The 1,153,433-nt window shown below is 42.7% G+C and overlaps 14 protein-coding genes, 3 long non-coding RNA genes and 9 pseudogenes across 43 annotated transcripts; 12 read left to right on the top strand and 14 right to left on the bottom strand.

Moving 5' to 3' along the window:
- Nucleotides 1-164,688: 164,688 nt before the first annotated feature.
- Nucleotides 164,689-169,387, top strand: LOC149998696 (uncharacterized). The gene is made up of 3 exons (XR_016513946.1): nucleotides 164,689-164,732; nucleotides 165,945-166,023; nucleotides 167,965-169,387. It is a non-coding gene; the product is annotated as an uncharacterized LOC149998696 (long non-coding RNA).
- Nucleotides 167,996-172,438, bottom strand: MRM1 (mitochondrial rRNA methyltransferase 1). Its single transcript, XM_090290831.1, has 5 exons — nucleotides 171,405-172,438; nucleotides 171,112-171,205; nucleotides 169,129-169,261; nucleotides 168,909-169,028; nucleotides 167,996-168,698 (listed from the first exon to the last, which is right to left on the bottom strand). Exons 1-5 carry the CDS (start codon nucleotides 171,956-171,958, stop codon nucleotides 168,616-168,618), a joined length of 984 nt encoding a protein of 327 aa, XP_090146957.1. The 5' UTR covers nucleotides 171,959-172,438; the 3' UTR covers nucleotides 167,996-168,615.
- A 543-nt stretch (nucleotides 172,439-172,981) lies between these two features.
- On the bottom strand, nucleotides 172,982-181,136 carry DHRS11 (dehydrogenase/reductase 11). 2 transcript variants are annotated; one of them, XM_090290830.1, is made up of 7 exons: nucleotides 180,786-181,136; nucleotides 177,934-178,143; nucleotides 175,591-175,685; nucleotides 174,797-174,926; nucleotides 174,053-174,145; nucleotides 173,780-173,845; nucleotides 172,982-173,655 (listed from the first exon to the last, which is right to left on the bottom strand). In XM_090290830.1, exons 1-7 carry the CDS (start codon nucleotides 181,134-181,136, stop codon nucleotides 173,614-173,616), a joined length of 987 nt encoding a protein of 328 aa, XP_090146956.1. In that variant the 3' UTR covers nucleotides 172,982-173,613. The 2 variants fall into 2 exon arrangements, with proteins under 2 accessions (XP_090146956.1, XP_090146955.1); XM_090290829.1 differs by lacking the exon at nucleotides 172,982-173,655 and having other exon boundaries at nucleotides 173,690-173,845.
- Nucleotides 181,137-183,071: 1,935 nt separating this feature from the next.
- Nucleotides 183,072-215,839, bottom strand: GGNBP2 (gametogenetin binding protein 2). 4 transcript variants are annotated; one of them, XM_090257793.1, is made up of 14 exons: nucleotides 215,650-215,839; nucleotides 214,954-215,143; nucleotides 207,054-207,134; nucleotides 205,562-205,815; nucleotides 202,762-202,860; nucleotides 198,743-198,856; nucleotides 191,495-191,704; nucleotides 190,251-190,425; nucleotides 188,775-188,969; nucleotides 186,497-186,644; nucleotides 185,931-186,056; nucleotides 185,700-185,848; nucleotides 184,965-185,213; nucleotides 183,072-183,713 (listed from the first exon to the last, which is right to left on the bottom strand). In XM_090257793.1, the coding sequence occupies exons 2-14, from the start codon at nucleotides 215,044-215,046 to the stop codon at nucleotides 183,510-183,512; spliced, it is 2,097 nt and encodes a 698-aa protein (XP_090113919.1). In that variant the 5' UTR covers nucleotides 215,047-215,143; nucleotides 215,650-215,839; the 3' UTR covers nucleotides 183,072-183,509. The 4 variants fall into 4 exon arrangements, with proteins under 4 accessions (XP_090113919.1, XP_090113921.1, XP_090113920.1 ...); XM_090257795.1 differs by having other exon boundaries at nucleotides 188,790-188,969; XM_090257794.1 differs by having other exon boundaries at nucleotides 191,501-191,704.
- LOC149998693 (GTP-binding nuclear protein Ran-like) lies at nucleotides 196,394-197,889 on the bottom strand (annotated as a pseudogene).
- Nucleotides 215,840-220,423: 4,584 nt separating the features above from the next.
- Nucleotides 220,424-225,601, bottom strand: PIGW (phosphatidylinositol glycan anchor biosynthesis class W). Of its 5 annotated transcripts, none has more exons than XM_090291981.1 (2): nucleotides 225,499-225,601; nucleotides 220,424-223,231 (listed from the first exon to the last, which is right to left on the bottom strand). In XM_090291981.1, the coding sequence occupies exon 2, from the start codon at nucleotides 223,216-223,218 to the stop codon at nucleotides 221,707-221,709; it is 1,512 nt and encodes a 503-aa protein (XP_090148107.1). In that variant the 5' UTR covers nucleotides 223,219-223,231; nucleotides 225,499-225,601; the 3' UTR covers nucleotides 220,424-221,706. The 5 variants fall into 5 exon arrangements, with proteins under 5 accessions (XP_090148107.1, XP_090148106.1, XP_090148104.1 ...); XM_090291980.1 differs by lacking the exon at nucleotides 225,499-225,601 and adding an exon at nucleotides 225,275-225,329; XM_090291978.1 differs by lacking the exon at nucleotides 225,499-225,601 and adding an exon at nucleotides 224,626-224,733.
- On the top strand, nucleotides 224,772-254,010 carry MYO19 (myosin XIX). Its single transcript, XM_090291977.1, has 25 exons — nucleotides 224,772-224,937; nucleotides 227,289-227,439; nucleotides 230,259-230,397; nucleotides 230,733-230,881; nucleotides 232,417-232,530; nucleotides 237,071-237,203; nucleotides 237,615-237,684; nucleotides 238,204-238,306; nucleotides 238,840-238,936; nucleotides 239,056-239,132; nucleotides 240,444-240,534; nucleotides 240,968-241,139; nucleotides 242,792-242,865; nucleotides 243,584-243,705; nucleotides 243,827-243,940; nucleotides 244,201-244,377; nucleotides 244,588-244,740; nucleotides 245,759-245,866; nucleotides 246,748-246,818; nucleotides 248,418-248,521; nucleotides 250,115-250,281; nucleotides 250,422-250,551; nucleotides 252,002-252,087; nucleotides 252,535-252,837; nucleotides 253,713-254,010. The coding sequence occupies exons 2-25, from the start codon at nucleotides 227,428-227,430 to the stop codon at nucleotides 253,839-253,841; spliced, it is 2,895 nt and encodes a 964-aa protein (XP_090148103.1). The 5' UTR covers nucleotides 224,772-224,937; nucleotides 227,289-227,427; the 3' UTR covers nucleotides 253,842-254,010.
- A 124-nt stretch (nucleotides 254,011-254,134) lies between these two features.
- Nucleotides 254,135-260,427, bottom strand: ZNHIT3 (zinc finger HIT-type containing 3). 2 transcript variants are annotated; one of them, XM_090291984.1, is made up of 5 exons: nucleotides 259,326-260,427; nucleotides 259,164-259,195; nucleotides 257,389-257,475; nucleotides 256,318-256,395; nucleotides 254,135-254,921 (listed from the first exon to the last, which is right to left on the bottom strand). In XM_090291984.1, exons 1-5 carry the CDS (start codon nucleotides 259,409-259,411, stop codon nucleotides 254,740-254,742), a joined length of 465 nt encoding a protein of 154 aa, XP_090148110.1. In that variant the 5' UTR covers nucleotides 259,412-260,427; the 3' UTR covers nucleotides 254,135-254,739. The 2 variants fall into 2 exon arrangements, with proteins under 2 accessions (XP_090148110.1, XP_090148109.1); XM_090291983.1 differs by having other exon boundaries at nucleotides 256,318-256,398; nucleotides 259,326-260,420.
- Nucleotides 260,428-266,167: 5,740 nt separating this feature from the next.
- LOC149998688 (uncharacterized) lies at nucleotides 266,168-277,360 on the bottom strand. The gene is made up of 3 exons (XR_016514361.1): nucleotides 277,066-277,360; nucleotides 273,291-273,363; nucleotides 266,168-266,229 (listed from the first exon to the last, which is right to left on the bottom strand). It is a non-coding gene; the product is annotated as an uncharacterized LOC149998688 (long non-coding RNA).
- A 207-nt stretch (nucleotides 277,361-277,567) lies between these two features.
- Nucleotides 277,568-287,160, top strand: CA4 (carbonic anhydrase 4). Its single transcript, XM_090292410.1, has 8 exons — nucleotides 277,568-277,721; nucleotides 282,545-282,595; nucleotides 283,655-283,810; nucleotides 284,503-284,648; nucleotides 284,763-284,846; nucleotides 285,080-285,143; nucleotides 285,315-285,481; nucleotides 286,374-287,160. The coding sequence occupies exons 1-8, from the start codon at nucleotides 277,664-277,666 to the stop codon at nucleotides 286,566-286,568; spliced, it is 921 nt and encodes a 306-aa protein (XP_090148536.1). The 5' UTR covers nucleotides 277,568-277,663; the 3' UTR covers nucleotides 286,569-287,160.
- Nucleotides 287,161-300,939: 13,779 nt separating this feature from the next.
- Nucleotides 300,940-417,524, bottom strand: USP32 (ubiquitin specific peptidase 32). Its single transcript, XM_090290834.1, has 34 exons — nucleotides 417,370-417,524; nucleotides 385,548-385,675; nucleotides 382,388-382,493; nucleotides 378,067-378,185; nucleotides 371,540-371,699; nucleotides 360,897-361,028; nucleotides 358,981-359,088; nucleotides 353,913-354,028; nucleotides 353,477-353,539; nucleotides 349,836-349,919; nucleotides 344,612-344,673; nucleotides 343,355-343,457; nucleotides 340,902-341,097; nucleotides 338,244-338,419; nucleotides 337,363-337,503; nucleotides 333,102-333,261; nucleotides 329,804-329,958; nucleotides 328,361-328,442; nucleotides 327,481-327,555; nucleotides 325,547-325,685; nucleotides 325,183-325,288; nucleotides 323,776-323,949; nucleotides 322,965-323,139; nucleotides 322,371-322,522; nucleotides 321,114-321,225; nucleotides 319,618-319,829; nucleotides 313,703-313,887; nucleotides 312,429-312,515; nucleotides 311,519-311,639; nucleotides 307,365-307,556; nucleotides 306,029-306,317; nucleotides 304,530-304,954; nucleotides 303,983-304,075; nucleotides 300,940-303,168 (listed from the first exon to the last, which is right to left on the bottom strand). The coding sequence occupies exons 1-34, from the start codon at nucleotides 417,425-417,427 to the stop codon at nucleotides 302,995-302,997; spliced, it is 4,860 nt and encodes a 1,619-aa protein (XP_090146960.1). The 5' UTR covers nucleotides 417,428-417,524; the 3' UTR covers nucleotides 300,940-302,994.
- LOC149998686 (non-selective voltage-gated ion channel VDAC3 pseudogene) lies at nucleotides 350,617-351,464 on the bottom strand (annotated as a pseudogene).
- LOC149998685 (dnaJ homolog subfamily A member 2 pseudogene) lies at nucleotides 401,330-402,856 on the bottom strand (annotated as a pseudogene).
- Nucleotides 417,525-431,380: 13,856 nt separating the features above from the next.
- Nucleotides 431,381-439,023, top strand: CHCT1 (CHD1 helical C-terminal domain containing 1). Its single transcript, XM_090257701.1, is given in 8 exon segments — nucleotides 431,381-431,431; nucleotides 432,554-432,655; nucleotides 432,933-433,108; nucleotides 433,569-433,668; nucleotides 436,125-436,176; nucleotides 436,179-436,237; nucleotides 436,239-436,320; nucleotides 438,938-439,023. Coding segments are annotated over 8 exon segments (708 nt in total).
- A 16,450-nt stretch (nucleotides 439,024-455,473) lies between these two features.
- APPBP2 (amyloid beta precursor protein binding protein 2) lies at nucleotides 455,474-501,807 on the bottom strand. The gene is made up of 13 exons (XM_090291766.1): nucleotides 501,375-501,807; nucleotides 484,457-484,545; nucleotides 481,005-481,156; nucleotides 475,800-475,923; nucleotides 471,446-471,614; nucleotides 468,392-468,481; nucleotides 466,997-467,064; nucleotides 466,811-466,916; nucleotides 465,863-465,987; nucleotides 462,614-462,699; nucleotides 460,629-460,819; nucleotides 459,335-459,500; nucleotides 455,474-456,156 (listed from the first exon to the last, which is right to left on the bottom strand). Exons 1-13 carry the CDS (start codon nucleotides 501,510-501,512, stop codon nucleotides 455,903-455,905), a joined length of 1,758 nt encoding a protein of 585 aa, XP_090147892.1. The 5' UTR covers nucleotides 501,513-501,807; the 3' UTR covers nucleotides 455,474-455,902.
- Nucleotides 490,217-494,409, top strand: LOC149998682 (polyadenylate-binding protein 4 pseudogene; annotated as a pseudogene).
- Nucleotides 501,808-549,767: 47,960 nt separating the features above from the next.
- Nucleotides 549,768-579,313, top strand: PPM1D (protein phosphatase, Mg2+/Mn2+ dependent 1D). 3 transcript variants are annotated; one of them, XM_090291195.1, is made up of 6 exons: nucleotides 549,768-550,428; nucleotides 558,759-558,987; nucleotides 562,367-562,491; nucleotides 569,392-569,582; nucleotides 573,437-573,679; nucleotides 574,972-575,120. In XM_090291195.1, the coding sequence occupies exons 1-6, from the start codon at nucleotides 549,957-549,959 to the stop codon at nucleotides 575,110-575,112; spliced, it is 1,401 nt and encodes a 466-aa protein (XP_090147321.1). In that variant the 5' UTR covers nucleotides 549,768-549,956; the 3' UTR covers nucleotides 575,113-575,120. The 3 variants fall into 3 exon arrangements, with proteins under 3 accessions (XP_090147321.1, XP_090147322.1, XP_090147320.1); XM_090291196.1 differs by having other exon boundaries at nucleotides 549,770-550,428; nucleotides 574,646-575,120; XM_090291194.1 differs by lacking the exon at nucleotides 574,972-575,120 and adding an exon at nucleotides 576,653-579,313 and having other exon boundaries at nucleotides 549,788-550,428.
- On the bottom strand, nucleotides 558,448-584,566 carry LOC149998679 (uncharacterized). 4 transcript variants are annotated; one of them, XR_016514004.1, is made up of 5 exons: nucleotides 584,460-584,566; nucleotides 581,367-581,424; nucleotides 577,129-577,278; nucleotides 576,702-576,811; nucleotides 558,448-558,914 (listed from the first exon to the last, which is right to left on the bottom strand). It is a non-coding gene; the product is annotated as an uncharacterized LOC149998679 (long non-coding RNA). The 4 variants fall into 4 exon arrangements; XR_016514003.1 differs by lacking the exon at nucleotides 577,129-577,278 and having other exon boundaries at nucleotides 558,453-558,914; XR_016514005.1 differs by lacking the exons at nucleotides 558,448-558,914; nucleotides 577,129-577,278 and adding an exon at nucleotides 563,602-563,732.
- Nucleotides 584,567-585,055: 489 nt separating this feature from the next.
- Nucleotides 585,056-1,074,474, top strand: BCAS3 (BCAS3 microtubule associated cell migration factor). 12 transcript variants are annotated; one of them, XM_090257344.1, is made up of 27 exons: nucleotides 585,056-585,137; nucleotides 586,559-586,646; nucleotides 589,599-589,653; nucleotides 594,931-595,006; nucleotides 602,620-602,726; nucleotides 627,942-628,023; nucleotides 656,149-656,221; nucleotides 687,730-687,837; nucleotides 690,762-690,838; nucleotides 701,162-701,238; nucleotides 703,049-703,132; nucleotides 714,840-715,010; nucleotides 722,830-722,923; nucleotides 732,255-732,388; nucleotides 748,258-748,522; nucleotides 770,157-770,307; nucleotides 779,283-779,327; nucleotides 786,883-787,007; nucleotides 789,067-789,232; nucleotides 791,224-791,324; nucleotides 818,175-818,275; nucleotides 820,702-820,898; nucleotides 825,037-825,134; nucleotides 1,053,105-1,053,272; nucleotides 1,062,589-1,062,654; nucleotides 1,070,378-1,070,468; nucleotides 1,073,683-1,073,788. In XM_090257344.1, exons 2-27 carry the CDS (start codon nucleotides 586,576-586,578, stop codon nucleotides 1,073,717-1,073,719), a joined length of 2,820 nt encoding a protein of 939 aa, XP_090113470.1. In that variant the 5' UTR covers nucleotides 585,056-585,137; nucleotides 586,559-586,575; the 3' UTR covers nucleotides 1,073,720-1,073,788. The 12 variants fall into 12 exon arrangements, with proteins under 12 accessions (XP_090113470.1, XP_090113469.1, XP_090113472.1 ...); XM_090257343.1 differs by lacking the exon at nucleotides 1,070,378-1,070,468 and having other exon boundaries at nucleotides 1,073,683-1,074,474; XM_090257346.1 differs by lacking the exon at nucleotides 1,062,589-1,062,654.
- Nucleotides 643,463-643,866, top strand: LOC149998678 (large ribosomal subunit protein eL22 pseudogene; annotated as a pseudogene).
- Nucleotides 707,916-710,094, bottom strand: LOC149998677 (DNA topoisomerase 2-alpha pseudogene; annotated as a pseudogene).
- On the bottom strand, nucleotides 732,658-733,039 carry LOC149998676 (small ribosomal subunit protein bS18m pseudogene; annotated as a pseudogene).
- On the top strand, nucleotides 903,982-930,418 carry LOC149998675 (small ribosomal subunit protein eS7-like; annotated as a pseudogene).
- LOC149998674 (chloride intracellular channel protein 1 pseudogene) lies at nucleotides 989,506-991,841 on the top strand (annotated as a pseudogene).
- Nucleotides 1,074,475-1,081,400: 6,926 nt separating the features above from the next.
- On the top strand, nucleotides 1,081,401-1,091,846 carry TBX2 (T-box transcription factor 2). Of its 2 annotated transcripts, XM_090291636.1 has the most exons (9): nucleotides 1,081,401-1,082,098; nucleotides 1,083,167-1,083,434; nucleotides 1,084,370-1,084,516; nucleotides 1,085,682-1,085,758; nucleotides 1,085,851-1,086,014; nucleotides 1,086,472-1,087,106; nucleotides 1,089,282-1,089,677; nucleotides 1,091,477-1,091,581; nucleotides 1,091,764-1,091,846. In XM_090291636.1, exons 1-9 carry the CDS (start codon nucleotides 1,081,707-1,081,709, stop codon nucleotides 1,091,785-1,091,787), a joined length of 2,208 nt encoding a protein of 735 aa, XP_090147762.1. In that variant the 5' UTR covers nucleotides 1,081,401-1,081,706; the 3' UTR covers nucleotides 1,091,788-1,091,846. The 2 variants fall into 2 exon arrangements, with proteins under 2 accessions (XP_090147762.1, XP_090147763.1); XM_090291637.1 differs by lacking the exons at nucleotides 1,091,477-1,091,581; nucleotides 1,091,764-1,091,846 and having other exon boundaries at nucleotides 1,081,404-1,082,098; nucleotides 1,089,282-1,090,355.
- Nucleotides 1,091,847-1,122,956: 31,110 nt separating this feature from the next.
- Nucleotides 1,122,957-1,153,218, top strand: TBX4 (T-box transcription factor 4). The gene is made up of 9 exons (XM_090290950.1): nucleotides 1,122,957-1,123,080; nucleotides 1,128,057-1,128,269; nucleotides 1,129,103-1,129,197; nucleotides 1,136,821-1,136,940; nucleotides 1,138,079-1,138,226; nucleotides 1,148,008-1,148,160; nucleotides 1,149,170-1,149,258; nucleotides 1,149,380-1,149,615; nucleotides 1,152,483-1,153,218. The coding sequence occupies exons 1-9, from the start codon at nucleotides 1,123,018-1,123,020 to the stop codon at nucleotides 1,153,100-1,153,102; spliced, it is 1,737 nt and encodes a 578-aa protein (XP_090147076.1). The 5' UTR covers nucleotides 1,122,957-1,123,017; the 3' UTR covers nucleotides 1,153,103-1,153,218.
- The last annotated feature ends 215 nt before the right edge of the window (nucleotides 1,153,219-1,153,433 follow it).

Below are 1,153,433 nucleotides of genomic sequence, written 5' to 3'. Positions count from 1 at the left end.
GACAGTCCTGGGCCAGGGTCCTGAGGAGGCCAGGCTCCCTGGGGCTGCAGGTCTGTGGGGAAGGAGACCTCTGTACCTTCTGTTGGTACCTCTAAGGCACCACAGCCTCTAGTGTGGGGCAGCAGCATAGGGGTACCCACACCCCCGCCGTCTCCACACTTGTGCGATAGCCCAGGTGAGGGACCGTCACTTATCCTGGCCACTCTTTCTTTCCATGGAGCCAACTGGGGAGGAGAAAGGTGAAGCTCAGCTTGGTCAGAGCCTCATGCCTCAGCAGGTGAGCCTTTCACCGACGCCCCCTGGGGCTGGCTAAGCTACTTCAGTGCACCCATTTCACAGAAGGAAAGGCAAACAGAGCAGGCACTCACTTGTGGAGCCCTGCAGCAACAAGGACATTAAAACTCAGGCGGCTGCTCCCCGATTCCAGATCGGGGCCCGTGAAGGCAGTCAGCAGCTCCCCATTCCTAATCCCTCCCACTTTCCCATACACATCACATACACCCATGACCCTGTCAGACTGGGGAGGGGAGAGGCTCCTTCTGGGGGCTCTAACAAGGGTCCCCCAAACAATGTGTTCTCATAAACCCTTTCATGCACCAGAAATATCCTCTGATCATCACAGTCTGGGTGAGGAAGAAAGGGACAGTGTCAGAAACTGAATTCACACACTGGAGCCAGAGAAGGCGCCAGAGGTCTGCCCTGTGCCTCACTTGGAGCTGAAACCCACCGTGACTCCTAGCCGAGAGCACCCACACACGTGGAGACACAGAAAGGGTGCCTCGTCCTAGGGCTCTGAACTCCTTGAGTGGTGGTGGGATGGAGGGGTTGTTTGGTTTGTTTTGGGATCTGGCCAGGCTCTCCCACCCCTCCCTCCTCTGAGAGAGAGAGAGAGACTGTCCTCCACTGGGGACAACACATAAAATGACACTCAGACGCTTTGGATGCCAAGGGCTCTGTGGTCATAGGTAGGCTTTCCAGGGAAGATCACAGTTGAGGGTCCCCTGAGCAGGGCAAGGATGAGCCCAGGCAGAGCTGGGACACCCACGCCTGAGTGGACCAGCCCCTTCCCCGACTCCAATCTCTGGGCTCAGCAGGCAGCAGGAGTGGAATAGCCCTTCACTGGGAGGTGAAAGGAGGACTTAGGAGCTCAGGAACCCTGTTCCTATTAGAGGGTCATTGACATCATCAGACGGCAAGGCAGAGGGCATGGGGACGCTCACGCCTGGGTCAGAGCTGGGACACTTTGGACAGTTTTCGGCCTGTCATCAGCAGGCACTGCTCCCTGCAACCCCTGCCTGGCTGCCTGGGGACAGGGGAAAAGGAAGCTTTTCAGCTTTTCTCCTTCTGCAGCCCCCATGGAGGCACAAACTCATTTTTTTCAGCTTGAGTCTTTCCATTCCGCTCAGCAGACGTGGTCAGAGCGCATCTTCTCTCTGAGGCCTCCGCAGACAGACCCCGACACGGTCCCCACTCACTGACGTCTCTCCCTCACCTCCTCCTCCCAAGATTTGGGCGCAGAGGAGAGCCCCTCCAAGTCTCACAGGCCAGACTGCAGAGTCATCATTCTGCATTCCTCTGAGGGGTACAGGTCAGAGCAGAGGGAGAGGGAAGAAGAAAAGCAAGGACCCTCGTCTCCCCAACAGGTTTCCAGGTTCTCGCCTCATCCCAAGAACTTGAAGATTAAGGAAGCCTGTCTGAGTTCTGTCTCTGACCCCCTTGCACCCCTTGGTAGAACCAGAGACTTTGGTGTTCTGTGGGTCTGTGGGTGCTATTGGACTGGGAGTGAGGGTGGCAGGGATGGCTAAGGGTCTTGTGCTGGGATTTTCTTGAGCCTCTCCCTGCCCTGCCCCCAACCCCTCGCTGCCCCGGGACAGAGCAGGGAAAGTGTGCTTTCAAAAGCAGAGTCTGACTCTCCAGCTCTGCCACCCTGTGACCTTGAGCAAGCTCCCAGACCGCTGTGGCCCTCCGTGGCCCCTCCATGCTAAAACCCTCTCTGAGGGATATTGGGAGAAACAGATAATCTGGGCGAAAAATCTGGCGCCAGGCCCTGGTTGATTATTATTAATTATTATTTTATTATTTCCCCCGACCATGCTAAATGTCTGCTATCCATGAGCAGGGGGTGGAGGAGCTCCTTCTGAGGCCCCTGGGAAGCCCAGACTCTTACATTTCTCTCCCCATTTGCCAGATATAATAAAAACCTCTGCCAGCCCAGCCCGTGCTGGGGAATGTGTGTTTGGAGAGACGCAAGGAAAACTAGGGAGAGGCTGACTGCTTTCCCCCTCCCTCCCTTAGCGTGGGTGACACCGGTGAGAGGCGAGCAGCTGACCCGGGTTTGAATTTAGAGTGTTCATTAATATGATATTATGCCATATGCTCCCGCACACTGTCTCCCTCTAATGCAGCCGCCAATTTGCTGAGCAGCCCTAATTAGTAATGGTATAATGAGAGTATTCAGAGGGTAATGTGGTGGGTGGGGATGAGAGCCATGGCATTGCTCCTGGCCAGTGGGGGAGGGACAGGAGCCGGCTACAGAGGTTTGGGGCTGGGGGTAAGGGGTCATCTGGATCCAGGGCCAGCTGAGGGCCGGGAAGTGAGGTGCCTTCCTTCCCTCTGCCACCTCAGTTCCTTAGCAGAGGGTCAAGGGTGTGGAATGTGGTGGGCAGCAAGGGGACAGACAGGGGACAGACAGGGGACACACAGGCACAGGGAGAGGAGAGAACCTGGGTCCTTTGTTTGCCAACCGGAGTGGACGCTAGAGGAACTGTAATGGTGGCCTTTGTGTGTGTGTGCATGCGTGTGGGGAGTGCAAACACTAAATCCTTTGAGTACTTACTATGTGCCAGGGACTCTGCTGGCCCCTGGGAATCACGCTGCCAGGAGGTGGACCGACGCCATTTTTCAAATAGGAAAACTGAGACTCTGGGGGGTTCAGAGGTCACTCAACTGGTGAAGGAGCAGAGGGCTGGCAGCCAGGACCATCAGACTCCAGAGCGGGGGAAGCTCAGTTGGACCATCCCTGTGAGGATGCTGTGGCCACGGGTGAGGGGAGGGGAGAGCGAGATGGAGCGGTTAGGGTGGGCGGGGCGTCCCGGTTAGGAGAGACTGACTACTCACGCTCCTCACCCTTCCCTACTCCTGAGGGTTTTATCTGTCCGCTCCTTCCTTCCTCCCGTCTGCACGCTTCCCAGCCTTAGTCCCTGGGGTGAGATAATTTGCAGGATCCTAGTTAAGAAGCCACTATATATATAATGACCAGGACACACTCCACATTTTTGGCCATTGCCATGCCAGTCAAATCTTCAGCTTGGGCAACTTCAGCCTCTGAACTAATGGCAAAGTCTGCCCATCGCCAGAAGTGAACCCCAAGGAAGGACTCGGGGCCCCAGGGAGCACAAAGTATCGGTGCCCATGTTCAGGCTGCGCCACCAACTCTGAGCCTCCTAATGCCAAGGGCGTTCGCAGGAGCAGGGGCGTGGGCCCTGGAACCTGCATTTTGAGACCCTATTTCCAGGGCCCCTCTCAGGCCCCCTCCTTCCCAGGCACGGCTGGGCAGCGATCTCTCCCCAGGTGATCACAGTTCTCCCGCAAATCCACGCTCAGGAGATGAAATATTCATCACGTACATATTGGCTCCTCCAGCGGCTTTTAGGGAAAGCAAATGAGAGGGTCTCCAGGAAGGAAATGAGTGTGAGGCATGGGGTGGGGGGCGGAGAGGACAAGGGTAGGAAGGCACCTCCCAGCTTTAGCCGCTCTTGGATCCAGCCCCTGGGAACAGGCTGCACCTTCTATTCCTGGTGTCCCCAAATCACTATATCCCTGCCTCCAACCACCCTTGCCCCTCCACCGGCCCCAGAGCCCCCGCTGCTTTTCCTGGAAGCTGGGTGTTCACCATCAAACACATCCAGGCAGAGCCACGAAGCGCAGTGTGCGCATCTGACCCAGAGGGATGAGCAGGGCAGCGAGGCCCCTGCCCTGGTAGAAGACACAGGCGATAAACAGGCCACAGACGTGTAAGACCATTGCGGGCGGAGTCTGAGGGAAATGAAATACTTATTTTAGTTTGGGTGGGCAAGGAAGGCCCCTCTGAGAAGGTGACATTAGAGCCGAGAGCTGGATGGTCAGGATGAACGTTCCAGGCAGAGGAAACAAGTACCAAGGCCCAGAGGTGGGATTAAGCCTAGAGTGTCTAAGGAGTGGTGTGGCTCTCACTCAGGGGGACAGAAACTCAGAGGGTCTTGGGGCCTGATCATGTAGGACCTCGGAGGCCACAAAGGACTTGGGGTTTATTCTAAGAGCAAAGGAAAGCATTTGAACACAGCAGGGAGGGTGACAGATTTGGAGTCAAGGGCGGGGGGTGGGGGATGAGGCCTGAGTAGGTCACGTGACCTCCTAGCATCACTTTCCTCATTGTGAAATGGGGACTGGAGAGCCCAGCTCACCAGGCATCTTTGAGGGTTCCATCACATCATTTATGTGGAAGTGTGTTGCCCTTCCCTGTCATTTCCCCTCTGCTTGTTCCTCGGTGAGCCCTCAATGAGCTGCCTGAACAAAACCGAGTGACAGAACCTCAGAACCCCGGCATGGAGGTCACTCAGTGAGGACTTACGGAACAATGACTGTATGCCTGGCACTGTGCTTGGTGCCAGATGCCACCATGGACACCACAGACCCCGTCTGGACCAGAGACAGCGGGGTCAACTCAAGGGCACACAGAGCTAACCTGGGAGAACGAGAGCCATGAGCCCCTGACCACCTGTCCGGTATTCTCCCCTGAATTCAGACTAAGGGTGGCCCTCCCTCCTCAAGCTGACAGGTTTTCCACTTGGAAGGGATGGTAGCTCCCCAGCTGTGGCACTGCTTGGGGTGAGGAGGAATCTTCTGCGGGGATCAGGAAGGACAGATCGGATTTGGCTGTGAGGAATGGAGGGATACCCAGTGAGGGACAGCAAAGGCTTGGTGACTGCAAAGCATGGACCTGTATGTTAAAGAGTGGGTGCGTCTGTCAGAGAGCAGAAAAGAGGAGCAGGGCTGATGGGCCTGGAAGGTACCGCGATGCCACCTCCCCTGGCAGCAGGGAGCCCCTGGAGCTCTTTGACTTGGGCAACGGCATTTTCGGGACAGCGTCTGAGAAAGCTGGACAGCTCTGTGCGGACTGCACCAGAGCGGGGAAGTGGAGGCCGGGAGACCTGGGAGCAGGCTATCGCAGCGGCCCAGGGAGGCATTACCAGAGGACTCCGCTGGAGCAGAGGCAGTGACAAAGGAGGAGGAGGAACAATTTGCGAGGCATTACAGAGGAGGACGCCACTGGAATCGGTCCCTGATGGAGTGTGGGTAGCCCAGGGGAGGGGGAGACAAAGAGCTCTCAGAAGATGGGAGATTTAGCTGTTCGTTATTGATTCCACGAACATTTCCTGAGCACCTGCAGAGGGTCAGGCCCTGTGCCTTTCAGGCAGGAAATTGAGCAAAATGGTGCAAAACTTGAAGGCTTGTGATTTGTGCTCCTGTTGGGATGGGGGATGGGGAAGTGGGGGCAAGGGACCATCAGGCTCCGATGCCCCTCTCAGAGCCTCTCAATGCCTCTCTGTGAAATGGAGGCATTGCCAAGGACACTCCTCTTTCCCCCAACAGCTCCCAGGTCCAGGAAACCAGCTAGTGCTCCAGGAAGTGCTTCTGGAAAAATACTCCAGAATTCTGGTCACTCAGGCATGTGGAAATGAGGAGGGAGCGGAGAGAAAGAGGATGGACCCTCCTTTGATGCTGGGGAGGCAAATGTATAAAGGGGAGCAAGGAGCTTTGTCCAGGGGTCATGGTCCTCTTGGGAATGTGGGGATGGTGTCTCTGGGCCTCCTGCTCCCATCTGGGGAAGCAGACCCAGCTAAGGGGCATTTCAGGAGCAGGGACTGTGTCAGCAATTCCTCCAAAAACAACAGCAGGTACTGTTCCAGAGTCCTCTGCTATATCTTCACATGCATTAGATCAGTTAATCCTCAGTCTCGGGACAAGTACTAGTAGTTTCCCCATGTTCCAGATGAGGAAACTGAGACCCAGACTTTAAGACCATTCACAGAGCCAGAGTTGGAATTCAGGATGCCTGACTCCCATATCCAGCACTTAACCCCTCTTCTGATCCCCTCTCCTGGTGCGCCACCCAGAGCCTGGAGCCCATGTGCCCTCCCATCCTCTCTGCTAAGGGCATGCCCCATACCCACTGAGCAGTAGGCCCACCCCACCGCCCTGCAGGGGCAGCAGCAGCCATGGTGCGTGCCTTCCTGGGAGAAGAAACACTGAGAGGACTGTGGAGGAGCCGTGTAACTCGGACTTGCCAAGGTGAGGGTGAGGAGGGCATTCCAAAAGTGCCTTTGCACCAGCAGAGCAAGAGTGAGGCTGTCCCTTCCCAGGGCACTGGAGCCAGGGGCCCTGAGCCCTGGGGCACCCTTTGTCTTCCTCCTGTCCCCACTTTTCCAGGAAGTTTGGAGTCTCCTTCTGCCCTCCCCCACCCACCAGGGTGAAGGTTTGTGGGGAATGTTCTCCTGCAGAACTCGGCACGAAATAAATTCCATTCTTACTCTGCAAATGACACTGCACATAAATATTCAGTAAATTAGCAGCACGCTTTTATAGATTTATCAGTCATTGCAGGCACAAAATGACAGGCAATGTTGTAGCTGAAATATTAATGCTGACAAATTAATGATTTCTGAGTAAATGATGTCATTTTTGCACCGTTTCATTAAAATTTACTCACTTCTGCTTCATTTCTGGACCTAAAAAAAAATTAAAATAATTCCTTTCTCTCTTTCTTCCTTCTTTTTAGTGTGGGACCAGTTCCCAAACCTGAGAGGGACATAAATTTTCCCCAGCAGCACCCTGGAAACGGAGGTGAGGAGCTGGGCAGGGCTAGACTCCCTTCCCCCTGGCTCTGGCAAGGGGCTGGGGAGACCCCCTGGGTCTCGCAGCCAGTTTCTGGGCCTCTGCCCTTAGTCTGGCTGGAATATAGCAAACAGTTTTCTCTGGGTCAAGCCTGCAGTGAGGGTGGGGACTGCACGGGCAAGTGGGGTGGGCTGTCAGGAGGCAGGTGTGTCCTTGTCCTGGTGGGGGTCACAGAGGGTCAGAAGGAGTAGGAGGAAGTCATTACCCTCCCCTCTTTGAAAACTCTGAAAGGCTGGCTCCACTGTTCCCATATTACATGGCCTCCTCTCTGGTAATAAATTTGGGGAGTAATTAATTCTCTAGACTGTACAGTAGGGAAAGGGTAAAATACTGATGGCATACATATGCTGGACCCACCCCTCCACCAAGGCTCTGCAACCAACAGATTTGAGTCCAAATCCTGCCCAGCCCACTAACGGGGACTGTGACCTTGAGTGAGTATCGCTCCCTCTCTGAGCCTCACTTCCCTTTCTCTAGCTCCTCATTTCTCAGGCTTCTTGGGACGATGACATGGGATGGCATTTACAAAGCGCTGCATAGGGATAGGTTCCCACTTTGAACAGACCCCTTCCCAAGCGCTTCCTTAGTTACCCCGCTGTGGGAAAGTGACGGGGGCCTTCAAGGAGGAGGAGCAGCCGGGCCCCTGCGCCCCCTGGGGTGGCTCCAGGGTGACCTTGCGTGGCCCTGCGGGGTGGAAGGCCCCCACACAGCCCAGCCGGGCAACCTCGCCTCGGTCTGGTAAACATGGCCAAATGCAAAGGAGCTCGCTTGCCCCGGGCAGCGCAACGGGAATGGAGCGGTGAGGCCGAAAGAGGCCAGGCGACACAAAGGAGAGGAGAGAGAGCAGGGCGGACAGCGTGGGCGCTGAAGCCGGGGCTGCAAGTGTATCGGGTGATCTCTGGGCTAATTCGTGTCCGCAGCGGCCGCCCCGCCCCCGCCCCGCCAGGCCCGCTCCGCTGATAAAATTGAAGTGGAAATGAAGTTGGATGCTCGGAAGGCTCTGCGCGAAAGGCTCTGCCCGAATGGGTGGGGGTGGTGCTCTGCCTGGAAGCTGCTCCCGCTGCAGCCGCCCTTGGCACTGCCCTTGGCCAGGCCAGAGGGGTGAGGCTGCCCGGGGGGAGGGCGCCCCCCACTCAAAGGCCCCTCCCTAGGGGCTACTGACCACCGACCACCATCCTAGTTACCATTTACCCAGCCGTGGTAGCGGAGCAGAAATTGGGCGCGCATTTACCAGGCTCAAAGCCAAGTGAGCGAAGTGAATTATTTTCTTATTTAAAGCCCCCGCGCCTCCATGAGGTGAATCTCGTGATTGTCCCCATTTTCACAGATGCAAATTCAGAGGCAGCCTGAGTCGAAGCTGACCCCGGGACAGCTACCAGGGAGTGGCCCGTGGGCACACAGCGGCTGGAGCGCTTACGCCACCGTGCGCCACCTCCCCCTGAGAGCCCCAAGGACAGAAGCCAGCAACGGGCGCTGGCAGTTGAGCATTCCTGGGATGAGGCAGGCGTTCCAGCCTGATCTCCCCTGAACTCTGACCCTTGATGTTATCGCCCCCACCTGAGGAACCTGGGGCTGAGGTCAGGGCAGCTGGGATGCAGGAATGCCAGGGTGCTGGCCTTGTGAGGTGTCTTGCAGACTTGAGATCAGTTCAGGATGAAGTCAATGATGGTACCATACTTTATGGAGGTGAGAGGGAGGTAGGGGCCTGGAGGGATAATTGGCTCTTGTAATGCAAGTTGGTTATTAGTCACTTATTCATTTCTATTTTATTTCTTTATTGATAAATTGGTGCCCCTGCCTACCTCACCCCCCGCAGCCTGCCTGCTCCCAGCCACACTGCCCGCTTCAGACTTTCAATGCCTCCAAAGCCTCCAGCTCCTTTCCCAAGGCCCTCATGTGGTCTCTTGCCTCAGCTTGGAATGTTCTTCTCTGGTGAACCTTTTTCATCTTTCAAGTCTTATGATCTTTTAAATAATAGTTTTAATGGTGTCGATATACCAAAACGTATGTGTTGGTTTTGGGGATTTTTTTCCAATTGAACTGGAAAGGCAGCGGGTCCTTAGTTTCTGTTTTCATAGTAGCTCCTCCTTGAGAGGACATTTGCTGAGTGCGATGGCCTTACAGAGCCATTTTTATGGCTCTTTCTAAGTACAATACAAGGGAGTTATTTTCTAAGAGGGGTTTACTGGAAGGAACCTCTGCCTGGAGCTAGGAAACTAGTATCTGAGTCCTGGCTCTGTCACTTACTATTTGCGTAATCTTGAACAAGTTGCTTTCCCTCTCTGAACTTTTGTCTCCAACTCTGTAAAAAACAAAATGGTATAAAAATAGGAGTATCTACCTCACAGCGTAAATAGCATAGAGATAGGTAAATAGCAATGAGATTGTGTCTATGTGCATGTGTGTGTGTTGGGAGATTCTGTAAGTTATAAAGTCTTACAGGGACATCAATTTTTTTATTATTCAAGGCCTCCCCTTTGCCTGCAGACCCTCCCTGTGTCCACACAGGGATCCTTGAGATCTGTTATGGTCCCCCCCCCCCCCGCCAAGATCACTGCATATCCCTTCCTCCCTACTGAATCTAAATCTCTAGGATCCAGCACAGTGCTCAACACATAGCAGCGGCTCAAAAAATGTCTGTAGAATTAAATACTTGTGTTCCTTTGTTAATTTATCAAACTAGTATTTTCTGGGATAACTTTTTGGAGTTCTATAAATTTTGGAAACAATAAAACAACATTAGGTACGATTCTGAGAAGAGAAAAAATTACCTAGAATGCCCCCAATGATACATCAATACTTATTTTCATTTTTGCTTATTCTTTTCTGGTCTTTGTTTTTACGCCTGAATAGTTTACATTGCTGCAAACACTGCATGTGTTTAGTGTTCTTATTTTCATTTCGCATCATCTCAAACATTTGTATACTTTCTACATTTTCATAATGACATTTTTAATGGCATAGAGTAGATGTACCAAAATTTATACTTTTTTTTTGCAATCACATGTTACTGTTACCAAAATTGAGCATATATTAAATCACAGAGAAGTCTCAACACATACCAGAGAAGCAACATTATACAGGACATATTTTCAGACCACAATGTAAGGAAATTAAAAATCAAGCACAGAAAGAGGGCTAACAAGATCTACGTTTTGAAATTAAAAATGAAACTTCTAAATAATTCATGGTTAAAGAATAAATCAATGACTGTTAATTAAATAGTTAGAATTAAATGATGGTGAAAGGGTTAATAATTCTGAACCACTGTACAACGGAATCGAACGTTTAAGTAAATAAATGGAAGCCAAGTTTTCTTGTTGGTGTGGTGGAAAATTACACATAAGCCAGGCATTAAGGCTAGAATGATCCATGTGGCGATGGATTAGAGCTGGAGACAGCAGAATGAACTTATGTTTAGTTTAATATAAATACAGATGGCTACATATAAAATTTTATATAGATACGTGTGCATATGTTGGTTAGTATACATATGTATATCAATTAGAATGGTTTTGGTAGGTGGAGAACAGAAGAAAGAAAAGGCACCAGGAAGGTACATGCCTGAAATCACTCTTGAAAAATAAGAAGCTGATAATATTGGTTACCTCTGGGGAACAGGGTGGGAGACTTTTCACTGTATGCCTTTCTGGACCTTTTGAAATGTGAACAGTATGTCTATGTATTACTTATTTAAAAACTAAAACCCAAAACAAAACAACCCTAGAGTCTAAAACTAAAATCTTATGACCTTTCAGTATAGCTGCTCCCTTCCCTCAAAAAATTATAAACAGAATTACCATATGATCCAGCAGTTCTACTTTCGGGTATTTATACTCAAATGAATCGAGAGCAGGGTCTCAGAGATATTTATACATCTACTCATAGCAACACTATTCCAATAGCTAAAACATGGAGGCAACCCCAGCCTCCATCAACAGGTGAATGGATAAGCAACATGTGGTATGCCCATACAATGGAATATTATTCAGCCTTAAAAAGGGAGGAAATTCTGACACATGCTCTAACATGAGTGAACCTTGAGAACATTATGCTAAGTGAAATAAGCCAGTCACAGGAAGAGAAAGCATGAAGTACTTGAAACAGTCAAAATCATAAAGACAGAAAGTAGAATGGTCATGGCCAGGGGCTGGGAGAAGGGGAGAATGAGCCGTTACTGTTCAGTAGGTGCAGAGTGTCAGCTCTGCAAGATGAACAGTGTTCTGAAGAAGACTGGTGGCTGACATCTGCACAACACTATGAATGTACTTAATACTACTGAACTGTGGACTTAAAAATCATTATAATAGTAAGTTTTACATTATGTATATTTTACCACAATAAAAAAAGTTGGAAAAAGACATAGATCCCCTTTCCAAGAGGTCCTCCCTAGCTGCCCAGCCCCCATAGATCTCCCCTTCTCTGGCCTTGGGTCCTTCTCTAGATGTTCATCTCCTGTGCACAACACAGATTCAGATGCTTGAGGACAGGGGCCTTGTTTTATTCCTTTTTAAAAAAAAAAACCTCCATACTCCTGGTGACAAAGTATGTAATGAGTACTTGATGGCAGTGACACATTCCTGGGGCAAGTCTACCTTGGGAGATAATACTTCCCAGGGCTCTGACAATGGGAACAACTTGGTGGTGTGGCGGGAAAGCCCAGGCTTCGGAGTCAGCCTACCAGGACGGAGATGCCAATCCAGCCACTGTCACCTCAAGCCAATGATGACCCCATCCTGAGTCTCAGTTCCCCTCCAAAATATGGGATAACAGTGTGTGGTTAAAGATAATGTGGGTCATTCTTATCTATCTTCTATTGGGTTGGCCAGAAAAGCTCATTTAGGTTTTTCCATAAGATGGCTCTAGTAGTGTGTAGTTGTCTTTAATTTCACTGGAAATAATTTTGTTACATTGTATTGTGACAGCTATCATATCAGTGTGCATTTCAAAAAAAACTTAGCAAAATTGTTGAATTTTTGTGCAGCCATTTTAATATTGAAGATGGAAGAAAATACACACTATTTTTTGGCGTAGTATGTTTTATTATTTCAAGGAAGGTAGAAACGCAACTAAAATGCAAAAAAAAAAAGACTTGTGCAGTGTATGGAGAAGGTGCTGTGACTGATTGAATGTGTCAAAAGTGCTTTGCGAAATTTCTTGGTATTGACATTTTGGCCAAATAATTCTTTGCTGTGGGGCTGTCTTAGGCATCGGAAGATATTTAGCCGCACCCTGGCTTCTACCCACTAGAAGTCAATGGCGGGAGATAGCCAACATACTAAAAATATCCAAATCAATAAAGTTATTGGTGAAAATGAAAAATGTGCCTTTTATTTTACAGAAAAAACTAAACGGACTTTTTGGCCAACCCAATGCATTGATAGAGCTCATGTTTCGAAGGTTTATTCCTCTCCTGCCTGAGCTTTTCTCTGTTTCTATGTTAAGCAGCAGAGAACAGAACTCTGTTGAGGGAACAGAAGGCTCCTTATTTTCTTCCTTTTGAGATAATTATAGACATACATGCAATTGTAAGAAATAGTACAGAAAGATCTCAAAACCCCTGTACCCAGTGTCCCTCAGCGCTACGATCTTGCGTGATGATAGTACAATGCCACGGCCAGCACACTGACGCTGGTACAGTCCATCGACCCTACCCAGAATTTACTGGGTTTGTGGGCACTTGAGTTTGTATTCAGTTCTATGCGGTTTATCCCATGTGCAAATTTGCAGAGCCCTCATGCTATCCTTTAATAGCCACAGACAGCTCCTAGTTATTGTACAATAATGGCCCTCTTGCTTCAGAAGGACATTTGCCCCAGGGAGCATTTATGTTTTTTTCAGACACAGCAACCTACCCAACCCCACTACCCCTGTTACCTTTCTTTTCCTCCCACATCTTAAAAGTCCCCTATTGTTTTATTTTGTTTTTGTTTCGTGTCTGACTTTCTAAAAACATTCTTATTGAATTTATTGGGGTGACATTGGCTAATAAAATTATATAGGTTTCAGGTGTACAATTCTATAATATATCATCTGTATATTGTAAGGCATGTTCACCACCCCAAAGAAAGGTTCCTTAGAGAGTTGGATTCGATAACGGGTACATCAGGGAATTCCCTAATCATCTCCATTAGAGCGCATCCCCGTGTCCTCTGGAGCCCCTGGAACCCGAGCAGGGCCCTGTTCCCGGAGAGACCTCTCAGTGACAGCCCGCTCATGCCTTCTGATGTGCACTAAGCCTACCCGTTCCTGTTTCTCTGTGACTCTGTGGTACCAAGGAGAAAGCATCGTTCTCGTCACCTGATTAGGAGGCTCCTGAGAACTGGCTTTATAACCCGGTTACTGTAGTCAGGTCCTGCAGGCCAGCCTGGGCCAGTGAGGGCTCCACACTCCTGAGTCACCTTTGTCTCCCTGCGTAGGGGTCCTCCTTGGAGCTGCCAGTTTCAGTTCTGGGTCCTTAAATCCTTCTAAGACAACATAGTCCTTGGGTGTTTAGGGGCCATGCCAAGGGAGCAGCTGCTAAAAGTAGGGACCCAGAATTCTCACCATGTTCCCATCAGGTGGCCTTGCGTTCACTGAGGAATGAACCCCATGAAGGTGCCTCTTCCTTTGATACCCGGAGAGCCACTTCTCGGGTATGTGCTGGGGTCCCTTGAGGCTTCAGTGGTACTGGTGATCCAATTTCTCAGTAATATGGGGCCAACAGCCCTCCCAGGGCTCTCTTGGTCCTAAAGTGAGATCACCCTGCAGTAGGAGAGCCTTGGAGCTAAGTGCTCAGAGAGAAGAGCTGCTAGCGGCCGCCCTATTGGTCATGCTTCTCCTGCATCCCCGCGTCACCTCCTATGTGTGTCACTCCCAGGGACGGGATTTGCCACCCTCGTCTTTTCATATCTTTCTTCAAGAGATTAATTGACCTAAGAGTTGGGTTTCCTCCTCCCAAGGGTGGGAGGAGAAACCAAAACAGGTGGTGTGTAATCAGGGACTTAAAATGATTCAACTGTCCCCTGGCTGCAACCCCTGTTTCCCAGACCATCTAAGCCACTTCCAATTTTACAGGATTAACTTGCTTGCTCAGACTCCCAAAGAAACCCAAGGTCTCTCTCTGGCGCTCTCTCTGGGCCCAGGACAGAAGAACTCAGGGTTTCCCCTGGAAGAGTGAAGGATGGATAGTGAGAGGCAGAGCTCAGATCATGCTTCTTTTCTTCCTGGGCCTGTCACCATCCCCAGCCCTGCTGCCATCACATGAAACCCGGCACCCCAGGGTGTCCCGGGGGTGTGTGTGGGGGGTGTGTGGACCTGGCTGCCCTACCTCTCTTCAAAGGGAGGCAGGATTTGGCTAATAAGAACCAGCTGTGTTGTTAGGGGGTTTTACTCAGCCCCTCCCCTGCCCTTGTTCTGATAGCTGTGAGAAACTGATGACAACCTGTTTGACCTCTGACCTCTGAACTTGACCTGCTGCTAATACCTCCAGCTGCTGATTGCCAGTGGAGCCCTTTGTCTCAAGCTGTTTGGGAGCCAAGACAGACAAATGATTTCTATTTGTCCTCTGGTGCCGCGGATGGAGCTGATCGATAGGAACCGCGAATGATGTCAAGGATTTGTCACCATGGCTTATGAATGACAAAAATGTTCCTTGACCCACCCACCCCCAACCTCTTCCTCTTCCCCAAAGAAACACCTTTTGGGGGAAAAAATACTGAAAGCCAGAGAAAGCATATTGATTTTTTTTTCTTTCTTAAATAGCAGCTTCAGCCACAAGAGAGAGAAAGGCACCACTTTTCTGTGCTAAAACGCAGCAAAAAGCTTCCCAGAGAGCGAGGCTGGCGATTAGATCAGCTATTGCCGCCACACACTGCCACTGCCCTATTTCGTCTGCTACGGGCTGCCCGGATTTCTCCCCATCCCGGAGCATGGTCTACTCGAAGGAGGCTCCCAAGAAGGTACTTTGTTCCCTCAGTTCTTCGTCTGCCTCCAGCTCAGTGACCATCTTGTCCCTTTCCCTCTTTCTCATTTTTCCCAGGTTGGGCATGCGTTGGGTCTATGAGTCTGAGCCAATACCTTTTCATTTAGAGATTATCAGGGGCCTTCGAACTTGGATGCTTATTGAGAAAAGAAAAGGCAGAGGGTTGGAGGTGGTAGCAATGACGGGGATGCACAAGTTGGGAAAGACCTCCATACAGGGGTGGGGTAGGCTCCAGGGGAGTCTCAGAGGCAGCCCATCCCTCTAGAGAGCCAGAAGGCCCACAGCAGGTGGAGGAGCAGGGAGCCTTCGACATCTGATCATTTAATGCTGGCGCTGGGTGGCTGAGAGCTGTGCTCATCTTCGGGAAGCTAGCCCACTACCACAGACAAGCAAAGCATTACAAGATGGATTCTGGGGCAGGAAGGAGGAAACCTGCCCAGGCTGGGGGTGGTGCTGGAACTGGGTGGTTGGGGGCTGCCTAGAGGAGGGAACACCCTTGCTGGGCTTGGACAGATAAGCAGCGGTAGAAAGTGGGCCACTGCATTCCAGCTGTGAAGACCAGGGACGTCACTGATGCTAGAGATGGAATCTTCAGGTAATGCCCTACTGGACGCCACATAGGTGTGGGAGCCTCAGAGGGAGTGGCTATTGCATTAATGATTCAGAGACTCAGTTTTCTCATCTGTGAAGTGGGCACAGCAATGGCATTTGCCTCACAGGGCTGCTGAGAGTATCAAATGGTATAACCTATGCCTTATAGTACATGATGGCTGTTCTTGTCTTTAATATTATTTTTGGCTGTTATTATTTGAGGATGCCCCAAATCTGGGTATGCTTCAGTCAGGAGGATTGAATGAGGGTTGATACAGACAGCCCCTTTGTCCCACACACCCTAACTAGAGCCAGGATCTGGGTCTAGTTGGGAAACTCAACAAATGGGGCTCTGGCGGGACGTGATCTCTGACCAAGGTCAGAGGCTGGCTCTGGGGAGCACCAGAATGACTTCTCTGTCCAAGCACGGGCCCCGGACAATGACAGCAAGAATGCCTGCTCTCAGGTGGCACTCAGACAGAGCAGCTATAAGGATGCAAAGTGACTTAGGCCCTTTCTACTGATTGCTTAGACTGTTACAGCAGCTGCTTATTTGGTCTCAGGCCTCCTCCATCCATCTCCGACACCATATTCAGAGCTGCCTTCCCATCTCAAAATCTGATGACACTTCTCTTTTTAAAGCCCTCCTGTGGCTCCCCATTATCGTCAGAATGAAGCCAAAGTCCTTATCCTGGCATTCAAGGCCCTCCCCAGCTTAGGCTGTAACCCATCACCTAAGTGTCCCCCAGGCCCCATATCATGCTCCCTGTTCTGCAGTCCGTTGTTCTGTACCACGCTCACCGCACATCCCATGTGGCCTCACAGCCAGGCCTTTGTTCAGGCTGGTCCCTCTGCCAGGAATGCCCCCTCCCTCTCCATTTTAGTAAGAAGTTTTCTCTCTTCCTATCTTCCCACAGCACATTCTAGCACTTACAGCCTTAATCAGAGTGACTCTGCCCCTTCTGTCTTGTGTCTAGACTGAGGGCTTCTGGCTGCCAGGGACCGTGCTGTGCCAGGGTCCTTCCCCTCAGCTGGCTGTTGAACGGAATAGCTGGGAGATGCTTGAAGCGTAAAGAAAAGTTAGGGTTAGTGACGAATGGCAGGATGGCAGTGAGGGTGCTGCACGCTAAGAGACAAAAGAGCACGGTGGCCGAAGGATTGGAGATGGAGCGAAACGGGAGGTTAGTTAAGTCACGGTTATTGCCATTGCTGACTCACAGCTGCTCAATTAAACAATTTTTAAACACTGAAAATATGACCAACTCATTGTAGAAAATTCAAGCAATATGGAAGAGTATAAAAAAGGGAATAAAATTCCTGTAAAATCCCCTTGAATTGATTAGGACTATTTCTTCTACAAGAGATGGAAGACTAGGCTCACAGTGGCTAAAGCCAAAGGGGATTATTGGCTCATGGGACTGAGGAGTCAGGGGAGAGGCTGGCTTCAAATGATGCCCTCTGGACCTCATCTCTCTCTCTCTCTCTCCAGGCTGGCTTTGTGCACTGGCTTCCCCTCTGTAGCTCCCAGGTGGCGGCGGCTATCCCAGATCTCCATATCTCTGAGCTCCGAGTCCAGCAGGGAAGACGGACTGTCGATGGAAGACTGTATTTGCCATCAGAGACCACAATATCTTTCACCTCATGTGCTCTTCAGCAACATGACCTTGTACTTCTGCATCGAAAGGCCGAGTCTACTTCCCTTCCCCTTGGGTCTGAGCTGGCTGTAGGGACTCGTTTGTAACCAGTGGAATGTGGAGGAAGTAATGCCGCATGGTACCTGAGACTGAGTCAGAAGCAGCTTTGTAGCTTTTGTCTCCGTCTCTTGAAACACTCACCTTCCAGATTCTTCCCACTCAAAGACAGCCCCCCTTGGAAGCCAGCTGCTATGCTGTTAGAAGTCCATGCCACAGTAAGTGTTCCAGTCGACCGGCCCTGCAAAGCCCAGCGTTCAAGTCATCCTAGGTGTCGGATGTGTGAGTGAAGAACTCTCCAGATGATTCCAGACTCCAGCTGTTCAAGTCGTCTACCACTTCTCAGGTAGGGCCCCAGACCTCATGGAGCTGAGATAAGCCATTCCAGTTGGGGACTCTCCAAATTCCTAATAACAGAATCTGTTACAAAATGGCCATTGTTTTATACCAATACATTTTGGAAGGTTCTGGCATGCCACGCAATCTTTCTCAGGAGCTCCAGAACAATCCACGTTGGTTCAGGTCCCCATGGTCAATCCCTTTGAGCCTATAAAAAGGACAAGGCCAGTCCTTTTGACCCTAGGGTGAGTCAACTCCACTAGAATAAGAAGAGGGGGTAAGTGGCAAGCTCAGAGGGTCACACAGCACTGGTGACCCAAGGAAGTCACCAACCACAGAATCCACTCTTCCTACCACCCGGAAACTGATGAACAACCTTCCTGAGCCTATGTACACATGTAGGTATAAAATTCAACACAGACAAAGCATACTTTACATATTTTGTGACCTTTAAACATTTAATGGATCATGGGGCTCTTTTGATGCCAGTGGACACATATGTACATCATCAGTTTTAATGGTGAACCGTAATTGATTTAACCAGTTCTTTATTGATGGGTATTTAAAGTCATTTTCTTTCTTTCTTCTTTTTTTTCTTTCTATTATAAATAGTGCTAGATAACCATCACTGCACATACATCTTTGGGCACATCTTCCAGTGTTTCCTTAGGATAAATTCCAAGAAGCTTCGATTGCTGATTCTAAGGTTATGCACATTTTTAAGGTTTGCCAAGGGTTTCTAAATGCCTTCCAGAAATGTACTTCTTTACGCTCCTACTGTCCCATCAGTAGGGCACAAGGGTGGCCATTTCTCCACACCCGCATTGGATTATTTGCCAATTGGAAAAGTGAAAAAAATGATTCCTCATCACTGCTTTAATTTGAATTTCTTTGATTACTAGTGAGGTCAAGCACCCTCTCATATACATATTGACTATTTCTTCTTTCGTAATATTGCCTGTTCAAGTCCTTTGACCATTTTTTATTGCAGTGTTCATATATTTTATGATTGATTTATAAAACTTTTTGGTATATTACAGTGTTAACCCTTTGGTGGTCACACATCTACAGACACTTGTTGTTTGTCCTTTAAGTTTGTACAGAGTGGCCACTCAAACTAGATATGCAAAGTCCCCCAAACAAGGCAGAGGATGCATCTCAGAAGCAGTTGAATTTTGGCCAGAGAGTTCACTTTAACGACTCCTGAGTTCAGCTGCCTAACGAAGAATCCAGAACTAGGGACCTGAAGGGCCAACAGAACTGACCATCCTGGAAGGAGGCCTCATCCACTCGGAGGGAGGAGATGTCCCAGGAAGCCCACCGCTAAAGTAGCTGAAGAGAAATGCTTCCCTGGCAGGCTCCACCCCAGCACAGGGCAGCTGGCTCTGGCTGGTTCCCGCTCTGGGGGCCAGGTAGGAGTACGGGCCACCTTCAGGGCAGTGTCAAAGGCAGGAGGCCCGTAGAGTCCACCAGGTTTGGAGAGGTATTTATAAGCAACCAGAGGAGTATGAAGGTGTCAGGGGTCATTGAGGGAGTCAGGTCATTGCCAAGGAAACAGGACTAAGCATTCAGTCTAAAGGGTAAGGCAAGGAGCCTGCAGTGAATGCTCTGCCCAAATCCTCTTCACTGCTGTGTTAGCTGCTAATGGAGCTTAGCTGCCCTCTTCTCTGGGGAATCACCCTCGGTGAATGGGAGCTGCCTCCCCTGAGAGGTTACCCATGCCCTGGCAGCCCACAACCAACAAGTGCCTGCCACGAGGGAAGGAGAGGGGAGCAAAAGGCTGGCTCCCTTGCCTCAAGGAGGGACCAACACAGGTGCAGCTGATGCTCCCGAGCTCCTGAGAGGGACGGGGATCAGGCTGAAGCTAGTGTCCAGCTGAGATTGCATCCTTACTAAGCTCCTTCTGTTGCTGATTCTGCTTCTCTCATGCCTTTTCTTCTAAGGCCACACCCCCAATCCTTGTGTCAGCTTCTGCTTCTAGGGACTCTGACCTAAGACAGAGCCTGCGCTGCAAGTTCAGGAGCAGGATGAGGCGAAAGGAGAGGGGTAGAGAGGGGGATTCAGAACCAAGGCTAGGCTGTTGGAATGGGCATGTTCTCTTTGCTGGGGGAGCTGGGGCGGGGGGGAATATTGCTGTTGGCTGGCCAGCACGCACCACCTCTTCTGAAAACCAAAACCCAAATTCCCTATGAGGCACTACTCCTTACCTGTCCCCCAGGTGGTTTGATGAGACTGTACCACCCACAGCTCCAGGGATGGGCTCTGGATCAATCCATCTTTGTGTCCCCCAACCCTCACCTCCAGTCACAGTGATTGAGTCAAGGATGAGCATATGAATCAATCAGAGCCAATGAAATGCTGGGGCTTCTGGGAAAGGGAAGCACTCTCCTTTCATTGCAGTGGGTTGGTATCTATCCTACTGCAGCACAACCATCTCTGCCACTTTATGGAGCTGAAGAATGGAGACAACCATGGGCAATTGAACTGAGAGATAGATTCCTGTTGTGTCATTTGGGTCCTGAGTCAAACCGTACCTGAAGCCAGATCTATACCTGAACTAGTCCACTGTGAAACCAGCCATTTCCCCTGAAGCCAGTCTGAAGGAGGGTTTTCTGTCACGTGCCACCAAGAGTCCTAACAAACATGTCATGTCCTAACAGACACGTCATGTCCTAACAGACACGTGTGGTGTGTGTTGCATGGTTATCACAGAGATCTAAAGGAACCCAGAAAACTCACACAAGTTAAAGCCAGAAGAGAACCTCTCATCTGTCCTCCTTTATTTCTATTCTAAGCGGCCTGTCCCCTCCCAGGGTCTGCTTGGCTCACCAGGGCAGGTGGGCCACTGCAGCCAGTGCAGGGCAAGCCCACCACTGTTGTTATTCAGCCGTCACTGCCAATTCCTTCCTCTGTGGTCCTTGGAGTCCCTCTACCTCCGCCCTGGGAATTCATCACTTCCCCATGCCCCACCCCCGCTATGGATCAAAGGGAGGTCATTCCAGACAAACAGAAGCAAGGCCATTTCAAAGGGCACAGTAACTGAATGGGGAGGGAGCGTCCTTCCTCAGGTGGTGAGGTTGGAGGGTTTCCTGCCAGGGCCAGGATCCAGGGAGGTGGTGGGCTGTAGGGGAAGGACCATGGGCCCTGGAGCTAGACAAACTGGCTCTGGTCCCGGCACTTCCCAGTGGTGCGGCCTGCAGTTGGGCCTCCCCAAGCTTCAGGTTCTGCACCTGTGAGTAGGCACGTCACCCTGATGGGGGCCTGAAGGCAGGAGTCCCCAAAGCAACTGACTGGGGTCCAGAACGGGCCTCCTTAAAGTGCATGGGGGGGAAGGAGGGGAGTGCAGATCTCTAGTTCTGACAGATGCAAGGATATGGTCAGTTCCTGGGATTCACAGTGAGAAAGCCAGGAATTTGGCTAAGGGACAAGGCAGATGCGGGCTCGGTGCACCCTCTCCCCCAGCCAACCCATGGCTTGGGCTCACGGTGGGGAAGTTCAATGGCACCCTGTGGGAATAGGAAAGTGGTCCAGGCAGGGCCACGCTGAGTCCTCTCCCCACTGTACAGCTAGAGGAAGAGTCCAAGTGGCCAGGGCCTGGGATGGAGGAAGCTCAGGATAGGCTCCCCAGGAACTTTCTGCTGTCCTGGTGGAGTTGGGGGCACTTTCAGGCAGATCTCCTCAAACACCTTAGACAAGGCCCTCAGGGGAAGGTCCTGGTGGAGCTCCAGAGGGCGGAAACTAATGTTTACTAAGCCAGTTACTATATTCCAGGTACTAGTGCTTTAAACCAGAGAGCTTAACTAATTCCAACAGATACCTGGAGAAGAGGGATTATTCTCCCCATTGTGCATTTGGGGAAACTGAGTCCCTTTGCCTTTCAGTGGCCTGCCTGAGGCCAGCTAAGGGGTGCCAAAGCCAGGATTCTAGCAAAGAAGGATTAGATTACAAAGTTTCCTGTTTTCTCAGCCCATCTGGTGCCCAGGCAGGTGGCACAATGGCAGCTCTGCAATGACCTCTGGAGGAGGCACCTAGCTCATGTCCTGCAGCCTCCTGGGTGCCCAGGCCTGATGTGTGACATCTGGAATTGGCCTTGAGCCAACCGGACTGAGCCCGAGAAGCAATCTGGGCTCAGCTACTGGAGGAAAGAGAAAGAGAGGAGGAGGGTCCACAGAGGCTCTGGAAGTTCCCGATCCCCCAGGACCCCAACTTGACCTTAGCACCAGCTCCACTCTCCATGGAGCGGTGGGTCTTGGAGAGAGACTGGGAAGGGTGCCTCCTCCCGGAGACCACTTCACAGGAATTTCCCTCTGGATTCCCGGGTCTGTAGGTTAAACAGAAAGAAAGGACCAAGCATGATGTACACGGATCGGGGTTCAACTTCAGTTCTACAGTTTCCCATCTGTGAGTCCACAGGCACATCACATCACCTATGAACTTCAGAATCTTCATACGAAAAATGGAAATGCTGTCTACCTCTGGCACCCTTGCGAGGAATAAATGAAAGAAAGCACATGAAAAAGCCCAGCACCTGCCTGGCACATAGCAGGTGCTCAATAAATGTTAGTTCTCACTCTCCACTTGACATTCTCATTTGACAATGAAATCTCACCTAGCCCATTAATGTGACTAAATTATAAATACTGTCTAACATTTATTGAATACTAACTATGTGCCAGGCATTGTTCTGAATGTTTTATATCTGTTATTTCGCCCTCAAAGATTATCTTACGAAGTAGATACTATTATTCCCATTTGACAGGTAATAAAACCAAGAAAACAGATGTTAAGCAACTTGCCTGAAGTCATACAGCTAATAAGTGGCAGAGCCAGGGTTTGAATGCAGGCACGACTTGGCTCTGGAGCCCGCACTGTGAGCATTCCTTTCCACTTGTCCCCCTTCCAGCCCAACGTCCCTGTCCACTGTGCCATGAGTAAGTGCTGTGCTGGGGACCAGAGGGGACTAAATGAGATACATCTTGAGATACTCATGGTCCAGGGCAGGAGATAAAATGCACAGAAACACTAGTAAAAAGGTGGTAAATGTCACAAGAGAAAAACTGAGTTGCAGGTTGAAAAGAGGGGACGATCAATGCTGGAGACCAAGGGGGAGGACACTCCAGGTAAAGGGAACAGCAAGGGCAAAGGGGTGAGTGGGGAGCCTCTGTGAGGTCACAGGTGCATGAAGGGGAGCTTGTGGTCAAGTTTAGAAGGGTAAGTTGGGACAAAATGATGAAAGTCTGCTTGCGCGTCTGGACCCTGCACCGCGGGAGGAGGATTCTTTGGAGAGAAGGGACCCAGCTCTGCCAAGAGCAAGGAGGCAGCAGGAGACTGGATGGGACTGGCGACAGGAGACCAGTGGAGAGGTGATTGTGATGGCTGGGATATGGTGAGGGTCTGAACTAAGAGGGGACAGTGGGATGAGATGCCCCATATCTGTCCCCCTGTGAGGGGAGGGGGACTGGTTTGCAGCCAGTACCTCCTAACTCAGCCAGCTCCATTTTCTGGATGGTCAGCCTGGCTTTGGCCACCTGTTCCCTGCACCCAGTGATGTGGGCTGCAGGGATCATTAACCCAAGCCATGAACTCACTCCCCCTTTCAACACATCTGGACGGATAGAGGTCCCTCCTCTACCATCACTCCCTCTCCAGGGGAGGAAGAAACTGGGCTTCCAGCCCAACTGAGCATTTCCCTTGCTGCAAGAATGCCAGGCACACACCTGCCACTGACATTACAATGTACTGTCCACTAGTACCATGTACATGCACCCGCATCACATGGTGTCACAGAAGGAGCACTCAACTAGGAGTCAAGAGGCCTGGCTACAGGGCCAGCTCTGCCGCTCATGAGCTCCGGGGCCCTCAACAACTCACTCATGCTCTCTGGGCTTTGAGGTTCTCTGCGAAATGGAGATAAAATGCCTGCCTTCCAGGATTGCTTTGTAGGGGAGAGTGTACATGAACATCTGTAAACTTCTGAAGTTTACATCGAATTTTGTGTCCATTTTCATTCATCCCACCAATTTCTGATGAGCTCTCTCTACCAAGTGTCAGGGAGCGAACATGCATGCCTTTGCACTTCCACATCCTTGATCCTATTCCAGCCTTCGCTCACCCTATGATGGGAAAGAACTTTGCTTGAAACACAAGCTATGTTCACATCCTGTGTGTGACAAATGGGAAAATGGCTTAAATTAAAGGAGGAACGATATTATCAGGACTAACTTCCCAAGGCAGTAGGCTGCTTGGTTCCTGGAAGTCTTCCCAGAAAAAAAGAATCAATTAAGTACTTTGCCCAGAATAGACACCAAATAAATTGTTGAGTGGAATTGACTCTGTCATATTTGCCAAGAGGTAGAAAAATGAATCAGATCGGTTCTTAAGACCCTTCCCCCATCTGACTTTCTATGTACCATAGGTATGTGTTTGCATGTTTGGTGCATGGGTGAAAGTCTAGGGCTGGTGCTCAGCAGACATGCCTCAAACCAGCTATGTGACCTTGGAAAGATCTCATGCCCTCTCTGAGCCTCTATTTCCTTTCCTGAATTCCAATCTAAATGAGAAATGTAGTGAACCTCCTAGGAGGGTATCCACTCTTAACATGACACAGTGATGGTTGAATAAATGAATGAGTGAATGAAAGACGCTCAGAAAAGTGTACGATTCATGTTCAGTCTCCTTTCCTCTCTGGAACTGAGTCTACCCACTGCCAAATGTCTCCCTCCAGGTTCCTGTCAGTTCTGGCTTCTGTGATCGGCCTCCATGCCCGAGGCCCAGGCCAGGTGGAGGGCAGCTGGGGGATTGGGGGTGTGCATCTTCACACCCAGCAGCCCAGGCTGCCCTCCCGTTTCAGGGCATAGGCAGCAGGTATGCGCTGCTGTTCCCACGGGGCTGCCTGGCTTAGCCTGAGGCTCCCTTTGCTGGGAGAGTAGCCTGGGCTGCAGCCCTGCGCTGACCTGCTCTTAACCCCCAGGAAAGTTACACAAACTCCTCCACGCTCCGCTGGGAGCTGGGCTGCACAAGGTGGGGGCAGGAACAATACTTCCCCTTGTGCCCTCGGCCTATTCCACATCAGCACACATGGAGGAGGGACACAGGAGGCAAGCGGAGGGGGCAGCCCAGCTCCGGTTTCAACCATGCCTGGAAATTGGATCTTCCTCTCTGGCCAGAGCTCCGTGGAGCATGAAGGGGGGCTGGAACCCAGGTCTCAGCAGGAGCCTGTTTCGTCCTCCCCATGTCTCCCGCCAAGACCAGCTCTGTGCCTCTCCCACAGAGCAGATCTGCAGAACCCCTTATGACTGCACCTCGCTTCAGCAAACGGATCCTGGTTCTATGTTGTGCCTACTTGGAGGTGGTGGAGAGGAAAGGGTCTATCTACTCTGGGAATCAGGAAGCTCAAGTATGGTTCTGCTGTTCCCAAGGAAGATACAAAAAATTGGACTAGCCAAGGTTTAGAATGCAGGATATGGAGCCAGACTACCTGGTTCGGCCCACTATGTACTAGCTGGTGATCTTGGACCAGGGCCCTACGACTCTGACACGCCTCCCTCCCTGGGTCATGATGGGGAATAAGTGAGAGTCCTCATGCACAGCAGCACACTTGGAGCAGTGCTCAACAATCTCCAGCTGGGCCCCTTGCTCTCCACACAGGACTAGTGGGAAGTAGAGGCACAGTGCAGTTCTCCCTTAACTTTCCAGGGAACAGCAGATTGTTCTAATTGTCTAAAACTGAATAGAACTACTTAAAATACATGAAGCTAGCTTCCAGAATTGTGAAACATAATCACAGTTTTGATTGCTCTGTGGCAATGTAGAAATTGCAAATTTTTTATCAGGCAAGAAAAGAAAAACAAAGAATAACTACAGTTAACACTGTTACCCCCCCCCCCCCGCCTTTGTGTTCTGCAAGCCCATCTGAATTAGTTTGCTCATGTTGACACATGCATAGCTTTGCAGCACTTGAGACACATTTCTTATTCTTCTTCAGTCATTTTATATTTAGACTATAGTTGGTAACTGCAGATGTTTGAAAACAATGTCAAAAGAGAAGTCTCTCCTCTTCTCCCGGACAATGTCACAGCTATGTTTCTCTACAGCCTCCATCCCTGTTCTCTTCTCTTTCAGTGACCTCATTTTTGCCATGTGACCCCCTCTTCTCTTTCTTGGTTCATAATTCCTAGAAGAGAACTAAACAGGAATGATCGATGTCCCAGAGTGTGGGAAATAATCATAACTTGAAGTAGGAGATGCTTCAGAACCATGGACAGCAGCACATGGTCTTTTCCCCCCAACTCTCAAGCATTTTAGTCCTATTATGCCTACCCCTCCCAGAGATGCATCTCCTCCTCTATACAAGGGGAAGGAGGCGGTGTCTAGGAGGACAAGACCATCTCCAAGGCCTCTTACAGCTTTGTGACCCTAGGATTCTTTGGTATCATATCTCACTTCTCTCTCTTCCTCTGTCCTTCCCTCCTTTCCTTTTTTCCTTCCTTTTCCTTTATTTATTTATTTTTATAGGGATCTTTCGTTCATTTCAAGGGACTTATACCATTACCCAGGGAGGGAGCAGGGCCAAAGAACAGAGATCCTCATGACACAGCAGTAAGCCGTCCCTCAGAAAGCCTCAGAAGTCAGCACTGAGGAGTCACCTGATTGCCCCTCTGTCCCTGCGGACTTACAGAGATAGTGTGGTCATTCTGGAGAAAGGCTGAGCTGACATAACAAGAGACCACTGGCCTAAAGAATAGAAAGGTTTGCCCCATCGTCATGTGACAGGCTGAGTAGGAAGGCTGCACCACAGCCCAGCGCCAGACAAGAACCCGCTCTCTGCATGAGGTTTCCTCCACCAGCCCTTGGTGATGCCCTTGTTTGCACGGTCATGCTGGGTCACAGGCATGTCCATATTCAGTGCCCAGGAAGGAGCAAAGGTGGGAGGAGCACATGAGTAGTGTTTTAACTGCCTATAAGTAGCAACACATCACTACAGCTCCCATTTCAATAGTACAGAATTTGTCACATCACCACACCAAGCTACAGGGGCCTGGAGAATTTGGTCCCTAGCTGAGCAACCATGTGCCAAGCTACAATGTCACTGCTTTGGAAGAAGAGGAGAATGGACTTTGATTCTACAACATTATCCTCTATTTAATGGATGAGATAGAGCTGTGGAAATGGGAAGTTTTGCTCAGAGAAAGGGAAAGGAATTGATTGAGTCAGACACTATGTTCAGGGCTTTCCTCTCTACATTTTAAATGCCTTGGGGTCTCATCTGCCTGAATGTCCAATCAAGTTACTTCCAGCTACAGTCTTTGCTTGTGCTATTTTCTCTACCCAGAACACGCTTGTCTCTTGTAGAAGTTGATTTCACCCTTTCTTCAAGCTCAAGAACTACTTCCTTGATTATAGAATTTTAGAGCCAGAAGGGACCTCAGGAAGTATTTAGGTAAAAGCCTTTTTTTTAAATTTTTATACACTTATTAATTTTTGTGTGTGTGTGTGAGAGAGAGAGACAGAGACAGACATCAATGTGAGAGAGCAACACTGACTGGTTGCTTCCAATACATGCCCCAACGAGGGACTGAACCCGCAACCTAGGTATGTGCCCTGACTAGGAACTCAACCCGAAACGGGATGATGCTCCAACCAACAGAGCCACACCAGTAAGGTCAATGCCTCAGTTTATAAGTGTGAAAACTGAGGCCAGAAAGACACTAGTTTAAGGTCACGCAGTAAAGTATCCACATAGCTAAATAGCCCATAGCTAGGGCTCAGGACTCCACGTCCAGTGCTCCTTCTTCTACACAGTACTGAGAAATCCCTGCCTGCCCCACAGGCTTCTGCTCTGCCTCTCCTAATATGGACAAATCTCTCAGCCTCTATATTCTACATATTCTTAAACCATTTCTATTAAGACACAGACCCCAGTCATTTAATGGTGAGGCCTTCCCAGACTTTCAGATTCTGACCCCTCCCAATGATGCTTAGACATCCCCCCAGACAAAACTGTACCAACCCCTCTTCACGTCCTCCTACAGAGGAATTCACAGTAGAATCAACAAAGGGGCTCCTTTCTTCTCACCTCCTGGGGGACCAAGCATGGGGCTGAGCACTTTACATATCATATCCGATTTCATCAGTAAAAACTCCCTGGAGAAGTGAGTATTATTCTCCCTAATTTTTACATGAAGAAACTGAGGCTCTGAAAGGTTAATGGCTCTTTGGAACAAATGGAGTAGCTTTGATCCTGGGATCCCCAAGGTGAAGAGGCAGGACCAGTGGGCCAAGTTTCAGGGAGATCTTGGTTTGATGCAATAAAGAGCTTCCTACTAGAGTTGCCTCTGGAGAAACAGGCTGCCTTGGACGGGAGGGAGTTCCTGTTCTCTGCAGGGTGAAAGATCAAAGGATTTTAGCATCAGATGGATAAAGCAGGGGGAGAGGGGTCGACTCTATTAGTAACTCCCAAAAATTATTTCAGAAGATATACTGACTAGCACTAAGTAATTTCTTACACAGAGGAAAAAGTTACTCCTTCAATTCTTTTTCAAATCTCTGATTTTGATGAGGAGAAGGCTGGTTTGGAGTGAGTACAGCTCGCACCTCTCTCGCACTGGTTAGTTCCCCTTTTACCAGGAGAGATGAAGCCTCAGGCTCAGGGCTCTGGAGCAGGTGGCAGGACTCGTTAGAATGGAATAACACGGGGCTTTCTATTTTATTTATTTTTATGGTTACCTTCTTTCATGGCAAATGATTCTGGTTTCTCCATTACTGCTGTGATGTGAAGTTTCATAGAAAAATAAATATATTTCAAGAGAATGAAAACAAAAGTCACAGATTGGGAAGAGAATATTTGCAAAACATATATCTAATAAAGGGCTTGTATTCAAACTATACGAAGAAGTCTAAAAGTCAACTATAAGAAAATAAACAACTCAAAAAGTAGGCAAAAGATGTGAACAGTCATCTCATAAGATACACAGATGGCACGTAAGCATATGAAAAGATGCTCCACATCAACTGTCATTAGGAGACTGCAAATTAAAATAACAATGAGATGCCATTAACTACCTATTAGAATGACTAATATCCAAAACACTAACACTACTAAACTTGGGAGCAACAGGAAGTCTCATTTATTGCTGGTAGGAACACAAAATGGTACAGCCACTCTGGAATACACTTTGTCAATCATACAGAACTAAACACATGGATCCAGCAATCACACTCCTTGGTATTGACCCAAATGAGTTGAAAACACGTACACACACACAAAAATGCACATACATGTTTATAGCAGCTTTATTCATAATTGCCAAATAAGATAAACAAACTGGTACAACCAGACAATGGAATCTTGTTCAACATTAAAAAGAAATAAAAGGATGAAGCCAAAGAACTTATATGCAGGACCCATGGACATTAACTATGGGGTGCAGCATTGTTGGAGGGAAGCGGGGTACTGGGTGGAGAGGAGCAAAGGGAAAATTAATTGGGACAACTGTAACAGCATAATCAATAAAATACACTTTTTTTAAAAAAAGAAATGAACTATCAAGCCACGAAAAGACACAAAGGCATGAACCAAACTTAAATGCATATTGCTAAGTGAAAGAAGCTAGTCTAAAAGGCTATATATTACATGACTCTAACTATGTGACATTTTGGAAAAGGCAAAACTACAGAGACAGTGGAAAGATCAGTGACTGCCAGGGGTTTGGGGGAGGGAGGGATAAGCAGGTAGAGCACAGAAGATTTTTAGGGCAACGAAATTATTCTGTGTAATATTGTGAAAGGTGAACACGTGAAATTATGCATTTATCAAAACCCATAGAGCACAATACAAAGAGTGAACACTAATATCACCATGAACTTCAATTAATAGTAGTGTATCAATATCGGATCATCAGTTGTAACAGATGTACCACAGCAATGCAAGATGTTAACAACAGGGGAAGCTGTGGATGGAGGGAGATAGGGTAGTGGGAACTCTGTACTTTGTGCTCAATTTTTCTGTACACTTGGAAGTTCTCTAAAAGATAATTTATTTTAAAATCAAATGAATATATTTAAGTTTAAGAGGTTTGTCCACTAGCAATTCCACTTCTAGAAATAGAGGCATGTGCAGACTCAAGACCTGTGCCGCAGACTCTTCAGAACGGCACTATTGGTAATAGCGAAAAGTCCAATATACGGGCGAGGATAAATTAATTGGGGTAGATGAGCCACACCAGGGAATATTTTGCCACAATGAAAGAATGTAAACTACTATTACATGCAACATAAAAGAATATCACAAACATAATGCAAACTGTAAGAAGTCAAATACCAAAGCGTCTATCTCATGCGATCCCATTTTTATGAAGTTTTAAAAAATGGAACATGGATCCACTGTGTTCGGAGTCAGGAGAGCTGTCCCCGGTGGAGAAGGTTTGAGACTTCAAGCGGTTCTGGGGGTTTTCTGGGGTTCTGGTAATGTTTCATTTCTCGCTCTGGGTGCTAGTGACACAGGTACGTTTACCTTGTGAAAAATTTGTCTACGTATTCACATTACGTTGTGTACTTTTCTGTATGTACACTCAACTTTTACACGGAAGTGGGTCCATGAACAATATTGTATGTAACCGGTAATAGAGGTTGAAACCCCACAACACGGTATGTGGATCTTGCAGCCCCGAACACGTCTTCAGGTGTCTATAGCTCCTGCTGACTTTTGAGCACATCCTCACCACCAGAGACCCTCGGCCAGAACCACCTAACCAAGCAACCCCTGAATTCAAGAACACAGAAACAATGTGATAATAAGTGATTATCGTTTAATCCAAAGAAACAGGGCTATGCCCAACAGAAATGTGCTCAGGTGTCCACCAGAACACACATACGGGCCTGTTCCCAGCAGCACTTTTTTTAATAGCCCCAAACTAGGAAAAAACTCAGGTCTATCAACAGGACACTGGATAAATAAATCGTGGTGTATTAATACAAGCACATAAAAAGGGCAAACTATTGCCTCACCCAGCAACACAAATGGAGCTCGCAGATAAAATACTGAGTGAAGGAAGCAAGACAAAGAGGGCCTAGTGGATGAGTCCATTTATACGAAGTTCATAAGCAGACAAAACTACTGGTAGTTTATGGTTACTTCTGGGGGTACTGACTGGGAGAGGGCAAGAGGGAGCCTTCTTTTTTTTTTTTAATTCTCACCCAAGGACATGTTTATTGATTTGAGAGAGAGAGGAAGGGAGAGAGAAAGGGAGGGGGCAGGGAGGGAAAGAGGGAGAGAGGGAAAGGGAGGGGGAGGGGGAGAGAGAGAGAGGCATTGATCAGTTGCCTCCTGCACATGCCTGATCAGAGATTGAATCTGCAACCCCGGCATGTGCCCTGACCAGGGATCCATCCTGCAACCTTTTGGTGTACGGAATGATGCTCCAACCAACTGAGTCACCCAGCCAGGGCAACAGGGAGCCTTCTGGGCACAGAAAAAGTTCCACATTGTGGTGGGGTGAATCGTCGGCAGCCGTCCGTCTCGAGAGACGATGGTGTAGCTTCTTAAGAGTCTATCTGCACCGCCGAGAATGGCTGCGCAGTCCGACTCGGGAGTGACACGGTATCTGTCTCCTCCCGTGTTGAATCGACATCTTGCGATGACGCTGGAGTGTCCTCTCCAGTGAAGCTGAAGCTACAGAGCCTGGGCAGGGTGATATGGAGGGTCTGCTGTTGCCCATGCAGCAGACCCCCCCTCTCTTCGCAGCTGAAGGGTCCAAGGGAAAGACGGAGTCAATACAGCTTGGCTTCAGGTGCGCCGCAGGAGTTGCCGGTGTTGACTACAACGTCAAACCGCCTTAGGGACTCCGGCTCCGGATTTTCTGTCGGGGTTTACTCCCTTAGCCTTTCCCCTGAAGAGGTATGCCGCAAGGCAGCGGAGGTTTTTTGGAGTCAGAGTTTTCCTTCTCTGGGTGGGGTGAATACACATGTGAAAACTAATCAGGAGGCACATGTATGATATGTGCACTTTAAGTTTAAAAGTACTGGGGGAACTCAGAAATGAAAGTAGAATGCAAATGACTAAAGTTTGGGAAATAGCGGACAAGAAGTTCTTTTGGGAGCTTTCTGTCATCGGAGTGGGACTCTAACTGCAGCACAACCACCCCCTTCCCACGAAGGTCAGTGGGTGACCTGCCCCTTATCTGGCCTGGTGATCAGTGGAGACACTGGGTTTAGGGGGTCAGACGCCAGTTGTCCCCACTCTGTCCCCAGGGCCCGCTCTGAGCCCTGCAACCCGAGGCCTCGGGATCACAGGGGCAGATTCCTGCCTGAGCCTTTGCAAACAAACGGAGGGCTACGGCGGAGCACATGCTGCCATCCCTCCCTGAGAGTGACTCTCTCCTGGGATGTCCTGGGCCTCCCAGCCCGCCCCCACCTTGGACCCACACACCATTGGACACCGTCCCATGGGCTTGGACTCAGCATCATTTTCATCCCCCTGGTCTTCACTAATTTTTCTACAGACTCACCTCATGCACGCCCCTTCACCTCTCCACACCTCACTTCCATTCTGCCGAATGTGGGGACAGAGAAGACTCACAATAGAGCCCAGACAAGCCCCTCCCCCCAACCCCCAATGCTGGGCCCCTTTACAACACTGCAGGCAGGTACCCAGCTTCTGCCCAAACACCTCCAGGAACAGGAAGCTCACCTCTGGCCATTAGAAGGTGAAGCTGATATGTGCCTCTTTTTGCAAAAAAGCTAAATTATCTATCTGAGTACAGTATTGCCCTTCAGTATCTGTGGGGAATTGGTTCCAGGAACCCCATGAATACCAAACTCTGGGGGTGCTCCAGTCCCTTTTATAATTTATATTTGCATACAGGCTAGAGCAGGGTATGCCTCCACATCGCTTCCTTCACATGGACTTGGCCTTGGCCTTGTGCGCAGCATGTGGCAATTCTGAAATTTTTTCCCAATATTTTCAATCCAGTTTGTTTAATCCGTGGATGTGAACCCCATGGATACAGAGGGCCAACTGTATATAACTACGTACATAACTAAATATATGCCTGATATGCACACATAAGCTCTCTCCGGAAGGCTATGCAATAAAACAAGCAACAACAGTTGCCCAAGGAGGGGAACTGGGGGCCGGGTGCAGGGGTAGGAGGAAGATTTGCTCCCTGTTCTCACCCATTTGTCCCTTTTGAATGTCGTACTCTGTGCGTGTATTACCTAATAAAAGTAGGTAGAATAATCTTTAAAAAAGAAACAGTTCTAGACCCTGGCACAGCTCAGGGTGAGGTCAGGGCCAGCGGCACCCGGCCCACCAGCCCACACACTGCCCCACGGAGACGTAAGGCTTCGGAAGCAAACGCCTGAGCCCCACCCCCCTGCCAGTCCTCCCCGGGAGGCTGGCAGATTGCTTACCTTCTCTGAACCAAGGTCTCCTTGTCTATACGATGTTAAGATAACAATGTCTGCCCCAACCTGGGATTGAGTAACGTAATGCCTGGCTCAGCATAGGTGCTTGATAAAGTCTGTTATCATGAATCTCATCCCCTATTTTACCTGCACCTATCAATTTATAAAGTAGTTTCCTATTTCATTCTCATGACAACGTTGGTGTGCTGAACCCCATTTCACAGGCGAGAAACCGAACCTCGTGACTTGCCCAAGTTTCTACAGCCAAAAGGTTGCCAAGCCAGGAGCGAGGACTCCTGATGTTTAAGGTGCTCTTTCTTCCCCACCCAGCTGCTTCTGGGACTGTGATCTTTGTCACGCGTCTTAAATTATTCCCCGAGGGTCTCGAGGATGACCCCAGCCCTCCCTTTCACTCTTACCTCCGAAGCTTAAGACAAGTCTCTTTCCTGAGTCCTTCCTTGTTCCAGAATGCTAGGCATTTTGAGATGTGGGGGTTGGGGGGAGAGGAACACCGCAACCCCACAGCTCAGCCTGGGCCAGGCTTGACCCCACAGAAAGCTGGGGTTCCTGACACTTGTTTGCAAGCGGCCTGGAGGAGAGACCAGCAAACTTGATGGCCCCGGGGCTGTATGAAGACGTCACCATGAGAGGCTAACTCAGGGCCGGCAGCTGTAATTAAGACCTTGTTGGAGGGCGGGCAGTGTGGGCAGAGAAGGCGGCTCCTGGGCCTCTGGTCGGGCCCAGACACTGGAGGGCAGTGACTGCCTGGGCTTCCCTTTGGCCATAAGGAACCAGCAAGCAGGCTGGCCACCCCCAGTGAGGATGTGTTTGTGGGGTTATTCCTCTCAAGCCCACCTTACCCCTGAGCTCCAGCAGTTCAGCTTACATCTCTCACGCTCGGCGCCTGGCACATACTAGGTACCCATTCAATATTTTTCAAATAGATGAGTGGTACCCCACCTGCTGCCCCATTCACCGCCCCCCCCCCCCGCCCCTCAGCCTCTGTGCACTGCTGCTTCCATCACGCACCCATTTCTGTACACCCCAGCCCTCCCAGGGTCTGGGAAGTTCTGTCTGAAGTCTACCCTCCATCCTCCCTGCAGTAGCCTCACTTCTGCCCCTGTGGCAGAAATGAAGTGTCAGGCTAGGGGCCAGGGTGATGTTTATAAGAAGCCACAGCAGAGTTACTGCAACCCCCTCAGCTCCCAAGGTGGAGGAGAAAATCACAGCTGTAAATTTCCCCTACAGCGCCCCGCCTGGCTCCTCCTCCCAGATTCCAGCCCTTAGCTGGTGATTTATAAAGGAAGAGAAGCAGGAGCCTCAGCCACCTCTGCGGAATGGAAGGGAGCTCCCGCAGCCCAGGCGGAGGGGAGTCCTCGCCCCAGGCTTGGGGCAGGGACCACAGCCATCTACCAACACCCCCACTGCCAGGGCTCTTCTGCGTCCCAGCTGCGGTCCCCACCATCCTACCCATCCCCTACCCCTAGCTCCCTGGGAACCCGGAAGCATCACTCCATCACCACTCTCCCTGACTTCTAGTGTTCCATCTGTCCAATGGGACTACTGGAGCCAAGGAGAAAGCCACAGCATTATGTCTTTTTCATTTATTCATGCATTCATGCACTCAAAGCCAGGATCCAGACGGCACAGACAGAAAGCTGGGGGCTGTTAGAGGAAATGGGGGTGGGCCTCATTCCACCAGGTGGTGACAGGGACAAAGCACTGGACTTTGAGTCCAGAGGTTTGGATTCTAGTCCCTGCCCTGCCAATAGCTCCCAATATTCCTTTGGGTACATGGGTCAGGTGGGGGTGGTGAGCCTCAGAGACCCCCGACCTCTCCCACCCTGGAGTCTACTTCACATCCTGGGATAGCACTCACTAATCTGGCTCCCCAAGCAACCACCCTGTCCCCAGTCATGCTACACAGCCCCCTCCTCCTCCCCGATTCTACAGGAGGGCCCAGGGTAGGCTGATGTCCTGGACCTGCTTATAAGGTGGGGGTTAATGCCCTGCTGCTTGTGCATCCCCCTCATCCTCAGGGCCGTCATCAAGGCAAAGGGTCCCCTCTCACCGCAGCCTGTGGGAACAGGCTCTTGGAAGCCCCCACCTGACCCTACCCCCAGTAAAACTTTTCCTTTTTGCTCTCTCTCAAAGTCACCAGAAGGCTGAAGTCACACCTGGAGCGTCTTCCATCCAGCCCCCGCCCCAGGCAGGGCAGCCTTTCCTGCAGCTCCAGCAGGAATCTGGGAGCCTGGGGGCTTCTGAGAGGTCTAGGGTGATGTGTCCCCTCTACCCACTCCCAGCAGCAGACAGACATTGGGGTGGCCCCCCTGTGTCAGGGCCCCAGGGACCAGAAAGAGGAGTGGGTGACGACGAGTGAGGGGAGGGGCCGACCACTGCAATTCCTATAAATGCTCACTGGGCTGAGGGCAGCCTGGCTGGCCCCCATCCGCAGGAAACACGCAGTCAGAAAACAAAGATGGCAGCTGCATCTACTGAGCCAAGCCCTGTTCTCAGCACTTTGCCTGCGGCAGCTCATTTAACCATCACATCCACCCTCCGAATCTGTGCTACTGTTATTCCCAATGCAAAGGTAAGGAAATGAAGTTCAAAGGGACTGCACTGCTTGGCCAAGGTAAGGACCAAAGCCAGAGTCAAACCCCAGGGGTCTGCTCAGAAGCCTGAGCTCCACCCACCACCCTGAGCATTAGGGGTAGGGGGCACCTCTTCTCTCCTCTGTGGGGAAACCGTCCCAGAGACAGGGAAAAAGTCCCCCAAGATCATGCAGCTAAGACAGAAGTTTGTTGCTCAAACTCGGTCTCCCTGACCGCCAGTCCATATTCAGCCAGTCCTAGGAGCTGAAGGGCAGAGCAGCCCCGCACCCCCCAGAAAATTGAAGGGCAAGCCCTTTCCCGGCCCACCCTCAGGCTCTCCATGACGCAAGGAAAGCCGGGTCTCCCCGTGTTTGTGGCTGCTGGGTGGCTTTCGGTCAGTGGTCTGTAAGCTCTTCCCACAACCCAAATCCCGTGGCTCAGGTCACCAAAACCCGAATGTGCCCAGTCAGAGAAAGACAAACAAATACCATATGATTTCACTTATATAAAGAACAAAAGCGAACAAACAAAACAGAAACAGACTAATTGATACAGAGAACAGACTGACGGTTGCCAAAGGGGGGGTGGTTGGTGAACAGGGTGAAAAACATGGAGGGATTAAGAAGTACAAATTGGTAGTTACAGAATAGTCACAGGGACGTAAAGTACAGCATAGAGAATATAGTCAGTAATATTGTAATAACTATGCATGGTGCCAGGTGGGTACTGGAAATATCAGGGGGACTACTTTGTAAAGTATATGGTTGTCTAACCACTATGATATACACCTGAAACTAATACAAAATAATATGGAATATAAACTGCAATTGAAAATAAAATTTAAAAAGAACCCAAGTGTGCCATTTTTATTTTTGCACCAGTGTTCCTCGGCATCGGCTCTGTCCACCTAGAATTCAGCTCAGCTGTTGGTGACACCCTTTGCTGCTCAGAGACCTCACATTGGGGGACAGGGGCCTTCCCTCCCAGGCAGTGATTTGCTTCAGACACCAGGAAACAGGATCCAAACCCAGCTGAGTCACGCTTTGAGCAGCTTTTTGTCTACAAACATTTTATTGTTTCAAGGTCTAACTTCCCAGGGCAGGATATGCATTTTCCCATCAGACTGGAGAGTTCCCATGGCAGGGCTATGTCTCTGTCATCTGAATGGGGGTTCTCCCAGGATAAGAATGGCCCCTCTCCCATCAGACTGGCTATTCCCTGAGGATAACGCTGTCTCCCACATCTGACTAAGCAACTAAGCAGGGTCTGTATCCCCCTCCAGCTAGTCTACTTCTGGACATGGCCAAATCTACACTATTTGGCCTAGGGCAACTTCTCCCAAAGTGAAGTTTTAGACGACAGAAAAACTCCCCCACCCATCCTACACCAACCCCTGGGAGCCAAGCCAGAGAGGCCCTTGTGAGGGGCCACTGGGGCCTGTCCCCAACCAGCAGGGCCCTGCCAGGCCCACAGGCTCCCCTCCTGCCTGTCACCCCCACAGGGCAGCCCAGCACCCCCTGACCCCGTGGCCTTCCATCATGGGAGATCTATAACATTTACAATCCCAAAACAAAAGGCCCCGAGGGCCGAGGACAGAATTCATCTTTCCAGCTGACAAGCCCCGTTAATTAACGACTTGGAAATCGATGACGAGAAGGGACAGGCGGCAAATGACACCTCATCGTGGCCAGGAGGAGGGAGGAAATGTCCAGGGACCGGCGGACACGCACCACAGGGCTGGCCGGGCGCCTGGGAGAGCCTCTGCACCCATCTGTCACTGTCACTTCAAACGCAGTCGGCTACCCCCAACCGAGAAACTCTCACTTCCCCCTGAAGCAGACCCCTGAGACAGGAGCAGTGGCCAAAGAGTGAAGGGGAAGTAATTATGGAGCACCTACTACGTGCCAGGCATTGTGCTGGGTGCTTTCTATCCACTGTAATTTCTTCCAGCCGCTGGGGGAGGTGGTTTTCTTATTCCCATTTTAGGGATGAGAAAATTAAGGGCTGGAGGGTCATGTTTTCAGATGGTTGATGAAACCAGCTCTTAGATCTAAGGAAGCATCTTGATTAGAGAAAAGAGCTCTGGATTTGAGGGCAAAAGATGTGAACCTGAGGCCGGCTTCCAGCCCCACTGTCTGTGGAATATCAGACAAGTTTACTGACTTTCTCTGAGCCTCAGTTTCCCCATGTGTCACAAAGAGGGAATAACCCCACCATACTTACCAGGCAGAGGGCTCACCTTATGGGTGAACTTAGAAAGCACAAAGGCCGACAGTTGGGGGAGGGGTCAGACATTATTTTCTTGTCACTAGGCCTGTTGATCACCCCCATCCAAGTCTGGGACATGGCAGATATGGGATGAAATGGTAGGCTGTGGAGAAGGGAAGTCTAGAGAGAGCTGAAGGGTGTCCATTGAAGATACAGACAACAGGGAATAGGCCCCTTGTGCCTACACATTAGAAGTGGAACCTTTCTGTCCAAAGGAGATAATGAAATTACTGAATGAGGCTGCTGTGAACTTGAGATAAATTTTGTAAGTAAATGGCTTAGCATGGCCTGGTGTATAGTAAGTGCTCAGAAACTGTTAGAGAGGGTTCATGGTCACCTCTTTCCTCTCCCAAACAAATGCTTGTTGAGATTGGCGCAGTGGGAGAAAATTAAGCATGTGGGTCACCTACCTGATCCAGGGCTCCATGCTGAGGGCCCCAGGGAGGGGGCATGGCTCCTACTCTTGGAGAAGACCCCTGAGACTTACCTCTGCCATGAGGAGCTCAATGCTGGGACAAGGATGGAGCTCTCTGGAAGTGCAGAGGGAGATGTTGAGTTCTTCCCAGAGAATGTGCTCTCTGACCTGGGCTGGAAGTAGGAGTAGGAAGTCACCAGGGAAGATGTAGTGAGAAGGGGACTCAGATCAGGGGAAAAGGGTTCAGCTGGTGCTGGTACCCAGTTGATACTTCCCCGTGTTCCCTCCACCCAGCCAGGAGCTCAGCAGGGTCCTAGGGGTGTCTGGGGGACATGGGAGTGCCTTGTAGCCACTGGGGGTAAGAGGGTGGAAAGCCTGCAAGGGGCTGGGGTCCAACACAAATGGGCCCAAATGCCACACAAGTTTAGAGTCTCAGATTCCTTATCTATTAAATGGGGTTAAATGCCAAAGAAAATACACATATGGCAAATGAGAAGTTGAAAAGATGCTCAACATCATTTGTTGTTAGGGAAATGGAGGTAAAATTTCACTTTACTACAATGGCTATAATGAACACACACACAGAGAGAAAATAAACGTTGGTGTGGATGTGGAGAAATTGGAGCCCTCACGCATTGCTGGTGGGTACGTAAAACAGTACAGTACCCGTGGAAAACAGTGGAGGGTCCTCAAACAGTTAAACAAAAAAATTACCATATGATTCAGCAATTCCACTTCTAGTTACATATCCCAAGGAACTGAAACAGGGGGCGCGTGCCAGGCAAAGCTCCAGAAACCAGGCAGCAGCGCTGTCCCTTCTCCGAGCCCTCCTTGCACACAGTCACAAAGTGGTGAGGCGGGTTGCCCCACCTTGGCGCATACTAAGGCTCTGCCCCATACAACTTAACAGGTGCGCTAAGGCAGGGAGTCATAGGAGTGCTACCTAATACACAGAAACAAACACAGGGAGGCTGCCAAATTGAGGAGACAAATAAATATGGCCCAAGTAAAAGAACAGAACAAAACCCCAGAAAAAGAACTAAAAGAAATGGAGGTAGCCAACCTATCAGATGCAGAGTTCAAAACACTGGTGACCAGGTGCTCAGAGAACTCATTGAGTATGGCAAACACATAAGGGGAGAAATGAAGGCTACTCTAAGTGAAATAAAGAAAAATCTCAGGGAACCAACATGAAGGGAAGGAAGCCAGAGTTCAAATAAATGATTTGGAACATAAGGAAGAAATAAACATTCAAGCAGAACAGAGGAAGAAACGAGAGCTCAAAAACATGAAGATAGTATAAGACAACTCTGGGAAATCTCCAAAACTGCCAACATCTGAATCATAGGGGTATCTGAAGGCAAAGAAGAAGAGCAAGAAATTGAAAACTTATTTGAAAAAATAATGAAAAAAAGCTTCCCTAATTGGCAAAGGAAAGAGACATACATGTCCAGAAAGCACAGAGTCCCAAACAAGTTGGACCCAAAGACAAACACACCAAGACACATCATGATTAAAATGCCAGAGTTTAAAGATAAAGAGAGAATCTTAAAAGCAGCAAGAGAAAAGCAGAGAGTTACCTACAAAGGAGTTCCCATAGACTGTCTGCTGATTTCTCAAAAGAGACTGTGCAGCAAGAAGGGACTGGCAAGAAGTATCCAAAGCAATGAAAAGCAAGGACCTACAGCCAAGATTACTCTATCCAGCAAAGCTATCATTCGGAATGGAAGGGCAGATAAAGTGCTTCCCAGACAAGGTAAAGCTAAAGTACTTCATCACCACCAAGCCATTATTACATGAAATGTTAAAGGGACTTATTGAAGAAAAAGGAGAAAATTAAAATGGCAACAAACTCACAACTATCAACAACTGAATCTAAAAAGAAACAAAAACAAACAAACTAAGCAAACAACCAGAACAGGAACAGAATCATAGGTATGGGGATCATTTGGAGGGTTATCAGCTGGGAGGGGGAAGGGGGAGAATGGAGGGAAAGGTGTAGGGATTAAGAAACATAGTTGGTAGATACAAAATAGACAGGCGGATGTTAAAAATAGTACAGGAAAGGGTGAGGCCAAAGAACTTATTTGTACAACCCAGGGACCAAGGTGGGGTATTGCTGGAGTGAAGGGGTGTACGGGTGGAGGGGGGTAAGCGGAGTAAGAGGGAATATAGGGACAACTGTAATAGCATAATCAATAAAATATACTTAAAAATAAATTTAAAATTTTTAATTTTAAAAAAGGAAGTAGATTAGAGGTTACCAAGGGCCACAGGGAGTGCCATATAGGAAGTTGTTGTTTAATGAGTACAGAGTTTCTATTTGGGGTGATGAAAAGTTTGGAAATAGATAGTGGTGATGGTTGTACAACCTGGGGAATGTAACCAATACCACTGCATGGTGCACTTAGAAAATAGTTAAAAGGGCACATTTTATGTTATATATATTTTACCACAATTAAAAATTTTTTTACTCCAACAGGAAAACAACAGGAACCCCTTTGGCAAAAATCCTGCTTGAGCTGTCTTCTCGGGACTGCCCTGGGACCAGGGAAGCCTGCGCCCGTGGGCCTTCTGAAGCGAGGGCAGGAGGACGAACTGCGGGCCCTCCTGCTGCTTTCCAGCTGCCCCAAGCCCCTGCCTCCGCAGCCAAAGGCACGGAGGAAAGCGGGCCAAGACTGGGCCAGCCTGGGTCTCCACCGAGAGCAGATGGCTGTGCTCTCCTCTCCTCTCCCCATTCCCAGCCCCCTTGAAGAAGAGATCTTTCCAGAATACATCATCTCACAGGAGTTGTAAATGTCAAATTTAAATTCATACTTTGTACCACCTTTGATTTCAAAGAGGATTACACCTCAGCGGTGAAAGGCGGCCACAGCGCAGGGCCTGAGCAGGCCTCCTGGGCCTCTGCTGGGCCCCAAAGCATTGTTAATGCCTTCCAATTCATTAGGTCTAATCCTGGTGGCACTGAGTAAGGGGCCCTGGGGGGCACTGGGCACTCGGGACCATATGTGCCCATTGTATCACTCATCCAGTAACCCACCACCTGTCGTGGGCACCAGCCCTGTGGGACAGGGGCTGTGGCCACCGCTCCAGGAGAGGGGGTTCCTAACCCTGGGGTTGGGGAGCACAGTCAGGGTCTGGTTCAGCTCCAGAACCCCTATAAATCGTTTGTGGATGGGTCCCCAGGGACCACAGCATGGGGAGGACGAGGTGGGAGATCTAGGGTAAGTGGAAAGACAGACAGACATCAATCTGTCCTGCTATGCTTCTCTCCCCAATATGTACCCACTTACATAATGCACCAACCATGAATGCACACTCACATACCCACTCACTCTGTCACACATCCGCACATGCTCTCATGTAACACGTCTACCTTCTTGTAACACGCAGCAGCATACCTGTGCGCCTGCACATGCAGGCACCCAGACACAACCACACCTGCACCCTCTGACACAACCATCCATGTGCTCATCACAGCCAACACCCAGCAGTATACCTCTGCCCCTGCACACGCTCACATACACACCTCATACATTAGACACACCCACACTCACGTATACTCATACACACACACACACACACGTCTATACACTCACATATACCTTGGTGCACTCGGCAGAATTTACCAAGTTTATTTTAAAAAATAGAAGAGCCGCTGGCACTTCCCCCATGATCTTTCCAATGCGCAGGATGTTAGAGCTGGAAGGGACTTCAAAGAGAACTGGGTCCAGCTGTCTCCCTTACAGGTGGGTAGACTGAGGCACAGTAGGATGAAGGGGCTGGGAGGCAGCATGGAAGATGGAAGAAGAGGAGCTCCGAGCCCTGCAGCAGCACCTCTGTCCTCATTAGCTGGTGACTTGTGTCATTCTCTTAATGCCACCGAGTCCCTGCTTCCTCATCCAACCAAAAAGGTAACAGCGCCTGCCCTGCAGGACCGTTGCAAGGACAATGTACAAACGTACCTGGAGGAGCTGCGGGTCTGGTTCCAGACCACTGCGGTAGTGAGGATCACGATAAAGCGAGTTGCGGTCTTTTTGCTGGTGGAGGGGCCTCGCCTTCAATTTGTAAAAAAATAGCAATGTCTGTGAAATGCAATAAAGCGAAATACAATAAAACGAAGTATGTCTGTACGTCCAAGTACCTCGTAAACGCAAATGTCACGATTGGATTCCCAGGGTCATCCATGAAGAAGCTGCCAGGGTAAGACGAGAACCCAGAGCTTTGGACTGTTTCCAGACTCTCCACTGCCCATGACTTCTCAGAAGAGATGGGGCACCGGCCCTGACCAGGGGCTCGGGAGGTGTGGGGTAAACAGGCTACAGCTGGGGCCTGTTGACGCACTGGGCTGCTTGCTCAGGCCGCTCCCACACGGAGATGTGAGTCTTTGGAGACGTCAGGTTTTTTGTGTGAAAAGAGTCAAGTGGGCAGGTCTGGCCACTGATAGCTCCCTCGGCTGAGCTCCAAGTTCCCAGCGCTCCCACCCTGGAGAGACCTCTCTGGAATGCAGTCTGGCTAAGGGTGACATTCAGCTAGGATGGGGGCAGAGGTCACCATGTCACTGATCCTGTCCCCAAGGAGGGGACATGTACAAGTTCAGCCCCTAAAGCCAACCGTGTGCAGAGGCGCTAGCACAGCACCACCTGCTTGCCTGTCCCTCAGTCTTCCCAGTCACCTTTCCACGCTTCGGGCAGTGGACGGAGCTGAGACAGCGTAAGGCTGGTGGGGGAGGTAAGGCTGGTCCTGTTTCATCTGATACTTTCCTCAGGCCAAGGAATGTGCACACATTGGGGTCAGCGCCTGCCTCGCCAGAGCCAGTCACGCTGCACACCTCTTTCCGAGTCTGTGTTGAGGGACGACGTCATTGGTAGCTCGACGCGCATCAGGGTGGGAGTGTTTACCCCGTGGAAACTGGCGAAGGCTACAAGTCAGGACAGCTTTTCCCCGAAGAGCCTACTGTTAAACATGGACCAGCACCCCGCCGCACATGTTCCCTGCTCCCACTGGAGACAGTACCTTCGTCTTCGTCGTCGGCAGCCGTCCGTCTCGAGAGACGATGGTGTAGCTTCTTAAGAGTCTATCTGCACCGCCGAGAATGGCTGTGCAGTCCGACTCGGGAGTGACACGGTATCTGTCTCCTCCCGTGTTGAATCGACATCTTGCGATGACGCTGGAGTGTCCTCTCCAGTGAAGCTGAAGCTACAGAGCCTGGGCAGGGTGATATGGAGGGTCTGCTGTTGCCCATGCAGCAGACCCCCCCTCTCTTCGCAGCTGAGGGATCCAAGGGAAAGACGGAGTCAATACAGCTTGGCTTCAGGTGCGCTGCAGGAGTTGCCGGTGTTGACTACAACGTCAAACCGCCTTAGGGACTCCGGCTCCGGATTTTCTGTCGGGGTTTACTCCCTTAGCCTTTCCCCTGAAGAGGTATGCCGCAAGGCAGCGGAGATTTTTTTTTGGAGTCAGAGTTTTCCTTCTCTGTGCGTTAAGGTATACAACTTATAAAACCACAGAAATTAAATTGATATGCTCTCCTATTTATCACTCCCTCACCAATAATAATGTGATTGCAAAAACAAACGCAACAGCAAATGTGAAGCATGCTTACCAAACCCAGATTCAAACCTGGGAAATAAAGCAAGCTACTTCATTGAGGATGCTGAGGAAGTAGCAGCTCAAACTGGTAGTGGAACGGATGCCACAGAAGGACTGTTTAATATGGTCAGCTTTTATTAGCGAAAGCAGGCATACAGGGCTCCTAAGTCCGGAGTGTGGGAAGAGACAGCTAATGGCATCTCATATTCTCAAGGCTTTTGTTTAAAACAGAGACAGTACCTTCATCACAGGCCAAACTATGCCTGATCACCTTCTGCCACTTCTGAGCCTCGGTTTCCTCAACCTTAAAATTAGGGAACTAACAATAGCACCTGGAGCAGAGCCACTGGTGCTTCGTGTGCACAGAGCTCCCGGAGGACCCTGTTTGGAGGCAGGTTCTGATTATCAGTCTGGGGTGGGTCTGGGAGCCTGCACTTCTGACAAGCTCCCAGTGGCCTCTGGCCCAGACTTTGAGGAGGAGGAGCTTCTTCATTAACACCAAATGAGCATCAGGCACAGGTGTGGGGGCTGCCTTGAACCTCTGACCTCTGGCCTGACCTCTCTCCTCAGCCTCAGGGCCCTTCCTAATGACTCATCGCCTCTATCTGAATGTTCCTCTTGGACCCCAAACTCAGTGGTTCTAGAACAAGAGTTAGAAAAACAGAAGCGAACCTGAAAAGGTTCCTCACTGCATCCTGAATGCCCCCCTTCAGACTATCCTCTCCAGCCATCCTCTTCCTCTTGCTCATACCAGCTGGTCAAAACGACACTCATCAGGCACATCCTCTGCTCCCTCTCTGATTCCACTGCTCAAGCCAGCCCACCACGCTCCAGGCCCCATCCCAGGGAGCTGGGAGACAAGAGTCCACCCAAGCTAGGGTCCCCACCATCTCTGCCTTGAAGTCACAAGGCTCTACTTTCCAGGCCTCTGCCCACCTCCAACAAGTCAGCCTGTCCATGTCCCAATTCAGTGTTGCAGTCCCCAGGAAGTGCCGAGGGCATCCTGGCTGAGCATTTGCTCCTGTATCCTCAGCCCCTCTCTATTGCATCAAGGGCAGCAGGACAGCTTCTTCCCTGAGGACCCGGCCTGCCCTGCCTTCTCTGAACACCCTCCTTAGGCACTTATCTCTGCATTGCCCAAAATCTAAGAGCCTTTTCTCTAGTCTGTGTCCTCTTTCATTCTCCCACTAGATGAGCGCTTCCCCAGGGCAGGGACTCTGTCTCCCCCATCAGACTGGGAGCTCCTCCAGGGCAGCAGGTATAACTCTACCATCCGATGGGGGAAGTCTCCCAGGACCAATCGGTGTCTCTCGCGCATCAGATCAGGGAGACTTCCTGCCAGGGGCCATGTCTCTCCTCATCACCCCGTGGGTCCTTGGCACAAGCCATGTCTCCTCCATCGACCTGGAATAGGTAACACGTTTCCTGTTCCTTCTGTGGCTCTGTCCATGGGACTTAGGCCTCCTCCGGTGGAGCTTGGCTGAACGCCCCTACCATCTAGGTACCCTGGATCCTAGCTTTTCCCAGCTGTGGCTCTCCTGGGCCCAGCTGGATGAGGGGGGAAAAGAGAGGGAGAGGGGGTGGAGAGAGTGGAGGGAAAGATGTGGGGAGAGATGGGAAGAGATGGGAGGAGAGATGTGGGGAGAGAGGGATGAGATACCACTGCAATTACTCAGGAAGCGGGTGCTCTCTGCCCAAGACAGGGACATCCTGGGGTCCTGTCTCTTTCACTGCCGCCTCCTAGGCCCCCATCACCTGTTTACAGGCTGCACCCTGCCCCAGCATGCCAAGGGAGCCCAGGGCTCCCAGAGCCACAGAGCTACTTGTTAATTAATTGCACTAATTAGCAGGGATGAGGCTGGACATCTGGACCCTCTCACGGGTGAGCTCAGACCCTCAGTACATTCAGGCTGAGCATAGTTGCCCAGCAGGGACATCATCTCCAGCCTGCTGGACCTGGGTCCCCTCCAGAGACACAGAGCACCCCCACACTGAGCACCCCAAAGGGAGAAAAGGAGCCAGATAGGGCCAGGGGTCAGGGAGCCCTAAACTGCATACCCACCAAAGACCATCTTCCAACACCCCACCTTCTCTGGAGTGAGCAAGGGAGGATCAGGGTGCTTTGCCCAGGACAGGTAGGAGCCCCTTCAGTGGGGGGGGGGGTACAGCTGGGCCCTTCTTCATACCTCTGCTCATCTCCCCAGAAGCCCATTTACCACTGAGCCCCCTTCGTCCTCAACACCCAGGCCCACTCACTGTCATCTCTGTCTGCATGCTCCTCTAGGATCTCAAATGCAATGGTTCTAAAACCAAGGCAAAACTGTAAAGATTCATTACTCCTTCCATTTATTCATTCATCCATTCACTCACTTACTCATTCAACAAGTATTTATCAAGCACTGACTACAAGGCAGTGCTAGCACTATGCCAGGCACTGAACATGAAGCTGTAACCCAAATATGGTATATCCATACAGTGGAATATTATTCAGCCATAAAAAGGGATGAGATTCTGATACATGCTACAACATTACGCTAAGTAAAATAAGCCAGACACAGGAAAAATACTGTAAGATCCACTTATGTGACAGACCTAGAATAGGCAAATTCAGAGACAGAAAGTCGAACAGGGGTTACAAGGAACTGGGGGGAAGGAGGAATGGGGAGTTATTGTTTAATGAGTACAGAGTTTATGTTCGGATGATGAAAAGTATAGGATATAAAGAGAGGCAATGGTTATACAACATTGCAAATATATTCAATGCCATGAATCATACATTTACAAATGATTAAAATGATAAATACTATGTTACCACAGTAAACAATCAAAACAGAAGTCCCTACCCTTACGGAGCTCAGAGTCTCATGGAAAGAGACAGACAATAAACAGAAAAAGTAAAATACTGTGAAAGACGGTGACAAGTGCTATGGAAAGAAATTAAGAGAAAGAAAGAGTGCCAGGGTGGCGCTACAGTACTAAATAGGGTGGTCAGGGGAGGCCTTGCCGAGAGGGGTCGCTTCCAGCAAAGACATGAAAAAGGGGAAGGAGCATGTGGACATCTTGCGGGGAGGAACTGCCAGGCAGAGGGACAGAAGACAAAGGCCCTAGGTCGGAGCGGCTCTGAGGTCCATGAGGCACAGCACGGGGACCAGTATGCATGAGTGGAGAGGAGAGAGGTAGGTGGGGAGCTCAAAGAAGAGAGGGGGCCTGATCAGATAGGGCGCTCATACCTGGTGCCCATCATGCTCTTGGCACCTGTCTGGAAAGACCAGCTGTGCCCCAGCACCTACCAAGCACCTCTTCCGCTCTGGGACTCCTTTCAAGTCCACAGCCCACTCCTCACACCTTCCTTGCTAACCCTGCCCCGTATTTGGACACCCCTCCAACCGCCACCCCTCTCCTGGCCTCACTGCAGCAACATTCAGACATTCTAGCTCCCATCTACACAGCCCCCAGCCCAGGCCTCTTCCACAACCTTTGCCCCCACTTCTCAGCTGAGTGCACCAAGGCTCAGATGCACAAAAAGCCTCCAGCTCCTTGACCTGACGCCTCCTAATTCTATTTTAACAGGAAGAGGGAGGCCTGAGTCCAACTCCATAAAACAGTACCTCAAAGCTCCAAGAGGCAGCCTGTGTGCACATGTACATGTGTGTGTACATGTGTGTGTGCATACTTGCCTCCTCTGGCAGGTCCCGCTAGAGGTTCATACTCTGGGAGAAATGCCTACTGTGGATCTCAGCAGGGCAGAAAAGAAGGGGACTGGAGGATGTGACCATTGGGTGCAGCAAGCTCAGCATCTTCTATAGAAAAGAAACCACTGGTTTGCTTTCAACATTCTCAGGAGCACCCCATCCCAGCCCCTTTGTGTCTTCATTGTTCTCCACATGGGCTTCTGGCTCCTGCTCTTGTCCCGCTGAAGTCTACCCTCAACCCGGCAGCCAGAAGAACCTCATTAAACCCAAGTCAGATCTTGTCCCTCCCCTACTCAAGCCCTGCTATGGCTCCCTCACTTTCCTCACAGTTCAAGTCCTTGCAATGACCCACCTGAACTACCCTACCTGTCTCCCTTGCCCTCTCCTCTCTGACCTCACCTCCTACCACACTCCCCCTCTCTCATTTCACCAGCCTCACTGGCCTCCTTACCTCTCCTTGAATGTGCCAGGCGCAATCCTGCCTCAAGGCTTTTGCACTAGCTGTTCCTGCTGCTCAGAAGCCTCCTCCCCCAGAATTCTGCATGGCTCACCTTGATCAGGTCTTTGCTTATGCATTGCCTCCTCAATGAGGCCCTCCTTGACTACCCTATTTCCGATCGAACCCACTCCCACAACACCCTCTATGCTCCTTTCCTCTTTTTCTTTATAGCATGTACTACCTACCTGATACTGCATACTGTCTATTTCCCTCCACTAGAATGTAAGCTCCATGGAAACACGTATTTGTGATTGTTCATTCCTTATCCCCAGTGCTTAGAACAGCACCTTGTACCCAGTCAGTCTTCTGTCAAATGAGTGAGTGACTCTGCCAGGAACTACAGTGAGGGTGACACTCCCCAGTATGGGGCAAATAGAAGGGAAAAAGAAAATGGCCGTTTGTCTCAGCTGAGCACTTCATGCTCAGAAGACTGATGCGAGACAGGAGTTTGGGCAGGGTCTCACAGCTTGGAAAGGGGGAGACAAGTGAGGGGTGTCAGGTCCAAAACCCGTTCAATTGGCCTTCTGCTGCCTCCAAAATGTTGGTGTCCTAACCTCCTGGACATGGTTGGCCCCCTGCTGGATCCAGATGCTGTTTCTGGCAGTTTCCCCCTCCCCACACAAAGTCAAGATCCCACGCCCCTCTTCCCCCACGCACACCATTCCCACGGGGGACCCTGTTCTGAAGACCCCGGCCCAGGGGTCTGGGTTCTATTACCCAGAACCCATGTGACCCTGAGGAAGTTCCTGCCTCCTGCTGAATTCCCTGTGCAGCTCCGTCACTGACCACACCATATCTGCATTTATTTTCTGTCTTTCCTGCTGTGGAACTTCTCGGAGGAAGGGCTGGACCTCCTCTCTGTTTGTGTCCCAGTGCCTTGTGTGCATGAAGATAGGGTAGCTTTAGCCACATTTTACAGATCAGAAGATAAATACATAGGAAAGTAAGTGCCTTGCCCAGCAGGTGAATGCCGTAGCTGGGTTTGGGCATGTGGGTGGGAGCTACCAAGGAGAACTGAGCTGGGATTGGGGGTGGGCAAGCAAGGGTCCTAGCTGGGCACTGGGGAAGGAGTGTGGCCTTACATCCCCTTCATTATGCTGCAGCAGCTGCATGATTGCTGCCACCATTACTGAGCTCTTGTTCTGTACTACACTGAGCACTTCATACACACTGGTCTCATTTCAACCTCCAGCCACCCTGGGAGGAAGGTCCCCTGACTAGCCCCCATTTTATAGGTGAGAACCATGAGGCTCAGGAAGGCAAAGTGATCTACCCTGTTTTGCAGTCTTTAGGAGAGACACCAGCCATCCGCCTCTCCCAGAATGCCCCACTTCCCACAGACTCACATTCGAGACTCATCGATTGATTATTGATGGATGCATTTGTGGTCTGGCTCTGGGGCCTCTCAGTCAGGCCCTGGGCAAGGGCAGGAATGAGGGTGGAGGCGGGGGTCCTCCGACCCCAGGAAAGGCCCTCAGGTTACCTTCACCCCAGCATGCCTGCTTCTGGCTTCCACCACTGCCAATGCAACCCACCTTCCCTCCGCCTCTGGATTTAAAGGCACAGTGACAATTAATCACCCAATGACATGGAGGGCAGGCTGCAGAGGAGTTAATTAATTAGGGAAATTTCTCCCAGCCCTTTGAAGGTGAAATGTGTGGGGAGGGGACAGGGCCAGAGACAGTTATTATTCAAGTTGACCAAGCTGACTCTGAGAGAAGACTTCAAGAACAGCTTCAGGGGAGCTTTGGCGGGGTGGAGACCTCAGCAGGGCAGCATGGAGCATGCCCAAGGCGGCCTTCCTCTGCCCAGCTCTAGGCCTCCAGCCCCAGAGGGTGGGTCCCTCTCCTTAGCCAATGGGCTGGGGCATCCCTAGACGCAGAAGGGCCTCTGGGAGCCAACTAGAATAGGAAGGGAAAAGCTGTTACCTGCACCCCCTCACCAAATAAAAGCAGCCAAAGATACTGCGTATGCCAAAGCCCACAGGAACGATTCAGGTGTTGTTTGCACAGCTTGTGTGCTCCAGACACACTGATAACTGGAAGATAACTGATAGATAACTCTATCAGAGCAGCCCAGGCTCAGGGAGGGAAATCAGCCAAGGGGGTTTGGTCACAGGAGTGCCATCTCCGGGTTGGGCAGCTGCTCCCAGAGGCATGAAAGAGCTGACCCTGGGGTGCCCATTTTCACCCACAGATAAAGCAGGCAGTTGACTTGATCATGAGATTGAGAGAACCAGAGACCACCCCCCCCCCAACTACCCACTAAATATCACCTTCTGCAGCATCAGCCTTGGAAGCTAGAGAGACACTGGCCCCTACCTTGAAGGCGCCCACAGACTCTCTAACCACTGACAGACAAGACAAAGGCTTGAGCCAAAATGTGATAGCTGCAAAGTCCCATGGGAACACAAAAGAGGCCATGATTTATCATGACTGGGGGTCAGGAAAGACTCAAGGTGGTGGTGGCATCAGGGGTGAGCACCTAAAAAAAAGGCTGAAACTTCAGCAGGCAGAGGGAATAGCCCAAGCAAAGAAATGGAGGTGGCAACATGCACAGCCCATCTGAGGAAGGATGAGAGGGTGAGGAGGGTGGCCGCTGCCTAGCGTGGATGGATGGGGGTGGGGAGGGTTGGAAATGAGGCCAGAGAATCAAGGTGGGCCCGGCAGCAAGAGGGCCTTCCATGCCGTGACTGGACGTGATTCCAACATGGTGGGACATCACAGGAAGTTTTAAGGCTGGGCCTGCCAGGAACAGAGCGCTCTGGGCTTTAGAAAGAGCACTCTGGCAGCCCTGAGTGGTGTGGCTCAGTGGGCTGGGTATCGTCCCACAAAAGGAAATATCACTGGTTCGATTCCCAGTCAGGGCACATGCCTGAGTTGTGGGCCAGGTCCCCGGTGGGGGCGTACAAGAGGCAACCAGTTGATGTTTTTCTCACACATGGATATTTCTCTCGCCCCCCTTTTGCCCTTCCCTTTCCCTCTCTCTAAAACTAAATAAATTAAATCTTAAAAAAATAAAAGAAAGAGCACTCTGGCAGCTCAGGGACAATGGGTTCATTGGAGAGGCAAGGTTGGAAGCCAGTGAGGAGTCAGGTTGCATGGTCCAGGGGAGAGGATGATGCCATCAGCCAGAACAATAACTGGTTTATTGTTCACCTTCTATGTGCTGGACACGACGCTGGACACTTTATCCATCCTCTCTCTTCCTCTCAGGATTTTTATTATGTCCAGATTTGGACGCAACTAGGGAGCTAATTAAACTGGGATGAGCAGCTTCTGCACACCTGAGCAGGTGTCTTTGCTGCATTCTCTCCTCTCCCCTCCCCCTTGAAATCTCCTTCCCACACTGCAGGGGCACCAGGGGCCTGGGAACACTGTCTATGCCCAACTCAGGGACTCCATGGAGAAACTGTGAGAAGCAGTGCCACCGAGCCCACACTGCCCCCCCCGACTCCCCCATCCCTGCCCCCTCCAATCATTTGTACGACAGGAAGAGAACCTAATCCCGAATCTGAAAAACTATGTGATGGAGGATTTACAGTATTAGAAGGCAAACAGTGGCAGGTGTAATTAGGAGAAAATTTTGTCATGCTCTCGACTTGGAGAAGAGAAGGGACGGTCTGGCATCCCAATCTCCCTGGTGTTTACCCAGCATGTGCACACACGCGGGGGAGCAGGCGCTGGCCACGGGCAGATTAATATTTGATGCAAGGGAGAGAATGCATGCTGTTCATGTTTATTTAGGATATTGTGAAATACAGTGAAATTTGCAATTTTATTGGATTTGGGGGGACGGTGTTTTGGAGAAGTCTTAAGCTGCATGGTAGGACACGCACATCTCTCCGGAGCATAGAGGCACCAGCTTTGGTGGTGAGCCCTCTCTACCCCCCTTCCCAAATCCAAACTTCTAGTTCCATTCCCCTCCGGAAATGAGAGAGGACTTGGCCCCAGGGGTACAGGAAGAACGAGACAGAAATCTCAGCTGGGCCTCTTCATTTGGACTTTAGCAGCATGAGGCTGGCACAAAGAGAGGCTATCTCTGGGAAGTTCTTGTCAATTACAGGAGGACTGGAAGCCATGGTTGGGCAGCTTTGGTACTGGTGACCCTGGCTGGCTTTGGAGGGGGTGCTGGGAGGAGTGTGGAAAAAGGATGGAGTGAGATAAAGAGCTGTTGTCTTGGTAGTCAAGAAACTGGTTGGTGGATAGAGCCTTAAGGCATGAGTCCAACCTCCCTCCCCGAGTCAAGAGCTCAGTTCTGTCACTTCCTTTCTTCAAGTGGTCACCTAGCCAGTGCGTCCACGGCTTCCAGTGTAGGGGACTCACTAACCATTCCATTGTTGGACGCTGCCCTGTGGGAAACTTTCCCAAGCTACATGATTAGGGTGGGGTGGGGGCAGGGGGCGAGGACTAGGCCACATGGCATGCTCTCATTTTGTTAAAATAAAGGATCGAGATGATAGACAGACAGACAGATAGATAGGCATGAGGCACAGTACATTTCTGAAAGAAAACATAAAAGTTGGTAAATAGTGATTGTTTCTGGAGAGGAAACGGGGGAGTCTGGGAAGGGAGAGAGGCCTACTTTTCTCCGTACCCCTTTTGACCAATTCGAATTTTTCATTATGTACATATAGTACTTTTCTCAATAAAAATACTATTTACTTAAAAAAATAAAATGTTTTCTACTCAAAGAACAGGCAGAGATGGAGAGAAAATAGTGGGTATGAAAAAGAAATAGGATGAGATACAGGGAAGTAGATGAGATAAAGAACTATGAGGGAACTAGAGTGCCGCAGGAGAGCACACACACACCATCGCATTGATCACTGTATTGAACCAAACGGAGCATCCACTTGCTTTCCCACTGTGCTAGTTCCACCAAATGGGTCAAACAGAGGAGGTCCCTTCCCTCCGCCCCATGCAGCCCTCCCAGTATTTGAAGATAGAATGAAATTCCACAAGAACCATGTCTGGCACTTATAAATACCTGAGCTGGATCACGCCGGATCCTGGCCTCAGCAGGACTTCTTTCCTCTACCACATGTTGCCACTCTTCTTCTCAGGAGGGCTCCCACGAGGCTCCCAAGACCGCTGGTCTTGCCCCCTGGGAGTGGGAGTGGGACTGAGCCCCCTCCGGTTTGAAGTCATCTCTGTAGCTGTCCCACCTCTCTGACAAAGACAGAGGCCCAACCTTCTTCAGCAACAAAGACTACCTAATACCCACATTTTTAAAATAGGTAAACTGAGGCCCGGAATGGGACAGAGCCTGGTCTGAGATCGTGGAAGCAAGGTCCACTTTGGGTGCACCTCTCCCTGTGTGAGTTCTCTGGTGCCCCCACCAGGATAGAACCTTGGGCAAGGCCACTGGGAGGAAGAGGAGCAATGGCAGCCAGCCTCATGTTGGAAGTGGCTCTGCTTCCAGTACAGACTGCAATGACACCCAAAGACCTGCAAGCCAGGCAGCGCGGGAGGTGCCCTCGGGCTTTTGGAGAAGACACAGGCTGTTCAGGCATCAGCATGCAGCGGTAAGTATGGGGAGGTGGATATGCTGGTGCTTACATGTACCAATCTGTATGTGTGTGCGTGTGTGTGTGGTGTGCCTGTGCCCGTGAACCTGTGTGGGTGGTGTCTGTGTGATGCCCACACAGGTGTGTGTATGTGTGGATACTGGAGAACATGCGTGCCTGCAGCCACCAGGGTGTGAGTGTGTGTGCATGTGTGGCTCTGTCCATCTGCTGCAGCCCTCAACACGACTTGCTGCATGTGTTCCCAAGGCTCCCTCCTTCCTTGAACTGTGACCTGAGATTTCATCTTTTTTAAAAATTTCAATATTCTCATTGTCAAATACAGTCCATGGCATATAGTAGGTGCTCAATCAACATTTGCTGAACTGGATTGAACTGTATTCAACTGAACGGAATTGGATTTTCCCAGTGAGTCTCTATGCATGCAAGCGTGTACCAGGAAGGGGAAATGAATATATGTCACTTGGGTGAGTGCTCGTGGACTGTGCACGCGTGTCTGGGCCAAGTCTCCACATATGTATGTGGGTCCATCTGCATGTTGTGAATATGTCCTGACACAAGTAAATTCAAACCACAAAGGGGACATGAATACACATATGTGCATGCATGTGCATGTGTGTGTGCATGTGCTGGCTCCAACAGCCCTCTTGTGCATGCAGAAAGCCCAGTGACTCCCCAGTTTCAGTTGAGCCAGTTTTCTTCCCGGTAAAACTGGAACAGCTAAAATTAGTATGAAAATGGTAGTGTTCGGTTAAAAGGAAGGAGGGTGGGAAGAGATGAGGGTGCCCGTGAGTGCTATTTTATTTCTCAGCAAGAGGATAAAGTGATTTTTCCTACATAATTTTTGATGTAGAGGCTAAATTAGGCCAGAGAAGAGGGACAAAGCAACTTTCGCCCTCATTAGTATTCCAGCCGCGTTGGCCCAGCCACGGCAGTTATGTATTTTTGCAAGTATGCATATAATTTATTGTGGAGAACACAATTTACATGGTAGTCGATGCCTGTTTTATAGCCTCACAAATAGATGTATGAACTCAAGCATATAATGGCCCAACCAGCAGGCGCAAATACGTTCTAAATCTTCTAAATGTGCTTCACAAAAATGTAACTGAGGAATATAAAACAGATCAATTCTTGCATGTTATATATTGGTTTTTGATTTACAAATCTAATCTGGGACATTTCTTCAGAAATGAGGGGATTTTTCCCCCCTCCTCTTCCTCCTCCTTCTCTTCTTCCACCAACTTCTCCATGCACAGACCTCGTCTGCTGGTCAGGTGCCTGCAGGCTCCACCACCTCAAGAACATGCATGTGTGCCCACATGTGTGCCCACGTGTGGTGCATGGTCTCGCCCACTGCCTGTGCATGCACTCAGAGGTATGTCAGGAAGCAGCAGACCCTGGGTAGAAAGGATGATGTGATCTTTGCCCCATCCATGTGACCTCCTCCATGTGAAGCTGAAATTTTGAGGAGGAGGGCTAATAACAGGAGCCCAGAGGTGCGCGGCATCTCTCAGATCTGGGCCCTCTGGGCTGCTGCCTGTCTTCTCCAGAATGTAGACTGGCTTCATGAGTGACTGGAGCAGAAAAATAAAGTGAAGGTCTTAGAAATAAAAATTAAACTAACACTTGTTGAGTTCCATCTGTAATTTGTATTTTATTAAAAAATATTTTAATCAATTTATCTTCATACATGACTTTTAAACATGGACACAAACTTTGTGGTACACTCATAGACTAGAATATAACACAGCAAAGGAAATAAACAAACTACTGCCTGCAACCACATGGGTTAATCTCACACACACACATCATGTTAAATGCAAGAAGCCAGACCCAAAGAAGACCTGCTGTTTGGATTGACTTATGTCAAGTCCAAAGCACGAACTAAACTAAACTATAGTGTTTAGAGGTGGCAAACTATCAAGAAAACCAAGGAAGAACTTTCCATAAAAGTCAGGATGATGGTTGTCTTCCAGGAAGAGGGCTTTGGTGAGGGTATGGAGTGGGGGGGCACCTGGGCAGCTGTTCTAATTCTTGCCTGGGTGGTGGGTCCATGAGTGTTCCACTGATGATAATTGCTGAGCTGAGCACTTCTCTTTTCATTCACTTTTCTGTACAATGTATTGTATTTTACAATAACAGCATTTACAAAAACAATCCGCAAAGGCTTATTATGAAAAGCAACACCCCCTCCACCCCAATCCTGCTCCCTGAAGTGAACTCCTGGTAACTGTTTCTGGTTGTTCTCATCAAATCTCTAGAAATGTTGGGGCGCTCCTTTGGAACCTCTATATCAATGAAGTTTTATAATCTTTTTTATTTCTGTAAGGTCAGTAGTAATGTCTCCACTTTTACTCCTGATTTTAATAATTTGAGTCCTTTCTCTCTCTCTCTTTTTTCTTTCTTGGTCAGTCTAGCTAAAGTTTTTATCAGTTTTGTTGATCTTTTCAGAGAACCAACTTTTGTTTTTGTTGATTTTCTCTATTTTTTATTCCCTATTTCATTGATCTCCACTCTAACCTTTATTATTTCCTTCCCTCTACTGGTTTAGGGTTTCACTTGCTTTTCTTTTTCTAGTGAGGTAGAAGGTTAGGTTACTGATCTGAGATCTTCTATTTTAAGGTAGGTGTTTACAGCTATAAATTTCCCTCTGAGTACTGCTTTTACTGCACCTCATAAATTTTGGTGTACTGTATTTTTGTTTTCATTCATTTCTGAGTATTTTCTAGTTTCCTTCATGATTTCTTCTTTGACCCATTTGTTATTTAGGAATGTGTTGTTTAATTTCCACATATTTGAGGATTTTCCAAATTTCCTTCTACTCTTGATTTCTAATCTCATCCCGCTGTTGTCAGAGGACATACTTTGTATATTTCTGATCTTTTTAAACCTACCGAGACTTGTTTTGTGGTTTAAGATATGGTGTCTCCTGGAGAACATTCCATGAGCACTTGAGAGGAATGTGTATTCTCAGGTGTTGCGTGGAATAAAAAATAGAAAATAGTGTCTGTTAGGCCTAGGGGTTTAGAGCGTTTTTCAAATCTTCTTGCTGGTCTTCTATCGAGTTGTTTGTCCATTATGTCAATGGGGTTTTTATCTCAAAATGGTATTTATAATATGCAAGTTGCAACCCAGTTTCAGGGACCTACAATCCAGGAAGAAGGGGGAGCTTCAATTCTACTGAGCTTGGCCACCCCATTCCTGCCCCCCCACCCAGTATAGGATGTTCTCCCTCACCCCAGCAGTTCCTATAGCCTGAAGTCCAGGACGGCTGTGAAGTCTCCTGCCCCATCAGCCTCAAATATTCCCCATACTCACAGGGTTACTAACCCTGGCAGAAGCAAAGAACTGGAAGAGCTCTCAGAAACCGTGTAGCGGTCAATGCCCTCCTGACAGATGGAGAAACTGAGGCCCAGGGAAGGGAAGGATCTTGTTCTAGGTCTCTTGGAGTCAGGACTGCTGGCATCCCTTCACCTGCTCAGCCCACAGCACCAGAACTGACCCACTGGTTGTCAAGAAAAAGGAGACTGTTGAAGTTATTTCCATTTGTAGTGTGGGATGGAGGTGGGCAGGGGCAGGGCAGGATTAGAGGGGGTGAGAGGAACTGTGGGGAATGCATACCCCAGTGCACATTGAAGACCTGTGCTTCCATTCCCACTTCACTACTGTGAGCTGTGCGGCCTTGGGCAAGTCACTCTCTGAACTTCAGTTTCCTCTGAAAGCATCATGACCATTATTTACCAAGTTCCCCCCATGCTTCTGGTAGTTGTTCACATATAGTTTCATTCAATCCTTCCAATAGCCTTGGGAGAAGGAAGCACCTTTGTTATAGGAGGAAACTGAGGCCCCATAAAGCAAACCCCAAAGGCCCAGGCATTCACCCATCCCTCCCTTGTGGCTCCAGAGCTATAGCACAGACTGCTGCTCTCGCCACACGCCCTCCATGCACCCTGGGAGCATGCGTATGCATATTTAATGACCGATTGAAGCAAGGGGGAGAGTCAGATGATATTCATCACTAAGATTACTGTTCATTTTGTTAGGTGTGATCACAGCATGGTCAGTTATCACTGAGAGATACACACTGAAGTATCTAGACGAAATGGGCTGCTATCTGGGATTTGCTTTCAACTACCCCAGGAAAAAAAAGAAAGAGGGGGCAGATGAAATAAGATCAGCAAAGGCGATCATTGTAACTGAGTGATGAGTACCTGGGATTCATAAACTACTCCCTCTAGCTTTTAATGTTTGAAATTTTTCGTAATAAAATGTTAACAAAAACCCTCAGGGGTTCTGACTCCAGGTAGACCCATCTCGGAGAGATGGTGATTCTCAGATAAACTGGCCACTGCTCAGGGATACTCTCAAACCCTCAGTGTCCCCAGGGTCAGCAGGGGTCGGTCCGGTCTCCGGGTAGATTTGGTTGAGTTGTCTGGAATGCACGTGTGGCTGTGTGATCACATGTATTTCTTTTCCTGCCCTGGCCACCTGCCAGCAAGCACCTGAGGAGGCAGGAGGGCAGCCCCTGGTCCTGAGACCTACTGTTCCCCAGGAGGATGGAGACAGTCATTTCCTCCCTGACCCAGGAGAGCCCGCCTAAGGGCAGTGGAAGGAACAGAGGTCTTTGCTTTAAATAACAGAGGGGTAGATGGGACAGCCTGTCAGTCCCCTTCCCAGACAAACACACCCCAGCCGGGGTCTCTACCTGCCGGGAAGGGAAGGGGTTCGAAGACTCAAGCTGGACTTCCAGGCCTGTATTCATAGCCTGCGTCCCCATGGCAACAAGCTAGTTAGAAGGTCCTCAGCACAGCCCCCTGGGGCTACTTGTCTGCCCCCCACCCCAGTACTGCAGTGTTAATAGGCCACCCTGCCCTCCTTCCCACTTCCAGTTCTTAGGCCTTCCCAGGTGGCCTTCTACGCACCCCAAAGACCATCTCCCTTGTGTACAGAGCCCAGGAAACAAAGACCCCCATCCCTGATCAAGCACACACCAAATACACACACATGCATACACATCCTTCTCTCACATACTCACACTCCTCTCACACAGGCACACAGACACACACTCAGTCTGCCTACCTGCTCATATCCAAGCAAAGCCTGCTCTAGGTTCAGTGCAACGTTTGCTCTCACACTTGCACACACACTCACATCCTCACATACCATGGACACACTCACACACAGACATTTTCGGTCATACACAGCCTGGCAAGTGTAAGCAGCCAGGTCTCCACGCTCGCCCCCGCCCCCAAACACACACACACACACACGCACACGCACACGCACACACACAGAGGAGCTCCAGTCTGGGAAGCGCCGGGCTCTGCTGTCAGGTACAATCCCCGCCGTGTGGCACGCCCTGCTCTACTCCATGGCAGCGGGCAAGCTGCAGATCCTCTGGGCCTGTTTGCTCATCTCTAGGTTGGGAATAATTAGATCAATCACCCATGCCAGTTGTAAAGATTAAGCTGATCACAAGAACACAGGAGATGCTCAATAAATGCTTCCTCCTTCCCCTGAGCCTGGGCAGGCACTGTCTGTCCCTCAAAGATGGTGTGGCTGTCGGGCTACTCAGCTTCCCTGTGCCTCCCGATCCTCATTGATAAAGTGGAAACAATTAAAAATTAAAGGACCTAATATACCACTGCTGCTTTTAACTATGATTCTGTAAGATGTTAACAACAAGACACCGAGTGAGGGGTTTATGGAAATAATCTGTACCATCTTTGCAACTTTTCTGTAAATCTAAAATTATCCAAAAATAAAAGTTTATTTAAAAAAGAATTAAAAGACTGTCTCCTACGTTTATTGTAAGGAGACTTACCAAGCATAGGTACTGGTGATTATGACTTAATTCTCACAAAATGTTGTGATGGAGGTTGATTTTCAGACTAGTCTCAGAGAAGTTCCGGGACAGGCCTCAGGTCATACAGACAGTGTTAGGTGACAGTGGGGTTGACCCCAGGCAGAAAACTCTCCAAAGGCCACCACCCTACTACACTCCGCTGCCTCTAACATTTCAGAACTTTTAGTGACAAGGAAGTGTTCACTCCACCAAGAGCTGTTCTGCTAGTTAAGAACTGATTGGTATAATGACGAATGATCAAACGTACTCCCCCCGGGGCTTCCATGAGCGGATCCTTGTCTACGCGTGGGGATGGCATGGAGCACATCTCCTCCGCCTGTGCTCCAGCCGGCCTGCAGGTGGGGTTCAGCAGAGTTCGTGGTCTATGCTGAGGCCACACGCCCTGGGCTCCTCCCATAGCATAGCCGGGAGCTCATTGCTCGGGCCTCAGTTCCAGTGGCCACCCCACCCCAGTCCCATGAACTGAGCCATCTCACCCAGCCATCGTCCCTCTTTACCTTACATGAGGGGCTCAGAAAGGGCCCAGGGCTCTGGGTGTGGCCGCTTAGAGCTCTGCCACTCTCTCCCTCCAGGGATCTGGGCAGCATGGTGCTGTTCATACGGCGTGGAAGTAAGGCAGCTTTTGAGCAGCCTCATCTTGCTGCCTGAAGGGGACAGGGAGAGCATGGCTCGGGTCTCTGGGCTGTTCCCAAATCAGAAGACACAGCATTCAGTCCTGGTGACTCTCTGCAGCAGCGTGGCCATGGGCAGTCCTTTAACGTTCCTGAGCCTCGTTTTCCTCATTGGCAACACAGGGAAACTAATAACAATACTTCCGGTCCGTACCTACCTCTGAATGCCCCAGCTCTGGCCTCCTCCCGCACAGCCCCTTATCCTTCCCTATGGCACATCCCATGTGGGACTGTCACACCAGGATTCTGGTAGCTCTTCCCTGCAGAAATCTATGATTTCTTCTGGGGTAGCAACTGTGTTTTATTAACCTTAAGGTCCCCAGTGCCTAATAAATTCACGGTAGGAAACATGTTGCACTTCCTCTGGGCCAGAATCATGAGGTAGATATGTGGTAGGTACTATTATTATCCCTATTTTATATCGGGGGAAGCTGAGGCACAGAGAAATGTCTGGAATTGTACCTGACATATAAAAAGTATCAAATGTCTGGTTTTGTTAGAGAGGTGGCAGGGTGGATAGGCAAGTTAATGGGTGAATTGGTGGATGCATGGGTGGGTGGGTAGATATATGGGTAGATGAGTGGGTGTATGAAAGGATGGATGGGTGTGTATGGGTGGGCAGATGAATCGGTAAATGGGTGAATGAATGAGTGGGTAGGAAGTAGGTGGGCATGTGAACGGATGAATGGATAAGGGGATGGATGGATGGATGGACGGATGGATGGATGGATGGAAGGATGGATGGATGGATGGATGGATGGATGGGCGGGTAGGTGGACGAATGGATGGTGGGTGTGTGGATGAGTGAGTGAACGTATGCATGAGTGGGCCAGCGCATGAAGAGTGATTCAGAAAGTGCTTATGTTAAGAGTGCAGAGATAACCTTGCAACCATTTAAAGGTGGAGGCATTCAGAAATAGCAAAGGAAACCTTACCCTAACAGTGGCAATATTCTGGAAGCAGGAGCTCCCACCCCGACCCCCAGATCCTTGGGTGGGCCACCATCACCCAGGCCTGAGGACTTCTCCTCCCCTGCCCGTGACACTGCCCCCAGGAAGCCCCCAACACCTGCAGATGAAAGATTGGCAGAGGCTGCGAGTGGGCTGGCGGCTTGTTCCCTCATTGTCTGAGGTAACCTTCCTCCTGGCTGCTTGTTCTGCTTAATGTTATACTTGTCTTCCTGCAACACTTGGATACCCGAGCCAATTTTGTCATGCAAATGAATTCAGCCCCTTGTAAATCCCACGGAAGGAGCAGGGCTCCAAGCCAGAGGAGGCAGGGCTGTGCACCAAGGAAGGGGGTTACAAGCCTTTGCTGTGGACCCTTGGCTGTTCCCTCCTGGAATCTCAGACTGTTAGATCCGGAACAAGCTTTAGAAATGGGTGGGCTCCAATGAAGGTAACAAATCTGACGCCCAGAGAGGGCCACTGGCTTGACCCAGACACACAGCGAGTTCACCAGGGCGCAGCCAAGTCTTCTGATTCTCCGCCCGAATTCTCTCCACTGGGTTGAGCTGCCCTGCCATCTCTCTCATTCCAGGCCCCCTGGCCACCGGAATGGCCTAAATCTACCCCTGCACCCAGTCTAACTGAACCCACAACACTACCTGGGGCCACAAGGAGGAGGAGCCCTGCAGGTGGGCTCTTCCTGAGGAGGTAAGGACAGAGGTGCCCGGTATGCCGGCCACGGTCAGCAAGCTGGCGGTGTGCAGGGTGGGAGGCGAGGGAGGGAGAACTGGCTTTTGTTTCAAGGCTACAACATGCCAGGCACTTCACACCACCTTCGGCTAATGCTTGCAGTAATTCTGTGACATAGAGGTTGTCCCCGCTCTATAGATTGGAAAACTGAGTCCGGGGAGATGACTTGCCTGCCCCCGTGGCCATACGGCTTCAAGTAAAGGTTTGAATCTCAGGCCACAAGATTCAAGCATTCCTGAATCTGTGTTCTTTCCACTCCACAGTCTGCCACTCCTGCCAAACTCTGCCATCAAGAAGCAGCCCCTCGTTGAGCTGGTGACAGCTGATGAGGATGAGGTAGGTGAGGGTAGTGGTCATTGGCACAGCCTGACTTTCCAGGAGGTGAGAGTTTCAAGCTATATGGAACACAGGGGCCCCCAGGAATACACTGGATGAAGCCCTGTCCCCTTCTTCTGATTTTAAGGCCCTTCCCAACCTGTTCCTCCTCTCCACACTCACTCAACTCCTGACTCAACATTCATTCTTCACTCCTCCTTGTCTGCAGATCCTTGTACAGGCTGTTCTCTCCGCTTGGAATGTCCTTCCCCACCTTGTCTGCCTTCTGACCTTTCAGGCTTGATTAGGTTGTCCCCTTGGTCCTTGTTCTCCACCCTGGACAATCTTAGCTTCTCCCTCCTCTGTCCTTCTGTAGTTCTGTCACTCACACCTATTACTGCTTGGTTGTAGGAATTTATATTAGGTGTCAGCCTTCCCCACTAATTCTAGAGGGCCAGAGGAGTGTATTATCACCCAACATTGAGCCCAGGGCATGGTAGGAGCTTGGTGGGTGTTACACAATTGAAGGAAGAAGGAAGGGAGGGAGGGAAGGAGGAACTAAGAACTAGTTGGCTCTAGAAGGAAGGTAGGGGGCAGATATAGAGTGGATAAATCCAAGACTTTGGAGTCAGAGAGTCCTGGGTTCAAATCCCAGTTTGATTTTCTAGTTGTTACTTCATTTCTCTGGGTCTCGGTTTTCTCTCCTATAAACTGGGATGGTAATGCCTTCCTCTTAGGTGGTTGTGAGGCTCACAGAAGATGAGTGTGAAACTCAGACATGTAGGAAGCGCTCAACAGATGCCAGATCCCTTAAGCTACCCCTGCTCAGTTTTGGACTCAGGCCAAGTGCCTAGGAGGCGTGAGGGGGCAGTGCTGGGCTCAGTCACACACCAGGAGAGGCTGTCTGGTGGCTCCCCATTGTCCACATGGCAGACTCTGTGGCCAGTGACCCCCAGGCGGACCCTCTGTACTCCCCAATATCTACATATGGCCCCTCCTCCCATGCTGATTGCATCTCCCTCTCCCCCATCACTAAATCCCTGTGCTGATGATGCTTCTCAATGGGCCTGAGCCAAACCAAACATAGATCAATGAATTCCTAAAAGCACTCACTTTCCTGATCCTGGCCCAGGTCATGCTGAGCAAGCTGCAAACCCGAACACAGGCTCACTGGATACAGGCAGAGGGTCCCTGGGGCCAGTGGCAGGGCCTTAGGCCCCCTCTGCCCCTCATGGCTGCAAGCACCAGTGCTTTCTCTGGTCTGGCCAGGCAGAAGGCAGGATGCTGCAAAGGGTCCCCAAGAGTCTGGAAACCCAGTCTTTTGTCCAGCTCTGCCTGGAACTTGCCATGTGCCCTGGGCTAGTCCCTTCCTTCTCTGGGCCTCAGTTTCTTTCTTTCTTTCTTTTTCTTTCTTTCTTTTTTAATTATAGTTTTCATTTACAGTTTACATTTAATATTATTTTGTATTAGTTTCAGGTGTACAGCATAGTGGCTAGAAAATCATATACTTTACAGAGCGATGCCATCAATATTTCCGTACCCACCTGGCACCATACATAGTTATGACAATATTACTGACTGTATTCCCTGTGCTGTACTTTACATCCCCATGACTATTTCATAACTGCCAATTTGCACTTCTTAATCCCTTCACCTTTTCACCCAGGCTCCCAAACCCCCTCCCCTCTGACAACCATCAGTCTGTTCTCTGTTGGGCCTCAGTTTCTGATCAGCCAACTGAGAGGAATGGACTCAGGAGGCACCAAGGCCTCGCCTTTATGAGAGCAAGAGACAAGGATACAGTAGGCACTTACAGCTCAGACACCTCTCCCCAGAGCCCCCACCCTGGGCCAGATAAAGGAGGAAGCACTGTGAGCTATACCGAAGACCCTTACAGTCACCAAAGAAGCAGTAATTGTCAAGATAATAACAGGTTGCCCTGGCCAGTGTGGCTCAGCTGATTGAAGCATCATCCCGTAACTGAGAGGTCGCGGGTTTGATTCCTGGTCAGGGCACATGCCTAGGTGGCAGATTCAGTCCCTGGGGCACATACGATCCCTGGTCTGATCCGAGCATGAACAATCCCCTGTCGGGCACACACGGGAAGCAATTAATCGATGCTTCTCTCTCACATGAATGTTTCTCTTCCTTCCTCTCTCTCTTAAAAATAAAATAAAATAAAATAATGTTCTGGGGTGAGAATTTAAAAAAAAAAGATACAGGTTTACTGAGAACTTAGCATGTCCAGGCATCATGCTAACAAGCCTTCTTGAATAGATGATTTCATCAGTACTTACAACCAGCCTATGAAGCAAGCTACGTTATGATCCCATTTCACAGGGGGGGAGGGGTCAGAGAAAGGCCCACCTCCCACGCCGCTCAGAGCCCAGGCTGCTGACCCTGGCCTCCACTGTCCTTGTACGGCGACGTCCAGCCTGAATTCAGGGCTTGAGGAGAAGATGAGCCTCCCTGCCCAGATGTGCCCACTCCCCTTTGCAGGCTCTCCTGTGAGTGGGGGGCTGGGGGGAGGCAGAAGGAAGGTGGTTCCATGGCAGATGGAGAGACGAAGGTGGCCGGGGGATGACATGCAGACCATACTCATGGCGTTCTGCAGCGCCTGGCTCCCATGGGCGCTCCCTAAGAACGTGCTAGAGAAGGGGAGGGAGGAAGGGAGGACCCATGGCTCCTAGGGGTTAAGAGGACATGAGCCCCCCACATCCCCACGTGAACAGTGGTCTGGGTTACGGGAAGCTCGTCTTCTCACCGAGTCCACGTGCAAGGCCTGGACGGAGGTGAAAGGCCACAGAACAAGAAGGACCTGCTCGGCCCTCCCTGACCAGTGGCCCCCGACACCCCCTCCCTCCTCTGGACCTCAGCTGGGCAGTGTGGAATTGAAGCAAAGCACCACCTCCACCCCGCACACAGCCCGGCCACAGACCCCCGGCCACAGACCCCTGCCGCTCAGCAAGCCGCAGGGCTCCCCGGGCGCGCACGCCTGCCTACAAACCAGGGCCCTGGGGCCAGAGCCTCCCTCGGCCATTCACAGGGGGCCCGGTGCGCGGTGTCATGACGCCGCCTTTTGCTTTCGCTGGCATAATGTATGCCCTGTGCCGCCGCCCCAGTCACTCAATCCCAACCGGTCTGCGGTGGTAGAGATAGCCCTTAATGAGAAGGGCCCCGGCTTTATCTGCTTTCTACTTCAGCCATTATCTCCCCCAGTCTATAGACACGCAGTTACCTCTGACAATAATGCTCAGAGGCAACAAATGCTGATGAGTTTTCTATGCAGTCCACACAATAAGTCTATCAAAACAACCTCGGAAAATTATGAACCCCCGTGACAGACAAATACAACCAGCTTCGGCGTGAATTTAGAGCCCCCAATGCTACGATTCTTTTAATTCTTCAGGCCTCCCTTATCTCTGCTGTTCCTCTTCTGGTGGGGAGATAACAGTAATTCTTCTCTGTGCTGGGTTTTTTTGTTTTTTTTTTTCTCTCCCTTACCCCCTCCTTTTTTTTTTTTTTTTTCACCCACTGAGTGAGATGTTTTCCGTGTCTTTCTGCTTGCTAAAGATAAAGGGTTAAAGACCAACTTATGTTGGGTGCTAGGCAAGGGGGAGGGGGCACGGGAGAGGGGGGAAAAAGTAATCAGCATTCAAGAGATTGCTATCGGAGACACCGCGCAGAGAACAGTAATTTTGCGGGCTTCAGCGAGGGCTCTCTCCACTCCCCCCCCCCCTTTTATGAATGCACATAATGCCTGGAGTGTTGGGGGCAGATAAAAGAATTAGCAGCAGCCAGGGGGACGGAGGCCGGGAGAACAGGGGAGAATTAGAATGTTTATCTTTGTCTCTTCCGGCTCATCCAGCCAGCCGAGGCTCCTGGGCTCGTAAACAATTTAATCTTTTTGCTACAGTTAAAATACAAAGACAGCAAGCCTCCTTCTTCCAAATGGAAAAGGGAGGAGGAGTGGGACGGGAGGAAGGGGATTGTGGGAATCTGGGGAGGACGCACGGGATGAGGGAGAGGCAGATAGGAAAGGGCTGACGCAACACACTTTTCCGCTGCCGGCTTAGCCCCTTGGCCTGGAGACCTCAGAACTCCCCATCTCCCCCCAACCAGTGCTGCCCCCACTGGGGACACAGCCTAGCTCTGGCTTAGTCCAGCCCACCTCCAAGACTGGAGGCTCAGCCATTGGTGGGGGAAAGGGGGTGCATCTTGCTCCTACCAAGTGTCCCTAGTCCCTGTCTTCCCAGATGGTGGCAGCTGTTGGCCCTTTATCCCATACTTCTTCCCTTGGCCTTCCCTTTTTCCTCCTCCACTTCCTGCCGCTCCTCCCTCTGCCTCCTTCTTCTAGGCTCCGTGAGAACTCAAGTCATGCAAAATGAGCTCACCTTCTCTTACCCACAAGGCTGCAAGCTCCCTGAGGGTGGGGACGGCTGTGGCCACTGTGTCACTGGGCTCCCTGCGCAGGGCAAGGATGGGGCCCTCTGCCGAGAATGGGGGCTCCAGTTCTGCCTGTCCTGCCTAAGACCAGCATTGGAGAGAGGCTGAGGTGGGGTGTCAGCACAGGCTCTCTCCTGCACTTTCGCACGTGTGCATGAGCACATGCATGCAGGCACACAGTGGGAGCACAGAACCCTAGGAAACACAGCCTAGAAGGAGGAGGAGAAGCCTTTCTGAAAGGACAGATCATTTCGAGGAACCTGAAAATAAGGTAGAAGAAAGAAGCCTCCTGAGGGGGCCTGAAGATAGGTTAGAGGAGGAAGGACCCCTCCCACCCAGGGAGGCCAGAAGCCCATGTAACTTACTAGCTGGGCAATCCAAATAGCTGACATCTCAAGTGCTTACTGTACCCCCACATGTGGCCACTTTCGTGTTCCAGCTGGACCCTTGTCACAGGCAACATGAAAAACCTAATTTTCATAGGGCCAAATTGGAAGCTGGTTCCTCCTTCTCCGCCCTTACCTCCCCTATGGAGTGCTAACCCTCGTGTATTGACATTGACTTCACTGCCCTCTCTTGTTTCAGAACTCCTAACAGCCCAAGGCAGCACAGTGCCCGGTCAAGCTGGATGGGAGCTTGCGGAGTGATTTGGTAGATGGAGAGATTAATGAATAAAGTCCATAAATCATGGTGGGGGAAGAGGGTGTGGGAAGAGGGGGAGCCTCTTTGGGCATCAGACACACATTCAAAGAGGGGCCACCCAGGAAAAGAATGGGGGAAGGTATACGGGCCCAGAGAAGGGCAGGTGCATGGTCCAGAGGGCTGGTCCTCTCTCTCGAGGCTCCACTAGCTGCAGCCACTCAGTAAATGGAGGGAACCAAAGCAGTGATCAGGACTCAGCCAACGGCAGCCCTGCTGGAGCTCGGCTCTACTCAACATGAATCCCCTCAGGAAGGCATGGGGGGAAAGCATGGGACCTGGGGTCAAGGGATCTGGGTTCCTCCTGGCTCTACCTCTTCTTAGTCTCTGATCCTCTGTCTCCTGTCTGTAAAATGAAAATAATAATGACCTCACCTTACAGGACTGGATTAGCACCTATAGACAGGGACCCAGCCTGTGCAGATCATATGTAAGTGGAAACATGATGCTTTGTAATGACAAGCATAGCAGACAGAAAAACCAAGAATGCTGAAAACACAAACTCATCTCCATAGAGCACTTATTTATTATTATTATTATTATTAATTATTATTTGTTATTTATCCTACCTCTGCCCTGTACTCCTTGGAAAATTGAGGTTGGGCTGAGCCAGGGTGTGGGGGATAAAACTGCTTTCTCCAGCTCCTGCGACTCCTCCCAAAGCTGTAACCCATTCCAGGTTTGCAAACAGGCTGCAGCTCACTCGCTTTCCCTTTCAGTCCCTTCATGTCTGTGACGTCGGCTAAGCTGTCCCTCTAGTCCCAACACCAAGCCCACTTCAATACTCATCCTTCCTCACTCTGACTCTAACGTTACCCTGAAAATCCACCTCCCTACATGCTGTAGTTAAGGAGACATGGGAGTGGAACACAGTGTAGGTTCTTATAAACAATGTTCAAATAATAATTTTTAGAGTTTATAATTTAAAATCAGGTATTTTCAAATGTACATTAAATATATATAATCTTGGTCATGTCCTAAATCAGGATATTCCAAATTGTACACATATCAGAATCACTCAGGCAGCTTTAAAAAATATATTAGATTCTGAGCCCAAACCTAGAGATTCTGAATCAATGGAGGGGAGGGGCATGTTTTGGAGATGGGAAAGTGGATTTCTTAAAGAACCCAGGTTATTCAGTTGAAGAGTTGAATTCAGGATCTGGTGTCTTAAGCTGCAAAGAAATAGGTTTCATTTTATTCACTAATTCAACAATTCTGAGCACCTGCTATCTATCTTTGTCTGTGTTGTGGGGGCAGGGGTAGGGGAATAAAAAGAAGCCAAAAGCCCACAGTGCATGAGAAAACAGTGTCTAACCCACCCATAGAGATTCCCATGCCCCAGATTCAATCCAAAAACCCACTGATTTCTCCCCTTCTGATATCTGTAGGGTTTAGTGCCCCTTCTCTACTTAGAAGCAGAACAGGAAAGGTCTGCGAAGTGCCAAGCTCTGCATTAGAAATCTAACTGTACATATGATTACATTTAGTCCTCACAAAACTCTTGTGTGGTAGTCATTATTACTTGCATATTATTAATTAGGAAATAGAGGCACAAAGAGGCTGAGGAACTCAAGTTCACAAAGCTAGCAAGGGGCACAGTCACTCCACACCAGCACCAGCACCACCAAAAATGGTATGCTGCTTAAGTACAGGGTCCTGAAATTCCATTTCTTTGTTATTAATCACAGTGCCTAGCAACCAGAAAACTGATACATCACCTATTGAGTGCCAGGCATTTAATTGTGGGGCATAAATAAGACCCTGCCCTCAAAGAGTGCAGAGTTTAGGCAGGGAACTTGGACAATTGCACAAATAATTCAGAGGCAAATAATGAGTGCCTCCCAGGAGAAAGGCAAGTAGCAAGTGATCAATGTGCAGTGCAGAGAGATTCCTTCCAACTTCAGGAACTCACAATGCCAGAAATTCAGAGGTCTTTGGCAAACATTGAGGTCTTATTTCATCAGAGAGGTGAAGCACCTCACCCAAGGTCACACAGCTGGGTGTGCCATAAATACATGATGAATCAAATGAGATTATTCACTAACTCCAATTACATCTTAACCACTAATAACTTGGCTCCAGCTCCCCTAATGGGATTTCCTTCCTGGACATCAGCTTTCCCTTCCCCCTTCCACTGACATAGGCCAATTAGAGAAGGGCAGGTGCTTGATTGGGGTCATGGCGAGAGGAAGAGATGGAGAAGACCACAGCTCACCCCCATTCAAGGCTGAGAAGGAGGTGATCAGTTTCAGGGGCTCACGGCCTCTTGTGATGAAGAGTCTGAGAGCTCACCCACATGGAGGGAGGTTCAGACTTGGAAGTCTTGTTCCCCCAACATGAATGCCGAGGTAGACCAATAGACCTGAAGGCAGGCATAGATGAGGAGAGGAAAAAGACTGCGAGAAATACACATACACCTGAGAATAAACCAGGTATTGCTATACACAGAGCCATAAAACTACCTTCTGAGAGAGTCAGAGTCCCAGAAAGATGCAGACAGACACAAAAGGATTCTGGGGCACAGATATCCACCCATTTATCCCACAGAAATGACACCTCCTGTGTGCAGGCCATCTTTGCCCTCACAGCGCTCATGGTCTGGTGAAAGAGAGCAAGCATGAAAATGGCAACTACAGTGAAGTGAGCAGAACACACACATGTGAAAAGAAGCCCAGAGAAGTACAAAAAGAGAGCCAGAGAGAAAGGCACAAAGGGAAATCCAGAGGTGCTGAGCCAGAGGAAGGCAGAAGTGGAGACACAGAAGTGCTTAGGGAGAGCACCAAAGAGGGGCACCCAAAGATGCGCACGCATGCGCGCACACACCAACACCATCACCAACACCAACACCAACACGCCTGCTGTGTGGGAGTACAGAAGAAGACCCCACCCTGCACCCCCTCCCAGCACACCCCAAGCTTCCTATTGTTAGGATGCAGGAGTGAGCCTTGGGGATGGATGGCCAAGCTTCCTCCTTGAGGGGCACAGCAGGCTCAGATAGGGAAGAGCCAGGCCCTGATGAAGGCAAACAAGGTCTGCCGATGACAGGGAGGTGACAGCTGCTGGGGCTGCTTTTCATCCCCCAACTGTCCTGGGAGCCAAGGCCAAGGCCCCAGCTCCTGCAGATTCTTAGTGATGACAATGCCTGAGTCGGCACCCCCTTGCTCCAAACCAAGAACCCTTCAGCTGGCCCAGTGCAGAATAAGGGTTTCCCCTGACCTTAAGAAAGTCCCTGGTCACCTCATGAGGAACCTTGCAGTTCTGAGAGCTAACATTTTGGGTCTAAGTCAAACCACACCTACTGCAGCTGAGGTCCAAGTCCAGTGGAAGGGCAGGAGCTCAAGGCCACAGAGCGGGCGTTCCCAGGATGCCTGCTTCATTCTCACCTCCTGCTCGGGAGCCCGGGCCCCTGGAAGTCTCCTGCAGCAGCACCTGCTCAGAGAGCCTCGAGGCCTAGCTCCACCATACAGAGGAAAAGAGTTGGGGCAGGGAAGCCCAGGATTTTGCAGAGGTGGATATGGGAAGGGGTCCTAACACCTGAAAGCACACCCCTTTCTCCCATAGCACCTGGCCACTGGTTCCTAGGAGCGTGGCCCCTGGTCGACTTGAAGACAAGAAAATACAGCCTACACACGGGACTGGATAGCGTTGGGGTAAAAGATGGAGGATGTGATGCTTCCCAGACACCCCACACAACTCCACCCAAGCCCTACAAGGCCACCTAACAGCACAGGGCCAGACACCCAGCAAGTCACCTGCCCACCCTTGTTTCTTCCCACCGCTTGACTGAGCCCTTGGCCACCTACTTTTCTCAGACTCCTTCCCCACACGTTTCTGTCCCTTTAACAAGGACCTGTTGAGGGCGTCCTCACGGGGCTAGGCACTGGGGTGCAACAAGCGGCAAAACTCCCTTCAGCTGGTGGGCAGGAGAGAGAGACTGACCCAGGGCAAACCACCTCACAAAAGGCTCCATCAGGGCAAACAGGGCTCAGAGCGAGGCAGAGGCCAGGCGTGGTACAGGGGCTCACCCTCCCCGCGCCCCAGGTCCCTCAATCCCTCTGCTCTGGCCTCTCCTACCCCACGCAGCCCACCCTTGGCATCCTCAGCCCCGCCCCTCCCTCCCAGCCATTCTCACTCTCGATTCCTTGAGACCCCCGTGGGCCTCTTCCACCCACCCGACCCTCACTGATCATGAGCCCGGACCCACACAACCAGACCCCCACAACCCTCCCCGGGCCCCCGGGGGCCGCTGGGCTCTGCCAGAGGCTGCGGGGAGAGCACATGCGTGCCACTGCTCCCCAGAGCGCACAGGCTAGGGCATGCGCAGCGGGTCGGGGGCTCCCGAGGCTGAGCACGGGCTCAGCGCCTGCCCCACCCCCACCCCACCCCACCCCTTCGATGTTAAGTGCAGGGCCCAGACTTAGTACCAGTTAAGGCTGCCCGGGAAAGAAAGAAAGAAAAGACCAAACAGCCTGTTTATTTCCTTCTCTCCACTAGCCCCATCACTCGCACCGACTAGTTGGAAGAAAGGGAAAGAATGGGAAAGAAAGGGGAAGGGAAAAAAAAAAAGACCTCTAAACCAAGCCTCACTGCAATTAGGAGAGCCGGCTGAGGAACAAGATATGTATTAAATGGATGTTTCTGCACAAAAACCCAGGCTGACAACATCTCTGGCCTTGTAAGGGGGAAATGACCGTGCCTCGGTGTTTACACAGCCGAAATCAGAGGGAATTATGCTGTCATACTGACAACTGTAGGAGGACAATTTTAAAATTACACCGTTCAACACCTTTAATGATTTGTAACAGAAGAGGTGTGGCTACTCCTATTAAATGTGTTGCCAAATCAATAAAAGGGATAATTGGAGTTGTTAGAGCAAATTATAGCAGCGTCTCTTCTGTTGCTGTACAATGTTCCCTTGTAAACTGCTATTACAGGCTGCACCGTATTTCTCTCTTATTTGGCCGCTTTGTAATGAGTTGGCATTTTGCAGCATAATAGTTCCACTTTCTTTTATGGAGCTCACTTTAACTTTTTCTCCTTTGTGCGGCCTATAATTTCCTCGCCCTCCCTGCCTCCCCGCCTGTTTTCAGAGGTGGCCGTGCTGCCTGTCAGCAGCCTCTGAGTGATAAACTATATTATTTCACATTATTTTCAGGCCTTTTCAATCGGCAGTCGGATGGGCCTGAGGGGTAGATGGGTCTGAGGGGATGGGGATGGATGGGGAACGTGGTGGGGGGAAGGAGACAGGGCCAGAAGGAAAACTAAAAACTCACCGAAATTGAAAGGAAAGGGAATGGGGGTGGGGGGGGGGGGACGACACAAGGCTGACCTCGTTCCCGGGAGCAGGGGCCTGGCCCTTTTAACACAGGGCTTGCCAGAGGGTCCTGAGCTGAGCGCAGACACCGGCTGGTGGCTTAGCTCTTGGTGTGCGTGGGTGTGCGGTGCCCTGCCAGAGCCCAGCTCTCCCTCAGCACCCCTGTGTCTCCCTGCTCCTAAAACAAACTGATAAACAGCTCAGGGCTAAGGAGCTATTGTCTCTCCCTACCCCCTCCCCTACCTTCTCTGTCTGGCACTGGGGCAGGCGCCTCGGGCCTAGGCTAGGCTGCAGGAGGAGTATAGGAGCTGCACTCCCAGAACCATGTTGGGACTCCCAGATGAATGGGTCTCAGAGAATGGGTGAGCCATGCCCACTGCAGACAAAGCCGGAGGCCACTGGGAATTCTGAGGCACCTTGGTCGTGGCAAAGGCAGAGAGATGGAGGCCGTCATAGACCTGTTTCTGGGAATGTATCAGGAGTCCAGAAACCTGGTTCCAGGCTGGAAGTGCCTCCTCACCTCACCCACACTTGGGCTTTGGCCCCTGGCTGGAAAGGACAGTGTCCCCCAGGGGCAGCTCAGGACCAGCCTTGCTGTATGTATCATTCAGTTCCTGCGACAACAATAAAAATCCCAGACAAACCTCACTCAGTCCCTGAGCTGGGCAACAAGGACAATCAATCCGAATTACTGAGAGGCCTCAATGAGAGACAATTGGAAAAGAAACGCCACTTTATTACTTCCACGGCGCTGCCATTCCTGGAACCCGTCTGCTGCCAAGCAGCGCTGCAGCAAGAGCTGCTTGGATGAGCAGATAAGACTTGATGGTGAGCAAATAAGATCCGTTTGCAACGAGCAGCATCAATTTGCTTGCCAACAATGAGCAAAGTCTTAATTGTCTTTGGTAGGGTCCTTGTGGCCTTTAATGTGTCCTCTTGTTTCCATCCTTCACGGTTCAAGCTAACTTTTTTTTTTTCCCCAAAAGGGCAAATGAAAGTCGACTTGCCTAGATGCAACCAGAGGGAGTTTTGGATTGTTGAGGTTTAGGGAACGCTGTATAGCCTGTGACAGATTTCCAGATACCAGTCACCAGCTTCCTAATTGGAGCAATAATCAGTCCCATAAAGTCCCAGCAAAATGAAAATGTGGGGACAGTCCCATAGCATCTGCTTGTAGCAGCAGCTGACATTTTTCTTTACATGGGTCTAAGCTAACGATGCTTCAATTCAGGCAATAGTTAACTGTCAATCCAACCAGCATTAGTGATCTCTGATATTGCAGACCCTGTACTGACTGGAGATCCAGGGACGAATACGACAGACACCACCCCAGCCCTCCAGGAGCTGACGTTGTGGTGGGGAGCTGATAATAACAGCAGCAATCGTAACATAGTAATCTTTACACTAGAATTATGCACAAGTGAAGGAAACATGCTTCGTGTTATCAGAGGCAAGGGGCGCGCTGGCAGTGGAAAGAGCACTGACTTGTCAGGAAGCCCCAGGTCCGCACTGTTCCTCTCCAGAGCCTCAGCTTCCTCATTTGTGAACAGAGGGCATATTTATTCATCCAATAAATAGTCATTGAGAAGTTACTCTATGTTGGGTATTATGTTAGGCACTGAAGATACAATAAGGATCAAGGCAAGTGGAAGGCTTGCTTCCTTGAAGCTTCCAGTCTACACAGACAGACAACAATCAAACAGTCACACAGACAACAATCAAATAGTATATAATTACAGAACGTGATGAATGCTGGGAAGGAGCAACACGTGAGCTTTTTTGTAAGAGCCAGAAACTGGAAACAACCCACATGCCCGAAAAAAGCCAGAGTGACTGGAGTACAAGGGGGAGAATGGTCTTAGATGAAGCTGCAGAGGTGGGCAGTGGTCCTGGGCAGGTGGGAGCAGGTCAAGGATTGGCCCTTGATCCAAAGGGCAAGAGAAAGCCATTGATGGGTTTTAAGCATGAGAATAACATGATCTAATTTACATATTAGGAGCAAACACCACTGGCTCCAGATATGTTGGGCTGACATGATTGAAGAGGCTCAAAGCAGAAACAGGAAGGCCAGTTAGGAGTCTTTCTCAGTGGTCTGTGAGAGCAATTGACAAAGGAAAGGATACTCAATGTCATTGATTATCAGAGAAACACAAAGTACAACCTGCATGAAAAATTCCATCAGAATGGCAAAAATTTTAAGACTGACAATACTAAGGGTCGGTGAGGATGTGAAGCAACTGGAACTCTCATACACTGCCAGTGAGAATGTAAATTAGTACACCACTTTGGAAAAAAAATTGGTAATATCTACTCAGGTTAAATATAAGTGTACCCTATGACGCAGAATAATGCCTACCAGAAGACATGAGCTTTATTTTTAATTTCCAAAAGCCGGAAACAACCCAAATGTCCAACAACTGCAGAATGAGCAAATAAATTGAGGTACAGCCATACAATGGAACACTACACAGCAATAAAAAAAAGCAAATCTACTTATACACACCGTATGGGTGAATCTCACAACAGAAGTGAAGAGATACTGTATGCTTTTATTTATCTGAAGTTCAAAAACTGGCAACAGGAAACTGTATGGACCGTGGTCAGAATAATTGTTATCCTTTGGAGGGATAATGACAATGAGGGAGGAGTAGGGAACCTGCTATAAAGCGGGGAACATTCTATATGTTGACCTGGGAGGTGGTTAAACTTGTATAAAAATACATTAACCTGGCCTGGCTGGTGGCTCAGTTGGTCCCCTACACCAAAGGTTGCAGATTCTATCCCTGGTCAAGGTGCGTACAGGAGGCAACCGATTGATGTCTGTCTTTGTCTCTGTCTCTGTCTCTGTCTCTCTCTCTTCCTCTCTCTCTGAAAACAATGAATATGTCCTTGGGTGAGGATTAAAAAAAATACATCAACCTGCATGATTAGGGTTTACTCACTCTGCTAAATGAGTTATACCTCAAAAGAGCCTAATAAAAAAATTAACAGTAGCTTAGACTAGGAAGGTAGCAGAGGCAAGGAAGAGATGTGGACAGAATAGAAAGATATTTAAAAGGTAAAATGAGGCCTGCCTGGCTTGCCTTACCTAAGTGTTCTGAGGATTGGATGAGATAGCGTACAGGAAAGGTTGTCACCCAAGTGGCTTTCTTGCTGTGAAAATTCCAACTAACACGAAAAGAATTCCAGGCTCAGAGCTAATCTGTTCTAAACAGCCCTGCGAACAACTCCAACCTCCCCGCATTTCAGGGGAAAAACATAACAAACGTTTGCCTGGAATCTGGCATATCTGTCTTTTTAAAAATATTTTTTTTATTTATTTTTAGAGAAAAGGGAAGTGAGGGAGAAAGAGAGGGAGAGAAACATGGATGTGTGGTTGCCTCTCGTGCGCCCCCAGCTGGGGACCTGGCCCACAACCCAGGCATGTGCCCCGACTGGGAATCAAAACTGGTGACCATTCAGTTCGCAGGCCAGTACCCAATCCATTGAACCACACCAGCCAGGGCGGGCATAGCTGTCTCTACAGAAGGTGAATATCAACCAGGAGGCCCAGCACCAGCCTTGGAACTGACTAGCCCGGGAGACACGCAGGGCTTCCTGGGAGTAAAGAAGCCACTTGCTTTCCAGCTGCAGCAGAACCACTACTGGCTGCCCCCAAGTCCCTCTTTATCCTAATTGCATTGACTCACACTGTTTTCATGGGATAACAGGATTTCCATGGGTGACCTGGGGTTGCAGCTAACACTGGATAAGGCTTCTGCTCATGAAAAAGAATGAGGGATCCTCAGGGGAAGCCAGGGAGAGCTTCCCAGCTGGCCTCTCCACAGCGGTGTGAGGTAGGTGTTTCCTAACAGATGAGAGCATCCAAGTTCAAGAGGGGGATGGGGGTTGCCCGTCTCAAGCTGGTAAGAGCAGAGTTGAAACTTGAACCAGACCTTCCAATTCCAGTCCACTGTCCTGCTATTTCACTAGTCTTGTCCCTTCTCCCTGTACCCCCACCCCAGCCAAAGCTCTGACAGCATCAACCATGGCAAAGCCAAATTTACTGTTGACAGACATAGGCTCAAATGTAAAGGGTCACTGGTAAGTCACTTCATTCAGCTGGCCCCCTCTTTGTTATACCCTGGGGGGGTATTTCGTGGCTCACTCATCTTGAAGGTCCCCCAAGGAGCAGTGCTGCTCCGAAGGAGACAGTCCACTGGGGCACTAATGATGCGGACATGGGCAACTAGTCGTATCTGCTCTGAAAGTTTTTCAGGCCAAGATCATTCTTCTCATAGTCAATGGTGTGGGGTTGTGGGTCTAAATCAAGTTCCGTCTGTGAGCAGGATGGGTACAAAAAGACCCATCTTGAGGGGAAAACCTAGGTTTGCCTATAAGGGAGGGCCTTCAGTCCACCTGCACACACAGGTGGGCAGACCTTCCAGGTGCAGAGAACGTTTATCAGTCTCCTTAACTTTTGTCTTAGGATGTCATCCAGTCTTCCAGGTTCCAAAGGCTCAGGACCCACGCCCTCAGTGGGTGATTTGAAATTCCAGGCTTCCTCTTTCATGCTCAGAGGACAGTGCAGCCTTGGAATGTATTTCTCCAGCCCAGAGTGGGCAGTAGAGTCAGAGTCTCAGTCCAAAGACTCAGTGTAAGGCAACACTTTATTTTTTTTTAATGCAATTTAATTTCCATTCTGAGTCTTCATTCCACTAGCAGTGGAAAAAAATTTTAGTCTCAATCATTTCTGGATTTTCTCTAGATCCTGCCCCTTCCCTAGACCAGTGGTTCTCAACCTTCCCAATGCCACGACCCTTTAATACAGTTCCTCATGTTGTGGTGACCCCAACCATAAAATTATTTTTGTTGCTACTTCATAACTGTAATTTTGCTACTGTTATGAATCTTAATGTAAATATCTGATATGCAGGATGTATTTTCATTGTTACAAATTGAACATAATTAAAGCATAGTGATTAATCACAAAAACAATATGTAATTATATATGTGTTTTTCCGATGGTCTTAGGCGACCCCTGTGAAAGGGTCATTTGACCCCCAAAGGGGTTGTGGCCTACAGGTTGAGAACTGCTGCCCTAGACCTACTTCTAAGTCATTTAGTGCTAAGGCCAAGGCGGGACGGGGCACCATGCGATCCACCATGCTATCGGTTCACCCGGGCACCCTCTAAAGGGCCTATTCTCTTGCCCAAGTAGCACCATCAGTTCTGTGCTCTTGCTGGCCATGATGGAAGACATAGTAGTAATTCTGCTCCTCTTATCTGGGATTGGGATTCTCTGTGGATGCCAGGTGCCTGGACCCACTTCCCAGCCATGCCCTGCCTGGGCTCCAGCCTCATCCTCGGAGGCCCAGCAAAGCCTGAACTCTCAACCTAGAAACATAGCCCATTCCCCTGAGTGCCTGAGATGTTGAAGGTCAAAGCCCAAAGCCTTCATGATTTCCACATCCTCCATTGAGATGAAGGTACTCAGCGGTGGAGGGAGGAGAAGTTATGAAGGGAGGGAAAAAAACCAATAACCATTTCAAAAGTATCCCACCTCAGAAGCAATATTTAGGAAGTACCTTTATTTAATTAAACATTTATTGAACACCTGGAAAATGGCAAGGGCTGTGCTGATGTAAAGAAATAAAAGACCTTATGTGCTAAGTAGGAGACCATGGTGAAAAGGAAAAGTCAGACTCTGGCTTCACACTACCTGGGTTTTTATCATGGCTCTGTCACTCCAGCCCTGCGACCCCACACAAGTTCCTCTATAGCACAGGGATAAAATGCAGTAACGCTCATATTTTTTAAAGTGCCTAGTACAGTGCCTGGCACACAGTTAATGCCTAATCAATGTAGTCACTATGCAGAGGAAGGTATGAGAGCTCAGAGGAGAAGTGGAAGGGTGCCAGGTGACAAGAAAGCAACCAAGAAGCACTTTCACTTTAAAAACACACTTAAGAATAGAGAAAGCAGAAAACAGCCATACTGCCACTGCCCAGAATTAACCACTCTCAGAATCTTGGCACATCTGGGCATCTTGATCCAGAATTTTTTTTCTAAAATAAAATCACCCTATTGTTTTATTATCTCTGCTCATTATAAAGAATTCAAACAATAACTAAAAACTCCAAGCTGAGACCAAATTCCTCCCAACTTCCACCGCTTGGATCACTGGTGGACTTTAAGCCTGGGGAGCATGGGGGTGATGATGCGGTCTGTGATTAGGAAGAACACAGGCTCCTGGGTCGAAGAGAGTTTGGCGGCAGAGCAGGGAGGAGACGGGAAATGACAGGGCTCACCCTAAGGTGCTGGTACTGGGAAAGAAGAGAACAGACTGGATTTGGACGAACAGCTGGGGGCATACACTCCTGTGGGCATTCTATACCCTTACCTTGCTTTCAGCTAACTCCCTAGAAAGCCACAATGCCTGGGCCCTATTAGGTCAGCCTCCTGCTGGATTGCCTTCATTGAGTCTGGGCCTTCACAACGTGCCCTCGGCTTTTATTGAGGGCAGATACAAGAAATAGCCACACGAAGATCAGGACTGGACCTGCCATAAGTGTGCAATAGAAGGCTTTGTCCATTACACTGCTCTGAGTCCCCGAACGATGCCTCGGGTGATGACTGCCAGTTTGAATGTAGGACCAGGGAACAGTTTGTCTCTCGTGAAAAAAAGCAGCAGACTTCTTTCTCCCAGGTAGTGGAGATGATGTAACAGTCTATTTCCCTTTTTGCCCTGGTTGCCAAGAAACTCAGAGCCTAATCTCACATCCCATCATCACTGTGCCTAAACACCTTTACCTCTTCATCGCTTTTCCATTTTAATCTCAATAACTGTGGCAGATGAATCTTTTGAGAAAATTCTTGGTGAAATGAGAACTCCCAACTCAGAGGCTGGGGGACAATAGGTTTTCGAGAAGTGTTTGATAAATGAATGAAGCAGTAAATAAATAAGCCAAATTCTGATTTTATTTTTTTTTAACGGTGGCTACTAGGAAATTTAAATTTATCCATACACAATACTGCTCTAGATTAGGAGGTCAGCAAACGTTTTCTGTAAAACCAGCTAGTAAATTTCTTTAGGCTTTGTGAGCCGCATTGGAATTTGTCCCAACTACTGGAGTCTGCCATTGTTGTGCCAAAGCAGCCACAGAGAAGGGTAAATAAATGGGTGTGGCGGGCTCCAATAGATCTATTTGCAAAAGCAGTTGGCAGGCTGAGCTGCACTCTTGCTCTGGAGCAAAGAGGAGCAGCAGGATTGGAGCAAGAGAGGTTTGGATTCTGGCGCTGCCTGCTGCCAGCTGTGTGGTTGTGGGTAGGTTACTTAACTACTCTGAGCCTCAGTTTCTTTGTCCGAAAAGAAAAGATGGGGATAATTAGTCCAATAGAAAGTGGGCAAACACCATGGACAAATAATTCATAGAATACAAATGGCTGAGAGATGCAGAAAATATGCTTAACCTCGCTGCAAAGAAGATCAAGGCAATAATGAGATACATTTGCTTCCCAATTGAAAAGTTCTTTTAATTATAAAGTGTGCACTTAAACGTATGCCACCTACATAGTTAGTGCAGATGTAAATCGATATAACCCTTCTAGGAAGCAATTTGGCAATATGGATAAAAAAAATCTTTTAAAAATTTATACCCTTTGACCCAGTAATTCCACTCCAAGGAATCTATCCTAAGGAAATAATCTGAGATGTGGACAGAGATTTAGGTACAAAGATGTTCGCTATAGCATTATTTATAATAATAAAAAGCTAGAAGCAACCTATATGTCCAGCAAGTAGAATAAATGGCTAAATAAATTTTGACATGTCACTTTGATCACTCCTGAGCAAACATAAAAACTGTGTTTAAAATATTTAATAGCATAGGAAAATGTGTGCTTTATAATGTCAAGTGGGAAAAGGGTACAGGATCATGATATACACACACACACACACACAGAGCTATGCTAAGAGTGTGGGTAGGAAGCACATACATCGGCACAGAAAAAAGAGTGACAAAAACGCACCAATATGCTGGCTGCCAAGTGTCATCACAGGGTGGAGGAATATTTTGTGTGATATTTATGTCCTTCCTTTATTATTGTCTGTGTTTTATAATGTTCTTCATTTAGAATGCATTACTTTTATACTCAGAAAATTGATATTATAAAAGCCTTAAGCCCTCAACCCGATCCAAAAACGCACAAAGCATATGCATAGATGAGATATAAAAAGGACAAAGGAAATGTTAAAAAATAGCAAATAAATATAAAGATCCCCTATCTCAGCAGTAATCAGGGAAATTAAAACAACCACGAGATTCTTTGATACCAGCTTATCAAAAGCGGAAAAAATGTATAATAGCCATGAATGGCAAGGATATAAGGTAATGGGGGTCCTCTCATATGTTTTGGGGTAGCGTACAGCCTTGTTGGAGGACAGTTTGCAACAGCTATAAAAATGTTAAACCCATGTTCCATTCCATTCAGCAATTCCACTTCTAGGAGTGGAGCGCATGTGCATCAGAGGCCTGCATTAGAGTGTTCAGGGAAGCATTGCCGGATGCATTCAATACCCCAAAACTGGAAATAACCCACATGTCCATCAAGGGGAGAATTATGGTGAATCCATTCTGTGGAACATTAAGGAGAAGTTTAAAAAATGAAATAGATCTACATATGCCGACATCAAATGAGAAAAAAGAAAAGCTATCCACAGAACAATATAACACAATATCACATTATAGAGGGGGGGAAATCTCCCTCATAGCTGTTTGAGGGGGAGAGAGGGAGGCAGGGTGTGATTGCATTGGTGAGAGGCAACGGGGGGCTTCTCCTTTGGTTCCATAAGCTTCTTTCTCATTCTTAAGAGCTTTGGGTCAATAGCTCAAGGTCTGGAAAGAGACTGCCTGGGCTTACATCCTGGCTCCGCCACTTCCTGTGTGGCTTTTGGCAGGTTGCTTAACCTCGTCAAAACCTGTTTCCTGATCTGTAAAATGGGGATAATCATAGTGCCCATCTCATTAAGTTCTTGGGGGAAACAAAATGAGGTGATGTGGGTAAAGCATTTAAGCCAGTGCCTACACCCTAAAAGGTTAACTACTTTCTTAGAACCATTATGATCAGAATCATGGCACTTAAAATACTTTCATTAAATACTTGGGCACATTTTTAAGGGGTCAACAAAGTTACATACACCTAAATGAGAATGAGGGTCCCAAACTGGGGAGGGAGCTGTGAAAAAGCGGGCACCTGGCACACAGCAGGTGAGCTTCACCTTTGGAATCAGTCTGTCTCTGTTCCAATCCAGAACCTTCCACTTGCTAGTTGTGCAAGTTCTCTGTACCTTTATGTCTCTGTCCCTCAGTTTTCTCATCTACAGACCAGTGGGTAATAAGAGCATCTCTCTTATGAAGTTATAAGGATAAAATGAGTTTATATGGGATAATGTTGTTGGAAAAGTGCCCGACCCAGAGCGAGCATTAACTGCTCTGGTTGTTGTTATTGACAGTGTTATCAGCGGTGCAGTGGTAGTAGTGGTACAACTAATACTATTACTAAATGTCTTATCTCCCCCGAGTGGCCTCCAGACTCCTCCAGGGCAGCAACAGCATCTCATTCTTGTGAGCCCCTCACCAGCGCCTCACAGAGAGTAAGCACTTGTATATTTGCAAGATGGCTATCACTGCCTTAGTTTGATGTATCATTTTAAAAACAGCAAGAGGCAGCCCGAGGGAGTGGGAAGAACACAGCTTCAGAGTAGCTCGGCCTTGAATCCCAGTCCTGGTTCTTACACCCGGGTGACCTCAGGCTGACATATCACTGACTGAATCTCCTTGATCCTCAGGCTCCTCACCACTGAGATGGTTTAATAACATTACACACCTCATAAGATCATTGAGAAAAATAGGCATGCATGTGACAGCCCCAGCCCTCAATAGGTGCCCAATAATGGTGGTTCCTTAATGCTACTCCCTGTGTTGGCTTAATGGGGATGACTAAGACACACGCATACTCAGCCTGCTTGGGTGTTTGGGCCATAATTAGACATCACTACTCACATGCTCACAGTATGTCACAACTCGGACCAAGTGCCTAAGAGAAATAGTCACTTAGAATGCAGAATTTATAAACCTGTGAAGGGATAGTAAATTTATAGAGGCTGGGTTGTATGAAACATGGGTTGGTGGGAGTGGGTAGCATCTAAATAATAATAGTAGTAGTAGTAATAGTAGCAAAAGCAATAGTGTCAGGTCAGGCACTGAGTTAAGCACCTTAAATATACTAACTTCTTTATTCTTGACAACATTCCTCTACAACCATAGGTTTCACTCCCAGTATAATTACTCCCAATTTACAGATGGGAACGCTGTCTGGAAGCAGTGAAGAAACCCTCCCAAAGTCAGAGAGCAGGAAATGACAAAGTAAGTACCTGAACCCTGTCTGTTTCTAAGACTCAAACTCTTAACTTCTCCCCTTGGAGGGAGATAGGGAACACACACGCACACACGCGCACACACACACACACACACACACACACACACACACAGAGACCTCAGTGCCACCTATGGTCAAGGACGGGTGGGTGGGTCTGCAGAGCCTCAGAAGTAGTCAGCCCCACTTTGTCTTCTTTAGTGGAGGGAAAAGAGGCATCACACAGCTATACAGGCATCGCTGAGGCCCTGAACCCCGTCATCCGGGGTCCTGGTTCCACAGGCGCAGCCCTTGTCCTGCCTCAACACACAAACGTGTCTACACCCATAATATTTTTTAAATAATGCCTATTCTATACTTTTCTGAATAAGTAAGTTGTTTTTAAAGTAAAAACACACACACACACACACACACACACACACAAATAAAGGCTCCAAAGTGTTGGGGAGCCAGGGGTCAGGTGTTCAGGATCACAGACTAGTAGTAAAAGCAGAGAAGGCCCAGCTGTGCTGCCCTCTTGGGGCCGGCAGATGGTGGGGCAGGGCAGGGGCAGGAGGCAAAGGACAGAGGGGTCCCAGCTCAGTCAAGGCAGCAGCCTTCACCCTCCCCAGCACCTGGAGTTCACACAGACCCAGGGAGCACCTTGGCATTGGGCACCCTGGACCACGCCTTTTACCCAGGCAGCGATGGGCTCTTTGATTGTCTTACAGCTTTTCTTTCTTGCAGGGTGGACAGGGCCTCAACTCTAGACACGAGCGCAGTTGGTGTCATGACAGGGAAGTCATGGCCAGCTGGACTCATTCCTCAGTCCACTCACTTAGTTGCCAGAAGCTGTGTTCGTGAATGGGCGAGGGGTCTATGTGAGAATTTGGTGCGTGAGATCAGGAAGAACACTGTGAAACCAGGTGACAAAGCCAGCCCACGTGTGTGCACAAGTCCACGTGGCAGTGTGCAAGCGTCCGTGGGCAAGCGCCCACCTGAAAGCTGCAAAGGGAAGCCAGTCAGACACTCCCATGTAACCCAACAGGGCTTTTTTCCAGGCCTGGAATCCTGGGTTTTGGTTTCAGAGTGAGAAGGAGTCAAAGGGTGAAAATGTGCCTGCACTCAAGTGTGCAAGATGCAGCGAGGGAGAGCTCAGAAGTGTCACTAGGGGTGTGTGTCGTTTGTCGACAGAGCCAGCCAGGAGAGGCCACTGCTCCTTTCCTACCTAATCAAGCCTCCTGGCATTGACAGAGGTGAACTGGGGGTGGAGACATCTGCCTCACCATTATCTCTGCTCTTGTGGCACCTTCTTCTCCTCCCTCCTTTCTCCCTCTCTCCCTCCCTCCCGCCCCTCCCTCCACCCGGGCTTTGCTCCCGCCTATGAAAAATCAGCAAATAAAAAGTTACATTAACCCCACCCTGACCTCACCGACATAATACACTGCAGGCTGATGCGCTGCCTTTGGAGGCTCGCTGAGAACCTGTCACTCTCCAATGTCCCGAGCACAGCCTGGGGAGCATTTACTGGATAATTAATATATTAAATGCATGAAAAATAGTTACACGGACTTCCCCTCCCCACCCAGGGAAGGGGGGGGTGGGATGCAAAAAAGACAGATTCAGGCTGTATACCATCAATATAAAAGCATCCCCCGAATAGCCGTCATAAAAACTGTTCATAATTTTATAGCTTCATTCCTGTTGGAGCACCATAAAGGCAAGTCATATTTTTTACACTCAGGATGCCCCATAAAAAAAAAATAAAGAAAAAAGAACAAGGGAGAAAACGAGAACTTGGCAGGAGGTTCTTTTACTCTCACCTGAGAATGAGGGACAAGAAGGCACCGCCCCACATTTGTCCTCTCTGTCCCCCTTTTTCCACCCCTTCCTTGGCCTAGCTGTGAATTCTGGTGAGTCTATCAGAATAATTATTAATTGAATGACTTTATTACTTTTTATTTGGCCTTTTTTTCCCCATTTATGAGGATGGAGACAGGGGTGGAAGTGGGGTATCTCTCTGTGTTCAGGTCCTTCAACACCTTCACCTTTCTTCTGAGAGGCTGGGGTATGAGTGAAATGTTGGGGGTCTGGGTGAACCACCTGAATCTATTCAGGTTCAAGTGCAGAAAGGAGCAGGGGCCATGAACGTGTCTTGTAGGAGATGGTAAGAGCCCCAAACCATGTGGTGGAGAGAGAGGAAGGAGGAAGGGCTAACACAGAGTAACTGTAGCGCCCCGATCTGACCCTAAGTTGGCATGGGATGAACCCCTCAGGGTCCCTCGCAGTGTGTTCCTGCACAGGATTCTTATATGGCTCTCATGCGAGCGGCCCCGAATTGGGGGAGGACGGCATTTGTGACTGGGTACAGACCCAGACTGACCCGGTCCTGGAGATGATAGGGACAGCCAGCTCTCAGAAGTAGGTTGTTCCTTTCCTCACTAGCCCTGCAGTGTCCCAAGAAACATGAATAGTAAGATGACCCCTTTGCAGCAACACCCCCAAACACACACACACACACACACACACACACACACACACACACACACACCCCAAGGCCTTCAGAGAGACCTATCGCTGACCCCAAAAGGAAGTTTTCACCCCCTTCTGAATTTGGAGTGGGAAAGGAAGTGGGGGAAGTATCCCCCCGGACCCAGCAGATGCGCAGGAGGTAGAAGCTGACATGTACTATGAGAAGCTGCAGACGCATGGGGGAGACAGATACTCGTGGAGAGATGTGAGGGAGGTACCCCATTGCCTCTCCCACACACTGGCCGTCTGCCCCTTAATCCCGGGGTCCCTGTGGACACATGCAGAAGGGCCTGGCAGCAGGATGCCGGACTGGAGCCAAGGCATGCCAGTGTGTGGTACACGCGGTACGTGGGCGCTGGCCAAGGTGCTGAAAGGGGAGGTTTCCAGGCTCTGAGAAAAAGGAGCCCGCCGTCCTGACTTTCCGGCTTCCAACCAGGCATTACGGGTCCAGCTTCACACACCTAGCCGGCCCAGGTATCTGCCACTTTGATGAAATTTGGTTGGTTTCTTCCCAGCTAAGCTGAACAGTGTGGGCCTACCCTTCTTTGGGGTTTCTGCAGTTTGCCTGCCTTTCCTTGCCCTGCCATCCCTGTCAGGGTTTAAGCTGCCCCAGAGTGGGTACTATGCCCCCCAGAAAAGGCCTTCCTCTGATCACACTGTTACTCCCTGAGGTGTGCCTCCCCCAACGGCCTGGGTGCTCCCTGAGGGCAGCCTCTGGTATCTCCAATCAAAGAGACTTCTTGAGGCTTTTATTCTCATCAGACCGAAATTCCTCCAAGACACTGTCTCCCCCACTCAGTTTTACTATGTCAGGGCCTATACATCTCTCATCAGCTTGAGAATTCCCCTGGAGCAAACACTTGTCCCACCATCAAACTGGGAGGCCCCCTAAGAACAGAAGCTGCGTACCCTCTATCAGACTGGGGTCTCTTCAAGGGTAGGGACTCATTTTCCCCAACCAAATTAGAAATCTTCCGCCCTAATCAGAAACAGGTTTCTCCCACTGGACTGATTACCTCCCAGACCAGCAGCTAGAACTCTCCTATGAGACTGGGGTCCCCCACAATAGGCACTATGATTCTTCCATAAGCCCCTCAAGGAGAGCTGTTCACCGCCAAACCAGAAGCGGCTCTCAGATCAGAAGCTGGACCTGTACCCTAAGTTTAGGAGCAGTGGCTTCTTCATAGGAGTCTGGGGGCCTCTTGAGGGAAGAAGTTCCCCCACTACATTGGAAGCTCCCACACATCAGGCTCCCCCAAGGCAGGAGATGTATATTCTCTGTTCAACCCTGCACCAAAGAGTGCTTATTTCCTGCCATGGTTGGGGATGATGTACCATCTGTGAATTGGACAAAAGAGGCTAACATTATCAGCCACCTCCATGTGCCAGCCACAGCCCCGGGCCCAGGCCCTTCATACCCACTATCTCACAGCCTCACCACCAGCCTGTACGGCAGACATCCTTATCCACCCTCCTGCACACGAGATGAGACTGATACCCAGGAGTCTAGCACAAACTCCCTCACCCCCAATCCTGGCCTCCACCTGTTCTTCCCCTCCCCCACACTCCTGCCCCACCCTGCTGATCTATTCCTCTGAAAGCAGCCAAGTGGGCCAACATGGGGCTTGAAATAATTCAGGCTTCAAGCAAAGAAGAGGGACATTCTTCCCTCTCCTTGAGTATTCAGAACTGTGGGCAGTGGGGAAGGGGAGCTGCATATAACCAGGGGACTCACAGTCTCTCTAGAAGCCCCTGTTAGGTCTGTGATTCTACATGTGCTAGGAAAGGGGGAAGTGAATGGAGAAAAGGAGGGTCACTGGGATACTCTTTGTAAGTCAGATTTTCTGATTTCATTTTTTTTTCTAAGTGAAAACCAAAGCCTTCTTCTCCTCTTCTTCCTCATACCCAACCATGTCTCAACATGTTGGGGTGAGAGCAGCTATTAGCATCTCTGTATTATACATTGTTTTCCCTATGTATGTATGTATGTATGTGTGTGCATGTTTAATAAAAACAGGTCTACCTCCTCTTCTAAACTACAACTAAAAATAGGTGTGGGGGAGGGGGCTAAGCATTCTCCCCCACCCAGAGGAAAAGCATCAACTAATTTGAAAAATATTTAAGAAACTCTGGGTCGTCATCCACTCGCCTCTCCCTGCTCCATAATTACACTGCAGTGCCTGATATTTTCATGGGACATTAAACCAGGAGTCAGGTGATGGGTTCCTTCCGTCTACGCCTATCCGTTAGCCGCCAGGCCCCCACGGACCTTGACATTATTAATAGTCCTATTCATTAAGTATTACTCTTGTAGAATGAGTAGCATAATATTGGCCTGGAGATAGGAACAGGCAGAAGGAATAAGTCAAATTAATTTTCCGGAGCAAACGCCCCGGTTCTGTAAATGACATTCTGTACTGTTAGCATTTTAAATGTGGCACAAATGGCAGGAGACACAATTTGAAAGCAAAATACTAGAAGACATGGCTCAGGGTGGAACGTGGCAGCAGGAAAATCTAAGAGCATCGGGGACCCGGGGGTGGGAGGGCCTGGCCTGTGTAGCGGCAGGAAGAAAAGGATTTTTTTAATGGGCATTTATTTAAAATGCAGTTGAGGGAGGAGAAAGGTAGGAGGGCAGGTAGTGAGGTCTGTGTGTGCAACAATGTGTGAGTGAGTGGGGGAGTGTCTTGTGGAATAGGAAGGAGGAATCAATCAGTTTCCCTCCCCTTTCCCTCCCCCAAGGGGATGATCCAGGGTTGGAGCTGAGGGCTCTCTGCCATTTACTCCCCTAGTGGGATACTTTTCACCCCTTTCAAGCCTTTCTGCCCAGGTCTAGGGAAAGCTCATTCACACATTCTTACTTAATGTGAGCTTTGGTAGGTAACACCACTCACACGCATTCACTCAACGCTCCATCCATCTGTTCAACAATACACCTAATTCTGGGATAAATGCTATGACAGATTTTAGAGAGTGGGACACACACGAATTGGTTAGGCAAGGTCCCATACCCTCCAAAAGCCTAGAGTCCAGTGGCTGAGCCACGGGGAACCCAGGTAACTGTGGTACAATACAGCATGTAATAAGGAGAAAGAGGGAGGGAAATATAAAAACTGTGGCATGCTCAAGAGAGAGCCCATTCCAGTAGCGGACGCTTGCTAGAAGTGATGGCATTTAACCGAGGCTTTCAAGGGTGGGCAGCACTTGGGCATAACATTTTGAGAAGGGAGTAGGATGAAGCAAGACTGGAGGTATCTCAGGGCAACATGAGTAAAAGACAGTGGGCTGTCGTCCAGGACAGGAGGCTTGGAAAGGGTCATCATCAGCCATGAGATTGGGAAGGCCACTCCCAGAAAGTCCTATATGCAGGGCATCCAAGAGTACAGAAGCTAGTCCGAGAAGATGGTGCCTTTCCTGAAGTCCGTACTCCTACCTCATCCTCCCCAAGACACATGGGCAGATGCTTGCAGGGGAAGAGCACTGTGGGCTACAACCTATGCCTTGGATGGTCTCTGGGCCTGTACCACTGCATCTCAGTCAGTGCCTAAGCAAGCCAGCAGCCTTGTTGGGAATAAGATTGTCCCTCAACAGTTAGGCTCCAAATTAAAAAGGTGAATGTCTATTCATGCACCCCTACTATTCCCACCAGGAAGCCAGAAACAAGGCTTTTTTCTCTTTAATACTCACTTACCAGTGGGCTTTTTTTGAGCCCAGCATCCATCACCACTTACTTAAGTAGTCTCAAGGGTTTAAAACATCCCAAGAGGACAGGCAGAGCCTTTATCCTGGCACCCTGCCTAGAACTGGGTTTTTGCATGAGTATGCTCCTGTCTTCCATGCCCCATTCTCAGCCAAACTTCATAAAGCCTTTTCTCCCTTGTCCTTGGGGAAGGTGATATCTGAACTTACCTGGGTCTTGACTAGAACCTGAGGTCATTCAGGACCTGAAGGAACAAAATCCTAACATACATCTTTAAGGAACTTGAATAACAGATATAAATACACAAGCAACTTAACATTGTGATCCACGATGAAGCCTCAAAGAGGCACATTTAAAATGTTAAATAAACACTAGCTACCACTTGCATAGTAATTACCATACTCCAAGTGCTGTACTAAGTACTTTTATATATGGTAACTCATTTAATTTTTATATCAACCTTATGAGGTCAGTACTGCTGTTATCCTCATTTTGTAGGTGAGAACTCTGAAGCACATAGTAGTTAACTGGCCTAAAGTTATACGAGTAATGCATGCACGTCCAGGATTTAAATCCAAGCAGCTTGGCTCTCAACGCCAATAGGTCAATCACGGCCTAGAAGACCCAGAGCCAGAAGGCAGTCTGGAAAGTTCTTGGGGTCAAAAAACCCACATGTGTTAGCATCTCAGACAGAGCTGAGCAACCGCGCAAAGAATCCCTCTTCCCCAAGTCCAGAGAAGGAGGTGCTGTCCTAGGTCCACCTCGTCCACGTTTGGTTCCGACCTGTCTGGGGCAGAGAGGTGCAGAGCCAGAATGCTGACCCTCAGTCACTGGTCTGACACTGGCCCTGTCCGTGCCACCATGAAAAAGGAAGGAAGGCAATGGGGACAGCACTGGATTGGGAGTCACAAGCCTGGTCCATTCCTAGGGATCTTTGAGAAGTCATGGCCTCTGTGAGCTTCAACTCCTCATCTGTGAAATAAACAACTTATACCAGGTGCTCTCCCAAGTATCTCCCAGCTCTGACACTACTGAAGTGATTCTCAACTTTGGGTGCATGTTGGAATCATCTGGGCAGCTTTCAAAAAAATATCAGCACTTCCAGCCTGCGAGCCAAGTGTCAGTGGTTCAATTCCCAGTCGGGGCACATGAATAGGTTGCATGTCAGGTCCCCAGTTGGAGGCACGAGTGAGAGACAACCACACAGTGATGTTTCTCTACCTCTCTTTCTCCTTTCCCCTCTCTCTAAAAATAAATAAACAAACAAACAAATAAATAAGTTATTTAAAAATAAATATCAGCACTTGGGCCACACCTGGGGCAAATAAAACAGAACTTCTTGAGATATAACCCCTAGACATCAGCATTTTTAAACCCTCCCCGGGTGATTCTATTGTGCACTGATGGTTTATCAAGCTCTGGTGCACTGAAGACCTGAGGCTGCACTCGCATGCTGGCCTATTCAGAGGTCTTAGAAACTGGTGGCTAGGGTGATGGTTGGAGGGCTGCAGAGAAGAGGTTTACATGTAAAGAGGCCATCCCAGCGGACCCAAGAGTCCCAGAGTAGCCCCGGGACTTACAGAGAACCAGCCTCTCAAAAATGACAGATTAGAATCAAACCACATTTCTGTACACAAGTCTCCAAGCTGGGAATCACAGGAGGTTTGGCTCTTCCTTCTTCCTCCTGTCATTCCAGACACTAACGCCTAGCATCTCCCCTCAGTTTTGGAGGTGTCTCCCTCCTAAGCTCCTCCCAGACCACTGGGGTTCCCACATCCCTCTGGATCACATCGGGGCACCACATCTTGTGGAAAGCGGGTTCCTGAATAGGACCTCTTCCACCCAATGCCACTGGAGGAGCCACATCTTCCCCCACAGAACTAAATAAATACATTTAGCACCGCCTCCGCCTCTTTTTTCCCAATTTAGTATTGTTTAATATGCATTTAATCAGGCCATTCGGTATTACAGCGGCTGTGTAGCGTGACTCCCCCCATGGGCACAGGGGGGAGGGCGTTATAGGCCATTAGGCTAAAGTAATATGTATGAGGAGTCAGTTTTCCCCAGGGTGCACTAACTATTTTTGCTCCCCAGTCGTCCCCATTAAATCATTAAACCTCATGACTATACTTTCTGAACTCTACCATGATCTTTAAAAAGCCAAGCATTAAAGGGCAGCTGTCACCCTCCACCGCCCAGGCCTCGGTCGCTTTATGTATTCACAGCATTAAGTCCTTTGTCAGTCTATACATCACTGGTGGTGTGTGTGGGGCGGTGGGGGCGGGTATGGGAGGGTGCTCGTTACAGCGCTTGAGGAGTCAACATCTGGGCCCCAAGCTCTCCGCTGGGGAGGGCCCAAGGGGTCTACTCATAGACCCCCACTCCCTGGGAGAAGGCTGGTTATGCTGAGCTGACTGATGAAAGGGAGAAGGGCCCAAGAGTCTGGGGACTGTCCATGGTGCTGAAGTCTGGCCCACTGATGGACATTATCTTCTCCCTCTCTAAACATTTGATTTTCTCAACTGAGTAAAGTTATTTCATAGCCAAGTTTTCCTGAAAAAAAAATCCCTATATCCTCCTATTATAGTGAGTATGATACGGCCCAAGGAAAGTTGTGGAGTAGCGGAAAGATCTGCGGATTAAGATTTGAAAAGCTGCTAACTGGTACAAATCGGACAAGACTGAGTAGCAGTTCCTTCAGTGGGAAATGGTGTTGATACTGCCAATGACAAGGATTGTTAGATTTAACTGTTGTTATGTTTCTTAAGGTTATTTGTAAGCCATAAACACTTAACATATAACAATATATATTAACATGCTCGTGATAAATATTAATTGTTACTAATTTTGGTTTTATTATCTAGTAAATATTTTGTGGTGTTTATACTACTTGTTATTGTTGTTGTTGACAGGTGTTACTCAAGAAGGATTTTCCAGAAACTTTCTTCTCCCCTAGGAAATCTCCCCTGACAGGAATTCAAAAGAGGACTGCCATCAGTAGAAAGAGAGAGGTGGTATGTTTTTTATTTTGTTTACCTCCTATACATTGAAGTGGAAAGGACCCTTGAGTCCCTTCTCTGAAGTCCCAACCCTGTTAGGTCACTGTCCAACCCCCACCCCAATCCAGATCCCTAACACATAGGTGCTTTTCTTATTCTTCATCCCCTTGCCAGCCTCACCATAAAAAAGCTGGGCGAGAAAGGGTTAAGCATCTCAGCAACCCCCAACAGGGTCCTCCTCACAGGCTAGGAAACAATGGAGCCATCAGTCTATATTTGACCTTTGCTCCCACAGCATTTATGACTTATTCCTCTCCTCCACAGCCTGCTGCGATTCAGCCTTCAACCTCCCACCCCTTGCCAGAGAAGATCTGACTCTCCCCCAACATCCTCCCCCACCTCTCAGGCCTCCTCCTTCCCCCTTTCTCTCCTTCCTTCCTTACCTCTCCTTGATTCCTTCCTGTCTCACTTCCCATTCTCTTGTACTCTCCCCTTCCCCATGTTCCTTCTTCATGCTCTCCACCCAGCTTCCATTTCTCTCTTCCTTTCTTTCTTGTTTGCTTTTTCTTCTCCTTTTCCCCTCTCTCCTCAGTTTTCTCCTCTCCTTAATATACTAACTTAGCAGTTGACATGTCAGATTTGGGTGAGAACTCTTGGAAAACCTCAGCTTGCCCTCCTCTCTCCAACTAACACAGTCAAACATACAGACTCCTCTCTGCTCATCCTCCAACCTCTCACACCATTGTGGTCAAAAGTGGTCGTGAATTGGCACAATGAGGGTGTGGCGAATGGGGAAGGTGCCACATCCATCCTATGGTAATGTCACCCAGACTGGAGCTGAGATAAATGGAGAACCCTCAAGGAGGAGGAACTCTAGTGTGTAGAAACAGGGAAGGAATACACGGGCCTGAGTATCAGAAAGAACCATATTCCAGTCCCAGCTCATCCACCTGCTAACTAAGTGACCTTGGGAAAGCCATGTATCCTCCCTGAGCTTTTTCCTGCCCTGAAAAATAAGAGTTAACAATGCTTGTCTTGACTTGGCTTGCAATGTTATTGTAAAGATGAAGAAATATAAAGAGTGTAAAACTGTGTTGTAAATTGTAGATGGCTATATAAACACAAGGGGGTGGGGGATGTATTATTTTTTCTAGGAGTCTCATCTGGCTGCCCTGCCCCCAGCCTCATCCCTGCAGCAGGACAAAGAAAGCAATAATTCCACACACCTATACAGCACCTTCCAATCTAAGAAGCACTTTGACAGCTTTTTCACTTTTAAAACAGCCTTTTCAATGAAAGACATATCAGCCCCATTTTACAGATGAGGTCATTGAGAATTAAGTGGGTTTGAAGTGACTTGTCCAAGACCATAACACTAATATGTAAGAAAGACAAGACGTAAGCCTAAGTCTTCAGCCTCCAAGTTCAGTGCTCTTTCCACCATCTTCTGTGGCTCCTTACTTGCCCTCAGGTTCCCCAGGCTGTAGTGTACTTGTCTCACCTGCCTGTTACTCACCTTGCATTGCCTGTTTGTATGCCTACCTTCTGCCAGCAATTCTGAGTTTCTTGAAAGGAGAGGACAGGTCTACTGGGCACTTAGTGAAATTGTCACATGAATGAATGAATGAATGAGTGAATGAATGAATGAGTCCCTCCCCACTCTATTACACAGTGTTGCTAGTGGGTGCAGGGGTATATCCTAGAAGGTGAACTACAACTTGTTTCTCTTGTTCTCAACTCCAGAGGGCTGCCGCATGGCCACAGAGTAGGCTCCAGTGTCTGGCATGAGAGTCTCTCTGGGGGAGGAGTGCAGCCTCCCCCCCCCCCAACACACACACATCGCTCAGCCCCTGCCCCCTGCTCTGTGACAGCAGCCTCTGTAATGAATGACTCTGCAGTGGGGCCCAGCAAAAGGACAGGAGGGCACGAGACAAATCATAGCTGCCAGGGGCTAATCTTCCCCTGGGAAAGTCACCTCCACCCCCCTCATCCATCACTGGGCACTGGGCTGCCACCATATCCCCCCACGAATACGCCCAAGACAACTGCCCAGGCCATGGACGTGTGTACACAGAGGCAGGCTGGAGCATACACGTGGGAGCGTCTGCGCCTGGGCACAACAGGCCGTTACTGCTCCACGCAAGGCCCCTGCCTTGGATCTCCCACCCCCAGAAAAAGTAAAATCTGATGATTCTAAATAAACCTACTGAGCCATACATTTGTTTAATTGCCTAAGAAATGTTTGTTGAGAATCTATTTCCAGTAAAGCCATGTGGTGCAGAGGACACAGATGAAGGAGTCCTGAAGGAGTTCACGACCCAGCAGGGGAACAGAAACAGGCCCAGGGATATTGGAAAGGAAAGGACACAAGATGCGAGACAGGACGGAGGTGGAGAGTTAGGAAGGGGTTTCTCCCAGCTGAGGGTGCAGGGATAGGTTTGTGAAGGAGAGCCTTGAAGGACTGATGGAGCTCACAGGGACAGGAAGAAAGCAGTCCAGGAGCAGGGAACACAGTGAGCCAAAGCAGGGGATGGAAGGGGAAGTGTGCCTGCTGCCTGCTATAGAAGGCATTACACAGTGCATAAATAAGGGCAAGGAAAGATGAGCTGGAGATCTGTCCACTGAATGCCACACCTTCCCCCATGCCCACCTTTTTCCAAAACACATCACAAAGAATGCCAGCATCTTCTTCTGGCCAAGATGGAGGCATAGACAGACATGCTGCATTTCCCTCCACAACTAAGAAGGAATACATCTACCTCAAAACTAGAGACAACCAGAAGTTCCAGAAAATCAAGCTGCATGGAAGTCCAACAAACAAAGAAATAAAGAAGAAATACTCATCCAGACAGGTATAAGGGGTGGAGCTGGCATGGAGAGGATGCAGTGTGGTGGTGGCCACAGCGGCAGCAGTGGCAGGCTGGTGGAAAGCACTGTCTCATGTTTTAAAAAGTCAGGAGGGACACCTGGGGAGCACTCCCAGTACCAGACCAGACTGCACAGTTCATAGTTCCAGCACCAGAAAAAATAAAGCCTTATTGCTTCTGACTGTGCAAACCAGTGGTGGTTGGGGTGGAGAAAAAAAAACTGCCAATCTCTGAGCAGAGTCTGCTTGGTTAAAGGGCCCCCATGGTCCTAGAACATCTACAGACCCACCCACTCTGGGAACGACAGTCAGGGCAACAGCTAGAAAAGCACCAATCCCATACAGAAGTGGGAGAAGTGCCTGGAAAAGGGGTGAGTGCTGAGAAAGCGGCATTATTCCCTCTCAGACCCCTCTCCCACATACACCACCACAACATGGTAAAACACGTCGCCCTGTACTGACGAATACCTCAAGGTTCCACCCCTTACAACATAACAGGTGTGACAGCTCTACCTAAGACACAGAGGCAAACAAACACAGAAGCCTGTCAAGATGAGGAGACAGAGAAGTATGGCCCACAAGAGGGACTGGATCAAAGTTCCAGTGGGAGAACTAAGCAACAAGGAGATAGCCAACCAAACAAACAAGGAGATAGCCAACCTAACAGATGAAGAGTTCAAAACACTGGTGATAAAAATGCTCACAGGCTTCACAGATATGCTTAAGTATGGTAAACGCATAGGGAAGAATTGAAGACTATGCTAAATGAAATGAAGGAAAATCCACAAAAAAAGCCTATGGTGAAGGGAAGGAAACCAGGGTTCAAATCAATGATTTTGAACATAAGGAAGAAAGAAACAATCATTCAGTACAGAATGAGGAAACAAGAATTGAAAAAAATGAGGAGAGGCTTAGGAACCTCTGGGACAACTTTAAACATGCCAACATCCAAATGATAGGGGTGCCAGAAGGAGAAGAGGAAGAGCAAGAAATTGAAAGCTTATGTGCAAAAATAATGAAGGAAAACTTCTCAAATTTCGTGAAGGAAATAGACATACAAGTCCAGGAAGCACAGAGAGTCCCAAACAAGCTCGACCCAAGGAGGATCACACCAAGACACATCATCATTAAAATGCCAAAGGTGAAAGATAAAAAGAGAATCTTAAGAGCAGCAAGAGAAAAGCAGAGAGTTACCTACAAAGGGGTGCCTATAAGACTATCAGCTGATTTCTCAAAAGAAACTTTGCAGACAAGAAGGGATTGGCAAGAAGTATTCAATGTGATGAAAAGCAAGGACCGACAATCAAGATTATTCTATGCAGCAAAGCTATCATTTAGAATGGAAGGGCAGATGAAGTGCTTCCAAGACAAGATAAAGCTAAAGGAGTTCATTATCACCAAGCCATTATTATATGAAATGTCAAAGGGACTTACTTAAGAAAAAGATCGAAATTATGAACATTAAAATGACAACAAACTATCACAACTATCAACAACTGATCTAAAAATAAATACAAAATCCAACTAAGCAAACCAGAATAGGAACAGAATCATAGGTATGGGGTTCATTTGGAGGATTGTCAGCTGGGCAGGGGGGGTGGGGGGGCACAGGTGGGGGAGAAATGAGGAAATGGTGCTGGGATTAAGAAGCATAAATGGTTGGTACAAAATAGGCAGGGGTAAGTTAAGGATGATATAGGAAAGGGTGAAGCCAAAGAACATATATGCATGACCCACGAATGTGAACTAAGGGGGCTAGGGTTGCTGAAGGGAAGAGGGGTACTGGGCAGAGGGGAGCAAAGGGAAAAAATATTGGGATTACTGTAACAACATAGTCAATAAAATATACTTAAAAAAAAAAAAGAATCCCAGCGTCTTGAAAGAAAGAAGCAAGTCCAACTCCTGCCATAGGTCAGTACCACAGAGATGTGTCCAGCTATGTGCACATCTCCCAGAGAAGAGGCTATGGACACACAACTGATATCCATGAACCATGTCCTGTGGAGCCACTTTGTGCTCACTGTCACCCTTCTGCCCAGCACTCACTGAACACTGTTATGAGAGCTTCACATGAGTGATCTCCCACTAGAATGGACGCCCCATGGGGCATCGAATGTCCCACTCACCGCTGAATCACCAGAGCTCAGAGCAGTGCTTGGCACATACAAGGTGTTCAACAAATTTCAGTGAATGAATGACTGACCTCACAGACTCATTTAATAGGGTTGTTATGCTATAAGAGAGATACAAATACTCCCTCCCTCCACTTTACAGGAGGGAAGAATTCCATTTGGAGAGAGTCAGTAACTTGCCCGAAGTCATGCAACTAGTCAGTGCAGGATCCGAGATGCAGAGCCCCTGCTGGCACGGGTGCAAGCTCTCTGCCAGCCAAGCTGAGGAGCAGCAGCCCTGAATCTGACTTTTATATCTCTCTGCAGTCTCGGTTATGCTTCAAGGAGGCATAATTTGAACCTACTCTCTCAGAATCTGCATAATCATGAACTATTGTGACAAAGAACTAATACATACATTTCTATAGTTACACACTCAGTCAGTCCACTTTAAGAAAACCCAACACAAACAAAAACACCCAATTTCCAAAGGAGATGAATCTAGAAGGGCTCATTGGCTTTACAGAAACGTTCTTTGCACTATAAAAAAGGGTTTTCTAAAGTAGAATGTCTCTGGCATTGCAGTCTTACCAGAAGAGGGCGGGAGGGCAGAGCGAGGGTGCCAACATTTGTGGATTCAAGCTGTGTACCAGGCACTGTACTACGCTGTAGAGGAGATATTTTTATCCCCATTTTAGAGATAAGGAAACTGAAGGTCAGGTTCAATATATTCACTCATTCCTGCTCCGTGCTAGGAACCAATGCAGGCCCCAGGGAATCAGATACATGCAGACCCGCCTTTGCCTCCCGTGTGCTTTCTGTCTAATGAGGAAAGACAGATGACAAACAAGTAAATAAATAAGTGAACAAATCTTTGAGAAAATGTCATGTTGTGATAAGTACTATGAAGGAAACACATAGCGTGATAAGAGACAACTGGGGTATCTAATGCAGATAGGGGGGCTTTAGGGGGCCCCTTGGACTCCTCGGCTGGTAACAGGTTGACTTCATCTCTGGTTCCTCAGCTCCAGGACAGGGAAGGAATGCGGGAGGGGAGGGCGGCGGGGAAGCAATCAACCTGTTCCTTCTACCATACTACCACCTTGGCGGAAATCCAGTGGGAAGAGTTGCTAGAAAAACAAAATGTATTAGAAACCATTGTCCCTTACAGGCCCATCTGAAGTTAGCTCGGAAGCTCTGGCATCCATTCTCTGAGAAAATAGGGATGTGATCTGTAAATTTCAACTCAGCCAGCTTGGTGGGAACAAGGAGGACTGAGGCTGTGGGTGGACCAGATGCTGTGGGAGAACAGGGTGATGCAGGCTGAGGAGAGTGAGGCTTCAGGGGGAATTAAGAGCCAGACAGTCCAGACTCAACTTCTGGCTCTGCTACTCAAGGGCCTGCAGCTTCAGAGGGGATATTCGACCTCTGTGCTCCAGCCTCCTCATCTGTAAAATGGGGACAATAACAGTATCCCCCTCATGAGGCTGTGGGGAGGGTTAACTGAATCGCTGTGCACATTGGGTGACACAGCGTGGCAATCAGAAGGCCCTAGCGTTTAGTGTGGGAGAGCAGTCAGAGGAACTCAGGATGCAGATGGAGAGCGAGGACAGGAAGGGAAGGGGAGAGAAGCAGAGGAAAGGGACGCTGAGGGGACAGAGAAAGCACATGTGCACACAGTTAAGGGTTTCTCTTCACCATTCCCCAAAGCTTAATAGATTTCTAAATGGGCTTATTATCACCACCTATGAATTCTTTTAAAGGACCTAATTATAAAACACCAAACTAGCTAATTAGGTTTCCTGAATGCGTCTTGTCACAGGTGCAAACAAGCGCTCTGGACAGTAGTCCTGGCCAAGCCTGCAGAGCCGGATCAACGCGGGGCATGGACTGTCTGTGGCCCACAATTAGGCCTGTAGTGGCATAGGTCCCCTCCTGCCACCGCCAGGCCTGCGGAGATGCTGGCTGCCTGGCCTCTGTCACCTGGTGGGCGGGGGCAGAGGCCTGCAGAACAGGGTCCAGCTTCCCTTGGGCCCCTCCCAGCTTGGGACTAAGGACAAAGCAAAGGGGTGTCCCAAGAATCCAGCTTAGCAGGGGCTGCAGGTAGATGGAGTGGCCAAGGAATTAGAGGCTTGGCATTCTGCCATTCTCTGAACAGAAAGGCCCAGGGCAGGGCCACAGAGATGCTGAGTAAATACACTGGTCTTACACATCATTGGAGAATGGAGGGCACTTGGGGGAGTAAAAAGGTAGAGATGGCTATGCCCCCACCACCACCACAGTAGATTAGAGGACCCCCACAGGGGAGGAGCCAAGTTCTCAGGGCTTCGCTGGCACTACATGAATCCCTGTCTTCACTGCAGTGATTTCCAAAATGTGTTCCTCAGGCCAGTAACATCACATTACCTGGAAATCTGTTAGATATGCAAATCATCAGACACCACCCAAAGGTGGGTCAGAGCAAACCATGTTTTAATGGGCCCCCAGGAGGTTCTGAGGCAGCTCCAGTTTGAGAACCACTGCTTTCCTGTATCCAGGAGGAACCCCATTAATCAATGCAGCTGCCAATGAGGGGGTGGGAGATGTGGGAGGGCTGTTTCTTAAATTAAACTAAATGATGGCCATTAAGGGAGCATCCCCTGCACATAATTAATTCCCCCTTTGCTAAAAGGGGCAGGGGAGAATTGGACAGCTAATGATGCTCAGCACGCGCCTCACCCTCTTCCCTCCACCACCCTCATCTTCTCCAGGGTCTTTCTTATCGGCCCAACAACGGAGTCTGATTCTCTTTACATGTGGTGGCCCCACCAGAGTCTGAGATCTGTGAGCTACGGAGCCAGGATTCGTACCACTGTCCCCTTCTCCACGTCAGTCACCCCTCTTGCTAACTCTGTCCTGGTCCCCCAACTCCTCTGCAGCCATCAGGTTCCAGGGTTCCTCTTTCACCAGACCATTTCCAGTTTTACTAGCTTGACACAGTAAACATAAGAGTAGAATTTTACCTGTTTCAACCACAGGTGCTGTGGCTTTAAGAGGTGTCGCAACCCTGGAGCTGGAAACCCACACCCCAGGCCTTTCCCGCTGGACTAAGGAAAACCAAACTCCTGGGGCTCTGGACTTCGGCAGATCGGGCCATTGTTTACTAGCTGTGTGCCCCCAGACAAGTCCAGTCACCTCTCTGAGCCTCATTTCCACCCTTCTCAGATGTGGGTGAGGCCACCTAACACTTAAGGTCACGTTGAGGATGAATAGAAACTCAACGTGGAAAGCACAAAGGCAGCACCTGCTACACAATAGGGCTGGGACACATCCCCCTCCCGACTCCACCCTGTGGGTCTCAGGGGGGCTCAAATGGGGCTCGTCCTCATTGATTCAAAAATGTCTCTGGGTTGCCCCAGCCCACCCCACACCCCTAATTCCATTAGTAAGTCCTGGAGTCCAGGTGCTGGGCCAAGTTCGATGAAGTTCAACAAAATTCTCATGGGCACCTGTTGTAGCACAAAGGATTCTGTACTCCCAAGTGTGGTGGGAAAGATACATCGATGGTGCATCCTTAAGAAGAAGAGACAGAAGAAGAGGGAGGAGGCCAAGGGGTGCCAGAAAATAGCATAGCTTTGGAGACAGACCTGGGTTCAAACCTTAGTTTCATCACTAAGTAACCAGGTAACCTTGCGCAAATTATTTAACCTCTCTGTATCCACTTTTCCTCCTTTATAAGACGGGGGGAAATAAGAACTTCAAAGAGTGAGGCTTACAGATGTTGTGAGTAAGCAGCTGGCGTGTGTGAAGGCTCAGAAAATGGTGTTGTTATTATTATAAAGGCAGTAGGCTTCCTTGTTCTCCAAGGTCAGGGTCTGAACCTCTCTGATGGCCCTGGGCTTTGGGGTTAACCAGATGATCCTTTAATACACAAAGAAACCCCAAACAGCTTAACCTCAGCTGAGGCACAGAGGGCCCAGCCGCCCAGCAAATGCTGGCCCCAAATCCTGTGCTCCATTATTGAGTCTGAAAATCCGTTAAAATTTCACACAATTTCCTGCACAGCAGTGCGCTTCATAATGCTGGGAGCCAAGCCGGCCCAGTAATTGGGACTGGAGTGGGGCAGAGTCCAAAGCAATTAATCCAGCCTCCTTCCTTGTTTGCGCCAGGATAAGCCTGACGGGGTGGAGAGTAATTGGAAAGGAACGGCCTCCATCCCCAACTCCAAATTAATATTTTCCTGTCCTGATTTAATTCCGCCCGGGAACAGTGACACAGAGATACGCCATGTCAAGCGCTAAGTAATCCGCCACGAGCCACCTGAGGAGGACGAAAGGACTTTTCCTTTTCTTTGCATTTGGTGGGGGGTAGACAAGAATGGCAGCTAACAAGACAACCTCAGAAGTTAGAGGACCTTCCAAGGACTTCTGTAGTCCCATGTCCCTCCCAATGCAGGGACATGCCTCAAAGGAGGGGGGGAAATCAGGAACTTGAGAAGACGAATGGACCCAAGTTCAAATCCTGACTTTGACCCATAGATGTGTGACCTCCATTGAGCCTCAGTTTCCTCATCTGTGAAATGGGTATAATTGTAACTACTACCAATGATTGTCATAAGGATTCATACAATAAGCATAAGGCACTTAGTGCCTAGTAGGTCACTATAAATGGTGGATATTTTTCCTGTTACTCTAGGTTTTATGACGAGGAGCCAAGCATAATGCTAGACCCTGAGAATACAAAGGAAAATAAAATACAGGGCCCAAATTTTAAGGAGTTTGCATTCCAGTCCCACATGTCCAGGGCTGGTACACGATAGATGTTTAACATATGTTAGCTCCCTGCCTTCTGCCGATGGCATCCCTGGGCAGGTGATTGTTCAGCCTTTGCTTGGTCACTTTTAATCATTGCATTATTGATGCATTTGCCTATGTTTCTACCTCTTCTTGAGCTTCTAGCTGCCTTGCTGTCACCTCATCCTGCTGGTTTTAGTTCCATGTAGGGCCAGCTGCAGAGAGGGGTCCAGGTGCATGAGCTGGGATTCAGGAATCTGCAGATTTCTGCTAAAGATCTCCGTGTCCTGAATGGGCCCTTCTCCAGTTGGCTCAATAGCTTTCTAATGGGGAGGAGGGCTCCTAACTGGATCCTCTCTCATTAGGCATGTTGGGGAGCCTGGGAAACTGGGTAGCATCAAGTTTAACTACCCACAGGGTGTCCTTCCCTGTCCCACATCCCACCCATTCCCAGATAGCCCTCTCACCTCCCAAATAAACTACCTCCATTGAATCCTGGTCTCAGGGTCTACTTCTGGGTGATATCAAACTAAGACAACCAGATATTCTGTAAGCCCTGAGGCCTGAGCAGCCCAGCTTTGGGACCCCCTCTCACAAAAGGCAGCACCAGGGAACAGAGAAAACAGAACATGCCACCTCACTGGTGGGAAGCTCTAGCATCCTAAGGGTTTTGTGACGTAGAGGCAGGGGTTACTCAGTGGGGGGCAGGGCAGACTTATCAATGAGCACTCTGAGACCCCCACCCACTCAGGGAACTCAAAAACACTTAAAGGTTACTAGGCAACAGGAATCTCATAGGTTCACAAAGGGACAAGAAACAGGAAAATCTGCTTATTTATGTGCCCTTCCCCTCACTGGGCGGAAAGAAAAAGTTCAGGGTACGGAGGGAAGAAGACGCCGCAGTGGGCTCCAAACTCCCTGAATAAAATCATTCAAGCCAGAGCAGGGAGTTACCAGAAAAACCATGTTCGACAAAACTGCAGGGAAACACTATGCAAATGTCAAACTGATGAGGAGAGGAGGAGGGAGAGGGACAGGAATAAACCAAACATTAAATCAAATCAGTAGGAGAATAATAGCTAAACTCCTTCTTACTTGTAGCACTCAATTCTGCAGTCGATATGGTCAGGAATGAATGAATGGCCTGCTCAGAGCCACATCTAAATTCAATGTGTGTAGCACCCCAAACTCCATGAGGAGAGCCAGTCAGGAGCAATCCTTCCCCACCCCACATCTCCCACCCACAGGTGCAAATGGGCACAGGGAAAGGGCTGAACCTACACCCCCCCAATGCAGCTGAGGTGTAGTGAAGAAGCCCTGCCTAGGGGCGGGGTGACTTGGAGCAAGTCACGTCCCCTGTCTGAGCCCCCAGTGATCAACATGGGGGAGGCACAGAGGTCTGGGGGTTGGCTTATCATCAAGGCAGTGGGTTTCCTTGTCTTCCAGGAGCCCACCCTATCTTTGTAGGATCAGGGTCAGAACTGCTCTGGTGGCCCTGGGCTTTGGGGTTAACCAAATGATCAGTTCAAAGAAGGGGATGAAGCACGTCCTATGGGACCAGATGATCCGTCTCCTATCAGGCTTTTATTTGCTGTGTGGATGCAAAATCAGGGTTTAAATTTTGTTAGTTTTTTTTTTTTTTTTTTTTCAAACAACTAGAATTGAAGAGGAGGAGAAGGGTGCTGCCTGCAAAGAGAGAAGAGAGAAGCCCAGCGCACGGTGTGATTAATTCAGAGTGTGGTGTGTGATGTCATCTCCTCCCCTGTCTTCCCATGAAAATGTCAGGAAAATCCACTCTGCTCTCCTAGACTTTGGGAGCTGGGTATGAATGTGATGTGTGCTCCAGAGTGAGCGTTGGGTAGAGCAGAGGCTGAAGGGGTCCCAGCTGCATTCAGTCCCACCACTGGAGGATCTCCCAATCAGCTGCTCCCATTACTCCACTCCACCGCCATCCATGGACCGTGGACCCTGCCCAGGCATGGTGCTAAGGCTGGGGACAACCATGTACATGATGTGACTCCCCAGTGAAAGAACGGAGGGAGTACACAACAGACATATCTATTCAGAACCTGGGAGGAATTCTGCAGACAAGGCCAGGTTCAAGGGCTAGGGGGCAAATGAGTCTTACCTGAGCAGCTTCTGGAAGCCACGATGGGGCCAGTACTTACTTTTTCTCACTCAATCCTCAGAATCTCAGCTCAGAGAATGGGGGGTTGGCTCAGGGTCACACAGCTGGAAAGAGGTAAAAGTGGATGTGAACCCAGGTGTGTAACATTAGAGACCAGCATTGCTTACGGCTGTGCAGGACCCCTGACCCTCAGGCTTGGGCTTTACCCCAGCATCTCCAAAGTTCCAGACATAATTTAGGGCCAGAAGAGCCTCACCTACCCTGCCCTCACCCTGCCCACTGCTCGTGCCCCTGACCTAAGGGACTTCAGGGGACACCTATAGTTTTCATCTGCCCAGACTCTGTCTCTTTTGAAACCATACCTCAAATTTCCTTTGGAGCTTGCCTCCCTCTCCCATTATGAGTCCATGTGGTTCTGCAGGGACAGAGCCCACTCCCTAGCTCCAGATGGCTGTGGGCCTGAAATCCTCCCACTGCCCCTGGCTGTGGTGATTGGTTCATGGGTGGGCACGTGACCTAAGCTGGGCCAATGAAATTCAGTCCTGGGAATTTTACTGTTATTGTTAGGAAGGAAATGCTCCCTTTGATGAACCATTAGGATGTGGGCCTAGTGCTACAGGCAGCCATCTTGTCACGATGAGGAGACAGCAAGCCTGAGAAACAGGCCAGCCTAGAGGAAGACAAGGAGAGCTGAGAGGTGAAGATAGATCTTTGATGTTAGCTGAACTTCTGGATCACGTTGCACCTGAAGACTCCCTTGGCCTCTTCAATAGTCTATAACTGCCTTGCTGCTTAAGCTAGTTTGAGTTTAGGTTTCTATCAGCTTCTTTCCCCAAACTGAAAAGAGTTGGGACTGATACAGGCATCAATATCTTGTGGGAACAGAGCCAGTGTATTAACCACTGCCCACTCTAATCCCCTGGAAGGAATCTCTGATGGACTGAGTACAAAGCCATCTTTGATGGTGGAAGAAACTGAATCCCAAATTGTTGGGTTTTTTTTTAAGTAACATCCAAAGCCACTGAGCCAGTTAGGGGCAGAACTGAGATTCAAACTCAAATCTTAACACTTATTCCTGAGTGTTTTCTGAACCATCGTGTGATCCAGTTTGTCTAGCTCTGAAGAGGTTCTGTAGGCAGACTACACATTGTGTGTGTGTGTGTGTGTGTGTGTGTGTGTGTGTGTGTGTGTGTTTCCGCATTGTCCGAGAGATGCTGAGGTCCCCAAGGGCCAGGCTTGTGCCACTGAAATCCCAGACCCAGGTTAATGTGGTGGGTCCCCTCAGGTGATCCCTGGGCATCAAGTATAACTGGGCTTCATGAGAATGCGGCCTGGGCATGCCCAAAGCTGGGCAGTAATGTGGTTCTGGGGATGACATGCTGTGTGTCTGGGGGAAGAGTTCAAATTCTCTGAGATTCAGGCTAATGTGAAGTTGAACATAATGAGAACAATACTAGCAAAAGAGATAACTTGAATTCTCTCTTGTGAAAAAGTGAGATGCTTGCTAAAAAGAAAGCTGAGTGTGTTCCACTTTAAGAAAATCAATACACAAAATTTAAACTTACCCTCTGAATTTAGACGATAAAGGACCATTTTATAAAAGAATTCTGTTGCAGCAGTTCCACTGAAGAACCAAGGCAGGTGTTTTGGGGCCTCCCTGGCAGAGAGAGGCAGAAATAAAGGAAATGAAGACACTTTGAGACAAAGGGCTGAAGCCATGCCCACTGAGGACGCCCAAGAATGCAGCCAGGATCTTAGCGTAGACAGAGGAAGTCAGGGACAACTGTCTGGAGACACATGATTGTGTAAAGTGGGCACACCTGTGTAAAGTAGCAGCACAAACCACCTGGTCCACCCAAACAAGGTCTTGGACCCCAAATTCTGGGGTGGCCCGGACCCAAGCCCAAGCCCAGGAGGCTATGGTACAGTGTATTACAATCTCCACTGCTTTCTCTCCCAAGCCATCCCTACAGGCCCTCGCCCAGCTGCCCTTCCTCCCGTGGGAGGTGTGTGCTTTCCACTCCATTGACATTGGACTTGATGATATGACTCTCTTGGGGGAATGGAATAGGAGCAGAAGGGACTGACATATGCTACATCCAAGCAAAACCTTTAGAAGCATCACATATTGACACCATCTTTCTTACTCTGCTGCCAAAAAACATGTCCTTGGGTCTGCTTTGCCAGTCTGAACCCCAGAATGAAGATACACAGAGCTGAGCCACAAATGACCCATCGTAGACATGTACCATGAGCAAACAATGGACTTGTGTTGCTGTAAACCACTGAGATTTGAGGAGTATTTGTTACTGAATCATAAACTAACAAGAGCTGACTAATACAGAAGTCCCCATTCTCAGTGCTAAGGCCACTTCTGACAACCCAGGGGGATAGATAAGTGGCTCAGACATATGGCTTGAGGTCAATGGGTACAGTGGTTTACATTAACATGCCTGGGGGTCACATGGGATACTTAGTAAAATGCAGATTCCCAGAACCCCCTCCTGAGATTTGGGGCCAGTTCCTCTAAGGAGGAACCCAGGGACTGGTATTTTTGACAAGCTCTACAGATGACGTGTGGGCTCTCCACAAACCAGACTTGGAGAAACCCTGATCTAATGAGTCCAATTCTTTTTTATATCCAGAGAGGCACAGTCACATGCTTAAGGTCACACAGCAAGGCACTAACAGGCAACAATCTCCAACTCTTTCCCCTGCAGCAAACTGTCTTTCCCTGGAGAAACCGGAGGAAGGCAAAAGGGAAAAGAGAAGCTCACAGATTGAAAATGTAGCTCCAGAGAGAAACACCAGTGAGGCCAGGAACTCAAGCTGAGCCAGCACCTAGGTTCCAAGCTAAGAAGGCTACCCTGGCTGTGGGTGGCGAGGTGGCCCCTGGGGCCTTCCCTGGAAGATGAGAGGTGGGGAGAAAGGAGTCAGATTACAGCAGGGAGGTTAGAGGAAAGAAGAAATAAAGATAGAAGGGGAATAAAAAGTCTCCCAGCCTTGGTAAGAGCCCAAACATCCCCAGCATCACGGCAGGAACCGCCCCGACCCTCTTCGATTTTGATGTACAGTTTGAAACAAATCAATAGCGGTATAATAATACTCAGCACGCTGTGTAATTTTTATATCATTAGTTTTCATTTTCCGCTCCCCATGCATCAAAAAACTTACAACGGGCTCGTAAAGTTTATTTAGTATTCCATGAATTCCTAATCAGTTTCATTTCATAATGATTCAGGAGCCTCCTGCTGCCTAGGCCCCCATGTCAAAAAATCGATAAAACCAACACAGTTTTCCTGATGGCGGCTGCAAAAGGATCTATTGTAGAGGAATTATGATTTATGCCCTGGCCTGAACCATGAGCAGCAGCCTCCACCCGAGGCTCAGGGCTGAGGTCTTCGCCAATAATGATTTATGCACCTTCTGCTGGCCCCACCCTAGTTCCCTCCCTGCCCCGCTGGCCCCTGACACTGAGGGGAGGGGGCAGGGCCCAGCTGGGAAGGAAGGAGGAAGGCCAGAGAGCTAGGCCCACCCTTGCATGGACCCAGCATCTGCCTCTATGTCCAGCCTCCCTCAAGAAGGCCTCAGCAGAGGAGTGAGGTATTTGGGGAGCCCCGCTTGGCCCCAAGGAGTTACAGAGAGAACAGGACTAGGACAGGTGGGGATAACTTGGCTCCCCATCAGAGCTCTCACTCCCATCAGGCCTTCTTTTCTGACCTCAGCTCTTGGCCCCGACCTCAGACCATACCATCACTTACCTCCACCATCACGCTGGCCCTGCCCCTGGGAAGCTGAACAGGAAACAAGTCCCAAGAGTCAAGGAGGCAAAAGACCTCAGTTGGACTTCGTGGGATGCAGACCCAGCAGGCTTCCAGGAATTCTGAGGCTGGTTTGCACAGTCAGAAGCAATGAGGCTTTATTTTTTTTCTGGTGCTGGAACTATGAGCTGTGCAGTCTAGTCTGGTACTGGGAGTGCTCCCCAGGTGTCCCTCCTGACTTTTTAAAACATGAGACAAGTGCTTTCCACCAGCCTTCCACTGCCACTGTGGACACTGCATCCTCTCCACGCCGGCTCCACACCTTCTGCCTGTCTGGATGAGTATTTCTCTGGCCCTTCTCTGCCCCATGAGGCAGCTTGGCTTGGTTTTCAGGACCCTCTACCCTGACCTGCACCTCCCATCCCTTTCCCTCACTGGTGGGTGATTAATAGGTCTAGGAGACATGTTAATGTGATGGGCCATTAGGGCCAACAATTGGTTTAATTAACAGCAACTAACCTGGCCCAGAAAGAGAGATCTCAGGGTGACTTCACAGGGGAGAGAGTGCCATCATGTGATAGGCAGCCACCAGAATCGGGGCCACCAGTATGTGCACCCCGCCTATCAGCTGGATCTCTTCACCTCTACGTGGTGTGTGGGGACCTCATGTAGGCGGGCTGAGAGGGGCAGAGATTCAGGGGCTGGGTCTTCCTCTTCACACCTTCACTTGCTTTTTCATTCATTCACTCACCAAACATCCAGCAGATACCTCACAGCTACTCCGTCCCTATGTGGCTCAGACAGAAAGGACTAGTCCAACCTTTCACTGATGGAAAGCGGCAAAGCCAGGGCTCTAACCAAGGTTCCTGGGCCTGGAGACACTGGTGCCTGCCCTGCCCTGCCCTGCTGCACACGGATGATCCCCCCACTCCTGGCCTGTGCCCTTCCCTCCAGACCCAGTTTGAGAGTGGCCACTGTCCCTCCATTTCCACACCTAATCCCATGTACATAGAACCCAGATTTGGGGGCCAGACCTGAATTCAAATCCTAGTTTTTACCACTCACCAGCTGAGCGACCTAGGGCAATTTAATTAACCTGAGTCTGACTCTCCTCACGTGTAAAATAGGGATAATCATTTCTGCCCTACAGATGGTGATGAATCAAAAGGGCAGGGACCTCAAATGCCCATCCCCAGCATGCCCCTGATATATGCCTCCTGCCCTTCCCCCACTTCCTCCCTGTGTGCCGTTGGGGGTGGAAAGGGGGCCTGGATGGGTCCCTGCTCCTCCCAGGATGATCAGGAAACCAAAACCCAGCAGGACTTGGGCATCAGTGGGCTCCAGGCTGTGCCACTGCTCTGAGCTGTGGCTGAAGGAGGTGAGCCAAGCCCAGCTTCATCTAGGCAAATCTGAGCCTTAGTTTCCCCATCTGTGAGAAAAGGGGTATTTCCTTCAGAGGCTGAAGCCTGGCAGCCTATGGTCCTGGGCATCCAAAAACCAGCAGCTTCTCCCAGGTCCTGAGCCAGAGGGTGGGAGGGGCTGGGGGAGCCCTGGGACCTGAAGTGGGAGAAGAGGAGGGACCCTGGCCTGGAGAAGCCCTGCCTGGCCCCCTCCATCCCTAGAAGGGACTTGAGGGGAAACCTCTCCACCCCTCCAAGGATGCCAGCTCAGCCTCTCCAGCCAGGTCCTGATCTGCAGCTTCAGGTCAGGCTGCCACTGGGACTCCCTGGTCTGTTTCCTCCTCTCCCTGCTTCGGTGTCCCTCTCTGTGTCTCCTCTCCACTCCTCCCCTCCACCACCCCCGTCACCCACTGGGGAACTAAACACTTCCTTCTCTAGGTTGGAGGGGTTCTGATGCCTCCCCCACCCTAACTGGCAGTACTAAAAGCCCTGAGATTTCCAGGGAACCACCTCTCTCCCCTACACCCCTCTCTACTGCCAGGTCCCTGCCTTGTCCTCTCAGCTGTTCCATCACCCCTGGGCTCAGTGACAGACTCACTGGCAAGGCAGCAAAGTGGGCCAAGAGGCAGATCTGTGGCCAACATCCCCCCACCTCAGCCTGGCTCCCACAGCTGAGGGCACTGGATGGGCCAAGGGGCCCCGCCTCCCTTCTTCACGCTCCCACAAACACGCACCGTCCCCTTCTTCACGCTCCCACAGACACGCACCGTCCCATTTTTCACGCTCTCACAGACATGCACCGTCCCCTTCTTCACACTCCCACAGACACGTACCAGCTTCTCAACCCCAAGGAGCCAGCTCTGTAGAAGCTCACACACACACACACACACACACACACACCCCACACCACCCCCCCTCTTTCTTGTCCTGCACTCACCTCTCATTCCATCAGAGGCCAGAGCCAGTTAGGCCAGTCTGGCCAAGTCAGCCCAGTCTCAGCTGCTCCAACTCCTTGACCGCACCCCGTCCAGCTTGGGCTCTTGAAGCATCCGCTGTTTCACCTGTGAAATGGGCTCAGGGAGGGTTTTCTTGTCAAAGGGAAGGACCAGGGTTGGGCAGCATACCATAGGGGCTGCGACTCCTTTAACGATCCTCAGGTGTCATTGCAGAGAGCTCAGTCCCCAGGACTGTGGCCCAAGCAAACAAGTACTCTTCCTGCAGCGACTCTACTAGTTACAAAGCTCTCCAACTGGCAGAGTCACTGGAGATCAGAGGCTGGTTCAGAGACACAGAGGGTCACAAAGAAAACAGAGACTAGGGCCAAAAAGCATCCATGTTCCCCAGGGGTGAGTGGTCATGGGGGCAGGAGGAAGCAAGGGGTTTGGGGTTGGGGATAGATCTGGCCACCTGCCAATGGAAGGGCTTTGGACAAGGTATTTAACCTCTGGGAATCTCTGTTGCTCATTTGTAGAACCAGCAATAAACCTGAGCTCCCAGGTGTGCCCTGTGGATTCAGCAGGGAGTGAGAGGATGGGAGGAATGAGAGATGGGGCCTTGGAAGGAGAAGGAAGTAGGTTCAAATCACAGCCACATGATTGTCTTCCTATGTGACCTTTGGTAAGTGACCTAAGAGCATAAAGTTGCCTTGTCCTCATCTGCACAGTGGGAGTGACCATCACCCTCTGTAAAGGGTTGTGTGGGTTACAGATGGCAGTGTGGCATTTAGAACGCAGAGCTGGCACCTAAGTGCTACTGATAACTTTTGGGTCATGGGTGCAGTACCTGGCAAAAGAGATGAGGAAACTGAGGCCTAGCAAGGATGAGAGGCCAGCCAAGGACATGCAGACGGAAAGGGTCTAGACTCGGCCGGAACCACCAGCCTACCTCAGAAGTCATACCTTCCTTCTCTGGCAGGTGAAGACCAACTCCTCTCCTGCCAACTCCAGCCAGTCGGCATTTAGGAAGGCGAGACTATTGGCCTCAAATCCCAAACCCTAACCCAGCCGTGACTAGTACTGTCCCCACCCCCAACCCCAGGCATATCCCCCAGGGCAGACCCTCCTTCAAGTCAGGTCCAACAGAGGGGCCGCACATGTGATTGCTTTCATGTCTGCACAACTGAAGGTCAGATGTCATTACACCAAAAGCCATTACAATAGCAGTCCCAGTGCTACCAAAATATTGCCAAAGCCAGGCCAGGAGGCATATGGCCAGCTCACATGGTGCCTCCTTACAGGATTGGGCGCAATGGTGAGCTGTATGTCCTCATTTCACAAATGGGGAAACTGAGGCTCAGAGAGGGCTCCCAGAGAGGAAGTGGGTCTGGCCACAAAATCTCCAAAGCTCTTCCCATGACCCAGCTCTTCGTGAGTCAGGCCCCGACACAGGTACCTGAGGCAATGCACTGACTCACTCTAAGAGGGACACACACAGGGGGTGCTGGTCCTTATGCATCCTGGCAAACGCATGTGACACAGTGCCACCCCGCCCCCCATCCACATGCACATGACAGGTGCACACACCCAGCTACACACGCACACCCGCTCTCATGAGCATACCCAGGCCTTAGGGCAGTGGTTCTCAACACTGGATGCACACTGGTGTCACCTAGGGAGCCTTAAACACACCTGTGTCCTGCCCCACCCCAAGGGATGCTGATGGAATGAACCTGTGTTACTTATCACTGCTGTGTAACGAATTACCCCCTAAAATGTAGTACCTGAGAACAACATTTCTTCTCCCACATGGTTTCTGAGGGTCAGGAATTCAGGAGGCTGTGGCTCAGGATCTCTCACGAGGCTGTAGTTCAGGTGACCACCAGGACTGCAGCCACTGAAGGTTTGATGAGCTGGAGGATCCTCTTCCGAGAGGACTCACTCACTTGGCTTTCAGCCAGAGGTCTCGGTTCCCCACTGGCTGTCAGAAGATGCCTTCAGTGCCATGCCATGTGGGCTGCTTAAGTTCCTGTGGCCCAGCATCTGGCTTCTCCCTGAGTGAGTGATCTGCAAGAGCACAGAGAAGAAACCCAGTGCCTGACCTCCTGAATCACACACTGCCACTTCTGCTGTTTGCTTGTCTGTTAGAAGGAGCCCACCTTCTATGGGAAGGGAATGTGATTCCGTCTTCGGAAAGGAGAAGTATCAATGCATATGTGGATATATTTTAAATCACTACAGTGTAGGAACTGGGGCCAGGGTATTGGGAATGTAAACACTCCCCAGATGACCCTAAGTGCAATCAGGGCTGTGACCCACTGGGACAGAAAGTCACCGACTGGAGATGGCTGAGGAGGACGACCCCGTTAGACATGACTTCATAGTTGAGTCCCCCGTCCCCAGGGAAGCCCATGTCTGCAGCCTCAAACCAGGCCCGGGGTGCCTAGTCCCAATCCCTCTCTGGTCCCACCTCCCCCAGAGGCTTTCTCAAAGACGACCACCCACGTACTCCAGGCCTGGGCCCCAATCCCAGTGTCGCCCCTGCACTCACTGCTCCTAGGTTTGGATTCAGGCCTGTGCAAGTGTGTGGGAAAACGTGTGTGCACACGTATGTGTGTGCATGTGCCCAGAGGCCTGACTGCTCACAGACCAGGGCTTCCTGCAGGGAGGGCCCCAATGTGCCTTCTCCCCCTTCTATCTGTCTCCCTTCCTTTCCTTCTCTTCTCTCTCTCTCTCTCTCTCTCTCTCTCTCTCTCTCTCTCTCCAAGTGGCTCCTCTGAATATCTTGACAGAGCTACAAATACAGAGCAGCTGGGAGTGGATGGGGAGTGGCCCTGGATTCCCCTGCCAACCTCCAGAAAGCGCCCAGCCCCAGCCACGCTGGGGTCCCAGGTGAGGCCATTCTCCTTCCTACATCACCGCCTCCCATCCAGGAGCAGGCATGGCTGAAGGGTGGTGGGCAGGAGCCAGGACAGAGCCAATGCCAGGGCCACGTCCATTTCCAAACCCCTTGGCTTCTCTTTCCCAGGGAGCGGCCCCTCTGCCGTAGGCCTGACCTGCCAGCCTCCAGAACCCTCCTTGCTCCCCATATTCTCTCCCTGTTTCTCTCGGGCTCGCTGTCTCCATGGCCTCTCTCCCTGCCTGTCCCTCTGGCCTGCTCTTGGAGGGAAGCAGGCCCCGGCCACAGCTCCGACGGCCGTGGAAATGAGAGCGCTGCACCTCGCGGGGAGAGTAGGCCTGCCCTAGTAATGAGGAGGAAAGAGAACTCTTCCAGGGAATTAATGAGACCACCAAGAACAAAAGAGGCGACCAGCAGAGGCCAGAGAGGCGGGGCCCAGCTAAGCCATCCCCGCAGAACCGCAATAATAGAGTGAGGAAAAATGGAGTCGAGATCCCTGTGGTAAAAACTATTAGAGGAGGCGAATTATAAAACTATTAACCAGAATGTAACTCCCAATTAAAAGATGATTTAACACTGGAACCTGATGGATGAATTTTGATTAAATGGAGAACTATTAGGAGCCCAGGGATAAGGCTGCTCCTGCCAGTTCTAAAAGTTAAAAGGCAGTTTGATATAAAAATTTATAAATTAAGGTTAATTACTTTAAATAACATGGCTGGAAGCAATGAAAGGAAATTTGTCAGGATCTCCAGAGTTTGGGGCAAGATGGATACAGATGTTTGGGCTGGCCCCAGAGAACCCGGAGGTCAGGGCAGGGACAGGCAAGGCCAGCAGGAGGGCAGGTGAGGTCAGAACACCCGCCAAGCCCCGAGAAGCGAGGACCCGGCTGAGGCACCCAGGGGCAATGCCTGCATTGCCTGCTACACCAAGAAACATGGGTTCTGGAAGATGGGCAGGAGGAGACCTCAGGGCCCCAGGACCAGCCTGGGAGCTGGCCCTGTCCCAACTGAAGGAGTCACCACCACCTCCATGCCTGACCTGCCTGGCCTGCTCTGCACCCTCCACCCCATGGGGTGACAGGGCCCCACAGGGAGTCTGCAAGATCTGGGCTGCTCTTCTCCTCCAATGCCCCAGGGTGGTGGCTATAGCCACCTGGCAGGCCAGCCCCCGCCCCCCCCCCCACACACACACACATACACCACCACCACCAGGGCTCTGGGTTTTCCCTGAGCTGAAAGCCATGCTTCCAGGAGGCCCAGGCACTGCCCACAGCCAGGGTAGTCTGAACCCTCTACTGCCAGGCAGGCTCCTCGATGCTCTCCCCAGGGAAACTCACCCCCTCCCCAGACCTCACCCTTGCCCCCAGGAGGATGTCCCAGCATGTCAAAGGGGACAGCCCTGGGATTGGCCCTGTCCTTGGGAGAACAAGACCATGACAAAGATGTCCACTCCAGAGGGCAGTACTCGGCTTGCAACCACAGCCAGACCTGAGGAGGCTGTGAATGGCCGTGGCCCAGGATACATTAACATGAGGCTGGTTGGAAGAGCAGGCACTCCAGCCAAACTCCTCAGGTTCCAGCTCCAGCTCCAGCACTTGCCACCCTACGTGTGTAGGATTTACCTCTCTGGGCTTATGTCCTCCTCTGTAAAACAGAGATAATAATTCCTCCTTGCAGGATCGCCATGCGGATAAAGGCAAAGCCTTAGTGCGTAGTAGGTGCTCAATAAATGGCAGTGCTTCTCAGCTCATGTCCACAAGTCTCGTCTCCAAATACCTTATTTAATCTTCCCAACACCCTTTAACACCAGTCATGTTGTTCCCATTTCACAGGTAAGAAAACTGAGACACAGGGAGGTTTAGTCACAAGCCCCGGCCTCACAGCTGGCAGTGGGCAGCTGAGAGTCAGGTCTTTCAGCCCCTGACCCCCACCACGCACTGCCCCCAGGGCAGCTGTGCTGATGACTTCTTCATTAGCTCTTGCTGCACCTCTTACTTTAAACCTCAAATAAACCATTTGGAAGGAGAACCAGTAGGAAAGGAAGGAGGGAGTGAAGGGGTAGAGGAAGAAGTGGGGGGAGTGAGGGAAGGAAGGAAAGAAGGAAGGAAAGGAAGGCAGGAAGGGGAAAGGAAAAAAAGAAAACAGAAAGGTTGGCGAGTATATTTTTTAAACAAACCCCTCTGGGGTTAGTTGTCAGGTTGGTGTTTAACTGGAAACTGGGAAGGTGCACCAGGGAGATTCTGATCCAGATAGCAGCACCATTTACACAGGTGTTTTTACTTTGTAAAAATTTATCACTCTCTGTAATGATTTGTACTCTTTTTTTAATTCTGTAATATTTTAAGTATGTTTTATTGATTATGCTATTACAGTTGTCTCAATTTTTCCTTTTCCCCCCTCTGCCTGGTACCCCATTCCCTCCAGCAATCCCCCCCTTAGTTCATGTCCATGGCTCGTGCATATAAGTTCTTTGGTTTCTCTCTTTCCTATATTATTCTTAACATCCTCCTGTCTATTTTGTTCCTACCAGTTATGCTTCTTAATCGCTGTACCATTTCCCCATTTCTCTCCCTCCCCTCGCCCTCCAAATGATATCCATACCTATATTTCTGTTGCTGTTCTGGTTGTTTGCTTAGTTTTTTTACATTCAGTTGTTGATAGTTGTGAATTTGTTGACGTTTTAATGTTTATGGTTTTGATCTTCTTTTTCTTAAACAAGAGACTTTAACATTTCCTGTAATAATGGCTTGGTGATGATGAACTCCTTTAGCTTTACCTTATCTAGGAAGCACTTTATCTGCCCTTCCATTCTAAATGATAGTTTTGCTGGATAGAGTTATCTTAGTTGTAGGCCCTTGCTTTTCATCACTTTGAATATTTCTTGCCAGTCCCTTCTTGCCTGCAAAGTTTCTTTTGAGAAACCACCTGCCAGTCTTATGGGAACTCCTTTGTAGGTAACTCTGCTTTTCTCTTGCTGCTTTTAAGATGCTTTATCTTTAACTTTTGGCATTTTAATTATGATGTGTCTTGGTTTGGTCCTCTTTGGGTCCAACTTATGCGAAACTCTGTGCTTCCTGGACTTATACGTCTATTTCCTTATCCAAATTAGAGAAGTTCTCTTTCATTATTTTTTCAAGAAAGTTTTCAATTTCATGCTCTTCCTCTTCTCCTTCTGGCATCCCTATGACTTGGATGTTGGCATGTTTGGAAATGTCCCAGAGGTTCCTAAGCCTCTCCTTATTTATTTACTTATTTATTTATTTTTGAATTCTTGTTTCTTCTTTTTGTTCAAGTTGAATGTTTATCTCTTCCTTATATTCTAAATCATTGGCTTGAATCCCAGCTTCCTTTCCTTCTCTGTTGATTTCCTGTGGATTATTCTCTATTTCACTTAGTGTAACCTTCATTTCTTTCTTTTTTGTCATACTCAAGGAGTTCTCTGAGCATCCTGATGACGAGTGTTTTGAACTCTGCATCTGATAGGTTGGCTATCTCTGTTTTGCTTAGTTCTTTTTCTAGGGTTTTGTTCTGTTTTTTCATTTGGGCCATATTTCTGTGTCTCCTCAATTTAGCAGCCTCCCTGTGCTTGTTTCTGTGTATTAGGTAGAGCTGCTTTTACTCCCTATCTTAGTGGCGTGATCTATGTAGAAAAGGCACCTGTAAATTTATGTGGGATGGAGCATTAGGTAATCGCCAGGTGGGGAGGGGGGACAACCTGCTTCATCATTTTGTGGCTGTATGGAGAGGGCTCGGAGAGGGGACAATGCCGTCATCTGGCTTCTGGTGGTTCACCCAGAACTTGCCCAGTTTCCAGTCACTTCAGCCCCTTCCTGTGAATGACTAGTACCCTTTCAGCTGCTGCCCTGGTGGTGAATCCTGAGTGGGTGGGTTTGCATATGTTCTGAGACCATGCTGGCCCTTTAAGCAGTTTCTGGCAGTTTCTTCTGCTGCCCCAAGCCTCACTGGTTTTCACAACCAGAGGTAATGTGGGTCTATCTTCCCGGTGCTGGAACCCTGGGCTCTGCAGTCAGGCCTGGGGCTGGGATCACTCACTCCTAGGTATCGGTCCCATCTATTCTGCTGCCACCACCTTTCCCCACCATACTGCCTCTCCGCCCTGTCTCCATGACTCTGTCTCTCCTACCCATCTAGGTAAATGTCTTCTTTAAATCCTTGGTTGTCGGACTTCCATACAGCTCAATTTTCTGATGGTTCTGGGTGTTATTAATTTTGAAATCTGGTTGTAATTCTTTCTATGGTTGCACAAGGAGGAGAAGTGTGCCTTCCTATGCCTCCATCTTGACTGGAAGTTGTACTCTTTTCTTTATGCAAAAAATTATTATAATAAACAATTTTAAAATAAATATATAATGAATGAGTTTTATATTATATAAATTATACTCCAGTAAAACTTTAAAAAATAAATGCAGTATGTACACCAAAGAGAGCCTTTCTTTTGCTTTGTGCAGTGTATAATAGAAAGCAGGTATTGTAGGACTGAGAGAGGCCCAGACTAGCCCATGGGGGTCCCCAAGATGAGTACTTCTGGGACAGCCTCTCAGAAGAAGGGGTCCTATGGAGGTGAGCTGTGCAAGAGAGGCAGGAGATCCTGGGCCTCTGTCTCCCCACGCACCCTGCCCACAGCTCTTCCCCTCTCCAAGCCTGTCTCATTTTCCCCAGGAACAAGGCAGGGTAGGAGAGGAAGGGGAGGGCAACCTAAGGGGCCCGGCCCAGGCAAAGGCTTGGAGGCGAGAGGAGAGGAGCTCCAGGCACAAGAAACAGGGAGGCCGGAACTGCTCTAAGTTCAAGAGAGGGATTAGCAGCCTTAGATCAAAGGAGAATGGGGAGGGCCATTTTCTTAGAAATTAAAAACCTTCCAAAAATCGTGGACAGAAACATATCCTTGTAACTGAGACAAAGCTAACCATGCTAGCGACAATGGCTTTCATGGCGCTCCTGTTACTGCCACTGTTATCACTAGTTGTGATCAGGGAAGGAGCAGGGTGCAGTACAGCTTTTCCCAAAGTGCGTTCCAAGGAGCTCTCCGCCCACGAGATTCTCCTCAACAAACTTTTTCACAGCAAAGAAGTTAATACTAACCCTGCTCCTCCTGGAACTACCCAATGCACACAGGCATAGTAAAGGCTCTGAAAAGTCCTGCAACAAAGAACCTACTTAACTTTTTGAAAATGACCTTCCCTAAACAGAGATGATCACAGAACCCTTGCTTTTTTTCACGTACACATATTAACACCCCAGAAACTGAGGCTTTGTGGATCACACTTTGAGAAATGAGGAGGAGTGGAAAGAGTATATATAAACTCCAGAATGAGGCTCAGTTCAGTGTGGCCCTTGGGAATTTGCTTAACCCCTCTGCGCCTCAACTTCCCCAGCTGTTAACTAGAGGAAATAATGCCAATCTCAAAAGTTTGGGGTGAGGTTTGAATTAAATGTAGCACACCAGAGGTATTCAACGAATGTCTGTCCACTGGTTTTACAGATGAACTAACTTGCCCAAGAACACATAAGCTGTGAGCAGCAGCCAGGGGGGACGTGAATCTAGGTCTTCTATGTGTGGGGAGGAGGGGGCCTCTTCCTAGTTGGCACGTAGGGTAAATGAGGGCTCTTTAGTGGGGGAGTCACGCTCTGAGGCATAAAGGGTTCAGGATTACTTCTGACAGGAGAGCACAGTGCAAGCCCTGGAGCATCCAAGACTGAGACATTACTCCACCCACCACTTATGAGCTCTGTGACCACAGCAAAGTCACTTCACTGCTCTGATGTCTATATCCATAAACCAGAGATAAAAGCAGTACCCTCTACATAGGCCAAAATGATTTAATACAGGTGAAGTGCCTAGAATAGAGACTGACATACGATAAGTCCACAATAAATGTGAGCTGCTGTATGTAATACGATTAGTATTCATTATCGGGTTCCAAGTCAGTTGACAGAAGGCAGAAGGTGTGAGGCAAAGATTTCTTTCTCCCAAAGGGTCCTGAAAAGCAGAATGACAGCCCTTGTCTGTCAAGACCCCTTCTTCTTGCTCTTTCTATAGATTCCAGCCCCGCCTGGACCCCACCCTGTCCCTGCAGGGCCCTCACTGATGACACCCGCACTGATAGGGCTGTTGATGGACCGTCCTCATAGGCTTCATCTCACTAAAGAGTTACTGTGACCCCCGCTCCCGCCAGCGCACATCTAAACAGTATCGAATCACCGTCACTCCTGTGGCACCCTCAGAGAGAGGCTCTCGCATCCACAAGTTCTCAGAAAAACAGAGGCATGCAACAAAATTAAGGGACTCCCCCTAGAGCCAAATATTAGGGCCTAGAACCAAGCCCTATCTCTCACCCCCAAATAAAGTTATTCTTAATTGTAAGATTATGCGCTTACCCAAGAGGCCCTGTGGACTAACAGGTGAAGCTCACTGATAATGGGAGCCATGCAACAAGGCCTCGTGACCAGTAGGCCCGTTGCCCCAGCCCCTCCCTCCACACATCTCCCAGAACCCCCACCACCACTATTCCCTCCCATTTCAGACTTCACAGGGGGACTTTTCCCAAGCAAAAGTATCACATTGTCATTGGGGCTCTGATGGCCTGGGCTGGGGCCACCATTGACCACATGGACAGAGCTAAACTGATGCAATCATTTTCCAATTTAAGGAGCCTCCTACATCTCCCACAACACGAAGCTTCATAGCCATAGTGGCTCCATCCTAAGATAGAGCTCTGGAGTAAAAGGTCAGGGGTTAAAGGGCTAAGTCAGGGCCAGAGGCACCCTTTCTCCTTTCTTCCTCTCTCTCCACTCAATGTTGCTAAAGTCTCTAAAATTTAGTTTCCTCATCAGTAAAACGGCATTCCTAGCCTGACCCTGCCATGTTACTCTGAGAACTAGAAACAAGATGGGCGGAGTTAGCTCCTGGCTCCAGAGCAGGCAGTCCGCAATGACAGCATAACCTGCCTAACTCTGGGCGGCCCTGTGGCCCATCTCCCCAAGCAGCTGCATTCAGAGGAAACGTTAGTCCATTGCCAAAACATGGAAATGCAGCTCCTGTCCTTAACAAGCCTCTGAAAGGGCACTTGCATTGCTAAGACAAAGCAACACTCCCCAGCAGCCTCTTTTTCCGTCTCCACTCCCACCCACAGCTCCGCCACACGGCCTCGGTCTCCCCTCCACTCTCACCAAACCCAGTGTCCGCAGGGGCTTGGCTCCCCTCGCTTTCCCTTCTGCCTTTTATCCTCTTCTATCCTTGTCACCCGGGAGGGGACATTCTGCCTTCTCGGAAGGAAATTAATCTGGGATTTCTAGGCTTCCTTCAATTTTTCTTGCCAGAGCAACTGGGATCCAAAGAGGACCTAACACAAAAACTTCTTTGGGGGCAGAGGAAAGGTAAAGCCCGGGGTTCCTTGGGTACAAATATTTTTGGTCCTGCAGTAGGTAGTTGTTATTATCAGCGCTGATTATTGCCATCCACAGTTGGCTCCTCCAGGAGCTTGTAAATTGAAATAACTGGAAACGGACAACCTGAGAACCTGAACTGCATCTAACAGACATGCTTCTGGGGACTGAATGTGTCCCCTCAAAACTGGTATGTTGAAGCCCCAACCCCAACGTGATGGTACTGAGGAGGTACTCTGGTTTAATGAAGCCAGAGGCAGGGCCCCCATGACGGGATCAGTGCCCCTGTAGGAAGAGAAGGAAAAACCAAAGTTCTCCCTCCTTCTCCCTTCACCTTGTGAGGACCCAGCAAGAAAGCAGCCATCTGCAAGCCAGGAATCGGGGCCTCACTAGGAACCAAATCAGCCAGTGCCTTGACCTGGGCCTTCCCAGAATTATAAGAAATAAATTTCTGTTGCTTAAGCCACCCAGTCTATGGTATTTTGTTATGGCAGCCTGAGCTAGGTAAGATATGTGCCTTCTGGAGGGAGTGGTCAGGGAAGGTGTTGCCAAGTGGCAAAGACTTGAGCTGAGTCCACAAAAAAAAAACAAAAAACGTGGGGCAGGGGGAGCAGATGAGTGGTCCTTTGCCCAGGCGATGAGCCCTTGGGCTGTGCACAGGTGCAGATAAGGAAGGGCACCAAGGACTGACCCAGATGGAACAGAAGTTGAGAGGGGCAAGGCCAGAAAGGCCTTGTTGGGGTTTGAGAGCAGGCTGGGGTGTCTTGACTGGAGTCCCTGGGTCCTGGGGAGCCATGGAAGGTTTTGGAGCATAGGAATGAAGCAATAAAATCTAAGCTATATGAAGCTAACTGTGGCCAGTGGGGGGAAGGTGGGGGAAGGAGGGCCTGAGGGGGAGCAGGTAAGAAAGGTTGCAGAGGTCCAGGTGAGGGGTACTGAAGGCCACCAAGGGCAGGGGACATGGGCTGGAAGTGAAAGACTGGATTCAGGTGTTGGCAGTGGCCACACAGGGACAAAGGAGGAAAAGGGGAGGGAGAGGCCTGGATCCAAGTGGCAGCTGCATCCCCAACCTGGCTGCCAAACTGTCCCTGGCAACCCTTCCCTACTCCCAAGTCAATCTCAGTGGCCCCACTTCCTCTACCCTTTCCCAACTTTGACTGGGACATGTGTGCTCCTCCCACCCTCCATCCTTCCTTTTGGGGACCTCAGACACCAACCTGTGACTTCTCTCTTCACCAGAACTCCCAATTGTTCTTTCCTGCCCTTGAAGGCACCAGGGAGTTTGTTGATGCTGGTCAAGGGCGGCCCCTCCAGGCCCCACGGGGAAGCTGAGCTCGCTGAGCTCACAGTAAATCCAATCTGTTCACGAGAGCTCCAGGGTAAAAAGTGGGCTTTGGAGTCCGACTGCCTACAGCTAGATCCTGACTCTGCCACCTACTAGTTGTGTAACCTTGGACAAGGTGATTAACCTCCCAGACCCTCAGTTTCCCCATCTGTAAAGTGGGGGCACTGGTGGTACTTACCTCACAGGACTATTCTAAGGACCAAACCAGTTAATAACATGTAAAGCATTTAGCACAATGCCAAGTCCTGTGCCAGACACTAGGGGAGGCCAGACACTTACACATATAAGGTGGGGGTCCCTGCTTTCACAGAACAGGATATGCAAAGGAATAAATGCCTTTTAATTTGGAGAAAAGACAAAAGAAATAGAAGACACCACCTGTCCTCAAGGAATCCCAGTCTTGGGGGAGGTACACAGGGGCTCTGTCTCTGACTTTCAAAAACTTAAGAGTCTGAAAGGGGAGACACAGTCCCCCAGGGGGTTCCAGCCTATTGGGGACCTTTGCACATCAAGGTCTCTCCTCATAGGCTGCCCCTTCCTATCTGACCACCTGGAGAACCCTTAGTCTTTCTGCAAACATCACCTCCTCTGAGAAGGGTTCCTTGATCCCCACCAGACACTAGGAGGCTCCCATCCTTGATGTTTCCAGAGCACTTTGCTTCGTCCTCCTCCATCAGAGCACTTCGTACTCTGCACTGAAGGAGATTCTGTGTGCGTACGTGTGTGCACATGCACACCCACCCACGTGTGCTCACTTGAGTTTCTGTCTCCAGGCATCTTGTCCCTGGCCCACAAACCTTCAAGGTTGGGAAAGGGTAGAGGAAGTGGGGCCACGGAGACCGTGGAGGCCAGGGCTGCCTCTGTAATAAGAGTCCTGGCCACTGTAGGCACTGAACAAGGATATGACAGCTTAAGTGATTGAATGGATGGATGAATTAGCTGATAATGACAGAGACAATCTGGAAATGCTGGTCTGTTAGGGAAGATGGACACTAGGTCAAGCCATGTCTCTGACACAGAAATAAGATGACAATAACCTCCCCAGGGTCTCTGAGAAGGTCTAGGGCTCCAAGGGCAAAGGAGACTCCGCGGAGCACCCCCGCCTGCCCTGCCCACACGTGCCAGCCTGACCTCCGTTACCCACTCTCGATAATCAGTAGCAGTGCCCTCCACCACCAGGGCTGGCTGTCTTCCCCACCTGGGCAGCATGCCCTGGGAAAACCACCACAAATATAACCTAAATCCACAACCAAACAAAAACAGGGGCATATAGCCAGAAAATCACCAGGTGCATCCCAAAGCCTCTGGAAGCAGGTCAGGGCCTCCCCTCCCATCCTTTGGATGGTTCACACAGCCCAGAATCAATAGCAAAGTAGTTGTTCAGCCCTGGCTGGTGTGGCTCAGTGGATTGAGCGCTGGCCTGTGAACCAAAAGGTCGCTTGTTCAGTTCCCAGTCAGGGCACATGCCTGGGTTGCAGGCCAGGTCCCCGGTTGGGGGCGCATGAGAAGCAACCAATCACATTATCTCTTTCGCTTCCATGTTTCTTTCCCACTCTTTCTCACTTTCCCTCTCTCTAACATAAGTAAATAAATTATTATTTAAAAAGTAGATGTTCAAAATGCATCAAACAGAAAATAAGAAGAAAAAAAATGTATCAAACAGATTTTTAAGTCTGAGGGTGGAGAACTGGCTGTGTGCCCTTCTTCCTAAAAGGCTTCTCCCAAGAACCCCAAAGGCAGCCTACAGAAGTGCTGGGTTCATGTCCTACCAGTTGCGTGATCAGGGACACGACATTTGGCCTCACCCTGGCCGGTGTGACTCAGTTGGTTAGAGAATCATCCTACAACCAAAAGGTTGTGGGTTCGATACCCAGTCAGGGTACATACCTGGCTTGCAGGTGCAATTCCCCCGTCCTAGCATGTACAATCCCCAATCCAGGCACATACAGAAGGCAGCCAATCTCACATTGCTTCTCTCTCACATTGATGTTTCTCTCTCTCCCATCCTCTCTCTCTAAAAGCAATGACAAAACGTCCTCGGGTGAGGGTTAAAAAAAAAAGAAAAAGACATTTGTCCTCTATGGGCCTCAGCTTCCTCATCTAGTAAATGGGTATGAAGACCGTTAGGCCAAGTGCTGCAATAAGAATACATATGAGCTTGCATTTTGAAGAGCTTTGTGGGGGATGAAGGGCTGCAGAAACAAGAGGCTTAGACCCTTCAAATTGTTTTAATTTATTGTTACTAGAGCAGAAGGGCAGAGACTCAAACCAGTGACCCGGAGACCAGTGCTTGGCCCCCCGAGGGGTCCCCGGCATCTGCTCTGAGTTGGATTTTCTGAAACAAGGTCCATCCAAGGACTGAAATAACTGGGGAGAGGAGAGGGGAGAAGAAGGGTACATGTGTGTGCGTGCGTGTCTGTGGGTGTGTGCTTGTGTGAGTGCTATCTGCCTTGGGTAGGGAGGGGAAGCGAAGAGGGGAAGGAAGGGAGAATTGAGAAGAAAAGCAGAAAAGCACAGGGAAGAGGAGGACTGAGGTATTTGGTTACATGATCTAAATTCTAATCAAACATCATTTAAAGCGTGTTTTATTTCAGCCTCGGGAGAGCCAGTCCCTCCTGGCTGTTCACCATGGCAACGGGCCGCTCATTTCAGAAGTGTCATGCCACATTATCGTCCTGCCGCCTCACACGCTCTCGCCGCCTGACAACTTCGCTCTGCCCCTTGCGACAACCATCCCCGCTCCGCTGGTTTATTTTTGGTGTCAGCCAGCACCCCCTCGCTTGCCCCCTCCCCATCATCATTGGATTGAAAGACAACCTGGGCCCTCCAGCCGGTGAGCATCGCAGTCTGTTTGGTGATAAGAGATAATTTGAGGAGATATTTGCTTACATGTGTATGAACAATTTGCTGCATTAAAGACAATTCCGCCTGGTGCATGGGGATGGGGAGGGGGTGGCCTGGGCTCAAGCTGACAACACCCCAGGGAAGAGGAGGGAGGGGACACCCTTCACTTAACAGAGTCCTTCCAGACAGGGAGCCCTATGAGATTCTCATCTGGCTGCCTCACCTGGAGACGGTACGCCTGCCACTGATTTGCTGTGTGACCTTGTGCAAGTCATTCCCCTCTTCTCTGTCTCCCTTCCCTTATCTATCAATAGATGGGGTTGGACCAGCTGGAATCTGGGATCCCTGCCAAGTGTGGCACTGGGTGAATCAATGATTCTAAGAACCAGGGTAGGGGCAGCAGAGGGCTGAGGACCCAGAACGAGGACAGACCCCTGGTCTTGCCACCAGTGTGAAGATAGACCGAAGGAAAACAGGTTAGCCTGACCAAAGCTACATCCAACCATGTGACTATGCCAGCACTTCTCGCTGGTGGAGGCTGGAAAAACCCAGACCTAGAATCAGACCCTGTCCTGGGAAGGGCTTTTCTGGGCCTCCCTTTCCTGCACTCCTTCACAGGACAAGAGACATCTCTGAAGCCACCCACTCCCTCTCCATTATGTTCACATGCCACATACATGTTCCCGTATGCATCTCTCCTGATCAAGGGCCAGATGGAGGCACAAAGGCAGATCCAGAAGGAGTTGGGAGAAAGAGGTGTGCCCTGAGACCCAAGGTAGGAAGACAGAGCCCCTGGCACTCAGAGTTCAGCACAGAGATAGGATTATAATCTGAAAGGCAAGGTGACCCCACTTGACACCACCACCCACTGGAAACCAAGAATAATAATAAGAGCTGAATCTGATGAAATTAAAAGGGTTCTCTCCCCTCTGCACATGCAGTGCCTTCCTGCCCCACCCCCACGAGGATGGGAAGCTGGCCTGGGAGAGAGTCTCAGCGAGGGGAGCCTGTCCCTCTGTTTACTCATCTGTTCTCCCTGCATATAGCAGCTGTCAGGATTAAGAAAAGGCTTCACACAGTTTGGGGTACATAGTAGGTGTCCAATAAATGGCAGTGATTAGAAGTTGTCATAGTATTTGGGGTCTGAGGAACTAAGGATTTCTGATTTGGGGCCTCACTTCCCCACCACCACAGTGGCTGTGCCCCAGGGTCCCTTGGCTGGTGTGGCTCCCACCAGGGCCCTGTCCTGGGAAGGATGGACTCCCCTGGGGTATCTGCACCTGCCTCTCACCCCCACAGAATGGCTCCACCTGGCTTCCTTGGCCACCCCAGGAGTGCTTCAGACCACCAAAGGTGATCTCTCTCCCACCCCAGGCCCCATCCAAGGCACCTTCCTCTGGGACCCTCAGAACCCACAGCCTCGCAGGTCCCAGCCCACAGAGTGACCCTCTTCGGTCTGCCTAGGATTGAGCGTGCCCTTCAGGCAGGAGCCCACAGAGCAGCTGAGAACTGAGACCTCCACTCATCTCACCCAGCTGCCCCCTGCCTTGACCCAGGGCCCATCCAGACTCCTTGGGGGAACTGGCGCAGGGAGGTAAGCGCCAGCCTCCTTTCCCAGAGGGCTCTGGGTGGGCGCCCCTAGGACACAGACAGTGAGCAGAGAGAGGGGCACTGGCTACAGGGAGCAGAACCTTTTGAAGGCCAGTGGAACTGAGGTCCCATCCCCCTGCTCCACACCTCTCAGGAACAGTGTCAGATCAGGAGCACAGCCTCAGTGTCCCTACCTCTCATGTGGGCATAACCATGTGTACTCCACGGGATTGCTGGCATTTAAAGGTATACGGAACACACAATGGGAGCCCAGTAAAAGGCAGCTATTATGAATAAACGACCAAAGCTGCTCAAGTGTAGCCAGGGAGCTGTTGCCCTTCCGTCCCCTGGGGGCCTCTGTGTAGACATGCAGGGCTGGAGGCTCCCCCAGGCAGGACCTCACATTCCTGGGCTACTCTTCCCCCATCTCCCCCTACTCAGCCTCTCCCTACAGCCCTGCCCAAGCCTGGCAAGTGATGGCTGGGGCTGATCCTGCCCTATGATATCACTGCTGAAGTAATGCACACACGTCCCAGCGTGGCCCTCTTTCTCCCTCCCCCACTCTTTCTGGGCAAAAAAAAACAAGTGAATCAAATTATTCGTCTCAACAACCCCCTCACACATGCTTGACTCAGAACAAGGAGGGCTGCAGGACTCAGCGCTATGGGGGAATGGAACTCAGGGGTCTCGGGGAAGGGAGCTTTCGCTCAAAAGGAAAAAGAAGTAGAGTGGTCAACAGGAAGGGTTATCTAATCACATCCCTGTTTCTGTATTTTTTTAAATTTTTTAAAAAGATTTTATTTATTTATTTTTAGAGAGAGGGGAAGAGAGCGAGAAAGAGAGGGAGAGAAACATCAATGTGTGGTTAACCTCTCATGCACCCCCAGCAGGGGCCCACAACCCAGGCATGTGCCCTGACTGGGAATTGAACCGGCAACCCTTTGGTTCAGAGGCCAGCGCTCAATCCACTGAGCCACACCAGCCAGGGCTGTACTTTTTAAATATGAAGAGCACATATTATTTTTATTATTTGTATAACCACACATGAAAGTAGTGGGAGGTTTGCTGGATGCCAACATTTCCTGTGCCCACAAGCCCCCACCCCCACCAAGACCCCACGGCTCATGAAGGCAATGTTTTGAGGGCGCAGGGGCCTCAACACAGGCTGGGGAGTCGTACAGACCCGGGTCCCCAGGCTCCTCACACTTTCCCAGCCTCCTGGCCTCCAGCAGGTCAGCTAACGTTCTGAGCATCAGCATCCACAGCTGCTCTGTGGGCGTCAGGCAGGCCCTGCCTCAGGGCGCCTGCAAGGAGTTAGTTACACAGATGGGGTGCGTGAGCTCCCTCCACGCACCCAGGAGGGCCTCCCCCTCCTGCCACAGACAGTCTAGGGAGTCCCCCGAGCTTTAGGCCTTCGTTTCTCAGCTTCCCTCCGGAAGCCCCGTGGGGGGAGGTCAGGGCGAGGTCCAGCCAGGACGCCCTCCTGTCGGCAGCCCAGCCCGAGGGGCGAGGGGCGCCGCCTCCCAGCTGCGGGGAGTCCGGGACGGGGCTGGGGTCTCCGGAGGTGTTGGCCAAAGCCCCTCACCCACCGCCTCCGGGTCCTTGGGGGAAGGGAAGGGGCGGTCGCCTCCGGCTCACCTCGTGACGGTGAAATGTGGCCATTTACCTTCACGCTCCAATGCCAGCACCTAAATCACTGTCTCCGCGCCCGGGCTCAAGGTTGCTCGCGAGCCCGCCGCCGACAAAGCCGCCCCCGCCGCTGCCGCCCTGGGCTCCGAGCCCCCCACCACCCTGAAGACCCCAGAAGGGCTGCCTCCTCGCTGCCCCCTCGGCCCTTCGCTTTCCTCCCCTCCCTTTGCGTCCTTTTTCCTTCTTTCCTTCTATTTTTCCCCATTTTTTTGTGGAGGAGAGGGAAGCTCAAGGACCTTTTTCAGGGGCCAGGAGGCCACAGGGTCGCCGCCCAAACTCAAGATTAGTTTTCTATCTCAGAATAAAGTAATGACAACGGTCTGCTACTTTAAACTTGGGGCGCCCTGCCCAAATGTGTGCTTAGTGTTGCCTGTACATGAGTCGTTCTTAATCCCGTAACTACCTTGTGAAGACCACTCACAATGCACGGAGGACGTGTGTGGCTTAAAAGCGCTAATCCGAGGAAGGCAAACTTGCAGCCTGACTCTGTGCCCGGGTCTGACGACGCTCCAATAGCCCTGCTCCCTTCTTTCACCTCCTTTTCCCTTCCTGATCCCCCTCTTTCCTCTCCCTCAGGGGTCTCCACTAGTCACCGCCCAGAAGGGAGGAAGGAGAGTAAAGTGAAGAGGGATACAGGAGAGACCCCAGGTTCTGGTCAGGTAGGGCTGTGGGGCCTCTTGGGAAAGGCAGAGCAGGCGGGTGGCTCTTGGTGCCGAGGACCAGAGCCATGGAGAGGAGGTCCCGGTCCCTGCCCTGGTCTGAGTGCCTGTTGGCTGTGGGAGGGGTCAGCCTAGGAAGGAAGAGGAGGGAGTGCCCCACCCCCACCCCATCTGGCCCTGAGGCCCCAGACCAGCGGGCTTTGGGTCCCAGGTGCGCCCTCATCCTCAGAGCGCACTATCAGCAGTGCCTATTCGCTCTGCCTCGCGTCTTGTTCGTTCATTTGCACCTTATTTCTGTTCTCCATGTGGATGGGTGGGGAACCATCACTCCTCCATCTGACTGAGGGTTATCCAAGATACAAACTTTTCTTCATCAGGCTAGAGACTCCCTTAGGGCAGAGGTTGTGACCTTCCCATCTGATTGGGTGCTCCTCAGAATAGGAGATGTGTCCCGCATTTTCCTGGGAGTTTCCCCTTGGCAGAGGACATGTGCCCCTGTCAGACTGGGGGCTCCCCAGAATAGAAGCTTCTATCTTCCCCAAGAAACTGATGACTCTCCCAGGTCAAGAACTGAGTTTCTCCCCTTCAGACCAGGAGCCCTGCCAGGACCTTGCTGACCACCGCTGATTCAGGGTTCAAAGCCCCAGGACCCTGCCCCGCTCTCAGGTACTCCAGTTCTCGGAGCCCTCAGGTCTGGGTGCAAATCCAGCTTCATCACGTCTTAGCTTGGTGACCTTGAACAAGTCACATGATGAATGGGGAGCATACTGCCACTACTCAGGCTTGGGTGAGGCTCCAAGGAATGGCATTTGGTGAAAGGGCCTGGCACATAGCAGGTGTTCAATAAATGCTGGCTCATTCCCCTCCACTCATCAGTCTGAGATGCTCAAAGCCTGATCTGCCAGCTCAGGCTGAGAAGACAGAGGGGAACTAGAGCTGCAAAGAAGCACCTACAAAATGCATACACACACATAGCCACATCCTCCCATCCAGTAACTGGGTAGTGGCCTCCTTCGTTAGGGGATGGGGCGGTGGCAAGGAGTTAAATGTATTAAGCAATTTACAATTAATATAGAAGTCATTCCAGAGATAGCTACTAGGAAGAGTACAACAGGGCAATTAACCCACTAATACACTAGGCTATTACATTGCTATGTCTCTTATTTTAGCCTGAGGTGATTTGAAACGCATTGGATTAGAGGATATTACAGAAGATAGCATGAAAAATAGCTTAATGTAATGAGCCATCCCGTGATGTCTGCTATTAAAGATGATTTGCAGTTGAAAACTACAACATACAGTAGTTCGGCTATTTGAAGACCAAGGGGTGGGGGTGGGGGTGCTGTTAACCCTTCCCTCCTTCCAGCTGCCCCGACCCCCACCAGGCCCTCCACTACCTTCATGCCAAGATTATCAAGTGCATCTTATTAGGCGACAATGGTTTCATTGGGAGATTGGAGATTGGGGCCTGAGGTTGATAAAGAACCAATAATCTGCTAATAACCTTTAAAAAATAGATTCCCCCAGGGAGCTGTACTAATGGGCTGAGGCTGGGGAGGGAGGTTGATTGGCAACTGGGTGCCTAATGTGGAACAGTGTATGGAATTGGCAGGCGGGGTGAGGGGCGGCTTCCTTGAGTGGGGGAAGGTCAACATGCCCCCTCGCACCTCTGGCTCCCCTGAGTGAGAAGGCGGAAAAGTGTGTAGGTTTGGACTGCTGTTTAGGGATGTGCCTAGGTATATGTGTGGGAATAATTACACAAAACTGATTTTTTTTTTTTTTTAGCTGATCTTTGTATGGTGAGTCACAGCTTCTAAAGGACATTTCGCATGCATTAGTTCTCTAGACTTACAGGCATTCAGAGAGGTAGGTAATATACATAATACCTTCAGTGTACAATAGGCATTTAAGAGAAAAGCAAGTAACTTACCCAAGGTTAACCCAGCCAGTTAGCTGTGTAATAAAGCAGGACTCAAAGAGAGGTTTTCTGATTTCAAAGCCCATGCTTAAAGCTATGCAACTCCAACCTACCATTATGTTCTACCTAAGAAACCTCTGCCTACCCCAATGTCACAAAGGTCTTATGTTTTCTTCTGGAAGTTGTATTGTTTTTATGTCTTACATTTAGGTCTATGATGCATTGAGTTAACATCTATGTATGGTGTGAGGTAAGGGTTGATGTTGATTTTTTTCAGGTGAACTATGAGTGCCTTTGGACATCTGCATGTATGAATACATGTATATGGAGGTGAGTACACCCACGTGTGCTGCCTTCTATGCAGAAGAAGTGGCCTAATCTAGAGGCACACACACAGAGGCCACCTGAGGCAGATACATGTGGAGACACACTGAAGGTCAAGGATATGCATGCACAATGAACATGAGTAATGAGTGTGGACTTTGGGTGGGCATGTGAGTGCAGGCTGGTTTTGGTGAGGGTACATGTGTGACATATGAGGAGGTGCTGGCACATGTCTGTGCCTATCTCTGTACATGTGCTGGTATGTGCGTGTGCATGTGAGTGCATCCCTGGGTGTGTACCAGACTATGTGTATGTTCACAGCTGTGGGTGTCACTGGGCACATATGAGTGTGTTCAGCATTTGTAAGCACGTCATTGTTATGTACATGTTACTGTGTGTGTTTGTCAGGCTGTTGGCATGTCTGGTACTGGGTGTCTGTGTCTGCATCTGTGTGTGCATGTGTGTTGTGTCTGTGTGTGTGTGCTGCTGTGTCCATGTGTTGCGGTGTATCTGCACCTTCCCTGGTGCTGCCACCTCCGACAGCTGCTGGGCCAGCCGGGGACAGCCCCTGTGCCCCCCTTCACTGCTGTCTTTTATCATCATTTGCCATGAAAGGGAGCCCAGGAGGACGGTGATAAATAAGGGCCACTTAAAATACAAGACGACCACTCTGACTTTGGGGAATATTTCTTCTGTGGAGCAGCTGGTGCCACCTCTGTCCTTGTGGAAAGGGGTCCCAGGGGCCACCAGTCCTTGCCCAGCTTCCTCAGACTCCCTCCCCCGTCCCTGCCCTACCAGCTCTGATCTTGGAGGCCTTAAGAGGCCTGGGGAGGGAAGTAGGGCCCACCAGAGGCCACTGCAGGCAGGGCAAGGTTTTGCCCTTCTCGGGTGCTCTGGGGAAGATGGGGTATCGTGGGGGAGAGGAGATGGGCCAGGAAGAGGCTAAGAGGAGACTGGAAGATACAGAGCTTCCCCCTTGTGGGGTTCCCCTGCTAATTCTCTGTCCCTGCTAAATTCAGATGAGGGAGTGGTTGGGGGACTCGAGAGAGCTGAGCGGCATGGACACACACACACTGTCACTCAGTTTTGAGCACCTACTGTGTGCCATACCCTAAGACAGCGATGTTCACCCTCTGTCACTCATGACACACACAAATTACTAAAATTCTGTGGCACACTAAAAATATTTTTTTTCTGATCTGACAAAAAATATAGGTATAATTTTGATTCATTCACACTGGACAGCTATTGTTGTGTTGGCTGTTGTCATTTTTTTTTTTATCTGACAGTCTAAGGGAAAAGAGGTCAGTGCCCCTGACTACATAGTCAGGTATTGCGCAGTTTAAAAATCCTTGTGGCACCGGCTGAAAATCGCTGTCCTAAGAGAAAGACATAAAGATGCACCCCATGGAAGAGATAATAATGTACACATGCCACACTTGCTACACAAAGACAGACGCAGACATGCAAAAAGACGTGTGTGTTCTATTCTGGGAGGAGAAGAAGGAAGAGAAGGAAGAAGGGAAAAGGGAAGAAATATGAAAATATGGACGTAAAGGATGTGTGACTGCATCGCAGAGAGGTGGCCCCTGGGTGGGAGGGGCCCGGGCTGCACAGGCCGCTCACCGCACAGCGGGTGAGCGAGGAAGTCCAGCCTTCACGCCACTGGCCAAGCCCTGCCCTGTGTGCGGCTGTGTCTGCCAGGAGGGTGACCTTTCTCATTCACAGAGGCGCCGTCCACCCCCTCCGCCTGCACCCATGGGGCTGGGTGCTCCTGCGGGGGTCACTTCCTCCTCATTCTCACAGAAGCACCTCATGAGCTAGCCAGGCCCTGCAGGAGGGTTTCTTCAATGATGTCTGTGAGACGTTATTTCTTTAAAAAGAAAAAAGAAGTAGGAATTGAGACAGAGGGGAAAGGAGGAAGAGAAAGAGGGAGGGCAGGCAAGGGGAACAGAAAGAAGAGGAAGAAGGGAGAGGAGAAGTCCACAGTGGGGGGCGGCATCAAACCACAGAGGCTCTTCTAATCAAAGAGTTTGTCACTGTCACCCTGCTAGTTGAGATGCCAGGAGTGACCTGGGCCCACCAGCATCCCATCGGGGTTCGGGGTTTGGGGTGAATGGGAATTAACAGGTGACACATTTTCTCTCTCTCTCTCACACACACACACACACACACTCACATTCACCTCCCACATACACACACACACTCACATTCACCCTCACACACATACACACACACTTCCACTCCCTTACACTCCCATGCCCACCTGTCTCCCTTTCCGCCCATCCCAGGTGGCCAGGGACCCATCACGTCTCATTTCCTTCTCCCTGAACTAGTGATGGGAGCTGGGGAAGGGGTGGGGGCAGCCCCCTTGAGCTGACCTTCTCTCCTTTAATTTCCCTCCCAAGCTCTGCAGCCATCAGCCATGGTGCACTGACACCCCCATCTTCCACTATCCCCACCACCACACACAAGGCCGTGTCACCACCCATCAGGGGCTGTCCCTGGAAGAAGGGCAGGCAGGGCAGAGCTGGCCTGCTTTCTCATCTACAGCTCTCAACCCTCAGCCCCCAAGAGGGGGGCCCTCCAACCCACCCACAGCCTGTCGCCTTGCGCTTCAGACCACTGAGGGCCTCCCCAACATTCTCTACAGCCCGGAATGCCTCCTGGCCTGCCAGCCTGTGGAGGGGAAAGTAGAGCACTAACCCCAACTGGGCACCTACTGGGTGCCATGGCTGGATCATTTGATGCTCAAAGAGTACTCTGAGGTGAGTTTCACTCAGAATCTCCAGTTTACAGATAAGGAAAGCTGAAGCCATAGACAGAAGAGCCTCGCAGCTTGTAACCAGGACTGCAGGAAGCCGCGGTCCCTCCCCTTCAAGTCCTGCTCCTTCTGCGAGAGCTTCAGACTCTTGCCTTGCCATCTCACTCGACCTGGTCCTCTCAGCTTGACTGATCATTGAGGGCATACTGTGTGCCAGGCGGCATGCGAAACTCGTTACCACATTCTCTCTTTCAACCTCACACTCACCCACAAGGAGGATTCCACAGGTGAGGAAACTGAGGCTCAGAGAGGTTGAGCGACTTGCCCAAGGTTAAACAGCAATAGAAAAGCAGAGCCAGAACTCAAACCGGGTCTCCAGCCTCCTAATTACTGCATTTTTTCCAATATGGTGAAGACACAAATTTTGTCACTATCCCCCGCAGCTGGCACAGGACCCCCAGTGCAGGTGCCCCCCACTCCCCAGGGCCGGCAGAAAGAGATTGAAGAGTTAAGGGTGGGGTGCTCTGGTCTCGGCAGACAAAGGAAGGAGGTATGGAGGTCGAGCACTATGCGTCCTCTATCTTCCCAGAAGCCCCGGCCCCATTGTCCCCACAAGTGCCCTCAGATTGTCACAGCCAGGGCCTCATCTGGCCCTCAGAATATATGCTGCCACTGAATAACATGACAGTTGGGGGAGGAGGGGTGGGAGGCTGGGGTGGAGGGGCAAATGAAGAAGGCTCCGCACAGCCCCCAGAAGAACTTAATAGTCTGGGGGCTCCCTTGGGTCCTTCTCATTAAAAAAAAAAATCTCTATTTAAATGCAAATTTGTGCTGGAGCTGGAATGGGTTGGCGTAAGGCAGAGAAGCATCCAGACACTGACAGACCAGCCATTGGACCCTGTTCCCCAGAGTTGCCTTGTAACCTGGGGCCCTGGGTCCAGAAACTAGCTCCACGTTCAAATGTCGCCCCTTCCCCACCTCCCAGAAACGCCCTTTTCAACTTAACCCTTACCAGCTCCCTGAAACTCTTCGTGTCTGTTTGTCTGTCTCTCTGTCTCTCACATGCACACACTAAATAGAAATGTGTCTTGGGGGTGAGGGTGGCAAGCTGTCAACCTAGATTATAGTCGTCCTCCTAAATCCAGTAAGGGACGGAGTCGTACCTCACTCACCCCCTCCACAAACCGTCTCCAAGGAGAGAACTTCAGTTTGAAGAGCCCACAACCTGGAAAGTGTGCAGCTAATTCGGGCCCACCGCTCTGTTTCTCCATCCCTCCCCGAACTAGGAAACCCTTGAACACATCCCCCTCACACACACACACACACACACACACACACACACGACACACACAACACACACGACACACACTCCAGCTTCGAACTAGACAATGGAAGACAAACCGGGCCCTCAATCTAATTCCTGTGGGAAAAGCAGACATGGGTTAGGAAGTGGGGTGATGGGGGTGTGTGGCAGCTGGGACTTACATCTCCCAGCACCCGCGCCCTCTCCCACAGAAGGAGGGACCCCTTAGCTCCCCCAGCCTCAACGAACCCCTCATCTTGAACTCCCTCCCCACCCCTGCCTCTCTAAGCCTATTACCTCCAGGGATAATTATGTGGGTGATTCGCTGGCCCTGGAGAGCTCTTCAGTAGCATTAACTCAGGACGAGGGAGGGAGGGGAGGGTTGCCCCTGGTTACCACCCTGCTCTCCCCTGTCCTCTCTCCCCGCCACTGAGGGTGTTAATTTCGGGAGAGTGAAGAAGGAGATGCTGTGTAAATCTGCCTAGGACACTCAAACAGATAGCCGGCCCCAAACTTCATTTTATACGTCCATTTCTGGCTTTGTCTGGGGAAACTGAGTCAAGTGCCTCACCCTAAGGGAGCCCCCACAAGACCTGCCTCCTCCGCAGCCACACTCCTCCTCCTTCCTGCTTTCTCCTGCTACTGCTGCTCCTCCCGCCAAGCTGGCTGCAATGAGCCGCCTTTGCCAGCACGCTGTATGGAGAGCCACAGGGAAAGAAGATTCAGGACTGGGGTGGGAGCATCCAGCAGACCCCTTGAAGCTTCCCAGCCAAACCCAAGTTTCAGGCTTGTCTGGTCATGGCCTTGGGAGCTGCTGAGGAGAGAGACAAGCCATGGTCAGCTCCCCCACTGCTTGCTTCCCGTGCCTATGGCCCATACCAGGCTCTCCTCTGGACACCACAGGGCTCTTGACATTAGAAGGAAAGGCCCCTGGTCAGAGGAAGTGCAGGGCCCTTGAGTGCCATGAGACGTGGCAAGGGCTGAGGTCATGAAAGGGAAGAGACCCTCCATGCCTCCTTCTGAGAAAACCTAAGACAGAAAGAAGCCAACAATCAGGAGAGAAGGGAGGACTGATAGAGAGTTGGGGCTAGTAAATCCTCTACTGAGAGAGAACTGGGACCAGAGAGGCAAAGGAGGTGCCTTAGGTCACACAGAGTCCCATTTGGGAGGAAAAGGCTGGAAGTCACAGGCTGACTTCAATTTGATGGAGTTTTATACATATACTATTTGCACACGCATGTGTGCAGCAATGTCCACCATGTACAAGAGCCTACATGCATTTGCTCACACAGTAAGCTGGTGCCTATGTGTTCGCAGGTGTGAGCACATCTGTGCACATGGGGGTGGGTCAAAAGTATAAGTGTGTGTGTGCAGAAGGGCAGGGCATAAGCCATGGCCTGTGGGCTGAGGAGCAGAGGCCTCCCTGGCCCCGCCTGCAGGGGTCCCTGTGTCCAGAGCATCTTCTGGGGCTGTCCCCAGGAGCCAGCTGAGACTGCCGGGCTTGTCAGACCCCCACCTCAGCCATCCAGCAGCGTCCTTCTGTCCTGGAGGTGGGGCTGCTCATACAAGCACCTGTAATGATGGCAGGGGCTATTAATGGGAAGAGGCGGCGAATACCCAAAGGAAAACATTTCTGGATATGATATTACAATCTTGCCTCAAAAACGGGACTTTATCATGAGTTTATTAGAAGACACATTTTGTTTTAATTTAATTATATCATCTTTGGTTTTTAAAAATGTGACATGGAGTGAGGGGAGGGGCTGAGATGTTGAAAGCAACCCCTGGCACCTCCTGTGCGCTCCCTGACCACCCAGGCACAGGGGTTCAAATCCCAAGGGGACTGCGAAAGTCCTGAGAATGGGTCAGACCCAGCTCTATCTGGGGCCCCCATTAAACGCTGTCACAGAGGAGGCAGCTTCAGGAACCACGAGGCTACCTACCCAGAACGGGAGGCCACAAGCCAAGTCTACTGCTAAGCTTGAGGGGTAGAGGGGCCCCGAGTCTGCCTCGGTGACCCATGTCACCCACCAAATCAGGCCGTGGCACTCTCAGCTGCCCTCTGCCTGATGCACATGTATGCATAGAGGCACACTCACACACACTACAGTCACCTCACTGACACGCACACAGCCACCTCACACGCACACACACGGAAACTTACACCATGGAGTGGACAGGCAAGCCAGACACTCACCCTACAGTCCTGCCCCAACTCTATAAACGGTCCCAGGAGAAGGAGGAAAACAAGGCTCTGCCACTGGACCATAAAAGACTGCTTGTGTTTGGGCAGGTCGCTGCCCTCGCCAGGCCTCAGAGATGAACCTGCCAGTTTCTGACCCTTTGCAGCTCTCAGCCCCCCTACCTCAACCCCCACACCTGCCTCCCTCCTCTGGGCCTTCCCAAGGGGTAGGAAGCAGGCCCTGGCATTGGGCAGTCATGACTCTAATCCTCACTCACCACTTGCTAATTATGTGACCCAGGGCAAGTGACCACGTCCCTCCATGCCACTCTTTCCCCATCTGTAAATGATATGCCGTAAGATATTTGCCCATATCTGCCACCCTGCCCGTGCTAAATATGGAAGTCACAGTTTCCACCATACCCACTAGTCCCTGGGGGAGACCGTGAAAAGCCCATGAACCCTCCCCAGAATGAATCCAGCAAATGATGGCAGAAAGCAGACAAATTAACAGGGTTTCCCTCTTTGGGGACCCTATCCTGTTTTCAACCTACTGCTCAGCCGTGGCCTCATCCACCCAAACCCCATGACCACAGACCTAATCCAATCACTTCCTCCATCGTTCATCCCCCTGCCCAGGTCAAGAGGCCACAGAGGCAGCCACAGAAACGTAGGTACCCACGTCTTCAGCCCAAAGTGCCCCATCTGGGCAGCCCCAGGCAGCGGGACAGCCATGGTGGCAGCGCACCTCCTCACTTAGGTACTAACGTAGGACGTCCTATCAAGACACAGTAAAACGGGGTGTAATTTTTGCAGAAAACAATGCAGGTGATGTATGCCCAAGACTGGCACACAATAAAACTGTAGTGGAACGCAGAAAAAAATGCACCCAGTCAATACAATAAAATCAGCACAAACACACCCGTGTAAAGCAAATAAATCTCCAAATCCAAATATTTTACAGCACACGCACCACGAGGAGGAAGGTGAGAAGTGTGTGTGTGTGTCTGCACCAGTCAAGTTTTTCCCAGAAAGCTCTTGGGGAAACAAGCACACCGACTGGGGAGCCCCGCCTACCCCCCAAGGAAATAAGTAAATATGAAGGACATGGGGACTGGTTTGCATTTCTGGCCTCCGACATCCTCCACCGGCGAGGCGACTGAGGGCTGGAGGCCCCCAAATTACCATTCATCTGGCCTTGTTGTGGAAATTTTCAAGGGATTTGCAGTAATTATATGACAAAATGCTTGCAAATCTCACTCATTGCTGAACAGAAACTGGCGGGTCAGGGATTGAACACTTTCAGCTGGGTAATTTGTAAATGTCAATCAGGCAACAGGGCAGAGAGAGAGAAAGAGAGAGAAAAACCAGGAAAATACTGTAGCGATCTGAACATAAGAGGCCTCTTCATCCTTTCGGAACCCAGAGGCCAGGCAGGAGGGGGACGAGAAGGATGGAGGAAGGCAGGAGGAGGAGGAGACGTGGAAGGGGGAAGAAGAAAGGGACAGGGCCCAGAAACACAGTAAAGAGGATGGGACGAGACAGGAGGGGGTTGTGGATGGAGAATGAAGAGAGTGAATCAGGAAAAACAGTTTAAATAAAACCAGGGGAGATTAAATTAACTGATACATACATTCCAAGAGGTGGGTCGCGGGAGCAGCCATAAATACCAGCTCCCTATCTCCCTTGCTCAAGACAGCGGGAAAGCAAAATAAAATTAAAAGATATAACAATAAAAATTACAAATGCACCTTGAAGGCTCGTACCCGAGATCTGTAATGGAGGCACCGAGCAGAATAAGGTTGGGGCCCAGCACTCACTCAAGCCAGGGGAGCCTCAAAGGTGGGAGCCAGAGGACCATTTTATTTTCCATTTAGTTGGTAATTCTGTGTCTCCTGTTTCCTCCAACAGACTTGCAGACTGCCCACCGCATGCACATGAAGGATTCGAAGGGTGATGGTTACCACCATGACAACCGATTTGTTATTTATAAGGTTTGTCCTGGTCATCACCACCCCTTGAGGGAGCTGGGGGTTATTCCAGCCATTTTACAGGTGAGGAAACTGGGGCTTGGAGAGTCTGTGATTTGACTCCAGATGACTCGATAGTTAACAAGTAGAGCAAGGATTCGAACCCAGGCCCCCTGACTCCACACCCTTTCCACACTGCACTCAAGGAGCTTATTCCTGCCAGTTTCATCTGGGAAACTGAGCACAAATACGCCACACTGTGGACATGCCACATGAGTGGGGAACCTGACAGGTAGTGAGTGGAACAAGACAGCATCCTCTGAAGCAGGTGTCCAACTGCTCAGATTCCAAAGACATTTGTTAGCACCCAAAAGCGACCCGACACCCCACCAACAGCAGGCACCCCGAGCACACTAGTGGGTCCACTGCTAAACATCTGTAAATTCAGAAAGTGCCTAATGACCCAAAGCTACAATAAATCCAGGCACACTTTTAAGGGAATTTTAATTTTACTCATCACCATATTCTTGGGGGGAAAAAAATACAGACACAAACAAGACAGAGTCTCTGTTGGTGTGTGGCAGGCACACGTGGGGATCAGAAGACACTTTGCAAGAATTCCAGGGCTCCCTCCCCCACTAACAGTCCAAGAGCCTCTCATTAATACAGACCCTTTGAGCAACAGGGTCAGGAGGTTATGGGTTGGCAAGATCAGCCCAGGAAGACTTCCTGAGGGAGGCAGATCATGAGAAGGGCTGAGAAGGAAAGCAGTATGGCAGCACCAACACGAATATGGGGCAACAGTTGGAAGAGAGGAGAGCAGGATAGCCACCCAAGTCCCCAACTTACACTATGTCATGATCACCAAACAGGGTTATGTTGACAGCCACAGGAACACTCCAATAGGGTTGAAAGAAAATGGTGTTTCTCTTAAAGCTTTAAACTGGAGTCTCACCTGCCCTCACTATCAGAAGTGCACCATTCACTCAGCACAGAAGCAGCAAATACACTGGGGCACCTCCTATGGCCAAGCAGTGGCCTAGATGCTGGAGCCACAGTGGGGAGCAGAACACGGGGAAGAAAGCCAGGCATTGCGGAGCTTATCGTACTTCCGTAACATTCTCAGTCTTGGAATGATGTGAGCAGCACAATTACATGCATTGTCTTTTGTGAGTTAAAGTGTTAACTTGTGGAATGTAAATCAGATGACACTTTTGTAACCCTGTTTGGCATTTCTTCATTTTTATATGTTTTGGAGCCTCAGCAATAGAGGAGGCCTACAGGCCCCTGTGAGATTCTGAGCAGGGCAGGAGGAAAGCACTCGATTAAAGCCACCCATCCACTGAACAGTAGCGGCTACCCTCCTGGATGCCAGCGGTCCCAAGGGTGACAGAGACACTGGGGGAAGGGCACTGGCACCCACCATCCTCTCCCCCTGCAGCTGACTTGCCTCCTCTCTCCACCACAGTCACAGCTCTGGACTAAAGGGCCCCTGCTCTGATTGGTTTATCCTCCAAACCATTTGCTCTTCCAACCCACCTACCTCCTCCCCCCAAAAAGAAAATTCCTGGAGAGAGAAACATCAGGAAATTTTGTCAACAACCCACTTCGCTTTGACAGCATAGATGCAGTCGCTGCAAAGTACAAAAGTCTTGAGTCTCTGCGTCTTAGCTCTGCCACTTATTGTACAACCCCGAGCAAATGGTTTAATCTCATGGCGCCTCAGTTGCCACATCTGTAAAATGGAGATAAATGCGAGTAGCTCCTCTAGCAGGGCTGGCATGAGGATAAAGGACATAAAGCATGTGCTCTGTAAATGTTAACACTTACGACTGTGCTCTCCCCCTAAGGCTCTTCACAGGACGTAAAGTTTGGGGGCCGGAGGGAAATTGGTGGCAAAGCTGAAGAATCAAAGCTGTTGCTGGGAGTCAGCAGAGAGCAGTAGAAAGAGACCTGGACAGGGAGTAAGAAGACATGTGTCTGCCTCTCCCTGCTTCTGCAATGGGCCTCTCTGTGAGCCTCAGGTTCCCCAACTGTCCAATGAGGAGGCTGGACATCTGGCTGGAAGTGTCTCTGATTCCAGGAATTGGTGTGGGAAAGAATGGGAGAGGGCCCAGGACAAACGCAGGTCAGACGCTGCCCGTGACCCAAGGTGGGGTGACTCTGGAGGGGGCTCTGCTGGGAAACAGCAGGAGCCCCTCAGGCAGGTTGTCTCCAGATTCCAGGCTGCAGCTGAGAGAACTAAGCCACCGCCCTCTTAGAGACCCACCTCCACCATCATCATCAGTCAGTGAAAGACCCAGTGCCTGAGAGGGACAGAGATGGAGGGTGGGACCCCACCTGCTAGCCTGTCGTCTTGGAATCGGGTACCTGCTCCTGTCATTAATTCCACCCTCAGCTGAATTTAATGAATCTGAGAAAAATTATGAAGTCCCATAAAGCTACAAGTATCATAAAAAGTATAATAAAATTGAGAAAAGCTATTAAGTTATAAATACAACCAATGCATGCAACATCACTCAGTCGGGGAGGAAGTCGCTATAAAATAAAGTCATTCCACAAGTGACTAAATCTCTTAATTCACAAGGCACACGTTCCCCTTTACGGTGCCCAACCCCGTCGTCCCCGCCAGGAGTTTGAATCACAGGAACTTCGCGTGGCCGAGCTGCCGGTGGAGGGGGGGACAAAGAAATGAAATCAAGATGAGAGGGAAAGAGAGGCGGACAGATGGAGACGGACAGACACGGCCAGGAGGCCCTAGGTGGGGGCCCGGGAAGTAGGAAGCCCGTGGGGTGTGCACTGTGCGGTGGGGCCGCGTCTGGACCCCAGATCACCCACTAGATACTTGGCCAAGCAGTCAAGGTGAAACGGGGGAAGGGAGGAGAAAAAAGAGAAACAGCAGCGGAGGCAAGTTTGTAGCGGGTGTCGTGGTGTGTGGGCTCCAGGGCAGGGGCGGCGACTCAGCCCGGTCCCCCGGCCCGCCTCGGGTGCCAGCGCAGCCCCCCAGGACGCCTGAGACAGGCGCCTCCCGTCTCCCCCCTGCCCGTCCCGGCAGCGTCCCCGCGCCCCGCTGCGTCTCCCCGTCCCCCAGCCAAAAGCCACCCCCGCGCTATGAATATTCATAGCTGTAATTAGTGAGCGTGCTGGCGCCCATTATGGTTATTGTGCGTCCAATAAAAACAAACAAGCTAATGAGCAGCTTTAATACGGGGGCGGGTGGTACGGGCCAGAGCGCCACTTTTGCAGCCAGAAAGAGGGAGGGACCCCGAGATAGAGGGGGGCAAGAGGGGAAGGAGGGGGAAGCAAAAGAGACTGAGGGGTGAAAGCCAAGGCAGCAGCGGGGCGCCTGTGGACCGGGGCTGCGCGGGTACCAAGGGGGTGCGCTGGCTTCGTACTGGCCGGGAGACTAGGACACGCTCACATTTGGGGTGCGGGCCTGGGCTCCTGAAACACCAGTCAGTGGGAGTACCCAGGCCCCGCCCCAGGCGGGGACCAGGTCCGCCTAGGACACAGCGGGGGCTGGACCCGGTGACTCCAAGCGAGGTGTTGAAGGCAGGCTGTGGAGGGGAGAAGGCAGCAGTGGGTTCCTGGGAGGGAAGGCAGGCCAGGTAAAGAGCAGGTGACAAGGCAGGATGTAGAAACAGGAGGGACTTAAGGTCAGCAGAGTGACCCACACCATCCAGTGATGCTCCAGGCATCCGTGAAGGCAGTGTTATCACCCCCAGCTTACCCGCTGAGATAGCTAGGGCAGCCATCAAATTAAGGCAATAGCCAGTCTCGCTCCCGCACGCAGGCTAGACCGGATGTGAGAGACTCTGCAGCCACTGGGCCTGCAGGCCTCTTGGTTTTTCTGGGGAGCTGAGAGAGGGGTGAATCCCACCAACTCTGGGTGCACGGACAGGGCGGGGTGGCAGGAGGCCGTGCACTGAGTGACTGCGTGGGTGTCTGAGAACTGCTCTTTGGAGGACGGGAAGGAGGGTGGGAAGCGCCGGTTCCGACTTCCTGTGAGCCAGAGTGCCCACCCTAACCTGAACCTGGCTTTAATGTGTGTTCAAAGGATGAAAGAAGGAAGGATGGGATGTGGGAAGACGAGAGAGTGAAAGAAAGATCTAGAAGGGAGATAGGGATGAGGCCTAGAGCAGTGGGTTCTCAAGTTTTTAGCATGATCAAAGTATGGATTTCTCATGTTCATGCATACAGAATTTTATGTCCATAATTTTCATAGCATTATTATGATAGCCAAAAAGTGGAAACAACCCAAACGTCCATCAAGTGGTGATAGATAAAGTGTGGCATATGCATACAGTAGAATAACAAGCACTTAACTACTAATACATGCTACAACATGGATGAACCATGACAGTATGTTAACTGAAAGAAGTCAACCACAAAGGACCACATATTATACGAAATATCCAGAATAGGCAAATCTATTAGAGATAGACAAGTAGACTAGTAATTGCCTAGAGTTGAGGGAAAGGAGAATTTGGAGGTGACAGCTAAGGGATACTGGGGTTTTGTGGGGGGAGAGTAATAAAAAGGTACTAAAATTAATTGTAGTAATGGTTGTACGACTCTGTGAATATATTATAAAACATCAAATTGTACACTTTAAGTGGGTGAATTGTGTAGTATGTGAATTATATCCCAAGAAAGCTATTAACAAAACAAAACATGCTAACTAAAAGAAGCCAGACTCAAAAGATTATCCAGAACAGTTAAATCCACAGAAACAGAAAGTACAATAGATTAGAGGCTGCCTAGGGCTAGGGGTGGGGAGGAGATTGATCGCAAATACCAGGGATCTTATTGGGGTGATAGAAACGGCTATAACTGAGTTGTGGTGGCGGTTGCACAACTCAATAATTTTACTAAAAAAAACCGTTGAATACTATACTTTAAATGGGTGGATTTTATAGAATGTGAATTATACCTCAATAAAGTTGTTTTAAAGAAAAAAAAAAAACACAAATTGCTGGCTCCTACCCCCACAGTTTCTGATTCAGTAGGTCTAAGATGGCTGGAGAATTTAAATTTCTATCAGGTTCCCAGGTGATGCGGATGCTGCTGGCCAAGGGACCACACTGGGAGAACCGCTGGTCTATGGAGGTGAAAGGCCAAGGCCAAGAAAAACTTGGGCACCAGTTCTCCATACCCAGCTGCCCACCCGCTCCTCTGGTGTAACCCAGGCAGATAACCAGAAGGGGCTGTAATGAGCGGCAGGGAGCCAGCCACTCTGCAAGCCTGGCAGACATTCCTCAGCAGCAGAGTTAATTTCAAGGCAGCCTCTACACCATCAGCTGAAATTGGCAGGGTAAATAGGAACCAATGTTTATTTGCCACTTACCTCTGTCTTGTTCCGCTTAAATACTGAGGGGAAACCGGAGCCATTAGGGTCAGAAGAAAATTACACGCAGCGTCGCTGTGGGTGGGTGAAAAGGATATTAGAGATCGGGATGGGGGGGAGAGAGCAAAAAAATAAATACAGCAAGAAAAGAGGGAGGGTGGGAAGAGGAGGAAAACTGCCTTGCACCAACAGAGCATGAAATAAAATAAAATTAAATAAAGATCTGTTTGGTGGGTGGGGAATCTTTGTCCCAGAAAATATGGGTGGAGTTTGGGGGAGGGGAGTTCTGGAGTTGTTTGGAAAGCCAGACCAGGGAGCCTGTAAATTCTAATTTGTGGTTTTGTGGCCTGATTTGCACAGTTTAGACTGATTCTCTTTTTCTGAGTCACCAGGAAACAGGTTCTATTGCCCCCACTCCCATGGTCTTGGAGCTTCTCTCCTCCCAGAGGCTTCACACCCCGAAGCAGCTCCCTTCTCCCCACCTGCCCCAGTCCCCAGAGGCATTAATTGAAGGCAAAGGAGCACCACGGTTATTGCCGCCCCTCCTGCTCCACACTAAATCTTGTGGCAATGCTTCTAAAAGTCAATAAAACAAGAAGGAAGATGCGATAAAATGAAGGTGGGAAGTGCGATGGGGAGAGGAAATGGGAATCTTCTTTTTAATTTAGCTTTAATTTTAATTTTTTGTCACCTCTCCAAACAGCCTGCATGCTGCCATAGCAGGAGGGGACTGGGGGAGGGGCTGGCTCAGCTTTTTAATGACTGGAGGAGACTGCACATTGGGCCCAGTCCTGGGGGAGTCACAGCTGGGGGTGGAGGAAGCTGCCTCTGAAAATCCTGCTCACCCAGAAAAAAGCACTTCTTTGTGCTCCCACAGCACCATATCTAGACCTAAGGGCTTAGTTCGGCTGACTCTGCACTCCCTGAGAGCAGGAATGGTGTCTGTCATCTCAGTCACCTCTTTATCCACAGTACCTGACACATAATAGGAGGAGTGGCAGTAGTGATGATGACAAGGGTGACAGCCAATAGTTATTGAGCAACGGCTAGGATTCGGGCATTGTTCTAAGCACATTTTAAGTTTACGATTTCATTTAATTCCTCCCATCCCCATGATGAGACAGGTCATTATACCTGCCCCACTTTACAGGCGGGGACATTGAGGACAGGGACGGGCAGCCCCTTGCGCATCACCACAGAGCTTGTCGGTGGGGGGAATGCCATGTGTGAACCAGAAAGTGGATCATCCTCATGTATCCAGTGGATGAATTAATGAGTGAATGAAAATTACATATGTGTAAGAATTCTGACAAAGCGACAAGTATGTAAGAGCCAGGGATCCTATGGTCCCCGCACCACCACCCCCTTCAGTCCATGAACTCTTGGGGTACCAAGCAATGCAGAGGTGGTGGCAGCTGGCCTCAGCGCTCTGTGGAGCCGGGGCTGCTGGAGTTGGTGGGAAGCCCTTGGGCCAGGCCCATACGTCGTGTTGTGTTATTGCATTCCCATTTTTAGGAAGGATGAAACACTCAATTCCTCATCACCATCAATCCAGAATATGTTCTCTCCACAATGGCCCAACCAAGGGACAGAGGGGTTCTATGGCTCCAGTTGTAACCTTCTTCCCCAAAACAGGGCCCCTGAGGCAGTGGCATTATTGACCCTCCCTCACCCTGGCACCAGCCAGGTGTCCAGAGTTCCACAGCAGGGCCCAGGTTGGCCTAGCAGAAGCTGGAGTTCAGAACTGGAAGCTCTGAAGGATACTAGGGACAACCATGTACAGCTCCACAATTTCCACATGAAAGAAGTCAGTCCTAAAGAGACTCAAGTCACCAGGTGGCCTCTGTCCCTAACCCAGAGGTTTGCTCTTCCCATTTGATGGGAGCCAATATTCTTCAACTTACGAAGCAGGCTTATGTCTCAGCCTTTGGTGACAGCCCTCCAGGAGGCGGGCGAGAGGGAGGGGCTGTTTCTCTCTACATGCCGGTGAGGAAACTGAGGCTCAGAGAGTGCAAAATGTCTCCAGGACCCTGTCCTAACACTGGCGTTGGGCTCGAGTTGTGCCCAGTAAAGGATGTGGCTTTTGTCCCTCCTCAACTGAGCATGAAAGGAAAAAAAAAAAAAAACCACCACACAAATGTTTTCAGAAGATACTTTCCTCCATGAAGCTCAGGGTCTGAGGCAGCCCTGCCCCCTTCTTTGCCGCACTTTCTGCTCCAAGGGGCGCACTGAGCTGTCTGCCCCGTCCCAGTATTGCCTTCCCCTAGTCCTGAAGGCCCCTGCCTGTCCAAGGAGGACGCAGTAAAGGATAGACTTCCTTACTATTGGGCTCCTCCTTGCCCAAAAGATTCTTTCCCTCATTTAAAAAAAAAAATCATATTCCCAAGGACTATTCTCAGTGGCATGGAGAGGTGTGCATGAAGTATTTGTAAGTTAAAAAAAAAACAAGTTACTAAATACCATGAAGAATATAACCCTAATTATGTTTTGTTTTAAATATAGTCTATGGCTATATTTATGCATATATAGAAGACTAGAAGGAAATATACCAAAATATTATATGGTTTTTGTTTCATTCTTTAATATGCCTGTATTTTCCAAACTTTCAGCTGGGAACATGTGTCCTTTTATAACTGTATAAAAGAAAATTACTTATAAGTGAATTTCAAAATTCTGCCTTATTAGATTCAATCTGTAAAACTACTGATACCCCAGTGGGGGGGGGGTGTGGAAGTGGGTGGAGGTAGAAAAGAGTATAGGGGGGATAAATGGTAATGGAAGAAATACAATTAACAATGTAAAAATTTTTATAATAAATAAAAAATACTAATACCCCTCAAGCTTGCTCACACTGCAATCTCATAAGCAGCAGCCAAGAACAGTTCACATGTGGGTGGGTGTGAATGTGTGTGTGTGTGACTCTGTGTGTGTGTGTTGGGGGACCCCAGCTCCCCCCCTCTCCCAGTGACTGTTCATCATAACCAGGACAATTAACCATCCCCTTATTATTCACACGTCATGATTACTAATCACCCTTATTAATATCCATGCTTTGCAAAACCAGGAGGCAGGTTGGCTCAGATGCTTGGAACTTCACAGAAACACAATCCTGACCGCAGGCATGATCCTTCCCGCTCTTTGCCTTCAGCTCTTCCCGGATTGGGAAGTCTGCCCCTTCCTCGTCCCTCCACAGTGACCGATGCCCTCTGATTCCCTCCTTTGTCAGCTCATAAGAGCCTCACACAAGCCCCGCACCCTCAAGGGCCATCTAAGTTCCCAACCCCATTCACCATCGGAAACACCAGCCTCGCTTCCACTGGAACTGAAACTAGGGCCTCTTCCTGTAGTTGATCCCTTTTCTCAAATGACCCACTTTGTTCATTAAATGTATGCTTTACCCCAAACAGACAGACTATGTATGGCTAAAGACTGAACGTGACGGTTATGCCACTTAGCCAGGTTCAGTCTTCAAACCTTGCTGCCTGTTTTGGGAAATGCATTAGCTTCGTGTTAAGCCAGCTGTGGGTAACACTGGCCACTTAGCTAGTGTTAAAACTCCCTGGCCAATGGCTGAGGCAGGTTTATACTCTGGGTCACGTCAGCCCGTGGGTTTTGGTGTGGCAGTAGCTCTAGTAAGGAATTGCTAAGATGAGCTGTGCTGTGTTGGTGAGGTGGGTCCGGGCTGGGCCACGCGGGCACACGCAGAAGTTACACTGCACCAACCTGCTGGCTCCCAAAGGGGTCGCTGTAGCCACAAGAGGTGAGGGCCACCCATCTCTGCGTCACTCGATCATGCCCTGGGTCAAGATATCAAGCACTGACCACCACTGACCCCAGGAAGGAGGCAGCGCCCCAAGTGCCACCCGTGAACCTACCTGTGGAACACTCTGGGAGTGAAGGAGACAATGGAGGTAACTTGGACAAAATAGTCATAGCAGTTGCATTTATTACAGTGAGAAAGTAGACACCCTCACCTACCCAACAAGGAGGAAGTGACCAAACAAAGTGACAACCCATCGGCATAACGGGACACCATGTGGCCGTTAAGATGACAAGACTGGGCTCTGCAGCCATGAAAATGCCTATGTGAGGAGATGTTAGGTGAGGGCAGAGGGCCTGCACCAGCACCGAGAACTGGGTCCAAATCGGGGATGCACTTAATGCTCGTCATGTGCCTCTGTGGTTCCATTTGTTCCCAGTGTTGTGGGGGTGCTCAGCAACTTTCAGGTACTCACTAACAAAAATGCCCTTGAAGGCAGTAAAAATAGCCACCCCCACCCCCAAATATTGATCAGAAAGTGAATGTTTAAAGTTCTTTAAATCCTTTTTGGAGCAGGTCCATGCAAGAAAAATGGCAGGATATTGTTTGGGAAGAGGGACTCTGTAGCTTTGAAGGTTCCCCCTAGAAGGTTGGTGGCCAGTGAGGACTGGCTGGGCTTTGGAAGACTGGAGGAAGAGAGAAATGTGGGCTCTCCACCCACTGGCTGCCCCCACCCCGCCCCCAAAGGACCAAAGCCACCCTCAGTAACTGGGCCTGAGGGATCGCAAGCTCAGTCTAAAATGAAAAGGAAAGAAAATCATCCCCACCCTGTGCAGCTCACAGGAAGCTCAGAGGAGACCAAGGAGTCACCTGGGATCTATCTCAGGGAGACAGAAAGGGGGGAGGCCTGGGGTGGGGGTGGGGGTGAGAGAGGAGAGCAGGGAAGGAAGAGCCCACGGAACCCCCTCCCTGAGCCCGTGTTCTTGCCTCCTGCCTGCTGAAGGTTAGGAACAGGCCTTGCCAGCCTGCTCCAGGAGTTAGAAAAGAAAATAAGCAGCTCCGCCAGCGGGCCCCTCCTCCTCCTTCTCCTCTTCCTCCTCCTCTCTTCCATCTCTGCTGCTCAAACACTGTCTCCTTTGGCATCCATTCAGAGAATAAAGAGGGTTGGGAGTCCCAGTTTAATGTAAATCAGTTGATATGAGTATTGCTGGTAGAGAACAGGATCCTCCCCCATGTACATCTGCCCTGGGGACCCAAGGATGAACTGTGGCCCCAGACACCTCCAGCACAGGCCATCCCTCCTTATAATCTGAGGACAGTTAGGGACCACCTGCCCCCCACCGCTCTTCCTCCTATGCCATCTTCTTCCTCCGAGGTGTGTGAATGGGGTTAAGGACACAATGCGAAGCTCAGAGAGAGGAGGACAAAGAAAGGAAAGGGATGTTCTTTGGGGACTATTTTCCTTCACTGTTGTTTTGCAAGCCTGTCATTCTGGAGGGGAAGGGAAAAGGAGGTGGGCCGCCCTGAGGGAGCAGAGCAAATCCAGGGAGTTGAAAGAACATTTTAGTAAGTGTGCAAATAATTCAGCTTCTTCCCAACACATTCCACTTTTGTGTGGATAGCCCAGGAAATTGGGACAACTTCCTTTCAGTTTAAAAAAATTTTTTAAATATGTTTATTAATTTTAGAGAGAGAAGAAGGGAGAGAGCAAAACATTGAGGTAGGCGCCCTGACTGGGGATCGAACCCCCAACCTTTTTGTGTACGGGATGATACTCCAACCAACTGAGCCACACTGGCCAAGACTCCCTTTCCGCTTTAGCTCACCCTTTGCTCCAGGAAAGCAGCCTACTTGCAGTTTCATGGATGTGTGCCCAGCCTGTCCACCTCCAGGCCTTCACCCAGGCCACTCCTTCCATCAGGCACCCCTTCCCCTTCTCCACCTGTCAGCCCGTCAGAGCCATCTGAGAAACCTAGTTTAACAGCACTTCCTCTTTTATGAGGCCTGCTTGGAATCTCCCAGCCAGAAAAGCTCTTTTTTAAATCTGCTATCCTTGAAAGGAAATAGACTCTGGGATTTTCTTCTCACAGCCTATCCCCAACTGAATGGCATCTCGCCTTTCCACCCCCTCAATCAATCAATGAGCTAAGGAAAGCAGTTGGGGCAGGAGGATGGGAAGCTAGAAAACTGCCCAAATCCCAGCTAACTGACCCATCAGCGAAGCTCGGATTCATAGTCTGAGGCGCCTCACACAGGTTATCCCATGGAGTTGCATATACACCCTACAGAGTAGGTCCTGTTACCACCCATCTTGCTAGGAGAGACCTGGAACCCAGGCTGGCTGACCCCAACACCCACGCTCCTTCTACTCGACCACACTGCCTCCTACAGCTCTTTTTCTGGGGGAGAGGGAGCTGCCCCCAACTCACATTCTCCCAGATGCATCTAACGTTCACAACAGCCCCATGAGGAGTCATTATTGTCCCATTCTACAGATGATGAAATAGGGACTTAGAGATGTTAGGCAATTTGAGTCCATCCCTAGGCATCCTGACTCCAGGGACCCTTCCTCAGGGAAGGGACCTGATCTGTCTGGGTTCCCTGAATCCCCAGCACCTATAACAGGTCCCATAAGATGCTCACTAAACACTTTCAGAATGTTTGTCGACCGAGTAAGTCTGCCCCCACTGCCCTTGCCCGTGACTTTCTCCTCCCAGGCCATTCGGGCCCTTCTCACTCCCATCTCCTTGTATGTCCCCAGCCAACCACTTCACACCTCTGCCCCCAGGAGCTCAGGGTAACAGGCTCCCCTAGGTCCCCCAAGGAGGCTGAGAAGTTATTTCGCCACCATGCTCCCTACAACCACCAGCATTCAGAGGTTTCTGATTCTCTCAATGGTGCCCCCTTGCCTCAGCTTCCCCACCTGTACCAGATCTAAGGCGAGTAGGCAAGCAGGCTGCTGGAAAAGATGTCTGCCCCTCCACTTCCTTCTGCCCCAAGGGACTGCTGGGGTCCTTCTTTTTCTCTAGATCAACAGAGCTCCCCCCAGGAAGGTGTGGGGAGTGCTCAGGCCCAGCTCCCAAGTGGGCATTTCTAACCAGGAAAAGCACTGAACTCTAACGGCAGGGCTCTCTCTCGAGCATGGTCCCCAGGCCAACACTCGCTGCCTCCACCCTCCACCTCCACCCCTGAATCAATCAGTCAACAGCACTGAGACATTCCTGGGCCTGCAGACAGGGAGGAGACACAGATGCCACTTCTGCAAACAGAACAAGAGACGCCCCACGTCGGGTGTACTGACCGCCTCCGTGTGCATGATCTCATTGAAGCTTCTCAACAACTCTGAGAGTTACCACCATTTCACAGAGAACGAAGCAGAGGCCTGAGTGACTTGCCCACAGTCACATGGCTAGGAACACAGTTAAACACAGACAAGAATCCATGGCCTTGGGTCCTGTGCCTGCCTCTTGCCCTTCGAGCAAAGCTGTTCCCTCACTGACCCCTCCCAAGGCTTCCTTTAATAATAACTAGAGGCATTACACATACTTGCCCCTCCCCAGCCTCTTACCCACCCCGGGACCCAAGGGCAGATGAGTGGTGCCTGGATTTAGAACCCTGAGCTTAATGGTCCCCTGCCCTTACCTGGCTCAGTGTCAGCCCCTCACTGCTCACCTCCACCCACACAGTGCTCCGTCCGGTGTCTCTGCCCTTCCCGCTGCTACAGTTTCAGCCCCCACTGCTTGGGGCCCCAAGGATGACCAGGAGCCATGAGTAGGAGGCACAGTGCTCCTGACCGCCAGCCTGACTTCTGACATCTCCAGTGTCCCCTCGCTTAGCTCCAGCCCCAGGTGTCACGTCCACTGAGACCGGCTTCCCCTCAAAGTCACTTACACCGGACCCTCCAGCCACTGCACAGCCCCGTGCTCAAAGGATTGAGCAATATCAGAGCGCCACCTAGTGTGCCTGGAGGGCGTGCCAACCCCTGCCTGGCCCTGCCCTGCCCACTTTGTCTGGGGCAGCGCCTCTCTCATGGGGGTGGGTGAAGGTAAGCCAGACCTGGCTGGTGTGGCTCAGTGGATTGAGCGCTGGTCTGCAAACCAAAGAGTTGCAGGTTTGATTCCCAGTCAGGGCACATGCCTGGGCTATGGGCCAGGTCCCCAGTTGGGGGTGTGTGATAGGCAACCACACATTGATGCTTCTCTCCCTTTCTTTCTCCCTCCCTTCCCCTCTCTTTAAAAATAAAGAAATAAGTTTTTTTTGAAAGAAAGAAAGAAAATAAGCTAGGGACTCTAGCCTGGGACTCATATCTACAAAAGGCCTCAGATCCAGACTGATTATGTTATTCCGATCACACTATTATTCCTCCAGTACCAGGGGAACCCCAGAATCCAGGGAGGACAGTCCCTCACAATTTGAAGGAGTTGTCCTGTCTCAGAATAGCACTTCCTGCAGAACCCAACTTAATAATTATTTGTACGGTTTAACATGGGCTTTCAAAAAGCCTATTCACATTGCATTATTTTGTGTTCATTGGTAAAGAGTAAACTTCTTAAATTAGCCACAATTTTGGTAACCTCTCTTTGGCAAGGCTAGTCTTAACAAGAGCCTCAAATAATGAAACGTGGCTAAGGCATAGTTAGATCTTCCAGACGCTGCGTACAGAGCCTGCACTCCCGTTGTGTGGGTTTCCCCCTTCCTCCCTGTCTCTCTCTGTTCCTCTCCATCCATGACCTGGAAGGCAGCCTGATAAAGTCAAACAAGCCCGCGGGCAGGGTTTGAATCCTTGCTCCGTACCAGTTGCAGGACCTTGAAAAATTCACCTAAGCTTTCTGAGCCTTACTTGTCTCATCTGTAGAATGGGGCTGTAATGAGCCTTAAGAGATAACACATGAGGCACTCGGCAAAGTGCCTGTCTTGGCCTCCTGTCCCCTCTATGGTGGGGTCTGCTTCCACAGCACCTGGAGCTGGGTCCCCTTTGTTTTCTTGGTCTCAGAGCACTGGTCACACTGCCTCTTACACGACGGTCGCCTGAGGGTATCCCCGCCACCCAGCCTGGCCAGGTGCCCAGCCAACGGCCAGAAGGCAGCTGAGCGGAACTACAGGTCGAAGGCGCAGTGGCCGAACCATGTCAGGGAGTCCACTCTGCAGACTGAGGCGGGGCCGCCATGGGCTGCTAGCCCTGTCAGAACACATTTCCTCTCCCAGAGCCTCGGTCTCCTACTCTGGAAGGTGAGACTGAGGCTCCTAACTGGCACTGTTGTCATAGGGATTAAAGAGAGGACATTTCTGAAGATGCTTGTGAAGGGTGTAACACACAGCAGGCCCTCAATAAATAGACTATATTATCATGAGAGCTTAGGAGGCCCCATGGGTGTCCAAAGCCACGTCAAAAGAAGACAGGGAGAGCAGTATTATCGCAACTGTGCAATTCAACAAAGACATTGGGGCAGGGAGGCAGCAGGCAAGATGGGGAGCGGGGGCACGGTTACAGCTGGCAAAATTTAAAACCCATTTTGGGCCTCAGTCAACAACTTATTTAAGAGTAAAGCATCCCAGGGACCAGGGGTAGTTGGGTGGGGGAACATCTCTTTCCTCCGAGATAGGGATGGGGAGCAGGCCAAGCGAGTGGGGGATGAGGGGACAGCGAACAGCCTCTTTATTAACACAATTATTTTATTTGCCGAAAGGTAATCATCCTAAGTGAGGTCAACGGCGCTGGCAGGAAAGGCCCTGCAGGCCGCCTGCCCACGTTGCCATGGAGACTGAGCGATCACTTCCAGCAGCAGCAAGGGCTGGAGGCTCTTGAGAAAGGAGACCCCCAAATCTCTCTTATTCCCCCAGAGAAGGGCTGAATGAGACCTGCGGGTGTTTGTACTCCCCCTCCCAGCTCCAAGTGACAGGTCAAGAATATCGGGGGACCCCCAGCCCAAAGTTTGCAGGGGGTCCATTGTAGGGGAGAGGGGTCTCTCTTATTTTCATCCCATAATAACCTTGCAAAAAAGGGACTAAGCATCTGTTGACGATTTTACAGAAAGTTGTGGCTCAGAGGGGCTAGTAATTTGTCCACAGACACACAGCACTGAAGGATCTGGGGGGCGGGGATGCAGTCTGAAGCCTGAGGCACCATTTGTAGTCACCTCAGAGCCAGAGGCTGTGATAATGACAGGGAGGGACTAGACCAGTGTCTGGATTTATCAGAAAAACTGGTGTGTGGGAAAAAATTGCTAATCCAGAAGTCAGAGAAGCCTGGGTTGAGTCCCAGCTCCCTCCTAACACACCTCATCATTCCCAGCAAATTTGTTCCAGACCTCGGTTTGGCCAGTGCATTCTGCACCCGAGACTTGCCTGTCTCTGCAGGATTCTGCAATGACCACGACATGTTCCTCCATCTGTAAAATGGGCCACCTAAGCCTTGCCCTGGGGACCCAGGCCACCCATGGTGACTGTAAATTGGCTGCCATGTGCAAATGTAAGAAGCTCTGTCATTTTCCCCCAAACCTCAAAGGGTGCTAGCTCCGCAGAAAGGGGAACAAAGCACTCGCTGACCCCCAACCTCCAGCCCTGAAGTCCGGGAGACTGCACAGCAGAGGGGGACCCAAGGAAGGGTGCAGCCAATGGTTGGGGTGGGGGACAGAATCCCTTTTGCTTGTGCCCACAGCCTCTGTTGCCCTCTGATGTGTGGGTGTGACATAGCCACAAGGGACAGCTATGCCACAGGAGGGCATTCCGATGGGGTGGCGGAGGGACGACAGGTGTGAGGGAGCACCAAGGGAGCCTTTGGGAGGTGGCGAGAGTCAGCTGGGTCTCCTGGAAGGAGGACTTGGATGGGGATGGGAGCAGGAGAGAAGGCATTTCAGACGATGGAAACTCCCTCAGGAAAAGCTCTCAGACTGTCCAGGGCTGAGGGAGGTTGGAGAGCTGGGGGGCTGGTGGAGCAAAGGGACTTCAAGAGCCCCAAGGGGAAGTGGGGACCAGACTGGGGAAAATTGTAGAGAACTTTGACCAAGAGGCTAAAAATGGGCCCTTTATGCTGGAGGGAATGAGAACCACTGAAGCTTTCTGAGCAGGGACAGGACACGGTCGCACTTGCAACGTAGGTATGTTGTTTGTAGAGAGAGTGGAGGCAAGAAGGCCACTGGCGCGGCCTTCTGCCTGCACAGTTTCTTCTCTTTTGTTCTTTTTCTTTTTTTGAAGATTTTGTTTGTTTTTCAGAGAGAGGGGAAAGGAAGGAGAAAGAGAAGGAGAGAAACATCGATTGGTTGCTTCTCGCACACCTCCAGCTGGGGACCTGGCCCGAAACCCAGGCACGTGCCCTGACTGGGAATTGAACCTGTGACCTTTCAGTTCTCAGGCCAGCACTCATTCTGCTGAGCCATGCCAGCCACAGGCCGCACACAGTTTCTCAACAATAGCAACACCTCGAGGCCTGGCTGGAGACCTCACAGGCCCTTTTTTTTCTAACCAGGTCTCCAGCCGTGTGGTTCCCTGAGGCAGGGGGCAGTGAGGGTGAGGCTCCTGACTCTGGTTCTCACCCCAACCCCCTCCAGACATGCAAGTGCCCTGAAGGGGGAGGGGGTACTGCCCAGCCCCTGGCCCTTTAGGAGGTCCTGGTGACTGCGGGCAGGTGCCCTTGAAGTAATTCTCCTTGTTCCACAAGAAGGGAACCAAGACTTAACATGGTCAGGAACAGCCTGAGACCCCCAGAGCCAGGACACAAGCCCAGGTGAGTGTGACCCCAAAGAAACTCGGCCACAGCAGGAAGAGAAGCTGAGGCTGTGAGGAGCAAGGCCACCTTCTCCCTGGAGGTGAGCCACTCTGGCTCAGATACCATGGGATGCATCCTAGAGGCCCCTCCCTGTTCCTACACCCGTTCCCAGCAGTGCTCCTGACCAGCCACGTCCAGGGCCCAGCCTCCCATGAGACACACCTCTGCCCGGAGAGTTCTGCTTCTAAGACATTCACAAAACAGCAGGCCATCTAACTTGTGATTTTAGATCTACCATCCTCCACTGAGGCTGCCAATCAGCCTCTGTGTCCCGTTCCAGGGGACCCTGAGCAAAGGCAAGAGATAGCAAGGGGGCTGCTCAGGATGGGTTCCATGTCCCACTGCCCTAGGCAACCCCAGGTGGAAGATGTGTCAGAACTTCTGAGGAAGCGGGAAGCGCTGGAGGGGAGAGGTCTTGAGGGGTCTCTCCCTCCTCCTGGTTAGTCATACAGCGACCCCTTCCTTGAGGGTGGGCTCCTCAAGGATGACAAGGGCAGCAGGTCTGAGGAAGACTTCCGGGACAGAGATGAGAGAGGAAGGGATCTGGGCCTTGTAAGCAACACTCAGGTGCTGGTCACATGCCCACCAGGTAATAGTGCCGACTCAGGCCTAAACTTGAACCAGTGGAGCTAAGGCTTGGCCACAGTCAGCAGCAAGGAAGATCAGCAGAGGCTGAGAGGGAAGGAAGAGGGCCGTCTGGCCAAGGACAGGTGTGCCTGGGACCTACCCCGGGTCAGAGCAGGGGATTTCAGAGTCCCTTCCTGCAAGGCATGGAGGTGAGAGTCAGACTGAGCCGCGTCAGCAGCTGAGGAACAGGTCTGACCCATGGAGCCTCAGCGGGACCCTAAAGCTCGGCCTCCGGCCTTCTCTCCCCCAATCCCAACAAGCTTCAAGTGAGACACTAAGACGAACTTACCAACCAGTGAGACCCCAGGATGCCTGAGCAGGGCGGCTCAAGGTGCTGACGCCTTAGCTGGGGAGGGTCTCAGCACAGCAGCTGTGATGCCCCCACCCCCTTCAGACCAGGCTGAACAGAGGGATGGACCAAATGGGTCACATCCTCACCCCCAAGTCCTCTGGAGGAGGGTGGAAAGAAGGAGGGGACAAGTGCTATCAGCTGCCCAGCATAACTTATTAGCACCCAGGCGAGATTAATCAAGCCCAGAAACCTCGAGCAGACCCCTAATTAGTTGCCGCTGATAACTATATTTGTCATGCTCGCCAATTATTCCACTGTAAATTTCAGAGTTTAATTGCACCTTGTTCTTCATTGAAGTGTCACTGTTTGCACACGCTCCCCTAATTCTTTAGCAAATTTGACAAAATTCAGCATTAAATATAGATTATCTTTAGATTTCCATAATTAACACAACCAAACTGTCTCAGCCCTAAATATTTCTCCCAGTGCCATAAATCTGGCCTGTCCCTGGAACCCAGAGAGCTGCTCCCAGCTCCCCAGCAGAGGCTGCAGGGAGAACATGCATGCACATCCATGAACTTACATAACACGCCTGTGCAGGGCTGGGGCGGGGGGTAATAGGTGAGGCTTCACTGAGGCCACATACCCAGAGTCCATCTCACCCCCAAACTTCTAGGGGGCTCCATCAAGGCTGCTCCAGGGGCATCTCAGCTGCACTCAGGGCTTTGAAGGCCGGTCCAGCACCATGGCTGTCCTCCAGGCCTGGAAGGTGGGTTAGAGACAAGTGGTCTGGCCTACAGCCAGGCCACAGGCTGCTTCACCCCACAAAGGACAAAGGGCCCCAGTTTGTGACTTTTCTCCCCATTAAGGTGATCTTGAGGTTTAACATTAGGCTAGAAGCATGGCCCAGGCAGACAGGAATCCATCCAGGCCACAGCCCCTCCCTGACCCCTCACTGCCCAGTCTTTTCTCCCAACCCTCTCTTCCCAGACTCACAGGTGACAATATGTCCCTTCAACCCTAAGAACAGCCACCTGGGGCTCTTCTTTCAGACAGAAGGCAGGGGAGGAGTTCATGCTCCTCCACCCCAATATCAGGTTGCCAATCTTTTCCACCAGCCCCCACCCCAAAATCCCAAACCTAACAGCCCAAGAAAGTCAGCAAGATGTCCACTTTAGCAGCAACAAAGGGGCAGCAGAGGTGGATGGGAGAGGACAGAGGACCTGTGTCCCGTCAGAGCCCTACCTAGCCCTTGGGCCTTTGGAAGAGAACCATATCTTGGCTTTATCCCAAATTAAGTCCCTTCCAGAGTTCAGCTGCAAGTCAAGCCCCACCCCCTGCATTCATGCACACACACACACACACACACACATACACATACACTCTTAGACACACACACAGATACAGAGACAAATGACACAGGTGCACAGAGACAGACCACTGACACCCATGGACACACAGACACATGCAATCAAACACTGACCCAGAAAGGTGGGAGCAGCAGCACAGGGAAATACTCACTCCCCAGAAATCAACGGCACGTCCAGAGTCTTGCCAAGCTGAAGAGCCAGAGCAGGCAGGGGCTCCAGCAGACAGCGCCCCCACGCGCCCCCACCCGCTCCCGTTCCACACTGACTGCCAGCCCAGCACCCCTCTGTTTCCTTGGTGAAGCGTGATGGTGGCTGAGGGCCAATACTGAGGAGCCTCCAAGTGTACTTGCAGCAAATTTGGAGGAAAGTCAATGACATTTAATGAGATCTGCTTTTTCTCCACGATGGGCTGGGCTCGGGGTTACATTGGGGGGTCTTTGGATTAAACAGGTTGCAGGGCTGGGAGGAGCCAGGCAACCAGGAGTGACGAAGCTCCAGGGCCAGCAGGGGCAGGCAGGGTCAAAGAACTAGCAGACAGACAGCATATCAGGCTACCACCCAGCCCTACCTGCCAGGCCCAGAGAGGGCCCCTGGGCTGGCTTGGGTGTCTGCTATGGCCGAGCTGGGTTTTGGGTTCAGGAGTCTGGATTCCCAGCCCTCAGTAGGAATAGGGGCTGAGGTCCACCCCAGTCAGAGGGGCTGGCTGGGCCAAGAATAGTGGGAAGTAGTCACTGCAGGTGTGGGGCGTGCAGCCCACTCAGGGTCATTGGCTTTGGAGAGTGGTGAGAAGCAGTTAGCGAGTTACCTCTGATCACTGCAGTTCAGTGAGCACCTGCAAGAGGCTCCAGGCACCTGTTATTGTCATTCTACAGAAAACCCGGTAGGAAACAAGCCAGCCTCTCACTCAGATGTGGAAAATGAGGATCAGAGAAGGTAAAGCAATTGCCCAAAGCCCGCCAGCCAGCCGGTGAGTGCCAGAGACAGCAGCTGAGCCAAGCCCTGCCAGGCTAACTCATGATGATACAGGGTTACTATAGGGACATATAAGGGACTCCTATAACTCCACACCAAGAGACAACAGAGAACCGGATGAAGAACTGGGCAAAGGACTTGAATAAACATCTTTCCAAATATGACATGTAATGGCCCACGGGCATATGAAAAGGTGTTCAACATGGCTAATCACAAGGGAAATGCATATCAAAACCACAGTGAGGTAACACCTCACACCTAATAGGATAGCTACCATAAAAGTTTAAAAAAAACAAAAACAGAAAACCACAGATGTTGGTGGGAATGTGGACAAATTAGAACACTTGTGCAATTGTGCATTGCTGGTCAGACAGTAAAATAGTGCAGCCACTATGGCAAACAGTACGGCAGTTCCTCAAAAAAATTAAAACATGATCCAGCAATCACATTTCTAGGTATGTAACCAAAATAACTGAACACAGGATCCGAGAGACATTTGCACACTCATGTTCATTGCAGCATTATTTACATTAGTCAAGAGATGGAAGCAACCCAAGTATCCATCAGCTGATGAATGGACAAACAGAATGTGGTGTGTACAGACAATGAAATGTTATTCAGCCTTAGAAAATGGAAGGAGACCCTATTGCCTGCTACAACGTCGGTGAACCTTGAAGAGATTATGCTAAATGAAATAAGCCCGTCACAAAAACACAAACACTATATGATTCCACTTATATGAGTAGCTGAACTTGTCAAATTCATAGACACAGAGCACAGAACAGTGGCTGTCAGGGGCTGGGGGAGAGGCACGAGGAGTTGTTGCTTAGTGGGTACAGAGTTTCAGTTTTATAAGATGAAAACAGTCTGCAGATCTGTTACACAATATGACTATTCTTAACTACTGAATGGTACTTAAAAACGGTTAAGTTAGGACCAGAAAAAAGAAGGGAAAAGCAATGATTTTGGAGTCAGACAGAACTGGATTTGAGTCCCAGCTCTACTGTCTCCTAGCTTCCAACCTTGGGGCAAATGGCCCTGAGCCTCAGTCTCCCCAACTCTACAACAGGGTAATGACAGAATTGAACCCTCAGGGTTGCTGTGAGCATTATCTCATGGATTTTTGCTGACTTGTTCACTGCTGTAGCCCCAGCTGCCATATAGTAGCTGCTCAATAAATACTTGTTAAATGACAACATGAGCTAAGCCTTGGCCTTCTGTCCTCAGAAGCCCTCTGGCCCACCCCCATTTTCATCCCTAGCAGGGTCCACTCTCAGGTCGTGGCAGGGGAGGGGGGAGCCCCGGCTACCAACTGCCACTCCTTTTGGTCTGGGCACCAATTCTGTCCATCAATATTGGCCTCTGGAAGCCACACTTGAATGCTCACCCCAATCGATAACCAGTGGCTGCCATCGATCAGCCCCTGGAGTATCAGGAGCCAGGGGAGAGACAAGGAGGGGGACAGACAGGGTGTGAAGACACAGCCTCAGAAAGGGAGCAGCAACTGGGAGCCCCCAGTGACCCAGCCAGAGCAGGCAGACAGGACAGAAATCAGAAATCAGAAAACAGAAGCGGAATGGAGAGGGAGAGGAGGCACCGGACCCGAGCCAGGAACGGCAAAGAGGCAGCAGACACAGAGGAGGTGCCCAAGAAGGAGAGAAGGAAGAAGCAGACACAACATGGGAGAAAGAGGTTTCGGGCACCATTTTACAGGAAAGAAACTAAGCTCAGAGGTTAAGAAACTTGACCAAGGCCTGAGACTTTAGATATGGGAGCAGAGCCAGGATTTAAACGCAAGTCTGGTGTCTCTGAGAGGCGAGAGACCTTTTGCTGGATCCCACAGCCCTGAGCTGTCACTCTGGCCTCCCCACCTGGGCATTCCACCCACAGCTGAGTGGGAGCTGGTGGAAGGGTCCCCCACTGGGAGCTTGTCAAGATGCTTTAGGAGAGGAGTGGGAAGATGGGGTGGGGGGCAGTGCCCGGGGAGGGCAGCTGTGTGCAGATTTGGCTTGGCCTTCTCAGCAGCAGGCCTCCCAGCAGATGCTTGGACCGGAGGTCCCCTTTCTCCACCCCTGCTCTGCACTGTCTCTCCCTTCCAGACCCTTCTGATTGCCACAGCAAGACCTTGGGCAAGTTACCCAACCCCTCTGAGCCTCTGCTCCCTGTTCCTAAATCAAAGGTAATAACAGTGCCTACCCCAAAGCATCACAGGAATTAAATGAGTTGAGGCATGTACAACTGTTAGCACATGGTAAGTACATAATAAATGTTAGTACCATCATCATCACCATCATCATCACCCTGCTCCAAGCACACAGCTTCTGGGTCCCCTACCCACCACGGTGAGACCGTTGTGTGTGTGTCGGTCCCTGGGCTCTGATTTAAACAAAATCCAGTGTCGTGCAGTGCCTGGCCTGTGGCTAGTCCCCCCCTCCCCCCCATCGATAGGAGGGGCATCTGTGCAAGGCCTGGGTGCAGATGGGCCTCAGCAGGGTGAGGGCTGAGGGCCCTCCAGTAGCTCCTTTGTTTCAGAGACTCAAGAGCAGCTGTGGCTGGGGGAGCATTTGTGTCCTGCCTCCTCAGAAAGCTGAAGGTCAGGGCCAGCTGGAAATGTCCTGAGACATCTGCCCTTCCAACCCATTATGGTGAAGAGGAGGGGGAGGCAGTTAGTCTCCAACCTCAGGACCCATCTCCCTGCGCTGTTCATTCAGCCTTTTTAAACACTCAGGACGTGCCTGGCCCTGTGCTGGGACCTGGGAAGTAAAATGAGTCGAGCTAATTCACGTCCTGAAAGCCTAAAACATGGGATGTGTCCGCAGAGGCTGTGGGGCCAAGGGAAGTTGTAGGGGACAGGGGGACCAGTAAGGCTACTTGCACGAAGGGACCCAGCCCACCACCTGACGCCTCCCTCACCTGTTCATTTCTGCCTTGCTTTCTCTTTCTAAAGAAAACTGTTCAGCCCGCTGGTTGTTTTGTTTTTTTTGAGTTGCAGGTAAATTACAAAAGGTGCCACTTTTCATAGTCTCCTCTCTGACACCCACAAACATCAGCCAGAGAGCCGGGAGCCTGAGGAAGAGAGGGGTGCAGAGGTGGAGGGAAGAAGCAGAGGGGCCAAGTTCAGCCAGCTGAACCAATTGGGTGGAAGGAGCCTGGGCCCAGCCCCTCCTCCCTGCCCCGTGGCAGCTGGTGAAGGGTGTCCTCTGAAATAGGATATTGTGACAGAGAGGGCAGGGCAGGCAGCAGGGGCAAGGGACAGGCATTTCCATAAGAATCCTTCTCGGAGGCTAGTGGAGGGGAACCTTGTGCGGAGCAGCCTCGGCAGAGCCCAAGCAGAAACCTCCTGGTCCTGATTCTACGCCCTGCCCCCACTCCTCTTCCCAGGCTGGGGAAGAAACCAGGACCAGCAACTGAGGCAGAGCTCACGCCCTTTCCTGCTTCTCTGAATGTGCAAAGGGATGGAACCGGGGCTCTGGCTCTGCTCCCCAAGCAAGGTTGGTTAAACGAGGTTTAAAAAGATAATTCTGAGAGCAGTTGTCTCTCTAAAATAACAACAGTGGCTGCCCTGGTTGAGTTTGCAATTTGCCAGGCGCTGTGCTGTGCTGCTTAGGTATGGTGTCCCCATTCACAGAAGAGGCAACTGAATGTTCTAGAGGATGAGTCACTTGCCTTACTTAGGTCACTCAGCTAGGACAAGGTGGGTCAGGATTAGAACCCAAGACCCTACTGTTCATGCTGATTTGAAAGGAAGGAAGGAGTGGCCTGGTTGGGAAGCAGTGGGGATGGGGAACTAGAACCTCTGGATGAGAAGTCGATGGGGGAGGATAGAGCAAGGAGTAGGCCCAGGTGCTATGCCACCTGACCAGGCCTCCAGGACCGTGGGGGAAGGGGACAGTGACATCCTCCTGGCCAGTGGCCATATCTCCCCACATAAAATTCTCTCCATGGGGGTTCTGAGCACAAACCTAGGAGGAACACTGAGCTCTGGGCTGGAAAGGCAGTGGTTAGAACCTTCTGGAGCACCTCCCCCAGCAGGATGAGCTGAAGACCACCAGGGAGGTGTTAATGAAACAGGGAAACCGCAAAGAGACCCAGGGGTGATTCCAATCTGACACCTCTACCCCAGCCCCCACCGGTAATGAGCTGGGACCTGCCGTCCTCCCCAGAGGGGAGTGCAGGGAGGAGGGGAGATCCTTGGGCATCTTTGTAGTTTCAGATGCCTGCCTCCTTTCTTCACCATCGAAATAATCATAATTTCACAGCAATAAAAAAACTCACATTTATTGAGCACCTACTGTGTCCCAAGCACTCTGCTATGTCCTCTTATCTCTACAGACGAAGAAACCGAAGTAGAGCCAACATTTGGACCTGGGACTGTCCAATTCAGAAGTCTGTGTTCTTAATGCTTTTGCTACTGTGCCTTCACTGGACCCACCGAGGTCCTCAGAAGGAAGGTGGGTGGAGTGAAAATGTTCCCAGCTGGGGGCCCCACCCTGGGGGCACTAGGGAGGTGCGCATGTGCGCATGTGTGTGCGTGCGTGTGCGTCCCAGGCTGCAGCCTGCATGGTGAGTAAAGGAAGCCTGCCCAGCCCAGCGTGTGTCCTGAAAGTTCCAGAACTGGAAAGAAGGAAGAGCAGGACCCTAGCACTAGCACCAGCCTCGCCGTCTCCCTGTGTGGCCTTTTGGTCTCCTTTCCACACCTGTGCAGTGAGTGGGGCAGGGCGCTCCAAGGAGGACCCTCCTGCCCTGCCCACTGCCTGGGGAGGGCATAGAGGGGTATTGACTGCGAGGCCTGAAGTAGTACATGCCAGGGGGTGTAGGAAGACCCCAGCCTGAGCAGCTCTGTGAGCAGAGCCCCATATTTGTAAACATCATTAATCAGGGATTAGCAGATGGGCATGCTAATTGCACCTGTGGAAGACCAAGACCTCAAGGTTGATTACATTTACAAACTGTGAGGCCCCCCTGGCGCCTGGGCCTGCAGGAGTGGGCGGGGGAGTCTAGTTTAACACCCTAGCCTGGGGGCGGAAGCCAGCAGTGTAGCCTCCTGCCAAAAAAGATTACAGCCCTGGAAGGAAGCAGGGGTGTTGGTCCCAATCCGGCTGCTCTGGAAATACCAAGTCGTCTGCCAACCCTTCTGAGAGCCTTCCCCTCCCGGCTATGAGCCCCAGCAAAGGAGGATGTTGCAGAAGTCATTTCCACCCCTTCCTCTCCCCTCCCCAACTCCCTCCGGCAGTTCTCACAGGTAAATCATTGAGTGTTGCAGCTGAAAGGGGCCCTAGAGACTGGGGGGTGGGGGAGGTTGAGGCCGGTGGGTAGAAAAGCAGAGCCCAGTGCCCTGACCTCTAGGTCTGCCCCTGGGTGCTGTGAGAACAGCTGTCTCTTCCAGTGCCAGCTGAGGGCCTCATGTGCGTGATCTCATTTCACCTGCACTGTGCTCCTGGGAAGCAGACACTATGGTATCCCCATGTTATTTATTTGTTTATTTGTGTATTTATCTATATCCTCACCCGAGGACTTTTTTTTCATTGCTTTTCAGAGAGAGGAACATCCATATGCACTCAGACTGGGGATGATGCCCGAAACGTAGGTATGTGCCCTGACCAGGAATCGAACCCACAACCCTTTGGCTACAGGTCGTGCTCCAACACCACCACCCAGGGCAGTTATCTCATTTTACAGATGAGGGAAATAAGACTTGGAAAAGTTAAGGGACATGTTCACATTTACACCATCAGCAAGGCACAGAGTTGCAACTCAAAGCAAACTGCTTAACAGCCAGGGTCATGCTCTTCACCACTGTTCCCTCTTCTCAGCTTCATCCCCACCCTGCCCTCCAGGGGATGGAGCCCCACCCAGCTCCTTCACACCCTCAGTCACAGCCACTGGAGCTCCTGTGTAGTTAACCACACGTAGTGACCAGTGTCCACGTGGCAAAGGTCACTCCAAGGAGAGTCAGACTTCATCCATGGCATCAGGTGCTGTTTCTCTTGGGAATGCCTGACTGCATGACGTAAGTACATACCTGTGTGTGTATAGCAGGTAATCACAGCCTCAGTTCCCTTTGGTTCAGGTGAACCTGTCTTCCCAGAGGCCAGCCAGCCAGATGCCCAGGGGATGACACAGGGAGGAGCCCACTGTGTCTGGCTGTTAGCCCAGGAGAGTGACCCCTCCAGATGGCCCAGACCACAGGGACCCAGAAAGCTGATGAATAGCATGCCCAAAGCAGGTCAGATAGGGTTCCGGATACCACAGAGGAGTCCCTGGGCAGCAGAGGGGGCTCTGGACCCCAAGTGCCCCCAACCCCAACTTCTAGTTTCCATGCTGGGTTTGGTCCTGGAGAGCTGAGCTTGATTCTGTACCTCTACATGGGAGGAACTCCATGAGTTTATTTTCATCAAGTCTGTTCGTCTGGATTCTCCAGAGAAAGAGAACCAATAGGAGGGAGATACACACACATACGTACATACACACTTACCTACTTACTTCTTTGTCTATTATAGAGAATTGGCTCAGGTAATCAGGGAGGCTGGCATCCCACGTGACGCAGGGTGCACATGCACACTGGAGGCCAATGTCATTCCCATCGGAAGGCCAGGAGGCTCAAGCCCCCACAAAAGGCCATGTTTCAGTTCCAAAAGACAGGAAGCATTCTCTTACATGCCGGGGTGGGGGGGGCAGGCTTTTGGTTCTATTTAGGCCTTCAACTGCTTGAATGAGGCCCACCCACATTAGGGAGGGCAATCTGCTTTACTCAGTCCACCAATTTAAATGTTAATCTCACCCCAAATCACTCTCACAGGCACGCCAAGAATGTCTGACCAAATATCGGGGCACCGTCGCCCAGTCCAGTTGACACATAAATGGAACCATCACAACAGGTTTGTTATGTGCGCTAGTCCTGGGTGCACCATTCTCTAGTTTACAGAACACTGACATGTTCTCATTTTACTGTACAACCTCTCTGTTGGGAAGAGGGTAGCTGGATCAGGTGTCCATGGCACTATCCCCATTTTATAGGTGTGGAGACTGAGAAGTTATCTAGCTAGGAAGCCCATGGAGCCAAGGCTGAAGCCAGCATCTTCTACAGGGACAGGTGAAAGGTCACTTTCCATGTACTTTCAGACATGCAATCAAAAGCATGGGTGTGATTTGGAAGGTATCTTGGACATTAGCGGGTCAGTGCTTCTCAAACATGACTGTGCACTGGCATCAATGGGGAGCTGTGAGAAATGCTTGTGCCTTACTTTTCCCCCAGAGACTCTGATTTCATCGGTCTGGTGCCTCTGGGCATCTGGAATATTAAAAGCTATCCCCCCTCCTCAACCACGACTCTAGGGAGCAGCCAAGGTTCAAAGCTACACAAGGCTCTTGGCCAAGAATGCAGCAGGGATGGGAAAAGCAGGGTAGTATGCTCAAGGGTGACATGTGCCAGCAGAGGTCAGGTCGTGTGTGACAGATGGGGACAGTTTGGGGGGGGGGGGGTGGCAGGGCAATGCGGTGATAATCTGTGGAGTTAATGAAGGGGTTTCTTCCTTTCTTGAGAGCATAAACTGACTTTAAAGCAATCTTAGGTCCTTTTTAAACAAATTCAAATGTCCTTCTAAGTTGGCATCTCCATTAGAATTCCAAGTCCAGTCCTCAGAGAAAGGGAGGTACTGTTTACTGAGCACCTACTCCCTGTGAGGCACTGAGTTCCTATGGTCCGTTGTATCCTGCAGAGAGGCAGGGTTATCCCCCTTCACCAAGGAGGGACTGAGGCTCAGGAGGGTAAGGAACTTGCCCGAGGTCACATGGCAACTAGGATTTGAACTCAGGGCTGCTGTCCTCCAGATCCACACTCCAGTGGTTTTCCACTAGGAGCGATTTTGTCCCCCCAGGGACATTTGTCAATGTCTGGAGAGATTTTTGGTTGTCACAGCTAGAGGAAGCGGGGTGCTACTGGTATTCGATGGGTAGAGGCCAGGGATACTGGTAAACATCCTACTATGCACAGGACAACCCCTACAACAGAGAATTATCTGGCCCAGAATGTCAATACCGCTGAGACTGACAAACCCTGCCCCCATGGTTCTCCACCTGGGCTGCACATGACACCCACGGTGGGGCTGGGGGCAGTTACCAGTCCTGATGCCCAGGCTGCACCCTTACCAATTACATCAGACTCTGAGGGTGGGTCCCAGTGTCAGTTGTTTCTTAAAGCCTGCCAGGTGACTCCAGTGTGCAGCCCGGACTGCTGTAAACTACTATACTGGTGACCTTGTCTCCACCTGTGGGACCCCGGGGAGTCAAATTGGTCTGGATGATACAATTACTAGCAACCCTGTCCTCGTCGCCTCCCAGAATCAAAGGCCAGGTTTCGCTGCTTCCTTGCAGGTAGGTGGACTGACTGATAACTCACCAGCCAGGGGGACTGGAGGGCCAGTGGGGTGGGAGGTGTTTGCTCATCTTTCCCTTGCCTCTTGGGGGCCACCTCCAGGAATCTTACCAGTTGGCTTCCAGAGCTTCCTGAAGAGGCTGTGGACCAAAGAGCAAGGCTGCCACCTAATGGACGAATCAAACATAACAGCCCACTGGTTGAGTGCCTACTGGATACCAATTGATTTTTTTTTTAATTTTTTTTTGTTAGTTTTGTTTTTAAGATTTTATTTATTTATTTTTAGAGTAGGGTAAGGGAAGGAGAAAGAGAGGGTGAGAAACATTGATGTGAGGGAGGAAGATCAATCAGTTGCCTCTCATATGTGTGCTGACCAGGGACTGGACCTGCAACCCAGGAACTGTGCTCTGATGGGGAATCTAACCAGCAACCTTTCACTTCGTAGGACGACACTCCAACCAACTGAGTCACACCGGTCAGGGCACCAGGTATTTTATTTGAGTCTCACAACAGCCCTGAGAGGGAGGCACTGACAAGGGCCCTGGGACACATAAAGATGAAGCCATGTGCTCAAGATCCTGCCACGGGACATGGTTTGAGCCTGGATTTGCACCTGTCTGGCCCACAAAAGGGCCTGGGTCCTCCCTCTACATTCTCACACTGGCTTAAGAGGTCTAGATAGGATCCCTGGACAGCACTGCCCGATTCCCCTCTGATGTTTAGGCTTCCCCTTGATGCTCAGGCAGAACCTGGGTGGAAACAGATCCTCTGAACTAGCACATCCTAGAAATTAACAGGCTACCATCTCCAATTGCAAGTTCAAACTCAAAACAGGAAACTGAACTTCCCCTGGTCTCCACCGCAAAGCTCCCTGCTTCCCAAGACAGTGATTAATAAACAGAGCCTGGCTGTACACTCAAGCAAGATTCCAGCACATGTGAACATGCGGACCTGTGGGTAACCTGTCCCTTGCCCTCCGGCACACACGCATCTTCAACAGTCCAAGTCAGCCCCCATCTTGCCTCTTTCTTTCTGATCCTGAGGACAATCCTGGGTGCTGAGCTACTCTGGGCCCTTCAGCCATGGCTGAGGGTTTTCAGGGGTCTTGGAGAAGTTGTCCTTTCCTCCTTTCTTCAGGAAAACCCTTTCTCTTGCTGCAAATGGAGTGAAGAATAATTCCTGCAAAGACAGACAGAATGACATGAGGAAAAGAACTGAGAAGAAGAATCATGTGCCAGGCACTCCCTCATTTCATCCTCAAAAGGATGATTTTTCTGCATTTGGCACAGAAAGCAATGGAGAAACAGAATGATTGCGAAACTTGTTTAGGATGAAATAGCTACACATGCGTGATCAGAGGGAGGGAAGTAAGGGGAGAGTTAGACTCACCGGCAGCCACCGAGACATTCAAGGACTCCAGTCCAGGAGGCAGCTGCCGGCCGGGCAGGATGGTGAGGAGAAGCTGGCAGGAGGCCTGCACCTTCGGGGACAGGCCAGAGCCCTCGTTCCCTGCGGGGCACAGGGAAGAGACTTAGGGATGCCACAGCTGGACATGCAGGTGCTCGGGAAATGCATGTCTGAACACAGAAAAGCAGGACCATCTACCTACCCAGCACTAGCAGAGTAGGCTGGTCCCACAGGAACTCTAAACAACTAATGATGGGGATCTCGGGGAATCGGGAAATCTCAGGCCCGGGGCAGCCCACTGTGCCAGCCACGAGCCAGCCCTCCCGGGCTTTGGCCTGAAAGGGAAAAGAAGAAATCATATTCTTGCTCACCAAACCTTCCTCAGAGCCCTGGCCAAGTAACGCCCAAACTTGCCCACATACAGGGTGGGGCAAAAGGAGGTTTGCAATGGTGAGACCACAAAAGAGAGTTTATTCTTGTGTTATTACTTATTATTGTGCATGAATAACTGTCAGCCTACTTCTGCCCCACCCTGTATTCACTCCCTTGCTGAGCCATTTGATTCAGTCCAGTTATTAAGCACCTAGAATGGGCACGTTCTGTTCTAGCCACTGGAGACAAGGCAGTGAACAACAGAGGCCAAAATCCCAGCCTGCGGGAAGGGTGGTCTGGGAGGGCCTCACCTCAGTGACTTTTGAGTGTGGTCCAGGAGATGGAGAAGTACTGTATAGACATCTGGGGGAAGAATACTGTAGGCAGGGATCAGTCAGTGCGGAGGCTAAGAGGTGGCTGCTTGCCTGATATTTGTGAGGAACAACAGGATAGCAAGGTGGCCACTGAGACAGGAGAGGGAATGAAGGGCCACATAAGGTAGAATCTCAAAGGCCACTGGAAGGACTTTGGCTTCTACTCTGAGAGAAACGCAAAGGCTTTGAAAGGTTCTGAGCAGAGAAGTAACAGGGTCTGATGTATGTTACAACAGGATCTCTCTCTGCCTGCTGTGCTGAGAGCCGATCGCAGAAGCAAGACTGGCCAAGAGGTTTCCACAATAACCCAGGCAAGAGATGACAGAGGCTTGGGCCAGAGTGGCAGCAGTGGAGATAGTGAGAAATGGTAGAATATGGAAACAACTTTGTGGTAAAACCAAAAGGAGGCACTGACAGATGGGAATGGGTGTGGGAGCAGGAAGAATCAAGAATAGTGCCAAAGTTTCTGGCCTAACCAACTGAAAGGATGGACTTGCCCCCAAGTGAGCTGGGTCTGCCGCCGAAGGAATGGGTGCTTGGCTACGGAAATGTTTTCAGTTTGAAACAGCAAAAGAGAGCTGTTTTTTTAAACTCCTTTGAGATACTTTTATTTATTCATGTTGGAATCACTCTGGGTTGAGGACATTTAACATCTTTGTAAAATCCCATCAACTATAATTTCCCTTGCTTTTTTGACACCAGTGTTGCTATTTATTTTAAAAGAGAGCTGTTGAATAGGAAACTAGATAAGTGAATCTGGGGGTTTAGGAACAAGATACAGGCTAGAATATATTCGGGAGGCATTCAAATACAGATGATACTTAAATCCATGAGTGGATGAACCCCACCCCTACCCCCCAAAAAACAGTATGTGGAAAAGAAATCCAAGGATTGAAACTTAAGATGGTCAGGGCAATACTGCCACCTTGTGTTTAGCATAAGAAGCGCAGCAGAGGGGTTTCTCTACCAAGGTTCTCCCCCCAATTTTCGTTTTTTGGTGGTGGTAGTGGAGCGTTGTTTTGTGTGTGTAAGAGAGAAGGAGGGAAAGGCATAAACTACTCCTATTCAAAAGCCTTTCAAGCTGTGCCCCTACTGAAGGAACCCAGGACACCTGTCCACCAGCTCCCCCCAGCTAAACATTTACAGACGACCTGCTTAGTAGGTAACGAGGCACTGGGGCAGACTTGCAGCAGGGGCAAAAGGCATGCTTGGGGAAGGAGTGCAGTAAAGGGGATGGTGCTAGGAAGTCTCTAACTTCAGCTTCTGCTCCACTTGTGCCTTCCCTCTTCCCAAAGGGATTTAGAAAGACATAGAAGGTGATGTCAACATGCTCTCTTCTTCCCCTTCCTCCATCAGTTGCTGGTTAAGCGCCCTAAAAGGATGAGGTTGGCTCATTTCTGCTCCTTTATGCACTGCCCTCCCCCACCCCGCTCCCTTACCTGTAAAAAACCATCCAGGTCATCATTGAAGAACACGTCCATCACCTCCATAGCCCCCGCGCTGGCCTTGCTGACTACCGGAGTGAGCGGGCAGCTGCAAAGGTACCCCATGCCCTGTATAAGGCTGTGTAATCTCAAGCCCAGTGCCCTACCGTCTCCCGGCCCCCAAGGGTTAGGGGTGAGAATTCTGGGGATGGGAAGGCCAGAATGGGGGACCACATAAGGGTCAAGGTGCTTTGGAACTCGGTTGCGCCTCGAAATTGGGGTACATGGGAAATAAGGAACATCCGTGCCTGTTTCTCCGGCTGGTGATGACCTTATCCACGCCGAGGAAGTGAGCGGAGCGCAGCACCGCCCCAAGATTCCGAGGATCCTGGAGCCCTTCGAGCACAAGCCACAGCTGCTGGGGGTCATCTCCTGGCCTGGCCTCCTCAGCCTCAGTCCAGGGCCGGGGCTGCAGCGGGCTCACCTCCATGCAGACGCCCTGGTGGACCTGGTGGTGGCACAGGACGTCCAGCTTCTGCCGTCTGGGCCGCAGAACTGGAATGTCCCGCGCTTCAGCCGCGCGGAGCAGCTCTGCACGCTCTCCTTGCACCCCGGACCTGCCGGCCTGGAGCAAGAGCCGGGCTACCCGGCGGCGGGCGGCCCGCAGAGCCAGAAGACATGGGGACAGGCCAAACAGAAGTTCTAGACCCCGGGCGGACCGAGGGGTAGGCGCCAGATCATCCAGTAGCAGGCGGCTTAGCTCCTCTCCACCGGGCCGCTCCCCACGCCGTGCCGTTTGGGAGAAATGACGTGCGAGGTGACCAGAGCATCGCCAGGTCGCGCCCCCAAGGGCCCACAGCATCGCTACGGTCGATGACCCCTGCTGCGTCCTTAGGAGCTGTCACTCCAGACGGAGCCTGCTACCAGGCCCCGAACACAGGTTTAAGGGGCCTCCACGGCCGCACCTACCCCACTTCCACAGACAGGAAAACGAACAGCCCAGACTCCCAGCTCGAAAATTGCCTAAAACCAAGTAGCCCAACCACGACTTCCCACTTCCCGACCCCCACGTGGGGCACTCCGCTTCCGGGTTCATGCGACCCCGCCCCCCTACCCGAGGACGCGCTGCGCATGCTCGGCCACGAGGCCGTCCCTACAGCGCCACCTGCAGGGCTTGTTTGAGCAGCGACGTCCACCGCACCGTGGCCAGCGGAAGACAAGGATCAGCGATCAGCGCGTAAGGAACCACACTACAGGCTTCATTCTGCGCCCTTCGAGGTCCCAGGAGACTGGAGGGTGGCATTCACCCAGGCACCAGCAAAGAACACTTTAAGGGGATGTGCTCCACCAGGTCAGTCGTGGTGCTTCCCTCCCAATCGGATGCTGGTGATTTTTCTCAGAAGCTTCTCCCGCACCCAGGCCCTCCTCTGCACTTCCACTGCGTTGACAATCCTCCTCCCCAGTTAGCAGGACCCAGCAATAACTCCCTATCCTGTGGCGGCTGATTCTCTAAGGGACAGCTCTGTGCCTGTTGACAAGCCAGCTGATGCCCTTGGCCCACAGGTAATGGCCAGACTCCTTGCTCAGCTCTCGGACCCCAGGGATCCAGGCTTTTCAGCCCCATCTCACTCCTGCACTAAGTTCTGTGCTGTTCCCACAACACTGCATGCTCTTTTGGGCCTCTGAGCCTTGTACATCTTGTCTTCTTTTCTGGCTGACAAACCCCTACCCATTTTCAAGACCCAACCCAAACCCACACCTGCTACCTAAGGTAATACACACTCTGAGAGTGAGGCTCTAAATTCACCCACTTGCCACTCACTTGGAAGAAACAGACACAACCACCCCTGATCACAGAGAAAGGGGAAGAACTGAGAGACACCTATGAAGCCAAGGTTGGCTGTTGCCATTTTTCTTTTTTAATTATCACACTGAAATCCACTTGGGAGGCAGGTCCTGGCACTGTGCTGTGGCAGTCAGAGTAAAGTGATGACACCCCCGCCCCCAGGGGCCAAGAAGCCACAAGTAGGCTGGAGAACTGGGACAGGGAAGAGAAGGGATCAGGTGGAGGCAGTAGGGCAGGGAGATGAGGAAGCTGGAGCCCTCAATAACCACTCAGATAAAAGTTGAGGGGTTCTCTCTGCCAGCTCTTCCTTGAGTGACAGGGGGTGGAGTCCAAGAAGAGAGGGGGAAGCCACCCTTTTGGTCAAAGTCCCTTCCCCAGGTCAAAGAGAAAAGACCACGGACAGCAAACAAAGGCCAAGGAGCCCAGGAAGGGGACCAAGAATGAGTTAACAGGTAAAACAATTAGGGACATCACCTCCTCTCCCTAGCCCACTTTTCACGTTTGTGGTAGAAGCAATTTGAGAAGATAAAAAAGACCTCAAGTTTTTAAATCGCTGGCCAAAGAGTGGAGAGAGGAAGTGGAATCCAAGAATCCAGAAATTAACACCTACAATTCAGAGGCCGGCACCAAGGGTGAGGGTCAGGAGGGAAGGAGGAGCTCCCCACAGGAAACTAGGTCACCTGCTCCGTGGGCCTCATCTGGATGTCTCCGATCTGCAGAAGGCACAAGGCTTGAGGCAGCCAGGGCACTCTGCCCACCTCTTTAAGGCCTCCCTGCTCTTCTCCTCTGGGGATGGTTGGGCTTCTCCATGGAGTGGACAGCCAAGGCCAGACTTACCTGGACATGTGGGGGGGTGCTGAGGACATAGATGACAGCCTCGGCCACATCTTCGGGTTTGAGACACTGAGAGCACCGGGGAAAGGGGGACTGAGATGAGAACAGAATGGATCAAAGTTCCCTCCCACCACTGAGGTCCTCTCCAGCATCCGCATTCCCCCCACAACCCTCCAAGAAAGCTAGACAAAAGGATGGGGGGGGACTGAAGGCCAGGGTTCCCTTCCTCCTGCCTTCACTTAGAGTGGCTTTGCCAAGCCCAGAGGGAGGCCCCACCTTTAGGTTTTCATAGGTGGCAGCTGCCTTCCCAGGGTCCTTGTCATGGAGCTTGAAGGCGAATTGTGTCTCCACCAATCCTGGAGAGATGCACTGGGCCAACAGAGAGGGCCTGCTCAGCTGAGCTTTGTCCCACCCCCATCCCAATCAGAGGCCAGCCTTGGGGAGGTTGGAGGGAAAGGATGGGAGCCACAGGGACCCAGCTTTATAGGGATGGCTGCCCCATGTCCAGCGGCCACCTCCTGGCTCCAAAGCTGCCACTAGCGATGACCACAATGATATTTACCATCTACAGAGCCCTTACTATGAGCCACGTAAATGTTTTACAAAATGTCTCTTAAAAAACCTCATAACCTGATAGATCATGATCATCTCCGTTAGACAGATGAGAAGACTAAGGCTCGAAGAGGTTGAGTAAGTTGCCCAAGGTCATCTGGCCTTTAATGGAAGAGCCCGATGTCCAGCCATTATGCACAATCCCTTGCTTTCCCTCAGTCCCATCCCACCATGTTCCATTCAGGCCAGCCCCCTCCCACCTCAAAGTCAATGAAATGAGGAAACACAAGTACTGAGCAGGGCCATACAAGTAGCGGAAGAGCCCAGGAGCTCTGTGCCCAGTGCGCTCGCAGGGGTTCTAAGCAGCACACCTTGGACATGGGCTCCCTGGGCTGTGGGGGTGGGGCAGGCAGCGGGGAGAGGGTCTGTGTCTATCCCATCCCCACCAGGGCCAAGCCACACCCTCACCGTGGCTCGGATGTGGGTCTGGGCCTCCCGAAGCTCCTGCCTCAGTCCCTCTGTCAATGCAGTGACAGCGTACTTGGTAGCACTATAGAAATGGGTCACGGACTGGGGCAACACTCGGTGGCCAGACATGCTGGGTAGAGGGAGAGAAGGGGAAAGAAAAAGAGTGATGCTCTAGAGAGACCAGCAGTGCCCCCTCATGTACCAGTCAACCCCACCAGCTGGATGCTGCAGGGAAGCCTTCTGAAGGGGGCCTCTCGGGGCCATCCTCGCGGCCCACTAATCTAGCTTCTTTTATTCAAGCAGCTCCTGAAACCCTACTCTTCTAGCAGTCTTCCCTACACTGACCTCAGAATCCACTCTCTTGGTCATGCAGCCATCAACAATCTCAATTCCATCTGCATGTTCACTGATATGGTTCTACTGGAAGATCTCTGGGAACAGGCCATGTCTCCCTGCTCAGAGTGGGGGTCCCCAATCATACCGTGTATTCTTTGTACCATGAGGTGGGATTCATTTCAGGGCCTGAGGGATGAAAAACCTCAGTACCAGGAGAGCCCCTAGGCTTCAGATGCAAAGACAAGGGGCTGAACTACCCATGCCAGCCAACTAGGGGCTGGCACTTGACGTACACTATTTTTTCCCTCACTATAATCATGCTGTTGGGTGCTAAGTGAGTATTAAATCCTCATTTTACCAAAGAAATGGATCCAAAGAAGTCAAATGAGCTGCAGCAGATCACCCAGCCTGGAGGGCGAGTGGTGGTCTGCGCTCCAGCCCTCGGCCACCTGTCTCACCTGTTGATGTTAATGATGTGCCCGTCATCCACCTTCCGCTCCTTCATGGACTGGTAGGCTTCCCGTGTGCAGATGCTGAGGCCCAGCACGTTCACCTGCAGGCCAGAGAGGGCAATGGGGTGTCTCCAGCTAGGGCCCATCTGAGCAGGTGATGGAGCCACAGAGAACCCCTGGGGGAGGGGCATTCCAAAACAGTGTCTAGGTCCTACCAGAAACCAACGAGGGGCCCAGGGCACCTTGCCTTAGGTGCCCCTCCCCCAAAAGCCACCAGCCCCAGCTGACAGCAAAAGCAGCTTCTCTCCCTGGGTGATCCCCAAGTTCCTGCAAATGGGACTCGAAACCCCCCAAACCCCACCCATGACCCAGGCAGCCTCCATGTCTTGGCTGTCTCCTCTGCAAACAGCAGAACCTCTGCCTTAGGGAACCATTTCCTTTTCTTCTTCTAAAGAGCCTGAAATCCTCCCTAAAAGGGCTTTTTAAATCTCTCCTCAAGCAGACCTTAGCCTCTCCCCACCTCTCCTAGCTAGTCTCTGCTCCTTTCCTGCCCTCCCACCTTGAGACTCCCAGTAGAGAAGGCCTGACCCTCCTCCCTTTAACCTCTGTTGCATCTATAGGACTAGGCACAGAGACTCTGGGGAGGGCATGGGGGCCTCCTGCCTTTCTTGGCCCCTCCCTTCCCACTCCAGCAGAGGGAACCTTGGAACAGAGGTCTGAAGAAGTGTCTCTGCTCTAAAGCTCCTGCCCAGACCAACCCCCAGAAGGACAAGCAGAGATAAAGCCTTCAGCAGGTCCTCATGTCTCGCCTCTCCAGAAGAGAGGGGGCCAGGTGTGAGATTAGATGTTTCTCTTTATCAGGTGTCAGAGCCAGGCAGCAGGGACAGAACACCCTTGGTGTGAGCCTGCCTCAGCATTCACAGCACAAGGACACTGGAGGCTTTCAGCCCTGTTTCTGGTCCTTTTAGCATAGTGGGTTTGTGGGGCAGAGAACTCAGCTGCTGAGGACAGGAATAGGAGAAAGAGATCCCTTGGGGTCCGGGGAGTGAATCTCCTAGGTCTGCGGGGAGGGGGAGGGGAGGGTGGAGAAGATGCCTCATAGGATGATCCTAATAGAATTACAAGCTGAAAGGGGCCTTAGGGAATTAATGTAAGTCCCTCATTTTATAGATGGACAAGTGGACATCCAGGCTGAGAGAACCACCTACTGCAGGTGAGGATCACAACTCAGAACTCCCAGAATTCTGTGTGAGGGCAGGGAGAGTGCTTCATTTCAACTTTCATTGTTCCAACATTCACTGTTCATTTTCTGGCCCAAGCACCTGTTAGGTGCTAAAGCTACTGTGAGCAGATACGGAAAGAATTGTGGGCGGGGGTGGGGGGACACATCCCATTTACGCACTGCTTTCAACTTCTCAGAATACTTTCATACCCTAACATTGCCCCATAATACAGTCCAGAAGTTGAAAACCCATGTCCTGCAGGCTCTGTTTGGGACATGCTTAGTTATAAAGCGTTTTAAATTCATTTCCAACCTGTACTGGAAGGTTTCATTCATTCAAAAAATACCCATTGAGTGCCTATAGGCTGAGGCTATAAAATAGACAAAAATCCTTGCCCTCGTGGAGCTGAGGTTTTGGGTAACAGGAGGGATGAAGTGTCACATAAAAATCCAGGCTCCCCACTCCTCTCAAAGGACTCATAACATCTAGCCACACTGGGTGACCTACCCTACAGCAATGACACTGGACTTCAGCAGTGGCTCACCCTGTACGTGGCCGAGTGCTTTCTCACTTACTGCGGGCCCCACCTGACCTGCCTCACTCATTTATGTACCTACTTGGCTGCAGGGGACATTGGAGTTTTTGACCCCAAATATTGATGGTATCAGTGTGTTCGTCCCAATTGAACGTGACAAAGCTGAAGCTCAGAAAGGGTAACTACCTGCCTGAAACCACCTCATTACTGGCAGGGCGGGTAAGAACGTTATCTCCTGTCTCTCGGTTCCTTTTCTTCCCACAAGACCATGTTCCCAAGCATTCCACACAGTGCTGACATGGGGACATTCAATGAACAGCAGTGCTCTCTCCTACTGATCTTTCTTCCAGCAGAAGGAATCAGCCTAGGCTTTAAGAACTATGCCCAGGAGGTCAAAGGGAAGAATGGAAAAGATAGGGTCATTCATCTACTCACTATCCCTCTGGCAGGGAAAGAAGCAAGGAGTCAGTCAAGGTGCCCCAGGAAGGAACCCAAAGCTCGCTCTCGAGAGATCTTGAGCAGTGCTCTGGTTCCGAAACCCCTGGCTCTCTGCCGTCCTCCCAATCCCCACCCCAGGTCCTCAGCCCTTACATTGAACATGTCCTTCCAACCACTGGTGCTGCCTGAGAGCAGGGTATCAGGCCGGGCCAGGCCAGCATTGTTGATGCAGATGTCCACACCGCTGTGCTGAGAGCGGACAGCCGAGAACATGGAGAGGATGTCCTCTTCACTGGACAGGTCACATCTGTAGGGGATCAAAGTCCCGGGGTAGCCTGCACTCTTACATTCGGCAGCCAGCTCCTATGAAACCCAACAGGGATCTAACTGGGGTGAGCTGCTAAATCCCACGCCTCCCCAGCCAGAGACAACCTCCCTCCTTTGGCGGCCACCTTTCGGTCACATTGATGTTGTGTCTGCCCATCCCCACAGCTTGTTTTTTTGGTCCAGGTCCAGGGGATGATAGCCCTCCCTGAGTGAGGGAGGGGAAAGCTGAGATTATCAATGGAGGAACCTCATGGAAAAACAAATAAACTGGAGTCTTGAGTTCTAAGAAGAAAGAAGGGCTAGAGTCTGAAGGGGCCCAAGAAGGGGGTCAAGGATCCTGGGAATGGAGTGAGGTTTCTTTTCTGCCTCTCCCTCAATAGGAAAGCCTTCTCTGATCACAGCCGAGACGCACCTCTCACCCCACCCCATGCTTCTTCCTGCAGTGCCAAGAGCCCCTGAGCTGTTATGCCAGGGCTTCTCTCTCCTCTCCCATCACCTCATCCAGAAGGGCTTATACCTGAACTATCACCCTCCCCGCACAAATTGCAGCCAGCGGCTCAGAGTTCTCACACACACACTTTTCAATTGAGTCCAACTGCCCATCTCCCTTCGCCCCACCTATAGCAAGGGTCAGGAAGTCAGGACGGATTCTTTCTCTGTCCCATGGGGCACCACCCTCCACCCCAAAGTTTCTCTGGAGACTCTGAGGCTGGGGGCAGGTGACACTGGCACCCCATGTGCATTGCCAGGCCCCTCAACACACTGAAGAGCCCGGGGAGAGAGAGACGTGAGAAAGCACAGCCCTGAGCGACGGCTGTGAGGAAAGCTGACATTCAGAGGCAGGAAGACGCAGGCTTCACGGCCTTGGAGGCCGGCCCCTGAGTCTCATGAAGGTGACTATGTACAAGTGTGGGAGGGAGACGGGTGGGGGTGTGGGGTGCCCTGGAGGAAAGCGGGCTTGGCCAGCTGCCCTGGCCTGCAGTGTCCCTCCCCTCTGACCAAGCTGGAAATAAATGGCTGGATCAGGTGACCTAGGAAACTCTTCTCTGCTTTAACGTTCCAAGTTTAAAATGTATAGTTCCTCTGGGACTCAGAAGCACCCCCTTCACCCGATTTTACCTACCCATGACCACCTCAGGACACAGGGCTTCTCTCTGTAGGAGGCCAGACCTCAAAACTCTCTTTTAATATCAACCAATCCATCAATAAAAGCAGACTGTGGGCAATGAAACCCGGAATTCTCCGCACCTGGCCAGCAACTTTTCCCTTCCTCCTCCAGATTCAAAGCCCCCACAGGAAAGCCAGGAGATAGGGCCTGAGAGTATATTTCTCCCTGTCACTGCCTTCTCATTGCCCCACCTGTCCTAATCGGTCCTTAAAAATCACCTGACATCATGTCAGTGCCCTTGCAGTGAAGGCATTCTCCCCTCATTAAAGGAGATTCTCCTTGAAGCTCAGGGTCCCCCTTCCCTGGCTAGTGTGGGACAGGGGAGTAGGAAGAGAAGGCGAGAGTAGCTTTAGAATTGGGGAATCCAATGGTCTTATCCCAGGCCTAATCTTCTAGGCTCCCAGGCTCCTGAGCTCCAGGAGAAAGGGAGGGGCAGAGTGGGGCAATGGTGTACCAGGTAACCTTGGCACTACCTAGGAGGCTATAAAGTATACCTCTGGTCAGCAGCAGCAGAGGGGACAGCCCTCCTGCCTGTACGTACACCTTCTCCCTCTGCCCCCTACACAAGGCCTCCTTACCCTTTCCCTGCCTGGGACACTGCGCAGTGGTGGAGCTAATGCTGGGCAGCTAGGCACTAGCCCGACCCAGAGAGTGATCTTGCTGGGCAAACCCAATGGACTGAGGGAAATCTCTCCCCTTCTTCCTCCATGCTCCAACATGGCCAGTTGCATTTCACTTGTCTCTAAACTCCTGTTGCTCGCAACTCTGCTCCCAACGCCACTTTCTTTAAGTGAAAAACCAGGAGTTCCAGTTCCACGTTGCTTTGTCCCCTCCTGTGTTCAATGCATTACTTCACCTACTCAGTCCCACCCAGGACAGTGCAATTGGAGACGGGTCTACCTGTGAATATCTCACTGGGTAGGAGGTTAACCCTCCGATTTGGAGAAGAGTAGCCTTTTTTCTTTTTTTCACAAAAGCTTGACCCCCACCTCAACCCCAACCTCAGACCTGAGGGTGAAAAATGATCATTATCAAAACCTCTAGCTCCTTCCTGCTCATCTGACTGGCCAGCCACTTTGCTCGGCTTTGTGGACTAAGTGTGGGGCCCAGAGAAAGCAATCCAGTAGCTAACCTAGCTACTAAGGCCAGAAAGCTTTCTCTCCTTTTCCCTGGCTGTCTCGCTAGCCCCTGACCTCTGGTTCCCCCTTTCCTCTGCCTACCTGAGCAAGTAGCTGGGGGACAGGGAGAAAGAGGCCAGAGATTTGGTACAATGAGGGAGGGACTATCAGGAGAAAAGTCTCCTTAAAAGACAAGACTTAAAAAATCTAAGGTCAAGGGCTCCCCCTCTAGGTATCCACCCCTCCGGTCCCTAATCCCGTTGTAAATGGCCCTGTAGAGCAATCGAGGGCCAGGTCACAGGCTGACTCCGGCCACGCCCCCTCCCCCGGCCTGACCCTACCCGGCCGAAACGGTGCCTCCCACAGCAGTCAGCTCCCCAGCCGGGCCTTACCTCTATGTTGCCCACGGTGCGGGCGCAACCGACCACCTTCAGTCCCTGCTGGACCAGGGCCCGGGCCACGGCTGCGCCGATGCCCCCCGAGGCTCCCGTCACGAGTGCCAGCCGGTCACGCCACCGCTCCATGCCGGCCCTGGCCATGGTCCCGAGCCGCCCGCCCACCTCACTCCGCGAGCTGGGCACTAGGACGGCCGAGCTCCGCCCCAGGTCACAGGGGCTTGGCCGCTCTCTCACCGCCAGGGCAGCCGGCGCCCGGCCCCCTTCGGAGCTGCGCCTGGACCCGCCTCCAATCTGGCCTGCCGGGGGCCGAGACTCCACCCTCCTATCATCGGTGACCGGCCACATCCCGCCCAAGGGCGGTGGCAGCCTGGCGCCCCGCCCACTGTGCCCGCGAGGCCCCGCCCCTTCCGGCCCCGCCTCACCCCGGGCGCGAGGGAACTCTCAGCGCTGCGGTCCGGTGCAGAGGGTCCTGGGAACTTGTGGCCCTGCTTCCCTGGTGAGCTCTTCCCCTTGGGACAGGGAGCTGGACGTTCAGCATGGGCTTGCTCCTAGCCCAAGGATGCACACACCTTCGCCTCTTCCTCAATAGTCCTATCCTGTTCCTGACCCAAGGCCAGGAAGAGAAATTAAGGGCATTTAAGGTGACTCCAACGGCCTACTAAACCAACCCGTGGCTGATGGGAAGCGTAGTCCAGACTGGGTGACCTTGGGAGCGTAGGTAGAGGCCTGCCCTACTAGGCATCCACACCTCCTGTCCCTAACCAAGAAGTGCCGGTTAAAAATGGAGACAACTCCAAGTGCACGTGTATTGGGGGATTCTAACCCAATGTACTCCAACTGCACTAGACCCTTTCGCTCTCATTGCAGCAAATGTACCACGACGTACACGAAAGCAATAGCTAACCTTTATGGCGCATTTAAGGTGTGACAGGCACTTTTAAGCACTTTAGCTATATTAACATACAAAACAGCCCTGAGATAGTACCTATTAATACCTTCATCTTATAGGTAACTAAAAAAGGGGTTTGGACCACCAGCAGTTCAGTCTCGCCAGGCGATGCGCTCCTAAAACGCCTTCACTCCGTCTTCCCTTTTGTCTCTTCACGGGTTGGTTTTGCTCACTTTTCTGACCACTTGGCATATATTTCATCAAAGCACTGAAACCTGCCTCACTTCTGCATTCTTAAGTGTAGCCATCCTTCCAAAGAAAAAATCTCTCTTAACTACTGCAATCCCTCCAATGCAAGCAAATAGAATCAGCAGTAAATGTGGCTGGCTTATTCCTTCAACAAGCACTCACGGGTTTGGCCAGAAGGGCAAAGATTAAAACAAAACCAGCCCTTGATTTTAGGGATCTCAAGAGAAAACCTGACTACAACAGGTGGTGGAGAGGGGGTTCAGCCCCAAGGAGGCCCTTGGTCCATTTTTATGGATTCCAGGATGAAAGCAACAAAGGTAGAAAGGAACCCCTACACACTTTAAGATTTGAAAAGACAACTCAAGAGGCAGATCAAAGAAATGCCACCAACTACAAAAATTAAATCTCACTAAGCTTCTGATGTCGCCCACTTGCAATCTGATTAGAAATCTGATTAAGCAGTAGAAAGCCCATGAAATTCACTTGATCCCCACTGCACAAAGGTATTGACAGTCCCACTACCTGTCTGCTGCCCACCAAGTATCAACATGCAGACACAAAGCTCTACGTATAAGTGTTTATTGATCTATTGGCTCAACCATATAAATGGCAGCCAAATGCTACTCCTAGGGGACTCTCCTTCAGTACTCACAGACAGCTTGAGAAAGCAGTAAACTGGAATGCCATAGTGACTTTATTGTTGGACACCAGGTAAGAACATGCATTTACACAGACCGCAATGTTGTTAGCTCTCAATACAGCCTTCTGATCCCAGTTCTACCCACTGAGTTATTACTTACCAGGCAACCCTCACTTGAAATTCTGCCAAGTTTTTTTTTCATTCTAGTTCAATAAAAAATCTCTTAAGGAACTTCGAATAATAGCAATGAAGTCTCATGAGAAAGATGCGAGCCAGTATTTAATGGTATCGCAGCAAATTTATTCTATCAAAACAAAAGTCTGAAAACTTCTTTTCTCGGCTATCAATTCTGATCATGTTAAGAATTCTGTCTTCAACAATCTGTATCTGTAGCCTCATTTGCTCTTCATCCTCTCTAACATCAACATTGGCCAAGTACCAAGTCCACAAGTAGCAAATATTAAAATACCGCCATACATGAAGTAGAAACATGTACACCAAATTTTAATGTGCGTATTAATAAATATTCTTTATTTAAATTTTGCACATTGCGCTTTAACATTACATCCAAACATTTCGCAAGTGGATGTCTACTTCGTAAAACCATAATATTCAGCTCATTGTCATTTCTGTACAGAAGTATAAGTACAACATTACTTTTTGCCACTAAGTTGCTTTAGTAAGTCTCACAGGAAGAGGAACATTTAATGAAAAGAGATGGCTTAAATCATATGGCAGGCCTGCGCAGCCACACAACTAAAGACACAAGCCTGAAGAACAAAGTAATGAGGTTACCTCCACCATCTCCCAAAACAAGAAAGAATCACATTGATTTAAGATAAAAGTTTGCCATAAGTCACTAAATTAAGAGGTTTTTTGAAATAGAAGGCGCAGTAGTCATCTTGAGTGTTTCACTGAAAGACAGAGCTATTTTATTTACTTAATTTGCTCCAGCAGTTGTCAACCAGCCACTACAAATGGGCCTCTTGTGATCATTTAAGCGGCAGTATTTATTAAATTTCTCCTTCAGATGCTGTCGGTATTGTTCTCTATTGCTGTAGAATGACTGGTTATTAGCCATAAATGACTGTATTTCATCTTGTGAGATAAAGACATCCTCATCTGAAGTACATTCAGACTCATCCTGCAAATTAAAGCAAAAGTTAAGACTATGACTTAAATTCAGAATGGAAAATGCTTTGCTGATGGAGGACAGCTAAATATTAAAGCAGTCTAGCATTTCAGTTTCAATTAAGTAAAATAAAGCTGTTAATTGGAATGTTTACAGAATAAGCATAATGTCATTCTATCTTAGAAAGTACTAAATAAGAATAAAATCCAACTGAACTTGGTTTGAAACTCTGGCTCTATACCTTGTCCCTGAAGCTTATGAGAGCCTAGCTGATAATAACGTACCTTCTTACTGCCTTAAAAAAATGACTACTTGGAGATGGTTACAACTAGTTACCAAATTTCAAATAACCAGACTTATCTCCACCTGAGCCTCGGGTGAAACTTTTATTTCTATAAATTAAGTAAAATATAACCTTTTTTTAAGTATAGTTACACAGCAACACCCCTTAACTTTATAACCATATAAAAAAGAAAAAAAAAGAGAGAACAACTAGCATTCTAAAGGATTTGGTTCCATTAGGATCCTAATAACTAAAGAAAAAACACCATCCTTCTTCCTTGCCCCTCCTCCACGCCCCACACAAACTATGCACTGGATCACTTGGAATCAGGTATATATACTTCATCTCAAGTATCAACAACTGGAATCAATTATGAAAGGTTTTCCAAGTTCAGTTATACTTTTATCCTACATGACACAGAAAGGAAGCAACCTAGAAAAGTGGGCTCTAGTTCAGATTCTGTATGTTTTCCTGTTCTGGAAGGGTAGCTACTATAAATTGCCACTCAGAAAGGCAGTTTGTGCTGGCCTGGTGGCTCAGTTGGTTGGAGCACTGTCCTGATATGGCAAGGTTGCGGTTTTGATCTCTGGTTGGGACATACACAAGAAGCAACCAATGAATGCATAAAGAAGTGGAAATACAAATCAATGTTTCTCTAAAATCAATTATTTTTAAAAAATAAAAGGTGGTTTGCCTACAATAACCCTCCTCCTTCAAGGAGGCAGATTCTTAGACATAATGCTAATTTTATCCTCCTCTCTTAACTAGTCTCTTCTACCTTTGAGACAAAAGAGGACAAGGAAATATACTTCAGAGTAGTTGCATAAAACCACAGGCGCAACAAAGTAATAAAAGTATGCCCTTAATATCTTAAGAGCCTTCCCCAACTCCCAACTTTAAACCCTCAAAAATACTGTCCCCTCCCACATCTAGCCCAAGAGCAATCAGTGATCCACAATAAGACATCATGGCTTACTTACAAGAAGTTCAACTAAGCTCTTGGCACCTTTTCCAGAATCAGGACCAAATGATGTTTCTGTAGGTTCTGCAAACTGTGGTACATTTTTCCTATGCTCAAACCAAGGCAATGGCTGCCCACGCTTTTCAGAGCTACAACAGCTTTCAGGATGTGTGTCTTTGGTCTTATCGCGGTGAAACACTGTGTGCACGGTACTTCCTGAGGTCTCTCGATTACCTGGATCTGTAATACAGCTTCCAAGCTTTTGGATCTGAAACCATAGCAAAGGATGTCCCAGGTAAAAAAGGCAGGTAATAAAACATGCCCTAACAGATTTTTTTAAAAAGAATGCTAAATAAAAGCAGTAGCTGAAATTTATTAGACACCACATACCAGATGCTATGCTAACCCATCACTAATAATTTCATTTCATCTTCATAGAACCTAATCTGATTAGGGACCTTTATCTTCATTTTACAGATGGGAAAACTAAGATCAAGCAAACTGCTTAATACATTTCAAAGAATTATGAAAAGAATAATTGGATTTATGATTCTCATGGATTGTTGGACAAATGACAACATCAGACACACAGACAAATCACAAGATGAGCAACCAATGGAACTGCATAAGGCACTCATTCCTTAAAAAAATACATAAATCCTAGCAGCTAAGCTGCACACTTGCCACTCTAAAGAAAAATAGGCTGTTCTTCCTTCAACAGCAAAGGCTTAAGAATCACAAGTATGACGCTTACATGTTCATCACATTTCAACATCTTGCTTTTCTTTTTCTTCTTTTTATTTTTTCCTTTGGTGTTGTTCTCTTCAGAATTTGCCCAACATTCAACACAACTATCGCCATCATCCTCTTTGTCTTCACAGTGATGAACACAGGAGTCATCACCTGCAGAAATCAATATTCTCTTACTTATGTGCTTAAATCAGCCATGTAGCAGAAATAATTGTGTAGCTTGTTCTGAACCTACCGTGTTCATCATGATTACAAATGCCTTCAGTGCAGGCAACATCTGACCCCTCCCGAGAACCTGTTTCACTTCCTTCCATGCTAGATGAATATCCACAATCGCTACCATTACAGTGTGGAGATAAGCCTGAGAATAAATTAGGTAACAGTTACAATTAACATACCAATAAACATGTTAAGACAAAGATTGAACCAACTAAAGACCACAGAAAAAAATTTAAATTGATAGTTTATCAAAAATAGAAAGTAAATTAAATAATGAAAATATGATTAGGGATTTACAGGGTGTTTTCTTTGAAAAATCAAATACTAACAAACCAAACACCATTAAAAAAAGAACTACTGGGGGACTGAAAGGGGTAGGGGAGAGCAATGGGGGAAAAATTGGGACAAGTGTAATAGAATTAAATAAATAATTCCACACACACACACACACACACGCACACACACACGATATTCTTGATGCTATAAAGCAATTCCTGAATGCTAGGTTACAACATCTCTAAAAGCTCTTATTAAAAGAAAAAAACTAAGAGTTAATTTTAAGAAGAAACTGTATTTACTTACCTTTCTTTATTTTAGGGGACCCCAAAAGATTGCCACTGCTAGGACAGGTACACGATGTATTTTCGTTGGTAACCATTACTTCTACACAATTATTACCGTCTTCAGTGCTGCCACAGGCCTTGCAGCTGTTTTCTATGAAGTCTGTTTCCTTTAAGGATCAATATTAAGAGAATTTTAAAAAGCTTTACCTCCATAATGGCTACACTTTACTTTCTTTAATATTAACCAGTTATGGTTAGGGTTATAAGGTTAACAATTAAAAAGAAAAAAAAAAACCACTCTCATGAAAAATTATTAATTCACTTCAGGACTATGAACCAACTAAAAGCAAGTTAAGATTAAATGGTATTAAGTCTAGGACAACAGTCCTCCAAGTGTGGTCTGCTGAGCTAGGGGTTCCCTAGGCCAAAACTATTTTTAATCATAATACTAAGATATGATTTGCTTTTTTCACTGTATTGACACACTGATGGTACAAAAGCAACAGTGGAAAAAGCGCTAAGTGCTTTAGCACAAAATCAAGGTAATGGCAACAGAAGTGTACTAATAGTCACTATATACTTCACTTGTCAAGCACTCTCAGGAGAAAGATGGATAGATGGATGATAGGTATTTCATTTATGAATGTCTTTGAAGCAGTAAAAATATTAATTTTATTGAATATCAACCCATGAGTCGTCGGCAGCTGTCCGTCTCGAGAGACGATGGTGTAGCTTCTTAAGAGTCTATCTGCACCGCCGAGAATGGCTGTGCAGTCCGACTCGGGAGTGACACGGTATCTGTCATCTTGCGATGACGCTGGAGTGTCCTCTCCAGTGAAGCTGAAGCTACAGAGCCTGGGCAGGGTGATATGGAGGGTCTGCTGTTGCCCATGCAGCAGACCCCCCCTCTCTTCGCAGCTGAAGGGTCCAAGGGAAAGACTGAGTCAATACTGCTTGGCTTCAGGTGCGCCGCAGGAGTTGCCGGTGTTGACTACAACGTCAAACCGCCTTAGGGACTCCGGCTCCGGATTTTCTGTCGGGGTTTACTCCCTTAGCCTTTCCCCTGAAGAGGTATGCCGCAAGGCAGCGGAGGTTTTTTGGAGTCAGAGTTTTCCTTCTCTGCAACCCATGAGTAGATGTCTTTTTAATAGTCTATGTGACAAATGGGAAGTATGCTTAAAGCACTTCTGAATACCAAAGAACAATTCTTGTCTCAAGGAAAAGTACTTGTGCAGCAGTAAGGTGTAAGCTGAACTAGCTTCTATTTTCCCTGGAACATCAATTCACTTGAAAGAAAGAAATAAGACGCTGGATATTTAAAAGACATTTCCTCAAAAATGAATGAAGCCAGCCCATCACTTCAAAGAAAACAATGGACAGTGTTTGGTGTCAATGATAAAATTCACTCTCTCAAACTACAATCAGAATTTCGAAAACTTGTATATGCAAGCACAATGAGTTTGAAGCTTTCCAATAATTAAAAACCTTTCTGATGAGCTCAGAAGTAGTTTTAACGTGATTATCTGACATTATGTAACGAAATGTCAATACCTGGGAAGATACTCAGTGAACCAGTATCTTTCAAACCGATGCATGTTGTTAAAAAATCATGCACGAGTAAAAGATCTATTCAAAGTGCAAGACAGACCAATGGATTTTAAATAACAGAGTATGGAACTGCAACTAATCTTTAAGACTACCATTTGTTGAGTTGTAATGCCAAAGAATATCCACAACTATCTGAAAAGGTTTATATTAGAATACTCCTCCCTTATGCTACCATATATATCTGTGAGGCTTCATGTGCTTCAACCAACATAGGAAAACAGACTGAATGCAGAGGCAGACACAAGAATCCAACTGATTCCTTTTAAGCCAAATATTAGACTGACAAAAATACAAAAATAATGTCACCCTTCTCACCTTTTCTTTTGAAAAGTTATTTATACTTTTAAATTTATCCATTTTAATTTCTAATACACTAAATGTGGACAAGTATTAATCTACATAACAAAACCTCATGGGAACCTTAATTTTTAAGAACGCAAAGGGGTCCTGAGACCAAATAGTTGAAAACTCTCCACATTTGAATTTTGATCTAACAGCATACTAAGGTCAGGGAAAAGATAACTATCCAACATGGTCTTTGTAAAACAAATATATGACATTAAAATTTTTGGCTTATACAGATTATAGCAGGAAAAAAGGCTCACATTTTGGAAAAAGTACAGTAAAAATACCAAAATTTAGCAAAAAGCAATACTGTCTATTCGTGAGTCAATATTAAGGAATACTACCTTCTCTTGGCTTACTTCTTTTTCATCTGCTGTTTGTAGGGGAGTAGGAATGTCACATACACATTTATTTTTTCGTCTATTCTTCCGTTTTTGGCGTTTCTTTTCTTGCTTGAGTTCTCTTACTCGTTCCTCCTCTGAAAATTCTTCACATAGTTGTTCCAATCGGCTAATACCTTGTACTTTTTCCACAGTCATCTATTACAAAGTTGACAGTGATCAGGCAAAACTTTATTTTTTCATAAAAATTCTCATTTGTTAATTTTAAATGATACCACAAACACAGAAACAGGTATTTCATGCTGCAATTCTGTCACAGTCCCCACAAACGATCTCAAATTTTAATACCTTAAGTGATGACAGTCTTGAAGTCTACTCAGGAAGTGAACACACAACTAATCCCTATGGATAGGTAGACTTATCCACACTCCTCCAGCATATTTTAACTCACATTTTAGAATTTTAACATAGCAAAGTAAACATTCATTTCTTCACACAATGAAATTACTTAACCTCATTAGATGATCTAGTTTCTGAAGATACAAACATACAAAGAGAAGGAATAAGAAATCTGTTCAGCAAGAACTAGTACAGATCTCCTCAGACTCCCAAGAACAGTCCATTAAGTTCATGATAGGCTTCTGAAAAAAAAGGTTTGTAGTTTTCATACCATTCTCAAAAAGGACTGGTGAATCAGTGAAAGAATTACAACCATGTCCTAGAATATAACAAAATATTCACTAACCAAAAAACACATTCTACAGGGTATAAATGAAAAAAAGGTAACCAAATCACAAGCACTAATCCCAGTACCAATATTATAGAGACCCTTCAGTGTCCTTCTAAGTTCTCTTTTTAAAAAATTTATTTATTGATTTGAGGAGGGGGAAGGAGGGAGGGAGGGGGAGAAAGAGAAAGTAAAGTGGTGTTTTGTTGTTCCACTTATTTATGCATTCATTGGCTGATTCTTCTATGTGCCCCAACAGGATATCAAACCCACAACCTTGGCATATTGGGACGACACTCTAACCAAGAGAACTACCCATACAGGGGCAGAATAGTTCTTACATCATGGCGTTTTGACAGCATTTACTTCATATTATTGAACATCAGCAAGCAAACTGGGACTCATTAACAGTCTCTAATTTTGTTGCTTATTTTGGGGCTGCTTTTAACTTCTTATTACTTATGGTTCATGGCAGCATCTTGTTAAATAATCACCCACTTCAGTTTTCTACTCTGAGAAAGTCTAAAAAGCCAAGGCTTATAGAATAACAGGACTAAAAAACAAAGAAAAATCCACAAACTACTTCGAAATTCCAGTTCCCAAAAAATCCCTCCCTCACCTCCCCAAAAGGCACGACACTGTATCAGTGGATTTCAGCCCTGAGGCAAGGTGAGACTGGTAGCTTATATTAAGATTCAGTCCAATAACTTGACTAAGCAATCATGGACACCAAAGCAGTTTTGAGTTCTTACCTCAAAACTCTTGCGTAAGGCATCAACACCAAGGTAGAAAAGCATCTGCCACGTCTGCTCTTCTGCTCGTAGTTTTTGCCAGATCCTATGCAGTCTTTCATAAAGATGAATTCCCAAACAGGTCAGAACTTCTTCTTGAGCTATATCTATTGTCTTAGCATGCCTTTCTCTTCGCCTATAAAGGAAAATAAGTCACACAAAATTCCTAATACCCTTAACTGAAACAGTAAAAGATAGATAACACATCTGCAAGTTCAACTTTTAAACACAATCTTCATATCTATTAACAACCTAATAACAAGACAATTATTCAAACTCAATGTATAGATAAATACACAAGCACACATGTATATAACCAATGAGAAATACACATGCAGGCAGAACTCAGTCCTAATATTGCTAAAAAGTAAGGTAATTCAGGAACTGGCCCCAAACAGATGTTTTCTCGGGCACAAAGAAGTCACATACAAGTGCCCAGCTCGTAGCAGGCATGACAGTTCCTTTAACCTTCCAATTACAGCAAATGCCTGATTTTTTTTTTTTTTTTTTTTTTAGGGTAAATGGAGAAAGGCAATTCCAAACTAATTTAATCATGGGCAAAAGCCTTCTAGGCCAGTCTTTAAAAGTGTTCACAGAACTTCAGTGATAAAAGAAGTCTTTGTATTCTAAATGCCTAGCAGAAAGTAGGCACTCAAATGAGAGATAGTACACAAAACAAAACAAAAAAAAATGGGATCCATTTATTCTATAAACAACTTTTTCTGGTATTTTCACCAGAAAAAGCCAGAGACAAAATTTTAGGTTTCTATATAATTTAAAAATACACACAGTTCATGAATTACATTAAGTATTTCTTAACCCCCTGCTGTAATGACCTCACTTCCTATGCAGAAACCATCATTATGAACAAAATTTAAATATGGAAATGCATGGATAGAGGAGGAAAAAAAAAATCATTTCTAATCATTTTCAAGTGAAAATGATAATCTGTAATAATGAAAGCCAAAAAAGCCTGCCTACTTCAAGCAACAAGAGCAGAGGGCTGAACCAAACACCACAGAACACTTTTTCCCTATTTTTACTTACTCAATTAAGAAATGCGTATTTTAAAGAAAGCAAAAATTTTACAGGCACACTTAATTTATACATATATCATATGTACTGAGGCAAAAGATGATGGAAATAAACTTTTAGTAATAAAATGAAGCAAAGCGCTAGATAGCCCATTCTAGCAAATTACATACTCATACCCTCCTGCGAACTCTGGCTCAGCACGACCCAAGAGATGTGCAATGAAGTCCGTTTCACAACAAACATGTATGTGTCGTTCATGTGGACAGCACCGCAAACCTTCATAAAGTGCAGCACAGTAGCCCTTCTCTTTGCTGCAATCAAGTTCACCAATAAGGATATTGTAGGCTCGAAGGACTTTATTTTTGCAATCAGTGCAAAACCTGTTGAAAAGAAAAAGATCAAAATTAAGAATTGGCTGTATAATTATTTCATGAGGGACATAATGGTGTACTTGACAATGATACTGACCTCCCATGTACAGCATTTAAAAAAAAGCCTCCATACACAATGGAAAACATATACATGTAAGTAAATACAAATTTAGAGATTACATAAGTATAGCTAGATCTCCATTTGTAAATGATTTTTAAACTTGAAAAGCACAGGGATCTAAAAGAACAAGGCAGTTATGTACTTGTTAGTTCACAGAATGCATGCCCAGGAAATATTAGCTGCCAAAGACTAGCGCATCTCCACTTCAAAAGCTATTTGCACAGGTCAGAAATAACACAACAGAGGCTACAAATGGCTTGTAGGATCCCTTTCCTTTCACCCTCTGAAAATAGCTGGTATCTTCAACCAGTAAACCTTGATTCAGATCTCTACTACATTTTATTTTAGTTCATCACTAGCTAAGCATTTGGGACCTGAGAGCAACAATATAGTTATAATACAAACAACATTTACATAGAAATCTGGTTCAAACTTGTGTATATAATATGGCAAAAGTGTAGAAGAGCATGTTAAAGTAGAGGATGACAAAATTTTCTTTAAGAAACCAAATGTTACTCAATCAGAAAGAAAAAAGAAGAGGCCACCCTGACCAATGTAGCTCAGTTGGTTGGGCATTGTACCGCCAAGTAAAAGGTTCCCAGTCAGGGCACAAGCCTAGGTGGCGGCGTTCAGTCCCTGGATGGGACGTACAAGAGGCAGCTAACAGTGTTTCTCTCTCACATAGATGTTTCTGTCCCTCTCTTTCTCCCTTGCTATAAATAAATAGAACCAGGAAAAAAAAATTTTAATCCTCACCTAAGGACACGTTTATTAATTTTAGAGAGAGAGGAAGAGAAAGAGAGTAAGAGAAAACATCGATGCGAGAGAAACATCTATCAGTTACCACCTGGATGCGCCCAGACCAGCAATCAAAAAGCAACCTAGGTGTGTGCCCTGACCTGGATCAAACCCACAACCTTCTGGTGCATGGATGATGCTCCGATGCTCCAACCAACTGACCAGGGGTAGAACCAGGAAATTCTGATCTCTTTGATTTAAATTCATTACTAGGTGAGCTCATCTGTTCTCATGGCTTTAGCCAACATGTCTGATTTTCAGCTCTATAGCTCTGTTCAAGTCCCAGCCTGCCCTTGCCTAGAGGCTATACCCATACCAAAAAATGAGGGCCATCACAGATGTCCAATAGGCAACACGTTAAACTCACTGTCCAAAACCAAAGGCAACACTGTTACCTCCCTATGTCCTCTTCCATCCCTGTTAAGAACATCACCATTCACAGTCACCCAGGATGAAAACCTCAGTTAATTCCAATTTCTCCTTGGGTCCTCTGTGGGGGGATGGAGCCAACTGGTATCAAATCTTTCTTACATCTATGTAGGTCCCTTCTTTCAATTGTCTCTTCTATTTTAAATCGCCTAGACAATTTTTAAAAGTTTCGTAACTGGTTTCTGTTTCCACTCTTCCTAGCTCTAATGCATCTCTCATACCAAAATGATGTTTTTTTAAAGACTTTATTTATTTATTTTTATAGAGAGGGGTAGGTAGGGAGAGAGAGGGAGAGAAATGTCAGTGTGTGGTTGCCTCTCACATGCCCCCAACTGGGGACCTGGCCTGCAACCCAGGCATATGCCCTGACTGGGAATTAAACTGGTGACCTTTTGGTTACAGGTTGGTACTCAATCCACTGAGCCACACCAGTCAGGGCCAAAATAATTTTTAAATACAAATCTGATTATTTCACTCTCAGCTTAGAAACAGCTTCACTGTCTACAAATAAAATTCAAACTTATTAAAGCATTCAGTGACTACTTCTCTTAACCAACCTGCTATTTCCAGCCATATTTTTCAAGGTTCACCTCTCCCTTCATGCTCCCCCCTACTCTACCCTGCCCTACACACACACCATATATATAATGGACTGCTCTGCATATAATTCATGTGTCTCAACCTCCATCTTTTTCCTTCTGTCTCCTTCCCACTCCTCTCCACATCCTTCACCATTTGCCCAAATCGCGTCCATCCTTAAAGAAGCCTTCTGCAATTCCCATCACTAGAATTCAACCTTCCTCTGCATTCCACTTACTTGATTTACACTTTTTATACAGTAGTTACCCTATGCTGCCATGCACTAGTTTCATACACACATCTTTCTGGCCCAACAATAGATAACTGTGTTTCTTGAAGTGAATGTATGTTAAAATAGAGGCTCTAAGCACACTTGGTAAAGAGGCAATAATGCAGACAAATAAAAATTTAAAATTAATTCAAAATGGGTTAAAGACCTGAAACTATAAAACTCCTAGAAGAAAGCACAGGGCAGAAAAACTTCATGACACTGGAAGAACTGATACTTGCTTAGATATGACATCAAAAGCATGGGGAACAAAAGCAAAAATAGATAAATGAGACAACATCAATCTTAAAAACTTCTGTGTAGCTAAGGAAACAATCAACACAGTGAAACGCAACCTATAGAATATTTGCAAATGGGTAAAGGGTTAATCTCCAGAATATATAAAGAACTACAACCCAATAACAAAAAAATTCGATTAAAAAATAGGCAAAAGACATAAACAGTCATTTCTCCAAAGATATACAAATGACTAACAAGCATATGAAAAGATGCTCAGTATCACTAATCATCAGGGAAATGCAAATCAAAACCATGCAATATCAGCTCGTACACGTTACTATGACCACTATCAAAAAAATAGAAAATAACAAGTGGTGGCAAGGATGTGGAGAAATTAAAACCTTTGTGGGATTATAAAATGGTGCTGCCAGTATGGCATTTCCTCAAGAAATTAAAAATAGAACTACCGTTATGATCCAGCAATCCACTTCTGGATACGTATCCTAAAGAACTGAAAATAAGATCTTAAAGAGATATTTGCACACTCATGTTCACTGCAGGATTCTTTACAATAGTCAAGATGTGGGAGCAAGCTTAATGTATGTTCATAGGTGAATGTGGTATATACATACAATGAAATAATATTCAGCTATAAAAATGAATGAAATTCTGTCATATGTTACAACATAGATGAACCTTGAGCACATTATGCTAAGGAAAATAAGCTGATCACAAAAAGACAAATACAATACTGCAAGATTTCACCTATATAAGTTATCTAAAGTAATCAAACTCATAGCAATACAAAATAGAATGGTGGTTGCCAGGGAATGGGGACAAGGATAAAAAGGGGAGATGTTCAATGGGTATAGTTTCAATCACGGAAGATGAAAAATTTCTAGCATTCTGCTGCATAACAACATGCATATAGTTAACACCACTGTAATGTACACTTGAAAACTGTTAAGAGGATAAATTTATATTACGTGGTTTTCTTTTACCACAATTAAAAAAAAATGTTTTCCCCTTGGAGGGAGAAATAAATGGACATGGACACAGAAATAACAAAGCCTTCCATGTTTTCAGGTTATAAATAGTAAGTTTACATCTTCTGGTAAATAAATGGTTAAATATCAAACAGTACCAATAGTAAAACTTGAGCCCTGGTTGGTGTGGCTCAGGTGATTGAGCACCGGATCACCAGTTTGATTCCCAGTCAGGGCACATGCTTGGGTTGTGGGCCAGGTCCTCCACTGGGGATGCTCAAGAGGCAACCACACACTGATGTTTCTGTCCCTCTTTCTCCTTCCCTTCTCCTCTCTCTAAAAATAAATAAATCTTTAAAAAATAAAAAAAAACTTGAAATATTTCCCCCGTATTGTACTGCTTTAAACCCTCAAAGTCGTTTCATATGCATGACTGTACATTATCGTAAGTCATATAAGCGTAAGTAAAGAATGAGTTAAAGTTATTATATGACAGCTGTAAGAATGAAAGTGATTTTTCTTCTTTTCAAAAGTAACCTTGCACATAAACCTTAAAAACATTCATTTAGGCAGAGATTTCAGTTTCCTAAGACCTCAGGAGCATTATTTAGACATTTAAAAATCACTTTCAACTGACTATGCCTCAAAAACTCAAACCTACCCAAAACAAGAACTAGATATACAGGAATAACAAGGACTTGCATTATCTGACATGCAAACGTTCACTGATGTGCTTACTATGTGCCAGATAGTGTTCTAAGTAAGCTTTACTATCACCAATCCCTACAACAAACTGACCCTACAGTAGGTCCCAGAAGATCACTACCATCATTATTTTTGCCTTGAAGAAAAGAGGTACAGAAAAGTTAAGTAACTAATACCAAGTTATAATCAGTAGGACCTAGATTCAAAGCAATGTTTTTTTTAAGGTATTTTAAATACTTTATATTCTGATTCTAAACAAAAAGGAATGGGAACAAACAAGCAATGTTTCACCACTGAATATTGTGATGTGACTGTAGCGGTTTCTGTTTGAAACTCAGTAAGAAAACAACTGCATTCCAAAACAGCTAAACATGCAGGTCTAACAAATAAAGGCTTTTCTTTTTAACTGCCACATTCGCTCTGAAGCCCATTCTTCTCCTTCAGCATCCCAGAGACCAAGCACATTTTCTGCTTAGCTATGTAATTAAGTGGCAAACACACTGCACCACTGACATCACAGAACAGTTGCCTATCAAACTAGACTTCTGATGCTGGGCTCCAGCCTCCCTTTCTCACAGGTTGTCATCCTCATCCCTGACAGCAGCGGTCTGAGCCACCTCTAGACCCTGTTCATGTTGTGCTGCCAAAGCTGGGTCTGTGACAAGCTCTGGTGGGGCAAGAGCAGGCAGGGCAACAAAACTCCAAGTTAGGCTCTCCAATCAGTTTTCTAGCAAGCCGGAAGAAGGGCTTTCCAAAGTTGTAGATACTTCAGGCAGAAATGTCACAGTACTGAAGACTCTTCTTTTGGTGGAAGACAACTGATTTTGCCTTAACTTTCCTGTCCTTAATATCCACTTTTGCTACCACATATCACAATGGGAATGTTTTCACACACTTGCACCAGATCTCTATTCCAGTTAGGCACACTCTTGTAAGTAACTCTCAAGAGTTACATCAAATACAGTTAATGGCACACTGGGCTTGGATGTAATGGCTGTCTCTCAGTCCATTGAACTTCTCCTGGCCAGCTGTATCCCACACACTGAACTCAGTATGTCCTCTGTTGGTGTGGAACATGGGGGGATGTATTTCAGCACCCAAGATGTCTAAATACTTATTTTTAAATTCATCAGTCAAATGGCGTTTCACAAATGCAATCTATCCAGTCACAACAGCACCAACCAATATAACTTTGAACTGAACTTGGGGTTCTCCTTGAGCAGCCACAGTGACATTACTTCCAAAAGTGCCTCTGGGCCCATCTGACTCCAATGAAACTTCGATTACTCCCTTCTCATAATCATACTGCTCTCTACTCTTAAAATACTTATAAAATGGACTCTACCTTCTTATAAATAAAAAATATTGCCCCCCAAATATATAATATATCCACAATCATTATAGGAAACTCCAAAATATTAACTCTGGTAACTAGTAATTTATGAACCAATTGATGGACCAATTCATATAGAATATAAGGATCAATTCATATTGAAAAAGGAAGGAATCTATAAGTGTACTCCAAATAATCGATACATTATCTACTGTCTTGGAATATAATCAACCAAAAAAGCAAATAAACCAAGTTTTTAATTGAAAAAAAGAAAAACACAACCCTGGCATGTGTGGCTTAGTGGACTGAACACCAGCCTGCGAACTGAAAGAACGCCAATTCAATTCCTGGTCAGCGCACATGCCTGGGTTGCAGGCCAGGTGCCCAGTTGGGGGCGTGTGAGAGGCAACTGATCAATGTTTCTCTCTCACATGGATGTTTCTTTCCTTCACTTTCTCCCTTCCTTCCCTTCTCTCTAAAAATAAATAAATACCTTTAATATATATATATAAAGAAAAACACATAATAAAGTTAGTATGCAGGGTTAGGGCACTAGCTCATTGCCATATACACACCAATCTTGATAACGCCAATTTTTATAATTCATGTGGGTCTTCTAGAAGCATCCCCAAAGTAATTATATATATTTGTCCCAAAGTCAATGAACATACAACCAAAAACCCAACAGGTAATAAATTTATATTAAAACAGTATAACTCACCCCAGGAACAGCATCTCTAGATGTCTCCCTTACCAGTTTCCTATCCTACTATACTCTCTCTTCCCTATGAATTTCCAAATGCTAATGACACTTAGAAAATTCCTTTGTTAAGCAGTAGTTAAACACCCATCCCCACCCCCCAAAAAACGCTGGCTGGTGTGGCTCAGTGGATTAAGTGCCAGCCTACGAACCAAATATTACCGGTTCAATTCCCAGTCAGGGCACATGCCTGGGTTGCGGGCCAGGCCCCCAGATGGGGGTGCATGAGAGGCAACCACACATTGAGGTTTCTCTCCCCCTCTTTCTCCCTCCCTGCCCCTCTCTCTAAAAATAAATAAAATCTTTTAAAAAATGGTTATAAAAATATTGAAGTTACTTTTATGGTACAGAAAGCACTCAAGTTCCAACTTTATTTTAGGTTTTGAAAAAAAAAGAGAGAGGAAATAATACTTACTATACAGAAGAAAAAATTCAAAATATTACTAAGTGAAAGCTGCTAATTTAACTCTAATTTTGAAAATGACACCATGAAATGCTTCTATCATAGTAACAAAGAGTATTAGAGTTTCCAATATTAAGTACACTTTACTCAATTCAGTCCTTCTGTGTTTCTTGAAAGGCTGATGTGGAATCAACAGATAAAATTTTTTTAAAGAGAGAGAGAGAGAGAAAAGCTGCCTCAACACAAAGGCTAACACTGAAAGTCATCCCATGAAGGAACTGCCTACCTAACACTAAACTCCGCCTAGTGCCAGGTATCAATGGAAAGGCTGGAATACTATTATATGAAGGAGATCAGTGACAGGTTACTCTGGATAAGATAGCTAAGGCACCTTTCAACTACACCTTGATGACCTTTACACTTACCTGTGTTTTCGCAGGTATGTTTCTAGTGTTTCTAAAAGACAACTAGAGTCGATTAAAACTACTTCATCCCTGCATTCTTGGGACATTAGTTCCCATACGTCCATCCAACAACCTCTGCAGGAAGAAAGAAATATTAGCAAGAAGGAGAAATATATAAGGGTAAAAACATTTTAAAAAGCAGAGTAAAGGACTGCTTGATTTTACCTGACTGTTCTGGAAAGGTCCATAATGCAAAATGATCCTACACTTGCTGTCTTTCCTGTGGTCTTCACTACTTCTCTCACCTGTACTTAACTTCTCTGAACTGACACTGCTACTGCTCCCCTCACTGTAGTGCAGCACAGTACAAAGCTTAGTGACACCGAGAGTATCTGAAGGAGTAACTTCTATAATCGACATTAAGATCATGAACTCTTTAACACATTAAAATATTAGTAGGGTAAGCCTGCAAATTTGTATATATAATTACATATTCAATTTAACCATATTAAAATGTCACTTAAACATATGCTCATATATTTATATAAAAACTTCTGCTCAACTATTAAGTTTACCTCATATGACTTAACAGCCCTTACATTTATCAAGGTAGCAACTGGTTAATATACTAAGCATTTTATGAGCAAATGTACCTGGAGTGTTTTAAAGTCAAAAGGACCGAAAGAAATTTTCACCTATAAACATGGACCAATATTCCACAAATTGAAAATCTGACCTACTCAATGTGATTTCACAGCTAGTCCATGGCCACTAAATTCTTATCTGCCTTCACATTTACAAGTAGCTGGAAAAGTCACAGATTAAGTAAGAGTAAATAAACTTTCATATATACTAAAATAAAAACAGCATACTAAGATGAATACACAGCCTAAATTAGCAGTTAAATACTATACAAATAATTTTTTATAAACTTACTAAACATTTCCCAGACTCCTCCTCCCCAACAGGTTTCAATGTAGTGCTGGTCATGCATTTTGCTTTATTGCAGTGTGCATTCCAAGAAAAATGTGTGTCTGTATTCCAATCAGCGATAGTCTTCTTAATTTTACATAATTCTGAACAACTGGTTCCTGCCTGTTCTTCTGCAGGTCTCACTACAGTACTAGAAATTCATTACCTTGGATGCTTGAGATGAAAAAGAAACCTCTGAATCTTTACTCAACCTACTCTATACAGATAAAATAGGTATTTCTCAACCCCCTGCCCACCATGTAAGATCATACATATACATGTATACACACACACACAAATTATATATGTGTATATACGTGTGTGTGCGTGCGTGCGTTGTGTGTATAACTCAGCTCCCTAGCTACTCTAATAAGGGCTCAGGTCAAAGATCATCGTTCCTTTCTTTTTGAAACAAAATCTCAACTCCTGCTCTGCCTTCCATGTTACATCCTTCTTCTCTCAATTTCCATATTTCCTCTTTTCCTAATCATGTTTGAGCGATCCATAGTCTCCTAAAACTAATTAACTCTCAAACTCAAGTTCTCATAATTAAGACAAAGGTTCATGAAATCAGAGCTGGGAAATTATTATTCTACATCAAGATGTGAAAGCATTATTCTAAAAAGAACTTTAAAAAATATTCTACAGCTCCAATAAAGATCTTACCCATAATCTTTCTAGATCAAATGTTTTTATATTACTCCTTCAAGATAAAACTTTTTGAAAAAGAAATCATTCCACTTCCTTGTTCTACTCCCATACTTTCCACTCACAGCTTAATCCATTACAAGCTTACACTACATTCACCTTTCTACTCATTCCAATCTGGATTCTGCCTCCACTCAACCACAGAGCTTCTCATCAAGACCACCAGTGATATCAGTTTTGCTATAAGTAATGGACACTTTTAGGTCCTTGCTGACCCAAGCAGCAGTCAACACAGCCGCCCAGACCCTCCTAACACACTCTTTTCCCTTGGTTTCCTCCTAACTCTCTGGCCACTCTTTCTCAAGTTTCTTTACTTAATTCTACTTTTCTATCATTAAATGGAATCCCTTAGCATACTTCTCTCTTACTTTACTCCACCTCTTGGTGATGTTATATAGCATTCTCTAAGGTAATCTTCAACCATCAGCCACTGGCCTAGACCTTTTTTTCAAATCTCAAACTTACTCCCAGATAGAAAACAACTTGGTTTTACTTGCATGGATATGAGAATACTCTCAGCAAGGCTGAATTGAATTGCTGCAATCAATTAGGCTAAAACCTCATCAACTGGATTATACTTTCCCTGGATAAAGTCTAAACAGAAAAAGGGGGAACAGTGAAAATACATAAAATGGAGAACCACAGTAGCATACAATGGCAGTGACCATCCAAAGTGGAGGAGAGGGAGCCTTGGCTAAGGCAACTGCACTCCCTGGTCTGCTCTCCACATGGCATGTGGGAATAACTGAAGCTATCTTAGGAGACATTGCTTATGATCAACTGACTCCATTCATACTAGTCTGTGGACGTTTGTTTTGTTTTAAGCTGAGAAAGGAAAACAGAACTGTATGTCAATTTAATAAAAGTAGAAAACTGATGATGCAAAGGCACTGAGAATGAGAGGGGATCGGAACCAGGGCAAAAGAAGAACTGGTGTTTGAAGGAAGGCGGCAATGGGCACAGATGTGCAAGATGTTGGGTACCTGTTGCTTTTTAGTTCCTCAGTGAAGAATATGTACAACCACCACCATCAGAAAGCAGGCTTTTCATCATGCTATTATGCAGCTTTAGCCAACAGTCAGTAAAGGTATAATTTTATGTGAAAATCAGACTAAATTTTGCTTTCACAAAGTCAGGAATTCTCTAAAGATGGTGTTAAATCGGGTATGTGAAATGACAATTATCCATAGATAACCACTTTAAGTTATGTAGAACTTTACTGGGTTCACATTTAGAAATCATGTAATGTGTGATTTTTGTTTGGATCCTAATTCTAACAAATCAATGTACAAAGAAACTTTTTGAGACAGCTGAAAAAAATCTGATTATAAACTGAGTATTGGATTATTAGTTTATTTTGTTAGATGTTATAATGGCACTGTCATTATGAAAGAAAATGTCGACAGATTTAGAAAACATGCAGGAGTAAAACATGATGCCTGAGACTTGCTTTAAAATGCTTCAGGAAAAGAAAAAAAAAAGATAGATAAGCAAAATGAATGTGCCAAACCTTGGTAACTACTATTGAATCTGGGCGAAGGTATTCAGTGAATGGAAATCCTTGTATAGTCTACTCTTTTATGTGTGACAGTTTTCATAATAAAAGTTTTTTTTTTATTTTGTTTCTGATTACAGAAAAATAAAACCTTGTTAATAATTACTAACACACAACCACGTGATTATCAAAGAAGAAAATGTCTATACAACAATGGCATCAGCAGTACTATGGAGATATTCAAAACTAATTTTTGAAATAAGTTCACAAGTATAGTTTTACATTATCCATTCCCTCCAAGAGTTACTTCTTAGAAACTCCCTTCAAATTCCATGGCTTTTCCTTACCACCCACAACCCCAAGCAATTTTGTAAGGGGCAACTGTGATATTGTGCTGGGAGATGAGGGCAGATGCAGCCTTGGGCACTGTAGCACCTAACCAGGAAGAAAACTTCAAATCAGTTACATAAATAAACATTGCTATAATTGATTCAAGCCTTTTTTTAATCCTTGATAAATTATTAGGAAGACCTAGAGATAAGACAAGAAAACTAATTCTATATTATAAATATTAAATAAATTGAAGAATGTTATCACTGAACAACTTAATATTGGCTACATAAACTTCCACAAACATCTCCACCTCTTTCCTCTGAAATATATTTTATATAAGAAAACTTTCTGAACACTCAAACCTATATAGTATCAAAAAGGCCTACAAAAGTAGAAGACATTTATTTTGACCTTTGTTAGTGCAACCAATTAAAGAAATAAAATTAGCAGTGTTTTTATTCTTTTTACTAAATGTAATCAACATTTATAATTTTAACAATAACAAAGCATCCTGATAGTCAATTCTACTTACCCCAAAGGTTTTGGTTTGTGCGTATCTAAGGAGTGCAACTGACATCTCTTGTTCTTTTTACTTTTTGGAATAGCATCTATCATGTCGTTTAATTTGGACCTAATTAAAAACAAACCATTAAAAGTTTTGGTTAATATTTATTTTATTTAAAATTTTCAAAACAGTATTTATGGCCTTTTAGCGAGAAGTATATTTAAAGTATTAGAGACACAGTACCTACTTTTAAAATTTTTAGCAAACAAATTCTAACCCAAAAGAGACTGTACACTAGTCTTCTCATTCTATTCCCAGTCTGTCAAACTGTGAAGAGACCTGCTCTATTTTACACATTCTTCCCCCCCATTGCATACGTCTCATGTATCCCTGCATCTGCACTTTAGCAGTGTGCCTGCTGCTCAATGACTGATTGCTGCCTGATTCTTAGCCATCTTCCCTGGTCCAAACATTATCTAAATACACACTGTCCTTGATGAGGAGCCATCAAAAGAAATTTTATGCAAATAAAGAAATATGTATAGCAAATATCCAACCCTACACCCAACTAATCAAGAAAGCCCGTAAACTCTAACTTTAAAATATATCCAGAAACAAATCGCTGCTCATCACCTCCATCATGACCAACCCTTGCCCAATGCTCCTCTCTAGCTTAGTCAACTGTAACACCTGGCCTCCCAAATGGTCTCCTTGCTTCCAACCTTTGCCTCTACATTCCAAAGCTTCACTTAGAAGCTGGAGTGATCTTTTCAAAACAAAAATCACATTATATTCTTTCTCTTTTCAAAACCCTCCAAAGATTCTTTTCTCAGGCAGAATAAAACTCCAGTCTCTACCATCACTTCTAAATAAGAAAAGCCCTAGGGTTTGGTCTTCAGACATCTTTTCGTTTCCTATTTATACACTCTTTGATGATCCTATCTCACCTCATGGGTGTAATTTTTATATATGGGTGTGTGTGTGTGTAATACTCCATATATATTTATGCACTATATATGTAGTTTAAATACTATATACGGGGGGAGGGAAAAAAACAGAATTTAAAAAAATTGTGTATTTATTCTTACATGTTTAAACTTCAGTCACCTTCAAAGTACTCTCCATTTGATGCAATACACCTATCAAGGCGTTTTTTTCCACTGCTTAAAATAGTTTTGAATGCATCCATTCTGATGCTTTTCAGTGCTTCTACCGTTTTTGTTTCACCTTTTCCACATCAGCAAAATGTTTCCCTTTGAGGATTTTTTCATCGGGGAAGCAAAAAAGTGTCACTCGGGGCAAGATTGGGTGAATAGGGAAGGTGAGGCATGGGGGTCACGCTGTTTTTGGTCAAAAACTGTTGAACACCCAGCACAGTGTGGGCAAGTGAACGTGTAAGTCACCCATCCTGAAATAGGCAACGTATTTAAAGAGTGTTCAAAAAAAAAAAAAAAAGACTCACTGAAGCTGAACGCAGCCTCTCACAACAATGCCAGCTGGTACACTGATACAGATGGGTTCCTAGAACACTCACCCAGTGAGGAAGTCTGTACTACAAGGGGACCACCCTCCAGAAGGTAATTTCAGTTTTGGGGGTCCTCCCTCACGTGTGTGTGTGTGCATGCTGATGACACAAATTTATCTCTCTACACCAGAGCTCTCTGAACTCTACTTGGATATCCAATTAGTGTCTCAAAAGTGAGCTCTGCACCCTGGCTGGTGTGGCTCAGTGGGTTGAGCGTGCTGGCCTGTGAACCAGAAGGTTGCTGGTTCAATTCCTAGTCAGGGCACATGCCTGGGTTGTGCGCTAAGTCCCCGGCTGGGGGCATGTGAGAGGCAACCACACATTGATGTTTCTCTCTCTCCCTTTCTCCCTCCTTTCCCCTCTCTCTAAAAATAAATAAACAAAAAACAAAACAAGAACAAAAAAGCAAGCTCTGCAGAATTCTTCCTCTCAGTTTTATCCATCTCAGTAAATGAAAACCATTTGTCCAAGTCTTTAGACCCCAAATCTGAGAATCATCCTTGATGCCTTCCTCCATATCCAATCTATCCAAAAATCCTGTTGGCTCATTCCTCAAAATATATCCAGGACCTAACTATTTCTCATTACCTCTGTGGCCACCATACTATTATATCTCACATGGATTATTAAATAGCCTGTTTCTCTGACCTTCCTCCACCCTTCAATTTATTCTCAACACAGAGGCAAAGTAAGCCAAACTTCAAGTCAGATCATGTCACTCTCCTCAAAACTCTCCCAAATCTTCCCATGCCACTCAGTGTTAAAAACAGAACAAAACAAAAACCCTCAGGATGGCACCACATAATTGGGCCTTTTATTATTCCTCTGACCTTATCTTTTATTCCTCTTCCCTTCATTCATCTAGCTCCAGCCAAAAAGGACTTCCTTGCTGTTCCTCAAACCTGCCAGGAAAACTCCGACATCTGAACCTTTACACTGCTGCTCCTTCTCTGCCTTCCCTCAGATATCTACATGGTCCACTTCATTCAAGTCAATATTCAATGTTATTTTATCAGAGGCCTTCCCTAACCATCCTTCATATTAATTCTACCCACTTCATTCTCTATCTTCCTTACCGATTTTTCTCTTAATACCATACCTGACAAATTATATGTTTGCTTAGGGCCTGCCTCTCCCCACAAGAAAACAGAAACGTTGTAGTCACTGGCACATGTAAGTTACTCAATAAAATTACTGAATGTGAAGTCAAGTTTTGTCCTGACCAAATTTAGAATAAAATCTACCACTATCACCAATTTAAAAAATTTAACAAACCAGCTTTTCCTAATTGATTATACTTACCCATGTACATAAAATAATGTATAAAGCTTCTTTGCATCAGTCATACAGCTTCGAGTTACAGAAAGGACTCCCTTGGGCCCTATTGTTAGGGGTTCAAGGGCAGGATTTCCAGACTCTACAAGCTGGGAAAAGAGGCGCTCTACACTGCGACGACAACCAACACATGGGACAAGCTGAGAAAGTGCACTCAAGACTTCACGTGATGTCACCACCATGGCAATACTTAGATCTTGTTGCTTAAGCATACTATGTCGCTGAAAGAGAGAAAGGAAAATGAAGAGTCCTTGAGGAATACATAAAATTACTCTTCCACCACTACTTCTGGTTCCTATCCTTGTGCATTAAGTAAAATGTAGGCAAGGCTTGCCATCTCTATCTGCAATTGAGTCAGAAAGGCAAGGATGACAGCCTTGTCCATGCTATACTGAGTTTGCTGCAGAAATCCTCCTGTTCTAGAATCTATGGTACAAAGCTCTACTTAGGATGGGCCTTAGCATAGCAAAAAGAAGCCTTGCATCTGGAAATTTAGTGCTTAATCAGTGCGTATTAAATTTAGTACTCTTGCTTAAAATTTAAAAAAGAAAAAATAATAAAGACACAATCAGATTTACCATGTCCTCTTCTCAACTTTTAACAACACACTACGTTTAACTACAGGAGTCAAGTTAGGATGGTGATCATGCAGAGCAGCAAAATCTCAACCTGGAGGTATGGACAGGTGTGCTGTGGATTAGTGAGCAGGAACAATGCCTACCTTACTTATGAAGGAGGAGCCTGCAATTAGTTAACTAACATGCAGGTGCACATGAATGTTATCTGTTGGTTATGACAAGGTAGAGAAATGACTGAGAACCATAGCTGTAGAGAAATGGGCAACACTCTAGTAAATAACTTCTGTTGGATGAAGTTACAGTTACACTACAAGTAATGACCCTAGCTTTCCTAAAAACAGGTAAGAAAGTAAGATAACACCCAAAATGGATTTTTCTCAAATTTACTATTAACCATCCATTGAAAGTTTTCTCCAAAAGTAGAAACAGAATTCTGAAGTAACAATTTATCCTCCATTATCTTAATTATATGTAGTATATTATAAAGTACCACACTGCATAAGAATTAAATAAAAATCAGAAAGATCACAACACAAAATTAGTTTTCTTTGACTTAAATAAGGCAATTACTACAGAAGAAAACCAACAAGTTCTCAATGAAAAGTTGTATATCTTATCTTTAAAAGATGGGAAAGATGACCTGGAGATATTAAAAGCCTTACAGACATGTAAAATAACACATCACAACCAAATCTTTCACATGACAGGTACATAAATATATTCACTGTAGCAACAATAATGAAAGCAACTTCAGTGTAATCTTAAGACTTATAGAGAGCCCTAGGCAAAACAAAATTAATACTTACAGCTAAAATTTTTAATGACTCTTTAAAACACACACACAACATACAATTTAAAATATTGAGTTTTAAAACTATTACCTGAATGAACTGCTTTAGTTGTGCACCATTATTTTGATGCCCATCGAGATTTAACACATTGTCAGGAAATTCCATCACCATCTTAATATGCAAAAGAAGAAAAATAAATTATCTTATCTTATTTGAATACATGTTACAGACTATTTACAAACTCTTGGGACAGAAATAGACCCACCCCCAAACCAGATCCCTCCACCTGCCACCCTGCCAAAAAAAAAGAAACCCAAGTTGCATAAGTTTATAAAGCCAGAAATAGTATAGTCATTAGGATAAGAACACTGAAGTTTGGCAAACACGAGTTCAAGCCCCAGCTCTGTCACTTATAATCTATGTCATAACTCTGGGCAAGTTACTTAACCTATCTCATTTTCAGCTTCCTCATTTGAAAAATGAGATTACATAATAATTTTTAATATCTCTCACATAGTAGGTTGTGAGGATTAAGTTTTATTTCAAAGTGTTTGTTGTGGTGGCCAATAATAGAATTTCATAAATGAAATGACCTGATAATTTATGTTAAATACCCTGACATTTTAAATTATTCCTCTTAACTATGGAACACAGTAAATCCTATAATGTAAATGACTATATATAAGAAATTCACTTCCTGAGTTTCATACAACAGAGCTAATAACTTTTTTACATAAAGTTTTTTTGTGTGGAAAATCACAATTATCATAATAGTTGTTCTGTTATCAGAGAAGGAAAACTCTGACTCCAAAAAACCTCCGCTGCCTTGCGGCATACCTCTTCAGGGGAAAGGCTAAGGGAGTAAACCCCGACAGAAAATCCGGAGCCGGAGTCCCTAAGGCGGTTTGACGTTGTAGTCAACACCGGCAACTCCTGCGGCACACCTGAAGCCAAGCAGTATTGACTCCGTCTTTCCCTTGGACCCTTCAGCTGCGAAGAGAGGGGGGGGTCTGCTGCATGGGCAACAGCAGACCCTCCATATCACCCTGCCCAGGCTCTGTAGCTTCAGCTTCACTGGAGAGGACACTCCAGCGTCATCGCAAGATGTCGATTCAACACGGGAGGAGACAGATACCATGTCACTCCCGAGTCGGACTGCACAGCCATTCTCGGCGGTGCAGATAGACTCTTAAGAAGCTACACCATCGTCTCTCGAGACGGACGGCGGCCGCCGCCGCCGCCGAAATGACTATATATATGATATATATTATAATAGCACATATAAATGAGAAGTACTCATATACAGTACTTGGCACACAGTAAATATTTGTTCTAACTAGAAACAAAAAGGATACACTGAGATATTTATTCAATTACCAAAATTCACTAGCAGAGGAGGAGAAATACAAAAAAAGCTTAAGGATGTTTCAGGATGGTAGATAATGGGGAAATGGTAATTAACACATTTCACTGATCTGTGACAGCACTGATAGTAGTAAGAAGTACCATAATTATCTACCACTAGGGAAGAGCTATTATAACTATGATAACTTTCACCAAATGAAAGAAGCAACCCAATTTCAGAGATGTTAAAAATATGGGGAAAAAAAGTGGGCCTTCAAAACAATGAGATAAAAGTACCACATTTACATCTTAACTAAAACATTGTTAAAAATATCACACATACTGTGCTAGAACACAAACTTCTATTTCCTGATGACAAGGTCCACAAACTCCTACACACCCAAAGAGTGAAGTCAGGTTTAAAGAGACCCATTTGAGGCAAAAACAAAACACTAAAAAAACCACTTGAATGTGGTATTAAAAATTCTTCCCTTCACAAACCAGCACCACAAAGACCTGATTCTTTAATGGAGCTGACCATTCTTTTCCCTCCACATTAGAAAAGAGAGCCTTAAAAGTTGCTTCTTCTAACAATAAACTGAAGACTGAACAACTAAGGCAAGTGTAAGCAATATACATATCTTTTTTTGATTTGATAAGGTGGAAATACTGGATATGTAAAGTAGAGAGACAAAGTTAATGCTAAAGATCGACAATGAAGCAAATAATCCAGAGAACTCTGCTGTATTTCAAAGAACTAAAACTCATGTATAATATGATTCAAATGTATGTGTATTTTTTCTTACAGAAAAAAGCAAATAAGTAATATATTAAAGGTGGCTGTGTCTCAGCAGTGAGAACACAGATGACCTTTTCCTTTAATGTTCACACCTTTCCCAAACTTAATACAATGTACATATACTACAATACTCTTCAGGGGAAAAGTTAAGTGTTCTTTGCTCCCAATTCTATATACATTATACCATGTTGAGACATGCTTTCATCTCAATTGCTTTTACTGTCTGGAAGCTTCCTCTTCCATATATACAGGCTATATGTCCAAATCTCAGTTTAAAATCAATTGTCCAATTTTCAGGTTTATAGACTTCTCTCTAGTTTTCCCTCTCATAGTCTTCTTATAAATATTTTCAGAGTGGTGATAACAATAAAAGATATTTAATGTAGCTTCATATATACAAGGCACTGTTCTAAGTATTTTCATATATTAGCTTTACCAGCAGTACAAAGTAAAACTGGTCACTAATCTACATTAATGATGTAGCTCTAAATGAACTGTTGAAGACGACTGAAATAAATGGGCAAAATATCTAATGATCCATACGGCCCATAGTGTTTACCATATTTAATTCAAATATAAAAAAAACAAAAGAGGAATTCTAGTATTAGAAATTCTGGCTCATAAAAACTGATAAAAGAATAAAAATAATTAATAGCACAATTAACTCACATTGTTTTCTGGAATCACCACATGGTTTAAAACACAAATAAATTTAACTGTCATGTCAAGTCATTAAAAAAAAAGGTGAAAGATAAACTTTATTGACTTTTTTTTTAGAGAAAGAGAGAGGCAGGGAAAAGAAACATCAATTTGTTGTTCTACTTATTTATGCATTCACTGGTTGCTCCTTATATGTGCCTGACCAGGACCAACCCCAAAACCTTGATGTTAGTGGGGAGGCGCTCTAACCAACTGAGCTACCCAGTCAGGGCTGTAAGATAAACTTAAAGCCATGTAACAAACAAAACACTGCAAATCACTCCAAATCTATCATTTAAGCAACTAACACCTTGATTTGCAATTTCACTTGCTTGATACAAATATACACCATTTCATCACATATCAATTACTATTATAAAAAAAAATTAATACAATTACTTGCACTATTTTAAAATCAAAACTATCAGTTTAAGAAATATTCAAAGCCAATTTCTTATTTAACCAAATCAAGGTCTGTCCCATGTGGTTCACAGGTGAAATCCTAAATTCTGACTCTGTACAAGTGAACAACTATGTTTTACTTCTTTAATGGTATAGCAGAAGTCAAAGCACACACCTAACGTATTGAAACCTGCTAGTTGACCTTTAAAACATATATTTATATTTTAGCTCTTTGGTCTCAGCCACAGCCGAAACAAGATGTTGAAGGGGACATGGATGTCATTGTTCAGCAAGCGCCTACCACCTTCAGAAGTCCACCTGCAGCAAGTGCAGGTACTCCACCAAGCAGAAGAGGAAGTATCACTGGAGTGCTAAGGCTAAACAATGAAACACCACTGGGACTGGTTGCAGGAGGCACCTAAAAATTGTTATGTCACAGGTTCAGGTATGGATTTCATGAAGGAACTATACCTAAACCCAAGAGGGCAGCTGTTGTAGCATCTAGGTTCATCTTAAGGATTTCAATGATTAGTCATTCAATAAAATAAAATAAAATACAAAATATATTTATATAGGTACAGACACATAACATAGTGAATAATGTCTCCTTTAGGAATCCTTTTTAAATAATCAACAAGCATTAAAATAAAATTTAAAAACCTCATTTCAGATCGTTTCATTCTTACCTAACTAGTAATGATAGATGTCAAAATCAGGTCTATTATTGTCTTTCCTAGGTTTTCACTGGCATGAATAATACTAAATATTCTCTTGTACTTACTCGGCATTCACAATAAATACTCTGTCCTTGCCTTTCAAACATTTAGGACAATGGATTTTTTACCTTGCAGTTTACTGGCCCATCACTATATGCTCAATGTTGAGAGATGACAATAAGAGAAAGAGGGTAAAGGGAAACGAAAAGAAAAGGTGCACTATTTTTCCTCATTCTTTAAAAGCCACTTCCTTGATGTAATCTTCAGATTCTAGGTTACCTAAAGGAAGACAGTCATGTAGAGTATTTCGGGTGTGGTTTCAGAGGAATCACTAGTGTTAGCCTTCATGATGAGGCTGCCTATCCCCACCTAGCAAAAATTACATAGAACGAGTCACTGTCCTGCAATTATTGCTTAATAAAGTTTATTGAATCTATTACCCACTTTCACTCTTAAGTGTCTGTTCTGGTTTCTCCTGATCACGAATAATCTGTTTTTAAGCATATTCTCATAAGCTATAACGATACCAAGTTCATATTTATTAAAAATCATTGTCATTTTATTCATTTTTTACTTTATCCTCACAGATATTTGTAATATCTATCACATTTAGTAAAATTATTTAATCAACAGTTGAAAGAAAACATTAAATACTAAACTTCTGACAAATGCTAAATACCTATGACCCAAGTGGACATGCTACCGTTTAGTATCTTTTTAAAGTCTCAGTTAAAAAAGCTTATCAGTTTCTAGTCATTCAGATTGGTGTGAGTTAGGAGGGTAAACTGTGTCCCACAAGTATTGTAGCAATTTGACAATATGTCAAGAACATTCAAAAAAATTTTTATCCTTTGCTTCAATAATTGTACTTCTAAAAGCTCAAGAAAAAAAAGGTACATAATGCGAAGGTTTACACATTATTTATATTCTTATAATATTATTTATAGCAAAATCTAGAACCACCTCTATGTCCTACAAGGAATGATTAAATTATGGAATCTCATAATGAAGTATTACACAGCCATTAAAGTTGTTTAACAAGAAAAAATGTTTTCAATGTTACATTTAGTGGAAAAAAGCACTAGTGCTGAGAATTCGTTTCAACTCTGGATCCCTGTGAGGAAATACACCAAATACTGCTATATCCTTAGTTACCTCTGAGTAAAAATAATTTGTTTTCTTTGTTGTGTTGTTATTTTTCAAGATAATTATATAAAAATATTTTTTTACTTTATTAGTTTTTAAAAGATCTCAAAATTGTTATTTTTCAAAGATGTCTCTAAAGTAGTATCTATTTCCATCCATCTGCTATTTTATAATTCTAATAACACTGAAAAGCATTTGGGCCACACATGCCACTTTCCTAAATATTCCTCCAGCTTATTTATTTGGGATTTTCTCAAATACACCTATATAAGCACTGTACTCAAGTATTCAAACCGACTAAACTATTACCTGAGTCTTTTAAATGTGGACACAACATATCACATAAAGGAGGAGGCTACTTCCTCACACAGGAGCTTCTTAATTTCATTTTACAAATACAATTTAAAACAACCAGTTTTAAGGGGGAAAAAAAGAAAGAAACAAAACAAAAACATCAAATAGCCAGGTTAAGGCCGGAGGTTTCAGCTTCTCTTACTAAAATGAGAAACATTTGTAACTGACTATAAATGTAACTAGACTTAATATCTAGAAGCTAACAAGATTCCAGGACTGGAAATAAAGATAACACAATGTTTTCCCCATGCCTTACCTATGGACCCCAGTAACAAAGACCAAACCAAATGTTAACTTTAGGGATACACTGCTGTCAAACTATCAATGGACCAGCGCAAAGCAAAACTCCTGTTCTTCCTTCCCTCCTCCCCAACAAGTGTTTGCTTTGTATTCTTCCTTTTAAGCAGTATTTGGTAGAATGGTTCCAAAAGAAACTTGCATCCCTAAATATAATGCATTGTTGACAAGGATTTTCCCTAACCAGCATTCAATTACTGTGCAGAAGTTCCAAGACAAAGCAATAGTCCTACTCATTCCCTATGTATAAAAAACCCTTCCAAAGCAAAGAAAAATTGCACCTTTTCCTAAATAAAATGCTATTTTAAGATATTTATATTAAGTAAGCCTAGATTTTATTTGCCTTGGTCAGAAGTCCACAATGCAATAAAAGTAAAGGTCAACCACCAAGTTCACTCCAATCCCAACTTCTCTGGAGAAATAAGTACAGTAATACATCGCATTGCAAGAGCACATTTTTTTTCCACAGAAAATTTTGGAAACTAGTATTATTATAGAGAGTAGAGTATAAAAACACCTCCAAAGTTGGCTATTTTAATGTGCTATGTGACAGATATATCAATGCTGCATTAAAGGTGGTTATGTGATCTTAAGGAGAGAGGTGTCTACTAAAATTTTGTGAATACTCAAATTTATGTGGATTTTATCTATGCTTTGATATTATACACTCAATAGTAATCTTATGTCCAAACCCAAAGGATTGAAAAAGAAAAAAATTCAAAGGGATTCTGGGACAATAAACATAAAAGGTTGATATGTGCTCCAGAAAAGTGTTGCAGGGGGAGAGAGGAAGAAAGTTATGGATAGATGAACTCATATAAGGTGTTTTCAAATTGAAAAATGCACCATTTAATTTGATCAGAGTACTAATTTTTTTAACTCCTTGAAACACAAGTCCGATATACTTTTCACCCAAAAAGTGCAAATATCATATCCAAACCATACAAGTATTTTCCAAAGCATCAACACAAATTCTCTTTACCTTATTTGTAACAGGCCAAACCATTCTACCTTTTTCCAAGAAAAACAATTTTCTTGGGTAATTATAGGTATTTTCACTTAAAAAGTTCTGACAAATTAAGTCATGCAATAGCTCTTCCAATCCTTTTAAAAGTACTGCAGCTCAATCAAGTCTTGAGACTGATAAATAGAAAGGCAAAGAGTGACATCTCTACAATGACTTGCATTTTATATAAAATTTGGGGAAAAGGTAGATATTTACAAAGAAAATAATTCAGGAACAAAACAGATCAGCTGCCTTAAAAAAAAAAAGGGGGGAAACTGAAAACTTAGTTACACCTTTTCTAAATAGGCAAATAGGCTTCAACGCCATCAAAAATATATTTCAAAAAATATTATGAATAGGTTCATTTCATTTCTCAGGAAATAGTGGCAAGCAACTACACTCATTTCCTGTTCAGATTCAATTCAAATTTCGTCCATTTCCTTCTAAAGGAAACACTACAGTAACACAGGTCAGAGGGTCTAATGCCGTAATAAGGAAAACTACCGAGAACTAGGTTTTGACATTCAAGATGAACAATCCGTTTTTTATGATGCTCTAACACATTCAATAATTTTGCTTCCTTAAAAAAAATGTCTACCTGTGAACTAAAGAATAACTACTGCCAAGAAAGCCCATTTTGAAGAGTCATGGCTCAGCAGTAAAACCATTTTTAAGAGTTTTAATGTACTGGGCAATACGAAACTCTTTACTACGAAATCAAATCATTTTAGTGGCATTTTTACTGTGCAAGAGCATGTCACGGTGCTCTCAGTAATTACACCATGTAGTGGGAGCTGTAGTATTAAGTTAGACAATATACAGGTAGCAGTGTAGCTGCGACACTTCCAAATAATTAAGCCTCCCCGAGGGTAGATGGTTTCTGTAAGGTATAGGCCCTAAACGCCCCGGATCCTTCAACCCCTCTCCGAAACGCGTGCTTTGGCACAAGTAGCGTCCCCTAAAGGGAAAGGGGAAAGGGAAAACGGTTCAGAAAGGGAGAATAGCTTAGGGAGAGGGCCTCAAAGTGCGTACGGAGCGCCAGGGGCCCGCAGAGATTACCGAGCGACCCACTGCAAAGGCGAGTTTGTGGGGCCTGCCGGAGAAAAGGCCTCGCCTAGGAGTTGCAACACACTCTTTCTCCAGTGCGCAGCGCTCGGTCTGGGGGAGGGGGAGGAGGGAAACAGCTGCCAGGGGAGCGGCGAGCCCGGCCCAGCCCGGCCCGCTCACCGTGAGGGTGTCGTCTATGTAGAGGGGAATCTGCCTCCTCTCGAAAGGGAACTCCTCTTCCCCGTCCCTGCACACTGCAACCAGTCGCGCCATCGTCCCCGACGCTGCCGTTGCCACCGTCACCACCTCCTCCCAGCTGCTGCTGCCGCCGCCGCCGCTGCTGCTGCTGCCGCCTCCTCCCAACTCCTGCCTGCAACAGCCAAACGCCGCGAGTTTCAGCACCCGCCGCCGCGCAGCACATTCGCCACGGGGAGAGAGAGAGAAGCAAGAGGGGACCCGAGAGTCAAGCTGCGTTTCCCATCACCCGATTCCACACGCGCTCAGCCAATCAGAGCCGAGCGGCGGCGTGACCCGCCCCCCTCGCGCCGCTTTTCCCTCCCCACCCCCCACCGCGGCCGGCCTCCAGTCAGGGTCCAAAGGAGAAGCGGAAGGGACCTGGAGGCCCCAGGGCTTCCCCAGGCCGTCCCTGGGGCCCCCGCTTCCAGGACCCCACCCCAGGCCTCAGCTCCACAACCCACTGCGCGGTTCCCGCCGCCGGGGAGCCCATAGCTGACCCCTTTCTCCCCCTTTCTTGGAGCGCCCCGCCCAGTCAGTCCCCTGGGCTGCAGTTGCCCAGCGCGACCCCGCCCCTGGGAGGGATCGACCCCGCCTCGCCTCTGCGGAGGCAAAGTGGGGAGCCTCGGACCCTTTCCTCACCGTTCTCAGAGGAGACCTCTCGGCTCTAACGTCCGCTTTCGTGGTCGCCTCCCTGACCCCCACCTTTGCTCCCCGTTACCGGCTGACGAGGCCCGCCTCAGGACCAGCCTGGGCGGGAGTGCGGCGCCGAATGCCGTTTCCTCTCCGAGATCAGCCGCTCGCGCCACGGGGAGTGGGGGAGGGAAGACTGAGGACTTGGGGAGGGTGGGGCAGGGAGGGGCGGAGAACGCCGGGCGGGGCTCCGCCTCCTCTCGCGAGACTGTGGCCACCCCTGTCAGGTCGCTGTTTCCAAAACCCTAGCGGCGTGGGTGGGGTTCCCCCAGAGCCCCCCTCTCTCCGCCCCGAGCCGGGTGATCGGCGACCTACCCCGAGTCTAGCTACTCAAATAAATTCGAAACAGGGCTGCTGAGAATGACTGAGTAGGCCTAAACCGCAGGCCCCGGACAGTGGGGCCTGGAAACCGCTCTCCCGAGGGACAAGGGGCGAAGGGACCCGAGCCGAGTTGAGTCAAGGCCCACCCACGGGTCGAGGCCCAGTGAGGACCTGGGTAAGTGGGGCGGAGCTGAGGCTTTCGCAGTCAGTGACAGCCAAAGGCGGGAGTAAGGGAAGGGGAGACGAGCATCTGCTAGGTAAGAAACAAACTCTGGGCTTGGTTTCCAGGTACTTAACGTCGCTGTCCCAGAGACCCCGATGAACCAGGAGCCAGCTGCATCACTGCGTCCCAAACAGACTGCGCTGAGAGCCCCCCAAGGCGGCAGACAATTCTTAAGTGCTGACAGGTTTTTGTTGTTGTTACACTTAGAGGCAATTAGAAGACTATGTGGAGAGTGGCTTGTGTAAGCGTCCTAGCCAGCGAAACTTCTTGGGCTGGGTTAATATTAACTTAGGGACTCAGACAGGACACCAGTTCCCTCGGGCAAAGTACTGGTACTGGCCAAAGGCCCTTTCTTCTCACCCTCTTCTGAGAAACGGAGCTGCTGAAAAGACAATTCATCTACACTCCACGTGCCACCATGTACTCAGTTCCTACCTCGAAGGCTTTGAAAGCCTGTTGTAAAGCCAAAATAATTGTTGGGAAGTATTTTTGTCTGGGGACAGTCTTGCCCATTTTAAGGATACATCCATTTGCTGCACTTACAGCTAACTAATCCTGATAACAAATCTGTATTTCCTAGGAGAATAGGCTAGAGCTATGATACTAACCTTTACAAATATATTTTTTGGTCTCCCTTACCAAGTAGCTAAGGTGGTTGGAGCGGTGTCCCGATGTGCCAGGGTTGCAGTTCGATCTCTGGTCAGGGCCCATGCACGAAAACAACCGGTGAATGCCTGAATGGGTGGAAACTATAGGTTGATGTTTTTCTTCCTCTCCCTCCCCCTCTCTCCCTTACCATCATTTTCTCTCTAAAAAAAATTTTTTTTAATTAAAATTATTTTGGTCATCACATGCAGTCTTAGAGATTCACAGTGCACCCTTCGCTATGTTGACTTAGGATATTGTGGGATCACTTTAAGGGTGGAAGAACCATTGTTGAGTCCCCAAAGTGGATTATCCAGTAACTATTTATGTCTTTTGGCCATGTTGGGATAGCAAAACTCAGTGTGGTTGTCAGTTTAATCCACTGGGCATCTAGGATGAGCATGCAGCTTCTGACATGTTAGACTACATAGACAAAATCTGGACATTCTTACAGAATCTTGTTTTTATGTAAAAACACTCCTAAGGAAAAAAAGAATACTGTGGCTTTTAATATCTAAAGGTGCACCCATAAAGACTGTATCAATTAATGTGACTATACCTTTTAAAATTTTTTATTGATTTTAGAGAAACTTTGATTTGTCCTCCCACTTATTTGTGTACTTATTGGTTGGTTCTTGTATATGTCCTGACGGAGGTTGAGAGCCACAACCTTGACATACTGGGACGACCCCCTAAACAACTGAGACCCAGTCAGGACTACCTTTTAAACTTTCTTTGGATTGTGATTAGTAAAGGACGTCGAAAATAGCAAGCTCAATATATAGATGATAATTTTAATAACTTGTTATTGAACTTTTGTAACTGAGTAAACACTGGTACTAGCAAAGAACAGAGTATTTAAATGGAAATTTAAATCTAAGTTATAAAGTTTTTAAAATCCAAATATAGAACATAAGGAAACCACAACCGTCTCTTTTCACCTGAGATGACCTGATTTGGATATGTTTTTTAGGTCTACTGAGCACAATGTTTACTATCTTTGGACAACGTTTCACATACTATAGGTATTCAATAAATATTTATAAGGCTAAAAAAGTGAATTATTTGCCAGATGACTTGCTGTTTCTCAAGAAGGTAAGGAGATAGCCTGGGTGGTACAAATATGATGAAGTCATATTATAAAATCATTTTGAGGGAAAATGTTTAGAAAGTTATTTCATTGCAAAACAATTTCTAGAAGTCTTAACTATGTATCTTCTTAGTTTTAGAGCAGGCACTCATTTTTCTTTTCCTTTTAAAGATTTTATTTATTGATTTTTAGAGAAGGGAAGGGAGGGAGAAAGAGAGGGAGAGAAACATCGATCAGTTGCCTCTCACACGCCGCCAATATGGGACCTGGCCCACAACCCATGCATGTGCCCTGACTGGGAATTGAACCGGCCACCCTTCAGTTCGCAGGACAATGCCCAACCCACTGAGCCACACCAGCCAGGGCTCATTTCTATTACTATTTTCACGGTTAGTCAATTTTCAGCTAAGCAGTAGTGCCTCAGCAGATATTTCATGACTAAGTATCTGCCTTTAGAGAGCTTATCTCTAATTGACAAAATAAGTCATTACTATATAAAAAAGCCAGTTGTTGCCTATTTTTAAATTTCAATATTGGCATCGTGAAGGTCAAAGGACTTGAAATGTCAGGAAGGAGAAAGCAATCAACAGTGGGACATTTTGCTGTTACCTAATAAAGAACACTTGAAGTGATAGGGATGTGATAAATTATCAGCAAAATGCTGTTATTTTTCTTCTTATACAGGTCCCCAATGAAAGCCAGCTACAAAAATCAGACATCAATGACATATGACTATTCTCCAAGCTACCTAGGTTAAAAAAAAAAAAAAAAAAAGAGTACTGATTTATTCATTATTTATCTTCATAGACTATACATAAACTCTTAGAGAGCAAAGTATGTTTTTGAATGATTTATACAACATTGATGTACAATAAAAATAGAACTGTTTGTCGTCTCCTAAACACAAAGCTATTGATACATATGTGGTAGATACCACAAATTTATATTTGTGTAAAATGAAAGTCATGGGAATGACACACTTTCTGAAGGTCATAGATAGGGTAAGTTCTTACACCAGATTATATGTATTCTTTTCTCTTCTCTTTCCCTCCCCCTTCTCTGTCCTCTATATTAACCATGTTGTTTTATGTGGTAAAATCAAGAATAGAATGCTATTTAAATTACTATAATTGTCCAAATCTGTAAATTGAGTTTTCTTTTTCATGAGTTGACAGTGGGAAATTGTTGTCTATCAAAAACAGAAACACATTTTCCCTATTTAAACTTTTTTAAAGGGAAAATAATGTCCACAAGTTAAAATGTAAGCCCCTTGAAGGTGGGTACTTTGTCTTATTTTCTGTTGTTCCCCTGGCACCTACCTGTACCTGACACCTACCTGTACCTGGCACATTGGAGTTCAGAAAGTCTTTGTTGAATGGTCTCTTTTACTAATTCTTGTTATGAATGCTATTTCGTTAGCTTTCTCTTACATGGAGATCATAATAGGAGGTGGAAAACACAATACACATTGTTCTTTTAAGTTATGATTAATTATCTGTAATTGTGAGAATAAACTTATTTATGACCTAGAAAAGAAGGAGCAGTTACTGACAAGCAGCAGACCAGTTAGACCACATGTTCATTAAGTCATCAAATTACTTACTTTAAATTACCTCTATGTAAATGAGAGAATATAGAGGGCCTCTCAGCCCTCCCCTGAAGGCTTTGAACAGATAATTTGTGGGGGAGTAGCACTGTGACATAGCAGGAAAACCAATCACCTTTACTAGTCATGCTCAGTCCACATAATCTTAATAAATTTCAAGTCTTCCTTTTCATTGAAAATCTAATTTTTGTTCTTATAGCTATATAACCACTTAATATACTGATTTGAGGGGGAAACTCCTTTCAGTAATAATTACCTCCAAATATATTGTAGTTAGCAAATATAAAATGGCACATAAATACTAAATTAGCCATCATCAATGTAACAAACTGAAATAAATTAGAATAGTCATATGTAACAAATCAGGGAATAAAATTAATTTTGAACTAATTTAGAGGTAACTAAAACTAAGAGCAAATCTCTAATTTAATGTTAGAGGAGGTTCTACCTACAAATCCAGATTGCTTACCAAATATAAATTTAACTTGAACATCTTATCCTTGTCGCTGCAATGATGAGGTTTTTACTTGAAACTAGAATGGACTATAGAAAGGCAGTTTAACTTTTTCTTTTGTCTTTTTAATTTTTTCAATTACAGTTTACATTCAGTTTTATTTTGTCTTAGTTTCAGGTGTACAGCAGTTTGATTTTTTTTCACCCACTTTAAACAATATACAAGGAACATTAGAATTGGAAACTAAAAATTTTGTTTTTTAGCCCTGGCCAAGCAGCTCAATTTATTAGTGTGGTCCCAATATCCCAAAGTTGCCAGTTCGATCCCTGATCAAGGCAATGGGAATCACCAATGAATGCATAAATAAGTGAAACAACAAATCAGTTTCTCTCAAATCAATTAAAATTTACTTTGTTTTTTAAATCTTAGATTTCAAACCAGCTTCAAAGGTCTGCTTAGTTTTTAAAAGACTCAAGCTATATAGGATATTAAACTTTTATCTAGCTATAGTTTTGTTAAACTAGGTACTTGATTATTTTCTCACTGGTTCTTTCGCCTTAACGTGGTAGATGATACAGCCCCTGCCTGCCTCCCTAGCATTACCCATGGTCTCTGTTTTTCTGAGCTCATACCTTCTTTTATTCCCACCATGTGCTAGGTGCCCTCCTAACTCAGAACCTTTGCTGAAGGATTCATACTTCCTAGATTACTCTCTGCTCTTTACCACATCTCTTTACCAGCACTTGTCCCTCCACTTCCTAGACATACAAACACTAATTCATCCTACCCATCAGCAGTGGCTCAAAAAAAATTCCATCTGTGGGGAAAATTTTCTTGACTTTACCAGGTCAGTTCTTGATTTGCCACTTGGCAACCTATATTTCATGATACAATTTGTAACAGTTGTTTAATGTGTTTCTCCCACTGGATTGCAAGCTCCACGATACTAGGAGCTTTACTATTTAATAGACTAAAAAAATGAATTAGTCCCAAATTAACCATGCTAATGACATCACATAATTCTGTCTATTCCTTGGTGCATTTAAGTGTTTTCTGACTTTATAGTATATGCATATTTAATGAGAAAGGAGAAAGAGAAACATCAATGTGTGGTTGCCTCTCATGCACCCCCCAGCTGGGGACCTGGCCCAAAACCCAGGCATGTGCCCTGACTGGGAATCAAACTGGCAACCCTTTGGTTCATATACCAGTACTCAATCCACTGAGCCACACCAGTCAGGGCTATTTAGGCCTTTGTAAAAGATTAAAATTGAGCAGTAAAGAAGTGTTGACAATTCCACAATTCACACTGTCTTAATGTAAATGTTATAAAATATACAATAAAAAATACAGAATGGTATTAGGTTACATGAGTAAAAACCTTCCTCCCACCCTCCAATCTTCATGTCACAACTATAAATACAACAGTTCCTTTAAAATAATGGAATTTAATATTCTAACAAGTCACAACACCGTTTCTTCTCTATTAGCTTGTTTTACATAGTGCAGGTATATTAAAATATTAAACCTCACTATTATAGAGGATTGAAACTCAGTTTAATAATAACATACACTTAACACTGGATTGCCAAAAACCCCTTTTCTTCATATTTAATATTTATTCTTCCTCATTAATAGCTCAAATACACACATCCAACCCCTCTTGTTCACCAAAATTTTATAGTCTTATCTTGCAAGTGTAGTATATATATAATTAAACAGTTGGTAAACATATAGAGATGGAGCACAAATAAGCCCCACAAGGTACTGCTGTGCAATGTATCTACCAATAGGTTTATTAGGCCAGTTGTTATGTTTGACAGCAAGAAAAAAATCAGCTGGTTTCTGTTTATAGCTGTGATTAAACAAAGACTGGGTTTCTTCCGTTCAACTTCAGAAACTTGAGCTTCTAAATGCTTTTTATTTATAGTAGGAGACTGGATAAGTTTCCAAGAACATGGTACTAGAGCTCCTTGAATTAGAAATTTGGCAAAACTCAAAATTATATCACCCAGTAATAAACTACTAAGAAGGATCAGGCTAGAAGCAACTATCCAAATACAAAAGGCTAAATTAGCCATTCTTCGAGATACTACTTCTACATTTACCTGAACTATATAAAGAGATACAAAGAGGCTAATAGCTGTCAGTAGAATACAACATGCTACTTTTATCCAGTCTTTGATATGTGACCTTTTTTTAAGCACGTATGACCCTGTTTGCACACCAGCCATGTGTATTGCCACATACCCCAATGTAGACATTATTCCTTCTCGGTTGGCATTTAATAAACCAACCCTTGTGCCACTGCCATCAGTGCCATACAAAATTAACCTTTTCATTGGGGTCAAGTCAAGGGCTAGCTGGTATAATATAGAAATAGTGACAGCCACAATCCAGGACTTATTTGGAGGGAAAAATGTCAAAAGCAGTGATGTTATCAATTTCACAACTATTAACGTAAAGAAAAAATTCCAGTGAACTCCATACTCAGTTAAATGTTCCTGATAGCCTATGGATTTTATAACAATTAATCGTCCTATTCCTAGGAAGACTAATGGCCAAACAGAGTACAATGACTTTGTAAAATAATAAAATTTGGACCCTTCCGTACATTTTTTCCTAATCTCTGGACAAACCATCGCAGTCCCAAAAACAAAGCCTCCTACTCCAAAATCCATTGCTCCTGTACCATAGAGCTCAGTTTTCGCAAATCTTCTGGGAAAAAGTGGGAAGTCCACAGCCAAAATGGCAACAGCAGTAAATGCACTGTTAATTACACGGAAACAAGAGATGGCTGGAATGTATTCTGATTCTACACTAATTTTTAAGAATTTTTCAAGGATTTTATGGATAGGCATTCTGGCATAGCAAGTTCTCCGGCAATATATCTGATAGAATAGCCCTGCCCCAAAGATAATTACAGTGAGGTGCTCAAGGTAGATAAATGAAGACAAAATGGTCAAAGTAGTCACCAGGGGCACTATTAGGAAAACAAAGTCGACGAAGAATAGAGTTCTCCAGGTATCTGAAGAAGAACGCAAGAGCTGCAAGAGAATGATCAGGAGCCCTCTGCACAGGATACAGAGCACAGGCAAGCACAAGCCCTGGGTAACTTCTAGCACGCTGGTTCCATTGTGGTTACTGACAAAAGCTTCCTTCATCTGCTTTTGAGACATTTTTTTCTTCTTCCTATGAAAACAAAAGCAAAGAAATGCATTTGTGGAAAGCAATGTTTTTGTGGAATTGACATGTATATGTACCTGACTTGATTTTACTCTTTAGGTTTCGGAGTAGAACCTAGGACTTGTGACCCCCCCCCTCCAAGGATTGTGGGAACAAGGGGAACAAGCCCAACACTAATACATTTGGATAAGAATGTCAACACTAATAGCATGAAATTATTGATTAAAAAGCTCTAGCTATTTTCAGTACAGGTAAGGCAGACTCATAAAGGTGCATTTGGGATATAAACCGAGGATGGAATCACAGGTAGAAATTCCTATTACAAAACATAGTATATGTCATGAAGATCATGTAATGAAAATTGAATGCACAATAAACTAATGACCTTTAAGTCAAATCTGAACGAGATGGGAAGAGAGAGAGGGGCAGAGAAGGTATTCAAGTACACACTGGAGTTGGGGCCTTAGTTTCTCTTCAGAGACTGATACTGCCTCTAGTACAAAAATTTGAGTCCTGCTGTGACCTCCCGAGCCCCAGCCTGCTTCTTACATTCGCAGAGCCAAATTTCATGTTAGGTATAGGTAGGTAGAATGGATGCTAGTGGGGGTAGGGGGAGAGAGGGAGGGGAGTGGATAGCACATACTAGTGTTAGTTGTTTTGAAAGGATGTAAAACGCCTCTCTGCCACATAACAATGTCTGAAAAGTAGCACACACGAAAAACATACGTGTTGGCCAAACAAGCATTATATTGAACAAATGAATGCACGGATGGCCTGTCTGGGGCAAGCAACAATACTTCACGGTAACAAACCGGTCGGCTGACCTAATAAACACCTTTTTCCACCACCGCGTCGGGCTCTTGCACCTCCCATGCACCGCCTGGTACCGGCGCCTCCCGGCAGAGGGCCGTCTCCGTTGGTCCGGCCGCCCGGCTCCCACCGCACCGGCGGGGCAACGCGGGAGCAAGCAGCTTCCGCCTCCCCGGACTCGCTTCCGGCCAACGCGGGCGGCCTGCGCTTCCGGGCCAGTGGATTCGGCGCGCACCCGGCCCGGGTGGTGCCGGTTCCCCCGCCCCGCCGGCTCGCCGCGCCGTCTCTATAATGGGGTGGCCCAGCCCAAGTCCTCCTGGGTCGTGGCTGTGGGCGAGCCTGTCAGGGGAACCAGGAGCGGAAAAGGCGCATCACGCGCCGCACCACTGCTGAGACCCGACGCGAGGCCTATCAAGAGTGATAAGAGTCACAGGTCCCGCGCAACATTCGGCCATGGCGGCCCCTCCTGAGACTCGGCGGCCCCTCCTGAGACTCCGCAGCCCAGGGAGGGCCCCAGAGGCCCAGGAAACCGTGCCTTCCCCGCCTCTCCCACCAGAACACCGGAGGCCTCCCTTGCACTCCCATCTTACCCCGGGCTCTCAAAATATTTTGTCCCAGGTGGAGGTCCCCAGTTGGGATCCCCGCACCCCATGCAAACCACGTGCGCCGCGCGCCCCGAGTGCTGCCCCGCCCTGGGGGAGGAGCCGGGCGGCTCCGGCCACTTAGCTCAGAGCGGCTGCTGCCGGTTGCGAGCCCGCAGTCGGCTTTCTCTCCCGGGTTCGCTCCCGCCCCTCCTCTTCCCTCCGCTCCACGGGCTCTTCCCGCCGCCCCACCCGGCCTGTCCGCCTTTCCAGTCGGGTCCGGCGGGGACCTCACGCTCGGCGGGTCAGGCCGTGGGATCGGTGAGTGCCAACCCCCAGCCCCGGTCCGAAGCCCTTCAGTGACCCCAAAGGGGCAGGGGAGGCCGGTTTGCCCCTGGAGCGCTGGGGAAGAAGAGGGCATCTCCCCTTTCCAAAGCGCTTTCCCCCTGCCCTTTCTCTTTTCTTTTTGATCCTCTCTTATCCCAGGAGGAAGTAGCCTGGCTCCTGGCCCTTACCAGGACCTTCCATGAACAAGGACCTTTCATGGTCACCCTCCACCTCCACATTGCTGGCAGCTGGCTACTCGCAGTGGGGGGGGCGGGGGGGGAGTCCCGGTTGGCAGGCTGGATCCCTGTCCCTGCTCCTCTCCTGGCCTTACCTAGGGACGGTGAGGGGGTGGCTGGCCCCGGAGGCGTCAGGGCAGCCGCGCCCTTGGCTGGGGTCACGTCCACCTTCCCGAGAAGGACATACTCTCCCCGGGCCCGGTGCTTCAGGACCGGCATCCCAGCCCTGGGCCCGGCGGGCGCTTCGCTAGGACCGGGAGCCCCCGGTTCCCGCCCGGAACCTCAGGACTGGGCCGGCTAGGCTTACCAGGACCCTTACCCGGCTTTTCTCGTCTTCCCTCCCACTGTCCTTCGAGCCGGGGAAAGAACCTGAGGCTGGGGAGGAGGAGACGCTGGTGATCAGGTTGCTGCTTGTCTTGCCTTGACTTGGTGTTTCATCTATTCATTACCGGCTCCTCCTGCCCACAGTGGTCACACCCTTTCCAGAACTCCTTGGCCGGTAACCACGAAACCCACTGGAGCAAGAGCTGGGAGGACTGGAGAAAACCGCTCTAACCCGACTTGACTCTGGCTGGGAGCTGACATTTCATGTTATAACCAACATTAGTAAATAGCTCTCACAGTTACCACTAGCCCATCTGATCCTGAACTCTGCATTGATAGGTCTGGATATTAGTGTTCCTTTCTGCAACCTATAGGGGTTTGGGGAGGGACTGCAAATCTGGGTCAGTGTGATGTGGAAGATGGAGGCACAGAGGCCTGGTGCTCTATCCTCTCCACTAGACAGAAACATCCTATTTTAGTACAGCCAGTGGTTGGGGTGGGAGGCTGAAGACAACCGGATGCCAGGAAGAGAAATGTGGGAGAGAAAGTACCACTCAGTCATTCACAGGTAAGTCACATCACCTCCCTAGCTCGCTTTGATTCCTCATCTTGCAAATGGAGAGAGCAAAATACCTCACAAGGAGCTAGGAGTTAGGTGAGGGTTGAAAATAAGGAAATAAAGCTTAAGGAACTCTAGTGATGTGCATCCAAGGGGGGCATGGGCTCTGGGACTAACCTCACAACCTCTCGTGCTTCACCTCTGGTCCTCTCTAAAATGAGCTTCCAGTTGAGGAGGGGTTATTGTTCTTGGGTTTTCCGAGCCCTGTTCACAGCTGTGCTTTGGACGAGATACAGTCGGTGTTCAGGGTGAATGTGTCCAGCACAGTCCTGATGACCATCTCTGCCTGAATTGTTCGTTTTCCAGTTTCAAAGACTAGATGTATTTAGAGCCTCAAGAAAGTCTCCACCAAGGTTAAGCCATTGCAGACATCCCTCATCCTCTCCTCGCCTTGCCTCCCAGTGTGTGGCCTGGGAAATTCTGAGTCCAAGGGTCACTTACAGTTTTTCAGAGACTGGTCTGCACCCAGCCTCACAACACCCCCCCTCTCAGAGGGATTCCCCTCTGAAATTCTCATCGTAAAGCTGACACTGGAGTGTTCCACCTGATTAGTTCCCCCAAGTATTGTTAATTGCACTAACTATTCCCCCCTCTGAGTGAATATTCAGATTTGTACTTTGTGGGGTGCTTTCAATCCATGGCCTCTTTGACCTTCACAGTGACTGAGGTATTTTGCTCTCTCCATTTGCAAGATGAGGAATCAAAGCCAGGGCCAGGAAGGTGATGTGACTTACCTGTGAATGACTGAGCGGTGCCTTCTCTCCCACATTTCTCTTCCTGGAGCATCCGGTTGTCTTCAGCCTCTCACCCCACCAACCACTGGCTGTACTAAAATAGGATGTTTCTGTCTAGTGGAGAGGATAGAGCACCAGGCCTCTCTGCCTCGTGCTGTCCCCATCCTCCACACTGACCCAGATTTGCAGCCCCTCCCCTCCCCAAACCCCTGTAGTAAAACTAGCCCTGGAGGAGCCCAGGGAGCCTCCAGAAGCTCTTAAAAAGTTTCCCCTGTTCCCTAACTGGCAGGAAACGGAAAAGATGCTCCCTCTCTGACCAGTCTCGCTCTGGTTCTCATTTTGGTTCCTCTACTTAGTGAGAGGAGCAGGAGTGAGTCACCCTGGAGAAGCCCTCACCAATGTGTGGCCCTTGCCTTCTCTCTCATGCTGTAGGCTCTGGAGTGACTCATCTGAGATTCCTCCAGAACTGAGCCCTTTTCTGGACCCATGTCCCGGCCCGAGTCCTCATGACTAGGTGGATAATACTCCTTGTGCCTGCGCCCAGAACCCTGGTTGACCACACTAAAGCAGGATGCTCCGGCAGGTAAAACCTCACCCTTAGACAACCCAGGCCCTAAAGCACCTCCCCATCTTCCGTTTGTCTGAAGGAGGTTTCACTGTCCTGGCTGGAAGGTAGGAAAAGACCCCTTAAGGGTCTTTTCTTCTTTTCTCTCTTCAGATAATTATTCCAGTGCCTTTCACCTGTTGTTAAGAAGTTCTTCCTGATACCTAATTTGAATCCCTCCTCTTGTCATTTTGAGCCATTTCCCCTGGGGTGGGTAAGGGAGTCCTGGGGGCACTTTGATGACCTGACAAGCCTAAACCAGTGAGGAAGACCAGAGAGATGTCATTGGAAGCCTGAATTGTTGAGGCACAGTGGAAGCCTGGTGCTTCCCAAAGGATGTGGAGCTGAGAGATGCCCCTGAAGATGTCTCCTTGAAGCTGAGCCTTAAAGAATAAGTAGGAATTAGCCAAGTGGAGAAGGAAAATAAGCAGTCCAGACAGAGTCAGTCTGTGTGAACTTGTGGGAGAAGAGGACCTGCGTGGAAATATAGAAGGATCTGATGAATGAATACATGACAGGGTACTTGAGGGGTTGCTATGGGGACATGAAATGAGCCGGATTCCAACTCACCCTTCGCCGTGGAGTCTTGTCGCATACCCATGTCATCCTTCACATGCAGCTCTTGGCCCAGAGAGAATGCCAGTAGATAATTGCTGAATTTCTATTTACTAAGTGTTGCCAGGCACTGGACTGAGGAAGATGTTTAAGATGATACCTGCCCTCTAATGGAGTCCTAGGCAGGGAAGTGCCTGAGCTCAGCAGGATGACCGAGTGTGAGGCCAGCCAGCCTTAAGGGAGCCATGGCAGACACTGCCTCTTGGCTCACGAAATAAGCTTGAAGGCTGCAGAGAAGCAGGCATGACAGTTGTCTGCTCCAAACTCTTTATGGTTTGTAATGTTCATTATAAACATAGGAACAGCTACTCTGCATTGAGCCCTTGCTGGGTAGTGGGCACTATGGTGAGGAGTTCACACGTATAATTGTGTTTAGTCCTCAAGAAAGATGCAGTATTCAGTGCTATTATGTCTTCATTTTGGGCGTAAGGCTAGAGATATTAAGTGACTTATTCAAGGTCATATTCATAATAAGCAATGTAGAAAATATAGGTAAGCAAAGAGAACATTAAAATTACCCATAATTTTGAGGATTGACTGTGGGAGAGGGAGGAAGTGGGCGGGGCAGGGGAGAGTAAGGGGCGGAGGACAACTGTAATAGCACAACAATAAAAAAATGAAAAAGAAATTACCCATAAGTATGCTACTCAGCGATAACCAACATTTTAGAGAATATCCTAGATGTTTTTAACCTATATTTTTAAAACATTTAAAGGTATCATTTTTTGTAACCTTTATTCCATGGTAAGAATGTACTATAAGCTATCTACTATTAGGAAATTGGGTTGTTTTCAAGTTTTTATAGTTATAAATGATTCATGTATACTAAACCTTATGGCCTTTTACACAGGATCATTTTTCTACAAACAGAATTGCAGGCTCAAGGGACATATGTAGGCTTAAAGCCCTTGATATATTATTGCCTAATGAGAAGAGCTGTTTTTAAAAGACTAACACTAGCTAATTTGGGGGCATATACACCAGGTGCCTCCTACAATTATTTTATGTGCTTATTAGTATCTATGAGGTAGGTGCTACCACTGTTTCCATTTTACAAATTAGGAGAATTGAAGCACAAACAGATGAAAAAACTTACATAAGATTATGCAACTTCATTGGTGGAATCAAGACTCAAATCTAGAGATCAGAGCTGTTCATAAATTATGGCTGGGTTTATGAGTGATTTTCACCCCCCGAAGCGGGATATTTACGTGACGCCAGCACTTATTCTGGAGGCCAGGACTCTGTCTTGTGAGTCATGGTGGGCCCAAGTGCAGAGCAGAGGCAACATCTTTGGAAAGAAACTTGTTACAGAGCCTCTCAGATGACACTTGCCACCGGAGCTTCAGGGGTTTGAACTTGCAGGGTTCACTAGTCTCACTGGAAACCCACACATGTCTTGTCACAGACCCCTCCCTCTGAAAGTGGATTTCAGCCAGGTGACTGTCTTGTCCTACTCCCCGCCCCACCTTCCCTACAGCCCCAGGGAGACGAGGAGAAATGGGGAGAAGAAACATGTGGAAAGTGTTGGCATCATGCGTGGGGGAAGGAGAAGGCCTGTTCCCCTTGGTGCCCATTCTTGACCTCATCTGACTTCTGAGCCTCTTAAGTAGACCCAGGCCAGAGGAAACTAATTACGTAACTAGCCAGACTAAATGTAAGCCCCAAGAGGCAGGGGATGAAGGTATGGAGCTACCTCACAGCTGATTTTTCATGTCAAGTTGAATGGTTTCTTTCAAAAAAGACCCATAGCATGGTTCTTTTCCTTTGGGACACTCCTGTAGCCGCGCCCCATCCCCCACCCCTGCCAGGCCCAGTAAGACTAGTGGCTGGCCAACCTGGAAGCTGGTGCTCAAGGCATAGGAGAGGGAATAGCTTTTATTGATTTACTGAATATATACTGTGTGCCAAGGACTAAGTGCTTTGTATATCACTTTTTAGCTTTCTTCCCAATAACCCTGTGAACTGGTTTTATTTTCTTTTATTTACAAAAAGAGCTGTGGCTCAGAGAGGTTAAGTAACTTACCCAGGCTCACACGTCTAATAAGTGGCAGAACTGAAATTTGAACCCAACCACTATAACACTGGAGGCCAGCTCTCTTTCTGCTGTACAGTCCTCCAACCCCGCAGGGCCGCCAGCTGGTCTGGGTCCCCGCTCTCCTGGCCCTGTTGTTCCCTCCCAGGTGAATGGCCACACCTCGGGCCCTGATGCCCATGGTGGAGAAGCCCTCGGAGAAGACCTGCAGGAGTTCCTGGGCCAGGAGGCCCCACTGCACCTGCTGGATGACCTCACCAAGGTGAATCCTGTGACACTGGAGACAGGTACGGACCTCCCTTTCCTCCAGAGTGCCATCTCCAAGAGGGTGGAGGTTTGGTGTGGCCACAGCTTAACCCGGCCAGACCAAGGCAGGCAGGGCTCCTGACCTGGAGCCAGAGAAGCTGCTTCAGACCTGCCTGGCAGCCGCCCCTGGGCTCCCAGCACAGACTTTGCTCCAGATTTGGCACTCATCTTAATTAGATCTTGTACCTATTCATCAGGGAGCTGCTGGGATCGAATGGCTCTTGGCTAATTGCAGAGGGAGCCCTGTTAGGCAGATGTCTGTGTGTGCCTGTGTCTACATTTGAGCCAGAGTTTGCTAAAAGCACCTCTGCCTCAGTCCTGAGGTGTTTGCAGGCCCGGTACATGTCAGATACATTCTACACCAATGCTGGCTGCACCCTGGTGGCTCTGAACCCCTTCAAGCCCATCCCTCAGCTCTACTCGCCAGAACTAATGCAAGAGTACCATGAGGCTCCTCAGCCCCAGGTAAGACTCAGCCACTTCCTGGGCCTCGGGGCTCCTCTCCCTCCCCTTGGGCCTCCTTGCAGCGTCCCTATCCTTATCCACCTATTCATCAGCCATGCAGTCATTTTAAATCTGCTGGTGCCACAGCCCTGCCCACCAGCAACTCAAAGAATTTTTGGTGCAAAGTGGGAGATAAATCAACATCTGTTTAACTGAGTTTGGATCATAAAACAGAGACATAGGACAAAGCATGCTTTTCTCGTTTGTGAATTTATTAATAGGAAGGGATTTACAAAGGTATATTTGTGTATTTAACAAACCACTATTTAGGAGAAGGACAAAATCACATGTGATAAGGATTGCCCTAGAAAATTCAGCACCAGTTCATCTTTACTGAGAGGAATAAAATTCTTACGGGGATAGGGATGGGGGCAGTGCGGGCAGGGAACAGACTGGTTGGTGTTCAGGTGCGTCATGAGCTCAGACGGAGGCAAGAATAGACTTGCTGGCAGGAAGGGGCTGCTGGGAGAGAGGCAGCAGACGAGGTAGGAAGAGATGTCATCTGAGGCTGGTGGTGAAGGGTCTAAGGCCACACAGCAGACAGAGAGAATCCGCAGAGCTGCTTCGTCAGGAGTGGAGGTGGGACTGAACGGAGCCCACTGTGGGGATGATCACTTTGTAAGTTGGGGAGCTGTGCTGAGGAAGGTGAGACAGGAGGCGGGGAGAACAGTTAGAGACTTGGCAGTCGTCCAGGAGAGAGGTGACTGGGGCAGGAGCAGGCGGAGCAAGGAACAGCTCTGACACCATCTAGAGCTGTGGCTTCTCCCTTCAGAACGCTGTGGATAAGTGATCACGTGGGCTGGGCAGTGCTGGGCTGGCCCTCCAGGAACTCACGCGTGCTTAGTGTCCAGGTGGAATCCTTGTGGGGTCTGTCCTGAGAGCTGAGATCACACTGCACCTGCCTCCTCAAAGGCAAAAGCCACGTCACCGTCCCCTCTGTTTCCCCAGTGCCCACCTTGTTACTTAGCGCATTGAAGACACTTGACGTTAGGTAATGAAAAGGAGAACAGTGGCGTTGGAGTGCAATCAGATGGTTGCACTTGCTGAGTGGCCTTGGGAAGGTTATTTGACTCCTCTGAACCTCAGATTTCTCATCTATAAAATAGGGGTAGCCATCCAATTAATGCAGACTTCCTAGGCAGTACCTTGAAAGGAACTTCTTTGCTAACTACAAAGTACAATAATAAAATACTAAAGAGCAGAACAAAACTATTAAGATAAAATGGGAGGGGAAAAAAATTATAAAATTATAAAAAAGGTAAAGTGGGAGGGTAAAGTGTTCAAGGCTAGCATGGCTTCCAGACTGAGAGAAGATGAGTGGGGAAAGCGCTGTGGGGGTCCCCATTGGGCCTACAAGTGTTACAGCCAGGAAGTTGTTCTAAGGGAGGCCTCTTGGCACTGCTGGTGGCAGGCTACTGATCTCAGCCGTCATTGGATCAGCCCTTTCTTGAAGACTGGCATTCTCTCACGTGACCTCTCACCCCTTGATGTTTCAGAAACTGAAGCCCCACATCTTCAGTGTGGGTGAACAGACCTACAGGAATCTTAAGAGCCTGATCGAGCCAGTCAACCAGTCTATCATTGTCAGCGGAGAGAGTGGTGCTGGAAAGGTAGGAGGACTTCCCGCCCTCTCAACTTCATGACTGTCTGGGCGGGCAGAGAGGCAGCGGGGTCGTTCCTCGTGGAGCCATTTGCTACCTGGTCGTTCCCAGACAGGCTGGCTTACGCGGGGAGTCAGTGTGTAGTGGTGGGTAAGCTGGAAAGGAAATCGAGAGACAGGATTCTAGGCCAGGCTCTTCCAGCAGCTCTGATGTAACTCCGGGTGGGATCCTTTCCTCCCCAAGCCTTCCTTTTCTCATCGTAGGTCTCTCCCAGCTCTGACACTAATGGAAACAAAAGTCATCTATTGGGGATTCCAGCATAGTGGTTCAAAGCACATCAGAAAGATATTTAGCTTCTGCACACCTCAGTTCTTTCCCCTATAAAATGACGAGGAGGGGAAGACCAACACCTAACTCATGGGATGTCTGTGAGAATTAAATGAACCAGTGCACATAGACGCTAGAGGTAGCTGGGATTCCTCGTGGGAAAGCGTTTATTGCAGCAGCCCACCTGCATCCTCTGCGTGGCCCATGATGGCAGGGGCAGTGCCCTGGGCCAGAAGTTGCTGGAGCGCTCACGTGGCTCCCTGGTGCAGAACCACAGCAAGGAGACCGACGGTTGCACAAGGATGGGTCAGGAGTTGCATAGCTGGTCAGAGGAGGTTGCTGGCCCAGGCCTTGCCACTTCCTTGCCAAGCCTCACCCAGCCACCCCACCTTTTCCACAAAACTCACCTTCACAAGGGATTCTTTGGACCATAAACCCCCTCTGTCTACCCTCACATATGAGGGAAGTGCTGAGCTCTGAGCACCTGCAAGCTTCTAGACCCTGGGGTAGCCTCTGGGCGGGGGGCGGGGGGCAAGGGGGTTCTTAGTCCACTGGGAAAGATAGATAAGGAAACAGATGAAGACAGTAAGCTGCAGGGATGAGCACTTGGACTTGGGTGCAGAGGGGATCTTCGAGAGCTCTATCAAGGTGGCCAGTGCAATGGCAGATGTCCAGCTCCTAAACAAAGCCCATTGTCCCTCTGGGGAACTGAGGCTGACCTCGCTCGAGATGCATGCAGCCAGAGCTCGGTAACTCATTATTGAGCAGCCGCTGGGGTCCTGGACTGGGCCTGGTATATTTTTTTAATTTATTTTTAACAAATAGCGGAGTTGCATAGTTCAAAAATCAAGCAATACTACAAAGTTTACAAAGAAAAGCAGCAACCCTGCCCCATATCCTTCAACCCTCTCTGGCTACTTTCACATTTTTTTATGATTTCTAAATGGCATGCTTATACTGTTAGTTATTGATTTTTTTTTCTTCTCAGTTTTGGAGCTGATCTTTTCATTTCCTACTTTGATAAGGATTTAGTCCTATTTCCCTACTCGCAAACACATATGTAATTTTATCATGATTTCTAATTAAGTTAATATGCAGTATTTATATTATAATCATGTATAATTGTTCACAGCAGAATCATGTAATCTATGATTATATTTCCTTTCTTGTATAGTTTTTATTTTCCCTCACTTAATTACCCCATTTTTGTCACCTGTTTAGTTTCTGTATGTCTATTATTAAATTATTACCAAACTTGTTACCAAAGTTTTTCCAGCCTAGTCACCTGGTAAGTGCATCGGGCTGTTTTTCTTTTTCTTTGTGATGCCCTTCCTAGAGCTCTCAGATCTCCCTTCTGGAGAGGCGGCTGCCTAGGGCTACTGCCACGCTGCTGCCACCGGTGATCTCTCTGCCTCCCTCCGGGAGTCCAGAGTGCCCTGCGTCCCATGATGCATCCCCTGTGGCTGGAATCCAGGGCTGCCCTTCTTCCTTTGTTGCCTTGTTTTTACGGAGCACATTCTTTAGTAGCTTCCTGAAAAAAGTGGTTAAGTGGAGGGCAAATTTTTGAGTTGTTGCACCTGAAAATGTTTATTCTGCCTCAAATTGGATATGTTGGCTGGGTTTTATAATTTCAGGTAGAAAATTTTTATTTCAAATTTAGAAGTCTTTTTGTTTGTTTGTTTTTAGATTTTATTTATTTATTTTTAGAGAGAGGTGAAGGGGAGGAGAAGGAGAGGGAGAAAAACATCGATTGGTTGCCTCTCACACTCCCCAACCGGGGACCTGGCCCACAACCCAGGCATGTGCCCTGACTGGGAATCAAACCAGTGACCTTTCAGTTCACAGGCCAGTGCTCAATCCACTGAACCACACCAGCCACAGCTAGAAGTTCGTTTTTTTTTTTCTCATGTATTCTTTGGAGCGTTACTTTGGAGAATCCTGATCCATAAATGTGATTTGTTTTTTCTTTCCAGAAAGTTTTAGGATCTTTTTTATCCATAGGTGTTAAAACTCACAATGGTGTTACCTTGGCATGGTCTTTTTTACTTTCTATGCTGGATACTTTATGTGAGTCTTTTTAACTTGGAAACTCACATTTTTTGTTTGGGGAAATATCTTTGTAGTATATCTAATAATTCATTCCCCTCTGCTTTCTCTTTCTGGAGCTCCCTTTAGTAAGTTCGATTAATTGTCTAACATTCTTATTTTTCTCACCTATTCTTCCATATCTTAACATTTTGTTCTGTCTTCTGAAAGATATTCCTTACTTTACCTTTCCAGTTTTTGTTTGTTTGTTTTTATCAAAATGCCTTTCAATGGTTTGAATTCTGAATTTTTGTTAAATCCTTTAATTTTGAGAATGCTTTCTTGTTCTCTGAATATTATTTTTCCCCCCGGTAGCTTGGTCTTATTTCATCAGTTTAACATCTTCACCTATCATTGAGTATATTTCATGATTTTTACTGGCATTCTTGCATGGATTCTATTTCTTTCTAGTACCTTTTTCTCCATTTCCTGTTATATTTGTCACTCATGTAAAAGAAGTTTATCAATAGTTAATGATCCTTGAATTTCTGTTCATACTTAAGAATAAAGCATTAAGCAACTGATTAGAATCTTTATATACATAGACAGGAGGCCTCACTATAGGTAGCTTTCTAAACTTGTGGGAACATGAATATTTATAATTTTTCTCATGAGCTTGTTACTGTCTCCAGAAAAGATTATTCTAATCTCTTCATCAGAGAAATGGTACTACAAAGAGTTCAATGGAGATGATAAATATTTGAAACAGAATGAACAATTTCTTCACGCTTATCAGCAGACATGCAAAAGAATACATTAGTGAACTTGACAGTAGGTCAATAGAAATAATCCAAATTGAAAAACCAAGAGCCATGGTACAATATCAGATGGTTTACCATACTTGTAATTGGTGTCTCACGAGAAGAGGATGTGAGTCAGAAGTACGACCTCACAAAATTAACAAACGGTGGCAAGCACAGACCCTAGAAGTTAAGGAAACTAAGCGGGATGAAAGGAAGAAATCACACCTAGACATAGTATCGTCAAATTGCTGCAAACCAAACATAAGGAGAAAATTTTAAAGGAAGCCAGGAAAATAAACCTGACATAAAGAGGAACAAAGAATGACAGCAGGCATCTTGCCAAAAACTGCAAGTTCAAAGTGAATAAAGTGACACCTTCAAAACTGATGAAAGAAAATAGAATTCTATTACTTGGAAAAATATCTTTTGGAAATGAAAGTGCACCCTGCCTGGTGTGGCTCAGTGGACTGAGCGCTGGCCTGCGAACTGAAAGGTCACTGGTTTGATTCAAGGTCAGGGCACAAGCCTGGGTTGCGGGCCAGGTCCCCAGTCAATGTATTTCTTGCACATCAGTTTCTTTCCCTCTCCCCCTCCCTTCCCTTCTCTCTAAAAGTAAATAAATAAAATCTCAAAAAAAAATTTAATTGGCCCTGCCAGGCAGCTCAATCAGTTGAATTAAAGGTTCGATTCCTGGTTGGGGCATGTATGGGAGGCAACCAATCAGTGTTTTTCTTTCTCTCTCTCTCTTTCCCCCTACCTCTTCCTATCAAATCAATGAACATATCCTAGAGTGAGGTTTTTTTTTAAATTATTGTATTTCTATGTTTTACCAAAAAACAATTGGCAATTAAAATGAAAATATATCTCATTTTAGCTGATTGAAAACAAAATAGTAAGAATTTTATAATTACATTGCCTGGGTGTGTATCAGAGTCCCATCATTTTACTAGATATGTGATCTTCAATAAAACTTAAAATTTCCCTGTGGCTCAGTTTCATCATTTTGAAAACAGGTATAATTGCACCTACATCTGTAGGATTGGTATTGAAAAAAAAATCAGCATGGAATGTGTCCTTAGCTCAGAATAATGAATATTGGCTGAGTCCTCAGAGACACAGTAGCTGCTGAGGTCAGGGTGTGTTGTCCTGTCTCTGCCCCAGGCTCCCTCATCTCTTAAATGCATCCTCTGGAGCTAGGAGAAGCAGAGGTAAGCACCCCCCATTTCACTGAGCGGGGATGTGCCTCGCCCAAGGACACAACTGAATTCAGCATCCACCCGTTTGGTCAGCACCCAGCATGGTGGAGAAGACTGCTAGTGGGCACCGTGCCCTCAGGCGGGCTCACAGGTGGGCGGGACCTGGGGCCCAGCTCCCACGGGCTGTTTCTGCTGCAGACATGGACGTCCCGTTGCCTGATGAAGTTCTACGCTGTGGTGGCTTCCTCGCCTGCATCCTGGGAGAGCCACAAGATCGCTGAGAGGATCGAGCAGCGAATCTTGAACTCCAACCCTGTCATGGAGGCTTTTGGTGAGCTCAGTGTCCTCTGCACAGTAGTACCTCAGCCCCATCCCCTCTGCCGGGAGAGGGGCAGTGAGACCCTCTCTGGGGGCTGGGGGATGAGCGTATCATCCACTGCCTTGGACTCCCAGCCTCCTCCCAGGTGCCCTTTGCCTCTTTCCAGTAGCAGTGCCGTCATTCAGTCATCCCTCCTCTGGCCGAGGCGGGTGTGACTGTGGTGCTGGAGTTCTTCTAACTCCTGAATCCCACTTGCCGAAGCCCGAGTGCCCGTTCCTTAGTCCTGTCCCGTGTGGCACGGGAACCAAAAAGGGGCCTTAGATGACTGGAGGGCAGCCACATGGCCCAGCATCCCTGCCATCACCTTGGCCCATGAGGACTCTGAACACAGGGGAGCCGTGTAAACAGAGGTGTGATCTGCAGGGAACGCGTGCACGCTGCGGAATAACAACAGCAGTCGCTTTGGGAAGTTCATCCAGCTCCAACTGAACAGGTAATTGCTGCTGCCACCTGACTGATGGGAGGGTTGGGGCAGGGAGTTTGCAAGCGGCTAGAACCCTGCCCCTCCTGGCATGCATGTATATGGGAACCATAAGAATCAGTGAACCCTAAGGGTGATCCTGGAATCTAGAGAACACTAGGGCTGCTCCAGCTTTAGGGACAGTGTGCTTGTCACAGCCTATGTGTTCCTTCTGGCTTCTACCCTTGCTTGGGGACTTCTAAACAGCCACCTCTGTGGGCCACACCCCTGAACTTGAAACTGGGGCTTCTGTCTCTGCCCTGGGATGGGACATAATGACTTACAGAGGCCTTCGCCCTGCCCACCTTAGCTGGTGGCAGGAGCATGTCTCAGACCACTCAGGGACCTGCTGAGTGGTCCCTAGCCCTCAGACTCCCCTTTGGCTAAGTGGAAGAGCTTGGGGGGAGGGACTGCAAGGTCGCAGGCTGGCACACAGTAAATGCCTATGGAACAAAGGGGCAGCTGATGGGCTCTCACCGCGCTTGTGCCCAGGGCCCAGCAGATGACTGGAGCTGCAATCCAGACCTACCTCCTAGAGAAAACTCGAGTGGCCTGCCAGGCCTCCAGTGAGAGGAACTTCCACATCTTCTACCAGGTCTGTGCCAGGTGGGGCCCACAGCTGCCCCGACACAGGGTGGAGATGGGCCTATGACTCTGAACCCTCCCTCGTGCCCCGCCCCACGCCTGCCTCTTCCCCTCTCTCAGCGACACCACCACTTACTCCAGCAAACTTTCTGCAATGCTGCCTCACCCTGGACCTCGGCTCCCAGGCTGGCTTAGCATGGGGATGTGTAGTACCTCCTCTGTGAAACCAGAAGGTACTGAGGACTGCAGAGCTGTGCCTCTTTTGTCAGACTGGTGGTCCCCCAAAGCATGGAGAGTGTGTCCCCCTGCCCTCAGGTTGGGCCTGGGGGCTTCCCGACAGGAGGCTGCAGGCCTCCATGGCAGGGCCTTTGACACCAGGCTGGAGACGTGCAGAACTGCTGCTTTGCCACGTGACTGCCTGGGGTGCTCTAGGGCGACTTCTCCATCTTGTGATGTCACTGCCGTTTCCCACTCCTTTTCCCTCAGCGCCAGGCCTCTGCAGGCCTCGCTTCCTGCACACTTCCAGCTGTCCCCCTCCCACAGATCTGCAAAGGAGCCCGTGCAGAGGAGAGGCTCCAGTGGCACCTCCCCGAGGGAGCCGCCTTCTCCTGGCTGCCCAACGCAGAGAGAACCCTGGAAGGTAGGGGGAGCCTTACCCAGCACCCGCCCACCCTCTGCTCACGGCCTGCCTCCCTCCCCCTCACCGCCTCTGCCGACCTCTGGTCCTGACACTGGGCTGTGACTTGGGTTTCTTTTCAGAGGACTGTTTTGAGGTGACCAGAGAGGCTATGCTTCACCTGGGCATCAACAACCCCACCCAGAACAACGTCTTTAAGGTCAGAAGAAAAGCCACACACTTACATTTGACAGGCAGCCTCTTCTCTGAAACTTATAAGTCTCTTCCTAAGAATCAAGGGCTCTGGGCCCTGCTGGGCAGTCTCCAAGTTGACCACTGCTCTGTGCCCCTGAGCCTGGGCGGAAAGGGCCTGGGCACGCAGTTCCGCGCTATGAAGCAGCACCGTGACAGACAGACCCAGAGGGCGAGGGGCCTGCCTCAGCTGGTGCCCCAGCGATCAGAATATGGAAATCATGTTTATGCCTCTTAGCTCACTTGGTTTTTCAACAGTCCTGAGTGTACGGAGATTATTCCTATTTCATGCTGGAGAAAACTAGAGGGATAACATGACCTGCCCAAGGCGGACGCCACTAATACAGAGCTCATACCAGGCATAGCAACCCCACCTTCCCACTTTCCATTTCTTGGGGCAGGCAGACCCAGGGGAGCTGGCTCCTCTCGTCCCTACTGGTATCCTCCCTTCTCCCATCTTCTTTGCTAACAGGGCTGCCTGCCTCCCTGCCCCCCACCTCCTCACCCACAGGGAAGCCACTGCAGGGAGTCGGCGGTGCGGTGGGACGTGACCTCCCCCTCCAGATGGGGCCGCTAAGGCAGGAAGGGGGTAATGACCAGTGTGGGTGCCACCAGGCAGGCGCTTGGTCAGAGGGACAGCAGGAGGGAACAACAATGGGAGTCCAGACAGGTGTGCTGGCCGGGGGATGGCATGACCCTCTGCCCAGCCACACTGCTCCTCAGGCACAGCAGCCTTCTATCTAGAGCCCCTGGGGGCTCATCCCCGAGGGTCATTGGGTGCAAAGGCTGGAGGGACCCCACTGTACAGAGACCAAAGTCACAGATCCTCCCCCAGGCTGGACCGTCAGAAGCCCAGCTGTGCTGAGAAGGGGCCACAGGGAGTCCAAGCCAAGCCCACCAGCCACACAGAAGCAAGCCTGCTCCACGAGGAACGGAGCAGGGGGGTGGGGGCACAGGGACAGGCTGGGTGACAAGGGGCCCCCCAGCTGCCCCGGGAGGCCTCTGAAGTCAGACTGCCCGGGTTCTCACATAGCCACTCCCCTTCTCGTCTGCCATGGGCATCGCTGCTGCACATCCCTCACTGACGTTGAAAGATTAGCCGAGATGATGCATGTAACGTGTGTAGAACCGTGCCTGGCAGAGCCGTGGAGTAAGTGGGCAGTAGTTGGGAGCTGCTATTCTGTTAGGATTATATTCAGCAGAAGAGAGGCCCTTCCCAGGCTAGGCTCCAGCCCCTGACAAGGTGCCCACCTCATGTCTCCTTGCTCCTGCCCCTCAGGTCCTAGCTGGACTACTGCACCTGGGCAACGTCTGGTTTGCTGCCTCTGAGGATGAAGCCCAGCCCTGCCAGCTAATGGAGGATGCCCAGTGTGAGAGCAGGGGTGGCAGGGGACTGCGCCTCAGGCTTTGGTCACATACCCAGGGAGCAGGGCAGGTGCTGCCCAGAAAAGAGCCAATAGGGGTGGGATTGGGTGGGAGGTCAGAGGGTGAAATTTGGCACCGATGCCCTTGATGAACCCATCAGCTGTAGGGCCCAGCCCTGGGTGAGTCACTCCTCACCCCACCTCTGAAGCAGGCAGCACTGTCTCCATTTTACAGATGAGCAAACGAGAGCCCGGGGGTTTATACAGTAATTTGTCCCACACATGGCAGTGTGCACTGGGACACAGAAGTCCTGGGTTCAAGTCCTGCCTCTGCCTCTGGCAGCTCTCTTTGCCCACCAGAAGGGTTTCCTCTGTTCATTTGGGTGGCTTTGCTGCCTTATGAAGAGGGCTGTTGGGATGGAAGGTTTGTCCCTCCTAGGCTCTGTCAGGACATCGGCCTCACTGCTGAGGCTCCCAGAAGACCCTCTGCTGGAGATACTGAGGGTCAGAACGATCAGGGCAGGCAGGCAGCAGCAGGTGTTCCGGAAGCCCTGCTCCCAAGCCGAGTGCGACACCCGCAGAGACTGTCTGGCCAAACTGGTCTACGCACGGTGAGCACTCTGGGCCCTGGCCTGCTCCCAAGTTCTCCCCTCACTAGAGTTGAACGAGACACTGTCATGCAATAGGCCCAGGCCCCGGGTGAGGGCTGCCAGATAAAGCAGATGGGTTTCTCTCCCTGCTCCCCAGATCCTTGGGGACAGCAGTGAGCAGCTCCTGGGATTTCCCCGAGCAAGGCCCTTGGCCTTAGTTTCGGAATATTGTGTGTGGGGAAGCAGGCACGGCCTGGCCTGCATTCAGCTCATTATTAAGTACAGCTGCCGGCCTTGACCTTGGCTATAGACAAGGAAGGCCTGTCTGGCCCTGCACTGGCAAAGCAGGCCCCAGAGGTGAGCGGGCACCCTTGCAGCTCCAGGTGCAGACTAGTGAATGGCTCCTCTTTCTCCATGTGCCCTTGTGTCTCAGCTCTTTTTAGTCACCTGGGGAATTTGATAGATGGTGGCAGATAGAAGCCAGAAGCTCAGCCCAACAGCTCAGGCAACACAGGGAGTGGCAAGTGGGTGCCCAGAACGGGGGGCTGGGGGGGGGCGTCCTGGCCTTTCCTAGTGGGTCACACGGGCACATCCGCACCACGTTGGCCATGCAGTTAGAGTGGTGTCTCACCCTGGGTTCTGAGAACAAACCTTCAGGGCGAGGGTGTTGTGGGTCCCAGAATCCTTACAAATTAGGGGACAGAACGTGTGTATGTGCATGTGTGTGTGCTATGGGAATGTGGGCATCTGGGGAGAGGGTCTGCCTGCTTTTATGAACTTCTCAAAGAACCAAGAGCCTGAGAAGCACTGCTGAGGGAGTAAGATCCTCTGAAAACAGCCAGGGCAGCTGGGCCCAGCCTGAACCCAGACGCCATTCCCACTGCCTCGAAGCTCGTTACATCAGAATTTCAGGCCAAAGACTCTTAAAGCCTTTGCGTCAAGTGACTGTAAAATGAGTAGGTAAACGGCAATCACAGAGCGAGCCTCTGACCACAGGATGTCTTGCACGTGATATACACAGCAGATCGCCAGGTCACTGGCTCACTCGTTTTTAGTACCTCAACTGGCTATTTGAATCCCCTGTTGTGAAAGTAGAAACCATTTCCTGAAGTGAAAAAACTTGCAAAGCAATTACTTTAAGAAAAATTGTAAGAAAGAAACGCCATAATAGTTTTGCATGTATCTCCACGTTGTGCAGTAACTACCTCATCTTGGGGTAGGGATGGATCCAGAGGGCAGGGTGCCATCATTGGCCCCAGGTGACTCGGGGCCCACTTGTGCGGGACTGAGTGGGGGGATGTGACGGGGCCTTGAGCTTTGGGCTCCATAGGTCGAGTTTTGCAGGGGAGCCCAGTTAGCTCACTTCTTTATAAACCCCACGCCAGGCCTGTGCATCAGCCCCTCTGTCAAGACACCAGCTGGGTGTTAAGACATGTGATGGGTAGACCACTGCCTGTCTAGCCCCTGAGTCCAGCTGGTGCTGTGCTCAGTCTTGCTGGGAGGACAGGATGGCTCTGTGTGGCCTGGGAGTGTGCACCACCACAGCCTGCGTTTGTAGTCTGTCAGGACAGGCTGGGCTCAGAACACAGGCCCTGGCTGCCGGAGTGACTTCCCCACCCCTCAGGCTCTGCCTGACCCTCTCTCACCAGAATCCACCCCCATCCCCCCAACAGGCTATTTGACTGGCTGGTATCGGTGATCAACAGCAGCATCTGTGCAGACCCCAACTCCTGGACCACTTTCATAGGTAGCAGGATCCACCCCCCGCTCCCCTCCACCAAGGAACACACTTTTAAAAAAAGAATGGGGAACTCTGGGTCCACTATGTTAACCTGGGCAGCTCCTTCCCTGTTCCTGCATCCTCAGCTACTCACCTGTCCCCCAGCATTCGGGCGAGGACATCTCTGCTCTCCCCGGTGCCCACGTCCACCTGGTCCGTAGCTCGCCAGGCAGACTCAGGCGGCGCCTGTCCGTGAGGGCCCCCTCTCGCTCCAGGGACCCAGCGCAGTGTCAGGAGAGGAGTGGGAGTGAAACACAGCGGCGGTGGAGCCAGGGGAGAATGGAAGTAAAGCTCAGAGGCGTCAGTGACATCTGTTCACAGAGCGGTGGAATCCCAGGCACCAGCTGGGCTGGGAGATTGGGCCCCCTAACTGGCTTGGACGCAGAAAACATTCCCCAGGGCCTGGTTCCCTCACAGACTCAGGGTTCAGACTCAGACACGGACCTGGTGCCCTGGGCTGCCCTTCACACCTCACTCGGTCTTCCTTCCTGCACTGAGTTCTGAAGGGGGCGCGGGTAGAGGTGGGAACCCTGGGTGGGGCAGGGTGCTCTGCCCACAGTGGGTGTCATGCTCACTCAGCCTCATCCCCAGGCTGCCAAGGAGGTGGCTTCCCGCAGGGCCACCCCGGGCTCCAGTGCCCCCCCCCCCCGCAGTGGCCCCACAGGCTCCGCGCTCATCCCCCCAGGCCTGCTGGATGTGTACGGGTTTGAGTCGTTTCCCGACAACAGCCTGGAGCAGCTGTGCATCAACTACGCCAACGAGAAGCTGCAGCAGCACTTCGTGGCGCACTACCTGAGGGCTCAGCAGGTGAGCGTGGCCCCCGGGACCTAACCTTCAGTTCCTTCTCGGATGCCACCTGGGATACGCGGTGTTGCGCAGGCCAGCCGTAGGATGGTCCTTCTGTCCCCTCGCCCTCCTTGCCCCGTAGGAGGAATACGCAGCTGAGGGCCTGGAGTGGTCCTTTGTCAACTACCAGGACAACCAGACCTGTTTGGATCTCATCGAGGGGAGCCCCATCAGCATCTGCTCCCTCATAAATGAGGTGGGGAGGTCAGCTGGTGTGCTGAGCACCCAAGTTGGGCTTTGGGCTTTTCTGGGACCGTGGAGACTCTTCTGTGCCCTGTCTGTGCCTCTGCCTCCCCCCCTGCCAGATGGGTTTGCGGTTCCCTGTGCTTCTTCACTCTCAGGGCTGCTATAATGCCTGTGTGACACGTCTGCTGCCATTGCGGCGGTGGGGTGGGGACTGAGGGTGTGGGGAGCCCCTCTCACTTTTTTGGCAACTGCCCATCCTGCCCCACGCAGGAATGCCGCCTTAACCGGCCGAGCAGCGCAGCGCAGCTCCAGACGCGCATTGAAAGCGCCCTGTCAGGCAGCCCCTGCCTGGGCCATGACAGGCTCAGCCGGGAGCCCAGCTTCATCGTGCTGCACTACGCGGGGCCCGTGCGGTACAACACCGCAGGCCTGGTGGAGAAGAACAAGGTGAGACTGGGCCCGCACATGGCAGCTTCCTTGTGTGTCCCCCCTCCTGAACATCTCCCTAGAATCCAGGGTCACCTCTGGGGCCTTCTGCGCGGGGTCTCTGCTAATTGGGCGTGACCCATGTCCCACTGGGTCTGCTGTTCATAGGCGACCAGCTTGCCTCTGACTTGGGGCTTGCCCTCACCCACTGCCCTTGTCCTTTCCCAATAGGACCCTGTCCCCGCTGAGCTGACCACACTCCTGCAGCAGTCCCAGGACCCCCTGCTCAAGATGTTGTTTCCTACTGACCCCGAAGAGAAGTCTCAGGAGGAGCCCTCTGGCCAGAGCAGGGCCCCTGTGTTGACCGTGGTGTCCAAGTTCAAGGTGGGTATTGTGGTGCTGATGTGATGTGCTGGGTTCACTCCTCATTCTCAAGTATTTACTGAGTACCTCGCAGGATTGGTGCTGTTCACTGGGGAGCATTGACGGGTTACGTAAACGTGGTCTGGGTCCACACAGAGTTGACAGTACCGTGTGGAAGACAGAGGCAGGAAACAGACAGACGGTCGGTGTAACAGACATGATGGGAAGCCTAGGGTCTTTGGGTGGCGCAGTGGGGTCTCTCACCCCCTGCTTATGGGAGATTGTAGAAGAGCAATAATTCATGAACTCTGACCTGTGACCTGATCCATTCTCAGGTCTCCAGCTTCCTGCTCAAACTTTGTCCTTGGGTAGAGCAGATTTGTCACCTCCTGTATTTTACGCTTTCTACTGTCTCAACACATTCTGTTCTTCACCGCGGCCCCTCCAACTCCACCCTCCACGTCTCTCTTTAGTTTGTTCCTTCTCATTCCACAAACTTCTGTATAACCATCACCTCCTTGAGAAGATACCCAGGGGAGCCCAGGTCTGATCAGCACTTTCCTGTCCAGCCTCAGACACACCCCTAAGGGGGCCTGCCCAGTGTCTGTGTGGCTCATTAGACCCTGAGCTCAGAGCAGCATGAACATCATTTTCCTGCACACAGGAAGGGGTTTGGCTTCATAACAGCTGTTGCCTGAATGAATGGCAGAGGGTTCTGAGATTGTTCTTTTCTAGGAAGATTGCTGGGGGGGGGGGGGGGGAGTGGCTGAGACCAGATGCAGAGAGACCAACCAGGTGGAGGGTCACAGGTCAAGAAAGTTTCCTAGAGGCAGAGGTGGGGAGCACTGGGAGGTCAGGGGAGGGGTGTGCTTTGGGCACAGCCAGTGAGAGCCGCCGACAGTCATCCCAGGGCACGCGAGGATCCTGGTCTCAGGCTGGGAGGGCTGCTGGAGGTATTTGACGCAGTCCCTAACCTGGGCCCAGCTGACATCCCCGGGCTGCTCTAGTCTCTGCCTGACCCACACTCTCCCCTCCGCAGGCCTCCCTGGAGCAGCTTCTGCAGGTCCTGCACAGCACCACACCCCACTACATTCGCTGCATCAAGCCCAACAGCCAGGGCCAGGCACAGACCTTCCTTCGGGAGGAGGTAATTCACACAGGGCCAAAGCTGCTTTGCAGAGAGCCCCAAGGGGCTAAGGCCCTGGAGGGTTGAAGGGCAGGAATCTGCTCCAACTGGAGTGACTAGAGATCTCTCAGGCTGGGCCTGACATTCAGGAGGGCTTGTCTCCCCAGTTCTGGCAGGACAGTCATTGATGGTTGTGTGGTCTGTGCACTGCACGGTGATCTGGCCAAGGAAGCAAGTAGGGGCTCCATTGCTTCTTGCTCTCTTCTCACCAAGCCATGTGCCCTGATGAGAGACTGCAGCTGCCCAGAGGAATGGGCGGTGTTTGAGATTAGCTGAAATCTGTCTCACTTCACAGTCTAGATTGTTTCTTTAATTTGCGCAAAAGTGGCCTGTGGCCAGCAGTTACCCTTTGCTCGGGGTACTGGCTCCAAGGGATGTGGACAAGGTGTGAGTGCTGGACAGGGCTCAGAAGGTCCCACAGTCACTCTGGTCTTAGGATTGACGCCAGGACCCTCTGCCTTGCCGTAAAGACTTGGCTCAGGTCCCAGAAGACTTCACAGGGCAACCTCCCATGCCCCTCCGCTATGACTCACTTGATTGCCTACAAAAAATGAAATGAAAATAGGAATTGCCTCCTGACTGCTGGGGCCAGTGAGACCGAGCCAGGACCAGTGCCTGCCTCAGCTGCATCCGAAGCCGTGCACTGCACAGGGGACCTGGGGCCAGCGGGACCCTTTCCAGCAGAGAAATAGTTCTTACTTTCTCACTGCCCCAGAGAGTATATCTCAACCAGCAGAGCCTCAGGAGACCCTGCAGGTCCATGCTGGCAGGGCCACAGGAGGGCCATTTCTGGCCTGCTGGCCCCATGCTGCAGGTGCCACCCTGTCTCCCCACCCTTGCAGGTCCTGAGCCAGCTGGAGGCCTGTGGCCTTGTGGAGACCATCCACATCAGTGCGGCTGGCTTCCCCATCCGGTGAGTGGGCCAGTCACTGCAGGGGCAGAGCCCATGTCAGGGTGGGTCTCAGGCTCAGGCCTCACCAGAGCCCACCCAGCCCAGAGCAGAATGGAGATGAAGAGAAAGAGGCAGCTCTGCAGATGCCAGCCTGGAACTCAAGGGGCTGGACTCGTCATCTATCCATTCACTTTCTGTGCACGATTTGGTACTAGCTCTATTTCTGGTATATATGTCAGTGAATAAGGAGGGGTGAGTCTGCCCTCTAAGGGTATACGTTCCCGTGGAAACACGAACAAGAAGTATAAAGCTAATCAGTGCTATGGGAGAAACAGAAAATGCTATTAGGTAGACTAATGGAGGAGGGGATCCTTGGGCTGGTCAAGGAGGGGCCCTCTAGGCAGCTTGGGCCTATGGGAAGGAAAAGGCCAGCCTGGGAATAACTGGGGGGTAGGGGGAGGAGAGCACTCCAGTCTGAGTGAGCAGCAACTCCAGTTCCAGGTCAGGAACTGAGAGATGCTGAAGTGACTGGAGCCCAGAGAACTGGGAGGAGGGGCGGGGAGCCAGGCAAGGGTGTCGCAGCCTGTGCTGAGGGTGCTGAAGCTGCTGGGCATTGTGAGGAAGGACTGCTGTGCTCTCATTCATATTCCATGGCTGCCATGTGGAAGTTGCATGACCATGTGGTCAGGAGGGAAGGGAGGAGATGAGTGAAAGGCTGTTGCAGGTGTACGGGCAAGATGGTGTCCCTGATGAGGGTGGCAACAGTGAAAGATGACGAGAAGTGGGCAAAACTGGAGTATGGCTCGTGACTGAAAGAGGACTGGGTTGATTGACCATGGGTATTGGGCAGGGGAACAGTCCACTTCCAGGCTGCAGAGGCAACTTCCTGGCTTCAGTTGGGGACAAATGGAGGCAAATCGGAGGACAGTTCCCGAGGTGGTGTGGTTTGAAGAAGGCCCAGATTGGAGGGTGGCAGGGACAGGTTTGAAGTGGCTGTAGACAGGCTGGGGCTCAGCAGAGCTCTTAAGAACCAGAGGAAATCCCGGGGAGAGAGAAGGGGTCAGGGGCATCCCCTGAGGAATGCTCACATTCTGAGAATCCAGCAACAAGAACTTGGAAGGAGGAAGCCAGGATCATGCCACTGACCACAGGGTTCGGTGGCATCATGTTTGCTGATGGCTGTGACAAGAGCTACATGGGTGCAGTGTTGGGGACTGAAGCCAAATTCAGAGGAAGAAGCACAGGTATCAGATGTCACCAGCTGTTCAGAGAAGTGTTGAGTGAAGGGGAGCAGCGAAATCCAGGAGGAAGGGAAGGAGGCCGGGTGGGAGACACAGCCAAGCAGGAGTGCGAGGTGGCCGGGATCCAGTTGTCCAGGGGGAGGCCTGTGCACCCCTTTGGAAGGAGGCAGGCAGCATATCCTCTATGAAAGGGCACAGCGAGAGGAGACCCAGTTTACAGTGGTCTCTGTGGGCTTCCTGCTGAGTGACCCTAGTAATCTCTCAGAACTGCAGCCTTGTCCATGCAGTGGGGCAGTCACCCCTGTGGTACCCCAAGTGCTGTGCCTGGCTTACGGATGAGGTCACCTCATTCTCTCCTTCCACTTCCTTTCGCCTCCAGGGTTTCTCACCAGAACTTTGTGGAACGGTATGAACTACTGAGAAGGTTCCGTCCTCGCACAGCCCCTGGCCTCCAGAGCCTATTTCCTAATCAAAGGCACTCAGGTGAGTGGGGCCCATTTGTTAGTCATTTGTTCTACTGAGCTCATACCCTGGGCCATCTCAGGACTAGGGGTTGAGGGTTCAGAGGTAAATAAAACACAACGCTGCTACCTTCATGGTTCTTGGTTCAGTGGGGAAACAGACTCCAAAAAGACAATTTAACAGCGGGGAAAATGGAATGGCAGAAGTAGGAACAGGATGCTGTTGGGTGGTACTAGGGAGGTGTCAATCAGGGAAGCCTTCCTGGAGGTGGTATCTGAGGACAGATCGGATTAACCAGGTGAAGGGCATTCCACATGATAGAAGTAATCTAAACAGAGGCTTGCAGGTAGGAGACAGCAGTGTGAGGAACTCCAGACCATTCAGTGTCATCAGCTCATAAGGGCAAGGAATGGTGGGGGGTGAGGCTGGAGTGGCAGGTGGAGCCCAGTCATGGAAGCTGGACTTTATTCTCTGGGTAGATGGGAGGCACTTCCAGAGAAGGTAGTGATGTCAGCCTCGTGTTTCCTGGAGACCACTGTGGGGGCCACAGGGCAGCCCATGGCTGTTACGTTGGCCAGAGCAGAGAGAAGCTAGAGATGTGCGCACAGTCAGGAAATGGGAAGAAATTGGTCAGACCGGGTACACATTTGATTTGTAGAGGGACAGGAAAGGAGAAAATTAAAATGATTAACTATGCCTGGCCAGTGGGAAAAAGCGGTCTGAGGAAGCTGCTGAGCCCTGAGTGCCAGGGCACTCAGCAAGCTGATCTCAAGGGAAAAGTCTGGCCTGTGACCCTGACTTGGGGTTGTGGCCATGTGGCTATCACTGAGGCTGGGGCCCCTGCCACCCACACAGCCTTACCCTGGGGCCCACCAAAGCCAGCTGGGATGCTTCTTTGTTTTTCTCCTGTCCTGGGCACAGTTTGTCACTTCCCTTTCTTCTTCCTCCCCACCTGTCTTTCTCCTCCTCTCCATGATCTGCTCTACTGCTCTGTCTCTCGCCCAAGTCCCCCGGCCCCTGGTTGACTCTGCTGCTGCTTCTCGTCTGCGGTGTCTTCTTGGCAGCCTCTGCCTCCCAAGAGGCACTGGGCGATTAAAGGTGGTCAGAGCCCTCAGGTAAATCCTCCACCTGCAGGAGCGGCCCTGTGACATAGGGGGACCCCTGGGCCTCTAGAGGCCCAGGATTTGTCCTCCCTTTTCCTGCCATGGCAGGGAGTGAGCTTTCGGGCTGAGGGAGTGGCCCAGCTGCCCTGTTTGGCTCTCAGCATGTTTGGGGCTGGAAACAAATGCCAGTTGGACAGCCTGGGATTCCAGGTTGGGGTCCATGCACCAAGTGCCCTTGCCACCGTGCCCAAGGGGACCCACAGGAATGGGGGCTGCAGGCCAGTCCAGGGCACAGCCCCAGCACAATTGCAAGCCTCCTTAGAATGCCAGGGGCCTGAGGGACAATAGAGGGGCTGCCCCTGGTCTCTCCCCCCAAAAAGGAGGTAAAATGGTTAGAGGCAAGAACAGAACAGAAGCCTGTAACATGTTGGGGAGGCCAGAACCAGTTTCTTAGGGCCACAGGAGTGTGTAGATGATGAAGCATTGATGGGACCTGTCTACCATCCCTTAGAATGGTCTCCACACACCCAGGAGGCCCCGCTGCACCCACTACTCCAGGACATTCTCCACACTCTGCCCACTCTGACTCGGGCAGCTGCCACACCTGGTGACCCAGCTGAGGGCACGCCAGCGCCAGTGCACTGTGGCAGGACCAAGGTGTTCATGACTGACCTCACGGTAAGCTGTTCCAGATGAGGAACGGAGGTTAAGATTACACAGACCACCTGTGTGCTGCCAGCGGGACAGGGGCGGGGGCGGGCCCTCCCCAGGGCAGGGGAGGGGAGACCGCGGACCTCAGCGGATGCCCCTTCTCCTAGCTGGAGCTCCTGGAGCGCGGGCGTGTCCAGGTGCTGGAGCAGTGTGCCCGCTGCATCCAGGGCGGTTGGAGGCGACACCGGCACCGCAAGGAGGCAAGGCAGAGGAGGGCTGCTGTGCTCATCCAGGCAGGTAAGATCGGAGCCCTGGGCACGTGGCCTTGTTCCGGGCCGACCAGTGGGCCTCGGTGTGGCCGCTGTCAGCCACTGCACACAGACCCCACGTGACACCCGTTTCCTTTGAAATGCTGCTCCTTGAGCCCCCATATACCAAAGCTGACAGTGTCCCACCTCAAGACATGGTGGCATGTCCCTATAGTGTGCTGGGGTTCAAAGTCCCTGTCCACCTCACCCAGGGCATCTTTGCAGTTCAGTGGAAACCAGGTCATACCACCCATAAGGGTGCCCTATAGGTAGCAGAGGCTAAAAGTTCAGTTTTTAATTCCCTTTTCCCAGACTGAGGTAGCCGTTTACACCACCTTTCCCTTTATGACAACTCACATCACTACCTGCTGGGCTTGAGGGCTTTTAATGCGTTTAAGGTAAAAACTTGACAAGATTAGATTCACCAAGGAAGAAATGTATGAACCATGTTAACAGCAGCCTTACTTTTATATATATATCTTTTTTTTTTTTTTTTAAGAGAGGGGAAAGGAGGGAGAAAGAGAAGAAAAACATCAATCGGTTGCCTCTTGTGCACCCCCAGCTGGGGACTGGGCCTGAAACCCACAACCCAGGCATGTGCCCTGACTGGGAATCAAAATGGCAACCTTTACGTTTGCACGACCAGATAGGGTAGCTGTCTCATTTTTTTAAATAAAAATACTAGAAACCACCCAAACATTTGACATTGGTGGAATTATGACTATATTATGGACCATCCTTATGATGTAGCTAAGAAGTCTTTTTGAAAATTATTTTAAGTTTAATGGAAAACCACTTCCAATATGATGTTCAAACCTGGGTGCCAAACACATCAAGGGTGATGCCACCTTGGTAAAGTGTGTTTCTGTGTGGATAAGCATGAAAAAAATGTGTAAGGAAATAAGGTAGAACTCTCTTGTTTGGTGACTTTTCTATTTGTCTTTAAAGTTTAGTTTTCTAGAATCCAAATGTATTTGTATTTAATGGGCTGGCCCTTTTTCGGAATATGGTTGTACCAAAAAGAATAAAAAATAATGAAATTTCTAGAAAGTATCATGATCAGTCCACCATCCAACAGTTTCTACTTTTACCAGCATGGGTATATGATGGTGTCATTCATAGATTTATAAAGCAAGCAAATTAACCCTAAGGGTTTCCTGAAAAAATATGCAAGTAATTCTAAAAGACGCAGGCAACTCAGGCCCCGCACATTCCCCAGGCACGGGGAAGGGCCGCCCTTGCTCTCAACTGTCCTTTCAAGGCACAGGTGCCGCCAAGTCTGTGGGCCGTCTGAGGGCCAGCTTTTGCCTCACCTCACGTAATGCACAGGCAGCCACCGCCTGAAAAAACGCCTATTTCAGACTCTTCTAGCAGCCGCACGGCCAGGTTACCGATAGCTTAACGAACATTTTACTTTCTGTTTCTGGGCCACCCCTCAGCCACTCGTTCCTGGTTAACTCGGAAACACATCCAGAGGCTGCACACGGCCGCCACGGTCATCAAGCGCGCGTGGCAGCAGTGGAGAGTGAGTATCCGACTCAAGGAGTCGGGCTGGCAGTGGGTATTTTGGTACCAGACGGAGCCGGGTTGGAATGCTGGCCCTGCCACTGCTGTACAGGTGGGCACGACACCACCTACCCTGCAGGGTGGCTGTGATGGTAACTAGTGGCATAGGCAACTGGGAACATGCTAAAAACCATGAATTGCATACTTTAAACAGGTGGATTTTCTATCAGTTAGCTCTCAGTAAGGCTGTTCTTCACAGCGGCATGTGTAAGGCCTGGGCCCCGCTGCCTGGGTATAAAGTTCTGCCGCAGAGCCAGTCTGGCTGAAGGCACCCAGCTGCTCAGCCAGGTGCCCTTTGGTTCACCTCGTTAGGCTGAGTTAACAAAGATAGTTCTGGTTTCCGGTTTCCATTGTCCTTTAAGAGCTCCTAAATCAAAAGCTATAAATTGGTGTTCTTTTTTTAAAGATCAGAATGGCCTTCCTTGCTTCTAAAGAACTGGATGGTGTAGAAGAAAAACACCTGTTTCAAGCTCCCTGTTCCCCAGACTCCTTCCCACTGCCCCAGGCACAGACCCGGCTCCTGGGGGCAATAATCCGCCTCTGGCCCCTGGGACTGGTCCTGGCCAACGCGGCCATGGGTGTCCGCGGCTTTCAGAGGAAACTGGTGGTTTGGGCCTGCCTGCAGCTCCCCTCCAGCGGCCCCAGCAGCTGCCCCGTCCAGACAGCACAGGAGCAAGACGGTGTCACGTCCATCCGAGCGCTGCCCCAGGTAAGCGGTGCTGGGATGGGCAGGCTGGCCTCCAACAGCCTGGCCCCTCGCATCTCACTGTAGAGGCAGGAGGCGAGGCCCAGGCACCTGCCCACCTTGGGAGCAGGCCTGCGGCTGACAGGAGCCGCCCCAGCCCTGCAGGGGAAACCAGAGCCTCAGTTGCCCGTCTGGCTGCTGTTACAACCAGGACTTTTCCAGAGCCTTCTCGTCACTTTTTAAAAACTGCCTCTAAACGCTGTAGCATCTCCTTTTAATTAGTCCCACTTTCAAAAAACTTGGGCTGTGATGACAGCTTCTTCCCTCCAGGGGCACTGGCTTTGCCACCATGTTTTCCCCAAATTATGTTACTTGGTTTATGTATGTCTCATTCCCCAGCTGGGGGACTGGCAAGCAGGTGAGTCAGTGGCCCCGGTGCTCTGCATTTGTGTGTTACGGGCAGCAAAGGAGAATGTCACCCAGCACATGAAACAGGCTAATACTCAAGGACTAAGTGGTTCTGACACGGCACAAGGGGGAATACACTGAATTTCCATTCCAGAGCAATCACTGTACGCGAGAATCTGGGTAAAATCTCCCTAACACCACACATGCTAGCCAGAGTGTAAAGAGACACCTAACTGTTTGATCTCCCAGCTTTAAGCAGCCTTAGGCTGTGACAGGCGACAGTCCTGGGAGGGGAGAGCTCTCCCCTCCTGCTTCCTCATCTGTCTCACACTGAGGGATGTGAACTTTCATATTTTAACACCGCTTTGGACTTAGCCAGTGCTTACTCGTCCACACTCCCCGCATTCCGAGCCTGTGCTGTGAGGTACCTTCAGGCCCTGGTCTCCTGGGAGCTGGGGTTAAGCTGCCTCTCTCTCTCTCCCTCTCCCTAGGGCTCGATCAAGTTTCACTGCAGAAAGTCTCCGCTGCGCTATGCTGACATCTGCCCTGAACCTTCGTCCGACAGTGTTACTGGCTTTAATCAGATCCTGCTGGAAAGGCACAGGCTGGGCCACGTGTGATCTCTTCTCACCTTCCATCCACACCTGGCTGGGCGATCTGCGATCCCAGTGCTTTTGTTTCTACAAAGCCATCTCCTGCCAGCAGCCTTGCCAAAGACATCTGATCGACACGTGGCTGCCAAACCACTCGCACAGTGACTCCAAGGCCTAGGAGAGGGACAGCTCCGCCTGCCCGCGAGTCAGGGCTGCAGCGGCCCTTCCCCCAGGGGGGCCTGGGGCTCCAACTGCCATCTCAAGCACTGACAGGTGTTAGTAGTTACCGAACCAAGATTCAAAGACACTAGGGCCACAGATAAGTTCACGTTTTTACTATGTTCACGGGTCCAACTCCAAGCAAATGAGATTGAGAGTTGTCTGTCCCAGTGGGGCACCCCCACCTTGAGTCCCCACAAACAGAACAGGCAGCTTGATATCAGCTCTAAAATTCTGGCTGGGGAAATTCTGTGTTTAGTTCCTTAAAAAGGAACAAAACCTGACTATTTAATGTGTTGCTGACTTATTTAATTTCAATCAATTAGATTATGAACAATGCAATGTACCACAGAACCACATCTTGATTTTATTTAGAAACACTAAGTTTTCACTCAAAACAAGTGTGAAACTTGATAAATTATATCATTTATGATATCCACCTTCACTGTACCAAAAATAAATTAACCTAAACACAAGCACTTGAATGTCTGCCACCTTGACTGCCCCCCTGCCCCCGCCCCCCCACCTGACACCCACGCCTGCAGCTTTGGAGGTAAAGACTTGCATGACCTACCCTTCATCAGCCGGTCTGCGTGCTGGAAACCACTGCCCTCACTTAGGGCCCCACGTCAGCCGTTCTCCTGGGAGGAGTGAGCAGGTTCTAAAAGTCCCACACAAGCTTGAGCAAGCAGAACCACAGTCCATTTTAAGACTCCTCATTCTGGGATGGCTCCAGGATCCTTAAACAGCAGTCGGCAAACTCCACAAACAAGGGCTCCTGCATGCAGGCTCTCATGAGCTTGGCCTTGTTCTCCTCCTGATCGAGGCTGACCATCAGCTGTCGAAGGTGTGGATTGAGCAGTAAGCTTCTTAATTCTGCAGACTCCCCTTAAAAATTAAGGAAAGCCAATCTGAGTTGAAGTGGGAACAGCTGAAGATGGCTGAAAGCGAAATGCTTCAAATGTAATAAATATTGCATCCCCTTAACCTTTAAACCCACAGATTAACCCCAATGCTTTTTACATAAACAAGGTGAGATCAGCATATCAATGATTTCCACATTAAAGGCTATCACAGATTACTGTTCTTGGTTTTTTTTGTAAATACTTTAACTTTATGCCACTTCGGCTAAGAAAAAATAATTTACTACCACAAATGCAGAGAACAGCATTAGCTTATTGGCAAGGATCAATATACCAAATACTCTGAATGATGCTTAGGCAGGTGCTTGATCCAGCATGAAGCAGGATCAGTAGCAGTGAACTGACTAACATCTGTACGGTGCTTTCCAGATTACAGAATCATTCACACCTACCTCAGCTCAGCTCCAACCTCAGTCTAATCACTGCCATGGGATTGGGTGCAAAGCACCCAATGTTAGGCTGGCTTTGTGAAATGGGAATAAAAATAACGCACACCTGTAGGAACTACCCTAGCCCATTAATTATATAGGTAACAAAACTGCTATGGAGACTGACTAATACAGGTCTCTCCCCTAAGACTGGTGTGAGACAAATTACCATAAAATCTGGTGAGTGGTGTATTACAAGGCACCATAGGATGATGAAAAAGTGTCTAATTCTGAGAGTCAAGAGGTCAAGAAAAGCTGGAACTGGGAACAGGACACTTCAATAAAAGCCTTGAAGGAGGAACAGAATTCTGTCAACCCACAAAGCCGGTGTGACTCCAGGCCAAGGGAAGGGTCTTAAAGACAGGCTGGGAGGCGTGGAAGCCCTGTGTTGTTTATATTTATTGATTGATTTTGGGGGGGGGGGAGAAACATCGATTTGTTGTTGCACTTATTTATGCATTCATTGGTTGCTTCTGTATGTGCCCTGAACAGAGATTGAACCCACAACCTTGGTATATTGAGATAACACTAATTAACGGAGCTACCTGGCCAGGGCCAGCCCTCTGTTGTTTATAGAACTGTATGGCTAGATGAAGGGCTCTGCATGCTACGCTAAAGTATTTAACAAGTTTACGAATCACATTCTGGCCCTGACTGGTGTGGCTCAGTGGACTGAGTGCCGGCCTGCAAACCGAAAGGTGGCCAGTTCAGTTCCCTGTCAGGGCACATGTCTGGGTTGTGGGCCAGACCCCAGTTGGGGCGTGCAAGAGGCAACCTACTGATGTTTCTCTCACATCCATGTCTCTCTCCCTTTCTCCCTCCTTTCCTCCTCTCCAAAAATAAATAAAAAAATTTTAAAAATCACATTCTATACAACAGATTAAATGTATCTCAATGTTTGACAAAGAATAAATATGCACAGCAGAGACTTACCTAACTTCTTTAAATTCTGCAAAGACACTCTGTCCTCTTCCTCATCACTATTGAGAAAATCAGCTATAGAGTCTTCGTCTTCTAAGGAATATACAGTACAATCAACAACCCATGCCTCTAGAGAAAGCCCAGGTGCCAGATTTTAACTGCTCCCCAGTAGAGTAAGAAAATGTGTATGCACACACGTGATAGTAACGGGTATGCAAGTAGGCACAGACAAAATAAACCAGGCCTCTTCTCTGGAGTTTGTGACTATACCAACACTCCTCTTTTAGGAAAGGGAAGGAAAATGAAAGAAAAACTGGGGACTTTAACAAATGCATTCTAGTGTTCGCACACTTAGTCCCTGTGTTTCCCTGTGGTTGTTATGCTTGGAGGCTGATTTTCCAATTCTTATCACCACACCTCTCACCCTGGCTCCAGCCCTATGATGGGCCAATAAACTAGGTGAACTCCATAAAAACCTGCTAATCTGAATCCCCTCACAAGCAGAAGTTGCCGGCATTGCGTGAATCCAACAAGGAAGTTTCTCCAACGGCAGAAATGGGCCATCCCCTTGCTGGGAAGGTTCATCATTTCTTTGGCGGCACCAGGTGGGGCTGCTTTCAGAGCCTGGCGTGGTGCACCACCCAGAGGTTTTAAAGATTGGCTGGCTGGATTGAATGACCATTGTAAGCTGTGAGAAGCCCCCAACAGCAGCAGGGTGCCCCAGGCCAAAGGCAGCCTCCCACCAAGGCCCAGGTGAATGGACAGTCCCAGCCAGGCCCATGAAGGAAGACTGAAGCCGTGACTACCCTACGCTCCCTCCAGCAGGGTCCGCACCTGACCCCCAAACCACACCTATGGCCTTTCTCCCCTCTGCCTCCTGCCCCTCTTTCTTGTCCTGAACGATGCCTTTAGGCTGCTATCACCTGTGCCCCCACTCCTGGCGCTCTGGGCTAAGGAAGCTGCTTCTCCCTAATGAAGACGTGGTTCTGGACTCCCTGTCCAGCCCAAGTCTCCTCTTTCCTGCTAGCGTATTCTATCTGAAACCCCTTGCTACAGCAGTTGGTTTCGAGTCAACGAACCCACCTCTGTTTTCCACAGGCTTTCTCGTTTTTGCAGTAACAGCCGATCTTATTCTTTCCTCAACAGGACGAGTTTCAGGATTGCACTGCTCTGAAAGAGACACAGGTCTCAGGAGCACATCACCTCCATTTTAGTGACAAGGTTGCACCTTGCCACCAAGCCAGCATCTAGGTGGGAAGCATGTGCATGCAGGAGGGATGTGGGTGAGGTGGAGATGGATGTAGAGGAAGTAAGAGATCAAACAAGGGGCAGTATAATAAAAACAAGCAACCCTGAACCTGGGAGGAGGCCTCATGGACCCCAGGACCTGTCCAGATCAGTTCTTGCCTTGCCTAATCTCACAGGGCTTTCATTACAATTAAGTGGCACACTGACTTCAATTAGCATCAAACTATTTTCTCAGGAGTTTCAGATACCAAATTTGCATGTGCACATGCCACTGGGCATACACAGATGACAGTCATAAGTTCCACCAGACAGGGGTTTAGTCTTAAGGACAACAGTGAACGAGATGGATAAGAGGCAAAGGATCTGATGGTCTAGGTCACCTGAGAGCCAGGAGACAAGACCAAGGGGAGTCTTGGAGGGGTAGTCGTTGCCAGATTAAATAGCATTTCTAGCACAGGAAAGGCCTATGGCTAGACCAGACCTTAAAATAGGGCCACATAGAAGGAGACTGTGATGAGCAAATGCCAGCGGATTGGCGGGTAGGGCACAAGTGGAGAAAGCAGGAGCAAGAGTGCCACACACAGGCCATTTGCCTTTCTTCCCAAGACGAGTGTCTCTCAACAAGGGGACTATTGTGTGTGCTGTAAGATAGTCTCACACACTACAAGATGTTTATTAGAATCAATACCAATTACCAGAAATACCACCAACCCCTCCTCAGCTACTGTAACAAAAACATTGTGATGAGGTATCCCCCTCTAAGGGAGAGCCACACCCACCCAGGTTACCAACCACTGACCTGTGCTAAAGACTGGGGATTTCAAAAAGGGAGTGATTTGGTCAAATTTATATTTCAGAAAATTCACCCTGGCAGCAGCAGGGCCACACAGATAAGAGCTCCTGATTAGGCTTCCCGTGGGGCCTCACAGGGATGCAGGGAAGTGTTCCAGACCGGCTCTCCAACCCTATTTCCAGCAAAGCAGTTGCACATCCTTTCTGTATATCTTTAGCTGAAAGGTTTCTTTAGAAATGCTGCACAGATAACATACTGCTTGTAAACTAGAGACTGGGGGAGATGAAACGAGAGGCAAACAAGTAAGAGGAACTTGAATATAAGAGTCAACCAATCGTGAGACCGTGGAAAAGTGTCCCTGAGGGCTGAGAAGACGCGCGGGATTGGAGAAGAGTTAAGAGCCAAGGACACAGCTCCTTACTGTAAACAGAGCTACCTCATTGTTTCCAACAAGGCATTATTTAAAAGAAAAAAAAAGTTCTTGTTAGCCTTAACCAGCGCAGCTTCTGCCAAATGATGAACGGTGCGGCGTCGGATTACTAAAATGGAATAGCTAGGGTAGACTTTTCCAATCAGAGTCCAAAAAAGGATGGTACGTAGAAGAAAAAGCAGAGAAGAAAGGGTTTGATTGTGCAAAATCCGGAGAGGCATTCACAGGGAAAGGTTCCCAGGGCATCCTACAGGATCGGACGCTACAACGCCCGCAGAGAGCGCGGCCTAAGGGGTCCACGTCCCCAAGACGGCGGCGGGCATGGGAGTTGCCCCGCACGATGGAGGCCGGGGCTGAGGCGGGGAGGCGGGGAGGCGGGGGCCTTACCTTTGTGCTTCCGGAAACAACTCAAGGAGCAGCTGTAACGAGAGAACCCACAGGGCACTTCAGCCGAGGGCCGCACGGAACCTGCCGCGATCCCAGCCCGGCCCCCGGCCCCGCCCGGCCCAACCCTCGCGCTCCCCCTCCCCCACGACCTCTAGCGCTTACTAGGGCACGCGGCAGGCGGGGCAGCGATATTTGGGTTTCTCCAAACAGATCACGCAGACGACGGTGCTACCATTGAGCGACGCCATGATAGGTCGGCGGACTTTTTCCCACTCCCGGTGCGCGCAGCTCTCGCCACGGGCCCCACGTGCACGCCTTTCCTTCCGTCTTCTAAATCAGAGCCAATCAGCGCGCAGCATTTACAAGCGATCAAAAGCAATGGATTGCGCCTGCTCATTGTTCCAGGCCTGATAAGTAGATAGTCGATGCACTCGATGTGCATCAGTAACTGCATCAGGTTTTCCTTGATTGGGCCACGTTTCGAAGAATTTGTCCTGTAGCCCTGTCCCTGTCCCTGCCCCTACACGGCTGTGTGACTTGGAGCAAGTCATCGCCACTCTCCAGCTCTGTTGCCCTGCACGTAATGTCCTTTATCTTCTGGCTTGGACTTTCTGAATCGTTCCCGGGCATTGAGGTCTCCCACACGTGTCATTTGTTTACTTCTAATAAATGAGGAGTCCAGCCCTTACTCTTCATAAATGTTAAATTCTAAAGTTAGCACAAAAGTCAGAAGTTAGGTTTAAAAACAACCCTCAAACAACCTCTAACTTGGAGAAACACCTTCACTTTTAAGAGGCAGCAGGAGCTGAGGCTGGCAGCCCCGCAGTCTCGCCTTCCATTACAGGCTCAGTCCAGGACACTCACTCGGGGAACAGAAGGGGCCTGGTTTGCCTGCGCCTTCTGAAAGTACTTTTTTCTGTCTCCCCCTCTCTCTTTCTTAGTTCTTCTTTATTACACTTTAGTTTCAGAGCTCTCAACTGAATCTGTCCGTAACTTCTTCCCGCTCCAGCTGGGAGCAGAGAAGCACCATTGGGGACCACAGTCCCCACACAATTCCCTGAGCCAGTAGCACATCCGCACAGCGCGTGGGCGCAAAGAAAGGGCGGCTTCCGCGGCAGGAACCCAGCGTCCTCGAAGAGCGCACGTCAGTCCGGGCTCTGGAAGTGGCAAATTGGCACCGCAGGCTGGGTCATGTGACACACTTCTCTCAACGCCAACAGCCTTGCTTCGTGCAGGAATTTGCTCTCCCGCCCTGCTTTCCAGCCCGGGCTATCATCGCTGAGGCTCGTCCCCTGACAAACAGTTATAAAGCTGCTTTTACTGAGCAGGAGCTGGGGCCTCTGGGAGAAGCAGATCCGGTGCTTTTCAGGGGGTGCAGGTGGGGAGACCGAGCAGGGCTGAGACCAGTGACCTGCAGAGTGACCTCTGCACCGAGGGCGTGAGGCCCAGAATAAGAGTCACCGAGCCAGGCAGATCCAGCTCAAGAGGTTCTGGGTCCAAGAGTCTAGGGGCGTGTGGACTGCTCAGTGATGTCACGACAGGGGAGTTGTGACCCATCTGGATAGCCAGAGTCAGGAGATGGAGCGTTACATACAGACCGAGTCGCACTTCAACGCAGCCCTGCACCTCATCCCGGCCCCATTGGGGATACCAGCCTGTAAGGACTCTGGCGCCACGTGTGCTCGCCCTCTCAGGGCCATAAATCACCACAGTCTCTAAATTTGGCTGAATTCTCCTGAAAGGAGAGGAGCCGCTTGCCTGCCCGCCCCGGAGGCGCTGTCCAGAGCGCAGTGCTGAAGCGTCCTGCTCTGCCACCAGGGGACAGAGCACAGTCCTTGCCTATAGCTGCCATTCCCAACCGGGATATCGTCCAGACTAGCCTAATAGTCCCCAAGGACACTTGTATGGCTCAGAAGATATAAACTGGAATTGCCTCAGAGATCCAAGCTTCCCTGAGGAGGCTCAGGGAATGCCAGTGTTTATCCAGGGGCCACAAGGCTTGGGAGAGCAGACAGTACTCAATGCCTGTGCTCCATTCTGGAAGCAGGAGACAGTCACACACTATAGGCATCTCCAATGCCCCCTCCAGACTTGTCCTAGGAGTTGTGTGGGGAAACTGGTGGGGAGGGTCCACTCACTTTCCAGGAACTCAATTCTTTCTACCTGCATCCAAACCAGCAGGCCCAGCTGCCTGAAGGAGGGTTGAGACAATCCCTGGGGTTCCTCCCATACACATTCCTCCCAATGAAGATGCCTCTTCCTCCACTCTGGATGACCCCCAATTTCCATGGATGCCCACAACTGCTCCCCTCACCCAATGTCCAGGCAGGCAGGGGAGATAAGTTGTCCGCAGTGAAGGGCTCTGCTAATTAGAGTCTATAATCTTGCCTTTGAAGGAGTAAATGGTATAGTTGCCCAGTGAGTTGATCATAATTGTGGTGGCAGTGATGTTGGGAAGCATGAAGAAGCTGGGTGTAGCCCCTGGGGCAGAAACTAGTCCAGAAAAAAAGGGGCCAGTAGGACACCAGAAGGAGTAGCCAAGTGGCTCCATTGGTGCCCAGGAACAAGCCCAACCTGGACCTGCCTTGTCCTGGCTCACCCCATAACCTCATTGGTGACCATCATGGCAGCCCAGGGCCCAGTCATACCTCCTTAGCATCAGTCAAACCTCAGTTCATATTGGGAGAGAGATGAGGTACCAGTGGAGGCAAAAGGACGCATAGTGAATAATGTTGCTTGGCTCTTGAAGCCTTCCCCCTCTCCTTATCCAGGGTGCCTGAAGATGGGCAGTGCTGCTCAGCTTGTTGAAGGAACACACCTGTGTGGGACAGGTGTGTGCAGTCCATGACCACATGAAAAGGTCTAGCCCCACCCCACCCCAACAGATGAGCCCCATACTGTGGCCCCCATGGCAATAGATTAATAACTAGAGTCACCCTGGGCATCATAGTGACCCCAAGAGGCAAAGTGGATATTAGCAAACTCATTAGGCAGATGTGAAATCAGAGGGTCAGAGAAGGCCTTCTGGTGTCCAGTTCACTCTAGCATCCTCCTTCCTGTTCCTCATTTCCACTTCATTCATCAAGGAGCTGGTGCTAATGGAAGTCCCTTCTGTCAGACCCTAACAGCTCTGATTATCATGGTAATTAACAAACAGTCATTCCAGGGTTCGCAACAACATAATCCTCCTGGAAGGACCGGAGGAGGGTAATTATGACCTTAGGGCCAGCGTGCCCCACTTTGGCTGGCCTGACAGCCATTGCAAGAACATGAACAACACCCAGCAAGAAAGGACTGCCAGTCAGACCCTGGGGGAGTACAAGGGCCTCCCGCACCTGCTGGGCCTTCAGGAAGTGAGCCAGAAGTGCTGCTTCAGCTTCTCATCACAGAGTTGAGCCACAGCTGTGCTGAGCTGTTTTTGGAGGATGTGAATCCAAACACAGCCAGCAGGCCTGGCAGAATGAAGGAATCTGAGGGGCCACTGCATGGGGCCACTGCAGGGGCTACCAAGAGAAGGCCAAGGTAGGAGCCCTCTCACCAAATCAAAAGATTGGCAGCCTGAATGGCTACATATGAACCAGAAGAAACCCACCAGTAGGGCATCTGGGGACAAGGTAGGGGAACACGAGCCCTGAGAGCCTCCCTTCCATACGCATACCCAGGTGGTGCCATCCCCTCCTCTGTACCCTCTGTGACCCCAGAGCAGGCAGAAAGGCCCAATGATGAATGCGGACAACCCAGGGCACCAAGGCCCATCCAAAGACAGACACATGAAACACACAATTAGACCATTAGGTGTAACTGACCTCAAGGGACTGTGGGTTATACACAGTGAGGGCCCCTTCCCCCCTGCTGGTGGAATGGTCATTGGGATGTATAATACTAATTATAAGAACCTCTGGATCTGGCCTGTGTCTACCCTCTCAGTTGCCTCCTCAAACTCTACCATGTGACTGTCTCCAATATCCCACACCCTCTCCTTTTCTCTGAGCCTTGCCGGGCACATGCCATTTATTTTCTGGAATGCTCTTCAATCATTGCCCCCTCAATCCTACCCTCAGTCCCACCCTCCACATCACTTTCTTAGTCCATCCCCTTTCCTTCTTCGAACCTCAGCTTCATGGGCTGCTGCCACAGAAGGACCTCTCAGGACACCGAGGCTCAGTTAGTGTCCTGTCGGTGCTCTGGCATCAGTCCCAGGCATGCCCACGGTGGCCCCTTAGACTCTGAGAGAACAGGGACAGCTTCTGTTGTCGCCCTGACACAGCTGCTCACACAAAAGGACTGAATGATAATAGCTGATACCTAACGGAATGAGAGGGGCATCTGGACGTGGCCCGGTTAGAGGTGTTGGGACAGTTCAGATCGGAGGGGATATAGGAGTATGACCAGGAAGGGTGTTCCTGGTAGGTGGACCCAGAAATTTGTGGAGACTGAAACAGACAGGAAGTGGAACCCACGGGGACTGCCTATGGACTGGACATGGCTGAGATGAGCTGGGCCAACAGGCTGTGACGGGCTTGGATGGGAGCTCAAGAGATGAGGTGCTGTGTATAGATGGAGTCCTGCTTAATGGGAGCCCTGGGCCCCATCCTGTCTCAGGATGGGGAGTGCAAGCTGTCCAGGGTTCCTGCAACACCTGCGACAGCCCTCCCAAGGGCTACAACTTGCTGCCCACCTCAAGTGCCCCCCTCTGCCTTTGCCTGTTCAGCCCCTGCTGAACCTCCACCCCTACCACACTCTAACAGGGACGCCCCACGACCCATCACATCACAGAGGGACCCTGGCTGGGAGGTGGCTCCGGCTCCCAGGAGGCAAGCAATCTCAACCCTGCAAAGGGCCGTTTAAACACCACGGTTCCTAGAAACAGTCCATCATTTTCCTCACTGTCCCCAGGTCAGCGCAGCACCAACATCTGCCTCCCTCCCCTAAAACAGCCCTTCCCCACCTTTATCTCCCCTCAGAGGCGCCCTAACCTCTTCTTGTCACCTGGAGCGGAAGGTGGAGGCTGCAACCCTGGGCCTGCGGTGGCCCAAAGATCTGTGTAAAGGAGCTCCGGACCCAGGGTGCAAACGCGACGGAGGCTCCAGGGGCGAGGCCCGACTCCGCCTTCAGCCCCACCCCCATTCCCACCCCCTCCTCGCGGCTGGAATACTAGTCTCCCCAGACTAGCGCGGCTCCAGCTCCCTCCCTCTTTCCCCCTCCCTCATTCATGACCTCAAACTCAGTCCATCCCCTGAACACGGGCCCCAAACCCCAAATAGTCTCTGGGGATTGAGGCCTGCCAGGAGCTCGGCCGCCCGGACTGCCCCTTCGCCTTGCTTTCCAGGATAAATCTCGTCGTGGCAGCGTGGGGCTGTCACCGCCCCCCTGGGCTTCCCCAGCGCCTCAGGTGCTGTCCATCTCATGGTGCTGAAGCGCCCCTCGACCTCCGTCCCCGAGGAACAGCCGAGTCCCCCACCCGGCCTGCAGCCTCCACTCAGGTCCCACCCGGACTCCAGGACGTGTTCACACCTGCCCAAGAACCCGCATGGGTTGTTGTCCGCTTCAACAGTTCAGCCGTCGTTGGTTTGAACCGGAAGCATGGAGGACTTCTGAGCTTGCGGAGGAGGTGCAGAGACTGTCCATGACCGGATGGGAGCCAGAGACCGTGGGACAGGTGGGCAAAACGCGAATCTCATGCTCTGTCCTGGAGCTGGCAGGAACGTATACATTATAGACTGACCAGACCTGTCCTATGAACTGCGTGGGGAGACTGGGAAGATTCCCCTCAGCTTCCAGGGACTCAACCCCCTTTTGGCATCCAAGCTGCCCAACACTGCTGCCTGTGAGGCAGGAGAGAAAAATCCCTAGAATTCTTCCCATGCACCTTTCACACAGAAAATATGCCCTTCTTCCTCTTGGGGTGACCCCCAGCTCATATGAATGTCACCACCCTGGTCCTGTGGCTCCCAAAGTCTTGGCAAGGAGTAAGGTGCCAGTTGTTCCCAAATGTAGAATAATGCAACTCCAGGTCCAGATTTTTGCCCCTGAGGATGTAGATGAAGAGGTTGCCCAATGAATTGAGTGTGATCACAATGCGGTGATGTCAGGAAGCACGGAGAAGCCAGATACAGCTCCTCGTAGCAGAGACTAATTCAGAAAAGAGGGCCACTGAACAGCTGGAAGACCACACTTGTGTGCTACCCCAATGGGCGGGCTCGCCACACCTCAGCTCCTGCACTGCCCCTGCACATTCTTCCAGGGCTGCCACCCCTGGCCTCCTTCTGCCTGCTTGTCTTAACTGCGAGGCACAGTGTGAGACCCAGAGGGAGACCAGATAGTAGAGGCAGAAGTCTGCAGAGCAGGGCTGGCAGACGCCACCCAGCATGCTCCAGGTGAGCTGAGCCTGCAGTGGGTGCCCGGCTGCCAGCGCCCAGCACTGCCAGACAAGGTTCCCAGCCCAGGCTGACCCAGGTGGCAACAGCGCTTGGACTGGACTAGATGCCTAACCCACAGGGCCTCAGCAGCCCATGTGCCAAAGAGCTGGCTGTCAGGCACGGCTGCAAGGAGAGGCCTTGGGGGGCAGGGGAGGGAGCCCTAGGTCTTGAGCAAGGGAGCCTTCCCTGTGAGAAAGCAGACCCTGAGCCAGCCCAGCAATCTACAAAGGCTGCCGGGCTACGGGTTGTTCTCAGGAGCCCCGTTGCCTGGCTGCTCAGGGCCAGCCCTGGGACGGTGGACAGCCAGCCACAAGACTGCACTCCCACCAACGCTTGCCCCTTATCGGCTACCAAGTGAAAATGCAAGGCCCTTTGCTCAAAAACGGTTAAGCATTTCAAGACGGCAACACCAGACATTAAACCAAGTGTAGCCCCTCTGAGACTACACAAGTTCCACACCCATGAAGCCCACCCTGTCCCATACAGGTCTCATTAAACTTTAACTCTCATACATTCATGGTTAACTCTGGGGTTACTTCCTATGGCCAAAATAAGGGAGGAGGCAGGGCACATTGATCTTACCACCCCACAGGACCTACGGAAGAGGAAGCCGTCTTCCCCAGGGCATGGGGGAGCCAGCGTCACACCTGAAAGAAATAGATAGGCTGGGGTCGTTGGAGGTTGCATGTGAATGTATGGGAAAGTCTCTGGAAGCAAGCTAAAGTTCTGGGTATCAGGTATGGGGTAGACCTAAAGTGTTGTTTTTCAATTTTCTAAACGTTATTTTATTGTCATTGAATGATGCCCTCCCCACAACTAAAACACTAGGGGAGGACGGAAGGACAGGAGGAACTTCCAAATAGACGCCGAATCATTGGAAAAGCAGTCAGCAGAGGGCGCCATTGTGCAAATACAACTGTGGGAGGAGGCTCTCACAAGCACTCATGTTTCTCACAACCTCTCTGAGACAGGTCAGTGAGCCAGGACAAGTGGAATAGGGAAACTGAGGCAGACAGTTAAAGGGCCAAGCAGTTTACAGCCATCTACTAAAAAGCAAAATCTTATATTCCCTAACCAAGGACACTAAAGAGTAAATGGTTTACACTTTTCCACAACCAGAGGGTAAATAGCTTAAATCACCCCACTCAGGGAGATAGAGAACAGATAACCAATTAGTGTCATTTGTGTCAATCACACCAAAGGACAGATAAAGTCAGGGAGACAACCTCATTTGGCACATCAGCATAAAGCTAATATTCTATTGAGATCCTCCCCTAAGACCTCCCCTAAAATCCCTACCTTTGAAAACAATTAAGCACCTTCAAGACAAAGACCCACCAAGGGCTCTATCTGGAGCAACCCCATGCCCCTCTTACCTCTCAGGTGTACATCATTACTTTTCTCTCTTAAACTCTAAGGGTCCTCAGGAGACTTGCAACCAGAGGAGCAACAGGCAGTGACAGCTTGTCCCAGGATTACCCTTGAATCTGTCTCCAATGCCTCCTTTGCTCCGACTTTTCAATGGCCTAATAGCCCCACCGTGGGAGCCAAAGCAGAGCACCTCCTAGGCTCTCTCCTGTTGCTTCTCCTACGCTAAGCCCTTCCTTTGTTTCACCGTCCCCAGCTTTAATAAACATACTCTCAAAGTCACCTGGACTTGGGTTATGAAATCTTTTCCTGCATGAAGTCAAGAACCCACACACTAATAGCTTGCCTGAGGCAGACCCGCTCCTGGATGGTCCCTTTCCAGTAACACCTCTACCCTGCAAATCTACACAGAAACCCCCACATTCCCTGTTTTGCAGGCACAACAGAAGTCAAAGAGGGCCAAGACGGAGGCGTAAATACACGCGCTGCTTCTCACAGCTAAGAAGAAATTTACAACCACTTCAAAACTAAAAAAAAAAAAAAAAAAAAAAAAAAAAAAAAACCACACACACGCAGAAAATAAAAAAAAAAAATAAAAACTACGGTGAAGTTCAGCAAGAAATAAAGAAGAAATAATCAACCAGAAAGGCAGGAGGGGCGGAGCCGGGACGAAAGAGAGAGGAGCGGTGGCTGAGGGGGCGGAGCTTCTCGGCAGCACCGCTAGAGGCGGCGCGGCTCCCGGGAGAGCGGCGGGTGGGCGTGGCTAGCAGCAGCCCTGATAAAAAATAGTCATACTGATTAAACCCGAAAAATGATTCAAGCCCCAAACTAAACCACACAGCTTGCAGTTCCAGAGCCTGGGAAAATAAAGCCGCGTTACTTCTGACTGTAAAAGCAAGTGGGGGCGGGGGCACAGGAAGAAGCCGCCAGTCTCGAAAAGGAGGCAACCTGCTTAGTATGGAAAGGGGAAGAAGGACCTGGGAAAGCTGCTGCAACCGGCACTTTTCCCTCTCAGACCCCTCCCACACATACAGCGCCTAAACGCTGTGAACGGGTCGCCAGGGCTAACGAATACCTAAGGCTCCACTCCCTATAACGTAAGACGTGCGACAGCCCTTGCCCAAATCACAGAGGCAATCACAGAAAGATGAGGAGACAGAGAAGTATGACCCAGAAGAGGGGGCAGATCAAGGTTCCAGGGGCACAACTAAGCAAAGAGCAGATAGCACGCCTAACGGATGAGGAGATAGACAACAGATGCATAGTTTAAGGCATTGCTGATTAAACAAAGATTAAACAGGAGGGGAAAGAATGAAGACTATTCTGGCTGAAATGAAGGAAAATCCATATGAAACAAGTGGTGAAGGAAAGGAAACCAGGGTTCGAATAAACAAATTGGAACATAATGAAGAAACAAAGTCAACCAGTACAAAAGGAGGACATGAGAATTTTTAAAAATGAGGAGAGGCTTAGAAACCTCTGGGACAGCTATAAACGTGCCAACATCCAAATCATACGGTTTCCAGAAGGTGAAGAGGGAGAGCAAGAAATTGAAAAATTATGTGAAAAAATAATGAAGGAAAACTTCCCCAATTTGGGGAAGGAAATGGACATATGGGTCCAGGAAGAACAGAGAGTCCAAAAAAAAACTAGACCCAGGGAGAACCACACCAAGACACATCATAATCAAAATGCCAAAGGTTAAGGATAAAGAGAGAATCTTAAAAGCAGCAAGAGAGGAGGAGAATTACTTACAAAGGGGTTCATATAAGACTGTCAGCTGATTTCTCAAAAGAAACTTTGTAGGCAAGAAGAGACTGGCAGGAAGTATTCAAAGCGATGAAAAGTAAGGCCCTACAACCAAGATTACTCTATCCAGCAAAGATATTCAGATTGGAATGGCAGATGAAGTGCTTCCCAGACAAAGTAAAGCTGAAGGACCTCATCATCACCAAGCCATTATTATATGAAATGTTAAAGGGACTTATTTAAGAAAAAGGATATCAAAACTATGAACATTAAAATGAACATAGTATCACAACTATCAACAACAGAAGCCAGAGAATGGAACAAAGGTAAACTAAGCAGACAACTAGAGTGGGAACAGAATCATAGGTATGGGGAGCATGTGGGGGGAGGACAGCTGGGAGGGGGGTGGGGGAGAGGGAGGGAAATGGTGTAGGAATTAAGAAGCATGGCAGGAGGGTGGGGAATAGACAGGGGGATGTTGAGAAGAGCTTTATGCACAACCCATGGACATGGACTAAGGGTGGGGGACTGCTGGAGGGAGTGGGATTGCTGGGTGGAGGGGAGCAAAGGGAAAAGAAATTGGGACAACTGTAACAGCATAATCAATAAAACATACAAAAAACAAAAAGAAGTCAAAGAGTTAGAATTCTAGTCTTAGATTCTCCAACTGGCCTCTGAGGGTCCCTTGGAGGGGAGTGTGCCTCACAGTTTTTTTTGCCTCAATCCTTATCCCACCTCCAAACTATTTTCATGAACTGATGGTAGTTCTTCAAAGTGAGGAACTGGGGAGAGAAACTGGGACCCTGGTTTCCCTTCCCAGCCTCTGGTCCTGCCCCTGCAGTGGGAAGATGTTCCCTGCAGTGTTATTTACAATGGTAAGTAAGTAAGCTGATGACACAACTTGGTGTTAAAAGAAAAAAGAAAGAAAGAAAGACCAAAATGGAGTCACTTTTGCTCAGCCATATCATTAAACCAAAACTTAATAACTAACCTAATTCAGTTTCAGCTTCTCCCAGGAGTAGAATTTTAAACCAATCAGTTTGGAATTTCCTGATCAGATACCCCTGCCTGAAATAATCTACTCGTAACTTCTTAATCCCACCCCTTTCTGCCTATAAAAACTCCCTTTTGTACAACTCACCAAAGTGCCTTTCTACTTGCTAGGTGGGATACTGCCTGCTAAAGAGAAAAATCACAGGCTCAAAATGCCATCATTCACGCTAAAAGCCCACGGTGACCATACCTAGATTTATTAATTTTTATATAAAAAATTATTTATTATTTTGACTTAAAATTTTGTTTATAAACAATTGTAAGAAAGGCATATGTATTAACTAATGTAAGTCATAAAGCTTAGGTTTAAGTCAACTGAAAATAATACTTCACTGTAATTAAATATGAAATATTATAGGATGTATTTACTTTTCTTAACATATGTATTTATTTCAAATGCAGTTTAAAACAATATTTTTAAAAATGTATATATCCAAATACAAATTTGAGTGTAATTAATTATCAAATAAGCCTTTTTTCACCTACTGCCGTTAAATGACATGGTAGATCTCTATTCGAGTCCTGTATTTACAACAGTCCCACTATGTTCAGACTCCTAATTTGATTACTCGTTTTTAACTTCAATGTCCACGGAGGCAAAATTAAATCATTGATAATTGTTTACTTGGAACTTTCATCTTTTAAACAATGTTGTGACATCATCAAAGTTCTGTTAAATTATAACTCAAAGAGCAAAATTAGACATTGAGTAACATTGTTTTTACAAAGCCTTTAATATTGTTTCTCAGGAAAACATTGATACATTTCTCTCCTTGTGTTAACAAATAATTGAGAAGTAAATCCCAGAGTTTATTTTCTTAATTTTTTTATTTTTTAATTATATTATTTTTAATTATATTTTATTGTTTATGCTATTACAGTTGTCCCAGTTTTTCCCCATTTGCCCCCTGCCACCCAGCCCCCAGCCCCACTCCCTTAGGCGATTCCCACGCAGTTGTCCATGTCCATGGGTCATGCATATATGTTCTTTGGCTCCTATGCTGTACTTTACAGCCCCATGACTATTCTGTAACAGCCAACTTGTACATCTTAATCCCTCATCATTTTTGCCCATCCCCCCAAACTCGCTCCCATCTGGCAACCATAAAAAGTTCTCTATATCCATGATTCTGTTTCTGTTCTGCTTGTTTGTTAATTTTGCTTTTTAGAATCAATTGTTGATAGATATGTATTTATTGCCATTTTATTGTTCATATTTTTATCTTCTTTCTGCATTTCAGTTGCATTTTTACTTTCTTGAAATAAAAAAGCATAATATGCTGAAAATTATACTTACCTCCTTCCATCTTCAATATTAAAATGGCTACACAAAAATTCACCAGTTTTGATGTGTTTTTTTAATGCATGCTGATATGACAGCTGTCACAATACAATCTAACAAAATTGTTTTGAATGAAGTTAAAGAAAACTAAGTGCTACTACAGCCATATTATGGGGGGGGGGAGGAATTTTTGGCCAACCCAATATATACAGTGGGATAAAGACAGTCTCTTTAATAAATAGTGTAAGCTAAACTGGACAGACACAGGCCAAAAAATAAATAAAATTGGGTCACTTTTTTACACCATATACAAATATAAACTCAAAATGGATTAGACTTAAATATTAGACCTGAAACTATAAAACTCCTAGAAGAAAACACAGACAGTAAACTCTTGACATCACTCTTAGTATTATCTTTTGCATATATGTCCCTGAGCAAGGGAAACAAAAGAAAAAAAAAAACAAAAACAAATGGGACTACATCAATTTAAAAAGTTTTTGCACAGCAAAGGAAACCATCAACAAAACGAAAAGACAGTCTACTAAATGGGACAAGATATTCACAAATGATACACCTGATAAAGGATTAATATCCAAATATATACAGAACTCATACACCTTAAAAGGAAAAAAGCAAAATACCTCAAACAACCCAATTTTAAAAATGGACATGACCTGAATAGGCATTTCTCCCAAGAGGGCATACAGATGACCAACGGACATGTGAAAAGATAATCAACATCACTAATCATCAGGGAAATGAAAATTAAAACCACAACGAGATGTTATGTCACATCTATCAGAATGACTATCATCAATAAATCAAGTAACAAGTGCTGGCGAGGATGCAGAGAAAGGGGAACCCTAGTGCACTGTTTGTGGGAGTAAATTAAGAGAGTCACTATGGAAAACAATATGGAGGTTCCTCAAAATTTTAAAACTAGAACTACCATATAACCCATAAATTATTATTCTGGGTATTTATCCAAAGAAGACAACCACATTAATTCAGAAAGATATATGTACCCCTGTATGCATTGTAGCATAACTAGTAATATCCAAGATAGGGAAGCAACCTAGATGTCCGTCAACAGGTGAATGGAGAGGTTGTATGTACCAGTATATACAATGGAATATTATTCAGCAATAAAAAAGAAGAAAATCTTGCTATTTGTGACAATATGGATGGATCTAGAGGGTATTATGCCAAGTAAAAAAAGTCAGAGGAAGACAAATATGATCTCACTTATATGTGGAATCTAAAAAAACAAAAAAAGACCCATATATATAGAGAACAAACTGAGGGTTGCTGAAGAAGAGGATGTGGGGATGTGAATTTTTTTTAAGTCCAATTCATGGATTATTTAATTAAGCCAATATGATCTTCAATTTTACTCTATTCAATTTTTTTTATTTTGTTTTTTAACACTGGGTACACTGTGAAGCCACAGATGACAATTTTTAAGACTAAAAGGTTAACACTTACTCATGTTTACAATAAAATGTTAAGGGTTAAAAAGCAGGACACACCATGACTGGTGTGGCTCAGTGGGCTGGGCAGAGTCCAGCAGACCGAAAGGTCCCTGATTTGATTCCTGGGCCAGGTCCCTGGTCACCAATCAATGTTCCTTCTGCACATCAATGTTCCTCTCCCTCTTTTTCTCCTTCCCTTCCTCTCTCACTAAAAATAGACAAAATCTTAAAAAAAAACAAAAAAAGCAGGATGCTAAGTTGCTTACTATGTCAACAGTGTGTTGCGTATAGATAAAGAGTAAAAGGAAAGACAGAAAAATTAAATAGACAGATTAAGGTGTGGTGGTTGATTATTTTCTTTACATTTTTTTCTTAAAAATATGTCAAGTTATAAAACTGTCGCCTTTAGAAGGGTATTGTTGACATTTTTCCCCTCTGCTTCTTTCCAAATATTCTACATTGAGTAAGTATTATCTGGATAATCAGAGAAAAAAAAAATTACAACACCCCCACCCACCAAAAGAGATTGTTGTCACAGCTTTCATGGAGTAGGGACTGTCCCCTCTTCCCCCAGGGCTGCCTGTGTGGCTTTTTGGTTTGTAATCCTCACCCGAGCTTGTATTTATTGATTTTAGAGAGAGAGGAAGGGGGAGAGAGAGAAACATTGATGTGAAAGAAACATCAATCAGTTGTCTCCCATACACATGCGCCCGGACCAGGGACTGGGAATGGAACCCATACCTTCTGATGCACAGAATGACGCTCCAACTGACTGACTCACCTGGCCGGTGGGGTTCTTCCCTTTTTCGCCCCACCTGATTCCATCCTCATCACCTTCTTTAGAGGTCTTTCCACTACAAAGCCAAAATGTAAATGAACACACTTGGAAAACGCAAGGAAGCTCTGTCCTGATCTCAGCTCCCTGCTGCCGTGAGCCTGGACTCCTCTGGCTTAGACGCTTAGATGCAGAGAGGACCGGGGAGGGGAGAGCCATGCGGGAGTCGTCCTGAACTCTGCAGGGCAGGAACAGAACATATGTCATCTCCAGGGCTGGATTATTCCATGCTTTACTGCTGTTATTATTTCAAAATGTTCAGGGGCAGGAGTTCCTGCCCACCCTTCTAATAAGGAAACCCCTATTCTGGCACCCTAGCAACCCTCAGCTCTCTCTCTGTCCCTCTCTTTGTGCTCCCCCAGGATGCTCCCTACACATCAGAGAAAGAGGGTAGATGTGAAGGTGAGGGAAGAGGGACTACAGCCTCCACAGATGCTGGCAGGAAAGGAGCTTTCTGGTCTCGGCTAAAATATGGCAGAGATCCAGGTTGCAGAGTGGTGGGGCTGAGGCTATTGGGTAAACCTTGTTCTGCATGTGGGTTTAATCTCAACATCCAGGGACAGAAAAACTGGAGTCTCCACAAAACTACTCACCTATAAGAGGAGACTGCAGAAAGCAAGGGGAGATGAAGGCTGAGAGCCTCGCTTTGGTGGGGGGCAAGGAAGGCGGGACAGGAGACCAGGGTTCAAATCCCAGCTCTACTCTCTCTCCTTGCTAGGCAACTTGGGCAAGTCACTACCCTCTCTGCACCTCAGCTTCCTCTTCTATAACTCAGAGAGATAGGTGAGGATCCAAGTCCTTTTCTTTTCTTTTCTTTCTTTTTTTACCTGTCCCTTTCTAGAGCCAAGTGGTTGAGGATGTTTCCTGGCCTATAAAACCAGGATCTTGATATCTACACCTCATCAAAGGAAAGATGAGTCCAACCTTCTAATCCCAACAGACAAACGCTGTCCATCTGGTACCAAATACCTCTCCAGTTTCATCTCAGCATCTCACCTCTCACCTGATGCTCCTATCCACCCACCCCACCTTTATGCCTTTTCTCATTGTTTTCCTCTGCCTGGGTCTCCTTGTTGGGATTAACTACTTGTCTTCTAATACTCAGCTCATCTCCTCCAGGAAACTTTCTTTGATTCCCTACTTCCTGACTGAGTCACATGCTACTCCCCTGGGCTCCTATAACATCATGGGTATATGCCATTGCTGCCCTCAACAGCCAGTGATTACAGCTGAGGTTTATTGAGCACTTACTAAGTGCCTGGCCCTCTACCAGGCCCTTTAGCTGGCATTATCTAGTTGAATCCTGAACAGACCCATGGGAGGGAGGTGCTGAGTTTATCCCTGTTTTCCTGATCAACACACTGAGCCTGAGGAAGGTGAAGGTAAGTGTCAAGGTTGCATGTGAACCCAGGGCAGTGTTATTCCAAATCCTATTCGAAGCGTTGGCCACATACTCTGTCTGCCCACCTGACCCCCTGATCACAGGCTTGGTGTTCTGTTCAGAGATAAGTTCTAGGCCTTCCTCTGACCTATGAACACCAGGTGGCTTCACAACACTCTGCCATATCAGCTGAATCTAATCTCACATCTTCGGGTCCATGTAGTCTCACCTTTCAGCCTTCCTCACCCCTACTGAGGTCTTGGGAGTCTAGGAGGAGCCATGATGCCAGAGCCCCTCCCTGGGCCTAACCCGGTGTCCCTTGCCACCTGACGCCACATCCACACCTGCCTAGGGTTGCATTTAATCCAGGTGAAAGGACCTCTACTTAGAGGTTATGGTCACAAGTACTAACGTGCCCAGCATGGCCAGCCTTCCTCAGACTTTAGCTCACTGAATTCTCACAGGAAGCTATGAGGAAGATAGAGGGATAATTTTCACTTTACAGATGAGAGAAATTGAAGCTATGCTGCCATCACAGAATGAGTGGTAGAATCAGAAGTGATCTCAGGGTTGTCTGAACTCAAAGCCCTCTGGTTTGCCCACTGCCTCCTTCTTGTTCCAGAGCCTTGTGAGTGCAGATCCCTAGAGGGTGAGAATTATGATTCATCTCTGCATCTGCAATGGGTCTGTATGACACCCAAGGTACTGTGAGGACAGCTGTGGAAGTCTGGGCTGAGCAGGCACTGGCTTATAGCAAGCCCAATAGCTTTATTGGCAGAGGTCAGAAGGGCAAAGATTACCATCCCCACCTTGCAGATGAGGAAGTTGCAAAAAGTAGGAAAGTTGCCCAAGGTCATCCCTGAGTCAGAGGAAGAGCAGAGGCTTGAACGCAGGGTCTTTGGGACCCTGTGCAGAGTAAGAGGAAGGAGGCTGCGGCAGGGCTGGGGCTATGGGGCCAGGCTGGCAGCTTCATGAGCTCCGTAAGTCACAGAGCTGTCAGGACCACCCCTGCTCTTATGGTCCCTGCTTGAATGAGGGTATTGTCCTTTCCACTGGAGAGAAACGGTGACATATGACTTGGTGTATGGCCATCCAGGACAGGGGTCCGGCCCGGGAGGTAAGGCTGGGAACAAGCAGACCAGGAATGGCGACCTCCCGACCCTGGGTAACCTTGGAGTCGGAGATGGCAGATGGAACGGGAGCTGCTCTCACTTCCCACATCTCGGATGTGCAGCCTCTGTGGTGTGTGATTAACACGCATCTGGAGGAAGCGCCCGTCTTTAACCTCCTCCCCAGCCCCAAGCCTCAGAGGGACCCTCTACACTGGGGCCTGGTTCTCCTTCCCCATCTTGCTGGCCCCAAAACATAACAGGGGTGCACTGACCTGAGAAGAGCAGGATTACCTAGGGGGCAGCTCCCCTTCTCACACTCCTCTCCCCTGGGGGGCGGGGGGCAATGCAATGGACTTTGAAGTGGATCCCAAAGTCACTAATCAATAGCCCCATAACCCATGGGGTACAGAATCCCTCCCTGACTGTCACTGTCCCAGGCTGGTGGCTGAAGTCTAAAGCAATGCAGACAATAGGGACCGAAGCCTGACAACGGCCCTCCTGCCTCTGTAAGATCAAAGCTGCTCTCTGGGCTGTGTGATCCTGGGCCAGGAGGTGGGGGGTGGAGGGGAATCAGCCAGGACTCTGATGGAGGAGGAAGCCCCTGTACCCAGCTAGTTCCTAGGGAGGCAACCCCTTTTCAGACGTCTCTAGCCTAGGTTCAAAGGCTGGTGGGGGCTGAGAGGTTGGCAACGGATGGGGAAGAGACTAAACCAGAAAACCGGCTTTCTGTTGATGGAGGGGGCCCAGGCCCACTGCCTGGTTCCCTGTCCCTCTTCCTCACCAAAGTCTTAGCTCCCCAAAGTCCCACAGAAGCCCCCGCCCCATGTGGGACACAATGTACCTAGAGCTATAAAGGAGTCCAGGCATTGCAGCAGGGGGGCCACAGCTCAGCATCCCGCCTGAGACAAGAGGCAGCTTCCTCCCTATCCCAACCCCGACCCCCACCCCCAACCCGGCGGGCCCATTGCCCCAGATGCTAGGGCCTCCTTCAAGGGAACTTTTCTTTCCCTAAACTCGGCTGGAGATCCCGGCTCATGAGAAAACGAGGGGTTCTTTCAGACACCATCTCTTTTCTTCCCATCTCTTCTTAGAGGTGGAGGGGGCTCAAGCGAACCTAACCCCTGCCCTCTGACCCCACAAGTTTCTCTCTCACTGAGCACCTTTGCAATTCATTTTTCAGCTCTGGCTCCTCAGCCCTCCCTGCTCTGACCGTCACATAAACACTCACAGTAATTTAGGGGCGTCTTCACTCTATGTTGGAAGAAGGGTCTTTGGTCTGCTTGGAAATTAAGTTTGGAGCAGCCTAGGAGGAAACGGAAAAAGAAATGAGACACGGACTGCGGCCACCACCTGAGTAAGCAAACCTTGCTGTCTTCGATGCCCACCCTCAACCCTAGGCTATTCCAAGGCCCGGCAGGGGGCTGCTCCCGAGGCCAGAGGGCCGCTCAGTGGTCCGCGCCAAAACGACCCCAAGTCGGGAATCCGGACACTCACGCTATGAGGCTCAAGTATCTTGCGATGGCGCTACCCTGTTCCCAAACCAGAGACCCTGTGGAATGGGGTGGAGAGGTAGGGGGCGGGGGTGAAAGGACGCGGAGTTGTTGAGGGGGGCCTCTGGCGTAGAGTGGGGAGAGGGGAGTGGTGCATTTCAGGACGAGGGGAGGGGAGGCTCCGCCAGGGGGAGGAGCCGATACCCGCGTCCTGCGGTCGGGGCTCCCTCCCGTCGCGGCTCCGCTATAAAACCTTGAGCGGCATGATCGCAGCACCCCTGGCAGCCTCCTCGGTGTCCGACCCCTGGCTTGGCGACGTCTTTGCTCCTGCGCAGGATGCGGCTGCTGCTGGCGCTCCTGGTCCTCGTCGCCTACCCGTCCTTGGCCAGCGCAGGTGAACGCCTGGGCTTCGGCCCCCTGCCCCTCGGGTGGCCCGCTCTACGCCCCCAGCCCCGGGACCCCCCCACCCGGGCCCCCACCCAGGCTGCACCCACCGGTCACCAGTGCGCTCCGGCTGCGCGCCCGCTGCGCGCCTGTCTAGGGGTGAGTGCGCTCCTGTCCGGGGCTGCGTATGCGCCGGGAGCCGCAAGGCTGCGGGCGTACGGGGCGTGAGCGAGCTCGCGTGAGCACACGAACGGCCACGTGCAGTGCGTGGAAAGCGTGTGCACAAATGTGCGCGGCGAACCTCGGCAAGACGAGCGTGCGAGTCCGTGAGAAGGATGCTTCTCTGACCGCCCCGACGCACGCCTCCGTTTCTCGTCCTTTCTGGCGTCTCGCGCGGTTTTTGGTCCTCCCCAATTTGTCCGTGGGTCGCTGTCCACCTGGTTGAGGCTGGTACTGGATGACTGACCCCTCGCCTCCAACCAGAGCAAGGGCAACACATTAGGTGTGGTGGGGCCCTGGCATCCCCGCTTCCCAGCCTGGGTTCCTTGTCCCGGGGGCTGCCACCTCCCTTCACCTTCCCGCTAGCCCCCAGAGCTTTACTGGGAGCCCGACTCAACCCAAGGTCCCTGGTTGAGCCGGTCTTTCCGGCCAGCATGATTTTCGTTTAAAGATTAGTGGTGAGGCCAAGCTCTTAATTATTCTCCTAGGTGGGAGGTAGCAGGAGAGACGTGTTAATATTTGATAAGGAACTGAAAGTGCTTTCCAGCGGCTGGGCACAGGGATCCCGGGAGCACCTTTTCTGCGATCTCACCAGGGGCCCATCGCCGTCACAGGAAACCCCTACCCGCCAGTCCCCAGCTCAGCTACCCTTCCCATGGCCCTTGGGGTCCATCTGACCAAAACTCTTATCCAAAGCTAGATGCTCCCGATTGAGGTCAAGGAGTGAGTGGTGAGGGGACCTCAGCAGCAGAGGAAAGAGTGGGTGGTGATTGCAGGAGAGACTTAGCTGGCGGGGTGGGAGGGGGGAGGACCCGGTGAGGGGCATCTTTGCAGCAACTCTCAGGAGAGGAGGAAAGAGAAAAAGAAATGAAGGGGTTCAGAACAGGCCTCCCCAAATGTGCCACTTTGGCTTGTGAATTATTTTGAGCTGAAGGCAATCGAGAAACTTTTCCTCTCCCTTAAAGAATTTAAATTGGGGGCCTTGCCAATAAGAAGTTTTACCAGGATTAACTTTTTATGACCTATCTACAAGGAAGGGCAAACTTCTTTAAAGATTTTATTTTAATTTATTTTTAAAGAGAGGGGAAGGAAGGGAGAAAGGGAGAGAAACATCAACGTGCAAGAGAAACATCGATTGGTTGTCTCTCACACGTCCCCAGCTGGGGACCTGGCCCGCAGGCCAGCAACCCAGGCATGTGCCCTGACTTCAAATCGAACCAGCGACATTTAAGTTCACAGGCTGACGCTCAATCCACTGAGCTGCACCAGCCAGGGGTGGGGGTGGGGGTTGGGGATGTGGGGGCAAACTTCTAATTACTAAACACCTGCTCTTGCTGTTTTGTGAATGAACTTCCTCCCATCTGAAACACCAAGGCGCCTTACCCCATCCTTAGCTCAGAATGCTATATGTATACTTCATTTTCCCTTTCTCTCTCTGACCTCTCATGTATGTGGGGTTCCTACCCATACATATGTAATTAAATGTGGTCATTTTCTCTTGTTAATCTGTCTCATGTCTATCTGATTATTAAACAGCCCAAAGATTTTAGAAGGGCAGAGGGAAGTTTCTTCCTCTCTCACAGTAGGATGTGAACATCTGTATTTATAGTTGGACATTTGAGACCTACTTAAGCATCTGGGCTTAGTAGAAAGAGAAATGCTTTGCAGTTAATTTGGCTGCTTTGTAGCTGTGTGGCCTTAGCTAAGTCACTCTCAGTTTTCCCATTTACAAAACAGGGATAGTAATTAACTTCAGGTGTTGTTTTAAGGATTCACATAAGATAGTGGGTGTAAGGGCTTAGTGATGCCTTTGTGACACATGGCAGGCATTTTATGCATGATGGCTGTAATGGCTCTACTACTGGCCTGGGGCCAGCCAACCAGGGAAACTGAGGCTGGAGAATGGCTGGGCTGCCCATTGAGGTCCCCAGAGCATCTGCTGCCATGGAGAGAGGAGGGGAGAGGATATTGGGCCCCTTCAGAGTCTAAGACTCCTGGCCAGGACTTGCTGAGACTTTGCCCAGGACATACTTGGCTTTTGCTGAGCTGGTTTTCGGGATTTTTTCCTGCCCCCAGAGTGGGAGGGTGAGGTGAGCAAGGTCCATCCAAAAGAGATTCTTCGGTCATCTCTAAAAAGGGGGGTTGGAAGGAAAGTCAAGGGTGGGGAACAGTGCCTGGGTGATCGGCAATGCTTGTTAGGTCTCTCACTCCAATTCTGGTTGGGGCAGGTAGACTAGGTGGCACCTGGAGCTTGGAGCCCCTCTTCCTCCCAGGCCATCATGGAGGTGGCCTGAGACAGGGCTGGTAATCACCTGCAAGGGCAGCCCTCTCATGAATGATCACAGGAACCTGAGCTGGGGTGTGACCTGCCACCTCTTGCCCGGAAGCCAGCCCCCTACCCTCAGTCCACAGACTGACCTGACCCCTGGCCTTGGCCTCATCATCGTTGTGTACCCTGCCTCCTGAAGAGGGTAGTTACAAGAGCATTCGGCCAAGCAGGTCAAAAGTCTCTATGATTACGGCAGTGGATCAGAGGTTACCATTACAAATCCAGGGGCCATAGCTGGCAGGGAAGAGTACATTCCTAAGAAAAGCTCAGCCTGAACTAAATAATCCCCAGGGAGGTTCAGCGGGGGTTACACCCTTCAGAGCTGGCTCCCCAGGACTCTGGTTTAAGTAAGGCTTCCCCTGCAGCGGCCTTCCCGTAGGCCTCCAATCCAGCCTGACCTTGGAGGCCCCTTCTTCCTTCCGGGCCTCTGAGAGGGGAAGACGCAGGAGGGTCATAACAAGGGGCCTTGCACAGTACAGAGGGCCTCCGTCCATTGTCTTCTCACGCACCAGCTCCTGCCCGAGGGAGAATGTGGGGCTCAGAAAAGCCAGTGGCTGTGCAAGGGCAGAGCTAGGACTGTAAGCCGGGTGGACAGGCTCCAGCTTCAGAGCTCCTTCCACCTGCAGAGGAAGTGGCCGCTGTCCCTGGCAGAATGGACCCATATGGTGGTTTCCAGATGCAGCAGCTCCTAGAGGTAGCAGAGCCCTGTCCAGGGGGATGGGCTGCTGTGGGGAAGACACTCAGGGACTGTCCATCTCTGAAAGTCTGTGCCAGCAGGTTAGGTGAAGCATTTGGATCCAGCGCTGAGAAATTCAAGCACCCAAAGTGGCCCTAAGGGGCTCAGAGCAAGAGGGTGCCCAGCTTTCTGTGGGTGCTCACTCCTGGCCTTCCTCCCACTCCCTACTAAGGTCCTGACCTTCTCATTCTCATGGTTCCCTCCCCGCCCTGTCCCCATTACAGGGACACCAGAGGAGGTATCGTCAGATGGGGGCAGTCCAGGCATGAATGTCGGGGGAAGGCACGTGTGCTCAGAGGCCTGAGCTCAGGCTGAGTGGGAAGCTGTGCTTTTCTTAGGAATTTCCTCATCCCTGAATTCTTTCCAACTTAACTTTGGCCATCTGTGCACTGGTGGGAGAGCAGAGAGAGCGAGGCAGCGGGAAGGGAAGGGCTCATCAGGGACTTGACTAAGTTCCAGGCTGCCTGGAACACTCCCTACATCTCATTGGGTCTTCCCCATGTCTTCAAATGAGGTGGGTGCTATTAGTACCATTTTACAGATGATAAAACTGAGGCTTAGAGAGATTAAGGGACTTGGCCAGAATTCCAGCTCTGGGTCAAATGCTTTGTCCACCCTGCTTCTCTGGCCTTTAAAAAAGAATATCAATAGACTTTCATTAGAGCAGGTTTAGATTTACAGAAAAGCTGAGTGGAAAGCAGAGGGCTCCTGTGTCCCCCTCTGCCCCTGCCCTGTCTCCCTCATTGTTAACATCTTGCATTTGTGTGACACGTTTATGGTGCAGCCTTGTTTTCAGAGGTGCTGGTTCTACCCTGAGGCAGAGCCAGGATTTGAACCTGAGTCTGTCTAGTCCCAAACACCAGGACTGTGGGGTGGTGGGACCGGGGAAAAGACTTGGCTGTCTTCCTTGCTGTGGGGCTGGGAAAGTTTAGTCAAGAATGGGTCTTAATAACACAAGAGGGTGGGGCCAGCCAGGTTTCCATCACACACTGCCACCCCCCCCCCTGCCACCCTCGGTTCAGCCATGCTGAACCAGGCTCTGTTGGAGGCCAGGCCGGAATCCTTCTCCTCCTCCCCTCTCACCAGAGCCTCCCTTCCAGGTCTGGGTTGGAGGAGGGAGGGGGAGGCTGATGAGCAACAAACAGAGAGTGTGGAGTGGCCTTGGAGGAGCCCCCTCAAGGGCTGGTGGCCGTTTTGCCCTGCATGAGGATCAGTGCGCTGGGCGGGAAGACCAGTAGGTGAGTCACAGGCCAGGGACTTCTGCGGCCTGCCTGCTTGTGCTGCCTTCTCCCCCCGCACCCACATGGTCTTCTTAAGCATCCTCTCCCAGACCACAGGAACACCCCACCCCAACCCCTGGGGGTCTCTGACTTCAGGGAGTGTCATAGCCTCTGACCTACTGTGTACACACACACACACACACACACACACACACACACCTAGTGTGGCTTGTGTGCACAGTTCATGTGTGCTCATGGAGACGTATGTGTGCATAGATGCACTGACATGTGTACGCACAGGCCTCACATCCTCCTTCTCTCTGCTCCAGAGTCGCACTGGTGCTACGAGATTCAAGCCAAGGCCTTCCACAACTGCTTGGGTAAGTGCAGCGAGCCTGGTTGTTCTGCCTGGCAGGGCCATCCAGGTTGAAATGGAGACACTAGGAGGGTGGGAAGGATGGAGGATAACGGTGTGTCCCAGTCACATCAGCTCTTAACACACACACACACACACACACACACACACACACACACTCCTGGTGCTCAGGGGACAGGGAATGTGGAGTGATCTGAGCCTTCCCTGACACCCCCCATCACTATCACTGAGAGGGTGAGTCCTCTATGAAATGTCACCAGCAGCGTCAGATGGTGAGATACATTTTGCTTTTTCTTATAATGAAATAGAGAATTGGGCCCTGGTTGGTGTGGCTCAGTTGGTTGAAGCATCATCCTGTGGACTGAAAGGTCTTGGGTTCTATTCCCGATCAGGACACATGTTTAGGTTGTGGGTTCAATCTCTGGTCGGGGTACATACAAAGTAAAAGGAGACTTGGTTCTGTCCCAGTGCAGGTGAACCTAGGAGGTGATCCTTTGCACTTTCTATTCAAATGCTGACCAATTTCCCAATTTCTGGGAAGCCTGCTTTCTTCCTGGCTCTGCTGTTCAGTGATTGCACAGTGCTGTCCCACCCCCAAGCCTCGCCTGGGCTCCCCCAGGGGTTACTTCCCCGCTCCAGCCTCAGACAATGCTGAGTGTCCAGTGTCCTTTCCTAAGCAACCCTTCCTCGGGGGCCCCACTCCACGCCTTCCCAGCGCCCTCCCGCTCACCTCCTTGGAACTGCATCACACAGGTGGTGCAGCAGTTATCACCGCATTTCTCCCTTCACAGCTCAGCACCATGAGGTTGTCCCCTCCCCCAGAGCTCACAGCCACCAACTAGGCACCCTATTCCCACCTCGCCATCACTGCCAGACTTGCTCTTTTTGCATGAGCACATGTGTGTGTGTGTGAGCAGGAAGACCCCTGCAACACAGCCTGCCAGTCATCCCAAGACCTTGCCGCCTGTGAGCTGGGTGTTTGCATCTGACCTCCGTGGAGTGGATGAGGCTGCACCTTGGTGTCAGGTACCCTTGACTCAGCCTGTCTCCTCTCCCTGCTCAGGGCCAGACCAGTGGGGTGGAGACTGCCAGAAGGACCACCAGTCCCCCATCAACATCGTTACCACCAAGGCCCGGGTGAACAAAACCCTGGGACCTTTCTCCTTCTCCGGCTATGACAAGAAGCAGAAGTGGACCATTGAAAACAACGGGCACACAGGTGGGTCCCAGGTGGACTGGATGGAAGACCCAGGCAGGCATGGGCACCTGGTCCGGGGACCCCTGAGTTCCCTGAGGTCTAGGAGAGCACACAGGCCTGGGTATACCTTTGCTGGGGAGAAGCTGGAGAGCTCAGTGCGGGGAGGACGAGGAGAGAGGAAGGGCTTCAGAAAGCAGAGAACACGCCAGCAGGATTTGCAGTCCTTTCATCAGATCAGTCTGGACATCCTAGGATGAAGGAACAACATGTGCAAAGGTGTGGGGGCATGGAACAGTTTGGGGTGTTCAGGGAACTGTGTGCATGGAGGACAGAGTGAAGCTGGGAGGGGCCAAGCCAGCCCAGGGTCGGCTGGGCCCAGGGGCAGGTCACTGAGGGCTAGGGGGTTGGACATTCCCCTGAGGACGCCAGTGCACCACAGAGAGGGGGTGGAGCAAGGGAGGGACCTACCGAGTTTCATGTTTGGGGAGGGCAGTGGGGGATGTGCAGGAGGAGGCAGGTGGCCAGGCCAGGAAGGGGCCAGGGGAGGGTCTGGGGCTGTACCGCCCATCCTGTCCCCTCCCTCCAGCCCCAGGCCCACAGCCCATGAAGGGTGGGAGGTCGGAGAGGTCTTGCCTGGGTGGAGCTGGGAAGAGCATCTGGAAGAGGCTAGGGGAGGTTGGTTCGAGAACTCTGCCCCCTCCTGTGCCCTTCAGTGATGGTGTTGCTGGGGAACGAGGCCACAATTGCTGGAGGAGGACTGGCCGCCCGGTACCGGGCCAAGCAGCTACATCTGCACTGGTCCACGGAGCTGGATGCAGGCTCGGAGCACAGCCTCGATGGGGAGCGCTTTGCCATGGAGGTGAGGGACCCCGTCCTGGGTTAGTGCCTTGACCAGCTTGGAATGTACCTGCCTTAGGCAAGCAGGGCGGTCCAGCCCCTAAGTTTTCTCTCCATCTCTCTCACCTCTCACCAGATGCACATAGTACACGAGAAAGAGAATCTGAAAGAGGCCCAGGACACCAAAGACGACATTGCAGTGCTGGCCTTCCTGGTGAAGGTAGGACCCCCATCCCCAGGGTCTGAGGGGCTTCTTCTTAATATCCAGAGACCTGGGATTCCAGCACAACAGGAAGGGCTTGGGGAGGCCCCGACTTCTGTTTCTCAGTGACTTGTACACCCCCAGATGGGGACCTCAGAGCCTCTCAGGGTCTCAATCCCAGAAGCTGAGAATGGGTGGTCACCACCCACTCCCCACAAAGCCCCTCTCAGCCTCCTTCTCTCCTGTTTCAGGCTGGATCCAAGAATGATGGCTTCCAGCCACTGGTGGAGGCACTGTCTGCAGTCCCCCGACCCAGTGAGTCAGGATGACCAGGAGGAGGCCTGGGGGTGATGGGAGGGGTGGAGACTTCTTCCTACAAGGAGGGGGGGTCGGCTCTCAGAGTGAGGTGTGTGAGGGGGGACCCGTGTCTCAAGAGATCGCCCTCTTCCCCTACACACTGACGGTGCCCTTCATCACCCCCACCAGCAATGACCACCACAATGCAAACGAGCATCAGCCTGTTAGACCTGCTCCCTGAGGAGGAGAAACGGAGGCACTACTTCCGCTACCTGGGCTCACTCACCACGCCAGGCTGTGAGAAAAAGGTTGTCTGGACTGTGTTTGAGGACCCCATTGAGCTCCACCAGGACCAGGTACACAGGGCCCGGCTGAGGCCGCAGCCTCCCATCTCCCAGTTCCCTAGAAACCATCCTTCTGGACCCCCCAGAGGCCTCCTGGGCTGGGGTGGGGCACCCCAGGGAGCTGAGGGCCTATTGGTTAAACCCACAGACACTCCCTGCAGGAGACAGACAAGAAGGGTCCCAGCTGTCGCATCTTGGGGTTAAAGGCTGGAGGGGAGGCCGAGGCAGGGGTGTCAGGAAAGGGCTTCCAGGCTGTACCCTGAAAAGTAGGTGGGAGTTGGCCAGCTGAGGGCAGGGGGCTTGTGTGCTGGGGGGAGGCACCTGCATGGAGGGCTCAGGCTGGCCAGGAGCAGCAGAGAGGGTCAGTGTAGCTACCGTAGGGAAACAGGGCATTTACTCCTCACACACGAGGACTCAGGATACCGCTGAGTCAAAAAGGCCTCAGTCCCTGCCCTCGTGGTCTTCTGTTTCAGGACAGTGGCATCCACATTATTTGGGAATTTGCTGGACATTCAAATTCTTCGGCCTCACCCCAGACCTACTGAATCAGAAATACTGGGGGTGGGGCCTGGCAATCTGGGGCCCCCAAAGTCCCCCAGGTGACACTAACGCATGCTCAAGTTTGAGGACTGCTGTTCTTTAGTAACGGCGGTAATAGTGGTTGTAATCATAGGCCCCCAAAGCTGTCCACTTGGTTGAGGGAAGCTCATGGGACTTGAGCGCCCACCAAGGCCCAGCCCTATACGTCTCTTATTCTTTTCATCTGCACTGAACCTGAGAGGTAGGGATTCTGAGCCCCTTCACCAATGAGGGGTTAGAGAGGCAAGGTGACTGGCCTGGGGTCACACAGCAGGGGGTACCGCTCCACCTGTCCCCATCCTAGCTGAGCCCTGTTCTTCTGTAGATCCTTGCATTCTCTGAGAAGCTGTACTACGACAACGAGCAGAAACTGAACATGAAGGACAACGTCAGGCCCCTGCAACGCCGGGGGCAGCGCGTTGTGCTCAGGTCCTGGGCTGCAGGCCGGCTGCTGCCTCTGCCGCTGCCTGCTCTGCTGGCCCCCACACTCACCTTCCTGCTGGCTGGCTTCCTCCGATGATGACTCACTTCTGGGTACTTAACTTCTGATATCAGCCCTGAGAGGGCTTGGGCCTCCCTCCTCAGGCTTCCCAGGTGGGACGGACTCTGGTGATGATGAAAATATGGATATATTTTTGGAGAAACCTTTTCCAGGTCTGTTGTTAGTTACCACAACTACCCCTGCCTTGTTTCCCTCAACCTACCCCAGTTCCAGGGTAGGGCCCTTAAGGCCCGGAGATTCCTTTGGAACAGGGACTACAAGTTATCTGCCCCCACCTTTGTGAACTCCCAGTCTGCACCCCACTTGGAGAGATGCAGAAGGCACCTTGGAGCTCCAGTGCAGCGAAAGGAGAGAGGCTAGGTGGAGGCCACACAGAGAGGCCATGGCAGAGTCAATTGAGACACTAGAGAGCGCTTTCTCCTCTGGACTAGGGGTGGACAGTGCGGGGTATATGTGGGTACAGCCTGGACAACGTGTGTTCCTTTATTTGCTGAAATATTGCTTGAGTGTCTATGTTCTGGACACTGGAAATGTGACAAAAATGCCTGCCCTCCTGAAGTTCACAGTCTAGTAGGAGACACCATAAATAAAATAAACACATTGTACAATGTATCAGGCATCAGTTACGTGCTATGGAGAAAACTCAGGAAGGGAAGGTGGGCAGGGAAGGCATCAACGAGATGGGACATCCGGAAGACTTGAAGGAGGCCTGGGAGGAGGCCATCTGGAGCCAGCCAGTGTTCAGGCTGGAGGAGGAGGAGGAAGAGGAGGAGGAGGAAGTGGAGGAGGAGGGAGGGGGGAGGGTAGAGGCAGTGTGTGGGGGTGAGAGGGGGCCTTGCAGTAGGATCTTGTAAGGATGCTGGTTTTGAGCATGAGACACTGGGAGCCCCCAGAGGGTCTTTGCTTTGTGGGGCAGGGGCTGCAGGGGAGCAGTTAGGAGGCTGCTACAGTGGCCTAGTTGCTGATGGGTCAGAAACGGGATGTGAGAGGAAGAGGTGAATTGGAGGCTCTCTGGCCCATGCCCTTGAGAGCTGGCAGTGAAGCTCCCCCCAGCGCCACTCCCCCTGCCCCTCCGGTGTGTCTCTGATGACTCTTCCCTCTGAGGCCCAAGAGGGAGTGAGACGAGGAGGGGAGGGGTAAGGAGGAGAGGGCTGGAAAACCAAGGGAGAAGGAAATAAAGGCTCCACTGGGGGGGTCCCAAGCCAAGCCAGGCCCCCAATGCCAGGGATAGAGGGGCCCCAGGCTCTGAGGCTTCATCATTCAGGACAGGGCTGAATTTTGGGCAGCATGATCCTTGAGACACAGGGGAAGGGGATGAGAATGGGCCTTGCTGGGTGGAGAGCACTCCCCTCCCCCAAGGCCCAGGGTCAGGGTGGTGTGAGGACAACCTCCCTAACAGACTCCACTGTCTGGAGTGGGCAGCACACAGGGATTCCATTCTCCAGAATGAGAAGCCGTGACTTGCTGTGGTCTTGGGAGGGGAGCTGGTTGGAGGATGTGACCCCTGAGCCTTCTCCCACCCTGATGCCCTCAGAGTCCCTGACCACTCCCAGCTAAGCCTGGGAAGAGGGAGAAAGGGCTGCTCCCCCTCCATATGAGCTTCCCCCTCCCTTTTTCCCTTCATGACCAAGAATAAGTACCCCTCCTTTCACTGGTGACCATGCAGCTGAGGGTGGCGGGTGAGGGAGATTGGTAGTGCTGTCACCATGGCAACAGCAGGCAGCCAATGTCAGCGGGGGGTATGTGGACACTGAACCTGTTCTTTGGTTCCCACACAGCCTGCTGGGGATCTAAGATCTAAGTTGCACACCCCTCCCCTCACTCAGAGCTCTAAGTCCCAACCACCCCTCTCCCCCATCTACACCCCCACCTCCCACTCAGTCCCTGCCCTCAAGGCAACATTCAGTGAATTACATGGCAGCAGAACCAGGAAGTCCCAGCTCTTTGCAAGAGACTATGGGAGCCTTGGCCTCTCCAACCCCAGGCAGAAGGCACACCACCCTTCCCCATGCCCCTGGCCTCACGATCATAATAATAAACCTGGCCAGTGGGGGCCAGAATGGGCACAACTTGTCCAGGGCCCAGGGCTCCAGCCTCCTCCCAGCATTCCACCTGCCCTCCCTGTGCCTGGAGGCTGGAGCAGGTGCTGCCAGCACACCACTCAGAGCAAGGTCACTCTTGGCCAGTCACCCCAGGGGTGTGCAGCCACCCCCGCCCCCGCCCCAGGCACTGGCCCCCGCACCCTGGAGGCTGAGACTGTTGGGCAATCCTTTTCGCTGTGTGTGTTCTTGAGAGCCTCCTCTTCTGAGTAAATTCACTTCCTCCGCGCAGACCCCCGCTGGCTCCTGACACAGCTCTCTGAGGCGGTAGGGGGCTACCAGTGGCCCCCTTACTCAGAAAGAGGGCCAAGCCCACCCCCAGTCACTCCTCTTCCCCTCCTTGGCCCCCGTGGCCAGCTTTCTCCTTTGGCAGTTATCCGAGGGGCAAGGTGGGGTCTGCAGAGTGCCCTGTCCCACCCTGTCTCCACTGGCTGCTCTGTGTCCCTAGCAGGCTGTCTATCTGCTCCCCTGTTTAGATTTGACATCTGGGTGGGAACAAAATACTCCCCGTGTGTTTAGATGATTCTTGGAAAATAAACTTCCCCTCCTTGGCTCTTGGTTTCCACACTTGCTGGCCCTGCTTCCTGTGGCTCTGATCTGACCGTGCAGGGGCAAGCGAGGGAGGGGTAAGGGAAGAGTATAAGGGCCTACAGGGGCCCAGGGTCATGGGTGGCAGTGATGTTACACACATGCACGCACACACATGCACCTGCGTCACAAGCGTCCGTGCCACAGAACTCCAGAGGGCGCCTGTACTGACACCGCATTTGTGACTGGTATCCCTGTGTGCTGTGACCTGAGGCTCTGTGCTTATATGGAGGTGATGGGTGGGCAGAGGCAGGGAAGCCGGTGGCCTTGCTTCTAGCTGGGCCTAGCTGTCCCCGGCCTCCTGCTGGTGACTCAGGGAGGAAGGCCAGGCCTCTGTCCGCGGGCGGGGCGCTGCTCTGTACCTTGCATTACACACGTCGAGCCAGCTGTTTGTTTATCTGAGAAGACATAAAGGCATTATCTCCTCTAGAGACCAAGGACTTGTCCCAGGGCCCAGGCGCCTGCCCGGGGAGGGGCTTCCTTTGCAGGAGAGCTACAGGACAGACGAAGTTACAAGCCAGTTCCTTCCTCAAGAGGCCTAGCCCCAGCTGAGACTGGACACGTAAAAGGCTCTTCATATTGCAAGTGTTGGCTACTAAAAGGCCTGGGAGGACAGGAAGAGGGACAGGGGACAGGGAAGGGAGCTGGGAACATTTTGGAACAAGATTTAGTGTTTTAACAAGCACTGTTATTTCCTCTGTGTCAGGGACTGAGGATTCAGGGCAAACAAACCCAGTCTGTGCCCTTCCTCCAAGACTCCTGACCAAACAGCAGACGCAGGGCACGGTGGTGCCAGGTACACGCAACACAGGCTGTGAGGGCGCACAGACACACTGGAGCAGGACCCAGAGCTATACATTTCTGGGTTCGAGTGCTCTTCCACTGCTGACTAGCTAGTGAGGTGCCTTTGGAAATTTAATTCACCGGTGCCTCAGTTTCCTCACCTATAAAGTGGGGATGTTGACGGCATTTACCTCATAGTGTTGCTGTAAAGCTGAAATAAGCTGCCTGGCCAGGACATGTATTCAATAATTTGTAGTTACCGTTGTGATTCTTTTTATTAGAGCACTGAAGGATGGGTAGGACCCACAGATGGGCAGAAACTGGCCGCTTCCAGGGATGGTAGGCAGCAGTGGGTGGGGGCTGGAGTTCTGAGTGATACTCCAGGTCACCTCTGTGGTAAGTAGTGGACGCATTTGGGGTGGCAGCCTTCCCATGCTAAGCAGCAGCTGTAACACCCCTCGTGGAGCCCACCTCTCTTGTCAGACCCTTCCCCTCAGCACTCCACCCCTCATACACAGAACGGCTCCTGGAGGCAGGCCTCCCAGCCTGACCTTTGCCCAGAGCTGCCTAAGGTCACCCAGCACAGCGTGGGGAGCCAGGGGGCCGGCTGAGGCCCAGGATGCTCTGCAGCTCTCACGTCCCCGTCTTGCCGGGATTGTTTGTGCTGGGGACCAGTTTCCCTTTCCACTTTGCTCTGGCTGTTCCCCTTCCCAACGAGCTGCAGGATTCCCCATGTGCCGTCTGCTGGGTCCCACTCTCTGTCCCTGGCTGTCTGCCAGGAGGCTTGTCCTGTCTGGATTTGCTGCAGTCTTCCCCTACCTAGCACATGATCTACCTAGCACCCACCGAAGGTTACCAGATGAATTTGACTTTCAGATAAACAACACTTTTTTAGTGTTAAGTATATCCCCAAAATTGCATGGTGCATACTTACACTAAATCATTATTTGCTGTTTATCTGAAATGGAAATTTAACTGGTTGTCCAGTGTTTGTATTTACTAGGTCTGGTGATCCTACCCCTATCCCACTCACTTCAGGGAAACAGACCCAGAGAAAAGGGGGGACAAAAGACAAGCCAGGACTGCCACCACTGCCTCCTCTCAGCTATCTCCCTTTAGCTGGCTACACCTTCTGGGACCCAAGAGTAAACTGGGCAATGGGGTTTGCCTTCTAGGATGGGAATCTCTGACGCAGACCTCAGAGAGGGTGCTGGGTCAGGCCCTCTGCTTGTGGTCTCTCCTGTTTTCCAACAACGTGGGAGAGGCCATTGCCCAGGAAATCTCATTCCTGCTCCCTGGGTTTCTGCCTGCCTCCCACCTCCAAGCTGGAGGTGCGCCAGGGCTCCTTTCCTGCTGCTCCATCTTGCAGAAGGGAACCCTTGGATGGCACCGGGCTGCTGCCCCAGGTGGCGTGAGAAGGCTCCTAATGCCAGGGTTTTATTTACAGACTGTGGAGAGGCTGGATAGGTGCAGGACCCCCTCAGGGTGCAGGGCAGGAAGAGCAGGGTGCAGACACCAGCAGGCAGCAGGGTACCCTTTCACCTCGCAATTTCCCTGATCTGTTTTTACTGCCTTCGGTGATCATGACTCACATATGTATTCTGTTATGCCAGGCCCTTTATAAGGTACTTGATACTCATTATTTCATTTAATCTGACAGCAAGCTTGATAACGTAAGCTCCGGGTGGAACAGCCTCTTCAGGATGGCAGGGTTCTCATGTTTGGCTTACTGCTTATGGTGGACACTGATGCACAGCTCAGAGCCCCCTTCAAGCAAGGCTGTTCCTAGCTGTCCCCAAGCAGATGCCTGTAGCTGTTAGCCTCTCCACGGAGAGGAAGCCTCATCACTCAAGGTCACACTCCCTTCTGCAACCTCCAGCCAGTGACTGATCCATGTGGAACTCCAAAGGGCCAGTCCAGCTTCACAGCTCTCTCTGTAGGGCCAGTCGAGGTTAATGCTAGGCCTGTATGGCTGTTCCACTTCTCCCCCTTTTCAGTCCTGCTTCCCATTCCGCCGGTGTTGGTCCCAGGGGCATTCCTTAATACACATCCTGCCCGCTAAATTCCATCAGCTTCCTGGGGAAGTCAACCTGCAGGAACGAGGTACATCAGTATCCAGACAGCAGAGAGCATGTAGTAGGCTCTCCATCAATACTGGATTGGGAGAACCCTGGGGAAGGCATTGCTAGTCCTGACTCTACACAAATAACAGTATATTTACTCAGGTTAAACTATGTGACCTGTTTCCTATCTCAGTCTTTAGAATATGCTTCTGAGACTGGCATCTCTATTTTCTCCACTGTCAATGAGGAAATGAAATACAGGGGACCTGAGGCTAGCAAGTAGTAGGATTTGGAACCAAACAATTTGATACTAAAGCCCACCCTCTGATCACCACCATCCTCTGCCATTTTTCTGAAGGAAACTGAGGCTTAGAAAGGTAGAAGAACTTGCTCCTCACGAGCCAGCGAGTGGCCTACAAACCCTGCAGTCCTTGCTGCTTCTCTTGAACTGAGTGCTGCTGGCTTCAGAGTACTTCTAGGGAGTCCTCACTTACAGGGGAGCTTGTCTGCAAAAATCACCAAGCCTCCCAGAGATCCTGAGGACACATTCTGTTCCCTCGACCTGTCCCTACCCCTCTTGCGGCTCTTCACATGAGGTCCACACACCATCCAAAATCCAGCTTAAAAGTGACGCCTTTGTGAAGCCTTCCTCAGTCTCTGCTTCCTTCTCCCTCTTCCCCACCAAGACCTCCTGAGGGAAGAATGGAGGATCAAGCACATCTTAAATATACAGAGTATGGAAGTGCCAGGCCAGGACTGGCCGTACAGAGGGGAGGTGGCATTAAGTGTTCGCAGGATGAAAGAATAAAAGGAAAAATCGTAGTAAAGCAGGCACCATTCCAGGTCTGGAACTAAATATTTACCTTGTCCATTGGGCAATCCTCAGGGACAAGCCTGGTTTTCCAAGTTCTATTTATGCCGACTTGCCTTCTTCAGTGACTGACACAATCAGTCTGGTTTTGTTATAGTTGGAACAGCTGTTTCCGCATGCGGGGCCGGGGTATACAAGGTGCTTGATCCTCGGCTTCCGCTGTTCTCCAGCATCCTTGTCCTCCTTAAGAGTCTGCCTCCCAATCTTTGGGCCTGGCCTGACCTGGCCTGGCGACAACCTCCATGGGGCTACAAGTCAAACTGGGGTTTCACTCTAGTACAGCTATGGGATTGAGCTGTATAAGGAGCTGCTTGGAGCATGGTATGACAGCCTTGCCTGGCTCTAGTGCCTGAGGAGCCTCCTGGGAGACAGCTTTCTTAAGAAAAAGGGTTAGGTGTGACACGCTGAGTCCAAGTGTAGCTCGGTGAGAAGAGATGGAGAGAGAACTTGTGGGGGACTGGACCATCCTGCTTGCCTAAGGCTTTGGAGTCAGAGGGGAAGAGGGACTTGGAGTTCAGTGGGGCATCTATCAGGCTCTGAGACTCACATTGGGGTTACAGGTAAATGGATGTGGCATATAAAAACAGAAAGAGCAATTTCACTTCTTTGGGAACACTCTAGTGGAGTATGAGGAACCAATGAGCTATTGCAACCCTGGTGCCCAGTCTGTAAGGGGATGCCTGGGAGGCATGGTGGTGTTACATGAGGGGTACCCAGAAAATTGGGTGGTCTTGCCCAGCAGACACCACCTGGAAGTGGAAAGGACTCATTTAAAACACATTTGAGATACCCTCCAAGGAGGTTGCCATCCGTGTGCAGAGGGACAAGTGGGACTTCGCAGGGGTAAGAGTAAGATCCAATGAAACCTGTGTCCTCACAATGAGTAGCCAGATCAGCACAGCTGGCAGGAAGCTGATTCAGGAGAAGACTGCCATGTGGAATTTGGTCAGAGTTTAACTTCAGGGAGTGGAGGAAGGCTGGCCTGTGCTCTAAGATTAGGAAAGGGTTTCCTCACAAATTATCAATGCAAACAGGATTACAGTGTCATCAAAGTCTTGGCCAGGTGGAGTGCTCATGCTGCCACCTCCAGAGGGGCTACCTGGACAGTGAAGCAGGCCCTGGATTTCAGCATTTCTTTTCATATCAGTTATGAATTTCAGATTTTCCTCCAAATTTATATTGGTTATTTCCCTAAAATCCAAATTGGGCATTTTCTCCCCCACCCCCTTCCCTTTTTCTTTCTCTCTTTTTGACATGTATCAGTTTTGGATTGAGGTCTAGTACTTCCATTATCATCAAAAAGGAGAAGTGAGAAGACCAAAGCTGGGTTCATAAAGCCTGGGGGAAAGACCAGGGGCTGCCCCTTTGGGTCTCAGCAGAGCCAGGGATGAACGGAAAGCAGCTGAGGAGTCCGGCCTGCTGCGTGACAGGCCTGTCATGATGGCCTGATGGACATGTGGTATCTGGTTTACAGCCTGGGTTTATGAGTGCAAACACCTGGGTATAAACAGTCATACTCAATTGTTATCCCTCCCTTCCCATGAAAGGCCAGGAAGGAAAAGGCATTGTCCTCAGGGGGTTAAACAACGGGAGCAAGGGAATCACGCTACTGTGACTGATGGCTGCCTTCCCAAGACCAGCTCATTAAGTCCTTATCTTTCCCAACCTGCCTCTGGAACTGCCACATCCCTGTTAAATCCCTGATAAGATTTTATCAGACACTTCCAAGTCCGGTTTGGAGCTAGAGGCCTTGACCTGACCCAGTCTTTTCTTTCACCCTTAGTGGTCCCACCTCCCCTTCTATACTTCCTCTCTCCCTTCTGCCCAACTCCTAGGGTTCCTGGGCCACCAGAAGTGAACAAACCTAGGGTATTAGATACTGGGGAACCACTGCTTGGCTATTTGCTCCCAAGTTTTTCTTCTTCCAGGAGGAGACAAGGAGGCTACTTTCAGGACACCCACTTCCTCTCCTTATGTAACAAGACTTTGCACTTGCATGAAGTGCTATCGGTTATAAAGCGATTTCATGTTCACTTTCTCATTCAGTGTTTGTAACACTATAAAGTAGTCAAGGTCATCACGACTCTCATCCCTTGTCAGAGACAGGTCACTGAGACTCACAGTGACAGACTGTCTTGTCAGGAGTTGCTAGTTGTAGACTACAGAGTCCAGTTCAAGAGGAAGTGGGATGGTAGAGAAACAGCCAGGTTAACCTTCGTTTGTATCCTACTTGTTATCTGTGATACTTTGGGCAAGAGACTTAATCTTGCTGAGTCTGTTTCCTCACAGAGCTGGAGTGAGCAGTACATAATGAATGAAAAGTGCAGACTGTGGTCTGGCAAATAGATGTCCATTCAATGTCTAAGTGCTCTCTTCAACTTTTCTTTCAGTTTCAAGTGCAGGACTAAACTTTATGTCACATAGTAGGTACTATGGGTGAAAAAGGAGGTGGTACAATCTAACAAAATGACCATCACAGAGTGATCTGATCATTAATTACTAACTGGGCAGGACATGGTGAGTGGTCACACCCCATGTCTATAACTTTTAGTAAAAGGTATATCTATGCCTTAAGCAAGCCCTGTCCATTGTTTTTGTGCATCTAGGTAACACACCTTTGAAGTACTTCTTTTTCATTTATTCTTTTGAATTGGTGTTTTGGGGTTCTTAGGATCTATTCCCAGAAGTGGAATCATTGGGTCAAAAGGCAGTTCCATTTTTAATTTTTTGAGGAAACTCCATACTGTTTTCCATAGTGGCTGCACTAGCCTGTATTCCCACCAGCAGTGCACTAAGGTTCCCATTTCTCCACATCCTCGCCAGCACTTGTTTGTTGATTTACTGATGATAGCTATTCTGACAGGTGTGAGGTGATATCTCATTGTGGTTTTAATTTATATCTCTTTGATGATTAGTGATGTTGGGCATTTTTTCATATGTCCATGGGCCATCTGTATGTTCTCCTTGGAGAAGTGTCTATTGAGGTCCTTGGCCCATTTTTTAAATTGCATTGTCTTCCTGGGGTTGAGTCCTATAAGTTCTTTATATAATTTGGAGATTAAACCCTTATCAGATGTATCATTGGCCAATATATTCTTCCATACAATGTGCTCCCTTTTCATTTTGATGATGGTTTCTTTTGCTGTGCAGAAGCTTTCTAATTTGATGTAGTCCTTCATTTCCCTTGCCCTAGGAGATATATCAGCAAGAGTATTGTTACAAAAGATACCTGAAATTTTTACTGCCTATGTTTTCCTCTAGGGTTTTTATAGTATCACAACTTACATTTATCTTTTATCCATTTTGAGTTGGTTCTTGTGTATGTTCATAGCAGCATTATTTATATTAGCCAAGATCTGGATACCGTCTAAGTGCCCATCAGTAGATGAGTGGATAAAAGAACTGTGGTACATGTACACAATGGAATACTATGCAGCAGTAAAAAAGAAAGAATTCTTACCTTTTATAACAGCATGGATGGACCTGGAGACTATTATGCTAAGTGAAATAAGGCAGTCAGTGAAAGACAAATACCATATGGTCTCAGTTATATGTGAAATTTAATGAACAAAATAAATGAGCAAAATAGAATCAGAGGCACAGAAACAAGGAACAGACTAACAGCTGTAAGGGGAGGGGAGTGGAGACTAGTTGAAAGAAGGTGAAGGGATTAGCCTATATATATATATATATATATATATATATGCATGACCCACGGACATAGACAACAGTGTGGGGATTGCCTGAGGGAGTGGTGGGGAGCTGGATGGAGGGGAACAAAGGGGGAAAATTGGGACAATTATAATAGCATAAACAATAAAATAGAATTCAAAAAGATAAAATTAAATATTTTTTCATACCCTGGGAAGCGTAACTATACTGGAGAGCACATAACCTTAACTATCCCATAATCCAATCCCCGCCTTGCTTTCTCCCACCTTCATGTAGCCCTCCTTATAGTCCCTCCTTAAATCCACATGCATAAAAGGAACTGCAGTCATTTTCTGAAGCATTTTTTCTCAGTTGAGATCTTCCTTCCAATCATATCCTCTCTTTGGCCCAAATAAACTCTAATGAACTCATAAAATTTTCTACAAGTTTGAATGTTCTTATGTCAATAGTATTCAACAAATGTTTGACCTATGAGTGATAAACTGCCTCTCCCTTTCCCATCTCTCCCAAAGTGAGAGGATGTTTACAGCTCCAAGTTCCAGGGAACTCTGCAAACAAGGAGTGGCAGCAGTAACTTTCTCCAGCTGACACAATGAAAGGCCACAGGCCCTGGGGCTGGCTCCCTACCGATGCTCAGCCACAGGTGAGCCAGGTACCACTTGTGGTCTCTGCAGGAAGGCTGACTGGCCTTTGCCCTAGCTGGCTGGCTTTTCCTCCCCACCCAGATGTACTGAGAGTAGCAGAACGGGTTCTGAAAGGTTCCCTCTGCTGCCACCACAATTTCCAGCACAACAAATGAGAATCTCTCCTGTCACTGGGAAGAATTGTCTGGGAACTCCTCGGGTATGGCAGCAGCACTGCATGATCAACCTTCTGAATGCTTAAGAGGTCAAAGGTACTGCAGTGGACATTTGATCCAGAGCCCTCAAGGTTGATCAAGCAGCATCCCACCCTCCTACTCTTACTTCAACCTGAGCAACTCCAACCTCTCTGCTTTAGGTCTCAGTCCTTCAGATTAATTGTAGTTGGAAGAAAGGATCCAGTCCCAATGTTGTTTCAAAATACAAGCGGGCCTAATGAAACCCTTTCATTATTTACAATGCAGGAGACTCGTGACTCGCTCAAGGTCATACAATTCTGCAAGGAGTAGAGCAAACATTGCAGACTGTATTTCTAGTCCACTACTTTCTGTGGTATCATTTATGACTGCCCTGAAATTGGGGCTATAGCAGCCTCTGACGACCACAGGCATTTCCTGATCCTTTCTGGGAGACTCCTTGCTCATCCCCAATTTGGAAGTTCCCTTCTCCCTACTAGATCTATTATCCCAGTGAGCACTGGGATTTAGCCATAAACAGCAGAGGATCCTGCTGTGAACTGAAGAAGCGGACACCCCCTGCCCCCACCCGCTTCCCTGTGGCTACCAAGGCCGTGGGTACCTCCACTAACTCCACCTAACTCCACTCCGCTTTCTGGGCCCTCCTCGCCTCTGTTCTCTAGGCCACACTCACCTATGACTGGCCTCTCTCCAGCATGCTTTCTCCCTTTCCAAGGTCCTTCTTATTTCTCTCCTACTTCCTGCCCGATTCCTTTTCTCTTTCCTCCACTTACTTGATCTTCTTGGAGCACTTTAAGCCTGGTATCCATCTGTATTCCTCTTGGGCTTGTGGTAAGATCCAAAGTTCATTACCAAGAGAAATTTCAGCAAAAGTGGATTGTGTGTATGAAAAAGAGAAAAATGACAGCAAACACATTTGTTTATAATAAAATGGTCTTTAAGTAGATTAATGTGTACTTAGGTAAACCACATGAAAATGTTTCACAATCATACCAAAATACTTGACAAGGTGAAACATTTATAACTGGTCTGACCTTCAAAAGCCTTCACAACATGGTTTCTCCCTGCTTGCTCTCTCCTACTGTGCTCCTCCTGCGCCTTCAGCTCAGCTCAAACAGGCCTATACAGCCTCGGCAATGCACCACCTTTGCTCCCTTGTCTGTCTAGACTGCTAGACTGTTCCGCACACTTCTGGGACAAAATCCCCATCTTGCTTCATGGTGCAGCTCACTTCCCTTCCCATTTGGTTTTCCCTAAGTACTTTGTCAACTACTGCCTGACGTCCTCAGCACTTCATCAGAGACAATTATATCAAGGAAGCTTTGGTTAATTACTGTAACTCCTGCTTACACATGTGCACATGCTTAGCATCTTTCCCTGGCTACGATGGAAGTCACAATTCATTCCCTGGAGCAGTGGTTTCCATAAATGCAAACTAGCTGCCAAATATCTCCCCTGAGGAACTTACTGAAATACAGATTCTTGGACTGCATGGTTAGAGGAGCTCATAATTCTGGGTGTAGGTAAGCCCAGACACAGGTATAATATAACAATGGGTGCAATTCTGGAATCAGTACATTTAACAAGCACATTTTATGATACTGATGAATTGCCAGGTGGGGAACTGTGCTCCTTGAGAATCTAGCACAAAGCTCTATACCTATTATGTGCTCACATGTTAGCTATATGCTTCTGGGCTGAAATAAACTCAATCATAACAATATAGTTATAGTTTACCTGTATTGTTTCCCTAAGTGAGGAAGGAATACTATTGATACCTAATAGGTGTCAGGCTTAATGGGCTCAAAGTCCATGAACTTTCTACTTACCAGAGGGTGTAAACTGGTGGCTTGCAGAGAGGTTTTATTTGGAAAGTATAATGTTTCAACGTTTAACTTAAAAAAAAAAAAATTGCCAACATTTCTAAATTGGATACTTTGTATTGATATCTGGATTTCTGGCTTCTGTTAAGGGGACAAAAAAACAAAACAAGATTGTTAACACTGGGGTCCACAGTCCTGCATGGCAACAATTAAATGGACCCTTTGGATGGATGTGGGTCCTGGAACCCACCACAGTCCTCTCTAGTCTCCATTCTCATCCGTGTCTGCACCTGCTTCTCTTACACTCTGTTCCCAACTTAGTCCCTATAGGCCTGAGTTTCCACTCTTGCACTCTTATTTACTATCTTGCTTCCCATTGTTCAGGAAGTTTGGCAAACCTACAGACAGCCTCGTTTTATTGTTCTGTCTTGTGTGGGTCTCTGACCATAGAGCTGCGTGTATTTTTGACTTCAAGATTCCAATACTAAGAACTTGCTGGTACATCATCAAGGAAAACTGGGATCTTTGCTCCTTAAGTTACACATTCTGGCTCTAGCCTAGTAAAATTCTATATTTCATCTTTAAAATAGCTGGAGAAATGCAGCAATTCATCTACTTGCTCCAACTCAATGGGATCTGCCATTAAGGAACCCACAGTAAGCAATGCCACCAAGTGGTGGAGATTCCATGTAGAATTGCCATCCTTAGCCAGAGAGGCTAGGAGACTGAAGAACTCTCTCAATTTACAGGGCCATTTAGAAACAAGAAACGAAATGCTTACCCATCTCCATAAGCTGGTCTCTTCCCAGGCTGCCTTTTTAAAAAGCCAGAGACACAAGCTGGCACTTTAGAAGCTGTGCTTTCTGATGATGTTTTAGATCCTTTTTCTGTTAAAGCAAACTACCATTGCTGCTGATTCAACGTATCTTTCTATACATTTTTTAATGTGTAGTCCTGTTTTTGAAGGTGAGCACAGAGCTATTAAATTCTTTTAGCATCAGTATAACAAGGGAGTTAAAAAAAAAAAAAAGCTTTGAAAAACAGGATTGGATATCATGGAGACAGGATTTTACATTCATTGAGCATTTACCAAGAAACTGTGCCAGGCATTTATATATTTCATTTACTTAAAATAAGCCTGACAGGTAGGTATTCTAATTTTAAAGGTAGACAAACAGGGGCTAAAGGAGAGGGACCTACAGCTCTAAATCTTCAACCCTCCTCAATGCTGCTGACTGCCTCTTTGGAGACCTCCCAGAGAGACAATCAGGGACATTTCTGGCTTCTCGGCATCATTTCAAGACATTATACAAATGAGAGGTCTTACTTTTCTTCAGCTTATCTCCTAACTGTAAGACCTCCTTCATCAATTCGCAGTTTATCACCTGCTCTCTACCCTTTCTCCCCACCCATACGACACCTTCCAAATAATTTCCTAACAGGGATGTGAGCCAAGTTTAAATCAATTTACCTGGTCAGTGTAGGTATCTTGTCCTACCTCAAACACAGTTTCCACTCTTTCAGAGATGGAGCATCTACTTTCTAAGTCAGGGAGGTATTATTCAAGTCGGGGAATTAGAACAGGGTCACAGAAAGGCTGAAGAATTTGCTTTTTTGGTGTTTACTTATGTAGAGGAAAAAGAGCACATAGAGCATCCACAGTATTTAATTTGCTTGGATAATAGTTACAGATAAACAGGTACACTCCATATACAATTACCAATACTTTTTTATACAGTTCATATTTTAGTACATCAACACTATTTTATTTACATTCTATTTATGTACATTAACATCTTTCTAAAGTCAGTGCATTGTCAACAAGTTTTATACAGTAATTTACAAGGTGAATGTAGTTAATAGTTAATTTAATAAATCTTCTGCTAGTTATGGATTAAAAAAATTAATTACAACCAATATAACAAACATAGATCAAACAACATTAGTAGGCTGTGCTACCTATTTAAATAAAACATCTGTAAGAAAATTATTTAAAATCTTCCATTTTTTCATGGGACTTGTCCAGGTAGGAATGGACAGATTTTATATACTAAAAATCACAAAACTATAAAGTCTGGATTTTGTCTGACTTCATCACATTACACCATTTAGGCCACTCCTTCCTACGTGCAGTTATAGTCTTCCACTTAGAAAGCCATGTAAGACAACCTTTCCAAGTGCCATGAGAAGAACTGGGTAAGTCACTGGCCTCAGATACCAGAACACAAATGCTAAATTACACGGGTACCTAGTGTCTATGAGGAAGGAAGGGAAATGGAATCTGACAGTTAATGAGAACCAACCTCTAGGATCCAGATGAATACAAAAAGACTGAAAAAAAGGTGAAATATTTACTTTGAATATATATTTTAAAACAACACAGGAAAAAAAATGCTGCCTGAAATAAATAACATTTATATTTTTGTTCCAGTCTTGAATTATCAGAGGAAAAAATAAAGTGAGCAAAGAAACATAACTTCTGATGACCGCTACTGTGGAATTTAAAAAAAGACAAACACCAACATAAAAAACAAATGAACATACAAATGAAACAGAAGTTTACTTTTAAAACAACCAATTTCATTAAAAATATATACTATCAATGTTTGAGATGCGTTTTGTTTTTAAACTTAATATTATGGGGGGAAATACCCCATTCAAGTTAATTTATAGCCCTTATAGCCATCAACTATGAACAAGTTTTGAAAAGTTCATTTGTATGTACTCTCTCCTTTTTTAAAGTGCAAAACAAAGAAACAAAGAAAAATAACCACTAAGAGTGAAACACCATTTAGCTTTAATGCCACTTTCCCTCTCAGAAGCTTTCTGTGCAACGTGTGCAAGCGGAGATGGTGCAAATATTGGCAACTACCCGGTCACACTCAGCAGTGGGTATGGAATACGTTTTTTGAGGACACTTAAAGTATCCTCCAAAGTAAGATGCCTCTATCTGGAGGGCCATTTTAGCTGGACTTCCCAGGATGCTTTCTTTTTTTTCCTTTACAGTGTCTCCAAACAAGGTCCTGGGTAGAAGGCACACAGACTTTAAGAGATTCTCCCTTCCAAACTGACTGAGCACTACATATGGCTCTGCCACCATGACTGGTTGTGTCTCAAACACAACAAAAACAAAAAGAAAGACCTAAAAGGAGTGGGAAAATGCTTTAAAAAATAAATGGAAAAATCTGTGTCCATGTCATAAGAATCCTCTGCATACTTTCATGATCTTGCTTTCTCCATCTTGTCAATATAATGGAATAAAACTTCAGGAAAAAGGAGGTAGCATATCATGTCGTCCCCAGACAACACTAATGTTTTTGTTTTACTGACTTCAAGGAAATTCTTAGTATTTTGTCACGATCATTGGTAAACTCTATACTCACTACATATTTCTTCATATCTGGACAAGCACAATTTAGTTCTTATTTGGTCCCAGGGGGCTGGCGCCAAACCCTTTTGTTTACAGGCTAACGGTGGGCTCTGCCTGAAAGTTCTCTGCCAGAGAACTTGTGTGAGACACTTCCAAACCAAATTATTACTACTGTTATGTTAACTGCTATTCTAATTAGGATTTTTATTTTGTGCTTCAGGGTCACAGGATAAAATAAGTACATTTAGCTTGCCTTTCAGTGACGCTTTTGCCAAATGTTAGCTACAGGGAATCATCTCCCTCACCACCAGCCTGTCTAGCAGCCAGAGTGGTAGCTTTACTGTAACACACAGTACTTTTTGTAATCAGACTCAAAGTCTTCGTCCATGCTGCTTGTGTCTGCCATCTTTTTGCCATCAATCTTTGGCAGAAATTGTGCATAGTCTATCCCCTGCTGTTCATAGAAAAGAATGTAGGCAGAGTCGGTGTCAATTTCATCAGGGTGAAGTTCCTGAAAGGACAAGAAAAGCCTTCAATAAAAAAGCTATCTCAGGGGGTGCTGGGCGGAGGGGAGAAAAGGGGAAAAAATTGGAACTCTTGTAACAATATAATCAATAAAATATACTTAAAAAAATATTACTACTGGAAAAAAAAAAAAAGCTATCTCTTGCTGGCTCTTAATCCTTCCCAGGAAAAGGAGAACCAACCTTCTTTAAATTACCAAATCTGTTCGCTTTCAATTAGCTTAATATTTTGGCTGTCTCATACCTGCCCCTGAAATAAACCCCATTATTTTCAGTGTCTGTTTTAGGAAAAATATTCTGACTGCAGACAAGTTAAAAAGAATGACCTTGCCCTGACTGGTGTGGCTCAGTGGACTGAGCACCAATCTGTGAACCAAACAGTCCCTGGTTTGATTCCCAGTCAGGGCACATGCCTGGGTCACAGGCCAAGTCCCCAATTGGGGGTATGTGAAACGCAACCACACATTGATGTTTCTCTCCCTATCTTTCTCCTTCCCCTCCCCTCACCCTAAAAAATAAATAAAATCTTAAAAAAAAAAAAAAAAAAGACCAGAAAGCCCCCATCAAATCCTAATAGCTGAAAAGACAAAAACTTTTTCTCATTAATCGATACTTTTCTTCCCTTACTACTCATGTCTTCATTCTCTCCTTTGCATATCACCTTTGTTCCTTTAATACTAAAGCTTTTTACATACTGCTTCAAACAGAAAATTCTATTTCTATTTAGAAGAAAGTCCACTATTTCAACAAATATTTCCCAGAATTATCTGTTTCTTTTATTCAAAGATTGGGAATATTTACCTTACAGCTGCTGTCATTGTAACAGTACCACTTGCTATTTGGGTTTTTGGCATAAGTGACATAATGGCCTCCGCCCAGAATTCCTGAATGGCACTGTAAGAGAGAAGAAAGTGGAGGTATGTTACTAGTTAACAGTACTCTGGGCAGGGGACAGTACTAAGTGATTAGAAAAACACTAATCACTTAGTTGGTTAAGAAGGAAAGTTCTGGAATGATATAACATTTTCACAAAAACAAAACAAAAAGCAAAATTCAAAATTTAAAAGCTCCAAATCTAAATATTTTATAGTTGTATTATAAAAATTCCTTAGGAACATACATCTGTGAATAACTTGAACCTATGACCAGTTATAATGATTACATGACTATCCCCCACATTACTCTGTGAGCATCATGGATTTTATCCAAAAGGCCAAGACACCTGATGCTAACTTGGTCTTTCACCAAGCTAAATGCTTAGCAAATAAGCAAGCCCTGAAAAAAAGGTGAATGAACAAAGCACTAAAAAATGCAGATCGTTCTGAAAACCGTACAACAAACCCCTTACCGAAATTGCATATAGATTATAAATAGGCTTAGCACGAGTATCTTCTCTTTGGTCATCAGTGCTGTCTTCTTCACTGTGGTTTCCAAGCTGCCCGTTGCTGTAGTCATTGCCACATGCATCATGTTCATAAAGAAATCCATTGGCCAAAGCTACTTCGTGGTCCTGAGGGGTGGCCAGCTCAGGTTGGCTGCCCCCCAGCATGTGCCCTCGGCTCAAGATATCAGCCAGCTCACAAACTTGTCCAGTCCCATTCTCTTTGCTGGCATCCAAGTTCTCCTTACTACTCGACAGCTTATTTTTGCTGCCAATCTGGGGTAGCCGGAGCCTTCCTTTGCTCCTCCCTAAAGTCCGTGGGCTGCTGTTAGGACTGCTGTTTTTGCTGGAGGGGCAGCTGGTTCCAGTTTTTCTTGATGAAGAGGGCGAACCTGTCAAAGGGAGAAGGAAAGATTCATAAAATTCAAATACCACAAGTTAAACCAGTCACCAAATGTTAGCTTTGAAGCCACCTTCACAAGTGTACATATAGTGGTAAAGACCAGAGTCCTGACTGGCTACTTTTTAGTTCCTATTATGTAGCCAATAAGTTACATTCTTGTCCTCCTCAATGCCAAGCACTGAAAATACAGCAATGTCCTGAAAATGTGAATTACCATGTAGGAACTTAGAAAATAGTGGAAAGGTGATTTAGGTTAGGTTTAGTTTAAAACAATTATTATTTAGACTAAGGCCCTAAGGAGTTTTACAAATACATATCCTTCTCTTTTGTAAAATTATATTAAAAAATACGATCACCAATTATTAAGTACTTACTATTGCTAGGCATGGTATTGGAAACTCTATTATTATCTCTACTTCTCACAACAATCTTATATGGTCTTAAACTTTTTGTAGCTCTGTCTACTTCCTTCCATACCCTTAAAAATTGTTGATCCTCTAGAACTTTTTTTTTATGGGTTACATCTATCAATATGCACCACATACAATATACAAGGACATATTTCACTGATGATATCATCCTATCATGCTGGCTGACCTCACTGCACACTTGTGAGAAAATGACAAAGAAAGTGTTTTTATGAAAAGAGTTTGGATTATCCGGGCCCTTAGAAAGGGTGTCAGGGACTCTATAGGGGTTCTGGACCTCGCTTTGAGAGCCTCTGCCATAAGAGAACTGGGACAACAACTACCATATGTTCACCATATGCCAGGCATTACATAAAGTTAATTCATTCCTGACATAGGAAATCCTCGCACTCTGTGAATTTAGTATTATCTTCATTTCACAAGTGAAAAAGTAAATTTAGGGAGGCTGTATCTCTTGCTAAAAGTCACACAGTTCACATTTAGATAGGTCTGATTCTAGATAAGTTCGTTCCATCTCGTTTAGCTGTTGCTCTAGAGTGGGAGAGAGAGAGAAACATGCACCCTACAGGGGTCCCAGGGAAGCTCCCCTCAGGCTGATGTCTGGGCTTCCTGAGGTTCCCCCTAGGCTTCTTCACCTTTGGGGCTACTGATGATGTTTGCACTGAGTGAGGATGGGCTCTTGCTCAGGAGTACATCCTCTTCCCCTGCTGAGTTCTGCACATCCACTTTCTTCACCTCTCCTGCTGGGACCCTGGTCTCAGAGAGGTCATCCCCCTGGGGTGTGAGTGCTTTCCGCTGGCAGAGAACTGGGTGCTTTGGTACCAAAAAAGCACTAGGGTCAAAACTTTCACGAGGAAATTTAACAATTTTCTGTGATTTTATCCATCGACCATTTACAAACTGAAATCGTTTAAGGTGAATAATCTGGAGAAGAAAAGATAGAAAACATCTGGGTTAAAGGGTTCCGAAGATAACAAAAGAAAAATTTTATTATGTAACACAGTTATCAGTAGGGCCACTTTCCTTTAGCTATATGGCTAATGTGGTAATCTCCCTAATTTCATAGCCTGTGTATATCTAAAACTCTTTCTAAATTTCTTCAACATCCTTGGAACCTATATTTGCACATCCTGTTCTGTTTTCTGAGTTCATGACCCCCATTGACCTCTACCTCTCTCCAATATCGTAGATGATTCATTCACAGATACTCTCTAAGGAGACTACTGAATGCCCTGGCTCTCTTCTTCCCTTCCCTGTGTTTCCATCCCTAGAGCTAGCTAATTAATGTTATTAATTACTTGCGTATTCTTCGCTGGGAAGTTGTTCTGGATTAAGAAAAAACAAAACACCTATATTCATAATCTTACAAAGTAGTAGAAAGAAGTTATGAATAAAAAATGCATATAAGATCTGGTTAAAATATACCACTGCCTTACAGTTACACTTGTTATGATACTTTCATCCTCAAGAAAAAAGCTTCTTAAATGAATAAGATCGGTCACTTCAAAGCCTCCTGACAAACAACACAAGAGTCTCCTAATCCATGAAGGGAGAAGGCAGAAGTAAATCAAATTCAAAAGAACACATAACCCCCACTGCATGTGTGAGCTTGTGCACACACTTAACTCAGCAGTGTGCTGCAGCCACGTGACCACACACAGTGCAGCTGGGGGCTCCAGGCTCAGTTGCTTTTCTATCGTCCACTAAGGATGAGCCAAAAGCTTCCTTTCTCCGTAGAGCCAGAAGTGCTCATCAGGTCTACATGACTTTTCTCTCCTTTTAGGCTGTCTGCTCTTTAGTAGCAGGAGGTAGCAAATATCTATAGAACAATTAATTTCTATGTGCACAGCAAAAGTGTTTTAAGTACTACGGTGGGAGGATTTTATTCTCAAAAATAACACAAACAATTTGTTCATGGTTTCTCTCCTTCTTTGCCACTCTTGGTCTCTCAGAGGCAGGATTGTAACATACCAGGATGGGCGGAAGCCTCCAGAGATCCAGCTTCTTGGTTGCCAAGCAGTGGGTCTTACACTTGGAGCAGTAGTACATCTCATTTTCCCCCAGCTCCTCCTCACTGGTGAAAGCACGGAGACAGCTGTCCAGGTTGATGGGCTCAGCTTGCGCTCGCCGACTCTGTTCCACACTCTCATGCTCATCTACCACCTGTGAGTGGAGGGAATAGGAAGAATGGGGGGGGGGGGGGGTTAAAATGGTCACCTGGCTAGGCATCATCCTCTAGGGGATTTGCCCTTGTTTTATTCTACATGAAGAAAAAGAAAATATAACGCAGACTAAAAGTCTTTGAGCAAATACAGCATCTGTACATTTATTTACAAGCATCACATCAACATCGTAGATCAAATTTCTATTTGTATGGCCACAGCTCTTCCTGAAAATTTCTGAATGGCTCAAAATGACAAAAACGAACATGAAACTGCTCATTTATCTTACAATTCTGAAATCCTAAAACAGCTTATATGTGAGTTAGCCGTCAAATCAAGGGTGTTCAGATTAGGTCTTTTATTTTTTAACTAGAAAGACAGAACATTATTAGTATGCTGCAGGCTTTACAGAGGCTAGAAAAAATACCAGTGGAACACATATGCCAGATCTGAATTAAACAAGAAAGGTACAAAAAAGCTCACCCTGAGAATACAATACACCAGAGCGTTAAACCCCACAGGATTCAACTCATTTGCATAGAGACGCCATGTAACACAGTTATCAGAATACCATGTGTATCATTATCTATCTCCCTACATCATGGGACCTCCTCATCTGAGACTGCAATAAAAGAACATCAGGCTCAAAAGAGCCGGATTTTGTTGAGAAGGCCCCTTATACCTGCCAAACCTCTCTGGTCTTGTTAACCATGCTCGGCTTTGGAGCGAGAAGATGGTAGGTATAAGAAAGGAGAGACAGCAAAGGGTAGATGTGTAAGCTGTGTGCTAGAGGTGGCGGGGGTCAGGAGGAGGGAGAGGAGGAGGGGCCTAGAATGCAACAGAAAAGGAAGACTTTTTTCATCTCATGATACGTGGCTGTCACTTAATAAGCCATCAAGATCCATGGTGGGGGGGGGGGTGAGGCATAGTATGAGGACTGGGAATGCTGTTGTGAGACTTCACACAGGGATCTTTTCATCCCAGGGTGGAGTCTGGAATACAAGTCCAACAATAAATGCTCTCTTTCTGGCAAAGGTCACACACATGTCCATCCCTCCAGTTACTACTCCCTTCAAAACATGAATTGGTTCTCTTTGCCTGAGGCAATTTCCCTCATGTTTCCCTCCCTGAGCTCACAATGGGAACTACAAATTACAAACTAGCACTTCTCAGGACATGCAGTTTAAACTAGGTTTTCAGGGGTGACTTTTTCCCTACAGGAGAGAAGGACTAAGTCAGAGGCTGCCAAATGCTTCTATAAACCATCAAGGTTAAGGTCGATCATGCAATTAAGGGTTTTAGCATTGTATCACCATCCATTCTGGAAGAGCTAGTTTAAAAGGGATATAATACGGCTTGACTTTGGGTCACTGATTTCTTTTCTGATACTAACTCTCATCATCTTTAAATCTGGTCATCCAAGGAAAAAACTGACATTCTTAAAAAAAAGAAAACAAAACAAAACAAACAACCATACTGTATCATGGTTGCTGTAATCAGAGTAGGAAGAGGTATATCAAGCACAGTAGTGAGTGTTTCTTTTCTCATAACCAGTTAAACATTATCTTTATTAGTTCTACCAAGGATGCTTTATGGCCAACCACAAATTACAGTAAGTTATAAAAAAAATGCTGATTTTTATTGACTATATTTTATATAGAACACAGGCTATACAGCTAGATGGAGACAGGGAGGAAGGAAGATTGATTAAAAAATAAAAAAACGTTTGTGGATCGACAATAATTTTTATTTATCATTAAAATTTCCCTAAATGACAAAGATTCCCTCTACCTCCTGGGATCCATTGCCAGATTCTCTACTATTATTCAAATACTCTAAATTACTTATTGGCACCCTCTTCCTTTTTTCTAAGTTGCTTGAAAGCTCATCCTTAACACAAAACATAAGAAATGAAGTAATAGCTTTCATACATTATAATACTAGAAAAAGAGGGAGCTCTAGGAAGTTACCTAACTTAATTTTCTATTGAGGAATGTAAGGTCCAAACCGGGGGCTGGGGGGAGGCAATTGCCTCTCTATTTTTTTTCTGCTTAACAAATAAAACATTCATGCAGAAATTTTGGAAAACAGTGAAAAATGTACAAAGACAGGCAGGTTTTTTATATTTTTAATACAAAGACAAACACTGTCAAAATACTGGCAGATTTTCTTTTGTCCTTTTCCTAAATAGTGTTTTAATACTGAAGAGGTTTTTCAGTATATGCAACTTTCTACCTTACTTTTTAAAAAAACAGCCATGATATCATGAGTATCTTCCGATACGTGTCAGGGAAAACTCCTGGTAATCATGATTTTTAATGACTGTATACTATTTTATCCAATTATTATATAATGCTTTATTTACTGTGGGACAAATATAAGTTGTTTCTAATTTTTTACTTTTCTAAAAAATACTACAATAAAGATTTGTGCCAGCAAAGTACAGAATATTTCCCTAGGGTAATTTCTAGATGGGAAATCACTGAAATAAAAAGTATAAAACATATGGGCAATAATCTCAAGTTTAAACCAAGGTCTCTCTTTTGTCTACGTGACTCTCCAAACACACACAGAAACCACATGTAGGAAGAGATATTAAGTAGGAAGAAATTAGTCATTTGGCTCCACCTCCCAGCAAGGCAAAATATCTCAGTTGGAACTTGGTTCCCATGGTGTCCTAGCAGCATCACTGGAAGTGGAAATGGGGTGAGATTTAACAGGTCAGGTAAGCCCTTCTGCCTATGAAAGGGGTGTCCTCCAGAACTTTTTAGATTGACACTGGGCTTGTTAAAACAAGGAGGGATTTACAGAGCCAAATAATTTTTCATCTTTGACAGGACTGTCTTGTAAAATGTCCTGTCAGATTCTGTGCTGGCAAAGATTTAGGAATCTTTTCTATCAATTGCTAAAATTTTCCCTGTTCAAATGAAGCATGGCTGAGGTTACTGAATGACCTTGCTACAGTGAACATGATCTACCAAATTAACTTCTCAAATTCCTTTAGCCCACTGATCTTTCATTAGGCAAGTATCCACAAATTACACTTGTCCTTGGCTAGTAAGAGCTGCCAGGAGCTTTGGGTGTGTGGGGACACTGAGGGATCCAAATAGGGAACTAGCGAACTAGGTCTGGAATTGGTAGTTTTCCCACTCCTCAACAGCACAAAAAGACAGAAAAGTCGATTATCTTTACTAACTTATCTAAACGGAACACAGTAAAGGAAATTTCCATCAAGAGCTACATAAATGCAAAAGCCACAATTCTTCATGTGACTAAAAAAATTCCTTTGATTCTATAGCTTTTTTCCCCTTAATCAGATTTGTCTTATCTATACTCTCAAGCTACCTAGACAATCTACCCTTCAAATAGCATTTGGCAACCATTTTAAGGTATGGAGTTAGTGTTCTTTTTGAAGTAACACTTTCAAAATTTAAAAATTTTTCTGGCCAGAGCGTGGCAGTAGAGGAATGATAAGTGTGAACAGCCATTGATATGTACTCTAAGTTGTCCAATCCTGATACATTCAATTCTTTTTCTGATTTTTCTAATCACTGTAACACATTAAAGATGGCAGCTATAGCCCAGGGATGCATTTGAGCTAAGTAACTGTGGCTACCAAATGCTGCAGTTTCAATAACAATTAATAACAGGCAGTGAGATATTTACTAATTGGTATGTCAGGGCCAGAGGACATACTTCTTAATTACACCTACAGTTTTGTTACAAGATTTATTTATTAGTAGTATCTTTGAATTTTAAAGCCCCAATACAATTATCTCTAGAAGTGGGAAAACAGAAACATCCATGTAATCAAGTCAATATATAAAGTGCCACAGAGAATGCCAGTGAATGTTTTTGTGGTTGTACCTAAATTATCTACAATAGAAATGGCAAGATATAGTTAAACTGAGAAAAAATTTTACACATAGAAACTACCATCTTATGGTGGCCCTGGGTTCTTACCCTTTCCTGCGATGTTTGATAGCGAAGGTGAAGGGCCGTGGGGTCCCAATCTACAGCAATATAGGCATTTCCAGTGAAAGCTCTGTCTTCCTCACAATCAATTTTACAGCCTCTGCAAAATCTAAAGAGGGAAAAATATACTGAAGAAAAAATAACTGTGAAATAAACAAGATTTTCTTTATCAGAAATAGTCTCTTTTTCTACCTCTCTATACATTCCTTCTTGGGCTTCATGCTTCAGACTGATAAATTCACAAATATGTATTATGATTATTAGTATTGTAGGGAATCCTGCTTATCACTTCTCAAGTCTTTGTGGCAAAGAAATAATATGAAAATTGGATATTTGAGATAATACACCTCTAAAGAAAGCCTAAATTCAGTTATTTCATGCTCTGAGGACAATTTATCCGGTACAATAACACCCATTTCCTTGTTTGTAAATGGCATGTTAAATAAATGTATATAAAAATGTATGGGTGGGGGAGGGAGCATGACAAAGCCATGGTTCCAATGCCTATGTTAAACTCAATTTGTTAATTCTATTACAGTCTTCTGAAGGCTGACTTCAGTACTCAGGCATTTTCTAACCTGGAACAATACTGACCAATCAATCTTCATAACTCTTCTAAAATCCAAACAGACTTCCAGCAAGGTCTAGTAAGTAGAGGACATTCTACTGAGCTCAGAATTGCTAAATGTTAATCATAAACTATGAATTTGACGAGACTATATAGTTTACAAAACCAGCTACATCTCAAAAGTAAAATGTAAGCTATAGACCTCACAAGGAAGAGGTGAACAATTCCCAAGTTTATTTCAAGCTTCTCACTATTCACTATTACATCTGAAACCTGGAAACCTTATGAAAAAGGTTACTTAAATTTTTCTTTTGCAGAAGGTCACCTTACCTATACCATGGGCACCAAGCACAGGAGTTCCCATCCTTCTGCACAACTCGTAGAGTGAATGGATATTGATAGCCCATACTGTCATCACTGAAACAGAACATAAACCAAAGAGTATAAGAAACATTTCTGATTTAAGGTCTCAACTTCTTTTCATGTTCCCGTGAAGTAAATCTAAGAAGGGGCATTTCTCATAGCAGTATGCTCATGTTTTCAGCTCTAGGCTGCTCCTCTTAACCAATTAGTTGTGCCCTGTACCAGTCACACTCAGGGCTCCCACGCTGTATCCCTGCTTACAGAAGTGTAGATGTACTAGACTGCCAGATGTCTCTGAGAGTTCATGTGGTCCACACAAATTTTACAGGATAATTTAATCAAACACCAATTATCCTTTATAAAGCCCTAATCCTATCAGAAGATTTAATTCACATTAAAGTAAAATAATTAGACCTTCCCATGACAAGAGTATTGACACACCACAGAAAACTGAAAGGTCATAATGGTTTTTAGAAAATTTGACTATATATTTAGAAGCTTTAAAAAAGAAAAAGTTTATTTCTTGATTTTAGAGAAAGAGAGGAAGGGGGAGAAAGATGGGGGAAGAAACAGAGAGAGAGAGAGAGAGAGAGAGAGAGAGAGAGAGAGAGAGAAAGAAACATCGATATGTTGTTCCACTTACTTATGTGTTCATTGACTGATTCTTATATTGTGCCCTGACTGGGGATTGAACCTGCCACCTTGGCATATCACGATGATGCTCTAACCAACTGAGCTACCTGACTAGGGCAAGATGTTTATTTTCTTTAACTAGATTTATGAAATTATTCCACATTAAAATGACAGAGTATGGAAATAATCCAACTGAATTATTTGTTATGACATGAGACTTTTTCAGAGTTCATGTATAGATATGCACATTGTTGCTCCCATTCTGAATTTCAGAGGGTTAAGATGACACAAATTTCCTAATGAATTCTTACTCTCTACTTTTGCAGTAACAGAAGTCAAGGACATTATCTGAAGCACTTAAAGAATCAGCAGGAAGGATTAGTGAATGAAAGAATTACTGGACACTAGAATGTCTAGGTAATGAAAAGAAGCTATATAGTCTCTCCTGTACAAAAGATCAAACCAAATGGTTGAATTGCATGCTCCCTGGATGGTTTATCAAAGAGTGATTAAACTTACATAAAATGGGTCCCATAAATCACACAAAATTCATATAAATCCTTCTAGAGTTTGGAAATCACAGGTCTAGGCTGTTCCCCTGAACTCACCAATCCTGAGCATGGTTACTAGCTTCCTGAGGTGGGAGTGGGCTGGCTAATCGAGATACTTGAATCCAAACTGCATCATATAGGTCTTTCTTCCGAGTATGCACAGTACATGGAACAATCAGTGGCATCCCAAAGAGGCTGGGGCGATTCTTCTGAGATGACAGGAAGTATAGTTCTGTCCTTATCTGTATGTACAAATAGGAGGAGAGAGAGCTGAGAAGATAAGCCTCTGATTCCTGCCTTTTGTTCTTCTATGACTGCCAATGACACTCACCACTACTATTTCCAATTAGTCACTATCACTGTTTATTCATATGAAAAGAATTGTGACAGTGGAATCATTGGAAGGTTGAGGTGCTGCCAATTTCAGAGTAGCTGTCTATCAGACTTAGATTTTCAGCATTTAATATTTGCAAACTAGTTTTCTCTGATAAAACATTTCATGCACACACTGAATACATGTAAAAACTAGTAATAGTTTTGTAGCTTAAGACTTTTAAGCAATTAAAACCCTTTCTTTAGAAAGTATGCCAATAAACCAAAACTCCCTCAAACCACAATTTTCAAAAAATTAGCTGTTGAAAACTGTTGTTACATCAAGTCTTTTTTATTTTTTAAATACATGATCAATTAAAAGCAAAGGTTAAATTTTAAAATATTTGCTTTGAGTAAGTTAAGAAGATTTTTATGAAATTCCTTACAAAACAGAGACTGTGCAAAATTAGCTTGGAAATGGTTGCTTAATAAAACAAAGTTTAGTATAATAGATTGTTGGGAGTTTAGGATTATTAAAAAAGGCTGCTATGCAGTTGGATGTTTAATTTTTTAAGTTAGTCTTTATGTAGTAGACACGCTAAATCAACCACTTATAAACTTACTAAGGGTTAGCTAGTTTCTAAGTGAAAAGACTTTTATTTCAGATTCTCAAGCATTTTATTTTGCTGTTATTCAATTAAGCTTAACTAAACAGAAGATTTTAAGACCCCATTTCACGTCAGTATTTTTAAAGACCCACAGAAATGCGGACAGTGTTCAGAACAACTATTTTTTAAAATTATAAAAACAGGCTTCTGGTCAAGATGGTGGCATAGGCAGATATGGCTCCCCTCTTCGCACAGCCACATCAAAATTACAACAAAAATACAGAACCACCACCACTCAGAATTGTCAGAAACTGAGTTGAATGGAAGTGTGACAACTGCAGAATTAAAGAAACCATATCCAACCAGAGGGGTAGGAGGGGTGCAAAGGTGGAACGGGCTGGTCCCTCACCGATGTGTGGTGGATAAGAATTTGGGAGGGATATCTCAGTAGCGAGGAGTCCCAGCCCCACACCAGGACCCCAGCCCAGGGTTTCAGTGCCAGGAAGATAAGTCCCCACAGCTCCTGCTGCAAAAACCAGTAGGGATTGAGTAGGTGGAAGAAACTGCTGGAGCCCCAAGCAGTTACTCTTAAAAAATTCACACATGGACTCACCTACCCAGACTCACTCCCTCTGAGCTCCAGCACTAGGGTGGCAGCTTGAAAGGCACCAGTGGCATAGAGAGAAAAACTAAAGTCTCTGGTATCAAAGCAAGCAGAGGCCATTGTGCCTTTTCTAAACCCTCCCCCAACAGAGTCCGCATGGTGCCATATCAGAGACGTCATCAACCTGGCTAACACTGGCCCATCTTGGAGAATCCCAGAGACTCCGCCCCGCCCAACTCATGGGACCACCCAACCTGCTTTTCCATATAAATGGTTAGTCTTGGCTCAAGCTTCACAACTTCCTAAATCCTCTCAAACAAGGAATAGCTGGACTCAGTGAGCACCAGGCCCAGCACTAGCAGCAGCCATCTCAGATTGCTTTATAGCTCAGGCAGGGAACCCCGGACAAAATAGGTAGGGGTTGGCCTTGGCCTGCACTGCCAGGGAAACACCAGGGCCAGGGCACCGAATGGACAGCTACAGACCACATGGGAACACCACCACCCTGACTCTGCACAGCTGATCCTCTATGGAGGGCAGAGATTGGTGGTCAGTGGTCATAGCCAGTCATGGCAGCTGACTGGTCTAGGTAAATCCCTCCCATTGATCTGCCAACAGCAATCAAAGCTCAACTACAACAGGAGGGTGTACTCAGCCCACACAAAGGGCACACCTAGAATACCCAGCTTGAGTGATAGAGGAGGCTGTGCCACTGGACCCTAGAGGACACCTGCTCATTAGGCCACATTCCCAAGACATGGAGTCAAAAAAAACGGCCCAAATGAATGGACAAATCAAAACTCCAGAAAAAGAGATAAACAAACTGGAGATAAGGAATCCGTCAGATGCACTGTTCATAAGAATGCTCAAGGAACTTAGGACCTCAACAAAATAAATCAGAAATGAAGTATACACTAATTGAAATAAGCAACAATTTATAGGGAAACAACAGCAGAGTTAATGAAGTCGAGAATCAAATCAATGATTTGGAACATAAGGAAGTAAAAAACAACCCATCAGATTAACAAGAAGAAAAAAGAATCCAAAAAACTGAGGATAATATAAGCAGCCTCTGGGACAACTTCAAGAGGTCCAACATTTGCATCACAGGGGTGCCAAGAGAAGAAAAAAGAGCAAGAAATTGGAAACCTATTTGAAAAAATAGTGAAAAAAACTTCCCTAATTTGGTGAAGGAAATACACATGCAAGCCCAGGAAGCACAGAATCCCAAACAAGATGGATGCAAAAAGCCCCATTTCAAGACACGTCATAATTAAAATGCCAAAGGTTAAAGATACAGAGAGAATCTTAAAAGCAGCAAGAGAAAAACAGTTAGTTACCTACAGGGGAGTTCCCATAAGACTTCCAGCTGATTTCTCAAAAGAAACTGCAGGCTAGAAGGGATTGGCAAGAAATATTCAAAGTCATGAAAAGCAGGGACCTACAGCCAAGATTGCTCTACCCAACAAAACTATCATTTAGAATTAAAGGGCAGATAAAGAGCTTCCCATACAAGAAAAAACTAAAGGAGTTCATCATCACTAAACCATTATTATATGAAATGTTAAAGGGACTTATTTAAGAAAAAGAAGGTCAAAACTATGAACAATAAAATGGCAAAAATACCTATCTATCAATTGAATCTTAAACTAAGCAAACAAGAAGATAGAGATAAAATCATAGAAACAGCGAGCATTTTGATGGTTACCACATGAGTGGTGGGGGTGGGGGAGAATGGGTGAAAAGGTGAAGGAATTAAGAAGTACAAATATGTGGTTACAGAATAGCCATCAGGATGTAAGTACAATATAGGAAAGGGTGAAGCCAAAGAACTTATATGCATGTCCCATAAACAATGGTGGGGGTATTGCCTGGGGGGGGGGTGATGGATGGAGGGGGGCAATGGGGGAAAGAAATCAGGACAACTCTAATAACATAATCAATAAAATATAATTAAAAAATAAAGTAAAATAAAATCCTAAAAATTTAATTAGTTGTTCTCTCCTCAAACTTCTTTTATTCTAGTCCAGCTCTCAGCAGATGACTTACTTTACTAAATAAGTTTTATTTTATTTATATTTTTATTATTAAAATCTTTCACTAAACTCAAACAACAATCTCAATTCCTCTACTCTTCTCAGTGTATCTGTCCTCCGTCCCTCCCTCCTTTCTTCCTTTCCTTCTCTTTTTTGAAACGGACTTATCCTTTAGTTGTTGTGTCAATACGCTGTTTTTCTGTTTCTCCCTTTATTCCCTGAATATTGTTGCCTATGTTAACTTGCCTTATTCCTTTTTTTTTCCCCTACCTTGCAGAAGGGAGTAGAAGAAAAACTACTTTCAAGGTAGTTCAACCATGAGGTAAAAAAATGTCCAAAAGAAGAATTGGCATATTGTAATAACAACCTATGATGTCAGAGGAGTAATAAGACTATTGGGGTGATCACTTTGTAAGTTATACAAATGTCTGATCACTATGTTGTATGAAGGGGGCCCCCCCAAAACAGAATTATATCTGGAGACCAGGGCCTGTGTAGTACAGGCTTTCCCTGCTAGGTGAGTGTTCTAGGAGTCCATCTGTATCAGTGTACCAGCTGGCATTGTTGTGAGAGGCTTTGTTCAGCTTCAGTGAAAATTTTGAAGACCTTTCAACACGTTTGCCCATTTCATGACTGGTGATTTAGGAACACACCTGTCCACACCACTCTCAGCAGTTTTTTATCAAAAACTGCATGACTCCCGTGCCCCACCCTCTTTATTCACCCAACCTCACCTCGAGTGACTTTTTTTTTGTTTCCTCAGATGAAGAAAGTCCTCAAAGGGAAATGTTTTACCCATGTGGAAGAGGTGAAACAAAAAATGGCAGAAGCACTAAAAGGCATCAAAATCAATGACTTCAAAAACTGTCTCGAGCAGTGGAAAAAATGTCTCGACAGGTATATTGCATCAAATGAAGAGTACTTTGAAAGTGACTGAAGTTTAAACGGGTAAGAATAAATACATAATTTTTTATAAATAATAAATTCTGGTTTTTTTGGGTCCCCCCTCATACACCTGAAACTAATGTAATAATGTATATCAAGTGCAATTGAAAATTTAAAAAAATATTTTTAAAAAGAAATAATTCAGGAAAAGACACTGGCAATGACAATGAAATGATAAATTCAATTAGTGTTTTGAAAGAAGGAATTAAAGGTTCTAGTAATATATTAGATATAAGGTTTTAGAAGAAAAGGGGGGAAAAACCCAAGAACACTTCCAGCCTTTAGCCTAGGAGAATGTTGTTGTTTTTCATAGAAATAATGGTAAAAATGAGCTGACTTGGGACAGACAGATGGTAACATCAATTTTATGTATTCCCAAAAGCAGCTTGCTAGACCATAAAGGAAACTAGAAATAGGGGACTGGTTAAAAGATGAAAATTTAAAGCTGCCAATATGGCTTTATGGTCCAATAATTACAAAGACCTGTATAAGATGCTGTAGGAATTACCATGCACTTTATACAACATTTACATGATAATTGCAGAGAATTGTTTTCTAAAGATTTTAAAGAGTACATCAGGGTTCTTTTGTTGTAAAAAAAATTTTTTTTGAGAGAGGGGGTGGGAAGAAGAAAGAGAGGGAGAGAAACATTGATATGAGAGAGAAACATCAATTGGTTACCTCTTGCATGTGCCCCAACTGGGGATCGAACCCGCAGCCCACGCATGTGCCCTGACTGGGAATCAACCTGTGACCTTCACTTGGTGGGACAATACCCAACTAACTAAGCCACATGGGTCAGGGCCGGAATTCTTAATATATGATCTGACAATGCTCGGTAAAAAAAGATGTAGGAAATGCATGAATTACCCAATTATTTTAGCTGATGGGACCAGTACAAGCTGTGCTTAAAAGACAATTCCAAGTCACAAATGTGTCCTGTAATTCTCTAGACTGTCCACTCATACAATCCTGTCTAAAACATGGTCCACATAACATTGTCCAAATGGTCAGAAACTCACTTTAGTCAGGGGTTACTAATTAAAAAGAGGGAGAGGGAGTACATTTCAAAGAATTAGCCCAAAGCAAATAGCTACGTAATCACTGGCCAGATCATCAAACAGAATGCAGCCAGCACTCCCAAAGCCTCCCTCTTGCCTCTTCACCATCATACATTTTTGGTGTTCCTCACAAACAAATAAACAGAACTTCTCCAAAGGCATCCACACTTACATGAACATATAAGAGAGACGAAGTTTTTAAAGAACATAGTATTCTGATGTACTGCTATCTTGTTGTTGCTTAATATATGAGTGAGAAATGCCATTTCATACATAGGCTGTGATCATTTACAATACATAATACATTGTAAGTGCATACAATAAAGATGTTGCAAAGACAGAAATGACTGTGTTTCACAAATGACACTGGCAAGACCACCAGTAACCTGCCCAACATTAAACTAACCATTTTTCGGTGGACTGCAATGATGTAACCTGTACAGGGATTGTCAGGAAGAGATGGCATATGACCATTCACCATTCCATTTGTGAAGCTCTTCTCAGTTCCACATGGCACAACAGTGATTGGCATTCCATTGGGGATGAATATTGGTCGGGGCAGGTCCCCATTGGTGGTTAGGGTTAACATTCCATTTGTAGATGGGGAAGAGGATAAATCTACAAATTTAAAGGTAAATACAGCATCATGAGCTTGTGGTGCTTACATCTTTGCTCTTTTCTCCAATATTGTGAGGACCCAGACCACTGATACTACAGTCTCTTTTTACAAAGGAAAAGGAGAAATTATATTTCAAATAATAAATCTAGGTTAATTAGAAGATTTTAATTTCAGATTTTACTTTTATAACTCACACTTAAGACTAAATGACAAGGCAAGAATAATTGCTACAAAGTATAAGTAGAATTTTTGCAGAAACCTTTATCAATACCACATTGTGGCATGCAAATAGTTTTACCACTTGTTTTCTTTGTCCTCTTCTCTAAAAATTAATTTCTCTATTCCTCTAAAAATACTCTGTTCAGTACAGTAGTGTCTAGACAGATATTGCTTTTCTTTTTATTATTTCATTTTTATGATTCCATTTTTTATTTTTTATTTTTATTTTTTAGAGCAGTTTTAGATTCACAGCAAAATAACGAAGGTACAGAATTTTCCCACATACCCTTTGCCCCACACATGCATAGCCTTCCCCATTAATAACAACCCCCACCAGAGTGGTACATCTGTTACAACTGATAAATGATGTTTTAAAATTAAAATGAAACACATTTCCTCAGTCTCAGCCACATTTCAAGTGCTTAGCAGTCCATGTGACTAGTGAATACTGTATTGGATGGTAAAGATTATAGAAAATTTCCATCACTGCATAGAGTTCTATTGGTCAGTGAAGATCTAAACAATAAAGTAATATTAAATCTTCCACCAATCCATCAGTCCTGTCTATTAAGTGCCAATGAGAGGAACCTCATTCTCTCAGAAGCCCTTTATAATTGGGGAATGAATCTAATGATCAGTAGTATAAAAATTAATAAAAAAACCATATCACTGGCCAAAAGACTCATAAGATGACCATATTAAATCATATGCAATATTAGATAAACAAATTCCTTTTTAGTTATATTTATTGTGATGTTTTCTGACAGTATATCCTCGCACCATCTGTTGCCATGTAAGTATTAGATAAGAATAAAGAGAGGTATGAATTCCAGTGGTAGATGAACTAGTTATTATCTATTTAACTTAGTTATTTAGATTCTCTGAATTTTAGGTCCTCATCTATAAAATGAAAAATTTGAGCCAAATTATCATAAAGGTTTCCTTCAGGCTCCAAAATTCTTTTGCTTTAATAGCCTTAGCCCAAACAGATATAAAAAGGATGATAACCTGTGGACCAGTGTTTAAAGCTAAAATAATGAAAAGAAGATCTAGTTCTACCATACCTGTTTGTACTGGACTCGAAGCTGAAATTGGAGATCCAGGGATGGGAATTTCAAATGCACACAAAAATCCACTCACTGAGAGTCGTACTTTTTGGTTGTCCTGAGGGAAATTCTATAGAAAAAGAGGCAAAGATAAGAAGGGGGAGATGGTTCAGATAAAACGGAAAATGTGATATATTTGAAGTGAGTATCTTAGGTGCTTTCATCACTTACACAAACAAGATGAATGAATAATATTTCTTAAATAACTAATAGATGAAAGCTTAATAAACTAACCTCCATGACAGAACCATTACCCTTTCCATAGGAAAGAAGTATGTTGTATAACTGGTTTCTTAAGTTTTGTCCTTCATATCAGGCACGTAAACCCAAAACCCTCAGAGATCCCACCTTTGTATTACATATGGACAAAAGGTCAACAAAGTGGGGAAGTTTGTTCAGAAACCCCAAAGATGAATATAAATAATACTAACGGTAGGAGCTCAGTTTAGGGTTGGCAATATATTTATTATATTGCTTATTTCTCCAGTTGGTATGGAGGAAGAAGCGATTTGTGTCAATTTGTCTGTACTCTGTAAATTCCTAGTGTGTTGAAAGGCCAGGGATAGGGGATGTGGGGTATGTGTGTTCATAAATAAATACTAAAAAACAGCACTCATAAATACATTAAATACTTTAACCTAAGAAGAACTCTAGCGACAGTGGTAATACAGAAGAGCAGCCAAGTGTAGCAGCAGCAGTTGCTGGGGGAAATCTATACTGTAGTAACATAGCTAGGTCACTCCATACAGGTAGCCTTGGGCTTACATAATTCTCTTCTTTTAAAAATACCACCATCACCCTGGCTGGTGTGGCTCAGTGGATCGAGCCCAGCCTGCGAACCAAAGGATTGCTGGTTCGATTCCCAGTCAGGGCACATGCCTGGGTTGCAGGCCAGGTCCCCAGTTGAGGGTGTGTGAGAGGCAACTACACCCTGATGTTTCTCTCCCTCTCTTTCTCCCTCCCTTCCCTTCTTTCTAAAATTAAATAAATAAAATCTTTAAAAAATAAAAATAAAAATACCACCATCATTATTACTCCTTTATCCTGGCAGACAACTCTTTTAAGTTTCTGGGATGGAAAACTTGACAATGTTTTTGTTCAGTTGTTGTTGCATTTTAATGTCTCCTTGGGTCATTTAACATCGCAATTAACTGAGAAAACTACTCTTTGAAGGATGGAATCAAGGGGTTTCCTAGAAAGAATAGTTAATATTACCTTTATGTTAGAGCCATGTACTTCTGCAAGAAGGATTTGTTCTGATTTAAGTCCACAGAGATCACTCAACTGTTTTTTTAAACCTGTGTACTTTTCATCCATATTCAGTCTTAGTCCATAACGTACAGGGGTAGTACCATCCAACTTAATAACTAGTAAAGAGAAAAGATCTTTTATTAGTAAATGCTGATTTCATGGAAAGTTTTACACTGTGTGTGGGTGTCTATGACTTAGAAATAGCAAACATTCTAGAATTTTTATTTTCTATACAGATGATACTCAGGGATCATATTGAGTGAAATCATTTTCTTTTAATGTTCATCTGAAATAGAAGTGTGAGTGGCTTTGCAATATTTCTAAAAGTTTCTGGCATGTTTGAAACTAAGAGGAATCAACAGGCACAAAAATGGACCTATGTTCCAAGTCTTTCAAACTTCAGATCATGTCTGAAATTAGACCGCTGTATTATAACATGTCGACTACCAATTTTTATGAGAATGCATTATAAACAAATGACCATACTTACCAATTCAGGGTGCTTGAAAAGGTAAAAGACAATGGAATTAAATAACTATTCAGAACGTTGTGACCTACCTGTTATTTCTAAGTGCATATAACTGTCCATTGGTAGTGGCAAAGACAAAAAATTGAATGGGTCAAATCGGACACTTATATGACCACATGTCTTGCATTTGACTTGGGACCTTAACTGCCCATGAAACAAATCTACAACAATTGATCTATTCCTTCTCAGATGGTTGTCCCAGGCCTATCAAGGAAAAAGATGAGAAAAAAAAGATTTTTTTCCCCAACATTTAAAAGAATAGTATTTCTATACAAATTCAAAGAAACTAGTTAAATGTCAGGAATATAATCCTGAGCATTCATTTAAAATATAAAAGCCTTCTGCTTATAAATTTATAATTCAGATATATAATTGAAAATATATTATCTACTGAAATAGTAGAGAAAACCAGTTATTCAACAGAATGTGATTCTTTCTGCTCAACCTATAAACTATTAAATTCAGATGAAAAACCCTATTTTTTTCTTTGTTCTTACCACAGTAACAATGATGATTACTAAAGTTCTTTGTCCATTTAAAAACAAATAAAATGTGTCTACTGGTCACTATACATATTACGCTAGCAATTATGGGACTCTTGAAGTTCTACTGAATAATTATTCCTACATTCTCTCCCAAAGGTGTATGATGTGAATAATAACACTTCTCTATTTTCATGAAGGATGCTTTATTTTGGCATTACTGAATAAAAATTAAGCAGAAAAATACAAATGCCTTCACTTCCATACTAAAATTCTGATCACAGAATTTTGTGCAACACATACTTGTGGCCAGAACATTTTACCTATTGCTTATATTAGAAAATAAAAACTGACAAACCTCTGCAGCTACTTCCCAGTCTGGCCGGCCATCACTGTCCTTCAGTTCCACATATGGCTTCTCATGGACTCGGTTGAGATCCTCATGAAGACCATCCAAGAGAAAAGCCAGAAGTTCTTGGGAGTCTTGTTGCTGGAACCCATTAAACCTGGGAGCGTATTTTGCTATGGTCCACTATAAATGTAAGAGGAATCAAACTCATTATTTGCTACCTCATAAAATTTGAAATGAGCATGCCCCATAATTTAATCAGAGGCATTATAAGAAAGTAAACTGTCTCTATTTCAGCAAATATATTTTGGATAATCATGAAATCTTTCTAATCTTAATCTCAAATGACAAAAAAAAAAAAGTATTTTGTCCAATACTGTATTCTAGTTCAGCATCATAAAAGCAAACAGTTTTGTCCTGGTTGCTGTGGTTCAGTGGGTTGAGTGCCGGCCTGCAAACCAAAGGGTTGCTGGTTCAAGTCCCAGTCAGGGCACATGCCTGGGTTGTAGGCCAGGTCCCCAGTTTGGGGCATTTCTCTCCCTCTTTCCCTCACCCTTCCCCTCTCTCTAAAAATAAACAAATAATTAATCTTAAAAATAAAAAAAGCAAACAGTTCTTTAGGTACTCAGATGTTATTTAAGACAAGTAAGGCAGAAATAGTAAAACAGCATTTGCTCACTTTAAAAGAGTCTGTATTATGTTTTCTTTTACAGTTAACCTTTCTTGTCTTGCTGTATCCTAATTTTTATTATTAGAGGCAGAATAGTCTCATTTTTAACTGTAAGGACTTACTATACTAACTAGCTTGCAACCTTGGACAAGCTATTTAACTGCTCTGAGCCTTAGTTCCTCAGCCATAAAATGAGGACAATAGGTCCTGGCCAGGTAGCTCAGTTGGTTAGAGCATCATCTCAATAAGTCAAGGTTGCGAGTTCAGTCTCCAGTTGGCACATACAAGACGTTAACCAATGAATACATAAATAAGTGAAAGAATAAATCAATGTCTCTCTCTCTCCCCTTTCCTCTCTCTCTGTAAAATCAATAGATTTTTAAAAAATGGGTATAGTAACATCACTTTACATTACAGAGCCATACAGAAGATTAGAGTTAATAGACATAAAATAATAAGAACAGTGCCTCTTTAGTGGTAGTAAAACCTTTAGCTAATTATTAATTTTTAACATAAACTGATTTTGCCTTGTTTTTAATTAAAAGTAAAAATAATCCTAACTTCACTGAAATTCACTACAAGTGACAGTAATATAAAATTTTATCCATTAATTACATTCTTTCTTCCTGCCACTTTTTAAAATTCTACAGACAGTTAAACTAAAACTAAAAAAGCATGTAGAGAAAAATAATTACTTAAACAACTACCTAGGACTTAAATATATTTATATTATTTTAACTGCTTACCCGAAGCTTTAATGGGGCGATATTCTTCTGAGTTCCACTCCAAAGCTCCTGTACTAAATCCCCATAGCATTTAGCCATATGCCCCTTCATACCAATGGGATTTGTCCTAGAGGTTTGAGAGGAAGATTTGTTGCCTAAGATTCTCATAAATAATCATGTGGACACAAAAATGCATACCATCTGTTTTGTCACATCAAACCATCTTTTTAAAATAAGAGAAGTATTCCCTGGCCCTTATTTAATACTAAATAGAGCAAACAAGGTAAGATTCTTCCCTCCCATGGTAAAGAAAGAGGACATTTAGGTGACACTGAGTTCCTATCAGTTACAGAAAGTTAAGAGGTCGATGATCAAGAAAGATTACCTGTTGAGTTCATAAAGATGTCTCCCTGAGATAAAATACTGTGTCAGCGGCTGTGTGTTACTAACACACTGGATGCTTGAGTTCATGAAGCATGTGTTTCCCAGGTTACTCAGACCTGTGGCTCCCTTTTCTGTGGGAACTGGAACAAACAATATGAGAACTGAAGCCTAGCTACAGCCTAAGACGTCATAGACCAAACAGTTACCTATATTCAATGCAATGTTTTGATAACTTTTTTTAAAAGACCTTCATCCCATTTTATGGCTGAATAATATCCTGTGTGTGTATATGCCACGTTTTGTTTATCCATTCATTTGTTGATAGACCCTGGTTGCTTCCACATTTTGGCTATTGTGAATCATGCTATAATAAACACTGCTGTACAAGTATCTGTTTGAGTTTCTATTTTCAGTTCTATTGGGTACATTCCTAGGAGCGAGATTGCTGGGGAATATGGTAATTCTCTGTACAGCTTTTTGTGGGACCACCAAACTGTTTTCCATCGTGGCTGTACCATTTTACATTCCCAACAGCAATGTATGATAGTTCCAATTTTTCCATATCCTGACTAACACTTATTTTTGTTTTATTGATTATAACCACTTTAGTAGGTATGAAGTGGTATCTTATTGTGGTTTTGGTTGAATTTCCCTAATAACTATTGATGCTGAACATCTCTTCATGTTCTTATTTCCCGTTTGTATATCATCTTTGGAGAAAACATCTGTGAAAACCTCACAGTCCTTTTTAAACTGAGTTGCCTTTTGTTGTTGAATTACATAGTTATTTACATTTTGGAGATAATAAACCCTTATCTGATATATGATTCGTAAATAATTTCTCCCAATGTGGAAGTTGTCTTTCACTTTCTTATTAATGCCTTTGATGCAAAGTTTTTAATTTTGATGAAGTTCAACTTATCTATTTTTCTTTTGTTGCTCCTGGTATTGATGTCTTATCTAAGAATCCACTGCTAAATCCTACGTTATGAAGATTTACCCCTGTGTTTTTTTCTTCTTAAGACTTTTATGATTTTTAGGTTGTTGATCAATTTTGAGTTACTTTTTGTATATAATGTAAAGTAGTGGTCCAACTTTATTCTTTTACATGTGGGAATCCAGTTGTCCTAGAACCTACCTGATCCCTCCACCTTGATCACACAACTTAAATGACTTGCCATGAACATTAACCAAGAGTCAACCACTGCCCTGGACTTGACCACTGACCTGGACTGGATCACTGCCCTAGACTCGACCCCTGAATGCGTATCTAGATAGCACCCTGGAGTTTTATTTCTTTACTGATGTACAATCAAATACTACCAGCTCTGTGGAAGAAGCCACTGAGGCCATGGCAAGTGTCACTGGTGATTGTTCAGAAGAGCCCATAACTGGAGCACCAGACGAATTCAACATCACCATAGAAACTAACAAGCTCATCTCAGAATTTCTTTAAAAGGAAACAAATGTTCCACTAGCAGTGTCTACCACCATACTACCCATGGCTTTCCAAGAAGATTCTTAGCTTCAGAACCAGCCTACCACTACACAATAGAGAACTGCATAACACAGAAAACTAGTGAAACACAGTCTGACCTTCTCAGCCCAGGAGAAATAGCAAAGCACTGATCCTGGGGTGAGTGGAGAAAATTTGACATGGTATGGGGGAGGGCTATTTCTTAATCATTTCTTATTTAGTATGAGTTCAATAAATGTTCATTTATATTGGAATATGAATATATATATATATATATAAATTATTTAATTGCAAGGTTAGAAAGAAATGTGATGCTTCAGTAAAAAGAAAAGTAAGAGTGACCTAGTCACTTTTGGAGTAGAAAACCAGAAGTTGTTAACATTTCAATAGTTGAGAGAGGGGGAAAAAAACAGTAACTTAAAGATAATCTATTCAAAAATAATACACTGGAGACTTACCCTTGTGTCTGTCTATTTTACTACTGTTTGCTATAAAGGACATTTCCTCTGGCCAACTCATATCTTTGTTTCTAACTGGAAAGACAAAGAGAAATAAGATTGTGCTAATCTCTTATTCATTGAAATCGCACTCACACAACTGCTTCTGTTTAAAAAAAAAAGTTGTTTCTAAATCAGAAAATATAAAGAAAAATAATCAAGTTATTTTTAGTAACTGAGTCTGAAACCATTCTGCCTCTTTATATTGGGGACTTTATAGTCACTTGGTTAGATTTAGTTAGTAAGTTATTCCCTCAGTTACCTATCTGAAGTAAAATTACATACTCAACCATCAAAAGAAGTAATTAAAGCTCTTAAAGTCAATACATTAGAACTATTACAATTCTTTCTTAAATTCTGACAACTATGAGAAGAACCCATTCACTTTAATAGAAAGGCAGTTAGCAATGTTTCCATGAATCTTAATGGGAAAAGACACACTTTAATCTTCAACGACATGGGCATAAATCTATGTGTGTGTGTACAAGTAAGCTCTGTTGGTGAGTTATTAGTGCTGATCACTAATAAAAGCCTGTGCCACTAAGTATGAAAGAAAATTAGTCTCCTTATTTCAACTTGAAGCAGTTTGAAAATTTTAAGAAACTATGTAAACTTTTAACTGAATTCATTTGTTTTTACCACCATTCCCACCTCTTGACAATGAACACAGACATATTTTTCTTTTAAGTAATGTAAATAGTATGTAGGATTCTATAAGGGTTTAATGGGTTTTCTTTACCATAAAGAACATAATGATTATAAAATGTATTATCAGTGAGTAACTAAATCTTTAAATTATCTCCCTAAAAATCTAATATAGATGCATGCTTCTTTCTTGTACCTTCAATTACCAGGTGCTGCTCATCTTGAATTTTCAAATATTCCAATCTATGATCTTCATCATCGAGAAGAGTAAGGTAATTCTGTGTACGGAGGAGGAAATGTTTCTGTTAATATGATTAATAAACTTGAAACAAATATGAAAATAAAAATGAGTAACAATTTTAAATGCCCTTGTAGTTACATAACCCATGTGACAGATATTAGGTACACGGTAATTGTTCAGAAATACCTGTAATTCAGGTGGTAAAATGAGGAAAAGTCAATGTATACTTCATAAACATGTACTTTATATCTAAAACAAATTTATAAAGGATTTTGGGGAGACCAGAAGAAGATTCATTGCACATCAAACCAAAATTCAATGAAATTTATAGATTTTCTGAAGAGCTTACAGAAATTTTCTTTACTACCCAGTATGAAATTCAGAAAATGTGCTTGTGATCAGGATGGAACTTGAACACTTACTAGGAACTGAAAATGTAAAACCAAATGTCACGTAGCAGAATTATACATTTTTGCTTATGCCTACCCTGTCTTAAGTGCTCACACAATTAATTCACTTAATTCTTACAACTTTCCTAAGGGAGATACTATTACTTTCCCCACTTACTCATGAGAAAACTAAGACAGAGTTAAATGACTTTCTTCTGGTTATATAACTAATGAGTGGCAGAGCCAGGACTTAATCCCTGGTTGTGTGGCTCTGGGAGCTGTGCTCTTAATGGTGACTAAAGGAGGACGTAAAAAAGAAGGAACTAGGGAATAGAGAATTGGTTAAAACTACTTATGATCTAATTTCAGATTATAATCTGAAAACACAACGCATATTCAGCAAATAACAGCACTGCCTCTATGAAGAATGAAAGATAGGGGTCAGAGAATGAGAAGGAAGAATGTTAACTACCGATATATACTTTTGTATTGTTTGAATGTTTTAAGATCTGCATGTTAGTTCAGAACAAATTAAAAATAAGCTCTATTTAGTTGAAAAAGGATATTTTCTGTTACTTTATAACAATAATCTTTATAAGATGATACTGTCACCCTGGCCGGGTGGCTCATTTGGTTGGCACATCATCCCATACACCAAAAGGTTGCAAGTTTGATTCCTGGTCAGGGCACATATCTAGGCTTCAGGTTCGATCTCCAGTAGAGGCAAGTGTGGGAGGCAACCGACTGATGTTTCTCCCTTCCCCTCTCTCTAAAATCAATAAACATATCCTCAGTAAAGATTAAAAAAAAAAGGTGGTACTGTCCATGATAATCAAGTGACAAATATCTACACGTATGCATACAGTAATTCAAAAGATGAAGTTTTCACTGAGATCCTTGGTATGGTTTTCAGCATAATTATTGTAGACAACAATCCCTTACTCATGAAACAGATTTAAAACTTGGTCTATGAATGGAGGTGTCTTAATGACTCTGAGATGCGTCTTACCTCACTATTATACAGCCACAGGCGCATATCTTCCTCTTTGATGCGCAGCCTCTGAGATAGATATTCATGAATTTCCTTAATGGTCTGCATTCGACTGAAACAGCCTGTGTAGGCTAAGACTCGCTTTAATGGAGCATTTGGAGAAGGTACATTTCCTATGGTCATAGTAATCACAATAAGGAAAAGACAGATGTTTTAAAAAGTACCCCTCAGCAATGGGGATTACACTGTTTTAGGAAATAATGATGAAAAATGAGAATTAGAGGTTTAATACTTTTATAAATTAAGCAGTTTTAAAATAAAACTTTAAAACGAAGACAGGAGGCCCAAGTATCTTAGAGTGAGTCTAAAGCCTTAACTTTGAAAGGAAGCAACAAAATCATAAGTGGCCCAAATAATTGGCAGTACTCAGATCCCAGAAGAGTGGGAAATATAAACAAACAATAGGCATTAGTAATTTGGCTGCCCTCAACTGGGCCACACTCAAAATCAAAACTCAGCCCTGGCTGGTGTGACTCAGTGGATTGAGCGCCAGCCTGCAAATTGAAAGGTCGCGGGCTCAATTCCCAGTCAGGGCACATGCCTGGGTTGCAGGCCAGGTCCCCAGTTGGGGGCGTGTGAGAGACAACTAATCAATGTATCTCTCACATAGAAATGTTTATTTCCCTCTCTTTCTCCCTCGGTTCCCCTCTCTCTAAAATTAAATAAGTAAAATCTTAAAAAAAAATCCAAACACAAAATCAAAACTCAGCACACACATGGAGAAGATTAAAATGGGACTGGATTTGAATTTCACAGACACGGAACTGGATTTGCCTGATTCACTTTCTTAAAATAAACTGTCTTTGAATTACTAATCCCATCACTCTCAGGCCATTAATTGGCCTGATTACCTGGCACAATGGTACAATTACACATGAAAATTTTACTTAAAATTCAAAGTAGACATAGACTCTACATGGCCAAACAGCTTTAAAAGTGAAGCCAAGAAGCTTCCTGGAACCAAAAATATTGCCCTACTGAAAGACAGAATGGTGCAAAAATCATATGGTCTGTCAGCCCAATAAGATGGCAGCAGATATGACCTTGAATTCCTGAAAGGCTCAAGGTAGAAACAAAAAGGTGGAAATAAGGGGAAAGAGTGAAGAGTGAAGGAAGAAAATGTCAAGTCTAACTACATACTTCAAAAGAGACAAGGAATAAAATGAATAAGAGATTTGGGAAATCAAAGATAGGTTACTAAAACAACCTATTAAACCCTGGTTAATCTATTCAGGCAAAATTCTGGACAAAGGTATAGCTTAAAATGGTCATCTCTTATCTATGAAAGGTTACAGTTTATTGAGAAACCCAAAACAAAAATAAACTTAACATATGGATATAATCCATCTAGGGTCCAATTATATGTCCCAGGTAGTTTACCACCCATTCAATGGTGACTTAATTTTGTTCCTTTATTAAATGTACTTTGATTCTTCACCTACTAAACAAAGTGAAGAAAAGAATTGGCATCATCTGCTTTTTTAGAGCTTCCAAAAAGAATTCACTCATCTAAAAGAGGCTGAAAAATCATCTAAGAAACAATGATTTCTGTGGCTTTGTCAAAAAGGCTATCTTTAAGTCATTGTAACTGTGGCAAGATTTATATACTTGTTACTACAAAAGGAATAAAGGAGCCTAGTAAACAACTGTAATAAATTGGGTAATGAGAAAGATGAAAACTACATTATGGCAGAACAAAACCCAACCATGATCAATTTTAAACACATAGCAAGCAAATCTTTTACTATCAGCAAGCAAAGGATAATCTCTAAAAGACAGCAAAAGAACAAATTTCTGTAATTATTAATCAGAGGATTAGTTATAAGATTACAGCAAGAAAGCGTATTTTTTATAAACTTCAAAATGATTAATGATTGATTTCACAACTAATTAGTAAGGAATAAAATTTCAAATTAATAATGAATTTAGAGCATAACTATCCAGTTCTAGGATTCAGAAGGATTTGTAAATAGAGTGTCCAAGTCAATTTCTATTGTCCTGAGCTACATAAGAAATTTATTTGAATTCTAGACAGCTCATTAAGCAGGCAGCCACTTATACATAATTTTGTGCTTTTGAATAATATCAACAAATGTAGTGGAATTTACAGAGCAGCAAAAATCTAGGATCAGCACAAGAATGGCAAAGAATACTTACTAAAAGCACAGCAACACATCTTGCCTCTCATGTTATATTTCAAAGAGAATCGAAAAGATTCTGTGGGTGCCATGGAAGCAAGGCAAATACTTTTATTCACCAGAAAATTAAATCAAGAAAGATTCATAGAATTCCTTGATTTTGACGCTTTTCCCAAAGTTTGGTTAAGCAGAAGCCATTGCTTTGCTATAATTCTTGCCAAACAATATGTGTAAGAATCTCCATATGTTATCTGAATATAAACTTTAAGACAGACATTAAACTAACCCTATCTGATTTCAAAGGTAGGATGGTACATTAGGGTTGGTTTGGGCTCACAGGTAGTTCTTGTATATTAAGTTATATTAATTACAAAACATTGTGGAATTGTTAACACAAAGTCTGAGACTCTGTAAATGGATGAATTCCTTATTTTTGCTGGAGAACAATTTCAAATATTTGCAAAGCAAAAACACAGAGCAAGTCCTGCCCATCAATAAAACTTAAATTCATAGAGAAATCAAGGGGGAACTTCTTACATGTAACATATTAAAATGGGAACTTACTAATTTGTGATTTTGATAGGCTTGATGTTTTTCAAAGCAAATGTGTCACTTTCATTTTCAAAAATATTCCTTTGCTTTGTATTATTTGTGTCCCATAAGAGACAAGCTCCTCAGAATGAGCATAAAAATGTATCATGTTTTGCCAGAAACAAAACCCAAGAATCACCAAAAATAAAAAATCAATAAAAAATCATGATATTGCCAAAGAAATCACTTCTAAAATTTGAGTAGAGTTAAAAAGAGAAGTCATTGACTGGCTGACTCTAATTTTGGTCAAGCAAATAATTTACAATGGCTTGTTCTCAAAGAAACAAAGTATGTAAAATCTATTTCTATTTATTATCATTGTATTTTTACAAACCAGGAAAGGTAACGATTATTTCCAGTTTACTGCTGATATTTTCCCTCTACTCCTGTCTAGTCTTGCGCATGACCATAGATCTAAGCCCCACAGTGATTTACTGGTACAGTGGCATCAGACTTTGAGCAACTTGGTTTTTATTTTATTTTTTTTTAAGGAAACACATGATATTCTTGCTGCATTCTTAAGTTACCTCTTGGTAAATGCTGAGGAAACATTCTCAGGCTCATCATACCCATATTCACCCAGATGTTAGACTGCTGTGTCCGAGAGGCAGGCTGCTGTCTCAGGAACAGAAGATATCGAGGAAATAATTCCAGCTCTGGTATTTCTGTCTTGCTATTCTTGATCACCTGTTGTTTTAATAAGTATAAAGTGACTTACTTTTAAAATTAAAATATTCAATAGATTTACTACTGACATTTCAGTTAGATTACAGAAATTCATAGATTTAAATTCCATGGGTTTAAATACATCCAAGTTTCTGCTCCTAAGTCCATATGCTAAGATTAGAACTCCTGGTGGGTATTTTTTTCTCTTTCATTTAAAAGCAGTAATATCAAAATTAAAATTTAAAAACAAATACTAATTTTACTATCCTCACACTGTATCTCTTTTCACTTTTATGTATTTCATGTATATAAATGATGATTTTTGAAGTGACAAATTCTTAAGACTGGCAGTTATAAGTCAAAAAGTATGAAAGAATTCATGCCATTAACTATATAGGTCATATTGCCTACCAAAGTGTAGCAATTTACAATATTCCCAGAAATGTATGAATGTACTACTCACAAAATATTATCATCAAACATATTTAAAAATACCCTTTGGTTGAATATATATAAAAGGTATGATACATTTACTTAAAATTGTATTTCCTGTATTAGAAGCAAGGATAGAAAAGTTTCCATATAAATGTTTACTATCTATATTCTGGTATGTAACTGGTGTGTTCATATATTTTATGTTTGGATGTACAGAACTGGGATTCACATTGTTGAAAAAGGACTTTTCAACAACCTCCCCCTCCCCCAAATAACTTGTTTGCCAGTCCAAAGACACAGGAAAACATTTCATTATCAAAATGTGCTTTAGGAGTTTTATAGTGTTCCAAAAGAATAGGAGGGTTAACAGTGAAATTCTTTACAACTTAAAATCCTACAAATTTTAATATAATAGTCCCAAGCGATCAGGCTTTATATTATTCCCTTTTGCCCTAGTAACAAATGTCTTCTGCAACAGAGCATTTTTTAATATCATAAGGGGTCAGTAAATAACCAAATACAAATAGTTCTACAAGCCAAATCTTCAGGATTATTTCTTAAAAGTATTCTGCATGCTTTGATAGCATGGCACCTGGAAAGCTCCAATTGGGAGCTTTCTCAACCTCTATTTAAATGGTAAGTAGTAAGAGTTCCTCCTGACACTCTCCTCTAGGACCACTGGAAGAAAACATACTCTGTCCACTTCTGAATAGGCACTGACAGCTGCAAAGCTAACTGCAATTTCGTATGATTTCAGTTTAAGTGTGATTTTGGAAAAGATGAATAATTCAGCATCTGTAAGTTGTCAACCTACATAAAAATTACCTTTGGCAAAATCTAAGCTGATAATGAAGTAATTTTTATAATTGTATTTTTTTTATAATTGTATCTTGCTTTCTAAGGTAAGAAATTTTATGAGTAAATTACAGATTACACAAACTCTTATATAAATAAGTACATATTTATTTACATTTTAATTGTTCTTGTCTATGAACTTGTTCAACTGCATTGACAACCAGTAAACAATAGATGCAATCCCACTTAATAGGAACTTACCTTAAAGAAATCATTACTTAGGTTTAGAAAGAGAATATTCACCAGAAAATTGTTTTAAACAACTAAAAGCTAGTGGCAAATTCAATGTTCATTAGCAGGTGATTAACTAATAAATAATGATTTATGTACATATATGTGTATATGTATGCAATGTATATAAACACTATGTATTAAAAAATGGTGTAGATATAAATTTATTAACCTAGAAAGATATCCATAGCACTCATAATAGATTAACAATAGCAGGTCACAAAATATTATATGATTTAATTTTATAAAATTACCTACACATAAATATATGAATAGGCACAGAGGAATGTTTAAAAAGATGCACACAGCCCTGACCAGTGTGGCTCAGTTGTTTGACCATCATCTCGCAAAGCGAAAGGTCACCGGTTCAATTCCGGATCACGGAACGTGCTTGGGTTGCAGGATATGTCCCCCCTTGGGGCATGTGCAAGAGGCAACCAATCGATGTTTCTCTCTCACGTCAATGTTTTTCTCCCTCTCTTTCTCCTTCCCTTCCCCTCTCTCCAAAAAATAAATAAGATCTTTAAAAAATAAAAAGATGCACACAAAATATTAATAGTGGCTATTTCTTAAGTACTAGGATATGGCATGATTTTCATTTCTTTCTATATTGCTTAATTTGTTACCATTGAGCATGTACAACATGTGGAAATTAAATGAAAGTTTTTTTGTTTGTTTTCTGTTTTTTTGTTTTGTTCTTTAAGAAAATTGGATGATTTATGGCCCTGGCCAGTGTAGCTCAGGTACTTAGAGCATTGTCCCATAAACCAAAAGCAATCAATCTTGGCATAAATAAGTGGAACAACAAAGCAATGTTTTCTCTCCCCTCACAGCTAAAATAAATAAATAAATAAATAAATAAATAAATAAATAAATAAGTCTTAATGAAATTAGCAATAGTCACTATTTATTGACTACTATTAATCAGATGCAGCGCTCATCTATATGTATTATTTAATTATCGAAACCATTTTAATAATGTAGATACTATTATTTCCATTTTACAGATGAGAAAAGCTAATATTTAATTATCGAAACCATTTTAATAATGTAGATACTATTATTTCCATTTTACAGATGAGAAAAGCTAAGATTTAGAGATTGAAACAGTTAATCTGAATCCAAGCAGGTTCTAAAACATTAAACTATATATATCAAACACAATTATCACAATGTTTCCTCTACAAATACAGAGTATTAGAGTAGCAAAGTCCCAGAAAGTAAGTGACTCACTCAAGGACGATCCCACCTCCCAATAAAGACAGAATATAATATATATGTATAACATATCTATGTATATTTATATTTATATGTATCTATCTAGGAGTCCTGATACCAAATACAGTAGGACCATTTTGGAGCCAACAAGTACAAATCCTAAATTCCTGACTCTACTTAAACATAATTATTAAAAACTCAAAACCAGTATCAACATTACAGACTAAGGCTGTACTGCAGACTTTTACTCTTTCAGAACGTGACCTAACTTATTATATCTCATCTTTGCAAAACCTTCTGGTATAAGAAAGTTCTAGCTTGGACATTATATAAAGGGCAGTGTTTCTTGATATACCACAGAATCTTTTTATAAAGTATTCTCTAGCCTTGACAATGTAGTGAATTTTCAGGGTAATAAGTCCTGCTGTTTACAGTATAAGCAAAACAAATGATGCTGCAAAGTTAAATCACTAAAATTTGGTATTAGTATTAGGTTGGCTAAAAAGTTCACTTAGGTTTTTCCATAAAATACACGTATTTCATTTTTACCAATAACTGTATGGATATGGATATTTTGAGTATGTCGGCTATCTCCCATGTGGTAGAATGTTGATTGTTCTCAATTAATGTCTCAATCCGATTGCTACCAACTTCAACTGGTCTACTCAACCATGGAGCATTGTCCAGTGAGAAATCTCCAGCACAAAACTGCAAACCACTTCTGACATGTTCAATCAGTCACAGCACTTTCTCCATACACCACACAATTTTTGTGTGTGTGTGTTTCAGTTGCATTTTTACTTTTCTTGAAATAATAAAGCATAATATGTTAAAATGTCACTTATTTTCTTCCATCTTCAATATTGAAATGGCTACACAAAAATTCACCAATTCTGATGTTTTTTTTAAAGCATGCTGATATTACAGCTGTCAAAATACAATCTAACAAAATTGCTTCAAATGAAGTTAAAGACAACTAAGCGCTACTAGAGTCATCTTACCGAAAAAACCAAACAAACTTTTTGGCCAACCCAACAATTAGTTTGTGTGCCATGAGATGAAAAGATTGAAAACCACTAGCTTAGCCTCATGATTCCCTGACTTTATTTAGTCTGGTGACTATTCCCTACACTCCATAAAAGCCACCTCCTCCCACAGGCACTTCACTGCATGGTTGGTACCTAAGACAGTAGTCAATAAAAGTACAAATAAATGATTAAATAGGAAGGAACTTAAAATTTGTTCAACTGATTTGAACAGGTATTGAGTACTCTTCTACCATAAATCAGAACTAATTTGTGGATAGTGATATTCATACAGAAAAGTAATAGAAGACCCCATCTATGACTGCTCCTTCTGTAACGCACTATTAGCTATACTTACAGGTCTAGGAAGGGCCAGGTTTGCTCCATACCAATGATAAAGTGCTCGCCACACAGGTTCAGGGACCATTTCATAATCTCTTCCATGGATCAGCTGTGGAGTTCGTTTTAATCGTCCGCCTTCCAGTGTTAATGATGCAGCCTTAGAAGAATAAAATGTAAATGTTGATTTTATAAAAAGATTTATTTATTTTTAGAAAGAGGGGAAGGGAGAGAGAAAAAGAGGGGGAGAAACATGGATGTGCAATTGGTTGCTTCTCACATGCCCCCAACCGGGGACCTGGCCCAAAACCCAGGCATATGACCTGATTGGGAATTGAACCAGTGACCTTTTGGTTTGCAGGCTGGCACTCAATCCACTGAGCCACAGCAGCCAGGGTGTAAATGTTGGCTTTTAACATTACAGTCTCTTGTGTTTTAAAAATATAAACAGAGAAGAACAAATACACGTTACCACTCAGTTTCATGTTACTGGGAAAAAAACTAAATTTTCTAAAAGAGATTTTTATTTTTAGCTTTCCAAATATACTATTTAAGAAAGGATCTCAAAGGAAATCATTTGAAAAAATCATCAGATGATTTGGAATTAGTAAGTATTGTTTTCACAGATTTCTCTCAAACTATAAAAAATATTATTTTGGATTTACATGTGAAACTACATTTTCACAGTAGCTGTTCTAAGAACAAGGACATTTCCAAGGATCACTATACTGCTTCTGTGCAGCTCAATCATAAAATAGTTTCTCGGAAATATACTATGCAAAGAGATTTTCATCCACAATTTAAATGAACCACTAAAGTGTTCTTATGTGTTAAAACCTCTAGAATAAAATTTATTAGCAATCTGAAAGACTGATTTTAAGTAGATGTCAAATTACTTACCTTCACTGGTTCTTGAGTTACTAGTGGCTGGTTATCAATAGCCCCTGGTTTCTGAGGATTGAGATGCAACAAAATATTCCCATTGGCTCCTAGCAAACATTGGTTGTTATTGTCAGAAGTGTTATGCTGTCGAGCAAAGCATATATCTGCCGCTGGTGTGGCAGAATACAAAAAGCCTGTAAGGAGATAGAAGATAGAATATCTGTATTTTTAGTTATTATACACAAATAGGCTTGAAGATATGAACTCAATGTCCATCTATTAGGTTAATGCTACTATCCTGTTGGCATGTCAGTACAATAGATTCTGATAAATCTGTAGAACATAAAAAATACAGGCATATTCCTTTCTGGACAACACCTAGCATAATACTAGGTGGAATAAAGACTTCAAAAAATTGTTACCAAATAGATACGGACAATGGGGAGGGATATGATTGTGGGAGAGGGGGTGGGCTGAGTGGGGGAGAGAAATGGGGGAAAAATGGGACAACTGTAATTGAAAAACCAAAAAAAAAAAAATAAAAATAAAAATAAACCGTTACCAAATAAACATTCGGCCAGCCTCCTAGAATATCTGATAATTCACAACAAGAATTATATGTCCCCTGACAGGAAAGGAAAAAGGATAGCCATGTAGCTAGGTGCTCACATACTCTCCAATAATTCTCCTCTTCTATCTGCAAACATATCCCAAATATCCTTGGGAGATAATGGTGATAAAAAGTCTAAACCAAAGGGAAGGAGGTAAAATAAGAACTTCAACAGAGGAATGCTGTGGGGAAGACACTGTTCCCTAATAAATCTATTAGAAAGAAAGGCATTGATATTATTGGGTTGGCCAAAAAGTCCGTATGAATTTTTCCATAAAATAAAAGACACATTTTTCATTTTTACCAGTAACTTTATTGATTTGGAAATTTTGAGTATGTCGGCTATTTCCTGTTATTGGCTTTTAGTGGGTAGAGGCCAGAGGTGCTGATAAAACATTTTCCAATGCATAAGACAGCCCCACAGCAAAGAATTATTTGGCCAAAATGTTAACAGTACCAAAAAACTTCACAAATCACTTATGACACGTTTGATCAGTCACAGTACCTTTCATATACACTGCACAAACCTTTTATTGTGTTTCAGTTGTGTTTTTACCTTCCTTGAAATAATAATACACCAAAAATGTTGCATATTTTCTTCCATCTTCAGTATTAAAATGGCTGCACAAGAATTTACCAATGTGATAAGTTTTTTTGAAGTGCACACTGATATGACAGCTGTCACAATACAATCTAACAGAACTGTTTTGAATGAAGTGAAAGACAACTAAGCATACCTAGAGCCATCATACAGAAAAATCTAAACAAACTTTTTGATCAACCCAACAGAAATATACACACAGAAAAATGATTGATGATGACAGTTGTAAACTTCAATGATATTTTAAGAAATGTCAACTCTCTCAACTACATGTTAATCTCAGGTAAACATTCTAGCCATCAGTCACTTTGAGCTTTCTAACTGTGGCACTGCTCAGCCTGTAGATAAGATGTTACAGAGACCGCATATCAAAAACACCTTAGAGAGGGTTAAGAAATAATCTTGGTGTTAAAGCCTTTCAAGAGAGAGCACTCCTAGGACTGCTGAGTGATCTCTGTAATGTCAGATGGGGAGAGAAGCAGTAAATTCTACAGTTTCCTAAAGAAAATGCTAGCTCTGTCCAATGTGCCTACTCCCTCCACAGAAAAGGAAAAAAGATCTCAAAGATGAAATAATGACAGAATAAGACTGAGAGTCTTGCTTCTATATTAGCAGAATAGGGCATCAGCTTAATTTAGTTGGGCCATAACAACACCAAAGCATTTATCTTCCTCATCTTTCCCAACTTAGAACAGAGCCACTAAGTTTTAGGTATCAAAGACTGAGGGGAATTATGGGAAGCATTATGAATTCTTTCTCAATATTTTAACAAAACAATCCCCAAATTATGGCCTGACATGTCTGTAGAATTTGACATGAGGGTGCATTTAATCCAACGAAGACATACTTATAGTTAGAGTCCTGAAGATAGAAATTTAGATTTTTTTATCTTTAAATAATTTTTTGGTTTTTTTAGTATGTACAAAATGGACTATGATAATGATCTCAAAATCAAGACCATCCAAATACATCATATTTTAAATTATGCTTCTTCCACTTTTTCTTTTTTCAATTTTTTTTATTGTTGTTCAATTAGTTATCCCAGTTTTTCCCCATTGCTCTCCCCTTCTGCCCTCCTGCCCCCAGTCAATCCCTACCCTGTTGTCCATGTCCATGTGTCGTTTATATTCCTTCCTTGACCAGACCCTCCCCCGTCTTTCCTCCATAATCCCCGTCCCTACTCCCCTCTGGTAACTGTCAGTTTGTTCCTTATTTCCATGTCTCTGGTTCTATTTTGCTTGTTTGTTTGTTTGTTTTGCTCATTAGGTTCCACTAGCAATAATGAGAAATGTGGCTTAATCAATGAAAATAGTGAAAATATTTAAGATTTTTATAATCATTTCATTCAAAACATTTCTGTGAATGGAAGCCTGATGCCCAGTACCCTACCAAGCACACTCTGACAAAGTATACTCCTTTAAGAACTGCCTCTGCCTAAACCTCATGGGAAACAAGCCGTACTTACCAGTGCCAGCAGTTTCTGAGGCTTCAGATGCAGTAGAAACGTTGTCTGAAAATTTCTCTTCTGTGGTATTCACGTAATTGAGGCTGCCTCCTCCGATTCTATCTTCACTCTGCTCTATAGAATGTAATACTGTTCCAAATATATATTTTCCTCCATTCAGAACAGATGATGGCTCAATCACAACAGGGCTGGCATCCTAAAAATCATGAAATCAGAGATTAATATGTGACAACTATGAAGCCTTCAAAAAGGAATCTCAAAATTATGTATTGTTTCTAATCCTCCTGTGGTTGGCTACAGTCATTTAAAAACATTTTAATACTAAATCTCAATTTCTTCAAATGGGAAGGGTATATATAAATAAAATTGGCTAAGGGAAACTGAGAACAGACTGCAAAGGACTCTGCACTGTATGAAGTAATTCAGACTGTTGTTATGTGCTACTCGGTGGACTCCGACTCCTGACAACCCTCTGAATGAATGATGTTCACAATCAGTGAACAACAGCTCTACTTAGCCCTTGCAGATACACGGCTATGGCTTCTTTCATGGAGTCACTCCATCTCATACCTGGTCTTCCTCTTTTCCTGCTGCCAGACTTTATTTCATTTAATAATGGGTATCATGCAAGGCTCTTTTTGTGATATTAAAAAATTAAATAATATTTATTCTTTTTATTATGAAAGATTACACTGTCATTGTAGAAAATATAGAAAACTATGAAGACTAGATCACAAGAACTCAGATCCCACCATTTTGCATTAACTATAGTTGACAATTTGATGTTTCTTTTATTTCTTGTGACTAAAAACATTTATGTACGTGTATAAAATAAGGAGCATGGAGGATATGGTTAGAATTAAGGGCAGGGCTCTGACTTACCAGCTATGTGACCTTTCATAATAAATAAACTTTTAAGCTTATTTCTCCATGGGTAAAATTAGGATAATATTAGTATCTACCTCAGTTATTATGAAGATCACATGACTGACAGATGTAAAATGCCTAACATTTAGAAATGTAAATGATCACTTTGGTTGTTAAATATCACATTTTAAAACAGCATATTTTTTCTTCTTTTTTCCCCACTTAACATTATATTGACAAGATTTTTCTATGAAAGGATTTTAAACAGAGGAATAGCATAATTTAATGTTTGCTGTAAAAAATAACTATTGTATAGAAAGGACAGGAGGCAGAAACTGAAAGTTGATACACAATTTAGAAGACTCACATAAAGAAGGTAAAGGGATTAGTCAAAGAACATTTACACATAATCCACAGAGACCACAGTGTGGTGATGGCCAGATGGAAGAGGGGGGCTGAGTAGAAGTGGGCAAAGTGGGGGGAAGGGGAGACATCTGTAATAGTGTCGACAATAAAAATAAAGTTTAAAACACATACATACATCATTAAGAAGACTCCTATAATCATTCAGGCAAGAGATGATGAGCTACTAAGCCATGAAGCTAGATTCAGAGATGAGGAGATGGAGAGAAGAGCATGGATTTAGAAGATAGAGGAGGTGAAAAAACTGACAACTAACCATGTATGAAAGAGACAAAGATAATTAATTTCAAGGTAGAACATGAGGCACTGGCTTGTACGACTAGATGGGAGTTGATACCTTTATAAGGCAAGGTATATCAGTGAATGGAATTGTTTTGGGAATGAGCTTATTTTGGGATATTCTGGTTTGAGATGCCTGGACATTTGAGTCCAATGCTCAGGACAGAGAAAGAGCTGGATATAAAAATCTGAGGCTCAACAGACATTCCAAAGCACAAGAAAATGGTATCTGCAGAATAAGGAGAGAACAATGTTTACAGAATGAGCAGTAGAAGAATCTGGGATGGACACTGAATCCAACTGATCAGGGAAAGATCAGGAGATTGTAGGGTACCAGAAGCAGAGACCACTACCACAAAACTATTTTATACAAGTTTAGTGGTGAAAAAACAGATTAAGACTTGAGGAGAAGCAGGAGAGAAAGTACTGTGAAAATGTATATCTGTGAGTGTTTTTTAAAAGACCAGGATATTTGTAACTGAGAGGGTGAAGATGAAGACTAAAGAGACTAACCAGTGGAACAAGATCCCATAGATACTTGCCGAGACAGATAATAGCATGGTTAAAAGAACTCAAGTTTATTCAACAAACACTGACATGAATTTTAGTAGATAAAACAGATCAATGGATGTGGGTCTTGTAAGGAGTATATACGTACCCACATGCTCAAAATTATCTTCCTCACAGAGCTCTTGCAGGGAGGAAATTTATGTGGACATGTAAATACAGAGCCTGGTACATAGCAAGTATCATATAGATAATAATTTCTTTCCCTTTCAAATCTTTATCTATGTTGGAGCATTTTATTACTAGCCAATAGTCACACAAAGCCTGTAAAACTGAAAATCCTATGAAAAATGTATATAAAGAAAAATTTTACTCACATATTTGACATAGTCTTTCCACTGCTGCCACCACTGCATGGAGATGATAAACCAATTGTGTCCTGGCTGCAGACCATACCTGCTCTCCCGTTCTAACCATCCTCTGTACATACAAAAGAAATTCAGTATATCAAATAGTGTGTGAAACAGATGACCACACACCTACAAATTATCATTATCAATTTTTACAAAGGAAAAACATGAAATAAATAGATTGCCTGGGAGGTTGCTATAATTTCAACTAGTGAAACACTGATAAGCTAATTTCAGGAAGTCATAAAACCACTATCAAGCCTCAAAATGATGTTTTAAAAACAGTTTTATTGAGGAATATTTTATGTAACATACAATTTACCTGGATTAAGTACACAGCTCAATGACTCTGATAAATTTACAGACATGTGCAACCATCATCACGATGCAATTTTAGAATATTTCTATTGATTCAAAAGGTACTCTCTTCCTATTTTTAGTCAATTTATATTGCCCCCTTTAGATCCAGAAATCCACTAGTCTATTTCCCTTTTTTTGAAAAAAAGATTTTATTTATATTTACTTTTAGAGAGAGAGGAAGGGAGAAAGAAAGAGACGGACAGAAACATCGATATGTGAGAGAAACATTGATTGTTTGCCTCTTGCACACCCTCCAACCAGGGACTGGGCCCACAACCCAGGCACGTGCTCTGACCAGGAATCAAACTGACAACCTTTTCTTTGTGGGATGAAGCCCAACCCACTGAGCCACAACAGTCAGGGCCACTAGTCTATTCTCTATCTCTTACAAATTGCCCTTTTGTGAACATTTCATATAAGTGGAATGACATAACACAAGGTCTTTTATATCTGGCCTCTTTTATTTAGCATGTCAACAGCAATGATCTAAATTCAGAGATGATGGGCATTTTTGCTTCTTTTTGCTTAGGTCTACTTTCTAATCTTTCGACAATAAATGTGAACTATTTTGTAGTAAGAAAAAATTGCTACCATTTTATCTTATAAAACATCTTCTTTATTTCAGAAAATTAAATTTAGTACTCAGTGCAATTTTAATGTGAAATAGGATTTCTAAATTAATCCAATCCCTTGGTTAGGAAGTTACTTAAAAATATTTCTATATGTAACTGTTTTAGAAAATTAGGGTGTAACTGTAATGATTACATTAAAATAGGACATGCTGTTACTAGTAACAATATATTTCAGGTGTTAGCAATTTCAACTATAGAATGAAAAACACACAGACTGAAACTACCAACTTACCTAATAATTTGTCCTTCCTCTTCTGGAGTAGCTGGTCTTAACCCCAAAACTATGTGACATACCTAAAGAAAATGGTGGTAAATTAAACTTCAATGATTGGGGCTAATGGCTAGATTGTATTTTTCATGTTCTCTGCAGAGCTTTCAACTAATGAATTATCAACAAGTCACTGAGCAAGTTTGAACTTTAAATTTTGGTTATTCTATTTTTTTTGTTTGTTTGTTTGTTAAAACAAACCACTTCAATGAAGACCAAGTTCTAAGTCTTTAAGTGAGATGGGGGAGAGAAGAGGAAAGGGAGAGAGGGGCAGAAGGGGATAAAGAAACCACATTTCAGAATATTTCATTAATACTAGGTATTTTAATATATCTCATGCAGTGAATATTATTTTCTTTCCTGAAATCTGAAGAGCATACCACAGCACTTGGGGAAGAAGGAGAAGGGCAGATGAAGAGGATACAGGAGATGAAAATAAGGGAATGATTTTAATTTGAACACCTCTAAGGAAAAAAAATTATTATCTCTAATGCTTTTTAAGGCTCATTTCCTCCTCTATTTGTTTGCCTTCTCTATAGATTATCACAGAAGACTTGTGTTTTTAAAATTTTTTTCATAAATGTTTTTATCATAAAAGGTTTCGAAAATACAGAAAAATTACAAGAATTTTACATTGAGTATGTCATACTCATCACCTAGAGTCTAACCCTAACATTTTATTATCCTTACATCTATCTATCCCTCAATTCATCTGCTGATCCATATGTCAATTCATCTTAATTTCTGGATGCATTTCAAAGTAAATTATACACATTAGTATAGCTCTTTGTAAATACATCAGCATGCATGCCTAACATTAACTAGAGTTAAATATTCGTTTATATTTTTGTTTACCTTTTAGGTAAAACATAACAATAAAATATACAAATCAGATTTTTGAAATTCATCTCATATTGATGGATTTTTGATAATTTTTTTTGCAAACTTAAAAAATGAAAATATACATGACTTTTAATAGTTTAGTTTTTAAAATTCTCACCCAAGGATATGTTTATTGATTCTGGAGAGAGAGAGAGACAGACAGACAGACAGACAGACAGAAAGACATCAATTGGTTGCCTTCTGCCTCCTGTATGTGCCTCAACCAACCAGTGATCAAAACCTCAACCTAGGTATGTGCCCTGATTGGGGATTGAATCTGCAACAGTTTTTTGGGGGTGGTGTGTATGGGACAGTGCTCCAGCTGACTGAGCCATCCAGCCAGGGTAACTTATCAGCTTCTAAAAATTTTTTTATTTTTCAATTACAGTTGACCTTCAATATTATTTTATATTGGTTTCAAGTGTAGAGCATAATGGTTAGACAATCATATACTTTACAAAATGATTCCCCCCGACGTTTCAAGTACCCACCTGGCACCATAGTTATTACAGTATTACTCAGCATATTCCTTATGCTGTACTTTACATCCCCGTGATTATTTTGTAACTACCCATTTGTACTTCACATCCCCGTGATTATTTTGTAACTACCAATTTGTACTTCTTAATCACCTCATCTTTTTTCACCCAGTCCCCCAAACCCCTCCCCCTGTTCTTCGTATCTATAAATGTTTCTGTAGTTTGTTCATTTTTCTTTAAATTCTGCATATAAATGAAATCATATTGTATTTGTCTTCCTCTGACTTATTTCACTTAGCATAATACCCACTAGGTCCACCCATGCTGTCACAGAGTTCATTCTTTTATGGCTGAGTAACATTCCATTGTATATATGTACCACATCTTCTTTATCTATTTGTCTACTGATGGGCACTTGGGTTGCTTCCATATCCTGGCTATTGGAAATAGCTGCAAAGAACACAGGGATGCATATGTATCTTTGAATTAGTGTCTTGGATCTCTTTACATAAATACCCCCGAAGTGGAATCGCTGGATAACAAGGCAGTGTCATTTTTAATTTTTTGAGGAACTTCCATACTGTTTTCTATAGTGGCTAAAGCAATCTGCAATGCCACTAATAACAATGCCTGAGGACACCCTTGTCAACATTCGTTGTTGATTTATTGATAGTCATTATGACAGGTGTGGTTTTAATTTATATTTCTCTGTTTAGTGACATTAAGCATCTTTTCATATGTCTGTTGGCTATCTGAATGTCCTCTTTGGAGAAGTATCTGTACAGGTCCTCTGCCCATTTTTTAATGGATTGTTTGTTTTCTTGCTGTTGGGAGTTCTTTATAAATTTTGTATATCTACCCCTTACTGGATGTATTTTTGGTGAATATGTGCTCCTATTCAGTAGGTCTTTCCTTTTTGTTGATGGTTTCCTTTGCTGTACAAAACGTTTTTAGTTTGATGTAGTCCCATTTGTTATTTTTTTCTTTTGTTTCCCTTGCCCAAGGAGATAAATCAGAAAAAATATTGCTAAGAGAAATGTCAAAACTTACTGCCTATTTTCTTCTAGGAGTTTTACTGTTTTGAGTCTTGTATTTAATTCTTTAATTCATTTTGAGTTTATTCTTGATTATGGTGTGAGAAGGTGGTTTTTAAAAAGAGGTGGTCTAGTTTTGTTTTGTTTTTGCATGTTATTTGTCCAATATTCCCAACAGCATTTATTGAATAGACTGTCTCTACCTCATTATATGTTGTTGCCTCCTTTGTGATACATACGTCAAATATGTGAGATCTGTCCAGAGGTATCCAGCCATGTAATATGAAAAATTGAGACATTTATTGAAGAAAATAAAAGAAACGTTGTACACAGGATAATGATGTCTCAGTTCTCTTCAAAGATGGCAGCTTGGGACCTCACAGTTCTCCCAATTGTCATCAGCTGCCCTGTCAAATTTTCCTGATCTCATCAAGGGTCTGAAATCTCTTCCTTTATTCTCATACCACTTATTGAAAAGACCACTCCTTCTCATCAGCAATGCAAAGTCTTCTTTGTATTGTTATAAATCAAGTGATCACATATATGGAAGTCTGTTTAAGAACTTTCAATACTGTTCCATTAGTCTATTTGTCTAACTTTATCCAGATATCAGATTGTCTCAATATTGTTGTTTTATAGTAAGTCCTAATATCTGATAATCAAAGTCCCCTAACACTGTACTTTTAATATCATCTTGGCTATTTTTGGCTGTTTCCACTTCTGCATGTATTTAAAATCAGCTTGTCAAGTTCCACAAAAACAATAACAATAAACTTTTTAGGATTGTAAATGTGAATGCACCAAATTTATTAATCAATTTAAGGGAAACAGGCAACTTTGAAATATTGAGCCTTCCAATTCATAAATATGGATTATCTTCCTCTGTATTGGCTTTTTATTCCTGCTGTAATAAATTCCCACAAACTGAGCAACTTAAAACACTACAAATATATTATTTTATAGTTCTGTAGGACAAAAGTCAGACACAGGTCTCACTAGGCTAAAAGTCAAAATGCCAGCAGGACTGTATTCCTTTTTGGAGATCAAAAGGAATAATACGTTTCCTTGTCTTTTTCCAGCTTCTAGAATTCATCACATTCCTTTGCCCTTGGATCCTTTCTTTATCTTTAAATAAAGCAACTTTGCATCTCTCTAATCCTTGTGATCTGATACATCTGCACAGTCCCTTGTGCCATATAAGACAACATATTCACAGGTCCCAAAGATTAGGGCAGGGATATTAGGGGATGGCGGGGTGGCCGCTATTTTACCTACCATACTATTTAACATGATACTTTTTGACAAATGTACAAGACAAAAGATCCTGATTATGTTATCATGCTTCCTCTGCAAAATAATGAGCAGTAAGTTTATTAAAAAAGGATTGAAAATAGATATCATCACAGAAGTGATTTTCTAATTCTGTTGATAGTTTTAATGTCATAGTTAAATACCCAAAATACTCAAGAGTGGGATTTTGGCAAATAAAATAAGAACACAATTGAAGTTTTTAGTCACTATATTTACCAGCTAACTCTACCAATTTTAAGACACAGATAGAAAATAAAACAAGTTAGCATAACGGTCTACTGACTCATACATTAAGTGAACATAAGAGTTTTAAAAGCATATCTGAATGAGATAAAGTGTATTAATTGCACTTTTGCCTTATATTTTCAACTTATGATGGGTTTATTGGGATGTAATCCCATTGTAAGCAAGGAGAATGATGAGATAAAGAATTGATAGTTGAGTATATTACATTAAATGAGATAAAAACCATTGATAATTTCATATTACCAAGTAATTTCTGTTTATAGTAGTGATTCATATTATTTTGTACATATTTATAAAACCATTAACTTAAATTCTTGCTGAAAATTGTAAATGATAGTGGAAAACCTAATTGATTTAAATGGATAATATAGGCTTATCAGATTCTATGTTTTAATATAAAATAATTGGTTATTAACTTTCAGAAAGAAACCTATTCCATTTATTCCAACACAGCCATTTCATAGATAAGTTATTCTTTATTCACAATGGAAGATCAAGATAGATATAAAGACATCAACCTTCTCTGACCTTCATAGGAGTGTTTTTACAAGGAAAGAAAAACAAAAACAAAACAAAAAAGGAAAGAAAAACAAAACAAGGATAATCTAAAATACCACTATTACAAAAACTTAAATGTTTATAAACAACTATGAAAAATAAGAAACCATAAATTGTTTTTAAAAATTGGAGTAAGAGATCTTTTTTAATTAGGAAAATATTTAAAACCCAGCATGCTCTATGACTTATTGTTCACTCCTGGCACCTTTTTTTCCCTCCTTCTCCCTCAATCTTTCTGGGACCTTCTAAAGAATTTTTAAAAAAGAATTAAGAGACAGCCTGGAAGCTAAAATAATCTCCTAACTGACTGCATACTTTGAAAAAATAGTTGCCTGCTTTTTAGGAAGGGCCTCAAAAACAGATAACAATGAAGAAAAAGCAAATTATGATGGCTTTTGCAATGTAAATTATCCTCCGTGAGTCCACATGTTCCTCTATCATGAGTTTTAAGTAAACATAATCACCTATTTTCTGCTTTCCTATCCTCCTCCATATCACGACTTTGAGAAGCTTTAACAGGCACTCATCCTCTGTCTTACTGTTTCTCAGGCAGTGCACAGGAAAATGGAGTTCTATTTTTCCCATGTGGTTTTCACCCCAGTTGCACTATTACATAGTGGAAAAGACTGGAATTACTGCCACCACTATCCTCTGTTCCTTCCATTACCTTAAACGTACCTGGAAAAGGAGATTCAAAAATTCATTGGCAAGAACATTTTTCACACTCCAGATCTGATAGTCTTCTAGAGTAAGATGGCCCATCTGAAAGAGAAACAATATTCAAAAAGATCTCATTGCTAAGAATGTCCTCATTTTTTATAGCATTTGAATAAAATTTGATTTATTAAACTTATATTGGTCATTTGTCTGAAAATAAACTAATAATTTAAAGTAGATTCTATGTGTTATCTGACAAGTAGACCAGCTAGGATAAATTTAAAAGTTTAACAAACTCTGTTGAAGCAGTAATGGTAATAACGACAATTTATCATGAACAATCTTCTTCCTTCAACAAGACCTGGAAAATGGAGTATTCACCAATTTTTTTTTAAATGTAATGAGTTTATCTTGTTATACTCTGATGCAAAACCCAGCACAGAAGTCAATATATTAAAAGGTCATGAAAAAGTGGTGTGGGACATGCAGGACATGATGTACAAATTGGAGGATTGGGTTATTTCCTATGTAAATTGACACTACATTGTCGCTGAAGGACACATTTAAAATAATACTGTGGAACTGCACTGCAATATGGTATGAACATGACAACTTCCAGCCATGCCTTCAAGCACGTCCTTTAGAACTTGTGATTTCTAGGCTTCAGTGTGGAGAGAATTACAATGCTTTGGAAGAATAAAATGTTCACACTTTAGAAATTTCAGAGAAAAACTTTAAGGCCAAAACACAGTGGGTTCATTTTCCCTCCAGAGAGAAATCTGATGCTTTATTCAAAATCGCATTAAGCTTCTAGTTCAAATCCCAACCCAACCTTGTGACCTCCTTCAATGAAGTTCTTGCCATCGATTAAAGCTTACAGGGTCAGTTTGACTCCTGGTCGAAGAGTCTAAGTATAATCCAGTCCAATCGTGCTGGCACTATTTACTTTAAGAAGGTTAAGTTCTACAATCCAACTTGTATTTAACGGTAATGTCAAAACAGGTGTTGTTACTGCCAGCTGTCCACCAAGGTTTATTGATGTTTCAATCTTCTCATTAATTTTCTGGCAGATAGACTCCAAATCCAGTGCCATCATTCACATGAGTGTGCAGCTGGAAGTCTGTAGCCTTGTAACCCAGGGAGAAATATTCTGTGACAGTTTGGATTTGGCTGTGTCAAAACTCAACTGATAGCCAGTAAACTAACATTCAAAGGCTAACACAGCCCCGTCATATATGGCTGGGCCAGAGAAATCTGTATCAACATTATTGCCAAGGCAGAAACAATCCCGTTTATAAGAGGCCTTCAATTTCCCACTCTTCTTTCCTGTGTTCAATACAGACATGGTATCGTGAGTCAGTTTCGACCCTTCAGCCTACTTATTCTCTAAACAGATGTCTGTTCCAACAGTATACTGTCTATATCCCATTTCTGGGTGAAGGTAAGTCTATGTTTACAGACCTTATATATGGTCTCTAGGTTGCCTGATTCTTTCCCTGTTTCAGTATAAGCACAACCAGAAGTAGAAAATTCCACTCTACTACATGACTTGATTCTCAGATCTATTTTGACCATGCCAAATCCACCTCCTTTGCTGACGACACCCTTGGCAGTCTTTCTTAGGTAACTTTAGGTTGGTGTGTCACACATGTCTCTACGCAGAGACCAGGTCTCCCCTCTGCCAGGGCAACACTGAAGGTCTTCTTCAACCAATGCCAACTATGCCTCTGCACCCTACTCCCTCTGCAATGTGCATGCACCGTGGTGTCACAGTGGGGTTGTGCCCCATGGAACAGCAGGGGCAAAACTACCACAAACTGCCTCTGTGTGCATGTGTGTCTGTCAAAGCCCAGCACACAGGTGCCCAGGGTGGAGGTTGTCTGACAGACCTATTCACTAATTTTGAAAGCAAAAAGCAGACTCTTAAGATTATGCCCTTTGATCTTAACAATATTCTAAGACCTTCTTAGAAACATCTAGCAATATTATCAGACTTCTAAGGAATTTAATATCTATATTACATCTCTCCAAAATACAGTTTAACATTATGTTTTTATAAGTTAAGCAACATTTTTGTGTTGCCAAAGAGCACCAAAAATTACATATACCATATAGAAGACAATATATACTTTTTTTTGTCAGGCAAAAATATAACCAACTATTTCTAACTTCATGTATTCAACAATTACATAAAAATCCTCGATGAATGGTTTTAGCTTTTATTATTTAACGATATTGATATAGTCTCTTTTCACTATATAACCATATATAAAGAAAGATTTTAAAGCACTGTGATTGTAATTATTGACTTTCAGGAAACAAATTCTGTTAAGTATGCTAATACCAATCTAAAGGTACAAAATTATGGGTCATAAAGGCATAATCTAGTCACAAGTAAATATGGTTAACAGCTTTGGTTGAAAGGTCCAAGTTCTATTCTAAGCTGCTAATCATTTCATTATCATGGTTACATGGAATTGGAGCAGCTAAATTATCTTTCTACTATCCACTGCAGACCCAGAAGTAGCAACTCCATCTTGCATATAGACAGCAATAATACCTACATATTTATTAAATACTCAGAAAAAAAGGTGTTAGAAATTGTATTCTACATAAGGCATTTTCTAACAGAAACTTTCCCAGGTTTCTGTTCCTACACATTCCTAAGAGAAGTAAATACCGGTTTTGGGGAAAAAAAATGAAGGCAGAAGAATGCTTGAAATGCCAAAAAAAGTTTGAGCCCTGTAAAATTCATTTCTATTGAGCATCAGTTAATAAGACTATGATGATTGCTTCTGGAACTGTGATTGAAGAATAAAAAACCACTGATGTTAGTTATTTTTTCTAAACCTCTATAATCAACCTGCTACTTGGTACACGTCAATGTTTGAGTGGAAAGGCTCAAATAAACTCAAGTATACCTCACAATATGTAGATTATTTTCAATTTCATAGGGACACTTAGACATCACAGCAATGCAAGCTATAAGAGCACACCTATTATATTTTTACTAATAAATGTTGTTAAACTAAAAAAAATTTAAGGATTTATTCTTTGTAAAGTACATGCTTATTCTGGCTAGCATTAAAGAACTCAGGACGGGGCCTTACCAATACTATTTTTAAAAAGCTCTTTTAGGAACATATGCACCACCCAGATTAAGAAAAACAATCATTTTCGTTATCCCAGATATCATTATGGTCCTTCCCAAGTAATAAACCCATGCCCCCAAATCATTATTCTAATGGCTATTGTCATGTGTTAGTTTTCACTCTGTTCCTGAACTTCATATAATGGAATCATACAGTATGTATTCTTTTTTGTGTGGCTTCTTCTGCTCAATATAAGGTTAGCCTTACCATACTTACTAAAATGGGAGAAATAAAGATTATAAAGTATAGATAACAAGGGCTGTGTCTACTTAATTTTTATAAAATGCTTAGCTTATAATAAATGTTTTTATACATAAAATACTTAATAGAGTTCTTTTAAAGGTAGAATGCACTATCTTTAGAGAAAACCTGGAGGTACTGTAACCACAGATCCAAATAAGCACTTGGTGGGGATGATGCAAAACAGACTGAAATACTACATGCTATATATCCCAATTTAGAATACATGGTATTTTTAGAAAAGGATAAATTAGTCCTAGCTAGGCTCACCTTTGTGGTGTCATGTGCACTCAATATGCCTTCTACAATGTCAGATAGATCCGTATGTAATTCCTTCAAAAACAGAAATTCAAAGGAATAATTAGAAAAGAGTTCATATCATTTTTATTACTCAGTGGCCAAAATATACTATATTTTAATCAAGAATTTTTGATTACCATAAATAAATTCTTACATCTGCTTTCAAAATATTAAGACAATTACCCTGTAGCTTTATTCTTACTTTATATAATAAATTCAGTTAATTAAATTTTCTAAGGCAAATTCTCTACCCAATTTTGCATCATCAAGTATGAATATTATGAGGAGCATGATATAGCAACTAACAGTAACAACAAATCCTTTTCACTCTTTTACTTTTAAAAATTCTACACTCCATTTTCCTATTGGAAGTTTACATGCAACACGATATTTAAAATCAACTTACTGGGATATCATCTGTGCGGTTATCCTTCCAGACCTCTAAAAGTGCAACCACCATGTCTCTCAGTTCAACCCTAGAGAGAACTCCATCGCGGTCAACATCAAACACCTTGAAGCAAACTAAAAAACAAAACAAAAACAACAGAAAGTAAAATAAGGAAGAAAATCTTATGGAGGGAAATTACTTTTATATCCTGAAGTACAATACATTTTACTAGAAGCTACTCTAGTACAATTACTCAATCTCTCAAGCAAGTATATTCTGGACTAAGTTCCCTTTGGAGCACACATACAAATATATCATTGAAGTCCTTTGTAACTGCACAGACTTGATAAATCTCTCTGTCTCTCTCAAACTTGAAAACAAAATAAAACAAAAAAGGGGAGGCAATAAATATTACAATACCTCACAGGTTGTTGAGGAGGTAATTCTAGTCTCTAAATTAATTTGTAATACTTAAAACTGATCACTGATGAGTTGATGCTTCTAATGCTGAAAATACTCCATCTACATTAAGAATTAATAACAAGCTGGTGTTAAGATAGTCTGCTTCCCCATTATTACATGAAATGTTAAAGGGACTTATTTAAGAAAAAGAGGAAGATCAAAACTATGAACGTTAATATGGTAACAAGCTCACAGCTATCAACAACTGAATCTAAAAAACAAAAGCAAAAACAAACTAAGCAAACAACCTGAGCAGGAACAGAATCATAGGTAAGGGAATCATTTGGAGGGTTATCAGCTGGGAGGGGGAAGGAGGAGAATGGGAGAAATGGTGCAGAAATCAAGAAGCATAATTGGCTGGTACAAAATAGACAGGGAAGTTAAGAATAGTATAGAAAAGGGGGAAGCCAAAGAACTTGCATGCACAACCCATGGACATGAACTAAGCAGGGGAGTGGGGTATTGTTGGACAGAAGAGGGTCACTGGGCTGAGGGGGACAAAAGGGAAAATATTGGGACAACTGTAACATCATCATCAATAAAATATACTTAAAAATAAATAAATAAAAGATAGTCTGCTTCCATTTTGCTTCTCCAAGAAAACCAAATGTGTGCTCAATGTCTTGCTAATAACAATTTCAACTCCTCAATGAAGTTTATATGCACCATGCTAAGAATTAGAAATATAAGCACTTTGCTAATTAACTCCATATGAATCACTCTGGTTTATTCACTTCCATTAGCCCATCAGCAAAAAAGAAGTTTAAAACAATTTTAAGTCAATAATTAAGATCAAGTGAAAAGCAAAAATTTCAGCCTCCTTATTTAATATTAGAACTTTAATGGGAACAAATAATCTATCATATAACCAGGTTGAACAAATGGTGTATCATCATGGGAAAAAATTCTGACCTATGTAAGGTACCCTGACCGGGAATCAAACTCACACCATATTTTGGTGCACAGGATGTTGCTCCAATAAACTGAGCCACCTGACCAGGGCAAGAAATCTGAATTTTTAATATTAAACAATAATCAATTTTATACGCCCCAATAATTATGCTGTTAAAGCAAGTACATCATAGAAACAATATTGCTAAAGGTCAAAACAGTTAAACAGCACACTCAAAACAGGCAAAACTTATGAACTATATTTTAGAAAGCCACAGAAACAATAATCTTAGTAAATATATGAGAGCTAGGTACCAACTAAATGTAAACTGCTGCATTTTCTCAAATATTGTTAAGATTTAATAATGAAATATATTTAAGCTTATAAATTGTGCTTTAATATTTTAGCTAGCTTTAGTTATGATAAATTTCACTTTGCTAATAAAATATTAATATATACAAGTCATAGAAAATGAATTATACTTCAAATTATGCAAGGCATTGAATTATCTAGACTATCAAAAAATATTTTTAATATATTTTATTGATTGTGCTATTACAGTTGTCCCAGTTTTTTCCCCTTTGCCCCCCTCAACCAATACCTCTATTACCTCCAGCAACACCCCCCCTCCACTTTATTTCATGTCCATGGATCGTGCACATAAGTTCTTTGTCTACTCCATTACCTATACTATTCTTAATATCTTCCTGTCTATTTTGTACCTACCAATTTGTGCTTCTTAATCCTTGCACCTTTCACCCCATTTCCCTCCTTCCCCCTCCCAACTGATAACCCTCCTAATGATCTCCATATCTATGATTCTGTTCCTGTTCTACTTGCTTGCTTAGTTTGTTATTTGGATTCAATTATAGTTGTGAATTTATTGCCATTTTAATGTTCATCATTTGGATTTTCTTCTTTTTCTTATGTAATTCCCTTTAGCATTTCATATAATAATGGCTTTGAGGACCTGGCTGGTGTGGCTCAGTGGTTTGAACACCGGTCTGTAAACCAAAGGGTCACCAGTTTGATTCCCAGTCAGGGCACATGCCTGGGTTGTGGGCCAGGTCCCCTTTTAGGGGCGTGCCAGAGGCAACCACACATTGATGTTTCTCTCCCTCTTTCTTCCTCTCTTCCCCTCTCTCTATAAATAAATAAATAATAAACAAACAAAACCCTTTTAAAAAATGGCTTGGCGATGATGAACTCCTTTATTTTTACCTTGTCTGGGAAGCACTTTATCTGCCCTTCCATTCTAAATAGCTTCGCTGTTATAGTAATCTAGGCTGTAGGTCCCTGCTTTTGATCACTTTGAATACTTCTTACCAGTCCCTTTTAGCCTGTTAAGTTTCTTTTGAGAAATCTGCTGACCGTCTTACATAAATTCCTTTGTAGAGAACTCTGCTTTTCTCTTGCTGCTTTTAAGACTGTCTCTTTATCTTTAAACTTTGGCATTTTAATTATGATGTATCTTGGTGTGGTCCTCTTCGGGTCCATCTTGTTTGGGATTCTCTTTGCTTCCTGGACTTGTAGGTCTATTTCCTTCACCAAATTAGGGAAGTTCATCAACATGGGTCATGTGTATAAATTCCTTGGCTACTCCATTTCCTATATGTACTTTACACCCCCAAGGCTATTCTGTAACTACCTATTTGTACTTCCTAATCCCCTCACCTATTCATCCATTCCCCTATACCACCCTCCCATCAGGCAACCATCAAAACACTCTCTATATCCACGATTCTGTCTCTATTCTTGTTTGCTTTTTAGATTCAATTGTTCAGAGATATGTATTTATTGCCATTTTATTCACTGTTTTGACCTTCTTCTTAAATAAGTCCCTTTAACATTTCTTATAATAATGGTTTGGTATTAATGAACTCCTTTAGTTTTTTCTTGTCTGGGAAGCTCTTTATCTGCCTTTCAATTCTAAATGATAGCTTTGCTGGGTAGAACAATCTTGGTTGTAGGTCCCTGTTTTTCATGACTTTGAATATTTCTTGCTGATCCCTTCTACCTTGGAAAGTTTCTTTTGAGAAATCAGTTAGCAGTCTTTTGGGAACTCCTCTGTTCGTAGCTGTTTTCCTCTTGCTGCGTTTAATATTCTCTCACTGCTGTTACTCCCTGTCTTGATAGCACGGTCTAATGTAGCAGGTATCCTATAGGGTCCAGTGGCACAGCCTTCCCTATCACTCAAGTTGGGTACTCGAGGTGTGCCCCTTGTGTGGGCTGAGTACAGCCTCCTCTTGTAGTTGAGCCTTGATAGCTATTGGCAGGTCAATAGGAGAGATTTACAGAGGCCAGTCAGCTGCAAGGACCAGCTATGAGACTGGCCACCAACCTCTGCCTTCCCTGGAAGATCAGCTATGCATGTGCAGTATGGTGGTTCTCTGACATGATCTGTAGCTCCACTGGGACACAAGCTCTGGGGTTTTCCGGGTGGTGCAGGCCAAGGTCAGTCCCCACCTGAGTTCTACCTGGGGCTACCCTGCATGAGCTATTAAGCAATCTGAGATGGTTGCTATTTGTGCTGGGCTTGGAGATTCCCAGGTGAAGCTAAGCTGTGAATCTAGGTTGGCTGCTGCTAATGCTGGGCCTGGGGTCTCTTAGTAAGACATATAGGGGCTGGGGGCTTTCTGAGGCTGGCTGTTGCTTGTTTGAGAGGATTTAGGAAGTTGTGAAGCCTGAGCTAAAACCAGCCATTAATATGGAAAAGTCACTGTTAACACTTTGGGTGGGCCAGTAAGTTGGGTGGGAAAGTCTCAGGGAATCTCCAGGCGGGGCAAACAGTGTTAGCCAGGTTGATAGGAGTCTCAGATATGGCACCAGCTTACTGGATCTGTGGCTCTGTGGGGGAGGATTCAGAAAGGGGACAATGGCCTCTGCCTGCCTTTTTGTCTGGAAGAAAGTTGTCCTGCAGCTCTTGCCTTGATGCCAGACTCTTCAGTCCCTTCCTATATGTCACTGGTGCCTTTCAAGTTGCTATCCTGGTGCTGGAGCTCAGAGGGAGTGAGTCTGAGTAAGTCTGCATATGGGTTATTTAAGAGAAACTGCCTGAGACTCCAGTACTTCTTCCACTAACTCAATTCCTGCTATATTTGCAGCCAGGAGTCAAGGGGACTTATCCTTCTGGCATTGGAAGCCTGGGCTGGTGGGCCTGGTGTAGGGCTGAGACTCCTTGCTCCCAAGATATCCCTCCTGAATTTTATCCACCACACGTGGATATGGGACCAGCCCATTCCGTGTCTCCATCCCCCCTACCTGTATGGATGGATATGTTTTCTTTAATTCCATAGTTGTCAGACTTCCTTTCCACTCATTCTAACAGCTCTGGGTGATGGTTGTTCTATTGTTTAGTTGTAATTTTTATGTGGTTATGTGAGTAAGCGAGCTGTGTTTACCTATGCTGCCATCTTGACCAGAAGTTGCCCAAAAATATTTTCTAAATGCTTAACATTTTCATATATATTATGGCTGATAAGAGTTTATCATGAACTGTAAATTCACCAGGAAAATCAGCCCCATTATTAATGACAAAGACACCAAACTACTCCACAGTAAAAAAGAAGGGATGACTTAATCCCTAGACTGACTTCAGTAAAACCTCAATATAAAACTGCTACATGCTGATCTAACAAAGTGATGAAAATTCACAGATCATTTTACATGGACAAATGCTAATTTTTTCACTGTATACTTAGCAAATTTTATGACAATGTTTAACACACTTACATTTTTGTCTTTCAGCCAGGGGTCCCCTGCAACAGGCTGACAACCCACAGGATATCTCCTTAAAATCTATGTGATTGTCACGATTTTCATCAAAAGCATTAAACAAACCTGTAAGAAAAAGACACCATAAACTACAGCGAGTAAACTTCCTAATGTTATAATGAGATGTTTATAAAAGGAGGCATGACTCCCATAAACTGTCCAAAAGTTTTTTTAAAGAGTTTATCAGTAGTTTCCATTGTCTCCAGAAAAAACTTTTTTTCTGGTGGTATGATCATAACTAAAACTTAAGATCCCAGCAAAAAATACATTACTATCAGTATTTGGTTATGTTTGTCTGAGTCTATCTAACATCAATTTTAACAGCTAAAAATGATTGTAGCAGGGGGGAAAAAAATCAATTAAAAATTTAAATTCCACCCCAAATCAGAAATTACAATTATTTAGGAAGATTGAGAAGAAAAAGGAAAAAAGGAGAAAAGTTTAACTGTAAACTCAAAGATATAACATGCTGTTATTAACAAGCTCCTATAAAGCTCTTCCAGAAAGCAAAGAAAAATAACACACTATACAGTATTATAAGAGAAAAAAATTCTGTACTTCAGTCTTCTTTGTATATTTAATTTTTTATAAATGAGTATTTTAAATTTCAGGAAGAAAAGGAATTTATAATACAATCCTGTATGTTTCAAACATTTTGTTAAAAATAGAAATAAAATGATTTTGTTTTCAAATGAAATGATTTATCAATCACCAATTCTATAAAGGTAAAAAGTGCACTGCTGACACAGGTAACAGCCCAGAGCCTTATCTGTTCTGGTTCCTCTAACAAGTACTTCTGAAGTACCCTAGGAATCTGAAGAATACAGTTTAAATATTCCAAGAATCTAATTCTGTGCCCTTAGTCTAAAGAGTGAGAAAACTAAAACTCAGAAGGCAATTGCCAAAAGTAAAAAAAGTTTTAAAAGGTCAGAACAAGATGCAGAACCCAAATGTTCAGATTCCAAATATGTTTTTTTTGTGTGACAGATACTACCCACAATTACTCTTTGTATTCCTTTTTTTAAAAAAAGTCACAGCAATGAAAAGGTTAGAGCTAGCAGGGACCTCAGAGATGGCCTAGTCCAGTAGTTTCTTATTTTGGTGAGGAGGGGAACACAGCAGTGGAAGTTCTTGTGTAAAAGTAAAAAAATAGATTGCCACCATCACAGTCAGGAGTTGTGTGCAATCTATCACTAAGCCAGGGTCACTAAGGCGCTGGGCAGGACTGGTCCCAGGAACAGTGCACGCAGATGCGTGTGGAATTCGTGCACATCAGGAGCCGCTCCATCATCCACGTGAAAGGTCCTGCATGCAAGGGCAATGTGCTCACCCTTTTGGAGTCAGAGCAAGAAGCTCAGAGGCTGTGTTAAATTTATGTCTGGGTCCTGGGTATCTGTATGGACCACATGGCCCATGAGGATAGTATTCGACTGTTAATAAAATGATTATATGTAAAAAGAGAAAAAGAAAAAGAATAAAAGTAGAAACACTCAAGCTGAGGAAGAGGTGAGGTTATGTGTAAAAACCTGGAGCTCTGCCCATTCATTCGGTGGTCGCCACCCTATTCCCCACACCAGCTGCTGAGGCACCTGATTGGAGTATAGCTTCATAACCACTGACTTGGTCAAGCATACTTTATATACAAGTATATTCTGGTGAAGAGAGATAAACTAATTTATACAAGGTCACATAGGTAGAATAGGATTCTCAAAACCACAATCTTAATTCCCATTTTAGTTTTTTTTTTTTTTCACTAAACTCTATTTGTAAGAAAGTTGTAAACATTTTAGAGTTAAGATGTATTGGTTAGAAATAAGAGATGGGCCCAGGCCTGTTTACCAAAGAATAGTTGTAGAAAATAGAATGATTCCTACCTTCACTTAGAGATGGACGAAGTGGTGGGGAAACCAATGGACCAAATGTCTCTAAATCAAATCGTCCGGTACGGGATTGAGCCTTCAGCAACCAATAATGTTTTTCCAAATCAATGATGTCTGATTCCTCCACTGAGGGTCAAATCAAACAAGATTATAAAACTTCTCAGTCTTCTCTTCCAGTCCTTTATTTTAATTTCCCAATTCAATTGTTAAAAATAAACATTATCTATCTAAAACAAGATTATGAAACACAAACACATTATATCTAAAATGGCACAAAAGCCCTTGCTAGTGAGGTTCAGTTGGTTAGGCATCCTCTCACAAACGAAGACTGCCAGTTCAATTTCGAACAGGGCACATGCCTAGGTTGTGGGATCGTCCGTCCCCAGTCAGAGGCCTATGGAAGGTAGCCAATCAATGTTTCTCTCCATCTCTTTCTCCCTCCCTCCCACTCCCTCTAAAAAAGTAAAATAAAATAAAATGGCATGACAAGGAAATTCAAATTAACATCAGAAAGGCTTTAAAATAAAAAATATTTTTCATTTTCTCATTAAATAGACTGCTTAAATCCAATATGTAAAATAAACAACGGAGACACGTCTTTTTGGCTTCCCATACCACTTTTACCTGTGCTTATTTTTTATAATTTTCAATCTCTACCTCAGGTTTGAAGAACTACATACATATGAACCAAATGAACTACTAGAGGTAATACAATAATTGAAATTTAAAAATTTAGTGAAGAATTTAACAGGTTAAAAACTACAGAGGGTAAACCTGTGAATCTAAACACTGAGCAATAGAAATTATCCAAATGGAAGCATAGGAGAAAAAAGAGCCAAAAATTATTAAAATCTTAGTAACCTGGAAGACAGTATCAAACAGTACAGCATACATGCTATTGGGGTCCCAGAAAGGGGTGGGCAGAAAATTTTTGAAAAAGAAACAGCTGGTAATTTTCCGAATTTGGTGAAAACTATAATCCAACAGATCCAGAAGTTCCATAAGCCCTGTGCAAGAAAAATTCAAAGAAAACTAAACTAAGGGAAGTCATGATCAAATTGCTGATAAAGGGAAAATCTTAAAAGCAGCAAGAGAAGGGACAAAAAACACACTACAACCAGGAGAACTGAGAAAAGCAATGATTTCACTTCAGAAAGCCAGAAGGCAATGGGCAAAAAGGTTCTGGAAGGGAAAGAAACTGTTAATCTCAAATTCTATATCCTATTAAAAAATTCTTCAAAAATAAAGGCAAAATAAAGAATTTTGTGGACAAACCATAGCTGAGACAATTCATTGTAACAGAACTATACTAAAATAGTCACCGTCATTTTAAGAAAAAGTTTGCTAATCTGTTTTAGACTTCAAAGTGCATGACTACAAGACTTCAACACTGAATTCCACAAAATGACAGTACCTCAAGACCACCAAGCCATATAATTGACTCTGAGACTTCAAAATTGTGAAACTATGGAATTCCAAATCAACATTAATTTTGTGGGTGAAAGTCATGAATAGAAAATGTGTGCTGACTGAGGACAACATGTTGCACCAGAAAGCATTGAGCCTATACAAAGATTTCAGCAAGGGATCCCCTTAAATAAGCAACATCAAGTAAAGGGACAGTTACACAGATTAAGAAATAGCTTTGGCATTTTATCATCTCACATCATCACAAGAAGAAGGGTGACTATACTACAACAGAATATTTTGAGAGAGACACCGCATACCTTTTATTACAGTATATTATTATAATTGTTCTATTTTATTAGTTGTTAATCTCTTACTGTGCTTAATTTATAAATTAAATGTCATCATAGGTATATATGTATAGGAAAAAGCAGTGTGTGGTGCGCGCGTGTGTGTGTGTGTGTGTACACATACATGGGGGGGGAGACAGAGAGACATGGGTACTATCCACAATTTCAGGGATCTACTGGGGGTCTTAGATACATTCCCTACAGAAAAGGGGGACTACTGTATGTTCTTATTTCTTTATTCCTAGGAAGAGCATACAGGATGGGACAAAAGTAGGTTTACAGTTGTAAGTACACAAAATGTAGTTTATTCTTGTACTATTTATTCATTATTGTGTTATTTTCCAAACAAAAAACTGTGCTCAATAAATATCATATTTCTGATTAACTGATGTTTACATAAAACACTAAATTAGAACACAGAAAAATCACACCAATTGTGCCCAAAATTTTTTACCTTTAAAGACTAAGTTTATTTATCTTCTTAAAAAAACACAATTTCTTTGCTGAAGCAGAAATGTGGAAAGACAAACAGAACATATTTAGAAGAAAAAATTATCACATTGGTCATAGTTACCAATTAAAACCATGTTTTAGAGCTCCCTTTTAAGTTTATGTGACCTGTTCATTTTTCAGTTATAGACTGTAATTTGTTATTCAAATATTGCCAAAAACAAGCTATGGTAAATTATACGTATTATATTATTACTTATTTTAAATGAATTGACAGCTTAATTTCTTTTTTTTTTTTTTTAAAGATGTTATTTATTTATTTTCATAGAAAGGGTAAGAGAGGGAGAGAGAGGGAGGGAAACATTGATGTGTAAGAGAAACATCAATCGGCTGCCTTTTGGAGGTCCCCAGTGGGTGCCTGCAAACCAGGCATGTGCTCTGACAGGGAATCCAACCTGTGACCTTTCAGGTCACAGGCCAGCACTCAATCCATTGAGCCACACCAGCCAGGGCGAAAGCTGAATTTCTGAGGAAAGGGAAAGCAACTAACCTTATTTTCACTTAAAGAAGAGGTAATAATTGCAATAGTTGCTCTATTTGCAATTCATAAATCAATACCAAAAACTTATAATTTTTAAGCTAAATAGGAATGAATTTATCACCCATCTATAGGTTTTTTTTTTTCTGGTTCACAATAGCAGCATACCATATTCCCAATATTCTAAATAGTTCTTGGCCTGCACTTTGGGCCATCCTAATCAAGTCCCACCTTACCAGAGGCTCCAGCTGCAGAAATAGCTCTTTAATGTCAGAACTGGATTCTCATTGAAAAAAAAGAAAAAAGAAAAGCCAGGCAAAATATCCAAATGTTTTCAAACAGTTGCACAGTTCTTCAACGTTTTTGAGAAAGCAGCCATCTCAAAAGCAACGACCTTCTGAGATGTACTTAAAATGGCTGTAAGCCTTACATCATTTACAACCAGATAAGAGGATAAGGAAGGAGGGACATGCAAGTTTACTAGCAGCTGAAGGTCTAAGAATCACTAAAGTACTTCTTTTCTTATTCAAAGATGGTTTTAATATTGTAAGTTAAAACCTGGCCAGGGAATATAATATACATACTTTAGTTGAGATAATAAATGCTAAAACAAACACAATACAAATTTGAATTAGGTATGAAAAGAAAAATAATCAAGAGGTGTTCTATTAAATTAGCCAATAATAATAAATTTATTACCTCAGAATCCAAATTCTATTACTAAAAGAAATCGCTGAGGTAGCAGGCTTTCTTCACTATTATGATACAATTTAGGAAAGCTCTAAAAATGCTTTCTTAGTACATTGCTAATAATTCTAATGCTCAATAAAGGCTGGTAACTACCAATATATCATAGTGGCCTTAATATAATTGATTAAAATTATAAATAACAGAAAGTTAAAAGCACATTATTTCTCCAGGCTTTTACCACACACTACTGACTTATTTCTATATGATCAACATTAAGGAAAATTAACTCTCAATTAGTTCTTTAAAATCATAGTTATTCTACTATCTATTTCATTGCAGGTAAATGGGCAATTATTCAATAATCTTGCCTTGATCAAATAAAATTAATTACTGAAGAGAAATTAAAAAAATAATCAGCCCTGGCTGGTGTGGCTCAGTGGATTGAGCACCGGCCTGCAAACCAAAAGGTCGCCAGTTTGATTCCCAGTCAGGGCACATGCCTGGGTTGTGGGCCAGGTCTCCAGTTGAGGGTGTGTGAGGGACAACCAGTTGCTGTTTCTCACACATCTTGTTTCTCTCCCTGTCTTTCTCCTTTCCCCTCTAAAAGTCAATAAACAAAACCTTTAAAAATAATAATAATAATCATTTGTAAGTATCCCAAGGGGGAAAAAAAGGAAATTAGGGAAGTGAAATCTGCAAGATTTTCTTCAGTCTGAAGAAGATGGCTCACAACAACTGCCACATTATAATTGTAATTATAATTGTAATTATCTGCAATTACAAGCTACTCATAAAAGATTAAAGAGTAAAATGAGTGTGTCAATAAACTGTCTTCAAGTCCTAAAATGATAATAAGCACTCACTCTGGGATTCAACTATCCCAACATTGGCAACTATTTGTCATTTGATTTTGAGAAAGTTTAACTTCTCAAAATGTAGTCCATGGTCCATCTAAATCAGGATTACCCTGGATGTCCAAGAAAGTACAGAGTCCTAGGGTCCACTGAATGAATGTCTTTCATGATAGAACCAGTAACCTGCATTTTTAATACTCTCTCCAAATAATTCTAATGCTCAATAAAGGCTGGTAACTACCAATATATCCTAGTAGCCTTAATATAGTTGATTAAAATTATAAATAACAGAAAATTAAGAGCATATCATTTCTTTAGGCTTTTACCACACACTACTGACTGACTTATTTCTATGGCTACCAGGGAAATCAATAGGTGTATTATGGGAGTAGATAAAATAATCAGATAATTCCTTTTTATTTCAAGGATCCTGACCCTCCATGTGCCTTAACTTAATGCTAATCAGTTTTCTGTATCTCACATCATTTATTCAACCAAAAGTTTTAGAAGGATGATCTTAAAAACTAACTTGGTGACATTCAGAAGTTCCTTAAATTTATAAATATCATAATTCATTTCCCCCTAAAATATGGTATGTCTTTATATAAACCTTCACATATTATGAAGTCATTAAAACTTATTCAAACATGTTATACGTATTACTTTGGTCCTTCTCTTTGGTATAGGTTTAGCCCCACAATCCTAAAACAACATATATCTCCTGTTCACTGCTGTGGAAATCAAATGTTTAAATCAGTATTCAGAATGTAGACTTTTAGAGGCTGAAAACTCTTCAGCCTAGCTCAGTACAATAACATGCATTTAGTCCACTGCGCTAAGAAAAACTCAAAGATTAACAGAACATGAGCACTGTACTCAAGGGACTTGTAACTTCTGAAGAGAAACAAAACCATTTCCAATAGACTCTAAGGTAAGGCAAAAAGCATCTTAATTGCTTTAACTAAAATGTTAAGTGTGTAGGAATGCAAATAAAAAAGTAATTAATTTGAACTGAAGAAAAACGGAGAAGGCATGACCAAACAGCACCTAGGTTTGGTTCTGATGACAAATTAGTATTTCAGTTGTCAAGAGCTTAAAGACAAGAATGCATTCTTAAATGAAGGAATATTAGAAGTGATGGTATACAGAGTAGTTATAAAAGTTCATGGTAGGTATAGTCCTGAAACACTGACCGAGCTCTGCAGTTGAAGCAGAGAACATATGTGGAAAGAAATGGGTATGGAAACTTAAGAATAGGAAACTAAGAAACCTTAGATCCAATAAAGCTAAGGAGTTTAAACTTTGTTCAACAGAAAATGAAGAATTTTCAAAGGTTTTTAAGAAAGGCAATGAAGTGATCTTTTAAAAAATGTAAACTAAAAAAACGTGCCCTTAATTCTTTCCTATCATTAACATGATTAATATGTACTCAGGAAATAAGGAAAACTATTACAATAATATCAGCAAGAAAAACTCAAGAAATATGACTGAGTTAAGATTGACAGGATCTAATATGAAGTTTGATAAGAAAAAGTCAAACGTAATCTCCAAATGAATGACTAAAATTGCAAATAATATTAACCATGATAGAAAAGATAGTAAAAGAACATGCTGTTTGCTTTTTATTACCTTTAAATGGGTTGAAGTAAGGAAAGATGAATTTGGTTTTACATATGGTATGAAGATGCTATTATATCCAGGAGGCATTAATTTAAATCAATATACACTTTGAGAGATACCTCAAGACCAAAAAAAACTTCATCTAGGTATCAGCTGCAAAGATATGAAGAATAAGTGAAGCAATGGAAATGGCTGTAATGAAGCAAAGCATGCACATCATCCAAGAATAAGATAGAACTAAAGGAGAAATCACTCATATTTCAAAAAGTAGACAGAAAAAGGAGAGCAGTAAAGAAAAATCAAATAATAAAAAACTAGGAAATGAAAGAAGAATAGAATTTTAAGAAAACTGAATGGTCAACAGCGCTAAAATGCTGCAGAGATATTAGTAGTAAAATGACCCTAAGAGGAAACCTCAGTTTAGAAATTAGGTTATTACTACAGGTGAAACAATGGATTTACATTAACACTTGTTTTAATTCAAGATAAATATTTTAATAAGGCAAAGGCATTGTAACTTTTAGATATCATTAAAAATCCAAAAATCTTCTCAACTGAAAAAAAACTAAACATAAAAGATGATTTTTGAATAAAAATGGAGCCAGATAATGGGATATCTTGAAACTTAGTTTGACTGATTAAATTTGAATAAGTCTGTAATTTTTAATACAGTGCTTTCAAAAACAATGAAAGCAGTATTTGCATTTGCAAAGTATTTCAGAACTAAGTTAACTTTAAGGAATTAACAAAGACTCACTTTCTTGACCAAAGTTTAGTCCCGATCCTCTGGGCCCTTTTCCACTAGGCCTAGAGCTTAGCGCCCCCCATCCTGTCTTTGGCCTGCTTAGCCAAGTCTTAGCAAAGAACCCTGCCAAGTCATCCTCCTAACCGTCAGAGCTGATCAAGTTCCTCATACCCCACCTTTGATGAATAATAACTCTTTGGCCTGCTTGTGATGTCCTCTTAGTAATTTTCCCTACACTGACTCCCTCACCCTGCTCCTTGGCTGTAACTCCCCAATTGTCCTTGTTATATTTGGAGTTAAGATCAATCTCTCTCCCCTATTGTAATCCACTACTGCAAGTCTTTTTGTGTATTTTTTTTTCACTTGCTAAAGAGGAAATTATTGTTCTCTACATCTTTTTGAAAGAAAAACCCTCCATGATAATAAAGACATATTTGTTTCCAACAAATAAAAAATGAAATGGGTGGACGTGGACAAGAAGGTTCATGAAGCTCTCTCAGCCAGGACAGACTCTTGGAGCCAGTGAGTTCTGTGTGGCACGTGGGAAGTTCATGTAAAACGGCAGCTGTTCCTGCGTGTAATACAAGCATTTAACCTGTTCCTGGAGATTTCTGTCATCATGAGAAAAAGCAAGTGCACCCTGGACTTTTTGACCTAGGCTCTCCTGGATTAATAGGATTGGAGGTAGAGGGATGAAGGAGGAGAAATTAAGAGCCTGAAGAATACTGAACATTTTGGTCTGATTTCTAGGATATGCTGAGGTCCTTTACATGGTGGTTCAGACACTATTTCATTCACTCCGTAGGTCTCCAATCCTAGCTGCTTGGTTAATCTTAGGATAACAATCTGGATTGGCTCAACACAGGATCCTCCAAGGTCCACATATTAACCATTTGGTTCCTAATGGTGTAAATTCTGCCTCCCACATGGTCTCGGGCTTCCAGAACCACATTCAAGCCTGTATCATGCAGAAGTGTGGCCACTGCCATACTGGTTTTCTGTTTTATTCCCAGCACCTGGGAGACTATCTGGCATGCAGGTATCTTCAATAAATATTTGTTGCTGTAATCAGAGAGGCCAATTCCATCTGGTTGAAAGGTGTAATCCAGACTTGGGGATCCTGTGATGCTTGACAAACACTTCCTGTATGTAGCTGTATGTGCCTCCCCCTGCTTAATGTGCCACAAAGTCTTTTTTCTTTTTAATTTTATTTAGGACAACTGTTATAGCATAATCAATAAAATATACTTAAAAAAAGATTTTATTTATTTTTGAGAGAGAGGGTAAGGAAGGGAGAGAGGGAGAGAAATATCGATGTGCAAGAGAAATATCGATCTGTTCCCCCTCATACATGGCCCACAACCCAGGTGTGTGCTCCAACCTGGAATCAAACTGTCGACCTTTCACTCTGCAGAACAACGCTTAATCCACCTAGCTGCACTGGTCAGGTCTGTGCTACAGAGTCTAAGATAAAGTCTTCCTTACTATCCTAACAAATGTCAGGATTTTTTTTTTTTAATATAAGTCATTCAGGGAAAGTAGTCATACTCTTAGCCAATATTAACAAAAAATAATTCACTATACAATCACAAATGAAAGCAAAAATTCAGCAGAATATCATAAGACTAACAACTTAAATATTAACGTAAGTTCGAGTTTATAGTAGTGTAAAAAGATTCCCCAATTTTTTAAGCAAAACAAGTTTTTTAAAAGGCTCTCCTTTCAAAAATAAAGGCAAGGGCACTGAAAACTCGGACAATCAAGTTCACTGCCTATTTATGCCAGAACTTATCAGTCAGAACTTCTGGTAACAATGAAATTAAATAGATGGAAAAGTATTTGGTGTGTAATTAGTAGCCAAGTTATACATTACATACAGCGATAGATACAAATAGCACTTCATACCCAAGACCTTCTATTCAGTTAACAAATACTTATCTAAGGCTTGGCAAAGAGGAAGAAGGAAAGAATAATACAGTCTCTATGATTTAAGAGAGATGACATGTGCAAATAAATAGAATGCTATAAATAATTATAATACAAGGATGAAAATGCTAAGTTCATTCAAGAGGATACAAAGATGGTCTTAAGAGAGTTCAGAGAAAGGAGAAATGATTTCTCAAAAGAAGGCAAAAAAGGTTTTTTGAAAACACAGGAGCATGTGGCTTAAGTCTTCAGAGATGACAAGGATTTATAGAAAGAAGGAAAGAAAAAGGCATTCCAGTGTTAAGAAGTGACATAAGCAAAAGCTCAGTGTAGGTAACTTTTCTGTAACCACAGGGAAGAACAGACGTTAATACCCAGGCCTGTGTAGTGGTGGATTAAAAAGTGTCCCTCAAAAATTCATGAGCCTGGTAGCTCAGTTGGTTAGAGCATTGTCCCGATATGCCAAGGCTGTGCGTTCAATCTACAGTTAGGGTAATATAGGAAGCAATTAATGAATGCATAAATAAGTGGAACAAGAAATTAATCTCTCAGTCTCTCTCTCTCTCTTTCTCTCTCTTCTTCCCTCCCTCCCTCCCTCAAATAAATAAATAAGTTTTAAAAATTAAATAACCCTAAAAAAATTCACAATCACATGGAATCTTAGAATGTGACCTTATTTGGAAATAGCAGAGTCTATGCAGATGTAATGAATTAAGGATCTTGCAGTAAAACTGTTCTGGACTGAATGACTGGTGACCTTAGACGAAGAGGAAAGGACACAGAAAAACACACACAGAGAAGGCCATGTGGAGACGGAGGCAGAGATTGGAGTGAGGCTACCATAAGCCAAGCAAAGCCTTTGGACACCAGAAGCTGGCAGAGGCAATGAAGGATCCTTCCCTAGGTCCTTCAGGAGAAACATGGCTGTTAACACCTTGATTTCAGCTTCCAGAACTGTGAAGGAGTATATTTCTGTTGTTTCATTTTATGAATTGTGGTCATTTGTTACAGTAGCCCTAGGAAACTAATACAGGTTGGCTAAGGACAATTAGGAGAAGGCTATTGTGAAATAGTGAAAAATTGGTCTCTGCTCCTAGCTCCTGCTAATATTTGGTCTTTAACCAAACTTTTAATTTCCTGAGTGATAGGAGATTCTGACACAAAGCTCTTAAATCCCTTGGAATTTGTTGGGTAATAGGAGCCTTTTGTTCTAATATGTGAGGTGACTCTTGGTGGGCTCCTGCATGGGGGCTGATTACCACAAAGACCAAGCCATAATTAGAAACTTGTAACTCTTCGCTGCACTACTCCATCTCTGGAGAAGGGAAGGGAGCTAGAAACTGAATTAATAACTCATCATGACTACGTGGTGAAGCCCCCATAAAAATCCCCAAAGTATGATGTTCAAAGAGCTTCAAGACCGATGAACATATCCACATGGCAGCAGAACTGGCATAACCCAGCTCCACAGGGATAGAAGCTCTCCCTTCCAGATCTTGCTCTATATATCTCTTCATCTTGCTATTCATCTGTATCCTTTAACATATCCTATATTTTATAATAAATCAGTACACAGTTCTGTGAGCTGTTCTAGCAAATTATCAAATCCAAGGAGGGAATCATAGGAACCTCTAGTTTACAGCTGGTTGATCAGAAGCAGTGACAACTTGAACTTATGACTGGTATCTGAAGTGGGGGAGAAAGGGGCAGTCTTGTGGGACTGAGTCCTAAACCGGTGGGGCTTATGCTAACCCTAAAAACATAGTGTCAGAATTGAAATGAATTTTGTAAGATACCCAGTTGGTGTCTGCAGAGCATTGGAGAATTTCTTGGTGCAGGGGGAAAATACCCACACATTTGGAATATAAATTGTCCAGTGACTAGACGAAAAAAGTTTTCCTTTTTAGCTAAGTACTTAATGCTCCAGCATTTCATCTTACTACATTTTAGAAGAAAAAAATAATTGACAATAAATTTCTTCTTTACAGGCATATTCTCATATTAGCAGGTAATTATATTAAAAAGTGAACAGAAAACAATGAAATGTCATTACTTACAATGTGTGACTCCAGCCAACGTTTGGTAGAAAGTGGGAGTATCACTATCATCAGTGAGGGTCACATATATACCTCCAGACAATAGCCAACGAGAGAAAGTAAAAGCATCTTTGTTCAAAAAAAGCCAATTTCTAAACTTTTCATAGTTTACCTTTTCACCCTAAAATCAAAACAAGAAAACACAGTTTAGTCAAAATTTAAAAGTATCTTACTTAGAACATGCACAACTGGAAATTTGCAATTAGTTGACATGTGCCTACAAAGGAAGAATTATCTAACTAACACTATAAGGCTGTAATCTTGGAAATCAAGCTGTTTTCAAAAATAATTGCTCTTGAGAACTTCCACTTGCATGAAATCTACATGCTAATTGCAACTTATTTCATCAATTCATTAAAGCAGTGCATTGCTACTAATAAGCCACATTTTATTTGCTAAGGCATAACCTGAAATAAGTAAACTGCATTTAATATTAAATAAATCTAATTTTCCACTTGTCTTATCCCTCTTTAGCACTCCAGCCTGTCATAATAGCATATTTTAATTAAATATGCATGTAATTTAAATGCTCTTTTAAATTTCATTGACAAATTAAAAACAACTATACAAGAGTCCTCAACCAGAAGGCATCAATGAAAACATGTATTCACAAGTAACTGGAATACAAAAAGAAACAAGTAGATTTCTATTTCTTTGCTTTCTTTCCTTGCTAAATCTTTCTTTGCCATGTTAAATCTCTGGAGAAAAATAGTGCCCAGGCTGAGAAAGAATATTACATACATGGCTATGCAAGTCAATCTCTTTGGAAGACAAGAGGACCTACGTTGGGCGAGGGCCAGATGCTGCTATGAGAAAAAGGGAAATGCAACTCACACGAAAATACAATGAATGACATTCAGTCACCAAGTAGCTCTAATCCTAATAGAGATATTAAGGCATACAGTACAGGTAACTTATAATCTACAAGAATTACGGTAGAAATAATTTCTACACTGTTTAGTAATATCCTACTAAATACAGCAATATAATTAGCTAAGTAGTTTCCAAACATTTCACAGTGCAATCCAAACACTTAAGACAACAATGACAATATGGTTTTTCTGAATGGAAGAAAATGACATATAGACTTACTACAGGGACACGTGAGGACATTACCAAAATGTTTAGAAATTAGGGATCATAATCATATTTTTTCTCTACATTTTCTGTACATTTAGTCTAGAAAGAGTGTTAGTGTAAATTCCACAAGCTGAGGCTCATTTTCATACATGTTAACATCTCTGACACTGGACTAAGTCTTAAAATCAATAATATCCATAAAGTATAACTGGCAGCTCAGATGTTATTATAATATACACCTTATGTACCCTCAGAAAGAAAAAAGTTGCCAACTATAAAAGTTACTTCTACCACCTTCACATATAGTTAGTATTTATTCAATTTTTACAATACCTTGATTACCATTCTAAATATTTTTGTTAATTAATCTTTAAAGCAACTCTCTATAGGAAATAGTATTATCATCCCCATTTTACACATGAGAAAACTAAGGCACCAAAAAGTTATGTAACCCTGGCATGTGTTGGTTCAGTTGGTTAGAGGTCATGCATTTGATTCCCAGTCAGGGTACATGCCTAGGTTGCAGTTCAGTCCCCTGACTGGGTAGATAATGTTTCTCCCTCCCTCCTTCCTTTCCGCCCTCCCTATCTTCACCATCCCCTCCCTCCCTCCCTCCCTCTCTGGAATCAGTGGACGTATCCTCAGTTGAATATTAAAAAAAAAAAAAAAAAGTTATGTAATCTGTCCAGGGTTATACAGTGGCAGAGATAGGATTGAACCCAGGTAGTCCAGGCTCCAAAGTTTCTGTGCATAAGCTATATATCACACTGCCTATCTGACTTAGTTAAATAGAAAGTAACCTCTGAAATCCACCTTCTCATCCGGATCACTCCACATAACTAGTAGCACCAAAATCCCATCTGTCAAACCTGACATTTTATGTTTTTGAGTCATGGATCTCTTCTTAAAAAGGAATAAAAGGAAAGTCTGCTTTTATAAACTGTCATAATAGTAGTCTAAAAAAATTTCCAATACTATAAAAGGCAATTAAAAATTAATGGAGCCTGAAACTGATACATCTTTAAAAACAATATAAAACATGAATTTCCACTTTAAAAATCAACTACCAAAAAAATAATCAGTAAGAAAAAAAGCAATACAACTCCCATGTGGATTTCCTTTATAATATCATCTGTCAAGGTTAATAAAGCCAAGACAGGAAAAGCAGAGACCCACTCCACGTCATTTAAATTTAGGTGTTAGGTCTGTATCTTTTAGCTAAATTGCTTCTTCTTATTTTTTTAAAATTTTTTATTAATTTTTGGGGGGACAGGGGGAGAAGGAGAGGGAGAGAAACATCGATGTGTGGTTGCCTCTCGCACACCCCCAACTGGGGACCTGGCCTGTAATCCAGGCAAGTGCCCTGACTCGGACTCAAACCAGCGACCTTCTGGTTCGCAGGCGGGGAACTCAATCTATTGAGCCACACCAGCCAGGGCTAAAGTGCTTCTTTTTATAGTTTTTGGTTTCATTAGGACGGCAAAAAAACACCACAAAGCATTGTTATGGAAGGTCCAAATAAGCCTGTTCTAAGTAAACTGATATTGAAACACGGTATTTTGAAAAGCTACAGTCTCAGATACAATCATCAGAAACATTACTCAAAAATTACAGCAGGTAAATACATCGAACAGCTAAATCAGATAAAATTAACCTATTTACAGTGTTGGGTTTTTATCACCCATAAGTATATAATGATTTACATAGCCTTACACATGAATATTCCAAAACCTTGACCTCCCATTTCTTTGATCTTTCCTCTTCCAATGCTCGTCTTTCATACGACACTACCCCAGCTATTTTCTACCACAGTCTTACAATCTTTTTATTATAATAGCCATTGCCCTTACTATAAATGCAATTTTAAGCATTTCACTATCATAATTTCCTCTTATGAGTACAGTCCTTCTAGCATCCTGACTCCAGTGATTTTTGAACTCCACAGGACCTACACCAATGACCTACACTCCACATTGCCAAATCTAACAATCATGTCTCAGTAATCAGAGGTCAACTCATTTAACCTTTCAGTTTATTTGACATAGTTAAACACTCCTTCCTCTGAAAACATTTTTATCACTTGGCTTCCAGGACAATCTTCACTTTTGGCTCTCTGCACAGGCTATTTCTTAGGCTCCTGTTTTGGATTCCTCTTCATGTTGCCAATCTCTAAACAATGGAATACAGTTATCAGTCTTCCAATCTGCTTTCTATCTACAAGCCAACAAATCCTTTCCTCTGAACTCCAACTTATTATGTCAAAAAGCATAGCTAATAACTGCACTTGAATGTCTCATATGATTCTCAAATATAATTATGTCCTAAACCTCTCAATACTGAAGCCCCAAACCTCCCTTTCCAGTAGTCTTAGCCATCTCAGTTAATGGCAACTCATTTACTACATCAGGCCAAACACTTGTCATTCTCTTCTATCACAGATCCTGTCAATCCTACCTTCAAAATAAATGGAGAATCTAAAAATTTCTCATAACCTCACTGCCAAACAGTGATCTAAATGGCCATCACCTCCTAGTGCCAGGGGTGTCTCCGCCCATTGGCCAAATGGTGGCAGGGGAATTCCTTACACTGAACACGTTGAAAGCTAGAAAGATGAATGAAAAGAGCCTGGGCAGCCAAGCTAGAAAGATAACTGCATTAGGAAGAAAGCCCTTCCCTCCTTACCACTATAAGAACTGCGGGCTTGAACAGGAAGATTGAGATGGTCTTTGAGAAGGGAGTCCACCATTCTCCCAGGTTGTGCAGCACCTGAATAAACCTCTTTCCTTTTGCACCAGCACCTGCCTCATGAGTTTGGCTTTTGGGGCAGGAGGCAGCCAAACCTTCATTTTCTTTGCTTTGTAATATTTACCTGGGTGATTCAGGTACCTCAGTTGGATTCTGTCCAGCCTACCCAGCACACAAAAGCTAAAATGATCACATTAAAAAATAATAATAAACAAAAACACAATTCATGTACTCCTCTGCTCAGAACTCTAACACTTTCCATCTCACTAAGGGCAAAAGTCAAAGAACTCACTCTGTCCTACAGGGTCATATATAATACCCACATTCCATGCCACCCCTCCCCTCAAACTCTGTAACTTCATTTCCTACTACTCTGTAGCTCACTCCATTCCAGCTAAATAGGCCTGTATGTTGTTCCTTAGACATGTTGAGCACACTCCCACCCCAGGGTCTTTGCTGTATTCTCTTTGTGAAAAGTGCTTACCCCAGATACCTGGTTTTATCTCTTACTTCCTTTAAATTTTTTGTTCAAATGTCACATTAACTGACAAGCCTTTCCTAACTATTCTATACAAAATACTGGCACTGCCACTCCTCCCTATTACCAAGTATTTCCTTAACCCTATTTTATTTTTCCCCTAATTATCATCTAATATATGTACCTGCTTTTGGGCCTAAATTTTAATTTTTTAAGAATACTTTTTTATTTTTAGAGAGAGGGGAAAGGAGGGAGAGAGAGTGGGAGAAAAACATCGATTGGGTTGCCTCTTGCATGCCTCCAACCAGGGACCTGGCCCACAACCCAGGCATGTGCTCTGAGTAGGAATCGAACTGGCAACCTTTCAGTTTGCAGTATGACTCCCATCCCACTGAGCCACACCAGTCAGAGCTGTACCTAAATTTTAGAGAAGTGGGTGGCTAACCATGTTTAATTCTCATCTACAAAATGGGAATGTCCTTATAAACCTTATTAAAAATATACTGTACATTTTTCCCTCAAATGAGCAAAGAGTATTAACACATTTGACATCTCTGAAAAAATCCAATTATCAGGCCTGAAAAGATTAGATTGCCTTTTTTCTGACCAGCAAATGTTTGTTATTAAAGGGGAAATAAAAACCATAGCTAGCCTAGGCTGTCTTGAAATACTGAAATACTATCACAGCAACTTCCAGTCAATATGTCAGAACCAAAAGTGCTAGCAGCCAATCCTTTGCACCGAATAACATAGAAATACTGAGTAAAATGTAACACCATAACCACTACCAAAAACTGCATGGCTAAGTTCAAAAGCAAGAAAGGGAAATTTCCACTCCAAGTGGTAAAAACTAAAGCCAGGAAGTCCAAAGAGATATTCGAACCAGGTATACACATATGGCTACAGTAGTGACAATATAGATAGGAAGGTAACTAAACTGAAATGAATAAAAATTCCCTGAATAAAACCAAGAGCAGTGAAGGACTGTCATATCTGTGAAATGAAAGTAGGTCAAATAGCTACCCATAAGAAATCATACAGCACTGAGTGCCATAGGAAATGTTTAGGAACTTCTAAAAGGGTTTTACTCTACCATCTCTAGGGACTTTTCCCATATGAGCAGACCTCTGAAAAGAAAAAAAATTTCCTCTGTAAAAAATACACACTTTCACCCTGGCTGGTGTGGCTCAGTGGACTGAGTGCCAGCCTGCGAACCAAAAGGTCTCTGGTCTGATTCCCAGTTAAGGCACATGCCTGGGTTGACAGCCAGGTCCCTAGTTGGGGGAGTGCCAGAGGCAACCTATTAATGCATCTCTCGCACATCAATGTTTATCACTTTCTCCCTCCCTTCCCCTCTCTCTAAAATTAAATAAATAAAAATATTTTTTTAAAAAAGGAGACACATTTTCTGTTGTTTAACTTTTATACAATAAAAATTGGAAATTTATGAAAGAGAAAAAATAACCAATTTTTAAAACCCAACTATTTCACAATGCAAACCAACTAAGTAATAAAATAAGTAATAAAATAGGTCTGGATGGGTCATACAGGTCCCAGAATGGCTCAAGATAAATGAGTGATATACCTATATGTCTATGATGAAAAGCAATGGCACTACAATGTAAGCAATGCTCAGGTTCCTACAGGATCACCTATGCAAGCATGTGTTGGTTGGTGTGGGAGTGTGTCTCCTCATACTGTAAATATAGACAGCTGCCTTTACAGAACAGGGAACTTTCAGATTCAGATATAGCAGTAATAAGTGTCATGTCCCCCTGAGCATAAAACTTAGTTGAAACATCAACTGTTAAATATGAAATTTCAAGAAGATACGCACATAGCCCTGGCTGGTGTGCCTCAGCGGATTGAGTGCCGGCCTGTGAACCAAAGGGTTGCTGGTCTGATTCCCAGTCAAGGCACATGCCTGGGTTGAAGGCCAGGTGCCCAGTTGGGGACATACGAGAAGCAACCTATCAATGTATCAATTGCACATTGATGTTTCTCTCCCTCTATTTCTCCCCTCCTTCTCTAAAAATAAATAAATAAAATCTTAAAAAATATATTTCTAAAAATAAAAAGAATATATGTACATAAACATGCATTCATCATAGCTAAACTCATTATACAACTAAGAATTAATACGCTGTCAATGGGTAGAGAAAAAAATGCAAATCTTTAAATGTACCTCTGAGAAACACTTCCTGAGTGTGTCTGGGACTTTACCATCTACCACATGGAGCATTCTTTCCATTTCTTCCCGTGTAACATAACTTCCGGATTCACTTGCAAAAAGACTAAAAATGTCTAGGAGAAAGGAAAAATAAATTAATCTTATCACAGATTAAATACACCCTGGTGGAAGTAGGTAAGAAGAAGGTAGCAATTATTGAGTGATAACTAGTGCCAAGCACTTTATAAACACATAATTTAATTTATTCCTCAAAAAAGTCCAGCAATGCAAATTAAAGCAGCAATGTGATATCTTTTCAATCATACCAAATTTGCAAAAACATTTAGGTGTGACAATACAAAAGAGTTAACAATAATGTGGGAGAAACAGAAACTCCTATATACTGTTAATGAAAGTATGAATTAATACAACCACTTTATAGAACAATCTGCCAAAACCTGGTAAAGGTGAAGATGTGTGCTAGAAATTAAGGGTCTAAGCAATTCCACTTCTACCCTTGAGAAACTCTCATACATGTGCATGTCCATGAACAACAATGTTCACTGGAGTATTGTTTGTAACAGCAAAATTTAAGGAAAAAAGATAAATGTCTATCAACAAGCAAAAAGGTAAAGTGAGATACAAATAAACTCACATAATGAAACACTATGTCACAGTGAGAATAAAAGAACTAAATGTTTCAAGATGGATAAATACCAAAAATATTCAGGGAAAGAACAAACTGCAAAATAATCTGTAATAGTGTACCATTAAAAGTTTAAAATTTGCAAAATTGTTTAAGATATGTTTAAGGATATATAAAAATATCACAAATGTATAAAACCTGTATGAGAAATGAAACATCACCAAAGTCATAAGAATGATAACTTCTTTGAAGGGAACAATGGGGATGAGACCATGGAGTGATATAAAGAGAGAACCCCACCTTGGTTATAGTATTTTATTTCTTTAAAAACAAGATCTGGGACAAATGTGATATAATGTTAAAAATAATAAAGCTGGGTAAAGATACACATTATATGCATGATTGGATACTGCTGTTACGGGTTGAAGCAAATCCCCAAATAAGGTACGTTGAAATCCTAACCTCTGAGTACCTGTGAATGTGACCTTATTTGGAAAGAGAGATGACAGACAGAAGAGACATTCCATTCCTCTGAAGGCCCAGTAGGTTCCACTGTCTGCCCTCCTGCATCCCACAGCCAATTCCCTTAGGGAGACTATATATTACTGGAAGGCTCTGACCACTTGTTATGGGTTGAACTGTGGCCCTCCAACACTGAAGATGTTTAAGTCCTAACTCCAGTACCTAGAGTGGGGGGTCTTAGTGAATGTACAGTCAAACCTCCGTTCTCGAACATCTTGGTTCTCTAACAATTCGGTTCTCAACCAAGTTCATGGAAAAAATGTCTCTGTAATCAAACAAACTTCGGGTCTTGATTCTCTCTCTGACACTTTCAAGCTGATACCTGTATGATCAGTCACCTGTCTCTCAGGTGACAAAGGAGATTCAATTTTCAAACAAATCCTTTCTGGAACAGTTTTCCAGAATGAACTAAGTTAAAGAACTGAAGTTCCACTGTAATCAACCTAAGATGACATCATCAGGATGGACCCTAATCCAATATGATTGATTATAAGATTAGAAGACAGATGGTTGGAAGAAAGCCATACAATGAGACAGGCCGATTAGAGTAATGCAGCTGTAAGCCAAGAATTGATGCCCTGCCACCCCATGAAGTGGGGAAGAGAAAAGGATTTTTCCCTATAGGTTTTAGAGGGAGCAGAGCCCTTCTAATATCGTAATTTTGGACTCCTAGCCTCCAGAATTGTGAGATAATACATTTCTGTTGTTTTAAGACACTTAGTTCGCGATAACTTTGTTATGGCACCTCTAGGAAATTAATGAAATTTTATAATGAAACTGAAAAAAAATTAAAATAATATTTTGTCTTTGTGACTCAAAAAGAAATTGTTATTTTAATTACTGGCTGCCTGGAGCCAGAGTATGTATATGTTTGTTGGTAGAGGGATGCTATTGAAAAAACTAGAATCACTGCTAAATTCTAGTACATAAAATTGGGTTTATGGATATGTCATCTTGATTATGATAATATTGGTGTATATATGTCTCAAAACATACCAAAATGTACATTTTATACATGTGCATTTTACTGTCTGTCAATTATAACTCAATGAAACTGTAAAAAAGGAAATATATGCATATCCTAGGAAACACAAATGGACAATGATCCACTAAGGTTATCTTCCCTTTAGAGGATAATTTGGCTGTTAGTAAGATTTAGAGGTCATGGATGAGGTTCCACTCCCTTCTGGGCTTAGATAATTCACCTAATAAAATTAAATTCTAAAATTAAAGTAAAACCATTAAAAAGAATTACACTTTTTAACAAAAATCTGTATAAAACATTAACAAATAAATGAACATTTGTTTCTATTTGTAAAGCAAGAATACATTGCTAAAAATCTACACCATCAGAATTTTTTAAATAACAACTTTATTGAGATAAAATGCACATTCCTTAAAATCCATCCTTTAAAAGTGTACAATTAATGCCCTGGCTGGTGTGGCTCAGTGGGGTGAGCACTGGCCTGTGAACTGAAAGGCTGTCGATTTGATTCCCAGTCCGGGCACATGGCTGGGTTGTGGGCCAGGTCCCCGGTTGGAGGCTTGTGAGAGGCAGCCAATCGATATTTCTCTAGCGCATCGAGGTTTCCTTCTCTTTCTCCCTCCCTTTCCCTCTCTCTAAAAAATAAATAAAATATTTATATATTAAGTAAATAAATAAAAGTGTACAATTCAGGCTCTGGCTAAGTAGTTCAGTTGGTTAGAGTGTTGTCCCAATATACAAAGGTTGTGGGTTCAATCCTCTGTCAGGACACATACAGGAAGCAACCAATGAATTGATAAGTGGAACAACAAATCGATCTCTCTCTCTTTCTTTCTCTCTCTACTCCTCTCCCTCCCTTCCTCCAAGATTAATTTTTTAAAGAATGTACATTTCAGTGTATCTTCACCACTATCTAATTCCAGAACATTTTTATCCCAAAAAGAAACCCCATACTCATTAGTAGTCACTTTACATTTCCTTCTCTGCTAGCCTCTGGCAACCACTAGTCTACTTTCTGTCTCTATGAATTTGTCTAATCTAGACATTTTATATAAATATAATATATGACCTAATTTGATTGGCAGGTATCACTTAGCATCCATGTACTGGGTTAACGAAAAAGCTTGCCCCACAATCTCTGCTGTTCCACGTTATTGTAAAGTATTCACTTTCCACTGCCCATCACAATTTGTTTTAAAAATGGAATGCTTTTGTTGCATTTAAGTAGCGAATCACATGCGGAAATACAGTCAACAAGGTTTTTTCACTTGACTTATGTGGAACGCAAACATCAAAGTGATTAACAAAACCAAGCTGTTCAAATGATTTTCAAGGCTTGATTTGTATATTTTGAGTATGTTGGCTATCTCCCAAGTGGTAGAACTTCGATTGTTCTCAATTAATGTCTCAACTTCAACTGGTCTACCCAAAACCCTGGAACATCGTTCAGCAAGAAATCTCTAGCACGAAACTTTGCATACCACTTTTGACACGTTTGATCAGTCACAACACCTTCTCTATATACTGCATAAATCTCTTTTTGTGTTCCAGTTGCGTTTTTACCTTTCTTAAAATAATAAAGCATAATATGCCAAAAATGTTGCTTATTTTCTTTCACCTTTAATATTGAAATGGCTACACAAAAATTCATCTATTCTGATAACTTTTTTAATGCACACTGATATGACAGTTGTCACAATACAATCTAACAAAATTGTTTAGAATGAAGTTAGTCAGCTAAGCGCTACTAGAGCCATCTTACAGAAAAATAATGAACAAACTTTTTGGCCAACCCAATGTCAGTACTTTATTCCTTTTTATTGTTGAATAATATTCTATTGTATGGACATAGCACATTTTTGTTAAATATAGTAGTCAACAGACACTAGGGTTGTCTTCATTTGTGACTATTATGAATAGAGCTATGAATATTCATGTACTTTTTTTAAAAATGAACACAGTTGACTCTTGCAGCACACATGTTTGAACCACACGGGCCCACTTATACAGATTTTTATTTCTCAATAAATACCTGTACAGTTTTTCGACCCATAGGTGGGAGTACAAACATACAGAGGACCGACTATATACACTGATCTGTGCCATTTTAAATAGAGTACTTGAGGTAAAATAATTCTGCACACATATCTATATTATCATTTTGAGATAATAAAAATACTTACATTTTGCTTTCTCTTCATCTTTGCCTCTTGTAAGAAGGACAAGTCCAACTATTAAATTATTGAAGTGCAGTCCTTTTGATGTTCCACCAAAAGAACAGTAAATCACCTATGAAAAAAATGATAAAGCCAACCTCAGTTGTTCCAATTGTTGAGGAATTTGAGGCTGATAACACCTTAAACAAATCTTGTCTCCATCTCCAAACAAAGCCTTGGTAAACTTTGTGAAATGATGTTAAGTTTTTCTCTCTTCTTCCTTTTACACCTTGCTATTCTACCGAGCCAAGAATATACTCCATCTATTCTGATGTATATATATCACTGGTGAACACACTGAGTATTTATTGTTTCTCTTTGAAGTCCTTATCAAGGTCCAAGAAGATAAGTGCCCATTCCTCCAATAGCCCCAATAATGTGATAAGGGTTCTGTAGAACTATAGAACTTCATTTAACTTCTATAAAACTTCTACACATGATTTTGATTTGAAAGACTGACATTCTCCAACTGAACATGTAACCACGCAGAAACTTCATTTCTTTAATATGATCTTTTCTTCTTTCTTTCCTTTTGATTTAAACTGGCTTCATCCAGCACCCTGACTCATCTCCCTCCTTTTCCCTTGTATGTCCATTTCCTTAATCATTAAGCCCTCAGGACAAAGATGTTCTGGTCCACATCAAATAATCTCAGGAACTAAGCCTCAGGTCTGTTGATTACAGTGACAGAGTTTCAGTCAAAGTAGAGATAACATCTAAGCCTCAGCTGTGTTCAGCTCCAGAATGACCCCATAAACCACATCCTTATGAAACCAGACAAAGAGATGCCATGTCTGACATTAGGAGTAGATGCAATGATTAACTTACCCCCCTGGCTTGGCACCAGTCAATCAGCGGAGACCACGACCCTAACTCCCTTAGCCACCATGATTAATGATTTCCCAAACCAACCCACCCCCAAGAAGCCATTGGGGAGCCAGGTCTTTGAGCTCACCCGGGACTCCAGGCATGGGCCACCTCCTCAACTAATAAATCCTTATTTTCTTTGCTGCAAACTCCTGTTCTCACCTTCTTGGGCATTGATAAGCACAAGCAAACAGACCCCTTTAGTCTGGTAACAAATGTTCAGAAACACAATGGCAATCATATTACACTTTGTAAATGTATCAAATGTTTTTACACCTTAAATTTAGTTATATGTCAAATATTTTAATTAAAAAGGTAAAAAACTAAAAAGAAAAGGAAATACAAAGAGATCCCAAAAGACATTTTTTTAAACTATTAGAAATGGGTATTATAATAATCCTAAATAAAGAAAAGCTATGCATAAGAAAGGGATAGCAACAGTAATCACAGAATTCATTAATTCAACAATTCTTTGTTGAGTACCTAGTGTGCTACAGTGATAAGAAATTTATATTTGGTCTTCCTCTAGATTCCTGACACAGAGCTTCTAAAACCCTTGGAATTTCCTGGTATCTGTGAAAGGAGCATCTTTGTTTATCAAAAATATCCATAATATGCACCTGAGTGTATGCCAGTGAGGTGACGACTCTTGGGCCCTTTACAAAGCTTCAGAGTGGGAGCACCTAGTCAGAAGAACTAACAATATAAGGTAATTAAGGGTTGGAAATTTCAGTCCCACTCCCCAATCTCTAGGAAGAGAGAGGGGCTGGAAACAGCCAAATAAGTCATATCTATGCAACGAAGCTTCGCACACACACACACACACACACACACACACACACACACACACACACAACTATGGGTTGGTGAACACATTAAGGTGCTCAAAGGGTGGAATACCCAAAGAGGACATGGAAGTTCTGTACACCATTCCCCCCTGACCTCCAATCTCCACCCCAGTACCTTGTACAATACAACCCTTTCCATTTGGCTGTTCCCAAGTTATATCCTTTATAATAAATAAACAGGTAATAGTAACTAAAGTACCTGCCTTAGTTCTGTGAGCCAGTCTAGCAAATTACTGAACCTGAGGAGAGAGTCATGGGAACTCTCAGATTTATAGCAAATTGGTCAGAAGAATGGGAAGTCCAGAAGCTGTAACTGGTATCTGAAGTGGGGGTCAGACCCATGGGGTCTGCTCTAACTCAGGGTAGTTAGTATCAGAATTGAATTGAATTGTAGGACACCCAGTTGGTATCCAGAGAATTGGAAAATTGGTTGATTTGGGAGGAAAAAAAATCCATGTATTTAGTGTTAGAAATGCTGTGTTGTTTTTTAAAAAAAAGATCTGACATAGTATCTGTCATACAGAATTTTTGCCAGTAAGATGCATGATTAAAGAATAATTCAAGAAATAAATGATTAATATAAAAGTGAAAAAATTACATTCATTAAATTATATTTATAAATATATTTAAGAACACTCTGGCACCTGATGCCAAAAACTGTATATTCCTTGTTCCCATTGATAGCAAAAACTAGCCTAGAGAGATGGCTAGTTTACAAAGCACATAACACAAGTTAGAATGAGAAACTGTCACTAATCAGGAATGATAAATTAAGGTTCTGTGCAATATGCCAAACACAAATTCCTATTATAATTTTCACTGTTTTATTAATTTTATTTTCATTTCATATTTAGAATGACATAATGCATATCTGTAAATATACATATAAAACAGTAAGTTGATTATTTTTAGAAAGGAAATATTTCTATCAACTTAGCACATCTGATATTTCCCTAAAAACTTTAGTAGAAATTTAAATAAGCCTTTACAAGTTCCAATAAGCTAGTGTTTCATTTACAACATTTAATTTTACAGAATTTAATTAGATTTTATTACCTGCAAAGATTTTCTTTAACACAGAATTTATAAAACATAATCCCAACATAAAAATATGTCCGAGTGATGAAGTTTATAAGAATAAGAAGTCAGTCATACAAATGGCTTCATGATTATAATCAGTGGCTATTAAAGCTCAGGAGTACAAAAGAAGCAGAACTACAGTTTTGCAATATTTCCATTTGGCCTCTAAAAATACAGCCATATTGACATCTAAATCAGGACCAACTTACCTATTCAGCAAGAAAAATACAGGGGATGTGGTCAGATTAAATTTGTTAAAACCAGGTGGCCCCTCAAAAATTCAGCCTGGTGGATATCTATCTCAAAGGAAAACCTAGAAACACAAAGATTACCTCAGCAACTTTGGGAGGCACTCCATCCCCAAGCACTTCCTTGATGAAGCAGTGCTGGCCCATGTAACATGAGAGTCCACAGGTCTTCTTAAAGGCATCTTTCAGTCGTTTCAGCTCTATATCTGTAACTGCAATTCAGAAATAGAAGATGGATAAGAAACCAGAAGAGAAAAGAAGTCTCTCAAAATGTTTTCATTTTTTTCAACCCAGTTCCTAATAAAATTTGGCAAATATTACTTTTCTTCCCAGATGAGTAAAACAAACCCAAAGATACTTACTCATAATTCTAATATTTTCCCTTCTAATCTAGAAAATAAATATAAAAATTCTTTTTTTAATTAATTTACTTATTTTTAAGTTATATATTATTGATTATGCTATTAGAGTTGTCCCAATTTTTTGGCCTTTGCCCCCCCTCCACCAGCCCCTCGTACTCCCTCAGGCAATCTCCACACCATTGTCAATGTCCATGGACCATGCACATAAGTTCTTTGGCTCCTGTATTCCCTGTGTTGTACTTTACATTCCCATGACTGCTCTTTACCTACTTATTTGTACTTCATCCCTTCCCTTTCTCGCCTATCCCTCAATCCCCTTCCCATCTGGTAACCACTTGTAAATATAATGTTCTGAACTCTTTGCAGATTTACATATTTTACACTTTTTAAAAATTATTGACACTACACATTTTAAAAAATATTTTTAAAATTTATTTTTAGAGCTCAGAAGGGAGGGAAAAAGAGAGGGAGAGAAACATGTTATGTGAGAGAAACAAGGATCAGTTGCCTCTGGCACGCCCCCAACTTGGGACTGTGGCTTGCAACCCAGGCATGTGCCCTTACTGGGAATCACACTGGTGACTGAGTCACACAAGACAGGCCTGGATGTACATTTTTAAAGTGGCTTTTCAATTTTATTGCTATTCTGCTTCATCTAGTATTCCCACAGTATTGTTCCTACTTCTTGATTGCAAATGAACAGTATTTCAGCTAACTAATGACTTAAATTTTGTAATCTGGCTCCCTATGAATCTAATCTTCATTTAGAACATTGTTTCTATAAACAAATAAATCTAAAGAGTACACTGAAACTAGGCTTATTCTTTCTCAGATTATAAAAAGAAATGTGTTCCAATGGCTCACTTAATCAAATAAGTTTCTCTAACTCCACTAAATCTCTCAATAGTAGAAACTAATGCTTGATAATGAACAAGTCTGTTAAAATGACATTTTCACAAATTTCTTTAAGCATTCACAATATTTTGTTTTGACTCTAAAATAAAAAATAAAAATATAGCTTTTGAAAGTAATGCCAAAAATAACCATTCCTATTTCTCCAGTTACTAAAATATCTCGTCGTCATCGGCAGCCGTCCGTCTCGAGAGACGATGGTGTAGCTTCTTAAGAGTCTATCTGCACCGCCGAGAATGGTTGTGCAGTCCGACTTGGGAGTGACATGGTATCTGTCTCCTCCCATGTTGAATTGACATCTTGCGATGACGCTGAAGCTACAGAGCCTGGGCAGGGTAATATGGAGGGTCTGCTGTTGCCCATGCAGCAGACCCCCCCTCTCTTCGCAGCTGAAGGGTCCAAGGGAAAGACGGAGTCGATACAGCTTGGGTTCAGGTGCGCCGCAGGAGTTGCCGGTGTTGACCACAACATCAAACCGCCTTAGGGACTCCGGCTCCGGATTTTCTGTCGGGGTTTACTCCCTTAGCCTTTCCCCTGAAGAGGTATGCCGCAAGGCAGCGGAGGTTTTTTGGAGTCAGAGTTTTCCTTCTCTGATGTACCCTGACTGGAAGATCGAACCAGCGACACTTAGCTCGCAGGCCAACGCTCAATTCACTGAGCTAAACCAGCCAGGGCTTACTAAAATATCTATTAGAGAGGAAAAAATATGGTAAAATTTAAACAACTTAAAAGTAGAATACAGAAGAAATCCCATGACAGAAACAAAAAAAAAATCTACAAATATAATACAAACAGGAAAATTGCAAAAATCAGACTACGTTACAGATGTCTTGAGTAGAATGCAAAGGTAAGTACTGAATATATGAACAGACAAGCTCTCTCTGGATGAGATCTGGGTATCTATAAAGGAGAGCATACTAAAGTTATAGGTCAGAACTGCACAACTTAGGAACAGTGCTAGAAAAATGTAGATAATGCAAAATTTAAAGCCGAATACCAGTAAAGAAAGGCAATGTTTAATAAAATATTGTTACTCTGTAGATCAAGAATATCAAAGACCACTCTGAAAACAGGAGCCCAAGCAAGAATTTTTACATTTAAGAAAATAAAAGTAACGTTTACTGAAGGAGATTATTTTAGACTGAATTTAGAAAAACTAGACAAGACCAGGATATTGGTGATGAGGATGCTTCCCAAGGCTTTTGATTCTACCTCAAGGGGCATCATTGAATACTAAAAAACATATACAGCTAATAGTAAGGTTACAAGGCCAGGAAGAATGTCACTTGCCAAGACTTGACAATCCTTGGTTTAGATCAAAAAGATATAAAATGTTCTAACATGCAAGAGATGAAACTTTTAAATGTAAACCTAGAAGCAGCAGCAGAGACACACACAAATGCTCCAGCTCTTCCAAGCTACTGAACCATTCCCTAACCACATTATGCTCACTAGCATCATCCTTGCAGTGTCCTTTGCCTATTATCCCCAGTTATTCCAATTGGCCCAACATCCTTCAAAACTTGGCTTAATGTCTCTGCTTTATTTTTTAGAAGGCTAGTCTAAGTAGATATCTCCATGTCCTGCTACCTAAAATTAAGTGTCCCTACTACAAAATGATCTTCCATATAACCACTTACTCAACCCCAAGTTTCGGATGCTTTAAAATAACACAACTAGACTTCCGGCCAAGATGGCAGTGTAATAGACACGCTTCACCTCTTCACACACCATAAGAAGGATCACAACTACCTCAAATCAAAAAACAACCAGAACTGCTAAAAAATCGAACCATTTGGAAGCCCGACAACCAATGATTTAAGAAGAGATATTCATCCAGACAAGTGGGAGGCGGGGAGGCAGGGGGAGCAGGGCGCCAGGGCAGAGAGGATGCAGTGTGGAGGAGGTGAGGCAGCGGTGGCAAAGACGACGTCGCAGCCGGCGAACGAGCAGTCCCTCATTCACATGTGGCGGTGTACATACCATTGGCCTTAGTGCTCAAAGATTTAATGTTGACAGTATTGGTATGTGTGGGAGTGTGCCTGGAAACTAAAAACGGATCTAGTCATGTATTCTACTATGTCCACACAAAGTTGTTCTTGGCTTTACCACCACACACATGGTTAGCGCAGGCTGCAGAATAGATTGTGGCTTCATATCTTGACTTCACAGACTGCCAGTGTCTGTAATCAAAATGAACCACCCTAACTTCACAGAGCATCAGGTTGACCATCTGCCACTACTTCTGTTCCCCAGCACCCCTGAGTTTTGCTGTACTGCATAAAAAATTAAAGTAGTCTAAGAGAAAATTCCGCTTCCTCCTTCCTATTAGTTTTTTATTAACAAGCATTAAAAAATAATATAAATGGAATCTGTGTGGTGGAAAACAAAGCTACTTTGTTAATGAATAAACCAGTAACAACTTATCAACTTAGAACACAAATGGAGAAACATGTAAGTTCTACAAGTTTTCTTCTAATAACAGCTCACTTTCTGAAACATGCCAAATATAGTTAACTTCCAATAATTTCTAGGAAGAATGTGTCTTTGAAAACAGCTCATAAGGAAAGAACATAAACCATAAAGGACACTTCTTAGTTTATGGTCATATGAAATCTGTTGTATACTTAAACACTGCAGGAGAGTCTTTAAAATGTCATGGAAAGGATGGCTTTAAGTAGCCATTAGCTGTTTTAAAAAAAAATTCTCAGTAATATAAAAAAATGACTAATTAACATATGCTGATGACAAGTTTTCCAGTTCATTCACTTGCTTCCAGCAATTTCTCAAATCAAACATACAAATTAATCATTCTCCTGGTTCATAAGCTTCGCAGCTATCGACAACATGGCACTCACCAGTTCAACTACATTAAAATATATGCTTCCAAGTACCCTCCTGGGGGTGAGTGGTGTCAGTCAAAGACATCTAGAAGCCCAAATCCTTTTGCAAATCTAACCAAAATGAGGGAGACGGGAAGAAAAGGAGGGAGGGAGACACAGAGGCAGGAGGGCAGAGGGTAAGGAGGGCAGGCTGGCTCACACACAAGTACTTAAGCTTTCAGTTTCCCTAAAGGAACCAGTGAAGTTTCTCTTTCACCACCATTGCCCAAAACTTGGTAAGCCAATCATGAATTTAAAACTATTTATCACCCCCATTCTATTTCACTTTAATAGCACTCTTTTTACAACATAATATATCCTAAACTTCACCTTTTCAGGAATTTTATTATTATGTTTGTAAAGAAAAAAAGCCCAATCCTCCAATGAGATTCATCTTTCATATAAAAGTCTAATTTTGTATTTTAGGCTCCAATTTGTAAGGAAAGCCACAAATAACAATATAGATTTATATTCTCATCAAATGATTACAGAATTAAGTCAGATCCCCTACATTCTACTACTAGTACTAGCTAAACCCAACCCTGGCTGGTTTGGCTCAGTGGATTGAGCGTCGGCCTGTGAGCTAAGTGTCGCTGGTTCGATCTTCCAGTCAGGGCACATCAGAGAAGGAAAACTCTGATTCCAAAAAACCTCCGCTGCCTTGCGGCATACCTCTTCAGGGGAAAGGCTAAGGGAGTAAACCCCGACAGAAAATCCGGAGCTGGAGTCCCTAAGGCGGTTTGACGTTGTAGTCAACACCGGCAACTCCTGCGGCGCACCTGAAGCCAAGCTGTATTGACTCCGTCTTTCCCTTGGACCCTTCAGCTGCGAAGAGAGGGGGGGTCTGCTGCATGGGCAACAGCAGACCCTCCATATCACCCTGCCCAGGCTCTGTAGCTTCAGCTTCACTGGAGAGGACACTCCAGCGTCATCGCAAGATGTCGATTCAACACGGGAGGAGACAGATACCGTGTAACTCCCGAGTCGGACTGCACAACCATTCTCGGCAGTGCAGATAGACTCTTAAGAAGCTACACCATCGTCTCTTGAGACGGACGGCTGCCGACAACTAGCTAAACCCATAATTAAAGAGTCAAAGTTATTTTCTTGTCCTTTAAGAAAGCATGAATTTTTTCCTACACTTGTATGAGAATTCACCTATTCTTGAGTCACTAAGATTCCTGCTAAAAGGCACAATAAGAAAACCACCTTAGAAGAAAACAAATTAGTAGAGTTTGGAAACAAAAAAGTATTAGTCAAAAGAAAACATATTCACAAAATTTGGAATAGTTCTGCTTTTCATACAGAGTGGAAATAATTGGAATGTTTAAACATCCTTCTTACAAACTGGTGAAAAAGAACACATAGTGTCTCTATTCTCAATGCTGCTGTCATTTGGGAAGAAATACTTTGAAAACAAACTGATTTATTGGCAACCACTACACCTAACAAATGACAGGAAAAATGTCACTATAGCTACCATTAATGCTAACAACATATAAGATCTGACAAACCTCCATATGTTACTCCTTCTAATTCCAAAAGCAATTCTGAAAAATTTATATAAGTGGATAAGAGTCAGGTGTGGACAATTCTGAATTCTTTAAAGAAATTCACATATTTACAAAATGTGTTTTTCTGTTTGTTTATTTGCTTTAATAAGAGTTGTCCTGGCTGGTGTGGCTCAGTGGATTGAGTGACGCCCTGTGGACTGAAAGGTCAGTGGTTCGATTCCCAGTCAGAGCACATGCCTGGGTTCCAAGCCAGGTCTCCACTTGGGTGTGTGAGGCAACGGATCAATGTATCTCTCACACACTGGTTTTCTCCCTCTCTTCCCCTCTCTCTAAAAGTAAATAAATAAAATCTTTATACACATGCACACACACACACATATGTGTGTGTGTGCATGTGTGTGTGTGTATATATATATATATATAAAAGGATTTATTTGAACCAAACTGACCATGTATGCCAGGAGCAAATTCTCAAATGCTCCCCAAACTGAGTTCTTGCTTTGTATTTTCTCAAGAGTGTTTACCAATACTTTATGATTAGAAGGTGCACATCAACCTGGTAATAATAAATGTTTTAATCTGAAATTTTTAAATTAAAATTATAACAAAAACTAAGGGCTTCAAATTTTTGTGGAAAGGATTAATGTACTATAATACTTAATTTTTATGAGTGTTTTAGATATTGTTCCTTACTAGCTCCCTGATCTCAAATTTTCTATTACGAATGATATATATTCTTTTCATCCTAAACTCTCAATCACAACTTTCAGAAAGGCACTTAACTGTAAAACTATTGGCATACATGACAACATACTGACAATTCACCCATAAGCATAGTGGGGAAAAAGTCATTACTGTTCTACTAAACATTCAGGTAGAGGAACAGGCAACAGTATTACCAGCTTATGGTCAGAAGAAAAAAGAAAGTTATTTTAACAAGTGAAAGTTAGTTTTGTTTAAATAAAGAAAATGTTAATTGTTTTCCAATTTTCTTTATCAATAAAGCTCCAATTATTCAGTTAATCTAGTTTCATTATGAGTTTATGTCTTTAAAAATGACAGTTTAAAATTAATTTAACTTTCAAGACAATTAATCTGTAACTAAAGAAATACCTTCCTGTAATCATTCACTCAATCTTTCTCCAAGGAATTCTTGTCCTACTTATACACAAAAATTTTATTACTTTTTCATTACTCTACACTATTACTTCATGGCAATGGTTATAAAGTCATCAGGAAACTAAGTAATTACCAAAAGATTCATTCAGATAAGACATTTTTACATATAAAATTTTATATGTAATTTTATTAAAATATAAAAAATAATGCCACAGAATAAATATGTAAGAGAAAAACTAGAACAAAGCTACCAAAAAGTTTGGTCTTGAATCTAAACTTATGCAAAGGGTAGGCTTCAAAATGACATGAAAAATTAATTCATATTTATAATAGTAATAGTTTTAGTACTCTGACATTTAAAACTGAAATGAGTATTTCACTGCACTTTTAGGAAAAATAAATATAATTGAGTTAGATTTGTTAAGAGTCTGCTTTTGAGTCTTAATTTCTATAATTCAAAAAAATTCTAATTTAAGTCTACTGATGGAAATTGTGAAACTAACTTTCCTCCAGAAACAGAAACACACTGCTATTATTAAAATGGATAAAACAAACTCATACACCTCAAAGAACCATATAAGCTAACAGGCAATAAACAAGCAAACAAGTAAAAAAATGCAAGGGATGACACTAAATAAAAATTCAACCTAAACAAATTCACCATTTCATAAAACACAATTCCATCCTCCCTGCTGCAAGAGAAATGCAGTATTTAGAGATAATAATGCACTCATGCTGTGTACTACGGTACTGAATAGTGCACCACTTGCTGCTTATTTATTTTAATGTAATTTTTTAAACTACAGTTAATATAAAGACTAGAATGTTTATTTGAAGGTGTAATTTTTTTACTTTATAGAAATCAAGGGGGAAGGGAAGTCCGTTTGCTTATAGTTAATAAGAAATCCTAAAGTAAGGATTTAAAGGAGCGTCTACTAGAGAAAAGTCTTCACCAAAGGCCCTGGTTCAAAAGAAAACAAGGCTACTAGTTGTAGGGCCATTGTAATTTTTTTTTTAAAAGGTGAAGGAAAAATATATTTTACACTGAGGTCCTAGCTAAAGAACAAAAACAAAACAAAATGTTAAAACCAAGAACTGAATCTAGTAGTTTTATTTGTATATGAGAAACACTTCATAGTTGTCAGCAATTCCTGATAACCATACCATCATTGTTTTATAAACAACCTCAAGATGGCAACATTCTTAAGTTTTATTACATAAAAGCAAAGTGTACAAACACTTCCCAAACAACCAAAGCAGAACAAGATAATTTAGAATAGGGAAGTCTCAATTTCATAAAATACAATGCAAGTTTCTCTGAGAAATACACAAATTTCTGATGTAAGACTACATAAGAATAATTAGAACAGACTGTAAGAGGCAAAATAGGAGTTACTATGCATATTTATCTTTTTTTTTTTTTTAATCACGATTTTTCTCCTTAAGATTACCCTCCTTGTCATTAAAGGGACTGCATTAAGTCCAGTTTTAATTTATCCTGTTCATTTGCATAAACACAATAAGAGCAGCAATTGATCACTTATGATCTTTAAGTCTGTTTTGCTGGAACTTACACAAGGAACATTTAGGGTGACCTTCAGTCTGCCCTTCAGGGCACAGAAGCAGAACCACATACCTGGCATTCAGCCTTGCCTGTAAACACCTGTCTTTTCCAAGTCCTTCAGGTTTTCCATTATGCCTTAAGGTCCCCTCTAGCCATCTTTCAGAAAATCAACCTTCGTTCCTTCCCTGGAGAGACTGCCATGGACCACACAAACAACCAAGGTACCAGGCCTTTTTTCTCAAGAGCTTTTATTACCTTTGAAAGTCAATCCTAGTTCCTCAGGGCTTTTTGGTAACAACCAGAGCCCACGCATGTCTCCTTTAGGTATGACATTCCAGTCAAAGTCTTGGTCAACAAAACTTCCATTAACAACTGGTCTTATCAGTTTTATGCAAAGAACCTCATGTCATTCCTTACTTCTTCAGAATGCCAAATTCTGGAGGGATCAGGTAGGGAGAAAACTATACAGTGTAAAGGAAAATCCTTGTCCTTCTAATAGTCACTAAAATTGCATTTCCATTCTTTATATTTTCTTTTTTTCCATTAAAAATTTTTTGTTTTTGTTTTTCTATTACAGTTGTCCCACTTTTTTCCCTATTGCTTCCCCACACCCTGCCCACCTCTTCTCCCACAGTAAGTCCTCGCCCAGTTGTCCATGTCCATGGGTCATTTATACATGTTCTTTGACTAGACCCTTCCCCTTCTTATCCCCTTCTCTCCCTCTCCCCTCCCCCCAATAAATGAAATCTTTTAAAAAACTGAGAACAGAAATTATTCCCTGGCTCGTATTAGATTACCTGCTTAAAAACTTTTTAAAAACCCATAAAATTTAAATCCTAACTTTTCCCACACTCCAAAATACATTTCATGTCAATAACAAAGTTAAATACTAAAAATATGCAGTCATAAATTAGAACCAATTATTCTTAAGACATGTTAAAAGTAAAAATGTAAGACTTTAGAAGTGATACAAAACACAACAGTTGGAAGATTTAATATATACAAATTTCAAACATTAAAAACAAAAAGCAGCAATAAAATGGTAAGCCAATTGGAGAAAATACTTGTAGCAAATCTATCAAATGGTTAACATTCAAGGCATGTTATTATAAGGAATTCTACAAATTGACTTAAAAATTTTTTAAGAACTAAAAATGTTGGTAAACAAGAACAATGGTAAAAATACAAATAATTTATCATAAATGAGGGGAAAGATTCTACTTTGAAAACTAATCCAAAAATATAAACTAAAACTAGCTACCATTTTAGACTATTGAATTAACATTTTTTTGCAAATTATAATACTAATAATAATCATAATACTAATTCAATAAATGCTCAGTAAAATCAACATTCATATATCACTTTAAGAAAATGATTTTAGTAAAAAAAACTGTCATTTCTGCAGTATGGATGGACCTAAAGGGAATTATGCTCAGTGAAATTAAGTCAGTTAGAGAAAGACAAACACTCTATGATTTCACTTATATGTGGAATCTAAAGAACAAAATAAACTAACAACAAAAAAAAAACAAACCCAAAACAGAAACAGACTAACAGATACAGAGAATAGACTGAGGGTTGCCAGTGGGAAGGGAGATTGGGGGACTGGAAGAAAAAGTAAAGGGATTAAAAAGTACAAATTGGTAGTTACAAAACAGTCACCGGGAGATAAAGTGCAGAGAATATAGAATATATAGAGAATATAGTCAGTAATAACCCTGGCTGGTTTGGCTCAGTGGATTGAGCGTCGGCCTGCGAGCTAAGTGTCGCTGGTTCGATCTTCCAGTCAGGGCACATCAGAGAAGGAAAACTCTGACTCCAAAAAACCTCCGCTGCCTTGCGGCATACCTCTTCAGGGGAAAGGCTAAGGGAGTAAACCCCGACAGAAAATCCAGAGCCGGAGTCCCTAAGGCGGTTTGACGTTGTAGTCAACACCGGCAACTCCTGCGGCGCACCTGAAGCCAAGCTGTATTGACTCCGTCTTTCCCTTGGACCCTTCAGCTGCGAAGAGAGGGGGGGTCTGCTGCATGGGCAACAGCAGACCCTCCATATCACCCTGCCCAGGCTCTGTAGCTTCAGCTTCACTGGAGAGGACACTCCAGCGTCATCGCAAGATGTCGATTCAACACAGGAGGAGACAGATACCGTGTCACTCCCAAGTCGGACGGCACAGCCATTCTCGGCGGTGCAGATAGACTCTTAAGAAGCTACACCATCGTCTCTCGAGACGGATGGCTGCCGACGACGATAGTCAGTAGTACTGTAGTAACTATGTATGGTGCCAGGTGGGTACTGGAACTAGCAGGGGAAACACTTTGTAAAGTATATGATTGTCTACCCACTATGCTGTACACCTGAAAAAAAAATCCAAAATAATACTGAATGTAAAATGTCACTGTAAAATAATACTAAAAACTGAAATAAAACGGTTTACTGTAAAAAGTTACATAATTATCTTAAGTATCAAAAAAAAAAAAAAAAAAAGATTGTCGCCCTGGCTGGTGTGGCTCAGTGGATTGAGAACCAGCCTGCGAACCAAACTGTGGCTGGCTTAATTCCCAGTCAGGTCACATGCCTGGGTTGCGGGCCAGGTCCCCAGTTGTGGGCACACAAGAGGCAACCAACCACACATTGATGTTTCTCTCTCTCTCTTACTCTTCTCCCTTCCCCTCTCTCTAAAAATAAATAAATAAAATCTTTAAAAAAATAGATCTATCTTCTTCGAACTTTGTTGCTTCTGGTACAATTAAGGTATGGATGAACATTAGGTACATGTTTACTCTGGGGTCTAGGAGAGCTTAATATCCTAGAGCAGTTTGTCAGTTCCTTGTGAAATGGGGAGCAGGCACAACAAATGACACCCACAGAAAAGCCGCTACCTGATGACACTTGGAAGTGATTGTCTTTAAGATCACAGGCATAACACTTTAAACAATATAGAGATGCACAAACAGTTGAACTTAGAAATAGCTGTTTTGGCTTTATGTAATAAAGGAAGCATTTTTAACTTAAAAAAAAAAATAGATCTATTATTAATGTTCTCACAGAGATAAGATACAATGGTGAAAAAAGAACAAGATACCAGGAAACAATTTCATAGAAAAAAAGGGCTCTTAAGGGATATACTAATGGCTAACACCCACGAGTAAAGGTGTTCAACATCATTAGTCAACAAAGAAATACATATGTTAAAACCATATCAAAATACTACTTCCCACCAATTTGAATGTCTCAAATTAAAGACTCAATACCAAGTGTTGGTGAGAAGGTTGAGCAATGGGAATGAAAAAGTAATATAAACTTAACCACTGTGGAAAACTATTGGTGCTTTCTAATATAAAGTTAAACATATACCTATTCTATGACCCAACCATTCCACTCCACTCCTATGTATATAAAATATATGAAAACATTTGTCTAGAAAGACTTGTATAAAAAATGTTTATAGCAGTTCCAGTCATAACAGCCAAAACCAGGAAACTCAAATGTTCAAATAAAGAATAAATAATAGTAGTAGAGTACTACTCAACAACATCATGGATGAATATCACGTCATATTGAGCAAAAAAGCCTCACATACAAGGAAACATAATTTATGAACCCATGTATATTAAGTGTAAGAACAAACAAGACTAATATACAATAACTGAAATCATATCAAATACCTCTATTGGGTGTAGATGAGTAGCTGGAAAGAGAACTAAAGAATCTTCCTATGGTGACAGAAATATTCTATATCTTGAATTTGGTGATAAGTGTGAAAGCATTTGTCAAAATTCACTCAAACAACATGTAAGATCTATATATTCATAGGAGATTATGTATCTTGATAGGTCGGTTACACAGGTATATAAATATATTTTATCTCATTGAAGTGCACCCTTAAGATTTGTATATTTTGTCCTGGCTGGGTGACTCAACTGGTTAGATCATTGTTCCATACACTGAAAGGTTGCAGGTTCAATTCCCAGTCAGGGCACATACCTAGGTTGTGCATTCAATCCTCGGTCAGGGTAAATACGGGAGGCAACCAATCAATCAATTGATGGTTCTCTCTCACATTGATGTCTATGTCTCTCTCTCTCTCTCTCCCCCTACCCCTCTCTCTAAAATCAATTTTTAAAAAAATCCTGCCCGGGCTTGTGTGGCTCAGTGGATTGAGCACTGGCCTGCAAACCAAAGGGTCGCTGGTTCAATTCCCAGTCAGGGCACATTGCATGGGTTGCAGGCCAAGTTCCCAGGTGGGGGTACACAAGAGGCAACCACACACTGATATTTCTCCCCCTCTCTTTCTCCCTCCCTTCCCCTCTCTATAAATAAATAATAAAATATTTTAAAAATAAAAAACATATCCTCAGGTGTCGATAAGATTTATGCATTTTACTACATGTGTTTTTAACACGTGTAAATTTATCACATGAATATTTTCAATAAGGAAAAAAATTAAGAGCTCTTAAAAATTAAAAAATAAAGAGTGGAAAGAGAAAGACAAATTTAAAGATTGAAAGGTAAGATTAAAAAAATTTCCCAAAAAGCAGTGAAAAGATGAAGACATAAAAATTTAAGAAAATTAAGAGAAGCAGTCCAAGGTGGTCCTATATCCAAATAAAAGAGTTTCAGAAGAAAAAAATCTGAGGGGAAATCATCTATGAGATAATTAAAGTTAATGTCCCAGAACTGAAGGATATCAGCCTTCAGATAAAGTGAGCCCATTAGCAAATAGGTGAAAACAGAGCCAGACTAAAGTACATCTCTGTGAAATTTCAGAACATTGTGAATAAAGATACTGTAAGTTTCCAGAAACAAAAACTAATACAACATAGTCCAACAATCAGAATGGCAGTGGATATCTCAACAGCAACATAGGAAGCCAGGCTAAAAATGAGGCGATAATTTTTCAAAATTCTGAAGAAAAATGATTTTTGGTTCTTAGGCCGGTGCTCAATCCACTGAGAAGCCACACCAGTTAGGGTTGAAGAAAAATGATTTTTAATTTACAATTCTAACAAACTTTTGATCAAGTATGAGGACAGATTTACGATATTTTCAGACTAACAAATCTCAAATAATTTGCCTCACATGAACTCTTTCTCAAAAAATTCCTGGAGGAAATCATCCACCAAAACAAGAGAAAATCTGTCCTGACCGGTGTGGCTCAGTTGGTTGGAAGGTCGTCCCATACACCAAAAGGTTGCAGGTTCAATTCCTGGTCAGGGAATATGCCTAGGTCATGGTTCAGTCCCCAGTTGCAAAATGTGCGAGAGGCAACCGATCAATGTTTCTTACATTGATGTTTCTTTCCCTCTCCTTCTCCCTCTCTTCCCCTCTCGCTAAAAATAAATAAAATTTACATATATACACATATATGAAAGAGAGAAAATCCAGAAAGCATAAGATATGAGATGGAGGTTACAAAAGATCTAATACAAGAAAATCGCCAAGATAAGGGTGAAGGGAATTCCCAGGTTCATAATTATGGACCAGGGTCAAAGAGTAACCAGTCCAGTTTGAGGCCAGTCCTAAGGCTATGTGAAAACATTAGAAGAAATTAACATCTGAAAATCTCTAGAGGAGACTTGGGCAAGTGACAGCATAAGGTTGAATTAGTGTTAAATACTTCGAATACTAAACAAACACAAATCAAACCATATTTATCAGCTCTAGGTTAAACAAAAAGTTGTGCAGAAAAGTAATTGTAGCTTATCACATAACTTCAGCTAGGAATCATATGTACATATCATAAGGTAAACACTGAATATTTATCTCAGCATAATTAGCATATAACCACAACTGTAGTGGTAAAATGAAGTAATAGAGAAAGGGGAACGGGAAGTGGCTAAGGAGAAAGGAGGGGGAAGAAAGCTAAATTCTCAAGGTCAGAAGTGACAAGTCAACAGATAATGCCTATAATGAAAAAAGCTATACCAAATGCCAAAATCAACTAAAGGAATATAATATAAACTGCTCTCTTTCTGGTAAATAAAAAATGCTAAGGAAAATTAGATACCTGCTTCTTATTTAACAAATCTTGGGTCTGCTGCTTGGGCAACAGCAGACCCTCCATATCACCCTGCCCAGGCTCTGTAGCTTCAGCTTCACTGGAGAGGACACTCCAGCGTCATCGTAAGATGTCGATTCAACACGGGAGGAGACAGATACCGTGTCACTCCCGAGTCGGACTGCACAGCCATTCTCGGCGGTGCAGATAGACTCTTAAGAAGCTACACCATCGTCTCTCGAGACAGACGGCTGCCGACGACGATTTAACATATCTTATACAAACTATTTAACACTTTAAACTATATGCATGCATAACACTGATAAAAAAAAAAAAGACATCTCAGAGAGAAAAAAACCAAGATACAAAATTGCATATATGTTATGATTAAAACAATATAAAACATTTATTTGAAAATAGAGTCGTCGTCGTCGTTGGCAGCCGTCCGTCTCGAGAGACGATGGTGTAGCTTCTTAAGAGTCTATCTGCACCGCCGAGAATGGCTGTGCAGTCCGACTCGGGAGTGACACGGTATCTGTCTCCTCCCGTGTTGAATTGACATCTTGCGATGAAGCTACAGAGCCTGGGCAGGGTGATATGGAGGGTCTGCTGTTGCCCATGCAGCAGACCCCCCCTCTCTTCGCAGCTGAAGGGTCCAAGGGAAAGACGGAGTCAATACAGCTTGGCTTCAGGTGCGCCGCAGGAGTTGCCGGTGTTGACTACAACGTCAAACCGCCTTAGGGACTCCGGCTCCGGATTTTCTGTCGGGGTTTACTCCCTTAGCCTTTCCCCAGAAGAGGTATGCCGCAAGGCAGCGGAGGTTTTTTGGAGTCAGAGTTTTCCTTCTCTGATGTGCCCTGACCGGAAGATCGAACCAGCGACACTTAGCTCGCAGGCCGACGCTCAATCCACTGAGCCAAACCAGCCAGGGGTTATTTGAAAATACAGTAAAAGTAAATAATTGTGTTAGACGATGGGATCATTAGTGGAATTTTCTCTTTTCCAATCTCTCAGTAATGTAGTTATATTACTTTTATAATTTTAAACAAATTTTATAAAAGTGCTGTTGGTTTTTAGTTGACATTTCTCTTTGCCTTTGCTTACCCTAATTCTTGTATTGGCACCTAAACACCTAATCCTCTTTTTTTTTTTTTTTTTAATTTACACCAACTGCTTTTTATTATAGTTTCGAAAACTTCCACAAGATGATAAAAAAAAAAGGAAAAACAAAACCAATCCCAAACTTGACAACCACAGCAAACCCACTCCCACTGCTCCCTCGGCCAAACCCCCGTGTGCAGCGCCCACTTCCACGCCCCCAGACGAGAGATCCAGGCTATGAAACTCTTTATTCTATTTGTAGCAGCTTATGATGCAGGTGCAGCCAAACACAAAGCTTCAGGACAAATTGTACACAAACTTTACAATGTGGGGTTGGATTCAAAATATGGAACAAAAAATCTACACAGAACTGATGAAAACCAAGCAGACGCCAGGATAGAACGTGAACCCATGTGCGAAGAGTCCCGTCCCCTCCCCAGCACTCTGTCCCGCTACAGAAGAGCTAAAAGGAAGATGGAGAGCTTTGTGTTAGTTTCAATGACACCCTCTGTAGACACGCTACCAATTGTAGAAGTTACAGAGATCAGGAAATGTCCATCAGTTCATCGGGACTGGCCCAGCCCTCCAGCTGGAGGGCAGAGCAGCGGCCAGGCGGCTGAGGGCAGGAGCCCGCGCCGCGCCGCGCTCACTGGTGGGCACACTGCACTCCGGGCCCATGGTGGCTGCTGCCCTCCTCGTCCGAGCTGTCGTTGTAGGCCTCGCGCCTCTGCCCGCCGCCGGAGCCCCGCGTGCTGTCCAGGTCCTGGAGCTCCACCTCCTCGGTGTCTCCAATGATGTTTGGGACTTCCGGCCTCGATGGTAGGAGATCTTCTAGTTCGGAGAGCTTGTCGGGGTTGATCCAGTTGTTCTCGGGGAACTGCACGTCGAGCTTGATGTACAGGTCGCCCTTCTCGAAGGGGTTGCGGTACTGCGGCATGCCTTCGGCTCGGACCACGCGCACACACCCCGGCTCGATGACCTTGCCGGGCGGGTACTTCACCACGATCTGACGCCCGTCGAGGTGCTTAAAGGTGAACTGGAACCCGCAGAGCGCCTCGACGAGCCCGATCTTATAGGTCATGTGCAAGTCGTTCCCGTCTCTCTGGAACACCTCGTGCTCCTTCTCTTGCAGCAGAAGAACGATGTCTCCCGGTTCCACGCCCGGAGCCTGGTCGGCCTCCCCAGTGAACGTGATTCTCTGTCCGTGTTTCATGCCTTTGTCTACATGGACTTCGAGGATCTTGACCTCTTTGATCACCTTCTTCCCTTCACATTTTTTACAGCGGTCCTTCTCGTTGATCACCTCCCCTTCTCCGTTGCAGTCGGAGCACACGGACTGCATCTGCTGCACCATCCCCGGGGCCAGCTGTCGGATCATGATGCGGACGCCCCGGCCCCGGCAGGCGCTGCACTTCTGCACGGCCCCCGACTTCCCGCCTTGGCCATTGCACGCACTGCAGAGCACGTTCTTGCTCAGCTGCAGTTTGGTTGTCTTGCCGTTGTACAGGTCTTCTAAGGACACTTTGAGGGGGTGCATCATGTCCTCGCCTCTCCGCCTGCCGTTCCGACTTCTGTTCTGGTTGCCCATGAAGCCGAACAGGCCGCCCCCGAAGATGTGCGAGAAAATGTCGTCCACGCCGCCGCCGCCGCCGCTGCCTTCCCGGAGGCCCTGCTCCCCGTACCGGTCGTACAGCTCGCGCTTCTCGGGGTTCGACAGCACTTCGTGGGCGAAGCTGATCTCTTTGAACTTGTCACCAGCATTCGGGTTCTTATCGGGGTGGTACTCCTTGGCCAGCTTCCTGTACGCCTTCTTCAGCTCGTTCTCGCTGGCGCCGGGCGCGACGCCCAGAATGTCGTACAGCTTCGTGTCGACCACGTTCGCCATGACGGCCGGCCGGGGCACTCGGGCACGGGGCGGCGAGGCGGACGGAGCGGCGTCGGCGGCGGCGCAGGCCGAGGAGCACCTAATCCTCTTTTAAAATATCATCTCTTGCCCATCCAGTGTGGCTCAGTTGGTTGGAGCGTCATCCCGTAGATGGGAAGGTCGCTGGTTCAGTTCCTGGTCAGGGTGCATAGCTAGGTTGTGGGTTCAGTCTCTGATTGAGTTGCGTGCAGGAGGCAACCAATTGATGTTTCTCTCTCTTCCCCCACCTTCTCTCTCAAATCAATAAATATATATTTTAAATTTTAAATATCATCTCCTTGTTGTTTTCACCCCAGACTATTCTCTCCTTTATTACCCTGCTCTATCTTATACAGAAAATAAGTTCCTTGAGGGTGGCATCACGTCCTATTTGTGTTGGTATACCTAGCACTCAGCTTAGAGCCTAGTGACAGTATGTAGGCACTTAATAATTAATTAATCATCTATTCCAATAACCTAAGAAATCTAAATGCTTTTGTCAAACCGCAAATAATTACACATAAGAGACTTCGAAAAAAGACATGTAATTTCTTATTAAATTTCATTTTTTCCACCTTAACACTTTAAAAATAATCTACATTTAACTTCTCTGTATAACTCAGATTGGCAAGGTATTATTCATATCTTTACTAGAAACTCAGCTAAATTACCTTAAGGGCTAACAAAGTTTAAATTTTAGGATTCATGAAGACACAAGGCACTTCTCATTCTTAGTTAAGACTACCTACTATCATTTCTCTCATCGGCAGCCGTCCGTCTCGAGAGACGATGGCGTAGCTTCTTGAGAGTCTATCTGCACCGCCGAGAATGGCTGTGCAGTCCGACTCGGGAGTGACAATCCCTGCCGCACTTGGTACAGGTGAAGGCAGATGGCTGTTGTTGCTGCTGTTGACGCTGCTTCCGCCTCGATCTTTTCTGGACCGCCTCCTCGTTGCGCGCAGCCTCTGCGTGTGACGTACCTTGCCTGACCGCGAGCCTCCAGGCTAGGCGGTCGTCTGCTTGAACTTCCCATGTGTTGAGATTGATGGAGCATTGTGTCATGTCCTTTTTGCAGATGTCTTTGAACCGCAGTTTTGGGCGCCCTGTCATCCTCTGGCCTTCTGCTAGCTCGCCGTAGAGGAGGTCTTTGGGAATACGGCCTGCATCCATTCTTTTGACATGGCCGAGCCACCTGAGGCGTCTCTCACTAAGAACTGCATGCAAACTGCTCATGTTGGCTCGCTTCAGCACCTCGGTGTTGGGGACCTTATCCTGCCAGGCGACATGCAGGACGCGTCGCAGGCACCTCATGTGGAAGCTGTTGAGTTTCCTTTCGTGCCTTGCGTAGGTGGTCCACGTCTCGCTGCCATAGAGGAGAGTGCTGAGTACGCAGGCTTGGTAGATGCGCAGTCTGGTTTTCTCAGTGAGGCTGGAATTGTTTCACACTCGCTGGAGAGGACACTCCAGCGTCATTTCTCTACACGTTTACAGTAATAGAGGCTGACCTTTTTTGATGTTCCTCAATGAACATCCTGATTTTCCCCCCAAGCTAAGATTTGATTATGACGTTGGCTCTCCTCTGCTTTCATTACAGGCAGCACTGCTTTTACAGGTATTATTTGCTTTTAATTTACCCGCAGGCTATGTAGATTATTTGAGTATTATTTCCAAAGTGTTCTCTTTATTTGGCGAAGTCTGCTGGGTACAGGGAATAGGGTTCTTTCTACTCTGGTTTTCTATAGCTGTGGGCTCAATCTTTCAGTTTTGTGGTTATATGCTCTGAATAATTTATAACATTATTTAAGTTTGAAACTATAGTTAACATCATCAAAATTTAAAACTTTTCAGCATAAAAAGATACTATCAAGAGCACAAAAAGCCCTGGCCGGGTAGTTCAGTTGGTTAGAGCATCATCTTGATACACCAAGGCTTGGGTTCAATCTCAGATCAGGGCACATATAAGAATCAAACAAAGAATACATAAGCGAGTAGAAGAACAACTGGTTGACATGTCTCTCTCCCTCTCTATATCTCCCCCCTACTCCCTCTCTCTATAAACTCAATAAATAAAAACAAGAGTCACTGGTAAGAGGTAGATACCTTGGGTGCATTTTCAAGTCCTCAAACAGACAAAATACATAAGATGAGCAAAAGTCTTCTAAATGCCAGTGCAGCCTACCACTATATCTTATGGTAGATTTTTCTAATATACTTGTATATAAAACTACCATGCAGTGCAGTTCTCTTAGACCTATAATTGTAACCTTCAGTCATATTCCATCAACTTGCAAATTGGGAGTTTAAGATATGAGCCACATGTTATTTAAACATTGAGAAGAAGACATGGAAATTAAAAGGTAGATCTTAAAACTAAAAGATAACTATTGATTTTAAAAAGTAATACATCATGATCATATAAAGACAGTAATGACTATAACCATCTGGTTCTCTTGATCATCAAGCATATGCTAAACACCTATCTGTGCTTCAAACAGAACAAAGTAGTTTTTAAATAAAGAATTCCTCCTCAAGAAATATGCAATCTAGTGGGGATATTAAATACACACAAAACAATATTATATGTAAAAATATTAAAGTACCAAGGATACATGTTAAGAGTCACAGGAAGTTCTAAGGAGATAAGTGCTGGATAATCCAGGAATGGTCCAGAGAAGAAGGTAAAATTTAGGCAAACTCTAGAAGTCTAGAAAGATCAGTAAAATCAAATAGGAATAAACCCTTTTCATCATCTAGCTTCATCTTTCCTGCCCTGTACACTTAGTACAATAGGTGAACACAGAAATATGAAATGACAGCAAACCAAATAGACTACATAAACGCTCGTGGAGAAAATATTTAAATTTTTAAGTAGGGGTACATATAAAAATATGCAAATTTTAATTATGCAAATTATATGAAAATAGGTTATTAAAATTGCATGAAATTTTGACATGACTTTCTCATGTTTCCTCTGCACACTAGAAAGTGCTGTTTATAAGAAATGTGAGTGCCTCAAATCCAACCAAACAAGACTCATCTGCAAAAAAGTGGGCTTCAAACTTTATCAAAGATGGAACTTACAACACAAATTAGAAACCTACTAGTTTCTGCATATAAGGTTATGTTTCCTTTTTCTTTTTGTATTTTCTACTGAGTGCTTCATGGATTCAGATAATTTTATTTTAGAGCTAGTAGGCATTCTTTTTAACCCAAATTTTAAATGTTTATATTTATGGAACATGTGAATGTTTGCATAAATGTCATGAAACAACCATAATTTATCCTATAAAAATACAATTTAGCAGACTATTACATTAGTTTTATTCTGTCAGCTTTCTCCTTTATTCAAGGGGAACTAAGTTGTCTCAATCATTCAGTCAACATTTTATAAGCCCAGCCAGGTAACTCCCTTCTAGGCCCCACAGTTCTTGCCTATCTGAAGGATTTCAGAACTCCCATAAAGTAAAGGAGACAGCCAATTAAACTCACAGTTGTAATGCAGTGTGATAATTACTACAATAAAAGTGTGCTGCTGCAGAAAGGGGGAGAGAAAGTAAGAGTGATATCAGGGAAGGCTTCTAGGAGGACTTGCTGTCTGGGTTTAGTTTTGATGGATGACGATCTAATGAGGCAGGTAGTTCAGGAAGAAAGATGCATGTCACTTTATCAATGAGCATGTACTTCATGCCAGCTTCTAGAAACAAAAATAATACACTGGCCCTAATTTCATGACACTAGCAGTCTTTTCAGGAAATTGCTTCATAGAGAAGAGGCTGAAAATTTGGTATTAAAAATGAGTTCACATCTCAATTTTTTTAAATGAATTCACCATGCACACACAAAAAGTAAATACTGTATGATTCTATTTACATGAGATTCAAAAAAAGACAAAATTATGGTGATAGAAGTCAGAACAGTGGCAATCTCTAAGGGGAGGTGTCAACTGGGAGAGGGCAGAGGAGAGCCTTCTGGGGTGCTGGGAATGTTCTATATCTTGGATTTGCATGGTGGTTACTTGGGTACATACCTAAAATTTTATCAAGCTAACAGTAATATTTGTGAACTCAAGTGTAAGTAACTAATAAAGGCATTCTGAGATCTAAGAAGCAGCACCTTCAAAGGCACATTGTACTTCCAGCCAAGATGGAGGAGTAGGTGGACACGTTTCACCTCCTCACATAACCGTAAGAAGGATCACAACTAATCTCAAAATAAGAAAACAACCAGAAATGCCAGCAAATTGAACTGTATGGAAGCCTGACAACCAAGGATTTAAAGAAGAAATATTCATCCAGACGGGAAGGAGGGGGTGGAGCCAGGGAGCCAGGCAGAGAATGCGGTGCAGCAACGGTGAGGAGGTAGCAGCAAGGCAGCAGCAAGACAGCAGCGGCGGCCAGGGAACTGTTGATCCCACACTCACATGTGGCAGATAAAAGCCCGGAGGGACGCCTGGGGAGCAATCCCAGCCCCAGGCCAGACCACGTGACTTAGGATTCCAGCGCCAGGGAAAAAAGCCTTAGTAGGTTGGGGTGGCAGAAGAAACTGCCCATCTCTCAGGAGAGTCCGTTTAGAGGCCACCACGGTCCTAGAACATACACAAACCCACCCACTCTGGGAACCAGCACCAGGGCAGCAGATAGAGGGGCATCAGTTGCATGCAGGGGGTAGGTGAAATGACTGGAAAAGGGGTGTGTGCCAAGCAAGCGGCATTGTTCCCTCTCAGACACCTCTCCAATATACAGCACCACAAAGCAGTGAAATGGGTTGCCCTGCCCTGACGTATACCTAAGGCTTCACCCCTTACAACGTAACAGGTGTGCCAAGACAGGGAATTAAAGGAACTCTACCTAATACACAGAAACAAACACAGCAAGGATGCCAAATTGAGGAGACAAAGAAATGTGGGCCAAATTAAAGAGTAGATCAAAACTTCAGAAAAAGAACTAAAAGAAACTGAGATAACCAACCTATCAGATGCAGAGTTCAAAACACTGGTGATCAGGATGCTCAGAGAACTCACTGAGTATAGCAAACACATAAGAGAATAAATAAAGGCTACACTAAGTGAAATAAAGAAAAATCCACAGAATGAAGAAACAAGAATGCAAAAAATGACAAGAGGATAAGAATACTCTGGGACATCACCAAAAGTGCCAACATCAGAATCACAGCGGTGCCAGAAAGAGAAGAGGAAGAGCAAGAAATTGAAAACTTATTTGAAAAAATGAAATAAAACTTCCATGATTTGGCAAAGGAGACAGGAAACACAGAGAGTCCCAAACAAGTTGGACCCAAAGAGGACCACACCAAGACACTCACAATTAAAATGCCACAAGCCAAAGAGAGAATCTTAAAAGCAGCAAGAGAAAAGAAGAGCATTATCTACAAAGGATTTCCCATGAGACTATCAACTGATTTTTCAAAAGAAACTTTGCAGGCAAGAAGGAACTGGCAAGAAGTATTCAAAGGGATGATAAGCAAGGACCCACAACCAAGATTACTCTCTCCAGCAAAGCTATCATTTAGAATGGAAAGGCAGATAAAGTGCTTCCCAGAAAAGGTAAAGGTAAAGGAGTTCACCACCACCAAGCCCTTATTATAAGAAATGTTAAAGGGATTTATTTAAGAAAAAGAAGAAGATCAAAACTATCAACAGTAAAATGACAACAAACTCACAACTATCAACAACTGGATCTAAAAAATAAAAAAACAAACTAAGCAAAGAACTAGAACAGGAACAGAATCATAGATAGGGAGATCATATGGAGGGTTATTAGCAGGGTGGGGGAAGAATGGAGGTAAAAAGTATAGGGACTAAGAAGCATAATTGGTAGGTACAAAATTGACAGGGGGGACATTAAGAATAGTAAAGGAAATGGAGAAATCAAAGAACTTACATGCACAACCCATGGACAAGAACTAAGGAGGAGGGGATTCGTGGAGGAAAGGGGTATATAAGGTGGAGGGGGGCAAAGGAGAAAAAATTGGGACAACTGTAATAGCATAATCAATAAAATACACTTTTCAAAAAGGCACATTGTTTTCAGGCAGGGGCCAAATCTCAGAAACTACCAGGTTTGTGCCACACTAAAAAGACTGACTTCAAACCATAGGGTATGGATACCTTCCACTGAGGAAAAGAGAAAGACAAGACATGAGAAGGACAGCCTCCATAAAAGAAGCCATAGGCATGAGTCTACAGGAGCTGAGCAGGGCTGTTGAGGACAGGACAGTGTGGACATCACTCATTCACCATCACCAGGAGTCGGAGCCAACTCAATGGCACATCAATGCACACCTTTATCTGAGGGCACCTGAGTAAAATAACCAGATGTATATTCAGAAAAATTATCCAGTTAGTAATATAAAGACTGGATTTGAGAAGTAGGAGACACAGCCCAGGAATCAGATGAAGGCATTTTCTAAAGCAATGCCTTAAAGATGGAGAAGAAATAGACGGAAGGTAATAAGAAGGTATCACTAAAGGGACACTATGACTGATTAATAGTGAACAGAGGGAAAAAAGGAAGAATCTCAACTGATAACCAGGTTCCTGGCTTGGGCCCATGGATGAATCACAAAGGTATGCAATATTTAAGCTGATCTGTTGGGGGGGGGGTTGTATTTAATTTTGGACTCTACTGAAATGAGCATATTCTTTATATTATTTCACTCAAAATGGAACATTTTTCTATGAGATATTATTTATTGTCAAATGCTCATTCAGTTGATATCCTGTTTCTTTTATTATTTAAATAAATCTGCTTGTCAATCTTCTGTCAAGTTCAATGACTCACTATGGTACCGGTGCTATGACAATATAAAATGCTTCCGCCATTAGATAATTGCTCCTTGCTATACCCCTAAGTCTACAAACAACAGGCAATTTTTATCCTTCCTTAATCAGCTGCAAAAAGGTATTCTCAAGTTAGCATCTCTGGCAAAGAATAACTTCTGATCTATAAAATTCCACACAGTGAAATATTTCATTTACAGATGCTTGCATAAACTAAATCTCTAACCCAAATTTATTAATCAAACAACTCTTACAAATCCACTATAGCTGCTTACTAGTAGATTCCAAAACCAACTGTAAAGAAGACCCCAAAATGACATAATGACATGTTTAATACAATTAACCACTTTTTAAAAGCAAAAGATGCACTTAAATAGAGATATAAAAATATGAGTTTTAAGTCTCAGGACATGCACACATGAGCACACATACATATCCTGAACCAAGTTTCCTCTAAAAGTCCAACCCAGTTTTTAGAAAAGATTGCTTTGATATATGATTCATTCATTCAACAAATATGTATTAGGTAACTAATATATGGTAAGTACTGTGCAAGTGTGCTAGGGATAGAGCAGTCAGTAAGACAGACATGTCCCACCCACATAAAGTTTTATAGTCTAGTGGTGCATGATCATGAAAACTGCAATGTCTTCCTCCCACCTGTCTCTAATTGATCACTGCAATGAATTTACCCTGAGGCTTAACTTAAGACCCACATGACAAGCAATCAAATATAAATAAGGATGAAAAAAATAACTCTAGAATTATTACTTGGTGAAAACATAAAGCCTCTTGGAAACTAAAAGTACATAGAAGAATGGAGATATACCAATTATTTTAAAGAAAGCACCAGATCAAGAGTGAAGGTCTCAAAATTTTGCCTCCCATGTACCTTTTTACAGGAAACTACCAGAGAATGAGCGCCACCAAAATGGAAGAATAAATCAAGAAAGAGGGAGGAACCAGGGATACAGAAAACAGGAGATCCAACACAGGACAGCAAAAGGAATCTCCAGGAGAGTAGCAAAGGAAGATCCCAGGATGGCAGCTATGCTTTGATCACAAGGGCAATAGGTGCAGGTGAGAGGAGGCCAGAAAGCTCCAGGAAAAGTTTTTTTAATATGATGAACTGAGTGAACATCTGATATATATGTACATATGGAGTAGATTTAACAGTTGGTAGGAACTTTTGAGGTTAAATTATAGTAAAGAGAAATGTAAGCAAATAAAATAAAAGGCAATTATTAAAGGAAATATTTAGGAGCAAATTACCTAAGTAATCCTGGTATACAACGGGGGACCCAAAAAACCCAGAATGTACTTATAAAAAATTGTATATTTATTCTTACATGTTGAAACTTCAGTCACCTTCAAAGTACTCTCCATTTGATTCAATACACCTATCGAGATGTTTTTCCCACTGCTCAAAATAGTTTTTGAACTCATCGATTTTGGTGCCTTTTAGTGCAAAACATTTCCCTTTGAGGACTTTTCTCATCGGGAGAAACGAACAAAAAAGTTGCTCGGGGTGAGATCAGGTGAATAGGGAAGGTGGGGCATGGAGGTCATACTGTTTTGGATCAAGCAGTGTGGTGTGGGCAGGTGTGCTCATAAATCACCCATCATGAAATGGGCAAACATGTTGAAAGAGTCTTCAAAAAATTCACCGAAGCCAAATGTAGCCTCTCACAACAATGCCAGCTGATACACTGATACAGATGGGTTCCTAGAACACTCACCTAGTGGTGGAAGCCTGTACCTACAAGGGGCTAGCCCTCCAGAGATAATTCAGGTTTTCTGCGGGTGCCCCCTCATATTAAATGGCTTAGCTGTGAACATTTATAAAGGTCTAATTATGTAAACACTGAACAATGATTTAACCAAAATTATAATATACCAAGATGCAGAAGTGGGAGGACAGAAGGAGGATAAGTGTTTAGGGGACCAGTAGCAGGTAATAATGAGCTAAACCTTCATCTTGTATAGGGGAAAGCCAATAAATACTCCTTAAATGGGAAAAAAAGTAGAATATTATAAGCATTATTATTTCAAGATATAAAGGTAAAGACCAAATTAATAAATTTAAAGTGCTAAAAGTACTGGTCAACAGGTAGCAAAATATTGGTGAGCTAGAGAAGGTAACAGTAGTATGATGTTCAAAACAAGTTCCTTATTACCATTTGATTCTAATTCTGTCCATATATCACTGTGATAAAAATTAAAACTAAAAGATTGAAAAGAAAGGGGGGGTAAGTAAGATGCTGAGACAATCTAACTTCTTTACAGAAATGACAGAGAAGCTGGAAAACTTCCTCTGTAAAACCTCATTTTAGCATAGTTTTGCTTTTAATGCAGTCCACTATCAAGGGCTCCAAGAACCATGTTATAGCCAAGATCATAATATCTATTTTTCTGAATCTTGTTCACAAGGTAGTGATAACTTGGGATTTCCCTAAAGAGAACTTCATGTTAATTAATATTAAATCCCTAATAAAGAGGGATGTAAAGGGGAGGTATTCTAATAGATGCCTCTGATGATAACAGTAAATAGGAAAGAGCTAGTTTTATCAGGTGTTTATGTCAGTAATTAATTATCCACCTCTGACCTCCAAGAGTACTTTATTATTAAATGGAAGGAATAAGAGAACTTATTGTCATGCAGAATGAGGCAAAGGGTCTCAATTTAAACACAAATATTCTGAAGAGCAAAAGGTAAAAGCAGAAACACAAACAAGCCCTGAAAAGAGAAGCTGTGCTTACAGAATACAGTATGGAAAGAATTGTCAGTTCCGTCTTAGCCTTAGTCTTCTGAGCTCTACTATCGAATGACCAACTCTTAATTCATAAATAAAATCCCACGACCCCTGCAGCTGTTTAACATTAAAGATTCTAATCCAAACTCTCACCATAATCTCTAGTGCTCCAAAACCAGATTTTCTATTAGTCACAGTTACTACCCTAACTTTTCCTGTAACCTGACATACAATCAAGTGCAAAAAGCTTTCCCTTTCTCCTGAGAAAACACCTAGCTACTGGTTAGTCACAACATTCCCAACTCTAGGTTTCTTACATATCCTTCTGGAAGGTAACCCTGAATGCTTTCTCTGTGAAGTCACTATGAAAGCACAAAGACAATAAAGAAGAAAAAAACAAACAACAGCTGTCCAGTTTAGTAAATTGGGAGGCTATTCACCCCAAATCCAGGGTTCATTGGTGTATTTATCTCCTCTTTATCACTGACATTCATTATGGAGTGTCAAACTGGAGACTAGGAAGAACAGCATCTCTAACTACTTAAGTGACTACATATAAGCAGACTAATTTAAAAATGACCCATTTTTCTCCTTCATATATAGTAACAGCTGGCTAGGTACACCTGCAAAAGGCTTAACCAAAACTTACAATTCCATACTAACACTAGAAAGTTCACTGGTAAATTTAATAAATTTAGAAGAAGGCAAACAAGTGCTTTAATAAGAAGAGAATAGTACATCCCAGAAGGTACCAATTGTGAATTCAACTTTCATTCATACAATGATATGCTAAACCAGCTAATATCACATCACAGGTGATAGAATATTAGTGAAATTTTAATATTAATACTATGAAACTTGGGGAATAAAATCTTGGGGACTCAATGTTTTAGAGCATATTAGGGCTGGTGGTAAGTAAAATGAAAAGTACAGGAATCTTCAACTATTTTATGCTTAATTATTCCACTAGCAAATACAACAACCTGTAAGTGTCTAGGAAAGTAAATTCTTTAACACAATTACTGAGCACATACTATGAAATGAGTAGTGTTAGGACACTTCCAGGCCACCAAATATACTTATACACACCCCACATTCCACTAGTATTTCCTTCCACAATACTGTCCCACTTAATATACTAAATGCTAATCATTTATAAGTGATATACATATATTCTACTTTTTAAAGATATTATATACATTATCAAACATACACAAAATAGAACTTTAAATGGAAGTCCTAAAATTTTATTCCTACCAACTCCACCATGGATAGTCTTGCATACACCTTAAGGTGTATACACTTCAGTGAGAGAAGGTTCCTTCAGTGCCTAAGTCATAGGCAGTGCTCAGTAAAAACTTGAGAATTTAATGAGCCAGGAGACATTAAAAAATGTAAATCCACAACATGACTTTCTGACATGTTATAGTTCATTACCCAGTACTTAATCCAATATAAATGCCAAATTTTACTTAAAGAGAAGGATTAGAAGAAATTTTATCCACTGTATTTTATTACCACAATTTAAAAGCTGTCCTGGCTGGTATGGCTCAGTGGACTGAGCACGAGATTGTGAACCGAGAGGTTGCCAGTTTGATTTCCAGTCAGGCCACATGCCTGGGTTGTGGGCCACATCCCCGGTTGGGGGCAAGGGAGAGGCAACCAATCCATAGATGTACCTCTTACACATTGAGGTTTTTCTCCCTCTCTTTCTCCCTCCCCTCCTGTCTCGCCAAAATAAATAAATAAATAAAATCTTTATTTTTTTTAAAAAAGCTAATAATAATATTAATTAAGCAATTCTTGGGGGTTGGCAAGCCTTATAATTCTATTTCCAGAATGATGAAAGGAGAGAGGAGTGGGGGTGGGGGGAGAAGAATTAAAGAATTGGAGATTTTTAAGGTTTCTTGGAGTTCTGAAATGCTATGAATCTGCAATTCACCCTTCAATGTTTTTTAATGCTATATTTCAAGCACTTAGAATAATTTTTAGGAATACATAAGCCACACACTTAGATGCAAACTTAGAAATGAGATAAAGAACACAGCTGCTAAAATTCTCAGTACCCATGAATTGCAGTAGGCATACTTTAGAAAATACATGCAATCTAAAATGAGTCAAGTCTTCAGGGGAAGGCTTATTTGTGTTCTATCCAAATACGCAGGAAAAACAGATACAAGCCAAATATAAAAGCCACCAGTAGTACATCTTTCTTTAAAAAAATATTAAGGTTTATTTTCAGAAAACTATTAATATTTATATAACTGATACATAGTCTAGCCAAAATAGTGTAGGCAAAACCAATCTTCCTAATTTCTGCTTCTGAAATGTAAATAAATAAGAAGTCACTAGACTGCCCTTTCACTCAGGTCCAGTGTTATCTGTCATTAACATAACACTCCATTTCCAAGGCCCCATTCTGCAAGATAAAACTGCCTGCAATTCCAGTTTGCATGAGGCAATATATACTTGACTATTATTTTAATACTAACTAATTATGGTTAGGCATTATTGTAGTGCTCAATAATTTTAAGTAAAGCCAAAGGGATAGGTATTTTAGTAGTTTATCAAGCATGCTTCTTACTTAAATAATGATTCATATAACACACTTTGTGTTTTCCAATCCACCTTCCTCATCTCCCTCCATTCACCTAATACAATAGAAACAAACAAATAAGACTAATGGATGGAGGTTTTAGTACCTATTTGGTCAAGTGCCCCCCAAAAGTTCTCAGGCCATTTGTTACCTTTATCAAAAGCTTTATAAATTCTTTCTATAACCTTACTAACTGAAATTCTGTATTAAAGTCTGACACTTACTAGAGTAAATAATATCATGTTCAAAAGAATTAACTACTTAAAAAATAGCTTCTGGTTTACATTTACCAACTTGCTTCTCTCTTTTGCTTCAATTTTCCTCTGCAGCAAAATCGATTAAATATAAATTCACTCATATAGTAAAAACAGTCTGAACAAATATACTACTTCTTCAAATACATATTTTAAAATTCAATAGGCATACACTTCATAACAAATTAAACAAAGGCCTTCAGTCAAATCAATTTAAAATGCACCAACTATTAATTTCACTTATATCCAAAGGTAGGCCCTGGCTGGGGTGGCTCAGCTGGTTGGAGCGTCAACCATAAAATGAGAAAGGTCATGGGTTCAATTCTCGATCAGGGTGCATGCGTCGGTTGCTGGTTCCGTACCCAGTCCAGGCACATATGAGAGGGAACTAATCAATGTTTCTCTCTCACATTGATGTTTCTCTCCCTCTCTCTCTCTCTCCCTCCTTTCCCTTCTCTCTAAAATCAATAAGCATGTCCTCTGGTGAAGATAAAATAAATAAAATACCTACAAAGATACAATCTTAGTTTGATATGAGAGTAAGCAGTTAGAGGTGGATAAAAGTTTTAGAATGCCTAAATGCCAGCTACATCACCCTCGTACTTAAGAAACTGAACACTTCTGAACCCTGAAGCTGTAAATCAGTTAAGACTGATGTCCTCTTTCATCCATGTAAGCCATTGCCTAATTGAGGCCAGACCTGTCAGGCTCAACAGCATCCCGGAAATGACTAGCCTACTAGAGCTGGAACCACATCAAGAATTTGGAATATTTCTCGAATATTCCAAAAAAGTTCAAGGAAAAAAAGTTCAAGCGAGATTGTTCATACAACAATCACTATACTGTTCCACAGGAAAAGACCTAAAAAGCATATTTTTGTTATTCTGGTCAGTCCCCAATACCTCTAAATTCTGTCATTATTTTCAGGTGATGACTCACTGAACTTATCCTTTTTCTTCTCACGTATTAACAAAAATTCACTACTACATTCTCCGTTTTTGAATGCCTTTAAATCTAATTTGTATTTTACATCCTTAGCTATTAAAACCATCACGGGTATGGCGGGTTGGGTTGGAAACCAATTAAAAATAATGTCTAGCACCTAACCTGCTTAACATTTGTCACTTCTTACCAAGAAAATCCTTTAAATGTCGCAAAGAAATAGAAGTACACATAGACACATACACACACACTCAAATCCCAGTCATGAAAAATTAAGTCACATTCCGGCCATAAACTGTGCAATAGACACTCCAGTTGGCGTGCGCTGTGGCGATCACGGACAGCGCTACCGGAGTAAGTGGTAGGGGGTTGGGGCTGCTAACAACGTACTGGGCACCAGAGCCAATAAGCGGCGGGCTGGGGGCTGGGAGCGGGGCCAGTCCCCCCAGGGAGCTGTAACACAGCCTCAGAACGCTGGGTTTCCGAATGCCATTTTACGGGGAGAGGGGGTGAGCACCGGGGATCAAGTGCAAGAAAAGGCTCCGGCCAACATCGGAGGAGATGAAACCTAAGACAAGGTCTTGTGGCAACAACACCAGCTGTCCAGCCTCATCTCGCCTCAAACACAACTTAATTTCAGGTCGTTCTCAGCAAAGTCAGTTGCTCACAGGGTGGGGGTGGTGACAGCCCCCAGGAGACTGGCGAAGGCAGAGCCCACCACTGGAAGGGGCTTCTGCCAGCAGCGAGGGCTGTGCGCCTCCTCCTCCTCCTCTCTCCCTTCCCAGCCAAGGCTGCTAGGTACGAGGTGAAGATGTGGTTGGCAATTTTTAGGAAGGAGTGATATGAGGAAATGGCAGTAAGAGATGAGGGGGCTGGAAGGGCTGGTGCCACCCAAGAAAAGGGAGAGAGGACCTCCCTGGACCCGTCCAGGATAACGACACCACCGAGCCCGGGCACTGCCCTGCCAGAGCCAGCCACCTCTCTCCGGGAAGGCTTCGCCCCCTTCCACACAGCCCCAATTCCCCACCGTGCTCCCACCCGATCCTTCTCCCCCAAAATACTCCCCATCGCTGGCCTCCTCCCCTTCCGCCTCAGGCGCCCCACGCCCTCAACCTCCCCCCGCCACCCCCCGCCTTTCCTGGTCACCCACCCTCTGGGCAGCCCGTCGCTGGCCTACCGGCAGCTCGCCCAGACCCCTCCCCCTCACCTCTCCTCAGCGCCTCCTCGTAGCTGAGGAATCCGATCCGTGACTCCTTGGCGCCCATGCTCCCCTCATCCCCTCGGCCGGGGGTCGGAGCCTGATCTCGCCCCCACCCCCACTCCCGCCTTCTCTTCGGCGTCCCTGGGTGACGGTATTGGCGTCCCCCGGACCCCTCCTCCCCCCACACTAACAAGTGTGGCTCTTGCCCCGGCGGCTCCTCCCGGCAGCCGCCACCGCCTCCATGACGAATCACGTGATCTCCTCCCACCCCGCCCCTTCCCCCTCCCTCCTGCTCCGCCCTTCTCTTCTCTCCTCCCCTCCCTTCCCTGCCCTCCTCACGCCCACTTCCCTCCCTCCTACCCGCTCCCGTCAGCCCCACCGAGACCAGGGATGGTTCCGGGTTATGGCCGCCAAGGGCCACACACTCCTCCCCGCCCTGAGCTAACCGCTCGCAGAAGCATAGGGGCGGGGCCGGAGCCCGGCCGTAACGCATCATCCCCACCTTCCCGCCAATCCGAAGCCGTGAGGCCCGGGAGCTCCGCCAACCTGGGGGTGGTGACTTCCGGGGCGCTCCAGGCCGTCCCTCCCCCCTACACGTTCTGGTGCTCCACGGGCGGGGCGTGAGGAAATGGCGGTAGGTGTTAGTCCGAGACCCATCTTGGGAAAGCTGTGGAATCTTAGGAAACCGGGTCTGAGGGGTGCGATTCCTGAGGAAAAGGAGTGGGCAGACGATCAACTCCTTGTGTTAGGGGAAGTTTTGACGAGGTGGGCTGTGAAAGGAAAGGAGACTCAAGGATTTCCTGTGACGAAATAATTCTTAATCCTAGTGGCGAGATCCCTGAAGAAAGTGAATCTTGTGACAAAGTTGACACTGCATTCCATTGTCGCCTTATCCCAGTCCCCACCTCAGTTGATTAGGTTTTTTTTTTCACATCCACAGGCCCCCTCCCACTCTGAGTCTGCCTCCAGTTCGAATTGTTGAGCAACTGCTTTGCACAAAGGCGTAGCTTGCTCCTCTCCAAGAGTGGCTCCGCACCACAAATGTGTGAGGCTTACCAGACGTAACAGAGTGCCTGTTTTAAAAACTTTATTTTTTAATTGTAAAACAGGGTGGGCGAAATAGGTTTACAGTGGTGAGTACGTGAACAGTTTATTACTGATTTTTCTATACAAACAACTGTAAACGTACTTCTGCCCAGTACATAACAGAATTACCGTTTTCACCATTCTCAAGTACCTCATGAGTGGAATCATAGTTCTATTTCTTCTTTTGTGGCTAGATTATTTCACTTAAAATAACGTCCTCAAGTTTCCTCCATGTTATACCACAAGTCAGAATTTGCCAGATTTACCATATATCCAGAAATTCCACTTGAGTATATACCCGAAAGAACTGAAAGCAGGGCCCTGGCCCATGTGGTTCAGTTGGTTAGGTTTCCTCCTGCAAGCCCAAGGAGTGAGTGCAGAAGGCAGCCCACAGGTGTTTCTTTCCCTTTTCTTTCGTCCCCCTCTCTCTAGAATCAAAAGAAAATGAATTGAAAGCAGGGAGACATTTATCGTCGTCGTCGGCAGCCGTCCGTCTCGAGAGACGATGGTGTAGCTTCTTAAGAGTCTATCTGCACCGCCGAGAATGGCTGTGCAGTCCGACTCGGGAGTGACACGGTATCTGTCTCCTCCCGTGTTGAATCGACATCTTGCGATGACGCTGGAGTGTCCTCTCCAGTGAAGCTGAAGCTACAGAGCCTGGGCAGGGTGATATGGAGGGTCTGCTGTTGCCCATGCAGCAGACCCCCCCTCTCTTCGCAGCTGAAGGGTCCAAGGGAAAGACGGAGTCAATACAGCTTGGCTTCAGGTGCGCCGCAGGAGTTGCCGGTGTTGACTACAACGTCAAACCGCCTTAGGGACTCCGGGGTTTTCTGTCGGGGTTTACTCCCTTAGCCTTTCCCCTGAAGAGGTATGCCGCAAGGCAGCGGAGGTTTTTTGGAATCAGAGTTTTCCTTCTCTGGGAGACATTTATATACCCATGTTTATAGGTCATTATTCACAATAGCCAAAAGGTAGAAGCAACCCAAGTGTCAGCAGAGGAATAAATAAATTGTGGTATATACGAGGTCTGTCTGGAAAAAGCCCAGCCATTATTAATATAATGAGAACATTTTGTGCGACATCAGTGTAACCTGGCAGCCATGGAGAGTGGACTGGAATGTGCACCTGAACAATGACGACTTCACTGTACTAGTCAGTGGGGGCAGTAGATGCCATTGCATGAGCACGTGTACTGTGTGGTTATCACATTTAAAATGATGGAGCAAGTAGAGCAACGAATCTGCATCAAATTTTGCGTTAAGCTTAAACAATCCTGGAAACGATTCAGATGACTCAGAGGGCTGCAGCTCTGGGCTACTGGTGATTGGCAGCTTCATCACAACAATACTCCTGCTCATGCATCACGTCTGGTGCAGTTTTTGGCAAAACATCAAATCACCCAGGTGACTCAGCCCCCTACAGCCCAGGTTTGGTGCCCCATGACTTCTGGTTTTTCCCGAAACTAAAATCATCTTTGAAAGAGAAGAGATTTCAGACCTTCACTGAGATTCAGAAAAATACAATGGGGTGGCTGATGATGATTGGGAGAACTGTGTGAGGTCCCAGGGTGCCTGCTTTGAACGGGACTGAGGTGTCATTGTCCTATGTACAATGTTTCTTGTATCTTGTGTCTTTTTCAAGAAATGTCTCTATTTTTCATATATGGCTGGATACCTTCTGGACAGACCTCATACATGCAGTGGAATACTATTCAGTTCCTTGCTTTTGAATTATATTCAGTTTGTTTTCACCCTGAAAGTCACAGTATAAAGCTTCTGGATAAGGAAATAACTTTGAAAAATAATCATTTGGATTAGATTAGACTCAAGGTGCCAAATAGATAATTTAAGGCCAGCAAAATGTTCTTAGTTCCTAAAGCCAAAAGATTATAATATGCCCTGCTAGAGAAAGAAGGTAATACTCTGTTTCTCTACTTACCTTTCCTGGTAGACCAGATCAGTAGCATGGCATTAGTCATAGTGCTGCCTTTCCAGTTCACTGTGAGGGAGTTCATTTTAAGACCTCAGATTAATTTCATTACTAAAAGGCCGTGAATAAGGGGGTTGGTAATGTACTTCAAAGCCTTTAATGTCCACGTCGTTAGTTTGGTGTAGACAGAGGTCTCCAGACAAAATAACTCAGTCATCTTCAGCCTGCAGTAAGATCATAGTAATTAATGGGAAGTGAACCTTAAGGGCTCAGCTGTGGGAGAAAAGACCCTCACGAATTCAAGTGCCACACACCTAGGCATAATTACTGTCCTAAATAATCTGTACCTAAAGGTGGCCTATAGTACTTGCCCCAGTTGAAAGGTGGGGCTAGAGTTGGAGTTAAACTATCTCATGAAATAGTAAATAATTACAAAATACTAAGTAAAAATAAAATATAAGCTTTATAATGAAAATTTAGAAAATTTAATACACAGGAACTTTTAAACTTTCCCCCTGAGTTTCAGGCCTGGTTTCCCCTAGGACTATAAAAATTTTCACAACATCACAGAGTTTACCATGGATTAAACACTTTTCAAAATAAAACACTTTTCTTAGAAAACTAAGAAATGCTATTTCTTCTTTGTCTGAGTTAAAGTAAGCCTATTATTGAAAAGCAGTGAAGCAGATAGTTATGTTTGATGGAAATTTTAAATCATAAGCCGAGATTAAAACCTGCCTTTTGGTTTATATTTCACAGTATCAGGCAAGTCAAATGTTAAACACCCCCCTATAACTTAAAATTGATACAGTATTTAAATTTGATAATGTAGAAAATCTTAACTTTAATTTGTCATGTTGAGAGGACTTCGAGTAATCATTTAGTTTGTTTAATTTCATTATATTTCACTTAACCCACTTAAAAGTTGGCCAGCCACCTGACTGTAAGCATTAGGTTGTACTTGGGGAATCATTGCTTTAACTATAATTATATGCCTGTCAAAGATTTGCCCGTACAAAGATTTAAAGCATGAGAGATTGGTATGTAATTTATACTTCCAGTTGGGCAATAATTAAATGACAGTTCCTCAGTTTGTACTCCCAGAGAAATGACATAGAAATAGGACAGAGTTGTTTTAGTACTTGCCAAAGAAGCTTAGGTCATAGACAGAGAGGTTAATAAAGAAGGGTGGGACAGCATCTGATTCATGTATAACTTGATTGCCACAAAGTGAGGCCAACAGTGTATCAAGTGTTACTATGCAATAAGAGAATTTATTTCCCATCATTATGGACTTGTTACCTTATACTGACATAATATAAGAATGTGGCCACTTGTATTATATTTTAATTTACTCTAATGCTCTTCAAGCTATTTTAAAATTTTTTTATTATCTATTTTTAGAGAGAGGGGAAGAGAGGGAGAAAAACATCAATGTGAGAGAGAAACATCAGTTGGTTGCCTCTGACACATGCTCCAATCAGGGACCAAACCTGCAACCCAGGCATGTACCCCTGACTGGGAATCGAACCTGAGATCTTTCACTTTGTGGAATGATGCCCAACCAACTGAGCCACACCAGTCAGGGCTTCAAGCTATTTTTAATGAAAATATACATACTCATTGTAAAAATAAAAACTTTTCCATTAATACAAAAGTGTGTAAAAAGTAAAAAATGAAGCTTTCTGCTTTACCCTAGAGGTATATATATCCTTTCAGTTTTCTGTGACTACAGCCACAGTATTTTCCAGGCATATAATATGTACATCTATATTCCCTTTCTTTTTATACACACTTTCTTAGTGTACATACTGATATGCAGTTTCCTTTTCACTCAATAATGTATCTTAGACTGCTTTTCATCTCTGCATACAGATCTACCTTTTTCTTTTTAACAGATACATAGTATGCCAATTTTGTGTATTTAATGTATCATTAGCCAATCACTTATTGCTGAACATTAGATTGTTTCAAGTGTTTAAATATTACAAACAATTTTGCAATAAACATTCTAGCATATATTTTTTTCTTTACATATCTGGAGGTAATTTCCAGAAGTAAAATTGCAGAGTATTTATCTTTTAAATTTTAATAGATATTGCCAATTTGCTAGCCTAAAAGGTTGAATCAATTTTTTGTACATTGTAATAAAAAAGTCAACTTCCCCTCACCCTTTCTAACATTAATATCAGTTTAAGCTAATTTTTGTCATTACAAATCTTACCAATGAAGAATTGAATCCCTGCTTTTCCAAACATAAAATTCATTTTAAGTCTGGAAAAATGTTTTAAAAATAACTAAGAAGATGTCATTCTCTAATCTTCAATTAAAGATGTTTCTCCCGTTTACCATTCTTGAAAATGTGCCTAAAATTGGCAAAATGTTGACAGAGCCCATCCCCTAAAAGCTTTAACTTAAGATACCTAAGTTAAAACTAATCATGGGAAAGAAATGAAACATTCAGAGTGAGAGCCTTTAACTTTGACCTCCCTTAGAAGTTCTTTTTTTTTTTTTTCTTACCACAATCCATGCTTGGCAAACAAAATTTACACTACCCACTCAACTTGTGAGTAAATATTTTTACAATATTTCAATACTGCTGTCTCCCACCCCAACTGCAATGAAGTTGTATTGATGTTCCTTCCTAATTTATAGTTTATAAAGGTTAGGGAACGGGTCTTAAGGACTGTACCAGCAATGGCTTCTTTTTCTTATTAGTTGCTTCTTTTTAGTTCTCCTCTAATCTCCTTATTCTTTCCAATGTAGCAACTGTATTGTACTCTTAGGCCACTCTTTTCTAGAAAAACAGAAACTACAAGTCTGAGAATAAGTACATCACTTGAATTCTAATCTGCAATTAAAGCATAGAATAATACAAAGTCTAGCTCTGAACAGGTAGGCTATAGATTACTTCACTTTCTAGTTTCTAAATAGCTTTGTCAAGTCATCTAAAGGTCACTTACCATCCTAATATGCTTTCTTAGATATCTGAGAAATGCTGACTCTAGCTGTGTAACTTCAGTTTTCTCATCTAGTAGATGAGATATTCAAACTCAATCAGGCTTTTTCCAGTTCTTTAGTTCTATTATTAGCTCTTGAAATGTACGTTCTCTTGCCAGCTCAAATCTAGTTTTCTTTTTAGTTTAGGCTCAGTTTTTTCTCACCTGGCCGTTAATATGTTTCTATTCTGTTTCCTACCTTTTATTGAACTACCAGTCTGCTGTTTAGTTTAGGCTCAGTTTTTTCTCACCTGGCCGTTAATATGTTTCTATTCTGTTTCCTACCTTTTATTGAACTACCAGTCTGCTGTTTATCTAATTGTCCTCCCTTTCTAGACTCTGGACTTTCTTTTGATCCATAACTATTATTTTAATGAGGGAAGCTATGTATGTGTAGAGACAACGGGTATGTGGGAAAACACTGCACCTTCTGCCCAATTTTGCTGTGAACCTAAAACTGCTCTAAAATCTGATATAGAGATGTGCCTTCCTACGTGTAGGTATTTAATTGTGGTGCAATTAAAAATGATCAGGATATACAGTAGGAATGAGGATGGGTTTAATCATTAGAGTCTTACAAAGGAGTTAGGAGGTGAGTCTAGATATACAATATGTGATGGAGATTCTAGGTTTAGGTGAATCTTTTCGCTTAGTGGTACTGATCCAACATCTTTTAAAATCTCAATATTTTCTTTCAAAGAGATTTAAAAGCTATAAAATAGCATTTGATCAAAAGTTATTTGGCTTATGTTCAGTTATTGGTCCTCTGAGGGTACGGGGTGGGTGGAAGCAAATCGAGGATTCTTTGAAAGAGGAAGGAAATTCATTTAAAAAAGGAAGTTGAGAAATATCTCATGCCCATTTAAAATAGTCACACTGCCCCAACATTTGGTATAAATGCTGCAAATGGTTTAACATTTATTAAACATTATGTTTGTGTAAGGGACTGTGCTAAACCCTAGGGAATACAACAATGAAATTTTTTGAAAAGCCTCTATGAAGTGCTATAATCAAGAATAAATATAGTATGTTATGGGAACCATGGGTAGTGAGAAGCATTAGTCCAAACTCAAAGAGTAGGGGAAGGAGGGAAGCCCTGGGGTATGGGAACCTTGAAACGTGAGTAAGAAATTGTTCACTCACTCCTTCAACAAATTCAAAGTGCCTACTATCCTAGGCACTGAAGGTACAGAATTAAAGAAAAATTCCTGTCCTTTTGAGATTTACATTTTAGTGGGAAAAGAAGTAAACCAAATAAAATAATGGTCAGTCAGTAACAAGTTCTAATGGAGAAAATTTTCAGAGAGGGGAGACAGGAAGTGCTGAGATGAAGGTTGCAATTTAAAATAAGATGGTCAGAGAGGAGCAAGAGGTGATAAAGACAAAATCTGAAGGAGATGATAGAGCAAACCTTGTGCGTATCCAAGGAAAGATTGTCCTAGGCACTGAGGCAACAAGGTTGACTCCTTTGTGCACAAAGTCTTTTCAGTAACCTCTATCCGCTTGATCTTGTAATGAGTCCGTGCTCACCTCTATGACATTGAGACCAAGAACCTGGCACTCAAGGCCCGGTAACAGTGTGACTGCAACAATGAGAGAAGTAGATAGAGGCAAGTCTTCCCTAAGGACTTTGGCTCTTAGTCTTTGGAAAATGGTATGCTATTGCCAGTTTTTGAATGGACAAGAGCCCTGTCATGTAATTTAAGAGGATCTCTTTGACTGCTGTGTTGAAAAGGGTCTGGGGTGAGAGAAGAAACAAAAGGGTAAGTACAGACAGGGAGACCATTTAGGAAGCTATTGCAGCTATCCAGGCAGTAAGGGTAAAAGGATGAGAGGCTGGAACTAAGATAATATTTGTGAAGGAAGAGTCAAAAAGGATTTATTGATTGATTGGATTGGGGTATCTGAGAGAATATTTAAGGATGCCAAAATTGGGGGCCAAAGTAATTAGAAAGGTAGACTTGCTATGCTATTTGCTGAGCCCTGGCTGGCTAGCTCAGTTGGTTAGAGTCATCCTGATACACCAAGGTTGTGGGTTCGATCTCAGTTCAGGGTACATATAAGAAAGCAACCAATGAATGCATAAATGAGTGGAACAACAAATCAATATTTCTCTTCCTCTCTCCCCCTTCCTTTCTCTCTCTAAAATCAATAAATTTTAAAAAATTGCTACTCACTGAGATGAGTAAGACAATAAAAAGGAAGATGTTTGTGGGGCAAGATCAGGAGCTCAGCTTTTGACCTGTTATGTTTGAGATACCTTTTAGACATTCAAGTGGAGATGTTCAATAGGAAGTTAAATATTTGTTGGAACTTAGAAAAGTTCATGCTGAAGGTATAAATTGAGGAGTCATTAGAGATTTATGATATTTAAAATCACAAGACTGGATGAGATCTCCTAGGACAGATTTTCAACCTGTGTACCGCAAGAATTTTTAAAATATGCAATACCTGACTATTTAGTCTGCGTCACTGACCTCTTTCCCCTGAGATTGTCAAATTTAAAAATGACAACAGCAAACACAACATTAGCCATCTGGTGTGAATGAACAAAATTATACCTATTTTTTATCAGGCAAAAATATGTATTTTTTGGTCTGCTGCAGAATTTTAGTAATTAGTTTATGTGTGCCCTGAGATGAAAAGGGTGGAAAATCGCTCTCCTAGGACATCATCCACTCCCAAGGTGACTGGGGCTTCCAACATTAAAAGTTCAGAGATAGGTTGGGTGGAGGGGAGTATAAGGGGGATAAATGGCAATAGGAAAAAATACAATAAAAAATAAAAGTTCAGAAATGGGAAACTAGCAAGAAGACTAAGAAGGTGAAGCCAGTGAGGTAGGAAAGCAAAGAGGAGAGGGCATGCCAAATGTGAATAAAGGCAGAGATATAAAGTAGAACACAAAAAATAAGGTATGGCCCTGGCTGGTGTGGCTTAGTGAGTTGGGCAACATCCTGCAAAGTAAAAGGTCACTGGTTCCATTTCCAGTAAGGGCACAGGCCTGGACTGCAGGTTGGATCCCTCAGTCCCCCTCAGGGCCTGTGCTGGGGTGGGGGTGGGGAGGCAACCTATAGATGTTTCTTTCTCACGTCAATGTTTCTCTCCCTTTCTTTCTCCCTCCCTACTCTCTCTAAAATCAATACAAGAAAAAAATTTTAAATAAAGATAAGGCCTGCCTTCTCAGAAATGTCTTCTGTACCCACAAAATCAAAGCTAGCCACTAAAACAACTGAAAAATCAAAATCCATTAACTAGCAAGGTAATAGTTCTCATGTTTAACATAGTAAGAATTATAAGCATTTGAGGAATGCTGTCAGGTAGATTTTAAGAACTCGTTTTTTAAGTCATTTCTATTTTGTTGTGATCTCTTTGAGCTATCAGTGAGCAATTCTTGACAGGAGGTTCTGGTGACAGGACAGTAAGAACCCTTAAAATTTGATCTAAAATTTTAGGCTAAATTAGGCCAAAGTGTGATAATTAATGGTTGAAAATGGATCTCTCCTATGCATGAACTTCAGCCTGAGTGTCACTCAGAAGAGACTGTTGAGGCCCACACTTTTGTGTAAATTAGTAAGTAATAATGGCATCCAAATTAATTCATGAAAAAATCTAAGGGAGTAACCAATAGTTCGAAAGACTGTCACCAGAAAATCCATAGGGAAAGAGTTCAAATTTCCCCAACTCAGACAAACGTTTAATTAGTAGCTCAGACCATGTACTAGACACATAGGCAACCTTTACAAAAAAGGGTGCTAAATTAACCCAGATCTTCTAGTTTCTGCAGCTATGGAGCAAAAACAAAGGTAAGCAAGGTTAAATTCTAGTTAATAAGTCACTGTGTGCAATTATTAGCTGCACCCAATCATGCATTCTAAAAACACCAATATGTGGATTTTCTCCATCCCCAATATTCCACCCCTCATTGATCTTAACCTTACTTTATTAGTCTTCTGAAATGCTAGAGCACTAATTGGAATTACATTCTAGAATGTATATTTTTACTTAACCAAATCAGTGTTACCTGTACTACTATATGGGATTCTGGTTATTATTACCACACAAGAAACTACCCCAAAAACTAGTAGCATAAAACTATGACAACATTTATTTTGCTCATAAATCTGCAATTGGGGCAAGGTTCAGTGAGGAGAGCTAACCCCTACTCCATTCAGTGTGAGCTGCAACAGCCTGCAATCTAGGAGTTCTCTGAAGCCTTGCTGATGCACATGTCTGGCAGTTGATGCTGGTTGTTGGCTGAGACCTCACCTGAAACTGTCAGCTGGAACAAAGACACGTGTAATGCACTTCCTTTTTCCCCCGCAACATGTGGCCAGGTTCCAAATGTGGGCAGAGAAAGAGAGAGAGATTGGGCGAGAGGGAGAGAGAGAGGTCAGTCAAGCTGTATCGCCTGTTCTGACCTAGCCTTAGATGTAACACAATGTCACTTCTGCATTCTAATCATTGAAGCAGTCACACAGTTCTTCCCAGGTTCAAGGGAAGGGGAAATAATCTCCAGAAATATTACTCTACCACTGTCTGCCCTCTGAACACAACTCACATTCTTCCCGCATGCAATATATAGGCAAACCTTGGAGATAACTGCTGGTTCGGTTCCAGATCGCCACAATAAAGTGAGAATCACAATAAAGCAAGCTGTAATTTCTTTGCTGGCAGCAGGTTTTGTCTTCAATTTGTAAAAAATGCAATAGCTGTTAAGCTCAATAAAGCAAAACGCAATAAAATGAAGTATTGCTGTACATTCACCCCTTTCTCCAAAACTCCCATTATGACATCAGGTTCAAGCTTGGAGTCTAGGAGCTCATCATCTAGAACAGGTGTAGTGTGATTAAGGTTTCTTGATTGTGTTCTCTCCGATACAAATATTTCTTGACTTGAGCAACTGTTCTTAATAAATATACACTGGAGTTATTTAGGAGCAAGGAACCTTGATGTATAAAACTTACTTTTAAATGGTTCAGGAAAAGACAAAGTATTCTCTCTCTCTCTCCCTTTCTCTCTCTCCCTCTCTCTCTTTCTCTTCTGGAAGCTATTTCTCCTCTCCTTTAGCCTGAGCAGAACTTTGTGATTGCTTCAATGATTAGAAAGCAGCAAAAATGGCACTGTGGCTAGGAGATATACATATATAATATATCCGTATACATGTATACATATATATCTTATATGCATATCGAGAGAGAGAGAAGAGAGAATGCAAATAATAAAGTTGAGTAAAATGTTAACAATAGATGAACCTAAGTAAAAGATACGTACATATTCTTTATACTATTTTAATTTTTTGCAACTTTTTTTAGTAAACTTGAAATTACTTCCAAATAAAAAAGTTTTCAAAATGTGATGCACACAGAATAGAGCCCTGGGCATTAGTATTTTGATATTTCTAATTCTAGGGGCAAGTCCTAACTTGACCGTTCTATTAACAGACTTGTTAATAAAAACCCTGTAGTTCTTCCTTTGTCCAGATGTCTACAAGAAGACACCATCACCTCCTACACTTTAGCCCACATTGCTCCACATCCCATTTCCCTAAAGAGCAAGTCTGGGTAAGATCCCTCTAAGAAGGGAGATTTGGCCATGGTGAGCTTCAACTTTTCAATGATTTGTGTTATGTCCCATACTAAAGGCATTTGTAAGTGTGGCTTGGCTTTTAGTGAAATTGTGGGGAAAGGATGTACACCAGCAGGCTTGTGACAAAAGAGATGGCATTAGCTCCCTTGAAGCATCATCATTGTACTTCCAGAACACAAACTCTAAAAATAGTGGCTGCTCACAGCCTTCTCATACTTCCAATTTGAAAAGGACACTTAACTAGAAGGTGGGTCATCTTAGTCACAGTGTCAAAGTCCCCAAACAAAGAATAATCACTAGCAAAAGTCCCAGTTTAGGAATGGTTGATACCTCTAAAAGGTACATGCTGGTCATTTAATAAGTTTATCCCTGGCCATTGTGTATATAATTTTATCCTTTCAAAGCTAATTATTCTGAAACCCTATCACCTAAAAAATAAGTATTAGCCATACCAAAGATGTATAAAGAGTTCAGTTATGAGATATTTAATCAAGGAAAATCCTCTTAAGCAATTTAATAATAATTGCTAGCACTTATAGTTCTATGTGGCAGACACTAGTTTAAGGTCTTTTACATATGTTATTAAATTACTTAATCTTTACAACAGCCCTGTGTGATTATCTCCATTTTATAGATGAAGAAAACTGAGGTGCAACAGATTTGAGACAAAACTGAAGCTGCCCTACCTCGGGCACATCATGAGAAGGCAGAATTCTTTGGAAAATACAATAATGCTGGAAAAATAGAAGGCAGCAGGAAAAGAGGAAAACCAAATATGCGATGGGTTGACTCCATAAAAGAAGCCATAGGCACGAGTCTACGAGAGCTGAGCAGAGCTGTTGAGGACAGGACATTGTGGACATCGCTATTCATAAGGCCGCCAAGAGTCAGAGCCCAGTCAATGGCATGCAACACACCTTGATGACACTTCAGTTGTTTCTAAATTGACACCATTGTAATGGGCCTCATACATACATCTTCTCTCCTTAGGACTAATTCGTAGAAGTGGATCAAAGGGAATGCACATGTAACATTTTGCATTACAACATAGATTATTTACCAATAAATACTCCCAATAAAGTGTAAGAGAGGCCCCTTCCCCTCACTCTTGCCAATATAATTATTCTTAATAGTTGCAAAATAATTCTGAATGAATGCTGAGAGAACAGACCTTCCAGTTTGGAGGCAAAGGCACACTGTCCTGTAAGTATGCCAAGAGCCACAAAGTCCCTATCATGCGTGGGTACCTTGGTCAGATGGAGAGGGGGAGCCAGACGACAGAGCTGCAGTACCCAAGCCCTGGCTTCCGCTCCGTTGTCGGATAATGGCCCCCACCGCACCCCACCCTACCCCCGGTGCCCGCGAAAGCAGGAAAGAAAAAGGGCCAAATTGGGTGGAGAAAACGAGACCTCAGACACAGAGGCCACGATGGCAAGGACCAGGAGATGGAACAGCGTTCCAAGGACAAAGATGCGGGTAAATTAAAAAAACGGAGGCTGCAACTGTCTTAGGAACCCGCCGTGTGCTCCGAGGAAGGACGCGAGGGGGCGCCGAAGCCGTGTCCTCGAGGGAGCGTCCCCGAGGACCTACGGGCCAAGCGAGCCTGGGAAACCTTGCTCAGATGCCCGGAGGGCGGTGCTCGTGGGAAAAGCCAGAGCGGTCAGAATCCAACTGGTACCCCCTCCCGCACCCCGCCCCACTTAGGGGCTGCAAGTTACGTGTGGGTTCCTCTTCTGTGAAATGGGATCACTGCTGGTGCCTTACCCCAGGGAAGACTGTCGTGGGAGTTCACTGAGATAACACATGGTAGCTAGTGTTTTTGTACACACCCCTAAAAACACCATCACGACCCAGCCAGCATCCAACACAATTGGCCTATTAACTTCCTGGAGGCTACCAGGGATCTAAGAAAAGCTCTAGCTCACAAGACATTAACTGCATTCCATTTGCTCAGAGTACCTTCTAGTCCTTTGTTACAAATCCGAAAAGGAATGTTACAAACCCTGGTCCTCACTCTCAGGGAGCCCACGGTGTAACTGAGGAGGCATGAAGATGGCTTCAAAAACCTCCCCAGGGATCAAAATCAACAGCATCTGACAGCCCCTTGGGGAAAAGGGTGTCGGCCTCTCCTAGCCAGCTGTGCACTCTGACCAAGTTCGGGATCTTCCCAGCACATCTTGCTCACTCCCCTAGCCCACGCCCTAGTTGAAAGAGGAGGCTGGTGACCACCCCTAGGAATGAGGGCATGGGAGGGGGGAGAGGCACTGGACTCTGTTGTTGGCAGTTGCCATGGTTTTGCCCCGGGTTCTAGAGCCAACCTGCTCACTCCCTGAGACACTCAGGTCAGAGAAGCGGTAGGTCAGAGTCTGATCAGTCGTGAGGAGTCTACTCTGGAGCCCACCAGCTCACCTGTTGAGATGGAGTCCTCAAATGGGCAAGGGAGTGAAGGAGACAAGCCACCAGAGAAGGTGAACCGGGGTTGGGGATGTGAGGGAAGGAGAACAGGAGGGCCCTTGATGGGCTGGTTTTGGAAGGGAGAGAATATGAAATTCAAGGAAGAGGTGAAGAAGGGAAATTGGAGAGGTATGTGAATTAGCAAGAAACCAAAAGAACAAGAGAAGGTTAATTCATTCAAATAGATATTCATCAAGGACATATACCACTGGCAAGATGATGGGAAGATTTCTGGGAAGGTGATGTTGGTTCTGAAGACACAATGGCTCTTGCGTGTGTGTGTGCACCTGCATGTGTGTGGCTGTGTGGTGGTGTGGTATATTTATAACATGCATCAGCCCGAGCCCACTTTCTCTGAGGCCTGGAGGAAACTGTGTCCTGCACCCTCTCCACCTAGCTCCCTCCCAGTCCCTGATCTTCTCCCTTCAGAAAGGTCTGGGCCTGGATCTTCTTTGTTCCCCTTGAATGCACTTTCAATGCTCACTTTTCTGAGAGCCTTTGAAAGGTCAGGTATAAATCCAGCCATGTCAATCTAATTCTGTGCTCTGACTTCAAGTGTCACTTTACAGTCACTTTGTCTTCCTTTACTAGATTTTTTTGCCCCACTTTTGCTGTCAGAAAGTTCCTTCTCATCATTGTCTTCATCACTGCCCATGAGCATGGCATGACACTAAGGGTTAGGGATAGAAAGAGACAGGCCTGGGACTTAGGCACTCAATAAGTGTTTACTGAAGGAGTGAATGAATCCCTGCTCATTCCCCCAAGTTGTTACTTAAATCCCTTGGTGCCTTAGCGCTCTTTTCTGTAACCAGGAATACTGAGATCTAAGGTCACAGAATTTGTGGGAGAAAAAAAAATGGATTAATGTTTATCGAGCGCTTTGAAATAGCTAGTGTACTATGCTATAATTAGTATTTTTAAATGTGGGTTGGGCATTCTAGGTTTTCTAAGCAGGAATTCTCAGAGATGGGTTCCTTTGCCCAGAGCTCACTTGCCTCAGTGCTGGGTCAAGGAAAGGGTCATCGGGAAAAAGGAGAAGGGCTTTGGCTGGGATTTGGGTCAGTGGTTGTCCAGCACTGCCCCTTAGGAACAGTAGCCCAAGCCCCCCAGATGACTGCTGCCCCGCTTCCTGCCAGGTGATGGATGTATCCTGCTTGGAGAAGAGCTCTAGGACCAACCTGAATAGAGACCCGCTTGTGAGCCATGCCAAGGGCCTGGACAAGCGTACCTTCAGAATTGTGAGTAAGAAGCCATCCCAGGCCCCTGTCCCCTATTCCCCTTAGGTCAGGAAACCTGGGCCAGAAATTGTCAGGCCTCAGACCCATAGCTCATTGCCCCATTTGTCACACTCTCCTAGAAGAAGTGGGGTAAGGCATTGAAGGGAGCCTCCTCACTTAACATGTGTAACCCTTCCTGGGTCCTAAGGACTGCAGCTGGGCCAGCCTGCTGGTTACTTGGGGCTGCCCATGTGCCTCTTCTTTTCTCCTGTGGCTCCTTCACCTGTTGCCTCTTCAGTGTAAAGAATGTCTAAGGCCATTAAAGAAGTTCCTTCGAAAGTTGAATGTGCCTAAGGACCTTCCCCAGGAGAAGCAGCTCAATTACCTGAAGCAGAGCCTGGTGGCCCTAGGCGACCACATCAGCACCTTTCTGAAGCACTACTGCCAAGCCTGGGAAACCAAGTACTGGAAGAAGTAAGGGCAGCCTTTTTGCCCTTCCCACTACACCCAATCCTGGGTCACTCCCTGTAGAGTCAAGGTCATACCTGTGTCAAGATCCCCTAGTTCTTCACCTCCATGTGAAAGAGTCAGGATCCTGGAATGAGCATGGTGAAGATGGGGTGGGAAGAACAGGGTTCTCTAGTCTCTCAGGGCAGCATTGATGCACCGTGGCTATACACACAGTGGACAAAAAACTCTCCTGGCCCCAAGGAGAATGATCTCTGATTGAACAACTACTGCATGGTGTGGCTGCTCATCACCAGGATGAGCTATTCAAGATCTGGAAAATCCCCGCATCTGCATGTCTGCAACCAAAAACCAAGGAGGCAGCATGTGACCCGTTTCTCCCTGGGTGGGTTTTGGCCACAAGACAAATGCTGGGGGTACAGGGGCTGTGCCCTGCCTCCCTCAGCCTCAGGTTTCTCCCCTGTAGGAAGCTCTGGAGATTTGTCTCCCTTTTCTCTGAGCTGGAGGCCAAACAGCTTTACAAGCTCTACAAGTACACCAAGAATGGTCAGAACGCCAAGTTCCTGGTGAGATGCTCCTGGACCCAGCTGAGGGTGGATGGGTGTATTCTTGGACTGTTGGGGGAGGCGTGGGACTGAGGGGCCTTCTGATAAAACCAGCACCCCTCCAGGCCTTTCCACAGCCCACACTGCCTGAGGAAAACCCTGCTGCCCCTAACTTTACCCCTGCAGTGAGCCCAGAGTGGGGCTGAAGAGGACAGAGACTCAACTTCCAGTTCTTGATATTTATTCATGCTCTACTCCCACACACTAATGTTAACAGGAGCAAGACACATGTCTCTGAGCCTTGGGTCGGGATTGGCTGAGGCCTGGCAGAAAGGTACAGCCAGCTTAGGAAAGGCTCCAGGGACTATTCCCAGAGCCTGGCCTGGCTTTATTAAAGCCAGTGATTCTCAAACATTTTCGTCTCAGGTCACTAATACACCCTTAAAAAGCACTGAGAACTTCCCAAAAGCATTGCTATATGTAGGTTCTATTATTAATATTTTCCCTATTAGAAATTAAAATTAAAGAAAAAATTAAAGCCTTGGCTGGTATGGCTCAGTGGATTGAGTGCTGGTCTGCAAACTGAAGGGTCACTGGTTCAATTCCCAGCCAGGGCACATGCCAGGGTTGCGGGCCGGGTCCCCAGATGGGGCCATGTGAGAAGCAACCACACATTTATGTTTCTCTTCCTCTCTTTCTTCCTCCTTTCCCTTCTCTTTAAGAATAAATAAGTAAATAAAAAATTTTTTTAAAAAGAAAGAAGAAAAATTCAAAATATGTATCTACTGATTCATTTCAAAATAAAAACAAGTAGTCTGTTACATAATTAGCATAAATTATTTTTATGAGAAATAACTATATTTCCCAAAACAAAATAACTTAGTGAGAAGAGTGGCATTTTCTCACATTTTTACAGACCTCTGCAGGATCTGGCTTGATAGAAGATAGCTCGATTCTTCTATCTGCTTCTATAGTCAATCTCTTTTGACATTAATTTAGTTGAACTATATGAAGAAAACCTAGCTTCAAACAGTTACATAGTTGGAAAAGAGAGAAAGTATTTTGTTAGTGTTTTCAGATAATTGTGGATGTTTTTCTTTGACACCACACCAAAACTCAACCAGTGACAGTTACTTAATTGCAATGTGGAACCTGAAACATATTATAAATAGACCTTTTTTTTTTTTAACAGTTTTAGGTTTACATAAAAATTGAGTGGAAAGTACCGAGTTCCCATATACAACTCCCTCCTATGCCTACTTATTATTAGCATATTGCTTTAAAGCAGTGCATTTGCTATTATCGTTTATCCAATATTGATACATAATTAACTTATAATGTCCATAGTTTACATTAGGATATATTCTTTGTATTGTACATTCTATAGAATTCAACAAATATATAATGACATGTATCCACCATTACAGTATCATACAGAATAGTTTCACTGCCCTATTCCCCCCACCCTGGTGTTCCACCTATTCTTCCTCCCTCCTTCTCACCAAACCCTTGACAGCCACTGATCTTTTTACTGTCTCCATAGTTTTGCCTTTTTCCAGAATGCCACAGAGTTGGAATCATATAATGTGTAGCCTTTTCAGATTTGTATTAGTGAACTTTTCATACTAGGTTACATTACAATCCATTGATTTTTCTCTTACATTTTTGAGTGGACTCCACTTTGCAGGGGGCCTGTGAGATCAAAATATTTTTGAGACCCCTAGGGATTGACAGAGCACACTTTGAAAACCTGTTTCAAAATAATAATCATAAGTAATACTTTCTATGTGCCAGACACTTTATATTCACTCCTATAATCTTCAAAAGTAACCCTAAGTGGTAATCAGAATTATCTACAGTGTGTAAATAAAGATGCCAAACGTAGAGAGGTAGAGTAACTTGAGCCAGACCATATAGCAAATGGGGTTCAGAGAGCCAGGTTCAAACAATCTGGCACAGAGGTAAGCCATGCTCTAACCTACCCCCCAGCCCTCCAGCTGTGCAGCTTTAACCAGATCCTCTCCCTCTCTGGGTCTCTGTTTCTTCCTCTGAAGATGAATGGGAGGATTGGTTCAGTGATTCCCTCTCTGAATACTGGGAGCTACTATTGTATTTTAGTGATTCCTGGATTTCACTGGCCAGGAAAAAATCAAAAGATATTTTCAGGCTATCGATTTTAAATTTGCAAAGGACTTTTCAAAAATTGCTTCACTAGCAACACATAAGACACTACTATAACTCAAAAAAGAAACAGATGACCTATCTCAAAGTAAAGAACCACCCAAGAAGAGACGGTGGGCAGCCGGGCCTCCATGTCTCCCTGACCCTTTCTCCCACATGTGACTCTCCATCCTGCCGGGAAGGCAGGTGTTCGGTGCAGCCAGGCTGCAGCAGTTTCCCAACAAGAGCATGGCTGGCACTATGGAACGTGGGCCGCTCTTCTCCACACTCTTCTCAACACTGTGGCCCCATTGCAGGCAGTATTACGTCTCTCGGACACTCCGGAGAGCCCCCTGCTGCCCAGCCAGGAACACTGCCCAAGCTCTGCAGCACCTGGGGGCTGCACAGTACCATCAGCAGCAAGCAGCGTGGAGAGACTGTCCAAGGTGCAGGCCCCAGGTGGCGGCGCCTCCCTGCCAGCCAAGCCAAGATCCAGGGCCCATCACAAGAGAGGTAATGCCCACGAGTGTCAGGGGGAGTGCCCGCAGGAGGGGTTTGCAAGTAGAGCCTGAGTGGTCCAACCTGGAGCAGCCTGACACATGCCTCTTCCCTCCTTTCCATCTTCTCTTCACCCTGCGTTTCATTTTCTGTCCATTTTCATTTCCTTTCTCTACTTCCCCTTCTTTTTCATCTCCCTCCTGGCAGGTATACACATTACAGAAAATTTGAGATGCACAGGTAAGTATAAATCAGAAGAGGAAAAGTCACCCATCACCCAGAGGCTATGTCAATTAATGTTTTTTTGGTGGGTTCCCTTCAGGGTTCTATGTAATTTCCCTTGGACGTCTCATGATACAGTTTTGAATTCTGCATTTTTCAGTTAACATTTCAGCGAAGGCACTTTCCCATCGGACCAGAAGCAGAGCAGAGGCTGTTTCTAGTGGCCACGAGTGGGAACTCCTAGGAAGTGTCCCAGCAGCAGCAGGACACCCACTCGAGGTGTTGGGTGGGGTACTGGCTCAGGAAGGGGTTCATTCCCACGGGGAGAAGTCCAGCCGGGGATAGCCTGGGAATGGCCTTCCCAGCTGCTTTGGCCTCAGCAATGACTGCTCTGCCTGACTCTCTGACTAGAGGCTGTGGGGATAGGGGACAGAGTCTCTTTCATGGGAGGGGCCCCAGCCAAGTTTGGAACCCATGACAACCCCTCCTGTGCACTGAGGTGCAGAGACATGCTGGAGCCCCCCACCCCTCACCCTTCTAGAGCTGGCTTCTGGGTCCCAGTTAGCTGTTCTTATGTCACCATTGGGGGAGAAAGTGAAGGCAAACAAGGTTGCCCAGGACCCCAGAGCGTGGCCCTCAGTTGGACCCAGGTGTTTCCTCTGAAGGCAGAGATGGCTGGGGCTAATGCAGACTAGCAGCCCCCCGGGCCTGGTCCACTAGTCACAGCTGCACCGGGTGGGAGAGGAGAGCACAACAGATCAGGTGCAGCTGGGCACAGGTTAGGCAGCCCCTGAGACCCAGGATCCTGCCTGGGCTCTGTGTGCGTACCCAGCCTCGGTGACTACAGTTTAAAGTGGGGGAGTGAAACATACAGCAAAATGAAGACCAGTCATCATTAAGACAATCTAAGTCATGCAGTCCATGAATCAGATGAGGAAAAGTGAGCTCCAAGCTTTTGGCCTGGCCACTCCCTGTACCAGGTGCTTTGTATCTGGTAACTTCACTTAACACCTGCAGCATCCCAATGAGACATGTATCATTACCCGCCTTTTATCAATGAGCAATCTGAGGTCTTAGGGCAAAGGGTAGGGCAGACTGTCGGGAAGAGGTAAGTTTAGGACAGGCTTTAAGGAAAGGGAATGGGGAGTAGAGGCGAGGAGGTGGGAGGAGAGGTGTGTGCAGAGGTGAGAGGCAACTGAGCAGTCTGGGCTTGGAGGTGAATGGCAGAGCAGGTTGGAGAAGTGCAGGATTGGGGGTAACAGGGAAAAGACTTGATGGTAGAGTAAAGAGTGTGGCTTTCATGCACTTCTTAAAATAACATTTTATTGTTGCTACAGACATAAACACATCATAAAAATTAGATAATACAGATAAGCAAAAATAAGAAAATATAAACTTCACATTATCATTACCAATGCTAGCACTTTCAAAATGTTTTTTATGCATATAAAACATGTATTTCAACCAAAATGAGACCACAATGTATATACTTTTGATTTGAACTTGCATTTTCAGTTAATTATATCAACCTTCCATGTCAATATTTTTATTTCATCTGTTGTTGGAGTAAATGCTCCATATTCAAATTTTTCCCAGTAGTCAAAGGTATCTTTTGTTTGGTTTCCCAAATTTCATGCATTTTACCTGCTTATATGTCTTAAGTCTCTTTTACCATAACAAAGACCCTGTTTTTACTCCCTAACTTGTTGAAGAGATCAGGCTGTTGTTCAGCAGAATGTTCCACTTTCTGCTTTTTTCTTGTTTCTCCCTTTGGCCCTTTTTAAGCTTGCTCCTCTATAAAAGGACTTTAGATCAAAAGTCTGGATGAATTCATGTTAAACAACTTATTTTTGGCTGGGAGACATTAGAAATGAGGTTATGTTCTTCACGTATGTGCTATGCAAGAAAACACAAACTATTCTCTTGAGGACCCACCATGATGGAGCTGAGGTTTATCCATGCAATTAAAGGGAACGTGTGTGGTATTTCCCTGGCACTATGTTTATGGGTCAGTTCTTAAGTGAAACAATGGCAATGGTGTTTGGAAACAATTCATCAGCAAAGTCTTGGGAGCTAAGGTGTGAAACCTAGAGTTAGGAGTGGGAGGAATAAGAGTTGGAAGCCAGATGTCAAGAAACGTGGGTCTGGTCTGGACTGTGCCCCTGACTTGCCTCAGGGTTTGGGCAGGCTATTTCCTTACTCTGTGACTGGGGAGATACCTCATCTGTAAACTGGGGTGATACCATCTCCTTACCCCAAAGATTTCTGAGAAAAGAATAAGAGGTATAGGTTTGATTTAAGATTTCATTGTATTTCCTTTAGATCCTTGCCACATCTCCTGAATGTCACAGACGGGTTCTCTTAGTATTTGTGATGTCATAAGAACTGTCTCTGACCTTCCATTTGTCAGGTTCTTCTAAGAAACTGCCTCAAAAACCAAAAGACAAGAGAAGGGGAGTTAAGGAAGCCCCAGAAACCCCAGAGACCTGCCCATAAGAAGACCTAGCTGGGACAGAGGTGTCAACCGGGGGAGATGGTGACCCAGGAGGGAAAGAAGAAAGCTGTCTTTATCAAAAGGACTCTTGGGTCTTAATGATGCATAAATGGGGTGGGAAATAAACATTCTTAAGATAGCTTTACTTGGCTAACAACCATCACTTTTTCATTTTTTAATTTATTTAAAAATATTTGCCAGCCACCTTCTGAGTGGCAGGTGCCCCCACAATACACAGATGAATAAGAGTTGGTCACTTGTGTGAAGGACCACCACAGTCCAGCGGGAGACACTTGTAAATAGACATTACAACGGGGTGAATACAGGGGCCTGGGGGAGGCCTCGGGAGTGACAAAGGAGCTGATGTGTGTTTGCCAGGGAAGAGCACAGTGGGCCAGACTCAGAGTGGTCAGCCTGCAGACCACCTAAATTGTCTGGACTTCATCTTGTGGAAACCTGGGGGGTGGAGGGTGGAGAAGGGCAGTGGCAAGGGAGGTGTCAAGCAGTGGAATGGGTTGTTCTGACTTGGGTACTGGGAGATGCTCTGGAGACCACGAGCCAAACGTGTGGAAGTGAGAGCAGAGGCGGACTGAAGAAGAAACATCACCAGTTTTTGCTATGATGGTGATTCAGACCAGCCATCCAAAACTGGCAGCCTACGTGATGAATTCAGACCATTGATATGTTTTATTTGCCACTTAGGGTGTGCTATTTATTGTTTAAAACATTTATTTTTATTTTTAAACCTCACCTGAGGATATGTTTATTGATTTTAGAGAGAGAGGAAGGGAAACAGAGAGCAAGAGGAACATAGATGTGAGAAAGAAACATCGATCGGTTTCCTACCTTATGTGGGGATCAAACCCATAACAAGATATGTACCCTGACTGGGAATCGAACCTGCCACCTTTTGGTGTACAAGACAATGCTCCAACCAACTGAGCAACCCGGCCACGGCTAAAACATTTTTTAAAAGATTAGTTGCCAATATTAACTCAGTAGATTTCACATTAAAAACAACAACAGACTTCCGGCCAAGATGGAGGCCTAGACAGACACACTGCATCTCCCTCCACAACTAAGAAGGAATACAACTACCTCTAAACTAGAGACAACCAAAAGTTCCAGAAAACTGAGCTGCATGGAAGTCCAACAAACAAAGATATAAAGAAGAAATACTCATCCAGACAGGTAGGAGGGGCGGAGCCGGGGCAGAGAGGACGCAGTGTGGTGGCGGCAGCAGTGTCGGCAGTAGCAGGCCAGTGGAAAGTGCAGTCACGTTTTTAAAAGTTGGGAAGGACACCTGGGGAGTGCTCCCAGCACCAGACCAGACCGCGCAGCTCACGGTCCCAGAGCCAGGAAAAATAAAGCCTCATTGTTTCTGACTGTGCAAACCAGTGGGGGTTGGGGCAGAGGAAGAAACTGCCAGTCTCCCAGCAGAGTCCACTTGTTTCAAGGGCCCCCATGGTCCTAGAATGTCTGTAGACCCCCCACTCTGGGAACGACAGCCAGGGCAACAGTTAGAGAGGTTCCAGTCCCATACAGAAGTGGGAAAAGTGCCTGGAAAAGGGGCTAGTGCTGAGCAAGTGGCATTGTTCCCTCTCAGACCCCTCCCCCACATACAGTGCCACAACATGGTGAAACCGTTCCCCTGTACTGACGAATAAATACCTAAGGCTCTGCCCCTTACAACATAATAGGAGCGATAGCTCTACCTAAGACACAGAGGCAAACAAACACAGGAGCCTGTCAAGATGAGGAGACAGAGAAGTATGGCCCAAAAGGGGGGATGGATCAAGGTTCCAGTGGAAGAACTAAGCGACGAGGAGATAGCCAACCTAGCAGACAGAGTTCAAAACACTGGTGATAAAGATGCTCACAGGCTTGACAGATATGTGTGTGTAAGGCAAACACATAAGGGAAGAAGTGAAGGCCATGCTAAGTGAAACAAAGGACAATCCACACAAAATCAATGGAGAAGGGAAGGAAACCAGGGTTCAAATAAACGATTTGAAACATAGGAAGAAAAAAACAGTCAACCAGTACAGAATGAGGAAACGAGAATTGAAAAAAATGAGGAGAGGCTTAGGAACCTCTGGGACTACTTTAAACGTGCCTACATTGGAATCATAGGGATGCCAGAAGGAGAAGAGGCAGAGCAAGAAATTGAAAGCTTATGTGAAAAAATAATAAAGGAAGACTCCCAAATTTGGTGAAGGAAATAGACATACAAGTCCAGGAAGCACAGAGAGTTCCAAACAAACTAGACCCAAAGAGGACCACACCAAGACACATCATAATTAAAATGCCAAAGGTGAAAGATAAAGAGAGAATCTTAAAAGCAGCAAGAGAAAAGCCAAAAGTTATCTACAAAGGGGTGCCTATAAGACTCTCAGCTGATTTCTCAAAAGAAACTTTGCAGACAAGAAGGGACTGGCAAGAAGTATTCAATGTGATGAAAAGCAAGGACCTACAACCAAGATTACTCTATCCAGCAAAGCTATTATTCAGAATGGAAGGGTAGATGAAGTGCTTCCCAGACAAGGTAAAGCTAAAAGAGTTCATCATCACCAAGCTATTATTATATGAAATGTCAAAGGGAGTTATTTAGAAAAAGAAGATCAAAATTATTAACATTAAAATGACAAAAAACTCACAACTATCAACAACTGATTCTAAAAAATAAAAACAAACTAAGCAAAAAACCAGAACAGGAACAGAATCATAGTTGTGGGGATCATTTGCAGGGTTATCAGCTGGAAGGGGGAAGGGGGAGAAATGGGGAAATGGTGCAGGGACTAAGAAGCACAATCAGTTGGTACAAAATAGGCAAGGGGATGTTAAGAATAATATAGAAAAGGGAGAAACCAAAGAACTTAAATGCACAACCCATGGACATGAACTTAAGGGGTGGCATTTCTGGAGGGACGGGGTTCTGGGCAGCGGGGAGCAAAGGAAAAATAATTGGGACAGCTGTAACAACATAATCAATAAAGTGTACTTAAAACAACAAGAACAAGAACAACAACAAGAACAACAACAACAACAGATTTCTGGCTTTTAAACACTGCCCACACTGGAACCTGCCTTTCCACAGGACAACACCTGGCTAAGAAGCAGTTAAACTTAGGTTTCATTGATACTCTTTTCAGTCCACCACCATCCCCACCCCTCCCTGTTGCCTTACCAATGGTCTTTTTCCACTCGCCTCACCTGTTTGACCCTTTCAGCCTTTAGTATTTGCTACCCTTGGGTATACAAAGGCAAGGTAGATGTGTATAAAATGGGGAGGGGTGAATTTGTGTGATTATACAAGGTAAAATTAACAGTTTTCAGTGATAGATGTGGGAGAGGAGGAAAGGGTGGGAGACAGGGAGGAAGGGGAGGAATGATGAAGCCACATTGTTTCTAGCTAGAAAGACCAGGTAGATGGTGGTCGAGGCCAGCTCAAGGAGAGCAAACAGGTCTAATCATTTTCCAAAAACACAGGGAACCAGGGCTGTGCCCCAGGTGCTGTGCACGCGGTGCCCGGTGCTGCCCTGGAGTGGGTAGGCCCCGAACAAGTATGTGTGACCCTTTCTCCTCCCGTCGGTTTTATTCCAGAGTGAATACCATCAAAGATTTAAAATGTAAAATGAATATCAATCTAGACTCGAAGAACAAGTACAGGAAAGCATAATGAGGGAAAGAGCCCAGCTCTTTGTTCTTTACACCCATTGTCTCCTAGGAGAGGCAAGAGGAGACTTCCTAAGGCTCATGCCTGGGAGCCGCCTTGCAGGGGTGTCCTCTGACCCAGAGACAAGGTCACGCAGGCTGGAGGTGTCCCCGATGACTGGGGGCTCTCCGATTTTCTCTACCCCTGAGAGATTTCATTGATGAGAGGCCAGGAAAAGTGCTGGCTGCTCTGGGTACAAACCAAAGTAGAAAGGTGTCACCTGTGTGTGAGGCAGCACTGCCACCTAGAGGAATCACGGGACTCAATTGACTCTTCCAACCAGCGCAGGTGTGTGCAGAGATGCAGGCCAGGAGGAAGAGGGGAACCTTCATAGCAGCTTTGGGGACAATCAGGAGGCCCCAAGGCAAAATGGGCAGCAGGGGAGGCATGGTTTTGGTGCCCTTAACGCTTTCCTCAAATTCAGTAGGATCTCAGAATTCCAAAAGCTCGGTCACCTGACAGTGCTCCGCCGAAAATCCTCGGACAGCACAGAATTTTTAGGACCGTAAAAATACTCTGTGTGATACTACATGCCATGTGCGACACCTGAGAGATAATGCTGTGCCGATGTAGGTTCCTCGATTGTAACAAATGTTCCATTTCTGGTGCAGGATGTGGATGGTGGAGGAGGTTATGCATGCGTGGGGACCGCAGGAGACAGGAAATCTCTGTACTTTGGGCTCCGTTTGGCTGTGAACCTAAAAGTGCTCTAAGTAAGAAGCAAAAGTATTGAAACAAACCCCTGCAACAGCTCTTCACCTCATGCAGATTAAAAGCCAAAGTCTCTGCAAGGGCCTATGCGGCTCTGCGCTCTATCCCTGCTGTCCGTTGTGTGACTTCTCCGCCCTCCCCCGGGCCTTCACATGCTTGTCAAGCATGCTTCCGCCTTAGGGCCTTTCCCTGGCTGTTTCCTCCGCCTGGAATGTTCTTTCTCAAGATATCCCCTTGGCTAACTCCTTAATTGTTCTCAAATCTTTGTTCAAATGTTACCTCCTCAGCGCAGCTCAGCATGTCTTCCTGTTTTAAATTCCAGCACCCACCCCTGCCACAATCTAAATATTCCTTACTCTGTTTTTGTTTTCCTACAACACTTAAACCCCTCAAATATCAGATAATTTAGTTTATGATTGTATTTCTTGTTTATTCACGGTCTCCTCCCACTAAAATATAAGTTCCACAAGGGCAGACCTTGTGTCTGTTTTGTTCAGTGCTGTATCCCAAGCAATTACAGCAGTACCCAGCACATAGTAGGTACTTAACAAACATTTGTAGAACAAATGATTGATTGAATGAAAGAATGAATGAATGAGTGAATGGAAGAATCAAAATAGAGCATTTAATCCAATCACCTTCTGGCTCAGAGGGGAAAAAAGAAGCCCAAGAAGAAAAGCAACATTCCAAGGTTGTATAGGAAGTCAACACCCGAAGTGGCTCTAGAACTCAGACCTGATAACCCCCAGGCCAGCATACTTCTCACACACCAATGACACAAACATGTTGCCAGAACGTTTTCCACAAAATGTGAATAACCCACAAGACTCCATTTATTACTTCTCTTAGGATTTTTCGTATCATATATTTTTAGTTAAAATATCTCTACCCAACCCTGGCTGGTGTGGCTCAGTGGATTGAGTGTTGGCCTGCGAACCAACTGTCGCCGGTTCAATTCCCAGTCAGGGCACATGCCTGGGTTGCACACCAGGTCGCCAGTTGGGGGCACGTGAGAGGCAACCACACATTGATGTTGCTCTCCCTCTCTTTCTCCTTTCCCCTCTCTAAAAACAAATAAAATAAGATTAGCCACTTGGAACAGCTTTGGTCTGCTCACCATAATCAGCAATACAACCATAAAAAAAAAGATATCTCTACCCAAAGTATGCCTCTCTCAGGTGGACTTGGGGACAACAGAGTGGGTGGTTGGAAGAGGCTGTTTGGAGGTGGGGAACCTTGGTGGAAACCCCCAAATCACAGCCTGACTATTGCTGCCTCATGGGTAGGCTTGCCCTAGGGAAAATGCCTCTTGATGACCAGACCAGGTAGCCCTCCAGAAGGGCCCTTCTAGAGAAGAATGGATACATTCCCTACAGCCTTACATGGAAGAGACTCCGGGCCCCAACTGTAATGACTGGCCACTCACTGCCTGAGGCACTCCCCTCCTAGGCTACAGGAGTCACCTGGCAGTCTCCTCTGCATAATAACACTGCCACAAATGCCAGCGACTCAGGAGAGATGGCAAAGTGCTTTGAATCCATTCTCACTGGATCTTCACGTCAAACCTGTGAGGGAGACCCCTTCCCATTCATTTCAGAGAAGAAAGTAGGGGTTCAGGGGCTGGCGCAGCTGAATTGAGATCTTGACTTTCCGGGTCTTCTGACACCATGCCCTGTGTTTTGACTCCATGATTTTTCCTTTGTACATGCAGACATTTTCAATTCTATGTAGTTAAATGATCAGTACCTTCTTTTATGGCTTCTATGACTTTGAAAGGGCTTTTCTACTCAGAGAATATTTAAAATTCTATCTTTTCTTCTGGCTCTAGGGTTTCAGTTTTTAAATCTTTTAAATCATTTAAATCTTTGGTCCATCCGACCTTGCCATGTAGAGTGTATTTACCAGATACCATGTAGGGAAAAACTTATCTTTTCTACACTGACATTAAATTCCCGATTTATTTGAGTCTACTTCTGAACATTCTGTTCTGGTCCATGAATCTATCTCATGTAGGGTTCAGCTTTATGAAAAAGGAGAAAAAGACACTGCAATAACAAAACAGGATATGATAGGAAAAGAGTAAACAGATTCTGAAAAGGAACCAAATAAAACTTTTAGAAATGAAAAATAATCTAGGGGGAGGAAAGGGAGCCATAGTCTTCTCTTGGGACTTTCCCTAAAGTTTGTGATGTCATTTAACTTTTTTTTTTTTCTTTTCCCCTTTGTGGTATAACTAACTTCTCCTGGCGCAGGAGGGTAGCTTCCTAAAGTCTCAAGTTGGCCCTGGGACTCTGTAGCCAGAGCCTGGTGGTATCTACGGCTCTGAGACAACCAGGGGCAAGGGCACTGCTGTCCTCCCAAGGGGATAGGTGCTTTCTTGCTAGTAAGTGGCAGCTGTGGAATTCTGGTCCAGTTCCAGAGCCTGTCCCCTAAACCATACTAGAGATGCCTCTGGGACAAGCAGTCCATCAGGGATAAGCCAGGAAATGGATATGGGTGTCCATAGGGGCAGAGAGATCTGTGAGGGCCCAGGGCAACCTCAGGCTTGAGTGAGTCTGTCCACACTACCATTCTGTCCTGGGTGGTTTTAGTGACCTGTGAGCTTCCTGGAAATGTTTGGCTTTGATAAGCTTCCTCCTCCAACTTCTTTTTTAGATTACTACTTTTATTACTTGAAGTGACTTGTCATTAGAAGCAAGCTTCAAAATGACAAGATCTACCTAATGTTCTTCCTCCACAAATCTGACCTGAAGCCAAAGAGCTTATTAACAAAACTCTGAGTAATTACTAATGCTGCATGCCAGCTGAGTCTTACAAGTGACATCTTGGCAGATGGAATCATATATTCAGTAAAACTGGAGTTTTCAGTCTTTTCGTCCTTCTCCTCCATAACCCTCCAGCAAGGGAGGAGGAAATGAGAAAGAAGTTAACATTTATAGTGTCTGTGATGGGCCTAGTACTGACCTAAGTGTTGCATTCATTTTATTTTTTAATTATATTTTATTGATTACACTATTACAGTTGTCCTGATTTTGCCCCTTTGGCCCCCTCCACCCAGCACCCCCCCACTCCCTCAGGCAATCCCCCTACTATTGATCATGTCCATAAGTCATGCATATAAGTTCTTTGGCTACTCCCTTTCCTATGCTGTGCTTTACATCCCCATGGCCATTTGTACTTCTTAATCCCCTCACCTCTTCACCCACTCCCCACATCCCCCTCCCACCTGGCAACCATCAGAATGCTCTCTATACCCATGATTCTGTCTCTGTTCTTGTTTGCTTAATCTGTTTTTTAGATTCAACTGTTGATAGATTTGTATTTTTTGCCATTTTATTGTTCATAGTTTTGATTGTCTTTTTCTTAAATAAGTCCCTTAAGCATTTCATATAATAATGGTTTGGTGATGATGAACTCCTTTAGTTTTTTCTTGTATGGGAAGCTTTTTATCTGACCTTCAATTCTAAATGATATCTTTTCTGGGTAGAGCAATCTTAGCTGTAGGTCCTTGCTTTTCATGACTTCGAATATTTCTTGCCAGTCTCTTCTAGCCTGCAAAGTTTCTTTTGAGAAATCAGCTGACGTCTTATGGGAACTCCCCTGTAGATAACTAACTGCTTTTCTCTTACTGCTTTTAAGATCCTCTCTTTATCTTCAACCTTTGGCATTTTAATTATGATGTCTTGGAGTGGGCCTCTTTGCACCATCTTGTTTGGGACTCTCTGTGCTTCCTGGATTTGTATGTTTATTTCCTTCACCAAATTGGGGAAGTTTTCTTTCATTATCTTTTCAAATAGATTTCCAATTTCTTGCTCTTTCTCTTCTCCTTCTGGCACCCCTGTGATGTGAATGTTAACCTCTTGAAGTTGTCCCAGAGGATGCTTATACGGTCCTCATTTTTTTGGATTCTCTTTTCTTCTTGTTCTGATTTGTTGTTTTTTGCTTCCTTATGTTCCAATTCATTCATCTGATTCTCAGTTTCATCCACTCTACAGTTGTTTCTCTGTAAATTGTTCTTTATTTCAATTAGAGTATCCTTCATTTCTGACTGGATCTTTTTTATGCTGTTAAGGTCCTAAGTTCCTTGAGCATCCTTATGACCATTGTTTTGAACTCTGTTATCTGACAGATTGCTTATCTCCATTTTGTTTGGTTCTTTTTCTGGAGTTTTGATCTGTTCTTTCATTTGGGCCATGTTTTTTTGTCTTCTTGTTTTAGAAGCCTTCCTGTGTTAGTTTCTATGTATTAGGTAGAGGAGCTTTGACTCCCTGTTTTGGTAGGGTGGCCTATTGTAGTAAGTGTCCTGTAGGGTTCAGTGGCACAGCCTCCCCTTTCACCCAAGCTAGTACTCAAGATATGCCTTTTGTGTGGGTTGAGTATACCCTACTCCTGAAGTTGAGCATTGGTTGCTGTTGGCAGATCAATGGGAGTCAGCTGCAAGGATTGGCTGTTACCACTTACCACCAACCTCCGCCCTCCGTGGAGGATCAGCTGTGCAGGGGCAGGGTGGTGGTGCCCCAACGTGGTCTGTAGCCCTGGGGTTTCCCGTGGGGTGCAGGCCAAGGTCAGCCCCCACCTGTGTTTTGCCTGGGGCCACCCTGCCTGAGCAATAGTGCAATCTGAGATGACTGCTGCTTGTGCTGGGCTTGGAGATTCCCAGGTGAAGCCAAGCTGTGAATCTAGGCTGGCTGCTGCTGGTGCTGGGCCTGGGGCTCACTGAGGCCAGCTGTTGCTTGTTTGAGAGGATTTAGGGAAGTTGTGAAGCCTAAGCCAAGACCAGCCATCCAGCTTAAGTGGGCCCATAGTTGGGTAGGGCAGTCTCTCTGGCGATCTCCAAGATGGATCAAACAGTGTTAGCCCGGTTGATGGAGTCAGATATGGCACCACCCTGCCAGCTCTGTTGCTCTGTGGGGGGAGTGTTTAGAAAAGGGGCAATGGCCTCTGCTTGTCTTAATGCCAGACACTTTAGTTCCTCCCTTTATGCCACTGGTGCCTTTCAAGCTGTTATCCTGTTGCTGGAGCTCAGAGGGAGTGAGCCTGAGTAGGTGAGTCTGCGTGTGGGTTCTCTTAAGAGGAACTGCTTGGGGCTCCAGTAGTTTCTTCCACTGACTCAATCTCCGCTAGTTTTTGCAGCCAGAAGTTGTGGGGTCTTCTCTTCCTGGCACTGGAACCCTGGGCTGGGCGGCCTGGTGTGGGGTTGGGACTCCTGGCTCTGAGATATCCCTCCTGAATTTTTACCCACCACACATGGGTGAGGGACCAGCCGGTTCCACATCTGCAACCCTCCTACCAGTCTGGATGGATGTGGTTTCTTTAATTCTGTATTTGTCAGACTTCTATTCAACTCGATTTCTGATGCTTCTGAGTGATGGTTATTCTATATTTTAGTTGTAATGTGGCGGTGCAAAGAGGCGAGCCATGTCTGGCTAAGCCGCCATCTTGACCAGAAGTTGCATTCATTTTATTTCATCTTCATTATAATCCAAGAGACAGGTAGTGTCCTCTTCACTAGACAGATGAAGAGCCAAGCTCAGAGTTATTCATGGAGTAATCTGCCTAGGACCCTCAAAGCTGTTAAAACGCAGCTCCTCTGGACTCTGAAGTCTTGTTATTTACACACCATGCACTCCTAGACCTTCCAACTACTGATAAAATGTGTCTTTAGGTAAATATATTTCTAAAAACTGCAAGTAAAAACTTGATTTGCATGATCAAATATATACTAAGTAAACGTCATCTCAGTCAAAAAGCAGCCAAAGTGTCTTTTTTTTTTTTTTAGTGTTGAGAAATCTGATCACTCTGACACCAACGTAACAGATGCAGAATGTGGGCTGGCTAGGGGTCACACACCAGTAACAGGAAAGCAAAATACTCAAACTAGTATTTAAGTGGCACCAAGAGTGAAAAACAAAGACTGATTCTGTGCTGAGCCAGAAGCTAACACGTTACATCAATATTCTAATTCCGAAATAAATCGCAATTGGGCCCCAGTGGTGTGGCTCAGTGGGTTGAGCGTGGGCCTGCAAACCAAAAGGTCGCCTGTTGATTCCTAGTCACAGGCCTGGGTTGTGGGCCAGGTCCCTGTCCCGAGGTGTGCAAGCTGCAACCCATCAATGTAACTCTTGCACATCGATATTTCTCTCCCTCTCTTTAAAAAAATAAATAAAATCTTTTTAAAAATTGCAATTGAGATCTATCAAGCACTGTCTGGAAGATATCAGTTTTTCAAACTTTATGTATCATGGTCTGATTTAACTGCTTATGCAAGTTAAAAAAAAAGTGGTAGCTCAACTTTACTACCTTCTTTGCAAGTGTACAGTTCAGTAGCATTAATTATATTCACATTGTTGTACAACTGGTCTCAACTTTTTCCTCTTACAAAACTGAAACTCTATAGCCATCAAGCAACCACTCCCCATTTTCCCCTCCTCCTAGCTCTGAAAACCACCATTCTATTTGTTTTAGTTTTAAGTGGAATCAGGCAGTATTGACTCTCTCCCCGCTTCCTTTTGTGCCTGGCTTGTTTCACTTAGTATAATGCCCCCAAGGTTCATCCGTGTTGCATGTGTCAGATTTCCTTTCTTTTTACCAATGATTATTTCATGTATGTACAGGGTGGGGCAAAAGTAGGTTTACAGTTATTTGTATGGAAAATAATACAAGATTAAACCGTTTCACGTACTCACAACTGTAAACCTACTTTGCCCATCCCTGCATATAGCACATTTCTTTTACTCATTCATTCATTAATGGACATTTGGGCTGCTTCCACCTTTGACTATTGTGAATATTGCTATGAATATGGGTGTATGATTATTGGTTTGAATCTTGCTCTTAGTTCTTTTAGATGTATATACCTAGACAAAGGGCTACTGGATCACATAGTAATTCTATTTTTAATTTTTTTAGGAAGCATTTTACTGGTTGCTAAAGCAGATGCATCATTTTACATTCCCACCAATAATGCACTGATAATAACCTAATGAATGAGTCTGCCTTGAATTTTCAAACTATAGAAATGTGTATAATCTGCTAACACTTAGAATAGCATGTTAGAGAGTAAACTCTGTTAAATTTGTCAAATAAATGTACAAATCAGTTTATAAACTGGAAAGTCTTAATCCTGTAAATTATATGACCACATGGTAATGGCTTTAACAAAGCTTTAAATAAAATGCTGCGTAAATACCAAGAAGTGGTAACTTAACTCTTAAGGGAAGTTCTTGTCCATTGAGCTTAACAGATAAGACTCTACAGAGGAAATGGCATTCCATACAAGAACATCATGTTCGTAGTCATGAGGTGCAAAAGGAAAAATAAAAATTCAGTTATCACTAAAGGTGGCAGGCAATGAAGTCCATGCTGGATGTTCCAAGTGAAGGTGGGATTTTGCCTAAATGTTGCTTTTCCTTATAATTTTAAAAATTTGGTTTTATTTCTTGTAACTGTTTTAAGAGTGCTTAAGACTCATGGTGTTTCATGGTGGATTTTTTTTTTTTTAAAGACCAAATTTGACCCCACCATTCACATGAGGAAATGAAACACAAAGAGGCTCATGACTCACATCTCAAATTCCTACTGCAGAGGCGGAACTGGAACTGTAACCCCAATCCAGGGTTTCCTCCATGAGGGAGGCCAGCATAATTTACCAGGTCTCATCACTCACTTTCAGCCTTTAACTTTATAAGACTAAGGGGAAAAAAATGAACAAACGGTGTATTTTTATAAAGTCTAAAAAACCCCCCTGCATTAATGTAGTGCTTTGACACCCTGGCTGGTGTGGCTCAGTGGATTGAGCACTGGCCTGTGAACCAAAAGGTCACTGGTTATAATTCAGTCAGAGCACAGGTCCCCAGTTGGGGGCATGCAAGAGGCAAGCAATTGAAGTTTCTCTCCCTCCTCCCCCTCTCTCTGAAAATAAATAGTCTTAAAAAAAAAAAAAGTAAAAAAAAAAAAAAAGTAGTGCTTTGTCTTTTCCGAAGTACTTTCTTGGGCACCGTTTCCAAATACTGTTCCCATGTGCCTCCTCTGCCACACATCTTAACTTTTCTTGAGCAACAGCACTTCTGTTCTAGTTCCAACAGTTTCTCTAGCACTGTTCTCTAACAAAAACAGTTCGCAATGTTTAAATAAGCCCAAGTTCCAACCAAAAGTGAGCAAAAACTAAACTGGGAACAGATACACTATGAATGCAGGAACACTATATTTATTAGGTCAATAATTCATTTTTAGCAATACAAGTACAGAATATATCACAATGCTGGTTACAAACATACTTAGTATGGTTTAATGGTTACAAATAATGGTGGGTACTACAAGTTTGTGATAAGGGTGATATGAAAGGTCATTCTGACACAATGAAGAATTGCCTTAAAAAAATCTATCAATGACCTTAGATATTTCTATAGAAATTACTGTGGCACTATTAGTGGGGATTTTCATGTAAAGAATTGTTAGTGATTTGCTTTTAACTGTTTCATTAAGAGCTTTTTGAGTCTATTAAACTAAAATCCCCTGTTGCTTAATAAAGTATAAAAATAGTACTGACCTGGTAATATTTAATAAAATGTAGCATTCATTCACATCATAAAAGTAGAACCAAATTGAAAAGTTTCAGTTACCTTGGCAACATATCTTCCCATAAAAGGACTATACAGAAATGAGTAGTGTTAACACAAATGGTACCTGCAACAGTTATTTAGTGATCCAACACTTAACTTGTGCACCACAAACCAAGTTTTCTAGATATCTATATATAGCATATATTTTTAATCTTAAATTTTACTTCTGAAAAAAATGTACACTTCAACAAACTCACTAAGGCCACTCATGCTATCGATACCTAGGATTGCAATTAAAGAAGGGCATTATTTCATAAATCCTAAAGTACACTCCTTCAGATCTCCAACAGAGTAAACCGTTTTCTGCCTAAAACATTCCTGAGAATTGTGGACACGACAACTATGAGTGTTAAAGCTGGAGATTAATCTAAATGTCAGATTTAAAAAAAAAAAAAATTCCTAACAAAATCTGAGGTTTTCTAAAGCCAAGAGATGAAATATATGTTAATTTTTAGAGCAAAAATAAAGTTCTTAAAAAAGTTAGCACTGATTATAAATAAGTATTTTTCCAGTAGTAACTCTGCCATCCAGAAAAGGAACAGTTTGGAAGCATCAAGGATACTACTTCTGGGGGAAAATAAACACTCACTGGCAGTTAACTATATTTGCTACCTACCAAACCATTCTTTCAAAAGTATGGCCAAAACTTCAATCATGTTTTAGGCATATGTTTACTGTTCATCTTTCTGCTTGCAGTATAGGAGCAGCCAAGTGGCAACTCTTATTATTAATAAGGTTGCAGCCTCTGGACTTAATTTTCACCGTATTATGAACTCTTCCCAAACAGCCTAGGAACAAAGGTTTTGTGAAATACTTTTATTTTCAAAAATGAAAGCATACTGGGATTACTACAAAGCAATAATGAGTTCATTCTTAAGCAGAGACAGAGCTTTGAAGAAAAGGGTACTAATGCTTTGAGCAAAGTCACGTTTGGGGGGTCCATAAAAATTATGGTCTAAAAAAACCCAATCAGCCCCATGCAGACGTGACAGAGCACCCGTGTGGCACATGAGTGTTGCAGAGCTCACTACAGCGCCCAACATGAGTAGCACTGAACTTCAGGAGAAAGGCTTGAGTATGAGAAAAGAAATGGAAGTCAGAGGTGATGAGACCGAAGGCCCCCTATTTAACATTACTTTGCTGCACTTCCAGAAAAATCTTTAAGTTGGTCTAGGCTTCCTTACACACAACCCTACTACAGGAGAAAATTTTGTGTAAGTTATTGGCTACTGTGAAGTAAATTTTATTTTTTTCTTCGAGATTTTTTAACCCTAGAAATCATGGTGACATTTAGCTTTTGCTTATCCTAAACATTCCTACTAAAAGGATAAATCCTACACTTTAAATTTAATAGAGTATTAATTCTTCCTTCACTAACAGAAACTGGTAATCTTTTTTGATCGAGAGTATTAGCATTAGATCAAAGTGTATGGGTGTATAGAAAACTATATTAAAGTAGTGGTGATAAGGAAAAACTACCAATAATGGTCTTTTTAAAAAAAGATAAAACTGGCTGTCACTTAATATTACTACCCTGTGATCCTAGGCTTTCTAATATCATGTTGCTTTATCACTGAACGTGAGCTAAGTTAAGCTCAAACTGAATGAGGCCGTAAGTTATTTGCTTGATTTTATCCTAGGAAATGTTGTATGTGCACATATCCAAAAAATATAATTAAAAAAACAAAAAAACACCTCATATGAAAACATAAGTTTCAAAATATTTATTGAAAAACAATTTACGATGACATTCCTATACCACAAACATACCACAGGACTCTAAATAACCAACAAAAGTAAACAAAGCCTATCCTGAAAATATCTTTGGAGGTATTAAATATATAGGCCCATGAGGATAGAGCTGAGAAACTTAAAATTGTTAGTCCTTGGTCACACAGACTATTTGGTAATTAATAAAGAGATACCTCTTGGAATTAGATTGCAATTAACTGGGAGGGGGGAGGTGCAGGTGTGCCAATGTACTCTTCTCAAAATTAAAAAGAAAATAATTTAATGAATAAACTCAGGCTTTGAAAATCAGAGTTATCATCTTAAAATCCGGGCTTGTGTCAACTCTTTGGGTACTCTCCCAGTCACCCCCTCCTGAGGACTTAAAAATACTGGCTCCTAATTAACAAGACTGTAAATAACAGCTTTAAACAAGGCTATATTGGGGAAGTTCAAAACAATGTTTAAAATCAAATTTACCTGAAATATCCAATTAATTTTTCTGTACTGACTATGGTGAACAGTTTATTTTTTCTCCTCCCTCCCACCCCAACATGCATATTAAAAGAAAACCAAAACTCAACACACACCCACTCACCCACAGACTACTCCAAGCAATGAGCCAGGAATAACATCTCTAACAGCCAAGTCATAAACCCCTGAAAATAGGGGGGAAAACCCTGATTCTTAACTATAGAGGCACCAAGCAGGCCACTATAATAAGAACTGAGGTAACAGTAAAAGACCTTTTTGTTTCTTGGATTGCTACATGTCACACTTCTCAAATTTGAATATTACCTCAACATTAAATAATCTGACTTAAAAAAAAAAAAAATCAAAACCCAATAAACAGAAAGACAAGCTAGTGAAATAGATATATTAGGGGATTTTTCATTTGACTCTTGAATTTCAAATAAAATGACCTAGCCGTACTATTATCATAAAAATGAAAGTTTTCTAAGACCTGCTTATTTGGGGGCGTTCATTTTCTATTAATCCCCACAAAGCACATAGTAACCTAAAATTCCCATCGGGACAAGAGAAACTTCATGACTCTTAGCCAGTATACTTGTTAACTGCATTGATTATTAGGGTAACACTTAAATGAGGGGGACGGCTGCAGCAGATATTTATAGACTTGCTTATGGCATTGCCATCTGTGTACATTGACTAAAGCTATGCCACTTAAATTGCCAAATTTCCCTAGTTTGGTGTCTATTACATGAATATAATTTTTGCATTATCGCTTTTCATTATACATCTAAGTGAAATCATTCTACTATTAAAAGTAAATGCAGGGGCTAAAATAATCTAAAGCCTCTGGTCCAAATAACCCTTTAACCCTTTTTACATGAGGCTGGTCCTTTTTAGATCCTCCTGGTCCTTAGCAAATGCTATCAGAGCATCTTGCATTGTTGTACCAAAAGAAAAGAAAGCAAAAACCAAGAGTTAAAACTGCTGGCCTAACAGCTTTTCTACAACTTACAGATCCACACTGGTCCAGTACAGAAGAGTGTGACTGCCTTTCCCTTTCCTTAGAGCTCTGGAGTGGTTGTATCCACTTCTCTGGGTCAGGTAGCCAAACCTAAGTCAGGACGTCCCTCTTCTCTTAGTACTTCTGTTAACTTTTCTATACTGCATAAAGATTTTCCCCATGAAATTTTTTTACAGTACAGTACAGTACTGAATACCTCCACAAGGAAGAATTACCGGCATGTTAAAAAGTTGTTAAAATCATCTTTACATAATAAAAATGCAACTCTTAAAACTCTTAAATAGTTTTATTTAGGGATTCTTTTTTTCTTTTAGGCTTTCTGCAAAATGAAATATTTTTTAAAAAGGAAAAAAAAATGTTTCCTGTTGTTTGTTCTACTAAGTGGAAAATATGGGCCAGACTACTTATACATGCGGTACATGCTGAATATAACTGAATATATGCTTATTCCTACAGACACTCTGCAAGGCTGGGATCACCCAAATAGGGTCAATGGACTGGACCAGTGTTTCAATGCAAATTCCAGCCCCCCAAAACAACATGGTTTTGATTTCACAGTATGAATTCCCTGGAATCTGGGAAAAGGTAAATTAGTCAACTGAGATCATGCCTCAGCAGCTCGGTCCCTCAACATTCTGAGAAATCAGGAAGGACTGCACCACTTCCTCAGTGGACTGGGGGCTGGTGTTGACATCTTCAAGAGCATCGGTCACTGAATACTGTCGATCCCGCAACCGGTTCCAGTTAGACAGAACATTGTGATATTCAAACACTTTCTCATAATTTCCAATGGAGTTGTAAAGTTTAATGAGACCTCGGTAATCATATTCTAGTCCACTGTAGCCTTCACCAAAAAGTTTCTTGCCTGAAAATGAGCAAAAATAAAACAATTTAAAAAGCAAGCTCAAACAATGAAATAAGAAGCAGTTTCTACAAGACAATAGAAGTCCAGTTCTTTACTAGGGTAGCTTGGTTTTATTAATCCCCTGAAAGGAATAATAAATTAATGTCCTGTATCAGTGCTCACTAAGCCAGTCCTTCCCATAAGCTATCTCTAAGACTTACAAAAAAATTAGTCACCAGAATAAAATTTCACAGTTTGAAGGACTGATTTGAAGAGATCTGAAGTAAAAAAGAACAGCAGCACCTCCAACAATAGAAAAATACATATGCACAAAGCTAATCGCAGCACTCTTTATGACTGTAAAACATTAGAAACAAATAAAAATAAATAGGCAAATGACCCAATCAACCACAGTACACCCATTCAATGTTATATTATGCATTTGTACACAAAGGAGGAAAAGCTCTTGGTTATCTATGAACTGACATGAAATGACTTACAGAGTATATTGTTAAGTTAAAAAAGCAAAGTATAGAAGTACCTATGGTATGCTATTTTTTGTGTGAGAAAGGAAAAGATAAAATATTTATGCATCTGAATATCTGTGCAAAAGATTCACAGAAAGTGTAAATGAGAAACTAATAAGATTGGTTACCCAAAGGGAGTGGCTAAGAAGCAGATAAAAAACAACAGTGGGGGAAATCACATGTCTATGAATATACCTTTATATAGTTTTAACTTTTAGAACATCAATAGTTCACATATTCAGAAAATAAACAAAATTGGAGGAAATGTTAAATAAACAAATGAAACTAATTATGTTTCAAATGAAACATCAACCAGGTGGGGTGGAGAAGAGTAATAACCCAAGTAAATACTGAAGTATTCTGAGTATATACCTTCAAGCTAAAGACAGAGAAAACTGTAAACAAAGACTGAATTCTAAGTAGTAGATTTGTTTTCCATAGTACTATGGGTTAATAATTCTAAAACTACTTTATAAATATTTTAGGGTTGAGCAAGTCAAAATATGATGGATAATGGGGAATCCACATATAGAGAGATACATGATTTATGACAAAGGTCGCACAGCAGAGGGGAAAGGATAATCTTGAAAAAACTGGTCCTGGGTCAACTATATCTCCACATGGGGAAAAAAAGGGGAAAAAAAAAATTGATCTCCACATCACAAACGAAAAACCAATTTCAGGAATGTAGATCTAAATGTGAATGGCAAAATAAAGTTCCCAGAAGATAATCTAAAAGACTATCTTTGTGACTCTGGAGTAGGAAAAGATGTTTTTTCTTTAAATATAATTTTTGTTTAATTTTATTTTATCCTCACCCAAGGACATCTTTTCATTGCTTTTAGAGAGGAAGGAAAGGGAGGAGAGGGAGGGAGGGAGGGACAGAAAAAGAAACATCGATTTGAGAGAAAAACATTGATTGGTTGCCTTCTTGTGTCCTGACTAGGGATGGAACCAGCGGCCTTTTGTTCTACAGGACAATGTTCCAACCAAGTGAGCCACGCTGGCCAGGGCAAGGTAGGAAAAGACTTCTTTTTTTTTTTTCTTCCCTCTTTTTTATTATTGTTCTATTACAGTTGTCCTATCTTTCCCCATTGCTCTCCCTGCCCGGCCTACCTATCCCCTCTCCCACAGTCAACCTTCACCCTGTTGTCCATGTCCATGGGTCAAAGGAAAAGATTTCTTGAACAGAATACAAAAAAGTGCTAATCATAAAAGAGAAGACCAATATATCAGATTACATTAAGATATGCAACTTCCAGCCCTGGCTGGTCTGGCTCAGTGGACTGAGTGCCAGCCTGCGGACCGAGAGGCCGCCAGTACGATTCCTGGTCAGGGCACGTGCCTTGGTTGTAGGCCAGGTCCCCAGTTGGGAACGAGTGAGAAGCAACGAACTGATGTTTCTTTTACACAGTGATGTTTCTCTTCCTTTCTTTCTCCCTCTTTTCTCCTCTTTTTACAAATAAATATAATCTTAAAATATAGAACTTCTGTTCTTTGAAAGGCACCATTATGAAAAACAAGCAGTAAAGTGAGAATTATCTGCAACACATATAACCAACAAAGGGTTTGTTATAGCCATATTATATAAAAAGCTTCTCTAATAAACCAGTATGAAAATGATAAATAATTCAATAAAAAAGTGGGAAAGTATCTTTACAGGTACAACATTAAATGATGATCACTGGAAATAATCCAAATGTTCTGAATATTCATTAACAGTAGAACAGATAAACAATAATATACTCATCCAATAATATATTATTATAGCACTGGAAATGAACAAGCAGTAGTGATCTGGAACAACACAGATGACTTTCATAATTCATGTTTACCAAAAGAAACCAGACATAAAACACGTCAACCTGATTTATGATGTTAAATCCAGGAGAAGTGAGGGAGTAGTAATTACATAACAGCTTAAAATAACTACTTTTGCCTATACTTGACACTGTCATACTTCTTCATACTGTTTTAACATCAATGTATCATGTTTAGCCAGCCCTGGCTGGTTTAGCTCAGTGGATTGAGCGTCGGCCTGCGAGCTAAGTGTCGCTGGTTCGATCTTCCAGTCAGGGTACATCAGAGAAGGAAAACTCTGACTCCAAAAAACCTCCGCTGCCTTGCGGCATACCTCTTCAGGGGAAAGGCTAAGGGAGTAAACCCCGACAGAAAATCCGGAGCCGGAGTCCCTAAGGCGGTTTGACGTTGTAGTCAACACCGGCAACTCCTGCGGCGCACCTGAAGCCAAGCTGTATTGACTCCGTCTTTCCCTTGGACCCTTCAGCTGCGAAGAGAGGGGGGGTCTGCTGCATGGGCAACAGCAGACCCTCCATATCACCCTGCCCAGGCTCTGTAGCTTCAGCGTCATCGCAAGATGTCGATTCAACACGGGAGGAGACAGATACGATGTCACTCCCGAGTCGGACTGCACAGCCATTCTCGGCGGTGCAGATAGACTCTTAAGAAGCTACACCATCGTCTCTCGAGACGGACGGCTGCCGACGACGATCATGTTTAGCAAAATGTTTCAAATGATTTTTGGGTGGTTCTTGGAAATACTTGGCAGCTCTGAACTCATCTAACTCTTGGTAATAACATTTTCCCTATACAACATATAAGACATATTGGCCTCTATTCAACTGACCAAGAAAATTTTAAAATTAACATACCAATCGCTATAGATCGCAAATAAAGTTTCTCAGCATTTTCATACTGATTCATGTCATAATTATATAAAGAAGCCAGATGTCCCACTGAGAGGGCTACTTCATAATCTTCTTGACCAAGAAGCTGCTCCTTAATCTGAATTGCTTTGATGTGCATTTCTTCAGCTTCCTGAAAAAAAAAATCATTAAGCCATATGAACCACTTGATTGTACTTTTTCTTATGTCAGCAATTCTTACCCAATGAGCAAGCTCCTTCTAAATGCCTGAGACGTGTTATGGATGGCATAAGGTAATCAGATCAGAGAATATTCCATGCTATTCCAATTTACCTATGGGAAGCATCACTGGATTTGGGAAGCTGTGTACATAACCTGATCATAGTAATAGTGTTCTATGCCAAAAATGACAAGAATAAAACTTATCCTGGTAATAAAGTTGTTAGATTAAAATCAACTTTAAAACATACTAAAATGAAAATTACTTCTTTAACACACTCCAAAATTTAACTGAGCCTTGTAAAGCTTCAAACTCCATACTACAGTATGTTAATTTATACAAGAATACTCTTTTATTTTTTTGAGTTTTGGCAATTTTTATTCTGACAAACTAAACTCAGGTTAAGTGAGGGATAAATAGATTGAGTTTCAGGTAAAATAAATGTCTTAGGAAGCTGCTCTCATCCTTTCCTTATTGTGACTCCAAAATGGATAGTACTAAAAATGTATAACCTAAAATTCTTTTAAAAAGTTTTAAAATTGATTTTGAGAGAGAAAGGGAGAAATAGGGGGGAGGGAGAAAGAAACACTGATTAGTTGTTCCACTTATTTATGCACTCATTGGTTGATTCTTGCATGTGCCCTGACCGGGGACTGAACCCACAACACCTTAGTATATCCAGATGATGCTCTAACTAACTGAGCAACCTGGCCAAAACTCAAAATTCTAAAAGGTAACTGAATTTAGTAAATATTTATCGCTACAATTAATAATACTTGCAATATCTGACATTTCTTTCATACCCACTATGTGCCAGGCATTCTGCCACATGTTACACTTAACCTACCTAAGAGCTATGTTTTAAGTCTAACAAGCCTTCATGATTTGATATTACAGTATTTATTTTTCCATGGTCTGGATTTTAAAATATATTTTGACTATGTTGTTTTATTTTAGGTATTTTCTTAATGCTTTTTTAATGAAATAAAGTAGGAGTAAAATAAATGTATACTGAAGACATATTATTTAAGATTATTACTTAAGATTTAGACAGAAAAATAGAGTAAAACATGTTTCTACCTTAAATTTTCTCATTGACTGATAAAGTCTTCCAAGGTTTCCATAGTGTTTTGCAGTCTGTACATTAAATTCCCCAAAAGCTTTTTTAGCTAGTTGGAGTGAAGATAGGTGCAAATCATGAGCTTCCTGAAGCAGCCTCTGTTCAGTTTCTTTATTATGACAGTCAATTGCAATCTCCTCTAAAATAAGTGCTGAATAAGAAAGCAATGAAATTAGTGCACTTCAAAACCATCTATGAAAGCTAATCTGAACATATAATTTAAAAATTAAATTCTATAAATGTTTGTTATGTATATTTATATGTGGATATAATCTAAAACTGGTAAAGAAGTGTCCTACTTTACTGAAAAATACAGTTTGGTGGAGCACATTCTATTTTGCATAGTATAATGAATTACAAATTTAAGAAAAACAATGGTATACATAAAATTGTTTTATAAAATTAATTTATATTGTACTAGACTTATATATGTTGCTGATGTGAATTTGCTTTTTAAAGAAATTAAAAGAAAGAGGCAAAAAATTTAAAGTTATGAAACCGTGTCAAGGAGAACCTAAGCATAGTTGAAAATGTTGAAACTACACTTTTGTAAAATATAACCTTTAACCAAATACAACTAAAGGAACTGGTTTCCTCCTACTCACCTGACCAACCGAATCAGGGAAGAAGATTTCAATTTCAAAGTCACATTCAAGGTTTTCAAATTTCACATAAAGTCTTAAAAATAGTCTTTTACCAGGTAATTTTATTTCTAGGGAAACTGTCCATGTCCACAAAAGTAAAAGAGATTAAGTTCACTGCAGCAATTTTAAAGAACAAAAGGTTAAAAACAATATAAAGGTCCAAAAACAGGTGAGGTTAAAAATATTAAGAGAAAAGGATATATAACTACATGTACTGATATGGAAAAATGGTCATAATATATTAAGTGAAAAAAAGATTACAAAACTAAGAAATAAATGTATTCATTTATTTCAGTCTTTAAAAAAATAAAAAGTCTAAAAAAATTTCACCAAAATGTTGATTCTGGATTGGTGAGATTTATGGTGACTTTTTTTCTCTATTTAACTTATTTTATTTTTAAAGATTTTACTCATTTATCTTTAGAGATGGAAGGGAGGGAGAAAGGAGAAAAACCTCGATGTGCGAGAGATACCATCAACTGATGCCTCTTGCACGCCCCCAACTGGGGACCTGGCCCACAACCCAGGCATATGGCCTGACCAGGAATCGATCCAGCAACCTTCTGGTTCACAGGCCAGTGCTCCGTCCACCAAGCCACACCAACCAGGGCTCTCTTTTCTATTTAACTTTTAATTTTTGACACTGATTGTGTATTACTTGTGTAACTTTAAAAATGCAAAGTGAGAGGAAGGAAAATACCCAGTTCCAGAATTAAGGTAAAATTTACCCAATATGCATTGGGTTACCACATGGGTGACCCGATTATGTCGGCTAAATAAATGCCTTTAATGAAAGGGGCTTGGTAGTGATTATATAAAAAGTTAAAATAAAAAAGAAAGTGGTGTTTGTTAAAAGCCTTGCAACATTAAGGATAATGTGACATCCAGCTGAGTTTCAGAATCCTGCTCTATAAAGCTGAAGGTATGTGAAAACCCATCTTCAGTTTGCTATCCATGTTACTGTGTAATAATCATTTGTGTTATACATGAATGAATACATGTAAATAGCTTATAAACAATGTTATATGAGAAGCAAACAACCTTTCATTATGAACTACTGGAAATTCTTATGTGGAGTTGCAGGCAAATACTTTAAATCAGTGAATTGGCCATTTAATATGTAGATACAGTCTAATCTTAAGCACTGCCCCTGAAGAAATAAGCAAATACCACTATTTTATACAAGATATCATCAATTAGAAAATATCAAACATCTATTACAATTGACAGCTAAAGAAATCTAAATATATACATTTATACAAATATAGATATACATAGGAGACTAAATTACAAAGGGGTACCTTTCACCCTCTTTGAAGAAGCCAAAAGAAGATGATCTTCAGGTAGGATGTGGGTAATGATACCAATAGCTCTTTCTGCATGAAATCTGTAATACAGATAGACACATTCTGACATTTCTTTTTTTCCCTGTTCTTCCCTCTCAGGCCTTCGTATCTCCCTCCCTCCCTTCAACACTGAGTCATCAAAATTAAACCTTCAGCCTACCATTTGGACAGAATGAGCAATACAGGTAGATATATGTAGATATATATTCTAATATTTCTTTTCAGTTACAGTTATTTATATTAATTATAATACTGACAGAATTTCTAAAACTATCTGTGGTAAAGGACAAGTTTTTTGTTTAAATTTCCATCTGCTTTTGAGCTGAACTTTTAGCATCCAATGGATTTCCATCTCCCTCAGAATAAACTGAAGTTATTACAGCCTACGAGGCTCAAAATAATCTTTTACTGGGCTACTTCTCTAACCTCATCTTCTGCCATCTGCAAAAACAACCCCCTCGCCCTGGCCGGTGTGGCTCAGTGGACTGAGGGCCGGCCTGTGAACCAAAGGGTCGCCGGTTCAATCCCCGGTCAGGGCACATGCCTGGGTTGCGGGCCAGGTCCCCAGTTGGGGTCGCACGGGAGGCAACCACACATTGATATTTCTCACCCTCTTTTTCCCTCCCTTGCCCTCTGACAATGAATAAATAAAATCTAAAAAATAAATAAAATAAAATTTAAAAGAAGTAAAAAGCCCCCTCGTCCCCCTCTAGTCACATAGGCCTAGTGGTTTTCTGAGTACGCAAGTCATATTCTTACCTAGGACTCTTACACTAGATTACTGTCTCTCTGAAATGCTCTTCCCCTGAATATCCACATGGCCCACTCCTCACTGAACAGCCTTTCTAGACCAACCTATACAAAAGTCCCTAAATAACTTACCATCACTCTCTGAACTCTTAGCTTACTTTATTTTCCCCGGCATGCATCCTCATCTGACATATTTGGTTATTTGTTTATGGACTATCTCACCAAACAGAAGATATTTGTCTATCTTATCTGCCAGTTCCTTTCAAAAAATTCTAAGCCTTCAATCTCCATCTTCCAAGTAATCATTACTTTATTACATTAGATGTCTTCTACTTCTCTAATCATCTATTTAATAGTTTAATCTGCTGTTTAACTCGTCTACTGAATTTTAATGTTACTCTTTTCTAAATCTAGCTATTATATTTTATTTTGTATGAAGTTCTTGTATTAAGATGTTAATTCACACCACAATTCACCTATTTGAAGTGTACAATGCAATGGTTTTTAGTATATTCAGAGTTGTGTACTCACACCACAATCAATTTCAGAATACAGTATTCCCTCACTTATTGTGGGCATTACATTCTAGACCCCCCCACCCCCGCGATAGGTGAAAATCCGTGAAGTAGGAACCTTACATTTATTTTAGTATTTATATATATTTTAAGGCTTTATAAACCCTTCCCACACACTTATAAACCGTTCCCAGTCCCTTACTAACCTTTCCCACACTTTTATAAACACTACTTATGTTCTTAAACATATTCTACACTCTTAAACCCACGTAACTTTAACAACATATGTATGCAGTACCACAAAATCCCGCGATATAGAGAAAATTCCGGGATAAATAATTAAATATAATGTTTTTTAAAAATCCCGCGATACAGTGAGGCCGCGATAAGTAAACCGCAATATAGAGAGGGACTCCTGTATTTCCATCACCAAAAAAAGAAACCCTATGCCCATTATCAATTACCCTACATTTTCCTCCAACCTCCCAGCCCTAGGTAACCAGCCACCCTTTCCTCCTATCTCTATGGATAAGCCTATTCTGGATATTTCATATAAACGTAATCATACAACTATTGTCCTTTGTGACTGGATTCTTTCTCTAAGCACAATGTTTTCAAGGTTCATCCATTCTGTAGCATGTATCAGATGTTTTGTTTTTCCCTCCAAAATATTACTGATTCCTTTTTTATATCAGTCAGTAAATGTTTTCTGCAGAGGACTAGATAGTAAATATTTTAGGTTGTGTGGGCCACATACTCTGTCCCAACTACTCGACTCTACTGTTGTAAAATGAAAGCAGCCAGACAGTACCTGAGGGAAGGGAGCATTGCTATGCTCCAGCAAAACTTTATTTTGCCTGCAGGTCACCGTTTACCAACCTACGTGTGTATCTTTAATTGTTTAAGGATACTTAATTACAGTTATCTACCAAAAAGTTCTGTTAAGCAGTCTTCTTAGGGTACCAATCCTATTCATTATGCCTGCTGACTCTCACTCATAGGAAATGTTTCCTTACTTATTTTTAATATTTTAAAATGGTGAGTTCATCTTAGGTTGAGCTAGATCTATGGGAAGTCTATATGGTTTGGGCTGAGGGTTAATTATTTCCAAGCATTTTAATTTTCCCCTAAAAGGCATCCTAAGGAAACTAGTAGTCTCAGAGTACGTTTCATTGTTTTGCTCAGTTTGGGGGTTCCTGCATGCATGGTGCCCAAACACAAGAGTGCTACATGTCTTTAGTTAAAATTCCCCTATGAGGAGTTTATGGCAAGTTTCCAGTCATCTCTCTTGCCAGTAGGCAATATTTTTTTCCTAGTCTACTCTTTCCCTGAGAGTGTAGCCTTGATCCTGACTTCATGTGAGGGTTTCAGTTCTAACTCACAAATTCCTGTGGGCTAAATGCTTTGTCTCTTAAACCCAGGACTGTTGTTAAACCAATATTATAGCAACTTATAAGCTTTCCCACCACTCCAGAGCATTATACCAATTTAGATTTTAGTCCATTACTGGCCCCGCGGAAATTTCCTCTCTCTCCTGCAAGCTCAGTTATGCATTTTAAAAGATAACTGTTTTATTCAATATTTCTGTGTGTTTTGAGCAAGAAGATTTTAGGTTAAGTCTGCCATTTATCCAGAGGCTACTACTATATTACTGAAAGAAAAATTATTGAAGGAGATATTCAAAAGGTTAGTCATATTCTGTATGAAGATATAGAAGTCTCAATATTAAACCACATAAACCATAAATGAAGAGCTTATACATTGTTATGCTTTTAAAATATGTCAAAAACATTTTAGATATCCAGTTAAAACTCCAGGAAGACAAATTTAATTCATGAAGTACATTAAATACTATTTTTATTAGGAAAAACAAAACAAAAACAAAAAAAACAATAGCAACAGTATTTAATCCCTCACTGAAAAGGAACATGGAACTTACAGTGCATTGTCAAATTTCCCAGAGCTATACTGGTGAACGTAAGAAGAATAAGCCAAGTCTTCATGAGCTGTTGCTACATGAATATTTTTGCCACCAAACACCGACTGCCGAATGTCAAGGGCTGCCTGAAAGAGTCATGAAAATAACTGATAATACTGTAAATCCGTAGAAAGCACTACCCAGTTAAATTAAGCATCCTAGCAATTTAAATAGTCCATATACTCAATCCCATCCATTTTAAAGAAAAGGCATGCTGTATTTAAATCACAATAAAACATAAAAATTATCTATAAGGCTTGATTTTCTGAAGACTGAGTTTGACTTAAAAGGCAATGGCTTAATAATAAAAGCCATTCACATGTCTTAAGAAGCACATCAGTGTTTTTCTCCGTGTCCCTTTTTTTAGAAGTGAACTATAAAATCAAGGATACCTTGCCCAGGACGATGGCAACACATCTTTACCTGAGAATGACTAAGGATAAGACCTAAAGTAACTGCTGTTGACCCTGCTTGCTATTACAGAGACAGCTATAATGACTTGCGCTAAATCAACAACAGTGAAATCTGGGCAAATGAAAATGGAAGAGTACTCTTGAATATAAAGCCCACAACGAATCAACTGTTTTTCCTGGATGATTCACTTTAATTCCTAAAACATTAACTTTTAAGCTTTGCAGGTATTATTTAGTAAAATAATGGTATGTCATATATGAGGAAGGGCTTAGCATGTTTTTAAAAAAATGATTTTTAGAGAGAGAGAGAGAGAGAGAAACACTGATTTGTTGTTCCACTTCTTTATGCATTCATTGGTTGGTTCTTGGTGTACTGGGGTGAGCTACCCAGACAGGGAAGGAAGTTATTTTTTGAGAGTAGTTTATACACTGCAAACAAGTACAGGTCAACAAAACAATTTAGGTTGAAAGAAAAAAAGTGTAACTATTAACATACCTGATAAATTGCAACAGACTGACAGATATTATCTACATTGAGTAAGTAGAACCCATAATCTAGTAGTGTATCAGAATATTTTGGGTGTTTGGATCCAAAATGATCCCTATAAAAAGATAAAAAACTATTAGGCTATAAAGTAGAGACAGATAATTTGAAATAGTATTATTAACAACAATCACGTACCGTGCCAAATACACTGCATGCTTAATTAACTGTTCTGCCTTCTTAAATTCACGTTTTACAACACAAGCCTAAAGATAAAGTGAAAAATTATTAAATAACTCTCAGTGTTAAAACAAGTATAGCTTATATATTCAAACCATAATCATCAAAAAGAAAAAAAGCATCTTCAAACATAAGTAGAAGCGTTGTATTTGTAATTTCTTTCCTTCCAACTTGAAAATATATTATAAACAGGTTTGTATATATCCTGGGAAATTATAAAGCTTAAAATTTTGATAGCCATGCACAACACAAACCTGTTATAACAAAGTTATCTTACAAAGCTGGCATACTCCCATCCTTCCACATTAAAATAAAATGGTGAGGGGAAGACCCACCATGTTATTTTCTAAGGTACTTATATTAATATTCCAGTTCTACAGTGGCTTATAACTACCTTGTAAGTTTCATCTAACAATTTTTAAATGCACAGAATTTTGAGTTTTCCTCTTCTTAAAACATTTTGATTCATGAGAATAGCCAAGTTTCTAAATATCATTTGCATATAGAAATAGAAATCTTATACATACTAGGTTTTCTTTATATTAAATGTATATCAATGTTTTAAATTAAAAACATTAATATTATTCTAGCTCTGATAACCTACTTATGCTATTTATTCACTCTTAAATGACTTATTTAAATAAATTTCACAGAAACCTTAGGCTCTTCTAAATTTATAATTTTAGAATCCTTCTTCTAATTGAAGCTGTCATAAGTAAAACTAACCAAAATGGAATATCAAAACTGAAATACCTCTGGGTATAAAGAGTGTATTTGAAAAGTACATCAATGCTTTTAAAGCCTCAGTGCACCAAAGCAGCAATTTTTAAATATTACTAACTGGCTTCAAAGAGCTAATGAATATATTTACAGAATAAAATGAAACTACAGGAAAAATCAAATAAGTATTGCCCACCAGGTCAAGTACAGAAAACTGTCATCCTCTGAGACTGCAACATTATGACCAAAAGGTTGACTACAAGGCTATCTGAGGAGAAAAGTGACCAAACCCCATAAAACCAGGACATAAGGAATTCAGGTTGTTGTAAAGGCTTAAGGAAAACAAAAACAAATTTAGGCAGAATAGCATCAAAATAACTTTTTTTATCCATACTTCATAGAGCTGAATTATGAAAATAATAAATTTCAAAGGTTTTTTGGGTATAATATAATTAGCTTAAGTCTTTATGTGTAGAAATCTGGTTTCTAAAACTGAGAACAGAAACTTAGAAAATAAGACCTTTCAGTCCACAGAGTATCAATACCTAATTTGTTAAATAACAGGTTAACTAAAACAAATTCAAAGCTTGCTAAACCCTTTCACTGACTTAATAAGGCCACCATTATGCTCACCTTTGAGGCCTGCCTTAGGACATCCACCACAACTCGGACTGGTAAGCCCACTGTGATTTCTTTCATTGCCTCGATGCACCACTTGTACGCCTAAAAATATATACATGCACAGAAGAGCAAAAACTGATGAATCAAAATCGTAATATCTAATGAAATAATTGTGAATTATTCCTGCAAGCTTTCAAGTACCTGCATAAAAACACACAAAATAAATTTACACTGAAAATCTTCTGAGGCTAAGTTTACTTAAAAGTATATTACATTTCTCTTTGGATATGTGACACATTTGGGAAATCAGAGGCATGCTCTCTTCTCTCTTGCCCAGAAGCCTTTGCACATACTGTTCCCTCTGCCTTAGAATTCATTCGTCCCTCCTCCAGCCTCTTGGCCCATCAACCTTGTCCCTCAGGTTTCAGTCCTAGACTGGGTTTCCTGTACTTTCCTTTCCCTACTGTAATGCTTACTATTTTATAACTTAATTGCTCGTTCGCTGAGTGATTCCTTTGTGTCAGCTATTGTTTCAGGCACTCCATGTGCACTGACACATTTAACTGACACAACAACCCCATGGAGTATGGAATATTACTATGGAAAACTGAGGTGCAGAGAGGTTAAACGCCAGGCAGTGTGTTAGCATCTAGGTATCTAGTAAAGAACAAAACACAGAAGGATCCTTCTCTCCTAGTACTTAGTGGGAGAAAGGGAAGAAAAAGCAAAATAAATTACTTTGGATAGTAAGAACAGCTTCAAAGAAACAAACAAAAAAAATATTCTGACAGTATCTCAAGGAATGGGGGGAAGACAAATTGTAAAGTATTAGAAAGGAAACATTTGTTTTTCTCTGCAAACTTTCTTCTTTTCCATTCCACTTAAATGATGTAGCTATTCAGAAGCAATTTTGATGAAAATAAAATAGATGTGATTTAGGCCAAAAAAACTGGTTTGTTTATAAGATAGAGTATAAGCTGAATTTGTTCCAGAATAATGAAGTGAAAACTTTAGAAATGTGGTAGACTATAAGACTGATTTAAAATATTTATTGCCCCTCACTGGGGAAGGATATACAATACTTCCCTTCCAAATTAAAAACAAGAGTGGTCATATGATTTCTTCTGGCCAATTAAAATATGAGAAGTGAAATATGCCATTTTTGGGAGAAAGTGCTAAGAGCCAGTAGTACCATCCCCACGATGATTTTTTTGCATCTGCGACAAGCATGGTTCTAGGAATAACCAGCTCTAATGTTCTAAATAGAAACTGCTTCAACCACAGGGGGTTTTGAGAATTATATCTATAACGTTAAGCAGAGCAACAGAGATGCCCAAGACAGGCTGTAGCATAACCATACAATACACTTCCACTGTTTTAAGCCACCATTTCAGGGTTGATATTGCCTCAGCAGAGCCTGACAGAGCCTAGCCTACCCTAAACTACCCTAACTATCAGAATAGTGTGATAATTCATCAAACTATATCCTCGAGATTTATGTACTTTTCTATGGACATAATTGACAAATTTATTTATATTTAAAAGAATAAACTATCAAAATTACTGGGGGGAAAGTGGGATAACTGTAATAGAAAAAAAAAAAACCCCACCTCAAAATTACCCAAGAAACATCTATCAACGTTCCTCATGAATGTGCTGAGAGTTGCAAGCACCACAAATAAGGCACAGCGTAAACCCCAATCCAAATGTTCAAAGAAAATAACTGTCAATTAAATAGTAACTGCCTAATAAAGTGGAAACTGGTAAATAAAAGGCACTTTGTTCCACTGAACACACTGGTGTGTCTGGCTATATTAAGATGGGCCTGGGGCTGAGTATGAGAGTAAAGAATGGCAAGATTTGAATCACTCCATGTAACTGAAAGAAGAGTGCAGAGCTCTAGAGGGCAGTATAAAAAGAAATGATGGAAGAAACACCAGAGATAGCTGAGTCCCTATGTAGAGATATAAAAAAGGTGGTGGGCACCTGAAGAGCTTTTAAGATAGGTATTTCTAATACTCAAACTGTTGTTTACCTCACTCTCATTTCCAGTAAATTAGGCTATTCACACAAAGGCTTCTGTGAATGGAATTCTTTGTTTTTGGTGTATGAAAATCATAGAAAGTGTACAAGTTCTACACCTGGGTTGATAAGCTATGGAATAGACACTGCACATAAGGGGCAGCAAAACTCCATCAACAATATTAATTCAGCAGTTATAGAAGTTCAGCATCAAAAATAATTACAAGAACATATATAAACTACCTGAAGATTGCAAGCATGCAAGAAAGGATTTTAGATTTTTATAAATAGGTTCAATGTCTTCTCATATAGATATTAAAAGCAAGAGGAGCACCAGAGTTGCATAATATCACTTTATAATTATTTTAGAATTGTCTAGTTTCACTTCTAATTGCAACTTTCCTTTAAATATGGAATATATATTTATATTATTGGGGGAAAATCAAGATAGGAATAATTATAAAATATGAAAGCTAAGTGACATCTAGCTGACAGCATGAAATAATTATGATACTCTTCCATTAATAAAGCAACCAAGTAAATACTAAGTCATTTCTCAACTATGAATTCATTACTGAAGCATTAATTTAGTAGTATAAAGCCAGGAGTGAAGCTATCTTTCCCATAAGGAAGAAGAAAGAGCAAAACAACGTAATCAAGTACAAACTGAATCTAGCTTCCCACTGAAATGAATGCTTTCAAATTATGAGAGTTCACCCAGAGTTACATATCCAATAAAAAGTATCTACTAAAAAGTTTATTCAGCAGACCATGTCCATCAAAATAATTTAGGTAGAAATACATTGGGTCAAATGAAAAACAAAAACCAAACAGGGCCTAAAAGTTACATGTATATATTTAAAATCCATGTCATAGAACGTATCTTTGCCTGATTTTAAATATTCAATTCAAATATGTACTGCTTTAAGTAAACCTAACAGGTGAAAATGAGATCTATTAAGACAAATACGATTGAGTATATGATTTATCCTGTGTTTTATAAATACTTACTGGTCACAATGAAATGCACTTCAAAATACTCACCTCATCATAGTGACTTTTTGCAAACAGGAGTGCACACAATTCTCCATAGAGTGCTGCTTTGTTTGCTTGCTGGCCGTGTTTTGAGAGTTTATCCATGTATGTTTGAGCTAACTTAAATGTTTCTTCACCCAGATGATATTTGCAGTTTCCATTTCGCACATGAAGTAACCTATAAAAGCACAAATAAAATTTCTCTAATTTTGATATTTCCAGCATGGCTGACCTGATAACCCCTTACAGATCATTATGTAGCACACAGATGAGTAAGGTAACTAGATACAAGAAATGAGGCAGCATTCAAAAACAGCTGTCTGGGCCAAACTGGGATCAACTATAATAAAGCACATGAAGTGTATGTTCTTTCCAGAAAGCTATCCGTAATTAATGTCACCCAAGTTTGATTTATCCTCTCTATAAATATTCTGTATACTTTGTGCACTGAGCATGTACTACATCTAGCTACATCTAACACTTAACTCTGTGTTCCAAATCCAAAAGTAATGCAGTCTCATTATAAAAAATTTGGAAGACAATGAAGAAAATAAAAATCAACATGCAATACTATTATCTGTCATTACTTTCCATTCTTTTTTCTAGTATATTTGTGCAAAACTTGATCAGTTACCACTCATTTCATGTTACTTCATAAAGTCTCATTTTTGCTTATCTTTCTGGTAAGATAAGGTCATAAAAAACAGTGGTATTGTCAGATTTCCTTTATAACCTTTATGTCTGCAGTAGAAAAATACAGTTCTTTACATAAAATAACTGTAAAACTATGCTAATTTCCCAATGCTATGCAAGAGTAGTGAAACATTTTAGATATAAAAAGCAACAGTGGACCTATAAGACAGGAGAATAGTTTAAGGAATGGACATGTATTTATTTTCTATTATAATGCTGGCTAGAACATTATGTCCATGTCTCATGCCAATACAATTTTCTGAAAATGCTCAGCCAAAAAAGGAACAAGGTATAAAAACCACTAAAACAAACAAACAACAACCAACCAACCAAAAAACATCCTGGCTAGGCATCCTGGTTAAGAGTAGTATCCTGATATGCCAAGGTTGCAGGTTTAATCCCGGGTTAGGGCACACATAACAATCAACCAATGAATGCATAAAGAAGTGGAACAACAGATCAATGTCTCTTTAAAATCAACAAAAACAAAACAAAACAAAAAACTCAAATATAGAGAAGTTAGAAAACATTCCTCAGGAGTATTGAACAACCAGATACTTATATGAATAGATCAATGACCCAGGATGAGAAACATTCTAACAATCTTTGATCTCTATCAATCCTTTGTACTGTCAGGAAAAAGAACAACTTTAAGTGAACCAGAACTATTCAATAAAGTATTAAATATTACACCATGCCAGTGTGCATTCTCCTAACACTCATCATACAAGTTATCTACTTTTAGAAAAGACTAGAACAAAAAAGTAAAATAATGTACTAAGGCCAATAAAAAATTCTGAATAAAGCATCTTCCATTCATAATACCACATTCCAACTTAAAGCAAAAGTAAATATAATAACTTATCAGGCTACTCTTGAATAACGCATTATTACATTTATATTTTTAAGCAGAAGCATAAAAATAGAAAAAACTTATGTTCTGATATACAGACATTTCATGGTAAAGTACGTGTACTCATACAGAATAGAGACAATATCACTTTGACTGTCAAATTGCTGATATTATGACTAAAGTTTGCAATGACCTGCATCACAACAGAAGCTATATACAGGAAAATAGAACTGAAATCCAATAAAAGATTACAGTAAAGAAAAATATAGCCCTGGCTGGTTTGGCTGAGTGGATCGAGTGCTGGCCTGCAAACCAAAAGATCGCCGGTTCAGTTCCTGGTCAGGGCACATGCCTGCGTTGCAGGCCAGGTCCCAGGAAGGGGGCATGCGAGAGGCAACCAATCAATGTATTTCTTGCACATTTATGTTTCTCTCCCTCTCTTTCTGCCTCCCTTCCCCTCTTTAAAAATAAATAAATAGACTTCTGGCCAAGATGGAGGCTTAGACGGACATGCTCGGCCTCCCTCTACAACTAGAGAGGAATACAACTACTTCAAAACAAAAGATAACTAGAAATTCCAGAAAATAAAACTACACGGAAGCCCAACGTATGAAGTTATAAACCAGCGGCGCTCTTTGGGCAGGTAAGAGGGAAAGTGGGCGGTGCTGTTTGCGGTCGCACCAGGGACAGCGGCAGGGAGAACAATCCCAGAGGCAGGGAGGACAATCCCGGCTGCAGTCAAACCCCGGCGGCTCGCGACCCCAACGCTGGAAGAAGCAGCCACCACATCGCCTCGAACAGTGAGGCCCAGGGGGCAGGAGGACAGATACCCCGTCTCCTAGCGGAATAACTGTGTGAATCCATCTTGGACCCCCGCCCCCACACAAACCGCCACAGGGCTGCGAAATAGGTTGCGGATCGCCACTGGTCGCTGGGCAGTGACGACAAAGCGCCGGTGAGAAAGGTTGCGGATCGGTGCCGGGTCGCCGGGTTGTGACGAGTACGCAGGCACTGCCCCCTACAGCCGGCCCAAGAAAACAAAACGCATCTGTCAAAATGAGGCAGACAACTATAGAAATCCCGGTGGCGCAGCTCACCAGGCAACAGATGAGGAATCTGACAGATGAACAAATAAGAAACCTGTCAGCGGCTCAGTTCAGGGCCATTGTTATCAGGTGGCTTACAGAATTAACAAAAGATCTGGAAAAAGATGAGAAAGAATCGAAAAACACTCATACTGAAAGGAACAAAACCACAAAACGAGACGGATGGTGAGGAAATAAAATCCAGAGTTCAAATCAACAAACCAGAACACAAAGAAGGAACAAACAGTCAACCAGTGCAGAGAGAAAAAACAGGAAGCAAGGAAAATGATGAGAGGATCAGAAACCTCTGGGACAGCTATAAAAGGCCCAACATAAGAATCATTGGTTTGTCAGAGGGCGAAGAAGATGAACTAGAAATTGAAAAATTAAGTGAAAATATAATAAAGCAGAACTTCCCAAACTTGGGGGAGGAAATAGACTTACAGGTCCAGAAAAAATAAAATAAAATAAATAAATAAAAAGTTTTTAAAGAAAAAGTATATAAATGGTAATGGAAAAAATACAGTAATTTTTTTTGAAGAAGAAGAAAAATATATAGTAAGTCAGATAATAAAAGTTTTGAGATTCTCACAGTCAAGTGGACTGAGCATCTATTGTGTGCCTGTCATTTTCCAGGGGCAAGGGATGTAGTGGTAAACACGAGAGAAAGAATTCATGACCATAAAAAGCTTCATTCTTGTGGAAAGAGACGTGTTAGGGTAGATGAACAAACTCTTAAGACATCTCCTAAGACACCAATAAAATATGATTATTATTCAACATTCAATAAAAATAGATGACTATAAAATATTCAGTAAATTAAACACAGTTTAGGTAACTTAAGAAAGAAAATTTCTATGATTTTTTTAAAAACTTTATTTTGATTTCCCTTTAGTTTTACTTAAAAAATGTTTTTTAAGAAAAGTCAAATCAAATTGGGGAACAGAGGAAAACCTATATGAAAATAGCTAAAACTAAACGTTACATGTGCCGAAAAATAAGGACTGTAAGAGCGGAGTTATTGTACTTCTAGATTTGCCTTTCTTTTAAGTACATCTGTTAAAAGTGTACCTTTAAAGAAAATATTTCTAAGTAAAATGCTAATCTTGTTATACATGATTCTAGAAGGGTATTCAGAGCAGGAGTTAGAAAAATAACAACACCCAAGAGTAAAATGTATTTCTTTTCTAGGCAACCAATAGCTACCACAGTTCCTGGTGTATACTAGGCATTAGTAAATATCCGTTGAATGAATGAACAAATAAGTTTTCCAACAAACCAAAACTATAAATATACATAGTCTGATTCACAATACTCAAATCTAAGCTAACTACAGCAAGTTAAACTCTATTTGGGGACGAGAGACAGGAGGCCAGACTAGTGAAACTCTTAATATATAAACATCACCTCAGCCCTGGTTGGTGTGGCTCAGTGGATTGAGTGCCGGCCTGTGAACCAGAAGGTCGCCGGTTCAAATCCCAGTCAGGGCACACACCTGGCTTTCGGGCCAGGTCCTCATCTGGGGGCATCTGAGCGGTAACCAGTGGATGTTTCTCTCACACATCAATGTTTCTGTCCCTCTCTTTCTCCCTTCCTCCCCCTCTCTAAAAATAAATAAATGAATAAATTTTTTAAATCACCTCAGAGGAAAGTTGATGTACACTTAGAAGAGTTAAAACCATAAAAACCATGTACCATTAAACATGTAATTGTAGGATCTGTTTCATCTTACCTCACACAACATTCTACTGCACGAAACCAATGAAGCATCTCATCATGTAGAGTACACAACTGAAGGCAGGACAGAAAAACTTTCTCAGCATCACTGTACCAGCCTGCATCGGAAAGAAAGCCACCTAAAGGACAAAAACCAGCAACTTGAGATAATTTAATAAAATCACTTGAAAGCTAAATGATATGGTCATGATAAATATTATCTAAAATGGAACAAAGATACAAATTGTAAAATTAAAAAAACTTATTTTTTCACTCAAGGAAATAGATCAAAATAGAGACCTTGAATAAGGAGTCAAGAATATTAATCCTCTAAGAACACTCCATGGCCTGAGAGTCGACATTTTCTAGTTAATTAGCCACTATATTACAATAATTCTAATACATTCACCTTGTAGGCTAAACATAACTTTTTAATCTCCCCATACCCAATCCCAAAGAAGACAGAGGAATCTGAATAAACTTATCTTCTTAGTAGAGGAGCAGCGCATTGCTGAGAAACATAAATAAGAGATGGTAATGCTTCCTTCTCATTTTTTTCACAAGTAATTAAATTATTAACCTCCAATAGCACTGGTCTTCATTTATTTAGGACATTGCCCATCTTTTTAGCCCCTCAAAGATAGTTTAATATATTTTTAAATAGTGTCAACAGCATGTGAGTCATGAAAATATATTTTGCATATACTTGTTTTATGTTTAATTAAAGCTACATGTAATCAAACAAATATTTTAATTGTAGAGAAGTATACTTTCAAACATTTTAGGGCTCTCACCAGGTGACCGAATAATATGGTTATTATATATATTCATACTAAGCATATTATGTCTTGTGCTGGTTATTAGGCTATTGTGTCTCAGCTTCAAATCAACCCTTTTTAAGACTCTTTTATAACATGGGACTAGTACTCTGCAAACCGTATTTCTCTTTTGCCAGCTGGCTCCCTGTAGTCTCTGCCAAATAGAGGCACTAGAGTGGGAGGGGAGGAGCAAGAGACACTCCCTGTTTGCTTCCAGTTTCTGTCAGCAAGGCTCCAGATGACAGCAAAGCCCCCAGGGCAATGCGCTTCTCCCGCAGTAGTTCATTCCAGCAGTCAACTCCAGAAGCAGTTCTCTAACACTTGCGGAACTGGAACCACAGCCCCCGGGTTAGACACCAGCCAGCTAGGTGTGCTCCTAGAGGTCTGAGCTCTAGACCCACAGGCCCCACTCTCAGAGCTCTGAGGCACCTGCAGCCTAGCGGAGTCCCAGCTCTGTGAGGCACCTCATCAAGCTTCTGAACTACAATTTCAACTCCATCCTATGGTTCCCTAAGCCCTAGGTATGGTAGTTAATTCTTGCAGTTGTGTCCATAATACCGAAGTGTTCCCTTTTTGTCTTTTTCAGTTCTTTGATACCTGTTTTAAAATTCTTCACATTAAATTCTATCTCTACACAACATGAATGGGCCTTGAAAACAGGCTAAAGGAAACAAGCCAGTCACAAAAATCATGTATTTTGAGTCCATTTATGTGCAATGTCTACGATAGGTAAATCTATAGAGACAGGGTAGAGGCGTTGGAAGGAAATGAAGAGTGACTACGAACGGCTATGGGTTTCTTTTTGGGGTGATGACAACGTTCTAAAACTTACTGTGGTAATATTTTCCCAACTCTGAATACACTAAACATCTTTGAATTGGATACTTTAAACAGATGAAATGCATGGTATGTGAATTCTATCTCAATAAAGCTGTTATTTAAAAAATATCTCCATCACTGTCTAGTTCTGGAATGAAGTTTTTGCACTCTTTTGGAAATTTTAACATTAAGACTGATAATATAACTTTTCTAGGACTTCGTTCTTCTCCAAGATATTTCTTCAACCTGACTCATTTCAATGGACCAATTGTTGTAGTTTGTGGAGATAGCAGAGGACCTTAATGAACACCAACCTGTCTGCCTTTCAAGTTCCTTGATACTAAATTTCTTCCACAGATTTTTAGCTGACCGTCTAAGACTAAAGGACCGTCATGCTCATATTCATCAAGACCACAAACACTCTATTGTTAGACACTCTTTGGTCATAATTCCATAATTTTTTGTAGCAATTTATTTATTTTTACATTATTTTATATTTTCCTAGTGGCTTGTAGCTATTTTTTAAATTTATGTTTTCTTGATTATGCTGTTACAGTTGTCCCAATTTTTCCCCTTTTGCCTCCCTCCACTGAGTACTGCCCTTCCCACCAGCAAAGCACCCCCTCCCGCCCCCCGTCATTTCCTGTCCATGGGTCATGCATGTAAGTTCTTTGGCTTCTCCATTTCCTATACTATTCTTAACATCCCTCTGTACATTTTGTACCAACCAATTATGCTTCTTAATCCCTGTACGATTTCTCCCATTCTCCCCCTTCTCCCCTCCCAGCTGAAAACCTCCATATGATCCTCATACCTGTAATTCTGTTCCTGTTCTGGTTGTTTGCTTAGTTTATTTTCGTTTGTTTGTTTTTTAGATTCAGTTGTGGATAGCAGAGTTTGTTTTCAATTTAATGTTCGTAATTTTGATATTCTTTTTCTTAAATAACACTCCATATAACAAGGGCTTGGTAATGAACTCCTTTAGCTTTACCTTGTCTGGGAAGCACTTCATCTGCCCTTCCATTATAAATGATAGCTTTGCTGGATAGAGTAATCTTGGTTGTAGGACTTCGTTTTTCATCACTTTGAATACTTCTTGCCAGCCCTTTCTTGTTTGCAAAATTTCTTTTGAGAAATCAGCTGATAGTTTTATGGAAACTCCTTTGCAGGTAACTCTCCTCTTTTCCCTTGCTGCTTTTAAGATGGTCTCTTTATCTTTATAGCCTTTAGCATTTTAATTATGATGTGTATTGGTGTGGTCCTCTTTGGGTCCAACTTGTTTGGGACTCTCAGTGCTTCCTGAACTTGTATATCTATTTCCTTCACCAAATTAGGGAAGTTTTCTTTCATTATTTTTTCAAATAAGTTTTCAGTTTCTTGCACTTCATCTTTTCATTCTGGCATCCCTATGATTCGGATGTTGGTGCATTTATAGTTGTCCCAGAGGTTCCTATGCTCTTAGGTTTTTTTTTGAATTCTTGTTTCTTCTTTCTGTCTTGGCTGATTGTTTATTTCTTCCTTTTCTTCCAAGTCGTTGATTTAAATCCTGGCTCCCTTCCCTTTGCTATTGGTTCCCTGTATATTTTTATCTTCATTTTGTGGCCATACCCAATGAGTTTTCTGAGCATCCTGATTACCAGTGTTTTGAACTCTTCATCTGATAGGTTGGCTATCTCCGTTTCATTTAGTTCTTTTTCTGGGGTTTTGTACTATTCTTTCATTTGGGTCATATTTCTTTGCCTCCTCAATTTGGCAGCCTCCCTGTGTTTGTTTCTGTGTATTAGGTAGAGCTGCTTTTACCCCAAGTCTTAGTAGTGTGGCCCATGTAGAAAAGGCCCCTATAAATTGTGTGGGGCAACCCACTTTACCGCTTTGTGGCTATGTGTGTGTGGGATGGGAAGCCTGGCTTCTGTAGGCCTGCTTGGCACTTGCTCCACTTCCAGTCACCTCACCCATATCCCGTATGCAATTGGCACCTTTCGAGCTGCTGCCCCATGGTGTCTGCATACCTTCTAAGCCTGTGCAGGCCCTTTAAGCAGCGAAAATCTGGCAGTTTCTTCCACCGCCCTAACCACCCCCACCCCCACTGGTTTTACAGCCAGAGGTAATGGGGGTTTATGCTCCCTGTGCTAGAACCCTGCACTGTGCAGTCTGGCCTTGGGCTGGGATTGCTCGCTCCTAAGGTACCCCTCCTGATTTTTATCCATCACAAATGAATGTGGGACCAACTGCTCCGCTGCCACTGCCTCTTCTCCATGCCATACCACTTTTCTGCCCTGTCTCCACAACTCCACCCCTACTACCCGTCTGGATGAATGTGGCTTCTTAAATTCTTGGTTGTCAGACTTCCATATAGCTTGATTTTCTGACAGTTCTGGGTGTTACTTGTTTTTGAGATCTGGTTGTAATTCCTTCTATGGTTGTGCAAGGTGTAGCATGTCTACCTACCCCTCCATCTTGACTGGAAGCCCCTTTGCTGCCATTTAAATTACATAGGACTATCGAAGGATAAATGCTGAGAGTTCTTTTCATAAAAGAATGTTCTGAAGTTCCTCCAGCAAACCGTCTATGACCACTACAAAGAAATTCTAAGACTGATAAAAATGACTGTGACAACTTGCTGGCAAAGAAAGTGTATGTGCATTTATGTGAGAGAAAGAGAGAAAACATGAACATATACACATTAATGTGAGAAGTTAAAAATGAAAGGTTATCTTGGAGATGGAACAGCCCTGTACCCAGATGTTAATGAGAGTTATAGAAATATTCACATGCAATCAAGTGCACAGAAACCCACAAGCGGACATGTGTGCAATGGAAAAATAATAAAAATTAAATAAGATCTATAGTCTAGTTAACAGTATTAAATTAGTGTCAACTTCCTGATTTTGATAGTCTGTAAACCTACAATAATTTCAAAATATAAAAATGTTTAAAAAGTAAAAAAGATAGCAACAACTTTAATAAATAATTGCCTGAAACAGTTCTCTATGTAGATTTACTGAAAACCATATAAAATATTATCCAAACATTAAACAATATTTTCCTATGTAGATAGCATACAAAACCTCAAAATCCTTTTCCGTTTATGTTGTCAGTATTCTCATAACACCCCCATGAAGAATTTCAGAATTACTTTCATTTTTGAGATGGAAAAACACAGGCTCCAAAAGAATTAAGTCCCATGCCACAGGATATAGTAAGCTGGTGAAAGCGCTTCGTGGCAGCATGACATGGTAGAAAGATATGTGGCTTGAAATCATATAGACAAAATTCTAAACTTAGCTCCCCTACTAGCTATGTGACTTGAGCAAGTTACTTAACATTTTTTAGTCTTTTTCCTCTTTTGTAAAATGCTGTTAATACCAACACACTACTGGAATGACATGAAGATTTAGAAAGATATCACTTAAATGCCTAATAGAGTGCTTGATACAAAAGTTAATGTTCAATAAATCATACCTAGTTTTTCTAATGTTTTTCTTATAACCTCCTTATGTAGACTTTGGGAATGTCCAGGGAGAATTCTGTATTGTTAGAAGGTTTAATTCCATATCATGTCCTCTGTTTTTATCATTACTTACCTAAAACAAAGCCAACCTGAATGGCTTTTTCCTTTACTGCAGCATCTGATTCTGCTATATAAGAGCACCTTCTACTGAATGAATAGGCCAAGACTGAAGCAACTTTCACACCATGATCCATCAAAGCCTGGAAACAATGATGGAGCAAATGTCTGAAAGAGAAGGAAAAAGTTATTTTTATAGAGGTAATGTATTTTGTCCTTTTAGGAAGTGCTAGCTTGCTTTTTAAAAATACAGTACCATTATTTTCCAAAATGTAGTAAGACAAAAAGCTTCCTGCCTTATGAATTATGAGCCCATACTAACTCACAATTTAGTTTAGTATCTTTTCTCAAGTGGATCACTCAGTGATCCTCTATGTATAAACTGATGGCAACAAAGAATAAAAGTAACTTTTAACACCAGTTTTAAAAGCCAAATCGCCTTATAATACAACAATAACCAAATTTTAAAATGGGCAAAGATAAGAAAAGATGAAATACTGCCATTCGCAACATGGATGAATCTTGAAAATATCATGCTAAGTGAAATAAGTCAGACATAAAAAGTCAAAAACCATATGATTTCACTCATATATGTGACATAAAACTGAAAGCAACGAATGAATACAAAAAACAAAAACTCACAGACACAGACAGCAGTGTATGGTCATTACCAAATGAAAGGGGGATGGGGAGGTTGCAAAGGATAAAGGGGGTCAAATATATGGTGACAAAAGAAGATTTGAGCCCTGACTGGTGTGGCTCAGTGGATTGAGCACCAGCCTGTGAATCAAAGGGTTGCTGGTTCGATTCTCAGTCAGGGCACATGCCTGGGTTGCAGGCCAGGTAACCTATTGGGGGTGAGCGAGAGGCAACCACACATTGATGGCCCCACATTGATGTTTCTCTCTCTCTCTTCCCTCTCTCTAAAAAGAAAATAAAAATAATAAATAAAAAGAAGATTTGACTTTGGGTGGTAAACGCACAATGCAAAACACAGGTGATGTATCACAGAATCATATACTTGAAACCTATATACTTGACCAATGTCACCACAATAAAGTTGATTTTTAAAAAAATGTGCAGTGGATTTGAATAGTTCTCCAAAATATACAAATGACTCATAAGCACAACAAAAAATGTTCAACATCATTAGTCATTCGATTGTATCTGCTTGGATGGTTATAATAATTTTTCTTTTTAAAGTAATGGTAAGGATACGGAAAAACTGGAACCCTCATAAATTGGTGGTAGAAATGTAAAATGGTATAGCCACTGTGGAAAACAGTTTAGAGGTTACTCAAAAGTTAAACATAGGACTATCACATGTTTATACCCTAGTTTTCTGTACAGAATTGAAAACATATGTCCACACAAAATTTTGTCCATGAACATTTCATAGCAGCATTATTCATCATTGCTAAAAGGGGGAAACAACCAAATGTTCATCAACAGATGATTAAACAAAACCATATATCCATACATGGAAAATTATTCAGGCATAAAAAAGAAAAAAGTACTGATATAAGCAATAACATACAGAAAAAAGTACTGAAAAGAGCCCATAGGCCTGAGAGGGGGGGGAAACCTAAAATATTTCCCTCTGCCCAAACTAAATATAATGGGCAAAAGGGTTTTGGACAGGTGAGATGTGCCTGGGACATCTTCCTACAAAGAAGCCCTTCTTTTCCCTAATGTGGGACATTGAAAAATTAATCCCTGCCTTTTGTCCTTTAACCCTGTTGCCAAATCTGTTGCCTCCAGAATACAACAAGGATGCCAGCCTGTTAAATCAAGCATGCCGTTGTCCGGGGACAGCCAACTGACCTGGAGTCTGCACGATCCTTCCCCATGTGGGAAGGCCACCCTCCCCTCCACACCCCTACTCTTATTAGGGATTTCTGGACCCAAAGGTAGGTAGGACGACGACCATGTCCAGCTTGAAGCAGCTAGAGGAGCTCGAGACCTTCGCCCATTGTCCTTTATAAGATTGTAAAGGGTCTTAAGTCTGAGAGGGAGGGATTGTTATTTTTTATTGTTAAAATAATTAATTATTTAGAAAAAAGAAGACTATACGAAAGGGTGAGGCAGGAGAGCTTGTATGTATGACCCATGGGCATAGACTTGGGGGGGGATTGTTGGGGGAGGGGGGTGCTGGACGGAGGGGAGCAAAGGGGAAAAAACTGGAACTATTGTAACAATATAATCAATAAAATATACTTAAAAAAAACAGAAGAAAAAAGTACTGATATAAGAATGAACATTGAAAACATTACATATAGGAAATAAAGGAAGCCAGTCACACAAAAAAAAACTATATATTTTATGATTACATTTATATGAAATGTGCAGAATAGGTAATCCAAAGGCAGAAAGTAGATTAATGGTAGGCCAGAGACTAAGGTAAAAGAAAACGGAGTGACTGTTAATAGATACAACAGGATTTCTTTTGGAGTAATGAAAATGTTCTAGAATGAGATAGTAATGACTATAAAACCTCCTGTGTACACTAAAAGCCAATGAATGGTACAATATAAAATGGTTAGTTTTATGGTATGTGAACTATATCCATAAAAAAAAAAAATTAAAAACAAAATTTTAAATAATGAAGCCACTGTTTTGCATAAAGGGGAAAAATGTCAAATTACATGCTTTTAGTTTCACAAATAGTATACTAAGCACTTAGCAAAGTATTTGGACTTGTTGAAAAATAACTTGGGAGATGAAAGAACGGTATTCCACTAAATCTTTGTAATGGCCATGCTTAGAACTGCAGAGAGAAATTCAAATCCTGGAAAGCTACCATATCTTAGAGAATGCTTTTCAAAGTTTTTCTATAGCCTTTTTTAACCAAAATGAAGTTCTCATCTATTATTTTTATAGATAATTTTAACTAATCAACTAACCAAGAAGTTTCTCTATAGGCTTAGTACACAGGCCATATTTCAAAGTTATCCCTGAAAGTGAATTATCGTTAATTTTTACTTGTTTTAGTCTATCATCCCTCTCTAAAATACAAAATCCATGAGGAAAAGATGTCAGAGATCTTTTCCACTGCTATAACCCCAGTATCTAGAACAATACCTGACATATACTAGGCAAATTATTTACTTAATTTGTTGAAAAAATGAAACAACTTCGCAATATTAATATTAGAGATTAGCAGTATTTAGTAAAACGATGTTATTTTCCTAGAAATGTGGGTTAGGAAAAAAAAATGCATTTAAAGCAAATTTAGGGAAAAACAATGAAGAGAACCACAAGTACAATCAATAGCTGTGTCACCTACACCTACATGTGGCTCCTCCTACATGGTAACAACCACAACAAGGAAGATAAATTTGGTCTCCCTTTCTTGAAGACAAAAAGCAATGTGAATGTACTTAATGCCACTAAATCTTACACTTAAAAATGGTTACAATGGTAAAATCTAGGTTATGTATAGTTTACCACAGTTTCTAATAAATTTACCTTTTATCCAGAGCTCTCAATACTTTAGCAAAAACTTCCAATTCACAAAATTCACTGCCCAATTGACATAAGCGTCCTTGTTGATAAAGCTGAAATTAAAAAAAAAAACAAAACGGTTATTTTTTAAAAGAAGATAACTTAAAAGTTTTTAAATTTAATTTCTACTTTAATTGTACTTTATGAATATAATTCGATGAACTTAATATCTGGTGAACTTAGTAAATACTATTTCAAAGGTGGTATGATTACACAGTAATATCAGGAGAGATGCTTATGCTAAGAAAAATGTTAACATTAAATTAACAAATTTATAAATTCATACAAAAGCATTTCAGTAGTTGTATATGATAGTTAGAAATTAGTATTTGTATACCATATGATTTCACTTATTATGTGGTATTTAATGAACAAAATAAATGAACAAACAAAACAGAAACAGATTAATAGATGTGGAGAATTGATGGTTGCCAGAGGCAAAAAGGGTGGGTTGGGAGTCTGGGTGAGAAAGGTGAAGGTATTAAGAAGTACAAACTGGTAGTTAAAGAGCAGTCATAGGGAACATAGTCAATAATATTGTAATAACTAGCCCTGGCTGGTTTGGCTCAGTTGACTGAGCGCTGGCCTGAGAACCAAAACGTCGCTGGTTCAATTCCCAGTCAGGGCACATGCCTGGGTTGTGGGCCAGGTCCCCAGTTGGAGGTGCACAAGAGGCAACCACACACTGATGTTTCTCTCCTGTTCTCCTTCCTTCCCCCTTTCTAAAAATAAATAAATAAAATCTTAAAAAAAATATTGTAATAACTATAACTATGTATGGTGCCAGGTGCGTACATGAATTACTAGGAGGATCACTTTGTAAATTATGATGGTGTAAACACTATGCTGTACACCTGAAACTAATATATTAATTAAAAAAAGAAATCAGTAAGTGTAAAAGAGTATCTGGTACAATGTAAGTAATACAAAGTATTATATAATTATGTATTTATTAAACATTAAAAAGTCATACTGGAGCAACTTTCAAAATTAACTTTTTTCCTTAAACAAAACTGGATAATCAATGTAAAATCATCAAACTGATAGCAAACATAATGTCTAGAAGCCAGAACTGATCAATGTGCCCACTAAAGACTCTTCAGACCACTACAAGAATCTTAGTTCAGTTCTGAGTATAACACTTCATAAGGAGGCTAACAGTAGATTATGTCTAAAGTAATCCAGGACAGCAGGACTTTCAATTATTGTCACAATCATTTATTCACTTTTCTAACTTTTTAGAACTTCTATTTAAAATATTTTAATAAATGTGTTTAATATTTTAATAAATATGTTAAATGTTTATCACAAATAATACATGCATATGGTTAAAAGGAGACAAATACTATTGCCCCTCTTTTCCCCAACTCCACCTTATCAAATGTTTTTGAATTGATATATGCTATATAAATACAGTGTCTCAAAAGGCAGGAATTTGGCTACATTAATGTACTTTATACTAAAGGCACTTAACACTTAGCTTAGTTGATGAGAATACTGGTTTCAGAAAGAGGACAAGATCTAGAGTTTATTTCCCAATCGAGCCAGTTAACTTTGCTCAGGGAAAACACACTACAAAGTCAGGAAACTCTTGGGCCTAAGTTACTAGTCACAAAGGAAGCCAAGTCAAATTAGGTAGATATATTAATGCAGATCAGTAACAGCTGCTATGGAAAATCCATAACAATTGATGGAGGGGAGAAGCAACAGGCTCAGGAAGAGGCAGAAATGTTATCTTCACATAATGGTTGGACATTCAGTTAACAACAAACCTTCATAACGGAAGATTTGCTATTTTTGGAGAGGATTATGTTTTCTGATATTAAAAAAAAGCTTCTGGGAATGTATACAGTAAAATTCACTACTATTAATCACTGTCACGTTTTACTTTAACTATTAACTATTTAACTATCAACTGACAGAGAATAACTCAGGGAAAATAAAGCTAATAATTTATGACCAAATTCCTATTTAGGGGCTTTACAATGTGGTAAATTTCTGATTTGGGGCAGAAAAACAAATGCATAATAAATATATATACATATTCCACAAAACATTACAGGACAAAACAATCTTAAGAGTCTTACCAAAATAACTCATCATCGGCAAACTAAGGCTTAAAAGTTCTTTTTTAAGTAGAAAAAATGAAAACAATCTGTACAACTTTTTAGTTGGTAATCATTAGTCAAAAACAATTAAACTTTATATGTTCTACAATTCATAGTATCTCTTTAATAACTGAAAACTGGTATATCCTATTAAATGGGCTTTTAAATTAAAAATTTAGAAAAGTTGCCACTTAGTTATAATTGTAAATATACCCTATTAACAAATACAAGCATTTTTTTTTTTTTTTTTACTCAGCTGTTCAATTTCTCTGGCTAAAAAAGGGTTCACATCTAAATTCTCAGGAGAGAGTAATGATTAAATTGTTTCAAATAATCTTTATCAGATTTAGCCAAAAAATGCAAATTTATGCATTTTTTTGAATAGGATTTTTGGATACTGATCCAGAATAAAAACCATATCTAATTCTTACAAAAATCTTACATGTGCCAGCCAGTATTCTAAGTGGTTTTCATAAGTAACTCTTTCTATCCTTATACTGATGAGGAAACTGAGGCATATAAAGTTAGAATAACCTGCTCAAGCCCTGACTCAAGTGGATTGGGGAGAGTCCAGCAAATCGAAAGGTGGTCAGTTCCCAATCAGAGCGCATGCCTGAGTTGTGGGCCAGGTCCCCTCTTTGGGGGCATGTGAGAGGCAACCAACTGATGTTTCTCTCCTCTTTCTTCCTCCCTTTCCCTCTCTCCAAAAATAAATAAAGTCTTAAAAAAAAATAACCTGCTCAAAATCACACAATTAAGAAGTAGCAAAGCAAGAACCTGGTCCCAGGCAGTTTGTCCTTACATCCATATTCTTAATAACCTACACTATACTGCCTCTTGAAAATAATACATGATGGGAAATTTTTAACATTTTTATAGAAATAATAGATTTAAAGATTAATCCTTTTTTATGTTAATGCATTAAAAAAACCTTACTGTATTTTTTCCATTACCATTTACCCCCCCATACCCTCTTCTACCTCCACCTACCCTCTTCCCCCTATTAATACATTTTATGGGGCAGAGCTTAGAAGAAACAAAACTGAGGCGCTAGGGTTCTTCATAATGAGTCTCATAGCAGATTTTTAAAAATCTTTAGTTCATTATTACAATGTTTAATACTATGTTCTGAATTCATCAAATAATGAGGCTGTTGAAGGACTCTATCAACTACTCTTAGCTATTGGTACCTTAAGGAAAATAAGGAAGTAGGTAAATTACCTTCTAAGACACATTTTATTCTTATATTTTTATTAATTACTGTATTATTTCCCCTACAAACAATTGTAAACCTACTTTTGCCCCACCCTGAACTATATAGGTATGAAGAGAGACCAATTAATGGAACAAAATGCGAAGTTCAAAAGTAGACCTCAGTATATGTAAAAAATTAACATATAATAAAGGAATCATTTAAAAAATATTGAAGAAAATTAGTTAATAAAGGGGGCATAAAAATAAGGAAACAAATATGCCCCCTAATAAAATATAAAATGATAAATTCCAGATTTATGAAAGTTTTAAATATTTAACAAATCAGTGTTAAAAGCTACCTGGTAACAGTGTCTTTCTAAGCATTATACCACAGGCAAAAATCACGAAGAGTTACGTGATTACATAAGAATCTAAAAAGTCCATAAATATAAAATACTATAAACAAAAATTAAAAATACAACAAAACTAAGTAAAATATTACAAACACACTTAATATCTTTACTACACAAAGAGGTGAACCTCATGGTGATGCTTCAGAAGCAAAGGCTTTCAGAGACTAAAGTAAAAATCTTACAGAAAACTGAAGACAACTATTGCAAGGACAATGCAAGATAGCCCCAAACCCAAGGAACTCTTTAAGAGATGAAGATGAGGATGAAAGCCCTTCAATAATTCAAGGGGTTTTGAATTGGCATGATTCTTTTCCATACCAACTCAAAATTACCCAAATTACGACAGGCTAAGAGTGAACAGCTTAGTCTTAACATCAAATTAGCATACAAACAATTAAACTAACTTCCCAAAACAAAAATTTAGAAAAGTTTAGAAAAAAATATAAAAGAAATTGAGTCCACAATTATGGTCTAAGAATAACTGAAAAGTTCCATACACTATCTATGAAACTCAGGTAGCTCACCCATGTTTGAAACTGTTAAGTTACCCTTCTTTGAGTCATTGAAAAGTAAAAATCTTCAGATATAAAAAGGGGTTGTTATCAAGGAAAAATTACCATGATACATACAAAACAAATTTTCAGAAAACTTTTGTTTCAAAATTATATATCTACCATCACATATGCATAAGTTTTTTAAAAAATCTGGAATGATATTCAATAAATGTACATCATTTCTATCGGTATTTGTCTTCAGTTAAAAATTTCAGTGCATTTATTCAACAAAATTGGTTTATTTCCTTGAAGAATAATAAAAATATATTTGGTGAAGTTTCATTTACTTAAAAAATAAATAAATGTACATCTGTGGTATAGGATATCTCAAATCTTTTATCTTCTCCCTCCTCGCCATCTTTCATCTGGATTACTTGCAAAGGTTTGGTAGAACTGAACTCTTCCATTACCATTCTTGTCTTCCTGTATTCAACTGTCCACACTGTAGCCAGAATGATCTTTTTTAAAAACATAAGTTAGGCCCTGGCGGGTAGTTCAGCTGATTATAGAATGTCCTCCCTATAAGCCAAAGTTACAGGTTTGATCTCCTGGTCAAGGCACAGAGGAGAAGCAACTAATGAATGTGTAACTAAGTGGAACAACAAATCAATGTCTCTCTCTCAAATCAATAAATTTTAAAACATTTAAAAAAAAAAGAAAATTATTTCATGTCATTCCTTTTAAAACTTTTCAATGGTACTCTCAATGTGAACATGAACAATAATTTGTTAAACATGTCATTCCATTAGCTTACACTCCACGAGGTGACCATTGTCACCACTATACTCCTAATACCTAGCACAGTGCCTAGCACTCTATATACATTCAATATTTTCTGAATATATAATCCAAATTGGTAGTGATCTACTTTGGCTTCAACTCAGAACCTTAGAAGAAAAAAATTTAAGACAGTCTCTACTCTGGAGTTTATCATTATTTACTGAAACTGCCCAAACATCTGATAAATTTGACACTAGAGAGAAACCCCAATTTCACACACAGTTATTGCTTATTGTCTCCGCAAGCAGACTCTAAGCACCTTAATGAGAAACATTTCCTAGATAGTCTTATGTCCATCTGTACAGTACACTCTATGTAGAACAGTGCTCAAGTACTGAACTGAGACCAAATTTCAATGCAAACTTAATAACCTAGTCATGAAGAACATAAAAGTGCCAGTGCCTGAATGGAAAAATCAAGAACAAATACTAAATTATAGCTGCTTAAGTTTATAGAGAAAAATAAGTGTTTCCTGTTTTAGTATCTAATCTTTAACCAAGTAACCTGGGTATATGCATTACATGAAACTCTTACCTTACAGAACCTGTTTTATCTTTGTGATTTTCACATCAAAGGCAAGAATATTATAGATAGGACCATTCTACTTATTTGTTTCTGTTAACTCAATAAATATCAGGAACATTTGCGTAAAGCACTATGGTAGGTATTGGGGATATGGTGATATCAGACTATGGTCACCATAGTAATACAAAGTGAGTAGGAATTGTTCTTCAATCTCAAAAAATTTAAAATCTGTCAGAGCAGTAAAACAACAGTCATAGATTTCATACAATGGAGGTAGGCAGAGTTTTAGAATTAGAAACACAAATAAAATACTCCAAGGATAAATTTCCACTGAATTTTGAAGAGAAATGGGAATAAAGCTTCTAGCAACATGGAAGATCACACACATGTGAAAACCTTCCAGCCCCTTTTCAAACACAGGGAAATGCTGTATAAAATATCACCAAGTAACTTTTGGATAAATAGCCAAGTTTAAAACCAAGAGTAGAAACTCCACATCTCCCCCAAATTAAGAAGACATAAACTCAAAAATGGCTGGAAGAAAAACAGAATAGTTTATACTTCTGGATGATTTGGGGCTAGAGTACAAAGACCAGATAAGAACAAGTCCAGGCAGCAGGTAGATCTTTGTAAGAAAAGGGACCTGGAGCTAAACTACCTGCCTAGAAAGCCAGGAGAAGAAAAAGTCCAGAACATCTCCCACAGCCCTGGTATAAAGTCAGCTATGAAAAACTGAAACCTCCAGCCTAAGACATATAAGAGTATGCAGTCCAAATTCATAATTCGTACCTAGACAATTTACAGAGCCCAAATCCAGAAACTGGCACTAAAAACTGACCTGAAACCAGTGAAACCCATGTAGTCCCCATGGAAGCAAAGGCCAGAGGGATGATGATGTTTTATATCTTGATCACTGAAATCTAGACTACAGGAAACTAGATTCTACAGGACAAAGCACCCTGTTTCTTCAACAAATAAATTATAAAGATATGAAAACAGTTGGAAAGGAAACCCACAGACCTAGAGAGATTTAAGAGATATAGTAGTCAACAGACAAGGTATAGAGCTTATTTGGATCCTGACCCAAACAAGTAAAGGTATACACATATTTGACATTTGAAACAACTGAAAATTTGAGCAATGACTGGATATTTTAATATTAAGAAATTGTTGTTAATTTTTCTTAGGTGTTACGATAGTATGAGAGCTACTAAAATAGTTACAGATAAAATTATATGATGTCCTGATTTGCTCCCAAATACTATAGAAAAGCACAACTGCTGATGTGAGAACAGACTGAACAACAAAAGTAGCCAAGAATTTTAACTGTTAAAGCTAGGAGATGAACACATGGAGGTCCATTATTCTATATTATCTACTTTTGTGTTTTTTTCCTATAATAAAAGGTTTTTAAAAAAATAATGTATCCTTAATCGCTAAACAAATATATCATTTACCTCTAAAATAAATAAGAGTAGCAATATTTTGTTTTAATACATATGCTATCATCACTTAAAAGCTACATTTATTCTTGTTCTCTAATCTCAAAATTCATCTGATCTCTCTCCACCCCGGGTCGAGGCAGGCTCTGCTGTTTTCAGGCCTAGCAGACTTAAGAAAAAAGAAAACAAAAAGGATAAAAGACTAAAACATAAAAACCCCAAAACGAAAACGCTTTAAAATCTGAGAAAAAGACAGGAACAGAAAAGAAAAACAAAGAAAAAGCGAATCTTCCTCGGAGAACTCGCAGACACGTCACTTTTGCACACTTCCAGCCTGCCCGCCTGCCACCGCTGTGGCCACCGCACGGGGGCGTCCGCCGGGCCCCGTCTGTCGGTGTGGTGGGGAGCCACGTGCGTCCACGTGCGTCCACGTGGCGCTCCTGCCGCCCGTCTGCGCCGCATGGCCTCCGCGGCCCAGCGGTGAGGCGGCTGCGCGGTCGGTCCCCCAGGCTCCCCGAGCCGGCACAAATATTTTGTATCCCTTTTCTCTGGCTGTTATAATCTTAAGCCGCCAGGAGCCTGAGGCCTGATTTATAGAAAAACAGGTTTCCGGGAGGTAGCGTGGGCACTGTTTGGTTGCCTGTTGACGAATTTTTATAATTTGGAGGGAAATCCCCATTTTAATAAGTTTTTGAATTTGGAGCTTCAGACCAGAATAGCTGAAAATTACAAACTCCCAGAAAAGGCCATACTGTTCTTGAGGGCCTTTTGTCTGTGGTCTCTTAGGCTATTCCAGCTTCTCAGCTTCACTAGGCTCACAGGTGGCTGCAGCGCAGCCCTGGCTCCGAGAAGAGCCCTTTTTGTCCCACGAGGTTCCTAGAAGTTCTCCTAGCCGGGCTTGGGGGGGGGGGGGGGCTGGGGAAATGAATTCTGCGCCAGCAGCTACCCTGTGGCCTCCCCGTCCGTGGGTGACCTGCACTCGGACGTCACCGAGGCCATGCTGTACGAAAAGTTCAGTGCTGCGGGGCCGTACAGCCTCTGGGTTATGCGTACGTCAACTTCGGCCGGCTGACGCAGACCTGATGCTGAGGGGGCCTGGAATACCAGGAACTTGTATGCGATTAAGGGAAAGCCAATCCACATCACGTGGTCTCAGAGGGATGGATCCCTCTTTGAGGAAATCTGCTGTGGGATGAATCTCCATCAAGAACCTGGACAAATCTAGATACCAAGGCACTCTATGATACTTTTTCCCCTTTTGGAAACATTCCATCCTGCGAGTGTGTGTGATGAGAACGGCTCTAAGGGTTATGCTTTGTTCACTTCGAGACCCAAGAGGCTGCAGACACGGCCATCGAGAAGATGAAAGGCATGCTCCTCAGCAACGGCAAAGGGTTGTGGACAGATTCAAGTCTCGAAAAGAGCGAGAAGCCGAGCTTGGAGTCAAAGCTAAGGAGTTCATCAATGTGTCTATCACAAACTTTGGGGAAGAGATGGATAACGAGAGTCTGAAAGACCTGTTCAGTTTGGTAAGACCCTAAGTGTCAAGTGATGAGAGATCCCAATGAGAAATCCAAAGGTTTTGGCTTTCTGAATTAGAAAACAAAAAACAAAAAAGAAAAAAAGAAAAAACACAAGGATGCCAATAAGGCCGTGGAAGAGATGAATGGAGAAGAAATCAGCGGGAAAGTCATTTTTGTAGGCCATACACACAAAAAAGTGGAACAGCACACAGAGTTAAAATGGAAATTTGAACAGCTGGAACAAGAGAGAATTAGTTGATATCAGGGTGAACCTCTACATTAAGAACTTGGATGACACCATTGATAATGAGAAGTTAGGGAAGAGTTTTCTCCTTTCAGATCGATCACCAGTGCTAAGGTAATGCTGGAGGACAGGGGAAGCAAAGCAAATTTGGCTTTGCTTCTCATCTCCTGAAGACGCAACCAAAGCAGTCACTGAGATGAACGGACACATCGTGGGTTCCAAGCCACTGTACGTCGCTCTGGACCAAAGGAAGGAAAAGCAAAAGGCTCATCTGACCAACCAGTATATACAGCGGGTGGCTGGAATGAGAGCACTCCCTGCCAATGCCATCTTAAATCAATTCCAGCCTGCAGCTGGTGGCTGCTTTGTGCCAGCAATTCCACAGGCTGAGGGAAGACCTCCATATTACGCACCTAACCAGTTAGCACAGATGAGATCTAATGCACGCTGGCAGCAAGGTGGGAGACCTCAAGGCTTCCAGAGAATGCCAAGTTGCTATACGCCAGGCTGGACCTTTTCCCAACTCTTTGCCATCTGGCTCCAACTGGTAATGGTCCAGCCTCTCGTGTCCTCCCTACTACTGCTCAGAGAGTCAGGTCTGAGTCCTGGCACGGCTTGGCTACGGACCTTGATGGGGCTGGAACTGCCCAGCAAGGGCTGACTGAAAGCTGCCAGTCTAGAGGTGTTCCCACAGCTGTACAGAGCTTAGCATCTTGTGGTGCTGTGGCTGCTGCTGCTCCGCAGGCTGTGGCACCTTACAAGTACGCCTCCAGTGTCCCTAGCCCTCACCGTGCCATACTGCCTCTGCAGGCATCCCAGCCTGCAGTCCATGTGCAGGGGCAGGAGCCCCTGACTGCCTCGATGCTGACACAGCACCCCCCGCCCCCCCACCGGGAACAGAAGCGGATGCTGGGAGAACATTTGTTCCCACTCATCCAAACCATGCATTTGAACCTGGCTGGCAAGATCACAGAAATGCTGCTGGAGATTGACAACTCTGAGCTGCCGCACATCCTGCAGTCCCTGGAGTGTCTGCACTCCAAGGTGAATGAAGCTGTAGCAGTACTACAGGCTCATCACGCCAAGAAAGAAGTTGCCCAGAAGGTGGGAACTGTTGCTATTGCTACTTCTTAGACAAGGAAAAACTGATTCAAAAGTCAAATAACCCCTCCTGAAGTTCAGCTCAAGGTTTGAAGACTTCCTAGTTTTTCCTATGGACCTCAACATCAAGAATCACAAATTGCAAATTTAATAGGTCATTTTGTAGCAAAAGGTCAATTATGAAGTTCCTAAAATTTTTCACTTCAAAGAATATATTCTTTGGGCTCTGCTATGGTCCAGATAGTGTTGTCTTTTTTTCTATTGTGGGTTTTTATTTTTCCCCCCAGAAATTGGTTGTATTTGATATACCCAAGTCTTAAGTTTCTCAGTAAAGAAAAAAACTCCATAAAAAAATTCATCTGAAATGTAATTCTGAAAAAACTCACAACTGGGCTATAATGTTGATACTCCTTTACTTTGTTCTTATATTGTATACTTCATGTAATGCCCTTTATCCATTGTTTGACTGCACTGAGATCTCAGATTATATTTACAGTCATACCTCAGTACTTGTCACATTTTGACAGAAAAAAAGGTCAGCACTCAGTGCTTGCTTAGGACTCGTCGCACTTGCTAGATCCTAAATGAATCACCATGCTGCCCGAGAGAAAATGCTTCATGATACGTTGCTTGCTTGGTACTCATGGGTTTTGGCACTCATCACAAGTTCCAGAACAAATTAATGACAAGTATTGAAGTACCACTGTAATTGTTTTTATTGATTTTTAGAGACAGAGGAGACATCAATTCGTTTTTCCACTTATTTATGCATTCATTGGTTGCTTCTTGTATGTGCCCTGACTGGAGAGAGAGCCCGCTCTTAACCAACTGAGCTACCCTGCTAGGGTCTATGACCTCAATTATAAATTCTTGAATTAAAGTACCGTAGAAGTATCTTAATATAATGCACATGTAATTAAAAGGCAAATGCTATCTTCTGAAAATACATCAATATTTAAATTTCTTGCTTATTAACATTAATTTCTCAGCTGTTCTACACTCTATATGTCATACTTTTTTTTCTTTTTAAATACAACTGACCAACATATTATTCTTTTTTTTTTTTTAATGTTTTATTGATTAAAATATTACATTTGTGCCAATTTCCCTTCCCTCTGCTCCCCTCCACCCGGTGGCCCCCCTCCCTCCAGTTGTCCCCCCCTTTTAGATTATGTCCATTAGTTGTGCATACAGTTCCTCCCAACCTCTCTCCGTCTATTCCATTCCCTCCTACCATGATCCCCAATTCCTATATCATCTCCCTCCCTCTCCCCACTCCCCCTCCCTGTTGACCTCCCCCCAATATGCTTCCCGTACCCACAGTTCCTTTTCCACTTTCGTTGCCTGTTTAGTTTGCCTTTGTTTCATCTCCCTAGCTTCTGTTTTTTAAACCAGTCCCTTTAACATCTCATATAACAGTGGTTTGGATCTAATGAACTCTTTCAGTTTTATTTTGTCCTGGAAACACTTTCTCTGTCCTTCTATTCTGAATGACAATTTCGCTGGATAGAGTATTCGTGGTTGTAGGTTTTGGATTTTCATTACTTTGAATATTTCTTGCCAGTCCCTTCTTGCTTGTAGGGTCTCCCTTGAGAAGTCAGCTGATAGTCTAATTGGGACCCCTTTGTACATAATTCTTTTCTTCTCTCTTGCTGCTTTTAAGATTCTCTCTTTATCTTTAATTTTTGACATTTTGATTATAATGTGTCTTGGAGTGGTTCTCCCTGGGTCCAGTCTCTTGGGAACTCTCCTTGCTTCCTGGACCTGCAAGTCTATTCCCTTCCCCAAGTCTGGGAAGTTCTCCTTTATTATATTTTCACTCAATTTTTCAAGTTCTAGTTCATCTTCCTCACTCTCTGGCAAACCAATGATTCTTATGTTGGGCCTTTTATAGCTGTCCCAGAGGTTTCTGATCCTCTCATTGTTGCTTCCCATTTCCTCTCGCTGCATTGGTTGACTGCTTGTTCCTTCTCCATATTCCAGTTTGTTGAAATGAACTCTGGATTTTTTTTCCTCACCATCTGTCTCGTATGCGGTTTTGTTCCTTTCGTTATGAATGTTTTTCGCTTCTTTCTTATCTTTTTCCTGCTCTTTTGTGAATTCTGTAAGCCACCTGATAACAATGGCCCAGAACTGAGCCTCTGACAGGTTTCTTATCTGTTCATCTGTCAGGTTCTCTATCTGTTGCCTGGTGAGTTGTGTCACCGGGATTTCTATAGTTGTCTGCCTCATTTTGACAGATGCGTTTTGTTTTCTTGGGCTGGCTATAGGGGGCAGGGGGCAGTGCCTGCGTACGCGTCACAAATCAGCGACCGGCGCCTGTCTGCGACCTATTTCGCAGCCCTGTGGTGCTTTCTTTGGGGGCGGGGGTCCAAGATGGATTCACACAGTTATTCAGCTAGGAGACCGGGATCCGTCCTCTCGCCCCCCTGGGCCTCACTGTTCAAGGCGATGCGGTGGCTGCTTTCCCCAGTGCTGGGGTCGCGCACTGCCAGGGGCTTGACTGCCGCCGGGATTTTTCGCCGCCCCGCCGCTGTCTCAGGTGCGACCGCAAACAGCACTGCCCTCTTTAACTCTTACCTGCCCAAATGGCACCGCTGGTTTATAACTTCATATGTTGGGCTTCCGTGTAGTTTTATTTTCTGGAATTTCTAGTTATCCTTTGTTTTGAAGTAGTTGTATTCCTCTCTAGTTGTAGAGGGAGACCTAGCGTGTCCGTCTAAGCCTCCATCTTGGACCAACATATTATTCTTATCTTGTAGGGTAAAATGCTTTATTAGTAAGCCAAAAGGTTAAGTGGACATGTTCACTGTATTAATAAGTACAAGAAACAGACAGTTAACACTGAAATGTGAGGACAACTTTTTACTAAAGTTTAAATATGCTGTCCACTAATCCACCATTCATTAAACAATAAACTGAGCCCACCCCCCACCCCCCACTCCAGAGAGGGCATCGCCCTGCCAGCCCCTGTGACTGTTTCCCCCTCCTCATTTCTTTTCTGGCCTTAAGACTACTCTCTGAGATCCTGAATCTTTCAGTGGTCAGTGTCAGTGGGAGGAGGGATGGAAAGAGAAACTAGTCAGCTCCTTCCCACAATGACTCTAGTGCTAGTAGTTATATTTAGGCAAAACTTGGCAGTCTTCTTTCCCCTTTATGAAAGATTTTTTAAAAAAGATCTTATTTATTATTAGAAAGAGGGGAAGGGAAGGAAAGAAAGAAAGAGAGAGTGAGTGAGTGTGTGTGAGAGAGAGAGAAACATCAATGTGTGGTTGCCTCTCGAATGCCCCCAGCTGGGGACCTGGCCTGCAACCCAGGCATGTGTCCTGACTGGGAATTAAACTGGCGACCCTTTGGTTCACAGGCAAGTGCTCAATCCACTGAGTGACACTAGCCAGGGCCCCTTTATGAAAGATTTTGATAAAATGCAAAATAGGGTTTAATTTTCTTTTTTTATCAACTTTGAATTTGAAAATTTTGAGAACCTTGGTTCTTCGGTACTTAAGGGTAAAGAATTCCACCAAGGAGACTGCAACTTACAGAACTTGAGAATAAAGCCTCTTAGTATTAAAAAAAGTTCCTCTATTCCCAAATCATTACAGGGATGAATTTATGTCTAGTACCCAGATTCTTGAACTCTATTGCTCACTTGATGGGTCAATGGCACAATTTTCAAGATACCATGATCGTGTTAATGGTGGAAGATGCTACCATGATATAATTGGAAGGTCAAAACAGGAATCTTGTTAGATATAAGATCAAACCAATAATGATAACCAGCTATATTTAACTCAATACATATAAGTGATCTCTATATTTGGGTAAGTTTCTCAGCTCTTTTTAAGCTTTGCTACCAGTATGTGGTGAAAACTAGAAGTGTATCCATGAGGCAAGAGAGAGAGGATAGTATGGTTAAAGAAAACACATTCTGTGTTCTAAATAACCAACTCTAAAACATGTATTGCCTCTGACTTCATAAGAATTACACATACATTTTTAGGAAAAAATAGAAAATAATTTATAAAAAAAACCGAAACATTCACTCAATTTTACCATCAAGAGAAAAATCACTGTCAGCATAATGGCACATTTCTTTTCAGTCCTCCTTTTATTGATTTACAGGAAATTTGAGTATTTTCACAAACTTTAAGCCTTCATTATGTAAGTTAAAAACATTTTCCCCCATTAAACATCTTTAAGTTTTTAAACATGGTTCCAAAATATGTTTTTGGGATTCTGATTAAGTCTACACTGAATCCAATGAGGGCTGTCCAGAAAAAGTCCAGCCATTGTTAATACAGCGAGGATGGTTTGTGCGACATAAATGTAACCTGGCAGCCAAGGAAAGTGGACTGGAATGCGCATGCATAAACAATGATGACCTCACTGTACTGGTCAGTGAGGGAGGTAGATACTGTTGAGTGAGCACACGTACTGTGTGGCCATCGCATTCAAAATGACTGAGCAATTAGAGCAACATGCCTGTGTTAAATTTTTCATTAAGCTTGAATTTTCCTTGGTGGAAAATATTTGGATGATTCAGAGGGCCCCAGCCATGGGCAGCTGGTGACTGGCAGCTTCATTGTGATAATGACTTGATTGCCATATTCTTTTCAATGTTTTATTTTGTGAAGCTACATTTGCAGTGACTGCTAAAGTAATGTGCAAAAATCAATACAAAATAGAAAATAACCACTAATAATTGTGGTTATTTAAGAATGAAGTATAAAATCACTGGAGTGTCATCCTGATGTGCCAGGGTTGTGGGTTTGATCTCCAGTTGAGGCACATTCAGGAATCAACCAATAAATGAATAAATAAATCAAACAACAAATCAATGTTTCTCTCTCTAAAATAATTTAAAAGACATTTTTGCACACTACTTTTTAATGGCTCTTAAGTTGTTAGGACATAGGTATTACTAAGCTATTTGTATCTAACTACTTAATAATACCTGTTCTTTCAACCTAGAGGTGCCATGAACCAAGTGCAGTGAAAGGAGAAAGTTTGGGAGCCTCTGGTATGTACTCCTGTTACTGGTTTCTTTCACTGAATATCATTTGTGATATTCATCCATGATTTCAAACAGGTGCAGTTCATTCATTTTCACTGTGTAATAGTCCATTTTATGACTATTCCACAATTTATTTATTAAACAACTTCCACTTCTTGGTTATAAATTGTCTTGCTATGAACTTTCTTAAGTGTATGTATCTTTTTTTTTTTTTTTAAGATTTTACTTAGTTTCAGGCACATGTAAAATAACTCCCTTCACTTTAGCACAGTGCCATATTCCACAGACATACAACTATTATGGGTAAAAGTATACCAGAAAGAAGCAATATTAAAACTTCGTGAACTACATGAAACAGAAAATGCGGGAAAAGCATCATCTGTTCATACTTACTAATAACAATCTTCAAATGGGAAGCTTCAATTAGAAGCAAGTTACTAGAAGATATCCAAGTATTTCATTTTGAGAGAATACAACTACTAAATGTACTCTGATGAAATTTCCAATGACTTTTCCCTAAAAGTGTAAAAGATTGCATATGATTTAATAAAATGGACAAAGTTAGCACATATACAGAGTGGAAGTTTCCAACTGAGAAAAATCACTCAACCTTCCCTGGGAAGAATGAATCTTAAAATACAATAGATGTATACAAATGTCAATGTATCAAAGGGATTTGGAATGAAGGGAGGTTTTTCTCTAACCTCCCTCCCACAACATATCAATATGAATGACCAAAATGAACCTTCTCCAAATATTTAGGGGGAAAACATCTGAATTTTTAGAATTGGTGTAAAGCAGTTAGATTTAGTAGAATGTATCAAGTCGGCTGCTTTCTGAAAAATTATTCTGGGATGGAGAAAGCAGGCAATCTTCCCAATAAAAAAACTGCGATAAAACACCATACATATATGAGAACATACACATCTGTTAAATATCAGTTACACTGTTCCAGCCAACATCAAAGCAAGAGGAAATAACTAAGATCTAAAAAAATAAATCATGCTCTATTTTTGGTCAAATTTTCTATGGGTGGCTACTGGAGAATAGGAGTTATCCACGCCAATTTCAAGGCAAGGAGAAGTGAATAATAAATCCACTGTTCACATTCGAATGTTGGGTGCGGGGAGGAAAAGGGAGGCTCCAAGTCCATAAAGTTCTCCTCCCTCTCTAAACACTGCAAAAATTGTCCACATCTAAATCTTACTCTTGAAACTCCTTGGAGAGTGACTTGAAGACTTTTTGTAGTGATTTTTGAGGGGGAGCGATTTAGGAATGCTGCAAGATTGCAACTTCCAAACACATGAACATAATTTAAATTCTAAAGCATTGTTCTTTTAGGATTTACCCCCTTCCTTTCAAATAGTTTATCAACACTTCCATGTTAATTAAATCCCCAATTTGACTCCAAATACAAACGAAAACCAAAGCTTTAAAAAATAGGCGAATAATACACATAACTGTTTCTAAGAATTCCTCAACTCCCTCTCGATTAAGATAAGGAAAGAGAAACCAAGGAACACGAAACAGGGAAAAATACTCGGGAAGGAGGACGGCTAGGAGAGGAGGAAGGGGGCGGGGGTGGGGGAGAACAGAGCAAAAGGTTCAGCTGATGCTGACATTTAACTGGAAGAGGGCAGAAAATATCCCGAAGACACAGGCTAGAAGGGAAGGACTGAGTGGGACAGGGGCGCAACAGAGAAAGTCCACCCAAAGGCCAATTTCGGGGGGCACAGTGTAGGAGGGAACACCAAACCGGGGACCCATTTGGAAGAGATACCAATCAAGACCCAAGAGCTAAGGGACAGAGACTATGGAGCTAGGGTGTTTCTATACTGTAAACTCCGAGATTGCACCAGATGTCCCGGGAGACCACCATGCTACGAGGGGTGAGGGGTTAACTGCGGGGGTTCGCAGACGTGGAAGGGGGTGCGGCCCCCTCGGGTGTCGGCGGCATAGCAAAGAACAGGCCCACGGTCTGTACCTTGTAGTAAACATCGAACTGGATATTCTCCGGCAAGGAGCGGATGTCTCGGCGGGAACGGATGTAGTTGTCCACGACGGCGGAGATGGCGGTGTTGTAGAGAGTCTCTGGGATCCACTCTAGTTCCACGGCCGCCATCTTCCTTGCCTCCTCCTCCGCCTCCTCCGCCTCCTCCTCCCGAAGGCCCCCGCCTCCCTCCGTAGCGAACTCCTCTGCGGCCCCGGAGGATTCGGAGGGAAGGCGGCAGCCACCCACGCGGGCTCACGGCAGAAGGGCACGGCCACCCTGGCTTCTCCGGGGGCGAGCTCTGGGGCAGCGGCAGCGGCCGTAGGCCCCGGTGAAGAGCGGGACAGGGAGCAGGGCACAGCGAGCCAAGGCCTCACATTCCGGGTTTAACAGAAACCCGGGTTCCGTCCCAGCGTCGATCTCTGCAGGGGCGGGACTGCGTGTGCGCCGTCATGACGTCAGAGCACGCCGACGCGCTGGAGGAAAGGAATGCGGCAGGCGGAAAACTTGGAAAGGAAAGAGCTGTGACCCGTTCCACCGAGAACGTACTTTCTTCCAAGGAACCGCAGTTGTGTGGACTCGGGTAGACTTTTTACACAGGGACCAGTTTTTTTGTTTTTTTTTTTTACCTGCACATTCCGAGTCAGTTGGGCGCATCAGTCCCTTCAGCAGAACCTGCCTTACGCACTGCCCCTTTCGTGGCTCAGGTAAAAATTTGGATCCTCCTCGTCTCGCAAAAATGCACAATAATGAGTACATTGAAAATTATACATTCGGGAATTCACAGTACTCTAGAAACCTTGGCTTAGACTCCATTCCCTAAGCTAAGTTAAGAACCTTTGGTCCAGGGACTAGGGGTCAGAATGGAAGGGAGACTTGCATTTCATGGTATAACCATTCTCACTGTTTGAACTTTTTTTAAACCGTGTTTCTTTTTCCAAACAAAATTGAGAAAGAGAGAAGAAAAGAACTCTTGCTTTAGAAAAATTTATTAGGAAGGTTAGCCTGATTATGGAGTTCACAAATAGTGGTGATAGGACTCAGTAGTAGGATAGAAATGAGGGTTTCAGTTTTTTCCCCACAATTCTAGTCTGGGCTTCAGGAGATTGTTGAATAATTGAGAGCACTTGTTGCAATTTCCTTCCTTCCTCAGCCTGAACATCAGCTATATATGTAACTTAATTTTCCAAGTCTGCGATTTCAAGAACTTTATTCAACATTTTTCTGCTTGAGGAATTTAATAAGGAAGTTACGGGCCATAATTGGTGACACTTTAATCTCATAGTCACTCTATAACAAGGTAAAACCTGAAGACAACAATGATGATAATATCCTGATATTTAGAACTAAAGGAATTGGAAGTGGTTCTTCCAGTTCGCCTGGGTATTTCAGTGTTGAGTGGTTAAATAATTTGGCGAAAAAGAAAGAAGACTTAGTCCTCTTCTTGTCTGTACCAGTTGTTACTCTAATCCACATACCTAAGAAAGCTGTGGTTGGCCTTAAGGTAGCGTTGCCAGACATAGCAAGTAAAAAACGAACAAATGTCCAGTTATGTTTTAATTTCAGATAAACAATGATAGATTTTTAAAATATAAGTATGTTATCATACATGCAGTAGTTTTCCCCACCATGTCTAGTCATTCAAATACATTAGTTCCTTCAGCAAATCCTGTATCAGTAGTTCTTAGACCTAGACCTTTAGAGGCTGTTTGATCCTCTTCCCACAAAAATGCGTAATTATCCATGCAAATAACCATCATTTATCTGAAATCCAAATTTAACTGGGCATCTGTATTTTATCCAGCAATCCTACCTCAAAGGACCCATTAATCCCCTGAAATTGAATGCAGGTGTTCTAGGACATGTTGGTTGAATTGGTATCTGGACTCAGATCCTATAAACAGGTTGTATCAGACACACATATTGATTGCTTTATGGACCTTAGATGCTGCTGGACAGGATTAGACATCCCAAAATGGATATAGACAGTGTGGTCTCTGTAGATGAAAGGGCCTCTTGGTCCCTTCTGCATTGTTTTGAGATTGAAAGTTACTAAAATGTGTGTGATAGACTGGGAGGCCCTGGTCAAAGGCAGACAGACTGCCCCAAAGGACAGGGACCCAGAGAAACAATTCATCTTGAGGGGTGGAGCAGTCAGGACCAATGGGCTGGCATCTATACAAAGGACACAAAGGGTAGCATCAACCCAGAACTGGAACCCTTCTATAGGTTTGGACCCTCTAGAACTGTCTGAAACCAGTAGAAACTAAGCCATTTTTGTTGTGGACCACCCTCAAATGAGGAAGAACTGTTCTCCTTTGTACCCTAGGACAGTGGTCCCCAAACTTTTTGCACAGACCGGGTGGCAGGGGGAGTGGGGGACGGAAGACAGGAGGCAGAGCTCAGGCAATAATGCCTGGGAAGCTTTGCTGGCTCACCTCCTGCTGTGCGCCCTGGTTCCTAACAGGCCACGGACCTGTACCTGTCAACAGCCCAGGGTTGGGGATCACTGCCCTAGGAAATTAATGAATTCTAGCAGAGCTGGGATATGAACGCAATAATTATATAAATACTGGCTTTCATGTTTTGAATAATAGCATAGCATCTGAGTTTTTAGTGGTCAGGGCCAAATCATAAAAAGGTTTAAATGTGATGCTAGTAGCCTTGAACGTTATCTTAGAGATGATAAGGAGTCTATAAAGGATTGTAAGCAGGGAAGTAAAAGGGTCAGTGTGTCAGAAGGAAAACAGGAGTTATCTGTGACCTACAGAGCCAGAAGGAGGTTAGAATTTTGCATTGTCAGCTATAGAAGGGTAGAATAAGAAAGAGGGCTGCTAAACTGTCATGGATTCCTGTGCATTTTGGTGGACAGAGGCCCTCTGTATCACAAAGTTACCCTTATAGTTCATCAAATCCCCTTTAAGCCTTGACTACCAGTAGCCTCAAATTTAGTGGGGAGCCTTGTACCATCCAGAGCTATGTGAGACATGAACCTGGCCCAAAAAGAATTATGATAATCCTAAGAGGTGATACACATTGTGACCACTCAAAAACTGCAATTTCTTCCTTCATCAAGGTGTGGGGTCTAATTACCTTCCTCTTGAATCTAGTTGAATTGTGTCTACTTCAACAAATAGTGTATAGGAGAAGTGATGCTAAGTCAGAAAAGGACATGCAGAATCCACCATGTTCTCTGGAATACTCACTCTTGGATTCCAGAACCACCATGTAAAAAATGAATTTTCCTAAGACCACCATGCTCTCAGAAAGCCCGAGCCACATGAAGAGGCTATGTGTAAGCACTCTGGTCAACAATCCCAGCTTAGGCACCAGTTGGTTCAGTGAAGTAACCAGCTATGTTTCCAACTTCAAGACATTTGAATCATCCTCAACCACACTAGTATTCCCAGATAAGGGCCCAAGTATCATGGAGCTTAGACAAGTATCCCTGCTCTGCTCTGTCTGAATTCCTCACCTGTAGGAGCATAATAAAATGGTTGTTCACTTTATCATTAAAGTTGGGATGGTTTTTTATGCCACAGTATATCACTGGAACACCCCATTCCAATCCCCAAAGTCCTAGGAACCCATCACTTTCCATTTTGAACCTAGTTCCTTTCTGGGCTACATATTACTAAGCATATGAATCCACTCATGAAAATGATACAATTCATAACCTGTAGTGGACAATTAACTACCTGCTAGACTACTTATAAGAGTGAACTCCCTAACCATAGACTATCAGAATGGAGACAATGATTTTTGTCTTAAATTTGTAGTCTTTTTCAGAGCCCTCCAAGTCTAAATCCACATATTCAACACCCATCAACCACAGACCAACAATCAGCACATGGACCTCATAAATAGAGTCATCAAGGCACACCTATTGCACCAGCATCATATAGACAAAATGACTGGGTTCTGTAACTTATAACCACCAAAGAGAAGAGCAAGACTTTGCCATTAAGTTCTTGTCACTTGGGGAAATAATGCAGATAGAAAATCTGGCCCAATTCTCATCCTTCAGTACAATTACCCATATTTGCAAAAAAACTCAGAGTTTCCTGAATATGTTCATTGTTACTATCATCTTGTCTTGGCCTCTTTAAAGTCACCGTGCTTGCTACATGTGGCATTCTGTCTCCAAAATTAATCCAGACTGCTACCTGCTGGGATGCTCCCCTATTCTTGATCTCTTTATTTTGAGGAAGTCCACTTGGAACCTGCCCTGCACAGTCTGCCTACTTACCTGACAAGAAGTAGAGAATCAGCATGAAGGTCTGAGTGGTTTTGGGTATGTACTGCTAATGGTTGCCCAATGTATGGAATAAAAGTGTATGGATAATCCTTGGAAAGACAACATAATAATAATACAGTACGAGAAATACTGTGGTAGAGTTTGCACAAGATATTATGGGAGTACTGAAGAGGAGATAATGAGTTGGTTTTGGATATAATAATGCTATAAGAGTCCCAATATAGGTCAATTCTCAAAGTATTTTTAGTTACAATGAAGTTCACAGGAAAATAACACTTGAACAGATTTATTTTAACAATTACAAGTGGGTTTATTTCACCTTGACATGCAACTCCAAAATCTGGGAAATTTTTTCTAATGATCAGAATATAAAAACTACATGAAAAATTGAAACAAAGTTGTGGTCCTTTATTTGCGACAGTGAAAGTTACAACTTTTCCAATTTGATAGAAAGTAGGGACAAGGTAAACTATATGCAAAGTAATATAGTCATATAATAATAACTCGAGCCATTTTATAGAGATACAATTACTAAGTGGATCCAATCCACCCCCAATTCCCTACCAATCATTTTAGTTAGAACATACAAATGACACAGATTTTTAACTTAGAAGAAAAAATATATGGCAAGGTCATTTACTAAGCTTAACAACACACTTAGAAATTGGGTACAGTTTTGGATTTTTAAAGGTTGATATATCCATAAGATACACAGGGAGACTTGGGAAAGGTTTCAAAAGTGAGAAAAAAGAAACTCAATAATGTCGATGATAGTTGAAGGCAAGAGAGTATATCACAAGAGAGGATGAATGTGTAATTTAAGAGAGAAGAAAAGGTTAAGAGATCACATTATAACCTGTTTTGTGACATCTCTTAAATGTCTTATGTTATAATTTAATTATGTCATGTAGATATCTTATCTCCCCAATGAGCCCATAAGCATCTTGCAGACTGAACAAGAAATATTGTGCATTTCATATACCAAGCTTAATGCAGTCATAGGGTGAGCATTCAGTAATTGAATTAATAAATGAACACCCTGCTTACTTCCAGAAAGCATTTGAGGCCATTGTTATAAAGCCAGTAAGCAACAGGACAAATTCAAGTTTTAAAAGCCCTGGCTGGTGTGGTTCAGTGGATTGAGCACCCACCTGCGAACCGAGGGATCACGGGTTTGATTCCCAGTTCGGGCACATGCCTGGGTTGCAGGCCAGGTCCCCAGTTGGGGTTGTGTGAGAAGCAACCACACATTGGTGTTTCTCTCCCTCTCTCCATCCCTTCCCTTCTAAAAATAAATAAATAAAATCTTTAAAAATAAAAATAAACGAATAGACCTTTCTACCTCCCTTTAGGGAGAAAAAACAAAGTTTTCTGTATCATAAGAATTTTAATTTAATTCCTTTAAACAAATTTTTAAAAACATGCATTTTAAAATACTGTTTTCTTTTAAAAATTGTGGTAAAATATACATACCATGAAATTTATTATTTTAACCATTTTAAATGTATAATGCATTGGCATTAAATACATTAACAATGTTGTGCAACCATCACCACTTTCCATTACTAGAACTTTTTCATCATCCCAAACAAAAACTCTGTACCCATTAAACAACAATTACCCATTTTCTCATCTTCCCAGATCCTGGTAGCCTCTAATGAGTTCCCCTATTCCAAGTACCTCATATAAGTGAAATTATACAATATTTGTCCATCTGTGTATGGCTTATTTCATTTAGTATGTTTTCTTTTTCTTTCTCCCCGCCCCCTTAAAAAATGTTTTATTTATTTATTTTTAGAGATAGGGAAAAGGAGGAAGAAAGAGAGGGATAGAAACATCGATGTGCAATGTGTGAGAGATACATTGGTTGCCTCTCGCCCACCCCCAACTGAGACCTGGCCTGCAACCCAGGCATGTGCCCTCCTGACTGGGAATCAAACCATCGACCTTTTGGTTTGCAGACCAGCATTGAATCCACTGAGCCATACCAGCCAGGGATTTCTTTTTTTTTTTTTAAATAAAGGGTTTATTGAGCCATATGCTAGCCAGAAAAAAGACCAGGTCTTGGGGCATGCAGTCTGAACCACCAGCAGCAGGACTAGATGGGGAAGACAACATGTCCCTTTTAGCATATGTTTTCAGGGTTCATCCATGTTGTATCACATGTCAGAATTTCATTCCTTTTTAAGCCTGAATAATATTCTAGTTTATGTATATATCACATTTGTTTATTCATTCATCTGTCCATTGCCATTTAGATTGTTTCCACCATTTAGCAATTGTGGATAATGCTGCTATGAACATAGGTGTACAGCCCTGAGTTTGTCCTGCAAACTAAAGGTTGCTGGTTCTATTTCCAGTCAGGGCACATGCCTGGGTTGCAGGCCAGGTTCCCAGTTGGGGGCGTGCAAGAGGCAATTGATTGATATTTCTCTCTCACATCCATGTTTCTCTCTTCCTCCCTTCCCCTCGCTCTAAAAATAAATAAATAAAATCTTTTTAAAACAGCATAGATATACAAACATCTGTTTGAGACCCTCTTTTCAATTCTGGGTAGATGCCTAGAATTGCTGGATCATAAGGCAATTCTACATTTAGCATTTTGAGGAACTGCAAAACAGTTTTTCACATCACTCTTACCGTTACGTATTCCTACCAGCAATGCACAGGGGTTCCAATATCTCCACATCTTCAATAACACATATTTCCCATTTTTTAATAATATCTATCCTGATGGATGTGAAGTGCTATTAAGATATTTTTATGTTGCCCTGGTCAGGTACTTCAGTTGGTTAGAGTGTTATCTTGATATGCCAAGATTGTGGTTCGATACCCTGTCAGGGCACATACAGGGAGCAACCAATTAATGCATAAATAACTGGAACAACAAATTGATGTCTCTCTTGCTCTCTCTCAAATTAATAAATAACAATTTAAAAAATTTTTTATGTTTCGCAAAATTCACGTTAGGCTAGTGAGATAGCCCAATAAGAAGAGAAAATATTAATATGTTAAATGTGCAAATTCCAACTTAATTTATAGATGTTTCCTCACCTGCTCAAATAGACATGTATAAGAATGTTTGTACATCTTGTTTATGTGGTAAGATACCAGTTTTAAAATGCGAACAACAACCCTTCCCCCACATTGAGGCAGCAGATAGAATAGTTCTATGCCCATTTGTTTTAAGTGAGAGAACACAGAAGAGGAAAACAAGGAGCCCTTTCTTTGTTTTCGTGTTTCCAAAATGTAGGCTCTGAAGGGAAACAAAAAGAACTCTTATGCATAGACAAAACAGTAGATTTGATGAATAGAGCCTCCCCATTCCTCACACCAGCCAGTTTCCCTGGAAAGGAGAAAGGAAGAAGGGGGAAAACCCGAAGTGGAAAGTATAGGAATGTGATTATAGAGGAAGTGCCTTACACCCTGTCCCCTCACGACAACTACCCCTCACCCCCACACTCCTGCTCGGGTCCTAGAATAGAAATGAGAAAAGATTCGAGGGCATCTGAGTACAGGGGGTTTACTTTCATAAATAGAGTCCAGAAAGGCAGTAAGAATGAACAATGGCATCAGCTGCCTGATAGGCCCAGGCAGATGGGCCTTTGACAACATCACAGGGCCCCATGCATGATAAAGGAGTAGTAGAATGACTGTCTTTAATTACCTGGGGGTAACCAGCATCTATGAAGTGCTTTGAGCAGCCTAAGAGTTGCTTAGAACAACAGAATCATTTCTGTGTGTCAAAGAGCTTTAGCCTCCCAGAGATGGCTACTGACAACCCAACACGGGGACTGACAATTCCAATACACCAGAAAGTGACTTTGAGGGAGGAGAGAGAAATCTGTCTCTCAAGAAAATCTTGAGATCCAAAGGGGGAAAAACACAGAAATGGTGGACATGAACTAATTTTGGTCCTTGGACCACATGACTCAATATTCAAATTCCAGGGATAGAGAGTCTTAATTGACTAGGTTGGGCCAGGAGCACAAGGCAATATAATTGACTATTCACCAAGATTACATCTAATATAAAGATTACCTAAGGAAAAAATCAGTTGGTGTAATCAGACAATGAGGTCAGGGATGTCTGGCAAGCAAAAACTACAGATGTCTCCCAAAGCTGAATTCACCCAATGTATTTACTGGGTCAAATATATAATGCTTTTAAAAAAAATCAACTTTACTAAGGTATAACTTATGTACAATAAAAGTGATACATTCTAAGCGTACAGGTTGATGACTTTTGACAAATGTACACATATATGTAACCACTATTCCAATCAAGTTGTACATTTCCATCTCCCCAGAAGTTCTCTGGTGTGCCTTTGTAGTCAGGTTCCCCAACTGCCCCGCCCCAGGCAACCACTGATGTGATTTCTAGTAGTATTGATTATCTCTGTTTTAGAATTTCATGTAAATGGAATAATAATATTTATTAATATTTTATTTTATTTCCTATTAGCTTTTTAGCTATACATCTTTATTATTTTTTTCAGTGTTTTCTCTAAAGCTAATCATATCTATTCTTAACTTACCAAAGTCTATTTAAGAGTCAATACTGTGTTTTTCTTCCCACTTCCCACTTTCTACTTAACCCTTATCCTTACTTATCTGACACTTCCTGCTTCACAATGAAATAAATTTCTAGCAAATAAAAATTTACAAATAAATTTACCTGCTCTCCTGTGTGGGGAACCGCTCCTTGTGATTTAGGGAATTGTAGCCCCGGCCTGAGCATGACCTGCTGCCGGCACCCCAGCCATGCTTGTCTTTAAGTCTCAACAATGGCTGCGTGGGAGACATACCCGAAAACCATTCAGAGGGTTTCCGTGGAGATTGGATTCAAAGAATATTAATATGCTTTAGAACTTGCTCTGCTTTCCTTTATCTTATAATTAAGTATAAACAATCTCTAACAGGGAGCATTTGAAACCTTGTACCTAGTGCCAGTGTGGGGTCAAAATGTTTAATAGACCCTGGCACAGATTATTCGTTGTACCTGCTGTACTGGAACTTGTAATCAGTTATTGTTAATTGTAACCTAGGCACCTGAAGCTATTGATGATTTATGAATGTTGATTTTGTATATCCCATGCATATCCTTCTCAATAAAAAGCATGAGGGACAAAGGTCTAACTGCTGTTCTCCACTAGAGAGGCAGTCACCTTCCTTCCCCCAGACATAATGAAAAGTCCTGGGTAAAAGTTTGTTCCGCCGTGGTCATGAAGCCTCTGCTGGACAGAACAGCTTCCAACCAAGCCCAGGGTGCGTGAGGCACCTCTGCCATACTCCTGTATTTTGTTGTCATATCTTTTCCTTCTACAATACATTTATTGAAAGCTTCTCCTTACTTGTTTGTTTTAAACTGTCATTGTCTTCTAAGTAAATTATAGGGGAAAATAAAACAGTCTTTTATATTTCCCTGTTTATAATTTCTGATACTCTTGTCTTCCTTTCTGAAAATCCAACTACTTGGAAAGATAGTCATTTTTTAGACTAAACTTCTTATTTTATGCTATGTTAATTCATATTCCTGCCAGTAGTGGCAGTGACTTTCCTATATAAAAATCAGAGCAAGTTAGGAAATATGATGAAAGGAAAGATTCAAAGAGCAATAAAAACACACTACTGAAGAATAAAGTCAATAAGAAGTGTGAAAGACCTATGTGAAAAAAGCCATAAAGCAATAAAAGGATGTAAAAGAGACTTTGAACGAAAGGGAGGATGCGCTTTGTTCCCACAGAAAAAGATGATATTATATAAATGTGATTTCTACTTTATTCTCAACAATTCTTATCAATATAGCATATAGCTGGAATTTACCTTTTAAAAAAATACATAGTCTAGCCCTGGCTGGTGTGGCTCAGTGGATTGATCTCTAGCTTGCAAACCAAAGGGTCACTGGTTCGATTCCCAGTCAGGGCACATGCCTGGGTTGCAGGCCAGGTCCCCAGTTGGGAGCACGTGAGAGGAAACCACACATTCATGTTTCTCTCCCTCTCTTTCTCCCTCTAAATAAATAAAATCTTTAAAAAATAAAAGTAAAAATGTATAGTCTATATATTAATAACCGATACATCTTTTTTTATCCCATTACTATTTTGTAAGTAGCAATCTCCCTTCTTTTCTCTAAAATCAACAAATGAAAATGTTTTTTAAAAAATTACATGTTGTTAGCCAGCCTCCAAGATGGCCTTCAGTCATCCTTACCTCCTAGTATTTACTTCTCTGCAATTGTGATATATATTTTAGTCTTTGTCCCCAGCCCCCAGCCAGAGCTTTTAAAACTTCCATAATTTTAAAGAAGATTTTATTTTATTTATTTTTAGAGAGAGGAGAAGAGAGGGAGGAAGAGGGAGAGAAACATTAATGTGTGGCTGCCTCTTGCACACCCCCAACTAGGGACCTGGCCTGCAGCCCAGACATGTGCCCTGATTCGGAATTGAACCAGCTACCCTTTGATTCACAGGCCAGCACTCAATCCACTGAGCCACATCAGCCAGGGCTGTTTTTATTTTTATGTTTGGTCTTTAAACTTGATTCTTGGCACAGAGCTCCTAAATACCTTGGAACTTTCTGGATGATAGGAGCATTTTTTGTTGTAATGAGATGGCTTTTGGTGTACTCCTGGATAGAACAAACCATGATTACAAGCTTAGGACTTTCAGCCCCACCCCGAACCCAAGACAGGCACAAACTGGAGATTGAGTTAATCATCAATTGTGCCTACATGATAAAGCCTCCAGAAAAATCCCTGAACTATAGGGTTCAGGGAATTTTGAGTTTGGTGAACACTCACATGATGGAGGGTGGAACATCCTAACTCTAAGGGGATAGAAGCTCCTGGAGACTGGAAGGGCTCATCTCTGCTTCACTATTGGTCTGTTGGTCTACTGGATAAATGGGGAAGTAGAGACCTGATCCCTGGTCCCCATGGGTATGTTAAATTATATATCTTGGGGCAAGTAGTTCAAAAGGTAGGGTGTTGGCTTATTGTTACACAGTTACTGATACAAGGGTATATTTTGAAAGTATAAATATATTATTTTACTTCCTGAGACCTCTGGTGATTTATCATTGCCCAAATCATAAATTCTGTGTTTCCCAATTTGGCTTTTAAAACCCTTCACAATCTAATCCAAACCTACATTTCCAGCCCTTTCATTATTCCAAGTCTTCCTCCTACCCCACTCCCCTGTTTCTTGAAATCTGGTCTGAAACTAAGCCAAAAAACTGGCCCTTGCCTCATCAGGCAACACATGATGAATTATGCTTCCCATGCTCTTGACACATCAATAGTGAAAGCACATATTTAGCCTGAATTACTCAGAATATATCCTGCCAGGGCTGTCAGATCGCTCAATGTTAAATTTGATTCCTACCCACTGAACTCTTATTACTAACTCTTATTAGCCTAATTATCTTTTCCATTTCTTTGGACCAGATCTCTGTCCTTTTAAGACTTTACTTTTAAATGACAAAATCAATGGAATATAGAAAAGAAGAAAAATTATTAATTTTTAAAATGAAATAATGCTGTTATTTCAAAAACAGTAAGTACTTAAATGCTTAAACTATTATAACCTTCCATTCTTCCCTCATCCCACCCCTCAGAAGAAGCTATTATGAAGCAGAGTAAATATACTTTTGGACATTTTATATAAGCAACTGAAACTCATTGCTGGTGGGAACATAAATTGGCATAATCATTTTTTTGGTGCTATATTGTAGGGGGTTTTTTATTGTATTTTTTTTCCATTACCATTTAGTCCCCTTATACCCCTCTCTCCCCTGGCATAATCCTTTTGGGAAACTGTTTGGCAGCATCTGCTAAAAGAACATACACATAGAAATACAATAGTTTTACATTAGGTATATACCCAACAAAATGTAGACATGTGACTAAAAAATATATAAAAGAAATATTTATAGGTCATTATTCATAATAAACCCAAACTAGAGACAACAGTTGTAGAATGGATAAACAAATTTTGGTATATTCAATAAAAATGCCAGTAGCAACAGAAATTAACAAACTATAGTAACATTCAATGTGAATATGTCTTACAAACAATGATGATCAAAGAAGCCGGACAGAACAGAAAATATACCGTATGATTCTATTTATTTAGTTCAAACACAGGCAAAACTAACCCATAGTGATAGACATCAAGAAATAGCTACCTCTGGTGAGCACTAGGAGAATGTATGTGGGGGCCTTTGGGCTGTTATGGGTGTAATTGCTTTGTGATAATTTATTAAGTTGAACATTAATGCAGTAAAATGATATTGATCTCATTATTTTTAATGTTTCTGGAGTCTTCCATTAGGTGAAGGTGAATGTTTACCATTTTATTTAACTGTTTCCATTTTGTTTGCATATTTACATTCAACTTAGGTTTTATTCCTATTATAATGCTGTAACGAACAACCTTGTACATATATCTTTTTCCATTTGTATGAATATATCTGTAAGATACATTTCTAGTAGAGATACTGACGCTTTAAAAGGAATACACATTGTGAAGGTTGATGGGCAGGCATTGTCATATAACCTGCAAAAAAACTGTACCAATTTTCATTTTCATCAGCAGGATGTGATTGCTTAATTTCCATAACCTGGAAATTGATTGAGTGTAGCTGGTCTTTTACATTGCTGCCTCTCTAGTAGGTGAAAACTTCTCACTGCTGCACTCATTTGTACTTTTAAATTACCGATGAAACCCTGGCCCAGTGGCTCAGTTGTCCAGATACACCAAGGTTGTGTGTTTGATCCCTGGTCAGGGCACATACAAGAATCAACCAATGAATGCATCTCTCTCTCTTTCTTTCTCTCTCTCTCTCTCTCTCTCTCTCTCTCAAATGAATAAATAAATGCTTTTAAATATAAAAATAAAAAATAAATTAGTGGTGAAGTTGAAAAACTTAGTCATTTGTTTATTATGTTTTATGAGCTCCCTATTTATATCTTTACCCTTCCACACCCCCACCCAGGGAATAACTTACTTCTAAAAATTTATCTTAAGAAGACTAGCCCTTTGCCCTGACCTGTATGTTTCAGTTGATTGGGTGTTGTCCTGCAAAGGAAGGGGTCACCGGTTTAATTCCTGGTCAGGGCACATGCCTGGGTTGGGGATTTGGTCTTCAGTCAGTCAGGGCACATATGAGAGGCAGCTGATCGATGTTTTTCTTCCTCTCTCTCCCTCCCTTCTCCTTTCTCTAAAAATAAATAAATAAATTATTTTTAACAATTGTATATTATTAATTATGCTATTACACTTGTCCTGATTTTCCCACCTTTTTCCCCTTCCACCCAGCATCCCCATTCCCTCAGGCAATCCTTCCACCATTGTTCAAGTCCATGGGTCATGGATATAACTCCATTTCCTATACTGTATTTTGCATCCCCATGGCTATTCTGTAGCTACCTATTTGTACTTCTTAATTCCCCTCACCTCTTCACCCACTCCCCCACACTCCCCTCCCATCTGGTAACCATCAAAACATTCTCCATATCCATGATTCTGTCTCTGTTCTTGTTTGCTTAGTTTGTTTTTTACATTCAATTGTTGATATGTATTTTTTGCCATTTTGTTGTTCATAGTTTTGATCTTTTTCTTAAATAAGTCTCTTTAACATTTCAAATAATAATGGTTTGGTGATGATGAACTCCTTTAGCTTTACCTTGTCTGGGAAGCTCTTTATCTGACCTTTGATTCTAAATGATAGGTTTTCTGGATAGAGCAATCTTGGCTGTAGGTCCCTGTTTTCATGACTTTGAATATTTCTTGCCACTCCCTTCTAGCCTGCAAAGTTTCTTTTAAGGAATCAGCTGACAGTCTTATGAGAACTCCCCTGTAGGTAACTGCTTATCTCTTGCCAATTTTGAGATTCTCTCTTTATCTTTAACCTTTGGTATTTTAATTATGTTGTGTCTCGGAGTGGGCCTCTTTGCATTCATCTTGTTTGGGATTCTATGTACTTCCTGGACTTGCATGTCTATTTCCTTCACCAAATTTTGGGAAGTTTTCTTTCATTATTTTTTCAAATAGATTTCCAATTTCTTGCTCTTTCTCTTCTCCTTCTGGCACCCCTATGATGCAAATGTTGGACTTCTTGAAGTTGTCCCTGAGGCTGCTTATACTATCCTCATTTTTTAAAAAATTCTTTTTTCTTCTTCTTGTTCTGATTTGTTGTTTTTTCCTTCGTTATGTTCCAACTCATTGATTTGATTCTTGGCTTCATCCACTCTACTGTTGTTTCACTGTAAATTGTTCTTTATTTCAATTAGTGTATCCTTCATTCAATTAGTGTATCCTTCATTCCCTTTTAAAACAAATTTTTAAAAAGATTTTTTATAAAACATTTTATGTATTTAGAGAGAGAGGAAGGGAGGGAGAGAAACATCAATTGGTTGCCTCTCATATGCCCCTAGCTCTTTTTCTGGAATTTTGATCTGTCCTTTCATTTGGGCCATGTTTTTTTGTCTCCTTGTTTTGGCAGCCTCCCTATGTTTGTTTCTATGTATTAGGTAGAGCTGCTTTGACTCCGTGTCTTGGTAGTGTGACCTAATGTAATAGGTGTCCTATAGGATCCAGTGGCACAGCCTCCCCTATCACCCAAGGTGGGTACTCGAAGTGCCCCCTTCGTGTGGGCTGAGTACACCCTCCTCTTGTAGTTGAGCATTGGTTGCTGTTGGCAGATCAATGGGAGTGATTTACCTAGGCCAGTCAGCTGCAAGGATTGGCTGTTACCACTTACCACCAACTTCCGCTCTCTGTGGAGGATCAACTGTGTAGGGTTAGGGTGATCATGCTCTGATGTGGTCTATTGCTCTCCCCTGGGTGCGCTGGCCCTGGGGTTTCCCATGTGGTGCAGGCCAAGGTCAGCCCCCACCTGTGTTTTGCCCGTGGCCACCCTGCCTGAGCTATAAAGCAATCTGAGATGGCTGCTGCTTGTGCTGGGCTTAGAGATTCCCAGGTGAAGCCAAGCTGTGACTCTAGGCTGCTGCTGGTGCCGGGCCTGGGCCTCACTGAGGCCAGCTGTTGCTTGTTTAAGAGGGTTTAGGGAGTTGTGAAGCATGAGCCAAGACCAGCCATTCATATGGAAAAGCAGCGTGGGTGGGCCCATTAGTTGGGTGGTGTGGAATCTCTGGGGATCTTTAAGGTGGGTCAAACTGTTAGCCAGGTTGCTGGAGTCTCAGATATAGCATCCGCTTGTTGGCTCTATGGGGCTGGGGTTTAGAAAAGACACAATGGCCTCTGCTCACCTTGGTGTCAGAGACTTCAGTTTCTCCCTCTATGCCACTGGTGCCTTTCAAGCTGCTATCCCAGTGCTGGAGCTCAGAGGGAGTGAGTCTGAGTAGGTGAGTATGTGTGTGGGTTCTTTAAGATGAACTGTTTAGGGCTCCAGCAGATTCTTCCACCAACTCAATCCCTATTGGTTTTTGCAGCCAGAAGTTGTGGGGACTTATCTTCTTCCTGGTACTGGTACCCTGGGCTGCATGGCCTTGTGTGTGTGTGGGACTCCTTGCTCCTGAGATATCCCTCCCAAATTTGTATCCATCACACATGGGTGAGGGACCAGTCGGTTCCTTGTCTGCACTGCTCCTACCAGTCTGGTTGGGTGTGGTTTCTTTAATTCCATAGTTGTCAGACTTCCATTCAGCTCGATTTCTGACAGTTCTGAGTGATCGTTGTTCTATATTTTAGTTGTAATTTTGATGTGGTTGTGTGAAGAGGCAAGCCATGTCTGCCTATGCTGCCATCTTGATCAGAAGTCAAAAGAAAATCTTAACCCTTTAACAAGTGGTGCAAAACATTTTTCCTGGTTTATCATTTGGAGTTTGTATTTATGTTGATTTTTAGCCTTACAGTAAGTAGTTAAATGTTTATGTGTTCAGTTTTGTGTTTTTAAGGTATGTTTTCTAGTATCTTGTCAGACTTGCAGACCTGTAGCAAGTTTTTCAGAATTTGTTGATTGCTGACCATTTTGTATCATTTTTCTCCTGGAACACAGTGTACCTTTTGAATCTTCCAGGGGAGGAGATCAGGGTAATATCAGACAAGTCCTGCCCACACATCCTGGGCTAGCCTCCTAGACACTGGTCTCAAGGCAGCTAAGACAAGCAGTCTCCCTCCTCAAGGTCTTTGATATGAACCTCGGAAGCTTTTGAACTTGGTCAAGGCAGAACACATTCTCTTTTTATCCAAAAGCCACATTATATACGACATGAGACTCACACACCTTATTTCCTGCTCAGTTGTATTTCATATCTAGTTTATTGGATGACACCACCCAAATAATACTATGCCAGCTATTTTAAAAGATCATAACATCTGTAATTTAATAGGATGACCCTTTTCCCTTAGATTTTAAGAGAAATTGTTACTTCCAAAAATAAATCTTCCCTTTCTTACTCCTAAAGAATTAAAATCCCCCAATTTCCCCTTTCCCAGTTCTTATTCACAGCTCTAGCTAGAGAGGTCTCATTCAGGTGCCAGCTTATTGTTAGGGTTCTTTATTTGACAACTGCAGCTCCATTCATTTTTCATTAGACATACTGTGGATTTTCCAGCTCCTCTCAGAATGTTGCAATCCAATTCTGTACTTTTCCTGAGTTCTAGAAGGGCACACAGAAAATGTTTCAGCGTAATCCCCTATCCACAAAATTTCATTTTCTAAGCAGTAGTGATTTTGTGTAATTTCGTCGGCAGCCGTCCGTCTCGAGAGACGATGGCGTAGCTTCTTGAGAGTCTATCTGCACCGCCGAGAATGGCTGTGCAGTCCGACTCGGGAGTGACAATCCCTGCCACACTTGTTACAGGTGAAGGCAGATGGCTGTTGTTGCTGCTGTTGATGCTGCTTCCGCCTCGATCTTTTCTGGACCGCCTCCTCGTTGCGCGCAGCCTCTGCACGTGACGTACCTTGCCTGACCGCGAGCCTCCAGGCTAGGCGGTCGTCTGCTTGAACTTTCCATGTGTTGAGATTGATGGAGCATTGTGTCATGTCCTTTTTGCAGATGTCTTCGAACCGCAGTTTTGGGCGCCCTGTCATCCTCTGGCCTTCTGCTAGCTCGCCGTAGAGGAGGTCTTTGGGAATACGGCCTGCATCCATTCTTTTGACATGGCCGAGCCACCTGAGGCGTCTCTCGCTAAGAACTGCATGCAAACTGCTCATATTGGCTCGCTTCAGCACCTCGGTGTTGGGGACCTTATCCTGCCAGGCGACATGCAGGACGCGTCGCAGGCACCTCATGTGGAAGCTGTTGAGTTTCCTTTCGTGCCTTGCGTAGGTGGTCCACGTCTCGCTGCCATAGAGGAGAGTGCTGAGTACGCAGGCTTGGTAGATGCGCAGTCTGGTTTTCTCAGTGAGGCTGGAATTGTTCCACGCTCGCCGGTTCAGTCTGGCCATAACTGTGGCTGCCCTGGCGATTCTCCGGTTGACCTCCAAGTCGACTGACAGAGAGCTCGAGATGGTGGACCCGAGGTAAGTGAAGTCGTTGACAACCTCCAGGGTGTACCCGTCGATGGTGATGCATGGGGGAGTCCCCGTGCCTTGAGCCATAACATTCGTCTTCGTCAGGCTGATGGCTAGTCTGAACTCCTTGCATGCATGGGAAAGGCAAGTGACTAGCTGCTGGAGTCCCTCTTCGGAGTGTGATGTCAAAGCTGCGTCGTCGGCGAAGAGCATCTCACGGATGAGCACCTCTTTGACTTTGTTCTTGGCTCATAGACGGGCCAGGTTGTAGAGCTTGCCATCGGATCTGGTGTGAATGAAGACACCCTCGCTGCAGTCCTTAAAGGCGTATTGGAGGAGCATGGAGAAGAAGATTCCGAACAGCGTAGGCGCGAGGACGCAGCCCTGCTTTACTCCGCTGCTGACTGGGAAGGCCTCAGAGGTTGCGCCGTTGTAGGACACCGTGCTGTGCATGTTGTCATGAAAGGACATGACCACAGCAAGCAGATGTGGTGGACAGCCAATCTTCCGTAGCAAGCTGAAGAGACCGCTTCGACTGACCAGATCAAACGCCTTCGTAAGGTCGATAAAGGCGAGGTAGAGTGGTTTATGCTGCTCGTGACACTTCTCCTGCAGCTGGCGTAGGGAGAAGATCATGTCCACTGTTGATCGGCCAGCTCTGAAGCCACACTGGGACTCTGGGTAGACGCGGGAAGCAAGGGTCTGCAGGCGGGCAAGAGCGACCCGGGCGAATACTTTGCCGACGACGCTGAGGAGAGAGATGCCCCGGTAGTTGTTGCAGTCGCTGCGGTCTCCTTTGTTCTTGTACATGGTGATAATGTTGGCGTCTCTCATATCCTGGGGGATGTAACCCTCCTTCCAGCAGCGACAGAGTAGATGGTGGAGCGGCTGTAGCAGGACTGGTTTCCCGCTCTTTAGGATTTCTGGAGGGATTCCGTCGCTTCCTGGTGCTTTCCCGCAAGCGAGGCGGTCGATGGCTTTGCTGAGCTCTGCCGCAGTAGGTGGGGTGTCTAGCTCCTCCATGACTGGTAGGTCTGGGATGGCGTTAAGAGCAGTGTCTGTTACGGTGTTCTTCGTTGCGTACAGCTCGAGGTAGTGCTCGGTCCACCGCCGCATTTGCTGTTCCTGGTCAGTGATGACCTCACCTGTCTTGGACTTAAGGGGGGCGATCTTGGAGGGGATTGGGCCTGTTGCCTTCTTGATACCCTCATACATTCCTCGTGCGTTGCCTATATCGGCGGCTTCCTGAATGCTTCTGCACAGGTTTAGCCAATAGGTGTTGGCACAGTGGCGGGCGGTCTTCTGGACTTTGTTCCTGGCAGCCCGTAGAGCTTGAAGTGTACTGGGAGTGGGCGTGACCTTGTAAGCCAGTAGGGCCTTCCTCTTAGCCTCGATCACGGGTTCCATTTCTTCCCAGTGAGCCTCGTACCAGTCAGCGTTCTTCCGCTCTTTCTTCCCGTAAGCAATAATGGCGGAGTTGTATATGGCGTCGCGGAGACGTGGCCAATTGGATTCGATAATGTCATCTGCCGCCACTCCCTCGCCGAGTGCATCTTCCATCTTGTTGATGAATTGCTGGGTCTTAACTGGGTTGCTGGCACAACTGGTGTTGATGCGTGGGCGACCCTTCATCTTGGAGTGGTGCAACCTCTTCGGCATTATGCGCACCTTGCTTACCACGAGGGCATGGTCCGTGTCGCAGTCTGCACTGTGGTAGCTGCGGGTGAGGAGGGTGCTGCCAATATCCGTTCTTCTGGTGATGACGAGGTCAAGCTGGTGCCAATGGCGGGAGCGGGGGTGCCTCCATGACACCTGGTGGATCTCTTTGCACTTGAAGAATGTGTTTGTCACGCACAGGCCGTGGTGACACGAAAGCTCAAGCAGTCGCTGACCATTCTCATTGATCTTTCCTCTCCCAAAGTTTCCAAGGCAGGTGGGCCAGGCCATGTGGTCGGCTCCTACTCTTGCGTTGAAGTCTCCAAGGAGATAGAGAGCGTTACTTCTGGGGATCTTGGATAACGCTTCGCCCAGTGCATGGTAGAACTGTTCTTTCTCTTCGATGGTGGCGCAGAGGGTTGGGGCGTACGCGCTAAGAATGCTGACTGGGCCGAAAGTTGTTGACAATCGGAGGGTAAGTAATCTCTCTGTGCCTCCTGTGGGTGGCTCTATGGAGTTAACAAGCGTGTTCTTCACAGCAAACCCAACACCGTGCTGTCTTGGTTGGTCCGGAGACTTCCCTTGCCAGTAGAAGGTGTAGTTGGTTTCTCTGATAGTTCCGTTGTCGGCCAACCGGGTCTCCTGTAGAGCCGCAATGTCGATGTTTAGTCGTGCCAGTTCCCTATCGATGACAGCGGTTTTCCTGGCACCCTTGATCCACGGAAGGTCTGCAGTAAGTCCGGGGCACATGGTCCTGATGTTCCAGCTAGCGAGGCGAAGAGCCGGAGGCTTCTTTCTTGTTGTTTGCTTGGAATTAACTGGTGCGGGTGTTTTGTGGCCCACTTTTTGAGAGACGCCTCTCTGATCCCCACGCACCCAGTGGGGCAGGCGAGCCATGGCGAGACGGCACCTAATTGACTGGGGCTGCCCAGCTTGAGGCGGGCGGTAGCTGTCCAGTGAGGTGCGATGACCTCTCCCACCGTCAGAGGAGACCCCTGGCGCTCGTTTCCTTCGCCAATCGGATGAGCTTATAACCAGTATCTGTCTCCTCCCGTGTTGAGTCGACATCTTGCGATGACGCTGGAGTGTCCTCTCCAGTGAAACTGAAGCTACAGAGCCTGGGCAGGGTGATATGGAGGGTCTGCTGTTGCCCATGCAGCAGACCCCCCCTCTCTTCGCAGCTGAAGGGTCCAAGGGAAAGACAAGTCAATACAGCTTGGCTTCAGGTGCGCCGCAGGAGTTGCCGGTGTTGACTACAATGTCAAACCGCCTTAGGGACTCCGGCTCCGGATTTTCTGTCGGGGTTTACTCCCTTAGCCTTTCCCCTGAAGAGGTATGCCGCAAGGCAGCGGAGGTTTTTTGGGGTCAGAGTTTTCCTTCTCTGATTTTAGAGATGTCCTTCCTCTTTCCTCCTTTACATATATGAGTATGTTTGGTGGGAATGCAAGTAGAAAGAAACCCAAACATACTATATTTTAAACATGAATTGAGATGTAATTGGATTTAAAGCAATCTAAATCCACAGGCTCGGTACCAATCAACCTAGCAGAATTTGCATTGTTGGGGCCAGAGAGGAGAGACATCAAGAAAGGGCTTCCTTGTTTAAGGTTTGCTGTGAGTCTTATCAGCCCATTCCAGATACTCAGAACACACCACCTGTGGAGTCAAAACTCGACTGGGAAGAGTTCCACAGTAAGAAGTCCTGACTGACACGAAGCATCTCAGAGCCTGAGAAGAAAAACTTACCTTGACTATAAACTTCCACTTTCCAGACAGTAGCATCTAAATTACTTTTATCTCTGGCTGGTGTAGTGGTTTGAGCATCAGCCTGCCTGAGAACTAAAAGGTCGCCAGTGGGGGCACACGCCTGTGTTTCGAGCCAGGTTCCTTCCCACCCCCAACCCCTGGGTTAAGGGCGTGTGGGAGGCAACTTATTGATGTTTCTGTCGCACATCACTGTTTCCCTCCCTCTCTCCCTCCCCGTACCTCTCTAAAAATAAATTAATAAAATGGAAGAAAAGAAAAGAAAAGAAAGAAAAATGAAGCTTGTAATGGCTATTTCTAAGACCCAGACAAGTGGTTTCCACCTCCCCAATCTATCATCTAGTCTCTTTCGTAGGGAGAAGTAGCAGCTCATCCCCGACGACAGAAACCGGAGAGGTAAATTCTCTCTTTCTCTTTCCCCTTATTGTTCAGAAAGTTAGCATAACTTTTAAAGGGAAACGTGGATGAAAATCTTCATGACCTTGCTGTAAATAAAGACACAAAAAAGATTAACCATCAAAGAATAAATAACAGTTAAGATTTTATTGAAATTAAAAAGTTCATGTCTTTGAAAGACACCATCTAGAAAATAAAAAGGTAAGACATAAGCTGGGAGAAAAATATTCACAATGAATATATCTATGTATCTAGAACACACAAAGACCTCTTACTACTCAATAAGAAGACAAACACCCAATTGTTCAAATGAGCAAAAGATTTGAACAGACAATTCACAAAATAGTTATCTAAGTGGCCAATAAGCACCTAAAAAGATGCTCAACATCATTAGTCATCCAGGAGATACAAATTAAACCACAATAGATACCAGTGCACACCCATTAAACTGTTTGAAGAAGATTGATAATACCAAGTGCTAGCACGGATGTGGAGCAACTGGAATTTACATATATGAGTATGTTTGGTGGGAATGCAAGTAGAAAGAAACCCAAACATACTATATTTTAAACATGAATTGAGATGTAATTGGATTTGACTTAAATTGGCAAAAATGTTTTCTGCCTCAGAAGGAAAGGGATTCAAGGTCAGAAATTATGATTGTATTGTAGAAAATCGTTCTATTTTATACACACCCGGAACTTTCAGGGGACTGAGAGTGGGTGCCTCCTTAACTGCAGGATAGGTACCTCACTTACCTCCCCTTAGGACCAGCCTGGCTCTTTATTTGCTGCTTTTAGAAGGTACCTTTCACCAATTTCCTGTACTTTGGCTTTTAGGGGGGACATCCAGCTACTTTTAAGACTACTACTTGATTCCTCCTTTGTTAAATCTTTTGGGGTTCCAGACATCCTCCCTGAAATAGTAACAGTTGATATACTGCCTTTTTTACAAGACTGTTATATTTGAGTAAACGTTTTTCATATGTTTCTTTCACTGGTAAGAACACAGCTTTGCTTTCTGATGGGCTTCCCTCCTCCTTCACATCCTAATAACCCCTAGTCGGCACTCTGCCAAGTACTTATAAAAACTGCTGAAGCGACATTGTGGATCTCTGAAATCCACAAATATCAGGGCTTATCTAATGACCACTCAGGATTCCTTTCCATTCTTTAATGGGAAAATGGTGGTAGTGTATTAGTTAAATTCCTTTGGATTTAAACATAGAAAATGACAGCTACATAATAAGGGGAAAAAAGAGAAATTAGATATTAAAGTGGCTCACAAATCTTGGAAAAATAGTAGTCCTTTTTTCTTTCCATTTTAACAATTTTTTCCTTGTTTGATTCTATTGATTGATTGATTTATTTTTACAATGCAGGCATCGGGCTTTAATTCATTTCATTTTTTAATTTAATATTTATTGTATTTTTTTCCATTTTGACAATTTTTAAGCATACAATTTAGTGGCGCTAATTATAATCACCACATTGCACAACCTTCACCGCTACTAATTTCCAAAATTTTTCATAATCTCAAACAGAAATCTGCACTTATTGAGCAATAGCTTCCCATTCTCTCATTCTCCCAACCCCTGGTAACCTCTATTCTACTTTCTGTTTCTATAAATTTGACTTTTAGGTACCACATATTAGTGGAATCATACAATATTTTTTCCTTTTGTGTCTGGTTTATTTCATTTAGCAAAATGTTTTCAAGGTTCATTTAATATGTTGTAACACATCAGAACTTCATTCCTTTTTATAGCTGAATAATATTCCATTGTGTCCACATTTGTTTATTCTTTCATCTGTGGATGAACACTTGGGGTGCCTAAATTTTTGGCTATTATTAATAATGCTGCTGTATACAAATATCTGTTTGAGTTCCTGTTTTCAATTTTTGTGTGTATATACCCAGAAGTAGACTTGCTGGATCATATGGTAATTCTGTGCTTAATATTTTTTAGGAATCACCATATTGTTTCCCAATAAATTTATTTTAAAGTAATATATATATTTTTACTGATTCTTTATGTCATTTAGAAAATAGTTCTTAAATGTGATCATATTGGAAAACTTGAAATGGATAAGGGTATCTGGTTTCTTGTTGATTCGCTAGAGATAAGTAAAATTTCAGCGTTGGTACTTTCCTGTCTATTCAGGTTAGGTGAGGATTTCTATAAGGCAATAAGCAAATTCTTGGTTTTGGATCAAAGCATTAGACCTAATGTTCAAGAGAGAAGCAAGAGCTCAGGTACTGCTAATCAAACAAAACCTGCTTGGGATCCTCAGAACAATCAGGATCATCAAGTCTATCATGTACTAAGACCTGCAACCCAGATGACACCTGAGTTTCACTGAACTGGTAACAGATATCTATCTTACATCCTGACAATATATAATATATTTGTTTTCTACTAACAAGCGTCTTCAGAGGGACTGGTTTCTTCAGAAAGGGCATACCCTCTCTGAAACTGGATGTCAATTTTATAACTTTGGATCATTGCCGGATTAGGCAAGAGCAAATCTTGCAACATAATTTTCTACATTTTATTCTGAAAATGCCCTCTGGTGGTCAGAACTAGTATGGTTTCCATTATAACAAGTCCCTGGGGTAATAGAGCGAGCCTGGGGTGTAAACAAACCCTCCACTCGGGACAACGCACCAAGTAAACCAGCTAAAATAACCATTAATGACTCCAAAGTCACTTTTCCTCTTTTGCATTTTCTACTTTCCTCCAAATTAATCATGATACAGTCATTAAGAGGAAAATATTTGTTGTTCCAGTTCAGTTCATGTTATTGTTCTGTACAAGTTGTTAGCTATTGTAATAGTAAGATATTTTGGGAAAGTAAATGGAACAAAGGTTCAGGTTCAAGGCAATGATGGGAAGTAGTAATTATGTTCACTCTCCAACAGCATAGACCCAACAGGAAAATCACTAAACCTATAATATAAACCAAAAATCTTATATATTGTGTGAGATTTCAGTAAGTGCATTATTAGTCACAAAAAGTATAAATCGGGACTCTTTCTCCCCATCCATAGAGTAGCAACCAAAGCTCTGAAAATCTTTTAAACAAAGGTAAGAAATTTTCCTTGACCTCAGACAGAATACTTGTAGACAAGATCATTGAAATCTTCTTAAATGTCAGAGTAAAACTGAAATCCAATTTCTTGGTTTAGACGGAAAAATTACCTGAAACTTATGCAAGCACTGGACATAGCATATTACTAGTGACTCCACCTTTACTGAGTCCCGCGGCAGCCCATTACAGCCCTTTTCTCTTTCCTCCTGTGCTCTATCCTAAATTTAGCAAAATTTCTCCCTCTCTGCCAACCAGGACTTTCACATTTGAATTTCAGCTAGGGGAAGGGACACAAATAAATACTCATTACAAGTTATGTTATCAATAATGGTTTCTGAAGAGAGAGTTTTAAAACTGAGGGTAAGGCCCTACGGCAGACTCTCTGGACTCCCACATTATAACCCATCCGCCCATCTCTGCCTTTAGTCACAGCTGTGGGGGGTAGTTCTGTGTGAACTCGTATGTGCCCAGCACTGACAGTGCCCATGACTATGCAAATGTAGAGTGCATATTGCATATGCTACCCCAGGACATTCTCCAAAGCCACGGGAGTCTGCTAGACCCATAGGCAACGGGGGTCTGGGGCAAACTCCTCCAAAGGAACGGGAGTGGATGATGAGCCAGCCTCCTGTACTTCAGTGGACCATTTTAGGAGCCATTCTGTAGTTTCTCAAGAGGCCCTGGCTAACTGGAACCTCTGTTGCCCACAACAATAGCCTAGATAATGACTCTTTTATGATCTTTTCTTTATTTTATTCTGTTTAGTTCATTCTATGATCATCTTCCAAATAAACTACCTTCACTCAGGTTCTTGTCTCAGGCTTTCAGGTGAAATCAACAGTCATTAAAATTTGAGTTGTTCATAGAAGGGCTTGGATATCTTGGCCCCTGGTCACTCTAGGGAACTGTGGCTGGAGACCTGTGGGAAGAAACTGATGGTTGTGAGTATAGGAGAGAACAGAGACAGATAAAGGAGGAGAGAAAATAATCCATACCTGGACGAGGCCAAAGAAGAAGGGGTTTGATGACATGGGGAAGAGGGTGAATGGGGACCCCAAAGGGAGCATCCACCGTCATGCTAGGGAGGAGACTAACTCATGACTGTGCTGAAGTTACATCTATTTGCCAGCCCCCTCCAATTCTTACCTTAATTCTTATTCTGATACCTGCAATGATTCCATGAGCCTCAGACACATGCAGGAGCACACAGTAATAGATATTGTCTTTATTTCAGGGATGATATATGACAAATACAAAAGCTCTAAGAAGACTCCTGGCTGGTGTGGCTCATTGGATTGAGTAACAGCCTGTGAGCTGAAAGGTCTCCAGTTCGATTCCCAGTCAGAGCACACGCCTGGGTTGAGGGCTTTCTACCTCCCTTGCCCTCTCTCTGTAAAAATAAATAAAATCTTAAAAACAAACAAACAAAACTCTAAGGAGAGAAGGGAGTGCCTGGTTCAGGCCATATCCCCAAGGCTCCCTAGTTCAAACCTACCCTTTCTTAGCCCCCTGTCTCTGCTTTGCTTGATTAGCCCAGCTGGCTATAAGGTTGACTTTCACAATAGGTTAGAGCAGCTATTTTCAACCCATGTATTGCAAAAATTTTGAAAACATGCAACATATAAATATTTAGTCAGGGGCACTGACCTCTTTTCCCTTAGATTGCCAAATCAAAAAATGACAACAGCCAACACAATAGCTGTCTGCTGTGAATGAATCAAAATTATACCTAATTTTTGTCAGATTAGCAAAATGTATTTTTGGTGTGCTGCAGAATTTTAGTAATTAGTTTGTGTGTCATTAGATGAAAAAAGTTAAAAATCACTGGATTAGAGGAAAGCAAAAGCCATTGAGCTCTTCACTTTTACGCTGTATGTTTTATTCTCAAGTTCAGGAGTTATGCCCCAGCCTCAGTGCCAGGGTCACATTAATACTCCTATAAGATGACACTATTATGTCACTTTCCCCATTTGTCCAGAGGAGTAATTCCCCACTTCTCACACTTATTGGGAATGGGATTCTTGATCCTGTTACTCATTTAGGAAGAAAAATTAAAATCCATTAGGAACAGAAGGTATCCTTCACTATTGATCTCTTATGTCGTCCAGCATTTGAGAAGGGAATCCGTGCGAGAAGACATGCCTTCAAGCTTCAGGCAGTTTCTTTTATTTTATTTTTTAAGTATATTTCATTGATTATGTTATTATAGTTGTCCCATTTTTTCCCTTTCCCCCTCCTCCACCTAGTATCCTCCTTCCCCTCAGGAATCCCCTCTCTTAGTTCATGTCTATGGGTCGTGCATATAAGTTCCTTGGCTTCTCCATTTCCTATACTATTCTTATCATCCCTCTGTCTACAGTATTCCCTCACTTATTGTGGGTATTACATACTAGACTCCCCCCCCCATGACAGGTGAAAATCCGTGAGGTAGGAACCTTACATATATTTTAGTATTTATATATTATTTTAAGGCTTTATAAACTCTTCCCACACACATATAAACCGTTACCAGTCCCTTATTAACCTTTCCCACTCCCTTATTAACCTTTTCCACACTTTTATAAACACTACTTATGTTCTTAACCATATTCTACACTCTTAAACCTATGTAACTTTAACAACATACGTATACAGTACCACAAAATTGCGCGATATAGTGAAAAATCTGCGATAAATAATTAAATATATTTTTAAAAATCCCACAATACAGTGAGGCCACGATAAGTGAACCTCGATATAGAGAGGGACTACTGTATTTTGTTCCTACCAATTATGCTTCTTAATTCCTGCACCTTTTCCCCCATTCTCCTTCTTCCACCTCCCTGCTGAAAACCCTCCATGTGATCTCCACATCTATGACTCTGTTCCTGTTTTACTTGTTTGCTTAGCTTCTTTTTGTTTTTTAGATTCAGTTGTTGATAGTTGTGAGTTTGTTGTCATTTTACAGTTTTGATCTTCTTCTTTTTCTTAAATAAGTCCCTTTAACATTTCATATAATAATGGCTTGGTGATAATGAACTCCTTTAATTTTATCTTGTATGGGAAACACTTTTATCTGCTCTTCCATTCTAAATGCTAGCTTTGCTGGATAGAGTAATCTTGGTTGTAGATCCTTGCTTTTCATCACTTTGAATACTTGCCAGTCCCTTCTTGTCTGCAAAGTTTCTTTTGAGAAATCAGCTGGTAGTCTTATGTGAACTCCTTTGTATGTAACTCTCATCTTTTCTTTTGCTGCTTTTAAAATTTGCTCTTTTCTTTAGCCTTTGGCATTTTAATTATGATGTGTCTTGGTGTGGTCCTCTTTGGGTCCAACTTGTTTGGGACTTTCTGTGCTTTCTGGACTTGTATGTCTATTTCCTTCATCAAATTAGGGAAGTTTTATTTTATTATTTTTTCAAATAAGTTTTCAATTTCTTGCTCTTCCTCTTCTCCTTCTGGCACCCCTATGATTCAGATGTTGGTACATTTAAAGTTATCCCAGAGGCTCCTAATCCTCTCCTCATTTTTTGTTTTTTGTTTTTGTTTGTTTGTTTTCAATTCTTGTTTCTTCTTTCTGTTCGGGGTGAATGTTTATTTATTCCTTTTGTTCCAAATTGCTGATTTGAATCCTAGCTTCCTTCCCATCACTGCTTGTTCTCTATACCTTTTTCTTTATTTCACTTTGTATAACCTTCACTTCTTCCTTTATTTTGTGGCTGTACTCAATCATTTCTCTGAGCATCCTTATCACCAGTGTTTTGAACTCTGGTCTGATACATTGTCTATCTCCATTTCACTTAGCTCTCCCTCTGGAGTTTTAATCTGTTCTTTCATTTCAGTCATATTTCTTAGCCTCCTCAATTTGACAGCCTCCCAGTATTTGCTTCTGTGTCTTAAGTAGACTTGCCGAAGCTTCAGGTAGTTTACAATACAGGCTTCACTTTCTCTTTCTGCTTGCAAAGAGCCTTAAAGTTAGCCAGAAATTAGTGACTAGGATCTTCCCCATTCCCAGGTCTCTCCTGGGCATGTGCACAGCCTCATGCATTCACACAGTCTTTTGGATTCCCTGAAATATGCTGGAGCTTTTCAGAGTTTCCTGTGGCTGTCTAGTTCTCCAGGAGGTACTCAAATTCCCAGCTCATGTCTAGCTAACCCCAGCTGAAAGCATACCCTTAGGCAACTGCAACATTGTCAGTACATGGCTATTGTTTTGATAATGCACTGGGAATGGGGCATTTATTTTCCGAGGGAGCTGAATTCTGAGTCAAATCAAATAGCCACAACTTTCTAAGAATAGAGTTTTTCCAGAAAACTACAAATTTGGACAAAATATTGACTGTGCTCTGTGGGTGTTGCTTTTAACTGAGCTCCAGAAGAGGCTGGGCCTCTCCATTGGCCATGAGGCTGCTGGCGTGTTTTGGCTGCCAGGGAATAGCTGGGGAGGGATGGTGGGAGGGAGTGAAGGACATCTCATCCACAAGTTAAAATACCACCGTTCCCACTTTCTAGTCAAAGTTCAGTAGTTTCTCTTGAAGAGATAATTTTCAGTTTGTTCGGTGGCTTTGGTTAATTTCCAAAGCTCTAAAATGGTTGGTTTTAGTTGTTTTGCCAGTATTTTCATTGTTTTGGGTGAAAGCAAGTCCACTGTGGTCCTCACTCTACCATTCTGGAAGTTGTTTTCTAGGCAAGTCATTCCGAAACACGGTTCTTCTCCCATATGCTACATCTCTGCGCAGAGTATTTAAAGTTTGTCCTGCTTCCATCAAACTCAGGGTCAGACTGTGAGTCTTCATCACCGTGTGATTTAAACTTAATCTGATGTGGAATGCCCCAGTTATCTTTAAGGTGTATAGTTCTCTTAAATGAATGTTCTAGAGGCCACCAGAACATATTTCACCAAGAGCATTCCACTAGCAGCTATGCAATATAGAAGATTGCTTACTGATAGCAGCATCGTGGACAGAAGGTGATAATGTAATGGGGTACAGAATGAGGGTCCCCTGAAATACTCCTCACAGTGGTCTCACAAACCTAGGTTGAGGGAAGGGGGAAGTGGACGATACTACAGCATTGAGGATAATTTGCACAAAAGTGGCAAGTTAGTAGCTGTGCTGCCACGCTGGGCAAAAGGTGTTCAGGACTTTTGGAGAGTACAGTGACTTGTGACATAGCCAAGGAAGGCAGATGCCTCTGTGTCACAGGGAACTCTTGCCCATATTGTCAAGTTATCTATACAAGTGCCCTGCTTGGAACAAATCCTAATCCATTCTTCTGGTTCTGGTTTTATTTTATTTTATTTTTAATCCATTATGACAGCCATCATTGCTACCTGTGGAAATGGGAAAAGCATTATGAGCTATCTGAGATTAGTTGCTAATCCTTCCAACTTCACTCTGGATCTTTCACCTGGCATTAGCGGATCCAATCAATAATGCCTTTTCTTCAGACTTCTCAGTTGTTCATATCTTTACTGCTGTGCCTTTTTGGGGTCCCAGATGGTAGTCTGACAAAGCTTTCTGTCTTTAATGAATTTTTTGACAGTAAAACTAGGATTTAATATGTATTTAAAAAGTACTGAAATCTTTTATTTTTTAAAAATTTTATTATTTATTTTTAGAGAGAGGGTAAGGGAGGGAGAAGAAGGAGAGAAACGTTGATCAGTTGTCTCTTGAACATGCCCTGGCCAGGGACTGAACCCACAGCCAAGGCAGGGGCCCTGACTGGAATCGAATCTGCGACCTTTCACTTTGTGGAATGACTCCCAACCAACTGAGCCATACCGGTCAGGGCCTGAAATCTTTTATAAACATGGATTCTTCAGACCATTATGTCATGATCAAAAAACTTTTTATAGTTACTTTGAAACTGGAAAAGTTAGCATTTGTGTTGCCTGTCACTACCAGAACCAATAAGTAGAGATAAGGATTGAATCTTTATGGGTGCTTTATTCAGATGGCTGGCCATCTGAGAATACAGTGGGTTATGTACCCTAAATACCATCTTATATTTCATTTCAAACTGATCTTTTTTATAAGGAGAGGAAAAGTGTACGTAAGGGGTTTGGAACTCAGGAAAAAAGTAGGTAAGGGGTTTGGGATTCAGGGAAAAGGTTAATCTGATAAAAAAAAAAAAAAAAAAAGAAAAGTAAGGGGTTTGGGATTCATGGAAAAGGTTAATCTGATAAAAGTAGCAGTTGGACAATTTTCCTAGCATCCTTTCATCTGTTAACTGGTGATATCTTTGATGTCTCTTCCTGGAGCATAATGACTCAGACACTGTATTGATTGCTTGCAGTCCTCCTGGAACACAAAGGTTGAATAGTTTGTGGTCTCCAGGAGTCAGGGTGGGTCCTATCTTCATTTCCTGAAACAATAGCTTTTTACATGTATTAATTACTAAGTTTATTAACTATAACCTAAAACTAAAATTTTCCAGCTCTTGAGTTGTTCCATCAACTTCAGTTGATATTTTAAATAATTGTACATAACACATTGGAATGTTCTAAAAATTTATTGCCTGGCACATTGTTTTATACATAATAAATTTTTTTAAAAAAGAACTTTACATTTTATGTTTTAATTACAGTTTACATTTAATGTTATTCTGTATTAGTTTCAGGTGTATAGATAGCATAGTGGTTACACAATTAATACTTTTCAAGATGTCTCCCCTGATATTTCCAGTACCCACTTGGAACCTACATAGTTATCACAATATTACTGACTACATTACTGATTACCTCCGCTGCCTTGCGGCATACCTCTTCAGGGGAAAGGCTAAGGGAGTAAACCCCGACAGAAAATCCGGAGCCGGAGTCCCTAAGGCGGTTTGACGTTGTAGTCAACACCGGCAACTCCTGCGGCGCACCTGAAGCCAAGCTGTATCGACTCCGTCTTTCCCTTGGACCCTTCAGCTGCGAAGAGAGGGGGGGTCTGCTGCATGGGCAACAGCAGACCCTCCATATCACCCTGCCCAGGCTCTGTAGCTTCAGCTTCACTGGAGAGGACACTCCAGCGTCATCGCAAGATGTCGATTCAACACGGGAGGAGACAGATAGCGTGTCACTCCCGAGTCGGACTGCACAGCCATTCTCGGCGGTGCAGATAGACTCTTAAGAAGCTACACCATTGTCTCTCGAGATGGACGGCTGCTGACGACTGACTACATTTCCTGTACTGTACTTTACATCCTTGTGACTATTCTGTAACTAGCAATCCGAACTTCTTAATCCCTTCGCCTTTACCCCAAGTCCCCCAACTCCCCTCTCTTTTAATGAGTTTTTGTTATTCTCCAATGATTGAACGTAGGTGAAAGAATATACACCTGCTCCTCTATCTCGATGCAACTGATTTAAATAATCAAAGGAAAATCAACATCAATTATGAAAACATACATCAGTAATGAAATGATAGAAGGGAGACATAGATAGATACCACAGTTATAGAAGAATTTCTGGCCCTGGCTGGTGTGGCTCAGTGGATTGTACACCAAGGCAGACTTCTAGATAAGGTGACCCATGACTCTGACTGCCTCTCAACCCCATGCAGGATGCTGAAATGCTGAACCGATTATTTAAATGCACATAATAAAGGACTCCAATAGCATCCAAGTAAATAGTGAGAGACCCAAGGAAAATATTTATCACATCTATCTAAATAAAGGGTTGGCAAGGTTTTCCTTAAGGGGCATGAAGGGAAACATTTTAGGCTTTGTGGGCCAAGATACACAATCAAGGCTATTATGCAGGTACTTATACATATAACCATCATTTAAAAATGTAAAAAACATTCTTAACTTATGGGCTGTAAAAACAAAACAGGTAGCTGGCCATGTATGACCCATGGGCTGTAGTTTGCTGATCTGGACTTATCTTTACTCAAATGTGAATGAGGAGAGACATTGGGTCCGTAACTTTTATGAAACACAGAAGAAAAAGGTAAACATAGCATACACAAGAGATAGCTATATTAGTCAAGATACTTTTGGTCATTACATAAATCTAATTCAAACTAGCTTAAATAAAAAAGGATTGTTAGCTCAAATAACTGAAGATGTACGGGTGGATCAAAACAGGGAGCAATATGGTCTTCTATCCCATATCTCAGCTCTCCTCTGTGATTCAGTCCTTTCATTCTGCAGATGTAAATTAAAAGAAATTTGTATTATTTGGGAGGATTAAGGGAAATATTTGGGGAAAATAAAAATGACCAAAACTGACCAAGAAAGAAGATCTATGTAAATACATAACATGAAAATGATTTAAAAACTAAACAAGAATGAGCTGCAGAGTGAGTAGTCCTGGATTTAAGGGGCTTGAGGTGACTGGGAAAAGCTTGGAATATGAGTGGAGAAGAATAGAAGAGAAAGGGAATTGACCAAAGACAAGGACTAAGGTTCTTGAGTATTATCTGGGCTTACAGGTTCAGAAATTTGTAGCAGCACTTATCCTCAGAGCAGTCATCATTATTCTTGGTACAGGGCAGAAAAGACAGCACAGGATTTATTCTAGAGATGATGCTTTAATGTCCAGGTTGGTAGAAGGTATGTGAGGGAGGTGAGAGTGCTCCTGAGAAAGTAGATCTTTGATGTGATAAACCATGGAAGTCAAACTAAAGAGTGAAGAGAGTGAGGCAGCAGTGGTGGTGGTGGTGGTGGTGGTGGCGGTGGGGCGGGTAAGAAAGGAACCTGTGGGTCTCTGTCTGATGTAAGAACAGTAGTAATAAAAGTTAGGACGTGGAAGAGGTTGAAGATAGAAAATGGTGGGTACATTGGAGTCAAAGGTTTCCAATGTGGTGCAGTCTCTAGTATGATCATGTGTACGTCTGGCTGACCTGAAATGGAAATATATGTGTCTTGAATTGAGTAAATCATGGAAGTGTGAGGTTGTGGGTCTAATGCTTCTTCCAAAGGAAAGTGAAGTTATCAGGGTGCTGGCACAGTATGGGGGTTAGAGGTAGGTAGGACTCAGGTGCTGCATGCTCTTGTAAATGGAGAATAGTAACCATAAACTGGTGGATAAGAAAAAGGTGGTAGAAGGTTGGAAGTCAGATAAAAGAACTAGAGTGGAGGAGATACTGTCCTGCCCAGAGGCAAGATTAGTGACCAGATTAACTTAATTTTGGGTAGGAAGGTGTGTTTGTTGAGGAGGAAGTGAAGGAGGAAGAAAGACTTCACTGTACTCCATTCCATGAAACATGTCCAAAGAGTGACTCACTGGAGTCTATGAGATTCAGGCTTCTGAAATGCCTGTAGGGAAATCAATTCATTGCCAAATGAGGTGGGGGAAAACCTTTCTTTTAGACATGGTGTGTGTCACTCCCTACTATCACCTCCATTAAATCAATTGATAGTTCTGACATGTCCTCACCTCACATCATCCTCTCAATCTTTTCCCAAAGATCTAATCTCTATGACATTGTCACCTGTTCTGTGGGGACTTTATTATTTTCTACTCTATGTTTGTTAATTGATTTTTTTTTTTTTTTTTTGGTACTATGCTATTGTAGAGAAGGCGCTGAATAGGATTATCATTAATTACCTAGATCGGATGTAAGTCGTCGGCAGCCGTCTGTCTCGAGAGACGATGGTGTAGCTTCTTAAGAGTCTATCTGCACCGCCGAGAATGGCTGTGCAGTCCGACTCGGGAGTGACACGGTATCTGTCTCCTCCCGTGTTGAATTGACATCTTGCGATGACACTGGAGTGTCCTCTCGAGTGAAGCTGAAGCTACAGAGCCTGGGCAGGGTGATATGGAGGGTCTGCTGTTGCCCATGCAGCAGACCCCCCCTCTCTTCGCAGCTGAAGGATCCAAGGGAAAGACGGAGTCAATACAACTTGGCTTCAGGTGCGCCGCAGGAGTTGCCGGTGTTGACTACAACGTCAAACCACCTTAGGGACTCCGGCTCCGGATTTTCTGTCGGGGTTTACTCCCTTAGCCTTTCCCCTGAAGAGGTATGCCGCAAGGCAGCGGAGGTTTTTTGGAATCAGAGTTTTCCTTCTCTGATGTGCCCTGACTGGAAGATCAAACCAGCGACACTTAGCTCGCAGGCCGACGCTCAATCCACTGAGCCAAACCAGCCAGGGCACATCGGATGTAAGTAACACTTCATAAAGTGAAGGTAAAGCCCTAATCTTAGGAGGAGTGACAGACCCTCAAGGGTGTGAAAGTTCAGTGTACACTGCTTTGTTTTTAAATAATTATTTTCATTCTAAAATTGAAAAATAGGCAAACTTTCTTGACCTCTGGCAAATTTTAAAATTCAGATTCTCATCTGAATGAAGGTATTAGTATTTACCTTTGTGAAACTGTTATGTTAAAGCTGTTGTATATAAGGGATCTAGTATGAAATAGGCATTCAAGAGATAATAACCGTCATTATACTATTTAAGTATCATGACAGTTCAGTTAAATAAGAATATTTGGCCATCTAAAGAGGAGACTATTGAGATTTGTGTGAAATTATGCTTAAAGCTAATCTCTGGTTAATTGGTGCCACACCTTAATGGCCACCACAAAGTCGTCTTGTTGGGATCTGACCAAAAACAGAAAGAACTTGTTCCAGAAACTATATTCTAAATTCTGGAATCATAAAATTCATGAATACCAAATGATAGTTTCCTCATCCGTTCCACTCATCTGACACATAAACTGAAGTAAATTCACATTACAGAGCCCTGTATACTGTGAGATGGTTGAGAAAATAGCCCTGGGGTTAGACTGTGTGGGATCAAGGTCTACCACTTATTTTCTGTGTGATCTTGAGCAAATTATTTTCTTCAAGTGCCAGTTTCCTCATCTACAAAATGGAGATAATGATAGAACCGATCTCACAGAGCTATTGTAGGATCAACTGACTTTATATAAGAGGGGGACCCAAGAAAACATGGAATTATCTTTTGGAGGGCTGACCCCTTTCAGTACAGGCTTCTGCCGCTAGGTGAGTGTTCTAGGCATCCATCTGTATCAGTGTGCCAGCTGGTGTTGTTGTGAGAGGCTGTGTTAAGCTTCAGTGAATTTTTTTGAAGACTTGCAGCACATTTGCCCATTTCATGGTGGGTGATTTATGAGCTCACCTGCCCACACTGCTCTGAGTGTTCAGCAGTTTTTGGCCAAAAAATGGCATGATCCCCATGCCTCACCCTTCGTATTCACCTGATCTCGCTCCAAGTGATTTTTTTTCTGTTTCTCCAGATGAAAAAAGTCCTCAAAGGGAAACGTTTTGCTAATGTGGAAGAAGTGAAACAAAAAACAGCAGAAGCACTAAAAGGCATCAAAATCGACGAGTTCAAAAACTGTTTCAAGCAGCGGAAAAACTTGTCTTATTAGGTGTGTTGCATTAAATGGAGAGTATCAATACTTTGAAGGTGAATGAACTTTAAACATGTAAGAATAAATACACAGATTTTAATAAATAAATTCTGTTTTTTGGGTCTCCCCTGTATATGTATATGAAGTACTTAAAATAATGCCTGGCACACAAAAAATGGCTCAATAAATGTTAGTAATTACAGTAATGACAATATGTATATTTGCAATTCACATCTGAAGGCTGTGGCTTTAGAATCTATTTTAGCCAATATTCTCATAAGTGAAGCACTTACTATGAGAGCACTGTACTAAGTGCTTACTACATTATCTCATTTAATTCTAACAACTCTATTGTCCCCATTTTACGTGTGAGAAACTAAAGGTAAGAGAAGTCAACTCACTTGCCCACATTTCCACAGTGGTTTGTGATGAGGCAGGATTAGAAACCAAAGCCTCTCATTCTAGAGTCCACACCCTTATAAATCCTACACGATTCTGCCTTTTAAAACCAATTGAATTCCTAAATTTCTACATCAAAGCACACAGTCAACAAGCTTCAGGCTTGGAAATTTCCAAAGCAGGTCTTTCTAGTTAACAGCCAAAGGAAAGCTTAATTTTTCCATCACACCATAACTTCCTGGCCAACTTGTCTGGATGAATTAATTGCAAAATGTTCCTTTAGTAAATAACAAAACAAGTTGACTTTTTATAGTGTTACGAAGGATAATAAGCCTTTGCCTAATTTTATAGTTTCTTATCCCATCATCCCCGCCCTTTCTCTCAGCTGATGATTTCATGACTACTTCACAGAGAAGATAGAGGCCAACGGGTAGTAAATTCTTCCTCATTCTACCTGGCCCCAAACCTACACTTATTTGCAATCCTCTTCTCTTTGCATTTTCCTTATTTTCTCAGTGGTGAAGCTATCTCTCTTCTAAGGTGATTTCCTCCATTTAAATGCTAAATCAATGGTTCTCAGAGTGTCATAAGCAGACTAGCAGCATCAGTAGCATATGGGGGCCCATTAGAAATGCAAACCAGCCCTGGTGTGGTTTTAGCGCTGGCCTGCAAACTGAAAAGTTGCTGGTTCAATTCCCAGTCAGGGCACATACCTGAGATGTGGGCTAGGTCCCCACTAGGGGGCTTGCGAGAGGCAACCACTTGATGTATCTCTCCCACATCCATGTTTCTCTCCCTCTCTTTCGCCCTCCCTTTTCCCTCTCTTTAAAGAAAAACAAAATCTTAAAAAAACACAAAGAAAGAAATGCAAACCAAAGGATGATTTTTAGTCATAAAATCCCTTGACTTTTCTATAGCATTTGACATTACTGACCATGTTTGATTTCTGAAAATTCTCCTTTGGCTTTTGAACAGGATATTATTTTCCATCTTCCACCCCCCTGGCCACTCATTATCAGTCTTTCTGGTATTTACCTCTCCCACACCTAGCCAGGGTACTTAAGAAGAGTGGAACTGCTTGTTCTAAAACAGTTTCCCAGTCTCCACACGCTTTTGACATTTGGGGCTGGATAATTCTATGTTGTGGGGGCTGTCTTGTCCATGGTAGGATGTTTAGTAGCACCCCTGACCTCTACCCACCAGATGCCAGTAGCAACCCCCTCCTACAGTTGTGACAACCAAAAATGTCTCTAGATATTGCCAACTGTCTCCTGGGGGTGTGGATGAGGGTGGGGGCGTTGCCTGTGGTTGAGAAACATGAGTCTGAAAGTAATCTTATGTGATCTAGTTCTGATAATCAGATCAGAGAGGTTTGCTGAAGGTTTCTGGAAAAGTTCTTTATTTGAGGAACAGCTATGGAAAGCCATCCCCCCTCCCACCTGGGGGGAACATGCAATGTTTATTGCTACAGGCCAGCATCCTCTAACTCTGGATGAAGAAAGACATGGGTCTCATGACATCACTGAATCTCTGGATCAACCAGTCCTAATGGTTGCCCTCCTCTGGATTTAATCTTGAATAATATACCTTCCAAACTTGCTTACTCACCTTGTTTCCTCCTGTTGTCTCATTTCCTCGTACCTGTTTTTGTCTCTCAGCCTGATCCCTTCAGATTGATGCTTTATTTGCACTGTCTGTTTTGTTTTCTACATGAGTTTCCCAGCAGATACCTTTATTCTCTTTCTTTATGTGTTGCATGAAGTCTAACCACCTTACCACTCCCCACTGGGACAACTCCCAGCTGCCAGACCTCAACCTGAAACCGCAGAAACAACTCTCTCTGCACAGCTGAGGGGCAGGGGAACACAGACATGGGAAAAGAGGTCTGGCTGGGCTCCAGAACCCTCTTTCACTGCACCTGAGGCTTAGTGCTGTCCTCTGCTGAACAATTCCAACTTGGAACCAATTTTCTTTGGAGTTGTAAGACCTCCATTAATCCTGTAGAAGGATTGGAATTGAGAAATAGAAAGAGGAAATATGGTAATTATGGGTCTTTGGAATTCAAAGGACATATAAGACTCAAGGGGCTCAGATGATCGTTTTTGGAATACGTGTTTGTCACCTGTTTGTCTCTTCTCTATCCCCAGTGCCTGGAACAGTCCTGGTCCATGATAAACGCTCAGTAAATATTTGCCGAGTGAATGTGTGCTAATGAGTAAGCAAAGGGCTGGTCTGCTAATAAAGGCATAGTTGAGGCCCTTTATGCTCCTAAAAAGATGAAGGGAACGACTGCCTTGGTTCCTGACAAGTCCCTATTTAAGGCCCCTATCAGGCCCACCCTCTGGTTCCGGGATACTCCTGTACAGCATTTGTATAAGAAATCCTTTTTTACTTATGCCGTTGTGAGGGGTTTGGCCTAGATTTTCATAGATTTTATCAGTGGCCCATTTCGAAAAAGGGATTTATTTCCCAATTTTCTATGAGTTGGGTGTGGCCATGTGAGTAAGATCTGGCCAATAGAATATAAGAATTGTTCTGGGGCAGTTCCACAAGGCACAGACGCCTTTGATCACACTTCGGATACCTGTGCCTAGCTCAAGGACTCACGTGGGAAGCCCTGATTTGAATGAAGACATTGGTAACCAAACATTTTTAGAATATCAGGGATTTTATCACAGAGATAACCCCTTTTATAGATCTGACATGGTCCTCCTCCTAGAGGCACAAGATTTTTCCTGAGCTAATCCCTACTGTTACCAATCATAGCCAATCAATTTTCAATGCTGTCTGCTTCCATGGATGACTCATTGCCTTCTAGTCACTGCCTTCAGTTTAAATCCCAGATTTAGAAGTGAGAGGAGACAAATTCTTTCTTTATCTACTGGATTACTAAAGCAGTTCCTTCTATGCTTGTGTAGTTTAGCAAAGAGCTGGTTGAGCAGAAAGGGCTACCACTAGCAGATCCCAGCACTGCTGTTTGAACGCATTCAAACAATTGTCCCACAGAATGCCCCTCTTGTATTCATGGCCATTCTTCAAACTAAAAACCTCTGGTTGATTAGCGTTCTTCACTTCTTCCCGTTTCCCTGTGAGCACACAGAGCGGCTTGGGGGCTGGGTGTTCCTGGAACTCTATTTGTAGAATGTCCAGCTGTGCCTGTCCCCAAGCTTGCCTCTCCTCAGGGGGACTTGCCCCACAATAGGCTCTGTGTCGTGTCTATATCATATGTCTCTAGTGTGTTTCTCACAACCCTGTGCCTGACAGAACCTTAGAGAAGGAATGGATATCTGAGTAGGAGATTGTGCCTAGCTCCTCTCTTTCTCTTGCATGTGTGTGACTATGCACTATAGTGAATTTATTAGCATGATAGACAATTTGTTGGCCTTCTTTTTTCAGATAGTGATTCCCCAAAAGGGTTTTAAAAATTTCTTCCCAATTGGATTTTACAAAAGACACTTACCTATTAAAAGAAATGCAAACATAAGAGCAGAGGATGCTTAAGATGGCATTCCCCCACTCCCCCCTAAAAAACCAAGAACTTATATAGTACATACTATAACCCTACCTAATATTTTGCAAAAAAACCCAACCAACCAACCAACCAACCAAACAAACAAACAAACAAAAGTTCTGGGGAGAATAAAGACATCCAAATGTCGTGAGTACACAAACTCAGGTCTGCAAGCAATATACATTTATTTTCTGTAATTAAGTTTATGTTTAATACCCTGTTTCACCAAGTGAGTGAAAAATTCATTTTATTTTATTTATTTTAAAGATTTTATTTATTTACTTTTTAGAGAGAGGGTAAGGGAGGGAGAAAGAGAGAGAGAGAAACAGCAATGTGAGAGGGAAGATGGGTTGCCTCTTCCACACCTCCAGCTGGGGACCTGGCCTGCAACCCAGGCATGTGCAAACTGGTGACTTTTGGTTTGCAGGCCAGCACTCAACCCACTGAACCACACCAGCCAGGGTATAAAGATTCATTTTAATAAATTGAATGCTCTTTCAAATAATTCTAATGGACCGATCCCATTCAGGGTCTCCCATATATGGAGCTTTATTGAACTTGAGCAGTGAAAGGGACCAATGGTCATAAGTCACTCCTATGTTATACATGGTTATACATTGCTCATGTATTCAGTCTGGCGTCTTCTGAAACTGCTTTTTCTGCTGCTTCTCATGACACCCTGTGTCCTGTGGGGACCATGAGACTCCTTGGATGCATCTTCCCAAATCCCCACAGCAACCATTTCTGCTCTCCTGATGCCTCGCCATGCTGGGCAAAGAGGGTGTAAGACTTAGAGACTGGTGACTGCCTTCTCAGGAAAAGGATCCTCAGTCCATCTGGTGGAATTCAATCTAGTCCTGCTCAGGCTTAGCTTGCAGGAAGGATCAGGCACACACCAGCGCCTCAGTTTCTCCTTTAGTTCTCCTTATGTAGGATTTGGAATCATTTGCTTTATCTCTCTGAGAAATTTTTTTTTTTAAATACAGAGAAATATAGAGAATAACAAAATGAACACCTATGCCCTCACTACCAAGGGTTGAAGATTGTTAACATTTTTGTCATACTTCTTTAACCTATTTTAATGAAAAGAAATAAAATATCACAGATAAATTTGACAACTCTTTACCTCTTGCTCCACACCCCAGAGTCCTGTTACCCATCTTTTCTACCCAAAGACAATCACTACCATAATATGTTTGTGTTTTTTCCAGTACATATTTTAGATTTTAGACACATTAAATTATTTAACTATCTATTATCCAAATTATATTACTTTAGCAATATAAAGTGTTGCCTTGAGTGTGTTTAACTATGTATAAACAATATGCTATGGCCATGTCAATTTGTTTTAATTTAACATTATTCATTTAATATAGTATAACACTATTTTTAAGATGTATCCATATGGGTACAGTGTACCAGTTAGGAATGCTTCTGGCCGAGAATACTATGACATCAACCAAGAGTACCTTAAACAAACAGGATTTTTTTTTTCTCACACAACTTCTCTGGAGGTAAATAGCTGTTGGCTTTTTCCCATGGCTCAGTAATGTGTGGACCAGACTATCTGCATTTCTCTTGGCATTTCCCTCATGGTTGTATGCCAGAAGAAAGGGCAGTGCCAGCTGCATTTATCTCCAGAATCCTCCAAACAAACTTCCATTTATATCTCATTAATCATTGTGCCATGGCCTAGATGGAATGGCGTTTAAGAAAGAGAGGATTTAGCCTTTTTATCCTTTATTGAGAAGGTGGCAAATGTAGAAAGGAGTTAGAAATGTCTGCTATACTTTTCCTAAAAGAACATTCCTTCTAACCACTATTCCAGTCATTTGAATATAGCACATTTTCTTTATTCCACTATTGATAGACATTTTAAATTTTTGCTATTGTAAACAACAATGCAATGAACATCCTTGCATATGTCTTCTTGTAAGTTTATAAAATCTGTAACCTTCATTGCACAAAAGTCTGGCTGTAATGTATATTTTTGCATACCTAGGCTTTTGAAACAAAAAAGTTGAATATTAGCATCACTTTCTTGAGATATAAACTCAAAATTAGTTTGTGAGTTTATGAATGAAGGAAGGGTCTTGCCACAAACAAATCAATAAATAAAAATCTTAGTACATAAACGCTGAGTAAGCAAAAACTAGGACATATTAAAAAGGAACACAAAGAAGCAGAAAACTCAGAACAGACCACTTGGGAGGAAGGCAACACTGAAGCACAGAATAATGCAGAATAGTTCAGATCCAAACAAACGAAACCAACTCTACTAATTAGTTATAGGCCATTCCCAGTTCCCCATTGAGGAGGAATAGAGGATTTCTATTTTTGTCAATGAAGATTCTTTTTGTTTTTGAAGATTCCTTTTTTCCCATTAATTTTAAATTTTTTCCAATTTTAGTTGACAAATGATACTATATTATTATAGTTTCAGGTGTACAATGTAGTGATTAGACAATTATATAACTTACCAGGTTATCAATCCAGTATGTCTAGTATACATCTGACATCATACACAGTTAATAAAGATTCTTTATGTTGCAAGTGAAGAAAAATCCAAGGCAAACTGGTTTCCTTAGAAAGGGAAACTGGCCTTGACTGGTGTGGCTCAGTGGGTTGGGCATCATGCTGCGAACTGAAAAATGTCATTGGTTTGATTCCTGGTTGTATCATATGCCTAGGTTGTGGGCTAGGTCCCTAGTTAGGGTTAGGATGTGTGCAAGAGGCAACCAATCAATGTGTCTCTTGCACACCAATGTTTCTCTCTCTTTCTCCCTCCCTTCCTCTCTCTCTAAAAATAAATTAATAAAATTTTTTTATTTTTTTACTTTTAAAGGGGAAACTGAAAAGACTGTTGGTAGTTTACAGGGATGGTTATGACTTTATTCAAAGTTCAAATAATGTCACCAGGACTTGTCTCCCAGATCCTCTTCCTCTTATGTTAGCTTCATCTTTAGGCTGGTTGCCTTCCTGGTAGCAGAATGACTACAGCAGTCCTAACTTCACATTTTAGGCACCAAGTCCTGAGGTGAGTCCTTATCAAGTCTCTTCCAGTAGATCTGTTATTAGAGAGAAGCCTTTTCTCTCCCAGGAGTCCCAGCAAATGTCACCTCATAGGTCATTGGCAATAAATTCATTAATGAACTTACCACTAAAGCCATAGAGTTGGAATATATTGACTGCCCTACTCCAATCTGGGTCCTCTCCTAGAGCTGGATTTGGGATTAAGGCTTCTCAATGACTTAGTTTGAGAGTGGGGGATGAATTTCCCAGAAAAAAAAAATCATTGTATCATTTTACCAAAAGAAGATTGAATGGATTCTGGACAGGAAAAAAACCAAAATGTCCACTGCACTATCAGAACATATTTTATTTCATGTAAATTTATTGTAAGTAAGTAGGCAGAGTAAGCTATATTGTTCTCATTACAAAGGTAGTAATTTCCTATAAATTTTTTGACTTTACCTCATTTTTCATTAGAGCACTTCCAAGAATAATTAAATAGACGCTCTTTCTACTAGTCACCACTTAAATGATTTATCTAATTAGTGCTCTTCATTGCCTCTAAAAAAGACATTCTGATGCCCAATGCATGCTGAACCTTAGGGCTAGACTTCAGTTCTCTGATACATCCACACACTACTGCTCCCACATGTTGAGTCAATGCTGGTTCACAAACCTGTTTGTTGGAGTTCTTGTTTAATTACCTATTTAATTAAATGTTGCATAACATAATAAACTATGAGTGAAGGAAAATAAGTTCTCTCTTTGAAAATTAAGTTGAATGCTTTAGAATGAGTTAATAAAAGCAAATCGATTAAAAAAAAAAAAAAAAAAAAAAGACCTGCTGTGAATTGGGTATGGGTGAGACCACTATAAAAGATTGATGGTGAATTGGGTGTCTTAAAATCCAGAAGTATTCTGCATTGAGAACACTTTGTATATTTTTTTAAGTTCTTGATCCACTTTAAAGAAGTCAAAACTAAAAGTAATAGGTGATGTGCTGTTAATGTGGTTTATGGAAAAAGGAGGGATGCTGAACTCCAAATAGTGAACTCATGTTCAAAGTAAAGGTTTTGACCCTCCATCAAAAGATTGGCAAATGAATACATGTTAATGTAAGTTAAAATATTTAAGGTACAGATGCATATGTGTGGTGAAAGCTATAAGTTAATCAGAGAAGTCAATAAGCAAGAGAATTGGAATTAATTTTGGTAATTAGGAGTTAAGAAGTGGATAGTTCAGGAAGGTAAAGAGGATGAAGGCCAGATTATAGGAGTAAGGTGAAAAATAAAGCTGAGAAAATTTAATCACGAATCTTAATAGAAATAAATCATTAACAATGATAAGATATATCATATATTGAGTGCTTATTATATATAAACACTATGCTACAAATTTTCCACGCACTATTTTTTTTTTTTTACAAGTTAGGAGTAACTATTAAGTACTTCTGCTAAGTTTAACAGCTAGGAAATGAAATAGCTTTTTCTGTTAAAGCATTTGCATGGGGCTGGGGGAATTTGGGATTTTTGTGATGAAGAGATTATCCTGGGAAGAAAAATAAAAGGATTAAATAAAAAAACAAAGTCTAAGTTATTGTGTTCTTGCTACTTGGCCAATATTTATTTAAAAATACAAGTTTCCCTTCTTTAAAAGGGTGACTTAATAGTTCACCTTTAAAAGTCAGTTCTGAGGTCCCTTCTAAATTCACTCAAGTCCCACAGACTGGAAGGGTTCCCAGTGTTTATGTCCTGGTTGTGTCTCAGTCTTTTGGTTCCGTGTGTGGTGGAGGAGGGTGGGGACAAAACCTTGGTTCCTGGTGCAGCTGGAGGTCAAAGTTCTCTCCTTGCGCATGCTTCAGCTGCAAGACTTGGTTTTGGTCTGTTATCTCTGAAAAGTAACTCAGCATCTTGTTAAACAGGATAGGACATTTCGAACTGGTTCTATGGTTATAAAATCAAGAGTGTGTTTTGATCATACATCAATGTGGAACTTTCAAGTTGTGTAGTTGCATTTAGAATCTGGGATTCAGGGTAAAGTTTAGAATTAGAGATCTAAATTTGGGAGTCATCCCCAGATAGTTTTTAGAGCTATGTTTCTGGATGGTGTTACCTAAAGAGAGTGTGTATTGTAGAGAAAAGAGTCCATGACAAAGCCCTGGGTACTCGCAACAATCTAAAGTCTAGCAGGGGAGAAATCAACAAAGGAAAATGAGAAGGGGTCGTTGGTCAATGAAGTAGGAAGAAAACCCTTATCGTGGTCTCATAAACCAGGAGAAGTTTCAAGAAAGAAGCAATGGTTTAACTTGCTATTACGTTTCAAGAAGGAAACAATGGTTCCACTTTCTGCTTCAGCTGGGACAGAAGTTAGTAAGAACAAAGAAGTTATCATTAACTTTGGAAACAGAGGTCTGGCTATGCCATAAAAAGTCTTAGTGCATGATGGGATGGTTGCTTGATTGGATTGGGTTAAGGAGAAATTATGAGGTTAGGAATTGGAAGTAGGATCTAGATAGTCAATTATTTCAAAAGTTTTACCTGTTAAGGGGAGGAATGGGGTAGTATAGGGGTTAAGGTAGTTTTGTTGTTGTTGTTAAAATAGAAACTTGAATATGTTTGCACACAGATGGAAATGACCCAGAAGAGAAGAAATTGATGAAATAGGAGCAAGAAAGGATAGTTTGTAGAGCAAAACTCACAAGGACAGAGGAAAAAGGATCCAAAACACAAATGGAGGGATTGATGTTTTTTTTAAGTTGATTCTTTTTTAAAATTTATTTTTATTTGAGAGAGAGAGAGAGAGAGAGAGGAAGGAAGAGGGTCGAGAAAGAGAAACATCAATTTGTCGTTCCACTTATTGATGCATTCATGGGTTGATTCTTGTATGTGCCCTAACCAGGGATTGAACCCACAACCTTGGTGTATTGGGATGATGCTCTAGCCAACTGAGCAACCCAGCCAGGGCTGAGGGATTGCTTTTAATAGTAAGTAGCAAGGCAACTTCACCATGAAGAGAAGGATGAGGAACTGAGAAGCCAGGGTGGGTGTTTGGAAAATGTGGACAATATTTTGAAAAATAAAGTGACTGAGCCCAGATTGGTGTGGCTCAATTGGCTGGGTGTTGTTCTGCAAAGTGACAGGTCACCAGTTCCATTCTAGGTCAGTGTACATGCCTGGGTTGTGGGTTCGGTCCCCAGTTGGTGGTGTGTATGAGAGGCAACCAAATGATGTTTCTCCCTCCCTTTCTTTCTCCCTCCATTACCCCCGCTCTCTAAAAATAAATAAAATCTTGAAAAAAATAAAAAATAAAGTGGCTGAGAAGTGACAAGAATAATGGAAGAAATGAAGCCAATGAGCCATGGACAAGTGAAGGGGGAGTTACCAAGAATCAGTAGGAGACAGCCTGTAGGTGTAGTGGCAGTAGTCATTAGCTTTAGAGAGCTTGGATTTTTGGAGGAAGGAAGATAAATGATTTGGAGGCAACACGAGGAGCAGATTCGAAGATAAGAGTAACCCTGAGAGAAAAAATGATCTGTATTTGACAAGTTGCAAGGGAGGTAGTTTTGCTAGGTAATAACCAGTTTTCAGTTGGAACAGGAAATTGATGGGAACATTTAGAAGAGATGAGAATCAAGGGGAAGTGACTGATAAAAGATGTTGAAATCTGAAGTGCAGACTGAAATTGTTAGGATGGCTGGGTTAACACATCAGATTAATTGAAGTAGAGGGTGGCAAGATGCTAATGAGGGTAACGATGGATGACCTGGGGCCACTGGCTGTGATTGAGTGAAAAGGATTATAATGATGAAATTATCTTCCTATAACCTTTAGAAGGGGAGGGAAGGTGGGTAAGTTGCTTAAAATTAATAATATAGAGCTATACAAACTGTTCTTTCTGGCAGGTTTTGTTGTACGGAGGCTACTGGATAAATTTGTTAATATTGCATTTAGAATTTTTTCATTTAGTTATAAAATATGGTCTAAAGATTTCCTTCTAGTGTTACAATCGTTAGGTTTTGACAACAGGATTATGATCGTCTTTTAAAACAAGCTGGGCCCTGGCTGATGTGGGTCACTGGATTGAGAGCACCAGCCTGCAAACCAAAGGGTCACCAGTTCGATTCCCAGTTAGGGCACATGCCTGGGTTGCAGGGTTGGGGGTGTGCTAGAGGCAACCGCACATTGATGTTTCTCTACCTTTCTTTCTCCCTCCCTTCCCCTCTCTCTAAAAATAAATAAAATCTTTAAAAAAACTAAAAAATAAAACAAGCTAGGTATTTTTTTCCAAGTATTTTTACACTGGAACCATTTGGTCTAGTGCATTTTGATATAGGAGATATCTTTGACTACATTTTTAATTTAACTGATCTATTCAGATTTTCTACATTTTGGACTGATTTTGCTTATTTATATTTTTATTAGAATAAGGATTTTTTTCTATTTGTATTTCTTGTCAATTATTTGTACAAACGTTTTTACCATTCCCATTTCTGTACTAGTATAATTTCTTTTGATAATCTCTAAGGCTGAGCAGTAAAGATCATGCAATAGAGTTGGTGGCAAAGTGGCCAAAAACTTAAAAAATGAACTTTATTACTACAGGAACGTTTGCTGCTGCTGAGAACATACTAACCTGTCCACTCTGAGGCTTATCTTAATCCCGTGGAAATCCGTGCAGAGGTTTTAGCGATTACATCGTCGTAACCTCCTGGGCTAAGAGGAGGGAACATATCCAAATGTTAGAGCACCGGAGCGCTTGGCAGTTTTTTAGTTATTTTCATGTAATAACTTGAGGTGATATTGCCAAAGGAGTAAAATGCTGTACACAAGGCTCGTTACAAAAAGTGCTACATTTAATAAAAGCTGAAAGGTTTGTTAACAATTAGTTAAAAGAAAACCCTTTTACGTCTCCGACGTATCTAGTTTTGTGAAACGAGACTGTGCAGCTGATGGTGGAACCAGCCCGTTTTCTCCGCAACAGAAACTGGATCGCATCCCTCAACCCACCCACATCCCGTACAAGAGTGGCACACTTTTTCCAGCCTGCTCGCAAACGACCTTCCCAAGTGGTATTTCCCGCCATTTCACTTCAAGAACGTAAGGTCTTTCCCCCTAGATTCGTGGGAGGCCCGAGCCTACACATATTCCCCGCAAGGCGAGCAGCGGAACGCCAAAGACAGGAGGCTGCATTACCATCCTGGGGACTGAGCAAAAAGGTGGCAGACCAAGTTGCCTGATAAGTGGTCGGTGTACGCCGATAACTCTGAGAGCGCAAACATGCACTACCGGGGGTAAAGCAAACCTATTTGCCCGTGGGCCGGCCGCCCTGGGTAGGAGTTGTGAGCTCGGCCGTTGAAGGGAGGGGCAAGGTTTGGGGGCGGGGCCGGGTTCGCTGCAATTCGAGTCTGGATTGGTCGGGCTCAGCGAGCCGACTGACGACAGCCTGAGAGAACATCTGATTTGTGTGGTGGGCGCGGGCGGGCGGAGGAAGCGCACTGCGCAGGCGCAGCTGCTCGGCTCCTCTGGCCCTAGTGCTCAGGCCCTGCGCTCGCGGGCAAGTCCAGGCAGCGCGCGCCCCCCCCCCCCTACTCCGGGACCGCCCCCTCCCCGCTTTCGGCGTAGTCGAAGATAAACAATAGTTCGCCGGCGATCGCCGAGTGCGTCTCCCTCCGCCGGAGTCGGCGGGCTGCGTGGGACCGGCGGGATTCCGGCCAGCCGGCCATGGCGGGGCTGTACTCGCTGGGAGTGAGCGTCTTCTCCGACCAGGGCGGGAGGAAGTACATGGAGGACGTTACTCAAATCGTGGTGGAGCCCGAGCCGACGGCTGAGGAAAAGCCCTCGCCTCGGCGGTCGCTCACTCAGCCGTCACCTCCGCAGCCGTCACCGCCGGCTCTTCCCGGTGACGAAGTGTCGGGGAAAGGCCCAGCGGTGGCAGCCCGAGAGGCTTGCGACTCTCCTCCTGACGCCGGGGCCTCGCCGGCTCCCGGCCGCTGCTGCCGCCGCCGTTCCTCTGTGGCGTTTTTTGCCGTGTGCGACGGGCACGGCGGGCGGGAGGCGGCACAGTTTGCCCGGGAGCACTTATGGGGTTTCATCAAGAAGCAGAAGGGATTCACCTCGTCCGAGCCGGCGAAGGTTTGTGCTGCCATCCACAAGGGCTTCCTCGCCTGTCATCTCGCCATGTGGAAGAAACTGGGTAAGTTCTCTGGTTGGTTTGGCGCCCGCCTCTTTTTCAGGCAGTTGAGGGCTTTTATGGCAGCAGCCCCGCGTGGGCCCCGAGCACCGAGAGCTCCATCAAAGTGTCCATGATGGAAATGAAGGCTCTTGGTCTAATAGCACTTTCCAGCGTGGAGGTCCGGACAAACAAAGTGGCCGCGGGACGGAGGATGGCTGTCTCCCCGCAGCCGCTCCCCGCCGTCTTTCCACCCTCCAAGGGTCAATGGGAAGCCGGCCGTCCTCTCCCTCCGCCGCTTCACTTGGGTGGCAGCCGGCGAAACGTGTTTGAAACCTGGCGCCAGATTTTGGTCAAAAGATGAATCGAAGACAAGTTGCTCCCTGGGCTACTTGGAAGCGGGAGATGTCAAAAATTAGAGTATTCCTTTAGAGTCTGTCATTATTTTGCTCATCAAGGACTTGTCTGTCGGTAGGCAGCTTGTCCCTATCCTGTCGTGGTGTCAGCTCTCCAAAGTGACCCCAGGTCGCTGGTAGTTGGAGTGAACTGTAGGTTCATTTAGGCAGCGGCTGAAGGGCTTGGAAGGAATTCGGTTTTGTTAATCATAAAATGTCTTTAGGCTTGTTATGCTGGGACTGCTTATGAAAACAACAAAAGCGCGGAGTGCATTAGGTTACCTCTTGGACTGGTCCCACGTTAAATTCTGCCAGGGCTTTTAAAAAATACAGTACAGGTTTTGGGGGTGGTTGGCCTTACCGGTATGTCGTCAGTTTTCAACAGTTCCTACTTGAAAGTACTTGTAAGCTGTAACGGCCTGTCAAAGTAGCAAGGGATAGGGGGAACTTACTGGTGTGCTAAAGGGAGTTACAGACCTTAATATCTAAAAACCCGGTGTAGTTGTAGTTTTGCCTAAGCTTTAAATGTGTTCTAAAGCAGCCAGTGACCATGTACCCAACATATTATATCATACAGAGTTACAGTGAACGAATGGGATGTTCCTTTTTAAAAGATGACACTTCTGTCATTTAAAAAAGTCCTCTTGTTTATAGTAGCACAATTTATTTTTAGCAGAGGGACACAAAGAGGAGAGTGTAAAGATAAGTCAAATACAGAACATTTTTAAAAAGGTACTGCCCTAGTGTTGTAGACTGGCTTCTTTCAGTCTGTTTTCTATTTACTTGGCTTTCTGCCAAGAATAATTTGATTGACTCACAGAACAACCAGTCTGCCTGTTGGAGGCGTTTCCCATCCAATCCCAGGGGCCCCTATTATGGATTTGTTTTGTTTTTGTGTAGGCACAGTAGAGCTGAAAGCACTGCAGTATATTCCAGAAATATGTCATGTTGTCCGCAGTGCAACTAGAAGTGGACAGCAAGACAAGATAGAGGACGATTAGATACAAAGAATTATTTAGAGTCCTGTTTATATAGCAGTACACTTGAAGCAGCATGAATTTGCCATATGTTTGAACTGAAAGAATCAAGTATAAATCCAATTACTTGAGCATTTCTTAATAAAACAGGAACCAGACCATGCTGTTAAGTGCAAATAGGTATGTTTTTTGATGTACATTCACTTTTTGAATCAAACTTTCAGAGCCTTAGTACCAGACAAATTTGTTAAAGTTTGTTTTGTTCCAAGCTAAACCTTGTACTCCATTTTCAAAACTTGAATAACAAAAGAATCTCCTGAGTATATGGAAGCCTTGACATAGGAGATGCAGATTTTAAAGAAATTGTACTTCAGTCCCAAATTCATTGATGGGTCCTCATTTTCTATAGGATGGACTACAGTTTATAATCAACAGTACAGGCCAAGCCCTTGCCAGTCCAATTTAAGACTCCCTATTCAGTTTTATCTGTTACACACATTTCTATCACAGTCTACTCACCTTTTACCTCAGGGTACAGTGTAATATCCCATTTTCTTGAATTCTCTCTCTCTTCCCAAAGAAGAAAACTGAAAAATATACTCCTCAGTCTCTAAGTCAGTATGTTTTCTAACGTGAAGAGTTTTGTTTCTTACTAGCCAGCGCTGGTGTGGCTCCATGGGTTGGGGATCATCTCTCCAACTGTAAGGTCACAGATTCAGTTCTAGTCAGGACACAGCAGGCTGGGTCCCTGGTTGGGAGCTTGCTAGAGGCAACCAAAGATGTTTCTCTGGAAGCATCCATGTCTCTCTCCCTCTTTTTCTCCCTCCCATCCCCTCTCTCTAAAAATAGATAAAGTCTTAAAATGAAAAAGCGAGTTCTGTATCTTTTGGAATGAAAGGTTCATCCTTTATTACTACTTTTGTAGTACTCATTGAGTTATAGCAGTGGTTCGCAAACTTTTGCTCTCAGAACCCTCTATACTCTTAAACAATTGAGGACCCCAAAGAGCCTTTATGTGGGCTACATCTATCATATTTACTATATGAGAAAGTTAAAAAATTATTACTTTATTAAAAATAAACTTATGTTCATATATTTTTAAATCACCTTTCTTTTCAAAAATAAGAAATATTGAAATAAATATTCTCATATCTGCTTCAGCATTCAATTTGTTATACTGTCATGTCTGATTGAAGTATATAAAGAAAAGGAAGCCTCACATATGTAGTGGGGAAAGGAAGAATAGTTTACTCCTCTTTTTAGATAGTTATAAGTATTCTGTACGAAAGTGGTCATTTCTTAAGGTTAGTCAAAGTGGAATCCGAAACATTATGAATGAACTTTTTGTCATTTTACATTAAAATCCATTGGTTTCTCTTGCAGGAGTCAAAATACACTTTACCTGTGTGTGATTTTGTGACATGATGTATTAGTCATTTGGAAAATATTGGGTCACTGAATTATGCAGGTCTTCTAAATATTCGTGTATTTTATTATACAATAACAAAATGTCACATCTGTTAATATCACTGATTTCATCAGAAAATATTTTTTCTTTATTTTTCAGTTACAGTTGACATTCAATATTATTTTGTGTAATATTTTCAGGTGTATAGCATGGTGATTAGACAACCATATATTTTCCAAAATGGTTCCCCCCACATGGCGCCATACATACTTATTACAGTGTTCTTTATTATATTCCCTATGCTGTACTTTAGATGTCTGTTACTGTTTCATAACTACGAATTTGTACTTCTGAATCTCTTCACCTTTTTCACCCAGCCCCTCAACACCCCTGTCCTCTGGCAATCAGTCTGATTTCTGTGTCTACTACTCTTAGTTTTGTTTGTTCATTTATTTTGTCCTTTAAATTTCATGTATAAATGAAATCATGGTGTTTGTCTTTCTCTGATGGACTTATTTCACTGAGCATAATACCCTCTAGGTTCATCCTTGTTGTTGCGAATGGTAAGATTTTGTTCTTTTTTTATGGCCGAGTAATATTCCATTGTATATATGTATCCCAGCTTTATTTATCCACTCTTCTATTGATGGGCATTTGGGTTGCTTCCATATCTTGGCTATTGTAAATAATGCTGCAATTAACATGGGGGTGCATGTGTTTTTCGAATTAGTGTTTTGGGTTTCTTCAGATAATATATATATCCAGTGGAATCACTAGGTCATAAGGCAGTTTCATTTTTATTTTTATTTTTTTGAGGAAACTCCATATTGTTTTTCATAGTGGCTACACCAGTCTGCATTCCCACCAACAGTGGACAAGGGTTCCCTTTTCTCCATATCCTTGTCAACACATGTTTTTTGATTTACTGATGACAGCCATTCTGACAGGTGTGAGATAGTATTTCATTGTGGTTTTAATTTGCATTTCTCTGATGATTAGAGGGATTGAGCGTCTTTTCATGTCTTATTGGCAATCTGTATGTCCTCTTTGGAGAAGTGTCTATACAAGTTGATGTCTGTCTGTCTGTCTCTCTCTCTCTAAATAAATAAATAAATAAATAAATAAAATGTATATATAAAAAACAAAGGAACCTGGATTTTACCCTTTTATTATAAAGCATATTATTAGGATAAACTATAAAAATTTAATTTGATCTATAGATTAGATGGTAGTATGGTATCAGTGTTAATTTCCTGATTTTGATGGTTGATTCTTATGTAGGAGAACTTCCTTGTTTATAGGAAATAGATACTATAATTGGAGGTAATGGCATATCTTGTTGGCAGTTTGCTCTATGTTGAGTCAAGAAAAAGAAATTCAATTATTAAATTAAATCTGAAGAAAAAGGTCTCAGAAGGATCAGAAACCTGGATACCTCCATGAACCTAGGTAGTTTCTCATTCAGTAGTTTCTCAGTGTGGATATTTCCCTTTGGTGTACAGCTTCATGTGAAAATGGCCACATATCACTTTGAAGGTTAATAACTAGTAAGTTTTTGTGTGTGTGTGTGTGTTTTGTTTTTTGAATTAAATACGGCCTTGTGAGTGATCATTCTAGAGATCCAATTTTTCTTCTGCCCTGTTGTCTATTAGGTAGCCCTGCCTACTTTGCTTGGGTAATTAACTTCTGTCTCATCTCTGCCACCTCAGGGTTTTCCCCTCCCCACAGAGATCAGGGAACCCATTTTAGTTGTAGTCTCTTTTATTAGCATTCCTTGCCTAGAGGGAAGAGTCAATAAAATGTGTTTAAAAGATTTTGGTGTTTACCTAGTTACATCTTTAAGAATTAACGTTGAATAGAGAGAGCCTTCTGAACCTCTTTCGATAAGTGGGATTCATATGCATATAATATGTTTAATTTAAGATCCCCATCTCCCCAAATCTTTGAATTGTTTCCTCTGTGTCATTGTTTGTTTTCTAGAACTGCCTTAACAAATTACCAAAAATTTATTGCCTCACAGTCCTAGAAGGCTAGAAGTCCAAAGTCAAGGTGGTGGCAGGGCCATTCTCTATACTCTGAAAGCACTGAGGGAGAAGCCTTTCTTGCCTCTTCCCGCTTTTGGTGTTCAGGGGCAATTCCCAGCCAGGCATTTCCTGCCTTACGTAGGTGTATCACTCCAGTCACATGGCTAGATTCTTGCTATGTGTCTTTACATCATCTTCTCCCTGTGTGTCCCTGGGTCAAAATTTCTTCTTTATAAGAACACCAGTCATATTGGATTAGGGCCCACCCTAATGAATTTATTTTAACTTTTTAGATTATCTCTGTAAGGATCTTATTTCCAAATAAGGTCACATTCTGAGGTATCAGGTGTTAGGATTTCAACATGCATTTTTTGAAGGGACACAGTTCAGTCCTTAATATCAAATTATTTGTTGTTTTTCAGAGTCATATGGGGTCTTAGGCCAGTGTTGGGTTATGTTTGCATTAGTTGACCCAGAAAAGTTAAAACAAATTTTTTTAAAATTTATTTTTAGAGAGAGGGGAATGGAGGGAGAAAGAAAGGGAGAGAAACATCTATCAGTTGCTTCTTGTACACTCTTCATCTAGGGACTGAACCACAACCCAGGTTTGTGCCTGACTGGGAATCCAGCCAGTGACCTTTCACTTTGCTAGATGACACACAACCAACTGAGCCTCACTGGTTAGCCTGTTGATACACATTTCCAAATTGCTTTCCTGAAGGCTTTATGTCTTCATACTAGTTTGGCATTAGAATTCTGTAAGAACTCAGCATAGTAATTAGGAGTATGGCATATTGGTTGAGTTTGAATTCCAGCATCTCCACTTATTACCTGTGTGACCTTGGGTAAAACCTCCTTGTGCCGGAGTATTCTCGTCTTTAAAATAGAGATAATGATAGTACCTACCTCCTGAGAATTAAATGACTCTGTACATATTAATTGGTACATGGTAAGCACATAAGTATCTCATGCATATTTTCTTGCTTATAATACTTCCTTTAAGTTAGGTTTCATATACTATCTGATATTGCCTTTTTAATATGCTCCTATTTTTTATCATTTTTAAGAAATTAGAATATTCAAGCCCTGGCTGGAAGCTCAGCTGGTTAGAGCGTTGTCCTGATATGCCAAGGTTGTGGGTTCGATCTGGCAGGACATGTATAAGAAGCAGCCAATGAATGAATCAATATATAGAACAATAAACTGATGTTTCTCTCTCTCTTTCCCCTATCGCCTTCCCTCTCTAAAAATCAATAAATAAAAAATTTTAAAAATTTAAAGATACAAATGTAAAATAGAAAAGAAGGAAGACATTTTAAAGATGTCAGTTCCTTAATATACAAATACAGGGTGAGGCAAAAGCAGGTTTATAGTTGTGAGTACACAAAACACAGAGTTTAATTACTTTCCATAGTAACAGCTGTAATCCTGCTTTTATTTCTGACCCACCCTGAATACTGCAGTTTCAATCAGAACCTCAACAGGATTTGTTTTTTAATTTTGCAAGGTGCTTCTAAAGTTTATCTGGAAAAATACTTCAGAGAACATTGAAAAAGAATGATTGCGGGATATTTAAAATCCCTATTATTAATAAATACCATAAATAGATTAGTAGGATGAGTCCAGAAATAGATCTGAGGCAAAATGTAGCATATGATAAAAGGTGACATTTCAAATGAATAGAGAAAGCACTCAGTATTTTTAGATCTTTGCCGCATATCTTTGTACATATTAGAGCTTTTGACCAAAAATATGATTTAAATAATGTTAATATTTTGTCTTTGAATATCCTTTTATTTTTAGCTCTTTTTCCCTTTCCATTTTGTTTTAGGTACTTTTTCCAAAAGCTGAAGTACTTGCATACTGTAGGTGTTTGTTTTCTAAATGTGTTTAACCCTTCTTTCTGGGAGTTCACCTCATTAACCTGTGTTATGATAATAGATTTAAAAAAAATTTTAGATTCTCAGCTGCAGAAAACAATCTATTTTAGCTTGTATTAAAGAGAATAGGTTTAATCTGTGGGTAAGCCACAAAATGATTGAAAGGGCTAAAGAAATATACAGTATATGCTAGGCTTAGCTTCTAGGAATGACGTCTATAACCAAACCCCAAAACTGGATGGACTAGGGAACTATCTGCTGTGATCTATGCCTGCAAAACTGATGTTTTCTTTTAACTTAAAAAGATGTGTGGAATATAAGATAGCATACATTTTCAAAAGGCCATAAAACGTAAATGTACACTTTAATGAATAATTATAAAATGAATAGCATCTGGGTAAGAAAGAAACATCACATTGCCTACACTCCAGAACCCCTGAATATCCTTTCTGATCTTATATTTCTATTTTCTTCAGATTTGCTTATGACCCTTCCTTTACTTCGTGACTATCATGAGCTTGCATTTTCTAATATTTATATCCTGTTCCTTCAGTGGGAATTTGAAGGGGAGAATATGTCAGTGTTTGAACACAGTCTGCTATTTTGAATTATACGTTGTAGTTTAATATTACAGAATATTTCAAAATTTTAAATGACAGGAAATGTAATTAGTCAATATATGTTTTACAATTAAATATATGGGGTGTCTGCCACTTAATATTTGAGTTATCTTGAACAAGTTTATTAACCATTCAAAGTATTGATTTCTCATCTGCAAAATGAAAATAATGGGAATAATCTTACCTATTGCATGGGTTTGTTTCAAGTATTGTTTGAGATAATACATGTAAAGCTCCTAGCACAGAACCTGGTACACAGTAAGTACTCAAGAATGCTATTTATTATGTTATGAATATTTAAAATAGTTATTTTAACAATAAATTACATAGCTTTTTCTGAAAATCCTTTCAAAGAAAGATTAATAAACATACTAAGCTACTGGCTCTGGGGTATCAAAACTTCTTAATATATTCTTGCCATTAAATGTGGTTAGGACTAAGATTTGTGTAGCACTAGTAAATCTAGTCTGTAATATTTTTCTCCTAGGATTGTTTTGATGGTTATAAGGTGATTGCATGATTTATAAAATTCATTTATTAATATACAGGATGGGGCAAAAGTAGGTTTACAGTTGTTCATATGAAAAATAATACAATAAATCTGCCCTAGCCAGGTAGGTCAGTTGGTTAGAGCATTGTCCCGATATGCCAAGGTTGCACGTTTGATCTCCTGTCAGGGCATATAAAAGCAACCGATGAATAAATGGAACAACAAATTGATGTTTCTCTCTCCCTCCCTCCCTCTCCCTTCCTCTCTAAAATCAATAAACAGAAATTTAAAAATACAATAATTAGTAAATAATAATACAAGGATAAACTGTGTTTTGCATATTCACAACCGTAAAGCTGCATTTTGATGAAAGGATTAATGCAAGTCCTTGTATAGCTTTCAAAATATTTTTCTTAAATTTTTTCCAATGCTAATTCAAATTTTAACATGCTAATTCAACATATGTTGCCATTTTAATTCTGATATAGTTTATATATCAGAATAAAACATAGGTTAATGTTTATACTTGGAAGAGTAAAATATTTTATTTCTTATTACAGCAGAATGGCCAAAGACTATGACGGGTCTTCCCAGCACGTCAGGGACAACGGCCAGTGTAGTCATCATACGGGGCATGAAGATGTATGTAGCTCACGTGGGTGACTCAGGCGTAGTTCTTGGAATTCAAGATGACCCGAAGGATGATTTTGTCAGAGCTGTGGAAGTAACACAGGACCATAAGCCAGAACTTCCCAAGGAAAGAGAACGAATAGAAGGACTTGGTGGGAGGTAATCATTATGGTGTTTTGTCTTTCCTCTTGGTTCTATTTAGTCTTTTTCTGTTTTACTAACCAGATTGCCCTAGTTTTCCTTTTAAATGAAGTGACTTTTTTGATATTACAGGGTTTTAATTTGCCTGATAAAGTACCCACCCAGGTGCATTCATATTTGTCTCATTACTTTGAATTGACTTTTATTTCTGATAATGGCTCCAAGGGGAAATAATATTTTAGTTGGGCTCAAGTTAACAACACATACAAGGATTTATTGATAACCTTTTATATGAGTGATGATCAGCATGACCTTCACAACATGAACAGAGCAGCCATTAGAATTCCAAAATAGAACAGCTCGAATCTAGTTTTGGGAATAGAATTTTCTTAAAATAAACCTTCAGCCTTGGCTGGTGTGGCTCAGGGGATTGAGTGCTGGCCTATGAATGAAAAGGGTGCTGGTTGGTTCCTGGTCAGGGCACGTGCCTGGGTTGCAGGCTGGTCCTGGTTGGGGTTGGGTGGGAGGCCATGCATCTGATATTTCTCTCCTTGCTTTTCATCATTTTGAATACTTTTTGCCAGTCCCTTCTTGCCTGCAAAGTTTCTTTTGAGAAATCAGCTGACAGTCTTATGGGAACTCCTTGTAGGTAGCTCTTCTTTTCTTTTGCTGCTTTTAAGATTCTCTCTTATCTTTAACCTTTGGCATTTTAATTATGATGTGTCTTGGTGTGGTCCTTTTTGGGGCTTTATTATAGTTTTTAACACTGGGACGCCTGATTGCTTCTTATTTATCTTTTAAAATATTATTTTCTTGACTACTTTTTATTTTTCTCTTTGAATTTTTAAATGATATTTTCTTTGATTTTCTTAACTTATATTAGAGTTTTTTGTTTTTTTTTTTTGTCTTATTGCTTAAAATACCATCTGGATAGTTGGACAGATGCTCTTTGCCATTTGGGAGCAGGTGTCTTTTTGCATAAGTTGAGCTGTTTTATTGTAAGTTATTTCCTCCTTCCCCTCTGTCTCACCCTAGGCAACTGGCCAGTGCTCTGTTTTTCCTGCCTTCTGTTGCTGCTCAGTCAACTCTGCATATCAGGCTGTTCTTTTGTGTATGCCTTCTAGTCCTACAGCACAGCAGTGGGGAGTGCAATAAAAGCAGCATTTTTAACATTGCTTTGGTTTTTTGATCTGGATTTAAAACTTTATTTTAATCAGTACCATTATTTTGTCCTTTGTTCCTCAGACACATAGAGACCATAATGTTTTTTAATATTAAGTATCAAGAGAGGTCCTCAGGAATTTGCATAGCTATAATAATTATCTAAGTATTAAGTCTTATTTTTAGGGAGCAGGTTTAGGAAAGACCAGAAGAGCTTAAGGTGTTAGGGAGGCAGAATGTTGGTGTCTTTTCTCCAGTAACTCTTTAAGTTTCATAGATTTTTCTGAATGGTGGGTTTAATCTTTATTCTCTGATTTGTCTTCTTTTTTTATTTTTTATTTTCCTTGATTTGCTTTTTTGAGGATTAGCACTGAAGAAACCATAAAATAACAAAATGACCACCTTTGATATTCTTAGTCTTGTTATGACCTAGAACAATGTTGTTTTTCAGAATTGTGAGTTAAACTCAAAAGGGATAGTAAATGAGCAGCTCTCTTGAATTTCTCCTCTGTGTTAACGTTGACAGAGATTTCTGATCATTCTATACTTACTTCATTCCTCCCTTATGCCATCTGATGTAGTAGCCATTAGCTACATATGGCTGTTTAAATTTAAGTATAAATAAATTAAAATTAAATAGAATTTAACATTTTATTTCTTATTTACACTAGCCACATTTGCAGTGCTCAGTAGCCACACATGGCTAGTGATAACTATGTTGGGACAGTGCAAAGTAAACATTTCATCATTGCAGGAAGTGTTATGAGACAGAGCTTTTCAAATCTTCTGGCCTGCCCTCCTCAGATGAGTTTGCTTTCTACTTTAGAAAGAAGATTGAAGCTGTTACTTTTCTGCCACATTCATGGTTTTTTTGTTTTGTTTTTTCTCACAGGAAGACTGTTCTTTTCTCATTTGTAAGGTTTATGCCTTTATTTTGCTTCTCTTAGGACTTTTATTCTATTTAACTCTTTTCTCCGGTATCTTTATTTCTTTGAAGTTAGAGCAGATATATAAAAGCCATACACGGAGGTAACCAGCTAGCTGCTGCTGAGGTGTATAGCAGGCATTTCATAGTGACACTCATTTGATGGTGGTCACCATTATTTGCCCTGTCTTCAGTTTTCCATATCTTGAAGCCAGTTTACTTTCAGTGTTCATCAAGTTCAGGGGCATAGGAGATAAAATAAAATTTCAGATTATAATCAAAGGGTTTTTGGGTACACATGGGACCTGAGTAAGAAGACTGAATCACATTACCTTAATGTCATCTGTCTTTGACAGCCTTGGGAATGTGTCATTCTGTCTTATGCATGTATCTGTCAATTGGACTTAATATCAGGCAGGCTAACGTTGTTTCTTGGAAATGCTCTTTGCTACTCTACACCCCAACTTTTCTAGCCTTCTAGAGAGAAACATTTTTCTTCTATTGGTTTTAAAAAAAAATTCAGACAGATTATGATTAAAATGATTTAAGGGTCCGCTTCCCATTTCAATAATACCAGGCACAGGTTGAGAGATCATCTCTATTTTTTTTCCTCTATCTCTATTGTTTTGGCTTATAACCTGTTTTGCTCCAAGACTTGACCATATTTCCATTATGTAGGCAACCTAGAGTGTACTAACTCCTAAGGGTACTAATTACAGATTTCTATTGCTCCTGTGTCAAATTTCTAGGATGGTTTTTCTTATTCTGTAACTCCTAAATCTACACTTTTTTACAGATTTGTTTCCAAAGTCTAATCTCATACTTCTAGTTAGAGAAATATCTAAATAAATACATAGATATTCCTATTAAGGTATTTTTTATTAATTCTTCAAATTAAAAATATTAGAACTGAAGTTCTGAATACACTCAAATCCCTCAAAAACTGTATAACCTCTTCCTTTTAATTTCTTTATTGCTATTTAATCCATCTCATTTATATCCTCTTCCCCTCAATTTTTTTAGTTATCATTATCTTTTTTTTTAATGCGATCTCTACTAAATTTTCTTCCTATTACTTCCATTCCATTCTTCTAGCCTACTTTAGTAATCTTCAGATTCTCTTCATCTTAATATACCCTGTTTTGTCTTTCCTCTTTGAACAGGAACTTTGGCTTATGCATCTTTGTATCTGAAACAGATAAGTCATTATTTTGTGATAATATCTGATTTTATTAGATATTTAACACATAGAGCTACCTTAGTTGTGATATTTTAATAACTTAGAGTATTTATGTCAACTCTGTTTTTTAGTGTGATGAACAAGTCTGGGGTGAATCGTGTGGTTTGGAAACGACCTCGCCTCACTCATAATGGGCCTGTTAGGAGGAGCACAGTTATTGACCAGATACCCTTCCTGGCAGTGGCAAGAGCACTTGGTAAGTATGGCTTACATTTGGTGAAGTCATATTGAATTTTCTATAATATATGGTGGCAAAATGAGAGAGATTCTAAACCCTCATTTGGCACATAATGGGGGTAGAACTTGAAAACCTAAGTGAAGGAAAGGTTAAAGAATGGATTTCAATTTTAATTGCTCTTTGATCATGAGTCATGTTCTACCCTCATGGAGCAAGACTGTGTAGCTGGAGAGACAGGCAATAAAGAAGTAAGCTTTTGCCCTTGCTGGTGTGGCTCAGTTGGTTGGAGCATCGTCCCTTACACCAAAAGGTTGGGGGTCAATTCCTGGTCACAGCACGTACCTAGGTTGTGGGTTCAATCCCCACTTGGGACATGTATGGGAGGCAACCAATTGATGTTTCTCTCTCTCTCTTCTGTCTCTCTCTCCCTCTCTGTCTCTCTCCCCCTCTCCACCCCTCTCTAAAGTCAATAAACATATTAAAACAATAAAAATAAAATTTAAAAAGTAAGCTTGTAAATAAAATAATTACAGATTAGAAAATACCATGAGAGAAAGAAACAGGGTCCTGTGATAAAGAATAATTTAAAAAGGGAAAACTATTTTAGACATTGTGATGAAAAAGCTCCTTTGGGAAGTGTTATTTTAGCTGAGATTTAATAAATGGCTGAGAAAGAGCTGTTCTTTTATTTTTTTTCCCCTCACCAGATCATGGTTTATTATAAGGGAGTTTAACTGAGGAATAGCCTGTCCTGACTGGTGTAGCTCACTAGGTTCAGCGTCATCCTGCAAAGCAGCCACAGGTTCAGTTTCTGGCCAGGACATGTGCCTAGGTTGTAGGTCACCTATGAGAGGCAACCGATCGATGTTTCTCACATTGTTGTTTCTCTCCCTTTCTTTCTCCCTTCCTTTCTGTCTCTCTAAAAATGAATGAATGAATGAATGAATGAACAAATGAATGAATGAACGAATGAATGAATAAAAGAGAAATCCATTAAAAATACTCTCCCTTTGTTTAAAATATAAAAAACAAACCGAAGAGGAACAGTTAAATGAAAGATATGCATAAGGCAAGGTATGGGAAAAGGGTGCAGAGCTCCCACGCCCTCTCCAGGCACCGCTCTTCCCAAATCTAATGTGCTCAGCAATGGGGAAGCTCTCTGAACACCATCATTTTTTCAAAAAGAAGCTATTCTTTGAAGAGCCTATTGAAGAATATTCCAGGCATGGACCCTGAATTAGGAGAGAGCTTGGCATGTTCTAGAAATGAAAAGATTGGAGTTAACAAAGCAGATGTGGGCCACATCATGACAATACTAACATTCTAGCCTAAGTGTACTGGGAAGCATTAAAAGATATTAAGCTAAGGACTAAAATCTGATTGGCCTTTCGAAAGATGATTTTTCATATTTCTCTCTTGTTCATCTTTGGTGATCAAATGCACATAGTACCAGTCTTCATGGAGCCTATAGTATAGTGTGAGGGGAAATGAATAATAAAAAACAAATAAGAAATTTAAAGGTGTCATATAGGAACTAAACAACATGATATGCCAGTAATTGGCAGGCGGAATAGTGGGTGGCAGGGAGGGCTACTTTAGAGAGGATGATCAAGGAACTTTCTTTAAGGTGATATTTGAATAAGACCTGGAGGGAAAGGGACAGGAGAAAAACAGTCAAATCAGAGCCATAGCATTTGCAAAAGCTGCTAAGCAGTTAGTGCACATTTCATTGGGGTGGGAGGTGAGGAGGAGGAGCATAGGGGTTGTCCCGCATATATTCTCTTTTCCTACTAAATAATATTCTGATTTCCTTTTGGGAAATTATATCTCCCCTACTATATGTGCATTCTTAGTTTAGGCATACTTATTCAGGGTCCTTTTGTAAAACATATAAAATATCTTGCAAAGGACCCCCCGCTATATCAGATTCTCTGTTCTAGCATTTTGAACTAATTTTAGTAAGGACAAACATTTAAAAAACTAATTGGAATGAATTCATCCTAGTGATAGCGATTTCCTCAGCAGTGTCCATTGCAGTGGTTGGGTGTTCCTGCCTAATTGCTTGGAAATGCCGTTTCCATTCCTGGTTCTCTAGTTTCTTATCTTTTGTGCGAGCAGCTACTTGATTTTTTTTCTGAGTTTCCTTTTTGGTCTATATTAACCTGAGCTTGAAATTATTGCTTGCAAGCAAAGAAACCTAATGCAGGAAGGAAAGGGTTGTTGTCTTTAAGGAACACGAATGAAGCCAATGTGATAGAGCAGTGGAGATATAAAAGGAAGATGGACATTAGGACATTTACCTGATTAAGAAGGGCCATGCAGGCTGCGGTAGGGAGTTTGGTGAAGACATTATGGGTGGTAGGCAAGAACTAAATCCTGTTCAGGCTTTCTAGACCACATTAAGAATTTTTATTTTAAATACTTCTGGGAATAGATTGAAGAGTAGAGGAGAAGTATACCATAGGAATTGAGACTTCGGAGCTCACATTCCTAGGTTCCAATCCCAATGCTGTTACATACTGTAGAAACTTGAGCAATTACTTAATATACTGTGGATGACTTACTATACGTAAAATAGTGCCTGACATATAGTAAGTGCTCTATAAATGTTAGCTGTTATTATTGTTGCTTATTGAAGTAGGACAGTGAAATGATCCAGGTTTTTGTTTGTTTGTTTATTTTTCTGATGGATCATATGGTAGCTTTAATTTTTGAGGAATGTCCATACTGTTTTCTATAGTGGCTATACCATTTTACATTCTCACGAACCTGATCCAGTTTATTTTTGTTATTTTTAAAGATTTTATTTATTTATTTTTAGAGAGAGGCAAAGGGAGGGAGTAAGAGAGGGAGAGAAACATCAGTGTAAGAGAGAAGCACTGATTGGTTGCCTGTCTTACGGATGAAAGGAGTAATAAGGCAAAACAAGACTGAGAAAGAGCTGCAAGTAAAATACCTGTACAAGGCAATTGAGGAGAACATGTCCTGAAAGCTAAATAAGAAAGTATTTTAAGAATGTATTTTGTTATATGTAGGTTTTACCTTTTTTTTTTTTAAAGTTAAGTATTTCAAATACTGTTGGTAGTTCAGATACAGGGAAGACTGAGAAGTGACCATTGGGCATAGTAGCAATGTGTGGAGGGTGTTGGTGATTTTGACAAATTACCTGAGTTAGGATAGTGAGACCCCAGTTGTTATTGGAGTTGTTTCAAGAAATAGTAAGAGGAGAAAAATTTGATATCCCAAGTTTAGACACTCTTCCTAGTTATTTAATTATTAAGGAAAGGAGAGAAACAAAGCTTTAGCTGGAGCAGAAAGTTTAGGGTAAAGAGAGGGTTTGTTGCTGTAAGGAAAGAATAATAGTTGATAGAAAGATCCAGTAGAACAGTGAAAACTCCACATAGGAGGTAAATGGTAATTGCTATACTAATGTCCTGCAATGTTTTAACATAACTTGGTAAATGAATACATGGAAGTGAATGTACCTTGATATAAAAAGACTTAAGTGGGAGAGATGAAATGTTTTGTTATGAAAATTGGCTTATTTTTTTTCACTTGAATTTACTTTCTATTACATTTTCTCCTCAAAGCTAATACTAATACCTTTTATATTTGTACATTTAAGCTAAAAATGCTTTGTCACATTACTTTTTCAGTCTTTATTCTGGTATTTGGGGGAAAACATTTTTTAAAGAAATATGATTTTTTAAGTTTACTTTGTTGCATGATAATACTTATTGGCCCATGGTGAAATAAATGATAGTAGTTAGCATTGTTATTATGGTTTATGGCCATTTTTTTCTTTCTTTCTTTTTTTTTTTTTTATGAAAATGGGTACCATTTAAGCACTGATGGACATATAATAATTACTTGAATACAAATGTAGCAAAGGTGCCTTCTAGTGGCTGCCTGGTGGAATTGCATGTGAGTCTTGCAAATCATTTATTCTTTGGACAGGTATTTATTGAGTGCTCTATGTGCCAAGTACATGGTCTTTGCCCTCCTGGAAATGTACAGTTTAGAGAAGGGTAGAGGAATTCATCAAATGATGACAAAAAATAACTTAAAATTACAACTCTGAATTACTTGTATATGTGCTAAAGAAAACAAAATAGGAGTATTTTACCTAGCTGGCAAAGCCAGTGATGTTTGAGATGAAGTCTGAAGAATTACTAGAAATTAAGAGAGGAAGAAAGTATGTACCAGGCATAGGAACTGCATTTGTGAACAGCTCTGTGGTAGAGGGAAGCATGGTGAATATGAGGGACTCTGATGTAGGGCATCGTAGCTGGAACAGAGATATAGGAATAAGAGCCATGGCTAAAATGAGAAAATAATGCATTTTGATAGTCTGTGGATATCTTAAGAACAAGAGTAAACTATTGCAGAGTTGGAGTGGGAAATATATAACAATATTTGTGTGTGTTTAAAAAATTATAGCGAAATATATATAATAAAATTTACTCTCTCAACCATTTCAAGTGTACAGTTCAGTGGCGTTAAGTACACTTACATTGTTGTGCAGCCGTCACCCCATCCATCTTAAATTTGTGTTTTCATTAAAGAGATAGTTTTGTTTGCAGGTTTGAGAATAGATTAGTTGAGGCAACAGTTGCTGGAAAGCTCTGCATGGAAAGCTACCTGCAGACGGGGTAGGGTGCTGAAATCATAAGAGATAGGGACCACTGGGTGTCCTGTGCCCTGGCTGGCTGCCCCATTTCACAGGAGCAAGCAAAGAACATACTAAAACCAGAAGAAAGACCTCTTTCTATTCTGGTGTTCCTCCAGCATCCCTACTTGAGGACAAAAGGAAATGGCCATTGAGCAATCAACCAGCAATGTCTGCCACAATGTCCAAGGCCCCTCCCTTCAGTCTGTACAGGAATGACATTCTGATCCTATTTTGCTGTAAAAACATGTAGTTCAAGGCCCAGTTCTGATTGTTACTCATTTGATCTTAAGTAAAGCCATGTAGATCCCCTGAGCCTGTAAAATAAGGGAACTGGTTATACCATATGTTCCTAAATTTGGCTATAGATACAAATCAATTCTAGGGACTTTTACTGGCAAATTTAAAGCAACTTGAGCATTGAAACAAAAATAACAGGAATAAATGATAACACTGAAGAAATAAAGAATCCATACTGATACTAAAAAGATTATAAAGAGGTAGAGGGGAGAACGAAAAGCTCTTCATTAGAAAAGACAACTAATAAATGTAAGTTAGAGTGTTCTGATTCTGTCATCAGTTTATAGCCATCACAGTAACAGTTGATTCATACAGGAATCATTAATGATTCTAAAATATGGGTATTTTGGTGGAGAACAGGCTATTTCACACAGTCTCAAACTGACACCATACAGATTAATTATCAGGTATAAAAAGAAAAGGTCACTTTTATAGTGCTGGTAGACAGCACTTTTAACCAAATGATTGAGATTGGCATTGCCAGTAAGGGGAGAAACTGACATTTTGTGCCTCGTAATATAGTAATCTGAGGAGGATGCTACTTCAGCAATGTAGTGCTGGCCAAGAAAAGCTTTAACCTGAGCACAAACCCTGTATCTAGCATGAGAACAAGAGGAGGAAAGAGAGAAATTCAAATCTGCATTAGATTGAAAGCTGGAATTTCTTTTTTCGCATATATTTTAAGTTTTGGCATATTACGGGTTATGCTTTATATAAATTTATGTTCTTACTTGGAATGGCAATATTATACTTAAACAATGGGAAGAAACTGCTTTTGGAAGTTTTGATCATCATTTATGAACTCTATAATTGTTACTTTAAATATTTTTCTTAACTATTTCCATGTTTCTTTTTAAAATTTCATTAACCAGGTAGCTTTGCTTTGCTGATATAAAGAAGTAAATGTGTCTGTGAGCTGACCTGAGTTATAATTGGCTTTTAGGGGTTATCTGTTCTCTTTTGCTACTCTGAAGGATGAATTGCCCCTTTCAAGATGCTGGGTTAGCAAATAAGTAAGGGAAAGGGCAAAGAGTCAGAACTGCCAAAAGGTGTAAAAACTATTTACCCTCTTGTGCAAAAACCTTTAAGAACCTTCTTTTCCTGGTTCACTGAAAGGGGGGACTTTTTTAAAAAAGATTTTATTTATTTTCAGAAAGAGGGGAAGGGAGGGAGAAAGAAAGGGAGAGAAACATCCATGTGAGAGTGAAACACCAGTTGGCTGCCTCTCACACGCCCCCAACCAGGGACCCGGCCCGAAACCCAGACATGTGCCCTGACTGGGAATCGAACCAGCGACCCTTTGGTTTGCAGGCTGGCACTCAATCCTCTGAGCCATACCAGCCAGGGCTATCTAATTTCTTTTTGGTTTTCCAGGTAGAAATAAAATTACTTGTAAATAATGATGGTTTTATTTTCTCCTGTCTGATTCATGTGTCTGATTTACTTTTATTATCTTACTGTGCTGGAAGGGACCTCCAGTATAATACTGGAAATGTGGTGGTAGAAGGCATTCTTATGAGCTTGAGGGAGGTACCTTAAATCTGTAGTTTGCTAGGAACCTTTTTCATATATCATGAGTGGATTTTGAATGTTATCAAATACTTTTCTACACCTATTGAGATGAACATGTAGATTTTCTCCTTTATTTTTATTTTATTTTTAAATTTTTAAAAAAGATTTTATTTATTTTTAAAGAAAGGGAGAGAAACATTGACATGAGAGAGAAACATTGATCAGTTGCCTCTCAAATGTGCTTGATCAGAAATTAAACCTGCAACCCAGACATGTGCCCTGACCAGGAATCTAACTGGTAACTTTTCGCTTTGCGGGACAACAGCCCAACACACTGAACCACACCAGCCAGGGCTAGATTTTCTCCTCTAATATGTTGATGTTATACTACTAGTTTGGAAATAATACTTCTTCTTTTTCTGCTTCCTGTCTGGCAGGTGATTTGTGGAGCTATGATTTCTTCAGTGGTGAATTTGTGGTGTCACCTGAACCAGACATAAGTGTACACACTCTTGATCCCCAGAAGCACAAGTATATTATCTTGGGGAGTGATGGTCTTTGGAATATGATTCCACCTCAAGATGCCATCTCAATGTGCCAGGACCAAGAGGAGAAAAAGTACTTGATGGTGAGAAGTGACTCAATAATTTGTTGTTATTGTATACACATCATTCTGGTGCTTTTGTTCACCTTCAGTAGATTTCTCCATTTGCCTGGCTCTAGAAGTGAGTAAAATACAGCTTTTGCAGCTCATTAGGGATACGAGACAGGAAATAAGTAAAACTAGATAACAAAACACTTAACCACCGACTTCATTATGTACAGCCTTTGACTTACTGGACTATGAAGTCTCACCAGTTCTTTTTTTATTAAACTGAGATATAATTCACACCATGACATTTATTCTTAAAGTATATAATTTAGCAATATTAAATCATATTAAATTGCCTCCATTCAGTCACTCAGCTAACATATTAGGTACTAGGTCCCGGGAATGCAAAGGTAGATAGAATATAGTCCTTGCTCAGCCACATTATTACAAAGAGGATGGTAAATAGTGATCAGTACCATTTGATTGTGAGTCGTTTAAAGATAAGAGTCATGTCTTGATTCACTTTTACAACTTTGGGGCTAGCATGTTGCATTTGGTCAGTGACACGAGATGTAAAAGAAAGATTAAAGAGTTTTTGTTGGATTTAGAATTCTTCAATGATAAGAGAGAGAAAGACATTTCAGTGACATGATGAGGCCAAAAGCCAGTTTATAGTAGATTGGGAGAACCTGTTTTATAAATGCTGATGTTGTTTTTAGAATGAGTATTGAAGGAAGCATGCATATAACAATATTTAGAACAAGTGTTAGGAAAACTGAGCAGGAGAAGGTAGGAAACTGGGGGAGATTGCATAAGGAAGTTTCATGGATTAGAGTGATACTTGAGGAAGTCTTAAAGGTGAGGTTGAGTTTACCTGGTAATAGATTAAAGAAGGAGATAAAAGCTTTCCAGGCAAGAAATAGGATGTGTAAAATCAGAGGAGAGACAAATATGACATACTTGGGTTTCATAAGTAGTTTGATGTGACTGGAGGATAGGGGGAAAAAGGTTTTGAAAAGTCATTTGAAGTTAGGTCTTACAGCTAGGTTGTGGAAAGTTACTGAGCAGCTGCATTTTGGAAAGCTTACTCATTGGTTTCCAAATGGAATATAAAATAGAGGGTAGATGATAATAGATGTGAGGATTCTACTTATTAGGAGCCTCTTAACAAAATAAAACTGATGCAAAGTTGTCAGTGAAAGAGAATAGGTGGCAACAATGATTAGTGAAGAATCCCTGAGAGAAGGTGACTTTCGATGAGGTGAGTGTTGGGCGGGGACAGAGTTGTAAGGTCTGTGTCCACCTCTCTTCACATGTTGATTATTATTGGTTGTGTAACTGATTAGATTTTTATTAATGGATTTCTTAGGCTTCCTCTTTGGAGGCTGCTGTTATATTCTAAATAAGATATTTTGCAAGCTTGCTCTAAGGCAGTAATGGTAAAAAACAACAGCATTCATACATGTAAGTACAAAAGAAATAACATGAATGGTAGAATTGCTAGTACATGATTTTTTAAGGAGGGAGGATATGATACCCAAATTTCTAACTGGTGACTGGAAGCTATTATCAAGAAGAAACACCCTGGCTGGTGTGGCTCAGTGGATTGGGTGCCAGCCTGCGAACCAAAAGGTTGCCAGTTCAATTCCCAGTTAGGGCACATGCCTGGGTTTCAGGCCAGGTCCCCACTTGGGGGATTGCGAGAGGCAACTGATCAGCATACCTCTTGCATGTCAAAGTTTCTCTCCCTTTTTCTCCCTCCCTTCCCCTCTTTAGAAATAAATAAATAAAAAAAAAAAAAAAAAGACGAAACATTATTTTGGGGGAGAAGGGAGATAATTCGATTGGATGTAGGCATGTTTAATTGGAGGTACTTGTGGTTCATCTTGACATTGTCGGTAGGCAGTTAGAAACACATTAGTAGAGAGGCCTAATTTGAGTGCTAACAGGAGTTAGGTAAAGTTGTGGCAATTTATGAGATCACCTAGCGAGACGATAGGATGAAAGAAAAGGACGGTATTTGGGGGTGGCTCAAATCAGCAGAAGCAGTGAGCTGAGAGGAAATTTTAAGTAATGTGGAAATGGTTTGTACAGATTTTATTTTTCATGGAAATAGAGGTACACTGAAAAAGTGAAAAGGTAAAGTAGTTCTCAGTGAGCTACTGTTTGGAGAATGATGAAATGTGTACTGGGGAATGTGATGGTTTCATGAGTTAGAAATTAATGCTGCCTTTGAATAAGTATTTACTTCTATACACAAAAAAAGAAATCAATGCTACTTTCCATCTATTGTGAGGTACATGCTTTTGCACATGAGAAAGTGGGGGAAAAGGCAGTGTTAAAAAAGTCATTGGGAATGCAAGGATGGCTTGATACTAAGTTTTTGAACAAAGCAGCTGAGAAGAGTTATTTGTAGTTTGCCACCATTAATGTGCAGAAATAACTGTATTATGCCGAAGATCAGACTACCCGAAGTAAAGACAATCCCTGTTTTTCCAAGGAAAGGATGAAAAACAACAACAACAACCCAGTTCTTTATCCAGTTTGAATATATACACTTAGGGATATAGATGACAAGAAAATGACTTACAGTACATTATATTTTTCTATAATGCTTATAGTACTATATAGTACATTATATAGTGTATATTATGGTATATTATAGTACATTAATATTTTTGTAGAGTATATTAATATATTTTATTACATTGCATAAAATTACATCAAATTTTTTTCCACTCGTACTTCATGATATATTTCTTTTTCAACCAATTTCACTCATTTTCATCATTCAGTTACTTCTAGAGGTACTTTTTAAGACATGTCGTCCTGTTTTCTAGAACACATAATTTTCATCTGCTCTCTGAAACTTAACAATTATTGAATCCATGTATGGTGCTGAAAGTTTTCTTCCAAGCTATATTTATTTGCATAACATGAGGTCATTTACATTATTTTTTCTTTTTAGTATTTTCTGTTGGTATGTATTTGATCTCTATACCATATGAATGACATTGATCATTTAAAAATACATGTTTAAGAGTCATTTATATTTCCTTGCCTCTGAATTTTGTCGATATGCGTTGACAATTTTTGTTTTGGGTCATTGTCTTTGACTTTTCAGAAGCCTATATTTTAGGAGAAAATTGGCCCTTTGCAATGAATTTTCTTTGCCATTCCTGATTTTATCTCATTTGTGAATTGCTTATCTATAATAACTTGATGTTTACTTCCCTTTTTAGATTACTTCGATATAACTTTGCCTTAATAACTGTATGTAACTTTTCCACAATAACTGTAATTACATTTACATTGAAGACACATTTCTTGCTACCAAAAAGATAAAAATATAGGTGAAATTTAACCACGGGATAGGCCTTATTTTGTTATTTTATAAAATTTATAGTAGTACAAGGGGGAAAAATTGGGACAACTAATAACAATAAAAATTTTTTTCTTTTTTTAACAATAAAATTGTTTGAAAATAAAATAGTTTGCCTTGGATGGTATGGCTCAGTGGATGAACCAGCCTATGAACCGAAAGGTCACCAGTTTGATTCCTGGTCAGGGCACACGCCTGGGTTGTGGGCCAGGTCCCAGGTTGCGGGCATGCGAAAGGCAACTGATTGATGTTTCTCTTGCACAACGATGTTTCTCTCCCTCTCTTTCTCCCTCCCTTCCCCTTTAAAAATAAATAAAATATTTTTTAAAAAGTAAAATAAAATTTAGAGTAGTATTGTTTAACATAGTTTTGGAATCTGTGGATAATGTTTGAAATTTGGGTATATAATTAATTTATTAGGCTATATTGAACACCTAACTTCTAAGTTGATACAGATGTAGTGTTGACTAAATTTGACTTGTTGTGTTTCTTCTTCTTTTAAATACAGGGTGAGCATGGACAATCTTGTGCCAAAATGCTTGTCAATCGGGCACTAGGCCGCTGGAGGCAGCGTATGCTTCGAGCAGATAATACTAGTGCCATAGTAATCTGCATCTCTCCAGGAGTGGACAGTCAGGGAAATTTCAGCAATGAAGATGAGCTCTATCTGAATCTGACTGATAGCCCTTCCTATAATAGTCAAGAAACCTGCCTGATTACTTCTTCTCCAAGTTCTACACCACCAGTCAAGGTATATAGTTCTATAGTGTTTAAGTTGTTTTAGTTCTATAGTATTTAAGAAAGAGTTTCTTTAGTTAGAATTGCCTGAAAACACGTGTTCAGATTTCTTATATTATAAGACTTTGGATTTCAACTAGTTTCAAGGAAGTGATGAATCTTTGTCATGTAACTTACTGTCAGTGAACCATCTTCACACCAGTACTTAGTAATGTGAATGCCAACTGTGTGTACAGCACCTAATGGAAAGGTGGTTAGATGTGGCCCCTGAAGAATACTAATGATATTACTATTTGGATCTTATCGATCCCAATTCCCTTCTAATAGTATGTACATTTGTAGTCATTTCTTTTCTTTGAAATCCCTTAAATAATAGTGCAGATTAAAACCTTTTAAAGCCTCTTCGTTATCCTTTGAGCATTGGGAAGGAACTTATGTTCATTGGAGTACGTGCCTACTTCTTAATGTATCCATAACTTTTGTATTTCCTAATGTATTTGTATTTGAGTAACTGACTTTGAGGCATAATAGAGATGGAGGCATTAGAGTAGAGGTAAGAATAAGGGGACAGGATATTTTGATAGGTATAAATATTAGAATCTCAAGTAAAAAATGATTGCAATCTGCTGATTTACATTAGTGAAATTATATATATATTGCACATAAAATGTTTTAAAATTATTTCTAAAGTTCTGAGAAATAATGATCTAATAATCATAATAAAGAAGAGATATATGTATGCCTTAACTTATATGTAGGCATGGTTTTTAATGACACTTTGGTTAATTTTGAATGTTTTTTAAGACTTACATTTAGACTAGGCATTTAAGATTAGGTTTATATCTGTACACATGTCAGCTTCTGTTTGAATCTAAGGTAAATCAGTAGTCAGACCTTTGTTTTGGATGGATTAGAAAAAATATCTCTGGTTAATGATACATGACTATAGTATGAATTTCTTTTTCAATCCTTTCTTTAGGGCAAGACTAAACTTAGCTGTTTTTACTACTGTGAACTATAGGAAGGAGGAATAAAGAAGAGAATTCTTTCAGAAAATTAACACTTCGTTTCTGTTGCTATCTAGGCAGAATTTGTAATGAGTTGTTTAATGTTGGGTTGGTAGACGGAGCGAGAAAGTTGATCTCTGAAGTAGTGAAGTAGTCTGTATTGTTAGGAGGTAATGTTAATATCACAAATGCTGTATGAACATGTAAGTAGGTTTAGCGATATTAAGTAATTAATCTGGTATGGATCTAAGAAGTCCAAGCAGTTGCCCGTGCTAACAGATGCAATGTATTACCACAGAATGCCAATAAAAAGAGAAGGAAAAGGAACAGCTCAAGGAGCAAGTGGGGGAAGAAAAGCCAGCGCACCTGTAGTGAAAGAATAATAATCTGTGAATTTAAAAAGATACAGCACAACAGAAATCATAATAAATTGTGTTAACTCTGAAATCGTCCCATTGTTTTTCTTTTATATAGGCATCCCATCTAACATTTAGCATTGTTATACAGAATAGAGCAATATGTTTTATTCCTATGAATTGCTTGATGCTTATATTAGTGACATGGTTGTTTGGTAGTAGGTAGCCTTCTGTCTACAGAACTTACTGCTGCCTGGTCTTGTTGCAACTCCTTTTTCTGTATTTAAACAGGATAAACTCTTGATCAGCAATTACTTAGACTAGATACAGTTTTTTGTGGCCAGCTAAAACATGCTTATGACCAGGTATACATTGGAATCAACTTAATGCACAGGGATAAACTCACAGCTCTTGTTGTCATGTTATTGAAAGTCATACATAAATATTCTAGAACAGAAACTGTCTTGTTATCCTTTCTCCACACTTGTACTTTGAAATGAGGTTGCTGCCCGCCATTTAGTCAGTGTTAAAACAGATAAGAATTGAGCTTTAATAAAACCTGTACAGTGTAAAGTAAGTAAGTGAACCAATGACCCTGTGAAGAAGTATAACCTTAGTAAAATAAAATAAAAATGAAGAAGAAGCAATCTATTTGGGGCAGTACCAAATTAGGAACTAGGGTTTCTCATCTTCATTCTTCATTGGATCTAAAGTCAGTACTTTTTCAGTAAAGAATGTTCACATTTATGGTTAAATTGAAATGCTTTTAGATGGTTTTAATTTTCCTTTTTTTAAATTATAGAAACATTAAAAAGAACATTCTTTTTATGAATATTGTTTCTTAGACAGCACTTTTTTGAAAGGTCTTTATTCCTAGCGGATTTTATATCAGAGGAAGACCAGGAAATAAATCCTCACTTATCACTTTATAAAAATGTTTATTTGGCCCCTAGAATATATTAATCCCTGACACCTAGGTATGTTTAATAAAAAAGATTTCTTTTCCCAGAAAAAAGAATATATTAATATTTTAGTAACTTATTTGATAAGTGAGGAATTAATTGAGGGATGTTAAATACTTGGGAGAGGGATAGCATTTATGCTTCAACTTGGTCCTTGAGAAACTAAAAGACTCATTTTATAAAGGATTATTACAGTGGAAGATTGCATTTGATTAGAAGAATGTTCTTATCTTTCTGGAGATGGGAGGATATTCTGAGTATATGTAGATCTAAAGCAGTATAGTTAATGTAGCGGTGCTTATCTGAATCACCCATGAAACTTCTAAAAAACAATACTGAAAATTTATTTATGATTTTCACTTCTTTGAGAGGTGCCCAACCGTGCTCAATAGGTTCCCATGAGTCTTGCTTTTCTCAGATCACAGAATAGCATCTAGTGTTGGGAGATGGGTACAAAACAACAATGTGGGTTTCCTCATGACATAGCTGCTTCATTGTTGCCCTTCACATTTTCCACACTACTGAATTTTCACAAATTAGACTATAGAAAGTAGGAAAAAGCCAAATGTGTCACTTACTCTGATGAAACCTCTGCTCCCCAAGGGTTAGGTTGAATTCTAGGGTAAATTATTCCTTATTTGGTTTACTTTCTGTTTTTCAGTCACTGGAGGAGGACCCTTGGCCAAGGTTGAACTGTAAGGACCACATACCTTCCCTTGTTCGTAGTAATGCCTTCTCAGAGAATTACTCAGAAGTCCCAGCGGAGATAGCTCGAGGGAATGTCCAGTCTGCAGTCACACCCTCAAAAGATCCAGAGCCACTTGAAGAAAATTACAATAAAGCCCTGACTTTAAGGATACATGATTCTTTGAATAATAACCTGTCAATTGGCCTTGTGCCTACCAATTCAACAAACACCATCATGGACCAAAAAAACTTAAAGTTGTCAACTCCAGGTCAAATGAAAGCCCAAGAAGTTGAAAGAACCCCTCCAGCAAACTTTAAAAGGACATTAGAAGAATCCAATTCTGGCCCTCTTATGAAGAAGCATAGACGAAATGGTTTAAGTCGAAGTAGTAGTGCTCAGCCTGCAAGCCTCCCTGCAACCTCGCAGCGAAAGAACTCTGTTAAACTTACCATGCGGCGCAGACTTAGGGGCCAGAAGAAAATTGGAAATCCTTTACTTCACCAGCACAGAAAAGCTGTTTGTGTTTATTGAACTATATCTGGAAAATGGTTTTCCAAATTTAAGATATGAAACTTTTTGAAGTTGGTGCCGAAGTTGAACTTTTTAAAAAGGGACAAAATAAAAATAGTATGCAGTTTGACTTTTTGGAATTCAAGAGTTTAATCCTAGCCTTTTATTTGCTTGTACTATAAATGTGAATTTTGTAGATGTTAGGGTATACATTGCTGTAAAATGTGTGTAAATTTGTATCCTTCACACAAACTCAGCCTCTTACCCTGATACACAGTAAATATAACAACAGGGCTAAAGGTTTTAAAAATCAAAATCAAAAGAATCTATTAGATTTTAGAAGTACATTAACTTTTAAAGATGCTTATTAAGTCACTTGTGATGAAAACTATACAACTTTTTAAAGTAAATTATTAAGCCAACTAGAAAAGTGAATTATTTTCATAGTGACCAGTGTTCCACTTAATGTTTCTTAGAGATAACTATCGTCTTCTAACAATTATTTTAAATTTCTAATTTCATAATTTTTCATAGAAGCAGAAGTAGCTGGGTATTAGTCTCCTTGTCCTAATTAAAATACTATGCAGTATCTTATTTCAGTAGCATTTTTCTAAAAAACTAATAATCAGATATACTCACTAAATCTTTGGAATAGAAAGAGGTGTGTTTCCTTAAAAAGATGCCCTTTTGTTTATCTCAGACATTCAGTGGTATTATTAGGTCTTAAAGTAGTTACCCTCTTCTAGTGTTTGCATAAAATATGTGAAGTTTTTCTTGCTATTTCAATAACAGATGGTGCTGCTAATTCCCAACATTTCTTAAATTATTTTATATATCGTACAGTTTTCATTGATTATCTGGATATATATTTGTTCATCTAATAAATCAGTGAACTGTTTGTGATGTTGCTGGATTTTTATTGTTGGTTTTAATGATATATATTAACTTCTGTTGTGCCATGATTGTGCTTTTAGAGTAACTTAAAATACATGTAATGTTTGTTTTGCACTCTTTAATTTAGAATAACAGACTAAATATTCAACAATAAGAATATGGTTAAGTCATGGCTTGTAAGCACTTGATGAAATAAATAGCAATTAAAAATGAATAAAACTTTGTTAATGTAGGGAAAAAACTAAAAGGAGCTAATACTAAAACTAAGAGTATGTCATTGCGGCGTGGTGAATTGTTATACAATGAGAATTTTTTAAGTTTGTTAACTTACAACAAGTCCTCTCATTGAAAGATTAAAGAGTTGATTATGTACTTACAGTATGCTAGGTACTGCACAATTGGAAGCATACAAGTTCCCATAAGAAAACTGAGAACCAGTAGTCCGGGTAAAACATTATTTGTGGCTAGTTTCTAAAAAGGATTTTTGGATAATAGTTTGTTTTTCAGATCTATCCAAGATAGAGATGTAGCAACTAGAAGGCACTTTGGGAGTAAATTTATGGTGAAGGTTTTTTTCATCTTTTAGACATGTGATACCATGTTAGCTGCACCAAGTAGAAATTCAACAAGTCTGAATGTGTGTTAAAGAAAGGAATATTCATTTGGCTACTTTTCACTTTTTCTGCCAGTGTTTTTTTTTTTCTTTTAAAGATTTTTATTTATTTATTGTTAGAAAGGGGAAGGGAGGGAGAAAGAGGGAAACATCCATATGTGAGAGAAATAGATCAGTTGCCTCTTGCATGCCCCCAACCAGGGGCCTGGCCAGCAACACAGTCATGTGCCCTGACTGGGAATTGAACCACTGGCGACCTTTCAGTTTGCCATAGGATGCGGATCCCACTGAGCCATCTCAGTCAGGGTTCTACTAGTAGTTTTAAAACAAAGTAATTAATCCTATATCAATATGAAATTAAAATTTCCATTTGATTAGAGTAACGGATTAAGTAATCTTTGATGCAAAAATGCTATAGCATTAACTTTCATATATCACATTTTTAGTGCAAGAGTCCAATTACATGCCATACTGGTAGCTATCTAATACTGGAAACATTTCTGTATATGTTCCTAGGGCAATTTCAGACCTATTATTTAAGGAGTTGAAGATGTTATGTAATCACAAATGTTTTACTGTTTCTATTTTTATTAAATTTTATTTGCCTATGTAACAGATCTGTATGATGGAGAATTTATGATGTCTAAAATGGTACATAATGAAAAATCCAACCTCAGTCCTTAAGGCAGCCAACATTATCGCCCATTTTTTGTGTTCTTTGAGTGATAATCTATGTGCACACATGCAACTATATATGTTTTTATATCTTAATCTTTCAAAGATTATTTCCATATAAGTACATCACAGGGCCTCCTCATTCTTTAGTAGTCTGTCTAGTCTGTGGCTATATAACTTTGCCATTACTTAATTTCTGTCCACTAAAAGGAAAATACTTATTTCCTTTACTCTCAATACTTAGGACACCAGTGTGTGAGTTTTCCTACACCACAGTTTTCTAATTTCTGCAGACACCAACTGGATGCCTTACAATTCAGTTCTGATACTACACATGAAGTTATCAGATCTCACAAATGAAGGGCTCAGTGTTACAAGACTGCCCTCATTTAAGATACCAATTATAGTCACATATACTTTTGATTAACTGGCTATTAATCAGGGTTTCCACAACCGCATTCCAGGTTTGATCATTTGCTAGGTCACTCAGAACTCAGAGAAACATGTTTACTGGTTTATTATATAATAAAGGACACAGATGAAGAGATACATCAGGTGAGGTTCAGAAGGGTCCCAAGTGCAGGAGCTTCTGTCCCCACGGGTTTGGGTGCACCCCAAAACCTGGCATGTAAGTTCACTAATCTGAAGGATCTGTGAACCCCACAGTTCAGGGATTTTTCTGGAGGCTTCATCACGTAACCATAATTATTAACTTGATTTTCAGCCTCTTCCTCTCCAGGAGGAAGTGGTCTGGTGAGGCTGAAAATTCAACTTCTAATCATAGCTTGTTCTTTCTGCTGACCTGCCCCCATCCTGAAGCTATCCTGGAGCCCACTAACAGTCTGGCCTCATAAGGACAAAAAGATGCTCCTAAAAGTAAATTCCAGGGAATTTTTACGAACTCTTGTCAGAAAGGGGTCATGACCTGCTGGTGCATACCTCTGCACCTAACCCCTTCCCTTTCTTGGGAAAGTAAAATGAAAACTGCTTTCTGAAAAAAAAGGAAAAAAAAGGTTAGTGACCAAAGGCAAAAGAATCTAACATCTTTAGTTATCTAGGAAATGACAAAGGTTTTAGGAGCTCTAGATAGGAGCCTGAAAGAAAAACCAGTATGTATATTTTTATATCAAAATAACACATTCACACACTGGTTCTTTTCAATATGTATATTTAAAAAATTTTAGATAGAAACATGGATTTGTTATTCCACTTACTGATGCATTCATTGGTTGCTTCTCACATGTACCCTGACTGGAGATTGAACCTGCAACTTTGGTGTATTGGGACAACGCTCTAACTGAGCTACATAGCCTGGGTGCTTTTCAGTATTTTGTAGAACCGGTAATTCTTGACCTATTTTATTTTATGCCTCAGAGATTAAAACATGTATTAGTTACATATTGCTGCATAAAAATACTTCAAGGCCCCGGCTGGTGTGGCTAAGTAGGTTGAGTGGCGGTCTGTGAACCAAAGGGTTGCCGGCTCTATTCCCAGTCGGCACATGCGTGGGTTGCAGGCCAGGTCCCCAGTTCAGGGCATGTACGAGAGGCAACCACACGTTGATGTTTCTGTCCCTGTCTTTCTCCCTCCCTCCCCCTCTCTCTAAAAATAAATAAAGAAAATCTTTGGAAAAAAACCCTCAAAATTTAGCAGCTTAAAACAATAAACTATCTCCACAGTTTCTGAGTGTTAGGAATCTGGGAATGACTTTGCTAGGTTAGTCTCGTGTGGTTGCAGTCATTTGAAGGCCTCACTAAGGGCTGGGGATCCAACATATACCTGTTGGTAGAAGGCCTCATTTCCTTGCCATATATGCCCCTCCGTAGAGCTTCTCACAGTATGTCCATTAACTTTCCCCCAGGGCAAGTGGTATCATAAATAAGAAGGCAGAAATCACAATGTGTTTATAACCTAACTTCAAAAGTACCATATTAATTAAGCTATATTTTATTAGTCACAGACTAAATCAGATTAATGTAGGAGGGAGCCACTCACCATGAATACCAAAATGTGAGCATCATTATGGGTCATCTGGGAGGCAGTCTATCACAATCTAGAAAGAATACAGGGTTTTTAGTATTGCTTTCATAACATGTATACTAGGTTTGCTTTGTTAACAACATTAATAATAATATTTTTATTATCTTCCAGATATTTGGAAGATTGCTCTAATGGACTGAGGAATTTTAAATTTATCTTTCCCCTAAATACAGGGGTTGGCAAAAGTAGGTTTAGTTACTTGTATAGAAAATAATACAATGATTAATAAATAATAAGAAAAACGTTTTATGTTTTGTGTACTCAAAATTGTAAAGCCAAGTCTCCCTTTGTCACCATAAGTTTTTTTTTTCCTTCAGATTTTTAAGCAGTTTTCATTTAGGGTTAAACGGGGAAGGTAAATTATGACCTGGGTATCATTAACACGTTTTGTACCGGGGAATTTAAATGCCTTCCAGAAATGACAAGAATTCTTGACACCTGTATGCAATGTGTTAAAACAGTCGATGAAATTAATTTTTGTTTTTTGTCAATAGTTTTACTTTCTGGTTCTTTAATTATAAATACCAGCTCCAGATTTCAGGATAAATTGTTGGGGTTCTGAAATGTAATTTTTCCTGTGAATGAATAGAGCATTATGGAGAATCAAAATGAAACAAATAGTCCCTTACATTAAAGAGCTTGCATTTTAGCAAAATAGACAATACAATTATACATTAGTCAACTAGATAACAGCTACAAAGCAGTACTAATGTGTCAGTAGATAAAGGACAGAGATAAAGGACAACCACACTTCATAGTTTACTTGGGACAGTACTATTTTACCTTTAAATTTTTTTCAATTATTAATAGTCCCATTTCAAGGTTTTCTGCATAGAATGTGAATTATATGGCTACCATTTTTTAAAGATTATTTATTTATTTTTAGAGAGAGGGGAAGGGAGGGAGAAAGAGGGAGAGAAACATCAATGTGTGGTTGCCTCTCATGTGCCCCTAACTGGGGACCTGGCCTGTAACCCAGGCATGTGCCCTGACTGGCCATCGAACCAGCAACCCTTTGGTTTGCAGGCCGGTGCTTGATCCACTGAGCCACACCAGCCAGGGCTGGATACCTTTTAAAAACCTTATTATTTTGCCTTTTACTTGACCGAAAGTTAAAATATTAATGTTCACCATAGTTCTATGTTAAATCAGATTATTACGCCACAGCTTAAATCATGTAATTATTTAAAATTTAAAAAAAAAATTGACTTTAGAGATAGAAAGGAAGAGAGTGAGGAACATGATTTTTTGTTCCACTTATTTGTGCATACCTTGGTTGCTTCTTGTATGTGCTGTCACCTGGGATCGAACCCACAACCTTGGTATACCCAGACAATAATTTTATGAACTGAACTACCTCTCCAGAGCCTAAATTGTGTGATTATTATCCAAGTGTTTTGGGTGTCCAGGGTGAGTAATGGTTTGCTTGAGGCTAAATAAAAAGAACCCTAAGCCTATCAAAACAAACACAATAAAATATAAAATGACCTCACAATTTTATTTGCATGTAGATGGTGACTTGACAATTCCTTGGGGATTTTAGGAGAAGCAATTTTACTCATTAGTAATTTAATATAACGGACATTGTAGCACCTGGAAGAATACAGAACTCTAGCTTGTACTCACTCTTCTACACTGAAAATAAGTTTCCTAGCTGGGATTGCTCGTTCATAAGAACAGATTTTTGAAAAGTTTCCCCAGGTCCCATTTCTTTGAAATGACTCAGGAACTGGCAATATCTACTAAGCACTCAAAAGTTACTTCCATTCAAAAAAATTATAAATTTATTTTCTATTTGAAGGCTCTTGAGAGAACCACACATCATCTCTGTAGAGAAAAAAATGGAGGACTTAGAATTAGTTCGTTGGTTAATTAATAATCAGTTAATTTGGAGAAATTTCTAACTGGTTCTAAGAATTTTAAATTCATTTACTCCTATAAAAATCCTATGAGACTCATAACATTCTTTCCACAGTTTACAAAGGATGAAACAAAGACGGAGAAATTCATCCCCATATCAATGGCAAGTACTGACTGGTTGAAAATTGGAAGCAATAATATCCATTGGACCAGTTTTCTTTTAAAGCAATTTCCATGATGATGATGAGACTCAATTATATATTTTTATTTCAATCACTCCTGATAAACAACAAACTTGAAGAAATAAAAAAAATATCTGAGCCCTGGCTGGTGTGGCTCAGTTGACTGAGCACTGCCCTGCAAACCAAAGAGTCGCCAGTTCGATTCCCATCCAGGGCACATAACTGGGTTTCGGGCCAGATCCCCAGCTGGGGGCGTGCGAGAGGCAACCACACATTGATGTTTCTCTCCCTCTCTTTTTCCCTCCCTTCCACTCTAAAAATAAATAAAATCTTTGGAAAAATAAATCTTAAATATAAGTAAAATGTGGAACTTTACCAGTGTTCATGCTATCTTTAAGCGCCATCACTCAGTTCAAGCCCAATACAAAGGCATCATCCTTGATTGTTTTTTCTTCTATCGCATATCCAACTAATTATCAAGTCCTTTCAATTCTCTTCCAAAATATCCTGAAGTTGACATTCCACCTCTACTGCCTCACTTCTGGGCTCAGTCCTAGACCGATCTCGCACTTGGTCTACTGAAATAGCCTCCTTGCTTGATCCACCACTTCCACTCTTGTTCCTCTCCCTGACAAAAGTTTACTCTCTGTTCAGTAAGTAGAATGACCTTTTAGAAATGTAAATACACGATCATGACACTTCCTAGCCGAACGTCCTCCAATAGATTCTCACCCTAGAATAAAATTGTAACTCCTTATAATTGTATACAAGACCATAGTCCACCTGGCCACTGCTTACGTCCCCTAACTAGTCTTTCATTACCTTATACTTAGTCCACTTTGCTTAAATCATAGTGTTTTTCCTCAAATTTCATTCCCTTCTTAGAGCCTTTGTTCAATAAACCGATGTTAGCTTTGTTGTATAAGAATGTGACAAAACAGCACCGGTTAGGTTTTGATCTTTTCCTTAAGGCAGGGAAGGAAGGAGTCAGGCGTGGTCCACAAACCTAGATCAAGTTGACAGGATTACCCGCCGCACCCCTTATTCAGATCAGCTACCTCCTTGGCTCCAAAGCTGCTCACCATCCTCAGCCGCATAGGCTCCCGGAAGGTAAACACATCTACAAAGGCGGGGCAGAAGGCGGATTCGGAATGGGTGAATGGCCAGCTAAAAGTGATTGGCAGCTGCCATGTCCACGTGCTTTGAGCGTCGAACCAGCTGTCGCGAGAATTCGATGTAAACAGAGCAGTCCCGGGGTCCTTGGATTCCCATCCTGAGACGCTCTGGTGAGGTGTACGGGAGTATGCAGTATGATGCTTTTTGACAAAGCCACGAAGGATGCTGTCTGCAATGGAAAATAGACATGTCCGAAACTCCTCCCCACCTGCTGGCATTCGCAACCGAACCTGACACCTCGGTTTTGTCCGAATTTATATACTGTTTTGTTTTCCCTCGAGCCCCAGCGGATTGGATAATTTCAGGAGGCGGGTCCGCCCCTTTTCTACTTGCTGGTTGGCGAAGCTGACCTCTAAGGGCGGTGCCCAGGCCTAGCCAGTTTGCTCCTGGGATTGGCTAAAAAGGTAGTTCCGCTGAGGCGTGGTAGGAAGTGGTAGCCGTCAATCACGAGGAGACTCCAAACAGTGAGCCTTGAGCTGGAGAACAGCGTTTACCGGCGAGGCGGCCGGTGAGAGGGCTGTCGGGGCTGTGGCTTTGGGGAGGATTGGAGAGTACGAGGGGCTAGCCGCGTGAGGGGAAAGGGCTTGACTAGCAGGAATTCGGCGAGGGAGAGCTGTCGAGATTGGAGGGGGAGGGGAAGAAGGAAGGGCAAGGGGCCAGAGGGCGGCCGGGGGCAGCGGTGGCTCCGTGTTGGAGGTTAAGGGGTTAGCACTGTGCTAGTGTCTTTCAGGAGCGTGGGGCCTGAGGGACTGGCCAGGGTCGTCCTCACGACAAGGCCCTTCTAAGCACAGTTCTTGGGAAGCTGTGTTTCGGAAATAAAAGGTGGTGTGGTAATGAGAGGACTGAGGGGCTGGAGGGGAAGATACCCACCGAGGAAGGAGTGCCTGGGCTAGTAGGGGCAGAGGGTGTTTTGGTTGTAGCAGATGGTATTCATCATTTTGAAAGTTGTCAAATGAGGTGATAGGATACTCCCTACTTAGAAGTGAGGGTTTTAGGGGCTTTCAAGATTAGTTCCAGGTTGTGGGCTCTCTTGAGCCCTGTAACAGATATTTAATATTGCTGTCAATCCTTCTTTAAACCTTAACCAAGTACACTCTATGCTCTGAAAACCTCCGCAATGGATCAGGTGCTTATTAAACATTCAGGGGTCAGGATTCAGTGATATGACAGGAAAGGGATAAGGGGCTTCTAACGTCATAAGTTTTTATTACTTAGGCTCTGGTGATTAGGTTTCAGTAGCGGGGTGGGGGGCTAACAAAACTGATTTAAAAAATTTTGCTAAAGTATGAACATGCAGTCTTTTAAAAAAATATGACATATAACATAAGTTTCAGGTGTACAACATAATGACTTGATATTTGTGTATTTTGTGAAATGATCACCACATTAAGTCTAGTTAACATCCATCACCTCATGTAGTTGCAATATGCATTCTTACAGATCAGAGCAGCCTTAGTTGGGTGGTATTACCCTATGGTTCCATTTGATCTTGAAATACTGTACCATGTGCATTTTCATTATTGACATAAGATTTCAGGGTATTTTAAAATTTTGGCTTACAAAGGGAGCACGTTTGTTTTTATAAAGGGATCCTGTGCTAGACTTCCCATTCTTGATCTGGTTCTCTTACCTTTCTTATTTATGTTAACAGTATCTTATTTATGTTAACAGTAGATCAAAGGGTCCAGCAAGAGTCTTAACTAGTTTTGTGATTCTGAGGTTTGGTTCAAATTAAAAAAAAAATCTTGGTAATTAAAATTTTTTATTTTCTCCTGCCTTTCCTCTTTTCTGGTGTAATAGGAATTGCTGGGAAAATTTCTTACATTTTAGGCACTTCTGATAAGGCCTTTCTAGCGAGCAGCCATAAACCTTTCTCCCTACTTCCAACAATAATGATCCATTTTTTTCTAATTTTTGTTCCGGAAACAGGTTTTGTGAATGAAGCTATGGCTACAGATTCCCCCAGAAGACCCAGTCGTTGTACTGGTGGAGTTGTGGTTCGCCCCCAGGCTGTCACGTAAGCAAATTTCAGATAAGCCTAATACAATAGTTGAAGAAAAGATTACTCAGAATAGTAACTAACATTCAGGTTTCCTTTCTGAACAGCGATGACTTTAGTAGAAGCTATTTACTTTTGGCTTCACGGCATGATAAATCTCATTGCCAAGGCCAAATAAAAGGGATAATTGGACAGTGAAGTTGATGTGTTCAGCACGTTCACAGAGTACATGAAAGTACTATGCCAAATCCTAAAGTGTAATGTTTTTTCATACTTTTGATTTAACAATTAGTGGGTTATTTAAATCAATTTATTGGATTAGGACTATTATTCAAAAAAGAAAGTAGAGTGTAATAGAAAATATAGTTGAGAGTATTGTTTTGTGTCACACACATAGATATATTCATATGTGTGTATATGTTTACCAGAACGTGACGTAAAATGTATCTCTTATTTTAATATCTCAGTCAGAACGTTTCAAAATCAGTATCATAAAGAGTACATTTCTGTATTTTAAGCCTTTTGACAAAGCATATGTATACTTTCTAGAAGTATATTATCTAATGTGGTTTTAAGATATGATGCTTGAAATCGCTATAATCAATAAAAAAGATGCTAGCAACACAGCATGAGAATTTAGAGGAAGTGTTTTTGTGGGAGTATTTAGTAGGAGTATTTTAGTATTTTAATTCCAAAAAGGTTTCATTGAGAAGCTAACATTTATAGTATACGTCAAAGGCTAAATAGTGTTTGTGCAGTTAGAATCAAGGGTACATTTTAGGCAAAGGGAATAAGTAGAGTGAGCAGTTGTGGGCAAGGCAAGCTGTTTTCATACATGAAATATAAAAAAGTTAACCTATTTTGAAGTAGGTTGAGGTGGACAATTACGACTCTACAATACCTGGCTACAGAGGTGAAACTTGTTTTTTGCTTTTTAAAATATTCATAAGGGAATTGTAGCATTTTTTTATTATTTCTCTTGGGAAGTTTAGCATGTTACATAAAGATTGCCTTCTCAGCCCTGGCTGGTGTGACTCAGTGGACTGCGTGCCGGCCTGTGAACCGAAAGGTTATCAGTTTGATTCCCAGTCAGGGCACATGCCTGGTTTGCTGGCTAGGTCCTCAGTTGGGGGTGCGCTGGAGGCAACCTCTCGATGTATCCATTGCACGGCAATATTTCTCTCCCCCTCTTCCTGCCTCCCTTCTCTACAGATAAATAAATAAAGTCTTAAAAAAAAAAGATTGCCTTCTCAGACTATCAAAAGTTAGTGTAATATTATGTGTAATATAATATTTTACTACAATACTTTCTTTTTTTTCCCTCCTGCGTTTTACAAGGCTATATGTCTTTGCTAACTATAAACCATGGCAATAAGTTAATAAGCATGTTTTTAGCTATTAGTTAGGTACTGTTTCACTCTTTATTTTACATGTGAGGAGACCAAAGCAGAGAAAAATTAAGTCAGTTGTTCTTGGTAACAGCCAAGAAGGGGAACCTGGAGCAAACCCAGGCAGCTTATCTAGGTTGACTCACTATATTGAACATTTTTTGCTTTATGTTATACAATACATAATTTTTTTAGTTGAAAAAAATCTTCATTAAGTATTCTTTTAACATTGCTTGAGCATCTACTCCATGCCTAATATACTGGCTATAGATTCTGGATATATATGATAAATATGAGAGACGGATTTCTTTCTGTAATAGAGGTTATTTCCATTCTAGTGTGGGAAGCAATAAATAAGTAAAGTAATTACAGGCTCTGATCAGTGCAGGGTGCTGTGATAGAGAATGACAATGGGGAGTATTACTTAAGGCTATCAGGGAAGGCTTCTCTGAGGAAGTAACACTTCAGCTGGAGAGCTGAAAGGGAAGGCAGAGTATGGGAAAGAATTGAGGCAGAAAGCTGGCGTAAAGGTCTTGATTAAAAGAAGAGCTTGATGCAGTCTAGGAATTGAAGTTGTGTATGACTGAATCAAAGTAAATTAAGAGAGTGGCAGAAAAAGGAGTTTGGAAAAGTAGGTGTAATCAAAAAAAATTTTTTTTAGGTCTGTAGTTTTGTAGGTATGTAAGGTGTGTATATATATATATTTTAAAGATTTTATTTATTTTTAGAGAGGAAGGTGGGGAGAAAGAGAGGGAAAGAAACATAGATGTAAGAGAGAAACATCAGTTGGCCGCCTCTCACTCGCCCCCAACTAGGGACCTGGACCACAACCCAGGAATGTGCCCTGACTGAGAATCAAACCGGCCATCTTTTGGTTCACAGGGCACTACTCAATCCACTGAGCCGTACCAGACAGGGCTAAGGTGTATTTTTAAAATAGGATTTAGGATAATTCAGAGTTTTTTCTTAAATGTAATTTTTCATATCTCTCTGGAATGAATTTGATGAGGTATTTTGAAGACTTTTTTTTTCCTCCGTTTGCTGAAATCCATATTCTTCCCATTTAAGATATCTTAGTGTCCTTGTTCATTTGAATCCTTTCCCACTTCTTGTCTATGGCAGAAGTTCTGCATAGAAAAATAGATTCATTTTTCTATATACAGATAAGGGACGAAGTCATAACCAGTTTGAAGAGAAGGTCACTAAAGACTGAGTCATCAGCAACAGTTTTTCTTGCTCTAACTAGGGCATTCTGATCTGATCAAGAGGAAAGTCCTGCCTTAGCCAAGTCTTCTATCATCTCTCCTTCATGTATGAGTTAGAAGTTATCTATATCAAATTAAGAGAGCATGACTTTATGACTTTTCAGAAGAGATAGAATGTCAAAAATGTTCAGGTCTCATTTGCATTTAATAACGTACAATAGAACTAGAAACATTAGAATTATCAGGTTATGTGAGTTGGTCTGTCTTCTCCTTTTAAAAAAATATTATGAGTGACTTTCTTAGGGCTTATAGAAAGAGCTTTTCCATGTTTGTCTTAATCTGCCATTATACAGTTTATCCATTTCACCCCTTTGCAGGGAGCAGTCCTACATGGAAAGTGTTGTGACTTTTCTACAGGATGTTGTGCCACAGGTAAGTGTCTGTGGGTTCAGAAACAGTAGGTTTTACCATTGGGCAGGGAGCCTCTGAAATGTTCTGTTTCCTAAACTTGATACTGGTATCCTCAACTTCGAAAAGACTTCATGTTTTAGCATCCTAACATTGGTGTGGTGGAGCTATGCTTGTTATTAGATATGTCTTAGTTTTGTGCTGACAGTGGCATGATTATTACTCCTCAGGCCTTGCTTTCCTTAGAGGAATCTGGTGAGAGATTGGACTTGGAAGACTCTCTAGTTGGGTTCTGTTTCCAAAATCTTTTTCTTGTCCTAGTTAAATGTTGCCTGTCTGACATGGGACGAGCAATCTATGCTTTACATTTCATTAACTAGATACTATGTTAACTAAATATGGAGCACAAATCTACATCTCTTTCATATTGAGCAGTATTTTTATGCCATGTAGAGTATGCCTTGTTATTCTAACCTGTGAGAGAGTAAGCAAGCCCCTTACTATGCCCTTTATACATGTGTAATGAAGAATGAGAGCTGTCCTCCTAGGATCATCTCTAGCGCACTGTTGCCATACTTAATGTAAGTATCACTTGGCACACTTGTTAAAAATAATAATTGCCAGGCCCCTCTCCCAGAGAGTTTGATTTGGTGGAATTGTGGCGGCATCTAGTAACTTGTATCTCTGGGAAGAATCTCAACCTGATTCTTATGAAACAGTAGTTTTGGGAAGCACTGTTTAGTGGTACTACTGAAGTGGAAGGTTTCTGTTTTATCTGACTGCTAATGTGTCTGTAACTGCACTGTTCGAAGAGAATATTCATAGATCCAATGTCCCAGTTTAAAAAAAAAAAGATTTTATTTATTTAATTTTAGAGAGTGGGGAAGGGAAGGAAAAGGGGAGAAGAAACATCAGTGTGTGAGAGATACATTGATTGGTTGCCTCTCACACGCCCCCACCTGTGACCTGGCCTGCAACCCAGGCATGTGCCCTGACTGGGAATTGAACTGGTGACCTTTTGGTTTGCAGGCCAGTGCTCAATCTCCTGAGCCACACCAGGCAGGGCTCCAGTGTTCCAGTTTTATAAAACACTGGAATCCAGATTTCACTTTTATTAAACAAATAGTATTCATCAAGTACTAAGGAATGTTGGTATTTATTATGTTCAGTCAATTTTAATGAAAATAGGTCACAAGGACCTCCGGTCTGCAGGGCACGTAAGGAGAAACACGTGCTTTTCTTTCCTGAGGAACTTGATTAGTAAGGGAAGTCAAATTTCTTGAAACAACCACAGGTAATAGCAACAGATCAGTTAGTGTTACACATGGTAGTACAGAGTGAATATTTAATTGCAAAGGAATAAATAGAAAAGAAAAAGTGAAAGAATTGAGTCCCAAAGGTCACTGTAAGAAGCAATAATGGAAATGAATGGAAAGGCTGTGTATTTGATGTTGAGGGAAACTAGTTAGCTGGGTATGGTAGGCAACAGGGTTGCTGTGGCCGGAGAGCATCCTGTATTCTGCAGAGAACGCCAGGCTTAGGTTTTCTATCAACTCCTTTCTCGTAAGCCCTGAGCCCTGGCGTGAGGCTAGTTCCAAGGAAGGGCATATAAAAATTTTTGTAGTTTGCCTGCCCCTAGAGTTCTTCTTTATCAAATTTTTACAAAGCGATCTTTTGTGCTATTGAAACCCTGCATAACAAGCAGTTCTGGTTGCTGAGAAGAAAGGCCGTGGGCAGGGGCTTTGAGGGAGTAGTTGGAGGCTTTTAAGAGTTAGAATTTCATTCAAGAAGTTTATGTTAGGCAAGTCATTATTCTAGTTACTGTGGAAGGAAAGCAAAAATTCAGGCAGCAGACATTTACTTGAGCACGTATTATGGATCTGGCACTGTTTCAAGTTGAGGGGATACTTTGTGCCCATTCTTAAGGCTTCATGGTCTAGTGTAGCAGTTGGCAAACTTTGTAAAGGTCTGGAGAGGATAAGCTTTGCAGTTCACAAAATTTCTGTAGCAACTACTCAGCACTGCTTTCTTTGTAGAGCAAAGGGCAGAGCTATATTAAAATAAACCTTTATGAACAGAGGTGGTAGGCCAGGTTTGGTGACTCATGGCCTGTTTTAATTTTATTTAAATTTTATTTTTCAATTATAGTTTAAATTCAGTATTATTTTGTATGGGTCTCAGGTGTACAGCATGGTCTTTTTTCTACATTTAGTTCAGAATCCCCAATTGGTACTTTGCAGTCACCCATTTAGAAAATATTTTTTTCTGATGATACTATGTTCCAACTCCTGCTGTATTCTGGGAATCATCAGATTATTCTCAGGGTCTCTGATACCCCCCCAATGGGAGTAAATGTGTTAGACTGGTATCAGCTTTTCAGTTATCACAAATAGAGTCAATTCCCATTGTGTTTAAGAGATGTCATTGATGGCTGGTAGAGGCCCTTCGCTGTGCCCTTTGATCTAATAATTGTACTTATGAAAAGCTATTAAAAAACAATTTAACAAAGAAAAACGTGAAAGCCCAGATCTTTTCATTTTTTAAAATTACACATTTTTGGTGTAAAAATTGTAGTCAGCCCAAATGTCAAAAGCAGCCAAGGAAACGATGATATGTTGCTCCTATTGAACAATTTGCTGTTTTTAAAAATTATAATTTTGGCAGCAGCACACAACGGGAGTTTTTCTCTATAGTGCAGAAAATAACACAACACAACATATCTACAGTGATCTTAGCTGTGTCCTTTAAAATTCAACAATAACTTATGAATGTATAGATGTGTTAGAAATCAGATAAAGAATAAAAGGAGATATAAACAAATCCTGTCAGTAATGGGGTGAAAGTTTTGATTGAAGAAGAGCCTGAGATAGGAAAAAATAAGTTGTCCTAAATGTATTGTGGTATCTTAGATTGGATCCTGGAGCAGAGTAAGGATATTAGTGGAAGAACTGGTGAAATCCAATAAAACTTCAGGCTAAATTAATAGTAATGAATCAATTAGTTTCATAGTTTTGACAAATGCACCATGTTAAGGTGAGATTTGGTTAGATTATGTAGTTCACATTAGGGGAATTAGGGGAATCTGGTTGAGGTGTATACACTATACTATGTTTAGTAATATAAAATTATTCCAAAGTAAAAAGTTTATTTTTTAAAAAGAGTTTTCAAGGATGAGAAGAGCAAGACCAAAGGAGAAGAAGAAGAAGGATGGGAAGATAAAGTTGATGAAAATGATGAGAGGGAAGGGAAGGCTGAAGATAAAGTTGGTGATAGTGAGGGTTTTTCTCTTTAAAGGAATTAACTGCCCTATACACATCTCACTTGTTCTTTCTATTTTTTTATTTTTTAGATTTTATTTATTTTTAGAGAGAGGTGAGGGAGGGAGAAAGAGAGGCAGAGAAACATCAATCAGTTGCCTCTTGCACGCCCCCAACTGGGGACCTGGCCGGCAACCCAGGCTTGTGCCCTGACTGGTAATTGAACCAGTGACCTTTTGGTTCATAGGCCGATGCTCAGTCCACTGAACCACACCAGCCAGGACATCACTTGTGTTTTTTTAAAAAGACAATTGAAATCACAGGATTTTGTGTGTGTGTGTGTGTGTGTGTGTGTGTGTGTTTGTAAAGTAAGCCTACTATTAAAGTAAATGTCTTTTAATAGTATTTTCAATGGCCATTAACTTTGTATGGTATGTACAGGGGCTATAAATTGGCATGGAAATTTAAAGCAGGTCATGTATAACACAGATAATGTATGGGATGGTAGTTTTTGTATGCTTTTGACATAACATATTAAATAATAGTTCTCTGTACCGAGAACCACATTTTTGACATTCTAAATGCTTTCAAGTATATACAATCTTTAAAATTTAAGAAATAAAAACATTTGCTTTGAATACTGATGGGTACCCTTGATACTTTTCCTATGACTTCAGGACAGTTTATGTTTATCTTTGTGACCCTTGCAGGTGTGTAGGAACTAGCTAATAGGTTGAATCTAGAAGCCAGGTCAGAGGCTGAAAAGGTAATGCTTTTTTCCCCAACACTGACCTGTGCCCTTCATGAGAAGCAGAAAGTAATACTCCCTTTTGTGTGTGCATGTGTGAGTATAAGCAAGTGAATTTATTCTTGTCTTCTTGTGCTATATTTCTAAGCCTAGAAGAGAAAAGCAAATAGAGCTTTTAATTGTTTTATGATTTAGGAAAATATGGTATTATGTATATACTTTCCTATTCTACTTATAACGTCGGTAAGTACATTTAAAAATTCTTTTTAAATTATAGTTGACATTCAATATTTATATTAGTTTTAGGTGTACAGCCTAGTGGTTAGACAATTATATAATGTATGAAGTGGTTCCCACGCCCCCTCCCTCCCCAATAATTCTAGTACCCACCAGGCACCATACATAATTATTACAATATTATTGACTGTATTCCTTATGCTCAGAGAAGGAAAACTCTGACTCCAAAAAACCTCCGCTGCCTTGCGGCATACCTCTTCAGGGGAAAGGCTAAGGGAGTAAACCCCGACAGAATATCCGGAGCCGGAGTCCCTAAGGCGGTTTGACGTTGTAGTCAACACCGGCAACTCCTGCGGCGCACCTGAAGCCAAGCTGTATTGACTCCGTCTTTCCCTTGGACCCTTCAGCTGCGAAGAGAGGGGGGGTCTGCTGCATGGGCAACAGCAGACCCTCCATATCACCCTGCCCAGGCTCTGTAGCTTCAGCTTCACTGGAGAGGACACTCCAGCGTCATCGCAAGATGTCGATTCAACACGGGAGGAGACAGATACCGTGTCACTCCCGAGTCGGACTGCACAGCCATTCTCGGCGATGCAGATAGACTCTTAAGAAGCTACACCATCGTCTCTCGAGATGGACGGCTGCCGACGATTCCTTATGCTGTAGAGTGTAATTGCCTGATCATAAATACCTGGGTACTAAATAGATACCTGTGGTGGTTTTGTTTATTTCTTAAGCCTTCTTATATGTTGACCAATATAGAGGATGATTTAGTTTTTTGAGTGCTTTTGAATTATAGTGATGCTTCCTAAGACTATGATCATTATATTTTAGATTTCTGCAGTTCTTTAGTAGGTTAAAACCCCTTTTTTGGACCAAGGTTATCAAACTCCTGGATAACTTTCTTTGGGAATAAAAATATTACGAAATGTGCTAGTTTCCAAGATGTAGGATTGGTGAAATTATAATTTAATTTATTTAAGTTACTCTTTGTTTTGAACATTAGTAATATCAGAGCTGTAAAATATTTTTATTCAGACGTTTTTGTTTACTATGCAGGCTTACAGTGGAACACCTCTAACAGAAGAAAAGGAGAAAATAGTCTGGGTCAGATTTGAAAATGCAGATTTAAATGGTATGGTTTTAACTTTTTGGGACATATGAATTAAATGTTTTCTTGAGGCTGACCTGATTCCAACAAAGAACCTTTTCTTGAATCATTATTTTTCTTACAGAAACTTTTTAGTTTTCAAAGTAAATTTATTTTTAATTGAAAAAGGAGCATAATCACACTACAGAAACTTCATTAGAACTAATATTGTATTGTACAAGTAATTGTAACATATCATACCTAGCCTTAAACTTGAAGCCCAAGTGAGAGGGGGTTGTCCTATGTCTTCCCAAGCTACCGTGTCTGTCATCTTCTGGCTGAGCTTGGGAGGCACTGGTGAGAAATTGAATGGGAGGATGGGAAAGAGGGAAGAGTATTATTCCCTCTCCTTCTTGCTGGCAGCAGCTGTATTTCCTCTGCGGTTCTGGGTTCCCCTGGGCAGCTCCACCGGCAGTCCAGTTTCTAATCTATCTTCCTAGCCTAGAGGTAGTAATGACTTCCTGCTGTTGCTAATCCAATAGTTTGCCTAGCAGTTCCTCTTTTGGCTTCTCAGCTAACCAGAGGTCTGCATTAAATCCCCAATTATAAATACGCTGAATTGTTTTAATTTTCTAGTTGGACCTGGATTTGTCTCCTCTAGACTTCTCAAATATAATGTCATATTTTCTTTTAAAAGTTACTCTCCAGGATGAGAGAAGCTAAATATTGTTTCGGCAAACTGGTTTCTTTTATTTATTTATTTATCGAAAATGAAAAACAAAACAATTATTTATTTATTTATTTTTAGAGTGAGGGGAAGGGAGGGAGATAGAGAGGGAGAGAAACATCAATGTGTGGTTGTCTCTCATGTGCCCCCAACTGGGGATCTGGCCCACAACCCAGGTATGTGCCCTGACTGAGAATTGAACTGGAGGCCCTTTGGTTCGCAGGCCGGTGCTCAGTCCACTGAGCCACACCAGCCAGGGCAAATTGGTTTCTTTTAAATTTTGGATTTTCTATCAGCTGGTTTGTTCAAATAATGAAAACTTGTTGGGCCCTCTTTATGGGGAATAAAATGTTCATTTGTAGGAATGATTATGATATATAAACTTTTCATAATATATTCCTTTTTAAAAGTTATATTTTTAATTTTTATTTTGTGACTCAAATTTCCTTGTTTACTAGCATGTCCTTCCTTTTTCTTCTTTATTAATAACTATAATACAGTGTCTGAATTGAACGCTGCTCTGGTGATTGCTCTCTGTTTCTTAAAACAGTCTTGGGAACTCTGTTTTTCTGCCTGAAATTAAAAAGTGCTTCCAGTTGGCCCCTTGCCTCCAGGCTGTATCCTGTTTGATATGGTTTATCTCGGTTAGGGTGGAGGATCCAGTCTTAGGTCCTCCTAGGTATCTCCATTTCTAATCAATGTGTTAATTCTGGCTGTTGTGAAGTAGAGATCCCTACTTTTGGAGTTCATTAAAGTGGGGCAAAGGCCCTTTGTATCATGATTGCTGTTTTATTTCTCTTTTCCAGCAGTCTGATTTATCCCTAAGCTTATTTTTCTTAAGGTGCCATACTGAAAAAGATGTAGCCAAAACAGTTTAATAGTCTGACATTTTTCTATCAAATTCCCTAACAGTGTGCATATAGTTTGAGTCCCAAAATACATCTGGTTATCCACCTGTTTTACTACACTATAACAAGCACTGCCAAGTCTCTAGTCTCTGAGGGGAAATTCTTAGCACCCTCTAGACTTATTGACTTGGCCAATTCAAATATCAAGTCCAGTACTAAACTTAGGCATCAGTTTTTATATTCAACATCCCTTTTTTTCAGTTGCAAGTGATTGGTTTAAGGGAATCTAAAAATTTTTTTTTAATGTGGTAAAATGTACATAAAGTTTATTATCCTAACCATTTTTAAGTGTACAGTTTAGTAGTCTTGAGTATAGTAAGTCCTCACTTAACATTGTTGATAGGTTCTTGGAACTGTGGTGGAACAAAGTATAACAAAACCAATTTTACATAGGCTGACTGAGATGAATTAATTTTTCTACAGTATCTCATCAATATTATAGTGAGATGACATTGAATGAAACCGTTATTATTTGAGGACCTACTGTACATTCACATTATTATACAGCCAATCTCTAGAACTCTTCATTTTGTAAAATTGAAATTCTGTACCCATTAAACAACTCCACATTCTTTTCCCACTAGCATCTGACAACCACAGTTCTACATTATGTCTCTATAATTTTGACTACTCTAGGTACCTCATAAGTGGTATTGTTACAGAATGAAATGGGGTTCTTTCACGTGGCACCTTGGTGTAAAACCCAGCATTTAGTGTTGAGGAAAACAGGTCTTTATTTACAGTATTCCAACCTGGGGAGGACAGTGAGCACTTCAACTCAGAGCCCTGCTCTCCCACGGGACCCAGCACTTCCCTTGCTCCCCAAAAGGCTGGAAGCCAAAAACATGCCCAGAAGTTCCCCATCCCTTATGTGTCAGCTGTCTCCTTCAGGATCTGGGGTATGATGTCATCAGCCTCCACATAACAGTCCAGGAAAACATGTGCCATGTTGCACTGGATCACGCATGGTTCTCTCTCTGCCCTTTCAAAGCCGCATGGATCTCTTCTACCTCCTTGCAAACCGCGTGGTTTCCTCTACTCTGCCTGTAAACTGTGTGGCGCTCTCTCTCTGCAAACTGCATGGTTCTCCCTACTCTACCTCCTTGTAAACCACGTAGAACTCCCTACTCTCCCCCAAAATGGCTGCTGCCTTATTTTTAAATCCCTGACTGCATGGGCAGGATGACTGGTTCTGACCATTCACAGAACCTTGCTCAGGCCCTGTGTGCTCTTTCCTCACCCTTCCAAGGTTAAAACCCCTCCCATCTCCTTGGGGCCTTGGAAGAACTAAACCATTTGCATAACTTAGACTCTAGCTATCAGAGGTAGATATGCAAAGGCATCATGAAAGCTGTCCCCTTCCCCCATCTGCCACCCCCAGGATCTGGGGAATTCTGGGGACTGCACTCTGTAACAAGATCAGATGATGTATATACCAAAAGACATAGAATATTATTTAAAAAATTAGATGTTAGACATAATGAGAATTGTGCCCTAGGAAAATAAATTTACAATTCTGAATTTTGCTGGAAATTATAGAATCATGTGCTATTAACTTTGTCAGTGAATTTCTATAAAGAAAATCAGTATTAACAATTATTGATTATAAACTGTTAAAAATTAAAAAAAAAGATTATTTATTTATTTTAAGAGACAGGGAAGGGAGGGAGAAAGAGAGAGAAGCAAACATCAATATGTGGTTGCCTCTCATGTGCCCTCAACTGGGGACCTGGCCCGCAACCCAGGAATGTGCCCTCACTGGGAATTGAACCAGGGACCCTTTGGTTTGCAGGCCAGTGCTCAATCCACTGAGCAGCACCAGCCAGGGCCTGTTAAAGATTTTGATCTTATTATTTGGCAACAGGAAGTCACTAATGTAGAGGATGGAGGTGAGGAAGTATGTCATTATTTGTGTTTTAAAGCACGCACACTGACTGTAGTATGGGTTTTGATTGGCAGTGTTGGATACGAGAAGCTATTAATGCTTTTGGAATAGATGTTGCTGGGACAGAGCGGTGTTACAAGGAGAGAGCTGTTTAGGAAGACAGGGATTAGTAATAGATTTATTATTAGGGGGAAAGAAGAAGGTGGTTCTTTTCACTGAAAGAGGGAACCCTGGAAGATCAGGATTGGGGAGAAAAATCACGATTTTTGAGTGGAATTTGCTCTTCTGTTGATACACCCAAAAGTCCATTTTGAGGAAGTTACTAGCAGATACCAACGGAAGCAATGGGATCACCTCATGGAGAGTAGACTGTGAGAAGACAAGGGAGCTTAGGAATTGTCAACGTAAGAAACATCCAAACCTGTAGAAAATTTTTATGAGTTTGAGCTGAACTGATTGAGATATTGCTCTGGAACATGGCAGTTTTCCTACTTATTTTATACATTAGAATCTCTTTGGTCACAAATTAGGGAAGAGGGAGAAAACTAAATGGGGAATTCTCTGAAATTGGTTAAAAAGTAAAAGGGATAGACCCATACTTGATTGTTAACAGCTGACAATTAACATGATAGCAATAATAATGATGGGTTCTGTGGTCCCTGGTTTTGGTGAGAGGTTGTGCCCTGAGGGGTCTGGCAAAAGGGGATTACTCTAACATTCCAAAGGTATGTTATGTAGATGAAAAGCCAACAAACAGGCTCCGTTAAGGTAAAGATTGACCAAAGATTGACCGTTGTCCAGGAAGATACTGGCCTAGGACAAGACTATCCACCTAGACTCCCCGCCAACACTAGTTTAGGAAGTTTTAATTTCAGACCGGATGTGGTTAATTTTGGTCTCTTGAGTTTGTAAACCCTCTATGGAGGCCTCCACTGAGCTTGTCAGGTTTAATATGGGGTCCCTTTTTTGTCCGTAGGATTAGTTTTGGAAAGTTATTCCAATATTTAAAGACTAGATAGAAAAGGAGGAACCAGTAGAGGGTGACTAGAGAGATATGAGGAAAATGAAAAGTTTAATCCTGGAAAATGAAGGCAAATTATTTTAAGGAGAAAATGGTGAGCATTGGTCATAGCTGCTGAATAGTTTAATAAGATATGCTTGAAAAACATGTTGGATACAACCATGTTAAAAAACAAAATTCACCTGAATGAGTTGCTTTAAGTGATTCACGAATCGGGCAGCAAATGGTCTGGGAACTAGATGGGCTTGTACAAAATGGCTTGTAGAAAGAAGGGTGGACGAGGGAGCTATGGACGAAAGGGAAGAAAGGATTGTTTTGGGGCGGGGCACCTTTTCTTTGGGGAAAAGAGATAGGGAAGAGTGTTCATTGTGCAGATTGCCTCTTTCTGTGTGGGGTGGGGCTTAGAGAGAGAGCCCTCCAGACAGATCACATCGCTGGGCTGGACCTTAAAATCCCAATCTGGGAGTGGTTAGTCAGGTATTAAATCTAGGTTTGGTATTGGGCCTTCAGCATTGAGTGGTGCCATTTTGAGCTGTGGTTTTCTCTTTAACAACAAGTTGGAGGTTACTGGCAGCTCTAGCAAAAGTGACTCGGGAGGAGTGCTCGGTGCAGAAACTGTCCTGAAATAGATTTTTAGTGAGTGAGAGATGAAAAATGAGAGGTATCAACAACTCAGTCAAGGAATTTAGCTTTTAGGAGAGGAGAGTGATGAAGCCAAATAAAAGGAGAGGAATATTATCACTTTAATTTAGGATTTTTAAAAACCTTATATATTGTACAAATGTATCATGGTAAATAGCACAAAACGAAAGTATAGATCAGTGAATGAGTTTTTACAAATCTAACACCTATGTAACCATCACCTAGGGTAAGATAGAGAATATGGCTATGTGCCTAGTGATTTTGAATCTCTCATGGAGTTACTCCATATAAAATTTTTGTGTCTCCCCTGTTTTGCTCATTATGTCTGTGAGGTTCATCTGTGTTATGGTGTATGGTAGTAGTTCATTCTTTTTTTCTGTGCTGAAGAGTATTCCAGGGTAGCAATATAACACTGGCTTGTCCATTCTGTTGATGCGCATTTGGGTTGATTGCAGCTTTTGACTCTTTTCAAATAGTCTTGCTTATGAATATTCTTGTGCGTGTCTCCTAGTGTATATGCATGTGCTCAGGCTTCCAATGAGGATATATAGCTAGAGTAGAACTGCTTGGTGGTCCAAAGGGGTGGTATCTTCAACTTGAGTATGCTGTCAGACTGTTTTCCGAAGGGGTTGTACTAATTTACACTCACCAGCAGTGAATAAGCCACCCATTTGCTCCACATCCTCTCAACACTTGGTTTTTGTCATTGTGGTTTTAATTAGCATTTCCTTGATTACAACAGATGAGGTTGAGCCACTTTTCATCTTTATCGATCATTTGACTATCTTCTTGTTGAAGTGCTTTTTCATGTCTCTGGCTGATTTTTCCAATGACTTATCTTTCATATTGATTTTTAATCACTACATGGGCTGGACAAATCCTTGTGTGGATGTGCTTGTTGCAAGTCTCCCATGCTGTGGCTTGCCTTTTCAGTGCTGTGGTAAGAGTGGCTCATGATTAACAGAAGTTCTTCATTTTAATGTAAAAATAACACAGTAGAATTTGCCAGTCTTCTATGTTAAGAGTTTTTTTTTTGTGTGTGTATGTGTGTCCTGTTAAGAAATCTTCCCCTATCCTGTGATCATGAGTATGCTTTTCTGTATTATCTTTTATGGTTTAATTTTATCCATGTCAGTAATATCTAAAATCCACTGGTATGGATTTATTTGAAAAATTTTAAAAGATAAGGGGGCACTTCACCATGTTTAAATACTCTTTAGGAATTGAAGATATAGAGAAAGAATGATTGGAAAAAAGGCTCCTGAGAAGGAGGTGGAGGAAGGAATCCAAAGCACAGATGGAGGGATTTGCTTTAGACAGAAGGAAAAACAATTCTAATAGGATGGAAGGTGGAGAGGCTGCTACACATCAGGCTTTGGCAACAGGAAATTTCTCAGGATGAAACATAATGAGTGAGGAGAGAGTGGGTGGAGCTAGGGTTGGCACAAAATTTAAGAAAGTCATTGAAGAAATTGTAGAATAAGTTCTAGGAACAGAATAAATTTGTTGTGCAGTTTTGAGGATCCAGTTGAGGTTTGTGGAGATTGCTTAATTTGTAGTGGCACCAATTCTGCCTCAGTGATTTTCCTGTATCAGTTCTTGGCTGCCGTGGAACATAGTAGGATAGTAGGTAGTTGGGTTCATCTAGCATTGGGGTTTTGCTATTTGGGTGTCATGCAAAGATCCCACACAAAGTGATAAGAGAATGTAGATTAATGACAAATTACTGCAATGATCAATCAAAAACTATAAGATGGGAGGAGAGTCTAAGGTTAGTCTAAAGGGAGAAAGCAGGGATATCAGTGAACTGGAGTCTTAATAAAGTCAAAGAGTGAATCATAATGGAAGATAGAGTTGTGATCTGAGATAGAATGCTAGAAGTAGTAATTTCTGAGGGGCAACAGTTTTGTTCAATAAGAATATCTTATAATACTGATTATATAACTGGTGTGTAATGTTAACTGATATAAATTGGAAAAGTTGATTGCACAGTACATGTAATTATTTTGTAGGGGACTATATGCCGAGTGGTTTCAGACATATCAAGATTCATTTGCTTTACATAAAGGAGCATAATTTTTTTCATTGCTGAATTTACAAATACTAGAAATTCTAAATGATTATACTTCTCGTGTTATATTTATTTAATTTTGGTACAATATTTCACTTTCATTTGTTATTTACAGATGGCTTTGTTTCTGATATTAATATTCCCTAGCTCTCTAGTGAGAGTTTGATTTTTTAAAATCTTACTTGTGCTGATAATTATAGGTACTCTGTTTAAATGAAAAACTATTTTTATGGTTTCAGCTTCCTGTTCACGTTCTTTTAAATGATATCTTCTATATACTTCTGCACTTATTTTTTATTGAGAAACAATTGAAACAATTTAGCACTAATGGCATTAAAGAACTGTGTTGTTTTCTTGACTGAAATTGTTTCATTCTAATTTCTCTGTTACTTAATTTAATGTAGATACATCAAGAAATCTGGAATTTCATGAAATACACAGCACTGGTAATGAGCCGCCTTTGCTGATTATGATTGGCTACAGTGATGGAATGCAGGTCTGGAGCATCCCTGTAAGTACGAAGATGGTTGGGTTCCTAAAATATAATACCCTCCAGCATGCTAGCTAATTTGAAATCTGGTAGTACTTTCAGAAAGGTCTCTTCTGTTTACTTCATAGTAATTGCTGAAGATATTGCTATGGGTGCAACACCATACAAGGCACAAGGAATAAGGGGCAAGTGTGAAATCAGAGCAGCTGTAAGTGTTCTGTAAAGTGAGCCAGGAACTGTGGGAATCACTTTACATGCCCGATCTCATTTTTTTGTCATGGTCACTCTATTAAGTAGGTATTGTTCTACCTTCCCGACCCCCATTTTACAGACAATTAAACAGGCTTACAGCAGGCTTCCTTTAAATATTAGTGATCATTATAAAAAATGCTTTGAATTAGTTAAAACATTCACTTTGTACAAAATTCAGGAGATATACTCGTGAAAGGTTAAAAATCTCCCTCTCACTCTTGTTCCCCTTTCCCCTACCTTGAGGCAACCAGGTTTTCTAGTTTCTTAAGTATTCTTATAGCTATATAGCTATATTTAATGCAAAAAAATGTAATTATATTTCTCCCACTCTGTTCTCTCCTAACAGATGGAAGCATATTAGTTTGTACCTTGCTATTTTTTACTCGTAAAGCCAGTATTCTGAGAGTTACTTCATTGAATTTTATAGCTGCATATAATCTATTTGGAGTTTTCTTAATTTATATATCTTGTTCATTATTATTGAAAAACAGAAATATACTTTAAAAAAATTAGAAATAATATGTAATACATAAACTTGAACAAAGGTTATTTTATATCTGTATATTTGTGTAGGGTAAATGCCAATTTTGATAAATGTTTCAAATTGCCAGATATGATCCCAGTTTGCCTTTAAAATCCTACATGTTCCTGTTTGGGATGACCAAAGATAAAATGTCCTAAAAGAGAAAGAGGCTTGGTAGAGTCACAGCTCAGTGAATTGTAGTAGGGATTGCATACTTTGGCTTGTAGTTATTTAGGCACATTCTGGTTTTGGGCATGGCCTAAATATGGCATGTTCTCAGTGGATGGGGGTGGGGCAGTGTGGACAGAGACTTCTCTTCTTTGGTTCTTTTGCCATTGGAGGCTTCAGGCCAATAGAATAGCCAATAGAATTTTATTTTTATTTTTATTTTTGACGATTTTATTTATGTTTATTTTAAGAGGTTTTTTTAAAAGTATATTTTATTGATTATGTTGTTCATCAGTTTGAATTTCTTTCCCCTTTGCTATCCTCTGCCCAGAACCCTCTTCCCTTCAGAAATCCCACCCCCCTTAGTTCATATCCATGGTTCATGCATGTAAGTTCTTTGGCTTCACCCTTTCCTATATTATTCTTAACTTCCCTCTGTCTATTTTGTACCAACCAATTATGCTGCTTAATCCCTGCACCATTTCCCCATTTCTCCCCCTTCCCCTTCCCAGCTGATAACCCTCCAGATGATTCCCATACCTATGATTCTGTTCCAATTTGGTTTGCCTAGTTGGATTTTGTTTTTATTTTTTAGATTAAGTCGTTGATAGTTGTGAGTTTGTTGTCATTTTAATTTTCATAGTTTTGATCTTTTTCTTAAATAAATCCCTTTGACATTTCATATAATAATGGCTTGGTGATGATGAACTTCTTTAGCTTTACCTTGTCTGGGAAGCACTTCATACGCCCTTCCATTCTAAATGATAGCTTTGCTGGATAGAGTAATCTTGGTTGTAGGTCCTTGCTTTTCATCACATCGAATACTGCTTGCCAGCCCCTTCTTGCCTGCAAAGTTTCTTTTGAGAAATCAGCTGACAGTCTTATAGGAACCCCTTTGTAGGTAACTCTCCACTTCTCCCTTGCTGCTTTTAAGATTCTCTCTTTATCTTTCACCTTTGGCATTTTAATTATGATGTGTCTTGGTGTGGTCCTCTTTGGGTCTAGCTTGTTTGGGACTCTCAGTGCTTCCTGGACTTGTATATCTGTTTCCTTCGCCAAATTTGGGAAATTTTCCTCCATTATTTTTTCACATAAGTTTTCAATTTCTTGCTCTTCCTCTTCTCCTTCTGGCACTCCCATGATTTGGATGTTGGCACGTTTAAAGTTGTCCCAGAGGTTCTCAAGCCTCTCCTCATTTTTTTCAATTCTTGTTCCCTCATTCTGTACTGGTTGACTGTTTTTGTCTTCCTTATGTTCCAAATCATTGATTTGAATCCCAGTTTCCTTCCCTTCACCATTGGTTTTGTGTGGATTTTCCTTTGTTTCACTTAGCATAGCCTTCACTTCTTCCCTTATGCGTTTGCCATACTCAAGCATATCTGTCAAGCCTGTGAGCATCTTTATCACCAGTCTTTTGAACTCTGTCTGTTAGGTTGTCTTATCTCGTCGTCTGTTAGGTTGGCTATCTCCTCGTTGCTTAGTTCTCCCACTGGAACCTTGATCCGTTCCCCTTTTTGGGCCACACTTCTCTGTCTCCTCATCTTGACAGGCTCCTGTGTTTGTTTGCCTCCACGTCCCAGGTAGAGCTGTTGCTCCTGTTATGTTGTAAGAGGCAGAGCCTTAGGTATTCATCAGTACAAGGAAATCTGTTTCACCACTCCGTGGCGCTGTGTGTGGGGGAGGGGTCTGAAAGGGAATAATGCTGCTTGCTCAGCACTCGTCCCTTTTCCAGGTACTTATCCCACTTTTGTATGGGACTGGTACCCCTCTAGCTGCTGCCCTGGCCGTCATTCCCAGAGTGGGTGGGTCTGTGGACGTTCTAGGTCTGTGGGGGCCCTTTAAACAAGCAGACTCTGCTGAGAAACCAGCGGTTTCTGCCTCTGCCTGAACCCCCACTGGTTTGCACAGTCAGAAGCAATGAGGCTTGATTTTCCCCCGCATTGGGACTGTGAGCTGCATGGTCTGGTCTGGAGCTAGGAATGCTCCCCAGGTGTCCTTCCCAACTTCTTAAAACGCGTTAACTGCGATTTCTGTTGGCCTGCCGCTGCTGCTGCTCCTCCTGCCACCACCACAGCTCATCCTCTCCGCCCTTCCTACCTGTCTGGATGAGGATTTCTTCTTTATATCTTTGTTTGTTGGACTTCCATGGAGCTTGATTTTCTGGAACTTCTGGTTATCTCTAGATAGTTGAGGTAGTTGTATTTTTTCTTAGTTGTGGCGGGGGATGCAGCATCTGCCTAGGCCTCCATGTTGGCCGGCAGTGTTTTTTTTTTTTTTAGAGAGATGGTTAAGGGAGGACGAAAGAGAAACATCAATGTGAGGTTGCCTCTCGCACGCCTCCAGCTGGGGCCTGGCCTGCAACCCAGGCATGTGCCCTGACTGGGAATCGAACTGACAGCTCATTAGTTTGCAGGCTGACACTGAATCCACTGAGCCACACCAGCCAGGGCCTAGAATTTTAATTTGTACCCCTAACATATGCATTCACCAAACTTGTTTGAATCCCGCCGTGTGCATATTCCAGCTAGACTTCCCCCTGCCTTTTTTATGTTGTTGTTCTTCTGGGTAATATCATTACTTCTTAAAATATTTATAAGCAAACATATATTGCTGCAAAATTAATGGAAATCAGGATATTTTTGAGTGCAGGATTTTGGCTTCCGTGGTGTAAGGATTTAAGTGACCAGCACACCAGACTTCATAATTATTTAACATTTGAAGTAAAATATTATTTGTTCTTTGATAAATCACTTGTGATGAACTTTAGCCTTCCCTTTAATCATTTAATTATGTATTATATTATTAGGTATTGATTTGGGGTTTTGTATTTCTTGTTTTTAAAGATTGGCCTTTTTTTTTTTTTTTTTTCCGCAAAGGTAGAAGATTCCTGCTGGTATGGCATGGAATTAGTGTCCTCTTTCTTTAGCCTTTTGGAATGTGTAGTTGACATTTTTCAAGGCCCTGAAATATTCTTTGTAATTTAAGTACCAAGCCAAAGGCATGGATAAAGTACTTGAAATCTAGCAGTGGTTTAAAAAATTTTTTCTTCCTACCAAGGGAACTGTTTCTGTGTTATGATCAGAGAAAAGGATTCTGTAAACATAACTTTTTCTTAATAGAGACTACATTTTGACTCATTACACTAGTTGTTGACAGACTTCAAGGCCAAGAGGAAGCTCAAGCTTTAACAAGAAGGTTGAACCTTGCGTGATCAGGGGCGTGACTGGGTTGAGCACATTCCTTTGGTGGCACTCAGGCTACCCACTTGTGTTGGTTATAATTAGAGGCATCACTTTTAATAGCTCCAAAGGTGACTTGTGTTAAGCACTGAGTAACTTAAAGGTTTTCTGAGTACCTTAAGTGACTTCTTTTTTTTACTTTTTTATTTATTGATTTTAGAGAGAGGAAGAGAGAGAGGAAGGGAGACAGGGAGAAGAGAGAGAGAGAGACAAGGAGAGATGGAGAGACATTGATTTGTTGTTCCACTTATTGGTGCATTAATTGTTTGCTTCTTGTATGTGCTCTGACCGGAGATGGAACCCACAACCTTGGCATATGGGGATGATGCTCTAACCAACTGAGCAGCCCAGCCAGGGCCTAAATTACTTCTTTAAAGTAGTTCTTATGCCCAGATTGTATTTTGAGAGACTTGAATAATCTTTTCTTCATGGATATTGCTGTAGAATACTATAGTCCTGGAAGGACTGTTTCAAAATTAGGGTGCATTGTTGGAAAACAAGCTCCTTCTGTGGCACTGATTGAGCTCTTACTATGTTCAAAGAGCTTTATATATACATTAGCTCATCTATTGTATACTGTGAGGTAGAAGTTACCCTGTTTTATAACTTGTAAGACGTAGATCTGGAATTCCAACTTAATTCTGTCTGACTTCATATTCAGAGTCTGTGATCTAAGAGTTATACTTCATTACTTCCCAAATTGATCGCAGAAATATGTCATGCAGGTAGTTTGACAGTTTTAGTTTTCATTGTAAAAGGTTATGATGTACCTTCAAATATTGATCTTTTTAGACTACTGTGACTGTTATCCATTACTTTAATCAAACCCTTCTGAAACTTGTTTATCACTAGTCAGTTATTCAGTAATCATTTAAGTGTTCCCATGTGCCAGACAGTGGGGAGCTAATGTTGGTTAACCTAGAAGTAATCCTGGCTCGTAGGGATCTTTGCAGACCATAAATTGTATTTGCTTTCTTTAAATTTTATTTAATTTATTGAGGTGATATTGTTTAATAAAATTATATAGGTTTCAGGTGTACAGTTCTATAATGCATTATCGTATTGGGTTGGCCAAAAAGTTGGTTTAGTTTTTTTCCATAAAATAAGGCACATTTTTAATTTTCACCAATAACTTTATTGACTTGGATATTTTGAGTATGTCAGGTACCTCCCACATGGTATAACATTGATTTTTCTCAAAGTCTCAATTTGATTGTTGTCAACTTCAACTGGTCTATCAGTTGAAGCATCATTCAGCAAGGAATCTCCATCACGAAACTTCACAGACCACTTCTGACATGTTCAATCAGTCACAGCACCTTCTCCATACCCTGCACACAGCTTTTCTTGTGTTTCAGTTGCATTTTTACCTTTCTTCAAATAATAAAGCATAATATGCCAAAAATGTTGCTTATTTCCTTCCATCTTCAATATTAAAATGGCTACACAAAAATTCACCAATTTTGCTAAGTTTTTTTTAAATGCATGTTGATATGACAACTGTACAGTACAATCTAACAAAATTGTTTTGAATGAAATCAAAGACTACTAAGTGCTTTACTAGAGCCATCGTTTGGAAAAAACCAAATGAACTTTTTGGCTAACCTAGTTGTGTAGTATTATGTGTTCACGACCCCAAGTCAGATCTCCTTACATCACTGCTTATCCCCGCTTTACCCTCTTCTACTTCTTCCACCTGCCTTTCCCTCCAGTAAGCACCGTACTGTTTGTTGTCTGTGTCTTTGAGGGTTTTTTCCTTAATCTTGTCATCTTTTTCATGCAGCCACCAGCCCCCTCCCCTCTGACAGCCGTCAGTCTGTTCTCTGTATCTAAGAGTCTGTTTCTGTTTTGTTTGTGAGTTTATTTTGTTCATTAGATTCCACATATAATTAAAATCATATGGTATTTTTTTTAATTAGTGTTATGGGTTTCTTTGGATATTCCCTGAAGTGAAATTGCTGGGTCATAAGGCAGTTCCATTTAAAATTTTCTGAGGTAACTCCATACTGCTTTCCACAGTGGCTGCACCAGTCTGCATTCCTGCCAACAGTGCACTAGGGTTCCCTTTTCTCCAAATCCTTGGCAACACTTGTTGTTTGTGATTTATTGATGATAGCCATTCTGACAGGTGTCTATAGGTCTGTTTTTATGCCAGTACTCTGCTGTTTCTTTATTATTTTATTTTTATTTATTTTTACATGCTCACGCAAGGACTTTTTAATCAGAGGAAGGGAGGGATGGTGGGGAGCAGGGCACGAGAGAGACACACAGGCAGACATCGATTTGAGAAACATTAGTTGGTTACCTTTTCATATGCGCCCCGACTCAGAATCAAACCTGCAACCTTTTGGTGTACAGGATGATACTCCAGCCAACTGAGCCACACTGACCAGGGCGGTACCATGCTGTTTTGATACTATGGCCTTGAGTATAGTTTGATATCAGATAGTGTGATTCCTCCCACTTTTGAGTAAGTGTAGGTGAGCAGAATGTCAATCTTTGTCCAAATCATAGCCCAGTTTTGCTTCAAGTTTGTGCTTGGTTCTCCCTTCTGTAGATTTTATATAACTATCCCACCTATGAGTCTCAGATTAAGAAAATAAACATATCTTGGTTAAATATTTTAAAAATAGTCTATAAAGTAAGTGCACAAAGCCCTGGCTGCTGTGGCTCAGTGGATTGAGCGTTGGCCTGCGAGCCAAGTGTCGCTGGTTCGATTCCCAGTCAGGGCACATGACTAGGTTGCACGTCAGGTCTCCAGTTGGGGGTGCAATTGAGAGGCAGTCACACAGTGATGTTTCTCTCCCTCTCTCTCTCCTTTCCTCTCTCTAAAAATAAATAAACAAATAAATTATTTAAAAAAAAAAAGGGCACAAATATGAAAGCAGCTCAGGTGACACCCAGGAGTATAGTGAAGTAGAGTCGGCTCAGAAGCAGAACTAGGCAGAAGTTATTTTCTCTGCTTCCCAGTCCCTACCTCTTTGTGTATGAGATGGCTGCAGGAAAACACCAGTTCCCCCAGCTTTCCCAGGCTGTCGGGTCCCTTGTTCCAACACACCTGATATAACAGAAGAAATAACGATTATTTGTTACGCTGATGGTCTGGATAAACAGGCCTTATTCTCCCCCATGCCTAACATTGTCATTGCTCTTTTTGGTAATGTAAATATAGACTCTAGTTTATAATCCTTAATTTAAAAATACACAAAGTTATACTAAAACCCATATACTTTTATGGGAATCATATAAAAAAGCAGCAGCTCTGAATTCTTCCTTTCTTAATTCCTTCATTTCTATTAGATGTTATCTTATTATTTGTTTTAGTTATTTGAAAGCATCATTCATACATTTTCAGTTTTTTTCCTCCCAATCTTACAAATAGATTGACTTGGTGCCATGAACTAGGAGGACTTAAGAGGTGTTCACTTATTCAACACAGGTCTGGGATAAAATGTTCATTTTGAGCAAAATAGACATGATCTTTGGTCCAATAGAGCTAGTAGGAGGGGTGGATTTAAGTAAAAATAAATTAATGTAACAACTTAAATTGTAATGTGAAGAAAATAAGAAAATATTATAATAAGCGATTGGCACATAAGTTAATTAAGATTTAGGTGCGAAAAGATGAAACAGCAAAAAGTAAAGTTAGAACCTCTGAAGTAGAAATGTACTTTTCTCTATAGTTGGACATTGATTCAGATTTCTTAAGTTTTTTTCTCCTTAAAGAATATTGAGATAAATCCCTTAGTGATCATGTAATTTGGAAAGATCAGTAAAAGTAGATCTAGTAGGATTCTTGGTAGAATTGTCGAATTGCATTCTTATAAAGCCATGCCATTTATACTTACCATGTTCCTTTATTAATTCATTCATGTAGCAAAGATTTCTTGCCTTTTACATGCCAGAGCCTGTTCAAGGTACTGGACAAACAACAATGAGCAAAAGAAAATCATTTTTTTTGTGGAGTTGTCATTCTAGGTAGGGGTGGAAGGGCAGTGAAGATGATAAACAGCATGTACCATGCTAGATGGTGGTAAGTGTAACGGTCGGGTGGTCGATGGTGCTGTATTATACAGGGTGGTCTGGGAAAACTTCTTCCAAGGACCCTTGGAGCAGAAGTGTGGAGGAGTGACCCTTATGTGTATTGGAGGGAGAAACATTCAAAGCCAATGCTCTGTCATAGGACTACATTTTCTATATTCAAGAACAGCTAGGAGGCAAGGTAGCTAGAGCTTGGGTGGGGGCAGAGTTAAGAATGTTCGGAGGAGATGTCTGAGACATGGTAGTGGGTTAGAGCTCTGTCAGCCATTCTAAGGACTTCTGAAATTTGATCATAGAGCAAAGTTGAAACAATTTTATAGTGCAAACACGTATACTACTACCTAGATCGTACCATTAAAATTTTACTTGCTTTACCTCATATCCATCTATACATTTTATTTTATTTTATTTTATTTACTGATTTTAGAGAGAGAAAGAGAGGAACATTGATTTCTTGTTCCACTTATTTATTTTTAAAAATATTTTATTTATTTTTAGAGAGAGGGGAAGGTAGAGACAGAGAGGGGGAGAAACATTGTTGCATAAGAGATTGGTAGCCTCTCATATGCCCCCAAACAGGGACTTGGTCTGCAACCCAGGCATGTGCCCTGACTGGGAATTGAACTGGCAACACTTTGGGTCACAGGCTGGTGCTCAGTCCACTGAGCCACACCAGCCAGGGCTTCACTTACTTATGCATCCATTGGTTGATTCTTGTTTGTGCCCTGACTGGGGATTGAACCCACAACCTTGGCATATCAGAATGGTGCTCTAATCAGCTGAGCTGCCTGGCCAGGGCCTCCATCTATCCATTTTATCTGAAACATTTCAAAGTAAATTGTAAACATCAGCATACTTTTCCTTAACTACTTTTATGTGCATGTTATTTACTGGAATTCAATATTTGTTAGTTTTTGTTAAGTAAAATTTACACACAAATACACAAATCCTAATATGTAAATGTCCTGAGCTTTGGCAAGTGCATACACCTAAGTAACCCCAATCTCTGTCAAGATACAGAACATGATTATCAGTCAAGAAATTTCCCCCATGCCTATTCCCATTAAATTTTTCCTTCACCCCATCCAGAAGCAAACACTGTTTTCATTCTTTTGTACTATCATTAGCTTCCCCTGCTTGAGAACTTCTGGTACCAATACACAGTGTGCACTCTTTTTGGGTGACGCTTCTTTCACTCAGCACAGTGTTTGTGAGATGCATCCATCCAGTTTGTTTCCTTTTATTGCTGACTAGTATTCCGAGGTATGGATAGACCATGGTGTACCCCTTCTGTTAGTGATGGATAGCTGGGCTTTCTATAGCTTTTGCCTATTTTGAATAAAGCTGCTGTGAAGACTTTTCTTAGTGTGTTTTTTTTTTTTTTTGTAAATGCGTGTTCATTTCTCTTAGATAAATACCTAAAAGTGGAACTGCTATTTCATAGGGTAACAATGTGGTTAGTTTTATAACAAACTTCCAAACCTTCTCCCCAAGTAGTTGTACTGTTTCATATTTCCCCCAAGCAGTGTGTAATTTTTCCACACCCTCGCCAACCTGAAGTTGCTCATCTTTTGAATTTTAGCCATTCTGAAGAGTGATACCATGTGGTTTTAATTACTATTTTGGTGACTAATGAAGTTGAGCACTTTTTCATGTATTTGTTGGCCATTTGAAGATGTAGGAATTTTCTGTACAGTTTTTTTGACCATTAAAAAATTGAGTTGTAGAGGCCGTTTGGAAAACTTTGAACAGAGGTAGACAGCAGTGGCTCTTACAAAAACAGGAAAGATATGCTAAGGAGCAGATTTGGGAGGAAAGATAGTTTGGTTTTAAATTTGTGGACTGTGGACTGGTGCTGGTCAGTGAAATGTCTATTACTCTACACGGTATGTACAGAATATGAGAGTACCTTTTAGAAACCTACAGTGATTTGCTAGTTGCACATCATCCAAACATACGTTTGTAGTTTATAGAAGTATCTGTGTCTGAATATAAATGAAAGAAAAACAATTGGGTTGACAAGCACTATCAACAGGGGATCCAGTTGGAGGAGGAGTTGTTTATGACATTGTGCAGTTGGTTATGTATTGTTTCACTTAACACAATATCTGTATGATCATTGACATTCATTTTAGTGGTTGTACTCTCTCCGTAGACATGGAATGAGATACAAAAGTTTCAAGGAAGAGATTTGAAGTGTATTGAGTTGGATATATTAATCTTTAAGTCAGTATGAACTCATTAAAAGTCTTTGAGTAACAGAGATGCATTCCCAAATCCGTATTTAATAAAGATTGATTTTGCAGTGGCAGCAGGATGAATAGAGAATCAGGCAAAAAGAAAAGGTCATGAGGCCAGTTAGGAGACAGTTCCAACATTGTCTAAAGGTGTGATATTGAGAGGCTGAATTCACTTTGTTGTTACGGTATTGTAGGCCTTAAAATAGTAATATTATATCCTTCTTATTTTTGAGTCTAATTACTAAGTAAACTAAAGTTGTAACAAAACAATTATATAAGGCAAAAATTGCACTGTATCATAAGTAATAAAGTGTTCTCACTTAAAATTTTTGGTGGGCAAGAAACCCAAGATAGTACCTGGCAAGTCATGATATTTTCAGTACTTCTTTGGCTGTGTTTAAATGGATTAGTTTTCTCATCATCCTTGGAAATGCTTAATATATTAAAAAACCTTGAAAATGTATTAATTACAGCACCTAGAAGATAGCAGTTGTGTTGAATGAAACAGTTTACTGTAGGTTCAGTAAGTTAACACTGGAAGTTTTCTTGGAACTTGAACTGTATTTCAAAGATGGAACACTAGGTGTCGCTAACACATTGAGCTAAGAGAAGTGCAGCTGTTTCCTTGAAAGGAAACATTTGCCCTAAAGCTTTCTACACTAACAGCTTTAGAGAAAACATGCAAAGGCATATTTGAGGTAAATACCAATTAGTTTATTATTTATTAAACTTGGGTGCCAATAGACGTTGCCATGTCAAGATTGCTAGCCAGGAAACAATTTTTATGGGTTTCATTTGGGAGCAATATAAAGTCATTCGTTGGGGTAGCTGACAAACTGACAAAGTTTGGATATGAACCCCAGTGAAAAAACTGCCTTTGTTGAGAATAGGGCCTTATTTTGTTTGGTCCAGTTTCTTATTATTGGAATAGAAGTAATGGATAGTTTTTTAGTCATGTGCAGTAGAAGAGGATTGGGTGTCGTGAAGTGAACAAAAGCAGAAATGCAGATAATATTGAAATAACTTCAGTAATCCACCCATATTAGTGGAGGACAATATTATTTTTTCTAGAGTGTGTTTCTTAAGCTGTCACTTCAGAGGACTCTTGCATCTCAAGTTAAATCTTAACTTATGTTTTAATAGTATAGTTATGTGACTTGTTGATTTAATATAGGCAGTCTGCTTTAAGTGAGTTTGAAATTTATTATTGTAAATTGGAATCTTTTTTGGAAATATTTTTGATGTTTTTCTACTCTAAGACAAATATTCTTTGGACACAAGTTGACTTATGAGTCTGTGGAAGGCAGTTTTTTTTTTGTTATGAAATCTATTGAATATATTGAGTACAAAAAGTTATACAGATCTTAAGCACCAGATTGAATTTGTATAAATTTGTATAACCATCTATACATCACTCAGATCAAGATATAGAACGTTTCCACCTACTCCAAAGAGTTTCTCATGCCACTTCCCTGTTGATACTATCCTCCTGTACCTCTAAGTAATCACTATTCTGACTTCTGTCACCGGAGATGAGTTTTTCTATTCTTGAATGTCAAAGGAAATGTGGTTGTAGATAATATAGTCTGTATTCTTTTGTGTCTGGCCTCTTTTTCTTAACAGAATGGCTATGAGATTCTTTCATGCTAGTGTATGTAACGGTAATTTGTTCTTATTTTTGCTGTGTAGTATTTTATCATGAATACGACACATTTAAAAAAATCCATTATACAAGTAATAGAAAATTTTTATTGTTTCCAGTTTTTTAGTATGATGAGTAAAGCTGTTGTGAACATTCTTGTATATTTCTCTTGGGTATAGACCTAGGAGTGGATTTGCTGTGTCCGAGTAGTGTTGTGTATGTTTAACTTTAGTACGTATTGTCAGACAGTTTTCCAAAGTGGTTTCAGTTTGCTCCACATTCTCAGTCTTTTGGTATCGTCAGTCTTAAATTTTAATCATTCTTGTGGGTCTGTGTTTGTATGTCATGGTGGGTTTTTTATTTTGCAATAATTTCAAATTTCCTGAATATTTTATAACTAGTAGTACAAGGAACTCCTATTACTTATTAGCTAGATTTATTAATTATGGAGATTTTGCCTCATTTGCTTTATCACTCTCTCAGTTTGTTCATTTGTGCAGATTCTTTTCTGAATCACTTACAAGTTGGAGAAATCATGTTCCCTTTTTCCATAAATAATTTAATATATATTTCCCAAGAATAAACATATTACCTTATTCAACCATAACATTATTATCAAAACAAGGATGTTTAAATTTGATATAATACTACCGTGTAATGCACAAGCCATTTTCTGATTTCATCATTTGTTGTAATAGTCTCCTTTATAGGTATTTTTATATTTTTACTTCCTTAATATCTTTTGATGAAGTAAATCAGGTTCAGATCTTAAGTGTTTTATTCTATTGTTAATGCTTTGTGTATCCTTTTTACTCCAAAGCCATGAAGATATATATATTTTTTGTTACTACCTTTACGTTTATGATCCATTTGAAACATTTTTTTTGTGTATGGTATGAGATAGGAGTTAAGACTTTTTTTTTTTTTTTTTTTAAAGATTTCATTTATTTTAGAGAAAGGGGAAGGTGGGGAGAAAGAGAGGGAGAGACACATCAATGTGCGGTTGCCTCTCGTGCGCCCCCAACTGGGGACCTGGCCTGCAAACCAGGCATGTGCCCTGTCTGGGAATCGAACTGCTGACCCTTTGGTTTGCAGTCCAGCACTCAATCCACTGAGCCACAGCAGCCAGGGCAATACTTTTAAAATTTAAAATATTAATAAAAAATGATACCCTATTGGGTACCATTTTCTGAAAAGACCATTTCTTCCCCCACTTAATTGCAGTAACACCATATATGCACAGATAGTTTGTGCTGTGTCTGTTTTGCTCTTTTTTTTGTTTACTTTTGATATGATTTTTAAAATATTTTGAAATAATTATAAACTCAAGGGAAGTTGCAGAATATTATATTGAGTCCTATGTACCCTTCACACAGGTTCCCCAAAGGTGACATCCTATAGAAACTAGTACAATATCAAAACCAGGAAATAGACATTAACATTGACTTGTAAAAAAATTGTAGTTTGTTTTTTCCAGTTTTTATTGATTTTTAACACGACAAATTAATTATAGTTTTGCCAGCTTTAAACCTTATTATGGATTCATAGAATATGAATCTAGTCAGGTTTTCATCCGGAGACACCATGATTAATCTTGAAGCTGAGTCACACTTTAAAAAATTTTGCCATAGATATATTAATAAACTTTATCTCTGGCCTGGGGACCAATTACCATTAGACAGTACGCGTGGATCACATGGTTCTTACCTTGTTTACACCTTTGCTTTCTCTCTTTTTTCTTTATGTGTATCTTTCTGGTTTTTAAAGGGTATTGGTCAGCTTGATGTGAACTATCAAGAAATGATAAATAACCATGATTATTTTAAAGGGTTAGTATTATTTTAAATAGGAAGTGATCTAAAACTGTATTATATGGAACACAAATAAGCAAATACATTGTAGAATATGTGGCCCTATCCGTGTCCTGTGTGTACTAGATGCTCGAAGCAACTCCCTTAATTGTGACCGTGAAAAAATGTCTTTAGCCTTGGCTGGTGTGGATCAGTGGATTGGGTACTAGCCTGCAAACTGAAGGGTCACCAGTTCAATTTCCAGTCAGGGCACATGCCTGGGTTGTGGGCCAGGTCCCCAGTTGTGAGCAGCTGTGAAGCAACCACACATTGATGTTTCTCTTCCTCTCACTCTCCCTCTCTGCCCCTCTCTCTAAAAGTAAACAAATAAAATCTTTTAAAAAATGTCTTCAGACTTTGCCAAATATCCCTTGATTGGCAGTCTTCTCAGTTTGAGAACCACTGCTCTAGAGAAAATTCTGGTTGAAACTACTGACATAGATATGTATAATTTGATAGGAAAAAGTGTTTTGTGTAATTAAGGTTATCAGATATTTACTGTGAGTGTAAGAATTGTTTTTGAATGGGACTGAAATATCTTTTTTTTTTTTTTTACTTATTTTAAGATTTTATTTATTTACTTTTAGAGAGAGGGGAAGAGAGGGAGAAAGAGAAAGAAACATCCGTGTGAGAAACAAAAGTTGGTTGCCTCTCGTACGCCCCCAACTGGGACCTGGCCCGCAACCCAGGCATGTGCCCTGACTGGGAATTAAACTGACAACCTTTTGGTTCACAGGCAGGTGCTCAATTCACTGAGCCACACCAGCCAGGGCTGAAATATCTTTGTTATTTTTAAATATTAAAATTAAAGTGCTATCCATTTTAAACCTATGTTTTTCAATATTTATTCGAGTTTTTGTCAGTAATCAGTTGTCTCATTTTCCTGAGGAGAGTGAGTTAATAAGAAATATTAGTTTTCAGGAGGCTTTTAAAAGAAATTGAACCAGTATTTCTGTTTTCTAAATTGAACTCACATGTACTTTAATATTTAAATTTTGAACACAGGACCAAGTGAATTAAATGAAGAATTTCTGATTTCCTGTTTTTTGATTCACTGTGCTCTGTGCATTTCCGTACTTTCTGGGAATCTTGGCTTTACGTGAGCAGGTGGCAGAATTCTTTTAAGTCTTCCTCGAATTGTGATCATGTCTTAATGGTCTTTGTATCTCTGGTGCCAGCTACATTGTCTGGCAGTTAGGATATATGTATGTGCATATGTACTTATATATTTAGTAAATTTGTTTTAAATATTTCAGCGTTTTGTTGGATATTTTCATCTAAGTGTGCTAGAAACTCAATTTCAGAAAGATCCGATTGAAGTTCGGAATCTCTTGCTGTTTGCTGTCATTCCATCTCATTTCCAGTCTATCCCTCTCTAAAATCTCTTTTCATTAATTAACAGCACCATAATTTTTGCATTCAGCAACACTGAAACTTCAGGGTCTTTGTTAACTGTTAGGAGATACAAATGTAACTTAAGAACTTGAGGAGATCCTGTTCTACTTGTGCAAAATGTCAGTACATAATTGCAATCTTGTGTTGGTGCTTTTCAAATGGAAGTGATTTTGCCCCCAAGGAGACATTTGGCTGTTTGCAGACAGTTGTTGTCACAATAGGGAGTTGCTACTAGTATCTAGTGGGTAAAAGACAGGGATGCTGCTAAACATCCTGCAATGTACAGGACAGCCTCCTGCAACAAAGGACTGTCCAGCCCAAAAGTCAATAGTGCTGAGGTTGAGAAACCTTAGCCTATGCCATTAGCACTATGAGGGAGTGTGAATAGAGTGCACCAGAGCACTGAGGAGTGAAGGTTTGACACTGTGCTGCCCTGTGAAGTTTCATAATGTTAATATAAATAATCAGAATACATCACACATTATTATATGCACATTGCCTATTACTGTTTATTCTGTCAATTTTACTAGTTAGTGGGTATTCCCATTTTACAGATGAAAAAATTAAAGCTTACATTTAGCTCAGATTCTTTGGTAGATACCACTTAAAAAAATAGAACGTATTTTTTAAAGCACTTTTAGATTCATAGCAAAATTAGGTGTAAAGTACAGAGGGTTTCCATATTATCTCCTGCCTCCACACACACAGCCTCCCCACTGTCAACATTCCACATCAAAGTGATACGTTTGATATAATCGATGAAACTACACTGACACATTATCACTCAACGTCCGTGGTTTACTTTAGGGTTCACTTTTGGTGTTGTGTTTTCTATACATTTTGATGAATGTACAATGACATGCATTCACCAGTATAGTATCATAAAGAAGAGAAAAAATCCTTTGTACTCCCTCACCCCAACCTCTGGCAGCCACTGATCTTTTTACTGTCTGTGTGGTTTTGCCTTTCCAGCATGTCATATACGTAGTTGAGATGATGCAGTGGAGCCATTTCAGATTGACTTCTTTCTCTAGTGATATGCATTTAAGGTTCCCCCATGTCTTTTCATGGCTTGAAAGCTCATTTCTTTTTATTGCTGAAATGATATTCCAAAGTCTCATTTGTCACAGTTTATTTATGGTAGATATCTTTTTAAAAATTGTTATAACATATCAAAAAATACTAATCTCAAGTCTATAGTTTGATAATTCTGTGTGTGCATATGTATGTATGCATAAGTGTATGCATATATAAATGAAAAATTCTCTTAGTCATTAAGTTCCCCAGCCAGTATTCCCCCTAACTTTCGGTAATGTAATTACTATTCTGACCGCAGACTAGTTTTGCTTGTATTGACCTTCATGTAAATAGAGGTACACAGTATATAGTCCTTTGTGTGTCTTCTTTATTTGCTGTATTTTTAGCTTTATGTTGTTGCATGTTGCAGTATTTGTATTTTTAATTTTTGTTTCTATTACTGTGTTTTACTTATTGAATACATCACAGTTTGTTTAGCTCTTCTTATGATGGGCATTTGTGTTTCTGGCTTTTGGCTACAGTGAATAAAGCTGCAATGAATGTAATAGTAGATATGTGCTCTGTAATTTTGGGTAAGTACCTCAGAGTAGAATTGCTCGGTTGTAGGTTAGGCATATACTTACCTTCATTAGAAAGAGACTAGAGATTTCCGAAGATGTTGCATTATGTGCGCCTGCCTGCAATACCAGAGAGTTCTAGTTGCTCTGCTTCCTGCTGCAGTTGGCTTTGTCATTTAGTATCATCTTGTCGGTCTTATAATTTAGTATATCTATTTTATAAAAGAAAAATCTTAGGTTTTCATTTAATGTAATCAGTTTCTCCTTGGTTAGATATCTATTGCAAAACTATCTTCAGTCAACGGATCGTATCAGGATAGCTTTACGATCCCAATAAAATATGACAGACTCAGTCTCTGAAAAGTGGGAAAGGCTGTAAGCCCAAATTGACTTATCTGTAGCACTGTTTTCTCTCTTTCTCTTTTCAACTGGACACATTCAGCACAAAATAAAATAGCAAGTTGAAGGGAATCCAGTTTGTGTTTCTGAGTGGTTATGAAGTGTTTATGACAGCTGCTAGGCTGACACTCTCTGTAATGGTGTCGCATTGACTTCTGAACACCTTCCAGTCTGCCTCCAGGCGTTGGGGTCTGTGTCGTCTGAGTGGTTTTACATTAACATCTACCCCGAGGAAGATCTTTTGACTGCAGAAGTGTTACTTGCAAATGGAAGATACCATTAGGGCTGCTTCAAAGCTCTCAATGGTATTTGGATTGGTGGTGCTGAAGCAATGGCTGGTGTTTTGAAGTGTAATGTCTAAATCTGTGTTGCATAACTGAAGGACCCTGGAGTTTAAACTGTTTTTCTTTGATCTTCCTTTCAAAAATCAGGCTGAAGGGGAAAGGTTAAAGTCGACTTAAAATACTCCTCTCTCTGTGTGCAAAAATTTGGGAGTATGAAACTGTGATTACAAGTTCTCATTATTTGTGTTCTGTGCTTTTCATATTGTTTTTGAAACTCACTTCCCTCTTGCCTCAGGTTTTGTATTTTGACTTCAGTGTCAAGACCAAAATATAGACTCAGTCGCCGTCTGCTTTATGTGGTTAGCAAATATCTGTTCTATAAGTTGTTAGTCCTCACAAATATGTGTTTTAAGTGGTTTTTGTGGTTTGCCTTTCCTTTCTTTCTTGATGGCATACAGAAGAGGTTACGGAGATACTGACACTTTAACTGGGTCATTTGTGGTTAGGTGGGCAAAACACCCCCAAATGCTTGTCCCCTTCCTCCTCCTCATTTTAGGAGCTTTCAAAAGAATTACTTTTTACTGTGAGGAATACTTTCCTCAAACTGTGCTATCTTAAGTTTTTGAAATTGTTGGAGCCGAGCTGTAATATGGAAAATAAACCCCTGGCAGTGAGAAGCAGAGAAAAACAGGCCTGAATTTAAAAGCTGGTTTGAATACAGTGATGAATAGGAGATTCTGATGCCTCTTTGGTCTGGTCGCTTTGGGGGAATATTTTTCTGTGTTTACTTATGTCTAAAATGAAAATGTATCACCGAATTGGCTCACAGGGTGACTCTAGAGAGAGACTATCAGCTCTTATTAGAGATTGCTTTGTGTTATAATAGCCACTCATGTAGCTAGGTGAGGTCGTTTTGTTGCTTAGTAACTAAATTAAATACCTTAGTATAAGATGATAACTCCCACCCCTTTCCCTACCTCTCATTTTAGTTTTATTTTTTCTCCCTTATTAAAAAATTTATTCTTGTGACTTTTAAAGTAAGTAATGAAAAATATACTTTTAGGGAACTTAATTCACTTGAGTTGTCTGTATGATGAGTACATGTGAAACAATTAGCAAAATGATAACTATTGTATATACTTGTTTAACACAATATTTTTTATTCCTGTTTATTCTGTTACAGTTGACCCAATTTTTCCCCTTTTGCCCTCCTTTGCCCAGCCCACCCCCTGCTCCCACAGTCAGTCCTCACCCTGTTGTCCATGCCCATGGATCATTCATACATGTTCTTTGACTAATCCCTACCCCCCACCGCCGTATCCCCCCCCACCCCCCCGCCACCTTTCTCTGGCAGCTGTCCGTCTGTTCCCTGTTTCCATGCCTTTGGTTCTGTTTTGCTCATTAGTTTATTTTGTTCATTAGATTCCTCTTAAAGTGAGATCATATGGTATTTGTCTTTCACCAACTGGCTTATTTCACTTAGCATAATAGTCTCCACTTCCATCCATGCCGTTGTTGCAAAGGAGAGGAATCCCTTCTTTTTTCTTTCTGCTGCATAGTATTCCATTGTGTAAATGTACCACCGTTTTTTAATCCATTCTTCTACTGATGGGCACTTAGGCTGTTTCCAACACTTGGCTATATTTAAATAGGCTAAGCAAGATCCTTTTGTTGCTTTAGAAACAATCCTTTAGTATAAAGGCCTCATTGTCTATTTATTCCCCTCCACTTCTCTATACTTTTACTTTTTATCCCTATTTTGGGGAGGAGTGTATATCAGGGAATGTTAAAATTTTTACGCAGGGTCAGGAAAAGTAGGTTTACAGTTGTTTGTAAAGAAAATAATAAAGTAATAAATAATAAAAGAATAAACTCTGTTTTACGTACTCACAACTGTAAACCTGCTTTTATCCCATCTGTAAAAATTACACATTTGAACAGTTTTAGTTATACATACAAATTTAGTGGATGTAAAAAGAATTTCCATGTACTCTGTATCCCCCATTTTGTCCTATTAACATCTTACCCTAGTGAGGTACATTTGTAACATTGAATCAATATTGACACATTATTAATAACATCTTCCTCCTTAATGAAAAAATTTTATTTGCTGTTACTTTTAAACTTTAAGATTACTAAACAGTGAGTTTTTTAAGGAACTTCTTTTCACTTGTGTTTATATGGTTAGTACATGTGAAACAATTAGAAAAGATTGTTAACTCTACGTTTGTTAATTTAAATGGGCTGGTTTTACATTGGTGTTGGTAAGAAAACCTGTTCTGGGTAGAAACGTTGTCTAAACACATAAAGGTTGGAATCGGTGTGGGATATTTGTCAGAGAGGGTGGAAGGCTGCCTCGGTCTTGAGCAGAAGAGTGAAGAGTCCTGTGACAAAAACTGCTGCAGGGATGAGATGGGCACTGCTCACCGCCTGGGGAGGAGTTCTTGCCTCAAGCTGAAAAGCATAGGGAGTAATATATTGGTGGGCTCAAGAATGAGTTGTACCAAAGTGTGTTTTATGATACGGTTTTATAACAAATTTCCAGGTATTAAATATAACATGCTTTAAGAACAGTGGGGCAATGGCAAATTATGTCAAATGCCATTAAGATTGAATAATGAGACCAATATAGACTCAGTCATTTATCAGTTCATTTATTCAACAAGCATCTTTTTGATTTAACTATCTTTTGAGTGCCAACTATGTGTTACGTATTTTAAATACACAGTTTAACACAGTTGCCTTGTTAGATGGATATGTCATCACCCTTATTTTAAAAGCCAAACTCAGATTTAGCAAATTTGTATATTAATAAACACAAGTCCAGTTTATAAACTGTTAGAATCATTGATGTTGTTGCTGTGTGATATTTGTAACTGATGATCTGGCATGTTGTGCATATTTGGCATTGTTACCATAGGCCATTATTTTGGTAAAAAAATAAAGATGCATAAAGATATGCAGAATGTGCTTGGGATACACATGATGAATTCTTTTTCTGTTGTCTTCATGTCTGGTGGCTTAGTCTCTTAATTCATATATCCAGTCTGTATACAATATATGATTTCATTTAAATAAACTTAAGTAAACTTATATAAAGTATTACAATTTCAGGATAGTGGTTACAGTTATTCTTGAGATGGCTTTCTAACTGGGAAGGGGCATGGAGGGACCTTTAGAGTATCCATAATGTTCTGTCTCTTGATGTCTGTGCTGGCAGCAGAGGTGCATTAACATTGAAAATTTATTAAGTTGTACGTATACATATGATTTATGTATTACTTCTATACCTGTTATTGTTCGATCAAGTTTGCTAAAAAGACTCAATTGCAGACCACAATTCTCCATTTGTCCAGTACCTAAAAGCGTAATTGGGAACAAGAAAAAAATGCCCTGGCCAGGTAGCTCAGTTGGTGAGAGTGTTGTCCCGATGTGCCAAGGTTGTGGGTTTGATCCCTGGTCAGGGCACATACAAGAAACAACCAATGAATGCATGAATAAATGGAACAACAAACTGCTGTTTCTCTCTCTCTCTCTCTCTCTCTCTCTCTCCCCTCTCCCTTCTCTTTCTCTAGAAATCAATTAAAAAGAGAACTTTACAAGCATAGTTGTAAAGTATCCTAAAAATAAATAAATAAAAATAAATAAACAAAAGGGTACTTGGAGTATAAATATGTACACTTGTCCTAATTCTGTGTCATTGTAAAGCATTATTATTATTGTCCTTGGTATCTCATTGAATTTTTCATTTTGTAGTCAGATGTGTCTGAAAAGTCATTGGGGTTTGAGAAACAAGTTTGGTTCTGAGGGCTAGGTGACCTTCATTTGCTTTTAGAATTCTCTAAAAGAGCTTATAAAGCTCTCCCGCAACTTTTATAGCCTGTTCTCTCTGTGTATTATTGTCTCGGCTGTTATAATTTCCCTTTGCCTTAGATTGAGTTGTGAGATTCTAAACTTGTACTTTCCCCCCATCTTTTTTGGTTTGGTATGTAATTTGCATATTTTCACCATGCGAAAGCTATTTTCTATGGTTGGAAAAGATTTTTTTCCTACAGTGTGAACAAATCATTCTTTGTTCTCCTTATTGTGCCTCCAAACTGGTACGTCCGGTTTATGCTCCAAACAACAAAAGTCTGTCATCAGAAATTAAAATGCCAGTAAGAACAAAGGCAGAGACCCATGAGGAGCTATTGGAGAAGTTTCCTCCTCTCCCCAAGTAACCACAGTTGCCAGGAAGGTGGAACATTGCTTGGTATACTCCTTCCGTGTAGTTCTATCCTTGGATTTATTGTTATTGTTGGTTTAAAAGTGAATTTACAGCTCCTGGTAATTCTATTCAGGATCTATAAAATCCTCATCTCTGAGATTCTTTGCCATTTTCAATGAGCTCTTTTTAAGAAACCTAAAAATCACCTTGAAAGCTTTTAAAAATGTAATCAGTCTTGACATTTATTTATTTGAGAGCAAAATTACCAGTGAACATAATGTATAGAATATTAGAAGCAATTGAAAATGGCAGCTAAAGCAGAGCCTATAAGGATGTGTCCATCCTCTCTGTGTCCTTTCTAAAATGTGCACATCCTATCTGGGCACACTTCGTTAGCACTGTGTCTGTTCTCACATAGTAGTTCAGTATAGAATTTTCACGTAGAGAGTTATTGCCTCTGGGAAGTTTGACATTTGTGACTCACTTAGGATACTTTACAATTATGCTTTTAACAGTCCTGATTTTAACGTATTCACAAATATCTATAAATAGTGACAGAATGTTTCTTCCCCTCTTCCTTCCCTTACGTTATAATTAAACAAAGCTTCTAGGACCTTGACTTAGAAGCAGCGAAGTATAGGTGATGAATGTGAGGATGCATTTTATAATCAGTTGTAATGCTTTTTTCCTACCTGTTGCTGGACATTGAAAAAGCAATTTAGGATAGAAGCTGGCATTTAGGTTTGTTTTGAAAGCCATTAGTCTGAAAAGCATTGTGTTCAGATTTCAAAATGTTTTTGTATATCACAGTAAGCTCTTGTGTATTAATCCAGTAATAACAAACATTTATTAAATTGTGAGCATGCCAAGACAGGTTTGTTTTATTCTTTATTATTTAGTGCAGTTTAGTACAGCAGCTCAATTAAATATGATTATTTTTTAAGCTTTAGGTCTTTATTTGATAGAACCAAAAGTTGAGTGTCATATAGACCTGTGGCATATGTAAATAATGGTATAGAGCAGGTTTTGTGTTAGAATACTATGATGTATTATAGGTATAAACTTAATTTGTGATAGTGAAAAGTGTTTTTTATTATTCTGATTATAATTTCAATGCAATTTCTATTTTTTCTATCTTTTTTATTGTATTTTTCCCATTACCATTTAGGGCCCTTATACTAATTTTTATTTCCTTGTTAATAAAAATAGTATGTGTATTGAAGAAGAATATTATTTATCTATTGCCTAAAAGACAATTTATTTTAATAAAGAAAATGACTTGGCAGCTTTTGTGGAGAGAGCCAGTAATGCATCCATAATATAATTGGATTACACTAGTGATTACCTTGCAGTAAAAGTGTGCTTAAAATCAAAAATTTTAGATTTGGTGATTTTTAGCTTTCAGAAAAAGTGTGATTACTACTTTGGGTGGGAGGTTGAACAAAATGACTTTTCAGTAAAGGCTTTTTCTCAATTTTAAATTTATTCTATAATAATACAAAATGTAGACTTAAGAGCTGCAGTATCTAATGGCCATGGTTTTCCTCTGCAAAATTAATGTTCACAAAGGAATTTGTAGAGAAGAAAAGTCTTATGAATTTGTCATGCAGCGTTTACAGCCTTCGTGTGTTTAATTGGTGATAGGTGGCGCTATTGCTGCGTAGTTAGTTCAACAGCATTCCCTGTGTCTTCTGCATCCCAGGTGCTGTTACAGGAATTTGCCATTGTGGCCAATGAATGGTTTAATGAATTCTATAAGCAAAATGAATATGATGGCTCTTTAGGCATTATCATAATTTAACATTTATAAGAAACAAAAATTTTTATAGGTTGCAGCACTTAAATTCTCAGAGAAGATGAAGATCTAAAAAAGTAGTTAATCTAAAAGGCAGCTCTACAGATTTCTAGTTTAATATTGGAAGATTTATAAGACTTTTATTTTATAATGTATACACTGTTGATATTTTAAACAGCTTGTCTGGCAGCCCTATTTAAAAAAAGATACCATCAGCATGTTTCCTCTATTGAATGTTTATCATTATTATATCTCTTATAAGTTCTTGGATATTTAGAACTAGTTGTATGTTTCCCTTTTCCCCTCTCAGATATTACATATTCCATCAGACACTTGACAATTATGAAAATGTATTGGGAACTATGTTACCACTTAAAGTAGTTTGGAAAGTCTTAACTAACTCAGATTTAATCTGTTCAATATTTCAATTAGCAGCAAACTTTTCTCTTGAACCACTATTTTGAAAAACTTGTTTTTGCACACTTGACACATGTATTAATAATACTCCCTTATCTTTGGATTAATAGATTATTACACTCTTTATATCTGAAGAATAAATCTGGTATGACTCAATGAAAGGACATTCATACAGTGTTATGTGTATAATAAAAATGATGATTAATGATGCTTGCATATTACTTTTATTCATTGAATTTTGAAATTACAAGCATATTTGATCCCTTTTAGCACCTTTACCTTCTCAGATTATAAATGAAAAATAATAGGCTTAAGGGAGGTGGGGGAATTGAGGAGATGTTTGTCAAAGGGGACAAGTTGTAGTCTTGTAGTATGAATAAGTCCAAAGATCTGGTGTTCACGCGTGATGACTGTAGTTAACTATACTGTACTGAAAACTGGAAAAGTGCTAAGAAGTAGATGTCAGTCAGGTGCTCTCCTCACATAATAAAGGTAACTCTGAGATGACTGCAGTGATCATTTTACTATGTGTATGCATATCAAAGCATCCTGCTCTACACCTTGAACATATATGTTTTTTATTAAAAATGTGTTTAAGAAAGAGAAAAGAATGTACAACATGTTTATAGAGGTTAAATGATTTACTCAAAGTGGTTAACAGTTGGTTAGTTGCAGAACCATAACTGGCATTGGGTCATTGATATTTCACTTCAGTGTTGTTTGCAATGTATTTTGCATTTTCTCATTTACAACATATTTGTGAAAGTTACTACAACATTTAAGATCTGCTTTTGAAAGTAATTAAGAATATTTATTTTTTACTTACATGGAAAGTTGGATACTAATAGAAAAGATCATAGTTGCTTTGCTTTAAAATGGAAGGCAGCCATGCAGGAACTGAGCTGACTTAGTAATTTATTACAGACAAAAATTATGGACTTCCAGGACAGACCATTTATTCTCCTATTCATATCAAGTACCTGCTCTTATAATGTTTAAAAATATTAACGATAACTTAAGATATGAATATGTGTAATGTGTATGATCAACCATAAATATGTATTAGTGTGTGTGTATCACATTTCAGACAATAAATTATGATAACGCTTAGGAATCTTTGTTTTCATATAATAATGTTCTGACCTGTGTTTTCATTTACTGCAGTTCTTTTTTGTGTTTTCTCATGCAGATCAGTGGGGAAGCTCAGGAGCTCTTTTCTGTTCGACATGGCCCGATTCGAGCGGCTAGAATCTTGCCTGCTCCACAGTTTGGTGAGTGTAACCCTTAAGAAGAAACAAATCATTCAGAAAGTTTCTCTTTTATTGGTCTTGGACTACAGACAGCAAGAATGATAACTGAAGTCTGTTTTCCTCCAAGTGTCTATACTCCTTCTCCTCCTCCCCCAAGATAAACTCTTAGTCCTGTCAGTTGAGATGGAAATAGGTAATCTTAACCAATTCAATATGGCCATTCACTTTCTGCTGTGCTTTTGATTTATCTTCCTTCTCTTTGATCTTGGTCTAGCCTCTGACTTGGCTGGCTCTTTCTTGAGCCCTCTTCTCTTCTGGTTTTCATGGCATCACTCTTCCCAGATCCCTTCCTTGCTGACTGTGCTGCTTTTGTTATGTTTCTGGTTTACCTTTCTTCTCTGGGTATTCCCCAAGTCTCTGTTCCTGTGTCTTTGCTCTTCTCCGTTATACTTACTGCCTTGGAGAGCTTGGTTTTTCATCATTATCTTGATTGTAGATGAGTGTGCTGTCTGCATTTCCAGCTATGTCAGAACAGTTTCTGGCTTTTGACCTTGGATCTCTGCTTTAATAATGAATGTTTCTTAATGTTGTATTTAAAGATCGTGTTTGATTTTTATTTTTAAAAAATCAAGTACATTTTAAAATCAAATCTGCTATTTGGATGCCTAATGATCTGAGCTTTCTAAAGGTTGCATTTTCTCATTAACTTGTCTGTGTTCACTCAATCCTTTCACATGTGCAGTAGAAATAATATTATTTGCGTACTTTAAAATACTTTAAAAGAGAGGATATTAAAATACTTTAATTCTGTTATGTTTTTAAAGTTTATCCAGAAGTTGGGAAATCTTCCTTATAGTACTTCTTTAAGCAGTTAATTCTCTAAATTGGTTTCTTTTGTATGTAACTGACAGAGGCAGATTTTTGTCCCTTCATTTCATTTATGAAGCTCTTTTGTTTATGTCACTTATTAATGCTCAACTTTTTCTCAGCAAAGTTATAAAAGTTAATATTGCTAGTAGAATTGGAGTATGTTTAATTTACTTCGTCTAATTAAAAATACATCCCTCTGCCCTGGCTGGTGTGTCTCGGCTGGTTAGCGCATTGTCCATACACTGGGTTTGATTCCTGGTCAGGCTGGCACATACCTAGGTTGTGGGTTCAATCCCTGGTCAGAGCATGTACAGGAGGAAACCAATTGTTCTTTCTCTCTCTGTCTCCCCCCTCCCCACAAAGCAATTAAAAAAAATCCTCAGGTAAGGATGGAAAAAAGATTCCTCCATCTACAATGATATGCTTACATTAAAGAATAGATTTTAAAATATAATTTAACATATCTAAATGTTCTATTATGACTTGCAAAAATTATACATATCTCTTTTGTTGTGTTTGGTTAACTTTTTTAGATTTGCTTTCATCAAAGGTATATGTGCAACTGATTACATAAAATTTGTAATGGGAATAGGAGTGCCCTATCACTCTCTTTTGCCCATTTTGCTTTTTGTGCTCATGTTGATGGAATTAGTCCTTAAGAAGTTTCTTGAAAAAGTATTTGTGGTGTATCTTGTTTGTCTGAAGATGTCTTTATTCTTCCATATTCTTGATCGATAATTTGGCTGGGTAACAAATATTTATAAATAATGGTACTTCAGAATTTTGAATGCATTGGTCTAGTGTTATGGTTGAAGAGTCTGAAGCCATTTTGATACACTTTGCTTTGTATATTTGTTTTTTTCTTTGGCATCCAGTAGAGTGTTGACTTTGTCCCAGTATTCTGAAACTTTGCAGTTTTGTTTCTTGATTCATACATTGTCTTGAAATCATATAGTAATTGCCTTTATCTGACTGGCTTATTTCACTTACCGTAATGTTCTCCAGGTCTATCCATGTTGTTGCAAAGGGTAAAATTTTCTTTCTTTCTTTCTTTTTTTAATAGCTGAGTAGTATTCCATTGTGTAAATGTCCCATAGCTGTAGTTTCTATTGCTGCCTCTTCATGTTTCCTGATGTTTTCTTCTGCAGTATCTAATATATTGTTTACCTATCCAGTGCATTTTGCATCTCGGACACTGTATTTTCTGTTTTTAGAAGGGATGGTGTGTAAGTATGCATGTGCATGCATGTGTATGGAGAGATCTCCATTGTCTTTTTAACATGTTTGCACTCTCCTTTACCTTCTTGAATAAATGTAGTATGCTTTTCATAGTAGTTTAAATGTCACTCTGTTCTATTGATTAGTTTATCTCCTTAAAATGAGTCAAATTACGTTGTCCTTAGATCTTTTGTGACAATCTCCTCACAGTTTATTTCTCCAGCATCATTTTTGGCTGTCCTTAACCATTTCTCTCCTCCTCCTTTGCCTCCTCCTCCTTCTCCCCCTTCCTCACCTCAACAACCCTCCTTTGTGATAGTTGTATTAACTACTTACATTTCCTCTTTTTTTCTAGGCCTTTTTTCTTTTTTCTTTTTTTTTTTTTTTATTTTGGTTTTTCAATTACAGTTGTCCCCTTTTCCCCTAATTTCTCTCCCCCACCCAACCCACCCCCTCTCCCGCAATCATATCCCTCCCCGTTGTCCATGTCCATGAGTCTTTTATACAGGCTCTTTAATTAAACCCTTCCCTTACTTATCCCCCTTCTCTCCCCCTCCCCTCCCCCCTATTGACTGCTATTCTGCTCTTTGTTCTATTTAGTTCCTTTGTTTGTGTTGTTCTTTAGTTTCCTGTATTAGGTGATATCATATGGTATTTTTCTTTCTTTGCCTGGCTTATTTCACTAAGCATAATTCTCTCTAGTTCCATCCATGTTGTTGCAAATGGCAGGAGTTCCTTCTTTCTTTCTGCTACATAGTATTCCATTGTGTAGATGTACCACAGTTTTTTGATCCACTCATCTACAGATGGGCACTTAGGTTGTTTCCAGCACTTAGCTATTGTAAACAGTGCTGCAATGAACATAGGGGTGCATAAGTTCTTTTGAATTGGTGTTTCAAGATTCTTTGGGTATAATCCTAGTAGTGGAGTCGCTGGTTCAAATGGCAGTTCCATTTTTAATCTTTTGAGGTAATTCCATACTGTTCTCCATAGTGGCTGCACCAGTCTGCATTCTCACCAACAGTGCAGTAGGGTTCCCGTTTCTCCACATCCTTGCCAGCACTTGTTGCTTGTTGATTTGTTGATGATGGCCATTCTGACTGGTGTAAAATGGTATCTCATTGTGGTTTTTATTTGCATCTCCCTGATGGCTAATGATGTTGAGCATTTTTTCATGTGTCTATGGACCTTCTGTATGTCCTCTTCGGAGAAGTGTTTGTTCAGGTCCCTTGCCCATTTTTTAATTGGGTTGTTTGTTTTCTTGATGTTGAGTCGTATCAGCTCTTTATATATTTTGGAAATCAGTCCCCTGTCTGTGATGTCATTGGCAAATATGTTTTCCCATATGGTTGGTTTCCTTTTCATCTTGCTGATGTTTTCTTTTGCTGAGCAGAAACTCTTCAGTTCGATGTAATCCCATTTATTTATTTTTTCCTTTATTTCTCTTGCTTTAGGAGATGTATCCGTGAAGAGATTGTTACGTGAGATATCTGATATTTTCTTGCCTATGTTTTCCTCTAGGACTTTTATGGTGTCACGGCTTACATTTAAGTCTTTGATCCATCTTGAGTTTATTCTTGTGTGTGGTGTAAGTTGGTGGTCTAGTTTCATTTTTTTGCAGGTCCCTATCCAGTTCTCCCAGCACCATTTGTTAAAGAGGCTCTTCTCACTCCATTTTATGTTCCTACCTCCTTTATCAAAGATTAGTTGACCATAGAGGCCTGGGTTTATTTCTGGACTCTCTATTCTGTTCCACTGATCTATATGTCTGTTCTTATGCCAGTACCAGACTGTTTTGATTACAGTGGCTTTGTAGTATTGTTTGATATCTGGTGTTGTGATTCCTCCTGCTGTGTTCTTCTGTCTCAAGATTGCTTTTGCTATTCGGGATCTTTTTTGGTTCCATATGAATTTATGGAGTATTTGTTCTAGGTCTGTGAAATATGTCATTGGTATTTTAATAGGGATTGCATTGAATCTGTAAATTGCTTTGGGTAGTATGGCCATTTTGATGATGTTGATTCTTCCCATCCAAGAACATGGTATTTGCTTCCATTTATTTGTTTCTTCCTTAATTTCTTTCTTCAATGTTATATAATTTTCAGAGTACAGGTCTTTTATCTCTTTGGTTAAGTTTACTCCTAGGTACTTTATTTTCCTTGTTGCTATAGTAAATGGTATTTTCTTTTTTGTCTCTGTCTCTGCTATTTTATTGTTGGTGTACAGAAATGCCTTAGATTTCTGTATATTTATTTTGTACCCTGCGATTTTGCCAAATTCACTTATTATATCGAGTAGTCTTTTAGTGGAGTTTATAGGATTTTCTAGGTATACTATCATGTCATCTGCATATAATGAAAGTTTTACTTCCTCTTTCCCAATTTGGATGCCTTTTATTTCTTTTTCTTGTCTGATTGTTGTGGCTAGGACTTCCAACACTATGTTGAAAAGGAGTGGAGAGAGTGGACAACCTTGTCTAGTTCCTGAGTTCAGGGGGAATGCTTTCAGTTTTTGTCCATTGAGTATGATGTTGACCTCAGGCTTCTCATATATAGCCTTAATTATGTTAAGATATGCTCCCTTTATTCCCATTTTGTTGAGTGTTTTCATCATAAATGGGTGTTGTACTTTATCAAATGCTTTTTCTGCATCTATTGAAATGATCATGTGATTTTTGTCTTTCATTCTCTTTAGGTGATGTATTATATTTATTGATTTGCGAATATTAAACCATCCTTGCATCCCTGGAATGAAGCCCACTTGATCATGATGTATGATCTTTTTGATGTATTGCTGGATCCTGTTTGCCAATATTTTATTGAGGATTTTAGCATCGATGTTCATCAGTGATATTGACCTGTAGTTTTCTTTCTTTGTTGTGTCTTGACCTGGTTTGGGGATAGGCCTTTTTTCATTTGCTGTTTTGTCTTCCAGAATACTCATGTCTTTCTAACTTTTCTTGTTCCTTAGCCGGTGTCAGTATTATGTGCTCCTATGGGACTCAATGTTTTATTAAATTTAATTTATTTTTAAAAAGGTTTTATTTATTTTTAGAGAGAGGGGAGGGGAGGGAGAAAGAGGGGGAGAGAAACAGCGATTGGTTTTTCTCTTGCACACCCCCCAACCAGGGACCTGGCCTGCAACCCAGGTATGTGGCCTGATAGGAATTGAACTGGTAACCTTTGAGTTTGCAGTATGATGCTCAAGCCATCAAGCCACACCAGCCAGGCCTAATTTTTAATTTTTTTAAATTTTAGTTGTTCATTTTCCTCTTACGTGCTAGATTTGTAGTCTTTTTTCATATCTTTAGTGTATCACAGAATATTTGGTTGATGCATGGTGGTAATAAATGTTGCTGTGTGGTATAATCTTTTGAAAATTATGACCTAAAAGAAAAGCAAGTTCCTTTTCTGTAGGTGTTTCTGTGAAAAGTCTGTTCCCTAACTGAAAGTGAAAAGCTAAAGAATTTGTATGTCTTCTTATCCCACAAAAGGTCATTATTGTATTTAATGGGCATTTATTCATATCAACAGTTTACGCTTTCCTGCTTCTTTACCGTCATAGTGACTTACAAGTTGAATTAAAATTTTTACCTTTTTGTTATTTGTTTTCTTTTTCTATTATATTTCTTGGTGTAGCAAGACAATGCTCTAATGAACTGAGCCACCAGGCCAGGGTTCTATTATATTTCTTGATTGTTAATTACCAATCTCTAGTTTTTGTAGATTTTTTGGGAAATTTATCCTTTGTCATGGCCCTTCCCCATACTATAATGTGTTTCTTTGGAGTCATAGGAGCAGTGCATTGCATAATGTGTGGAATTTAAGTGTTTCCCCAAAGTGAATTTATTTAATATTTTATAGAAGAGAAACTAGAATGATACTTTTGTGTAAAGTATTTTTAAATCATTTGTCAGTGACCGAATCGGTAACACTGTTTTTGACTCTAATAGAGCTTCTAACTCTATTAGGAATTATATTAGGCATGTGCTCATGGAGAAAGATGATCATTTTGGCCTTGATTCTGTACTAGGTTTTCGAGAAATGCAGATTCAATCGTATTTGTTATCCTTAGAAATCAATGTACTGGATACCTGAAATTTTTTCATATAAGAATATTTTAGAATAAATTATTTTAAGCTAGGGCCTTTATTCTGAGAATAGATGGATTTTTTGGAGATATAGTATCCTCAGGTGTCTATGAGCCAAATTCCTGGTACTCATTCAAAACACTTGGTAGTCAGTTTCGCTTATTTCTTCTAGATTATGTCATTGTAACTTACTGCTGGAAAGGTACTATTATTTTTTGTTGTTATGCAAGGAATTTGCAGTTTTACATCTCAAAATATTAAAAGGTTTAAAAACAGACTTAAGATCCAACCCGTTATTCCTCTAGAAAATGCCAAGTGTTTTCTGAAGCTTGTAATATTGTGAACAGTCCAGCCTTGCAGTCACAAGTACTAATTTTTGCTGGTTTTTAATGATATGAATGGCTGAAGTTATTTTTCTAGTAATAAAAATGGGCAGAATAACTAGAGTTGTTAAACTTTTTCTCATTTGCTTATTTTTTGTGAACTTTCAAATAGGTATAGAGTTTTCATTATTTTTCGTAAGGTACAATTACCTGTTTCATTGTTTTCAAGCAACTTAAATGTGGTTTTTATCATCTTCAAGTAAGAGTTGTTTGATTTTTTCAGCTGTATGAAATCAGAAATTTGGACTAACTTCTCCAGGAGGCTTGCCATAAATTCACACACACACACACAGATTTTGATTAACTTCTCCAGGAGGCTTGCCATAACCATAAATTCGCTCTCTCTCTCTCTCTCTCTCTCTCTCTCTCTCTCTCTCTCTCTCTCTCTCTCTCTCACACACACACACACACACACACACAGTCTCTTTAGCCAAAACACTAGCAGCCTTCCAAAAGTAGGCCAACTGGCATTTGCTTACATCATCACCAGTATTTTGCAAAAAGGGAACAGGCTTACTGACATTTTAAATGGCCACATTGTGAGATTTAGACTTTCGTAATGTTTTCTGCTCTAATTATTTCTCAGTTTGCTTTGTGTATTGTTTTCCTAACACTTAGTCTTTATCACTGGGGACTTTACTATTTGGAATAATATAGTTTTTTATAAAATTTGGCTAAGCCTGTAACTTAGATAGATTATAACTGGGGGATACACATTCTGTTCATCTTTTTTTCAATGTCAGATTTTTATTGTCAAGGTCATTCTGAAGACATACACCTTAATAACTATGCAGAGTTGGTACTGTACTTAGCCCCTGTCTATTTTGTCTTGTATCTTTTTTTTTTTCTTTGTAGTCTCAGGAGTCTGCCCTCTCTGTGAATCCTCCTCTAAACAGGATGTCGGGGGTTTATTTTTTCCCTGCCCTTGGCCATGTGGATGGGGCAGTTTTAACCTTTTACTATCTTCATCCTTTGGGGTGGGTTCCTGTTTCTTAGCTATCTTGGGAACTCCTGCTGTTTGATTGTGGTGTTTGCATGTTCCTAAACTAAAGCATTAACTCTTCAAGCAGACCAGCTGTGCTATGAGAGCTGTTTGTTATTCTTCAATATTTTATTCTCACTTGGAGACCCGTTGTGGAAGAGTCTCCCCAGAACTTCCGTTCTCATCATGTAACTGGGCAGCCAGCACAGACCTCCAGCTCGTAGGTCTGCATGTAAAGAGAGGGCCGTGAGTCAGAGGGAGAGAGTCGTGCTCTCAGGCCCTTGCCACTTGCTAGTTGTGTGGTGTGGGAGGGAATCACGTCGCCTCTCCACGCCTGTTTCTTAGTCTGTATGATGTTGGTTAGACTGGGTATGACCACAGAGCTCTAGGTATTCTGAAGAGATGCCTCAGGGACTCTTTCCAAAGAGGCTGCTGATTCTAAAGGTGAGACATGGGCTTAATGAGGACTCATTTTCACTGGTCATTGACCAGCATGAAGCACCAGGCCTCTTATGTCAGTGTATTATAAGGAATGCCCAAACATGTAGATAATTTTTATGAGTTTATATGAGCAAAACTGACAACATATGCCAGGGAGCAAGATCTCAAATGCTCTGTTTTGTTCATCTTAAATTTCTTTAATGTTTTTGGTTAGAGAAATAGTGTTTCTAGGGGAGAATGTTTTAGAGGTGCTACTTTTATAGTTTTTAAATTTTTGTGATGTCATGGTGTTGAATTTGAGAAATTGTTCTGAGCATATTCTCAATTCAAACCTATTTGAACCCTGTAACTACGAACTTTTCTTTTGAGGCCTATAGTGAGAGAGGGAAGTACACCGAGCAGAAAAGAAAGGAAGTAAATTTATAAATCAAGTGAATTAAATGAATAATAATGCTTGATCTTTTTTACATGAATGCAAGGTTGATTATATACATCAATCACCACTTTCCCACTATTCAAGGTAATTACCATTCTATTTCACAGGTGAGGAGAATTGAAGTTCAAAGAGGTTAGGTGACTGGCATAGAGACACATAGTTGATAAGTGCTGGGGCTGGGATTTGAACTTTAAAGTTTGCCTCTTAATCACTTAGGCCTCGCTGTCTCCCAGTATGTGATTTTTCCAGTATTACAGGGAAACACTTTTATCACATCTAGTTGTTTCTAGGCTATGTCTTTGCAGAAGCCAAACAGTTGTGTGTTCATTGAAATATATAAAAAGTAGCTCTTCTATTTTGTTGAAGGTCTAAAATTTCTTTCACTGTACATGGAGTCCTTGGTTTAGTGTAAAGGTGAAGAGCACTAAAAATAGTCCATACGGGGACCGATGTATAGGAAAGCCGTTATCTAACATAACTACATTTTAAATTTTAAGCTGTCAGGATAAGGTATGTCACAAAGACAGCAGCAGTCTATGCAAGATACATTTACCCTAAATTAAATCGGCCCTTTAAAAGAAATGCTGCTTCCCTTTTACAGGACTCTGTATAAACTATTAAAAGTACTTCAAAAGGGTTAGTGACGGATATCTCGAATCAGATAAAAACAAAGGTGTAACATGAAGCAACTAAATTACCAAATGTGAGCTTAATGATTGTGACCCAAATAAACAGACTTGTAATGGAGATGCTGATTATTATCAGTACAGTTTAAATAAATGCCTTTTACTGTAGAACTGTAAAAAAAGAATGTGGGTGTCTTAGCGTACTGGACAAGTTGTGGTCCTGGACATCTGTGTTCATTTATCATAATACATTACTAGGTGTGAAAGTGAAAACTCATTATTTTTTAAGTCATAGCTATTTTAAGTAAGTCTTTTAAAAACATTCAGCTTTATTGAGACGTAATTTTTTTACGTACAATGAAACTCATTAATTTAAGTATATCATTTGATGAATTTTACCAGATGGATACAGTTATGTAACTACAACCACATTCAAAATAGCCTTTTCTCTCACTGTAAGAAGTGCCCTTGCCCACTTCACACCCACTAAAGTGTCTGAAGGAAAAGAGAGATAATAACAAGTGTTGGTGAGGATGTGGACTCATTGAACTGTCATACCCAGCTTCTGAGAATGTAAGTTAGAACAGCCGCTGGAATTCAGCTAGGCAATTCCTTAAAATGTTAAACATGAGCAGCTTTAGGTTCATAGCAAAATTGAGCAGAAGATAAGAGAGATTTCCTTTATAGGCTTCTATCCCTACACAGGCAAATCCTCCCCCGTTATCAGCATTCTCTGCTCTGACAGAGATGCATTCAGGCTTTTCAAAAGCAAATGTTTTTAATTTTCAGCAGTTTTACATTTTAATTTTTAAAGTTATCTTTAATTTCCACATTGCAGATTTTTTTTTTCTTTTATGGTTTGTGATTTTTGTTTCTCTTTTTTTTTCATTAATTTGAATACATTTTTTAGGTTAGCTTGTTTTCTAAAAAAAATTTTTAGATACTTTTCTGATAGCTTTTCTTTATTCATTTCTAAGTTAATCCTACTGTCATCAGAATAGATGGTTTATTTGTGTCTAGTCCTGTTGAATGTTTTGAAATTTGTTATATGGCCCAGAATATGGTCTGTCTGGTTCCATTATTCTGTATCCATATGGGTTGTCTTTCTGCTTATTCTATTATTATAGTGAGAGGGTTGTTCAAATCTTCCATAATAATTGTTTGTGTGTTCTTATAATTTTATCAGTTTTTGTCTTAAGTGTTTTGCCATTGTTATTGGGAACAAGACTACTTAGGTTGGTCAAGTCTTCACGAATCGATTCATTTGTTGTTAATTCCTTGGTACTAATATTCCTTGCTCTGTAACTTACTTTTTCTATTATATATGAGTGTGTATAGGTGCTCTTCAGAGAAGGAAAACTCTGACTCCAAAAAACCTCCGCTGCCTTGCGGCATACCTCTTCAGGGGAAAGGCTAAGGGAGTAAACCCCGACAGAAAATCCGGAGCCGGAGTCCCTAAGGCGGTTTGACGTTGTAGTCAACACCGGCAACTCCTGCGGCGCACCTGAAGCCAAGCTGTATTGACTCCGTCTTTCCCTTGGACCCTTCAGCTGCGAAGAGAGGGGGGGTCTGCTGCATGGGCAACAGCAGACCCTCCATATCACCCTGCCCAGGCTCTGTAGCTTCAGCTTCACTGGAGAGGACACTCCAGCGTCATCGCAAGATGTCGATTTAACACGGGAGGAGACAGATATCGTGTCACTCCCGAGTCGGACTGCGCAACCATTCTCGGCGATGCAGATAGACTCTTAAGAAGCTACACCATCGTCTCTCGAGACGGATGGCTGCCGATGGATAGGTGCTCTTGCTTTGTTTTGACTAATGATAGTATGATATATCTTTTGTGATCTTTTTACTTTAAACCTTTGATTTTATTACTATTGAAATGCATTTCTTATTTCTTTAATCCATTATTTCACTGTCTTTACTTGTATCTTTAGACCATTTACATTTAATGTGTGTTAATGGGAATTGATTTAAATACACCATTTTACCATTTTCAATTTTTCTTATGTGTTCATTGTTGCCTTTCCCTCTTTTTTTTCTGCGTTCTCTTGGACTGAGTATTTTTATGATTCCCCTTAATTTCCTTTATTGTGTCTGTTAACTATGTACATTTGTTTTGTTTTTAGTGGTTCTTTAGGATTTACAGCCTACCTTCAAGTGATATTATACCATTTCACATATTGCATAAAAATCTCAAAATACTCAACAACAAAATATGCAACCTGATTTAAAAATGGTGAAAGGACTTGATAGACATTTCTCCTAAGAAGATATAGGTGGCCCATAAGTACATTAAAAGGTGCTCAACATTATTAGAGTAATGTAAATCAAAATAATGATGAGATACTACTTTACATCCATTAGGATGGCTATTATCAGAAAAATAGAAAATAGTAAGTGTTAGTGAGGATGTGTAAAAATTGGAGCCCGTGTGGTTTGCTGGTGGGAATACAAAATCATATAGCTGCTGCAGATTTTCTTTTCTTTCTTATTTTAAAAATATGTTTAATGAACTAGTATAAATGACCCATGGACATGGACAACAGAGTGGGGATTGACTGTGGGAGAGGGGGTGGGCTGGGTGGGGGGAGCAATGGGAGGGGGAAATGGGACAACTGTAATAGAAAATAAATAAATAAAAATTTAAAAAAATGTTTACTGATTTTAGAGAGAGAGGAAGAGAGAGAGAGAGAAACATCTGTTGGTTGCCTCATGTACTTGCCCTGACCAGGGATCAAGCCCACAACCTAGATACATGCCCTGACCGAGAATTGAACCTTCATTCTTTCGGTGCATGGGATGATGCTCCAACCACCTGAGCCACACTGGCAAGGGCTGCTGTGGATTTTCAAAAATAGTGGATTTCTGAAAAATTTTGGTTGTTAATTATTGAAATACTTTAAATAATAGAATACACACATATTTAAAATAGACTTTTTTTTAGAGCAATTTTAGGTTCACAGAAAAATTGAGAGGAAACTACAGAGGTCTTATATATTCCCTGAAATGAGAGTTGCTATTTCTCCACATCATTCTCACCAACATACTTGGTATTGTCAGTGTTCAAGATTTTAGCCATTCTACTAGCTCAGCGATTTTCAACTGGTGTGCCACAAGAATTTTTAAAACATTCAATACCTGACGGTTGAGTGTGGGGCACTGACCTCTTTTCCTCTAGATTGCCAGAGGGAAAAAAATGACAACAGCTGACACAATAGCGGTTCAGTGTGAAAAAATCAAAGTTATGCCTATTTTTTTTGTCAGATTGTCAAAAGTATAGTATTTCCTTTGGTGTACTGCAGAATTTTAGTAATTAGTTTTTGTGTGTCATGAGAGGAAAAGGTTGAAAATCACTGTACTAGCTGTGTAATGGTTATCTTGTTTTAATTTTTTTTTTCACGATATGGAGCGTCTTCATACACCTAACTTGTCATTTGTATACTTCTTTGGTGAAATATCTGTCAAGGTCTTCAGGCTGTTTTTGTTTATTTTGTTACTGTTGAGATTTAAGTGTTCTTTATATATGTTAGATAACAGCCTTTTATCACATATATGCTATATATATATAATTTTATATATATATATATATAATTTAGAAATATTTTTTCCTAGTCTTGGCTTGTCTTATTCTCTTGACAGTGATTTTTTACATGGCATGTTCAAATATTTTTTCTCTTCCCTTCTTTACATGTATGCTGTTTCACAGCTCACTAATGTTCTCTTCATTTGAAAATTTTTTAATCAAATTTATTCATTTAATTTTTTATACATGACTCTTCAAATTTTTTTTTTATTTATTGATTTGAGAGAGAGAGGAAGTGAGAGCAAGAGAGGGAGAGAAATAGAGAGATTCTTGTATGGGCCCTGGCTAGGAATCAAACCCGCAACCTTGGTGTATTGGACGACATTCTAACCAAGTGAGCTACCCAGCCAGGGCTTTATTGAATTTATTGGGGTGACATTGTTTAGTAAAGTTATAGATTTGTTCATTTATTTCAGTCCTTTTCTTTTTTCTCTTTTATTCAATAGCAAGCTTTTATTATATATGACAGCTGCATTTACTTCTTCTAAGCCCTGAAAGTTTAAGTAAAAAATTTTAAAATTTCCGTTTTTTTTAATTGTATTTTTTCCATTTCTATTTATCCTCCTTATACCCACTTCCACCTCCATCCACCTCCCTACTCCCTACGCTCACCACACTGTTGTCTCTGTCCATGAATTCTTTCTCTTTTATTTTTGGCTCTTTCCCTTCAGCCCCCCAACCTCCCCAGAACTGTCAGCCTGCTTTCTATTTATGAGTCTGTTTGTATTTTGCTTGTTAGTTCAGTTTTTTCATTAGATTCTACATATTAGTGAAATCATAAGGTAATTGCCCTTCTCTGACTGACTTATTTCACTTACCGTAATGTTCTCCAGGTCCATCTATGCTGTTGCAAAGGGTAAAATTTTCTTCTTTTTTGTCTGAGTAGGATTCCATTGTGTAAATGTCCCATAGCTGTAGTTTCTTTTGCTGCCTCTTCATGTTTCCTGATGTTTTCTTCTGCAGTATCTATATCGTTTACCTATCCAGTGTATTTTTCATTTCAGACACAGTATTTTCCATTTTCAGAAGGGGGGGGGGTTATGTGTGTGTCTGCACGTGCGCACACATGTGTATAGAGAGATCTTCAATGTCTTTTTAACATGTCTGCGCTCTCCTTTACCTTCTTGAATAAACAGAGTATGCTTTTCATAGTAGTTTAGATGTCACTCTGTTCTGTTGATCGATTTATCTCCTTAATATGAGTCAAATTATGTTGCTTATATGCCTTGAAATATTTGTTTGAGTGCCACACATTGTGAAAGTCAATGTTGCTCAGGGGCCGAGCAACATTTATATTCCTTTAAATATTTTTGGGCTTTGTTCTGGGAACATTTACATGACTTTACTTTTTGTTTAGTAAATCTGGACCAGCCTTTAGTTTAAGGCAGGTGTGTACAAACGTATTCTGAAAGAGCAAGGTAGAAAATATTTTAGCGCCATATAGCATCTGTCACAACTATTCACCTCTGTCGTCCTAATGCAAAAGCAGCCATTGACAGTACTTAAATAAATGAGTAGTATGTTGGGGCATTCACAGGGCTCGTTTAAGTTGTTTCCCTTGTCTCAAGGACCACTGTCTTGTGCTAGCTGTTGTTCAGTGTCTCAAAACTGTTTTCATACATTTTATCTGTTTCTTAAGTTTTCTAGCAGGAGTGTAAATCTCATCCGTGTTAATCCATTATGGCTGGATATAGAAATTCAGCATTTTGCTTTAATTCTAAGTATTGGATAATTTTCTTTAAGATTGCTTAGAACAACACCTGATACATAGTAAAATTTCTGTATGAGTTTTAGTAAATAAAGAAAATAAATAAGTTGGGATTGGACTTTGTAGGGTAGTTTAACATTTAATGTATCTTTGGAGAAGTTGAATCACAGATCCTTTAAAAGGTGCAAGCATTATAGAGGAATTTGAAGAGGTATTATAGCTTTAATTGTGCTGTTTTCTCACTGGTGCTAGATGTACTAGCAAAAGAAAATGATAAAAACACCAAGGGAATCTTTTATTTCTTTTGATCTCATGAATAGGTAAAGACGGCTTAAACTTTCCCTCCCCTCTTACTATCGTCAAGGGACTACTATGATTCTTGCCTTTCAGAGAATGGCATCTTTTTTTTTTTCTCTCTCTGCCTGTAATTCTTTTAGTCTTAAAAACAAGAGGATAGAGCCTCAGTTCTTATCATTTGAAGTATCATCTTGGCACCTGCTTTTTAACCTAGTTTCCACTGAAATTTTTCTACTTGTTGCTGATACTGTGTCTTGCAGGATTTATGTATATAAGGGTTTACTTTGGGAATATATTGGAATTTTCATTATTTTCACTTGTGGTGTAATATGGAGAGAATTTAATTTGAGGCCAAGTGAATTTATATAGCTTTATAATTAATAGCAACAACCAGATTCATGAACTAATAAAAACACTTATTTTAAAATGTGAAAAATAAAAATACAACCCTGGGTGTGTGTGTCAGCAAAGGAGGGAGACGTACAAAATGTAGGAGACTGGCTGCCTGGTAGGTTGCAGTGTGGTGATGTATGAGTCTATGTAAGTAAGTGAAAAGTGCTGGTAATGTTTTACTTCTCATCTCCAGTGATGGGATCATAGGTGTTTATTACATTATTAAAATATAAAGAAGAGGCCCACACCAGTGAAGAGAAATGAACCAGGGGTTATTAATGGTTTGCTCCTTTGGACACAGTGCCCTGTTAGAAGAAAAAATGCAAGCAAGAGAAACTAAATGCAATACTTTTTACTGGGTCAGAAATGGAAATCAGAAATGAGAATTTAGAGGTTTATAGTGAAGTTTTCTTTCTCTACTGCTGAAATGGCACCTGTGAAAAAGCATGTGATGAAGGGAGGCAAAAAAAAAAAAAAAAAAAAAAAAAAGGCAGGTTTTAAAGTTTACTCTTGATTGCACCTGCCCTGTGGAAAATTCGAGTCTTGGCTGTTGCCAGTTTTGAGCAATTTCTTCAGGAGAGCATCAAAGTGAATGGAATAGCTGGGACTCTCAGTGCAGGGGTTGTAACCTTGAAAGAATCAAGAGCAAGATCACTGTAACTTCTGGGGTGCCTTTTTCCAAAAGGTGTTTGAAATATCTCACCAAAAAATATTTGAAGAAGAATAACCTACATGAGTGGTTGCTTGTAGTTGCTAACAGGAAAGAGAGTTAATAAATTGCTCTACTTCTAGATTAACTAGGGTAAAGAAGAGGAGGAAGATGAAGATTAAAATTCACTTATCTGGCACATTTTGTATAAGTTCTTTAATAAATTTTTGGGACCCCAAGAAGTTTATAGTGAAGATAAAAAAGGAAGGGACATTTCTCTCTGTATGGGATGTTTTTATGAATAAAGATGTACTCCCTAATTTGATCATGTTTTAAATTTTAGTTCTGCATTTCACAGTACTGTGTGTGTGTGTGTGTATCTGTGTGCATGTATTTCTCTAACCAGAGCAATGACTGCATACACAAAGCTAACGTGCCGTTGGTATTTTCATTCACATTATTGAAAGGGCCACGGTAGCATCATCTCAAGTTAATCATCTTACCATCATACCATGGTATTACAGTTTTTCAGAGGTAAATAATATCCTTCTCCAGCCTACCTCACAGAACTATCGTGAGAATAAGTGAAGTATACTTAAGTGTTTTTTTGAACTTTTCACTGATAAAAGGGCTAAAATGGATGGGTGTCAAGAGGGAGCCCCATTGTTCACCACAAGAGTGAAGAAGTGGCTCCAAAATCTTGATGTCTTTCTGCATCAACATCTCCCCCTTTCCCTTTCACACTATACGCAAAGTGTTGCCATCACTATCTTGAGAACATGGGGACTAAGTTCCTTCTGTCCTTTATCCTTGTTTACCTCAGTTGCCATAAGAAGCCTAAAGGTCATCTCTCACCTTACACTCCCCTCCTCAGAGCACTGAGTTGTCAAGCTTTTCAGATGTATTAGTTCCCCTAATCACTACTCCTCCTACCCCTGAAGCCTTTTGGCTGGGGCCTCTGGAAGTTCCTGTCGGTCCCCTGAAAAATCCCCCTATATTCTCAACCTCTTTTAGAATGTTCTTTTCCTTCCTCCTTGTTCCTTTCTTAGTTAATACCTTTCGGTTTTTGATTAGATTTTTATCTCATGGTTTTCTACAGAGCCACTATATTAATAATTCCTAATACCTAATGATACAGAGCGTCTTTCATGTGCTCATTTGAAGTCCCTATATTCTTTGGTGACATGTCTATTCATGTCTTTTGCCATTAATGTTGAATTTACAGTTCTTTACATACTCTGGATTAAAGGCCTTTGTTGGATATGTGATTTGCAAATATTTTTTTTCTTGTGTCCACAGCTTGTATTTTTATCTCCATTTAAATGAAGTCCAATTAATTACTTTTGTTTTCAAATGAGAGGATTATTTCCTGAGAATATATTGCCACAAAATAGAAGAGATTCTTGTACAGTCTTAACTTTGAAATTCTCTGTTTTGCTTCTCATTTCTCAGATATTGTTACACTTGGGGAAATTGGTGTTTACTCAGTAGCGAGAACATTGCGTTATTCAGCAAGATTTATTTCCCTGTAGTCTGTAAATCTTTAAAGGAACTGGACAAATCCGCAAAGTTTACTAGTTTATCCCTGGGTGGCATAAGAGGTTTTACATTTTTTTTATAAGAGGATATAATTACCTATCATGTAGAAAGACCAACCCTAGCATTTGACCAGGCAGTAGCATTCTTTTGGCTAGAATCGAGTGGTTTATGCGTGTGTGTTGGGTATATCCTCTAAGTAGCATATGTTTGTGTGGGCAGACACACTATGGAGTACATACATGTTGTGTCCTAAGTAGTTTTTTTCTAAACATATATTGAATATACATCTAAATATATTTTTTTGCAGCCCACTTTTTGGTTAATACAGGTTGAGTTTTTTTGATTTGCCTTAATGCTGACTTGATTCTACCATGTTATTTTACCACTCACACAGTATTTCTAAATCATGTAAGGAGGGAGGGATTCTCTTTCAATGGCATTCTTGGTGTCTAACATATAGGCTCTGACATGGTTACCAGAACATGGTATCTTACAGTATTTTTGGAAATATTTTCATGTATTTTAAAAATTTGACATTTGTCATTTCAGCACATTGGGTGGTTTCTTATACAGAGAGTTATTGGTGCTGAAAGTAGACCATTTAATACTAATTTTTGATAATTAATTTACAATATAGTTCCTCCTAAGTTCTGTATCCTAGAGCTTACTGAGATGTAACCCCTGAGAGTATCAAATGATGATATGTGACTGTGATGGACATATATTAGCAGCTTTGTTGCTTCTAATTTCCAGGTTGAGGTCCTTTATATTTTCCTACAATTGTGGCTAATGTAGAATTGACATTTTTTTTAGTATACGTATTTTTATTTATTGAGTTTTTTAAGAGAGAGAGAGAGCCAGAGAGAGAAACATTGATTTGTTGTTCCACTTATTTATGCATTCATTGGTTACTTCTTATACATGCCCTGATTGGGGATTGAATCTGTAACCTTGGTATGTCGGGACAGTGCTCTAACCAAGTGAACTACTCGGCCAGAGCTAGTATTGCATTTTTTGAGATATTCTTCTAAGCTAATTATAGAATATCTCTAGATATTTTGTTAGACATACATGGAAATGGTTTAAATGTTTGTCCTTTTAGATAATTTTACCACCATTTAACAAATCTTTTTTTTTCCTTTGGACTTTAAGTCACCTTTTGTAAAGAGTTATTTCATAATTTTTTCCTTCTTCAATTTAGTCTATCTTATACTGATTTGGATCACATTTCCTCTTATTGTCGTTTTCTTATTCCCACATTTCCTTTATCCTACTGTTAAAAATTTTTTAAGAACAAATTTTTATAAAAGTGAATTATATATGTATACATGTATATTTCTTTACACATTTATTCCTTAATTATATTTTCTCTTCATTAGTTAATATATTGACTTTTTTAAGGTGTGAATTTCTTTTAATTTTACTGGAGACTGATCAGACTTCCTGGATCACAGGATTTTTGCCTTTATACAATTCCGGAAAATTCTCTGTCATTTATCTCTTTGAATATCATATTTTAAATTATTTCTGATTTTTTTTTTCTTGGTCATTGCCTTTACCATGCTCCACATAGAAGTGTCAGAAATTCAAGATCAAGTGAATAATCTAGCTAGAAAACAGCCTAACCTTCACAAAAGGAAAAGAAACTCAGACAAGCTACCTTTTAAACTTTTTTAGATCTTAAAAATTAAGCAGCACATGAAGACAACCAATGGATTAAAGGACCAATACATAATATGTGAAATAGCCATAATATTATTTGAAAATCGGGTATAGTAACTTAGATGCATACTGCAACTCCAGAGCAAGCAATAAAAGCAAACAAGTATAGTTCATAAGGCAATAAAAAAGATAAAATAGAATATTAATGCACTAGAAGACAAAACCAAATTATATGTTGTCTATTAATATATAGGTTAAGTATAAATATACTACTATATTTGAAGTACTAAGATGGTAAATTATTGCATGCAAATACCAATAATAAGAAAGCTGGGGTGGCTGTATTAATATTGGGTAAAGACTTTAGAGCAAGTACTACCAGGGATAAAGAGGGACATTTCGTAGTGATAAAATCATTAGTTTATCAGAGAATGGGACCCTAAATATCTGTTCATTTAACAACAGGTTTCTTTCTTTTTTTTAAAGTATATTTTATTGATTATGTTGTTACAATTGTCCCAATTTCTTTTCCCTTTGCTCCCCTCCACTCAGTACCCCCCTCCCCTCTAACAATCCCACCCCCCTTAGTTCAGTCCATGGGTCGTGCATATAAGTTCTTTGGCGTCATCCTTTCTTATATTATTAACACCCCCCTGTCCATTTTGTACCAACCAATTATGCTTCTTAATCCCTGCACCATTTTCCCATTTTTCCCCCTTCCCCCTGCCAGCTGATAACCCTCCAAATGATCCCCATACCTATGATTCTGTTCCTATTCTGGTTGTTTGCTTAGTTTCTTTTTGTTTTTATTTTTTAGATTCAGTTATTGATAGTTGTGAGTTTATTGTCGTTTTAACAGGTTTCCATTGAAATTTGTTTTATTTCTTACAAGTCACTTATGTGTATAGTTTCTTTAAAATATTTTTTTATTTCTCACCTGAGGACATAATTATTGATTTTAGAGAGAGGGGGAATGAGGGAGAGAGGAAAAGAAACATTGATGTGAGAGAAAAACGTCGATCGGTTGCCTCATACACACCGCGAGTGGGAGCCTAACCTGGAACCCAGGCATGTGCCCTGACTGGAATCGAACCTGCAACCTTTCTATTCACGGGATAATGCTCTAACTAACCGGAGCCACACCAGTCAGGGCTATGTGTATAGTCTTAAATGTCAAATCATCCTCCAGCAACTTAGGACAAAAATTAGACATCCTCTACAGGCAGAGCGCAAAGGTCCCGAGGAGGGAGGACATGTGGATATTTGTATAATGGCAAGAGGGGGGCCAGTGAAGCTGAGGCATCGTGGGCCAGGGAGTGCTAAAAGAAAGGTGAGAGAGAAATAAATAACGAACCTAAAGCTGTTCTGTCTTAGCAACTTTATTTTCTGGTAGTTAATTGAATATGCCCTTTTCCAGTTGGACTAGACATACTTTCGTCTGGACATTAGCCTTACAATACTTCATTTGTATTTTCTTATCTTTTGTTTTATTTTTTCCTCTCTTTACCCAAATATCCTTATCCTTTGAAACCCTAATTCCAATTTGGCATTCTCTATGAAACGTTTCTGATATTTACTTTTCTTATTATTTCATGTGTACTAGTTTTCTGAATAGTCCAGAAATTCTTACTGAGGAAGGATGACTTTAATATGTTTTTTGTTTATCTGTTATATCCTTTCAAATAGTTTGTAGCACTAACTGAAGCTTATGATTGTTACTTAATAATTGCCTATGTTAAGTTTATGGTTAAAGATTGGTGTGATTTCACTAATTTTTTAACATTAGTTCTCCTCCAGAATGCCTTCATTTTATATTAGTTTATTATAATAGCTACCATTTATTAATCATTTACGATGTGCAAGTTAGGTAGAATCTCTAGTTTACAGATGTGGCAATTAAAGTTCAGAATTAAGGTTATAAATCAAATAGTTGCAGAAACAAGTTTTAAAGTCCATGTGTGTCTGACTTCAAATTTCATACTCTTTTGTTTGCTTTATTACCTAGTTTCAAATTGAATTTTGTGACTAGAAAACATGTTAGCTGATCTTTGGACATTTTAAATTAAGACTTAATGTGTTATACTAATTAAATATTGAGTCCTTAAGTGCACACATGTATATATTTACATATTTGTGTGCATAAGTATCAATAATTCCTAAGCATCTTGAGAATTTTGGTAACAGTTTTCTTTCTATTCTCATAATAGCCAGATAATAGATTTTTCATCATGAACTTCTTCTTTACCTTGGCATCTTTGTTCTAAACTAAATGTACTTTCTTTTCCCAGTATATGTAGAATTTCCGTAATAATAAAAACTATGAGTATGCTACATGTAAGGTTTGAGACTGATTCTGCTTTTAATGCTTCTCATTTTATAATATTTGACTTCTCCAGTTTTCTGTATGGGCAGCTGTATTATATGTAAATGATAGAGATAATTCTGGTACCCCAGGAAGTTCTCACGTGCCCTTTCTGACTCGCAGTTACCCTCCTCTCCTCCAGTGGCATCTACTGTCTGATTTCTTTACATTAGAGGGAATAATTTTCCCTGTTCCTGATGCATCAGCGTATCTTTCCTTTTTATTGTTGAGTAGTCTTCCATTTTATGAATATACTAAAGTATCCATTTCTGTGTTGGGGGAATTTGGGTTGGGTATAATTTTGAGCTATTAGAAATAAAGCTGTTGTGAGCTTTCTTATACAAGTCTTTTTGTGTCATGGAGTTTGAGTCATCATTTGAATGTGCTGAGACAGATAAATAAATAACTAGAATGTGTATAGTATGAGGTTTGGTTAAGTTCTTTGAAGAAAATAAATCAGGTGAGGAGATAGAGCATGACAGAGAATGATCTTTCTTATTGGAAAATATTTTAGCGTGACCTAAAAAGTATACAAATGAATTACAGAGATAACTAGGGCATCCCTGGGTATTTCCTAGCAGAAAGCAGAAAATGCAGCATTCCTGAGGCAGGAGTGTGCTGGGCCTATTCCAGTGTGCGCGAGCAAGATGGAGAGAGATTGGCATCATGGCAGGAAGAGCAAGAGGAGAGTCAAGGATGTGAACAGTATTTTTTTTTTAACCAGAAAATTAAATAATAGATTCACCATATTAGAGTCGTCAGCAACAAAATAATTGCGTAAAGTTTATCAAGTTCTCACATGTTGCAGCATCTTACTTAGTCCATTGCTTTTATTATTTTTTAAAAATCTCACAACAATCCAGTATGAGGTATTGCTACTGATCCCTACTTGGCAGATGAGAGAATTAAAGCACTAAGGGATTAAACACATTAGCCTTTGTCAATAATTTTGTTTGTAGTAGAGAAGCTGATCATAATTTTATTTAATAATACCTTGTTTTAGTGAGGACGGGTAGCAGAGGAAAGAATTTTGTGCCTTCATGGTCACATGTGGCATTTAGCACCACAACAACTTGGGCAAGTTATTTAACCTTTCTTAAGGTCAGTTTGCTCCCCTGTCTAATGGATGGTTTGTAATTTTGTGCTTCTAAAAGTTTGATGAGCACAAGGGGCCTGATCATCAAAGTAAAATAATATGATTCTGCTAAATGTTAAGGGATACTTCACATGCAGAACATTTTAATGGATGGAGGATGGTAATAAAGCTAGCAATAAAGAAAAAATCGTTGTTTTTAATATTTTAAACTTTTTGAAGTCACTGTGGAGGCTAAAATGTATACAACATATTTTGGATATTTGATGCAAATGCCAAAAATTTCTTTGGTGATCATATGTGGGCAAAACTGTTCAAGGCAGTTAAGAGTTCTGGCCTGTTTCTCTTTCCTGTGGTTGGTTGATGGTACCTGCAGCATGTATATCTATTTTCCTATTTTTCCCTCCTCATCTAATTTCCACTTCATCCATGTCTTCTCTCTGTCTTAACCCCCCCCCCCAAATTCCCCACATAGTCCTCTGTTTAGGCAAGAGATTTCTGTGAAGATTATCCAGTACATAATGGAGCTTGTTTTGTAGCACACAAGAGAGAATTTCTTAAGAAAAGAGAAATTTTTAGTGGGAAAAGGTCAAACAATATAAAATCACACAAAATAAAGTTTATTGACTATAAATTGGCAATAGAATTATATTTTTTGGTTAAAATTTATGTCTGTAATGTATGACTATAATTTTAAGCTCCGTTTAAGAGAATTTATGTGGAAAACTGGACATAGACGAACAGAATTAAATATTTTCTATAACGAAATAATTTAAGTAAAATAAAAAATAGAATGGAAGGCTTGGAAATTATTGACAAAGGCTAATGTGTTTAATCCCTGACTGCTTTAATTCTCTCATCTGATAAGGTGCATTATGTTGTTCAATGGAATCTTTCTGCAAGACTTTTTCAGTTAAAATTCATTACTATTAGCGTTATATGGTGTAAAATATTTATATTTAAGACATCCACAGTATCAAAAGAGTAGAAATATTTCATTATCAGTTGGATTTTTATTTGCATCTGGATTTGCTTTTGGATCCTCACAGAAGTGGTTTCTATTTTATATCTTGAAATCTTTAAGGCTGATTTATGAGCTTAAACTTGGTTTAAATGAGTTTTCAATGGCATGTATGGTGGTGCATATTATTTAACATTTTCTGACATGCAAACTGTCTTGAATTTTTTTGAGGGGGAGAGGAGTTGTGACTTGGTGGCCAAGCCCATTTTCATTACTTTAATTGTGCGATTTATTAGGATTTTAAGCTTTTTATAAATGTTTTAGTGTTATAGGACAGAATTAAAAGGATTTAGAATAAAAGGAGTTTAACAAAGGACTTTGCAACAGGATTGTAATAGTTTTTATATTTGATGGATTTGGCTAGCCGCTTTTCATTTCAATCATCATGCTATATTCTGTTAAATGCTGTGGAACAGGTGTGTGTAACGTCATTCTCACTATTGTACATGCAAATAAACACAATTTTATATATAAAAAGTTAATCCTCTACAATTTGGAGGATTACATTATGGGAGGGTGATGACTCCATTAGGCATTATGGAGAGAGTACATGCTACTATTTATACTGCATGAAAAATCAGGTTAATAGCTACAGTGTTCATGAGATTGTGGAATTTTTATGCTAACACTTTCAGAATTGTACTTATTCAAACTACCCACAATAAAATTATTTAAAGCAGAGTGAAGGTTTTGTTGTATAGTTTTCCAACTCTAAAATTACTTTTTTTTTTTTTCAAAAAAAATGAAGAGCATGCCTCAAATAAATTTGGAGATTTTATGATTTATTTATTGTAGACTCCAGTGTTTTCTACTTGCATGGTTTTACTAGCAGGTGCATCAGGGATTATGTTGTTCTCAAGTTAGGGATTTGTTTTGTAGTTTAAAGGTTTTGCTTGGAGTCCTTCTCTGAATACCCACGAAAAGGATAAGTCTTGAGTGCTAGGTCGCTGACCTTCTGTAAGAGTCAAGTCGGCAGTACTAACGTGTAATTGCTTAGGTCAGCAAAACCTGTGGAGTTCTTGAAAGCAGGTTTGAGAAATACAACACAATCAAACCATTCTTGCCAGTATTATTTGCATTTTAAGGCCATGATGTTTAATTTATCAACATGTCAAATTGGTATGTTTAATACAGGTGTAAGCTGTAAAAGCCTTGCAGACACAAGGAAGCAAAAGGAAAATAGTTATTGTTAAAGGTGAAGGTAAAATAGGGAGGAGTGAAGAGTTGGGATTATATAGATCAAGTTCGGTTATAATTAATTTAGAACATAAATATTGTGGGCTTTGGACCAGTTAATTTTTAACTTGGACTTGTTAAAGTCATATTGTTAATTGTGAAATCTGATTTATTTGTTGAGCAGGACTAACAGCACACAATCCATAGTAATTAATGATTTGTAAAAACTTAACCACTGATTGTTATAGCTCCTAAAACTTTTAAAAATTATAAAGAACTTTATTCATAAACATGAATTGTGTTTTTAGTTTTGATATTTATCATACTCGTGTTGATAATATTGTCTTTCAGGTCATGATAGAACTTGTCTTATTTTGTATAATTACTCTATTCACAATTTAAAAGTATTATGTTATGTCATGTCACAATCTCAATGTGTAACCATTTCCCTGTCTCCTCTATATTTAAACCCTCATTATCTTTGGAGTGACCCATTAAAATTGAGTATTAACCTCATAGTTGTGTGTTACCATCCAGTGAAGAAACAAAACATTGTTTAAGAAGTGCTAGAGTCCCCTGGCTATCTCTTCCAAATATCGTCATCCTAACTCTCTAAGAGGTATATCCCAGTCCTGAAATTGGTGCTTATCTTTTTGTATTTATGCATTTAGTGCTTTATGTAACTAAATATGTATGTATGTATGTATGTATCTAACTACACAATTTATTTCCATCTTTTTCAAAAATTTTTAATTGTACTAACATTTGTGTAACATAAAATGTACCATCTTTACAAAATTTTAAGTGTATAGTTCAGTAGTGTTAAAATACATTCACAGATTTGTAGAACTTCCACTGCTTAGAAAACTGGTATGCTGCCCGCATTGAAAAACAGCTCTCTCTTTTTTCCTCCGCCTTCAGCCCCTGGGACAACATTTCACTTTCTGTTTCTATGACTTTGACTGCCTTAGAAGCTTCAGATAAGTGGAACAGTAGACTGTTTGTCTTTTTGTAACTTGCTTATTTCACTTAGCATAATGTCCTCAAGATTCATCCATGTGTAACATGTGACAATTTTCTTCTTTTTAAAGTCTAGGTAATGTTTCATTATGTGTATATACCACATTTTAATGTTTTATTCTTCCATCAATGGACGTTTGGGTTGCTTCCACTTTTTAGCTATTGTGTATAATGCTGCAGTGAACGTGGGTTTTCAAGAGCTTGGTACATTTTTTTAAAATTAATATTTTAAGAGCAGTTTTAGTTATACAGCAAAATGTAATGGAATGCACAGCGCATTCCTTCATACCCCCCTGTTCCCACACAACAGCTCCCACTGTTCACATCCTTCCACATTGGTACTTATATGGACACATCATTATCATCCAGTGTTCATATTCTACATTATAGTTCCCTATTGGTGTTGCATATTCTATGAGTTTAGATAAGTGAAAAATGCCATGTACCCACCATTATAGTATCATACAGAATAGTTTCTGTGTCCTAAACATCATCTGTGCTCTAGCTATTAATCCTTCCTTCCTCCAAGCCCCTGACAACCACTGATCTTTTACTGTCTTCACAGGTTAGCCTTTTAAAAAAATAATGTCATATAGGTGAAGTCATATAGTAGGTAGACTTTTCTCCTTCACTAAGTAATGCATTTATGTTTCCCTCACGTTATCTCAGGCCTTAATAGCTCATTTTGTTTTAGTCCTGACCAACATTCCATTGTCTGCATGTACCGCAGTTATCCGGTTAGCTAACAAGGGACACCTTGGTTGTTTCCAAGTTTTGGCAGTTCTGATCAAAGCTTCTATAAACATCCATGTGCAGGTTTTTGTGTGGACAAAGTTTTTCAACTCCTTCGGGTAAATACCAAAAGGTGTCATTGCTGGGTTGTGTGGTAGGAGTGCTTAGTTTTGTAAGAAGCTGGCAGATTGTCTTCCAATGTGGCTGTACCATTTTGCAGTCTTACTCGCAATGAGTGAGAGAGAGTTCCTATTGCTCCAGATTCTTGCCAGCGTTTGGTATTGTCATTGTTTTGGATTTTGGCTAATTTTAATATGTGTGTAGTAGTATCACATTGTTGTTTCAATATGAATTCCCCTGATGACATATAATGTGGAGCATCTTTTCACGTGCTTATTTGCCATCAGTTTATCATCTTTGGCTCGGTGCCTGTTTAGATGTTTTTTCCCATGTTTATAATCAAGTTGTTTATTTTCTTATTGTTAAGTTTTAAGAGTTTTTTTTGTGTAATTTGGACAATAGTCCTTTATCAGATATGTCTTTGGCAAATATTTCTCTCAGTCTGTGGCATGTATTCTTATTATTTGACATATGTAGTTTTTAAAAGAGCAGAAACCAAATTATTTATTATTAAAAAAACAATTATAAATCAGCCCTAGAAAGAGTTTCCTCTTTAAAATTTTAAAGATTTTATTTATTTATTTTTAGAGAGAGGGGAAGGGACGGAGAAAGAGAGGGAGAGAAACATTGATGTGTGAGAGAAACAGCAATTGGTTGCCTCTAACACACCCCCAACCTGGATATTGGCCCGCAACCCAAGCAGGTGCCCTGACCAGGAATCAAACCAGAGACCTTTGGGTCTGTGGACAGTACCCAACCCACTGAACTACAGCAGTAAAAGCCCAATTATTACATCTTATATAAGTAGAGCAGTCCAGGCAATCAAGTGGTAGAATGTATGCACATAGTTCCATGCCATTGTATTTCATGTGTGCCGCCACTACACTCAAGATACAGATCTCTTCCATCATTACAATGATCCTCCTCCTCACGTGGTCTCCTTGCACCATCCCTGACCTTTGGGAACCATAGTCTGTTTTCCATCTCTATAATAACTTTGTCATTTCAAGATTGTTCCATAACTGGAATTACATACTATATGACGTTTTGAAATTGTTTCACTTAGAAAATGTTTTTGAGGTATATCCAAGTTGTTCAGTGTAGCAACACTTTCTTTTTAGTATTGATTAGTATCACATAGTATGGAGATATCATTCATATGTTGAAGGACATCTGGGGTGATTTCACTTTTTTGCTATTACAAATAAACCTGCTCTGAGTATTTGTGTGGACATAAGGTTTTATTTCTGTGGGTATGTCCAGTATTGTGATTTCTGGGATATTTGGTAAGTGTATTTTTGGTGGTTTTCTCTTTTTTCTTTTTCATTTTTTTAAAGGATGCTTACATTTATGCATTTTGAGAATGGCCTATAATTTTATAATTTTCCTGTTCTGAACTACCTTTATTTAGTTTTGACATAAAGAATATATTATTCCTAGGTAATTAGTTAGTAAAGTTGGGCATGATTTTTTTGACCTGATGGAGAATGTATATAAGACTTAAGTTAATGCCAAATTAAAAAAAAAAAAAATTTTAAGAGCAGGTTCAGTTTTTAAAATAGTTATAGGTTTATTTATACTTTTTCCATTTTTTTTCATTCAAATGTATAAATTATAACAATTTATAATGAATGATTTGCTATCTCTTCAGCTGTAAATAGTTTGATAGCATGAAAATTCTGGGGTTTATGTAAGAATACTTCTCAAAGTTTTGTTTTACATTTTATGTTCCTTATCAGGTGCTCAAAAGTGTGACAGCTTTGCTGAAAAAAGGCCCCTCCTTGGTGTTTGTAAGAGCACTGGATCCTCAGGGTAAGAAAATTTTAAAAATTCTTTGAACCATTATTAAAAAATTTACATTGTTATTTCAAAGGGAGAACTGTGATGGCCCATTTCCCTAACGAACTCCAGACAACTACTGTCTTTTCAGTTAGTGCACCTCTTCAACTCAAACTCCTCACTGCGCTGAACGCCGGGAAATGACTGTAATTTTATTAGTGTGGAAGATGATTAAAATGGATATCAGGCTGGACAACCAGTAGTTCCTGTCACATGCTTCCGGCTCATAGTGTGCACTTTAGATCATGGATGCAGTGGAGAAAGGAAGAATGTGTTAATGGTATAGCACGATTAGATCTTAGAGTCTTAATTTACTTTCTAGGGAAATAGTTAGACTACATGTGTTAAAAGTGTAAATTTTGGGGTTGAAAGGGGCAATAATTTACAAGTATGGGATAAAGATATAAAAGCATGAAAACCCAATTCCATGTCCCAGAAATTTAAGGGTGTCGCTGGAAAAACAAAGTATAGCACACAGAAAGTAATTATAAAATAATGATGTATAGTAGCTATTCAATGAAAGTAGAGATCAGTGTGCATGAATTAAGAGGAGATGGCCTCATGAAGAAGGTGCAGCATATGCTACATCTAAAGGAATAGAAAGTTTTTTTTAAAAAAAATCCTCAACTGAGCATGTGCTTATGGATATTAGAAAGAGAGGAAGGGAGAGAGAGAAACATTGATGTGAATGACAAACATCTTTTGTCGCCTATATGTGCCCTGACTGGGAGTTGAACCTGCAACCTAGGTATGTGCCCTGACCAGGGATTGAACCCACAGTCTTTTGGTGCACGGGATGATGCTCCAACCAGCTGAGCCACCCTGCCAGGGCAGGAATGGAAAGTTTTGTGGTACATGTAGAAGAGTAAGGACTTCCAAAGTAGGTTATAAATCTATAGTAGTAGAACAGGCACTGGTGTAAATACACTTAAGAATGATAGAGGTTTATGACTTTAGAACTAAGATCATCTGCAAAACAGACAACACCAACCATTTCAGTGCTCTGGGACTCAACCAATGGCTTAGAGCGATCTGAAAAGTGTTTATGTTTGAGGAACTGGTAAACTTTGAGTAATAACATTGGGAATCTGTGGCATTCATGCCTGGAGTTGCTCCCATTATGCTCCGCCCTTTCTCCTTCCAACATGGTTGATTATTTAAGAGTGGAGAAGGTCACGAGTACGGCACTTCCCCTGCTGTGGTTGGAAGACGCTCATTCAACTTAGAGTGGCATGGGTTGCCGTGCCAGCAGCATTGCCCCTGAAAGTTGTGGTCTGGAGTTTTGAGGGCAGCAGCTCTTGTTGCCTCAAGTCTTAGATAGCCGAGGCTTTATGTATGTGCAAAGGGTCCATGAGCAGTCTAGGGGAAACTAAAATCTGGGGAGACTGGAAAACATTCCAAACATTGCATGTGCTCTGCTGTCCACACCTAGATTTTTCTGGAAAGGATGACAGCCTATATTGAGCTAGAGTATTGGAGCAAATTGTCTGTTGAAGCATTGGCTAACCACTAAGCTACATAGACACAGGGGCAAACTGTGGCTTTAGTAACTTCACATTGTGGAGGAAGACGGGTTTTCAGCGTTATTATACTGCATTATATAAAATGTTTAGTTTTCAACGTAACTTTATGACACATGACCAAGAAACAGGGAAGTGGGACATATTGAGGAAAAAAGGCAGGCAATAGACGATGTTCCTAATTGTCTCCCCTATTAAATTTTACAGACAAGGATTTTTAAAGCAGCTGTTATAAATATATTCCAAGAACTTAATGAACCATGTTTCTAAAATGAAAGGAAATGTGATAACAGTGATTCAGCAAATAGAGAAACTCACTAGGGAGTTAGAAATTATAGAAAAACCCAGTGGAAATCCTGGAGTTGAAGAGATACAAAAAGTGAAATACCTAACTTGCTAGAGGAACTCAACACTATATTCTGGTCAGCAGACTAGCCAGGAACTGATGTGTTGACAAGGGAGCTGAAAGAGAATGGGAACCACAGAGAGGAGGCTAAGCTACTGTGGTGAAGGGAAACTGTTGATTTCACTCTTCCTGGTGGTAGCGCTCTGTAATCCACGTGCATGAAGACCTGTGGAAGCTTATCAAAAAGATATGTTTGTGTCGAAAGACAAATACCATATGATCTCACCTAATATAAGAACCTAATGAAAAAAAAAAGTCCACAAAAAAATGAGCAAAATAGAACCAGAGGCATGGAAACAAGGAACAGACGGACAGTGACCAGGCGGAGGGGGGAGGGGGAGAAGGGGGGGAAAAAGGGGGAACGGTCTAGTTAAAGAACTAGTATAAATGACCCATGGACATGGACAACAGGGTGGGGATTGCGAGTGGGAGAGGGGGGAGGAGGGCGGGGCAGGGGAGAGCAACAGGGGAAAAATGGGACAGCTGTAATAGAATAACAATAAAAAAAGAAAGGAAAAAATATGTTGGTGGAAGACCCTCAGCTACCTGCTGAGTTTGGCTTATAGTTTTTGAAAGATATTCTACTTTTTATCAGCTCTGCTAACTATGATTAAGGAGGTTGTTATTTATCGAAATTATCACTTTATCAGAAAATCAGATAAAAAAGAGAGGGTATGGTGATTACGTATAGTTGGTGATGAGGGTTGAAATTGATGGTGTGTGGGTTGTATTAGTCAGGGTTCTACAGAGACAAGGAAACGAGAGGGTGTGAGGGGCGTGTGTGTGTGTAGAGACAGTGAGAGTGAGAGAGATTTTAAGGTGTTGGCTCACACAATTGTGAAGGCTGGCAAGTCCAAAATTTGGAGGTGGAGAGAAGAGTTGCAATTCCATTCTGGAGACAGAATACCCTCTTCCTCCAAGAAAGTCTTATTGTCATCTTTTTTTGTTTGTTTTTTTAATTCATGTTTTCAACTGATTGGTTGAGTCCCACTCACATTATAGAATGTAATCTGCTTTATTCAAATTCCACTGACTTAAATGTTAATCTTAACTAAAAAATATCTTCATAGAAACATCTATAATAATATTTGATCAAATCTGGATATTGTGGCATAGCCTAGTTGACACAAATCATTCAGCACAAGGGCAATGAATATAGTCCTGATTAAAACAGCATTTGCCTTTGCAAATATCTGTTTTAGTCCTGGCCAGGTAACTCAGTTGGTTAGGGCATCGTCCCGATACCCCAAGGTTGTGGATTCGATCTCTGGTCAGGGACATAGAAGAATCAACGAATGAATGCATAAATAAGTGGAACAACAAATTGATGTTTCTCTCTTTCTCTCTCCCCATTTCTTCATCTCTCTTTACCTCTCTCTAAAAAAGAAATTCTATTGTAGATATTAATTTTCTTCCCATTTTTGTTCCTTAATTTATGTCACGGTAGGGGAATCACTCTAGCAATAGACTTCCATATGTATATATCACTTGCTGGATTGTTTTAATAATGATTATTAATAAATAAATGCAAACAAATTTTTGAATTACTTTCATCAGTTACTTCATGCACTCTTAAGTTCTAGGATAAGATATCTTGTTATTACTGTATATAAGCTCCCTATTCACTGCATGTTTACTTCTCTCTCTTTTTTTTTTATACCTTTCTTTCTAATGCAAGAAGCTGCTGGAAAATACTCATTTTGTTTTCACTTATTTATTTGCTGAGCTGATTATGTAGCATCTTTGTCAGAATGTTTACAATCTCAAGAACGACATTTCATATAGGACCATGTTCTGTTTCTTGTAGGTGTCATATTGCAGTTGTTGGGAATAGAATTTTCTCTCATCTGAGCAATTGATCTGTGAGTGTGTATATATTTGAAGTGTTATTCTGAGTGTTTGCAGTAGGTCGGCAGGTGGTGATGTCAAATCCACGAGACACTTTAGTAACTTTAAAATGGAATATAACAGCAGAGAAATCTAGTTACAGGGGAATTCTTTTAGAACCTGTTTTGCAAATCCCGGGATTAAAAAAATGTTATAACCCATTATTGTTTTTTTAAATAAGACACGCACTTGTTGACTCTGCTAATATAGCACAAGGGACTGGCAGGCAAATGTTCGATGCCTGCTGTGTACCAGGTCTGTTAAGTATTTTCCATTCAGTAACATCATTTAATCTTCCAGCAAGGCTGTGAAGGAGACTGCATTATCCTTGTCTTATACATGAGGAAACTGAAGCTAAGGGAGGTTCAGTCACAGTTAGTTGTGGACCCAGGCCTGTGTCTCATTTGCCAGTCTGCAGATTTTGAGAAAATCTCTTAATCTGAGGAACAATATTTACTGAATCAGGTTTTTGACATCTACTTCAAAGCTAATGGTGCATAAAATTTTAGAACCTCCTTCTTGCTTTGGAGAGGTAGGAGACATGTCTTTTGCCATCTATTTCCTTGGAAGATGCTTAACTGAGCACCAGGTGCTTTGGACATTGTCAGTTGCTTATATTCACAATTAATGCTGCTTATTAAATTATTCTTGGGAAAAGCCAAAATTATTTCTGAAATATAGATTTCATTCTTAAAGATTTATATTACCTTTTCAAAGAAGGAATTGCTATGGAAATTATATCCAGTTCTTCCTCAGATTTTATCCATTAGCTGAAAACACATTATGCTTTAGTCCACTATTTAAAATACTGGCTCTTATTGCATTCATGATAGTCATTAAAATGGTACTTATTTTGATATTCTAGTGATGTGTTCTTTTATTCTTGTGTGTGTGTGTATGTTTGTGTGTGTAACAGGCAATTCTATAATCATTCCAGATAAGCCATTTAAGGTCTTGGAGATAATGTTTATTGTGCTACTGATCCAGGGATTAAGTCAGTGCCTTGTGTAACAATTTGAGGGAGGGAGAGGAAGTATGGACAGTATACTAAGGAAACTTAGTATATTTTTAGGAAACTAAACAGTTCCAGTAATGTAGCTGTTTGTGGTTAGGAACTTGTTGAGTATTATGAATAATTGCAAAAGAGTAATATTATTCAACAGCTGAATGCAGACTTTGAACAATGTTTACTCCCAATGTACTACTATCATGTTACATACAGTGTTTAGATTGGAGATGTGATGTTTACATGGAGAAACATAGAATATTTGAAGTAGAAAGGACCTTGAAGGTCATGTAATTTAACTGCAGAGACTCCCATCATATATCCATTTGGTGGTGGGAAATTCTTGTAAGTGTGAGACAAATTTTTTATTTCAATTGGTTAGGAAACTCTTGCCTTTTATTAACTATGCACTCCGTGGCCAAGGTTGGATTTTAATCAGAAAAATAAAAAAAAATTAAAGTTGTCAATCAAAGACCTAGCTATATTTGAATATCTGCTGTTTTACATTTATCTTAAAGAGGGCAAAATAATTTTATAGCTAAATAGGAGTAAAGACAATTTCAAAATTAAGGACTTTTTATTAACTATAATACAATTAATTCACAGTATTACTATTTTTGCAGTTTTCTTACAAACTGCCAAAAAGGTCATCTTGGATTGGGAGAATTCCAAGGAGTATTTGGTAGCCCCTGCCCTAAACAGTAGTTTTTTAGATGGCAGTTAAGAATAGTTACACAGTCCTGAATTGTTTCTGAAGAGACTTTATTTCAATTTGTATCTAAAGTAAATAGGGTTGTTTTAAATAGTAGTAGAAGGGTGATTGCTTGGGGTAATAGGGATGCAGTGTTTCTTTTTTGATATGAAATGTCAAGGAGCCCTTACATATGATACTAAATATTTTCAATTTTGATGATCATCCTGTTGTGTTTGTGAGGTCTGATGGAATCATAGTTTGGGCTGGTAATACTTCCACAGAAATGCACACAAAAAAGATTTATGCCATTCTTCCAGTGTTTGGTGCTCCACCACATGAGCTTTTTCCAGCAGTTCCTTGGTCTGCCTTCAAGCATCAGGTTTTTCACTAGCCCATATCGCAGGTATTTTTCACTTCTGTGAGCCTTCTGCAGTTTCTTCTAGCTATCTGTGACTTTCCTTACTGCTTTCAGGGAATGGGCTTTACATCTTTGGTATAGCATTTATGCTGAGAGCTGCCCCATTGGCATAGAGACTTTTGAAGAGATGGATCAGATACTAAGGTACCCCGTATTATGGATGGTTCATGGGCCTATAGACTTTAGTATTATAGTAGAACCAACAGAGGCCTCAGAGCGTGCTAGAGCATGCCCTGTTCATCTGGTTATCGATGTAGTGAAATCTTAAGGAAGTAAGATGACATTGCTATTGCTTAATTACATTTTCTCATGTGGCTTAGGGATCTAACCTATATCTTGAAATGTTAACAATGCTTTTGGTGAAGAGGATTCACTAATGTGAATGTTAATTATGGAGCATTTACCAAGTTCCCTTATTTACTTAAAGTAAATTTTTAGTTTTCTTATGGCAGTAAGGCAGAGAGCCAGGATTTTATACACTCGACTCACATGTATAGAGTTTAAAACACATGCTGCACAAATCTGTAAGCTGATACACATATCATGTAAAATTTTAACAAGGGCAAGCTTTTTATATATTTATTTTAAAATATAGTATCTGAACTTTGGACACCCCTAAGTGGTGTATAGTAAGATCATGTTTACAGATGTTGTATATTTCCTTGTGGTCCTGAAATTGGTACAAATTTCAAATAGGCTATCAAAATGGTTATAGGTAGGGGACCAAATCTAAGGAATGTTGGTTAAATTTTTTAAGTAGAACCTAATGAACAAAACAAACAAATGAGCAAAATAGAACCAGAGACATGGAAATAAGGAACAAACTGACAGCAACCAGAGGGGAGTAGAGAGGGGGCTAATGGGGGAAAGAAGGGGAAGGGTCTAGTCAAGGAACAAAAATGACCCATTTTCATGGACAACAGGGTGGGGATTGACTGTGGGAGAGGGCGTGGGCGGGGCAGGGAGAGCAATAGGGGGAAAATTGGGACAAATGTAATTGAACGACAGTAAAAATAAATGAGAAAAAGAGTTAAAAAATGAAAAGAGAATAAGTTGCTATTTTATCTCAGTAGCAAAGATTTAATAAAAAATATAATAATAAAACTAAAAGGAAAACAAGAAAGAACTGCCTTGCTTGCTATTTTATATATACATGAAAACCCATGCTGTTAGGGTCCTGCCAGGAGACAGGTGACATATTCAAATGTGGTCCTTTATCATTTCTATCAAGGTGAGAGAGCCATTAACAGAATTTGTAAAGAGAGTCATACAAGAGGGTTACTGGATGGCAACTGTGGCATCTGGTAGAGGGGTTCAGTCTATCTGCATAACCTGACAGTGGAGTGGGGAGGGCATCCCCACTGTACTCTTATTTCCCCAGATGGCTGTCTTGGGCTAAACCCAACCAGAAACCAGAGGCTGGGTTCTGAAGGTGTAGGGAGCCCACTGATGGAACCCTTGTTACATGGGTTGGTCTCCCACGGCAAGGAGCAGGGTGCAGAGAATGCAGTGTATTTGGCAGGAGAGCACACTAAAATTGAGATTATGGGGGAAACAGGTGTGGAGGAAATTATGCAGCATTGTAATCAGGGCAATAATCCTGATTAAACTGGAACATGTAGAGAGAAATGTTATTACTAATAACAAATTGCTAGTAAATATAGAATTTTACTTAAAAAAAGCAAAGGTACTTTGGTGGGGATAGAAGGAAGAGTCAATTAGAGAGAATAGAACAAAATGGACAAAGACCAGGGAGAAGCAAGCTCTAAGGACATTGTGGCCTGAGCACATGTTCAAACAGAGTAATGAAAAACCTGGTTCCTTACTGGTTTTCTGCATTTAATTGAGCTTGTATAGTTTATATTTAGTTGCTGTTATACTGTAGCACAGCTATTAAAATGCTGTTAATTTTATTTATTTAAAATATTTTTTAAAAAAATTTATTTTTTAGACAGGGGGAGGGAGGAAGAAAGAGAAGGGGAGAAATATCAATGTGTGATATTCTTGAGAGCTCCCAACTGGGTACCTGACCCACAACCCAGGCATGTGCCTTGACCGGGAATAGAACCAGCGACCCTTTGGTCCCCAGGCCAGGACTCAGTCCACTGAGCCACACCAGCCAGGGCTAATTTTATTTATTAATACAACTTCCTTGAATATACTGATGTCACTCCCCAGTCAGAATCATAAATTTTAATGGAGATAGTGGAAAAGACTAACCTGTGTGTATACACATGTTTAACAACTTTATTGAGGTATGATTGACATACAATAAAGTGTGTATACTTAAAGTGTACAATTCTATATTTTTGACCTATGTATACACTTATGAAACCATCACCACAGGCAAAATAATTAATATATCACCTTCATCTCTACTAGAATTCTTCATGCCTCTTTATAATTCTTCCTCCATCCCAGATCCTTTCCCTTAGGTACTACTGATCTACTTTCTGTGATTATACATTAGTTTGCATTTTCTAGAGTTTTATATAAATGGAATAATGCAGTATACACTTTCCTTTGGTCTGTCTTGTGTTATGCGTTATATTTATTTTGATATTCATTCTTGTTACATTTATCAATAGTTTTTTTTTATTGCTACTATGTTATATGGGCATACCACATTTTGATTATCCATTCACTAGTTGGTGAGTATTGTGGTTGTTTCTAGGTTTTGGCTTTTACAAAGAATGCTTCTATGAACATATTGTGGATGTCTTTGTAGAGGCATGCTTCTTTTCTCTTGCATAAATACCTATGAATAGAATGGCTGAACCACATGTTAAATGTATGTTTTTAAAAGTGGTTGTCCTATTTTACATTCCTGCCCATATTGTATGAGATTTCTATTTCCTCTACTTACTTCCTCACCAACACTTGGCTTTATCAGTTTGTTTAATTTTAGCCATTCTAATACATATGTAATAGTTTCTCATTATAATTTTAACTTGCATGTCCCCATTTTTAAAATTCTCAATTCAGTTAACTCTTCTTTCATATCTTTCTATTATTTGACCATTCCGAGTTTGTGGATTTCTGATTCAGAGTTTTGTTTTATATCTGTAATTGTTCATTTTAATGTGTATTTTGAGAGTAAGAGATTCATGAGTCCCAAAAAGGTTGAAAACTTGGTGCAGAGAAATGGTGCAGATGCAAGTGAAACAAAGGAAAAAAACTTTAATAATGCTCTTATAAAGAGGATTGAAAATAAACATAGAATTGAAAAAGTATATATTTTTTAGAGTTAGCTTACTTTGTTGAACTGGCCGTATGTTCTGGGAAATTGCATCATGTCATGAGAAGTAGGCATGGTACTTGAGACACTGAAAATGTATATAATACATTGAATGAGATTGAATGAGACCAATAGTGAATTAATGTTATCAAATGAGGAGATGGCAGTCACTCTTACACCTTGTACTTTTTTTCATACAAAGGTTCCTTTTTTATGGCTATGTCATGTTGTTTAAAAAATTTTATTGTTGTAGTGTCAAGGAAAAGATAATTCTCATCATATGTGCCTGATTCTGATGTTAATGTCTACCTAAAAGTAGACCAAGTAGTGAACTATAATGTATATTTACTTTAAAGTTAATGTTTATTATATAGACTTATTTTTAGTGTTCAATTAAATATTTTTCTCTCTGTGTGAAAATATGGATTGGGATAGAACTCATTACATTTTTTGCCATTAAAAGTGATGGAAATGATTTTCCCCTTAATGCCTTTTCACTTAGTGGCAGAGTTTTTAGGAACAAATAAAAGTTACTAAGTGAGGTGTGCGCGTCTGGGTAATCATGTTCCACTATTGTGTTAAGTTTCCTATTTTGTGAGATTTGGGGGGATGTTTTCATTAGATAAAACTCTGGTTTCCCAGTAGTTTTGTGTGAAGGTTGTTATTCCTTTTTTTATTCATAATAAGGTCAGTATGATTTTTCTGGGGCAGTGTTAATCAGCATTGTAGAGACTAGGGGTTGTGGTTGGAGAGGGTTGGGTGCTTTACCTGGTTTTCTGTAGGTATAGTGGAGTATAGGGTTTCTTTAATAAATGGTACCTTGGAGCGATGGCTGCAGTCTTCCTGTGGTTTTCTGATAAGACCCTTACCCACAGCTCTTTCTTCTGTCCTTTCTTTACCACTGAGCTCCCAAGGATTCATCCACTGACTGATGTGATTCCTCTAATAGGCAACTCTGGTCCTGCCTGTGTTCTCATCCCCTGACTTTTGATTAATTAGTAGCTGAGGATTTGATCCAACTGATCTCAGTTTTTTTTAAAAAAGCGTTTCCCTACTCCCTTGCTTCTGGAAGTAAATCCTAGGTGATTTCTATCTAATGTTTTGCCAGTTCTAGGACCATTACACTCCCTCCTTTTTTAAGGAATCCCTGCTCAGCTCTGGGCCAGCTCAGGAGAGAAGGCTCTGCCAGTACTGAGTATTTGAGCCTTTCCTCCCCGTGTAAATAACTTTGTTGGCTTTTCTCTCTCTAGGTATTCTGCAGTATGATTTAGGAATGATTTTATTTGCTTTCCATTTTGATATGTATTGGAGATTCAGAGTTAGGTGGCCATATATACATACACAAACACATTGGTAATATTTGGGTTGCATTTTTTATATTTTTATTCTAAAAAATATTTTATTAATTTTTAGAGAGAGGGGTAGGGAAGGAGGAAGCGAGGGAACGAAACATCGGTGTGTGGTTGCCTCTCGTGCACCTCCAACTGGGGTCCTGGCTGCAACCCAGGCATATGCCCTGACTTGGAATTGAACCAGCGACCCTTTGGTTTGCAGGCCGGCACTCAATCCACTGAGCCACACCAGCTGGGGTGGGTTGCATAACTTTTATCTGTGCCTTGCTTATTTTTGCCTCTTATTAATATATTACAGTATGGCTTTATTAACAATGAATATTAATGCTACCTTAGGTACGTTATCCTATTATACCCATATTTTATTTATATATTTTGAAATATTGATCATAAGTGGGAAAAGCTTAAAGCTTAAACTAGGCCATCCTGTGCTACCAACAGATCTAAGGATTTCTATTCAGCTTTCTAAGAGTTTGTGTCAGAGAATGCTGGTAAGGCAAAGAAGAAGAAAGCGCTTGGGAAAGTTTTGTTTCCTATGCTGTCTGACTCCAAACTGATAGAGAAAAAAAAATTAGCCACAAGTTCTGTTAAAATGAGGCCACCTCGCCTGGCATTTTACTATAGTAGTAACATTGAAAAGAGGTATATTTTCAAGAGCTATGGTGTTATTCTTGTCATGTGGTTCTACCTGATTTTAATAGAGGTTCTTGGGGAACGATTCCACACTAATTTTTGAAACTTTATTTAGAAAGCAACTATTGAAATTCCATCTTAACAATGAGTTGAAAACATGGTATTTATTTTCTTGGGTGTATTTCATGTTTATCTTTTCATTAGGATCTGTACAGCTGAGTATTAGTTGGCTAGAAATTGTCTTGTACTGATCAAGCAGATTTGACTATTGAGGGAGCTATTGAAATTTGGTTGATGCCAAGTGAAGTGCTAATATTGTGGCTATATCATGTTAAATATCTAAAAATTAATTACACCTTATTTCTCATTTTTTCTTTAGTATGGCTACTAGAAAATTTAGAATTGCATGTGTAACTCACTTGATCTTTCTGTTGAACTGTGTTGCTCTAACCTTAGTTTGGGCTATATAGTAGGTATACATTTAGAATCTCTCTGACTACCTCTGTGTGGAAAACCATCACAGTTTCTTGTTGCATGTACAGGTTTATAGATTCATCTCTCCTGATCTAGTAGTTAGGAAATTTTATAGGAGTTTCTAGAAATTTGACATAAGGAAAGAATGCCAGAGGGCAGTAGTCTAATAGCATGTAAGCCTTCAAAACAAATCTCGACACTAAGGTATACTGGATGACATCGGGCCTTCAGTGGCAGCTTTTGTATTGTTGAATCTAACAGGGCCTCTTCCTAAAGTGGTATTTAGGTTTAATGAATCTGATTTTCATTTTGGGTTCTATAATTTTCTTTCTATATGCATTTAGCCTAATGTTGGTACTCTGTAATATTAATTGATACTCCTGAACCCATGGATGGAATTGTGTAGAATGATGGAAAAGAAAACGATTTTGGAGTCACACAGACCTGTATGATTGTTAGCTGTATAAACTAAAATATGCAACAGTCCTAAGGTTCATTTTCCTTATAATTAACTACTGTGCTTAGTTCCAGTCAGAATTAAATGAGTCAGTGTTTTCAAGTATTTAGAAAAGTGTCAGGCCCATATTAGGTGCACCTCACATTATTTGGGTCAGAAAGATAAGCAGGAGAGCCAGGGAACACTCTTCACCAAAGATTTATTTTCATATACATATGAAGAACAAATATATATCTGAATATCTATAAAGCAATCCTGTGTGACTGTTGGAGAAATGTGACTGTGCCCAGCTTACCCAGTACTTGTGCTCTGGGTTTGTAAGCCTTCTTGTCCTAGCCCGCTACTGTATCTAGTAGAACCTCTGATGAATATGAGCCCTTTACTTGCATTGGAAAATGGTAATTTGTTTACATTCCCACAAAGAACCTAATGTTATATTTACATATCTATATTTTAATTGAGGTATAATTGAAACATGGCAAACTGCACCTAAAGTGTACGGTATGATACATTTTGACATTTGTATATGCCCATGAAACTGTCCCTCCAATCAAGATAACAAGCATATCCATTACACACAACAGTTTTCTCCTGCTCCTTTATAATGCATCCCTTCTGCCCTTCCTGGCACTCGGCAGGAGCACATTACTGTGTAACAAGTGTGTGTGAGGATCATTGAGGTCTTTTTTGGGGGAGATATTTTGCTGTGATGTAGTTTAAGGAGACTTTAGTATATAGTTAAAAACATAAAGGTAGGAGTCTTGAATTCAGAGTTGTTTTTTCTTCTGCTCTGTATCTTAAACTAAACGCCTTTCCAAAATGAAGCTTTCTTCCATCTAGAACCAGTACATAAAACTACTAACAGGCTTGCAGTTTCTCTCTGTAATCATTTCAAAACAACAGTTTTTTCAGCCACCAAAAGGATGCAGTCTTGACATATAAATAGAGAACATATTGAGTTTTTGGCTGATATTGCTATACTGGTTTAAATGTTGGTTCAGTCAGCTTCAGGCTTAGATTACAAGATTTGCAAATTAAAGGAAAACCAAAAGGGAAAGAACATCTGCATAGATTCTGACTTTGTGGAATTCCATACAGGCAGACTTACTCTTTTTCTGGTGGGGCAGAGCATGCGCCCAGTGAATAAACCTCTAGAAGAGATCAATTGTGCGTGGTAATCCTAAGGACAAAAAGTAATGATGAAAAATGAAGTAATTCATCATGGTGATCCATGACAGTTTCCAAATCTAGTATTTCATAATTTTGGGGGGGCAGTATTTTTGTTGATATAGCTATATGGTATCTAGACAGGATAGAAATCTTCCTAAATCTCACTAGTTTTATTACTTAATGATTTTCTTGAATCAAAGTATTGGGGTTTGAGAAAGGTTATTTGCTTTACCTGAGACTTAAGTATGTTTTAATCAAAGACTATGTCAATATAATTGACAGTAACTTACTACACACTTCAGTGAGATGTAAAACATCCTTGCTAATCATATCTAGTATACATGGTTTTAAAATGTTTGCTGTAAATTACCTGGGCTGCCATCTCAAAGAAATGCTTTATTTTAATGTTTGCTTTTATTTATCTAACAGGAGCTTTATATTCTTTCAAGAAATATTTATGGGTACCTATTACATGTCAGCTCTATTACAGTATCTCCTCCTAGTATTCCAGTTATTAAATACCTTTAAATAGCATGTGTTTGTGCTTGAAAGATGTAAATTCAACTGTAATGGTACAAAACATGATATTATTAAAGTCTATTTGGAAAACATTGCTGGAAAATGGCAAAAATCCTTGAAGTCATCCAGATCATGAAAGGGGAAAAAAGGACATTAAATAAGATGTCCTGGATAGTTACTTTGTGGGAAAGTTCATGCTAAATGAAATGGAAGAGGAAATTGTTGTTCTTGTTTTTAATGCTATAAGATTTGGGTTTGTATTTTATAGGGTGGTACAGAGGGCCACCATTTCCTTCTTATTTCTATGTGTAAGGCTGTTAATCACATCTTGGGATACGGAGGACCAAATACTCGAAGAGAATTTGAAAAGATAAATTCCTTTTGGACTTAAAGTTTGCTAAAAAACTTGAAAAAATTATGAATGACTTGCATATTATTTTATGTTTATAAACAGATTAATATTTTAAGAATAAGCTTTCCAGCCTACCCTAGAGGCAATATTTTATTTTTGTTTTTTTAATGTATATTTTAGTGTTAACTGATTTTATTCTTTGTTAAAACCAATTGTTATAGGACATGCTTTTTCTTAGCATACAAGTAATTTTATTTACATCTTGTTTTTCAAACGCAATATCCAAAGAAGGTTGACACAGTTCTTGTGAGATGACTGGCGTATTAATTAGAGCCTCCTGGTGTGCGTGCGGGTGGATGTGCTGGTGGAGAGGAATGAGGATGGGGACGTGGAACAAAAGACAGTATTTTAACTGTACCTTTGGGGACTTAAAAAAAAACTTGTGTAAGTGCTTAAGTTTTATCACTTATTTATATACAACACTTCATATTTCTCTCTCTGGAAACAAAATATAATAAATGTGTATGTTGTGAAGTCACATTTCTATTTTATTTTAAACTGTTTTCATATCAGTCTTTTTCATTCTCTTGAAACATTTCATAGGACACATTCTGAATGCATCCATCTGTCACTTTTGCCCCTGCACCTTTCTCAAACCAGGAAATCAAGCTGCAGTTCGTGGTGGCCAGAGAGCTTGGTGGCAACAGCTGCAGTGCACACTTGCGTGTGTCGCTTGGCAAATGAAGCAGCGACGCAGGAAAATGATAATGCACCCCTCCGCTCTCAAAGACCAAACGGCTGCGATTGGGGCCGTTTAAAATTATTAAACACTGTAAACGCTATAACGTTAATTACGAGAGGAACAAACTCTCCAAAGATAAATGTGTTTTCAATATGATTCTTAGGGAGGGTACAGTAGAAACCAGTGAATAGAGAGGAAATTTATTTCTGGCAGGACTCTAGACATGGAACTGTGGCTGAACTTTTTACCCTAATTACCTCCTGCTAATGCCTGCAGCGGTCTGGAATCAAAGTGATGCTTCGGGCCCTGGAAATTCTCTGATGTGGCAAACGTTTGTTGTGTGAGGAGGGTTTCTTAAGAAAAAGCAGAATATTGTGACAGGATTTTAAAAAAATTTCTCAGTTACCACCCACCTCACTTGTTGCCTACAAAAATAGAGTAATTGTTTGCATCTGTGTGTGCTTTTTTACCCCCTAAGAAATAACTGTTATAAATCAATGTGACATAGATCCAGTGAACTGAGGCTTGCCTGAGGTAGGCTTGATTTTTTTTTTTTTTAAGTTTCTTCTTTATTTAAAAATGTAGGTTCAGATGTAAAGAAGTTATTTTTGTTAAGGCAGAAGAAACATTCTGTCTGTTTTTAAGGAGAATTTGGATCTTAAAGTATGCTTTTCAAAATGAAGTCTAACCACTGGTGTAGAGTCAAACTGATAGTTATTAAATTGCTTAATTCTGGAAATTCAGATGGGAATTTCCAGTTTCCATTTTTAGCTCTCCATTTGACTGGTACTAGAATCTTAGAGACATTTCTCTTTCATTTCTCTGAAACTTTACATCATTTCATTTATCTGCCATAAAATTCCTGGCTTGTACACATTGTTGAATTAAAAATACAAGTCTTGTGAAAACTACCTGCTTTTCATCTCTTGCTGTTAAAATCAGTGTTTGTATACTGATATAACATAGACACATTGACCTTGCATTTTATATATTTTAAGACAGTCCAGATTTCAGTTAGTCAGCCATTGTTTCATATGAACCACTGTGCTAACTTCAGCTTCAGCCCTTTACTGATCTTCTTAAATCCTTTTGTATAATTCTTGAAATACACCAATTGCACTGTTTTGAAATGCAGATGATTCGTGCCTTCACTTGGGTAGAAATTTGTTTTGCCATCTTTTATTAGGCGTTGTATAGAAATAGCTTTAGTTTGTAAAGGTAGAATGTAATTATTATTTTTTTGATTCTGGGCAATAAACATAATTTTTTTCCTGATAATGAAATCTAAAATTTCTTATAAGGTTGTGTCAGAAATTCACATCTTGCTTGTTAAGCTGTGGTTACAAATTACTCTAATATAGTTTTAGAATTTTGCATTTGGTGTAGTTATACTTTTGCATTGCACCGATGACCATTCATATGGTAGTTTTATTTGTGAATTGTGAGTGAGGGTTATTTCTTTAAATGACCGCATTTCAAAATTACGTTACAAATAATTTATTTTAATTTGTTCAGGACATATGTTTATAAAAACTTTGATTAGTGGAAGGCAATTATACATTTTTGCTTCTAGTATATTGTTTCAAAATTATGTTGGTACACATTGGATGTAATAAGATTCATTTCACAACTTTTGCTTTGTTGTTTGGTTCTTTTTGATTCCCTCTCCCTCCGCCCCCACTTATCTTTACAAGAGCAGCAAGTAAGAAAAACGTTTTTTTCTAACTATTATATGATAAGTAGCCTTTTATAGTAAAAATATTGTAAAAACTGGAAAATTACTTATGTTTTAACTATATCTGTATATTTACCCATTGGTGCTATTGCAGTTTATTTCTTTATTTCACTATGAAAAGAGTTTGCATATTATTATGAGAAGTAATTGCAGTCTTATCTGCTTTTTTGTACACCGGATACCATGATTTTACTAAACTGATGTGTGTGTATAAATGGATATTATTTGTACAACAAATACGTGTTTAAGACAGTATATATTTTATTCTTAGCTCCTTTTTTTTCATTTATTTCATTTTATTGCTGTTCAATTATAGTTGTCCCAGTTTTCCCCCCATTGCTGTCCCCTGCATCCCCCCCATCTCGCTCCCGTAGTCCATCCCTACCTTGTTGTTCATGTGCATGGGTCCTTTATACTTGTTCCTTGACTAGATTCTTCCCCTTCTTTAGCTCCTTTTTGAATCTCCAGAATCCACAGGCCTAGAATTGTGTCCTGAGGACTGGATTTCTATGGGCCAGGAAGTCTGTGAACAGCTCAGCTGCTAGTGGGGTGTGGCGTAGGGGAAAGAAATGACAATATTATGGAATGTAAACACATTTAGCCAATATGAATATCAATATGCCTTCTAACTTAGAAACAAACATATTCTATGGTGTAAAAATGATGATTTTTTTGTACTTTAATGCATATAAGAGGAATTGATTTAGAACAATATATTTAGAAGTCCTGTAAAAAAACACACACACAAATTTTCAGGTTTTTTGTTGTTATTTTAAGTATTGAGAAGGGAATTAAAAGAAGAAATAAATTTTTAAACATATCCTTTCCTAAAACCTCTCTTGGTACTTTTTGGTATTCCTTAATTTTGAGAAGCAGATGTCATATAATCTATTATCTTTAGCTTTTCTTCATTTCTCAATGTGTCTCAAATGCTGTAATGAATTGTAGGCTTCTTTGACATGTTTAATAAGTTGGTTTGTGTTGCTTTTATATGTATACTCAGTCTTTATGAACATTGATGAAGTTTTAGAATAACATTGGCATAATTAAAACATACATGTTTTTACACAGTATAGAGTATTTGGCTTCTGTGTTTGCCTGGCAGAAGTTAGTGTAATTACCATCTTTTTGTGAATTGAGCCAGACTTTAATGCTCTCATTTCAAGTATCCCATGTTTCTCAGTTAAACTATAGTTACAGGTATCTGTTGATATGCAGAATGCTTCTGTATATACTTTGTTTATCATAATAGATAAGCAGTTATAAATTAGGTGACTTTTTAGGGAAATAAATCCAAGCAAGATTTTGCTTTGTTTTGTTGAAGTGTTATTGCTGCTACCATAAACAACATCAATTTAAAATTTTATTCATTTACTATTCAGAGTTCCTTTATAAGATTATAACTGAAAATTAACTGTGTTTTAGGGGGATACTTTATGATATACTTCTTAGTAATTAAGCAAAATTTTAACTGTTAACTTACCTGATTTGCCTCCGTTCTTTTGTATCTCTCTGTTAGTGCTTTTCCTTATTTTGGAGGAAAAATGTCCATGTGAAGAAAAAAATAGAGCAATTTGCTATAGAAATTTCTAATACAGTCACTAAATTCATATATCTTTAAAAATTATAAGATAGTGAACAATAATACAATTCTATTATCAATAACGCTTAATTTTCTTCTATGTAGGGAATTGCAAAGTGAGATTTTGGTATGCTGAATTATTAAAACAATACAGTATATTGTAACACTGTAATTATAGCTAATTATAATATTTACTGTATAAGTACAGATCCAGATATGTTTTGTTTTAGATTTTTTTTGGAAATCTGATGCCAGTGGAGGCAAGGTCGAAGCTTTCAGTTTTTTTGTTCTCTTCTGTGTTGAAAAATCACTTTCCTGATCAATTCTTGAAGGAATATCAGAAACTAAAATACTAAATATTTGAAATTGCTCTTGATATTTTACTGCTGAATATTAAAAAAAAGATCGTGGGCCCTGGCTGGGTATCTCAGTTGGTTAGCATGTCATCCTAATATGCCAAGGTTGGGTGTTCAATCTCAGGTCATGGCACATACAAGAAGCAATCAATGAATGCATGAATAAGAGGGATAACATATTGATGTTTCTCTCTCTCTCTTTAACAAAATCAATAAAGAAACTTGTGAAGAATTAAACAAATACTTAAGGAAGAGCTTCTATAAAATTTTAACTCATAGGATCATTATAAAGACAAGTGAATAATACATGTAATGTCTTTATACGAATGATGGTATTTATCGAGTGCACGATGATAAAAATTATAGCAATGTCACAGACATGGGACTTATTAGGAAAGTAAGATTCAAAAAAGTTATAATGTCAAACATTTTAATATCTTTATTTCAGAAATGGAATTTTGCCAAGTATCTCTTGAATTTAGTCATTCTTTATTTTAAAATAGGTTTATTATTATTTTTTGATTCATAGCAAATTTTATTAGGAGATACAAAGATTTTCCGTGCACCCCCATCCTCCACACGTGCTTAGACTCCACCATTATCAACATCCCCCACCAGAGTGGTACATTTGATGAACTTGATGACCCTTGATGAACTTAATTGATCTGTCATTATCACCTGAAGTCCATAGTTTACATTAGGATTTACTCTTGGTGTTGTGCATTCTATCTGTTTGGACAAATTTATAAAAACATGTATCCACCCTTATAGTATCATAGAGAAGTTTATTGATAACAAGTAGTTGACATTGGTTAATTCTTTTTAAGTGAGTCTTTCAACAAATAGTGCTTTGTTCAACGTACAACAGTGAGCAAGACATAGTCTGCCCTCTAAAAGCTTCTAGTTCTAGGACTTCTAAGTCTGTGAAATGTACAGATGACATTAAGTAGATTTGTTTAGTTTGTTTGTTTGCATTCTTTCATTAAGAATGTTTGAGTATCTCTAAATGATTTATAAAAAAGGTGGAAAATATTCTGAGAGGATTATTGGGCTGTTCCCTTCTTTATTTGTTACAATAAACTCATTGTATGTTTTAAATTCTATTATCATTGTCCTTGGAAATGTTGAAATTATTAATATGTATCATTAATGTTATTTATAAATATCTCATGTATTGACATGTTATGAACTGTCATATATTATTTAGAATTATATCCTCATAATAACTTTGAAATAAAAATTTTTTTTATGTGTTAGGGTTTTAGTTATAATACTTTCAACATAGTTATATACTACTTGTGTTACATCATGCTAGATCGGGTTATGTAGAAAAGTAATTAGAATATGTTTCACTTGTACCTCATTAGTATGATTAGAACCAGTTGATGTTTATAATATTTGAATTCTTATTGATATTGATTTATTTATTTCGGGTGAGGGGGCAGATTCCTGGATTTTTAATTTAGGAGAGATATTTGACAGGCTGACAACCTTGTACTTTCTGTTATTGGGAAATGAGACTTGATAATTTCTCTGAGACTTGGGAGATTTTGTTCCATTTTGAAATGATTGCACTTTAACCTTATTTTGCTTTTATGTAGTGGAGATTTTACCTTTGTTAGCAAATGTCAGAAAAGCTGAACTATTAGATTTTGATGGGGAAACTCCTATTAGTATGTATACGTACTTCATAGATGTAGCAGAAGATGTTCTAAACATTCATAACTCTGTTCAAGCCCTTTTATTTTCAGCAGATTACTGTACCTCCTACTTCGCTAGAACTTTAATCCGGTCTAGTTGAATTGCCTTAGATTCTTTCTCCTCTGCCTCTAAACTTATATGCCTATATTAGAAAGGAATATCTATTTATGTGTAACGGAGGTGATCACCTAACATTTCTGCAGGGGAGATGACTGGCAGGCATATGATCTTTTTTGAGTATGTTCAATCTTTTTAAAAAATGACTTCAAATATATTTTTCAAAATACGTGAATTTTCAAAATATGTGGAGCAATATTACAACTGAAAGGGAAATAGAGAAATTAACAACTAAAGTTGGAGGCTAACATTTCTCTTTTAGTAACAGGTGGAACAAGTAGACAGTATATCAGTCCAGATATAGAAGACATGACTATAGTATCAATTTGACCCAACTGATATTTATAGAATATTATATCCACATACTTTTAAATGCACATGGAACATTCACCAAGAGTGATCATATGCTGGGTGATAAAGCAAGGCTCAATAATAGAGTATGTTTTAGAACCACAATGCAATTAAATTAGAAATCAGTAATGAACATCTCTAGATATTTTAAAAAATGTTTGGAAACTAAACTAAGGGTCAAGCAGAACTCTTGAGAAAATAGAATTGTTACAAAACCAGCATTTCAAAAATTCAGGATGCAATGAAAAGAAAATCTAAAGTCTTTCACCTTAAGAATCTAAAAAGGATGAGAAAGTTTACCTAAAATAAATAAGAGGAAGAAAATAATAAGGAGAAATCAATGAAATAAAACAAAGACAAATCAGTTGAACCAGAAGCTAGTTCTTTGAAAACATTTGTAAAAGTGATAATCCATTAGAGAGACCGATCAAGAAAAACAGAAGACACAAGAATCAATGAAGGGCCATTACTACAGATCTTATGGTCATTAAAGGATAATAAGCAATACTATGAACAACTTTATTTTTAAAACTCACATGAATGGACAGGTGGAAAATCTAACTCAGTGAGATGTTATTGGTAAGGGAAGAGCAATCAGTAGACTACTGTTGCTATGGAGCAGTTGATAATTGTAAACAAATAGTTCACAATAATATTTTGATAATTTAATAAAGCAATTTTCTTTATGAAGGAAGAACACAAAACAACTACAAGAACGCTGGGAAGAGAGCTTGATATAACAGAAGAGAGAAAACCTGTGGGAAGAAATATATGGGAAAAGTTCCATAAATACATCACAGAATTAATGAAGGAATTGGAAGGCACCGAAGGGAGAATAGATAGAAAACTGAATAAGATGAGAGCTTGAGCAAAATGAGAAGAGAATTAGAACATTTGCATAGTCCCCAAATATGAGAGGTGAAGTAATACAATGGAGGGCATGTCAAAAATCAGAATAGTTAATCCCAGGATACATCATTGTAGACTTCTTGTATTTTAGGAACTCAGGCTCACCTCATATTCCCTCACAGCAACTGAAGCAAATACTCTTAAGACTCCTGAGAAAGACAGTGTAAGGCTATAGCTCAAGGGTCAGTGAAGTTTTGTTTGCTGTGTATTAAATGTTTTTTTTTCTTTTTCTTTTTTAAAAGATTTTATTTATTTACTTTTAGAGAGAGGAGACGGGAGGGAGAAAAAGAGGGAGAGAAACAACAATGTGCGAGAAAATATGAATTTGCTGCCTCTTGCACACCCCCCAACTGGGGACCTGGCCTGCAACCCAGGCATGTGCCGTGGCTGCGAATTGAACCGGCAACCCCTCGGTTCACAGGCCTGTGCTCAATCCACTGAACCACACCAGTCAGGGCTTGGATGAAATGTTTTAAGCGTAGCAGGCCTTATGATTTCTGTGTCAACTACTCTACTCAGCTATAGAAAATAAAGAAATAGGTGGGTATCATTATGTTCCAATGAACAGGGGGGTTGGGTTTGGGACATAGTGATTCATTTCCTTGTATTATAATTTTATATTCTATCCTTTTAAAAATACCTAGTTATTTTGAATTCTCCTGAAAGGTAGAATATTTTGAACTCATCTTTGTATTTCAATGCAATTAATAGAAACCTATTTTAAAAAATCTACTGTAGTATGTGTTTGGCTGCCCCTTGTGTACTGTGTGAGATGAGGATTCCTACTGAAGAACATCTGAGTCCATCCCCAGTTCTAACATTACCTCCTGTTTTTATGTGGAGGTGTTTACTCCTTCCTGCCTGCTTACCTCCCCAAGTAAAGACTTCACTACTGCCAGCTCTCAACTTGTGGGAGTGTTTAATTACCCATTGTTGATTCAGAGTTTTGCAGGAGAAAAATGTTGTTATTAACTAGGCTAATCACAAATTTAGCTTTTAATATGGTTAAGGTTCCATTTTCTTTTCTTATTCTTTTTAATTACTTAATAAAAAATGCAACCAAGTGGCTTTTGTTCTTTAGGAGCTGAATAAGAATACAAATAATGTAATTCTATCAAAATTTTTCCTCTTACAGTTAAAGGATTACATTCAGTAACACATGTTGAAGGTTGTGCAGCTTTTTCCCATTTAAAAATAAGTGTTTCCATGCTTCTTGCAATTTGTGGTAGATTTAAAATGTCTTTGCTATTTTGTGTTTCACTTATACATGCACATTCTTGGAAAATGTCACTTTCTCAAATACTTTGTTCCGCTTTTCTTAATTTTGGTTCAATCTGTTAAATATCATGAATAAAATAATAAAAGTCTTTGTAAAGGAAAATGGTATTAATGTTTAGAATTTTCAAATCATAAAAGCCATATTTCACATTGCTTTAATGTGATGCTCATTGTATTGCATTATAAAAGAAGTATTTTGAAAACATTGTCCAGGGTATGAAATGGCTATGATTCTAATAAAATGCATGAATATAAAACAAGCATATTATAAAAATTAAAAGTAGACTCTGAGATTCAAAATTTAAGTATTTTTGAAAGAGATTTATAAATTTGACTAAAGGAGTTTAGTATTGTGTTCTTTGTAACTCTTTTCTCCCATAAAGCATAAAAGATTACAGTTACCTCATATACCATTTTTAGGTGGTGTTTAAATTTCAAAGATAAAGTGTAATGTCCATCATCATTTCTTTATGCATTAAAAAATGCTAAAGTACTCAACATCATACTATCTTATCCCCAAAGGCTCATCATACCTAGGTCTTTTATCATTCTCTAGATGCTAATAACCTAGTTTTGACATAGAAAAAGGGATTACTAATTCTAACATGAAAAGGTGGACTTCAACAGCAATACTTAACTGTATATCCTAAAAACCTTAATTTCTTCTCCAGTTCGTATTCCTTTTAGTGGTTCATCTGGGTTGACCTCATTGTATTGTTGACTTTTCCTTTAATAGTAATTGTTGAATGCGGAACAGACTATCAGAATATTTTCCCATGTTTTCAACATGTATAGTATTATTTGTGTATAAAACAATTCTGAAGTAATGGATTGAGGATTCTGATGATTACTCAACCAAATGATGCGGTTATATACATTTCATCAAATCTTTTAACTCTGTAACCTCAACTCATTAAGAACAAATTACTGATATAACTTATGAAAATTAAGATAACTTGTTTGATTTAAAGTGCTTTATGTTCAGTAGATTTTTGGTTTTGTTATTTTTTGAACTCTATTGCCTTAATAAAAGTAAGTTAGGATACCAGCAGTGTTAGTATGTTACAGAAGAAATAGAAGCCCCCTCAGATTTGTTTCTGAACACTTTATATTGGTGAAAATTTTAAAATTATTTAAAAGTGTAGTAGCTTAACATAATAGTCCATATATTACTTTATGGAAAGAAATTTGATAGATTAAAATATAAACAGTAACTCATAACTTTAGTTATAGTGAAACCGATGTTATTTTGAAGTAGTACAATGACAGAAGGACGAACTTATATTTCCATTAAAAATTCCTCCTACTCTTTGGAATTGCACTTGAATCTAAAGATCATTGTGTGCAAAGAGGGAGAAGGTTTGTTTTCCTTATCTATTTCTGTGAAACAAATTAGGACAGACTTAATATCTTAAGATAACATACATTTATTATCTCAGTTTCTGTGGTTCCACAGTCCAGGCACAGCTTAACTGGGTCCAGAGCTTAAGGTGTATGCCTAATTGGGATTTTATCTGTAGGTTTGACTGGGAGAGAATCCCCTTCTGAACTTGGGTTCATTTCTTTGCAGATGTAGGACTGAGGGCTGTTGTGTACTGCTGGCTCTGTGACGGAGGCCGCGTGCACTGGCATGGAGGCTTCCTCCATAGGGCTGCTCACTTAATCAGGCCGCCAAGTAGTCTCTAGTGATGCCATTAGGGAGGGTGGGGACTAGTGAATTGAAGGGGGCATGAGGAGCATTTTTGAGGTACTGGAAATTGTTTTTTCCATCTGGGGGGATTTAACATATGTCTATTTATGAAAATTGAACAAGGTGTTCACCTTCAATGTGTACATTCTTCTTTATGTTTACTTTAGTATGCTTTATTTATAAATAATTATGAAGTGTTAAACAACTGCCAGTGGCTTAGATTTTTCAGTGTATGCTTTTCTACTTTGGAACCAGTTCTCTGATTATTCTGATTCTTTAACAGAAGTTAATGATAGGTATATCCTACCGCTCTTTAATCATGGATCACTGGATAATAACCTTTTGTAATAGAAGAGCTTTAATTGCAAGGGAATTTCAGATTTATTATTGTGGGAACCATGATGCATTTGGTAAATTCATTAGGAAACTTGTAATCACTGATGAAGTAAGGATAATGTATCATATGTAGGGGTACGGGCCGGGCCTCTGTGACTCTGCTCTTAACTTCTGGGGTTAAAATACTGCCTGCCTATATGGTAATAGAAAATAGAAAGTGTGTTAAAAGAATTCTTTTCAGCTTTCTATTTAGAATCCTGACCATAGCTAGTTCCAATTACTTTCCCTGTCTCTCCCAGTATTGCACATACTCTGTGGAATTTGATCCTCTGTGACTCTCTCACTTTTGTGCTCTCCTTGGGCTCCTCCCCACCCTCCCAGTCACACTGCCATTGTCTGGCATTGTAAGCACACACCTAGGAGGGGACTTACTGGGCCATATGGTAATTCTGTGCTTAGCTTTGTGAGGAACCACCACCCTGTTTTCCACTTACATTCCCACCAGCAAAGGACTGGAATTCTGCTTTCTCCTCATCTTTGTCAACGGTTGCTCTTTTTAAGTTGTTTTATTGTGACCAACATAGTGGGTGTGAAGGGTGGCTCATTGTAGTTTTGAATTGCATTGTCCTGATGAATAATGATATTGAGCATCTTTTTATGGGCTCATTTTCAGTTTGTATATATTCTTTGGAGAAAGGTGTATTCATGTGTCCGTTGCTTATCTTTTAATTGGGTTGTTTTCTTCTTGAATATTTAGAGTTCTCAATATATTGGTGATACCAGACCCTTATCTGATACTTGATTTGTAAATGTTTTCTCATATTTTTTAGTTTGTGTCTTCACTTTTTTGGTACTGCCCTTTGGTTTACAGAAGTTTTTAATATTGATGTAGTTCAATTTGTCTGTTTTTCCTTTTGTTGCTTTTGCTTTTGGTGTCATATCTAAGACTATTGCCAAATCCAAGATCATGAAGATTTAGCCCTACATTTTTTCTTAGTTTATAGTTTTAGCTCTTTTATTTAGGTCTTTAATCTATTTTGATATAATTGTTACATATGATGAGTCCAACTTCATTCTTTTGCATATGGACTTCCAGTTTTTCCAGCACCATTTCTTGTAATGTACTATTCTTTTCCCATTTAATATAGTAGGTAACTTTTTCAAGAATTAGTTTTCTATATGATTATGGATTTATTTCTGGTTTGCCTAATATTATGTCAGTATCACAGTGTTTTAATGTTGCTTTGTTTGGGGTCTTTGAAATTTCATTTACTTTTCACGTCTGCAAAATAAGATTTTCTGTGAAAATTTTAATAGAGTAAACATTGGCAATTGTAAATGAAACTGGTTTCTTAATTTCTCTTTTGGATTGATAATTGCTGGTTTATGTATGTTGGTCTTATATCCTGTAACTTCTGAATTTATCAGTTTTAGTACTATTTTGTAGATTTTTTGAGACGTTCTTACTAGGATTGTGTTATCAGCGATTACAGATAATTTTAATTCTTTTCTAATTTAGAAGCATGTAATTTCTTTTTCTTACCCAATTGCTTTGGCTAGATCTTTCAATATAATGTTTAATAGCAGTGTTGAAAGTGAACATCTTTTTCTTGTTCATGATATTGGAGGGAAAACAGTCAGTCTTAGGCCTTTTAATATAACGTTAGCTGTGGTTTCATAAATGCTCTTTATCATATTTGAAAATTTCCTTCTATTGCTAGCTTCTTGTGTGTTTTTATCATGAAAGGATGTTGAATTTTGGACAATGCTTTTTCTTGAACAGTTGAGATTATCATATAGTTTTTCCACTTCATCTTATTAATGTAATGTTGATTGTTTCAGAGTTTATTATTTAATTCCACATATTTTTGACCTTCGTTGTTTTTAAATGTATTGAGACTTCTTTTATGGTTAACATATAGTGTATCCGGTTGAATGTTTTATGTGCACTTCAGAGGAAAGTGCTTTTGTTGGGTGGAGATTCTTCTGTAAGTTGGTTAAGTTTAATTGATGTTTTAGTTTTTCTTCATTCTACTCTGATATGTAATTTCAGTTGTCTTATTTTCTTGCGTTAGTGTTTAGTGGATACTAGAGTACAAAGTAAAAGCTTATCTTATGTCTGTATATTTTGGTATAACATGTGTCCTTCCTGTTACGAGGCATGCGTACTGCTGATGTTATGGAGAGCTTTCTCATCAGCCTTCCCATGAAGAAAATTAAGATTGTCTTGTGTCCCAGGGAAATGGCCAAGGCTTTTAAAAAGAGAGAAAGTAGAGAACAAAAGGATATGTCATGCATATACACAATTGTGCTGTTGGCTGATAGCGGGACTCTTTTATGAATGTGTGACTTCCTGAAAACTCTTATTTTAAAGAGTTATCTTTCTATTAGGCATTGAATAAGAGGTTTTCCCCCACATATAAATAGTTTTTAGTTCTATCAAGTCTTGTTCAGTCAACTCTGGACAGCCCTCATTGCATTTGTTTTGTCTACTTGTATTGAAGGCTTTCTGCAGGAAGAATCTCAGTTGTGACATGTATGGATGCCAGTGAAATGATGAGAATTTGTTTCTAGTGTACCAGTAACTGTAATGAGCTGCTAATTGAAGGTGACAAGCTGTTTTTTCCTTCCCAGCTGGTCTGGCAAAATGTTAAATTTTATTCATTATTAACTCATTGCTTCTCAGCAGAGGATGGGTTTAATTAGTTGGGCACATTAAGAAAAGAATTTTTGCTTTGTGTAAATTTTAGAGATTGAAATTCAGGTTTTGCTAGCAATTGTAAACAGCTGTGTAAGTACCCAGCATACTCAAGACCCAGCAACACCCCCCCCCCAAAAAAAAAGTTTCTCATGCCACTTTGTATCTATATAGTTTCTCTCCTTTGCCCTGGCTGGTTTAGCTCAGTGGATTGAGCGTCGGCCTGCGAGCTAAGTGTCGCTGGTTCGATCTTCCAGTCAGGGTACATCAGAGAAGGAAAACTCTGACTCCAAAAAACATCCGCTGCCTTGCGGCATACCTCTTCAGGGGAAAGGCTAAGGGAGTAAACCCCGACAGAAAATCCGGAGCCGGAGTCCCTAAGGCGGTTTGACGTTGTAGTCAACACCGGCAACTCCTGCGGCGCACCTGAACCCAAGCTGTATCGACTCCGTCTTTCCCTTGGACCCTTCAGCTGCGAAGAGAGGGGGGGTCTGCTGCATGGGCAACAGCAGACCCTCCATATTACCCTGCCCAGGCTCTGTAGCTTCAGCGTCATCACAAGATGTCGATTCAACACGGGAGGAGACAGATACCATGTCACTCCCGAGTCGGACTGCACAGCCATTCTCGGCGGTGCAGATAGACTCTTAAGAAGCTACACCATCGTCTCTCGAGACGGACGGCTGCCGACGACGACGAGTTTCTCTCCTTCATTGGACCCTGGCAATAGTCTGTTGCATCAATATGTCACAATGTATTTATCCATTCACTTGTTGTTTAGCATTTAGCTGTTTTTGTTATTATGAATAACAAATTACAAATTTTTTTGAGGAAGCTTCATATTGTTTTTCATAGTGGCTGTACAAATTTACATTCCTACCAACTGTGTACAAGGATTCTCTTTTCTCCATGCTCTCGCCAACATTTATTTATTAAAAAAAATTTTAATTTGTTGATTTTAGCGAAAGAAAAAAACATTGATTTTGTTGTTTCATTTATTTATACATTCATTGTTTGATTCATGTATGTGCCCTACTGGGGATTGAACTTATAACCTTGATATATCCAGATGATGTTCTAACCAACTGAGATATTTGTGCAGGGCCAACATTAATTTTTAATTTTTTTAATTAAAAATTTTTTCAATTATAGTTTACATTCAGTATTATTTTGTATTGGTTTCAGGTATACAGCATAGTGGTTAGACAATCATGTACTTGACAAAGTGTTCCCCCTATATTTCTAGTACCCACCTGGCACCATACATAGTTATTACAATATTATTGAGCATATTTCAGAGAAGGAAAACTCTGACTCCAAAAAACCTCCGCTGCCTTGCGGCATACCTCTTCAGGGGAAAGGCTAAGGGAGTAAACCCCGACAGAAAATCCGGAGCCGGAGTCCCTAAGGCGGTTTGACGTTGTAGTCAACACCGGCAACTCCTGCGGCGCACCTGAAGCCAAGCTGTATTGACTCCGTCTTTCCCTTGGACCCTTCAGCTGCGAAGAGAGGGGGGGTCTGCTGCATGGGCAACAGCAGACCCTCCATATCACCCTGCCCAGGCTCTGTAGCTTCAGCTTCACTGGAGAGGACACTCCAGCATCATCGCAAGATGTCGATTCAACACGGGAGGAGACAGATACCGTGTCACTCCCGAGTCGGACTGCACAACCATTCTCGGCGGTGCAGATAGACTCTTAAGAAGCTACACCATCGTCTCTCGAGATGGACGGCTGCCGAAATTGAGCATATTTCCTATGCTGTACTTTACATTCACATAACTATTTTGTAAATATCAATCTGTACTTATCAAACTCTTCACCTTTTTCTCTCAATCCTCCAAACCTATGGCAACCATCAGTCTGTTTGTTGTATCTATGAGTGTGTTTCTGTTTTGTTTATTCATTTATAGGCATATTGTTCTTTAGATTTCACATATAAGTGATATCATATGGCGTTTGTCTTTTTTGACTGACATATTCTACTTAGCATGATAGCCTCTAGGTCACCCATGCTGTCGCTAGTGGTAAGATTTCATTCTTTTTTTATGGTCAAATAATATTCCATTGTACTATATGTACCACAGCTTTTTAAAAATCTGCTTGTCTATTGATGGGCACTTGGGTTGTTTCCATATCTTGGCTATTGTAAATGATGCTGCAATGAACAGAGGGGTGCATATTTCTTTTGCATTAGTGTTTTGTGTTTTTTTGGTTTTATACTTAGAAGTGAAATTCCTGGGTCATAGGCAGTTCCATTTTTACTTTTTACTTTTTGATAATAGACATTCTAATAAGTGTGAGGTGATATCTCATGCAGCCTTAGTTATGTAGCTTAACTAGTAAGTCCCATACATGTAAAGTCCCCTGATCATGTTTTGCATCTTTTCACAAAAATTTAAAATTAGCCTCTCATTGTTGAATAGGATGAGAAGAGCATCTCCTTTCCTACCTTCTGAAAGAGTGTGTTTGGGCTATCTAAACTTTTTTGCTTAAATGGTTGATAGAATTTGAAAATTCTATTTTCATGGGATTTTACTTGCTCTTCTTTTTCTAATTCTAAAGGTGAAAACAGTAATGTCTCCATCTGTTCTGGAGTCAAAAACAGCATCTTAATTATTATACCTTTACAATATGTCTTTAGTGGAATGCATCCATACACATTTTAGAATGAGGTCTCATTCTTGGTAGATTTTTGATTAGGGTTGAACTTTTATCAGTTTAGAAAGTCTGTCAGCCTATGCTATGCACTTCCATTTAATTTGGTCTGGTTTTGTTCCTTTTCTGTGTAAACATACTGAAATTTTTCCTTAGATTTATTCCAGGGTATTCAGGATATTAATATATTCAATGTATTATATTGTTTTAAAGTTTTATTTTGTAATTGTCTTTAATTTAAAAAAATATAGATGCTATTCTTTTTAGTGACCTTGGTTAATTCATATATCATTTCTTTTTTATTGTATTTTACTGATTATGTTATTACAGTTGTTCTGATTTTTCTCCTTTTGCCCCCCTTCCACCCAGCACTCCCCATTCCCTCAGGCAATCCCCCAACCATTATTCATGTCCATGGGTCATGCCTATAAGTTTTTTGGCTGCTCCATTTCCTATGCTGTACTTTACATCCCCATGGCTATTCTGTAACTACCTTTTTGTACTTCTTAATCCCCTCACCTCTTCACCCATTCTCCTGCACCCTCTTCCCATCTGGCAACCATCAGAATGCTCTCTGTATCCATGATTCTGTCTCTGGTCTTGTTTGCTTAGTTGGTTTTTTAAGATTCAATTGTTGATATATTATTTCTAATTCTAGTGGTTCGTAGTATTAGTTTTTATACTTAATACAATCACGTTACCAGCAAATAATGGCAGTTTCATTTCTTCCTTGTAGTAATTTCTTTTCGTGCCTTATTTTCAGACCTTCCAAACTATATTTAATAGAATTGGCAATAATGAGTATTCTTGCCTAATTCCAGGTTTTAGGGTAAAATCTTTCAGTATTTTACCATTATAAATGATTACTAGTTTTTGTTAGTTTTAAGGTTGTTATTTTTTATCAGATTAATAAGTAGGCTTTTAATTTTATCAAATATTTTCTGCTTTATTATAATTCTAGGATTTTCCTTTTGTATATTAGTAAATTAGTGAATTAATTTTATTGTTTCTTCTTTCTCTAATTTTGCATTTCTGAAATGAGTTGATTGGGATATATTATGATTTCTTTTAACAGCTCAAATCAATTTTCTTATGTTAATAAGGGGTTTTAAATTATTTTAATAGGAAAATATGGAGGCCTCACACCTTTTGAAAAATAATGGCATTTTTCTTTCTTTTTCTTTTCTTTTCTTTTTTTTTTAGCACTAGCCCACCTTACTGTTGTGTGGATCTATATTCACTTCGTACTGGGGAGATGGTCAAGTCCATTCAGTTTAAAACTCCTATCTATGATCTTCATTGCAATAAACGGTAAGCATTTTTCATGTGTTTCTTGTGCCAGGTAACATACCTCCTGGGCATGTAGAGCTCTATTAATATCATTGACTCTCTTTGGTTTATTTTTTAAAACTGTTGCAAAAACACCTTCTCCATTCTGCTAAATGGAATAGCTCTTAAGATTTCTTAATGAATATTTTCAAATTTCTAGTCTTGACCCAGTTTTGATTTGTGAATTAAGTTTAGTGACTCATAACCAGAGTTTTAAAAATGAAATGGAAAAGGATAGAAAGTATCTGAGCAAACATACAAAGGTTATGCAGAATGATTTTATATGTATCATTTAACTTTTTAATATATATAATGTATGTGCTTCTGTGTTTACTGGTTTATGATATGAAATGTAATTTTCCTTTTAGCATTCATCAAAACAAAGCATATCTGAACTACAAAAAACGCTTTTTTCCTTATTCCTTAAGACTGTAATTGAGCTAACACAGGAACTAGATAAAATTCCCTTCGTTAAGATCTGTTTTGTTAATATCTCTAGGTAAATTTTCAGAAATGGGTTGAAATTCTACCTGACCAAGTAATAATGAAGAATTAATTTATTTAAGTACAACACATTGAAGGAGAAAGGGATGTTAATTCTATAAGTCAACACTTGACCTGTACATTTAAACTGAACCCCTACAATGGTATGATGCAAATTGTAATTCTTTCATCGCATTGAAAAGTGAATGCACAGATCATTGAAAATGAAATATTTTATGCTGTGTCAATATAAAATAAATTTTATAATCAATCAAAGCCTCAGGTTATGATTTAAAGGGATATTTCAGAAAGTGACTCAGAAAGGTTGAATGTAATAGGAAGCTTAGACATATCTGATAACTACAAACTAAAGAACACATGGACTTTGATAATAATGATAAATGTGTTTGAATTGATACAGGACAAAGAAAAGCTATTCCATGGTAGTATACAGTTCATAATGAAGATCTAATTGTCATGCATATTTAAAATTCAGTAATATCACACAAAATGATAGAAAATAAGAGAAATATTGTTGGGATAATGTTATTATCCAGTGAGTTATCAAATTATTCAAAGTCAACATTATTGAATAGCTGGGTCCTGTAGCTAGTATATTTAACCAGGAAAATTGTAATGAAAGCTCTTCTCTTTGTGTATCACAAAGTGAATTACCTATTTTTTTTTTTTAGCCAAAGATTTGTAGATCAGAATTTGCTTATGTTACAAATACATAAGTATACCAGAAAACAGAAAAAAGTGAACTTACATTTTTAAAATAGTATTTCTTACATTATCTTAAAAAGTTGCTGCAAAGGATATGAAGGGCAAAACTGGGTTTTTCTCAATTCCGCACTTGTTCGAAGTGTCGTGCTTTGGATGATGCACAGGGAAATAGTAAAGGTTGGCTTTTCTCACAACAAATATTTCTGTGTTTATGTTTTAAGAATTTTGGCCATGAAATAATGAATGTATTTAATATTTTAAGAAATATAAAATACCCTTGAAAATTAAAATGGTTTACTTTTTATAGACAGTGTGCTCATCCTAAATAATTATGAAACTTCTCAGTAGGAGTCATAGTAGAGAGGAGAGTAATTTATGAAAGTAGAAATGAAATTCTAGGATATTTGGCTGATGTTGCCAAGTTTTTTTTACTTGTATTGTTTTAAAGAAAAACTACATGAAGATACGTTCTAACAGAAAAGCCTCTTGAGTTGGATTCATTATGTAATATATTGGAATTGATTTTTACATTAGAATTTGTGTAAATTCAAGTGAGATGAAGGTTAGGGGAAAAGATATCACGTGGATTGAAGGATACTGCTTATACTTTGCTTCATACAAAGTCAAATCTGATTGGTCAGGTCTTTTCCTGGTTAAGTTTGCATTTGTGTTTGCAAATCATATGTGTGGTATAATTAGTCTTTTGAACTTACAGTATTCATAATTAAACCTTCCTGTTGGAAATTTTGTGTATTGCTATGTTTTGAGGAGGGGCTACTGGATTATATAAAACCTTTTAATCCCTGATTTGTGTTTTTTGCATTTTCCCTTATTTGAGTTTTTCACTTTCTTATTATGGATTCCCTAAGCCTTTTAACCTCGGTCTGATGATTGGTTGGTTTTTTATATTAAGTGCCATGACAGAATCATTTATGTGTTGTCAGCTGTGTTAAGGATTAATAAAACATGCATGTTCAGTGTAACTTTTCCCCCAGTCGTCATTAGCATGTTACTCAGATTTATATTCCTCAAATTTTTAAAAATAAACTGTATGTTAAATATTGAGCAATAATTATCTTTGGTTTAAAATATAACTTTGAAAGTTGGCTCCTATATTAATGTCTTGCAAAAAGCAGTACTCTAAAATGTAGTTTATAAAATAACTTTACCTGGGATGTATTTTAGGAATTTTAGTTTAAAAAATTTATAACTAAATTATTTTCCTAATTTTTTATAAATCTTGGGCTTTGAGAGAAATATATTTATAAAGGGTCTGATTAAATTTTAATATATTGAGTCAATCAGAAAAGACTCATTTACATTGAACAATAGTTGTCTGAGTTTTCTTTCTCTGTTTTGCTTTTGTATTGGGAAATTCAGTGGTAATTTTAAGTGACAAGTTATATAAATCCATTTTATGTTTAATTCCATGGCTTTTGAGCCAGAAGTGGAAAAACACTTTTAGTAAATAGCCATCCATTTATTGATATCATACATTCTTAATGAAGATAGATTTATATGACTTACAATGAGTGAAGATGTAGTTTGTTCTCTGTCACTTTTCTTTCTCTAATGTGTATTTTGATTATTTTTTAAATGATAATCATTTAAATCTAGATGATTTAACTTTTTATGATTCAATTTATAGAATTTCACACTCAACATTTCCTTTTATGTGTTTTTCTCTCTAATTTTAGGATCCTCGTTGTAGTATTGCAGGAGAAAATCGCTGCCTTTGATAGCTGTACTTTCACAAAAAAATTTTTTGTCACAAGTATGTAAAACTTGATATATTTTCTATCATAAGCATTTGAGTTTATAGTATTTACTTGTTAGAATCAGCAAACTAATTGTAATCATAACATCATTTTCATGATATTTAATTATTAGGATATTCCTTTGTTTCTGTGGATGCCTTCTTTAGTACTGTTCTTTTATAGTATTTCATTTTCAAACCACACCACATTTTCCTCATTTTCCTATATATTCTCCTTGAGTAGCTGTGTTTAATTTAGGTTTGTATAACAGTGTTGCACTTTCAAAGCAGTTGTTTAGTTATCGTAACATGCTTGAGGTGATTGTATTATCATACCTGAGGAATTTGAAACTGGATGAAATGTTTGTATCTGGCTCTTTCCCTCCTTCTTTCACCCACTTCCCAAAACTTCAACTACTGCCCAAAAGTGCAAAAATAAGCATAGACTCTGCAGCTACACACACACACACACACACACACACACACACACACACTCACACAGATTAATTTTTTTTTTTAAGGGAAATAGGCTAGGGCAGGACAGAAGAATGGAAATCCCAGCAGAAATTGATTCTGAAGGAAGTCTGGAGTTAGAATTTTTAAAAATACTATAGTCTAGTAAAACAGTAGCTTTCACTCTTGTTTTTTATGTTTTAACTTCTACAGCTCATTATTGAAGCTATAGCTGTTTTTCCAGAGTTGATAGGTATGTGCTCAGACATAGTTCTGTTGGAGTAGATCTCAGTTTTGTTATGACCCAGCAATCCCACTCATATTGCTACATCTCCTTAAAAATCACAACTATTTACACACTTATTCATCAGGTGTTTACCCAATACCTACTATGTTTTAAGCACTGAGCAGTAGACATTATTTCTTTCTGATAAGAGTTCATGTTCTTGGTATAATTAATGCATTATAGTCTACATGTAATTGCATATATTATGTACTAAATGTTATAGTATATGTAACAATATAATCCATTATAATACATAGTTTATTGATAATTTTGTAAAACATGGAGAATACGACATATCATCTCCTTGAGATTGTAATAATTTCTCTCAGAGATCTACAAAGATAATAATGTAGATCATATTCACTGAGATATTTTTGTTTTATCACAAAGCCTAATGTACACCATTCCCAAATGTACATTAGTATCTCCAGTACCTAGGACACTGGCTGACACAATGTAGGTTCTTATTAAATATTTCTTGAACAAATGAGTACATTAATCCAGTTTTTAGTCAGTTATTTTATGCTGATCGGAAACTTATTGATGCTTTAATAATTATTAAATGTAGATGATTAGACAGGATCTTCTGTTCTATGTTAAAAAAGTTTTGGGAAGTATACTTTTGTTAACATTTTAATTCACAGATGTAGCATATACATAAAAAGGGGATCTTTGTATATTGCATAGCTTATTTTAGCTTTTAATCCTTTTTTCTTATAAAGGCCTTAAGCACTAATATATTACCTTATGTTTGTATTGCTCAGCGTCATAATTAAAACAATGAGAGAAATAGACCTAAGGAACCATGTGTGAATCTAGCTATTTCATTCAAGTATGCGGGCTACAGAGAAGTGAATCAGAACAAATTATGAACGTTTCAGCTAGATTCAGATGCCAGGTTTTCCTGAGCATTTGTCTTTACATCTTATCAATAATCTTCTACTGTTTATTGTTTGTCAAAGATGTGTGTCTTGGCTTCTGCAAAGTCAGACATTTCTGTTGGGACTTCATTTTAATTTTATTCTTAGAGTCTGTATTTCTTGGTAGTTGTTTTCACTTTTTCAAATCAATTCAGGAACACAGAGCTGTTGTTCCCCCCACCCCCCTTTCTTCCTTCTCTTCCTCCCTTCCTTCTTTCCTTCCCTCCTTCCCTCCTTTCTTCCTGCCTTCCTGCCTTCCAGGATCCTTCCCTCTGGCCTTTATTATTTTTTAAAGGCTAAAGAGGTAAAAAGATGTAAATGTAGGATATGAAATGATAATAGACTAGAAGAAAATATGAAATAATTTATATGAGACTGGAAGAAAGATTGATAAACTCAACTACACAAAAAAATAAAACATAATTACAGGGTACAAACATCGTAAATACAGTCAGGATAAAAGACAATTGTGAAACAAAAATGGTATCATGATTATAGGAATATTTAACTTTAAAGAGCTAAAATTAACAGGGGAAAAAAATCAACTTAATTAAAATAAACAAGGTATTAATCATTTACCAGAACCAGAAATAAAAAATGTTTATTAAATACAATAAAATGTTCACCTTAGTTAAAAATACCTATGTTTTCCTCTACATATTTTATCGTTTCTGGCCAATTTTTAGGTCTCTGATCCATTTTGAATTAATTTTTGTGTATGATGACAAATAGCTGTCCAGTTTCATCCTTTTGCATGTGACTTTACAATTTTCTCAACACCATTTATTGAAGAGGTTTTCTTTTCTCCGTTGTGTTTTTGGATCCTTTGTTGGAAATTAGTTGCCCGTGTACATGTAGGTTTGTTTTTGGATTCTCAATTCTGTTCCTTTGCTCTGTGAGGATATTGTTTTGGTTATGCAAACATTTAATTTCTAAAATACTTTGAAAAGCTCTTGTGTAATACAATTGTGAGTACCTTAGTTATGTATGAATCAGGACTGTAAAATTAGCAGAGACAGCTGTGTCCATCAGAGAAAGCATCTTGGGAATTTGTGCCAAAGGGTAGAAGGATCAGGTAAAGAGAGCTGATAGATAACTGGGAAGGGAACGCAGCCAATGTGATGAGAAAGGAGACACCTTTGTGTTTGGCTGTACAGAAAAGGTGGCGTTGAGCAGCTGTCTGATGTGGAAATCCAAAACCCATGTATGATTAAGAAAACAAAAGACAAAGACTGATAGATGTCATTAGCAGTCATTTCCACTGTGCTTAAATTGAAAAGTAGATATGAAGTCTCCAGAGAGACCAAAGGATTATACAGTAAGTCAGTCTTTCCATTTCCCATTTTTACTTTGAAGAGGGAAATATATACCTTATAGTCCTAATGTTATTTCTTAGTATGTATTCTTCCTTTATGTTAATGAAGAATAAGAAATCTAAGGAATGAGTTTAAAGGATATTTAAAATACAGAATTATTTTTAATTTTGGAAAGAGGTGCTTTTTTATGTTTAGGAGCAAATTTGTGAAAACTTTTTTGGAAGATTAATGTGAGATCTAAGCCCAGTTCAAGTTAAAAGTTAAATCTATTCCTGTTCTTTTGGTTTCTGATTTGTGTGCAGTGAACTAGGCAGCCATGTTTTCACAGTCAGGTGCCCAATACATAGTGAACACTTGGTGAATGTGTGCAACGAACTAACTTACAAATTTCTTATTCGCTGCACTTAATTCCCACCCAATCAGCCTTAAAATGGCAGTACTCTTCAATTCATGGTGTTTCATAAGCATGAAAAAAAAAATCAACGCTCATGGAACTTTAATGTCATTAATCAGCTGTCAGATGGTCAAACAAATCTATGAAGTGTTAATATTTTTTGTGCTTATATGTCTTCCTGCAGAGTGTGTTCATAGTCTTTTCTAGATTTTTTACAGTATGGGTTGGGGGGGAGACCCTGACGTTATTTGTAAAAAATTGTGTATTTATTCTTACATGTTTAAACTTCAGCCACCTTCAAAGTACTCTCCATTTGATGCAGTACACCTATCAAGATGTTTTTTCCACTGCTTCGAACATTTTCTGAACTCATCGATTTTGATGCCTTTTAGTGCTTCTGCCGTTTTTTGTTTCACCTCTTCCACATTGGCAAAATGTTTCTCTTTGAGGACATTTTTCATCTCAGGGAAACAAAGTTGCTTGGGGTGAGATTGGTTGAATAGGGGGTGTTTTGGTTAAAAACTGCTGAACACTCAGCACGGTGTGGGCAGGTGCACTTGTAAATCACCCATCATGAAGTGGGCAAATGCGTTGAAAGAGTCTTCAAAAAAAAAAAAAAATTCACTGAAGCTGAACGCAGCCTCTCACAACAATGCCAGCTGGTACATTGATACAGATGGGTTCCTAGAACACTCACCTAGTGGTGGAAGCCTGTACCTACAAGGGGCCCACCCTCCAGAGGATAATTCCATGATCTTGGGGTCCCCCCTCATATACCACTTTAAAAATAAGAAGTGATTTTGGAGAATTGTCTTTTCTCTTTTTTGGTGGTGTCCTTTGAGACACAAAAGATTAGTTTTGATGAAGTCCAATTTATCCATTTTTTTTTTTCTTTTATCACTTGTTATTTTTGGTGCCATATCTAAGAAAGCATTGTCTAACCTAAGATTATGAATATATACCACTATATTTTGTTCCAAGAGGTTAATACTTTTGGCTTTTTAATTCAAATCTTTGACTCATTTAGAGTTAATTAAAAAAGTTATTTGTGGATTAATTTTATTTTATTTTTTTATTTTTTTTTTTTAAGTATATTTTATTGATTATATTGTTACAATAGTTCCAATTTTTTTTTCCCCTTTGCTCCCCTCCGCCCAGCACCCCCCTTCCCCAACAATCCCCTCTCCAAGTCCATGCCCATGGGTCGTACATACAAGCTCTCCCGCCTCACCCTTTCATATATTCTTCTTCTTCTTTTTTTAAAATTAATTAATTAATTAGTTAAATATTTTAACAATAAAAAATAACAATTCCTCCCTCTCAGACTTAAGACCCTTTACAATCTTATAAAGGACAATGGATGAAGGTCTCGGGCTCCTCTAGCTGCTTCAAGCTGGACATGGTCGTCGTCCTACCTACCCGTGGGTCAAGAAATCCCTAATAAGAGTGGGGATGTGGAGGGGAGGGTGGCCTTCCCACAAGGGGAAGGATCGTGCAGACTCCAGGTTGGTTGGCTGTCTCTGGACAACGGCATGCTTGGTTTGACAGGCTGGCATCCTTGTTGTATTCTGGGGGCAACAGGGTTAAAGGACATCATTTAATCCGTAACCACTAGATGACAAAAGACAGGTATTAATTTTTCAATGTCCCACATTAGGGAAAAGAAGGGCTTCTTTGGAGGAAGGTGTGCCAGGTACATCTCACCTGTCCAAAACCCTTTTGCCCATTATACTTATTTTGGACTGAGGGAAATATTTTAGGTTTCCCCCATCTCAGGCCTCTGGGCTTTTTCTGTCCAAGCCATTAGGATAGAAAAGAGAAACCAGTTTTAAAGTGAAGCCCACAGACCACCCCGTTCTTCACCAACCCAGCCACTTAGTTCAGCCAAACCATTGAGTCTCAGGAGGCAGCAATGCAGACAGGATTAAGTGAGGCCTATGCATACAGATAATCACTCAGGTAATGAGATTGTAGGCTTATGCCCTTTGAAAACAGAAAACACATGTTAATTTATGTAACATAACCCACATACAAGTCTCTAAATCTGTAGGACTGTCTTATCGGAAGGAAAATCCTTGTCCTTCTAATATTCACTGAACTTGCATTTCTATTCTTTATATTTTTATTCTCCCCCCACTAAAAAATTTTCTGTTTGTTTGTTTTTCCACTACAGTTGTCTCACTTTTTTTCCCCCTCTTGCTTCCCTGCACCCTGCCCCCCCCCCCACAGTCAGTCCCCACCCAGTTGTCCATGTCCATGGGTCATTCATACATGTTCTTTGACTAGACCCTTCCCCTTCTTATCCCTTCTCTCCCTCCCATCTCCCCCTTTGTTACTGTTAGTTTATTCCTTGTTTACATACCTCTGGTTCAATTTTGCTCATTTGTTTGTGTTGTTCATTAGTTTCCTGTAACAGGTGACAGCATAAGGTAATTTTCTTTTGTTGCCTGGCTTATTTCGCTAAGCATAATTCTCTCTAGTTCCAATCATGTTGTTGCAAATGGTAGAAGTTCCTTCTTTCTTTCAGTACTTATTCATTGTCATTTTCCCCCTTTGTACTCGTGTTCCTCTCTGTCTCTCTGTTTCTTCATCTTCTTAAAGCAGACCCTTTAGCATCTCTTGCAATGCTGGTTTGGTGGAGATGTATTCTTTTAGCCTTCTTTTGTCTTGGAAACTCCTTATTTCACCTTCCATTTTGAATGAAAGCCTTGCTGGGTAGAGTATTCTTGGTTGTAGGCCTTTGTTTTTCATTGCTTGGAATATTTTTTGCCATTCCCTTCTGGCTTGTAGTGTTTCTGCTGAGAAATCTGATGATAGCCTTATTGGAGCTCCCTTGTATGTTATTAGTTGTTTCTCTCTTGCTGCTTTTAGGATTCTCTCTTTGTCTTTGAATGTTGGCATTTTAATTATGATGTGTCTTGAAGTGGGCCTGTTGGGGTTCATCTTCATTGGGACCCTCTGTGCTTCCTGGACTTGCGTGACTCTTTCTCTCGTCATGTTAGGAAAGTTTTCTGTCATTAGTTTTTCAAAGAGGTTTTCTATCCCTTGCTCTTCTTCTTCTCCTTCTGGAATTCCTATGATACGGATATTATTACGTTTCATGTTGTCCTGCAGCTGTCTTAGAACCTCTTCAGTCTTGTTCAGTCTTTTTTCATTTTGTTGCATTGTCTGGGAGTTTTTGTGTAGGTTGTCCTCCAGCTCGCTGATCCGATCTTCTGCTTCCTCTAGCCTGCTTTTAATTCCTTCTACTGTGTTCTTCAATTCAGAGATCGTATTTTTCATTTCCTCCTGGCTCTTATTGATAGCTTCTATGTCCTTTTTCATGCTCACGTAATTTTCTGTGAGTTCCTTGTAGTTTTTCTGGAGTTCTTTGAAGTTTCCGCTGAGCTCATTCAGCTTCTCCATAATCCATGTTTTGAATTCCATATCTGATAGTTGGCTCCCCTCTATTTCATTTAGCACTCTTTCTGGGGATTCTACCTTTCCTTTTGATGGGAGGTTGTTTCTCTGTCTCCCCATTTTTTTGACTCCTATTGTTTGTTGGTGCTTCTTGGAATGATCTGCACTTCCTGGATCTGCCTCTGGTGGCGTCAGATCATGTACCAGTCTGGCCCTAGGCAGCCTGTTGGAGACTTCCAGGGATCTACTGCTGTTGTCTGTCTTCTTTGATTGTTAATCTATTCAATCTGTGATTAGCTGTCAGGCTTAAGGACTGTGGGTGTGGCAGCTTAATTCCTGTAGGCAGGGCTTTTGCTTCCCCTCAGGCTGACGCCACTTGGAGGGGAATGGTCTACCCGCAGTACTGGGGATGAGTCAGCACTGGGACCCAGTCAGCTGCTCCTCCAGTTCTCCCCTCAAAGCCACCGTGCCAAATTCTCCCCAAGTGTCTCCAGTCCTCTCTGCCTTCCCTCTGCTTGAGCCCAGGGTAAGTGGTGGCCAAAATATTTTCGTATGTGATCCACTTAAGAGCTCTTTTTCTCCTGCTGTTTCTCTCCGGCTAGCAAGAAAGCCTGTGGCTTTTCGCTTTTCACAGCTGATACTATTTTACTTTCCACTCTGTCGCTGTAGGCTGGGAAGCCCAGCTGGGGGTTTAGACCCTGCCCTTCTCAGGGGGAATCCCCGGCTGCTGAGCTGTTTCTCAGCCCCTTCAGCTGCCACCCGTGGGAGCCCAGCCAGCCCTTCCACGTCTCCGCACTCCCTACCGGTCACGTTGTGATGTAGCGGCCTTTTCTGTCTCTCCGTGGTTATAAGACTTCTCTCCAGCTGGTGTTCGGTTCGTTATTCCAGATGATTTCTCCAAAATTACATTGTAAATCCAGACTAGTTCTAGGAGGAAGTTAGTGTAGCTTCCACTTACTCCTCCGCCATCTTGTTTCTCTCTGTGGATTAATTTTAGAAAGAGAGAGAGAAACACTGAATTGTTGTTCCACTAATTCGTGCATTCATTGGTTCATTCTTGTATGTGCTCTGACTGGGGATTGAACCCGCAAACTTCGTGTATCGGGACAGTGTTTTAACCAACTGAGCTACCCGGCAAGGGCCTTAGAATTAATTTTTGTATGCTGTGTGAGATCAAGGTTCAGTGTAATTTTTTTGCATATGGATATTCCCTTGACCCATCCCCATCATCCTTTGTTTAAAAGACTATTTTTTCCCCATTGGCATGTCTTGTTGAAAATAAGTTAATCATAAATGCAGACACTTTTTTGGGGGGTCGGGGAGATCTAAAAGGTCTGAAATCTTTGAGATGTTATTACCAAGAAAAATAAGGTAGAGTGTTACAGAGACTAGTTAAATCCTTTGGTTTTGAAAATGAGTTCAGGTCAACTTTCCATTTGGACCAAGGTTCTGGGCAGATGCCATCTAAATTGTATCAGTCTCACGTGTGTTTTTAGTTATTTTAGTAACGGAGGAACCTTCATTCCTTGTGCTTTTCTTGGATTTCATCTTTATTTAAATTTGGAAATCTGAGTTTTTAAATATCTAGTTCTCTTTTACTTTGTTCACAAACAGTATAAACATGTCAGAATTAGTCCTAGTATTATAGCAGTTTGGTGTTTTGTTTTGTCTTTTTTTTCCCCTTGTTTTCAAAGTTTAGCTGGAGGCAGCAGTTAATCTTTAAAGGAGTCAAGCTTATAAAGTTGGGATATTGCTGAGTGGCTGATGTTCTGTTGATTCCAGCTGTAGAATGTTTTTGAAGAGCACAAAAACAATTTGCTTTTATTCCAAGACTCTGTAGTTCTTGAGGTCCACCGAGTTTCTAAAAACATTGACTCAAAAAGTAAAATGAAAAATTATAACTATATCTTTTCATAGTATCCCTTTGTTTGAGAAAGGAGAATATACTTATCTAGTGAGACAAATGGTTATCAGAGTTGAGATTTAGATTATGCTGACTTATTATCTCCCTCCTATGTAATGCTACCATTCACAAGTATTTATTCTGTTTTTTTAAGAAAATATTTTCCCCCACAACATTTAAAAGGGGGAACTCTTTTATAGATCATATTTATACTAATTTCTCCAGCTCTGAAAATAACTGTGGAATATATGTATAAAAGTACGTTTTTGTATGGTTTACTCAGTAGGAGAATAATAATGAAATCTGTTATCTAAATATTGATAACCCCAGTCTGATCCTCTAGTGTACATTTTAGAAGAAAACATTTGTGAAAATATTCCAGATACTTTGGAATGATAAACCAGGAGCCCTTTAGGTTAGGCTTTTTGTGTTCTTTGATTTTTCAGTCTCTTTCAACTAAACCCTTTAAAGCAGTTTTGTGAAAACAGAAGCAGACTCATAGACACAGAGAACAGACTGCTGGTTGCCAAAGTGGAGGAGGGCCGGGGGGCTGGGTGAAAAGGTGAAAGGACTGAGAAGTACGGGTTGCTAGTTCCACAATAGCAGTTGGGTACAGTGCAGCACAGGAAAGGTAGTCAGTAATATTGTGATAACTCTGTGTGGTGCCAGGTGGGTACTGGCAGTATCAGGTGGGATGCTTTGTAAAGTACATGGTTGTTTAGCCACTGTAATAGACACATGAAACGAAAACAAAATCATATTGAATGTAAACTGCAATTGAAAAAAGTTTTTTTAATTAAAAAAAAAAAAACCATGCAGTTTTGTGAGGCAGTGGAATGTTACTATGTGTAGTTGCCTGATGAGGGTGATAGTCTCGAGGGACTTTAATGGCATAGCCAGAGGGGAGATGAGAGCCTCTAGGCTGACAGACATCACTTATTTGACTAAATTTTCTGTGTCTTGGTTAGTTGAGTTCAAGAAAAGGGCACTGGTGTTTCCATGAATGGATGGTGTCCATTGTCAAGAATATGTCACTTATTCTTGTTAAAGTGAGAAAACCTCAGAATAATTCTTTGTACTGTTTTGTCATTGGCTAGGCTGAAGACAAGAAAAATTAAATTGAGTGCTTAATGTAAATTCATAGGATTGTGTAAATAATTCTCCAACATCTTTCTAATGATGCACCTTTTATGGATTACTTCTCTTTGGCCCCATACTTAAATACTTGCCCCCCCCCAACCCCCCATAGTATCTTCATTTCTTTTTAGGTGTATGTCTTGCTTATCTTCTACCCTTAAATTCCTCAACCAACTAACTGTATCCTTTCCCTTTCCTCTCCAAACATTGCTTGATTTATGAAGTTGTAGACTTAACTTTAAATGTTTCTCCTTAGTTTCTCTCTTGTTCTATGAATGACTATATACAGTGCTTAATTTTTGCAAAAAGTGATTACTGGTTCTTCCTTGATTTGTTTTTTATTTGAAAAAACTCAAAACCAAAGGGAAATTGTACAGGAGAAAATAAAGAACCTCATTTAGCTATTAATGAGGAATTTTATGTAAAGCTTAAAAAATAAAAGCATTTGTTCCATTTCAGTGGCATCACAAGATGGTGCATCAACAGAATATTTATTAAGAAATTTCTCAATATTGCCTTTTGAAATTTTTCAGGCTGCTATCCTTGTCCAGGCCCCAACATGAATCCTATTGCTCTTGGGAGCCGCTGGCTTGCTTATGCTGAAAACAAGGTAAGACATGGCCCATGTATGGGTTATTGGTAATGCAGCAAGTGTTCAATAATTTTTTCAAAGTGATTACCAACCAGTAATTAACTTTTAATTTACTAGCTTGTTTTGGTTTTGGTATTAGTTGGACACCCAATAATTGTCCTATCTCCCTTGTTGCTTTAGATCAGTATTTAGACTGAACTTTAGTTTTCTACGCTTAGTTTTATATAGAGAACTTTATTAATCTTAAAGCACAACATTAATATTATCAAAGTAGTTTCTGTGGAGCTAGAAATCGGGAGGCAGGAATGATTTCTGTCTTTATTGTCCGATTGGGAACCTGAGGCATAGAATAATTTAATTTACCATAACTCTTTGTCTACAACTAAAACAAGAGTTCAAACATTTGTCTTAATAATTAATCACAGATGGTTATATTTTGTTGAATTTTCCAGTTATTTATCAATTTCATTTATCTGTTAAGGTCATCATAGCAAGTGAAGATAATATATTTTTATAGTGAAAGTTTTATTTATGTGCAAATCAAAGCAAAAGGCAAATTTGAATTTTCATAAAGAAAAGGTGCCCCTGGCCAGTACGGCTCAGTTGATTGGAGCATTGCCCTGTACACCAAAATATTGTGGCCTCCATTCCCAGTCAGGGCACATGCCTAGGCTGCAGGAGTCTCAGATATGGCGTCAGCTTGGTGGCTGTGGGGTTGGGGGGGAGGGTTTAGAAAAGGGACAATGGCCTCTGCTCGCCTTGATGTCAGACACTGCAATCCCTATGTACCACTGGTGGCTCTCAAGCTGCTACCCCCGGTGCTGGAGCTCAAGAGGGAGTGAGTCTGAGCAGGTGAGTCCATGTGTGGGTTCACGTAGAGGGAGTGCTTGGGGCTCCAGCAGTTTCTTCCACTGACTCGATCCCCGCTGGTTTTTGCAGCCAGAATTTGTGGGGATTTATATTCTTCCTGCTACTGGTACCCTGGGCTGGGGGGCCGGGTGTGGGGCTGGGATTCCTCGCTCCTGAGGTTTCCCTCCTGGATTTTTACCCACCACACACAGGTGAGGGCGCATCTGTGCCCCTCCTACCAGTCTGGATGGGTGTGCTTTCTTTAATTCCATAGTTGTCAGACTTCCATTCAACTCTGTGTCTAATGATTCTGAGTGATGGTTGTTTTTTATTTTAGTTGTAATTTTTATGTGGCTGTGCAAAAAGACGAGCCCTGTTTGCCTAAGCTGCCATCTTCCCAAATTCTCTTTTTCATTCTAATGGTGAAATTAGTAAGCCTTCTGAAGTGGATAGCTACTATGTGTGTCATAGTTGATTTATGCATAATTCGTGCCCTTTTTCCACTGACACAGTTGAAAATGAAAATGTAGCACAATTTTTTGTCTGTTTTTTTTAAAGTTTCCTTTTGCAGTCTTTATGTGGGAATTAAGAGGACAAAACCGCTAATTTGCTAGCTTGTTAAATATTTAATGTTAGGAAGTCGTGTCTAAGTCCTTTGATTATGTTTTTAAATTTTATTTGTGGAAAGGCTGCCAGAGCCCAAATTCTACCATTTGTGAGTTTATGAATTCTTAAAGACTATTCATCTTGTAATTAAAAATTGTATTTGAGCACGAAATGGCCTGAATGGCACCAATAGATTATAAAAAGGGCTAAAAGTGTCTGAGCACGGCTTTTGACTGTTTGTATGAAATACACTCATACAAACATTCCCACCCACCACCATCGTTATTCATGGTAAATAAGCTCTGTCCTAATACCCTGTAGATTTAAACAGTTTAATAGAAATGAATTTCTGGTTTTTCTCTCTTTTTTCCAGTTGATTCGATGTCATCAGTCCCGTGGTGGAGCCTGTGGAGACAACATTCAGTCTTACACCGCCACAGTCATTAGTGCTGCTAAAGTGAGTACCCAGTGGTCTCTGGGAGTTTTGATTATGTGTAGGAATTGTCAAGTTTCTCTCCTGAATTGGACTGAGATTTTCTCTTCCATTTTTATTCACAAGTGTAATAATCTTAAGAAGTCAGACTTATTTTGTCACTCATGAGAATTGGTGACTAAATGATTAGGTTTTTAATGTCTTAAGGTTTATAAACAGTACTTTATTTTGTATTGCAATGATTATAGGGTTTATATTTACCTAATTTTAAATATTTAAGTCTGTTAGCTAGATTAAAGTCTTTGTAATTCCACTTTTCAAAGGAGCTGTATATATCTTAAGTTGTGACTTCTGGATTCTTTTTGTGTGATTTGCAATATTCTGCCTATATTAGCATCCCCTTGTGTCTTTGAATATTTATGAATCTTTTGACATAAAAAAGTAGTATTCCTTAAGAAAGCTTGAGTCCAATTCCTGACATATTCAAAGATGCTTGTCTGTCCCAAGGCTGCCCCCTGCATGTTTGTCACGTGAGTTCTTTTTGTGCGTGTGGTAGGGTTAAGTTTGATGGTGGCTTGTAGACTTTATGCTGATTATAAGGTATTTTTTTATAATCACTATCCTTTTGAATTCTGAAGTATACAACAAAACAATTCTAATAATAGGGATGACATAGTGAATCTAAATGACAGTATATAATAAAAAACACAGCCATTCAAAAAAGAAAAACAGTTTAAAGGAAACCACAGGGAGCGAATCATAGATCACACTGTTTTTATGTAAAACAAATAAAAAGGCTTCAAGATCAATCACAAATGCTTACAGAATGTGCTCCTTGGTTTGATGAGAGAGGCATTAAATATTTTTAATTCAAAATTTCAAGACTGATTGTCTTTATGTTTAGAATGCTTTATATTTTAGATTTCAGAATCTTTATAAAAAATTGCTTACTTTCCTCCACTGGGTATGCCAAAGTCATGATGGTTATTTCAATGATGAGAAATCTGAGATAGTAATTAGGCAGCATCAGTGTTATTCAGTTAGTTTATAATAGATCCATTTCTCAAATATTAGATTCTTTCTAGACTTATCTGTCATACACTTGCATCAGGATAGCTCATTGTATTATCATATTGAATAACTTTCAGTTATATGATAGAGGATAGTTTTTCAGCTCTTCTTTGCTATAATTACAGTTTTGTGTACCTGCACAAGAGGAATGACCTGCTTCATTCAGTAACTGTTAGTTGTTTAACTGTTAGCTGAAATTGGACTTGCTGGAATGAGACTAGACTACATCTGCTTTGAGAAGAACAGGCCTGGACTTCCTCCTTTTTACACTCCAATATTGCAAACTGTGAGGAATATATTCATGTTTTCAACATTTAAACTGGAAGAAATTAGGTCAATGATGACACTTTCTAGTCAATTTCCAGTAGATCATTGGTCACCAATTAAGTTGAAATTCATTGTTAGCTCTGGCAATGTATAAAATTCTTCGATTAGCACTTGAATAAAGTGGTTGATGTTTAATTTTTGTTAATTCCTTTTGCCTGATTTTAATGCTCGTACATGTTCTTGTTTGTAAATTTATAAAATGAAGGAAAAATATAACTATGAACACAAGTCACACATTTTTAAAATAATTTTTTTATTAAAATTTTTTCCAGTTACAATTTACATTCAATATGATTTTGTATTAGTTTCAGGGGGATAGCATAGTGGTTAGACTTTGATACATCCAGTACCCAGCTGGCATCATACGTAGTTATTACAATATCATTGTCGCCATTTCTTGAGAGTCATAACACATTCGATTCAATGATATATTGTACCCTGCCCTTTTAACTTATTCTTAACTTAAATGTCATGAAATATTTTGGAAGACATTTTTCTTATGTTTATGTTTATCTGTGTACTTATAGATTTCTGCATTAGAGAGCATGAATATTTTGAGATTTAAAAAATACTGTCAATTTATTTTTCTAAAATCCTACCAGAAATAGAATGACCCTTTATTTCACTTGGATATTTTATATATGAAAGATTGGAAAGTTGGGATGATCCCTGTCCCCACCCCGATGGTAATTTCTCATAGTAACTTATTGGATATTAGAAAGTTTGTGGGTAAATTAGCCTTCTGAGGTATAAAGCAGTTCTAGTTTTACATGGTAAGTATATCAAAATTACGTGGACTTCTCTAGTAGTATAATTATAAGTATATCCTTTTCTCTTTGTAACTATTACTTTATGGATTATACTCATATTAGTGTGCTTACTTGTGAAAATTCATTATGATGTACACTTTTAATATCTGAATGTAGCTGTATAATGGGATGTTAAAGTTTACCAAGAAAAGTAAAATCAGATTAGATATCTCCAGAGAATTCTAACATTTAAGAATAAGTAACGGCAATATTACAAATATTCTGCCATAGAACAAGAGTCAGATTACACCTAATCTTGTTTTATGATACAAGATAACCTTGATACAAAAATTTGGCAAGAGCATTATGAGAAAGGAAAACTATGGTCCTGTCTTTACTTGTGAACATAGGTATGAAAAATCCTAAACAAAAAGGAAACAGTATATGATAAGAATAATGTGGCACGATCCAGTTGGGGAAAATTCCACACTGTAAGACTGCTTTATTACTCAAAAATCAATTAGTATAATTTGCCATATTAATAGATTAAAGAAAAAAGGGTATGATTATCTCAATATATACACAAAACCAGCTTGGTAAAATCAAATATATGCATCGATGAAATATTTTAGTAAATAGTGATAATTTCTGATTGTCTAGAATTCCATTTTTTTCCAAATTACGAAATTGTTTAAATACAGTAAACATGGTTATTTTTTTAGTATATTTTATTGATTATGCTATTACAGTTATCCCTTTTTTTTCCCTTTGCCCTCCTCTGCCTGGTACCCCCCCTCCCCCCCAGCAGTCAACCCCTTAGTTCATGTTCATGGGTTGTGCATGTAACTTCTTTGGCTTCTCCAGTTCTTCTACTATTCTTGAGATCCCCCTGTCTATTTTGTACCTACCAGTTATGCTTCTTAGTCCCTGTACCTTCCCCCCATTCTCCTCCTTCCCCCTCCCCACTGCTAACTGTTCATATGGTCTCCATATCAATGGTTCTGCTCCTGTTCTAGTTGTTTGCTTAGTTTGTTTTCCTTTATTTTTTTTAGGATCTATCATATTTTTATTTTTTATTTATTTTTTATTATTTTTTATTTTTTTATTTTTGGTTTTTCAATTACAGTTGTCCCCTTTCCCCCCAATTTCTCTCCCCCACCCAACCCACCCCCTCTCCCGCAATCATATCCCTCCCCGTTGTCCATGTCCATGAGTCTTTTATACGGGTTCTTTGACTAATCCCTTCCCTTACTTATCCCCCTTCTCTCCCTCTCCCCTCCCCCCATTGACTGCTATTCTGCTCTTTGTTCTATTTAGTTCCTTTGTTTGTGTTGTTCTTTAGTTTCCTGTATTAGGTGATATCATATGGTATTTTTCTTTCTTTGCCTGGCTTATTTCACTAAGCATAATTCTCTCTAGTTCCATCCATGTTGTTGCAAATGGCAGGAGTTCCTTCTTTCTTTCTGCTGCATAGTATTCCATTGTGTAAATGTACAACAGTTTTTTGATCCACTCATCTACAGATGGGCACTTAGGCTGTTTCCAGCACTTAGCTATTGTAAACAGTGCTGCAATGAACATAGGGGTGCATAGTTCTTTTGAATTGGTGTTTCAAGATTCTTTGGGTATAATCCTAGTAGTGGAGTCGCTGGTTCAAAAGGCAGTTCCATTTTTAACCTTTTGAGGTAATTCCATACTGTTCTCCATAGTGGCTGCACCAGTCTGCATTCCCACCAACAGTGCAGTAGGGTTCCCGTTTCTCCACATCCTTGCCAGCACTTGTTGCTTGTTGATTTGTTGATGATGGCCATTCTGACTGGTGTAAAATGGTATCTCATTGTGGTTTTTATTTGCATCTCCCTGATGGCTAATGATGTTGAGCATTTTTTCATGTGTCTATGGACCTTCTGTATGTCCTCTTCGGAGAAGTGTTTGTTCAGGTCCCTTGCCCATTTTTTAATTGGGTTGTTTGTTTTCTTGATGTTGAGTCGTATCAGCTCTTTATATATTTTGGAAATCAGTCCCCTGTCTGTGATGTCATTGGCAAATATGTTTTCCCATATGGTTGGTTTCCTTTTCATCTTGCTGATGTTTTCTTTTGCTGAGCAGAAACTCTTTAGTTTGATGTAATCCCATTTATTTATTTTTTCCTTTATTTCTCTTGCTTTAGGAGATCTTTCCATGAAGAAATTGTTACGTGAGATATCTGATATTTTCTTGCCTATGTTTTCCTCTAGGACTTTTATGGTGTCACGGCTTACATTTAAGTCTTTGATCCATCTTGAGTTTATTCTCGTGTGTGGTGTAAGTTGGTGGTCTAGTTTCATTTTTTTGCAGGACCCTATCCAGTTCTCCCAGCACCATTTGTTAAAGAGGCTCTTCTCACTCCATTTTATGTTCCTTCCTCCTTTATCAAATATTAGTTGACCATAGAGGCCTGGGTTTATTTCTGGACTCTCTATTCTGTTCCACTGATCTATATGTCTGTTCTTACGCCAGTACCAGACTGTTGATAACAGTGGCTTTGTAGTATTGTTTGATATCTGGTGTTGTGATTCCTCCTGCTGTGTTCTTCTGTCTCAAGATTGCTTTTGCTATTCGGGGTCTTTTTTGGTTCCATATGAATTTATGGAGTATTTGTTCTAGGTCTGTGAAATATGTCATTGGTATTTTAATAGGGATTGCTTTGAGAACAGAATAAATTCCTTGTTTATAAAGTCATTGTATGTCAGATATGTGGTAATTTGCCCATACAAGTAATCCTCAGGAAGGCCAAGTAACTTCCGTTGTCTTCTATCCTCCATAAAATGAGTTAACCATTCCTTTCGATCATCTATCTGTTTTTTGCTAAAGGCCAGGCTGATTGCAGCATCGTCTTCAGGCCCAGAATACTTGAATTGGATACGATGTCTCCTCATATCTGCAAAGTATTCTTTAGCTTCTTCTGATGTGCTGGTGCCCAAACCTTTGTAATACTTGACTTTCCATTTTTTATGATTTGGTGTAGTACTCTTCCATTCTTCAAATTCAGGAAGACTATAGAATGCCATTTCTTGCTTGTTTTTAGACACCTTTACAATGGGAGTGATAAATTCCTCCAGAAAACGATGTCGCAGAAGAGAGGGCCAGTCGTGATGGATAAAATTAATCAGCAAGCCTTTGATGTGGGAACCATCTTGGTCCTGATCTGTCATAATCATTAACTTCCCATAACGAAGAGTCTTCAATGAATCTTCATCTTCATAGGTTTTCTTGTACTGAAGACCCACAATCTTTATGATATTGTTAATTTCAGCATTCTCCATTATCTGTTTATGAGAAGCTTCTCGAACATTGAGTATTTTTCCTCGAAGAGGGAAAACCCCATACTTGTCTCTCCCAACCACACCAAGGCCTGAAACAGCCAGAGTTTTAGCCGAGTCTCCCTCAGTCAGAATAAGTGTACAGTCAGTAGAGTTTCGGCCCCCTGCATCATTGGCATCATCAAGTTTGGGAATTCCCTTGATTCTGTTATGTTTTACAGCTGAACACTTCCTGTTTAACTGGACTTGAGCCTTAAACTTTACCCAGTTTAGTATGCTTTCTACAATACCACAGCCAATTGCGACTTTGATGAATTTTTCACTTAATTGGCATGTTGATCCAAAGCTCTTGACTTGTAAAGTCATGTTTTCTTTTGTCTGAGAGTCAAAGGTTGGGTTTTCAATTAAGGCATTCACAAAAATCCACATGTGATTTTTCACCTGATGTGCTTTTACTGCAACACCACCCTTGTTCTTCTTCTTCACAACATCCACAAGTTTAGCCACAATCTGATCAGCTAACATAATCAACATGTCTGCCACCCTTGGAAGTAGCAATGCTATTGACAAAGCTAATTTGCTGAAAGCCTTTTTCACTCATTGTTAAACACACTTCCCACCTGTGGTTTACTTGTTCATGGATAACTTTCAGAGGATTGCCAGTTTCATCCAGCTTATCCTTCAAATACATATCCACATAGCTACAGAATCCTTTCACTGGCAGCTTATTTCCATTGAGAAAGACTTTGACATCTTTTGTGGACCCAGCAATATCATATGCTCTCCTAACCATTAGTGCAACAATATCTTTGTCTAGGCTTTGCATTTTAAACTTAGACAAATCAGGGTGGAAGGTAATACACATATAATCTTCTCCATTGAAGGGCTTGAGCTCCATCTCACCAGCTTTCCCCATGTTATCCATCCATGTGTGTTTGAACATTTTCTTGTATTCTTTGCTGGCTGTTTCCACTGTAAATTTGGTACTGAATATGTTACACAATTTGGCTCCATAGCCATTTCTACCACCTGTTACTTTCTTTTCATCATCATCATAGTTACTAGAAGTTAGGAGCTGTCCAAAGATGAGAGCTGGGACATACATCTTCTTGACTTTGTGTTCAACAACAGGAATACCTTTTCCATTATTCCATATACTAATTAAATTGTTTTCCGGGTCAATTGTGACTCTTAATACAAGACATTTGGGGTCCCTTAGTTTGTTGTCTGTAGCATTGACTAGAATCTCATCAGAGATTTTGTACAAACCAGGAACAAAAGTTACTTCCCTGTAGTTAATGCCAATATCTTCATCGTAAACCCACATTTGCTGGGTCACTAATTCCACAGAGCCAATGTAGGTGTCTGGCCGGAGCAAAATATGTTCCATTGCGTTTTCTTTTGATAGATTCTCTCAATAGACAATCTTTTCTTAGCATCTTCATTTTTCTTTGTTTTGTTGATTTGCGCGTTTTCATTTACAGGCTGCAAAGGTGACACCTCCATGGTGACGGTTGTGAAAGGCCTCGAGAACCCTGCAAGCTGTTTTCCTTTTTTATATTCATTTGTTGATAGTTGTGAGTTTGTTGTCATTTTACTGTTCATGGTTTTGACCTTCTTTTTATTAAAAAAGTCTCTTTAACATTTCATATAATTTTCTTTGCCAAATTAGGGACATTTTCTTTCATCATTTTTTCAAATAATTTTTCAATTCTTGCTCTTCCTCTTCTCCTTGTGGCATCCCTGATTTGGATGTTGGCACTTTTGGAGGTGTCCCAGTCTTTTTATACTGTCCTTGTGAGGCTTTATTTTCCTGGCACTGGACCCCTGGGCTGTGTGGTCTGGCCTGGGGCTGGGCTGCTCCCTAGGTGTCCCTCCCAGCTCTTATCTGCCACACATGAATGTGGGACCCCACGTTCCGCTGGCCACCTCGCCGCCTCCACACTGCATCCTCTCTGACCAGGCTTTCCATCTCCGCCCCTCCTACCCATCTGGATAAATATTTCTTCTTTAAATCCTTGGTTGTTAGACTTCCATACAGTTCTGCTTTCTGGTAGTTTTGGTTGTTTTTTGTTTTGAGATTAGTTGTTATCCTTCTTATGGTTGTGTGAGGAGGCAAAATGTGTCTATCTACACCTCCATTTTGGCCCAACACGGTTATTTTTAAGTATGTTTCTGATAACTGCAATATCTGGTTCTGTTTTGGGGACCTGACTCCTTGCTTGCCAGACTTTATTTCAAAAATGTTTAGAAACAACTTTGAGTTTGGGATGATACCAGAGTTCTACTATTAGTCCTGGATCACCTGGATTGAGATTATTCAGCTCCCCTGAAATAGCTCTGAGGGCCTGATCACTACAGGTTACTCATATCTATTATATATCTTTTTATGTTCCAAACCAAAGCATGGAGCGAAGGTCACCAGGTTGACCCCTGTGAACAAGACCACATAGTTCCTTAAATCTATCAGAAACACTACTCAGTCTCTTAGCAACACTCTCTAGAATCATCAAGTGCATGTAGGCCTTAAATATCCTGCTCATCTGTATGGGTTTCCTTGGTCTCTTGGATTTGGAGCTAGTAACTCTTCACTATCTTGTTAAATACTCAATACCTTCAAACAGAGTTAAAAAAAATTTCTCCTCAGTTTTACTACTTGTTTTCATTGGGAGGATTAATCTGATTAACCCAGACTATCATTGAAAATAAAGAATAAAATTCTTATTATTTCTTACCTTTTTAAATCATTTCTAGGTAAGATAATAGTTTTTGAGATATAACATTGAAATTGTTTTAAAAAGTCATGTAGTATGTGCTCCTTAAGAAGATCACTTTCTCAGAAAGAGTAATTAATATTTTTCTCTCTCTGATGACAGCTTCTTATGTCACTTCATAGAGAGTACTTAACCACTTTGTTGTATAGAAGATTAATTTTTTAATTTTTACATTTTTCTCTCACGTGCAACTTATAAGTATAAATGCATTAATTGTATATGTATGTACTTGGAACTCCTCTGCAGCAATACTCTTTCACAATTTCTGGGTTTTCAAATAGCACTTAAAATTAATGTTAATACTTTTAGATTTTTCCCTTTGAATTTCAAAATAATTTATTTGTTTTTCCTTAAGAATATAATAGTGATGAATTCTTTGTGGTGGTGATAAAGGAAAAAATTAATATTGAAATTGTTCGAATTGGATTACTTTGATACATTTTAAAATCTTGTTCCATCTTTTCTAGTTACTCTGTAACTGTCCTATTTGAGGTTTCCTTTTAATGTGTTCTCACCCCATTGTGGTAAATTGATTTAATGAAAATGCCTCTATTTTCTCTTGTTATCTGATAACTTCTTAATGACAACTAACAGGTTTTGTGAGAGCAGCACCATTAGCACTAATGGATAGGGAGGACAATTGATATGGCATGAGAAAGGTTAAAGATGACTAGTAACCCTTTGGCAGATCTGTCTGCAACAGAGCAGAATAAGTACCTTGCTGATCTGAATGTTTGGTCATAGTGCATTGTCTCACATTTGTTATAAACTTAATGTTCAGTTTTCTTACAGATAGTTCTGTGACTACTCTTAAGATTATTCATGCCTATAATGAACTTTTAAATTTAGGTAACTCAGATTGTGAAGACACTCCATTTAAATTAACATCTCCATTTGAGCCTAATTAGATTTTTTTATTCCTTATTTTTTCTTAGCCTCCACTCTTTTTTATATGTATTTGAGGAAATCATTAGGCATGCACATGTCCTGTCTACTAAAATGTAGTGAAAAGGCTAATTACCTAGTGAGGTGATTTAGGTATCTAAATATGATATGTGAAAATTATTAAATAAAATGATATATTGCTTCTGGACACTAGTGCTCATCGATGTGACATGGAAACAAATTTCTCCTCTAAGCAAAGGTCTGATGTAGAGAGCGTCTAGCACCCCTCACCTCCCTCATCAGCCTTATTTGGAAGTTAGTAGCTATTATAGCTAGTACTATCTTGTCCCTTACTACTCAAAGTGTAGATTTGATTACTGTTAAATTTTAATAAGATGACCCCATTGGTAGTCATTTTTTTTTTTAATTTATGAGAAATAGCTATAACTCATCATGTAATAGGAGCCTTTGACTATGAAATATACTACCCTGCCCCATACCGCGCCCCCCCCCCCCGACTTTTTTCCTAGTTCTTTATGTTAACTTTCCCCTTTATCTTGAGGTTTGCTCTGGTACATTATTTCCCACTTTCTTTGTGCTCCAGTTATTTTAGTTTATTCCTATTCATTGGTATAAGAGCATGAAATAGTAGGCTCAAGGGCAAATGGGGAGGATATACAAGCTAAGACTTTAAACCTAAAAGGCATTTCTTTGATAAAGGGGTAGCTCCCTTTAAGTGGGAGCATCTCCATTAGCATTAATGGAGTAAGTACATCAACTGAAGCATCTCAGAGGTTAATAAGGCTTCCTGGGCAGCTTCTGACATCAATACACAGTGGCGCCTGATTTTGTTGGTCCTTCAGAGGCTTTCTTGACAACAATCTAACAGACTCTGTGTAAGTCATTTCTTGTGAATTATTGAAACAAATGTTTGGCTGCTAATTGAGGAACGCTACTGTGTTTTATAATCATTGCAGTTTGAGTTTTTAGCACTAAGCAAAACAGTTATAATTGATTTGTGGCTTTTTCCTTGTTTCAGTCAGCTGTAAGTTGTATCTTTTTGCTTGAATTTAGCAAATGGCTTTGCTGGTCATTTATTTAAGTATTTATTAAGATACACTATTATGGTCTTCATCTCTCTCACCCCCACTCCCACCCCCAGTACATGTGTGTGTTCTGAATGCATGAGGTGTGAGATCACAAGTAGTAACAGGAGTCGATGACAAGGAAATACAGGATAGCGGGTAAAATCAAGCTTTGGAGGTAGATCGACCTAGTTTTAAATCTGGCTTTGTCACTGGTTAGCTGTTAAAACTGCTGTTTTGCTTAACTTCTATGTAGCCTCAGTTTTTTCTTGAACTGAGGTGTTTTGGGAAAATCTGTGGAGATCATTTATGTTTAGAGTCTTAATGGATCCCAAGTTCATAGTAAAGGTTCCATAGAAGATAGCCACAGTAAAATAATGCATAATTTACTAGTGTTAGTTATATGGTATTTTAATGGAAAATCCCTTTGAAAATACATCCCTTTTTAAAATTTGTATCTAATTGTTAAGTTTAAGTCTCATTTATTTTCCCATAATTATTTTTAAAAGGGAGCTTACTAAAGATTAATTTGAAGTATTTTAATAAAAACTTTTTCTCACTATTTGAGAATTGGAAAAATTATTTCTGAATGTGTATGTGTTCTACATAGTTTTTGATATATTCATTTAACTAGATTACTTTTGGCTTTAATGACTAGATCTTTTTTCAGTGTTTATGAATCACATAATTTTCTTTTTACTTTTTACTTTCAGACAAAACTCCCCAAACATTAATTTAACATTATTTCTTGTTAATGCCTGTGAGAGTAATCAGATGAGATTTCCATAAAATAAAAAATATTCACACACAAGTTAGTTTTATCTATTTGCTTTAAATGAAGTGAAACTGAAATGTAATTATAAAGCATCTTAGGTTTTCTTTTATTGAAATTGTATATCAGAAGCATTATATTGGTTGTTTTGTGTTCTCAGAAAAGAACATTCTTTGTGAACTTTATATGATATTTCATTTATCTAGTAGTATGTAAATGGAGACTGTATTTTTCACATGCTGAATCTTGATGTTTAGATTACAGTATAATACGTATAATATGTATATGATAATATAGATTATCATTGGAAACATGGTTTTTTATTCACATAGATTCTACTAACATTCCAGTCTTTTTGATGTTAAAAAAGAGATTTAAAATTAGATATATAATATTTCAAAAAATAGAATATTATAGTTCCTACTGTTTGCTGTGTCACATATTTTAAGTTATAGACATTGAGAAGAAGGGGAAAATAATTTTTATGAAAATATAGTTGTGTCCTCATGTGAAACAAAGCTTTTAAATTATTACCTATGGCTTTATTCTCACCATGCTGACTATGGGGACTCAACTGATACCATTCATTCAAAGTGATACTGAACTTAAGGTCAGACTGAATTTCTGTGTCAGTTGATTGCTACACATAAGCTTGTAAGAGAATAAAGAATTTAATGTGTAGGAGAATTAACAAAAATGTGTATTTCTATTTAGAATCCAAATAGTGATACAAAGTTATTTATCAACTTTATGTTTCATTGTATAGACTCTGAAAACTGGCCTGACAATGGTTGGGAAAGTGGTGACTCAGCTGACAGGCACGCTGCCTTCAGGTGCGACAGAAGACGATCCTGCCATCCATAGCAACTCGAGGCGGAGTCCTTTGGTCCCAGGCATCATCACAGTGATAGACACTGAAACAGTTGGAGAGGGCCAGGTAAGAACTTTTGATGCATGTAGTTTCCATTTTCTGTAGAGGACAGGCTGACTGAGGATATCCTTTGGGATCAAGATGAGCCAAAATGTATATGGCCTTATAGGTTGTTAATTTGGATGTCTAGAAATTAAAGTTATTTCATGTTAAACTTTTTTTTCCCGTTAAAAAATGATCAGTAATATGTTAAACCTGTTACTTCAAATTTTCTTACTCTGTCAAACCTGAAGGTAAAATTGAGGTTCTAAGGGATTCTCTTGTTATCTCTTCATCAGGACATTTGTTTCACAAATAAACAATTATATATCTCTTCATATTGTTCTTCTCATAATACTATTTATTTTTTTAAATAGTACTTGTTAGAACATAAATCAGAAGATTAATAATATGTTTTGAGGTAGGTGCTCATAGAAGTAATCAACAGGACCAAACATATTTAGGGGAATCAAAATAATAGTAATTGAGTATGATGGTTACAAGTGACAATAATGTGGAAATTATCAAATTTTATTACAGATATTTCCTTATAAATATGAAAAAATACATGAAATCTCAAAGTATATGTTAGAATATATACATGGTAATAGCTAATTGTAAAATTATCTTTAGATAAAACAGATTTTTAAAATCTAGGTTCAGAAATATTTAGAACGAGTGATTATAAACATGGAAAAAGACATTGTGCTGGCATTTAAATCTTGTTGGTAAGAAACCAATTGGATTTCATCTGCCCCTCAGGTAGTTATAAATATATTTTCTTTGGTATCATAGTGTTGGATTTTAAATACATTTCTGGAAGGAAGGTAATTTTAAAATTCAGTTCATTTGTGATCATTGCTATAAAAGATAATTTAATATCTATTACTAGAATAAGATAGGAGTAGAGCAACATTTGTGAAACAAAATTTATTTTATTTTTATATAGAATATATACTTAGTTCTGTTTTCAGGATATAATGTTTAGAAACTATGTGAACCTTTAAAATATTAACCCAAAATCTTGGATGTTTTTGAGAAAACTATGCTTTTAGTATAGATGTTATATATATATTTTTTAATGTATTTTATTGATTATATTGTTACAATAGTTCCAATTTTCTCCCCTTTACTCCCCTCCACCCAGCATCTCCCTCCCCCAGCAATACCCCCCCAAGTCCATACCCCTGGTTTGTAAAAAATAACTATCCCTCCCTCTCAGATATTAAGACCCTTTGTAATCTTATTGAAAGATTACATTTGTCAGTTACTCATATATTAATTGCTATAGTAAGATCAAGTGACATTTCAAAAAAATGTGAAGTCTAATGAAAGTAAAAGAAAACTCCTTTAAAAATTTTGGTTACTGAATTTGGCTATTGTATTTCATTTGAAATTTGAATAATAATAATTCTCCACCTCACCCTTTTTAACTTTCTGGTTAACCAAATACGTATAGCCTTGTGTTCTTGTTTAAAACTCGTCAATAATTGCTAGCTAACATATCAGTTGACTGTAATGACATTTTTTAAAAGTTTGTTAAACTTGATGAACACATACAGATGTTCTCTTTTTTAATTGGAATTAAATATATAAACCCTTTAGTGCTTTGTGAATGTTAAAGTAAAAATTATTTTCGTTTGCCACCCACATTTACTGAGAGTAGTTAACAACCCTTCTTAGCATTGTCTAGTTTGGTGAGTATAAAGTATGTCTGTTAAACAGCAAGCCTTTGTTGACAGACAGATTTGTAGTCATTTAAAAGTAGGAAGTGTTCTCTCTTATTATCTTTGATGAAACAGAGATGTAACTCATTATTTTATCATACTTAAGTATAGGAACATCTAAAAAAGAAAAAATTAAACTAATTTTATAAAAAGCATAGCAGTAGACCTCATGTTTTCAAATGTGTGCCCCTACCCCCAGTTTTTCAGTAACTTTTTATAATTTTAAAATTGAATTCTCAAGTTTCTAATATGGAAATTGTTGATTGTGGAATTGCAAAAGTTAATTTTTCTGTGATAAATTCAGTGTAAAAATTTGAAACATGTAACATTGTTTATTAGGAAATAAGAATCATAGGAATGATAGCTTTTAAGTTAAATAGTGTTGTTCAACCTGAAATATTGTATATTCTATTATTTGTTGGGTGAATAATTTTCTATTCATTCCTGCCTATAGTCTAAAATTTTAACTTGATTTAAAAATTTTATTATAAGACAAAATAAATTAATGTTCAGTATATAGTAAGTTGTTATTTATAAATAAATATTCTTTAAAGCAACAAGATTTCCTCTGTAATATTGTCCTCCTTTCTTTTATTAACGTGAATCTGTTTTTTGTCAAGAAGACATTTTTGTCTCTGATAAATAGTTCAGTTGGAGTACAGGGCTGTTTTTAGGTTATGCTGGATTGTATTTTAAAAAAAACTGCAGTGGTTAACGTCAGAGATTTATCACTTTTAGCCCTTTCCCACTGATGTTTGATCTTAGCTGTAAGGTTTTCCTTTTTCATATGTATAGCAGAAACTCAAGCTGACTTTAGGTTCAGTTTTGCTGTTTAAATCCATTGAGCCTTTAATAAAGATATTTTCATGTTTACAGTGGCAGTATATCTATCTGATAATAAATTGATTAGTTTGATTTTTATGGTGACAGGATCATTGTGTGGTAACTGCATTAAGGGAGAATGGATTTAATTGACTGCATTTTTATCTGTATTACTTTCATGCTTTATTTAAAAGCATTTCATGGCTAGGATAGTTAAGTGGTATAGTTTGTCTTTACACATTTATATAATTGAAGTTAGCAATGTGGCAAAGTCTCTAATAAAAGAAAAATGTTTCAGAATGGTGATATAAATTGAGCTATCTCTACTTGAATACATGTGTTATTCATAATAATTTAATGGCTCCTTAGGTGTTTTGTCTGTCTTTGTTCATATAATAAAGGCTTATTCACCTTGTATCAATTAAAGTTCTTAATATAGTCATGTTTTTTACTACATGTACTTAGGGGTTCAGTCTCCTTAGTTAAGTGGTGAGTAAAAATTGCATGTCTTAGGACAATTGTATTGGGATAGCTTTGGTTTTATTGATTTGATGTTTTAGGCAAGGTACTAATGCAATTGAGAGAATACTTCTGAAAGTATCTGGTTGTTATATTTGTGAAGCTCATAAAGAGAAGATTCAAAGAATTTATGCAGTGGTATGAGGTTTTGCTGTGCACCAAAATTACTGTGCCTTTTGCTGGATGGCTTCTGTTCGAGTACCATCAATTAGAGAAGTGATTTCCAACCTTTTTCATCTCATGGCACACATAAACTAATTATTTAAATTCTGTGACTTGTTAATAAATATTGCAATGAAGAAAGTCACATGGATTTTTTGGTTTCCAAGTGCATAGAAAAGTTATGTTTGCACTGTACCGTAGTTGATTAAGTGTACAGTAGTATTATGTCTACAAAACAATGTACAGTATTCCCTCACTTATCGCGAGTATTACATTCTAGACACCCCCTCCTCCGCGATAGGTGAAAGTCCGCGAAGTAGGAACCTTACATTAATTTTAGTATTTATATGTATTTTAAGGCTTTATAAACCCTTCCCACACACTTATAAACCGTTCCCAGTCCCTTATTAACCTTTCCCACTCCCTTATTAACCTTTTCCACACTTTTATAAACACTACTGATGTTCTTAAACATATTCTACACTCTTAAACCTACGTAACTTTAACAACATACGTATACAGTACCGCAAAATCCCGCGATATAGCGAAAAATCTGTGATAAATAATTAAATATATTTAAAAAAATCCCACAATACAGTGAGGCTGCGATAAGTGAACTGCGATATAGAGAGGGGCTACTGTACATACTTAAATTTAAAAATATTTTATTGCTAAAAAATGCAATATCTGCGTGGCACAATAAAGTGAAACACAGTAAAATGAGGTATGCCTATATTTGGGGATTTGGGAAGTTGACCAAAACATAAGAATGAAGTGATAAGCATGTATAAAAGATGCTAGAACTTGGATGACAAATAATAGAAGACAGTGGACTTGCTGGAGGCTGTTCTTACTCACATCTGCCTAGAGCTTGGTGAGTTCACACTTTTTACTAGAGCAGAGTGGGCCTTGTAAGCAAGCACTTTCCCCTCTATAAAGGGGATGTTCTTGATTTGAAGTAGAAGGTTAATGCCCAGCCCAACAGTGCTTTTCATTGAAAGTAGGAGACTTGGTAGGTGATGGATGAATAAGGATAATATGCAGCTCTGGTAGCCTGAGGTTGCAGTTCAGTTTAGGGTCAATTTGAAGAATAGAGAGGAATAATATTGATGAAATATAAATAGCCTCAGAGACTTCTGTTACAACATCAAGCAAACCAACATATATGTAATTGGAATTTCAGAAAGAGGTGAGAAAGGGGCAGAAAAACATTTGAAGAAATAAAATATATTAGTAGGTATCATTTTCTTTCCTTAAGTTCTTTAAAAGGCAGAAGATTGTTTTAGGGTATGCTCGTAACATGTTTCTCAGTTAATATACATGACAGTGATATCACACAGGAGTGGGGAGAAAATGCAGCTACACAGTAAGTCCTCACCTAACATCAGTTAGGTTCTTTCACTCTTAAGTGAAATGACATAGTGGAAGCAGTTTTACCATCAGATAATTGATATAAACAAAAATTAAGTTCCTGCAGCATCTCATCAGTGTTATAACAAAATAGACATTGAATCCAATGACATGAATATTCAAGGATCGGCTGTATTGGATCGAGGATCTATAATTTATTGCAATTAAGTAAGGAATTAACCTGTCATCTTGTAATCAATACAACACCTTGTAACTTATATAGCCACCACTAAAAAATTACTCTAAAAATTAACTAAGGAATTAAAATAGTAACATTAAAGATAATTGTTTAACATAAAAGAGTATCAAAGGAACAACAAATACTCGGAACATATAAAAATAGCAAGATGGCACATCTAAATCCAGTTATGTGCATGGTTACATTAACTATAACTGGGCTCATATTAAAATACAGTGACTATTGGGATTGATGAAGTGTAAGCTATAGCATTGCATAGAGGGAAATTAGTACTTTAAATGCAGATAATAGGAAAGAAAAATGGTCTGGAATTAATCTTACCTTTTCCCTTAAGAGATTAGAAAATGAAGAGGAAATTAAACCCAAAGCAAGAGAAATGAAACAAATAATAAAGATATGAACAGAAATCAACAAAATTGCAAACAGTGAAATATTGGAGAAAATCCAAATTTGGTTCTTTAGAAAGATTAATAAAATTGATAATTACGATGGTATAGCAAATGGGATTGTTTTCTTCATTTTTTTGGATTGGTTATTGTTAGTATAATAAATGAATTTAGCAAAATTATAGGATACATAACCAAAACGTATTTATTTATTAGTTCTAATAAATTATTAGTGAAAAGGCAACATATAGAGTGGGAGAAAATAGTTGTAATTCATATATCTGAGGCGTTAATGTACAGTATGTATAAGAAATTTCTACAACTCAGTAACAAAAAATAACCTGATTAGCAAATAGAACTTGAATAGACAGTTCTCTAAAAAAGATATAATATGAAAAGATGCTCAACATCACTGGTCATTAGGGAACTGCAAATCAAACCACAGTGAGAGATCACTTTTCACCTATCAGGATGACCAGTATCGAAAGAAGAGAAAATAAATGTTATCATGGATGCCAAGAAGGTTGTATACCCTTTTGAAGTGTTTTGGAACTGTTATGGAAACCAGTATGAAAGGTTTTCAAAAATTTGAAAATCGAATTACCATTGTTCTAGAAATCCCACTTCTGGGTTTATATGCAAAATAGTTAAAAGCAGGATCTCTAAGATATATTTACACACTCATCATCATTGCAGTATTATTCATAGTAGTCAGGGTGTAAAAATAATTCAAGTGTCCAACAGTAGATGAATGCATGAAGAAAAATGTTGCATATACATAAAATGTAATAATATTTTACAGCCTTAAAAAAGGCAGAAACTTTGTCACATGTCAAGACATGGTTGAACTTGGAGGACATTGTTGCAGGGGTTATAGTACTGTATAAAATCACTGAATTGTAAACATAAAGTAGGTGACGTTTATGGTATGTAAGTTATACCTGTAAAGCTTTTCACACTAAAAGAAAAATTAACATTAAATCTTTGATTATGATGGTCACATATTAATATAGTAGGATTTCACATTGGATGTTAGGTATGTTAAACTTTTTGTTTTATTATTATTATTATTTTTTGTTTTAGTTACTTGATTTGTAAAATAAATACATATTTTTCCTAAGAATCATCAAACAGTACACTCACAATTGGGCAAATTGTATGGAATGTAAATTATATTTTAATATGCTTATCAAAAAGGAATAAATTTGAAGTGCAAAACTATCTGCTTTATCATACTTTTGATTTTATGACTTGGTAATGTTTTCAAAGAGGTGATTTGTTTATCTAAAAACTAGGAGTTAAAGAGCAGGACTTTTTTTTTTTTTAAGATTTTATTTATTTGTTTTTAGAGAGAGGGGAAGGGAGAAAGAGAGGGAGAGGAACACAATGTGTGCTAGCTTCTCACGCGTCCCCAACTGGGGACCTGCTGTGCAGCCCCGGCATGTGCCCTGACTGGGAATCAAACGAGTGACACTTGGTTCTCAGGGTCTTGCTCAATCCACTGAGCCACAGCAGTCAGGGCTAAAGACTAGAACTTTTTATTTTAGATAAAAATTTTATGGGTAATTCTTCTGACATATAGCGGTTTGTTTGTGTTTAACCTATTCTATTGTTTTTCCTTGTTTTATTCATTTTTTTCAATTATAGTTTACATTCAGTATTATTTTGTATTGGTTTCAGGTATACAGCATAGTGGTTAGACAATCATGTACTTGACAAAGTGTTCCCCCTATATTTCTAGTACCCACCTGGCACCATACATAGTTATTACAATATTATTGAGCATATTTCAGAGAAGGAAAACTCTGACTCCAAAAAACATCCGCTGCCTTGCGGCATACCTCTTCAGGGGAAAGGCTAAGGGAGTAAACCCCGACAGAAAATCCGGAGCCGGAGTCCCTAAGGCGGTTTGACATTGTAGTCAACACCGGCAACTCCTGCGGCGCACCTGAAGCCAAGCTGTATTGACTCCGTCTTTCCCTTGGACCCTTCAGCTGCGAAGAGAGGGGGGGTCTGCTGCATGGGCAACAGCAGACCCTCCATATCACCCTGCCCAGGCTCTGTAGCTTCAGCTTCACTGGAGAGGACACTCCAGCATCATCGCAAGATGTCGATTCAACACGGGAGGAGACAGATACCGTGTCACTCCCGAGTCGGACTGCACAACCATTCTCGGCGGTGCAGATAGACTCTTAAGAAGCTACACCATCGTCTCTCGAGATGGACGGCTGCCGAAATTCCCATCATGGGCACACATTTTTCAGCGGACCCTAACACAATAGGAACTATATGTTTTTGTCATTGGATAAAGCTCTACATAGCTAATTCTTTGATTTTTGTTGTTTTGTGAATGCACACTTCAAGAAATTATTGTCTCTGTTATCTATAGTCGAGTTAACCAACTGTTTTTAGAATTTATAGATTGATCTGCTGGGATCCTGTTGTATCTTCTCCTCATTCCTAAAGTGGCCTTCTCACCTTATTTTGACAAGAATAATCTTCCAGTATCACGGAAACATGTTATTTGGGCAGGGACATTGTGGTGTAGCTGTGTATATCTTCAAGCTCAGCAATTGGTGATTAAAGGTTAACTTCCATTTGCCTATTTCCTTTTTGTAAAGGTGCTTGTGAGCGAGGATTCTGACAGTGATGGTATTGTGGCCCACTTCCCAGCTCATGAAAAACCAGTGTGCTGTATGGCTTTCAATACAAGTGGTATGTGTCTCTCCCTGCCCCGCCCCCCTGCATTTATATTTGAGTTTTCCATTTGATATTTTTGGAAATGGAAAATAAGAAATATGGAATCTGGCTTTTCTTCTGTGTGTCAGTAAATACCAAAAAAGCAAGTCGTCTTTAGCATGAATGAATTTATAATAAAAATGTAAGAAATCCTTTAAACCCTAGCTTTGCTTATAATACAGTGGTGAAAGCAGCATGAGCTAAACAGTGCTTTTGAGTTGCCTTAATTTCTGTATTACAATTAAGCCAAGAATTTCAGTATTTCAATCAACATATTAAGTATGTGAATGGAATTGTGCTTGTAATGTCAAATTTCTTTTTAATGTTATAATATTTTATAAGCTAGCTTGCTTGTATCCCCCCACCCCCTTTTTTTTCTGGTTCTTCTTAAAGCATTTGATAAGCAAAGATGTTATAGCAATGTGGGATGCCCTATTACATTTTGGTTTTTCCCAAACATTTTATTATTAAAAGTTTCAAACATTAAAATAGATTTGAAAGATAGTATAGTGATGAACCATGTACCATCACCTTCATCAAACAAGTGTTCACGTTTTAACATATAATATATATGTATGTATATTTTGCTGATCTATTTGAATGTAAGTTACTTGTTTTATAAAACTTCACCCACTATAAATTAATTACGAATTTCCTAAGAATAAGGACTTCCTCTTGTATAACCAAAAATTATATCATAGTTCAGAAAACTAACACAGTAAGCATAGTATATCATCTAATATACAAGCCATAATTTTAAATTCCCCAGTTGTCTCAAAAATGTGTTCTCTAGCTGCTTCAAACTGAGTCCTAATTCAAGTTCACTTTTTACATTTTGTTTTATATCTTTAGTTCCTTTTAATTCAACTTTTAACTTCCACCTTTTCTTTTTTTGTAGTGCCCAGTACAATTATCTTATGCAAATTATGCACTTGTCATATTTTTTCATTATAATAATGTTTTCTTTATTCTCTACAGAGGTTTTTAAATAACATTCACTCTAAGAATTTTTTTCTTAACATCTTCAGTATTGCTGTCTGCATCATTTCTTTGTGTCAGGAGACACATTATATCAGGTTGTCTAGCAATTTATGATATTACGTTTGATCACTTGGAGAAGATAGTGACCCATCAAATCTCTGTGTATTAAGAGATAGGTTTCTCTTGTGGAGAGTAGTAAGTACTAGTTCCCTTATATTTAAGGCTGCATAACGGTGATTTTTACCTAATTGTATTATCTTCTGTATTGATTATCTGCTATTACTCTATTAAAAAGTTTTGTCTCATCAACCAGGCTGAACCACTGTCATCCCGTATGTGAAAGGCAGAGATTAAAGCTTAATTCTTTCTCTTTACCAATTCTCATAGTTAGGAATTGGTTTAATACTTTCAGTGGTGGAATTCCGCACCAGTGGAGTTAATAAAATAAAATTGCTATTTTACTTTCAGAGCTGAAATATTCTTCATAAATTTACAGTCTTTTCAGATCTTATTTCTTTGGTTGACAAGTCTGAAGAGACTGACATTTTATCTTATTCTGCAGGAATGATCCTATTAGTTAAAATTGATGAGAAGACCCATTTTTTTCTTTTTTTTCAAATATGGAATGATGGTAAGAGGATAATATAGAGGACTTTGAATAATCTTTCTTCTAATATCTTAATTAGTCATTTTTGATAGGAAGATTTTTGTAGTGATTGTTGATCAGTAGGATTGATTTGATTAATGAAGACAAAGATTTATTGAAGTGCTCTGAATGTTGTGGGAATTAAGTTAAATCTGAAGAAACAGTCTGGAAGTTACGTCCCTTACAGCGCTGCGCTTGGAGTAACCAGTATGACTCATTTTGATAGGCCATCTGTTATGTCAGATCTCCTTTGTATTAATGTATATTTCATATTACATAGTCAGAATGCTTCAGACATTGGAAACTTAATTTTTTTCCTGCCTATGACTCTTTATTATAATAAGAACATATTGGGTTGGCCAAAAAGTTTATTTGTGTTTTTCCATAAGATGGCTCTAGAAACACTTAGTTGTCTTTGATGTCACCTGAAACAATTTTGTTAGATTGTATTGTGACAGCTGTCTTATCAGCGTGAATTAAAAAAAAAGGTTGAGGGGTGACTCCCAGCATGGTGACAGGGCCCAAGGTGGTTGAGGCTGATGCTGACTGACAAGGTATAGGTGACCTGGTCTGCTCAGAAGGTGCCAGCCAAGTGGGCCATGGTCAGTCCCATTTGGTCTGCTGTTCTTGGATGGAAGACAATGAGGATTTAAGACCTAAGTACACAACTAACACCCAAACGTATGCAAGAGCCTCCTGCCCTCTCCTTTTCTCAAATGGCATTGAAAAGAAAATCCAAAGTGGACACGTGTATCACCCAGTTTGGGAATGAATGTTATACAAAGCATTTGTAAATCATTTTGATTCTCTATTTTTTAGAAGTCTCTTATTTGCATAATAAGAACAATGTATTTGTTGATACAGTACATTAATTCCATTAAAATTGCATTACATGTAATAAAACTTATCAAAATTGATGAATTTTGTATATCTATTTTAATATTGAAGATGAAATTAAATATGCAACATTTTTGGCATGTTAAATTTATTATTTCAGGAAAGGTTAAAACGCAGCTGAAACACAAAAAAGTTTGTGCAGTGTATGGGGAAGGTGCTGTGACTGATCTAATGTGGCAGAAGTGGTTTGTGAAGTTTTGTGTTGTAAATATCTTGCTGGACAATGTTCCACGGTTGGGTAGACCAGTCCAAGTTGATAGCGATCAAATCGAGACTAACCGAGAACAAGCCACAGCGATAGTTTTGTTGAAATTCAACCTATATTGACACATCATTATCAACCAAAGTCCTTAGTTTACATGAGAGTTCAATGTTCGTGGTTTACCTTTTGTGGGTTTTGAGATAGTTATTGATATGTGTCCACCATTGCAGGACATAGTTTTACTACCCTAAATGCTTCTTTTTAAAGCAGATTTGGGACTTCTCAGTCATTTTTTTTATTCAAACATTCTGCTGCTTTTTTCCTCTTCTGTCCTTTGGGATTCCATGATTCATGGGTTCATCCCCTTGATGGTATCCCACCAGACTCTGTTGATCTTTCTTTATTTTTTTTCCCCAAGCTGGGTAATCTCAATTGATTCCTTCTGCCAATTCAGATGTGCTGCTTGCATCCCTCTGTTGAATTTTTCATTTCAGTTATTGTACTTCTAAACTCCAGAATTTTTACTTGTTTCTTTTTCATAATATTATTATTATCTCTGTAGTGATATCCACTCCTTAGTGAGATGCTGACATTATCCTTATACTTTCGTTTAATCCTCTAGACACGGTTTCTGTGCATCCTTGCCAGCTTTTAGTTTTCTCACCATGTTTTATTTCAGACCTCTCCTTATTTCTCCTTCCTGTCTAATGCTGTTCATGATAATTCCTGTTAACCTTGATTCAAAATTATTTTATTATGGCCTTTTAGCACTGATGGTCTGTGTCATTAATTTAGTACCAGCTATGTGTGTATGTATAATTTTTCTTTGAGGACAGTAGCATTGTGTTGGTACATAGTAACTGGTAGCACTAGCTAACACTTTAGACTTTTAAATTTCTCATTGTCTATGGGTTTCAGTTATCTGTTAGTTGAAATCAGGCAATATGTTTTTAAGGCCCTACAGTTATAAAGCTCTGAAATTGTCTGATAGGCTCTTTTCCTAAATAAAATTATGAGTCAAATTAATCTTCTTAGGTCATACTTTCTTATCTTTTCAATATTCTTACTTTATCTAAAAATTTTATACTTTTGCCATTCTAGTGACCCTCTATATTGTGATGTTACAATATAATATGGTAAGAAAAATCATGCAATTGTGGTAGAAAACCATATTTCCATAAAGTATTTTTATCAATATTTTTTGTCTTGATAGCTTGTTAGTGTTTTCTGTTAATATTGTTTACTATCAGTTAGCCTTATTAAAAGTGAATATTTAAACCAAAGGTTATCAACACAAACTTATTCAAAAATTATATGGAAATTCAAAGGATCAAAAATAGCCAAATCAATCATGAAAAAAAAAGAAAAGAAGAAATATTGAAAACCAAAACGATCTAAATTTCTGACTTATTCCAAATCTACAGTAATCCAGAAAGGATGTTTTCGGTAAATACAGTCATAGAAGGAGAGAATAGAATCCGTAAATTGATCAGATTATCATCTTTATTTTTGAGCAAAGTGTCAAGTAGTTCAGTAGGGATAGTCTAGTTGTCTCAATAAATGGTGCTTGAAGAACTGGGGTTTCCATCTGGGGGGAAAATGTATTTACTTAACATAACTTAAAAACTAATTCTAAATTGATCATAGGATTAACTTAAAATCTAAAATTATAAAACAAGGATTATATCATTGTTACCTAGGAGGGATAGAAAAAGATTTCATTCTTTATTTTTAATTTTTCAAAATTTGTTTTTCATTGTTGACACTATTACAGATGTCCTCATCCCACCCCCCTCCCTTGCCCACCTCCACCCAGACTCTGGTCATCAAAAATACAAACCATGAAATTGTTCTTCATTAAAATTTAAAACCTTCAGGGAAGATATTAAGAAAATGAAATAGGATGCCATACACTGGCAGAAAATGTATTTATATCTATATATTTACACAAAACAATTGAAATGGGCAAAGATTTGAATAGTTATGTCAGGCAGAAATATGCAAATAATCAATATCACTTATCACCAAGACAGAATGGCATATTAAAACTATAAGAATTCTCCAAATGCTCTTGAAGTGATTAAAAATTAAAGAGACTGACAACACCAAATGTTGATGAGATTATAGAGCTCATGTTACATGCTGCTTTGGAAAAACATTTTTGCAGTTTCTTATGAATTTAAACATACATATGACCCACTCGTACATACATATTCACCTGACAGAAAGGAAAACAATTGCCCACACAGAGACTTATACTTGAATCTTCATAGTCCAAAACTAGAAATAACTGCTGAATGAATATGTAATTTTTCATATATCCATATAATGGAACACTGCTCAGTAATAAAAATCAATGAATGGACTACTGTTACCCACAGCAGATAAGGTTAGGAAAATTTTGTGTGATTCAATTTACGTGGAATTCTAAAGCAGGCAGTATTAATTCATAAGGCTAAAAAGTCAAATCACCGGTCACTTGGGGCCATGGAATGGGGAAGGGATGAACTGCAAGTGCACACAAGGGAATCGTTTTCACATATCCTCTATCTTGATTATGCTAGTAGTTCCATAGGTGTATACGTATTCTTGTCAGACTCATCAAACTGAGTGCACTTATTGTATATAAATTATATATCAGTGGAGGTTAGTAAATTTAAAAAATATTCTGATATCTGACAAATATATTCAACCACTGGGAAAACTAAGAACTTCTATAGACGTGTACCACTTCTCTATATGTCTGTTGGATGAATAGACTATAGAAAATAATAGAACAACTAATACGAAAAGCCATCAGATGTAGCTAAAGATGTCTTTAGAACTTTAAAAATTTCATGATGTGAAATGGAAGGACAAAAACAAATGATTTACATAAAGATGTTAGGACATTTAACTACAAACTCCTGGAAATGTAGAAGGATGGAATTAAAAACTTATGAAATAAGTGAGCTAGAAAACTAATTATTGATTTTAGACTTTTCCACATGGAATAAATGAATAAGAGCCGCTTCAGAGATTTTACTCGAATTTATCTTGGTTCTGGATATATGCATTTTTTGGGGGTGGGTGATCAAATCATGTCCCTTGTTTATTAGGTAGTGTTTACTTTATTGCCTTTAGTGGTGTTATCAAGCATAAAGTCAAAAAAGTCTTAATATATTCTGGGCTACAAACGTGGAAGAGTACAATGTAGAGTTTGATTATCCGCATCCTTAAGCACCTTAAGAAATGGGCTAACATTGATTCTGCCCATAGGGAGACTTGGTGACCATTGCTTTCAATTATTCATATTTGGTTTAAAGGTTTTTTTAATAGGACTTAAATAGGCTATGATATTATTGTGGTTTTATGTAATTTGAAGACCTAATAGATTTTTATCAATACTAGGATTCTGATTCTCTGCTTTTATGTTTACAAATTTGACTAGTAATGTTAAAAATAATTAAATAATTTATAAGTTTTCATCTGTACAGATATTCATGGGAAGTATTAAATTCACAAGAATTAATACCAGAACAAGATTATTTTATGAGTGATATAATCTGAATTCCTGTAAAAATTTCAGTTTGACCCAGAATATCAGTGTTCAAGTCTCCTTTTGGAGGAGAATGTGAATAGCTGGTAATTTGTCTTCCAGTTCATATGTGTGCATGTGATAAAGAAACATACAATTAGGTAGGTGTTATAAATAGGATATGGCAAAAAGACATATCTACTCATGTTTCCACGATTTTATAGCATATGCCCAGTGAAGGTTTGCTGCTCTTTAATTTTACTTTTTGGGCTAACCAGCTGACGCCCAGTTGAAAAGACTTATGTTCTTATAAGGCCGCAAAAGCCTTAATGTTCAGTCTCCAGTCTCAGGTTTTGGAGAACGCCATGTACCATCGGCAGCTTCAGTCCCCACCCTCCAAAGCTAACGCTCATCTATCAAACTTGAGGCTGAGAGTGAGGGAGAGGAAGCTTCCAGATAAACATACAACAGCGCCTAAACAGCTAATCACTGTAGGCTTCCGCTTCCAGGCCCTATAATTAGAAGTTCTTTTTTCCCTTGTATTCCCAGATGACGCAAATGCATTTTGTGGCTTGGCACCTCATTTGGGGCGTAGGTTTAGTTTATGGCCAGGCTAGTCTGGTTTAGTCTTCTGATGCTGCATAAATAGTTCTCAAGCCACAGTCTACTCTGTACAAGTTTTTCCTTTTATGTATATCTGCTTTTTAACTTGTTTTCTAGAGAAAAAAAGCTTGTCATTTCTCCCAGTAGAATGTGTGCAAAAGAGGAAATTATAAATTAAAAGAAAGCACATGACTGTATAGTAGTATGCAAGCTATTTCTTTCTTTCCTCTCTGCTCTATTTTTTCCATAATTTTATAGTTTTGTCAAAAATATTAACCTAATTGCTGGATTATAGAAGCCACATTTATGTGGAGAAGTGGAAAAAGATAATCTTGAGCTAGGATACACAGAAGATAATAAGGATACATTTTCAATGGGATATTTCTCTAAAAATTTGAATTTGTTTACATATTAAAAACAGATATTAATGTCAATTTCAAAAGCTAAGAACATTCATTTGTGAACATTCATGCGAAACAATCTAGTTTTTTTTTTTTTTTTTAATTTTTTTTTATTTTGGTTTTTCAATTACAGTTGTCCCCTTTTCCCCCAATTTCTCTCCCCCACCCAACCCACCCCCTCTCCCGCAAACATATCCCTCCCCGTTGTCCATGTCCATGAGTCTTTTATACGGGTTCTTTAATTAAACCCTTCCCTTACTTATCCCCCTTCTCAAAACAATCTAGTCTTGATTTGATGAATAGAAACTTATTTGAATGCTCATTTTGAGTAAAACATTGATCTATTATTCTAAAAGAAATGAACTTTTTTTTTCAGTAGGTAATATATTTTCATTATAAATGCAAGTTCTTGATATTCCCTGTCGGAATGATTTTTCCATTGGATGGGTTGTCATGTGCAGAAAATAGTTTTGTTGTGGGAAAGTAGACTCAAAATATAGTAGTGGAATTGTGATAATGCAAACTTAGTATAAAACTCAGTAAAAAAAACAGGAGTGAAGAAGTACTGTGCATACAAGGACAGCAAAGCATTCGTGCCCAACCTTAAAAATTTATCGTTTGAATAACAATAATATGGAGAGAATGTAACGTATGTCAGTAACATCGTGGCCATAGCTAGGCGCAGGGTGGGAGGCAGTGTTACATAAACTCACAGATTTGAAATAGATTTCAATAAACAACACTTTCCAACACTTAAAATGTATTCTCTTGGAAATAACCAGGACACTGGCATCTACTATGTTATTTTAAAATCTAACGTAGTGAATAGAACTGTACCTTATATTAGCCACGTAAATAGCAAACTCAGACATACTTCCACTTTTCCATTTAAATGCCTACCTTAGAAAAGAAACTATAAACCACTATACCTCAGGAACACAGACATGAAAATCCTCAACAAAATAGTAGCTAATTTAATCCGGAATATTGTTACAATGTCCGTTATCCCAAAATTGATTTATAGACTTAATACAGTCCTCCCAGAAATCCTAGGAATTTTTTTAGTAGATATCCAAAAGTTTATTCTGTGTTTGGAAATGCAAAGGAATTGAAATAGTCAAAATATATTGAAAAAGTTCAGAAAAGGATGACTCACTTTGCCTGATTTCAAGATTTCCTATATAGTTACAGTAATCAGGAAAGTGTGTTATTAAGGAAAGTATAAACACAGAACTCAATCCAATAGAATTGTACTTTTAGACGAAGACCTATGCATATATGACCAGTCGATCTTTGTCAAGGTGACAATAGATAACAAATAAAAGATAAAGAATTCAATGGATAAAGAGAATAGTCTCTTCAGAAAATCTTGCTGGGACAATTGGATAGCGTTTGCAAAAAATTAATTTGTTGTATATCTCACAGTTTATGCAAAAATTAGTTCAAAATGGATGATAGATCTAAATGTAAAAAACTGGAATTTTGATGAGAAAACAAAAATTTTGTGACTTTGGATTATGCAAAGAATTCTTGGCTGTGAAATCTCATAGAAATTAAAAACTTGGCTCTGTGAAGGCTACTGCAGGCAGTTCAATAAATATTATACCAGAGTAGAGACAAGTTGTAAACTCGTGGTTAAGCAGGATATTGGTAGTTGTTTTCATAGATAAATTGGAACTGAAATTTCAGGTTTTGGGAAGTGGCAAATATTGCGAATGGGTTCCATGGAAATAAGTCATTTTCATATTCATTTAATCAAATTTGCTATTGTAAAATGCTTGTGAACTCTGTAAATTAAGTCATGTAAAACTCTTTTACTAGTTGTATGGTAACATCATAAAACTAGTATTCTTACTATTATATACTGACACGGTGTTAAGGCGGTGTATTCATATAGGATGAAGATACTGTTTTAATTTTTTTATTGTGAAAACTTTCTTATATCTTTGGTAATTATTTTCTTTGATAACGTTTTAAAGCATGATTAGTACTTTGTGACAGTATTTCATCCACGTATATAATTGTTTTTATTTTTATCCCCTTTTTGATATATCCTTCAGGAATGCTTCTAGTCACAACAGACACCCTTGGCCATGACTTTCATGTCTTCCAAATTCTGACTCATCCTTGGTCCTCATCACAAAGTGCTGTGCATCATCTCTATACTCTTCACAGGGGAGAAACTGAAGCCAAAGTAAGTTGTATATTTTTCAGAAGGTATTTTCTTTGTGTAATATGGCATCCAGTATAGCTGGTTGTTTATATTATATTGGAACTTAATGTTAGTGAGAACATACTTGGTGATAGGATGGGTCAGATAATTGTGAAAAAGTTTTTCTCTATCTTGATCCAATAAATACATAAGTAATAGGTGAACAATTCAGTGAATGCTAAGACAAAAGTTCCATTTATCTTTTTTTTATTTTTATTTTTTATTTTAAAATAAGTTTATTGATAACTTTATACAATTTACTCCCGATATTTGATGTTACAAACTTTAGGATCTTTGAGATACGCAGGATCCTTGTATGAAATGGGCATAAACCCCATTATTTGAGCTCTCTTAATTGCTTTTGTGATTTTTTTGTTTCTTCCCACAAAGACCTGTTATGTGCCTTCCATGAATGCATCCAGTAAATGGAGAAATAAACTGAGACAAAAGCTGAATGTTCTTATAATCTACATGTTTTCCACACAAAATGCATTTTTTAAGAGGCTCCTTATAAGGATTTTCCATTGGAACAGGCAGGTCCTCATTGCTGGTTACCCGTTGATACTGTGAACAACTTTTCCATAGCACTGGAGATTTTAGGCAAATCCCACTTCCTTTTAGTAATTTCCTCATTACACTCCTAGTATATTAAAAAAAAGAAAATGTACTGGAAAACATCTCATGTCACCTTGAAATTTAAAATATTAGTCACGGGCCATTACAGATTCCCACCTATCTTGGAGAGACTCTTCGCCTGAAAACCAGTTCCATTTATCTTTCTTCTCCTACTCTTAACACCCTTTCATGCTGTATAGCAAATCTGTCATCTGGTTGTTAACCATTTCTCCAGACACTTTTCTAGGGATTTTGATTCTGTATACATGGATACGCATATACCAGTGGATCTCAACCTGTGGGTCGCAACCCCTTTGGGGGTTGAACGACCCTTTCACTGGGGTCGCCTAAGACCATTGGAAAACACATATATAATTACATATTGTTTTTGTGATTAATCACTATGCTTTAATTATGTTCAATTTGTAACAATGAAAATATATCCTGCATATAAGATAATTTACATTATGATTTGTAACAGTAGCAAAATTACAGTTATGAAGTAGCAACGAAAATAATTTTATGATTGGGGGTCACCACAACATGAGGAACTATATTAAAGGGTCGTGGCATTAGGAAGGTTGAGAACCACTGACATATACAGACACAGACATATACATGTAAACACGTACGTATTCACATATACATAGAAATGCAAGTTTTGTAGTGTATATGACTATATGGATATTTTTCAGTGATATACTGGAGTCATTCACAATGGCTAGTGAGAATTGGTTATGCACGTCTGTCCCCAACTCTGGATATATTGACATTACATTGGCGTGAAATCATCCAAAGGATGAGTGTTTACATAATGGAAGTCAGCAAATACTAGAAATCAGATTAATTCCTTTTTCTTAGGGAGCCAGTTACTGACATTTAACAGCATACAACTCTGCACACATCCATGAGGGCATGCACCACACGCGCGTGCGCACACACACACACACACACACACACACACACAATACATATAGTTTATTAAGCATTTGTAGTAGGCATCATGCTAAGTGCTTTGCATGTATTTAATATTCTTTATATTAATTGGTAGATATTGAGATATTAGTAGCCTAAAATCCCAGATACGCTTTTTTTTCACAGAGCCTGTGGTTATGCATTTAGTAATTTGATTCTGTATGTCCTTTATTCTGAGAGCTCATTGACCCAACATCATTTATTGACTAGGCTATCTTTTCCCAATAGTCTAAAATGCTGTTCATCACAAGTTTCCATGAAAAATTTCTGTAATAGAATGAAACCTCTTAAATACATAGAAACTTGTGAAGAGTTTATGATGATATTTAAAAAGGAAGCATTGGACATTACTGTAGGTTACTTGTTTATCAAGCATTCTGAAAATGGATAATTAAAGGGAAAGTATCCACCATTTACCTTTCTTGTGTCAGTTTCATAAGATTTTGAAATAGTTGATGAGGGAATGTTCCTTGTTATTGAAGGATTCCAGTTTTAAAATGTTAGAATTTAGACTTATTCTGGTGATTGTTTTGCAATAGGTATACATATTGAAACATTATGTTGTATACCTGAAACTAATATAATATTGCTTGTCAGTTATAACTCATTTGAAAAAAAGTGTTAATTATAGGAAATTTCTCTAACAGAAAGTAAAACCATACTTTTCACCAATATTATGCTGTTCTATTTACTTTAGCTTTATAGCATGATTCAGTGTATATTTTCAGAAATTTTCTTGGGCATTTTTTGTTGATGCATTTTAGAGTAACCTTATTGAGTTATGCAAAGAATCTTCTGGAGTTTTTTATTTGGATTACATTGAAATTACATTTTAATACAGTTATAAATAACATGTTTACAATATAGAAATTTTACATTTAGGAATTGTTAGGTTTTAAAGTTAGTTATTGCTATGGTATGACAAAATATTGATTGTAGCATATTTTTATCTTTTTGCTAGACAATACTGTAAGATCAAATAGTTTCTTTAGTAATTTTTTTAGACTTTGTAAGTAGAATGTATTTTCTGAAAGTTATATGGTAATTTTTTACTTTTTTCAGTTTTATTTCTCATATTACATTGACTAGGAACTCTAAAATAATGTGTAACAGTATTAGTGATAGTTGTAGTCTTTGTTAATAATATCTTTTAATATTTTTATTATTTTGCTCTGTTTCTAGTACCTGTTTTTATGGCACTACCATGCTGTTTTGATTATTGTAGCTTTGTACTGTAGTTCGAAGTTAGGTAGTGTGATGCTTCCAACTTCGTTCTTATCTCAAGATTGCTTTGGGTATTCAGCGTCTTTTGTGGTTCCACGTGATTTTAGGATTGTTCTATCTCTGTGAAAAAATGTCAGTAGGATTACATTGAATCTGTAGATTGCTTTGGGTAGTTTAAATATTTTACCAATACTTATTTTCCAGTTCCTGAGCATGGGACATATTTCCATTTGTTTGTGTCTTCTTCGGTTTCTTTCATCAGTGTCCTACAGTTTCCCTTGCACAGGTCTCTCACCTTCTTGGTTTCATTTTCTTAAGTACTTTATTATTTTCAATGCAATTGCAAATGGGATTGGGTTTTTTAAAAATTTCTCTTTCTGATAGCTCTTTGTTAGTTTATAGAAATGCAATGGATTTTGGTATGTTTGATCTTGTGTCCCATAACTTGACTAAATTTCTTAGTTTTCTGGTGGAGTTGATAGGGTTTACATGTCATCTTCAAATAGAGAGTTTTACTTCTTCCTTTCCAACTTGGGTCCCTTTAATTTCTTTGCCTTGCCTAACTGTTCTGCCTGGGACTTCCAAAGCCATGTTTAAGAAAAGAGGCAAGAGTGGGAATCGTTGTCTTGTTCCTGATCACACAGGAAAATCTTTCAGCTTTTCACCATTGATTGTGATATTAGCTGTGGGCTAGTCATATGTGGTCTTTATTATATTGAGGCTCATTCCTGCTCTGTTGAGAGCTTTTATTATGGTGGATGTTGAATTTTTTCAAATTATTTTTCTGTATCTATTGGAATGGATTATATAATTTCTAACCATTTTGTTTATGTGGTTAGCACCTAGCTGTAAGCTGATTAGATGCTGGATCCTCAGGCAGCAGTGTTTCAAGTATACAAATACGCCTCTTTCATGGGCAGACAGAGATGAGTATTTTAGTATACTGCCTTTGTGCTGTGCCCTGGGTGGACAGCAGGTGAAGAATTAATTTTAAACTATGCAAACATTCCATTCTTCATCAAACTTTGTATTACTTCTTTTACTTACGTATATCATTTGGTTTAATAGCTTCCTCCTTTATTCAGTGGGTTGTGTCATTCAATAATTATTTTAATGCTCAAAATATCCTAGATTTGGCCAGTTGGAACCATTTATGTCCTTTTAACATGTCTCCATTCTTCTTTGAAAGTGTCCTTACTTTTTGGCACAACAAACTTGCTTACTGTCATGTTTAGTCACCATTTGTTTTTGTTCCTTTTGTATGGAAGTTTTCAATTAGATGAGCATTTTTGGTAATGATTTAATATTTCATTCTGCTGTTGGACACATATGTACTCTGAGCTTATTTCTTAACTCTGGTTTTATAATCCCTGTCCTGTCCTCACTAATCACTGGTATGCTTTACCTCAGTGATAACCTCCAAGAATTTGAATATTTTAAGCACTCACACTGATTTTTTTACTATTTTTGATACTTCTTTTACATTAGCATTATTTATCATTTAATTTACCTACACATCCACTTGGAAATAGAGATCATGCCTAAGCTCCTTTATGTCTTGAACCCTTAGAACAGTGCCCTGCGCATGGACATATATTCATAGTACAGTTGTTTGATACTCTCAATGCTATTCCTATTTAATAGGGAGACCAAATAGAAATTACCAAAATTGTTTTGTTTTCTGTCACAGCTGGTAATTTAGGGGCTTGGGAATTTCTAAATACCAAAAACATCAAGATCTAAGGAAGCTCAATTAATGACCATTAAATTAATTTTATAAGCTTCTACTGAAAACCACATTTTGAAATGATATATACAATTTAACACTGATGATAAAATCTATATGGCATGTGATCTGTCTATCCATCTTTGAGTACTTCAGAATCATGTCATTCTGGATTCTTTAATCAGGCAAGGAAAAAAAAATCAAGTATGTGGATCTAATTATGTTGAATTAAGTTGTTTTGTGATCTATGACTTGGGATATCCTCTGCATCTGACAGTAATTTTCCTCATAAAGCACATATGTAGTTAGAAAAATATTCCTAGTTTTCAACAGTTAAGTCATATGTTGTAAAACCTTACAATATTTTGTTGATATACTTCCGTAATGTCTTATTCAAGCAGAGACAAGTCATTTTGTACTTAACATGCTAATTTTTATAAATTGTAAACTTGCTTTTGAAACATCTGCACATCAGATTAGTGTTACTTTTACTTTATCAGAGTGATCCTGCAAAATAATATGATTGGTATGTTTAATTCTCAAGGAGAAAAGAACCTAGCATTTTATTATTATTAATTGATAGTATTTGATGATCAGGTCAGATAAAAACAAATAAATTTAGTATGAATATGTCCCAAATATTGCCTTATGCTTTTACCGAAATTCGACATTTACTGGACTTTCTGTATTTTTACTTGCTAGACATCATCCTGATTTTTGCCAGTCCCCCTACCAAAAACATTAACTTTATTGAGATGTAATTGTCATAATACCAACTGAATTGTAGTACAAATACATCCGTAGACAATACATAGACAAGTGGGCATTGCTGGCCCACAATTATAGTCACCCCTCAATTAAAGTAGAGGAGACAGCTTTCCATTATCCTATTATGCCACTTGGTCCTTACATTTATCCCTCCAAAGTTTTTGTTGGGGTTGTACAGCTGCCCCAGGCCAGTAGTCACCATGCCTTTCATTTCATCCAAGCCCTGAGAAAAGGGCCCACTGAGCCACGGGCACTGCTTCAGGCAAGTGGAGTGGGTGATAAGGTAACTGGAAAAGCAAGATGTTGCTGGGTCCAGGCAGGAACGTATCCTGGGACCTACCATTTCCATTTGGCTAGCAAGCCCTCTTGGGCCCTCCCACTGTGTTCATCAAATTTGAGTGGACCCATCCCAGTGTGGGTCTGGAAAATCACAAGGCCTCCATGGGTCAGTTTTTCAGTTACAAGAACTTAGTAGCCCATTAATAGCTGCCCTCCACAAAAGGGCGTGTATTTGGTAGCTGACTCAGGCAGGTGGCGGTGTTGTACTGGGATAACACCATTAAGTCTTCACCTAGCCTTTTTCCTACTGGGATTCTGTGGTTTCTATTGTATAACATGGGAAGGAACTGGAAGCCTAGTAGGTGGTCATTTGTGTACTTGTCCCACAGGCTACATGACCGAGGCTACCCTCTGACACAGGCATGTGAGGACAGTCACACACTCACAACATGAGCTGCAGTAGTATACCCACATCACAGGCTCACGTTGGCTTCTCCTCCCCACTGTGAACTTCGTTTACACCTCGTTCTCGGGTCTTCTTCCTCCTCTGAGGACACGGACTAATGTGTTTAAAGTGCACATGCCGGTTGTTCCAATGGCAACTGCCAGGCAGTAACAATATGCCCTATCTTTTTTTATTTTAAGTTTTGGCATTGCCATTTTATTTTTTTAACTTTATTTTTATTTTTGACACTACTACAGATATCCCAATTTTCCGAACTTTTGCCCACCTCCACCCAGCCTCTGCCCCCTACCCCGTGGCCATCACCACACTGTTGCCTGTCTCTGTTTCTTGGTGTCAGGGGAGGCTAGCCTGCAGATTCAGAGAGGGCAGCCAGAAGTGTTGGCCCTTTTCTTTTTCTTGACCAAGTGTCGATGCCACTTATTTCCCCCTGGGCAACGATACTCTTGCCAGCCTCCAATGAGTGCCCTGGCACAATGGCCCCTTTCTGCCCCCATTTCCAGCACCGCCACATTCAGACCCTAAGAACTCGGCATTTTTGGCCACCCTCATCCTGGTCTCCACCCCAGTCCGCCACTGCTGGTTCTGCGGTGTTTGCAAAGCATCGCATGCACTTCTTCAGATTTCCATTGAAATAATTTGTGGATTCATAAGTACTAGTAAGAAATAATAGTAAGACATTCCATGTACACTTTACCCAGTTTATCCCAATGGCAGCATTTTGCAAAAGTACATGACCAGGATATTGACAGTTTATCTAAACAGTCACCTGCACTGTTTACAGTTTGGGGTTACTATGAATGTGTTACATGAACACAATTTTTATTTCTTTTGCATAGATGCCCAACTGTGTAATTGTCAATTCAGATGGTAATTGCTTGCTGCTTATTTTAGCTCATTTTTGAATTTCTGGCACCTAGAAGTGTGCAAAACATGTAAAAGGCTTTCCATAATTACTTATTGAATAAATAAATAGATGTGAAGAATTGATAAGTGGAAGGAGTGAGCAGATGGGACAGAGGGTATGTGTAGATTATCAGTCTTTACCATGTTTCCGTTCTAGGTAACTTAATCCAAAACAAACTTTCATTTTGTTTTTTAGATTCCACATATAAGTGAAATCATATGGTATTTATCTTTCTCTTCTGATTTATTTCACTTAGCATACTGCCCTCTAGGCCTGTCCATGTTTTCCCAAATGGTAAGATTTCATTCTTTTTTATGGATGAGTAGTATTTCATTGTATATATGTACTACACCTCTTTATCTGTTCATCTGTTGATGGACATTTAGGTTGCTTTCATGTCTTGGCTATTGTAAATAATGCTTCTCTATGAGACTTGTCTTTATGGTTTTGGTTGTCATTCTTATAGGCTTCTTCAGTATAGTGCTCTTGGATTTGTGAATTTTTAGACAAGTTTTCTCTGCTTTTGGGCTTTCTTCCTTCCTTCTTTCCTTTCTTTCTTTCTTTCAAAGATAGTTGGAAAGGGAATTGGTATTTGAGTCATTAGACCTATATTTGGCTACAGAAACAACATTACATTTAATAATGCTTTTTAAAAATCAGGGTTTATTCTTCTCATGTGCCAAAAAGGATGCTGCTGTTTTTGTTACAATTGCTCAGCAGTGTCTCTGACATTTTTGCTCTTTCCCTCGTGATTGTTTTATAATTGCAACTGCTCTGGACACCCTTTCTGAATTCCAGGCAGTAGGGTGGGAAGAAAGGGCAGCATCAGTAGTGTTAATTCCTTTTATCAGGAAAGTGGATACTGTCCCAGAACCCTGCAGTGGCACCCTGCTTTTGTCTGACTACTTATAACAATGTCAGCACTTTCTGTGAGAGAGGCTGGCAAGCATGTACGAATTATCTGTGGTGGTGTCGGGGGAGGGAGTGAAGTTTGGAGAAGGGTTCGATTTGCCATCCACGTAGTACGTCTGTATAACCATCAGCTCAGTCAGGACACGGGGCATTTCCATCATCCCAGCAGCTGTGCTGCCCGCTGCAGTCAGATCTTCCACCCGCTCTCACTCCGGGCAGTCGGTGCTGTCACTTCACGGGTTCATTTTTCAGTTGCAGTTGACATTCAATATTATATTAGTATCAGGAGTTACTTCATTCTTTTAAAAAGTATATATTTCATATAATTTCTAAGGTTTGATCTGGATTTAGGGGAACTGTCATTTCCTGTCACTTTATTATGTTTTCTAGGTCCATGTTACAGACTGTAGGTCAGTGTCAGCAGCATCTGAGTGCTTTAAAACTGCACATACCTTGGTCATGTGCCTCCCATCCCTCCATACCTGCTGAATCAGTTCTCAGTGTGGACCAGTGGGTCTGTATTTCTTACACATAATCTGGGTGCTTCTACACTAACGTTGGAGAATCCCTCCTTTAGATTTTAGGATGTTAAAAATAACCCTCAATTTTTATCACCAATATTAGTTAGTTGGCTTTTGGGTGAATTTGTGGCATAAATTTAAGAGTCTTGTAAGATGCTGATTTCTGTTCTCAATGGCTAAACGTAGTGATGCTTAATTCTAGTGCTCAAATACCCTGTTTCATATGTAATTTGAATTTAACCTGTTTTGTGAGTTAAATATACAATTTATGTATGGACATATTGTTCCATGTGAGTATATGTCTGCTATATAATATTGTTGTTTTGGATTATTAAATCAATGAACTATTTAAAAATATTTATAAATTAGAATTACTGAAATACAGTTACAGTATGTTTTAAGGAACAAATATATTAGCTTTCTAGGAGCTTAATTGGTTCTTGAAACCCAAATTTTACATTATTTCAATAAGAAACAAGTAGGTTTTATAAATATGCTAAATAAAACAGGAACCATTTTAAGAACAATAAATTATATAACCTAATATAAATTGGTAAAACAATTAAACGTTATGTATTTTTATTTGAATTTCATTAGCTAAATTTATGACATTTATGCATTTAAAAGCCCTAGATTGCCCTGACATGTGTGGCTCAGCAGGTTGGGCGTTGTCTTGCAAAGCAAAGGTTGCTCATTTGATTCCTAGTCTGGGCACATGCCTGGGTTGCTGGTTCCGTCTCTGGTCGGGGCACATGTGAAAGGCAACTGATCAGTGTTCCTCTTGCACATCGATGTTCCTCACCCTCTCTTTCTCCCTCCCTTTCCCTCTCTCTAAAAATAAATAAAATCTTTTAAAAAGAAAAAGCTCTAAATTGAAAAATAATAAGTGTCCTAATAAGGATTCCCTGACTAACCAAGGTACTCTTTGTTTGATTTCTTTTTGTGTTTTTATGCTACATTTTTATGCTGAATGGTGAGAATCTTAATAAACACTTCTGGTTATATCTTTTTACCATATTAAATTGAAGTCACTTATTTTACCCAGCCCCAGATGTGAAGTGAGCAAGCATAGGCATCGATAAAATGCTGTTCAGGCTTCCTAGTGGCTGCCTATCTTCCACTGAGCGTAGGGCTAGAGACATCTTTTAAGAACTTAGGCGAAGGTAAATGAAACCACATACTATAAAGAAAGCCATAGAGCTTCCCTTTCAGCAAACTAGCTAGTTAGTCCTCTCATTTTAAAAAAATTTACTGGCATTCTGTGGGTTGTCTTTTTACTTTTTTAATAGTATACTTTGATGCACAAGAAGCTTTTACTTTTGAAGTACAATTTATCTACCTTGTGCTTGTAGGTGGTATGAATTAAGAGTTCAGTTAAGAGTCTAATGTAGTAAACTGGGAGAGAGATTATAGTTAGAGGTTTAGTCTACATTGGTAGCAGTGAGAACAGAGACATTTGGACAGAACAAGTATATTTTGTGTAATTACAATAATAATAGCAAACATCTTAGTTCAGTGCTTCTTAGTGCTAAGGACTGTTCTAAGTGCTTTATATATTAATTCATTAAGCCTAAAACCCCATAATATTTGCATTATTTTTCTCATTTGCAAATAAAGAACTGGAAGACACAGAATTGTTAACTAACTTTTCCAGGGCAAAGTAACTGGCAAGTGGTAAATATTATTTACTCTAAAAAAGTGATCTCTAGGTAAAGCCTATATTGACATGTCGTCGTCGGCAGCCATCCGTCTCGAGAGACGATGGTGTAGCTTCTTAAGAGTCTATCTGCACCGCCGAGAATGGCTGTGCAGTCCGACTCGGGAGTGACACGGTATCTGTCTCCTCCCGTGTTGAATCGACATCTTGCGATGATGCTGGAGTGTCCTCTCCAGTGAAGCTGAAGCTACAGAGCCTGGGCAGGGTGATATGGAGGGTCTGCTGTTGCCCATGCAGCAGACCCCCCCTCTCTTCGCAGCTGAAGGATCCAAGGGAAAGACGGAGTCAATACAGCTTGGCTTCAGGTGCGCCGCAGGAGTTGCCGGTGTTGACTACAACGTCAAACCGCCTTAGGGACTCCGGCTCCGGGTTTTCTGTCGGGGTTTACTCCCTTAGCCTTTCCCCTGAAGAGGTATGCCGCAAGGCAGCGGAGGTTTTTTGGAATCAGAGTTTTCCTTCTCTGATGATTGACATGTAAAGACTTTATATTTATAATGCTACTTCCATATATTTTCACTATGTTTTATAATATTAAATTTTAAAGGTTATTTTACATTTCAAATTGGCTACTCATGTTATCTGATGTGAAATTATAGATATGCATGTGCATATGTCTGTGTATCTATATTTGTATTTATGAGATATGTAAAATGCATATTACATATAAATATATACATACATATCCATAGATCTGAAAGAATGTGTTCAAGGCAATAAATAGTTGTCTCTGGGTTGTGGGATTTATGTGTGTATGTGTGGGTTTTTTTGTAAACTAAAATGATTTTATGTAATAATAGTGTTATTGTTGAACTGAGTATAGATATGTTCACCTGGAAGCAAAATAAAATGTCTGCTTACTATGGAATTTAGAAAAGAACTGTGATCTAATTGGTCTCATGTTCCTACCTACTCATGTCTTGTATGGATTCCTTTTTGGAAAGGATTTATGTACAGTTGTCCCTTTCTATACTGTGGAGTGTTTGGTACACTGTAAAAATAATACTTATTAATTTGAGTCTTACTGTGTTTTTGACTTCGGCTTTAGAATTTCAAGGTATTTTTTGCTTTGACGTCTGTGATGCACCAGCAGGCCTACATTTACCACATGATGGTGCTATAAAATACATCGGCACGGGGGTCCGTAGGCCATATGTCACCCTGTCTGTTTCTGGATACCTCACAAGCTAAGAATACTTTCTACAGATGAGCATTGGAATCTGTTTGATTATATTAATACTAGCTTAGAATCCCAAATAAGCAAAATAACTTCTGCAACAGATTCCATATTTCTCATTAGTAGACCTATATTATGAAAAAGTTATAACAGTTGCCTGATCTAGTCAGTGTTATTTGCCATGATATTTAGTACAGTAGAGCTAAATCAGAGATACAACTCTCACTGAGCTCTGCTGTTTTGTGATGAGAAAATCTTAACTAGAATTATTCCGAAATTGAGGTCTAAAAATAATGCAGATGATGTCATCTTCTTATTACCAGCTTGTCATTATGTATAGTCTTTCTTGTTATTAATGATGTATGAAAAACCACCCAACTTGTTTGATAATACCAACAGTTATATCATTTTGTATTTTGTGGGTAGGTGATTGGTTATCTTCTGTAACGTTATTTAAAGGATTAAACTGTCTCTAGTCTCTTGACAGCTAATATCTTTAGCAACCATTCTCTGCTCATTTATGTATCCTGATGTGTCTTCAAGGTCATAGAGCAGACTCAGTGCTCTAATAGCAGTTTTCTAAGAAGCATTTAGGTGGAATCCTGTCTTCCTGCCTTGATACTGATTGTTAGCACCACCTCATATCAGAAGTATTCTTAAAATGAAAGGAGACTCCTTTTCATTGACAGATCAGGAAATGGTCTTGATTATAAATGTTTGGAAAAAGGTTTTAGATAACATGGTTTAGTTCCACTGTGGATGGAACATAAATTACTTAATAAGCTTAAAGATGTTCTTCTTTATATATTTGATTCTGGCTTGTGTTAACGCATTTGATAGTATGGTATTAAATTTGTTTGGCTCTGTGTTTCTTTTCTCTTGCTTTGGTACTTTCAAGTTTCTTTGTCCTGCCCCTTCTGTTTTTCTTGCTTTTATACGTCAGTTTAATTGGAAGTTATCTCATAGGCATGACTACGTGGAATGACTGTTTATTCATAATTCTAGAATTCCTGGGAGTTAAATTTATCAGCTCTCAAGAGATTCTTTAATTATAACATTAATGTATCATTTATCACAATAGTTGAAATAGACAGGTATGTAGTTGAAATTGGGTTTATCCCTGTGTTGTTAATTTTGGTCTGGCAATAGTTTAGCAATGAAGTATCTTGTCTTGATATGTCAGACTAATTTTTTTTAATTTAAAGATTCCAGGCTCTTCTAGAGACTTGTACTTTGATGAATACTTACAGCTTTTGTTTGTGGAGTATTTCTGAATTATTACTCAAGATTTAATCTGACTTTAGGTTTATTTGAAGATCTAATATATTGGAAAGTTGGCTTTAATGGCTAAGGCAGATTTTCTTAGCTCACATTGTTGTAATGAAGCTGATATATTCATACATATATACACACATATATACATTTCTCCTGTTAAATCCCACTCACAGACATCTTATATTCTACATACTTTTGCAATGTCAGGGCTCTTTTTTAAAAAAACACTGTTCAATTATTGTTTTATGTAGTATAAAATTATTTATTTTCTAATTATTTCTTAATCCCTTCACCGTTTTCATTCAGTAACCCTGGATGAAATACAAATTGGTAGTTACAAACTAGTCACGGGGGTGGAGAGTATAGCATAGAAAATATAGTTAATAATATTGTAATAACTGTGTATGGTGTCATGTGGGTACTGGAAATATTGGGGTAAACACTTTTTCAAGTATATTGATTTGTCTAACCACTATGCTGTATACGTGAAACTAATACAGAATAAAATGGAAAATTGTTTTAGTTTATCATTAAGTCAGTGTAGAAAATTTTAGGTATCTGACTCTCCTTCCTTTTAGGAGTTATGATTAAAAATGGTTAAAAGTCTTGAATTTTACTTGGCTTTTTCTTCAGTGTAGAAGTATAGAAGTAAATGAAGAAGACACATTGCTACGATATATTTTTATATTGTATTATGATTGCCATGGTAGCCATGGTTTCACATTATGTACTTATAGTACACTGTTACTGTCTGTATTCATTATACTGTGCATTAGAACTCTGGCTTATGTACTACTCTTCATGAGTTTGTACACTTGAATACTGTCAGTCTTATCCCCCCATCACCCAGCCCCTGGTAACTACCACTTAACCCTGTATTCTTTATAAGTTTGAGTTATTTCTTAGATTCCATATATAAGTGATATCTTACAGTACTTATCCTTTTCTGTCTGATTTCTCTCCCTCTGCATTCTGTGCTCAAGGTTCATCCATGTCACAAATGGCAGAAAATACTTTTTTCTCAAAGCTGAGTTATAGAGTTTATCCACTGGTGGGCATTTGGGTTGTCAGAGTGTTTCGAGGCCTTTTCTGCATTCCACCTCTCTTCAGGGACCTGTATTCCTGGCTTTGAGGGAGCTCCTCCCTACTTTTCCTTCAGTTATCCTTCTCCCCACTGCAAATCCACTCCCTTACATTTCATCCCAAGAATCATATTTCCAAAATGGAAATCCTGACTACATTATTTCTTAACACATTGCGTACGGGTGGTGAGGATTCTCGTCATTTCTAAAAGACATTTAAATTCCCCGGATGCAACGTGTTAAAACCCAAGCACGTCCTGCACTTGCTTTTGCTGCCTCTTGTGTTGTTTCTGACTTACTGAAACTTGCCCATCGTTTTCTTGTTATATATATGCCATTGTATCTGAAATGGAATTTCTGGTATATCTAAATGGAATGTCGTTCTCTCCTTTCTTTGTGAGTATATCCAACTTCAAAAATCAATTCCATTATCTATACCTATTCAGATATTGTTTTTTTGGCTACTTCAAACCATCATCTTCATCAGCTCCTTTTCATATCTCACAAGTAGATTTCGTATTTTCCTTTTTGTTACCATTGGGCCTTATACGTAAGATAGTTATTTTACTTCTATGTGCAGTGGAACCTTGGTTCTCGAACTTAGTTTATTCTGGAAGGCTGTTTGAGAAGTGATATGTTCAAAAGCTGAATCATAGAGGTGACTGATTATATAGGCATCAATCAGCCTGTTGGGTAGAAAATCAAGAACTGAAATTTTGTTCAACAACTGAGACATTTTCTTCATGAACAACATGGTTGAGAACTGAATTGTTTGAAGTAGGAGACATTCAAGAACCAGGGTTTGTTGACTGTATTATATTTTCACAGATTTCTTGTATGTCTTTTCCTTTTGGTAGGCTATGAGCCCAAGGATTATTGCTTACTTACCCCTTTGTTCCTAGTACTTAGTAGCAACGTACCCAATGAATATTTGTCAAGTGAATGATTGGATTAAGTACCTCACCTACATTGTGCAAGCTCTGTCTGGAAAAAGTCCAACCATTGTTAATATAATGAGAATGGTTTGTGCCAGGGATCCCCAACCTCCGAGTGGACCTGTACCGGTCCATGTCTGTTAGGAACTGGCCTCAGAGCAGGAGGTGAGCTTGAATGTAATGTGCTTGAGTCATTCTGAGACCACCCCCTGGCCCCATCTGTGGAAAATCATTTTCCATGAAACTGGTCCCTGATGCCAAAAAGGTTGGGGACCGCTGGTTTGCGTGACATTGATATAACCTGGCCACCAATGAGAGTGGACCATAATGCACATGTGTAAACAATGACAACTTCATTGTACTGGTCAGTGGGGACAGTAGATGCCTTTGAGTGAATATGTATAATGTGGCCATTGCATTCAAAATGACTGAGTAGAGCAACTGATCTGCATCAAATTTCGCGTTAAGCTTGAACATTTCTCCATGGAAACTATTCGGATTATTCAGAAAGTCACAGCTATGGGCAACTGGTGATTGGGAGCTTCATCACAATAGCACATTCGTTCATGCATCACGTCTCATGCAGAGCTTTTTGGCAAAACATCTAATTATCCAGGTGACCCAGCCCCCCTACAGTCCAGATTTGGTGCCCTGTGACTTCTGGCTTTTCCTGAAACTGAAATCACATTTGAAAGGGAAGAGATTTAAGACCATTGATAGAGTCAGGAAAATATGAAGGAGCAGCTGATGGCGATTGAGAGAACTGTGTGAGGTCCCAAGGTGCCTACTTGGAAGAGGACTGAGGTGTTATTGTCCTAGGTACAGTGTTTCTTGGATCTTGTACCTTCTTCAATAAATGTCTCTATTTTTCATACTACATGGCTGGATACTCCCTGGACAGACCTTGCATAGTGTGTATTTTTATTTTAACTATTCTGTGCCATTTAGAAGGCAAATTCACTTAGAGAAATAAACCTGACTCATATATTTTCTTGCAGCTCTATAGAGTGAAGCTATGTAGGCCCTGTTTTCTGACTTGGCACTCTATGCAGGAAAGGGATAGAATTTCCTACTCTTAAGTCTTATCATATCCCTGATACGGAGTTTTCATCAGTGTTTGAAACTTATCTGTAGAATAAAATTTTTAATTTATAACTTGATCTTAGGTAAATTTGGTAATAAGCATTGCTATTCATATTTCGCAATATGTGTGTAATGCTCTTAGATAAATGCAAGTAGTTTCAATCATTTCTCTGTTTTTCCACATCACATTTTTAGGTACAAGACATCTGCTTTAGCCATGACTGTCGCTGGGTCGTGGTCAGTACGCTCCGGGGGACATCTCATGTTTTTCCAATCAACCCTTATGGTGGCCAGCCTTGTGTTCGAACACATATGTCACCACGAGTTGTGAATCGTATGAGCCGTTTCCAGAAAAGTGCCGGGCTGGAAGAGATTGAACAAGAACTGACATCCAAGCAAGGAGGTCGCTGTAGCCCCGTTCCAGGTCTATCAAGCAGCCCTTCTGGATCACCTCTGCATGGTAAACCTACTTTTTTCTCTCTCCACTGAACCCTGCAATCTTCTTCCCTTTGGCCTTAATTTTCAAGATCTGGGACATAATAAATCCGTTTTTCTAATCTGTTCATGCACAGACAAGGTCTTGGGTTCACTTTGAGACATTCTTAATTTATTAAAATATTTAATTAATTGAAGACCATGCAGCAATGATGGTCTTTATCATGGTACTTTAACTTCCTAACTTTTTCATTATGTAAGGGCTTCCTTGTGCCATTTTTTATGGAATATGAAGTTTGAGACAATACTCTTAAATTTAGAAATTTACTCTTCTATTATATAGATCTTTTCCAGAAAACTTAGTCTTTAACCAAAGCCACCACTATATAGTTCATTAGGAAATATTCATTACTGGAGAAGAATGGTCATGAGTCATATGTATTTTAGAGAAGCATTTGCATTTTATTTTAAAACACATCTTTGTGGGATTTCTACCAATATATTACAGGAAAAACAAAATAGAAATGCATGGCTCATTAATTTATCTTAGAGCAAATAGTTGTGTTACTGTCACCCCAACCAATAAATGAAGCATTACTAGAAGTCCCCTTTTGTGCTCCTTTTCCATGAAAGAAAACCATGCATCTGACTTTATGGTAATCATTTTCTTATTAAAAATGATTTTTTCCTTAGGAAGCATCCTTAAATACTGTTGTTCACGTTCATATGAGTGGAATCATGGAGTATGTATATTTTGGTATATTCAGCTTCTTTAACATCATGTTTGTGAGATTAATTCAGATTTACTTTATTTCCATTGCTCCTACATATTCCATTGTACAGTTACACTTCCACATATTGTTTATTTATCCTTTCTACTACTGTTGATGTATATTTGGGTCATTTCTGTTGTGGGGCTATTATGTATAATGATGCACTGAAAAATTCTCTACTTGGTTCTCGGTGCACATATGTACTCATTTTAAGTGGAAATGCTTGGTTAAAATGTTGCAAACCTTGACCTTGGTAGTTTAATACCAGAGAAGTTGTACCATTTCATTCCCATCAGAATGACAGAAAATTATTTGTTGACATTAGATGACACTTTCATTCATTAAGCTGTTACCCCTCATTTCTTTCTTTTCAAGCCCCTAAGCACCATTAACCGGCTTTCCATCTCTGTGGATTTACCTGTTCTGGGTATTGCATATAACTGCCTTCATACCATATGTGACTTTTTGGCTTTTTTCCCTGCAGTATAACGTTTTGGAGGTACAGCCACATTGTTATATGTATCAGTACTGCATTCCTTTTTGTGGCTGAATAATATTCCATTGTGTGTATATATCACAATTTTTTATCCATTCTTCCATTGATGGACATTTGGGTTGATTCCAGCCTTTAGCTATTGTTAACAGTGCTGATATGAACACGTGTGTACAAGTATAAGTTTGAGTAACTCTTCGCAATTCTTGTGGAAATCGCCGATCCTTATTTGTTTTAGCTTCTGCTTGAACACATATCCTTTTGTAATACCTAACCAACTTAGAAATATATTTTCTGTAGGAAGTTTTAGTACAGCCTGAAAAACATAGGTATATGGAATCCTGGGGAGAAATTGTGTTGTAACTCAAAAAACTTGGGACCTCTGTTTTCTCCTCATGTGATGTTTTATTCATGTGTATTTAACTTAACTAGTGACCTATGACCTTCAAGGTTGTAACTCTTTCAGAATCAGAGCCAGCTGAAAACAGCAATTTATAAAAGTATTTAGAATTTTAAAAGAAGTTGAAAGTTACGCAATATTCTTATTTTCTGTCATTTGAAGAAATTTTACTTAAATAATTACTTACATTTTTTTTGGTATAAATATTTTGTCATGTAACTAGGTGACAGTATTGGTTCTTTGAGGACCTTTCTCTTTGTTGATGTTGAATATTTTTCTTTACTTAAATCCTACTAAACGCTTGATGGAGAGAGAGTCAGTGTGCATGTGGAGTAGCTAGGTTGACCAACAAACCAGTTGTATTGATAGAAAAATTCAGATATGTAGTCCTTACATTTACACGTCTTCAGAGAGTATTATTTTGAGCTTTTTTCTTCCTGTTCTTCTTCCCTTATAAGCATGCCACAAACCAGGTTCTGTCCTAAGCTTTGGGAATAATGTGCCCCAAAAATAGTCATCTCTGGTCTGTGTATCTTCTAGTCTAAGGAAAAGATAGATATTAAATGACTGTGAACAAATTCCTTTGAATATATTTTTGCTGAAGGGTACAAAGTGGCCATCAATTAAGGATTTGTCATTTGTAAAACAACAGATGGTTGAAGAGCAATACTTCAATTTCCAGGTCAAAATATGCTATTTTCTCTCAGCTCTAGTGCTCACAGCTCTCTTTATTTTCCTACTGCTAACACATATTCAAATTTTATTATGTTGGAATTTCTCCCCATTACTCTGTGTAGTTTTGCTCATTTTTAAAGCACTGACATTAGAGTGATGGTCATTTTTCTTCACGTTCTCTTTGTATTTCACATGTCAAAACAAAATGGGCATTGTTGTTGGTTAGTTCTAAAAAGGACGTATTTACAGTTTGTGTGGATAAACAGTGTGATGCTGGTCAAAAACAATGTAAACTTTCAACAGGGAGGGATTCATGTTGAAAATGAATCATGCTTGGTGGTATTACTGATGTTTGTGCTCTTTTTAGCAAAGTAAAGGAAACTGTTAAACAGCAGTTGATATCGGGATACTTCCTTTTTACTCTCTGGAGTCAGTCCAGTGTAGGTTTGGATTATTTTATCTTCTTGCCTTTTTTTTTTTCTTCCTTTAACAGAGGACCTTTATTTATTTGAAATAAATTCTCTCTAAATATGTCTTTGATTTACTTTTTTTATTGCCCGAACCTTAATTTGTGTGAGGGGTTTTTAACCTAAGATCCATGGACATAGATACAAAGAATTACATCCCTATGTTTACTATCTTCTAACCAATATTAAGTGTTTCCTTTCATTATGAATATAGACAACAGAAAACAGTAACATTAGTAGTACTTGTGACATTGTCACCCATAAAAGCACACGTTTTCGTATTATATATGAACTATATATCTTTTTAGCATTTTGAATTACTGAAATATATTTTGAAATATAGTTTATACTCATACTATTACTGATTTTACTATTATTACATACATTATTATAGCAAAACTTAATTTTTAAATATATTAATACTGATACTTCAATATAATGGTGCCCTTTATGTATTTTATTTCATACATTTATAACCGTTATTCACAGGAAGAGTCCACAGGCTTTCTGAGACTGTGCAAGCAATCTACAGCACACAGCTGATCGAGAGCCCCATCACCTGTTTCAATAGCCTCCAGCCTTTTTTATATCACAGACATTTCCTTTGTTAACCCTAAATACGAATTTCCACCTTTCTGCTTAAAACCTTTCAGTGTCTCACCATCCTTGTAAAATGTCAGAGAAGGTCCCATCTTATTTCTTGCTTATTGTCCCACAGCACCTAGGTTGCTGCATCCTTTCCCAAAAATGCCTCACGTATTCACTTCTTGGCACCTTTCCTCTTTGTATCCTTATCTCTACTTGAACTGTTATCCTCTTGAATGTCTACTAAAACCCTACTTCATTGTGATCTAGCTAAAAATATCACTTTATCTCTTTAGCCTCTCTTAAACATCTCTTGATGTTGTGTTATCTGCATCAGCCTTGATATTGACACTCTGAACGTACTTTTATTATATCATAACATGTTGATTGGTCATTGACTTGCCTGTCTCTCCCATTAGATTGACTTCCATGAAGGCAGGCTTGCTCTTATTTATATTTCTATCTTTGTACCTTGCGTAGTATTTGGTAAAATGTAGACTAAGGCTTTGAGCCAAGTTTTGAACATATTTAGAAATTCTAATAAAGCAATTTAGATTTAAATCATTACTTGTCAGAATGAGGTGCTTTTCATTGATGGTAACATTGCTGTTCATTTTAACAACTTTCAGATGCATTCATATTCAGCAACTATTAATTAGTGTTTACTAGATCTAAGCACTGTTTCTGAAGTCTAAGAATATAGCAGTGAGCAAGAGGGAAATGTCCCTGTTCCCATGGAGCTGACTTTCTAGTGAAGTGATAGGAATGATGGAGAGGATGGCTAGATCGATAGATAGTTTTATGAAGAAAAACAGAGGATGGAAGAGGAACAGGGAATGCCTGGAGAAGATTGCAGTTTGAAAGTAGAATGCTTCCTGCAGGCCTCACTGAGTTGATGATGTTTGAACAAAGACGTGATGGAAGTTTCGGTGAAAGTCATGCAGATGTCAGGCAGAAGGAACGGCTAGTATAAAATTCTTGAGTAGGGAAAGTGCTGAAGCATCGTACTAGAAGCGCATTGTAGAAGATGAAGTCAGAGAGGAAATGTGGCCAGATCATGTCAACCTTTGACTCTCACTTAGAGTGAGTTGGAGAAGCTGGGCAGTTTTGAGAATAAGACTGACCTGGTAAGACGGTGTTTGGGCAGGATCAGAATGGAAATCTGTGTTAAGAATGCACAGACTGAGTTCTGTATAGTGGAGATTCTGAATAGTGATTGGATTTTTGCTATTTTTTGATGGTAGGGCCATCAGGATTTCTGGTATATTTTATGTCTGGTGTGAGAGAAGAGAGGATTCAGAATGACTAGTAAGGCTTTTGGCCTGAATAGCTGGTAGCATGGGATTGCTATCAAATGAAATGAGAAATACAACAGGGCTGGGGATAGGGAGAGGATCAGGCATTCTGGAAATGTTTCGTTTACTTTGTGTCTTTGACCTCCTGGTGATGTTAAGTGGGTAGTTGGTTTTATGAGTCTGGAGTTTAGTGGAAAGGACTAGGCTGAGGGTAAATGTTTGCAAGGCCTAGATACAGCCCCAAGCTGGGTGAGGTCACCTCGTAAGGGACTGAGTATGGGGCGAGGGGGTGGGGTGGGGACGGATGATGTCCCAGGACTGAGCCTTGGGGCCTCCTTACATTAAGTACCAGTGACATAGAAGGAAGACCATAGATAGGAAATCCTGGAGGTCAAATGAAGACATTTTTTTCTGAGAAAAGGGAGTGATTAATATGTGAAAATCTGCTGATAGGTCAATTAAGGTAAGGACTGAGGAAAAGAAAGAATACTATCAAATTTAGTAATGTATGTATAGGACATGTAGCTTTCCTAAGAGCAGTTTGGTGGAGTGGTAGCGGCCTGATGACGTGGATTTTAGTAAGAACTAGAAGGTAGGAATTGGTGACCAGCATTGATAAGTCTTTCAAGGAGCATTGATATCAAGGGGAGCAGAAAGATGGGGAGTAGTTAGAGGGAAAAGAGGAGATTGCTTCTGTTTTCTCATGAATATAAGAAGTGAAGATGGTTGCAGGTTTTGGGAGCTTTAAGGATAAAGGCACAGGTTGCAAAAATGGTCCTCTAGGAGGAGAATAGGCTTTACTAACTGTAGTAAACTTTGCCTGAATGAAGAAACCATTTTTCCACTATTATTTAAGCCCCAAGCAAATTTAATTATTTGCCTTTGCTTTCCAGCTTCAACACCTTGTCCCTACACCTGAATTGATTTTCTCTCTTTTCTTCAAGTAAACGCTGAATGCATCTTTCAAGCTCAGTTTAGCTTATGATGCTCTTTCTCCCTCTTAACATAAAATGTCAGACTTCATGTATTTGATCCTTATTTTCTATGCTCTCCATTACCAAGCTGTAACTTGCGTGGGGAAGCAGTTGGAAGACAAGGAGTTAGACTACCTGGGGTAGAATCTGTGTTCCATGACTTCTCAGCTCTTTAATCTTAGACAAATTACTTAAATCTGCCTGTGCCTTAATTTTCTTTCTGTAAAATGGGGAAAATAATATTACCTACCTTATAGAGTTACTGTGAGGATTAAAGCACTTTGAATAGTGTTTGGCACATGTCAAATACTCAATAAAAGATTAGCTGCTATGATTAGTATCATTATTAATCCTGTTAATCATTGAGCTATAGGGGATTGAGTAATTTTTCATATTTTTGTATAGTATAGCCTCTTATCCAGAATACTGAATAAATGGCTGATTCACTGAATAATGAGTGAATGAAAAATATAATTGTGACCTTATTGTGTACAAGCTTTTTAGTCTCGGATTCAATATTGATAAGTTGACTTCCGACATTGTTTCTGAAATGGAGACACCAACAAAACTGAAAAGTGAAGGTAATATGATTTTGTCTTTTTCATTTGTTTTTGCTTATTTAAAATCCATACATCAGGAAATGTAGTTTTGTAATTTAATCCACCTATTTTTGACCTTTTGCATTTCTTTATTTTGAAAATTACTTTTCCAGTTTAGATTTAAGAATATGGCATTTACTCTGTGGTAGGGCTTTTAAGGATTTTTTCTTTTTTTTTCTTTTTGCTATTTCCAGTGACTTGTCAGAGGGATTTTGGATTCATTTCTACAGTTCTCCAGAGTTTCTGGAAGTGTCTCTTTTCCCATTAACTTATTGGCCCTCAGGGGAGGAGCCATATTTGAGTCATAGCTTCTGACACTTGAATTCCAGATTCTTCTTCCAAATGGAAGAGACTCTGAGACCTTCTTGGACTTGAAACCTCCATGTTTTAGTGTCAGTGCTTTTAAATAACTGGTAGCATTACTTTTCTTTTTCAGCATCTGAATGATTTTTATTTTTTTTACCACTCAAACTTTTTATAGCCTTTATTTAATGGTTTATTGTGATTACTTTTGTTGATCATAGTTTTCTTGATACGGACCACATCACAATAGTAAATACAAAGCAACCACACATTTTAGCCTTATATATCATAGTTTCATCTACTTAAGACAGTCAGTAAGAATGTGTTCTTTCTTGATTTCTCTTTCCACATCACTGTTTACTTATGGATTGAAGTTTCTGTTGTGTGTTTTCATTTTTTTGCCAAGAAAAATCAATCATGTGTACTGTAACTCTGCTTTAAATTTTATGCCTCATAGGACACACAGTATATATATATGTGTGTGTGTGTTTCTCTGTGTGTGTGTGTGTGTTTCTCTGTGTGTGTGTCTGTGTGTATACTGTAGTGTATATATATATAATATATGCATAACATATATACATGTTAAGTGGATAAAAATCTTTTGTTAGACTATATCATAGTTTAGTACCTGAGTTTTTACTGGTTACATGTACTTGGTTGTTTCAGCTCAAATGAAGTTTAGTTTTTAATTGGCTGTTTTCAAGTCTAATAAATTTTTCCCAGTGAATATGATTTCATATAAATTCTTTTATCATTCTTAAAAATGTTGCTATAATATTATGCTTATTTTTGCATGTACTGTATACCAAAATCATACATCTTTAAACACTTTTATGTCACTTCCTATTGTTGAACAGATGAGTTTTTGGGGACAGTGGATTGAAAGGAAAGCAACTGAAACAAGGTGCTTTCATTTAAGAAGCACTAATTGAAAAAAAAATTAAATAAAAATCGCATAGTTTTTAATAGACTTGTAGAGCAGTTTTAGCTTAATAGAAAAATTGAGGCCCTGGCTGGTGTGGCTCAGTGGATTGAGCACCGGCCTGTGAACCAAGGGGTCTCTGGTTTGATTCCCAGTCACAGGCATGGGTTGTGGGCCAGGAAGGACCCCAGTTGGGGGCATGTGAGAGGCAACCACACATTGATGTTTCTCTCCTTTTTAAAAAAAAGAAAAAAGAAATATTGAGAGGACAGTTCAGGTAGCATAGTTTTTGAGGAAAATAAATTATCTTGGAGTATCTTTAAAAATTCTTATATTGTTGATATTATCTTTTATCTGTTTTATTTGGAATAGTGCACATTTTTTTCCTCTTTGCAAGTTTTCCCTTAAAATAAATGCCAGGTAAGGTAGTTAGCAATGGAAGCTAACCTGAAATTTCTTCTTTTGCCTTTTACTGCTTATGAAATATTTTGTATTTTCTCTGTATTATTTTACATTGGTAAATCATAGACTCCGGGTTTAAGTGGTTTTGATTTTAAATGGTTAATTAGACATGCCTCTAGAGGGCGATCTTTTCTAAACTTTCCTATGAATGTAATCATGGCAACTCTGGCATGAACCTGGTGTTCTATGGATGTTGATGTCTTATAAGATCTTATAATTATCCAGCTGCCTTCTTATTATGTTTTCTATGATTTATTCTTCAAAGTCTTCTTAGAGAATTTAACTTTTGCATTATAAGGGGTGGGCAAAAGTAGGTTTACAGTTGTGATACAAATAAGTAATACAATAATTAATAAATAATAATACAACAATAAACACTCTGCTTTGTGTACTCAGAGTTGTAAATTTACTTTTGCCTACCCTTCTATTATTATCAATTAATATCTGTTTTAACCACTCCACCAGATATCGGGGTTCTCTGAATAAATTCAGGTAATTGAACGGAGGCAACTTTTTTAGTTAATTAAGTGGTGTCTGCATTTTCTAAAAATTCCTTTCTTTGATTCTCTGTGTTGTTATTCAAGGACCTAACTTCTCTACTTTATGGGACCAGAGTGATTAAACTCCACAATTAAGAACTTTTTGGGGCTTTTAGTTAATCTCTACTTCTCTTTTCTGTTAACATTTAATAGTTTTATTGTTTTTGTTTACCTATTTATTATCATTTTATCAAAGTAATACATGCAGTTAGTATAAAAGACAAATAATACCACAGATTGATAATGAAAGGCGGCACTCTGCTGCCCACCCTGCTCTTTGGGGTCATTCCCCAGAGGCGTCTTCTTTCAATTCTTCATAGTCTTCCTCGAGGTTTTTCTTTTTTAGCTCCTTTCTGGAAATCATGTTCAGTTGGAAATAGATCTCCTACATTGAACCCCTAACTTTCTTTTCTTTTTTCTATTGCTTTCTTTGTTTCACTTTATAAGTGTCCCCAGTTTATCTTTAACCTTCTTATTGCATTTTTATTTCAGCAACATGTTTTTAATATTCTTACCCTGAATGTTTCTTTTATTATTACATCCTTTTCTTATTTGACAGACATAAGATAGTTTCTCTCTTTGAGATAGAATTATTGTTTTTGAACCATAATATAGAGACCTAATATTGTTTCTGTTTTTTCTTTTTCATTTTTTTGGTTGTGATCATTATCTTTCATATTAGAGCAATGCTTCTCAGTTGAAATTATAATTTACCTAAGTAGATTTAAAAAGCACTGATACCCAGGCCCAATCTTACACTGATTAAACCAAAATATTGGCCTGAATGTCTAGGAATCCTTGGCTGATCATTCTCATTTTTACTTTATTTTAACATTTTGTTATTTATTAATTTACTTCATGGTTTTATTTTTATTCAGCTAACCAACAAACATGTACTAAAGAAATGATTGGAAGCTCTTTGAGCATGAGAAGGTCATACCAACTGGTAATTTTATTAGAGTATCCAAATCAATACAATTTGTATTTCACTTTTCCCTTCGACTTGTCAGTTCCCCATAAAGGGGTGGTGTTTGGTGATGGAGCTTTCTGGCAATAAACTTAGAAGAGGGTTTGGTTTACCCCTTTATATGTTGCTATGGTCTTCTTTTTCCAGGGAGGAAGACATGTAAGAACGTTTTGGTTAGGTTCCATTGAAATAATTTGTTTTTAAGAATTTGATTTTAGAAAAATTGGAAAGGGAGAAGAGAGTAGGAATTAGCCTTCTTAGAATACATGATGACCAATGTCTAATGGCCCAAATAAACAGATTTGGAAATAATCAGAGTGAGAGTAGCAGCCATGAGTAGTCTTGAACTTAAAATATGAACAGGAAATAAAAATATGGCAGTTGGCTTATAGTTTGTAAACTACAAAAGGGTAAGGAAAGTGGGGTCAGGGCTGAGACATAGAAACTATTATAGTTCTTATCACACCTATTGTGTTTAGCATAAAATGACATTTAGAATTTGGAGGAGGATGAGAAAAGGAAAAGGATTTAAGGTTCATTGGAAAAGTAATTACCATTGGATGATGTGTTTTTGCAGGTGAGAATATTGAAGCTAGAAGGAGGCACAAGAGTTATACTATTTCAGAATGGGTCGAGTGAATTTAATGTGGGCATTGTTGGGAGCTTGAGAAGAGACAGGTCGTTCCATTTTTTAGTGTTCAGAACCACCTCTAGTGGGGAATGCTTAATAAGTGTTTAATAATACTTCACTCTTGTCCAGTTTTAGTGTTTATTGAAATGTATCCACGTTTGGTAAAAATCATGGATGAGAGAAACTATAAAATGACAATACTGATACATGAATATGGTTTTCTGGCAAAGAACCAGCTGATTAAGAAAAAGTGTTTCTGCTTAAGCAGAAGAATGACAGGGAAGCAGAGTCAACATTTCTTAGGTATGACCATGGTATCACTCTTTTTTGTGGTTCTCACTCTCAAGAACTTTCTGTCAAAGCAGTTCCTATGTACACAGGTAAATTCATGGTTTTGCTTTTGGAAAATCGGTTTAGAAAACAAGGACTTAATAGTTGCTGATATTCATATGATGTACTTTGATTTCTCTCTCTCTCTCTCTCTCTCTCGTGTATAAGTCTCTTGCACAAATTTTTGAAAATTTAGGCAGCTAAGTGCAGTATAGCTTTCCTGTTTTCTTCAAGACTAGAATATATAAGCATATTTTGATCGAAAGATATTGAAATGTTTTAAGCTGGAAATAAAATGCATGTGAATATAAAAGGTTTTATCTTCCCTGCTATCAGAAATGCTGATTTGGCCTTTTTGTATTGTACTCCCATGTTTGTGTGGTTGTTAAAAATCTGCTGCTCTTTCCCATCTGAAGGAAATGCATCTTTGACACTTCTCATGACCTGAGTCATGATGCTGAAATAGAGCCAGAAAATATCCTTAACAGTCATGGGTAAAAAGAAGGAAGGCTTCCATGGGGTGGGGGTCGGGGAGCAGGAAGGAGGTTGTGGGGAGAAGAGCATCTTTAGTAAAATTGCTTACAGTTTACTGCTATAGTTGTTATTCAACAGAAAATACTTTGGTTTTAATATTTATTTTTTTCCTTAACTATACAATGTTTAATGTGTTTGGAAAAGACAAGTTCTGCAAATGTTAAATAAATGTGAATCCTCCGAGTCTAAAAAATTATACCTTAAATCTTGCAACTTACTTAATATTTTATCTTATAAAGTGTCTGATTTTCCTTCAGAACCAGTTCTCAATTCTCCCACATCTTATACGTTTAACAGTGTGACTAATCAGGTTATATTTGTTGAGTGATGCAGATAAGGTTCTATATATTTTTTTTCCTTGAACAGCGAAGTGCTTCTGTTTGCTCTGTTGACATGATAAAAAATTCATTGTGAGATAAGCATGGGAGAGCTGGGTGTTAGGGTATTTTGAAACAAAGAATTTCAGGATATATTTATACTTTGGGGAGCTCATTTAACCCCAAATATGGTCTAAGAAATGCTAGATTATGGGGTTTTTAATTCTGGGGACTTTTCACTTAGGTAAAAGTCTTGACTTCTGAGCACTTAGTCCCTAAACTCTATTTGAGCTCGATTCAGAAGAGAGGGAAATGTTGAGGGTATTTAAGTATGTTAGATTTAGGAATAATTTTAAAGTAAAAGTTCCAAGATCTTTTTCTTTTGTTCTTCTAATGTATACAGAGTTTGCTTTGTCCCCTCTGTTGTTAAATATATATATGGGTTTGTTTGATTTTTGAAAGAGTAGCAAACTATAATCCTAATGTTTAAAATGAAGTAAAATCCGCAAATACTTCTTAAATATTAAGAACACCAGCTCTTTAAAATTTCCTTTATTTCAAATCTTGGAGCTTTCTAAGAAATGTAAACTAAGGTCATGAACTTCCCCCTATGAGGGGAGACTTTATTCATTCATTTTATAAATTTGGGTTTGCTGTGTGATCTAGACTACATTGTGCCACAATGACAGTGGAGAGGAAATGTAGCCACAGAGTTTCTTACAATATGTTTCATTGCCTGTCTCCATACACCTTTTTATCTCTGAAACTCTTTGGACATATTTCTTATTACCCCCCCCCCCACTTCTGATTGTATCTTTTTTTTTTATTGTATTCTTGACACCTTATAAACATTGTTCTAATTCTTGCTCTGATCTCCCTTTCTAGATTTATTTTTGCAACCAAGACTCCTAGTTCTAATCCTGCTTTAGCATATTTTTGGAGTAGTGTAGACAGTCCTTACTCTACATATAGTTTTAGCAACAGTTAGTTCCTTTCAACTTTTAATTTTTATGTATGAAGTTTCTAAATGTATTGAGTTTATTTTAGGTTTAAGGAAGGGAAAATGTCCCAATTTACATATAGTAGTCATGAGCACATTAAGGTAATAATTAACTGGTAAAATGTATTCAGGCTAGAAAAGGAAAACTACCTGGCATATTGTTCATTTAAAAATGTATATATAAATATTTGCATAAATATATATATTTATAAATAATTATTTAATATTTAGTGGCGTGTCAGTTCCCCAGAAGTTTTAATTCTACTGACATTCAGTAAGCAAGCACTAGAGCAGAGGTCCATGTAGGCTCGTCTGTATGTTATAGGAAGACGTGATGACCATATTGTGAAAAACCTCAATCCCCATCTTGCAAAGAAAAAAGAAAGAAAGAAAGGATTTGTTTCTTGTTTTCAGGTCAATTTTGTTGGAGGTTTATCCTCCTACCTTCCCACCCCTCCCCAAAGTCCCTAGAGCAAGGGCTGTGGTGCCCTGAATTGTTTATGTGAAAAAGCAACAAGTGTTTTCGCTTGAAATGCACGAAGGTTTGCAGTATTCCTTCTAGCACTGCCCAGAAAGCTTACAGGGAGAACCAAGTCAGTGCCTGGCCAGCACTGTCCTTGAGCTCTTTCCATCTTGAACTGTGTCACCTAAACTGTTTGGTTGTTGTGTTAACAGTCTTTTACAAAAGATGTAGATATTATTCGTCTTCTTTTAGTTGCATGTTCTACTTGCTTGGTTCCTGTGAACAAGCATAGCTTCCGCCCAGTTTGGTATGTGGGTCAGAAGGCACTATTTCTCACCAGAGTGCTGCTGTTTCCTTTTCCTACTTGAGTAGATTACAGATTATTCTGGAATACGCCTGAGAAAAGGTCAGAAAGGAGGGTGAATGTCCTGGAACTGCCTCTGGGAAGCTTGTCATTCTCATCTAGAAAAGGGGTGGGGGGAACACAGAAAGCGAAGTAGAGACTTCCATCCCAACCCAAACATCCCACATTCAGGAAATTCCCATTTTCACAAGATACTTTTTATATTTTTCTGAAAGGATTTTATTTGGTTTTGATTAAATAATTATCAAGTGTTTGCCCGAGAAAGCCTCAGTGTTAAATTAGATGGCAAGCAAGAGCTAAGCAGTGTTTTTAACTTTTTCAGAGCCCAGATTTCCACCAAATGGTTCAAAACCAGCTACCTCTATACTCTTCCTTTACAGTCAAGATGTTGGGAGCTTCTCAACTATAGTTAACTTAGTTCAGCTCATTGGCATATTTTGGTTGCTTATCCCTGTCAGTTGTACAGCAGGATATTAAAAGCAGACCAAAAGTTTTGGTCTTTTGTGTAAAGCAAAGAGCACAAGAAAAGCTCCATATGAACTTATTGCCCGGGTTTTATTTGGGAACAATAAGTAGAGAGTAGATAACGTGTAGAGAGCTTAGAGTAGGGAGATTGTTGGAAGGAGCACAGCAGTGGGATATCGGGGGACAGGGTTCTTGCTGTAGAATGATCTTCTCAGGAGTACGAGGCTGTCACATCAACATTGGCTTTTACCGTGGCTTGTTAATCCAATTTCAAAATGTAAGAATTCAAATATTAGCAGCCCATGGACACTGGGAGGCTTAATTCCTGGAACAAGAATGAATCTTGTGGATGAGTATATGGAAAAGGTGATGTGGACGGAATGTGATGCTATTGTAGGAGTCTAATATCTAATGTAGGGTGGTTGCTGTTGTAAACCTTCAGAAAAATGGAGTGCCTAAAGCGTGTAAGGTCTGTGTCCATGGTAAGGATCAAAAAAGGGAGAGCATCCTAATAACGTGGCTGTCCTCTAGAGCACTGTCAACGCTACCTAGGCTCCTTTTGGTTTTGTACAAATGAATCTTTGCCATTTTTACCTTTTTCCTTGCATCCCTAATGACCACAAAGGACAATGCTCCTTTATGCTCCAAACATGTCATTTTGTCTGCTTTATTCCATTGTAGTTCTTAGTTTCTTATACCTTGTGTTACTAGAATCTTCTTTTTACCCCCATTAAGAACAATCTGTAGCTTGTGCCTCTAGAAATTAATAAAAAAAGTTTTCTTTCTTACTCAAAACTCTTTAAAGGTACTTTCTGATCTACAACTATGATCCTTTGATTACTTAATACTAAATTAACTGCTTTTATTCCCTTTGGTTCACCATTTGGTAGGATAGGGGAATGTTCTAAAGGGAAAGAAAGGGAGTAAGGCATATAATTCTTTTATATCTTATTTTTTCCTCTTCCTGTTTGCATTTAAAAAGAAATGCACACATGGACAGAGATACACTGATTAATATTTAACATAATCTGAAGTGGTCAACAATTTCGGGATCTTGCCGGCCTCAGAAATGCCTTGCAGCTGGCGGTTTGCCACGTTCACATGTTCTCACGTCACTGCATTCAGAAGCTAAGAATGCCAGCCTGGCGGCTTCTGCGGAAAGGGCGAAGATAAAACAGAAAGGAGCCTTGCTCCGCAGCCACGCTACCTGGGAGTTGTTGCTGATGTCTTTTCCACAAATGTTCAAGTTTGTCAAAGCCCAGTAAATCTCAGAAAGTTTATTTTCCTTGTAGCATCTGTGTTTTATAAGAGGTCTTTTAATTTGTTTTTACTTTGTCTGCAGGGATTTCTTTTGTCCGGAGTTTTCAGACTCTGCCTTTTTCTTTCTTTTCCTGTGGAAGTGAGTCTGTTAATGATGAGTGGTTTGGGAATGTGCCTCTCTGCAGCGCTGACCTGACAAGCTGTCCCTGCGGTGCAGCAACAAAGCCCATTGTTATTTTCTCTCTTTACTTTTATCTTCAACTTTATCCATTTTCCTCTGCATTTTTATGGTATAGAATGTCTTGGAAAACATACTTTGGGGCAACAGGTAAATGATAAGATGGCATTTTGGAATTACCAACACTTCTAGTAAACAGATTATACCAGGTCAACCTCACACACAGATAGCGGTACTATGTACTAACACAAAGACTGAGTTACTTTCCCCTAATGTAGAAGGTAGCTGCAGGGGTTCTTCATCTAAAAGGCAGAAGAATAATTTTTTTGAAAAGCACATGAAGTTGTTTTCATAATTCATTTTTCAAAAATGCAGTCTCGTTGCAGTGAATACAGAAAGTTAGTGGTCAAACCCCAAAGTGAACTGTTCTGGTTTAGTGCTTTGCTGTAACATGAAAAACAATAATAAGATAAACAAACAACTGAAAATAAACAAAGTATCCTAGCTTTCAACATCAAGGGATGCTTTATAAATTCTGACTTTTAAATGATTTTCTATTCCTAAATAGAACTGCTTTAATTTATTAAGAAAGCATTTTATAGGAACTTGGTATTCTCCCCCCGCCCCCCCCCCCCCAGCCCCCAAAAGAACTCTGTCTATCTTGGGGACTGGTAAACCTCTCAAGGATCAAAGCTCTAGCGGATTTGGATAAAGACCCGAAAGCCTGAAGGCTTATGGAAGTTTATCTATATAGAGGAAGCCCAAAAAACTGGGATGAGAGTCTTCGAAGGGCTTATTTTCTCATGAGGTTTTTGGGACTTCCTCTGTTTGTATGTGCCAGAAATTCTGTGAGAATATCCGTTCTCATAGCATTGGTCACTTACAGGTCTTGTCCTAGCTGGAATTTGAAAGTATAATGGGGTGTGAAATAGTGTATGTATTTTAAGGTTTTTCAAATCGCGCTACTAAAACTACAGTTAACCAACCTCTGCTATTTTCAGTGTACTCATACAATTAAAAAAAAAAGGGGGGGGGGGCCTAGTAAAGAACAGTTAGTGAAGGTTCTATTTTCCTGTTTTGTTTTACTGTTACCACCATATGTATGCCTGGGAGGTGCAGTGAAGAAATGGTGCTACTATCTTTGTCCAAAGGGACATCCAAGCATAAAACAGATGGACAGACTTAATCACATGCAAGACTTGGGACACTACAAGTTTCTTAATGAAAAATTCTGGCTTGGAAATTTAGCCCTGATATAACCATGAACAAGTGTCTGAAGATCTATTCTTAAAATTATCAAAGTCTAGGTTCCTGGCCTACTCAGTACGAGACTGAGCAGAATAGTGAATCCCAGCATCTGGCTATCTTCTGATGTACTTTGAGTTCCCTCCAAAATTAACTCTTTTTCTCTAGCTCATAGGACTAAATTTTCCTGTACTTCTTGGATATGGGAACATACCCTTCTTTTATTCAGCAAACCTTTATTGAGCTTGTCAGTGATTAGTAAAGATGCTGCCCCTACTCTAGAGGAGTCTCCAGTTTTTGTGGAGGGTAAATCTGCAGGTTTATTAGATTCTAGCCACATTTTCAAAGGAAATCCATGACACAAGAGATAGTAAAAAATAATTTTTAGCCAAAGACTTTGAGCAATAAAAAAAAGAAGAAAGTATCATTATATTTGTGTATTTGATTTATTGAGCATGAACTTCATTTTTAAATTTTATGTTTTTAAATGTATTTTAAAACATCATTATGCATCAGCTAAAGAGATTTCTTATCTAAGCTGGTCCCCTGATTTTCCTAACTCCTGATGTAATTGTCTACATCTCTCTCATCCTCTAATTTCCTGTTAGAAAGGTAAAGGTGAGAACATACACATTCTTTCCTCTGTGCTCAAAATTTGTATAATTTATCGTCCTTTTTAAGTGTCTCCTTCCTTTTTGTTCCTGATACCTTTTGCAGATATCTTTATTAGCATGTGCTTTCCCATTTAACGTTTTTTCTTTATAAATCTTTCTGTCTCATTGTGTTATGAACTGTGTAGGAGTCCCTTAGACTTATCATTCAGGACAAGAACAGGGCCTTGTATACCAATAGGCTCAAAAAGTATGACATGAAAGAGTGAATGTTGAATGAAGGCTTTGCTTGGTACAGTATCTCATCTGTTGATGTCTTCTTTTTAGCCACAAAGTTTTTAACTCTGTGTTCTACATCCATTACCTTTATCATTTTTATCAATGTTCCCTTTTCTTATCCCTTTTCATCTGACATTTTTACCTCTTTACTGAAACTGCCCTGTGGAAGATTAGCAGAGTTTGTAGCGTTCTCTCTGAATTTGACTTCCTGAACTTTGTCATCGTTGACCATTTTATTAACACATCTATTCTTCCATTAAAGCTGTTTTTATAAACTGCTTGCCATTTTTAATAAAATACCGTAGTCTCTCCTTACCTTCAGTTTTTCTTTCCATGATTTCTCTTATCTGCTGTCAACTGTGATCCAGAAATATTAAATGGAAAGTTCCAGAAATAAACAATTCATATGTTTTAAATTGTGTGCTTTTCTGACTGCTTCATCCTGCCTGGAACATGAATAATTTCTTTGTCCAGCACATCCATGCTGTACATAAAGTACAATAAGATATTTTGAGAGGGAGAGACCACCATCATATAACTTTTATTACGATATATTGTTATAATTATTATATTTTATTGTTAATGTTAATTTATTAACTGTGCCTAATTTATAAATTAAGTTTTATCAATTGGTATGTGTGTATAGGAAAAGATATATGTAGAGTTTCTTTCTATCTACAGTTTCAGGCATCCACTGGGGGTCTTGGAATGTGTCCTCCTTGGATAAGGGGGACCACTGTATAAGACAGACACTACCTCTATTCTTAGGAATATAAAATCTCCCCTACTTAATACTTGGGGTGTTGATTGACAATCCAATAGCAAGCGGAGAGCAATAGGTCTAAAGTACCTTTTTGCTGTTCTGAGGTTGTCCTTTATCCTGGTGAGCCAGTGAAGGATCAGTCATGACTGACTAAACCACAAGGTTTGGAGCTTCTCAGTGAATCACTTCATTTTTCTAGACCACTCATCCTGTCTATAAAGTTCAAGGATCTCAAGATTTGTACTATTCCCTTGCTGAAGAATTTACCTAAGCTTTTACTCTCCTGCCTCAGTCTTTCTAAATCTGTTACCATTTTATCTTCCCACAGTTTTCCATTTTAATCTTCTCCAGTTGGATTCCTTTCTGTTGCTCACATATGTGGCATCCCTCTACACCCTCTACTCTTCATGTTATCCTTCATGCTCAGGATATTTCTTCTCTCCTACTCTTGGGCATATTTTCCCCATCTTTCGAAGCCTAGGTCAGGTTCCATTTGCTCCATGGTCTCTCCTCCAAATAATTGATCCCATGTGTACTTATCTTTAGTTCTAAGCAATTAGAACTTCATTATTCCTGTTTCATGCATATTCAGCTGTAAGCTTCGTGACAACAGAGAATGCAGCGCTCACAGCGTGTAATCTCGGGCCATGGCACTTAACAAATATTTGACTACTACCTGTGAAATATGTGTGTGTGACACAGTCTTTGAATTTCATTAGCCTGTGACATATTTAATGTTGTGGTCTGATTTCAAATCTAAATTAGTATTACCATAGTTGTCTGATTGTAAATCTTGAAACTATTTATATCTCTACAGATCTTTAGAGAATCATAATCAATCATATTTTGAATGACTTGACTATAAAGCAGTCTTTGTTATTTCTCCGCAAATATCAAATATTTTAATGGAATTCTACTCTTCACATTTCCTGTAAGGTTCTGTGTTGTGTGACTGTAGGTATTATTGTGCAATTTACTGAATGACCTAAAGCATCTTGTGTACATTCTGGATGCTGTCTTTTATTATGTCTATGATCAGAGCGGTTGCTTCAATGAACTTTAATGTGAATTCTGAATTGGAAATTGGGGGAACAGAAAGATAAATATTTGTGTGAATTATCTTTTTTCTTATTTTGTTAAAGAGACATTTATACGTGTTTGACTTGATAATTTCATAGGTTTGTGTCCAAGAAAGAAGACACATTTGGTTAAACTATTATCCTAATTCTGAAGACTCCTTTATGTTGTAATGACTTTTTAAAAGGAGCCTCTTACCTTTCCACTACCTTTGAAGCTACTGTTAGATATGGTGTGGAAGTTCTCCATCTGTATCGAATTCATTCTATTTTAAGAGTAAATATCTTTCAGGATGACTTTCAGTAATAACATATTAATTAAGGCTTTTGTGGGGGTTCTTTTTTCTTTAATATAAATTTGTCCTCTAAAATCGAAGTAGTACAATAACTAGATGTGTATGTTTACTGTCACTATTTTATATAAAATGCCATTTTTATTGCTGACCATATAATTGCTACAAACTTTTTATGAAAAATCAAGAACAACAGTGTAGTGATTGGGGGCATGGGATGGTAAGAGGGTATAAGGGGACTAAATGGTATTGGAAAAAATAAAATAAAAAATCTTTTTAAATTATCAAGAATAATGATTTGAAAATGTTAGGTCAGTGAAGTGTTTTGAGTTGTTGGATTATAAACATTGAACTCATTTAATAACATGAAAAATGTGCTAAATTGTTTTAAAGTTTCTGTATAAGTGTATGAAGTATATAAATCGCTATAATACTACAGTAATCCAGAAAATGTGTTATCAAGGAAAGAACAGAGGCATGGATCAATGAAACAGAATCCAGAAGTAGACCCACACATATATGATGAGTTGATGTTTGACAAAGGGGAAAAGGCAATTCAATGGAGAAAGGACAACCTTTTTAACCAATGTTGATGAGACAAGTGGATACACATTATCAAAGCAATGGACACAATGAACCTCAACTCATGCCTCATTCCACGCACAAAAATTAACTCAAAATAAATCAGTCTGCTCTTGCCACTTTTGTTCAGTATTGTCCTGGAAGCTGTAACCAGGGCTGTTGGGCAATAAAACAACTAGAAGGTATCTGGACTGAAAAGAAGTAAAACTCTGTTCTAGACTGTCCTAAAAAAACCCACAGGAAACTACTAGAGCTAAGAAACAAGGTTGTAGGATACAGCATCCATCTATAATTAATTGTATTTTTCTGCACTAGCAATGAACAATCTGAAAAAAGAAATTAATTGAAGACTCTTCTGTATACAGCTGCATCAAACAGAATAAAATAGGAATAAATTTAACTAAAGAAGTGTAAAACTTGTATTCTGAAATTTACAACAGATTATTCAAAGAAATTAAAGAATATCTAAGTAAGTGGAGAGACATTCCATGTTTGTGGCTTGGAAGACTTACTATTAAAATGGCAATATTTCCTACACTGGTCTACAGATTCAGAGCAATCCCTATCAAAATCCCAGCTGATGGCTTTGCAGATAATGACAAGGTGTAGGTAGAAGCAGCAAGTTTTATTAGGTATTATGGACCATTGAGGAAGGGCAACAAGCCACCAATTCTCTTTAGGCAGAAGAAGAATTCATTGTGATTTTTTTTCTGTTCTTTTTCTACTTTTTTAGTGCCTCTGAAAAATCAGTCTTTACTGTTACAGAGATGCTTCCTTAGCAATATTCTTCCTTGGGAAAAGGTGACTGAGCAGGGGTTATAAGAGTTTTGAAATTTAAAATACAGTATAATCCTTAGTGAGTTCTGTGTATGTTTGGCCAAGATATCACTTAAATGGAAAAAATGAAAGAGATCACGGATCCTGCCTTGTTTCAGGCTTCAAGTATCATAGTATTGGAGTAATGGACATTATATGTAATATTTTGAGGACATTGCTTAAAAAATAATCAGGAAAAAAATGCTAAAGCCATATTTGTAAGACTGTGGTAAACTTCATTTAAGCTTTAGAGATTTTTGTTTTAATTGATGTCATTTGTTTCATTTTATTATTTTTAAAAAATCACATCTTGTACCCTAAAAAAATTACTCTATATTTCTTTATAGCACCATAAAATTATAATTAAATTTTACAATACAGTAGTCCCTCTCTATATAATGATTCACTTATTGTGGCCTCACTGTTTTGCGGGATTTTTAAAAATATTATATTTACTGATCGTGGATATTTCGTTATATCGTGGGATTTTGCGGTACTGTATATGTATGTTGTTAAACTTACGTAGGCTTAAGAGTATAGAATATGTTTAAGAACATAACTAGTGTATAACAGTGTGGAAAAGGTTAATAAGGGACTGGGAATGGTTTATAAGTGTGTGGAAAGGGTTTATAAAGCCTTAAAATATATATAAATACTTAAATAAATGTAAGGTTCCTACTTCGCGGATTTTCACCTGTCGCGGGGGGAGGGGGCGTCTAGAATGTAATACCCGCAATAAATGAGGGAATACTGTAATTATTGGTATAAACATTTAATATCTATCCATTTCAGTGTCCTCTATTCCTTCTTCCTCAAAGAATAAAGTTGCTACTTATAATCAAGTATTCTTTGTTCCCCAACCCAAGCATTTAATCATGATTCCTTTAGAATCAGTTCTGCCTTTGATAACTTTCTTCAGTGATTAGTGGAGTTAGTGCAAACCCTATGAGCAAAAGAAACTTCCCTTGGTGACGTTTTCTTTATTTTTCTTTTTGTAGGGAAACTAAACAGCCAAGACTCCTACAATAATTTTGCCAACAACAATCCTGGCAACCCTCGGCTTTCTCCTCTCCCCAGCTTGATGGTATTGATGCCTCTTGCACAAATCAAACAGCCAATGACATTGGGGACCATCACCAAACGAACTGGGTAAGGCCTCAGGCTTGACACCTAATAGCCATTTTAGAGGATTGAATACATAAAAATTAAACATACTTTTTGTTTGGGTGGTTTTGATTATGTTTTTCATTTTCAGCTCATATGAGACTTAATGGCAGAAGATTAAGTACAAAGTATAAAACATGCACAACCATGTGCACACGCATTCACAGAAAAAACAAAGCAGTGACAAGTTGTGAAAATGAGTATTGGCTAATAAAAACCAGATCTGTCTACTTATTTTTGCTGCCTGTGGCTTTGTCTGAAAATACAGTTTCATTTTCTTTCTCTTGTTGACATGATCTGGATTTATAACTGCTCCCAAATTTTGACTGACAGAAATGCTAAGAAGAGAATTTGAGATGACAACCATGTTTCTAATCCTTAAAAAAAAAAAAAAAAATCATCTATGCGGAGGTATAATTTACATATAATAATCTGTTATTATTGTCAGGACAATGTGATATTACGAGTAGTTTTCAAGCCAGAGTCCAAAGATTTGGGCTGTACTCAAGATTGGTTATTATAGTCCTCAAAAACTTGATGATTCACTTCAATTCATATCTTTGTGCATATTTTAGCTATTTAAAAAATTTTTTAATTTCTACCTGTTAGAAATACAGCACAATCACTTCTTTGGGTTCTTGAAAATAAAGTGCTGTGTCTAAGATATCTTTAGATAGTCATTTGTGTGATATCCTTGAAATTCCATTTTTATGTTTATAGGTAAATTAGCCATTTTAATCAATAAGCAAACCTGAGGTTTAACCTGCTTTGAAATGTAACAACTGTCTTAAAATTGTATATTAAGCCAGTCAGGAGAAAACCCTATCTTGGCTTCAAATAGTCTTCAGGGCCTTTCCAACAAAAGGAATAGATTAATTATTTGGCTGTCTCAGTATTGGTTGCTAGGTGGTAAAGGGGAAGAAAAGGAAAAATACAGCAAACTTAGGCCTCAGACCGGCGTTGTACAAAATCTCCTTAGGAGTTTTTATCTGTCATTCCTGAATCTGTGGTTGAATTTAATTTTAGTTCTGTTTCTAGTGCTTATGATTGTTGTTTTTAAGATTTAACAGCTATGCTATTTTATAATGGAAGGGGTTAGCTCTTTTTCAAATAAGCTTCTCCATAGTGACTGAAGTTCTGTGCCTGAAATCATATGATGTTAGAATTTAATCCAAAATACTTGTGGGAGGGGTGGAAAGTGAGTCTTCTTTTGTATGTATTTGAAATTTTTGATAATAAAAAAGATAAAATCTTTCACTCTATTTCCCCCCTCCCCTCACCCCTCTTTTTTGCTACTCCCTCTCTGCCCTTAGATAGGTAGAGACTGAATCATCTGGTGTTTTCCTATGCTATCATACTTTATGAATTTAGATTAACTGTGTTTCTAAATTAGTTTCAGGTGTACAACGTAGTACTAACTTATGAAATGACCAGCCTGATAAGTCTGGTATCCTTTCCTTTTAAAAACTTGGTCACAATGGCTACATTTTTAGAACATGTGTATTACACTCTTATAAATAATTTAATAATTATTTATTAATGAATTAAATAATATGAATTTGAGTTATATGCTTTGAAATCAGTGTTCAGGATACATGTATCCTATTGTTTGCTTTTTATCTCAATTATGAAACATTTTTGCCAAGTTTTTGAATTCTTTGTAGCATGTCCTGTATTATTTAGAGAGAATAATTAATATTTCTCCCACAATGAGTACTTTCAAATTTTAAAACTTTTGACATAGACTCAGACTTATAGAAAAGTTGTAAGACCAGTAAAAGGAGTTTCTGTGTACCCAGATTTCCCAAGTGTTAGCAGTTTAGCATATTTGCCTTAGTATTCACATTCTCTCACACATACTCACACATACACACCATGCTTTTCCTGAATTGTTTCAAAGTAATTTGTAGACTTAGTAGCCCCTTATTTTTATGTACTTCAATATGTAATTTCTAAAGACAAGGATATTCTTTTATATAGCCATAGTACATTATCAAAATGATAATTTTAAACCCAGAGCTTTAATGCACCAGAATTACCCCACCTACTATTTTCTTTCCCTCCTCATCTTACTATTCTTTTTCTTCCTCCTCTCCTACTATTCTTTTTCTCCCTATTGTCACAGATTACAGGGGCCTATAAATGCTTCTGTAATAGTATTCATAACTTGGCTGTTGCTAGATTCCAAGACTCAATACCCCTAATCCACTCTCCGAAGGGTTTGTTGATTATATTCAGAAATCGGTACTGTGACTTTCCTTTTAATTCTTTTGCTATAATTCATCCAAACATTTGATCATAGAGTTTTCAGAATAATTTGTGGTTTTATCATTTTAACACTTAGCATTTACATTGAAATACATGTATTTGCCTTAGCAAAAGTAATATTTGTTTTTGCAAGAGCAAAATATATTCCCTGAATTTTCATTTTGACATATGCAGAGATTTGAAGCAAATCCCAGACATTTTATATTATTATATTTTATCCCATTAGATTTGAAAAGCTCTATTTATTTAATTTTTATTTTAAAATTTTTACTGTGACCAGTTCTCAAGACTGCACTTAGCTAATTTGTATTATTTCCATTAAATTTTATTATGCTTACTGAGAATTTTGATTGCCACACCATAGTCACAAGAGTGATGAGCAAATGGGCTTTTCATTTTCCAGGTCTCTTTTCATTCTGGAAATTCTAATTTACTTTTAACTTTGCTTCTGTGAAATGCCTTTCCTAGAATTTTAAAAATAAAATTAATAAGTTTTTGACATGGATTATGTAGAAAGAGAACACAGCGCTCTCTTTTATAGACATGTAAGTTCTATGACTCCTTTCTATATACCTGATAATTTATCTAGTAAAATTATGTACTTCCTTAGGTTAGATCAACATTTATTTGTTCTATGTCCTTGATGTTGTTACAATGGCATAAAATAAGCACCAAACCTCATATTTCTAGCACAGAGATTTCTAAGGATTGTCTAGGATCCTGTATTTAAATAACCAAGTTGAGATGGCAGCCTCAACTCAAACCTTCAGGGGATAAAACATGTACTACCATATTTCACATCTGCCCTCTTATTGTTGGAGATATATATCCTTGAATGCCTGTGCAGTGTCAGGGACCATCTGTCTTACTCCAAGATGTGCACGAGGCCAGTAGAACTACACATGGCAAAAGACAGATGTATTTACACCTTCATCTTCTGTACCTTGAGGCAGCACTTGGAGGAAGTAAGGCCTATTTTGGCAACAGCTGCTACTTAACCCTACTACATTGTACACCGATGAAGGCATAAGAAGTGCTAGAAATTATTTGTTTCAACAATCACTCATTCAGAGACTCCATTTTCATCCAGTCTCAGATTGAAGGCCCCCATCGTATTTTTTATCACATGTAAAGAATAGTTCTCCTCATCTATTAAAAGTGAAACCAGGTGCTAAGGGATTGATCCTTGTTTGGGAGTGTTAAGCTTTTTGTAGTAGGGATTTATTAAGCAGCATTTCATAGATATTTCGGTGAATTAATGAATCAAGTAAGTGATAAAAATTTTTAAATGTTTCCTATGTAAATGTTTCACTATACTTAATTTTATGTGCATTAAACCTAAAATTAGTAATATATGCACATCACTTTATGAGCACAAGCAGAAAATAGTAAATTTTAAAAAGAGGTCAGACTAATTTCATAGGAATGAAAAATAGAGAAATTAAAAATGAACTTACTTCCTTGCTCTTAACTAGCTAACCAATTTTAGTAAAGTACACAGGAGATGATTTAGTGTTTTTCATAGGTTTCCTTTTCCTCAGTGGAGCAGCTCCCCCCCCCCCCTTTATATTTATTCATTTCTTTGTGAGCAGTTTGGGGTAGGTATTAGGAACCTTGGGCCTGACCCTGTCGGCATAGGTTAAGGAATGTAGTGGGAAAAAAATTGACTTAGGACTCTGAACCCTGGCTTCTCATCTTGGCTCTGCCACCTATTACTATTACCAGTGTGTCATAGGTCAGTTTCTACAACTGAAAAATAAAAATTTATAGGTATAGATTATAATCTTTCAGCCTTACAGTGTAGGAGTTCCTACCACGCCTTTGATCTCATTACCTGATTTTTAAGTCTTCCCCAACCCCCACTGTTGAGCCCTGTGCCAGTTCTGTGCACAAACTTCATTTAGAAAATGTAGATAATTGGTTTTATTTAGAAGTGGCAGCATTTAATAGCATTTATTTGGGTATCTTTATTTGAAATTTGTAGGCCAGATGTGCCATCAGAGCTTGCGAAGGGGAGCATATACTAGCCCTTGAAGAAGCCCTGTTCCTTCTTCTAAGTCAGCTAGCTGCAGCCTGTCTTACCTAGTTTGGCCTAAGCCCCCAACTTTATAGGTGAGGTTCTGAGAATTAAGTGGGAAAGATTTGGAGAAAGACTCACCAGGTACAGTAACATATGGTAGTTCTCCACCTCTCGGCCCTGTCTACGCTAGGTATTGTCTTGATAGCTAAGTTATTAATATGTGGTTACATATGTAAAATTATGGGCAATGTATTTTCTTTCATTAGAATGGATAATGGGTGTGTCTACATGGGCAATATACTTACTATAGTTGGAGTTTCCAGTTTTTGTGCTAAATCACTCAAGTACTTAAATGACATCACAGCTTGTTCCATTTTACCATAAATGGCGGGGGGGCAGATAAAGTATATTATATACTGTATGTAAACTCAGAAATAACTTCCTAAGAACTTTATCAATGTATTTATGCTGTTCTAGTCTCTTTTTCTGCCACATTTGCCAGAATTTGAACATTATCTCCCATTTTTCTAATGAAATCTTCAGTTTGTCATTTAAATTTCCTTGTTGAATATATATCAAATTGGACAGTTTACCTATCTGTTTCAGCTTCAATTTGCTCTACAGAACAATAATTTGAGAGCCAACAGTGCCATAGGTCTCTTTAGTAGGTAAAAGCTAAAATTAGTGAAGAGTTCTAAGTAACACTTGAAAATGACATGAAGAATAATTCATATTCATGTGAGTTTATTTCAGTTGCTCTGTACCAAGGGACAGACAGAATGTAGCAGTCCTTAGAGCTTCTAGAATATCCTGTTAGAGAATGTGGCTTTACAGTTGTACACATTATGTTGTATAGCCTTTCTTCTACTTTTTCTCTACTCAGTGCATTTAATCTTTATATATGCTCATTCTGGTGTCTGTTAAGTGATAGTGCCTGAATTCTCATGGGATATGACAGTTATAAAATAGGACTTTCAGAGTGTGTTTATAGTATTTTTCTCTTAAACTCCAACTATTTCTTTAACTTGGCAGATGATTGAACCTAGTCATTATTAATACCTTTTTAGCACTAGAGGTACATTATAGAGGATTTCACCATGTTCAAATCAAGTCTAGTTTACTTTTTATTTACATTTAAAAAATCTTCACATTTGCCTTTTTTTCTGCTAGTAAGACCAAAGCTTTTGTGGTGCTATGTGGCATTCAACAAAATGCATCTGGGTTTCAAGACTTACTTGGCATTAATGTATATGATATAAAACACAGTTTCTTCCTGTCTTCTGAAAGTCTCCAGAAGAAACCCTTAAAGAACCAATGGCCAAGTCATTTCATACTGGACAATAAATAAGTCTGTAATAAATATTTCTTGATATTTAGTCTCTTGGCCAGTCCTGATGATTTTCATTCAGAATTCAGCTTTAAAATGACATATTCATGAGCAAGCGAATAGGTTTATATGGTAGGGTTGTTAAATCTGTTGAAACGTAATAGTGTTTGGAAAACACACACAAATACTTAATATCTGACTATGATAATAAGAGTTGCATGTATTAAAACAATTTTAATTGAACATAGACTCCCACTCTCATACTCTCTACTTCCTTCTAATCACCCCCATCTAAAACTACAACGGGGATTTGGAGTGGGAGGAAGAAGTCATAGGTGAAGACAGCTGGATCGTGGAGTTGTCCTTTGTGACTTTATATTTTCATTCCTTTACTATTGAGGAAAGATGAAGCAGGCACATTTCAAAAGAACAGCTGACACTACCCATACAAAGTCAGTAATTACGTCAGTCACTCTAATTCCTGGGAGTCTGTGGCTCTTCTTTACATGTGCGTGGCAGAGGTCCAGTTTGTAGGAATGGTTATGAAGTGGGTGAGTATAGATTGGGAACATGCCAAGTGGCCGTTCCAAAGTGGATTCGCACCCTGTCTCCCCACCCTCCGATTTCTCCTTGAGCTGTGTTCCCCAGTATATCCTTACTTGAGTGAAGAAGGATGATGTTAAACTCACACAACTGGGTTATGCTGTGAACAGTGGAAACCATACCGACTTTAAACTTAACAATGCTGCTGTTCAGTATGGGCCTGTTTACTACAGTGTCTGGAGAGTTAACTGACTTCTGGGATCGTGGGGAAGAACATGGGTATAGAAATCTTGTTGTTGATCATATACAATTACTGCCTGGGAAGGAATCGAGGAGATATTTTTAAAGCTTGTGTTTAATTTGTAATTTGTTTGGCTGATGTGTTTCCCCCCTTTTTTTTTCTTTTTGTTTAACTGTTGTTCTATTACAGTTGTCCCAGTTTTCCCCCATTGCTCTCCCCTGCCCCACCCACCTTTTTAAAAATTGTTATTTATTGATTTGAGAGAGGGAGACATCCATTTGTTGTTTCACCTATTTATACATTTATTTATTGGTAGATTCTTGTATGTGCCCTGACTGGAGATCGAACATGCAACCTTAGCCTATCAGGACGATGCTCTAACCAACTGAGCTCCCTGGCCAGGGCTTGTTTCCTTTTTATATATAAGGAAACCTAAACCTGGGGAAAGGCATTTATTGGCTCTATAGATGGGGAACATCAGCCGGTCTTTTGAAATGTAGGTACTTTAAGGTTTTGTTTCATTTCTGTTGCATGTTTGTTTTTGTTTTTTTTTTGAGTGGGGGGGCTGGTCATAGAGAAACCTTTTAAGTCATAAAGAATAAAGATAAAACTTTTAAAATTCTTTGCAATGAATGAGCTATAGTCTGACATTTGAAATGAGATGGGAGACTTTCCAGTGTCTCTCTATATAATATACAGTAAAGAGCAACTCATGACTGGACGGTCCAGATCACAAGTACTCCTGTCAGCATGTGTTCTGCAGCGTGAAGAAAATGAAAGGAAATCAGGCACTGTGAGCCAACAATAACCTCCTCACTTGGGAGGTATTTGTGGGCATATGGAAACGCATTGAACCCGAATTTCCTGGCCATTTCTGCACGGCATCACTCTGTTATTGAGAGATTGGAGTCAGTTATTTAAATCGGTGTTTGTCAAGGTGCAGGGTGAGGTGAACGAGCGTTTTGTTTCTGATATAATTAGTGAAATGTGAAATCAGAGAAGGGATTGTGACTTTTTAAATTTATTAATGAAATAGAATAGAATAGAATGCAGTTTTGCCACTGGTTCTTCAAACACACAGCTTTGGCATTACCTAGGAGCTTGTTAGAAATATGTATGTAGTCCCAGATTCCATCCAGACCTGCCCTGTCAGAATATGCATTAATCTTCATTGTAATTAAATTCTAGGGTGAGTGTTTACAAAACATTGAGATAGAAAATAGTAACGTTGATTACAAACAAAAAACACATTCATTAAATTGTTGTTTCAATTTGTGTTTTTATGTACACAACAGCTTGCCCCTTAAAATATATTTTTATGGGTCACAGTCAAAAAAGTTCAGTGTGAATGATGACACTGTCTCTGTCGTTGTGGTCTTATCATTAACACTGAGAGAGTTCCTTGCTTTGCATTGGTATCATCTGTAAAGTTTCCTTCATTTCTTTTTTTCAATATCTCAGTTCTTTCATTTCACTCTTCTCTTTAGTATTTCTGTTCCTGTCTATCTCCTGTGCTTTAGTCCCCAGAATTGTAGTTAGCATTGTGAAAACATTATTCTCAAGTTTCAGTTTTTAGTCAAATGTACTCAATTGACTGGGAGATTGATGCTAATTAGCAGGATTTTTGAAATGTCCGTAGCACCAAAGTAGAAGAAAATATACAAGTTTTGCCAGTGTGTGTTCCTTCTCAATTTGTTATGTGTTCCTTCCAGTGTCAGATGCTACAGCACACTTTGTTCTGGATATAATTAAATCAGCTGGTCTTCTTTGTGTGCAAATATGCATAGCATGTGTTAATTACTGTGAACAGAGTATTAAGAAGAAATATGTGTAACATTGAAGTCTGACTTTGTATCCCCAGTTGTATTTAAAACAAGCAGTTGTGGATCTAGTTTACTGATTCCAGCCTAGCCCAATAGAGGGGGAGCTAATCTCTTGTGTCACTGTTAAGAGAAAGGCCAGTTTCCTGGAATGTGACCCTAAATGAAAATAAATCATACTACTTGTATTTAGTGTTTATTCCTTTGACCAGCAATATGCAGTTCAACTTAACTAGAAATTAATGGCTTAGAAATATGTGCTTCCTTTCTGTGGCTTTGAGACGACAACCGGTGAACAGCAGACAACGCTTACAGAATTTTTTATTGCATTGTATTTAGCTAGTTTTCAACATTTGGTGTCACACGACCACACATCTGTTGCTACCAATCCCACTCTTTCCTCCACCCGATTATTCCATTTAACTTGTACTTTGTTTTAAAGGGCCTCAGAAGTGAAATTTATTTTATTTTACCTAGGAACCCTACAGGGTTGCTCCAGAAAAGGGGGAGAAACAGAACATTTTGAAATCTCTAACCCTATGAAAATTCAGGGATTTGTTACTACACATTATTTTTATTGGTTATATCAGGGTCATTAGTATCTACAGCCGAATTACTCATGATGACTAATTTTTTCAGTTATTTTAGCCATACCCTGTAACAGTATGATTTACATGTATTTGTTAATATTGAATGAGTTTTCCTCTAATTTTTTGTGCATTTCCCCCCTTTTCCATGAAGGCCTTATCTGTTTGGAGTGGGGTGTTTTTCCATAAAAGCTCCATGGTGAGTCCCAGTTTGGTCCCGCATGCCTAATTCATTTGTTGTCCTCAGAAAATAGCTGTTCTGTGCTGCTGTTGGCAGTTGCATGGCCTGGTCACAGATAGATGCACCAGAGTACTGAACAGTTTGTAGCTGGGATATGAATGTTGATATTTAAGCTGTAAAACAGCAGTTTTGGGGGTTTTACTTCATTCTTGAAAAGTCAAATTAAAAAATCACAGATTAATATTAAAGAAAAAGAAATTAGAAGAGTTCTCTCATTATGCTAGTGTATAAGACAAGGCTAACCCTCACGTTTAAGGCTTTGAGTATTACAGTAATAGAAGCTCCCTACATGTCATGTGAACATTGGAAGACATGATTTATTTTGTAATAGAAACAGATTTAAAGTATACTAAAAGTACCCTATAAATTTTTATATTTGGTACCAAAGGAACAAGAGTCACTTCTGTTTTGAATAATTTTGGAGTTTAAGGAGCTACAAGATGAGGAAATTTGTGTTTTGGATAAAAACTCCTAAATAATTTATTATTTTGAGTTAATACACCTCCTCACCATAACTTATATTTATTTTGGAAAATTCTTATATAACAGTGCATAAACTACAACTTTGTCTGTCTTAGAGATGTTGAACATTGAAAAGAAACAATATATTTAATACTTTATTATATAAAGATGTAAAGTAGAATGTATTTAGAACCTTGTATAGTGTGTTTAACATAATGGTTAAAAATCAGGGCTTCAAAATCAGATTGCCTAGGTCTTAAATCTCAGCTCATACACTTTCCACCTATGTGATCTTGGGTAATCTTCTAAAACGTTTCTGTTTCTTGGTTTCCTTATCTGCTAATGGAGTTACCAGTAGCACCTACCTTATAGTTTCATTGTGAGGATTAAATGAACCGAGAGTATAAATTGCTTAACACAAATAAAAACTCAGTATATGTTAGCTGCTACTATAATTTCCTTTCTTATTAAAGGAAAAACATCATTTTGAAAAGATACTTCTTTAGATTTTTTTTTGTGTGTGTACGTGTGTGTGTTTAAGAGCAAGTGAGGAAAAAGGAGGTTTTGGAAAATATAAATAACATCAACTTTATAGATTGACTCAGAATACTTAAGAGTTCTGCATATATACATAAATATATATATTTCTAATAACTACTACTAGGAATAGTTCATACTGTCCCATTATACTAGAAAAAATAACCTCCCAGTATTTTTTCTTTTCTTGGACAACAAGAAGCTTAAATACTACTTTGAGGTACAGTATAATTAGACACAAACTAATTTCAGTGTTCATATGCTACAGGAATATCTGAAAATTTCATTGCCATAAAGAATACAGTGACAAACATCATAAAAAATTTACTTTGTGAAATGTAGCATCAAAATTAGGAAACTATTCTCAACAAATTCAGGGTGTAAATGAATAAAAGTTCCATGAAAGTCCATCTTTATTCTTTTTGTTAATCAGATTTCTTAAAAAAAAATAAGTAAGATACATGAATTTTACTTAGGAGCTTATAGTGAGCAGTTGATTTTTAAATGCTAGATTCAGTGTGTGACAACACTTCTTTGTAGACTAAACTTAGAATTAAATTAAATTCCGTCATAGGATAAATGTCTCCATCTCAGTACAAAGAAAAGAGTTTTAGTATGTTAATAAAGATTGAAGTTTTAGCATAGAAGGAAAGATGGAGGAACAAATGTTGTATGTTAAGTAAGAAAAGTCCATTCCTTCCACAGCGTATGTACGCCTCAAATTTAAGCAAAAGCACTTGTCAACCAGAAATGATTTGAGGTTGAAACAAGATTAAAAGGGCCAGATTAAAGAAAGGGATATATGAAATATAGTAGACTTTTAAATCATTGCCTGTCTTTTAGAAGACTGGTTTGTGGTTTGTTTGATGCCATCGTTAGCTCACAAGAAACTCGTTTTTACTCACTTGTGCCAGCCCAAAAGATCCTCCTTTAAAATACGTTCCTTTGCTAGCGGTGCATGTTTTTCCCATTAAGATCTTAATGAAACCTCAAATTAAGACAGCAAAATGAATATAAATTTGACAACTCCCATGTTGATAATAAGAGCTTCTTTGTTTTAACAGATTGGGATACTTTTACATGATATTGGACATTCAACTTGAGAATGTTTTATTTACTGATGTTTATCGTTGAGAAAAACAATTATGATAAATAAATATGTCTATAGTACTTCCACTTGGAGGGTGTTATTTGTATTTTGGAAGGATATTAAATTTTTGCAGTTCCTCTTAACATGTTACATAAATTTCATACAAAATTTTTATCAGTTTCAAGTTGCAATATTTATTTTTAAATAAGAGTTTGCTTTTGATAGATCACAATTTCTACTCATTTTTATTTCTTCAATAAACTAGTTTACTTGTTTAAATTCATATAGTTTCAGATGAGTCAGTTTGAAATAATGTCTTTCCCTTTGATAACAAAATAAACTTGTTGGAAAGTTAATTGCGTAGGCCATCTTCAATGTTTACTATAATATTTTATACATTCCAAGAATTATGTCTCCTCTAGAATATTTGCATTTGAATGACTATAAAATAAAGTAAAATAATCACACACATATATTTTTAATACAGAAATTGTAAGAGACATACCGTTGTGAAATTTAAAACGAATTTTGCTTTCAGTATTACAAAGAAGTAATAAGTATTTATTGAGCTCCTAATGTGCTCCTAATGTGTAGTATTGTGTTTAAACTACTACTATTTTTGAATGGCTAATCCAAAGAAAAATATATAACAGTGTATGCCTTCCTTACACACAACTTGTGTTTGTATTATATAGGGTTGATTTTAAAGAAGAAATAAAACTTACATATAAAATTAAAGTTTTAATTAGCTTTGTCTTAAAGTACTCATTTGATCTATATATAAATATTTTATTTAAACTTTCCTGTTCTTTTGAAAATATTATTTTATTTTTGAAGGAAGGATTTATATGGAGAAAAGAATCCTTTATCTGTAAAGTTTATATAAATCCGTTAGATCTCTAAGAACAATTTATGACAGAATAATTTTAGATATATTATTAATATCTTTAAAAGAAAATACTTTCAGTTTACCTCTTAGTTCTTATTTTAGAAAAATAAAGTTGAAAGTGAGAGAAAACTTCTAAATTCCTTTTCAAAGCTTAATCCTGCTGAGGAATATGAACAAATATATTTCTTTAGCACAAAGTCGTTAACCCACTTGTAATTCTTACACCAATGTTGTGTCTAGAGTTTAAACTGAAGCATTGACTGTGCCCTTATTCTTTAGAAAAGGAAGGAAATGGTGCTTCTATCTCAGTTTCGCTCTCTTCATGCTTGTGTCCTTCAGAGCAAGGCATCAGACCTCACTGCTGCTTCTCTGCCATCCGCAGGCACCCCACTTATATCCTGTTCTGTGGGACATAGTAAAATTATCCTGATGGGCATTGTTTTCCAAATTTTGAAGTGGATGTCAATAGAGTTTTGCTGGTTGTTTTTTTTTTTTTTTTCTTTGCAATAATGTTGGGGGAAAAAAAACAGGCAAGAGAAATTCAATATGTTAATCTGACTGGATTACATAATACAGTAAAAGCCAATGGATAACTTCAAGTCTTTGTAAATAATTTCAAAGATGTCCTAATGTTAATGTCCCCAGAACTTCTGATGGCAGTGAAAATGCCATCTCACTCTATGACTAGATGGTTAAGTCTCTCAGAAGAAATGACAAAAAGTTAAACTCCTGGGTTTTAATTTAGCACCTTATTTGTTTTCTTTTTTTGTTTATTTTACTTTTGATTATATTGTTGTCTTGTGTCAAGTCTTATGATTATTATTTTGCCTGAAAGTTGAATTAATCCCATTTTTCTTTTATGTTTGCTCACAGTTAAGCCAAATATATATATATATATATTTGTATATTTTATTGATTATGTTGTTACAATAGTTCCAATTTTTTTCCCCCTTTGCTCCCCTCCGCCCAGTACTGCCTTCCCCCAGCAATACCCCCTTAGTTCATGTCCATGGGTCATGCATACAAGTTCTTCGGCTTCACCCTTTCCTATATTCTTCTTTTTTTTTAATTAATTGTATTTTTATTTTTGAACATAGGTTCATTTATGATGAACTTGGGGGAGTAAAGAGGATGAATTCTCAGTAGAAAGGAGTCCATCTACACTATCAGTATATTTGGTTCATTTATAACCATAATCAGCACAATTGAATTTCTGGACATATACATTGAAAAATTTTTTTTTATATCATAGTATTAATTTAATAAGTTAATACAAAAATGACAGAAGGACTCCAAACAGAGGTATTCCTTTTAAACTTGCAAATGTTATGTGATGGGATTTAGTAAGTCCCTTTTAGAGGATAAAGGCAGATGTTGAGAGGAGGAAAAATACGAGGTAGCATTGGAATGCTGTCCTGAAGGTTGGCCACCAGTCTGTAGGTGAACACAGTTTGCAAGGCCAGCTCTTTTCACTTGTATTTTTCCCATATGTATCATTTTCCAGTGTTTTATCTTTCTGTTACCAAGAGGTTATTTTGCAATAGAAATATTCTGGGTCATTGTGAAAAAGTTCAGTTTTGCATCCACCCCATATTCCTGGTCTTGGCCTTTTTAATACTTAGAATGAAGGGCAAATTGAATCAATGTTAAATTTTCTCCTTTTGGGTATGTTATGGAGAAAGTACTTTATTAATAGTAATCTTTAGATTATTTCTCCTTTTATTTTTCTGGAAGTCTTATATACATGGCCACATACCTTAATGTTCTATTTTGCTTAAGTATCATAGTCATTCCAAATATAAGTTGATGATAGAAATAACTTGTTATGAATATGTTTATCAAATATACTTCATGCCTAACGCATAGCATTATGTCATATAGGAGGTAGCAAGGTATTTTCAGGGTCGACAACTTCTTTTATTGCTTATTAAACACAAATTTTTTTACTAAGGTGGTTTATTAAGGCCCCATATGGGGAGAACAAAGAAATAATGAAGTATAGGAATAAAAATGATCATTACATGATTTTAAGTATAGTTTTACTGTAAATTATCTCTGCAGGAGATAATGGGTTATGTAAGATAATACTGTGTTGATGCTTCTTAGTTGTGTGTTCAGAAGCTGAGTTATATGCAACATTAAAGAAGTGTGAGAGATTTTAGCTTTTGGCATTGGTTGATTAGACCATAAGCTAATAAACATACAGAATATATTTTTGCATGGCCAAAGAGCAAATTGGTGCCCTATCATATTTCTACTCTCTTTTTGTTGTTATAAAGGTTGCTATCCAGCCCAGTAGCAACTATTTTTAAGTCCTAAGAAGTGGCTTGCTCACTTGTTTTCTCTTGTTGCTTAACACACGATTTAAAAACAAAAACAAAAGTAACATTCAGTAATTGGCAAAGAGCTTTGAATTCTGTCCTTATGGAGCTTATTTTTACATTGTAGTATTATTGTTTCCTGATGGGGATTCTAGTAAAACCACACAGTCATACAATTGGAAACACCTTTTAGAAAATTCTGCATTATTCTCTCTCTCTCTCTCTCTCTCTCTCTCTCTCTCTCTCTCTCTCCCCCCCCCCCCCCTTCTCTTCCCTTCATCCTCCCCAAACTCTTAAGGGTTAAAAATGACCAATGCAACTTAAAAGGTGCTTATTACAGGAGCTCACCAGCTCAATGATAGTGCTTCACTGATGGAAATAAAGGCTTGGAAGGATAGTTTACATTCTAATATTGTACAACAAAGAGCATCATAATGAGAAAGAACAATTCTGATTCTAGTTCCCCAGGGAGGTGCACATTTGTTCAGGTGGAGGGGGCTCTTTTCTGTTGGTAGGTAATCGCAGTTGTGCAAAGGTTATTGGTATTTTAGGCATGGATGCGATCTTTATGGGCAATGATATAAAGTGCTTAAGGTATATTGGTGGAAAAAAGAGACATTTTCATATATGGCAATGTGCATTACCATGGATTTAGTAGCAAGGGAGAGACCAAAAAGCCCAGTCATTGGCCTCTAATCCAGTCTTTTTGCTTTCCCAAGCACGGAGATGTCAAAACAGAAGGCTTGGGAGGTAAAATATATGGGAGACTTTTTTAGTTGTCATGAGGACCTGGGATCTGAGATTAGCAAAGCAAAGTCTTAATTTTTTAAAAATCAGGTGTGCTATAGAGAATGGGGTTAACATTGCTGGGTGTGATGATATGGGGCAGTCCTGCCCTTAGAGCTTTATGTACTTCACCTAACACAGCGTTTCTTAGACCTAAGCATGCACCAGCTATCCTGGAGGGCTCCTTACAAAATGTCGGGCCTCACCATCAGGAGATGTGGGATGTGGCCTGATGAACACTTGCACGTCAGAAGTTCCAAGGTGGTACTACTAGCCAGGGACCACACTTTGAGAACAAATATATTAATCCTTAAAATATCCTTATGAGGTTGGCACTACTATTTTTATTTTACATACCAGTAGTCTGAGCTCTGAGAAGTTCAGACCAAAAGTCACAAAGCCAATAAGTGGTAGCATTGGGATTCAGATTCAGGTGTCTTCTTTACTCCAAAAACCAATCTTTCTCCATCCAACCATACTTTATTAAAAGATAAAGAGATAAAGGGTAGTGAGCAAAACAAGGTAGAAATAATGTCACTTGACATTGGAGACTGGCTAGCAGAGCAGGAACATCGGAGCTTTGTTATTCTTGTGCCCCAACTGGGCTGTGATCTTGACCAGTGTGCACTGAGGCTATTTTCTGGTCTATGAATAGAGAAAACAATACCACCATTTATCTAAGGTGGTTGGCAAAACTGCTAATGAGCTTTGGGGAATTTGAAGATGAAAGATTGGTATTAGAAGTTGATGGTGTGAAAGCTGATTTGGGGAAAACAAGTGCTTTTAATGGTGGGTATGTGAAATAACAGCAGTTACTTAATGTGTCCTCAAACATGAGAAACAGAACAAAAATAGACACATGATTTTCACAAATCTACGACCAAAAACAAATCGGAAGATGAGGGGCTATAATTGCATTACATCAGTCAGTCATTCCCCGTGTTGACTAACTCTACATAGCACTGTGGCTGAGAGCATTTCCAGGGTGTCATTCTGTATCACCTCATTATTTTCATTCATGCCTTCTCCATTCAAATGAATTGTCAGTCCCAAATCTTATGTATCAAAACGAAATGGTAAACTATTTTATTATCGTGAGATGTTTATGCTGGTTCTGTGGTTCCACTTTGAGATCTCCAGGGAATTGTTATGCATCTGAAAAAAAGTGACTTGGATTTCACCAGCACATACTTCAAAAAGGCATTAATTTTTATTGGTCTTATGAGTTGCTATTCTGATAATGCTCTGGAACTTCGGACTAATTTTACTATTACTGCAGCACACAGTCTCATACCACCAGTTATTAAGGCAAACTACATGTCTGCATTGGAGGGTTTGACTACTTAGGGGTGGAATTTTAAGTAAAATATGTCATCTCAAGGACTGTGAGTTCATCATGGTAATTTTTAAATTATTTTATTTTTTAAGCAAAGTTAAACCACCTCCACAAATTTCACCCAGCAAATCGATGGGCGGAGAATTCTGCGTGGCTGCAATGTTTGGGACGTCCAGATCATGGATTGCAAATAATGCAGGTCTGAAAAGAGAAAAAGGTGCGTATTTTAACCCCGAATTAAATTGGGCATTAGTAATATTTGTTTCTTGAGAACAATTCATAGTTGTCCTCCTTGAATAATCCTGAACCGAATATTTTAGAAACCACTTTTTTCATTCAGTCTTTCCTCAACTACTCAAGCCTAATCAAGAAGAAAGGCTGTCCTCTCACTATAAATATTAAGTAAATTGTCTAGTGGGTGTTTTTATTTTGCTCTGTTAGTGACAGTTTACAGGTGTTCTGAATGCTGTCAACTCCATACCATTATATGTACCATTTACATTTTTGACAAGCTAATTTCACACTTTCTCTGAGGTGTGGAGAGGAAAATCTTGTTACCTCTATTTTTAACTAAAAATTTTTTAAAATCTATTTTAGATATGAGAACTTGAGATAGGTGAGTTTAAATATCTTAGTAAGTGATAGTACCAGAGTTTGAAACCGGGTTTTCAAATGCTAAATCTTGATTTACTAAAAAAACAAATCAACAACTTTGCCATGTTATAAATTAAATGATAAAAAACAGTCTACCACTCAGAAATATGGGTCATCTTTGAGTGGAAATAGTTTTTGTTTTTTTTTTAAATCCCTTTTTTTGACCATCAGGATCAATACCTAAAATGTTTATAATTACTGATTAGAGTGTGATTGCTTGTTGATTCTGTGTAGAAGAGAATGCCTACATTCATGGACCAAGTGCTTAATTTTGAATAAGCTTTCCCCCTCATTTTAGTACTGTTAAAGTAGGTCACAAACTGAGTTGTTAGAGAGGCACCTTTTTGAAGAGTTCCCCCGGCTGCATTGTTCTTGGCAGAATGGCTCTCCTTTACGCTTAATCCTGCAGTCAGACGCAGCCCTTTCCCTGGAAACAGGATCTCAGGCACAGCAGGTTCCTTACCGAAGGGGGAGAGGACACAGTACAGTACGCAAGCCTTCCCTTTTCTTATCCCATCTTTATTTTTTTTGTTCCCTCCTTAGCTTTTCTGATGTTATCGAAGTGACTTTTTGTTGCTAGTTAAAACCCTCAGTGAAGCTCGATTTCAAATGCTTCTCCCTTCTGTTCTAATTACCCTTTTAACTTGCTACTCCTTTATGCCCCACTGACTGGTCATTAGCCATTCTCTCAAATCAGCTGTAATTAATTCCTCCCGCATAGCGATAAGGTGACCCACCCAGCATTCATGAGGGACTTTATATGCTCCTAGGTTTACTGTAAAACCCGAGAGAGAGGACTAAACCTGTTTTGGTACTTAGGACATGTGTACTCCTTATAAAGTCATTTGATTAGATCCATATTTAACACCCGACCTCAAAGTATGACTGGTCTTCATTTACCATGCGGGCCAGCGATCCCATTGTCAGAGGAAGAGGATTTGGGGGAGGAGGATGTGTGTGTTTTCCATTTGTTTGTTTGTCTGAATCCAGAAATTTTAAAGAGACCATTTGCTGAGAGAATGTAGATTAGAAGGTGGGCTGATTTAGACCTCTAAAGAGCCCCTCGTACACTTGAGTGGGTACATCCGGTGTAACTTAATCTTAGTCCATGCAGCGCTCCTTTTCAGCCCGTCCCTTCCCTGTCCCACCTGATATCATTCATTTTTCATAATGTGGGACACATTATATTGCAGACAAATACAAAAGACTGAAAACATTGTTCCACTGTATTGGAAATTTGAGTATATTTATGTCATTCTTGAAATACATTGCTTAAGAGTAAAAGAATGTAAGTGACCCGTGGACACGGACAACAGGGTGGGGATTGACTGTGGGGGAGGGGGCGGGGCAGGGGAGAGCTGATGAGTCAATGTTAATTTATGAAAAAAGATAAATAAAATGTAATTAAAAGAAAAAAAGAGGAAAAGGCATTTGGACAGCGCAGACATTTTTATGTTATTAGTATATACTTAAATGAGAGGCAGCCTTTGGGCAAGGGGCAGACACAGTGTAAAAAAATTCCTGCCTTATTTTGCCTCAGCAGCCTCGGGGACTTGTAAAAATTATGTTGCGCTCCTTTTGTGTCATTGCCAAACATCCACGTTCTGTTTTCCTGTTCGTAGATCAGTCCAAACAAGTTGTCGTTGAATCTCTCTACATTATTAGCTGCTATGGGACCTTAGTGGAGCACATGATGGAGCCTCGACCACTCAGCACTGCCCCCAAGATTAGCGATGACACCCCACTGGAAATGGTGACATCACCTCGAGCCAGCTGGACTTTGGTTAGGTAGTACCTCCTTTTTCTTTTTCTTCCTTTGTTTCTTTTTTTGTTTGAGAAAAAGATTTTTTTTCAATTACAGTTAATATACAACTTTCCTTTTTCTCTTAACAGCCTTATTGAGGTATAAAATATTAAAAGTATATAATTTGATAAGGTTTGACATCAGTATACAGCTGTGGAAACGATTCCATAGTAAACATTTAAAATATGTCTATCACCTACAAATGGCGTCTACTGCCGCTTTTTAATCTCTCCCTCCTGCCCCTCTTTATCCCTCTCTCACTAATGGAGGCCCAGGCAGCCACTGACCTGCTCTGTTACTATAGGTTACTTTATGATAGAAGTCTAGACGTTTATATATTAATGAAATCATAGGATCTGTACTGTTTTTTGGTCTTGCTTCTTTCACCCAGCAAGATTATTTTTATTCATCCCTGTTGTGGCATGTATTGATAACATTTTAAAAATTGAGACATAATTTACACATGATACAATTCATCCATTTAAAGTGAATTTTCACTGGGGTGTAGATTCATCAACAGTCTTCATCACCCCCCAAAGAAACCCCATACCCATTGGCAGACACTCATTTTACTTTTTGTTTCTAGATTTACCTACTCAGTACATTTCATATAAATGGAATCATATAAAATGTAACCTTTTGCATCCAACTTCCTTCACTTAGAATGATGTTTGCAAGGTCCATCCATGTTGTAGCATGTATTAGAACTTTGTTCCTTTTTATGGCTGAATAATATTCCATTGAATGGATATACCACCACATTTTATTTATCCATTTATCTGTTGATGGGCATGCTCACTTTTTACCTGCCATGAATTATGCTGTTAAGAACATTTGTGTACAATTTTTGTATGGCCCTATGTTTTCAGTTGTCTTTTGTATCTGCCTTGGAAAATACCTCCTTTGAATTCCTTCATCCTTAAATCTTCGTGTTACCTTTTCTAGGACTTCGGTTTGTTTTATTTTTTTTAAAAAATTTTCCACATATAGAGCTTTAGTGCTTCCTCTTATTTCCAGCCTCATGCTCACTGAAAATAGAGAGTACATACAGGCAGCCATAAAGTGAATAGAAACTAATATAAATAGATTGCAAGGATTCCTTTGAAGTGATTCCCTAAGATATAAGGTTTAAGACTGCAGAAATGTTTATTAGAGTCCTTTTTAAAGTACATGGTCAGTAGAATCCTTATAAGCTAATAAGGGTTAGGAATTGAAATCTAAAGTGCAGCCTATTCAGGACAGTGTACAGTAGTATAAGAGAGACACAAAAAATTGACCCTGACATATGTATGGCAGGAAACAGACAAAAATGGATACAAAAGTGATCCCTTTCCGTTTGACATTTTAAAATATTCTTATATTGATTTTTGAAGGCTCCAGCATTCTTTATTACTGCTTTACTGCACTAGATTGATCTGGTCAATATCTTATTTATCAAGCCATTCATGAGGGGGCAGATCTAATTAAAATTACTGCACCATCATTGTTGAAATAAGTGGCTTATTTTGGAATTCAGATGCTGGTTAGGTTTATAATCAGTCAACCATTAACATAAGTGTGGTTTTTTTCTAGCCATTTTTACTTGCTTTATTCTATTTGAATATACACACATATTCTGAGACTAGAGAGCTCTAACAATGTTCAGAAATTAGGTAAAATTAGAGCAACTTAGTTGTGACATTTGAATTCCATACTTCCTCTCTGTCCAATATTTTGAATGCCTTGTCTGTCCTAATGGAGGGTCCTCTGCTCTAAACTAATATTGTCTCTGTGTAATTTGTATGACTCAGTGCCACCTTTTTATTCTTTCTAAGCACATGGCCTGTGTTTCAGGTTTCAGCACTCCAACAAGTTCATTTTAATGATTACAAAGATAGTGTGAGTTTATATCAATATCTGTACGTGGTGACAGTGATAGTGATATACATACCATCTATGAAGCTTAAATATTAATATTCTTTTGCTGTTCCCTCAGAACGCCTCAGTGGAATGAGTTGCAGCCACCATTTAATGCAAACCACCCTCTGCTACTCGCTGCTGATGCCGTACAGTATTACCAGTTCCTGCTCGCTGGCCGTAAGTAGCTCTTGTTTTGTTCCTCCGTGCAGCATTTTGAGGTTTCCTCTTAAAATGCTGACTTCTAATGTAGCCGTCCGTATTACCGCTGGTCCATGGTCCGAAGGCCATTAACAGTCCGATGGAGGCACATAAGTTATTTACTACAACTGTAAACCATGGACTTAGCACACATTGAGTGTGCCTCTGGCTGTTCGCGTTATCTGGCCGTGAGAGATGCCCCTGCCATTAGGTCCCAAAACAATATCTGGTAGGCTCAAAAGTTATAAAAAAAAAAAAAAAGAAAAGAAAAAAAGAGGATACTAGGATATAATAAACTTTCATAAAACTTGGTATCTATTTCTGATACGAAAAAAATAAAGCACTTTTCACCGTGAAAACTGTATCAGCAGATTTTTCTTTTTGTAGTATTTTAAGTATTTTATTTGCGATAATGAAATCATGATGGCAACTCCATTGGCTTTTTGTTTAGTTTCATATCTAAACCCTTACATTTATAGAGATTGATCCAGATTCTTTTTTTCTTAAGGAGAAAATATACATTGAGCTAGAAAGAACCTTGTTTGTAGGGGAGGCATGAAAAGACAACTTAATATTTATTACCCAGTTTGTGGTAAGAGAATTAAAAATTCTTTACTATTATAATTCAGTTTTGTAGAATTGACTGGATTTTTAATTAAACTTCATGGCACTGAGCAGTGCATGTTTTTTAAAAAAACTTCCTAAAAATTAACATTGACATGTTTTTATTTTTTCACTTGGCTATATTTATATAACATGAAATAAAATATTTCTAAAACTTTTGTTTTATGTTTATAATGTGTTATATATTATAATGAAAACAGAAAATTTATTGACTTTGCTGTACACTTATGAGATTTTATAATTGTAACAAATAGTTGGCAGTACTGCTCTCTTATGTAATTGAACTCACTGATTTTTCCAATATATATTTATTGAGTGACTTCTGTGTGTCAGGCACTTGGGATTTAAATGTAAATAGTATGTTGCTTCTGTTTTTTGTGAATTCACTGTTTAGGGAGATAGGCATTTAATGAAGAAGTAAATTAAAATGAGACGGGTGCACCAGTGAAGAGCTGTTATACGTTGAACTACGAGAGCAGTGATTTAAGTTGACAAAGACTTTACAGAGAGGGGTAGTATGTAAATGGTTTTCTGATTCAAAAGCAGAGCACATAAACGTTGTTAGGTTCTAGGTTATCTACGCATATATTAAACTCTGTCATAAGAATTAGAAAAATCATGACATCTATATAATATTTAATTAAACCAATGAGCACGTTTTCCTTTACCCTCTCATCATGGGCGAAAATAATTGTTAACTGTAGTTGACCCTTTCAGATTTAATGTTGGTTTATTTATTTTGTTATATTGATAGGTCTGTTCCGTAGACAAATAGCAAGTCTCAAATATGTGAGAAAATGATATGGGCAAAAAAAACAAATGCAACTATCTTTATCCTTTAATATTTTTGTCCCAGCAAATTAACTTGCTGGGTATTACTTGATTTTAGCAGTTCTAAACACCTTTGTCCAATTCTTAGAACTTCACAAATCTCCAGGTGCATGGTTCCAGAACTACCACTGTAGGCAGTAGCAAGGTGTCAGATGTTCTCAGGCATCGGAGTGACACCATCAGAATTGCATTTTAGAGCCATCGCTCTGGCAGTCTGGTCACAGGACTGTCAGAGGAGGGGCAGGGAGGGACGTGGAGGCTGGGTGATCTGGAGCAGGACGTGAGGGCTTAATTAAGGCTGTATTACAGCGAAGACAGGACAAACCTGTGAGATGATGTGGGGTTGGAATAGAAAGGAATTAGAGATAACTTGAAAGAGCATAGTCACTGATGATTCTATGGTTTCTAATTAAAATATGTAATATAATGCGTCTTCTGTCGGACCTTTGGAATACCAGATGGACTAGCAATGGAATGAGGACGAAAAGGCCTGGGCTTCAGTTCCAAACTATTTCTCAATTATTTGATAAATATAAAATACCAATAATATCTGTGGTTATAAAGGTGTTACGGTCAATAAGGTGGTGCTAAAGCCCTTTAAAAACTATAAATCAGTATATAGATTTAAGCATAATTCTGTACCATTGTTACTTAAGTGCATATTTTCAAATAATAGATTTCAGGGCCTTAATAATGAAATAACTGTTCCGGCTACCTGATTTTGACCATGTAGTATCTATTATCCAAATGATGGACAGTAATTAATATGCTTTTTCTTATCTTGGGAAATGTTACTATAGATATAATCTAATAGGTCAAAAAATACCTATGAGACAGGTAATTTTGTAATAATTATTATACTGCTTCTTTAAATTGAGATTGTAGATACAGAATTCCTCTGTGTCTTCCATAAAGAAAGGTTATTTGATTGAGAGTACTGAATGTACCAGTATGTTACATGATTGAAGGAGTTAAGTATGCAAAACATGGACATCTGCCTCAGAGGAGTAAAAGTCTGAATTACAATTGGTAAAAGCCATGCTGGAGCCAGTTTAGAGAGAACACCTTTACCTGCCCATCTGTTGAGTCCTTCATGTAAGTTAGAACCTCATTAAGACTTTCTTGCCCTGGCTGGTAGCTCAGTTGGTTAGAGCATCATCCCAGTACTCCTAGGTTGTGAGTTCGATCCCTGGTCAGGGTACATTCAAGAATCAACTAATGAATGCTTAAATAAGTGGAACAACAAATTGGTCTGTCTGTCTCTCTCCCTTCCTCTCTCAAATCAATAAAAACAATTTTAAAAAAGGAGACATTACTTTATTGCTTTTATTCCATTGCTCCTTACTGAAGCCATTTGAAGCACTCTGACCTCTTGAAACCCAAGTATACCATATGTAACACTGGGAAATTTTTTGTTTTACTTAATTAACCATATTAAAAATCACCTCTTCCTAACTTGAAGACTATTGATAAATACATTACTAAAAGTATTTTCAAGTGTAACCATTTGGAGTAAAACTCAACACAAACTTCTCAAATGTGGCAAGCATGTTCTTTGGTTGTATTTGAATCTGTGGACCAACTGAAGCAGACTTGTGCAAACTCTGGAAATTATAATAATAGTAGACAAAGAATAGTAGACAAATCGAAATGGGAATGAGACTTTGTCTCAGGGAAAGGAGAGTAGGACAGCAGGATGTTTAGCAAGGAATCCTCACTCCCGTTCCAGCCCAGTAAATCCTAACAGATACACTGCTAGTTGATAAACAGAAGTTCTGCTTTTGTGGCGGAAGGGTGACCAGTGGGGTAGGGAAAGGGAAACCTGCCTCAAACACTCAAAACTTCTTACCTAACTTTAAAGTGAAGTAAGTCAAAAGGCCAAATCTTGTATTTGTAACTGTAGTCACATTTCCTACCTATAAGAATGGAATGGAATAGTATAAAATTAAAGAATTTTGGTGTATCATGGAATCATACTAGAATGCTTCTTACAGAGATTCCTGGGAGGCAGGGAGGACTCTTTATTATGTATTAGGTTGAACCATAGGAATTGCCAGTCAAATACCAGCAAATTCATATGGTTTGAGTAGCTCGATTAATTTATATTGCAAAGTGAACATAAGATGATAATCTAATCTTGCTATATAGTTCAGTAAAGGTAAAAATTGAGAATTTATTGTAAAAAATGTTTTGCCTTGGTCATAAGTAATCTTGAGAATGGTTTATAAAAAGATTATAGCAGAAATTAGTGTTTCTTCAAAAAAATTACTATAATTATCTTTTCTAAAACAAACATTTTAACTATGATTCTAAAGTAGTCTGTTTCAGAGCCTCCCAAATTGTAAATTAAAAACAAGACTTAATGAACTGACTTGGGGAGTTTGTATTCATGGGAAAAAATAATGTTTCCTCCTTTTCTTTCAGGTGATTGGACAGCGCAGTATTTTTAAGTTGCTGACATTAGCTAGCTTTGTTGCAGGGAGGTCAGACTTGGGTATATGAGAAGTTCCTTCCTAAGCTTACTGACTTTTCTTTGTTAAATAGTAACAAAAGACCTTTCAACAGAAATATAGCTCTGATACACAATAGAAAGGTGACAGGGATCTATAGAACCTTCCTGTGTTTTACTGGGAATATAATTATTTTCCTGTACCTTTAAAAGCATTATAGGAAAGGTGGGGAGAGCCTTTGACACCAGATGGAAAGGAATGAAGAACATTGAAAATGGTTTAAAACAGATATCCTTCAAACAAATGTGTTTCAATTGGATTTGTGTATGAAAAGAATGTGCTTTGATTTCATTGAGTATTTCTTGAGGATTCATTTCAATAGTAGCTTCACACAAAGGTAGAGTAACAGGGATCTGATTTGCCATCCTGCCTGAAGCAACAACAAAAAACAGGGCACAGGATAAAGTAACTGTTTTCAAGTCACTAGACATCAGGGAGTAAGGAACAGTGAACCTTCAGGGATGGGAAGCTAAAGCGGTGAGCTCTACAATTGCCTCAATTTACTTCCTTAAAGGATTTTCTCGACTGTGTTGCAGTGATGGGGAGTCCAAGTGGAATCCAGAGTAGACAACGCTGAGTCCAGCAAGACCGAGGAAGAGCAGCTCTCAGCAAACTACCATAAACTATTATTGTAAAAGGTTTTACTAAAACACGGTTACTCCATTTCATTTATGACCCCCAAAGCCCTAAATATTTATGATTTGTTAACTCCTGACCTGGAATTAGCTGGACAGGTTATTAGAATAGATCATCATACACTGAAACTCAGAGTATCTGCAGAGGGTCTTCTTCTAGTAGTCAACATGGTACTGGTGGGTGTGGGAAACTACCCAAAGCCCGGGAAACAGCAACCATCAGAGAATCTTAGAGGGCACAGTGCCCAGAGCTCACACAGGGTCAGGAAGAGTGACACTGAAAGTCATTATAACAGTACTCCATAGGTGTAAGACGTTGGAGATGTGGGAAATATTAAGAAGACTCCAAATTATAGATATGAAAACATAGGTGTGAAAGCTGTATTGGATAAGAGTGAGAATAAATTAGAAATTGCTGAAGAAAATATTAGTGAAACTGAAGATACACCAAGAGAAATTATCCCAAATGAAATACAGAGAGAGAAAAAATTAAAAACACTGTTACTGAGCTGTAGGATGACATATACTTGAAATCTGACTTCCTGAATCAGGATGATTGGTGGGACAGAAGAAACAGCCACAAAAATTTCAAATCTTGATTTAAACCCCCAGATCCAAGAAGAACAGTAAATCTCAAAACACAAGAAACATGAAGAAAACCATACCATGTACATCATTATCAAACTGCCCAAAATCATTTGGAAAGAGAAAAATCTTAAAAGCAGCCAGAGCTAAAAAAAAGATGTTATGTGCTGAGGAACAATGATGAGAATGGCATATCTCTTTTAAGTACTGAAAGGAAACATCTGCTGACCTAGAATTTTATATTCTCAAAAATATCTTTCAAAATGAGGTCAAAATAAAATATTTTTTTCAGATATACAAAAGATTAAAGAATTTATCATCAGCAGACATGCTGTACAAGAAATCTTAAAGGAAGTTCTTTACTCAGAAGAAAAAAGACACCAGATGGAAAGCAATGACTAACACTGAAAATTTTGGAACATAAGTATGTGTGTTTTTTAAGTAGTTAGTCAAGTCTTTTATGATATAATTTACTGTAAACACAAGAATAATATCAATGCATTGTGGTGTTTAAAAATATAAATATGTAAATTTGTATAGACATACATATTTTTATATATACCAATGTATTGTGTGTAAAATGTATGTGGGTGTGTGGATGTGTAATACACACATAACACAGTAACAATAATAGCATAAAGGCCAGGAGTGTGGGAAATGGGATATTATTATTGTAAGGTTCTTATAGTATATGTGAGTGTTACAACATCACTTAAAGATAAACTATAATGTTAAAGCTGTCAAAAGCAATCTACAGCAAGAAAGGAAATAAAATGGAAACAGATAAGCAAGATGATGTGACCCTAAACATATCAATACTCGTAAATGATCTAAACATTCTCAGATTGGGTAAAAATATAAGCTCATGTGTTAGTATTATATTTAATAAATATAAGAGTATTTAGGATAAATACTCTTTACACCCTGAGTTGCTACATTAATATCAGACTAAGTAGGACAACCCACCCAACAAGAGTACAAAAGACATTCAAGTGCACAGGGAACAGTGACCAATTTAGACCATCTTCTGGGCCATAGAACAAGCCTCGTTCAATTTAAAAGCTTTCAAGTCATATGAAGTATATTCTCTGACCAGAAAAGAATTAAATAAGATATAAAGAACAGATCTCTGGAAAATCTATAAATATTTAGAAACTAAACAACATACATCTAAATCATATATGGTACACAGAAGAAATCAAAAAGGAAATTTGAAATTGTTTTGATCTGAATGAAAATAAAGAAGAACACATATCTTAAGATATTCTTCAGCAAAAATAAAAGTTGATTGAAGTATAAATGCATGCAAAAAGTTGGAGGAGTTTCATGGACACTATGCCACATAAAAAGTGCCAACTCAAATTTTGCATACAAAAGTCTTAAAAGATTGTATTTGTATAACATTATCAAAATCACAATTATAGAGATCAGGTCTTAAAGATGTAGTAGTAGAGAGGATGTTGAATGTGACTGACTATAAAGGGTGAGGCAGATCTTTGAGGTGAGCGAACAGTTTTGTATCTTGATTGTAGTAGGGGTTACACAAATTCACAGGTGATAAAATTGAATAGAACTACACAAACACACACATTCTGTCGCACAAAATGTGTGTACGTATATAAAATTGTGTTTTTAAAGCTGGTGAAATCTGAGTAAGGTCTGTGGATTATATAATGGCAATTTCTGGGTTTTGAAACTAGGTAAAAGTTATACAACACCTCTATACTGTTTTGCAACTTATTAAGAATCTATAACCATTTCAAAATAAAAAGTTTAAAGACAGGTAGAAAATTTGTGGGGTGGCCCTAAATCAGTACTCAAGAGGAAATTTGTAAGACTCAATGCCTGTCTTATAAAAGAGAAAGTTCTGAAATCAATTACCTCAGCTTTCACATTCAGAAACTAAAAAAAGTTAAGAATACTAAAGTACAGGAAAGGAATCCTGGCCCCGGTGGCTTAGTTGGTTGGAGCTTTATTTCGTAGACCAAAAGATTAGGGATTTGATTCCTGGTCAGGCCACATGCCGGGCTGCAGGTTCAGTTCCCGGTCATGGTACCTTTGAGAAGGCAACCAATCTGTTTCTCTTTCCCATAGATGTCTCTCTCTCTCTCTCTCTCTCTCTCTCTCTCTACCTCCCCTCCCCCCCGCCCCGCCGCCCATCTTTCTGTCTCTCTCCCCCCTTCCTCCCTCTCTGAAAGTATTGAAAAAATTTCCTAGGGTGAGGAGAAAAAATATATTTTTTTTAAGTACAAGAAAGGAAATACTAAAGGTCAAAGTGGAAATCAATAGAAAAAATAGAAATAATATGGAAAAATAGAAAATCAATTAAACCATACTGTGTTGTGGATTTCTTCTGCTTGGGGCTTGTGAGATTCCTGGATCTGTGGATTTATAGTTTTCATTAAATTTGAAAACTTTTATGCAATTATATCTTCAAATATTTTTTGTCAGTCCCTTTCTCTCCTTTTGTGAACCAGTTAGATGTATGTTGACCACATGATATTTTCTAAGCTCACTGATTATTTGTTCAAGTTTAAAAATTATTTCCCCCTCTCTGTATGTTTTATATAGTTTATATTTGTACATATTTAAATATATCGAGTCTTTTTTTTTTTTTTTTCTGTCTTTCCTCATTAAGTCAGTGTTCGAACATATGGAACATCTATTTTATGTTAGATATTAGAACCCCTGTGCGTTGCTTCTTTTTACCGTGTTATTTCATGGGGCTTTTTTCTATTGATTCATTTTTCTCCTTGGTATAGGTTTTTTTCCTGCTGGGCATTTTCAATATCATGTTGTTGAGTGGTGGATTATTTTGTATTCCTAGGTTGCATGCAAGTTAATTGGAATAAACTTGATTCTTTCTGTGCTTATTTTTTAAGTGTTATTCAGGGGGTTCATAACAACCTTTTGCTTAGGGTTAATTTAGTTATTTGAGGAGATTATATAAATCTCTCTTTCTTATGTGGCCAGTAGCGGAAGTATGTGACCATAATTATTTTTTTAACTTCAGATGCTTAAACTCTGTATCTTATCGTTTTTTTTCACATTTTTATTCATACTTTTATTTTATTTTTTTAATTAATTAATTAATTTGTTTGTTTATTTATTTATTTGTAGAGATAGGGGAAAGGAGAAAGAGAGGGAGAGAAACATCACTGTGTGACTGCCTCTCACTCGCTCCTTCAACTGGGAACCTGACATGCAACCTAGTCATGTGCCCTGACTGGGACTCGAACCAGTGACACTTGGCTCGCAGGCCGATGCTCAATCCACTGAGCCACAGCAGCTGGGGGCTCTGTATATTATCTTGATCTTACATTATACCAGTTGTGCTGACTTTACTGTTGACTTATTACCCTAACATGTATATAAGTATATATAATGCTTTGTGGTAAGTTAATATCATTAACTAATTGGTATAGAAATTCCGAGATTGAAGAAGTTATTTATTAGTAGAAATAATTCAGTGGAGTGGAGAGAAATGGCTGAATTTCAGAGACATGGAGGAGGTTGCATGTATAAGATTTCATGTCATTTCACTATTAGTTCAGCTATCCCCAATTTTATTATATATGTTATTTAAAAATCTTAGTTTTCATATACTAACAAGAACTTCTGGTGTTGTTTTTTTAATAGCTAGGATATCTGTTGATGTATCTTCTTTTAAACAATGTTCCTGCTTTACTCATCTCTTGGACTCCACTACCACTTTTGTTTTAGCCTTTATGTATAATGAAGTAGAATGTACCTAACGTTGGTACAGAGGTATGGAAGTCATAAGTCAGCAGCATAGTTAAAGTTTCGATTCTAGAGATACATACTGGTTTCCAAGTAAATTTTGTAGCCTACAAGCTAAATCCATGGGAATGGAAATAGCAGATATTTTCCCTTGTAATATAAAGTCAACCTTTTGGATTTAGAGTGGAGTCATTTTAGAATATTTACTATTCCCTTTGTTTTATTGGCTTTACAACACAATGATGATACATTTTAAACACATTAATACAAAAAGGAAAAAAAGTTGGTCTTTTTACCAAGGTCATTGCCAGTGCCCCAGAAAAGCAATTAAATATGCAGCAATTTTCTGAGCTGCTCTCTTTTGAACGTCATGTCACGTTAGATTTAACCTAACATCCTGGATTGCATCGCTGTTGTGGTATGTACCAAGTGTGATGGAGGTACTCAACAATATTTCCTTGCATTGTCCATAATAAATATTTGCCCAGGAGTGGGCAAGGGTGGAAGGGGAAGAATGAAATGTTTTTCTCTTACAGAGGAAACTTGTAATGTAGGACTTATTTAAAGAGTATTTATAGTCCATTGTTGGCCACTGGGTGTGTCAGACTGCTCTCTCCAGGTCTAAATATCCGAGGTAGTTTGGAAACCACTTCAGATTGAACTATTTTTGACAGTTTTTTTTTCTTATTTGTATTTAATTTTGCCAACTGACACATGGAGAAATTATTTTAGTGAAATGAAATTTTAGTCTTCAAGAAACTAAAATCTTGAGACATATTGATCCTGGATTTAGGCCATATATATGTTGAATAACTTAGGGAACATTATAAAATCAGATACCTTTTCTTCTTCAATGAAAAGATGTCATATAGTTAGTTAAAAAAAAGTACTATTAGCAACCTGCAAGTTTTCTAAATGATGGACTGGAAAGTTTAGATGAGATTACCCTCTTTCCTTTCTTCTTTCCCTTTGTGTTTATGGGATGTGTGCTCCTTATTAATACCCATATCTTTACATAGATCTTCACACTCATGGAATAGTGTATTGGGTTTTGTTGTTATTGCTGATTTATTGTTGAGATGTTTCAACATCAAAAGTCCTTTCTATTACAATAGACCTATAACTCCATTCTCAAGAAAATCTTTGCCTTTCTGTCATTTGTTTTAGTACTTACTAAAGTATTATTTACTAGTATTTTGTTTGGGAAATAATAACTTATATGTCAAATCACCTTCCGGTCCTAATTGTTCTTAAAATTAAAATGAAACAAATATAATGGCCTGTTTTGTACTTTTAAATGTTTTTCTTACTTTATTTTACAAAATTCTAGTCATAATAGTTCCATAATGCTTCTTTAGGTTATTTTATGGCTTACTTTTATTTTATGAGTACAGCTGAGTGTATACATTCTTTTTCATTGATACTATTAATATATATTGCCATTGGATTGGCAGATTTGACTGAGATAGGACATTGATTCTGATAGATTAAAGAAAAATAACCTATTGGTCCTATAGCCCCTTAACCACCAGTACCTCTGTTTCTGATTTCATCCACCCCATCCCACCCCAGTTTAAGGTTCCTATATAAACACACTGATATCCCTGAATGTGCATTTTGTCAATTGGGTAGTGAAGTAATGGGATGGAGGGTGCAGGGATATCTTTGCCCTTTCTCCAAAACTAAGGAGCTGAAACAGAATGGTCTGCATCTCTTACCTGCGATACTGTAATGGGTTGATATTGGCAGGAGCTTGTGGTTAGATGTGTCGTCCATTCCATCAGTGAGGTTAATTGTTGGGAAATGACTAAGGGGGAATTTAAGGGGGATGCCCCAGCTGTCTGCTCTTTTTAGTGGGAACGGGAGTCCTGGCGCCATTTCAGGGTCACTGTGTGTACCTGTCTGTGGGAGTTAGAATACAGTTGTTTCTCTCAGTTTCAGCCTTCTCTATAGAATTTCTGTCAGTTGTTGGACTCCATTACGTGTGCAGAGGAAATAAAAGCCCAAATGACCAATACACCAGGGGCTATGGACAGACCCTTTCTTTGTCCATACTCAGAGCACTGCATTAGGTCTCATTATCCATTTATAATAAGTGACCTCTGCCCCCTAGGTCACTGAAAAATATTCAGTGTGCATTTCTGACACATAGGGCACCGTCTCAGCAGACTCACGAAACAATAGGACGGCTGATCGTCTGGCGGACTATCCACAGTGCAGGTTTTTAAATGCCCAGCCTTGTGCCAGATCACTCTGGCAATTTTTTTTTCTTTGCTCTTGCCTGGTTCCTCAAGGGGCTAAGGAGCCTAATATCTGCAAGATGAATGTAGTTTTCCCTTTTCTCTTCCTTTCTTTTTCTTCTTATTCAAATTTCTTTTCTGCTATTTTTTGCAGTTTTCTTTTTCCTAGAAAGGGTTTGCTTTTATCTCTGCTTTTGCAGTTCCTGATAGAGAAATATAGAAAGAATTGGATATAGTGAAGGGAGAGAGCCACCGCCTTTGGAAACTGATCACCAAGTGTGTCTACGGTGGCCCTGGAGGTTACTTGGACATGTTAAAAACCTGTCTCTAGTCCTTCGCCCCAACTGATGGTGATTAAATCTCCCATCGAAAAGTGTGGGAGATGATTTGGCCCTTTTGGTTAGTATAGTCCAGATTTCTTCTGTGATATAAATTTGGACCACCTCCCAAAAATCTTGGCACATCTCATGGTTCTATCTGCAGCTCCGAATGTGTAGATAGACTTGAGAAAAGATGGTGATAGTGTAGTGATTAGTGGATGAAATGTATTTACAAAGAAAAAAAACATGTCCAGAGCTTCACCCTGTGTAAACGGAAGGTCAACCTTCCAACTGTCTTGATGACCAGTTACTCACCATGTGGCCTAAGTACAGTACCTGTGTGAAGTAAATGACAGGGGTCAATTATTTTCCTGAAGGATGCTGGGAGAGGAAAAGTACAAGATTGAGAGGTACTTGTTTAGCACCTCAGATGAGAAACTTGGAGAACAGGAGAAAGTGTTTATGAAAGTACTATTTAAGTCTAACACGCATATACTTAATTAGTAAAGTCCAATTTCTGTCTTAGAAGCTTACATACTTTGCATTTAGTGTCACATGCATTGGCTTGCTCATTTTATTATAAATATGTGAGGCACACGAGGATTCAGAAAAACCCAGTTTGTTATAATGGATTAGCAGCCACACTGTCCCGTAGAACCCATGTGTCTTAATGCAGAAAATGCTTTTGCAAGGAAGGATGGTTCTGTGGCATCTCTCAGGTGCTGGGACACAGAGATGTTATCTAAAGGGTGGCCACTGAGTCCCAGCACAGACTTTTCTCTCCAAAGCAGTTAACAGAAAACCATATAGTTGTCGAACTCTCTGCATGACAAGAATTAATATATTAACTGGATTATAGCACCATTTGACAAATTGCTTACTAAATACATCAAAATTGATTGGACATTCTGCATTTGAATTGACAAATGGCTGCATTAGGAGAAGGAGGGAAATTCATTAATTATAGTTGCTCTCCACCATAGGAAATATAATTATATAAATATGGATTTTTGTTAAAAGAAAAGTCTGCTTTATGGCAGTGTCTCTTATATGTGTATCTACACCTCTTTGCCATTATTAGAAGGGTAGCTCTTAGCCACTGTCCTTTAAATAATGGAAAATAATAATTTCTGCTGTATTATATGTTTCAGGCTCTTCTGACTACCTAATAGTATTTTGTGATTATTTAAGAAAATTAGAAAGTACTAGGGAAGCTTTGTACTTCAGCCTTTCTGCTCAATTCTTAATTGTATCTGTTTGTCCATCTTGCACTTGCATTTTTGTATTAAGTCAAAAATCTTTACTTTTGCTTCGATAGTGTATAACCTTTTATCATCACTGAAACTCTCCTTTAAAAAACAATTTTTTCCCTCCATGATTTTTCTTACTGAAGGTAACCAACCCAGTGACTGAGGCCGGGGGAGGTCGGTGAATGCCCTTGATTGTCTTACTGCAGTTTGACTCTGTTCCCCTCATTGTTGTCATATGACAGGAGGCCTTTTGCCATGTGATTTTGTGGAACTGGGTTGAGAGACAACGCTGAATTGCCTTCATTGCCTTGATACCGCCAGTCCCTTGCCTCTCCTACTGTGCTCTCTTTGTGCTTTAAGACCACATGAAGAGCATCAGAACCACCCGTATGTGATGTCAAGTCTGGGTCAAAGCTGAGGTTTATAAGGACTGTTTTGAGGCTGGTGTTTTTATTCTTCCCTGGACCACTCTGCTTGCCTTCCAAGGCTGTTTCCTGTCGTCAGCGGACCCTCCGTGGTTATGTCATATGCATCTTTAAATACGAAACCAACCCAGTGTTTTCAAAAAAGAAATCTTCTAATTAATCGAGGGTATTTTAGAGAATGTAAAGTTGAGGCCCAAAGAACTTTGTTTCTGTCACTACGTGTGATGCTTCCTGGAATGCCAGTAACTTTCTTTGTGTTGTGAAATGCAATTTTAAAAATTTAAAAATAGAATGACAGTGACCAGAGGGGAGCGGGGAGGGGGACAAGGGGGTAAAGAAGGGAAAGGATCTAGTCAAGGAACTAGTATAAATGACCCTGGACATGGACAACAGGGAGGGGATTGAGTGTGGGAGTGGGGGGGGGGGCAGTGGAGAGCAACAGGGGAAATATGGGACAGCTGTAATAGAATAACAATAAAAAAAATACAAAATTAATTAAAAATAAAAAGTAATTTTTCTCCTTTGTTAGATAGCTTTAGATAGTATCTCTGATCAGGATACATAGATATTTACATAGATGAGAAAAAGGATTATATTAAGGAGACATGGACTACAGAAATCATGGAAACTCCAAGAGAGTGATATAATATAGTTGATATCTGAGATACACCATCTCTTTGCATGCTTCATATGAAAATTTTAATTTAAAATAATGAACTTACTAGGTAAAGATATGATGAATTTAGGCAGTTTATTCTTTTTTAAAAATACGCTTTATTGATTATGCTGTTACAGTTGTCCCAATTTCTTTTCCCTTTGTTCCCCTCCACCCAGTGACCCCCCCAGTTGTCCCCCCCAGTACATGCCCATTGATTGTGCATATAGTTCTTCTCAACATCTTCCTGTCTACTCCACTCCCTCTTACTATGCTTCTTAATTCCTGTACCATCTCCCTCCCTTTCCCCTTTCACCCTCCCCGCTGACCTCCCCCCATAATGTTCCCCATACCTATAATTCTTTTCCCACTCTCATTGCCTACTTAGTTTGCCTTTGTTTCAGTTCCCTAGCTTCTGTTGTTGGTTGTTGTGATACAGTTTTCATTTTAATGTTCATAATTTTTACCCTCCTCCTAAACAAGTCCCTTTAATGTCTCATATAACAGTGGTTTGGATCTGATGAACTCCTTCAGTTTTACTTTGTCCTGGAAGCACTTTCTCTGCCCTTCTATTCTGAATGACAGCTTCGCTGGATAGAGTAACCGTGGTTGTAGGTTTTTGCTTTTCATCACTTTGAATATTTCTTGCCAGTCCCTTCTTTCCTGCAGAGTTTCTTTTGAGAAATCAGCTGATAGTCTTATTGGGACCCCTTTGTATGTAATTCTCTTCTCTCTTGCTGCTTTTAAGATTCTCTCTTTATCCTTAATTTTTGACATTTTGATTATAATGTATCTTGGTGTGGTTCTCCCTGGGTCCAGTTTTTTTGGAACTCTCTGTGCTTCCTGGACCTGTAAGTCCATTTCCTTCCCCAAGTTAGGGAAGTTCTGCTTCATTATTTTTTCACATAATTTTTCAATTTCTAGTTCTTCTTCTTCTTCTTTTTTTTAATTTTATTTTTTGGTTTTTCAATTATAGTTGTCCCATTTTTCCCCCATTGCTCCCACCCACCCAGCCCACCCCTTGTCCCACAATCATATCCCTCCCTCTAGTTCTTCTTCACCTTCTGGCAACCTTGTCATTCACTTATAGCTGACCCATAGGTTTCTGAGCCTCTCCTTACTTTCCTCACTTTTCGTTTCCTCTTTCTGCGCTGGTTGACAGTTCCTTCCCTATGTTCCGATTTGTTGATTTGATCTCTGGTTTTCTTTCCCTCACCACTAGTTTCGTATGTATTTTCGTTCATTTCAGCAGGACTAGCCTTCATTCCTTCCCTGTCTTGTTTAAGATCTGCCGTTAGGTCTGTAAGCATTCATATAACCAAAGCACTGAACTGAGCCTCAGAAAGATTTCCTACCTGCTGCTTTGTTAGAGTAGATATTTGCTGGCTGGTCAGCTGTGTCACCGGGATCTCTATCATGATCTGTGCCATCCTGGCATTTTTGTGTTTACCTTTGCTTCCTGGGCGGGGCTGTCACACCTCCTATGCTATAGGGGGCAGAGCCCCGTGCACTTATCACAACCCTTCAACCCTTCTCACCATGCTGTGGTGTTTTCTGCGGGGGCGGGGGTCCAAGATGAATTCCTGCCGTTCTCTCTCCGCTGAGAGACCGGGAGCCTCCTCCTCTGTCCCCAACCCCTCCGGGCCTCACAGTCCAAGGCAGTGGGGGTCTGCCTTCCCTGGCATTGCAATTGCAAGCAGACGGGTCTGGTCTGCAGCCAGGGGTGCTCCCCAGGTGCTTCTTGCCTCCCCTTAAATATGAGTGTCTGTACTTACCGCTGTCCTGCTGTCCTCACTGCAGCTGCGGCAGCCAGTACAGCTTGAGCTCTCCACCCTGGCTTCACCCCTCCTGCCTGTCCGGACGAGCCCCACTTGTTTATAACTTCATGCTTTGGACTTACATGTAGCTTTATTTTCTGGAACTTCTGGTTATTTCTGTTTTTGTGGTAGTTGTAGTCCTTCTCAGTTGTGGAGGGAGATGGAGCGTGTCAGTCTAGGCCTCCATCTTGGCTGGAAGTCTCAGCAGTTTATTCTTCAAGTTAAGAACATGGTCTTTGGAATTTGCAGTTCTAAATTCTATTTCTGTTATTTGCTAGCCGGGTTACTTTGAGCAAATAATTTCCCTGAGCTTTAGTTTACCTATCTTTAAAATGGGAATTAAAAATACCTTTCTTGCAGGTTTTTGTCAGGTTAAATGAGATCATTCCTATCTTGGATAGAATAAAAATTCACTAAAGGTAGTCTGTTGTTTGTAGGTGGCATTAATAGAAATAGTATCCTGTTCTCCTTTGAGGTCTTTCTTGCCTTTCTCAATTCCAGGTGCTTTTTGACTGCGTAGTGACCAGGTGACCCAGGTAGAGATGCTTTGTTGTTAACAAACAACACTGAAGAGAAACATTTGTGCTAGATCATATCTTTCCTGTTCCTAAACGGTCACCTGGACAAGTATGGCTCTCTCCTGAGTTGTGCATTTTCAGTGCTGTAGAAATAAATTTCCCTTAGCTCTTCTAATTTATTGATGCAAATTGAAAATGTCTCTTAGACATCTTCATTCCTTCAATAACATTTAGAGTGTGAAATTTTTCTTGGTGTCCTCTGCATGCTGAAAAGTTTTCCTCTGGAAGTTCTGTTTCATCATTGCCTTCAGACTCTGAAACTTTTACCTAAAAAGGTAAGATTCTTAATCCTAAGATTTCTGAAATGGCAGAAGAACATTTGAGTTTCTGAGATTATTATGGGAATCATTGTTCACTATTCCAGTGAGTCTTTCAGTTTTTTAACTCCATATTCTTTGACTTTATAGTAAATAAATGTTTATATAATATTATTGAGGTGATTTTCAACAAAAATTTTTGAAAGCAATGAGAGGGAGGGAGAGATAGGGAAAGACGAGGAAAGAAAGAAAGAAAAAGAAGACAGGGGTGGAAGGAAAAAGAGAAGGAAGGAAAAGAAAGAAGGGAAAAAGGGGAAGGAAGGAAGGAAGGGTTATTTCAATTTGTTATGGAATATGGTAATTAAATGTTACACTGTAAACCAGAGCTAAAGGCATTAACATGATGATTCTCACACATAAAATGCTCTGTGAACACACTCGTCGTCGTCGGCAGCCGTCCGTCTCGAGAGACGATGGTGTAGCTTCTTAAGAGTCTAAAATTGGAGTGTCCTCTCCAGTGAAGCTGAAGCTACAGAGCCTGGGCAGGGTGATATGGAGGGTCTGCTGTTGCCCATGCAGCAGAACCCCCCTCTCTTCGCAGCTGAAGGATCCAAGGGAAAGACGGAGTCAATACAGCTTGGCTTCAGGTGCGCCGCAGGAGTTGCCGGTGTTGACTACAACGTCAAACCGCCTTAGGGACTCCGGCTCCGGATTTTCTGTCGGGGTTTACTCCCTTAGCCTTTCCCCTGAAGAGGTATGCCGCAAGGCAGCGGAGGTTTTTTGGAGTCAGAGTTTTCCTTCTCTGATGTGCCCTGACTGGAAGATCGAACCAGCGACACTTAGCTCGCAGGCCGACGCTCAATCCACTGAGCCAAACCAGCCAGGGTGAACACACTATAGTCCTGAATACTTAACATATATCCTAGCCAAGAAAAGAATCAAAATGACTGTTATCAATCTGCTGACCAAGATTCACACAACAATCTTCTAATTTTTTTTTTATCATGGGACTGTTCAAACATACACGGAATTTCAGTGAATAGTATCACAAATCTACTGAATACCCCGCTTCAACAATTAACAACGTTCTGCACTCTTGTTTCTTTTGTTCCCTTAAAATCTCTCTCTCTCTCTGTTTCTGTCTTTCTTTAATGTAAGGTGAATAAGGTATTATGAGAAAGTCACCTGCTATTATACCTTTATACCTGAATATTTTAGTATACATCTAATGGCAAGGACATAAAAAACAATAAAACTGCCATGCCATTATACAATACATAGGTGACATAGTAGCAATGATTTATGGGGATAACTCTCTTCAGTAGTTTTATGTTGTGGACCAGTAACGGGGAGAGGAAGCCTCAGAAAACATCCTCTTGCATTTGGACGAGAAAACTCTACCGTGGTTGTGGGCTGATATTCTCTCTCTCTTTCCCTTATCTTATCTTGGTTCTGTGAATTTTCTGATTTAGAGTTAAATCTTGAATATAGTTTCTTTATTATATGGAATTCATCATGGACCTTAATGATTATTTAGAAAGATTTTAAATTATGTTCTAAGTATATGTTGGAAATGTTGATGTCTTCCACGTCTGAAAGCTTTTAACTCTCCATGCCAAAAGAACTTCGCCTCTTTTGCTTAGGCAGGAGAAAATCTGCACTTAATTCTTCCTGCTGTATAATGATCTAGACTTATCTAGTATGTAACTAGATAATGAATAAGTGGAGCATGGAAGAAGCTGCATTAACTCTTTGCAAAATGTGATTTTTGCCATTTTTCCATTTACAAATCATACCTTCCCCTTTCTTTTTGTTGGTCACACTTTATTCTGAAGGCTGGACTGAGTGCATTAGATTCGTTGTTCATCAAATATGTCTTTGTAGGTGGGATCAAGAACAAAAAGTTTGCAGTAACTGGCTTATTGCCTACTTGCAAGAACTTGTACATTGATGACTAAATGCGTCGATGACCCAAGACAGTGATTTCTTACTTTTAAGACATCAATTTGCATTAGTTACTGCATACCCCCTACTCACCTTAGTCTTTTATAGAGGATATTATATTTCGGGGTGTTGCTTGAACTTAGAATGGAGAATTGATTTTTCCTGAAAGAAGTGCATCTAAACTACATGGTTAGCTGTGAGAATACAGTTGCCACTATTGAAGGATAACAGCTTATATTTCTAAATACATAGAATCATCAGTAGGAGAACTTCTAGCCTCCAGCAAATAGTCCCTTTCCTCAACCAAAACACATACTACCGTGTACTTGAGCATTTGCTAAAAGCTGGCCCTGTATTTGATATGTGTGTGTAAAAACGAAGGCGGTGATCAGTGGATACATGTGGAGTGAGAGCGTGTATACATAGGCACTTCCACACACACCCCCCCCTTTTTAAAGAAAATATCTCCAAACCTAAGAAAATAGGGGACTTTGTCTCACCCAGTATGTGGTAAGCTCAACTCTTCCATGCACTGGTTTCCGTCGTTCACTGATATGCATCTGATTTCTTTGTTTTCCATTTTTGACTTCTTGGATTCCACACCAATTTTAGTGTGCTTCCCTTCACAATGTTCTATGAATTTTAATGTTTAAACAGGTATATGGCATACACAGTTTAAAATGTACCAAGGAATATTTGGTGGAAAATAAATCATCTCTATCCTCAGCCATCCCATCCCTTTTCAGGAGACACTTCTGTAACTGAAGCTGAGCTTTGATAAGAATGGATTTGTTCAGATGTAGACTTCTATGTCTGGGGAGATTATGTAAACTGTGGTAAGACAAAGTTGTTATCCATAATCTACAAGGAAGGTATTATACAGTCATAGTATGATCCTTTAAAATGGTAAGGTGGACTGACTTTTTTAGCTATCCTGCTGTTGTTTTAATGTTTATATAATGTAGTTGTACTATGAATTGAGTTGCTGTAATGCACATCAAATAAGCATTGTGTACATCTTTCCAGGTAAATAAACTCCACCTTGACCTCAATTGAAAATGTTTTGAAGGGATTGTTGCAGTCTGTTCATTTCTCAGAAGTATATTGGGACAGTCTGAAATTTTTAGTGGGGTAGGTGATCTTAAGGATAGCATGAAGCCATTATGTTTTACGATGAGGAGCCAAACTAAATTGTGAACCCTTCCAGACTACCTTCAGGTGTAATTTGTCCAGCCACTGAATGTCATGTGACCCTGGTGGCAGCAGGAATAACAAATGAAGACTCCGTGGTTTGTCTTCCCTGAGAATATTACGTGGTACCTTGGGGGCAGGAAGAAGAAAGCGGAGTAGGGCAGAGATGCACCCAGTGTTTCAGTGGAGTCTGTTATCTCAGGCAATGACAGCGTGTCGTGTTTCTAATTATATCTGCCTGTGGCTGTTCTGAGAATGTGGAATAAAAGGAAACCTGAGATGTACAGTGACTATTAGAAAACTTTATTCATTAGAGAACATCTGTGGTTCCACACAGTAGGGGTGCATGGAAGATCACTGATGCATTTAATGTGGAACATAGGTACAGCTTGTTCCCCCGTCTGTGGATTGTAACACTTTGACTGTTACTGCACTGGTACAAGAGGTGGCTCCTAATATTAGAACGGAATGGCCGGTAATATGCAGTGCTATTGCTTAACTGCTCCCTATGAAATTCAGTGAGTTCCTTTACATTTACATTGAAACATTCATAAATCACGGAGAAAAACGTCTTTCTAGTGTTCAGAAGAAATAGTCCCTTGATAAGAATAAGAATCCTACTTATTTCTTAAGGTAGTTAAGTGTGTTATTTTTAACCTGAGAACTTTCTCACTTTTTAAAAAATTGTTTTTAGAAAGGCCAGGGTTTAGTTTTTGCTGGTTTGAGAGTATGAAAGCCTAACTTTAAATGAGCAAATCTCTTATTACTACTATTTACACATGCTGGTTGGCTGTTGCGTCTCTTCCTGGGTGAATTGCTTGTTCATTGGAAATGCCTTAGACCGTTTTGCTTTTGGACTGTCTTTTGAGCCTTTCTTTTTAAAAGGCAAATTTTAGTTTTTGTACTAAGAAAGTACATTCCCAAGCAGAATTTCTTCCTCAGATCCTGAGTGCTTTCTGATCAGAAACAGAGTTTGGTAAAGAGCCCTCTCTCATTGTATGGCTGTTATGTAAATGCTGTTTTTAATAAGTACCAAAAATATATTGAAGTTTGTCCTTGGATGAGAGTTTATCACTGTTGGCCTTTGGGTGAACTTTGAGCCTGAGCTGTTTCATTCAAGGCAGCATGATGTCATTTAACTCACAAATTTCTCTGTTGCTAGAAAAAAGCAACATGTTCCCCTAAATAACCTAAAGGACTGAATAATTCTGGCACAACATTATTCACCTCTCAGGTCTCCGCTAAAGACTTCAGCATGGTAAGAGTTTCGTTGTTTACGGAGCGTTGGTGGGATAGGGTAGAGGGTGGGGAACAAAAGCTGTGTCTGGTCCTGAATCTGAAGTCTGCTTTATTCCGCTGCCCACTGAGCTGCCGGTGTGACCCAGCTCACACTCACCTCAGCAGATAAAAACCTTTAGATCTGTCTTTGTTTCTTCATATTAAAAGACTCTCTGAGTTTCTTTCTAGACCTATATATTCAGAATATGAACGTGTTTTAGGATTTTCAGTGGAAGTGAGAGCCAAGAGCTATATCTCACAAAGAACTAGATACCATGTAAAAAAAAATTTTAAGTATAGTTGGTATGCAATCTTATATTGATTATATATAAATAGAGAGCATTCTTAGCAGTGTTTTCTCCCTTATTCGAGAAGCAGATTTCCCTGATTCAATTGCATTGAGATTCATTTCAGGGAGCAGAACAGCTCTTTAACGTCTCCTAATGCTGGGAGCGTGGAGTTCACTAGCAGCAGAACCTGTAGTTCATTAGCCATGTTCTCCGAAGCTTCCAGAGCTCCAGCTAAGAGAATTTATTACTGGTAGTTCAAGAAATGTACTAGAAGAAGAACAGAACCAAATGGATTTTCCCTTCCTTGGTTTTATAAATAAGCACTGTCCTGTATTCAATATTATGCTTTGTGTTAGTTTATGTAAAAAGGATGCTTATAACCCATATGTGGTTAGTCTTTTAACTTTGATATGCATTGTCAAATCTTTTTTCTTTCATTGCTTTAAAAGCAAATGGTTCTGGGAGCAAATAATATATATATTTTTGTATTCTTTCATCTTAATGGAACACCTAGACCCTATGTATTCTTTTGTAAACTCCATAGCTAGGAAATGTTTTTTCAAATACCTAAACCATGTCAAATACACTAAGAAAAGCAATTACGTACCCTAATATAAGGTATATTCAGTGGACCAATGATAAAAACTTCTGTTTTATAACAAGAAAACTAGATTTGTTGCAGATGAACTTCGTTACTGAGAGCCAGCTGTTAAATTTTGGGTATTTTAGAAATAATTTGATTCCTTGAAATTGAGGATATATTATTACTTGAGAGAAAACACTGAAATGTCAACAGGTTAAAATTTCTCCAGGCCTAGAAAGAATTCATCCTTGGAACCTTGGTTTAAACCTACATATTCTAACCTACAAATATTAATGTATATTCATTCCATTGATCCATGTTAAAAAGACAACTTCAGAGTCACTTTCAATGTCTGTTAGTATAATGTTTATAACTTTAATTTAGCAGTTATTATTTATATAGCTTATACCTTGTGCCTGTACTTTTAATAGCATCTCAATCAAGGCTTTTAACTTCCTATAACTCATAAATACTGTATTTTATGTGGATAATTTGTAAAAATTATATACCCATTGATCCTTAAATTATGGTACAGAAGACACCTAAAATACAAAACCAGAGAACTCATGCAAGCTATTTATTGACCTGAGAAGTTACATTATGAATTGACATTTTCCATTTTTTAATATTGAGAATTTTATTATGTGGAATTCAGAGTAAGATGCATTATCAAAAAACCATGTACTCTTTTTGTGTATAATTTTACTCATGTTCTTCTACTGACTTGGAATTTTGGGGGGGTTTAGATTAACAGGACTAATTTACAAAGGTCGGCACTGAAGCAGATTTGTTTTGGTTTGCTTTGTACATAAACATAAAAATATATATAGAAACATGTATACACACATACCCCCCCCCCATATATCACTGTAAGACAGCAAAATACACATAGTGATTTTTTTTTTGGCTCTTATTTACTCACTAGAAGCATGGTCTGCCTTCCTGAGAACACAATATAAACAAAGTCTGGCTCACAGTGACCTCATAATGGTCTGCTGGTCCAGCCCTCCCTGTTCATCTGTACTTATCAAATGCCTGCGTGGAGGCAGTACTTTTGAAGTTGTATTTTCTAAAGTCAATTGACAGTGTATCCTTTTTAGTTAGATGGATAGGCATGTTTTAAATTATTTTACTAGTAGAGATAAAGTAGGGATGGAACATAGCAGATGTTTTTGTTTCAAAATCCATGTGTTTCCCGCCCCAGTTTTATTAATTATTTAAGAACAGTTGGTACGTAAAACATACTAAACGTTTTTCTTTAGGTAGTATGTATGTATGTATGTATAGTTGTTCATTAAACTCAGGCTTGCAAGGTATGCAACTCATTTTTCAATAAATAAACTCTTGTCAGTTCTCTTTTGCACCTCCATTCTAACAAACGTGGGAAAATTCATCTCAATCAATGAATAACCTCCCCAAAATTGCATCTAAATTTGATAAGGCTTACAGAGTGCAGAGATGATGAGATGGGAGAGTTGGAGACATTTTATCCCTGCTGAAACCACTGACACGTCCCAGTTTCCTGCTTTATTATTGGTTCTTGCTGCATATACGTCTCATCCTTGTTTCTACTTCAGAGCCTGTCTGTTCTTTGGACCTTGTTCATATTAGTTTGGGACACATAGTGATATTCTCCTCTGATGCCTGCAGAACGTGGAGAGGTTGTTACAGCCTCGGCTGATGTACACACCTCTTACCTCTTGCACCATGTGGGATTTCTTGCTACTTCCTTGAACTCTAAGGCATGAGTTTTCACAGCTCTTCATCCCTACAACTCCTTCTGGGATTCTGTCAATTCCTGCCCTTCCTTGGGAACTCTTTTCCCCTTTTCTGTTTATGGCACGTGTGGTCCAGTTTCAGAATCTTTCCTAATAATTGACGGGTCAGAGAGCATGGACGTTTTGCTCTCGTCATACGTTCAATCTCTTTTTCTTATCCCAGCGTCAAGCTTTTGAATTCATTTTGCTTGTGACCTGGTATGTCCTTGCTTCCTCAAGTTAGTAAATATGGCATGTTTTTCCTACCTGGATTGGGGAAACTTTTAAATGCAAAGAAATGTGAGAGAGAGGGAAAGATATTTATTTCACATTGGAAAAAAAATTATGTCATCAGACCTGTGTGTTAGTTTCAATTTTAAATAATTTATCTTCCCATTTGTAGAGTAATGCTGTTGTAAAATCCATGGCTATTGCAACACCTGCATTGCTTAAAAGAATTCCTGAGAATTTTGTTGAAGCATATTTTTTTTGAAACATGGAACCAAAATAATCAGACCTGTGTTTTTATATTGTGATACTTATGAATGCTTCAAAGCATTCTTAATTGGGAAACTATTTTTAAGTGAACATAAGGTGTGGAAACTCTTCTTACAATTTCTATTTTGAATTCAAGATTCAGATTTAATGTTTCACAGATATATACTTTGTATTTTTACCCCATTTTGGAAAACAAAGGAAGGCTGAGAAGAGGAAGAGGTGGAAGGTTCTCCTTCTTTTTCTTCTTACTTAACTTTTCACTATGAAAAATTCCTAACAGATACCAAATTAGAAAACGATAGTAGAATGCCTCTCCATGCACTTTTCATCCAGCTTCAACAACTCATGACCGATCTTGTTTTATCTCTGTTTCCACTCTTCACCCCATCCCTGTCATTGGGTTATTTCTTAAGTTTGTCCCATTTTGATGACGGATATATAAATGTCTAGCCATTCTGATGTCATTACTTAGTCCAGAATCCAAAACTCCATCCATTTACTTAATATTTATAGAGTGCAAAATAAATGTTTTGTGACAGGTATTAGCATAGGCTCAGCATATATAGAAGGCAATGTAAACTCTTGGGAAAAAATTCACATTAGGTACTAGTTTGTTATACACCGGTATAATTTCTCATTTCTCTTTAGAGGTTTCCAATATCTTCCCATCACATAATCCTTAGTTTTTTAAAAAAGTCTTCAGTGATCTTCTCATCCTCCTTCCCTGTCCCCTTTGTCTTCCTGACTCATTTTCCGCTCCCTACACAAAACCACACCGGCTTCCTGATGTTACTAAAACATTTCCTTTTTGTTCCCACTTCAGAATCTTGGTACTTGAGGTTGTCTTTGTAACACTTTCCCCTGAAATATCCACGGGGCCTATTCCCTTTGCCTCTTTAAAAATCTTCTCTGCCCTCAGCTGCTTACTAAAGTATGTCCTGAACTCTAGATATTTGTCTTGACTTCTAGATACCAGTTTTGCAATATGCACCAAAATTATTTCCAAGAGGTTGGTTAAATATTAATTAGAATAATTATTATGGTATTTTCTTTGTGATATTGAAAAAATCACAAAATATTAGGTATTACACTTAAATGATCACTTGGGTTTTGTGCCACATGCCTGTCAGCTGTACAGCTGCGATGTTGAAGAACTAGTAGCAAATAGTTTTCACTGCTGCAAATTACACTTTAATACTATTCCACCCCCACCCCATGATGAGTAATTGTCTTAGGTACCATTTCTCCTCTCCCAGTAAGTTAGGGTAAGTTATTTGTAAGTGTGTGTCCTTTAAAATCTTTCCCTAGGCTCTATTCTGTCCATTTCTCCCTGATTCACTAAGATTTAGTTCTTCACAGCACCTTGTCCTGCCAAAAGTGCAGTGAGATTAGCCTTCTCTGTCACTGCTGGCGGGAGTGTGTAACTCTGGGAATATGCATTAAAAATTAAAATATGTTCATATGCTTTGATTTTATTTTCAGGAGTGTAGCTGAAAGAAAATGCATGCGTAGAAGTATATCTCTAGGTGGTGGAAATTATGAGATTGTTTTCTATTTCTCATTCTTTTCTATTCCACATATCTTTAATACTCATCTACTTCCTTCTTTTCTTGTTTCTCCCCAGTATTTCATTGCTCTATTTCTCTTAGTATTAAAATGGTATGTGGAAGTAGAGAGTATATGAGAAATCTCTATCTCTGCAACTATAAAAGTGGTCTAAAAATATTTAGTTTTATTATGAAGTTAAGCAAATAAATAGTATAGTGCTTTAAAAAGAAACTATGTTTTATTGGGATAACATTTGGTTCATGGTAGAAACTCAGTAAATCATTGTTGAATTATTTTGACTGAACAAAGTTTCCTCTTCATGTGAGAAAGCGGGCTCTTTATATTTAAAGCCTATATACTCCTGTCACTGGTGAAGGGGTTCTTGCCCCAACTCAAGAAATCAAGAAAGGAGGAGAAACAGATTCAGAAGAAGAGGTTTATTGAAAACAAGGTGGAGGGAAAGGAGAAGGTAGGGAGCTTGTTGCCGCAAGGGAGCACAGACTAACGAAAAACATGGCTCTTGAATTGCTGTCTGGGTCTGGCTTGTATGGGACTGGGTTCTTCATGCAGGTGCAGTGTAGATTCCTGGCATCATCCAGGCAGGCGCAGAGCAGAGCTCTTTGGGGAGTGCCTGAAGTGAAACGTCACACCTCTCTAGGAGAGGCTTACAAAAATGACTGAAGAACATTCCCATCTGTTTGAGAGGGGCTCAGCGTTCCTCAAGAAAATGAAATTATTTTGGATAAATGAAATGTTTCAGAAATTAAAAATGTTTTAAAAATAAAAATGTATTTTTATGTCTTCTATTTATATGAAAGATTCTTTAAAAATCTTATTATTTGACGTTTGTTTTAAACATTTCTTCCTGAATTATAGGAACTGCATCATACTGTTTGTTTGTTTGTTTGTCTGTTTATTGGAGGTGATTTAAATGTCCTAAATCCTGAAGGTAGGAAATAGGGAATTGTTCCCGCTTTTACATATGCTTGTGCTATTAAGATACAGGTGGTTGTTTATTTCTTTTACACTGATATATGTCACGACTAAATTCCTACCCAGATTTTTTTAAAGTGTACTCTTAAGTGAAGACCTTTCTTTTATTCTTAAGAAATTCAGTCTTTTTTGTTCCTTAATTATTTGAATTAACCTTTATACATTTAATGTCACATTTTTATCTTTTAAAGCACCATAGTTCCCAGGATGGTTGTGCCTACATTCATTTATCCATTGCGTGGATTAGACTTGTTTAAATATGTTTTCTTTTTCCTGTAGTGGTTCCCCCTGGAAGTCCTGGGCCCATTACTCGGCATGGGTCCTATGACAGTTTAGCTTCTGACCACAGTGGACAGGAAGACGAAGAATGGCTTTCTCAGGTAAAACTCTGAAATGTTGGCCTGTTACAGTGAAGGAAAACAGGAATCCATCGTCTGTTTCTACGCTCGAATTTCAAAAATTATTTTCTTTAGAGCAAAATGAACAGAATTGGGGAATCTTTTTAGGATTGCTAATAACTAATCAATTCTTTCCATATTAAGAATTTCTCGTAAATACTATTGCACGGATACATGCACCTAAGTTATTTGTACACACATATGACATATGTGTATATTAGCTTTTATACAGAGGGCATAAAATATGCATATCTTTCAAACAGTCCATTTATGTTCCTTAGGACCTTGGGTTTTAGATGGACACTTTGGATTAAAATAAGAATTGGCCTTGTTAAAACAGTGAAACCATTCAACAATCTTCGGGATTTGTTTTGTGGAGCCAACATTTTTCTGAATATTGGGGCCCATACTTTGATTAGGAAAGTTCAGCGTTCTAGTCTACCCAAGTCCTGATTGTGCCAGACTGGGTTTCCTTTCTCAAACTCATGTAACGCTTGTTCCAGTGGTCTCAGACGCAGTCCTGGGACAGCTTCTGCAGGCCCTTCCTCCCCTTGCCAGGTGAAGCTCTCTTCATCTCAAGGGCTTTGAAATAAAAGATACTTGGGCAGATTTCAAATTGATGAGATTACAAATGACTTCATTACAAATGCTGTTATGTCTGCCTCAAAGCTGACATCATTTGGTGAAGTTAATGACCTGTCTCAGATTACCAGTCCAGGGCTTTTCATTAGACAGGTGCCTCGGTGGAGGCCCGGTGCAGTTTTATTCCTTTGTCGGGGATGGTAGCCCTAAGAACTAAAGGGAATCTGGACACTGGAGAATGAAACTGTTTCTAGGAGACACATTTCATCACACCTAAACTATAGGAAGCTCCTTGAAGGGGGGCCTGTGCTTCAGTTCCTGGCATATGGAGAGACGTCCTTTCTTGAAGATGGCAGGATAAATTTTTAAAAGTAGAAGAAGAAGGCTGCTAAAGAAACCACTGTCCTTCACTTCAACTTTTCAATTAGCAAAAGGGGTAATGTGTGCTGTCAGTGTGAAAGTGCATACAATATGTTTGCACTGCTCACAACAGGCGAGTGAACAGGAACATCTGGCCGTCGCCTCAGTGAAATTGCACAGGCATCTGTTTACCTCTCGGCTCTGTGACACTGATGGTTTTGAGCTTAAAAGACACAGAATGCTTTATCTGTGGCCTAATTTACATTGCTGAATACAACTGTTTGAATCAGAAATCACTGTCCTAAATCAGAGTAGCGTCTCCCCGCGATTAGTGGGAATGTGAATATTGTTCCGAGACCACGATGCTTATTTTGCCCTTTAGGACTTACAAACCCAGAGCTGCACTCTGTGAACCTTTTCAGTTATGTTTTGTTAAGAATTAATCACTGCAATCAGAGAAATGTGATTAAATATAAAGGAACTCCGGGCAAAAGAAGGCACATGGGAAGTCAGTTCTGTAAAATACGAACACAGACGTGGATGCAGCAATTACAAGACACTGAGAAATAGTCTTTCACTGCAAGTTTGCAATATTTAGTTTCTTAATTCATGTTGCTTATTTTTAAAATTATATAATATATATGTTTTTAAGTTTTACCCAGTGTCTACTATTCTGAGCATGAAATTCATAGAGCATTTTATTTTTACTGTTTTGCAGCCCTTAAAATACCTGTGTCACTCTACATGATAGCTGAGAAAACACTAAATAAGTAATGGTATTTTGAAGACAAATCTAGCTGGACAGAAAACATGTCATACTCTCCTAATTTAAAAGTGGATTATAGGGTATTTTGAGGGCAGTATAGTAAATATTATAATATTTAATATTTGGAAATAAATGGGTCTTTGGGGGTTGAAGATTATTTTAGATCTTTTTTCTCCCGCTTTGGATAGTTTAAGACCAACTTCAAGTTTGTCGTGAGCTTGATCCTCAGTGAAGGAGTTACTTTTAATTTGTGGATTTATAGGTGTCGTCTCAGTGCACACCCGCCGCGTGGTAAGTACGTCTAGAATAAATGAAAAAGGCAGTTCCTAGGGAGCTAATGCTAGTTATATCAGACAGGCAGCTGGTCCTTTTACTCTCCTGTGATTTTTGTTCTGTATATGTGTGGGTATTATGTGTGCGTGTATTTACCTACATATGTATGTGTGTGTCTATACACACACATATTTATATACACACAAATTTTTTTTGTTTATTTTTGTGAAAACCTGTAGGAGGAACATAGTGAATGTCTATTTTGGCTGTGATTATCATCAGCTTTAGCTGTGGGAGCCCTGTCCCTCTTTCACTGGTTAAAATGGGCTTCTTGAAGTATGTTTCTATTCAGAGACTAGGTGGGGAAATTATGAAAGGCTCTCAAAGGCCATAACACATTTGAATCATGATTTCTAATCTGTTTCAGGTAGAGATTGTAACGCACACTGGACCCCATAGGCGTCTGTGGATGGGTCCACAGTTCCAGTTCAAAACCATCCACCCCTCAGGCCAAACCACCGTCATCTCTTCCAGTTCATCTGTGCTGCAGTCTCACGGTCCAAGTGATACTCCACAGCCCCTTCTGGATTTCGATACAGATGATCTTGATCTCAACAGTCTCAGGTAAGAAATAAAAACTAGGGGAGTCATTTCACTGGATAATGTGCTCGTTTGTAATGACCATTGTAGACAGTATTTCCATTTCCATTTAGGCATGGTGTCACATGGCAAAACACACACACTGTAATTTGTGATTCCTTATTGTTGCTGGGGATCAGGTGTGGGAGCTCATTGTATCCAATAAATATTTGTGTATCGGATTATATTTCCCCAAATGTTATGTTCGTTACACTTTTTAAAGCCATCTCACTTTGTGTTGCCTCACTCATATTTCTAATTGCCTAAAGTTTGGTGATACCCTCCTGATCTTTCTGTTTCAACTTTTAACTGAACTACACACCTGTCCTAATCCTGCAGATTTCTTCTTTCAGGCTTTGAAATGTTTTTGGAGGAGAAAGTGTTGATACAAATTCACTTAAAGCTTTTTATGTATATATATATATATATATATTCTCTGATCCCCACTTGTAAGAATCATGATTCAAGGTTTACAAAGTATGCTTTTTTATTAGCATGGGGTTTTTTTGTTTTTGTTCTCTAATGCAGCTGAGCACTTTATGACTTTTGCAGTTCAGGTTTGCTTAGCAGTTTTATTTGTTCACCAAGCTCAGTCTAATGTCTAATGCAGTATAATTTCCCTTGCCATGTCTTCTCTTTTAAAAAAGTTCTATACTATATCTTTCATGGTATCTAATGTAGTCCTCTACACTTTTTATTGCATCTATTTTTTAAAATTATGGAGAAATGTATCCCAGTCAGATGTTGTCAACATTGATAACAAATCTTTATAACAAAGCAAAAGCTATTGTAGAAGTGGATTAGGCCTAGATGTTTCCTTTTTAAAGAATAATTTATATAATTGAAAATGTCTTCTTTAATACCTTTTTTAGTGTTTTAGTGTTTTTTAGTTTGCTTTGTATTTTATTTCTTCCTTCCATTCCTTATGCTTTTATTTTTCTAGGATATTTTCATTTGCTTTCTAAAAATTTCTCCAAGATATCAGGCAATAGTTGACAATATAGTGTGTACTAGAGCAATTTTCACTGGTGCAAATTGTGAAATAAGTTCTAGCTTAGATAGTCAATCCATTTTCAGCGGATCATGTTGAATTGTATTCAACTTAGTGACTCAATGCATGTTTATGTCATTCTGTTACCTAGATGTTAATACTAAGACATTTAAAATAGATGACCCATAAGACTCTTCATAGCACTTCTCACAAGACCTTATTTCTTTTTTTTTTCTGATGACTGTTATCTGCTGCTATAATAAGACCCTGTCTCTTTTCTTCAGAGGACACAGCACTATTCCCTTGTTTTGTGACCTCCAGCTTTCTTAGTGACTCTTTATTTTAGACACAGTCCTTTGTCTAAGAGCTATCTAACTTCTTCAGACAATGCCACTTTCCTGAAATTTTCCAGAATTTTCCTCAGGGACTTTTCTTTTTCTTACACTAAAGAGGTCCCACTATCTGTTACCTAAACGACTTTAAATTGTTTATGTTTAATTAGAATATTGTCTTATTTATTGGACACACATAAACTTTAGAACCCTTCTCATGTTGGACCACAGGTTTCTAAATTTATTCTGATTGCACTTGTTGGTTATAGTTTTAAATGTGAGCATATTTTCCCTGGATTAAGACCTCAACCCCCATCAGAGCGCAGTTTTGATGGGAAATTCAGATTAGTCTCACACCATTTTAATTTTAAGTGCCCTGTTTAGTACCATTTTCAGCCCAGCATCCAATTAGAAATCCAGCTGTTTATATTCTCTGCGTTCCTTTACTGTCACTCTATCCCAGCTCCTTCCTTTTCTTTCCATTTTTTTAGGCTTATGCACAATGGCACAATGGCACAATGGCACTATGGCTATTGGTCTTACCTTCTTCTCCTTTAAATTGTGAAGCTTTGTTTATGTTTTTTTTCTTTGGCTCAACTGTGCCCCAAGAGATATGACTAAAAATTATGTGGTTAATAAAATTTACTTGGGGTGGTGAATGCACAATGCAGTATACAGATGATGTATTACAGAGTTGTACACTTGAAACTTAACCTAATTTTATTAACCAATGTCACCCCCAATGAATTCAATTAAAAATAAAGAAAAAGACAAAAATAAATAAAAACAAATGAAAAAACCTATAAAAATTCACTCTACAATTCATTCGTTTTTAACATAGTCAAAATCCCCACTATTTAACTTCACAATGCTTCCATCACCTCTGCCAGTCTGTTTTATTTTTGTCGTTTTTATTATGAAAAATTTTCAAACATAGAAACATATGTAAAGTTAGAGAATAACAGAATGCATCCCATGTGTCTATGACTGAGCTTCAACATGTTAATTCTCGGCCGGTCTTCTTTCATCTATAGCACCATCCACACCTCACTCACAACTCCAGCTTATTTAGGAACGCCACTGTAAATTGAGTTAATAATAGTACATTTATTAGCTAAGTTGTTTAGACCAGGAGGGTGCTTCACTTTGCCTCAACTGACCATACCTAACAGGCTAGCTTCTTGTTTCTCTTAGAAACCAGAAAACATCTTTTGCAGAAATTTCAAGTAAACTCTTCCTCTTTTGTCATTGGTCCCAATTTTCTGAGACCAACCCATCCCAGAGCCAATTAATCTCTGCACTGAGAGGATGCATTACCATGACTCGTTTAGAAAATTAAGCGGGCTGAGTGAATGATTGGGTCATACGCCCTGCAGTCCACTCTAGCAGTGATCAGTACTTGTACATCAACGTGTCTGACTTCTAGTGCGAGATCGAATGGATTGTCTTGCACCCCCCTCCCGTTTCTTTCTTTCACACAGCGAACACACATACATTTAAATTGTGCGTTCAATAACTACTCTTTTTCTGCAGTCTATACTTGGCATTTCTGGCTTCTACAATATAATCTGTCCCATGGTGCTTATCAATCTCTTCTCTTCCACCAATATCCACTCTGAACTCCATACTTCAGCCTACTTCAGCCAAATCCTGATCTTCACGGCGCCCCGCATTTGTCATGCTCAGTCACAAATCCAAGGGCTTGCTGTTCTAGTTCTGTGCTTAAAGGACACTTCTTGTTCCTCTGCAGGTGTACATATCCTGTTTCTGTATACAGATGCAGTTCCTGCTACGGCTCCACAAAGTCTCCGTGATCTGCTGTGGACATTTGTTCTTTCCTCCACCGCATCATTTGGAGCTTTTGTTACCTACTTCATTTTCACACGTCCAGTTTTCTTTTGCATCAGTCACCAATGCCCATGTGCTATAATGTGCCATAGTATATCCACACATAGACCTTGTATTTCGTGTTTTGTTTCTGCTTGTTGCTAGAGTAATGGTGATATGTGGTTAATATTCAGCAACTATTTACTGAATAAACAAATTACCAAAATTATGCATACATTATTGTAACAAGTTTTTATTCTTCTCAGTTGCTCAGGATATTCAGATCTTTTAGTCATGCAGGCATTTTTATATTTGTAATATTACAGCCAGAAAGAGCGCCTTGGTATTTCTAGATTTACCATGCATAAGCAACTTGAAATGGTATGTAATAAATTGCAGTTTTGCTAAGATTCTAATTGACTCTTACATGCTCATGGGTAATTTTATGGAGGTAACTCAGCTACAGTAATTCTAGCTAAACCGCTAGCAGTCACATCCCAACACAGTTTTGTTATCCTATGCATATTTTCATTAAGGGAGTTACTAAAATATGTGTATCTAGTATTGCTGCCTTTTATAGAAGGCATTGCTACCTATTGCACTATTTATGAATTAGAGAATTCTTAAAACTCTTCACAGTTGTCCCTTGTGAAAGCCAAAGGTCTCTGTATAAAGTATTTTTTCCCTCTCCCATTATAATTATTTTTAAAAAACGCCAGTTTTTCAATCCCTCACTTAAATCCTATTGACTTAACAAACAAAGAGAAGAGGGGGAACAGAGCATAGAATATGTTTGTTGTGCTTTAGCCTTGTGCAAGAGTTAGGGACTGCAGCTCTCCTGTTTGCCTTATTTTAGAATGAATGGTTCTTTAATGGATTGGGCTATTCCAGCATTTCTGATTTAAGGTCTGTTGCAGCAAGCGACAGTTTTGATGCCAGTAACATATGTGAATTAAATTAAATTGCATTGCAGGATCCAGCCAGTCCGCTCTGACCCAGTCAGCATGCCAGGGTCATCCCGTCCGGTCTCTGATCGAAGGGGAATTTCCACCGTGATTGATGCTGCCTCAGGTAGAAAACCACCTCCAACATGCTCATTGGGTAGTGCTGTGCATTGTTAATTTCTCTTCTTGCACAGTATAAAGAATGATCTTTTTTTTTTTTTTTTTTTTTTTGCCTTTCTCTGTTTTCTTGTTTAGTTTTGTTTTAGGATGTGTGTGCGTGCCTGTGTGTGTGTGTGTTTTAAAACAATACTACGCCTGTATTTGCTCCTAAACAATGCCATGCATTTAAATATTGTTAAGGTTGGTGAATGATGCGGTGGAGTTGGCACTTGATTAACTGTAATGAACACAGTATTGAAGGCTACAGGGTTGATGACTGCTTTGCCTTTGATCTCTCAAATGTGGAGAAGCAACCTTGACAGAGAACGTAAATACAATATATGGATTCAATTTACTCAACCTGTTGAGTATCAAAGTGCCTGATCTGTGGAAGTAGAGAGTCCAAATGCTAAGGCTTAAATGGTTTTATTATTGAAAGCATAAAGTTTAGAAATTCATTAACTTAACTCTAGTCTATCTATCACAGTTATTAACTTCCTATCCTTGGAACCAAGCCACGGATATGTATCATTAGTACCTGGAAGTAGATCTCTGCCTTTGTTAGGTGATACTTGCTACATTAGTATTGTAAAACTGCTTTCTGCCATTCTGCCAAATATAGAACTGTTCGTAATAATTTTCTCATCTCTAAATAGAGTGATAAAGAAAATAAGGACAGTGATGCTTTCTATTATGGTACAGCTGTGGAGCATCTGAAGATAGCATACAGCAGGGTTTCATCAACAAAAGTCTCTTACAAGTAAAACTATTAAATACTTGGCATTAGTAAAACTGTGGAGTCAGAGAGGATTTTAATCTACAGCAATGTTAAAATCCCCAGAGACTGCTGATTTGATTGAGGCTTAAACTGTGAAAGAAAATGGAAACAAACACAAAACTGATTTGTGAAGGTCGCTTTTCAAAGACCAAAGCTTCTGTTTCTGATTCTGTCTTTGGAGGGATTTTGAAGTTTGAAAGCTAATGGCTTTTGTACATTTTCTTTGCTTTATGATTTTTAAAAATGTTTTATTTATTCATTTGTTTTGGTCTGTGGATTGCATCTTGTGTCTGATTGAGCTCTCCACATCCAGTGCAGTGCCTTCACTTTTAATGTAAGCTCTTAACTGCAGAAGACTCCCACTTGTCCTCGATTTAGCTGGGCAACCACGCCGACCCTTGGAAACAAGCACTGAAATGCGTCTCTCTGTCCTTGCTTCCTGGCATTGAATGAGATGTTGAGAGAGGTGACTTAATAAATCTTGGTAGCGTCAGGCTAAGAATGCTAACAGATCCTGCTCATCTGGAATTACCATTTACAATTGTGAATCCTGGAAATAATATATTTTAGTATTTTATTAAAGATTACAGTACTAGGCTTTGTTGGTTTTTTTTAACATTGTTAAACGGTCATATTATTAATGTTTTAGGGTCAACAGACTAGCCACTAGTCAAGTGCAATGCATGTAACTGAAGCAGTTACCATCTACGTATAATATTAAAAGTTGCCATATTTAGTGCTGTAGTCTGAAGTAATGAAATACTCCTTATCTATCATGTGGCACTGTCTTCATTTTGGCTCTTCGTAAAGTTGTCTCATGCCATAGAGAGGAACTTCAGTGAGTCATTAGAACCGTATTTATTTAACTGCTGCAAGAAGAGTTTTAAAGTTGATGTTAGAATAAGGAATTAGATCTTTGCTCTTGACTTACTTTATTTCCATCAGAGAAACATTGTAGGAGTTTCTAGTGTATTGTTATATAGCTCTGAGCTTCTGCCTGGAAGCACTGATCTTCTGAGGAGAGAAAGGAATTTTAGTGACTAAGTTCTGTTGTTACTTTTCTAGGACTATTTTCATTCTAGACAGTCATAGTTCCTTTCTGGAAGACAGCCAGATCAATGAAATGTGTGTGCTGCATTCTCTGACTTTGAGCTAAAGAAACCCCATAGATGAGGAATTGAACTTTTATACATAATTCGCTACCTATCAAATGGTTTGGACCCCTTTTGTTCCATACATTTTTTAAGTGAATAAATAATGTTTTCTTGGGGAAACTTTCTCTACTTTATTTGATAAGACCACTGATGTATCAGACTTTTCTATTGATATTTAACATGACAGAGGCTAAATTGTTTGGATTCTTTAGACAAAGTTAATGGGAAAATTCTGGTTTAGATTCTTCTGTTAAAAAGAGTCTAGGATGTGAGGGCGATCCGGCTGCCACATCTGTCACCCCATTGATTGCTTATTCGACTGATCTGGCTGGCTAGGCGGGTGTCCCCTTCCTCCCTCGCCAATCCATGTGCGTCCCTCCCAAAGCTGCGCGCTTGGTGCGCACTCAGTTGAAGAGGACGACCTTCCCAACTAGAGGGGAGGACCCATCTTCGGTCAAGGGTATACGAGTAGCTGTGCTCCCCTGCTAGAACCTCCAAACAAGCTCTCAAGGTCCATTTGTAGGAGAATGTAGGGTAGTCAAGCTTCCAAGACTCCAGACACATCCTAATGAGGCACTGCCTTCCAGGAAAAAAAAAAAAGAGTCTAATTTTTGTAATTGCTCTTGAACCAGAAAGTGCTTCCCTCCCTGACTATGACCCCTGCATTGGAGTCAGCTGCATATTATGAATATGTTTATTTGGAGTTATTGATTGCCTTTGCTTAGAGATGTGACCACTGTGGCACCTCCTCTGATGGGACTTCATTGCTTTGTGTTACCTTCAAGCTTTTTGTATGGCGGAATGTGTTATCTTTTTAATTGTTCCTGTGGCAGATTTCATAGCTGTCCCTCTATTTTAGTGACAACTCTTGCTCTTTCTGTTTAAACTAGTGGTGATATAATTGTTTTTCATACAATCACTTTTCAGAGGCATAGAATTTAAAAATGTAATGCGATTTGATTAAACCTTTTGATTGTAACAACTCTCAAAGTGAAAATAGTTTATTTAAACCTTTGCTTGTTGTCTTAGATATCTGTGTGTTAATCTGGGAATGTTATTCTGTTGAAGCAAAAAGAGATCAGCAGAGTCGTGGCATTTTTGCTAAGAATTTTTCTCCCCACAATTTCTTGATCACCTAGTATATCTGTGCTTCACTCCTTCCCACAGAATACATTTCCTAAAGTATGTGTTTTTAAGTTATTAACTTAGCTGACTTAGGTACAATGTCGTCGTCGTCGTCGTCGTCGGCAGCCGTCCGTCTCGAGAGACGATGGTGTAGCTTCTTAAGAGTCCATCTGCACCGCCGAGAATGGCTGTGCAGTCCGACTCGGGAGTGACACGGTATCTGTCTCCTCCCGTGTTGAATCGACATCTTGCGATGTCGCTGGAGTGTCCTCTCCAGTGAAGCTGAAGCTACAGAGCCTGGGCAGGGTGATATGGAGGGTCTGCTGTTGCCCATGCAGCAGACCCCCCCTCTCTTCGCAGCTGAAGGGTCCAAGGGAAAGACGGAGTCAATACAGCTTGGCTTCAGGTGCGCCGCAGGAGTTGCCGGTGTTGACTACAACCTCAAACCGCCTTAGGGACTCCGGCTCCGGATTTTCTGTCGGGGTTTACTCCCTTAGCCTTTCCCCTGAAGAGGTATGCCGCAAGGCAGCGGAGGTTTTTTGGAGTCAGAGTTTTCCTTCTCTGATGTGCCCTGACTGGAAGATCGAACCAGCGAACTTAGCTCGCAGGCCGACGCTCAATCCACTGAGCCAAACCAGCCAGGGTTAGGTACAATGTAATTCTATGCTTTTGAATACCTCTGAAGCAGGTTTTTGTTTCTCAATATAAATATGTGTTTTTTAGATGCAGCAGGTTTATAACTGCTTTTTAAAGCAGGTGTTATTCACATAACATGTTTCATCTGATCTTGATGATTTGGAAGACACTATCCTACCTAAGATTTTGAACTTAGATAATTGTGAGATGTTCCCTTCTTAACTAAGTAGAAGACCATTCTGGAAACGGATTTTATAGCGTTTTACTGTTACACACAGGCTGCTACCCAGAGGAAATGGGATTTAAAGAAATGGCTCCATTTTCGTGTGTCCAGCCAATTAAGATTAACATCAATGTCTCTGAATTTTAGGCAGTATTTCTAGACAAAGCACTGCACAAATTGCTTATTATCTGTTTCTTTGTTCACTCCTTTTGGTTAGGTACCTAGGAGTTTCTCCCCATTGATTGTCATTTCTTTTATGAAAGTGTGCGATCCCTGATGGGAAAAGAGACAGCTGTCCGTGTCCTGTTGAAGCTTTGTTTCCCACACTGGTGACCGATGTTCTTGTTCCAAACCACGTAGGCTGTATCCATTGGATAACTTAAAACTAGTTGCTTTTGAGTCACCCACACAGAAAATCTAGGGTCTGGTTTATATCAAGTATGTTTGTCCTGGTTTATAGTTTTACTGTGGAAATTGATGTTTATTAATAAAGAACTCAAAGCAACTGAGATTTAAAAACAAATTTATTCCTGGCTTGTATGAAGGGCAGACATCTTTGTCAGTCTACTAAAGTAAGAATTTGATAAGAGAAAAATGTTACTGGAAATGGTGGGAGCAGCATTTACATACATTCCCGAGGAAGGCGACAATAGAAGAAGGAAAATTGTGACAGATAAGTAAAGTGGGTTCTTGTCCGTAAGCGCAGACTTTGTTACATAAGGTATATAGTGTTAATCAAGCTTTTCAGTAAGCAGGGATGAAGTTATAGGCTTGGTATTTTGTTGTTCTTGACTAAACAGAAATATTATTTTTTTTGTACAATTAAAGTAATCTAAATAGTTTTTATGAACTTAATTCAGGAGACAATTTTCCAGCACCCAGTTTTTTCCATCATGATAACTTGTCTACTGAAGAAAATGTTATACTTAAAAAAAAAAAATCCAGAGTGGTTTGATTTGATTGATTTTATAATAGTCATCTGTCCCTGTTTTATGTTTTTGGCGTTCAGTACATCAGATCTTTAAAAAACAAGTAGCACGTATTAGAGAAGTATAATACGATGGGGCAGGCAACAAAGGAGATTATTTAAGCAAATATCTGCTGGAGGAACATTCTTATAGAGGCATGTGTTTACCTTACAGAGATTTTCCTGATGCACTGGGGGCTGGGGGGGATATTCCCAACGATTCTATCTCACTGTCCAATCTGAGGCAGGCAAACTTAGTTGCTGTATTCTAGTCACCAGAGACACAAGAGAAGCTGGGGGTAAGAAGCCAAGAGATTTTTTAAGGAATGTCATTCATTCAGTATACCATGGTGAGGCCACTGAGCTCCAGGATTTTAAAACTGAAGCTGAGTGACAGAAGCCATGCCGTTAGAATTGTGGTCTTGAACTTGTGCTGAAACCTGTGCAAAAATTTGTTTCACCTTTTTTTGGCAAGGATGTGTTCAATTTATTGCCTAAAATAATTTCCAGATATAAAGGACATACGTTCTTTTGAAATACTGAAGTGTTTCTTCAAATAAGTGATGTGGTTTCCATTTAAGAGAGTTCCAGATAGTCTTTGTGATTATAAGGTGTCGAAAACCACTAGCATTCTTGTACCTTGGGTATTCAAAGCCTGTGTGGGATCAGTAAGAGGATTATGGATGAGGGTGAAATTGAAAGAAGGCTTAGTCTTGACCTGTGAGCAGTCCCTCAGACGGAGGAAAGGAGGCCAGTGATTTTATTTTGACACTATTTCTACGTGGAACAGTTAGTAAATGTTCAAACTCAGGTATTAAGATTGGCTTTTTTATTAGAAATGAGAAAGTGTATGTATTATTTCCTCTCTAATCTAATGAAAACACACTGCCTTTATCAAGTGAAAAGTAAGTTTCAGAGATTAAGAACATAGGAAAAGACCTGATTTGCCCAACAGGAAAGTCCTGAGCCACACAGCTCTCCTTCTGATTTAAATCTTCCTCTCATTCTTCTTTCTAATATTTATAGGATGGTAGAAGATGAAACTCAGCTTAACAATGTGGAAAAACTTAGCTCAGCACAATTAAGAAACAAATGATTGCCCCACTTGAAGATGAAGAAACTGTAAACAGAAGTAGAAGAAGCTGTTGGGAAAGTTTTTTCTGATGACACATTGCTTCTTTGAATAAATCTTTGTGTCAACCCAAACCTTGCCTTTGCTTTCTCTATTGCAAGCACCAAGTCCTTGTCGTGACTTGAAGTCTTTCCTAAGCATTTTCAGAAGGAATTGATGGAATTCTTCCTACTGTTGATATACCACAGCACCACACATTTGCATGGGACTTTTTAGCTAAAAGACCCAACTTTTCATTTTTGTACCTTTATTACTATATCTTTAATACAAGGCTGGACTATTTATGTAGTCTGTTGCCTGAGACTGTGGTGGCAGAGGGACAATATTGGGGGAAGTATTAGAATTTGTTTAAGTCTGAACCGGGAATTCCATTTGTCTTAGTGACATTAGTGTCAAACTGTTAGTGCCACACTATTTTAAATTGTGTCCAAGAGCCTGAGAGGCTTAGGCTCAAAGGTGTCATCTATAAACTTAGAAACAAACAAAAGAGCCTCCCTCCATTGAATATGGAAGCCCAGTGAGCAATTAAAAAGCAGCCTGGGACCTCACCCGGGCAACCCGTCGGAACCAGAGCTCATGATGGTCCCCTGGATATTGTTGAAAACTGTCAGAGCAAAGCTAAAGCAAATAATCAAAGTGAAAATAATTGTTCCTGGGAAAAGTCTTGTTTTGGAAGCTAAGTGTAGTGGAAAGAATCGTGACTAGTAACTTTTGAGTCATCGGTTCTAGGCTCAGCTCTGCCTGTAACTATATGTTCGGCATATTGCTTCAAAACCGAAGGCTTTCTTCCATAAATTGAGGGACTCGAGGTAGGTTATTTCTAAACTCCCAGCTTAAAAAATTGAGAGGTGTGGACTTTGGATTACCTTTGAAGAATTTTTAAACATTAGGGTAGAATTTACATATGACAAACATGCACACATCTTAATCATACAGCTTGAATTTTTATACCCAGGTAATCACCACCCAGATCAAAATTAGGATACCTTTATCATTCCAGAAAGTTCCCTTAAGCTCCTTCAAGTGAATATAACCTGTGACCATAGATTGCCTCTCTGACTTTTATCATCACAGATTAGCTTTGTCTACATTGACCTGCATGTAAATGGAATCATTCTGTACCTGCTCTTTTGTGTCTGGCTTCTTCTACTCAACTTCATGTTTTTGAGACTCATCCAGGTGCTACCTGTATCACTAGGTCATTTAAAAAAAAGAATTGCAGTGCAGTATGAATATAACACAGCTTTATGTATCCATTGTCCTGTTATTTGCAGTTTCAGGCTTATTATGAATAAAGCTGCTTTGAACTTTCCTGTACATGTCTTCTTCTTTTTTTTTTAAACATATGCTTTTGGGCATAATAAACCTAGGACTGGAATTGTTGTCTGACAAAGTAGGCATATGTTTAGCTTTATTAGGAACTGCCAAGAAAGTATTCCAAAATGATTATACCAGTTTTCACTCTTAACAGCAATGCGTGAGCCTGACTGGTATGGCTCAGTGGGTTGGCTGTCGTCCTGCAAACTGAAAGGTCCCTGATTCGATTCCCAGTCAGGGCACATGCCTGGGTTGTGGGCCAGGTTGCCGTTGGGGCCGTGAGGCAATCAATTGATGTATCTTTCTCACACATTGGTGTTTCTCTCCCTCTCTCCCTCCCTGCCTCTTTCTCTAAAAATAAGTACAATCTAAAAAAAAAACAGCAATGTGTGAGCCATTCCAGTGAGTATAAACTGTGATTTTAATTTGGTTTTCTCTGGTGATTACTGATATTGAGCTCCTCAGATATAGGTGGGGCAAAAGGAGGTTTATAATTGTGAGTACACAAAACAGAGTTCATTCTTGTATTATTACTTATTAATTATGGTATTATTTTCCCTGTGAATAACTGTAAACCTACATTTGCCCCACCCTGAGTTCTTACTGGTCATTTGAATGTCTCCTTTTATAATGAATTTATAAAAGTCTTTCACTAACTTTTATTGGGTTTATTGTCTGTTTTGAATTTCAGGTGTTCTTTAAATATTCTGGACGTATGTCTTTTGTCAGATATTTTCAAAATATTTCCTTTCATTTTATTGCCTTTTCACTTTCTTATTGATCTTTTTGACGAGGAGTCCAGTTTTTTCATTGTTTTTCCTTTTATGCTTTTCATAAAAGGTTTTTTCCTTTCAGTCATGAAGTGATGCTTTTCTCTAGTTTTGGCCATTGTGTTTATCTCTACAATCCTTTTCAAATTATTTCGTATTATGATATAAGACAAGGATCAATGGTTAGTTTCTTCCGTACAGATATCCAGTTGTTCGAGCACTATTTATCAAAAAGACATTCTTTGTCCTGGCTGGGAGTCTCAGTTGGTTGGAGTGTCATCCCATAAACCAAAAGATTGCAGGTTCAATTCCCAGTCAAGGTTCAATTCCCAGTCAAGGTACATACCTAGGTTGCAGGTTTAATCCCTCATTGGAGTGCATACAGAGGCAACCAATCCATGTTTTTCTCTCCCATAGATGCCTGTCTGGCTGTCTCTTTGTCTCTTTCTCCCCCCTGCCCCCTTTCTCACTCTAAAATCATTGAGAAACATATTCTTGGGTGAAAATTTTAAATATATATATATATATATATATATATATATATATATATATATATGCCTTTCCCCCAATGAATTTCAGTGATGCCTTTTTTAAAAAATCATGTTTTTCTGGGTTATCTATTCTGTTCCATTGGTTTTTATTGAACTTTACACAATTATCATACTGATTTAATTATTATAGCTTAAAATCTAACAGGTTAATGCCTTGGCTATTTCAGGTTCTTTACATTCCTACACACATGTATATGAACATACATACCAGTGGTTCATGGTGTGGCCATTGGACCTCTAGAATCTCCAAGACAATTTCATGCAGCCTGTGAGCAAAAATTTTTCATAAATATGTGAAGTCATTATTTGCCTTTTAAAAAATACTGTGTTGACGTTTAAATAAAGATGGTACTGAAGCAGTAGTAGATAAAACTGCTGGAACTTTGGCATAGTAAAAGCAGTGTCGCCAAACTGTACTTGTAGCTGATGTGACTCACATTTTTTAAAGAAGCTCTAATTACTTAAGAATATCTTTGGTAAAGTAAAAATCATGACATTTATTATAAATTTTTAAAAAAAATTTAATAAATTAACTTTATTAAATTTGCTGCTTGTGCACTTCTTTTGATTCTCTATATCATTATTCATGATGGTTGTGCTGAGGAAATACACTTGTCTGATGGTTATGAATTTACCTAGCAACCATTTTATCTCAAAGACCAACCAACAAACTGAGCTTATTCAGATACAGGTATTTGGCAGACAGTTTCTCAAAAATAAAATAAGCCAGCCATTCAAAAAAAAAAAAATCCGAAAAACCAAAAACTGACATTTATTACCAATGATAAAATTCTAGTCTTTACTTGAAAATTGGAAATTTGAACATCACGTATTCACGTGTATCTACCACTGTTTGCTTACCAAGTTGCTAATATTTAAAGAGATTTTTGATGAGATAGGTGGTGGTGTGTTTTTATCATATGATAAATCAACATTTGGAAGACCTGCAGTATTTTCAAAATGACCAGTTTCATGATATTACAAAATTATGTATGAATAATGGACTTATTCCAAGCTTAAAATAGGAAAAAGGGTTTTAATATAAAAGAATAGAAAAGTTAATTCATAGGATTTCAGGTATCATTGCAACTGACTTAAGTGTCATATTAAAGATGACTACCCCCTGAATATGAAAAGGTCCATCTTTCATTTTTGAGTGAGGCCAACTTGTCTTCATACTTCACACAAACAACATTTCACAACAGATTGAATGGATAAGCTGATGTGAGAATCCACCTGTTGTCTATCTTGAAATTTTCTACCCCAAAAGTGAAAACATCATTTATGTTAATGCACGAAGGGTTTATTGTTTTCAATGAGTTAAAAAGTGTTTTCAATGTTGATGGATGTAATGCACATAAGCCGAAGCTCTTTGGAGTTCTCCGTTTTTAGGAATACAAAGGGGTCCTGATTCAAAAATACGTTTGAAAACCACCAATATATTGATATGTGTGTGTGTGTGTGTGTGTGTGCGTGCGCGTGCTCATACACTTACACACTAACTATATATCTCTACAGAAATTTAGATGAGATTTGATTATAGTTCCACTGGATTTATAAATCAAATTTGGGAGAAGTAACATAATTATTAAGTCCTTCAATACATGATCCTTTTATAGCTATCCATTTATTTTGGCTTCTTTAATTTCTCCTAATATTTGTTCAGTTTCTGTGTAGAAGTCTGAAACATATTTTTCTACTATTTATTTCAATTATTTGATATTTTGATGGCATTATAGTGTATTTTATTTCATCTTTCATGTTTTTTATAGAATATAGGCTACAGTATTTTTTGTATGTTGAACTTGTATCCGGAAATCTTTCTAAATTTATGTATTCTAGTAGATTCCTTTAAATTTTCTACTATGCAATCATGTTATCATGTTATCTGCAAATAAAAATGGCTTTATTTCTTTTCAATCTTTTTACCTTTTATTTCTTTACCCCCATGATACTTGCTTAGACCTGTAGTACAAAACGTTGACTAGAAATGATATCAAACATTCTTGTCTTTCTAATCTGAAAAAATATAAGGTCTTAAATAATTCATTGAATGAGCTTAAAACAGCTGACTGCATGCAGAAGAAAAAAGGATTGGAGACTCACAAACAAGTCAAAAATTATCAGTACTGAAGCAGAACTCAGTGTAAGAAGTATGGGAGTTAATATTAAACTGTCTGACATTTGTAATTGTCACACATGGATGACAAGCAGGAGTAACTAAGGCAGAAGAAAAGAAGGGCTGAGAATTTTAGAACATTGATTAAAGATACCCACTAAAAGTTTCAAGAAGCTCTGTGTACCCTAAATAGGATAAACACAAAGAAAACTGCACCTAAGCATATCAGTTAAACTGTTGATATCTAAAAGTCATGAAGTAATTTTAGAAGCCTGTGGTTCTTTGTTAGGTTTATATTTGGGTGAAATTTTAGAGCTTTGACAAAATTATGGTGATTTTTAAGTTTCTTTGATGTCTCCGGATGATCTATGAGAAATCTTTAGGATATTTATTCATTTATTTTTTAAGTAAAAGATATGGGAAACAAGTATTTACTGATAAATGTCTCTGTGCCCCTCCCCATAACTGTGCTAGGTGTTATCATGTGGCTCATCTCATTTAATCATATTTAATTAGGATCACAGGTCCATTTCAGAAATATGAAAGAAGTGGGACCTAAGACACCTAGCTCTGGATACTTAAAATTACTTAAAGTGCATTATGGTGACACCTCAGATTAAGTCCAGACCTCTTCTTACCCTGCCTAATCAAATATTCATTTCAAAACACTGTAAGCTGAAATGAGGCACGTGGGAGTTGAAGAGAATCAACTATTCAGGTGGTGAAAATGTGTGAATGCAGCTGGCAGATGAAGTTCCAGTATGATGAATTCCCAGTTTGTCCTTATTGCTCCAGGCAACAACTGACAGGCCTGACTTGGCTTTCCATTTCTGGCATTGATAGAACTGGAAATTCTTAGTGTGACAGATACTTAAAAGCTGTCCCTGTTATAGTGGGTACAAACAGCGCTGGAGGGTCCTTTTTGCATAGAGATGTAATCAATATGGTTTAGAGTTCTTGACCCGGACCTATAATTATCTAGACGTTATAAAGGTAGCTTATTGTTACAGAAAATGCCTAAATTCAGAACTTTGGGGCTAAGTTGTGAATGGAGAGAAGAAAAATAGAGGCTTTGTCCTTCCTTCTATACTTGAATAGTATTTTGAAGGCTATCATAATAATCACAGAACAGGGTATTCTTATGGGATTAGAACATTGTATCTTTAGGATTTGGCCTGCCGAAGTCTGCATCTCACCTCTCATGCTATCCTGGTACTCTGCAAAATCGTGACTTTAATGTTATGCAGCTTGTGATTGGGATTTTTTGAATATCAAAAATGAATTTTTTCCATTGATCCAAATACTTAATTTGAGGTGTAGCTTAAATAATAACACGTTTGCATTTGATCTTTTCCTGCAGCTAAATGTATGCTGAGAAAAGAAATGGTGTAAGCAGATATTAATGGCATTCATGATCCAGGGGCAAGACTGAAGAGAAGGAGACAATACTGGTAGCAAATCCTGAGTCAGATTTTTACCCATGCATTTAAGTATATTTCGATTGAGGTTAATTTGCCACCTGAAAGTAGTAAAACTACAGACATAAAGTCACTTAACAGCAGATGTGGATCCTGATTCCTCTGTCACTTCTTGGCTTAAGATGGCATTATTATTGTACTACACTGTGTAGGGTGCTTTGGCCAAGAGGGAGAACGTAATAACGCCTTTTGGTAGAAGGCTTCTTGAGAACAAGAGCTGCCTTGTATTTCCGCATGCTCGGGACTGTGCCTGCCATAGAGCAGTTAATCAATACTTGCTGCATTGTTGATTTCTCATAAAAATAAGACTTTAATATACCATAAAGTGATGAAAATATAATAATGCTGCATGTTTATATCTCCATTCCCTCACTTAAACCTAGAAAACTTAATCTTCACCTAGAGCCTCGCATTAGGGTTGCCCTTATTTATGTTTACGATCACATTTCCTCTCTTTGGGTCCTTGGTAAATGGTGATGAGTTGAAATATTTTACAGAGCATTTTTTACGTTAATTTAAAAAAGCATTATTATGTTTAAGTAGTATGTTTCTCACCTTTGATAGCTTTTATAAAACCAGATAATACAAATAAAAGGATTATGACCCTCAACTCAATTGTGTTTTGGTCTTATTAGACTGGCATGGGAATGTATGTTTTAAGGTTATCTGAACTGCAGCAAATGCCTGCTTTCTGGGATCTGTTTTCAAGCCTGGCAAACTTCCACTGAAAAGAATGGCCTTACTTTTGTCTTCTGGTCACTAAGCTAACTTTCAGACTTAACACTGTACGGATATTCGGGGCTGTCTTTTAAGCTAGCCCCTCTTAGTCATGGGCCCAGGATATTGGCATATAGGAATGTGACCTCACTTCCATTAAGCCAAAAGGTTTTGTTGAGAATTGACACCATTTTGGCCATGTCACTGCATTTGAGTGACTTGTACATGTGCTCTAGGCAGCCCTGTGGGATGTGGTATCTTGAGTCTTCAACCTGTCTTATTTTGGTGTTCTAAGAATGTTGGAGAGACTACAGTTATTCTGTAAATGCTCAGTGTGAAGGTGGTAGAAAAGAACAAAAGTTTCATTTGAAACTAATTGAACTCAGTTAGTACTCCCTTCTTTAGATGAGTTTATATAGCTTTTCACACGAGGAATGCTTGCATGTTTGAGAAGGGAAGACTTGTAGCCTCTGTTTTTATACCTAAAGAGGACACTTAACCACATCCACAGTAATCCCTTGCCATTCTCTTATCAAGCTGGCTTTTCCAAAGTCTGAAATGTTATAGCCACATAGGGTCCCAGTTTCTCAACCAGGGAGCTTAAGCCAGCGAGGCCTTAGGAAATTTTTGTTAACAGTGTCTGAAACTTTTTGTTGACCTTCAAACCTGTTCCTAATTTTACCCTTTATTCCAATATACCCCCATTGGTTAAATTAATTACTCTCCACTCTGTTTTTAAACTTTTACTGTTGTGTTTATCACCTCATATTAAAGTTAGTTGGGAACCATTTCCCATTGTAGACTGTGAACTCATCTCGGTGCTCCCCACAGCACCCTGAACGGTTCTGACACGTAATAGGCACTCAATAAATGTTAATGAATTCAACATTTCAGCGTGGAATATTGAAACCAAATTTTTGCATCTGACTAGACATAGGAGGGGAACTGAGTGACTGGAGAACACAAGTGAGGAGACTCTGTCACTTTAGTGTTTAGAATATGTGTGGGTATTATCCATGAAAAACATAAACAAAACTTTTTAATACCTAACAGGAGTTCTCAGAATTTGACAGGTTCCTATGGCAAGTTATTATTGTTTGTTTATACAAATGAAGAAACTGAGGTTAAAGAATATTAAATAACTTGTCAATTGTCACAAAGCTAACAGGTGGTAGAGCAAAGATATGAATCTGTGAAACCCTCACTTTTTCCAGGGTATAAAACAGCATATTGGCCATGTAGCCTACCTTGATTTTCTTCTTACAGTCAGCAGGTAGCAAGCAGGGTGTGTATCTGACATAGGAACTCTCCTTCCATATTCCTTCTGTCATATAATTAATACATATGTCATAGGCAGCACCAGCAGAAGACAGCACCAACTCTTCTGAGTGGCACCACTGTTTTAAGGGGCCCCTGCCAAACTCCTTGAGGAGGTTTTGATGATCGACAGCTGTCTCGCCTTCATGGCTCAGCTAGATCTCTCTGCAGCTCACAGACAGACTCTTACCTTTTAAGCAATAGGCATTTATTTTCAGCCAAAAAAGCCACTGTCTATCGGGTAATGTTTTTTCAAACTGAAAAAGGCTTTCACTAAAGAATGGTGATTACCCAAGGTCACCTTTCTTTTCCATCTACTTGTGAGAAAATGCAAACTAAAGGAATACTAGTGTTTGAAACTCACAATTTAGCCTATAATTGGGGACTGAGAGAGGATGGCAAAAGTGATTATATTTCTCTTAGAAATATTCTTAATTGCTTTTTCAATTAAAAATTGAAAAAATGCTTTTATGGATTAAAGCATTAAAAAAGTCCCCCAAAACCCTGATTCTAATGGACCTGACACCTTGATCTTCTATCATAGAATCACATATGAATGGGGATTCCCAAAGGACAAAGGACTTTTTTACACTACAATATTTATTACTATAAAGATCTAGGAGTTCTTAGCTTCTTTGAAACTTGTAAGAGCTGTTCAGATCCCAACTGGGGACCTGGCCTGCAACCCAGGCAAGTGCCCTGACTGTGAATTGAACCGTCAACCTCTCAGTTCGCAGCTGGTACTCAATCCACTGACTGAGTCACACCAGCCAGGATGTGGTTTATTTTTAACAAATATTTTTAAGAATAAAAAGAAATTACTAAAAAATATCAATGAATATAGTACCATTAACATTCACAAAAACAGCTATATGCAAATTAGATGTTCTTGACAAACAGAAGTATTTTGAGATTATGATCATGAAAATTCATGTAAATTAATATAATTTTGAATTACGTGCTTCCTTGCTTATGAAAGAAACCTAAGTAGACTATGTAGTTTGGGAAAGTTATAGAATTAAAAGGAAATAAATAGGATATTCAACATCTCTACTTAAATCTTGTGTTATATGAAACCCATACAATTTCTGTGCTGCATATTAAATTCTATATATAATGAATAAGAGTGGGTTTTGGTAACATTTGATTGCTTAATGTACTGTGCTAAGCCTTTCGCATGCATTACCCTCTTTAGTCGTCAGAAAAATCCTGTTAGGTAAAGGTATTACCAGTAATTTCCTTTTTTCAGAAAAAGAGCTATGGCTTAGAGAAATTAAGTACAATATACTTAATTGACAGTGCCATCTGAATTTCTTTGTCATGAATATTTTAATATAGATATTTATTAAAATAAATATTTGATAAATGCATTTCTAGAAAGGACAGATGTGTTATAGAAGTGCACAGATCTTGTGGTCAAGTGTAGTTTGATTTCTGTTTCTATAGCTAACCAGGTATATGACCTGGTCTTTTTGTCCTCAAGAAGAGTACAAAACACCTATAGCCTATGTTGTGAAAATTAATAGATACATGTAGCATTTTTATAGCTTCTGACCATAGTTCAGGTACATAACAAAAACTCATTAAATGTTAGTTCACTTTTTGTTACTTTATTGCAAAATAATAATAATAATAATAATAATAATGCTTTTACTATATCCCAGAGGTTTTGTTTTGCTCTTTATATATATTTATTCCTCATGACCACACTATTGAGAATGGCCATACTATTGTCCTCATTTATACTTGAGAAAACACACTTAGAAAAGTGGTAGGTCCCGGCTTGAAGGCCAGGCAGTTTCATTCCAGATCTTGTATTTTTTAAATGATAGGTGATTTTCTTTGAGGATATTTTCAAATAAATTAGATTCTGGTATTTCAGGTAATGATCTAAATACCAGCAATCATTACCCCATCCCCTCCTTCTCTACCATTCATTTCTTCCATTTTTAGATTTTGACAGTATGACAATTCCTGATCCTCAGTTGATTTCTACAGTGAGATTGCTAAATTAGATGTTCAAAGTCCCTGTGGATTAAAAAATCTGTGATCCTGTACTGTTAGGGTACATTTGTAGTATTTCAAGGCAATTCTGACAGTCCTTTAGAGAGAAGGCAACTATCCCTGTGGCTTAATGAGAAACATGTTGACTTCTCTACTGAACAGAAATGAACCATTTCATTGGGTTTTTGAAGAGGACTACAGAATGAGAATTCACTCCTCAAGCTTATCTTAAAAAAAGAAGGCTCTCAAAACGAATTCTCCCCAAATGTATTTGACTTTGGTCTAATTTTTTTTTCATGTAAATAAAATTTGCTCGGTGTACAAAATATGAAGAAATGGAGCCATTTTGTTTGTCAGATACGTGCAGGCGACCACTCTCCTCAGCATGTTAGACTGGCTGCTTACGTTTGTTTCTGACTCTGTTTGTTTGTCTTCTGTTTCTAGTTCTCCCTCCTAGCTTTGAGCTTTCTATTTTAATAATTCTCTTTCATAATTCTCTGTAAGTGAAAGACTTCCAAGGATGCTGAGCATGTCATTATTTTTATGACACTGCTTATAAGCACAGAAGATTTTAGCATGGCCGTAAAACTTGTCCTTGGCATACATTCGGCAGATGGGCCTCAGCCTGGGTGAGAGTTTTCTTTGGGATCATGGGAGGGTTGGGGCGTCACTACCCCTCCACTCTTCCTTCTTCCAGGGCGACATTAGTGGTTTTAGCTCTTGTTGACCCTTCTAAAAGCCAAAGCTTTATAGCCTATTAGAGCTTAGTGTGGATTTTTTTTTATGATATGTTAGAGGGAAAGAAAAAAACCTCTAAGGTTACAAACGGTTTCATTTACCAAAATGACTATTTCTCTTGGAAAGTTTTATCATTTCTTTAAAATTTCCAGGAGTTGGGTGGGCTTGATCTCCTCCCTCCCACTCCACCTCCCCCACCACACTCTCATGTTGGCAGAGATGTTGAGCTTTAAGCATAATTCCAGGCTTCTAGGAGACAAATCATTGACCGAGGAGTAACCAAGACACACTTTTCTGCTGTTATTTTAAAAAAACTTTTCAGCTGAAATCAAAGTAAGGACAGAATATTACAGGCTTATTTTTGACTGCTTCATTTGAAAACACAGGACAAGCGCGCTGAAACATCAGTAATTGCCATTTCAAGCAACCTTGGGGGATTGAGATCTCTGCTTTTCAAATCTACTCTTAGGGATCATACTTCATCAGTCATTGGGCCCAATAACTGTCGTTTACTTAGGGTCTCTGTTGGTGCCTTGAGCTCCAAATCAGGTGTTGCATGACACTTTGTGAGAGATTCTCTGCATTGCCTTATCTGTTCCTGCTTCATTAAAGGACGTTATTTAAGCATCTTTATTTTTTCAGGGTATCTGAAGACTTTAATGAAGTGAAAAATATTTGTCCTCTCCATTAAAATGATACTTAGATATTTTATCTTATGTATAGCTTATCAAAGTAACTGTGCCTTCTTAATGTAAGCTTCTGATGGGTGGACAAGGCACCACTGTAGAAACGTAGGGATTTCCTGGTCCAAGTAAGTAATGGCCTTCAGTCATGTACCAGATTGTATCATGAATCCAGGCATAGCTGAGAAGAGGGAAAAGCTGTGAATTTTCTATTATCACAAGTTGTATATAATACATATTTCAAGTACCTCCACTGGTGGTTCAGCTGTGGCTTTTAATGGAGCCATAGCTGCACCTCCACTCTTTCATCCCTCCCTTTTTATGAGAATAAAAAGTAAATTGGGTGCTATTTAAATATTCCCTACTTATGTTTATTGAAAACTACCCTGCCGCAGGGCATAGCACTTTGAAAACCTGTCTCGCACCGGCTTGGTGTTCCACCCACATGGTTTCCCCCAAAACCTGGACTTTGTTTTCCTCAGACCTTTAATTTCTTGAAACCAAGGTCACAGAAAAACTTAGAAGGGGCCTCGTTTCATTTGTGAGGTTTTTAATAAAAGTTAAGTGGAGTGTGGCTAGAAAGCCAGACCCGTGAGAAGCTATGGCTGTGCTGACACTGGAGGAAAACCTGCAGAATTCCTGCTTCCCGTGCTGGGGAGAGGAGGGAAAACAGAGAGGCGGAGGAGTCTTAGCCCTGGCCCTCTTTGGGTGGGAAGGAGAAGGAGGGTTCTGTGGTTCAATACATTTGTCACTTATTGGAGTTCCATTTAAAAGTTTGTCCTGCTTATGTGTACATGATCTTCCTAGAAATTTTTGAAAATACAAAAAAGTATTAAGTAAACTTGAATAATTTTGTTCCCCACATACAATTTTTAATATTTTGATAAATAACTTAGTATCTATTATTATCAGCAGGTTTCCTTTAGTCGTTAAATATGTTTCAAAACATAGATATTGTCTGAATCATTTGTTTTTCTAAACTTCAATGAAACATTTTGGTTTCTAAGTTTTTTACTGTACTAGGTAAGAATAAATAAATTTCCTATGTGTAAATCTTTGGGTTATATGTTTCTAAACAATTAAAGAAGAATTAATACCAGTCCTCAGTCTCTTCCAAAAAATGGAAGAAGAAGGATCATTTCCAAATTAATTTTTCAAAGCCAAAACCAGACAAGGACACTACAAGAAAATTAATTTAACAGGCCAATATCCCTGATGAACATGGATGCAAAAATCCTCAATAAATTATTAGCAACCCAGCCCTCACAGGTGTGGTTCAGTGGACTGAGTGTTGTCTTGCAAACAGAAAGATTGCCAGTTCAATTCCCAGTATGGTCACATGCCCCGTTTGCAGGTTCCATCCTGGGTTGGGCACATGCGAGAGGCAACCGATCATGTTTCTCACATAGATGTTTCTCTCCCTCTCTTTCTCCCTCCCTTCCCTTCTCTCTAAAAATAAATAAATAAAATCTTTTTAAAAATATTAGCAAACCAAATTCAATAGTACACGAAAAGGATCATATACCATGATCAAGTGGGATTTATTCCGGGGATACTAGGATGGTTCAGCATCACAAATCAATCAGTGGTACACCACGTTAACAAAATGAAGGATAAAAATCATATGACTATCTCAATACATGAAGAAAAAGCATTTGACAAAATTCAGCATCCTTTTATGATTAAAAAGAAAACAACTCTCAACAAATTGGGCACAGGGGCAACATACCTCAACATAATTAAGTCCCTATAGGACAAGGCCACAGTTAACATCAGATCCAATGCCGAAAAGCTGAAAAATCTTCTTTGCATATCAGGAGGAAGACAAGGAGGCCCGCTCTCGCTGCTTTTATTCAACATTGTACTGGAAGTCCTAGCCAGACCAATTAATCAAGACAAAGAAAGAAAAGGCATTCAAATCAGAAAGAAAGAAGTAAGATTGTCATTATTTGCAGATGACGTGATATTTGTTTAGAAAACCTTAAAAACCACCAAAATACTGATAGGACTTACAAAAGAAATTCAGTAAAGTTTCAGAATGCAAAGTCATTATACAAAAATCAGTTGTTTTTATATAATAATAACTATCAGAAAGATAAATTAATAAAACAATCCTATGTATAGTTACATGAAAAAAAGTGAAATACCTTAGTATGAGTTTAACCAGGGAGTTGAAAGACCTATGCACTGAAAACTTTAAGGAATTAACGAAAGAAGTTGAACACACAAATGGAAAGATATTTTGTGCTAATGTTTTGGAAAATATAATATTGTTACAATGTTCATACTACCCAAAGCAATCTACAGATTCAGTGCAATCCTCATCAAAATTCCAATGCCATTTTTCTGAGAAATAAACCATCCTAAAATTTGTATGGAACCACAAAAGATCTCAAATAACCAAAGCAATATTGAGGAAGAATAAAGCTGGAGGCACCATGCTTCCTGATTTCAAACTATATTTCAGAGCTATAGTAATCAAAACAATATAGCATAAAAGAACATCAGTGGAATAGAGAGCCTACAAGTAAACCCACACATCCCACACATACATGGCCAATTCATTTACAACAACAGAACCAAGAATATACAACAGGGAAAGGATAATCTCTCCACAAACGGTGTGGGATCATTGCATCACTATCTTAAACCCTACACAAATAAACTCAAAATAGATTAAAGCCGTGAACACGAAACCTGAAACATAATCTCCTAGGAGACTAAATATGCAGAAAGCTCCTTGACATCCATCTTGGCTGTGCTATTTTGGATTTGATATCAAAAACAAAACAACAAAACCAAAAATAAACAAGTAGACTACATCAAACTGAAAAGCTCATGTACAGCAAAAGAAACTATTCAACAAAATGGAAACATAACCTATGGAATGGAGAAAATGTTTGCAAATTACATATATCTGACATGGCGTTAATATCCAAAATATATAAAGAGCACATATAACTCAATAAAAAGCAATTCTATTAAAAATGGGCAAAGGATCTGAAGAAACGTTTTCCACAGAAGATGTACAAATGGCCAACAGGCACATGAACAGGTGTTCATCATCACTAATCATCAAGGAAATGCCAATCAGAACCACAATGTAACATCATCACATATCTGTTAGGGTGGCTGTCATCAAATAGAAGAGAATGAGTGCTGGCAAGGATGTGAAGAACAGCAAATAAAAATCGGAACAGACACTGGAGAAAACAGTTGGAAGTTCTTCAGAAAATTAAAAATAAAACTACTGTATGATCTGGCAATTCCACTTTTGGGTTTTTAACCAAAGGAAACAAAAACACTTAACTCATGAAAATATCTGCCCCTACATGTTTATTGCAGTGTTATTTTCAATAGCCAAGCCATGGAAACAACCTAAGTGTCCATCAATGAATGAATGAAGAAAATGTGGTGCATGTATATACAATGCAATATTATTCAGCCATAAAAAGAAGGAAATTCTGCCGCCGTGATAACATGGATGGACCTTGAGGGCATAATGCCATGTGAAGTAAGTCAAAGACAAACGCTGGATGATAAGAAAAAAAGAACAGACTGGTGGTTGCCAGTGGTAAGTGGGTGAAATAGGTGAAGGTGGTCCAAGGTACAAACTTGTACAGCATGGTGTCTGTAGTTAATAATAATGTATGCATTATATATTTGAAAGTTGCTAAGAGGTTAGATCTTAAAGGTTTTCATCATGATAAAATATTTGGAACTGCATGGTGATGGATATTAACTAAATTTATTGCGGCAGTCATTTTACAATATATGCATATATTGAATCATGTCATATACCTAAAACTAATATCATGCCGTGTCAGTTATATTTCAAGTTTTATAATTAAAAATATGGTTGAAAAGGCAAATTTTCACACACACACACACACGTGCAGTCTGTCTAGAAATTATCCAGCCATATAATATGAAAAATAGGGACATTAATTGAAGAAAATACAAGATACAAGACATATTGTACATAGGACAATGTTTCAGTCCCCTTCAAAGTAGGCACCTTGGGACCTCACATAGTTCTCCCACTTGCCATCAGCTGCCCATTTGTAGTTTCCTAGATCTCTTTGACAGTCTGAAATCTCTTCCCTTTCAAAGGTGATTTTAGTTTTGGGAAAAGCCAGAAGTCACAGGGTGCCAAATCTGGGCTGTAGGATGGCTGAGTCACCTGGGTGATTTGATGTTTCACCAGAAAACTCTACACAAGACATGATGCATGAGCAGGCATGTTGTTGATAAAGCTGCCAATCACCAGATGCACATCACTGTGGCTTTCTGAATCATCTGAATAGTTTCTGGGGAGGAATGTTCAAGCTTAATGCAAAATTGATACAGATTCGTTGCTATGCTCTCTCAGTCATCCTGAATGCGACGACCACACAGTACACATGCTCACTCAATGTTGTCTACTGCCCCCACTGACTAGTACAGTGAAGTTGTCATTGTTCACACATACGTATTCCAGTCCACTCTCCTTGGCTGCCAGGTTACATCAGTGCTGTGCAAACCATTCTTGTTATATTAACAGTGGCTGGAATTTTTTCGGACAGACCTTGTATATTCCCAATAAAAAACAGGAAAAGAATTAAAAAATTTTGTTTTTTATGTTAAGGCTTAAGTCTGTCATTTTATTTTTATTTTCTATTCTCTGGTTTTTTATTTCCCCCAACCCCACCTTCCTATTATGGGTTGCTTGGACATTATATAAAATTCCATTTTGGTGTATCTATAGTGTTTTCTATTATACCACTTGATAAAGATTTATGAATGGTTACTCTAGGTGTATTACATTGTCATAACATCATAGTCTGGTGGTGTCATTTTACCAGTTTCAGTGAAGCCTTTCCTCCCCTCCCCCTCCCTATTTGTAATATAATTATCTTAAATATTTCCTCTATAAACACTTAGAACCACATCAGTGACATTTACAATTTTTGCTTTAACTCTTGAACATAAGTTAGAAAACTTAAGAGGAGAAGGAAAGCCTATTTACTCATAGTTTTGTTTATATTTTCTTTCTTTTTATAATGTTCCTAAGTTCCGTCTTTTATTGTTTTCTTTTTGTTCGAACCTCTTTTCCTTTAACCATCCTTCTAGAGTACTTTTGCTGACAACAAGTCCTCTTGATTTTTGTTCATCTGAGAATGTCTTGATTTCCCCTTTATTTCTGAAAGATATTTTCTCTGTGCACAGGATTCAGGGTTGACAATTCTTTTCTTTCAATACTCAGAAGAATGTTGTGTAAGTTTTCTTCCGGCTTCTATGCTTTTTGAAGTGTTGTTTGTTTGTTTTTCCCCCCCTTAGAGCTGAAGTGTCCTTTTTCTGTGACTGCCTTCAAGATTGATTTTTCATGGGATTCTTTGAGAGTATCCTGTTTGGGATTCACACAGCTTCTTTAATGTATAGATTTATGTCTCTTGCAAAATTTGGAGAGTTTTTAGCCATTCTTTAAAAATAAAAAGTTTTTCAGCTGCACCCCTTTTTCCTTTCCTTCCAAACCCGTTATGACCCAATGTTAGACTTTTTTATCATCCCACAAACCTCTGAGATTCTCTGAATCTTTTCAGTCTGTTTTCTCTATATTGTTCAGATTGGGTAATTTCTGTTGTTCTTTTACAGTTTACTGATTCTTTGCCACTCTTCCTCCATTCTGTTACTGAACCCACCCACTGAACTTTTAATTTTGTTTATTGCATTTATAAGTTAAAATTTTCCATTTCATTTTTCTTTGCTAAGAGTTTCTGTTTCTTTGCTCAGGCTTTCTGGTTTTTATTTTTCTTGTTTCTAGCGGGTTCATAATTGTTCTTTGGAAGATTTTTGTCATGGTATTTAAAAATATTTTCCAGATCATTTGAACATCTTTGTCATCTTAGTGTTGGTGTCTGTTGATTATCTTTTTTCATTCAGTTTGATACCTTCCTGGTTCTTGGTCTGTTGAATGATTTTCAAATGAAACCTGGGCATTTGGATCTCATGCCTTTTGTTCTAATTGGCATTTTGTGGACACCACTGTGGCAGGGGGTGTGGAGGGGGTTCTACCAGGCTTCTGTCAGTTGGAGGTAGAAGTCCTGTTTATTCAGGAGGTGGGAGTCCTTGCTCCTTATCTGGTCCCCACCAACAGAGCAGTGGGATGGCCCCATTCCTGCTGGATGATGACAAAGCCCTGGCTTTTCCTTAGGCTTCCTCTGACAGCACCTGTCAGGGGAGGAGAGGGGGACCACTTTACTGCTGGGTAAGGGCTGGAAGTCCAGGCATCCTGTTTGTTCTGCATTGCATATGTATGTTCAGAGTAATTCTTTTTTTTATTAAACAGTATTAATATTTTTAAATAGAAGTTTGTGTAAAATATAATAGGTCTTCAATATAGACTTAGTTGGATGTTTCTAATATATGGATGCCATAGGTCTAATATGCTTAACCTCATTTCTGCATCATGGATCAAGATTTGAAAGTACAATTTATATTTTAAGTCATAAATCTTAACCACATAGATAATGTGCTCCAATATTCAGTTTCACAAGTTGAATAAATCTGCTCATTAGTACTTCTTAAAAAACTTTTTCAATTACATTTTACATTCAATAGTATTCTCTATTAGTTTCAGGTGTATAGCATAGTGGTTAGACAATAATATACTTAGAAAATTGTCCCCACGATATTTCAAGTACCCACTGTACTTGAAATAGTTATAACAATATTGCTGGCTATACGTTCTGTGCTGTAACTTATACTCCTGTGACTGTTCTGTAACTACCAGTTTGTACTTCTTAATCCCGTCACCTTTTTTACCCCAACCCCTCTCCTCTCTCGCGACTGTCAATCTGTTCTTTGCATCTGTAAGTCTGTTTCGATATTGCTTATTTATTTTGTTCTTTAGATTCCATGGATAAGAGAAATCATATGGTACTTGTCTTTCTCTGTCTGAGTTATTTCACTGAGCACAGCATCCTCTAGGTCCATCTGTGCTAACATGGAAGGTAAGACTCGGCGTTCTTTTGTATGGCTGAGTAGCACTCTTGCTGTTTGTGTGCACCGCAACTTTTTAATCCAGTCCTCTTGGGTTGCTTTCGTGTCTTGGCTATTGTAAGTAATGCTGCAACGAACATGTGGTGGTTCTTGTTCACAGCTGGCAGGAATTAAGGTCCTCGCTCCCTTTTCTGATACCACCCAAGTGGGCTTAGTGGGCATCTCGTCATAGCCTCACAAGGGTGGAAGTCTCATCGCCCCATTTGGCCTTTGCTGGCCTGGGTGGTGGTAGAGCCAGTTTTTGTTTGTTTGCTTGTTTGTTTTTGTTTTCTCTGGTGTTTGCTAGAGTTAAGCAGGCACTTTCTCAAAGTTTGTCTTGTGAGGCTGCCCCTTTCCTACTCCTTTGGATAGAGAGGTTAGGCTTTTGCTTGGACTGATTTTTGGTCCTTGTCCATGGGCGGTTCCTGGTTGTTGGCTTCGTCTGCTCCAAGGCTGGGATGTTTGAGGCAATAAGAAAACCGAAGGACTTACATTCCTTGTGTTCTGAAGTTCTGAGCTCTTGTTTCTTTTCTCCACCTTTCAGAGTCTTCTTATGTTTGTTTTGTATATAATGGCTAGGCTTTGGGGTTGTACTTAGCTGGGAAAATGTACACCTATTCTGTTTCCTTTCACTAGAATTAGCTTGTGCGGTGTACTCAAATCTTGCAGCAAAAAACGTATGTCAGACCGTATGTATGTGAAAAATAATGTAATTTTGCAAATGAACAATTTGTCCCTGATTTTTTCAGTATCAGAAGGCAAGAAGCTTTTTTTATAAAAAATATTATTTATTTATTTTCAGAGTGAGGGGAAGGGAGGGAGAAAGAGAGGAGGATAAACATCAGTGTGTGGTTGCCTCTCGCACGCCCCCAGCTGGGGACCTGACCCGCCACCCAGGCATCTTCTCTGCCCTGGAATCAAACCAGGGACCCTTTGGTTTGCAGGATGGCACTCAATCCACTAGCCACACCAGCCAGGGTTCAACGAGCTTATTTTCTAAAGAGCCAGATAGTAAATATTTCAGACTTTGAAGGCCATACTGTAACGGTAGGTACATTTGAATTTTTCATTTCTTCTTTGCTTCCTTTTACTTTACCAGTATTTTAGCGCATCATGTTCAGTATTACACAAGCTTAAAACCAAGCTAGATGTTTCATGTATATTAAATAAGCCAAAGTTTGCCAATACTCTTTTTCCTTTTCAAATATGGTACAAAAAACTGGGAAGGGAAAACATTGAAACAGCAATGGGCAAAGAATGTGCCTTGACTACATATGAGACTGGCTGAGTGTTTGCACTCCTGAGTCCTGGTCAGTATGGCCACAGCTTTGCTTCCTCTCCATTTCTTTCTTTCTTTTTTTTTTCTCCTCTGGCTTAATTGTCTCTCAAATATAGTTTGTAGACCAGTCAGTCTCTTCTCTGTTAGAGACCTTACCAGTAAACCCGCAGAGACCTCAAACTCAGGCTTCTCTGGAGCTGGTCTCTGCAGCAAGAGCTCAAGAGGAGCGCCCGGCTCAGTGAGCCGGTACCGTCTGTGACATGAGAGGACATTTGAGTTTCTGCCTCCATTCAGCGCCTTTGTGTTCTGAACATCTTGCATTTAGGGTTTTATTACTTACGGATACAGCACACCTTATAAAATAACCTATCCCAAAGACCAAAGTATTTTCTTTGTCCAGAGCACTACATAGATTCTGTGGCAAACAGAGAATCTGTGGCAAACTAAGGATTCTCATAAGTTCTGAAATGATTAATAACATTTATCAAAGTAGGGACTAACTTCTCAGGATTCTGATACTATTTGAAATGCATGTTGTTTGGGTTATTTTTCCCTAACCTCGTTTTCTCATCACTTATTCCTGTTGACATTAAAAAAATGAAAGCATTATAGTTTTTAAGTTATCTTCCAAAAGCTGACATTTCTTGTACTTGTCAATTACTATAATATTCTATATATTTTTTAATGGGTGCTTGGTTGGGTGTCTCTAGACACAACACTTCACACTAAGTAAGGCTGACAGCTCAGCGAGGTGGAAGCCATTATCTCACCTTCGTGCTCGCAGGCTGTGGCCTCTGCCTTTTCCTGTTTCATAATAAATAGCATTAGCATTCAGGAACTTTTTAACATCTATTGAGAACAAGTTTTTCTCCGATGCCCCAAGAAAGGAGGTTTTAAAAATAAGTGACTAAAACTGAAGACACGTAACATACAAAAAGAGAACTGTGCAGCAAGCTTACATTTGAATTTACATAAATCTCAAACAAAATACCAGCAAACCAAATGAACGTTACAGTAAGGGAATCATCGACCACGAGCAAATACGATTTCTCTCATATTAGAAAGTCTGTTGTTGAAATATATAATATTAATTAGTCCACTAAGAAAACCTGAAATAGTCTCTATAGATGCTGAAAGGGCATTTGTTGAAATTCAGCATTTATTTATGAGATTTATTCTGAGAGATAGGAAGGGAAAGATAAATTCTTTAAATAACAAAGAATAGCTATCTTAAACCAGACACCAGCATCATATTTAACATGAAATACTATTGACATTCCTTCTAAAATCAGGATAAAGGCAGTCGAACCATGACCATTGTTATACAGTTACTTTGAAAATTCGACAGTGCAGTAATATGTAAAACATAGAGATATAATTACAGAATCATCTGTTGTTGGACAACATAATTTTTTGATCTAGAAAATTCAAGTATAAGGGACTAAATGGTAATGGAAAAAATACAATAAAGATTACATTAAAAAAAGTAATTGTTGGTAGGAAAAAAAATTCAAGAGCATCAACTTTTAAAGAACTTGTACTAATCAGATACATGGTAAATGTGTAAAACGTCTATACTATTTCTGTAAATCGGTAAAAACTAATTAGCTGATCTAATTCTTTTTAAAAAGTTTCACTCATGATAGTACCAGAAAACATAAAATACCTAGGAATAACCCTCAGAAGAAATATGGAATGCCTACATAAAGAAAACTGTGAAACTATTTAGAGTGATAAAGATTATTTGCATAAATTAACAATATATCATGTTTCTGATATGGAAACTGAGTATTGTAAAAACTGTAGGTATTTCAAAATTAACTCAGAACTTGCATGCAATCCAAATCAGAATACCAGCAGATTTTAGTTGAGTCATGATGTAGTTATTCTTTGGTGCATTTGAAAGCATAAACTGTCTAGAATTGCTGAGATAATTTTTGAACTTCGCAATAAGTAGGTACTTGGCAACTTTTTACCATGAAAAACTTCTAATTTATAGAAACATATAAGTATGCAATAAAGCAGACATTTAAACACTCACTAGATTCAGTAACTGTCTGCACAGAATAGAAGTTAAATGAAAATGAAATCTGTTTTAAAAGTAGTATCAGCTATCCCTGTCAGGTGGCTCAGTTGGTTGCACTGTTGTCCTGTACACCAAAAGGTTGAGGGTTCGACCCCCGGGCAGGGCACATACCTATGTTGCAGGTTCATTCCCTGGTTGGGGTACATACAGGAGACAATCAATGATGTTTCTCTCTCCCATTGATTTTTTTCTCTCTCTCCTGCTCTTCCTTCCTGTCTCCCTGAAATCAATAAACATACCCTTGACTGAGGATGAAAAATTTTAAAAAAGTGATATCAGCTGAAGACCCATTTCTTTAAAGCATAACTCAAGAGCATTATCTATATTTATCAATTTGTGTGTGTGTGTGTGCAGGTATACACATATGCTCTCTTTTATCTTTAACTCCTTTCTATAAAAAAAATCTCAAATATATGCAAAAATAGAAAGCATACCATAATGAACATGTAACAGTCAGGTGGTGTCAACAGTTAATAACTCATGGCCAAACTAGTTTTATATCTTACCCTATTACTCCACCAGATTATTTTGAAGCAAACTTTAGACATCATATTATTTCATCTATTAATATTTCCATACCTTTCTCCAAAAAATAACTACTCTTTTTTAGAAAGCAAAGTATTTTCATGCCTGAAAAAGATTATCAATAATTCTTTCATACTATATTTCTAATCCATGGTACATTTCCTGAATATCCATTTTAAAAAGTCATGTTTCAAATAAGACCCATACATTGTGATTGGTTGATATAGCTCATAGGACTGTCTTAATCTGTAGGATTCTCTTCCATCTCCTTTTGTCACCTCTTTACAGGTTGTGAAGAAACTGGGCCATCTAACCTGTAGGGTCTCACTCTCACAGATAGGATCTTGCCGATTGCATCCCTATTGTGTACCTCTGCTGCTAAAATTTCCTGTCAATTGTTAATTACAGCTAGAAGATTGTTTAGCTCAGACTTTGTTTTCTGTCGAAATACTTGTTTTTTGTGAATTTACATTATTATGGGCACCTGAAAAGTGTATGTATTCTGTTTTCAGGATATGTGTTAATGTTTTTAACAAATTTGCTTCATTAGTTATGTGTCTTCTAATGCCATTTATATATATACATATACATATATATATTCTATCATCAACTTAAAAGGTGAGTTGAAATCTCATGTTGTTAATGTTTTTCTCTTTACTTGTCCTTATATTCTGTAGTTTTGCTATATAATGTCAATGCTATTGTCAGGTAGCCTTGCTCTGAGAAATCACCCAGAGACCACTGTGGGATTAGACAAAGGGTTTATTGAGGGAAAAGGGGGCGGGGGGGGGAGGGAAGAGGCAACTCAAGGGCCCGTGGGAGCAAGGGAAATGGGGGAATGGAGACTCCCAGTCCAACTCGTGGGCCTGTAGGAATTGCCTGCCTGGACTTCTGCAGGCGCCTTTTTTATACTTGCCAAACACACATTTTGGTGAGGGTGAGTTTGCTTATCAACATATTCAGTAGGTCATTTAGATCTTTTTGCTTTCCCCCCATCAGGTTAGTTAACATATCAGGCTAGGTTCATTAATATTTCCTCTGGAAACTGGCTAGGACCAGGTTGATTTGCATATGTCAAAGGTCCCCATGGGCATTCTAGCTGCCTCCATTTTTCTGACATTTATATTGTGTGATATGTACATATTCGTCACTGTTAGGGCTTTGTGATAGAATATAATATACCTAGGTATCTTTTTTTTAAACATTTCTAAGTCCCTTTACTTCTGCTTAATACTTTTTGTCTAATTAAGATCGTGACCACCACTTTTCATTTTGACATTATAAACATAGAAGGACACAAAGCTATAAAGTTTTATGTAATAAAAATGTAATTATGCATATAGACAATGTTGTGTATGTGTATGTGTGAGAAAGAAACAAACCAAATGTAAATAGTAGCTAACCTCTGAATATAAGATTATGGGCAGTTTTCATTTTTGTCTTTACAGTTTTTCCAAAATTTTTACAGTGAGCTTATGTTACTATCATAAGGCTCAAAACCATTTTTACAAAAGGAAATTTTAAAGAAAATACACAAAGCTAGTTTGGTTTCCTTAATATTTTTAGCCTATTTTTTGCCACAACCTAAATAATGGACTAGAGACAGTATTGAACACACACACACACACACACACACAAACACACCTGCCGCATTTCAATCACAACTAAAATAAAACACATGGCTCTTACAGTCATGTGCTTGAAATGGGAAAATTTGATTGCTAGAAATTGTTACATGAGTGGGGAAAAATGTCCTTGAGTTTTTGATACGATTTGAGGACTGGGAGTGGAACCTGGAAGGCCTCCTGTAAGACTGTTTAACATTCTCTCAGGCCCCCCTTGGTTCTGAGCCACATAACAAACGCGTCGGTTGAATTCTTCTGTCCAGACACTGGCTTAAACGAAGGTGTACTTAACTTGGAAGTATCCTCTCAGCTTTTGGCTGGAATAACAGTTGTAGAGGAGCTTCTTCAGATGTGAAGCCATGAGGGAGTTCTCCGAGTACAAGCATTTTCACACATCTGCCAATGCAGGAGCCCCAGTGCGAGCATTAGTCCTCAGGAATGTTACGTGGATTTGAGATGATCTCCACAGGATTTTGGCAGGTCAGGACAAACATTATCTTGCTCCCATATGGTTTTGTAGGATCTTGAAAGGGAAATCATATACATTTCCCTTAACTGACATGCTGAATTTTCCCACACACCAAAAAACCTTCCAGCAAAAATAAATTCAGAAATATGTATATATGACCTCCATAGAGTTAGCATCTGTTGTCAATACAACATTATAAACTGATGGCTATTGGGAGTCGCATACAGTTTGCATTTACTTTCATTCACGTTTAAATGGCGTATTTCAGAAAACCTGTCCTAACAGATAAAAACTGTGAATGACCCCACGTTTTGAGTAAGTCTTCGTTCTTTCTACTCTGCATTTCCTCAGGGGCAGTGTACACGGGGCAGCGCTCTCGGTTTTACTCCTTGCCCATTGATGGCACTGTTCTCCCACATGGACACCTTTCCCGACAGTTGGTGTCCTTTTGTACTTGATTTATGTTTAACATATTCAGTATAAAGCCAACCAGGGAACCCTATGAAGCTAAGAAAGTCAAATATAGTAATAATGATAACACACCCTGTGTACAAAGACCGTGTCTGTCCTTACCTCTGCTCAGCAAATCCAGTCCTGTTCCTTGTGGGTTTGACAGACAGTAGGATCAAGATGGCGCCAGGTTGGCTACTTAATTTCCCGTGTGTCAAGGATGGTACATTGGTTGATTCTTATTGGCGCACAAGCTGATAGATTTAGTCTTATTTTGTTCTGCATCCCAGCTAGACCATCATAAGATTGAACCTAAGTTTGAGAAGGTGATGATCCTGAGTCTATTTGTTTTCTTGTATTGTAAATGGGTTTTGTTGCTGCAGTGCTGGTGCCCAATCAAATCAGTCTTCCAGGTCTTTTATTGGCTTTTATATCTCATAGTTTTCAGGCTATCAAATGTTATTTAAAACTAGTATCTAGGATGTATTCCTCCCTCCCCTCCCCCCACATTTGGAGGGAGGTCATATATCTTTGACCACAGTTCTTTTATTTTGATTTTGTGTTTGTTTACCACCAATGGTTCCCTATTGGCTTATTTAGCTGAAAAAAATTTAATAGGGACATGAGACTTTTGATTCTGCTCCTCAAAGGGAAACACAGAGAAGCTATAATATCAATCTAATATGTTAACAAATAATTGGTTCTTTTCCCGATGTCTTGATGAACCAACAAGGTCATGTAGCTTTACTTGATCTGAATTTATGCCACTCTGTAAAGTAGGGGTTATAATCATATATCTTTCTTTCTTAGTTTGTTGACTACATTCTATTCTAGAACTGTTATATTAAGATCTTATGATCCATAGAAACATTGTTATTGTATCAGTTTTATTTCATTGCATGTTGGTATTTTGGCATTATTTCTTATATCTCCTCTTGTTTTCTTAGGGGAAAAACATGGAAAAGTTTCTTGCTGGTTTTCTTGATTTTTTTTTTAACTTATTTTCCTTGTGAGTTATATCATTGATTACGTAAAAATGTTCTGTTCTAAAATACGTGAGTTTTTCAGTCCTTTGTAAAAATGGTTATAGTCCATTTTTCATATATTACTCAACATTAGAGATCTGTCTGCCAAATGATCCCAGGTGTGGGGTTGCAGCAGGTAATTTCCTGAGCTGTATGGTACAGATGATTTTCTGTGTTAGAAGATGCTATCGGCTCACCTGGCCTCTTAGCGACAGAGAAATCCTTTGTTTATTCATTTAGTAGGCAGATTAGCCCTAATGAATATTGGCTTCCTGGAAATAGATACAGGTGACAATGGCAAAGTGAGGAGTGGGAAGAAGGAAGACAGATTCCCTTTTCTTTCTTCACTTATAAATAATAGTGGCTTTCATTGGAGAGTGTTTAAATCGGAAAGGAATGCAAAATATTTCCATTTAAAAAAGCTAGGTTTAAATAACCTTTAATTTTTAGTTTTGACTGTCTATATAAGGTTTTTTTTTGTTTGTTTTTTTCAGAAGAATTAAAGATTTTCTAATTTTGTCAAACGGGTTAAAAGTTTTATGTCTTTCACATTAGAGTGTAAATGAAAATATTTGATTAAATACTTCATGCTGGTTTGGGCAGAACCAGTCATCTGAACAAGAAAATGCAATCCTAACATGACCTTACACTCAAATTTTGTGAATTTAGAAAGTACATCATTTTTCAGTTTCTTCTAGCACATGAAAGAAAATGTGCTTTGTGCTTCATACTGCTTCAGTGGCATATTTATCTGTTTTCTCAGGATCAAGAATGAAGGACTAATAGAGTCATTAGAAAATTGTTTGTGGAGTTACACTATAAGTTTAAAGGAATTTGTAGAATTAAGCTACTTTTAAGTTTTTGGCTTTGTTATAACTTAACCATATTACTAAGACTCATTTTTATGACTATTATTATGAATATTTGTTGTAATTCCCAACAACCTATGATGAAATGAGATGTTTGTGATTGCAACTATTTAGGTTTGCGTACTGAGGGAGGGAGGATGTTCCAACATTTTTCTGTGAATGGTTTTGGAAATACACTTTTCCCCAGACATGAATATATAGACCCAGATGTGAAAAGCACTTAACATTCAACCAAACTTTTCCAGATCTTATAGCCATAATTTATTCTGCACTCTCCCAAGTCTCCCCAAATGTCTCCTTTTATATAACTTTATCCATTGGAGGAAAAGTTTAAATTCTTCCCCCTCTACATGCTGCATGGTGAAGATCGGCTTTTCATGATGTATTTTGTAGTTGACTATAAAATCTCTAGAATTTCAAGGGAGAAATGAAAGAGCAGAGTTTTCTTTTCTATGAAGATTTAAAATTTATGGTTTTTCCAAGCTGTAGAGATTCTGCTTGAATTGTATTATGAAGAGTTCTGAATAATGTGAGATATATATGAATCAGAGGCAGTAATAAATTCTGAATGAATATTTGGTTTTTACTTAAGATTACTTTATCCTTAAAACTAATGTTTCTATAACCTCTGACCAAATACAGAAGATCTAAACTACTTCCAAGGGTGAGAATTTTTCCTGGCCTCGTGTGAGTAGTTGAATTCATTCCAGTTGGGTGGTATATGATGAGAGTATATGATCAGAGAGATATTTGCAAATTCTTAATTTACATATCACCGTGCCAAAACATCAGGCAAGCCTTTACTGAATTGTTAGTAATATTTATTTTCAAAGATTGGAAAAAGAGAAAGCAATGTATATGTGTCATATTATCTTCACATGAACCACTGCCTATTTTAACTGGATTTATCTTTCCTTTTAGTGAAAAACCAAAGGACAACAATCATTATACGATTTTGTATTTTAAGTATTTTCATAATCTAACATAAATTGGCCCACCCAAGGATTATGTCTGTCTTATAAAGATGTGTTTACATAGTCATTGGGTGAAAGATTGCAGAAGTTGAACCACTAGTTTTGAAAGTTGAGCCAGACCAGGAAAAATCAGGATACAATTTGGCACTTACGGAGACGAAATGATTTCCTTTTTAGCTGCTGATTTCTACTGGGAAATGTATCCTTGGACTGAAAATTGCATCCGGAAAAATGTTTATGTAGTGTTTTTCAAGTGACTGATTATTCTTCTAACCTTTAACATGAACTATGTCTAATTTTGGTCTCTTTTAACTCTTTCATGACTAGGGGATTTTTTTCTCTCTGTGGGAAAAAACAGTACTAATGAAATATCTTTACTACTTTGAACACAGGAATGTCTTCCATGGCCACAAGAACATAAAATAGGTTCTGAGTAATTCCTGAGTTAGTTTTCCACATGTGTAGCACAACACCCTCAGTCACCTCCCCTTGCTCACAGGCACTAAGTTTTGTATCACGGCATCTCTTTACAAAGCAGTTCTGGTCTCCTTGAGCAGCTCTATCCCCCTCTTATTTCCCCACCAGCTGCCCATATCAAGCCTGAGCTTCTTGACATTTTCACACGTAATATTTGATTCCCAAGGTCTTCACAAATATCAGTGCTTGCTGTGTTTTCTTACTTGTACATTTTATGGCTTTTATGGCTAAATTGTTGTCCATCACAGATTGCCCAGGTCTCTGCTCCATGCTGTCTCCACTTAACTGAGGCTTCACCACTGAACTATTGCAGGCGACCATGGCAAGGGGAAAGGGACACTGCAAGGGTCACATGGGCCACTTCTGCCCTCTGTTCACGAACAGCGTCTAGAACTGTGCCATTCACTACCATAGCCAATAGCCACACTTGGTTATCTAAATTTAAACCAATGAAAAGGAAATACAATTGGTCATTCAGTTTGTCAGTTGCACCGGCCATGTTAGAAAGTCTACCTCATTGGACAAAACCAAATGGAGAACATTTCCATTATCACCAGAATTTCTTTTGGACATGCCTGGGTTATGAATCTTAAGGGGAGGAGCCCAGAGGTGAGGATGAAGCAAATATTATGAAACTGTATAATGTCTATCATTTGGTGAACTATATCTTGCGCTATTCCTGAGATGCTCTGGATTTTTTTTCTCTTTTGCGGGGTTGGGGGGGGTGTAAAAGTGAGGAAAGTGCTATAGATAGAGAAATGTGTGTGTTCAGACACACACACACACACACACAGACAATTTGCTTCTAGCTGCATGAAAAAGAAAACTTAAGAAGCATACACTTTAAACTAACATTTTGCCAAGGGGAGGTCCTTCTGTTCGAGATCCACTTGCAGGAAGAGTCTGTGCTGCATGTGTGCGGCTCTGGAGAAGATATTCAGGAAAGAAACACCACAATTCTCATTGAGCTCAGAAAATGTGATTAAGGAATTTGAATGTAATTACCCAGAGTTTGGCTTTTCTTTTAAAGAACCCATTCATTTTAGAGATTCCATGATACTGTAAATCTGACAACTAAATCTAGCTTTCTTTGGAAGCCTTCCATCAGGAATAGTGAGAGTCAAGGATGAGCACATAAAAAAGGAGCCCATGCGGCAAGGACAGCCTGAGCCGTATTATGTTTTGACTTAAATCAGATTTTATCTGCGATTGATATACAGAGGGGATATTTACTGGCATGTGCATGGCTCTGTTTCAGATTCATATCTTATTTGATTGGTGTACAACCTTATTTAACTGAATGGCGGGGCAACAATAAATATATGTTTGAACAAGTCACATTGCACCCATTTCCACAGCAATAGGAATAGATTTGGGAAATTTTCTGTGTTTTCAGAGACAACCTTCTCTTTACCCATAATTGGTGGATCAGAATTTTGACAAGTGAGAGACAGACCTTCAGTTCCTCTCTCTCCTAAATCGTTTTTGTAAAATCTGCAGGAAGCAAATAACCCAGCAGAGTTTGTAACAGAAACTGTTAACCGTTTTTTCTTTTTCTTTTTTTGGTGTTTCCGCACCGTCTTGTCAAACATCTGGAAATCAGCATGTTTGCAGTCATCTCGCAACATGATTTGGCATTTACATCATTGTGCTAGTTGGTAAAAGTTTTTTGGTGTGTGTGTGTGTGTATGTGTGTGTGTGCGCGTGCGTGTGCGCGCGTGTGTGTTTTTAAGGAAAAAAGTCAGCAACTTTTGGTCTGTCACAAGGTCAAGTGATGATTAGTGATGCAGTCTCTCCTAAACACATGTTTAGCCCAGAAAAGTTAAATCAGTTTCCAAAAATTTGGTAACTATTAGAGTACTTCCTAAGTCACTTCCGATGTCACGTCTAAGGTGGAGGGGAGACAGGGCTATACTGAGCTCTCTGCGGCTCTCTACCAAAGGGACTTAATTTGGCAGCTGACCCAGCCAAGGAAACACTCACGCAATCGCAGAACTAGACAGGAAACACATTGGAAAGCGCTGTTTTGATAGCGGATCATGGGATCAGGCAAAGAGCTGCTAACTTTATATGTAGCCTGGGCCTGTAGCACTCGCCTGGCCACCTGAGGGTGTAGAGTGAGAAAGGAAATGAAAGGAAGAGGCTGTATAACTTCCATGCCGTTTTCTTTCTCGAAGGAGGCATGCTAAAAATGATGAGATTCTTTGAAGTAGAGGAACATGATTAATGAAGGTAGTTGTTATTATTTTTTGTTTTTGGTAAAAATCCCACCCTCATTATTCACCTTTACGTTGTTAACGTGACCGTGAGCATAAACTGCAAGGGCTAGCCCCATCAATTCTAACCAGCTTTTTATAGCTCTCAGAAGAGCTGTCTTCCAAGGAAAACACTGCGCTGAGCAAAGGGTGTGCTTTGGGAAGATGGACGTTTTATAATGATAAGTTTTGACAACTTCCTCTGGTCGCCATGTGTCTCCCAGGCCTGCCAGTGGGTGGGTATTTGTCAGGAATGGGGACATGTCTGAGAGGGGCTGCTTTATCGCAGCCAGACTGGATTTCCAACTTCCAGGACTATGGGTCTCCTTAAAGCACGCTGGAGACAGAGAAGAGCTTCACCGCTCTGGTGCGCGACGTGGGCAGAAACTTGAATGTCCTGTTTTTCAGGGAGGTGCACGTCCTCAGTTTTAGGGCCTTTGTCTGATACCTTTCGTTCTCCTGTGAACTTCTTTCTGTGCTTCTGTGTGCGTGTTTAGAAAGTATAGTTTGATTTATTTCTTCTGTAGATCTGCTCTTCACATCTACAGAAGCGATTTTTTGTGAATATAGCCGACTCATTTCTCACAGCAGATCATGAAATTATATCTGGCTCAACTGCAACACTTAAAGGAAACATAGAGTCCATTTCTGAATTCCACAAATGCGCCAGCCCTTTTCTCTAGACCGGGAGTGATTGTTGGCTTGTTGTTGTCTATGAAAGCAGTGTCTTATTCCACAGCAATGTCACCTGCACCCTGCTTCTGTACCTCGGACAGTGATAGGTCCCAGGAAGAGCCTCTGGGTGCTGCCCTAATAATCCATCCAGGTGTTCCAGTCACCCGTTTGGTAGACAGCAGAAATGCCCACATTTACCTTTACTAAGTTTCTATGGCTAATTATAAATGAACTACAAACATCTTTTATCTGAAGCTCTTCCCAATGCGTATTAATACTTAATAATTGTGTAAGTATTTCTCTCAATTCTGTCTCCCAGAGCTCCTTAAATCCAACAATTAAAATGTCTTCCCAATTAATTATGAGAAACCGATCTGTACAATTTCCTTATTACCATTCATTCTCTTGTATCCCAAAGATTAATCAATACAAGCCAAGGAACCCCATTTATCAGAATAACCACACACTGATTTTTAATTTTCTCTTGCCTAGAGCCCTGCAGCCGAATCCAGACTGGTCCCACAACCATCAGTTTCTCTGATCCTGCCTCTTCCCCGGCTTCCCCCGTATAACCCCAATAGAATCTTCTTCCCAAACACTGCTTTTATCATGTCATGCGTGTGTTCAGGAACCTTTGAGTGTATCCTATTTTACAACATGAAGTCTTAATATTTTGATAGAAGATTCACAGTTCCAGATGTTCCTTGTATCATCCTTCTATGAGCACTTGCCCTGTAGTCAAATTGACCTTTGTAGTTGAGTCAGGCTCCTACAGTTAGTATTAAGAAATGTTTCTCCTGAATTCTTGAGAGTTTTTCTTCATAAGGTCACAGTCAGACAAGGGTGCTGGTTGAAACAGGAAGAGCAGGCGGCTTTTTATGCAGTTAGATTCAGGAGGAGGTCACCTCTTTGATCGGTACTCATTCCATAGTTATATTTTCATAACACTGGAGTGGAGGAAACTAATGTTTTTGGATAGATGTGACTTCGCCTCAGAGTGGGGCTCCTCTTTGCAAGGACAAGGTCCCTATCTGTCAGGCCATAGTGAGAAGACATTGTCCTGCCATCAGCTTTCACAGACAACAAGCGACAAAAGGCCAACAAAGCTGAAATAGCCGTAGGTCTTGGCGCCAAGGCAGGAGAGTTGTCTTGGCTACTTCATAGCACCATGTATTTGGCTAAGTGTCATCCGTGGGCTCCTTCTGGAGTCCATGCCATTCACACTCTGTCATAGGCAGGCAGATAGGATGTAAATTTTAGGTTTGTTGTTAGAAAAGTTAGCATCAATTTTGTGAGCCACAGACTCAACTGTCTGCTTGCCAGGCTTTGGTCTGGTTGTGTATCTTAGGGGCAATTTCATATCTGAACTTGTATCTGAGAGTCTTGGAAGTATTTGCCATAATCTAGATCTGTCTTCCGATGAAAAGTGAGTTTTCTGTTTTACCTGAGTCCTGTTCGCTCTTTAGCTCATTAATGCTCTCAGAAAATTTGTTTATAATAATTTAATAATAGTTTGAATGTGTAAAGAATTGCATCAGTCTGATAACATATTCAGGAAAGATGGAAATTCCATTTTACAGGTGAAGAAATTGAGATTCAGACTGTTGGGTGATTTAGCCAAGATAAACCAGCAAGTGGTGGACATAGGACCGACACCCGCATCTCCTGACTCATCCTGCTCTAAGTGGTGCCGTTTCAGTATTTGACTCATGTGTGGGATCCATCATCATATAACATGTTTGGAATCCTAGGTTCTAGAGAAAGCTCCGCTACTAACCAGCTATGCTGACTTTCAGCAAGCCCATTCAAGCTTTTTCTTAGATTATTTCTAAAATAATTTCCAGTGAAAAAATATAATGTATTTATAATTTTATGACTCTTAATTACATTTAAGCAGAGTAACAGTCATATCATAGACATTAAAGAGTGCTCCCACGGAATTTTTTGTTTTATTTCTTAATGACATCACTGAAACAGGAGGTGAGAAGGAGAGTTCCTGACTTTGGCTCTTTTCATTATTTTAATTTATCTCCTGTCGCTCTGTCTTGTCTTACTGACTTTTGAATTAGGAATTGAAATTCTTAAGCTGGGAGAACAACTTACTGTCCCTTAAGCAAACTCTTATTTAATCTATCTTACGTTGTTAAAACAAAAGTATATTCCAAGCTCTTACAGGTTAGTGTGAAATTTTTGTGTTTGATGTTTTAAAGTAAATCTCAAGCATTGGAGTCCTAGTCCACCTTTGCTGACTTACTATTTTTGCATAAAGGCCTTTCTTCCTTGAGGCCTGGGAGCCCCCAGGCCTTTTCAGCGTAGTGGTCTGCACTTCTCTGTTTTTCTTTTCCCTGGGAGTGCTGATTAGTGACTTGCGGTGTGGATTCTGATTTATCGCAGACCAGAGCTGCCCCTTAGGGGCTGAGCAGAAACACTCATGAAGGAGCCCTGATTAAAAAGAGTGGTAATGAAGACAAATGTTGCAGAGGGAGTTGAGAGAAAACCAGTCCTTGGCATTCCCCGCAGCTCCTCTGAGCTTTGGAAAAGGAGGTAGTGGTAGCCAAAGGAAATATTTCCCCTTTGTTGTTTATTTCTCATGGCACTGGAAACATTTTTCTTTTCCTCCTGGGTGTTCTAATTCTCACTTGTTAACTGCTTTTCATGCAGGGTTGCAATTAACCCCTGGCAGATTCCTCACCAGGTTCCTCCTATAGCGGCTCCGTCCCCAAATAAGTTTTTAATGCTTTGACCTATAACCATTTTAAAATTCTTCAGACTTGACACTTTTGCTTAATTTCTCAGATCATTAAATCACACTTCTGGGATTTTTTTTTCCCAGTGATTTTTACTAAATTTGATGTTAGGTGCCTATAATTACTTTACCTTCCTCTTGTTTTCACAAGACAGAATGCCAGTAGGAAAAACTAAATTTCCATTTTCTTGGTAATGTAAATCACAGCTAGGTTAAGAGTTTCCAGTCTAGGATATGTCTATAGCTAAGGACACCATTCCAGAATTACTTGAGTCTAGGTGGGAGCTCTGCAGATGGACGCCATCGCTTGGTCTGGGCCTTTGGGCCTCTGCCAAACCAGTAGTCCCGTCGTCTGTGGCTCTGGGAGCTGTCGTTCACTGCTCTGCTCAGACCCAACCAACGTTCTATTTTCTTTCAGAAGATGCCCTAACATTGGGATTAATACAAAGGATATAGGTTACTCATGACAGGCTTACACAGCGAGTCTCTGAATCACTTTGAATGGTCAAAATACCACATCCAGAACACTTTGGGACAGAGAAAGATAAAGTATTGTGGAAGCTATGAAGTATTTGGTGAGTAAGAGCAAACCACTATGCGTGTACCTGGACAGTGTGCTACATACACACTTGGTTCAGTGCCGAGGAGGCAAGTGCAGAGAAAGAAAGACAAGAAATAGAAGAGAGAGCCCACCGCCTGTCCCTGTCAATCAGAAGCTCCTTAGCAGATCTACATGGATTAACAGGAAAATATAAAGAATCTAAGTAAAATTCAGAAAATGCCACCACCTCTGATGCATCAACCAAAATGTTTGATTTCCAGAAGCAGGTAGTAGCTTCTTTTCCACTGAGAAAGTCTCAGTGTACTTAGAGAACCTTGTCAAATATCCAAAATTAAAGAAAAATTTAAATCTAATCCAATCAGATGCACAAAGCTGATACAAAGATAGTAAGTTATCTTTATGGTATTTTTGACATTTCTGCTTCTGACTTAAAGCAAAACAAAAACAAAGAAACAAGTAACAAAAGCAGCAACAACAAATGATGAGCTTAACGTTTCTCAGATGTAAGGGAGAATTTGAAGTTTTCCTGTTCTGAAGAACATGAGATTAAAGATCAACATTAAAGACTAAAGAGCACTCATTGAGAGAACACTTGGGTAAGACCTTTCTCACTTAGGTTGTTTCTATTGATGTTTGGTCCTCTGAACTCTTCTCCAACTATAAAGGCAAGGTCAAGGTCTGAGTCTAGGCTAACTGATGTCAAGTACAAGGCTTGTAGGGAAGGCCAAAAATTGCTGCAGCTCATCTGGAAACAGATGAAGATTTAGGCTGCTGGACTAATTGCCAAGTTTCTAGGATTACTTCAGGAACATGCTTCAGGGTGTTAGAATCCCATGAAAATTTGAGACATTTGACATTACTTCTGGGGTAGAAAGACTTCGTAATTTCCAAGACTGAACGAAATACCCCCTCAAGTACTGATGAACTCTTCCTGGTCTTAAATATTGGCATACGTTTTTTTAATTTTTCCTGGCTTCAGACAGGCATATTAAAATTTCATGCATATCTGAATCTTTCTTTGAGTATCTGGGAACACATCAGAGAAACCAGATAGAAAAGAGGGAAAGGGAAATAGGCCATTTCCTTATCCTTTTGAAGCAAATGAATTGGAAGGCTGCTTTCTGTGACGTTCATTGGCCCACAACTGCCCGGAATCTGTAAAAAACACCACCTTTTGTTCGTTATTGTGTAATCTTTAACAAAGCATTACACAGACGTATTTAGCATGATTTCTCATGTATTCCTAGGATCCACGGAGCAGAGTTGGAGGGACTGAAGCATTGGAAGACTATAAAGTAATTTGAAATTGAGAGATATACTACTGAAAGAATCACACACAGAAAGTGAGAGGTTGTGTTTGCTTGATTTGGAAAATATGTATTTTAAATAATCTGTTTCAGTCTAGTAGGGCTGGCCAGTGTGGTTAGATAAGAGGCAAGTTCAGAAGAAACACAGGAGCAGTTTACTCCCATTACTTCAAAAGAGGAACAGAGGAAATATAATTTCATAATAGGAAGATTAAGATCAATAATAATAGTGCACATGTATTGATTTTTAAAAATAGGTTAGGAGAATTCTCTCAGAAATAACCTGCAATAACTTGACATGCATACCCTTTTGAACACTTCCTTTTGTCATGTATAAATTAAAATGCTTGCTGCATTTTGCAAAACGTCAGTTGTCCAAAAATGTGTCCGTGTATTTCTGCACCTGCAGTATAGTGAAGGTTTAGATGAAGCCCCATAATTATAGTGGCACACTGTCACTTAGATTTCAAGCAGTAAAATAAACAGTGCAGCTCAGAGATTGTAAGAATATGAATGTGTTAGGCACTGTGCTCAGTACTTTATAAGTGTTATCTTATTTAATTCCTATTTCATAAATTAGGAAATTGAGGTTTGGAACAATTAACTCTGCTGACAGGCTGGTTAGCCAGGGCTCAAAACCAGGCATGTCCTACTTCAGAGCCCTCTTTACACCAAGCTCAGTCAATCTATTTATATAATGTGAGAGTTGGACTATGCAATTTCTACATTCTTTAGGTTCTTGAATTATAGAGAAGTATCACAAAGTTGGGAGGACTCTATTACAGTGAGACATTTAGAGAGGAACTAAAGTAGTGATTGTCATGACATTTCAAACTAATGATACCTAACATCGATTGAGCATATGCTCTGTATCAGACACTGTGTCATTAAATTACAAATTGATCAATCCTCAAAACAATCCTTTTGACATATATTTATTGTCCTAAAGAAATAACATAATTATTCAAAAAGAATCAGCCACATCAAAGATGTAAAAGATAGTTATTTAGATTTCAAATGGCTTTTGTAATCATAGAACACCATTGTGGCTCTTAAAAGTAACAAAAAAATGGAATCAAGAAGCAACAGGTTTATCAAAGAAAAGTATCTATCTTAGGCAATTTTTTGAATAAAATATTTTTTAAAATGAGTCAAAGTAATATCTTTTCTTCACAATTCGGATTCATGTTATCAGACTTCTCTCTTGACAATAGTTTCAGATTAAAGGTAAGAGGTTTCCAGTAGTTTGAAGTTTCCAGAACCTGACTCAGATATCAAGACTACCTGAGGTAATGAGAACACCCAACCTAAGTGTCCAAGTGCCTGGTTTTGTACTTCTCATATTGATACTATGAGGTACTTGGTATCATCTTTATTATAATAGATGACTATAAATATGGAGTTGTTTCTTAATAGCTGGTACTTTTTGTCACTTCGCCCTAATTTGCTTAATTCAAGGATGTACTTTGTACTAGGGAGCTAGTTTAAGGGTGACTTTGCTGCAGTAATCAGATTACATTAGTGTCAAGTGCTCACTAATTATGAAGACATTTACATTTCCATTAGGTAAATGTCATTTCACCACAGTAGCCTGAAATGAGCTTTTTCCTCCTTTAGTTAGCATACCATCTCATTGCAATTTTCACAAGCAAACTATTGACAAAATTTAGGCCCAAATCCATTTGTCCTTTAGCAGGAAGAGCTAGAAGATGGTCAGTACTTCCAGAGATCTGAAGAGAAATGCCCTGTTTTGTTTTGTACCTGACCGGCGAACTTGTCACATGGAAGTCCCATGTATTCACTGGAGCAGGGCTTGGCACACTACTGTCGCCACCTGTTTGTGGACAGCCCACTGGTTAAGAATCATTTTCACTTTTTTAAATAGTAGAAAACATCAAAAGAATATTTTATTGAACCTGAATATTATGTGAAATTCAAATTATAGTATCCATAATAAAGTGTTAATGGACTGCAGCCACGTTTGTTCACTCGTGTATTGTCTGAGGCTGCGTTCTCGCAGATTTGAGTGGTTATAAGGAGAACATACGGCCACATGATACTTCGTATCTGGCTCGTTACAGAAAATGTTTGTCGATTACTGACAATAAGATCAAGTCCAAACTCTTTCCTAGCATGGCCTTCAAAACCTTTATGATCTGGCTCCTACGTGCCTGTCCTCTTCCTCTCCTCCCCTCCTTTCTGGTAAACAGCCTGAGCTCTGACCTTTCTGAACTAGAACTTCTTAGACTCTGACATGCTTCCTATATATCTAAGTATTTTCCCGTGTTATTCCCTTTACATGAAATCATTCCTTCCCATCCTGAGAACCCCTGGTGAATTTCTGTTTGCCTTCCAGTATTTTGGCTTAATCATCCCCTCTTCTTCTCTGGCACCCTGATGTCCTATGTCCTGTCCCCGTTTTTCTCTCCTTCACTCGACGGTAAGCTTTTGGAAGGCTGATATTGTCTCTTGTTCATCTTTGTATCCTTAGAACAGCGCGTTTCTCAGCCTCAGCACTATTGGCCTTTAAGGCTGGATAATTCTTCATCGTGGGGGCTGTCTTGTGCACTGTAGGGTGTTCAGCAGCATCCCCAACCTCTACCCATTAAATACTAGTTGTCCCCCTACCCCCAGTCACGACCATCAGAAATGTCTGCAAACATTGCCAGATGTCCCCTCATGGACAAAAGTGTCTTCATTTGAGAACCACTGCCCTAGCATCTTGCATAGTCACTAACCCATATTAGACACTGAGTAGATGTTGAATTATGTATTAAAAGACTTGATTTGCTTGCATTGTACACTTTAGATGGGTGAGTTGTATGATGTATTAATTACATCTCAACAAGCTGTTCTTAATTTTAAAAAAAAAGATGGTTTACTAACAGCTATTATGAATCACATTATTGTTGTGGGTTTTTTGGTCTCCCAGAATAATTGCCAGTATACTGTACGGGACTAGTTGATGCCAAAGGTGCATTATCTTATTTAATACTGACTTCAAACCTGGGGACTTGACCTCTTCTTTGCTTCTCTCTTTGTTGGTAAACGCAGACACAAAAAAGATTCAGTAACTTGCTCAAAAGTCACATAGTTAGTGAGTGTGTATGTGTGAAGAGATAGAGGACTCAGCTCTTGTCTGGTTTCAAAGCCTTTGTTATTTCATTTGACCATGTTGCTTCCACAACCCAGATATTAGCTGCAAGAAGCCTAAGTTCTTGTTTAGGTGAAAGTATGCGTGTACCCATTGAAGACAATATGTGTATATAGCAGATATGAGCAGTTTCTAAATAGCAGGAGCATTATTTTTGTTCAAAATGCTAAACATGGTTTCTTCTCAGTAGAAAACCCTGCGTGTTCTAGGGGCAGGTTTTGTTTTTGTTTTGTTGTAGTTGTAGCTGTTGTGGTTGGTTTGCTTTCTTTGAGTCCACCAAGGGGCTACTCTTCTGTCTTCCATGTTTTTAGATCCTGAGATGGTGGACCGTCTGTTCTGAAACATCATAACAATCTAATTTTCAGCCAAAAGAAAAAAAAGGAAGAAATAAAATTGACAGGTGGCATTGTCAGTTCTGTCTTTCACTTTGCCTTGGAGCAATGGTACTAAAGCAGATGAACTTGCGTCTGTGACGGAAACGTGCTAGATCTGCGTTATCCAATGTGATAGCCACATGTACGTATTCCGCACTGGGAATGTGACGAATGTAACTGAGGAACTGAATTTTTTATTCTATTTTAACACATTGTTGACCGGTCACTAGTTAACTCATGGTTTCACGCCCAAACGTTGTTGACAGGTCACGAGTTAGCTCAGGTTTTCGTGCCCAAACATTCTTGACCGGTCACTAGTTAACTCATATTTTCATACCCAGATGTTGTTGACCGGTCACGAGTTAGCTCGTGCTTGCCCTTGCATTAGCTATTTCAATTTCTAAAATTCAGGGTAATAAAAGATATTGTAAAATCTTTCTTCATCTTGTTCGATCGTGTTCACTTTATTATAAAAAAAATTACTTTTGATATTTAGGTTTTTGTCACAATTTTAGTATTACAAAATTTCAGGCATGACGGATCGTGATGGTGAAGAATTTTTCAATGAATTCTATGCAAATACTTTATCTGATTGTCCTACTTATTTTGAAATATATTGTAGTGATTTGGAAACTGATAATTTATCGGAAGACAATTATCAATCTGATATTAGGCCACCAAAATGGCAAAAAAGAAATTTCATAGAATCTGAAAGTGAAAGTGATTTTGAAGAAGAGTGGATTGAAAATGATATTACACGAACTTTGGAGGATTATTCAAATATTTCTGGTGTAACTGTCAAACTTAGTGATGCACAGAGCATCAGTGAAGTAAGTGATGGATTTAGTTTTTGATAATGATGTTTTTGGTTTAGTTGTTTCTCAAACCAATTAATACCACCGCCAAATGGAACCATTTTATAAAAACTGCTAAAACTTTACCATGGATGGAAGTTACCACTAGTGATATAAAGAAATTTCTCAGTTTATTGATATTGATGAGACAAACTAAAAAAATCACATGGGAGAGATTACTGATCAATGGACCCTTTGGCTGAAGCACCAATATTTCCTAAAACTATGAGCAGAAAGATTCGAGCAAATTCTTATGTTTTTCCATCTTAGTGGTAATTCACAAAATACATGCCGTGAAGACAGACTATATAAAATTAGACCTCTTTTGGATTATTTTATTCCAAAATTTCAGTCTTTGTATATACCTAAACAGGAGTTATCCCTAGATAAAGCAGTGGTACCGTATAGAGGATGTATCAGCTTCAGAACATATAATCCAGCAAAGACAACAAAATAACGGATTTTAGTGAGAATGCTTTTTAAAAGTGAGATCTATTTGGGTGAAGGCAAAAAGCTACAATAAACTATATTACCTGTTTTAGAGCCATATCTTGATTCTTGGCACCATGTATATGAAGATAATTATTATAATAGCGTTTCTACAGCTGAAATATTAGAAAAGAAAACACTAACCTGTGGTACCATAAGGAGGAACCATGATTTACTGAAGATACTAAAAGAAAAGTCAAAGAATCTTCAGAGAGGGGAAATAACATTTTTACAGAAAGGACTCATTGTTTTTTCATCATGGAAAGATAAAAGACTAGTGAATATGATATCAGCTATTCATGATGCTTCTATGAAATCCACTGGAAAGCGAAAGAGGAATTCTACGGAAGACATAGTTAAACCTGTGTGCCTATTAGACTACAACAAATACATGAAAGGAGTCGATCGAGCAGACCAGTATATTTGGTGAACAGCAGTATCTTTTGAAAAAGTATAAAGTGGTATAAAAAAGTAGCATTCTTTCTGATCAATTGCGCTTTATTCAATGCATTCAAAATTTACTGTAATTACAATTTTCAAAATAAAATAAGATACAAAAAATTTCTACTAGAAGTAGCTAGGGAATGGATGGCTGCTGATGCAGATGAACGCAGCACAGCGCATGACACTTCTCTGGTACCTCTGAAAGAGCTCCTTACATTGATTCACCACTCAGGCTTTCTGGACAACTAAAGGACCACGTTTTAGAAAAAATAGGCACTGGCGTAAAAAAGAATCCGACTAGAACATGTAGAGGATGCTCTTCAAAAGGAAAGCACAGCAAAACCAGATATATTTGCAAAACCTGTTGTGTACTGTTGCACCTAGGTGATTGCTGTACAGTTTATCCTATCAAAATATTACTAAAATTTATATAGAAGCTATGTAAAAGTTTCATTTCAATTCGTTATGTATAAACCAAGTATACTGAACTTATTAGATTGTTTCCTTTTCATACTCAATTACGAAATAATAGCCAGTGACATGAGATAGTTTCTGCGGAAAATTGCTGGTCAACAATGTGTTAATTAATTGAAATTTAAATAGCACAGCTTCAGACATGTTAGCTTTGACAAAACCACAATCCTAAACTTAACCCCAGCAAACATCTTAGGGGCCAGAGACCCCAGTTTCACACTGAATAGATTACCAGTGTGGAATACCTAGAGAAGTGCAGGAATATCTACTTTCACAGTATGATGTAAAAGTTTACTGCCATATCTCAGCCATGTGACTTGTAGGATAGAATTACTCTGTGTGGGATAAACTCACGTTGCAGTGCTACTTCAACACTTACGGGCATCTAGTAAGCCATTTTGTATTTTTCTCTTGACTTGATTGTTCAATGATAAAATAAGTTATCCATTTAAGGGCACAGTTGAGGCATTGAGGAGCAGGATGGAAAATGTGATGTATTCGGGTATTTTAGGTATTTAAAAATTACTGTTGGAGTACGAGATTTTTACTTTGTTGAAATTCTAGAATTAAAAAAAATTTTTGTTTTATTTATTTTCATGGCGAGAGGAGGGACAAGAAAGTGAAGGAAAGAAACATAGATGTGTGAGAGAAGCATCAGCCGGTTGCTTCTCGCACGCCACCAGCTGGGAACCTGGCCCTCAACCCAGACATGTGCCCTGACCAGGAATCAAACCAGCAACCTTTTGGTTCACAGACTGATGCTCAATCCACTGAACCACACCAGCCAGGGATAGAATTTTTTTTTTTTTTTTACTAGAACATTTGTTTTTTTGAATCTTGGTCCAAATGACAGCTACATTTAGTAATTCAGTAGGAAACTAACACAATTTTTCCTTGCAGTGTATATTGCTGAGTATCTTCAGAAGATTCGATGCTTTGGAATATTCTTTGTATGCACATATTTTAATTTTGATGATGAAAATAAAAAATGAGCCCTGGCTGGTGTAGCTGAGTGGATTGAGTGCCAACCTACAAACCCAAGTGGTCGCTGGTTCGATTCCCAGTCAGGGCACATGCCTGGCTTGCAGGTCAGGCCCCCTTTGGGGGCCTGCAAAAGGCAACCAATAGATGTCTTTCCCTCTCTTTCTCCCTCCCTTCCCCTTTCTCTAAAAATAAAATATTTTTTAAATGATACTAAGTTGGTATTTTTTTAATTTCAAATGACACTGTAAATTAGCTGTAATCTTTGGCAACTTAAACCTATTTTATGCATTTGCCTGTATATGTTCATTAAATCTATTAGATCTTGGAAAAAGCAACTCAGTCATAATGGAGACAGACTTGAGTTTTATTTTTCTTGGAGCTTCAAGAGTTATTGCTAACTTTTTGCTTACATTTATTTTGCCCCAGCCCTTACCTTGTATTAATTGCTAGTGACTGAAGTTTTAAAATATGGGTTCTTTCTTCCCTTGATCTTAGCCAAAAGGCCAAGAAGCAATAGATGCATTCTTAAAGATTATACATTATTCTCCTTAGAGTTACATATGATCTAATCTCAAAATTTGGATGACTTAAAAAAATTTTTTTTTTCATCTCTATTTTCTGCCTTGCTCCATGTAAGGAAGTGTAATGAGGTTAAAGATGTTTGTGATCTCTCTGAAAGAGGTTCACAGATACTGTTTCCGTATTTGTGGTTTTGGTGTTTCCCTTTGCACGTGTCTTCCTTCTTCAGTTTTTTACTCACTCTGCCGAGAGAGAGAATTGGCTGCCCCATTTGTATACTGTGCATATATCATGTGGGCTCAGTGGGGGCTTTGTCCGTAGCAGAAACCATAATGCCCAGGAGTTGGTGAGCTCATTAAGAAATGTCCTTCAAAAGTTTCCTGTGTGGGCTGCTTACCAGAAGAGATGTAAATGCTATTATTGACAGTTTCCTAGGTCTCAAATCTACAGCGCCGTTCAGTGTGAGTAAATGACACCATGCTCTGTGTTCTAAGTGGCACAGTCAATAAAAAAACGCTTTCTCGGAGCTTCAGAACCTTGGAATTCAGGGGATAAAAATAAAAGTCTGGTGACCATAGTAGAAGACAGATCAAGTCCTCTTAGGAGGGAAAGATTAGTTCCAAGTGGGGTGATCAGAGACTATCAGGTGGAAAAAATGCCATTTAAGCTAGAATTTGAGGAAGAGGTAGGATTTTAATAGTTAAAGATTGAGGAAAGGGACTCCTGTTGGCAAGAAACAAAGGCACCAAGGCATACACATACTGGCCGAGTGTGGGGTAAGTGGGGGCCTGCCTGGAATACATAGGAAAGGATATGTGAGGGGTAGTTGTGGAAGACCCAGCTCTCTAAGGGAGCGTAGGGCCAGACTGTGAAAGGAAAGTGCAGGTGGAAGAGTTGGACTGGGAGACAAGGAACAAGTGTTTGAGGTGGGTAAGTGATGCACTTAGGAAGATTATTCTAGCAGCAGGATGGAATAGATGTGGACAGAAAGAAAAGTAACCCTGTTAAGTGGTTATCACAGCCAGACATTTACTAGGTAATCACACCAACAGAGCCTTAATTTGTAAAGCTACATGAAAGTTGCTAATCTTTCCTCCTCCTATTTTTTTTCCCCCCGCTGGGGAAATAGAACTCTGGCATTGGGCCATCTTAGCATAACTTTTATATAAGCTAGAAATGCAAAAAAGAGAAGAATATTCATTGAAAATCAATGAAATCTTGTCATTTGTGATTTATAAATGAATAAATATGTATGTAGCTCTTGAATAAAACTTCTGTATCAGTTCTTTTTTTAAAAGATTTTATTTATTTTCAGAGTGAGGAGAAGGGAGAGAGAAAGAGAGGGAGAGGAGCATTGATAATCAAGAGAAGCATCAATCAGTTTTCTCTCACCCACCCCACTAGGGACCTGGCCCACAACCCAGGCATGTGCCCTGAGAGGGAATCATACCAGCGGGATTTTGGTTCCCAGGCCAGCGCCCAATCCACTGGGCCACACCAGCCAGGGCTGTTCTTTTCCTTATGAGTGACACTGGGCACATTACAGACTGTAATGTAGTGGTTTGATAGTGCATGATTTAAGATACATTTTGTCCTAATCCGCAAGTGTCCTGAAAAATGTTAAGCAGAAAGCTTGTCTCCCCATGCCCTTTATCCATTTGAGTGATTTTTTTCAAAAGTATAATACTGAAATGGCACAGGCATGAAGCCAAGTGACAGACCCATTGCCGCCACTGCTACTTTTCATTATGAATACTATCAGTTCTCTTTGCTTTATTCTGTCTGGTTCACCTGTGCAAGTGGACTGGGCTGGTTCATTTGGACACGGTATTGATTGTCTGTCCCCCTCTACCATGACTCTTTACACTGGTGTATAAATATTAGATTCTACCACCAAGGCCCTTTACGCTTGTGTATGAAACATTTGATTTCTTTCTAAGAATTGACAATTATGAACAGGTTGAATCACCTATGTTTTAGATTATGGGCTTAGAGGAAGTTCTCATTAAACAGTTACACTGAGATACCCAAGTTTTTAAAAGAAGTTAGCTGAGGGTTCAGTTTATAAAAATAAGAGTATTTTTACCCCTACTTCCTTCCTCACTCTCTACATATTATTTCATTTAATCTTTATGAATATTAAGTGAGGTTGTTATTATTATTCCAGATGTAGAGATGAGGGGATACTTGGATATGTACTTACAAGAGCCAAATTTAAAGCCAGATCTGTGTGATTGAAGCTGATGTCTTACTGTCTGCAGGCCCTTGGATAATGTAATTTTGTTCAATACTGTTTGGCTATAATGATGGGGGGGGGAAACAATACATCTATTACCCATCGGGGCCACTGTCTGTGTGGAATTGGCACTTCTCCCCATGTCTGCATGGGTTTTCTCCAGTACTCTGGTTTCCTCCCATGATCCGAAGATGTGCATGTCTACATGCCCAAGTGTGAATGAGTGTGGGCGTGTGCTTGAGTATGCCTTGCAATGGCTGGGAGAGGCTCTGGCCACCTGTGACCTTGAACTGGAATAAGCAGGTTGGAAAATTATCTGCTTTTATTCATCTTTCTTAATTTCATGTGTAGTTTACATTTACTTCAGTGTTTAATATTAGAAGTGTCTTGGGTCTTTATTTAGAAGTTTGATGATGTTTCTGTGATCAGAAATATGCTGTAGGAAATTAACTCTTTATTTATATCATTTAGCCTGTGGTAACACCGGTTTCATTATACATTTTTTTGCCTAAAGTCAGTTTCCAAGAACCTATCGATGACACTAAGTAAGGACTTACTGTACTTTCTTAACCACTGCGCCTTCCTTGATTCCCGACGAAGAGACCCCAGTTTTTGTAACGGATGAACACTGGTCCGAATTGGATGTTTGCATAGAAGAGTCAGAGAGTTTTATGAATGTGAGGACTTATGGAGGTCATTGGTCCTCATGTAAAACAAAAGTCCTGTGTATCTGGGAAGTGTCTATCTAACTAGATTCATATAGCACCTTGGGTAGTAATAACTACTAGTAACAACATTCTGTTCAGGGTGAGCAGCGGGGAGTTAACACCAGAAAATATTGACTTTGTGGGGAGGGGTGAAGGCAGAAAGAGGCAAACAGGAATAATGTACTTGGAAGAACTCTGCTTTTTCACATACTGTATCTAATTTGATGACATCTAATGCAGGATGAGGGAACTGGAGGTGGAAGGGGCAGGATTGGCCAGGGTTTGATGGTTGTTGGGTTGTGTGATGAATGCTTGGGTTGTAGTCTACTTTTCTGTCTATTTTGGTAAATGCTCAAAATTCTCCATAATGGTTTAAAATGTTTTAAAATATATTTTATTGATTATACTGTTACAGTTGCCCCAGTTTTCCCCCTTTGTCCCCCTTCGCCCGCTATTTCCCTTCCCTCCAGCAATTCCACCCCCCACCCCTCCAGTTCATGTCCATGGGTCATGCATGTATGTCTTTGGCTACTCCATTTCCTATACTATTTTTAACATCCCCTGTCTATTTTGTACCAATTATGCTTCTTATTATGTTAAGAATGGTTTTAAGATTTTATTTGAAAGCACTGTTTTCATGATTTTGTAGTAATTTGATTATATATATGTTTTCTTATGCAAAATTCTCTTGTATGTTTTAGTCAAAAGAAGCCTTTTTTTTTTTCCCCTGGCATTTGTTCCCTCTTAGAATGTCCTTCATTTCTTTTCTGGACTATTAGTTAAAGAAAGAACTCAACTTTTCCAGTGCTGGCAGTGAAGTTAACTGTCAGCTGCTGATATGGCTTCAGTACTGGTATAATTTATCTAATTTCTCTTACGAGCAACTTCTCTTTGACATTATTTTTTAACTCAAAGACTTGCTTGCATTGTTCTTGTTAGTTAAAAAAAAAATCGCTAGGATGTACTTAGTAATTGGAGTCAGCTGCACTTAAGACTGTTCAGCCAGACTGTTATTTTAGCCTTCACTAGTAGGGTTTTTAACACCAGTTTGACCTTACTTTGAAACATTCTCAAAATACCATACTTTAATATCGATTTATATACTTTCATATTAAGGCAGGGCAGGGTCCCTGGGGAAAAAATAATGAAACTCTTTCTTCCCACGAATATAGGAATAAAGGTAGGTTTTTATTTATTTATTTTTAAGAAACATAGGAAAAGTTTTCCCTTAGAGCATAATGCTTGTAGATGCGTTCTAAGTATAGACGTGACAGAAAGATAGGACACCTGCCAATTAGGTGGGCTGAGTCCGTGGGCTTGTGTTCCTTACGTTGCTTGAGGGTTTAGACTGAACCCTCTGTTTAGAGCACAGAGTAGATGTTCAGTGAATTTGCTTCTGAATGCTAAATACTGAGTTTGCATAATATTATACCAATTATATTTCAGGCGAGTGAAGCTCAAATTTTATAAATTATTTTTCTGCAAATAAAGTCAATGTTTTTGTTTATTCCAGAGAACAGTTTCCTGATTCTTTTCTTCTTTTTGCTTTTTGCCACTGTCCCAATTTTTTGGCCAATGGTATACTCCCATCTAATAGAAAGTCAGAGACAGAGTAAATTGAGGAATGTAGATATTCTTTTTTAAAAGTAGATTGATTTTTAGAAAAGCAGTAGTACATTTACACAATGGAATACTACTCAGCCATAAACAAAAAGAAGTCTTACCTTTTGCAGTGGCATGGATGGACCTGGAGAGCATCATGCTAAGTGAAATAAGTGAGTCAGAGAAAGACCAATACCATGTGATTTCTCTTACATGTGGAGTCTAATAAACAAAAACTAACAAACAAAATAGAAACAGACTCATAGATACAGAGAACAGACTGACAGCTTCCAGAAGGGAGGGACTTGGAGGGCTGGGTGAAAAAGATGAAGGGATTAAGCAAAGGAAAAAGAACCTCAAAGACTCGGACAACAGTATGGTGATTACCAGAGGGTAAGCGGGGTGGGGAGGTAGGAAAAGGTGAAGGGGGTTAAATGGTGATGGAAGGAGACCTGACCTGGGGTGGTGAACACACAATGCAATACACAGATGATGTATTACAGAATTGTACGCCTGAAACCTATATAATTATATTAACCAATGTCACCCCCAATAAATTCAATTTAAAAAAATCAGTGGATTGAGAGAGGGCCATAGTATTCTCAGGACTTAAATTCTTTAAAGACTTAATGACCAGCAAATTCATACAAGGCAATTGGACTCTCTCCCATCTCTTCTGAACCTTCTACGTGTGTCTAGATACCATAGATCCAATGCCTGGGAAGACTGGGAACATTCCAGATAACAGCTCATACTTGTTTTCTCATGCTATATATAGGAATCGAGCAAGCGTTTTATGATGAAATATCCCTATAAGTAACTACATCTTCCGGCGATGCAAAATCCTCAGGCACCTTAGGTGTCCTTTTTAAGTTTAAAATGCTGGCTACTTTACTTATGCTATCTTTTGGAAATGTTTGGCCCAGTATCCTTCATAAAATAATAAAAATCTGTGAAAGATTAAAATTTTATAATGGCTGGTCCTCAATAGCTAAAAAAACTCTTTAACAACACAGCCATTTTCTGCATGTTCTTGAGTTTTTACATTTGCTTTAATTAACCCTTTATTTTCTTGACTTCTCCATGTCAACTATTAGAGTTGTTTTGGAGTGGCTGAGGAAGCTAAAGGTTAAAGATAATTTCTTAGTAAGTTGATTTACATCAAAGAATAGCTTCATATAGATTAACGGAAATAATAACACCAGTAAGGTTTCCAGACCAAGATCATTACAGCCTTTTGAGTAGGTCCTCAGTGACAAATTGCTGTAAACCTGTTTGGCTCACCACCACGAGGTTTAAAACATAAAAAAGTATATATCAAAGAGCTTAAATTTTCTTTCTGTTTCCTTATCAGAAATATTCATTTAGACCATAACAACTGTTAGAACAAGATAACAACTCCAGGCCAGCTGTCAAATGTTTACCATTATCAAAACTCTCCCTGGAGGGAGATGCAACTTTGGCTCGCCTCACCGGCAGTAATTTAATTTTTCCTTCATTCTGACTCGGAAATGGCAGCATTTTTCAAAGCTTCCTCCCACTGATGGCTGAAATTTTCCTTGTGAAATGATTTCCACCAGTCTTGAATCTTTCTTGTTTCTGCCGTCTTCACCTTCGCTGATGGTTCTGCAACTCATCACCAGCTATGCAAACTGACAGTTCACATCCTGGGGCAGCAGCGGGGTCTGGCCTGCAGAAAGGAGCAGCCCGACCAAATTTACGCTCACAAGATCTCTTAATTCACAAAAGCATTTGCTCTAGTTCCTGTTCTCTGCTACAGGGGCTATGGAGAGGGAGTGGGGGTTGGGGCAGGACCATTGGGAGAATGTTCTGAAGAGAAGAGAGGCTCCCTTCACACTCTACTGAGTACACAGACTGTAGAGATGAAAAACAGACGGAGCGAGGCATTTCCAGCCATCTTGCTGATCTGTGCGGGAGTTCATTGAACTGTGCAGCGCAGCACCAGACCCTTGTGTTATTCAATGTTACTTTGTAAAACGGTTCTTAAATGTTCAGCACAAGTATCCCTCCCCCACCTTTTTTTTTTTTAACTTAAGTTGACAAAGAGTATAACATTTAAAAAGAAATTTAAAAAAAACCAATACTGCAATGAGAATGACCAGCAATCGCTTTGCTCCCTGGAGAGTTCTGTTTAATGTGAAAGTCCTCATAACAAGAGTGGACAGAGGAAGTTTTAGGTTTGATTTGAACTTCATGTACATGACATATTTCATTTTTTTTCTTCCATCACAAATTTCAGCTGAGGCCACTTGTTCACAGAAACTGCCAAATCTTCCCTGGCTGCTGTTAAGATACTCCTGGAATTTGAGGTTGCCTTTTATCTTCTCAGTAGAGACATATTTCTGTTCTTTTCTCTGCAGCCCCTCGACTGCTCTGCAGAGGACTCGTCTCCATGCACAGCCTACCTCAGACAGACAGCTGGTACATTGCCGTTCTGTAGCACAAGGTCACTTACGTACTTTGTGTACCAGTTTGGGTCAGTCTGAAAATTGCTTTCGAATACAGACTGTTTAAAATGACTGACCCTTAGGTGCATTTCTATCCCACTTTCTCCCCAGATGTCACAGACAACCTAATCAAATTGGTAGGTTTTTTTTTTTTTTTTTTTTTTATGGCTTTGAACATGGAATTATAATTAAAGTTAAAATAGTAGAATCCTGAGCTAGAGAAGCAGATTTGAATTCTAGGCTTTGCTCATCCACTATGCTCTTCAATTGCTTTCCCTGTAACCCTCACAATTACAGTAAAAAGGATGGGATTATGGGTGATAACACAATCAAGACCCTAATTTGGATCCCACTAATCCAGAATGCATGATTACACTGAATTGAAGTTGTTCTTTGAACTGTCTGTAGAGTTTATGAAAATTGGTATTTTAAATAATATTTCAGAGGAGAACATTGATTTACTAAAGAAAACAAAAACATTGCAAACACTTTTACTCATACAGTTAGTTGTATACAACATTCCTAATTATGGGTGTTTCTTATATCAAAGTCTAAGAAGCAGACTTCTGCCTGTCAAGTATTCTTCTTAAGTAAAACTCACCTGTTTCCTTGTTTTGAGACTGGCCAATTTCCTAATTGCCTGGGAGAGGTATTTTTTTTAAATCATCTTTCTCATAAATAAGTTATTTTTTAATTTATTGGGGTGACGTTGGTTAATAATACCGTATACATTTTAAGTGTAAAATTCTATAATACATCATCTGTATATTGCATTGTGTGCTCACCACTCATAGTCTGAGACTTCTTCCATCACCATATATTTGACCCCCTTAGCCCTCTTCTGCTCTTCCCCCCCCCCCATACTCCTTCCCCTCTGGTAACCACATACTGTTGTCTGTGTCTGTAAGTTTGTTTGTTTTGTTGGTTTGTTCCTTTCTGTTTTATATCCCACATGAGTGAAATCATATGGTTCTTGTCAAAGAGGTATTTTTATGTTCTCAACGATGCTTTGTGAGTACACACTTGAGGAGCTTATGTGCTGGTTGGGGATACACACACCAATACACGATAGTGGGTGCTCCAGAGAAGCATTACGAGGAGTAAGTGCTATAGGGATTTTAGATCGGTAGAGATATTTTGCAGGTTTCGAAAACATACACATATATATGTTGTTTTCTAAACCTTTCATACACACACGCACACACAGAAGTGTTTTTTTTAGCTATGTAGTCACTATTGAATATTTATTTTTAAAGATTTTATTTATTTATTTTTAGAGAGAAGGGAAGGGAGAGAGAGAGAGCATGAGAGAAACATCTCTTGGTTGCCTCCCGCACACCCCTCACTGGGACCCAGCCCACAACCCAGGTGTGTGTCCTGACTGGGAATCCAACCGGTTACCCTTTGGTTTGCAAGCTGGTGCTCAATCCACTGAGCCACACCAGCCAGGGCTCTTTTTGTTCTTCTTAATTATTATTTCCAGAGCTTGATATAGTCTCTGCTGCATAAAATGTTGATCCGGCTTATATGAAACCTCCTTCAACTGATTTTATTTGGTGAGGTGGTTTTTATAATACCTACCTTTTATTGCCCACTAGGTACCAAACATTTTGTGCCAAACAATTTTAAACTATTCATAGAGGGCTCAGAAACTCGGATGCTGTGCTGGCCATGTTTAAGTGGTGGGGCCATAGCAAATTAGCTGCATTTAACGTTGCTGTCCCTATTCCAGTCCATGTGGCCACTGTAGCAATGGGGGCTTGGCATTGCCAGAGTTTCTATTGAGTCAAGTGAGACAGGAAATTCATATTTTTATGGATATTTTCTGATTTTTAAAGCAGTACAAGCCAAATAAAAGTTGGTGGCTTTTATATTATATACTGAACCCCATTTTTTCCCTATAGGATAGGTACAATTCTTTGCACTTGCCCACTTTCAACAGAGCTAATAAGTAGCAAAAGTGGAATTCTACCCCGATCTTACTGCAAAAACTACGGTGATACTGTGCTCCCTCTCTTCTCCCCTAGACTCATGGGAGTGGTGCTGAGGACAGTATTGGCAGAAAAGTGCCCTTAACAAAATTATCACATCACGTAGGCCTACACTGTAGAGGTCATCTTTCGGAGAACAGTTATTTATGGCTTTGTGGGAGGGGTTAATTATAACATGAAGGTATTGATAGCTGTAAATATCAAAGAAAAGTGCTATTGCCTTTGCCACAGATTTATTATTTCAACCTCATGATACTTGTAGAAAAGCTTCACAAATACTCTTTAAGTTGCTTGTAGAGTTCTTCAAGTTTCACTAAGAGTGGCAAAAGTATTAGTGGCAATTTTACAAGGCCTGACCTTGCCAGAGAGAGGAGAAACCAGTAGTTCTCAGGATCTACTAAATATTTAATCACTTTTGGTAAAAGTCTAAATGAACTTTGTGGCCCGAAGGAGTTAACACACCTCCACAATCCCGCCTTCAGCTGGTAAGATCAGGCCCATTATTATTATTATTATTATTATTATTATTATTATTATTATTATTATATGCAGCTGTAAAAAGCTGGTTACATAGCATAAATTGAATTGAAATACTTAGGCCACAAGATTACTCAAGAAGAATTGTATTGCTTGTTCAGTCATATATTTTGATCTTTATTGCTAGTAGTTTATTCTCATGAGAGTTGGGGATTAGCCTTGCTTTTAAAGTAGAAAGTGCATCTATGGGGGTAAAAATATAAAATGAAAATAGATTTTTAATGGCAACTCTGGTTCTTAGCATTAATTTTACATGCATTTTTTTCATTCTGAACTTTTAAACAGTTTTGAGAAACATATGAGAGATTTGTGAACAGGGGCAAGAGAGGGTCAAATGTATCATATCCTGGGATTCCAGCAAATGTAGGATTTGTGGAAGAGCAGAGAAGCACATATGTGTGGGGAATGTGAATTAAAATAAAACCTCACTTTGTGGAGACTTGGAGGAGTGCACCACATCATGGCAAATGTCTGAGGCGTTTGTCTTCTTAATAAATTAACCAAATATTAAAATAAACATCAATTTTATCAGTTTGCATTTTTCCCCCTCTCTGGATGAAAGTGTTTCAGGAAAAATCATAAAAGAATCTATGGTAGCTCAGAGAGGTTAAACTCAACAGTTGTTTTCTTTGAAGTCCCTGGCCATGAGGTTAATTGCCAAAACTGCTTGTGGAAAAGGTGGTAACAATTTAACAAGACTGTACAACTGCAGAGCCTTAGATGAATATCAGGTGTTTGCACATGTTTTTTCCTAACAGGAAAGGGGGTGGGGAGGAGAGGAGGAACAGAATGAGAAACAGGGGAAGAGAGAGGCCTGAATAAAGTCCCAACTAAACAGCCAATAATTCTTTGTTTGCTTAGCCAATCATCCTGTAATTGGCCAGGAGGTTAATAGGAGTCTATTGATTGGTCAGGAGGAGTGCTTACTGTGGCTGTTTTTACAGTATGCTCCCAGACAGAAGGCTGCAATTACCGGAGCTCTCATTCCCACTCTTTAGGGCCATTGCTGCCCTGATTTATGAAACCTGATCAGGTTGCTGTTGGCAATTTATATTTTAAGTATTGCCTTCTGGGTCTTTGCTGCTTATGGGTTGGCGTGCTATTTCTCATCATTTATTGTGGTCATTTGAATAGGTAAGCTTATTTATGACTTATTGAAGTAGGAATACATTAAAAATAATAACCACCACCCACGTGGACTGAAAAGTGGGAACAGTCATACAAGATGTGTGATAGAGCCCTATTTGCTCTTAGAAATAGAAAGTCTGCTGCCAGTGTAGCATGTACAGTAGATCAAAAAATGAATTTAAGTGGTCCTTGATCAGCCTTCAACAGACCTGTTTCTCTCCTCTGCTCATTAATTCGAACTTACTGATTACACTTGAATTTCCCTTTGTATCACTTTTAATCATTAGGTTTGGTCACTGGTATTTCAGAGTTAAGGAAACTGAGGCCTGTGGAAATGCCTTGGACCATCCAGACTGCTTCTGGAGCTTGTGACAGGGCTCTTCTGTCTTAACCCATCCTGACCTGGTCCTGACCTTAGCTTTACTAATAAGGTACTTACCTCACTGTTTCATTTCTCACGTGCTAAACTCGACTATAAATCCTTCCATTACTCAAGAGCTTGGTCTTCCACCCTTGCTCAAACCCTTTTTTGTAGTTCGGAGTTCCCTGGGAGGCCCGCTGAAGGAGAGTAAATCTCTGCTGATGATAAGGCCCTGATCCACAGATTTCTGCGTAGCCACACCTAGCAACTGGCTTTCACCTGCTCTCCCAGCTCAACACTTAAGGCTCTCTGACCACAGCTAAGCTACTACTGCAATGGCTATGGCTTCTTCCTGTTTCTCCTATTTTTAAAATCTTACTGCTGCTACTTTAAAAAAAAGAAAAGCAACAACATGATTAAAGACTTTTGCAAATCCTCTATTGCTTCTAAAGACCACCGTCATTCAGCATCTGTATTTTGATGGACTGTTCTGTTCCAGACACTCTTTTCCAGCATGTGGTGGTGACGACTGTAGGCCACAGTGGTCCCTGCTATGGTGAACGTTCCCTAAGACCCACTGAACTTCCCGGCAGGAGTGTGGCAAGCACCAACCCCACAAAGTGACGGCACAAAAGGGCTAGGATCCTCTCTGTGCCCACAGAAAGAGGCATTATGACAAGAAGTGGTGGGGTTGTGATGGGTAGACCGAGTGGATTGTTTTGGTTTTTTTTGAGAAAGGCTAAATCTGTAAAGAAGGTGGTACTGAGGTTTGAAAGCAGAGAGCCCAGCCGCAGATCCCAGCGAATGCTGGCTGGGGAGAAACGGTGATCATTTTGAACTGGGAGAAGATGAGAGAGAACCAGGTGATCCAGTTCCAAGTTTCATGTTTCATTTTATGATGAAGAGTGTAAAATCTTGAGGTTATGTTTGAAAAAATAACCAAAAAAATCAAGTATCCCAGTTTTGTAGATGCCTGCTCATTGATTGTCCTTCTACAGAGAGACGTGCCCTCTAATTTGGTGGGTACATAAGATTGCCTCACCTGAGGCAAAGGATCTACAAATAGCCTGTAAGGGAACCACTTATTGAATGTTGGTGTTTGTGCTGTCTGGACATCTTAGGGGATCGTGCCTTTCCTTCTTTCTTCTATTGAAATTTTTCTTCTATCATGTTGTTGTAACTCACAATTTTTTGCATCCTCCTGAGCTCACTAGAGCTTGAAAGAACCCTAATAATTTTCTTCCCTCTCTGTCAAGTGTACATGGAATTCTCTTTCTCTTCCAGTTGCTTCTGCAAATTGCTTTTTCCTGCCCTCCCCCTCATTGCCTCACGTTTGGAAGTCTATTCTGATTGTGAATCCATCTTTTATGAGAGAGAGTCTTCTTGACTATTCTGGTTTCCGTATTGTTACCATAATGTTACCTTGTAGGAGAGTGTCAGTCTGACCTGTCAGTGTGGTAATTACGGTTCAAATAAAGCAAAATATTCATAGAATATTAGTAGCTACATCTCCTGTAGGGTAGTCTGCCACCAGGTCCACTGGACTTTGAGACTATCACTCCTTTCTCCCTGGTTCCTGTCTAGGCAAGATTACCCTTGCTGTTTTCTTGCTATGTTATTGTTTTTATTATGAATATCAGAGAGAAGCAGATGACTATGTGCCTCACCAACGCCCCCCAATATAATGTGACGTCTGCTATTTACTTAATTAAAAATTCATAAGAGAAAGTAGCTTGATACTTTTAGACACTGATATATTCTTTACTCTTTGCTTTTACCATAAGCCAAACATTTCAGAGCCCAGAGAAAGGTTCCCAAAATACATTCTCTGCACCAATGTATGTCCTTAGAATCCTTTAATTGACTTATTGTTTTTTTTGTTTTTGCTAAACTTCGCTATTTACATCATTATTAACTTTTATATCAGAACTCAACAGCATTTATAAGATTCTCTAGTAACACAGTGATGTCTGAACTTTTATCTTCCCATTTATGGGAAGAATCTGCTACTGTTTTCCAAAGGAATTAACAACCAACAACAACAACAAAATTTGAACAATCCATGTTCTGAAACTAGACAGTTTAAAAGGCTCATGGTTTTAGTTTCCTTACACTGTTGATAAGGGAATTATGAGAAAGGAGAATAATCAGACCACAGCCCATTGTTTAAGAGAAGGGAAGCAGAAGGGCTGAGCAAGTTAGGCATGGTGTTCATCCCCGAGGACCACTTTGTTCTCTTGAAGGACCTTTCCTTTAGGTATTTGTCCCACTGCCTGCCTTTAGTTTCGTTTCGTTTTATTTATTTATTTTTTGTTTGTTTGTTTTGAGCCTGCCATGCCCTTTGCTGGATGACAATGTATAAAAAGGGGAGGGACAGATGAAGGAAGGAAGGAAAGAAGGAGGGAGGGAAGGAAGGGAGGAGGGAGAGAAGGAAAGCAGGAGGAAGGGAGGGAAGGAAAGGAAATAAAAAACAAAATGTATGTAATAAAGCAGAAATGGTGAAATGAAAGTTGGAGCAAATAACGATATTTGGAGATAAAACTATTTATAAAACTTTGGGTGCTGACTCAGCCATGATACATTCCCCTTTTGGGAGAAGTCGGGGAGATTTTATTTTTTTTTTTTTGGCGAAATTCTGAGACTTGTTCTTAGTTCTGGGACAAAACTGCCACCACCAAGTTCAGTGTTTTTTTAAGTATATTTTATTGATTGTTATTACAGTTGTCCCAATTTTCCCTCTTTGCCCCCTCTGCCTGGTACCCTCCTTCCCTCCATCAGTCCCCCTCCTTAGTTCATGCCCATGGGTCGTGCATATAAGTTCTGTGGCTTCTCCCTTTCCTATACTATTCTTAACACCCCCCTGTCTATTTTGTACCTACCAATTATGTTTCTTAATCCCTGTGCCTCCCTCACCCCATTCTCCCACTTCCCCCTCCCTGCTGATAACCCTCCAAATGATCTCCACATCTATGATTTTGTTCCTGTTCTAGTTGTTTGCTTAGTTTGTTTTTGTTTTTTTTTTTATAGATTTAGTTGCTGATAGTTGTGAGTCTGTTGTCCTTTTACTGTTCATAGTTGTGATCTTTTTCTTAAATAACTCCCCTTAACATTTCATGTAATAAGGGCTTAGTGATGATGAACTCCTTTAGCTTTACCTTGTCTGGGAAGCACTTTATCTGCCCTTCCATTCTAAATGACAGCTTTGCTGGATAGAGTAATCTTGGTTGTGGGTTGCTTTTCATCACTTTGAACACTTCTTGCCTGTCCCTTCTTGCCTGAAAAATTTCTTTTGAGAAATCAGCTGATAGTCTTATGGGAATTCCTTTGTAGGTAACTCTCTGCTTTTCTCTTGCTGCTTTTAGGATTCTCTCTTTATCTTTAACCTTAGGCATTTTAATTATGATGTGTCTTGGTGTGGTTCTCTTTGGGTCCAAGTTGTTTGGAACTCTGTGCCTCCTGGACTTGTATGTCTATTTCTTTCACCAGATTCAGGAGGTTTTCTTTATTTTTTCAAAAAAGTTTTCAATTTCTTGCTCTTCCTCTTCTCCTTCTGGCACCCCTATGATTTGGATGTTGGCACATTTGGAGGTGTCCCAGAGTCTTTTTATACTGCCCTCGTTTTTTGAATTCTTGTTTCTTCTTTCTGTTCTGCTTAAATGTTTATTTCTTCTTCATGTTCCAAATCATTGATCTGAATTCCAGCTTTCTTCCCTTCACTGTTGGTTCCCTGTGTATTTTTCTTTATTTCACTTAACATATCTTTTTTTTCCCCCCTTTATGTTAAGCATCCTGAACCAGTGTTTTGAACTCTGCATCTGATAGGTTGTCTATCTCCATCTCATTTAGTTCTTTTTCTGGGGTTTTCTTCTGTTTTTTCATTCAAGCCATATTTCTTTGCCTCCTCAATTTGACAGCTTCCCTGTGTTTGTTTCTGTGTATGAGGTAGACTCCCTGTAACAGGCACCTATAAATTGTGTGTGGCTCTTTGTGGAGTGAGGGCTCAGAGAGGGGACAATGCTGCTTCCTGGCTTTTGGGGGTTTTCCCAGAACTCACCCCATTTCCAGTCATTTCACCCACTCCCCATATGCGACTGGTGCCCTTCCAGCTGTTGCCCTCGTGTTGAATCCCAGAGTGGGTGGGTTTGCATACATTTTAAGACTGTGCGGCCGTTTATGTGCAGTTTCCTGAAAATCAGCAGTTTCTTCTGCCTCCCAACCCTCACTGGTTTTTACAGCCACAAGTTATGGGGATTTATCTCCCTGGCACTGGAACCTTGGACTATGCAGTCTGGTCTGAGCCTGGGATCGCTCACTCCCAAGGTGACCCTCCTGACTTTTATCCACCACACGTGAATGTGGGACCACTCATGCCTGTTCCCTGTCACCGCCACCTCACTGCTGCCACACTGCATCTTCTCCACCCCACCTCCCCATCTTTGCCTTTCCTATGTGTCTGGATGAGTGTGGCTTCTTTAAATCCTTGGTTGTCAGACTTCTACACAGTTCAATTTTTCTGACAGATCTGGGTGTTATTTTGAAATTTAGTTGTAGTTCTTTTTGTGGTTGTGTGAGGAGGCAAAGCGTGTCTACCTATGCCTCCACCTTGATTGGAAATACTAATATTCTTGAGAAACTAAACTATGACTTGGGTTAATCACCGGAATATTAATTAATATAAAAGAATAAAATTTATTGTGAATAAAGGTATTTATACCAAGTATAATTTTATTTTTTTTAATCTAACTTTAAAATATTCTGTTGATTGAATGCTAAATGCAACTTTTTTTTGCTGCTGTCATTTTGTATGGTTTTTGGCTTGCAAAAGACAAAATAAATCATTTCAGAAATGTGTTCCTCTCTGCACTTTTCCTTGAAATTGCCTTTTGGGTTTGGAAAAGTGACTAATAAACATTGCAGATAATTTTGAATGAGACATTTCAGGTGATGTGGAAGGTTTGTGCATGGTCCACTTGTTTATGATGTTTTATGATGACCTCCACAAATTTGTTTTGCTACATAATGAGAAAAAAGTAAGAAGCTTACATGTGATAAAAAAAATGTTTCTCCATCTTAGAGCATGGATTAAAGAAAGTTTGACAGAGTAAAAAATTAATAAACATACAGTTTGATATGAATTTTGGCAAAAATTATCAGAGACAAATAATAGCAGGTCAACTAAATTGATGTATTTATAGGAATATTTGAACTGGGGCAATAAATATGTCCTTAGGGTTTGGTGGCATCATAAAGTATTTGTGCTTTATTCTGTGATTTATTGCTTTATCAACAGAGGTGAGCATTTGTGTTCAGAAATGGATAATTCACACTTAAATCTTGTGTTCTCTATTTAATCAAGCTTAAAGTACAGGATAAGTGTGGTGGTCCTCCCTCCCAACAAAAAAGCAACAGAAAAAGTATAATACTTAACTGGAATCTTAATTTAAATTTGCCACCCAAGGCTGAGTTTTTACATCTGTCTAGTGGCAAACACCTCTGGTATTTGTCAATAAGCAAAGAAAAATATTGGCTTTCAGATAACAGGCATTTGGTGAACTGGCGACAGTCAAGTAAGCGAGAATGTTCCAATGACTTCAGCCCTCTCTGGCTTCGCTCTGTCCGCCTGGCAGATCCCACATGGCATTATGGAAATCAGCAAATGAAAACCATATTGATCAGCACTGAGAACAAATGTAAAAAAGGTGGTCTTGAGGAGGAGCGGAGAGAAGAATGCTTGGCTGGTCAACCTGATAGGCCCTTGTTAAGGCCTTTTAATCATTTATTAACATAACCCTCCTTCTTCCCTTTCCACTCAGATTACCTCAGCCACAGAGCATCCTGCTCCATTTATCTTTTAATGTTTCCTTTATTTAATTTATTTTTAAGCTCTAAGTTATACTCTTATTTCAGAATTGAGTTTTACTTTTCATGGGATTGTTTTAAGTGACTTAAGTGACTTTTCCCAACAAGCTCACCAGGCATTCAAAGGCAGAAAGCATTTGCTGAGATTCACCTAATTTACTTGGTATGCACCACAACCAGAAGCAGAGAGACACAGACAGCCAGCCAGACACATTTGAAAAAAAAAAAAAAGGAGAGTAAATCTGAGTTGTTTCTATACCTAATTCCTGGTTAAGGTTTGGGTCAGTGTTTTCATGTTAATGGTCTTTTTTTCAGGGTTTGGGAGTTAGCCTAGTGTAATTACTTCAGGTCTAAAGCCAGAATCTCAGTCACCTCTCTTTCCTCTTCATTCTGTGACTTCAGTAGAAAGAAAGCTGGCGTTTTTCTTTTACCTTGTTACTTTGGGTGGAAATGAGAAATGGAAGTCTGTGGTTGTGGAGGGTTTTGTTTTCCTGGGGTGTTCTCACCTGAAATGCATCTTGAATGTTGTAGGTTTGCTGCCTCTCCTAAACCATACTCAAACCTAGGTTGGAACAGGCTTGCTTCTCTGCCCACCTCTTCCCGTCCAGCTTCTGCCTCCCCTCATGTGGCTGTGTCCCGGTTCATCATTTGGTAAGAAATTTCAAAGGTGTTTTTTCATAGGGAGCTGTGTCCTTCTGTGGTTGATAAGTAACCTGTGGATATGAGTCTTTGGAATATTAATTAGCATCTGATAATACTTGTTTCTGCCCTGCTTTGGGGCATAAATCCCACCTTAAAGAGATTCACACAAACAAAATAAACTTTGAGTATAGATATAAGTCCTGGCCCTGCAACTGGTGCATACAAACCAGCTCGATGATAGGCTTTTTCCTGAGTTATGTAGCTAATTGCAAGAACCGAATATTTGCTTTCCCCTCCTCCCTTTTCAAACTACCTTTAACACACACACACACAGCAAAACCCTCTTCAACACTGAAAAGTTGAGGTATCGCTTTCCTATAAATTTAACTTTGAACTCTGAAATATATATTCGTAAAAAAGCAAAAACTGTGGTTAATCTCTGGGTGCTCACACCATTGAACTTTCTTTTTGCTCAGGACTCCTTGTCTGTGGCGGCTTTGCCTGATTGTTTGTATCTTTACTTTCCTATGTTTTCTTTGCTTTCCTGTGCATTTGGGTATCAAATAAATCTACAACGTGTGGGTCTTAATTTATCTAACTAGAATCAATAAATTTATTTTATTTTGGTTGTCCCTTGAGACACCAGAGATACCTTCAATAATGTATTTGAAAAAAAAAATCCATGCATAAAACCTATTTTATGTTGTCTTCATCTTGCATACTCATTGATTTCTAAGTGCTGTTCCTCATAGACTCACGTTACTATCCCGCTTTGCTTTCTGGGCTCTGCATCAAACAGGGTAGGCGTGCTATCCATGCAAGACTTACTCTCCCTGTTTGTTGCAGAAGAACAGAACATTAAACAGTGAGTGGACTATACAGAAACGCTCTCCCTCTCCGGCTCTTTCTTTTCCTCCCTCCCTCCCTCTCTCCCTCCCTCCTTTCCTCTTTTTTCCACTCTTCCCTCTTCTCTTCCTCTCTTCCTCTCCCTCTCTCCCCATTCCCAATGGGAGTGTTGTTTATAGAGCATTATAATTTATAACTGAAGAGAGTGGATTTAATTTCAGCGGAGAGGCTCGCCAGCAGGGCGCCAGCCTGCAATCATATGAATCAGCAAGCTGCAAACTCTATTGAATGGAAAGTATTATCGCTGGCCACAAACGGACACTGTTTCTCCTAAACAACTCCCTTGGTGCAGGAAGACCTTGTCTTCATTCATCTATTTTACATATCTACTTCTGTTTTAATTCTGCCATTTCCTAAAAGTGTTTTCTCTTTTGATTGCAACTTTTCTCTAACTACCTTATTTCCTGACCCAACATTGGAAACTGCTATTGTATACTTCTGGCTGATTTGATATTTCTTCTGTCTCCCTCCTTACCATGTATAACTTTAGTTTTTCCTTCCCTTCTCCTTCCTGCATACACGTCTTTTTTTTTTTTTTTTAATGGGAGCTGTTAAACATGCAAACAAGACTGTGATGAACCATTAGCATTAATATTGTAAAATGCTAGTCAATTTCAATCACCTAAACTTGTATTTAATCGTGGAGATTTTGTTTATACTCAGATATTTTTTTCTACATCCAAGGAAAGATTTATTCTCTTGTACTTCAAACATCTGGGAGGTGATTTCTTCTTTACACAACCCATCAAATCTCTTGTAACGTTAATACCTGTACCTTTATGCCAACTTTTTCAGTCATTTTTTTTTAGAAAAAGTGCTAGAATACTTGCATGACTTTTTGTGGCTGGTGTTTGTTTTAATCCAACGTTGTCTGCTTTCCTGTAGTTAAGCTAATTCTCTGAGTCATTTTAAAAATCAACTTAGACCTACAAGACAGGTACCATTTTCAAAAATATTTTCCTGAATTCATGTAGCTATTATAAATGTTGGTAATTTTGGTAGTGGAACTTTAAAATTAGAGAGATTGCATTACGATTTCATTAAATATCAGACTATCTTCATCCAGACTTGAATAATTTTAACACATTACATCTTAACAATGAAAAATCCAAGTTGCACAAATAGCTGGTTGACTGATGCTGATATTTACTTAAAGGGAGAAAGTGATAGTACATGAGGTAGTGAGGAAGCTCCAGTAAAGGAATTCTATTTAGACATCCATGGAAAAGCCAGACTAGCCTGACTGCATTTGTTTACAATAAAGGTCTTATATGCTTAAAAGATACCAACAAGTAGAAAAGTTAACAAATAACAAAAATGCTAAAAGCTCAAAATTTGATATGAAATTCATGTTGTATTGTCAAATATGTATTTTTGTGCTGTAGACATAAGGGGAGATTATTTATATATTAGTTTGCATAGTTTCTTGAAACAATTTAGCACCAACAAATCAAAATATATGTAACCATAATTTTTTTCATTTAAAGCACAAACTTAAGAATCCATATGTATTCATAAATTTTCTCCTTTAAAGCCTGAGAATAGAGTTATAGTCTTCACTGTCTCAGCTAGGAATATATTTTTGCCTTTGATTACTCAATAAGAATTACACATAGGAACAGAAAATCAATACGTTTACTTCTGCTTATTTTCCAAATTGAATGTTTCTGTGGTTTAGTATCAAAGAAGGTATACCCAGTGTCAGCCTAGAGAGGTTTCATTTGGTTTAGTTTTTAGTTTTAAATTCCTGCTGGCGGTAGTTGTTACCTTTAACAACAATTAACTATCAACAAAGATAAAATTTCTTATCACTTCGTTTTTATTCCAAGAAGGAGTATGTGAAATGAGGGGGAAAATTGTGATGTGATTGCAGGTGAACATACATATATATATAAATCCTTTTATTCCTGACTTAAAACAAGCGGGTAAACCGACACATGATGTGCAGATCTTTGTTGAATTAAGATTAGAGAGAGCACAGGCAGCTCTGGAATGAACACCTTTACAAAGGAATCTTGTGCATTTTTAGCATCCTTGAGGGGGAGGGAGACCGGGACTGCAGCGCACACCTCTGAGCGAGGTTGGGACGACTCTACAATACTGAAAGGCTCTAGGCTTCATTCGTTCCTTTTCAGAGACAAGCAAAGGGAGGGCTTTTGTCTCTTCACTTCAGTTCTGTGGGCTTAGTTATTGTATTCCATTTCTCCTGTTTTGACCTAAAAGATGTCCCCCTTTCTACCTGTAATGCAATGGAAGGTTCAAGACAAGCATGGCTTATTTGTGCCTTATTCTGATTAATTCCTACTTTAAAAAAATCTACTACAAGAACTCTCAGAACCAATGTAGAACAGATAAATTCTCTTTGCCATATATTATAAGCAAAGGATTAGTTTCTTTAATTAGGACCCATAGTTAAATTAATTCCTTTGAAAATTTTCTACAATTGAAGTAAAAGAAAAATGTGTTAGATATCTATGATTCAAGTAAAAAGATATATTGAAAGTAGAATCATCCATGAATACATTTGTCCAAAATTTTTCTATTCTCCAAGATTCAAAAATATAAATAAAGTGCCAGGAAGTACAGTTCACTAAAAAGTTGATTTTTATAGTCTGAAGCAGGCTTGTTCTTTATTCGTGTGTTTTTTTTTTTGCACAATTCTTGCTCATTAGAGTGACCTGACTTCTTAACACGTTATTTGATTCCTTGATCAGAAAAACTTTATTAAAGAGTGGATTTTTAAAATGTTACTCGGTGACCTTGTAGAAGTCCCTACCCTGGTCGTGTAGGGAATATTCTGCATTTATGTAATTGCCATTGGCTTCCTTGACTGTTCATATCTAGAGTTTCCAAGTGTTGTTTTAATAAAACGCGTTCAGGCATCGGGGCCGACAGCTGTGCTTCCCCTCCCTCTAACTCTGCTTCTGGGCCGTGCGCTTGGCGGGCTTAGCAAAGCTTAGAAGTCAGCTGCGTCTGTGTGAGCCAGCTCTGCTTTGGCTGCGAGCAGTTGATATACCATTTGTTTTCTTTTCTAAATATCCCCGAAGTTTTACTTTCCATTTATTAGGATTTAAAAAAAAGAAATCATGGCTTTGGGCTAAACGTTTACCATTTCTTCTAAAGTCTGTACCTCCAAAAAAAAATTTTTTTTTTTTTAAGAGAAAAAGGTCATGGCCTTATTACTGATTTTCATGGATAACACTGTGGTTGCTTCAGTTAAAATTGTGACCCTAGTGGGGGGATGGGGAGAGGCCCTGCTGGTGGCTGCTTTCCTCACTTTTTGGAGCTTTGATGTGTTCCTGCAACTGATATAATGCGCAGGGGCTCAGGGAGAGGCAGCTGGCTGGCAGCGACAGATTAAAATATTTCTGACCCACAAAAGTAACCAAATGCCCATATTTCTTCATTTAACATAATTAATACCTTGTATTTCCACTGACTTTGATAAAGTGGCCTTCCCTCCTCCCACCCCATCCCCCTCCCCCCTGTCAACTTTGGGAAGACTGCAAGAGATCTATAGTTAAAATACTCTGCAGATGATGAAGGATAGCATGTCTTAAGAAAGCTAACATCAAAAGTCTCAATTAGGTTGCTGCCTAGCAGGAAGCTTATAACCACATTAAAATAGAGAAGTTATTTCATTTTTAGTATACTGTATTTCAGCAGCAAGGGTTGCAATCTAAGAGCAAAATGAAACATTTTGGTTTGGCTGTCAAGTAAATCCACGTTTTGTTATAAATGTGCAATTACAGGAAATATATGAAAAGAAAAGTGTTAAACATTTCTTATCAAATATTGTCAGAGAAGGATTTGGTGCACTTGGAATTTAGAAAAAGCCTGGGATGGATTTGGGTCATGTCACAGGGTCTGCTTGTTGCATTTAATTTGAAGCAGTTGTCCCTATTTCGTTCTCACAGAGCACAGTGTTTTCCAGTTAAGAGACAGAGACAGTGGCCCCAAACATGCCTCTCGGTTTGGGCCATATTTGATTGGTCATGTGATTACATCCCCATCTTTTTTTCTTTCACTTTGCACCTCAGCGTACACATTTCTAAGAGAAAAGACAGACGATGTCTTTATTTGAAACAATCTAAGTAACGGCTGAGCAGGCCATCTGGAAAGGTGATGTCAGCTGAGGGCAAGGGTGGCTGCTGCTGAGGGTAGTCAGCCCCTCCCCCAGCACACACGCCAGCCTCCGCAAATCCAGTTTCATGATGCCTGAGTCACTGTCTGGTTGGTTGAACTCATTCTCCTCAGTTGATATTTCACTAGTAGCTTGTTCTGGAAAAGTATCAGTACTGCCTACCTGGTCCTTTACAAGCAGGCTGGACAGAGATGGGTAGCCCTGATCTGCTGTGATGGACAGAATTCGATTACATCACTCTCACAGCGCACGTTTGGTGCTATGACCGAATTGGATTCCTTCCACTAAGAAACCCACAATTTGTGCTTCATAGGCAGATGAATGTAGAGCTGAGTTACACTTACAGTCTCATTGAAGATTTGGTTGATAGAATATCAAGTTTGGTCTGAATGTGGATGGTTTTACTACCCCAGACGATATATGTATATCCTGGTCCTGTGCTATTTTTTTAAAGTAAAAATTGAAGGTGTCTCATTGTAAAATATCCCAGGTAAGTAAACAGACTGTACTGGTGTGGGGCCACTGTTCACAGAGTGTGTGTGGGTCCCACACGAGGGGGAAGCCCCAGAAAGATTCAGATTCCTGTGAGACAGGGCAGGTGGGGACTCACTTCATGGTGGGCCCTCAGTGGGGCGGCACAAGTGCTCCTGACAGCTGGCCTTCTTTTTAGTCCCCACAAGTAGAAGTGCCATGTGCATTTGCCTCCACAGAAAGGAGTTTTCTCATATTGTGTGGCTACAGACAAAGGACAGGCACACACTGCATCGTGTTCAGCGATGTCCTGACGGCGTTCCCTCTGCCTCTCCCACGCTGCGGTCTGCTGTGCAGCGGCAGGTTCCCGCTGGTCCCAGCCATGGACCTTATGGGTATGGTTCACTGATTTTTTTGGACTCTGCATTTATTTTAGCAGACGTCTCTGATAGCTTTTTGCAGTTTTCAGCTTTTTATTGTTGAAAGCAAAAATAATAAGTAAACCAGTTCAGAGATCTATTTCTCTTTCTGAACCTGATTCCATGTCATGGTGTACTCCTTGGGGAGAGCTCTGTCTCTAGCCAAGGCTGCTTACGGACCCTGAGAAACAACAGGGTATTGCTTACATTCTTAGCATCCCTGCCTTTTCTTACTGACACATTCAATAGGAGCAACATGGTGTTTCTCCTTAAAAATGATATACATACGTATCTCGTTCAAGTTTTATACATAGTCTTACTTTGTAAATGATCAAGGCAACATTATATTCACATTCATTCTACAAATTTTGATTGAACACCATTACATTGTTCAATATAATAGTGAATATCCAGAATGCATTTACCAGAATAGATGCTGTTCCCAGTCTGTGAGTGAAACACTGCAGCACACATGATAAATATTGAATAAGACAAATCTTCTACATAAAAATTTAGGGGATCAGCTCTTCTCAACTATCAGGAGATGGAATAGTTTCTTTTATAATAATACTTGACCAACATTCTTTAGATCTGAAGGAATAGATATAACATGTTATTCCAATGTAGAGCTACCTAGATGATTCTTAGTTTAAATTAAAGGTTTCATTTCAGAGTCCTTTCTGGAATATAGGTTAAGAATATTTCATTTTGATAACATTTCATTTATCTAAGACTCAAAGAAACAAATAAAACTAAAATAAACTGGAGATTTAATTGATGGAACCGTATTGTTAGGCATTAAAATTAAGGATAAGGACGTGAGGTTTTTTTAATCGTTGGAGACACCAATATTGGTAGGTTTATAAAACCCTTAATAGAGGCAATAAAAGTACCATGGAATCATGGGAACAGTGATTCTGAACTGTCTTCTAAATCATCAAAGAAATTTCAGATTATGCTCCAGATAGTTTTTGTATTAAGCATGAGTCATTATTTTTTAGTTCCTTACATCTTTGTATCAACCTGTGATAGATATGTTACTTCTTCATTAATAAGAATGTTCTGTTAATCCCAACATGTTATGTCCTGTTTGGACCACTTGAGAATGCTGAGCCATGTACACCTTACCGTGGACATTCAGATTGAAAGGTGATGGTCCCTTATTGGTTCTCCACAGAGGTGTCTGTCCAAGAATCAGAGTGCTGAGCCTGGAGAGTGCTGGCTGTGAAGGCTTCCACCCATTGGATTCTAAGTCCTCTCAATGTACTTTCCTCTCCTAGTTCCTTCAGTTATCTGATATGCTCCAAAGGAAGCTCTGTTAGGGCCCTGGGTGCTTAAATTAGAGACTTCTCTCCCAGAGGAAGCCCTGGTAGCCAAAGGAGTTAGAACAAACACTTCAGAACTCAGATGCTCTCCAGAAAATAACTCAGCCTTACTGCCCACCATTTTTCTCTTGGCCACACCTACTTCTGGAGGCATGTATGTGATTTTTAAAGAAATTAGTCTAATTTATAGAGAACTCTTCACTTACATTGCCTCAATCTTTAAAAGAACTCAGGCAATAGTTATTTTATATTCTATAAATGAATATATTGAGGCTTAGAGATGTTAAGTAATTTCAGGACAGTGAGTAAGTGTTAGAGCTGACAGTTAAACCGAGGTTCTGTAAATCCCAATACTGTCTTTCTGCTGTGGGACACCGCCTTGTTCTTTGTGATGGTAATGACCATAGCTAAAGTAGGTAATTGCTACTTTGGCTTCTCAATGAACAAAGGAAACTGAGTCTCTTGATAAGTTTCCCCCTATTATTGCTAGTTTAGGAGATGCCCCTGTTCAGTTCCTTTTCATCCTTGCAACACAAAACACGCTTCCCATGAGCTCTTTATGGCAGGTTATCAGCAAGCTTGGATTCTCTCATAGCATATTTTGTCTAATAAAGAAGCTTATATAACTGATAGCTTCTTCAGTCTTCCCTCCCAACAACTTCAAGTTAAAAGGCAATTAGTGATAGGGCCTTAAAATGCTAAGTTACAGCCCTCTGAGCATTTTTTTATTTTGTGAAATAGGTAGAGATTTATTGAATCCTTGCTGTGTTCTTCGCTATGTGGGAGATGAGAAAGCTTTGTTCCTTTCTCAATTCAAGGAGCTTTAGTTGGGAAAGATGAGGCATGAACGCATTTGAAGTACTTACAAGATGAAGAAATACCACAAGGCCTTATATTACCAATTGCAAAATTAATGGTACAGAAAGTAAGTGCTTTGTATTCGGGGAAGGGTGAATCATAGTCTTTGAATCATAACATCTATGGAGTCCTTATCTAGTCCTACCGCCTTAATAGACGGTAAAACTCAGCAAAGTAATATACAGGCTTAAATTTCTAGAGCAAAACATTGCCATATCTAGACTTCAGATTCAGATCTTCTCATTGCTTGTCTCTTGCCTAAACTACACTCTCTCCCAGACCTGTGAGCACTTAGATTTTTGAGAGAGAAATGAGATCTTGCCATCTGTATTTTTAAAAATGTTTATTGATTTTAGAGAGAAAGGAAGGAAGAAGGAGTGAGAGAGAAACATCAATGTGAGAGAGAATTATTGATTGGCTCCCTCCCATACACACCCCAACCAGGAATGGAACCCACAACCTAGGTATGTGCCCTGATTGGGAATCGAACCCCCAACTTTTTGGTGTATGGGACGATGCTCCAACCAACTGACTCATACCGGCAAGGGTGTCATCAGTATTTTTAAGCTTTCCTAAGCAATGTCTGCACTCTGGGAGATCTTGATGACTCCTAGGATCAATCTGTTTATACCGATCATGTGGATATGTGTCTTGTCCCTTGAGCCTTTTCTAGTTCTCCCTTTCGTTTGACATCATTTTGTGTATAAAAAATATTAAAGGCAATCAAATAACGTTTATTTTGAAGAGTGACTTTGAATTGTTAACGACTACATGGAGATTAGGTCCTAATTTTCTCACCTTATTCAAATGTTTATCTCTAATTTTTCTCCTGCCACAGTCTGGAATTCCAATATGTCGTTCCTCAGTAATTTAATTAGGCCACAAGTTTGAGGCTTAATGATGGATCAAAAAATGTATGATATGCTTGAGAGATCAAGACTGCAAATTTATTACTGCTGTAGCAAAGGCTAGCAAATGTGGGAGAGGGAGCAGGTACTGCCCTGTGCTACAAGATCTGAGTCAACGATCAAGGTCAGCCTCAGTTCATTAACTTCTTCTGAGGGCATATAGTCATTGTAAATAGAACTTCTCATACCTTATATTCTAATTACAATATAGGGTGGTTTTAGAATAACTTGTTTTCTTCAGTTAATGTCCTAACGTAATATATATGATGTTGAAAGATCTAGAGTAGTGTAAGCTGATTTCTGGTCATTTTGCCTAGTTTCCTAGTGCCCATCTGGATATGTGTGGATACAGATGTTGTCATCCGCAGGGATATTAGGCTGGGGGTGGGGGGGCTGGGGCTGTTCTTAACCTAATCATCTAAAACCGTCATCTGTTTTTAGGGAGCAATATACAGGAATTCCCATTGTGCTCTATTAAAAATTGTGATGTATTCCATTTTAATTCTTAAGACCTTACAATCAAGAAGTATATTTTGGCAACAATTGTAATACCTGTTTCAGTCCTATGTTTAGATAGTATACATTTTTTTGCCCATAAATTTCTAATCCGCCTACTTTTAGATGACTCTTAAAGTATTTTTCTTGAAGCAAAATGGTAAATCACTTTAAACTTAACAATTTTTATGAAATCTAGTATGAGATACACCTTATGTGCCTAGTCCTTTGCACAAAAGTTTAACAACTTAATTTGGAGTTTTGCACAAGGATAACCTAACTGTTCTATGAGACAGCAGTCTTTTAAGGATTCCTCAGTGTAGTTTAGAGTCTCTCAATACAGACCTTCATAAATAAATACAAAATCAGAAAAGTTAATATGCTCTTTCATTTGTTACACAGATATTAGGGACCATTTGAGAAGCAAATAGTTGTGTTGGTGATAACATGATGAATTGAAGTTTTTTTAAAGGATATTTGTGGATATTGGACAATTTTTTACTAATCCCATTTATTTTATTCCTTTTAATTTCTATAAGTTGATTTAATGAAGTTGAAATAATTAACGTTCACTTTCTAAGCATTAATTGGGTGGTACTCCATACATAGAATTTTACAAATAATACCTTCTGTGAATGCAGGCACCAGACTTGCCATTCCACCCAAAACAAATGCTCTGGTCAATTATATGATACAATATTTTCAAGTTATTGGGTATCAGGCAAGTAAGGACAGTGATCCCTGAGAGATGGGAAGCAAACAAAGTGAGTCTTACAATTGTCCTGGACCACTGACAGTACATATTGTAGGGAAGGGGAACCCAGATGGAGCACAGCAGTCTTTCTGAGTGGAATAGGTTCTGGGCGTTTGGGGAGGCTAAGGGGCCTAGCAGTCACAGGACAGAGTACCATAGAAGAGAGAGGTGCACAGATAGAGAGCCCTAGAGTTTTGCAGAGAGTATCCTACAAGCCTTCAGCTCAGTATCAACCAGCAAATGAAAAACTACCCAAAGTCCAGGAAACAGTCACCAAAAATATTAGCGGGAACAATCATTGGAACTCAGTGGAACCCAGGGCTGGAAATAGTTCCTGTTCCTACCAGCCAAAGTGAAAAATCTTATAACTTATAGGCAAATGGAGAGAACACTCAGAAGTGTTTTGCTTCTACAGTGGGGCAAAACTTCTCCTAGACTCTGCTGCCTAACAAACTCTACCAAAGCCAGACCCAAGGCACATCATAATCAAATTGCTTAAAGCCAGTGACAAAGAGAAAATTGTTGTAAGTTTTTTTCACTATACACAAAGTCTTATAATAGTCCCTAAATGTAGATTTGTAAGTTACAAAATATGTGACATTAACTCTAAAGCAACCACCAATGTAACAAGTAGTTATATAGCTAATAAGCCAAAAAAAATTAAATGAAATAGAATGATAATAATAATGTTTAATTAATCCAAAAGGAATTGGAAAGAAAAAAGGGAACAAAAACCATATGGATAAATCAAAAAATATACCAAGATGGTAGATTGAAATCCAACCATATAAAAAATGATATTAAATGTAAGTGGCCTAAACACACAGTTATAAAACAGGAATTATCAGGTTTGATTAAAAAAAAAAAAAAGGGGGGGGGATTCAGTTATGTACTTGCTTACAAGAAACTCACTTAAATACGAAGACACAAATAGGATAAAAGCAAAGGGATGGAACTGGCAATATACTTTTTTACCACTAATTTTAAAAAAGCGGTAATGGTTATATTAAGAGACAGAATAGACTTCAGCAGAACGAATATTATAGAATAAGGGGTTACTCGTAATGTTAAGGGTGTTTTCATGCAGAGAACCTATCAAATCTAAATATTTATATACCTGATTATACAGCTTCAAAACATAAGAAATGAAAAATGAACTACAAGCAGAATTAGGCACACACACAGTATTGTTGAAGCTTCAATGTCGCTCTCTCAGTAACTTATAGAATAGGCAAAGAATCATCAAATATATAGAAGACTTGAATAACACTAATAACCAAATATAATTGACATGCAATATATATACAAATATATATAATCCTCTCATCACCTGCAAAACCATCTTCATTTCAAATACACACAAAATATTTATTATGATAATCCATATTCAGGGTCATAAAGCAAGCCTCAATAAATTTAAGGGATTTAACTCATACAAAATGTGTCCTCTGACCACAGTACAATGAAATTAGAAATCAATAACCACAAGGTATTTGGGGACATGCCCAAATATGTATTCGGAAACATTTCTAAATAAATCATGAATGTAAGAAGAAATAAAATAAAATTTATTTTGAACTGAATGAACATTAAGATACAACATATCAGAATTTGTGGGATGCAGCTCCTCCCAGGCCAGTGTTCACTAAGGAGAAGGCCATGTTCAATTTAAGCACCAAGGTCATGAAGCCCAAAGGTGAGAATCCAGACAGATCCAAGTGCAGCATCTCCCAGGCTCTGGTGGAGCTGGAGATGAACTCCAACCTCAGGGCCCAGCTACAGGAGTTTAATATCACAGCAGCCAAGGAAATTGAAGTTGGTGGCAGTCGGTAAGCTACTATAGTCTTTGTTCCTGCTTGACTGAAGTCTTTGCAGAAAATCCAAGTCTGGCTTGCACGTAATTTGGAGAAAAAGTTCAGTGAGAAGCATGTTGTCTTTATCACTCAGAGGAGAATTCTGCCTAAGCCAACTCAAGAAAGTCATTTAGAGAAGAAGCAAAAGCATCCCCAGTAGCTGCACCCTGACAGCCACATACTGTATGGTCCTGGAGGACTTGGTTTTCCCAAGTGAAACTGTGGACAAGAGAATCCGTGTGAAACTGGATGACAGGCAGCTCACAGGGGCTCATTTGGGTGAAGTCCCACAGAATTACGTGGAACACAAGGTTGAAACTTTCTGGTGTCCAACTGTAAACCAAATGACTAAATAAAATGTCGTTCTCAGTAAAAAAGAAAAAGTAATAATAATAATAATTGTGGGATGCACCAAAGCAGTATTTAGAAGGATATTTATAGCACTAAATGCCTGTACTATTAGAAGAGACGATCTCAAGTCAATGACCTCAGCTTCCGTCTTAACTAGAATAAGAATCAAAGTGGAAATCAATTAAATGAAAACAGTAGAGAGAATCAATGAAAGTTTAATATTTTTAGTTTCAACACCAAAAGTGTGGTTCATAAAATGAAAAAATGATAAATTGGATTTCAAGAACATCTGTTCTTATAATGATACTCCTAATGGAATATTGCACTCTGGGAGAAAATATTAATGGAAACCACACATTGGGAGAAAATATTTTCAAACCACATATCTGATAAAGGACTTCTATCCAAAACATGTAAATAAATAACCCAATAATAAGAAACAACCAAATAAAAAATTGGGCAAGTAGTTTGAATAGATTTCACCGAAGCAGAAATGCAGATAGCAAATAAGCGTATGCAAAGATGTTTAATGTCATTAGTCATTAGGGAATTGCCAATTAAAACCATGATGAGATACCACTATACACTTAGACTGTCTAATATAAAAAATACCAACATTACCAAGTCTTGGCAAGAACATACTGCACCTGAAGCTCTCACACACAGTTGTTGGAAATATGGATTCATACAAGCAATTTGCCAGTTTCTTAAAATGTTACATATACCTACCATATGACCTATCCATTTTACTCCTAAATATTTAATCAAGAAGAATGAAAGCATGTGTCTGTGCAAAGACTCATACATCAAAATTTATCTATAGCTATATTTGTAGTAGCTAAGAATGGGAAACAAATAAAAAGGAATGAATTTTTGATAAAGGCAATGACATGAGAGGATCTCAAAATTATTAAGGAGAAGGAATCAGACCAAATACATACTGTATAGTTTTATTTATATAAAATTCTAGAAAAGGCTAACAAATAAATATATGATAATAGAAAGCCAGTGAATGGTTTCCTAAATATAGAGGTGGGCTGAGGGGAGAGATGGATTATCGAGGGCCATTGAAGATACCTTTGGCAGTGATGGATATGTTCCATTATCTTGATTGTGGTGATGGTTTCCTGGGTAGATACACATGTCAAAGCATCATATTTTACCCTTTACATAAATATGCACAGTTTATTGTATGTCAGTTAAACTGCTGAATTTTTGAGGATGGCTATGAATACCCTTATTCTAAATTCTGTTCAGCAATTCTATTTTGAGATTTTTGGTTTAGTGTTCCTATTAATCCAGTAGGTTTTTCACCTGGAAGTTACACATTTTCTAGCCATTGTACCTACTTTGTTTTCAAACCCATCACTGTGTAATGAGAAAAGCAAATCCAGGGCGTTTTGATTCTGTACTAAACCAATAGAATGGATATATTCCGTAACACACGTAATAGCTACTAAATGAATCATCTTTTGTCTTACATTTCTACATGCTAAAATAAAGTAAACATTAGACCCTTGTATCTTTGAATGTTTAGGTTAATGTTTTCCTTTTGGACTCTCAGATACAGACTCAAATCCCAAACATTTTTGTAACTACCTACCAAATTGACAGGCTCTGGCTCTTGAATGTTTGGTGTGCTGTACCCCGCGGTCTGCCATCCTTTCCCCTGAAAGTCCTGCTTGGACATTATATTTCAAAACCTGTATTACAAAGTCTTTTATCCTTTTATTAGTTTAGTACTTTAAGCCTTAGACATAAGAAAGAAGACTATCAGTGAAAATCAATTGAAATGCAGTTAGATAAAGATCTGTTGTACTGGGCAGAAAGCGTAGTTGCAGCACAATATAATCAATTAGGGCCCTCCAGCTGCATACAGAGTTTTACCCAGCCAATCACTTTTCACACATTTCCTCCATTAGCCTGACTAGGGTTCTTTTTTTTTTTTTAATGTGAATTATGATGAATGAGATTGTTGTTATGAATATAGAGATGGGTCATTACCCTACAGAAACCAGACTGTGCTGGCGATTAGGGCTTTCTGCTCCTGCTATCAATAAAGTATAAATTTATCTGTCTCAAACTATCATTGGGAAGCCATAGTCATTGTTACCTAATTCACTTAACAATCTTATAATCGTAAATTGTTTTTGTTCATCTGGGTAATTTACATAACTTTGAAGTTAGTTGTGAGGGTGAAGGAATATAATTTGTCAAATAGCAGTGGGAAATTCTTATGGCTTAAAATGAAATATCCCTCAGGGATTTGTACCCCCAAATTTAACAACCTGGGATAGCCCTTTAAGATGTCAAAAAATAGAAATAATGAGTGATGCATACATATGCTACATGAAGATGCTGGTTTGCAAGTAATGAGCATCAGAAGTCCTATGGTTGTTAAATTCTGAAATTTTGTGACTGCTTTCCCTTGGCCTTGGTTGAGGAATTCAAGATGGGAAAAAGTGTTGTTGACTTTGGTTTTAATGCACTAAGTGACTGATGCATTATTTTTCAAATGGGCCAACCAGCCTAACATGAGCTTGTTTTGTAAGGGGAAAAAACTTAATTCTTAGAACACCGCCATGAGGATATATTAGTAGAGAAGGACCTGCTATAAACTATTAAGTTATAATCAAATTTGTTCTTTTTGTTGTTCTTAAAATAGCTTTGGTTTTGGTTTGGTTTTTGTTATAGTTTAACGTTTTCCTACTCTAACCTTCTACTGTCACAAAAAAGGCACTTTTCATCCTTCTCTGTGTAATACAGTGCCTCCATCACTTGGCTGTCACAGATTCAGTACGTGGACAGAAGAATTTCACTGTCTGCTAGGGTGAATAATTTTAATGTTATGTAGAAAAGTGGGAACTGATGCCTGATTGTGGTTGATACCAAAGAAAACTCCAGTAGAGATGCTGTTCTTGGAAGTTTAAAGTTAAGCAGGCCAGCCTTTGAGGTTCGTTAATGAAAAGACCTTTGTGTTTTGTGCCATGGGGGTGGGGGTGGAGTGCTCAGCACTAGAAGAGTTAATGAACACCAAGAGGGGTGCTCATCTTGTAGCTTTAGTGAGCTTTACTCTGTAAGCTTGATTACCACCCAGCCCTCTGTCTCTTGCTTCCCCCTTCAAGCACTGCAGGGACTTCATGGAGTATTAGTGGCATTTTGCCCAACATTGGCTTTAGGGAAATCATTCTACAAGAAAGAAAAGCAGGAAAACAATCTGTCTGCTGTATGAGGTGATTAACACAAGAATAACCTTAGGAGCTACAGAGGGCAGGAGGGAGTGTCTGTCCTTACTGGAAATTTGCAGGTGAAATGTCACTGTCCCTTTCTTAAATCCCAGCTTGTCCCAGGCCTAGTGGCATCCATCATCTAGAACTCGGATACTTTCAGCAGGATATTCAGTTGTATATCGTGGGGAGTCCTTTGTATTTGCTGTGATACTGACATTTAATAAAAATATCTTTGAAAGCTGTAGCTTTCTGGGACTTTTTTAGAAACATACTTACACAGAATTGCTATGAAGTTGATTCTCAATGTTGAACATATACTAGTGTCTTAGATCAGATTCCATGCTCCCTGATTTGCCAAACATCATTAAGTCATTAGTGTAGGCGACTTGTTGGGAAGGACCGATTAAAAGCTCAGAGAAGCCCTTGTGTACATTTTTATATTAATCCCAAGAGCTTTATAATATTCTCTTTTCTTTTACTAATGAGTGCTCTGAGAAGATATATATTATTTCATTTTAAAAAAAATCTTGGAAGATAAACCAAGAAAATGATTATGGCCACAGAAAAGAGATTAAACTATTCAGCTAACAAGAAATAATAAGTAAATAGAGCCAACATATTGTTACATTGGGAACCATTGGGGAGAAATAGTGTGGCTTAACATTTGACCCCGTTGTTGTCATAGGATGTGAGAGAAACAGTGAAAGTTGTCACTTGTCCCCAGCATATCCCAGAGCTGATTGTCAGGTCACCTGAAGAACGGCGCGTCTTACACGTATGAGTAAACAACTCGGGGAGACTACACAAGTGCTGGCTCACACCTCTGCCTGTATCAGAGTGTGCTTGTCCCGTGCTCTGTGCCTTGCAGTGGAACAGGAAGCAGCAGTCCGACCTCACAGGTGGCTTGGCCTGCAGTGGGCTTTTTATTCAGGAACAGAATGAAATGGTGGGTAAATAAGATGACAATGTAGAGTCCAAGGATAGAATATAAACTCCATGAGGCTGGGCCTTGTCTTCTGTCATTGAATTGCCAGCAGTTAGAACAGTTTCTGGCAGGAAATGGCAATTTGATATAAAATTTTAATTAATTAATGGCATGACTGATGAGGAACAAGAGATGATTAGATCCTGGCATGATATGAAGAGTGAGGTATGAAGCAGAGGAATGTTCAGAGGGAATGCTCAATTAATTGTCTTTCCCTTATAGCCTTGAAAAATGAAACCCTGCTTCCACCCCTAAGCCTAGGTGCTCATTGATCTGATTTCTGTCTCTATATGTTACTTGTCTTTTCTACAGGTTTTATATACACAGAGTCAGACAATATGTAGTCTTTTGATTCTGGCTTGATAGCATAATATTTTTGAGTTTCATTCCTATTGAAGGATGTATCAGTACTTAGGTCCTTTAACTATTTTTATTCTTATTTGGAAGAATTTATTATTTAAAAAAAAAATTGAGAGGACTTCTGGCCAAGATGGAGACCTAGACAGACACGCTATGTCTCTCTCCACAACAAAGAAGGAATACAACTACCTCAAAACTAGAAACAACCAGAAGTTCCAGAAAATCGAGCTGCATGGAAGTCCAACAAACAAAGATATGAAGAAATACTCATCCACACAGGTAGGAGGGGCAGAGCTGGGGTGGAGAGGACGCAGTGTGGTGGTGGCAGCAGCAGCAGCGACAGCGGTGGCAGCATCAGGCCGGCAGAAAGCGCAGTCACACATTTTAAAAAGCAGGGAGGGACAACTGGGGAGCACTCCCAGCACCAGACCAGACCATGCAGCTCATGGTCCCAGCCCCGGGGAAAATCAAGCCTCATTGCTTTTGACTGTACAAACCAGTGGGGGTTGGGGCGGAGGAAGAAACTGCCGGTCTCTCAGCAGAGTCTGCTTGTTTAAAGGGCCCCCATGGTCCTAGAATGTCCGCAGACCCACCCACTCTGGGAACAACAGCCAGGGCAACAGCTAGAGAGGCGCCAGTCCCATACAGAAGTGGGAGAAGTGCCTGCAAAGGGGGCGAGTGCTGAGCAAGCGGCATTGTTCCCTCTCAGACTCCTCCCCCACAAACAGCACTACAACGTGGTGAAACGGGTTGCCCTCTACTGACGAATCCCTAAGGCTCCACTCCTTACAACGTAAGAGGAACGATAGCTCTACCTAAGACACAGAGGCAAACAAACACAGGAGCCTGTTAAGATGAGGAGACAGAGAAGTATGGCCCAAAAGAGAGAACGGATCAAGGTTCCAGTGGGAGAACTAAGTGACGAGGAGATAGCCAACCTCACAGATGAAGAGAGACAACCTAGCAGATGCAGAGTTCAAAATACTGGTGATAAAGATGCTCACAGGCTTGACAGATATGATTAAGTATGGCAGACACATAAGGGAAGAAATGAAGGCTATGCTAAATGAAACAAAGGAAAATACACACAAAACCAATGGTGAAGGGTCTAAAACCAGGGTTCAAATCAATGATTTGAAACATAAGGAAGAAAAAAACAGTCAACCAGTACAGAATGAGGAAATAAGAATCGAAAGAAATGAGGAGAGGCGCAGGAACCTCTGGGACAACTGTAAGCATGCCAACATCTGAATCATAGGGGTGCCAGGAGGAGAAGAGGAAGAGCAAGAAATTGAAAACTTATGTGAGAAAATAATGAAGGAAAACTCTCCAAATTTGGTGAAGGAAATAGACATACAAGTCCAGGAAGCAGAGAGTCCCAAACAAGCTAGACCCAAAGAGGACCACATCAAGACACATCATAATTAAAATGCCAAAGGTTCAAGACAAAGAGAGAATCTTAAAAGCAGCAAGAGAAAAGCAGAGAGTTTCCTACAAAGGGATGCCTATAAAACTATCAGCTGATTTCTCAAAAGGAACTTTGCAGTCAAGAAGGGACTGGCAAGAAGTATTCAATGTGATGAAAATCAAGGACCTATAACCAAGATAACTCTATCCAGCAAAGCTATCATTTAGAATGGAAGGGCAGATAAAGTGCTTCCCAGACAAGGTAAAGCTAAAGGAGTTCATCATCACCAAGCTATTATATGAAATGTCAAAGGGACTTACTTAAGAAAAAGATCAACATTATGAACATTAAAATGACAACAAACTCATAACTATCTACAAATGAATCTACAAAATAACAACAAAATCCAACTAAGCAAACAAGAATAGGAACAGCATCATAGGTATGGGGATCATTTGGATGGGTATCAGCTGGGAGGGGGGAGGGGGAGAAATGGGGACATGGCGCAGGGATTAAGAAGCATAATCAGTTGGTACAAAATAGGGCGAAGTTAAGAATAATATAGGAAAGAGTGAACCCAAAGAACTTACATGCACGACCCATGGACATGAACTAAGGGGGGTGGGATTACTGGAGGGAAGTGGGGTACTGGGCACAGGAGAGCAAAGGGGAAAAGATTGGGACTACTGTAACAAAATGATAAAATATACTTTTAAAAAATTGAATTTAGTAGGGTGACATTGGTTAATAAAATGATACACAATCCTGTGATACATCGTCTGTACATTGCGTTGTGTGTTTCCCACCCCAAGTCACCATATACCCTTTGCCCTTTACTACTCCCTTCCCCACCCCACTTTCCGTCTGGAAACCACCGTACTGTTGTGTCTGTGAGTTTTGTGGCCGTGGGCCCTTTCATTTTAGCTGTTTTGGCCTTTATCTTGGCTTAAGTTTTTGGGCGCTGTCGTGGAACACCAGCTTCCACTGTGACTTTCAGTGTCATTTTTGAAGGGTGGAGTTTTTTGTTTGTTTTAATAAACTGACCTTCCCTGTGTGTTCATGCTGGTTGTAACTTGTTGAAGGAAATGTTTTCTTAATAGAAGAACCTTCCTTCAAGGCCCTCCTATTCCTTTTCTCAAGTATTGAATGTAATTTTTAAAATTTTGCTATTATCGTTTTCCATGAATAAGTTCTATTTCATTCTTAAAATGTATAGTTTCTTGCTTTTCAGAAAGAACACATTCTTTTTAAAGTTGCCCTTTCACATGTCAGTTGCCAAGCGGTCCACTATAAGAAAATTTATTATCAAGAGCTCGTAAGCACAAAATCATAAACCTGATCTTAAGTGTGGTTTTTAGGCAAATACCTTTTTACTATGTTGTTCCAAATAAGTAAAAAATTTCTCTTTATCTCTGTAGTTCAAAATAAGTAAATTAATTTAATTTAATTATATTGATAAATAATATATTTTAATTCATATGAAGCTTCAAGCTAAATATTGTTTAGCAAACTCATAAAAATGCCATAACCATATGTTTGTTATTTTTCTACATGAGGTTTGCTGAGATTAATAACAATTAAAAAGTAATTTACCTCTGGGAAATCACAGGTAAAGTTACACAAAAATTAATTCTAAATGGGATCATAAATCTCAAGAGTGAGCTAAAACTGTAAAGCTTTAAAAAAAATAGGAGCATATCTCTTTGTTCTTAAATTAAGCACAGATTTTTAGACAATTCAAAACCTTGAACCAATAAAAATTATTGATATATTGAACTACATAAAAATTTTTTAACGTCTGCTCTTGCAAAGTCACTGTTATGAAAATGAAAAGGCAAGCCACAGACTACAAGGAAGTCTTCGCAGAACATACACAGTCGATCCTCTTATTCCCATAATCCTTATTTGTAAATTCACCTACTCACTAAAACTTAATTGTGACCCCAAATCAATACCCACTTGCTGTGCTTTCGTGAGCAGACATGAACAAAGCTGCAAAAAATTTTGGTGGCCTGACACAGACTTCCCCAGCTACCTTTGAACTAGGCAACACTCACTCCATCTTCTTGTTTCAGCGTTTATAAACAAACGTTCTTTTTGCCATCTATTTAGCGTTGTGTTTTTTGGATTTTTTGCACTTCTTGTTGGTGATTTCACTGTTTAAAATGGTCCCGGGCATCGTGCTGAAGTGCTAAGTAACCAGAAGGCTGTGATGTGCCTTATGGAGAAAATGTGTGTGTTCCATAGCTTAGTTCAGGTGTGAGTTACAGTGCTATTGGCTGAGAGTGTGCCATGTTGGTTAATGAACAATAGGGTGCATATAGAAAAAGGATGAGGAAAAATTCGCTGATCAGTACATGAGGCTGCTCTGGAAAGTGCTGGAATGTGTGACAAAGATATATGGAAAAGGTGGAAAAGCAGCTAAATTTGTGGATTTAGGAGATGACAATTGTAATGGACAGTACTGTTTTGAGGCTGAAACCCAAAAAACTTTACTATCACATTACCCAGGAGAACATTGTACCCTTATTGGCTAGTGCTGACTGGTTTGCAAATTTCAAAAGATAACACAGCAGGAAAAATGCTAAATGCAATCAAGGCAGGTTCTGCAGATCAGGAGGTTGTTGAAGAATCTTAAAGATATCTGATAAGTGTTAGAACAAGCCGGATAAGGAGGTTTTCAGTGCTTTTGAGACTAGTTTTCAATGCTGATGATACATTAGGAAATGAACCACATAATGTAATTGGCATTTTATTTGACAAAAATGTGGTGACCAGAGGCTCAGAGGAACCTCACTCTGTTTTTCCCCTAGGAAATTTCAGTATTCGCTAATTCAGTGTTCACAGTGACTTTATAGAACATAAATACTACAAATAACACAAATTGACTATTTGATAAAGAAATCATGTGAAAACTATGGAAAGAATTCTTATAACTTAATAATGAGTAAAACAACTCAATTAAAACATAGGCATTTGAACAGATACTTAGCCAAAGAAAATAAAGTGACAAGTATATAAAAGACAGTCATCAGAGGAATGATACTATATGCTATTAGAATGATTAAAATTTGAATGACTAATAATACCAAGTGTTGAAGATGTGGAGAAACTGTGGAATTCTTATGTTATTGCTGGAAATGCAAAATGCTATAGCCACTTTGTAAAATAGTTTGGTAGCTTCTTATAAAGTTAAACATATATCGACTATATTATCTCATCATTCCACTCATAGGTATTTACCCAAGAGAAATGAACACATGTGTTTATACAAAGACTTGTACCTGAATGTTCATTGCAGCTTAATCCATAATAGTCAAAAGCTTGAAACAAACCAAATGTCCCTCAGTTGGTGAAGGGATAAAAATATTATTAGATCCCTATTTAGTAATACAAGGAATGGGGTGGCAGATTGATACACACAGCAACATGGATGAATAGTAAAAGCATTATACTAAGTGAAAAAAGATAGACATAAAACACTACATAACACATAATCCATTGATGTGAAATTCTAGAAAAGGCAAAAACTACAGAAATAGAATGCAGATCAGTGATCATCAGGGGCCAGGAGTTGGGGAAAGGGAATTGACTTCCAAGGGGCATGACCAGACTTTTTGGAGTGATGGAACTGTTCCATATTTTGTTTGTGGTGAGGAGTACATACTAGTATATATGAACAACAACAAAAAAAACTTCACCAAACCCACACTTAAAATGAGCAAGTTTAGTTGAAGGTAAATTAATGCCCCTTTAAAGCTTTTGAAAACAACAACAAAACTCCTTACCAAAACCTATAAAGACCAGCATAATAAAACTTGTGCCTACTATTTCAACTAAAAAAAAAAAAAGTTTTATTGTATTTGAATGTATAGGCCTTTAGTGCAACAAAAGGGGTTATCTCCATTTAAACCAGTAGTAATTAAAATTTGTCTTTCTTTGAATGGCTAATGGTTTAAATACTTATTCATATTCCAATATGTTCTTCTCTTCCATGACCATGCTATGACCTCTAAAAACAAAAGTTAGAGATCGGAAGTAACTAACTGACAATTACAGTGGTTGATACACTCCAGTTTAAATAGAAGTGTCCTTGGTTAAAATATGGTTCATTCATCGGTCAAACTGTCCTTATTTCCTTTAATTGAATTAAGATAGACAAATGAGAGATGTGTGCAAGACAGAAAAAAAATCCTTTCACACATCACTGTAATCCTCCCTCTGAGTGTAAAACGAATCAATTAAGAGCATGTCAAAACATCTTTTCCTCTTGACCAACTTTAAACCAGAAGACATTTTATAAAATTAAAAATTTGAGTCAGAAATGGAGAGAAACTTGTTTTTTTTATAGTGAAACATAATTTAATTTTGTCTCTGAGAATTGTCGATTATATTATTTTATATGCTCTTGTTTGCCTACAGATTATAAATTTGTGATAAAAAGCCTTAGTTTTTCATTTCATCTTCAAGTTGGAAATACCTAATCATAAGAAATACAAGATATAAGAAAATATACAATTCACAGTAGTGGTTACATCTGTACATCTACTTGGGGAGGGGTATGGTAATAGGATGGAAGGTGAAATAAAATTTTTATTTTTCCACCTAATAGCCAGCTATTTTTGAAAAATGTGGTGTCCTTGCTCTTCCTATTTCATTGAATTGTTATTTACTTGTACTATATCTTGTATGTGGGTTCATTCACATTCTATGAAGTAACCTGTATATGAAGGTTTATTTTATTGAAAGTAGTTATCTGTCCCTATATTTCCCCTTTATTTCCACTAGTGTATACACGCAAATTTATACTGCTTAACTCTGAGCCTGCTTTCTGTAATTCATATTTTTTCACTTAAATGTTTTTTTCCTGCTCTCTGAGTTTGATCATAGATATGCTCATAATTTGTATTCTTTGTTCATTTTAATTTTTGTTTTAATACTATTTTATTTTTAACAGGTTCAAAATTCAAAACATACAAAAGGTTACATAGTGAACAGTCTTTCTTCTACACTTGCCTCCAGCCACCCAATTCTCTTTGAAATCAATAATATTACCAGTTTCTTTATCCTTCCAGAAATCTTTTACGCAATATATATTTTTTGAGCAGGCGGGACTGAAGCAAACCTTATTTATAAATTAAGGGTTTCCAAATTTCCATAATATTGAAGTGCTGTCACTTTCTACATGTTGATTTTTTTAAAGAATCAACTTTCCAACATCAACTGAATCCAAGACTTTAAGCTTTATCAGAGACATCAAGATAGAGATTTTAAGAACTTACTCAAAATATTCTGAGCATCAGGCTTTAGTGTTTCCTAGCTCTGGACTTCTTGTCTGTGATGTGTTCTAAGCTAGAATTCTGGCATGTCTGTGAAACCCCTCTTACCATTTATCTTTCAGTGTAGACCATGTCAGAGGGAGAGAGCATGGAAATAAATTATTGAGTAGCACTGATCACCAATACATGTGGCTTTTCCCTTTCTTAAACAAAATTTCTTCTACAATTCCCAAGAGCTGAAAATAAGAATTTTACTTCCCTCTTCCAAAATAAATAAATTAATTAATATTTTAAAACACAGGAGAGGAAACAAAAGTCCAGAAAAATATGCACAAACATGTTTAGGGTTATTTATTTATGGCTTTGCTCATTGGTAGTATATAGTGTGTCACTTGTCATTAGCAGTAACAATTTCAGCACGTTGTGTTCTCTTTTTATTTACTCTGGTGGCAACATGTTTCTGACCAGGGCCACTGGCTGTGGGTCAACAGGTCAGTCTTTGAGGTTAAGAGTGGATGGGGTCATTTGCTATTAACCTAAGATTAGCAATGAAGGTTTTTTTTTTTTCTTGTCTTTTTTTTCCTTTTAAGCAGATTTCCTCCTATTTGTGTAACACACCAAATTAATCTTGCTCAATTTTAGAAGAATTTTTTCTTTCTGCTCTATATTTTATTTATTCAAATTTTATAAAGATATTTTTTCTTTAAATCCAGATCTATTCCTATCCCCTTTTCCGAATCCATGAACTATTTTAAAGATTTAAAAATTTCTTATCTTTAACATCCATTTCCCAGTGTACAAATGCTATTTCCTATACTTTTGAGGTTTTTCTCCCTCCACATATTTACACACCAAACTAACAAATGCACAGCAGAAAGTTAGGATTTCAGCGATGCATTCTGCTTTGAGATGGTCTTTCTCCTTGCTATTCTTGAGATTAAACAATGGCCAACTCCTAAACTAGCAAGTTTTATTGTTGTTATTGTTGTTTAACTTTTGGGATCTATTTATTATTTGGTGTCCTGCTCTCTGAAATCTTTTTCTCTTCACTCTTCAGCAAAAAGAATCACCTGTTAAAATGCAGTATCATTCGTCCTTGTCTAACAAGTGTTCTCTGTGGAATTACCCTGTGAGAATTTCCACACAATTTCTAGTGTCTGTTGTGGTATAAACCACAGTCTGCTTTAGGAGCTAAGTCAGCACTAGCTAGGTCTTTACCAAGGTTGTTTCCCTTACATCTCGGCCCATTTGATTACAAGAAAGAGATTTTACTTGCCTTTAAAATGCTTTATTGCTATTGATGATTTACTTTCTTTCTATAACCTTAGCAGTAGGTCTTAGCCTCTGAATAAGCATATAATGAATACATTATGGGTGCGAGGTACAACAAACAGGGAAAGGTACTTAATGTGGACTTCTCAGAGTGCAGAGTTGACCTCGATGGATAAAAAGGAATGGAAAGTAAAGTATGTATTTATATGTATATGTATACATATGTATAAATTTCAAATATATTAAACCTATGATAATAGAGAGATTAAAATCAACTGTATTTCTAATATGTAATATTATACTGTAAAGAATAGCAAACCTCACAGGGTATGTTTCTAAGTTCCTTTGCATACTTGGAGTTGAGGTAGGTAGAGCATATTTAAGGAAAGCTTTCTACAGGATTAAGTGTTGATTTGATTGCATTACATGTAGAGAATATAGCATAAGTGAGGGTACAGAGGCAAGAAGAGCCATGGTATATTCAAAGGGTGAACGAAGAGATTGACGTTGTCATGACAAAAATTCCTAGGCAGGGAACTGTAGGAGATGAACCAGAACAGCATGTGTGTTAGTGAAGGAGTTTGGACTTCATCTTGTAAGGAATGGAGAAGGTTTTTAAGCAGAAGAGAAGTGAAATGGTCCGGCTTGCAATTTAAATGCAATTTGATAGCTGTAGAAAAGGCAGATTTTAAGGAAGATTAAGACTGGAGTTAGTGAGACCACTTATAGTGTTGACCTGACCTAGGGCAGTGGCAAATGGAAAAGGAAGGGAAGGGGAGGAAAGGGGAGGGAAGGGGAGAGAACGGGAGAGGAGGGGAGGGGAGGGGAGGGAAGGAAAAGAGAGGGGTAGAAAACTGAGAAGTGGTCAGCAGTAAAAATTTGCTGGCATGCTGATGGGATATCAGGCATGAGGAGGAGAGAGGAGCTTAATATGAATCCCAAGTTTGGGTTTGTGCTATTTGAATGGAAGAGAGGGATATAAGGGAAGCAACGTTTATTGGGAAACTTAATACTTTTCATTGTAAGAATGTTGAAATTGAGTTACCTATGAAACCACCGAGGCAGACAGCCTGACCCTGAGTAAAAATTTGGGAATTATCAGTAGTGTAGATGAAAGAGAAAGGAAATGGAGTGAGAAAAATAGTGGGTCAAGGGCAGACCCTGCAAATCAACAAGATATAGGCTCGCAAAGGATGCTTTGTTTAGAAGGCAGTGTCAAAGAAGCAACACTAGAACCTAGAAAGTACAGTGCCACCAGAAGTCATGGTGGGTTACGGGTGGGGGATTTCAATAGCAGTGTCATTAAATATAGGATAGAAATAGGATGATAAGGATAGAGATATACGTTGGATCTAGCAATTAACAAATGATTAGAGGCATTAGCAAGAAGAGTTTGAGTGTAGCAGTAAAGGTGAGAGCTACACTACTACAAATTATAGAGCAAATGGAAATGAGTAGGAGGTAAGAAAATTGAACATGGGATAGCTCTTCTTTGATGTCATTTTCAAGAGAGAATATTTTTTTCTTTTTAAAACTTAAGTGTACTTATGGTCTGAAAAGGAGAGTGCAGAACTGAGGATGAATTAGAAATAGAAGAGAGATTGGATGCCTGACAGAGCAAGATCCCAAGCAAGCAGAAGGATTGGGCTCAAGACTGTGAAAAGAAGGAAGCTCACATTTATGTCATAGGAAGTAATAGCTCTGGATGGATGGGGAGACAGATATATATTTAATTTTAATTTTATTTTTCAAATACAGTTGACATTCATTATTTATATTAGTTTTAGGTATACAGCATAGGGGTTTAGACAATTATATAATTTTACAAAATGATCCTCAAGGTCATTCTAGTCGGATGGGGATATATTTGCATTTATAGACAATCAGTTGAGGATCAAGCTTGTTTCTCTCTTCTCTTGCTTTAAGAGTAATTAATTCCTCCCATCTCTGCATAATTTTTACTCTTTGCAGATATATATGTATATATTGTCCTACAGCAATAAAAAGTGTAATACCATAATTATAAAAATGAAAATATAGGTTAACCATTAACATACTTCCAAAGTTAACATTTTGGTATAATCTTTCACTTCTCTTCTATGTATAGGGGTGTATTTTTAAGTGACTATGTAGTATTCTGTAATTTATTTAAAGTCTCATGTTAATGAATATTTTTATTGTTCCTTTGCTTTGTTTTGCTATTATTGGTTTGGTTTTTTTTTTTTTGCTTTTATCAACAATGAATTTCTTGTGCATTTTTCTACATTTATGTTATTATTTACCCACGATAAATTTCTAGAGGTAGAATTGCTCCTGACTCATTGAGTATTTTTTCTTTTAAGGCTTTTAGTGTATATTGGCCAGATCATTTTCCAAATGAAGTGTCAGGGTTGCACTGCCATATAAGTATGAGAGAATGATTTCTCCTTACTCTCTTAACGTTCTCTCAACTCGACCTGTTTGCCAACCCAATATGTAAAAGTGATATCTTTTGCTTTAAGTTTGCATTTCTTCGATGTTGAATATTTTCATTTTGATCATTTAAGAGGATGTACTTTAATATGAGTATTTTCCATTCATTACTTGAATAATTAAGAATATAAGGAATTGACTGTGGCTGAGTAGCTCAGCTGGTGAGAGCGTGGTCCCAACATGCCAAGGTTGCGGGTTTGATCCCTGGTCAGGGTGCATACAAGGATCAACCAATGAATGTGTAAGTAAGTGGAACAACAAATCGCCACTTCTGTCTCTCCCTCCTTCTCTCTCTAAAATTGATTTTTTAAAGAATATAAGAAATTAATTACAATTATTATAAATTATAAGAAATTGTTTGAGCGTAATAACTTTTTAACATGGCCTGCATATTTAAGTGTCCATGATGTAAATAAGGCTCTTCTGGCTTAGAGGAAAAATCAAAAGGTGATTGACTTAGAGACCACAAAAAAGTTGGTTGGGTGAACTTTTTCCATAAAGATGATGTTATAAGACTATACCTTGGTGATAAACTATTGGAAAAATAAAAAGAAAGAGGAAAGAAAATTTAGAAGACATGGCAAATCTCAAAAATAAGATAGACATCTCTGTGAGAGAGAAATGCCAAGAGGTAGAGACTACAGATGTCAATGTCTGAAAGACGGCTCCAGTGGTCCGGAAGTCGGCTGCTGCAGAGTACTCCGTCTGGGGCCCACTAGTGTCTTCCAAAGGACACTAATTAAAGGTGCTTCTAACTGATGCCAAAGCTAAGGCCTATGTGAAACTGCATGTCTAGGGAGGTAGGAAGACAAAGATAACCTTAGGAATGAAGCTAAGCTATCCACTCACTCATTTTCTGATTTGGATTTTCTCCAATTATTACCAAGAATTGGACCCCCTAATTGCGTAATATAAGACCAGATTCTGGACTGTAGTTCTCGGGATTCTGTGGAGGCAGCCATTAAACAGGAAGACATGGAGTGGTACACTCTTAGAGAAAGTGAAAGGAATTCACTTTAACTCCCACTTAAGATGTGCCTATAAATAAAATGTCAAAAATCTGTAAAATAATACATTAATATCAAGAAAAATAGACAATAAAGTCAGGAAATAGGAGATAAATTCATGCAGATCAAAGCAAAATAATAGAACAAACCAGGGGAAAAATTTCTTTGTATTCCAGATCCTCAGAAGGATAAAGGAATGGCTTTATAAAATAAGAGATCATAAAACAAAAGCTAGCAGAAATGATACAAAACAAGTGGCTATGAAAAAGAATCCCTTCAAAATATTAGCAATAAAATAATTATCTCAAAGTTTTAAAACTCAGTAACAATTTTAAACTGTATTTTTGAGTAGTAGTTCCCTGAAAGCAGCCTAGAGAGATAAAAAATGTGAGATAGTTAAGAAACAAATTTAGAAACTTCAATATATATCTAATCAGAGTTCTAAAATAATTAGAATGATTATAAAGTGATGTTCACATAAGAGAATTGACGAGGTTTAGTACTCAGAATAAACATATAACTTGAATGTCGGGCAGAATATACATTAATTCATATCTACGTACTTCATAGTAAAATTGATGATCATTGATTTTTAAAAAGGTAACAGCAAGAAAAGACATATTACCTACATAGATGTCAAAATTAGATAGTAGGCTTCTATTTGGTGGTATTAATTAATACCAGGAGACAATAGGGTAATACTCCAAAGTGCTGAGCAAAAGTGATTCTTAAATTACAATTCTATACCCAGCTAAAATTATCATTCAGTACTTTCCCCAGTAGCAAGTGTACCACTGCCTTGCTCTTACTGGGGGAAGAAAAATTGTTTTTGGATGTACTTCACAATGAAAATGTGAATGCAGAGGGAAATAATAATATACAATATACAGAATTATGTTGGTAATTAACTTTGAATGCTATAATAATAAAATAATAGTACCTTTTATATTATACTTTAGTCGTATGAAACTAAAACCCCAGACTAATGACGAGGAAGATGGGACGTTCAATGGCAATTAAAGCATGTTTAGGACACATATTGTGATATTGAGTAATTTAGGGAAATTTTTAGTTCAGTATGATAAAAATTAAGGGTAAACCATTAATAGAAATGCATCTTTAGCTTCCAAATATATAAAGGGACAAAAATGATTATAGAAAACTATTAGTGCAAGATAAGGCAAGGAAGTACAACAGATCATGAAAAATAAGATGGTAGGACTAAGCCTCAATATATCAATAATCAAAGTTAATATAAAAGATAAGGGATATGATATTGAATTTTTAAAAATCTAATTATATTATGCTTAGAAAAAATTTATATCTGGAAATTGTGTCATTAGCTTGTACCACTGGTATGAAATTTTCAGTCAGGATATGCTGTAAGCAACAAATGGCTTCATTTTCTTTTCTTCATTATTACAAAAATATTTGCATCAGAGACAGAAAATATTGCCTTCTAATGTCACAGATTTTTGTCATTAGTTAATCAGAGTTCATAGAATCTTCATAGGTCCCATCAGTAAATTCCCCCCACACTTGAAATTTTCAGTGTGCTAAAGCTGATTGAAATTCTGAGCTGCCTTTAAAGCAGTTCCAGACCTCAAGCTTCTGAGGATTTTTTAAAGATATACTAAGTTTGTGACACAAATTCATAGGCTAAATTTCCTTTCGGATTGTTTTTCAAAGACTGAAAATGCCAATGTCAAGAAATATTTTTTCTTTCCATCTCCTAGCTTGCCTGTTTGTGATCTATTCTATTCTGACTTCTAAGATGGGGTTCACATTTTAATTAGTTATATGGGTAGTCTCCATCTGCTATAGCCTGCCAGCCCGCAGGCTTGAAGGCGGAAGGAGAGAACCTAATACAGGACTTCTTTTTGACAAGCTATCTTGCTATTTTCCCTTTATAGTTAGGCTTAAAGTAATAATCTGTTGGCAATGGCTGAGTGATCCTGTGAATTATCAAATATTACAGATCTTCAGTTTTGTTGGGTGTGTCACTTTAAACATTAATGATTAATATCTTTTTCATTAAATATCTTCATTCTTCACATTTGCCATTTGTGCTTATAGCCACAAGGACTTAATACAGTTTCTGAAAGTTGTAAAAATCTGCTGTGTATTCTCTTATTCCCATTTAACTGCAGATGAGATATTGGTTGTTTAGGTTAAATTGTCCTTAAGGGATTATTTATTCCTCCCATTTCTGTGAATCCCCCTTCCCCAACTGTTCTCACCCTAAGAATATTTCTAAACATTCTACTGACTGTGACTAGGGTTATCCACAGATTAAACAGATTTATTTTGGTTGGTAGAGAGCATAAGAAATAATCTGATAGGATCTCTAGGAATGACTATTGGTAAGCCATAGTAATGATCAAAAAGCCCAAACTGATTTTTTATCTTTGTGTCCTGTTAAGGTATAAGGATGAAATTTTTTAATTTATGGGCATATGTACATAGTTTAAAAACTAAAAATATAACTGCATTTCACCTCCATATGACTATAGAGACAGTCGCCTCTGCAGATCTAGAGAACTTTTCAGGTTCATACATGTACAAGGGAAAACTCATTTGTTGCTGCTGGTTAATTCTTGATCTAGCTGAAATCACTGCAGCCTGAGAGAAACTATTCCACAACATAGTGAATCGCAGAATTTATTTTTTCAACTGATACTTCCAGTTCTGGATTCTGTGACATTTGCCCAAAGGGAAACACCGGTCCCTTGGATTACACTGTGCATCCATTGTCTGAACTGTCACAGCAATAGCGCGCAAAGCTGTTTGCATAGCGTGCTAACTCTATCAGGGTCAGTTCCAGTCTGTGGCCGCTAAAAATGAAAACCATGCCCCAGCCGGGACAAGAGCAGGGTCAACAGCTGGCAAAGGATATGGCAATCATTTATATAAATATGCTTTCTCAAGCCCACAAAAACAAAAAACCCCAACCTAACAGCTGGGAAGGGTTGGAAGTAGCCCCAAGGCTGGTTAGTCCCCTTCCAGATGGGGAGGTTAGACTGGGGCTAGCCAGCCTGCTCCACATAGACTTCCGATTCGCATTAGAAATGAAAGGAGGAGAGGAAAGGGAAAAGGAAGAAAGGCTACAAGCATGACTGCTCTGTTTTTCACCTAACTTAATCAAATAAGTGAAGACTTTCCGCGACGGAAGGCTTCCATTTATCGGCATTCACGCTGTTTTTTCTGTTTATCATAGTGTCTGATACACTTCTTAACTGCTTAAACAGAAAGAATATATGCTCTAAACTATAGTTTATATATAATGTCATGGTTATTTGTAGACAGATTGAAGAACCGATCTCAGATTTATGTCCTGTTTACATCTTCCAAACACTTATGTAGAACATTCAATGCTAGAGAAGATAATAATTGTGGTGTTGGCTTGCTCCCAGAACTTTATCCAAGGGATAGGGTTCATATTTGTAATTTGATTTACTTTATAATACATCGTTATTGCACATCTAATATATCCAACAGAATAACGAATACCATTTTCCTGAGTTCATCGTGAGGTTGCATTCCATGAGACAAAGTATTATTTTTATAACCTGTTGATGCAACAAGAGCCAAAGGTGGAGCGTGTATGACTTTCAAACTCTTCCAGAGTGACGGTGAAATAAAAGACACGGTGCTGATGACGAAAAATTTGCTGTCATTATTTAGAAATGTGCAGCCTCCTCCCAATAACGGAAAGTTCTGCTGCAGCCAAATTGAATGGCAAGCAGCACTTCCCTCCTCTCTAGCCTTCTATTTGCTTAAGGGGATGCTGACATAATGAATGCATTTTTTCAGGTGTAGAATGAGCTCATGATACCGGAATCCATAAAGAGGCATAAGTTAGGGTCTTTTGCCAAAATTGAGACGTTGTCTTAAAGAATGCACAGGTCTGACATAGAAGTAGTGCACTTTTCCTCTTGTAATGGTCTGCCGGAAACAAACGTTTTAGCTTTCCTCGTAGAATGTCATGATTAGAAGGCACTTCTGTGATCATCTTACCGCCAGAGCAGTGGGGATCACAGAGGCAGAATGTGCAGCCGAGGGATGCTGTGGACTCCTAGGCAGTTGTGCGTTTTCCAGCTGCATCCACACAGAGAACCCTGTCCTGAGGAGGAACAGCTCTAAGCCAAGCTGGGTAAAGACCTGTAGAAGACCGGGATTGTCAGTGCTATGTGCTGATTCCAGATAAACTCAGATTTTCTGTGGGATTGTACTTACTTCCCACTTTACTTTGTTCTGTGGCCCTGTAGTATCAAAGCAAGTGTTGCTCAAGCATCAACATTTTATTAGATGTTCTGATGGTTTCCAGGTTATGTGTTAGTTGGATATTTCCACAGATAAGTAGTAAGGTGCATGTGTGAGGACCGTGTTAAGAATCAATCCGCTTTATCTATTTAGTACTAGATTTTAAACATTTTGAAGGCAAGAAAACTGGGTCTTATTTATGCTTTTATCCACTGAGTCTTGCATAGATGATCAGTATGTAGTAGATGTTTGGTGATGTGGAATTCAAGTGCAGGAAACACTGGTTTTGAAATCATTCACTCATTTAAGTGTTTTCTTCTATTATACCTACAACCTAGGGGGGATGTTCTTCTTACAGTAATTCACATACTAGACCAGTTATGTTTTTCAGGAGAGTGGAAGTAAAACAAAGGTGTTTCTGACAAGTTATCTTCACCATTCCTGCTATCTCTAGTCTTTCACAGGCCACTTTGTCACTTCTGTGCACTTACATTTGGTTAACCTGTTTGATTTAAATACACTGTTCAGTTTGTCTCAAAACATTTTCTTAGCATTTGTCTCTGAATATTAAGTATAAAAACAAAGAGGTTTAGAGGTGTGCTCATAATTTTAAGAGCTAATGGTTTAATTTTCTGACTCTGAGAGTTTAAATGTTTCCTTAGATTGATGCAGATGAGTTTAACATAATGGGAAGTTTGAAAGGTGCATGTTTCTAGAGCTTTTAAGATAATGATACTAAGAAATCACTGATTCTTCCCTGATGACTAATGTCTTTACAAACTCAGAGGACTTTTAATACATTCTACCTTACTCTGATTACTAATAATATGTAACTGAAACAAATGTTTTCTCTCTTGTCTTTGTGGGGGGGGCGGGGGGCGGTATTCAGTAGAGGTTGTCCTTCCTGAATTTTGTTAAAGCAGCTCTGTATCTTATTTTTATTATTTTTTAACAAACGTTCCCAATCCATTATACATTATGGTTTGCTGGGATATACCAGGAAGATATTTCTTCCTTCCATTTCCTCTCCCTCTTTTAACCATGTATATGCCATGTACAACCTCATGATACATGTGTTTATATCTGTTCTGTTTTATAGAATGTATATGACACCAGCCAGCTTTACTTTCCTCTCCACACTGCCACAACTATAACTACTTCCCTCTCAAACATTAGAAAATCAGAAGGAGGAAACCAACGTGTAGTATTACATTTGTGACATCTTGACATGGTACTGACCACAACGTTCCTCTCTTAATTTAACAGCAAGTGGCACCTATCACAACCAAACTTAGGATGTGATTGCCACCATTGTTTATGTGTGCATGAGATTCAAAGTGGTTGTCTCATCATATATTCTTTTCCTTCTAATCTGTGGCCTGGTCCTGCTGTGTCCAAGATTTAGGACTAGGATAGTAACTACAATGAACAAGTCAGAAGAAATACTTTCAGGGTGGACCGATTTGATTTGAAATAGTGAATACAAAGAGTAATGACTTACTAGTACTATAACTTTTCTCAAACAACAGTGACAGGTTAATTTTGAGGGGGTCCCTATGATCTTTCTAAGTGCATTCATGCTGGTAATGTTGTCCTAAGCATTAGATCCTATCTCTACCCGTTTTCAAAAAGCCCAGTAAAGTTAGTTGCTTAAAAGTACCTGAAAACATCTTTCTAGACTTCCACCTTACTTCAGGCCCCTAGGGTCATAACCTCTTAACCTTATAGGTTATAGGTCTCTTGCTTTTTGATCTTTCTTGGTTCCTTCATTTTTGCCTACTTCCTCCACAACATTCAAGCCTTGTTATGTAAGGAAATTGGAAACACCAATTTTGGACGAGATAAGAGTTACCCTCTCTTTCAGAATCAGGGTAAAAGATGATTTTAAATAGAAACATGCTTGAGGGAAAAAAGTTAATAAAATTAACTACAGCATCCTGTTTAAGGCAGTTTGAAGTAGAACCCCTTCATTTATCCTCTTTAAAAAAAAGCTTAGAACTTACTGTTGACTTAGTGATAAAATTTTTATTTAGGTCACAACAAAACTTGCTTAAGACATAAGAGTCCAAGTGGTTTGAGTGAATGAGAAGTGGATTAATACCATTAGTTGGTTAGTTTATTATTCTTGCCCTACTGGTTAGTATGCTGTTTGATAATAGTAATGACTTATATTCGTGTGGTGCTTACTGTTAATCAAAGCATAATATTTATCATTTTATAGCCATAGCAACTTAATGAGAGAGAAATTATCTTTATTTCACAGTAAAGGAACCTCAGAAAAGGTCCTTGACTTGTCCAAGTCCAGACGGAGACTAAGGCAGAGCTGGTATGGAACGCTCGCCTCTGGGACCGATGATCCTTTGCATATCACCATTCCCACTGGGGAGGCTCTAGAAGTGGAGCAGATTTCTTTTGATTCTCAACTAGGGTGGTGAAATGATATCTTCAGTTGTTTGGCTGACTGGTTGCCTCTCATTATATTAGTATTTTTTGCTATTTTCTTCTTTCTGTTTTAGCCACTATTTGAGTTTTCTTCCTTTGCCACACCCATAGAGCCAGGTACAGTTAGACTGAATTTATAATCCTTCAAATGAAGAAACTTCTCTGAGTCTAATAATCAAGTACCGGGAAATGCACTTTTTTGATAGACTGTATCTCCAAACCCCTGCCTCAGCTTAAGAGTATGCCAGAAAGAAAGAAAGAAAGAAAGAGGGGAAGGAAGGAAGGAAGGAAGGAAGGAAGGAAGGAAGGAAGGAAGGAAATAGAGAAGGAAAGAGAAAAGAGAGAGAGAAGGAAAGAGAGAGAAAAAGAAAGAGAGAAAGGGAGGAAGAGAGGAAGAGAGAAAGGGAGAAGGGAAGAAAGGAGGAAAGAAATCTTAAATGGGATTTTAAAGCCAGGTTAGAAGCTCTGAGTCATTTTTAGCAGGACAGGTGTTTGTCTTTGATTCTTACTGAGGAAGTACAATGTACCCATTACCAGACAGCAAAAGAGGACAAATGGCAAAAAATCATAGGTGCACTTGTTTTTAAGTCTTATTAAAATTATGAGATCTTGCTTTAAAAAAAAAAAAACTAAGGTAGATTTTAATCCAAACCTCAAGTCAAACAATGACATCAGTATTTCTTCTCAAATGCAAACTACCTGACATTTGTAGGTATTTGCTAGTAGCAAAGTCAGAATAAGGAGGCCTGTGAATGATAATCATGCTTCTAACCCATATTAATCACTTACTTGTCTGACTCAGGATAGCACTTAAATGTGTGTGTGTGTGCGCGTGCGCGCTGAATTTATTTTGATTTTATCTGACTTGCCAGCTGACTAAGGGGGCAAAGAATGTAATGTGGAAACCATCCATTTCCACTGGAGTAAGGAGCCAGGAGGAATTCCTCAAGCTGAGAACATGAGCTGTGAGCAACATGTTTAAATAGCTAAATAGCCAAAGTTTGAGTCAAGTTCATTTATTTTGGGGGGTACACACTCTTCTTGGAGGCTTAAAGGAGCCCTTTTGACTTAGACTATAACATATGTGGTGCTAGAGGAAGTGAGAGACCTGAGGCCCCAGAGAGTTTGTGCCCAGGCTGTGGTTGATTGTGTGGCTCCCTCCATGAAGCATGTCCTCTGTTCGATCCAAAAAGGCCGTGACTTTTCACGAAAGGCTTCAGCGAAATGAGGGGAGCGGTAGGGGAAAGTGAGCTAACATTTTCTGAGTACTTCTTGTGTGTCAGACCCCATTCCAGGTACGTACAGTAGTATCACATTTACTTCTATCAGCACTCTTAGTAGGTAGTAATTTTTTATCCCCCTTTTGCAGATCGGGACACTGATGACATCTGAGATGACCTGACCGGTTGAACACAGCTAATAAGGCTGAGGTCAGGATTTGATCCCAGATCTGGCTCCACAGTCCCATGCTTTTCTCAATTGCCTTGGACCATCATTCAAAGCATTAGCTGGAGCTCTCAACAGAGAGTTGACTTGCCTTCTGATTCTCCTTGTTTTTCTGCTCTCTGCTGTCTGGGCTAATTACTCCATTAGTAAAAATAAGAATGCATTGGGCCCCAAATCTTGTTTGATCTTTGGGTAGCCCAAGTTCATTTTTCACAAAGTGAAGCTTTGGCATCGCCATGGGCCTGCCATCATGACAGAGGTGTGAGAGATGAGCTGAGAGTGTGTCTGACTCCGCGCCAACGCAGAGAGACGGCTCAGAAGTACATCTTCTGTTACTCTCACATGGTCTGGGTATTCAAAAGCAATAAAAGTAATGCATCACTTGTAGAAATAAACAGCCTGAATAACTTAAAACTAAGTCAGTAGCTTTTCGCCGTGAAGCTGACTCTTACGTGTCTGTGCTGTTTCAATTTAGGCAATCAAGGTCCTGTGTTTTCCCGAAGTAAGTTTATATTTATAGTATCAGCATTGTGACGAAGGTGGTCCGAGTCCTCCGCTGTGAATCAGGGCTCACATTAAATTATATGTGATTGCGGGAGAAGTTTGCTCATGCCCATGCTCTTCAAAAACAAATTTTTTTTGTACCTTCAGATCTAAAAAGAAAGAGTTTTCCTTAAATTTCAAGACTTCTTTTTTCTTTCTTTTCCTTTTCTTTCTTTTTTTTTAATGTAAGCACCTGCTGTCCATCTTTGGTCACTTGTTGGTTGTAATCAGTGGGTATGTGTTTTTGCTGTTCCACCTTTTTTTCATTCAATATTTGAAAAAAATCAACATTTTCATCTATTACTATTTTCTCGCTTTAAGAAAAATTTCAAGCCATTAATAATTATCTTTAGCTGATACCATAGTTTAAATGTGTAGTGACATTCTCTGTGTGGGCAGATGGAGTTTGATATAAAGAAAGAATATGCAGAGTTTTTTAAATATATTGATTTTAGAGAGCGAGAAAGGGAGAAAGAGAGAGAAACATCCATGTGAGAGAGAAATATCGATCGGTTGCTTCCCCTACTTGCCCTACCTGGGGATTTAATCCACAACCTAGGCATGTGCCCTGACCAGAAATCGAACCCACAACCTTTTTGTGTCAAGGACAGCTCTCCAAACAACTGAGTCCCACTGGCCAGGGCAAGAATATGCGGTTTTACAAACTCATGTTTGGAGTAAAGGTTAATGAAGAGAACTAGATGTAAATCCAGTTGGAAGAGCACTCTGCCTGGAGTGGTGGACGAGAGCCTTCCAGGGTCCTCCCTGCTCTTTCCCTTAGCAGTTCTTCGTTAGGGTTTTCTTTTCTTTTTGTCTTCCTGACTTTTGGGGAACAATGTGGCACAAAAGAGAGTTTATGAAGAACTTAACAGTTTCCACATTGCCATCTGTGTAAAATCACGAAAAGAATAATTAACAGATGTATCATCGATAGGGAGAACAGTGATCAAAAAGGGCTTGGAAAGGTATTTCAAAATGCATGGAAACTTTCCTTCTGTTCTTCTTTGTAAACTTTTTTTTCCCCAGGTTGAGTGTGAGTCTTTCTTTCCAGCTGGATGCTCCAGCTTTGTCCCTAGGACCAAAGGCTCCTCCAGCATCGCTCCACCGAGAACGTTTTCCTTGCCCTGGCGTCCTCACCGTGGCCTCCTAGAGGACAGTCAGCTCTGCCTTGTGGCCCGGAGCTAATTAAACGCATGGCCCGTCGGAGCTCCGAAGTGACGGAGGGGAAAGGGCAGGGAATGGAACCGAGAGATCACTCAAATGGGGTTCAAGCTGTGAACAGTGTCCAGCCCCTTCTTTCACAGCTGGGGTTTTGGCTGCGTGTCCTTTGGGTTGTTCAGCACGGTGACCTTGGCTGCCTGTGATTTACTAACTGTTTTACAAACATTTCCTCACTCTGGGAGGTTTGATATACTCTTCATCCCCCTCAGCTCACCAGAGTCACTCAGTGTCTGAGCCAAACCTGCCTTTGTTTACAACTTTTCCGGAAATTTTCACAGAGGGGGAGAAGAAAAACCCTCCCTCCTCTTCCAGTGTTTTATTTTTAAGTCAATACTTTCCCCAAGTTTATTTGTGCTCAAGCAAATTCTCCTACAAGGTATTGCTCTATATTCAAATGGGAATTGCTGCGTTTCTATAAATAGAATGAAGGTCATGTGAACGAGTTCAGGAAAATCTAGATATCAGATTTTACTGGACCTTTACATTTAGTTCACTATTTTTTGAAAATAATATTCCATGTTTGGATTTGTCTTTTTTTCCCACATTCATATTAGCCTGACCATTATGTGAAACACTGAATTTGGGAAACACTGAGTGGAATCTTTTAAAACTAAAATACCCATGTTAAAAATAACAAAATTTGTTGTTGCTTCATTACTGTAACTTTCTTAAAAACAGAGTTTATGGCCCTTACATTAAATATTTCTAGTGAAAACACGATGCCAGTGCTTTTTTCTTTAAATCTGATTTCCACTGCATTTAGTCTTCACAGTGGCTGAGAATGAAAAAACAAATGCCTTGGAACTTAATAGACATCAAAGATAATTGGAAGAAAAATTAACGAGTTAAGAAGTCCAATTCCATTTAAAACCAAAGGCTAACACTTAGTTCACACAAAGAAGAAATTAAGTAGAAGAAATTCTGACAAATGGGAAGTAGATCCCCTGTCTGTTCATTTTCCTGGCCTGCTGTTAAAATGGAGGCAGAGTTATAAGACTCTCTTATGAAAAAGTTACATTCTTTGAAACTTATCTGTCTGGGAAATACAAGAAGCATTATTTTTCTCTTTTTTACCTGTCAGGAAAAAAAAAAGAAAAGAAAAGAAAAAGAAAGGTTGAAACCAAAACCAAAAGAAAAAACAGAAACAGGTATTTCTTTCCTCCTTTTCTGTCTTTGAGAGCCAGAACAGACAGAGTATATTCTAAATTGCATATAGCCAGACACCAGTCTACTGATAAAATGTGTTTTAGGAAGGAAAAATTGTTTTATTTCAACAAATCCAGCTGGACTTCCCAGTGGGCCTCCCACATTGTCAACATCAATAGCATTTATTTGTTGACCAACAGAAGACCACCAGAAGGAGGTATTTCCATTTCTGTATGTTTCCAAGTGCACAGAAAAGATCGCTGCTAAGAGAGCTCGTATGAAGGAAATGGCAAACAAACACCCTAGGTGATCCTGTGTGACATTCAGGAACTATTGCAGACTTCCAGCACTCAAGACCGTCTCCTCAGCCATAATGTCATTGACCTTGACATGCTCAGAACAAATTGGTCTTTGTGATTGCTACCACATGCTGTAGTGCCTTCTAACCCTGCAATTGGTCTCCAATGAAGGGGGCAGGGGAAAGGGCTACTCATCAGAGAACGTGTTTCCTTTATGCTCTTCAGACCCTTGGCTAGCACGTGTTTCCCTCTCTGGTTAGTCTTTAAGTGGTTGATTTAAAGTTGCCGAAGTTTCACAGGACCTATGGGATGTACCTAGTTTTATCCAAGTGCTTAGTAGATAAATAGTCTTTGGAATCTTAGGGTATGCGCTGTTTCAGGAGCAGAGTTTTTGGCAGACACAATCAGAAACAAAGCCTCCGTGCTCAGTCAGGAAGGTAATTTTTGCCCCGTCAGAGCAGTAGAAAAAACAGTGGTATCTCTTTCTCACCTGAAGAGTCCACTGAAAGCAGCATCTTCTTGAATTATAGCTCTCTTTTACTCGTGCAGGTTTTTCATGTACCTGGGGAACATAGCTTTTAGCCAGTTAAAGTATGAGCAGGCCCCCTGGTGTCTAGCACTGTCGTTATAGGCGCTGAATGAATGCTGAGCGAATGAATGAATGAGTGAATCCTGCACAATTCAAGATGTGGGGGGGTAAATCATAATCTTGGCAAAAACCTTACTTAACACAATCAAATCATTACTTCTAAAACAGGATTTTAAACTGTACCTTGGATTTTTAGCCTAAAATTGATATAGTAACTTCTGTGAGGTTGTACACCTTGATATGTACACCGGAGTAGGATTAGTGTGTACAGTGAGTAACACTGTGTTTTATCTTGGGGTATATATTCATATGTATGTGTGTAAAATACTATTTTTTTGTGGCACTGCAAATAACTATAAAATTAACTAAAACTAAACTTTTATATTAGAAACTTTTGGAGAGGTTTTTCAGCTACGAATATACCAGTTTTTCCTTTGATTCTATTTAGTTCCTTTTTTTTTTTTAACTTGAAGAATTCTATATAGATCCAAAATAATTTTGTTTTGCAAGAACAGAGGTCTTAGGGGAACAACTGACAAGTAAGCTACAAAAGAATTACGTTTTCAGAAAATCTCTTTATTTGAAGACGCGATATTATTTGTGCTCAGCACTTTTGCCAAGTTTGCCGCACATAAACTCTTACAGTGTGCCAAAGATAGCAGAGATGTTCTTTAAACTTTTCTCTGCTGTGTGAGTAGAACAGAAATCTAGATTTTCCTTTCCTGTCTTCAAACCACTTTCTCTGTTGCTCTCCATCCTGTGTTTTTCCCTCACCAATTTATGTTATAGCTATTATCTCCCTGTCAGTACATGCTGTATGTACAGATCCACCTTATTCTTTTTACCATCTATGCATTAATAATAATAGATAATATTTCTAGAGGCAGGTGTGTCTTAATTCATTTACCATACCTTTAGGATATAGGTATTGATACACAAGGAAACTGAGTTAAAGAAAGGTTACGAACACGTCTGACGTTACAAGGACAATAGAAACCCAGGCTGGATTCAGACCAAGATGCCCTGGGTCCTTAGCCTGCGCTCCTGGGCACTGAGGTCTGTTGCATGCAGGTGTCACAGTTTATTTAACTCCTCCCCTGTGGAGCTTGTTGAAGAATTTCTGCTTTTACAAACCAAGCTGCAGTGAACATCTTTGTATATATTTCCTGTGCACTGTGTGGCATCTGAGAAGCATGGATCTAACTGCCCTGTCCCCCATTCTTACCCCAAGTAATCCCTATGTTACCCCAGAACCCAGAAGAATAGAAAATCTGCCCTTTCACGCCACTCAGGGAAAGTCAGCTGGCCCAGGGTCCATTTTTCAAAGTTTCCTTGGAGCTGTACGATTAAAACTAAGACAGAAATTATGTCTATACATATTTGTGTCTTGTTTGGTGGGAAGTGGTGGGGAGGAATAATGTTTTTGGTTTTGCTGAGATTTTTTAGTAACATGCCTGAAAATAATGACTTTGTAAAATTATCTGTAAGACCCTTGCAGTTAAGTGGAATCCGAGAAAGAAAAGTACTGTAAGTATTATTAATCTTACTTTCATGTGAGAACCTGGATAGAAAAAAAAAAAAAAAACTTAGAAGGTAATACTGATCACTTCTTTATCTCTGTTATCTTTAAAGTATTCAGTAATGATAATAAGTAGGGCCATTTTTAAAGTCCTCTTCAAAAAATACATCTAGCCACAGATGCAGAAACTTAGAAAGACCAGGACATTTAGGAACTCAAAAACAAGTTCCAAAAAAATGCCTTTCTAAATATAGGGTAGTAGTAACCTGTTTTCACCTATAATTTTCACTCTTACCTGTTATATCTTATAAATGACTTGAACCTCATCAGACCAGCCTACCTGGCGGATGTCCTAAAAGGGAAGAGGGAGAAAGGAAGAGCGTGACCACTCTCAATGCTACCATGGGAGACTCCCCTTTCATAAATCTATAAGGTCCATGCTTCTATGACGAAAGCCCGTACCCATGTTGTTGATGCTCTGCAGAGAGGGCCTCGGACACATTTTGTTCCCAAACAGAATTAGAAGGAAAAAGTCTGCTTAGCTATCTTTTCCTGTTTAAAACACAGCTGCCCCTGAAGCAGAGCCCTCGGCAGCTCCTGGTCGCTCTTTCCGAACTTGTGGTCCAAGTCTACGACATAAGTGGTGCGGAGCGGTTTTGTTGCTAAGAGATAAGTGCTAAAAAGGGGGAGGGGGACCGTATCTCTTAGATAGCTCAGATCCTTTGGGTATTTAATGTACAGTTTCAACAAAGGACACTCAGAATTATACCTCTGGTTCAAAATTGCTTCAGTGTTGAAACATATGGTCTCGTGTTCCATTCGTTAGGAAACAACCAGCTGTTCTCAGCCTGCCAAATCCGAGTAAACATCCACTGTGTGGAAGAGTGAATCTGAAGTGTTTCAGTAAAAACATAAAAGCTGTTTTTTCTGGAGAAGAAGAAGGGGAAAAAAAAGGGGGCCACCCCGAAACAACAGCGGGTGAAGAAAAAAGAAATCCTGTTCCGATAACGTATTTTCCCTGGCTTGCTCATCACGAGCGAGGCAGCAGGGATGCCTCTGGAGATGTTTCAGTTAAAAAGGATTTGAAGGCATCCTCATTGTCTTCTGTTGGCGAAAATCATGGGACTGTGTCAGTTACGGTGATTATTTTAATAAAATGCAATTATCTGAATAATTAATTTATTTGGCTACTTGACTGTGTCCTCCATTCACAGGGGCCAAAATGTCAAAGATCAAGTAGATTGAGAGAATAGGAAAATTCTCATTATAAAGGCGAAGGGAGGAGGGAAAGGATGAAATATTTGGAATTGCGGTGCAGTGGTTTCTATTTATCCCAAATGTCAAGGGCAGTGTAAAATGTATTTTTAAAATGTGTTTCTGTATGGTTTGTGCCCATTCTTGGCGTGGCTCTGGCTCTGCAGAGACCATTGTTCTTTGAAGAGTATGAGGGGGTGTCTTTGTCCAAAGTGACAAAAAGAAGACTTGGAAGACTGGGCTTCCTTTGTTCCTGTGTGGTGCTGTAAAATTTGGTTTGAAATTAGGACCTCAGGGAAGGACCTTCAATAGAGAGCTTTCATTTCCTGCCAGCATTTTAATCACTCTGAGGTTTAAAGTGGATGGCCGGCCAGCATAATAGCCCTATGTTTAATAGAACAGCTCGTATCTTGAAGGCCAGTTAAGGGATCTGTCATCCGCCCAATATTCGTCTTTTCTGTTTCCTGTCCATTTACAAAGATCATCCACCCTTTTTAGGTGGCTTCCCTGGACCATTTGTAAGAGAGCTCCTACCACTGCTTCTTAAAGAGGCTGAACAGAAACCCAGTTGAATGTGGTCCAGTCTTCTGCCTGTGCTGCAAGGTCTGGGGAGTGCTTTAATTAGACATGAAATTCGCCAGGTTTGGGAGTGTATTCCACCCATGCCGAGAAGAAGTATAGGAAAGTTTCACAGACATGTAAATATGAGCATGGTTCTAATTCATCCATATCTTATGTGGAATATTAGCACCTACTGACCTAACTGATATGTAATGACAACATCATTGCTGTGGAAGTTGATGTCATCCCATTTGGCAGAGGAGTAATTTACCCCCTGGGACGCAAAGTCACGCAGTAGATTTGATCTTGTTTTATAACAAGGAAATTTGTAGTTTTGGTGGTAGAGTGGCTTTTTAACTCCAAAGGCTTTCTTTGGAACCATTTAGAAATTTACCTTTATATTTTATTAAATGATAGCCAGAACTCCTAAAGGAGTCAAGTCTTGAAAGACAGGGCCAGCATTAAGAAGTAAAGATTCTGGCCCTGACCGGTGTGGCTCAGTCAGTGAAGCATCATTCTCTAATCCAAACGGCTGCAGTTTCGACTCCTGTTGAGGGCGCATGCTGGGGTTGTGGGTTTGATTCCCAGCGCAGGCACGTACAGGAGGCAACCGATCAGTGCTTCTCTCTCGAATCGATGTTTCTCTCTCTTTGTTGGGCCTCTCTCTCCACAAGCAATGAAGAGATGTCCTCAGGTGAGGACCAAAAAAGAAGAAGTGAGGATTCTGAATTTCTTCCCTCCTTCCTACCTAGTGACCAGGAGTAACATAATATCAGTGAAAACCTCGGAGTCACTAAACTCTATTACTGAAATTATTCTGTGACGTGGTGCTAAGCTTAGAACTCGCCCTGTGTGGTGGTAATAAATTTCAGGGGTAGCTGTTGAATTGGATCATAGTGTTTCCCTAACTCTGAGTTACAACAGTGAATGGGGAGTGAAAGGGAAGGGCCTTTTCAGCTGCTAACACACTCTCCCATCTTGCACCCAATCGTGCCACAAAAGAAACAGGGAATGCACTTTTCGTGGGCATTTTCTTTTTGGCACGTAGGTGTGGGTCCTCACGGGGAAACAAAGGAATGGTTAAGCCTCGTCCAGCAGACCTGAAAGGCTGCTCTCTCCGGTCTCAGGCCAGGCCTGACCCGCACCCACGGAGATGACGGAAGTGAGTGAGCGTTCTCGCCGCCCACAGCCTTCTCTGAGCCGGGATGCTGGTCCTGGGAGGAGGAAAGGAGAAAAGGCCTTAGGGTAGGGGTTAGATGAATGAAATATTTTCACTTCTTCAGAAGAGATGGAATGACGGTTAAAGCTCTCAAAAAAAAAAAAAAAATTGCTGGAACCAGCTCCTCTCCATGTTTCCCCTCTGTAATCAGTAGTCATTGTCTGGTTAGTTCGTAGGATAGCCCATTGGCCGTCCTTACTGGACTGTGCTTCCTTACTGAGTGGGGAGCCTTTTCAAACAAGGATTTAAACATCTGGGACGCTTCCCTGCCCCTCTGAGAGCCATCCTCCCACTGGGCCCCTGATGACCCCTTTCATCCCGCCTTGAGCCACAGATTTCCTAGCTGCCCAGTTCGAGCCCTTTTGAGTCGGCCTCCCTTGGATGAATAGCTGTTTGAAACCTGATTTAAAGTGAGTGTTGCTCCATGTAAGAGCTATTGGCTGAAAAGAACACTGTCCAGAGCAGCGGAGGTGGCCACATAAGTCAGGCAGGCTCTCCTGAGGCTGGTTTTGCAGATGTGCATCAGTCTAGGAGGAATTATGCATCATTAGACGCAGGAGCTTTTCTTTGCCATCCGGGTCATTTTCTCCACCAAAAAATGCCTCTGACATTCCAGCCGGGGAACCGCCATTGTACTTATGCCATTCTGTTCCCACACATGAAATGTTATGACTCAAGTTGCCACTCAACAGCTCCTCTGAAGGCCTTGAGTGTGCTTACTGGGTAGCATTTTTCAGCATAGATTTGGAGGGAAAGCTGCCCACCAGAGCAAGGCCTCAGCATAAAGTTAATATTGTCAGAGATCTGACTATAATCTGTTTCATTCACTGTTGCAGTTTGCTGTGTGGGTGTATCCACAATGTGGGAACCTCATTTCATTGAAGAATCTGAATATTTTGTAAGGATGTGAAGAGTTGCAAATAATCTTTTCTGTAAGGCTGTGAGGAGAAACAAAGCAGCTAATGTTAGAAAGAACTGGTACACTCTTGTTTTCTGTCATTTGTAAAACTCAGTGGGAATATTCTACACTTGACAAATTTATATCCTGAACTTGTTGTTCCTTAAAGACTATCCATATCCATATCCTGTCGGCAGAAAGCATACCTGTGAAAAGATCTGTTCCATTGGAAGGATATCCTCTTTTAAAGCACAAATAGTTTTCAAATAAGATGATATGTATAATAAACCCCTGAATAATTGTCTATAGCAAAGAATTTGTCTATACCTTCAAAGAACTATCTAAAGTACCCTATATAAGCAAAAGGCAAGGCAAAGAATAAAGTTTTTAAATTCATATGCACACAGTTTATTTTTATATATTATCTGAATATATAAAAATTGTATTATATATATAGAAAATATATGTATAAATATATAGACATGTTATACATGTATATAAAATGTAAGTATGTGTGTATAATTAAGTCAATGGCGTTAGCCAAGATGCCTTCATTTTTGCCTTGTTGGGCAGTGAAATTACACCAGCCTAAACTGTCAACAAGGTACTTATTAGACTTGCAAGTATTAGCTTCCAATTTTTATTTTGTAGTCTCTCTTTGAAAATCACAGTAGAAAATGGAGAGAACTTTGTGGAGAGCCCATTTTAGGCAACAGTATTTGGTTGGCATTGTTTCCACAGGCTCCCTGGGAAACTTTTGCCTATATCTGCCTGTATCTGTACATCCTTCTTGTCTTTCCTTCCAGAAGCCCCTCCTAAGAGTTCACCCCTCATTTAGCTCACGCCTATTCCATTACCTTGTGTGGAATGGCTTTTCTGCTTCAGGACTGCCCCCAGCCAGTCAGTTATCCTCGCCAATATCTGCACGTCACCTCTTCTGCACCCCTCAGAGCCCAGCACACTGTTCGGTGCCTAAATGGGTGTTCGCTTTCTTTCCCTGTTTTACTGTGATCCATAAATTTCCCATGTGAGGACAGCAAAGCAGGAAGAGAATGTTATTATTTGTTTAGTTGACCGGAAATTTGAAGTAAAGGAGTACAATAACCACCTTACCTCAGATTCCTGGAACAGTTTTCTCCTTTTACTGTTCTACGTCGTTGAGCTCATCTCTCTTCCTGACCTTGAACTGTCTTAGAGTTATGACTTTTGTTTTAATTATAATTGTGTTTGAAAGTCGTGAGAGAAGAAGGAAGGATGGACACACAGGCACACATTCATGACAGAGACTGAACTAGAACTCACAGATTTTGAGTGTTCTGGGTCTGACTTAGCACATCATGAGACCAAGCCATGGCAGCCCCTAGAATGTGACTATAAGGAATTGGCAGAATGAGATACTAAACTCTACCTTCTTCCTTTTTGGAATCATCCCAGGAAGGTCTGTAGTAATGTAGTGCAAAGGGTGGGTAAGGAATTCTGGTAGCCAAATGCTTCCTAACATAGAAGGCAAGAGAATGACAGCTGCAAGTAGGCTAGAGACCCTACCCAGCCCTACAGGATGACCAGTTTCAGAGTTTACTCCAGCTACAGGAACACTTTGATGGAACTTTTCCTTGGAATTAACAGTGGCTTTCCTACAAGTTCCGAAAGCCAGCTCTTTCAAAGGATATGCTCTGGCTGTGAATGTACCGTACAGATTTACCTAGCAAGAACAAGTTTGTTTGTTTCACCTCAGAAGACTTATCATTTGTATATATTTAATGCACAGGCTTACCCTCTAAGAAAAAGAAATATAGCCTGCATGTCTCTTATACCCACTAGATAAAGTTTAAGGAATCAATCGAGATCTGTTTCAGTAGCTGGAGCAGATAAGCAGAAAATATAACTAACCAGGACTCATTTCACTCACTGTCTATTATAGTTTTTCTTAATCTATTCCTTGGCTTTATCTAATAGTTTTTCCAGCTCATGGAGCTAGCTTCTCAAGAGTAGACAAGGATATATTTCCTCTCTATTTAGTGCTTTAACTGTTTTTGAGAGAGAAACAAATCCCTTTTGAAACCTGTCAGTGAACATACTTTAAGAGTCATTGGCATCATCACGCTTAGTCGATTCCCCTTGCTCTGGATGGGGAATCTGTGGGTCCTTGTTTTTATCTGTCACTGTTCCTAACTAGCTCTCTGTCCTTTATGTCTCTAACCTACTATTCCTGACCTCCCCCCCCAGGTCCCCTCTAGTAGTAATTCTATTGATATACCGCCTGAGAAATGCAGGCGACATTTGAATGGGAGTCTCCAAGCACTTGCATGTGGTGCTCCCCCTGCCTGGAACCAATGTCCATTATGCTGCCGACTCTAGATACAGAGGAAGATGTTTGTAAAGCTACTTGAGCTCACATTAAAATTGTTGCAATTACAAGAAATGTGGAAGATGGCCATTAACCTCTCCGGTTCCATCTCTTTCACCTCCTCATCAACAATTCTTGATGCAGTGGGTCTTGACCTTGGCTTCACATCAGAATTCCTTGGGGACCTTTTAAAAACACCTATATCCAGGCCATACGTAGAGCAGTTGAGGTCAGAGTGAAAGCATCACTATTGTTCAAACTTCTCAGATGATTCCAATGTGCAGCCAAATTTGAAAACGTCTGTCTTTGCTTTTCAGAGTGTAATATGTAAGTCCATGTTTCTAATATATATTTTAAATAATCATATATCTCCGTTCCTTCAGCAGTAGATCTTTTATATTCCAGAAAATTTTGCTGGATATTTTATTGACTGTATATTTTATTTCATACTACTCTCTCTGATAGCCATTTCCCTTCCTTTGGAGCTATCGTGTCAGCTGAGGCTGCATAACGTGAATCTTCTCTTCCCATTCCCTACAATTAAGCTCTGACCTAGGAGGGAGATTCCGTAGGGAGCCATGGGATGTCCAGAAATTGGGCATGGCCTAAGATACGTGAGTAGCTTTAGGATGGTGTTGATATGTGTTTATTTACAACAGAAGATGCTACTATTGGGATGTGTCACCATTTTATCAGATTTGCCTTAACTCAAGTATACAAGGTATGGAAGGGGAAACTATTTTTTCTTCCAGAATTGGCTTTACCCAAAATACCAAATTAAAACACATTTAGGATTATGGGATATATTATTGTACCTATGAACTAGGCAAGTCAGTAAGTATTTGTTGATTTTACATGATTTTCAAGTACACTGTTCCATCACGATACAGAATTCAAATGTGCATTTGTTCACACCGAATCTGAGGGCACTTGTGCAGGTTTTTCCTTACTTGAATTCCGGACCCTCAGTCTGCCATGCAGGTTGCCTGCAACATGTAGCTTAAACTTAACACTAGTTTTAAAGTGTCCTCTGCCTTTTGCCATAGTGGAAAAATCTGGATTCCTGAAAAGAATAGATTATTTTCTCACCTGAATGATTTCCAGTCTTTACAATGGTTTGGAAGCATTTGGTAAGCATATTGTGGTCCAGAAATCATTGTAGCTTAGTTTGGCTTCCCCTAGTAATGTAAATTATAGGAAACCTTTCTTGAAAAAAATGATAAACAGGAACTATGAGCAGAAATGGATTTTTCCCTGTCATGGTTATTTGGAGCTTGTGAATGGGCATGAAAGTGAAGGGCGTGTACCCAATACCCACGCACACTCCCAGCGTCCTTATTTTTATTTCAAGTAAGGTTCTGTTGTTATTGATTGTCAAGTGATCTTTAATTGAAGTATTTTCCTTTGTAGTTCTTAACTAGCCGGGCATTCCGCTGCATCACTGCTGATGTCATCTACGATGTCATATAGGTGGCAGCCATCAACATCACAGCCCACAGCCTGAGCAGTCCCCAGGATCTCTTTAATGGTTCCAGAGGGTTCTCTAGCTAAAGATCCGTGCCACATTGGTGGGGCAATGTTGACAATCTCTTTAAAAGTGATATTTACACTGGCTTAATGTTATTTTTCTTCTCTCTGTCTCGTGGTGGTTCTTTGAGGGCTTTGATAATCAGGGCAAAGGCAGGAGGCATGACCTCAATCTGGGCCTCTCTGTTCTGAGTGGTCAGTTTCCCTGTCATCCTCAGGTCCTTCCAGTCACAGGTTGCTTTGGCAATGTCATCAGCAGCGGTCTTTTGGAGACAGGCCCAGGGAGGTAATCTTGGGGGCCAGGGCAGACGTAGCACTGGTGCACCTCAGGTGTATGACTTTGACCTCCTTGGGGTGGGACTTTGGGGGCTTGGTGGAGGCAGCTGGCAGATGAACCCAGATTGCAGCCCACCAAAGAAAGTTGCATCTACACCTCCTCTGAGCTGAAAGCCAAAAAGCCCAAGTTAAGTTTTATAGACCTGATAGCGTTAGGCGGAATCCTCTGACTTGTTGATTTGCTTGAGAAATATTTTTCTTGATCATGTGGTGTCTCATAGTCCCTTTCTGAAAATGTCTTTTAAAAAAAAAATCTGTCCTGGCCAGGTAGCTCAGCTGGTTAGAGCATCATCCTGATATGCCAGCGTTGCAGGTTCCATCCCCGATCAGGGCACGTACAAGAGTCAACCAGTGGATGCATAAATAAGTAGAACAGCAAATCAGTGTTTCTGTCTCTCTCTAAAATCAATAAAATTACCTTTGAAAAAAATCCTAATGCCAGACACAAAATAAATTATAAATCAAAAGTGTCAGAACTTCCTCTAAATAGTTTTGGTTACTGATTTGATTGCCCCTGTGAGAGGCCTTTGTGCTTTGGAATGGATGCTGCTATAACTGGCCACTACTAATTTATGTGGAGTAGTTAAACCGCCAGAATTCTTGGGATTATCTGTCTTCCCCAAGTCCTTCTCCATTTAATATCACTGTGCTGATGATCTAGTTATGCTGTCATGACCTTGATCCATCCAGAACAAGGAAAACTGAAACAGTTAAATGAAGAAATACTAAATCTTGGATTGTGAGAGATTTAACTGTAAACCTCAAGAGCTGCCTGCAGGGACTTTCTCAGTCCGAAGCCCCTTCCCTACTGTTCCCCCAACATCCCACCACCACCCCCCGCCCCCCGCCTGGGCTGCTATGAGTTCATTGTCACAGTGATTAGAAGCATTCAAAAGGTTACGGAATAAACCTTTCCCCACCTGAAAGACTATAGTCAGAATTCTTCGATTGTTGGGATTACCTTAAATTCTTCTCTCCTGTCAATGCGGACATTGCCCGAATCCCATTCTGTCTGTCCTTGAGGATCTGTCTCAGAGCCAGAGAGAAGGACCCTGAGACCAGCATGCCCTTGGCCTCAGGAACACTTCATGGAAGTGGGCTGTGAGCTGGTTTAGGGTCCTGCATGGAGAGCTGCGATGAGCAGGAGCATCGGCATTGTGATTGCTTTGTTAACGCTTCTTGCCTCTAAGGAGTCGGGGCCAGTCTGCGGGGCGTCTGCGTGACCCCTGTGGTTCAGACAGTGTGACGTCTGTTGTCAGGCAAGCGACACATCCAGCTGCTGGGCTGAGCATCTCCATTCCATTCTGCTGTTAGTTCTGTGAGGAAGTAGCCACTTACTCATTTCCTGCCTCACCCCGTGACGGGTCAGGCCTCCATGTGCTGTGGGGACAGGGATGTAGCAGTCGAAGCACAGGTCCTGGTTTGCCCAGGTCCCACGTTCGTTTGTGCCAGTCTCGTTTCCAGCAGTGCTCATGTCACCCTCCAAAGTGTGCCGGTTTGGATGTCACTCACTTTCCTCCCTGGGCTAGATTTTGGAGCGCCAAAAGAAAGAGCTGCTAAGCGGAATAACAGTAGGATCTGCGCTTCAGAAATATTAGAATTAGCCTATATAGGTTCAATCCAAAAAGTCGTAAAATTTCTTCTTCACGTTTGCTGACAAAGGAAGGCACTCTAAAATTAGAATTCTGGTCTCTGTAACTAATATTTTCATAGGAAATCAGAAACAGCAGTGAAGTATGAAATCAGGCAGTATGAAATCTATAGCCTTTTCAATAAAACTAGGCTGCTCCTCACGGGGGATGAAGGTGGGTAGCTGATGGTGGAGCAAGTGACCTTCTCAGCCTACAACCTCTGAGAAAGGAGCCTTATCCTATACCTCAGCTAGTACCCAGTGGTGCCCTGGCGAGAAACATTCTAGTAATTTTTTTCTGGGCACATTTCCTAGGGTGTATTGAGAGTTAAGCAACAAACGTACAGGATCAGGACTCTTTGGGCAGATCTCAACATAAAGGCCTTTCTCTCCCCAAGGTGGTCCACTGACTGGTGTGGTATCCGAGTGCCCACACTACCGGGGCTGCCAGCTCAGGGAGTTTATGAAATTTTGATGCAGGAATTAAGTTGTTGCTTATCTTGTCCCTTCTGGTGCATAGTATTGACAGTACCACTGAATGGCGGGGGCAGATAGCATCTCAGCGATCACTGGGCTATTTCAGCTCTCTGCTGCTGACAACATCAGAAGTGTTTTAACAGGGCTTTAATGGGCAGCCTCTGTAGCTCCTTGGAGGTTTGCAAATAGCTGCCGTGAGAAACCGTCTCTGCTGCTCTGGGCTGATGCGCCCTCGTTTCTCATGCAGCTGCTGCTTGTTTAGAGGGCCGCCTTCCTGGTGACAAGCACTTCTTCTTTGGGCTGAGCAGTACTAGACTCGAATTCCAGAGATGAGATTGTGCAATATAAAAAAGGAAAGGTCTCCTAAGGACACTTTCTTCCCATCCTGTTGCGGGTAGGAAAAATAAGGCGGGTTGTGGGGGTGGGGGTGGGGGTGTTGGGAAAGAAAGAGGGTCTAACCAGGAATAAGTCTGCCATTCCCAGAACCTTTCGGAGAAAATTCCTGGTGTGTTGTTAAAACTAAAGGCTTCCCATCTGACGGAGTCACAGGGCTCTATTTGGAGAATGCCTGCCCAGAGCCTCTGTTTTCTAGCTTTCCCACATTTTAGAGTTTTATTTAATGGCTGACAGGCAGACAAAAGAGGAAAATAGCTTTCCACACACGAAGACAGTTTTTGATCATTTTTTGGTACCCTGGGATTTTCTCTGTTGTTAGGAAACACGTCTCAAGATTTAAAGTACAATGAATTGATGCTGCTTTGTGTGTTTTGGTTCTATTTCAGATGTAACAAAGTGACTGAATTCCCTGCTAGTAACTTAAAATCTCAAATCTTAGGATGAAAGGGGATGGATAGCCACTCTTAGAGTTCTCTTTACTAAGACAATGAGATAGTAGAATGATGTGGGGGAAAAAGAGAATATAATAACCTCACAACTGTGTTACCAAAGACAGTTCTTCATATCTGTGTCCATGGTCAACAGTGTACCCGAAAGGGGACTGGTGATAACAACGGAAGAAGAAAAATGTTGATTGAAACACTGAAGTTTCCAGTGTGTCACAGGAACTTAGTCCAGTCAGGACTCTCCTGAGGAAAAGATGCCTGTGTTCCATTTAGAAAGTGTAGTTCACCAAGACGTGGAAACAACCTGGATAAAGAGGATGTGGTACATACGTACAATGGAATACTGCTAAGCCGTGAGAAAGGGTGAAACGCTGCCATTTGCGACAATACGGGTGGATCCTGAGAACACTGTGCTAAGTGAAAACGCCAGAGAGAAAGGGACAAAGCCCATATGATTTCACTCATATATGGGATATAAAACAGAAAGTAAGAAACAAACTCATAGACACAAAGAACAGAAGGGGGGTGGGATAAGGAGGCTAAAGGGGGCACATTTATGGTGATGGAGGGTCGTAGACTTTGCGTTATAGAATTGTACGCTTGAAATTTATATAATGTTATTAACCAATGTCCCTCCAATAAACTTAATAAAACAAAAATAAAGTGTAGTTCATGGTAGAATCTCAGTGTATGGAGGTATCAGTGCAGACTGCAGCAGCTGTCCATCAGTTTCCCTTCTCAGGGACATAGAAACAGGAGGTTGCCTGGCTCTTTTTTACAGGCAAGCTAAGAATACTTCCTTCTGAAGTCAGAGAGAGGCTGCCTTCAGTCCAGGCTCTACCTGCTTAGAATGGGTTTTTATCATTATCACCCTCCAGAGTTCTTTTTTTTTTTCAGGCTGCCTGAGAAAAATCTCCTATCAGACACTTAAGGCCATTTCACAGCCTTTTCTTCACAAACGAAACTGATAGTACCAGGTTATCAACTGTCCTTCAGAGATGTAAGATTCTTAACTTCTTGTCACCAGCAGAGGCATGACTTTGGCTATTAAGGGATAGATCTGATTATCAAGGTTGGAAGGGGAAAAAAAGCCAGTACACCTCTGGGACACATTCAGAAATGTATTCCCGGGACGGCCCAAGCCTGGTTACACTTTGCTTTCTTACAACGGGGCCCCTTTCCTGCTGCTGTGCTGCGGTTGGGACTGTTACCCCAGCTAAGATTGTTTTTAAAAAAGCTTTTATTATTAGATGTGTCTCTGTTTGGGGTCTTCTGCAAGGCACTGAATAAAGAAAACAGGGAGAAGGAGAGAGCACTTGGAAAGTAAGTTAGACTTGTCCTGGCCGGTGTGGTTCAGTTGGTTGGACGTCATCCGGTAAAGTTGAAGGTTCGATTCCCGGTCAGGGCACATGACTGGGTTGCAGGTTCAGTCCCCAATGGGGCACGTATGAAAGGCACACAATCAATGTTTCTCTCTCACATTGATGTTTTTCTCCCTCCTTCCCTTCCCCTCTCTAAAATAAATAAGTAAATGAAATAAACCAAAAAAGTGTGTTAGACTAGAGAGTGTAGGGCTCTGAATACTTCTCAGTGTTTCATACATTTGGGGAGTCCCTTGGTCAGTCGGGATTTGAATCTTACTTCCACCCACTTCTTAACCTCTGTCGCCTTTGGCATATCTCTTCTTATCTCTGTTCTTCAGGTTCCTGGTCTAAAACCTCACAGATGAAATGAATTTTAATAATGTGATTTTTTTTTAACCTAGTGTATCAAAATGCCACTTCAAGATTTAATTGATACAAAAATTATTAATTTTATAATTATTTTACATTCTCTGTTCCATGCTAAGTCTTCAGAAGTCTGCTGTGTATTTTATAGTTCCAGCACATCTCAGTTCAGACTAGACGTCTTTCGTATGCTCAGCCATGTAGGGGCTGCTCAGATCTACGTAGAACCCATCCTTCTACTCTTCCGCCTTTGGTTTTATGAACACAAAGAGAGAACCTTAGAATTGAACCCAAAAGTCATTCCATACTGATATCCATAGCTACCACTTACAGATGTTTTTTGACATGCCAGAAGTTAATACAAATAAATTTTCTTCTCAGTCAGCCACAAGAGATTTGTTAAGAGATAATATAGAATGAAAGCAATTGCTCGTAGCAAGGCCATCCTGGTGGATATGGGAGTTTTACTCTGGCAATTTTTTTTTGGAAACGTAAGACTCATTGCCCCTTTTATTCTTTCCTGACTAAGATTGCCTTTGTATTCAGGGCTAACAACCTTGGAAGAACGCAGATTATGTGCTAAATACAATAGTGACCCTTTCCCACTTAATGAGTGGCTGCCTGAATTCCCAGCACTGATTTATCTAATTCCAATTCCTTCTGAAGTTTACCTTTTACACTTGTGTTGGTTTTAGCCAGTGGCCACTGTGTCAGAGGTCATGAACTTGTATACTTCCTCCCCAAAGATTCACTGTATCAGGAACAGTTCTTAGAATCCTTCTAGATTATTTAATTTTGCCACCATTGGTTGATAAAATCTTAAATCCTTTTCTCTTCTTTCAAATGGGTGATAAAGAAGGGAAAGAATGGAATTCATCAGCATCTTAATTATCTTAGTTTTAAGTTCGCCTGTAAGTGTGTCTTTATGGATGTAGTTTTACTAGCTTAAAGCATCTAATTGAAACCAGATCCTTAAATCTCTTTGGATCAAGGAGCAATAACAAGCCCAGAACATCTTATCCCTACAATCCAGAAACACTTATCTGTGCTTGTACTTGATATATATGTAATCAGTTTACTTTCCCATCTTCTTTTGCCACCTAAGACTTTAGCATGATCTAGTGTGTTGATGAAGGGTATATTCATTCCTGTTTTAATGGGTGCAACCAAGAAAGGGAGGCTGGGAGCTCAATTCCCAGTGATTGTTCAAAGGACCGATTTTCTTTACATATAGTATGATGGAAAAGCTATACTTTCAAGGATCATTTCTATAGTTTGTTACATATGGTGTGATGCAGACTACCCATGTATATTTCAGCTCCTTTGTATAGGTTATGGTTACCCTGGAGTTATACCTGTTAGGCTGTTAGCTAGGATGGGTAGATTTTGTCTAGACCAGTTTGTCATCTATAGGTAGAGGAATTACATGAATGAGTCCTCACAGACTGTTCTAGAGGAATGCAAACCTAAACCTAGAAAGACCAAGTTAGGGGCTCCTAATATTTTGGCGTCACAGATGGCTCTGAGAAGCGATTGCCATTTATGACTCCTCTCCAGGAAAAATGTGCAGACACTTACACACACACAGACTTGCATACGCTCTCAGGGGGCTCAGGCCCCCTCTGTAACCCATCCCTGCATCCCAGATTAAGATAATGCATTTGACCTCTGTGGGTAGGCGTTAGTCACTAATGGTGTCATAACCTAAGCATGCCCCTCAGACCAAAAACTGTAATTGATGGCAGAGAAACCCTAGGGACTGTGGGAGCTTCGAGAAAGAAAAGGGCTGTAGCTTCGAAGGGAATTTGTGTTGGCCATTGAATAAGGTGAGCTGAACAGGTAGAGAGCAGAACCACTCAGGATGCTGGGAGACCTTGTGTGCCCTGAGGTCACGTGGCTGGGAGACAGGCTGGAAGCCAAGACAGGAGAGATCAGGCAAAGGTCCTGTAGGTATACGAGCGGGTCAGGTTGGAGCACACTGGTCTAAACGCAGAAAGTTCCTGCTACTCTGAGGAGAGGTTTTCAGAACCAGAACGCTGCGCCTGGTCAACGTAACTCTTTATGGTGTTTGCATTTTCTGTAATGATTTTCTTTTACTCTCTCCATGGTTTTATGCAAAATTGCAGTAAGATCAAACACAGAAAGGGAGTTTTGCAAATACGTCCTTGAGCTTTCTAAAGGGAAGAACAGCCCCTACAGCAATGTTAACAGTGAAGTTAAACACTTTCCTCTCACTCCTGAGCGAGCCCCAGGGAAGTGAGTGCAAAGGGGAAGCCACAGGTGAGGTCCTGGACTCCCTCCCACCTGGGGACCCTCTTTTCAGTTTTCCAGCCCAGAGGAGTTCCGCATTTTGTTTTAGTAACCTTGCCTCTTCCCTTCCACTCATTCCGGCATATTCTTGTCCACCCCAGGCTCAGTGGAAATGGCTGTACGACCTTCTTCACGTTGGAAAGTGTGACTCCTGTTTGTAGGCCCTGACTCTCCATTGAAGCCAAGAACAATTTCAGAGACAGAAAAATTCTTTCTTATTTTGCTTTGAGATTCCTTGAAGCCCCAGTAGTGTTGCAAAATGATCAAGGAGACTGTAGGCGCATTAAAATCTCTAACCAGAGAAACTGCCTGAGCAGGAAACCATGATTTATAGTATATTTTTAAAGGATTTGAAAGCACTAAAAGTAAAAGATTCCAGTAAGTACAGTATTTTCCAAAATCATTGAATGTTATCCTAAAGAATGGAAATTGTCACCTTTTAAGTCACAGACCAATTTTCTGTATCTAAATGCAATAATTTTTCTTTTGGGCAGCCCTAGTCTAAGTGGCGAACCGCATTCTTGTGCCTCTAAAACTTCTCCATTTAGCCGTTGCCATTGTGGCTCAGTTGGTTGGAGCGTTGTCCTGTGCACCAAAAGCTGGGGGGTTCAGTTCCAGTCAGGGCACATACCTAGGTTGCAGGTTCAATCCCTGGTCAGGGGCTTATGGCAATTGATGTTTTTCTGTCACATCAATGTCTGTCTGTCTGTCTCTCTCCCTCTCTCCCTCGCTCCCTCCCTTTCTCTCTCTCTCAAATCAATAAACACGTATTTTTAATTTTAAACTTCTCCATTTAAATAGCTTCCACAACAGAGGAGAGGTGCTCATCTGTCACCCTTGCCCAATCCCCAATTCTGGAGACAAGATCTTTTCTTGAAGCTAGGATTTTATTTTAAAATTATATGTTCTCCCATAGGTAGATGTTTCTTTTGCTACATAAATCATGTGTCTATCAAATTAACTTTTTTCCCTAAAAATTTCAAGCAAAACAGCTTTCCCTGGCCCAACACTACATATCCCCAGAAATACATGTACTGCGATAGTACAAACATTGGGAGAGGTGACATTTTGTACCACGCTCTTCTGTTCCCATTTTGCAAATAAGAAACAACTTTTGTAAAGTTCAGGTGCTTGCTCGGGGTCATAAACTTATGAAGTGGCAAAGTTGTTCCTGACCCATGTCCATAGATACAAATCTATAACAAAACCATGTGGGCATTAATGACTCCTGTCTCTGTGGGTTTTTAAGTATTCCACAAAGTCAGTGGTTCTGTTATTCCTGTACAGGGTGCTTAGTTTCCCGGAGAGCCTGGGAAAAAACAATCTTAGATAAGCAGGTGGTCTAATTGTCTCTGTAGACACTGGCAATAATGTTTCATTACTAGATACATATTGGCAAAAAAAAAAAAAGAATGAGTAGGGGGCTCATTTCCCTCAAAATCATGATCTGGCCAGCAGTGGGGACTTCTTTTATGGACAGAAAAAGTCTGAACTAGGGACCTCGGTCACATTAATAGTAACTTGGCAGACCCACTAGTGGAACCTTTTCCTGGCCCACAGGCTAGTGTTGCCCTGAAAACCCTCTTCCTTGAGAAGAAAATCTTCAAAAACCCTAAGTCCTGAGTTACATCCAGGACCCATTTTCTCTTTCTTAAAAGGGGAGGGGGGCAAATTGGTGGGAAATTCTTTGCAAGTCCTATTTCATTTTCAGTTGTTCTCTCTCTTCCCCGTTGCTGTTTTATTTGGTGTCATCTTCAGCCCTTGTGATTGTGGGCAGTGGATGTTATTATTATCATTATTCAAATAATTATTTTCTTTATTATTATTTTTTTTCATCTATTTGGATGGTCATCGATTTAACAGACCCTAGCAACTAGCCTGAGCTACTATTATAAGATACAAGATTATGTTGCTCGCATCAGTTTGGAGTTTCATGGAATTTGCTTCTGTTTGACTATATTTCCAGATGGAACCGTGCGCTTGAGTGTTTGCTTTAGGCCTCTGAGAAGTCATTCCTTTGCAAGGATCTTTGGCTAGACTGCTCTCCCTTGGGACCAACCTGTGTGACTAATTGGAGTGGGAGTGTGATAAACTTTGTCACCACTTAACAAGAGGCTAAAAATACTTCTTTTTCTTTGTGTTTGTTTGTTTTTCTCCATACTATCTAGCAGTACCCTTTGAGGGATTTGAGGGATAAGGGAAAAGAGGTGGTGAGGATTAGAGCTGAGTGGGAAGGTTCTGAAGGCCCAAGTTTCATTTCGGAAGCTTCACACCTCAGAGCCCCAGGGAAAAGTTTTGACCCCCGGACTTTTACAGGTTTTGTTGTAAAACCCGAGCTTCCCAGAACACTTTGTGGCTAATGGCTTTCACAGGAGTGATTTTACAACGAAAGATGGCCATCATCCAGGCTTGTCCTACTTAGGTCATTGTCCAGATCTAAAAATGATGGCTAATTTTACTTACTGTGCTAGTTAAATATTTCTAAGAAGAGTTCCTTTCTAGGTTGCAGTCTTGTGATCAAAATACAGTAAAAGGAGGGCTCCCCTCGAAAGTGGAGCAGCAGGCATGGTTTGAAGACAAAGCGGGTGCCAGCCTGGAAGGCTGGAGGGATTTTTGTCTCAGCCCTGCCCTCCCCTCACTGAAGGACCGTGGACAAGTCACCACCTCTTTGCCCCTGGTGTTTCCAACTTGAAAATGAAAAACTTGGACCAGCTCTTTGTTTGTCAAGACCTCCCTCTTAAACCCTGCTCCCCCAAAGCAGAACTTTTTTCCAGTGAAACTTTTTACAGGACCCCAATATTTAAAACAGGTATAAGTGAAGATGTTTCATTCATGGAGGGAACAGCAAAAATCTTTCCCTGGCCCCAGAGGAATGTCTGCTTTATTTGATTTTCTTTTCCTCTTTTTTAAAAAAAATCCTCACCTGAGGGTATTTTTTCATTGCTTTTAGAGGGGGTGTAGAGGGGAGAGAAGAAGGGAGAGAAACAAATGCGAGAGAGAAGCATCAATCAGTTGCCTCCTATAAGTGGTCAGACAGGGGAAGGAACCCGCAGCCTCTCAGTTACCTGATGACGCTCCAACCAGCTGAGCCCACACCGGCCAGGGCTTGATCTTTCTTTAAGAGCTCTTCCAGCTGTGGCATTCTGTAGTTCTAATTCATGTAAACTAAACATTATAAAAATCGGTGGGTTGTTTTTTTTTCATTCAGTACCCACCTCAGGGAAGGAAAAAGTGGTCTTCAATTACAGAATGATTTAAGTTAGTAAATATAGAATTCATTGTTATTAAAGACGAATACAGGTCTAAACATTAGACTATTAGAAGTTGTGGAAATTCACAACAGAAACTTTCTTCTGTTGGCCCCGAATGCATGGAGCAAGAACACAGAGGAGCAGATAAATGGTAACCGGCCGCTAGACCTCACTTCCTAGTATTTCCCACTGAGCACTGATGTACCACTCCCTCTTTTTCTTCTCCTCTCTCAAGTCCTAGATTACTGCAGTTTGGAATTTTGGCCCTAAAAGGGTGTTTCCTGGTTCCCTCTGTCCCTCTCTAACTGGAGCCAGCTCAGAAGTACTCTCATTTCTACCTGTCATCACAGCTAATACCTTGCAGATTCAATACCAGACTGTTGTATAGGATTAAATGCTGAGCCTTCCAGGAAAAAATTCCAGAAAGTGTTCCTTTGCTGTCGTTAATTGCAAAATAAACAGCTCTGCCTCCCAGAGAGTGGAGTTTCCTTCTCCTTTGGTGGGCTTCCCTCTAGCAATGCAGGAGCTGCTGGGGCCCAACTCACACCTACAATTCCAGACCAGTTTTGAGCTCCCACTTCGGTTTCTCGGTTTGTGTTATTTCACCAACCCGCTTACAGACAGCTCATCAGTCCAGCCTTTTCTGAGCCTGCGTGGCCTTTCCCAGCCAGCAGTTTTCCCACTGATTGTTAGAAGTGTACCTTTAAGTCAGGGTTTCTCCCCCCAAAATAACAATAGCAATTACTGTTCAGTATTTGCTGTCAGCCAGGCAGGCACCGTCCTAAACACTTTTAGTGTTAACTCATTTGGGCTCTTGAAGAATAGCCAGACAAGGCCCAGGTGACAGCGTGGGTACAGAGTTTCCAGAATCCTCCTTGACTAGTTATAGCCAAATAACTTGCAGGCAGGCTGGCTGGACAGATCCCAAATGAGTGCCCTTCAGTTAAAATGTAGAATTTTGAGAATTTGGATTTTATTTATTTATTTATTTTTAACAAACGAATGATCCACTTGAGTTGCTTATGTATGAAATGATTGTTTGGCAGGTAGAGTTATTATTATTCTATTATGTTAAAAATGATTAACAAGGGCTTAATTTCATTCCAAACAGATTGTGTCAAGGCGATTGGGCGCTGCAGAAATACAGTGAAATATGAGAATTTTGAGCCTTTAGCAGAGGCTGAGCTAGAGACCCCAGTCAGTCCTACCCCTTTCTAAACAGCCTCAGCCATGAAACTTTCTTGACCTTTTCACCTTTAAACTTTGTTTGAACTTGGAAAGAAGACTTTTGAATTATTAAAAAAAGGGGCGGGGGGGGGGGAGAGACGGAAAAAGAAAGACAGGAAAAAAAAGGCCGGGGGAGGCTGTGGAGGAGATGTGGAGACGGAGGGAAAGGACTGATTATATGTTAGCGTAACAGTAATACTAGGAAAATAATCCTCCTCTTGTGTATGAGTTTCTGCTACTGGGAGCCACAGGGTAATCAGCTCACATGACATACCCAGAGGCTAATGCTAGCCTGTGCTGTTTTTGAACATATTCAAACAAAGGCTGATTATCCAAACAAGAATTTGGACTGCAGTAGTCCGACCCGGTAAATTATAGTTAGTAAAACTTGGCGCCTTCTGAGCTTGGAATGTTACAATTGCAGCTGGGTCTTCGCTGGTCAGGCAGCCTCACTCAACAATAAAAGCAGAGATTTTTATCTCCCCCCAGGACTCAGTTTTTTAACTCCTTGGATGCAAAAAAAGAGAAAAGTGCCAACTGTCACAGCTCAGAGACCTGGCAACTTCTGTCTCCTGTCCCCCCAGAGTGGCGGAGACAGTGACATTTTCCTGGTGTTCTGGAGGGAAGTTGGAGGGTGAAGGCAACTCGCTCATTTTCTTAGATCTTATATTGGCGTGTTAATGATGGTTATTTGTTTATTCCCTTAACCAACATTTATTAAGTGTTGCTATGGACAGAGCCCTGTGCTAGATATTCTATGTACAAACAGGTATAATAGTTATCAGAAGGTTATATAATATTATGAGTAATTCAGTGAATGAGGGATGGGGAAGATAAAGGCTTACTGGAGAAGGTATCATTGAACTAACTTTGAAGGAAGGTTGGCTTGAATCTTTAAAGGTGGCTCTAAAGGAATTTTATGCAAAGGGAACAGCACAAATAAAGGGATTGAGGCAGGAAAGTTGGATAGTGGATATGAAGGGAAGTAGCAGAAGAGAAGTTTGAAAAAGCAAATTGACACTGAAAGTAGATTGAGAACGTCAGGCCTAAGGGAGTGGGCTTTATTAGTAAATCAAGAAACTATTCAAAGTTATCCTTAGCTTTTACATAGCTATCTTTAATAATAATTATGTTAACATCTATTGAAAATTCCGTATCTGTCAGGACATGAGGAGTCCTCATAATAATTCTCTGAGAAAACTGATATTTAACGAAAAAAATTAAGATTCAGAGAAAGTGAGTAACTTCCCCGAACCACACAGCCCTTCAAGTGGCTGAGTCAAAATTCTAACCCAGACTGACTATAGATTTTTAGCTCTTAACCACTTTTCTCTTCTACTCTATGCCTTTTAAACTTGCTGATGATCATAATGCAGAATGGATTAGGCATATTTTTAGACAGAGGCAAGGAACTTGATTCTGATGGATTATCACTCTTCTTGAATTAGATGATTATAGTGAAGAGACTCACTTTACATGAAAGATCTTTTACATTGGTGATCAATAAACAGTTACCATGATCACCACTCCAAGTAAGTTTAAACATACGGGTCCTAATAAGTTCACATGAACAAGAGTATTTCTTCTTGACAAGCTGCTCTCCTGACAGTGACTTTGGCGGTTCAGGTCTTAGATGCATTTATGACGTTGCCTTTTTTGAGAAACACATTTGATACCATTAGTATATATGGCTCCCGTCTTCCCCGTTTCCACAGGGCATCTTTACCGGGTTCTTATCCTCTGCTGACCCTGCCACCGTCTTGTTTTCTTTCCTGTCCTCTTTGATATACTCTGTTATTGTAAGCTGGGCTTGTGGCTTCTGGGAGGGGTGATTGGCAGGGTCAGTCAGCATAAGCACTGAAACGTGCGTCCCAGAGGTGGAAACTAGATTTCCTCCCAGGGCCCCGAGGCCAACTCCTGTGATAGCTTTGTGGCTAGAAATAGCAAAAATCGAAATGGATATTACAGATAGTCCGGGCAAGCAAATAAGAAATCCAAATGCTTGGATGCTTCAGTTTTAAATTTATTAGTGGATAGTTTAAACAACAGAAGCGCTATAGCATATCTGTGTGTCCATTTTTCCTATGTATGGCATACAGGTTGGATTTACACTTCTCTGTAGGGGGCGATTACGTGCTGATTTAGGGAGCTTATTTTTGAAAAGCAAAAGCAAGAGTGCATAAAATAGCAGGTTCCCATATCCCAGATAGTGGGAGTTCATCAGCACCAGCGTTGGTATTTGGCTTGGGTTCAAACAAATTCTCTGCGCAGTGAGTTTGGAGAGGAGACACCAGCTTGAGGGGCATCAGCACCAAGGATGGTTACGTACCCAAGAGGAAAACCTGAGTCTGAAGTATTGACTGTAGCTGCGCGTATTTTTGGAGGGTTTTGTTTGTTTGCTTTGTCTTTTAATTTCACCTGCAAGGCCATGAGCAGATAGCTCTGAAACTTTGGGGAAACTGTTGAAATCCTAGATATAAGCTTTCTGTAGCTCATGGTGCTTTTGGAAATTAGGGTGGCCTAATGATGAGCAGTTTTCCTTCCTGGTGTTAATTATTTGCATTTTGTCAGTGGCTCTAAAATTAATATGAAAAGGGAATTTCATTTACCTTGGGTGATCATGTTTCAATGTGTTAATGTTTCAGGAGTAGCAGAGGATAACATGCTACCGTTAAGATCTAGATCATGCTAAAAGTATTAAACTTGGCTTTTGGAGATTAGGTTTCCCTACTTAAAATTAAGAACTTTGAGATTTTAATCAAGATAGTCTTAAAATGTCTTAAGGTGCAACTTATTCTGGAGGTGATACCACTTGGAATAGTAGAGACCACAGGAGAAATTGTGAGTTAATGTTTACTCTTTCATTACTATTTTAATCAAATGGCTGCTTTACAACCTGACCTTTTAAATGTGAATATATTTTTCTAAAAGAACACTCAGGTATGTGAAGCCATAACTGCTGTGCTGGAAGTTCATAAGCATAAATCTTCTATCTGAATTTTAAATATGTTGATGATAAAAATATTTTGATTGGCGTTTTCTGTGAGTGGTTACATTGTCATGGTGACAAGTGTCTTGGTGTAGGTAAAAGCATCTTTTGGATGTTTGGGAACTGTAGCCATGTCATCTCAAACAATAATAATGGCGTTGATGATAATAGCAGGAGCTACCATTTATTGAGTGCCTGCTCCATCATAGGCACGTTATATGCATAATTTCTGGTCCTCACAACTTCCCTGCCAGGTAGGACAGTTATCTTGATTTCACAGATAACAAAACTAAGCCTAAGAGAAGAAGATGGGCTCTAAACCCAGTTTTCCCTGACTCCCAAGTCCATTTTCTTTCCACTACACCATATTAAAAGGAATGAGTTGTAGCTGATGCTCATTTAAAACTTACCGGTTTTACCACACATGCCCTAAGAAGTTCAAAATAGACCTTATCTTATTCAGTAGACCACATTCTTTTATATTTGTCATTTAGCCCTATGACTGTAGGGCCTGCTTCTTCTAAATTAACCTCAAACACTGAAGCATATCTCAACTAAAACTTTCCCCCAAAAGAAGCATTCTTAAAAGGCACTGAGGGTTGTTATTCTTAAAATGATTTTGATGAATTTGAGAGCGAAAATAGGCTAGGCATTTGATTAGATTTCAATATGCCACTCTTCCTTGGGAACACCTAAATTTAGTACTTATTTGTAGTGGTAGCGAAGGTCTCGTTGAAAGAAAACACAGCAGGAGATGGTTCCTCTTACTGCCTAGTGCAAGGTCCGGAGGGCTGTGGAGCTGATAGGGCAGCTCTTTAGGGTCTCGAGACCCTGTCTTTGTGGACTCAACGTTATATTAAAGCTGGGAGGACTCCTCCTTTGACAGTGAGCGAAAATGAAGCTCTGGGAGTTCAAGTGATTTGCTCAAGGTCCCGCAGGGACTGAGAGGACTGACACTTAGAACACCCCAATCTGACCTGCCTCGCATACTGACCTGGGAGTCTTTTCTGTTCTGGGACAGCGTTATACCTTCATGACCCTACACCTGATCTATTTAAGGTAGCATTCTGGACATGAGTGAGTCAGGAATAGGTTTAAAATACAGAGTGGGGCAAAAGTAGGTTTACAGTTGTGAGTATGCTAAACAGTTTATTCTTGCATTATTAGTTATTAATTACTTTATTACTGTCCTTATGAACAACTGTTAACCTACTTTTGCCCCACCCTATAAGTGAGAATTGGTCCTGGATCTCTCTCTCTACTTCCAAAACTATCTAAGGATGCTCTAAGAGCCCCAGGGGTCAGGTGGCAGACTTACGTATCGGGATAGCATATCCAATAACATTTAGGACACAGCTCACCTACGTGGCCTCACTGCAGCCTGTGTACAGGAATTAAACCTGTTATCACAGGTCATCTGTCATGGTTGGTGACAGAATTTATTTTTTCTTTTTTAAAATGAATGTGGCTAGTTTTGCCTTTGAGTGTGTGTGTGTAGTATAACCTAATTGACAAGCAATCATGAAGTTCTCTTTGAGCCTGACTTATCCCATCATTTGGAGACCCATTTTGGTTAATTTGTTTTTCCATATAGTTTCTAGTGGGAAAAATGCATTGCTTTGGTACTGAAATTAACTTGATTGAAACATCTTTGACTTTGTCATTTTCCGGTGGCTCAAAAGGTTATTTCCCAAGTGTTTAATTTTTTAAGTACAGTGTATATTAATTTAACTGCTACTTTCTGACATTCATCATTCTGTGAAAAATTATTACAACTGCATGCATCGAACAGATTTTTATTTACACTCCTAAGCCCATTCAATGTGGAGTTATTCAACTTTGAAGATATCATGCAAATTTGATAAAGATGAGGTCTTTAAAAACCTGTACCACTTATTGATTTACTAAATATAATTTTTAGATTTTCTTTATAGTATTCTATATCTTTCAGAAGAAAACACTTAAAGACTAATGCAATCTACAGGAACTATTCAATCAGAAATAATGAGTGAAGAGGTCACTTGTCAAGAACATACTGTTTGACGTACTAACATTGAAGGGTTTACAGTCTTTGAGGCATAAAGTTCTTCCATGAAAAATCTGGACTGCATTGGGCTTCTGAATATTCTACAACATGTCACAATTTTTGCTCTTGGGCTAAAGATAGAAAGTAAAATAAAATGTTCTTTGTCCATTGAGTTATCCTGGACTCCATGAAATTCTCCAAAGTAATTACTGGTGACCACAATACCACCTACCAGCAAGAGCGGCACAGACCCAGTGCCAAGTGCCTTATTGCTGACCACAGCTGTTCTTGACTAGAGCAGATGTTTCTCCTTTTACCTTGCCAGTAAAATTTTATTGAGCAGTTTTGCAAATGCAGAACAATATACTCTGCCTGATGAGCGGCCAGAGATTGTAGCCACCTTATACAATAAGGTTAGATTTCTCCTCTCTACCATGAGGCCTCCACTCCTAGGTTCCAAGCATCTTACCTCCCAGAACTCAGGACTTGTAAACATCCAGTCCTCTTGGGTTTGCTTCCCTACCCACCCACTTAATTTTCTTGAAGAAAATAATGTTGGTCATGGACAGAGACAATAGTGTGGTGATTGCTGCGGGGAGGGAGGTAGGAGAAGGTGGCCGAGGGTACAGGGGGGATAAATGGTGATGGACAGACAGTTGACTTGGGCTGGGGAGCACACAGTACAGTGTACAGATGATGTGTTGTGGAATTGTGCAGTTGAAACCTGCATAATTTTGTTAACTGGTGTCACCCCCAATAAAGTCAATGAAAAGGAAAAAGGAGAAAATACTGTCGGCAGAGCAACCACACTTGTGGGTGCAACTTGCTGCTTTAAAAGGCCGTCACATGAGAACTTTTCTCCTACCAGTTGCGGGTTTGCAAAAAGGAGTTAGGGTACTTTGTTGGGATGTTTTGTTAGGATGTGTTTCTGAATTTTTCCACATCTCTTTGGTTTGGATGTTGACTTGGAACTCTCTTTGGAATTAGCTTCTTGGTGGGGAGCTTTCTCCCTTCCTGGGCACGTCTCAAATCCTTTCCCTATCAAGGCAGCCGAAGGGACTTCGGATCCCACCTCTTTGTACCTATCATGGGTGGTACTGTATTCGAGTGTGAAAACTGAAGCATTTTAAAAGCTTGGTTTTGCTTTGGAGTTGGAATGTATGACTTAATATAGTTTCTCTCTGTGTTCCTTGTCCAAATGTAAAGGAATGATTTTCTAGTTACAGCTGATACTACTTTAAAGAAAAAAAAAAAAAAGGAAATCTAATGGACTACTCCCATCAGTGGTTACAGCCTATTCCCCAGGACCTTTTAAAGAAAACAGCTCATAAAGATAATGGCAGTGGAGGGTCTAAGCCCTGGCCTGGCATGAATTCCCACAGAGCCATGGACCTGGGGAGGACAGGTAAGATACAAGATCAGAGAGCAAAAGCCATATGGTGAGAATTTGCCTGCTTTGTGCTCCCTCAGTGGAGAGGAAGTAGCAGTGGCCTTAGTCCCCCGCTGGTCATTCCAGGAGTGTGTCACTGTGGGAATTCATCGTGTGTCACTGTGGGAATTCATCTAGCCAGCTTTGTGGCAGATGACCAATTCTGATACCCTGATTTTAAGGCTCTTAATACACACGATACCAGGACTTCATTGAATATTCTATTGCATCCATATTAGGATACACAGGACAAGGTGAGTGACTACTTTAGATCTCTAGGTCAAGGATTTGGAAGCAGTATGTTCATTTTTAATACTACAAACCACTTGGAGTAATTTAAAGTAGTAGTACACGCTCAAATACTTGTAACATAAAATGTCTTTCTTCTTTGATCTTAAAGAGAACTTGTTTACATTAATGTATATTTCTCTACTTCCTCTACTACTCCTGAAAAAAAAAAATCTATTTTTAAAATAAAAACATTGCAAGGATTATCAGCACTACTATACTGTATATTTGGCTCAGGACTGGTGTTTTTGTTTTTTTTTTTGTTTTGTCTTTTTTAATGTTCCCAGAGCAGAGCACTCCTTAAACTAGGATGAGAAAAGTTAATTTTAATCCTCCAAAGGCTTCTTTGCTAGCACAAAAGGTCATGAAACACCCCGCAAAACTCTATTGCCATAATCTTAAGGAGAGAGATCTCAGCCGCAGAATGGACCCTAGGTCTGCTCTCCCAACAGAGTTGTGTCCCTGGCTGAAGAAGCAATTTGTTTTAGGAGCAACAATGAAAACAAAACTACTGAATGAAAGAGCCTTTCCTTAATCTGTCTGTGGGAAAACTCTTTGTCCATGTTGTCTCAGGCATCTCAGAAGAGAATTATTTAGAAGTGGTTGTAAAAGGGTAATAGAAATTCTTTCCAAGGATGTTTAAATAGCTGTGCTCTGCCCAATATTTTTATAATTGCCACCCATTTATCTGTGATCCATCAAAAGGAAGAGAGACCTGCTGTACGGAGTCGGTAGATCCATGGAATACAAAAATGCAATGACCCAATTTTTTAAAGATTTGCTTTGAGCTGATTTTTTAGGGAATTAATATGTCACCTGTCCCCAAGATTAAGAATCAGAAATGGAATTAGGCAGACTTGAAGGGGATTGAAAAGCAAGTTACTGAATAACAGCAGCCATTGCAGAAGCAGGGAAGGCTACAAAATGGCCTTTCTTTCCTGTGGGGAAGGGCTTTTCCTTGAGTTTGGTTGGTGGAAGTTTTAGGAAGATTCATCCCCTGAGCCCAGTAGAGAACTTTGCCTCATGATTTTATGTAGGAATACCTCCATGTTCATCCTTCATCTATCTTCCTCAGCACATACATGAAGTAAAAGGTTATTAAAGGGAGGCTAGAGAAGGAAATCCAATTTAAAATTCAACTTTTGACCATTTTAAGGGAAAAGAGTAGGTTTGTGAACAACTCGTCAAGTGTGAATTCTAATGTATTGTGAAAGTAGGGCCTGCTGAGCCATCAGAAGAATTCTCAACGTATTGTGCCCGTTTTGATGGCAAGAGGACTGAGAGGAAGGCTTGTTTTCCATTTTAAAAAATCGCTTTAGAAATTAAGGTTGTAACTGAGTACTGCTCTGTACTGTATCAAGCCATAATACCCAGTGAGTCATGAAGGCAGTAGGAAAACACTGGAGACATCATGAGAAACATTTGAGTTAATGTTTGAGATAAGGAAGATGACTATCTCTGAAAAGAAACTGAAATTAAAGGGCACAGGCTCCCATTCTCGGACAACTAAAGAGAATTCCTGTTAGCGATGCTTTCTTTCCTCACTGATGGGAATGGGTCCTGAAGAACCAGGATAGAGACCTGGAAACCAGGCTTCTAAGCTCACCTAGGCCATGAGACCTTGGGCAAGTTACTGCCCATCTAGGCTTCAGTTTCCTCACCTGAAAATGAATGATGAACCATATCATCTCCATGGGCCCTGCTGCCCCAATGCGTCTATGAATCTGGTCTTCGTACCTTATTCTACAATGATAATGCTGTTGTGGTACTTCATGTCACTGGGAGTTCTTAATGCTTGGACCACTCGGGAGACCAATGTCCAATTCTACTGTTTTCTCCCAGCCCGTAATTCAGATGGCCAAACGCCTTCATCACCCCCCAGCCCTATCCCAAGAAACCCTGAGCTCAGAAAGGTCATTTCATTTCCCGCGAGCCTGTGATTCAGTCTTACATCACTGGTCCAAGAGTAGCGCACTGTTGGGCCAACTAGAAGGTAAGGCAATGGAGGCCTCAGCCCCTGTAGATTCTGTCAAGTGAGCTGGACATCCAGGGATTTGTCAGCCTGGCGACAAGCTGGAGGAGAGTCCAATCCCGCAGTGAACTTCAGGCCTGATTCTAATGAATGTGGGACTCCTTGCTTAAAAAAAAAAAAAAAAAAAAAAAAAAAAAGACTGGGTCCTGGTGTATCCAGGACTCTGCCCTTGAAACCTCTGGGTCGATGACTGATATGTTAGTCTCTTGGGACTGGGCTATACAGTTGAGAAAAGTAGCAAGAGCATCAGATCTCAGTAGGTCATCTGGCCCCCATAAAAAGGCACTAGCAACTGGGGAAAGGCTTGACTGCTAGGTTCCCAGCTCTATTGGAGTATTAGACAAAGCTACCCACTCCATCTTTGTTTATAGAACTCATTTTCAGGAACAAGTGTTTTATAGTGAGGTGGAGGTTGTTAAGAAGCTATTTATAATGAAGATCTCAAATATGTGAGCCCTCTATCAAGCTTGATCTAAAAGAACTTTGCAACGGGTGGCAGTTTAGGAGAAAAAGGGAGAAAAGGGTAAGGAAAAAAACTAATAAAAATAGCTGAGATCACTCAACAGTTATCAAGAAACAGATACTACAGTTTTATAACACTAAGTACTAAAAGTATATGCACTCTTAAAAGGCAATTAAAACGTATGCTCTGAAACTATAAAACATTTTCTTTTCATCTGCAACATAGAGGGCAGATTACAACACATTAATAACGTTTTGTTTAGAGTTCAGTTTCTGATGGTTTCCAAATGTAGTCTGTGTAGATTAACCAGAAGGGGTCCAGTTCCCTTTTTTAAGAGCGCTTGTAAAGGAAAGCAATGTGGTAAGATTGTTATGAAAAGAGAGTGTATTTAGGAAATAGCACTTAGCAGGGTCTCTCTGAATGGCTGCCAGGTCAGGAAGCTGAAGTGCAAGGCTTGGCCCTTGTTCAGCCCCCCCAGTTCCAGCTCCTTGACCACACAGTACGTCAGGAACATGTCACAGGCCAGCCAGGAAGACTCAGGCCCGCCCATGGGCCAGCTTGGCACGGCTGCTTTCACATAACCCAGGGCTCCAGAGGGGCCGGAGGCAGGCATTCCAGGGCCACGGGAACATGCAATTTTTTAAAATAGAAATGAAGAACTTAAAAAAAAAAAAAGCCTGGGAATCAAGCTGTTGCTGAGTCCTTATGAAACATGGCCCCTCATGGAGAATGTCAGAGCTGAAAGGGACCTTAAAGGTTATCTTAGCCTCTGCCCTTGTCTTCTAGACAAGCAAGCTGACCGGCCTGCAACAGGAGTGGCAGACTTAGGACTAGAATTTGAATCTCTCAGCTCTTGGTCCACTGAGCCCACTGGCTTTTGTACTTCAGTGGGCCAAGCCCTCTGTCTTAGAAGTTATAGCCTGTCCCCAGCATCCTGTACCGTTGGGTAGCCCTGTGGACCCCTCCCTCTTTAGCTATCCAGTGATTGGTTGCTGTCATTCCTGTTTGCTCCTATGCTTGCTTTCCTACGTGGTGTCTGAGCCTCAGCTTCTTCATCTGCACAGTGGAGATAATAATGTCAGCATTTAGTACTCATAAGGATTGACTGAGTAACTAAATATATGTAACAATTATGGTGCCTGGTCCTCAAGAAGGGCTGATAATGTTAGCTATTATTATTGTTAATAATAGCATTTATTTGGCATTATTACTATCATTTGTGTTGTCATTATTATTACTACTGTTGTTTCTACAGTTGCTATATCAAGTTATCCTCAGGCGTGGGTGTGGCTGTATGGTGTATCAGCTCCATCACTAATCCATCGTCACATCCAGGACTGAAGGGCAGAATAAAGGGGATGACAAGCCACCAGTACCTCTGGGCCAGTGTCCTGCCATCGGTTTCCAGCTGAGGAGGAGAGGGTTAGAAGTGTGGTAGTGGTGTTGTTTGGGGGGACAGGTTGCTTTTCTAACTTCATTATGCAATTTTGGTTGAAAGGGATTTAGAGCTGATTGAGAAATTATACGTCATAGTTCAGCCTTCTGAGTTTGCATGTGGGAAAACTGAGGCTCAGAAAGATCAAGCGATTTGCCTATGTCTTGCTACCCTAATTTCAGAATTGACTGGAGCTCTTGTCTTTATATATAGAAGGGAAACAGGAGGAGGGAGTCTTAGTATAATACCCCCGAGACCTAAGTCCTCTATCCTTTCTTCAACATGAGGCCCAGTGAGACCCTACCTAAACCCCGAGGTGCGACCTTACCCCTTAGTCAGCATAGAGACAACCCTGAGGAGAAATTCAAGAGAGCCAGGTCTGGTCTTTGGTATTATTAGAGAACAAGCCCCTATAAAAGTTTAAGTGGTATGTTTGTTTTTTATTTAAATCCTTGATCGGATTTAACCCCGTTGGGCTGCTACTGTACTGCCTCCCCCCATGGCAGTATCCTTTGGGGCCTCACATACTACTACTCATGTGAAGGCTTCCATTCAGGTTGTTTCAAAGATTGTAACAAGCATCTTCCTTTGCTTAATATAAGGCTTACTGGCTTAGAAAGTAAAATTATTTTCTTAGTTTATGACTCAGTTGTCTTTTCCTTGACCTTTTTATCTCTCCTTTTCCCTAGTAGCGAATCAGTTTCCTATTTTTCTTTTCTATGTTTGATCACGTAGTCAATAAGATTAGAAAATTGAACTAGACCGCTTTAAATAGCAGGTAAGTATACTATTTGGTTGCTAGAAAGGTCTTCCATACTTACCAATACAAAAACTACAACATCAACCATTATTTACCTAGAAAAATGAACCATAAATTCATCCCAACCTTCCATGAGAACATTTTAGCTTTTCCCTTTTAAGATTTTAAGCTCTGGTGTTGCCTGGTTACATTGAAACAGCCCTAAAGTGTCGTCCACTCTCTCTTTCCTGGTACCTTCCTCTCTGGGACTCTCTTCGGCTTCATTAATCTAGATTTGTTCTGAAGGCATTAAAGCAGATCTTCAAAGGACTTTAATAAGAGCACAATGTGTTATTGAAGTTTCGGATTTTGCTTGGTTTGGAGCCCGCTGGAGATTGGAACAGATTCTCCATCCTCCTCTCTACCAGAGTTGGATGAAAATATCAAAGTTTTCCCTTCTCTGGTGCTTGTCAAAAATACCGTTTTCAACTAATCACATTCCCAATTTTCCAAAGAGTAAAACCAAAGCTTAAGTGTCACCTGACTCTTCTCAAGGTCACCTGACAAGGTAAAAAGAGAGCTTGCATGAGTGCGCCCAAGTTTCTTTCCCTTAGCAGCCTCCAAAAACACCTCAAGAATATACTTTTTTTAGTTTCCACATTCCACTTTCCTCTATGTCTACTTAGCTTGACAATGCTTTCCATGGGCAGGGACTTTTGAATGTCATCAGTACCCATAAGTCTACCCATCTTTCTCTGGAACCACAACAGGCAATCCTTGGACCCTGTGGTGTTAGTGTGAGCTCAGACGTCACAACAGACTTGGCCTTGTGCTTCTGTCTTGGTAGCTGGCTGAAGTGCGGTGTATGTATTGAGTGAAGCTTTTCTTTGAGAATACTCATTCTTTGGAAGACGTTTATAAACACTTTTTTTGCGTGACCATACTGTGTGTAGGGTTTGGGAACTAAAGGTTTCCTGAGAGAGCTGCTCATGTGGACAGCCTTACTTACCACAGCTTTCTTTTCCCTGAGCTATTTGTAGTAAAGTCCTGGCAATTTGTTCAGATGTTAAGTAACACCTAATAAAATAATAAGTAGATGGAGTTTGACTCTAGGGAAGTTTGAGGCCTTGATCGTTTTCTCACCAAGTTACCCTATGCAACATGGCTCCTAGACTAGGGATGGGAGATGCCACATTATCCTTTTTCCCCTGAAAAGTTAAGTCCAATCAAACTGAGAGATTATTTTCTGGAACTCCAAGTCACAAGCATATCATATCTATTTTAGACTTTGATCTTGACTTTCTACAGTTGGTAAATATTTCCCATCCACTGTCAACCTCTACTGGTAGTCATAGGATGAATGGGCCAGTGACTCATTACATAATTGAAGCTTCTTTTTTAACATGAAAGTGCTATATTTTGAAGTGCCTTCAAAGTGACCCCAAGCTGGATTAGACTACATGGGGTCATCGAGCCTTCCATCTTAAAGCCAAGAAGTTACTGCACCCTCTAAACCTCTGTAAAATATAGATCATCATGTCTACTTCACAGTATCATTGTATGGATTAAATGAAATAACATGTAGAGAGCCTGGCTCTGAATAGGTACTTAATAAATGTTAGATTCTTGCCCTTGATCATAATAAAAAATAGATTAAGTAGGATGATACTAACCCCTTATGCTATGATGTTCTAAACAGGGGATTTATTGATAATAATTTTAGTAGGTTTGTGTACTATAATGGGGATCTCTGTAGTTTATTTGGGAAGCCAGGTGTTATTCCTTGGAAGAATCCCATGCAGAACACTAGCTAAATATTGACAACGAACTATTCCATCCATTCTAGCAAATGGATTTGTATCTGTAATTCCCCCTAGATAAGATTTTTCCGTCCCTCTTCATTTTATTAATCCATTCTAAACTGACAGATGTTGTGGTGAGCTTTGAGCTCCTGGGGATTCTTATTTTATTCTGATTAAAAGATGAATTTCCTTCTTAAACCCAAGAGTCTAAGTATACAACTGCCCTTCTCTCCTAAACAGCTTTCTTGAATGTCCAAAGTAAACTTGTTATTCTTTATTGGATACTAAAGAAGCTTTCTAGTATCTGAGTGCCTTCTAAAATGATTCCTTCCTGTAGGCAGCAGAGTGGTATAAGGGCGTAGATGATATGGTACTTTGTAGTTGCTTAATAAATAGTAGTATGAGCTTCACTTTTTATTTCTTTTTTTTTTATTTTTGGAAGAGGCTGGGGGCGGTAAGCAGAACTCACAGAACCAGTCTATGTTGCTCTCTCCCCTCTTAGGACACAGAGACTTCGAGAACATTGAAATGTAGCCAGGTAATGGACAGCGTTCCAGTATGGCTTGTGCTTTGCTGTTACTCAAGTCCAGCTCTGACTTGAATAGCACAGCAATAGTCAGTTCCAACCCACAGAGGCCGAGAACATCAGGCCGTCTGTTTAACGCTGGAGAAGCTGAGGGGGCCTGAGCCCTGGTCCATCCTTAGGCCACTGGCTCAATGCGAACCGCTGCATTAGCAAACAAGTTCGTCAGCATGTGAATTTTAATGAAGCCTTTAAGTTTCCCACCCGTGGGAGCTGGTTCTCTTGTTGTTGTTGGGTTTTGTTTTCCCTTTCATCAGCCTACCTCCAAGGAGAGGCTCATGTTCTTTCCCAAGGCACCAGCCTGAGAGTGGGCAGTTGTCCGTTGCTGGCCTCAGACAATCACATTGGAGATCTCTCCGGACACCAGACGCCTGCTATCACTCCAGTTCTCCTGTTGGCTAATCTTCCTAGTGCCTTCAAGGGCACCTGAGGTCACCTTTTTCCTTAGGGGGTGTCACTGTGTGGCATCTTTACTGAAGAGAGCTGTGGATTTGCTTTCTATCACTTTGGACTGGCAATACCCAGCTCTGTGAGCTAAGCATTGCACAGGTTGCTTAACATAGGTTGCCATTAATCCTCCCAACAACCCTTTAAGGTAGGTACTATATTACCCATTTTGCAGCTAAGTATTGGAGAAATTCAGTAACTTGCCCAAGTTACTACATGCCAAAGCCAAGACTTAACTTCAGAACCCTATTTCCCCCCCTTTACAGAAAGCTCCAAACGGCCCTGAAACTGAAATCACTGTGGAATTTCACACTGACATTACCAGAAAACTCCCTGGACATTAATGCATTGATCAGAGTCAAATGTGTAGAGGCATTAGCCAATTTGAGAACAGTAGATTTCTACCGTTTTTGGTTGAAAACCCAGAGAAGCCCAAGTGCATTAGGCAGATCGGAATTGAAATGCTGAAGTGAAAAAATATTTATTTTAAGGTCATCTGTTTGTACTGACACGAGGTCTGTGGAAAATGAGGGAGCTGGCATCGTGTTTCTGCAATATGCAATTTTACAATGGGAACGTGTTATAAAACGCCCCGCCACTGTTGTTTTCCTTGGGCTTTAGGGTGAGAGACACGAAGGCTGACAACTCTCTTCCTGTTATAGGTCAGAGCTTCAAGGAACTCTGTAATCTTCCCACCAGCTTTACTCTCTCCTGGAACTCACGGGTAAAATTAGATGCTGGCTGGACTTCAGGAGTTGGGCTTGAGAGTTTTTAGAGACCCAGCCAGCCCACTGCAGCCGCCGCTTTCTCCCAGGGCCGCTTTGTACAGACTCGCACGGTTTGGTAGACCGAGGAGTGTCTGCCGGTTCTGCCCTAAAACACCATTAATAACAATGCCCGTAGGAGCAGGAGGAAATTATCTCTGTGTGGTTGATCTCCTTGGAAACGGGATAAGGCTTGATCTTCCTTCTACCAACATGCTGCATTGACCCCTTCATGTGGCTCTAGTCTGTGCACACTGTTCAAGTTTTCTTTAAAAAAACAATTCTATTTGAGGATTTAGCTACTCTCAAGTTGAAATTCTGTTGTACGCGTTTGGATGGACTCTGCGAGGCCAGCATGGTGAAGGGGTGTGGGAAGAAACCGTTTAGAGAATGAGAGCGCTCCCAAACCGGCGTCGACCACATTTATCTAATGTGACACATTTTGCCTGGAAGTCATAGAAAGAGACCGAGATGCCCCATCAGAATATAAAGGGCCAGAGACGAAAATCAGACTAAAAAGGGTCAAGCCATTAGAGAAGTGTGGCCCTGGGGAGTGGGCGCACCGGGAAAGGAGGTTAGATGGCAGTTATTAAGCACGGACTCAAGAATGTGTTCTGAGAGGCTGCTACCCAGGAAAATCCTCCTTCCCAGACTTAGCTGGGCCAGGGACAGTTAAGAAAAAGGAGTTCTGCTTATTCTCTGCTGCAGGATGCTACCCCCTGACCCTTTATAAGTCAGCCTTGCTTGATTACTCCTTTTAATTCAAGACTCAAAACAGCTTGTAAAGTTTTTTTTTAGTTTTTTTTTTTTTTTTATCATTCCTTTCCAGATTGTGTGGGCCACACTGTAGCACACACATTCCCTTTGTCCACATCTGTTTTCCAACCTCATTACTCTTCTGTTATTACATTCATTAAAAAAAAAAAAAAAAAAAAAAAAAGCTGTTTATTTCTTTTCGGTATGTTTTCCCTCAGTTTCAAAAGCTAAAATGGTAAATCATGTGATGTTTGATGTGACCACCTCCACAATTCTAGTTTGTGAAATCAAGGCTGCGTATACAGGAATCGGTTGAAACTTTTTGTTTAAATTAGGTACATCCAAGCCAAGGCTCGCAACTTATATAATGCTGTTTCCGTGTAGATTGGAATTGGCAAGTCCTGTCATTTCTATTTTTTCACTAATGTGACCCCTGAGTACTTTAATTTCCTTATTATTATTTAAAGGTAAATGAAAGCTGAGAGGCATAGCTTTAGGATTTAGGGTGGGTTTTTTTAGTGAAGAGAAAGCTAAGAAAAATGAGACAAAGATACCCGTTAACACCTCTTCTATTCAACACTGTATGGAAATCCTAACCAAAGCAATGAAGTAAGAACAAGAGATAAGAGATTCATGAACTGGAAAGAAAGAAACCTAGTTGACCTATTCACACGTGATATGATTTGATTTGCTATACAGCAAGTCAAGGAGAATCAACAAACTATTAGATTTAATGAGTTCAGTAGGGTTGCTAGATACAGCAGTTGATGGTGTTCCTACATGCCAACAATAACCAATTAGAGAGAAGTTCCTGTTTGCAATAGCAATCAAAAGCACAAAGAAGCCAGGAATAATCCTTAGAAAAGGTGGACAAAACATTTATAGGAAGGCTGTAAAAGTAAATTGAAGGGATGAAAGAAGACCTAAGTAAATAGATATGACACGTTCATGGATGAGAAGATTCGTATATTAAAAGTTGTCAATTATCCTCAAATTAATCAAGAAATGAAATGAAATCCCAATCAAAATCATAATGAGTGTTGAATCAGGCAGGAAACCAAGGACACACACAAAAGTGTTTATTGAAGAGAGTTGACGAAGGGCCCATTTACAAAGGTTTGGACAAAGCTTAGGGAAATTAAGAAACCAATAGCAAGAAGCCATTAGCACCCCTGGGCCTCACACAGCAAGGGCTGGCGCAGCAGTCAGACCTACGGGGAGCTGTAGCTGTGGTTTCAGGAGAAGCCCTCCCGACAGGCCGTTGCTAGCAAAGCAGCTGGCAAGCAAGCTGAGGGGGTAAATACCTCTCGACCTGTCTTTCCTCTGGTCTTCATTCCTCTGCTGTGGACTCACTGGCTGAATCCGGGATGCAGGGACCCTGCGTTGACACTGTCCATCTGGAGGACAGACTCATGGGGCTAGAGCAGTGTGGAGAGGAGTGGAAAGTGGATCTGAAGGAGCAATCAGAGAATATCCAGGACAGGTTTCTTCAATAAAAAATTTCAAAGTCATCTTGAACTTCATGTGGAAAGACCAAAATGGTCAAAAGCAGCAAAGAACAATTTTGGAGAACAGACCTATTATGATTTTATTAGAATCTTATTTAATTTCTGTCCTGGCAGATATTAAAATGCATTATAAACTATAATAAGACAGAATGGCATTGTTACAGAAATAGACAGAGGAAGGGAACCACATGTATGTAGGAACTTGAAATATGCTAGAGAGAGCATTACAAATCGGTACTGTAAGATGGGCTAGTCAATACATTGTGCTGGGGCTAATGGTTATTCAGATAGGAAAAAGTTAGGACTTCATATTGTGATAACAAAACGTAAAAACTTTGACCACAGGAGTTGGCAAGGATGTGGCAACTCACACACTGATGGGAGACGTATAAACTGGTGTGCCCGTTTTGGGAGGTAATCTGCAATGTTTAGTAAAGTTGCATAGATCTAGAGCCAGGCTTCTTCTCACCTGAAAAATAGAGATAACAAAATCCTCATGAAGCTTTTGTGAAAATTAAAGGAATTAATACATATAAATACTTAGAACAATGTTTGGCACAAAATAAGCACTATTAAAGTGTCAGTTATTATATTATTTCTGGGATCCTGCAGGTCCACCCCATGGTAGGTAATCCATAGAACATTCTGACTTGCTGTATGAAAGAAGACTCATACAGTAATGTTCATTGCAAATAAGCAAAAGAATTGATTTTTTAAAAATCATGATATCTTCACTATGTAGAGTAAAAGATGCAAGAACTAAAGCTACATGCAGTGACAGAAATATTAAAAACATGTTAGGGAGAGAGCAGGCTGCAGAGGAATCAGTACAGTACGGTACTGGGATGAAGGAGACATGGGATTAGGGAAAGGTACACAGAGATTTCAGCTGTCAGGTTTTATAACCTTGAAAACATCTTTTAAAAATATGAACCAAAAAGAGAACTAAGCAGTTGTGGGCAGATTTTAAAAATATGAAAAGGATATTAGAAGTATGATAGAAAGAAACTGTCTCATAGAGGGAAGTTGTAATCTTTGGAGGCAGACAGCCCTGGGTTGCATTCTGGCTCTTTAAAAAAATTAGCTGTGTAACCTTATGTTACTTAACATTAGTCAACCTCACTGGGATATTTTAAGGATTAAATGAGATACTGTTTATAGCATAGCATAGCATAATGCCTGATAAATAATAGATAATTGTTCCATTCTTTCCTGCTTGTACAAGGAAGAAAAAAGTCTAATCAACATTTTCCTTGGAAAATATTCTAGACCAAATTTCTGCTTCTGTGGACCTGGTTTCTACAATCTTGTCTTGGCTTTGGTTCATGTTGACTTTAAGTAAGGATTGCCAATTCATGCCTAAGCTTATTGAAACAAGCTCATTTGATAAAGAAATGAATTGCAGGATTTTACTGCATAAAAATCATCATTCTTTTTCCCATCAAGTAGTGTATTTCCCGGTGTTTGGGTGTGCAGTGCCATCTTGGGCGCTGAGCAAGAAAGAGCAAATGATCATGGTCCATACCTTTATCCTATAAAATCTTTGACTGTTCTGTTTTTGTAATACGCACTTGTGAACTTACACTTTCTCTTTCTAACTGAGCTGGGGAATAGCTGTTCTTCCCAATCCCATCACCCCCCGTAAGAGATAAATGTCTTTATTTTCTGAATACCCAGTGTCACCTTTCAAGGATACTAAACAGTTTCCCTTCCTCTTTAATGAGTTACTGTTTGATTATTGTTTTTAAAAAGTTATGAAGTCCATATGAAAGTCCTGGAGTCAGGGTCAGTTTCAACACGGGGAAACTTGTCTTCACTTTCATTAAAATTATATCTATTCAAGGCAAACAGACCCTTTTTGATCATTAACAAGTGATTTGATTTTTTTTTCATCTGAACACTTTCTGTAGCAAATGAAGGATTGTAGTTTGGGATTTGACCTCATTTTACTCTGATATTTAGGGAGTCAGATAGGATACTCAGCACTAAAAAGAGAAGGTATGCAGTAGGTAAAGGAGATAAATAGCTTTAAAAGCAGTGGGAAAGGTTCTGACCAGGTAGCTCAGTTGGTTAGAGTGTTGTCCCTATATGCCAAGGTTACAGGTTCTATCCTGGGTCAGGGGCACATAGAACAATCAACCAGTGAGTGCATAAATAGGTAGAACAATAAAAATAGATCTCTCTCTCCCACTCTCTCTCTCTCTCTCTCATTTATTTTGAGAGGAAGCACGTGCTAAGCCCATTAGTGGACCAAAAAAAAAAAAAAAAATGGTGTTTGGATTTTTAAAGGAGATCTTACAATGCAACGTGCTTGTCACAAGGAAACTTGCTGTGAGCAATGCCATTTAAGGAAAGGTTTGGGAAAGGAGAATTAGTTTCCAAAGGAAAGTGTGAGCAGCACCTTGAGCTTGAATGATTTAACACTAAACCAAGACCTGGTATCTGAGAAGCTTTATCTAAGGGTGGGGAGGTGAAACAAGAGGCCTAGGAAAATTTTCCTGTCTGGTGTCCCCAGGGTTTACCAAGATGACCTTGCATGTAGATAGTCTTTTCTGAAACTGACATATTTAGGAAATCTTTTAAAGATCTCATTGCTACAGTAAGTATGACTCACGGCCCTTTGCACCTTGGGTCGTTGCGAACTCTATCCCATGCCGTGTTAGAAATTTTCTGTAATCTAAGCCTATTTAGTCTGTTTTCTCCCACTTTGTAAACACCCTTTCCCATAGTTGCAAATGTCTCCACCATTATTTGCTTCAATTTGTAAATTACAGAGAGGCTAGAATAAACAGTGTCCTCACACACGCACATCGTCCATTGCCGGAGATGAACTATCTCTGGCCAGAGATGCATTCAAATGGGGTCACCCCACATTTTCTTTATAAAGCCAGAATTCCAAAAGCAAGGTTTTTTCTTCTTGTCCCCTCTCTACTAGGATAGGAAAGTTAATTTTTAAATTGCCACAGTGGTTGATAACATAAAAGATAATAAGTAGAGACATCAAGGCTTTAATTTCTTCAGAAAGTTAAACAAGAGATTAACTGGTTACTCTGAAACACCCTTACCAACAGGTCCAACGGTAGGCACCGTGTCTTACTTATCTTTGAATTCCCAGCATTTAGCCGTAGTTGGTGAGTGAGTGAATGAGTGAGTGAATGAATGAATGAGTGCCATATTGCCAAAAAGTATTATCCTTGGCAAGAAGCATGGGACGCCCACGGACTTACAGTCTGATTGTGAACTCAGGGAGGGTGGTGGCAAGGAGGTGAAACCTGGAATTTTCCATACTAATATCCAGTAAGGGCTACGTAAGAAAGGACTGTTTGACCTGAAACATGACCACAGAGTGCAAGATGCCACTCTCTTTTGTTTCATTCCCTTCTGTGTCCATGAACCTGTCCTACAGAGGTCCGTGTTTGCTCAGAGCTCACTGAAAACCCAACACCCCCAGCCCCCCAAAGAACTAGGTCATGTATCTCTTAAATATTTAATATCATGTCCTACATCTTGTGCCTGGAGAGAAACTGTTTTTGTAATGTCACTCAGGCCACAGATCTTCTGTCATTCAGGGAAGATACGGGATCCCTAGTCATATTTGATCTTGGGGACAGTTAGCACCTTTACTTGTGCCACACCCTACCTGTTCTGCATTTATTTATTCATTCATTTATCCATTCAGAACTTTTATTAACAGAAGATCCTCTAGAATATTCAGACATGAAAATGGATAAGATACAGGCACTGTCTTCAAAGCATATCCTCATTCCAGTTAAAGATAAAATTATATGGTAAAATGATAGGTTGTCTTTCTGTCTATCCCTCTCCTTTCCTATCACCACCACCTCCACTGCCACATTTTTAGCTTTGACTTCCCTATAGCATATTCAAATAATTTTTTTCTGGAAAAAAACGAACAAACAAAAAACCCATAAAATTTACCACCTTAACTATTTTTAAGTGTATGGTACAGAATTATTGACTTCATGGATAATATTGTGCAACAGATCTCAAGATTTTTTTTTTATTCCTGCAAAACTGAAAGTGTGTACCCATTAAACAACAACTCCCATTTCTCCCTCCCTCTCCGGCCCCCTGGTAACCACATTCTACTTTCTGTTTCTGAGTTTGACTACTTTAGATATCACAAATAAGTGGAATCATACAATAGTTATCCTTTTAAAAGTTTACATCTTTATAGACTTAATTTTGTAAGAGAACTCTTAGATCCACAGAAGAATTGTATGGACGGTACAGAGAGCTCCCATATACCCTTCGTCCAGACAAATGTTCAGTCTCTCCCATCAGCATCCCACACCAGAGTGGTACCATTTAGAATAACATGAATAGCATAGGTTTTGATCATAGAAGCAGAACCACTGATATAGAATAAAGGATTCATTATAGGGGTTGGACCTCCATGTGACCTTACACGATTGTGGTAGCTGTTGAAGAAGCCTGTTGCCTTGGAGTCTCATGGTGGGCCCGAATACAGATCAGGGCTGGTGGTGGGAAGAAGCCGCACTGTGAGGTGGCAGAGGGAAAGGACAAACTCTAACCCATGAGGCAAACTGGAACCCACGTCTGTTTCCCAGTGCGAGTAGCCTTGATAAGGTGGGGGACCTGCGGCAGGAGCTGGCACTCTCACTGCAGAGCTGCACGTGCACTTGGCCCTGGACTCAGAGAATCTGAAGGACGGTCTCTGGTGAGAGCTGGCGGATTTGCAGCCTGGCAAGGGGGCCTGCACATTGAGCACAGTGTGCACAGGCCACCACAGGGCCGCGGGCCCAGCAAACGGCATTCAGCGTGTAATGATTGCTGCTGCATTTCCACTTTCTAAATCCCACACAAACCTTTCTTATAGCCAGCCTAACTCAGAATCATACAGGGAAGGACATTTTGGGAAATGTAGTTCCGTCTTAGCTAAGTTGATTCAGTACGAAGCCACCACAATACCTAATTGTTTTTTAAGAGCCTTAAGAACAAAACCTAAAAGGCAACTCATTCACCAAGGATGCAGAATATAGGAACAATATACAAAAGTCACTGGTATTTCTACACAGTCGTAACGTGCAAACCAAAAATGAGACTAAGGAAACAATTTCATTTATTTTTATATTGGCATCAAAAAAATTGAAATAGGAATAAATTTAATAGAAGAAGTGCAAACTTTATACTTTGAAAAATACAAAGTGTTGAAAGGAATTACAGAAGACTTAAACAAATGGAAAGACATCTTATGTTATGGATTAGAAGATAATATGGTTAAGATGACAGTACTCTCAAATTGACCTACATTGGTCAATGAAAATTTTGCAAAATCCCAGCCAACTTCTTTGCAGAAATTGACAAGGTAGTCCTAAAATTCATATATAGATTCAAGGAATGCAGATTAGCAGAAGAATATTGAAAAAGAAAAACAAAGTTATAGGCTTCAGCTTTCCCAATTTTAAATAGATCAATGGAATAGAATTGCGAGTCCAGAAGTAAACTGTCACATTTATGGTCAATTGATTTTCAACAAGGATGCTGAGACATTTCTTTGGGGAAAGAATAGTTTTTTCAATAAATGGTGATGGGGCAGTTACATATCAACATGAAAAAGAATACCATATACAAAACTCAAAATGGATCAAAGACTTAAAAATAAGAACTAAAGCTATAAAACTCTTAGAAGAAAACGTAGGTGTAAATATTTGTGATCTTGGATCTGACAGTGGTTTCTTGGATATGATACCAAAACCACAAAATGAAAAATAGAGAAGCTGGACATCATTAACATTTTAAACTTCTGTGCTTCAACAGACAACATCACAAAAGTGGGCCAAGTATTGTGCCTCACTGGTGAGGTGGCACTGGTCCCTCTGTTTGAGGTGGGGGGGGGGGGGGAGAAGCCAGGCAGGTAACCGCAAGCCACACTGGGTTTCGCCGTTCCGTGATGGCTGGGCGACGGTGACCATGGCAGCTTTGCTGAGCCTCCTTTGGCTCACCCTATGCCCCTCTCTCAGTCTCTCTACGTTAACTCTTTATTTAGCTGGGCTCCAAGTTATGAGTTCTTTTTAGCCAAATGTTCATCCCTGGGGTACCTCTCTCTTCGCTATCAGCGGAACTCAAGAAATGCTCTATTTCATTGAAGAGTAAAGTTGTAAGGGCTCCCAGAGTTCTTAGAGTCCAAGCTCCCTACTTTACACTTGAGTACGCTGGATATCCAGAGGAAGGCATCTATAGTTAGTTCAGGTTCAGGAGGCTGTCAGATGCCACTGAATCCAGGGAGTTAGTTGTATGGGCAAAATACATACTTTATTGCTTTTCATTGACACAGCTTAGGAACAGAGTAGTCATAGATTTATCTTTAGAAGGCAATGTGCAATAGTTGGCATGGTAGGAAGAATATCTAATTTAAAGTGAGGAGGATTGAGGTTTGAGTCATAGCTCTGCCAATTTAAGATTTTGCATCTGAGGTGAGTAACAAGTTTTCTGAGCTTCAGTGTAGGGATCAATATAACAGGAAGGAATCAAAGTACCTTTCTTGGAATGTGTAAAGATTTGATGAAATGATGGATAGAAAAGCTTCTTATAATTTGGAACAAAAGGTGCAGTCACATGAAAGATTGGTACCGTGTGTGTGTGTGTATGTTTGTGTATGTACCCAGCAAGAAGTGGCCCCACCAAGTACATTCTTATGACAGATTAGTGTTTACATGGGCAATAGCAGAGCCAAGGGTCCTGCCAGCTCTTCTCAAACATGCAAGCTCATTTGGACAGCAAAGGTGAAATCATATGGGTACATCTAGACCTTAAACAAATCAAAGGCTTTTTCCAACAAATCTCAACTCATCAGCCTACTTTAGTCCCATGATACCTCAGCTTTTTAAATAGGCATTACATGCCATGCAATTAAAAAGAATTAGGCCCTGGCTGGTGTGGCTCAGTGGATTGAGCGCTGGCCTGCAAACCAAAGGGTCATTGGTTTGGTTCCCTGTCAGGGCACATGCCTAGGTTGTGGGCCAGGTCACCAGCTGGGGGCACATGAGAGGCAACCACACATTGATGTTTCTCTCCCTCTCTTTCTCCCTCCCTTCCCCTCTCTCTAAAAATAAATAAAATCTCGAAAAAAAATTTTTTTAAATAAAAAAATAAAACAAAACTAGGCACAAAATGGTACATAGTGAGAAGTCTCCCACCCTGTCTTCCAGAAACTGGTAATCATTGTTACCAGTTTCCTGTGTCATTCCGAGGATATTTGGTACACATACAAGCATCCTTTTTTTTTTTTTTTTACATCAAAAGGACACACTGGAAATTTGTTTCTTTTTTAGTATTTATGGGATTTTCTTATTTTTAGAGACAACATAATTTTTCATTGTAGGCTTTACTGTAACTTATTGGGAACCACTATTGTTGGATGCAGATGCTTTTTGAACTTTTAGCATTAATAACAATGCTAAAGTAAATATCCTTTCACATCTTTGACGTTTCATGTAATGGTCGCTGGGCGATTAGTTTTTAGCAGTAGAATCCCCAAGTTAAAGGATTTGTGCACTTGGAATTTTATTATCTGCTGCCAAGTTTTTCATCAGAGTTGCTGAACTAATTAAGCCTCTCACCAACAGTATATGAGAGTGCGTATTTCTCTGTACTTCCCAATAAAGCATGCTGTCGTGTTTTTCTGAGTTTTGCTTATCAGATAGATTTGCTGTGATAGTTCATTGTCATTTTAATTTGCATTTCTCTAAGACTGGCATTGAATATCTTTTCTCATATTTAAATTCCATATTTCTAAACTCTGTGTTTATGTTCTTTGCTCATTTTTCTATAGTTACTGGGTTATTATTCTTCTTCATATTGATTTGGAGAAGCTTTCTCCATACTAAGCAAATTAGCATTGGTCATGTATTATAAACTTTATCCCAGTTTGACACTATCTTTTAACATGTCTGTGATACTTCTTTTGCCATACAGTATTTTAAATTTTTATGTATTTTAATTTATCAGTAATTTTAATGGTTTCTGAGGTTTGCATCATACTTTAGAATAATTTTCTTTCCTCTATTGATTAAAAAGATCTCCTATGTTGTTATGATAAATCTTTACTTTCTTCTGTTACTTCCTTTTACCAGAAAATTGCACGCATAAAAATGTTCAAGTACTTTTTTCCTAATCCACTGTTTCGATTTAGACTGTTTCACACAGTGGAAGAAATACCGGGTTGTGCTTCAGCTTACCTCACAGGCATACCAGTTAGCTACTGGGTACACCCGCCTCTTAGATTTTTGTGAACATCTAATAAGAGTAAATGAAATAATATAGAAGAAGGTGCTTTTAAAATTATAAAAATACTATCTGGGATGATTCCTCAGTAGACGCATTTATGTATGCTTTCCTTCAGCGTATACCTCAGGGTTAGAGCATTTGACCACGCATACATGCTTTTATTCTTTTTCTCCCTAATTGGTCTCAGGTTTGAAATAAAATTTGTCTCTAGCAAAAGCAAGCCTCATAAATGTGCATTTTCCTTTATTGCTTCTTTGGGAATATCTTGCCAATGTGAAGGTTCTGCTGAGCCTCCTCTCCTGGTTGGGAGCTGAAAAGGGGGCAGGGGAGGAATTGGACTCCGAGCAAGCCGTTTCTCCCTAAGTGCCCGGATGGCTGGGGAGAGTGGGCAGGGCACGTGGGCAGTATGCAAGGACAGAGAGGCCAGTGCATCGGGTTGTGCTGAAAGAGTTCAAAGGCAAAATCTTTTGGGAACCAAAGCTGGTTTACTCTTAGACAGATGTGACTTCCGGTGCCGGCAAGGGAAAATTCCCTCGCTTGACCTAGAAAGGCTCCAAGCACATGTCAAATGATGAAGTTATAAAAAGTTTTGCTTGGTCCTTGTTAATAAAGAGCTGGTTTGAGTGAAAAAGAGGAGGGAAGCCTGTCAACACAGAGTTATCTTAGACCAAACCTTTCTAGATATTTCTATACCTCAGTTTGAGAAAAATTGAACACTCATATTTTTGTTTCCCTTATGGCTTAATGAGCTGGTCAAATTATATCATCCCTTGCTCTACCTAAAATGTGAATTTTAAAACATTTTTTATTCAGGTAAATTTTTCATAAATGAAAAATATAGAAATCTTAAGTGTGTGATGAAATGAATTTTAACAATTGGAAATACATACATATTTGTAATTTTTCCCCATTAAAATTCAAAATAAAGCAGCCCATAGCACCTCATATCTAAGTAATACCATGATTTTGTGATGTTGTAATATTATAAGTTGGGATGGTTCCGTCACCGTTTTGCACTTTTATATGTTGAAAACAATTGGGCCTTTAGGATGTGCGAGGTGCTTCCTAATCTTTTCTGAGAAAAGTAACAATGAATCTAATGAGTCTTGATTTCCTCCAGTTGATCCACCAGATGCTTGTTAAGCACCCACGCTGTGGCAGGTGCTTGATACTGTATTTGTTTCGCTCGCCCTCTGCCCTACTTTGGAGGAGGCGGAGGTGACCAGGAGAGGGCCAAGTGAATTTAGAGGGGATGTGTACCAAAATGCAGTTTGGAAAGTCAATCATTTTTCAACGATTAGAACTCCAGAACTCCAATTCACGTTAGGACTTGAACTCACTCACCTGGGCAGCTTTCTGGTACCTTTGGTACGGCGATAGGAGGCCCTGTGCATCTCTGCCACTTCCGGGCTCCTTGGAATGGGCCAGGCAGCCCACAGCTGCACTTCTTTGCTCAGCTCTTTCCTTTCTCTGGCTGAGCTTTGGAGGATGTTGCTTAGGCTTCACTGTACTGGCTTTTCCCTCTGCCTGGCCATTCATTTGTTCCCATAGGCCATGCTGACTGTTGTCAACATGGAGAGGAGGAACCCAGTCCGATGAGCCTGCAGTCTCTGCTGGGAGAGCCCCACCCCGCTGGTCACTGATAAAGTGAGGAGGGGATTTGCCCAAGCTCAGCAAGGTAGGGCATAGCCCCGTGACCTGAAGCCTTCCCAGAAGGGGCCAAAGAAGCTTTCTTAGCACCTAGCACCTATTCACTGAATGGATGGATGAGTGACATTCTCCAGCAGTTGCCACCAAGGTCCGCTCCTGGCTATCTGGTCTGCAGTCTCTAGAAGGTGTGTTGCCCTAAATACCTGTTCTTAGTTTCTACTGACACTAAGCTTCTCTCTCCCAGTCTCCTGCCTGGCTCTGCCCCAGGGGCTTCTTCTGCACCGTCCTGACTCAAACCAGCTACCTGAACACTGCCTTCCCCTCAGTACACCAGGGACCACATGAACCAGGGAACTCAAAAGTACCAGCTGAGAGCTGGATCGGGGTCCTTTGTTTTCTCATCCTCCTAGGTTGTGGTTTATCTTGCTAAAACACAGAAGAGGAAGAGAAACAAATGCGCCACTGAATAGGTGTAAAAAAGGGAACCCAGTACTACTGATCCAGCCCAGAGGAGCCCTCAGGCCCCCAGTGCTTATCTTTGTTTTCTGCCGATTGCCAGCAAGTGTCAGTTACCTGTTGTTGGCCCTCCAGTGAGGCGCTTGTTTGCTTCAGTCACCCCCCCCCCCCATAGGCTCTAGACCAGACTAGAGGACTGACTCAGTGAAAATGTTTACTTCTCTAATTAAGCAGAATTAAGGTCTGGACTCAGACTGTCTTGGGCTTCTCTAGGCGTAATTGAGACGCATGGGCTTGGTGTAAATAATGTACTTCTAATTGGCTTTGATTAAGTGCAAATTAGGATCACACTTCACTCCGGTGTGATTTACATTCCTAAGCCCTTTTACTAACTGAAGTAGTGTGTGTGGCCGAGAGGGCTCCTTTGCCAGGGGTGGGGGGAGCTGGGACCTCAGGACCTGCGCTTTCCAAAGGTAAAGGGGCCTGCCTCTGAGACCCCGCTTCTGACCGCCCTCTTCCCGTTTCTGGACCCTACTGTGGTCGATTCAGCTTAGTCCTCTAAACTCTAGAGCTCTACCACTTACTGATTTTCAAGACTTGGGAAGCTTGTCTTTAAAAAAAAAACACCCAAGTGCATGTCAGAGTTTGCCTTATGCAACCTGAGACCTAACACCAGCACCAGGCTTTGGCTGTCAGAATATTGTGGCACCTTGAATAGTCGTTGACCAGAAAAAATGTTTCATAAAAAGAAACAACTGGTGGGAAGTTTTCTCCCAAGAGTTCCCAGCGTGTGGGTGTGAGTCACCAGACTGCTACTGAGCGCTTAACTCTACATACATCTTCCTCCGGGACTGCTTAGCTGTAGTGGAAGGGAAGGTCTTTGCGTCGGGCCCTTGGTGAGCCTGGATGGGGGATGTGACACATTTCTTCCTGCTCATAAATTCTCTGAATCTGTATTTGAAGGGCATTGTGATGAGGCGAAGCAGCAGTGGATTGGTTTATTAACGGGCTCCTAGTCCTGGGCCCATGAAGTCTGGCATGGGAAAAGGCCTCTGGTTCATGTGAGCCCAGCAAATGCGCCACCAGAGGAGGGCTGTGACATGGTGTTTATGACCCTCGGGCCATCGCAACAGACAATTTGACCTAGAAGGGGTTTCTCCAGACTTTCTCACATTAGCCTGCTGCTGCTTGGGCCTGGGACCAAAAACTAACAGACAAAATGGGAATTTTCACACTACCAGAGAGCACAGTCTGTGGCACAGGAAGTGTGATGTGTTCAACACTCACTTCACAGCCTGGTGAGAGTCACCCAGAACATCACAGAGGGACGCCTTGAGCTGTCCCCTTCAGAGGAGGTTGGACTGTAAATATGTTTGCTATTCCAACTCCTCCCTGGGCCTCCCCGAGTGAGAAGGCAGCCTATTTAGACAAGTCACACTCCACAAGTCCTGATAGAGAAGGAAAGAGAAAGCTTTCTCAGCCCTTTAAACAACGTTCACTCATTTGTTAGTTCAGCAAATGTTTGTGGGCCACCTACTGAGCCAGACACTGGAGATGTGACCAGGAATAGGTGGGCTCTACCCCAGAGGAGCTCTCTTATCTAGTTGAGTAGCCGACCTGCAGAAGGCTAAATCAGAACCAAATGAGGCAGGAATAAGGGGCATGTGGTGGCGGCTGTCGTGGGGAAGCTCGTCTGCCACCCCGCGCTGCCACAGAGCAGCTTGGAGTCAGCTTGAGGGCCACGTGCTGTTCCAGAAACGTGTACTTGTTAGCCCTGCCCCTTGAGCGGGACCAGCACGAATTTCTGAAGGAAAAACAGTAATAACAACAACAACAATAATTAAGAACACTTGTTCAGTGTGCGCTGCGTGCCAGGTGCCGTTCGTTCGAAGGGCTTTTGATCTCCCTCAATCGAGTCTTCACAGCGTTACATGGCTGCAGTTATTATTCCTGTTTTAAGAAGAGTAAACTGAAGCTTACACTTGAAGTAACTTGCCAAAGATAGGAACCAGGACTCCAGCTCAGGTCTGACACTCGCACTGCTCCGGCGCGTACCCGCTGTCACGCTCCAGCCGGGGACAGTGATGGAGTGCGAGTCAGAGGCCCTGGGCTCCGGTGCTGACTTTCTTGCCGGCTGCCTGTGAGCTCTCGAGCAAGTTCCTTCCTGCCTCTGCCTCAGTTCCCTCTCTAGTCCCACCATCAAAGGAGGAGCTCAGCCAGCTTCTTGAATCACAGAAAACCCACAGGCTGTGGCTAGGGAAAGGGCAAGGCCTTTTGTTGCTTGTGGTCACTACTGTCAGTTATGAATATTGTCCCCTTGACTTGCCACCTCCAGCCCTTACGTGACGGATGTCGATCGTTGTCAGGCTTCCTGACCTGTGTGCTTGATTCCAGAAAGCCTCTTAAAGTAGGGCTCTGTGTCTTTGTTAGCGCAGCCCAGGCAGCAGGAACCCAAGGTCAGGGAGTCCCGCGACTCTGTCCACGGGCCCTCTCTGCTACATACAGCCTGTCCTAGCTTCAGGTCAGCGTGTGCTTTCCACTTCAGATCCCCCCGTCAGGCCTTGTTGGCAGAGGCAGTGCTCTGATCTTTTAAGAGGCGCTGTTCAGCCCCGACACCTTTACTCTGCTCTCTGCTTCACTGCTGGGGGTGTTCGGAGGAGTACTTCCTTATCAGGGTGACAGAGACCAGGAACCAAGTCCGAAGCAAGCACAAAATGTGGCCTGTCAGAGGGCCAGTAAGTTCCCCTGGCAGTTTTTAATGCAGAGATGGCTGGAAGGGAGCTAGCTGCCCCCTCAAGAAGCCGCTTGCCCAGCCCTAAGGGACAGGCTGTACTGAGAACCACCAAACCCCATTCAGGCCCAGGCGGTGGCTGGCATTCTGTGGGTGTGTTTCTGTGAAAGGGAGCCTTGGACCAGAAGATTTTGGTTTTAGAGGATAAAGGTAGAGGGTGATGAAATAGCATCATAGTATTTATCTGTCAACCAATAAACAGTTTAAAATGACTAGTGTCTGCCTCATGGCACCAATCCTTCAGTCTCTCGCGTCCCAGGACTGACCAACTGCCATACAGGCCCAGCTGCCCTTTTTGTACACATTTCCTCTTGGGAAGGCCTAGCTCAAGTGCACCTTCCTTCCCACCGCTTAGTCCATAGTGGAACAACTTGCTTCAGACTCTTAGTGTTGTCTGAGCCTCCTGTTCATGTTCTGGAACTTTGAGTTACATTTCTGAGGACTGAGCATTACAGAGGAGAGACTGGAGCCGCCATGATGGCTCAGCAGGCTCACTCCCAAAGCAAGGTGGGGGGGCCCGACTGGCAAATCCTCGTTTATTCTTGAAGAGGGCCTTCTCTTCTGACCATTTTTGCAAACATCTTCAAATGAGCCCAATTTGGCTTTTAGCTCCTTTTTCGCTCTTTGCTTACAATTTCCCAGTATCAGGCATAGATGTTTACCTCCATGTGCATTACTGCAATTTGAAACCACTCTGTCCTCGGAAAGCAAATAAACTGGCTCTAATGGCTGTGCCGTCAGCTAGCAGCTAAGGGGTTAAAAGTTTTAGCAGGCAGACCGGCCAGCAGGAGTTAGTGGTGTGGAGTAAGAGGGACGCCAGGCTGTCTCTAAACTTTTTGGCCCTCCCCAAGCACAGAGATGAAGGAAGAGCCTCTATAAATCACTGGAGATTAGAGACCCTGTTCTTGCCGACTCGGCGGGGTTGCACTGCTTAATGTCAAAGCCTCACGTATTACTTTAACAGCACTCCTTTTCTTTATTAAATCCACTTTGAAATAAAATAAAATAAAAAAAAGATGATCTTTCCAGTAAGGGGGAGAAGGCTAAAAGGATTTAGAAAGTATCTGCTATGTTACATTACAGAGAATAATAACTGTTTAGGGAGTGAGGAACATTTTTGCACCATCTTAAGCCATAAAAATGAAAAGATGTATAAAGGTCTGTTCTTTAAAGTCAATTTGTGAGAACATTTATTTTGCCCTGGTTCCTTGCCTTCAAAGAGTAAGCGCAGAACTTGGGAACAGGAGGTGTGAGTGCTAATGACCAATAGGTCTGGAAACACACTCTTCACAAACTTGTGCAGAAACTAGGGTATTTACTTGTGTGTGTGTGTGTGTGTGTGTGTAGCATGGGAGGCACTGGAGTTCTACTTTTATACTTAAAAGAGAAATGCAAGCCTTGCCTGTGTTCCACTGGAGGCTGAGACCGAGCTTATCTCCTTCATCTGACTTTAATGAAGATGTATTTTAAGCAGCTGCACCCACGTCAAATGGCATATTTTGGCTCAAAAAGTCTACCTTCTGAGTGGGAGGTTTCTCCAAACTAAAAGGTTGGTAGTAATTATAAACTAATTGGGGAGCTCTAGGCAAAAGTCTGTTTGTCACAAAGCTGAAGTGAAAAACTAATTAATATACATATGAAATAAGAGTGGCCCTGAATTGATCATTGTTAAAACTGGTGATGGGAATACGGGGTTCATGATACCATTTTTTCTGCTTTTTAAATATTTTTTCATAATAGAAAAGGAGTCCATGAGTTTAAATAAAATGCTTAGCAGTGAGTGAAACAACACACGTACACACACACACACAAAACAATGTGAGCTGAAATAGTAAATCACCAACTATCGCATTTTTATTTACACTTTCAGAGTGATCTTAAGGTAAAGAAAAGCTGCACAGAGAATTTGGGGTGCCTCTAATTTGTTTACGATCCATTAGAGCTTGAAGCGTCTTTCTGGTTTGTTTTTTAAATTTATTGTCAAACGGCCATTACTTAACCAGAATTATTTTAAGAAGGTAGAATTCTCTCATTAAAAGCCCGACAAAAAGCTTTCAAAGTCTTGGGAACAAATGTGACCAAGGAGGGGCTTTTTCAGTTTGCCAATTTTAGCCAACCACCCACAAGCCAAGTCCATTCTGTTTTGAGGGTTTCATTTGTTTATTGAGCAAACATTTCCTGAAGGACTACTACATTCCAGGCGTGTTACTAGCTGCCAGCGACAGAAGCTGAAGAGCCTGGGCCCCGACTCTTGGGGAGCTTATAATCCTAAATGGAAATATCAAAATACAGATGAAATATACAGTAGGCATGACCCCTTAAAAACAAAGGCCACTTTTAAATGTTGCTGTCCTTTACACGGAAGGGAACCACGCTCTCTTGCTGTGGATCCGAGGCCGTGGCTGGGAGAAGGACAGTGACATTTGACATGAGCAAGAAGAACCCTCTTCAAGCCGACTCCCAGATTGGGATGGTGGTGTTTCCATCAGCATTCTGAAGTTTGGAAGGAGTTCACACCTTTAAAATATGGTTCATATTTGCCAGGGAAAAAAAAAGAAAAACAGCTTGTTTTGCCGAGCTTCCCATCCAAAAGCTGACAAGCCACAGCTTTGATTCTGACAAACAGCTTGAAGGTGTCACCTCTGCAGGCTCCTGACACAATGAATTGCGGTTCTTCATTTAGGGCAGTTTGTGCTCCGTATATGCTTTCATGTGTTTAGGACGGGTGCCCAGATTTAAAGTAGCAGCTCTTAAAATAGCTGGAAATGGATGTGGAGTTCAGGTTTGGTTGGAATGGGATCGGGGGTGCCTCTGTGTGTGTGTGTGTGCGTGTGCGCATGTGTGCGCGCACATATTCAAGCCCGCGTGCATGCTTGTGCCGCAGTCAGTCACTGCGGTAGCAGTTTACACAGGGGTCCATTGTGACCGAAAAGAAAAGGCATGTAGGGTGAGGAGCTTGCAGAGGGCGGGAGGGTTGCCGCTAGTGATCCTGGAACAGTTGCTCGGACCAGCATTTAGTGTTTTATTAGGAGAGAACAACTCTATAAAAGGAACAAGAGGTTCAATCATTGCCGAGTGGGGCGACAGGAGGCAGCTGCCGGCATGACTTTGAAAACCCTTTCAGATCCTGAAAGAGTTGCCACATATAACGTGCTGCAGCTGCTGGGATCATTTAGGAGAAATGCAGAACTTGGCACCCACTCGCCCCTCCAGGGGCTAGGATTCTAGGATCACCCCGTGTTTTCTTTAGATGAGTCCCAACCCCACCCATGCTCCCCACTTCCCTTCTTTACCATCGAATCTTCTCATAGCAGTCCTTGTACTTCTTTCTTTCCCTCTCTCTCTTTTGGTCAGGGAGGTTTGCAGAGGACTAAGAGAAAAGGACAGTTCCTTAGTTTGATGGAAAAGAAATCTGGCGTTGGGGGAGCTCCTGCATACTCGGGAACTGAGTAGGTGAGGCCAGGCTGGGAGAATACAGAGGGTCCCCTAACCGCGCGCCCGGTATTTGTACGTGCTGAGTGAGTTACCGTAGCCTCTCATCCCTTACATGATATCATGTAAGCAACAAAGTATGTGGATTTCATTTTTTTAAATTTGCCTGGGGATGTCTGTTTTTCATCAGTATATACAGAATATTTGCAAAGTTGAACCCTCAGTGATTAAAAATCTCCAATTAAGCCATAGGAACTTAAGCAATAACCTGTGATCATGTGCACCAGGAAAAAAAAATCATTTATGGGGAGTTATTTTTGACAAATGCAGTATTTGATAGATGGATAATTTTTTTGATAAAGATTTCTCGAGGTATAAATACCAATTACTGCTAGAGTTTGGCAGCCAGGAGGGTTTCTATGAACTCACGTTCTGGGAGCAAGCTCAGCGCCCACCGCCATGTTAGCAAACAGTATTACTGATGGAATCTTAAAAGAGATGTGGACCCAGCCTCACTGGGGAACAAATAGAAAATTAAGGGATGGTAGATTGTGGAGGCGGTCACAGTTTCAGTTTCCAGGGATATTAGAAATGCTTTAGGTGGGAAAGCTCGCTTATAATTTAAGAAAATCCCTTATCCTTCCAATCCAGGAGATTCTCATAACTTTTCTTTCTTACCTTCCCCACTCCAATTTACAAAGTGTTCCCTCTCTTACTGGGGAAGACATGTATCTCTCAGAGAGATATGGTGAGATGAAGAAAAAAAGTTAACCATTAATTTAAGCTTCTTGACTAATGTTTAAGAGGAGAGAAGTAAGGCTCCGAGAACTCCTAGGGAAAAAAACCAAAGCATGGTCTCCTTATTCTGTCTCAGCCCAAACCAAGCATTCCTAAGACCGCAAGTCACAACCCTCACATGCTTGCCAGGTGACCAGGGGTCACCAATGGTCAATACAAAAGAGAAAAGACCATGTTGCTGGGGAGACAATATGAGGAACTCCATGTGGTCGTCAGCGTAAATTCCATTACGTGCAGCAGGATTCAGGAGGTCTGGGGAAGCAGCTCCTTTTGCTGGAAAGTCGGTGGTTGTGTCTGTGGCCCCGTAGTTAACTAACAGATTAGAGCATTTCGTTTTTGTATCTTCCAGGCGCCCAAACAAGTCGTTATTTTTAAAAAATAAGGAAATATATAGAAGAGATGCTCAGCTATTATCGTTAAACTCATAATGGAATGCTCGTTATGTTTGAAAAGAGACCTGAAATGTAACACCTTCTGTTTTTATTCTGGGCCTGCAGGCAGTACACTATCATGTCCCACACTAACGGGTCCTTCACCTCTTCATCTGAGGGACCCAGAACTTCTCACCAACCTGGGGAGGATCACCCATGCTAAGTATCTTTAAATGTTAGATTAAGCCCTATGAGGGACAAGCAAAGTTAAGCTCCCCACAGCGTGGCATTTGGGATTCCTTCTGTTATTTAAAAGTTTCTCACTGATAGTCTGAGTTCAGAAAGCCAGGAAGCAGGGGGAGGGTTAAGAAAGAGAGAGCTTTTGTCTAATGCAGTTTGAATGCACCGCTTCAGGTGTTGGTGGGCAGGTCAGCTTTGAAAGACCTTGAGTCATTAACACTATTGAATTCTAGGCCTAGGCTGGGTGTCAGAAATGTCTGATCCCACTGGGTACTCTTCTCCATCTCTCCCACCCCGGTGTTTGTCAGAATTCCCAAGACAGTGTTGCCATGGAAACACAGTTAGGCAGCCCTGTTTCTGGGTGCCGGGCTCCATCCAATCTTGGGCACTGGGATTAGCCTGCATTTGATGCAGATGGGTTTGCGGATGAGCTGTCTTTTCCAAACGTCAAAAAAGAGTTTCTCTGTAGACTTCTGCTTCATTGCTTCCCCCTGAGGTCTTTGCCCCTAAGACAGTTCTCTGTGCTCCTGTGGTCCTCTCAGTATGACGGATCAGTTCAGCTTTAGGCACCTCGCTAACCTGGAAAATGACACTGCCTCCACTCACATGACCCAAGCTGCGGATGACATCACTACGAAAGATTGTGGCCGACAGGAAGGTCTTGGTGTCACTTTGTGGAGGAGACAAGCCGAGAAGCCTAGCTTCTAAACAGCCCCTGCTGGGTGATGAAGTCTTGAGTGGGGAGTGCGCTCCCCACCCCCACACCCCAAGACTTATCTCTAAGCCCTTGGAGGGCATGCTCTGTAATAAGCTGCCTGAGATGGACGGTCCAGACAGGGAAGTCTCTTTAAGTGAGTCAGAACATCTGGAACGATGGTGCTGGATTAGGAGGCAGCCCAGCTAGAAACCCCTTTCTTCCTTCCTCAAACTGAATTCTCCAGTGAAGTGGTTTATAAGGAGCAGGTGATGGCGGCCAGGAGGTGTTGGTGATGGAGCCTTCTGCCAGAGAGCAGTCTGGCTCCTGGCGGGAGGAAGGAGGAGAGCCCCTCTATCTCTGAGACTGACAATGCCCAGCGTTACCCCTAAGGCGAAGGGGAGGCTGAGAGAGTCAGAAGGGGAGCTGTCTCTCCATCTCTGAGGTAGCAGACGGAGCTGCTTTCTCAAGGCAGAGGCTTAAACACAACGATAGCTCACATAGCTTGTGCACGGGCCTAAGAGAATCATGAAGTTTCTCTTTCTTCTCTGAAAAGGAGGTGTGTGTGTGTGTGTGTGTGTGTGTGTGTGTGTGTGTGTGTTCTTTCCCCAAGGGACACAGAATCTAAATGTGTATCATCACCATATGAGGCAGAATGTATCTCTTTCCATGACCCCTTCCTTCTCTCAGTCAAACTCAGCAGAGGTCATTTGGGTTCTCCAAGTTCTGTGGTGACCTTGAGTTGGGCTTGAAGACCAGTTGATAGGACAATTGCTGGTATGATCAGTGAGGGCAAGTAGCCTGATCACTGTTTTCTGATGGTTCTCAATGTTTCCAAGCAGGCAATTATGTTATTGTTCCCCCTTCAGATCTTCTGTGGAGAGACTATTCTTTGAGATTCGATCTCACTTTTGAAAAGGCGATTTGGCCAAAGGGCACGTGAAACGGGGGGCTTCTCCCCATCCCGTGATATTGACATCCCCTTCAGCCAAGGTTCTCATTGCCCAACCTACAGCCTTTCCTTTGCCCATGCAATTACTACTGAGGTTCTGTAGGAAAGTGATGTGTTTACCAGAACATGCTCCAACTATTTTATTTGATTTATTCATTTATTCAACAAATGTATTAAGCACCAGCCGTATGCCAGGGGTGCATTCCTGGAGAAATGACTGCTTGAACCAAGTCTTGAAGAACAAGTGGGGATTAGCCAGGCAGCAGCGAAGAGGGAACAGCATGGACAAAGTCCATAGACAAAGAGGTCAGAGCTTCGTTTAGTTCAGAAAGGCCAGGACATGGGGCATAAATAGGAGATGAGGTGGGAGAGGTAGGAGGCTGATCGAGAGGAGCTGAGGTGGGCGATCGAGCTGAAGGAGCTGAGTGTAGGGGCCACTGCGCTGGTGGGGAGGCCGAGTCTGGAGTGAGTGGGTTGTGCTGAGGGGACTGTCCTAGCTCTGGGAGACAGAATCTCTGCCTGTGAGAACCACATTCCCCAGCCCGGTCCCCTCCTAGCTCCCCCAGTGATGACCGCTTCCAGGTCCCCGTCACAACCGTGGCTGAAGAACAACCACAGGTCAAATTGTTTGTAAAGGCAGTGACGGGGCCAAGATTGGGAGCTGCCCCTTCTCCCAGAGACTCCTCATGGTGCTCTGGCTCAAGGGAGTCGTTTTCAAAGTCCACCGTTGACACCAAGAGGCAAACTGAGACAGTACAGAAGCTGTGCCCACGAGGGCAGCTCCCGTTTCTGCTCGATGGCACCGAAGTACACACACACCAACAAGATTGAGGAATTTCTGGAGGCAGCGCTGTGCCCCCACAGGGGCCCAAAGCTGGCAGCTCTGAACCCTGAATCAAACACAGCTGGCCTGGACATATTCACCAACTTTTCTGCCTACGTCAAGAATTCAAAGCCAGCACTCAATGATAATCCAGAGAAGGGGCTCCTGAAAGCTCTGAAAGTTTTAGACAATGACTTGACATCCCCCCTTCCAGAAGAAATGGATGAGACCGGTGCAGAGGAGGAGGGCATCTCTCAGAGGAAGGTTCTGGATGGCGATGAGCTCACTCTGGCCGACTACACCCTGTTGCCAAAGCTCCACACAGTACGGGTATGTGTAAGAGGTACTGTGGATTCTGCATCCCTGAGATGTTCCAGGGGTACATCAGTACTTGCGCAATGCCTGTGCCCCAGAGGAGTTCACCTCCACTTGTCTGATCATGGGGAGATCGAGCTGGCCCATGAGCAAGTGGCCAAGACCCTCAAATAAGCTCCTCCTGGGCCTCTCTCACGCCCCCTCCATTTTTCTCCACAAAGGCCCCCAGGTGGTTCCACCTGGCTACCCAACGGCCACACTCCAAAATGTCCAGTGGGAAGTGAATTCTAGAGCACTTGCGCAGGACTGCTTGGGGGATGAGGGGGAGGAATGGGGGATCTGAGTGAGATTCTTATCATGGATGGGGCAGGACAATGTATTTCAGCAATAAAATACAGAATGAAAAATAAAAGAGGAACTGAGATGTCATGGTCGAGAGTCAGAGGCTTTGGGGCTTTGGGGAGCTCCCATGGAATTTTAAGCAAGGCAGTATAATCAGATATGCGTTTCAGAAAAAGCTTTGGCTACAGAGTGGAAAATGGGTTGAAACGGGGGTGGGACTGGACCCAGGGAATCTGTCCGGTACTAACTGTGTTAATCCAGATGATCAGTGATGCATGTCTGAAGCAAGGTGATGGTAGTAACAATGAGAAGAGGTGCAAATGTGAGAGGACGTTCGGGGGCTCTAGGAGGAATAATGGCACATTGTGTCCAGAATGTAAGAGAGAGGGCGGCATCTGGGATGATTATTCAAGGTCTGGTTAGGCGGCTGAGTAGAAAGCGATACCATTCCTAGAAAAAGAAGGTGGGGATGGAGGAGCTGCAGATACGTTTACTTTGTAGCATTTTGAGTTTAGGAGCCCAAAGAACAACAAAGAGAGGCCAACATCATACTCCTAGACTATTTTCTTTCTTGGCTTGGCCTGTCTCATGGTCCTTGGTCATTTGTTCGTGTGGGAAGGGGAGTGAGGGTGTCATGTGGAAACTCTCAACATCCAAGAGAATTTAGCATAAACCCTCCCGTTGAGACTATTTCCAAAATTTGACCAGATGTTTAAGCAAATTAACAAATGATTAAAGCCGCAGTCGGCAAAGCCTTAGGGCCCTGTAGGGATGGGCAGAGGAGCGAGGCTACAGAGACAGCCAAGGCCAGGTGTTCTTGCTAGAAAGGTCGGAGTGATGTCGGTCCCCAGTGGTTGATGGACAGAGAGAAAACAAGGCGAGCCGAGTCTGACAGAGAAGATGAAATAGGGACTCCAGAAAGATTACAGATACTTGCGTTCATTCTGGAAGTAACTTCTGCTCAGTGGCTAGGCTTTCAAGAATGTGTTTTTCTATCCATCGTTAGCAACCTATTCCCACTTTTCTCTATAGTCAAGCATTTCATCTCTTAAAGAGACTGTTTCTAAATAGTCCAGAGAGGGTAATATCAAAGAAGACCCACTGGTTAGCATTTTGCCACGGCATGCCTGCAGATTCGCAGTCTGGGTGCCAACTGGGCTGCACGCTCAACGGTAGCTCACTGTGGGGCCTTGAGCAACTCACTCACCATCTCTGGACCTTCGCTTTCTTCTCCAAAAGTTAAGTAGTATATCCTAACAGGTGTCTAAGGTCACTTCAAGCACTATTATTCTGTACCTGTGTCCATTTCTGATTTGAAAAGGCCACAAATCTTGGTTACAATAGCAGATTCTTCTCCGTCCCTAGAGACACAGGCCTGGACATCCACAAAATACTTCAGTAAATTGTACTTCCCAGCCCACTTTGTGCCTGGCATGTGACAGGCCTGGAAAATTGCCAGAGACACTCATGGCAGCCCTTAACCCATCAGGGTTCATTTAGAATGTCAGGTTTAAAAATCAACTATCCATACCACTACCACCCCAAAAAGTCAGCTTTCCAGCTAGCCGCCTCTAGAGCCTGCATTTCTAATTGATCTTCAAATAAAAATAAAGGAAGGACGTTGAGCTCTAGTACGTGGAAGCTCTCCCGAGTGGCCTGGTCATGCTAACACTGGCTCGCTTCCGTGTCTTCATTCTCCAGGTGAGTTCAAATTCTAGCTCAGATCCTCTCCCCTGAGAATAATGAAGAAAAGGAGCATGGGTTACTCTCTCCCTTTCCAAATTACTTCCCAAAAACAGTCAGATCCAGGGCCCCCGAAGGGAGTGTCCCATCAGTTTCTGTGTCTCAGGTTGCACCCCTCCATCTTTTCAGTCACCCCTCTCATCCCTTCTGTGGAAACATTTCAGTGCCTTCAAATGTGGGGTACCTTCCAGCTAAAAGTAGTCACATGTCATAATGTAACACATTGCAAAATATGAGCTTCTGATGAAACTTGGAATACGTATTTGAGTTCATTCATTCATTTATGACGAATTCATGGTGATTTCATAGCATTCTTCAGAGGGGTTGGGGTTCTTATGCCAGAGAATCTCATTAATACTGGTACCACTTATGTAGGGCAGTTAACACATAGCAAAACATTTATTTTACACACAGATATCAGTGATCTAGAGAGGTTTAGTTACTTGCCTATGGTCCCACAGCAAGAGAGTGATCAGCAGGGATTAGGAACAATCCAGGTGGTAATGAAACTGAAATGTTTTGGCTCTGACAAAACAGTTCAGCCGAAAGATGTTGATCCTTAGACGGGGAGTACAGCTTAGCCTTCAAGTCCCTTACTATCCCATGAGAACTGTATTTTCCACTCTCCTGAATTTTATTATGACAGGTTTTTAAAAAATGATTTAAAATTTATGGGTATGTATGTGCATGAAAATATGTAGCTGCTTATAGATACATATATAGAAGATGAAAGAGAAAAATGGACAACTTATAATTACAGATATTTTTGTTCATCTGGTATCCAGATGATCTTCCTTGATTCTGACAGTTTTGACAAATCAGTTTATTAAAATTGTAAATGTAACCCAGAGCTGTTTAGTACAGAACTAAGCAGAAGGTGCTTTCTCCCCACATTATATTTCGCTGTTGCAGTATTAGAAGTACACAGGGCTTACACATAAAGGACAAAACAGCCCATCTTCTATGAGAAAGATGTAACTTGCCACATATATTCTCTGTTGATTTCACTGTCCCAAGACTCTAAGCCTATTTTTACAGCGTTTTGACCTTGATCAAGCACAGGGATACCTGGTACCCATGTCTCCTCCTCCCCTTCAACTTGCCCCCACCCCACCCCAGTCCCTTCAGCTTCAGGTTTCTAAATATAAACTGCAAAGAGGAAAGTTGCTCCCTAATATCCCAGAAAGCATTGCTTAGGTGACATTTGGGGAAGGAAAGCATCAGGAAGGCAAGTTTCTGTTTGGAATATACAAACCCTCTGTGCTTAAGTAACAGATTTTCACTGTAAACGCTTTGGGAAAATGTGTGGCAAAAAGTAATGGCGTGGGAAGGCAGTGCTGTTGCAAACAGAGAAGAAATTTACAAAAAAGGGGAACTCTCTGCAGTCACTGTAAACAAGGAAAAGAATGCTTTTTTCTATTAGCTGCCCTAGAAAGCCCAGAGAGTTTTTATTTCATATCTGAGGGGCTTCAGTTGACAGTACCTTCTACCACTCTGATAGTGCCTCTCCAGCTTTCTCTTCCCCATCACATCTGGTCTTGGCCTAGAAGTCATTTGTAAACAAGTAGATAGATCTATGACAGGCATCTTAACCTTCATGCTATGAACTGTTGGTAACCTGACAAGGCCTATGGACCCCTTCTCAGAATATTTTTCTTTTTTCCAAAGATTTTATTTATTTATTTTTAGAGAGAGGGGAAGGAAGGGAGAAAAAGAGGGAGTGGAACATCAATGTGAGAAAGAAACATTGATTGGTTGCCTCTTGCATGCGCCTTACTGGGGACCGAACCCACAACCCAGGCATGTGCTCCAACCAGGAATCAAACCAACAACCCTTCACTTTGTGGGACGATGACCAACCAATTGAGCTACAACTGGTCGTGGCTCTGAATATTTTTCGATACGTAGAACACTGTGAAAATATTTTCTGTGACTACACATTTATGATATAACAATGCAGACTTATTTTTTAACATACTAAATAATCAGAACTAATAAGAACTATAATTTCGAAGTCAGAATGTGTGTACACCAGGGATCAGTAAACTACAGCCCACCGACCGTTTTTTTGTAAGTAAAGTTTTATTGGAACACAGCCGCGTTCATTCATTTACATATCGTCTCTGCCTGCTTTCACACTTCAGCAGCAGAGTGAAATAGCGGGATTGAGATCATTTAGCCCTCAAAGGCTAAAATATTTGCTATCTGGTCCTTTACAAATGTTTCCCAATTCCTGATATAACTTGCAGCAACAGCAATGTGCAATGAAAATGCCGATTTCTATTGGTGACGGTCACAGGTACTACTGACTATTGCCTACATTCATAATTGAAATAAGTGCTAAATTTAAGTTAGAGATTAGTGAAAATATAGGTGGAATTTTGGGTTCGTCCAAATCCATGGACCACCTGCATTCTATCCATGGGTCTCTTGGGGACATGTGGATCCCAGGTTAGTGACTGTAAATGGAGTTACAATTTAAAGGACCTTTTGACAAAAATAATTTTTTTTACAGTGTGAAAAAAATCTCCCTTTCCAGCCCTCTCAAAAATTTGTATGTTGCAATTTCATATTTTCATATAAGGGATTTTTAAGTGGTAAATGAAAAAGGAGCCAGATCATCCCTAGAATTAGATGAATCAGAGCCACTTCAGGCTCTTTATTACCATCCTGGGATGGTAATACCACCCAGCATCTTGCTGGGGAAATGTTATTTCTGTCAACTAATCCTAAGAAAAATTTGAGGTCCTCTGCTCATTCAGTGAGCTCATTACCACTGCCCCATCCCACTCTTGCCTTACCAAGAGCAAGAGCCAGAATCTCCCTCCCCACTCCCAGGCTTCTCCTGTCCTCTCTGGTGTAGCATGTGCTTTTCTCATCTTGTCCCTTACTGTGACATCAAGACACGCCATGGGATCTGACTTGACCATTTATGTGGCTATGATGTTTTATTCTCCAGAGACAGCTTCAAGTATCCAGCAATAACTCATGTCCACTTAATGTGAAAATTGGTGGCAGCTAATAGAATCTTCAACATGCTAACGACACCATTCCAATAATGAAATGCAAATTTTTCCTCTTTTTTTATTTATTTTTTTAGTATGGTCATTTTTAGATTCTTGAGGCATGGGATATTCTCTTTGTTATGAATTTGGAAGTAGAAATAAAGACAGTGTTTTCTTATACTAAATTTAAATAGTCTCTTTACCTAGAGCCCTAGGCTATCTTATTTAATCTTCACAACAGACTCAGAGAGTCCATATTATTGTTATTTCCATTTTAATACTAAGAAAACGAAGATATAAAGAGTTTAGGTTACATTGGTAAGTGGCAGGGTTCCAGAATTCATGTTTCTTTTTTTTTCCAGCTTTGAGAGAAAAGACATACTTCATATGACCCTTCCTTTATAGGATCAGTTATGGGCCCTGGGTGTATTTTTATCTAAGAATCCTGTAGCAGCTCAAACTTTTGTATAGAAATGCAGTGAAATGGAGTCGTTCGGACTGTGAACCTAGGATCTAGATCACTTCCTAAGGTTCCCATCTATGTATGAAGGGCTTTGGGAGACAAGACCATCCACAAGGCCCCTTCCAGGGCCACATAACCATTTGTGGTTCTAGGATATTCGGAACAAAGGATGGTTGAGGAAGCCCAACGTGTCCGAGCTCCCCAGCCTCCCTTTCACGTTGGCCATTCAAGAGCTGGCCCAGCAGCAGGGCCTCCGAGCCGAATCAGCCATCCCTGCAGCCATCGCCCCGCGTGCTGAGCAGCTCTGCTGATGCAGCAAAGCTGGGGATAGAATTGATTTTTCAAGTAATATTTGAATGGTACCTTACTGAGGCAAAATGAAGAGGATGATGGGGAACCGGAGCCGCACACTGCTGTTGGAGGCCCAGTCTGTGGGTATCTTCTGAGCTGCCTAAAAAAAGAAAGAAAGGAAAAAATAGTCCCTGATCGCTGAGAGTGGGGAGAGAATGTAAACAAGGGCCTATGTGTGGGGACACAGCAGCAGCCTGGAACTTCTGAACTGCCAGAGAAACATCCAGTGGGTGAGAAGGGACACCTGGGCTCCCGAGCCATCCATGCTGTGGGTTTAACAGAGTTTGAATACTGAGCTGGATTCAGCCCCGTCTCTGCTTGGCTTCCAGGATGGAGATTTGAACTGACAGCCTTACCACCTGTTGTTAATTGGACTTCGGTGCTTTTTTCTTCCTACTGTCATTTTTCATTACTGTCCTTGACTTCTTCACAGGGGAGCGGGGACAGTGGGGAGTGACCAGCCCACAGGCAGAGGGCCCAGGTGGTTACCCTCTCTCCCATTGCCTGGCTCTGGCTCTGCATGGATTGAGGCAGAAGTGGCCCATCCTCTTTTGTCGCCACTTTGGGGGCCCTTCTCACACCAGGCCGCAGCGCTCTGCGAATAGTTCTGACTCCCTTCTGAGTGGCGGAGGCTGAAAAGTCACCTCTGGGAGATCCCCGCACCAAGTTCTGTGCCTGGCACTTCAGAGGCGGTCAGTAATTTTTGTTGGCTGGATGAAGGGCAGGCATAATTTTACTCACCTGACCCATCCTAACTGTGCTCCATTCCCAACGGCACCGTCATTGTCATTTTCCGGCCGGAGCTTGTAGCACCGCCACCCACAAAACTAGAAATACGGGGGTCGTCCTCACCGCGGCCTCCTTCTCCACACAAAGTGACGATCCCTGCTGATGTTTTTTCTCTGAAAGTTCCCAAGCTTGTCCTTTCTCCTTTTCATTTCTGTTACTACTGCCTGGTTCATTTTCTAATTATCGGGTCTTCCTGTGACACTGCAGCTCTGGCCTTGTCACTAGTCTGTCTGAAGTCCGTCAGAGACTCCCCGGGTGCCCAGGGCAGAAAAGCCCACGCTTCGTAGCGTGGCCTACAAAGCCTTTCCTCGGTCTATTTTCCGCCGACCTCTGTGGCCACAGTTCTGACCTCTTCCTGCCTTGAATTTTATGTTTCAGCATCACCAGGATGCTTATAGTTTCCCATGTGAGTCATAGTGTTCAGTGGCTGGAATGCCCCTCTCACTTTTGCTTTTTGTATTCTTAGTCATACTACAGCCTCCGCATATATGTTGCTTCCTCTAGAAAGCCTCATCTGAAGGAAGGTCGGATGGATGGAAGGAGGGAGGGAAGAGGGAAGGAAGGAGGGAAGGAAGGAAAGGAGGGAGGGAGGAAGGAAGGTCAGATGGTTGGAGGGAGGGAGGGAAGAAGGAAAGGAGGGGAGAGGGAGGGAGGGAGGACGGGAGGGAGGGAAGGTGGGTAAGTAAGTAGGTACGTAGGTAGCTAGGTTACATCTCCTCCGGCCTTTCATAACACTGTCCACACCTCAAGGTACCTGATACAGGTAGCTGCTGCACATAGATGTGAGCTTCCCACACATCTTTCAGTTGCCTAATTTCCTCAGATTCCCTCCATGTTCCTACACGATCCTTTTTTAAAGTCTTTCTTCATATTAGGATAAAAGATGCAGGTAAATGTCACCCTCCTTGGGAGGGTTACCATTTTTCAGGTTCTGTTCCTCTAAAGATGGAATACTGGCCTTAGAGAATAAGGAGGCATCTCTTAGGGTTGCCAGATGGCCCCAGTGGCTAGTGAAGAACCAGCTGAACTCTGACGCAGCTGCTTAGCTGGGTTACCAGTTTCCTTTCCGCTCCGTGCAGTGTAGGGGGTAGAGCACCAGCCACACCCCGTGAAGTAGGGCTGTGAGCTGAGGGCAGCGCTGACCCCTGCCAGAAGGAAAAGCCTGGCTTACTAGAAAGCACATGGGCTTTGAAAGAAGGACAGACCTGGGTTCAAATCCATCGTTTGGCACTTCTGTGTGAACTTGAGCAAGTTCCTTAACCGCCCTCCTCATCTGTTAAACATGCATAATTCCTTACACACTGAAGTAAATGAGGTGATAGATATTATACACTTAGAAGAGTCACTCACACATAGTAGGTGATCGATAATGATGGCTACCTCTGCATGATTGTCCCTATCTCAGTCCCATCAGGAAGAGGTCATTGTGCAATGAAAGCAAGATAACTCTTAAGGTCTGTGTGCGTCCCCCTGGCTTTGCTGAATGTGGCCGAAGTTCACCTCAATGCCCTTGACCAGGGCGCTGGGTGGCTTCTGACTTACAAGACCTCAAGCAGTCTGGGATGTGTTTCCAGTTTTCAAAGAGTTGATGAGAACATGAGAAAGCCCCAAATCCTATATGTGGAAAAGCAGTGTTACATAAAAAATGTGATACGCCTCAGTTCTAGTCCTGGTTCTCTTTACAGCCGCTCTGTGATCTTAGGTATGTCCCTCAGCGTCTCTGCACCTGAGTTATAAATATCCCGTGAGGTTAACGTATATGTGGAACTTTCTGTGGTTGGATGTGCTTTTTTATTTTCTTATGGACGCTTTGCTTACAATTAAAGTACTTTGGCACTGTCATAGTGGTGTGGTTATAATTATTTAGCAGCCAAATGACAGCCTTAAATACAGCTATTTGAGATTTGTAGGTTTTGTTATATTTTTAAATGGAAACTCACCTTAAGAATTGGAACATAATCAGTATTACCAAATATTAATTTTCAAAGATAACTCAAGAAGCTCTTTTTTTCTTTAAATATTTCTTTGAAAATGAGCCCCTAGATCTTCACTATTATTAAGCATCTTTTTTCCCTTTTTTATTGACTTTTGACAGAGAGAGAGAGAGAGAGAAAGATTTGCTGTTCCACTTATTTATGCATTCGTTGGTTGATTCTTATACGTGCCCTGACCGGGGATAGAACTCACAACCTTGGTACATCAGGACGTCACTCTAACCAACTGAGCTACCCAGCCAGGGCTTAATCATCTCTCTCTTTTAAAAAAAGATTTTATTTGTTCATTTTTAGAGAGAGGGGAAGATGGGAGAAAGGGAGAGAAATATCAACACGTGGTTCCCTCTTGAGCACCCCCAATTGGGGACCTGGCCTGCAACCCAGGTATGTGCCCTGACTGGGAATCAAACTTAATCATCTCTTGGTAGACCTTCAGCTTTTCCCCAGGCTTAAGTATAACAGTTATTTCTAACTGTTATTTCCTAGCGTCAGCTCTTTCTAGGAATAGCTCTGGGTCTCTAAGCCAATGTAGCACTGGAGCCTCGGGGCCAGTTACCCCCATTTCTGTGGCTCTCACAGAGGTCTGACTGTGTTCCCCCGAGGGTCACTCCTGCTGTGTCCTTGCGGTTTTTGTTTTCGTACTTCTTTCCCCGTGAACCACTGAATCAGAAGAGCAGGGGTGAGGCGAATGCCCGAGCGCCGGGTCGGGCTCGGGTTGGCCCTTGCTGGGTGTTGGTTTCCGTCCGGCAGTCACGAAGAGTATGCTGCACGCTCCCTCAGCCCCCCAGTTCCTGTGCGACTGTCCCAGAAGGAAAGTTTTGTGTCAGTCCTTAGTTTGCTTTTTGGAGAACAAAAAATACAACCTGGAATTTTTCCCACTTTTTCCCCTCTACTTTTATTAGCATTACTTGAGAGTAGTCGCAGAGAAAAATCTAACGCATCCTTTCTTTCTCCTGTTTCATTTCCCACAGCCGTAAGTATAATAAATGTTGACTTACCTTCCTGTAGCCTCTGGTCACATACAAGTGGCTTCTTTTAATTTTTTTCCAGTTTAATTGTGATATAATTGACATATAATATTGTATAAGTATAGGATATGCAACATAATGGTTTGATATATGCACGTATTACAGAATGATTGCCACAGTGGGATTAGTTCAGTCCATTGCTTTACCTAGTTACAGTTGTTTTTCCTTATATAAAAACTTTTAAGATCGATTCTCTTAGCAACTTTCAAATATACAATACAGTATTGTTAACTATAGTCATGGTGTTTACATTACTAAATGGTCCCCTTTACATTTCATCTTCTGTGTTTGGGCTCTACCCTTGTAAAATAATGACAATTCCAATCTTCTTTAATGGGATTTTGTCCAAAAAAATTAGTATTCAGCCCTAGCCAGGTAGCTCAGTTGGTTGGAGTGTCGTCCTGTACACAAAAAGTTCATGGGTTCAATTCCCAGTTGGGGCACATATGGGAGGCAACTGATTGATCTCTCTCTCTCTCAAGTCAATAAACATATCCTCAGGTGAGGATTTTTAAAAAATTAGTATTCAGAAACAAAGGAACTATATAAATCCCAGGAACTACAAGAGAGGCCTCTAAGTTCATGCCCCAAGTGTTCTGCATTGAATTATTTTTTTTGTTTTCCAAAGAGTGTTTTAGAAGGGGTTATGTTCATGACTAAGGACTTAATGGTCAACTTACTAGAACATATCCAAATTAAAAGTATTTGCTTCCAACTTCAACTCATTGTTGGGTCACCTTCTATTAGGCACTTCTGCATGACGTGTGTGAAGTGCGGGGCAAAGCGTGCAATGCGTGGTTACAGACGGAACACAGTCCTATGCACAACTCCAAGTGATGTCCTTTTATGCTGTTGAGACTTAAAGTTCCCAAACATGAATTAAATTGGTTGATAAAGAGCCTATTTTGTCCCATTACCATCTGTTTTATCCACTTAACTGTGTGTGGGCCTCTAAAAAGGGGCCTGGGAACTGGGGTCAGAAACTCAACGGGCCGGGCAGTGAAGTATATGCATCGCGGTGCTATAAACAGCCGTGTGGCTGCCACTGGCCAAGCCCCGGGAGCGTGGCTGAGCATGTGGGGATTCCTGGTGTTGTTGTTTATGCCATTTGGTAAATATTTCCACTCCAACCCTTGGCTGGATGATGGCATTTCATTTTACAGCCCATCATGATGATAGGAACCAATCCCAGGAAAACATCAACAAGCCGTTATAAGCTGTAGTGTTGGAAGATGAACGTGACCCCGGAGACCTCCATTCCATCCACCCCGCATCCCCTCACACCCTCTCCCCACCCCCTTTAGTGTTCAGTGAATTTCTTTAGCCAAAGTGGTTGCCATGGCTCTTGGGTCAAAGGGAGGATATTTGGATGGATTTTTCTAAACACACGCATATAAATGTTGAGAAATAGGCCTCTAAAAAGTAGGAGTCATACACAGACCCCAGCCCCTCTCAACGAGTAAGACAAAAGGCACCGTGATCTATAAAGACGGTAATGTGAGTTCAAATGCGTAGGGGTGGGGGGGGGGTCTCTAACACTGAGCATACCTTCTACTCCCTCTAAACACAGCCTCCTAAGACATTTTCCATTTTTGAACAAGGAAACAATAATTACATTTTAAGTTGCATTGGTTAAGAACAGAAAAATATAACTTGGCACGGGTTCCCACACTGGCCTTTTAGAACGGGTTGGTCTGTAACACCATACTAAGTCTGTTTTCTATCAGTGATTCCTAGCCAGCTTATTAAACAGATTTATACAATGAAAGAATCTAATAACAGAAACATTCACCTCCTTTATTACTTGGCATTATTTATGGTTTTGAGTTTTTTATTTTTTTTTCAGCTACTTTTTTTATGCACCGAAATCTGGCAACATTATACTTGATAAAGTTTGTATACCAAAGTATAAGTTGGTTGGGGGAGTATTGTGTGTGTCCCCTCTTTCCGGCCTTGTGGCTCCTCTGGCAGAGACGCCGAGGACCTGTCTGTCCTATCCTGTGAGTGTTTTCAGCGTGGAATCCTGTTTCCTTTTGGAGTCCATGATTTGTAACCCAAACAAGGATTGATCCCCACCTCCACCCCACCCCCAATAAGGAGTAATTCTTCTTTCAACCGTGGGTTTAGCAACAAAGAAAAAGAGCGCCTTAGCCTGTCTGAGAATGTTTATTGGGGAATTAGATAATTTTTTTACTGATTTGCAACTATCTCTCAAAATTTTCAAGGTGGAAAAAAATATCCAGGTTCTTCTTTTCTCCCTCTCATTCATTCCAGGATAAAGAGGGATTATGGAGAGGTAGCGGAAATACTTTGAGAGTACTGGTGTGGGGAAATGAGAACACATGACTACTAAGCTCTATAGCGTCACTCCCCAGTGGCCCCTTTTAGGAGAGGTAGTGGGGAGCCACTTAGACGGGCATAACTGGGCCCCATGCTGCCTCGCTCACCCTGTGCTTCCCATCCACATCCCACCCTGAGAGAAAAGCATGCTGTGTTTGTTTTCCCTGAAAAAGGACCATCCCCATCTCAGAGAGGTGTTGCCCCCACTGCCCAGCGCACCCCCTCCCAAGGAAAACACGTACATGGAGTGCTCTGAGCCAAGTGTGGAGCTGGAGAGGTGACCGCCCCAAAGGTGCTCTGGGTTGCGAAGCGGCCTGTGATGGGTTGAAGAGGAAGAAGAAGATAGCAAGGGGGAAGCTGGTAGCTTCCCATGGATCTGTAGACCCTTGTAAGAAGCAGCCGTGTAGTCAAATGGGAATTTGGAAAAGGAAGCCATGAACACTAACAAATGCGAACGTTGGCGGTTCAAGATGAAGGTATAAAATTAAGGGAAAGCTTATGCTTAAAGCAGCTTTCCTTATAAAAACGACAGTATTTAGGTTACCATCTTAATAAGGAAGCTATATCCCAGCCATGTGGCAGGAATTAGTCACTGCCATCCATATGGTTAATAATAATAAATACAAGAATTCAGAGGTTAATGAACCTAGTTCTGGTTCTCAGTTATCTGTGGGAATTGCCATGGGTTTGCCGGGTGATTGGAACAAAGAGATCCCATGTCTTCCTTCTTCCAGATTTCAGCCCTTCCCCCCTGCTCTACAGGTGTATGAACTTCCATATCTGTGACCCACCAGTCCCTGCCTTGAAGGGCCTTCTGAATAATCTGGAATGAGACCATCTTAGAACTCTCAGGTCTCTCACCGGTCTGCATGGGAACCATTCCTCAGAAACTGGTGTTTCCCCTGAGCCCAGGCATAAAGCTAAGCTATGAACCAAAAGTTAAGGGTGTGAGAGACAGGAAGAGGACGAGGCCACCAAGTCCTGCCCTCCAAGGGCTGTCTCGTTCTGTCTAAATAGATCATTCTAGTGGCAAATACTGTGAGAGAAAAAGGACTCCCAACTCTGTTGGCGTATGTGTGTGTGTGTGTGTGTGTGCGTGCGTGTGTGCGTGCATGTGTGCACGCATGTGTGTGTGTTCGGGGAAGTCAGCTGCAAGGAAGGTAGTAGAATGAAGAAGAGGGAAGGCTTTGTTCCAAACAGCCTCTGAAGATTTTCGAGATCATCAGTGGCGGTGTCACTCAGCAGATAAGAAATGGAGTCTAGAGTAGTCTGTATTGACTTCAGTTCTCAGCTCTGCTTCTTCTAGCTGTGTGACCTTGGGCAACTTACTTAACCACTCTGTGCCTCAGATTCTTCATCCACAAATAGCTTACCTACATCGTAGGGCTGTTGTGAAGATCAATGAGTTAACATTTGCAGGACACTTAAAATACTGCCTGACAGTAAATGCCATATAAATATTAGCTATTATTATTTTCACATATTTTGCGTAAATGTGTATGGATGTGGTTTATGTATCTCTATCCTTTTTTTTCTTATTTGAGGTCATAGTATACCAAGTGCCTCACTTGCTCCACATATTAGTACGTACAGAGATTTACCTTACAATATTGATTTAATATCAACTTCTTTTGAGAAACTGTACAATGAACACCCCTCAGAGATTGCAGGTTCTCTTGGTGGTACCTCTTCAAGATTGGATCTTACCATGGCTCGTGAAGTTACATCCTTTAAAGTCCTCATCGAGGGTCTCGAATCAGGCCATTTGGTTTGTGAAATTTTAGATATTTCATTTTTTATTCCATATTAGGACACGTTATTCACTGTTTGGAGAAATGGTGTGTACTACCTTCTAGGCTGCTTAAGAACTTGTAGGTAAATTGCTGCTCTTAAGTCTCCCCTGAAATATAGGGCAGAAGGGAACTTGGCGTCATGTGTTTACAAGATATATTTTTAAGTCAAGTGTAAGGGTAAATGGGTCACTTCACGACTCAGCCTTGTAGGACTTGTACTTCTTTAGACTATTGTGGTTTCTGGCAGTTCTACTAGAATCAAAACAGGGGTACCTTTTGATCGCTTACTCCTTAAATGTGGGGCCTGGGTCATCATTAAGAGGTGTTCTCCCTCAATCACTCCCCTAGGAACAGGGGATCCAAGTGCAGGATTCTACAATTTAAGGTTCCTTGGTATCTGTGGATGTCTCCATTAGACAGGTCTGTCCCAGGAAATGGGAGGGAACAAGGAGAAAGGTGGCATCAGCCCAGGTGGGCCAACAAGTTCAGTGGGTGCCAGTCCTCCCACGGGCAGATACCCTGTGCGATTCACATCTGGTACTTACGAAACTGGAGTGTTGGCACACCCCAGAATGACACTGACCTTGGACATGCTGTTGGGGTAATTGGACTTTCAAGATGAACTCCCTGAACAATCTCACCACTGTGGCTGGCACAGACAGGCTTTTCTTTAGCAGCAGACATCCATGTCTTCTTGCTCCAACTTTTTTTTCTTGAACAAACATATGTATTGTGGCCAGTGCAAGGAAAATCCCACTCATCATTTTGTTCTGAGTTGTTTCCATCCTGGAACAATAGTCCATTGTACCAGGGGCCCTTTAAAATCTAGTTTCCATGCCCGGGTCTAGTTTTGTGAATCTTCTTGGAAGACCCTAAGGCCGGAAGCCATTGGTATTACTGAAGGATTGCCTTCCACCATCAATGACGTCACTGGCTTTGTGTCTGATGGGTTTTTTTTTTCTGTTGCCAGAGAGTGAGCTTCAGCAAGAGCTTGAGAGTCAGCACTGAATTTATTAGGAAATATCCGTAAATCAGAGAGCTTTCTGAGTGCCTGTCTTTTCTCTTCATTACTACAATGAGCGTAACCAAAGACTTGTATCCTTCTTTGAGCATCCACATCACTCAGGTAGAAGAAATGAGTCTGCCAGCACTGCCGACGAGTAAGTCAGCACTTTCCAAGTGCTACGTCCGAGCTGAGGCACTTCACGCTTTCTTCTAAATGTGGGTTCCCCTCAACCCCTCTGTGAATGAGTCCCCTGAAGTTTGTTTTTTTTAATCCTCACCCAAGAATATACTTATTGATTATAGAGAGAGAGGAAGGGAGAGAGAGAAACATTGATCTCTTGCTTCTCATACATGTCCCAAATCGAACCCACAACCTAGGTGTGTGCCCTGACCAGGAATCAAACCCACAACCTAGGTATGTGCCCTGACCAGGTATCGAACCCACAACCTAGGTGTGTGCCCTGACCAGGAATCAAACCCACAACCTTTTGGTGTACAGGATGACACCCCAATCAATTGAGCCACTTGGCCAGGGCAGCACTTCACATCTTGAATCTTGTCAGTCTCCTCAAAATCCTGTGAGGTTTTAATCATGGCCTCCATGTGGATTAACTGAGAAAGCCACCCTGTGTTAGGCATAGACTACCTAAGGATGGACAACCCAGAGAGTCTTTGTACTCATGGAGGTCGCCACCGAGTAGCAAAAGTGGTGTTTCCATCATAGAAATGTTATTTTCATCGACGAGGAAACTGAGGTTCAGAGAATCATTCCTTTCTCAAGGCCGTACAGCTTGGAAAGGTAGAGCCACAATTCAGATGCCTGTCTGACTCCAAAGACGGTTCTTCCACTGTGCCATACTGCCTTCCTACAGGAAGCTTGATCTGTGGTTCCACTTAAAATACGAGGAAACATCTGGAATATTAGTTTTCAACCACATTTCAGACACAGAAAGTGGAGCCTAAGGAATAGCCCAGTTGGCTCCTCAATGCGAGTGGGTAAGAGGAGAAAAGAATTGCTGATCTCAAGCATTTTGTTACCAGAATAACCCCACAGGAGAGGCCCGGCTGAACTGGGATTTGTGTGGGCCAGACAGTGTAGGGGATTTATTTCCACAGTTGGAGGACAGAGCTGGGATTCTAGTCCGGCTCCCATCCTCCCTCGAGTCCCACTCGCTGAAGAGGTGCAGCGTCTGGACGAGGACTTTCCGCCGGGCCTCGCTCCGCGGTGCTGAGGCAGTTAACGATTAAACAAGAAGCAGCCTTTGGCTCCAAACCTAATGGTTTGGGTTCCAGGGCACAAGATAAAAATATACAACTGGAAAGGCAAGCTCCCAATTAAGTGGACGAGCTCGAGCAAGAGATGTTTCAACCCGGTGTCGCCAGTGACCACACGCGGGCTTGCTGTCTCCTCAGACGGCCCCGCGCTCCCGGCCCCGTACTTAGCGTTGGCTCCAGAATTGGGGGTGGGGGGGTGGACGGGTGGACATCAGCTGGCAGCATGCAGGCTTTTTCTCTTTTCCATTCAAAGAAAAACTTGCTTGTCATCCATCCAGCGATTTATCTTCCCAGTGATTTATCTTGTCATCTTAGAAGGTCAGCACCAGAAGGGTCCTTAGGGATCCTCTAGTCCAGTCCAGCTTCCTGGTTTAATGCTGTGGAAACTGAGGCTCAGACAGGGGAAGTGACTTGACCAAAGCCACTTTGTCACCTCGGTGAGTGGCAGGGAGGAGATTGACAATCAGGGCACCTGATGTCCGTAGCAATGTGCCCGCCCCAGCGTGTACCAAACCAGCACCTTTTGGCAACCTGCCAGTCACACAGTTTTCCTTTCCCTCAAACATAAGCGTGCTCAGCCCCCCTCTTCTTTTACAGGAAAGGATACTAAAGCAGGGGGCGTAAGCCATGCCCACAGAACTGACAAGGACAGATGCCAGAGAGGGAACCACAGGATCCCAACCAGCAGGCCCGGGCCCTCAGCCTCTGACCACATTCCCTCTCTAAGAACATGTTGTGGGAGGACCAAATTTGGCCTCCTCTGCGCTCCGGGCCTGCACCAGCCCCGCTAATGGCTCTGCAGTTCCTGACTCCCTCCTGCCGCTGACTTTCCCCCTCTACCGCTGCCTGGGACAGCCTCACAACTACAGTGACTTTGAGTCCTGCCAAGACAAGCCCAAGAGTTACTTTCAGACTCTAGTTCTTGCCAAGACTGAAATGGTAATTGCCTGAAGGATTCCAAAGAGCCGGGCTTTATCTGCAGCAGAGGCTCAGTAAATCAAAACACAGGTCTTATCTCTCTCTTCTCTCCTCTCTGTTGTGTGGTCTCCTAAATGAAAAATGTGACCTAATTGCCCAAAACAGCTGGCCTGATGTTTAATTATTTCGGCTTGCTAACCTGGTATCCTGGGCCAGCCCACTGTACACAGGGAGTCGATAGTGCTCTTTACAAACCATACTTGTCCAGGTTTCTTTTCTGAGAAATGTAGATTTCAGCCACCAGAGGGAATTCCAGATTTGAATGCTGTTAGCACTAACCGTATTGGCCTGTTGTTGGAACTCCGGCACCCCTCTGAGAAACAGTTTGCCTTTAATCCTCCCCCGAGCACCCCAGGAGGTGTGCCCTCCTGCCCTCCTTGTTCTGAGGCCCACGAGGATCCTGCAGAACAGGCTCAAGTCTGACCCTACGCCTCGGCGCCCGTGCTCTCTCATCAGAGTCGCCGAGGAACAGAGCCAGGAGGACGGGCCAGTGACCTCCACTAATTCTCCCCAACCCTGAGCCCTCTCCAGCCTCGCTCCTCAACTCTCCGCCTCGTGGGGCCTGGATTTTGACTGCGCCAAGTGGCTCATAGTTCCCTGACCCCCGTCCCAAAGGCCCCTTTGCCTTTGTTCATACAAGTGCCTGCGATGTCCCCTTACCCCCCTCACCCCACCTCCTCTTCCCTTCCATCTGCCAGATGCCACCTGCTCCTCCTTCCACAGTCACGTCAAGTGGCAACACCTTTGTACCACCTTCTCCTTCAGGCCTTGCTAGGCTCAGAGGGTCCCCTGGCTGCTGGCCTGTTCCCCTGGCTGTTTCTCTGTTTCACTTCAGGGGTGGGACTTTATCTTTCCATCGGGGATTCCCTCGCGCTTAGAATGGTGTCAGCCATTCAGCAGGTGCTTAGCAGTTATGTGCTAAGAGGGAGATGCAGTTTGAGGGAAAGCCTGGGATGTCATTCTTAGAGAGCAGAAGGTATGATTGTAGAGCTGTCTATACAGTACTCTGTGTCCGATCAAAGAGAGGAAAAGAGGGAAGGAGAAGGCAAAAATAAATAGAAAGAGGAGGTCAGTTCTTCAGAAGGGAAATCCTGGGTCTCTGAGGGGGCAGCCCCTTCCTCTTGTGAGCACACACCTCCTCGGGCTTCCGTACAAGACTGTACGCGGCGCTCCATTCCTCCGGGTAATATACAGCAATTCCTGCCATTTAGGTTTATTAAATTAACAGTTTCCTCTTAAATTATGTTTAGCTGTTTCCCCCAGAGGAATTCCTCACGTGTGCGATCGATTGTGCAAGAAGCTAACTCCAGCCACTGCCGGTCCTTTGCGCACCTGCTCCCGGGCGGGCCAAGAGTCCTTCTTCACATCAGACACTGTTGATACCATTAGATTTGAGAGGCTCATATACAGTTCTGAGATGTGTTTAGCATGCATAAAAATTGCTTTCGCTGCTGTTTCCCTAAAAATTTCAGGTTTCCTTAGTGTTTTCTCTCTAAACTTAATGTATTTATGTATTATGTCCATTATATTGTAGTTAGTAGTTTTCCCCCAGGTATCTGATCGAGTTATGCATTTTGTTGCCAGACTTTTAAGAAGTCTTTGCTCCCTGTCTTCCTGCCACCCTCACCAGCTCAGGACAAAGCTGATGGGCCAGTGAGAGAGTGGGCTCTTCTCCTGAGCCCACCCAGGGATGCCATATAGAATAGGATGCCGTAAAACAACGTAAAGGCAACACTGCCTAAATAATAGGTCGTCTGCTTTTATTCTTTTATTCATTCACCTACTGATCGTGTCTACTATAGCAAAAAGCCCTTCTCAAACACATCCTTATTTGTGAGCCTGTGCTGAGAGTTAAGCCTGATGAACTAGTAGTTCCTTGGGTTCGGGCCACGAACCAGGGAGCTACCACTGCTGGCATCATGGAGTGACGGGACCCTGGGAAATAGCCTTGTGCAGTCGTCCGGGCTGGCAGAGTAGTAGCAGCATTAGGGGCCGCTGGCAGTGGGTCCTCCACTGCGCATTGGCAATCCAGACCGACCCTTGGGTGCAACAGGAGAGCAGTGGGTGACAGGGTAAGGCACTGTCTTGTTCCCTGACAACAGGAAGTGATCAAGGCAGGAATCAATGCTCAGCTTGGACTTGTCCTCGGGGATAGGACAGAAGCCTAGACCTTAGAACAGAGAGAGGCACAGTACGGGAGCCAGCCAGGTGGTCTGCTATGGGTGGGGGGCCTGATGCTGAATCTCCTCCCCTCCACTCACCTAAGGGCTGACTTGGAAGAAGAACCTGGCCAAGGCCCGCGGGCAGGGTAGAGCCAGGCAGAGCGCACCAACTTGCTCTGACTGAGACCAGTACCCTGACCCCGCCGGCTCTGCAGGCCTGACGGGTGAAGCCAAGTGGGAAAGGGACAGCAGAGGCCATGTCCCTGCTGCAGGCATCCCAGGATGTGCAGGAGGCTGCTAAGTTCTGTCCTGCCCTTCCGTTCCTCTCCATCCACAGTCACACTGGGGTCCACGTCCCTGACCGGAAGGGACCCAAACGTGCTAAAAAGTGCCTGGGATGATTTCCCTGCTGGTGGAATCAGTCCTTGATTTAAGAAGAGGGCTGTGGCCAGAAGTTAGGAAGGTTTCTGCAGGGGAATTCTGCCCCTTTTTTGAGGCTGGAGTAGAGATTCGAGGATGAACTGACTTCTCTTAATTGGAGCCTCCCTTCTCAGGCTCCAGGGTGTGCGGTGTCCAGCCTCTACTCCATGTGGCATCTGAGCAGCAGGCGTCTCCTCTGGAGTCTTTCTGGAAACCCAGCGGGGCAGCACCATCTTTCTTTCCTGCTGTCATCAGCAGCCACACACCCCCCCACCCTCCACCCAATGGTGTCTTGTGGCATTAACGAGGGATGGACGGCTTAATAACATATTGAACCACAGACAGACGAAAGGTTATTTCCCATATTTCTCCCCACCCTGCGGCGAGGCAGCAGCCGTGTGTGGGGTTTCTGAAGACCACTCCCACTCTGAGGACGTGGGCTATTTCCAGCCAGAACTGTCCACCTGCAGCTTTCTGCTGGCGTTAGCAGTTTCATCTCCCATATTAGAGTCCAGCTGGGGTGCCTTTGATGTTGGTCCCATAATGTTAAATGTTAACTATAATTGCTCTTGGCCCTTGCTGGGGAGTGCATTCCTTCTGTTGGTATGATAATAGCCACAGTTATGTGGGCTGTGTTCTAGCTGACCACCTCAGCAATTGCTCTCCCCTGTAGAGCCATAGAAAGAGCTGTGTACCATCTGTCACGAACCTTGGGTTTGGACCTGGTTCTGCAGGAAGCCATGTGACCTTGAGCAAGTCCGTTCTCTTCTCTGGTCCTCGCTTCCTCGCTCTGCGAAACGATGTGGAAGGGCGAGTAGATCTCTCTAGCCTTTCCACGTCGAAGTCTGAGATTCCAAGGTACGAAGAATGCTGTTGTTCTCGACGCCGGCTTCTTCCTCAGGCCTGCTCCCCTCCCCACAGTTCTTTACCGCGCCTGGATCCTAGCCATTAGCCATGACCTGGGAACACCAGTAATGTGTGAGAACCTAGGGTCATTCTGACCATTTGAACCCGAAGTCCACAGAGAGCTTTTTATTCTAATAAAAAGGCATAATATTGGCAATATGACACCCCCTACTTCAAACTCTATCATATTAAGGAAACCTTAGAATTCAGATCTACAGTCTGACCTAGTAATTTACAATTCTGCTAGGATTAGTATAAGGAATAATTATATCTATTTATTTATTCCACTGTCAGAATGTTGATGCTAGGTTTTCATATTGTGTCTGTCACTAAAGATTATAATTAAATAATACGTCAAATATATTGATCATATTCTTATAAATTTGCTTGCTAGGCTGTAGAGGCCTTTTGTTGTTACAGTATATCACAAGATTAAATTCAAAAGTTTGCCAGGCCATCTCAGTCTATTTAAGAGATCTTTTTTTCTTCTTTTTACTAAACCACAAATTTTTGATGGCTTGTGATTTTGACATTAACTAAAATTATTTCGCTTTCCTCTCTAGTTCAGTAGTGTATCTCTTAGCCTTCAGTCAGACAAAACAGCTATAATTCCATTAAGATGAAAAGTAGTATTTATCTTTGAAGGTAGATTTCGTATTTTTTTTTCTTCATGAACTCAGTTTTCAGAGAAGAGCTTATTTTTTCTAGGCACTTATTATGTGAAATTTTCCAAAAGAAAAAGAATATTTTTACAAATTTTCTAGCCTTTAGTTCCATGCTTCTAATAAAGAAATAACAAATTAGGCGCTGGCTGGTGTGGCTCAGTGAATTGAGTGCAGGCCTATGAACCAAAGGGTCGCCAGTTTGACTCCCAGTCAGGGCACATGCCTGGGTTGCGGGCCTGGTCTCTAGCTGTGGGGGTGCATTGAGAGGCAACCACACGTTGATATTTCTATCCCTCTCTTTCCCCCTCCCTTCCTCTCTCTATAAAAATAAAATAAAAATGAAAATCTTAAAAAAAACAAATTAGCATAGATTTATTAGTCAACTCTTATACCTCTAAGAGTACTAGAAATAAGACCAGTCCAGCTAAAGAAATGAGGTGTAATAAAATGATAAATAGGCAAGATAGGAACTGAGAGAAGAGAGACATCTCTGGATCAGATTATGGGAACAGGTATTGAAGCAAAGGTGCGTGCAAAACTGTCCAAGAGTATGGAAGAGGCCAAGGATGGCAACGCAGGACTAGTAAGTGACAGACAGAGGGGGACACATCTGAGATGCACAGGACACACTTTACCTCTGATGATTACCTATCCCCGTCATTCTGAAATGCTTGTTACGCTCTTGTTACACTAAAGCTGTCCACTTTGTAAAAATCCGAGGCCCTAGATGTTTGCCAAAAGGACAAGCCTAGATATTTTCTCCGTGGTGGGCCAAGAAAAAAAACTGGCCAGCTTTGTACATATACACTTTGCCTTATAGGCCTAAAGAAACCATTAACAAATGGAATTTAAAAGTCTACACGATATGTTTATGATACTTGCACGGGGAAATATCAGACACAGAGATCTGAAGAGAGGGGTAAATGGAGAAAATGAGTGGTGCTCAATAACTGATACTTAATGATCTCTTACTATATGCTGGCATTCTAGAGTTTTTCATAGCTTGTGTCTTCTGGTCCTTACACCGACAGTGTGATGTTTTGCCTGTGTTACAGACGAGGGGATTTCGGTTGCTACCCGCCCATGGTCTCACAGCTAGTAACCCAGGTCTTCACACCTGGGTTTTCTGTATCACGCTACTGTTGTCTCTAGATTGTTTCTCTCATATCTTATGTCAATAAAGCCACTGGAATTGGATGAAATTTTAGGAGCGATGTGAAATATAAAATGTAGGCTCACGTACAGGGAACATATGCTATAAGGCATATAATGCAATCACTTTATATGCATAATTCCAAATCCATGTGCCAACTCTGCACAAGTAGATATTTTCGTCTTCTTTTTTTCAGATGTAGAAACTGCAGCCCAAAGAGGTTAAGTAAATCACGCCAGGTGCTTGGTAGAGTCAGAATTTGAACTCAGGTCTCTTTGACTCTAAAACCCAGCTTTTTTCTTGTGCATCAGGTAGTCTCTTCCTAGACAACCACACTTCAAACCAAACAGACTTGGGTTCCTCGCTGGTCCCTGGGGATCTGAGCCAGAGACACTGGTGAGAGAAATATTTGACTCTAAGCTCTGTTACCCACCCTGCTCTCCTTGGCTTTTTTTAAGTTATGAAACATTTACCTGCTTTAGTGACAGGACCCAGAGGGTATAATTAGACTTTTTTCTAATATTTGCTTTGGATGTTTCATATGTTTTCTTAATAGGCAAAGAGGATTTCTTCAATCTGCCTGAAACATGTGTAATAAGCTCTTTAGCCATAATAATAATATATCACATGTGTACAATGCTTTAACATTTACAAAGGGCTGTCGTATACCTTATCTCAGATGATTTTTAAAGCATGCTGTGATATAAGCAGGGATTATTACTAGTAGTTCGTTTTACAGATTTTTCTAAAAAGAGGCCCAGCCCTGGCCTGGTGGCTAAGTTGGTTGAAGCGTTGTCCCTAAAAGAGGTTGCAGATTTGATTCCTGGTTAGGGTGAATTATGGAAGGCAACCAGTTATTGATGTTTCTCTCTCTCTCTCCCACTTCCTCTCTCTCTCTCTCTAAAATCAATAAACATATTCTTGGGTAAGGATTTTTTTAAAAAGAGGCCCAGAGAATTTAAGATTTTCCCATATTACTGTAGTAAAGCAGAGACCAGAACTCATGTCTTCAAAATCCTTAATCTAGTGTCTTTTGGCCTCCTATCCTTTTTTCTAATGAGCTTTACAGATATAATAAAATGCGGTATCTCCAGTCTCCATTTTTTTCTCATTGGTTTAAGGTAGGCTCTCGGTTTCCTTCTAGCATCCAGTCCTCTGGACAGATGTGGCAGAAAATTAATGGCCTCACTTCCCTAACCAGGGAAGGACATAGCAGAAGATAAAGATGAAAGATGCTGGTTCTATCTGATTAAGAGCTGGACTCACACCCCTCCTCCCCCACCCTCATCTCCTCAGGCTTCTTGGGGAGCTCAGGACCATTTTCAAAGAGCTCGGTTGTGGTCCTTGGGCCAGGCAGAAATGCCTGAGCAAAAGCAGGGATGGGGAGTGGCTGATGAGCCCGAAGAAGGGCCATTAGGCCCAGGATGGTAGGAGGTTTTGGCCCTTTCCTCCCGTGAGCCACGTGGACAGCCCTGCAGACCACTAGGCTTCCTGTGCTTTCAGGGACCCTTGTTCTGCTTGTCACCAGGCATTCTGCACACTGGAGCAAGCCTAGCAAGAAAGACCAGCAACTTTTCCTTGTGGCTGCTCTAGACTTTGAGGCTACCCAGCTGAGCGTTCTCCATTCTAGTCCATGTTTTGGCTAGGAGGCGATCGAGAATAGCGGGAGGGGCCCTGGGGGGCTGGATTTCAGGCCTCGCCATCTGTGTGACCATGAGCACGTTACGTGATCTCTCTGAGCGTCACCTTAGTTTCTCCATCAGTAAAATGTGGGTAATAACACCAAACCCCACTTATTCCCTCGGGTTTTTATTATTAGGATGCAAGAATGAGCTCATGTGTGAAGAAGGCACATTGCTCATCCTCTAGCCCAGGAGTCCCCAACCCCTGGGCCACAGACCGGTACTCGTCCATGGTGTGTTAGGAACTAGGCCACATAGCAGGAGGTGAGCCCTGTAACTCGCATTACTGCCTGAGCTCCGTCCTCACCCCTCTATTCCCCACCCGTGGAAAAATTATCTTCCACGAAACGGGTCCCTGGTACCAAAAAGGTTGGGAACCGCTGCTATAGGCCACTCAAAGGTAAGGGGCTCATTCTGAGGGAAGGTGCCAGACTCTGGAAGATTGTATTTTCAGGGGAGCTGCCACACTGAGTCGTTATAACAACAGAAAGGATTCTCTTCTCTCATCCCGCTTCGTGAGGACCAGTGCTGCCCTCTGAGCTGACATCCACCCCCAATTCGCCTGGGATCTCTCTTCAGGCCTGAGGCTTGGTCAGGAACATGGCCTCCCCGTGCCTCCCCCTCTTCTGTCCTTTCTCCCCCTCTCTCCGGCCTCCACTTCATTTCAAACAAGTGAGTTGTGTTGGTAGTTTTTTAATGAGGTTTTCCCAGCCTCTTGTTTTTTTGTCCTTGACCATAAAGAACTGCCAGTTTCTTGAAGCTGAAAATAAAATTTGGCCAGAAGTAAGCTGAGAATATAGTCTCATTATTGGTGTTGATATTTTTAAGTCTCTCTTTAAAAAAAAAAAAAAAAAAAAGCTCTGAGAGAAAGGGGGGATTTGTCATGGGATGAATATCTGTTTGAGTCCCCTGGAGTGAGGACTTGACATCTTTTCCTGAAAACAAGGCGCCTTCCTTCTTTTCAGAGAGACTTGTGGCTATTTTGATGCCTTTTGAAAACACCACAATTAATTTGATTGAGCCATTGGTTTAAAAAAAAAAAAAAGGAAAAAGAAAAAGGATAATGGTCACATGGATTTAGCATCACATGGGGAAATTTGCTGCAACCCAACCATCTTTTAGACAGCTGATGCCCATGGGCCAGATTGTTCATTTCACAAAAGGGAGTCTTTTAAAGATGAGAAGACCTTTGTCTAGAGCCCAAACCTCCCCAGGGGGAGGACTCATTTATAGCCCATTCTGATGACTTTTTCCTCTTAAATTTCACCGGTTGAACATGAAGATATGCGGAACACTCAGCTAGAACATGGGGAGAGGTGCAGTGAGAAATCGGCCCAAGGGAGTTCTGGTCCTGAGTTCCAGTCTCAGCTCTGCCACTCCCCAGAAAGCTGTGTAGGCACAGGGTGGCCCTGGCTGCCTTGGGGTTTCTGCTTTATAAAATGAAGCAGTGAAATGGATTCTTCCTACCTGGGGGAAAGAACTGGTGACCACGCCCCCCAAGTCCTTCCTGCATGTGGCATCTCAGTCAAAAAGTGGGTCTCTGTTCCCTTCGTGGGCCCCGCTTCCTTCAGAGACCATTCGTCACTGCGGTGCAGAATCCCCGGGAAGCAGGCGGCCATCTGCTGGGCTCGGCCGCCTGTAAGCTGTGCAGCAGAGGCAGGCAGCCCTCCCTTAGCCTCGGGCCCGCGGGTCCTGTGGGGTTCCTTGGCGCTCTCTGTGCCTTCTCTTTCCCGGGCTCCCTTTTCCCTTGTCTTGTACATTCTTCCTGGAGGAAATTGGTAACTCATTGTCAAAGCCTGGGTGAGAGACAAGAGTAGAACTGTTCGTGTCTGAGGTGCTTGGGATCTTCTCATCGTGCTCACCCTAGCTTGCAGCTGGCACCCCAGGACTTGTTCAGCAGGGCCTCCTTCCCGTGTTCCCAGGGGATGCGTGGAAGCCTCTTCGAGCACTTGGCACACAGGCCATGCTGGGGCCCTCTCTTCCCCTCAGGCCGCGGACTCTGCCTTCCTGTGTCTCTGTGTCCGCAGTGCCTGACATGCCGTGCGCTCGGTCAATGTTTCTATGAATGAATGAGCGAGCGAGTGAATGAGAGACGAGAGGGTTCCCTGCAGTACTTATACCCAAACTCCTTCACTGGACGCATTGATGGAGGTGAAGCCCACAATTGCTACGTGAATTGATCATGCAGGGAAAACTAAAACTGGGGTTAAATGTATGTATTTATTTATTCTTTTTAAATTGAATTTATCGGGGTGATGCTGGTTCGCAAAACCACACAGGGGTCAAATGTACAACTCAGTAAAGCATCATCTGCACCCTGCATTGCGTGCCCATCGCCCGGAACAGTCTCTTTCCGTCCCTATCCCCCCCTTTGCCCACCTCCACCTAGTCCGCACCCCCGTTCTCTCAGGCTGTCACTACACTGGTGTCTGTGTCTGTGTGTCATGCATATATTTGTAATAAGTGTATCTGTTTATATATACCTTTATATACTATATTATACAGAATATATACAAATAACCTCAGCTCTAGTATATCCTGGCTCTAGCATATTTATATGTGTCCTGACTCAGAGTTGGCTGCGTGCTAAGGAAAAGTAAGCTGAACCGGCCGGAAAGGAAGGCAGCAAGGGGCAGCGAGGCAGGAGGCGGGCCCGGCCCACCAGGGCCGGCTGTGTGACCTTGGCTGAGTTATTTCCTCTCCTTCCTCTCATTTGCCTGGTTTATAAAATAAGGGTGTACGTGAGACGAGCTCTGAAGTCTCTCCTTGTTCAAAAGTCTAATGTTCTAAAGAGCTTATGAATTTTTAGAAGAAACGTTTGAGCTTCTTGAGGAGAATTTTTTAAATGAGCTAGAGAGTTACTGCCAAAGAGATTTTTTTTTGTTAAAAATTCTTATCTTGAAACCCACCCAGACTAGGGTCCCTTCCTGAGCACTTTGTGCTTTCAAAGCCCCCTTTTCCCACCGGCGCGTTCCTGGTCGGAGGCTTAGGGACGCTGGACTCCGGGTCTCTGTGGGCCGCAGTACAAACCACGAGCTGTCGCCCAGTGGCATTCTGGGAGCAGCAGAATCCTGTTTCTGTGCCAAACAGAGACCATGGCAAGGAGCTCCCAGCCCTGCAAGCAGCACCCTGACCGGTTCATGTCGTGGGGCTGGCACCCAGCCTCCGCCCCGCCCCCCTGTGCTCGGGCAGCCTCGCCCAGCCTCGCCCAGCCTCGCCCAGCCCTGCCCGGCACAGTTCTAGGCCTCGTGAGCTGGAGGGTGACCCTCTGCCTCCGGCGCCCAGAGGACGGGGAGCAGATCCTGGAAGGGCCTGGGCTGTCTGCCCCTGAGGGCTTCGCTGAGCAGCGGAGTCACACACCAATTCATTCTTGGTCAGTGGCAGGCGCATTTCACACTGAATTCCACCCCGTGGGGCTGTGTCTAATTGGACAAATTTGAACAGCAGGCAGCATGGCCACTGCAGTAGGGAACATTGATATATGGCCCAAGCAAGGGACTAAAACCTTAAAGGGACAGGGGTTCTTTTTCCAAAAAATGACTGGCTGCATTCCAGGAGTAACAGGCCTGACGAGCAAGAGCGAGATGGGCCAACTCTGCAAAGCAGGGGCTCTTTTAAGGAGGTGTTTTTGAAAAGAGTGTCTCCATTTCTGCTGGTCTCTGTGGCAAGATAAACAGTAGAGGGTGGTCCCTGGGGACTGTCATCTGGGAACCAGTCACACAGAAAGCTTCTCCCACCAGAAAAACTGGCGAAACCTTGCTACGATATTCAGCAAGGAAACCTTGACAGAAAAAAGAATGAAAAATCATGTTGTCGTGCGTTGCTGAGAACCCACCGTTCATTAGGTCCACATCCATCACGGGTCTGTTAAGTGTTACTACGTGTGCTATTAAATGCACTAGGCCTGGACACAATGGCGCTTGTGAAGTCTCCGGGCCAGGGAGGGAAAAAGACATTAATCAAGTAATCTCACAAATAAACGCAATTGCAAATTGTGTGAAGTGTTACAAAGGAAGAATTCCATGTGGTATGAGAGCCTCTGAAAGGGGCATTCGGGAGACTTTCCCTGAGGAATTCACAGGGAAGCTAAGCTCAAAGGGGCGAGTTACGTCAGTCAGGGGGGCAGGGATACATACGGGAGGTGAGGGGGACAGTCAGGGTGACTGAGAGGCTGGAGCTCGGTGCCCGAGGGAAATAGCGTGGGGTGGGGCAGTGGGGCCTTGCTGCTCACATGAAGGAGTTTAGTCTTATGCCAAAAGCAATGGGAAGCATGTTTTCAGCAGAGAACTGGTCATACTTGAGATTTTAAAAGATCTCTCTGGAAGATAGACCGTGACAGGAGTCCAGTAGGAGACAGCGGACTAGATGAGACTGGTATCAATAACAAACTGAAGTGGACAGGTACCAGGGACATTTAGGGGGTATTGTCAGCAGGATTTTGTGATGGAACCCATAGGGGTGAGTGAGACAGGAGGAGATGCTGAAGATGGTCCCCAGTTTTCTGACTTATTTTACCCCTTTTAGTTCATTCACTTGGAGAAGGAGGGTGGACGTGTTGAGTTTCCTTGGAGATGTCAGGATGTTGACTCCACGTCTACGAAGTTGGATCTAGGGTCTTCAGCCCAGGGAGATGTTTGGACTCCGTGTTCCCTTGGAGAAGGATGGGGAGAGAAGGATGGGAGATGATAAGAAGATGGAATAGACATCGCCCTTCCTTTGGAAATCCCACAATCTATTTGGAGAAGCAGTAGGACTGCAGTCAAGGAGACATTTACAAATTAATGTAATAAACGTTCATGATTTTGAAGGCACGTGATAAGACTGGAATGAGAGTGTGTAGTATAGAGAGATGAGGGAGTGGAACAGAGAGAAGTTCTGACCAGAGAACTCTCGTGAAGGTGACGTACTGTTCATAGCAGGTTGGCAGTGGGCATTGACTTTGTTTATAAAGTTTGTAGTGCTTGAGTTCGGACATGGTCAGTAGAGTGTAAATTGGCACATCCTTTTTGGAAGACAGTTTAGTGGTAACCATTATATTTAAGAGTTTGTTCTTTTTGACACAGCAATTTATCTTCTAGGAACTTATCCTACAAAAATGTGGGTACAAATAAGTACTAAGGGATGGGAGAAAGCACTGTTGCAGTAGCAAAGAAAATAGATGGTAACAGTGATCAACCGGCAGAAGAGTGCAGAGCAGTAAATTTTAGTGTGTACATATCATGGAATAGAATGTAGGTATTAAAAAGAACACTTTTAGGTTTTAAAAGAGTTGAAAAGCTAGCATATAATGTGATTCTGTAGTCGGGGGGAGGGTGCTAACATACGCACAACTCAGTTAATAGTGGGCCCTGGGGAAGTAAAAAAAACAAACAAAAAACCAGACTTCTCTTATGTGGTTTCCCATAGTTAAAATATTTTGCAATTAACATATATTACTTTTCTGATCAGAGCTAACAGTAAAGACTCTTAAAAAGAGAACCCAAGTGAGGGGGCAGGAGTAGCTCCTGGCTGTGGGGCAGCTCCCCTGGACGAAGGTCAAGGGGAGGAGAAAGGGTTTGGACACCCCATCTTCCAGCCTCTCCTCCTCCTCGATGCCCCCCTGTGTGACTCGGCTGCCTTGCCTGTGTGGGTCCTGCAAGGCCATGCTCAAATACTTACCCTTCCAGGAGCGCTTCCTCATTACCAAGTTCAGGGTGTTGGTGTCCTGAGCATTTACTGAGAATTTCCTTCTATCAGGTACTGTTAGGCACTGGAGATAGGAAAGTGAGTAAGACAGGGTCCCTGCCCTAAAGAGGCTCCCTGCCGAGTGGGAGAAGTTGCCAAGTAAACAACTGATTGCAGAATCTAATCTAGGTACCCTGAGGTCTCTTCCAAGTTGAAAAGCCTTCAATTCAATGAAAAGTCTGAAAGTTCTGGCTTCTTTTCACAGCCTGGGAGGAATGCTCCGTGAGCAGTTTCTTACTTTCCCAAGTATTCTCTCCTGAGTTGGCCTGGGCACCTGAATGCCTTAACTTGCTGGGCAGCAAGCTGTTCCGCTCTGGGGAAGGTTTTACAGAGGCGACAGATGACGTGAGTCTGCGGCCAGTTGGCTGAGCTGATACTCTGATAGCTTCTCAGACCTGGTCATTCCTCGGCACCACATGCCAGTGAGCAACAGGGGACGTGTGAAGTGCATAGGGAACTCTCCGGGAATATAGTACAATCCCAGCACTGTCACTCTGCTGATGGAGTGACCTAGGGCAAATTACTTTCCCTCTCTGGGCCTCAGTTTCCTCGTTTTCAAACTCAGCAGATGGTGTTGAGTGGTCTCTGCTACCTTTGACATCCTACAGTCGTGGTGAACAATTCTGCCACCTCCCTGATGGGTCAGATGAAGCCACCTCCGAAAGGCCTATCTCTGGGTTAGATGTGTGCACTGTTGTGCTCTCGGGAGTACCTACCACAGTGCCAGGCACATGCTAGGTGTTGACAACCTGCTACAGGTGCTAGATGTATTAGAAGCTTATAAGACTTTGTCCTGCCTTCCAGAAGCTTCTAACTTTTCCAAAAGGAACGAGCAATATTGGTGAAACAGGAACACCCCAGAGAACCCTCATGACAGAGGGGTGTGGGAGTGGAGGTGGTGGAGGCTGGTCAGTATCCAAAGGTTCCTGCTGATCTTCCGAGAAATTGCCCCTTTCTAAGGCATGTGGCCAGCCCCACTGGCTCGTTTCACTTTCGGACACCCTATTCCCTGACTCAGTTTCTGATGGTGTATCAACACTAGAGCTTTTGAACTTTCCTTAGGAGCAGGGCAGAGCGGGGGGTGGGGGATTGGGAAGCAGCCAGGTGCCCCTCTCCCTTTATTAATACAAGAGTAGCTTGCTGCCCACCCTGGCAGAAAGAAAAGGTCCAGATAAACATAACCCTTTCTATATCGTACTCCTAAAGAGGAAGTAAAAGAGGAATTCTTGTGAAGAAAGCCATGAACAAAGAACGCATGTAGTGCCATTTTTGTCATTTCCATCTGGTGTGGGCTTGTGAGTGTACGCTCAGCACATAGCAGGTGTCCGGCCTGGGCTCGCTGGCCTGAAGCGGCTACCCTTCCGAACCCGTCACTGGGCTGACAGCAGCGCTATCTGCCCGTAATTGAGCCCATGATGGTTTGGGTGGTACACTTTTTTTGGTTTACACCGAACTGGCCTTTTGCATGTGTCATCCTGTGCTGGTCTGTCTCTTCTGTATGTTGGGCTAATCTCCTCCATATGTGTGTCTGGTTTGGCGTGCGCGTCCCGACCTCCCAGGAGGAGGGCGAGGCCGCTTCAGACAAGTGCGGGAGCTGCCGCCGCCTGCCAGGCTCGGAGCTGGGCCCTTGGCGGGCTCTCTGAAGAAGGCAGTCCTTCTCAGGCCTCCTCGTTCTCTTTCTAGAAAGGCTCTGTGGGCTCGGCTGCCCAGATGGGCTTTTCTCTGGGGTTTAGGGGGGCATGAGAGGAAGGGGTCCTTTGAACAGCTGCTGCCCGGTGACTCACAGGGAGCAGTCTCGCCGGGCCTAGGGTGCGCCTAGCTGTTAGCCAGGTGACGTGTGGCTCTCAGGTGAGGAGTCCTCCAGGCTGTGAATTTCCCCCTGCGTCCCCCAGCGCCCCCCTCTTCCCCTCCCTTCACCACCCTAGAGATCAGCTGCCTGCCTTCCCCAGCAAGGACGGTGCCGTTGCTCACCATGCTGGCTGGAGAGGCAAAAAAGGGGGATGAAAAGAGGGGAACAACTTGACAGCAGAAAAAGAAACCGCACGTGAGGAGTATGTTTCAATTTAGAAAGTGGAAAATTCACTACTTTTATTAATCCCCACACCCACCCTGTGGAGGAGGAATTATTCTCCCCGAGGCTCAGGGAAGCCATACGGCAAGTAAGAGGCTGGGCGAGCCAGACTCTCTACCGGTTCCTGATTCCAGGTTCTGTGCTCCTTCTGAAATCCTGCTCTCCCCAGACTTCTGCTGCCGTGCCTGGTGGCTCCACAAGCCCTGTCCCATAGACCCCATCAAGGTGCTTCTTAGGGGCTCTTTCTGTCTCCCTGGTGCCACCCCAAGTCTATCTCTGGACATCGGCTGGCACATGGAAGCCTGTGTGAGCATATGTGTAGAAATGAAATCCCTGTGATAGGAACAAGTTCAGTTCCTGCCCAGGGAGCAGCCAGTCCTCCAGGCTCCATCAGCCACTGCTGTTACGGCCTTTGCTCTTAGAAAAGGTCCATCTTCAAAGGGGTCTGTGCCCAGCTGCTCATCTCCACCTGTAATCTGCCGAGGGTACCGGTTCTCATCAGGCAACAGTTGCCCATGACCTTGAGCCAGGCCCAGGCCCAGGACAAAAAGGACGTATTTTGTGAGCCAGGCAGGCCTCTGCCTCATCATCAGCAATAGCATACCTGCCTCTCAGCCTACTCTTGGCTGGCCCCACCCTAACCCATCCTGTGCAGATCACAAAATGTATGCCAGCCCCTACTTCCTTCTTGAGCCCAGGAGCTCCCTTTCTGGTCCTTTGTGTCCCTGATAGAGAAACGAGGTCAGCATCCATGCATGCAGCCATGAATTCATTCATTTACTGTTAATTCAATATAAAATGATGAGTCCCCAAGATTCAGGTTCTAGGGCCCCAAGCCCTACAGATTCAGAAAGGTAATCTCTGCCCTGCAGATGTTCATAGTCTAGCAAGGAAGACAGATGTGTAAACAGATGATCATGATACAGTAGGAAATCCACAAAGTACTTCCCAGCTCATGTCAGGGCTGTCTCATCGAAAGCTGTTGAGGGAAGGAGAATGTGGGGATCATTTCTTAGAAGTCAAGGAAAAGCATGAAGGAGACAAGGGTAATTTGGGTGACCTTGGGAAAGTCGTATAACTTCTCTGAGCCTCCACTTCCCTAATCTGTTAAGTGGGGTGACAATGCCTATGTTACAGCATTTTATTGTAAGGGTAATACAGAAAGAATTCAAGCATTGAGCCAATGCCTTATATATAATATGGCATAAGAGAGCAAAGGAGCTACAAAAAATAGTGAATTGTAACTTTTGGAAAAATAAATGTCATGGGACAGGACAGCTCATTATAACACCGCTGGTATTTATTAGTGCCCAGTAAATGCCTGGCCCAGTACCTGAGAGTGAGGTGAGATCTCTACTGCAATCTGGGCTTCCAGAGCAGAAGTTGGCCTCTAGGTAGAAAGAACCTGAATGGGCCTCCAGAGCAGGACCTCTGTCATTCAAGAACAGTGTTCTAATGGCCCTGGCACTGTTGTTACCCTCAGGCACCCAGGACAGGCCAAGGAGCACTTCCCCAGGCACATCCCTGCCCCCTTGTAGTCTTCCATCACTTTTGACCCATTTCTTTTTCTCATCAAGGCGACAACTTCAAACCTCCCTTAGGAGGCCCCATTTTAGTCAAACCTTCTACCATGAAAATCCTCAGGTCTTGTGTGTGCTCTGTAAATTCAGAGCAGCAAATTCCTCCCAGGTGTGGAGGGGAGGGGGGACCTTCCCCTCTGCCCTCTCCTGCTGAGCCCTGCTTTCCAGAGCTGATTTACAATGTGTCCTCAGTCAAAGCCCCTGATTTTGCGGGACTACCTCTTCTTCCCCTCTCACCCAAAACAGATGTTTCTGCCCTATATCCTTAAAGTAGTAAGATATAAGCAGATTAGACTGCTGTTCTTTGCCGGGTATTCAAAAGATATTTCTTTAGTTGCTTCACTAATCCCCACACTCTGAGACATGCAAAGATGCAAGGTGTGGGGACCATCCAGGTGGCCACGTCCCCCACAAACAGAGTTATTGCCAATTAATTGATGTTGGCACATTGAAGGAAGTTTAAGTGAGTACCTTTTGCCTTCTGGGCTTCAGTTTTCTCATCTGGAAAATGAGGGTAGTAATAATACCTCACAAAGCTCTTGTTTAGGTTTAAACAATGTGTCTAACAGAGAGTGGACTGGTGGTTGCCAGAAGGGAGGCAGGTTGGGGGACTGGGAGAAAGAGATGACTGGATTCAGAAGTACAAACTGGTAGTCACAAAATAGTCCCAGGGATGTAACGTATAGTGTAGAGAATATAGTCAATGACATGATAATAAGTATGTAAGATGGGTACTAGTTTCATCGGGGCGATCACTTAATAAGTTACACAATGTCCGATCCCTGGGTTATATCACCTGAAACTAATATTGTATATCAGCTGTAGTTGAAAAATGGAAAACATTACTTCAAGTAAAAATAATGATAATAATATCGCAATAACTATGTATGGTGCCAGGTGGGTACTGGAAATATCGAAGGAGAACATTATATAAAGTATATGATTGTGTGCCCACTACGCTGTACATCTGAAACCAATACAAAATAATATTGAAAATGAAAGGGAGAAAAAAATATGTTTAGATGAGCATCCCAGCACATAGTAGGAGTTCAGTATATGGTGGTTCTCATTCATTTTCCCTTTCAACTACCAAATGCTTAACAGGGGGCCTCCTGTGGACTAGACGCTGCAGTGGGCCCTGGGGATACCGTAATAGAGAAACCCAGGCAATCAGGAAGCTATTAGCCCAGTCTCAGAGGGGAAACAGACATTAAACAAATAGTTGCATAAATAAATATATAATTACAAATCTCCCTGATCTTGCTCCCCAGGGACCAAGGCATCTTACATCAAGACAGTTTAGGGTAGAGGAGAGAAATGGCCTCTATTTCTAGGCTGGGAAGGTTGGCTGGGTGCAGACAGAGGGAGGCTGGGGCCTACTGGGTCTGACCAAAAAGCCTGGTCCCTCTTTTCCACAAGACTCTGAGCAATGACTGTAGGATGGCCCTCTGCCATTGCTCCTTCCGGGCTACTCCAGGCTCAGAAGCTGCAGAGACAGGGTCCCTGTGAACCTGCTGTCCCCAAGGACACCCACGTCGATTCCTGACCCAGGACTACGTTCTCCTCCGAATGCTGAGTTCTCTGAGTAACGCCTTTCTAGCATTGGGAATTCATGTCCCTTCATAGTGACTAGAAGAAAGGGAGGAAAAGCAACTTTGGGCCAGATTTTCTTAGAAATTCACAAACCAGTCCGGCCAGAGTCTGGTCTGGAGAGTGGGCACCTGTGAGGGCACCGCCTAGCCTGGCAGCTGTGATGACCTACCAGATTGACAGATGTCTTCAGGCCACACCCCAGGGGGCCGCCCAGGCTCCCCGAGAGCCTGCTCCGCTGGCTTCCTCTGTGCCTTCTGCTCAGATGTGGGGCTTGTCGGCTTTCCTGATGTGAGTGAGGCTCCTGAGGCCCTGCCTCACCGGTGCTGCTCTGGATCAAGGCCTTGCTAAACTCCCAGCTCCCTGGTCTGCAAAGCAAACTTCAGCCTTGTACTATTTACCTTGGCAAGTCCAGGACCAGATTGATGATCTGTAAAGTGGATTTGTTATTTGGCTGTTTGCTTTGGCAGCTCTTGAAAGCGCTTTGCTGATTACAGTCCCAGATGTCATTGCATACATTACCCTGCTCTATAACAGGGCTTTGAACACTTTAATTTGAACTACAAATACTATTAAGCTTTTTGCACCTCTCCTGCCTTTAGTCCTCGGATATTAAATATAAGAACAGACAGCCTGCATTTCCTTAGGCGTCTTTCCCATTGTCTTCATCAGCCTCCTCCCCTAGAGCGCTTCCGGCTTTCCTCCTGTTCTCTGTGGGTCTTTCTAGAAACCTTACTCACCTGTGCCCACCCCCTGCCCAGCTACCCTGGCAGCAGGCAGCCTTGTCAGTTTCCCCCGTACAGGTAGCCTGGCTTTCCAGTTTGGAGGCGTGACGTGTTCATTCCCAGCCTGGCTTCCCCACGCTGCTTGCCCGAGTACTCTGTAGTGACGGGTGCCCCATTTCGTTCACCCGCAAGGATTTTTATCTCTCTGTTTGCTGTTTGTTTTAATGTTACTGACAGCACTCTTCGGGGGAAGCTACATTTAGGGCAGGAATGTGTCATGTTGTTGTGCACATAGAGGACAGGGGTCTCGCAAAAAGGGTCCAACGTCACATAAAAAATGGCAATGGCAGAACCAAAAATAACTTGAGGCTTTCCCAACTCAAAGCCTGGAGTTGCTCCCCTTTCTCACACTTTATTTCGAGTCACCTCACCAGCGTGGCGTGGGCAGCATCGTGACAGTAGTGTTTTTAAGTGGGGGCAGTTGTTGGTTCATATATCTTTGGGGGTTATTGGTGGAGAGTGCGGGGGTTCCTGGATCATGGTGAGGTATATGACTCCCCATTCTCCAAGGTAATTACTTCTTCCTGTTGTAAATAAACCATTAGCCTGGTCCTCTCCTCAGGAAGCAATTTAAGGCCCAAGGGAGGGAGCCGGAGAAGTCCACTTGCAGACCCCTGGACGGGAGGCTCCGCTCTGCCCAGAGCCCTGGGCCCAGGGCCTTCCCCTTGGAGCACCGAGTGCTCCCGTCCTCTTCCTGCCAAGCTCCCGACAGGCTTCCCCTGGCTTCTGACTTGCCAAGCTCCTTATGCACTGCCTCTGTTTTTGTTACTCGCTGAAACGCCGAAGAAAATGACTGTTTCTAGTCCACCTATACTGAAAAGTGAGGGTGCTTTTTTTCATTGGTGTTGTTTTTTCCATTTTCTTTTTTTTTTTCTCTCTCACTCCTTAAAGGTCACTTTGGTTTTTGCCCACTCCACAGGGCTCTTAGCTGAAGCCTCTCAGCACCTCACAGGGCTCTAGAGACAAGGAAGCCTCTCTCCCTGGCAGCAACCGATGGTGGTGTGCCACTGTGTTGTTCTGTGAATACTCAGAGCACCCCTGCCGGGACGGTAGTTCTAGCCCCATTGTGTGGTTGAGGAAACCGAGGCTCAGTGGGGGCCTCGTCCAGTGTCACCCAGCTGCAGCAGCACTAAGATCTAAGCAGCCAGACCTGTGTGACACCAACGCTGTGCTCATGGCCCTGCTGCGTCTACCCGCCGCCCGTGTCCGCCCCTCCGCCCCTCGGAGCTCTGAGTTCTGATTATGCTCACCAGGTGCCCTCTCTCCTGAGCACCTCAAAGGCAGGCCGAGCGGCCCGCTTACTTCTGTATCCTGGTGCCTTGTGCGGGACCTGGCTTATTTTAGGTGCCCAGTAAATGTTTGTTGGGCAAATAACCAGAATTTCACTCAAGTGGTTCTGATCGTTAGCAACTGTGGCCAGTCTCAGGATGGGGCAGGAGTGGGGGTGGGGGGAGCATTCAACTTTGAAATATTTCAGTTGAAGAAGTTAATTCACTTTCTGCGTTTACTTTAGGAATAGAGATTATTGCAGTATTTTTGGCCACCACTCTCAAATTCTTCTAAACCTTTACTATAATAAGCAAATTGAGCAGATTAAGGACATACTTAACTGCCAAATGGTGTTCTGAACTGTGTAAAGTTCGGAGCCGTGGAAGGCCAGGGTGGCTTTTTTTCCCTCCTATATAAAAGATTGTGTGGGTTCTGTGAACTTCTCTGCTTTTTTTAGCTCTTCCTGTTTTATTGTGTTTGAAGTATCTTTGTGGTGACCTGTTGGGATAGGATTCTTCCATATGGAAGTGTTTCTTTAACTTTTTAATCATTTCTTTTGGGAAGTGGAGGGTTAGGGGTAACAGATGTTTTTCTGGCTTTGTTTGCCAAGTGGAGGTAGGGGCTTTTGGGGCTGTGAGTCAGGCGGAGCCCAGCCTGCCAGGGGAAGGTCCGTCCCAGGGGCGGGAGGCGGCCCGCCACCGCTGGATCTGGCAGAGCAGGCCTGTGTGGGAGCAGATCCTCAGCCCTCGCTCTGATTAATGCCTTTTCCATTTCCCAGGAAGAATACATGTTCCCCTTGTGACACAGAAAAGTTTTTTTTGTTTGTTTTCTTTCAGTGTCCCAAGGCAAACCCTTATCAGTCCTCAAATGGGAAGCCTGTCTGGTGCCCTTACCAAAAAAAAAAGGGGGGTGGAGGTGGTAAATAAAACGAACCCTCGTTTCTCTCCTCTGTGGCAGTCACGTCCCTCTTTCTACTCTACTTCTCAGTGAGCCAAAGCTTAACATCTTGGTTTTCTTTTAAAAAGCTGGAAAAACCCATCTGATTCTCCCATTTTCTCGTGTTCTTTTGGACTCCGTGACTCCGTCGGCCTACTCAGGAGGCACCGTCTGACCTCCTGGGAAGACGGTTCTGTGGCGGCTGGAGAAAAGCTGATGGTGGGCGGCCATGTGGCCCAGCTCTCAGCCCGAATACTGACTCTAACAGTGGCAGCGGCCCCTTGGCCTGGGTCTGTTTCACCACCTCGCCCCCAGCACCCACTTCTCCTTCTGTCCAGAGGCAGATTAAGGTCGGTTGAGGTGCCAGGCGCAAAAGAAAATATTGGGCCCCTTAAAAAAGAGAGAGAGAAAGAGACAGGGAAAATAAAAGTACATGTTAACCATATTTTATGCAGCGTAGTAATGAAACCAAACTTGGTGTCATTAGAAAAAAGTGTAAAGTTGGGGTTTTGCAGGGCCCTTCAGAAGTCTGGGCCCAGGGCGCGCACCCAGTGCGCCCGCCGTTAAATCTGCCTCTGCTTCTGTCCCCAGGTCACACCTGGTAAGACAAGGAAGAAAAGGTTTCATCCTGGCCAGTGGCTCATTTGGTTGGAGCACCATCCCGTACACCAGAAGGTCACGGGTTCGATTCTTGATCAGGGCACATACCTAGGTTTAGGGTTCAATCGCCGGTCACGGCATGTACAGGAGGCAACTGATAGTTGTTTCTGTCTCACATCAAGGCTTCCTCCCCCTCCCCTCTTAATCTCCCCCCAGCCCTGTTCTGTGAGTGACAGCCAGCCCCCAGGCACCTAATCCTTTCTTGACTAGACCATGGCTTCGCATGTAACCTTGGGGATCTCGACACTCAGAGGTTGAGGAGATGAGTAAAAGCATCAGCAAAAGAGACAGAGAACTGGCAGCTAGAGAGATGAGAGGAAAGCCAGGTGAATGTGGGAAGCCACCTGAAGAGAGGAACCAGCTCTGTCACATGCACTCTTGACCTGCTGACGGGTCAGGTTGGATGACACCTGAGAACTGGCTGTGTGATGTAGTAACGTGGAAGTCACCAGCTTTGGAAGAGCAGCTTCAGTGAAGTTGTGGGGGCACCACCGATTGGAGTGGGTCAAAGAGAAAAAGGGAGGAAGGCTTGTAGGCAGCAAGTCTAGACGTCTCTTTCCAGGAGCTTTAAGGAGAAGAGAGAAATGGAGTTGCCACCATTTCCCCTTTAGAGGAGGATGTGGGGTCAAAAGGTTTTTTCTTTTTTTAATGGAACAAATTCTAACATAAGGATGACAGGAGGGCACAGGGCCTAGTGCCTCGCTGGAGGGTCAGCCTTGGTGGGCAGGAAGGAGAGGGCGTGTACTCAGAGTCGGGTGGGAGGGCAGGTGGATGCAGCAGCGGGACTTGAGATTCCCTTCTCACTGCTTCTGTGGACTTGGTGAAGTAATAATAAGTCCTTGGCTGAGTGTGAGAATCATAAGTTTTAAAGTCAGACCAGTTAGCATGGTGTTCTTTTTATTTTCCAGCTACAAAGTAATTGCATGGGGACAGGGAGTAGGCAGAGTTAGATTTAACAAGGTTGTGGTTCCGCCAGGATAATACAGCAAAGGGAAAGGGGTGCAGCCAGTGAGGGCGTGGGCGAGGACTATGGTGGGAGGAGAAGACACAGCGGGGCAAGGTCAGTGGATTGTAGACCTTGGTGGGGTCGAAGGATCATTGGAGTTGGTGGCCAGAGTGAAATATTTGTTACTGAGATAGGGACGGCGTTGGAGAAGATTGTGAATCACATCCAAGGAATGGTCATGGCAGGGAGCGGCCGCAGTAAAGGAGAAGGGGCCAGGAGTGACGGGCTCAGGACCTGAGAGGCCAGGCTGTTGGAAAGTGTGAATGATGACCAGATCCGTGCTGGAGAGAGGGACAGCGCATCAGGAGCTAAACTCTTGGAAGAGTAAGAGGTGTGCTGCGGTGGGAGGTGGACAAGCGGGGACAGGGGCAGCATAGTCTTGTGACGCTAGCACCAAAGCAGGGGGTTTAATGAAACAAGGAAGAGAAGTCTGCATCTGTGAGGGCAAGAGGGGCATCAGCTCCGCCCCAGAGCCCAAGGGCTGAGGGAGAGAAATCAGTGCAGGAGAGGACTGCTGGGCAGGCTGGGTTCTCAAAGGAAATCCCTTTGGAATTTACAGAGAGAGGAAAAACACAGATGCTTCCTTTTGTGTTTGATTCTCACCACCGCCCTTCAAGTAGGGAGGGCAGGTATTTTATGCTGGAGCTTGCAGAGGTGAGGTGTCTGTGCGTTCACTCTTCAGCTGGCTAGCAACGGACTACAGCCTGACTCCACGCCCAATGCTGCTCCACTGCCCCTGACTGCCTTCCCGCAGCAGGCCACATCCTTCCACAGAACCCGTGCAGACACACTGGGTCCAGAGTCTCAGCTGTTGCCCGCTGCCTCCGGGTGTGAGACTCAGCACGCACGGACGGACCCGGGGAAGTGGCGATCATCTAGTCTATTCTCTGCTCTCTAGATCCACCTGGTTGTTGATGAGCATCCGCTGTGATACACAGACTATCTGCACCTTAGCGGCCAGTAACAGGATACGAGTGGACATTCCCTTTCAGGGGTGATTTGGATAACAATCTTTAAATGGTAATAGTATGATATATTAAAGGAATTTAGGTGTCTTAAGAACATGCCCAGGCCATAGCGATTCAGGGCTTGATTCTTAAGGTTGTTTCTATCTTGAGTCTCAGGCACAGTGGATTGGAAGTATGGGAGCCCGGGAACGTCCCAACTGCCAAGTTACCGCACACGCCTTCCTCCCTGAGCCGGCCGCCACGCTGGCAGAGAGCCTGGGCCTCGAGGTGGTCGCCGATGTTTGCTCACTCAGCAAGCACGCGCAGGTCACCTGTCACGGTACTGGGCACGCAGAGCGGAGCACCACACTACAGAAATAAATGCGGTGAAGGCTAGAGGTTTCTCTCCATGCACTGTAAGAGGAGATTTTCTTTCAAGGGAAATTGGAAATATTCCTTCACACACTAGAAAGTAACCTCTTCTTAGCCACCTCATCCTTGTTCCCCAGTTTGCCAGGCCACGGAGGTGGGTCAGTTCAGGGAGGATTTGCTCAGTTCAGCTCTGCAGCCTCCACGGGGCACCCTCTCTGTCTGCTCTGCCCCCATCAGCTCTCTGTGCCGTGGTCCTTCCCGGGCACGTTGGCCAAGGTGGGCACACACTGTCCTGGACGGGAGCAGAGATCTCCTCGTGGTTTGTAACAACAGGGAGTGCCTCGGAGTGACCTGGGGAGCTTTTTAAAGATACAGATGCCCAGGTCCCAATCTTATGCGGCAGAAATTTCAGATTACGGTCTGGGACAGGACTCGCCCCTCCATACATTTGAAAAGCTCCATAGCGGATTCTGATGGGTAGCCCAGCTGCCATTCCTCTACCGAGTCTGAGTGTGATCAGATCCCTCTCCTGACAGTTCCCTTCTCAATATTATCCTCCAGGAACTTGTGATTATCCTCAAAGTCAAAGCAGCTTAATTCTTCTGAAAGCCGTGCCAGTTGGGCATTATGCCTGGAACGAGAGAAGCAAATCTGTGGCTATGTTCTTACTTCGGCCCTGCAGCCTCTGTGGGGCGTACTCTCTGTTTGTCCTGCCTCCCCTTTCTCTTCCAGGTCTTGTTCGGTGCGTGGTTGGTGAAGGCAGCTCATTCCAGGAGCGCTGGGGGCCTGGCTAGATGCTGGCTTGGGCGTACTTGGCCAGGTGAAATCTGGTTGGCAAGAAGGGCCTGGGTGGGCTACGAGAGGCAAGTGTCAGTAATCAGATCAGACAGCAGTAGACAAGGGCCTGGAGCCAGGGAGCAGGCTGAGGGTGCAGGCAAACCAGCACCCACTCCAATCCGAGAGGGCACTGCCATGAGTCTGAGAGTCTCAGAGGTGCTGGAACCCCTGAACCCTTGTCACTCAGAGCAACCTGAGTTTACCTGCCTGCATCATCCTTAGATTAAATCCCCTTGTTCTTAAAGGGCCAACCTCCTTCTAGTTGCTTCTACTTTATCAGAAACATGGGCCTCTTCATCCAAGACCCTGTGCTGAGAGTTGGGGCCATTACATTGTGACATCTACCGCATCCAGTCTGGGTCTTCTTGTCAAGACAGAGTTTCTCTTAGGCCCAGCTTCATCTTCACCAGAGCCTTCCTCCCTTATACTCGTGTTCTGTCCGAATCTAAAACCCCTGATTCTCTCCAACCAGTAGAGAGACATTAGAGAAGGTGGGCCCCAAGTTTTGAGGCCCCATAGAGAACAAGAGAGAGGATGTCACCGCCCTGGTGGGGCTTATATTCTGGAAGAGCAAACAGACACCGAGCAGTGCTGTGAAGTGAACAGTGATAAGGAAGGGAGCACTTCGGGAGCACCTGACCTGATCTAGAGGAGGGTCCGGGAAGGCATCCCAGAGGAAGTTCTGTTCAAGCTGTCACCAAGCATGAGCAGGGCGAGGTTGGAAGGGCTCAGAGAAGAAAGGGAGCACAGTACATTGAAGGAACTGAAAGGGGTTCATTATGCTTAAGGAGAGGGACAGGGAGGGAGTGGGAAAGGCGCCTGGTGGTGTGAGTGGGGCCAGGTCACCCAGGAACTTGGCAACCATGGCATAGAGATGTGGCATCACTGGAGCGCTTGGTTTATCCTTTGGGGCACGTATTTTCTGGCCCCTGGGATAACTCTGAAATAGACACACACACACACAAACATAAACATGCATGCAACCCTCCCTGGGGTTATGATTGCTCTGGCCCTTCTCATTTGGAGACAGCATGGGGTAATCTGGATTATAACCATCGCCCGGAGCAGGGGCTCACTCAGCTATTGTAATCATCATCTTTCCTTTCCACCTTACAATGCCACGCAGCCTCACGGGGCACAAGCTCTCTGCTAAAGAGTGGAAGTAACAAAGGCAAAATCCCAAACCCTGCAGAATATACTCAGTGGGAAACGAAAGGCAGGAAGAGCTGCTCTCTTGGTTTCCAGCCAACGCTCCATCCTGCTTTCTCCTCCCAGAGGAGACTTCTCTCCCACCATGCCTGCCTTGCTGGCTGGCTGGGCAATTCTTCAGGGGCTCTGTTTTGTGCTCGTCACTCCTACACTGGGTCGCTTTTAAGATGCATGGACTTCTGAATCTAAAAGAAAGAACCCAAAGGAAATCTCAGAGGTAGCTCGTTGGCAGTCATCTGCTGAGAATGAGGGAGAGGTGTGACAGGGTTGGGGAGCTAGAGAAGATGGGGAAATACAGGAGGGAGCTGACCAGGAACAAGTGGGGGAAAAATGGCTGATAAATTTGTCATGGTGCCAGTTGACACAGCGTGCGGTTTTCTCCTGCATAGCTCACAGCCCAGGAGTAGGAGCAGAGGTTTCAGACGTTTGGATGGATTGTCCCGGATGTGTCTGGCAAAGCAGGCGTGGCAGGTAGACCAGGAGGAGCAGTGACGGGGGTTGGTGAGAGTGTTATTGCGCCTGGGAGCCCTGAGCACTGGGACAGATGGGAACACGTGTCAGCAGGAGGAGGCCAGGGGCACGGGGTGATCGGCAGGGCCCCAGGGGCCTCCTTGGTAAGACTAAGGATGTGAAAGAAATTGACGACTAGGAAGCTTTACGATTAAAATGTGGGATTTCTTGCCTGAAATACTGGAAGGGCCTGCAGATCCAGGTGAATGAGTTACTGGAATGAAGGTGAAAGTCATTGGTGTGTGGAGGTCAATGAATTACATGGCCTGGAGTGTTGGCTTGGTCATGCCCCTGAGCATCACCCCTTCTCAGCATGTGGCAGTTGTTGTTGAGAAGGGGACAGTGGTGCAGTGCCACAGTCCTCCTTGAAGGCCAGCAATGGACTTAGAAGGTCTATGGAGTCCAGTTTGTGAGCTCTGGGCTTCTCCCCTGATGGATAAGATCATTCCTTTGGAAGCGGTGATGTCATTCACAAGAACATTTGTATTCCCTTGGAGAAGAAAGTACTTCCTTTTATTGTCGGATCATTTTAGCATGATTGAAATATCAGGGAGAAAACTGTTTTCAAATGCCTGAAAGGAATACTACATGAGGTATCTAAAATCCCGGCTCCTGGATCCCGCTTGGTGGCCCATTGCAAAGTCTCTTTACACCTCAGCTTCTTTCTGAGACAGAAGAACTTCACAGGGTCATTGTGAGGATCAATGGGATAGTAGTGCCTGTAGCATTTACCCGGTGCCAGGTGCTGGGCTGACCACACTTGTTTAAGCCTTTATATTTTTCATTATTCCCATTTCATAGATGGATAAATTGAACCAGGAGCGCTGACTAATTTGCTCAGTGTTATACAGCTGCTGAGTGACAGAAAAGAGGCCCTGGAACCCAAGCCTTTAACCATTTCCTCTGCTGCCGGTCTTAGGCTCTGTGAATGCAAAACTAAGGCAAAACGCTCGCAGGGCTCAGCTGAGGATAGATGTCCAACAAACCACGCGTCACAGTCCCCTACACACCGTGGTAGCGGTTGTGCAGCTGCTGTGAGATGCCACACAGGGACCGTCCACCGCCCAGGTGACCCCAGGAAGGCCTCCCCGAGGAACGCGCACTGGCATTGGCTACGGAAGGTAGCTTTTGGGTCATTCGACACTTCTTGTGGGTCTGAAATGTGGCAGCTCCTTGTCTGCTTGCGTCCTCTTTACCCCTGAGGCCTACAAACAAACAAACAAACAAAAACCACATCTATTTCCTTTTCCACAGAATTGCTCTTTAAATGTTTAAATTCTGGAATTGCAGTGTGTCATTCTTTTCTCCAGGTTAAACCACCTCAGTTTGCTCCCCCCCTTCCTTTATTCCTGCTGAGTGCCAGGAACTGAGGCGCTGTGTACGCAGTTAGGGTACAGAGATTTTTTTTTAAAAAGCAGCAGCAGCAGCAGCAGGTCAGAAACTTACAGTCTGCTGAGCAAGAAAACATAGTACTTTGTCGTTCTTTTTATAGTCTGCCTCCTTTACCAAAATTCCCAGCACCCAGCTTAGTAGCTGGACCCTAATAGATACCCAGGAAGTGTCTGTTGTTGAGTTGACTACACCGTGGTGCTGAGCCCAGCGTGTTTGGGGAACCAATTAAAAGACCCAAATCACACCCAGGAGAGTGGTCATTTTCCCCAGCTGATCGAAGTCTTCCAGGATGAACAGGAGTTAACCAGGGAGGAAGAACACTCTAGGCCGAGGGAGCAGCAGATGCAGAGAGGCACAGGGACAAGGGACAAGGTGGGCACGGTGTGTGGGGTCTGGAGAGCTGGCTGGGGTCAGATGATCATCATGCTGAGAAGATCGGGCTTTATCCTGAGGACGGATACCTCAGTGTTCAGATTTGCATTGTAGAAAAGGCCACGCCAGTGGCACTGAGGAGAACTAAATGAGGGGAAGCTCTGTTAATGGGCAGAAAGACCAGTTTAAAGACTGGTGGAGTAATCCTAGGGAGAACAGATGAGGGCGTAAGCCCAGTGCCTGTGCAGAGGAGGGACAGGGCTTGGGCAGTAAAACCCACAGGACTTTCTCATCAGCTGGAGGTGGGGTGAGGAGTCGGGCGGGGGCTGAGGAGCCAGTGTTGCCAGTCGCTTAGGTGGGGAACAGGGAAGAATGGGCAAGTTTTGGAGAAGGCCATGAGCTGGTTTGGGGCATGTAGAGTTGGAGGTGCCGTGGACCCCCAACGTGAAGATGTTCGGTCTGACAGATGGATTTGGAGGCCAGGAGAGAAGTGAGCTGGAAGTGCAGGTTGCCGAGTCAGTAGCATGTAGGCGGTACCTGTAACCGGAAGCATAGATGAGCTCACCCAGGCAAATTGAACAGAGAAAGTAGAGAAGAGGATTAAGGGTAGAACCCTTCAAAACACCAAAATTTGAGGGGCCAAGGGAGCAAGGGGAGTCCTTGGGAAAGAGAGGGAGGAAGAAAACCAGAGGGAACTGAAAAGGGTGGGAATAGTTGGCAATTTCCCGGCGCAGTCAGCTTTCCTCGGCAGCAGCCAGTGGTCATAAGGGACCACATGGTTACACATAACCTACCGTGATCGTGGGAGGACAGTCACGTGCTTTTTCAGTCTTGAGAGATTCTTAAGGATGGCTCTGAGGACATGCTGCTCTAGAGCAGTGATTCCCAAAATTCCTGGGTAAGAATCACACCCTTTCCTAGAACCAGTATACAAATAATTCATTGGAATGTCCTGGGAAACAGCCTGCTTAAAATACTAAAAGTGCCAAGGGTCTGAGAAAAAAAGCCTGAGACTCTGTTTGTTTAATAAGTTGCCCAGCTGGTGTGGCTCAGTTGGTTGGAGCATTGTCCCGTAAACCAAAAGGTTGCCAGTTCGATCCCCAATCAGGGCACATACCTAGGTTGCAGTTTCAGTCCGTGGTTGGGGTGCATGTGGGAGGCAACCAATCAATGTTTCTCTCACATCAATGTTTCTTCCTCTTCTCTTTCTCCCTTTTCCTCTCTCTCTCAAATCAATATATAGGAATATATATATATATATATACACACACACACACACACACACACATATATATATATATATATATATTTTTTTTTTTTTTTTTTTTTTTTTTTTTAAGCATCCCAGGTGATGCTCCTCATTGGAGAAATCTGGGAATAATGCTCCAAACCAGAGGTTGTTCTGTAATTACCTGGGGGCTCTTTCTGAGGACACAAATCACACCCCCACCTTCCCACCCTACACACAGATAGATTTTGACCTAAGGTTCTGAAGAATCCCCATAGTTACAAGCCACTGTTACTGGTGAGACTCCTCAGGTGTGTGGGGGTAGAAAGGCTAACCCACTGATGTGAAGGAGAGTTGCTGAGCAACTAAGTAGTCGGGAATCCAAGGGAAATCCGGCATTGAGACCGATAATGGGTCCAACACTCCTTCTCTGAAAGCTTTCAGACCGGAACAGCCTCACTGCCCTCGGGTGTGGACAGTGATCGCCCACTCCATTGTGTGGAATAATGGACCTGAATGTAATCCAACATTAAAAAATATATACCATATGTTAAAAAACTGAGTAAAGTGTAGAGGAGAAACCATGTGTAGACCAAGAAGACGTTTTGAGCTAATGTCAAGGCAGGAGCTGATTCCGCTTGTTTCTGTGTCTCAGACTGAACACGCTCAGCGTCTCCAGCAGTGAAATTCATGCAATCTGCTGAATGCATCTATTCTCAAGAGCAATTTTGTAAATAAGGCCCGTGTCTCTACCAAAGATATTTATTGAGCCTAGAAGTGGTTCGGAGGGCCTGTGCAAATCTGTGAAATTCAGACGTTAGCATGAATGAATGGTCAAGATAAACACTCTTTCCTAAGTAATTGGCTTTGGGACATTGTCTTTCTTGGATAAATAGAGATATTAATTATACTTATTTTAAGATTTTATTTATTTTTACAGAGGAGGGAAGAGAGGGAGAGGAATATCGATGTGTGAGAGATACATCAATCGGTTGCCTCTCACACGCCCCCAACTGGGGACCTGGCCCATAACCAATGCACGTGCCCTCACAGAGAACCTAACCAGCGACCTTTTGGATCACAGGCCAGCACTCAGTCCACTGAGCCATACCAGCCAGGACTGCTTACACTTATTTTAATATTTTAGGGAAAAGGTACCTGCTGAGTAAAATACTCAGGAGGAAGACTCTATCTAAGGAGCAGAGACCAAAAGGAACAGCTCCGTTTTGGGTTCTTTCAGAATGAGAGATGGAAGGATGGCACAGCCTGGAGGGGGGAGGCTGGCTGAGAAACGCCCTTACAGCCTCCCTTTCAGACCCATGACACATCCCTCAGATTAAAATGTAGCAAAGGTTCACTCTTTCATCTATTCACTCATTAAACATTTATTGGGCACCTATTATGTGGCAAGATCTGTGCTGTAGGCTCTGGGTTCTTAGATATCCTGAGGACATTAGAATGCCTTCAGGGTGAGCTCCGTTCCATCTTGGGAGGGCAGACGTTGAGTATCTTGTACAATATTAAAGCTACAATAAAGACATTATTGGTGACTTCACATTCTCGGTTCAGAAATCAGCAGAGGGCTGAGCTTTGTAGACAGTCCCACTCCTCCAGAAGTCAAACAGCTTGGCCGTTATCGTTACGCCTCAAAGAATCCGGAGGAAAGTGCTGAAAGCCCCAACCTGAGGCCATCTGGTTTTGAATAACTAGCAGTAATAACTAGAGTTCTTGTCCTCCTTTTACAGTGGAGAAAACTGGAAGTCAATGACTAGTACAAGCTCATACAGCCAGAGCATCCTAGAGCCAAACTACAGTCAGTTTCCCACTCTTAACCGAGTGCTCTTCCACCAACAGAGAACCCAGTGATCTTACAACCACCTCATCGGTCCAAAGGGTCTGCCCCCAGCCCCATCTCACAATGGTTTAAAAAATAAGAAATAAGAAGGCGCTAAATGAAGAGATTGCAGCTAGATTCAAAGGGCACAAGCTACTGCTGTTGTACCTTGAAGGTGCACACTGTGGGCAGAGGGTAGAAAGAGGAGGGCCGGCTTACCCAGTAGAGAGGACCACCCCGAATTTTGGATCTTGAGAGCAGGAGTCACTCCCTACACTAGAATATTATAGAGCTCATATCCAGGCCACTTCACTCGAAAGGAAGGCCCAGAAAGGGTTCGTGACTGGTCCAGGAGCATTTTGGTGGATTTGCAAGTTTGTGGAGCTGTTTGGTAGGTGTTTCTGCAACAAACGCAGCTTGGTTTTTATTTACTTTTGTGTGTGTGTGTGTGTAACAGTCTGGGGGACATGAGAAAGCTCTATCTAGCAGTTTTTCAACCCTAAAGTCATTTCGAGAACTGAAATGAAACACAATGAGGACTTAATTCTCTCATTCAGCTGTTGGCCCTAACTCAAGGTTAGATGACAGGTCCCTGTCTGTCTGACGCAGTAACAAGAGGTCTCCAGGCTCCTCCTCGGGGCCCCTTGGCGCCTTGGCTTTCTTTCCAGCCCCCTCTCCTTGTGCATGACTCTGATCTTCCTCTAATCCATTATGTACCCTTGGTCCAAAGATAAAAAGATAGATTTCTGCACACACAGCCATGCTTGTTCTGGGCCGGCTCTATCAACCCGCTCCTTGCATGAGTGTAGCAGAAACAAAATATATTGCTTCCTCCTCGTGGGAGGGATTGGCATTTCTTACTTAGGGACAGTGTAGAGGAGGCTCTTCTGGCCTTTTTGAACTTCCTTCTCAGCTAGGGAAATGAATAACATCCTGATTGGCCTCAGTGGAGTACAGTGGGGGGGAAGCCTGGCCCCAAGCTCCAGCCACGGCCTAGGAATTGCTTTTACCCACAGGCGCCAAACTTGGCACACAGTGAGACCAATGAGTGGAGGGAAATCATTACCAGATTAACACAGTTATTTGGGCATTTTCACACTTACTGACAGAGTGGCCATTTTACAAGGCCTAAGCCAAGTGAGTCCCCTCCACGGCAAGCTAGGGTTCCCCGGCTCTCTGCTACCGGCAGCCAGGCCAGAGGAGAAAGGGCCGAGACAACCCACGCCTGGGCTGCCCGCGCCCCCCACCCCTGCGCAGCTTGCAGACAAGGCCCCAGGTGCCCTGCCCTCCCACTTGGCTCCTGAACTGTTAGCAGGAAGTATGAACTCTGTTTGCTTAATAGAGTGTTAACCCCAGGCCCTAGAACTTGTGTTAACACTTAACACAAGGCTGGAACGGGGCGTGGGGGGTGGGGGTGGGGATGAGCGGCCAGGGGACCAGAAGCTGAGGGTGGTTTGGGAGCTGAATGTGCGGAGGGGAGGGAGGAAAGGGAAGGCAGACAGCAGTTGAATGGTAGCTGGCTGAAGTCGCTGCATATAAGGCACCTAGGACTGATGGGCAAGACCAAGGTTTCCTCTGCTCCTGCCTCTTGTCACAGGCTCTGTCTGGCCCCTCCCTGGGCTTCCATTTCCTTGTCTTTAAATGAGTAGCTAGAACCGGATATACTTGAAGGGACCAACAGCTGAAAAATGCTTTGGGGGACAGGACAGGGTGCGCAGTGTCAGCTCTCTAAGTTTAGTGTGCACATAGGTCCCTGGGAGTCGGAAATAAATGCAGTTTCTGATTTATTAAGTCGGGGGGGGGCCTGAGAGGCTTCCAGATGATGCCGGGGTGCTGGGGCAGGGCCCACACTTTGAGTTGTGAAGGTGTGGGCAGAGGCAGGACTGGGTTCTCGGGGCTAAGCTTCGGGCACTCGCTTCCTCAGCTGCCACCCGGGGACTGGTGATGGCTGCCTTGCAGGGCTGCTGTGCGCGGGCAGGTGGGGGGCCGCCCGTGGAAACACCACAGGTGAAGCAGTGGGCTGTGTGAGGGGTTATCATCCTTGTTGTGATTCCTGCCCCATTGCTCCTGCTCTGTTCCCGTAGCTTCCCAGCTTTTCCCTGCACCCTCCCTGGCCTCCACACCCGCTGCTGGGTCAGTGTGACCAGCCGAGGCTGAACAAACACTTCGACATGTCAAGGCAGGAAATGACAGTTCCCAGGCACCCCCTCTTTCGGGTGTAGAACAAGCCTGAGCACACCTTGTGTGATAAGTCCAAGTGACACCACACTGAGCCGCTCCCCGACCCCCACGGGCTGCAAGGCCAGGAAATGAGGCCGAGGGTCAGGGAAGTCCCCGTAGGACAAGGGGCCTGAGCAGGCTCCAGCCAAGTTTTCGACAAGGCCGATCACCAGTGCCCCCTGGGATCCCACCTCAGGCGGCCACGGTAATGTTTCTGGAGTGGGTCTGCTTGTTCACAGGGGAGCTTCCCACAGCTACCAGGCGAGAAACAAAGGTCACTGAGCCAGGCCATTTACCCACCCTGAGCCTCAGTATTTTTATCTATAAAATGGAGTCTACCCTATCTGTCCTGCCTCTGGTACAAGTTGCTGTGATCCCACAATCAAAATGAAAGAATTATGTGAAAATATGCAGGGATTCTGGGAAACTCTGAGGCATGACCCTCCACGGGAGACCTCCTGCCCCAGTGGGGTTGACTCCCTGGCCCTCTGTGGGGAACATCCCCACCTTGGTGTTTGTGCTCAGACCTCCTCTCCAAAGTGGCATGTCCTCCACCACCTCGAACCTCCACGGGGACAGAACGGTCCCCAACCCCCCAGCTGCAGAGGGTCTCCCATTGTCCCAACAGTGCTGTTTCTCATTGAGTTCCTCTCAGGCCTGAGGCCAAGTCTTGGCTGAACAGCTTCATTGTAGGGGCCTGGGAAGTTCAGACCCTGATGTATAAAGACCTCATGTCAGCATAGGAGGCCAGGCCCAATCTTTAGTCCAAGACCCCTGCGGCTGAAAATCTGGTTCAAGTTTGCCCCTTAGAGTGAGGGCTCATGGTCTGGATGGCACAGACTGGTGGACGGCTGACCATACCCTGTGCATGGACGTGCCTATTGCCCAAGCTAGGAGCACCATGTTAAAGCTACACAGGCGACTCCCAAAATAACAAAACCAAAAATGGTCATGGTGTCAAACCAGCCAACCCCAGGACCAGCAGGCATGTGGTGGGTTCCTCCCCCTTTCCTCCCCAACAGCTACTGCCCCAGGGGCTTCCACCCATCCCACCCTGGCCTTTGAAATTCCTGGGGCTAACAGGGGTCAGGCCTGCACCGTTGGGCCTCCAGACATCTCAGCCAGCTCAGGAAGCAGAGAGGGCTCATCTGAGGAAACACAGAGCCTCGAGGAGGATCAAAAATAACCCAAAAGGACAAGCTATGCATGTCTGTGTGTACATTGGATTTCACATCTGAAATGCAGTCATGATCAATCTGACGGTTTTGAAACATCTTCTTTAATTAATAAAAACAGGACTTCTTAGCCCCACGTTTCCGACTTCAAAGTTCTCTTCTGTCGAGAGCCTCAAGCGTGGCTTACTTATGGAGCACTGAAATCTCCTTAGACAAACAGGATTTTGGTCGGGTTGTTCCCCCCAGCCCCTTGCAGCCCAACAGCAAGAACCACTTTCAAATTCTGGAATAGGAAGACTGAGCTGAAAACCCCCTTCCTGGAACTGTAGTCGTATTTTCAAAATTAAAATTCAGCATGGATTTTAATGAGGAAAGTATAGGCTTTGGAGCCAGATGAACCTAGAATCACAAGCCTGACTGTAACCTTGATATTGTCAACTTGAGCAAAAGTTGTACTCGCTCTCTGCCTCAGTTTCTTGATCTGTAAAGTGGGGATACTAACACCAACTTCATAGACCCATTGGGGTGATTTCAATGAGATAATGCATATAAAGCAGCTGTGCCTGGCTCAAAACAGACGCTCAGCAAATGTAAGTTCTCATGCCTTTCCTGATAGCTGATCTGATCACGGAAGTAATTAATTGGAATTGGAATTGGACCTGTCCTAGAAAACCCAGTTTCTGTGTTTACTTATTTTGGGAGCTACTGTTTCATGAAGTTTTTCCATTCAAGGAGCTGTTACTTTTCCAAGGATACATGCCGAGCCTTGTGTAGGAACCCTATGACAGGGTGCTGTGTAAATTCTCTCTTCGTCCTCAGAAGCAGGCACAGCATCCTCAAGGGAGTACTTGCATTGTAGTCTAGCTTCAGAATGGTTGTTCCCTTCCCACTTGGACGGGGAGAAATCTTGATTGTGCCAGGTTTAAAGCAGAGGAGGAAAGGGTCTCTAGGATCCTGCCTGGGAGATGTCATTGTCAGCCCCGTCTGAGGCACGTCCTGGTCTGGTCTGAGTGCGAAACTGGTGGAAATTCTCCCACTGCGACCTGCGGTGGCAACTGAGCTCATGGGCTCCCAGGCAAAGGCAGCGGCCCTGCTTAGTGACCTAATGATGTGTCAGCAGCTCAGACCTTCCTTGACAGTCATGAAAGGGTGTCCCCTAGGAAACTGTCCTGTTTAACCAAAGGATAGTGGAGCTAGGGGCATGGGGGAGGAAGGGCAGGGCAAGGCAGGGACAAAGGTGTCAGGCAAGGAAATTGATTTTAACATCGACTGCTTCCAGAACTGCTCTTTGGCCCTTTCTGATCTGATATGTGAAATTTGCAGAGAGATGAAATTGTTTGTGACATTTTTCACACAAGTTGGTGCACATTCCTGATACGATTAAAAGGAAGTATGTCAGATGTACACAGGGATGAGTCAACATCGCGTGCAGCCAGCCACAGCCACTGGGAGAAAAGTCAGATACGGCAGCAGAGCTGCGGACTCACCTGCCCCCGCCGAGGCGCAGTGCTCAGGGCGTGGCCGGGGAGGCAGCTCCGCAAAGCCAGCCCTGCCTCAAGTGCCTCCCGCGGGCCTGCTCCCAGGGTCCCAGCATGCGTGTGTTTGTCACGGGGCATTTTTCTCTCTCTCACTTTCTCTTAATGTTTGTTTGTTTACTTTGTACTGATTACAGAAGTTTCAGGAAACAGAAAGGAATAAACAGAAGAGTCCCACCCAATTAGCCCAACTACCCAGAGCCCACCATGGCTAATAACTTTGTCATGAGTCATTTAAAATGTTTTTATGTTTTCTTTACATTGTTCGGTGATACTAAGTGCACCATTCTGTTTTGCTTTTTTTTTAAATTTAACATTATCTTTAAAAATTTCCTCTGTTATAAACATCATTTTTCATGACTACCTAATATTCCGCTGCCAGAATGAAGTATCATTTACTTAACAAATACCCTACCATAAGGTTATGTTCAAGTGGAGGCAAGCATCTCTGTGCAAGATTTGTTGGCATCTTCGATTATGTACTTCGATTATTTATTTCAGATTTCTGAAAGTGGCTGGCATTCCCAGGTCAGTAGTGGGCATATTTTTTAAAGGCTCTTAATACATATTGCCAAATCGCTCTTTAGATAATTTATACCAGTAGTATTCCCGTCAACAGCAGTCTGTCTCATGTCATCCTTACCTGTGTTGAGTATGATTCTGTTTATTCATTGCAGAATTTAGGGAGCTGAAATGTCCTACCCCACCCTATGTAGGGGGCTTAGGAGATATAAGGGACCTGACCTCAGAGCTAAGAGGCCACTTCCTCTGCTCCGCTGCGCCCCCTGCAGGCATCCTCAGAGGGACACATATCCACTTAGAGGTGACTCCCCATCAACAGCCCTTGCTATGTAGTGACACAGAACCACTCAGCTCTAATGATGGTGCTCATGTGACCGTTGCTCCTCTGGCTGCTCATCATCTGGCCTAGAGGTGTCCCCAGTCACTTTCTTCACTTTCTGATCCTTTCCCAGAATCCCCCAGCCCCTAGGAAGAGCTGCCCGCAGAGCCCCAGGGCCATCCCCCTGTGTTTGAGTGGCCCTGTGCATTTCACAAAGCACCCTTTCATGTACTATCTGATTGGACACTCACAATAGCCCTAGAAGGCAAATATTTGTTTCCCCGTCTTACAGGTGTAGTGTTTTCCTATGGCTGCTGTAATGCGTTACCGCGAACTTGGTGACTTAACACAGCAGAAATTTATTCTCTTGTGTGTCTGGAGGCTGGAATTTCAAAATCACGGCACCAGTGGGGTCACGCTCCCTCCAAAGGCGCTAGGGGACAATTCTCCCTTGCCTCTTCTAGCTCTTGGCAGCTCCTGGTGTATCACAGTTTGTCACAGCGTAAGTCCAGTCTGTGTCTCTGTCTTCACATGGTCTCTTCCCTCCTTTCTCTTATAAGGATACCGGTCATTGGATTTAGGACTCACCTAAATCTGGGTGCTCTCCTCTTGAGATCCTTAATTACATCTGCAAAGGCCCTATTTGAAAATAAGGTCACATTATGAGGTAGACATATCTTTCGGGCGAATACCACTTAACCTACTACTGTAGGTCAGGAAACCAAGATCCAAAGAGACTAAATAACTTTCCCATGGTTGTACAGTGAGGCAGTAGCAGGAGATGGCATTTGAACTCAGGTCTTCTGCTTACCATATACCTTTAATTAAGTAAGAAAATATATATAAGATACATATATATATATATATATATATATATATATATATATGTATCTTATGGTGTGACTGCTTGACAATGTTATCTGGTTCACAGGAAATGAAATCTGGTAATTTATCCTAGGATACATTAAACATGATTTCACCATTGCTTGTTAGTATATTATTGTTTATTACATTGAAACTATTAGCCCCCATGTAATTGAACCTCTTAAGGGAGAGTCACTTATTTATTCTCCATATGGTAAGTGGGGAAATTAAGACCCAGGGTAACCAGAAGAGTTAATGGGAGAATTCCAGTTATAACCTAGATGTCTTGATTTATAATCTACATTCTAACCTTTAATGTATGAATTATGGAAGTTGTCAAAATGACTACTCTCTGTTAAATTGCAGAGAAAGTCTTGGTGTCTCCATTACTGTTGAACTCCTCTTCCCTGGCTCAGGACCCTTTGAGATGTTGGCCACATGTGGCTGTCTGTTCATGGACCTCTGATGAACAGTGATAATCCCTTTCCACTAGTGGCCCCAAAGGCCTGTGAGAACAGATGTGCATGACGTCACCACATCTGGAATGTCAGCATCTCCTGCCTTGCCAACATTAGCATTTTCTTCTTTGTTGCTACGTCTCCTTTCTCTTGCGCCTGACCTTGAGTAGTAGATCCTTTAAAAATGACCTAACCCCAAAATCCAAGTCCCAGAGCCAAATGGATGAATAGAGGACAAACAAACATTGTCACAAGTTAGGTGAGCGTTAGGTCACCTGAGTCATTAAAGATGGCCAGGGACCAGGCCCCTTTGCTCTGTACCACGTCTTTGCATGTGGGATAATGGTTACCTTGCGAATCTCCCTAAAGAACTGAGGAGGATGTAAGGGACCCTGATATTTCCCCACCCTCCCCCAGCGAACCGCTTTCTGTTAGTCATGACACAGTGCCTACGGACATTGTGAAATACACCTGTGGCCGCACCTCGTAACTAAGCCAACCTCAGGTCCGCAGCCTGTGCTCATGTGAACCAAGCCGTAGTGTAGAGAAAGGAGTCTGCCCTGAGCCCTCGGCTCAGTTTTGTGATCCAGTTTGGAGAGCAAGGAGGTGCTCCATTGGTTGCTTTCATGGTGCCTGGGACCGTGTCTGAGTTACTGTGGACACCGTTATCATCATGAGCTCTCACCTAGAGGGGCTTATGTCTAAGAGAACATTATTCAATTACAAGTTTTGCTCTTGCTACCTGGCCTCCCTGGTGGCTGGAAATTTGACCAAACTCTGGGCTGAACCTAATTCATGCAAAACGGAGGCTATGCCACAGTCTCCTAAATAGCACGGGGGTGATTAGACACTATCAGCTCAGAGGAACATCGCATCGCCCCCATGCCACCGCCACCCTCTGGGCGCCCTTGCCCCTCAACAATGGTGCACAAAAGGCAGAGCACGTGTTCCCCCGGCAGCCCAGGGAGCTGCCAGCTGACCAGCTGTCACAATGTGCCTTCAATGGGTTTGTGAAACCCAGTAACCTGACCTGTTTCTCCTCTGGGGAGAGAGTAACACAGGATGCCAAGCTGGAAAGCAGGATTCAGGAAGCTTACCTGTGTGGGGCTGGCTGGCTGTGCCATCCAAGGCGGATTGTTTAGGTTCCTCCAATTCCAGAATCACAAATCTAAAATAAGTGCACAGAAGGCAGTGGGACGATACTGTGACGTTGTTCTCTGCTCACGTATAATCTCTTTCCTTTCTCTTATTTAATTTTAGCTCCCTTTTCTGCCCATCTCCATCTTATTCCTCCTGATCCTGGCGCTAGATGTTTGGGCTCTGGGACCACACCCAATGGAGTTTGACTCTAAAGTGACTGTCAAACGTCTCAGATGGTCATAATCAGTCAATAAACAAATGTGTTTTGAGCAAGCACCATGTACAAAGTCCTGTGCTTATTACAGACGTACAGGTTATGGGCAATCCAGCACTCATGAAGCTTCAAAACTAGGTTGGAGAGAAGACCATGAGGATAATATAAGGCAACATGGAAATAACACCATGGACTGATTAAACCTGGGGCCCAAAGATGGGCTTCAGAGGCATCCATGAACACCCCAAAATTGCTCACATAATTTCACATGTGCAAACATGCATTTGGAGGTGAGTTCACAGCTGTCATCAGCTTTACCTCAAAAGGTAAAGAACCTTTTGTACAATCACACTTTATGAAGGAGCGCTCCTTATAATTTGGATAGTCACTCAAGGCAAATCCTTGAGGGCAAGGATTCCCAGCAGGCCTCAGGGAGAAACCAGAGACCTTACCTTACCTCACCTCTCTCGGACTCAGTAAAATGTAAATTTGGGAAATGGTGATCATTGCAGCTTCCCAGAGTTTGTGAAGGACCACGAGCTTTTTATTTTTTGGCTCCCTTTGTACCCGGTACCTCAGTACAGTGCTTGACCCATATCACAGTGGACACTAATCAATATTTGATGAATGTGTGCATTAACTGAAATAATAAATGTGAGAGGGCTTTGTAAACAGCAGAGCATTGCTTCAGCAAAAAATCTTTGCTGCTAAGGACGTGTACTTTGTGCTTTGCAAACAGCCTTCATGAAGTGTCTTCTCCCTAGAAACAGACCCTTCCCCTGTAATGGGACTCCGAGGGCTAGCCCATCTGACGGAATGTCTCCGGGCTGGCCAGATGAGTGATGGCTGTGCCGACAACACTGACAAGATAGGCAGTTGCCTAAGAGCCCAGCGGTGACCTCACTCTCCGAGGGCTTGGCCTCTTAACCCAGCCCCGGCTGACACACACACCTGCAGCCCTCTCTCACTGCAGGCCTGGGAGTCTCCACGAGCTCCTTGGCCATCCTCATCAGCACCAGCATGGGTGGAAGGCAAGTCAAGGAAGGGGCCATCACAGAGCCTCTGCTGGGACCCCTGGCCCAATAAGCAGGACCCCTGATTGTCATCTCTCTGTGACTTCTCGGGATGGTAGAAACAATCGAATGCTCCTTTGCGGAGCACTATTCGTATCTCCAGCCTCCTACCCACAACTTCCTATCAGTGCCTGTGCTGAGAGAGAACAGATCCTCTATTAATGTTCTTCTCCTATGTGCCATCCAGCAGACAGAGTGACGCATCAGCACTACCACAATCCTCCAAGGAACCTGGGCTGGCAGGAAGTGGGAAAGATTTTTAAGAGGCATTGGTTGAAGGGGACCAGAGTTCTCAGAACAGGTTAGGAAAGACGGGGGTGATTTCTCCATCTAACCGTTCCCCACTGCAGAGGCAGCTGAGGGCGGCAGGGCTGACAGGAGAAGCTCCAAGCTGAGAATCAGGATCTTTCACTCAGACACCTTTAGCTGCCCCTTAATCACTCTGAGCTTCAGAAATTGGACTGGCACCTGTATTACTTCTCAGGATCACTGTGATAGTGAAATGTTATGATGGTGCTTTAAGTGGCATGAAGTTATACATGTCTATTATTATTCACGTATACATGAGCTCACCCAGGACATGCAGAGCCCTCACCATGGGCCAGGTACTTGTACACATACCTAATACAGTCCTCACAGCAGCCCTATGGAATTGTATTGTTCTTCCTTTTTTATGGATGAGGAATCAGAGGCTCAGAAAGGTAAAGAACTTGCCCGGAGCCATGCAGCTAATATGTGTTAGAGCCTGTATTTAAGTCCAGGTCTATTTCCGTTCTCCATGAGCTCATGATTCTTTTCTCCTGTGTACCACTGTTTTGTCTCTTAAAATCACTGCAGATTTGCCCTGGCCAGGTGGCTCAGCTCATTGGAATCCTGTACACCAAAAGGTTGCGGGTTCGGTCCTTGGTCAGGGCGTGTACAGGTGGCAACTGATCGATGTTTCTCTCTCACATTCATGTCTCCTCTCCCCCCCACCCCCGGTCAATAAACATATCCTCAAGTTGAGGATTTTTTAAAAATTGTTTCAGACCCCTCTGTCTATTATGGACCAGGCCCTGCCCTCTCACCTGAACCCTTCTTGCTATAAATAACATCTTGCTGGGGGTTTTTTGTTTGCATACTGATTTGGCTTCTGATGTTCCTGCTGGCCCTGCTGTTAGCTTTACCTGCCCTGACCTCTAAGCACAGGGTGTACCAACACTGACTGAGCACCTCTGGAAGCGGGCACCCTGCTCTTGTGAATTGAGGAAAAGAGACGCCATTCCCTTCCCTCCCCCAGGCTCTGGGACTTCCGTGTCCATAAGAAAGCTGCCTCCTCAGCCGTAATGGGGCTGGAAGGAGGAACGCCCACATTTTATTGTTAACCCCCTCTTCTGGAAACCACTAAGCATAGGTTTTCCAGGCAGACCCTTCAGAGAAACAGTGATGCTATAGATCTTGATCTTGTCAGCTAGGAGCTGGGTGGCAGTAGAGTGCACAGACTCCCGGCAAGGACCCTCGCGTCCCCTTCCCTCCTTTGGGACAAGGCGAAGAGTTATTAGTTCCACTTCAGAGATGGAAGGAGATAGAGGAACTTACTTGCCTAACATCCCTTAGTGAGTGGGCCATAGAATCAAAACTTTGTCATCAGTCTCTGTGTGTCATTGGGGACTGGGCCCCTCTGGGTTGTTGCTAATGCCGGCTGAGTGTTGGCTCTGGGCTTGGCACTGCCAGCGGGTGCCTGCAGCAAGGGCAGGCCCTGGGAGGGCTGACGCTTGGGGCACCGCGCCCCCACTGCCCAGCGCCTCACTCCCAGACCCACATCCTGGCCTTACTTAATGGAGAGAGGAGGTGATTTGGGCAACTCCCCACTTCGGTGTCCCACCTGAGAAGCTGATCTCAGCCACCCACTCCCAAGGTGGGCCTCTTGTCGGGGGTATGCGTTTACAGATGCTGCCAATTCTCCCAGCACCAGGAATCTACCTTACAATTAGGCGAGAGATAAATCAAAACCCAACTTGGCTGATGACATTCAGGAGCCAGTAGTGACCCTTGCCACACATATAAATCCCAGCGGGCCGGCCAAGGGCCTTTGTCTGGTCAGAAGAGCTCAGGATTATCTGGCCCTCTTTGCTGATGTATGGAGTCCCTGGCTGTGGGAGTGTTTACTAATGGTTATCACCTCGATGCTTTGGCCATTATCAGAGGCAGGGCCGCCTGCCGGGGCTGGGGCTCGCACCCTCTCTATTACCACCTGTCATTGGCAGAGGGTGTGTGCTGACGCTGCCCAGTCCTGACTGCCGAGGGAAGATAGTTTCTGACGGCTGATCAAAGAGGAGAAGCAAGGCCTGATAAAGAGTGTGTGTTGCGTGTCCTTTTAACTTGGGGAAACATTGGCATTTGCATTTTTTCCCCATCTTCCTGGGGCTGGCAGGAACCAAGCCCAATAAACGCAGTAGATTCGGTTACCTAATCGCTGGGGAAATGGTATGTGCTTAAAGCAACAGAGCATGACTGTAATCTGCTTCCAAGAGAGAGTGGATGAAATAAGCTTTCACAGAAGACTTGCTGGAAAATAAAGTTGAGTAATTTAAATCGAGACTTTGAAGTGATCTTGCATGTAAAATCGAATCTTGGCATTGAGCAGAGCACCGTGTACGTTTTGGAATTTGGGAGCAGCTTCAGATTCGGGGAAGATCTTTGCTGAAGATGCTATCACCCCGCTCTGGCTGGCCTCCCCCGAGCGGTGCCCCAGTTGTGCCCAAGTCCTTGGCCGCTGGGATGCTATAGCAGTGGAGCAGAATGAGTTCTACACCGAGCATCAGAGATTGAGTTCTTCCTTTTTTTTTTTTTTTTTTTCAATTATAGTTTACATTCAATATTATTCTGTATTACTTTCAGGTGTACAGCATAGTGGTTAGACAGTGAGATACTTTACAAAGTGTCCCTGATATTTCCAGTACCCACCTGGCACCATACATAGTTATTACATTGTAATAGCAGAAACCTGAGTTCTTGAACCAAGTTGGCCACAAACGTGCTGTTGGATTTTGGGCCATAAGTTCTCGGAAGTTCGAATGTAAAATGAAGCGGTGTGGTATGGCTTATAGGATATACTGGTTTAGAAAGTTTTTTCTTTTAAGTTACATAACCTCTGTTTTAAATGAATTTTAAGGGGGAGCCCTATTGTATCTAGCAGAGAAAAGCAGAGGTGTTTTGGTCGAACTTGGGAAGGAGGTTCCTTGCCCTTGACGAGTTCCTGAGGCCGTCCCTGAGGACTGCACGGGGCCCCTGCAGCTGCTTAAAAAGCGGTTGAAAATCCGCCCAGCAACATGGAGGCTATTTCCTAGAGGCGTGTGCTCTCTATCTGCCCCATGCCTGCTTGTTTTACAGTCTCCTTTGTCCCTCCTGACGAAGAGCTAGAATGGCCCCTGGACGGGGCGGGTTGCTGGTGGTGGGTGGACAGAGCAAATGGCCTCTGACAGCATGGACTCAGTGCCCGATGTCCCCGTGTGGCTGCAGGTACCTTCGACCGGAGCGTGACCCTGCTGGAGGTGTGCGGGAGCTGGCCCGAGGGCTTCGGGCTGCGGCACATGTCCTCCATGGAGCACACCGAGGAGGGCCTGCGGGAGCGGCTCGCCGATGCCATGGCCGAGTCACCCAGCCGGGACGCCGTGGGATCCGGAACAGGTAACGGTGGCCTCACACTCCTGGCCTCTCTTGGTCACGACTGGCACTGCTGGTGTGGCGCATCCTCGGCAGGAGGGTGTGTGTGTCTTAACCACTCACTTCTTTAGTTAGCACTCCGATGGCCCTCCACGGGGGAAGCATCTGGGAATGGGAAACCCTGCGTAATGGGGAGTTCCCAGTGGAACTGACCCCTCCTAGGAACACGGTCGTATTCTGTAAGTGGCTCCCGGAAGGACACCTGGATGCCCGCCACCTGGGAGGGAATGAGCACAAGGCAGGCAGGGATGGTTTGAGCCTACCAGCAGCTTTCTCTTATGCTGCCTTCCGCCCTTGTCTGGCCTCTGAGAGGGCCCAGCCGCTGGGGCCTGGGGCGGCTTCTCTCACCCATAGCACAGTCAGAAGGCATCCTCAGATGATGGGTGAGCCCTGCCCCAGCAAACAGGTGTACACACGCACGTGCACACACGTGCACGCGCACACAGACCTCCGTCTCCATGCAGTTCCAATACAGCCTGTACAGCCTGCTCTCTTTCTTCCCAAGCACCTGTTTATTCCAGATACCTGTGCTGTAGGGACCGCTCCAGTGGGCTTCAATGCCTGAGAAAGACTGCCCCCCAGGCTTCTTCCCAGCTTTCTGAGGTCAGCGGGAACGCTGTGCTGGGTCAAGCAGATCCTGGCTCCAGGCCCTCCTGCTCTTACGTGCGTTTACTGTGAACTGCCCCATTCCTGCTCCACGTGCCTACCTGGGAAGTGGATCCCAGAAAGGAGGAACTTACAGCCCTGGGGCAGGAATCAGGATCAGCTACATAGAGTCAAAGCATCTCAGACAGGGCTTGACATGCCTGACAGTATCATTTCCCAGCTGATCCTCTGGGTCTTTCGGATATTGGGGTTCAGCGGTTAAGCTTTCCCCTCTCTTCTTCCCCAGCCCATTGAGTCCCTGTGGTCCTACAGGGAGAGGGGCACTGCCCTCATCTCGATCCCCGCAGTGCCAGCTTCTTGTCTGCCCATGGTGCTCGTGCGATGCTTGGCAAGTGAACAGAATGGATGCAAGAGAGGGAGAGAAGCAGTTTAGCTGGAGGGGTAGACGCGCCTTATCAGGCCGCTGGAGACAGCCATCCCTGAGGACCAGCCCCGTCCCAATCCCCTTCTGCCCTGGAAGGAAAAGAAGCTGCCAGAGCCGTGTCCGCTCCCTCGTGCGCGCGCGTGCACGTGTCCACTCCCTCGTGCGTGTGCGCGCACGGGCACGCTCACGTACACAGCACTGCTCTCCCCCCATCGAAAAGCTCTTCAGCTTGTGGATAGTAGGTCGTCATGCCAATGTTCTCCCTGCATCCAGAGATGAGGGACAGCTCTGCTACTTACTGGGGCTTTAACCCCATCTTCCTTGGAAGTGGGCCAAAACGAGGAAAACTTTTCTCTCGCTTAGAGCACAGCCTTTCCCCCGTGTCTCTGGAGCCCCTGGCCAGCCCGAGCTCCCATAAACCAGGGCCTGGTGTTGCTGGACTCACTCCCCAGGAGCTGCCTTTCCAGGAGCTGGAGCAGCTGTGGGTCAGCTGTCCTCCGAAGGCACTTGGGGCACCTCAGCGTCCTCCAGCAAGCAGATCTGAAGGTGCCTCCAGTCAGGGTTGGGGACTTCAGCCTGGCACAGACAGTTAGTAATCTGAGCAAAGCTGGCAGCGATTCATCTGCCAGACAGCTGAGGGATTCAGGAGAGACTCTGTGGCCTTAAGCAGGTTCACGAAATTTAAAAAAATGAGAGAGGAAATTAAAACTGCATGACCTGTGCGTCAAAAAATAGGAGACGCCCTTTGTGAGCAGAGGGATTTCATTTTCCTCCCCAAACTGTCACCAAAAGGGATTCATCTGGCCTTCTTTGACTGTAGTCAATGTGTATTTTATTTTTTTAAAGATTCTGCCTCAATGTCAAAGGCCAGCGTGGAAAGCAGATATTATGGAAGCTAACCTGTTTGCCTCTGCTGTTGTCAAGAATCCCTTTGCACATTTTAGAACTGCAGATAAAGCGCCGGCCTGGCGGTGCAGCCGGGACTTGCAAAGGGCAGCCGGGCACACCCCGTTCCAGGAGCAGCCAGCTGTCCAGAGGTAGCCAGGGAAACGCAGTGTGACGCGGGAGAGAATTTCCAGCAAGTCACCCCTGGCCCATAGCAGCCTCTCAGTCTCTCTCTTCCCCCAGGTGGCTCACAGGATAGGATGACATCCAGCATTCGCCCTGATGGGGACCCTGGGGCACCAGACACGATGCGTCACTGTAGTCCTTCCAGGAGGCACTTTGTTTAGTAGAGCCGGGACTGCTGGTCTCTCATCATGGTAGGAAGGAAGCACCTCTCCTGATCCCAGACCCTGAGACCCAGTGTATAGCATGCCTCACTTGCCCGCGGGTTTAACTCGTGGCGTGCTGGTAGATATTTAACAACCAGTTCCCCAAAGGGCAGCAGGAAAGCCCTGATTTGTAGCATTTGGGGATTTCCGTCGTATAAAAACTCTTAGTATGGCCAATGTCAAGCTATCCACATGATGCTAGTCATCAAGCAGAATTCCAGAGAATGTGAACATCAGCTTAGTGGCTTGTGAATTACTCCAGCACCCCACTGGTAAGCTGTGCCACAGTGCAGATCGGCTTTCTCCTGAAGCACAGCAAGACCTGTTCAAACCTTACCCTTCAGAGTGGTCTGTGACCCAGCAGCACCATCTAGATCCAGCTGCTGATCACAAATGCAGCATCTCAGACCCCACGTAGCCCCACTGAATCAGCACCTGCTGCTAACCAAGATCTTTCTGCACGTTCAAGTGCAGAGGAGGTCTGTTTTAAAACATGGTCAACCTCTGCGGCAGGTGTTAGTTCTGGCCTTCCCGCCAGTGGCTGTCCAGTCGTCTAATTAGATCACAGGTGGGATTTGCAAGTCCAGCTCTAACCCAGCTGGGTGGCGTTCCCACTCATCATCACAGCCCCGGCGCCCATTCACGCTTCCATTGTCCCCATTCAGCAACACCCCAAACTGAGGTCAGGCTCCCTCTGCTCTCACACTTAGGTTGCTGAAGAAAAATCACCAACTGTTCATACAGGTGCCTCCACAAACGCATGGTCTCTGCTTCCCAGTGAGCATTGGTAGTCCTCCCGTATCTTTCCACTGCCCCCTTCTCTGCTCTCAGTTTGCACCATCTTCTGCAGCAGAAACCCGTGCCTAGAGTCGTGTCTGGCACAGAGTGGGTGTGCAGTGACTACTAATGAGTGAGTTCTGTCTTCAAGCTAGACATCCACGGTTCTCTTACAGCTCCTGCTCACTGCTGTGGCGTGTGGCCTGTTTTCCTTCTCTTAGAGATTCCCCAGATCGCTGGTCCTCTGAAAGTTTGTATTTTATCTTTGATATTTTATTTCCACACTAATTACTTAGTATGACTTAACATACTGTTTATTTAGTGCGGTCATAGGCTCAGTCCATCCTCTTGAAATCAGTCTCTTTCCTTCTTCGTGGACACTACTGCGAACTTCCCATTCTCAGCTCTCTTACTGCACCATCTCGTCTCTCACTCTCAGAAAACGGTGGTCGTCGTTTGAGAAGCCTCTTAGCTTCTGCCCTGTCCTCCTGCCCCTGCCCCAAGACTGCCCGGCCACGACAGCCACTCACCAGTCTACCTGCACACTGCCCACAAAGCCGCGTTACCCCAGCACTGGCCGGGCCACGCCCTGGGGTCCCCAAGTGCCTGTTTCACCGCACTCTCACCACACTCTCCCGGTTTGATTTCTGCCTCTGGCACTTCTCAGGCCCTGTCCTGGCTTTCCCTGCTCTGTTGGCCGTAAGTGTGTTCCTCCGGGCCCCCTCTCAGCCCTCCTCCTTCTCCCTCCATTAGCACAGGGCAACCTCCTCTGCCTCCAGTACTATCTCTAAACTGATAACTTCCAAATAATCTCCAAGCTGGCCTTCTCTCCTGATCTCCAGAACCATCTCTGCAGTCACCTGCTGGCCTCTCCCCATAGCCACAGACTGAGCTTCTCTCCCCAAACCCTATCCTTCTCCCAGGTTCATCCCATCCCGTCCTGTACAAAGCCCGTCATGACCAGCCGCCGCCCTCTCCAGACGTGGCTCTCTCCCTGCTCTGCAAGCTCCGGCCACACCAAGCTCCCCAAGGGTCCCCAGCACACATGCTCTGCCAGCCAGGCATCTGCACAGGCTTCCCCCTCTGCCTGGAATGCGTCTCCCACAGCCCCTCCTCTCTCTACCATCCCCCTCAAAATAACTTGACTAATTCCCGCTCGGCAAACATTCCTTTCAAAATTGCCTCTTCTAGAAAAACAGAATTTTTAAAATAAGCAAACCATTTACCTTTTCCAATTATTTTGTGTCTAGGTAAGGATATAACCTAATACAAAAAATTTTTAATAAACACCTGAATACATATTAAGTGTATTTTCTCTGTAGACTTTAACTCTTTCCATCCCTATTTAGCTGAACCTTGTCTTTGTTTCTGGCCTTTACAGCCAGTAGCAAAAGCCCCAAGCCTAACACAAGGGTCCTGATCCACTATTTAAGGTATTCTTGACACCTCCCTGCTGCAGGCCAGCCTCCTTGCGCTGCTGTTGACTCTTAAGAGCTCACTAAGTCAGTTCTCAAGGTCAAGAGAGACTGTCTCTTCCCCTTGACTGTGGCTTCCTGCAGTGCTAGGAACACCATTTCATTCTCCTCTACCAGTAAAGTAGGAAAGAGGCTTCATCTTTTCCTGTCCAGAAGCAGTTACTTGTAGGGATCATCCTGTGGGCTCAGTCTTTGCCTCTTAGATTCTGTCAGAAGTACATTTATTTCCTTACCCAAATGTATCAAATCTTTACAAAGCAATAGCATAAGCAATGCATTCTAGTACTTTCTATTTTATTTCATTATTTTTTTGAAATGCGGTCATGCCCCACTAACTGGATTTCACAATACATCGATGAATGGCTATCTACAGTTTGGAAACCAATACTGTCGTTTATTCTGCTAAATCCTCTGAGTTTTCCTACTGAGTAATAATTACTCAGCAGAAAAGACTATAAGATTGTTTTCAACTAAGGCTTTTCCAAATTTTTCTGTCGGAAACTTCTTTTACTTACTGAAAGGGCTGTGAATTTTTTCCTTCTTAACAGTAAAAGCACAGTTTGAACATTATACACAGTTTTCAAATGGTCAAGATTTCAGTAAGTTAGTTAACAAATACTTGTTGATTGCCTATGTTCTGCAAAAGATGAACAAAATGCACTGTGTGTGTGCACACATGCATGTGCATGAACACTAATAACACCTTCCGTTTCAGTACCGGAGGAATTAAGCTGTCAATAAATGTTAGCTGTCATTGTGGGGGTTGACCAGAGGTATATCCCAAAACAAATAACCCGGCATGTGAACCCTCCATCCTGCCTCTGGGACTAGCTCTTCCAATGGGCCTTGGAACTCCTGCCTGCCCCGTTGCTGCAGGCTGGGGACATGTTCATGCTGAGGGTCCATTTCCAGTAGGGGTTATATTAGCCCCGTCCCACCTCAAGGTGCCACATGTTCAGGTGACAACGATTGCAGGCATCAGGGCAGTGAATTCATTCTCTTACCTTTCAGACATCCGACATCCCTACTCTTAGGCAAACACTGTCATCCAAGCCACTTAGCCAGTCACTTAGGTCCTTTTCTTCGCTTTACCTGACTGGGCCCTGGAATTTACCTTTTTCTTCTGCGATACCTTTACAAAGTACTTTTAGTGTGTTCCCTCAATGAGCCCCTCAGTGGTCCCCCACATTCTGTCTGTGACTGCAGCAGGCAGGCAGGCTGTCTGCGGGCACCTCTGATGCCCACCACCCTAGGGTGGACATCGTGAGGAAGAAGCAGGACATAGTCCCTACCCTCCAAGAGAGTCAAATCTTGGAGGAGGCGACAGTGCTGAACTGTGGGTTGGTTCCTCCCTGGTTCCCATTCCCCGCTGCCGACTGGGGTCCACATAACTGCGCTGGACCAAGCAGAAATCCGAATTGGTCTCCTGCCCGCAGCTCAGGCTCTTTCCAGGATTTGAAGACAAAAGTACAAACCCCCCAGTAACAGGTGTCATGATGGCTGAGGCTGGAGAGAAGAGAGTAAGTCCCACAGACACGGGAGCACCCGGAGTTAGAGCCCAATGCCACCCACAGGCCATGGCACCCCTGCTCAGGGTCGGAGAGAGCAGCTGGGTGGCTGCAGCAGGGGTGGCCTTGTTGGTGTTGCTCTCTGCGGCCCAGTTCAGCGTCAGAATGCCTGTTCCTCTGTACTCTCCACTGGTAGGAAAGGCCAAATCTGAGCGTCCTTGCAGCCTCCGTCACTCGGCTGCCGCCACTGGGAAGAATGCTCTGTCTTCGTCTTCCTTCGTGGTGGCATTTGGAAGTCCTCATCAGGAAATGGGGAAAGCCTGTGACCTTGGGCAGATTCCTTTCCCTTTTTTGGCTCAGTTTCCTCTCTAACACCATGGGACAGGGAAACCATAAATCTAGTAAATGTTTACCTACTGTACCTGTTACGTCCCAGCCACTGCAGCACTGTAGTGAGCTCGTGGTACCTGTCATCTCATTCAGTCCTTTCCACTCTACAGTAATGGCTACCTCCTCCCAACTGGCTTCTAGGCTTTGGGCTCCATGCTAGCCACATAAATGTTGTCTGAGCATAACATCTCTGCCAGTACTCCCATCTCCAATTTACAAAGAAGAAAAGATGAAAGAGTGGAAGTAAGATCACAGCTGAAAGATATGGGATGAGATAGCTAGGAGGAGTTTCCAGTTCTTAAGATCCCATTAGTCTCACCTGGGCAGAAGGGTCTATTCATTACTTCCACCCTTTATTCAACATAGGAGGAGGAAGGGGCTTTCACAAATACGGCCTGCTCTGACTGTCACCCCACTTCCCTACTCACAAAGTGCCCAGGCCCACGTATGACTGCCCAGGCTCCCGTTCCCAGTCTCTCACAGGCCTTCCTCACCTGCCTTTCCAACCTGGTCCCCCACTTCCCCTTCCACAATAACCCGTATTCATATTTTACCACCATCACCTCCATGCAAACATACTCACCTGTCCAAACGACCTCATCATCCTCAGTACAATGTGCCTAGCGCACCTGGCTCTGTTCAAGGACCTGGGCCCTCCGCCTCTGCTCAGTCACCTTTTTAGACCAAACTGAAATCTCAGGTCCTCTGTGAAGCTTTCTTTGACCACACAGCCTAATACCCTCTCCATCCCTCTGAGCTTCTGCACCACCTTCTCTGCACACTTGGCCCTGGACAAAGAGCATATATTGCCTTTTCCATTAACGAGCAATGGTTGGTTCCCTTCTACATGCATACATTGGGGGAAGGCTCGGCTCTGGTGGCCCCTTGGCCCCTCCCTCGGCCATACTGCCCATTCTGTGTGTCTTACCTGACCCACTTCCGGTTCCTCGGACAGAGTCTGATCCATCTGTGTCACCTCTAACCACAAGCCTTCTCTGTGCCCAGCAGCCAGCACCGGGCTGAGAGCCAAGCTGAGCCCAGCTGATGTTTGTTGAATGACTGGATGGGGTTTTGTGGCTCATGAGAGGTAAATGAAAGCCAGCCAGAGCAACAGGCAATATTACTGTGTTTAAAAGACACACTTATTACTTTATGGCCGGTTCTCAAATCTGATTCAAGGTAGTTGCTCCTCGCTCTTCTCTCCCCCCGCCCCACTTCTCCTCTGCGCATTGCGTAGTTGCCCAAAGTATACTTTGAACATCTTCACCAAAACATGCTGATTTCTATCAACAAGAAGGAAGTGCCCATGTGACTTCACCGGTGAACCTTCAGAGTCCCCTTTCCAGGTGTTGCCCCAACACAGAAGCGGAAACTCCTGTGGAAAATGTGTGCGCGCTTGGACAGAAGGGCGGGGAAGGGCAGTGGGACCCCCAGATAAGAGCCCTCTTCTGGAGACATTAACATAGGTAAATGGTTAACAAGAGGGAGGATTTCTCTCTGTTCTTCCTCCTCCGCCAGAGAATTCACCTTTAACCGCTGACCTTTCTGTGAGGTGTGAGATCTGAGCAAAGTTGAACACAGTCATGGATGGTTAGATACCCATCGTTCACTTCTGGCCCTGCCTCTGCCCCCTGCCTCCTCAGAAAATGGTCTGAGGTATGCGGACCACCCCCTGGATTTGATGGCTGGTGACAGAGGAAAGACACACATACACACAGAAAATGAAAGTTGAAAATGGCCCTCTGACCCTTTAGGAACCCAGAGCCTCAACTTTAAAGCAAAAGAGGACACTGTACCAAGAAGACCAAGCCATGCCAGTCTGGTCCAGTTTAACAGGGAGGCATTTCCCAGCACACATACCAGGATCAGCTGTCCAGCCTCAGACACGCGGTGGTTTCTTCCTGCTCACTGTCTTTGTGCCCCACCCCCGCCCCCAGGGACCTGCAGGCCCACTGCATGCGACATTTGTAAACGCGCTGGCAGAATCCCCCAACACCAGGCTGCACGGACCTCCCCTGATTGCCTCGCACATATGTTTTATTTAGTGTAGCTGGTTAGCTTGTGATTTCACCCCTCCTTGTTGTGCTTAATTGAGTTTGGGGAGAACCCACATCCAGTTGCTTCATTTGTTTAGGATGACTTTTTCCATTCGGGGCCCCCCGTGCTCATTTTACTGGCGTGTTCCCATCATCTTCAGGCTCCAGTTGGCCAGGCCCGGCGTGACATCCCCACTTCGATGTGTGGGACTGGTGCAGGCCTTCGGTGGCGCGGGGGGAAGCTCAGCCTACCAACATCTCCGCCTCCGTCTGGGCATCGGCTGGGTTCTTGGAAGGCTTGGGGAGTCTTCGGTTTCATACTTTATTCATCCCCTGAGCCACTAAGAGCTGAATGTGAGCACACGGTTCATGCGTTTGAGCACGTCTTCATGATCCTTGTCTAAGCAGCCCGGCCACACTGCCAGGAAGCTTTGAACTTCAGGCCTGATTTCTACATCCGAGAGGAGGGAGAAAACCTGAGGGGCTACCTGAGATGCCGGCTCTCCCTCCCCATCCTTCGCTCACCCAGCCCTGTGCGGCAGCGGACTGGAGGCTCACAGGAAGCAGGAGTGGAAGGCAGGGTAGATGGAGGGGTGATACCCGTTTGACCCAGTGAGAAACATGTAAAGCCCTTGAGGTGCTGTGCTGGGAACAGCCCATGAACACCCCCGGCAAAGCTCCCAGTGGTCAAACTAGATTTTGATGTCTGCTCCCTTTGATCTTGGCTTGCTGCTCTCTCAAAGGTCCATGTTATGATCCTCTTTAAAGAAATATTTTATTTTCAATGCAGACACAGCCCTTGATGTAGCAGTAAAAACCATCACCCCTGAGAGACACATGGCTGTGAAGTGTGTTGGTATGTAACTTCCTGTCTTTGCCGAAGTTCAAGGCTTGGTCCCACTGCTCTTATTGTCCCTCAAGAGGCACTGGAGTCAGGGCAAGGTCAGCTCCGACGGGAGACACCTTCTGGCAATGGGACTGATCGGTTTGGGATGGGAGTGCTTGCTGTTCTTCACCCAACAAGAGTTTCTTTGAGAACCTCACTCCCTGCCCCCCACTTTTAAGATGGAAGTCAAATTTTCGGATTCTGCTGTGCAGAGCAGAGAGGTCACTAGGCTCTAATGCATTTACCATTGACTGCCCCTCTTGTAGTGCGTCTATTAGTGAGTAATTTGATTTGTACCTATTCATTTGCAGTCCCTGCAGGAGCCTGGAGCTGGCCCCTAGTATAATTGGTGCTGTCTCTATTTTTACATCATTAGATTAGCCCCGACTCCTGGCCACTTGTTGTCTGCGCTTGTCTGTCCATTTATACAACCTAATGTAACACAAAATTCATTACTGATCACATTACTTTCAACTCTGAAGCCAGCCCTGTGATAAACATTTGGTTAACCCCTTCCCCCCCACGGGAGGGCTGACAGAACAAATGCACTTCCACTCGACAGGCAAATCAATATCTTAATACACCAAAGTGGAATTGCATTTCTAGATTTGTTATTCCTCCTGGAGGACCAAATGGACAGGCTCTTCGGAGCTGGTTGAATTGAATAATGAATAGAGGCCCGGCACCAGCAGCCAGTCTGCGAACAGAGCACAAAGGCACCCCCGGCATCCGCCCAGCTTTTTCATCGGGACAGACGGCACTGCAGCAATTAATCGAGGCCTGTGCTTCTCTGCCCGCCATGGAGTATGGGTTCAAGGGTGCAGGCTGGGACCCCAGCAGGGACAACAGAGACCTTGGCCCCACTGCCATTCTTTCTGCTAGACTTGGCCTGGAACAAATGGACCAAGAAGTGGGTTCTTTTCCTTAAAACCTCCTTTACTGTTATGAAGGTACCAGACCATGGGCCTGGCACTGATGTCACCAGGAAATTAAATTAAATCCATGACTAAGCTAAAGTTTACCATTTGGAACCAAATACACAAAATGACTCCCGTTTAGAGCCAGGTCAGTGATGGTGGGCTTGGTTGGTTCACACCAACTTCTGTGCGTGTGCCTGGCCCTGAGCAAGCATTCTTTGGCGCGGAAATGCCACGTGCACCGCCTGAATGTGCCCTGAATCCTGTGGTTGGGATGTTGGTGAGCCATGATCTTAAAGGGACCCACACACAGCTCTATTTAATCTGGATTATTCTCCCTCAACGCCACCCCCACCGCAGTGATCCCCTCCCCAGCCCCCGTCTGTCTCTGGGTAGCATCCACACCCACTAGAAGTCATTAACTCGCAGGACAGTTTGTTTCTAAAGGAAAAATACCCTGACTGATTAAGAAACTCTCATAAAGCCTGTACTACAATAATTAGAAAAATAGGCATAGAGGAAGTAGAATGGAACCCATTACCACGAGAGTCATAAATCCCAAAGTATAAAAACAAGCCGTAAACAAGATACTCAGTTGGGAATGGAAGCTGGAAAAAGCCGTCCGTCTCGGGGACGTTCTGCAGGCTGAGAAGGGGCACAAGGCTCCCTCGCCGTCCTCCCAGGACCACCTCTCCGACCCGCTGCCCCTTAACTGGTTCCGAGCCCCCCGCAGGCCAGAAGCAGGGTCCTGGGGGCTCCCTGAGAGGGCTGATGCTGCTCCCGGCCTTCTCCTCCATTTCTGACGCCTCCTCTCCTGGGTCCGCAGGGGAAGGAGCCGGAGGCTGCAAGGCAAGCTGACAGAGGTGGGGTGCCTCCCCCCACGCTGCCTGGGAAGCTCCGTTCCCCACCCAAGGGGCTGTAGAGCTGCACCACCGGCTCCAGAATTAGAACTCTTAACTGCTTCCTACTGTGAGGGCTGGGGAAGAGGGAGCCTGGGCAGGGTGTTACAAGATCCCTCACCTCTAGGCCATGGGTGAGGGACCCCGGTGTGTCGCTGAGGAGAGCTGGGTGCGGCAGCTGCCTCCGCTGGGCGGCTCGCCTCCCCTGCCCAACCCACAGTGCACTCACTGCTCAGCCCTGAGCCTGCTCTTTGGGCCTCAGCTGCTAATCCTCTCAGGTGGGTAAATGGGACAGTGGGGGAGGGGCTCTAGAGCCCACACTGCGCCCCAGCCCCATGAGCTCCCAGTTCGGGCGGTTGCGTTTGCAGAGTAGGACAGACCAGTGATTGGGGGGGCGGGGGGGGGGGAGTGTGTCGGCTGGTGGAATGAGACTTTGATTTCTTAACCTTGATGGAAAGTGGGGAAAGCCACATCTTACCAAACTCTTCCGCTGCATCATAGAGAATTTAATTACGTTTGGACATTTGAATGAGAACCAGATGTGGCTCTGGCCCATCGGGCCGGCCGCGTCTCTCCTGTGGTCTGCAGGCCCCTGTGCCGGCTTGGAGCCCTGCAGGGCAGCTTGGGAAGACCCGCCTGGCAGAGGAGGTCAGGGCTGGCTGCCAGATACCTGGTTCCATGGGAGAGTTTCCAAGCCCTGTGTCTTCATAGCCATGCTGAGTGGGCATGTTTGTGGGGCCCTCACTGGCACCCGGCCCCGTCCCACACGCAGACACTCACATACAGAAAGAAGTGAAGTTGCAGCACCCGGCCAGGCATTTTCTGTCACTAAGGACAGAGTGCCGTGCCACCCAGCCCTCAGTCTGCCTTAGATGGCGCCTGCTGAGCCTCTGTGCCCAGGACCTGGAGCTGGAAGGGCATCAGGCCCTCCTGGAAGCGGAGGTCTTCCTGGGGCCTCAGCCTGCGGATATGCCAGAGACGGACGGCAAGGCGGCTTTTCCAACCAGGACGCCACGGCAGTAATGGTGGTCTCTGCGTGCTCTGCTTCTTAAAGCCCCTTCACACCCTCTCCTCTGCAGAGCCTCGCACACCCAGTGAGGCGGCCAGGCAGCCCCTCCCCTCCGGCGTGACAGATGAGAAGTGAAGTGACTCGCCCAGGTCATTCAGCACGTCTGCGGCAGAGCGGGGCCCAGCGAACCCCCTGCCTCCCTCCGCAGTCCCGCCTTGCGCCATCCGCAGGGAGCTTCAGCTCCAGGTGCTCCCACAGCCGGCGGATCGTAAGCGTGGCTTCAGCCAGACTTACCAAACACCTCACGGCCAGGGAAACGTGAGCCGGGTCTGCTCAGCCTTTGCTGTCCCCATGTATAATGTGTCGTGACAAGCCGTACTCTGACTCGGTGGAGATTTAATGTTATCCTGATAAAGGGGCAGTGAGGAGGTCACTGCGCAGGGGGTGCTGTTCGAGGGTGTCTGGGTGGGTGATCCTGGTTCTTCTACTTTGAAGCCGAGAACTTGGGAGGGCTTGGGTACCGGGCTTTCCTGGAGTGGGGTGTGGCGGCATTTCTGGTGTGGGTCTTCCCCTGCCTGGGACTGGTGTTGCATTGTAGCAGTTGTAGGAGGGAGCTGCAAAATGGCTCCAGCACCCAACCAGGCCAGCGTGCCCTCCTGCTACTACCCTGCCTATGGTCGTGGCTCATCAGCTGTTCAAAGGCTGTGCAGGAATTGAGCCGGGCTGAGGTGCTCTGCCTGGAACTGAAATGCTCTGATCCTACCCCCAGCAGACACACACACGCGCAGGCACCAGGTCCAGTAGAGAGGCGGTACAGGGTGCTAAGAGACGGGGGGCGGGGGGTGGAGGACAGGGAGGGCCATGTGGTCCCGGCCTCATTTGTCTCAGTACCTGCAAGGGTCAGGACCGAGAGCTGGGCAAGGAGGAAAGAAGGCACATTTGTGGGAGCCCCGTGGGTGGAAAGAGACTCCAGCCAGGAAGGCAGGTGCGTGCCTGCAGGAAGTCTGCGGGACTCGGGCTGGCGGGTGCTCCTGGAAACACCAGGCTGTGTGCGCAGTGAGACCACCAGGAGCAGCCGGCGCCAGCGGGGCGGGCTCTATCCTCAGACCTGGAGAGCCCCGCTTCACAGCTACTCCCAGATGCCATCGGCCCAAAGCAGGGATGCTAGTATCTGAGTGTGGAGGGGCCTTTTCATCCTCAGCCCCTCAGCTTCAAGCAATTGCCCTATTTCTGCCCACAACTTGCCAGGGAACAGAAACCCCTGCTGGAGGGACGGGTGAGCCTTGGGAGGACCCAGTCCCCATCCTCCCACGCCCTCAGAGCTGGACAGAGAGGACCCTGGTCTGTTGGCCTCTCTGCAGCCTGAGGCGACCCTACAGGGGGTGCTGGGGGGGGGGGGTCTGAGTGTGAGGAAAAGCAAGGCCTCCCTGCAGGCTGCCTCCAGTGACTGCTGCCCTTTTAACTCCAGAGAGTGCCCTGGGGCTGAGGCTGGCTCCTGCCCAGAGTGTGGTCTCGGCTGTCAGCTTTTAGAAGCATCCTCAGCCAACTCCATCCCTGTCTCCCTGAGCAGACGTGTGCCTCCCTCCGCCACACTCTGCAGGCGACCGTGGTAGTTCCGAGGCCCAGGACTGGTGTGAGACAGGCAGCCCATAGCTGTGTCCACCGGGGCCACCTCCCAGTGGGCACCTGGGCCCTCTTTTTGGTTCGGCCCCTGGAAGCTGCCCATCCTGCTGAGCCCACCATTCCAGCCCCCACTCCTCAGCCCTCCTCTCCGCAAGCCCCAGTTTGCATGGCCCCGCCCTGTTGGCAGGCCCCTTGCTGACAAAGTTCATCGCCTGGGGCAGACCGCATGGGGTCCATTTGCTGAACCTGCAGCAGTCCTGTGGTCCCTGGTCCTCTCCATATGTCCCATCCAGGGGTGATGCTGACAGTCCCTACCTTCCTAGTCAGGACCCCACCCCAATTCCACCCGACTCCTGGGCCAAGAAGGGGATTGGAACTCTGTTTGCAAACCTCCTCTGAGCCAGGCACAGGGCAAGATGGAGCAGTTTGACAAACTGCTCAGTACCCTGGGGCCACCCACTCCCCTGGGGTACCACTGAGCCCAACTCAAGCCAGGGCTGCTGGCAGGGGAGAACTGGGAGTGGACGCAGGAGGAAAAATCAATGCATGTCAGCAGGCTTGGGGATTTATTTTGCAGCTTGGAAGAGGGTATTTACAAAGAGGCAAGGAGGGAAATAAAAAGCTGTAAACACATATCTGCCATCTTCCTCCGCGGGCCATTTCTTGATTAAAAAGAATCTTTTGCAAGGTCCAGTGGAGGACAGGCTGGTGGGGGCCTGGATGCCAGAGACACCTGCTGGGAAGGGAAGGTGGGGAAGGGACCCTGCGGTGCTGTGGATAATCACAATCCCAAGTACAGTTGCAACAGTACTAGGACACGTCTGCTGACTGGAAGCTGCGCTTTGTGATGCAGTCTACATGCATTATTTAATTTAACTTTTACAGCCACGCGATGAAGCAGACCTTGTTACCCTCGTATGCAGGAAACTGAGGCCCGGAGATGCTGTGTAACTTGCTTTAAGTCTCCTGGGTGGCGGGGGCTGGAGCTTGTGCTCTTACCCTCTTCGCTAAACTGCCTCCCCAACCTGGGCAAACCCTGCCCCTCCCCCTCCTCAGGTCCTTGACAGAGATGGGGGCGTTCTCCCTTCTCACTGCCAAAGTGGGCGGGCTGTGGGTGCAGGGTAAGACTGGGCCCTGAGGTCTAACCCTACTCCCACCAGGCCACTTGGGTGGTTAGCTGGGGACTGGGGTGTGTGGCTGCAGCCAGAGCCCAATAAAAGTGCTCTGCTAATCCCTTAATGAGCAGCGTGGTGAGGCTCTAAGCACACAGAGCAGGGCTGGCTGGAGCCTGAGCTCACCAGAGGGGCCGGCAGTAGGTGCTGCTCTGTTTGTGCTGGGGGAAGTGTCCGAGCTGCCTGGAGGCTGAACCGGGGGTCCCAGGGATCCTCTTCCCAAACGCACACACACAGCCCTGCCCTCACTGACCCTGCCCGGTCCCAGAAACAGACCTTCTGAGTCCTGAGACGGGCTCTCCACGATGCCCCCCGCCCCCACCAGAAGCTGGAGGTGAAGCCCAAAGTAGGACCTCACTTCTGACCTCCACTGGGGTCTCCTGCCCAGCTCTCCCCAAGGCTCGCTTAGGCCCTGTCCTCAGCACTTCACCTCCTCCCCAGGGAATTGGGGACTATGATGCTTATTAAGTGACTCACTCATGAAAAGAGACCTCCATTCAGTCTGTCCCCAGAAGCCCCTGCCTTGCAGGTTTAGGGCGGCCTTGAGGGAGGGAAAGGTCTGCACCCAGGGGAAAGGATGGCCCCACGGAGAACTTTAAGGGTGAAGCAGACTTGGGGACCAGCACTCCAGAGGGAAAGGCCCAGGTGGAGCCCGCCCTGCCCATCAGGAGGCAAGTTCCTGTGCTCCTGCCTTTGCAAAGGGGCCGCAGTACCTGCTGGGGGGGGGGGGGTGATGGTGGCATGGACCACTGCAAATAGGCTCCCTCATTTTGGGTAGCCCGGCCCAGGAGTGGGGTGTTGTGTCGGGGGGCTGGCTCCTGCCTCCTCACTTGGACTGAGAATGGCTCCGCCCTGGGTCGGCCATGGCTTCACCCTAACAAGGTCAGCCACCTCTCTGACGCCTTTGCATTTTGCCAGGCGCCATGTAGAGTAGGGCAGCATGAGGGTCGAGCTTTCTCGTTTCTTTGCTTATTTCATGAGAGCCACGGCTCCTGCTTTTTAGTTGCACTCATCCCATGGACCCCATACCCCTGTGGCCTGCCCATCCCGGCCCACGGCACAGCAGGCCCACTTCCAATAGGAGCCAGCAGGGAATGGGTGACAGCCGGTGCTGGCGTTGGGAGCCATCTGAGTGCCGTCTGGAGTTGTCCCCATCCCTGTCCTGGGCCTGCGCCTGCAGCAGTTATGTCTCATGGGGACAGTGTATCCAGGGCCGGTGGCCTCCTGCTCTTCCTTAATTTTGCCGTCTGCAAAGTGGGGAGGTCAGCACCCACCTCCCGGGTGCACAGAGTTACTGGAGGGTCTGAGGTCACAATAAGATTGTCTTCTGTCTGTGTCCAGCCACCTACCTGGGAGCTGCTGCTCCTCCGCTGCGTGGCTTTGAGGCCTGACAACAGCCTCTTTCAGAGCCGGCTTTTTCCCACTGGCCAGATTCGACATCCTTGTATGAGTGGGGAGGCCGTGGCAATGCTTTCTCTGTCCCCCACGACAGAGCCCCCAGCTCTCTCTCCTGCTGCCCTGGCAGGTTTCTGGTGGGCTTTCCTCACAAATCCAGCTCAGCTGCAGGAGAGCTGCCCAGATCTAGGAGTCTTGGGAGTGGCGGGGTGGGGGTCACCAGAAGCTGTCAGAAGCTGGGCCACTGAGTCAGATGCTGGAGTGGTCCCTGAAAACTCTGCAGCCTGTCTCCTCTCCCACTCCCTCTCCTGGCAACCCAGCTGCATGGGGCACCGTCCGGCACTGCATGGGCCAGAGGCCCCGTCTCTCCCCTTCCCTCAGCTGCTCCCATGCTCCGTGTGTGGCTCCTGTCCCTGCCCCCACGCTGAAGGGGATCTTGGCTCTGTCACAACAGTTCCACCCCTGAGACCCCTCCCCAAGTCTGATTGGTCCCCACCCCCCCACACGCGCATGTCACTGTCCTCCTTGACTGCAGAATTCCGCCGCAAGCTTACCCCCTCCCAGTGTGACACCCCACACCTCCGAGCGCCTCTCGCCTGCTTGCAGAGACCAGTGTACTTCTTGATCGTTGTCCATATCTTCTCCAAAAAGATTCCTCAATGCTTTTCTTTTCACAAGGGAAAAAAAAAGGAAAAAAAAAACAATGCCAACAGCCCAGCGTCCGTGAGCAACCCAACAGTAACAAAGCATGTGTTCGGGATGGAGGAAGGTAAGGCCACACATTTCCATTTGCCGCTTGCTGCTAGGGCTGGGCGGCCGGGCTGACTCCAAGGGGGGACATGTGTGCACCCCTCCTCCACTTCCACACACGCTCATTCTTGTGTCTCAGTGAGAAGAAGAGACGGGGTTTGACAGAGGCACGCAGAAAAGTGGCCGGGGCCGGCCAGACCCTGGTTCTTGTACTAGTAGCTCTTGCTGAAGAAGCCACCGCCCCCACCTGCCTTCACCACATCATTCATTCACTCATTCGTTCCAGCAATGTTTTCTGCACACCAGCCATTTTCCAGGCTCTTGGTTGGCACTAGGGACACAGAGATGAGACACAGGACAGGCCCCGAGGGGCTCCCCACCTGGACGGGACACACGTGTGGGCACAAAGCACACAGTGTGCTGGAGCGTCTGGGGCCGGAGTCGGTACAGAGTACCACCAGGGCGGTAGGACAGGCTCACAGAGGACACGGTGCCGAGCTTTGGAAGACGAGGAGACGTTCTGGGGGCTCAGGGACTGTCATGAGCGCGGGCCCAGAGGCCTGAAGCTGCCTGCAGGCATCTGAAAGCCACTCAAGTTCGTTCCTTTGGTTCCTCCAATTCAGTAACAAGTGATGTTAGTGACGTGGGGCCTGGGGGCAGGTCATGGAAGGCCATTTTGGAGTGCTGAGGAGTTTAGACCTTATCCTGGAGACCATTAGGAGCCAGAGGCTTTTAAGCAGAGGGAAAGCAAGGTGAGCTTTGCACTGTAGGCAGACCACTCTGGCTTTGGCGTGGTGGTGGGTCAGAGAGGGGGTTCTGGGGGTCAGGAGATCGATGGGGGGCTCTTAATGTTACCTTGGTGGGATGTGCAGGCCTAACCAGGCAGTGGGAATGGAGAGGAGGGAAGAGGCTGGGGAGACATAGGGGAGATAAATCCAGTGGAGCTTGGTCACCTTGGGACATGGGGCAAGGGAGGAGTCTGCCCACTTCCATCCTGCCCAGCCTAATTGAGCAAGGCAGCTCAGGCTACACCTGACCCCCAAGAACAGCAAACTCTTCTTGTCGCTGCACTGTCACTAGACGGGAGGAGGTGCAGGTGCGTCTGCTCAGACTCGTGGGCTGGGGTCACGGAGGCTGCTGGTGGGGTTGCTGTGGGCCTGAGCCCAGGGCAGGGGGATGCCGCGCTTGGACCCGGGCTCAGCTGCCTCGACTGTGTGGGTGTGTGCGGCACTTTGCATCAGGCACTCTGGGCCTGTCCCCCAGCTCTGGAAAGGGGCTAACCTCCCCCATGCTAATGGCCTTTCCTGCTCCTTCTTCTGTGGCCTTCTTCCTTGGGCCTGGTGAGCAGACCCTAAGGAAGCCCCCTGCTTTTCTTGCTGCTCAGGCCAGTGCTCCTCTCTCCCGCCCTCCTGGCCCTGCTGCCAGCGCCCCCTAGTGCCGGGATGGCCGTGCGTGAGGGCAGGGGCCTCTGAGATCCAATGCGGGCCTCAGAGATCTCTCTCCAGCTCCTCTGCTTGCTTGTGGAGTGAGCGTTCTTGGAGTCCGAAGCTTCCATACAGAAATCCCAGGGCCTATTCTTTGCTTTCCCGTCCTCACCCTCTCCTGGCACAAGGGCTTGTGCTCCCAAATTAGGATGAGGCTGAAGAATGGTGAAGGAAGAAGGGAGCCCACACGGTAACCTTGTTTTCTGTCCATATCTAAATTACCCTTCCTCATCCCAGGACCGGGCCCAAGAGGGCAACCATGCCCTCTTGGAGATCAGGGCCCAGTGTCAGCCCTGCAGCCTGCACCCACAGCCCCCTCCTCACACGCCCCCATCTGCTGAGAGGTTCTGGTGTTGGGGTGCACCCTTCCAGACATGGCTCTGAGCCCAGGAGCCTGCTCTCAGGGGGGCAGCATGAACGCCCCGACCCCATTCTCTGGCTGCTGCTTCCAGGGTAGCCTACAACGAGTGGGGGTCACCGGTTAGTTTGTGGCTGGCTGGTGATGGCCAGCCCCGGCATAAAGGCCACGGCCCATTCCCTAACCAAAGCCAGCTGTGCTGCAGGCGTGTGGCGGCAGGGGCCTGGCTATGGGTGCAGGCTGGAGGTAAAGGTCTCAAGCCAGACAGACAAATGGAACATTCAAACACACCTTGCTGTTTTAAATGACCGCTTTGAGGTCCTGAGATCCTGAGGTAGATGGGTGAGACCCTCCCCCACCCCCAGTCCAAGACAGGTGTACCTTGGAGAAGGAGTGGTTTCAGGTCACCACGACTTGGCCTGTGCATGACCACACCTCAGAGCCCACTCTGAGGGACTGACAGGGGTAGGAACTAGCCGCTTTCAACAAGTCAAGAAGTAAGGTAATTACTCTTTCAGCATCCAAGGAAGTCTGTTTGCAACCCACCACCCCAGTACCTGTCTTGGGTCAAGAGACAGTTGGGCAGTTAAGTAAGGTGCCCGCTGATGAATGCTGGACCCGTTGCTGTATCCAAGGCAGCAGCGTGGCTGTCCCAGGCAGTGCCCGGGAGGACGTGGAGGAGAGCTGGGAGCCTCCCTGCCTGCTTCGCAGGTCGACTCTGAGCATGTGCCTTGTGGGCAGCCTCCAGGAGACCCGGGGGAAGAAAGGCAAGCAGGGACCCTCTCTCCATTGGAATAGGCCCCTCTCAAACAGGGAAACAGGACACTTTGCAGGAGGTGCCAAAGATGAACCAGGGCCTGGCTAGCAGGTGGATTGTGTGGGTGACAGTGAGTGAGCAAGTGAGTGGCTAAGCCAGGGCGAAGCTGGCGGCAGGGGAGGAATGGCAGGGACAGACCAGCCAGGGAAGCTGCGGTCCTTCTCGTGTCCCAGCCCCTCACCTCCTGCACAACCTGTAGGTCCAGGACAGGAGCCACTCATGGAGTCGGAGGGCAGGGCATGCTGGCTGTGCATGAGTACGTGTGCAGGCGTGGCTACGTGTCCACAGTGCGGTCCAGACAAATCGTCAGCGTGGCCATATTTCTGGCCTAAAGGGGCTCCCACAATGAGGGAGCAACTGGAGCCTGCCAGCCAAGGGAGCTTTTCCCTCTGCTGAACCTCCCTGTGACCTGAGCTGCCACCTGTCCCATCTGGGGAGCATGTGGGGGTCCCCCTGCAGAAGGATGTAAATGGACCCAGATGTTTACCTCCAGACAGGTAGCCCGGCCCAGGATGTGCCCCCACCCACCCCAGACTGCGCTCTGACTGCGCCTGGCCCTCTTCTTGTCTTGCAGAACTACAGCGAGAGGGAAGCATCGAGACTCTGAGTAACAGCTCAGGTTCTACCAGCGGCAGCATCCCCAGAAACTTCGATGGCTACCGATCTCCGCTGCCCACCAATGAGAGTCAGCCCCTCAGCCTCTTTCCTACCGGCTTCTCGTAGGTACCAGCTACCTGCTTCTGACTGGCCGGCCCACTCACCTGCTGGAGGAAGGAGGAGAAGCCCCCTCCGGCCCTCCCCTTCAGTCTCTGGTCCTCTTTCACCAAGCACCTTCCCCAAGCTTAGTGACAACAGCCACCCACCCTCCCTGGATTGAGAAGAGAACCTCCTCCAAAGCACCTTGGCGCACTCTGACCCCGTCAGCAGGGCTGTGGCAGGGAGAGACTGCAGAAGCTCTGTCCCCTCCTCTGTTTGCACATGATGTCCTGCGTTGGATCCGCTTTTGTATTTTCTAACCATACCCACGGGGGGCCTGATTGGGGAGAGGGTGGATGGCCTGGCCAGGCATTTTGATCCTGACCGGCCAGCTCCAGCCTGTTCCTGGCTGTGGGACACACTGCCAGCTTCTCTGGGTCAGCCTCCCTCTGGAATGGGGTGAACTGAGGCCCAGAGGGTTAAGGAAGGAATAAGACAAGAGACGCACCCCCTTCCTCTTTTCTGTCCCCTTTGGCTCATGGGAAGGACTTGTCTTTCTTGTTTGTAAGCCCTTTTACCCTGGTCCTGAACTGTTCGGTGAAGGAAACCATGGTTACCAAGGCCTTGTCAAAAAGTGCACGTCTTGTCCAATAAATCATGCTGCAATTGGTGTCCGTCCCTGAGTTGCTGGGGTCAGGGTCCTCTCCAAGTGCCAAGCAGGGTCCTGTGGGCCTTACCATGTGTCCCTGCTTCCTGACACATGCAGCTGAGGGAGAGGCATCGAGGGGACAGGAAGAAAAAGGAGAATGTTCGCTTTGGAAGTTGGGTGAGGCCTGATTTAAATCTATTCTCCAACCTTCCTGCCTGCTACAGAGCCAGTGAGTTTGGGGGCCACCACCGGCCCAACACCCCTTGGCTGTGGCAGTTTGGGCCAGTCATGTCCTTGACATGCTGCTGGGCTGCTCTGGGAGGGAGAACCTGATGATGACTCTGACCTTGTGTTCAGGGCAGGGCACCTTGTACTTGGCTCTCTTCAAGTTCAGAAGGGGGAAGGTCAGTCAGGTGAATGTGGGTCTCTCATGAATCCTGACCAGAACCTTTGTTCCCTTCCCCCTCCCAATTCTGGACCTAAAGAGAAGGGCAGGAAGGAGACAGGAGCAGGGGAAGCAAAAATGGGTGTTGAGCAGGAAGGAGAATAATGTTAGCCCTAGTCCCCACTTCCCTGAGACCCCAGAAAGGCCTGGGAGGATCAAAGGAAACCCACTGAGCCAGGTGTGGTTTGGGGTGAAGTTTAATGTAACAGCCGCAGAAGAGTTGAGTTCACAAATAAGCAGGCTTTCCCATCCAAATGTCCAGCAGGAGCCGGGGCAGTTCCTGGGGCCCCTACCCCCTTCACACGCACCCCACCCAACCCTGGCACCCAAGAAGAGATTTAATCTTTTGTTCCCTCCGCCACATCGGTTGGGCATGTTAGGAGAAGGGGGACCTGAATCACACTAGGTTCTGTAGGCTGAGGACATGGCCCTGCATAGGGTGGCTGAAGCCAGTCCCTCCTGCCTGGGAACCTGCAGGGTGAGAAGTCACATGGCAGAAGGGAAGCATGCGGGGAGGTCAGGAGGCCTGGACACAGCCAGAGGGGGCTGCCGGAGGAGCAGCAGCTTTTCCCCATTTCAGCTGAATTGGAGACATTGATGTGCCGGGCACAGCCGCCACCCCCAGCCAGAGCAGTGTTTCTGTGGAGGGGGGATGGGAGGGAAGGGTGCCACAAGGCTGCCTGTGCACTCTGCCCTTGGGCTGGCTCCCTAGGGATGAGTCCAGAGCTCTAGGAAGGCTGAGCCCCTCTGAACCCACCGTAGGGCACATGGATGGGGCAAAGATGGAGAGCCAGGAGCTCTCTCCAATCATGCAGGGAACAGGCTGGCAGCTTGAGTCAGGAGTCCTCCCTGGCTCAGCCCTTTCCTCCAGGGGGTGCAAAACAGCTGTGGCCTCCTCCAGTCAGGGAAAGTGGTGGGTGTAGGGCTGGACTTGCCGGCTGAGCTTGCAGGACAATCTGGTTATTCATCTGCTCACAGCCAGGGCAACTCTGAGTATGTGGGGGGAGGGGGAGGATAAGAGAGGCCAGATAAGCTGGCCCCATGGCGGCTGCCACTGGAGCTCGGGTTATCAGAGAGGCCTTGGGCCTGGCCCCCGACTAATTGGGGAGGTTATGGACCCTGCCACAGCCTGTAATCAGCTGGAAGTGAGAGCTGGGCCCCAGAGTGGGGGGCCTCGCTGCCCACTGGCCATGGAGCAGCCAGCCTCCTGTCCTCTATAGAGATAACACCTGGGCAATCTCTGCCTCACCCCCAGCGGACCCCCAAGATGGCATCACCTCGGAGGCCCAGGGAACACGCATCTAATTGTGGCCTGACCCCATGACCTTGAGGAAGCCATGTGACCTCGCTGATTCTTGTAGCACTACCTGCCCAACGGGCAAATTGCTATGGACTTTCTCTCATTTTGGAAGAGGAAAAAAATATCTTCATGGTCTTTGAGGAGGCTGATGGGAGCTCTGGCGCAGCTCAAGGAGAGAGGGCCCACTGCTGGGGGTACATCCAAGGAAGAGCCCAGTGGTCCCAAGACAAATTCAGGTGCACAGCGCTCTGTCTGACACTAGTGTCACATGGAGGCCAGAGCAGGCAGCTGCCCATCTGGGACTGGAAATGGTTTCTCTGGGCTGATGTTTCTGATTTTCACAGATGAGAAAATCTGGAAACTAGAAGATACCTGAAGAGCATTATTTGGTCCTTATTTTGCAGAGGAGAAGACTAAGCCCCAGAGCAGGCCAGGGCCTTGCCCAAGGTCACAAAGTCACACAGCTAACCTGCTGATGCCTCTGTGTTCCTTGCTGCCTCTCATGCCCTGACTGCTCTCCTCAGAGAGCCCCAGTCTGCCCTGACCTGTACCCCCCTCAAGATCCAAGACTCTGAATCCACTCACCCCATCCCCGAGCCCTCAGAGCTTCCAGCTCCTGCCCCTGACTGACTTTGAAGCTGCTCCCTTGTCCCTGTGTCAGGGGGAAGGCAGCCCCCTTCCTGCAGACCTAGAACTGCAAACTCTAGGGACCAAAGGAAAGAACAGTGTGTGTGTCTTGTATTCAAAGCCAAGAGCCCAGCCTGAGGGTAGGGGCCTGGAGTCTCAGCCTTGCCTTGTAGCTACCGGGACAGCAGCAACATTAGCACCTTGCTCTCTTTTAAGATCCCAGGGTTTCTGCCACAGTAATGTGTGGCCTCTGGGCTTCAGCGTCCTCATCTGTAAAGGAAGGGAAGGGGAACAGACACTGCGGATAAGAGCAACTAGGCCGAAGCAGGCAAAGAGGAAGCTGCAGGGCAAAAGGTTGGTTTGAGGCCGGAGGCTGCTCAGACAGGCCAGGTAGCTCTTCTGCGGGGAAGGGAGGGTGGGTGCGTGCAGCTGGAGCCCAGAATGGGATGCGTTGCGGGTGAAGCTGCCCGGGGGAATCCCGGCCCGCTCCCTGCGAAAGCGTTTTTAAAAAGCGAATCAAGGGCCTAGTGAGCACGCGTGGCAGACCAGCCCCACCCTCTCTGAGCAGGTGGGCTGGTCCTTGGGGTCTTTCCTGAGCTTTGCCCCCTTTCTTAAGCCACTGGGCAGCATGGTCAGCTCACGATGCCGTGATCCCAGGCACCCACCTTTGCGATCTCACTCGTGCACGGCCACGCGCACGCAGGGTTACAGATGCACACCGCACTTTTGCCAACCCCGAGCCACAACGGGACAGTTGGGACCTTTGGACCTCAACTCCACATTAGCGAAAAGTCTGGAGCTCCCAGGGTTACCGGATCCCCAAAACTCTGGGGAAGTCGTCCAAAGTGCCCGGTTCAGGTGCAGAGCAACACCCCTCGAGGGCCAAGTGTGTCCCGGACCAGAGTGGCCAGGCTGGGGCCTCGCCTTCGCATCAGCCTGGGAGATTGGGGGTGGGCCACACAGGCCTGGCTGCCGAGGCACTAACCCGGACCTAATCTGAATAAGCGGCCCCGCCGCCTATCCTGGCTGAAGGCAGGGGCCACAAAGTGGCGGGAAAGAGGTTTCGCCTCCGCTGTCCCCGCGATCCCCCGCCCCCACGTCCCATCCCAGCCACTAGGTCCGACCCTGCACCGGGTAATTGGGTCGGGAGGGAGGCGACGGGCGCGCGGCGACTCCAGAGAGACTACGCGCCTGTCAGCCGCAATTTGTCTAAGTGGACAGGACAGGCCGGGCCGCTGTGGGCCGGGGTTGTCGAGGCCGCGGCCCCCACCCCAGTCAGACCTGGGACGGCAGGGGAGCCGGGCCGGGCCGCTAAGTGGGGCTAGCTGGCGCCAAGGCTCCGGGAGGCGAGCGGGTCCGGCCTAACTGCGGGGGATGAGAAGCAGCTCTGTCTGCTCACCGCCTGGACACGCTAAGACCCCGACGGCACCTCCACTGCTGGTGACACACTTAGGGCCGCACACATTACCCGAGCTTAGCCTGGGCACACTCATATAGGACTGTGCACTTATACCAGTCTCGCAGCAGCACCCCGTTATCCAGATGCATGTCCCCTCTGCCACAAGGCCATGCATCCTCAAGCCATCCATGCAGGCTCACGAAGATCCACGCCCAGTCACACAGACCAAAGACACCGGCGGGGACAAACCCCGGGAAGGTCCTAGCAGTGGCCCTTGACCCCACAGACAATTAAGGGGCCAGAGGCAGACGGGCAACCCAGCCAGGCTCTGGACCGCGGCACCACCCGGCCCGGGCCGGATTTCCTTATTGCGGGAGCTCGGAGCGTACTGAGTGTGTGCAACCGACCAGAGGCTGGGAAACCCGCGCCCGCCCGACGCCTGGGCCCAGGAGGGCTTGGGAGAGGGAGGGGCGGCTGAGCGCGCGTCCCCCGCCCGTCTTCGGGGTCGGACCGATGCGAAGTGACAGGGGCCGGAGCTTTGTTGTGGAGCCTCGGCCGCCTGGCGCCAGCCGCCCCCGCCCGTGCCCTCCCCCTCCAGCCCTGGGCGGCTCCCAAGGCGCCCCCCGGGGCCTCTTAAAGAGACACGCACTCTCAGCCCTGGGGACCCCCCAGAGGCGCCTGTTCCCGGGAGGAGGAAGAGGAGGAGACCCAGGTGGGGGAGGGGCCGAACGGGAGCTGGGCGTCGCACGGCGCCGCTCGGAGGCCGTCTAAGCCTCCCCTGAGTGGGTTTTCGATGAACCAAGGATATCATCGCTGGAGAGTTTGGGGTGGGGGGCGGGTGCGGGGAGGGATGTTAGATTCAGAATCCTGAGAGTAGCTGTAGCAGAACCTCGGGTTCGTTGCAGGGCGTTAGGACAGGACAGACGGCGGGAGCCGGCCGAGAAAGAGCCTGTGACCGCCAAAGGGCAGGTCTGAGGTCCAGTTCCTGTGGCCAGGTGGGGTCGTGGTCCCCAAATGCAACAACTGCACGGTCACCACCCGATGCCTTGGGCAAATAGCCCAGGCCAGTGTCGATCAAACTCTCTGGGCCTTACACCCCCTGGACCAACTACGGACCTTCCCCAGGAAAATGTTCAAATTGCACACAGTTAGGTGTACACACATTCTTACAAGTACGAAAGTACGTGCACACACACTTTACAAATGTATCCACCGATTTCCAGGCCCCTACCCGGATTCCAGGCTAAGGATCACTGCTCTGTCTATTATCTGGTCACCTCCTCAATGGCGCAAACCTGTCCACACATATCCTTCCCCAAGGGGCCACATCCTGCCTGGGATGGAGCCGGCAGGGCTTTTCCTGTGCAAAGCGGCAACGGATCCAGCCCCGGCTGCGTAGACTGTACAGATAGAGTAGAAGATTCGTTCTGGACAGAGAGAAGGCACTAAGTCGGGAGCGACCCACCCAAGAGAGAGGTAGTGAAGAAAAACCCCGTGGGGGCTGCGCCCATTTAAACGGTGGGTACAGGAGTTTCGAGAGTGCCAGGGCCGTATCGGAAAAATAGAAAAATGGTCGGGTAGGTCAAACAGCTCTAGGCGGTCCCGAACTCGAACTGCCCAGGCCGACCAGGTTTTACATTCCAGATCCGAGTGCGCAACGACAAGGTGCCCTGAGACTGGGCGTGCGCAGCGGATGGGCTGGGTTTGCCTGGGACATCGTTGGATGTGAGCTGTAGGCGCCCACCACGCCGGCACTGGCCCGCTCAACTCACCGGCACTTGCATTAGTTGTGTGGGCAGGAGTGTCACTCACGTCTAGTGAGTGGTTCGTCTTGTCCTTCGGAACGTGACTGCCAGGAATCAGTCTTAGTGTCGCCGCCCGAGCCCGATTCAAGCAGGTGTGTGGCCGCCAACTCTCTGGGAGCCCGCCTTAAGTTGCCTCTCCCGCTGCGCACGGAGGGCACCACCACCCAGGGCGTAACACACACATACATACACAAGCACGCGCACGCACACATCGTTGGGTTGGAGGAATACTGGGGTTGCCGAGAAACGAAGACTGAATGGGAAGAGTGGGTTCAATCACAGGGTGTGGGGGTGGTGTTCAATCACAGGTGCGCACAGACATTCCGACCCCTACTGCTCAGAGCTGCTGAACTTGGGAGACGTGCCCTGGCGAAAGCTGGAAACTCTAGGAAAGTGGCGGAGAGCAGCTGGAAGATGCCTGTGTTTAGGATGAGGGAGACTTGTGTACCGGATGCGGCGAAAATTCGTTGGGTTGTGGGTCAAGAATCTGGGGGCCGGGATCAGCCCGCGCAGTGCCGCCTTGTGCTCGGCAAAAGGTGCGTTCCCTTCCTAGCCCCGAGGATCCGCTCTCCTGGCCCTCGGAGGGCTCAAGGCTGAGTCCAAACGCAGACCAATATTAGGCTGAGTTCAGGGCTTGCCCGGAACTCCAGGTTCCTCCAGAGTCTTCATGTGAGGGTTGGCAATGGTTAGGGGGTCTCCGCGTTTCCCGAGTGCCAAGGCCTCGAGTCCCGCTCCCGCCCACGCCGGCCCCACCAAGGCTCTGCCACCGCTCCACTCACCAGGTTCCGCTCCGGGACCTCCGCCGCCCGCGCCTCCCGATTCGCCCGCCCACCGGCCTCTCCAGCGCCCGCAGCCTCCCTCCGGAGTGCAGGGGCCCCAGGCGGCGCTGCTGCCGGGAGTGGGGTCGGGACCAAGCTGGGGCGCGGGCCAGAGCGTCTGGGCTGCTGGGCACAGGATGAGGGCGCCCCCTCTCCTCTCGGGGCCGTGTCAATGCTTTGCACTTGGGGCTGGAGTGCGGCTGGGGGTCCTTCCTCCAGGCCCTGAGACCCTGGCGCCCCCCGCCTCAGGCCCATTCGGCGGGTCGGGTCGGCCGGCCAGCTTCCCATCCGAGCTCAGGGAGCCTCAGGCACGGGCTCGGGGTGGGGGCCGGGGCAGGGGGAGGGGTCTCGGGGCTCGCTGGCCCGTCATTGGTTAATATTTTATTCTGTTGACATGTTTTCTTACTGCTGAGGCTTCCGACACCTTCTCCCCGGCCCCCCCTCCCGGCCGGAGCTTGGCCGGAGCTGTCAAAACCCCGCCCCCGGAGACCCACAATTGGTCCAAAAAGCGTAAAATCAGCAATCAAGGGGGGCCTGGCTCGTTAGCGCAGGGGATCCGAGCAGGGCAGGACATGTGAGATAGTCACAGTTTTCCAGAGATCACGACAAGATCTAACCAGTCGCGCGTGGTCCCCGGCGCCGGAGCGGGCCAGCCCAGCCCAGCCCCGCGCAGAGCCCCCGCCACCCCCGCGCTCAGAGCCCCGCGCCCCTCGCCGTGCGCCGGACGGGGAGCCGGGAAGAGCCGCCGCCGAGCTTGCCACCCGAGTCGCCCTTCCTCCTCGCGCGCCGCCGCCCGGGCCGGGGGTCCGAGCCCCGCGCCCCCGGCCCCGGCCCCCGGGCGCCTGGGCCGGATGTCCAGATGAGAGAGCCGGCGCTGGCGGCCAGCGCCATGGCTTACCATCCGTTCCACGCTCCACGGCCGGCCGACTTCCCCATGTCCGCCTTCCTGGCGGCGGCGCAGCCCTCCTTCTTCCCCGCGCTCGCACTGCCGCCGGGAGCGCTGGCCAAGCCGCTGCCCGACCCGGGCCTGGCGGGGGCGGCGGCCGTGGCGGCGGCGGCGGCGGCGGCCGAGGCGGGGCTGCACGTCTCGGCACTCGGCCCGCACCCGCCCGCCGCGCATCTGCGCTCGCTTAAGAGTCTGGAGCCCGAGGACGAGGTGGAGGACGACCCCAAGGTGACGCTGGAGGCCAAAGAGCTGTGGGACCAATTCCACAAGCTGGGCACCGAGATGGTCATCACCAAGTCCGGGAGGTAGGGCGGCCCTCTGGCCGGAGGGCGCGAGGGCGGGCGGGCGGGCTAGGGGACCCGATTGCACCGGTCAGCACCGAGCCCTTCGCTCGGGGCTCCAAGTTCCAGCCCGGCGCTCCCTTAGCTCCTACAGACAACCAAATGATTTGGCATCGAGCGATATTTTAGGAACTGAAACAACAAAATCTCCCGAATGAAGTAAAACGAAAATACGCTCCTAAAGAATAGTTCCAACCGTTCTGAGTCTCAAAGCGGAGGAGGCCCCGCTGCTCGGCCCTGGCAGGTCTCGGAGGTCTCGGCTGCAACTTCTTAGCCTCTTCACCCTTGATCTCCTGCCTTCCTGTCTGGCTTGGAGTGCCGGGGTTCAGCGTCTTCCGGACTTTCTTACGACCCTGGAGCCCAGAATGGGACCCGCACCCCACTAGACCCAGGCTGGCCTGCTGGTTCCCGCCGGCCGCTCCGTTCCTGACAGCGCGGTGGAGCGGCCCAGTCGCAGCCCTGACCCGGCCAGGCCTAAGAGCAAGGAGCTCCGGACTCACACGCCGCACCAGGCCTTAAAGCCAAAAGAAAACCACAGCCCCTCACCCCTCCACCCATCTTGACTCAGCCACCCGGAGCCGAGGCCTCACGCTGGCCCTCTTCCCCCGAACTTCAGGGTCAGAGTCATTGTTCGGCACTACAACCCAGTTCCCCAAATAAACATCTTCTGAATTTATTTCTGGGAACTTCTGTCCCCAGTGGGTATACCCCCGGACAAATTTCGGGGAGATTCAAGAGAAGCAGGTGTATTTTCAGAAGATCTGGATTTCTGTACTGGACATTGGCTTTTATCTCAGATATCTAAGAGTAAGAGGGCCACCAGATCTGAGCATAGGGCCATGGGAAGGCAGAAATGGGATTTCCCAGGAGTAACAACCACAGGTGGGGTCTCCCAGGCAGCAATAAGGGGACAGAACAGTGACCACAGGGAAACACAGATGGGGAACCTGCAGGCAGTGTGGTGTGTGTCCAGGGAGAGTCCTACGACGTACAGCGGGGTCCTACGGCATCTTTCTCTTTCCTTTCTTGCAGGCGGATGTTTCCTCCGTTCAAGGTGCGAGTCAGCGGTCTAGACAAGAAGGCCAAATACATCCTGCTGATGGACATTGTGGCCGCTGATGATTGCCGGTATAAATTCCATAATTCGCGCTGGATGGTGGCCGGTAAGGCCGACCCAGAGATGCCCAAACGCATGTACATCCACCCGGACAGCCCGGCCACGGGAGAGCAGTGGATGGCCAAGCCCGTGGCCTTCCACAAGCTGAAGCTGACTAACAACATCTCCGACAAACACGGCTTTGTGAGTGTGGGGCAAGCTTGGAGATGGGTAGTCGGGGCCTTCACCTAGCACTGCAGCCCAAGGTTGAAGAGTGAGGCCCGGGGAGTCCCCAGAGTGCCCCTGCCCAGGCCGCTGCCCTGTGGCTTATGCAGGCTGGGCCTGGGTCTAGAGGGCTCTGGTCTGTGTAAGCCTGGGGAATGGCAGGGTATGGACTAGCAAGTTCCAGGCTGCTCACAATCTCGGCTTGGGGCAGGCTTTCTAAAAGCCCTTCCGAGCTACCAGTGACGTGCACATATGGCTGGGACTCGGTTATGCAGCCGCTGGTCTTCAGGTGTTGAGCTTGGAAGACCTGCCCACGACCTCAGCTTGTGCTCACCCTTCTCCAAGGGTCCCCATTGATCTCCTCAGACTAGGAGATTTATAAGTTAAACCAGCCCCTAGACACCCTCTCTGAGACTCCCTTCCTTCCTCCACAGGCAGATTCCTGACTAGGAGGAGGGGGTTTGGGGGTTCTCTCCTTTTCTGCCTGAGCTAGGGCCCCAGTGAATGGGAGAGGGTAGTTCAAGGGGCAAAAGGGACTGCCTGTTCAGAGATAGGGCAGTCCATGAGCCTCCGAGTTCCCAAACTTCTCTCCGTGGGTTTACTAGGGCTTAGCAATGTGCTAAGAGAGGTTAAGGGCAGAGTTTTGTCTTATTTCTATTTTCAAAAGAGGTAATTTTTTTTAGTGGAGAGAGAAAGAGGGAAACTGATGAAAGGAAATTTAAAAGGGAAATAAAATAAAAAGTATTATAAAGGAGGAAAAGAGCAAGGAAGACAGGAGAAAATAGCAAAGGGGGTGATGCAGGGAAAGCAGAACCACGCAAGAGACAGAAATGGAAAAGAATTCAGGCCCCTAGAGAGTAGAAATGCTCTGCCAAAGGCTGGGGGCTGCCGTCTGACCCGAGCCCTCCCCGCAGACCATCCTGAACTCCATGCACAAGTACCAGCCGCGCTTCCACATCGTGCGAGCCAACGACATCCTGAAGCTGCCCTACAGCACCTTCCGCACTTACGTGTTCCCCGAAACCGACTTCATCGCGGTCACTGCCTACCAGAACGACAAGGTGCGCAGAACGCGTGACGGGCCCAGCCCCTGCGCCGACGCCCCCACACACATGCAGGCTCCAACCTCTCACTCACACACTCCCGGAGCACCCCCAAACAACCCACCCCCTCACAACCCGCTCCTGACCACCAGCCTCTCATCTGTAAGGGCAGCACGCAGGGAAACCCTCCAGGCTCCCTCCCAAGTCCAGGACACGTAGACACTCGCTCCCTGGGGCGCGCAACAGCTGGGCGCTCGCTGGGGTGGAGATGTTTACTTAGCAATTAGCAAAGACTCCGGGCTGCATGGACAATTTTACATTTCATTCGTTTATTTCTTGGCTCAGGGATGGGAATTTAAATGAAGAGAGGGTGCCCGAGGCAATCTGCCCAGGCTCTCCCGATGCTTAGAACCCTAAGCTAGGAACCTGGGGCCCAGTTTTCACTCTCCCGAGGGAGCCAGAGGTCGGGACAGGTGACACAACCCCCCAAAGCAATCCCCTTCGGGCCAGTTTAGGCCGGGACCTCTTGGGAGGTGCTTAAAGACTTTCCCTTCAAGCCAAAGCGCTTTTTCTGCTTGATGCCTTTCTACACCCTCTCCCTAGAGGGGCCAAGCACCACCCCCATTAGATCTGTGTCTGTGTGAGCTACTCCCGGTGAATGAGAGTCCAGAGTGTCCTGACATCCTCCTTTCTGTCTTTGTGAGCCGATGTGTAACTGCACCATTTAGGGTGCCCTGGATACGTGAGGAGGCCCGTTTTTCGTTTGTTCTGTGGGCACTTGTTTTGTCTGTGTATGCTCGGGCCCGTGAGTGTGACATGTCTTTTCTGTGTCTACGGACCTGCCTGTGTTCTGCGGTCTCAGGTGCCGCGTTTGTTTGCGCCTGAGCCTGAGTGCATGCTTGGGCAGATTTCGACTCTGTGCTCACAGCTTTGGGCCTGTGTGTGCAGGCTGAGCGATTCTGCTTGGAATACTTGGAAGCAGGAGAAACTCTGTCGCTTTTCTCGAATCCCACCCGCTGCCTTATCTCGCCTTTGGGTTCAGAGCTGCCCATCCCAGGCGGGAGGGTGCCCAGCAGACACTCCCGGGCTTTCCTCTGGGCCGGCAGCCGCTGACCTCGGGATGCCCCAGGCCAGGCTGGAGGAGCCGCATCTTAAGCTAGTGTCGCCCTCTCGGTCCCCGCAGATCACGCAGCTGAAGATCGACAACAACCCGTTTGCCAAGGGCTTCCGGGACACCGGGAACGGCAGGAGGGAGAAAAGGTGAGGGTTGCTCAGGACCGCTCCTGCCTGGGGGAGCAGGACGTGAGAGTGTGTGCGCTCGCCTCTGACCCACTCCCTCCGTTTATCCCCAGGAAGCAGCTGACGCTGCCTTCTCTGCGCTTGTACGAAGAACACTGCAAGCCGGAGCGCGACGGCGCCGAATCGGACGCCTCATCCTGTGACCCTCCCCCCGCCCGGGAACCGCCACCGTCCCCGGGGGCAGCGCCTAGTCCCCTCCGCCTGCACCGCAACAGAGGTGAGGGTCGGTAGGTCGGACCAGGGTCGGGGGAGGGAGAAAGGGAGGGTCTCCTCAGGGCGCCAGCTGGCTCTTTGCTCAACGTCAGGCTAAACCTAAGGCCCAGGGAAGCGTTCCCAGTGTGTCTGGGATGGGGTTTCCAATCTGGACGCCCCCGTTAGAATGGTCCCTGGCAGCCAGAAGATACGGCTGGACTCCCAAGCTTCATTCCTGGCCCTGTGTGACTCTGGCAATAAAGGAAATTGTACAGGGCTCAATTTCTCCCACTGTATATAAGGAATCTTGGATTAGGTGGCCTGTCACTGCCCCTTGCCCAAAGAGGATCTAGAAGCCGTGGACTTGCCCTCTCCGACAGCAGGCCTTTCCAAGTCTCTCGGACCTGCCCCAGACACCGGGAGAGCCTTCGCGTCTCTCTTCCCGAGCCCCTGTAACCCCACGATTCCTCTCTGACCTGCAGCCGAGGATAAGTCGTTCGCCGCAGACAGCGACCCAGAACCCGAAAGGCTGAGCGAGGAGCGCGCGGGACCTGCGCTAGGCCGCAGCCCGGCGCTGGATGGCAGCAGCCCGCCTCGCTTGTCCGAACCTGAGCGCGCCCGGGAGCGGCGCAGCCCGGAGAGGGGCAAGGAGCCGGCGGAGGGCGGCGGGGATGGCCCTTTTGGTCTGCGGACCCTAGAGAAGGAGAGGGCCGAAGGCCGGCGGAAGGACGAGGGGCGCAAGGAGGCGGGAGAGGGCAAGGAGCCCAGCCTGGCACCGTTGGTGGTGCAGACAGACAGTGCGTCCCCCCTGGGTGCCGGCCACCTCCCGGGACTGGCTTTCTCCGGCCATCTGCACGGGCAGCAGTTTTTCGGGCCACTAGGTGCTGGCCAGCCGCTATTTCTGCACCCAGGACAGTTCGCCATGGGCCCTGGAGCCTTCTCTGCCATGGGCATGGGTCACCTCCTGGCCTCCGTGGCGAGCAGTGGCAATAGCGGAGGCGGCGGGCCAGGGGCCGCCACCGGGCTGGACACAGGCGGGCTCGGCCCTGCGGTCAGTGCAGCAAGCACCGCGGCGCCCTTCCCGTTCCACCTCTCCCAGCACATGCTGGCATCTCAGGTAAGGCCTGTGATCTGGTGGCATCAGGATGGAGGGGGGAGGAGCAATGTGGGTGGCTGGGGTAGGCACAGGACTTAAAGAGTACTATAGGCACTCAGAGATTCTAGTGGGCAAGGACTCCGTCCTGGGGAGACCTGATGTGCACTCTCTAGGACACTAGTTCAGGGACACTAAGACTCTAGGTCCAGGGTCTGGGAAGATTGCTCCTTCCGACTTCTGTGTGACCTTGGGCAAGTCACTGGCCCTCTCTGGGCTTGCTTCCTTCCCTATAGGCACAGCATTGAAGGGGGCACCCATTAGATTCTTCCAGCTGTGACAGACTGGAGCTGCCCCATGGCCATTGTGAAGTCCACTCTCCTGGCCTCAGGACATTTCTCTTGGGAGCAAAGACCTTTGACTTACTGTAAATCCCTGAAAGGCGAAGGTGGCTGGACAAAGAGAATGGGACATTTTGCAATATCTTCCGGACAGTTGATCACCAAAACGATCCACCTCCAGATGCCTTTTTCAGGCCATTCAGGAAGTCCACTGACCTGACAAAGGGCAAGGCTGTTCCTTCCCCCACCTTGGGTTTTCTGACTCCCCAGCCACACATCTTAGGGAAAAGGAGCTCAGTTCCCCAGGCCCAGGTTGAAATTCTGAGCTCCCAGGGGAGAGTTTATTAAACTGTGGCCAGCAGCAAAATAAGGAGATCGGATGGGGAGAGCGGCCTCTTTGGTTGCTTGGGTGGAATATTCCCTGTGGAAAGATTTGGATTCTCTTCATTCATTTTCTTCCCTCTGAGGTTTCTGGCAAATTGAACCCTTGAGATCATATCTTACGGGAAGGAAAATAGGAGTTCAGGTCTGAGAAGGCTCCTTTGGTTTAGAAGCAAATATTTTTTAAAGTGGGGAGGAGATTTTAAACAGGATTTAAACAGAGCTCAGTAGGGGGGTGTGGAGTGTTTGGAGGCACTAACATCACATACCTAGAACTCTGGGCTGGCAAGGAGGCTTCTGGAAAATGGAATTTGGGGCCTGGAGGTGGAATCTGAACCCTTGATTCTGTATGCATGTGAATGCCTCCTCTCCAGGCAAATTCTGGTGACAGGCATAGGCATCACAGAGGTCATGGAGAAGTCACCACGGGGGCATCTAGACACAGGCCTGGCCAACAGGTGCAAGGCTAGGTTGAGAGTGCCCAGCATTCTGGAGGCATCACTTGGTATACTGCTAGTGGTTAAGTAGCCAAGCCAGGGAAGCCCACCCCTGGCCATCAGGTAGAGCCAAATCCTGGGAGAACTGACACCTCCCTCCTTCCTCACCACTTGAAATGCCCAGCCTGAATGCCCAGTAGGGCTTGACCTTCTAGGAAGGATATTTTTTCATTTCTGACTAAGCTACTTTTTTTCTTCCTGTCTGAGCCAGGCCTGAGTCTCTAGAAGCCCAGCGCAGTCAGCTCCCTGCCCTCCTCCCCATACCCACATAGTCTGGGGAGTGAGCCATTATTTCAAAGGTCAGATAATCCAAAAGTCGGGCCTCATGGACTCAGGCGGTGTTTATCCAAGGTTTCCTGGCTACTGTGCTCTCCACAGGCAGAGACTGCATTCCTTCCTCAGCTGCCACTGCGGTGCCGCCAGTTCTTTATAGCATATTCAGGCCAGTTTATAAACTGATTGGCATCTGTCCCCTTCTCCTGGCCCAGGCAAAGACCTCTGAGCAGGTGGGCAAGCAGAAGGAGAATTTACAAAGCTCCTCCCCTCTACCTAGCTGTGCTTCCTCAGCCCTTTGGGGTCACCTGCAGATGTAAGAGCTGGAGAGGACACTGTTCTAAGTGAGCAGAACATCCCAAGACAGCCAGAGCTGCCTGCTTGCCACCTGGCCCTGTGCCTGCGCTGTGTCCTCCCTCTAGGCCTTTGCCTATGCTAGTTCAGCCACTTGGAATGTCCTTCCCCTTACTCATCCTGGCACAGAGCTTAATGGTGCCAGGCCTTTGTGGCAACCTGAAGTGAGCCATAGACATACTGGCTCATGTCTAACTGTGCTGCCTGGGGTTATAGTTATGTGAGCTCTGGCCTTCTGTTCCTAAAACAGTAGGGCAAGGAGTCCTAGTTGTAGCCCCAGCCCCAGCACCCAGCTCACCCTCAGGGACACATCAGGCAGGATGCCTAACCCCTGTATTCTGGTTCTTTTCCAGGGAATCCCAATGCCCACTTTCGGAGGCCTCTTCCCGTACCCCTACACCTACATGGCAGCCGCTGCTGCAGCCGCCTCTGCTTTGCCAGCCACCAGTGCTGCTGCTGCAGCCGCGGCTGCCGCCGGCTCCCTCTCCCGGAGCCCCTTTCTGGGCAGTGCCCGGCCTCGTCTGCGCTTCAGCCCCTACCAGATCCCGGTCACCATCCCGCCTAGCACTAGTCTCCTCACCACGGGGCTGGCGGCGGAGGGCTCCAAGGCTGCAGGCAGCAACAGCCGGGAACCCAGCCCGCTGCCCGAGCTGGCTCTCCGTAAAGTGGGGGCTCCGCCCCGGGGTGCCCTGTCGCCCAGCGTATCAGCCAAAGAGGCGGCCAGTGAACTGCAGAGCATCCAGAGACTGGTGAGTGGGCTGGAGAGCCAGCGAGCCCTCTCCCCCGGCAGGGAGTCTCCCAAGTGAGGGGGCTGCCCAGTGACTCCGCTGCCACGAAGGCCTCCTGGGCTGCCTGCCCCTGCTGCTTGGAACCTGTACAGCACAGAATGGGTATTTATTTAAATAAAGGAGCATAAATGGGCTGCAGCAGCCGGAACAGAGCCCTAACCAGCCAGCGCAGGCCTGGGACACTTCCCTGGGCCTCATAAGGAATCCTGCTCCCGGATCACAGTCCCTTTGGAGCCACTGGACTCAGTCCAGGTTTGCTCCAGTGTCAAGGTGGCATCGTCTGAGGGCATCTCTGGGTCCTTCAGCGCTGTGGGGAGACCTCATCCCAGCCCGGCGGTCTCTTCAGGAGCCAGAAGGTGCAGGGGTTAGGGGTGGGAGCTTCGGAGGGAGCCCCAGAAGACCTTAGCCTCTTGCCTGGACTGCCTGAGAATCTGGGATGAGGGATAATGGGGTCAGTGAAGACTGAAGTCAGTGTAGACTTGAGCTGGGAGGGACCTCTTCTTTTAGTACCCCCTCCTCTTCCTCCCAAGAGACAGGCGCTCCTTCTACCCCTGGGTCAGCGGAGAGAGTGGCACTTCTGCCTTGAGTCGCCAGGGAAAAAAAGATATTTATGAAATAAATGGTAATTTGTGTAAATAAGCTTTAAGGTTCCCAGAATATGCAAATTGGTATTAATTTATTCAAAAGTGTACATTGCTGTGTACATAATATTTAGAGATTAACTCATAGCATTTAATTTTTTTTTCATTTTACATGAGCATCTATATTGTACAGGGCTGGGGGGGGGGCGGTCCTTGGCTGCAGGAGAAAGCCCTGACCCCGGAGGAGCTCCCACCCCGCCAGCCCCTCGGCCCCTCCGCCCGGGCTTGGCTCGCCTGGCCCGCAGGCTCCACCTCAGGTTTTCACTTTTCGCTCCGGAGTGAGACGAAACGACAATAAATAAATAAATAAATAAATAAATAAATAAATAAATAAATAAATAAATAAATAAATAAATAAATAAGAAAGAAAAGAGCGAGAGAAAGAGAGAAAACAATTAAACGCGAGAAAACAATAAAACGCTACACTGCGAAGTGAACGCGCTGTGCGCTCTGTGGGCCGCGCGGGGCTGGGGCGCAGCACGCGCGCTAGGAGGGACTGGAGGCGGGGACAAAAGGTTGGGCGCCCCGGGCTCGGCGGCAGCTGCATCCTGGGGGCGGCGGCGCGGCTGGGGCAGCGGGAGGAGCCGCGAAGCCGGGCGGCGCCGGTGCCAGCCGCGGGCTGGGCTAGGAGGCGCCGAGTCGCCTCAAGGCCCTGGAGCCCCCCGCGCTCCCCGGGCGCCCCGCGTCCCAGGCCAGGGACCGGGCTCCCTCTACTGGCCACTCCCCTCTGTCCGCGGCTACAGCCACTCCGCGGATTCCGGGTCCCTTTATGGGGCACCATAGTGGAAACGCACCCCTTTTAGCGCCTCTGGGTAAGTGGGGCTGTTAAGGTGAGTGATCCCGCTCTCCCTTCCGAGGAGGGGTGTGGTTGTGGTCCCCCAAATACCGCACACCCTGGAACTCTTTTTCCATCTCTCTGCCTCCTGAACCTCAGAAAGAAACATCTCCGTGTCAGGGCTGTTGACTAGAGTAGCAAAGTCTAGCCTGAAAGTTTTCCCGTGTACTTCATCTGAATCTCTGTGGGAGGTGTGAGGACTTACTTTCCCCCTGTATTATAATGATGATAATGGGCTCAGCTAGGGATTTCTCTGGGCGGCCCACTGTTTCACTCTCCATTAGGCCCCTGCTTCTCCGAGGCCCACTCCTGCAAGGTCAGCTGCCTCCGGCCCCCATCCTGTGAGTTGGCCAAGGTGGCATCTTCTCTCCTCTTCGCCCAGCCAACAGGTATCCACAGCCCCAAATACTAGCAGTGGGAAGGGGTGGACAGCCACTCCTTCAACCCAGCCCTGGGTCTCTCCCTCACTGAGCCCCTCCACCTTCTTCCCAGTCCTCTCCTCTCCTCTCCCTTTTGGTTGTAACTAAACTTTATTATTTTTACATTCGATATTATTTTCTATTAATTTCAGGTGTACAGCATCATGGTTAGGTAATCAAAGAAGTACCCACCTGGCACCACACATAGTTATTACAATATAATATTATCGACTGTATTCCTTCCTTAAGCTGTACTTTACATTCCCATGATTATTTTGTGACTACTAATTTGTAGTTCTTAATCCCGTCACCATTTTCACCCAGTCCTCCAACACCTCTCCCCTCAGGCAACCATCAGTCTGATCTCTTTATCTGTGAGTCCCAGTTCTCTCCTCTTTAAGCCTTAGGGATCTGTGATGTCTTGGCTGAGCAGGTTGTCCACCTTGGCACTTTGGGAAGTGGGAGGCACTGGCCCTCAACTCGCGAGGGGCACCAGGGCTGGTGATATGGAGAAAGGGTGAGTGAAGGTGGAGGTGGAATTGACAGTATCCGGGCCTTCAGGCTCCCAGGACACCTTCCTGAGCCAACACATTTGCAAGAAAGGAGAACTAAGCCACCTCTTCCAGGCAGGGCGCTGGTCCTTGGCCGCACTGCATTAGCTATGCTCTGGGTCAGTGAACGAATGGGAGGGATCAGGAGACTGCCCCCCCCACCTGCCCCCCCGAGGGTAGGCTCCAGCTTCCCTGTTTCCTCTGATCTTCAGGCAGGCAGGCCCGGAACAGCGAAGGTGCAGTCCAATAACGCGTGGGGCAGAGACAACTTTCTGAGCTCGTCGACAGTGTACTTAGTCCAGGGAGCTTTGGGCTAAAGATACCGCTAGGATTCGAAGAGCAGGAGCGCGTTATCTCCTTCCAGTTTCTCACCGACCGTACGTCTAGGAGCAGTTAGGGAAAAGGCTGCAGGTTCACAGCAGCCTGCGGAACACCAGGGGGCAGCACACACCTGGGGCCGCGCGAGCGGCCTCCCGCACAGTGGGGGGAACCCGAGGAGGGTCGCTGCAAAGGTGGGGCTGGCCGGCGTCGCTGTGGGAGCAGCCGGGTGGGGTGAAGTGGCATCCCGGGGCGTCGAGAGGCCCCGGGTCCTGAGCACAGTTTGGAGACTTTTTCCCCTTTCCCCCGCCTTCCGCCACTCACGTCCCCTCCCGGAGTTGCCTTCGAAGCGCTCCGTTGGGTCCCAGCTGCGAACTTGAGTTCGGCTACAGGAATCGCGCGGCGGCGGCAGAGCCTAGTTCCAGACAAAGGCCCGGCCGCTCCCTGGCCCAATTAAGCCAGCCGCTTTTCAGCCCTCTTTGTTCCCGGGGTCGCCAATTAGCCCAGGCTCCCGGGTCCCGCCGCTCCGGTGCCCCAAGGCCCCCTTAACCCTTCAGGGCCTGGCACCAGGGGCCCTAGACGGCAGAACCGCCATCGCGGGGGCATATTTGTGAGGGGAGCATATTTGGGGGTGATGGGATCTGACGGATCTCTGTGGCTTGTTGGTGACCTGATGTATCGCCACGGGGCCCTGTGCTTTGGAAGTGTGCGGTCTGAGAGGGGATTGTGCGTATAAGGTGGGATTGTGACTGTGGTTCACGGGGGAGCTGGGAGACTGGAGGTGTGGGTGTGGGGGCTCCGTGAGACCTTTCAGCGACTAGGCAGCAAGGATTTCGAGACCTAGAAAGACCTCATTTCCTCTTCGGTTAATCCCCGCAGGCCATTCCTTCCTCTCCCACCGCCTACTTCCCAGCCAAAGGCTGCGGCGGAGGGAATCTTGAGCGTTAGTGGCCAGGCCCTGCCCTGCGTGAATGGCGCAGAACCGGGGTCCGCCTCCCAGCTTGCCGCTGATACACATGCAGGGCACCCCTTGGAGCCTTAGGGATGCCTTCAGGTTGGTGACACCCAGGACACCCACAGGTGAACGCCCCAGATCGAACGCCCCGTCCCCCAGTTTCCCACGTATAGGATGATTCAAGAGACACAGTCTCTATGAGACCGAGGTTTAAACTTTGAGCTTGCCTTCCTCCCCCAACCCCGCTTTGGGAAGTACTTCAAATCCAATCCCACTCCGTCCCCTCCTTCACGGTCCTCGACCCCAAAGTTTGGAGCACCAGTCGGGCGGGCAGGGTCCAGCGAGGTGCCGAGCGCTCCCTGCTTTAGGTACCGGGGGGACCGATGCGCGCCCGGGAAAGGGGCAAAGGGAAAAGATCCCGAGCTCTGGGCGCTCGCTGGGCACTCCCGGGGGCGGAGGCCTTGAGAGTGCAGACTAGTCACCCTTCACTGAATGCGTTGATGCCTCTGTCCGAACGCGCCTAGGACTCTGATTTGCCCTTGGGGCTCCTTTTGGGCTCTCTGGAGGCGCAGATCCGCTTCCCAAAGCACCGGGTTCCCACAGCAGATGGCCACCCCTCTTTCCTCCGCCCCTCCTCTTGGGACTTTCCCCAGCTGGCCGCCAGGAGCTAACCTGGAGCGGGCCTTGTCCGCGGGCCGCCGGCAACTCCTCACGTGCCCACGAGATGGCGCTCCAGGCCAGAGGCGAACTGCGGGCGGCGGCCGGGCAGGCGGCCTAGGGAGAGAGCCGAAGGTGGAGAGACCCACAACCAGACGGGCGCACATGCAAACCCACAGGCTGACGTAGGTCCAGGCCCAGGGACCGCACAGGCAGCCGAGGGACGGAGGCGCCCCGTCGAGTCCGAACGGGACTGTGGACGGGGCTGCAGACACCTGGACGGGAGCGCCCGAGGCTCAGGGTCGGGGCTTCCCCTGTGTCGTGCCGCCCTGCGGCGCCAACGTCCGGACCCGCGAGGATCCGGCTGCAAACACCGACTGGCCGCTTTCTGTGTGCCCGGCAGGGCTTGGGCCCTCGCGGTCCTTCTCAGGACAGGGGGCCGCTTCATTCGGGCCTTCCTGGCTTCTTAAGAGCAGGGCTATCGGCTTGGATCTGCAGCACTCCAGACGAGCCGCTTTGGCCCTTGGGGCCGACTCCCCAGTGCGGGGGTCGGAGGATGCGGCGGCTGGGGCCGCTGGGGCGGCTGGGCGGGCCACCTAGGCCCCTTCCTACAGCTCTTCACTCCTCCACCCCGGTCTTTAAGGTCGCCTCGGGGGGCGTGCAGGATGGGCCCCCCTGCAGCGAACCCCGGGGGCCCTGCTCTCCTGGGGTCGGGGCCTCCAGCCCCCATGGGCCCCGAGTGTCAGAAGCCCAGGGAAGGTTTGGGATCTGCGTTGTTCGGTATAAAGTAGTGGGGAATGGGGAGAGCATAGGGGTCAGCCTGAGGATCTGGGCCAGGTTTGAATGGGGACCAGGGCATGTGAGGCCCAGTGGCCTGATCGCCAGTTTGATTGGGGGCGGTGTTTGGAACTTGATTCCAGCTGACCCTTTTGGTTCCCAGTTGAGCTCTGGCTCTCCTGGAGATTTTCTTCGCTATTATTACCTAAAGGCACACAGCTAGAAAACAGGCCAACCCACACGAGCTTCCATCATTCCCACCACAGCACAGTCACCAGCTTTGCTGTGTGCATGCACCCAGCCAGGTGTCTTCGCTGCCCTAGGATCCCAGCTCTTTCCCCTCCAATACAGAACACAGGGGAGGATCACACCTTCGGTAATTTAGTAGTTACCTGCATATCCACCTACTGCTGAAGCTGGGGCGATAGGTACACATCAAGCTCTGGTTCCAGCTGTGTGACCTTGGACAATGTGACTTTCTTCTCTGGGCCCCAGAATCCTCATCCTAAAAATAAGTGGTTTGGACTAAAATCAAATTGACCTGTGAGTGACCAGTCGACCTTGATACAATTTCAGTGATCCCTGGCCTGAACTTCAGGCAAGAGACAGGGACTCTACTTTGATTTAGTGTTTGAGGAACATAAGCCTGGGGGATAGGCAGAGTCATCCATAGACCTAGGCTGTTGTCACTGAGATTCTCAGGGAATGAATAGGGCGGGTGGCCAGGATGAACTCACAATTAGAAAATCACATTCCAGGTCCTGAAACCCTTAGGGACTGGCTGCCTCCTGCTGCCTCCATCCCTTGTGGGATGTGTTTATTGCACTGCTCCCCACCCCCCAGCAAACTGCAGGAGAGGCACAGACTGGTGGAGGGTGACTTTGGCACCCAGCCCCACAGTCTGTTGACTGATCATGACTTCTTCCCAAAGAGGAAAGGGGACACCGATGGGTAACATCAGACCCTGTATTTAAGGGTGCTCCCCAGATCTGGGGCACCCAGTGGGCTGGCTCACCCCTTACCTCTGTGGAAGGCTTTGTGGTGCTGAAAGCACTTTCACATACGGGCTCTCACTGAACACCCCACCCCTCCCCCCATCACAGCCGATGACAGTGACGTTCAGAGCAACATGCCAGGCCATCCAGTAAATACAGGAAGAGCTCTTGCCCAATCCCCTGGGCCTGGGCCTTGTGAATGTCAGCTGATGAAGTGACGATGGGTGAGAGCCAGCCTCAGGGCTGGGAAAGGACAAGGGGGCTGGGAGGTGCCCTTCTGACAGGGCCAGGAGGCATGTCTGTGGGGGAAACAGCCTGACGCCACCTAAGTCTGGGAGGCCATCGGAAGGGTGGCCTTCTCAAGTCTTGTCAGGCCAGCAACGCCTGCCAGGGCCCCCTGGTGGGGGACGGGGCTTCTCCCGTGTGAAACAATAGCAGGGGTGTTGAAGGGTTACCTGAGATGTCACATGGCAAGTGCCTAGCCCAAGCATAGATCATGTTTGCTCTCCTTATTAATGATTGCCATCCCAAAGAGAACATGATACCCTCTGGCCCCGTGCGCCTTCTACTCAGCCTCACTGGAGGAGCTGTGGAACACCCACTGTGTACTTAACACTGGGCATGTGTCTTCTTTCTTTCTTTCTTTCTTCCTTTTTGTTTTAGAGTTCTTAAATTTATTTTTAGAGAGTGAGGAAGTGAGGGAGAGAGGGAGTGAAACATCCATGTCAGAGAAACATCGATCTGTTGCCTCTCATACACGCTCTGACTGGGAACCGAACCTGCAACCCAGGCACGTGCCCTGACTGGGAATCAAACTGGAGACCTTTTGCTTTGCGGGTTGATGCCCGACCCACTGAGCCACACCAGTCAGGGCTGGGCATACATTTTTTAGTTTAATTCTCAGCGCTGGGCAGTGGGTGTGATTATCCCCATTTACAGAGTAGAAAACCATGGTTCAGATCTGCCCAAGGTCATACAGCTGTCAAGAAGCAGATCACACATCACACCAAGGCTCTTTCCTGGATCCCTTAGAGTTCCTGCTCTACAGCCTGGGTCTTCCCTGTCCCTCTGGGCATCTTGCCCAGCCCCCCTGTGGCAGGTTCTTGTGGGATTGGTTCTTATGTAGCCCTGGACTGGTTGGTTGGTTCCTTCACCCTGCCCCAGCAGGGCTGTCTATCCTCCCAGTTGTGTTCTCCCACAATTGTCCCAGTGTGTCCACAGCGGTTCTGGTTTTAGTATTGCTAGCTCACATTCTGAGAAACCATTTAGTTCTGCACAAGTCTCCCAGCAGGTCACCCTATGACCTATACACAGACACTACACACAAATGCACTCACAGACATACATGCACTCACACACATGGAGACCAGTTTATAGTATGTTAACACCCACCCACACAAAGCCATACAAATACATATATACACATGTGGAGCACCCCTTATATAGAGGTACTCACTTAACAATCACATACTAATACAGAGACACATGTACAAACACAGATAAGCACCTCCCCCCACAGTCATACACACAGTACAGGGAAACACTCAGACACACAAAGGCACACAGACACACACTGTCCCGAGTTTGCTGGGGCCAAGCCCTTTCCCACCCCACTCCTCTGCATTGCCATACCTCCTCTGGAGGAGATGTGCTTGTTTCAAGTCTCTGTCCCCTAGGAGATTGTCGTGCTTATTGCTGGGTGCCCAGTCTTAAAACTGCTTAGCACCTGGCAAAAAGCACTTGCTGAATGAATGAATGAATGAACTGCTCCCTCCAGAAGCAGGGCCCACACCTGGTCCCTCCAGGATATGCCTGCCCAGACCCTGGACCAGAGGCCCTGCTCCAAGTCCACTTGGAGTCAGCTGCAGAGAACCCCTGAGGGCCAAGGACCGTACTCCCAACCAAAGGGCTTCCTCTCTCTCCTGAGGAACTGGGACCCAGGGAGGACAAATATCTTGCTTGAGGACTTGCCTCTGCAGGAGAAGCATCCAGGTTGCTAGAGTTTGAATGTTTGTGCCCGCCCCCAATTCATTTTGAAACCTAAGCCCCGAGGTGAGACCTTTGGGAGGTGCTTAGGTCACAAGGACAGAGGCCTTATGAATGGCATTTAGTTGTTATAAAGAGACTCCTTTCCCTTTCTACCACATGCGGATACAAAGAGATGTCTCTGATCTGGAAGGAAGAGGGTCCTCCCCCTGCTGGCACCTTGATCTCAGGCTTCCACTCTCCAGAAGTAACTGCTGTTTGTAAGGCTCCCAGTGTGGCTCATGTTGTTACAGCAGCCGGCAGCCAGAGCAGACTAAGGGCCTTCCACAGCCAGGCCCTCCCACCCGTCAGACCCTGCTCTCCAGGGGTGCTGGGTGAGTCTCCGGGCTCTGCTGTCCTCTGGCCTCAGCCTTTGCTGCCATGGAGCCCTGCCTTGAGCAATGACCTTGCCCCCGCAACCCCCACTCCAGGACCAGCCTCCCCACCTAGAACCCTTGGGAGCACATGTGCCCACCGACCTTTCTTATTTGCTCAGACCTCACCAGAACGAGGACGAGATGGGGCTGCTGCTGCCTTGTTTAAATCTCTCCAAAGGCCTCCTGTGCGCTTGGAGCCAAGTGCAGACACCTTAGCCTGTATGAATCCTGCCTGCTCCCCACCAACTGCCCCAGGTCTCCACCCCCACTGTCCACCTGCCCAGCTGTTGTGGTGAATCTCGCTGACCCTGCCTCGGGGCCTTCACACACCCGCACAGTCTTCCCTCAGTCTGTCTGCCTTCCAGACCTAGCCCGTGGGCCCCTTCTCCGGGAAGCTTCCACTCAGTCTTTTCCCTTCTGAGTGAGGCGCACACTCACATCATTTTGTAGTCACTATTCAATAAATGTGTGGTTTGGACAAAGTATCCCTCCTGAGGAGGTCTCGCCCATTTGGAGGAGCCTAGAGGAGCCTGAGGATGGGGGCCTGGGGACCATCTGGGGCAGGGCGAATTCTCCTCCATCCTGGGCAGCAACCAGTGTTGAACCCCCAAGATCTGTGTGGCCCCTCCTCCCCTGGAGGCTAGTGCAGACAAGTAGGGCCCTGACCTATGGGGTGACAGGCTGCCAAGACCCTGAGCCTGGGGAATCTGGCCCAGATGTGGAGATTTGGGCTAGGGGGTGGCCTGGGGGCCTTTGTGTTGGGGTGTCTGCAGCCGAGGACAGAGCCCCCACAGGCGACTGGACTGCTGCTGGAAATCCTGAGGGTAATGAATCCAGTGCACATGCCCACTGACAGAACCTCCTTTCTGCTGAGGAACCCAGGCGCAGGGAGGAGGAGTTTCATCCTGGCTGATGCGTTGCAGGTGACCTGGGTCCTCGTTGCCTGTGAGCTGCGGCAGTGACTCCCTCTGACCACTAGGTGGGGATCTGGAGTTGCTCAGCCCTGGAGTTTCGGGCTTGGGCTTCCTCCTGAAGCCCCTGCCCCACCTGCCTCAGGCCTGTTTCAGGTCTGGGGTTCCCAGCCTGCCAGGCCTGCTCTCTGCGCCTCCATTCTAATTTATCAGTAGGTCCTGCCACCAGACGAGGACGCAGAGGGGAATGAGAGCTCAGACTTTGTACAGCCAAAGAGTCCTGAGCTCAAATCCCAGCTGCATCTCTAGCGCTGTGGCTTTGACCCTTGAGCCTCAGTGGTCCTCATCTTTAAAACAGACTCCTGTCTACTTATTCCACAAAGGGCAGGGAGATCCATGGCCGCCCTGATTGCCACAAAGAGTAGTGGGGACAAGCAGTGTTCTGATTGCTCATACTCAGGTAGGACAAGCTGACCCAGGAGAACGAACTGAACGTGGGATAGTCCCCACTCATCCCATCCAAACTCTCCCCCAAGGCTGCTTGCTCTCAGGGCTCTGTGAGGTCCTACGGCAGCACAGTGCGGTCCCCTCCCTCAGGTTGCCCACAGACCAACAGGGTCAGAACACGGCAAGCCACAAGGAGGCCCTGCGCTGTTCATCCACCAGGACAGGGAAAACCCCACACCCCTTCTGGCTGGAATGCCCATTGCCCTTCATTATTTTCTAAGACTCAAGTCAGAAGCCCCTTACTTCATCATGCCTTCCCTGGCTGCTTCCCCTCTGATCCTGGGCTCCCACAGTCCTGGTGTGTCCCTCTCTGAGGGCACAGCTTATGGGTGAGCGAACTTCAGCTGAGTTCAAGCTTCTCGTGCAGAGGAGAAGCTTAATGCACGTAGGACAATGTTGCCTAAAGATGAGGAAGACTTCAGAGAGAGGGAACCTGAGAAGACGAGAGGGCATTCCAAAGGCCCAAGGGCAGGGTATTTGGGTTGTATGGGGAAGTGGGGAGCCATCCCTAGTCCAAGACAAGTTGCGTGCTCTGCTCAGGGCAGGCAGCTCTGAGAGAAAGGCCAGTCCAGGAGGGAGAGGTGGCTGGGGGACTGGGAGGAGAGAAATGGACTCCTTAGAGGGCCTCCTCGGAGCCCCAGATCCCAAACCTGCACCCTGTCTGGCCACGTGCTGGGGGTGGGGCCTGGGGCTAATCCAGCCTCTCTCTGGGGTCCTGAGCCATCCCCAGCCCCATCTCCTCAGCTGCCACGCTGGGGGGAAAGGATGGGGCCAAACCCTTTGATGGAGCTGGGAACTCAGGTGGCTCTCTTTGTGCCCTGCTGGAGGCAGTTTTAAATTCTTTTCCTGGCTCACTTTTCCAGGGGGTAGAGTTGAAAGAGCTTGCATTGTGGAGTCCGCTGTGCCTGACTGCTGACCGACCGGCTCTGACGCCGCTCAGCTGGGTCGCCCTGGGCAAGTAGCCCTACCTCTCCAAGCAGAGCCGGCTCCCCCACCTGTGTCGTGGCAATGGGGGTGCTCCCCTGCCCCCCAGCTTGTCCTGAGGGTTAAGGAACCAATGTGTTTCTACCACAAACAGTTGTGCTCTTTCTCCTCCCTCGGGGTGGGGGGGCCAGGAGTAGCCTACGTTTGGTGCCCCCCCCCTGTCAGTGCCCTGCACAGTGTCCCTCACAGGAGTCCCCAGTTTCCTTCCCACTGTGCCCCCCACAGTGCCATCTTCATGAGAGCAGCTGAGCTGCACACTGGCCTTGACTTCCCCACACTGAGGCTAAGCCGGTGCCCCAGGCTGGGTTGTGGCACGGGTGTGGCTTGTCCTCAGGCCTGCACCCTTGTCCTGCATGATGACCTCTGGAATGCCCTGGAGAGTGGTCTGTTGTCCAAATGCTCCCTACCTCCCTGGGGCAAACTTACTCTCGCTGGGATCCCTCCCTCGGGGCCATGCTGGCTGGTGGGCCATTAGATTTACTGTGTCCCCTCCCTCGGGTCCCCTCCCTGAGTGCCATGTTCACAGCTTCTATCAGCACCTAGAGGCCTGACTCTGGCCTGGGTCCTGGGGCATCATGTCAGAGGCTCTGGCGTCCCTCCCCCATTAGGCAAAGACACTGCCTTCTCTGCGTCCACCAGCCCTGGGCCAAGGCTGAGGGACAATTTCCCTTTCTCCCCTCTCAACAGGCAGGGAGATGGATATTCAGAGACCCTAGAGTAGGTTCTGTACATGGGAAAGAGTGAGGGACAGTCCGGGGAAGCAGAGACCAGAGCTTGGGATCAGTCCTTCTGATGGTGCCCCTTTCTGCCCGGATCTCCTGTCTTTCCCCAGAAGCAGGAGGGATTTGAGTGCGAATTCTCCCCTGCTGAGATACCAGAACCAGCGGCCCAGAGTGAGCTGCTGTCCCCGGTCCTCACCACCTTGAGAGCCAGAGGCCACTTCCCCAGCAGGAAAGGGCAGAGGTCATGAAGAGGTAAACTCTTCCTGCTTTCCAGCTCCTTCAACAAATAGCACTGAGTAACATCTACAGCGGATCTGTGTGCCAGCATCATCTTTCCTCTCTAGTTTACTTTTTTCCTTATTTCCACATACCAGAAAGTGTACAGTTCAGTGGTTTTTACTTTATTCATAAGATTGTGCAACCATCACCACTATCTAATTCCAGGACATCTTCATCATCCCAAGAAAAAACCCAGATCCATTCATCAGCAATCCCTCCTTCTGCCCCCAGCCCTTGCCACCCACTCATCTAGTTTCTGCCTCTATGGATGTGCCTGTTCTGGACGTTACCTATGAACAAAATCAAGCAATATGTGTTTTTTCATAACTGGCTTCTTTTACTTAGCGTGATATTTTTAAGGTTCACCCCTGTGGTAGCATGTCTCAGTACTTCTGTCCTTTGCAAGGCCGAATAACATTGCATTGCGTGTACATGCCACATTTTGTTTGTACAGTCACTCCCTGATGGGCATTTGCGGCGCTTCCACCTCTGGGCTATTTTGAGTAATGCTGCTGTGGCCATTCCCGTTCGAGGCTTCATGCGCACACATGTTCTCATCGCTCTCGGGTCTATGCCTAGCAATGGAATTGCTGGGTCACATGATAACTCTTCTACTTTTTGAGGAATTGTCAACCTTCTTTCCCAAAGTGGCTGTACCCTTTCACATGCCCGTCAGCGATTCCTTGCCATTAGTTGAACAGGCCAAGCATGCTCCTCCTCTCTCCTCAACTGCCTTCTTGGAGGGGCCATCCTTTGTGACATGGTAACTCACCTTTACCCACCCTGCTGTCTCCCTCCCTTCCTCTGGCTGTTGTCGTTACTGACATCTGACATACTGTGTATTTGTTACTTATTTTACTTGTTGTCTCTGTCACTAGAACGTGAGCTTTGTTGTTCACTGTTGTGTCATTATTCTTAGCACAGTGCCCGGCACATAGTACCTGCTCAATAAACATGTGTTGAGTAACACATGAATGAAGACAAGGAGGGGCTGTGCTGGGGGTGCCCCCAGGGCCACTGAGGTCTCCTGCCTTTGTGTTGCTCCACCTGTCACACCTGTTAAGTGAGGATGGACAGCTTAGACCATTCATGCTTTCACCCTCACCAACCAGGGGTGAAGGGGACCCCAACTCGTTCCTTAAACTAGGCAGGAGGCGGGAGGAGCAAGTCTGTTAGCCATGCAGTCACCCCAACAGGCCCACCTATCGGGCAGGACACTGTTCATAGACAAGGCAACAGTTTAGTCAAAGGATTAGAAAGTGGCCGTTGCAGAGGGCATTCAAAGTGGCACCAGTGCTCTGCATTGGCCCTGCCTGTCCCCCTTCAGGACTCTGTCTCAGACACCAGCTTGACAGGAATGGACTAGTCTTTCCCATGCCAAGAGTGAGGGCCAGACTGGCCCAGCTGCATAGCTGACCCTGTGGTTCTTTCACGACCGCACATCAGCTGGCCTCTGGGCACATCAGTCAGGAATCCTTCAGTGGCAAGGGACAGAAATCATTTCCAGCCCCCTTCAGCCACCGTCACAGTAAGGCCGCCTTGGGAGGAGGGCATAGCCATACTCTCAGACAAGGTCTTTTACAAGCCCTGCCTCATGATTGGAAGAGTCTCTGGGGTCCTTGCTCCTCTTGCTGTACTGACTCAGTAACTCATCACCTCACCTCGGAATGCCGCCCCTGCCAGGGAACTCCCCACCTTACCAGGCAGCTTGCTCCACATTTGAACTGGTCTAATACTTAAAAAACATCATCGATGGTTAGAAACAGGGCAGTTTGAGCTGGCTCTGGTCATTTGTCTTCATTCATCTATAGAAAAGCTCTTGATTTTTAAGTGGAAGAAGAAAGAGAAAGGTAGAGGGTGGGGCCATCCAAATATTTGGAAGTTATTATGCATCCCCTTCCTCTACCCCTACCCAGTTATCTCCCCGAGTTCCTCAACTGCTGTCCGCTAAGGAGGATTATTCACTATGTATAGTATTCTGTCTCTGGCAATGGCATCTATGGCCTCAAGACCCCTCCAGAAAAATGTGGGCCTCAGTAGGTAGAGGCCAGAAGGATGGGGGCTCTCTCCTCCTACACTGGTTTAAATAGAGCCCAACATCCCTTGCTTATTAGCAGCCACAAAGCACTGTTGGCTCAACTTGGTTCTGTGGGGCTTGCGGGTTAGCCAGGATCTCTCTCCACTGTAGACATGTGACAGTGTTTTTTATTTTAGGTCCAGAATGATGGACCAAGGGTGGTTTTAGCAAAAATGTAAAAATCTAGCCTAAAATTTCTATAGAATTTCAAGGAAACTTAAATAGCCAAAAGGAATCTTAAAAAAGAAGACAAGACCCACTTTTCCTAAACCATGTGCTGGATTTTATATTCACGTCTGTTTCTGGTTGGTCCATATCATGTCGGGTCCTCATTCGGTTACCCACCGGCTCTGCCATCAGCTCTGTGGATTTGCCATCAGCTCTGTGGTGCCTACTGAGCTGATTCTATGCCATCTCCTCCACTTTGATTAAAAAGTCAAGCTGGGCAGAACCCTGTGGCTCCTCAGTAGAGCCCTCCTGCCACACTGGTATTGACTTGCTAACTTGCTTAGGGTATGGCTGTCCAGCTGCCACTGGTCCTACTTGTGCCTCTGGAATGACACATTGTCACACTTCATCCTGCTTCCTTCCTCATTGGTCTCTCCACATTTTCCCACATTGTCCTCCAAGATTTAATGAGAACTAGATCAAGGGCTTTACCAAACTCCAGGAGAGGGTATTTCCTTTATCTGCCAGTCTGCATATCCTATTATAAAAGAAAGTGAGGTTGCTTCGGCCTGCCTGCAGCTTTGACGGGGCAGGGTAGTGCAGGACAGTGGTTTTCACACGTGAGCGTGCATCCGAAGTACCTGGAGGGAGATGCAGCGTCTGCCCATAGAGTTTCAGGTTCAGGAGGGCTGCATTGGGCCCCAGCACTTGCATTTCTAGTAGGTTTCCAGGTGATGCTGAGACCACTGGTCCAGGGACCACGTCTTGAGAACCACTGATGCATGGTGATAAAAGCAAATGTTCTAGAGTCGGGTAGACCTTAACCTCTTTGAGCTTCAATTTCTTTGAAATGGAGATAATAATCCCTTCTCACAGGGTAGCTGTGGGTTAAAAAGGTAATGTGTAAAAATGCTCAGCTCAGGCCCTGTCTGGGTAGCTCAGTTGGTTAGAGCGTCATCCCAATGCTCCAAGGTTTCGGGTTTGATCCCCGATCAGGACACATACAGGAATCAACCAATGAATGCATAAAGAAATGGAACAACAAATTGATGTCTTTCTCTCTCTAAAATCAATCAATAAATTTTATAAAATGCTCAGCTCAGTGCCTAGCCTACATGTGATCAATAAATATTGAGTGGTGTATTGATATGCCTAGTAACAAATCTGTGCTCCCTGCCTTTCTAAACTGCTCACAGCCATTGCTGAATAATCCATCTATACACTGGAGCAGGGGTTGGTCAGTTACTCACCTACCTCAGTTTTTCTTGGACTGATCTAGGTAACGGGTAGATTTCAGACCATGGCGGACCATAGGTAACTGTGACCGTGGAAAACCAAGCTGCAGATATGGAGTCCTGTGCCTTTCTTTATGATCGCCCACGGGCGCTGCCCACGCTCACTCTCCCTCGGAAGGGTCTGTCCACATTTCTCTCCCCTCCCAGGGGAAACTCCTGCCTCTCAGGGAAATTACCTCGGTGTTAAGTGGAAAAAACATAATAGTGCAGTTAAAAAGTATTTCCCTCTGAGCCCTTAAAAACTTTCCTACACACCCTTGCATTCCAAATGAAGCCTTGGTGGGGGGTGTGGTCTGAAGGTGTCTGAGCGAGCTCAGCCTTCCTCCGTGGAGGGCACTTCTGCACCAGGCTGACCACACCGTGCAGGTCACGAGAGCTCTTTGTCCTGGCTTTCTTAGCCTCGAGTGCAGGCTTGGCACGTAGTTGTCCTAATAAACATTTTATTGATTTAATAGATGGGGGAGGAGGTTCTGATGTCCCTATTTCTGGCCACCTCTACCCCAGTTCTAGAAAATTCCCTGAGAAACGATAACATATATTTGCACAAAGACTTGTACACGAGTGTTTACAGAGGCTTTATTTTCAACAGCCAAACCTGGAAATAATCTAAATGCCCATCAACAGGTGACTGAACAGATCATGGTAATGTCCATATAACAGAATACGGTTCGGCAATAAAAAGTACTGATCTATCCACCGAAATAGATGAATCTCAGAACTACTATGCTGAATGAAAGAAGCCAAATACAACAGAATACATTCTGTGCAGTCCCATTTACATGTAATTCTAGAGAATGCAAATTAATCTATTGTGACAGTAGGAAGTTGAGAAGTTGCCTGGGGCTGGGGTAGAGGGAGGATGGACTGAAAAGGGACAGGGGAGGGGACTCCTGAGCAGGATGGAAATATTCTGTATCTTGATGGTGGTTGTGGTTACATCACTGTTTATGTTTGTCAGAAACCATCCAATTAATACTTTACATGGGAGCAATTTATTGCACGTACATTATATCTCAATAAAGTTAATTAAAAAGAAAATTCTGTAAAGCTTTGGACCCTAAATACTGCATCCTCTACTTTAATAAAAACAGGAATTGTGTCTTGCATGTAGAGAGGTCTACTTAAGAATTTTTTTAGTCTGCAAATGTGTATTCAAGCCAAGTCAGTGCATGCAGGTTGCACCCCGAGGAGGCCCAGGACGCCCACAGAGCTTGCTAAGGTCTCTGAGAGAGGAGCCAGGATGAAAAGAATATGCCAAGAGCGAAGAATATGAGTTTGTATCCTCAGTGTTTCCAAACTTGCCTGAGGTGCCTGTGACAAGTATTAAAAGCATCTTGGCTTGTGTCTGAGCTACTGAGTCAGAATCGCTGAAGGGACCGAGGAATTTTTATTTTTAACAAGTGCCCCAGGTAAAATTGTACATCAGGTAAGTTTAGAGAAAAGTGTTGGACTGGATCTCTATTTCAGGCATGGGTGGGAATCACTGTCCAAAGCTAGTTAGAGGAACTTTGTACTAGAAGGGGGTGTGAAGGGTCCTTTGTCCAAGCGCCTGCCTCTGGCCCAGGAGAATCCATCCCGCCGCTTTTCCCCTCCATCCCCAGAACATCACATCGGGCTAGACATTCCCCTGTCTGGTTAACACTCTGCTTCTTCAGAAACTCCTAATTTTTCGGCTTATCTGGGGAAAAACTAAAAACAGCTCCCTCTCTCTCAGAAGGGTAAAGGTTTTATTAGGCGATTCTGCAACTTGGATCAAGTCTATAAGTCCTTTGATGGTGTTTCTGCCCCAGTGGCGGGAGAACTCAGTGCTCCCTCACAAACGGAGGGAACATACTCCCCAGTCTGAGAATCGGGGATGAGGAAGGCTGGTGGGAGAGCTCAGTCCTTGGTTCCTGGCCTTGGGGAGCCATGGTCACGATGGCAACCAGCACTGCCTCCTCTGCAGGCAGCCTTTTGTTTTCCTGGGCAAAGCCCAAAGGATGGAGGAAGACAGGTGCTGGTGATACAGAAAGATCTGATTAAGATCACTGGGGAGAAGTAGGAGGGGCCATAGGAGGAGTTCGCCGAGTCAATGGAAAGCAGTCTAGGATGGGATTGGCTGAGAAGCTGAATCCAGAGCCACTGGAAATAAGAAGAGGGCTGGCTCTTTGGCTCGAGAGCTTTTCTGGCTCCTGAGCTGGTTCTGTCTCTGGCTCTGGCTCTGGCTTGGGCTCTCAGGCTCTTCTTCCTCGAGGGTGCCTGGGTGATCACGCTGCAGCTGCCTGGGTTTCCCAACAGATGGTATTTTGGACGGTAAGGAACTCCAGGCACAGCCTGGTATTGGGTTGGCCTGGCAGAGGGTGGCAGGTTTATTCTTTGGGTGTCCTAGAGGGTGTGAGCTCTGAGGCAGAAGCCTGCCGTTCTTCCAAAGTTATGTAGCTTTTGCATCTTACGTTGTTTTAGTTTGTAAACTAACCCTATAAAAATAAAATAACTAAAAACTAAGGGGGGGGTGGGAAATGTTTGGAGAACCCAGGTGTTAGAGTTTAGCCTTAATTGAAAGGTTTAAGTGATTAAAGGTGTGGCTTGATAGGCTTAAGTGACTGCTTTTGAAGAAGACTCCTGTCCTTTTTCACCAAACCTTTGCCTCTGGAATTTTGCCTAGAGGGTGGTGGCAGGCAGCAGGACCCCATTTGCTGTTCGGTAACAGTGGCAGTGGGAACACATCATTCAGGAAAGGTCTGTGTCACAGCTAGAGACCACCCAGCACCGCAGAGTCAGGCTCCAGGCCATGGGTTCCCCCCCAGGATGCCAGGTCTGTGGGCAGAGGGCAAGCCTTCAGGTTGTTTCCTCCTTCCCCATAGAATAGGGCACTTGTCCTCCCTTTGAGAACATGCCACAGTGACTGTATTTTATTTTTCTATTTTTATTTTTTAAAGTATTTTTTAAATGTATTTTTAGAGAGAGGGGAAGGGAGGGAGAAAGAGAAAGAGAAAAACATCAATATGTGGTTGCCTCTCGTGTACCCTCAACTGGGTACCTGACCTGCAACCCAGGCGTGTGCCCTGACTGGGAATCGAACTAGTGACCTGTTAGTTCACAGGCCGGTGCTCAATCCACTGAGCTACACCAGCCAAGGCAGTGATTGTATTTTAAAAGCCCAAATCAGAACATCATGCCTGATTTTTAAAAAATGTATAGATTGAACCATGTGAAAGCCCTTTAAAGGAATACAGATTAAGTCACAGCGGTTACATACAGACTATTCTGGAGAAGAATGCAATCAAGGTGAATGCTGTCCTGAAAATTCTAGGCCAGTGGTTCTAAACAGGGGTGACTTTGACCCCCAGGGGACATTTGGCGATAGTCGGAGGCATTTTTGGTTCTCACAGCCTGGGGTTGGGGTGCCACTGGCATCTAGGGGGCAGAGGCCAGGCGTGCTGCTACACAGCCTGCGATGCATGCACGGGAGAGCCCCATCCCCTGCAAACAGCGTTATCTGGCTCAAAATGTCAGCATTGCTGGGGCTGAGAATCCTGGTCTAGGCGATCTGGTGTGTACCAGGGGTCAACCCAGGTCTGCGTTTTCCTCCTCCCTACTTTGGTCTTGGCTTTGATGCTGTTGTCAGAGGGGAGAGGCTTGGGACCCCTCAGCTCGCCCCTGCTTCCTTTGTTGGCAACGCAAGGAGACAACTGCCTTTGATGACAATGGCTAGAGGCAGGCAAGGTCTTAAGTTGGCCCCTCCCACAGCAGAGTGTGCAGAGCAGACATGGGCTACAGCCAGAGGGTGGGGGGAGCGCTGTATTTAGGGGGAGACCCTTGTGTTCTAGCTCTGGCTGACTCTGCTTCTGACTTGGTCACTTAACCTCTGTGCCTCAGTTTCCTCGGTTCCTATTCTGGGCACGGTTCCTGTCCTTCTGCACAGGGTTGTTGTGAGGGTCAGGACAGATGAAAGATGGGACAGGGTTTTAGAAGGCACAAAGGTCAGGGAGGGGCACCACCTGCGGCGCAGATACAGCAGTTTCCCGGGGGCTGAGAGAACAAACAACTGGGCATGATTGGAGCATCGAGCAGGAGGGCTTGGGGAGTGGCCAGCGGCATGGTGCTGGGCAGCCGCTGGAGGCTTCCTCTGAGATCCTGCTCTCTTCTGAGCTCTCAGCCAAAGGGGGCAGAGCTGTGCAGCTGCGCATAAGTCCAGAAGTGCGCCCAGGGCCACCGGCCCTGCGGGAGGTTGGGGCGCGGGGAGAGGTGGGCTCTATGTAGTTGACCCCACACAGGGGGACCAGCAGCATCGCCTTGTGAAGTGATGAGCACTTACACCCACAGCTGATACTTTGAAAGTATTCATATTTTTAGTTCCTTATGAAGTGGTTTTGTATCCTTTAGCTACCTTTAATCATTTGTGACTGTCTTTTCAAGGGTTTTAAATCTACTTTTAAATTTCTAATTCTTTAGTATCTAATAATTTCTTCTCTATGTTGTGTATATTAGAGATTGGGCATGTTTAAGTGGTATGGCCATAGACATACATTGCGTATACTAGCAAAATTTTTGAATAACAAATGTCTACAAAAATAATTTATTAGAATAAAATTCGATATCTAACAACAAGGACTTATGGGAACAAACTAGATGTTCATACATATATGAAAAAAAAACCCACAGGCAAAGATTATGGATTAAGTGAAGTTTAAAAAGTTTTGTAAGGAGAAAAATATTATCCAAACTCGTGAATTCCTAAAATCAAATAAATGTATGAGTATGTGTTTGTATTTGGGGGGGGGGGTGGAGGCAGGAAGTATAGTGGTCATACTTGCTGCCCAGAAGTTAGAAGGGGCCCGCCCCTGTTTACTAACAGTGAGACTGTTGACTGTCATTCATCTTCTCTCAATGTCGGCTTTTCCATTCTACATGTAAAAGGTGGACAGTAACCATGGCATGTCAAAGGGACATAGGAACCCGCTGAAAGGGCATCCAGTGCCAAACCTGGAATGATCTGAGTGATAAAATAAATAATGTAGTATTAGATTTTAACCCAAAGTATAAAATAAGCATCCATGAGGTTGTAGTGATATAAAGAAATGTGGAATAAATAAATAAATTGTGGAGAATAAAGAAATCAGCTGTGAAGCCTTCCAAACAGTGTGTGCAGGTGCTCTTCCCTTGAGGAGGGGAGTGTAACTCCCTCCCTGAGGTGCGGGCTGTGCACAGTGACTTGCTCCCCCACACTGTCGTATGGTGTGGGGAGGGGAGAAACCTGGCAAGCACCACCGCAGCCAGCTGATCAAGGTCAACGTCATTAGTGAAATCCTCATCCTAATAATATGCACCTTTGATAGGTTGTGATGAAAAGGGTGCTTCGCCTCCGAGGCCTTCTGCCCCCAAACCCGTAACCCCCATCTAGGCCTGAGAAAAACATCAGGCAAACCCCAAAGGACGCCCTACAAAATATCTGACCAGTGCTCCTTAAAACTGTCGCGGTCATCAAAAACCAGCCAAGAGGAGCCTAAGGAGACATGATGACTAAATGCAATGTGACATCTTGGATGGGCTCCTGGAGAAGAAAAAGGACAGGAGGTGAAAACTAAGGAAATCTGAGTAAAGTATGTATGGACTTCAGTTAATAATGTTATGTCAGTATTGATCCATTAGTTGTGACAAATACACCATATTATGTAAGTGTTAACAAGAGGGGGAATATAGTGAGCTCCATGGGAAGTCTGTGTACTATCTTTGCAACGTTTCTATACATCTATTCTAAAATGAAAAGCTTACTTAGAAAGTGCACATAGAGTCTGTGATGTTCCATTCAGTAAGGGGACTTATATCAAGCATTTAGCATGCTGGCATGTGGTAAATGTTTAAGGTTAGCTATTATTTACCATTATAGTTCTTATTTCTATTTTTCTTATTAAAATAGCAATCAATACATATTTATTATAGAAAATTTACAGATGAGCCAAAGAACACAAAAAACACCCACAGCTGGGTATCCCTCTGAGATGACATCTTGCTGTGGATCCCTGCAAAGAGATAATTAATTTTTTTTTAAACTTGGATCACACCATACATACAATTTGGCAAGTAGTCATAATTTACATAGCATTTCTGTTGTTCCAACTCTTTACTCTTACAAGTAAGTCAAGAGCACAAGTAACGGACTAAATATTCATAAGGAAGAAAAAATAAACCCCTGAAAAATTATAAAAACTTGACATCAATGCTTAAATATGCACAAAGGGTGGTCAAATGGTTCATTAAAACAACCCTCATGAAAGGGTGATGACTGACTTTTCTATTCTAGATCTGTTCTATTTCATAATTTTAAAAAGTTTTTTTCAAAGTAAAGAAAAGAAAAGGAAAAAAATGAAGGGAATCTGACAAACTGTCGACAGTGGTGACCTCCTTTGTTTTCTTGGCACCTGGCTACGATGCCAGATTCTCTACAAAGAGGATATTTTACTCTAAGGCAGAAGCAACATCACAGACAACTAACTGAACAATGGATGAGTGTTTCCTCTAGTATTTCTGAACCAAATGCCATTTTGCCTCAATCACCGGGTTCACTGATTTGCTTTCTAGAAAATCTATTTACTATATAGTGTCCTAAATGCTTCCATATATTTAGTGACCTGATGAACTTAATGATTATTTTGCTCATTTTACAGATGAGGAAACTGAGGCCCAGAGAGGCTAAGTTGCCCAGAGTAATAATACCCAAGCGGTATGGATCCAGAGACCCAGCTCTTACCCACTACACCCTGCTTTCCCCCAGACCCCTCTGGGCCAAACTGCAAGCGACCAACAGCCTGCCGCATGCTGGTAAGAAAGCAACACTTGTGCTAAGCTTCATGATTCTGGGACCTGGCATCTTGAAGCCATAAGAATCCAGGAGTCTGCAGAAGCCTAGTTATGTGACCTTGGGAAAGTCCCTTTACTTCCCTGAGCCTCAGTTTCCTTTTTGGTAAAATGGGTGTCCTTCCCACTCTTTAGGGCGGTTATGAGCACAGGCATGTGAAGATTCTTCAGAAACTGTGATGTGTGCATGTAGGCAGGAAATCAAAGGAGAGAAGGGAGTGTCACGTGAACAAAGGGGCAGACACAGGTCTGTGAAGGCCATTGTGAGGGAGCTATGTGCAGGGGACTTGGGCTCCTCACAGGTGGGACTGGGATGGGAAGGGGTTTGTTGTTAACCCTTGGGAGGTTTTAATGTCAGACAACCAGTTGGATGAGTTTGGATGTTAGTGACAGCGGGGTGGGAAGGGAGGACTCTCAAGGGGAGTCCACTGCATGAACCCAGGACAGTAGCGGGGTTGCCTTCCGCCTCTCAGCTGGGCCTCCAGGCTCCTAAGTGAATCTGAGACAGAGCTCCCTGGGGACAGGCCCTCTGGGCAGGTGATGTGTATGGATGCTGGCCAACGTCCGTGAGCAGGAAGGATGGCACAGAAGGCAAGCACTGCAGCTTGTCCCAGAAGCCCAGGGAAGTTGGATTTGGAGCCTCTCTCAGTTGCTGCCCCCTCCCAATTGACTGTAGCCCATCCATTTGATCTTCCTGCTGTCTGGGAAGTAGGTAAACTATTCTCTCCCCAGCACTCAGCTGCTCTTCCGCAGGTCCCCGGTGACATCTAATTGCCTCCCTCCCCTAATCATTACTTTCTCCTCTTGACGCTCTTGCCAGTGTTCCACACAGCTGACCTCGCCTTTGCTCTGAGAAAGTCCCTTTTCTGCCAGGGCTGTACTGTCTCTTGGCCAATAATTTAACCGATTTTTCTTGGGTTGCTTTGCTGGTTTCTTTTATTCTTTTTCGCACCCTCCAAGATTATCCTTGGTCTCCTTCTTTTCTCTTGCTAGGACTTCTCCCTCTGTGTCCTCATCTACTGCTGGGGTGAACCCCAACCACCCACTGATGCGGTCCAGCTCCGCAGCCCCTGAATTTCCAACCTCAGTCCCATCGTGGCTAAAACTAATCTCTGCCCACAGCCACTGCCCCTTGTCCCACTTAATGTCCCCACGGCCAGGTAGGGCTCTGCTGTCAAAGCTGTTGAAATGCACTTGGCTGCCTTATGCACAGAGGGGATTCATTGGAAGGATGGAACAACTCATCAACTTGAAGGAAAGGCTAAAGACCCAGGCTTGGAAGTGACAGAGGTGAGAGCAGCTCTGGGGCGCTGAGCAGTAGGTGCAGGCGAATGGCCGAAGGAAACAAGCAAGGATATAGTATAAGAGTGTACCCTACCGTGTACTGTTTGTTGAATACTAAGTGAACTGTGTGGCTGAGGAAGCGCAGGCCCAAAGAGGACGATTTAACTCCTATGCATTCTTTCTCCCTGTCATTATGTTCAAGATTAGAATTCTGGAAGGAGAGCATCTAACATGGTCTTGGCTGAGGATGGGCAAAGCCCTGTCCCTGGCAGTCCCACCAAACTCTACCCAATGGAAATGAGTCTTTCCACTAAAACTAAACTGGGATTTTGAACCTGAAAAAGGGGACTGACTGCGCCTTAGGGGTGCAAAATCACAAATGTCTGTCGTATCCCTGCTTAGACATGCTTAACTCCTGCCTCTTTCCTACTTCAGTTCTCCTAAATTTTGTTCTATAATTTCCCTGCCTTCCTAGCTGGTCTTCTTGTTGCCACACGTCACCTCCAAATCTTCCCTTCGCCCACTCACCTTCTGAAACACAGACCTGATCCGTCCAGCCCCGTACCCCACTAAAAACCCTTTATGACTTCCCATTGCCCTTAAAGTTTTTTTTGGTAGGTGGGGGGACTCAACGTAACTTTTATTACCCTCCTCATACGTAGGGTGTAGACACCAGCCTTTTATCAGCTAGCTATATGAAAAGAGAAACACTGTAATAATCCATATGATCCAAAATGGGCAAAAGCAAAAGACGAGCTTTCTTTCAAGAAAAAAAAAAAAATCAGAACTATGAAAAGGAAAACAGTACTCATTTTTCAAAAACTGTATTTAGTTAGAAGTCTTCAGAATGTCAACAAAACTGCCACAACCTTTTTATTTTCAATTACAGAGCGGCATTCAGAACGACGATCATTTGGCATAAGCTGTACGAGAGACAACTGAAGATGAGAAAACCACCACCCCCGTGCAGAGCTAATGCGCGCTGTGCACCAGCAAGAACTGCTTTAAATATCCATGCCAACCCCCATACTGTACCAGGAAAGTACATTTAATTTTTTTTCTTTAAAAACAGTGAGTTGTGTACAGGGGGGCGGTTAAATGTTTCAGACAAGAACAACAAAAACTGTGCCAGAGCCAACTTATTCACCATCATCATTTTCATCTGCAACTTCCTCATCTTCCTTTTCTTGCTTTTTTCAGCCTTGGCACACCCCCGCCCCAGCCCGCATCAGGCTTTCCTTTAGCTGGGCACACAGCAGTCTCCGTTCCCATTCCTCCTTCAGGCTGGCAGCCTTCTTTCCATCACCGGTAGCCTTGTCACCTGCAGCCATGTGACTCCCCCTCTCTCCCAGCTTCCTTGCAGCATCACCAGTGGACAGGCTCCACTGATGTCTCCTTTGGTTTCTGTGGGGCACTCAGAGCACACCAGGAAGGCCGAAAGAGGCCTCTGGGGCACACTGGGGTCCTTGAACTTCTTTCTTGTTTCCCCTTTTGGAGGGATATAGGTTTTCATGCTCTTTCATAATGGGCCTTGCCCACCTTCGCCGTGTCTTCAAATTTTCCTTTCTCCTTAGCAGACATGGCCTTCCCACCTCTCTGAGGACTTCTTAGAAAACTCTGAGAAGCTGACTGAAGCATCTGGGTGCTTCTTCCTGGGCTCTTCCCGGCAAGTTTGAACGAAGGATGGGTATGATGATTTCGGGCCTCTCGGCTTCTTAGAATCTCCTTGGCCCATATTTAGTCATTTCTCTCAGCAAAGCTCAGAGTCGCCAGCAGCCTGCCTGGCTCTCACTGGCCCTGGGGACGTCCCTGTGGAGCCCAGCGCATTGCCCTGGTGTGTCGATAAAGTTATCAGCATGGTTTACAAGGCCCTTCCACAGAGCGTCATTTCCCACCACTGCGGCCCCGCTGCTCCTCAAACAGGACCCCTGTGCCCTTTCCACACCCTCTGTCTCTCAGGACCCCACACATGCTCATCTGGCAAAGATGGGCTCAGATAGCCCCTGTCATCTCCCGTGGAACCTCCCCCAACAAGGCAGCATGAGTTGGTGACTCCCTCTTTGATGCTCTCATTACATTCAGTGTGGACTGAGACTATAACTCGGAGCAGGTTTTATTATTGCATTTGTTTCCCAGTCTGTCTCCCCCGCTAGGCTGGAGGCTCCCTGAAGTAGGGCCTGAGTTGTCCCCAGGTCCTCTGCCCTGACACTCAGCACTGTGCTGGCACGGAGTATTGGGCGAATCTGAAATGAATTATACCGATAAGGAAACTGAAGCCCATGCCTGGAACACGTAACCGCCCCGATGGAAATGGACTTGGAGAGAGAGATGTGATAAATCAGAGTGTGCTTTTAATAGTCTGGGCAGTTGCTAAAGGCTCTTTGCAACCACCCACCGCCGCCCCCCCCCCCCCCAGCACTACAGCTAACCACCTATATATTCCCTTTGCTCTTTGGGAAAATGGGACTCACATAGGAGAGATTTAAGTTAAACTGAGGAAGGCCTTCTGGTTCCTGGGTGCTCATGGACTAAAACGGTGAGCTGACTCAGAATTCGTGGACTTGGCCCCTGGAGGCTTTTTAAAAAGGCAGACTTGATCAGGACCAAGTCAGGAGTCCTGTTGGAGGTGGACGAACGGCTGCGCCGACGCCCGAACAGGGCACCCACGAGGAGCTAAGGAACCAGCCAGAGGACTCCAGTGTCTCCCACCATGTTCCCACGGAGCTCGAGGATGCCTGGGGGAGGGGAGACGGACGAGGGAGCCCTCGCTAATTAAGCCTCTGCCCATGAGCGACTGTGAGGCTAATAAGGCGGCCCCATTCCAGGGCACCTCCACACCAAGCCAGCCGCTCTGCCTGTTTATTGCCCGTATGGAGATCATTAATGCCTCCTGACACTGGGGTCACCTCTAGGGTCAATCCCCGAGCCCGTTCTGCAAAACAAGGGGAAATGAACTTCCCAGCACATGTGGCTCAGACTTGGTGGGGAGGGGGCCGCCCGTCACCCCACACCTCAGCTCTGCGACAGATAAGCACCCCAGGTTGTCGGACCCCCCAACACACTCTCGGCTGCCCAAGCTGGTCTCTGGGGGAGTGGTCCTGGGGAAGGGCAAAGGGGAGGCCCTCGCCTGGGCCAGGACAACCCCCACTGAGGCTGTCCCAACCAACAGACGGACACTAATCCCCTGGCGACTGGCTGGGGTGGTGTCTGGGAGCTGCAGCTGCAGCCTGACAAGGGCCAGGCTCTGGCCGCAGGTGGCAGGAAGGCCCAGGCCAGGCGGCCACGTGGGCACGAGCTGCAGACTCGGCTCCACCCTCCCCCACTTTCCACTCAGTGATTGGGCCCCATACTGCCCCAGGAGCCAAGATGGCGGAGGGGGCGGGGTTCCAGGCCTAGCCAAGCTGCGATTGGTGAAGCCTAGGCCTTTTGAGCTGAAGGATGGCCTGAGTAGCCACTCAGGAAGCTCCCTGCGGTGGTGGCGGACACTCTGATGCCTTGCCTCACACTTAAGTAACCAAGGCGGCTCCACGAATCCCTCTCTCCCAGCCTGGGAAGGGCCAAGGTGGGAGCAAGGAACCCCGAGGTAGTCCTCCAGGCAGGCCCTTCCCAATCCAGGGCTTCTTCCTCAGTAATGACCAGAACTGGGAATCAGACCCTACCTGCCCAGGAAGAAGTCGAGAAAACCCCCAACTAGCTTGGAGGAAATCGGTAGGATTATGAGGTTAATGCCAGAGCAGGCTGAGTGGCAGTTTCCAAATAAATGATCCCAGGAGGACATGGCTGAGGTTAAATGAAGCCCAATAAATAAAGGACTGTGTTCAAAGGAGACACTTCAGAAATGCAGGGACGTGAGGGTCCGGCCTAGGGACTCTTTCCTGTCTTCCCCTTCTACGGCCTGTTGGATTCCGGGAGAGCCACAGCGGAGGCCCTGCCTTCCAAGACCGCTCAGACTGGGGGCTGGGCCTGTTCAGTGCCAATGTTGGCATAGCGCCTGGGCTCAGGGTTCCTTGGCCAGCTCTGTCCACCCAGCTTCGGGGGCTGAGGGAGGGAATGGAAACTCTTACTGGAGATCTGTGCAGTTAACAGAGCCCCAACATGTCTGACTTCTTAGAGACAGAGAAGGGACCAACTGCAGCGAGAGGGGTTGAAGCTAGATGTTAGGAGGCACTTCCCAAACACTGGATAGATAGAGGGAGCTTATGGATCTTGGAGGTAAGGAACAATGAGGTTTTTATTCCAGATGAAAGCACATCTATCCTTATCCTGTTGTATCCGGGTGCGTCGGGGCATGTTACCAGCTAGAAAGGGCCATCAGCACCATCTCTGCACATGGAAAGCTAGTGGTAGAGTCTGTGTGTAATGCTCTCCATTCCACCAGCAGCGTGTCCTGGTGAGTGAGCAGCCTACTCCATGGATCCCAGTGGCCAGCTTGGCGGAAGTCACTGGGAGACAGAGCGTGATGTTCTTGGGGCAAGAAGGATGTGATGTACTGTGTCCCTCTTTTGGGAGTCTAAAGAGATGATTAAGTCTTTGGTCTCTGGGTGGGTATTTTATTTTTTATAAAATGAACAATAACCATAGTTCAGATGTTGGGCTCCAGAGCCTTATAAGTCCAATGACCTTTTTTCTTTCTCTGAGACCTTGGACAAGCCTTATTTACAATAATGATACTGGTGTTACTATGTGTCAGGCAGTATTTTATACTCTTACAACAACCCTGTAGGGGAGGTACTGTTATCCTTGATTAACATATGAAACCAGCTTAGGTTAAGTGACTCTAGAGCAGTATATTTTAAAGTATGGGCACTGAAGGTCTAGACTAATTGGGTTCAAATCCTGATTTAATTTTCTGGTTGGGGGACCTTGAACAAATTACCCAATTTCTTCATCTGTGAAATGGAGATTATGACAGTACCCATCTATCTGATAGGATGGTCAGGTTGAAATGAGAGAATGTACGTATAACTCTTAGAATCCTGCCAGGCACATTGTAGGTGCTCAATAAATGTTAACTATAATTGTGAGCCCTTAAATCACTTTTATCTGTGATAGCACTTTATCCTTTCTACTACCCTATGAGGTGGCCATTATTATTATTATGTTCATTTTATAGATGAAGAAACAGAAGTTTAAAGTTGACAATGCTTTGGGTCCCTCTGTGAACAGCCTGCAGAAGATCTAAATTCAGGTTTTTTTAGATTCAAACTCCAAGGGCTTTGTGATACTCTCTCATGCTTGAATTCTAATTTCTTGCAGTCCTTCATTCAAAAAAAATCTTTGAGGATCCAAATTCAAAGCCAGTTTTCTATAATCCATGCTGAGGAAAAATGGAAGGGGGAAAAAGGAGGGAAAAATGGGGTTTGGGTAATTAAATAATTCCATTGACTTACAGTGTTTTTAAACCTAACTCGGCTCTAGCATCCTCAGTCAGATAGTAAAAGAAGTGTGTGTTTCAGCCAGCTCTTACTGGAGGAACTGGAAAGAAGTTGCAGTTTAAGAACATGTCATGTAATGGGAAAGAAAGCCCAATCTTCAGAGACTCCACCTACAGACAAGGATTCTAGAACCAAATGTCTGGATTGCTAGCCCTGACTGACTATGCAAACCCCAGATTTGACCATTTCTTGTGTCTGTAGCGACTCAAATGAAAGTTATAGGAGGGACCCACCAGTGCAGTTGCTGAATCACTCCCTGGCTCTCAGTCCTGAGGAGGCTCAGACCAGCCAACCTCGCCCCAGGTCAGGGATCAGGCCAGCCCCGTGCTCAGTTCCTTCTAACTGGGAGTTTCCTAATTCTCTCTGTGGGAGCAGGCCTGGGAGGCCAGGGTGAGAGGTCAGGTGAACAGATCCGCATCTGCAGTGCGAGGGGAAGCACCTGCAACGGCAGCTGCCACCTACTGCCCATTCCCCTTGCTCAGTCCTCCCAATGCCCAGAATGAGCTCAAACTCCTGCCTCCACCCCAGTTGTCCTGAGCTTGATAACCCCAATGGGATATGGGCTGGGGAGTCCCAGAACAAGGATTTGGAGCTACAGGATAACAATAAAGCCACAGGGGACAGGTAAATTTCCCACTGCCTCACCCATCTTTTCCTCTTGGGGGTGGTGCTTAAAAGATCCCTGCCTTAGGTCATAGGACACACAGAATGACATGTTTGGGAAGGGAACGTGGAGGGGTTTTGTTTCCTGGATTTGAATGGGGAGGCATGTGCACATGCACAGATATCAGACAAGTATCTTTCATTATGGGGTACATAAGCACCCACTCTACACTGAGCTGGGAACTTATGTCTCAGAGGCATATTTGGCTGTAAGTTAATAGAGACCTAGACTAATAATGATGTCAAGAAATAGTGTTTTCCCGTCTCATGTTAAAAGAAGCAGCCTGGCTCTGGTTCACCTGCTCAGGAAGGCCCAGGCTCTTTTGCTTTGATATCCTTAGTATATCAACCTTCATCCTTCTTGCCTCAAGATCTCTGGAGGGTGAGAACTCCAAAGATCTCACCCACAGGGGAAGACTATGTCTTCTTTATCAAGAAAGCAAAAAATTCCCCAACCTTCTTCCCCTCCAGTCTGCCACCTCAGCCTCATTGGCCAACATTGCCCATTCCTAGCTACAAGGGAGGCCAGAAGAGCAGGGAATGGGATTTCCATGTTTGGCATAGGGCAGTAGTTCTTAAACTTGGCCTTGCTTTCAGAGATTCTGACTCAGTTGGGTTGGAGTTGGGGCTTGACATCAGAATCTATCTTATGCTCCAAAAACCTAGATTTAAAAAAATTGTAATGACTTTTCACTACACCATGGGGCCAGCTCATGTACAACAGTTATCTTCAACCAAAACCACCCTAGGCTCTGGGTGAGCCATCTTTCTGCACTGACTGGGATTCTCCAGCTTATCCTGTAGGCCCTACTCCCTTTGGGATTAACTATCGTATCGGCAGCCATCCGTCTCGAGAGACGATGGTGTAGCTTCTTAAGAGTCTATCTGCACCGCCGAGAATGGCTGCGCAGTCCGACTCGGGAGTGACACGGTATCTGTCTCCTCCCGTGTTGAATCGACATCTTGCGATGACACTGGAGTGTCCTCTCCAGTGAAGCTGAAGCTACAGAGCCTGGGCAGGGTGATATGGAGGGTCTGCTGTTGCCCATGCAGCAGACCCCCCCTCTCTTCGCAGCTGAAGGGTCCAAGGGAAAGACGGAGTCAATACAGCTTGGCTTCAGGTGCGCCGCAGGAGTTGCCGGTGTTGACTACAATGTCAAACTGCCTTAGGGACTCCGGCTCCGGATTTTCTGTCGGGGTTTACTCCCTTAGCCTTTCCCCTGAAGAGGTATGCCGCAAGGCAGCGGAGGTTTTTTGGAGTCAGAGTTTTCCTTCTCTGATGTGCCCTGACTGGAAGATCGAACCAGTGACACTTAGCTCGCAGGCCGACGCTCAATCCACTGAGCCAAACCAGCCAGGGACTTGGGATTAACTATTTAGGTGATTAATCAGCAAGTTTGCAGGTCATTCATTAGTGAATTTGCAGTTAATAACTGTTTAGCCAATCAGCTGACTAACTAATGGAACAGTTAGTTGGCCTTTCCTCTTGTTTACGTGTCTGGCACAGAGTAAGCACTTGATAAATATTTCTTTGGGTAAATGAATCCATAAAATGGCGATAAAGTAGAATTAATACTGCATCAGATGAGATAGTAGCTATGAAACCACTTTGTAAATGATAATATACTGTGTAGATATAAGTATAAACATTTAGACAAAAAACTACTTTAAAATTTAGGTTCAAGAAAAAGTTTGTTCCCCAACCCTTCACCAAAGAAATACTGTTTTTGTATTTCTGAAATAACTTCCATTTTTCCCTGTTGTCGATAAGCCAGATTTTGCTCTCAGTAACTTTGTCAGCACTTAGTGACAACATATACTCTTTCTCCTTCTTGCTTGATCCTATTTTGTCTTTCTACTTGTATTTTTGTTAGCTAATTTTGGTTATAAACCACCTAAGCCTTTTTGGGACAGAGATGGGATAAAACAAAATTTTAAGATACATGAACATGGGGACTAACCTTTATTAACTATGTACTACATGCCAGATATTTGCATGCATTAACTTAGCCAAACCTCACAATAAGCTAGTAGGTAAGTATGATTATCCTTATTTTATGTACGTGTTAAGAGATTTGCCCGAGGTCACACACTGCTAGCTGGTGAGCCAAGAGTCAGAGCCAGGTTTCAGAACCAAGGTCAGTCTGACACCAAATCTGAGGGCTTCCCCCTAAGCCAACCCAAGCTAGTGTGATAGATGCTTGGTTATGGTCAACTATTTGCTTACCTAGTTGAGAAGAGTTTTTGTACCTTGAATACCTCAAATCAGTTTTGAGAAATAAGTGATCTTTTTCTTTCCTCCACAGGCCATTTATCAGCAAATACTATACTTCATCAATTGTCAGCTACTCTATTATTTTATGTACTACTCAGAAGAAAAAAACACTAAACTATGACACACCATTGATTTTGAGAGGTGTTCCAATTTCAGAGACATCAAAATGTGAAACACGTGCATCTGAGAATCAATAAAATAAGGTATTCCATTCTGGTGAGGGAGAATGTGTGTACATAGCCTCCCTTTCTCTCTTACTAGCTGGCTGGCTGGTCTGCCCTTTCCTTTTCATCACCTAAAACTTGCCTGTCCCTTCCATGTCTGATATCTCCATGTCATCATGATCAAGTTGACACTGATTTGGACTGTGAGTTCAAAGTCTGTGACTATGAGTCCACAAGTCTCCTAAAAGCCTTGCACTTACAGAAAGTCTCCACTGTAGTTTCCTTAAAGAGCTACACTAGATGGTCTCCGTTATGAACCCCCTTCAATGACTGTCAAACTTCTTTCCAGAATCGGCCCTAACTCTAGTCTTCCCATGGCACCTGTAGATTCCCTGTTCACCATTCCAACACAGTAGTTGGTTGGTTAGTCTGTGTACTGTTTATTTACAAGGGATTTCCCCACAGGCTGTTGGAGAGGACATGGGAGGGGGCTTGGGAGCAGAAGCTGAGGCGTGTCATCCAGTTCTCAGTAACACAGGAAACATGACTCCCCAGGCGTCTACTGAAACACCAGGGCCTTCCCTTCCTTCACTTCTAGAGGAGGCAGGATGCAGGGAGGATTAAGCTTCTCTACCCCTCTTAGATCTTACTTCCCCTTCCTGGTTTGGGACGCCATGAGACAAGTCATGAAGGGAAAATGGGGTAGCAGGGCCTGGTGCTGCTGGGGGAGGTGGGGATTCTTGAGCAGTGGGCGCACTGAGGGGCTGGTTACAGGCCTGACAGCAGCACCTGGCTTTTCTGAGTTGGTGTTTTGCTTCCTCCTCAGTGCAGGGGGATGGGGGAGGCACTGATGCTGGCTTTCCACTTCCTAGCATTAGAAAGGGACAGATCCATCCAGGGAAGGAATTTCCCCCTCCTGTTCCCTTCCATCTGACTTTGAGGGCAGAATCTGGAAAGGAACAGATTCTGATTGGAAAGGTTAGGGACACCAGGAGAGGGAGGGATGCAGCTCATGCTGAGAATCAAGGGGCTAATCTGGGAATCCTGTTGACAGAGGACTCTGGGGCCGTTGGGAAAGTGGGCAGGCCTACCCTTGCCCTAGCATTCTGGGCATGTGTCGCTGTGAGGCGTGGGCACGAGTGAGGTCCACATGGGTCTGTCTGCTGTGGAGCTGAAGGGTCCCGTGGGGAGGTACAGACAGACAGAAATAGAGGTAAGTAGAGACAGAGGCTGTGCAGGGAGGTCTAGGCAGCTGAGGGGGCCTCACTTTCTGAGGCACAGAGGCCAGCAGGCTTCAAGCCGGGCTTCCTAGACTGGAGCGGGCACTGGGCTTCCTCTTCAGCTCTCTGGGATCTCGGGGAGCTGCTGGCAGGGTCCTGGTCCTCGCCGCAATTTCCCCAAGAGGCTCTGCCAAGCCTGACACCTTGGAGCCTGGGCCTCGGCTCAAATTCAGAGGCTGGCGAAGCACCTCCCTGCTGCCTGCGCAGCTCCGGGCCTCCTCCTGGTCGCAGCGCAGGGCCTGCCCTCACCCGTGACCTCCGCGGCCGGCTCCCAGGCGCGCCCGGCTGGGTCCAGCGCCCACTGCTGCTTGCTGGGCCCCGACAGGCACGGTCTGGTGGGCAGAGGGGCCGTGCTAGGACAAGGCCGTGCCGGTGGCCGTCGCGACCTTACTCGGAACCCATAGCAGGAGCGAGCGCGGGCCGGAGCGTGTAGGTGTGAGAATGTGTGCTGGGCATGGTCTGCAGACGGAGCGCGGGGCGGTGGCGCGTGGGCGCCTGCGACAGGGACGCGGGCTGGGAAAGAAGCTGCGTGCGCGCCTGGGAGTCGGGCTGGGACCGGGGGTGTGTGCGGGCTGGGAGCCCACAGCCAGGGCTCGGTGGAGGGCGGCGGTCTGGAAGCGGCCCCAGCCCGGGCAGGCCCCGCGGTGGAGCATCCGTGTGCGGGCCGCGCCAGCGCTCGGGGCGTGCCGTCCTGGATGTCGAGCCTCGGGTGGGAGTCTTGCGGCGCGGCCGGGCCTCTCGCCTGCTCTTCCCGCCCCTCTAATCTAAACCATGCGGGCTTCCAGCCCCCGCCCGCCGGCAGGACCGAGGGTGGCAGGGAGGGCACGGGGCTGCGCGGTGGGGGAGCGGCGGCCCGCTCCGGGCTCCAGGTCCTGGGGCCGTGGAGCCTGGGGACCCTTGAGGCCCCCTCCACAGGGGGCTGCAGGCGCAGACTGATTGACAGCGGTGAAGACGTCAGAGGGGGGGGGGGCGTCCCCGCAGGGAGGGAGAGAGGGAGGGAGGAGGAGGGAGCTGAGGCCCCAAAGTGCAGCCTCGGAGATCAAGGGCCCGCTCCAGAGCCGGGATGTGACCAGCCCGAGGGCGCGGCGGGCAGCGGGATCCTGACCCAGCAGCCCAATTCGGCGCCCCAGCTGTCCGGTGTTCCTCGGACCCGAGCCTGCAGTGGACTCGGCCGCAGGCGCCTCCGCATGCGGCAGTGCAGTTAGGGTGAGTGTGGGCTCTGGCGGGGATGGGGGTGAGCCAGGCGTGCGGCCGGGGGCCAACCTGAGCTAAGGGTTAGCCTGCAGAGTGGAGGGGAAGATAAGCTGGAAAGCGAGTGCCGAGACCGAGACCAGGGTAGGAACCTCTGAACGGTCAAGGCGACAGGAGGGCTGCGAGAAGTGCCTCAGATCTTGGTGCTGCCTCGGCCGGATTCCCAGCGGCTGGGGCGTGAGCCCTCCTCTCCTAGTGACCGGACGAATTGGAACTAGGAACCCAAGAACAGAGAAACGACAGAGCCAGCGCCAAAGGAACAAGGTTAAGCCGCAGTGGCCTTGAAATTGGCGTCTGCAGAATAAGACAGGCCAAGGAAGAGGGCCCAGTTACTTGCGGTAAATATCGATGTAGAAATGTGTGTCAAGGCAACACTAGACTTCAGAGCCTTTGATGTAACAGGCTCGTCAAAATTAAAGCAAGGAGCATTATATGTAAATAATGATCGATGATCAGGAATTATCAGAATATGAGCGAGCAATTACCAAAATAACAGGGCTAAGAGGGATAACTAATACTATACTCAGACTTTAAAACAACAATAAAATAATAGTCGCTTTCATAACCAAGTGAAAATTGTAACCACAAATTTAAAAGGATCATAGACAAAGAACTTTAAATATAGGAACAATGTGATAAGAACCATTGTATTAAAATCAATAGCATAAGAAATAGTTATAGTGTAACAAATGATAAAAATATAGGAAAAATTGTGGATAAGATATACTATTAAGGGAAATGCTAATATTAGTGAAGTTGACAGAATACTGTTATATAACTTATTATTGATACTACCCTGAATTATAAAAATAGATATTAACCCAAATCTAAAGAGCAATTGTAATACAAATAAAGAGAGCAAGTAGAATTGCTAGAGTGATATGACAATTTATGACCAAGGTATAAGTAGCCCCAACAACATTATAAATAATGGTAGAGTAATAAGAAGCATTGTACCGATGTGATGAAAAATAATCAGAATATTGAAAACTACAGCAATATTACAAATTATGACAAAGTAACAAGTAATGATGTGATCAAAAATAGCAAATTAAGATCTGTAGTGTTACCAATAATGACAAAGTAACAACATTGTAACGATGTGATGAAGAATACATGGAGTATTAGGAACAATCCTAACAAAACAAATAATGGTGAAATAGCAAGGAATATTAAGTATTATAAGGATGTGAAGACAATTAATGTGAATATTGAGAACAATAATATTACAAGTTATGGTAAATGAGTTTTTGAAACTGTGACCAAGCACAGAGACTGAAGGGACATTTTAGTCGTACAGAATAAAAATTAAATATACCGGATTAACACGACCTATTGAAACACCAGGCCCTAGAATGAAGGAGCTCTGATGGGAAAGCAAGAAGCCCTATTTAATAACGATGGATTAATAAATCAGACCAACACTTTAATCATACAGTATTAAAACTAAAAAGTTCCAATAATTTATGTGATAGGATAAATATTCTTAATGTGATTGAACTGAACAGACTACTACTCCGATAATAGAGATAATTAAAATATAACAATCACCCCAGTGCAAGAACAATATCACCAGTAATCCAGAGTGAAATGAAAAACGCTTTTCTTGGAAAATGAGGCTGCTGAAAGCAACAGGCACGGAGCCGGCTGGCAGCGCCCGCAGCCCGCAGCCCGCAGCCTGCAGAGGGTCCAGGAGAGGGGCGGCCACAGACCGGGCTGGGTGCGGACCCGGCTGTGCAGAGGGTACCACAGGGACGGTCGCTCGGCACCCCCTGGGCGGGAGGAAGAGGAAATTAGCGGGAGTCCCTGGCTGTCGGGATTTGGCTCCCTGACCGACAAAAAAGAAAGAGGTGAACCTCAAGGAGGGGCAGGAGAGCACGGCGAAGCCCTCATCCGGAGTCTGGTCCGCGGGTTGGCGACGGTGGACTTGGGCGGCAGAGGTACTTGTCCGGGGCTCGAGCTGGAGGGTGCAGCTGCACGGCTCTGGGTGTGGCAAGTGTCCCGCAGAGGACCTAGTGGCCAAGGCAGCATCGAGCCAGGTGGCCCCTCCTCCTGGCCCCGTGCATGCCGACGCATCTTGGATCAGCGGATCGTGGGCGTCCATCCTGACTGGCACTAGATATAGTCAAATCCAGCGTCTTGGGCCACAGCGCCCAACTACCCTCACCAGGCAGTGTCCCCTCACACGGGGGCTCCTGGGTTTCCCAGTCAAGGCCTGTAACCCGCACATGGCCTGAGGCGGGTTTTGGTGCTGGCCGTGCGGGGTGAGCCTTGCTCCCCCTTGCCCGTGTCCTGAGGACTGGCCGGCTAGTCAGCCTTATCTTTACGGGCTTTTCCTAGCTGCACTGGCCCAGGCCCCTTTTTTATCTCCTGGGTTGCACTTGGCTTATTTACTATGTGAGGCCCTGGGAACTGATGTCTAGGCCCTGGGATGGGGAGGCCAGTGGACAGGAGGGATGAGGGGCCTGGGCCTTGGATTGCCTGGAGAGATCCAGGGAAGAAGGTAGGAGGAGAAAGGGTGAACATTCTGCTACAGACATGCATATAGAAAGGCACCCAAACACATAGAAAGCCCCCCAGAACTTGTCCAGATCCAGAAGAAGGGAGAAAAGCAGGGAGGTGGAAAGGAGAAGCAGAAACAATGCAGGGTTGCCCCCAATGATGGAGGCAGGACAGGCAGGTCCTTGCAGGCTGGGCTCTCATCCTTATATCCCGGGACCAGGAGGCACATGGGCAGGTGGGTGAATAGTCCTAGACACATGAGGAAGGATAGCTGTGTCCTGGGGCAGGACTAGGCTACACCCATGAAGGGGACCCACCCAAATGTCCTGGTCCTTAGCTGGGAAAAGTCTGGGTCCCGTGCTCAGAGCCCAACCCTTTGGACCTAAAAGTGTGAGCGAGCCAGTGAGTATGAATGTGGAGACAAGGCTGGGGAGGCTCCTGGCTGAGTTCAGGGCCTGACAAAGACCAGCCTCAGGAGAGCGGCTGCTTGGGTGACTGGGAGGCTGTGGGAGGCTGCTGTGTCTGGGTGTGAGGACGTGCGTGCTGCGTGGGTGACACACGGTGTCTGCGGGGTGGGGATGGGCAGGAGTAGCGAAGCGTTTGGTTCAGGAAGTCTCTACCTGACTGCTGTCTTAAGAGTGGGTGAGGGCAGATGGGGGCGCAGGGGCAAGGGGGCTGCCCAGGCCTAGGCCTTCGCTGCAGGTGTGGAGCCCCAGGAGCCTGGGTCCTGCCCTCCAGGTCTGGCTCTCCCGTCCTATCTGCTCTGGCCCAAGAGTGAGCCTGGACTCCAGTTATTAGGGAGCAGCCGAAAAAGACCCAGGCCTCAGGCTCTGCTGGAGCCCAGCAGGAGGGAGTGACTGGGGGTCCAGCCGGGGCAGTGCCGAAAGGGCGGTCCTTCCTCCCAGACCTGCGCATCACCCAGCCCCACACCCTGGGCGGCAGACCTCGCACCGCACACGCAGATCCTGCCCGGCTCAGAACCCAGAGGGAGGAGGGCGAGGGTCCTGGCCAGCATATCCCCCCTCCCCCAGCTCAGGAGGGGGCGGGGTCCACGTGCGCCAGGGCGGCCTCCTCACCCCCTCCTCAGCTCCAGAGGGCTGTGGGGTCCTCGGCCAGTGTGGACTGGGCCTGTGACTGGTGTATGCTGTGCCCACAGGAGATGCTGCAGGACAAGGGCCTGTCGGAGAGCGAGGAGGCCTTCCGGGCCCCGGGCCCAGCGCTCGGCGAGGCCAACAACGCCAACAACGCCGCCAACGCTGCCAACGCCCCTGAGCCGGTGCTGGCCGCGCCGGGTCTCAGCGGAGCCGCGCTCGGCAGTCCCCCGGGCCCCGCAGCCGACGCCGCTACTGCCACCGCCGCCACCGAGCAGGTAGGTACGCGCCCCGCCGTCGGGTAGGGGTCCGGCGTCAGTGTGTCTGCAGGGCCGCCTGTGTGTGTCAGTCCGCCCCACTGCGGGCGGGACGCGTTTCCTGGGGCACCTGGCTGCGTCCTGGACGGTCTGCCTGCTGATGCTCCCCTGAGCAGGGGCTCGCTCTCTCTGCCTTTCTGGGACAGGTGGAGGAGGGGACCCCCGCTGCAGCGGTGGGAGCCCAGGCCCAGTGTTCCCAAGTGTTCAGTTCCCGCGACCTGAGAGGCTGGGGTGGTGGCGAACGCCTGGGACCGGGCAGGGAAAGAAGGACCCGACGGGCCGGTGTGAGGGGTGCAGGGCGCCGCAGAGCTCGGAGGCCCGGGGACTTCTCTGGGAGGGTCACGGTGTAAGGTGATGACGACAAGGAACGGGAACGCGCCCATGCACGCACATCTTCGGCCTGTGCGGGTCTGCGGGTGCGCGTCTGGCGGAGGAGGGGCCCCCACCTCCGGGTCGGTGCGTCGGCTGCCAGCCTGTGGCCATGACCGCACATGGAATGTTTACGTCTGTGTGCAAGCGGGCCCTCCACCCCGCCACGGGCCCTGCCGTGTCCTCTGCCGGCCGGCCCGCAGGTGCAGCTCCGAAGGAGGGCTTCGGGTGCTGATAACATGTTTTAAACATTTCCTCAATGGTACGGAATAATTTCTCAAAACGAAATCTTGTGGCGTGGGCTCTCGGGGCTGGCAGTGTTTCTGCATAGCTCCTTGGGCCTGTGCTCTCCTTTCGGAGGGCTCGGCTGGAGCCGCTGGAGCCACGGGCCAGGCCGACACAAGTACCCTCCCTCCCTTCCCTAGACCATCGAGAACATCAAGGTGGGCCTGCACGAGAAAGAGCTTTGGAAGAAGTTCCACGAGGCGGGCACGGAGATGATCATCACCAAGGCGGGCAGGTCAGCCCCGGGCCGTTTCCTGGGGGGGCGGGCGGGGATGACGCGTGGGAGCAGCGGGGGTCCTCGGGGGCTCCCTTAGCGGTTCTCTGGGTCTCCAGCCGGTGGAGGAGCGACAGGAGTTCCCTCCACTGCTCTGGCCTTAGCCCCCCACCAGGACGTCAGACTGGGTCTCAGGACCCCGCAGGAGGCTGCCCCTCCAGGGAGCGCGGGAGGGAAGGAGGAGAGGGGCCGCGCTATGTAAATAGATGCAAATAAGGATCGCGGCGCTGGGGGTCTCGCTCGGGCAGTTCTGGCCCCCTGGGCAGCGGCTCTGCCCTCCTCCTTTTGGGGACCTTCATTCGGGGTTTCTCAGGATGGCACTGACTGGGAACCTGGTGATGCCTCTCAACAAACGGAGGAAGGGGACAGGGCCACGTTTTCCTTTTTCCATAACGTTTGGGGGTCAAGCAGGAACCTCAAGTCTCTCGGCCCACCCGGTGTGGCTTTCTGTTGCCAGCCCCCTCCTCCACCGAGGGGAAGGCACCGCCGGGCCCCGTGTGTGTGTTGTTTGGGGAGCAGCTCTCAGGTGGCTGCCAGAGAGGGATGATTTATAAAGTGGAAACATCTTTAAAATGCGCTGGTGTCTGTGGGAGAGGAGCGGGAGGAGAAGGTGAGAGCAGGAAGATGCAGACGGGCACGGCGGGGAGGTCGGCAGCGGCTGCCTGGGGTGGGGCAGCCATGCACAGCAAGGAGCGAGGTTATCAGGTGAAGAAGGGAGGCTGCTGCGGGGAGAGAAGCCGCGAAGTTCAGGTTCAGAAAGGCTCTCCGCCTCCCCTCCCCCACCCGCTCCACCCACTTCATATACTCACACTTGATTTTGATCTTTGGGGGACAGGTTGGGTGTGAATCTGTCCCTTGGCCTGGCTGTGGGCCCTCACTGGGTTTTCTGAGGACTCTGATGGCGAAGCATCAGTGGCCAGAGATCTGGAGCCAGACAGCCGGGGCTTCAGTTCCAGCTCAGCCACTTCCATCTGAGCAACCCTCAGGCAAGGGTCTCTGCCCCCTCCTCATCTCCAGCCGTAAAGTAATAGGTCCTTCTTCATACAGTTGTGTGTAAAGCGCTCAGCACACCTCCTGCACATGTAAGCACACAATAAATGCTAGCTATAACATTAATATAACAAACGCTAATAATATTAATCATAGTTAAGAGAAACGTCTGGCATCCATTCAGCACCCCCCCCCCTATTTTTTACAGAACTCTGTTGAACTGCTTAGGCTAATCAAAAGAAACAAAAAGATGGTGGTTTGCAGTGCAGGGGTACTGTGGTCCTCGTCTGCTCACCGCCAGCCTTGTGAGGTTTCCTTTGTTTTCTGTAGATGGAGGTCTGGGCACATGGCTGCCCTCATGCCTAAGTGAGGGAGGTGGCCGGGGCATCCAGGTTCTCTATCAGGAGAGTGAGCAGCTGGATGTCAGGGCCTGAGTTTGCTGCATTTGGGGGATGGGGAAGAGGATGCATGAGGGGAGGCTGCGTGGTGGTGGTGGGGTGCCACGTGGAGTGGTCCTTGAGGACAGTGGGAGCCAGGTATCACATGCCCTGCCTTTTCCCAGCTTCATGCACTCGGGCCAGTTGCTAAACTTCCTGTGGCTCAGTGGTGTTAGGCAAGACAGAGATGGTGCCTGTAGCTCTACCTGCCATCCTTGCTTTCTGCATTACTGTGAGACTCAAACCGGGGGTCCTGGCAACAGCGCACTGTAAATTGCTGAGTGGATTACAGGTGCGAAGAGGGGGGATTTAGTTCTTGCAACTGCTGTGGAAGGAAAGGAGACAGAGAAAGCTCCAGAACTTCCATTTTTAGGCAGCAGAAATAGCCTTGTCTCTAGAAAATAAGTGGCTAGCATGTACTTCTTTGGGTATGCCTGGCCTCTGCCATTTTAAACAAAAGGCATTTGTGATTTTTCTCAGTGGGGTTTCCTGCATCTGCTTGGGTCCTCCTCCCTCCCCCCAACAAACACATGCACTTCCTGAGGTGACTGACTTAAGGCAAACTTTTGTGCCTGATCCTAGCAGAGACTTAGAGATCGGTTTCAGAGAATGATGATATAATTAAAAATGGTTGTGATGATGTTGGCCAGTTGTGGATTCATCACAGTCCTCTATTTCTCTGGCAGAATTTTTTTCTTGCACCAGGTCTAGTCATTAAGAAAGTCACTAGCTTCCTCCCCCTTCCCCCACAGCTCTCCCAGGCCTGTCTACCTTCTGCATAGCTGCCCACTGACTTCAGAGACCACTTTCACTGCTCATCCCTGTGTCCATTCCTCCCTCATTGCCTCCCTCCCACCAGCAGCCTCTGGAGCTTGGGCTGTGACACTTCCACTTCTCAGTAAATGGCCTAGACCTTCTCCTAACCCTTGGCCCACAGATTCCTAGACTGTTAGAGCTGGATGTGAACCCATCCCCAGAGAAGAAAAGGCGCTGGCCCTTACCAGATCTACACAAGCCGAGCAGATGATACTCCACCCCCAGAACAAAACCCCAACTTTGAGAACTTTCCTTGATTGCTGACTTCAGGGCCAATTCAATGTTTTGAATGGGGGTTGTTGCTCTGCCCTTAGAGACCCTGGCTGGTTAAGGGCAGGATAATTTCTGTTTGGTTGATGGAAGGGCAGGCAGGTCCTGGAGAAGAGGGAGCAGAATCCTCTCAAGCCAGTTTGAGCCCTAGGGTCACATGCCTCTTGCCTGAAGCCCTGGAAGGTCTGAGGGCCAAAGGAGCGAGTTTGAATTTTCAAACAATGTGATCTGGTGAATAAAATGTGAACCACCGTGTGATCCATCAATTTCTGAATGCTCGGGAGCCCCTGATGTCCAGTAGAAGATGTGCCCAGACCCCTCCGCAGCCTGTCTCTGCCCCTCTCAGGCCGCTCCGCCCAGAAGGTTTATGCTGTTGGCTGCAGAGAGCAGACCCCTTCCTCTGCCTCCTTACATCCCTGCCAGGCCTGATAGATGTGAGAAACCGCATTTTCTCCCAAACACAGATAAAAGTGAGCTCCACAAAAATTTAAATATAAACCTCCCCAAAATGAAAATTTCCTAACCATCTGACTGCTGTGCTCCTAGGTCACGGCTGTGCCACCAGATAAGTCTTCACTATCAGCCTTCATAGCCTGCTGAGTTCAATGTTGCTTGTGTTAGTGACAGTGAATTTGCGTTTGAAAAATGAACTACCGATGGGAACTCCTGTTGAACCTGTATTGTTTGTTATTCTGAGGCAAGGATTTGGCCTGGCTTAATCCGGGGCTTCAAAGCCAATTGCCCTCACTCTGTATACAGAGCGTCAGAGCTCAGTGGCGTGGGTGATAAGAGAAGTAAGGGTTGAAGACACTGGGAAAGTGGGTTGGGGAGAGAGTGCTTTGATCTCTTCTTAAAGTATTTTCTGAAAGCAAAAGTCTATCAGAAGGAAATGTCTTTTTAAAAAAATCTAAGAGAAACAACTGACCTTCCAAAACAGCATCCATTCCACACACCCTCACTCCTGCCCCCCACCTCATGGAAAATATTTCTTAAAAATGCTTTGAGTGAGTTAGAAAACTCTGTGTGTGTGTGTGTGTGTGTGTGTCTGTGTGTGTGTGTGTAAAGTGGAAATAAATTACGTAGCTGTGTTATTGCTCTTAGAAATCACTTGGCTACAGAAGATTTGGTCCCACTCAGCCTTGGTTGCTGGGCCCTGGCCCCTTCCCAACATATCCAGAATGCTTCCTGAAGATCCCCAAACACTAGGGATAGAAGGACGGGTAGGGTTTTCTGTGGACCTCCAACCTTTTGCCTGCAGCCTGTTCCTTTCAGACTCTGGGCTCCAGGGCGTGTGTAGATGTGTATGTGTATTAATATATACATAAAAATTTTAATGCCAATTTTATTGAAGTGGAACATTCCTGCAGGAAAGTGAACAATTCTTAATTGTACAGCTCTATAGACGTTCACAAAGCGAACACACACCCAGATAAAGAACATTACCAGCCCCCAGAATCCCTCTCTTGTGCTTCCCTTGTCCCCACCCTGCCCCCACAAGCTCTCTTTAGGCTTCTCACCCTTTCCGTTTGGTTTTGCTCCTACATTTAACGGAAAGCACACATAGCTGTTCCTGGGGTCCCCGTTGTGCAACCTCTCCCAGGAAGTCGGAGCTGCGGTGGGTTTGTGGCTCGGAGACCCTGCTAGGTGGGAGAATCTGGTGGTCCCTTAGGTCCGCTATTCCCTGCCCCCTTTGCAGCATTGGTGGGGAGTGAGGAGGTGGGTGCCTTGAACTGGCGTCTCTCTGAGGCCAGCTGTAACCGTCGTGTTCCTGTTCAGCAGCCAATTTGCATTTACGGATTTGTTGCCAAAGTCAAAATGCCCCAAAACCGTTTCTCCGCGCACTGTCCAAGGAAGCTTATGTTAGCAGTTCATTCTAAAACCATTTCCGAGTATGAAGTAGATAAAGGCTCCTGGCCCGCACCCTTGCAGAGCCTGTTTCTTGATCAGAGAAGGAACCCCGGGCTTTCATCTCTTCTCTGAGCTGGCAGGGCAGGCGGCTTGTTTATTCCCGGCACCAGCGGTGCCGTTTCCGCGTGTGCTGGGGAGCGCCCTGTCTGTCTGGGGGTCTGGGAGCCCAAGGTGGGGGCGGAAAACTAGGAGAACACGGAGAGGGTGCCAGGGGCACAGAGAGAAGGATCGTGGGACATGTGGAAAGGGTGCGGAGGAGCCCAGGGAGAGGATGGAAGACGGGGAGAGAGCTGGCGGGGCGCGGGGAGAGGGCTGGGAGAGAAGGTGGGTTGGCGGTGTCCGGGGAGAGGATGCAGAAATGGCTGGAGGGACTCAGGGAGGGGGTGCCCGCCTGGTGTCCCAGATGGGCAACCCAGGATGGGTGGCGGGGCTGCCTGGGATACAGGTGCCCAAGGTCATTAGCTCCCTTCTTGGCCCGCCCTCCTCCCCCCACAGAGTTGTTTAGTTCTGCCACAGGTGTTGGTTTTCAGGGACATTTTATGTCCTAAATCACAGAAACGACACACACACCTCACTGCACCACCTCGCCTGTTTCAGAAGAGAGGACCTTTACAATGCAGGGTGAGCCCAGAGCAGGTTGCAGGTCACAGCTCCCAGCCCAGCATTGCCTCTGGGGCTTGAGTCACGCCCACCAGCTGATGGCCCCACACCAGCCACTGGACTCCAGCTCCAGCCAACCCTGGAGCCTGTGGGGTGGGTGGGACTTGCGTCTCACCTTCCCACTCAGCCTTTTCCCCACAGGGCATCCTTCTGGAGCCCCCCCAGAGGGAAGCGATTGTGCCCAGGGTCCCCCCAGAGTGAGGGCTCCCAAGCCCAGAGGCAGTCACCAAACTGACAAGCTGAGTCCTTCCGGGAGGAGCCTTGGGAGGACTTTTGAACTCCCCATGCAGACCAGGTAGCCCCCCTCCCTCGCTGCTTCTGAGGGCTGCTGCCCAGAGAAAAGGGGAGTTGGTGAGACCGAAGGCTAGGAGACACCCTCGTCCCTTGCCCTGACTCCCCCAAAACCTCCCGAGCCTGTTATCAATCAGGAATCTGTCCACAGTGAGTTTCTAGGAGAAGCCAGACCACAGAGCACCAGCCCCGCGCCTGGGCGGGCCAGGCACAGGCTCTTCGCTGGCCTTCGGGAAAGCGGGTCTGGGGAGCCCCCGAGGTGAGCGAGGGCGAGCAGGAGAAGGGGCGACAGGACCGCCTCCCTCAGCCTCGCTGGTGACGCTGGTGACGAAGCTGAAGCGGCAGCCGGCCATAGTCTCCAGTCCCCTTTGTGGACACTGGCCCAGGGCGATGCCATGTCCGCCCTCTGCTGCCGCCACCTGGAGTGATTCCGGGAGAAATAGGCCAAGGTCAGGGCACTGGGACCAGGCACAGCCAGGGCCGCCCCATTTTGTGGCTGTGTCTGTGGCGGTTACAAAATGGTGGCCTGAAAAAGGGCAGGATTCTTGGCCCTCCCCCCGGGAGGGGGCGTGAGGCAGCTGCTGCCCTCCCTCCCTGCAGCCTTGGGCCCACCAGGGGAGAGGCTGGGCCAGGAAAGAGGGTGGTGCGGGCTCCAGCTGTGCCCCCAGGCCAGGCAGGGGGGCTGGTGAGCAGGACGCAGGATTGGGTTCCTGAGCCCTCTCACTTCCCCCATTGCTGGAGAGGGGGTGGGGTGGACATTTGAAATGCTTTCAATTGACATCTGAGACAAATTCTTCCACACGGTTTATAAGCCCCTAGCCTCGCAGCTAGAGCAGCCCTCCTCCCTCCAGGCTCCAGGCACCAGGCGCACACACGCGCGCACACATGCACACCCCACCTTGTGCGCCCAGTCACAGGCACCGTGTGCGCACATGGCCACACCCCTCCGCATCCTGCATCCCGGCTGCTGCCTGCCTGTCCTCCAGCCAGAGAGAGGGGGACAGACCAGGGCTGGGCTGGGGCGCGGGCTCGAACCGCTCTGCCGCAGGGTCCTGACCGGGGCTTGCTGTAGGGTCTGCCAGCTTATGGAAGTCTTGATCCCTTCTGGAAGCCTTGCCTTGTCCAGGTAAGCTGGTAGCCCTGCTGACAAAATGGGGCACTCCAGTCATCTGTCCGAGGTGTCTAGGGCAGCTCCCCTTGAGGATCCCTGTACTCTCTCTCAGCTTAGTGGGAGGCAGAGGGTCACCAGATGGCTGTCCTGCAGTGGGCAGGCTGGGCACTCTCCCAGCTCAGAAGGCTTGGTTCTGAAGGCCCTTTCTGTCTCTCTTGGGGGACGCTTATTGGAGATGGCCTAGGAGGGATGGGGTGTGTGTGGATCCATTGAATCCTATGAGATACGTGTAATCTCCGCATTTCAGAGGTAGGCAAACCAAGGCACAGAGAAAGCGAAGCCAGCTGCCCCGGCCTGCCAGCTGTCAGTGGTGGGGGCCGGCTGTGAGCCTGGGTGCAGTGGTTCTAGAACCCCTGCTCTGCTCTAGGAGGCTCCTGGTCCAACTTCCCCTGGTACCCAGGTAGCATGGGCAGGCCTCACCCAGGCATTCACAGGAGCAAACATCTCTGCTGAACACTCTGGAGGAACCCAATGACCTAGCAGCACACTCCTGTTCTCCTGCGAATTGGTTCAGGGCCCAAGGGTTTCCACAGAGACATGACCCAGAGGAGACGTCTCACTGATTACCGAAGCAGCTGACAGGGACTTCCAGGCCTTCTGCTCTGGTTTCCAGAACTTTAGCTGTCCAGGGACTTGTGAAGGACAGGAGGGAAATTAAGGCAGACAAGTTGGTGTGGAAATCCTCTCTCAGGATCCTGACCTGGGTCTCTAAGCTTCAGCTGCTCACAGCCACTAGGCCTAACTCTTAGGAGGGGGGGGGGGGATTCAGTTTGGGAAACCATGTAAACCCTCCTCCTAAACACACAGATTCACACCTGCAGGGGCTCAGAGAGAGAGGCTAGTGCATCCTTCTCTTTGTGTGTGGGGAGCCTGAGGCCAGAGAGGGACGTGACTTACACAAGGTCACACAGCTCTGACTGGTGCCCAGACCTCTTGTTGTAGGAGCACTGTCTTCTAAGGCCTTCTGCCCCCTCGCCCATGCTGTGCTAGCTCTCTTGGTGCTCTGTCCATGCCTCCACCTCACCCTTTGGCTCCCCCCAGGAGGATGTTCCCCAGCTACAAGGTCAAAGTCACAGGCATGAATCCCAAGACTAAGTATATCCTGCTGATTGACATCGTCCCTGCGGATGACCACCGCTACAAGTTCTGTGACAACAAATGGTAAGACCCTGGCAGCCTCATGTGCCCTGCCTTCCCTCCACTCCTTGATGTTTGCTCCAGGGACTCACCAGTTAGTCCAGGTGAGGGCCCAGATCCGCAGCCTCAGGCACTGGGCCTGCAGAGGTGTGGGGCTGGCAACTGTCTGCACACTTGCTGCTGGTGGGGCTGGGCCTGGGGCTGAAAATGAGCTGCAGTGTTTGGTGGATTTCAAGGGTCTGTGGACAAACAGGGCTGGTGGCCATGCTGCGGGGTGACAGGTAGACACTGACCCAGGTGGAAAAGTTAGGCTCTGGCAATGCTGCCTGGGGAGGATGGGAGCCATTCCTCTGGGGGGTCCAGCTGCCTGCTCTGAGGCTCTCTCTCCTGTTTCTCTGCTCACTTGCTCTTTGCCTCGCTGCAGTGGCTGTCAGCACCCAGAGGCAGGGGCATGCTGCCTGGGGGTGGGAGATGGGACCCTTTGGCAAGGGACTGGGGGAAACAGGCGGGTTGAAGGGCAACACCAGACTGGGGCTGGGTAAATAAACACTGGGCCCCATTTCCTGAGGCCACCTCCTTCGTGCCCTGTCTGTCCGCACAGCCCAGGACAGTGCTCAAGGAGAGAGGGACCGAATGGATCAGCAGCCTTGGGGTGTGGGATCCAGGGTGGGCGGTTTGTGGGGCCAGCAGAGACCGGGTGGATTCAGTGGCCAGGTCCTGCTAAAGACCACGTTTCAGTTTCTTCTCTCTGGGACAGCTACCAGTTCATTTCTCTGGGGCAAGTATTGTTTAGGGGGCAAGAAAGTTGCAAGTTGTCTAGGTCCTTTGAGAAGCTCCCTCCAAATACTGTAATTTATAATATTTAAAAATGATCTATATAACACACAGAGAAGTGCTGCCTAAATCTCGCATAATGCATTGTGGTTTGCCCCATTCCTTCTAGTAAATAATGACGTTTCTCTGTATTGTCCCCTTTTCTTTCACTCTCTCCTCTGTCCCTCACTGCTGCCCCCAAATCCTAACTTGTCAGTGTGACAAGACCAGCATGGATTTTTTTCCCCCTTCAGGTTGGTAGGGACTTGCTCTCAGAGAGGGGACAGGGACTCTGGGCTTTCCAAACCCCAGGGTAATCAATGGCTGTGGCCGATGGCTCTGTTGGCAGGATGGTGGCAGGGAAGGCCGAGCCTGCCATGCCAGGGAGGCTCTATGTCCACCCGGATTCTCCGGCCACTGGGGCCCACTGGATGCGGCAGCTGGTCTCCTTCCAGAAGCTGAAGCTGACAAACAACCACCTGGACCCCTTCGGCCACGTAAGAACGGGACTGCCTGGCCTTGAGGGCAAGTCGGGGGCAGCACTGCCTGCGTGGGTGCGGTCGGGTCTGGAGAATCCACTCCGGGGATCCAGCTCTGGGCTTTGGCACTTGCCGGGCCAGTTTGTGGCAGGGCGCAGGGTCCCAGGCCCCCAGCTGTGCAGCCTCCCCTGAGTGCTTACTGGCTGGTAGCTTTGGGCAAGCGTCTCAGCCTTTTGGCACCTCGGTTTCCTCGTCTAGAAAACGAAGATGACCACACGCACTTTTCACGGTTGTGAGAATTAAAGGAGAGAACATAGGCCCGAAGCGCCTTGCACGTAGGGGGCCCTAAATAAATGGCAACTATGACAACAATGACGACCATGATGGGTCCAGTCTCTCAGTGCTGGTGTCCCCAGATTTGGCCTTGCTGAAGCATGAGATGAGTAGGCTTTCCTGAGACAGAGTTGTGGTGAGTCTGAAGCCTCTCTCTGGCGCGTCCGCCCACTCGGCCTGGCAGTCGCCGGCCTCTGGAAGGGGAAGCCTTGCTCTGACTCTGACTCTGGCTCGGCTCCTTGCTGGCCTTGCCTGGGTCCTGGCTCTGGCCAGAGAGGCCCCGAGGGCCCACGGTGCTGCTGCTGCTGCTGCCCTGCCCCGGCTGCCGAAGCTTATTCTTTTGCCATCTGGCCCTGGCAGGCCCACAAAAAGCTTTTTATGTGGAAATTTTTAGCTCAAGTATGTGGGGCCAAAAGAAGCCTGGGGACCTGGTATTATCTGCCAGGGCACAGCCATACCATAGCCCTCTTGGCTACCCGTGGTTTCCCTGGAAGTACAGGGTGGGGATGGGAGTTGCCGGTGCACGAGGGGCTCCTAGATGCAGTCATCCAGCTGCACACTTAGCTCTCAGTGTGCGCGGTGCTGGGGAAGGTGGGTGCGGGTGTGCAGGTGAGCATGTGCCTCTTTCACGCCTCAGTTCTATTTCTGGGGACCCGCGTGCAAATCAGAATTCTGTGAAGCACAGCTCCCGCGGAAAATGCCACCGCGGCTGCATTTCTGATGGGCTTGATGTAACTAGCAAGCAGCAATTTGTCCTACTTTTCTCGGAGCCTGTTCAGTTCTCTTCTGAGTTGGTGATCCATAAATAAGCAACTGGGACAATGCTTAGTTACCATATTAATTCCTGACTACTTATCTGTTTTGCAAGCAGTGCAGGTTTTTCCCACGCAGGGCTGGCAGGTGCTGTCGGGTGTGTGGCAGAGACGTGCAGATGGGCACAGTAGCATGTGCTCTGGTAACCCCAGCCTGTCATGGGGGCAGAGACAAGCCACCAATCCAATGGGAAAGGTCAGCCAAGTCCCCACCATCTGAGCACAGGGCCTTGTAACTGAGGGGAGAGGCCCCTTCCAGGTCTTCCTGGGGACGGTCCTACCTGAGACTCTGTGCCCAGCCCGCTCCCCTCAGGCCTCCTGCTTGGCCAGACTGTGGTGGACACTGGGAACAGAGCTTGGCAGGAGCTGAACCTGTGGGCAAGTGGCCAGAGGACCCAGGGATCAAAGCTCTGGTGAGAATTCGGGGTGCACAGCTTACCACGGTGGTTCCCAGTTGCAGGGATGCCTCACAGACTCCCACGTCTGGAGTTGCTGCAGAAAGAGGCAGGGGAGGGGGTCAGGTGGCTGAGAGGCTGGGCTTTTTTGGAGTGGGAGGGAGGCCTAGTCTCCGCGGCCCAGCAGTAGGTCTTCCCAGCCTGGCTTGCCTCTTTGGTGGCTCTACTGTGGCCCTTAGGGCTTTGCGCTAACCCTGCCAGTGGGGCTGCCTGGTGGGCTAACGATGTGGGGGTGGCCCTGGCCACAGCTGCCATGCCTGCTTGGGGCTCACCTCCCCTTGGCACTAGGGATATTCCCTGTACTAACATGGCTTTCTCCCCAGAGGGTGGGGAGGCAGAGGGCCTTCCTGCTCCTTCATCCCCACGTTTCCCAGCCTGTGCAGCTCTTTGGTTATCACACCTTCTGTGGGGTGGCTGGGCTCGGGGGGATTTCAGTCCAGCACTCTTCCGGCATCCCCACGTGTCCTTCTGTACCCAGGGCTTCCGCTCTTTGGAGCCCCACTGGTGAGGGAGCAGCCTTCCACCCTGCAGGCAGGGGCTGGGGGGATGGGCTAACTTCCTAGACATAGCGGGGCACAGTGGCCCATTTGGACCTTGTCGGCTCCTGGGCCTGGGCCCATGGGAGTGGTGAGTGCTCCTGGTCACCCCTCCTTGCTTCCCAGTGCAGGAACCTGGGAAAGCGCCACCTCACACTGTAAACTGGCCCCTAACAAGCCCTTCCTTCTGCACAACTCACCTCCAAATTCTCCATGTTCTCCAGGAGCTTCCAAACCTCAAGTAACTTGGTCCAGCCAGATGGGCTTTGGGCTTTCCTCACAGCACGTCAGGGGCTCGATGTAGCGGTTGCCTCCCATTGGCAGCTTCCCCTGCTCCCCCAGCTCCCTGAGAAGGGTCCGGGGTTCCGGTGAGGGCTGGGGCCTGGCAGCCTGTCCTGCGTGGCAGGCAGGGGCTCTGGAACAGGGGGCCCTCCGCCCACGTGGCCACATGTCCTGAAAAGACAGGACTGTGTTCTGACTAGAAAACACCTCGTGGGTTTTTGCTGTGAGTCTGGGAAAGACCTCTGTTCTTGAGGGGTAGGTTCAGGGTACGACCCTGGGTTTCGGAGTAAAGTCCAAGGTCAAGGACTGGCAGGCAGCAGTGGCAAAAAGGGTTAGGGGGCCAGGGCAGGCCTGAGGTACCTCCTCACAACCCCAGCTGAGCTCCACTCCTGTGGCGCTGCTGGCTGTGCAGCCGTGTGTCCTGGGCCAGATGGCCGTGTGGTGGACAGGGGGGCGGGGCTGGCGTGCCACGGCAGGACGTGAAGCTGGCTGGCACACACGTCTTACTTTTCTTGTCTCAGGACTCCCAGATTCGTGAGGAGGAAGGTCAGTTTATGATTTCTGGCATCAATTTGATTATTCAGTCTGTTCCAGAGGTGGAGTCCATCCCAGGCTGAGGCTGAGGGCGAGGACTACAGAGCCGCTTCCTCCTCTTCACCTCGTTAGTTACTCCTGGGCTTGGGATCCAAGCACAGGGCCACTTCTGCTGGGAGACAGTTTAGGGTCCCCGTTATAGGCTCTCAGAGCTTCATGTATCTTTTCGCCCTAGCACTTATCACAGTTGCAATTTTATTCTTAGTTATCAAAGTTGTTTTTGAGTAGGAAATACATTCACATGGTTTAAAAATAAACTAATAAATAAATAAAAATATCTATAATGAGATGTCTTCCCCCACAGGCTCCGCACATACCTCATTTCTTCTAGTCCCAGTCACAAGTGACGAATGTGACTAATTCTTAAAAAAACGTTTCTTTTCGCATATACAGAGTACAGAATCTCAAGTCCCTTCTTTCAGACACAAATGGTAGCATACCACAGACACTTTTTTCCCACCTTACTTTGTCAGGCAAGTATGTGTATCATGGAGATCAGTCTGTTCATATAGAGCATCCTCATTTCTTTTTTCACAGCTGTGTAGAATTTTAGAGCATATTTGTCCCATAAACTACACAACCTTATTGAAGGACTTCGATCTTTTCCTGTATGCTTGCTCTTTTGATTAAGCTGGTGCATAGGGCACTGTCTACCTGTGCCAAGAATAACTGTGCAGTAATGTGTCCATTCAAAGGGGATTTGGATCAGTCATTTGTAATTCTGCCCTCCGTGGGAGTTACCCTGATATATATTCCCGCCATCATTGGAACCTCCCCACCACAGTGGGAGAGAAGAGTTTTGGATTTTTGCTAGTGACGGGTGAAATGTAGATATCAATTTTAGTTTTAATTTGTATTTTCTATTATGAGTGATGTGAAACATCTTTTAATATGCATTTCCTCTTTAGTGAACTTTTGTCCTTATCCTTTGCTCCCTTTTCTCTTAAAATTTTGACCCCTTATCAATTCTAAGAGCTTTTATAAATTAGGAAGATTTAGCTCCTATCTGTGGTATGATCTGCACATATGTTTTTCCCAGTTTGTCATTTGTCTTTGGATTTTGCCTATTTTGGTATTCCTACTCAGACACCTTTTTAAAAATATATATTTTATTTACTTATTTAGAGAGGGCAAGCAACGGAGAAAGAGAGGGAGAGAAACACTGATGTGTGAGAGATACAGAGATCAGTTGCTTCTTGCATGTTGCCCTCTATTGGGGACTCGGCCCACAACCCAGGCATGTGCCCTGACTGGGAATTGAACCAGCGACCTTTTGGTTCACAGGTCGGCACTCAATCCACTGAGCCATACCAGCCAGGGCAGAAGTTTTTGATTAAATGAATTGGTCTTTTCCTTATAGACTCTGCATTTGGAGTAATTGAAAGCCCTTATCCACTCCTTACTTATAAGGGAATTCTGTTTTCTTTTAGTGTTTTATGGATTTATTTTTACATTTAAACCATTGATTCTCTTGGAATTTATTCTGGCATCATTTGCTATGAGGTGTGAATCCAACTTTTTTATTGTTTTCTAGAGAGCTATCCAGTTGTCCCAACCCCAGTAATTGACTAGTGCTCTTTCCCCCCAGTTCAGGATGCCGTATTTTAGGAGATGAAATCCCCATCTGAACCTGTGTCTGTTCATGCGCCAGCGCCTGAGCTGCTGAGACTTCATGACAGGGCTGAGTGCCGGGCAGGCCTGGCTCTTCTCCCCCGTTGCTCTTTTCTGGGCTAGACGTGTGTATTTTTTTTCCATGTGAACTTTAGAATAAACTTGCAGTGTTGAGAAAGAAGTTTATTTTTATTTCATTTATTTACTTTAATGAAATTGATTAGGCTAACACTGGTGAATAACATTGTGTGAGTTTCAGGTGTGTTGCTTCATAATAACCACCTCTGTAGACTCCATTGTGTGCTCATCACCCAAGTCTAGTTTTCTTCCATCATCATGTATTTGACCCCCTGTGACCCCCTTCATTCTCCCCCTTTCCCTGTGATTGGATTAGGATGACTATAAATGATACATTTACTCAGAGAGAATGGGAGGAACACCTTTCTCTTTGTCGAAGTCTGCTTTTTGTCCTCCAAGAGTGTATTCCAGTTTTCTTCCTAAGATCCTGTATCATTCTTGTTCAGTGTTTCATCTTACTACTGTTATAAATGCAGATTTTCTTCCACTACATTTTCTCACCACTTATTTCCTCTTGATTTGTGTGCCTTCCCACTAGATAGGAAACCATGAGGTTTTTAATCACCATGGTGTCCTCGTGCCTGGCACTGTGTCTGGCAAAAAACGGGTGCTGGTCAGCAGTGTGTGAGTGGCCCCGTGGGAGGGGGTGCTGTTTAGACAGGGAAGGCACTTCCTCCACCAGGGGCTGATGTCCCCCAAAGCTTATCTTGTTAACTTGCCAGTGGGACCCAGAGGCATAGATCGCCCCCTTTCCTCCTTTTCTCCCCTATTTGCTGAGCCCTGACAATGTGTCAAGCCCTTGCCGGGAGTGTTGGGAGGTACAGATGCCCCACGCAACTCCATAGCAGGCCCGCGCGCACCAGCCACATACAGGCAGGAGCCCGGGCTTGGAAATTAGTACCAGTTCTGGCTCTGCCTCCCACTGACGGTCTGAGGTCAGGCCAGTGCCTGCTCCTCCAGGCCTCAGTCCCGTGTCCATTACAGTGGGACTAATAATAGTGCCTCCTTTACAGGGATGTGGTAAAGACATGTATAGAATACTCAGCCCAGGGCCTGGCACCCAGGATATGATCAGTGAACACTGGATATATCTTGCGTGAAGGCAGGAATGTTTCTGGTCCCCTGGGTTGCTGCCCTGGAAGTAATTCCCAACCTTGGAGTTGACCCTTGAAAAATGCTGTTTGAACCGTGTGGGTCAATGGGGAAAAAAAAATCCATGTATCAGTGGATCTGCACAGTCCATACCATGTGGCTCAAAGGTCAGCTGCGATTACTGAGCTTGTTGGGAGCAGCGTGTACTCTCTCAGAGGCCATCTGGAATCTTCTCAGGATTCTGTCTCTAACCAGCTGTGTGTCCTTGGGCAAGTCACATTCCCACGACAGGCCTCCTGTTCCTCATTTGTAAAATTAGGAGGTTGGACTAGAATGCTCTCCGAGGCCTGCCTCTCATGCCCTAATGTTCTGTGCTTCTAACGTGGATTAATCTGGGCCTCATTGGCCAAGCATGCTTTGGTGATCTCCTGAGGAGATGGATGTTTGGCACTATCGCAGTTGTTAAAATAGAACAGCCTTCTGAATTGTAGCCAGAACATAATGAATCCCATTTCTATAAAACAAGGATGATGACGAGACCAGTCGTGGAGTGCGGTTTGTTGACGTGGCTGGCCCATTTGGCCCAATATCCTCGGCAACAAATATAAATGTGAGACTCTGGCAAAGTAGTTTCGTGTGACGCCTGAGGAACTTCCGAGCAAAGCCAGGTGTGTGAGTCACTGAGTTGGTTTCCCATTCTCTCCGGCTGATGGGACTGAGGCTCCAATTTATATTTGTGTTGGTTCCATGGGTGGGAATTCCTTCCAGGCACCTGTCCAGGTTCCAGACTGTCAGAGTCAGGAGGGGTATTTGGGACCCTTTAGTAGAAGGCCTCACTTTATAGACAGGGACCCCGCTGACTGGAGGGGAAGGGCTTTGCTGAAGCCTGGCAGCTGGTGAGCTGAGATCCGTAAAGGCTTCTAGGCTCGTCTTCAGTTCTCTGTGGCTGGGATTGTGCCCCGCCTAGTGGCTGCTACCTGCCCCTGCAGGCCTGGCAGTGTCCTTCTTCCCGGGTTCCCCGCCAATCTGTCTGGTTCCCTTCCCTAGAAGGTGTGTTTGACAATTGAGGGCTTTGTCTGATGGGCTAAGGAGTTTGGCCTTCATCCCAAGGGGCAAGAGGGGACCAGCAAAGGTGGCATTATGGCTGGAAGACATTTGTGGACCCTAAATGCTGGCAGGAGCGCGGGCGGCGTGGGCGGCAAGAGCAGGAAGTGCAGAGGGCCCTCCTCTCAAGCAGTGGGCGGGCAGTCGTCCTGAATGAACTGTGGCTTCTGAGCCGGGAGTGTCCCGCTCGGATGTGTCCTGGGTGAAACGGAGCAGAAGCAGATGGAGACACGGAGAGGGCTCTCCCAAAACCCAGGGAGAGGCTGTGGGGCCTGAGCCGGCGCTGCGCAGTGGGACTGGGGAGGCACAGGAGTTGGTCACGGCTGGCTGGACCTGGAGGTGGGTGACTGTGAGGACAAAATGAGTTGACGATGTCCAGGGCCGTTAGGGGCTGTCACTGCCCAGGGGGCAGAGGAGCAGAGCGGGTGCTGCCATTGGCCCTAAGAGGTCCCTAAGGGACAGCGCGGCCTCACTGAGCAGCTGCCTGTGGTGTGTCCCCAGGCTCTGTCAGCCCTCGTCTGTGTGCTCCCCTTGGGCCCGTCCCTAGGAGAGCCGGGATGACCGGGGGCTCGTCCTGTGTGCCAGAAGCACAGGGGCGCTCTCAGAAGGACTGTCTGTGCACACCTGTCATCACTGTTTTTGACCCGAAAAATGCCTAGAGGTTATCTTGCCTCTAGTGAACAAAGAGAGACAAGGGAGCTGGTGGCGATGGCCCAGGTCTTCCCATTCCTGTATCCGTGCCATGCACTTTAGCTCCAGTTTTGGGCAAAAGGGGGCTGGAGTTACCAAAGGAATGAAAGACACGACCCCTTTTCTTGAGGAGTCAATGGTTTAATTGGAGGGACAAGAAGAAATAGGAAGTCACTAGGAAGCAGCGCCACAGCCGAGCGAACCATGCACCAGAAATTTCAGAACTGGGAGTTTGGAGCAGGTCCTAGTAATCTGGGAAGGCTTCCTGGAGGAGATAGTCCTAGAAGGTGAGGAAGAATGGGAAAGGAAGGTAAAAATTGCACATGCAAAGACGCCAAGGTAGGAATCTGGGGATTCCTGGAGGCATCTAGCTAGACCTCCTCCCAGGTATTCAGTTGCTGGGTCTTCTGGGAACTTAGGTCCTTTGTTAGCTCCTGCAGCTTGGGAGAACAGTGCAGTGTGACAGAGTAACCTAAAGGGACTGGGGGGTGTTTCCCAAGACCCAGATCCTCTCCCCAGAGGGCCTTTCCCAGCCTCTTGGAGAGGGACATCCACTGAGCCCCCTGATCCCGCAGGACTTGCGTCCTTCGGTCTCATACCGAGTGTTTTGTCCGCCACCCACCGCCCGGCAGTGGCTCTCCAGCTGCAGGACCTGGTTTGGGACGCTCTGTACTTGCCCCAAGAGGGTCCAGAGGATTGTCAGTGAGGACTAAGGGGTAGTGAGTGGCCAGCGCAGAAGGCAGAAAAGCTGGTTTCTGCTGGACAGAGCTACTCAGCCAAACAAAGGGACCCAAAGCCCAGATCCTAGCCCCCAGCCCAGCCCTCCTCAGCTGAACCTGGCTCTGGGCTGTCCCTGGCCCCAGGCTGCGATAAGGGCAGAGCCTTCCCAGACTAAGGCTCCTGTGCAGGCTTCCATGGAAGAGCCTGGGTCTGGCCCTCCTGTCGGCCATCTGGTGACTCAGAGGTTAAATCTTTCACCGAGTTTCCGCACCAGGCCTGGTCCCTGGGAACTTGGAAGGGTGAGAGCCAGCAAGGCCAGCCCAGCCCAGCCAGGACAGGAGCCAAAGGGTTAACAAAAGCGGCAGTGCTGATAAAATGCCCCAAATTCCTGGTCCTGCCTCCAATGGGGAGTGCGTCTGGCAAATGTCAACAATAAAAAATACATTTTAATGGCACCTGATGCAGCCGCTACCGTGGGGTGCAGCTGAATGAAGCAGGTTGGAGCAGCCACTACAGTGTGTTACTCCCAGGGCTCCAGGGCCACGCCTCCTGGGCGCCTCCCTAAGCTTCGGCAATCAGAGGGCCCCACCTCCCCAGCCTGTGGGTGCCCGTGGCCTCTGGCCATCTCTGGTGCTACCTGAGGAACTTGACTTGTCTCCTGCCTTGGTACCTCGAGCTCCAGGCCTGGATGGAGCTTCCCTCCGGGGTGCGAGCAGCCAGGGGCCCTTCTGGGGCAGGATGTGCCTGAGTCTCCCCACTGCCCCCAGCAGGCCTCTGTGAGCACTGAGAATAAGTGAACAAAGAAGTGACTAGATGACAAAGGTCAGAGTGCAGCATTTCCCTCGGCTCCCCCACTCCCCCCATTGCATAGGCTCCTGGGCTGGGAAGCTGCTTTCCTTGCTGATGAGTGGGAAGAGGGGGCTGAGCCCCCACATTGGGCATTCCCAGGGAAGGAACGTCGCATGTGAGCAGTAGGGAGGGGGTGGATGGGGAGAGGGGAGAAGAGGCAGGAGAGAATGGGAGAAGCACGGGAAGAGTCCACCTGGAGGGGAGAAGCTGAAGGAGGTAAGTTGTGTGTTACGATCCCAGTTTACAAATATGGAAGCTGAGGCTCAGAGATGTCCAGTGACTTGCCTGAGGTTGGGCAGTGAGTCAGTGGCACCTGGGCTTTGACCTCTAACTCAGAAGCCCACCTCCTACACTGTGCTGAGATCCCTGGGGACTTTAAACTGTCTCCATGGCCCCAGTGAGACTGTCACCTCAGGGAGGTCCTGGGAACAGGTGTCAGGGGCAGAGAGCCTAAGCAGGGCCTGTGGGGGCTGGGTTTGGGGCCCAGGGGCCTGGTGATTCACCTGGGAACGTTAGGACCCTCCCGGCCTCAGGCCCTGGAGCCTGGGCCTGCAGGAGATGGGAGCCAGCCCGGGGCCAGCCGACAGAGGCAAGGGTCAGAGGGTGGGGGGCCGGAGCTCAGAACGAAACCCTTCTCCTCCAGATCATCCTCAACTCCATGCACAAGTACCAGCCGCGGCTGCACATCGTGAAGGCTGATGAGAACAATGCTTTTGGCTCCAAAAACACAGCCTTCTGCACCCACGTGTTCCCGGAGACGTCCTTCATCTCTGTGACCTCCTACCAGAATCACAAGGTACAGCTGCAGTCCACCCCCACCCCCACCCCCCCCACACGGACACCATGAGGCACTTCTGCTGCCGTTACAGGGAGGCAGGAATGGGAAGCTTTGGAGGCAGTGAGGCTGAGGCAGGCCCAGTTCAGGGACCTCAGAAACCCGCCATGTCCCTCATAGCCATGAGATGTGAAACATCACGTAATGAGCAAGAAGGGAGACCAGACTCCTCCATCTCTGGTGCAGAGTAATTACGGTCTCTATCTGGGGGACTGGCTGGAGTTGGCAACTGTAAAACTGGGGCGCGGAGCTTTCCCCATTGGCGTGAGTGTTAGGACCTTTGTCTCCAATCTCTCTCCCTGGTGGGATTCAGGGCCGGGTTCTGGGCCTGCAGGGGAGGGGGGATGGGCACTGTCAGCTGTGTGGGAGCAGGAGACCTCTCCGGGAACTGTCTGCAGGCCCTTCCCACGCTGTGGCCAGGGGTGCGTGGGCTGTCTCTCTGCCTCCCACTTCTCACCCTCCCCGCCCAGCTTCCCGCGGCCTCTGCCTTTGCCACGCTGCCCTTTCCATGGCGCTTTCACATCGTGTACACAGGGACTACTGAGGTGGATGGGATCACTGCAGAAGGACCACAGGCTGTGGCACCTTTTAGGCAGACAGTGACAGTCAGATTTGCGTTTAGAACGGTCACTCAGAACCTGATGTGGCAGGTGTCCTGGATGGGGTGACATAGACAGGAAGCTGTTATGGGCACCCAGGGGAGAATGATGAGGGTCTGAAGCCAGGAGCACAGGGAGAGCAAAAGACAGACTTGGAGTGTCTGCAGCAAGGAGAGTAGATAAGAGCCAGGGACGAGATGCGACTAGGGAGGCCACAGAGGACCAGGCGAGACTGCTGGCTGGCCCAGGGCTCAGTGTGCAGCTTCCCTGGACCTGCCATGAATTCAGAGCATGCCTGGGCCAGGGCAGGAGGGCCAGAGGCCGGCCCCGTCCTCTACCTAGCGACTCTGCGGTGTGTCCTCTCCTGACAGATCACACAGCTGAAAATTGAGAACAATCCTTTTGCCAAGGGATTTCGGGGCAGTGATGACAGTGACCTGCGTGTGGCCCGGCTACAGAGGTGGGGCTTCCCGGCCGGGGGAGGGCTGGGCAGGCTGGGTTCAGGCACATGGAGTCCGTAACCCTCAGAGTACCTCCGCTCTTCCCCTCTGTCCCTCTGCCTGTCCTCCCCACTGCTCCAGCAAAGAGTATCCCGTGATCTCCAAAAGCATCATGAGGCAGCGGCTCGTCTCCACTCAGCTCTCGGCCAAGCCCGACGTCAGCCCGCTGCACGGCCCCCACCAGGCGCTCCAGCACTACCAGTACGAGAATGGCGCTCACATGCAGTTCACTGCGGCGGAGCCACAGGACCTGCCCCTCAACACCTTCCCAGCCCAGAGGGACTCAAGCCTCTTCTATCACTGCCTGAAAAGACGAGGTAGCTCTCTCCTGGTCTAGGAGCCCGAGAGGGTCAGAGGAGGGGTGCAGCTGGCCTCACAAACACCCCCCGCTACACACGGGAGCGCACTTCATCGCACACCTGAGTGCATGTGTGCATGCAAACATGCAAACACAGACACACATCTGGTTACTTGGGTGGCGTGGGAGCGCAAGCCTGAAGGGTTAGGGGCCATGGCCAGGTTCAGGTCAGGGATGCTGGCTCTTACGTTTAATGCAGCCTTCAGAATCCTCACAGGCATCTCGTGGCCTTGGTGGCCCCCGACGCTGTATCCCTCCCCAGGTCCAGGTGGCTCTGCAGCCAGGGCTTTGAGACCCTCCACAGGGTGAGCAGACACCACAAAACCAGGTGGGCTCTGCCTCTGAGTGTGGGAGGAGGCCGAGATATCACAGTCCAGTGTCATTTAGCAAAGCAACCTCAGTCCTGACACAGGGGTGACCTACAGGTTCCCCACCTCATCACACCAGGGTCTGCAAAGGCTTCTTGAGCGTGGAAACGAGCTATTGCGGATGTAGATTGAAAGCCGGGGCAGTGGGTGACAGCAGTGTCCACGCTGGCTTCTTTGTGAAGCAGAGGAGCCCTGGGCTCAGAACGAGAACATCTGTGCTCTGGTGCCTGAGCTTCATTTCTTCATCTGTAAAGTAGGGATGCTGTTACACTGGAAGGCTTCACAGGGCCTGAAATTCTCTTGGGAATGAGTTTGGAGACTTTTCTCGCAATCCAGACTGTTCTCTCAGCCCAGTTCCTAGGGGCCAGCCAGGCAGAGCACTGATACCCCCTGTACCAGTGCCATTAGCGCTTATGATCTAGACCAGAGTTGGCAAACGGCGGCCCGTGGACTGAATTTGTTTTGGCCTGTGAGCTGTACAAAATGGTTTTTACGTTTTTAAATAGTTGAAAAAAGTCAAAAGACTATTTCATGATATGTGAACATTATATGAAATTCAAATTTCAGTATGCATAAAAAAGACATTGAAACACAGCCATACGTATTTTCTTACCAACTGTCTATGGCTGCTCTCATGTGACGGCAGCAGAGCAGAGTAAGTCCTCGCTTAACGTCACCAACGGCGTCTGCGACTTCAAGCAACACTAAGCAAAACGAAACCATTGTTACCACAGGCTCATTGATAGAAACAAGAGTTAAGTTCCTACAACATCCCTCTGGTCACAAAAACCTCATCAAGCTTCTAAATAAAGACCCCAAAATGCTTCAATATTAAACAGTGAAATAAATGTGAACTATACATACATTTAAGAAAGATTAATTTAAAAAGGTATGAGAGAGATTTTCCAACCCACTGATTCCAGTTCAGGGTGGTGGGTGATCAGAGCCTATCTCGGCTGCTCAGGGCGCAAGGTGGACCCACCATGGACAGAACACCCTCCCATCACCGCAGGGAGCACTCACCCCCACACCCACTCAGACTGGGACAGCGTAGACATGCCCTTCACCCCATGTGCTCATCTTGGGACGTGGGAAGAAACCAGAGTGCCAGAGAAAACCCATGCAGACGTGGGCAAACGTGCAAACTCCACACAGACAGGGGCCCTGGCCCAGAATTGTTTTTCTCCCTCATCAACATTATCGTGAAGTGACATTGAATGAAACACCTTCATTCAAAGCCCTACTGTGGTTGTGACAGATTCCATAAGGCCTACAAAGCCTAAGATATTTACTATCTGGCGCTTTACAGAAAAAAGTTTGCTCACTCCTGACCTAGAGTGACTGGACCACTTTCCAAGTTCAAGAGCTTAGTGTTCTTGAGAGAAAGGAGGAATCTGGAGAGAAGATGGAGAGGAGGGATGAGGGAGGGATGAGGGAGAGAGCTAGGTGAGAGAGAAGGAGGGGCAAGCTCCTTCTCCTCCAGGAAGATGCCTCCAAATGGGGCAGAGGTGAACGCAGGCCTTCAAACTTGGCCCCCACCCTGCCCTGTGCACACGCACGGCTCCCAGAACGAATCCCTAGAGAAAACAGAAGCGGGTAAGCCAAGATGAGCCACTGGACAAGTGTTCTTCAGTTTGTTGAGTGAGCTGTTGCCCAAGTGCCGGGGCCTGGGACACCCCTCGATCCCATCCCGGGGCAGGGGCGGGGTGGGCATGCCACCCCAGGTAGTCCAGCCCTCCTGCACGAGGCTAGGGAAAGACACACATCCGTGGTTTGGGGCAGCGGGTGTCATCTTTCCCCAAACAGACTATTAGCTTAGGCTCAGAAGTACAAGTCACCTTTTATTTATTATCACTTCCATTTCTTAATTTTGTAAACAACGTTATATTGGAATCTGTGTTTTACAATTTGATGGGACTTCTTTGAACATGTAAAGGGTTTACTTTTTCTAAAAGCAACAGGAACGTGCCTGCAAGTAGCTTTGGCTTGCTAAGGCCTTCCTGGGAGCAGGGGATAAAGGCAGAAACATTGTGGCTTTAATTTTCTGGCTAACTCGGACAGATGTGGCCTCTGGGCCTGGTTTGGTCTGGCAATTGTCTCTGCTTTCCTTGGCCAGGGCGGGCCTGGTCTAAGAAAGCCAGCGCACATTCAGGCCTCTTACCATCCCCGAGTCAAGGCAAAGGATCAAAGCGGTGTGCCTCCTGGCTAAACACATCACTCAGTGTCCAATGATGTAGTGTCCCCCGTGGCCTGTGAGCAAGATCCATAATCTTACCATTTCTTGGCTGCTGCCACCTTATAAAAGCTGTGGCCGATTAAGATGGTTGGGCGAGTGCATGGCGACATGGGGCAAGGGCGGGCTCTGAACGACAAAGGTAGGCTGTCCTGGCGTCCAGCGGGGGTTCTGACCTCGGGGCCGGTGGGAAAGGCTCTCTCTGAAGGTGTCTTTGTCTTCCAGGAGACAGTGCCCGCCACCTGGACTTGCCCTGCAAGCGCTCCTATCTGGAAGCTCCCTCTGCGGTGGGGGAGGATCATTATTTCCGTTCGCCCCCTCCTTATGAGCAGCAGATGCTGAGCCCCTCCTACTGCAGTGAGGTGACCCCCCGAGAAGCCTGTATGTACTCAGGCTCAGGGCCTGAGATTGCTGGGGTGTCTGGGGTGGACGACTTGCCCCCACCCTCCCTGAGCTGTAACATGTGGACGTCAGTCTCACCGTACACGAGCTACAGCGTGCAGACCATGGAGACTATGCCCTACCAGTCCTTCCCCACGCACTTCGCTGCCACCACGATGATGCCTCGGCTGCCTGCTCTCTCCGCTCAGAGCTCCCAGCCACCCGGCAACACCCACTTCAGTGTCTACAACCAGCTCTCCCAGTCTCAGGTCCGAGAGCGGGGGCCCGCGGCCCCCTTCCCGAGGGAGCGGGGCCTCCCGGCAGTGTGCGAGAGGAAGCCGCCCTCCCCACACCTGAACGCTGCCAGTGAGTTTCTCTACTCCCAGAGCTTCTCCCTGTCCCGGGAAGCGTCCCTGCAGTATCATTCAGGAATGGGGACTGTGGAGAACTGGACTGACGGATGACTCCCACGTCCTCTCGACAGCCCCAGGACCATGTTCATCCAGTATCGGCCTCTGTGGGTGGCCTGCACTACCAAGAAACACGGGAAGGTATTTTAAAGGGTGGGTGTGTGCGTGGGTGTGTGTGTGTGTGTGTGTGCATGTGTATTGGGAGGGCCTCTATCTTCTGACATACAACTGAGGCCACGACAAGGCAAAAACATAATGGTCTGAGGGGTGATTTTGGCTGCAGGACCTGGGGCCATTGTTACCTGACATCTCTTGAACATGCCCATGGGTGGGATGGAGGTGGGGAGTTCATGTGAGTTATTTAGAGAGTTTTTTTAATATAATA

Source organism: Furipterus horrens, unplaced genomic scaffold (genome assembly GCF_987537825.1).
Source record: "Furipterus horrens unplaced genomic scaffold, mFurHor1.1.pri manual_scaffold_11, whole genome shotgun sequence".
Taxonomy (NCBI): Eukaryota; Metazoa; Chordata; class Mammalia; order Chiroptera; family Furipteridae; genus Furipterus; species Furipterus horrens.
Note: the sequence above shows the minus strand (reverse complement) of the source record. Positions and strands in the feature narration are given on the sequence as shown.

What these genes read in the sequence shown, in the direction of transcription:
- MRM1 (XM_090290831.1), bottom strand. Translation starts at nt 171,958, where the DNA reads ATGCTGTGGGCCCTTGGGGGCGCGACCTGGCGATGCTCTGGTCACCTC. An exon ending in ACCTGGATGGTTTTTTACAG is followed by an intron (nt 169,262 to 171,111) that starts GTAAGGGAGCGG and finishes TTTCCCTTTCAG; the next exon opens with GCCAAAGCCCGGGAGGGCTG. An exon ending in GCCTACTCTGCTAGTGCTGG is followed by an intron (nt 169,029 to 169,128) that starts GTAGGTAGATGG and finishes TGTGCCCCGCAG; the next exon opens with GGAACGAGGGCTCTGGCCTG.
- DHRS11 (XM_090290829.1), bottom strand. Translation starts at nt 181,136, where the DNA reads ATGTGGCCGGTCACCGATGATAGGAGGGTGGAGTCTCGGCCCCCGGCA. An exon ending in GCACCGTGGGCAACATAGAG is followed by an intron (nt 178,144 to 180,785) that starts GTAAGGCCCGGC and finishes TGGGTTTCATAG; the next exon opens with GAGCTGGCTGCCGAATGTAA. An exon ending in CACATCATTAACATCAACAG is followed by an intron (nt 174,927 to 175,590) that starts GTGAGACAGGTG and finishes CCCTCTACCCAG; the next exon opens with CATGTCTGGCCACCGAGTGT.
- GGNBP2 (XM_090257793.1), bottom strand. Translation starts at nt 215,046, where the DNA reads ATGGCGCGACTGGTTGCAGTGTGCAGGGACGGGGAAGAGGAGTTCCCT. An exon ending in GAGTTCGCAGGAGGGTATGA is followed by an intron (nt 190,426 to 191,494) that starts GTATGTAATTTG and finishes TTTCCTTTATAG; the next exon opens with GCGAAGAGAAAGGCATGCTA. An exon ending in TGTTGAAATGTGATGAACAT is followed by an intron (nt 185,214 to 185,699) that starts GTAAGCGTCATA and finishes CTATGGTTTCAG; the next exon opens with ATCCAAAAGCTTGGAAGCTG.
- PIGW (XM_090291978.1), bottom strand. Translation starts at nt 224,687, where the DNA reads ATGGGGTGCGGGGATCCCAACTGGGGACCTCCACCTGGGACAAAATAT. An exon ending in AAATATTTTGAGAGCCCGGG is followed by an intron (nt 223,232 to 224,625) that starts GTAAGATGGGAG and finishes TTGTTTTCATAG; the next exon opens with GAAGAAGAAAAAAATGTCTC.
- MYO19 (XM_090291977.1), top strand. An exon ending in TCCTGTGACACTGGAGACAG is followed by an intron (nt 230,398 to 230,732) that starts GTACGGACCTCC and finishes CCTCTGCCTCAG; the next exon opens with TCCTGAGGTGTTTGCAGGCC. An exon ending in GCTAATGGAGGATGCCCAGT is followed by an intron (nt 240,535 to 240,967) that starts GTGAGAGCAGGG and finishes TGTCCCTCCTAG; the next exon opens with GCTCTGTCAGGACATCGGCC.
- ZNHIT3 (XM_090291983.1), bottom strand. Translation starts at nt 259,411, where the DNA reads ATGGCGTCGCTCAATGGTAGCACCGTCGTCTGCGTGATCTGTTTGGAG. An exon ending in CCCGCCTGCCGCGTGCCCTA is followed by an intron (nt 259,196 to 259,325) that starts GTAAGCGCTAGA and finishes CTCTCGTTACAG; the next exon opens with CTGCTCCTTGAGTTGTTTCC. An exon ending in AAAGCCTGTGGAAAACAGAG is followed by an intron (nt 256,399 to 257,388) that starts GTGGGTTCGTTG and finishes TATATTCCTTAG; the next exon opens with AAGACGAAGACTCTATAGCT.
- CA4 (XM_090292410.1), top strand. Translation starts at nt 277,664, where the DNA reads ATGCGGCTGCTGCTGGCGCTCCTGGTCCTCGTCGCCTACCCGTCCTTG. An exon ending in CCCGTCCTTGGCCAGCGCAG is followed by an intron (nt 277,722 to 282,544) that starts GTGAACGCCTGG and finishes TCTCTGCTCCAG; the next exon opens with AGTCGCACTGGTGCTACGAG. An exon ending in GTCTGCAGTCCCCCGACCCA is followed by an intron (nt 285,144 to 285,314) that starts GTGAGTCAGGAT and finishes CACCCCCACCAG; the next exon opens with CAATGACCACCACAATGCAA.
- USP32 (XM_090290834.1), bottom strand. Translation starts at nt 417,427, where the DNA reads ATGGGCGCCAAGGAGTCACGGATCGGATTCCTCAGCTACGAGGAGGCG. An exon ending in TATGCACTTAGAAATAACAG is followed by an intron (nt 322,523 to 322,964) that starts GTAGGTCACAAC and finishes TCTCTTTACTAG; the next exon opens with TTATTAAGTTGGATGGTACT. An exon ending in AGTAACCATGCTCAGGATTG is followed by an intron (nt 312,516 to 313,702) that starts GTGAGTTCAGGG and finishes GTTCTGTTTCAG; the next exon opens with TGATGACAGTATGGGCTATC.
- APPBP2 (XM_090291766.1), bottom strand. Translation starts at nt 501,512, where the DNA reads ATGGCGGCCGTGGAACTAGAGTGGATCCCAGAGACTCTCTACAACACC. An exon ending in TCCTAAGGCAGGCCTCAAAG is followed by an intron (nt 467,065 to 468,391) that starts GTGAGCATAATG and finishes CTTTATCTTTAG; the next exon opens with GCTTGTGTTGTAAAACGTGA. An exon ending in TTTGCGATCTATAGCGATTG is followed by an intron (nt 456,157 to 459,334) that starts GTATGTTAATTT and finishes GCTCATTTTCAG; the next exon opens with GCAAGAAACTTTTTGGTGAA.
- PPM1D (XM_090291194.1), top strand. Translation starts at nt 549,957, where the DNA reads ATGGCGGGGCTGTACTCGCTGGGAGTGAGCGTCTTCTCCGACCAGGGC. An exon ending in AGGAGAAAAAGTACTTGATG is followed by an intron (nt 569,583 to 573,436) that starts GTGAGAAGTGAC and finishes TTTTAAATACAG; the next exon opens with GGTGAGCATGGACAATCTTG. An exon ending in GTTCTACACCACCAGTCAAG is followed by an intron (nt 573,680 to 576,652) that starts GTATATAGTTCT and finishes TCTGTTTTTCAG; the next exon opens with TCACTGGAGGAGGACCCTTG.
- BCAS3 (XM_090257342.1), top strand. Translation starts at nt 586,576, where the DNA reads ATGGCTACAGATTCCCCCAGAAGACCCAGTCGTTGTACTGGTGGAGTT. An exon ending in AAGAGCACTGGATCCTCAGG is followed by an intron (nt 656,222 to 687,729) that starts GTAAGAAAATTT and finishes TTTTTTTTTTAG; the next exon opens with CACTAGCCCACCTTACTGTT. An exon ending in AAACAGTTGGAGAGGGCCAG is followed by an intron (nt 715,011 to 722,829) that starts GTAAGAACTTTT and finishes CTTTTTGTAAAG; the next exon opens with GTGCTTGTGAGCGAGGATTC.
- TBX2 (XM_090291636.1), top strand. Translation starts at nt 1,081,707, where the DNA reads ATGAGAGAGCCGGCGCTGGCGGCCAGCGCCATGGCTTACCATCCGTTC. An exon ending in GTCATCACCAAGTCCGGGAG is followed by an intron (nt 1,082,099 to 1,083,166) that starts GTAGGGCGGCCC and finishes CCTTTCTTGCAG; the next exon opens with GCGGATGTTTCCTCCGTTCA. An exon ending in CCGCCTGCACCGCAACAGAG is followed by an intron (nt 1,086,015 to 1,086,471) that starts GTGAGGGTCGGT and finishes TCTGACCTGCAG; the next exon opens with CCGAGGATAAGTCGTTCGCC.
- TBX4 (XM_090290950.1), top strand. Translation starts at nt 1,123,018, where the DNA reads ATGGGTCTGTCTGCTGTGGAGCTGAAGGGTCCCGTGGGGAGGTACAGA. An exon ending in AAGTTCTGTGACAACAAATG is followed by an intron (nt 1,136,941 to 1,138,078) that starts GTAAGACCCTGG and finishes CTCTGTTGGCAG; the next exon opens with GATGGTGGCAGGGAAGGCCG. An exon ending in TCACTGCCTGAAAAGACGAG is followed by an intron (nt 1,149,616 to 1,152,482) that starts GTAGCTCTCTCC and finishes TTTGTCTTCCAG; the next exon opens with GAGACAGTGCCCGCCACCTG.